At 49.2% G+C, this 846,631-nt stretch overlaps 6 protein-coding genes, 2 long non-coding RNA genes and 1 other non-coding gene across 28 annotated transcripts; 5 read left to right on the top strand and 4 right to left on the bottom strand.

Annotated features, from left to right (window-relative positions):
- Positions 1 to 22,038: 22,038 nt before the first annotated feature.
- LOC140687233 (uncharacterized) lies at positions 22,039 to 28,471 on the bottom strand. 2 transcript variants are annotated; one of them, XR_012061406.1, is made up of 3 exons: positions 28,434 to 28,471; positions 25,966 to 26,047; positions 22,039 to 22,126 (listed from the first exon to the last, which is right to left on the bottom strand). It is a non-coding gene; the product is annotated as an uncharacterized lncRNA (long non-coding RNA). The 2 variants fall into 2 exon arrangements; XR_012061407.1 differs by having other exon boundaries at positions 22,042 to 22,194.
- Positions 28,472 to 32,215: 3,744 nt separating this feature from the next.
- RIN2 (Ras and Rab interactor 2) lies at positions 32,216 to 231,244 on the top strand. Of its 13 annotated transcripts, none has more exons than XM_072943698.1 (16): positions 32,216 to 32,351; positions 70,365 to 70,489; positions 127,841 to 127,979; positions 128,639 to 128,747; positions 129,750 to 129,817; positions 132,226 to 132,317; positions 168,687 to 168,787; positions 191,441 to 191,633; positions 194,768 to 194,879; positions 197,699 to 197,771; positions 202,554 to 202,645; positions 205,922 to 207,079; positions 221,574 to 221,879; positions 223,902 to 224,033; positions 228,186 to 228,349; positions 229,323 to 231,244. In XM_072943698.1, the coding sequence occupies exons 3-16, from the start codon at positions 127,955 to 127,957 to the stop codon at positions 229,644 to 229,646; spliced, it is 2,949 nt and encodes a 982-aa protein (XP_072799799.1). In that variant the 5' UTR covers positions 32,216 to 32,351; positions 70,365 to 70,489; positions 127,841 to 127,954; the 3' UTR covers positions 229,647 to 231,244. The 13 variants fall into 13 exon arrangements, with proteins under 13 accessions (XP_072799799.1, XP_072799802.1, XP_072799798.1 ...); XM_072943697.1 differs by lacking the exon at positions 32,216 to 32,351 and adding an exon at positions 32,576 to 32,706; XM_072943701.1 differs by lacking the exons at positions 32,216 to 32,351; positions 70,365 to 70,489 and adding an exon at positions 32,521 to 32,706 and having other exon boundaries at positions 128,554 to 128,747.
- On the top strand, positions 101,057 to 101,768 carry LOC140687232 (uncharacterized). The gene is made up of 2 exons (XR_012061405.1): positions 101,057 to 101,144; positions 101,512 to 101,768. It is a non-coding gene; the product is annotated as an uncharacterized lncRNA (long non-coding RNA).
- Positions 231,245 to 242,127: 10,883 nt separating the features above from the next.
- Positions 242,128 to 253,949, top strand: NAA20 (N-alpha-acetyltransferase 20, NatB catalytic subunit). Its single transcript, XM_031674434.2, has 6 exons — positions 242,128 to 242,263; positions 246,171 to 246,195; positions 248,599 to 248,689; positions 249,276 to 249,411; positions 252,919 to 253,064; positions 253,427 to 253,949. Exons 1-6 carry the CDS (start codon positions 242,211 to 242,213, stop codon positions 253,510 to 253,512), a joined length of 537 nt encoding a protein of 178 aa, XP_031530294.1. The 5' UTR covers positions 242,128 to 242,210; the 3' UTR covers positions 253,513 to 253,949.
- A 3,716-nt stretch (positions 253,950 to 257,665) lies between these two features.
- On the bottom strand, positions 257,666 to 272,788 carry CRNKL1 (crooked neck pre-mRNA splicing factor 1). Its single transcript, XM_072943718.1, has 14 exons — positions 272,617 to 272,788; positions 270,893 to 271,045; positions 269,994 to 270,085; positions 269,051 to 269,209; positions 268,243 to 268,409; positions 266,225 to 266,403; positions 264,980 to 265,150; positions 263,389 to 263,580; positions 262,631 to 262,690; positions 261,974 to 262,054; positions 260,975 to 261,214; positions 259,501 to 259,602; positions 258,808 to 259,056; positions 257,666 to 258,033 (listed from the first exon to the last, which is right to left on the bottom strand). Exons 1-14 carry the CDS (start codon positions 272,665 to 272,667, stop codon positions 257,848 to 257,850), a joined length of 2,082 nt encoding a protein of 693 aa, XP_072799819.1. The 5' UTR covers positions 272,668 to 272,788; the 3' UTR covers positions 257,666 to 257,847.
- On the top strand, positions 272,685 to 530,351 carry CFAP61 (cilia and flagella associated protein 61). 7 transcript variants are annotated; one of them, XM_072943711.1, is made up of 27 exons: positions 272,685 to 272,902; positions 276,162 to 276,312; positions 288,901 to 289,051; positions 292,319 to 292,395; positions 293,209 to 293,276; positions 293,621 to 293,747; positions 302,510 to 302,642; positions 315,740 to 315,899; positions 342,819 to 342,910; positions 348,743 to 348,817; positions 352,726 to 352,904; positions 354,513 to 354,552; positions 357,135 to 357,274; positions 379,257 to 379,383; positions 382,116 to 382,193; positions 385,608 to 385,814; positions 388,799 to 388,933; positions 416,443 to 416,570; positions 431,328 to 431,426; positions 436,131 to 436,299; positions 446,083 to 446,257; positions 455,336 to 455,628; positions 462,872 to 463,199; positions 464,247 to 464,338; positions 471,384 to 471,589; positions 517,806 to 517,896; positions 529,867 to 530,351. In XM_072943711.1, exons 2-27 carry the CDS (start codon positions 276,170 to 276,172, stop codon positions 530,065 to 530,067), a joined length of 3,714 nt encoding a protein of 1,237 aa, XP_072799812.1. In that variant the 5' UTR covers positions 272,685 to 272,902; positions 276,162 to 276,169; the 3' UTR covers positions 530,068 to 530,351. The 7 variants fall into 7 exon arrangements, with proteins under 7 accessions (XP_072799812.1, XP_072799814.1, XP_072799813.1 ...); XM_072943713.1 differs by lacking the exon at positions 388,799 to 388,933; XM_072943712.1 differs by lacking the exon at positions 431,328 to 431,426.
- Positions 530,352 to 537,549: 7,198 nt separating this feature from the next.
- INSM1 (INSM transcriptional repressor 1) lies at positions 537,550 to 539,816 on the top strand. The gene has a single exon (XM_072943548.1). The coding sequence runs from the start codon at positions 537,710 to 537,712 to the stop codon at positions 539,264 to 539,266; it is 1,557 nt and encodes a 518-aa protein (XP_072799649.1). The 5' UTR covers positions 537,550 to 537,709; the 3' UTR covers positions 539,267 to 539,816.
- An 18,636-nt stretch (positions 539,817 to 558,452) lies between these two features.
- Positions 558,453 to 825,141, bottom strand: RALGAPA2 (Ral GTPase activating protein catalytic subunit alpha 2). The gene is made up of 40 exons (XM_072943695.1): positions 824,811 to 825,141; positions 796,786 to 796,896; positions 793,844 to 793,896; positions 772,344 to 772,401; positions 764,614 to 764,657; positions 762,302 to 762,479; positions 761,405 to 761,520; positions 757,707 to 757,845; positions 755,720 to 755,919; positions 748,668 to 748,898; positions 744,020 to 744,187; positions 742,547 to 742,684; positions 739,671 to 739,819; positions 736,037 to 736,148; positions 730,143 to 730,380; positions 726,992 to 727,156; positions 717,030 to 717,224; positions 715,582 to 715,679; positions 710,478 to 710,568; positions 708,962 to 709,138; positions 699,493 to 699,686; positions 698,563 to 698,661; positions 698,175 to 698,330; positions 675,747 to 675,875; positions 670,749 to 670,877; positions 669,845 to 669,903; positions 667,055 to 667,163; positions 663,639 to 663,749; positions 662,309 to 662,377; positions 661,859 to 661,993; positions 658,939 to 659,122; positions 654,164 to 654,935; positions 653,306 to 653,377; positions 648,305 to 648,428; positions 646,797 to 646,952; positions 640,431 to 640,589; positions 629,193 to 629,320; positions 579,186 to 579,307; positions 564,383 to 564,422; positions 558,453 to 561,640 (listed from the first exon to the last, which is right to left on the bottom strand). Exons 1-39 carry the CDS (start codon positions 824,914 to 824,916, stop codon positions 564,418 to 564,420), a joined length of 5,679 nt encoding a protein of 1,892 aa, XP_072799796.1. The 5' UTR covers positions 824,917 to 825,141; the 3' UTR covers positions 558,453 to 561,640; positions 564,383 to 564,417.
- LOC116278905 (U6 spliceosomal RNA) lies at positions 711,038 to 711,144 on the bottom strand. The gene has a single exon (XR_004188252.1). It is a non-coding gene; the product is annotated as a U6 spliceosomal RNA (small nuclear RNA).
- Positions 825,142 to 846,631: the final 21,490 nt, after the last annotated feature.

Raw genomic sequence — 846,631 nt, 5'->3', positions numbered from 1 at the left:
GGCATTTCATTGCTGACAGTGACGTCCGCCAAGGCTCAAGTCACCCTCTTGTCTGATTCACTAGTTGTCAATTGTAAACATTAAGACTTCCCCGTAGCCAATTCCTTAAGAAACAGAGAAACACATAGTCATAGTAAGCCATGTTGTTGCCCTGCATGACTCAAGAAAGTAGACTGAGATTAGTAAACAAGCCAAGTTTCCCCCTGAAACGCAAGATACTTGATTTCTAGAAATCAAAAGAAAAATAGCTACTAATTCACAGCATTAACTTGTATTTAATTATTTGGCAGGGGGTGGAGGGTGTAATTGAGTGTATTTATTTAATGGAGGTACTGGGGATTGAACCCAGGACCTCATACATGCTAGGCATGCACTCTACCCCTGAGCTATGCCCTCCCCCTTATTTATTAAAAAAACAAAAAACAAAAAACTCTTCCCAGGTGGTGGGAAACTACTAGCTTAGCTTCGTTTTGAGTATTTACATCTCAAAATGTTTTAGGACTATATTTGTGTGTTTTATAAATACACTCTGACCATGGACAGAGTATTATCATTATGCTGCTTGGCGCTTACAAAGCATGAGATGCTTTTACATGAAATATTCTGTCATACTAGTCTTGATTAGTTTTTAGTCTTAGTCCTAAGCAAAGACATTTGATCCAAAGCCTGATTTTTTTTAAAACACATTTGCTGCGCAAGCTTTAGAAATGGTGGCTCCATGCTGTATTTCTCAGAGAAAAGTCTGGGTAGAGGTAAGTGTCCATGTTTCATGCATGATTGCCAACCTAGGACCTGGGGAGGCTTCCGTTCTGAAATGAGCCTTGGGCCTCTTTCTGCTCAGATCTCTGCCTTGCAGGGTGTGCCTTGAGCTGGGGAGTGAGGATGCGGTCCCGACGGAGCGGCCCAGCGGCGCGGAACGGCGGGGGTTGCTGTTTCCACTGCTTCCGCTGTGCTGGGGTTTATTTGGAAGAGGTTGGGATGGGTTTGAGGGAAGAACTTCTTTTCCACTGTCCCAAACCTGACGTATCGCCACAGAAGGCCTCTTAGTAATTTTCTGAGATGTGCTGGTTTCGGTCAACTCCCAAACTGACCTCATGCAAAAGAGGACGTGGCCCTGGACAGGGGAAGACACACCCCAAAACTTGCATTTCCTCCTGAACTCTAGCCTGGCCGACCCCACAGGGGCGTACTGCCAGAACACCCTCCTCCTGGAAGGTGTGTTCCCAATGTGGCCTGGGCCTGCTGAGGGTCACTGTCCCCACACACACCTTTCAGGTGGCTTCTGAAACAGTGAGAAGTCATGAGAGGGTAAGTTTCCGGATGGCTTTGCCCCTTCCCAAAGCAAAGTGCTGGCCCTCCCTTTCTAGGGAGAGTGCACTTTTACAGGTACACGGTTTGTACTTACCTCCACAAAGACCTGGAAGGCTGCTTATTATGTTTTCCAAAATTATTGCTTCCGACACTCGTGGCTTAGTCCTAGATTCACATGCTGGGGGTGATAATACTGTAAAGTCCAGGCAGTTTCTAATTATGGTAGAACAGGGCTGACATTCAACCTGCAATAAACAGCATCAAATGTAGCCTCAGAGCTTGACCTGATTGTCCATGAAAATATTCAGACTGTTAGGAAAAAGAAAAGTGGGAAATTAGTGGTGGTCATGTTGCTTTTTCCAAGATTTATTTTCACTTTTTCGTACTAGGATGGTTATCCCGTTCATGGATAATTATCCCATTATTCTGACCCAATTTGACCAACTATTTTGAAGTGGATGGGACATTTCCATGTTGGATTTTGGATCGTCTCATCCTGATTAACGAGTCTCATTTACTTTAATATTGTCTGCAATGGCTGCTCAACACACACACACCATCTATCTGATACCAAAACTCTGTATAAAAACAATCCAAAGGACCTTTGGAAATTCTCCAGCTGCCCAGCTGGCTATTACACTACAAGTGCAGGAATGGGGTGGATTCAGCCAACTTTTCTCTGATAAATGAAAAGTCACGTGTCCATTGCATCATCATCCAGAGATGTGGGGCCCTGCAGACTTGCTGGAAAAGCAAGAATTGAGGCCGTGGACAAGCAGAGATTAGCAGTGTGCACGAGGTAAATCATGCCCTGCCTTGGACCTGATTTCACATTGAACTTTGCGGTTAGTTTCAAAACATAGGGCAGAGTAATAAAACTCCACCAAAAGTCCTTCAGACGCCTTACTGTTGCACTCAAGACATTTATTTCCTTAATAAAATATACCCAGGAGTCCTGTTAATTTTTTACTGAACCTCAGTTTAGCAAACAGTCTTGCCAAGTTGTAGAGATTTTAAATATACTGAATAATCAGCGTTAACACTCATTTTGTTTTTGGTCTTTGTTTTTGCAACAGGTGGGAGGAGGGGGAAGATTTAAGATGACAGTTTCAGCACATATGCCATTTTAAAAGATTTAGTTCTAAACTTAGGAGAAAGTAGCGGTGCATATGGGGGAAATTTTCTACACATGTTCTCCTGTTTGCACATTACAACCACCTAGAGCTAACTTTCTCAACATGCTATTTTGATACAAGCCCATCCAGCGAAGATAGCATGACTCAGAACAGCCCCCTACCAGAGTTCGCCATTAGGGCCCAAGTGCTTCAGACAGTCACACGTGCTTGCATCAGGGTCGTGTGTAAGAAACAGTAGCAGAACACCTCCGGCTGGAGATCCTGCCTGGGGCTCAGATTCCTGCATCCACAGCTGCCCCAGGTATGCTTCCTCCTGGAAATGATCACGACTCCCACGTGGGAGACAGGCACGCGCATGCGCATGGCGACTCCCACGTGGGAGACAGGCGCGCTCATGCGTATGGTCAGACCTGAACTCGGATTTGGGCGCTTATCCACCAGAACCTGAGGGGTCACACTGTGCTCCAGAATGACTTGGTAAAAACTATATTTTTTTATATCTGCTAGAAGCATTGCTCAGCGTCAGGAAGTGGGTAGAGACTGGTACGCATAACGGGGATGGGGAGGGCCGGGAGGGAAGGCAGAGTCGTCCTTTCCAGAAGGAAGGTGGTCCCCCGGGAGGCAAGGAGGGGCTCTGCATCTCCCCTCAAAACCGTCCCTGCTCTGCGATGCCCCAGTGGCTCTCTGCCTGGGGCAGCGTCACCGTCGGAGTAACGTGCGCCCGCGGCAGCGTTGCCAGTGTGAGCCCCACATGTGTCACGTTACATTGGACGCCACGTACTTCCTCCGATTTCCAGGACCCCTCGGTCGTGGGGCCGGCTCGTCTCACTTCCAGGCAGAGTTTAATCTGACGCCTGAATGTTAACTAAGGACGCTTCTTAGGAGGGAAAACACGAAGTTTGAAGATATAAAAGAGACCCGTGCCGGGAAATCCACCCATCTTTTATAAATGAGGCAAATCATTTCACTGGAGGCGTTTGTTCTTAATGTGCCTTGATGAACAGGGGAACAGGGTTGTTTGTATTACTCTCAAAGGCAATCTAATACAATTCCAGATTTTCAGCTCCATTTTGGTATTTGTTTCAGGAAAGAATGGCGGCCCTGTGGTATTTTAACCTGGGTTGACTGTCGGCACAGAAAATTTCAGTTTATACGTATGGACTTGAGGACATGTCATCCTTTCAGGGTGAGCGGTGAGATTTCCCTGCACGCCGTCAGGGAAGTCCACGTCGCGCATCACTGCTTCTTCTGAGAGTTACTGGCTGTGACTCGGCGGCCTGGAAGCAGTGCGGGCCTGTCTCAGATGCTGCCAGGTCCCTGCCCTCTTCATGTGGTTGATGGTTCTGATTGTTCCCACGTGGCCCTTCATCACATGTCACAGACAGCCTGGCCTGGAGGTGGCCAGAGGTGGCTTCCTCAAGGGTTCTCATTACCGACCGAGCAAGGATGCTGACACACACTGAGTCGCCAGACTGGGAAGGCCAGGCTAATGGCATACCCACGTTCTGTGATACATGGAATAAAAACAGGGAGCATTTCTAACCCAACTCTCAAGCTCTAAATAATGACATGATAGCCATAATAACATCCTTCTTCTTGTGAAAGCCATCATTCAGAGGAGCCAGCAGACTGTGGACGAAGGCAGAAGTCCCGGCCTGTCCTCTGACGTGGGCATCTGAATTTCTCCCAGATGAGTGCATAGGATTACGTGACCACTGAGGTCCCTGCCAGCTCAGACATTCTACCAGTGTAGATGGGAGAACAGAAAAGATAATTTCCCCCTAGAAATTAACACATATATTAAGTAAAGACAGTGAAACTGGTATAAGTTTTGATATACAAGAGTTCACAAGTTATTCTGTGTGTTTCAGCTCACCTGTCACTGGAATTCCATCTTTTTTACTGTTGGTATTTTTTTAATATGTATAATTTTGGATATTGTCTATTAAAAAGAAACCTCTTTAGCAAAGGTTCATCCCTCATCATTCCCAGCAAGAATTTTGGGGGGTGATAGAGACTAAAAATATAATCATTTAATTCTTTATAAAATTTTAAGGGCATAATTAGGTTTACTTAGTTATTTATTTTTAGAGGAGGTACTGGGGATTGAACCCAGGACCTTGTGTGTGCTAAGCATGGGCTCAACCACTTAAGCTATACCCTCCCTGCTCGATACATTCATTTTAAAGGAAATGTGGGGTGTTCGCTTTTTAGCTGGCAATGGCTGTGCACACGTTGTCCTTTCTAACCATCACGTGCAGTACGAGTTGTGGGGTGCCTCTTCCGGAGGTGAGGCGGTCCACAGATGCAGGGACCGCTGGGCTGAAGGAATCCATTACAGGCAAGATATGATGGATGGCTCTGAGCAGGTGACATGCATTAGAACTTTCCAGTAGAGCTGGTGTGATGTACCTAGCACCGGGGGAGGGGAGGGCTGATGGCCTGGAGAGGAGGCCAAGAATCTTGAGTGAACACCACCAGCATCTTAACAAACAGCAAAGGTGGAGAACCCGCCCTGTCGTCGACTTCCTTGTGCTTGTAGGTCAGTCTGGGGAAAGAGTGTTTCAGGTAGCTGCAGGACGTGGAACTGAGAAGCGTGCCAGCATCGTTGGCTATAGGTTGCTCGTTGTCTTAGACGCTCTGTATGTCATGGGGCCATCGGAACGTCAGGTTATGTTTTCCTTTGCTCACACTGGAAATTGATTAATTGAAGTAGCCCAGTGATAAAATTGGGTACCATCACAAGGCAAAATACTGGATGTTGTTAGAATCTATTGAGTTGGAGGGCTTGAGATTGGGGAGTGGATGCCTTGAGGGGAAAGGACGGTGCTTTGCTCAACTCTTACTAAATCTGGGGCATTTTCCCCCAAAGGAGAAGTCAGAGGCATGCATGGTAAAAAAGCTGCTTAATATAGTAGAAAATACCATGTCAGCAGCTTCCTAAGGAGATCTCAGTGAATTTTTTGGGCACAGACCGTAAGGCATGTTTGTGGGAGATTTGCAGTTTGGAAGACCTGTCCCAGCATATTCTGCTGAAGTCAGGGTGGGGGTCACACAGACCAGGGGTCCTTTGACATGTCTGGGGCCTTCATTTTGGATTGAGAAGTCTGGATTGCACAGGTGCAATACCGGGCCCCGGCGTATTTTCAGCCTGATGAAAGGTCATCTCTGTGGCAGCAGATGCCCAGCTGCCCACGGAGAGGGCATACGTGGTTCCTGACAGAATAGAAAAGGAGCCGTTTCAAAGATGTATTGGGGTGTGGGGACGTGTGTCCTGGCTCAGATCCCCACAGTGACATTGTCACCTGGACAGTTTCGTGATTGCAGCACTAAAGCCGTTCAGACCAAAGGCCTCGCTCTCTGTTGTGATTAGTGCCGCTGCTATGCTCATTGCCCCTTTTCCTGAGTGTGGTGATGTGAACACAAGGCAGAAACCAGGACACTTTGCTTTCAAGTCCTTATAAAACTTATTTTCTTAATTAAAGTATCTAGCATTGAGAATCTGAAGTCTCATGAGCAAATCATGAGCAATCGTAATGCGTTTCTGACACCCAAGTAGACATGGACTGGACGTGCAAGTACACACCAGAGACACAAACCCGTAAAGGTGGAATTGCTCAACTCTGACTGTTGTCATGGGCCTGCCTGGCCCGGGCAGGGTCTGCTTCCCAGTGAGAGGGGCGCTAACGGGGCACCAGATTCGCTGAGAGGAGCTTCAGAGGGACGCTGCTGAGTGTGGGAAATGTGTTAACATAAAAACGTTTCGCCTTCCCTGGTATACTTCCGTAAACGAGGCAGATTTCAGTTGGGGGACCCTTGAAGCAAAGAAGAGTCAAAAGGATACTCTTTTACCCTCAGTGGCTGCAAAACATCTCTTCGTGCATGAGGATGTCATGGTGCAGCCGACTCGGTTTCTTAGTCCCTGTTAGAATTTTAAATAATAGTTTTTAAAGCTATAATATTGTTTCTCAGAGACTTCGCCTGAAAATGGAGGCACTGAGAAAGCTGTGAGTGGACAGAACCAAGCTGTCTTCTGAGCTGTCCAGGGACCCAGTCCCATCCCCACCCCGGAGAGTCATGTATTTTTTTTTGTTGAAGCATAGTCAGTTTACAATGTTGTGTCAATTTCTGGTGTACAGCACAATGCTTCATTCATATAGGAACATAAATATATTCATTTACATACTCTTTTTCACCGTAAAGTTACTATAGGATATTGAATGTAGTTCCCTGTGCTATACAGTATAAACTTGTTGTCTATCTATTTTATATGTATTAGCTAGTATCTGCAAATCTTGAACTCCCAATTTATCCCTTCTTACCCCCTTCCCCTGCTGTTAACCGTAAGTTTTTTTCCATGTCTGTGAGTCTGTTTCTATTTTGTAAATAAGTTCGTTTGTCCTTTTTTTTTTTTTTTTAAGATTCCACATGTAAGTGATATCATATGGTCTTTTTCTTTTTCTTTCTGGCTTACTTCACTCAGAATCACATTCTCCAGGTCCATCCATGTTGCTGCAAATGGCATTATTTTTATTCTGTTTTATGGCTGAGTAGTATTCCATTGTATAAATAAATCACAACTTCTTTATCCATTCATCTGTTGATGGACATTTAGGTTGTTTCCATGTCTTGGCTATTGTAAATAGTGCTTCTATGAACACTGGGGTGCAGGCGTCTTTAAATTAAGGTTCCCTCTGGATATATGCCCAAGAGTGGGATTGCTGGATCGTATGGTAGGTCTATTTTTAGTTTCTGAGGAACCTCCCTACTGTTTTCCGTACTGGAGAGTCATGTGTTCTGAGAAGCCCAGAAGACACTTCCCAGCCCTCCTCCTTGTGTGTCAGCGCAGGTCATGGTACTGAGTTCAGCCCAAGGCGGTGGTAACTTGGTCCCACTGAGATCACCTGGGTGGAGGAGCGATCCCCTCCCCTCACCCCTGCCATAAGTCTGAGTTGGATGATCTGGTTACCTGTTTCAGGCTGCCCATCTGTTTCTATGTGTCTCTGGCTCAGGACCACAACCCATGGACATATGAGGCCATTTGGGATATTTCATTGTGCAGATCCGAAAAGGAGTGCCCATACGTCTTTGCTCCTCAGTGTCTAGCAGACTGCCTAGACACGAGAGGTCTTTGGAATTCCCAGAGAATGGCACTGTCAGCTGGAAGTTTCGGTGCTGATGGAAACGTCCTACATCTGTGCTGCCCAGTATGGTAGCCGTGAGGCACGTGGGGCTGATGAACACAGGAAAAGTGGCTCGTACAGCTAGGAATAAAAAAAATGCAATATTGTTTAACTAATTAAAATTTACAGTAAAAGAGTCACAGTGTGATTAGTGGCTGCAGCACTGGGCAGTGCAGAGGGAGACTATTAAGGGACCGACCCAGCCGACAAAGACCGTAATGTTTCTTCCACAGGGCGGAGATGGCCCTTCTGCCCGTCCTAGGTCTTGAGGCCGGCCTGAGACAGCAGGTGTGCCTGGGAGCAGCCGTGCTCACTCTGTGCTCCCAGGACCGGCAGCGGCATCACCTGAGGGCTCTTAGAATCTCAGACCCTGCCCAGACCCCCCGAGTCGTTACCTGCTTCCTAGCGAGGTCCCCAGGTGATTTGTACCTGCCTCCGCGTTTGAGGAGCCCTGTGAGTAAATGCTGCTGCAGTCTCCAGGGAACACGTGACCAGCTGCACACGTCCTCTCTTCTAGGAGGTCACTCTGAACTTGAGGCTGACATCAGTGTGTTGCAGGCAGTACCGAACAGGGACAGGCGCAGATTATGGGGAGCAGCACCCTTAAAACTGAGGAAGGATTGGTGAATTTGGAAGCCAGGAGGGTCCTCTCTTAGTTCCAATAAGCCCTCATTTTGATTTGGTAAAGGAGCAACTGGAGAGAACCCAACTGAAGGGCCAAGACCTATCGCAGGGTGAATCTCAGCTGACCTTCAAGGTCACCCCACACTTCAGATGTGGACTCAGACCTGCTGCCAGGTATGTTGCTAACATTGGAAATTCCTGCGCTGTACTGATAAACTCAACAGGCCTGTCTCCTCTCTATAATGAATCCAGGACCGATTCTCTACTTGTCCTTCCAAAGCCCCACAAGATTTGGCTTTACTTGCAAGATCAGGGAAATTTCCTTTGAGGCTATGAAAAAAAAGGACCTCAACCAAGAAAGTCATTGCATTTAGCAAAAGGGGTCAGAAAATAGAACAAGAAAGGGAGAAGTTTGTGTAACAGCAATTTTTTTGATAAAAAGTGTGGGGACAAGTCCCACCAGAAGGACATTTTGTCTGTAAGTTTTGAAATGATAATTGGGACCCAGCTGGATGGCGGTGAGGTTTGAAGCCAGAAGCAGACACAGCCAGGAAGCGGGGTGCAGATGACTCAGCCGGCAGAGCATGGGAGGCTGGAGCCATCCCGTCACCCAGGGGAGGCCCTCAGTCATCTGCTGCGTTGGTGGTGTCCTGTATGCATCTTGGTGCTGTCATCATGGTGTGAGTGAGAATGAAAACACGTCCTCAGGCAGCTCATGTAAGTAATTTAATCTCAGCTCTCTGCATGCCGAATTCTGAATATTTAGCCCAGATGGCCCCTGAATGTTCCTTTCCTAAGCACCTCCTGTCCCCCAACCCCCTTCCCCAGTTAGCACCCCCCAATCCAAATATAAAATGAACAACTGGGAAGTGGTTTTAAATGCTTCTTTCCCAGCTGTCTGGGCCATTCTGGGTCCTATCCCCAGAAAGCAGATTCAGTGATCTGACCTTAATATTCATCTCATCTCCTCCCCTGATACAAAAGCTATTGTTTAAAGCAATCATAGAATTTCATTTGCAAAAAAAAAAGCGCAAGATGAAAACAAATGAGGTCTTTAATTCTGGCATTGTGTGTGGTTCTCCCCACAAGTAAGAGCAAAGCAGTGAGGGATTTGGTCAGTGGCCTCCTCTGGGACCGACAAGGGCCTGGCCCCGGAAAGCACGGCACTGGAGTTTGACAAACGACTGCTGCCAAAAGGAGGCTACAGAAAAAGTCCAAGAGCGTGCTGAAGCACGTATTCAAAAAGTGTTTCAAGATGATTGGATAAAGAAGCTGTATATATAATGGAATAGTACTCAGCAATAAAAAAGAGTAATGCCATTTGCAGCAACATGGATGGACCTGGAGATCATCACTCTAAGTGAAGTAAGCCAGAAAGAGAAAGAAAAATACCATGTGATATCACTTATATGTGGAATCTAAAAAACAAATGAACTTATTTACAAAACAGAAACAGACTCACAGGGTATATAAAACTACTATATAAAAAATAGATAAAGTTCCTACTATATAGCACAAGGAACTATATTCAATATCTCGTAGTAACCTATAATGAAAAAGAATGTGAAAAGGAATATATGTATGTGTATGTATGACTGAAACATTTTTCTGTACAGTAGAAATTGACACACCATTATAAGCTGACTAAACGTCAATTTAAAAAGAATGCAAAAAATGTTTTTCAAGATGATTCATTCAAAAATAAAATAAGGTAAGAAGTATAGGTTTAAGATTTATTAAGTCATTAATGCAGGAACCAGTGAGATGGTAAAGCTGGTGTGAAGAGCATTTTGAGGATCTCGGGATTTGTAAGTATACGCAAGGACTGTGAAAAAGAAAAGTGATGGATTTGAGACTGGTTAACAAGCTTCAGGGCAACCAAACCATAACATCTGGTGATCCTTTTACCCTTTGGAAACTAGAAACTATTTCCCTCTCTCAGACTAGACCCACAAGTTAACATTCTGGGCTCTTTTTTTTAACATTTTTTTATTGAGTTATAGTCATTTTGTAATGTTGTGTCAAATTCCAGTGTAGAGCACAATTTTTCAGTTATACATGAACATACATATATTCATTGTCATGGCTTTTTTTGCTGTGAGCTACCACAAGATCTTGTATGTATTTCCCTGTGTTATACAGTATAATCTTGTTTATCTATTCTGCATATGCCTGCCAGTATCTACAAATTTTGAACTCCCAGTCTACCCCTTCCCACACCCTCCCTTTTAGCAACCAGAAGTTTGTATTCTATGTCTATGAGTCTGTTTCTGTTTTTTATTTATGTTCTTTTTTTTTTTTACATTCCACATATGAGTGATCTCATATGGTATTTTTCTTTCTCTTTCTGGCTTACCTCACTTAGAATGACATTCTGGGCTCTTAATCAATAATAGTTGAGTCAAACAGAGGTGCGTCCCCCCTGGATCACTCGATAATCCTTGAGTGGACTTGGTAATCAATGTTGCAGTATGATACTGAGGGACAAGCTCACCTTAACCCTAACCCTCTCTTGGCCTTATTTCCAAGTTGTGGATAATTATGTGAAACTCCTACTGGCTTTGTTACTGAGTCTAAGCTCATACTGCTTGCTGCATGACATGCCGGTATATCAAGGGGTGAGTTGTTGGGGCAAGGAATAATGGCTGTATTCAGAAAGCCAGCAGACCGAGAAGATGGTGGACTAGTGTCTCAAAGAACCATCTTACTGGAATTAGAGTTCAGGCTTCTTTTATACTAAAAGTAGGGAGCGGGTATGGCTGCTTGTTGCAAACTTCTTCACGTCAGAATCCTTTGTTCTTGCAGCTGTCCAGGTGGGTCTGGTCACAGTGTTCCTGTAAGCCTCCAACCAGACAAACGTTATTCTCTGTTCTGCAACTTTGTATCTATATGTGAATGGGAAAATGTTATATCTTTAAAGTTCAGAGCCTCCAGAATGGGCTATGTTGTGTGTTTCGGACTACAGATAACATTCTTCTACAAAAGGTGCAGAGCCGGCGTGACTCAGCACAGGCAACAGAGCACAAAGGTTAGAGCTAAAGGAACAGATCCAATATGGAGTCAGGTTTGTTGTTCTCTGTTACAGTTTCATTGAAATCATTTGTTTTAAACACTTGTTCACAAGTGCTTCAGCTAAACAGGCCCCAAATTCCCCCAGTTTCCTGGAATTTTCATTAAACACATTGTCTTTCTCCTTCCTGAAATACTTTCTTTGAAAGTTCCCCCCAAATATGGTATAAGATCTTAAGTTGAAGTTTCTTACTGCAGGTAGCTAGATTCCTTTCCACGGCAAACGTGCCTCTTCCCCTGCTCTACGGTGCCCACATTTCATTGCAAGACACAAGAAAGCAGAGCAGGAAACGCTGAGCTGAGCATGTTCTGTGGACAGGCCAGAATGAAGCAGGGGTGTTTTGCTGGGTTGAATTAAAATTTCTGTTTCATTTTTCAGTTAAATTAAATGATCTGTGATACTTCTCACTCTACGTGTAATACATGCATGAAATAGTGTAAAATTTAAATGCTTATGTGATACAGTGTTCATTTGTATTTTGGGGGAGACTCTACAATTTGAAAAGGAAATAAATTAAAGAATTATGAAAAGAATTCATTCTCAAATATTATTCTTCCCTTAGTGGAATTTTCACCTTAAAATAAGATGAAGCAAGAGACAGACTTTGGTTATCTTTTTAAAAGAGATACACTGATTTTTTTTCCCAGAATTAATAAGTGAATTTATGGTTTGTATATTATGTTTTATTGAGGTATAGTTGATGTACAACATTATATAAGCTTACAGGTGTACTACTTAGTGATTCACAGTTTTTAAAGGTTATACTCCATGTATAGTTACTATAAAATATTGGCCATATTCCTTCTGTTACAATATGTCCTTGTAGCTTATCTATTTTATACATGGTAGTTTGCACCTTTTACTCCCCTACCCCTGTCTTGCCCCACACCTCCCCACACTGGTAAACACAAGTTATACCTGGGAGTCTGTTTCTTTTTTGTTATAGCCACTAGATTTTTTTAATTTTTAGATTCCACACATAAGTGATATCACACAGTATTTGTCTTTCTCTGTGACTTCTTTCACTTTGTGTAATACCCTCCAGTTCCATCCATGCCGTTGCAAATGGCAAATTTTCATTCTTTTTTATGGCTGAGTAGTATTCCACTGTGTGTGTGTGTGTGTGTGTGTGTGTGTGTGTGTGTGTGTGTGTATCACATCTTCTATATCCACTCACCTGTTGATAAACACTTAAGTTGCTCCATACCTTGGCTATTGTAAATAATGCTGCTATGAACATTGGGGTGCGTGTAGCTTTTTGAATTAGTGTTTTTGTTTTTTTCAGATATATATCCAGGGGCATCCTTGTCTTGTTCCTAATCTTAGAGGAAATGCTTTCAGCTTTTCACCGTTGAGCATGATGTTAGCTGTGGGTTTGTCATCTATGGTCTTTATTATGCTGAGGTATGTTCCCTCTTGCCCACTTTCTGGAGAGTTTTTTCATAAATGAATGAGTTCTCAATTTTGTCAAAAGCTTTTCCTGTATCTGTTGAGATGATCGTATGCTTTTCTTCAGTTAGTTACTGTGGTGTCTCACACTGATTGATTTGCACATACTGAAAACCCCTTGCGCCCCTGGGGTAAATCCCACTTGGTCGTGCTGCGCGGCGCTTTTACTGCACCTGTTGAATTCGGCTTGCTAATACATCGTTGAGGATTTTTGCATCCATGTTCATGAGCGATATTGGCCTGTAATTGTCTTTAGTGGTGACTAGCATCTTTGCTTTTGGTATCGGGGTGGTGCTGGCCTCACAGAATGAGTTTGGAACCATTCCTTCCTCTGCCGCGCATTGCTTTTCTTCACACTTGGAGGAACACAGTTTCTCTATATTTGCTTTGCCGTTCATTGTCGAGGACTTCTTGTGTTCATCACTCCCTCTGTATTTGCACGCATTAATTAGGAGTTTAACAGAGGTGAGAGTATGTATTTTTTCCACTTTTCAGTATTCTAAGTATTTATAAACCAGTCTTTCTGTGTTGGAAAAAGTTGGGGCTATTGCTAAAGCTAGGGAACTTTCACAACACTAATGTTCAAAAAATAACAAGATTCGTCACATTTTACTACTTTAAATATCTTTTAACTTTACTTTGATAATTGTTATGTTTTGAATGATACCTCCCACCCACGAAAACCAAAATATATTCAAGTCCTAGCTCCTGAAATCTGTAACTGTGACCCTACTTGGAAATAGCCTTTGCAGATACCGTCAAGTAAAGATGAGATCACACTGGAGTTGGGTGAGCCCTAATCCGGTGACTGGTGTCCTTATCAGAAGAGGGAGATTTGGACACAGACACACAAAAAGATGCCACGTGACCACAGAGGTGGAGGTTGGGGTCATTCTGCCAGAAGCCAAGGAACGCCAAGGATTGCCAGCAACCACCAAGAGACTAAGGAGAGGCAGGGGACGGATTCTCCCCTGGGCCCCCAAGAAGGAACCAGCCCTGACTGATTTTGGACTTCTGGCCTCCAGAACTGTGAGAGAATCTATACCTGCTGTTTTAAGCCACCACATTAGTGGTGATTTGTTAGCAGCTCCTGGAAGCCAGTCCTGTGCTGAGTCAGACAGCTGTGCGACACAGGGCCGAGTTCGTCCACACTCCATGTCTGATTGGACCTTACCTGTGATTTACAAGGAAGAGTTGTAACTACTGGTGAATGTGGGAAAATTGCACAACACTGTTCAACCCCTCAGTGTCCCTTTCCAGGTGGGGCCAGTTCTTGCAAACAGGACCAGCAGGCCTCTCCAAGTTTGCCGCCTTTGAAACACTGTTTCTGTGGGGGATTCGTTGCAGGGAGCACCTGGAGATGCCAGGGCCACAGGCCCCTGAGCAGCACCGACAGACACACAGCGCCCTGCAAGCCCCCAAGATCGGACCAGGTCCTGCTGCAAACCTGTGGAGCTGGGGGTTGGCCATGGGTCTGTGGGCTGAGACTTAGGCTGGAGGCACGGGGGGCCCAGTCTCATGGGGATGGGGTGTATGAGTCGGACCGAGACTTCCGAAACTCCTGCTCCCATCCTGCGGGTCGGCTGAGGGCCCAGAGGGCAGGCGGAAAGGTGGGGGAGGGCTCCCCTCTGAAACACCAGCTCCGACAGGGACAAGGGACAAGCCAGGAGCCTTCGAAAGAAGTGGAGGCTGGGGCTGGAGCCAGGGTGGGACAATAGCAGATCTCCTTGAGATGTGTGGGAGGGGCACAGTCCCCGCCTCTGGGCATCCCGAAGGCCAGCGGGGACACAGAGCGTGCGGGTGTGGAGTGTGCACCCAGTGTCCGCCCATGGGGACTTCTAGCTTCAGGGCAACATCGTCCTCAGCAGTCGCTTGCAGCACGAGCCATGTTTTTGGAAACCAGCAAAAGAAGAAGCCACAGGACTGATTCCCCAGAACACAAGCAAGCCACACCCACCTTCCCAGGAGACAGTGGAGGAAGGGACGCATGAGACCTCCGTCGCCCGCAGCACTGCCCCCGCCCACAGCCTTGCAGGTGTGTCCTGGGAGGCGCCCCGCCTGGGGTTAGCATCCCAGCTGCACTCTGGGGTCTGCTGGGATGCCCTCTTTTTCCCTGCTTCCCTTCCCTGGCCCAGGCAGGTCCCTGCTGCTACCTGGGGAGGGATGGTAATTCCATGGAAACCGTCTTAGTGTTACGGAAATGACAGGCCAGCCAAGAAACAAGCACCACTCGGAGGGTTGGAGTACTCAGATGTATTACGCCGGCGGGCTCAGAGGGGCTTCTGCTCCGAAGCTCTGAGCACCTCCAAGACGTGCACATGAGGTTTTATAGGGTTAATTACAAGTATGGGGCTATTAGCCAATAAGGTTCAAACAACAAAAAGCAAGGAATCAGTACACTGGAGCTTATCAATTTGGAACAGATCACGTTACTGACACTTGTTGAGCTTGGATTTACGAGTTAGCTTGTTAGCCCAGTAAACTGACACTAAACTTTAGATTTACAAGTTAGCCCGGCAGAACTTATATCAGTAAACCGACACTTATCACACTTAGATTTGTGACTGAGCTCGTTAGCCCAATAGACTGACACTAAACTTCAGATTTATGAGTTAGCCCAGCAGAACTCAGATCAGTAATCCGACACTTGTTGCACTTAGATTTGTGACTTAGCTTGTTAGCCCAGCTGGGCTTTTCCTTCACATTAGGTCCATGTGCCTCCATCCTTCAGAGATAATTCTTCTGACCCCACATCGCGTGAAGTGACGGAGGCCTCCGGCATCTTCCTGCTCTGCTGGGAGGAGCTGCAGGGTTCCTCCTCCTCCCAGATCTTCATCCTGCAGCGCAGGGAGCCTTCATTCCTCCCGATTGTAGCCCAGAATCGCCCGGGAACGGGGTGTCGGCACCTTTCCTTCAGGCAGTTTAAATGGACACAGCGCCTGGTCAAAACCATTGTAGGCTGATTTTTCATTCTTTCACACTCAGACAAATAACATCACCTGCAAGTTCAGGATGCATCTTGTGCCGGCGGCCAGGTGCACTGGACCGTAAGAATTGTGAGACTGGTCCACCGACCAGCATCAGGTGTATTTCGTGAGCACTGGGCACGCAGAGTTCATGTAATAATAAGTTGCCCTTACTATTTCTACCCTTTACTTGATGCTCTGACTACACATGGGCCTTAAGAAAATAGCCCAGAAGACACTGGAGTATTTCCAGTCAGTCCCCTTCACTAGAAAAGCCATGTCGTGGCTCCGGAGCTGTGCACACAGTCACCTGGCGTTACCTCGTGGGGCACCAGTGAGCACTGTGAAGCCACAGCGTCTCCGAGGTGTAAGTCAGGGCTCTCCAAGTCCTTCTGTCTTTGGGGCCCCTTTCCTTTAATGTCCAAATGGCAGACTGTCACATGCTCTTACCTCCCTCCCCTCCCCAAGTCCCCTTAAGATGAAAACAAAGGAATACGATAGGGGTTAAATCCACACTAACAATGAGAACAACAGGGAATTCACCAGAAATGTGAGTCTTGATAAATGTGTTGAAGATAAAAGCAGACAAGAGGAGACTGATGGATAAAACCAAGCAACGAAGGGGAGTTCCAGTCCCAGACGCAGCCCCATGGATTTTACAACTTGGAAGACTGAGAAAACTTCCCAGAAGAAAAGGAAATCAGCTCACTTGTGAGGAGACAGAGACTCAGCCCAGCGTGGGTGAGACCTCTCTCAGACAACACCGGTGAAGCACCACGGAGAAATGCCTTCAAATTACGAGGGAACGTGTTTTGAACCTAAAAGGTCACTGTTAGTCAAAGTATCAATCAAGCACGAGGGCAAAATAAATCTGTTTTCAGACACGTGAAACCCTGCAGTCAGCCTTCTGGAGCTGTTCCTGAGATTAAATGAGGGTGAAAACAAAAGAATTGAGGTCTAGAAAAAAAGGGGGATCGACCCCAGAAGTACCCCCCACAAAAAAAAGCCAGAACGCCAACCAGCCTGGGGACTGTAGTTCCCTGCAGATCTGGAAAATCAGAGATTCAGACTGGAGCAGAAATGCAGATGTCTCTGGAAGTGTGTTTTCAAAGAGAAAGTGGATTTCCTGCAGCAGTTCGTGGAATTGAAAGGCTGGGTATTTTTGAAGATCTGATGGTAAACGTCCTCTGTTGACAACAGAAAAAAGTTAAAAATTTAAAAAAAAAAGGAGGAGGGGAGGGAGGCAGGCAGGCAGGCAGGCAAGGCAATTAGAAACCTCTGGAGGGGAGGGACCGTTTAAGAAAATAAAGATTCAGACGTGAAGTGAGCTGGGGTACAGCATGATCATGACTTTGAGGAATTGCAGCCAGGCAGAGAATTCATTTGACCCTGATGCTGGAAACATTTCCCTTTAAGTGTCACAGGAGTAGGGACGTTGGAGTCCTACTGGAGTTAAAGCCAGCTCGTTAGGAGGCAGGAGAGTGAGTGCCGGTTATCATGACGTGGACGTGGTTTACTGGTGTTCAGTCTTTAGATTCAGCCTATAAACAAAGTCTATGAACTGACATGGTAACTGAGCAGAATGCACCTGTAAAAGTAAGCCTGTATTTGATGATGATGATGGAGGAAAATTCTGTCCCAGCCCCACACCTCTGGCCTGGCATGGCCGTTCCTCTCTCTCCTTCCAGCCGAGCCGAGCTGCCCTGGAGGCTTCTCCTGCTGTGCCCCGCAGCCACCCCGGCTGCAGTGACCTCACAGCGCTGCTTCGCAAACTCAGGCCGGCTTACCAGACGGAGGAGGTGGGGAAAGTCCTCTTAATACTACTTATAAAATCAAAGCGCATGCTAAATGCGGTAGCAAAGGGTAATGTCAGTGACTGTCCTAAAGCAGGGAACCTGATCCATCCTTGAGTTAATAGTCTTGATGATTTCAACTTTCAGAACAACACACACAGTGTCCTGGCCACGCTTAGTGTGACTGACACTTAAACTGGGCACCTGCCCTTTCTTTAACAAGAGCAGAGGAAAGCGCCCCTTCCCTGTGAGCTCCTTGGATGTCGGATCCCTGATTCTCACTCTCGGCTGCCTGCTGGCATCACCGAGGGAGCTTGGGAAAATCCTGACCACACTTCTGGCCAATTACATCCGAGTCCCTGGGGCTGGGGCCCAGGCATTGGTGGTTTTTAAAGGCTCCGAGGGGGGCCTCTGAGCCTCTGCCAGATGCACATCATGCTGGCCGGCTCCTTTGCTCTGACAAGCTCCGAATAAATGGCCCCTGCTTGTTCTCGTTTGGTTGGTCATAATTCATTTCCAGGGAGCCGAGAGCCTCGGCCACGCAGCTGCAAGGAAGTGAATTCTGCCAACAACCACACCAGCTTAGAGAACCCAGATGACAGGTCAGAGGTCTCAGCGGAGGCCGCAGCCCCCGCCAACACCTGGACTGGAGCCTTGTGAGGACGGAAAACCCAGCTAAGCTGGACCCAGACTCTTGACCCACGGAAACCGTGAGACGAGGCGGGTGTGCTGTTTTAAGCCGCTGCCCGTGCAGGGATTTGATTTGCAGCAACAGAAAAGGAGTCCACAGATCTTTGAATTCACGACGAGCAGCAGAGTCTGGAGCCAAGCTTGGACCCTCCCCCAAAACACACCAGTCAGAAGGGTCAATACCCCCAGAGTATCGTGAGCTCCCAGGCCGAGAGAGCCGATGTCTGAGCAGTACCACTGCCAAAAAGCAGCAGCCAAGCTAACAGTGTCCACCACGTGAAGCAGAATTACTGGAACGGCTGCACCGAAATTTTCAAATGAGCACAAGACAAAAAATAAAAACATGAAGGTCCATAGGACACAAGAATCAGACATCACACAAAGAGAAACAAGGGGAAATGGTATGTGCAAAAGAGAATATTTTCATACAGAAAATGACAGGTGGAACAAAGACAGGATGGAGACCAAGAACCAGCGAAAAGGGAGAGAGACCCAGGACCTCTCCGGGGAGGCAGCGGGGAGACTGGAGCTGGGAGGTGGGGGAATTAAAGACGCGGAGGACGGAAGTCAACACGCAGATCCGGAACGGGGCGAGGAGAGACCTGAAGTCATGACCTTAACTTCCCTGGAATTAAAAAAGATGAAAATCTGTGGACGGGAAAGGGCACAGAGGGCGCCTGGCTGGAGATGAAGAAGGTTGTCCGCCCCCATCACAGTGGGATTTAGGCACACTCAAGACGAAGCTATTCTTGTGAAGCTTCCATGTGACCACAGCAGAACGGCTGTGACGGAGCAAGAGTGGAACTGACCGCAGGCTTCTCAGCAGCAGCGCTGGGCTCGAGGGACTGTGGAATTCGATTTTTGAGCAAATGTGACTCTGAACCTGGAACATTATAACCAGCCAAGCTGTCATTGAACCGTGAGGATGTAAAACATAAAAACATCTTCAGGTGTCTAAGGTCTTCAGAGGCGTGCTCTGCGCCCGAGGTGCAGATGTGCAGAGGACCACAGAGAGAACCTCCCCAGCAAAGGGAAGGCAGTCAGGTTGGGGCGGGGGCGGGGGCGGGGGAGCGGCAGGAGGTGGGTGAAGAGGGGCACAGGCCGGAGGGTGGGAACTCTGTGAGCTGGAGGACGGCTCCGGGTTTGCGGAGTGATGAGAAGCCTGAGGGGTGAGCAGGGGGCGGTGCGCCCCCGCGGCCCTGCTGGCTCCGGTTCATGCTCCCGCCCGCCGTGCGCAGGAACACCAGCGGCCGGCAGGGGCCGGGCAAGTCCCCCGGCAGAAGGCCGCTGGGGCTGGGAAGGGATGCTGGCTTGGCCGAGGCTGGTGGCAGTGGAGGCGGCGAGGGAGGGGTGCGGGTTACGTTCTCTGGGGAGAGCAGGCGGGTATCGCTGATGTGTCCGGAGTCGGAGCTGAAGGAAGAGGAAAAGCAACGCCTTGGGCTGGTGATGGACGGGAAGCGGGCTGATTGCGGAGGGCGTCGTTCTGAAACGTGCAGAAATACTGACTCACGATGTCGCGGGCCAGGAGCCAGCAGGGTGTTGCAGGTCAGTTATACATCGCGCAGAAATAGAGGTCACGGGGTTACCGAGGCGGCGGGTGGGGCAGGGGAGCTGGGGGCCGGCAGCCGAGGGACGGCTTCCGGTCATAAATACGCGCTAGGGTGTCACGTGCACCTCGATGCATGTAATGAACACCGCTCGGTGTCGTGTATGAAAGTCTTCAAGAGAAGATCCTAAGGGTTCTCATCACAAGGAAAATACATGTATTTTTGACCGTTTAATTTTGTATCTGTACAAGATGGTGGATGTTCACCAAACTGACTGTAATCATCATTTCATGACGTGTGTAAGTCAGATCAGTGTGTTGCACACTTTAAACTTACACACTGCTGCATGTCAATTATAGCTCGATAAAGCTGGAAGAGAAAAGGGGGAGAAAGGAAAAACAAGGAATTAAGGATAATGCAGAGATAGGGAGCTTTGGGGGAGAGTTGGGGAGCCACATCAGAGCTCTGATTTTGGGATGAAGACACGGAGCGGTGTCCTCTCCCGAGCGTGGAAGGTGTAAGAGACCCGAGTACAGAGACTTGGAGAACTTGTGAGGTCAGGCTGGGTTACCAATTTGTGGCCATTGTGTTTAAGTGATGGTGAAGGTACATGTGATGAAGTGTTTACAGCTGGAACTGATTACCCAGAGCAGGCGAAGGTGCACAGAGACCAGGGTGAGGCGGGGGGAGGACTGGTTGGGGGGGAACTCGCTGGGGGCTGGTGACCCAGGAGAAGGGGAAGATCCAGAGAGCCTGCTGCTGGCAGAGGAAATGAAACCCCAGAGGAGATGGGGTTTCATTGCGAGCGAGGGATCCATTGTGTGGAGCAAAATGAAGAGAGGGCAGCGACCACGGAACTGGCGTCATCCAGGGCAGTGGTGATTTTGACAAACCTCATTTCAGCCTAACGTCAGGGACAGATTGGAGCAGCAGCAGCACAAATGTGGGGTTGGGGAGACACGTAACTGGGACAGGAGTGGTAGGATCTAAGAGCCCTCAGTAGCCCAGAACAGAGCTCAGCAAACTTCTCTATAAAGGGCCAGACGGGAAATATTTTAGGCCTTGTGAGAAAGGTGATGTGTTAAAATGTAGGTTTTATTATTATTATTGAGGCTTGGTGGGGCCAAAAGATCAGGAGAGGACTTCCATCAAAAGACAGTTTGTCACTTGAGTTTCCAAGAGGAGGCGGACCCAGCACACCCCAGGGGCCTTGCAAGGAAGCAGCAGGGTCGGCCAGGAGGTGCAGGGATCCACAGCAAAACTCAGGCAGGCAACATCACTGCGGCTTCTGCAGGAAGGAATGGGTGAGGCAGGGTGAGCAGGCTTAGGATTGGCTAGTTTGAATCATTTCAGCAGGCTCTGGGGCAGAGTGACCAGCCCTGGTTGCCCAGCACCTGGCCTTGGGTGCCAGGTTAGGGCAGGTGCGGAGGAGCCCAGGTGAGAGAGCCTGACAGAGTCTAGGGTGTGCATTTTGATGGGTGGGTTGGCGTATGAAGGGCATGCTCAGAGGGTGGGTCGTTTGCTCTCTAGGAATTAGCTAACCCTGGGAAGGGCAGCGTCAGCAAGGCCCCAAGATGTCACAACATCAGAATAAAATGACAAGCGTAATACGCATGGTCTTTGCTGCAGCTTCTTTGCTGTTGAGGTTTTAAAGGCAGCTGCAGACAATATATAACTAAATGGGCGTGGCTACGTTCCAATAAAACTTTATTACAGAGCAGGTGGTGGGTCAGATTCAGGGCACAAGCTGTAGTTTGCTGACTCATGTCTAGTCCAAGAAATCAGAACAATTAGAACAGAAGTGATAACCAGAGATATCACTAAAGAAAACTGTTAAAAACCTGCAAAAGAAGTAATTACAGAAATCAGAATACTTCACTGTGTTGTATACTAATCAATGAGATAGTACTCATTCCAGCGCATCCTGGAAAATTGCTTAAATTTGAAAGATGAAGGAAAAGTCTAAGAGAAAAAAACAGTGCTCATGATAATGAGGAAAAACAAATCAGCTGAACCTAGACGTCTCACTAGGATTCAATGCCAGAAAGTGATGAAGTGGTGTCTTCAGAGTTTTAAGGAGAAATGAGGTTAGTTATTTGTTGCTGTGAATCAGGTCACCCTAATACTTAGTGACATGAAAACACAACGCTGACTTATTTTCTGTCATTGTGCGAGTTGGCTGGGCTCAGCTGGTGGTTCTTCTGCTCCACATGACTGATTCATCCAGGAGCTCAGGGCTGGATGGTGCAGGATGGCTTAGCTTACCCGTCTGCAGCCTCGGCTGGGTGGGTGGGGCACAGGAGCAGCTGCAGCCCTGTCTCAAACGCTCTCCTCGTGGTGTCCCATCTCTCAGGAGCCTGTTGCAAGGTTACATGGCTTTGGATCTCAGGAGGGCAGAATTGGGGCCCACCAGTCCTTTAATGTCCTAAGGGAAAGCCACACAGCATCACTCCACGTTCTAGGGCTCAGAGCATGTCAAAGGGCGAGTCTGGCTGCAAGGGGAGGGGAGATGGACCAACCTCTTGATGGAAGAGCGGTAGGCTCACAGGAGAATGACAGAAATGGCCAGGGGCCTCTGTGCAGATAATCCACCACAGAAAGCAAGAATGCCACCACATTGTGTGTAGAGAGATAAGGCTTCTCAGACAGACAGATGCTCAGCAAACTCATATCCCCCATGTCCTTGAAAAGGTTATTTCACGTCGTGCCCTAGCTGAGATATCTTTTGAGATTTATTGCTAGTAGATGAAAAGGCAAACATGAACATTCACAGTGACATGATATGAAAGGCAGTGACAGATACTGAAATGAGTTTCAACAAAGTGAAATTGAAATAATTATAAGTAGGATTGAAATCTGAAGACATATATACAATTCTCAACAGATGAGTCATGGAGAATAAAAATAATAATCCAGTAATGTAAGTTTCTGTCCTAAAGTCTAGGGTACATACATAAAGACCAGAAAGGATGGGGGGTCTGGGGGTGGAAGGTGAGCAGGGGGCTGGGAAGAATGCTAAACCCCACCGTGTACCTGGGTAGAGTCAGGGTAGGCAGTTTCCAAGTAAACCAAAGACAGCCAGGAGTCCTTACTCCCCGCCTCCCCCAGACTGCTCCGGCCTCAGTAAAGGGCACCACTGTTCACTCAGGTGCTCCCCGGAAAACCTGAGCTGCACATGGGATCCCTCCTTCCTCCTCCTCCGTGGGGCTTCTTCAGCCTGCCCTGAAGACTCTCCTGTGACTTACGGGAGATCTGGGGTACACACACGCACAGCACACGTACACACACTCACTCACACACGGTCTCTACTGCGCCATCCTAAGTGTTACAGCTCAATGGACTCAAAGGAGACGATGTTTTCAGTTCATGTCAACAAATACTATTTTAAAGTCACCTTCCAAATTTAGTAAATTTATCAATGGCCACATTCCACTTCAGTGTAATCTAAATTGCCTCCACATGTAACGCAGGAGGGACATGCAGGGCTGCTGGCCCCAGGGGTCCCTGCGTGGCGTGTGTGGAAGAGGCTGTTACCCCAGGGGTCCCACCTCTGTCCTCTTAGGGTCTCTGGCTGGACCCGAGATTTAAGCTGACATAAAGCAGGTAAACGGAAGTAAAGCACACAAATTCTGTTTTCACACGTGCCCAGGGGCCCTCGCAGGAAAATGAAGACCCCCGAAGTGGTTAAGCCTAAGTTCTTGTATACTCGGTTGAACAAAGAGTGATTGTAACTAAAATAAATGAGCAAGCAAAGGAGACAGAAGGGTTCTTTTCACAAGGTCTGCACAGATTCTTCTTGGCTTCATATGTTTATCACACATTCACTGCCCAGAACAAGGCCTGCCACTCAGTACATGATCATAACTGAATAAGCCACTCCGGTTAAAACAAGGCTTACATTTTTCACGTGACTGGAGAACATATGAAGAGAGAAGGTACAGTCAGTCTAAGCAGACAGCCTAGGACCTGGGAAGTGGCCAGGACTGAGAAAACCCCCACATCGTAAAACAAGATGGCAGGAATTGAAACAAATTCCCCAGCTGGGTCTAAAAATAAAATTCAGTTATATAAATATTGCTTCAGAAAGACTCATCTAAATGAAAAGCTGTGGGGAGGTTTAAAATAGACAAAAAATAATTAAATGAATGCAGCACAAAAATGAAAGGCTCATGATACGAAGTTCAATATACATCAGAGCAAACGCACTTAATGGGGCAAAGGAGGTTTACTGTACTCGTACCTAACCACACAGCCACACTGAAGTCACAGCACACATATTTACGTGCTGTGCGACAGCATGACGATGCCAAGCGCACGGAAGGTAGGAAATTCACAGAAAAATGTCAGAACTCCAGCTGCAACGGGAGATGTTAACACATCTGCCCTAAGTCCATTTTATTCAGGAAGGAGGATGGGGAGAAAGCTGGATGTAAATTAGGAGACTGGCAAATAGAACAGTAAAAATATTGACAGAGAATTAGAGTAAATATCAAAGGTAAGTTAACAGTTAGTTGGTGTTCAAGTTCAGTAATGAACAGTTGTGAACAACTGCTGTATGCCTAGTGTGAACTAGATTATAGAGGGTGTTTAATAAGCCTTTTCTGATAAATACGGAAAATTTTTTCAAAAAGGATCATACACCAGGTCACAAAGAAAGCCCTGATTAATCTCAGGGTGGCTGTGGGGATTGAGCTGGATAAGGGCAGCCTGTTCCCACTGCAGAGAAAGAAGTGAAGAATGGCCATAGTTGACTTCCGGTCAGGCTGGCAGAGTGGCAGGACCACGAGCTCGCCTCTCCTCGCGACTGCAGTGAATCCACAACTGACTGCTGAACAACCATCGAGAAAAGCCTGGAACCTAGCAAAAAAAGACGTTCTGCAACTGGAAACATAAAGAGGGAACTGCAGCAGGACGGTAGGAAGGACGTGCTCATGATATAATTGGGCCCCATGCCCCTCGGGTGGGCGACCCACCAGCTGAAGATTTGTTATGCGGCAGAGGCCCCCCAAAGGAGTGAGAGCTCTGAGCCCCACGTCGGGCCCCCCAGCTTGGGTCCCGGCACTGGGGAGAGAAGGGGACCCCAGGACATCCGGTTTTGAAGGCCAGGGGGGCTTGGCTCTGGGAGCCTCACGGGCCTGGGGGAAACGGAGACGCCATTCGCTTGGGAAGCGCACACGGAAACTCACGTGCACCGGGTGCAAGGGCAGAGGCAGTGACTTCACAGGAACCTGGGCCAGACCTGCCTGCTGGATTTGGAGGGTCTTCTGGGGACGTGGGGGATGGCTGCGGCTCACTCAGGGGACATAAGAGCTGGTGGCGGACATTCCGGGAATGTTCATCTACATGAGCTTTTCCGGAGGCTGGAGTCTTGATTGGATCATTAGCACCAAGACCAAGCCCCACCCAACAGCCTGTAGGGAAGCCTCAGGCCAGACGACATACAGGCTGGGAACACAGCCCCACCCATCAGCAGACCTCCTGAGCCACAAAGGCCTCTAGACACAGCCCACCCACCAGAGGTCCAGGACCGAGCTTCACCCAGCAGTGGGCAGACACTGGCTCTCCCGCCAGGAAACCTGCGTAAGCCTCTAGTCCAGCCTCATCCACCAGGGCAGATACCAGAAATAAGAAAACAACAACCCCAAAGCCTGTGGAAGGAATCCACAAACACACAGAAAGACAGACAATACGAGGTGGCAAAGGAGTATCTCCCAGGCCAAGGCACAGGATAAAATCCCAGAAGAAGAAGAAGTAAGCGAGGAGGAGATAGGTAATTTATCTGAGGAGTTTAAAGTAATGATGGCCAAGATGTTCAGAGAACTCAAGAGGAGTATAGATTCACAGAGTGAAGTTTTTAGCAAAGAGTTGGAAAATATAAAGAACACCCAAACAGAGTTGAAGAACACAATCACGGAAATGAACAACACACTAGAAGGAACCAAGAACAGACTAAATGAGGCAGAAAAACGGATCAGTGAGCTAGAAGACAGATTAGTGGAAATCACTACATCAGAATGGAAAAAAGAATGAAAAAAAATGAAGATAGTTTAAGAGAACTCTGGCGACAACATGAAGCACTCTAATATTTGCATTATGGGGGTCCCTGGAAGAGAAGAGAGAGAGAAAGGACCTGAAAATTTTTGGAGAGATGATCATTGAAAACTTCCCCAACTTGGGTGAGGAAACAGTCACTCACGTCCTGGACGCGCAGAGAGTTCCACACAGGATCAACCCAGAGAGGAGCACACCAAGGCACATGGTCATCAAATTGACAGCAACTAAGGATAAGGAGAAAATATTAAAATTAGCGAGAGAAAAGCAACAAATAACATACACAGAAACTCACATAAGGTCATCAGCTGATTTCTTAGCAGAAACTGTACAGGCCAGAAGGGAGTGCACGATATATTTAAAGTGATGCAAGGGGAAACTTACAACCAAGAATACTCTATCCAGCAAGGCTCTTGTTCAGATTTGATGGAGATATCAAAATCTTCACAGATAAACAAAAGCTAAAAGATTTCAGTACCACCAAACCAGCTTTACAACAAATGTTCAAATACCTTCTCTAGTCATCAAACCATAAGAAAAAAGAAGAAACAGGAAAAAAACCCCAAGAAACAGAGACCTACAAAATATTGCTTTGGCTGTTTGGGGTCTTATGTGTTTCCTTATAAATTTTGGAATTGTTTATTCTAGTTCTGTGAACCATGTCTCTGGTATTTTGATGGGGGTTGTGTTGGATCTGTGGGTTGCTTTGGGTAGTGTGGCCATTTTGATAGTGTTGATTCTTCCAATCCAAGAGTACAAGAAATCTTTCCATTTTTTTGTGTGTTATTTCGGTTTTCAGAGTATAGGTAACCTCCTTGGTTAGGTTTATTTCTAGGTAATTTGTTGTTTTTGATGTAATGGAAATGTCTCTGCCAGTTATAAAAGTCTGGTTTTTGAAGTGAAAAAAAAAAAAAAAAAGAATGACGGGCCACAAATGGCAAAATAGCCTTTTTTATGGTTGAGTTGTATTCCTATATATATACACACTTCATCTCCATTATCTATTCAACTATTGATGTGCACTTAGAATGCTTCCATATCTTGGCAATTATAAATAATGTTGCTGTTAATAGCAGAGTGTATGTATATTTTTGAGTTAATTCTTATTTTGTGGTTGGCTTTATTCCTTTGATAACTATGTAAATTTAAAAAGCTAAATCTCTAAACATTCTTAGAAACAATGAACAGTACATACATGTAAATTAAAAGGTATATGTGCAGTGAAAAAAAAATCTATCAAGCCATGAAAGACATAGAAGAAACGTAAAAGACATATTACTAAATGAAAGAAGCCAGTCTGAAAAGGCTACAAACTGTATGATTCCCGCCAAATGACATTCTGGAAAAGGCACAGCTACAGAAACAATGAAAAGATCCTGGTTTCCAGGTTTGGGGGGAGGGAGGGAGGAATGAATAGATGGAGAACATACAGATGAAATTATTCTGTATGATACGACAGTGGTGGCTTCATGTCATTATGCATTTATCAAAACCCACAGAATGTACAACATCAGGAGTAAATCCTAATGTAAACTGTGGGAAAAAAAATAAAAAACTAATTCCTGACTCAAACTAATGCTAAAGGGTTTGGAAGAAAAGTAGAAACCATCAGCGGAGGCACAGAAGGAAAGACCAATGAGTTCATAGAAAAGCAGAAACCAGCAACAGAAACAATTATAAAAATGGTAGAATGTATTGAACTGGAATCAAGATCATGGAAGAATTTCAAAGAGAACGAGAGACTGTGTCCAACGAAGCCAATAAAGGAAAGTGTGGATTGAGAAATCTTTTTTCCTTTGATAGAATTGTTCTAAAATGGGATTGTGAGGGAGACACAGCTCTGCACATTTACACACACACACACACACACACACACAGAGAACGTTGTATTTAAATGAGTGAATTTATGGCGTGTAAATCATAGCTCAAGAAATCTCTTTCAAAATGAAGGTGTATTTAGCACGTATCTACCCAGTAGAGCTGCTCCCAGGTATTCGCCTCACAGGGTAAATGAAAACAGATACTTAGAGAAAAGATGCATGCATATGTATACAAAAATATGCACTCATAATAACCCACATTTGAACTAGCCCAAACGTCCATAATTAAGAGAATGGATTAATATTTTGTGATATAATCTTGCAAGGTCAAATTATTCAGCCTTACAAACAGAATGAATGGCATATTCAAATAAAAACATGTAGCTCTAATGACATTACTTAGAGCAAAAGAGACAGACATCAAAGTAAACCTTGTGATTTTTTTCACTGTTATCAAGTTCAGCCACCATCAAACTGATGGATGCATGTCGTGAGAGTGTGTGTATTTCAACTGAAATGTGACAGAGGGCATATATTCTGTGTTAACGGATGTGACTCAGACATATGGTTCATACACTGACTTCTCCAGTACTGTCGAGGGCTAGGAATTTGAAAGATTTGTGAAATCATATACTTTACTGTGACACTTTTCACTATATTTTTATTGTATATGGATATAAACACAAAAAGAAAGAGGTAAGAAAAGATTGACCATTAGACAATGATGGAGAAAATGACATTTTAGTCACAACCTTCTCCTCTGACAAGCCCCCTCCTCCCCACCGACACTGACCAGATAATGACCAATCCAGGATGTCAGGTGCTGGTTGGGTTCCAGGCGGAATGTTGGGGTGTCCCCGGGGGCTTGTTGTGGCTGGCGGAGCCACGGCAACTGGGCAGAGCCCTGGGTGGGTCAGTGCCATGGAGGGGCTGCTGTCCTCTGTGGAGCTTGGCTTCGGGCTGATCCTTAGGTCGCTGAATGCGGTCCTGGTGGTGCTGCTGCCCAAAGGCCTGTGTTCCCAGCTCATGTTCCAGAGCCTCCCCTGGGAGACAGCGTTGAGTCCGCCTGTCCTCACCTTATTGCTCAGTATTTTATTTACTTTCCGACTTATTCAGTCTGTTACAAGTCAAGTTAATAGAAGACGTGAAAAGCAACTGGCAAAAACACTGGCTGCACAGATCCAAGAGAAGTGCCACCTCATCGACCAGCTTTATGTGGCTAAACAGGAGTGTGCCAGGGTGGAGACAACTCTAAAGGATGCCAGGCTAGGGAAGGAGCCAGTAAATACACCATGCCTCGCTGACACCTACAGAAAGCTGATGACGGCCAACCTGAGCTTGAGGAAGGAAATCAGTTTTCTCGTCCAAGAACTGAAGAGAGTGCGACCCCTGCAGTCTATACGAGAAGAGATGGCGGAGATGCTAAAGGTGCTCAAGTTCCTGGAGGAGGTCACGAGAATCAGCACATCACAAGGGGCTTTTACACACCAACTAGGGGACCGAGCACCGAGTCCTGATGGCCCCCCTCCCAGGAGTGGGCCCTCGTGTTAAAGCCATGCTGTGCCCTCCCCTCCACTCAGGCCTCCCAAGCGGCCGGGCTACATTCACTCAGTCAGGTCTCTGCCTGAGCTGCCCCGAGGCCAGTGGATGGAGGGCAGTCCCTCCTCTGGACCAGAGTCCCACCAGCTTTGCCAGTGAGCACAGCAGTGAGCTCCTTCGTGGTCAGCATCTCCCATCTAAATTCCCAGAACACACCACGAAGCGTGGGGCTTTTTTTATATTCAACCAATGTTTGGATTCTCTCTTATTAGTTGTGAAAGAAATGAAATTGAGACTGATCTTCTACTTAGAATCTATATTAAGCCTCATTTCTCAAGACAGTTTGGTAACTATTATATATCAGCCATGTAAGTTAAGTGTATATATAGTTATTTTGTGTACAAATATTACATTATAATTTGAAAATGTATGCAGTTTGTCAATATAAACTTTTGGGTGGCCAAAGCATTTATTTCTAGAGTTTAATTTTGAAGTCCTAAGTTTAAGTCAAAGAGCGTTTATTTTACCTGAGTATGTATATAGTTTTAAAAAAAATAGATGAACTCTTTTTAAGATGAAGTTAAACTGTACTCTTATAAGAAACTTCTATCATTTAAGTTTTATATTCTTCTATAACAATATCCACAGTAAAAAAAATTTGATAAATTAAAAAAATAGAAATAGAATGGCCATAGTTATTACTGTGATTTTTCTGCTGCTCAGAGCCTGGAGTGCAAAAGCACTCTTTGCACATCATTCTGTGTGCACAGGACCCTCACCTCTGTTTGCCCTCCTCAAGGGCAGAGAGGAACACATGGCTGAGTTGCCAGCTCTCGGCGATGCTTCCAGACCAGTGCTGCTTACTTTGCTTTGGAGGGGAAATGACTTCATTAGGAATGACACGTTCTTGGCTGACTGGCCCTCGGCTGACAGAAGCAGCACTTGTGATCTCTGCGGCTGACTGAAGTGCCCACCGCAGCCTCTGGGGCTTGGATGGGGAGGCCCAACCTGCCAAGTGTAGGTCCCTGGGAGGCTCCAAGGTTCATTACTTTAGTGTTGTTTTTTTTTTTTTCCTGGAGTTTTCTCTGACACCTGTCTCAAATTACAGATGCCCCAGCACCCTCTCTCTCTTCCCAGGTTACTTGTTTTCCACGGCATCCGTTTCATCAACCATGTCACATATTTTCCTTGTTTGGTTTATGGCTTCTCCCCCGTGAGAACCTGGCTTCCAGGAGAACACACTGCTTTGTCTGTCTGGTTCAGTGCTGTAGCCCCAAAGCCTACGACAGTGCTTGGCACGTACACAGCTGCACTCAGTAAACGGCTTTGATGAATAACCCCCAAATCCTTCTTTACAGTAGGAGGTGTCCCTAGGGGGAGGGCAGGGTAAAATGGGCCTCGAATTCTGGAATAGATTGAACCCGTGGGGCCATCAGGGGGCGGGGGTTGTGTCCATAAGATGAAGGAAGTTTTCAGGAGGGTTTGTGAAGAGAAAAGGAAAAGAGGAAAGGAGTGGAGATTGTACTCATTCAGCACGTATCTGGGGGTTTGTCTATAAAACACAATCATCTCCAGGAGGGAGAAGGGGAGAGATGGGGGCTGGCCTGCCTCTCCCTTTTGCCAAAGTATCCAACCTCAGAGGAATTCCTGACTGTTCTACCTTCAAAATAAGTAAGAATCCAACAGCTTCTCTCTGCCTCCACGGCCATGACCCCGCTCTGTGCCACCCTCATCTCCAGCCTGGATTATCTCCATTGTCTCCTTACCGGTTTCCAACTTTGCCCCTTGCAGTCGGCTCTCCTACAAAGCATCAGACCCATCTTTCAGCAATAGGGCCAGGTCCTGTCGCCCTCCACTCAGACCCTCAGACCCTCCACTCAGACCCTGTAGCCCTCCACTCAGACCCTCATCTAGAGCCTTTGTCCCTAATGCTCTCCCAGGCATGCCCTTCCTCCCCCACTCAAATCCCCCCTTCCCAACCAGGCCCACTCTGACCGCGCCCCCTGCGTGACCCCACACCCTGCACCAGACCTCAGCACTCCCCAGCTCCCTTATTCTTTTTCTTGGCTTCCCTATCCCTGCCCACTTCTAACACCCCAGATAATTAACTTACTGACGTTCCTGGTTCACCCTCCCGGCCCCTGCCCCTGAGAAAGTCGGCTCCATCAAGGCAGGAGATCTTTGTTTTGAATCTGTAACAAAGATCTTTTGATCTTTTGTTCCCCCAGCTCATCCCAAACATGAGAGCAGTGCCTGGCACAGAGCAGGTGCTCCGTGTTGATGGAACGGGCGACTTGGAACAGAAGATACTTGCAGTGGGTTCTGTTTTCTCGGAAGCTGAACTGATTATAAACGATAGATAAATCGTGGGGTTTTAGAAGGCAAGAGTCATAAGAATCAACACCAGGGAAACCCTAGTCTCTTCAGCTACTGGCCTGAAACGCACCAGGAACAAAAGTGGGCCTCTCTCCGTTTCCTTTCGCCGCTTCTGTCCCAAACAGGTGTCTCTGAGGTTCTTTCTGCGACACCAGCTGCTTGGGTAACTCTTAACACTGTCAGGGATTTCTCTCCAAAGGTGCTCTCCCCAGCGCGGAAGTGGGAAAACTCAGCAGTTCACCAAACGCCCGCCTGGCCACTGCTGGTTCCTGGCCGGGAACCAGCCCGCAGCTCCCAGCCTCCCCGCCTGCCCTCCTGTCCGACCCCGGGGGTGATAAAGGTCTCCCAGCGCGGGGCCAAACCGCACCCGCCTCCCCGAGCTCTCGCTCCCCGGGGCCGGCGGGGCTGGGCGGCCCTGCACGTTCAGAAGCCAATCCAGGAGGCCCCCTCCCCAGCGAGGGTGAGCAAAACACCCAACGGCGGGGCGGCGGGGCCTCCCAGGCTTCCCGGGACAAAGGGCGGGCCCGCGCGGGCCTCCCCGACCGCGGCTCCCAGCGGCGCGGCGGATGGCGGTGGGGGGTGTGCGCGTTTGCGCTGCTCTGTGATGAGCGGACGGAGAGGAGACTGGGCAGAACCTCCGAGAACAAAACTCCAGTCCTCCCCGGGGAGCGAGAAGAGCGGGGCGGCGGCGCCGGCGCAGGGGCGGACCGGGAGCCGGGCCAGCCAAGTTCGCTCCGGGTTAGATAAACTTTCTGGGCCAGCTTTCCTCCCGGCCGCCTGGGTCCCTGGCCCCCCGGTAAGCGCAGCGCCTGCGCCCGTCCCGGAGGAGGAGGGTGGGCGGAACCGCGGTGGGGGCGGGGGTGCCGGGCCCGGGCCGCGCAGGCGCCTTCCTCGCCCCCTCAGATCCCCCGCCCCACCCCTCCCGAGCTCCCGAGGGCGGTTGGGGGAGGGGGATGGCTAGCGTTGGAGCGGAGGGAGGGCGGGAGGCAGACACAAAGCCCTTCCCTCGCTCCCCCCACCTCCGCCCCTCCCCTCCGTCTCGTCCGCCGCCGCCTCCTGCTCCTCCCGGGCGGGGAAAGTCAGCCCCACGCTAGTCCGCGGGGCCACCGGTCGCCCCCGCCTGCGAGACCTGCGGGGAGGGCCAGCGAGAGGTAAGGGGCGGTGGCAGCGGAGACCCCACCCCCTGTGCCCGCACCTCGCGCGCAGTGGGGGGATCTCCGGGGCGCCGGCGGGGTTTCTGCGGGGTTCGAGGCGCGGGGTGCTGCTCCCTGCACTCCTCCCCCCTAGAAGAGACCTGGAGGGAGAGCGAGCGGCCTCGGGGGTCGTGGGGACGGACAGGGGAGGGGGCGCGGCGTCAGGGAGTGGGGCGCCAGGAACCGGGCAGGGTTAGGTCCTGGGGGATCCTCAGCCGACCTTGGCAGGGTTGAATGAGGAGCCGCCAAGGCTGCGGGCGCGGCGGCTCGAGGGGCGGGTGTGGAGGAGGTGGGGGACCTTGATCGAGCTCTACCTGCCGGGACGCCTACGGGGTGTCAAGTGCGCCCCGCCGAAGCGGGGGTCGCACGCCCGGGGGCGCGGCGCAGACCTGGTCCGTGCGCTCAGCCCGTGCGCGGGGCAGACGCTGCGACTGGAGATTTCCTCCCCCCGGGTAGGGGTGGGGGGTGAAGTAAGGGGGCAGTAAGCCCCTGGGGAGGATCAGTGAGTCCGGGCAGGGGGCGATTGGGCGGTCGCGGTGAGGGATGGCGGTGCGGCAGGCGGAGGAGGAGCCGGGGTTCCTGCCGGGAAGGGACAGGGCCACTTTGAGGCCCCCCCGCCCCCTTCTGGGCTCGGCCTCCACCCTTGGCCTCCGCTCCCACTGGCGCAGTGTCCACCCACCCGCGCCCCTTGACGGCCGCGGGACAGCAGGGAGTTTGCAGAATCCAGCTTTAAAGCCTGTGATGTGTTGCCAAGAAATACAGGGCAAGACCCGGCCCTGACCGGCGCCTCTTCTCTGAGCTATCAAATCCCTGGGGGGCTTTTCCTACTGTGGCAGAGGAGGCCGCGCACAAACCCGCACACTGTGGAGCTGCATTCTTGCAGGCCTGACGCTTTCAGGCGCACTGGGGTTTCTTAGGAATATGCTGTCATCAGTAAGGAAACCTCAGAGCACTCTTCCGCCCAACAGGACTTTGTAAATATTGCAGCAAAAATAAACATTTGGCGAAACTCAGTATTTAGGAGAAACAGTATTTTAACACAGTGTTTTTAAAAAATCAAATTTCATGTGAAAAATCCACGATGAACAAAATATCAGCGTTTTACATGAAGACGGGTTGTTTTGACCTCGCATCCTTGTGCAGTGGGAACAGTAGCTTCCAGTCGCCCCCAGTTTGGACCCCACCTGGGGTTTCTGAGGGTTGACAGCATCCTGTAGCAGATTACGCAGTGCCGGCCTGGTATGTAGTTGTGTTTTTTGACTGTGGAACTCTCAATAACTTTCTCAAGAAAGTTCAAATATGCGAGAATATTTTGATGAATGTACACAGAGAAGGGCATTTTCTTTTTTGGCTTCAGGTTCCAGTGTGTTTCTAGACCGGTCATGCTTTGTCCCTGCTCTGGCACCTCCACAGAGGGCATCAGGGGCCACGGATTGGGAGGGGCCTGGGGGGAGACTGGCGTCTGGGACTCTTGCAGAAGGCTGGCGCTGGACAGGAGCTTTGGGATTTGGGGACTCTGCTCTCAGCGTTTGGAGGCTGGTGACACCAGAAGACCCATTTACTGCCAGGACCTCCTTTGCCTGGAGACTTTCTCCTGCAGACAGGTTATCTAAGTAGAGAAGGAGACCTAAAATGGCCCACCGTTGACCCGTGCAGGAGCAGATGGGAGCAGCTGGACTCCCTCCAGGGCTGTTGTATGTACTTGTTTATAGATAACTTCCTGGTAACCCTCTCCCTCCTTCTCCAAATTCAAGAGCCACTGCGCACTACAAGGAGGAGTTCCTTCTCCAGAAATACCTCCCTCCAGAACCAAATCCTCTCCGTTTGCTTGGAGGAGACAGACAACTCCTCCTCTGTTCAAGAACATGCAACACTGGGAGGTCCACCTCACTGGGGCCCATTCTTCACATATGCCCAGGTACCCCACTCCCCTTGTGTATCTCAGCCTCCTGGTGATGCTTCAGGATTCCTAGTGATTTCAGCTGGGAAGGTTTCCTCGCACTCCTGCCTCCTTTCCCGGGTAAGGCACCAGCTTTCCAGGTGTGTGTATTAACTATGAGATACATGCAGTGGCCCCCACTCAGAAGCCCACTGTCTGAGAACTTCCTAGGGGTGGAAGCCAGCTCATAGCTCTCACTGCCTAACACTTAAGGAATGGGTGTTGAAAGAACAAGCAAAAGGATCCCTTTGTGAAAGCACTTTGAGGAGCTGCACTGCAGTTAAGTATGTCCTTGGCAGATAATCATATTTTTATAGTGCTTTGTAAGATGCTTTTACAGATAATATTTCAGTTGTTTCTTACAATGATACTAATAATTTCATTTGGTAGGTGAGAAGGCAGAGGCCTGGAGAGGTCAAAGCACCCGCGTTGGAACCACAGGGCTTCAGGCCCAGTCATCATTTTGCTCTATCACCGCTCACTTGCTAGAGGCGGTCGTGCTCAGAGGCACCCCTTGCAGAGTATGACCAGAGCAGAGTTTACACAGTGGTGTGCTTGGAGGCAGTTTTACTGAGAAATTACTAAAGAGTTACAGGGGTAAAATGTACTCGAGAAATGCTAATGTTAAGCAGGTTTTCCACTTCAGGACTTTTCAGTGCCTTTATTATTATTATGTGCATTGGGACTCTGTAGGACGACTCCATGATGTGGGACACTTGCCAACTTCCATTTGTTCACAGAACCAGGAAGCATCTTCTGGATCTGGTGTTCTGAGGGAAATGGGAAATGTTGCTTAGTTCACTCACAACCTGACATCTAAGCAGAGCTCAAGGGACGCTAGTGTGCAGAATACTCCAAACGTATGCCCTGGACATTTAAAAGGCACAGTAATCCTCCCTTGTAAATTTAGGGTAAATTATTGGTTTGCCAGCTTCAGTGCCTCTGAATAACATGAGTCATTTCTCCTGGTTTTGATCAGATCTGAGAAAACCCGAGTTGGGCAGACAATGCAAACATTCCCTGGAGAGTGGGGTCTCCGCGCTGTGGGAAGCAGGCAGAGCTCCCCCAGCCTCCCCGGAGCATGCCTCAGATGCGACTGTTTCTTTGGAGTGGCAACTTAAAGGGCACATCTTGGTCAATCACACCCACTGAGTGGGAAAATGCAGTTGCCTGAGTTCCTTTCTCCCTGGGAGCTGGCAGTGTGGATTCTAGAGGTAGACACTGGTGCCACCTGCCCCCCTTCCCCGCCCCGAGCGCCTAGTACCAGAAACAAACAGCTGCTGATGGCCACCCCTCATCCAGACCCCTCACTGCAGGAAAGGCAGCCCCCCACCCCATTCAGATGCACCCATTATTTGAAATCGTTTGAAGTCGTTTTGAAATGAGAACTTGCCTGCAACCTACTGTTAGGTACTTTTCACAGATCAGCACCCCTGCCTATTCAGGCTTCATTGCATTTAAGAGAGGAAGTGAGCAGCAGAAGGCAGCGATGGTATTTGAGGGACCCAGAGGAGTGGTGGACTAGGAGGAGCCTTGGGGGGGGGGTGATGCCCTGATCCGAGAGGCTGTGTGAATTGCACCTCCATCCGAACACATTTCTGCCTCCAGTGCTGAGCAGATGTGTCTCATAGATTTTTCCAAAGTGTGGAAAGTAAGTGGGCTCATTTAGAGACCCGTATTGAATAGGGTGGTATCACAGAGGTCAAGGAAAGGGGTGATTTGAGAAAAAGGGACCTATCAGGTTGGGTGGGGTGGCTGTTCACGAGTGTGTGTCCTGCATGTGCGGCCGAGGAAGAGGGTGGGGAGGAAACACCGAATTTGCTTTCCAGCCCGTTAAGTTGGAAAGCCCTAGATGTGACCTAGATAGAAGCTGTCAGTAAACAGCCGGAGTCAGGGAGTCCCTGGGGCGCTGTGGGTGCTGGACTGGGGGCACTGGAGAACTCGTCCGGGAGAGGCCGCCGGCCAAGCAGGCTGGGGTCGAAGAAGAAACTGGAAGCCTGCGTCCGGGGACAGGGACGGGGACTGTGAAGCCAGAGAGGCGACGAGGAAGAGCCAGCACTGGTGATGGGGCAGACAGTCCAGGACTGTCAACCCGTGAGGTCATGGCCAGGGTCCTTTGTGGCTGATGGGTCAGGGCCAGGCTACTCCAGCTTGTGGATTTTTTTAAAAAACATGTAACCTTATATTAGTTTCATGTGTACGACTTAGCAATTGGATGTTTCTGTATATTGTGAAGTGATCGCCATAATAAGTCTAGTTGATGTCTGTCACTACTGTTACAGAATTCTTTTTCTTGTGATGAGAACGTTTAATATCTACTCTCACTTAGCAACGTTCAAGTATGCACTGCAGGACCACTAGGTATAGTCACAGTGCCGCACATCATGTCCTGTGACTTACCTGTTTTACACCTGGAAGTTTGTACCCTTGTCCCTCCCACCTCCCTGCACCTGCAACTCGGGCAACCAGTAGTCTGTTCTCTGTGCCTGTGAGCTTGGTTTTGTGTGTGTGTGTGTGTGTGTGTGTGTGTGTGTGTTAGGATTCCACATGTAAGTGAGATCACAGGTGTTTGTTTTTCTCTCTCTGACTTATTTCACTTAGCATAATGCCCTCAAGGTCCATCTGTGTTGTTACGAATGGCAAAATTTTTATGGCTGAATAATAATGTTCGATTGGTTACATATACCACATCTTGACCCATCCCTCCATCAGTGGACACTTAGGTGGCTTCCATGTCTTGGCTTTTGTAAACAGTGCTGCTGTGAATATGGGGTGCATGTATTTTTCAAGTTAGTGTGTTCATTTTCTTCAGATAAATACCCAGAAGTGGAGTTGCTGTGTCATATGGCAGTTCTGTTTTAAATCGAGGAACCTCTGTACTGTTTTCTGTAGTAGTTGCAGCAATTTACAGCCCACCAACAGTGCATGAGGGCTCCCGTTTCTCCACATCCTCGCCAGTTTGTTCTCTTGTATTTTTGATGATGGCCATTCTGGCAGGTGTGAGGTGGTAGTTCATTGTGGTTTTGACTTGCATTTCCCCGATAATTCATAATGCTGAGCATCTTTTCATGTGCCTGTTGGCCATTTGTACATCTTCTTTGGGAAAATGTCTGTGCTGCCCATTTTAAAATGAGATTTTATTATTATTAATTTTTTTACTATTTAGTTGTATGAATTCTTTGTGTATTTTGGATATTAACCCATTACCAGACACATGGTTTGCAAACATCTCCTCCCCCTCAGCAGGTTGCCTCTTCACCCGGTTGATTTCCTTTGCTGTGCTGATTTTTAGTTTGATGTCATCCCATGTGTTTGTCTCTTGCTTTTGTGGCCCTTGCTTTTGGTGTCAGAGCCAAAAAAATCATGGCCAAGCCTGACGTCAGGGAGCCTGCCGACCTATGTGTTCTTCCAGGAGTTTTATGGTTTCAGGTCTTACGTTCAAGGCGTTAGTCCATTCTGCTGTTAGTTTCTGTGTTTGGTGTAAGAGAGTAGTCCAGTGTCACTGCTTTGCATGTGGCGTCCAGTTTTCCCAGCATTGCTTACTGAAGAGACTGTCCTTTCCCCATGTTTTTTCATTCTTGGCTCCTCTGTTGTAAATTAATTGACTGTATATGCGTGGTTTTATTTCTGAGCTCTCTATTCTGTTCCAGTGATCTAATGTGTCTGTTTTCATGGCAATTCCATCTTGATTTGATTATGATAAGCTTTGTAATGTAGTTTGAAATCAGGGAACTTGATGCCTCCAGCTTTGTTCTTCTTTCTCAAGATTTCTTTGGCTATTTGGAATCTTTTGTGGTTCCATACAAATTTTAGGAGTGTTCTATTTTTGTGAAGAATGCCACTGGAGTTTTGATAGGGATTGCATTGAATCTGTAGATGGCTTTGGGTAGCACTGGCATTTAAACAAGATTAGTTTTTCCAATCCATGCGCATAGAGCATCTTTCCATTTAATCCCTGAGAAGTGTGGCGTGTCAGCTGAGGGTGGGAACAGAACCACACCAGTTAATACCAGCAAACCGGCTCCACAGAATGATCACATATTAAGTGAATGAGTGATTCAATGACACCGTTTTTGGTGGTAGAAACTTTTTACACTTTTAAAATCTAAACAGAGCCATTTCGTAGAAGATTCTTGTAAGGTAAAGTTGAATTTTGCAGGGGCAGGATGAGCTACGTGCACTGCAACCTACATGAGATGTCTTATTCTGGTCAAGAATCTTTGGTGGCGGGGAGCCTCGTTAGTGGGTTAAATAAGCCCAGAAGTTGTAGGAAAGGTTATGAAGGTATGCTGATTGGTTTTTTTAAACCATCACTTTTTTTCCTATGCAAAAATCTTTATTTTGTCCTTTAAAAGACTCACCTGTGCATTTCAACAGCTTTACCAGCTTTTAGCAGTGATTTAAATGATATTGCTGAGTTTCATAGTGTCCCAGTGAGAAACTAATTTGCGAGCTCTGTTATCAAATGCGGCTCCATTCGCCTGCCACACAGCAAAGCCAGTCTGCTGACGCCGGGGTGTGGTGAAGGAAAGTACAGCATTTATTTGCAGGATGCCAAGCAAGGAGAATGGGCAGCTAATGCTTAGAAGACCCCAGCTCCCTGATGGCCTTCAGGCAGGGGTTCCTCAAGGCAGCAATAGGGGTGAGGGTCACAGGCTACGTCATCCCTTCATGGGCCCTCTTCGGATTGCTTGATGGTGAGGTGACAAGGTGACATTTCTGGAATCTCAATCACCAGCCTTCTGGTTCCAGCCAGTCTGAGGTCTACGTGCTTGTGGTCAGCATGTAGTTAACATCCTCCACCTGGGTGGAGGTCTTAGTTTCTGCAAAACAACTCAAAAATATGCATCAGATTGTTGTCTGTATCCCTTGATGAGGAGCTAGGAGTCCTGTGACTGGTTTTTGGCTGAACTGTCGTTTAAGCTGTTACTACTTTTCTTGCTTGACTGCTTTCCCTTTGTTTCTGCGTTTTCTCACGTCTCTGATCGCCCACCGCCTAGGTCTGCTCTTTGGAACTGGAAGGCCTGGGCGTCCAGAACTTTTTACAAACAAGAAGTGGGGGACTCTGAGGGGCTCATACCTGTGATGGTCCCTGGGGGCCCTGCTTGGTTTCGGGGGTTCTAATTACCGTGAGCTTATATTCATTTGAATTTGATCGTGACTTGTGGTCGAGTGACGGTCATCGGCGGTGTTACGTAATTCCCCCACTTGCCTGAAATTCTCAAAAGCTGAGCATTTTAAAGATCAGGCTTGGTGGAAACATTTGCATTTTAGCATTTTTAATCAGTTAAGCCTATTTTAATTGAGAAGGTGAACCTAGTAAATTAGATAAAGAACAGATATTTTAGTTTTCAAGTGTATGATTTCATGTGTTAGAAATGCAAAATACAGAAATCCAGGCATTCAGCCAGGTTAAACGTGAGCTCTAAAAAGCTTATTTTTTCCTTTACTGAAAAAATCACCACTGGTGTTATTTCCAAATAAGTATCTCCCCATTGCATTTAAGTCCCCAGAGACTAGCCAAGACCCCACACCTCTCAGCAGGGCTGAAACCAGAGGCCATGTCTGGGTAACCAGCCTTTAACACGTGGTGGCAGGAAGAGTGAGATGTCATCTCAACAGCCTGCCTCATCTCACGATCTTGACTTAACTGAGTGCTGTGCGGCCGTCACTTTTTATCACAGACGCTGTCACTTTCTGTGTCCTCATAAGCCCGTGCTTTTCCTTTGGATTTCTTTCATTGGTGTGGAGAAATCCTTTCTGCAGCCTCACACAGCTCGCCCTTTACCGCTTCTTCTAATTTTCCTACTTTCACTTTTACAGATTACTGTTAAAGTTCATTTGGAATCACTTGGCAGGTGGTTTGTGAAGTCAGAATGCAATTTAATGCTTCTTGTTCCCACTAGTTTGCCTGCAGACCCAGCATAATTTGGTGAATAAACCCACCTCTCCCAGCTCTATGAAACTTGCCGTATTTGGCTGGGCAAGTCTCATTTCACTTTTTCTTTCCCTTTTCTTTTCTTTTGCTTTCCCCCAGATTTTCTTTGCAGCGTTCACTTTAATTCTTCCAATTAATTTTATTCTAGGGGATTTGTTTGGAATTATATTAAGCCTAGCCACTGATTTGGAAAGACTTGATACATACTGATTCCAGTAGTTCAGTGGAAGCCTGAGGCTTTGCTTATGCAGACTCACATGGCACTGAAGTACCGGTCAGCGAGAGCAGCACTCAGAGAGTTGGAGAACTCACCTTTATTACACCAACAGGCCCAGAGAAGTTAACACTTCAAGCTCTGGACCCTGTCTGTAGGTTTACACAGGCGTTTTATAGGCTGCCAGTTTTACACTTTGCAGCATCATATGCAAATAAAGTACAACAGAAGTTGACCAACCAGGAACAAGCTTTGTAGAAATAGGCCAATCAGGAGTGAGCTCCATGCAAATGAAGTACTACAAGTGGGCCAATCAGAAGTTAGGGAAATGGACCAATCAGAAGTAATAATGAGAGTAATAACCAGTCAGGAGTGAAGGGAATAACCAATCAGAAGTGAGCTCAGGAAACCAATAGAATTCTAGGTGTAAGTTAGCCGCTTTAGAGGCAAAAAGTGAGATAGCACCTCTGGGCCAGGGAACCGGATGGTGCTAAGAGGAGAGCAATGGCCCTGCCTAGGGGTCTTGCTGGTATTTTTATGGGGCTTCACGCCTCACTGGGACAAGAAGGCACGAAGCTGGGCTGGCCCCGCGGAGACGGGGCTGCTTCTAGTTTCAGTGATGCTGGGGGTCCTGGCTGACTTCCAGGAGGCGGGGCAACATTCTTTTGGGATCTGATGCCCGTAGGTGTCCCTCTGAAATTCCCGGTGGTTGGAAGCGGATGCTCCCAAACCTGGCGAGGGCAGGACAGGTGGTTGGTGCTCCGCTCGGTGACACACTTGTGCCCAGTTTGGACTTGAAAGCCCTCCTTAAAGTTCTTTATTATTTTCCTGTGCGATTGTTTCCCTGGGCAGTTTAGGGTGTGAACAGAGAAGGAGTATTGGGTCTTTTCTAAGAAGGTGTCTGCCCCTCATCTCTTTATTAACAGCACGGTGAGGGGGGTTTCAGAGGCGCCCCTGGCTCTGGGCTACCCCACCTCCCTTCCACCCCCAGCCGCTTTCCCTGCGCCTGAGCAGAGGCGTGGAGGGAGGGTGGGAGTGGGGCCAGTGAGACAGGCAGGCTGATGCCGGTCTCCATTTAGGATTCCTTCCTCAACGCTTCTTATCCCCTTGGAGGGTGAGGGCTGACGGGTGACGCGCTCCTGTCCCTCCCCCGGGTGGGAGCCCTCTCCTGGCTGTGGGATGCCCCCCCGCCACTTCTCTCTGGAGTCTGGGATTCCTACCTTAACACATGCTTAACATGTACTCTGTGTTACAGACAGCTTTCCCCTGGGCACATCTCATCCACCCAGTTAGGCTGGATGTCTTTGGCTAATGTCTTTCTGTAAACGGAGTGCAGGGAGACCTCAGGGCTTCAGGTCGTACGTCTGTGATCTAAACAATACAAGTAACCTCCTATGTTGAAATATTGGCTCAGGGCCACCCCCTTCTCTTAAACCCTGTTTCCATGGGACTCTGGTACCTCCTGGAGGTGGAGTTGTATCGAAGAGCAGGGCTGTGGGAGGGCAGTGACCTCTTTCTATTTAGGGGTGCAGGGTGCACCTCGGAGGGGCCCTTCATCCTGTCCTGGGCGTCACCGAGTGTCGCGGTGGATGGGATGAGCGGTGACAGACGGGTCGGTTGGTGTGGGCTCAGGTCGAGTGGGGTTGGGTAGGAGGAGCGTCCTGTGCAAAGGAGGAGAATCAGGAGGAGAGCGGGGCGTGTGGGGGAGACACGATTCACTCTTGCTCCACTGAGAGTGCGGGGTTCCCTGCGAGGGCCTGTGAAGTGTGGAGAGAGGGAGGCTGCGGTCCAGATGCTCTGAGGGCTTCGAGCCCTGCCAGGAGGGAGGCAGGGGCTGCACCTGCAGGACCGCGGAGGCCAGTTCAGGACAGCGTCACGCCCTGAAGGACCAGGCTGCGTGGAGAGATGGGGAGGGCCTGGGAGGGATCCCATCCTCCGGGGCCGCACAGCCTGTTGGAAGGTCAGGCCCTGCCGGGAGCTGCGCCACATTTTTGATGCAAGTGGAACCTCAGCCTCCTTTGTCTGCAAAAGGAGATAAGGGGAGGACTTCGCAGGGAAGTTCTGGACACACTGTGGGCCCCACCAGAGTGGCCGGATCCCGGGCCGATGACCTTGCACAGGAGTGGTTGTACCCCTGCGTCTTGGGTTAAGCACTGCCCCAGCCACGCCCGCTGGACCTGGGTGCAGACACCACGGTCCCATCAGCCTGGAGGCCGTCCTCCGCAGGGACGCGGGCGCCCGCTGTGGGAGTGAAGGTGTGCCTGAAGGCGGTACCGGGTTCTGCCGGACTGCGGCCACGGCTGGGACGCTTGTCCTCAACCTCGCAGGAGCCGGCAGGGCAGATGCTTAGACGGGAGAGCCCTCTCCACATCCTGTGACAATGTGGGGGCCGGAGCTTCTCACGAGCCCTCTGCCATGAAGGCTGACGTGTACGGCTTCCTGTTGGTGGTCACCCCGGCCCACCAGAAGCCATCTTTGCTGCTTCTCCACCATGTCTGCTTCCCACAATTCTGCTGCAGATTTTTAGGCCATCAAGTCTTACTGGACATACTCAGTGCAATCACAGGATGCCTGTAACTATGGATGTAGTCAGCTCTTGGTTTCTACTCTTGTTGGCTCCTGGTTCCTTGAACACTGACGTGGTGTGGGACTGGGGACACTGAGAGCCGTGGGTCTAGGAAACTGGGGAACATTAAGATCAGAAGAACTCCTTAATCAAGGCAGGAAATGAGGACATAAACCCTCCCTGTCCAGCCCGGCCGTTAAATACACAGGAGCATCTGAGCGCATGCGCACCGCACCCCAACCCTTTCTGGGCCGTGGTCGTCATCATCCTTCCCCCCCGACTCGGTGGTCTGCACCAGCCCTGCCGGAGGAAGTGCAGGACCCTGGGACGTGGGAGTTGTTTCCAGCTAGCCGCCGCAGGAGGCTCCAGAGATGGATGAAATCCACTGTTACCAGGGCTGCAACTCACCGGTGAGAATTCCACACATCTACTCCTCTGAGCACCAGCAGCTGGAGTCAGAGACCCAGAAGCCAGACCAGATGGGCTAAGATGAGATCTCACACGTTAGGGTTCAGGATCTCCAGAGCTACGTCATAAGATCTAATTTTAACTATCGATGCAAGGTGGAAGTCAGTCTCTTAGTTTTTCCCTAAGGTACTTTTCATTCAGTGTAAGTATCAGGAAACATTAAAGTAATAATTGCAAGACAAAAAAAGTGACCACCTGTAAGGATAAAGGGGAAAGAATGGCACAAAAATGTAGCGTTTTAACTACTGTTTTCCCACAAGTCCACTTAACCTTCCTGGTCTTTGTTGGTGTTTTCCATCCTGAGGGATTCCGTGTACATCCCGTGAGAGCTGATACAGGGAAGCACAGAGGGGTTCTGGGAGAGCTCAGCTCTTCCAGGGGGAGAGGGAGAGCCTGGCAGAGGAGCCAAGACCTCATAGTTCCCAAGGGTTTCGATGCTGTTATAAATTAAACATCATTCTAGAAACGTGAAAATCAATAATCCTGGCAAAATAGTTGTTGAAGTTTGGCTGAACTGAAGCCACTAGACAGCTGTATGATTCAGTATTATTTAATTTAAAAACACTGCCTTTGAAGAAGCTTTATTTTTTGGTATTTGGTATCTGCCAGGAAAATTGACCAAGATATGAAACCATTTGACTGCAAGCGTGTTTACACAGCACAGGAAAACCCAACGCAGAAGCAAGGAGAAAGCCCTCTGACCGAGAAAGCCTTTCCCAGGAAATCACTGAACAGAAAAGTTTAACAGAATGAGATGCAGTTCGCCTTGCCCTCTGTCTTGAGGAGGAGATGTGGAACCTTGTTTTTCTTTAGAGTTGCTTTGTCTCATTGATCATCATGCTCTGTGGTGTGCTGCCCCGGCCACCTGGTTGCTGTCCCTCGTCCCAGTCACATCGTCATCTGCCTCCTTCCCAGCTGGGACTTCAGGGTCTGGGATTGTAGCCCTTCCTTTGCTAAACCTTCATTCTCCTGTCATCTCTCGCAGGGGCTCTCCTGACTGAACCCCAGCCAGCTGGACCACACTGCCCCTGGTCTGTGCCTGCGCCCAGCGGGTGGACAGGCTGGAAAACCACCTGCATGTTAAGTTCCGTGGCTGATCTCCACGGGTCCTGCTACATTTGTCAGCCCATCCGCTCTCCTCTTCAGATCAGCCTTTGACAGGCTTTTTTAAAACATTGCATTTATATATGTGTATATATATATAGAGAGAGAGAGAGACAGAGAGAGAGAGAGAGAAGTGAAATAAAGCTCGGGGCACTAACACTGCTCTGGTATTTCCTTCTCCCTTCTCTGATCCTGTCCTGTCTCATTTACTGAAAATGTGCTGACGGCGACCTTCTGAACTGACCTCACCACCCACTAATGGGTTTGGGAAAAAAGGAGCCCCGGGTTATTTCCCGCGGATTCCTCCCTTCTGGAGCCTCCGCTGCCCCACTGCCCTCCTCACTCCCAGTGCATGACTTTTCTTATTTTACTGAGAAACTAGAATTAGAAGAACTTGCATCGCTCTTGCCTCAAACCTACCACCAGACCTGCTGGCTGGGCTGTACCCGCTCTGGGGATGCCAAGGAAGGGACTGGTCTGCGCCCCCCTCCTACCTTCTGGCCGTCCAGGCAACCCTCGGCTGGTGGACACAGGGCTCCAGCCTCGGCCTGTGGCCTCCCACGCGTCCTCCCTGTGTGTGTGGCTTCACGTGGCCTCCCCTCTGCCATGTCTGTGCCCAGATCTCCCCGGTCAGTAAGGGCCTCGGTCTTACTGGGCTAGAGGCCTCCTAAAGACCTCTTCTTACCTTGACCAAGTCTGCACGGACCCTACTTCCGAAGAAGGGCCCACTCTGTGTGCCACTGGGGATCAGGACTCCCGCTTACTTTGGGGACTTTGGGGGCCGGGGGACATCACTCAGCCCATGGCAGGGTGTAAAGTGGAGTTAGAGACTGGCCGAGCATCCAGGCAGCGTGACCGATGCCCATGGTCGGTGGTAGAGACGCGCTCTGGGTAGTAAGTGGTCACTCTGGGGTCAGAGTGCCTGGATCACCTCTCCTGCCCTCCTGCCCTGCGTCCGTGCAGGGGGTTCTTGGTGTCTCCCGGGAGTGGGTGAAGGCCGAGGATGGGAGCTGAAGGCTGAGAGAATGGACAAACCAAGTGGGTGGACCTTGACTTGGTCTGGGCACGGACTGTACGTGAAGCCACCGTGCTGGTGTCGGTGATCTGGGGCGGCTCCGTGGGTACCAGGGTCTGGGAGAGGTCAGTCCTCAGCCAACCACAGCCCCTGCTGCTGCTGGCTTAGCGGGGCCAGCGGCCACACGACTGTACTCGAGAGACGAGTAGCAGGACTTCCGCCTTCCTACTGATGCAGCGATGCCGACCACAGTCACCGTGAAAACTAACATCACGAGAGGAGGGTGCAGCTCAGTGGCAGAGTGTGTGCTTCCCGTGCACACGTGCTGGGTTCCATCCCCAGTACCTCCGTTAAAAAGCAGGTAAACCTAACTGCATATATGTTTTGATTTTTCAAAGAAAAAGGGTAGTTGTATCCTGAAGTGGCCGTCCTCGATTTTGGTGGCCTCCATGTCATTGCTCTCCTGGGACTTGTTCAGGGCCCCACGAGGCTTCTCTGTATGAAGGTTATAATCAAAATCATGCTAGAAAGTAGAACTGAGAGTTAAAAAAAAAATAGGTGAACCTCATTACCTGCCCCCTCCAGGAAAAAAAAGAAAACCTCAAACAAAAAAAATAAGAATAATTTAAAGGGTCTAGAGTTGTGGCAAAGATCGCATATAGAAAATGTAACATCATGGAATGTGATGGTAAACATTAAATAGAAACTGCTCGACGGCGACATGTAAACACAAGCTGTTATATATGTGTAACAGCAGGAGGAGTCATGCAGCTCTGGAGGGGACTCACGGCCATGCCCTTGCTTTCCCCTGACCAGCACCGTGACCTTGGAGGTTCCTCTTGCCAGCCCTGGGCTTCTGCCCCGTGGAACCCTGCCGTCCGCACGGGCAGGGTTTAGAGGCCGTCACGGGCTCCCCTCTTTGCCACAGACAGAAGGCGGAGCTCAGGTTCCTGAACTCAGCGTGCGTGATGCTCTGAAACCGGTTCCAGCATCACTGGCCCCTTCCTGTGCCCCCAGCAGCCAAGCCCTGAAGCAGGAAAGAGCCTCAGGGCCACTCAGGGGGACGGGTGACGGCCACCACCCAGCACTGGCCGGTACCAACCCTGACCCGTGTTTCCAGAGGCAGTCAGACAGCAATGTGGACTGGGCACGTTGTATTTTTCTTGAAGCAGCGTGTGATAAAAGCAATATTTTTGCAAACAGAGAAGCAGCCAGGCCCAGAGGTGGCAGAAGATGGGGAGGAATATTTAGTCGGGAGGAGCCACGCCTCCCCCGTCTTGTGCCACCGCGGGGCTTGTGGAGGAGTTGGCAGTGCATCCCTGTCCTAGAGAAAGGGGACAGGATGGAGCCCCTGCATCCATTCAGAGCGCTTCCGGGTTCCCGCGATGCGGCAGGCACTGAACCAGCCGGGTACCCACTCCGTGCCTCGTTGAGTCTTCTTGGCCATCGTCCCGTCTAAGCCATCCTGTTGTCTTGGGAGGAAGAGGATGTAGAGTTGGCCCCATGTGCTGGTTCCACACCTGTGGGTTCAACCAACTATGGATCAAAAGTATTTTTTAAAAAATTCCAGAAATTTCCAAAAAGCAAAACTTAAATTTGCTGCCTGCTAGCAACTATTTACATAGCATTCACGTTGCGTTTACCACCATTTGCATTGTGTTAGGGATTACAGGTCACCTGGAGACGAGCTAAAGTGTACAGGAGGGTGTGTGTAGGTTCTGGGCGGACACACACTGTTCTGTAAGGGACTCGAGCATCCGTGGGTTTTGGTATCTGAGTGACTGTCATAGGATTTTATCTTTTAAAGATCACCCTAGTGTCTGTTCCGGAAAGGGTTTCGGTGGAGCAGGAGTGGCCTGGAGGAGACCAGGTGGGAGAAGTCTGTCATCCTTCAGCGAGTGGCTCTGACTCCAGGGAAGACTTGGAGGCACAATTTAGAGAAAGACTCAGCAGAGCTAGTGGTGGACTTGGTATCAGGGGTGTGACGAGGAGGCGTCCAGGGTGGCCCTGGGCTTCTTGCATGGACCATGCGGTCAGTGGACGCACTGCTGGAGGGGATGGTAAACCTGGGAGGAAGAGTCCCAGGTTGTCTGTGAAGTTTGAGGTGCCGGTGAGGCTCAGGCAGAGGCATCAAGGAGGCTGACTCAGGGTCTGGGGCTTAGAGGGGAGCTTTGGGCTGCAAATCCATGGTTAGCCTTGTTCAGTACATATAAAGCCAGGGGAGGGTAACATTGCCCGAGGAGAGGGTCTAGAGATGCTGTCCTGGGATTAACTCATGGAGCAGGGTGGTAACGAGTGCAGAATTTTGTTCCTGGATCTGGCAGCCGAATCTGGAGATGTTCGCAGCTCACGAGTTGGCCGCTGGTTCATTTCTCTCAGCTGCACGTTTTCCAGCAAACAGCCCCCTTGGGAGGTGGGACTCGGGACGTGCACGTCTGGCGCCCTCCAACACAGGGCTTCTGCGTCTGGTGGAGAAGGGCCTGGGGGCTGAAGACTCCACTTGATTTGGGCAAGAGACGGTGGCTAGAGCCCGGAGGGGTGACAGTAGTGGAGTCATCGTGAGAACAGACGGTGCTGGCGCAGCTGCGTGTCACCACTGGACTCCTCACAGCCGTGCGCTTCCTAGTAAGTGCTTACACCGGTCCCGAAGATCGGTCCTCTTGTGACACCCTTTTGCGTTGGGAAAACTGAGGCTTGGACAGTCACCTGCTCAGGGTCAAGCTAATTAGACCTGGGACAGGGTTTGGCCCCAGGTGTATCCACGGACCGAGCCAGGAGTCTGAGGACTTTGCCATCATGTGACCCACCGACGTGTAGGTGGGCGTGGGGCTCTGTGCATCCAGGAGCCCGTCCTCCCCCAGTTGTCTGAGCCCCCAGCTCAGTGCCCGGCACAGCCATAGAGAAATGCCCGGGAAATCTGGGTTTACAATTTCCCTCTGAAACAGAAATACGTATACAAATGTTTGTGATGTTTCTCTAGGCATTCACAAGCCTCAGTCCTTTCTGTGCCCTAAAATCTACCAGTAATTTCTTGGCAGTTAATTGATGAAATAGGAAAAGGGGTGAAGGAAGGAGATGGAGACTTGAAGGTGCAGGTCTTCCTGCCCCGCCTTTAACTATCTTCTCTTTCATTTGTAAGGCCGTGTTGCTGGTGGACCACCAAATTCTCCTCTTTAACTAACAGATAGAGAATTTCAACTAAAAAATTAGTTACAGTTTCTTTCCTTCTTTTTAAGTGTAAAATATAACACATTTTTATCATCTTAACCATTATTAAGGGTCAGGTTCAGTGGCATTAAGTGCATACCTGTTGTCGTGCAGCCATCACCACCGTCCATCCTCAGAGCTCTTTTCGTCTTTCCAAACTGAAGCGCCCACTCAGCACTAACGCCCCACCCCTTTCCCTGCAGCGGGTGGCAGTCACCATTCCACTTCCTGTCTCTGAATTTGACTACTCTAGGTCCCTCATATAAGTGGAGTCGTGCAGTATTTGTCTTGTTCGTTGGCTCATTTCACGCAGCAGAAACACTGTATATGTGTAAGATGAAATACTGGCTTATTGCATGTAGCTTAACATCCTCAGAGTTCAGCCATGTTACACACATGTCAGAATGTCCTTCCTTTTTAAGGCTGGATAATACTCCATTGTATGTAACACCACATTTTGTTTATCCGCTCATTTATCATTGGATACTTGGGCTGCTTCTGCCTTTTGACAGTTGTAAATAATGCTCCTGTGAACACAAGTGTTCCAATATCTCTTTGAAACCTTGTTTTCAGTCTCTAGGGGTGTGTACCTAGAAGTGGAGTTGCCGGATCATATGGTAATGCTATTTTTAATTTTGTGAGGAACCGCCGTCTCGTTTTCCACGGCAGCTGCACCATTTTGCTTTCCCACCAACAATGCACATGGGTCTCCGTTTCTCTGCGTCCTCACTAACACTTGAGACTTAGTGTTTTTTCTGGTTGCCATCCTAACGGGTGTGATAGCATCTCATTGTGGTTCTGATTTGCTTTTCTCTGATGATTAGTTACACGGAGTATCTTCTTATTTGTTGGTTGGTCTTCGTTAAAGAAACATTCACACAAGTCTTTTGCCCATTTTTTTGATCTTGTTGTTGAGCTGTAGACCTTCTCTATATATTCTGAATATTAGTGCTTTATCATGCTTTGCAGATACTTCCTCCCATTCCGTGGTTTGCCTTTTCAGTTGATTGTTGTGTCCTTTCAGGCACACGTGTTTTTAATTTTGACATAGTCCAATTTATCTATTTTTTTCTGTTGTCTGTTTTTGGTGCCATACCAAGAAATCATTGCCAGATCTAATGCCTTGAAGCCTTTCTCCTATATTTCCTTCCAAGAGTTTCATACTTTAGCTTTTCCACTTTGTTCCTTGATCTGTTTTGAGTTAATTTTTGTATATGGAGTAAGTTAAGGGACCAATGACATTCTTTTGCCTGTGGGTACCCAGTTTCCCTAGCACCATTTGTTGGAAAGACTGTCCCTTCTTCACTGAATGGTCTAGGCACCCTTATTGAAGACCATTTCACCATATATACATGGACTTATTTCTGGGCTCTATTCTATTCCATTGGTCTTTATGTCAGTACCACACTGTTTTGATTACTATAACTTTGTAGTAAGTTTTGAAATTAGGAAGTGTGAGTCTTTGTTCTTTTTTTTTTTAAACTCCCAAGATTGTTTTGGCTATTCAGGGTTTCTGGAGATTCTGTGTGAGTTTTAGGATAGATTTTTCAGTTTTTGCACACACACACACAAAAACACCATTGGTATTTTGTTAGGGATGCAGTAAATCTGTAATCACTTTGGGTAGTAGGGACATCTTAACAATAGTAAACTTTCCAATCCATAAATACTGGACGTCTTTCCATTTATTTGTGTCTTCTTTAATTTCTTTCAGCAATGTTTTGTAGTTTTCAGTGTATGTCTTTTGCTTCCTTGGTTAAGTTCATTAAGTATTCTTTTCCATATGATTTTAAATGGAATTGTTTTCTTAATTTCCTTTCTGTATTGTTCATTTTGAATGTATAGAAACACAACTAGTTTTTGTGTGTTGATTTTGTATCCTACAGCTTTGCTGAATTCTTTTATTCTAATTGTTTGCAGAATCTTTAGGATTTTGTGACATATAAGATCATACCATCTTTGAACGGAGATAGCCTTTCTTTCCAATTTGGATGTCTTTTCTTTTTCTTGCCTGATTGCGCTGGCGCGGGTGTCCAGCACTGTGTTGCATAGGAGTGGTAAAAATGGGCATCATTGTTTTGTTTCTGATCCTAAAAACCGGAGGGATTGTTTTAAAATTTTCATTTCTCCATCACTAATGGCGGGGTGTTTGGGGTTTCTCGTTTGTCTGTGGAGCCTTTAAAAAGGCTGTGTGCTCAGGGACTGAGGATGCAGGCAGAGGCTGTGGAAATCCTGGGCAGGCTGGGAAGGGAAGGGTGTGGGTGGGCCAGGGGCTGGGGCTCTGCCCGGGGAGCCACAAGGACCCGGAGAGCCAGTGTGTGGCTGAGCTGTGCCCCCAGGAGTGGGGTCACACCAGCCACTGGTGGACCGGTCTGCTGAGCTCGGTCCGTCTAAGCCCAGGAGACCCTTCCCCACCCCCACCCCGCTGGGTCCCTGCTCCTCCCTGCTCACCTGTTCTGGGGGCGACCCAGCCCTTGGAGCGCCAGCGTGGGGTAGCCCTAGGCTCACCAGGAAAAGGTGGTTTGGAACCTGAGCTCTGCTTTCTTTTTACATTTTTTCCACAACACAGAAAGTTTAAAATCCCAAATCCCGTCACCGTAAAACCACACCAGAGGGATTAAACAGGCCTTATAAGTTATTGATTAGACCACACCCCCACACACACACCCTCCCACCCCCCTGCCACATGGCCTGGAGGCTCCAGAAAAACATGTGAAACTAAACATTGCACGACCCCGGAGCCGCCTTTACTCACTGCAGAAACACTGGCCGATAAGTTTCTCTAACTTTCTATTTGTTTCCAGCTGAGAATTAACCTTTTTAATAATAAAGGGCGGGGTGTTTCCTGTTGATGTGAAATTGTTCATGGCTCTGGTGCAGTTTTCATTCCACACGAATTCAAAAATACAGTGAAAAAGCAAACAAACAAAGTGCCCAGAAGGGTGCAAAGCCTTGCTTTGTGGCCCCCTGGGCTCTTACTTTGCTTTTTTTTTTAGTCAAGTGTCACTCTTAGGAACAAAAATGTAATTGAACATCGGGAGGCTTAGGAACATCGGGAACCTCTGCCTGCAGTCAGCCCTCGCTACAGTCCGGTCTTCCGGGGCTGCGATTTTTCCTCCAAATCTAGTGAAATTTCTAGAAAGGCAAGTAATGCTACAGAAGCTGTATCTTCAATGGAAAAAAATTGCTTCTCTGTTTGGGGTTTGGCTGAATATATTTTCATGTGTTTGGGAAGGAAAAATAAAGTCTCCAGATACAGAAGAGATACTTTTAGAAATGTAAGGGGCGTTGCCCCTGGGCATTTGCAGATTTCTGAATTGTCTGTGCTTCACTGCCGGGTGTTGTAAACCAGAGGCAGTATCCATGTTCAGACAAGATGCTGAATTAAATTTGCATGAGCGTTTACACAGACAGAGGACTTTGGGTGACAGAAGGCCCTGACAGCCTGGCACCTAGCTTTGCAGAAGGGGAACTGAGTCCTAGAAAAGTTCAGTTATGCGCCCAAGTTCTTATGCCTCACACACTTCCCATCTGGGGCCATGCGGCCCATTTATTTACATATTGCTGGGTGAATAGCAATTAAGTTTGTTTTTTTTTTTTTAATTGAGGTGTAGTCAGTTGACAGTGTTGTGTCACTTTTAGTTTAGTTTGATTTTAACCTCACTGCATTAGGTGCTTTGTCCTCCCTACCTGGGGAGAAAACAGTCTCACGTGAAGGAAAGACATTCTGAGATCTGTGATATTGTAAATTGTACTCTTATGACCGAGTTATTTTTAGCCTTTTTTTCTTTTTTTTAGTTTTTGTTTGTCCCAGAGTGTTACCTGCTCTAATTTCACACTGATCATTTTCTAATTTTTTCAAATTAAGCAAGTAAAAATTTAAGTTAAAAAACCAGCAGAGAACAAAGCAGCACCGTTCTCGCTCTGTGTTCTCCCGGCGTCCCAGAGGGCGGCGCCGTACGGAGGAGGCCGCACGGAGCGGGGGCCCGGGGGGCCGGGGGCCTTCGCTGACGGCTGTCTCCGTGTGGGTTTGCCCAGGCGTGGTTATGCTTTATGAAAAAAAGTGTCGAATTAAGTTGAGTCGAGCTCTTTTGATGAGAATAAAATAAAAATTCTGTAACTAAAAGAAAAATGGTTCCCACTGTGCTGGGAGCTTTACCCACTTTATCGCATTCAGGGGCCCCACACAGCTTTTTGTTTTTAATAGTGAAAGTTTTCTTTTATTATTATTTTTTATTTAATGGAGGTGCTGGGGATTGAACCCAGGACCTCGTGCATGCTGAGCACGCGCTCTACCACGGAGCTGTACCCGCTGCTCACACACACAGTTCTGTGAACTGAGCCTCGATCCCGTTTGACAGCTGGGTAAACACGGGCTCTGAGAAGTTAAGTGAACTTGTCCCAGTCACAGAGCCCTCAGAGGGGCCAGACCCAAGGTGTGAAACCAGGAGCGGGCTTTCCGTAGTGCGTCCGACACAGGCCCGGGGCCCCAGCTGCGAGTCTTAGCTCGGGGCACATGCTGGGTCCCCGTGGGAACCAGGCGACGAGGGCTTACCTGACCACGGTGCTCGGGCCACACCGTAGCTGTGGGACATTTGAAGGAAAGGCATCTACTCAGAGAGCTGGGGAAGTTCGGGGGTTTCAGGGCCCCTGGGGTGCAGGGAAGGAAACTGAGGCCCAGAGAAGCCACGGAGCTGCCTCCTTAGTGTCTGGGATTGTGTCCCGGGTTCCCCAACATTCCCCCGACTCCAGGGACTCCCATCTCTTTTCCCTCGTGCCCAGCAGCGAGCCTGGCTCTTGAACTGGGGAGCCTGCAAAGAGGAGGACTGGAGTCGGGAACATATTCAGTTAAAAGGTACAAATATCCAAAAGAAAATTAAAAGTAACTCAAAAGAAAATAGGGCCGTGCAGCTGACCCCCGTGAGGGCGTGAATGTCTCAGAGGATCCAGCCGCAGGGGTCACCACAGGGTGGCAGAAGGGGACCAGGTGATGTTCTTTGCAATTCTGGGTCAGGCGGGGGGGGGGCATTGCGGCGAGGGTGAGGAGGGTGTCTGACTTCTGCTCAGGTCTCACTAAATCCCGCCTGTTCTGCGACCCAGCGGTGCACCTCGTGTGTCAGGGTGAGAGCAGGCATTCAAAGCCCCGGTGAAGGTCACCCTCACAACAATGACAACAGTAGCAAGAGCCAGTCCTCGTCAGGTGCCACCCTGGCCGCAGGCTCGCAGCCAAGGGCTCTCCTGTGACGTCGCTGACGCCTAGCTGCCAAGTGGGAGGAAGGTGATGGGTCAGCACAACCAGGCACTGAGGACCTGTAAGGAGACTTGCGGTTTGTCTTTTCAGAGACTCGCTGCTGAGCGCAGCCTGTCCCCCCCAGTACCCCTCAACACCGAGGGCGGGAGGGGTGGGCGGGCGGAGCGGGCAGTTCACGGGGCAGCGTCTCCGGGCCGGGCGCTGGGCTGGCCCTGCCGACAGGTGCGTCTCGTTTCACTCCCCGCCCACCAGAGCTGTTCCTGCCCCCGGTCCTTGGGTCGGTAGGACTGGACTTGAGGCGGGTGTCACTGACTCGGGATCCCAAGATGTGGCAGCCGGGATTTCAATAAGAAATGTGACCCCAAATTCCGGACCCATGTTGCCTCCCAGGATGAAAAACAGATTCGTTTTGGCCACTCTTGTCAAAGGGTAGCCAAGCTGAGAGCCTCAGATACGTCAGTGTCCCCGGATCCAAACGTTAGACACATGAGTACTTCACGTACCTGAGCACTTGAAAATTTTCTAAAACAAAACCCTTGCTGCTGAGACAGCCTGGCCAGGCCGGGCTTCTAAGAGCGCCACTGCGCTTGCTCACGGGACTCACGTTGGCACCGCTGATGTGGTTTTGACTGGTAGCAGCATATTTTGCGCTTTTAGGGAGAGAAGCCGGCCCAAGCCCAGCAAAACCAGCCCAGTTCCGGAAGTCAGAGCGTTTGCCCGAAGAAGCACTTCTGTGGTTTCTGTGATGTGGCTGAGTCATCTTCCTCCCTGGGCGAACCTCATTAATAGAAGGTAGCTCTCATTTCTGATTGTACAGGTGATACCTACGCAGACACCATTGGAACAGTTCAGAAAAATTCCAAGATGAAAATACAAACACCAAAAGCTCATCGACTGAATTTTTGGGCCGGAGTGTAATGGGATTCAGAGCATGAGTCAGTGATGGAGAAGGTATTTCTTGAGAAACTTGATCACAAAGGGAGCTGTGTAGCTTTGAGGCTGCACAGGACCGGAGTCCTGCTCTGAAGCATTATAATGAGCATTGTAATGGCATGGAGGCACTTGTGACCCGGGGCTGTTAGCGGAGACGGCTCCCCGTGGTGGTTGTGAATTTATGGGTTTTGAAGAAGCAAGGGCCTCCTTGCAAGTCCCCCCCCACCCCCCACCCCCTCCTGGAGAGATGGTGTTTCATTCCCTGCTGAGAAGTTGCGTGCCCTGCCCTCCTCTGAAGCCGGGCTGTCGTGAGTCTCAGAGCAGATGCAGTGTGGATGGGGGTCTCCCCGTGAGGCCCTGGTGAGCCAGTGCCCTGGGTGAAGTGTGCGGTGCTCCGGGACACGGCTGAGGCTGAGGCAGCGGGCTGGCCGGAGGGGCAGTGCAGGGCAGTGGACAGGAGCCACGTGCCTCCGCTGGCGGGCTGTGCATTTCCAGGCAAATGAATTACACCTCCCTGAGCCTCAGGTTCATCAGACGCGAAGTGGGAATAAAAGCGGCCCCTGCCACAGAGAGTATGAAGCAGAGTAATGTTGTGGGGGAGGGAGTGGGTAACAGCTTACTGGTAGAGCGTGTGCTTAGCATGCACGAGCTCCTGTGCTCAATCTCCAGTACCTCCATCACTCAATCGAATAAAATAGAAAAAAAATCAGAGTTAGGCAGTACTGAGGTTTGACAGGCACGTGATCCGTTCCGGTGATTTTCCTGTGCAGTGAGGGCGGTGGCTGGGGGCCCAGGTGGGGCCGGGCCCGGTGCGTTTCCCCGCAGGCGTCGGAGTAGCCGGAGGTGGAAGGAGGATCGCGGCCTGGCCCGGTGGCTGCAATTGTTCAGAGCGTCCAGCAGAGAACCCCCAGCTTCCAGGGCTTAGCACACTGAGGGTTCTGTCCGGCCAGGGCCGGTCGGATGGCTCCTCTGCAGGTGGTCCCTCAGGGACCCCGGCTTTCCTTCCTGTAGCTTGTCCCCTGTAACACCCAGTTACAAGGTCATTGCAGGAGGGGAGAGGACTCGGCTGGTTTTAAGTGCCCCGTCTGAGAGGGACATCCATCACTTCCGCCCGTACTTAGCTGGACGGGCCCCGATCACGTGGACACCCCAGGTGCAAGGACGTCCAAGAAGCAGAGGGCAGCTGCGGCATCTGCCCGGGGCTGCGTGCTGTGCGCAGTGACGTGGAGCCGCCTGCTTGTCATACTCTCAGGAGTGATAACAGAGCGAGAGAGAGCACTGACAGGGCACCGAACAGGGGACTTTCTGCAGGTGGGGCAGCGTGTGTCCTGGCTTTGGGGATCTGCTCAGAAAAGCAGCAGTGCCACCTCACCTGGAAGTCAGCCATCCCCAAACCCTCCCCTGCGCTCCACCCAGGGGCAGATGACTCCAGAGGAGGCGGTATGCTGTTTGGTTTTGGTTTTTCCCAGAAAAGGTATTTCCAGGTGCTTACCCGCGGTCAGTCCTCCTCACCTTGGCTGTGCCTGTAACGTCACTTACGGCGTGGGCGCAAAGCCCTCAGCAAACTGTGCGCTGAAGTTTGCTGGTCATCAAAGTTCCCGTGATGCTGCTCTCAGAGCATCACAGGGAGGTCACGTTTCTCCCGATCGGCTGCTTACAAAGGCAGAGCGATTTAGAACACATTTTAAATGAAGCCCTACTTTAAAACCCTGTCTAATTCTTTGAAGTTTTCATGCCTGAGTGGTTAGGCTGTCCTTACCTGGGCTCTGCATGTGACCGACCCATAGATCCCCATCAGACAAAGTAGATGTTTGCAGGAGAATTGCCATAAAACAGTCAGTCACTAGACTGGCCTGTCTCCTCACAAACCTCCTTGAGCGAAGATTCCATATGGAGCCTGCCTGTTCCTGGCCGTGTGCCCAGCCCCTCACTCAATGCCAGCCATGAAATGTGTGTTCAAAAATGTGGATTATTGGAAAATAATGAAATTTTAAAAGTAACTGTTGATGCGATTAACTGATCTCTCCAAGAATTCAACAAAGCAGTGATTCTGCCTGTAAGTGTTCATTTTTCCCTCCTGCACTCTAACTGCCTCCCTTGCTCGCAGGAGGACATAAGCTCTGTGTGGCCTCGCCTAAAACGTGACTCTGATGGGTTGTCCTTGTCTGGGTCAATAAAGGAGGCCCTCCCACGTGCACAGGCGTGTTCATCTCCAGGCCGCTCAGCGAGTATTTCGTGGGCTCCACTGCACACCAGGTGCTGGGATGGCAACCCCCCCCCCCCGTAAGGAGGTGGGTGGGGGTGGAAGGCCCGCTAGCTTTGTGGCGGAGCGAGGGGTTGGTGGGGCTGCCTTCAGCCATTTCCACCTCTCCACGGTCGACAGCATCTTCCACACGCGACCTCACCCAAGAACTCACAGCGGAGAGGATGCTGGGGGCCAGGGTTTGGTTTTCCCAAGCCCTCACCATGGCAGCGGGAGGGGCTCTGCAGAATCCGCCTCCAGCTCCTGCTACAGCTCTTCTGTCCCCATCCCAGCAGGAAGCAACAAATATTTCCGCTGCAGTAGAGCGGTGCCTGGGAGCGCCTTCGTGGTGAACAGGGTGTGCGTTAACGTGGCTTTCTCAGATTAAATTCATCCTTGTCCATCCCTTCCACAAGTACTGACAGAGAAGAGTATTTACCATGTCTACAGGCCTGGGTCATAGATGCCAGGGGTCCTCCTCACCACCGCCCCTTTAAATACTCAGCCCTGTCACACCAGTGGTCCTGGGAAGGGAGAAAACCCCCTACTGTGCCCGGCCCCCTCCCATCAGGACCTTCTCAGGAGCCTCCCTGGACCTGTGGGCGTGACATCCACGACCCCTCCCCTTCTCGCCCTGTTTGGGGCGGTCTTCCTGGCTCCGACCTGGGGGAAAGCTGTCCAGGTGGAGGCTCCAGAAGACTGGAGAGGAGGCCCCGGGGGGGCTGTCTCAGTCTGGGTTCCCCCAGGAGCAGGCATTGAGCAAAGTGTAAGTAATTCAACCAGGGACAGCGGGGGGCGGGGGTGGGGGTGACCCCAGGAAACACCAGTAGGGGAGGGGGAGGGAGGCAGCTGACCGGCCCAGGCTGAGTTATCAGTCACACCAGCCTGTGGACAAGGTCAGTGCAAACCTGACTGCATCATCCCGCCCTCAGGGGGAGAGCGAAGGGGCCTGGATTCCAGAGGTCTTGGGGTGGGCAGGGGGCTAACTCCCGGCGCTCAGTCGGGCTCTGCTCCTGGCAGGGGCCGGCTCCCACGGCCAGAGAAATCCGCCGGCGGCCGACGCAGACAGCATCTCCCGCAGGGTGCGAGCCAGCAGGGCCAGCACCTCTGCCCAACCCAGCGGATTATCTGCATTGAGGCGGAAACTTGAAAATCCCAGGGCAGCTGGGGACGCCGCTCTGGCTTTTCCCCGGGTCCTGCCCCCGGGGGTCTCACTCAGGCTGGCAGTGCAGCGGGGCCGGTTGGGCTGTGCTGGTGACGGCCGACGGTGTTGGCGACTTCTGGCTTCCGGTATGCTTGAGTCACCGGAAGGTATTTTAAACAATTGGCTGTGTGTGTGCGTGAGTGCATGTTAGTGATCACAAAGACTTCCTTGTTGAGAAAGTTATATATACTGCTGCACTTGAACTGTGGAAAGTAAATGGGTCTGGGTGAAACGGAAATGTTTAACGCAGTAAATGGCATTGTTATTTCAACACTGAGAGCTCTGAGTGGCTGCAGATTAAGGGTGGTTGCTTAGATCCAGGGATCTTTATATAACTTCTCCCAAACCACCCCAGTTAACAACTAGAGCAAAGAAAAGCATCCTTTACACCTGCCCCCACTACTCTCAGGAGACAGGAGTCTACAAACTTCAGGGCACCTGTGGGTAGTAAGGTAAACACCCAAGTCCAGCCGAGTGTCTGCAGAGCCCGCCCAGTCGGGACCACCAGGCAGAGCCAGCAGAGAAACGGTGGAGGAGAGGGCAGGAGTCCGGGGAGCCTGGGGTCACGCGGTTCCAGAGCATCAGCCCCAGAAAACCAGGTCCCGTCCTGAAGAGAAACACTGGAATGCACGGGGGTCCCGAGGCTTCGAGACAGAAGAAGGACCCTTGGAAGGGCGCTCGCCTGCTTGGAGATGATGTGGAGAAGGAACAGCGAAAGGGGTAAAATGACGGGTCCCACAGAGATGAAAGAGCCCCACAGCACCAGAAACCCCCTCCCCTCTTACGAAGGGCGCTGGACAGAAAGGAAACCGCACTTCACTAGGTCAACAGCAGAGGGCGCGTCTGGATCAAGAGACCTAGTCAGCCAGCGGGGCCCTGCCCCTTGTCTGGTCAGCTCGCTGCTGGTCCAGGAAAGAAGATCCACTATAGAAGGAGCAGAAGGCGGCCGGCAGCGTGCCTGCAGAGCTGCAATCAGAAGAAAACTGAGTCTGAGAGAACATTTCAGGGGACAAACGGACAAATGTTCCCCGCTCTCTAAACACACGCACACCCCAAACATCAGTGCAATGTCCCGAGACAAGCATTTTCTCTTCTAAGTTTTTGACTCGAGGTTGTCTTATGTATCTTGATTCAAAAATTTATAAAGTCAGAACCAAAGTGGACAAAGCCCAGGAAGATGTGCAGTGAGAGTCGGCTGAACCCAGGAGAGGAAATGGAATTCCGTTTGCAGACGCCCGTGTGGTCCAGGGGGCACTCCTTCCGGTGGACAGCAGACTGGTCAGGCACCTGGCCCCTGCGGAGCTGCCCTTCCCCACCCGCGGTCCTTAATTCCTTGCCCGTAACCGCTTCCTGCCTCTTCCAGTGGGAAGCAGTTTGTAAGGCCGAGCTTGGTGACGGTTTTGACTTTCCAAGCTCTCTGTTAAGTGAGACCCTAGGAAGTGCCCAGGTGCGCTCCCGGGCAGTTCAGGTGGTCCTCGTTAAGCAGGTGAACCTTGCCAAGGGAAGTGCCATCTCCTTTGATAACGTGGTGGAATTTCAGACATAACAGACATTTCAGAGATGTTTCCGAATTGCAGTGAACGGCCATGGTAACTTGTGCCATATTCTGTAATTCATAAAGTAACTTCCACGTGTTATATTATCTTTCAAGTTACATATGGGCCAAAAACGCACAGATTTGGTGGTTCCTTCCCCTCTTCCGTGTCACAGGCAGCTGAGAAATGCTCTGCCTTGGTTTACGTACCTGGAAAATGGGAATGTCAAGGGCTTCCTCCCAGGTGACATGTGCTGCACGCGGCTGCCTCTCGACTGGGGCGCGGATTGTGTTTTTCTAAAGATGAACACGTCCTCGCCCATCCTGCGTGGCCTCTCAGTCACCTCCCCCGTCAGGAGGTGATGGCTGATCTCGTCCCCTTGAATCCGGGTGGGTGTGAGTCTCACCGGTAACCAGGAGCATCGCCCACCTCGCCCGCTGGAACATTCTGAGGCTGCTGTGCTGTGAGGAAGCCCGAACTAGGCGTTGGAAAGAGACCGCGTGGTCTGGATCTACGTGAAGTAAGAGAAAAATGTGGGTCTCCAACTGTTCCTGCCCTGCACCCCCCACCCACTTTGTTCCAGCTCCGGGTCCTACCTGTCTGGCTGTGGTCACATTCAAGGCTCTCAGTCAGAACCACCCAGACAAGCCCTTCCTGAATTCCGGACCTTCAGAAACCACAGAGGCAGTGAAATGGTGGTGGTTTCAAGCCGCTGAGCCTTGTGGTGAGTAGTTGGGCAGCAGCAGGTGTCCAGAATGGATGGGGCGCCTGTGAGTAAAGGAGGGGCTCCTGACACCGGCTAGATGCCTACGCACGACACAAGTGCGTCCTGCCAAGGACACCCCATGGGGATGGTTCTCGTGTCCACGTGTGCAGGACTGCGTCTGAGAGCTTTATTTTAGTAGCCCCCAAACTGGAAACACCCATCACCCACGGAGTGATGACACTGACTGAGACGTTCACGTTGCACGATTCCACGCTTATGAAGTTCAGAGCCAGGCGAATCCAGCCTAGAGGATGCAAGTCAAAGCAGCGATTGTCCTTTGGGGGAGCTGAATAGGAGAAGGCACGAGAGACCCTTCAGGAACGGTGTGGAGAATCACCAGGCTCTATCCCTGAGACGTGTGCACGGTGTGTGAGCTGCACCTCGGCCAAACCTCGCCTTGTCTGAATTCTGTTACGTGGCACTCTTGATTTTCTCCCTAGTTCCCTTGTGACTTGTCTGTGGGTCGGGCTTACGTAAGATGCCACAGGTCACTTATTTTCTGTGTCTTGGACATCTTACCTGTGGCCTCACCCACCTGCTCTCTGTAGGTGACTTTTGTTCTTCTGTCCGTTCCAATCTGCCTCCTCCCGGGGGTCACAGGACTCACAGGAACATCTAACTATTGTCTCGTCCCCACGTACTGCATGTTACTGATCAGGTCTGATTCCCTTTTCGTGTGATAGAGGAAGCTTTCCTGGCTTTTTCTTTTCTCCAGCTCAAACTTTCAAGCCTCCTCCAAGCATTTTCCCCAAACCGTGGTCACGCGCTTCATTCCCATCCATGTCTGGACTGGCCCCAGTTGTGACGTGTCCCTGTCAAAGCGTGGTTCCCAGAGTTAGGCAGACGATTTCAGGGTGATCTGGCCTCTCAAGACCTCCCCTCCCTCAGTGTAGACGTGTTTTCTGGATTAAGAGTCATCCGTTTGTCCCTGCTAGTGCTTCACCTGCCCGTGGGATTTCTCAGCCTGGCTCCCCCACCCGGAAACTCAGACTCAGCTCATCCCAAAGTGCAATAATCACACGCCCACTCGCGCCGGCAGCTCGTCTGGTTCTTAAGGCCGGCGGGCAGGGTGCCTGCGCCCCACGCGGGGGCTGCCCTCCGGCCTCGTCCGTCACGAGGGCAGCCGTCACCACCCTTCCTTCTTGCTCTGTTGTGAATGTGGGTTTGGGGGAGGGGACTTTTTATCCTGATACAGAATTATGCGTTTATTCCTGTGAATTTTTCAACTAGTGTCGCACATTTCAACTTAGCCTCAGTTTATCTAAAAATAGAATAATCACCCACCTGCCGGCACCAGCTCCTTCTCCCGGCTTCCTTGTCCTCTCGGGGCCCGACTGGAGATTCCTCGTGTAGAGCAGTCGCCTTCTGTCACAGCTCTCGTGTCTGGCACCTTCTCTCCTAGTTCATGTTCAAATTCATTAGTTCAGTGCCTCATCATCTGTCCTAAGTGGTCCTTCGACTCCAACACCCCACCCCTCACGGGGAAGTCAGCGGCTCCCCGAGGTTTCTGTTGTGCAGTGGAAGCCCTCCCCTCGGTCCAGGCCCTTTCCTGGACGCCTTTCCATGCTCATCCCCAGTCCTCCCAGGGCCAGCCCGGATTCTGATGCTCTGTCTCTGCGCATCTGCTTTGGAGCAAGTGGACTCCCCTAAACCAACATGCCTTTCCTCTTGCCCCCCGAGTCGGAACTACCCCCCGAGTTCTGTGTCTTTTTCAGACGCCCACATCTAAAAACAGGACCCCGTCTGTGTCCCTGCAGTGTCCAGCTTAGTCCTCGAGCAAAATCCAGCAAGCGTTTGTGAAAATGAATAAACAAGCGAATGACTTGCCCCTCTCTTTCCCTGGGAGGGTTGGAGGGGAAATGGCTGCTGAGTTACCACGGGTGCAGGTGCATTCCTGGAACTGGTCACTGCTGAGGACGGGAGACGGTTTCCAATACAGCAAACCGAGTTGTTTGAGAAAATTATTTTAAAAAATCCTGTATAGTTCTTATTTAATCTTACGTACTTTCGCAAAAGTCGAAGACTCCAATTTAGTGAGTTGGTACAGTGATGAGGTTTAGCTTGTGGAAGGTCAGCAAAATTCTAGCCTAGTCCTTTCAAAGAAAACATAGCAGAGTAAAAGGTGATCCAGCCGGAGAGGAGGTGCGCCCTCCCCTGGGAGTCACTGCACAGAAGTCGGAAAAGCTTCATGAAGTCACTAGCTTCTGAGGGAAAAATCGAGATCACTGCTTAAGGAAAGTCAACCAGCGAGTCTAAAGTAATCTGAAATAATCTAAAATTTCTCCATTACACAGAAATCTTTGGAAAGGGACTAGAAAATATACAGCAAACTTGAACCCTTATTTTTCTAGGTGCTATAATTTCCATTACCAAAGGGTAAAGTATTCCGTAGAATGAATGTTCCTAGAACAGTTACCAGGAGGTGTCTTACTGGCAAGTGTTACTATTCTCACATGAAGTCAGCGTTTGGGAGGAATTCTCAGTCCGACCAGAGGGTCTTTATTTTGCTTTTATTGTCCCCAGTGCAGACAACAAAATAGCTAAGGGGTGAAGAGTCTTCTCAACTTACCAGAAATGTTCATGTTTTGGAAATACCCGTAATTACTGTCCAGATTCCTTCCAGATTCCTTGCCTCCCCCACCAGTTTTCTGTGGTTGGGGAGGTGCGGTCAGGATGCCGCTAGGGACACGGCCAAGGACAGGGTCAACTTGACAGTATGAGCTGAGAGAGAGGGACTTACGAGGGTCTTCGGAGGTGGCCCCACGGGGGAGGGGACATTGGATGTCCAGCCACTGTCCTTGGCTCCTTCTTTTAGGTCCCCCTGTCAGCAGAGGTCTTCCACCTCAATTTCCCCAATTCCCTTTTCAACAGCAAACATCTGGATTTGTAAAGGTGACATGAGGAGGACCCTCAAGTATATGGGAGGCTGTGTGTTAATCACAGATCGAGGTCTCAAAATGCCGTTTTCCACGAAGACATAAACAAGAGCAGAATTCACCCTGGTCTCCGGAGAGAACCGTGTGGCTCAGACAAAATCGAGGTGGTGACAACCCATGCTGTGAAAGTGTATTTTAGCTAAGAGGTATTAACTAAGTGCAGGGCAGCTTCAGAGGCGTGAGGGACATGTGGTGCGTGGGAACTAGAGCAGACATGGCGGAGGGGTGGGCAGGAGCCACCTAGGGGGTTAAAAGTGGGGACAGTGGTGATAAATCGGGGCTTTACCACTGGTATCGTGGTGCTGAGTGGGCGACTGCTCCTCATCCTGGTGTAGAATGGAAATCTAATGCCACCCGCTTCATGAGGCTGCTGGCATGGCTCACGGGAGTCACAGGCAAGGTACTGGTACCATCTCTGTGTGTCATCGGTCCCTCACACCTGCCGGCAGTTACCTGCTCTGTTGTGAGATGGATCTTAAAAGAAAAGACTGGATTGTAGCAACAAGGGTAAGGAGTTTTAGGCTGAGCATCCTGTGTGCGCGCATGTGTGCGTGTGTTCAGAATGCAGCAAGTGCACCCGCCAAGGAGGAGGGGAGATCCGGGTGCTGTTAGGGACCAGTAAGGCTTTGTGGGCTGTTCCACAGAGGAATGCTGTCCCGTAGAAATATAATGTGAGCCACACGTCATTTAAAATTTTCTAGTAGTTAACGTTAAAAAATGTTAAATCGGTGAAATTAATTTAAGTAATATATTTTATTTAATTCAGTTTATCAGACTATTTCAACATGTGATCAGTGTGAAAAATTGTAAATGAGGTAATTGGCCTGTTTTTGTGCACTGAGTCTTCAAAGCCTGGTGTGTGTTTTCCGCGCATCTCAGCTCGGGCTTGCCGCATTTCAGGGGTGGGTCGCCGCGTAGGGCTGCTGGCTGCTGTGCTGGACACCCAGCCCTCGAGGGTCTTACCTGATGACAGTAGCATTGTCTGCTTTGTAGCTCCCTCCCTCCATCCTCTCCCCTAGAGAGGCAGATGGCCGTGCCTCTCCCCAACACAATTAGTTTAAAGAAAAGAAAAGGAAAAAAGGACAGGAAAAGAAAGGGAGAAAAAGGTACTCCAGGTCACTGTCTTTCACAGCAGCTAATCCTGAGATACTCACTGAACAAAGGTCTGTGGGCAAAACACGTGGGGGCTACACACGGAACACCCTTTAGCCTTTCTAGGTCATATTCACCTAGAAGCTCAGGAAATCTTGCAACAAAGAAGCCTGTTTTACTCTGTGTAACTCTGCTTTCCCCCATTTGCTAGGATTCTGGAGCGATGTTTTCTTTTCACACTTAACTAATACTGGTAACATCCTGTTTGGCCTGCTTTTTTTTTTTTTAGGTTTCAAGCAGTATATTGTTCTTGAAAAAATTATCATCGAAGTATAGTTGATTTACAATGTTGTGTTAGTTTCAAGTGTATAGCAACGTGATTCACTTATATATATGTATTTATTTACGTACATATGTATCTTTTTCAGATTCTTTTCCATTAGAGGTTATTACAAGATAGTAAATACAGTTTCCTGTGCTGTACAGTAGGTCCTTGTTGTTTATCTGTTTTATACATAGTAGTGTGTGTCTGTTCATCCCAAACTCCTAATTTATCCCTCCCCCACCCCCTTTTCCCCCGGTAACCATACGTTTGTCTTCTATGTCTGTGAGTCTCTTTCTGTCTTGTAAATAAGTTCATTTGTGTTATTTTTTTTAAGATTCCATGTATAAGTGATACCATATGGTATTTGTCTGATTTACTTCACTTAGTATGATAATCTCCAGGTCCATCCATATTGCTGCAAAGCCATTTTTTCATTCGTTTTTATGGCTAGTATTCCGTATATGTATACACACACACCGCATCTTCTACCACAGAGCAAAAGGGAGGCCCTGCACAACATCCAGCCTGCCTTCACCTTGAGGGTTTTAGTTTAGAATCTTTACGGGTGCCATCATCCCCCACAGTGCACTGCGTCTAACAGACGCTTCATCAGCACTTGTTCAATCAATGAACAGTTGTGATCAAGACCCCCATTCATGAATTCAGCTTCCCTCCATAAATTAAACAAAAACTTAAGATAATTAACAGTTGTCAAGGTTAGAAACATACCGTATTGCCCAGAGAAGTTCCAGTTTGCTGGGAAACCAATGTAATTTTGAAATGAACGTGCACTGTCTGAGGAACACGGCCACAGCGAAAACGCGGGACCCAGCTGAGAACAGACGCCCTTCTCTGGGGAGGAGCCCCTCATGTCCCCGCGCCGCGAGACCGACACAGCGAGGTTGGGGCGCTTCCCAGGCTGTTCCCGCTGTTCACCCTGGCTCCAGGGGGAGTCTCGGAAAGTCTCTTTTTAATATACAGTCATGTTTGTCTCGCACAGGGACGCGGTCTTTACATTGCCGGCGTTACCGCTCTCTGTGTGTGAGGTTTCATACTGTACGTGACACAGGCCCCCTGTGAGCTCGGTTTAATGTCTGTTCTGTAGGTTGGTTAAGGTTCGGCTAGTTATTGTGTTTTTCAAAGTCAGAACCCCTTGGAAACTGACTAATAGAATAGCTTTCTGTTTGGTGGATTTTTTTCTCTCTGGTTCTCAAAACACTCTCTTAAACTCTTAGGGACACTACTGCATCAACGTTTGTGGAGACTGGATGCTGGCAGCAGCCTCTGATTCTCTCTGCTTTGTCCAGGTGTTAAGAAAACTGTAGCCTGGTGTTGGAAGCACGGTCGCCATTGAGGTGGTAGCGCTGGTGCAAACCCCTTTTCTGTAAGGCCAGGCAGGTTGACCAGCCCCCCAGTGTATTATTTTGTTAAACGTAAGTTGGAAATGCACGCCGGGATGCTACACCTCAGCCAGCAAGTGTGAGCGCAGGCGCCTGCGTCACGCTCCGTACTGTGCGGTGCACCGTGGTGCGCGGCAGAGGAAGAGTTAGAGCCAGCACCCCCGAGCAGCCCACGCTGAAGCAGCGTAACTAAGCTCTAAGTTTGGGGGTCCGCAGTGCAGTAACTTCAGGATGTTTCAAAGAGACAGAACGCTGCGTGATGATACAGATGTGAAATATAAACGGGTTATTGGGCGAAGCACACTACACACAGGCCTGTGTGCGCCAGAGGGGTGTCTGCGTGAGTCTGGCCTCTCCTGTTTTGTAGAGTGAAGGACCCGGGTGGAGTACAGTAAGGAGTCTCAGAATGGGCGTCTGTAGGTGTGGACTTGGTCTCGGGGTCCACGGTCCTCTTCGGGAATTTTTGAAATGTATTTGTACTTTAAGTGTAATAGTTAATAATTCACCCAACCATATTCTGAGCCACCTAAGGCGATGTTCAGGTCGCTGGGTCCTGACCCAGTGGGCTGGAGGATTGCGGTTCGTTCATGGGTGAAGTCGGTCCCGTCTAGCGTGGTTTTAAATAAAAGCAAATGGAACGGAAAAGATCAGGATGTAAAAGTTCAGTGTTGTTTATAAAATGTTTCTGTTTTTCATGCGTGTGTGGGTCTGAGTCATGATGTGAGCTGTATTTATTACTGTGGACAGAAATCCAAACAGCCTGAAAGCCATTAATCACTAGATGACTGGTTCTCAGCCTTCACTGCGCATTGGAATCACCCACTGGGTTTGAAAAATAAGGCCGCATGGGTCCCCCCCCAGAAATTCTTCTGTATTTGATTTGAGGTGCCAGCTGAGCGTGGGGCTTGCTTAAAACTCCTCGGCTGTGCCGCCAGGGGTGAGACCCCATGTGGAGCTGAGCCTTGCAGCCCAGTCTTCGCAGGTCATTTCAGTCCAGCCTCTGGGTTGTTTTTATTGAGTTTGCCTCGGGGCCAAGGCGTCCCACAGATGGAAATTGCTGGAGGGTACCAGGAGGGAGCAGAGCGGGCTGAGGACGGAAATAACGCTTTGCCCAAGTGAAGGCACGCGCAGTCTGGGGGGGCGAGCGATGGACGTTCACCGTGGGTCAGACACAGACACGTGGGGGGGACTCAGAGAGCGAAGAGACGCTGGAATCCTTTGAATCGTGTGAACAGTCCCGCCTGCTCTTTCCTCAGAGTTGGCAGGAGAGGAGACACCAGGGTCTGCGGTTTCCCCAGGGGTGTGGGGGGGGTGCCTCACTCCTGGGGGCCTCTCTCTACAGCGACTTGTCTTTAAGGGTCATTCTTGACGGATTCCCCTCCCTTCCCCTCCCCCCCTCTGTGTTCATGTCCCAAGGGATGAGTTTTAGCAAAACAGCGTCGTCCCTGCGTTAAATCTGACTTGCTACTTCTAACTGTATTGGTTTCCATTCTGTTCTTAGTTCATAATCGTGCTTGCGTTGACAGCGGCGTAAGAGCACGAGGACAAGGCGTCTAGAGCCAGGTGTCTTACTTATCCATACTTGTTTAATATTATCATGTAAACAGTATCATGGAGGAAGCACTTGAATTCTTGTCCCTTGAAAGGCCAGCCCTCCCCTGCTCACCGGCCCCCTGCGCTCTGTGACTGCGCCCTGTCCACCCGGGGCTGGTGGGCCGGTGAGTTAGCCCAAGCTCCCACCTGTCAGCAAGGGTCAGAAGACGTCGTGAAGTGGTGTAAGTGGGGCTTAAAGCTTCTTGGGACCCCTCCACGGGAGCCCTGTCCCCGGGTGAAGTGGGAGTTCAGAAGAGAAGTGGGATTTAGATTATTACCCCCCGGAAAGGTGAGGATGGCAGCGACAGTGACTCGCGTTCGTGGATGGTGGCAGGTCACATTTCTCGAGCATCTGAACCTGCAGTGGGCTGTGCTTTCCGTGATGGTTTTCCTTGACCCTGAGAGCCACCCTCTGAGGCCGGTGCTGTTACAGACACCCCACTTTACACAGAAGGGGCCCAAAGAAGCGACAGTTACGTGACTTGTCTGAGAGATTCAGCCGGGATTCAAGACCAGATACGTCGCCTCCGGGCCTAAGAGCTGAATCTCCTCAAGGACGCGGAGAGAGGCCCATCCTGAGGGCGGGGCAGGGAGGCTGTTCCAGGCCAGACAATGAAGGAAGGGGTGTGTGAGAGGTGTCTGTGGGAGCTTGCCAGGGGACGTGCTGGCCAGGGGGCCAGGGTCCAGCCTGACAGGGCAGGGAGACTATGAAATATTCATGAAAGAGCTTAAAAAAAAAGTAAGATCATCTTCCTATAATGTAGGGACTCTGAGACATCCTGAGAATGAAACGAGCAATGTGCAGGGACATACAAACATTTATTTTGGAAAGAAACGTGTGTGTGACAGAGTGAGAGAGAGAGATTGGTTGATTGCAACTGAATGTTTGCGCAGAATTGATCTGGAAAGACATCATCCCAGGTTCTGACAGCGTCCATCCTCCTCTGCTGAGGACGCCGGCTGCAGGCGTTAGTGGTGATGGGCCGAGGAACCTGGAGCTTTGCTCTGAAATTTGCATTTTCCTGTTTGTCAGCAAGGTGACTGTGTTCATGTGGTTAGGAAATTCTGCAAAGATTAGGATGTTGATACATGAAAAAAAAGAGAAAGAAATAGGGGGACTATCTGGGAATTCCATATTCAGGACGGGCCTGTTTCTGGACTGGAAGGTGGCAGGACTCTGCCCGTTGCTGGAGCTGACGTGCGTTGTGTAAGGGGTGCGGGAACAAGCTGTCGGGGGGGAGGTGCGGCTTGTGCTTAGCGCGCCCGAGGTCCTGGGTTCAGCCCCCGGTAACTCTGTTATAAATAAATAAACAAACAAACCCAATTACCCCCCAATAATAATAATTTTTAGACCTTAAAATAACTAAAATAAAGGGAAGGAGCAGATTGTCACGTAATTGGCAGGGAAGACAGCATTGCTGCTGCTGGGTCCCATCTTCCAGGGGAAACTGTCGGCAGTTTTAGGAACCTGAGCACTGGCACAGGGATGCACAGCGCCTTCCGGTAAAGCAAGTCCCCTCCTCCGCTGCCGGGCCCAGCGGTGGTGGTGAGAGATCAGACTGGGAAGGGAGGGCCCTCCGCATCCGCAGTTTCAATTTCGTGAAATTTCAGTCTGCAGGTGGTCGAGTCTGAAGATGCGAACCTGGAATACGGAGGGTGACCGCATTTATGCGCCTCATTCACCTGCGCCCTTTTAGCCAAGGGACTTGGGTGAGGCAGGTGTTGGTGTCCGGGGTCCTGGAAGCAACCCCCGGTGGATACGGAGGGTGGCTGTCCACCGGCGCTCCTCCTGGATCCAGGTTGGGCGGGGAGTGGGGGATGCCGTGTGGTTTCCATGGCGTTTTAAAATTGCTTAGGAAACCCAAGTGGCCGACTCTGTGTGTTGCAGATGGAGGAGAGGCACCCGGACTTCTGAAAGCCCGCCGGAGGAGATAACCGTGCGAGTCCTTCAGGGTGCCGGAGAGGCGGGGGCGGCCCTGAGAGGCAGACACAGAGGTGCCGGCGGCGTGCAGGGTGAGTGACAGCTGACGCCCGCGGCTGCGGCCCTGGCCCTTGCACTTCCAGGGTCCCCGGTGTGTGGGGCCACCACGCTCTCCAGCCTGGTGTGCTGCTGTGACTGTGACCTGGCCCCGACAGGGGGTTCCCGAGGATGCTTACCTGTTCCCAGGTGTCGAAGGGGTTCTGCTGTGACGCGGCAGCAGCAGGGCCGGGGCAAGGCCAGGACCGCCAGGGGCCCCCGCGCACGAACTGTAACCACTGTCCGTGATGGGACACCAGCTGCGGGCCAGGCCCGGCTTGAAGCCCTTTCGTGGATTCCTTCCTTCCGGTCTCATCTTAGCAGTGGCCCCCGGGGAGCATGGGGACCCTGCTTGACTCCTGAGAGAGGGCGGTCCCGATGGTGGGCCCCGTCCCAGCGTAAAGCCTTCTCCTCTTCCTCGCACGTTCCCCACATGCCCTCTTCCTGTCCCGCCTTTCATCTGCTTTTTCCCATAGAATCGTAGATCTCCGAGTGACAGGGAATTCACATCAGGGGGACGTCAGCATAGGTCACTCCTGTGGACCGTAGTTTCCCTAAGCGGCCACTGGTGGTATCGCTGCCCTTCCAGAACGCGCCACATCCCCTCACGCTGGGGAGTCAGCTTCCCTTCCTCTGCAGTCTGGGTGGGACCCGGGAACCACCTTCACAGAGAAGGCGGCAGAAATGATGCCGAGTGACTTCAGAGCAGAGACCAGCCACCCTGAGGTGGCCCCGGCGCACCTGCCTGTGAGACCAGCCGCCGCGCGGAGAGGCCACCCAGGCCCCTCCCCCGGCCCCCCAACGCGTGAGGGGACTTGGGTGGCCCCAGCCCCAGCCTCGGAGCTGCCCGCTCCGGTGCCAAGTGGAGGGAGGGCGAGGCGACAACAGTTCCCCCTGAGCCCATCCCCGCCGGACATTCAGGAGAAAGTGAACACTGTCACTGCGTGGCGCGCTATCATTGAACCCCCTGCAACACCGTTGAATGTGTCACTATGCTGACTTACAAGGGAGAGAAAGGAGGCTGAGTGACACGGAGTGACTTGCCCCAGGCCACACGGTGGGCTGGGTTTGAACCCAGGGCTCCCCTGGGAGACCCGCCCCTGCCTCAGGGCCCCTTCCTCCTGGGAGCGGAGTGGGGCCTGTGCCCCTCCTCACACACAGCTGTTCTCGGAGAGGGCAGACCCATTTGGGGTCGGAGGATGAGAGAATACATCTTTGGAGAACTGGCTTTAGTTGGTTTATTGTGACTGTTTGCTTAATTTGGATCCTGGTTAAGCCCTGCTGGTCCTGCCTCAAACATCTAGTCCCCCCGGAGGCTGCCTGCCTCCCCCAGGCACTGAGATCCCGTGGTGCTGCCCACGTCACACGACGTGCTTTTTCATACGTGTGAAACGATGACCCTGTTTCTGCGTCATCCGCGCTTCTCTCTCGTTTGGCTTCAGGCTCCGTGAGGCCAGGGCTTGCTCTCACCCGCAGCAGGCAGGGAATAAATGCAAGTTAAATAAATACCGGAGAGCATGAAGTGTGAATTTTCTTGAGAAGGAGGACGTTCGGATAAGGAAGCACAAAATTGCAGGTGTAAATCCTGAAGTCTTACCTCGGTGCTAAAGATTTGTCTTTCGAGGTCAGGATTTCTTCGCCACTTCCCGTGTCTTTCCCGTTAGATAGAACATCTATGGGTTTGACCTTTGTAAGTAAAGAACTTCCACAAAACGCAACAGCGAAACAGGAACAGGAGCTGGCAGGGCTCTGAGACGCTGCTTTGCCGCGGGTTGTTACTTACGTGCAAAATATTTTCAGATGCGCAGCACTGGGGAACCGACTTCGGTGTGAATGTTGAGATGGGACGTGTGACTTCTGCACTCATCTCAGTCCGCCTTTGCTTGTGGGATTGGTGGCCTTCTGTCTTCCTCCTTGAATTTAGTTACAGGCCTGTGTGTCGTGGCAGCTGCTCGAGAACCCTGAACAGCTCTTACCCCTGTGTTGTCCAGAATGTCCAACGTTGATTCTATGCTTAGCCGGTATAGGACTCCAGTCATAATGGAGGGGCAGCAGGACCAGAATAGCTGGCTTTTTTTTTTAAAAGAAGGATTAATAAACGCATACGAAATGTTGGACAAGTTTAAATCTTTAATTGTATTTTTTAGTGCCTAATCTATCAGTTAGCTTTTGCTGCCTAACAAACTGCCTCAAAACTTAGTAGCTTAAAATGATAGCCATTAATTTAGTTCACAGTTCTGCAGGTGGGCGATTTGGGCGGGGCTTAGCTGGGTTAGCTGGGCTGACCGGCATGTCTTCCATCAGCTGCCAGTTTCTGACTTACATAGTATTACATTCTCCATGTCCATCCATGTTGCTGCAAATGACAGTATTTTATTCTTTTTCATGACTGAGTAGTATTCCATTGTGTGTGTGTGTGTGTGTGTGTGTGTGTGTGTGTGTGTGTGTATTGGTATATATGCCACAATTTCTTTATCCAGTCATCTGTTGATGGGCATTTGGGTTGTTTCCATGTCTTGGCTATTGTATATAGTGTTGCTATGAACATTGGGGTGCATGTATCTTTTTCAGATTAGAATTTCCTCCCAATATATGCTCAGGAGTGAGATTGCTGGATCATAAGGTAAGTCTGTTTTTAGTTTTTTAAGGATCTCCATACTGTTTTCCGTAGTGGCTGCACCAATTTACATCCCCACCAGCAGTTTAGGAGGGCTCCCTTTTCTCCACACCCTCTCCAGCATTTATCGTTTGTGGACTTTTTAATGATGGCCGTTCTGACTGGTGTGAGTTGATCCCTCATTGAAGGTTTGATTTGCATTTCTTTGGTGATTAGCGATGTTGAGCATTTTTTCACGTGCCTGTCGGCCATCTGGATGTCGTCATTGGAGAAAATGCATGGCTTCTTGAGGCTTGGGCTTGGGAACGACAGTCCACTTCTGCCTTATTCTTGTGGCCAAAGCAAGTTACAGGCCATTCCGGACGAGACATGAGAAACAGACTCCAGCCCTGGGTGGGGGGAGCTGCCACACCAGCTTGCGAAGGGCAGGCACACAGGGAGGGGAGAAGCGTGGCCATCTCTGCAGCCCGCACACCCAGTGATGTGGAGGACATTGTAGCACTACAGAGGACATGATGGAAAGGAAACCTTGGCCTAGTTTATAACTTACGAAAAAAATGGAACTGGATTGAGAGGCCCAGATAGATGCAGAAGAGCAGAGCCCTGGGCGTCCCCCTGACTCCATTCTCCATCTGCTGAGTCTGTATGGGGGGGATGGAGGCAGGTCTGGGGGGAGATGGCAGAACACAGGCTGGACAGTTGGTAGCAAAGAGAGGTTTATTTTCCTTTGCTACAGTTTTTTCTCTCTCCGTCGGCTGGGGGTGGCGGGCGATCAGGGCACGGCAAGGAGATCAGAGGTAAAGAGTAAGTGTTGTTGGGTCCAGGTTCTCGTCCCATCGCAGAAAGAGTCCAGAGACGAGACACAGAGGTTAAGAAAGTAAGGTGGGGATTTATTAAGGGGTGGACAGCACACTCTCAAGGGGAGAGCAGGCAGGCCCAGGCGAGCGGCTGCCCCGAGTTTCTTTGGCAGTTGAGTTACACAGGGTGTGAAAATGAACGGGTAGAATATTCATTGGGGAGGGGAGGGTCTAGGGTCTTATTCCCTGATTTTCATCCCAGCTCCACCTTCCTGAAGGTGAGATTTTTGTCTTCATTTAGTCTGGATCAGAAGTGTCATGGCATCGGTGCATGATGGGTACTTATAGTCTGCAAGGCTAATTTTATTGTAATAAGGGCATAATGAGCCAAAGGTTACGTTCGGACACTGGAGAGTCCTGCCTTTTCCCACCTCTCTTTATTGGCCTCCAGGCCACTTGTCATCCCAAAAATATGTGACTGCTTATCAGCCCAGAGGTTCCTGCTTTTCTCTCTCTGCCAGGGGACCCCTGTTTACGTGATGGAGGGTTTCCTGCATTTGGCCCCATGCCCTTCCTTTCTGCCCAGTACCTGCCATTTTGCCTGCGTCTGCCTTCCTCTGCTCATATCTGGCTATCTCCCTGCTCGAACACAAGCTGCCCCTTTCCCGTCTGAGTCAGTGGAAGGAGCCCTGAATCTGATAAACCTGAAACAGCACCAGTTCTCTCTGCTTCCTGCCACTAGGCTTCAAGCACATGGGGTTTGTGTGACGGGTGGTTTGGGGGAGGTGAGGGGGCATGGGGGGGGGTCAGATGGGCTGTCTCCTGCATCCTTTTCCCATGGATTTGCAGGAAGACTTCAACTTCCGCCCCCTGCCCCCCAGTCATTGGTGCGTCTGTCACGGTGGCCCCGCGAGGGCAGGACCCTCCTCATCCTCGCTTTAGAGACGGGAAAGCCGAGTGCTGGGAGGTTCAGGAACTTGCCCTGGATCCCACAGGTGGGCAGGGGCCCAGGCGGGCTTTGAAGCCAGGCCATGTTTTGGATTCCAGGCGCGTGGCCCCTGAGCCCTGAGCCCGTGTGTCCTGTGGGTGGAGTCAGGGAAGCAGAGTTCAGTCTTTCCCCGTCCCCTGCACCGCGCGGGGGGAGGGGGGTCTGAGGTCTGAGGGGTGTGTCGGGAAGGCCAGTGCGCAGTACGAGGCAGCTACCTGTGGGGAGCCCCGCCCTCCCTGGGTCATCCAGGTGGGTAATTTCATCCCACCTGGGGATCCACCCCCTCCCCTGGCGGAGTCCTGAGCCCCCAGGTCTCAGCGCCCAGCTCCACGGCGCCCCGAGAGGTGCTCCCGTGGTCTCTGGAGCAAGTCTGGTCCTCGGGCCCCTGCCGAGTCATTTGAAATCCTCCTCCTCAGGGCAATGCCCCTGGGAGGGGCTCGCACGCCCCATGTCTGTGTCCCCCGAGTCCATGTCCGGAACTCAGCAGAGTGGATGGAGAAGGCTTGCTGAGGGAGCCCGCTCGCTCTTCAGTTAAAGGCTAGTGCTGCCACCTTCTGGCCAGCAAGTTTTGCAGTGGTTTCCTGAGGATGGGATTTATTCCTTTACTCTCCATTCTCTTTCTTTCCTCCTTTATTTCCCGTTCTTTCCCACACGCAGGCACAGCCGAGAACCCTGGGGGTCATGAGGAGAAGCCAGTCTTGCTTGAAAACAGCAGCGCTTTCGGAAGGCCTGCCACCAGCCAGGCCCTGCTCAAGGCACATTCTGTGCTCTTGCCTCACATCAGACGCAAGGGCCACAGTTTTTTTCCCCCATTTTACACATGAGACAACTGAGGCCCAGAGAGGTGCTGTCATCTGTGTGTCATGGTGTCTGGCACATTCAAGTGCTCAACGAGCATGTGCTGTCACCTGTAGAAAGAGCAGCTGTGTCTTCATTTGAGCCCACAGTGCAGGTGTTTATTCACACGGTGATGCTCGGAAGCTCAGTGAGGGCACAGGGGTGGGGCCGGGAAGGGGGAAAGGCCTTTCGGGCTGGGACCAGGAGCAAGGGACCACTGTGGGTCCCCGGGGCTGAGTCCCACAGAGGACCTGTGACAGACCGTGTGGGATGCATCCTGGAGTTGTCCCACCCAGAGTCATGGACACTGGGGTATTCCCAGAGAAATCACAAGGACTGTTGAAAGCCATTGTGAACTTCATGAGTACATCCTGTAAGCTGCCACATTTGTCCAGGGAAGGAAACGGGAGAATCTGTTGTGCAGGATTCTGCTGGCACCCTGTGCTCCCACTTCGTTCCCTGCGTCAGCTCCCGCTGGGCAGCAGACCGCCCAGCGGCCGTGGGGAAGTTAACCCTGAGCACCGATTTAGCTCATGCGGTATAGGTGGGCTGGGGCTTGGCGGGTCTGGACTGGGCTGGCCAGGCAGCTCTGCAGATCTCAGCCTGGCAGCTCCCACTGAGGGGACGAGGGTGGGGCTGATCCAGGCTGGCTTCGTCTGGGCGACTCCGCTAACGGCCTGGGTCCAGCTGGCTTGGTCTCTGGCTGGGGTCCAGGGTCAAGGCTGCTCCACCCGAGTGCATGCTGAGTCCAGGCTTGTGGGCAGTAGCAGCCCACAGGGGCCAGTGCTACGACCGTGGCAGAGGCCTGGGGTGCAGGTGGAAACCCAGAGCCTCTTGACAGACGCTCCTACATTCCTGTGTTATGACTTTATGAGTCACAGGACCACACCCAAGTCCAGGGCTGAGAGGTAAAGTCAGCCCTCCCGGGCAGGTGTTGGCTGTTGCTGACCTTGGTCAGGACCCACGAGGCCCTCTGCCCTGCTGCCCCTGCTTCTTCTGAACTGGGCAACACGATGTGAAAGGTGAAGGCCTTCGCCAGTCCCAGTGTTAGTTATAACTTTGGACGAACTCCCAAATCTTTCATGACAGTCTAAGCTGTTATTAGTGGGGGTGACATGGTTATTAAAGGCTGCACATCCTCTAGTTCCAGGAGCCTCTGTCATCTCAGACCTTCACCGGGAGTCCTGTCTCGTCTTGTGCCCTGGCCTTGCTCCTCGCGGACCCAGGAGGCAGCCAGAGGGGTCGGGCTCCCTCAGGGACCCCCTCCCACCTCCCGGGCCGCCGCCCAGAGGGTCGGACTTGGCATCAGCGCCTGCCGGTCGCTCCGGGCGTCCCAGTGAAATAAGAGCGGCCCGCGGGGCGAGTAAATCAGCTACGTCGATGTGTGTGTTTCCCTGCGTTCTAGGGGAAGGCCCTGCGTTCTGTGAAAATGTCACTTCTTCGCCGCTCACAGCGCCCTGGCTCTCTCCCCTGGCACGGACACCGTTTATCTGGAAGGAGACGCGGCGCTTTTCTGTCGGCTGGAATTAGCAGCCGTAAATTTACAGGACTTTTTCCAAGTGAGCATGGAAAAGACTTGCTGTTTTATGCGATTCGTGAGCTCTAAGTCATACAGCATATGCTCTGGGCGGCTTGACTGCTGTGTTCTGGCCCCGCAGAGAAGGTCTGCGGAAGAGGCCTAAGCCTTGAAGGATGAACACGTCTCTCCAAACCCTCGTAAGTTATTTATGCCGTGTTGGCGTGTTGGCCGAGCAAGCTGGACCTTCATCTAGTGTCTTCACGATGGAACCCCACTCGGCCCAGCAGAGCTTTCTCAAAACCCATCAGTGCAATCATGTGCCTTTTTAATGCTGTTAAAATGCCCATGGGCTTCGTGGCTTGTTTCCATCTTTGTAAATCCATGAGGATTGGGCAGAAAGTACCAGATGTGTGAGCCAATTAGTGTGTCACTTCTGGGTGGGAAGGATGGTGGGGGAGCGGAAAGATGAGATGGGGAGGGAGCAGCTGCATTAATGAGCAGATGACCACTGTGGGCAGGTCCCACTGGGGAGGTCCGGGAGATGGCGTTGACCTCACCTCAGCATTGGATCATCCAATGGGCATTTATGCATCACCCCCCATCCGTCACTGGTGAGGACCATTCCATGGGGCAACCAGCCATCACTGGTGAGGACCATTCCATGGGGCACTAGCTCTGTGGCCTTCTGGCCCGCCCATGAGTGAGCCAAGCATGCTCCGGCCGTCAGAATCTTCAGATCAGAGAGAGCCATGGGTTTTTGCAGTGGGAAACCCTTGTGTTTGGGACTGGCAGCTGCTGAGGGGACATGAGTGAGGCACCCTTAGCATCTGCTACCGGGTGTGCCAAAGAGTTTAAGGAATGGAAGGAGGGAACTGTAGCTCTTACATCTGAGCACCGCAGATGCTGAACACCCCTGAGGTCTTTGGATGGGATGGGAAAAGGGAAGTGTTCTTTTTGCATTGCTATTTAATTTATTTAATTTTGTCACAGTCATGCCATGCAACATTATCCAATCACTAGAAAAGGAAGAGGAACTACTGTAATGATGTGAAACTGTCTTCAAGTTACAGTTTTGAGTAAGAAAAAAAGCACAGTACAGAACAATCTTTAGAGTATGTTCCCATTTATGAAAAATAGCTTTGTTGGGATATAATTCACGTGTCGTAAGACTCACCTGCTTTGCGTTACAGGTGTGAGTGTCTTAGCGCGCCTTTGCAGGTTTCTAGCAGTCTCACGTGCCGCGCGGTCTTTTGCGTCGGGCTGCTTTCGCTCGGTCGTCCGTGTTTCTCGTGCGTCAGTCGTTCGTTCCCTTTCTACCGTGGAAAAGCACTTCGCTGTACGGATGTGTCACTTTTTGTTTACCCATTCTCCTGCTGATGGACATTTGGAGGGACTTTGGTTTTATTATGTGTGTCATGAGCTGCTGTGAATGTCCACACGCAAGTCCTTAGGTGGACACAGAGCTCTGTTTCTTTCGGACAGGTACTTCCGAGTGAAGCTTTTGGGCCGTATGATGAGTATTTGTTTAGTTCTTTAAGAACAGGGAGCTGATTTCTTCGTATCCTCACTGACAGTTGGTGGTGTCAGTTTTTTCATGTTCGCCGTCCCGATAGAAGCGTGGTCGCATCTTACTGAGGCTTTAGCATTTCCCCTCGATTAAGGACGCTGAGTATCTCTTCATGTGCCCGTTTGCGATTCGGTTATCTTCTTCGGCGAAGTATCTGTTCAGATCACTTCTCATCTTTGCGTTGGGTTCTTTGTCTCCTTGTTGATTCATAAAGATTCTGGACTATCGCCATGTTTTTTCTGTAAGTTCAAAATTATTTCCAAGTAAAAAATTTTAAAAAGCCTAGCCCCCGTCTCTCTCCCCTCGCCCCATCCAAATGGTACGCCTGGAATTGTTTCGTAGCATGGACATCCTCGCTGAAAGAACTGAGGGACGAGAACAGATTTTGAATCTTTTGCCAGAAAGAGTCACTACCTGATAACAACATAGTAGGTCTTTTTTAAATTGAGACATACCTCCTTGACCACTGTTTCTCTGTGAACGAGCAGTTGGCTACAGAATGTCCAGTGGAGGTCTGGGCGGGGCTGCGCAGACGCGTTCTTGCAGCGGGAGCGCAGGTGCACCTGCGTCCGCAGGGGGCTCCCTGCCACCCAGCCGCTCACGCTGACCCTGGCGGGGCAGAGTCGCCCTCCTTCATGTCCCACCAGAGCCACTGCTTCCTCCACAGCTTCCCACCTAATGAGAGTGAACCAAGTCCATGCCTGTAGCTCAGTGTCCTGAGTTCAAACAGAAATTAACGGGCTGGTTTTGCCATAGCAGATGGAATAAGTATGCTCAGGCAGAGAAGAAAGTGGATCCAACCCACTTGCCACCTCCCTGACCAGCCAGGTGGGCTCATACTTACCGACGTTCAATTTTCCAAATATTTAGTGAGCCTCCGCTGTTCCTTGTTTCATTCATCCGTTAAATCTTTATGAACTCCTAACATGCATCACACAGTGTTTGAGGCTGGTGGGGCGGGGAGTGGTTAGCAGTGAACCAGAGGGGCAAAGGGCATTCCCCCAAGAGGCTTCCATCCTTTAGGATGGAAGAAATAGATGGATGCAAGTGGGAGAAACACACACGAAGTAATTAAGAAATAAAGACATAGTACACACGTCAGGTTATAATAAGCACTACGAACTGAAATAAAAACACAGTAAGGCGGTGGACACAGGTGGGTTCATAAAAATTCTGGAAGGATGTGCTACAAACGTTAACAAGTAGATCTGTGGTTTTAAATTTTTTATTTATTTTAGTTACTTGTTTTCTAATTTTTATAACAAACTTGTATTCCTTTTTTTTGATTAAAAAGTTATTCTGAATTTTAAAACATTAGATTTGAATGTCCATATGATTAACTATCACTGGTAGTGTCATAATTTTGCAACCAAAATTATTGGAAAAAATCACTTAGAAAATAATACATAGTCTTTATTATCTGGGGTGTGGCTTCTGCACATTTTAAGAATTTTGATGTTTGGAAGTCTAAGCTAAATAAATTATAGAAAAGATGTGTTTATCAAATGCCTTTCTGATGGGCAGTTTGGAATGATGGGTGACCCCTTCAAGTGCTGGTAAAGTACAGATTTTGCTAAGTTGGTCAGAATAGAAAATGGTAGCATTAAATGCAAGATGCAGAGACCAAACCATCTGAGCCCCAAATGCTGTTTCTGACATTGTTTTGTTTTGTTTTCACTGGCAAATGGGACGGCAGATGTGTGTCTAGGAGTTCACACAACAGAACATGAAGTGGAGAGTTCAGTCATTGGATTAACTGGGTGCAAGCAAATTCTCACACTTGGAAAATTCTGGCAAAAATAAAACATTTCAAAGCCCGAGCCACCTCTTTGCCTGGGGCTCAGCTCCCTGGAACCCACACGCATGCATCACACAGGTGCTGGCGGGGGCGATCGTGTTGCCCCTCTCCCTCCCTCTGCTCCTCCCCAGGGCCTCCATGCCTCCGACTCTAGCCTTTTCACTGATTGCTGCCACTTTCCAGTAAAGGTGACACTTTGTTTCCTAATGTCGCCACTGATTATAACAACCGCTCACAACAGGGAGGTCACAGGACACTCCCACACAGCGCGCCCAGCCCAGGCCATTCTGCCCACACCGTCACGTTATCCCACTTCTTGTCCAGGCTGACTTTAAAATCCACTTGGGAATAAATCCAGTGCCATCTGAATAGCAGTTACGTTTGATGGTTTGCGAACTTGGTCATGTTTTCTTGTAACTAATTGGGGTTCAGAGTTACGCGTTTAAGCAGGACAAGGAGACTCAGAGTCCAGGTCCACATGGATTAACATTGGCTTTAAGTCTGAGCTTTGTGGCTCTGTTCATTGTTTCCAGGGATTTCCATTGTTTCAGAGTGACTGATCCCAGTAGCTCTTAGGTTTCTTTTTTGTTTGTTTTTCACTTCCTTGTTGATTGGATTCTAAGGAGCCCAACTTGCATTCCCTGGCTTGACGTCCCTAGATAACTCATTATTGAGAAATTAAATGATGATACTTGAGTGAACGCTTACAATGAGGCAAGAATTCTAGCTACAAAGATAAAGTGCACTTTAAGCAAAAGTTAGCGCTTTAAAGTTTGGTGGTATTCAACAAAGATTAACCAAGGTGTATAAAGGACTATTCGAGATTGAGTGAAAAGTAATATGTTGACTTTCTTATGACAAATACCAACTTCACTAAATAGCATTCGTTTATTTTTATGTAAATTCATTCTGCATTGTAAGAGTTCGCTTTTGCCATAAATAGTTTCATTAACTTTGTTTCTAAAATACTGTTTTTTTTTTCTTCCTTGGACTTGAAAAAGCAGAAGTTACAGTGACACCCTCGTGTGGCATCTGCTGCTGTGTTAGAGTGTGTGCCGTGTTTTCATTTTCAGTTGTTTTTTTCCCTCCCTTCGCCTTTTCCTTTAGTTAATGTGAATCACATTGTATTTTCCGCCCCTGAGCACTGATTCATTGCCATCCACTTCCTCCGGAGCTCTGCCCACCGCAGTCCTCCGGGAAGCGGGTTAGTCACAGCCGAGCCAGGCACCTCGCGTGCTGCTGTCAGCTCCGGCTCCGCGGCCGTGCCTGGAGCGGGAAGATGAAGGCTGCTGTAGTGTCGTCCTTTGGGCAGGGACTCGGCTTCCGCGTGGGGGTCTGTGTGGCTCCTCGTACTCCCTGCGTGCACCTTTACAATAGGACATGCAGGCAGACTGAAGTTGAGACGGACAGAGTCTCATCTGGCCAAGAATGTTTTCGGGCACACTTCTGCCCCCAGGAAGTGGACATCAGAGTTGCTCAGAGCCCCGGGCCGGCGGCACCTGCGTGATGTTTGTGGATGGGCAGGATCTTAATATGTTGATGCGATTCTGAAAAACTTGGAACAGCTTTCTTTATGTCCAACATGTTTTTCTTTAATCCACTTGAGTCTAATTGCAGAAAATTTCAAGTCAAAGGGTTTTCTTCATAGGCTAGACTGTGAAGGACATTGCTAAGGTCGTGCCTCAATCAGACCCAGACCTGGTTGCTGGGTTTCATCTGGCACGTGGCATCACTGATTGACAGCTTGCGGCCACCTGTCCCCAGGGTGTGGCTGCCGGCTTCCTGCCGTTTGATGTCCCCTGCCCTAAGGGTGCCACGGCTGCCATCTCCACCATCGGGAGAACGCATTAATCTTCCTGTTCAGACTGAAGCCTCTTCAGGTTTTGGAACTAAAGCAGTGGAAGAGCAGAGACACACGGTCTGCCAGTCAGACAGACTGAACATGGTGCCGGAAGGTCACATTCTGCTCTGAGCCCTGGGTGGTTTTGGGGAACTATTTTTGCCTCACGGGGTTTCTTTGGAAGTTAAGAGGTGGGAAGGCCAACGGAAATAGTGTGTCCAGGTAAGGGCTGGACGCGGCGGACCCGTGGTCGGGGCTGGGCACACGGACATTGGATGGACACACGGGAAGTGCAAGTTCTCAACGCTCTGTGGTAAAAGGACGCCAGCTCTGTCTCCCTGCAAAGATGGAGCTCTTGCCCGAGGACTCGGCTCTGGCCTGTGCTGTCCCTCGCCTGGAAGCTCTGGGGACCGCGGAGTGTGGCAGCCTTCCTGCTCGGTCAGAAGGAGCGTCGGCACGCTGCTGAGCAGAGCCTCGCTCGACCCCAGCGTGCGCGCTGCCGGCGCCAAGGTCTCGGGTGGGTCAGTTAGCCTATGGGCCTCACGTTTGTCACTGATGGAAGCGGAGTCGGGCCAGCTCTGCCTGAAGGCCCGGAGTGCTGTGCTGAAAAGGGCTCTGGTCCCCGACGGGGAAACAGCACCACAGCTGATGATCAGTGTCACAGGAGAGGCAGCGCCTGGGAGCCGCCGTTCACGTGCTGCGGGGTTGCTCACCCCCGCCCCCGCCCCGTGCTGATGGCGCCCTGAGATGTGAGCCACGGCAAGTCTGGAAGGCGCACTTGTTACTGACACCACGGGCCGCTGGCTAGCCTGAACGTTGGCCAGAAACCGATACGAGCGTAGAAATGAAGTCAGCCGCAGGGCGAGGGCAGGATCCTAAGGCTGTTCCTCCAAACTGGGTTCACACCCTCTCCAGTGGGAGCCCCAGAGCCAGGGCATTGGTCTCCCTTGGGAGCCAGTGCCCGGCCGGGAAGCTGGAACAGTCCCCGCAGTTCTGGGATTTGTGGGCCGAGGAAAATACATTACTTTCCCAAAAGGTGCCTTTGATGAGTTTAGAACTAGAAAGTGAGTGGTTAGTGGTTACTTCCCAGGGGTGACTGTTCGGGGCTAGAGGCGCTGTGTGCGCCCAGTCCCCTCCGCCAGCATCAGGCAGGCCAGGGGGCTCTGAGAAACCGCTTCCCGGAAGCCCCTTCGGCCTGGGCTACCACCCTCACCGAGTGCTCGGCTGTGGTTGTCTGGCCACTGCCGGCTGCCACAGTGAGGAGGGGGACTTTGTGTCAGTGCGACTCCAGTAATGTTTCCTCTCTGTAGCCTTTTATTTATTTCACATCGTAGTCATTTCACAGGACTTAATTTAGGGAACTAATTGGATGCAGAGTGAGCTGGTCCCAGAACGCTGCTGCAGGTGGTGCTGACCTCTGACCTGGACGAGCCCCTGACTTTGCATCTCAGATTTCAACAGCGTTATCCTTTGGCCATCCCGCCCACGCTAACGCTGTCTCCACCCCCGAGCCCCCTGCTCAAGTTCCGAGTTCATATCCGACTCTCCGGTCTCCTCCACTTCGGTGACCCACAGTCCCTTCAAATTCAGCTGATCTAAAGTCTGGCTGTGTTGTTTCTGCCACTGTATCTGCTGTACCTGGATGCTGTATTTTGATGAACTGTACCACCTTCTACCCAAGTTTCCTACAGATGAAACCTGAGTATTACCTGGGACTCCTTCCCCTCTACCCACACGTATCAGACCCTGACCCCGTAAGTAGATCTCACGTATGTGCCCCCCTTTTAAGTGCCGTCATCTCCACCCCCACCCGGTTGGCCCCGCAGCGTCCCCCTCCCACTCAGGTGTTCAGTGATGTCTCGGCCTCACCCACAGGGTCCAAATCTAAATGTGTCTGCAGGGCCTGCAGGAAGATCTGCCCTGTCCGCCCTCAGGTGCCTTTCTGCAGAATCCCTGGGCTCCAGCAGTAGTGAGCGGGGCTGGGCTTGTGGTTTTTCCAAAGCACTTGTTCACCTCTCACTTTTTTTTCCTAAGAAAGCAAAGCGAGGGTTTATTAAGCGACTGTACGCTCCCCAGGGGAGAGTGGCAGACGCAGGCGGGTGCTGCCCTGAGTCGCACTGTCACGGCTCCCTTCTGAGTGGCATTTCTCTCTGCCGGGAATCCCTTTCATTGCCTACACATCCTTCCAGCCTCAACTCCGAGGTTGCCTTCTTGGTAAAGCAGCCCTGGCCTCTCTCAGAGGAACTTTTTACACGTGGTATCTTCTGTCGTCGTGGTGCTGGTCACAAGTCTCAGCCTGAGCAGAGGTCTCGTGAGCATCTGGGTGCAGAGGGCAGCCCTTTGGTTTGTCTTCTGTATCTCACGCCGACTGCCTGGTGTCCTCTAGAGGAATGGTAGAGCGGGTTGTGGGTTGGGGTGCACCCATCCTCAGGGTGTAGGCTGGGACAAGGAGACCCAGGAAAGTGGAGTCCGGGATGAGAGCAGGCTCATTCCTCTCCCGCACGCTCCTGGGGGGTGTTTTCGGGCTCCCCAGGAGTACGGTCTCCCGAATCTTCAGGCCCGCGGAGTTTGTTCTAGCCTGTGTTTCATCCTTTAAGATGGATCCAAGTGTATTTTATTTCTCATAAGCTTAGAGGTCCGTGCAGACCAGCAGTGGCGCAGGACGTCTCGTTCCCCAGGACAAGGTGGGGGCGTAGGCACTGCCTGGATTTGACCAGTGGCAGCTCTGCTGGGATGGCAGCGCCCTGTTTTTTCCTGTTAGGCTTCCTGTGTTTACCCAGAGCTTAGAGATGAATTTCTAATAATAAATCCAAAGAATGACAAGAATTTTCAGGGGCTGGTCAGTGGAATAAACGGAAGAGCCCCTGTAAGTGTGAGGAGAGCAGGAAGGAAGGAACTTTAAAAGATTCTCACAAATCTTTTTCCAAGAAAAGATTTGAAGCTGATGTTCTGATTTTGTCTTTGAAGTGCTCTTGCTCAGGGCCTTCCCTCCCTGACCCTCTCTAAGTGCCTTTATTCTATGACATGTCTGAATCACGCTGACTTGAGAGTCCTGGGTGTGGCTCTGCGGCTGGTGCTCAGCCTCCCAGGCCCAGCCGGTGCTCACCGATTGACACTAATGAGAGAGAGAGAGAGAGAGAGAGAGAGAGCGAGAGAGAGAGAGCGAGAGAGACACGCATGGTTACAGCTCCTGAACCCTGCAACACCGTGTACATCTGTTTGGATGGGCATAATGTTTTAATTATTTATGGTCCCTACTGCTCATGCTAATACACGCATTATTGTGGTTAAATAATTTTGACATAATTTAACCTGAAAAGTGCTTTGTATGCATTTAATGTAGTATTTCTTCACAATGGACTTTGTAGAAGGAAGTGGCTGTTTGCAAAAATACTTCTTATCCCGGCCTAGGAACTTAGTCAACCACACTTCAAACTTTACAAAATGGTTCTAGTAATTACTAACAATCATTAGAATAGCTGACCCGTATTAAGGACGTACTGTACCTCAGGCATCGTGCTAAGAAGTGCTTTTCCGTAATTTCACTGAATTCCCCTTTTACAGATGAAGAAACTAAGGCCGAAGGAGACCGAGTAGCCACTCAAAGCCTCCCACTTAGTGACCCTGGGGGTGGACTCCTCCCTGTTTTAATAGTCCCAGAGCCATAGCAAGAGAGGTTGCTGACTGCTGGGGCTTCTATCTCAAATCAGAGCTGACTGACAGTGAGCATGTGACAATGTTCATGTGCTGAAATCCGGAGGCGGAGTTAAGTTCCATTTCCTCCCTTAGCAGCTGTTGGATCTTGGAGCAAAGGTGAGCGCGTGGCCCTGAGACCTGCTTTGCTCCCTTCCAGCCCGGGGGCTGCACGAGCCCGGCTCCGGGAGTCACTGTGCGAAAGCGCTTTGAGGGCTGGACCCGAGCAAGCTGCTGCTCCGGAGCCTGGCGACCCTCTCCTGCCTGGAAGAAGCCTGGGGCGGAGAAGGAAGCGTCTGAGACTTTTCCTGCCCCCACTTATCAAAGGGGTTGTATCTCCCTTGGGTCGAACGTGAAATGATTTTGGATGGACCAAAGATAAATCTTTTCTGAGGTTAGGGATTAATTTAATTTCTTTTTTTGGTGAAAGGTGCTGTTTTATTTTTACTCTCTATTAGGAATTTCTGAATGTACACAAAGTATAGAGATTGCTATAATGAACACCAGTGTCAACATCACCCAGCTTGGATATTTATTAACGCCTTGCATATTGCATTTAATCTATCTCTTTATTTGTGTTGTTTTGCTAGAATGTTCGAAAGGAAACTAGAGATATACTTTGACCCATAACTACTTCACTGTGGCTTCAGGATGTATGCCAGTAGACGAGGACTTTTGAAAAACACACACAATTACAGACCCAGCAAAATTAACTGATTAATACCATGCGATTCCCATTTCAAGGTCAATTTTCTCCAACTGTCAAAAATGTCTCTTTATACCTTGTTTAAATCAGACTCCAAACCAAGTTCGCACGTTGCATTTAACCTGATGTGTCTCTTAAGACACTTGGAATCCACAGAACCACATCCCTGCTTATGATTTATTTGTTCTTTTAACTAACCAACACTTAGGGATTTATTTTAAGATTATTTAAAATCGTGGAAGTAGCACACCAAATTGTGATATCACCATGATTATTATTTAGGATAAGTTTAGGTATATTTGGTTTCAAGTGAATGAATTTTAAAAAGTAAATAAAAAAGAGTGCAATATTCCATTGCATATGGCAAAAATTAATGCAGGCAGACGTAGATTTACGAGGTACAGAGTAACACTCCGGTGTCACCAAGGCCCTTGCCTCGCCCCAGCCCTTCCGGGGGCCTGGGGGCATTTTGCATTAGTAACTTTGTATTCTTCCCCATAAAGGTCGCTCCCAAAATAGGATGAGCCTCAGGCAGCCTGAAGCCTGCATCTTCCCTGCCTGACTTGGACTTGGTAACAATTACAGAGCCTCTTAGAACCTCAGGAAGAGAGATTCTTGCAAGTTCTGGCTGTCAGGGACACAGCAGGAGCCAAGAAGAAGAAAAATGGTCTTTAAGAGTTTTTAAAAAACGAACTCAAGACATTTGTTACAAAACCTCAAGTCCCTGGGTCCGTTTAAAGGCCGCACTCTTACACCGCCAGGGCCCCCGGGCTGGGCTGCCTGCCGGGCTCCAACGGGTCTCGGTGGGAGACCTGCTCTCGGTGACACTGGGAGGATGTACCCCCCAGGGCAGGCCACGCCATTGGCTGGCTGGTCCGGGGGTAAAAGGCAGGCCGTGTCTCCAGTGGGACAAGCGTGGTTCCATTCACACTGCAGAGCCGCCCGGGGGTCCGGCCGAGGCTGGCCAGCACTGTGAACGCAGGCGCTCTGGGCTCTGTGTCCCTCCCCGTTCTGTTTCCCTCCCTCCCTCCCTACGATGCTCCCAATGAGCCATGTGCATCTGAAGCCCCAGCTTGGGCTCTGCTTCTGGGGGTCTGATCCAGGACTAAGCCCTTCCCAGCAGCCCCCTAAATGCCTGGACAGCCTGTGCCTGACCTTCCCTGGCAATTGAGGGTGGTCCCTCCTGTTTGTAGGCATTGTTTGATGGGTCTTTCTTAGGCTCAGTCCCACAGGTTGCACCTATTTGTAAGAAGACAGCCCTCCTGCCCCGTCCTACCCACATCCCTGTCTCCTCCGAGAAAGCCTTCCCAGGCCATCAGCTGATCCTCTCGTGGCCAGGAGTCTGCTCTCACTTGGTTTCTGCCCTCACCTCAGTCCAGCGTGGCAGACTGGGCACCCCCATCGGTGCCCACCAAACCCAGCCCTACGCTGTCACTGGGAGCTGAGGACTCACAGAGCAGGACTTGCCCCGGTGCGGAAACTGTTTCCCGGGAGCCCAGCACACATCAGTGACTCAGGCAACTCCATCCTCTTGCGCTGAGACCCGTTCAATCCAGGGTCGCTTTCCCGTGTGCTCCCTGGAGGCTGCACCTCCCCCGCAGTGCCCTTTGTACCTGCTCACGGGCTTCACGTTTAATTCTACCAGATTGCATTTCATGAGCCTGCTGCCTCAGCCGGTTGAGCTGTGTCTTGTGTCCCCGCTGTGTCATCTGGCCCCATTGTCCCAAAGCATGTTGCAGACACCGCTGGAGGTGGCCCGGAAGGTTTCTAGGTGATGCTCAGATGAGCAGTTTTGATAGTTTTATTACACTGTCTATTTTAATTCTTACGAACTAAATTTCTAGTAGAAAGCTATAATTAGCACATCAGATACACAGCTTCTTTTTTCATAAATTTAAGTCTAAAATGGGTTAATTTAAAGCAAATCTGTAAATCCGTGTGGCGCACGGTGCTGGGAATGATGAAAGCAGTTTATGAATGACTGATGTTTAGGAAACACCAGGTGGAAGGTTTACCATTTCTCTCTGCTTTAAACCAGTTTTCAGCTTAACCTTAATGCAATCCTTAGTCTAGTTTAACTTTTTTTTCAGGCTTTATTTTATTAGTTTAGCTTTTTAATAAACATCCTGACCAGAATAGGCGTGGAAAGACACATGGGTCTGCTCTAACCTGATAGCAGTTGATCAGCCAGGGCTGTGTGTGTGGACGTTTAACCACTGTTTTGTCATCCTCTTCCGCACGGTTTTCCACCTTGCTCAAAAAGTGTCATGATTTGTCAGCTCCTTTTTTGAAATCCAGATCCATGGCTAACAGGTTTTTGCTAATTTCCGACCCTAACAGCCCTGCAAAGACAGAGCCCATGTGGCTGAGCTGACATAGCTTGTCTTTGGAAATCCAGGCTGAGCCCTGGGGACGAGTGCTCTTGGCCAGAGACAGACCAGTTTGCCAGTAACCCCAGCCACAGTCGCGTGCCAGCTGGCCCTGGAGCCCGCGCCTTCACAGGGAGGAGTCCACTGCCTTCTCTGGTTTTGAAACCAGGGGTCAGCTTCATCCACCAGCCTTGTCCTGGCTCCTCTTCAGTTCCCTGCGAATGCTTGGAGGGGGCCGCAGATAACCTCACGTGCGTTTCATTTTTAGTCGGAGCCTGGCCCACGAGTCTTTCCTGGTTGGGAGCTAGAGGCAGACGCCCCGACGCCCTCCCGCAGCTGCGCCGGGGCCGGCCTCCCCGCCCAGGGGCGCGCGTCGTCTTCCTGATTTGCTCGCGTCGCGAGTCCTAAACCCTCCAGTGGACAGGGTTGAGGAGGTCTGTTTTTCTTTTATTCAGTCAACTTGTCTTGTTCCAGAAACACCTTTAAAAAGCCCTTTTGTGGTTTTATCTGGCTGTATTTGCAGACACCCTTCCCTGGGTTCTAGGCGTGTAGACATTATTCACTCAGCTCTGGCTCACGATTCGGGGCTCATCTCTGCCCCGGGACCCCTTGTTCGCGTTTGTGTCCCCACTGTGAGCTCACTGCAACGGCGTCTGTGCAGACACAGGCGCTTGCTGGGGCTCGTCTGCTTCTTGGCTCATGACTTATTTGTGTCGTGGTGTCAGAACCCCATTTTCCAGAGCGTCTCGTCTGAACTGAGGAGGACGTTTTCTCAGCTCTCAGCTCAGCTCTTCCTGCAGCCTCTGCTCATGAGCTGGAGGGTCGGTGGTCTCAGCCGAACTAGATTTCTCCCTCCTGGCTGTCGTGAACCTGGGGGTGACAGGATCCCCCTCCGCCCCCGACCCAGCCCCCTGCCCATCACTTCCACTTCTCCCCTCACTTCCTCTTTGTTAATTGGAATGAAGTCAAGAATAGCGCCCCTCCCACCGCTTTCCCAACCTTGTGAGGCTGAATCTGTCAGCGATTTGGGCTAGGGGCGTGCCATCTGCAGTTTTACCACAGCGATGCTAGGAGAACGTGTGTGCACAGCTGGATCCCCACCAGCTCTGTTTTGGAAGTTTCTTCCTGATTTCTGCAGCAGGAATGATCACTCATTTCCTGCGTTTGGCAGTGGCGGTGGTGCCCTGCCACTGCTGCAGAGCTTTTCTCTTTCCATCTCCAGTATTTCCCGGCATGAAATCTGGTGTAGAGACGCATAGATGTATTTGTTCTTGACTTACGGAGACAGCTTACTCACTCTCCAGCACAAACAAACAACAGTCCGTTTCTCGTGAACAGAACACGATGGGGCGTGACTTCCCTGGTCATATTCTGATTGAGTCCCATCCCTTGTGGTCCTGCTGCCTCCTGTGAGCTTTCACTGAGTTGCATTTCCTCCATGGCCCCAGGCCCCTGTTGGCTTTTCCCTGACTCTGTTCTGGGTGGCAGTCGGACTGGCCCAACCAGCGACATTTTCTTCGGCTCCCTTTGGCAACGGCTCCCGGCCGGGGTTGGCGGATGGGAGCACCGAAGGGGATTGTGGGTGGAAATAAGAGAAGAGTTCACCAGATCTGTGCCTCCACAAAATTACAGATTACCCGGGGTCATCACTGCATCTGAGGATGGTGGGCACTTGAATGGAAATGACCCAGCATAGGATGAGAAGAAGCCTCAGGGAGACGTTTGAGAGGAGGGCACAGGCAGATAAATTTACGACACGTGCCGGGGAGCGGCAAGAGTGAAGGGGCAGCAGCGGAGACCGAAGCTGTGGGTGTGCAGTGTGGATTAATCAGGTAGGACTGTGCACCAGGAGGCATCATGGATAAAGCAGAACAAATAAATTGGGTCCCAAATAGGTTGTGGCCCATTTTCCACTGTTGCAGGTGACGGGAGATGTCAGGGTTTTTAGGTGCCTGCAGCTGCATCGCCCTGCCTGGCTTATGCAGGAAGGGACACTGAGGAAGATTTCTGAGAATCCTGGGGTGGGTCTGTCCTGAGCTCCCCAGGTGACTCCTGGAATGACACAGCAGAATCAGCCTGCCAAGGCTCAGGAAGCTGGAAAATCGAGACCCCCTCCCCAGCTGCCGCTCTGAGCCACACCTGCTCTGCACGGTCACGGGCCCCCCTCTTCACTGCGTCCCCCCCGTTCCCAGTGCGGCGGCGCAGGAGCCCTTCTGCTCGGCAGAACATAAGCCCCACGGCTGAGTCCCAGCAGCACGAGGCCAGGAAATGAGGGTTTGGCTGTTTTACGTTTTCATTCTCTGTCAGAAAGGGGGGAATTCTCCTGCAAGACGTTATCATTGTGGGCATTGTGGTCAGGGGCCTGGGGCAGACACATACGACAGGTGTCCACTTCAGGAAGGCACTTCCTTTTCTAAAGGAAGGGGTGGAGCGTGATGTCAGTCCATTCAAGCGGCTGTACCAGAATGCTGGGCCGGTGGGCAGCTTATAGACCACAGGAGTTCACCGCTCACAGTTCTGGGGCGGGAAGGGCGAGAGCAGGGGCCGGCGTGGTCGGGCGTGGGTCCTCCTGGCGGCAGGCTGCTCTTGTGTCCTCACGTGGTGGGAGGGACACGGGAGCTCTCTAAGGCCTCTTGTAGAAAGGCGCTGACCCCGTTCACGAGGGCTCGGCGCTCAGGACCTTATCCCATCCCAGCGGCCCCACCTCCTAACTCCATCACCTTGGGCGTGAGGTTTTTTGAATTTTGGGAGGGACACAGATGCTCAGATATTGGAGATGAAGTTTTCCTTTTAACATATCATTTCAGTTGGGGCCCTTTGGTTTTTCAGGTAGGGCCAATCCTGATGGTTGCGTGTAAAGGTCTGTAACTGCCGGCCTCTTTAGCCGGCCTCTTGTTTTATTTTAACGTTATCTCAGTCCCAGTTAGCAGTTCATTAACTTTTACAGCAGGTCTCAAATCGTTTTTTGCTTACATGGCACGACCCTGAAATCCCTTCCTGGGCCCTCTCCTGCGGCGTTCTTGCGCAGTGCTTCAGAGCCCTCCTGGGCTGCGTGAGGAAGGCCTGCAACGGGACAGTCAGCCTTGAACCCGGGCCCTTTGCACAGTCGCTTCCTGCCGGCTGTAACATACCAGCCGGCGTCCATTACCGCCTCCTGCAGGCTGCTCACTCCCCGGGGCGCTAAGTGTGCTTCGGCTGGAACGGCCTGCTGCTGTGGAAGGCAAACTAGGAGCCTTTTATGACTTTGTTTCAGAGATGAGGGTTAAGCCCGTCCAGTGCTGAAGATCGTGTCAGTATAATTACCCTGATATTCTGAATTCATTGTTTATTCAGCAAACATTTATTGAACATGTACTATGAACTTGTATAGACAGGAGATGCTCCAGGGAGGATAAAAAAATATAAGAACTTCATTCTGCAAGTGTTACGGTAGATAGAACACAATAATACTTCATGTCATATCACCCCGACATAGATTTTTTTAAAATGTGTTCGTTGGCTGTGCTGTGCAGAGAACGTTCCCAGCAATGTCAATATAATAGAGCCGTCGACACAAGTCACTGTGTGCCTGGCCTCGTTCCAAGGGCCTCGCCTGTTTTGATACACTTCACACTGGTGTGGCCATGAGAACTGTGCCTTGCAGGTTTCCAACTAAAGGCGACGTGATTGACCGAAGGCCCAGCCATTGTGTTCTGTAATCTGTCACCAGATTTCCCAGCCGGTGACTGACCCTTGCAGGGAGACTAAGTCATGTCCATTCCTGAGAGACGGGGACACCCGTGACAGCCATCGCTGACTCCATGCCTCCCTGAGGACTGTCCCAGCCTTCCTCAGGCTGCACAGTGTTCTAGGACGTTGCCTTCCTCCTGCACAGAGGCAAGGCCTGCCTCCCGGCCTGATGACTGTGCCCCCCCTCCCCGTCTCCCAGCACAGGCTTTCCCCTAATGCAGTCTTTGCACAGGTGGTCCTGTCTGGGTCCCTGCATCTCAGAGAACCAGGACTAACACACGTCTGTCCTACGAGCAATGCTCTTATCTTCATTTCACGAATGAGGAAGCTGGGGCACAGGGAAGCGACTTGCAAAAGGTCACACAGTGGAGCTGGAGTTCTGACTTGTGTCCCTGCGTCCCCAAGAAGAAGATGCTCTCAAGCAGGTCTCGAGTGTTAAAAGCTGGAAAGGCGCGTGGAGAGGTTGTAATGAACACTGATGGTGACAGAGCATACACGCGTGGCATGTTACCCGCCCCATCCAGTTTAATCCACACAACAGCTTTGTGGGTAGGTACTGTTACCTCCACCCACATCACACCCCTGCTAAAGGCAGAGCTGGATCCTTCCCTGTGACACTGCCTGGGGACTTAGGATTTGCTGCTGACACTGCCGCGGGGAGATCCGGTTTTAAGACCTGCTCCTTTAAGACCAAAGGCCAGGAGGGGAGCAGTGCCGAGGGACCCGCCGCTTTCCTGGCGTGGTTGTTCTGGGGCGGGTGGAGCTTGAGGAAAGATGCAGGCGTAGTGTATCAGGGTTGAGGGCCAGGCTGGGCTTTCATGGCGGTCCTGCTTAACCGGGGCGAGAACCTGGGGCCTGGGAGACATGGAGAAAGACTCGGACAGCAAAGGCAGGACCAGGGACCAGCCAGGGACCTCCTGATCATAGGTGCCCGTCATGGTTAGCCTGCATCGTACAGCGGCTGTCCTCCAGTCTGGGGCCAGCGCGCCAGCTGTGTGCTGCAGTTTCTGTGTTCTGATGTGCTGACTTCTGGGGGCTTGCTGGCCCTAGACTTAGTAACATCCTTGGATAGTAAACCAATAATCCAGTGAGAACACTGTTCAAACGCAAGCTGCCCAGTCCAGAGCCCACCTCACCGTGACCTCCTTTGTGGGCCCCTCCCACTGTGGACCACTGTCCTGCCCCGATCACCCCAGGGCCAGCTGTGAGACCACCAGGAGACAGCCCTGTGTCCCAGAGCCCACTGAAATTACTCAAACCAGCCCAGCCTCAGCCTGCTTACCCTTCCTCACCAGTATCTTACCCGTGGAAACCACAGTCAAGGCTCTGGCTACAGTTGCCCCTCTCCCCCTGCCTCCCCATGTGGTCCCTGTGGTGAGGAACTCCAGGGTTGGTCCTTACGCATCACTGCTCTGTGCTTGGGCACCATGCTGGGAGCCCTGGGTCTCCCGTCTGGCTGTCCAGGGTGACAGACAAGTCTCCTCCTCCTGAGCAGCCAGGGGGAGGCCTAGGCTCCTCGCCAAGCATGTTCAGGACAGACTGTGGGTTGAAATGTGGCCACTTCGTAGTCCTGTGATGTCATCTCATGACGCCGTCATCCTGTGCAGTCTGTCCTGAGGTCTGCTGGGCAGAGTGGGTTAAAGAATAAACTGTTTCCCACAGGAAACTGTGTGCAATGTCTTGTAATAAACTATAAAGGAAAAGAACCTGAAAAAATATATATGTATAACGGAATCACTTTGCTGTGCACCGGAAACTAACACAACGTTGTAAATCAACTCTACTTCAATGTCAAAGAAAGGAGTGAATGCATTCCCAGCAGCACGGATGGACCTGGAGGGCGCTATGCTCAGCGAAGTAAGTCAGAGAAAGACAAGTGTTGTGTGATCTCATATGTGGAATCTAAAACAAAGCAAAACCCCAGCTCACAGACAGCAAACAGGTTGGTGGTTGCCAGGGGCTGGAGGAGGGGTGTGGGGAGTGGGTGAAGGAGTCAGGAGGCAGAGGCTTCCAGTTAATGAAATAAGTCCTGGGAAGTACCGTGCAGCATGGCAGCTACAGTTAATGATACTGTATTGCACGTGTGAAAATTGCCAGGAGGATGGATCTTGAAAGTGCTCATCACAAGAAAATAGTCTGTAACTCTGTGTGGTGATGGTTGTCAAGCAGACGCACTGACCATTTTGCAGTGTGCACAAGTCCTGAATCCTTATGTTGTGCAGCTGAAACTGTTGTCCTGTATCAATTATACCTTAGTAAAAAAGGTCACAGTGAATTCAACCATAAGCACCCCCCCCAAAAAAAGTGAATTCATTTAATGCCCCCTCATGATAGCACTGAGCATAATAGATCTTCTCCCCTCCCTCCCCATTTCATCCGGGTAAATTCTCATTTCAGTTAAATAAAACTAGAGTGGCTCCCTAAGTGATTCTTTCCTCATAGCATCAGACCAAAACTAACAGGATTTATCCTCAACACTCAAATCAACAATTAAAAAATTACAGTACGAAGAGAGTTGTGTATTACCAGCTTGTTCTTCGGAAAAACTGAGCTACTTTAGTTTAATGTCATTCCTCACAGTCGTCTCCATATTTTAATTGGAATTACATTAAATCACTGTTGAAGAATACTCTTATCTGTAGTGTTTCTAGACTGCCAGCAGGGAGACCGTGGTATCTCTCTCCATTATTTAAATCTCTCTTCGTTTTTCCCATAGATGGTTCTTATGTTTATTGAATTCCACAATTCTTTCCTGTTTAATTTTTGTAGCTATTATGATGGGGGAAGACAGTGAGTTTCTGTTCTGTTACTAAGGTTAAATAATGCAATTGCTATTTCACTTATAGGTAACATCCTGTAATTTCCCTGAACCTATTTCCAAAAAGAAATTTTTTGTTGGTTTTTGTGCAACTTTAAGGTTTATACATCATATTGTTATAAAAACAATGACAATAGCAAGGTATTAGAGTCTTATAACTGTGCAAGTGATAGATGCTCCTCTTAGAGGAATTGGAGGCTGTCAGCGGCATCAGCGTGGCCATCCTGCAATTTTTATCACTTCTTACTGCATGTCGTACGCAGGTACTTCCTTTAAAGCTTTATTTGTTCCCATTTTACGAATGTGGAGACTGAGGCTCAGAGAGGTGACATAGATCTCTCACACATACACAGACACACGCACACGCACACGTATACACGTAAAATACAATCCTGGGTTTTTAACCCAGCACTGGCTGAGTTGAACACCTTTACATTTAATAGCAACAAAAAGGAAATACTTGAGAATGAATTTAACTTAATAAACATGGAGAACTGTTCAAAGAAAATTAAAATACCTCTGGGGAAAATAAAGGCTCTGAGAAGTCAACAGGATTGAGCCTTGTCTCTTTCCTAATTTTGGCAGATTTCGTAAGTGAGAAACAGCCTTTTGTTGTCAGTTTCATTTGCATTTTTATTCCTGGGAAATTTCAGCATTTCACATTAAACCACATTATCTTTTCTGTCCTTGGTTTTCTTTCTTTCTTTTTTTTTTTCCTGTTCATAACTTCTGCTAATTTCACCAGTGGGAAATTTGAGTTCTTTACTGACTTGTTTGAATTCATTATATATGCGTATTATCTTTTGTCAGATTTTTAGCAAATGTTAAACCATTCTTTTACTTTGCCTTTTAATTGTGTTTATGATATGTGTTAATGTACAGATATTTCAATTATTTTTAAATATAATTAAGTTCATCAGTCTTTTCCTTTTTGAGTCTTTTTAAAAAATTGAAGTATAGTTGATTTACAGTGTGGTGTTAGTTTTAGGTGTACAGCAAAGTGATTCAGCTATACCCATATATGTATACGTAAAACCTATAATGGAAAAGAACCTGAAAAAGAATGGATATATATGTTGTTATAAGATATTAAATTATGGATTATACATTATAGGTTATCACAAGGTAAGTTTCCATGATAGGTCATTACAAGGTACTGAATACAGTTCCCTGTGCTGTGCAGTAGGACCTGTTGTTCATCTGTTTTGTATATAGTAATGTTTATATGTTTATCCCAGATTCTTAACTAGGAGTTTGATATATATATTTTTTTGGATCGGAGTGTGTGCTGAGAATGATCTCCCCTATCTAGAGATGAGATGGGTGTTTGCCTATATTTTCATCTAGTTTTATTTAATTCTATAATATATCTGAAATGTATTTTTATTGGGGGGGTGCAAAAAAAAGCACTTTATTTAGGAGGCTAACACAATCACTTCATAAAAATCAGGTCTTTTTTTTTTTTTCTATTTTACTCAAAAAATCTTCAGAGATTTTAGCTTGAAAATAAAATCACAACTTCTCTCATTTGGGAGGCTGTTTTGTTCTTCCTTGAACATGAAGCTGCTTTTGTTAGTTACCTTCTAAGTAATTTTTAAGCAGATTCTGCATCGTCAGTCTGAGGCTGGTCTTAACACTGCACGGGGTAAGACGTGAGATGACGTGGCGTTTGCTCTGTGTCCTGAGGAACAGAGGTCTGCTCTGGAGGAAAACACTAGATGCTATGGTTGATTAACTAGGTTACTCAACCAACTTTAATAAGACTGTCACTTTCTTTTACTTTTTAAAAATTGAGATATGATTCATATACCATAAAATTCACTCTTTCAAAGCATACGATTCCGTAGTCTTCAGTATATACACAAAGTTTTGCAACCACTGCCTAATCCCAGAACACGTCCAACACCCTAAAGAGAAACCCCATAACCATTCACAGTCACTCCCCGGTCCGCCTTCCTCCCAGCCACTGGCAACCGTTAATTTCCTATCTTTCTCCATGGATTTGGCTACTCTGGACATTTTGTATAAATGGAAGCATATAATATGGGACCTTTCATGTCTGTCTTCTTTTCCTTAGCATAACATTTTCAAGGTTCATTGGTGTAGCATGTGTCAGTACTTCATTCTTTTTTGTAGCTAAGTAATATTTCAGTGCATGGATGCACCACATTATATGTATCCATCCATCAGCGGACGGACATTTCAGTTTCTTCCACTTTGGGGCTGCTATGAACAATGCTGGCATGTAGATTCACCTGTAAGGTTTTGTGTGGATATGCACGCAGGGTCTTCATTTCTCTGGGGTGTGCCGGGGTGTGGAATCGATGGATCACAGGGTAACTCTTTAACTTTTTGAGGGACTGCTGAGCTGTTTAGTAGCTGCACCAGTTTACAACCCCACCAGCAACGTGAGGGCTCCAACTCCTTCACATCCTGACCAACAACTGTTACTATCCGTCTTTTCGATGATAGCCACCCCAGTGTGTGTGACGTGATGTCTCACTGTGTACTGACTTACGTTTCCCTAATGGCTAATGACACTGGACATCTTTTCATGTGCTTATCGGCCATTCGCATGTCTTTGGAGAAATGCCTATTCAGGTCCTTTCCCCACTTTTTCATTGAGTCATTTCTCTCTTTATCGCTGTAAGAACTGTACAAGTTCTTTTTTTGTGCAAATTCTGGGTACCAGTCCCTTATTGGATATAGAATTTGTATTGTAGCTTCGTAGTAAGTTTTGAAACTAGGACATTTCGAATTCAAAGTTGAGTCTCCAACTTTGTTCTCTCCAAGATCGCGTTGGCCATTCTGCATCTGTTCCACTGTAGGATCAGCTGGTCGGTTTCTGCAAAAAGGGCTTTGAAAGGGATCATGTTGAATATGTAGATGAGTTGTGCTGGCTGTTCCATTCACATCTCTTTCTTGTCATAATGGGAAATCACAGTTGCAAATGTGGTGCCATCTAAACCAATGGCCTGGGTGAGTCCGTTGAGGATGTGTGGCACTGTTTGTGGCCCGGGGGACTGGATGACCTGGCAGGTTTCAGCACCCACCTGCCAGCGCCTGTTTCTCTAACGTGGGATGTGGCTCCGGGTGCAGGGCTGGTGCCGGGGGTGCCCCCCCACCCCATCCCCTGGCTCCCTGCAGACCTCACCCGGGCCTCCTCTGCTTCCTGTAACTCCTGCCAGTGGCCCGACAGCACACACTGCTCAGCTCGGCAGGCCTCTGCAACCATTTTTAACCTGTACCTGGGTGGGCCGACCTGCAGGGCTCTAGCAGGAAGTGTGGGGTGAAAGTTTTCTCAGTAGACGGGCCCCGACCTGTGCTGCCTCCTTGATGTGCCCCATGTTTGTCCTCACCGCCTGGTCTGCCTTGGCCTCTGGCTCGCCACCACGCGGTCTCCAGGGGAGCTGTGGGCCAGTGCCGCCCCCGTGCCTGTGAAGGAAGTGAAGCAGAGGCGGGGTGGAGGGGGTCCCTTGTGTGGCAGCAAAGACGGCTTGCTCTGTCCGCTTCCTGGAGCTCATCCGTCTCAGCCTCCCAGCCGCTCTCTGAAGTGGGACCGACTGCCTGCCCTTTACAGATGAGGAAATGGAAACTCAGGGAGGTTCCGCCACCGCCCACCCCAAGTCACAAAACCAGCTCCACGACCTAGCCAGGCCTGTCTGCTGGCCCCAGTGCATTTCCTCTGCCCACGGCCGCCCAGCGACTCAGAGTCGGCTGTGTCCTGAGGCTTGCAGGTCTCTGGTCTCCTTCCAGCCTGCCCTGGCGGCGCCAGTTCCACCCCCAGCCCCGGCTGACCTGCTGGGCTGTCTTCTCTCACCTCCGGACCCCATCCTCCTGCCCCTCCCCGCTTCCAGGGTGATGCAGTCGGCAGGTGTTCCCCTGTCCGGTCATCCTCTGGATTAACCACGTGTTATTACAGAGAGCACGTACCTTTCCTTCACTGAGGAGACGAAAACCCTAAAAGCCAGTTTGTCAGTACCAGCCAGTTCAACCTCTGATTCCATACACAGAGGGACGGAAACTCAGAGAGAACCTGCCTGGCCCAGGGTCACACCAGTGGAACGGGCCAAGTCCAGCCGCCCTGCCTTGGAGGAGGGTGCCTGCTGTCGCACTTGCTGGGGCGGGAGCTCGGGGTGTGTTGTCTGCCTGCTCCTCACGAGGCGCCTGAGTTCCCCTTAGCGACATGGAGCAGGCATTGTCTAGGGAGATGCAAACTGAAATGAAGAAACACTCCTGTTTTGTTTTGTTTTTGACACACAAACCCACGTCATCATTCTCTTTCCACAGGGAGCCCCTCCCCACAGTTTGCAGGAATGTTTCACAGTTGTTGACACGGCCCTTTCACGGCTAAGCCTCCGTGCCCCCGAGTCCACCCCACAAGCACTTCTGATAATTAAGGAGGTGTCTGCACACATCCAGCCACACCTGAACTGGTGGGGGAGCATCTCCATCCAGGATGGGATGCAGGTGACGAGGCCTCAGATCTGTGCGCGTGGCACAGGGTCCTGTCCTGGGGCGCCGTGTGGTGTCTGGACTCGAGCGAGCAAGCTGATGCCTTTTCTTTCTAGGAACTCACAGGGGAAAAGCCTAAAAATCTGGTGAAGGTGCTTTGTTGGCAGCGGAGTCAGATGCTGGCACGTTCCCATCACCTCCCGGCCATGTGGGACTCTTGCCCGACGGTCTTCTTTCTTCTCTGGCTCCTCTCGTTCCCTAGAGGATGCCTGTTCTCTCGTGCACGGGGTCCTATGGCTGCATTCTACTTCTCATACTTTCCAGGCAAGGACTTTTTCTAAAAGGACTTTATTATGATTTTTTTTTTGGCATCACTGCCTTGAACATGAGTTGTCTCTTGTTCCTTCGGTTCCACCGTCGGGAGGTGCATCTGTAAGCTGACCTGGAGCTGGGAGTGACGGGCGCAGCCCCCCGGGGCGTGCCGACTTACGGACCAAGAAGGCTGCTGCTGAAATGACCATTTGACCCCTAAAGGCAGAGCCTCCTCTTTCTCTGCTGTAAGTGTTCATATCTGTTTTGGAAGATGATCCAGGTGTCTTCGTGGTAAAGGGGCTTATCGTGTGATGAAGGTGATCTTTTCAAAGATCAAAACCTTTGAGAGCCTCCCAAATCGAAAGTCAGGGGGAGGCTGTGGCCCCCACCTGGAGAGCAGGGACCAGCGACAGAGCGCACGGCTCTTGGCTGGTTCCAGGGAGGGCCCCCCCATCCCTCCTCTGGGCGGGGTCCTGTCAGGGACGGGTGTCAGTTCTGCACAAAGGTCCCTGTGATGTCAGGGCTTCATGGTGGAAAGGGGACCTGGGGAGAAGCCAGATTGGGAGAGGACCATGCCATGCGTTTGAGAAAGCTCTCTGGAGGGAGGTGGGGCTTGAGAAAGCTCTTGGCTGGGTGAGGGTGAGAAAGCAGAAAGGACTGGGGGAGGGTGGTCCCGGGCTAGGGAGGCACGTGACAGGGGTTATGGGAACTTGGCGTGAGGCTGCCCGGCTGCCCTGGGCTATCTTAATGATAGGTCCAGAAACTCTGCCGCCTGGAAAAGGAGTAAGGGTGTCACTCAGCCAGTCGTGTTCAGACCCACCAGGGCTGCCTCTGGAGAGCGGGGGGTGTCCCAGCGGAGGACCTCACACTCACCCCCATCAGCCAGGCAGCTCTGCCCCTTTCTGCTGAATTTCCACCTAGGATCTCACTTGTTGGAATCTGCCACTCCCATCTCTCTGCCCCTTAAATTCAGGGACCTGAGGCTGCGCCTTTGTAGATTAAACAGGTGGTCCGAGGCAGCCCCACTTGTACCTGACCTGGTCATCTTAATGGCACCACCCACCACCAGCATCTTCAGACATAACACAGCAAGCAACACTGAAGAATAGAGTCACGTCCTCTGAGTCTCTTGAGAAGAACAAATCTTGTTAGAAGTCGAAAGTTATTCGGACAAAGTAACTTTCCATCCTCAGAGTGTTTTCAAATAAAAGATGCTGACTTTATAAAGAAGACATTTGATAGTTCTATAAACCACGCAGTGCCATGGCTCATAAGCTATAACTTAATACCACATGACTTAGGTAAATGAACACGATTCAGGGTACAAGTAGCTTCAATGGGGATGTCAGAAGGATAAACTCTGTTTCCTGATTGTCAATCATATTTAAATCCTCATGTATGTCAAACTCCAAACCCGTAAGAATTTAAGAGAGAATAACTCTAGAAATGATGTCGGGGGAGTATTTTTCCAGTTTGGCTGGTGAGATTGGAAAGAGTTTGTAATTGCGACCATGTGCTCTTGGGAGCTGCGTGTTAACACTGCCTCATCTCAGACAAAGGATGAAAAAAAAAAGCACTTGCCTCTGAATCTGGGACCAACTGTTCTACCAAAACATAAGCTGAAGGATCCAAGCCCCTAAAGATTTAGCTGAAGCCACTAGAATATAAACCTGATAAATAACAGATTTACTTTGGCTAAAAATTTCCCCATTGCTAATAGTATGTAACTCTTACTTTCAACATTAATCTATCACATTTCCAAAAAGTTACCTTGGTGTCTCAGAGTTATGGCTCCTGCAGAGGAACAAATGAAAAAACCAGGTAGTCCCATGAACAGGTGCAGGGCTGGTGTGTGGTGGCTTGGAATGACGGGCAGTCAGGGCACACCCTCCTCCTGGGGGCGGGGGACGGGGGCACCTGCTGTTCCTCCGGCCGCCTGTGGGCAGCTGACCTGTGTCCAGAGCCCTTCTAACTTTTCAAAAGGTGCCAGAAATTCATTGGTATGTGTTATGTCTTCATTTTTAAATATTGGCAACTATAATTTTTCTTTTGTTGGTTAGTTTCTGTAACATTATTAGGCAGACGAAAATTAAATTAGTGTTTTGCCCTGCAGTCCATGTTCTTCTCTTGCTAAATAGAATGATCGCATGGCTGCGTTGCCAAAGCTCCTCCGAAGGGATGTTCCCTGATTCCCCTTTTTTTCCTGTCCTCCTTCTGAGGCGTTTCGCACTTGCTTGTTTCAGCTTATTTCCCCCTGACAACATCTCGAGGGTTCTGACGCCCCCACCAGAGCCATCTGCCCTTTCTCGTAAAGCCGGGAGGGCGGGCAGCTCCTCCACGTCTTGTGTTCTAGGGATGTGTTACAGCTAAGTGTTGAAGGGTTTCTGAAGGCGATCCTTCAGCGCACATGCTGAAGAGTCAGGGAAGCTGATGCAGAATTGCGCACGCGGCTGCAGGGGAGGAACCAGGCTGGCGGTGGGATCAGCGAGGGTGGGAGGTGCTGGGGTTCCAGGTGCGTGCTGTCCAGCGCCGTTGGCCCTGGCCACGGGACTGAGGAGCGCTTGGTGTGTGGCTGGAGTGAGTTGAGATGGGCTGTAAGTGTAAAATACACAGGCTTTGGAAACTGTGGAAAAGTGGGAAAATGCCTCATGTTTTATATTGATTCCATGCTGAAGTGATATTTTAGATGCGTTACGTAAATAGAGATAAATTTTACCTATTTATTTTTCCTTTTTTCCTTTTTTTATTTATTAAAGTATAGTTGATTTACAATATTTTGTTAGTTTCAGGTGTATAGCAGCATGATTTAGTTATATATATATTTTCAGATTCTTTTCATTATAGATTATGACAAAATATTAAATATAGTTCCCTGTGCTACACAGTAAATCCCTGTTGTTTATCTGTTTTAGGTATAATAGTATGATCTGTTAATTCAGTACTCCTAACTTATCCCTCCCCCTTTCCCCTTTGGTAACCATAAGTTTGTTATCTGTCTGTGTGTCTGTTTCTATTTGGTAAATAAGATCATTTGTATTATTTTTTTAGAGTCCACATATAAGTAATATATAATATTTGCCTTTCTCTGTCTGATTTACTTCACTTAGTATGATAATCTCTAGGTCCATCCATGTTGCTGCAAATGGCAATATTTCATTTTTCCCCTCTTTTTTATCTTTTTTATGGCTGAGTAGTATTCCATATGTATACATACACACACGCGCACACACACACACACACACATATATACATACACCACATTTTCTTTATCCAGTAATCTGTTGATGGACATTCAGGTATCTTCCATGTCTTGGCTACTGTAAATAGTGCTGCTGTGAACACTGGGGTGCAGGTTTCTTTTCAAAGTAGAGTTTTCGTCTTTTCCAGATACATACCCAGGAGTGGGATTGCTGGATCATGTGGTAACTCTATTTTTAATTTTTTAAGGAACCTCCATACTGTCCTCCATAGTGGCTGCCCCAAACTACATTCCCACCAATAGTGCAGGAGGGCTCCCTTTTCTCCACACCCTCTCCAGCATTTATCATTTATAGCCTTTTTGATGATGGCCATTCTGACCGATGTGAGGTGTTATCTCATTGTAGTTTTGATCTACATTTCTCTGATAATAAGCGACACTGAGCATTTTTTCATGTGCTTGTTGGCCATCTGTATGTCTTTTTTGTAGAAAGGTCTATTTAGGTCTTCTATTTCTCCTTTTTAACCTGGGTACTAGAAATGTTTAAATTACATCTGTGACTCATTATATTCTACTGGACAGTACTACCCTAGAACACAGGTCTGCAAACTTTTTCCTGTAAAGGTCCAGATAGTCAATGTTTCCAGTTTCTCAGGCCATAAGGTGTTTGCTGGCAACCACTCACTCTGCCTTTCTAGTACAAAACCAGCCACAGACGAGATGGAAATGAATGAGTGTGGCTGTGTTCCAATAAAACTTTATTTACAAAAACAGGAGGCAATTGGGGGTGGACTTTCCGAGTCCTGCTTGATGAGAAGATAAAAGATAAAAGAAGGAGGGAGTGAGGGTGTCTCTGAGGGGCTGGCAGCATTCTGTTTCTTGATCTGGATGCTGGTTAACTGGGTGTGCTTTTTGAGAATTCATCAAGCTCTTTATATATAATTGGCATATTTTTGTACACGTACATTACACATCAATCAAAGAGCTTACCCAAAGAGGCAGGGAAGTGTGTCTGCTCTTGACAGTCAGTGACAACCCTCTTCCCACTTTGAGTGTTAAAAACAAGACAATAGGCCCAAAATGGAATCTCTTGTGCTAAGCCCCATGTCACCAAGTTAGTTACAGGTTCAGCCCTCCCAGAAATGGAACCTTCAACCAGTCAGTCAGGAATCCCATGATCAGCACAGTGAGGTCCTGCCTGGTAGACCCCTGTCATCCCCTAAAGGGAAGTGACCTTGCGGTCACCAACCTGCTTTTTTTTGCCTGATACAATGTTCCGGCTCCTGCCGCCTCTGCCTAAGAAAGTCTCTCACTTTGTACAACTCCTTGGGACTCCCTTCTACCTGCTGGATTGGGCGCTGCCCAATTCAGATTGATGGTTCCTCAGAGAAACTCATAAGATTTTTGATATGCCTCATCTGGTCTTTTCACAAGAGTGACGCCACTTTTTCAGCTCTCCACCAGTGGTCAGTGGTTTGAGTCATCCCAAACAATTTGACTTTTCCCCGGAGTATCTGTAACCCTGTCTTACAGTCCATTCTTTCTGTACAGCGGTCACTACCTTTGGGAGTCTTGTGCAGCGAGAAAAGCCACGCTCCTGGCCATTTGGGGGAGATTGAAGGGGACAGAATCCACTATATATTAAAACCTTAAGCTGTATCAAAGCTCCATGGTTTTGCCAATTAAAAAAAAAGATTCTGGTTCCTTATGAGCTCATCCTGTCTGCAGAATGAATAAACAGTTTTGGTATTCTGTCATTTAAATATAGACAGCACAGTATGAATTTTCCTTCTGGAGCTCGATGCTGACCAAGCCTCAGGGCACTTGATTGTGTCTGTCTGCCCGCCCACATCTCAGGACAGAGCCCGGAAAACGGGCCGAGGTCTGGGCTCTGGAGCGCAGTCCATGGCCCTCCCGGGACCGAGGGAGCATCTTTCTACCCCAGCTCTTTGCCCCTGCTCAGCATGGAAGTTGCAGAGAGAAGGCTTCCAGAAGTGGAAACATTTTTAAATAAGTCCTTTAACTCTTCGCCTGTGGCTCCAGCTGCGTTGACACAAAGCCACGTTTGAGGCATGATGTCTCGGAGGCCTGGCACCTCGGAGTGTTTTCTCCTGGGACCCATAATGGTTGCTTTTAAGGGTTCAGTTCTATCAGTGTGGTGCCTGGACCGGACTTTCAGCTGACCTCCAAAAGGAAATCGTTTTAAAAAGGAAGGATTTTAGGTCTGCCAAGAATCAGATAATGGCCCAGCGCAGAGAAAGCAGGGGTTGTGTGGTTTTTATATTAAAATACAAGTCTCTTAATGCCTCAAAACAGCAGCCTCCAGAAAATGTGAAATTTAATCGAGGAGGCTAGAAAAAGCAGTTTTTTCAAAGGTCGAAATTCTCCCTCTTTGTTCCTTGTGGCTCATCGGAGAGGAACAAGTCCCTTTTCCCTGAATCTCCTCCTGCCTCTATTTTGGGTTTTATACAAGTGACTCTTCTCATTCAAGTAACTTTCTTCTTTTTTTATACATGTGTTTTTATTGAAGCATAGCCAGCCTGCAATGCTGTGTCCATTTCTGGTGCACAGCACAGTGCTTCAGCCACATAGGAGCACACATGTATTCGTTTTCGTATTCTTTTTAACTACAAGACACTGACTGTAGTTCCCCGTGTGACACGGCATGAACTTGTTTTAAAGTAACGTTCACAGTTGTCTGAGAGCGGCCACGCTGTGCCTGGGACCTGCCGGGGGAGCCTTCGGGCTGGCCCTGTGGAGACGTGCCTGAGGACAAGGGCCTTTGATGTTTGCTTAATCGGACATCACTGATTACTTTCCCGATAAACTAACATTAAGAGGACCCCGCCCCCATTTCTTTTCTTGAGCAGGTCTTGTGGTGTCTCACCCCGCCTTCCACCCCAACTTTTGCCCAAAACAGACTCCATTCGAGGCAGGCCCCTAGGACGAGGGGCTGTCCGCTGTCCCAGCACAGTGGGTCTGGTGCAGGGCAGACTCGTTTCTCCTAAGAGTGACCACGTGTAAGGAGAGAGGCTGTGAGCAGTGTGGACGCTGGCTGGGTTCCAGGCCGGGGACTGGCACACTGGTAAAGCAGTTGACGCGTCACGTGACCTGCGGTTGTCATAGGCCATTTGGCCACCGCGGGCATCTTCTCTGCTGTTTGTAGCTGCCGCAGTAACAGCACAGGCTCCTGAGAGGCTGGGGACCCCGAGTTCAGGGAAGATGCCACCTGTGTTGTATTGCCCACTGCTTCTCTCGGAGTTTTTCCCCCGCTGTAAGACCAGGTTCTAAGGGAGTACGTGTTGGGGTCAGAAATGGCCCTAGTGACCCTGTCCTCTGACACTGATCTCCAGGCCTGCTGAGAACCAGGACAGTGAGGCAAGGGGGCAGAGAGGAAGCCTTGAGGCAGATGAAGTGAGGGTGAGGGAGAGGGCCAGGTGCTATGGAGGTGACACTGGGCCGGGAGGATCCAGTCCAAGGGAGAGGAGGAGCTGCTCCTGCAGGGTCAGGAGCCCCCGACACAGGTGAAGCTTAGAGCCAGGGATTGTTGAAGGGGATCGGGAAAAGTTTCCAGCCCCAGGGAGGCCTCCCCAGGTTCCAGAGATCCAGGGGAACAGAGAGCCCTGGGCTCCCAAGAGCTCCAGGTGGGGTGACCACCTGGGAGGGTGTATCAGTCAGCGGCTGTCTCAGCGTGCTGCTTAACAAGGCACCCCCAAGCTCAGAGGCGTACAGCCACGAGTGCTTCCTTCTCGCTCTCCCATCTGCAGGTGGGCAGGAGTTCAGCGGATGGGGCCTGGGTCCCACCGGACGTGGCTCCCAGCTGGGCTGGTTCAGGTGCTCAGGTGCCTCTCAGCCTCCAGGGTTCTCTGGGATGTGCCCCTCTCGTGGCCGCTCCAGAGGCACCGGAACACAGCCCCACTGCATAAGCACTGTGAAGGCCAGTGCTCGCATCACTGATTCTGTTCCCCGAAGCAGGTCCCCCAGCCAAGCCCGACGTCAAGAGGGCGGGGGATATACTCTGCCTCTGCTGAGGGGCACTGCAGGGTCACGTGGCAGGGGGCGTGTGGATGGAGAGAGGCGGCAAGGCTTGGGTTGCAGCCCCCAGTTGATTTCTGCCAGCGTCTCCAGGGACGATCGCTGCGCAGGTGGACTCCCACTCACCGACCTCCCCCAGCTGTCACGCCCGCCAGGGTGCCGACTGACGGGTTTGCAACGAGAGCCCTTACTCGGTGGACTAGGTCATTCTTACCATCCGTCGGTGTGTTCTTTTCTCGTAGGAAAGCCGCTTAGAGCACCAGATCGTAACTCAAGTGTTGCTTCTGAGCAAGGAGCCAGAGCAAGGGGCGTGGCTGGATGATTTAAATGGCTTGAACTTTCTAGGTCTGGTCACTGGGGGCCCCCACCTCCTCTACGGGAAAATGCCCACCGGGGGGCACCGGGCAGGCCGCCCCCGTTAGGTGGGGCAGTATCCGCTTACTCCTTGTGCTACACTCTCCTAAACTCTTGTCGAATCTCTCTTCATCTCCGTTCTTTCCTTAGGTACAACTTGACTATTGCTTTAGAGGTAAAAATGAGATTATTCTTCTCTGATGACAGGTAATCATCATATGCAGAACGAAGGCATTTGCAAGAGTCCCCAGCCCCTCAGTTACTGACCACGACCTGGGGCGAGGTGCTCGGTAGACTCACCCGTGTCTCTGAAGTCCGCAGGCATCAGAGTGGACGGCGTCTCATGGTCCCTGCTGGCCGCGCGGCCGCATGGTGGCCGTCCTGGCCTGTGTGTGTACAAGCTTGCTTCTTATTCTTGGGACATTCATGGCCTTAACATGTCGGTCAGCCAAGCACGTCAGGACCGTTTGAGGAAGGAGGAGGAATCGAGGTTGTCATCTGAAACCTTCCCTTGACCCCTTCTGTGAGATCAGACTCCTTCATGAAGTCCGACTCTTAGCTGTTCACAGCCCCTGATCTGTTGCTTAGAAACATTAAAAAGTCACTGAAGTTCATGTTTTGGGGGCATCAGGCTAATGTCTCCTGTCATCATTTTTCTTCTAAGTGCTCAAAAGTCACCATCTTAATATTTCTTCTTGACCATATTCAGGAAATAAAATCTCCCCTTGAAATAACATTTACCCAGCCCTAATCCGCTACCTCCTCCCCTATTCTCCATAAGTTTTCCTAAAAAAGGTCAGTGTCAATGATTCCATGACCTCATCTGTTTTCCTACTGTCCGGGGTAAACGTTTGGGTCTGCTTTTCATAATGAGACCCTGGCAGGGCCGGGGTGGGAAGTGCCCAGGCCCCGGGGACCAGAGCCAAGTCGGGGTTGGCGGGAGGCACACAGGACGTGCTGAGGGAAGGCGGGGCCGCAGCCGGCCCTGGAGGGCGGGCGCCCGGGTTCCAGAGCGGAGCTGGGTCGGGGGGAGGCCGCTGAGCTGAGGGCCCGGGGCGCGGGCGGTGGACTCTGGAGGTGGCGGGCGCTGTGAGGCTGTCCCGGGAAGAGAAGGGAAGCCGCCTCCGCGCCAGGTGTTGGGGGCTGGAGCCAAGGAGGAAGTTTGAGACGGAGGATGAAACGGGCCCCTCGGTGACGTGAGGGGATGAAGGTGATTGTGGGAAACTCTCACAAGGCAGGAAGGGTCGGCTGGACGGGCCGCCCAGTGGTGTTCGCTGCTGTGCTCCATCCCAAGATTGGCCAGAAGGTCAAGTAGGGTAGTGAGTGAGAAATGCCAACGTGCCCCCTCCACCCACCCCACCCCCCGTTTCTGTGACTCTCCCCTCCCAGTGCTGCTCCCAACAGAGCACGCTCAGGCTTGTCTTCCTCGCCCGCTTTGCAGCACCGGCTCCACTGAACAATGTCTTGTGCCTTGGTCCCTCTATTCTGCGACAACAGCCGCCGTGTCGGACTAGCCTGCCAGGGCTGCCGTGGAGAGACTAGGAGGTTTAAACAGCGTGAGTGAATTTTCTCGCAGTTCTGGAGGCTCGAAGTCCGAGATAAAGGTGCTGGCGGATTGGATGCTCCCGAGGCCTCTCTCCTTGTTTGCAGAGCTGCCCTCTGGCTGCCGCTGCCCGTGCTCTTGCCTCTGTGTGTCCACATCCCCATGTCCCTCCCTGTGTACCCTAATCTCCTCTCACAAGGACACCGGTCATGCTGCCTTGAGACCCACCCGAGCAGCCTCGTTTTGGCTCAGTTACCCCTTTAAAGCTCCCATTTCCAGACACAGTCACACTGTGAGGTACGGGGGGGGGGAGCGTGCAAAATTCAGCCTGTAACACATGGTCTTGCTGCCGACACCCTCACTTCTGTCTCCAGCACGGATCGCCCAGCAAGGGCCAGGTGAGTTGATGTCTGGCCTCCTGAGCTTTCCACGTGGATGTCCCCAGATTCAGCTCGTTGTCTTCTCCCTAAAGCCTTCCCTTCCTCAACAGTCTGGAGGTTTACATAAGATGATCACTGCCTCGTGTGAGTCTTCTCCATTTGTCGAATCAGTTCAAATAGGAAAATCCGGAAGAGCGGGGCGTACGTGCCAGGAGGGGCAGAATAACTACGAAGCGGTGCTGAGCACATGGCCTCTGAGCCATCCGTTGTCTCTACCACTGTCTCCCCGCCAACACTGAGAACGTGATTTCACGTCTTCACCCCCCATCTCTGTGTCTGTGAGCTTCGCCTTGGTTAGGATGCCAGGCTCTCGGGGATGCTGTGAGAAATCCGTGAGACCTTGTATGTGGTCCAGCCTTGTTCTCATTTCACTTCCTGCCAGTCTGACTTCTGGCCCCAAGTCCTACATCTCTCTGCCAGAAAGGTACTGGGAATAATGCCCCACGGGAGCAGCCCGCAGCCAACACTGATGGGAGTTGGTGTAGCAATACCCCGGCGCCCTCACCCTTCCAGATGGGGTCCCTCTGAGGCCTGTGTCCGACACTGGTTGCCAGTTTCCTTGTGGGACTAAACTCCAGTCACCCACAGGAGTAACTGGCTTGAAAACCCTCCTCCCCTTCTCTGACTCGTTCCCCGTTCACCTGCCAGCATTTCCCGGAACTCTCTTCCCTAGAAATTACTTGCCCAGGAACCCTTGCCTTGGAATTTGCTTCTGGGGGAACCCAAACTATGACATGTGCTGTGATCTGAATGTTTGTGTCCCCTCCCCCAAATCGTGTGAAACCCTGGTGCCCAGGGTGATGGTACTAGGAGGGAGGGCCTGTGGGAGATGCTTCATCCCTCACTAGTGGGATTCCTGCCCTTACAGAAGAGTCCCTTAGTCCTCCACCCATGTGAGGCTGCCACACGGAGTCTGCAGCCAGAAAGGGGGCCTCACCCAACCACGCTGGTGCCCTGACCTCAGGCCTCCCGCCTCCAGAACTGTGAGCAGTGCGTCTCGGTGGGTTGTCATATCCGTAACATTTTGTTAGAGCAGCTCCAAGGGACTAAGACACAATGTGTAAAAGCTGGCTCAGTGCCGAGCATCCAGCCAGCGCTCACAACTGTGGTTGTTTCTGCCATCGTCAAGTTGGGATTTGCTTCAGTGACAAGCGGAGAGGCCTGTAGGCGAGGGCAGAGTCTCTGCGACCCGGTTCTCACCTCCACGCCGGAGTGAGAAGCCTGGTGTGGGCGTCACAAGGCCGTGAGGGCCCGGCTAATAATGGTCAGTTTATAACAAGCATTCTCAGCGGGGACTGTGTTGGCCCCAAGAAGCCAAAAATTGTTTGGGGGTTAAAAAAAAATCCTACCGTTTTTGTGTATAAATCACAGAGACCCATGTGACACATGAACAAATATACAATAAATCTATGGTATTAAAATTTAACCAGGGGGTCAATTAGAAAACATTGTCTAATGGGGAAGGTACAGCTCAGTGGTAGCACGTGCTTATCACGCACGAGGTCCTGGGTTCAACCCCCAGTACCTCCACTGAAAAATAAAAACAAAACAACAACATTGTCTAGAAGCCTCCTGGAAGCGGACAGTAACAGTAACAAAACCCTGCTGGCTTCTCACAGGCAGGAGAAGTTACTGCTGACTCTCGCCTGACTTTGGAGCATCCTGGTGGTGCTGTTTAGTTTGCAGGGTTCATGTCCTCTTCTCTGCAGTGGGGAGTTAACAGCTGAACTTTCATGAAGTTGTTTGGTCAAGTGTACCCGGCAAGGCACCAGGCTTTTTGGCAAAACATCCACCTGTTTGTGGTTAAGATTTTCCTGGTTCTCATTACAACCAGACTCGGTTAACATTTTGAGAACCACAAGGCTTGGCTCTGATGGCCAAGGCGACCAGTTCATCCAGCACGGTGTCCTTTGACTCCTTCCTGACTCACTTCTCCAAAGCGTCTCCTCCTGGCTGACAGCACTGAATCTGACAGGCAGGGGAAAAAAAGGACCAAATTCTTTAGTTTCAGCCCGTATTTCTTTTGTCAAGGTATGATCGTTAAAAGAGTTGTTTTTTTTTAAACACAGCTCTCCTGCAGACGTCTAAGTACGTGAGCTGAAGATTCATTTCGCCCTTAGGAAAGCATCAGTGGGCCGGCCAGGCTGGTTCACAGCGGGACGTGGGACGCTGGTGTGTGTATAGCCCGTCTCCGGCCAGGCTGCTAAACCCTGCTCGTAGCTTAGACGCCTGGCTGGTTCCTGACCGTCCTGCAGGGCAGTCAAACCATGGTCTTTGGAGTTGTCCTCTCCCGGGCAGTGCAACTTGTAAATTGTATTTGGATGATTGTATCTGGATATTTTGGACAGTTTTCCTTAAATAGTCACCTGGATTCGCCTGAACATCTTCTATACCAGTCGGTCTGGGCTGTGCTGTCTCTCTGTTTGTTTTGGGGGGGGAATACTTAGGTTTGTTCATTTTTATTTATTTTTTTTAATGGAGGTCCTGGGGATGGAACCCAGGTCCACGTGCGTGCTGAGCACATGCTCCACCACTGAGCTACACCCTCCCCTCTTGGGCTGTGCAGTCTTCACAAGCGTTCGTTCTTCATTGTCCCTTTTGAGAGTCTGAAAAGCTATCTGGAAAACCTTTACCTTGTCTCTTGGCTTGCTGTAAATGTGTACAACAGCCCGGTGTGCAGTGTTCGCCTGTTCCGTGGTGTAGCTACTCCGGTGCATCTCAGTCTATAATGTGATGCCATTGAAGGCAGGGTTGGGAAGGCGTTTTCACAGCCCCGACTGTGTGCAGCATCTTCCGGCTCCGGCACATCCTTGGGTGTGTTGCGTGACACATGCTGTGTGGATTATTGTCATGCTGCTCAGGTCACTTCCCAAGGGTGTGGAATCGTGGTCACTAGGTAACTATCTCTGAAGAGCCAAAGATTAGCTCATCCGGTGGTTCTACAATTATCATCCCTGTTCCTGGAGGGCCCCTCAGGGCTTACACAAACTTGATTCAAATTTCTTTTAAAAAGTTATATATTTAAGAAATGCAGTGAAAATAGACACGTACACACAGATGCAGCAAACATATAAAGGAGTTCAGGGCACTGATCAACACCAGGTCTAGAATTCTTGTAACTTCTGGAAGGGAGGAGAAGATCCTCTGGGAAGGAATTCACAGGGGCGGGGAGGTGTGTGGTACCATCTTAAATAACTTTTCTGCATGTCTTAAATATTACACAGTACCTAATAAAACACACACCTGTGAATGCATTTTATATCAAATTTCAAACCTTTAAAAACCACTAACCTGTTAACTTGTGCTGCCGGACTAACTTATTTTGTACAAGTGATGGAATAAAGCTACCCCCTACCGTCTCTGTTTAATTAAAAGTTTCCCAGTGTTGCGGTGAGCTGTTCAAAAACATGAAACTGTCCCTAAGAATCTTGTTTAGTTTTATTTTATATAATGAGGCAGTGGAATGCACTTTCAAATTTTAAAATGATTTCAGACTTAATACATGTTGTGGGTATAGAGAGAATCCTAGTATGCCGTTTACTTACCCAGAGGAGTAAATTTTTTCATATATTCTCACACATATTTTAATCATTCTCTGATGCACACGCACGCGCACGCACACCTTTTTCTAAATTATTTGAGAGTAAACTGCACGCGTCACGTCTCTGTACTACTTAGAATTTCAGTGTTTACTTCTTGAGAACAGGGACTTCCTTAGTCACAAGGCAGTTGTCAAATTCAGGAAACGCGATGTGAGTGCAATGCTTTAACCTACCGTCCACATGCCCAGTCTCACCAGTTATCCCGCTAATGCCACGTGGAGTGATTTTATTGTTTATTCTGTGGATTCAGATCCAGTCTTGGGTCGTGCGTTGCCTCGAGTTGTCACTTCTCTTTAGATCTGTCCTTTCTCCCTGGATCTGAGGTGGACCTGTAGTCTTTCTTTGTCTTTGAAGCCCTTGACCTTGCCGAAGCGTTCAGGCCGGCTGTTTCTGTACAGTGACTCTCAGTTTGCATGTCTGATATCCTCACAGGCGGGTTTGGGTCCCGTGCTGTTGGCCGCAGGTGGGGCGCCGCGTCCTCCTCGGTGCCTGGTCTCGGGAGGCGCGGGTGGCGGGGCTCTCTGCCGACCATCTGCGGTGATGTCCTCCCCTTTCTCTGCGGTGGGAGGTTTCTGAGAGCCATGCCTTAACTCCAAGGACGGATGACTCAGCAGGGCTCGTTCAGACCTTCAGGATGATGGCTCCACTGTTGCTCTGAAAGCGGCACCTTGCTGGGTGAGCCAGCCTGCTCTGCAAGCCGTGAGGACTCCTGTGGCCCGGGAAGGGGCCTCTGCTCGGTGTTAGGGGCTGCAGAAGCCATCAGTGGTGACGTGTCTGGCGTGGGGCACCCTGGTGGTGAAGCTCTGACCCCAGCTGGGCCTCCGGGACAATGGCTGAGTGTAGCTGTCCCCCCCGCCCCCGCCCACGTTTGGTGATGGGATGTTGGAGATTTGTGGCTTCTCTGAGGTTTCCCCACTTTCCCGTCTGAAACGGAGACAGTCTTTCTTCTGGGCCGGGGGGCAGGCGCGCGTTGCCTGCCCCCGGCCAGGACAGCGGCCTCTGAGAGAAAAACAGGAAGTTAGAACATATGCATTTTGTACGTATTGGCTGAATGATGAGTTTCTCAGTGGTTCCATGTGGCTTGAATAACAAGGTAGTTTTCCTTCCCAGAGTAAAATATGCAAGCTAATTAAGATGTATCTTGTTGAATCACATTTGATTTTAGTGAATTATTTGGGTCCAGCACTGCTTTAAGTACTTTCACAGATTGGCTGATGAAATTCTTTCCACAAATGTTTCCTGGACGGGGAGCGCGTGGTGTCGGCAGGACAGATGTTACGCCCTGGGCCACGTCTCAGGGATGTGATGGGCGCTTTCTAAACCTTAGCCAGTGTTTCCAAGTGGGGAAGAGGGCATTTTAAACAAGAGAGACTTGCAGAGGAGGGTGGGCTTGTGGGAGTGGCCGGAAAAGGGAACGAAGGTTTGAGTCAAACTGGACAAGACTTGTGGCACCTGCTGCTTCCAAGGGTTTGGACTTTGTGTCCCACGTATCAGGGGCGTCCTGACTGGATTTTGTTTTAGAGCAGAGTTTCTCAAACTTGAGGGAAGAGTTGGCAGGGAGAGAAGGCCCTCACTTGTTCCGAGGGAGCTGAGTTGCCCCCAGACCACAGGTGTGGGTGCGACGCCCGGGGCAGCCGCAGCCACTCACCTGCCGGCCACTCTGAGGACGGGCGGACACTGACCCCAGGAGGGCGGAAGCAGGAGACAGAAGAGAGCCGGGGAAGCAGGGCCTCGCTGAAATCACAGAGCCCCTGACTCAGCCCCCAGGAACCCCTAATCGCTTTCACTGTTTAGTGATGTTTAAGGTTTGATTTCAGAATAAGTTCAGACTTCCAGAAATTGGCAAGAATAGTTCAGATAACCTCCCCGCTCCCCCGTTCACCATTCCTGCAGATTCACGGGTTTGTGCCGTTTCGTCCCATTTGCTGCATCATCTCTGACTTTGTGGAGAGCAGAGAGCAGACATCTCTACCTCAGCACCTCTGACTGCTGAGCGCCGTGCTTAGGACAGGGGCGCTCTCCTGCACCCCACGGCCCTCTCATCCACCCCACGGCCCTCTCATCCACGTCTGGGCCCCAGTCACTGATACGGTGTCTAGTCTGAACCACAGATAACAACCTTCATCAGTTTCCCCAGTAACATGCTCTGTAGCATGATTCTGTCTCTGGTCCAGGATCATCTGTATTTGGAGGGAGGGGTTCTTTAATCCTTTTAATCCGGGATGGCTCCCCAGCCTTTCCTTATCTCCCATGACTTTGGTATTTTTGCAGAACCCAGGCCAGTTCTTTTCTCGAATGTCCCTTGAGTGGAGCGTCTGTGTTTCCTCAGGGCTAGTTTCAGGCCCCCGCCTCCTGTTGGAATAGCCCTGCCTGATGTCGTGTTCGTCTCGGGGCCTCACGTCTGGAGGAACACAGCCTCCGTGTGCCCTCCTGGGGATGTCCATCTCGCCCACCTGGTCACGGTGTTGTCTGGTTTCTCCACTGTTCGGTTCCTCTCATTCCTCTTGCAATTAATGCGCTGTCTGTGAGGAGACATGACTGTGGATTCTTAAGCCGACTTGAATTGGGTTTTCTGTTCCCCACAACATAAAAGCTCCTCACTGATTCAAGGGCCTGTTTGTATTGTGGGATTAATTGCTCATTACGGTGCGGAAACAAGCAAGGGATTATGATGAGAAGAATAGGAGAAGTTTCTTAAAAGCTCTAATTGTGGTCAGATGGGAGCAGAGCTGGACCGGAGTGCGTGGGTGTCCTGAGAGCACTAATCATTCGGTTAGACGCTTCTTAATCTTTGAATTTCTTTTGCTGTGGCCGTCAGAGGCCTCAGCACAGTCAAGCAACTTGTAGCTCAGCTTAAACTGAATATTATTTACCAACATAATTAACTATAATGTGTTACTGAGTCAGCAGTCCCAGGACAGAGAACTATTACACATACATATACGTGCACACACGTGGCAGGAACACAGCTGCTTAATTAAACCCTCCGGCCTCCCACTAAATCTCATGCTTCATAAGCCACTGTTGCCTGCCAACCCCCCAAACAAGGCAAAGCGTGTAACTATGCAAGATTCAACTAACACATCTAACAAACATTGCTCTTACTTCTCCAACCCAAAGCTAGTGTAGCTGCAGTTTCCTAATAATACCAATTACTTTGATGGATAAGTTTTATATAGAAAGACATTCCCCTAGGTCTGCCATTGGCCTCGAACAAAATTTAAAAAAATACATTTTAATAATCTCCAAAACAAATAAATATTTCAATACTAATTTTAACACAACCCAAACTGCTACACCAAATGCCAGTATGTCGCTTAAATTCATAAAGGATTCTCTGTTAATAAAAATGACATCCTCGAGTCAAAATAGATTTACCATCAGTTGCACTGAATAACATTTTAACTTCTGTGCAAATAACTTTCAATTTTTTGCCAACTTGCAACAGTTTGCAAAATAAGTCTTTTGTTTCCATTTTTACCTGGAAAATGTTAGTTATACTCACAAAGAATAGTGGTTATTTACAGGGACATAGAAATTTTATGCAAAATATGCTTATATATTTTTTCCAGATTTTTATATTGGCAAAAACGTTTCCATTAATTGTGAATTCAGTACCACTGAGCAGGATTCCTAAGAGAAGCAGTGAACCAGACCCTGAGACAAGGATTCGTCTGAAAGACATTAACTGGGAGGTGATCTCCGGGGATATCAGCAGCGAAGCGGGGACGGGAGACAAGGAAGGGGAAGCAGCCGTGAAGTGTGTGGTTGTGTGTGCACGTGCTTGTGACTGGCTTGGTTTGGGTGCCCCTGGAGCAGACCCTAAGGTAAAGATTCAAGTGCAAATAGTTTGGAGGAGGTTTTTCTAAGGACTAAACTTTACTGCTTGAAGGACATCCTAGATGCATTACTGGTGGGCGAAACAGAAGCTTCCATTCACGCCACCTTAGCGAGAACCAAGAACTCAGAAAGCTAGAGCAGTTGCCTCTTTGGATACCAAAAAACAACATATTAAAGTCCATCACAGAGAACAAATAAGGAAGCACTCAGCAGAGCAAAAACAAGCGGGGGGTACTCAGACACAGAAAACAGACTTAGGTTACCAGGGCAGAAAGGGGTGGGAGGGATAAACTGGGAGTTTGGGATTTGCAGATACAAACTGCCATATATAAAATAGATAAACAACAGGGTCCTACTGGACAGCACGGGGAACTGTATTCAATATCTTGTAACGAACTATAATGGAAAAGAATATGAAAAGGAATATACATACGTGTGTGTAACCGAATCACTGTGCTGTGCACCAGAAATTAACACCACATTGTAAGTCGACCATACTTCAGTTAAAAACGAAACAGCAGGCTAATTGCCCTAACAAGGGAGCAGGGATCCTGGAGCTCACAAGCCCAGGGAAGAGTCAGAAAGAATTGCAGACATGGGTTTGGGTTGATTCGTACTGTGACTAGGAGGGAAAATGGAGGTTCAGGTCTCCCGCGGCTGCAGGTGGGTCTCACAACAGAGAGAGCCTTTGGTTACTTGGCACGTGGAGGCCAGGGAAGAAGACGGTGAGGCCGAGGCGGAGATCCTGACCCGGGGTGCCGTCTCTGCCGGAGCCCGGAGCCTGTCCTCTGGCGGGAGGGCTGAGTGAGGAGGGAAAGGCGCCCAGGCACGGGGTGTCATCAAGCCAGCCCCACCGCGGCGGTGACTGGAGCCTGAGCTCACGGGGACCCGGGAGACAGCGCAGAACAGCACCTGGGAGCCGCCCCACCTGGATGGCGAGGGAGCCGGGCAGGCGAGGAGCCGCCCTGTTGCGCCTGGCGCATGCGCCTTCAGAATCTCACCTGCCCGCGGCTCCGGCTCAGCCTTCTTGCAACTCGCTGGTCCACGTACGTGGTGTGGCTGCGTTATCGAACTCGGGTTTGGCTGCTCGCTGCTCAAAAGCCAATAATTCAAGAGACAAGTGTCAGAAGGAGGGAAATGTTCTTGAATCAGAAAAGCTGGCAGTCTGGGGATATGGCAGTCTTCTATCCAGAGACCATCTCCAGAGATTCTGCTCAGCCATGACCGTGGCGGGGCGAGGGGCAGAATCTGAGTGAGTCGTCAGAGCAGGGCGCTGGGTCTGCATCCTTCTCTCCACTGGGTGCAGAATGGCTGACTCTCTCCAGATGATCTCTTGCCTCCTGTGATCTGCCTGCAGGATTGCTAAGGGGGCTCTTGGGGGTAGAGAGTTAATCATTCTTTAACTGCTTAATTCTTCATTCTTCCTTTTAATCTAGGAAAAGAATGAGCAGGTTAGACGAGGCGGGGGTGCACTGAGGAGCATAAATCAGGAGCTAGTTTCAGTTGCTCAGCGATCTCATTCCTGTGATCAGGTTCTTTTGAGGTTCGAGGGGGACAGAAATGGGCCAGCAGGAAAGGGCGAAAGGGCTGCTTTCAGCCGGGAGTGACCCTGGGCAATGTCAGGTGTGAAAGCACGGCACAAGAACCGGGCTGGGCTGGGGGTGGTCAGGAACGTTCTCCGTCTCTGCTCTTGTGGGGGCGCCATTCTGGAGGGGGCTGGGCCCGGCTGCACACACACCACTGCTGAGGTCGGGAGACGGGGTTGGAAACGGATCAGAAAGGGGCCTGGGTACCCAGCGAGGGAGTATGGACATTAGACTCTTTAAAAACGGTTGTGCACAGTGCAAGGCAGCAGCTAGCAGCGGAGCGCTGGAAAGGTCTGCCCCTTGGGGGCGGCCTGCGGGTGGAGGGGAGCAGACACAGGCCGAACGGACCACAGACGATAGGGAGCTGCTGAAACCATTAAGGGCGCCGTGGTCCAAGGCCTGAGTGGATGGGGAGGAAGGTGAGAGACGTTTGGACGGGAGACTCTCCGCACCGGGAGTGGCTGATGTGCAGAGTGAAGTGAGGGAGGAGCAGGGGCCCCTCCCTCCACGGATTCAAGCCTGGGGTTGTCGTTAACGGGGGGAGCCGGGACTTCAGAGGAACGGAATGTTAAGTGGAAAGGCAGCGTCCCAGCCTGCTTCAGGGACAGAAAGCAAAACGGAGGGCTTCTTGGCCTACTTTTTGGAGACAGACATTTCTCTAGTTCAGAAAAGGAGGTGAGAAAAGGAGAAGAGGACTCTACGAAGCCTTAGTTTGGTTTTGTGTTTGTTTTTGGTTTTGTTTTGTTTTTTCCTGAATTGGAAGCAGACAAAACAAATAGCCGCGATCCAGAAGTGACGCACGAGCCGCCAGCTGAGCGACCTGGCTTCTGCCTGCTGTCTCCATCCACCTCCGTGAAATAATAAAGGACAGAAAATAATCAGAAATGGGGAGCCGGAAGCCACCATGCCCGGAGAACAGGGTCCGCCGAGAGGCTTCGGGCCGTGGGGGAGCCTCGTGTTCGTAGGCGGAGGGGCCGAGTGCTGCCCGGTGTCCTAGCAGGCGGGCGCAGCGGGGTTCACGGGTGCAAGCGCTCTGTGATGAGACGTGCCACGCGCCAGCCCGGTCATCGCCCCCTGCGGTGGGGCCGTAGCTCTGTTGTGCCTGGGCCCCCACCCCCATTTGGGTTGGGCCAGAGGGGACTGTGGGAGGGATGGTTTAGCCCAGCACTGAAGCAGGTGTGAACTCAACTCCCTTTCCTGGCTTTCACGAAAACCCTTTCCACCTTCTGGAGAGAAGCAAGGGGGCCAGGTCTTCAGGAAGAGGAGAGCTTTAAGCTCTAATCTGCCCCTTTGCTGGGGACCCGCTACGGCGCCCAGAGACGGGGAGGCCTTGTTTTCCCGAGACGAGCAGCTCTGAGCGGAGGCTCAGGCCTGCCACCCGGGTTCCCACTCTGTGTGGTAACATGAGGTCAATAGAAGCTGATTGTAGGGGGTCAGAAACCCCCCCAGCCCCAGGCCAGTGCACGCGGGGGGCCTTGATCCTAGACACAGGGCTGGGTGTGTTGTGACCTCCGAGGTGAGGATGCTGGGAGGGGAAAGGCAGCTGGTTTAGGATTAAGACGGGGTTGGAGAGGAGTCCGAGCTGGTGGACCCACAGTGAAGGAGCTGTCCTGTTGGCCAAAGGAGGTGGAGACGGGGCACAGAGGCCCGGATGCTTCTAAGGAGGGAGTGTGACCTCTGGGACTGGAATTAAAAGCTAGAGAGAGATTAGGGTGCCTTAGGGCTGTTGAATCCAAGCCTGTCTGTTTTCTCCAAGGGCCACAAGGCTGTAACCAGGACTGAACCTTTACTTCTGCAAACCAGGATGGGGTCGGGGTGCGAGAAGGCCAGGAGCAGTAGTGAAACCTGTGTCCATTCTTTCAGGGGCTGTTGGATGACCCAGCCTTCTCCCCAGGAGTGCCCTAAGAGCAGGCGGGAGGGCCCTCTGCTCTGTGTGTTTAGCCCCCTCCAGCCTCATCCCCCGTCATGGCAGGAGAAGTCCAAGGGGTCCAAGGATGTGCCAGCCAGAGCCGACATCCTCCTCCGCCTCTCGCTGCAGACACACAGCTCTCAGATCCCCTGCCCTCATGCCCCACGCCCGCTTGCGCTGCCCGGCCGGGCTCTTCCCCAAGCCCCGAGGGCTGGCTCTGCTTCTGGAGATGTAGTTAATACAGCCCCCCCGCCTCCACTGTAGACTGGAGGGCTTGGCAGGGAATGTGAGGTGCTTAGACAGGAAGGCTGGGGTGTCCACAGAGCTGTCGAGGGAAGAGAAGGGTGACCGCCGTGGGGTAGGTGCGGCATGGCCCCACGTCCCTGCATCCAGCACACGTCACTGAAGAGTCTGGAAATTCTGAACTGAAGCGGGCTTTCCAGGTCCTTATCGAGGTCTGTCTGTCATGGCAGAGAGTAGAACTCGTGTCAAATAACACCTTGTAGTCCTGATGGTTCACTTAACAAAGTTCAGGCATAAAGTGTATGAACCCCGACGTGTCCTCTGGCCCCAGGCCTTGGATGTGGTGCCCACCCAGCATCCCCCTGGGAGGCGTGAGAGCCCAGGCAGGGCCCGTGGCACGCTGTCTCCACGGTCCACTTGGACTGGCCACCGCGGGTCTGTCCCCTGTGTCCTTGGCTCCTTTTTCCAGAAGTCTGACCCCAAGGCTTTCATTATGACCCAGAGCAGTCTCCTTCTGACGTGAGTTTGTCGTCACCCCCGAATCCTCCCGATGGAGCCCGGGGAGCCTGGTGCCTCCCCTCCCTCCACCTCGCCTGCCCCGTCGGCCTCCCGGCCCTGAGAGCGGGTCAGACGCCGCCCTAGAGGACAGGAGGGGGAGGGCCCCGGGGAGGAAGGCCCTGTGCTCCACCGAGAGCCTGCAGAGCCTGGCAGTTTGTAGTTGTAGCCTGTACGAAACTGAGTGATGTGAAACTGGGTTTGTGCAACGCCCGCTCGAATGTGCTTGTCTCTCCCAGCAGAAGATACGAACGCCCTTGCCCAGCCGAGCGAGACCGTTCAACCCGCCCGGAGTTCAGAGGCTCGGTTTCAGACAAAAACCACCTTCTCGGTGAAGGCAGCAGGCATCACTGAGATCTCTGCTGAGCTGGGTGGGCTTCCACGACTCTTTTGTAGACAGAGAAAATAAAAAATTGTTTTGGAGAGCCACTGTGTATTCCGTACGCATCCCCCTTGATCACACGGACGCTGGCTGTGGGCGGTGCTAATACTGGCGGTGCGCACTCACTCTGTGTAGAAGGTGTTTAGTTACTTCGGTGTTGGACGGCGGGCTGTCACTGAGTGCCCCACATGGAGTCTGCAGGCTTAGAAGGAGGGCCAGCTGCTCTCCAACCCACTTTCTAAGAGCAAGAACGGGGACTTTGAGGCTCTGATCCCCGTCACCCGTGATGCAAGTACACGTGTGAACACACGGAGAAGCCCCCCTTCCCGGCCTGCTCTATTTCGTTGGGAGTTTGGCGTCTGTTCTGCGGATTTCTTTTGTCTTGTGGTTTCCAGCGAAGATGTGCTGGCTTGGACACACACCAGGAGACCTTCCGAGAATTCTGACTTGTGCAGAAACGAAAGAGCTGGGAAACATGACTGGTTGAGGACGTGGTGAGATGAGTGGGTCGTTAGGTTCTAGAGAGAAGAGAAGACTCCTGATCCCAGACTCTGCAGGAAAAACCCAGCCACAGGCAGAACATGTGGACTCCGCAAACCAACGTCCCCGTGTCTCAAGGGGGTGGGGGGCCTTTCCATTGTGCCGTGTGGGTCGACAGGGTGGATTGCGTGTTGCTGGCACTTGAGGTTACCTGGGCATTCCTGATGCCGTGGTTCTTCCTCATGCTTTTGATGCAGCCATTCCCTGAAAACCCCTCCTTTCAGCCTCGATGACGTCTCTGTAAAATCTCACGCACTTACTTTTCCAGTGAGCATTTATTGAGCACATCCGTGCCAGGCACTGTGTAAGGTCCTGGAGAGGCTAGTCTGAGTAAGGCACATGGACCCCAGTGTCCGGTTGGCTAGAGGAAGCTCTTTTCTTGTTCTCGTCATCCTCTAAAGACGTGGAACCTTCTGGACTGAGCATCTGGCTTCCTTCAGGTCTCCTGATGGCACCGTTTAACTTGGTCAAGAGGACAGCTGGAAAGGGTTCACGTCTTACTCGGGGCAGATGATGTGGTTTCACGGATGAAGCACTGGCTTCAGTCTGCAGATCCGGCTTCCTCCCTTTGCTGTCTGGTGTCGCTGCAGTGTACGCAGGATCCGATCTGAGCGGCCTCGGCACAGACCTGTGGTTTAGAGCCGCGGCGGTGGGTGCGGCAGGGGCTGGAGTCCCTTCTCCCCGCTCACCGGAGCTGACTGTTACATTCTCGTGAATTCTGTAAGCCCATCGATGTCACTTCAGTGGGTTGACATTGGCCACAATGGGAGTATTCATCCGACAAAGTAGGTGAATGCTAAAACGTGGGGCTTTTATTCCCCAGAAAGCCAGCGGTTAAGCATTTTCCAGCACGGCACTGATTAACGGGGGGGCGAAGTATTCTAAAGGTGAAGCGGGAAGAGGGAAAGGCAGCAGCGCACGCAGGATCAAAATGAGGGAGAAAGAAGCAAATCAGCGCATGAGGTTCCGGGCAGTGTGTGCCCTGGATTATTACATAGGGATGGTGGCCCTCTTCTTCCCTCCAGAGAGGTGGCTGTCATGACATTGTAACCTAGGATGATTTTATTTTATTTCACTTTATCTTATTTTATTTTGGTAAGAACACTATCTTAAAGAGAACATTTTTCTGTGGCCCTTTAGACTTGGTGTGTGTCCTTTACACTTTCATCAACTAATGACCAACCAAAACATATTACGAGGATGAAGGGTATTGGGTTCAGAATTGTATCAGCCCGTTGCTGGCATATCCCTAGAGCATTCCCAGAGGCCCTTTTCTCACTGATGTTCTAAGAAATACAGAATAATCCAGTGTTACCGTCAATTCATAATGAAATAGGTAAAGCTGCACTGAACACAATTTGTGATCCATCCAAGCCGATCCCAACCTGATGAATTACATTTGTTTGTAGTTTTTGAAAGTGAAAAATACTTGATCTGATAGGAAACAAATTTAGGGTTACCAGTGGAGGGGGAAGGGGGAAGGGAGGGATAAATTGGGAGTTTGGGATTTGCAGACACAAACTCCTATGATAGATAAACAACAGGGTCCTACCCTACAGCGCAGGGGACTATAGTCACTATCTTGTACTAATGTATGATGGAAAAGAATCTGGAAAAGAATTTACATATATGTTTGACTGAATCACTCTGCTGTACACCAGAAACTGACACAACATTGTAAATCAACTATACTGCAGTTTTTAAAAAGGAAGGGGGAAGGAAAATTCTTGGTCTGAGAGATACTTCATGCTGGTAGAAGAAAACCTGACAACAGCCTAAACTGCACAGTCATATTTGTTATTGGTTAACATTTTACAGAAGCATCAAGTAATCTTGCAAAATATATATTCAGAATTTAACCCAGGAAAATTGGAACTTCATAGAGATAATGAAAACCACCACAGCTGCCTTGCAGGCCGGCGCTCGACCAGAAGGCAGAAGCCTGTTCGATCGATCATGTCTCTGATATAAAGTTTACAAGGAATAGAATTTATCCCTAAAACCTACTTTCCATAAATTTAAAATTAAATGGGTATCCATATGGAAAAATAAAGACTCTAAAATCCCTACCTCAAAATTAATTTGAGATGGATCGTAGATCTGTACATTAAAGCTAAAACTATAAAACTTTTGGCATAAAACATAGAATATTCAAAAGCTTTACATTCTTATATTAGAAAAGAAGAAAAGTACAAAATTAAAATAAGACAGAAGAAGGTTTTAAACTGTTATCTATACTGTAGAAGGAACTGACCAAGGAATTAAGATGGCTTAATGGAGTTGGCTCCAGAGAATATTTTCTCCGTGAAAATGACCAATATTGGTATGATTCCAAGTGAAATATTTGTGTTTATTAAGCACTGAGTTAAAACTTCCTTGAGGACATAAAGGCCACATTAAAATAACAGGACACACAAGTCAGAAAGGCCATCATTAAAAAGTCCACAAATGACAAATGCTGGACAGGGTGTGGAGAAAATGCTGGAGATTGTGTCCTACACTGCTGGTGGGAATGTAGTGAGTGCAGCCACTATGGAAAACAGTTTGGAAATTCCTTTAAAAAGCTAAAAATAGACTTACCATATGTTCCAGCAATCCCACTCCTGGGCATGTATCTGGAGGGAACTCTAATTTGAAAAGACACCTGCACCCCAGCATTCACAGCAGCACTATTTACAACAGCCAAGACACGGAAGCAAAAACCTAAATGTCCATTGACAGATGACTGGATTAAAGGAGTTGTGGTATACATATATACAATGGAATACTACTCGGCCATAAAAAAGAATAATGAATAATGCCATTTGCAGCAATGTGGATGGATCCAGCGACTGTCATTCTAAGTGAAGTTAAGCCACAAAGGTAAAGAAAAATACCATGTATTATCACTTATATGTGGAATCTAAAAAACAGACACAAGTGAACTTATTTACAAAACAGATACAGACTCACAGACATAGAGAACAAACTTATGGTTGCCAGGGGGAAAAGGGAATGGGAAGGGATAAATTGGGAGTTTGAGATTTGCAGATACACATTAGTACGTATAAAACAGATGAACAACAAGGTCCTTCTGTACAGCACAAGGAACTGTATTCAATACCTTGTAGTGACCTATAATGAAAAAAATATGAAAAAGAGTGTATGTATGTATATGTATGACCAAAACGTGCTGTGCACCAGAAACTGATACAATATTGTAAACTGACTATACTTCAATTAATTAATTAATTAATTAATTAATTAATTAAAAAAGAGGGTAAAAACATCTTTACAACAGTCCAAAACTCTGATCAGAAAATTCCATTTCATTCAAGTCAGAAACTTAAATTTAAAACAAAAAAAGAGAGGTAAACACATGCAGCTGAGCCCCACCCCGCACCCCTGGGTGGTGTTGGAAGGGGTGGAAACGTGCCTTGGTCTTGCCCACCTCACCCTCAGCTGAAGCATCTTCCCTTGGGTGGTCCAGAGGCCTCCCTCTCTTGGTTCATCTAGGAAATGCCCCGCACAGGTGGCATCTGCAGGTTCTGTTCTGGCTCGATGGGGCTTTTTCTTTATCAGCGTGTGCTCTACTTTATGCCAAGATCTTTGAACATTTGCTAAGCTGATCATGAATAGCTGATATTCCACCTGTTTCGGAGAACTCATGCTCATCTTTCTGAAGCCGTTCTGGTCCAGGCATATTTGATGGAAAGGAACATAAATCTGCCCAAACTAGTCAAGAAAAGGGGACACTTACTGTCAGGACACAAGACGCTCTGAATCGTGGCGCTGCCAGGCCTGGTGGGACGTTACAGCCATCACCCCGAGGCCAAGACTCAGACTCTCAGTGGCGCGTGGGCGTTCTCCCCTCCTCCGCACCTGTGAGCCGGGGCTCCCATAGCCGCTCACTCAGGGTATCTGCTCCTCAAAAACTAAGCTGGCTTAGGGCTCACAACCCAGCTCTTATGCATAAGCACCTGCCCTGCGCCTCTCAACCAAGAATTTTGAGCAGAAGATTCTGCTTCGTCTGAGAACAGCCGGTGAATTACTAGCTTGGGCCAGTTATGACACCGCGGCTTCGTGCCATCAGTTGAGAGGGCGGGGCACCTGGGTGAGGAGAGCAGATCCGGGGGCGCTGGAGAACGGAAGCGCTTACATCCCAGCTGAGGGGAGCGGGAGAGCAGCCCGCAGCGCCCCTGCTGGAACGGCCGCTCCCGCTCACCGCGACGCTAGCCGTCCGCGTTTTACGCAGAACGCCCGGCTGTGTTGAGTTGCCGGGGGTAGCACGCCCATCCCGTGCCCCGTGGGTGCTGGCGTTCCCCTGCATGCGGCCTGGCTCCACCCGCCAGCTTGGCCGGAGGGCTCTCTTTGGCCCCAGAGCCCATTCTCCCTTCGCCAGGGGTGCGCCGGAGGTGCTGGTGGACCACGGCCGCCTGGGGGCGGCTCTCAACCATTCCCTGGGGGGAGCTGGACAAGGACCCCAGCTCCCTGGTCCCTCGGTTGGGACGGTCTGAGGAGTGGTCTACACTGGCTGTCAGGGTTCCCTTCCCAGTCGCCGACACTGGCTGCTTGCTTGGTGATGCACTTCGTACTGGCTGTCCTTCCTCCCAGTGTAACATCCCGTGTCCCCAGCCAGGGTGTCCCGACGGCACGTCTCACAGACTGCCTGGACACGAATTCTGGACTTGGGGTCTCTGGACACAGTGTGTTCAAGTGTTTAGAACGTGTATTCCTTAATCTGTGTATCTGTGGTGTAGTCTGTATCTGCGAGCTGCCAGACTAAACCCCCAGGTAAAGCCAGCCGCGTCCGCAGAGGCCTTCAGTGACGGCCAGGGAGCCCTGGAGGGGAGCTGTGCACCCCAGGGCTCACAGGCTGACAGGTACCCCTGCCATGGTGTCCCGTCCCTGGTGTCTTTAGGGTTAAGGGTTGATATCCCTTATGGGACTTCTCCATTGTACGTGTGAAGTCACCGCATCTGTCTGCTTGGTGTGACTACTTACCACGTGAGATTTCTCAGATGAGGAGGTTGAAATACACATATTTTTAAGGTGTCGAAAGAGAATGACGGGGGTCGCCCCCCTCCCTTCTCAGCCCTGTTGCAGGCAGGCAGAGTGCACCAGCCCCGAGGCCTGAGTCATGCCCAGGAGAAGCTGTCACCCAGAGGGACCTGGAGAAGCAGCAGGCTGATTCTTGGTGGCCCGAGGGATGGAACGAGGGCGTCGGGTCGGAGGTGAGAGGGGTGGTCTCCCGCCCGAGGGCAGGAGGAATTTCTTACAGCAGAGCTGCCTGCCTGTGTCCGGGGCACATTCGTTGCCCCAGGGAGGCATCCACACCTCGGCTGTGGTGGGCATCGGCAGACCTTCTGGATGGTGGCTGCGGCCAGAGCTTCTGTAAGACGTCCGTTTTCCAAGGACGAAAGGGATGGACGTCCCCTGGAAATTAGCCCCAGTTACAGGCCACTCCTGTACTGTTTCACCCCTGAGCACCATGCTTAAGAAAAAGAAGAAAAATTTTTTGATTATCCGTGGTTATTGTGCACATTTAAAAGCACGGTTACTGAGGAAGGGGGCTGGGACTTCAGTTCTTTGCTTCGGATTTTTTTCCTTCCCACAAACTAGTTTCTCTTTTCCATGAAGAGTTTTCACGATCTTAAAACTGGTAGAAGTTTGGCTAATGACAGAGAGAAAATCAGTGCTGATCAGTGATACCAGAGGCTCAAAGAAAAATAATTTTAAATTCATGTAATTTGAATTGTCAAGCCAGAGCCTGGAATAGAGTTTTTTGGTCCAACTTGTAAAATCCAGGGTAATACAAAGATAATTATGGAAGTATTCAGAGACCTTCCCTGGATCCAGACGCAGGACCGCCCCACTGGCTTTTACCTCTTAGTAAAGACGAGAGCATTCAAAGGAGAGGACCTGCCGTCGCCGGAGCCACTCAAGGAAGGAGCTGGGAGAAAAGGTGACAGGACTGGCCTCGACCTGACAGGTCCCCAGGGGTGAGTCATTTTCTCCTACTTCAGCCAGTTTGGCTGTAAACGAGTCATAATAATGAGATGTTGTTTACTGAGAACTGACGTCCACTTTGTCTCGCTTCACACAACTGCTGGAAAGGAGGGGGAGGGAGGGAGCGATCAGAAAGCTTCCGTGGCCGAGCCAGCAGCGGGGGTGAGAGGCCTCGGCGCAGATGAGCCAGGTCTCTTTCCAATCAGTCGCGGGATTGTTGGGATCAGGTAGCATCCAGGGATGTCGGTGTGAGCGGCACTGCTGCTGCTTCGTGAGTTTGCGCTGGTGACCTGGGGCGAATGAAACAGGAAGGGAATAGGCTGATTAAATCAACCAAGGTGGAGGGGTTGGGAGGGTCCATCTCCAATGTGTTCTGTCTTGCTTGATACGGCCTGGAGCCGGACAGAGCCGACGCTGGAATTTTGCCAGTGACTTAACTCGGCTCCGTGAGTCAGTGAACTGGAAATCGGACACGGGGTGGCCCAGCCCCCGTCGGCCAGCCTGCAGCCCAGGTCCAGGTGGAGGCGCCCCTGCGCCCAGCCGCAGCGGCTCCGGTGGAGTGGGCTGGGAAGCCGGCCTGGAGTGGTCTTGCTCAGAGGCAGTCCACAACAGCCTGGAGCCAGGCAGACGGCGGAGTGAGTCCTTGCTGCTGAAATTCCAGGACAGACTTCACCTCCGCTGTTGCTCTGGGGGCCACGTGGAAGCCACCGAGAGGCTCCCCCCAAGTGGCAGAGCCTGGTGTTGTGGGAGAGGGAGGGACAGACACTTCCTGCCTTTGTCCTTTATTTAGCTGGCCTGCAGCGACCAGCTTCGTTTACATTCCCCCAGTGGTGTTATTGAAAAGGCTTGGCAGCTCCAAAGTGTTTGCAGTGTCCTTTAGTCCCATTAGGGCTCCCGCTTCCCTTTTTTTTTTTTTTGCTAGCTTTCAGCTAGCATCTGGAAGGAGCCACCCGGCGCACTGGGCTCCTTTTTCAAGAATCCGCTCTCCCGTTCAGGGAAACCAGGAAAGGAGCAAGCGTCCACCGTCCAGGTCAGGAGGAATTGTACATCCTCTCCAACTACGGTACCTTTTCTCTTTCTTTGTCCAGCCTGTTACTGGGGTGGTTTTAGGACCGAACTGCTAGTGTGACCCCTCAGGGGGAGGGGTGGGAACCACACATGGAAAGAAAGTCTGCTTTTAAACTGTATTAAATTTCTGTCTGTGTTAAGGTGTTAGAGGCTATGGTCTGGGAAGGAAACTCTTGCTACAGCAGGAAAGACCTTAAAGCCAGACTTCTCTGGGGCCCTTCAGAACTTTATTTGAAAAAATTGGAGTGATGTGGGATGTGCTGTCCGCTTGGGTTTCGTCCTGTGGGAGGACCTGCCAGGGCACTTGGCAGCCTGTCCTCGTCACCTGCCCTCATCTCCACCCCGAAGCAGCCTTTCCAAGAAGTCGGGGTGCCACCTGCATCTTCTTGAAGAAGCAGGATGGCTCTGCCGGCCCCACTCGGCATCCAAACCCGGTGCTCCCTGGGGGACCACTGAGGCGGGGGAGCAGCTCTTCAGGCAGCCAGTTAAACCAGTAAACTCCTGGAGTCCAAACTGCTGCGTTGAGATAGGCAAAACTCACTGCCTGTCTGGCCCATCAGAAAGGGTTTGTGTACGGAAAACTGAGCAGAACAAAGAGACTTGGGTCTGGAATGAGGAATGACGCCTTGGCTCTGGCCGAGCTGCTCCTGAACTGCTGTGCGATGTCAGGTTCCTTGACGAGAAAGCTTCTGGAAGAAAAGAATTAACAGGCGTTACGTTTGGTTTCGAGGCGTGTACATTTTTTATGTGTGTGTTTCTGGGTGGAAACAGTCAATCATTTGCTCTCCAAGGTTACAGCGTGGTTCTTGTTCTGCTCTTTGTTCGGAAGGCAGCGCTGTGTTTTCCTCCTGGAGTCGCTCCAATACCCGGACTTTGCTAGTAAGTGATGGACTTCAAAGGGCTTGGAGCGGGGGCTCCTCCGTTCAGTGGCTGAGCCCGAGAACAGGAACCTCAGAGTCAGCAAGGGTCGCCTTGGAGAGCTCACCGTCTCCCCAGGCTTTTGGAACATTGACCTTCATCCCAGCGGGATGGCGGGTGGAAAGAATCACGGGGAAGACACCTGTGAACCTTTAAAGTGACCGGGCCATGGAGAAGTGACTAAAATGGGTGACGGCTCCGGAAGGAGGGGTGGCTGTGGCTGCATTCTTGTTTTCCTCGATGGAATTCCGCGGGCCCTCGCAGCCCACTGTGACTGTGAAAGGAGAGACGGATCGGGGCTGAAACGAGCCTCACCCCAGAGATCGCTGGTTACTGACGCCTGCAGTTCTCTGCAAAGTAATGATGCTTTTCCGCTTGTTGAAATGCCCCTCTGGTGCTGCTGGCTCTCTGTCCCCCGGCTAATAATGAAACAGCCTCAGCAAACTGGCAGCAGCTACTGTGACTTCGGTGGCTTCCCGCCCCATCCCTGCAGCTGAACCCCTTTTAATGTCCCCAGATGTGTTTTCCTTTCATGTTTCCTTGTTTGTCCTTGCACTGTGCTGGTCAGGATTGGACCAGCTACATCGCGCATGCTGTGTGGCCAGGAGGGCAGTTTTATAATTACTCTTGGTCCTGGAGGACGGTTCCGGGTCGCTCCCCGACGCATCCTCCAGGCACGCTGGGCAGGGCGAGGCCAGCTGCCTGGGTGTGCGTGTGTTTTTCTCAGAAGAGGACATTGAAGGTGTTGTAGCCAAGAGGGACGATTATTGGGTTTGAGACTCGAGTGAGGGAAATTCCAGGCCCAAATAGCCATGGTTATGATTCAGAATCCTATCAGGCCCTTAAATTCCCCTCCACGTTCCAAAGTCCACCCCCCTCCATGGGCCATCGTGGAGCTGTTTACACACTGTTTCTTACACAAACTGATCTCTGTAAACAGGAACACAGGGTTTCATTCCAGGCTTTGATTTCTAAAGAGAAAACAGGGATTGATTGCCAGCGCCCTTGTGTTGACCTTGCCTGGGGGGAGAGGGCTGGCATGGCTAATAATGACCTCATCCCATTCTTGCAGGATTTCCTGGGACCTGCAGGGCCTCATTCTTCCGCCACCCCTCTGTAATCAGCCACATTAAGTCCATGAGCTTTGGAGCAGATTACAGTGACATCTAAAGTTGTCCCTTTGGGACTTGAGCGTGAGGTCAAGCAAACACACAAAGCAATCGCTCTGCTTTCTGCAGGCCCGGAGACCTGCGTCAGCTGGAAAAGCGGGTGGTAGGGCCGTGAGGTGGGGCACAGTCTAGGAACCGTGCCGCCCGAGACAGGAAATGGGCCTGAAAGGAGATGGAAGGCTTGGGTGGGAAATACAGTGGCATTCAGTGGTTGATGGAAAAAGATCTTGGCAGGACTGTTGTTGTGAGTGTTCTGTGGCTTAGAAAGGAATTTCCTACAGGCTGGACTAACCATTTAAAATGTCTCTACCTTCAGGAGTCCCAGGCGTGCTGTGGAGCCCTGCTGGGGAGATGTCGGCTTGGACCATGGGCGCCCGCAGTCTGGACAAGCGAGGAAGTTTCTTTAAGGTAAAAGGAAGCCTCGGTTGGGGTGGCTCACGGGCAGCTTGCCCCCTGTGCCCAGCTGCCCCGAGAGCTGTGGATGCTGCGGACAGCGGCAGGGAGAAGCCTGGCCGGGAGACTTGCCCGAGCCCAGCTGTGCGCTGCTCTCGGGTTTCCCAGTAGGTGGGGGCTTCTGTGAGTCAGTGCTTCACAGCCCAGGACCCGGGCACCTGGAGATGCCACCCTCTGTGAGACGATCGCAGCCACCTCTCTTTGTCAGCTGCTCAGCAGGTCCTTTTTCAGCCGGTGGTTTTTGACGGGAGTGGACTTGGCATTGGGGTGAATCTGTGTAGGTGCCTGTGCTTCACACTTGGCTTGAGTGTGTGAGTCACTTAAGGGCTCATTGAAAAAAAGAGAGACCTGCACATTATTCCTGGGCCTCGCCCTAGACGGACTGGGTGTTTTTGCCTGTGTGTTTTATCAAACTCCTCCCACGATCAGGCTGCAGAGAACTGAGGAGCTTGGTGAAAACTGTGCTGCGTGTCTGTGCGCGGGCTGATGTCCGCGGGGCGCCTGGCGCGCGTGACGAGCTTCTCAGCGGGTGTTTTCCGTCCCCCGCGTGTGTATGTGGTTGAAATCCAGACTGGGCGAGCATGTCTGCTGTGCACTTGGGAATTAGTCTTCTTCTTAGGGCCTTTGCTTTGTGTCCTCTCACTCACCCTCAAAATAATGCAGACTCGTTGTTGAACATTTGGAAACTACCGAGTCACATAGAAGAGGAGAGACATGGAGGTAAAGTGTGCATTTGCACCTGTCGCCGGCAGGTGTTCGAACTCCAGGTCATTTCCTCAAAGGAGCGATGAAATCGGGGCCTCTGAACCTTATCGCTGAGGGAAACTGACGGTGTTTACTAACTGCCCCGCCTTGCTGGGCGGCAAGTACACACGAACTCACATTTACGTGCTTCCTGTTTCCAGGAGCCCAAACCTGACTTACTGTGTCAGTTCCGGGCTCCACAGATTCCATGGGAAGAGCTGGTTGGTAAAGCAAAGCCAAGTTCATGCTGGCAACTGCGGTCAAGGACGACATTGCCAGCACGCGGGCCTGTTGTGTCTGCGCAGGAGGAGGCCAGGAGGCATATTTGTAGGGTCTAGAGGTCCAGACCCAAATCCTTTAAGCTGCATTTTTCCAGACAGAGAATTACCTGGGTTTCAGCTGAGTTTGTGACATAATATAGTTGAGGACTGGTGGGTACAGCAAGCTAAGGGTCTGTAAGGGGTCTTGGCGAGTGAACCATTCTTAAGCTGTGTTCCCAGGTGAGAAGACTGTTTGCCAGGATCGACTGCTTTGTAGGAATTTCCTGCCGTGAACAGCGAAGTTATTTGTTGGTTTACAATCACTTCCTGGAAGAAATCGTTACGTTGTGTTGACACAGATGGTCTCGATTCCCAGTCCTAATAGTTAAGCTTTGTGAATGTATTTGTCTCTGTAACCCGCTGACTCGACTCCAATCAAAGCTGTGTAACGTCCGCCACCAGAGGCACAGGAGGCCCCCCTGCGCCCCCCCAAGCATCCTGTCTCCCAGGCACTAACCCGCCAGGCTCCTGACTCATCTCTGGTTCCTGGAGCCTGTCTTATGCTGAGATGCTCATTTCATCCTGGTCAAAGGGATGAACCCAAACCCCCCCCTTAACCCAAGGCACTGCCTGCATCAGCCTGAATATTGGCTAGTCCATAATTACCACCTTATGCTCAGGAAGTGCAGAGGGGCTAAGCTCACAGAGTAGTTAGATTTTAAAGTTCAAGCAAAAGGGGAAAATGGGGTAGAGTCGGAATGGCCTTGGAGATAATGCTCTTATGATGATGATGATTGTGATACAGGATTAGTGGTATCACTAGCAATAATAATAACTTTTATGGCAAAGGAGTTTTTAAAATTGAAGTAGAGTTGGCTTACAGTGTTGTGTCAGTTTCTGGTGCACAGCATAGTGATTCAGTTATACATGTATATATATGTTCCTTTTCGTATTCTTTTTCATTATAGGCCATTATAAGGCATTGAATATAGTTCCCTGTGCTGTACAGTAAGTCCTTGTTGTTTATCTGCTTTATATACAGTAGTGTGTATCTGCAAATTCAAAACTCCCAGTTTATCTATCCCCATCCCCTTCCCCCCCCCCACCCCTGGTAACTGTAAGTTTGTTCTCTGTAGGTCTGTGAGTCTGTATCTGTTTTGTAAATAAATTCATTTGCATCCTTTTCTTTAGGTTCCACATATGAGCAATTTTATATTGTATTTTTCTTTCTCTTTCTGGCTTACTTCACTTAGTATGACGATCTGTAGGTCCATCCATGTTGCTGCAGATGGCATTATTTCATTCTTTTTTATGACTGAGTAGTATTCCGTTGTATAAATATATCACAACTTTTTTATTCAGTTATGTGTTGATGGACATTTAGGTTGCTTCCATGTCTAGACTATTGTAAATGGTGTTGCTACAAACACTGGGGTGCATGTGTCTTTTTGAATTAGAGTTCCCTCTGGATATATGCCCAGGAGTGGGATTGCTGGATCATAGGGTAAGTTTATCTTTATTTTTTTGAGGAATCTCCATACTGTTTTCCATAAAGGCTGCACTCAACTACATTGCCAACAGTGTAGGAGGGTTCCCTTTTCTCCACACTCTTCCCAGCATTTGTCATTTGTGGACTTTTGATTGATGGCCATTCTGACTGCTGTGAGGTGATACCTCCTAGTTTTGATTTGCATTTCCCTGATAATTAATGATATTGAGCATTTTTCATGTGCCTATTGGCCATCTTATGCCTTCGTTGGAGAAATGCTTGTTTAGGTCTTCTGCCCATTTTGGGATTGGGTTGTTTGTTTTTTTGTTATTGAGTTGTATGAGCTGTTTGTATATTCTGGAAATTAAGCCCTTGGCAGCCTCATCGTTTGCAAATATTTTCTGCCATTCCGTAGGTTGTCTTTTTGTTTTGCTCCTGGTTTCCTTTGTTGTGCAAAAGTTTGTAAGTTTAGTTAGGTCCCATTTATTTATTTTTGCTTTTATTTCTATTGCCTGGGTAGGCTGCACTGGGAGAGCATTGCAGAGATGTATGTTAGAGAACGTTATGCCTACTTTTCTTCTAGGAGGTTTATAGTGTCTTTTCTTATGTTTAAGCACAACGACTATTCCTGTTATTATCAGTTATTCTGTACCCTCTAGGTACCAAGAGTAGGGTTTTTCTCATATTCCAGATACCATTTTATTTAATCCTTTTGATACATTTATGAAAGGGATGTTTATTATTATTCCCATTTTATAGATGATGAAACCAACACAGAGAGGTCATTTCTCGCTCAAGATTGCACAGCTGCTAATGAGCAAATCTAAGGTTTCATTCTGACTCCCAATCATGTATCCACAACTGCTATGATCTAGTTTCCTAGGAAACACAACACGCTCTTTCCTCGTTCACTGGGAAATGATCAGAGAAATGGATAATTTCCTACCCATTTCTAGAAAGGGCACTGGGGGGCCTGCCTAGCGTGCTCCCCACTGGGCGGCACCGAGGCCACAGTCCGTCCTGTGCCTGCCACAGGTCACCTCCCAGCACGTAGATTTTGTTTATGTGAAGGAGCTGATTCCTCAAGGGTGTCCCTGTGCCTGTGAAATTCCAATAAAGAGTATCTTCTCTGTAGGAAAAACAAATTACCTCTGAGAAGTTTTGAGGCAGGGGCCGTGCTGGACCCAGGACAACCTACTGCTAAGTCCAGTGTGGCCAGTTTTTCCTGCCATCTTGGGAAAAATCGTTGTGTATTTTTTTTTCTGTTTTTTTTCAGTTGAGTAACAGGCAGTTAGATCACTTGTATTTCTGGGCCATGTCCTAGGAAAGAACCAGTCGAACAGAAGGTGAGAGGCTGCTTGAACCCACTGAGGGCAGGTCTGCTTCCTCCCTCTCGAGTCAAATGCCCTCGAGGAAAATGTGTGCGAAGTGGCCGGTTTGTCACTTGACGGTGCTGGGTTTGGGGGGAGGGGGCTGTCTGTTTGCTTGTTTGCAGAGCTTAGATTGTTCTGTTTACCTAAGTTAGATGCTCCAGGTCCACGATGTGGTTGCTCTGCTTCTTCCTCTCCTCTTCGATGTAGACGTTGCTGTTCCTCACTATGAAGATTTCATAATTGGTTATTATGGAATAATAGTATTAGTTACTGTAATATCAAGTAAATAATATTATTCCTTGTTATGAATTATTCTATAATTTGGGTGTGCAGTTATCTGCAAGGATGAAGTCCAGTGCCATTTGGATGTTTAATACCGACTTTTTGGAAGTTTGTTATAAAAATGCCAGGGTAGAGCTCGGTTGCTGAGCTGGTTGTCGCTCAGCACAGCCTGGGACCTGCTGGCTCTACCTTCACTTTATTTTCATTCACATCAGCTGAGCACCTGGGACCAGCCAGGCTCTGTACTAGGTGCCAGGGAGGGACAAACTGGAAGCCATCCCAGGTTTCGCAGGGCTTTCCGTCTGGTACCAAAGGAGGGTATTAATCACATATAATATTAGACACATAATAATAAATCATAAGAGAAAACAGGGCTTCATGTGAGAAGCCAAAGGACTCTGAGGACATGTAACCTAAGGGGGGCCCGGAGCAGTCTCTCCCGAGGAAGTGGCCTCGGCTGGATGGCTGGGCTTCGTCTGGGGACTCGGAGGGACCGCCCTGTGCTCCCACAGGGCTGCCCTCCACCCACACCGGCGATGCCCTATGTCCTGCTGGAACCCCTTCGTGAAGCGTGGGAGCTCGTGGTTACGGTCCTGGCTCCCGGCTGAATTCCGCATGCTCGTGATCCCTCTCGGTCATTAGGGCTCATGTGATTTTGTGTAAAGCCTAGATAATTGGAAAGCGATCACCAGACCTCATTTCAGCATTGTCTTCCCCCATCCAGTGTGTGTTTTCAAACCAGAGCTGCCAACCACTGGAAGCGAGCCTTGATCTGTGGCTTCCGTCTTTCCTGGCTTGTGGACATGACTCAGACCAGTTGTAGAACGCGAGGGTCCTGGATAACGCGGAAGGCCTGAGCATTCCGGGTGCCCGAGGAGGCCCTGTGGTTACTGTGCCTGTGGGATCCTGGAAGCCTGGCCACAGAAATCCTGTGTGGGACAAACATGGTCCACCGCCCTTCCCAGCGTCGTCGCTAATGGTCCTCCGCCACCTGTGAGACTCGGCGTCTTCCTCCCCGCAGGGTCTCTGTGAAAGCACATGGGGGCAGCGGGTGATGCCCTGGACATGGCGGCAGGGTCACCTACAGCTGGCAGACGTCAGGGGCGTGTCGTGTGAAGGAGACTGTAAGAAGCACATCCTCTAGGCTGGAGGAGGTCCAGGTGGTCCAGGCCGTCATCATTGATCCCTCCTTTTCCTGGATTCCACGGTTTCCCAAGCCACCCCATCCCCCTCCCCATCCGGGTGCCCAGTGCTGGCACATCCCCCTCAGGTCTTCAAAGTCCACCCCCTCCTTCCTGTTCCCACACCCACCTCCCTACTTAGGGTCTCTTTCTTTCATTTGAGGGCCCGACAGATGGTGATGCTCATAACCTGTCTGCAGCACCTCTGATCCTGGTTGGTGGGTTGGTTGGTTCCTCCCAAACCACCCCACCCGTCCGCATGGCCTACTTACAGACCCTCGGCTCCATGTTGCTCCTGGGAGCAGGTCTGCAGCTCTTCACCTGGACGTGAGAGGACTTTCAGGCTGTGCTTCCACGTTCAACTCTTCTTCCTGGTCCTGCCCCCGTGCCCTCCTGGATCAGCTCCTGTGACCCAAACCTGCTGATGCCCCCACCCCAGTTGCTGCCCTCCTCCCCTCCCCGCACCTTCCCCACCAGGCTCCCGGGTGCCCTTCCAGGCTGGCTAGACCCCCTCTGGGCATTGACGGTGGCGCTCACTTGGGCTGAGCTGGGGTCTGCCTGGTGGGAAGAGTGTTACGTTGGCCCCAAGGTAGTGCCAAGAAGTCAGCCTCCATCACAGCGCAGTCTCTGCCAGAGGCTTTTGTTCTGTCTTTTGTGGCCACGTCCCGGACCCTGAGGGGGAATCCTCTCGTAGTAGAGGATGACGCCAAAAGAGGACCAGTGTGACCACCCCTACCCCAGCAACCCCAGGCCAGCCTGCCCTCACTGCCTTGTATTCTGTTCATCAGAAGCCAGGCAAGCTGTGCAGCCCTCTCTGAAGGGATGTCATTCGAGGGTGTGAATGCTGGGATGCAGGGCCCCGGAGGACCACAACATAGAGAAACAGTCTGTTCACAAGTATTGTGAGGCTGAAAGAAAGTGCACCAGAGGGCTGGCTCTGGCCTGAGGGCCGTCAGTGGGAGCTCCTGAGTAGCTGGCGGGGGGATGAGCTCAGCGTGTGGAAAGCTCAGCCTCCCAACCTGCTGGCCCCCGGGAGGCTCCACGGTGTGCGTGGGAGGCAGGTGCCCGCTTCTCTTTCTCTTGGGGACCTCGTGTTCAGCAGCGATGGAGCCTGAGTTCCAGCCGAGCCCTGGTGGCCTGAGGGAAATCGGGGAAACGGGCGGCAAGTTTCTCCAAGGCTTAAGACGGTGCCACGGGTCAGCCCGAGGTCTCCAGAGGACACGGGGACCTTAAGGTGTAGAGATGCCTTCTTCCCTTTTCAGGAATAGCTTCTTACTGTTAGCAGATGAGATGCCGGGAGCCCGCTGTCCCAGAGAAAAAGGTGTCAAGGGAGGAACTAGTGTGGGACAGAGTCTTTTTTCTCCTTTGTCTTACCTTCTAAAAAGGAGAATGGCCTGTGCAAAAATCTCTCTCCCACTTTCCTGTAATTCTTTTGCATTAGCAATAGAATGTCAAACGATATCATCAGTCATTCACAACTTAGTATAAACTAGGGCTTTCTGAACTCCTAGCTGAGATCAGCCTTGAGAAGAAGTTTGAGTTCATGTATGTGGAGGAAAGGTTGGAAAAAGGTAAACTGGGGTCTCTGAGGGAAAGACAGGACTCAGGGGCCCACTGTGGGTGGATCCAGTGGCATGGGCACCAGTCAGCCATGGTGGGAGGGTGTCAGGCAGTAGTAGGTGAAGATACAGATAAACACATCTTCTAGACGGTTTCCAGCACCATTGCCCGGAACCTGGGGGCTGTGTTGGTCCACTTGGGCCCTTTATTAGAACACATCTTCCTTCACCACTAAAAGAAAACTTTCTCTGCTCACAACACTTTTGACACCAAATGTGCAAACTTTTTCCACACCAACCACTTCTCCAGTTCTCTGTGAATGCCAGTGGGGTGTCCTACAATTTGATTCAATTCTGACTATACGTAGTCAACACAGACCCCCCCATCCTCTAAGTTAAGGGGTCAGTCCCACAAGACTGCCCCCCACTTCAGTCTGCAAGGAGTGGGTTTCCAGGTCACCCACACTTATGTTCAGCCTGTCCTCAGGTTCTGTACAGGCAGATCTCAGAGATACTATGGGTTCAGTTCCAGATCACTGCAATAAAGCAAATATTGCAGTAAAGCAAGTGACACCAGTTTTTGGTTTTTCAGTGCATGGAAGTTATATTTACTCTATTCTGTAGTCTGTTAAGTGTGCGATAGCATTATGACTGACAAAAATGCACACATCTTAATTTCAAAATGCTTTATTGCTGGAATACCACTCAGCCATAAGAAAGAATGAAATAATGCCATTTGCAGGAACATGGATGGACTTAGAGATGATCCTATTAAGTGAAGTAAGTCAGGCAGAGAAAGACAAATGTCATATGAAATCATTATATGCAGAATCTGAAATGATACAAGTGAACTTACTTACTTAATAGCAACAGGCTCATAGACATAGAAAGCAACATAGTTATCAAAAGGGATAGGGGATGGGGGAGGGATAAATCAGGAGTTTGGGATTAGCAGGTACCAACTGCTGTATATAAAATAGGTAAACAACAAGGCCCTACTGGAGAGCACAGGAACTCTTTTCAGTGCCCTGTAATAAACCAAAATGGAAAAGAATATATAAATGTATAACTGAATCACTTTGTTGTACTCCAGAAACTAACACAATACTGTAAATCAATTCTACTTCAATTAAAACAAAAAAAAAACCTTATTGCTACGTTTTGCAAACCATTGTCTGAGCCTTCAGGGAGTCATCATTTTGCCATCGTAACATCAAAGATCACTGGGCATAGATTACTGTAACCAATATAGTAAGAATAAAACGTTTGAAATAAATATCGCAAGAAATACCAAAATGTGACAGAGACACGAAGTGAGCAAGTACTGTTGGAAAAATGGCACCGATGGATTTGCTGGATGCAGGGTTGCCACAAACTTCCAATTTGTTAAAAAAAAAAAAAAGCTGTATGGGCAAAGCGCAATAAAAGCGCAACAAAACAAGGTCTGCCTATAATTTGCTACAAGTCATAGAACTCAGGGAAACACTTTATTTACTGTTGCCAGTGTGTTATGTTAATGAGGACTTTATAAAGGATACAGATGAACAGCCAGACGAAGAAGTGCATCTGGTAAGATCTGTAAGGGTCTCGAGCAGAGGAGCGTCTGTCCCTGTGGAGTTCGGTGTGTCACCCTCTCAACTTTACCAACCGTAAGCTCTCCAACCCCACCATTTGGGGTCTTCATGGAGACCATCACGTTGGCGTGATTGATCGTTGGCCACGGGGGCCTGGCTCAGCACCAGCCCCCCTCCCTTCCCAGTGGTGGGTCTGACCTCGGGGCTGGTTCCCCAGGTGGCCAGCCCCCATCCTGAAGCCTTCCCGGGGGCTTCCAGGCAGCAGTCATCACTGACTTAAACTCAGGCACGACTGAAGGGGATCTGCCATGAGTGACAAGATGCTTTCAGCATGGCTACCACTCAGGATTGTCCAAGAGTCTTCAGAGCCGGGGCAAAGACCGATTATGTATTTCTCACGATGCCCCAGGCTCAGGCAGGACAGGGGTGGTGGAGTAAGACAGACCCGGCTCTTCCCAGTTCTATTACCTACTTCCTGCGTGACTTTGAGCGACTTATCTCAACTCTCTGGGCCTGTTTCCTCATCTGGAAATTGAGAATAAATGCACCTCCCTCCCTCCTAAGGCTCCTGTTGCACGAACTCAACAAGGCACCCCTAGGAAGCTCTCAGTGCTTGGTACGTAATCGTGGTTCAGAGGTCGAGGGGCCCCTGAGCGCCGGGCTCTGCACCTGGCCGGGCTGCGTCCCGCTGTGAACTGGCACTGGTGCATTTGGGGTGTGGGTTACTCTGCAGGGAGCAGACTCCCCTTGAGCCAGGTGAAGTGCAGCCGGCCGGGGGAAGGTGTTGCCCTCCATGTCCATTTGCTCGGCTGTTAAGTAAGGGGCTCCCACAGGGAGGATTTCCTTCCCTGAATTCATGGGTAAGAATCCTGCGTGTTCTTGTTAAATTCCCAGGCCCGTCCCACACCCACTGAATCAGAACCTCCGAGGGAGGGAACAGAAGCCTTTGGCGTTAACCAGGACCCGGGTGGTTTCTGTCGTAGGAGAGGCGGGACAGCACCGATTAACCAGGCGGCCCGTCAAGGTGAGATACTTGAGTCTGTCTCTGCATTTGCCTGCAGTTAGGAGGTAACTGACACATGACACGTGGTCCCCGGACAGGCAGCACTGGCGTCACCCGGCGTCTGTTAACAAGGCGGCCTCCACCAGTGGTTCCAGCGGCCGCTTCACCTGGGAACTTCTTAGAAATACAGATTCTTGGATTCCACCCCAGACCTAGAGAATCAGATGCTGGTGGTGGGGCCTGCAGTCTGTGTTTTAACAGGCCTGCTGGGGGAGTCAGGTTTGGGAAACGCTGCTCTGTGCTGTGGACCTGAGTGAATGAACAGGACGATGCAGAATGCCCAGAAGTGCCTGCCTTCTGGACCTGGCTTCCGTCCCCGTCTGGAAAATGCCGTGACATCACCTTCCCAGCGGGGTTGTGAGCTCAGCACTTGGATGACCTCACTCCCTGTCTCTCTCTCTGGAAGCCTCAGTGTTACTGCCACCATCTGATAAGGTGTTCTGTTTTTTCCTGTTTTCCCGCTACACGCCCACGTTTTATTTGCTCTCTCAAAGGCGGCTGCGCAGAGACGCGGGGGCGGGCCTCAGAGGCAGGACGACCCACCTGCCCGGAACCCTGTAATGGGCAGAAAACCGCCCGCCTGCCGCCGACACCTGCCCGCAGGTGCGCGGGCAGCCTCTGAGCCAAGACGCAGGGGTGCGGGCTCCTCCCCTCTCCAGGGAAGCCCTGGGGGAAGTGACCTCTCAAACTCTATGTTGGTCTGCACTGCTGTTTGCCAAAGCAGCAGAAGAACAAATGGAGCAACGCATCTTTGCTGAATGCCTGGCGTTTTGGCAAAACTCCCTGTCTTGGTGCCACGCCATGTGTGCCGCCCAGCCTTCCTCCTGTTCAACTCCTTTTCAAAATTTATGTTTAATTTCACAAACACTCTTCCAGGCCTTGTTCCGAGCACTTTAAACCCATGGATTTATTTAATCCCCCCACTGCCATGAGGCCCACTGTGCATGACAGGCGAGGAAGCTGACACCTGGAGGTGGTGAAACTTGCCCAGAGTCACACCATGTGTCAGTTCTGTGGTCACAGTACTTCAGCTTGGAAGGAATTTCATAGAGATAGGACCTGAGACCCTTGAGGTCTTAAAATAAGTTTGGTTTTTTGAAACTGAATTATAGTGATTTACAAGGGTGTGTTAGTTTCAGGCATGCAGCATAGTGATTCAGTGATACATATGTATATTCTTTTTCATATTATTTTTCATTATAGGTTATTACAAGATAGTGAACATAGTTCTCTGTGCTCTACAGTAGGACCTTGTTGTTTATCTATTCTGTACATAGTAGTTAGTATCTGCTAATTCCAAACTCCTAATTTATCCGTCCCCTCTCTTTCGCCCTGGTAACCGTAAGTTTGTTTTCTATGTCTGTGAGTCTCTTTATGGTTTATAAATAAGTTCATTTGCGTCATGTTTTTAGATTCCACGTAGAAGTGATGTCATGTGGTGTTTGTCTTTCTCTGGCTGACTTATGCTCATCTCCAGGTCCATCCATGTTGCTGCGAATGGCACTATTTCCTTCTTTTTGTGCCTGAGTAGTATTCCACTGTATATAGATATACCACGACTTCTTTATCCAGTCATCTGTCGATGGGCACTTAGGTTGCTTCCTTGTCTTAGTTATTGTAAATAGTGCTGCTGTGAGCATTGGGGTGCAGGGGTCTTTGAATTAGAGTTTCCCCTGGACATACACCCAGGAGTGGGGTTGCTGGACCACAGGGTAACTCTACTTTTAGCTCTTTAAGGAATCGACGGTGGCCGCACCAAACTGCACCCCCACCGGCAGTGCAGGAGGGCTCCCTTTGCTCCACGCCCTCTCCAGCGTCTGTCATTTGTGGGCTTTTTGGTGACGGTCATCCTGGCCGTGGGAGGTGACGGCTCACTGCAGGTTTGACTTGCGTCTCTCTGGCTTAAAGTGCCGGTGCTGTGCCTCGGCCAGCTCTGAGGTGTGGCCCCTCCTCCCACCTCCTCCTGCCGTGGGCTCTGCGTTGGGTGCTGGTTAACTGAGATGTGAGCCTGACTCCACTTTCCCCGCTCCTCGCCCACAGCCTGTCCTCACTGGCCACCCACCGCTGTCCCTTTTCCCAGGGCCATCTTTCAGAGTTTCCTGCCTCAGAAAGTAGGGGTTGTTCTTCTCCAAGACCCCAAGAGCACAACCCCCGTCAGAGTCAGGTTCTACTAGCTTGCTGCAGCCACGGAGAACACCCTAGAAGAGCCGCGGGGCGGGGGCCCTCTGTAGGAGGGAGTTGAGAGGGGCCTAGTACAGGATTTGGGCTAATTCTAAGGAAGGAAGGGTTGCAGATTTGGCAAATGGAAATACAGGACACCCAGCTGAATGTGAATTTCAGATATAGCATAAGTACATCCCATGTGATGTTTGGGACATACTTATACTAAAAAGTTATTCATTGTTTGCCTAAAAGTCAGATGTAACTGGGCTTCCTGTCTTTTATCTGGCAGCCCTGAAGGAGGATTTGAGTGTCATCTGGAAGCAAGGGCAGTTCAGTGACTGGGCGCTTAGTAACTTTTACCCGGCGGGCCAAAGGAATAAAGGGTACTGAGGCATCAGTGGTCCAGATGCAGCCGACACTGTGTGTCAGAAGAGGGGGCCATTCAGTCATTTCTCTGGTTTGACGGTCTGTCTTCTGTCTCGTTTCCGACGCGGCCCCCGCTGCCTTGTTGAATTGGTGCGTTGACCTTCTGTGTGTGATCTTTACGTTCAGGCAGGAGCTTGGCCGTTCTCAGTCAACTTACCGATTCGGGGCTTGTTTCAGAGTCTCCTGAGATGCTGATGGCTGAAGATGCGGGTCCTCAGGGGTCTGGTCCAGGGCAGCCAGTCCAGGCCAGGCCGTGGGCTCTCTGGAAGTGCTTTGGACTGTTACAACTTGAGTCTGGGTGCAGCTGGCTGGCTTCCTATCACTCACAGCCAGGCAGCTTCCACAGCAAAGAATTATCTGGCCCCGAATTTCATTGTGTTGATGTTGAAAAAGTCCTGGCCTGCAACATCAATTGGGAAATAAGCCGTTGCTGAGGCCTCTCTGTCTCTGGGGCTTTCCAGAAGTAAAGAAAATGAAAGCAAGAAAAGTGTGTGCACAATTGGCCCCCACTGTCCTGCATTTGTACTGCCTGAGACTCGGTACTGACCTGGCCATCAGTAGTAGGTGTTTGATAAATATGCTGAATGAATGAAAAAGTGTGTGACTCATGTATTGGTGTTTACAAATACATTGTTCATTTCTTCAGCCTGTGTGTGTTCAGCACCTGCGGTGGCAGGGGCTTTCCTGGGCACTGTGATGCGGCGATGGAGGACGCAGGTAACAATTAGAGAAACCTGAGCCTGAAGGATGGATGGGCGGGAGGAGCCGGGCTGCCCGCGGGGCTGAGTGCGGAGGGCGTCTCGAGGAGCTGACCTTTAAGCTGAACTCGGCAGCAGAGGAAGAGGGGAGGGAAGAGCGTTTCCAGACGAGAGAGGCACGCGCACAAGCTGGGAGTGGGGTCTGAGGCTCTGAACGCAGAGCAGGGTGTGGGTGGGGGGGAGAGGGGCTGGCATGAGAGAGGGCGGGAGGGAAGCAGGGGCCAGTCGCACTGGGATTCATTCTGAGCGCAGTGAAGCCATGAGAGGTTTGAAGAAGGATGTGACATGCTCCAACACGTGTGTAGCCCCGGGAAGGCTTGGCATCGGCTCCTGGTCTCTCATCCATCAACCGAGGAGACCAAAGTGCGTTCAGATCTTCCCTGGTACCTGCCCGTACCCCGAAGGACACACAGCGGGCCCCCAACCTAGCACAGCCCTGCCAGCTTGCTCACCCACCTGCACCGTGTCCATGTGTCCCCAGGCCACTCTCTCAAAACTCCTCCCCAGTCTCCCCGTCATCTCCGATTTGCTCTCCCTCGCCCTCCACCTCCTCATCTTTCAGGCACAGTCATCTCGGTCCATCTGGAGTTGTGGGCTTCTTGTTTTCCTTCTCGGCACCTTCTCAGAACCGGCCCTGCAGACATGGTGCTGGAGCCGGCTGCCCACCTGGAAGGCAAGGTGGGGAGGAAGGGCGGGAAGTCTGGGTGATGATTTGTGGTTCAGGCCCACCCCAGGGTTTTTGAAGTAACTTCTCTACCTGAAATAGGCGGAGTGGGCTAGAGGGAGCCGTCGAGGGAACGGGACAGTCCCTTGGGACAGAGTCAGCAAACGGCCATGCTCAGGCCAGACGCTGCCAGTAGCCGTCTTTGTGGTGGGGACACAGCCACACCTGATCACGGCGGTGTTGTCCACGGCAGTGGGGCCACACTGTCCAGCAGGCCACACAGCCTGATACACCTGCCCCCATGGAAAGAGTTTGCTGACTGACCCCTGACGCGGGGGATAAGTGCATTTTGCTGCTGAACTCTCAAAGGCAGTCTTGAGTGTGGGCAGTTGCATCTCCAGTTTACAACAGAGCACCTGCCAGGGCCACCAGGGGCATGGGCTCTGAGGCCCTGGCCCATTCTCTTTCCCAAGCCACAGCCCCTGCCTCTGTGGGTCATCAGAAGTAGTCAGAGTCACTACCCCAGAGTGCTCAGCCTCAGATGCTGAGGGCCAGGTGCATACTGTAAGCCAGCAGAGCCCAGCCAGGTGGAAGTAGATAGACGACAGCTGACCCTTGGCCTCAGTATTGGAGCACGCTAGAGAGTGGCGGGGACTGTGGCAACTGGAGAGCAGATATCCCATCTAAAGAGGGTGACATGGGAGGTGTCGGTGGTGGAGCACATGCTTGGCATGCACAAGGTCCTGCGTTCAATCCCCAGTACCTCCATTAAAAAAAATTAAAGAGAGTGATATCACCATGGCCCAGGGTTTTTCAATTTCAAGAAGCTAGAAACCTAGATTGGTATGTAAACCTCCTGATTATGTTTGCACAAACTATCATTATGTTTAAATGCTGGAACCATTTTAGTTATAAAGGACAGGACACGCCCATGTGGGCAAGTCGGACAAAACATAGCTGAGTGTGTCCAGAGGCCTCCAGGGACCTCTGATGTGTGACATCCACCTGGATCATTTGGAGTGACTATCAAAGCCTTTCGTGGGGAGGGTGGGTCCTCAAGGCAGCTGGGAGTTGCCCTGGGTTCTCACCAGGGAAGCCCCTGTACCAGCCTTGAGCCCTGGCTTCTGGGCAAGCCTTCAGCAGGACACTGAGAGCAATTACACACTCCATTTATCTGCAGAGGGAAGGATGCACCCTGGAGCCAAAGAGGAAACCGAGAAGCAGGAAGGCTGAGCTTGAGGTTGGGGTGGGCGGAGTGGGGACAATGTTCCGGGCAAGCCCCAGAGTCTGAGATGAAGCTGGGAGAGTCATCCCAGGGACAGCCAACGGGGATTGGCAGCCTCCTCAGACATGATACAGCCTAACGTTACTTTCAGTGCATCAGAGACGTGCGCGCTCCTGGGGAAATACTGATGGGAAGGTCATGGCTTTGGAGTCTGAGGACCTTGGCTGCCAAGCCCTGTTGCTCCATTACCAGCCATATGATGTAGGACACACTCTCTGAGCCTCAGTTTCCTCATCTGTGAAATGGGATCACGAAACGCCCTGGACTTGTCACTCCAGGATGACATGAGGGTTAAATGACAGGCTCGGTGGTGCCCGTTGCAGAGCAGGCCCCTGGTTAAACGCAGCCGCCCTTGGCCGAAGCTGGCTGGCGAGGTGTATTTCTTTACCTTCCCTGTGACATGTGACATGGACGCCCGGAGACCCAGTGGGGACAGCTTCCGTTGTCCTCTGCCCCTCACATCCCTTGCACTGTGGCGGCGAGGCCAGATGAGACTCCTCCAAGGAGCATCACGTTATGCTCTGTACGCAGGAACTATGGAAAGATTTTGGACATGCGGGGAGGGGGCGTGACCCTGCGCAACTAGAACAATGGTGTGGAACCAGCCGCTCACTGCAGGCTGCCCGTGAACGAGGGCTGAGAGTAATTCCAGCCCAGAGACACCATCACGTATATCTAAGGGTCCAAGGTCGGAAGTTCTGGGGTTTTCAGAGTCGAGCCAGAGAGGCAGAAAGCACCCCCAGGCCGAAGGTAGCACTCCACCTTTCTTTCCATTCAGAGAAACCTGTGGTCGTTGGATGAACGTCTCCCGTTTGGCGGAGCTGGATATTGGGCTCGAGCGGTGGGAAAACCCGCCCACAGGGGACGCTACACCTGCTGGCAAGTCTTTGCTAGTAATCCACTACAGGACGTAAACCAAACACCGGTCACCACAGCGGCCCCTTGTATACTTTCCCCATGACCACCACCCCCCCCCCCGGCTCCTTCACCCCTGCCCCGCCCCCAGGACCACATTAAATGCCTTTAGAGTTTCCCAAAGCCAGAAAAATTCTGACCCACCACCAGCATTATACGTCGTTAAAAGTAATATTTTATTTTTTCCACATGACACAAAAGTTAACTATGTGATGAAATTAAAATTGTTCCTTTCTGGAAACTTTTGAGGGCCAAGTGCTGGGTGAGTCCAGCCAAGGTGAGCATTTTGGGCCCCAGCAGCCCCACCCACCGCTGGCCTGGGTTGATTTTGGTTGGGGCTTTTATGACCACGAATTTGCCCGGCACCTTCCTTGCTGGTTCCCACTCATCCCCCACCACGGCCTCATCACCCCTTTTACAGATGAGGAGGTTGAGGCTCCAGGAAGTTAGAGTCATCCTCCCCCAGGCCCCCCAGGTGGCAGGAGCCGAAACTGGGCAGTCAGCCAGGACAGCGGTTCCACGGCGCATCGGGACACCCAGTGGATCTGCCGGGGGCCGCTGGGCAGGAGGCCGTGGCCGGGGTCCCCGGGAGCCCCGCAGCCTGGGCAGGAAGAGGTGCGGCCGCCCTGCTCCCTCTGGCTCGAGTTCCAAGCGCACTTGGACGCAGATTTTGCGGACGAGGAACAGAGCCGACCAGACTTCCCAAAGGAGAGGCTTCCCACCAAGAAGACTGTGCAAAAAAGCGAGCTTTGGAGACGAGCTGGGAGAAATTAGAGAAGCGAGTCCCGCAGCCTGGTTTTCTCTCTAAAGTGTGTTGTTTTAACTTTTTACCCCCCTAAGGGGGTGGGGAGGGTGTTTTTATTGATATCATTTCAAATTGACAGAAGAGCTGTGCGCAGAGCACACAGGTTTCCTTGGATCATGTCAGGTTCCTAGAACAAATTCCTAGAGACATACAACATATGTACATATACGATATAATTTCACACATATGTACTGTATAATTTCAAGTTTTCCTAAAAGTTGCAAGAATAGTTCAAGGGACTCCTACATACTCACAAAAGTCACCCGGCTGTAGGCAAGTTTCTCACATGAACCAGAAGGCTCAGACCCCAGGCCGGGCAGGAGCTCGGGCGCTGCTTGCAGACATGGAAGCACAGCGTGTGGGGCTGGGCGGGCTCTCCAGCTCCGGCCCCGAGCTCCAGCCCCCGGGTCGATGACCCCGCAGGATCTCAGCCCAGCCCCTGCTTCCGGGCGGCCTGTCCAGTGTTGGAAGATTCCCGGCACCCTGTGCTGGGAGGGTCACTCCTAACCATCCTGGTGTGTGGACGTCAGACTGTGGTCCCTCCTGAGTGAGTGTTGGATGTCGTCAGGAAACAGAAGACGCCGAGACGTGGGCCTGCACGGCCGAGGGACTGCATTTTATCCCGGCATCTATGCCACCTGCGCGTGCCAGCGGGCTGGCCCTGGGTCCAGGTTTCTAGAGCCATTGAAAATGCTGTCAAGAGGTCACTCCTGTTCACGTTTTGGACCCTCTAGGGCTTTAACTTCTTAGAGGAGCCCAGTGTTCAGAATGTGGAGCTGAGCTGTTGTAACTTATTTCCTGCAAAAAGGGTCTCTGTAGCATAGATCTGCAAAAAAAATCCCAAAGTGACACAAAAAACTCTGATACCCTATTTTCTGACTTTTATGGATTCTGGTTTTTAATTGTGGTAAAACTATGCAAAACTTACCATTTGACCACTTTAAAGTGGGCATTTCTGTTGCATTAAGTGTCTTCCCTTTGTTGTGCAGCCATCACGTCCATCACCTTCAGACCCTTTTCATCTTCCCAAACTGAACCTCCGACCCCTACGAAATCCTAACCTCCCCTGCCTCCCCGGCCCCCAGCGAGCACCGCGCTGCTCTCTGTCTGTGAGCTTGACTGTTCTAGGAACCCCGCACGGGTGGGATCATGTGGTATCCGTCCTTTTGGGACTGGCTTGTTTCACTCAGCGTAAGGTTGAAGTTCATCCGCCATGGGGCGTGTGCCAGCATTTCCTTCCTTTTTCAGGCAGAGTGGTATTCCATCGTGTATCTGAGCTGCATTTTGTTTACCCACTCATCCATCGATGAGCGTTTGGGTTCCTTCCCCCTTTGGCTACTGTGAGTAATGCTGCTGTGGGCATGGGTTGGATTCTGTTGAGTTGGTTGGTTGGTTGGTTGGTTTTCAATGGAGGTGCTGGGGGTAGAACCCACAACCTTGTGCATGCGGAGCATATGCTCTGCCACCGAGCTACACCCTCCCCTGGTTGCATTCGGTTTGTAAAGAGCACGTTCTCCGTTCTCTTGCCCTGAATGAGAACGTAAAACGTCTCTTACTAGGCGCACGTCCCCCACAAGGTGCATGGGCGCGTGTGCTGTGGGGAGTGTGTGCTGGGGCTGAAGTCAAGCCTGAATCTTTTGCAAAATGCTGCTCTTGGTGTCTGCGGCTGGGGAGGGGGGGCGGGGGAGTGCAGTCCTCTCTACTTGACCCAGATGTCTGGTGACTTAGAGCAAGCAAATTCAAGTTGTCAGAGTTGTGACGGTCTGTGGCTGCCCACCCGACACGGATTTCTTGTTGCTTTCCTCTGTCTTATCTTCCAGTCACACTGCAAGCCTTTTGAGGGACAAGGACAGTGTCTAATACCTCATTTGGTGTCCATTTAGCCCCGTGCCCTAAAGGTGGCCGGTCTCCCATAAATGTGAGTTGACAGTGGCCCACATCCCCAATGTTTTTTGAGCATTCTCAATTAATTTATTACCGGTGTGACAGTGGTGAGTTAAGCATTTTTTTATTCATTGGGAAAAAAAAAACTACAAATTACAAAATTTTTATAATAAACCTAAATAAAGTAAGCAAACACTCATAAAAGTATGAGGGCTACAGAATACAAATAAAGCTCTTTCTGTAGCTCACATTGAACTTAATCTCTGTTCCACAATTATTTTGCTGAGTAATTAAAATGACCACAAATATGGGCAAAGGATTAAACTCAGGTTTATCTCTAATCTGCTTGGTCTGTATCCACTGCTAAGTCTTGGTGGATGTGTAAAAGAAGAAAGGATTCAGAAGCAGCCTCTCAGGAAGTAGGGACGTATGTACGCCTTTACCAGGGCTTCCAGATTAAACTCTTGAGAGTGAATGGTTATCATGACTCTGAGGTGCAGTCTGCAGGGGTAGAATACTTGAATCTACTTTCTAAGGCATCTAATCAACTGTCTTTAGGGCAAAGATAATAGAAGTATTTTCCCGTCATGCTTCATTACAATGCATGGCCACACTTTGTTATTTTTTTATATTGAAGTGCCGTCAGTTACAATGTGTCAAACTCTGCTGTGCAGCACAGTGTCCCAGTCATGCATATACATACATATATTCATTTTCATATTTTTTTCATTAAAGGTTATTACAAGATATTGAACATAGTTCCCTGTGCTGTACAGCAGAAACTTTTTAAAATCTATTTTTACATATGGTGGCCAACATTTGTAAATCTCAAACTCCCAAATTTATCTCTTCCCACCCCCTCTCCCCAGCATGACCACACTTTTAAAAGACGTTTAAGGTCCCCTGCTTCATCACATCCCAGATTTGCTCTCTGCCTGCACTGTGCGCTGACATCCTTGGTGTCTGAATGCGTACTTTCCCACCATCCGAAGGGCTTCTCAGTGGCTGTTCCCTTGTTTGCAGCTGGGCGGCTGAATTAAGTTAGTGAAATGAAGTCCTAAAACAATTGCAAGAGTTGATGAACCGATTACATATGTTCAGCAGCCAGATGGGCAAGATGCTGGAGGGACTGACATGCAGAAGAACTGGTCGTGTCCTCGGGGCTCTCAGGTCCCTAGCATCTTGCTCCACAGGTCGGCCGAGGAGTTTCTTAAAACACAGAGTCTCAGGCCCTACCCCAGCCCTGGGAATCAGGGCCGTGCTTGACAGGGTCCCCAGCCGGTGTGTGCACATCCCAGCTTGGGAAACCTCAGTCCAGCGGATATTGTGTTAGTCTCATTCCTAATAATGAAGAGGGCTGTAAACCTCTTTTTGAGACTCGTCCTGTTTGTGTAGAGGACAGACAAGGCCAAGCCAGCACTGCAATGCTGGCCCCAGTCTGGTCCCCTAACCCAAGCAGAGTGGCAAGAGTAGTCCCAGGCCCCTGTCCGTCCAGTCCCCTGGAAACACCAGGGGGCGGCCGAGGCACTTGGCTGTCTCAGGTGGAGGAGATAGTCTGAGAGGCCTTGCTCTGAATCTGTAGCACAAAGGAAAACCCTGGCCGGGTTCCCCAGGAGCAGATTCAGGGGCAGGATGTGAAGGCCAGCTGTCTGTTTGGGAGGTGATCCTGGGAAGCTCAGGCAGGGGAGTGGGGAGGGGACACAGAGAGGGAGGACGGCCACCTGGGCTGGGTCCGCTGGGGGCCTCAGGGAGGCCGTGTGTTGAGTGTCGGGGTCAGCCCTCCAAGGTGGGGGGAGCTGGGGTATTTATACACCCAGTCCCCTCCAGCTGCCACCCACAGAGCATCTGCAGCCTCGGGCAGAAGCTCCCAGGTGCTCAGAGTAGAACTCCATCTGAGCCTATGGAGCAGTGACCCTGGGAGCTCGGGTGGGGCACTACCTGTACCTGCTCCGTGGATCCCACCTGGAGTTCTGAGCTGAGGCTGCCCTGGCAGACACATCTCCAGTCCCCGAGGAGGAACAAACCCTTTGCGCTTCAGGAAGTTTCAGAGCCTCGCTGATTCATCCCCTGCCAGTTACTAATCATCTTCACAAGACTGAAAATGACCAAACTTTACATGTTCTTCAAATCCAAATTCCCTTTTCATAATCCCTCTGCCTCTTCCTTCCCTAAATTAAATATATGTGCTCAGAGGGCATTACCATAGTCAATTTACAGAAAAAGGATTGTTAATGATCTTTTTCACAATTTGCATCTTCATGTTGCAAGTTGTAGACTCATGGCTCCCCTCCAGCTGCCCTCCCTGTGAATCCTTACTCCATTCAGTTCTGGGTGGTTTTTTTTTTTTAATTAAAATTGAAATTACAGATACAGCAATTACTATTCCAAGGGGCCATGTCAGCATCGCCTAAAGTCAGCATTTCCTTAAGAGTTTCTGCAGAACGCTGCTCCCCAGAGAGCCGAGAGCATCCTCAACAGAGTCTGAAGGTTAGAGGGCTGGGGCATCCCGCGCAGTCTGCTCTCTTCCTGGGGACCCACACTCACACCAGCGTCCTAGAAGGCCCTGGAGGGCCCACGTGACCTTGCTTAATCAAAGGTTTACCCCAGTGTCATTGGCTGTCTCCAGTGTGACTGGAGCGGAAACCCTTTTTTGGAAATCACGCCTGGTCACATCTCACACTGCTGGTGTTGGGGTGCAAACCACTTGAGGTAATGCTGCTTTTAACACACACCCCAGCTCTGTCGTGCATTTGAAATTAGTAAGCACGGAGGTGGGCTGAGTAGAGGCATTGGGAGCAGGAGAATTGCAGCTTGGCGTTTGCACTGTCTTTTGTAACCAGAGAAAAAAAGAGAGAGAAAGAGAGCTTGTGTGTAACTGATGTTCTGGAATGAGGGAGGACGTGGATTCCGCACTGAAGTAGAGCCCTGGCGTGCAACTGAATAGGTTTTTCAAAAAAAAGGTGGGCTGGGACATTGCAAATCAACTACACTTTAATGAAAAATAAAATAGGGAAAAAAGAAAGACGGGCTGCAGAGGCGAGGCACAGCTCGGAGCGTCAGCCTGGAGGGAGCAGAATTAAGTGGCTCAGGCCACGGTCATGGGCAGAGCGTCCCACTCCCTCAGTTTTATCAAGGCCTGCCCCGACCAAGTGGTGCGTTGTCGGCCCTTCCATCTGGCAGCTTCCGTAAGCACCGGCCAGCAGGCGGAGTGTTCCACTGCCAGGCCAGGAGCTCTGGTGAGGACCTGCCTAACTGTTAGGCTGTTGACTCCGGGCTCTATGAATTTCACTCATTGACCTATTCTTTTAGTTCTATTTTTCCCAAAGAAAAAAGCTATTTTTAAAAAAAGGCTATTGCAAAAAAAAATTTTTTTAATGTAAAGAAGAAAGAGAATATCACCTATATTGTACCATCTTCAGTTGTCCTGCCTGGAAAGGAGCCTCAGGAGTATCTTGATGCTGCCGAACCCAGAATTGTCCTTTCTCTGTCTATAATTCTGTTACGTTGCTTAAACCCATAGATAAATATATCACGGAAGGGGGCTCAGAGAATACATATGACTTTTTTCCCCACTTAAGAATAGATCTCTGTATCGATATATTGATATTTTCTACATATCAATAAATATATAACCGAATCACCATGTTATTGGCTGTATAGTATTCCAGTATCCTGCTGTACTACACTTCTAACGTGCCCGCTGTTATTAGACATCTAGTCCATTTTCTTTTGTTCATTATTGTAAATGATGCTCCCAAGAACCTCCTTTTGCATCTATCTGATTATTTCTCTGGGTCATTTACAAGAATTAGAAGTGCTGGATTCAGTGGTTTGCATACTGAAGTGGCTGATGTATACTTTCAAATTGACTTCCAGAAAGGGTGAGTCAATATTTTCTCTCTGGGGCTTGTAGGAAGCCCAGTGCAGGCAGCTGCTCAGTAGGAAGCTGGAGGTGGTAAAAGGGAAGTGGGTTTGATGAACATGTTCATGCCACCGCATTCCAAAAAGGCAAAGAGGGACAGCTGGCTGTCACCAAAAGGGTGAAACAGAAGCTAGGGTCAGAAATCCATTGATGTATTTAATGCGTGAGGAACCTGAAGTCCAGAGAGGTTATGTAGCACCCCCACGCACTCACCCACCCACCCACGTACACACACAAGGACAAGGACCCACGGTGGTCAAGTCTTAGAACGGATAGCCCTAAACTTCAAGAAGGGACAAGCATAATTCTCATACAAATACACAGGGAGTGTGCCTCAAAGATGGACTTGAGTCATTAAGGAGAAAGTCAACAGGATATCAAAGGCCATCACTGATGGCAGAGACTGGTAAATAGTGGGCAAAAGGATTCTGTCTTGAACCAGTTAATACCCACTGTCAGCCAGCTTTGTGTATCTCGCTTTGCAAGGCTAGAAGTAGACTGGATATTGCTTATAGTCAACACATTTGTTGAACTTCTAACACTGCAGTTTTATGTAACACAAAACCTAACACACAAAACTGGCCAAAAATGTACAGGCCAAAAAACCAAAACCTTTGGGGTCATCCTTTCTACCAAACAGAAGTCATTCACAACTCCTCAATCTGCCGTAAGTCCTGCATCTGACTTTGCAGAGTCTGAGCTGGGAGCTGACTTTACCGAGCCTGAGCTCATCGAAAGAACAGAGTCAAACAGAGTGACATTGCAGGCGACCCTTAGGCAGGCTTGTAAGATGGTGCCCAACTATAACTTTGAAGGGAACCTCTTTTGCTTCAAGTTTTGCCTAGTTTTCTTAACCGTAGGAACAACTTTTGTGGCTGAACCAGTGAGCGAGTGGGCCAGGCTGATCTCAGTGGGATTCGTCTGAAGGCTCGAAAGCCCAAAGCTCAAAACTGAAACCGCACTGGGTTTTAGTTTTCGTTTCCCTTGAGAACGGGCTCCTGGCTTCGTGTGTCCCAGGGACCTGGGCTGAGGAATCTTGCCAGGCTTGCAGCTGCCATCATTGGCACAGCTTCTCCCAGGAGCCTGTCACCCCTGGAGGGGGCGCCAGGTGGGGCCCAGGAGGCTGGAAGGCCAGCTGGTCATCTCGCAGCCCTCGTGCTGTACGTTCCAGGATGCTAGTCCCCACGCAACATGTTTGTTACCAACACAAAATAAGCCACTGACAGTCAACCAGCACGACCTCAGGCCTCTTTAACTTGAGATCCTTGAAGACACAGACAGTGCATTTCAATTCTAAGATATACTGATTTTCCAAATTTACCATCTCCGAAATTACTTGTATCCTACAGTCAGTGGTGTGTTATAATTGGCAGTTCTTTTTTCTTGATGGGATTTAAAATAAGAGTGTGTCTTAATAACTGATACTGTCTGAAGTTTGCTGGCGCACATTGTGATGTTTTCTTCCCTGTAGTTGACTTTGAGTCTGATGCTTAATAAGTAATCTACGTGCATTTCTTTTTTCCTTATTTTCCTCCAGTTTTATTGAGTGATAGTTGACATCCAGCACTGTATGAGTTTAAGGTGTACAGGATAATTATTTGACCTGCAAACATCATGAAGCGATGACCACAGTATGTTTGGTGAACATCCATCTCATATAGATACAAAACAAAGAAAAAGAAAAAAGATTTTCTTTCCTTGTGATGAGAACCCTTAGGGTTGAGACAGCTTTCACACGTAACGTGAGCAGCGTTCACTATATTAGTCATGCTGTGCATGCCATCCCCGGTCCTTGCTTATCTTACGACCAGAAGTTTGTGCCTTTTGACCGCCTTCCTCCAGCTCTCCCTGCTGCCACCCCACCCCCTGCAGCTGATCACCACGAACCTGCTTTCTTTTCCTGTGAGTGCTGTTTTGGAAGTGTAGCTGATCTGCAACACTGTTAGTTTCTGGTGCACAACATAGTGATTCCATATTTCTGTTTGTTACAAAATGATCAGCACTGTAAATATCTCATAAAAATCTTTTCTTTTTAAACGCAAAGTCAAAAAAAAAAGCAAAAATGCAAAGTCAAACTTCAGACATGAACGCTGAAGCCAGGGCTGTAGAAAACATCGGTGCCAACTCTGAGAGAGAGCTTTGTTCTTCACGATGCTCCCACTGGTTAGCTTGTGACTTAGCCTTAGAACTCAAAGCCGTGAGCAGTAGTGTGGTGCTGTCTGTGACTTCGGGGGTCCTTGCAGAATCTAACACAATACGGGCCTCAGGCAACCGACGGGGTAAGCCCGGACCTCAGCAGAGTGACAGTTTCACCATTTACCGCTTTGGCTGCTTCCACATTTTATATATTGAACTACAGACACTGTATGTATCTTAAAAAAAAATCTTCCCCAAGGGTACTCTAACTTTAAAGTTATATCAGTGTTTGCTGTGGAGGATCACTTCAAATAGAGAAAACTAGCCAGCAGCTGGGCCGGGTGTCCCGGAGTTGTCTGAGTCCTTGGCGTCTGTGTCAGCAGGGCGCCCGCCCTCCGCAGCCTGCCCGGGTGTGGTGTGGAACGTCTGGCAGGACAGAGCCAGCCTGGGTCTCGCTTGCGGCTGGGTAGGAGCAGTTTACAGTTCAGTCACAGGAGGTGCTGTGTTTTAAAGCCAGCGGCTTCTGCTCAGCGAGACCTCAAGCACGGGTCAGGAGAGAACCCAGCATCTTGCAAGAACATCCAAGCTGGTGGGGTTTTTGGTGGCAAATAATTGAAAACTCTGGCGTGGTACCTTTTTAGTGGCCACCACAAGGTCCCCCACTTCCCCGTGGTGTCCAGCTGAGGATCTAATGGCCTGGCTGGAGCCCTGCCCTCTCCCTGCCCTGATTTACCCCTGCCCATCCACCCCGCTCACCCCTCCACCTCGCCCTAGAAGGAAATGAACAGAGAAGTTACCAAGAGGTGGGCAAAGAGGGGCGGGCACTCATTCCTTCAGCAGCTCGTGTGCCCAGGACTGTCCTGAGCTCAGGGGTCACCACAGTGACCGGAAGGCCACCATTCCTGCTCAGCGGAATTTACATTCAGGTGGGGGCCATTTGGGAGTGCCTCCGGCTCCAGGAGGGTCCCAGAGGCGGGGCCACCAACCTCAAGTGGTGAAGTGGGGGTGCCAAGTGGGAAAGTTGGGGGCATCCTCGGTCAGTGTCTCTGGAAACGGGCACACAGCTAAAGATACTCATGAAAGTGGCTTACCAGGAAGCGCTCCCAAGAGAAGCCCCTAGGGGAGCAGGGCAGAGGCAAGGGACCGGGTTCAAGGCAAGTCCCCTCTTGGCTCTGTCTTCAAGGACCAGAGGTGAGGGGGCTGCAGTGTTTACACGCCAGCACCTGTCAGTCAGTGGTCGGGAGCTGACTCTGAGGGTCTGTTGGTTCTCTGTGCACCAGACCGCAGGTTCCAGCTTCCGACAAGGGACTTGGGTCTGGCTGTGTAGGGCCAGTTCCCTTTCCCTGCAGGCGCTGGGGAAGCACCTATATCTCTGGTGGAAGCACTGGTCCCAGGGGAGGGACCCCTGCAGCCTGATGTGTGCAGGGCTCTCAGATGTGAGGAAGGTCCAAGAAGCTAAAAGCTACAGAAGTCTGGTCCCTCAGCGAGGTCCCGCAGTGGGTACCAACGCCCATAAGGGGCGCTAAGGACTGACTTTTCTGGGGCTTCCCAAATTTCAAATATTTCTATCCATTTTAAGTACGTTCAGACTTGTCAGGCCCCTAACAAGCCCTGTGGAATTAAAATGCCCATGGGGACGTAGCATGTGGGGGGGTCCCTCCTGGGTATCGCACAAGAACCCCCAGCACTGTGGCATCTCACTGGCTCTCCGTTTGGAATGAAAAATCCTGCTGCCTTCATCCCACTCCACACTTGTAGCAGACCTCTCACTTTTCCGTCGCGCGTGGCCCTCTCCCCACCAGCGGGTACGAAAGCCCGCAGCACCTCCGTGGGCGCTGAAACCGCCCTGGGAAGCCGGCCTCAGGGTGTCCTCAGTTCGCGGACAAGGAAATCGAAGGAGTCAGGGCATTTCCTCAGAGGCGCGCTGCCTGAATCAGCAGAGCCAAAGGAACTCCAAGCTGGGTATTTAGCCGAGATTCTGCTTTTAAATACTAAGTTATTCACTTGTGTTTGTTTCTTCTAAGTATTGCTTTTACTCCTTGGAGCTGAAAACCGAGAGTTACTCACGTCCAAACATCCGCTTACCTCGGGATGGTGTCGGGCGGGCTCTTGTTAGCTTTTTCTCTGCAGAAGCGTGTTGGAGCTGTGCTGTGTTGTTTTTTTAACTCCAGAGTAGAAAGTGGAATAAAAAGATAGTGGGTGTTGCTTTTTGGTAAATAGGAAGGTTCTAATGGTGGTTATGGGGACGTTTGGGGTCAGGGGGCCAAAATGGACTGTGGCATCTCATTGGCTCTCCGTTTGGAATGAAAAACTCCAGGGCGGAGTTCACGGCTGCTAGGCTGCCCTCCCCACCCCGCCGTGGGCACAAGGGAAAAGGCAGCCTTCCAGACACACTCCTTGGCCTGCAGAAGGCACCTTGGGGCACGTGGAGCCCCGGGTCGCAGGGCGGGAACTAGCCGGGGCCCTGTCATAGCCATTTCCTCACCTCCTCGTCCCGACTTCACATCATGCTCAAAATTAAGTCCACATGGATGAAAGGCCTGCAGATCTACAGACCCACCCCATGCAAAGAAGCAGAACTGTACGGGTCACCACGTACATCACAAGCAGAGGAACCTTTATTACCCGGAGATATGGAATGTCTTTCTAGACAAGCCTTAATCAGCAAGGACCATCATGAACTTCTGCCTTTATCAGCATTAAGAGTTTCAGAAATTTAAAAGACAGAAAAGGAGGATGAGAGAAAACCTTTTAAACATTTGAGACAATGGATTCATAGCCGCAACTTAAACAACTTAAGAAAAATCAAGAAACCCCCAAATGGGGCAGCGGAGACATTGAACAAGCAATCCCTCAGAAGAAGAAGCACAAACAACAAAAATAGGTTGGGGGGAGCAAAACTCGCCACCCCAAGACACCTCTTTGGCATGCAGATTATTTGGAGCTGAAAACAATCACCCAGAAGGCTCAGGAAGGACCTCTGACCTTCCCCCGAAACTGCGTGGGGAAGTAGGAAGGGGGCGCCGCCTCAGAGCGCTGCGGGGTGAGCCGGTGGCGGTGGACGGGAAGTCTGTTAAAATCCCTCTCTGGGTCCCATTGTCTCCGCAGGGCCCAGCAAACACTTGTTTCCCTAGCATTTGCTTTTCCGTCTTCCGAGAATCGCCTTCCTCCCCTTTGAAGCCCGGGACCACTGTCCCCAGCATCCTGTTTTGTCTTTATCTGAAAGTGGTGTTTGAGGTGAGGGTTTTGGCATGTTATCCACTTCTCCTGGGTCTCCCATGGGTGCGTGCTACTAAACTTTTGTTTGATTTTCTCCTGGTCCTCTGTCTCCTGTCAGTTTAATTCTTAGACCAGCCGGAAGAACCTAGAAGGGTGGAGGAAAATTTCTCCCTTCCCGACAGATATAATCTGGGCGAAGCACATTAAGAAAACAAAAAGGCGCTTGTGCTTTTGGTCAGATTAACCAAAGCTTCAAAGTTTGATACCAGCAGACACTGGGAGGGGGGTGTTTTCAAAGGAGGCGGAGGCAGCGGGGCTGACATGGCCGCCGAGAGCGAAGCGGCACCGCCTCCTGACCTCTGACATGCGCGGAACCCGGCGTCTCCTCTGAGGTTCCACGCAGGACACACGGCTGCTCATCACAGCGACGCCTGTGTCTGTTACCTGTGGTTTATCCAGGTAGTGGAAACACATTCCCACTTAAAACGAACCGAGGCTTCACGTATCAGCTTGAATAAATCCTGCAACATCTCCTAGGCTGTATGAACGAAAAACACTGCAAACCATATCAGTAAACGATGCTGAAGCCATCAAGCCATCAGCGGCTGCCGCCACCCTGCAGCCCAGCCTCTGCAGCCACTCACGGTGGTGCCCTCTGAGGGACTCAGAATATACCAGCCCTAGACAGCTAGGTGCTTGGCAAACGCAGGAGTTCAGTGAGCCCAAACGTTCGCTTCCTCCCATACATAGAAAAGCGCTCAATTCTTGAACTTGAGTTGCCTGGTCTTCTTTAGATGGCAGGTAATCTTGTATTGTTCCAACTACCTGGTCTTTGTTGTAAAGCTCCTGTATGTCCTAGCTCCTCCCCTGCCCTCAGAGCCATCTGAGAGGCTGTCATCCCGGCTCGAGCCCTCCCGCCGAATAAAACAGCTCTCAGCTTTGAGGCTGCGCGTTATTTCAGTGGGCAGCTGGCATGAGTATAAGCAAGCCGCAGGACAGCGTATCGGTATGAGTCCACTGGGCGGGAAAGGCACACCGTGGTCACGTTCAAGAATGATACACACAATACAGTTTTGTGTTTTGTTAGCAGGCAAAATTCTGGGGTGGCGTGAATGCTGTGGGGTCAGTCTGAGTATTTTGTTTTCTGATTTTACCATTATTACATGGTATTTGTAATACATGGTTTTTAATTTGGGAAAAACGATGCATGCAAAACTGGTAATAGTGGTTACCTCTAAGCAGGTGGGATTATGGCTGGTGGTCAAGGGAGTTTTAAACTACGATAATCGATGTTTGTTTGGTTTGGTTTTTTGGGGGGGCGGGGGGGAGTGACTAGGTTTGTTTATTTATTTATTTTTAGAGGAGGTGCCGGGGATTGAACCCGGGTCCTCAGGCACGCTAAGTGCACTCTGCACTGCTGGAGCTACTTCCTCCCCCCGATGACTGATGTTCTTCAGTGGGAATGTATTCATGTACTACGTTTGTAATTATAATTAAATTTCAAAAATATAAATGCAGACACCCTCGGGAGACATAACACACACAGTCCGAAAACAAAGAAGGCGGCAGGGTTGGGAGATGTTCCAGCATCATTCCCCCGCTCTCCTCTGCAGGCGAAGGGAAGAAGCCTGCGTTACTTTTTGCCTCCATGGTGATGCGTCCTGGGGGCAAAGATCCTTTGAAAGCTTGTACGAAGCCGTAATTTCCCAAACCGCTGTAGGAATGCCCTAACACCAGGTCTGCCCGCCAGACCAGGAGGCTTCTCCTGCTCAGCAGAAGCAGGCAGGAAAGACTGATCTGGGTCAGTGGTTTTTCCTGACCTGGAGGTAGATCTAATCCCACAGAGCCGATGAGATTGTAAAGGCCCGTCAGGTGCCAAGGCCAGGGTGATGCACTTGGGCAGCAGAAATTCCACAGCGAGAGCCCTTGACTTTCCCCACACCCTGGGTCTCAGGTCTTCCTTCATCTGTCAGTAGCACATCCTTTTCAGAGCCGCTGATAACATTCCTGAGTCCGACCTGGAATGTGAAGGGCGCTGTATCAGAACTTGCTCCATAAACACTTTCTCTGTTTATTTTTACTTGACCTTCAAGGGGAGGTTTCTCCTTTTATCTAACCCTAAAGGAAAGAAAACAGGATTTGGAGTCCCTTCCCTGTGGCCTCCCTCCAGCCTGCCCAGCTCGCTGCACGGCAGACAACAGCTTCTCTCCCCTCGGGGAAAGTGGGCCCTCGGAGGGCAGATCTGGAGATGAGCGGCCTCTGGGCAGGCCGGTGGGAGGAGGTGGAGTCCAAGGACTCTGCCTTCTGAAGACCCGGTCTGCGCCGGAGACGACAGGGACTCTCTGCAGGCGGAGAGGCCTGCGAGTCCGTCTGAAATGTCTTTCCGCTTCATCAGCTCTCTGCTTCACAGCAGATCAGCATTAATATAAAGAGAGAATTGAACGAGGAGGAGAATTCGGGAGCATTTAGGTGCGCACTGCAAAGTGTTTTAGTCCCCTCGCCCTGTTTAGTCATCCAGCCCCTCCCCCGGCATCAGCCAAGGGTGAGTAGGCCCAGGCGAGTTCGGGACTCCGCTGACAGGGGGCCGAGACGGGGTCTGAAGGCGGCTCTTTCTGAGCCCGTGCTGGCCGGCTCACCACCACTCTGTGCTGCCAGACCACCGGGTAACTGAGGCAGGCTGGCCGCCTCCCAGGGGTACCAGCCTGCTGCTTGAACGGTGGCCCCGAAAGTGTGGTTCCCGCTGATGGGAGGTTACCCAGGATGCTTTCAGAAAGCTGCAAACCGGTGTGGCCCCCGAGCCAGCCTGGAGCCTGACAGGTCCAGCCTTGCCTGGGCTGAGCCCTGGGTGTGACATCAAATGGTGGGAAACAACCTGGGACTTCCCGAATCTTCCCCTGCCCTTGGGCTGGCTGCCAGCTAGCGCGAGCATCACTGGCACTTCCTGCGCTTGGTTTTGGAGCCCTAGGGCACTGGGTTTCTGAGTAGAAAGAGGCAGAGACCCAAAGACCCAGCCCCTGGCCGGCCTCTCCCCTGTGTGCTGGTCACCAGGGCGCCCCCTCCCCGGCCCTGTCCCCCTGTAGCAGCTGCACAAGTGCCCATCCTGCCAGCAGCCCTCTCTCCCTGCTTCAGAAGGTTGCACACCACCCTGACAAACACAGCCGTGTCCTGGCTTTATCAGGGCCCTGACCTTGTCACTGCTTGTGGAGTTTCTTGGAGAGGACACGGAAGCTGTGTTTGGGGTATCAGAATTCCTGTCTCACCAGCTCAGGGCCCTGGGCCCTGGTGCCCCATCTCATGCACCGACTCACCGAATAACAGCCGCTCGGCTCTGTGCCACCTCCCAGGTGTTCGCGCCGGTCCCTGTCCCGGGCAGCCAGGCGGGGCTGTGAGAAGCCGGGCTGGCCCACCAGCTTGGCAGCTGCGTAGGCAGCCCCTTCCCCTGTAGGAATTCTGGACGGGGAGCCGGCTGTGCTGGGGTCTCAGGCTGTGTAAGTGGATTTGGAGAACCTTCGGTTAAGCCGCATGAACTTTGATGAAGCCTTACATTGAGATCACCGTTGGCTTTAACGTGGGAAAACGTTGAAACTTAGGGTAAAACTGGTCCCTGTTGGTGGGTGGTAAGTTCTCTCTGTTGACCCTCAAAGAATGAAATCTGGAAGAGAGGAGAGTGTAAGGGATGAGGTCAAACGGCTCCAGGAATTAACACCAAACACACCTGGGTCTGGGGACCCTGGGGGAGCGGCTCAAATCCTGTCTGTGAGGCCTGGGCTGACCTCAGGGAGGAGCAGATAACTGGCTGTTGGGGGAGCCTGTGGGGCAGGTAAACAGATCATTCAGAGCCCAGCCCGGCCTGGCTCTGGAACGCTACCCCTGGGCCACTTGTCAGATGGAGGTGTCAGGGCAGAAAGGGGGGGAGGGGGCTGAAGACCCCCCATGCGGCGGGAAGAGTCTCATTGCCATCAGCCAGGTGCAGCCTCTGTCCCCGTCCTCCTGCAGGTCTGGGGGTCTCTGTGCCTCCCTTCTGCTCTGCAGGTAAGTGGTGATCCCCTCAATCTGAGTGAGAACCGTAGTGTGGAGCGTGCGTTTCGGGACGAAGCAGTTGGGCTGGAGGGGGCCAGCTGCTGCCTCTAGGGAAAGGCACTGGGGATTTCTGCATTCAGGTCGCCTGGAGGCTGTGAAGGTGACGGAGGGTGGGGAGGACGCAGGGGCGGGGGCGGGACTCTTCTCCTGGGTTTGCCTGAGGCAGCTGCCCCTCCCTCCGGCAGGCCTCTCTGCTCCCCTGTGGGCTGTGTGTGGCTTTCCTGCCTGGGACCAGCCACCGCCCAGAGTGGGAGGGGGCCTCTGCCCAGACTCCCAGACTCCTCCGCTCACCCCACGCCCTCCTCCCATTTTCATGCACATCTACCTTTTTTCTTATTTCCCGATAATTTTGATTATGAAGTCTCTTAAACATACGGAAAATCACACATAATATGAACACAGGCATCACCAGCCCCGTCAGACCTTCTCGCCTTGCCGCTTCACTTTGAGAAATGAGATGTCGCGGGGGGTGAGCTCCTCCACCTGTGAGCACCTCTGTCCACTGAAAACGCACAGCCTGGAAGCTGAGACTTGGGTTTTATCTGGGGGACTTTCTGAGGACTTGAGCCCGGGAGGTGGTCCCTCAGATCTCTCAGGGACGCCCTGGAGCGGTCAGGGAGGAGCCAGTATATGTGGGAGTTTTTGCAGCAAAGACCAGGTAGTTGGAACATCAGGAGATGACCGTTAATTAAAGAGAGCCAGACATCTCAAGGAATTTAGCGCTTTTCCATGTCTGGGAAGGTGCAAAGGTGAACTCATTCCTTTGATGTGCACCTAGCTCTCGAGGGCCAGTGTCCTGTTCTTCCCCACCGCTGAGGGGACAGCAGAGCCGGGGCTGCCTGCTTGTCTCCATCCTGAGTTCCCTCCGCTCACTGTCGGGGGTGGCAACAGTGGCTGATGACTTGCTGGCCGCAGCATTCTTTGTTTACTGATGTGGCCAGCGATATTTCCCACTCACAGCGCCATCCATTTCTCTTCTCTTGTAGAAGATTAGGGTTAAAACCCTGTACTGCATTTTGGAGTAGTCTTTATGTGTATGTCTACAACCATGAAATAGGACAATTTTGCATGGTTTTAAACTTTACATACTGAATGTAACCCTTTTCAACTTTTTTTTTTGCTTTTCGGAAAACTTATTTGCATTTTTTAAACTTTTTTTTATTGAGTTATAGTCATTTTACAATGTGGTGTCAAATTCCAGCGTAGAGCACAATTTTTCAGTTACATATGAACATACATACATTCATTGTCACATTCTCTTTCACTGTGAGCCACCACAAGATCCTGTATATATTTCCGTGCTGCACAGTACAATCTTGTTTATCTATTCTACATTTTGAAATCCCAGTCCCTTCCCACCCACTGTCCCCCTGGCAACCGCAAGTTTGTATTCTGTGTCTATGAGTCTGTTTCTGTTCTGTATTTGTTTGTTTGTTTGTTTATTTAGATTCTGTATATGAGCGATCTCATATGGTATTTTTCTTTCTCTTTCTGGCTTACTTCACTTAGAACGACATTCTCCAGGAGCATCCATGTTGCTGCAAATGGTGTTATGTTGTCGGTTTTTATGGCTGAGTAGTATTCCATTGTAGTTTGCATTTTTATGTCCCTGTAGTATGTGTGGATGCATATCTCTCTGCTTCATTCATTTTTAGCTGCTCGGTAGTATTCTGTACGTCCATTTATCCATTCTCCCACTGATGGCTTTTTAGGTGCTTATAATTTGGTTTCTTTGTTTTTTATTTTTGGGTTTTTTTGTTTTTGTTTTATCATTTTGTTTTCTTACAAATGGTGGTGCAGCAAATATTCTTGTAAAGGTCTCTGACTCCACGTGTGAGATTCCCTCGTGTGTGCATGTGTAGGAGGTCTGTGTCTCTTCAGCTCTGCGAAACACTGCAAATTGCCCTCCAGAGCAGCTCCGTGGACACTTCTCCAGCAGCGTGTGAAGGCTCCTGTTTTTCCATATCCTCGAATATTTGGCATCGTCAGACTTAAATTTTTGCCCTTGGAAGGTGTATAAAAGGAGATCTCCTGACCACTTTCTCTCCGAAGGCCCCAGGGCTTTTAGAAACTCCACCTACAGCCTGTACCCCAGTCACACATGAAGGGGATGGACTTGGCCGGCCTCCCTTCTGACCTCGGTCTTGGGAGGGCACAGAGCTATTTGGGGGGCCTCTTTTCTGCACACCCCCCCCTTAGGTAATCTCTCCTTGTCACAAGACTTTGAACTACTAACACCTATGCCAGTAACTTCAATTTGCTCTACCCTTGATTTCCAAAGCTGCTTAACAAATTTAACTGGTGGCCAGTGAGCGGCTCAGTTAAAATTTCACCCGCCCAACGTCAGTCCTTCTCCATGTTGTCCCAGCTCAGTCAAGGGTGTTGCTGGCCATTAGGTTCTTATCTCATTGAAGAAAGAATTCAGAGATGAGACGTGGAGGTTAAGAAGGTAAAGTGGGGATTCAATAAGGGACAGACAGTGCGCTCTCAAGGGGGGCAGGCTCAGGCGAGCATCTGCGCTGTTTCCTTGGCGAGTTGGTTACGCAGGGCGTACAGTTGAGTGGGCAGAATATTCACTGGGGAGGGAGGAGCTTGGGGGCCTAGCCCCTGATTCCCATCCCGAGGGGAGGAGGGATTTTTGTCCTCATTTATTCTGGGTTGGAAGTGTCTTGGCATCGGTGCATGATGGGTACTTCTAATCTGCAAGGCTAATTTTATTGTAATGAAGGCATAATGAGCAAAAGGCTACATTCAGACACTGGAGATTCCTGCCTTTTCTTAACTTTCTTTGTCGACCTCCAAGACACTTGTCAACCGAAACTGTGATTTCTTATCAGTCCGGAGGTTCCTGCTTTTCTGCCTGCCCGAGGATCCCCATTGTTCACAAGATGTGTGGTTTCCTGCCATCTGGCCTGTGCCCCCCTTTCTCTGCTCAGGTCTAGTCTCTACCAGCTCTAACAAGGGCACTGCCATCTCTCTAATCACTCAAGGCAAAAACTTAGGAGTCGCCCTTGATTCTTGTCTTCCCTCTACCCCACATTCAATGCATTTATCCGTGTCTATCAATTTCTGTGTCAAATTGTTCCTGGGTTTCCTCCTTCTTTCTAATTCCACTGCTGCCACCTTGATCCAAGCCACCATCACCTCCTACCTGAACCATTGCAGTTGCCCCCTAACTAGTCTTGCTGCCCCTCCTTACAAAGCACCTCTAGCCAGCAGCCAAGAGGATCTCTTTAGGACATCTGTCTTGACCATCCCACCATAGCTAGGGTGGCCCCTTAGCTGCTCCCTACGGCATCACCCTATTCTCTTTTCTTTCTAGAACTTCTTGATCCTCTGTGCTGTGGTCTGTTGCACCAGCATATCACCTCCATGAGAATCGTCAGCTTTATTCTACATTTGTAATGCCTGGCGTGCAGCGGATGGCCGTGAAGTTCAGAATGAATGAATGACTAGGTGGAGGGGTCCACACTGGGAACAGCTTAGAGGCTCAGATGAAGTTTCTCCCAGAGTCTGGGTGGGATAAAAGCTGCCTGAGGCAAGAAGACACCTGTCTTTAGCGAGAACAGTGATTGTCCAGCATTTTATTCCCAGGACCTCTTCACACAGAAATTACGGAGGACTCACCCAAGAGCCTGTGTTCACGTGGATTCCATCTGCGGGTATCTGCTGTACTAGAAAGTAAATGAAGGAGAATCTTAAAATATTTAAGACAATAATCGGATTACACATTGATATAAATAACATTTATATGAAAAATAACTACATTTAAAAAAATTAATGAGCGGTGACACCTTGAGAACAGCTGTTCCACACTCACGATGCCTGATTGGCACCACTAAAAATTCTGTTGAGTGGGTGACTAGAGAGCTCAAGAACTCAGACCAAACTGGAGAGTCAGATGGAGCCTCTTACAGGCGTGTGAATGGGGAGTGCCAGGCCACACAAGCCTTCTCTGAGAAGAGGACGCATTTCCCCACTAACTCCCTCTGTGGCTACCCTGCCCACCCACTCACCCCCTCCCAGCCCCATGCAGCCCTCTCTCTTTCCCCTGTCTTCTCATTAAAAAAAAGAAAAAAAGCAAAGAATAAGATGAGAAATAAATTTAAGGTCATGGAAAAATGCTTTGCAAACTGCATGTATCTTTGAAATACGCTGATTTCTGTAGGCAGAATAAGGATGGCGCACGCTTTCATCCGGGGTGTCCCTTCTGAGTCGTCACTTTGACAAGATGAGTGTTGAGGTCTGGTTTTGCTGGATTTGTTTATTCTACTTTGCGTTCATGTTAAGAAACCAAACTGAGTGTCATGCTCTTTTCCTTCGGGCGATACCGAAACCTAAATTCTTCCTCTTTCTAAGAAGCTGCTCCCTTCCTCTCTCTCTTTTTTTCCCCTCTGGGTAAAGGAAGTGCAGAGCCAGGATTTAAAAAAAAAAAAAAAAGGTGGTCATCTCTGTGCTCCTATTAAAGTGGCCAAAACTCCCCAGCCTCTGGTCACGCCCCCTTCCACTTTCTGACGTCACACTATTTTTGTCTCTGAACAGCTCATTGACACGATTGCCTCGGAGATCGGAGAACTGAAACAGGAGATGGTGCAGACAGATGTCAGCCTGGAGAATGGCCTGGGACCCAGCGAAACCCACAGGTGACAGGCGCTCCGGCATCGGGCGCGCGGCGGGGGCGACGTGAACCCTGTTAGCGACGAGGACCGCAGGTTGGGGAGCTGGGGGCGTGGTGGCCGCCCAGAAGCAGCTCCCTGGAGGAGGTGGGAGTGGCCTAGGAACCAGTTGTCTGCTGGTTCTCCTTGATCCCTCAGAAGGCACTTGAACTTTGCGCCCTCTCAATTCCTCCTGGCACCAGAACCCGGAAACCTAAAGTTCTGTCTGCCACATCCTCCTGCTCATGGTGATGGAAACAGTAACGCAGTGAGATTCTCCGTGTGCAAAACAGAATTCAGTGTAGCCTGTGTCAGTCTCCAGAAGGTGTAAAGGGAGCGCTTAAGAGGATGGACTCATTTTGCATTCTCAGGTCAGAAAAAAACCCCAGCAGACACGAGGGCTCTGAGCCGGCAATGTGAGCCGGCGTCTTGGAGACGGGATGTGCTTACAAACGATTAAGAGAGGGGAGGCGGCATCCGTAGGGTCAGACCTGTCACGTGCACCTGCTGCGCCTGGTCTATGTAGGCGGTAAGGGACTGGCTTTTTCTGGAGCGTGGGGGTGCAGAGGCCAGGACGGGGGGCAGCCTGGAGGAGACTGCCAAAACTGCTTCCAGCTCTTGGAGGCTCTGGTTCATTGCTGGCAAGGACAGCAGAGCAGAAGCGCTACCCAGGGGCATGGGCACTCAGTGCCTCGGAGGCCAGAGTCATGACGAGCTTCCCCCTTTTCTCGGGAAATGGGGTTAGGGTTGCCTGCTGCAGCGCGAGGCTGAGATTGACGGAGTGGGTTTTGCTTGCAAGTCACGGGGCGGGCAGGAGGAGTCCTGCAGAGGCAGGTGCTTCTGGGTGTCTGGGCAAGTTTCAAACCAGCCTGACTTGTTCCCTGCCCTGGACTGAGGGGAGAGCCGGCAGCCCCAGGGAGGGACCCTGCGGCCGGAAGATGGTGCTCCCGTGCCCTGCGTTGGGGAGGAACCGTATTCCCCCTTAGCCGTGGAAGTTCTCCGTGCCTTCTGTTTTCTTTTCTTCTCTGCACAATGACGGGGGCAGACCAGATGGGCCGCCGCTCCGGGCATTCTCTGATTCTCCTTGACTTCAGTGTGAATGGCTTTGATATTTCTTCCCCCATAAACGAGCCCAGTGCATGTTGGTTTCTGATTAGAGATTTTCGGCCCCATATTCGAAGTAGCTCCAAATGTGCTGTAACTTTACCCAGGGGGTTCACCTCACCCTTAACATCTCTCTGAAGCTTTTCAAATTTAAGAATGACTGCAAGCATTCCAAGATAACTTTTTTTTCAAATTGATGTCCCTTATTCTTGAATGTTGTGTTGGTTGGCACTGAATTCATGAATTTCACAAGGCGTTTTACTTGTTTGTTTTTTTAATGGGGAAGAGAGAAGGCAAGATTATCTTTATTGGCTGTATGTTCACCACATGCGGCCACTGTGCTAAGTGCAGTACAGCTGCCAACTCGCCGAAGCCCCGGCGTGACCCTCGTCCTGCTGACGTGGGACCCGAGTGACTCGGGGAAGGGCCGGCTGAGGACCCTGTGGCTTGTGTGCTCGGGTCGCTCGTTGATTTTTCAGGAGCATGGAGCAGTGCCTGTGTTTTCAGTCCTCCGCTGGGCCCAGCGGAGAGGTCAGGATGGCCAGATAATGGAGAGGCAGGGTGAGGGGGACGTTAAGTTGTTTCCAGAGTGAAGGCAGCGCAGAGCAGAGCTGTGGTTCCCGGGGCGGCAGGTCAGCCTGGCCCAGAGCAGCCCGAAGGGCAGGCGAGAGGAAGAGCAGGCATGGGCGCAGCAGAGAGGCAGCAGGCGCCCCCCTCCCCGCACTCACCCCCGCCTGGTGGCCACACAGACGTGTCAAAGTTGCCTTCCTTTGTGGCATCACCCTCGGCGAGTGTGGGCTGTGAGCTGACCTCACCTGCCCCAGCCGCAGCCACCAGGAAGCGCCTGGGGTCTGCAGTTTGTTGAATGCAACGAGGCTGAGTGCCAAGCTGGCACGCTCGGCTAGGATGCAATCCTGCGGTGGCTTTCAGTTGCCCCTTTGGGGCTAGTAATGAGGTGAGGTTGAGCTCTTCAGCCTCTTCTTGTGTCACGGACCCCTTCTTAGGCTAATATTTTCAAGGCAGAAAATAAATTATGTAGGGTGACAGGGAAAATAATTACATCAAGATAACAGTGACCAGGGTGTTTTAACGTGTGATTTCATAGCATACGGACTTCTTTTCTGACACATTAAAAAGCAAGGTCAGGCTGTGGGTCTAGGCACGTCCGTCACCTGGAAGCAGAGATGAGCAAACAAGACTTCTGCACCAACAGTGAAAGTATGTGGGGCTGCTGGTGGAGGGGTCTCCGAGACCGAGAACTCCTGAGACTTGTTGCCTGCGTTGAAAACGGGAGGAAGTTAATTTCAAAACCAGGTTAATGAAAGTTAAAAAGATGTCCCTTTTTGCCATCCAGTGGTCCACTCCCACCTCCTGTCCCTTCCAGGGACACTTGTGACCTTCAGGGACATGGTGTCTCTTGTTTGCTTTCACCTCACCTGCTGCTGCCCCTAGTGTCCCGGCGGGTTCCTGCTCATCTCCCTGACCTCCTAGCCCGGAGTACCCAGAGCACTCCGCACTCTCCCCTCTTCTCTCGCAAGTAAGTGCCTCAGTGTCCACATCCATAAAATGGGGCTAGCAGCGGAGCTGTACCTCTGAGTTGTCAGGACGGTTGGGTCAGTAGCTGTGAGTGACTTGGTGCAGGCTTGCACGGGGTAGGCACGAGGTACCGTTCACGGAGAGATCTCTGGAGTAATTTTGGGTGTGAGCCCATCCAGGCTGGTGGCTTTGATACCATCTGTGTGCCGGTGATTCCCAACTTGCATCCACCCCGAGGCTGGTCCTCTCCTGGAATCCAGATGTTTGCATCCAGCTGCCCGCTCAGCCTGACCTTTGGTATCTCAGCCTTACAGAGACCCAGGCTGAGCTCTTGGCTCCCCTTCACAACGCTGCCCCTTCCCTGGTCTTCCCCGTCCAGGTGCCTCGTGTCAGCCCTGATCCCTCTTCTCTCATCACCGCCTTCCCCTCCATCTCCAAATCCAGGCAGCTCAGCCTTCGCGATGGATCGGGATCAGACCCCTCCTCACCAGCCCTGCAGGGGACCCCTGCCTGGTGCCCCGATCTCACCCCCACCGGCCACCTTCTCCGGGCTGTTATCTAAGCAGCATAGAGGGTGGTGTGACTTTAGTTCATCTGAATCCAAGTCAGGTCACTCCTGTTCACAGCCCATCCGTGGTTTTCCATTGAAAACCAAAGTCCTCACCATGGCCTTCAGCTCTACAGGATGTGACTCCATGCGCCACCCCACCCCCCACCCCCCCGCTTCTGACGGCATCTCCCCTCCACCTCTCTGCCCCAGCCCCCCGGCTCCTTGCCAAACAGGCTCCTACCTCCTGAACTGTGTACGTCCAGTTCCCTCTGCCTGGAATGTCCTTCCTCTGGGGAGCTCCAGACCCTCCTGTCTTCTGTCACCTTAGCTGCTTTATTGTCATTTGTAGAACTTGTGCATCTCCGACGGGGAGTCCCTTGCTTCGTTACGCATCTCCTCCTCCCAGCACTGCGGAGAAGCAGGAGGAGGGCAGGGGTCTGGCCCGTGCGCAGGGCTGTCTCGCCAGTGCCTGCAGTAGTGTCTGGCATGTAGCGGACACTCGGGAAATGTCTGCTGAATGGACGGATGAAAGAAGCCAGCCCCTTGGAGATTCTGAAAGTACCCAGGCCTCAGAAGCCTCTTGCAGAAACAAGATGTCACCAATGTAAAGCAATTAGGGGACCCCAGCCCGTGTGTAAAAAAATAGAAAGTTGAAAATGTGTGATAGGCGTTAAGCTCCCTCCCTAGCAAAGCAGAGGGACCAGGGCCCCTTCCTCTGTCCCCGCCTTGGAGCCCATCAGTTCTGGGTCTCGGGCTCTTGTAAACGTTTGCCCCACGTCCTCTGCTAGTGCTTCACCAAAGAAGCTGGGGAGTCAGGGGAAAGATGTCGGGTTTCTTGTGGCTGCTCTCTCCAGATGTGGCCGCTTCCTGTCTCGCCCCAGCTCTCCCCGCCGAGGACTGGAGCACAGAAAATCAGGGGCCCTGCTCTCCCCCCCACCCCCGGCGGTGTCACAGTCCATTTCCTGCTAGGGGAGGTGTCCCTGAGCAGGCACACCACCACCGGCGCTCCACTCTCTTCACCCCCTGGACCCCTCAGCACCTCTAGGCTGAGGCATGTCTCTAAAGGTTCCTTCGTCCTCCGGTAGAGCCGTGGGGTCAGTCAGAACTTGGTGAAATGAGGCTCGGGCTGGGTGGCAGTTGCCGGGACCCTGGCTGGGCCGGGTCGCCCAAGGCCGCTGCCGCGCCCTCCACTCTTTCCCTCCTTAGCCTCCTCCTCTCCTGCCGAGGCCTCTCTGGGACCCCGCAGCCCACGGGGACGGCCGGGGGTGTCCGGGGTCCTGAAACCCCGCCCCCACTCCACAGGTTCAGACACACAGAATTCAGACATCCCTTAGCCAGCCCTGCCCAGTGCCACAGGGTGGCTGCCAGTCCCCACGCTTGGCCTCTTCTGGAAGTTTCCCCAGGGATGCTGCAGGCTTCCCCCAGCTACGCCACAGCACTGGGGTCAAAACCACAGGCAGCTCCGCTGCCCCGCCCCGGGACAGCCCTCCACCTCTTCACTTGGCTGGCGGCTGGAGCACAGGGTCGAAGGAGGAGCGCGGTGGCGCACAGTCCGGGGAGGAGTCGCACGGCCGGGGTCACGTTCAGCCGTCCAGCGGGATTCTGAATAAAACCCCTTCGCACTTTGTGCTGCATTTCAGGGGGAAAAAAAAACCAGCGCGGTGAAGCATGACGGAAAAAAAGCACACACATGGGTTTGCAGTTAGATGAACTGTCGCGAAGTAAGCACACCCACGGCAGCACCAGGCCGAGACTCGGCGCGTCTCGCGCCGCCGGGGGTGCCCACTCTCCTGACCTCTGTGGCCATAGGGTAGTTCCTCCTGTCTGTGGACTTCCTCTGACGGGAATCAGGCAGCATGCACTCCCTCTTGTGACTGCAGCACACACTCGGGTGTCCCTTCGACTGTCGAGGGGCGTTTGAGCTGTTCCCAGTTTGGGGCTATTCTGAACAATGGTGCTGTGAACATTCCTGTGCATGTCGTCCAGGGAGCACGTGGTGACATGCTTCAGTTAGGAATGTGGAGCGAATTGTTGGGTTGGAGCGTGGTGATATAGTCAACGTTAGTAAATGGTGCCCGCAAGTTTTCCAAAGCTGTTCTATCAACCCGCATTCCCACCAACGGTGTGTGAGAGTTCTGAACGCTCTGTCCTCAGCTGCACTTGCTACTGGCTATTCTTGCAATGTAGCCATTTGGATGGATGTGTGGGTGTAGAGCTTCTGGATCCCTGGCGGATGAAGGCAGGTGAGATTACCTGGATATCGCAGCTTATCTCAGGGCTGTGGGAGTCGGGAATCGGGGACTCTCCACTTTTAACAGAGCGTTGTTTTACAATTTCCACATGTTTGGGTTCAAGGCTGAAGTTCTGGGGCATCCTGAGCTGACAGCCAACTCATTTGTTGGTATTTATTAAAACTGTAAAATTAAGGAAAGGACTATTGGGAGGAAGGGAGGGGATGAAAGAGTTAATAACCCAGAAATAACGAGAAAAATGTAAATACCTGTGTACCTTTTATTATGTCTGTTTCTGCTTATGCATCTTAGATCTTAAACTTGCAGCAGAAAAAAAAACTGCCAAGGAAATTCTCTCCATTTCTTAGATTCTTTTCCTTTGCTGCGCTCAGTACTTCCGTGCAGAAACGCTCAGCATCTCCCGCGCTGATCTGGCCAAGGCCGCCCGCTGCATCATGGCTGAGAAATACATGCGGCCCGGTCTTCCACAGCTCCTCCGGGGGTTTAAAGTCTGCTTCTTAACTCAGAGCACATCTGCCCCCAGTGTACCTTCCCTTGTTTAATGGATCGTCCACGTCAGTGACTTCAGACTCAGAATTTAATGTCACTTCATATCGTTCCTTTCCATCTTTTCCTCTTGAGATGTGAAAAGTGACCATCCTTCCTTGACTTGGACCCACTTATGCTGTCCTGGGGATTCTGGAGAGTGTGCTCCCGAGGCCGCTTGGAAGCAAGTTCAAGTCGTCAGATGCAGAAGCCGCTTTGCCTTTGGCCTTCCTGCATAGCTTCCCTGTTGTGTGCAGCGTTAGCCAGTGGAACAAGTATTTCCCTCTTTTGCTGCTGTCTGGAAACCGGCCTGCGCCTCAGGCCTGCGGCTCAGGGCCAGGCGCCCACCCCGAGGCCCCCAGCACCCGAGAGCAGGCCAGCCCCAGGACCAGGTGCTCCTGTCAGAGAGGCTGGGCTGCCTCCTTCCCTGGGAGCTCCAGTCTGCGCGGCAGAAAAGCTCGCCACCGTCACTCACCCCAGGGTGTTAGGTGTGTCCTGCAGTATCTTAGGCCCCATCTAGAAAATGTTTGGTGTTATCAAAGTTTATGGCTTCTTCGGACACATTATGTATTTCTAAGAATTGTAAAGGCACATTTCCACTAATTCTAATCTGTGGGGCTTGTTTTTTCATGGTCTTTCTCAGAGAACACCTGATGGCAACCAGGAGGGCGGAGCTCTTTGGCTTGGGTTGAGATGGGTGTTCTCAGACAGCTGAAAATCCATTCATCTGAAACCCCCGAGGGACACCCGAGACACAGCTGCTCCCTCCTTCCGTGGGAGCAGGTGGGTGGGGTGCTGGGGGGAGGCACAGCTTTGTTCATAATTAGCGGTGATATTTTTGCAATAAGATATTTTCCTCCCGTGCCCACTGGAACCTTCTGCTAGGATGGGCTTGGTCCGTTTCCCCCCAGTCCCTTACGGCGTTTCCCTGACCTCAGGCCACTCTGCTTGTTTCGAATACGGTGCCGGGGAATTCTGTGAGAGCCGACCGACTCTCGGTAGCAACAATTAAGTGCCGCTTACAGAAATTGTTGGGTGGGCGCTGTGTGCTGAAATACCTGGACAGGGGCGCCTCCGGGGCGACACAGCCTGAGGGGAGAAAGAATCGTAAACAGGTGCCACACAGCGGAACGAGGACAGAATCAAGGGCTGTGCCAGGTGTCCTGGGGACCTCAGGGAGGAAGCAAGTGGTTCCAGGGAGAGATGAGATGCAACCTTAACGAGCTAAGCCAGTGAACTACTGTCTCCAGACCGGAAGCGCCCCAAGCAGCTGCCGTGCCTGCCTTGGCTGCTGATGTGTTACTCTGGGGGACATTTATTTTAAAAAAAAATGTAAGATTTCTTTTTTGATGACCGAAGTAGAACATCTGCATTGTGGGACAAGCACAATGCAAAAAACAAAAAGAAGCATTCGAGTGCCCCCCCTACCCAGGGAAAGAGCCGCTTCTGACTGCCCGTGGCTCTTTTATGTCTCCGTCTTGTGTGCGTCCTGCCCGCTTTCTGGGCTGCTGGGCAGTGAGCCATTCATGATTTTCACTGACTTACGAAGAGTGTTCTTTTTTCATTTTTTAAAAAAACTGAAGTATAGTTGCTTTACTATGTTTCAGGTGCACTGCAAAGTGATTCAGTTATACATGCATATATAAAACTATTCCTTTCAGATTCTTTTCCACTATAGATTATTACAAGATGCTGACTATAAATCCCTGTGCTGTGCAGTGGGACCGTGTTGTTTATCTGTTTTTTTTTATATAGTAGTTTGTATCTGCTAATTTCAAACTCCTAATTTATCCCTCCCCTCACTTTCTCCTTAGGTAACCATAAGTTTGTTTTCTATGTTTATGAGACTGTCTGTGTTTTGTAAATAAGTTCATTTCTGTCTTTTTTTTTTTGAGACTCCATATATAAGTGATATCGTATATTTGTCTTTCTGTCTCACTTCACTTAGTATGATAATTTCTAGGTCCATCCATGTTGTTGCCAATGGCGTTATTTTATTCCTTTTTATGGCTGAGTAGTAGTCATTGTGTGTGTGTGTGTGTGTGTGTGTGTGTGTGTGTGTGTGTGTAGCATGACTTCTCTATCCATTCACCTGTCGATGGGCATTTGGGTTGCTTCCATGTCTTGGCTATTGTAAATAGTGCTGCTGTGAACATTGGGGTGCGTTTATCTTTCTGAATTAGAGTTTTCTCCAGATATACGCCCAGGAGTGGGGTTGCTGGATCATAGGGTAACTCAACTTTCAGTTTTTTAAGGAACCTCCGTACTGTCCTCCATAGTGGCTGCACCAATTTACATTCCCACCAACAGTGCAGGAGGGCTCCCTTTTCTCCACACCCTCTCCAGCATTTATTATTTGTAGACTTTTTAATGATGGCCACTCTGACCGGTGTGAGGTGATAGCTCATAGTGGTTTTGATTTGCATTTCTCTAATGATTAGTGACGTTGAGCATCTTTTCATGTGCCTGTTGGCCAGCCACTTCTGTGTCTTCTTTGGAGAGACGTCTGTTTAGAGCTTCTGCCACAAGGGCGTTTGTGGGCATCCTGGAGATGCACAGCATGTCCTAGAAGTTGATTCCATCTTTGCTGGGGACTGGCTCCACCGTCCGCAGCGCGCTTGGGCTGTCAGTTGTGACGGCGGCATCCTCTGGCTCTCGCTCTGTCTCATCCCTTACGGACCTGGGCTCGCTGCTGGGTTGGTAGCTGATCTGCCACAACACACCTGCTTGACGAGGATGCAGCTGTGGTGCAGTCCAGCTCCGAGACAACAGTGGTGACCAAAAGCCCCGAGAGGCCGCCTCTCTGGGCAGCCCCCCCCGCCCCCCGCACTTGCCGCTGCCCGGGCCCCGAGGTCAGCGGGTGAGGCCCAGCCCGCCCGGCTCCTTCTGTTTTCGGCTCCAAGGGTGCCCAGGACAACAGGTTCTTTGTTCCTTTCTGAGTTTTACAGGAACGAGTGGCGGCCCCGGCCAGCACTGGCTCCGTATCTGCCCTTTTCATCTCGCTGGAGAGTCAACAGCAGGAAGTTTAGAAGCAAAGAAAAAAAAGGGGGTCACCAGGTCCTCCCCTCGTGAAAGCAGCGATGCCCCCCCGAAGGGGAGGCGCCCCCGTCTCCGTGCCGTTCTCTCCAGCTCGTCCTCCGTAGACAGGGTTCACAAAAATCCTCCTGTGACTCGCTTTTAGGACCCTCTGGGGGAGGTCGAGGCCTCCTCGTTCGGAAAGCAGCAGCCCTTAGGCATGCGGGAGTAAAGCCACGACCCAGATCACCTTGTCTTCGTCCTCTCAGAGTTTAAGGGGACCAACAGGCCTTGAGGAATTGAAATAACAGCTTGCATGGTGCAGGGAACCTGCACGAGGCAGAGCGGGGTCCCGCTCCAACACTGTCTAGTGTTTGGACCTCAGAGAAGGAGATCTGCTAGATGGCCTCCAGTTTCCCTTGCAGCGCAGGGAGCATGCAATGGTCCCCGCAGGAATATCCCATCATCCCCCAGGCCTCTGCCCATCACTTTCCCCATCTCAGGTCAGAGCTTCCTCTGCTCACCTGGAGGTTCTTTTGGTATAAATCAAAAAGGGTGCCATGTGTCACCAGGATGAATCAGGGCCTCCCTTCTGCTCCCTTCTGTCTGTTTAGATCTTCTGTCACAAGGACGTTTGTGGTCATCCTGGAAATGCACAGCATGTCCTAGGAATTGATTCCGCCTTTGCTGGGGGACTGGCTCCACTGTCCGCAGTGCGCTTGGGCTCTCGGTTTTAATGGTGGCATCCTCTGGGGTTCGCTCTGTCTCATCCCTTACAGACCTGGTGCGCTGCTGGGTTGGTGGCTGAAATACTATGGGGCAGGGGTTTTATTCAGCTTCATAAATTCTTTTTTTTTTATTTAAAGTTTAGTCAGTTTACAGGGTTGTGTTAGTTTCCAGTGTATGGCGTAGGGATTCAGTTATACATATATGTAATCCTTTTCCCATTTTTTTGTATGATGGGTTATATGATATTGAATATACTTCCCTGTGCTATACAGTAGGACCTTGTTGTTTATCTATTTTTTTAATTTTAATTTTAATTTTATTTTTACAGAGGTGTAGTTGATTTACAATGCTAGTTTCAGGTGTACAGCAAAGCGATTCAATTACATATATACATACATATATATGCATGTATTTTCAGATTCTTTTCCATTATAGCTTATTGCAAGCTATTGAATATGGTTCCCTGTGTTATACAGTAGGTTCTTGTTGCTTGTCTATTTTATATATAGTAGAGTGTATCTGTTAATCCCAAACTCCTAATTTATCCTTCCCCACTGTCTTTCCCTCCTAGTAACCATAAGTTTGCTTTCTATGTCTGTGAGTCTGTTTCTGTTTTGCAAATAAGTTCATTTGTATCATTTTCTTAGATTCTGCCTATAAGTGATATCATATGATATTTGTCTTTCTCTGGCTGACTTACTTCACCTAGTGTGACAATCTCTAGGCCCATCCATGTTGCTGCAAAAGGCATTATTTTATTCTTTTTATGGCTGAGTAATAGTCCATTTTGTATATATACCTCAACTTCTTTATCCAGTTGTCTGTCGATGGACATTTAGGTTGCTTCCACGTCTTGCCTATTGTAAATATCAGCTTCACAAATTCTAAAGAAGTGTTTTCATGACTGAAAGTGTTAGGAAACCACTGGACATCAACTACTAGGTATTTCTGAAGTTAAAGGTTTTCTGGGAATGTTTCGTTTGCTCGTGTATGTGTATGTGTGTGTGTTTAGCAAAGTTTGAAATTGATCCTTTTGACAGAAACTTTTGTTAGGCGGGTCTCTGTGGCATAAGCGGTTGCCTCCTCTGTCTCTAAGAGGCCTTTCTACTAATGTTCTTTCAGAACCTGTTGATCCCTCGACTTATCTTCCACCAAGCCTGGCATCTTGGCCGCTGCATGGAGTTTGGGGTGTGTGTTTGATTTCCTTTTGATACACAGGCGAGGATCTACTCCCCCAAGAGCAAGGCCAGGGTGGACACAGGGCTCTGACTTGTGTCTGGCCCTTAATTCTGAAGACCACCCTGCACTGGCCTCTTGTAGCAGGAGGCTGAGCCCTCGGGCGGTGCCATGTCCCGGCTGCATCCTTCTTGCCTTTGCAGCTGTCGAAGCACCACCACCTGAGGCTGGGTTGCAGCGGAAGATTCTGCAGAATCAGGAAGGGAGGCCCCTAGAGGCAGGATGAGCCTGGAAATTTTGACACAGAAACATCAAGAGAGGTAGCTTTGCATCCTTACTTTTTTCCAGCTGAAGGTTGAGGATGGCCAGCCTCGGAGTCCAGGCTGGGACTTGAGCCTGACGACAGATGCAGAACTCCCCGGCTCTGGGCACCTGCAGGAGCTATCCTCAAGGAGGTTCCTATTAAAAGCTCACTGGGGGAAGGTACAGCTCAGTGGTAGAGCACGTGCTTAGCACACAGGAGATCCTGGGTTCCATCCCCTGTACCTCTGTTTAAACAAACAAATAAATAAATAAATAAAAAACAAACCCCCCCCCAAGCAAACAAAAAACAAAATGGAAAAATTATTTTAAAATTAAAAAAAATAATAAAACTGACCAAACAAGCTCCAGAATTTTGTTTACTGAATAGTCTTTGAATCGTCTAGAATGAAAAGACATTGCCTTGTTTCTTTTCTGAATTTCTAAACATTAGCATAAGAGACATTCTGGAAACTGCTGAACAGAATCTGCCTGTAATTCTCCAGATGTTCCGGGACCTTATACGCAGTTCTTTTCAGGTTTTGTTTTTTCTAGTAACAGATTCCTTTTCTCAACAAGAGTCTGTCTTTGGAGATGGGGAGTGAGGCTGGGAGACGTGTTAGTCGTGGCCCAGGCCTCACAATGTGAAGAGTCAGATGAGGCTTTGAGCCGACTCTGCCTGCAAATGCTCTTCCCCCCAAAACACTGAAGGGCCTGAGGCTCAGAGGAGACTAGGATCGGGGTTCATGTGCTTTACAAAAAATAGCGTCTTGATAGTGATGCATTCACAGGTGTGGGAAGTGGGTGGGTTTGATTCCAGGTACATGAGAATCTGTTCGTAGCTGAACGGTAAATCCCCAGGTGCACTTTGGGTTTTTACAGACCTGCCTTAAGCAAAGGCAACTTTTTTGCTGAGAAACTTCCCCGCTCCCTCCTCCTGGGCTCAGCCGGCTGGTGCCTGTCCAGCTGCTCTGGGTGGATCCTGTCTCACTCCTGGTGCTGAAGTAAGGCATTCTGTATCTGGGGACCTTGCGTGGGGAGCTTAGCATCGCTGTCCTCTGTCTGGTGAGCACAGAATAGAATTACAGTCCCAGGCTGAACCTCAGCAGAGACGTTTACACCCAAAGCCTACCGCTTGCCGCTCGAGGGGAGGCTGGAGAGGATGTCCTTGAAGGAAGTTCATGAGCAGTGAGGACAGAGCTGCGAGAAGTCTGGGTTTGTTGTCCTGGAAGGATCTGGGCTGCTTCCTTTTCTCACCCAAGGCCCTGAGACGGCCAGAGGCCGGGGACTCTCGCTGACTGTGGTAGGGGAGGGACATGTTTCCCTTCTACCCTCCTAACTTCTTCAGCTAGTAATTGAGTTGACATAAGACAGATTAACAGGAGAAAAACAATTCTGTATGCACGGGGGCCTCAAAGGCATGAAACCCAAACACAGGCAGGCAGTCGGAGCTCCTAGGCCACCTGGAGCAGAGACTAGGGGAGCCCGGGGCTTCAGAGGGAAGGGAGCAGCTCACAGGAGGGGAGAAGAGGAGGTGTTGGGTGCAGAGGCGTCTTTCTCACGTAAAATCACCTTTGCTCTTGGCTCTCTTCCTGGACCTGGCCTTGTCGACTGAAATAAACGCGCAGCCTAAAAGTTGAGAGCTACATTTTATCTGGTGGGAGGACTCGAGCCGGGATGACAGCCCCTCAGATGGCTCTGAGGGGCTGCTCCGAAGAGGCAGGGGAGGAGCTAGGATATGTAACAAAGACCAGGTAGTCGGAACATTAAAAGATTACTTGTTAACTAAAGAAAACCAGGCATCTCGAGTTAAAGAACGTAGCGCTTTTCTATGTATGGGAGGAAGCGAACATTTGGGCCCATTGAACTCATGCGTTTGACAAGCACCTGGCTGTCTAGGGCCAGTGTCCTGTCCTGTCTTATTCTGAGTCCCCTCAGAGGGCACCACTGTGGGTGGCTGCAGAGGCCGGTTGCGGGCTGGTCTTCTCTGTGGGGTGGCGACAGCCGCTGATGGATTGATGGCTTGATGGCTTCAGCATTGTTTACTGATGCGGTTTGCAGTATTTTTCGTTTGCAGCCTCCATCTAAGTCCTTTCAGGCAGTTAAGGGGAATTGATAGCTCCTGTCCGTGAGTCTTTTGGGCCACATCTTCACCTTGAAACAGCCCACGTGCCAACGTGGCATACATACTTTGGGGTGGGGAATCCGCATTCTGTGTTCACCACTCATTTCCTGGTAAACAGAGAGACAAGAACCCTTTGCCTCCTGAGGCTGGAACTGAGCTGCTGGCCAAGGACAGGCCTGAATCAGAGGGCTGCATGTGGACCCAGGAAGAAGCGATGGAGAGACCCAGGGCCCCAGGCCTCTCGCTGCCTGCTGGGCTTCCTCGCTCCCCTCGGCAGATCACCCCCGACCCGGCCCTGGGGTGCCCGGAGCACACGTTGTACCCACGCCTGCCCAGGGCCCAGCTGGGTTATGGCTGGGGGTGAAGTCAAGCTAATAAGAGACGAGTGTACCGCAGCCTAAGATGGGGTGAGTGCCCCAGCGGCACGGAGACGGGGGTGAAGGCATTCGGTGCAGCTGCAGGAGACCGGTGGGGGCAGGGTGGGAGCTTGGTTTTGGCAAGTGGGTTGGAGCCGGTTACGGACACTCAAGAACAGCGTGAACGTGGGCACGGAGGGCGCTGAGCGACGGCACGTGGGGGCCTTTCTCAGGATAAGCTTCCCCCACCCCGACTCTCAGAGAAGGGTTTAGGACGATGAATCCGGGAAAAATGTCCTGTTCTTACCCGAATTGTCTTAGCCACAATTTTTCACTTATTCATGTACCGCTTTTACTATTCATTTACCTAATATTTTCCTTTAAACTGACTCACGTGATACATGTGTTTTAAAATAAATTTAATAAGCCAGTCATGAAAAGATGAGTGCTGCGTGTTTCTGCAGGAAAGGAAAGGCTTTCAAAGGTAGCAAGGAAATGGAGAAAAGGAAATTTTTAGGACTCGTCTTGGCAAGGTCGCCCTCCTAAGGGGGCGGAAGGGGCTGACCAGGCTGAATACCTCACTAGTGCCCAGGAAATTCAGGTTGCTCACATTCCTTCGGAAGGTTGAAACTGCACTTAATTAGGTTAGGTGTGCTAAGTTTTGGTGGGCTCAGCACAAGTGACTCCACTTCGGGGCTGCCCCCTGCCTTTTTTTTCCAGTAGTGATGGTTTTATAACAATATGAATGTATTTAACGCTACTTAAAAGTGGTTAGGATTGTAAGTTTTATGTTTTGCAAATCTTGCCACCGTAAGAAATGGGGAGGAAAGTAAATTTAACCTCCACCATAGTTGGGAATGGCACTAAATACTATAAACATGTAAGTGTTTTTTTTAGCGTGTAAGTATTAAATTAAGTACTGGACATTAAAATAAAAACCATGCCTCCATGTACCACCTTAGAATATCCAGCACTCTTTGGGAATGGTTGTCAACTTTTAATAAACCATTGACAGGTTATAAAATATCAGGATTAATCTATTCTCTCCCGCCAGATAGGGGATCCTTTTGAGTTCTTCACTTTGTAGCAGGAATGCAGCTCTTTATGGTAAGGGGACAGGCAGTGAGATGAATCTTAAGCCATAATTAAGCCCTAGGCAAAAGCAGGTTGGAGCCAGGGGCTCTGCTTTTGTTATTTTGTTTGTTTGTTTTTATTTTGTTTTATTGACGAGGTTGGCATCTTATTGATAGTAATTAGCCCCATCAATTTCTCTTGATTCATTCTCTGGCTGTTTATTAGGTCTTTACAGTGTAAACAAGGAAACACTATTAGTTTTCTTAAAGGTCTGGAAGGCCCACTGGTGACTTTCAGGGAACCAGCCCTCAGGCTGCGGGAAGAGCTCTGAGCCTTCCCTGAGGGCTGAGTTATCCAGGAGCACTTTGCTGGGAGTCCAGGTGGGAGATAAGACCAAGGTGGAGCCTGTCTCTCGCCTCTTCAGTTTCCAAATCCGGGGCAGCCCCCTGGGTTACCCAGCCCACGTCCAACACCAGGACAGGCCTGGGAGGAGCCGTCGCCGCAGGCACCGTGCGCATGCCGAGACCCGTTCCCCAGGTGGACGCGTGCCACCCGTGGGGAGAGTAACAGTGTGGCCTTTGGCCTTGGAGCTGGTCCCCTTCAACTTCATTTCTGCTGTTCGAGCAGCTGAACTCGGATTTTTGTAAATAGAAGGTCATTGACTACGTTTACTCCACCGGGTGTTTTTGCCACACAACATCGCATCAGAGTTTACGTATGTTGTGCGCTGCTTTGTTCACTAGCTGTTACTTGTTTGAAAAACAAGACTGAACTGTAGAGTAAGTCTACGCCCCGATTGTCGTTTGGGAGGGAGCCTGGCAGAGGGAGCGGTGGGTCGATGGACCGGGAAGGGCGAGGGAGCCTTTCTGAAAACACTTCCGTCTGGACCTCGACCTTAGAAGCTGCCTTGATAGATTGTGCTGCCCTCTGGGGTCCTGGAGGGACGAGAAAGCATCCTTTGGACACTCTGCTGCCAGGTAGTGGTTTCCCTGAGATGACTGATTCTGCGACGTTTCGTAGGACGAGCCCCGTGTCCTCCGTGAGAACGCGCCAGCTGCCCTCACTCATTCTTGCACCTGCCTAGACTACCAACGCCTGGTCCCAGGAGCAAGGGGACCACAGCCAAGTGGAAGGGCCACTCTCTCCCGACACTGCGGAGCCTTCATGGGTGTGACCAGATGCTGGTGAGCCCTGGCCCCCAGAGTGGGTGGGGTATCCCCCCACCTGCTGCAGAGCCCGGAGGCCCGGGCCAGCTGGGAGTGGGGCAGGTGAAGTCCGAGTTTTCCAGTGTCTGTTCTCTGCCCCTGGAGGCACCTGATGCTTGCGGGGCGTTCTCTGCTGTGCCCAGAATTTCCGCCTGTGCGTGTGGGTCCTCACTGAGTCCGTAACTGAGCCCCAGATCCCCGTGAAAGCAGACCTAGGCACTTGGAAATAGTAACAGTTGAATAAATGAGTTCTAGGCCCATAAAAACCCAGTGATGAGTAAAACATTTAAACATGTAAAAAAGAGTGCTGTACACCAGAAACTGACACACTGTTGTAAACTGACTGTGCGTCAGTAAAAATCAGACTCAGTGAACATTTTAAAAAATACATAAAAATAATCAAAAATAAATTTTTAAAAGGATTTAAAAAAAAAAGGAAGAAGAAAAAAAAACGGTGAGATGGCAGATATTTTCACATCCTGTATTCCCCAGCCTATTATTTTGAGAAATTTCAAACATTACAGAAAAGTTGCACAAAAAAAATACCATTCATCCAAATTCACCAACTGTTGAAAATTTCCTTATCTCTGTTCCCCGCCCCCTTTGGGGGGGGTGAGGGGCTGACCATTTGATACTTAATTTCCAACATTTTCACACGTTGCCCTGTGTTTTTCAGTGCGCATCTCGTAAGAACAATCGCATTTTCCTGCAGAACCATGATAATATCATCACAGTCAGGGGATTAGACACCAGTGCAGTTTATCTAATGCACACCTTGTTCAGATATTACCAGTGGTTCTTTGCAGCTGCTTTGTATTCTGATGCCGCATGTGACCAGTTCCACGTCCTCCGTATACCTGTCACGTCCGTTAGTCTCCTTCTGTCTGTAATAACCCACGGTCTCTTTCCATCTTGTACGACACTGACCTTTTTGAAGCATTCAGGCCAGTGGTTCTGCAGCAGTCCCTGAAGTCGGATTTGTCTTTTTCCTCCCGTGTGGACTCAGGTTAAACACACGTGGGGGCAGGAAGACTAGGTGACGTGATTGACTTTCTCAGAGCATCACATCAGAGGCGCCATGTCAGGGGATCTCATTTTTGGAGATGGTGACCCGATCGCTTGGTGAAGGTGACGTCTGCCAGGTTCCTCCTCCCTCTCCGCTTCCTGATGAGGAATCTGCGGGGTGATATTTTCAGATTGCGAACGTTGTTTCCCAGCAGTCTTTTCGCCTGCTGGTGTCAGCATCCATCCATGAGCCTCGCTCGCATCAGCTCTTCATGACGGTGGAGGTGTGGTTTCCCACTTTCAGGTTAGAAGGACGAAGCTCAGAAAGCGAGCTGGCCAGGCCTCCGGTGCCAGCCCTCCCAGCGGGACCGCGCGATCGGAGTCCCCGGCGTGTCGTCTCAGGGCTTTGTCTGTCGTGAGCCGCTCCTCCTCTGCCCTCCCTCATGGCTGCGTGCTGACGTCTGTCTTACAGATGATGTGTGTGTTCGTTTCGTCAGCTTCTTTCTTGGGTTGAATTCCCCTGAGACAGGGATTCTTTTTTTTTTTTTTTTTAATCAGAGTGTAGTTGATTTACGGTGTTAGTTTCATCATTCATTATACATATACATACTTTTTCTTTTCAGATTCTTTTCCATTGTATCTTATTACAGGAAATTGAATCTAGTTTCCTGTGCTGTATGGAGGGACCTTGTTGTTTATCTATATATATTATATGTTTTATATATAATAATGTGTACCTGTTAATCCCAAACTCTGAATTTATCCCTCCCCTGCCCTTTCCTCTTTGGTAACCATAGTTTGTTTTCTGTGTTTGTGAGTCTATTTTTGGTTTGTAAATAAAATTTGTATCATTTTCTGAGGTTCCATGTAGAAGTGACATCATGTGGTATTTGAGACAGGGGTTCTTGATTGGGGGTTTAATTGAGAGAGGGCCAGAAGCAGCCCGCGAAGGAGTGAGGGGTATAGGATGGGAAGGGGAGGAAGCCAGGCAAAGACGTGGGGTCAGCTGAGTGTCACCTCCGCCCGACCCCGCAGGGAGCTGTGAAGTGTGACTGGCATCCCGCAGTTGTCCCACCGCCAGGCAAGAAGGCCTCTCCTACGGCCAGTGTGTGCATGTCTTCAGCGGCGCATCTGCCCCCAGAGGAGGGCACCACTTCCCGGTTGTCCAGAGAAGGGGGCAGCTGTGAGCTTCTGGCAGCAACCCGGGTAGCAGGGGCAGGGGTGCCTGCTTGGGAAAGGGGACCTCGCAGGCAGGACACCACCAGCATCGCTGTGGTTTTAGTACCTCCCTCATTGGTTCTTTCCTGAGGCTTGTCCCCAGTAACAGCCAATTTGTCCTGTAATAACATGCTGTAAACCTCAGGTGCCTGGCTGCTTGAAGGCGTGGGCTTAGTCATTTGCAAAGACAAAGTTGAATCTATGGTTACTTCATCATGAGGCCCCATGAATCTTATTCATCGCCTTTCTGTCCGGGTCCTGGCTCTTCAAGGTGAGGTCAGTTGTCGGAACAATCGCTTTTTAGCTTCTTCTTTTTTTTTTTTTTTTTTTTGGCAAGGGGGAGGCAATTAGGTTTATTTCTTCCTTTATTTTATTTTATGGAGGTACTGGGGATTGAACCCAGACTATACTATACACTGCCCCCCTCCTTTTTAGCTTCTTAACAATTGAGGCATCACAGGACGAGCCCTTCTGCAGAAGGAAGAAGTGTCGCCTATGTACTGTGAGCACAGAGTGTCAGGACTGCTGTGTTGGAGGTGGCAGAATTTGGTCTTGGTAAAATATCGCCAATCTGAGATGGCGGGGCTGAAATGTGTCTTTATTTGGGTCCCCAGAGCTCATTCGATGGCGTGTTCCTTGTCCTCCTTCCCTCCCCCAAATACCCCACTTAAGTGGGTCTGAGTTCAGGTGCACATCTGGCTCTTACCTCTGAGACACGTGCTCCCCAAGTTTGCAGAGCTCATTAGAAATGCAGAGTCCTACATCTCGCTAAAGAAGACATCCAGACGGCCAACAGGCACATGTAAAATGGCTCAGTATCGCTAATTATCAGAGAAACGCAAATCAAAACTACAATGAGCTTTCACCTCACACCAGTCAGAACAGCCATCATTCAAAAGTCCACAAATAATAAATGCTGGAGAGGCTGTGGAGAAAGGGGAGCCCTCCCCCACTGTTGGTGGAAGTGAAAATTGGTGCAGCCACTATGGAGGACAGTATGTAGGTTCCTTAAAAACTGAAAGGAGAGTTACCCTATGGTCCAGCAATCCCACTCCTGGGTGTATATCTGGAGAGAACTCTAATTCAAAAAGACATGTGCACCCCAGTGTTCACAGCAGCACTATTTACAATAGCCAAGACATGGAAGGAACCTAAATGTCCATGGACAGATGACGGGATAAAGAATTGGTGTATACACAATGGAATATTATTCAGCCATTAAAAAGAGTGAAATAATGCCTTTTGCAGCAACATGGATGGGCTTAGAGATTATTAAGTGAAGTAAGTCAGACAGAAAAAGATAAATATCACATGATATCAATTATATGTGGAATCTTAAAAAAGATACAAACTTCATTGACAAACCAGTATAGACTCCTGGACACAGAAAACTGGTTGCCAAAGGGAAAGGGGGAGGGATAAATTAGAGGTTTGGGATTAACAGATACACACTACTATGTACAAAATTGATAAACAACTAGGACCTGCTGTACAGCACAGGGAAGTAGATTCAATTTCTTGTAATAAGCTATAGTGGAAAAGAATCTGAAAAATAAATAAATGTATGCACACATATATAACTGAATTGGTTTGTTGTACACCTGAAAGTAACACTGTAAATCAATTACACCTCAATTAAAATCTTTTTAAAAAAAGAAATGCAGGGTCCTAGGCCCACCCCAGACCTACAGAGTAAGAATGTTTGGGGCTGAAACCTGGAACTGCGGCTTCACTGACCCCAGAAGATGCCTCACACAAGCTCATGTGCTGATTCAGAGCGATGGTTGTAAACTTCGCTGCCCACTGGAGTCGCCCTGGAAACTCTAAAACATTCTGATTTCCGCATTCTACCCCAGAGTGTCTTATTTATTTAATCTGGGGTGCAGTCTAGCCATGCAAAAAATTCTAAGCTTCCCCCAGGCGATTTTCACGGGCAGCCAGGGTTGAGAGGCACTGCTCTAAACTTGCCCGGTTTACCTTATGGGAAAGGAATTTTAACACCGGCTTCGTTTTGAAGAGTTTGTTCTTAGAGCTGCAGAGATTCACTTCAGCACCCCTGGAGGCCCTGGAATGGCGTTACAGAATGAGGAGCTGCCCTTTCTTGGCTCAGATTGTCCCATCTGGAAACTTGTAGCAGAGGTCATGAAGAACACTCACGTCTTTGAGAGCAGACAATGTACGTTTGGGATGGGAGCAGCAGATTCTTTAGATCCGTAGAAAGCCGGGAGGGCGTGGGGAGACGGCAGGAAGGGGTCTCCGGCCGGCCGCGTGCTATTGTCGCGGGTGTCACTGCTGAGTCTGCACCCCACAAGGTGCCGTCTTCGATGGGCTTCCTCTTAGCATGGAGTGGTCCACGTGGGGCGGCACACCTCCCTTCCCCTCTGCCTTACGTTCCAGTCCATCCGTTGTCTCCCTCCATGTTGAAGGCTTCATCCAGGCCACCCGCTTGGGTCTCTTTGGGTTTAGATGCTGGAAGATGGTGGGAACCCCAGCCTGAACTCGACCCTTTGGATGTGAATGGTCAGGCCTGCTGGTCCCACTGGCTGTTCCAGGACCATGTTGATGGCCAGCCCACTGAGAGCCAGGGACAGTGGGAGCTCGGAGCGTGGCTGAGGGAAGGACGCCCCAGAGCTTAAGCACCCTTGGCTGGGGGTAACACCGTCTTTCGACAAAGGCATGTCCTTGGGCAGATTATTCAAGCAGCCTGAGCTCCCCGGTGCCTTTTTTTTTTTTTTTTTAAAAACTGGGATCCTGGCAACCCCCCCCCCAAAGGCCAGAGTGAGGGAAAGATGAGAGAATATTCATTCACAAAAGTCTGGCCAACGGCAGATGCCACATAGATACAAGCCGTCCTGCGTTCATGCTCTGACCTGTTGCCTGCAAAGCTGGATGAACACCAGACCTCTTGAATTTCCAGCTCTGCCATTTCGTGACTGTTTGTCTGGACAGCTCAGTAGCTTCTTGGGCCTCAGTTTCCTCGTTCATAAAATGGGGATTAAATACTTAAAGACAAGGTTATTGTTGGGCACCAAAGGAGATGACAGAAGTCTTGAGATTTCATTCACGTGTTCTACAGTTCAGTGGTTTTCAGGATTTCACAAAGCTGTACCGCCGTCAGCTCACCGCGTTCCAGAACATTTTTGTTACCTTGAAGAAAACTCCACACCCTCAGCATTCGCTGCGTATCTCACCCCCTCCCAGTCCCAGCCCCAGGCAACCTGATCTTCCCCGCTCTGTGTTTCTGTCTAACCTGGATGTTTCATGTACGTGGAATCATACAGCATCGTGTCCGGCTGCTCTCACTTCGCGTGAGGTCTTCAGGGCTCACCTGTTTCGAAGCACGGGGCAGTGCCTCATTCATCACAAGAACGAGTGACTATTATGGCTGAATACAATTCCGTTGTGCGGATAGACCACATTTTATTTATCCGTTCGTTGTTGGCGATCTGGGCTGCTTCACTTTACAGCAATTATGAATAATGTTACTATGATTTTATGAACAGTGCACCGCCATTCAGCTGTGGGGTTTATTATTAAATATTAGTGATGAAAATGAAAGTGGTGAGATGTGTGGAAAGAAATGAAATCCAGTTCATTTGGGGACAAGTTTGTGTGCCTAAGTGTGAGTGTGAATGCTTGTCTTTTGATTTTTTGTTTGTTTCTGCAAAAATGAGAATATTTATTTTCTCCAGGCAATAGAAATAACATTTTTCTCTCTTTGGTAAGAGTTAAGTACTGTTGCATTCCATTTTTTAAAATAATAAAGTCCTAAAAATATATATTAAATTATGTACAGTGTATCACACTTCATTTCATATTTTTTTCATTCAAAATTGTTTAATTACAAGGCTGGATAATCGAAAAACAAGCTTCAGAACTAGGAAGTAATATACTGGTTAACCAGTGATGACGCTAGGGCAGTGAAATGATTAAACAGAAGTGGCTTGAATCATACGGATGCATTAATCTGGATTTGATGTTGGTCCAGAAATCTATTTACAAAATTAAAAACTATCGTCCATCTTGATATTTGTTTTCTTCCCACGTCCATAAAATGAATCTTATGTTTTAAAATACATGACATTTCTATTTATTCTCAAAGTCGAGCTCACCGAGTTCATGTTCCTGAGCTTCGGGACCTCGTGGTTACTGTGTAGAATTGAGCATTTACGCCTCAGAGTAAGGAATGTTAGATGGCAGGTGAGAGACTACACAGCACGGAGGGTGTTTAAAACCTTCTGACAGCTCGGGCAGAAGTGGAAGGTTGGCTGCGTCGATGGTGGCTGAGCCCTGCGGGGTAACGTGGTGCCTGCCCTCAGGAAGCTTTCCGTCGGGCAGGGAGGACGGAGAAGGTGGTGGTGACAGGATGGGGCCTGTGCTGGGACGGGCCCGGCCTGTGAGACTGCGGGATGCTGTCCTCGTTCGGGAGGTTGTGCGGCATCCGGCTGACCCTGCGCATCCTTTCTCCTAGCATGGTAAGACACCAGGACAGTGGCCGCTCCGAGGAGAAGGATGTGAAGCCCTGTCCCCGCGACTCCGGCTACGACAGCCTCTCCAACAGGCTCAGCGTCCTGGACCGGCTCCTGCACACCCACCCCATCTGGCTGCAGCTGAGTCTCAGCGAGGAGGAGGCCGCGCAAGTCCTACGGCCGCAGCCTCCGGGGGTAAGACGCAGAAGGCGAGAACAGCTCGAGGCGGGCAGGGCCGCCGCTTCCTTAAAGAGAAAGACTTGGCGTTCCAGAAAGTTCTTCCCGGCCTGTAGGAAGCCTGGTTCCTGGTGTGTATTGGGTACAATGTAGGGAAGTTCTGGAAACCATGGAGACGGGTCCCAGAAACAGAGTCCTCTGTGACTTGTCTTTCTGCCTTCATCAGTGGCAGCTGCGGGATGACAGGGCATCTGGGTGACCAGGCAGGTCTGCTGGCCAGAGGCCTTGGGCCTGACTTCTTGAGATCCGACGCTGGGGATGAGCCTGGCTGTAGGGTCTGCGTTGCCCCCAGCCGTCTTCCTTTCACGGTGAGCCTGGGAACCCTGCCAGCGCCCAGCCGTCCACCTGGGGACCCAGTCCATAGTGTTGTCTCTTCTGGCTGCCGTGTGACCCCCCGTCCTTGGGTTTTCTCAGTGGCTTTCCACACAGATCACAGTCCATTCTGGTCTCTTCAACTCCTGCCCTCCCCCAGACCAGTCTCATCTCAATGAAGCCCACTCCATGATGCAATCGAAGTGTCTCAAAAATGTCATTCAGAGATTGGCAGGTATATCCTGTGCAATCCAGTGTGGTAGCCCCTTGCCTTCTGTGGCTATGTAAATTACATTCATAAAGTAAAACAATAAAAAATTTGGCTCCTCAGTTGCACCAGCCACATTTCGAGCGCTCACTAGCCACGGGGTGCTAGTGGCTACCATACTGGGTGGTGCAGGATACGGAGCATTTCCACCACATAAAGTTCTACTGGACAGTGCTTGTTTGTAATGTCTACTCCTAAAAAAGGGACGGATACAACAAATCACAGATAAAACAAGACTTGAAACAACCCATGAGGATGGAAACTAAGAAACAGGTGGAGAGGTGAGGAGAAAACTCCTTCAGTCACAACTGGGCACAAAGTAACCTTTGAGTTTCCCACCACCCAGAGCTTGCCGGGGATCACTTTTTGACTTCTGAGTGAGTCTTTGTTTCTCACCTGACAGAAACAGACAGGACTGAGACCTCTGTCGGAACACGCTCAGGGAGACAGGCACAGTGTTTGATCATCTTTGAGGAGAGATCCTTGGCCTGCACGCCAGGTTGTTGCCTCTGGTTTTGGTCTGTATGATCAGGACCCCCTTTTGGGAGGCCCCACCTTTTCCAGGGTGAGCTGTCTGCTCCTGTATTTCTGCAGAAAAGTCTGAGGGGAGGTTGCCGCGTTGCTAGGCAACACCCCCTCCCCATCCCCCTCTGCCCCTGGAGTCGGGCACGTCCATTCCCGCCAAGAGCTGATGGGGAGCAAGTCAGGCAGGAGGTTCTCCACCTGCCTGATCCCTGGGCAGGACCGGCCTGACGAGCTGGGACAGGCTGAGGGTGGGGTGAGGGCAGGAGAGGCCCCGGTTCATCAGGAGAAGCCGGGACGCTGAGGAGGAGGCAGGGCAGCTGTGTGAAGGAGAGAGACTTGAAAGACCAGCCCTGGTGGCCTTGGTCCTTGGGGAGCCACCAACCCTGATTAATCCACAGCCCAAGACAGGGGTCAGCAAACTGTGTCTGTAAAGAGTCAGAGTGTCAGTTTTTTTGGCTTTGGGGCCCAGACCGTCTCTGTCATAACCACTCAACTCTGCTGTCGCAGGGCAGACGCAGCCAGGGACAACGTGTAAACGAGGAAGCAAAGCTGGGTGTCAGTGGAGCTTTGTTCGCGAAAGCAGACAGCAGGGTGGGTTTGGTCTGTAGGCCCTGCTCCGCGACTGCTGAGCTAAGGCTCCGACATTCAGGAGGGGAGGTCCTGAGGCTGGACTCTCCCTGGACTGAGACCCCCCAGGACTCAAGGAGATCCTGCTTGCATAAGGGGGCCATACTTCTTTCCACCAACTGACAGCTGCCTCCCAGCAGTGCCCTGGGGCTTTTACTCATCAGGACAGCATTGAGGAGACACCTGCTTCAGCCTTAGGGTGACCCAGAGCCACTGAGCTGGCAAATTCTATGGTTTCCTCCCCATGGATGCTGGGGGTGAAAAGAGAGCTTCCTGTCTCCCTACTGGACACCCAGTTTCTGTTACCCCTGGTCCCCAGGAAAGTATCTTAGGAGCTATTGACTGGACATACAGAAAGAAGTGAAGATGAGGTGCGAAAAAAACTAAAAGGCTATAGAAAAGTAGAAGAGTGGAGACAGGTGTCCAAATGCAGAGGGAAGAGAAGTAGTTAGAGAAAAGGGACAGGATGGGATCCTTAGGGAAGGATCATGTACCACGAAAGGGACCCAGGACACAGCCAGGCTGCCACACCGCGAATGAACTCCAGGTAGTTCCATTCAATTTGTAGTCTAGGCAGATGTCACCCCCTGGAGTTGTGCAGTGTACAACCTGCACAGCAGTATGCAGCATGCTCACCTCTGCAGTGTCAGAGGCTAAGCTGGTCTCCTGAGATCAGCACCAGGAGTTGAGCTGCTTTAAACCTGCTTTTAAAGACATTATTTTGAACTAGAGGGAGTTGTCAGAAAGTGAGGCGAGTCAGGAGTGGTGGACCACCAGCCTCACTGTTGGCTGTGGTGAGCCCCAGAGCACAGCTCCCCACCACCCAGGTGAAGCTGCCACTTTCCAGCTCCGGTGGACTCTGCCATGCCTGGTCTTGCCTTATCATCTCGTTTTCTAGAAGCAGCTAGACCTTCAGATTTTAATGTATAACACAAAAGAACTGCTTTTTCACTGTTAGTAACAAATTCAGATGTCTGTCTTAAATACACTGTGAGCCAAATTAGCTAATACACTTCCAATTCACCGCCGATGGCTTAACCATGGTCCCTGGGTCTAGAATTCAGCTTCATCCACCAGGATGCCCATCAGACCCAGGCTAGCAAATACATGACATGAGCTGTAGAACCACCACCGAACTGCACATGCTCCTGCGGACTGAGGCGCTCCGTAGCGTTGTGGGAAGGTTCTGTCAAAAGGGCAGGTAGGGCTCTGCTGAGGTCGGTTATCAAAGAGACCATGGCCTGCTTGCCCATCGCCCGTCTCCATGCCCCTCATGGGCGCTGGGTGTGCAGGAAGTCAGATGCCCAGATCCCAGCCTTCTAGATCATTCCTCAGCTGGAATTTCGTTTTCTTCCACTAGATCTTCCTGGTTCGTAAATCCACGAAAATGCAGAAGAAAGTCCTCTCCCTTCGCCTGCCCTGTGAATTTGGAGCCCCGCTCAAGGAGTTCACCATAAGGGAAAGCACATACAGTAAGTGGTCATTAGGGGGTCAGATTCTGGCAACATGAAGGCCTTGGGGCTTCGAGCAAGTGGAAGGGGACCCGAGAGCCTATACTTTGAGGTGGACAGACATGGGTCTGAGTCCCAGCGGTGTTACTTGTTCACTGGACGACTGGGCAGGTAACCTACCCTAGGAGCCTCGGTTTTCTGATCTGTATGATGGGATGATAGTGACCTCAGAGAGCTGTTAACAGTTCAGTTAAACAACCGTGTGCACAGTTTGCAGTCTACTGCCTGGCACATGGCAGGGGCCTAAAAGAGGCTGGCTTCCTTGCCCCCTTCTCAGTTAGGCAGGGCATGGTCCCCAGGTTTGCTGGTGGCTCAGCTGCAGGGTAGACTACACAACTGAGCCTTTTGATGGGACCTCCCTCTAAAGCCGACATGTCCCCTCTAGGCCGTCCCTGTTCAGTGTCCTGCGAAAGGCAGCCAATCATAGGCAGAAGCTAGCCCATTGGAAAAACTGACTGGCTGAAGTTTGGGAGGGGAAGCTAGTGCTCAGGAGTGCTGGTTTTCTTTCTGCTGATCCATGGTCACTGGAAATGTGAAGTCTTCAGAGGCCAAGTTTTAAATGAAAAAGGGAACACACAGTCCTGATGTACTGCCAGCCTCCCGGCAACGATCAGAAGATGGATTTAGACTCCCAAGGGGAAGGTTTCATTGAAGCCACAGGCTAGCATGCTGAGGTGTGAAGGCGAGTTTGGATGCTGGTCGATTGTCTCCGTAGGACGGTGGACCCCAGATTCTCACTTGCTTCTTGGCTTCATCCTGAGCAGACTTGAGTCCTTGCCACTGAGGGAGCTGAAGGCACTGAGGTCAATCTCAGCGCAGGTATGGGCTTCTGCTCAGCCCAGAGTCTGTGGTCATGCCGAGCCAAGTGGCCCCTAACGGGGCCTGGAGGAGACATTCTGGCCGCTGTGACTAGCCTCAGGTCAGCTGCAGACCCAGGTCTCCTGATGTTTTTCCTCCAGGCTTCTCACAGGGTCACTGGCATCCGGGAAAAACTCCCTCAGGCAAAGACGTCTGCGCAGCCAGAGAGCCTGCTAATGGCTCGCCAGTTTGTTTACATTAGGAGGGAATCAGAAGGCAGATTTCAAACCCACCCTCTTTAAGACAGTGAATTAAATATTAAGTGGGAAAAGGCGATTCTGAGTTGGCCTTGGAAGTGTGCTAGCCAAGAAGTGTGATGTATCGAAGTGGTTTTTAAATCTTGTCTAACATCCGAAGTCAACTCAGCCTGGAAGCCCCTCCCCTCCCCTCCCGTAATAAGTACAGCTACTGTGTGTGCTTCACGTTTTCTCGGTGTTCACCTGAGGTCTCTCCTGGCTGAACATTTTTCCTCCCTATTTTGTCGAGACCTCTAATCACGTCCCAGGTCCTCTCCAGGTGACTTAAATTGGCTGAAAGAGCTCGTGTGAGCAAAGCATGAAGCTGGCTGTAACTAGCTACCTCAGGCCTCATGATGATCCCCTGCTGGCCAGGGTCTGCCTCCCCTGTGAATTGAAGTGGACTGAGACGAGGAAAACCTGGCTTTAAAAAAAATGGATATTTCATCATAACATCTGGACGATGTGTTTCATAATAAAAGCCACCTCCTATTTGTATAGACTGCTTTCACATAAGTTACTCCATCAAAAAAAAAAAATTTCAGTTCCCACTACTGCCGTTCTGGGAGACAAGGGAAGTACAGTTATTGTCCATTTTACGGATGAGAAAATCGAGGCTCAGAGAAGTTAACCTACCCCTACCTTTAACTCACTAAATTGTGGTGCGCATGACTATGTGTTTCTGCCTGTCGGTCATGTGTGTCATGTGTGTCCGGGGGTGCTCCAAAAATAGTAAGCAAAATAATACAACATGAGTGAAATAACTGAGGCTGCAGAAAGGAGAGAAAGTCATCTGATTGAGGGGACAAGGCAGTCTTCACACAGCTGGGGCTGCTTGGAATGGCTTTGGAAGAACAACCGCACGGATGGCATTTCAGCCAAGAAGGCGTGAGGAGTGGGTGACAAATACGTGGAGACTTGAAGTCGAGCCACTCACTGCTCCACCGTCTGGAAGATGCACCAACGGCACGCCTTCCTGCCGGAACATCTTTTCTTTGTTGGAAGGTTGCACACTTGGCGGGGAGGGGGGTCTAAGTAAGTGAAATGAATTTTTTTTTCACTTTTTTTTAACGGAGGAACTGGGTGTTGAGTCCAGGACCTCGTGCATGCTAAGTACTGAGCTGTTCTGGCAAACTAGCTCTACCACTGAGCTATTCCCCACCCTCACACGAAAATTCATGTAAATTCAATTTACATCTTTCAGACTGAGTTTAACCCAAAGCTGTCTTATGGGAACCTTGTGTTATCCTCTCAGCTTTGCGTTCCTTCTGCCTCTTGTCTTTACTGGAGGTGGCCTGCTTGGGCAGAGAGAACTGTGCCCCAGGAGGGTCGAGGGCCGCCGGGGACTCGGTGTCCCCCAAGCCCTGCCATGTGCTGATGGTCTCTCACTCCAGCCAGTCTGGCCCCTTCGCCCTGCCCATCTTTGCATCTTGAACTTTAAAAAGAGACCGTTGTGCAATGTGCGTCTGTGCTGGTCTATTTACCAAGCCCTGGTGCATGTGCTCCGATGAGTCAGGGACCCTTCGCCGGCCTGTCTTTGGCCAGCGTGCATCCTCTGCACAGCTGGTCCTGATCAGCTGCGGGCGCGGGTTGGAGGGCGCCGAGACAGCCCTGCAGCAGGCAGCGTCGCACGGTCTTTCCTTGCTCAGGGACACTCAGCTGGTTTCCGGCATCTCTCTTTTCCAGCCTTTTCCCTGGAAGGCTCGGGAATCAGTTTTGCAGATTTATTCCGGCTCATTGCTTTCTACTGCATCAGCAGGTAAGGCCGCTTCATCTCGTGACTGTAAGCACCCGTCTGGTGTGTGTGATATGAGGGGCCCTGAGTTTTCTTGATCTGAGCCAGGCAGAGGGCACCGGGAGGCTGGCCGCCTGTGGGATGTCCCTGGAAGGCTGTCCCTGGAAGGATTGGCCCCTGAAGTGAAAGGGTCACCAGGTCCCCTGCGCCAGGGTTAAGATCAAAATACCCACTCCCCGCCCCTCCAGATGTAAATCACACACACACGCGTACACGCAGAAAGGGGCCGACCATGCAGACCTGTAACGTTTAAAGGTCCCTGATCGTGTTTCTAAAAACTCCCCAGTGGGTGCAGTTCATTCTAGACAAGAGGGTTCCTTGAGCCAGCCCAGAAATCTCGCATCAGACTCCCTGAGGCCCGCGGGGTGCCCCCGTCCTTTCTGTAACTAAAGCACTGTTTCCGTCTATGGGAAATAAAGCCCCCAGCCCTCGAGTTAACTAGTGTCGGGAAGGTTAGCAAGTGAGGGCGGCTTTCTTCTTTCTTTCTTTCTTTCTTTTCTTGTTCACCATGACAGTTTTTGAAATCAGGGATTCTTTCCATGAATGAGGATTGAAACTCACGTCTGCAGAGTCCGACACGGCCTGTTCTTGGGTAGCCGGGCTCGGTGGGCCCCCTTTGCCTTTTGGCGTCGGTTGCAGCCGACAGAGCAGAGATGGGCGTGTGCTGCTCGGGCTGTTTGCAGAGACCCCTCTCACCCCCATGGCATGCTCAGGCTGAGGAGCTTATTTGGGATCAGTGTGTTTCCTTTTAATTTAAGGGTTGGGTTCTTTCTCAGACTGAGTTGGGTGTTGGTTGCACCCTTGAGGGAGGGGGTGCTGAGCTGTTCACTCCTGGAGGTTACCAGGCTAGGCCAGCTGAAGCCACACGGTCAGTGGCCTGAGCGGGGGAGGCACTTCAGAGGGGGCACCCCCCAGGAAGAAAGGGGCTGCACCTCAAATGGACCAGGAGACACACGTGGCTGCCAGGGTGTGGGTGGAAGCCTGTGTGAGGAAATCTGTCCAAAGAGGGGAGGCCAGTGCAGAAGTCCCCGGCCATCCCCAGGGATGGACACCTGGTCTGGCGTGAGCGACTTTCAACACTAGCATGCCAACTGAAGGTGAGTTGGCCAAGGTTCACACTTCACAGTTTGCTTCTCGGTGGGTGTGCCGTGGTGAAAGCTCGTCACACCCGTAGAGTAGGATTTGACAGCAGCGCATGAAGGGCACCATCTCCATTTCTCCCCGCCGTCCGTGGTGACCATAACCTGGGAGACGGCTGCCCAGGGCTGCCTGATGACAGGGGAAGCCTGGGTAACTGACAGAGCATGAAGCAGGTGCTTACAGGAGCATCTCAATGCTTTTCCTTTTTTTTTTCCCCAGCTGCAAAAGTTCTTGATGTTTTTGTTTCCCCTTTCACATAGTGTTCCTCATTTATCTGACCAGTCACTGATTTGACCTAGTCTCACCAATGTATGTTTGAAATGTTCTAGTTGGTCACTTATCTGTGAAGATACTCAAGCAGCAGAAGGGATCAGCTTGCAGCCCTGGCGCTCACACGGTGGGTGTGTGCGCACTGGCTCCAGACTAGAGAATTCGTGGGTTCATTAAGCATATGATCTGCCACGTTGAAAGTGTGACTGAGAAGGGAGACGCAGACCTCGGCCCCCGGGGCCCGGCGGGCGTCTGCGGGCCCGGCGCGGGCAGCGTCCCGCCGCGCGCTGCCTGGAACCCACCTGGAACGCGGGTTCGAATTCAGGAGGTCCAGCCAGGCAGCACCTGAGACTGCATTTTCAACAGGCTCCCAGGTGGTGAGGCGGAACCTGCTGGTTCTAAAACCACCCTTGGAACAGAAAAGGGCGAGATTACTAATTACAATTACTAATTATTAAGTATAATTATAAATTCACGGGCTTCCTGTGTCTGTGCACCGCACATACATTATTTCTGATCTTCACAGCAGCCCTGAAGTGAGGATCGGGAAGACACTGTGGTTTGGAGAGACAGAGATTTGCCAAAGTCATTCAACTAATAAACACCAGACACTGGATTTGAACCCAGGCCTGCTTTGAAGTCCAAGCCCATTTTATCCCCTATATCCAGCACAGCTCTGCAGACCATGGGGTCCCACACACCTGGGTCCCCGTCCCCACTTCATCTTGTACTAGCTGTGAGTGGGTGCAGGGACCTCCCCACCTCTGTCCTCCTCTACTCTTCATCTGTGAAATGGGGACATCGAAGCCTCCTCGTAGGGGCACGTGCCGCCCCTGGGAGGTAAAGCGCAGTGCAACAGTAGAGGCTTAATGATAAGCCTCTGGAAATATGACAGAGAGAGCGGAGTTAAAAAAATAAATCCAGATTACGCACGTACTGCAGCTCTTGAGTGAAAGGTTTATACCAAAGATGGCTTTCTTTTGTCTGTTATGCAAGTCTGAGAGTTGAAGCCCCTTTGCTTAACAGGGTGTAGGTGAGAGGAGGTGCCTCCTTTTGTGTGTGTGTGTGTGGGGAGGCACCACGCTGAACCATGGAGAGGACTCACGCGCAACCTCTAATTTTCAAGTAGATCAAAGGCTAAAACCACCCATTAGTGAATGACAGGTGTGGCTGCCTGTTGCCTGTATCATTAAGAAAAACCAGAACCGATCATGTGATGTTGGGGCTCCAGGTCCTGCACTGGGCAGGGTAAGACCTTCAGGCCAACCGAGGTTGGTTTTGTTATATGTGGCTTTTCCCCAAAATTATCTAAAGTAAGGAGGTTTTAATTAAGTTGGTACAGCCAGAGACACATATGTTTGCGTGATGCTTTGGCGTTACCGAATTCTGGTTCCCATTCGTCTTCCTTTAGGATGGTAATGTGGGTCATTGCCTCTCCCGGGTCAGGCAGCCGTCCCCCGAGGCCCCGCCTGCTTCTTCCGGGACAGATGCCAGTGGACAGGTAGAAGGGGGCACTCACCGCGAGTGCCACCCCAGGAAAGAGGAGTCTCCCGCTGCCAACCCCAAGCGTCTGTGTGAGCCCTCGTGACCCTGTTCCCCTTTACTTGTGTTTTGCTCTTTTCATCAACCGGGCTAATTTGTTTTTCATTGTCAACAGCTTCAAGGCTTCCAAAATTCTCCAGTCATCCAGATTTAATCTGACTCAGCTCTAGAATGTTGCCTAATCTTCCTGTAAACAACTGCTTGTTTGATGTAGTTATTTTCTTCAATGGAAATGTTCAGGGCATCTTGTGTCGACAAAACACAGGCAGGAGCTCCAAGCTTTGTCCCTCACTTATCTCTACCCCAGCCAAGGAGGGGCTTCCTTGCTGTTCTTCATACACGCCAGAACCTCTCCCGCCCCAGGGCCTTTGCACCTGCCACTCCCTTTCCCTGACTCTCTGGCTGCCTTTAGATCTTCAGCCAAATGCTACCTGCTCATGGGGCCTTCCCTGGCCAGCTCTCACTCTTGAACCCTCTTCATTTGTCCCCTTTTGCTCTTTACTTTTACCCAAAGCACACATCCCTTGTCATCTGTTCTGTGAATCGCGCACTTGTTCGTTGTCTGCTGGCATCTTACTGGAATGAAGCCCCATGCAGGTGGGGACTTCTGTCTGTTTTGTTCCCAGTATCTGGAATAGCGTCTGGCTCATCGTAGGTGACCATAGACATTTGTCAAATGAATGAATGAATTCTTTCTTGTTAAGACCCATGCCACCACTGAAAAAATAAGTCTTTTTCTGATAAGTCACCGTGGTCACTGAATGTTCATTCATTCATTTATTTGAAACACACTCTCCCTGTCTGTATCAGGCAAGGCCCTGGGCTGAGCCCCGGGCGGAATTCTCCAGTGCAGAGAGCATGATCTTAACCCTCCTGTGTGAAGGCGAGCAAAGGTTAAGCCTGCCTTTGCCCTTTTGGAGGAAGCGGGAGGTCATGGTCCATACGTCTGCGGGCGGTGATGCTGCGCCCTGGCCACGGCAGGACCCTGGGGCCAGCCCCGCTCCTTGCTCTTGGGCCAGCTGGTCTGCGATGCCACAGTGGGTGTGTTTCCCGTTCTACACATGGCGCCCTGCTGCTCAGGGGCAGGGCTGTCGCATGAAGTCCCTTAGATCTGCCTGCCTTCTCGCAGCGCGGTCCAGGGGCAGGGGCAGGGGCAGGGGCAGCAGCATCACCTGGGGGCTTGGCAAGAACGCCCACTCTCCAGCCTCCCCCAGGCCTCCCGAGTCGGGGTGCGGTACAGCAAGGCCTCCGGGAGTCCTGTGCACATCACAGTTAGAGAAGCGCTGCCTTAAACTCAGGGGGATGTCTTGTCTCCGGCACACACAGGACAGGACACGGGCCCGAGCCGGCAGACGGCTCACTGAGGACCTGCCGTGTGTGAGGCAGTGGCCTAGGAAATCTTGGGTGAGGATTACACATCCCTGCCTGGGGAGTCGGGGCCCAGTATTGAGAGCATCAAGCACGTGAGTCCCTGATGTTTTAGACGTATGCTGGGCCCACCAGCGTAGTCAGCAACTCCAATATTAACTCTAGGTTCGGTTTAGCTGCCTGGAAGGCGATTTGGTCCTCGCTGCAGATACTGAAGCCACGGCGGCTGTCCCTCAGCCTGTCCCACGTGGCCAATGCAGGCAGGAGTGGTGACCCACAGTCCTATCACCAGTAGTGACAAGTTCCAGTTAGTTATGATGTGGTGTCTGCATGGGAGATTTTAAATAGTTGTAGCCAAAACACCTCTAGGATGGAAATGAAAACAAGCTGTGTAATTTACGTGTGTTCTCTTTTTTGAAAAATCAGGGACGTTCTCCCGTTCACGTTGAAGTTGCCTTACGCCATCGCAACAGCCAAGACGGAGGCCCAGCTCGAAGAGTTAGCCCAGCTGGGACTAAGTAAGTGGTGCCCCTGCCCTGGCTCTCTTGAAATGAAAGCGTGGAGCGGAGCCGGTGTCAGGCTGGTGGGCGATACAGTGTGACGTCCAAAAGTCATCCTTGGCGGGGAAGGTACAGCTCAGTGGTACAGAGCGTGTGCTCAGCACGACAAGGTCCTGGGTTCAGTCCCCAGTATCTCCATTAAAATAAGTGAGTGCGTAAATAAATAAATAAATAAATAAATCTAATTACTTCCCTCCACCCCACCCCCACAAATAATCCTCCTCTCCTTGGCAAAACTCCATGAGGTCCCTGACTCACACCTGCTGAGTCTTTTTCTGAGTCAGACGTTGAACCAGCAGCCAGAGGCAGGTGCTGAGTTTACCTGAGGAGCCCCTGAACTGCCCCCAGCATCTCCCGTTGGTGAGTTTGAGCTCCCCAAACGCCCAGGTCCTAATAGAAGGTGAACTTCTGCCATGGGTGGGGCCTTCCTGTGGCATCTTGCAGGGGGAGCGCAGTGCCTGATGCGGGGGAAGCAGCTTGGCGCCTCACGTGCACGGGTTTTATTTTAGACGAAGGCAGGGCATTGGCGGCACGTCTGTGCTTTGAGGAATTTGTCAGCAGGCGTCCAGAGTAACATCTGTCTGACTTCCCCTTGTGTTCAGTTCCGGCCCTGGTGTGCTGGGCCGGGGGTTCTGAGTGTCCTCGCAGCGGCCAGCCAGGCCCTCGCCACCCCTCCCTCCACCGCCCCCAAACACAGCACCCTGTGCCAGCCAGGCAGTGGGGGGCAGGGGCTCAGGATGTGCGATTCCCCCCGGTTTCACTTCCTGGTCCTGTTGCCTGGGAAACCTGTGGGTTTGACTTTCGTAGAAACGTTTTCCTCCTCCATGGGAAGGGGGGATTCTCTGAAGATTTCAGGGCTTCAGTCTTCAGACAGACCAGCTGCCAGAGCAAGTATGTGGGTGGAAGTCTAGGATTCTGAAGGGCAGGCACCAGGATTCCGAGGACCCAAGAAGCTGTGCCACTTGCCGCAGCAAATAAAAAATACATGTGTTCTCCTCTGGCAAGTTTTCCTCTCAGTCTGAAGAACTTGTTTTGTAGAGGGTGCCCTCGCCCAGGGAGCGTGAGGTTCACAGGGAAGCCGGGAGGGACACTGACAGTCCCCGTGAGACTTGGATTGCCTCAGAGGAACTGCCACGTGGGCCCGAGGCCCGTCGGCTGGGCAGCTGGGCCCAACGGCTGGGAACCAGAATCCTGGTAAAAATACCAGGGCGGCCTAAATGTCCCTGCTGAGAGGTCTCGCAGCCTCTGCGCGGGCTTCACCCACCTGGGAGAGAGTCTGGGATGTTTGCTGAGTTTGAAGTAACAGGGTCGGCCAGCGCGTCGGCCTCTTGACGTGCAGCTGGGCTCCGTGTCCTGCAGTGACGCCCGCCCCCACGACTCCCGGTTCGGTGGCCGGCCTGCTAGGCGTGCTTGGTGCCGGGGCTCGTGGACGGAAGCGTCCAGGGTAGCACTTGTGTCCTGCAAAGATGACGGTGAGGAAGAGCTTGCTCTGGTGGCCGCTCACCGGAAGCAAATAAAAAGTCCCATGGTGGGGGAGGTGTAGCTTAGCGATAGAGCGTGTGCTCAGCATGCACGAGGTCCTGGGGATTGAACTTTAAAATAAGTAAATAAAATACATACATACATACCTAATTAACACCACCCACAAAAGAAGTGGCACAGCAGTGGCAGTGGGAGTCCCCGGAGGACCCAAGTGCGGTGAGCGCGGCTCCGCACCGGCCAGCAGAAGTGCATCTAAGGCCAGCCAGTGGGTACTTCTCAGTTTTCTAGTACCCACCTTTAAGAAAATTAAAGGTGAAATTCATTTTTATAATTTATTTAATGTAATATCTGAAATGTTATTTCAGTATACAGTCAGTATTTTTCGAAGTATGAATAGAACAGTTCACCTTTTTTTTCATAGTGTTTGAAATCCAGCACATATTTTGTCCTTACAGCATGTCTCAATTAAGGCCCTAAATTTTCCGCAGAAATACACGGATCTGTATTTAATGATTCATTAAATTTACAATCGAAAAAGTAGATACACAGACCCAAGCTCCCGACCTCCTTAGATGCGCTTCCCCATAACCGACCCGGGCGCCAGGTTTTAAATTTAAGCCGATTCACATTAAGAAAAATTGAAAATCGAGTTCGTGTGTTGCCCGACTGGGCTTCAGGTGACTGTTGCTCCAGGGCTGGGCAGCACAGAGCTGGGGGCTGGGGGAGGAAGGAGCTGGGAGAGGAGCTGGGAGGGGCGTGGGGAGGAAGGACGAGAAGATGCAGGCAGCAGCAGACAGGCGGGGCTGAGCTCCCAGCCCCAGCCTCTCCCAGGCCTCGGACCTGCCGTTCTGGGCCCCTGGGAAGGAAACCCAGTTTAAGCAAACACAGCAAGACAGAGCTTTAGTGTGAGACTGACCTATTCCAAGTGGAAATTACAACCCTGCATTTAGCATCACCCCGGCCTCCCTCGACTGCATGGAAACCAGACCCCTCCGTCAAAGCGGGCAGGGCAGTGTGGCAGCGGCAGCCTGCGCACCGCTCCAGAGAGCGCCGCGCGTGAGCAGCCAAGGCCGGGGTGGGGGCTTTGGAAGAATGGGCAGCAAACCACCAAGATAGACCGTCGGACTCGCACTTAACATGTGCCCAAGCGGCTCTCCTGTTTTTGCTGATGGGACCCATGAGTGTATTTTTCCTCCTTTGGGGGTTTTAATGCTGAATGTGTAAAACCAGGCAGATTGTGTAACATCCCCCAGGCCCAGCTGCTGGTCCTGCCCGTTAAAGGGGAACTGCCCGGCCCTCTGCAGAGGGCATCCCGGGAGAGGCGGACCGCAGAGGACGCTGCTGCTTTGCGGGCAGACTCCGTCTTTGTGGAGCAAGTGGGGAGCCCCGTGGCCTTTTCCGAGTTTGCACTGTAACCAATCCAGTTCCTTTTTCCTCACCTGGGGAATGGCCAGGCCCGCTCTGTGCAGTGGCTGAGCCATCTCCAGGGCTTTGAAGGCAAAAAGCCTCCGGAGCCTTCCTGCCAACCCGCAGCTGGGCCTGGCCTCATTGCTCCCCTTTCCAGTAAAGAAGGAATGCAGTTAAAGCAAAAAAAAAAAAAAAAAAGAAAGAAAGAAAGAAAGAAAAACACAACACTCAAGTGTAGCACCTCCCCCTCCAGGGCCGCAGATTGCCAGGCAAGTGTGCTTGTTGGTAAGGAACGGCCAAGTGCACTGTATTTACATTCTTGTGTTCACTGATAATGACTTTCAGATTTTTGGAGCTCTCCAGCTGACAACAACCCCCCAAACCCTCCACCTCCCCATAGGCCTCTCTGCTCAGACGGTGCCGCTCCAGCCTCCCGCCAGCTCTGCCTTATAAATGGAGTGCATTCTATAAAAACGAGGACGCCTTCGGAGCTGGAGTGCAGCCAGACCAACGGAGCCCTGTGCTTCATTAATCCTCTCTTCTTGAAAGTGCACAGTCAGGACCTCAGCGGAGGCCCGCGGCGGCCCTGCACCCGGACTCCCAGCGCGAATGGCACCGAGAGGCCCCGGTCCCCCCCACCCAGGCCCCCGCCGCCCACTATTAATAGTCTGCACGCCAGCCCTCAGCTGTCCAGGACCGCGGCCCCGGCGAGCATGCCGGAAACGGCCACCCATCACCAACATGGGAACGTAGCTCTCCTTGGAGCGAAACCAACCCCCGTGCCTCCACCCCGGCTGAAGAAGCAGGCTTCTTTTCTCGAGGCAGAGGGCAGCGCCAAGACCTTGACCGGCAGCCGGCCTCGCCCGGAGCCCGCGGCCGGCCCCGCGGGCAGCGCAGGTGGAGCCTGGACAGCAGGGGAGGAGGAGGAGGAGGCGGCCCCAGGGGATTGCACAAGGGCCCAGCCCGCCGCCGCTTCGGCATCCTCGTCCCGGTCCCCGTGGTGCGGCGGCGGCGGCAGACAGAGGCTGAGTGACATGAGCCTCTCCACTTCCTCCTCCGACTCGCTGGACCTGGACCGCAGCATGCCCCTGTTTGGCTACGAGGCAGACACCAACAGCAGCCTGGAGGACTACGAGGGGGAGAGCGACCAGGAGACCATGGCCCCCCCCATCAAGTCCAAGAAGAAGAGGAACAGCTCCTTCGTGCTGCCCAGGCTCGTCAAGTCCCAGCTCCGCAAGATGAGCGGGGTGTTCAGCTCCTTCCTGACGCCGGAGAAGCGCATGGTGCGGAGGATCGCCGAGCTGGCTCGGGACAAGCGCACCTACTTCGGCTGCCTGGTGCAGGACTACGTGAGCTTCCTGCAGGAGAACAAGGAGTGCCACGTGTCCAGCACCGACCTGCTGCAGACCATCCGGCAGTTCATGACCCAGGTGAAGAACTACCTGTCCCAGAGCTCAGAGCTGGACCCCCCCATCGAGTCACTGATCCCCGAAGACCAAATAGGTGAGTGCCCACCTGCCTCTTTTTTTTTTTTTTTTTTTTTACTATAAAATATACTGTGGCCTGGCAGGACAGTGCATCCCGCATTAGTTATCTTGGGGGCAGTTTTCTCCCGAGTTCAAACCAGCAGCCCGCACCACCCCCTGGACTGGTTCGAGCCAAAACACAGCTTCTTAAAGTAGACTTCACGTTGTGCCTGACTTGGCTGCTGCAGACCAGGCTTGGGTATGTTTGGGGGAGCGACTGGTGGGGACGGCAGGATGGTTCCGTTCAGGGATGGAGTGTGCCTTCTGAGGGCCCGGTTCGTGCTGTGTGTGTGACATGACTGTTGAGTGTCTTGCTCAGGTGCGTCTCCGTAGGCTGTGTGTGCACAGAAAGGTGTTCTGCTATCTTCTGAGAAGCCGTAGTTTGCTCTGCTGTGGTGGGGAGTAGCTTTTTTATGTTCAGAAGAGTGCAGAGCTCACGGTGTGCAGCTGCCCGAGTTTCCATAGCGAACACGCCTGTGTGGCAAGCACCCGCTCAGCAGAACGTGACCAGCATCTGGAAGCACCCCACCCCGGGACCCCTGCCCTGTCCTCCTCCTCCCCAAAGGGTAACCACCCTGTTGGCGTCCAATCATAGAATTCCGTAAGAAGCACTCTTCTGGAGTAAGCACAAAAAAAAAAAAAAAAAAAAATCCAGGGGAGAGGTTTGCTCTGTGTACCTTTAAAATGAGTAACATGTTTGGAGGTCACATGAAAGGTGTTTGCTCTGAAGTCAAGGGGAAATAATTCCTCTGTAACCTCATTGGAGGACTGAATTGCTGGTAGTTACTTTGGCCAAGGGAAAATTGAATTTGGCAAGCTGTCTTTTTTTCCAGGGCGAGAGTGTTCAGGGTTTTTTTTTTTTTTTTAAGAAGGTTGACTCTGAAGGGCTCGTTTCAGAGCCCTCCTCCACTGGGTAGCAGCAGCCAAACCAGCTACCAAACAGTCACCCCGGCGGTTTCATAAAGCAAACCCCACGGTTCTTCCTTCCGACTGGGTCTGTTTGTCGAAAGTAGTAAACAGTGTGTGGTCAGAGTGCTGTCTCTCTGTCTCTCTGTCTCTGTCTCTGTCTCTCTCCTTTAAGTGAGCTTCGCAGTTCTTTGATTTTCTCACAAAGGAATCAAAGCCTTGTTTGTTTCCCTGTGGCTTGTCCCTGGGCCCACGGGGCGTGGTTACAGCAGGGAGGCTGATGACGGGTCAGCTGGAAGAAATGTGCCCCGTGAGGTGCCTCAGAGACGGAAAAGCCTTCGGGAAGACAGAGTAGCCACACAGGCCACCTGTGTCCCTGTCCCCCAGAGCCTGCCTCTTGGGGAGACCCGCTCAGACCCCAAACCTACAGGAGCAGCTTCCTCTGGGAGCGCCCGGGGGCGAGCCAGGCGGGCGCTGATGTCAGCCCTGCGCTATGTGGCTTCAGCGCCAACCAGCCCACGGAGATGGGGCTCCTCCCCGGGGAAGGAGCCTTCCCTGCCTTCCCCGCTGGTGCTGGGAGCGCCAGCCCGAGTGCTGGCCCAGGAAGCTCCTGCCAGCTTCTTTGCGGGTGCACTTCAGACAGGGTGCTTGCTTTGGGAGCACAAGGTCACATTTTCTCCCAAAACAAATTTGAGGTTGGCAGGCAGTCTGTGCCACAGACACTTTGCTGTTCCAGGAGGAATTTTAAATTTTAAATTTCAATTTAAAATCTAAGATCATATGAGGAGGGAAACTGACATCTGGGGAGCCCCTGGTTTGAGCCAGGCAGCCAGTCCAAGCACCTGCAGTGGGTCCCGGCCTCGGCCCTGTGAAGCAGGCGTCCGTGTGCAGCCAGGCAGGGCTCTGGCAGGTGCAGCCATGTGTCCCAGGGCCACACCAGCCAGGAACTAGCCCTGCAGCATTTGAACTCCCTTCTTTTCTTTTTTTAAAGTAAGTTTAATTAAGATCTTTTTTGTTGTTGCTGTTGGTTTTGATGGAGGTGCTGGGGATTGAACCCAGGACCTCGAGCATGCTAAGCATGTGCCCTACCGCTGAGCTACACCCTCCCCCCCGAACTTCCTTCTGTCTGATTCAAAGCCTATGTCTTTAGAACCTTACCCTCCGCCCCCAGCTGCCACCCGTGTTCACATTTTCTCGGCAGAAATTAAGGAGGATTGAAAAAAATGCTTAATTATGTTGTACACCTAAAATGAATACAGTGATATTTGTCCATTATATCTCAATGAAAAATTAAATTTTTTACTAGAAAAATTAAGGGGAATTGGAAGAGTAGGCTGGCCCTTTGTGGAGGCGACTCAGATGGACGCTGCCTGTGGAGGTGTGGGTGTGGCCAGCCTGAGCATTGCCACACTTTTTTTATTGGTTTGTTTTGGTTTTTTTAAGCTTTTGCATTCGAGCAGACACTTCATCATGTGTTTTGTTTCCCCAATGAAACCATTAGTCAGTTTTGAAAGTGCGGTGGATGCGCTGGGCTTTTGAAATTAAGGGGGTGGGGCAGAGCAGAGGGTGCCCTGAGACACTCTGAACACGCCCAGCTGGAGGGAAAGATGCGGCCCTAATTATTAGAAAGCAGTGCCTGTGCGTGAGCAAGTTTAGAGTCGGACGCTGGGAAGAAAATAGGGTTAGTCTAATTGTCTGCTTTACATCTTCCTGAAAGAAGGGCTCTCAAGTTTACTAAGGATTGTTAATACAGTGACACCTTCAAGCCTCATAACCAACGCAAGTCTGGTCCATTTGTGTAGATTTTATTCATGTTTTGCAGATTCAGGAATGGAGGCCAAGATGGGTGAAGTGACTTGCAGGGGGTCACTTTGCTGCTGGTAAGGAGGGAGCTTCAACCCACGTCTTGAGCCTAATCTTGAGATGACTCTCCAGGTCATCTGTTCATCCCCACCAATCTCACTTCCTGGGAGGGTGTGATTCACTTTGAACGTCACCCCGAGAATTCCAAGCCTCAAATTTCTTGTGAACAGGTGTCTACTGATGCTTGGAAAGCTCTTCAGGAATGCCAGCTGGGGTTCTCTGCTTCAAAAACATCTTGTCCTGTCCGCCTTTCCCACAGCTTCAAACAGGGGAGCGCTGCACTGGGAGGTGGGAATTCAGATTTAGAGCCTAGACTTACAGAATTCCATCCTGAATCAAGGAAGTTTGAAGGAGGTAGTTTGCTGGTTTAACCCACGTAGAATTAGAGCCATCATTCGTATGTGAAAAATGACCCCGTGAACGCCTGTGCGTATGCGTTTGGTGTATGGATACAGTGCTAACCTGTCGTCTTCAGAGAAGGGTTCTTCCGCTGCATAGAGAAAAGCCAATGTTGTCCCACCCACTGCCATGTTGTCCAAATGCTCCTGCCACGGCCCCGGAGGTCAGCACTTTCCAGGTGAGAATACAGTGATGAACGGTCCATCTCAAGAATGAAGAACTGCCAGTCTACATGGTTGTGCCCAATTGTGGAGAATCAGAGTTCTGTTTAGACTGCTCTTTAAAGTACTTCCACACACAGCCCTGCCTTTCGGGGGTTCAGGTATAAATGCCAGTGGGTTGACATCAGCTTCGCTCTCCTGGTTGGAGGATGAGACCAGATGAGTTCCCCCAGGAGCCAGCCCTCTCTGGGTTCTGGGGCCGCGTAAGTGTTTCCCTGGTGAGATGCTCTCCACCCCCCACCCTCAAAAGTGGTACATGAAGGGACAAATGGCGGCTTTAACAAGGTGTGTACAGCGTTTGGCAGCCGACTTAAAAGCCTGGGATCGGTGACTTCATCGACAGAGTGAGGTATACTCACCACCGGTGTGTCCCGCCCTCCAAGGTGCAGACAAGTGCAGCACGTGTCCTGACACGTGTCCCACATTGGTGGGTTCTCACATCACCGCACTCTTGCTTTAGTCCCTTTCAGCCGGTGGGAGAAATTCATCCAGACTTTCTGGTAGTGAAGTCTATACTTCGCAGAACTGATCGCATTCTTGTGGTTAGTATTTTTTATTTTATTCAAGCAAATTTTTATTCGAAAAACTTCTGATTTGATGTTAATCTTGGGAAAAGCCCTCTGTTTTCAAGTCTTTTTTCAAGAAAAGCAAAATCTTTCCAACTCCAAACTTGTTAGTAATCCCACATGTTCTATTTCATCCAAACTGCCCACCAAAGACTATCAACAAAGATACAAAGAAGCCAGCCGTCCGTATTCCTGAAAGTCAGTGAAAAACAAGACAATACTGTTTTGCTTTCCTTAATTGCCATCAAAATGTGTCTTTCCTCTGAAGAGTATTTTAATTGTTTGAAGAAAAAGTATCCTCAAACTCAATTCCTACATATTTCAAAGAGGATGTCAGTGTACATGTATGGGAGTTTTATTTTTTTTAATAGAGAAATGATACTGAAATGTGGTTAGACACCAGAGAGCGTAGTGTGAATAAGAAAGGGGGTTTGAGGTCATTCCGTAGGCATTAAAAGAGTCACAACTACTTTGCTTTTTTTAATGAGCATTCAAGTCTGACTCAAGCTTCAAGATCTAGTGTGACTTGCTTTTACTTTTTAATTCATAGTTTCGTTTAAACCCTTCAGTTATTATATTACCTGCTTTTCTTTCCTTCCTCCCTTCTTTCTTTCTCTCTCTTCCTTCCTTCCTTCCTTCGTTCTTTCTTTCTTTCCTTCTTTCTTTCTTTCTTTCTTTCTTTCTTTCTTTCTTTCTTTCTTTCTTTCTTCCTTCCTTCCTTCCTTCCTTCTTTTCTTTCTTTCTTCCTTCCTTCCTTCCTTCCTTTTCTTTCTTTCTTTCTTTCTTTCTCTTTCTCTCTCTCTCTCCTTTCTTTCTTTCTCTCTCTCTTTCTTTCTTTCTTTCTCTTCTTTCTTTCCTTCCTTCTTTCTTTCTTTTCTTTCTTTCCTTCCTTCCTTCCTTCCTTCCTTCCTTCCTTCCTTCCTTCCTTCCTTTCTTCCTTTCTTTCTTCTTCTTTTTTTTTTTTTATAAAGAGTTCTGAAAGTTGTAGCCGGAAAGGCATATTGGTGCGGAGTTGAGACTAAAACCTTGACTCTGCCTTCTGATTGACTGGAAGGAGTGAACCTCCTTGAATGTTAACAGGGGTGGGGGGAGGAGAAAGATCGACCTCTTACAGCGTATATATTGTTTTTGAAAATTAGTTTAAATAGAAGCCTACAGCAAGAAGCCCTTCTTTCCCCAGGGGGCATCATTTGTGGTATAATTTTTACTTAAGGGCGCCATCATTGGGTTCATTATGTTACGTCAATCAAAAGAAGGGTCACAGCGCTGGAGTTAAGAATCTCCGGCCAGGCGTCCCGACTCCCTGATGCCCGGAGCCAGGGAGCCGTAGGCTCCGGAATTCACAGGGTGGGTGGGCGTGAATGCGGACGCACGAGGAGGCGCACGAAGACACCTGCGCTAGGGTGTTTTCTGACTGTGTTCCTAGAATCTTCCAACTTGAGAGAGATAAGCACCTCCTGGACAGGAAACGAGAGGAAGCCACGTGGCCACTGAGAGCGTGACCCGAGGCGCACCTGAAGGGCCACACTGACTGGAAGCGTGGGAATCGGATTCTGAAGAGATTTACATCACTCTACTCTCGACAAGAGGACGGCTCTGATTGGCTGTTTGGCGAGGCCATCATCCCCAAGGGCGGTTCTGATTGGCTGTCTTGGCGAGGCCGGCACCAGGTAGAGGAGCCCTCGTCCCAGCCACACGCACAGCCTTGCCGCACTGGCCTGGTCTCCCAACAGGGACCACGTCCTGCAGGCACAGCCCTGCTCCCGCGCAGACACAGCATCCACCTGGGAGGTTCTCACTTATCGTCCAGGCTCAGGGGCTTCTTTCAGAAGCCAGAAGTCACCGCCCACCTCCTCTGGCAAGTCAGAGTACGTATTAAATGCGTCCTGTTTTCAGTCGAGACGCCTGACAGCCCCTGCAGTGGTTCCGGGAACACTGATGCATAAATCCCCTAATGCCTGGGGAGGCCCTGTTTAGTATCCTCGCTTTTACAGATGTGGAAACAAAGCCGAGCAAGGGCAGGCCAGGATGCAAGGAAGACTCAAGCCAGCTCGTGTGGTGGCTTTTCCTGCGCCCCCCGTGGCGGCCACCCCTGCACGTAGTGAAGTTCACCCCACGCCAGAGAGCCCTGCCGTCCACGTGACTCAGTGACGGTGTTGCCCTGGATCTCCAGCCCAAGGCTGAGCTTGCCAGGTTTCTGCCCTATACTCTGTTCTTCGGAAGCAAGCCACTACATGCCAGTCACACTCCAGGGATGAGGGTAGAATTAAGCACCACCTCCCAGAGGCCAGGAGATCTACATAAATTATGTAGAATTTTTCTGTGAGGAAGATTGGTCTCTTTCCACTGCCTTCAGTTTTACCAGCCGTTTACCAGAAGGCACTGAAGTAAGTCTGCCGCGTTTCAAACATAAGGTGTCCTATGAATGTAGTGTATGCTTTTCCGTGAAATGCCCTTCCTTGAAGCCCTCCAAACTGAACAGAAATAGAAGTGAGTAATCACCACCCCAGTGCCTGTTATTTTTATTTTGGTGTCGCCTCTGCTGGGCTGGTGGGCTCTTCCTTCCAGTGCTAAGGCATCATTTATTATTTACTATTGAAGGGCCGAAGCCTGCACTGCTGGCAGTGCTTAAGCAAACCCAGGTCACAGGACATCCCTGCAGGGGCCTCTGCCAGCTGCCCCACATCCGGGCGATGCGCTTGTCACTAGACTCACACTTTCTGTATTTTGCACGGGTAAGGAGGAGAAACATGATACTCATGTAACCACACAAAGGAAGGATTTTCAGTTCAATTCGGAAGTTGCTTCTGGAGCACATGCTACGTATGGGCCTCAGGCTCAGGGCTGCAGACAGCTCAGGTGACTCCCCCCAAGTCTGGTGTGCAGACGGCTTCTCGAGGAGAGCAGTCAGGTTTGCTCTGTGCGCGGCAGATGCAGCAAAGAACCCCGAGGATGCAGGGATGGGGAAGCCAGCCGTGCGGGGAGACAGGCAGACAAGGTTTCCCTGGGAATCCCCGTCGGGAAAGGCGAGCAGCCCACCAGACACAGGGAGCAGCGTGTGGAAAGGCACAGAGGCACAGATGATTGCTTCCTGCTGGCTTCAGCGAAAGCATAGGCTGCTTGTTTATAGGGATGTGGCGGGAAGAAGGGATGTAGGGCAGGGCAGGGCCGGGGCACATCCGGTGCCGTCTGAGTCTTCAAGGTGGTGGAGGGCACTTTAGAAAGATCACCCCAGGCAGGGTAAGAGTCAGACTTTTGAACAAGCTCTCTAGCTCAGGTAGCAAGCCATCAAATCAGATGCTGGCCAACACCGCCTGTGATCTGCATGGTGAGCCAGGGTACCAGGAGCCTGGAGTGGGCGGACATGGAGCAAGGACAGCAGTGTGTCCCGGGCCTCCCCAGTCAGTGGACCAAAAACCGCTGGCAGTGAACCGAATCCACCTACACGCTTGCTCATCTGAAATGGGGCTGGGGGCTCTCTGTTCCTGTCGTTCTTAAAGACATACAGCTGCCCTAGATGCTCAGCTTATCTGTGGTTTTGAGCTGTGTGGCGGGGACAGAATGAGGTTGTGACAAAACACTGGGAGTTTCAGGGCAGGAAAACCCCAAGGTTCAGATCTTCTTTGTACCTATGGATGGGAGGGGCTGAGGAAGAGTAAGAAGACAGGCGGGAGAAAGATGTACAGGAATCCTTTGGTATTTGCCAGGGGAGGGGGGCTCCAGGACCCTTCACGGATACTGGAGTCCATGGATGCTCAAGTCCCTTGTATAAAGTGATGCAGTGTTTGCATATCACCTACTCACACCCTCCCCTTCACTTTCGATCATCTCTAGATCACTTATAGTGCCCAGTGCACTGTAAATGCTGTGTAAATAGGCTGTGGGCAGCAAATTCAAGTTTTGACTTTTGAAATTCCCTGGAATTATTATTTCCAGAATATTTTCAATCCATGATTGGTTGAATCCCCTGATGTGGAAACCTGCAGATACAGACTGTACAGAAAGCCAGGCGGCTTTTCTTTTCTTTCTTTTTTTAAAATTGAAGTAGAGTTGATTTACAATGTTGTGTTAGTTTCTGGTGTACAGCAGAATGATTCAGTTATACACATATACATATGTGTATATCTTCAATTTAGGTTATTGCAGGCTATTGAATATAGTTCCCTGTGCTGTACAGTAGGACCTTGTTGTTTATCTGTTTTATATATGGTAGTGTATATCTGCTAATCCCAAACTCCTAATTTATCCCTCCTCCCACTTCCCTTGTGGTAACCATAAGTTTCTTTTCTATGTCTGTGAGTCTATTTATGTTTTGTAAGTAAATTCATTTATGTCATTTTTTTAGATTCCTCCTATAACTGATATCATGAGACATTTTGTCTTTCTCTGTCTGACTTACTTCGCTTAGCGTGATGGTCTCCAGGTCCATCTATGTTGCTGCAAATGGCATTCTTTCTTTCTTTTTTTATGACTGAGTAGTATTCTGTTGTATAAATATACTACATCTCCTTTATCCAGTCATCTGTCCATGTCTTGGCTCTTGTAAATAGTGCTGCTATGAACAATGAGGCGCATGTATCCTTTTGAATTGGAGTTTTCTCCAGATGTATGCCCCGGCCCGGCATTGGTGGTATAGTGGTTAGCATAGCTGCCTTCCAGATGTATGCCCAGAAGTGGGATTGCTGGGTAGGGTAACTCTGTTTTCAATCAGGTGGCTTTTCAATTAATCAAACCAAGTAAACCACAGGTAGCACAGGAGAAAAACATAACAGGCCCGAATCAGTAATCCTGGAGCCTTTTTCAAAGGCACACACTCCCCATTCAACAGGAGCAGAGGGGACTCGTCAGTGGTCTTTGCCGGCTCGCTGGGTGGCAGGTGCACATGGGGTGCTCATGGTGTAGATCTCAGCCAGTCCTCCCAGCAGCTCCATCAGGAAGCTGTGAACGGCCCCACTTCACAGATGAGAAGGCAGAGGCTCATCTTCTCTCACGGCCGCAAGGTAGAAAACCACTCATCTGGACTTCACATCTGCCCAAGGGCCACGGGGACCCTGCGTGGTCTGTCTGCTCTATGAGTAGTTTGCACAGAGGAATGGAGAGGAGTGGCTGGGTACTCCTGGGGCCGCCCGGGGTCACACCTCAACTCTGCTGAGAAGGGCGGATACACTTCCTGCTGAGAGGCAGAAGCCAGTGGTGGTTCAGGGTCAGGGCTCAGACTGGACTGAAGTCCCAGCCCGGCTGCCACTCAGCTGTGTGTGCTTGGTCACAGGCCTCAACCCCTCCGTGCCTCAGTTTCTTCATCTGTAGCAGGGTTACCCAACACTGCCATGCACACCCCACGGACACTCCCTTCCCGCTGGATTTCCACCAGAACCCTGGTCCGGGGTGATGGAAAGGCTGGGGAGGGAATGCCCAGCCCACCGGCGGGAAGCTGCCCTCAGGCAGAGACCTCCCCGGGCGGACTGGGACAGCTCCGAGGCTGCCCTGCGCTGTGTCTCTTCCCGGTGGTGACTGCTTGACAGCACGCACGCCCTGGGCTGCCTGCCCCTGTCCGCGGCCTGTGCTCCCAGACGCCCCTCCCCAGGGAGCTGCTCAGGCCCTTGTCCCTGGGGGCTTTTGGGAGACCCCGAAGACAAACAGGGCTCATGTGCTCGTGTCAGCTGAAGGCTGGTTCAAATACGCATTAAGCGCGTACACATGCTTGAAAAGCACTGCCGCCCGGTCAGCATCAGTCCGGATCCATCAGCCAGTTACGCGGCCAAAGGAAGTCAGGTGAGCACATAAAGAAAGAGCCAGCTCGTTCTGCCCTTCCTGTTCGGAGCGAGGCCTGCTGTGCCGTCTCCTGGCTTCACGACCAGGTTCTCCACTGTCCTGGGAAGGTCACTGGACCTCTGAGCCTCGTGTGGATCTGCAGAACGAGGTGGGACTCGCCCCTCCGTCACAGGGCGAGGCGAGGGCACCCGCCCGGCCCCGCACGACAGGGACTGCGCTAGCAGACGGCCCTCCGCGTGAGCGATTGTAAGCGTTTCCGTTTCACAGTGGGAGTTCCCCACCAAGAAGGCCCCCCTCTTGCCATCAGACATGAGCTTCTATTTCTCCTACTTTGCTTTTTCGAAAAAATAATCAGGATACTAGAACTTGACTAAACCAAGAGGTCAGAGGACCTAACCTCCCCTTGGATCTTTGTTGAGTAACTTTAGGTCGCAACCTGTGCATTTTGAGCATGTTGTTTAGATTCACTGTTAGAATCTTTGGAGAACACTGAGAGCCTTTTTGTTTTAACCATCAGTCGGGTTCAGGCTGTTCCTTCCGTCCTGCCCACTGTGGGCCATGACTGGATGGCATTTCAGAAGTTCAGGCAATGACGGTGAGAAAGGGGTGGTGACGGCCAGAGTCACTTAGAAAGAGGGAACTGGGCTGGCTGCCCAGCCTCCTGGTCACCCCTTCCCGAGACCCGCGCCTTCTCCGAACTTCACCTCCGCCTCTGGGCTCTCGCTTCCCCTTTGGTGGCAGTGGGTGAGCAGAAAGTGTCCTGACCTGGCTGATGAGTGGTCTGTCCTGTGATGGTTCCCTGTCTCCTGTCTGACTTTCTCTGGCATCTGTGCTGCTGATGAGGTGAAGTAACGGACGGCAGGCTTCACAGCACTAGAGCCCAGTGACTGGAACTCGGCTTATAAATCTGTCTCAGGTCACACTGAGGCAGGAGCCCCAGGCCACTCCACGCCCTGGACTTTGGGACCAGTGGAGAAGATGTCTGTAAATTTTTTCAGAAACTTTATTTCCGTTTATTTACTCAGTTAGTAGTCGGTGTCTAACACTCAGAATTCTGTACCTCAGACAGTTCTCCAGGATTTTCTTATTTCTCTGTTTGTAGATGGACACAGTCGCCACAACCAGAGTTCTTGGGTGTGAATCCCCGCCCCCCCGTTTTGCCATCCGCGTGGCATCAATCTCTCTGGGGTTCAGTTTCCTCATCTATAAAATGAAGAGATAATAGTCCTCCCTCCATGGGTTTGTTGGAGGATGTCCTCACATCTTGAGTGCAGAACAGCATCATTCTTGGATTCTTGGATTTTAAAGCAACCGGAGGTGGGGGAGGGTGTGGCTCAGTGGGAGAGCGACTGCTTAGCATGACGAGATCCTGGGTTCAATCCCCAGTACCGCCATTGAAATAAATAAGTAAACCTAATCACGTCCTCCCCACCCCCCAAAATTTTTTTAAATGAATAAAGCAATCAGAGATGATGGAAAATAGCAGATAGTAGTCGTTTACAAGCAATATGATAGGTCTGCTCTTTCCTTTTATTCTGAGCTAGCCCACAAGCTGAAAGATTTTTCTGTTCCTTTTGTTCCATAAAATCGTTTTTCCCTCTTGCTTCGGGGGCAGGACCTGGTTTTCCTATTGGAGAGAACCAGTCGGGGACTTCTTTTTTCCTAGTCATTATGTTTATTAAGGATTTGCAAGGGTGGGGAGGAGTGGTTAGGAGTTAAGTTCTGAAAAAGAATGCAAAGAGACCAGTCTTTCTTATTTCTAAATTATGGCCTTTAAAAAATGTACTGAAACAATTTTTTTTTCCTTTGGGGTTTTAAGGGAGTGAGCACACGGCAGTGGGTCCTGGGTTTCAGCTCTCCTAGCAGACTTCCACAGTCCCACCGGTTTCTGAGGGTGGAGTGTACAGTGCAAAGGCCAGAATCCCTTCCCTGGGGACGAGGGTGAGTTGCACAAGGGACCCTCAGCCTGCTGGTGACCATCTTTCTGCTGCTGCCCCCCAGGCACAGCACAGAATCTTTCAGAGTGATTTGTGTGACTGCTCTGGCCCAGAGGTGATCAGTCTGGCTCTGAAGTTAAAAGTCGCCCTTGGGGTTCAAGGTGGAAATCCCAGGCTGGTCTCCAGCAGGTGTTTTCCGTGGGTTGATTTATCCCGCGGTTATTGAGGGTGAACTTACATCCATAAAGTGTGCAGGTCTCAAGTGCTCACTCAGCACGACGATTTTCACACATGTCACCACCACCCAGATCCAGACACAGAACGTCTCCCCCTCCCACAGCCCCGCTTACTCCCAGTCCTGGCTTCTGTCGTCGCAGGCTGGTTCTTCCCACTCTTGAACTTGGCAAAGATGACGCTCATCCGTGTCCGGCTTCTTTGTCCTCTGAGACTCAGCCAGCCGTGTCTGGAGCTGCAGCGTGCTCTTCCAGGGAATGACTCTCCCATTGTCTGAACTCAATTTCCTGGATTCCACTGTGCGGATGTGTCCTGGCGCCCATGCCATTGGGAGGGGCCTTTGCGTTGTCTGCAGTTTGGGGCTATTATGAATAATGCTGCCACCAGCATTCACATGCGTTCCTGATGCACAACGGACGTGATGTTCGTCCCCCCTTGTTGGCCTCCTTTTAAACAGAGTGGTGATTACCAGGAATGCAGCTTCAGAATCTTTGTGTGGAGGGACCGGTCAATGTTTATGAACTTGAGCTCTAGAACGAAGAGACCATTTACTTTGAAAAGCAGTAGTGGGGAGGGTATAGCTCAGTGGTAGAGCATGTGCTTAGCATGCACAAGGTCCTGGGTTCAATCCCCAGAACCTCCATTAGTAAATAAATAAATAAATAAGCCTAATTACCTACCCCCAAAAAAACTATTAAAAAAAGATAAAGACAAAAAAGAATGAAAAGCAGCTTGGTTGGTTGTGCATCTTCAAGCAAACCATTACTATCTCCAAGCCTCAGTTTCCTCATCTGTAAAAAGGGCCTAATAGTAGTACTGTGCAAAAATAATAGAGTTGTTGTTAAGAATTAGATGAGATAATGAGCTAAAGCCCAGCCTGGCTGAGCACTGCGTGTTAATTGCTGTTACCGACTTTTCATCAGAATGACCATTTGGGGTGAAGTCAGAGACGCTCTAAGACTTTATATAAGTTTGTTAACACGACAGAACCAATGCAGACCAACTAATTTGTTTTAATCCCAGATGTGAACTGAAAATGTTCTGTTTTTTATCTTACTTAATAACCTCTTTTGCTTCAACTTTGAATGTCTGGAGTGATATAAACCCTGTATTTAAACAAAGAGATCTCCTGATGGGAGATGTGGAAGTGGAGGAACAAAGGAAACCTTGAGCCAGGAAAGTTGGCTGTCATGGGATCAGCACCAGCTCGCGGCATCAGTTTGAACTTTGGGTTGTGGGACAATTTTTTTGGTGTCTGTGTGCCTGGCTTAGATTTATCCTTGTCCCTGACCTTCTAATAATTGGGGATGATTTGGAGTCAATGTGATCTGATGCTGTGTCAGGAATTCCACAGGCCAGAGGGGGAGCTTGACCGTTCCCACGGATCTGTGGGCTTCCGACATGAAAGGACGTCAAATGTCAGATACTCCGTGTGGCTGTTACCCGGCTCACTTTGACGAGCGTGTGAAACATTTGAGACGGAAAAACTAATGTTGAGGAAGCTGAGAGCTTATCTTTGTGCAAACCATCTCCAGCCCAGACCTCCTCCAGGTTCACGGTCCCAGTCGCTGTGCTGTCAGCCGTGTGAGCTACTCCCTGGGCAAAACCGTGCAGAGGAAGAGGGGACAGGAAGGCCTCCCGCACCTGGGGGCGCCTCCTCGCTCTGAGCAGAGACACGCTTCAGGACTTCTTCAATGTTTGTTTTGAAATCATTTCAGATGTAGACAAAAGTTGCAAAAAACGGTATGAAGAAACCATGTCTGCCCTTTACCCAGAGTCCCCAGTGTTAGCGCTTTGCCCAGCTTGCTTCGCCCCTTGTCTTTCTCTGTTTACACGCACACAGGAACATGCACGAACGCGCGAGTGCATACACACGCACACACACCTTTTTTTCTGGGCTACTTGCAGGCACTGTGTCCCTTTATCCCTAAATACTCAGTGTGAACTTCCTGAAAACAGGGCCATTGTGTTACAGAATTGCAATAAAATTAACACTGCTTCAGTGCGAACAGGATTACCTAACCTGCGGGCTTTATTCAAATCTCATCTAATATCCCACTCATGTCCTTTTTGGCAAATGAAATAAAGACTTATATTTGGTCCAGAATCCAATCCAAGATAGCATGTATGTTTAGTTGTCCCCCCGCCCCAGGAAATGTTTTAAGGGACCTGGATCCCTTGCTGTTAAAAAACCCTGCCTTTAACCTAGTTGCTTATCTGTCAGGTGAATCCTCAGTGGAAGGGCGAGGTCAAAAGAACGTCTTCGAGAATATTCAGCTGTGTTTACGGGTGTGGGGGTGTAGAAGTTGTTAAAAAAAATATGTTCCATTGTACTGATTGTGTGCAAGGGAGACTGGAACACTTCATTAGGGAATAGTCACTCTTCCTGGCTTTACAGAAAAAAAAAATGTTGGTGTGTGAGTTGGTGCTAAATTCGGTGGGTTGAGTGCGAAGTTGGGACATGTCTGCCCTCTAACCAGCGGGCGGGGTTGGAGGTGTCCTTTCCGAGAAAGCAGACCTTGCATTTCTCCTTTCTGCGGACCATGGTCACATAGCTGCGCTTCCTTTGGCAGATGTGGTGTTGGAGAAAGCCATGCACAAGTGCATCTTGAAGCCTCTGAAGGGCCACGTCGAGGCCATGCTGAAGGACTTCCACGTGGCTGACGGCTCATGGAAACAGCTCAAGGAGAACCTGCAGCTGGTGCGGCAGAGGAACCCCCAGGAGCTGGGCGTCTTCGCCCCCACCCCTGACTTGGTGGATGTGGAGAAAATCAAAGTCAAGTTCATGACCATGCAGAAGATGTATTCGCCAGAAAAGAAAGTCATGCTGCTGCTGCGGGTCTGCAAGCTCATCTACACCGTCATGGAGAACAACTCAGGTGAGGCGGGTCGGGCTTCCTGGCTCCCAGATGCTCACTTTCTGCCTCTACTCCTCTCCACCCGGGGGCTCACGAAAACACTGTGTACTCCGGCCTCTGGCAAATTAGTCAGCATGCAACAGAGTAATTGCACGAAGAAACTCAGCGCAGGAGGGCAACAGCAATGTTGTACGATGCCAATTTTAAGAAGATTTAGTCCCAGGGAGTAGGTACAGATTCAGTCTCTGGAGTCTGAGTTCCAGGCCAAGCTCTGTGCACGGGTTAGTTAAGTGTGGGACTTGGCCCCCTTCATCAACCTCCCCAGCTGCCGTTTCTGCACCTCTGGTGGGTATGACCCTGTCCTTCTTCAGTGCATGTGCATGAACATTAGTGCTTACTCTTGTCATTGGCCCATGAGGGTTTGTGTCAGTGATTTGTAGCATTTGTCAGAAACTTGGAGCGCTCGGCTATGACGTGGCTTCGTTGCAGCCATGTCATTGGCTGTGGCTTCTTGGCTACAAGCTGAAGCAATGTGATGGGAGTTCACGTACATTTCAGAGCAGGGAGTCAGCTCTTGGGTTTCCCCTGTGCTGCTTCTTGCAGAGGCAGGGGTTCCCATGATTCATGGGTAATGATCAGCCTTGCGATGTGCCGGGGCTCTGGTGAGCCTTTTTAATTCCGTACATGATTCCAACTTTTCCTCTGAAATTGCTTGATGGAGAAGCAACAGAGGGAAAACACAGGCTCTGTTAACCACTGCTGAAGTAGGTAGTCATGTGTGGGCACTTTGCAGATCATGGAACAGAGACATTAAGATGTGAGCTCTGAGTGGAGGTGGAGCTCAGGGGCAGAGCACGTGCTTAGCATGCAGGAAGTCCCAGGTTCAATCCTCAGTACCTCCATTTAAAAATAATAATAATAAATTGAGTTACCTCCCCTCCAGAAAAAGATTAAAAGAAATTAAAAACGAGAGAAAGACCTGAGCTCTTGGTCTGCTCATAATAGCAGATGAACATTGCCTCTGAGATGTGACACCTACTTCACATACAAGAGGTGCATTTTCTGTGGTTCACAAAGTCATTTGTGAAGTCTCCAAATTACGTCTGTACGGGACTGTGTCCTTCGGAAGCGCACTTTCTCAGCCTCAGCACTGGCGACATTAAAACCGGAGGATTCTTTGCGGTGGGGCTGTCCTGCCTCCCGTAGGAAGTTTATGGGCATCTGGATGCCGCGAGCACGCCCACCCTTCAGCCATGACAATGAAAAGTGTCTGCAGACAGTGCCAGACTCCCCGGGGGGCAAAGTCACCCCGAGCTGAGAATCTCTGTTACAATAGCAGCAAGGACCAGACATTTTTTGCCATATGTTCATTATATGCATCTATTCAACGCATGCTGAATTAACACATTTAAGTAAATTAAATGTGCGCTCACCTTGAAGACAGAGAAGGAACAGGTTATTCCTTGATTGAGTTTGGTCCTGTCATTGTTTATAATTAATTTTTAAATCTTGTTTTTTATTATTTCTTTGAGGGGGGAGGTGATTAGGGCTTGTTTGTGTGTTTTAGTGGACGTGCTGGGGATTGAACCCAGGACCCCATGCGTGCTAAGCACACGCTCTACCACTGAGCTATGGCCTCCCCGATCTGTTTATAATTAATTTGCACAGCAAGCAGGACACAAAGGATCAACACAATAAGTAGACACTTTGCAAGTGTTTTATCACATCACTTGCTGAAAAGTTAAACTATTTAAAAGTACTCTTGTTCTATTGCACAAGTTGGTGCAATTCGCAAAAATGGGGAGAAAAATCTTCCCTGTGTTCATTGACTCAGGCATTCGTTCTGAAATTTTGAGTTAGGGTTGGTCCCTGCCAGGAGCAGTGTGGAGGGGCGTGGGACACAGGGAATTCCAGAAACACCCACCTCTGTTTATAAATAGCACATTTCCCCAGCATGACTCCTCGCTGTCTAATAAAAGCAGCAAGGAGGATATGAAAGAAAGATGGGTAGAAATCATCCCGTCTCCCCCTTCCCGCCCCCAGGGAGGATGTACGGAGCTGACGACTTTCTGCCGGTCCTGACCTACGTCATAGCTCAGTGCGACATGCTGGAGCTGGACGCCGAGGTCGAGTACATGATGGAGCTCCTGGACCCATCGCTGCTCCACGGGGAAGGTAACCGGCTCTCGGAGAAGCGGGAGGAGCTGGGTGCTTTCTGTCAGTTTCTTTTACATTTTCTTTTTTCTTTTTTAATTGAGGTGAAGTTTATATAACATAAACTTAACCATTTTAAAGTGAACAATTCAATAGCATTTAGTCCACTCACAGTTTCGAGCTACCTTCCGCCTCTGTTTAGTACCAAAACATTTTCATCCCCCCAAAGTAAAACCCCATGCCATTCAGCATCATGTGGGTGCTTTATTTTTTAACTGAACTATACTCGATTTATCTGGTGTACAGCACAGTGATTCAGTTACACACACATATATATTCCTTTTCATATTCTGTTTCATTATAGGTTACTACAAGATGTTGACTGTAGTTCCCTGAGCTGTACAGTGGGACCATGTTGTTTATCTGTTTTATGCACAGTAGTGTGTATCTGCTAATCCCCAGCTCCTAGTTTATTTCCTCCCCCTCTTGACATCTTAAGGGTTAATGGCCTTTTAATTTTATCCATTTATAAGAAGGTGCTGGCTTTCTTCTGATTACAAAAGCAAACCATATTCATTGTAGAAAATTTCGGGAAGTCAGAAAAACACACAAAAAATGTAACCCTGCCGTCATTATACTCTGCTGAGATTGGTTAATTGCAGTACAAAAACTACCATTCCACAGAATAAACTAAATGCCATTTTTAAAAAGAAATGCCTTCTTTGATTCCAAGAGGAAGCCGTAAACTCTCATTGGAGAGTATTTCCACTGCCAGAAGAATGGTGAAGGCCTGTCTTTTGTTTTCATCTTTATTTTTGACATTCGGTTTTCGAGATGAAAACAGCATTGATTTTCTTTTCTGTTTAAAAGGTATATCTGCCCGTCGTTCAAGTAACCCTGCCGTGGAGCAAGATCCGGGCAGGGTGCTTTCAGCTGATTGTTGGTCGGGTTTCCTTCCTGTGTCTGCCTGACCCCGACATGTCTTCACAGAGAATCCCCTCCTTACGCACCGGTTAGGAATTTTATCTCAGGAATCGCTGGGGTGTTTGTCACTGTGGTGCGCAGGCTTGAAGAGCAGAAATAACTGGGCTCTTGTGCGAGCTTGTCTCCTTCAAGGCGAAGAGATTGGAGCCATTGCCGCGTGCATCCTGACTGCCCCTGTCTGTGTGTCCCTGTCGGAGCCCAGATAGACCCCGAGTGGTGAATTGTTGCATAATTTATTTTTCTCCAGTGAGTTTTAGTCTGGGCTTGAGTAAAAAGGTCCACGGCAATGGGGTCCCCCCAGGGAATGCATCATCCTGGGATTTTCCCTGGAGGAAACTTCAATGCACTGTCACCCCTGGAGCGTGTCCCTTAGTTCCCTAGGTCCTCAGGGCTTGGCTCTCTTCCAGAGGATCGGTCCTCCCGGGCCCCGAGGTCTCCATTCCGCCCTGTAGGGAGGACACTGACTCGGAATCCTTGATGACTATCTTTCCATTCTGTGATTGAGCCTCTCCATCCTTTTACCTCTCTCCCGCCCCCACCCCTTTAATCTCCCTTCATTAATATTCACAACACTGGGGCCAGACCTTCTGGGCCCCTAGACCCTGCCTGGAAACCTCCCCCAGGTCCCCACCCCTGCCCTGGGACTTCAGGGGGCAGGGCAGGGAAGCACGGGGCTTTGTCCAGGAACCAAGAGGAGCGCACGTTCAACTCCGTGCTGCGGTCTTCCTTTCTCCCACTGCATTATTATTACCATTTTTTATGCATCTGAGGTTTTTTTGAGTTGCAATCATGTTTAATTCTAGTCAGAAGTAGGTTGACCTCTTGGGGCTTTGGGGAAAGTGCATGCCAGTTTCACTCAGAAAATTACTGCTCTGTTGCTGACAGCGTGTACTTGGGACAGACATATGCTTACATCATGTGGCCTGAGGATCGAGACGGCCACTTCCTGCCACCTCTTCCAGCCACCTCTTCCAGCGTTTCCCCAGAGTCCAGCACTGCCCTGGGCGTGATGGTGACAGATGGGCAGGTGGCTGTTGTCACGTCTGGGAATCAGAGAGAAAGCAAGGACCCGGGGGAGGGTAGAGCTCAGTGGTAGAGCCCACGCTTAGCGAGCACAAGGTCCTGGGTTCATCTCTGCTCCGCCGCCCTCCCAGCCTTGCAGCCTGCCTGCTGCCCAAAGCGCTCTTTGGTTTGCGGGACCGCAGCCCACGTCTGTTTTCTGCTGTTTAAGTGGGTAGTTTCATTTACGGAAAAGGCGTCATAGAAAACCTTTTACGTGCACAGCCCTTATGGCAGGGTTGTAGTTTTGCTGAAATTTAAACCTTCCCCTAATTACATCCACGTGTTTCAAAGTGTGGACAGTTTTGTGCTTCCAGCATTTTGAGTTTCCCCTTAGTGGCCTGAACTGTGAGCCATGGAGTCTAAAATTTGACGTCCAAAGGAAACAGCTGCCTCCCAGACTCGGCCGTCACTTTACCTCCAAATCCCCTCTCCAGTACTGACACCTCCACAAGCCTCTCTTGAATACTGAAGTCCACATCAAGTCCTCCTGAAATCCTCTGTGTAGCATTTAAATTCCATACCGCTGAGTTTTCACATTTAATCATCTGATTTGCTCATGAGGCAAATATTTAGTACAAAATCAGCTACTCAGAACTCTGTACTACATACAGTGGGGGCTGCCTTGGGAACTTACACCCAGGTGGTGGAGCCGGTAAACTGTTCAAATGACTCTTAACAAAAAGCCCAGGGGGTGGATATAGCTCAGTGTTGGAGTGCACGCTTAGCATGCATGAGATCCTGGGTTCAACCCCCAGTACCTCCATCAAAAAAAAAAGCCTGACATGTGATGTGTTCATGGAAAGTGCACCGCTCAGTAAAAACTAGCCCCCAGATTTCCACCAGGGACCTGGAAACCACAAAAGCATGTTTCTTTCTCGTGCGTCCAGTGCGATTCTCGGGGCAGGGGTGGAGGGCATTCGGGTTGTGGACAACTAGATGGTGGACAACTTCCCACCTTGAACGTTGTCACTTGTTGACCAGAGAGAGCTCTCTGGGGTCTTGCTTTGGCAGCTAAATTCTTTGGCCGTGAAAGTGATACTTGCACACAAAACTCATTAAACCACAATTAGCTTCTGGTCCCTGCATGAATAAACCACCAATGTTTGTTTGCTTTAATACATTTATAAACTTCGGTAGAGCAAAGACTCAGATTCTGCTTCTTTCAAACCCACCCCCTGCTCTGTGCCTGGCTTCAGCTCACAGTAGAAATCCAGGAGGTATTTGGACAAAGAATGTCTCAGTTGACAACATGCTTTTGCCCAATTAGGGAATTTTTAATAAACATTTGGGGCGCCCCCTAGTGGTTCTCCAGTGTGGAGTTTACAAGTTCCACCTAAAAACGTGTACTTTTTATAGTTTAGGACTAAACTGTGAACACGTTTATATGCCTGGTCAGAGTGTTGTAAGTCTTGTAAACACTCCTCCAAACATAAGAAATCATTCCTAAATGCACTGTCAAAGGCTCACCACTTGCTTTTCCCTGTAAATTATTTTTTCCTAAGTGTCGTGTTAGTCCCCAGCCAAGGAAGGGGAGGGAGGAAATCAGGAGGGGGAAGTGATTTTGGAGACCCGCCAGTATTGTGAGCGCTTGCAGATTGTGTCCGTCTTTCAAAGTATATGGTTGACTTAAAATTGAGAAAATATTAGTCCCTAAAAGAAAAGCCTCAAAGCAAGTATTGCCGGGAGGCATGTGGACTCCTGTTCCTCAAAGAAAGGGTTCTGGCCTTGGAGCAATGGACCCCGCAGTCCTCCGCCACCTCCTCACCTCCGTCCGCCCCCAACACCCTGACCTTTTCTGGCAAAACATTTTCACAGTTGCACTTAAATAGTAGAGATGCTGTGTGCCTCGCCCACTGGAATGGAAGTTCCGTCAGTGAGAACAGGTGTGCCCAGCCCGGCCCCCAGGGCCCCCAGCGGTGGCGCAGGCCGGGGGCAGCCGTTCCTGGGGACGGATGCAGGAGTGGACGAATGGGGGGTGTGCCTCGGACACGCGCTTCTGTGGTCCCTCCAGGAGACGCGTGGGGAGAGACGGAGAAAAAGCAAGGCCTGGCTCCAACTCTGCTGTCCCCTAACTGTTGTCTCCAGAGGGTGAACCCCCAGCAAACTCACCCTCTGTGCCCTTTCCAGGAGGCTATTACTTGACGAGCACCTACGGGGCACTTTCTCTGATAAAGAATTTCCAAGAAGAACAAGCGGCAAGGCTGCTCAGCTCAGAGGCCAGGGACACCCTGAGGCAGTGGCACAAGCGGAGGACCACCAACCGGACCATCCCCTCGGTGGACGACTTTCAGGTATGTGGCCGGCGGTGGCCATGGGGCCCCGCGCTGCGCCCTTGCCCTCAGGAAGCAGAGCAGGCTCCCGGCGCCACGGGCCCCCTTGGTCGGATCATCCGGTGGAAAAGGGATGTTTTAAACCACCCTCTGATCTTGTGCTTTCACTTCTCTGTTTTCCTTAAATTAAAAAAAAAAAAACTGTGGATTTGGCCCAGGTTTTGCTGGGTTTCTCCCAGAACGTTCAGCGTGGATGCTGAGCAGACAGGAAGCCAACAGGAAGGATGCTCCGGGCACAGGGGCAGGTGGGGGACCGGCCGGGTGGAAACAGGCTCTCTGCACTCAGTCGGCGCATCTCCCCACGTCTTTCTGCGGAGTCCACATTCTCCTCCTGCCGACTTTCCCACGCTGCACTGGGAGCCACTGGGGACCTCGTGTTGGGTTGAACTGCGTGAAACTGGCTTTTCAGGAGGGGAGGGAAGGCCCACTGTCCGCGGTGTCTTGTGGTCCAGCCTAACGCGAGGGCCCTTTGGCATCATACAAAGCAGTCCGCCACGAATGCAGCGTGTGCTCCTGCGTCTACATATTTTAAATCTCCCTCCTGACCACTGGCTCAGGGTCTTCTGCTGTTCGCTTTCTTTCTCAAGCTGTGAATAAAGCCAGTGTCAGATCTCGTTCCCACCCTTAACCAGGGATTTCTCAGCCGGGCGCTACAAGGGACTGAAAGATCAGAACAGGGCTGAGCAGACTCCCTGCCTCTTGCATTGAATTAAAATACAGCAACCCAGTGCATACAGCTGTGCTCCCCACCGTCCAAATTCAGATCAGCCTCTTTCCCTGTGCTCAGAGTCCTGGTGTCCTGACACTGGAGGTCCCTGCGAGCCGGAGCCCGGGGCGGCTCCCCCGCTCGACCTTTCCTGGCATCTCATGTGCTCACCTGTGCCACCGTGTTTCCTCCTCTGACCTGTCCCTGCATCTCTCTTTCCACCTGCAGAACTACCTCCGGGTTGCATTCCAGGAGGTCAACAGTGGCTGCACAGGAAAGACCCTGCTGGTGAGGCCTTATGTCACCACTGAGGACGTGTGTCAGCTCTGTGCCGAGAAGTTCAAGGTGGGGGACCCCGAGGCATACAGCCTCTTCCTCTTCGTGGACGAAACATGGCAGCAGCTGGCAGAGGACACGTACCCTCAGAAAATCAAGGCTGAGCTGCACAGCCGACCACAGCCCCACGTCTTCCACTTTGTCTACAAGCGCGTCAGGAGAGACCCCTACGGCGTCATCTTCCGGAATGGGGAGGAAGAGCTCACCGCCTCCTAGGAGACACGCGGGATTTCCCAGCGGTGCATCCGAAAGGGGGTTGGGAACCTGGCCTTCTGACTGCCCCATGCTTGGGAAAGCCACCTCCTTGGGGAGCCCTCGGTTCAGTGACTAAGCCATTCACAGGCCGATTCGGCCAAGGGCACCTTTTGTCAGTCCCCCAAGCAGGGTAGTTGAGGTTCCTGAAACAGTAGGATCCGTCCTTCAGAGATGGAGAATTGCATTTGGCAGTTCAGGTGTCCCGAGATCACTGGCTGCCGACCCCAGCCGGGTTCCAGGTCGGCTCACGTGTGTGTGTGCGCGCACGGAATGGACACGTCCAGGGCAGGCGCTCCTCTGAGGGCAGCAGCAGGAGTTTGGGAGACCGTCCGACGCCGCACATCAGGGACTTCTCAGTTCTGTGGACACCTCTGTTCTTTCCTTTTTCCTTTTTTTTCTTTCTTTCTTTTTTTTTTTTTTACAAAGAGCCTTTGTGTTTTTATATATTTCATAGAAATTTTTATAGCAGTTGCAGGTAAACTGTCAGGGTTGGTTTTTAAAATATTTTTGTAACTTTAAGATATTCTATAATTATGCATGTGATTTTAACATTTAATATGCAAAAAAAAAGGAATCTCTTGCTGGATTTGAGAGTATTGTGTCTTTAAAGTCTCTCTCCTGTAACTGGATGTTGCAGTCACTTTGTGGGGAGAGATGGCTGGGTTTCTTAAAGCGCTGTATGGCTGACACTGGCCACCGAATGCCTTTGGAAATCTGACGTTCTGTTGTTACCTTGTTCACGCTTCATGGTGTTGCCCTGTTTTGTCTTTTAACCAAGTGGTGCTGAGGATCAGGAGAGAAATGAATGTAGAGAGAGGTCGAGAGGGAAATACAGACTAACAACGAACTAAGGCGTGGAGCCTGCTGGTCCAGGCTCCTGCAGGGAAGCGGGGCGAGGAGTAGAAGGAGCCACCTACGCTGAAGACACTGTAAAGACGCAGTGAGACCTGCAGAGTCTGTCCCGTGTTACTTGCTTCTGTAAGCAATTTTGAAAACCTCACGAGGGGAAAAAACATATAAGAGCAACACTTTTTTTATTACCCTTTTCCACATAAATCAAAACTACCAGCATCCAGTATGAGAGAGAAGATAAACGAACCGGTCCACCGGAGCCTCCTGCAGGGAGAAAAAAAAAAAAACTAACAGCATCAAATAATTTTGGGCAGAAACCAAGTCTTGTGTAATGTGACTTTCACTGAGTTAAAGAAACACCATTTGGAAAGGAGTTTGCAGATGCACCAAAAGGCACATTTATGTTGTAAGAACGTGCAGTGAAGTTAAATCTCTGTTTGGGGGCACACAAAGGATGAGAGCCTTGTACCAATGTAATGGGTGGAAGTCACACAGACACGTTCCTGTGCTGTGGAAGGATGCCCAGGCGTCTCATGCGGTTGGCTTTGTACCCTTGTACTTTTTAAAGCTTTTGCTGTACACCTGGAACCCTCAGCACGTACCGTGCTGTTCTTCCTTTTGTAAATGATTTTTTAAATGGAATTTTGCACATAATACAGTGTAATACCGTACGATAATCATGTGTGAAAATAATTCTTGAAACCTTCTTACGTTGTCTTTTTCTTTTGAGAAGCAGGATGTAATTACGCTCCGCAGAACATTACGTAAACCCAAGAGCCAGGCCAGGGTTTGTGGTTAGGGGGTCCAAAGACAGAAGACAGAAAAGTTTATGTTTTTCAGCTAGCCCCCGTTCGGGCAAGAGGCCAGAATCAAAGAGCAGGAGGGAAAGATCGCATTCTGCCCTGAAAGGATTTCCAGTGTTGTCTAGGACGGCCCTTGTCTTGGCTGGACCTAGAGAAAATCACAATTAATCAGAAGGGCCCTGCAGACAGCCCCGCCCTGGTCTTATGTAACCTCTGAAGTGCCCCGGCTGAGAGCTCAGGGCTGTTTCAAAATCAAAACGGCGGAGGCTGCCTTCTTTCTGGTGCTCAGAGCCTTGGGCGGCAGATCGCAGCTGCTTGGTGGGCCCCTGTCGACTGAACGAACTTTCTAATCCATCAGTGGGGTGGATGCTTAGTGATCGGAACTATAGCCGGCTGGACTGCCTGCTTTTTAATATGTACAATGAGTTCAAAGTGACAATTCAGTCCCTGTAGTTATCCGCCCACTTTCCAAGTTAAGGTCATCACCCTGTCCTGTCCTTAGAAGTCAGTACACTGCTGATTCCCAGCAGGGCACAGCATCTGACAGGGGGCAGCCTGGGTCACCTTCAGGGGAATCAGAACAGGACAAGGTAGTGTGAGCAGAAGGGGACATCACAAGACGGGCCCTGGTTTTGTCCTGGGGCGACGTTTCCAGGCTGGAGTTTCAGCACAGCATGTGCCTTCACTTTTTCCCCCACGCAGACATTTCTCACTTCTCAAATTGCCAGGAAACAGATTTTGGTGCAGTTTGGGAGGAGAATAAAAATACACATGCCGGGTGGAGAGAGCGGAAAATGTATTTCCAAATCTAAAAATATGTTGCGAAAGTTGAATGCCGGCCAGAGGAAAGGAGTTTTTTTTTTTTTTTTTAACGTTATAGACACTGCCAAACAGCCTCCTTGGGGACACAGAACAGAAATAGAAACTGTTCGAGGAGTTCAGTGTCACGTGGAAGTTACGACGTTAGATCTGTAAGAAAACACTCGAGGCGGGAAAGCCGAGCGTGGACGCCTTCGCTCACAAGCGCGGCTCCACATCTGCTGGCAGCTCTCAGCTCCGCCTCCAGGAGGCCGGAGCTGGGGGAGGGCCCTGATCATCAGCAGCCCTGCCTGCTGCCTCCCTGGGAGCCGGAGCCGAACGGTGAGGTCCTTGAGGCACAGGTGGTGTAGTTGCCTGCAGTGTCTGATGCTAAAATCCTAAAAATCATCATCTTTCAGGCCATATGCAGGATGGTGAACTTGAGACCAAACGTGTTGTGGGTCATCTAGTTACCCCCGATCAAGCTGGAAATAGGGGGAAATTCATGCGACACTCCGGAGTCGTAAGCAGGCGCGAAGGAAAACGGAAGCCATGGAAGGAGGAAGATGTTTGGCGGAGTAAGTTCTTATTTGAAACAGATGATCCCCTTCCACATCGGAGGGTGAGCGACAGTTGGCAGAAGCTTTTCCCACAGGAACAGTGACTGTCAGGAGTGTATGCGTGGGAAGTTAAAAAAAGTTATTCCAAGGAGTCTGGGCCAATTGGTTTAATAAGGTGGTAATCAGGGTCTGTCCTCAGACCCCCGCCCAACAGGACCATCTCCGGGGGCAGCTTGGATCAAAGCGAGGCAGTGGGGTGTCTTGTCTCCAGGCTTAGAAACTAACATTCCAGCGTGGAATTTGCCTGAATTCTGAAATTCTGTCCACCAGAGACAGAACTTAGAATTTCATCCTGTGAATGAATCTGAGTATTTCCTCCGAGCAAACGCAGGTGCACTGTCGCAGCCCTGGGAAGGGGGCTCAGGGCCCTGGAGAGGGAAGAGGCAATACTGGACTCAGCTCGGGGCTGTGGTTTTCTCCGGGTCTGCAGCTCCCAGCCCCCGCAGCCCTGGAGGAGGAGGCCCTGCCTTGGCGCCCTGGGGAAACATCACCTCGCACAACTGAAGGTATTTTCCCCTCATTTAGCTCCAGTCCTCCCTTCCTCCCACCCCACCCCCCACCGCCCTCGAATCTGGATGGCGACTGTTAGGTTTTAATGAGCTGAGCTCGGCTGGCTACAAGTCTTCTGGCCAAAAGGCGGGCTCTGACTGGCCGCCGCCTCCAACTGGAGACACCCGAGCCAGAACCAGGCCCCGTGCCCGACACTGCCCGCCCACCTTGTCTGTCCCCCCCGCCCTGTCCTCTGTCCCCAGGCCTGGGTGTTCCTGGTCCGATTCGGGTCATGTTCTCAGCTGTGTTCGTGCCCAGAATCCGCACTTGGGGCCTCGGCTGCCACTTGTACTAAAACTTCCAAGATGCTGCTGTGAAATCGGGGCTGAGAAATACCAGGAGAGATCGAGACGCAGGTCTGCAGACAGAAACACACCTGGGAGAGGTAAGACCTTGAGTACAGCCACTAACACCTAATTCAATAGAGGTTCCTTATCTTACTTGACTGATTTCAATGAAAGACACAGAAAATGTACTTGTAGCCTAGTGCTATTCCACGGACATAGGAAGCAAGCCACATAGATCATTTTAAATTTTCTAGTAGCCACATTAAAAAAAAAGGAAAAAGAAATGGGTGAAACCAAATGAGTGCTATATTATAATATTACTAATTACTAGTTATTTTATTTTAGTAATTGATTAGTAATATAATCATGGGGTAACCCCTGATACCCCAAATATAATGTCAACATTTAATCAATCTAAAATTATTAGCTGTATTTTACATTGTTTTGTTTTTTTACATTGTCTTCGAAATCATGTGTGTGCTGTGCCTTTGAGCACACCGCGTTTCCTACCGATACATAATCACACGCAGGACAGACATGCATCACCCATGAACTGAAAGAATGAAAAAACTGCAAAGAACAGTAAACTGCCAAAGGCTTTACCCAGTCAAAAGTAAATCCATGCGTCCTAGCTAGGACTTTGGAAAGCTCCTGCTTTTTACAAGCACATGGAAACGAGTGGGAAGCCCCATGAAAGGACCGGCAGGACCCCCAGGCAGGGGCACTGCTTTCTCCCAGGTGCCATCCGGTTCCCTGGCCTGGCGGCGTTATCTTGCTTATTCTGCTTGTGTAAAAGGGCTTGCTTCTAGGAGAACGGAACTTACCCCTAAGATTCTATTGGTTCCCAGAGCTCACTCCTGATAGGTCCATTTGTAACACCTTATTTGCATATGACACGAACCTAGCTCACTCCTGATTGGTCCATTTCTTACACCCACTCTGTATATGATGTTGCAAAATCTTGACTAGTAGCCTATGAAAGTCTGTGTAAACCTATAGACAGGGTCCAGAGCTTAGAAGTGTTAACACCTCTGGGCCCGCCAGCATAGTAAACCTGAGTTCTCCAGCCCTCCGAGTGTCGGTTGGTCTCTTGCCAGGATCCAGGTTGCTGTAGTTCTTTGCTGTAACAGAAATACAATACTCGGCAAATTGCACAAGCTCATTTGCTCAAAAAGCAAAATGATTTTGCTGCTGAAAATGCCATCCATGGACCAAGCATCACATCTCCTGGAAACTGGTCAGTCTGAGGCCCTTCCCAGACCTACTGACTCAGAACCTGCATTTAACAAGATCCCCAGGTGATCCACGTGCAAGTTACAGTTTGAGAAGTATTAGTTCCAGGCGTATTTGGGTCAAGGGCATTTGTGCAGCCGTTACAATTAAAGGTAGGCGTGCTGCTATTACAATTCTGGAAGAAAGGAGAAGAAAACAGCTTGTGATGCTTGGGGGAGGGGCGGGAGGCACAACCTCACTTAAAACCGCCTGCGTTATCACAAAAGGCTGAAAATGCAGATGTCAGGAAATGCGTGTTTACTTCAGGGTTTTTACATTACATTCTTGCTTTTATAGGGAAAGGAGACCTGAAAGGGTTGGGGTAAGACTCTGAAAATAGAGGTGGAGTTGAAGACAAAGTGAATGATTTTGCTGTCTTCTTTTACCTCCGATTCTGTGAGGGAAAACAGAAGCTGAGTCAGAAGGTCTTTTTCTGTCTGGGCCAGCTGTCTCACGTGTGCACGTATGTGAGTGCAGGGACGTCACCGTGTAGTCTGGGTGATTACTTAGTCACACTCCCTGCACGTGATGTAGGAAGTTTATGGGCTTTTTTATTTTTCTCCCTTGGACGGACAGCCAAGTTTCTCTTAAAAGCATTCCATTCCCTGAGAATCTATTACTTGTAGGACCATTTTGCTATTCAATTTTGAAAAACATGAAAGATAAATTTAATTAAAATGTATATGGTAGCCCTATTTTGCAGCCAACAGGCACATGAAAAGATGCTCAACATCGCTAATTATTAGAGAAATGCAAATCAGTACCACAAGGAGCCATCACCTCACACCAGTCAGAACGGCCATCGTCAAAAAGTCTACAGATAATAAACACTGGAGAGGGTGTGGAGAAAAAGGCACCCTCCTGCACTGCTGGTGGGAATGCAGTTTGGTGCAGCCACTACGGAGGACAGTAGAGGCTCTTTAAAAAACTGAAAATTGAGTTACCCTATGATCTAGCAATCCCACTCCTGAGCATATACCTGGAGAAAACTCTAATTCAAGAAGTTACATGCACCCCAATGTTCATAGCAGCACTATTTACAACAGCCAAAACATGGAGGCAACCTAAATGTCCATCAGCAGATGAGTGGATAAAGAAGTTGTGTGTATATTATATGTATATGTATTCCAATATATGTGTTCCATTGTGTACGATGGAATACTACTCAGCCATAGAAAAGAATAAAATAGTGCCACTTGCGGCAACATGAATGGACCTAGAGATGATCATACTGAGTGAAGTAAGTCAGACAGAGAAAGGCAAATATCATATGATATCACTTACATGTGGAATCTAAAAAATGACACAAATGAACTTATTTACTAAACAGAAACAGACTCACAGACAGAAAATAAACTTACAGTTACCAGAGGGGGAAGGGGCAGAGAGGGAGAAATTGGAGTTTGGGGTTAGAAGATACTAACTACTATATATAAAATAGATAAACAAGGTCCTACAGTAGAGCACAGGGAACTGTATTCAATAGCTTGTGATGGACTATAATGGGAAAAAAATGTATTTGGTGACCAAGGAGGGAACGTTTAAAATGTCTTTGGGAAAGCGAGTGGCACAGGGAAGGGCGGGGACCCTGCAGAGCCCTTCCATTCCTCCAGGCAGTGATTCCAGAAAGTCCTGAGGCCGCCTGTGCCTTTCTCTGTGACCTTGGTTCATGCATCTGATCTGGCCTTTTTTTTTGCTGGGGTGGGGATTTGTTTTTACAAAATAAGCACAACACATAGTTTACAAAGTCAAGTATCTGAAGCAGCGATTCCTGTCCCCTCCCCCAGCCCCATTTCTGAAGCCTCCTCCCCTAAACAACTTCTCCAGCTCTGCCTTCCATGATTTATCTCCGTATTTCTAAAAGCACTCTTATACTGATGTTTATTGATTTCTTTTCCAATATTAGGCATTATTACTGAGTCCATATTATGGAAGGTGAGGATTTAAACTCCATATACTGTATTCTCTCCTCACCACATACCCATTCACATGCAATTTTTCTTCTCCAGTCTCCCCTGATAATTATATAACACTTTAGATAAATTCATGTTTTTTGTAATTATGACTGTGTAAATATTGTTCAGAGTTAAACTACAATGCAACTGTATTTCCTTTTTGTACAACTTTTTGTTTTTCTTGGAGTTAATAATTGCTTCCTTTTTTCTGGTTTGTTTGCTTTTAATGGACCTATGACTAATTCATCCTCAACCTCTATTCTGCAGCTGAGGAAGTCCTTTCAATATGACCTCATAATTCAGAATAATCTATCATTTCCTTTTTTTCTTTTTTCCCCCATTGAGCTGTCCTTCCCATTGGTGGCCAGGACTGCTACACAGCTGTCATCCTGGGAGTTCTCGCTACCATCCCCCAGAGCCAAATGTCCTGTATCCTATTTCCTGGATTCTTTTTGGAGAGAGGCAGACTTGAGGTTTGTTCCCCCATCTCCTTCCTTGTCTACCTCACAAATAAACCTCCTCTCTGCTGCAAACCTCGGCATCTCAGCGTTTGTCCTGCTTCACGTCAGGCAAGCAAACCTGGAGCAGGAACAAACCTACTAGATTGAGCTCCTATTTTTTTTTCAAGCTTTAATTCCTATTTCCTATCTCTTTGTCTTTTCCTTATACTTTCTGGGGCATTGGCTCAATTATTGAATTTTTTTATTTATAATAACGCATTTGCAATTTCCAAAAATTCTTTATTTCTGAATGTGATGTTTGTAATATTTAGTTCTTTTTTTCCAATTTCTTATCTCTCTGTGGATATTAGTTCTAGCATTATCTTTTAAAAAATTTTTAAAAAAATTCTCTGTTCATCCCAGTTCTCTTTTCCTGTTTGTTTTATTCTGACCTTTGGGTTAGAGGCTCTAATCAAATGTTCTGTGGCTTTTAACTAGTCATAATTAAGTGTAAAGCACCACAAAGCTTGTTGGAAGCTGCATGTATTGGGCAGTTTGTAAACTGGTGGTCCTCCCTTTAGGGTGTCCATGTGGCAACATGGTCATTTTATTGAAGGGCCGGGAAAATCTGTGAATATCTGTTGGCTTTTTCTCTTGGGACAGGAGGCTGCCCCATGAAAAGTTCTCCAATATCCTGCAGGTTTCAGGGTGGGCTTCAATCTAGCTGCCAGCATTCTGGGAACTGCGGAGGGCAGGGGTCTGGGGGGGGTCTGTCTTTCTGTATGCCTGCTCTTATGTGACCCCAGTTTCCACACAGTGTCTCACCCTCACCCTTTGCTGCCTGAAGTCAGGGACACAGCTTACCATGCCTCTCCGGGGAGTAAGGCTGGCCTGCTCTCCCTGCGGCCGGGCCTGGCTTGTCTGAACCCTGAGCCTCACCGGATTCTGCACCAGAATCTCTCACCTTCCCTTGGCTTTCCGTCCTAGAGTTGCTAACCTCTCGGCCTGCTGCTGCCTGCTCAGGGAGCTTACTGCATCCATGACTTGCTGTCAGGTCTCATTGGCTGTTGTCTCCTCCTCCATGCTCTTCGTTCTTATGGATTTACCCCTTAAAACCTTTTCAAAAAATTTTTTTCTTTAATTCTCATTTTAGTGAGGTGGTGGTGGGGAGCTTGTGTGTGCAGCCCAGCCCGCTGTGTTTAACTGAAAACTGTAGCCAGCTTTTAACACGAATGGTGAGAAGCTAGTTAACAAAACGAAAAATAACTGATTACATTGATGGCTGGAGTCATCTCTCCAGCCCAGTTCTTCTATAAAAACGTCAACTTTTTATCTGAATGCAAGTACCCATGCAAGCTGTTTCACTGACAGGCACGTTCCCAAGGTGTTATCAGAACATATGTTCACTGTGCACGTTTGTCTTTTCCACGTGATCTGAAGGAAAAAGAGCAACAACGGATGGAAAGGCCAGCTGTCTGCGCGCTGGGATGTGGAATTGTGCCATGAGAGCGTGGGTCCGTACTGTTTACAGAAGAGCACATGGTGTTTTGTCTCAATGAGCAGGAAAATGTTTTGTGATAAAATGTGGTAAAAAGCTTGTAGGTTTTTTTCCCTGCTAAGCAGTAAACGGAAGTACACAATGTAAAATGATAAATGAAAAGCTCTATGAGTCATCTTTAGCGTGGGGAAAATGTGCAGCCAGGACAGTTAAAACGGTAAAAATAAGATTGAATGTGCTGAGACAGAAATCAATACAGCGCATCCTAGGACCCCGAGTAACCGTGGGGCCCTGAGGGGTTTAATGCAGTTTGTGCTTTTTAAATAAAGTTATTGAGGTGGTGGGTTCAATGATGTAAACTATGGTGTTCTATTTTTTTTTCAGGCTTATTGAGGTATAAGTTACATACAGTAAAATTCACTCTTTTCCGTGTACATTCTATGAATTTTGACAGATCATTCAGTAATGGGGCCACGATCACAATCAGTCGTGTAAAACTCTTAGCTCCCTTCTGCTCCCTGACCCCCGTGCCTGGCAACCCCTGATCTGTTTTCTGTTCCTGTAATTCTTCCCTTTCCAGAATGTCATGTAAATGGAATCACACAGCATACAGAATTTTGACTCTGGCTGAAATATTTGTGTACAGGTTTTTGTGTGAACGTAAGTTTTAATTTCTCCAGGATAAATGCCCAGGCGTGCAGCTGCTGGGTTCAGTGGTAGTTGCCTGTTTAGTTTTTAAAGAAACCACCAAACTGTTCTCCAGAGAGGCTGTACCATCGTATAGTCCCCCTGGCTGCCTGGGAGTGATTCAGCCGTGATGTTCTGTTTCTGTAAATTTCAGTGTTAAAGTGCTGAAATTGTCAGAGACTCACTGAGTTTAAAAGGTAGGTGCTGTTAAGGATGTTCTGTTTCTGGAAATGTTATGACTAGTCTCACTCCAATACAAAAACTAAGGCATCCGCAAAAGAGAAAACGAAAGGCATGCTGGCCTTACTCTTTTCCCCCAGAAACTTTACAAACAGCGGAAAACAATGGAATAATGATGTTTATGCAGTTGGGGGAGGGGTGGGGAGGGGAGAGAACACGGGATCCACGAATATTGGGCCAATATTCTAATCAGGCATCTCACAGACTAAGGAGCTCTGGGAACAAGGCACCAGCCCCCCGGGGCCCCTGGAAAACAAAGCAAAACAAAAATAAAACACTTTATAATGAAATCCAGCCAACCCGTAAATGAATCAAAATGAAGACTGGAATGAGACAATTGTAATCAAAAAATGGCAGTGAGCGTTACATCCACTCAATTACAGACATAAATCACAACTGCACAGTCGTAAAACAGGTGGATAGGTTAAGTTCTGAAAAGTAACAGTAATACAAGCAACAATCAAAAGCCAAGGACAGGGGAGACCAAGGAACGTCGTTAATTACAAAAATGCAAATGCCCTATGTGGAAATTTGTAATAAAAAATGATCTCACGACTTTTATTAAGATGTTGAAGACATGCCTGCTATATATGACGTAATATAATATGTACCTTAAGCTTTAAAGGAACCCTTTGGGTACCCACATTTCTTTGGTGCTCAGTAATCTATTCAGTTTTACTTCAGTTCATTTGGAAATGACCAAAAAAAAAAGAAAGAAAAGATGACTGGGTGTCCTGCCAGGAACATACCCTTCCAGGTTAACTCTGTAAGCTGCCAAAAATAGCTAGTAATAAAAATGATTCTTGCTCATGGAAATACAAATGCATCACGCGTGTCCAGGAGACGCAACAGATTACTGCTCTGTGAATACTGACCAGCTGTACATCTGCCTGTAAATGCATTCCTGACTGCCTTGTGCAGTGTAAGTTCTTTCGGCTGGCTGTAATGTCCTACTGGTGTTTTCGTAATTAATGAGTTAAAACCCTTGTCATATGTTCATTTCGTATTGTGTGAGAATCACAATTTTACCTTTTCTAAAAATCACCTTTTAGCATTCATTTAATGAGGTACATTAGGTTTTGCTGATAGGAAGTTGCCCCTGAAATCTCTCCTGTGTAAACACCTGGTAGGCAGGTGAGCTCATGAGGTCACAGTCTGCCCTCCTGGAGTGTTTGCAGAAACTGTGGACCTGAGTTTGTACCCTGGGGACTGTCACATGTGTTTACCTTCACATGCCTGTGCTGCTGGGGTTTTGGAAAGGATGCCTGGAGCTGAGCGTGGACCTTGAGGTCCTTCTTGGGGGCTACCTCCTCCCTCAGTGGTCCCCTGTCTCTCCTCCTACTGTGCCTGGGTCACAAGTCCGGGCAGGGGCTGCTGAGATTCCTGTCCAGGAACTGAGTCTAGGAAAACTAGGGCCCCGGGCAGTTAGAGATATGAGGGTCCTGGAATTTAGACGTCTTGAGGAGTTAGGTGGGTTGGCCTGGCCTCTGGAACCTGTTCCCCAGGACAGACTAATTGCTCAGAGGCTGAGGGCAGAGAACCTCCCAGAGCTGCAGGACATGCACATTTCTTAGCCTCTGGAACTGCACTGTCCAGTGTAGGGGCAGCCACTGCCCACGGGGCTGCCGACTACCAGACATGCGGCCAGTGCAACTGAAGAGTGGATTTTTTTTTAACTTATTTTTAAATTGAAGTACAGTCAGTTTACAATGTTGTGTGAATTTCTGGTCTATGAAGAACGGATTTTTAAACTTTATTTAACTAACTTAAATTTACATTTGAAAACTGATATTCCTTTTGGTTATTTGAAAACATAGCAGGGTTGGAACTGTTTGGGTATGCAAATACACTTTCTTACCGTACATTTAATAAAATCTGAATACAGAAGAAGAATTTCCGATGACAATTTAGGGTTGAAATATGCTGCGAATATAGAATACACACTAGATTTCAAAGACTTAGTCCAAATTAAAAAAAGGAAAACATTTCATTAATAATTTTTTCTATTGATTACATGTGAAATGACATTTTTGAAATAATATATGTATATAATTGCAGTTAATTTCACCTTTCTTTTTATGTTTTTAAACGGGATGCTGGAAAATCTGGGCTCACACGCACGGCTGGCATCACTCGGATGGGCCACTCTGGACCACGAATTCTCCCTCTCCTCTCCACTTCCTTCCTCACCTGCCCGGGGCACCAGGTGGTCCTGAATCCTGCTTTCCTGCTTTGGTTTTCTAACCCTGGCAGTTTCTTGCCTCCTTCCTGGGGGTCACACTGCCTCCTTTCCGGAGTCTCCCGCGAGGGGTTTTGAGGTTTGGAGAGGCAAAACCCCGACACTTTACAGGAGCTCCCGACTCTGGCCGCCAGAGGGAGCTGCGTCGCTGACGCCGTTGCCGAGCAACTCGTGGCCCGGAAGCAGTTCCCCGCTCCGCCCCGCCCCGCGGCAGCTGTGTACGCGGTGATTTCCGGCGGGGCGGGCGCGCAGTCGCGGCGAACCGGCTTCGGCGGCGGCGGAGCGATGACCACGCTCCGGGCTTTCACGTGCGACGACCTGTTCCGCTTCAACAACATGTGAGTGAGGCGCGCCCGAGCCGGCGCTCGTGGCCGCGCCCCCTGACCCGGGCCCCGCCGCCGCCCGCGCGTCCCCGGGGCCGCGGAGGGGAGGCCGGGCCGGGCAGACGTGCGGGCGCCCCGCCGACCTTGGTCGGGCGCGTAGACGTCACCCCGCAGGCCTGCGCGCGGGCCGGTGCGGGCGCCACTCGGGGGAAGCGGGGCCGGTGCGGGAGACTCTCAGGGGAAGCGGGGCCGGTGCGGGAGACCCTGGGGGCTGTCTGGGGCGAAGGCGGGGCGCGGGCAGCCGGGCGCACCTGGCGGCGAAGACCCCGTGTACCTGCGCGGAGCAGCGCTGGGACCGCGCCTTCCCCAGGCTCGGCTGGTTTTGTGCGTGCCTTTACAGTTTTTGCGCGCCTCTCCGGGAGGAGTCAGGGCAGGGGGCACCAGCTGGGGGAGGCCCCCTGCGTGCGCTTTCTTTCGGTCGAGTTAAGTTAGGGTCTGTGATTTGCAGGTATCTTTCTCTCTCCTCTCTCTCAACGTTTTATTGTGAAATTTTCTTAACACTTAAAAGGTTGGCGGAATTGACCGTGAACACCTGTAGACCCATCAGCTGCACTCTATCGTTAACACTTCGCTGCATTGGCTCCTTACGTTTATGATCATCCATCCATCCATCCATCTATCCATCCATCTTTCCATCAAACCCAAATCCACTGTAAAGATCCCCGGGGTAGTTATGTGAAAACTAGGGACCGAGTAGTTCAGATTCAGTTGTCAGGAGGATGGACAGAACTTGAGAGGTGGCTAGAAACAAAGAGGGGCTGAGCCTTGAAGGGTGGATAGTGTTGATAATGAGGAAGCAGGTGCGGAGGTGAGTGAGCCGGCAGTGGGGCCGACGCCTGGCGGAGAAGTGTGACTGTAGAGCCGGTTTCTGTAGCGAAAGGTCAGAGACCCAGGTGAGACTGGGCTTCTGCTGCATTGTTGGGGGTTTAGCCTTGAACCTTGGGAAGGACTTTCCCTGGGGGCTCTCCCAGTCGGAGCTGTGCAACTAAGACGACCTTGTGGAGGGCTGGCTGCGCCTGGCCCCACCCGTTTAATCCTCAGCTCTCTAAAGCAGGCCCTCCTCTCGCCAGCATTTCCCCTGTAAACGAGGGCCCAGGGTGCTGCCCCAGGCGGTAGAGCTCCGCGAGGGAGGGGGTGAAGCTGGAGTCGAATTTAAGGAGATTGGCTCCTGGGTGGTGGTTCTCAGAGCGGTCGCTGACCTCCAGGGAACATTGGGGAAATGCCCTGAGCCCCGAGCTCTCCACCGCATAGCTGTGTGGAGCCAGGCGGCTGGGGGCGGCGGACCAGCCAGGTGAGCCCTTGAGGAGGTCTTAGCAGCCGCCCAGCGGTGCCGGCCTGACAAAGGCTCGGGTTTGGGAAGCGCAGGCCTGGGAGGGGACAGTGTGCCTTGAGGTTTCAGGAACAGAGGAGGCAAAAGCCTCCTGGAGAATCATTTTTAACTGAAGACCAAAGAAGGGCCAACACTTACATGAAAGCAGACAGAGTAGAAGAGGAATGAGCACTTACTTACGACAGAGCAGTTGATGTCAGAATCCTGGGGCTTGCTCAGGCCACTTCAGAATGCGCCAGAGGGGGCCCCTCTTCCTCCTCCTCCTCCTCCTCCTCTGTCTCTCCCTCTGATTGGGGCGCTTCCCTCAGGAGCTCCGAGAGTCTGATGAGGGTGTTGCAGTGGTAACTGAAGGAAGCAGTGGGTGTACAAACACTGCAGTTCATTTAACACATTTAATTCTTGGAAAAATATTTCATGCCTACTGTGCACCAGTGCTGAAGACACAGCAGTGAACAGAGCAGGAAAAAAACCTGACCTTTATGAAATTGACATTTTAGAGGGGAAAGCAGGTGGGAAAATACAACATGTAGAACTTGGCGTTCAGTGCAAAGACAGATTGAGAGCAGGAGAGGGGAATGGGCCGTGAGCGGGGACGGGGCTTTGGGTGAGGTGTTCAGGGAAAGGGCCACTGCAGAAAGGCCGGGGGCGGGGCTGAGCACGTGGCTGCTGGGGCAGGGAACTTCCGGCAGAGGGAAGAGTGCCCACATTCTGCTTCAGACGGGGGTTGGGGGGGAGGCCGGTGTGAGTGCGACGTTGGAGTCAAAGGGCTAGACGTTGGAGAGACCATTGGAGGACTCAGGCCCCTGCCAAGTGCGCTGAGACCCCCAGGCGGAGGAGCCCGTGGGCATCCCCGCACAGGACTCTCAAATTTAGGTCTGGGCTAAGGATAGGAATTTAGGTGTCAGCACTGCTTAGATGGTGTTCAAACCAGGAGGCTGAGTGACAGCAGTGGTGGATTGAGTGGGACAGAAAAAAGGCTCCAGGATGGCGCTCCAGGGCACCAGGTGTTCGGGGAAGGAGCCACCATGGCCCAGTGACGAGGGACGAAAACCTGATGGTTGACCTCGGGCTGAGTGAGGACAGCATCTCAGGAGGACAGAGCCGTGAGCTGTTAAGAGCTGCTGGTGGCTGTGTGTGCAGCACACCTGTACGCTCTTTCAGGGCGGCCAGGTCCCGGGTCCCGAGAAGCGGTGGGATCTGCTCACCAGCACTCCCGGCCTGGGTGCCGAGCAGGCGGGGGTGTGGGGTGGACCTTGGTAAAGCTTTCTTCTTACTGTTGCGTTATCTTTGTGAACCGGGAAGCAGCTGAGATGGAAGGGGTGGAGAGTTGAGGTGGGGTGAGAGGGTGTCAGGGAGTGGTTCTCCGGGTATGGGCTGGGGCGCCTCAGGGTTAGTTTGGGGATTCTGCAGGGTCGGGGCTGTTTTCATGATGATACTAAGTGGGGTTTGGTTTTGTTTTGTTTTTGCCTATTTCATTCTCACGAGTACACAGTGGCATTTTCCACACGTACAGTCTTGCAACAGCAAGCATAACACACAGAAATGAGAGCCCAGCTGTTTTCTGTTAAATAGCCAGACATAGAGGCCTGTAAAATTGTTAAAACAGGGCCATTCTTGTCACTGTTCTTTCATGTTTTTGAAAATAAAAACTTTGGAAAAAAAGTTAGTTATTAATATGTAACTTATTTATTATTTTAAAGGAGCATTGAAAAAGTTTAAATGTCAATAGATAAAACCCATGTTAAACAGAAGTTCTTTGGGGTCCTCGATAATCTTTGAGTGTAAAGGGGTTCTGAAATCACAAGGTTTGAAGACTGCTGGGCCTTGTTAAGGATCCCTAGGAATCTTCTGACTGGATGCGCAAGAGGAGGAGTCAGAGTCAGAGTGGCCACTTGAGGACAGGAGGGCCGGGGCCGCGCTCTGCCGTGGCAGTGGACAACGGGCTTTCAGATGCACTGCCTTAGGAGTGTGTGCTCGGTCGTGTGTGCTGGCGAGGCGGCGCCAGGGCCAGGTCGCGTCCCCTCCTCCCAGGACAGGATGGATGTGTGCCAACGGGCAGTGGGGCTGGGCGGCAGGAGTGTGGAAGGGGAGTGGGAGGAACAGCCCGCGTGGTGAGAGCGCCCGCGAATAGCAGGGACGCGGGAGCGGGGCTTGGCGGGGGGGGGGGGGGCAGCCTGTCAGGTGCTCCCAGACTCCTTCCACCCCAGACTGAGTCACGTGCCTGGCTGACCCCCTTTCACTAACAGTTTATTGCCATTTAGAAAATGGTTTTGGTGATGATGTATGGACAGTAAAGTAACTTGTAAAGCAGCAGCAGCTAAGTGAAAATGTACAGATTTCTTTATTGTGGCGGCAGTGACAGCTCATTACGGCCATTAGGTAGGTAGGTTAAACCGTCGTAGCTCTCAAGGTGGTTTTAAAGTTGTGGCTGTAGCATGTTCCTCCTGTGGACATTAATGCTCGTTTAGTTGGCTTATTTAAACTGGTTTTGTGAACTGTGCTAACTATTGACACTTCTCTTGTTTCTTTTAGTAACTTGGATCCACTTACAGAAACTGTATCCTTTTTAAAGAACGTTACAAGAGGGCTTAGTTAGAGTAAGGAAAATAGAGAAACAACAAGGAAACACAGATTTGAGTACTGAAAAACTTTAAAACTTAGAGGTCAGGAAACATCATAAGCAACAAGGAAAGCAACTGAAAAAAAAATCCTTGGAACAAGCATTGTCCTAAATCTGCCTGTCAAGCTGCTACTATAATGACCTCAGAAATCGAGACCAGCACAGTCTGCTGCCCACGCTGCCCTCAGCGGCGAGCACAGCCGTGAACAGCAGGAAGCAGTGACTCCAGAAAATGGGCGATTTCTGTCTAATGTGCACGAAGTCAGGGGATGACAGGCGGCCCGCGGTGGTTCTGTGAAGTCACTGGACCCACTGCCCGTCCCCGGGTGGCCCTGCCTCCTGTGCATCGCAGTCGTGTCCTGGCAGGAGAACCAACAGATGGGGTGGGGGGAGTGTCCTCCCCAGACCCACAGGCACCTTTGGGAAGCAGGACGCAGCCTCTGCTCCGCTCGACCAGCACCTGCCTCGCGCCACACTTACCTGTCTGAAACATCCTGGGAGTGAGCCAGCTTTAAATTGGGCGTGTTGCTGAAATGCAAAAAGGATTTGGGGTAACAGTTAGTATTTATCATGCTCCCCAATAGAAAAATGGGCAAAGCTTTGTGAAATTAGGGTTCTCTGACCCTAACAGACAACCCCCACATTATCAGTGGCTTAAAACACAAAGTTGGATTTCTGGGTTGTACTCCACGCCCACTGCAGGGTAGGAGGGTGCTATTAATTGGTAATTTAACAAAGAGGGCATGTGGAAGGCTAATGAGCACGTTAGGAGTTCAGTCTCACCAATCAAAAGACACATGCATATTAAGGCCAAAATGAGGTGCCATATTGTGTATGTCAGATTATCAAGGACTTTAAATAGTGATGAAACTCAGTCCTCCCACACACCGCGAGAGACAGAGTCAGCTGCTTGTCTTTCTGGATAAACGTTGGTAATGTAATACCTGTGATGCGTTTTCCTGGAAGCTGAAGATAGTAACATGGAGGCCAGTGTGTCAGGGCTGGCGCACCGAGGCACAGAGCCGGACCTGGCCCACCGCCTGCTGTTGTGAGTGAGGCTTCACTGGCCCCAGCCCCGGTGGACAGCTCACACGCCGTCTGTGGCCTGTCCTGGGGCTCTCGTGGTTGAGGGGTCGCAGCGGGGACCACGTGGCCCACGCTGCCTTGAATGTTCACAGTCTGGGTGGTAATAGGAAGTGTTACTGTTCGCCCCGTCAGTGGAGAGCTAGACAGCAGTAAAAACTGACAGTGGGGCTGTGTATCCGAAACAAAGCTAGGTGGAGAAAGCAAAAAAAATTTTCTCCTGAATTTTCATTTGTATTTTAAAAATGATGACCTATTAAAGATGTCTCCCTGTTTTTGAAAAAGTGAAAGGATTTCGAAGAATTCTGAATGACAAGGGAAGGTATCAGGATGCAGAGCGGCTTACAGGATGTGCTTCCAGTTACACTTAAAGTTTTCAGCAAAAGCCCCGTCACCCAGCTGAGGCCGTTTCCGAGTCAGCGGCAGGGCTCCGTGGTCTGTGTGGCGCCGGGGGCCCCCGGTAGCGGTGGCTGCGGTGCGCGTCGGTGTCTGGACGGCGGTGGATGGCAGGACCACTTGCTGGCCGGCCATGTTCAGCGTTCTGTTTGAAGAGACAGAAGGCTGTCCTTCAGAAGAGAGTTTGAACAATTTACTACTGAACAGATTTTCCAGGAACTTTAAAAAAAAAAAAGCTATGGATGCTGGTGTCCCTTGCAGAGCTGCAGCAGTGAGCGCACAGCACGGAGAGGCGCGGGAGCGGGCGGGCCGGCGAGGGCGCTGGGCCAAGGAATTGAGGAATGAGCAGGTTCCTTGGGCGCTCTCTCCAGGTCGGGGTTTTTTGGGGGGCATTACTAGAAATGGAGAATTTGAATCAGTGGAGGGGAAAAACTGGGCTTAAGTTGCCTTTGGAAGTACTTATGTTTAAGGTTATTTCATGGTCCTACAGCTGAAGCTAGTGTAGGAGCTGCTCATTACTTTCCCAGAGCAGGGACGGGAGAATAGACGCGCTCAGCATCTGCCGTGCCGAGCACCAGGGACGCAGTGAGCGTGACACTCACGTTGTCAGGGGGACAGACGGTGAACAGGAGCATCAGGTGGTGACAAGCGCCATGCAGAGACCCGGGCCAGCGCGCTCAGCGGGGAGACCGGCCAGAGCGTGGGTCCTGGCTCTCTGCTGTCTCCTGAACACTTGTGTAGGCACGCAGTTACGTAAGTCACAGCTTGGGCTGGGATCAGGGAGACAGTACGCTTTTTAAAGGAAACCTCCTTCAGCACACTGGACTGTCCGTCACTTCCCTGCTCCTTAACGAGCCCCAGTACGGGATCCCCTTCTACCTGCAGTACCTCGCCCACTGGCCGGAGTATTTCATCGTGGCAGAGGCGCCCGGCGGGGAGCTGATGGGTTACAGTGAGTATCCCACCGCCGGTGCACTGGGGGAGGCAGGTCAGATGAAAGGAGAGGTTTTAACTGATTATTTGAGATCAGCTGCAGAGTTGGAATTATAATCATGATATAATCATGATCATTTTATCCCCTTTTCAGCCATTTGACAACTCGCTGATGCCCTGATGTTTTAGGCGCTGTGCTAGGCCCAGGGCGTATGGCAGTGACTGGGCAGTCTTGGATCTTTTGTTCTGTATTTACATTAAATTTCTACATGATTTGGTACATAACGCAGAGATTGTACCATCCGCATTGAATTAGTAGCCTTGCTAACAAAAATTTGAGCATACATACTCTGGTTCTGTGTTCAAAATTAGTTGTGTTTTTAGTATCATTCCTTTAAAACCGTTTTAAAATTCTGATTCTACAATTAGATTTAACATTATATTTACAAGTGAAATTCAAATAAAAGCACTCATAACCATCAGCTAGATGACTTTATTACGTAGAAATCAGAACCGTCATTACTTTCTTGTAAATGAGAATGTGCCCACAGTACTTGTCTGTGTGTCCCTCCCGTGTTGCGTGACTGGTGGTCTCCCGTTGGCAGTCATGGGGAAAGCGGAAGGCTCCGTGGCGCGGGAGGAGTGGCACGGCCACGTCACCGCTCTGTCTGTTGCCCCCGAGTTCCGACGCCTCGGTCTGGCTGCGAAGCTTATGGAGCTGTTAGAGGAGATTTCAGAGAGGTAAGAGCCGGCTTTTCAAATCATAATTTATGAGCTCTAACCATTTCATTTTTCTATTGGTGAACATTTATAAGGTTTTTTTCCTTCAGGCTGAGTATCTATCATGCTTTCCAGTTTTATAGGAATTTCATTTTCAGCTTCTAATGATCCTTACAACAGTTCTGTCACACTGGGTGATATTATTGTCCTTTGAGGAAAATTAAGGCAAAGTGAGTGACGTGTCTTGGGCTCATGAGCTGAGTAATTAGTGGACTCAAAATCTAGCCCTCGGAGGTTTGTCCCTGTGGCACATGGTCCTGTGTTCTCTGTGATGCTGTCCTGGCGTCTCTGGTTTCTCACAGTGCCCTAGGCTGAAAGAGAAGTTTAGTCTTAAGCAGCTGGATCCTAACGGCTTACTAAGTATTTATGGCCTGGCAGGCTGAGATGTCCGAGTAGTTAAATTCATGGAACCAAAGAGTGGAGTGGTGGCCAGGAGGGGAAGTTACTAGTCAGTGGGCATGAGCTCCCGGTTAACAAGGGAGATAAGCTCTAGAGCCAGATGCACATCAGACCTACATAGTCAGCACTAATGTACATTTAAAGTTTATTAAAAGAGCGTAGATCTCATAGTAAATGCTCTTGGGACAGTAAGATTGAAAAATGATAAAAACGCATTTTGTTTACAGGAAATATGTGTAAAGGTTAAAGATACACAAATGTTTAAAATTACTATGCAAGTTCTAACTAAAGGAGCGTGTATTTAAATTAACAAGTCATATTATAGCAGTAATTACCAGAATGAAAAAGGGTCACTGCATGTTAATAAAAGATTTAATCCATCAGGAAAATAATAAAAAGTTTTAGGTACCCAGTGACATAAGATAAAAATGCAACAAATGACAAAACTACAAGAAATCAGTCACCTTAAGGGCAGACGTGAACGTGCTTCTTTCTGATTGTTAGAACAATCAGGGACCGATCAAGGGTACAGAACAGGGGTCAGCAAGCTCGCTTACTGGGCCACGTAGTAAATACGAGGCTTCACAGGCCAGCTAAGGTCCCTGCTGTGTTATGTTTATATGTATATATTTTTTATTATAAACAACCCTTCAAAATTGTAAAAAAAACATTCTCAGCTTGACAGCAGTACAAAAATAGGCTACAGGTGACCCTTGCCTTAACTAATTTCAGTCAGTACTCAGAAGTCCACAAGGAAAGCTATGGCTTCTCTGGCAAATTTTACCAACTATTAATGACTATAAATTCACTTTTACACAAACAAAATGAGGGAACAGTCCTCAACTTTTTATTTTTTTTAAGGCTACAAAACTTCACAAGAAATACAAGGAAGGAAAATTTGAGGAAAATCTCATGAGAAATAGATTAAATAACAGATTAAAAGAAAACGTTTGCTATCTCAGTAAATGTAGAAAAAGCTTTGATAAAATCCATTGCTCATTCTTGAATTCTCGATTAAAAACTAGGGAAACAGAAAGGAAACAGAAGGGGATAACTGCCTTAACGTGAAAAAAGAATACTCATTAGAGATCTGTGTAAGTGTCAGTGGCGATGCAATGAATGCTCCCCTCTGAGACCCGGGCAGGACAGGCCTTCCTACGGTCAGCCTCCCCTCAGTGCTTTACTGGAAATCCTCGCCCACACAGGAAAGTGAGAAAAAAGACCCAGGGATCGAGAAGAAACCAAACTTACTTTGGATAGATTGATCGTACAAATAGGAAGCCTACAAGAATCTACAAATAACTGTTTAGAATTAACAGAAGTTAAGCAGAGCCGTTGGGTACTATACAAACAGAGACATCTGGAAAAGGATGCTGTCTGCCCTGGCAGCCTGCAGTACGCCCTCAGGGAACGTCTGACAGAAGCTGTGCACGGCCTGCCGGAGGCGTAACAGCTCTGGGTACTAAGTAGAGAAGCCACCTCGGCAGCACACTGGTCGTTAACCCCGAGTCGGTGTGACTGCAGTCCAAGTCTCAAGTCTTTTCCTGAAACTTCCAGGGGAATGGAAGGAAGGAGCCAAAAAGGGACAACACATTTTGAACACAACAAAACCAGCGGATCTGACACCGCCCCCCCCCCCCCCCCCCCGGTATCAAAGTGTACCGAGCAGACGCTGGGGTGGCTGTGCAGAGCAGGGGACAGGGCTGCAGAGCAGGGACACGGATGCGGCCACACCTCGGAGGAGGGGCCTGGGATCAGTGGTGAAGGGTGCGCGTTCCAGTGAAGGTGGTGGCAACACTGCACATCCACAGGGAAAATTCTTCCCACACCAGTACCTTCCCACACACACACCTCCAGGTCTGTTAACAGCTAGATGCGAAAAGCAAAGCTAAAAAGCCCTCTGAAGCGCCTTCAGAGGAGACTGTCTCCATGACCTCAGGGTAGAACAGAACTTCTCAGGCCGTAATAAGTGCTGACTGTACAAGCTCAGGGCAGTGCAGGGACCGTTCATCAAAAGATGCAGACGACAAGCCACAGACTGGACACAGCGCCGTGCCGTGCGTCACATGACAGTGAGCACGCAGAACGCTCGAGCGCTTCGGGTGGGGGGGTGCAGCAAGGGCCACACAGAATGAGAAATCGAAATGGCCGACAAGGAGATTCAGCCTGGTTAGCCATCGGGCGCGCCAGCCCAGGTACCCTGAGATGCCGTGGTATTGTAAGGTTTTCAAACATAAAATTCAGCTGCGCCCAGCCTCCTGCCGTGGGAAGGGGTCTTACCCTTCTGTGGGGGTGTCAGGTGGCACACACAGGTGGGAGACAGGCGTTACCCGATCAAGCTGAAGATGTCCCTGTGAGCCAGTGGTGACACTCCTGCTGTAGACCTTAGGCACTGTACTGTGAGACACAATAAAATATTCGTAGCAGCGCAGCTGGTTTATCAGTAGGCCCACGGACGGCCCCTCCGTGCACACGGTGGACCATGAGCCAGGACGTGGACCACGCAGCTCCGGCTGCCCGGGGCAGGTCACTGGAGAGGAGTCTGCTGTGGTTTACAGGGTGCTCCCACAGAGGACCCAACAGGACAGGTGGGCGACCTACAGCAAAAAGCCAGGTGCTGACGATCATACAAGTTAGGACGCGGGGACCTCGGGGTCAGGGGGGCTGGCACTGACCAGGGGGACCTAAGGGCTTCAGGGTTGTGACCAGTGTCCTGGAGCTACATGGCCACACCGGTGCTTTCTTCAGAATCTTTAAATTGTGCATTTGAGTGGAACTATGTATGTCTAATTGGTAATCACTATGATACCAAATACACTAATTTTTTAAACCCAGTTTGCAGAATTGTGGTTTAAATAAAATGCTTTAATGTTTATCTTTTAAGTAAGCCCGTAGGTTTTGAGATGTTAACATGCAGAGTCATCTTCGTGTGCTGCAAAGTGGACACTGCGACGTCATCAGACGCAGGGTCCTGTTCGGCCCCCGACGAACAGTCAAAGCAGGTATTGTTTTAAAAGAAGTGTTTCCTAGGAGTCATCCCGTTCCTTTGTTTTCCCTTTGTAATTACAGGAAGGGCGGGTTTTTTGTCGATCTCTTTGTGAGAGTGTCTAACCAGGTCGCGGTCAGCATGTACAAGCAGCTGGGCTACAGCGTGTACAGGACGGTCATCGAGTACTACTCGGCCAGCAACGGGGAGCCCGACGAGGACGCCTACGGTGAGCCGGCCTCCGGGCGGCGCCCGCTCGCTCTAGCGCTCCGGGAGGGGCCGTGTTAGTGGGACTCAGTACCTGAGTCCCCCCCAGCCTGCCTTTACCAGCCCACCCTGACTAGCTAGCAGGTGGTCACCTGCCGCCAGCTGTCTTGCTCTGCTGCGGGCATCTGTTAGCTGCCTCCCAGCGGGGCGTGGTTGGTCTGACTCGTGACTGGGAGTCCAGTCCAGACAGGAATACATCTGTCAGCGTCTGGTGGCAGCCGGGGTCAGGGACAAACCTCTTACGGGAACTTCACTGTATACATTAAATCTGATATAAAATACCCTGCTGTCGGGGTACTTACACCAGACTTTGTGTCCTGACAGACATGAGGAAGGCACTTTCCAGGGACACCGAGAAGAAGTCCATCATACCGCTGCCTCACCCGGTGAGGCCGGAAGACATCGAATAGCCACGGGCAGTGGTTCCCAGGCCGAGGCGCTCCCGGTAGTTTATGGACAATAGGGTTTTCATTAGTTGACCGTGGAGCGCTATTAGGAGAAAAGGGAATCGTTCGGATCGTAAAGACTTCAAGAAAGTACAGGCTGTAAGCGTATTTTAAATCTCATTTCCAATTAGCAATATCATGCCTTCTAAAGCTGTTCATTGTAACAAAAGTCAACCAAAAAGGCAGCTTGGTCAGAAGGAACGTTCCACTGCCACAGTCCCTACAAGCAGATTCATGGTATGCCGGGGGAAAGCCTGCTCCATCCTCCTAAATTCTGTGCCTGAGAACCACTGCTGCATTGATTTTTTTTATTTTGTATTGAACTGTTCATTGAAGCTTTAAAAGCATATATGAAATGTCTAAACCCAAGATGTATAATAAAATGCACTGTTGACTCTGAATGTTTTGTGAAAGTGTGCTGGTCATTTATAAAACTAATCAAGATCGAGGAAGGTCATCATTTAGGATCTGTTGTTTCTCCTGGAGTTTAGTTTATATACGAAGCGTTCTCAGGGTGCGTCCCTGAACGGCCCCTGCCCAGCACACCCAAGCGTCCTCCTCACTGCACAGGGCGTTCTTCCCGCACGCTTGCTTCCACACCGCCCGTCTCAGATCCTTGTCTCATCTCTCTGCTTAAATCCTGCCTTTCAAAACATAGGAAGATGCTAAGGTTTATTTAAAGGGGAAAAGAATCCCAAATTCCTAAAGAAAGGCCACGTCACCAGAGCGCAGGCTCACACGGTTTCCACGTACTTTTCATTACCTGTAGTCTAGTCTGAAAATACCCCACGAGGAAAAGCAGCAGCTAAAGAAACCCGCAGAAATGGTGACTAAAAACCACCTCCTTTTGAAAGGACTTTGGTGGAGTGGCGGGTGAGAGAAAAGCGAGCTCTTTAACTTTCCCTTCCACGCGTTTTCACACCGGCACGCCGCGTGCCTGAGTGGGGCTGGGGTTCACACTGAGACCCTGACTGCTGGTCCTCTGCTCACACGTACATGCCGCGTCAACAGTGGGGTTGTGACCAGTCACTTACAGTAGCATTCTGGCCTGTTTTCACGTGCCCCTGCGCACTTAGCCAGCTCGCATCTCGGTGTTCCTCCTCACCGGCTGGACAGACCTCGGTCCTTGAAGGTCAGAGCCTGTGACCCCAGGAGCCGACGCCGGCCCGCGGCTGAAGCAGCGAGGCCGAAAGTAGGTTTGCTTTTACCTGCTGGTCCTCGTCCCTTCTGCCCGCCAACACTTGTACGTTCAAGATACAATTCAGTACCACGCTGACTAGTTTTTATTCCCCACAGTGAATACATTTGAAAATCTACTAACAAATTTGCAAATAAAAAATTTCCTAATTCTCCTTACAGGTGAAAGAACATGATACAGTTCTAGTCAAATAGCTTGGTCAGTGAACAAAACAAAAAACAGGCTTGAGAAATACAGGCCAGATTAAAGGAGACAATCTCTCAGACCAGTTAATTAAGGCCAACGTTTTCTGCTTGAACATACAAGTAACATCATCAACCAGCAAATACATCACCCCGCGCGCCGCTGCTTTACTTCGTCACTTAGCACGCTCTGTACCAGGGCTCAGTTTAAGGCATCAGGTTTTACGGGCAGGCGGTCTCTGGCGCAGCACTTGGCAATGGTTACCAGTATTCTGGGTGGAAGTGGTTCCCTGTCCACTGAGTTTGGGAAGTTCGGCCAGCACTGCTCCTGGGGATTCAGTGTCTGGGAGCCTGTCACAGGCTCTGAGAGGCCTAACTATAGAGAGGTCTGTCAACAAGGCCCACCCTTCACCCAGGGTTTCCCAAGCTCACTGGGGCATGGGACCCGAATCGCAGCTCTTGTATTACTGTTCTTTAAACAAGCCACTACAGAGCTGAGCCAGTCTGGGAAACTGATTACAGTATAACTGAAGTTCAACAAAAAGGTTCTTGTTAAAAAGAACTTGTTGAGAAATACAGTCACTGTAACTTTCCAACTAGTGTCTTCAAAAGCACTTAGTATAAATGGCCATTAAGAGGGCACAGATATTTACCATATTACTCAAGGCAGTCTACAGATTCAACGTGGTCCCTATCAAATTACCCAGGACATTTTTCATAGAACTAGAACAAACAATCCTAAAATTTATATGGAATCAAAAAAGACCCAGAATTGCCAAAGCAATATTGAAAAAAACAAAGCAGGAGGAATAACCCTTCCAGACTTCAGATAGTACTACAGAGCTCCAGTCATCAAAACAGCATGGTATTGGCACAAAAACAGACATGGGTCAATGGAACAGAATAGAACCCAGAAATAAACCCACAGACCTATGGCCAATTAATCAACAAAGGAGGCCTGAACATACAATGGAGAAAAGACAGTCTCTTCAGTGAGTGGTGCTGGGAAAACTGGACAGCTGCATATAAACCAATGAAGTGAGAACACTCCCTCACTCCATACACAAAAGTAAACTCAAAATGGCTTAAAGACAAAAATAAGACATGATAAACCTCCTAGAAGAAAACAGGCAAAACATTCTGACACATCTCAGCAGTGTTCTCCTAGGGCGGTCTACCAAAGCAATAAAAATAGTAGCAAAACTAAACAAATGGGACCTGATCAAACATATAAGCAAAGGAAACCATAAGCAAAGCAAAATGACAATCTACGGAATGGGAGAAAATATTTCTGTGACAGACAAAGGCTTAATTTCCAGGATATATAAGCAGCTCATACAACTTAGTAACAAAAAACCACCAACCAATCCCAAAATGGGCAGAAGACCTAAACAAGCAATTCTCCAATGAAGACATAGATGGCCAACAGGCACATGAAAAAATGCTCAACATTGCTAATTACCAAAGAAATGCAAATCAAAACTACAATGAGGTGTCAACTCACACCAGTCAGAATGGCCGTCATTAAAAAATCACAAACGACAAATGCTGCAGAGGGTGTGGAGAAAAGGGAGCCCTCCTGCACTGCTGGGGGAACGTAGTTTGGTGCAGCCACTGTCAAAAACAGTATGGAGAGTCCTCAAAAAACTAAAAACAGACCTACCAGATGACCCAGCAACCCCACTCCTGGGCGTATATCCAGCAGAAACTCTAATTTAAAAAGATACATGCACCCCAGTGTGAGCAGAGGACCAAGACATGGAAGCAGCCTAAGTGTCCACGGACAGATGACTGGATAAAGCAGTTGTGGTACATATCTACATGCAATGGAATACTACTCAGCCATAAATAATAATGCATACTGCAGCAACATGGATGGACCTAGAGAGCGTTAGACATTCTAAGTGAAGTAAGCCAGAAAAAGAAAGAAAAATACCATATGGTATCACTTGTATGCGGAATCTAGAAAAAAGAGAAAGACACTATGAACTCATCTACGAAACAGACAGACTCAGACATAGTAAGCAATCTTACGGTTATCAGGTAAAGCGGGTGGGAAGGGATAAATTTGGGAGTCTGAGATTTGGCAAATGTTAACTACTATATATAAAAATAGATTTTAAAAAAGTTTGTTCTGTACAGCACCGGGAACTATGTTTAGTATCTTGTAATAACCTTCAATGAAAAAGAATATGAAAACAAATATATGTATGTACATGCATGACTGGGACAGTGTGCTGTAACCAGAAATTGACACACTATGACTGTACTTCAATTACAGAAAAAAAACCCTGAAAGTAATATAGATAGAGTCCATGAGGAATGAACGTCTATTTAAAAAAGTGGCTGGGAATGAACACTTTACTGGGCACTTACTCTGTCCCAGGTATATTCTTTTCTACTATAATCTTCAAAATGCTGTCATTTTATGAGAAGAAACTAAAAATAGAGGTTCGTATCACTAGGTGGCAGAGCTGGGAATGGCACACACGCATGTCAGCGTGACTCTTAAGATGTGAGTAAGTTACAGGTTTCAGATGAATGCAGAAAAATATGAAGAAGACAAGTACGAGAAAACTTTACCTTAGAAGTTACTGTGGAATGTAACTTAAAAACCTCTAGAAAAGGACTTTTTGAAGCCTGTGGTTCCATCTAAAATAGATGCTAAGCATTACCTTAATCAGATTTCCTTATGCACAATGGGGACACAAAACAGTTAGACTCAGATAAAGAAATCTAGCAGTTAAAAAAATTCCTTTACTTGCAAACCCCACCCCTAACTAACCCCAGAGCATTTTAAAAATAATTCAAAAAATAGTTGTCAGAGATTATCAATTCATTATCAGTGAAATATCCAAAAACTTAACACGAATCACAAGAGTTCCAAAATGTAAATTTATAAAAATAATAAAAAGTCTGTCAACAGGGACCAGAAGGCCCGGGTTCACTGTCTGCAGGGTCCTTGTCCGGGTCCTGCTCCCCAGCCTCCTTCTCCTGCTGCTGTTTCTTCCAGAGCTTGGCCATGGCCAGGAGCCGGAGGTTGGGCTGGTTGGCAGCATCCTCCGGAAAGATGTAATCATAGTATTCTTCCCAGCCTGCGTCAGACTAGAGAAGCAAGACAGTTAAAAGATGAGCTACCATGTGGCTGAAATGCATTTGACTAGAGTTTTCACTGGGAAACCCAGGGTTCAAATTCAACTTCTCTTCATTTTGCAAAGTAACATCAAAGTCTACGACAGAAAGAACGAGGGCTGGGCCCGGAAGATCGGGAGTCAGTAACTGCTGTCAAATGGTGCTTCTGAGAGCTAAAAACCCAGTGGAAAAAATTCTAAAAATTCAAGCACAGTTCTCCATGGTCAACCAAGGAGGCAGTGGGCGTCTTCAACCCCATCTTGCAGTCTTCCATGTCAGATTTTAAATTTCTCAAGATTTACTGAATCTTTACCCAGTGGTGAAGGCCGTACACCTGAGGTTAGTCTGGCTCCCCGCCCTCACATCCCACCTCCAACAGGGCGCTGAGCTTGCTTCCCAAAGATCGCTCTGGTGCCGGCTCCCACCACCACTTGCTTTGTTTCCAACAGCCTCCCGACAGATGGTCCTCCAACCAAGCCCCTCAAATCGCCTGCAGGAGACGCCTTGCACTGCCTGCAAAGCCTTCTCTGGATTGGCTCCGACCTAATGGCTGAGTTTTCAGTTCCCTCCACCCTAACTTCCTGCTTGATGCTCCAGAAACACCAGACTTCAGAGTTCCAGCAGAAGCCTTTGCCAACCTCCCCCTTCCTCGCCCCCTGGGGGGAGCACACACCCAGCTGTGTCTCCCCCCGACCCCCCGGGGCCTCAGACTGCACGTGGGGACCAGCTCCGGGGGCTCGTCCTTACCCCGTCATCAGCCTGCACCTTTCTTCTCTTCTTGACTTTCTCTGGCATGAGCTTGTCGACTCTCTCCTTATCTGACACTGTTCCAAATTCATCTTCAAAGCTTCGCCAAGATTCCAGCAGCATAAGTCTCTCTTCCTTTTCCTCACAGTTTCGCATGGTTTTGTTCGCCTCTTCGTAGATTTGTCTGCATTTAGCCACGCTTCCTTCTTTCCCTGAAGACAACTCAAACTGTGCAAAACTGATCCATACCTTTAAAAAAAAAAGTACAGAACCAAATTAACCATGTCACCCAGAAAACGATATGATAATAAAGCTAACTTCCTGTTAATGACACCTGGACACGCTAACGTGTTCATCACTAGTATACCAGACAACATAACACACCGACTACATGCTGCAGCTGAAGCAGCCTGCTGCTTTCTATAGCCAATAAACTGGCTGATGTAGTTTTCAAATCCTGAAAGTTTAACTTTTTATTCAACTCTGTAATACCAAAGTTATTCACATGCAGTGTATTGACCAGGTATAAGCTTAACATTCCAAAGTCCTCTGAGGCTCACAAGCTCTCTGTAAAAGGAAGGAAGCCATTGAAAATAAATATATGTTACAAAAATTTTTTAAATACAGAAATATACTAGTTCTTCAGGACCGCTGACACGAGGGAAATCAGCCCCCCCGCGAAGCAGAGGGTACCTTGACGTGCTGCGTGCGCTGAAGCAGTCGTCGATAAAGATTCCGGGTTCTCTCAGTTTCTTCCTGCTCGATTTCAAAATCAATGTATGATTTCCAAAGCACCTAAGAAAGAAAACGTCCCATGTCGGCCTCGACATTTAAGAAGCAACGTGACCCTCTCCAAAACACAGCCTAATAGCACTCCAACTAGGACATCAGGAACCCAGAACTTTCACGAGTTAAGTAAAGAACAGACAGTGTGTGGATACAGCAAATGACACCGCTGTTTACAAGCTGGACAAAACTGGCCAGGATTCTAGATTATGAGAAAAAAGACCTTGGATTAATTTTTGGATTCTCTTTTGGAGTTTCTCAAATGTTGGGCTATCAAGAAGAGCAGAGAAACCTACCAGATCTCCCGGGCACTGTCATGACCCTGCACATACAATGAACTTGTGGGGAGGAAACAGCCCTACATCAGCCAGCACGCACTAGACACACCAGCTTTACCTCCACTGTGACTTCCGTGATGTGTCTGAGCTCAGCTCAACTAGCAGCCACTGAACAGCTGCCCACTTGCTCAGTACAGCCTGTCAGGGCACAGGGACGAGTAAGCCGTGGCCTGAATGTCAGGGAGCTGCAGTCTGGGGGGGCCTGCAGTCTGGGGGGACCTGCAGTCTGGAGGGACCTGTAGCCTGGGGGGAGCTGCAGCCTGGGAGGGGAGCTGCAGCATAGGGGAGGAGCTGCAGCCGGGGGACGGGAGCTGCAGTTGCAGGGTGGGGGCTGCAGTCTGGGAGGAGCCACAGTCTGTGGGAGCTGCAGTCTGGGATGGGAAGCTGCAGCCTAGGGGGGAACTGCAGCCTAGGCGGAGAGCTGCAGTCTGGGGGGGGGGAGAGCTGCAGTCTAGGGGGGGAGCTGCAGTCTGGGGAGCAGCTGAGGCCAGCTGGTGGGGCCGGTGACACGTAAAGCCCTGGCCCACCGCAGTCAGTGGGCCTGGTGAACCATCCGGTGCAGGGGCGCGTTAGTGCAAGACCAACAAAACGGCTGAGTGAGCTCACTGGTTCCTGAGGGATTCAAATCGGTCCTAGCTGCCGTCTGGCGCCACCTTGTGGCTTAAGCTTGGCCCCTGCAGGGATGATCTGCGGCCCTGGGGCCACCCAGGACTCCCCACAGTGACAGCAGCACCTCCAGGAACACCCCGGTTCAGTTAGGGCCTAACCCAGGCAGAGCCGCGCCCGGAGAACCCGGGGACGCGCAGACTCCTCCTGGGTCTCGCCTGCTCTCCAGGCGGCCTCGGCTGGGCTGCCCCGGCCCGCACCCTCAGCCTTCTGTGTGAGAAAGGGAGGAGCCCGCCACCCACCCGTAACACCCACGTCATCCTGGCCTCACAGTGCGGCTCTGCTGTGCTCTGGGACCCGACTGAGGGCTGCTTCCCCCACCTCCTGTCTTAGATGGTCACGTGCGGCTAGAAGCCACTTGAGCTCGAGAGCCCCACCTCTGGCATGTCCAGGCGCGGCTGACTGATGGCTAACTCGTAGATCGCCCGTGCTCTCTCGATGTCGCCAAGGATTGTCTCTAATTCTGCAAATTTAATCCAAGAGGTACAATTTTCAGGTCCAAACTCCAGGAACTTCTCATAAAGCTTCCGGCATCTGTCAAACTCTCGAAGCTGTAGCTCCAGTTCAATGTAGCCTTTAAACAGCTTGTTCTTCGGACACTTGCCTATGGAAGTTCCCTGGAAAAGAGGACCAACCGCTGTGATGCCTGCGTGGGTCTGACCTGCGCACAGACACCGCCCGCCTGCCCTAGAAGCAGCTCTCCGCGAGCAGGAGCCTCGGAGCATCACCACGGCGAGCCCCCTACCCGTGTGGCATCGGACTGCTCATGCCTGCTCCTGACAGAGCCCGAAGGAAACCTTCCAATTCACTCGGGGGTCAAGAGGCTCTGTGCCCACGGGTGCCTGTTCAGAAAAGACAGTGTTGCAGAACTGTCTGGAAAGCTAGTTTGAATTTCACTTAGTTTCCCAAGATCTCATAGGGAACGTGGATGAGGGATGGACAACACCTCCCACAACTGAAGGCTCATCAAGGAACGAACCCTGCCTCACAGCCCACGGCCTGGTGCGTTATCGGAAGGATAACTGCTTCTGCGCCTACCAGGAAGTTGTAGAGCACGTGTTAAGAGGGAGGTGCATTCAGTGCACCCGAAGTCCTGTAGAGGATCAGACTACCGCAGATCTGATCTGAGCTCTAGCCTAAGATCCCATCTCTGCAGCCAGAGGAGGACCTGGCAGCTGGAAGGTTCCGGTGCTGACAAAGGACCATCTCAGCATCACTCCTCAGTCTTTCTTCAAAGGCCACGTGTTTTCTGACGCGTCTCAGGTGACAAGGGCACAGTATTTCTGTTGCCTTCTTAGTACTAACTTGTAAGCACTAAGGTTTCAACTTCCTTCTCAAAGAACTCTACAGTGCAGCTTGATCCTTTCTTTACTTACCAAAGCTCTCCTGGCAAATGGTAAATTTTTCTGTCTTATTTCAAACTGTGCATATAGTAACCACATTTTGGCAAATGTGAACTAGAAAATAGAAGCACAAAAATTCAATTAAGTTAAATTTAAATTAACAAAGGCCACAAATTTCCCTGAAACTTCAAAGCTAAGACAGATGTATTTTCTTGCTTATAAGCTAAGATGACAATATTTGACAGAAATATGAACAGTAATCACAGAATATCCCCCTCTATCCTAGAAGGTAACTCGATCAATACCTGTTTCTTGTGCTGGGAAATCTGGCAGAGATCGTCAGCCATTTCTAGAACACACGTGTGTTCCCCACGTCTGCACATGTGCACTGGGGCGCCACCAGACACCTGCGGGCTGTTCCTGTGCCCCATCCTTCTGCTCAGTCTACCCCAGTGACCACCCTCCTCTGAAATTCTACATGATCATCTGTGTGGGTCATCTGTCACTTAACACAGGCGGTCCCCTCAACTGGATGGTAAGCTGTTTTCAGAGGCGAACAGCGTATCTTGCTTATGTTTTTCGTGGAGGCGAGCACAGGGAAGTCGTCAATACTGTTTCACTGAACCTGGTCACAAGCAACAGACACAGGATTTCGATGCATCTGGAACAGAACGCTTGGACCAAACGTACCTTTTTATGAGGAATTAGTTCCAAAGAGGCTTGGTAAACCTGTCTTGTCCTCTCGGGATCCTGCATCAGGGTAAGAAAATTTCACAAAACATTCAGGTCTGTTACTAATGCTGATTTTACCATTAGTAAAAATGCTGATTTTACCATTAGTAAAAACGTGTAACCCCAACACTGAGTATGTTTCCTTCAGTTTTTATTTTCAAACCCTGATTCTATTTATGATCAAAAGTGAACTACCTTTGGCCATCAAACTGTGATCAAAGACTCACCAACAATATAGGCGTCAAGATACCGAGAGTTTCTCTGTGGAAAGGCCTTTGCCTGAGAGCAGAAACAAAGACGTTCCACAGTCTCATGTACGAGCCAAAGGTTATCTTTTATTAACTTACACACATCCAGTTCCTGACAATTCCACTTGATCCTTACCAAATGCAAGGATGTGCAATCCAGCTAAGATCCCTATTTCTGAGAAAACCCAGGAAACTATAGATAATTAAACTAAGGGCTGGTTCACTGTTCCCCTGCAAGTTCCAAGTAATAATCTGGTTGTGCCTCCAGGCTTAAAAGTCTCCACCAAAACTAAGAGCAGCCGAGCGGCGCCCACCACAGGCGTACAGAGGCAGGGACACTCAGAGGGAACGTGCAGCTACGGGGCCGCGCGGGGGGGGGGGGGGGGGGGGGGTGCTGTCAGTCTGCAGGGGAAGCCCCGCCCTAGGACGGGGCGGGCGGGGGGGGGGGGGAGCGCGGGCCCCGCCCACCTTGGCCTCCAGCTCCTCGTACAGCGCGTAGTTGACCCACAGGTAGATGTAGCGCCGCCAGTGCCTCTTCTCGGGCACGGGCGGCACGTGTGCGACGGCGCGCTCGTACACCTCCCGCACCGCCTCCGCCTCCGCGTCGCTCTCCACCAGGCGCAGGTAGTCGAACCACGCGTCGTAGTTGTGCGGGTTGGCCTAGGGAGACAGGTCCAAGGGGTGGAAGCCGGCCGAGGGCTGCGCCGGCGGGGCCCGGGGAGCCGGAGCCGGCACCAGACCGACCTTCTGTATTTCAGCTGCTTTTTTCTAGATTTCGTGTGCTGTTTCGTTTAAAAAAATGCCATTCTTGAGATGTTATAAATAGAAATGGACAAGGAATATGGAACAGATGTCCCTCAGCGAAGCGCCTTTCACCTACACCAGCCTACTTCTCTGGACTATGCTAATTTTTAATTTTTGTAAAAGGTATAAATGGAAAAATGACTTAGAGGCAAATATCTCAAAATCGGTTAATAACTGTTTTTTTTCCCCTAAACGAAGGAGCACCTGGTCATCAGCGAAGACCACTGTTCTGGGCAGCGCCCTGCGACGCCTCCCCTACAGAGGGGAAGGGGCCGGCCCCCGCCTTCCCGCCCCCCCGCAGCCACCGCACTGGGCCAATTAAGGAGCCCTGCTCGAGGGTCTGCCTCATCTGAGCGGGTGACCAGAAGTGAAGCACATTTAGAGCTGGTCCGTGAAGTGGTGTCCATGGGTGGGACAGTCACTCTTGGCCGGACTGAAATGGGACTGTCCCACCTCCTGCTTCAGGACCCTCTGCAACTGCCTTGATTCCTGCCTGTCGTCCAAGCCCGGTCCTCCAGCCTCCTGGTGACTCTGTAAACTTCCCAGTATCTATGGCTATAAAAACAGACTTCTGTTTCTGTAAGGGTATTTGTTTACATATGTGAGTACGTACATAGCATTATATCTAGATTTAAAATTACAATGGAATTATACCAAGCGCACAGTCGCAAAACCAACCTCTTCAATAGTGACACATCTTGAACGTACCCCCACTGACCTCATTTAACACCAGACTTGGTCCTTTGGAGATTTCTGAATTAACTGGACCAAGCAGAAGTATTTTTAAATACACAGCAGAAGAGTAAAGAAAAACATTACTACCTTTGAACTCCAATCAAAACAGTACCTTACAGACAGAGAAGAGAATGGAACCGTAACTACAATGTGTCTTTTGTTCAAGCAGTTAAGCTAAAGGGTAATGAACAAAAATGGGGTTTTTGGATCAATCTCTGACTCTTCCACCTTCTTTCAAAAAAAATGAGCTCAAATGGATTCCAGGTTTCTTTTGCTCAATTTCTACAGGACACAACCAGCAACCCATAAAATGACTTCCAGCATGTGAGGGGCAAACTCCTGTGCGGCCTGCCTGCCTTTTCTACCAGCCCTGCTCATTCCCACCGGCCTGCAGTTGCCACCTGTTTACTGCAGACACGGGATGGAGGGAGTGATCACTGGGAGCCCCGACTCGCGGCACCGCAGCCAGCGCAGGCAGGCAGGTTCGCTCACTGCAGCGTGGCGCGGACCCTGCACTCACCTTCACTTCTTCCTCATACTGGAATCTCCGTTTGCTCACAATGATGTCTTCGATGCCCCGCCTGTCACCAAACTTCTTCTCAAAGATGGTGTAGTTTTTAAAGAGCTCTTGGGCCTCCTGCTTTGAAATCCTGTCCAGGGCGTACTTGTAGATCACTCGCACCCTCTCAAACTGAAAGCAGACGGGACGATGAGCTTCCAGGACACAGAATTGTCATTCAAGTCATAGCGTGGGAAGTAATCACGACATCAGATGTTACTTCTAAGTCGGAATGTGAGGCCTCAAAACACGACTTTTCTTCTCCCTTCTGCTGAGCCGCTCAGGCAGGAGGGGCTGCCGCACTCCCCGAGCCTCGCGTGGAGCAGCCTTCCCCGCCCAGCCCACAGACGCCATCCACGCATGCACACCTCAGACGCCCCAGCTTGGTGAACCACCCCTGCCACGGGGCACTGGCTCAACCCGAGTCCTCCCAGAGCCCTCAGTCCCACACTCGTTGCCCCCACAGCCCGGCCACCTCTACCTTCAGCACAGCCCTGCGCCTGCCCCTCCCTGGGCCCCAGCCGCTCCATCTCCACTTCTCCCAGAACCGGTCCAAGTGTCCCACTTCCGCTCCAGCCCCCTCCCCCTAGGACAACCTCCATCCATCAGCCAGAGGCCCTCCTTACAGCAGGACTGTGTCCCAGCTGCTCCTGCTTAATTAAAACCCTCAGTACCTCCACGGGCCTCAGGGCAGAATCGGGGCTCCCTACTGCGACCCGTGCCAGGCCCTGCACTCAGACCTCAGCTGACCCCTCCCGATCCTGTGTTATTTGAGCTACTTTGCAGGGTCACTTTCTGTATACGCTACCGGAGAAGAGAACTGACTGACTTGTGAAGAAATTCTCTCTGCACTGCGGCCTCTGGGCTTCTGGTCTCCCAGGTTCACTAGCCGTGAAGCCCTTTGATCAGGACCCCACACGACTCACACAGCTTGTAGATAACATTCTCATTCTCAGCTGAAAGACTTATTTTTCAAGCAAAGCACGACGAAGTCATGACACTTACGATACTGTCTCTAATCACTCGCTCCCCACCTGCAGCTGAGCCACAAGGTATGCTGTCTTCCCTGAGAAACCAGGGTCTTGTATCCTGAAACATTTCTCCAAGGGTAAGTGAGCAAGAACATGGGAATGAACACAATGTGCACAAGCAGCACCTCCTCTAAGCTGTTCTGCAACGTAACCGAGTCCTTTCACGTCTGCTTACTTCTTTCTGATTTTCCTCAAATTTGGCAAAGGCGACGTACAGGTGCTCGTCCATGTGCTCGTCCCCGAAGAACTCCACGGCCCTCTCGTACACCTTCCGCGCGTGGGCGAAGTAGCCGTGCTTCTCCTCAAAGCGGGCGTACTTGGTCCAGTTCTTCACGTCGGGGTGCACGAGAACAAGTGGGGAGGGGGTTAAAGAAACACCGGGCAGGATGACGTGGCTTCAAAACAAAAACAAACCCAAAGCCAAAGCCCCAACGACACACAGCATGGCTAGCGGGTGGTAAGACACATCGAGGCGGAGACCACCCGACCTGGGGCCACCGAGGTCTGGCCTCCTCCAGGGCTCGCTCAGTGGTCCACGCAGGGGTTTGCAGCCGTGAAAAAGCTGAGCCTTGTTACTAGCCATGTGATGTGGACAAGTCATTTCTCTTCTCTTAGCCTCAGTTTTATCATCTAGAAATAGAGAAAAATAATACCAACCAACCCCATCCGATGATCGCCAGCATCAAATGAGAAAAATGTGTGTGAAACTCTTGGCCATTTCTAGCCAAAAGGACGTGCTCAATGTAGGGCACCTATTACAGCGTTCGCTCAAGAACATTAAAATTTCAAGTAATGACTAAGAAAAACACACGTCACAAAAGGAGAACTGCTAACCAGAACCAAGAGAGAAAGCTGTGACTCACCACGTCACTTAACAGGATGTGTCTACTCTGAATCTCCCTGCTTTGAGGAAGTCACTGATTCCCAAGTAGCAGCACAGCCAGCAGGGCTGAGGGCTCGAACCCCGCCTCCATCATCCCCCGCCCTGAGACCCCATCCGCTGCGTCGGCGGCGCCCTCTGTAGAACACAGCGGTCCCTGCATCGCAGGGCTGTCGTGGGAATGAAATGACAGTACCCGCGCGGTGCTCAGAATGGAGCCTGGCACACAGTGAGCACTGTAAATGCTTTTGTCAAACTAGTAACATCAAAATGAGCAGTCTTGACCAAGACCTTAAACCTGCAGAGGGAAGGGGAGCCTTGCGTCCCGCAGCGGTCGTGTTCTGTGAAGTCACGCCGCCACCGCCAGCGGAGAGCACCGAACCACCGCCGCAGGGAGGCGGGGCTCACACGTGCACGTCGCGCGTGGGCTGTGGTCCTCAATCCTAAAGACAGCTAATGCTGGTAGCTTCTACTTCATTTTATAAAAGAGAAAACAAGCTTCAGAAGTCTTCAGTGACTTGCCCGGGGCCACCCACTACGCAGCCCCCACCAACTGGCCCCAGAGCCCACGCGTCCTGCTCTGCGCTGCACCACCCCTCCCGTCCCCCGCCCAGGTAACCTCTGCCTGAGAGCAGACAAGACAGCAGGTGGTCGTTTTGTTTGTTCTCAACTGGGACCATGTGCCTCGGCTGATTCAAGTTTTCTGTCACTCTGAGCTTGTGTGCCAACAACTGCCAATGGGACGCCAGTACTGATTTTGGGATTACAAATAAGTTTTAGCAGGTAGAAGTCACAGATTATAAAGTCAACTACTTCCACTGCTGCGAGCGCTGTCCCGTGTCATCATCCCCTCCTCACAGCCAGCCCGCAGTGGGGGTTTTCACTCCGTCCTTAAAGACGAGGACATCAGGGCACAGGCAGTCACTCCCGACGCGCTGAGGTCCCAGGCAGTCATCAGCAAACTTCTGGACAGACTCCGGTAAGAGTGCTAATAACATACGTCCCAGAAAAAAGCAGGCCTGGCTGCAGTGGCCAGGGCCCCAGCAGGTCATCTTCCTCAAGGAACCACAGTGTTAACGCCAAAATACAAACAAACCCAGTCTCCCTGGAAGAGACCCAACTGCCCAGCCCACAGATTTACCCCGCCCAACCTGAGTCCTAGAACACACGCACGCAGGTCAGGAAGCAGGTGAAATGCACCCCTGACTTCTAGGCCAACATCAAGGACCAGGCGTCGCAGCCAGGACCACCCCTCCTCCGAGAACAGCACCCAGGACCCTACGGGCGCCACACAGCCCTCGTCCAAAGGATATATCGCTCGTAGATGGCACGGGCGCGGTCCACCTCCTTGTACCGCAGCTCGAAGTTGATGTAGGAGTGCCAGGCCTGCTCCTCCGGCTGCCACTCCATCCAGCGCTCGAACACCTGCCGGGCGCCGGCAACGTTCCCCAGCATCTCCTCCATGTACGTGTACTTGTACCTTCAACAAACCACCCGCAACGCCCTCCCTGTCAAGATGACCTCAGGAAGAGACGGCCTTTGGCAGCTTCTAGCTCTGAACTTGTTAACCGTGAAGTAGGTTTAGGGCTGTATCTCCTCTGAAGGTTAAGTCAACACGCTTTCTTTTTAAAATACAAATTCGAAAAAGATGAATCATTGGAAAATAGGGTACTTTTTTCTCAAAAACTACTTAGTTCAACAAGAAGTTTCTCATGCATAAAAGTTGCAACCAAAATTTTAGGGTTTTTTTTAAATTTTAGTTTTTTAAATTTTTATTTATGTATTTAATTTTGGGGAAGGGAGGTAATTAGGTTATTTATTTACTCATCTTTAATGGAGGTGCTGGGGATTGAACCCAGGACCTTGTGCATGTTAGGCACACACTCTGCCACTGAGCTGTACCCTCCCCCATTAATTTTAGTTTTGATGACACAGCTATTACACATTGTGATTATGGCTTAACAGACTAAAAGACATTAAAAAGTACTGATAGTATGTTTAAAGACAAACTTGGATATAAGGTTAAAAATATACGATTACAACTATGTACATAAAATAAATACACAAAAGCACAGAACTTCATAGTCCTCAAAAGGCCATTTCGTTAGGTCAGAAACTTACCAGAACTGGTTGACCCGAGGCAGAGTCGTGATGGCCCGGTCCCAGATATTTCGGGCGTGGTTCACCTGGCGATTCTTCATTTCCATTTCTGCATATTTCAGCCAGAGTGTGATATTCCGATAGTCCACATCCAAAGCACGTTCGTAGATGGATCGAGCCCTTGAGATGCAAGATTTGGAGGGTGTTAAAAGCAGTACGTGCATGCAACACACGTGGCCAATTGTGTGAAACCGTCTGCGGAGCTCTGCTACTGTCAGCGTTGCCTGTGAGCCGGTTCTGAGTGTGGGGAGGGGAAAAGATGCCACGTTCTCAGGAATCTTACAAAGACTTAGGGAAGGACTGACATGCACGTCATTGCAATGCGGTGTGACCAACGTTACAGGCAAGACCTACATCAAGTAGAGGGGAAGAAATAAAAATGTCTGGTGGCAAAGACTAAGCAGTAGGTGAGAACTTGAGGAAAGTTCCAGAGGCCAAGGTGCGTGGGGAGGGTGCTCGCGCCAGGGAGAGAACAGCCAAGGGCCAGGGGAGGACACAGGCTGTGTTCAGGGAGGCACAGCGAGGGCCAGGTGCACTGGGAGGACGCAGGGAGGCTGGACAACAGGAAGGGTCAGGTCGTGGTTTTCATCTTGTTGGCCACTGGGTCTCAGTGGATCAATTTTTATTAAAAAAAAAAAATCCCAATATAGAGAAAGCAGATGAACCTGCACCTCTGGCTGTGGAGTGGGTGCGGGTGGGGAAGCCCAGCCGCAGGGCCTCCAGCCCACCCCCTACCCAGGACAGTCCTCCCACAGTGGTCCCTGAGGTCCCCGAAGGAGCCTTGGGGTTCCACGGAACAAACTGAGAATTGTCACCCGAGGCTCTTACTCGAGCCTTTTCCATGTTTCTGTATCTGGTGACTTACGAATCTCCACACACACCATCCCATGCTGGTTAATCTTACCTCTGAATCTCCTTTAGACTCTCCTCCCATTGTGCGTATTTTATCCAGTTACTAATCACAGTCCTGTTTTTCCTTATGTTATCTTCAAAAGTCTGGCAAAAGACAGAGAGTCAAATTAAAAGGAAAATGACTAAAAATGGCATCAGCTTTTGTCTGTTAATCCTTGTACTAAGAAGGTTATTCATTTTGTTCTTATTTAAAAGAAATCACATCCTGGAATCCTTGAGAAAGAAGAACCCCACTGAAGAAGGTTACAGTCACAAGTGTTTAAAAGTCTTATACGCAAACAAAGAGAAAAACTTTAGGTAGAAAGAACGATTAGCAGAATTGTTGATATTTTCTTATTGTCCATAACAAGTGATATTTTAATAGACTCTACACTTGTTCCTAAGGAGACAACATTTTTGACTACTTAGGTCCTCTCAGTAATGTCTCAGAAAGCCATACAGAACTCACTGAGAGGTTTAAAACAACCCCCACCCCAGGGCGAGGCGGCGGTCAGGTCAGAACCCCAGGTCCTCTTAGGGCTCCTCTGCAGGTTCCACTACTTCACACAGAAGGCGCTACACACGGGGGCACCCAGCGCGACCTCGCCGTGCCCACCCTCCTCCAGCCGTCAGCTGTTCGGCCTGTTAAACTTCCGCCCATCTTTAATTCCACACTGAAAATCTGTCTCTGGTGGATTTAATCTCTTTATACTTTAAGACAGACAACTCATGGCAGGTTTTATAAAGTTCAGCAAAATGCAATCATCTGGTAACCAGAAGCTACATTACTCACGTGGCTAGAACCACTAACCTTTTATCTTACCATCTCTCTAACCAGTGACGACCTTTTCCATCTCTGACCTATGAACTCCCCACCATGTCAACAGACTGATGGATCCTGCAGTGACTGACCTTCCTCTTCCTGAGTTTGTAATCATTTAATTCTTCTTCATCAGTGATCTTCTGTTGAGGGGGAGGTGGAAGGAGCTCAAGCTCCCTTTCCTTAGCTTCTCTCAGAAGCTGCTCCGCAGTTATCTGCACCTCAGCGGGGGCTTTGTTTTTCACCTTTTAAGACAGAAGACAGTCCTATTTTTAGTAGATGCTCTTCACACAAGGTTTAAGAAACAAATGACATTTTTTTTAGGATGTGAACTTTACAAACATTATAACAAGATGTGCTCTTTGCATGACAAGGTCCCTTTTCTCTATCAAACTAAATATATTTAAAAAATTTTTGTTTTCTATCTTTGTATTTATTACAAAGCCATAGGTAGAAGTCTCAAGAGAAAAGGTAGCCAAAACAGCAAGTTTTCCCTTTTAGAATTGTATAATGATAAACTTTGAGGCTGCCTAAGGAAAATTCTCACCAGAGGTTCTGTTTTGTCAGGATGTGGGGCCATATCTGATCTAGCATTTCAACCTCTATTTACAGAATCCTTCAAATTATGCCCCAGGTAGATAACTGCACTCGATTTTTCATGGCATTTCAAGTCAAGGACATATTCAGTAAGTTCCCATCATTAAGACTGTAAGCTTCTTAAGGTCTTAGAGCTGTGCTGTCCAACACAGTAACCATGAACCACATGTGATGAGTCCAAACTGGGATCAGCTGTGTATGTAAAACACACACTGGATTTTGAAGGCTTAGTGGGAAAAAAAGAAAAAACTACCTAATCAGAATATTAACATTGATTACATGTTGCAACGCCAGTATCTTGAATATACTAGGTTAAATAAAATAAATAATTGAAATTAACATCACCTGTTTTGACTTTTTACTGTAGCTTTGAGAGAACTTAAAGTCACATGTGGCTCACGTTATATTTCTACTGAACCCGTGGAGCCCAATAAAAGTTTATGGAATTGAATTATAAGAAATATTATTTATTGCCCTGTGTGGAATGATGACGGTAATAATGGTGATAGCTCATGTCTAACGAGTATTAAGTGCCAGGCACTGAGCTATGTGCTTTAAATGCACTATCGCCGGGAGTCATCTAAATGGTAAGTAAAGGACAGGCTCGAGAGAGCCTTCTGGGCTGCAGAAACGGACCCGAGGGAGAGTAAAGGCTTAGCATAGAGCCTGTCATATATCAAGCACTCGGCAAGTACTAGCCACCGATGGAAAAACCAGATCCTATCAGACTTCTGGTTTAATCAACTTAAACGATGCCAGCACACAGCTCTTGTCATCTACTCTCGCTCCTTCCACTCTCAACTGGGCTAACTCCTATTAGCCTTCAAGGGTCAGCTTAACTATCACTTCTCAGCAAAGTGAATCCGGAGACTCCTCGCTCAAGCCCAGTATCCCATGGCATATTCCACTTGGCCTCACTGGCACTTGGCAAGGCTGCAATTTTACACTTCCTAGTGTCTGATTTGAGAGCTCCCCAGCGCCTAGCGCGCCGCCTAGCTCAGCTGAGCTGCGTGGAATGACCCGATTCCTGCCGCCGCATAAACACCTGCCCAGACCGCGGACGCGGGGTGCGCGTCCCACCCGCTGACCCTCCCCCTCGCGGCCCCGCACGGGGCGGGCAGGCTTCCGGGACCACACGCCCTCCCGCCCCGCGCAACACGGAGGCCGGGCCACCCTCTCTCCCAGGCCTCCTCCCACAAGGCCCCTCGCCGCCGCCTACCTTGGCCACCTTGGGGATCCTCTGCTTCCCTGCTGCGGTGGAGGCCGCCATGGCTGTAACAGCAGCCCTCGGGCGAGCCCTGGACTCCGGAAATTGACCCTGAGGGCTCGCCCGCTCAGCAAAGCTATCCAACAACAAGAGGGACTCCGAGACCGGAAGCGGAATTGGCCTCTGTGACCTTTGACCTCCTGCGCCGTGACGAGAGCAACGTCGTTTCTGTGGTAACCGGGCTGCGCGTCCTCTTCGGAGCAGGAGTTGGAGCATCGCGTCTGGAGTTGCAGGGGAGGTGAGTTGTACCGGTTGTCGCGCAAGGAGGCGGGTCGGGTCCGAGGCGGGTCGGGTCCAGGACGTCAGGGGCTCCTGCCCAGGTAGTCTCCAGGAGGGGGATGACCGTGTGGGGACAAGTGGATCTGTGGAGCCGTGGCACTGGCAAGGGGATCGGAACCGAGCTCCGGTCCGGATGCCCGAGGGCGGGGAAGAGAGGCAGGCCAGAAAACTACCACTCCCGGCATGCCAAGGGGCGAGCCGTTGTGGTCCTAGGCGGCCCGGCGCCGCGGTGCATTCTAGGACTTATAGTCTCCGAAGGCCACGCACCCTTGGTTCCTGGACCGTTGTGACCAAATAGCACTAAGGCTAGTAATTAAAAATAACAGAAGGTATTTTAAAGCCAAGAAGTAGAAAAAAGTGAAAATAGATCATCAGAGTACTAGCAAATAAGTCAGCCTTGTCAGATAAACAGATTTTTAAACTTTCTGAGACTATGTCTTTGTTTCGTAAATTCTCTTAGCCCCAACGCCCTTATCTATAGGACGAAAATAACATCTCACCAGGATTAAAGAGAAAATCCATGTAAAGTGCTCAGTAAATGTTAGCTGGTATAATTCTTGACCTGCCTTCAAAACCAAAAATTAATTATGTGCATGCAAATGGTAAAAAGAATTTTTTTAAAAAAAATGACTATATTTTTTTAGATCTTTGGATTTTTTTCACTGAAAAAATTGAATGAAAGATACATAAAATTCCCATTTCTCCTGTCCTCCAGCCCCAGGTGCCCCACTATCAATATCCACCACCAGAGTAGTACATTTGTTATAGTCGATGACCCAGCATTGACATCACACATCATCCTCACCCAATGTTCATAGTTTACATAAGGGTTCACTCTTTGGTGAGGATGATGTGTGATATATAACTCCCCGAAGTGTGCAGATCATTTCTGATTTACAGATGAGGAAACAGGCACAGCGAGCTTAAGTAACTTGCTCATACAATTAATAGGCGATAGAAGCTGGGTCCCAGCCCAGGTACTCTGATCCTACAGCCTGTGCTCTTGACCGCAGCCCCATGTAGGGCACCTTCAGATGGTCAGGCTTTCCAAGTAGTCGGTCTCCAAAGAGAGAGTATGTGAGAGACTTTGCTGTGGCAGGGGTGGAGGCCAACCTCACCTAGGGAAAAGTTTAATTATGTCTGCAGAGTGTGAAAAATATTTTGAGCCAATATATTAAATCTTGGAGATGTTATGTATGGTGTTTGTCATTTGTTTGTTTTGTTTTTTGGAGGGAGGCAATTAGGTTCATTTATTTATTTTTAATGGAGGTACTGGGGATTGAACCCAGGACCTTGTGTGTGCTAAGCACACACTCTATCACTGAGTTATACCTTCCCCCAGAGATGTTATATAAATACTAAGGCTTTCTTCCTTTGCAAAACATGAAGATCTGCCGTTCTGAGCCCACATTTTCCCAAGGCAGCCCCTGGCTGGAACTGAGGGTATGTGAGTCCCCCTGTTCATCTCCATCACCCTGACAGCAAGGCTGTGAGACAGGGGCCTGTAGCCCCATGAGATGGAGAGACAGTCCACACCACCCTATTCTGTCAGAGGAGAAGAAGTCAGACTTGCTTGTTAACTGTCTGGGCTACAGAAACATCTGGGCTGCCCGCTGTTGGCTTTCCCATCGGAGATGAATAAACTGGCATGGGAGACTTTCCTCTCAATTTCTGTGAGCTTGGACAAGGCAGGGCCACCCCAAGGGCTGGGTTTGCTTGGAGAGCACTGACAAACCTCCTTTTGTAAGCCTGTGAGGTAGAGGGTGGTGTGAATTCATCAAGTAGAAGGTGCTGGGTGAGGGTTCAGCACCTGTCCCCTTCCCTGGCACCCCTGCATCACCCTGCTCCTTGCACACATACCCACTGAGGACTGCGGTTAATCTGAACACTCTCAGACTGTGAGGGTAGGGGACCCTTACTCCCAGAGGCACCCTCAGGCCACATACACAGGGGTTGGGGGTGCAGAAGGAGATGCCCAAGTGGACACATGTGACCTGAGACAAGTCACTTCACCTCACAGGCCTCAGCTCCCTCATCTGACAAAGAAGGAGCTTGGCCCCAGGCTGTGTCAGGCCCTGTGATGCTCAAACTCTGGCACTTTGGCCAAGTAAAGAGTGCGCAAGAGTAGAGCTCAACCGCAAGAGCCCCAGAAAGCCCAGGGGCACAGCACTATGCTTCCAAAGGAGCCCTGCACACTGGAGAGCTCCACGTATCTGTGGTGCAAGACTGGCAAAGGTCATCCGTGCAGGGGAAGTGAGAGTGGCCGCCTTTGGGGGGACAAACCGACTGGGGGCTAAGAGGCCACCTTCCGGGGCGCTGGGGCACTCCCCCCGCTGTGCCCAGAGCCCGGACAGTGGCAAGTCAGCTGCCATGTCTTCATGCTTACTGGCCACTACATAAGAAGACGGTTTTTCTTCAGAAGCAAGAGGAGAGGAAAAAGGAGTGGAGGGAGGGAGTCGGGGAGGGAGGAAAGGACAGAGAGAGGAGGAGCAGGCACATGCACACTGAACACTGAGACGTCGAGGGAGATGGAAATCGCTGTGTGGCCTCCTGTCCATCAGCAGCCCCAGGGCGTCTTTCTGGAAGGTTAGACTCCACCTTTGCTGTCCTTAGAGATTCCTATGAGACTGGCCGTGGGAAAGGCAGGGTCACACAAAGAGAGCAGGTGCTTCATTCTGGAGCTTCTCAGAGACTTTTCGCGGGCCCAGTGGCCGCTCAGGAAGGCCCTTGCAAGCAGCGTTTCTGCCACTGGTTTGACCACAGGACTCTTTTTGGCTCAAACTCTCTCTCAGGCCTGCTGCCCCTCAGGGCTCCACTCTGGGGGGCTCTGGAACCTTGGGGGCCTGACCACGTGCCGTGGTGGTTGGTTAAACATGAGGACCCTGAACCAACACATAATCCCTCTCAAGGTTTTTCAATCCTATTGTTAGAATATTTTCAAGCTGCTTTCTGGGAAACAAAGAATTCAGTTGCAGACATCCCTAGACAGGCGAGTTCTCAGAAACATCGTTCTCCTGGAGGGAAACGTGTCAGCTGGCTTTCGGGGACAGTCGTCCCAGCCTGTCCCCAGGAGAAGATGTGTCCCACCAGCCCCTGAATGCCACGTTCACTCTGACCGCATGGAAACTGGGGGAATGTTCCGTCCTACAAGTACTGTGACCAGACTGGCTTGTCATCTCTGGCTAACGGTGGGCTGTTTTTCTCTCTTTTGGGGACAGGATAAAAAATGTCGATACTCACTTCTCCAAGAGGAAAGGCGGAAGTGGTTCACTGCCGAAGAACACAGTCACACGATATTTACTGTATCAAAAACCTCATTAGAAAATTTACCCAGAAGCTGTTTGGGAATCTCAACGTCATCCATCTTCTGTAAGTACGGAGCACAGTACGCTCAAGACTGTTTGTCGGTTTTATCGCACAACCGAGAGGGCCTCCACTCCTTTGTCCTCAGGGGGCTTGTGGCGGGGAAGTCGGTAGCAAAACATCTGCCCTCCTGAGAACAACCATGTGTAATTCCTGAAACAACATGTAAACTGAAAAGATTTCTCATGGGTTTTGGATTCAGGCAAACTTGGGTTCTGATCTCAACTGCCCACCCACTAATCCAGTCACCTGGGGCAAGTTAATAATATTAGCTACAGTTTTGAGAATTTATTTTCTTTCAGGCTCTGTGCTTTGCCAGCATGGACATATTTGACTCTGCAGTAGTCACTGTCATGTCCATTTTACAGATGAGAAAGTGGAGGCCCGCCCAAGGTCCAGCAGCTGGGAGCTCACAAAGCCTGGGTGTGCTCTTAACCACTTCTGCTGAAATATTCTTCTCAACTTCAAAGTATGCATAGGGTTTTTTTTCTTAAAAGATCTTTTCTTCTCCCTGTCTTTTGTTTTTTTTTTTTTTTTTGGACACCACAGTATAAATATGCTATTATCTGTTCCTCATTATTTTTACTGAATATGATAAGAGATAGCTCAGTATTTTGGATTTCATAGAGCTTCATGTTAAATACAATGGAAATGTTTAAACAAAGGCCAGCCTAAGACATTAAAATGAACAGTTTCTGATCCCCATGCTGATGAACATCATGTAACTTGGCACGATTTTGTTGGCGAGCCAGAGGGCAATATATAAAAAATGCTCTAAAAATATATATACCGATGAAATGATTTCATTTTTTGGCATTATTGGGGATTAAACATCTTAATGATGTCATCCGGATGGAAACACATTGATACACACACACACACAGAGACACACAAAGACACAAAAGGACTATGCAGAAAACATCAAAATGAAATCAAACTTCAGGACAATAGCAGGAACCCATGCAGCTTTCTCCTTGAAGATTTTTGCTTCATTTTAGAAATCTCACACTTCTCTTTTGACTGGTTTGCAAACAACAGAAGATAAATATTCTCTCCACTTAAGGAGGGAAGTTGTAAATTTCTTCATATAAAGCTGTGTTGTACTTTGTAAGGATAAAAGAGACATAACCCCCCTGCATTAAAGTGGACAGTAAGGAAACTAGCCTGTTTCAACCTCAGTGTGGAAGGAAGGGGGATAAAGTCCCCCCAAGAATTCATATGAACATGTTGATTTGAGTCTGTGTTAATTTCCTGTGTAGCTTCCCGAAGCTTCAGAACTTCCCAAATAATGAATGCATTTTCAGACAACCAAAACTAAGTTAGTTTCCCATAGACTGAATAAAGTAAAGAAACTGGAGAGTTTGATTAAAAATGGTTGCAGGTCAGTATTGTGTCCAGGAGACCGGCTGAAATAAGTACAAATCACGTCTGAAGGACAAGAGCTTCAGCTCAGACTTCAAATACTACTCCCAGATAAAGCTCCAAGGAACAGGAATTCACAATTTCACAGTGAAAACCCGCAAATGTACAAAGAAACATGCACCATTAGGGAGAACCAGCAACAAGAAATGTACAGCAGAATCAGAATCACAAAAACTTCAAACATAAGTCAAAGAATGTAAAATAACTATGTTTACTATGTCTAAAGTAAAAAGATATATTTTAAAAGACCATAAAAATGAATAATGAGACTTGGGAAAAACAGTCTAAAAGACCATCTAGAAGAAACACAGTCAAAATTAAAAGCTCGGTGGATGAATTAAACATCAAAATAGATACATTTGAAGATAGAAGTAGTGAACTGGAGGATCAATACTAATAAATTACCTAGAATTCAGCACAAAGAAACAGTGACAAAAAAATAAGGATGGAATATTTAACAACTAGGTCTAAACAGACCTCTAAAAGGAGATAACAGGAAGTGGAAGTCAGTATTTGAAGAGATAATGGCTGAGACCTTTCCAGAATTGTTGAAAAGCACTAGTTCTTACAGAAAGCCCAATAAATCCCAAAGAGGATAAATCACAGAAAATTCCACAACTAACCACATGAGAACGAAACAGGAAAACACCAAAGCTAAAGAGGATGTCTGAAAAACAGCCATAGAGAAGAGACAACTGACCTGCAATTGCACAACTAGAGGTTAGACTAATGATGACTTTTCAGTAGCAACAGTGGTGCCCGGAAGACAGTGGAATGTCTTCAGTACTGGGGAGAAAATAACATTAAACTAGAATCATATACCCTGTGAAATGATTTTCCAATATCTAGGGGAAAGTGGATGTATTTTTAGACAAACAAAAACTGGCTTACCAGTTAGTTTACCAGTGAACTCTGAATTAAGGAAATTCCTCAGAATGCCCAGTAGGCAGAAGGATGACTCTCAGCTGGAAAAAAACAAGATAAAAGAAGGAACGTCAATAAAAATATGTGCAAATATGTGGGTAAATCTCAGAGAAGATCTAACTTGTACAAAACAGTAACATTGACTAATCTAACATAGATATTAAATATAAACAGTAAGTTATAAGACATAAATAATAAGTTACATAAAATACAGAACAAAAATAGCAGGTAAATTGGGAGTCATGTGATTAGAATGAAAGTAGTCTTAAGGTATTGCTCGAGAGGAATTGCCAGCATTCAAAAGTGACCCCCCCATGAGCCACACCTCCTGCATTAAGTCCCTCTGTAGTCCCTTCTTGCACTGAATCAGGCCTTGTGTCACCAATGAAAACAGCGAAAGTGATGCTCTGTGACTTCAAGTCTAGATCATGAGTCTGCAGCTTCCACTGGGCTCTTGGAGTGCTCCCTCTTGGAACCCAGATGCCATGTTGTTAAACACTCAGGTCACGTGGCCACATGCAGGTGCGTCATCTGACAGCTTGGCCCGAGCTCCCAGCCAACAACCAGCATCAACTGTGCAGTGTGAGTGGAGCCATTCTAGGCATCACATGTTCAGATGACTCAGGCACAAGCACCATCTGACTGCCATTACCTGAGAGACCCCAACCAAAAAACTGCTCAGTCACACCCAGTCAACCCACAAGGCCTTGGGAGATAAGAATAAGTTGTTGCTTTAAGCCACTGAGCTTTGGGGTGGTTTGTCACACATCAGAGATAACTGGAGCAGAGGGTAAAGACCTTGTTAGAAATACATGTTAACGTGGCGAAGACGTTAGGGATAACGATAGGGGTAGAGATTGTAAGTTCTGGTCTATGGAGGGGGAAATGGAACAGGAAATTTTAAACAAACCTGAACCCAAAAGAAGGCAAGAGAGGAGGAAGAAAGAAGAAACAGAACACATAGAGCATATTAAATTCATGTAATAGGAAGATAGAAAATTCAGCTATGTCAGTAATCAAAATAAATGTAGCTGAGTAAAATTTTTCAGTTAAAAGATAAAAATGGACAGATAGGCTGAAAACACAGCAAAACAAAAAGCAGTCATATTTTACATATGAGACACACCTAACATATAAAGTCATGGAGGGATTTAAAGTATTGGTGAAAAAAGATGCCAGCCAAAATTTCATCCCCCTCTTCCCCCGCAAAAAAAGAAAAAAAAAAGGCCAGTGTTGCTATATAAATAGCAGGCAGAATACACTTAAGGGCACAAAGCATCACTGCAGGTAACGAGGGACATAACATGATGATAGAAGTTTCAGCGCTTGAGGGAGGCACGACAGCTTTAAACCTGTGTGCTCCTAATGACACGGTCGGAAAATATATAAAGCAAAAGCCAGTAGAACCAAAAGATGAAACAGACATGCCCACCCTCATAATGGGAGATCTTAACATACGTCTCTTAATACACGGAAGATCCAGCAAACTGGAAGTCAGTTGCAATGGAAGAGGTTTCAACAAGAGCCCAGCCAAAGGCCTTGACTTGTGGGACATACATAGAACAGTGTACCCAACACTGAGAGCGTATGTGAGCTCGTCAAGTAGACATGGGAACAAGGCTAAAGACTGACTTCCTCTTAGACCTCCACAGTGGCTGGCATCACACGTAATGCATTCTCCGACAACAGTGCGATGAACTTAGAAATCAATACAAAAAGATAACTAAGAAATACCCATATATTTGAAACTGTAAATGCAAAAATGAATAATCATGAGTCAAAAAAGAACAATTGGAATACATGAGTTGAATGAAAATAAAAATCTATTTCTATATTAGATATATATTTACACGCACACAACTACACAGGCACAGTACACATGAAATCAGGTTAGCTTTGTGTGCTGCGGCCGAAGCAGGTGTGGGTGTTTATGACATTGGAGGCTCCCACGCCTCCGCCTCCGTATTCTCTGTGCCTCTTTGTCCCCCCATCCCCCTGTAGACCCTTCCTCTTACATCGGCCTGGGCCTGTGAATTACCCAAGAGAATGTGCTGGAAGTGTGCCGTGCCCGGGCCCAAGCCTAGGGCAAGCCGTGTGAGGTGTCCTGGGCACTCACCACCAGGTGCTGACCCGGCACCAGCCCGAGGCAGTGCTGCCTCCAGTCCTGAACTCTGGGCGCCTCTCCTGCCTGGGCTGAATCCCAGCTCTGCCCGGCAGCATTTGATTTTGCGCTCCGGGGAGCCTCAGGTCACCACGTGGAAAAGCCGAGTGGAGAGGCCAGATCACAAGGGAGAACTGAGGACCCCAGCCCCTGGCAAGAAATGAGGCCCCAGGCCATCTGAGCCACCTCCACTGAGGCACGAGGTGTGTGAGTGAAGAAATCTTCGTGGAGGTTCCAGCCCAGCAGGTAGTCCCGCTGAACTCGGGCCGAATTCCCAGCCCATTTAACCCTGAGTAAGTGAAACAGCAGGGCCCCACTAGGGCAGAGTCATCTGGATGCAGAAAGACCCAGAGCAGCAGGTCTCGGAGGAAACGGGGAACCTTGAATTCTCACTGCAGAAGAGAAGAAGGGCCCACCACAGGGTTCTGAGCTTGCTGCCAGGTTGGGCAAAGAACTGCAGAATCGACGCAGGGAAGACAGAGTGAAGGAAAGGACGGCTGAGAGCAAGTGTCCGTGAGACAGAAGGGAAGCGTCCTGGGAGCATCGGCAGAGCCTGCAGTCGCTTCTTTAACAAGGTGCAACTTCTCAGAAAAGCCCTGATGAGATTCATCAAGAAGAAAAGAAAGACGGTCACATTTTTGAAAAATGTAGTGTGAAGAGGACATAAGTGACATGTGGCAGCTTGAGCAGGTAGTAAAGATGTTGCAAGTCCACAGCCCCCGGACCGAGGCTCTCAGCAGTGTTTCCGATTGCAGGATGTTAGAAATCCATTCTGTGCATTTACTCTGCCAGCAAGGGCTGGAGCGGCTCCCCAGCTCACACACACTAATGTCTGCGTGCCAGACGCGTGGAGATGTTCTCTAACCGGGGTGAAGACCATAGAGTAACCTCATGCCACTCCTTGTCTGATTTGGCTGCTGCCAGCTTATCTGCATAAGATAACGTTCTGGTCTGCAGGGCTTTTTGGACTTGAAAGGATGGGGGACCTATATTAAAAAACTTCATGCCAAAAATTCTGAAAATGTGGGTGAAAGAATACATTTCTAGAAAAATGTATTTTCCTAAAGTCAATTTTAAAAGTGATAGAAACCCATTAAAAAATTGAATTGGTAATTTTAAGTCCTCGCACCAGTGAAATAGCAGATACAACAGCCTTTACAAGCTAACTGTACGACGTGTTCAAGGGTTAGGTACATCTCCACCGAATGAAACTTCCTGGGAGCAGAGAGACAGAGAACACTCTTTAATTCACGTTATGAGGCCAGCGTCAGGTTAATACCAAAACCAGAGGGAGGCAATACAGGAGAGGGAGGTGAACTGTTAATCTCACACAGAATGAGAGATGGAAGTTACATCCAATCTTGTTCACGATTGTAAACGCAAAAATTCTAAACAAAACATTAGGAAGTGAACCTAACAATGCATTAACCAATCAGAACATTGATTACTTCACCACATGCACAGACTGAAGGAGAACAAGTATATAATCATCGCAATAAATACAAACATCTGATAAATTCAACATTTCTTCTTACATAACTCTCAGTAAAATAAGAATATAGGGCAACTACCATAACCTGCTTGCTAGAAGTGTCTGTAAAAACCCTGAATACACACAGTACATAATGACAAGATAAAATATTAAAAGAACCCCTCTTGCTTTAAGGAGCAGGATGACGAGGCCTGCTGTCAGGACTTCTGTTCAGCATTGAATTGGAGAGCCTCGCTGTTGCAGTAAGAGAGAAAAATAAATCTTAGAGAAGTGTTAGGATCTGAAAGGAAGAAAGAAAACATTATTTGCAGATGACACATTCTGTATATAGGAAATCAGAAGGAATGTGCAAACAAATCATTAGAATTTGTGCAAACATTTTAAATTGCTGGCTGCTAAGTCATTAACCAAAGACTAACTGCATCTTTATATACTAGCAATGAACGATTAGAAAACATTTTAAAAGAAGATATGATTTATACATTTTTTGAAAGAAGATACGATTTCCACGCATGCCAAAGAGTATAAAATACCTAACGGTAAGACTGACGAAAGTAGCGCCAAGCCTTTTATGGGTTATGTTATCAAATTTTATTGAAAGGCATTAGAGAAGACCTGAAGAAAGGAAGAGGTGTACAGTATTCGTGGATCCAAAGATTCAGTATCATAAAGAAGTGAATTCTTCACCTAATCAAAGTCCAGTAACAAGATTATTTAAGTTGGTAATATGGGTGTAAATTTATATGGCAGAGCAAAGGGCCAGAGCAATCTGAAAGACGGTGGGAAGACTTGCCCACCTAAAGGCTCGTAATTAGGACAGTGCTGTCGTGACCAAAGCCAAAGACTTGGGCCACAGAAGAGATCCCAGAAACAGAGCCACACACCTATGAGAACTTGATGATGACAGTGACAGAGACAGCATGATGTCGAAGCCAGTGGGGAAAGGGTGTACCACACGATATTGGTGCCGGGACAATGTGTCATCCACACGGAAAGGAGAATATATGTAAACAGCAGCCTCATGCCACACCAAAAACCGCCAGACAATTCTGGGTGAACTGACGACTCATATGTGAAAAACATCGAACATCCTGTATTCCCAGCTCATTCATCCAGCTTCCTGGCGGAAGTCACCCCTTGGAAACCTAGTAGGTAGTTCCGACCTAGCGTTGTCTTCACCTGCCTGCAAACGACTCTGCCCACACTTTCCCCATCTCAGTAACGACAGCCACTCCAGCCTTCCACTTGCTCACACCGAACACCCTGGCGTCATCCTCTCTGTCTTTCTCTCACGTCCCACACCAGCAACGGCCGTCAACTCCACCTTCACACACTCGGGACCTGGCCTCTCCTCCCACCTCACTCCTACCCGCCCCGCTCCCCCCGGTCTGGGGCACCAGCATCCTGGCTTGAGCATTACCACGGCGCCCTCAGTGGTCCCCCCTGCCTCCACCTTGAGGTCACCCTCGCCCCTCCTCCCTTCTGCTGCACCAAACTGTTCTCAACGTAGCAGCCAGAGTGACATTACTGACACTGGTAGGGTTGTGTCATGCTTCTGCTCAAAGCCCTGAGCTGGTCTGCCACTCCCTGCCCCAAGCTGTGCGGAGACCACACTTGTCCCCTCAGACCTCATCTCCCTTGAACCACACTGACTCCCTTTACTTTTCCTGCTGCGCCCCAGGCACGTTCGTGCCCCACCCTCTGGTTACTTTCTCTCCGTCCAAGCTCAAATGCACGCTGCCTCCTCCTGGAGGCACCCCTGCACACGAAGTACATCCTCTCCCCCTTGTTTTTCTCTATCGCACTTACCACCCCCTGACATTCATGCATTTTACTTTTTCTGGAAAACTCACAAGAGTAGGGGTTTTGCCTGTTCCCTGCTATACCTCCAGAGCCTGGGAACAAGGCTTAGCACTTGGTAGATGTTCAATAAATGTTTGTTGCATGAATGAATGAATGCAGTACTAGCCGTGTGACTGTGCAACCGGGCAGACCCTTTCCGCATAGCCTCTGCCTTAGCTCCTCTCTGAAGTGCTCAGTTAGCAGCGTCTGATGCATATCCTGACCAGATGCTAAACCCGCCAGGGAATGGAATTAGCTGCTTGATGATCATGAGCGCCGGACCCAGACCTTCTGGCGCCTGAGGACTGAGCACCGTCGGCCAATCAGAGGACTGTGCACAGCTGATCACCTGCCCTGCGAGCCCCCTCCCTCACCAGGCCTTTAAAAAGGCTTCGCCGAAACCCTTCGGGGAGTTTGGGATTTTCCTGGGTGTAAGCCACCCCGTCCTCCTCGCGCGGCCCTGCGGTAGACTTTTCTCCGCTCCACACTCCGACGTCCGGTTTGCTTGGCCTCCCTCTGCCTCGGGCACGTGGACTTGCCGTGAGGAACAACTGTGCGTGAGTCACTCAATCCCCTAAACCTTAGCTTCGTCCTCTGTGGAACGGACACTTGTGCCTAGTTTGCAGGGTGAGTGGCGCAGTGAAAACAAGTGTTGGGTGCAGTGCAGTGGGACCGGCTCCAGCAGGGGCTGCGGGAGCCTCCCCGGCCCGCAGAGCAGGAGGAGGCACTGCCCCGGCGCGCGGTCCCGGGAAACGCTGCCGACGGCGGCGGGAGGGGAGGCTGGCGGCGCTGAGCTGGGGGCCAGGAGCCCGGGGGCCTCTCACCGCCTGCCGCGCGGAGCCCTTTGAATCTCCCCGGCGTGAGTACGCTTCCCTGCGGAAACACAGGCGACGCCCGGCGCGGGAGCCACCGCGCGGCTCCGACTGCGGCTCCGGGGCTGACGCCGCAGGTCCGGGGCCCCGGGCGCGCACGTGACCGCGCGGTCGCGCCGCCCGGGGCGCGTCCTCTGAGCCGCTGCGCAGAAGGCGGAATGCGGGTGAAGGCGCGGGTTGCAGCTGGGGCCTGTCTGCAGACCTACAGATTTTGTTCAGGAACTTCCACACATCTGCTTCCACAAATCCTGTCCACGGGCAGTGCTCGTTACCCGAACGTTCTCGTCCGCGCGTTGTTTCCAAAGGCGAGCTCCCCGCCCTGCTGGGTCCGGGAGCCCGCGTGGCGAAGGCCCTTCCGTAGCTCCTGGATTGGCGGTCATGAGGAGCACAGCTTCCACGGTGAGGCAGGGGAGAAGTGAGAGGCTTTTTTGAATGTTAAAATGGGATCCTCATAACTGAAAACGTGGAGACCTGTGCTAGAAGCCAGTGTGTTTTCAGAAGGAAAAGTAAATTTACATTTTGGTTGGTGTCCTGGGGCTCCCAAAACAGCCACTCTGCTCCCCGGCCGGGGTGGCCGCCACCTTCACACTGGTAACTCCATCCCTGCGGCTCGGAGGCCCTTCCTCCTGGCGCTTCAAAAACCGGCATTTTCTTTTCTAGTTTATTCATTTTCACTTTACTGGCTGCTGGCTCTGTCACAGATACAGGAATGAGTTAAGACTGGTCTCACCTAAAAACCCTGCTCGGTTTTCTGGGGAGGGGGGAGTGGCAGCCACGACGGCTGCAGTTCAGGGTGTGGGGACAGAAGGGGACTCTCAGCCCGGCTTCACTGACACTGCTCAACCAGCAGAAACTGGGGACACGGACTCACCGAGGTTTCCATCAAGTACAGTTAAGTAAAACGAGTTTTGACTGAACTTGGAAAATTCCTTAAACCAACTGAGTAAATGAAATATTGCTCTAATGAAAAGAACTCTGATTTCAATTGTTTATAGTAATTTTGAGCTTTAATATATTTTGTATGAAATACATACATGTGTGTGTATTTTTTAAGACAACGGCTCCTTGGTTTGGATTTGGCTTATTGCAAATAATTCTAAACCAGCTTTAAAGAAACAGACCTTGTCCACTACCTTTGTGCCCTCCCTGGCCCTCTTCTGCTCCCACGATGATTTATCTGTCCTGTAGAGGACCTAATGGCTAAGAGGAAGTAAGAAGTGGAAATTATATATTCAGAAGGATGTGCTGCAAAAGTTACATTTTGCAGTCAGCTCTTTGGAAATTGCGATGCATTTTCCCATTGAAACAGAGTTATTCGTGGCTGTCTTCCCAGGCCCACCCACAAAAGCCTATTTAATCTGTAACGTCTGTGTGGTACAGTGCTGCGCTAATTGCAGTACCGAACACAGCCCCCACCCTAGGTTCTCGTGGGCAAATGCATTTCAAGTTCAAATTGGGATTCCAGGAACACATCTCCTGGGCTTCCCTGAGGGGATGGCGGCAGCCCGGTCCCAGCTTTGCCCACCTCCTCCTCCACTGCCGTCAATGACGTGAGCGGGCTCCCTTGCCCTGGGCCTTTTTTCATCTGAATTAGAGTCAGAACTCTCAGCGTGAATCTTAGGTCGTGGCTCCGGGAACCCGGAGCAGAGGAGCCCAGGGAACCAGGAGCTGGGGGAGGAGGGGGGCCCTCCTGGAGTGGAACGAGGGGAAGGGTCCTCAGTGAGTCAGATGGGAGAAGCTGGGGGCTACTTCCTCCCACTGAGGAGCACCCCATATGGATTCGGTGTTCTCGGTACCTGAGGGCAGGCAGGTGCTGTGCTTGCCCGGGGCCCCTGGGCCGGGTGCACCCCTGGTGGAATCCCCCGGGGCTGAGGGGTGTGGCTTCCTATGAGAGGGGATGGTGGCTGGTGGCTGTCAGCACTGAGATTGACATCCCAAGCACAGTGTTTCCCAGACGTACCCTCTGGTGGTACCCGAGGTGATTTGACTTGACACGTGCAGAGCAATTTTTACTTTAAATGTTGTATCTTCATTTTTATAGTTACCTTCTATGTATAGAAATGCATACTGGTTTTCCACTTATGATAGTGATGTAATTTTTTTTTATTGAAATGGACTTATTTAAGCCAAAAGTGAACTGGTTTACGAAAATAAGCACAAGAAATGCACGTGTCTGAGAGTCCGCCCTCTGCTGCACGGCTCTAGGATAATGTTCTGCCAACAAGTGGAGAAAAGCAGGCTACAAACAGTATGGGTTGTGGGATTCCATTTTTATAGATGCACAAAGTGCACAGCAATGTATAACTACACTCAAGAAAGAAAGGTAAGTCTAGTGAGATGGCCGCCAAAATACGGACAGTGGTCAGTTATTAATAGGAGGTGGTATCAAGGGTGATTTTTTCCAAATTAGTTTTCTCTCCCTGCTTGTGTTTCCTACTTCCGACTGCACTGATGCCGCATCAGTCTCCAGCAGAAACCTCGCTGGGAAGCGCACATGACTTTCTCTCTAGCTTCCCCCGGTCTCTCCTCTGTGGTCGTATGCTGTCTTCTCTCCTGGTCTCCTTAACAGGAATATGGGTAACTTCTGCCTTCTTTGCTTTTTGAAGGAACATTTAAATCTCTCTTTCTCTAACTTAAAACACCAGTAGATTCCATTCAGCTGAGAAAATGAAAACTGCATTTCAAGTTACATACAAGTGGTTGTCCACGTAGTAAACGGCGTGCTGTCTCTAAGTCACCACTCCTGCTGCCATGACAGGCCACGTCACGGGGCAGCCCTTGGGAGGGACCTTGAGGACGCCCCTGTGGCGCAGCCAGCAGAGTAAGAGTAGGAGGACCTCATCTTTATCAACTCACCCAGTCGCCTCCACTTTACAAGACCCTCAGGGTCCCCATCGCTGCAGCTGGATTCGGTGGTACTGCAGGTGCTCGGATTCCAGTAGATCCATTAGCCCAGGGACTTGGGCTCAGGATTTGGACAAAGTGGTTTAAAATACTGACCAAGGTGGGCCAAATTCTCAGCTCTCTCTCACACACATGCACTTCTTGTATTTAATTATTTTCTTTAAAATAATTCACTTTTGGCTTAAATAAGTATTTCAATAAAAAATTACATCACTATCATAAATGGAAAACTGGTATCCCCTCCTGTAAATGGAAGGTAACTATAAAAATGAAGATATAACATTCAAAACAAAAATTGCTCTGCATGTTTCGAGTCCGATCACCTCGGGTACCAACAGAGGGTACCTTTCAGAAACCCTGTGCTTCGGATGTCAGTCTCAGTGCCAACAGCCAGCAACAGCCACTGTCCTGTCTCACAGGAAGTCACACCCCTCAGCCCCGGGGGACTCCACCAGGGGTGCACCCGGCCCAAGCCCCCCCACCCTCACCCCAAGCACTGCTGCTGTGGGAAGGTGACCAACCCATCCCAGTTTACTGATGGCTTTTCTGGTTTTAGCACCAACAGTCCGATGTCCTGGGCACCTTCTCAGTCCCAGACAAACGGGGACAGTTGGCCAGCCTAACTGCATGTTCAGGCCCACACAGCGGAACTGGCAACGTGGAGAGGAGGGAAAAACCTGCAGTCAGACGACTTGCCCAGTCCGCCTCCAAGGGAAGGGTATTGGACGCTTCATATCATAAACGTAACACCCTTCTAGTGAAATGTCATTTTTGGTGGAAGTGCCGTTGATTGCACTAGATGTCCTGAAAGATGCGCTCCCAGGGCTGCTGCCAAATCGCTCCCCCCTTTCCCAACGGTTATCATACCTTTCGCCGTGGTTGCCAAGTTCCAGTGGCCAAAGGTGGGAGACAACGACACCCTCTTCACCTCCCTTTTGGTATCGTCTTCATGTGTGCAATTCACATTGTTTCCACAGGGAAAAGGCAAACCTTGCCATTACCCTCCACAATGACCAGGAGGAGATCATGGCCCAGGCCACCTTTCTGGACTATCCCAACTGGAATATCGCCCGGCAGCATGACTGGGTGTCCGTGTTCCGGGAGCTGGACAGTGAAATCCCGTGCACAGTAAGTAACCACGCACCTTCCTCCTTAGAACAGCCTGGATTTTGCAGGGAAAAATGTTTGCATATATATCTTTCTAGTTTGTAGACTGAGCAGTTCAAAACTCAGAACAGAATGTATAAGACATGATGGACAGAAATGGAATTAGCTGGTGGGGAGGGAAGGGGGATCTGAGAGCAGGAGGCCTCGGAGGAGGACCATGAGGGAGCAAGGAATTAGTGGGAGGGTCAGGACGTGGCTTCCCAGGTCTCCAAAGCCTTTGGCCTGCTGGGAGGGCCCTTGCCATTTACACATTTGCCCCCGTAAAAGGCAACAGAGCCTCAGATCCAAGTCATGCTCTGTAATTTTCAAAGTGCCCTCGTGGACTCTGGCTCATCTGATGTCTTCTAGCAGTGGACACGTTACAGACAACCTGTCGATGAACCAGCGGTTCCCAGGGACTTGGGCTTTGGTAGCTGGTGCCTGTCAGAGCCAGGCCAGCGTCTGGCTCCAGCTGCTGCAGAGAGACAGAGGCTGCCCCTGTCAGCGGAGCTCCGGAGCGTGTCCTCCCCGCAGCCGGGGGAACGCAGGTGGCGGGAATGAGCGCGTTCGCGCATGCGCGCAAACAGGCCCCGCCCCGCGCTGCCCACATCTGTTCAGGGAGATGCTGCCTCCCCCTCGTCCCCTGGGCTCTGCGCTCCCTGTTACCACTGTCAGGAAAATTATCTCCAACGTGGAAATGCACCAAAAAGAGCCTTTCAGGCAGTGCTTGTACCTTTGAGCGATTTTCCGTTGACTGGGCTGTTTTCCAATTCCGTAGGAACACTGATTAGATTGTCGATTTTTGTCTGTTTGAGATGTAAATGGCTTCTGTCTGGTGGAGGAGATAACCTCAAAGGCTACAGTTTCTGGCCCAGGGGGACAGGACCTCTTTTGTATCTAACCCCACAATCTTCTAATGTTCCCTCGTCAAACTGCCTGAAGCCCGCCTCTCGAGGGCAGGGAATCGCTGTTTTTTGTTTTTTTTGTTTTTTTTTTTTTTTTAATCATCTCGCTAGTTGCCTCCCAAATTGATGGGTTGAATCAATCTCTGATACGTGCATATGGTATTTGCATTATGGGTCATGATTTTACCTTTTTGAAAATTATAAATTAACACCGTTCTTCATAAACTGTTCTCTTAAGAGTGCTTCTTTAAAACTACTTCCTAGAGCAGTACAGAGGTAGACTGTCTGGTAAGGTGGCCACCAGCCATACGTAGCTCTTGAGCGCTTGAAATGTGGCTCGTTTGACTGAGCTGAGCTGTTAGGATAACGTATACACGGACATCAAATACTTAGTAGGAAAAAAAACGTACCAAATGCAATTCGTGTGCCGGACACACATTGAGGCCAAACAAACTGGACTGTCGGAGTTTGGAGCAGAGAAAAGTTTACTGCAGGGTCGAGCAAGGAGGGCAGGTGGCTTGTGCGCCCAAACCCCAAACCCTGCCCCTTCCCAGTGGTTTCAATAAAGCATTTTTAAAGGCCAAGTGAGGGAGGGGTGGCCCTGGGTAGTGATCAGCTGTGCACAGTTCTCTGATTGGCTGATGTAGGGGTAACAGGGCAGTCAACACTATCAACCCCTAGGCACCAGAAGGTCTGGGGGGGCCACTGCTCATGATCATTAAGTAGTTAATTTCCATTTGGTGGTGGTTTTAGCCTCTGAAAAACTCAGGGCGTATACGTGAGATGCTATTACCTGGGTAGTTCAGAGAGGAGCTGCAGCAGGGGACACGTCTGTCCCAGGAAGACCCCCATAGGGTCCTGCTCGGTTCCAAAAAGAGTGTAAAATGCCTCATTGACAAGTTTTATGTTGACTGCTTCTTAAAGGCTAATAAGTTGAATATGTTAGGTTAAGTAAAATGTAGTAAAATTAATTTCACCAGTTTATCCTTGCTCCTTTCTTTATATGTCTACTAGAAAGTTTAAAATCACATATATGCTGAGCATTTGTGACTTGAATTATTTCCTATTAGACAGCATTGGTGTAGAGCCTTAAGGCTTAAGATATTACCTACTCCAGGGGCATCTGCCACTGAAGTGATGAGTTTTATCATAAAGCCAAGGAATAACTAGTGAACTATAATATGTTTGATGGAAGAGAGAATTGAGGAGCTAAATCAGCCCAGTAGCAAGCCATGTGCTCCTAAGGCTTGTCCTGTTTAGAATGTAAAGCCGGTGCTGTGGGATTAGGGGAGTCAGTCCGTGGGAAGCGCCCACATTGCTGCCACCTGCGCTGTCGCTGTTGTTTTCTGGACTTTGGGGTTCGTGTTATTTGCCTTGGGGTAGTTTTCAGGCTGCTGAACCAAACTCATGATTCTTCTCTCACCATTTTATGCCTGGTAAACACTCCTTGTGAGCGTTCCCAAGGCACGTGCCACCCCGCCGGAGGGAAGACCAAGGCACACGGTGTGCAAGGTGTCACCTAAGGCCATGTATAAAACTGCTGAGAAAACGAGACACAGACAGCACGCCTGTTGTCCGGGTCAGGTGCAGGCGCTGCCCTCAGCACTCAGCCACTTCACGTTTGCAGGAGCTCCAGCGTTTGAGGATTTGCCCCTAAACACGAGGGTCTGAGCTGAACAGACCAATGTGTGGATGTCTGGAGCAGTTCTCATTACTGACCACTTAAGAAGTCTTCAGAAGTTTAGGGGCAGAGCTCTTTAAAAACTCAGAAGATTTAACCTGAAAGTCATGTTAGACTTACACTCCTGTGAGTTCTCCGCTCCCAGGTTTTCTGGATCCGGAAAGTGGTATCTGATTCTGATTCGGATTGTTGAACAAAACAAGCCACTGGATTCCTAACATGGTGCCTACCTTCCATCCTCCAGATTCATGAGAGTCTTTCCCTCGTGTTCCTTGAATAGAGCAGCAGCTGCTGACTCAAGAGGCTCGGGGGAAGGGTGATTGTCTGTCACTTGGCAGAGACACCCTGCGGACAAGGCCACTGAGTTAATAATCGATTTCATTCCCTCGCTCGCGCAACCCCGCCTGTGGCCGGTAGTGAGGGCAGCGGGGAGGGCTGGATGCGCTGAAGTCGTTAAGATTCCTGTTTGCTTGAAAAATCCTGGGCTGGGAAGACAGAGAGCGGCTTGAACCCTGCCTGGGCATCTCCTCACTTCAGATGTAAAATATCGTCCCCAGGAACCAGGCAGCTCGGTGCTGTGGCTGCCCCTCCACTCTCCTCCCACCCCTGCTCTGCTCCGACAGCCCGAATGCTGACTCAGTCGCATCCTCTTTTCTTCCACAGCCTCTGAACACGCTGTTCATGCACCTCTTTGTGGCCGTGGATGAGTATTCTGTCGGCTGCTGCAAAGAGATTATTCGGTGAGTGGCTGCAGCCTTGCAGACGGTGACACCTGGAGGGGGGTGAGCTGGCAGTCCCCCATAGACAAAAATGTGTGGATGTCTTTATCCCTGTGGAGGGTTAAAAAATATTTTTAAAGGACGTGAAATTCTTTGAGGTGTTCAATCTGCTTGTCACTTGCGGCTCTATTAAAGCATTTACTTTGAATAGCGTGTATTTCTGAAAGGAAGCCATCCTTCCTTTGAATGGACGCACCTTCCACACATGCCTCCAACTGCTATCGTTGGAGGAAAACAGGTCATTTTAAAGGAATGGATTTGGGGGAGTTAGGGAAAGATAAAGGGTTTAGGTGTTTCTAAAAATCATTTTCCCCAATCTTATCCTTAAAAATGTTTACTGGCGTGACAGACTGCAGGGGCCCCCTGAGTAACAGGGGATGTGGAAACGTGACCCCTGGGGCCCCCGTGGGTGGACTGCGCAGACACTTGGGAATAGTGGTGGCCTCAGCTTTCAGGTCGCTTTGTAATGTCACACCAGCCCATCCGGATGCCAGGTCAGAGGTTAATATCAGCTGAAATCTGGTGTGCCACGTGGCCTTGGCGTCCTCGAGTCTCACCAGCTCCGTGGAGCGGATAGAAAAGGGGCCGTTTGGGAGCCGAAGAAAAGCAGAGGAGAAAAAGGAACCATGAGGAAGATGTTGCTGCCTCTGCAGGCAGGGAGCCGGGGAGCCCACTGGATGCACCAGCGCCTCCCTCCCACAGCGAAGGCGCCCGTCGCAGGTGCCTGCTGACGGGGCGGCTGTGTACTGACCCCGTTCCTCTCTCTCTCTCCAGGACCGTGTTTAGGGAAGTGCCAGAGCTCCACTTCATCTTTCTCATTGTGCCGTCCTACATGAGCCTCGGTAAGGCCCGCTCCACCACCCCCCAGCCCCGGCCGCTATATGGGAAATTCATGCTTAAAGTGGGGCTTCTGGGGGGAGGGTAGAGCTCAGTGGTAGAGGGCATGCTAAGCATGCATGAGGTCCTGGGTTCAATCCCCAGCACCTCCATTAAAAAAAAGAAAATCTCCCTCAAATGGGGCTTCTGGGAATGGGACGTGAGCATGGTCTCCAGGTTCCAAATGGATGATATGCCATTTGATGATAAGAATTACAGCACACTTCCGAGTGGAAAGCGCGTTGGCTCTGAGGTCCTCAAGTCACTCCTCGGTAAAGCGAGGCCACGTTCCTTCTTGTCTGTGATTTAGGCTCGACGCTCATAACTGTGTTTGAGCAAGTGGGGAACGCGCCGAGCCTGCTGTGTGACGAGGACTTCACGGTGCACGTGTGTCACAGGCACAGCCACCGCCCTCAGCTGCACATTCGCGAAGCCAGGTAAGGCTGGGGCCCTGCCCCTGTTACCTGGGCGTCGCCGCCGACGCTCGCCCTACAGACGGCTTGTAAGTTGCCAGCTCACGCTGAAAGCGATTATGGCTCAGGTAGGTGGTTTCACAGCCCCCACTGCCCCCGGCATTGCTTCGTTTGGAGTTGTTTCCAGTTCCCCTTGAGGACATCGCCTTCAGGGCTGGCTGATGAGACTGGCTTGGTGCTGTGTGGTCCGCGGGCTGCGGGCTTCTACCTGAAGGTCTCTGAAATCACGCACCGCAGTCACTTTCAAATGAAACAAACGTAACAACAAATCTGCCTATTTAGTTTCCACAGTAAAGCCCACCTACTTTCTGGCTTTCGGTAAATGAGTCTGTTGACTCCAAAGAGGAGTTTTCCAAGCTGAAGCTCTTACCATCAAAAGTCCACGTACATGCCTTGAAGTTCAGCGATCTTAGGGCGATGGCTGTGGCAGGCCCTGTTTTCCAGCAAAGGCCAGCTTCCGTCCTGCATGCTCTCCTGTGGTGTGGAGGGGTGGGATCTGTGTCCTCCTCCATGGATCTGGACGGATTGTGACTGCTTCAGCCCACGTGGCACAGTGGAAGGATGCTCTGTGACGTGGGAGGCTAGGAGGCTTCTGCCTGGTTCTCCTGGGATGCTCACCATGGAAGAAATGAGGGGGAGAAGGCTGACTGCCCGGAGACCACTGTGCTGGAGATCTGGCCGTGTGGACATGCAGCCAGGACGAGCCGCCCCCAACCCTATATCTGCAACCCAGCTGACGTCTGACCGCAGCTGCCCAAGAGGACCCGAGCCGTGTCCGGCCGCATCCTCCCGGATCTCTGATGCACAAAATTCTGAGCAAACTAGAATGGCTGCTCTGAAATAAGCGTGCGTATGAGAGCGTCTCAGAAGGGCAGTTACTTGACTTTGTCAGTGGAGACTAAGTTGTATCTTTGGGGTTAACCGTTGCCATATTTGATGAGTGCTGGGGTTTTTTTTAGAAAGGACTGAATCTAAATTTTTAAAAAGTGAGAGCCTAATGTTTACCAGGCGTCATTGTTAGGAGTCTGCAATGATGACGTCAGGTCAGTCTGGATCCTGCTCCTGGTCCCACTGCTCACCGGAGGGGTCAGCTCAGAGCAGGACCAGGCCTCTGCGGCCTTCGTGTCCCCTCTATCAGCGGTGTAAGCGTGCTGTCTGCTGCGTGGGACTGGTGTCCTGATTGGATGAGCTGACGGGAACCAAGCACTTGGCATGTCTCAGGTCACGTGTCGGTGACCAAGGAAATTAAATGCTATTCTTAATATTAGAGTTGAGCGGGGGAAAGAGACCACCTAGAGTAGACTGTATGCTGTGTAGCTTGGAGAGGGAAGGACAGAGAGGGATGAAGACAGGGTCATACACCCCCCCCACACAAATCTAAATGCCCATCAGCAAGTCCACGTGGACAGACCGCGGTGCGTCCGCACAATGGACACCACTCAGCAGTGAAACGGAATGAACTCCGTGTCCAGACTCAGACAGTTTATGCCGAACGGAAGAAGACGGACACAGGAAGAGAGAGCAGGTGCTGCTGCCTTGACTTTGACGTTGTGCAGAACAGCCAGGGCTAACCTGCAGCGGGAGAGGGCAGGGCGGGGGCTGTGTCTGGTGGAGGGGAGCAGTGGTCGTGGGAGGGGCCCTGGGGAGTCCGGGAGTGACAGTGCTCTGTTTGTTGACTTGGGTGTATGCAGTTGTCAAAACTCACCCAACTGCACTCTTAAATTCCATGCATTTTACACTGCTATCATACCTCAGTGAAAAAAAATTTTAAAAGAGGCTTCACAGAGAAGGTAGCCTTTGAACCTGGTCAGGAAGGATGAGTCAGAGCTTAGCCCGAGAGACAGAACAGATGAAGGCATGGAGGCGGGAAAGCACCTGGAATGTCTGTCACCAGGCAGATGGGCAGGCGTGAGGAAGAGCCGACCCCAGAGAGCAGACGCAGAACTGTTTCAACTTGAAACCAGCAGGGAGCCCTGAAGAGGACAGACATGGTCTGGGGTGCATGTTAACAAATTACCGATTTTCATGTGATCGGTGGCCTGGAGGGGAGGAGCACAGAGCAGTCGGCGGAGAACGATGCCGGCTGAGATCCTGACAGTGACAAGGAGATCCAGGTTGGGGACTGGATCAGGGCAGGTGCAGAGATGCAAAGAAAAGTTTGAGAGGGAAAGTTCAGTTTGGTTGCCAGTTGGATGGAGATGTTGAAGGACGAGAATGAGTTCGTAATGACGCAGGGTTTTCAAGTTCGGGGGATGATGGATTCATTGACTGAAAGCAGAAACAATAGTGTTAGATGGGCAGGAGAGAGTTTGGAAGTACAAGTCCTCATGAGTGAGGAGATCGTGAGAATAAAGGAGACGATCTTGCTGAGGAGGAGATTTTAAAGGGATAAAGCAGAAGATGAGCACAGAGTTTGGAAAGATGAAAATGAGCCGTTAGTGATAATAAACTTGGAAGGGAGGGAGAGAAGTGTTGCAGAAGCCAAGGACTCAAAGTGGCAAACGATTGTGGGAAAATCGAGTAATATGAATGCAAAAAAAGGCAGCCTTGGATTTGGAAACTTAAAAAGACACAGATGAGATGAATAAAATAGATGAACTATTTGCCAAGCTGACCAAGAGAAAAAAAGAGAGAAGACGTATTTCCAAATCAGGACTGAAAGGGGTGGTATCACTGCAGACACAGCAGTCCCCACCGTCCAAGTTTCACATCTTGCCCACACTTTAAGAAAACACAGAGCTTCCAGGCTGGTGAGCGCGCGGAGGTCTGGGGAGAGCGGTGGGCCTGAGAGGACCCGGGACCTCTGAGCACTTGCCCACGCCTTGCCCTGTGCCTCAGTCCCATCTGACTGCTCCTGAGCTGCATCTTTCTGTAGTAAACTGGTGATCTAGTGAGTAAAAAAAGAAAAGACTTGGAAATGTGCCTCCCTTCTCTGTAACCGTTCACTCCCCCTCCCCCTCCCCCAGAGACCTGTCTACTCGACATGCACACATTTAATCATCCATCTGGATAATCTCTGAACTGGAAATGGGGTCGGTTGAGGCTGGAGGCTGGGGGAGACCTTTCTTCACCCGATTTTCTTTAATGGCTATAGAATTATTCAAGTCTTTATTATTTTTAATGTGAGTTTTGGTAATTTGTGTTTTTCAAGGAGTTGGCCCGTTCTGTCTAAACTGTTGCATGTACGGAGTTGGAGTCGTCCCTCATCCTTTGAGGGAGCGGCAGGGTTTTCTGTAGGATCCACAGTGATTTTCCTGAGGAACTTTAAATGAGTCAGCTATTTATTTCCCTTTAAAAAAAGTAAGTGGCGTCCTTGCACGTTTCCTCACTGATGCCCCACGTGACATTTTGGGATGGAGGTCACCAGAGAAAAGGCATAGAATGTGCCAGCCCAGCGCTGGCTCCTAGAAGTGCGTAGTAGCTGGCGGTTATGCGCTGGTCTCCCCCGTTCCCTCCTTCCATCCTCCCTTCCTTCCTTCCCCTTGCTTCCCTTGTGCCTTGAAAACTTCAGTGTTATGAACTCATCCTGGCCTGAACTAAACCTCACGATTCCTTTCCCCGAGGTCTTGCTACTCAGCCTCTGAGGGTCCTGATTGTCCAGGAAATCTGCAAGAAGCAAATCCCGAGAGGAATACAGTCCTTCCAGGTGGCAAAGAGATGACAGCGGGCACTTTGCGATGAGGAAGGGCTGTTTATGGAATGACAGTTTTCTGTATAGCAGTGAAATACAGAGGGAGTGATGACATTATGAGAATTGATGCTTTTGCTTGCAGAAGGGGAAGGGTGACACATTTAAAAAATTAAAAAATTAAAAGAATTTTTTTAGGGGGGGAGGGTATAGCTCAAGTGACAGAGCACGTGCTTAGCACGCACGAGGTCCTGGGTTCAAGCCCCACTACATCTTCAATAAATAAACAAGCAAACCTAATTACCTCCCCCAGGAGAAAAACAAACAAGAATTTTTTTGGGGGGATAATTAAGGTTATTAATTAATTGATTAATTAAACAGGGACACTGGGGTGGTCTTTCTGAGGGGGGCACCTGCCTTTTTCAAGTCCTTGGGGGCTGGGAGAGGACTCACCAAGGAAAGGACGTGTGCTACCAGTCAGTGCTGTGAAGTAATTTCAGATTTCCTTAATAGAAGACCACTGTTTTGCTAATAACAAAAATTAACTAAATTAGGTCAACATTACTGCTATTTAAAACAGATGAAAAAATTTAGGACTTTGAAACATAAGATTGGAGGTTTTGATTTTTATTTATTTTTTAAATTTTGATTTAATTTAATGTATTGTGGTAAGAACATTTAATGAGAGATCTACTCTGAAGTGTGCCGTACACTACTGTTGACTGCAGGTACAGTGTGACACAGCAGATCTCTTTGGTGGTTTTTAAATGCTAACGTCTCACCCTTTAAAGCAGTTATTTTTATTAAGCGTGTGATAGTCTCATGTTTTCTAGGAATCCACTTAAGTTTGACTTCTGAACCATATTATATAAATGAACCTTCTGATGCTTAAATTGTAAATATCCTAAAGCGTTCAAAAAGAAGTTGGAGAGCACCTAGGAATTTCGCTGTGGTCTTCTTGAGTCGTGACAGGTGCCCCAGCAAACAGAACATGGTTCACGGTCCAGCTGGAGCGAGCGTGTGCCGACGTGCACTTTTGGGTCAGATCCCGGTGGTGTAAATGGCAGGGGCCGCTCATTGGCCTTGCATGTGCTTTGAGGTCATTTAGAGTTGCCATCCTCTATAACGTGTAAGTGACGTTTTCCAATGAATAGAAGCTAAACGGGTTCCAAAACCTATTAAAATAATTTTTACTTAAAAAAGTTGTAGTCCACTTAGAGTTTCAGGTGTACGGCACAGTTGAGGTGTCACCTCACACAGGTCAGAATGGCCATCATCAAAAAGTCTACACATCATAAATGCTGGAGAGGGTGTGGAGACAGGGGGCCCTCCGCTGCTGGCGGGGGTGCACATTGCTGCAGCCACTATGGAGGACAGTGCGGAGGTTCCTTGAAAACCTGAAAACAGAGTCACCACATGATCCAGCAATCCCGCTCCTGGACATTTTAAAGTTGTGAATGGAATATATGATTTAGAAATGATGAATTTGATTTTCTTAAAGACCACAAGAGGTCACAAGAGATCTTAGGAAGAAAGAAAAGTGCTTTGTTTTACACATTTGAATAAAAAGAAAAATCTAGTCGGGCGCTCCCTGTAGGTTCTCCAACTCCAAGTGAAACTAAACGAGGTAAAGATTGGTTTAAGCAAAATATTCTGCTTTCTTCAGCACTACTGCTAAATTAGATTCTCTGAATTTTTTCTTTATTCATTGATTTCTTAAAGCATATGCACGCATATACACACTCACTGAGGCTTGAAGAAATATGATATTTATGGTGTTTAAAGTGACATCAGAATCACTTTCCAACGGTAGATTTTTAAGTCTAGCTAATGAAATGCAAATTCTGTCTGTCTGTGGACCAGACCATCAGTCTGGCCGAGCCAGCATTCCGAGCACACCAGTGGGCTGCGGCCGTGGCTTACGGCCCTGAGCATGAACTTTCCATCTGTGCCATCGCGGTAATTTTTCTGCCGCCACCTCCTGCAGCCGGGGGAGCCGCTTGTAGGGTCCCCTCTAGGATGTGCTGCTGCAGAGGGTGGTGAGGATGCGGGGTGTCCACCTGCCCCCAAGAGATGGTGCCTGCCGGCTGGGCAAGTGCGTGGGGCCGGCATCTCCTCGCTCCTTGAAGGCCTCACTGCTGATGCGGTGGAGGTGCTGTGTGAGTTTGTCCTTCCATCCCCCAACCTCCTAGGAAGCCAGCGGCAGCCACCGGGTCGCTGGCATCCTTCGCCTCACCTTCTCCTGGGTTTAGAGGACGCCCAGGCACCAGGAGGGGTGGCCTGAGAGGCTACTGCTTTTCTTCAGCTTTGGATTCCATCTTGCTTTTAGCTGGCACATTTTTCTGCGTCTGATGGACGTTCAGGGGCCCGAGGGACCAGATAGCTCCTATGGGATAGACCTTTCTTTTCCTCCAAACAAGTTAACATCAAGTATTCTGTAACCAATCACGTCACATGCACGTGGTCGCCCCCCAGGCCACGAGCTGGATGGCAGCTGTAAAGGAGGGTCGCTCTTCACTTGGAGGGTGCTGTCGCCCCGTTGTACTTTGTGTCAACCACCCTAACCTTCCGGAGTCCTCACGCCCCAGACTCAGGGGGTCCCAGAGGTGCCACCCCCGAGGCACGTGGCTCTGCTGTGCCCAGCGGACCCACAGGAAGTCGTGGCTCTCCCCGATCCGAGTGGCCGGCGGTGCTCACACTAAAACGTTCTACTGGATGCGTGTAGCCGGGGTGTCTTGTTTGCATGGGGCTGGACTTTGTCACGTGCCGTCTGAGACCGTAAGGCGGGTGCCACACTTGGTCATTAGCACCGGGGCTGATGCGAGATCGTCGATTGTTGATGACCCCGAGGGGTGCGTTTAGCAGCACAAGCTCCTCTTTGTCTGTCTCGGGGGAGGAAGGGACCCTTCAGGACCCCACGGTGTGGATGTGGGAAGAGTTAGTGCTGAGGTGCGATGCTGCGTCATTCTGTTCACGGGCTGCCGAGGGCTCCTAGTGGGGCCGAGGGCGCGGGTCTCTGAGCCTTTGTGCCTGATTTTTGTCCCATGAAGTGGTATTTTTGTGTCTGTCATACAGAGACAAGCCCAGGGCGCACAGCTGACTTGGGGATTCTCTACATGACAACTGTTTTGATCCACTTTAAATGATTAGGAAATTGAATTATTTCCACATTATTTAAAATAATTCTCTCTAATAAGTACTGACGTGGACTTTTCCTTTTGGCAAGGTATTTGAAAATGGACTTGTTGGCTGTGTTCTCCTAGAATGTTTTTCTTTTCTTTTCTTTTTTTTAAATCTGTTTAATCAGAGACGCTTTACAGAGAATGGCCACCCCTATTAGCAGCACCCCTTTGCGGGTGGTTTCGTGGGGAGATGCGTGGCTCCCAGAGCACAGTGGGGCGTTCTCAGCCCCTCCAGCCACGGTGCCGGCTCTCAGTGGAGCCGGTGGGCCGGGGCTTCCGGGGCATGTATCCAGAAATAACTCTTAATTTGAAAAGATACATACGCCCCAGTGTTCATAGCAGCACTATTTACAATAGTCAAGATATGGAAGCAACCTAAACGTCCATTGGCAAATGAATAGATAGAGAAGATGTGTTATTTACACACACACACACACACACACACACACACACACACACACACACACACACAATGGACTACTACTCAGCCATTAAAAAGAATGAAATAATGCCATTTGCGGCAACATGGATGGACCTGGAAATTATCATAGTACATGAAGTGAGTCAGACAAAGAAAGACAAACATAATTTGGTATCACTTGTATGTGGAATCTAAAAAGTGATACAAATGAACTTAATTACAAAACAGAAATAGACTCAGAGACATAGAAAACAAACTATGGTTATCACAGGGGAAGGGGGATGAGGGATAAATTAGGAGTTTGGGATTAACAGACACATGCTACTATATATAAAATAGCTAAACAACAATGTCCTACTGTACAGCACAGGGAACTAGATTCAGTATCTGGTAATAACCTATAATGGAAAAGAATATGAAAAGGAATATATATATATATATATATATATGTAATTAAATCACTATGCTGTACACCAGAAACTAACACAACATTGTAAATCAACTCTACTTCAATTTAAAGACAAAGATAAAATAGAATGATAACAAGGACATAGTAATGGAATAAAGGGGTGGGAGATAAAGGTTAGTAGTGAAATCAGTCACACTACCAAAAAATGTTACAAATATGGACTGTTTTAACAAGAAAAGTACCAGAAAAAAAGTGTAAGAACATCCTAGACAGGTAGAATAGAATACTCGATTTCATCAAGAACGTACCAAAGTAAAACGATTATAAATCAATAAAAAATGTTAAAAAGAAAAAAGGACGTACCAAAAAGAAGAAGGGAGTGTTAACTATGGCAGCAGCATGGAGACCACTGGCCGGAATCCCCACTCATGGTGGTCATGGAGGTCACCGTAAACCTGGGAAGGAGGTTTGAGGAGATGTGCCCAGGATGGTGAGCAGAGCTCTGTCACCTTCAAACCAGCATCTCCCCCTCCCCTGGACGTCTAGAGATGGCTCAGGAATAAAGGGTAGCACAGGCCCATGTTGGCAAAATACGTAAGCAAAGTTAAATATTCTGTATGGTAGTAATTCTCAGAATCTTGTCACCTAACTGTTTTTAGACAGTGGATTTCTTCCAAGGGCAGGAGCAATGTCATAGAAGTGGTTTCCTTGGAACGCACGTGGGAGATGCTGTGGACACCTCCCTGCCCTTTGGCTCATGGTTCTGCCCTGCATCCCACACCCAGATGTGCGTGTCGCCTCTGCCTGGAACGTCCTCCCTCCGGTCCCGACGTAGCTTCCTCCTCGCCTCTGTCCATTCCCTCCCTGACTGCTTGGCCCAGTCACCCTCCATCCCAAAGCACTTACTGCTATTCTAAATGTTTGAGGTGGCTTCTTTGTTACATTTTTGGTGTCTGTTCCCCTATGTAGAATGTAAGTTCATTTCCTGTTCCTGGCATTTAGAACAGAGTCCCGTACAGGGTGGGCACACCACCGAAGGAGCAAATGAAGGAACCAGCTGTGAATTTAAGCCTTTCCGTTACACAGGGTGGAAGACCACGACGACCTCATGCCAATATTTCTGCGCCACGACACGGTCCTGAGGGAGACCTACGGCGAATACTTCCTGGGTGAGCTCATAGAGGCCGGAGACGAAGAGAACCACGCGGTCGTGTGCGAGGTGTGTGCAAGCCCCCGAGGGTGTGGGGAGTGAGCAGCGTCGCCTCCCCTGCCGTGCCCTCCTGCGCGGTGTGCCATCCCCCGCCTCCCAGTGTCCCTGCTTTAGGGTTGGGGAGGCCCTTCCCGATGCCAGTCTTAACAGGCTCGAGCTTGCGCTGGACGCGGCTGACTCCGAGTTCTTGGAAAGCAGCAGGCACCTGACCGTCCAGGCTCCGTACCTCTTAGAGCACGTGCTGGTTTTTGCAGCAGTGATTAGAGCGAGCTTGATCAGTGACAGTGGGCTAGGGGTGGGATGGATTTAACCGATGACCACCCTCAGTTTCAGGAGGTGAATTATGTCTCAGAAAAACTCCTGGCGCCAGGATGCACTCGGGCGAAATCATCCTGCTGGGGTGGGAGACATCAGTGTTTTTCAAGAGCTCCCCATGTGATTCCAGCGCGCCGTCCAGGTGCTGAAACGCTTATCTACGTGATGGGGAACATCCCTGGTGCAGAACAGGGCGAATTTAGATATTTACGGTCAGTACTTTCTTCAGCTGAGAACTGGCCCTAAAAACTGGATCTGGATGTCCTTTCCCATGATAGGTATTTCTTCTACACTGAAAGTTTTTATTCTTATTTTTTTCGTATTTAGGTCTTGGCATCGTCTTTTAAGGGCTTGCTTTCATGTATTGCCATTTGACTTCTAGCTCCAGACTAGTGATAGAAAGAAGGGTGAGGGGTATTTGGGCTCAGCAGCGCCATTTTGAAAAACTGTGTCTTTACACGATGAGACAAAAACTGCTGATAATTAAAACGATTCTTACAGACCCCAATGAGGATTTTAATTTTTAAATTATTTTTTTATTTATTTATTTTTGAATGTAAGTGTAGTCAGTTTACAACGTTGTATTAATTTCTGGTTGTACAGCATAGTGATTCAGATATATCTATATCTATATCTATATATTCGTTTTCATATTGTTTTTCATTATAGGCCATTACAAGATACTGAATATAGTTCCCTGTGCTGTACAGTAGGACCTTGTTGTTTATCTATTTTACACATAGTAGTTAGTATCTGCAAATCCCAAACTCCCAATTTATCCCTACATCCCGTTTCCCCCTGGTAACCACAAGTTTGTTTTCTGTCTGTGTGTCTGTTTCTGTTTTGTAAATAAGATCATTTGTCTCATTATTTTAGGTTCCACATATAAATGATATCATGTGGCATTTTTCTTTCTTATTCTGGCTTACTTCACTTAGTATGAATCTCCAGGTCCATCCATGTTGCTGCAAATGGCATTATTTTATTCTTTTTATGGCTGAGTATATTCCATTGCATAAATATACCACGTCTTTTTTATTCAGTTATCTGTCGGTGGATGTTTAGGTTGCTAGGACTTTTAATGATCAAACTATACTCATCTAGTTAGTCAGGTCTTTGTTTTTCTTGAGAAGGACTTTTTAAAAATTTTCCAGCCTTATCGAGATATGATTGACATATAATATTGTGTAAGTTTTAGGTGGTACACTTACATATTGCAAAATGGTTACCACCACAGCTTTAACTAACACCTCCATCATGTCACATAATTATCAGGTTTTTTGTGTGCATAGTGAAAACAGTTGAAATCTACCATCTTAGCAACTTTCAGGTATATAATTATTAGCTATAATCACTGTATTATTGTCTATAATCGCCCTGCTGTACATTAGAGCCCCAGAACTTACTCATCTTAGAACTGGAACTTTGCATCCTTTGACCAGCATCTCCCCCTAACCCTTTGTAACCACCATTCAACTCTGTTTCTATGAGTTCAGCTTTTTTAGATTCCACATGTAAGCAGCACCATATAGTGTTTGTTTTTCTCTGACTTCTTTCACTTAATTTAATGTCCTCAAGGTCCATCCATATTGTCACACATGGCAGGATTTCCTTCTTTCTCATGGCTAAATAATCTCCATTACACATATGTGCATATATATGCATATACATATATACATACATACGTACACACTGCGTCTTCTTTAGCCACTCATCTGTTGATGGCCACTTCGGTTGTTTCCATATCTTGCCTACTGTGTGTAATACTGCAGTAAACATGGGAGTCCAGATGGTTTTTCAATATCCTGTTTTCATTTCCTTTGGCTTTATACCCAGGAGTGGAATTGCTGAATCATATGGTATTTCTATTTTCAATTTTTTGAGGAACCTCCATGCTGTTTTCCATAGTGGCTGTGCCAATTTTACATTTCCACCAATAGTGCACAGGGGTTCCCTTTTCTTCACATCCTTGCCAACACTTGTTATCTCTTGTCTTTTGATGATTGCATGCTGACAGGTATGAGGTGATAGTTCATTGTGATTTTGATCTGCATTTCCCTGATGATTAGTGATATTGAGCATATTTTCATGTACCTGTTGGCCATTTGAATGTCTTCTTGGAAAAATGTCTGTTCAGAGCTTCTGCCCACTTTTAAATTGTATTTTTTTGTGTTTTTTTGCTATTGAGTTGTATGGGTTGTTTGTTTATTTTGGATATTAACCCCTTATCAGATGTATGATTTGCAAATGTTTTCTCCCGTTCTGTAGGCTGCCTTTTCATTTTGTTGTGTCTGTTGCTGTGCAAGAAGCTTTTCAGTTTGCTGTAGTCCCACTTACTACTTTTTGCTTTTGTTGGTTGTGCTTTTGGTGTCATATGAAAACCTTGTTGCCGAGACAAATGTCAAGGAGTTTCCCTTATGTTTTCTTCTAGGAGTTTTATAGTTTCAGGTCTTATGTTTAATTCTTTCATCCAGTTCAAGTTCATTTTGTTGGTGGTGTAAGATAGAGGTCCAGTTTCATCCTTCTGCATGTGGTTATCCAGCTTTATCAACAGCATTTATTGAAGAGGTGTTCTTTCGCCCATTGAGTCTTCTTGGCTCCTTTGTCAAGTTCCAGTCAACTGTAAATGTGGGGGTTTGCTTCTGGGCTTTCTATTCTGTTCCTTTGGTCTGTGTGTCTATTACGCCACTGCTATGCTGTTTTATTGCCATAGTTTCAAAATATAGCTTGAAATCAGGAAATGTGATGCCTCTGGCTTTGTTCTTCCTTGGTTTTGCTTTGGCTATTTGGGATCTTTTGTGGTTCCATACAAATTTTATGATTTTTTTTCTATTTCTATGAAAAATGCCTTTGGAATTTTGATAGGGAGTCACTGAATCTATAGATGACTTTGGGTAGTGTGAGCATTTTGACAATATTAACTTTTCTGATCCATGAACATGGGATATCTCGTGATTTCTGTTTTCTTCATTTTCTTTCATCAAAGTCTTGTACTTTTCAGTATACAGATCTTTCACCTCCCTAGCTAAATTTATTCCTAGATACTTTATTGTTTTTGATGCTATTGTGAATGAGATTGTTTTCTTTATTTCTTTTTCAGTTATTTTATTTCTAGTGCTTAGAAATACGAGTAATTCCTGTATGTTGATTTTGTGTCCTCCAGCTTTACTGAATGTACTGATCAGTTTTATGAGTGGAGTCTTTGGGATTTTCCATGTGTAAGATCACATCATCTACAGAGACAGTTTTGCCTGTTCTTTTCTGATTTGGATGCAGTTTATTTCCTTTCCTTGCCTGATAGCTTTCACTAGGACTTCCTGCTGAAGGAAGTGGTTGAAGAGGAATGGTGAGAGTGAGCACCCTTGCCTAGTTCCTGACCTCAGAGGAAAAGCTTTCAGCCTTGCATCGCGGAGAATGCTGTTAGTTGTGGGCTTGTTGCTGCTGGCCTTTATCATGTTGAAGTGTGTTTCTTCTATACCCAATTTGTTGAGCATTTTTATCATGAAAGGATGTTGTATTTTGTGAAATGCTTCTTTCTACATTTATTGAGATGATCGTATTATTTTTACCTTTCATTCTATTAATGTAGTTATCATATTTATTGGTTTGCATATATTGAACCTCCACGTCCCAGGGGTAAGTACTGCTTGATCATGGTGTATGATCCTTTTGATGTTGAAATCAGTTTGCTTGTATTTTGTTGAGAATTTTTGTATCTATATTTATCAGGGATATTTGTCTGCAGTTTTCTTTTCTTGTAGTGTCCTTATTTGGCTTTGATATTAGGGTAATGCTGGCCTTACAAAATGAGTTTGGGAGTGTTCTATCCTCCTCAATTTTTTGGAGGAGTTTGCGAAGAATTACCATTAATTTTTCTTTAAATGTTTGATAGAATTCACCAGTGAAACTGTGTGATCCTAGGCTTTTCTGTTGGGAGGTTTTTGATTACTGATTCAGTCTCTTTGCTTGTTATGGTCTGTTGATATTTCCTATTTCTTCATGATTCAATCTAGATAGATTGTGTTTCTAGCAATTTATTTCTTCTAGGTTATCCGGTTTGTTGTATATAATTACTCATAGTAGTTTCTTATGATCCTTCGTATCTGTAGCATCAGTTGTAATGTCTACTCTTTCATTTCCGATTTTATTTGCGTCTTCTCTTCTCCTTCTTAGCCTAGCTAAAGAGCTGTCAATTTTGTTTATATTTTTAAAAAACATTTCTTGGTATTGCTGATCTTTTTGATTATTTTTGGTTTCTAATTTATTTCTGCTTCGATCTTTGTTATTTTCTTCCTTCTCCTAACTTTGGGCTTAATTTGTTCTTCTTTTTCTAGTTCTTTGAGGTGCAAAGTTAGGTTGTTTGCTTGAGATCTTTCTTTTTCCTTAATGTAGGCATTTACCACTATAAATTTACCTTTTAGAATTGCTTTTGCAGCATCTCATAAATTTTGGCTTATTTTGTTTCTATTTTTGTTTGTTTCAAGATATATTTTGACTTCTTCTTTGATCTCTTGGGAGGAATGTATTTTATTTTTTAATTAATTAATTAATTAATTAATTAATTATTTTATTTTTCAAAACCAGAACATTTATTGTGTAACTATTTGTTGAAATCTTTAAGATGATCTGGATGCCGCAACAGCTGCCCTCTTGTGTTTAGGTGCCTCATCCGACTGGTCCCAGTGATATTTCATCTTTCATCTTTAGCACCAGGAGTGTATTTTAAAATGTCCATGTATTTGTGATTTTTTCAGCTTTCCTCCTGTTACTGGTTTTTAGTTTAATACCATTGTAGTTGGGAAAGATATTTCATATGATTCAAATCTTAAATTTGCTAAGACTTGGGTGATCTGTCATACGATATAGCCTGGAAAATGTTCCATGTGCTCTTGAGAAGAACGTGTATTCTGCTGCTGTTGGATGGCATATGCTGTATATGTTAGGTTGATTTTGTCGAAAGAATGATTCAAGTCCAGTGTTTCCTGGTTGATTTTCTCTCTGGATGATCTATGCATTGTTGAAAGTGCGGTATTGAAGTCCCCTGCTCTTATCGTATCGTTGTCTGTTTTTCCCTTCGTATTTGTTAGCATTTGCTTAATATATTTAGGTGCTCCAATGTTGAGTGCATATATATTTATGACTGTTATAGCTTTTTGATGGATTAGCCACTTCATCACTGTGTAGTAGCCTTCTTTGTCTTTGTTACTGTTTTTGGCTTAAAGTCTCTTTTGTCTGATGTAAGCACAGCTCACGCTGCTCTCTTTTGGTTTTCATCTGCCATGGAATGTTTTTCTTCACCTCTTCACCTGGAACCTACATGTGTCCTTAAAGCTGCAGGGAGTCTCTTGTAGGCAGCACATTGTTCGGTCTTGTTTTTTAAAATCCATCTAGCCACTAGATGTCTTTTGACTGGGGAGTACAATCCATTTACATTTAATTATTGATAGGTAAAGACTTGCTCATGCATCTTCTTGTCCCCTGGCTGTTTTGTAGTCCTCTTGTTCCTTTCTTCCTGTCGTGCTGCCTTCCTTTATGAGTCAGTGATTTTCTGTAGAGGGACACTTTGATTCCCTCTTCATTATCTTCTGTGAATCTACTGTAGATTTTTGCTGTGAGGCTTGCATACAGCTTACATAAAATGTCTTATAGATATAGCTATCTGTTATGTCCCAAAGACTTAATTTCAATCACACACAAAAATTTTACCCTTTGAACTACCGCCTTGTTGTGTTTCTCGTGTCATAATTTACCTCTTTTTATGTTACACTATAACTATTAAAATAATGAAAATTCTTGTCCTTTAGTCTTTACACTAGTGTTAAGTGGTTAATGCCGCACCACATGGAAGTTTTACATCTATCAAATTCATCAAATTCTACATCTGAAATATGTGTAGTTTGCTTTACAGAAATTATACCACATACAGTTGTTTAAAAACAACAGTTTTAGAGTATTCTGAATTTGGCTATATACTTATTTTTGTGACTGTGTCTATATTTTCACATTACTTATTAGCATCCTTTCATTTCAGCTTGGAGAACTTCCAGCGTTTCTTGTAAGGCGGGTCTCGTGGTGATGAATTTCCTCAGTTTTGTTTGTCAGAAAGTCTATCTTTTTCCTTCATTTCTGAATGACAGCTTTCCTGAATAAAGTATTGTTGGCAGTTTTTTCTTTTAGCACTTTGAATATGGCATTCCACTCACTCCTAGCCTATAAAGTTTCTGCTGAGAAATCTGCTGACAGTCTTATGATGGTTCCCTTGTAAATTATGCATTTTATTTTCTCCTGCTTTTAAGATCCTCCCCTTGACTTTGATTTTTGACTGTTTTATTATACTATGTCTTAGAGGGGATCTCTTTAAGGTGATTTTGTCTGATGACCTGTGAGCTTCATGAACTTCAATATCTATATCCCTCCCAGATTTGGGATGTTCTTGGCCATTATTTATTTAAGTAAGCTCTCTGCCCCTTTCTCCCTCTCTTCTCATTTTGGAACTCCAGTGATTTGCACATTGGTCCTTTTGATGGTGTCCAATAGATACATAGGCTTTCTTCAATGTTTTTCATTGTGTTTGCTTTGTTCTCCTCTGACTCGGTACTTTCAAAGTCCCTGTCTTCAGTCTCACTGATTCTTTCTTCTGATTGATCAAGTCTGCCGTTGATGCTCTATTGCATTTTTCAGGCCATTCATTGATTCTTCAGCTCCAGAATTTCTGTTTGGTTCTTTTGGTGGTTTCTATCTCTTTGTTAGCCTTCTCATTCTGTTTGTGTGCTGTCTTCCTGATTTTGTTGAACTGTCTTTCTGTGTTTTCCTGTAGCTCACTGAGTCTCCTGAAAACAGCTATTTTGAATTCGGTACCTGGTAAATTGGAGACTTAACAATGATCCCTGTCTTTAGGTTCAGTTGTCAGTGGTGTCATATTTCCTTGATTTTTTCATGTTCCTTGAGTTTTGCACTGCTGTCCTCACATTTGAATAGCAGTCACCTCCTCCAGTATTTGGAGAGCAAATACCTTCTCTTAGCCCTGCTAGAGATTCTCAGGCTTCCTCAGACCTTCTGTGGGTACCCCTGCTCCACTCTTCTTGCTCCATCTTGTGACAGAATTCTTAAGCTTGTATGTCTTCTTTGAATCCTGCAAAGCACCAGTCGAGTGCTTTTGTCTTCCCAAAGGTGGCGCTACAGCTCAAGTTTCTGGTCTCCCCCCGGCCCACAGATTCAGCCAACTTTCTCCATATGCTCATTAGCCATCTGGCAAAGTCTGCTCGCGCCACCACTGGGAGTGTACGCAGGGAGGCACCACAAAGTGGGCTGGCGTGTGGGTGGGGCGCATGGAGCGCTGGGGGTGCTCATGGGCCTGTTGGCGGGACCCCTGGGTAGACCATTCCCAGCAGCAAGTGAATGTGCTTCTTGAGAGAATGCACGCTGTGCACTTAGGGTCTGCGTCCTGTTCACGGCTTCTGAAGGTCCTGCCTGCTGTCATCCCAGACTCTTCCACCCCCAGTGGGAGCTCCCATTTCCATACTCTGGATTGGGCAGAAGGGAAGTGAGCCTCTCTGGCAGCATCCTGCGTAACTAGGGGAGCCCGGTGCTCACCCACACATGCTCCCTTACTCCATGGGATAAATTACTGGCAGGAAAGATCTTTCTTGGCCCTAAGCTGTGTTGCCTCGGAGGTTGGGTGTTCTGGGTAAAGGCAGACTGTTCATCTTATCCACTCCAGGGCATCCAAACTAGTATTTTTTTTGCTCCAGTGGAGCTGAAGCTTTTCCTCTGGAAACCTGAACTTCATCAAAGGCTCGCCCATCTGTGAGTGATTGTCTAAGTCAGTGTTCTCCAAGGGCTCCTGGACTGAGGCCGAGAGGGGCTGGAGCCAGTCCATGGGCCTCTGCAGGGTCCACAGCTGGGACTGAGATCTGTCTGCCTATTTCCCAGTGCACAGCCCCCTTGGTGTGCAGTGCTGGATCCCACGGCTCCCTCAAAGGCACTTTTGTTCATGGACGAATGCCGAATATTTGCTGTTGAGCAGGAGACAAAAACAAGGGATATCTTATACCACTGCGATGCTGATGTCACGCTGGAGAAGGCTTTTCATTCTTTGGTTTCAAGTCTGAGCCCAAATCACTTGATTTAGGGCCTAAGAAGGGCAGCTGCAGTGACCTCCTCCCTCATGTTCTTTCCCCCTCTTGTTATGCGTTGCAAACTTTCAGTGCGTGTACATGTCAGAGGAACGCTGCCGGCTGACAGTTTCAATCTCAATCCCACAAGGATCCTTCAGTGTCTCTAAAGGTGTGGACGGAGTCCAGCCTGATCTTTGGGAGGCTGTGCTGCCCCAGACATCAGAAGCTTCGTGCTCTGTGGAGATGTGACCATGGGCCTCAGTCTTGAACCGGAAGGCCAGGAGCAGGACCTGTCAACGGGGAGCAAGCCCTTCCAGGATCTGGGAGTGACTCTCCAGTCTGCACCAGGCTGTGTCTGGCGTCTGAAGCCATTCTGGGTTCGAGATCAGTGCTGTCAGTACCTTCCACCCACCTCCCTGGACCCTTCTCCCAACCACCTGGAGCTCCTGAGGCTGGCCCTGCCTCACTGGAGCTGGAGCTGTCAGTCTGGCTCGCAGAAGCTCATTGTTAAATCTTCAGGAACTTTGCAAACTGGTTGTTAAATGCAGCCACTGTTAAAAATTAAAATAAACAAACCAACAGTGGAATAAATTACTCAAAAAACAAAACTAATAGATACTCAAACTCATTACTTTTAATTACTTTACTATGATTTGTCCTCTTGGGGTCATTTATGTCTGCGGTCTCTGTACAGAGGAAATACTGTAATGATGGCTACTGCACCTCTCTGCTCAGGGACGTCACAGCGAGAGCTCCCAGTGGGCCACAGCAGGAGTATAGGCACCACAGAAACTGGCAAATGTCACAATCAGGCTTCTCGCCCTCAGGGTCTATTAGGTGTTAGCCGGCACACCACACTTCTAGGTCCAGGGATATCGAGGGACAGTACACTAAGCCTGGCCCTTCCCAAACCTGGCCGTGGCAGTCCCAGGCCACGCGTGTGGCTGGCCTGACAGCCGTGCCCATGCCGTGGGGGAAACCCTTGACTAAAGGTTTTTAACTGCGAGCACTTTCTCTGGCTTGATCATTCCTCCGGGGAAGGTCTGAGCCATCACTGTGCTGCAGGTTGCTTTCCATAGCTTCATCCTTGTCATGTGGTGTTTGCTGCAAACTGAGATTTCAGGGCAGGGCCGTTGGAGGCCGAGGGCGGGTCCTAGAGCCAGACGGGCAGAGCGTCTGCCCTGGCATCACCCGCGGTGCGGGCAGCAGCCGTCCAAGTGGGCGGCGCTGACCCGTGGGTGGGCAGAGCCTGCCAGCACAGCCGTGCCCTCGGCAGCAGGCAGAAGGGGTCAGAGCTGGCAGGGGCCACAGCAAGGGCACCTCACCGTGGAGTGTTGTCACCCAGAAGGGGTGGCGACCGTAGGGCTTTTTAGATGGAAGCATGAATGGTACCATGCTCACGGCCTGTAAATGGACCTGCTGGTGAAGATGAGGCCACGGCACGTGTGGTTTTCTAGCGATCTGAGCCTGATCCACCATTGTTGCAGTCCTCCCAGGAAAAACCTGAACAGCAACACACTCCTGGCTTTGCTCTCAGTGTAGGAGAATTAAAGACCCCTTTGTGGTGGAAAGTGCAGGGTGCCTGGCAGATGGACAGCAGCCAGCAATCGATGCCTTTTCACTGTACAGGTTAAAAAAAAAAAGCCCATCAAGTCAATTTATTTTTCCAAAAAACACACACGCACAAGGAAGCATTGGAATACTCCCACAAATTCATACTGAAGAACAGTGTTTCTCATACCAGAATAGTGACTTCACAGAAGCCCGAAGGGGAAAGCAGACACCTCCACCGTGCGTCCCTGCCCCGATGAGTCCATAATTCTGAACTTTTGTGAGTCGTCACAGCCCGGGGTGAGTGATGAGGACATAACAGGTTGCAGAATTGGAGAACGTTAAATCTTTATTCCTAATGGCAAAACATGTTTCTCTCATTTTCATCAGAATGTGTGATCCCTGCCATTTGAAATCAGCCTCCAAACACAATGAGCCATAATAGCTCGTTACTAACAGTGGTCTTATAAATAATACATTCTTATCACGCACACGCGCTCGCCGGGACGCCAGCGGAAGGTGTTTCAGGCCATCGACGTCGCGCTGCGCCAGCGTGGCTGTAGTCAGGAGGACATCTCCATGTGAACCAAGACGCGTGCCAATTTCTCCTGCCGAGAGGGGGGCTGGCCGCCTCTCGCCGCACACATGGTAGATGGATTGGCTAATCAGCGTCTGCTGAGTCTTGGGCCTAAAATTACAGAGAAGCCAGACTAACTGCGGTTCCACAGCCTTTGTTCACGAGTGCAAACAAGACAAACAATCCCTTGTTATTTGGGGAAGAAATTAAAATGTTTGTTTTGGACTTTTGTTAAAGTGTCGGTGGCTCTATAAAACAGCTGCGTAAATCCAGCCTCTCACGGCTAGTATTTTGGGGGTTCTGTAAAGAGAAGAACACATGTGGAAAAATTAATCTTGAAAAATTCCTTTTGCGTCCCAGTTTGGGAGTAAAATACAGGGCATCTTACATTGACTTTCCAAGCACATGTTTGAGAAGAAATGGTTTTCAATCAGAAGATACATTTGGGAACAAATAGTTTAATACATCATTTTTTCCCCTGTGTTGTTTAAAAGAGTGAGCATTTTTGTAGCTTCTTTCTCTAAGAGGTTACAGTGTGAACCGTTTTTTTCTGACTGGGCGTTTATGGAATGATGCTGCATTCTTAGACACAGAGAATGCTGATGACTCTCGAGTTCTCTTCTGCTTCCTGGATGGAACTGTCTCGAGAAATAAAGCCTGAACACCGGAAGGACTGGAACCAGTGATGCTGGTCTCTTGTAAGAGCTGTGAAAGTCGAGTCAGTCACCAGAATTTGCTTAAAACCCACATAAGAATCAAAGGGATTATTTATGTGAGAGTTATTTTTCTCCCCCCCAGTTTTATTGATATAACTGACATACCACATGGTATAAGTTCAAGGTGTACAACGCAGTATTTTGATCTATGTACACATCACAAAATAGTTACCATCCATGAGTTACCTTAAGAACTGTGCATCCTCTCATGCCTCTTTTAAGGTTTTAAGTGTTTTCCTTGCAGAGAAGAATGAAATACAGAATTACTGATGGGACATAACAAAGAATTTCAATCACAGTCATCTCTCAATGTGGTATTAAAATTTGATAGAATTAAAATTTGTTGTTAATTTATAATATTTCAGTCTCAGATCAGCTTGTTACTGAAAGTTCAGCTCTTTCCTCTCCTCACACTTGTGACACCAGATGTGTTGCGTTTTTCTCACACAGACAACTCTCTAGACACCAGCTGGTGTCCTGCAGTTTAATTCACTTCTGACACCGCCCAGACTTAGTGCAGACCGCACAGTTTAAGGGCTCAGGCCCACAAGACTGCCCCCTTTTTAGATGCCAGTCACAAGCCCCAGGTTGTCACCTGTATGTTTAACTGACTGGCCGTAAATCAGGGGCTCCCATGACTCCCTCCTCGGGTTTGACAATTTGCTGGAAGGGCCAGCAGAACTCAGGGAAACACTTATTATCATCAGTTCAGTTCGTTGTAAAGGATGCAATTAAGGAACAGCCAAACGGAAGAGATGCGTGAGGCAAGGCAGGGAGGAGGGGTGTGGGGCTCCCATGCCCTCCTGGACACGCCAGTGCCCAGCACCTCTGTGTTCAGCAGCCTGGAAACTCCTGGTCCCCATTGTGTAGGGGGTTTTATGGTGTTTCCATTAGTGATTGATGAAATCACTGGCCATTGGTGATTGAACTCAACTCCAGCCCGTCTCCCCTTCCTGGAGGTTGGGGGGCAGGGCTGAAAGTTCCAACCCTCTGATCGCGTGGTAACCCACTGCCGTTCTCCCACAGTCACCTCATCAGCCTCACCTCAGGCATGGTTGGAAGGGGCTTATTATGAAAAAGAAAAGATGCTCCTCCCAGGAAAGTTTAAGTGTTTTAGGAGCTCTGTGCCAAGAGTGTGGGATGGAGACCAAATTTTTTAAAATTACATCACCTCTCATACTCATCTTCCCACTTACATATTCCTCATCGAAGACCTAAAATCATGAGGCCATTGCGAGAGGCTCAGAATCAGGCAGGATGCGGCAGGTGATGTGGTTATAGCTCAGACCCACCTGGGGAACCAGCGAGATGAGCTTACCTCACTTGAACTTTCCCACTAAACCCCCGTCCTCACATCCCCTCCATCCAGTCAAGTGAGTGAGTTCCAGAAAATTGAAGAGTTCCCGCCTGATGAGGGGCGAATGACCATGAACTTCTCTGTGACTCGGGGGCCAATCAGACGGACCCTGAAGCAGTGGCGAGCCTTGCTGAGAACTGCGCGGTGGAGGGGAGGAGCTGGGCGGGAGGGCTGGGCTTGCCCGAGGGAAATGGCAAGGGCAGGGGCAGGCAGGGGCGCTGTCTGCGCGGAGCTCTGACTCGTTTTCCCTCAAGAGCCTCCTGCCAGCGTCCCGGGGTTACAGACCCCCCGGGCCTGTCCGCAGTGGCCGGTCACCGCCTGGCTGCGCACTGGGCTGGGCGCCGGGGCTGCCCGCCCGCCAGGCCCGTCAGGGCGCCTGCCGGGGCGCCGGGGGCCCGGGGCGGGGCTCGTGCGGGCCTCACGCTGGGAATCCGCCGGAGGGCTGACAGTGACCGGCGCGCCGGGTGTTGCAGGTGGAAGGCGCGGCTGTCGGCTTCATGAGCGTGTGCTCCAGGGTGAACATGCAGCTCCTGCACGAGTGCTTCGACCTGGGGCCCTTCCACGGACTCTGCACTCCTCATCCCGACGACGTCCTGCGACCGCCGCCGAAGCCCGGCCTCCGGGGGAGCCCAGGTACGCGGCCCTCGCAGGCGCGCCCGGCCGTGCCCTGGGGCGCGGTCCCAGCGCTGCCCGCAGCCCCCTGGCAGGAGTGGGTCCCGCGGCCGGGCGCGCCCTCGTGCACATGCGCGCAGCACAGACACCGCGGCCCTGCCGCTTAGGGTTCCTGAATTCGGGGCGACGGCCCTCCGCGTGTGCGCTGGTGGAGGAGGGCCGAGGGCGGTGAGATAGCGGACGGCCTCCAGGGTTTTACCCGCACGCGCGCGCACAGCACGAAGCCCGAATACAGGCGAGTTCTTCAAGTCAAGACCTCGAGAAATTCTACGTGCCGTTAAGTTTTTATTTCTTATATTGAGGTATGGTTGATTCACAGTGCTGTTAGTTTCAGGTGCTCCGCAAAAGGCTTCAGTTATACGTTTGTCTATATCCTTTTCCACATAAGCCTTTATGTTTTAATCCCAGCAGTTAGCACTTCCGTTTACGTCTTCAACGAATTGTTATGTGGTACGGGTCTACTGCAAGTTGTCATTTTTAAAAATTGAAGTGTACTTAATTTACAATATTGGTTAGTTTCCGGTAGACAGCAGATTGATTCAGTTATACACATATATCTGTTCTTTTTCAGATTCTTTTCCATTAAAAGTTATTCCAGGATACTGAGTACAGTTCCCCATGCTGTACAGCAGGTCCGTGTTGTTTATTCTATATACGGCGTGTGTGTCTGTTCCTCCCAATCAGTACAAAAGGGAACCACTGCTGCCTTTCCCCTTTGGTAACCGTTAAGTTTGTTTTCTTTGTCTGTGAGTCTGTTTCTATCTTTTTAAAAATTTTTTTGAGGGGGGATAATTAAATTTACTTATTTATTTTTTTTTAGCGGAGGTGCTGGGGACTGAACCTAGGACCTCGTGCGTGCTAAGCACGTGCTCTGCCACTGAGCTGTACCCTCCCCACAACAGGTTGTCTTTTTTCTTTTAAATCACAAAGCAAGTCTGTTTATCAAGTTGTCATTTTTGACTTGCTTAACTTATTTCTAGCCACATGCAATAGTAAAACAGATTTTTAAAAACTGTCTGTATTAGAATTTCCACCACGTGACATCAGGTAATCTCGAACTTTGGCATTTTAATTTAACGAGATCTCACTGCACCCATGGGTATGTTTGAGGTTAAGGATTTCAGTTCTGAAATCAGGCAGATGCAGGCAGGGTGTGTTAATTCACTTCTCTAAACCTGGGTTTTTTTTGTTTGTAAAACAGGAATATTTTACAGGGGCGTGTGGGGCCTCACCGAGGTTGCCCGCGTTCAGGGCGTCACCCAGGGCCCCGGGGAGCTCTGTGCTCAGTCAGTGTAGAGCATCATCGTGGGCAGTCGTTGTCCTCACTCTGTGTTCGGCCTTTCACCTGAGTCTTCCCAGGCTAAAATCAGGGCATCCTGAATTGCTCTGCCTTCCTGGGTCTGAAAGATTATACCAAGACCTTTCAAAACCAGGAAGAGGAGCATGCTGGGCGTGGCAGGGGTTGATTCGGTGGATCCTGTCTGCTGGGCGGGAAAGCAAGTGCGTGAATCTGCAGTGCTCACCTGATGTTCACACTCCTTACGAAGAACCCGCAGAGCCCAGGTGGAGAGGCTGATGGTAACACTTTCCCCGGAAGAAAGGTCGGAGGTCACTGCTGTCTCACGGTGAAGTCTGGCTTGCCCGCGTTCTCAGCAAAGGGGCTAGGAGTGTTCTGAAGGAACTTGCCAGCGTGAGGCAATTCTGAAAAATAAGTTATCGTTGTCACTTTTAAATGCATAAATTCTTCCTGAAGACAGCGTTAAATAGGTTTTTTGGCTCTGTTTTCTCATGTATAAAATGGAGCTAAAAATCGTCTCTAACCCATATCTTGTAATAATCTGTAATGGAAAAGAATCTGAATAAGAATATATACGTGTGTGTGTGTGTGTGTGTGTGTGTGTGTGTGTGTGTATGAAACTGAATCGCTTTGCTGTACATCTGAAACACTGTAAATCAACTGTTCTTCAATTAAAAAAAAATAGTATCCAACCCAAAGAGTTGTTGGGAAGATGAAATGTTAGAAACTACATGATATACTTAGCTCTCTGCCAAGCACAGAGTAAGTTCAAAAACAATGTAAGTTGTCCCCCTACCCCCATGACTGCTGTAATTAAAAATTAGTTAAAGGGGTGAGGGTGTAGCTCAGTGGTAGAGCACGTGCTTAGCATGCCTGTTGTCCTGGATTCAATCCCCAGCACCTCTGTTAAAAAATAGATATAAATAAATAAACCTAATTACTGCCCCCAATTTTATTTTAATTAAAAAAATTTAAAAAGAGAAATGCAAATAAAACTTAAAAAAATTAGTTGAAAAGATATTGTCCTTTCTAGTGTGTTTCTGAATGGCTTTGAAGCTACACAGAATGACTGGGAAATTTCTACCTTAGAAACTTTATGGACAGAAACAAAATTCAAAATTGAAGCAGAACCCTGGACTTAAAAACAGACATAATCTAGTATATTGTTCCCAGAGATACAGAAGCTGAGAGAAGCCTTACTTCTCGCTACTGCCTCTAATATTTTTCCTTAAAATTAGTTGATCTGGGACAGGATGGTGAGTCAAAAACATAGGAAAACTTCTCTTGTTATTTTGTGTGCCTTGTTTATTTTTGAAAATCCAGCTTTATGTTCACTGATAAAAGGGTGATTATGACATTGTTACCAGGGAGCACCGTTGTAGACTTCCAGATGACTCGGGCGTGGATCCCCGAATCAGCAGCAGCTCCTTGTGTCTAAGGAAAGGGTCATCACACATCTTGCTGCCGTCTTCCCATCAACCGCAACAGAGAATGAGGCTCCAGGGGAAATCTGAAATGTGCTATGATCCACGTTCATTTTCTTCCTGATGAAAGTCTCAAGTTAAAGTGAATATAATTTCCCTAAAAAAGGAGCTAAAATTCTTGTCTCGGTGGGCGCACATCATTGTGCTTCACACCTTGGATTTTGCTCAGTGCTTTTTATTTTTCAAAGGATTTTCGTATGTATTACCTCGTTTTGTCCTTATAACTTGATGTCAGAGGCAGGTGACACCTGCCCAAGCCCACAGAAGGTCTCACAATCACAGCTCCTTGGGGGCTGCCCCAGACCCCCACCTGGCTGTCTGCTTCCCAGGTGACTTTTGGTCTTGGGTGGCTGTGATTGAAAACTCCAGTGGCGGGTCTACTACACAAATCTGCTGTCAGCTTTTTCACTTCAATGAGGTATTTCGTGAGTTACCACTCTAAGGAGTTCTCAGTGACCTGTGTGTATGCGAGCCTTGGACCGCTTCCATCTTCTGGAATCTTCACCTCTGTGTCTGTGAGGTTGGCCAGGCCAGTCTGCCCAGTGCTGGAGGCAGGCCGGGAGTGCCAGGAAATTGACACCCCAGGAGCAGCCTCTGACCCCCTGTTTCTTGTCCCTGCCTCATACTGCTACTTTCTCAGTCAGCTCCCAAATAAACCGTTGTGCTCAAATCCTTGATTCAGGGTCTGCTTCGGAGGGAACCCACATCAGGACACTACTGATCTAGTCTTTCCCCAGCAGCTGTGAACATGTTTACTTACACACAACTGACAGGGGTCAGGGTATAACTACCCCGGCTCCCTCACCCCTCGGGTAGGATGGCTCTGAGACGTGAGCTTCGTACCGCTGCTCAGAGTTCCTCCAGGAGGAAGTGCTCCAGCTGGCAATCTGTGTGATGGCACAGGTTTTATTAGCGGCTTTCCCTTCCCATTCTGTCTTCATCATCACCCTACTGGTGCTTCCTGGAATCACCTCCCAAATAAGCTACTTGTTCTCTAATCTTTGACTCAGGTCTGGTCTTTTCCCACTAGCTGTGAAACTTGCGTTTTCATAGTAGCCTCAGCCCTTCCAAGCAGAGTAACAACGTCGCAGCTCAACCCTCCTGAGCTCGTGCGTGGTCCTCCTTCCTTGGCTGCTACACGCGCTGTGATCAGCCTGCTGTCTCATCGTTTCAGTGTGTCGGAAGTTTCCATCGGACCTAAGAAGTCTGACCATGCACCTTCACTTTGCATTCTACTGGAACAATCTGCACATGATCCCTTTTTTAGCCACCAATTCTGCATGCATGAGTTATTACACACACTTGTAAATTTTGGTTTTTATCTACTACACCTGAGGACTAAACTGGGACCAATGGGAAAAAAGTCTAAGGATGCAGGTTTTGTCCCAGTATTACAGGGAAAATCATGTAAACGTTTATTTTTTTAATTAAGTAGAATACCTAGTTTAGAAGTAGCAAGTTCCCCAAATACTGGAAGAATTCAAAGTCACAGATGCTCAGAAAAGAGCTTTCTGCTTGTGTGGGAGATTGTCCTAGATGAGATGTAAGACCCTTCAAGTGCCAAGAGTCTCTGAAAGCTTAGTGAACACACATCAGGATGTTCCGTGTGCTGGCAGTTTATGAATATTTTTCCTTCAGTGACAAAATAATATTTTTTTCCCCTGTTGGCTCCACCACTGGCCCTGCCCAGCACTTTCAAATCAAGCTGTGTTTTTTGTTCACGGCAACATCACAATGAAGACTTTGGAATCAGAACTGAGCTGGCCACTTTCTTGATGATGCATAAGGCGAAATCGGGCATGGCCTGCATTTGCCCAGCTGTACTGGCATCGACATGTTTATTAGTTAAAATTTAAAAAGATAAAAACAAAATTTTTGTTTGTCATGTAGGCCAATGGGACCTGCGGAGCAGGAAAGAGCCCTGTGGGTGACACTCGTTATGCACGTGGGCCCCACCACGCAGAGGCTCTGGAATGAGATGTGCCCCTGGCAGAGAGAAATGCAATGTCATGGAACAGAATTGGGGACTTCCAAAGGAATAGCCAATACAGACACCTAAAACCAACCCACCCAGGAAAAGTGCTGCTTACTGTACATTTAAAAGGCCTTTCAAAACAAAATTTTTGTAACATCTCCATATAAGACATAGCAATGTTGCCTTTTAAATTAAAAAAAAAATCACTCTGGTTGTCAGGAAATATTTCTTTATGTCGTATATAAATTTCTTTTATTAAACTTACATTTGCTTCTTACCTCAGATTATCTGCTCTGCAAGGGGAGGAAACATCTGGAACTAAGATTGTTGCCGGAGAATTGGTTCTTGTCTCGCATAGGAAAGAATTCAAGAGCGAGGCACAGTAAAGTGACAGCAAGTTTATTTAGAGACATACACACTCCATACGCAGAGTGTGGGCCATCCCAGGAGGCAAGAGAGGCGGCCCCAGGGTACGGGGTTGCTAGTTTTTGTGGGCTGGGTAATTTCATATGCCAGTAAGCGGGAGAATTAATCCAGGTGTTTTGGGGAAGGGGCAGGGATTTCCGGGAATTGGACCCCGTCTACTTTTTGGCCTTTTATGTCGGCCTGGGAACTGTCATGGGCCCTGAGGCGTGTCATTTAACATGCTAATATATTACAATGAGCTTATAATGAAGCTCCAGGTCCACCGGAAGCCAGATCTGCTGCCATCTTGGGCCTTGTTGGCTCTAACCAGTTAAACTGTCCTCAGTTGCTGCGTCATTCTTTTAGTGGTTGTGCCTTGTCCCCTTCTCTCCTGTCTTAATAAGTCACAGCTAAGAAACAGTGGCTAAATCAAGTCTTACTTATCAAGTGGTGTATCGAACAGTCCAGGCCTCTTTGCCTCTTTTCCTACGGCTCTGTTTTATACGCCTGGGTTGTTTTCTGTTTTACTTCATTCTTTTAACATGGGTTCCAAATACGAATGAAATTCTCATCCACAGAGCATAGCAGTATTTCTGCCAGAATATTTGCATTATGTGTCTCAGACCATGTTGTTAGCGCCTGGTATGCTCTGTAGTCGTTGAACTAGTGACCCACTAGGACTCTGAGTTTGTTTGCATGATCAGTGCGGAGTTCCACACACTGAGGGGCTTAAACAGCAGAAATTCATTTTCTCACAGTCCTAGAGATGAGAAGTCCGAGAACAGGGTATGGGCGAGGCTGGTTTCTTCTGAGGCCGATCTCCTTGGCTTGTAGATGGCTGTCTCTCCCCTGTGTCTTCATGTGGTTCCCGTGTGTGTCCCAGTCTCCTCTTCCTACAAGGACACCAGTCCTATTGGCTTAGGGGCCCATCCATCTGACCTCATTTCACTCTGTCTAAGGGCCCTTTCTCCAAAGATAGTCACATTCTGTGCTGTTAGGGGTTAGGACTTGAACATGAATTTTGTCAGGGGACAGTTCAGCCTGTAACACCTGGGATCCTGTGTCAGCCGTCCCCTGGTGCCCTGTGGCCAAGGCTGTAAGACTGGCAATAATGCGGATCGTGGCAGCAAAGTCCCCACTACTTACTGCTCATACAAAGCCTCACGTGCTGACTCATATTTGTCACAATTTGAATTTCATCTTTTTTTTTAAACCATCAAATGTCTTTTTAGTATAGGAAGTCAACAAAATTGCGTTCTTCTAAAACTTTAGTCACTCTTACCAACTTTGTTTTTCTAGAATTAACTGTGTGGGTTCTAAAGCTTTGTAAAACATGTTGACAAAACAAATATATAATACCAGACCTTTCCCAGGCTGACACGATTCTCTCCAAGGTTGACAGTGTCAACAAAAAATTCATCAGTCCATCTAAGAAAGAAATGGAAAACTTTATTCCAGTCAAATTAAGGATTACCACCCAGGAACACCCTCTCAGAAAGCTTTGAGAAATGTTTCACCCCTTAGAGGTCAAAGCACAGTTACGTAGGTTTTTGAGACAGAAGACCATACGTTAAATGACGTAGATAGTTTGTGCAATCCAGATCTGTGAGTGTTCCCCAAAAACTGGGTTTGCCTCTTGGTGAATGTCAACAGCCAATCAACACAACCAAGCTGAAGCACTGGAGAAGGAAGGCTTTAGTATTTCTTGCAGCAAGTGAGGAGAACACCAAGCTCTTTCCCAGAGCAGTGTCTCTGACAGCAGCACTGGGGAAGTTTTAAGCTAAAGGTACATGCATATTCATGAAGGTATATGCATATTCATGGAGGTACATGCATATTCTTGAGCTGAGGAGAATTCAGCATAGAATTGGGGTCAAGGTGCACAGAGTCCAAGCCTTAGTTGATTGAAGTCAGGAGGGTCACTGTCATCATTCCTCCTGCACCTGGGCGGCGGCCTTGGCCCCTGCAGAACTCAAAGACTATATCAGATTATGCGCAGCCCTTGAGGAGGAACTCGGACTCTGGTTTATGCTGAACTATTGTTTCCTGACTGTTTTTCCTTTGTTCCTGCCTTCTCTACTTCCCTTAGGGTCATTGATTACTAAGACCTGTTCAAGGGCAAAGCACTGTGGCCAAGCTTAGGTTACAAAATGGCTTAGAACAAAAATGGCTTCTCTCATGTCAAGAAAGCTGTTTCTGGTTCTCTCTCCCCAGGGAACTCCCTAACCTATGTGCTTACGTAAGTACGAAGTGGTGGGTCATGTGACCCCTTACAAGCTCGAGAAGGAATGTTATCTTTTAAGGAGGGTCCTGGTGCTGGGAGAATGTTCTTTATGGTTGAGCAGATGTTTCTGCCAGTGGGGGTGGGGGGAGGCTAGTCAATGCATCATGCAGAGAGGAGGCCAAAGGGCAGAGAAGAATCTTTATGTTTAAGTTTTCCCTGATTTGCCTTAGAACACAGTTTTTACTTCATCACCAGTGTACACTTGCGCGGGTCCTCAGGGCGGAGCCCCTGGGATCCAGGCTTGAGACCCGGTCTTGCTGAAGGGGTCATTGCCCTGAAGTGACCTTGGTGAGCCTTTTGATTATTTAATACAACCTGTTGCTGCTTTTCCATCTTCATTCGAATACTGGTTTCTAAGCCCTTTTGAATGCCTTTAAAAACAAGCAGCAACAAACGATGGCACCCCTCCTGAGGATCCGTTATCTTGCAGCGAGCAGGATGGCTGGTGACCACCTTCGTCCCCTCCCGTCGGGGCTGGGAGCGACTCGGCTGCGCTCCCTCCCGGAGAAAGAGTCCTTTCTCAACGGCAGAAGTACAAATGCATTTTTGCATAGGGCCGTGGGGTCTCTGGAAGAAAAGTGGCTTGATTTATCTTCGTTATGATCATTACGCACCGGGGTTATTTTCTCAGTAGGCGATGTCTCTTTGCCCCTATTTATGGAGCAGTGGAGAAGGCATTTAATGAATTTCAAGAGTGTATTTGACTGTAAAACACATCTCTCTTTAGTGCATTCACATGTAAATAGCCCTTTTATTTGTTCTCTCTGGTGACCTTTCTTCTTTTGGGGGGTAGAGCACAGTTTGTTGTTGTTTTCCATTCCCAAATGGGAGGCTGAATGATAATCGCGAAAGATTATGCAAAAAAATCCATGTTTAAAATAACGTTGATACGGCACTTGTGTTGCGGGATAATTATAGTAATTTGGCCATTACACTATATGGAGTCGGGAGTTAGTTGCTAGAAAACACGGTGATGGGGTGATTCAGAGGGTTTTCATCCCAACAGGCTGTTTGATCCTGCTGACTTTCCTCTTGAAAATCAATTGCTGGCGGTGAACACTCTGAATTCCCGCTTGATTAAATTGGCCGTCGGCGGGCTGTACCCATTGCGCTGGGGTCACTGTGAGTCCCGTGTCTGTTCACACAGGGTTTTTGACAACTCTTAACATATCACGGAGCCAGTGAAGCAACTAAGGAAGCAATTGCTAAAAATCCGCCTTTGCACGTGGCAGCTAACAAAGGAGAATGTATTAATTCTAAGCCCAGCATGAAGCCAGGTGTTTCACTGGGGGGGGGGGTCGCAAGCCTTTTCTCCGCTGCGTATTGCTCTGGCTCTGGGGGGTTTTCAGACTCCCAGGAATGCTTAGGCTCAGTCACAGAAGGCCTGGGACAGTCACCTTGGGAGCTCCGACTTCAGGATTACCTTTGACGGTGTCCCATTTCCCCTCAAGGTTATTAATATATTCAGGTTTTCTATTTCTTTTGAATAAACTTTAGGAAATTAGATTTTTTCTAGAAAAGCATCATTTAGTATATGAAGCTCAAAAAATGGTTAGTACACAGTTGTGGATCTATGTATTTATATCTCCAGTATGTATATATGTGTCCATATACATACAGACACGTATACATACATACCTACGTGTGTGCATACTGTTAAAACGGATTAAAGAAGACAGTTTACGTGATACGAACAAACGTTATTTAACACTTCATGAAGTGGACAGTCTCTTTTCAGAGAACTGCAGAATGGGCCAGAAGTCTGGAAGCTTTATAGGATGAGTAATAAAGAACAAGGAAGAGAAAAACAGTGTCTGATTGGCTGGGGCCACATAGTTGGGGTGAGAAGGCCCAGAGTTGCTTTGGCATCTGGGGATTGGCCGACTAGGTATATTGCATTTTTGTTCAAGTGTAGCATTTACAGGGACATGCATGAAAGTTACGTAAGGCTGGTTTTGTTGACATGGCCCCCCCTACCCCTGACCTGCCACCCCAGGCAGGAGTGACTCCATCTTGGGCCTAGAAAGTTATTTCAACCACATATATATGTTTTGTATCCAACTCCATGTGGAAAAAGACTTCTTGTCTTTTTTATTGAGTGCTGATTTCAATCTACATGAAAGGTTTTAGAGATAAGAGAAAAGTAAATCACAAAATTAACTATACAAAAAATAGTATTCATCATAATGTTATTGAACGCAAGTTTGTGTGCCCCACACACCATGAGGCCAAATAAACCAAAATGTTGGAGTTTGGAGCAGAGAAAGGTATATTACAGGGCCAAGCAAGGAGGACTGGTAGCTCACGCTCAAAAATCCCAAATTCCTTGATGCTTTTCAGGGAGACGTTTTTATAGGCAAACTTTGGAGTGAGGGCTGCAGGGTGTGTGACTTTCTTCTGATGGGTTGGTGGTGAGGTCACAGGGCGGTGCCCCAGGACGCTTGTGCTCAGCCTGAAGTTACCATCCTCACCTGGGCGGGGCCTTAGTTCCTGCAGAGGAACTCGAAGATGTTGCTGTGTATTTCCCTTGAGGAGGAGCCAGGGTCCTGCTTTAATCACTACACGTGCTTTCTTGATTATTCCTCCTTTGTTCTGCATTCCCTTACTTCCCTGATTTTTATGGGCTGGGTAATTTCAAATGCTAACAAGTGGGAGGATTGTTCCAACTATTTTGGGAAGGGGCGGGGATTTCCCAGAGTAGGGCCACTGCCCACGGTTTGACCTTTTATGGTCAGCCTTGGAACTGTCATGGCACCCGTGGGTGTGTCATTTGTCATCCATATTTATATTTAGCATATATATAGCTAATATATTACAATGAGCGTGTAATGAAGCTCAAGGTCTACTAGAAGTCAGGTCTTCTGCCATCTTGGACTTAGTTGGTTCTAACCAGTTAACCTATCCTCAACTGCTGTGTCGTTCTTTTAATGGTGTGTCCTCCCCCTTCCCTCCTGTCTCAAAGTGAGGACTCTAGCCCGGGAGACAGCATCTCAGAGAGCTGAGGAACTGCTCTGAAGAGGCAGGGGGAAAACGCAGTGTTACGTACGACTTTTTAGTGAGGAGGGGAGTACATGCAGTCAGCGCACGTTTTGGCAGGGGCTTGCTGCCAGTCACCAGGAGCAGATGTCACCGTTAGTGATTTCAGTGCTTTTCTAGGTATGAGGAGATGCAAGAATTTGGGCTCATAAAATCTTCTCCTGAAAATGTCTGTCTGAAGGCCAGTTTTCCCAGAGCACAGAGCACCCTATTTCTGATCTCCACCCTGAATACCTTTCAGGGAGTACTGAAGGTCAGTGGCTGCAGGGGCTCATGATTTAATCTAAGCAGAGGTAGATGGCTAGAGCCAGTTTTTAGTTGCAATACTAAAAATGAACAAACAAAAAATCCAAATAAATAAATCCCCCCCCCCCAAATCTCCCTCAAGCTATGGCTAATCTTGAGAGTGTTCACTGGTCAGCTATGCAGCAGGCTTTAAAAAGTTTACAGATGGTGAAGGGAAGCGGGTGCAAGATAATCTTATGTCCAAAAAATAAACACAATGTGAACTGAAGTCTGAGTAAAATTGCCTGAGCAAATGCCACCGTGAGCCCAGTCACAGAAGTGACTCTGACACAGTATTGTATCTCCTTTCTCTGTTTTTGAAAACGTGAAGACCATCTTCACTTTACAGAAAGGTTACAGGCACTTTGTCCCTTCCTGAACCATTTGTGAATAAGGTGCTGACAAGATGCCAGATCACCTGTGAAAACTTCCATGTGTGTTTCCCCAGAGGGACGCTCTCCTTTACAACCTCAAACATTCCTCAGTATCAAGCAATTAGCTTGAAAATGTTCCTGCCATCCAATCTGCAGTCCCAGACCCATTCAGGTTTCTCCATTTGTCCCAATAATGTCCGTCGTAGCAAAAGTGTCCAGTCCAGAGTGACAAAGTGCATTCAGTGGCCATATTATCTTTCCTTTTGGACCAGTTTCTCAGTCTTCCCTCAACTCCGATGACCCGAACACTTCTGAAGACGACAGGCTGCTGGTCTGTAGAGTGTGCTTGTGTGTGCTAGATGTCTTCTCATGACGACTTTCACGGTAGGCACATCTGGCAGGACCGTCCGGGAGGGGCAGGGTTCTGCTGTTGCACGTCTTCAGTCTGTCCCACTGCTGATCATGTGTGTCACTCGGATCCCTTGACAAAAGTGACTCTTGTAGGTGCAAAGTGAAAATGATCTGAGCTTACTCCGGCCTGTGCAGAGATCTGTGTAAAAACTCCTTTATTACTCACCTCTCTCGGCTCCACCTTGACTCTCACTTGGAATCAGCTACTTCAGGTGGGTGATCCTATTCAAAGCCCCCCCGGGAGATTCAGCCTGGCTCCCCAGCTTCCCGCACAGGTACTTGCTGCTGCTGCTGCTGCCTCCGTGGTTTAGTGATGCTCTTGGTTTCTCAGTGAGTCAGCTGAGCCTGATCCAGCTGCAGCCTCTGGTTTTCGCTACACAGTTCATTTCAAGGAAGTGGTTCCAGAGTCTCTTTGCGACCAAAACTAACTTCAGCTCTACTGCAGCCTCTAAGTAGGAGGCCTGCAAACTGCAAGGATCCAGCTTCCAAGGGCCCAGAGTGGGGCTCTGCCCACAACTTCTGCTCTCGTATCTCTGGTTACATCTTTCTTCTCCCTAAACTTGTCTTTACCTTTTACCCTCTTTAAAAACAATTAGATTCTTTTGTTTGGCCCTTTTAAACAGCTAGCTCTTAGACTTGTCAAGTCTGTGGGTTTCTTTCTTTCTGAACTTATTGATATCTGCTTTCATTCCTGTGATCTCCATTCCCTTAATTTTTTTTTTTGGCTTGGCTTTGTTTTTCCTCTTCTAGTTGCTTGATTAATTTATTTTCTTTTTTTTCTTGTTTGATGTAAAAGCATTTGTTGGGAAGAAAAACTTTTCCTCTACCAACTCTGGTCCTAGTGGTCAGGGACTTGCAGAGTAACTGACAAGAGACAGATTAGCAGGAGCAAAGTTAATTACACAGGCAGGCGCGCCCTGTAGTGGGAGCAACCCACTGACAGTCGGGAGTAAAGGCGTATATACCAACGTGACCAAGGAGGAGTCTTGTTAGGGCTTCAATGAAAAATATGGATTTTTTTTAATGCTGATGGGATTGTGCCATGAAACCATTGAACTTGCCTTGGGTAAATTCATCCTGGAAATGTGTACTATATGGTTGAGGTCATTAACGGTGACCATATCCACTTTCCCAGAGTTAAAAGGAGCTCTGGTGACCAGGTGCCCAATGTGGCCAAATCTGTTTTCTCTCACCTTCACCACCGTCTCAGCAACCCACTGGCACTGCACAAGAAAATGCAGCTGTCTGTCAACTGGGGAGGAACAGAAAGCCTGCTTTGCTGGAATTTTATGAGGAAGCTTAAATTGGACTCTTAAAAGCTTCTCAAGGCTAGAACGCCAAGCCAAGAACTCACCACCAGATTTCACTTGAAGTACCTACAGATTTGGGTGAATTTCTCTCTTCTCAAGATCCCTCCGATATCCTCCTTTACTCACTTGTAATGTGGGGAGACCTGTAAGCCAGGCATCAGATACCCAGGAGAGGTTTGTAAGCATTAGCTCCATAAAATCAGCCCATTTCCTTAAACCTGTCTTGTCATATGAGATTCTATGCACATCATTCTCAAATATGACATTTTAATCAAAGCCTTGGTCATATAACCAATGTTTCCAGTTATGTCCTGTTACACGGTGAACAGATTCTTATCAAACCTATGAAAACAATTATATAAATGTCATGAAAATGAGAATACTCAGTGAGAGTTTCAGAATTCTGGAGGCATCAGGCAGGGAGAAAAATATAAATATTTTATTTCTGTTTACAAAAGTATAATTTACTAAGTTGTCATTAGTTTAAAATAGCTTAAGAGAAAAAAAGAAAGCGGTTCCTTAAATCCAGGAGCAAAATTTTAAACAAAAGACGTAATTATCCTTCATCAGTTCATTTAGTACCATGTAATTCATTCTTGTTCTGCTCGGTTTTGAGTCTAGTTTCATGGACCCATCGGCTCCGTGAGAGTTTGTGAATCCTTACTTAGTGCAGCGATAAGATCACAGGGTCGTTTAAACAGCGCCGCCAGTGCCGGCACTCCAGAATGCCTGGCATGGTCCCTTCTCCACAGGTCTCTGAGACAGTTTGTTTTGTAAAAAAGAATGAAATAATGCCACTTGCAGCAACATGGATGGACCTAGAGATGATCATACTAAGTGAAGTCAGACAGAGAAAGACAAATATTATATATCACTTATATGTGGAATCTAAAAAAAGATACAAATTTTATTTACAAACCAGAAATAGACGGACATAGAAAACAAACTACAGTTACCAAAGGGGAAAGGGAGGGGGAGGGATAAATTAGGAGTTTGGGATTTGCAGACACACACTACTGTATATGAATAGGTAAACGACAAGGGCGTACTGTGTAGCACAGGGAACTATATTAAATTCCTTGTAGTAAGTTATAACGGAAAAGAATCTGATAATATAAATATATATGTTAAAAAAAGAATAGATTAATAATCCAAGAAAACCTTGTTGTTTTAACAGAGGGAAGGCCAAACCCTAGCTTTACATTCAAACATTGTTACTGAAGCTCACTTAAAAAAGAAAGCGTATAAATAAACCCATCCAATCTCAGCCAGCTTTGACCAGCCACTCAATGTGAAATTTCTTTCCGTAAACCTTCTACACCTTTCCGTATCATTCAGATTTTATCTGCTCCTTCCCTTTCTCATTCTGGAACAGCCAGTCGATCTCTTTCTTTTCCACCTTAACAGGAACACATCCTGCACTCTCCGCCTGTCATTCATACAAAGTCATTTCCCTTCTAGTGATTTCATTTATATATGTTGATTATAATCTTTATCAATTATGACCTTCATTTTACAGAGAAACTGAGGAAGTGGGCAATTGTGGATTGTCTGTCATATACCACCATTTTCTAGCAGACCAGCAAATTTTACGAATTTCATAATTTTTAGAGATATATGCTTGTTTACAGCAGAATTTTTTGATGTGGCAAATCCAAATATCTTCACTGACAGATCCAAAAACTTTAGTCTCTCTGTAAAAATAAGAAGTCAAAAGTATAGAAACTTAAACTTCATAATGAATGTTTTAATATTTTATCTTCTTTAGAAATGATTTAGATGTTTGCTGAATATTTATTACTTAGCATAACTTGGGCATAGACAGTCTTGGTACAGGGTACTAAAGAATGGCTCCTTTGCTCAGCTTCGCCACCTCATACTGGTTTGCCTTTCATGTTTAGATCTACCATCCACATGGAGTTGATTTTCACGTGTGCTGTGTTAGAGGAATCATTCCATTAAAAAAATAAACGGACATCCAATTGCCCATGCACCATGCATTGGAAAGGTCATCCTTTCCCCCACTGTAGGCCACCTTTGCATAAATCAATTGTCCATACTGTATTTGTGGGTTGATTTGGGGGTTTTTCATTCTATTTGTCATTTTCATCCTGCCTTAATCACCATAGCTTTATGTTAAATCTTGATATCTCCTAGAGCAAGTCTCTCTACCTTATTCTTAAAAATGGGCTTTTTAATTCTTAGTTATCTGATTTCCCAAATAAACTTGGAGAGTTAACTCAAAATAATAATAACTTTCGAGATCTTGAGTGAAATTGCTTTGAATCTATACGTCATTTTGGAGGGAACTGACGTCTTTACGATACATTAAGACTTTTAATCTATGAATGTGGTATATTCCTCAATTTATTTATGTCATTTTAAATTTCGTTTCACAATGTTCTATAGTTTTTGCATAGAGGCTTTTCACATCTGTTGTTAGATTTGCTCCTAGGTATTTGATATTTTCACACTTTTGGACATTATATATTTTAACAAATCTTTGTTTTCAAATTGTTGCTGTTACGCGGAAATGCAGTTGGTGTTTGGATAATGACTGTATAGCCAACAATCTTGCTACACTGATTTATTAATTCTATGAATTCATTTGTAGATTCTTCTGAATTTTCTTTGCTTAATATAAGTTTTTATTTTTTACTTTCAAAGTCTTATTCTTTTATTTCTTTTCTATGCACCGGCCAATACCTCAAGTAGAAGCAGTGTTAGCAGGCATCCTTGTGTTTTTTTCTCAATATTAAATGGAAAGCTCTCAATATATCACCATTACAGATGGCTTTGTGAATCCTCATTAGCAGAATAAGGAAGTTTCTGTATTTCCAGCTTGCCAAGAGATTTATCAGAAATAGTTGTGCTTTTGTAAAATTGAATTTTATGAAATGCTTTTTTCCTGTACTTACTGAGATGATTGTATTCTTCTCCATTATTCTGTTAATGGGGTGAATTATATTGATTGATTTTTGTATGTTAAGTATTTTGTTAATAATAGAGATGTATTATTCTTTTTATGCAATCCTGGATTTTTTTTTTCCCGCTAGCGTTTTGTTGAGGATCTTTGCAGCTATGTTCATGAGTGAGACTGGACTTTAATTTTCACTTCTGGAAATGTCCTTGCCAAGCTCTGGAAATGAGGTTTTGCAGCCTCATAAAAAAATCTGAGGAGTATTCTGTCTTCTATTTTTGGAAGCTTATGCAAGGTTAGAAATAATTATTCTTGAAGTATTTTGTAGAATTTGCCAGTGAAGCCATCTGAACCCAGTGCACTTTGAGGGGGAAATTTTTAATTGCAGTTTCAGTTTTTGAATTGTTATGTAACTGTTTTCCTTTGACCTGTTTGGTAGTTTGTACATTTCCTTTACATTTAAAATGTATCAGGATAAAGCTGACGCCGTGTTTCCTTTGCTTTGACTGTACCGGGAGCATCCACACGCTGCGCGGTGACGGCGCTGTCTCGCGGTTCCTGACGCCGCCGACTGTTCGGGTTCTCTTGCTCAGTGTTGCCAGAGGGACACCAGTTTCATTAGCCTTCCCAGAGGACCGACTTTCGGTTGCGTGATCCTCCCTATTTTATGTTTACTACCTATTTTATTTCTACTCTTTTCTTTATTATTTCCTCCTTTTCATTTTTGGGCTTAATTTGATGTTTGTTTTCCTATATCTTTAAGTGGATTTTTAAACCCATTGATTTTCAGTTTTTCTTCTTTGCTAATATGAGTGTTTAAATCATAAGTAATCCTCTATGCTTGGATTTAGCTGCAACTTGCAAAGTTTGTTTTGAAATGTTTTCATTGTCAATATTTTTGAAATTTCATTTTACTTATTACCCTTTGACCCATAAGTTATTTAAAAGGATATTTATTTCCAAACATATAGGAATAACCTAGTTATATATTTTTTAATTTTATTATTTTTTATTTATAAATATTATTTTACTTATTTTGGGAATCATAATCTATGTACTAAATATAGACGTTTACACAGTAAACAGGCTTTCCTCCCACCCAGTTCTCTTCCCAGAGGTACGCATTAATTGTCAGTTTCTTGTCTGTCACTCCAGAGTGATCTACCCATAGGCAAGCACTCATGTCTGTATGTTCTTTTTAGAAACACAGATAATAGTATTTTATACACACCATTCTGCATCTTGCTCTTTTCCACTTAACGTGTATCTTTGCAGTCTTTTCAGGTCAGAACATGTAAAGCTGCCTCAGTCTTTGTTTTATTTTGCTTCTAAAATGAGGAGAGGAATGGTTTTCTAAACAACATTTCCACCTCTGTTGTCAGTGACTCCCTTTCCATCATTAAAAACAAAAGCGAAAATGGACCCCCTGCAGCCAGCGTGCACATGCGAGGAAGCAGACCTTCTCTTCCTGGAGCTTCTCCTCAGTCCTTTCGAGGCCATTTCATGGGACTTGAAGGGGGCGACGCTGCTGGCTTCACACGGGTCCAAGAGGTTGCAGCTGTCGTCCCACACGACCAGCTCCGACCCCAGCTCTCTTCCTGTTGTGGTTCCGTCTCTATGTTTCCAGGTGAAGCAGATCTTTCTTGCCAGGCTCGTCTCTTTTCTTGATGGCTGTTCAGCAGTCGGTTGTGGTTTTGTTGTGGTTGCAAGGAGAGGTGAGTTCGTGGTCTTACTACTCTGCCATCTAGACCGGAAATCTAAAATTTTATTTTATTATGGTAAGAACACTTAACGTGAGAATTGCTTTCCTAAATTTTTTTTTAATTGAAGTATTGTCAGTTTACAATACTGTGTCAATATCTGGTGTACAGCATCATGTTTCAGTCATACACATACACACATATATTCCTTTTCATATTCTTTTTCATTATAGGCTGCGCTTTCTTAAATCTTTCAGTGTTCACTGGAGTTTGTTAACTACTGGAAGAGCGCTGTACAGCAGATCTCTGGGACTTATTCCTCTTGTGTTACTGAAACTTTTGATGCCTTATAAAGGTTTATACCTTTTGAGTAGGATGTCCCCATTCTCTCTATGTAACCCTGGGCAACTACCATTTTACTCTCTGCTTCTGTGAGTTTGAATAGTTTAGATACAACATATAAGTGAAATCATGTATTATTTGTCCTTCTGTGAATGGTTTATTTCCCTTGGCATGATATGTTCAAGGTTTATGCTTATTGTCACATATTGCTGGACTTCCTTCTTTTTAAGGTTGAGTAATATTCCATTGTTTGCATATTCCACATTTGCTCTCTCCATTTGGGTGTTTGAGGTATCTTTTTATCGGTAGGTTTTAGCTTAATTGCACTGAAGCTGGAGCTCCTACCCTGAGTGATTTTAATCCTTTAAATGTTGTTGAATATGTGGTCAATTTTGGTAAATATTCCTTGAGTCCATGAAAAGAGCTTATATCCAGTAGTTGTTAGGTACAGTGTTCTAGGTGAATCAGTCACATTAGATAATATTGTCAGAATCTTATTGACCTCATCAATCGATCAATTTATGAGAGGTGTGTTAAAATCTCCTGCTTTAAAAAAAAAATCTGCTTTGACTGTGGCTGTCCCAATTTCTTCTCATAGGTTTTCATTTTTTCATTGTGTATTTTCAGTCTGTGTTTTCAGGTGCGTAAGTTTTGTCATTATGTCTTCCTTGAACTTAAAAAAAATCAGTTATGAAGTGTCCTTCTCTATCTCTAGTGACCTTTTCCTGCCTGAAAGTTTACCTTTCCTGATTTTAATGTGTCCACATCTGCTTTCTTTGGTTCATATTTACACACACATCGTTTTCCGCCCTTTTACCTTTATCCTTCCTACTTCCTTACGTGTTAGATGTGTCTCTTGTAAACAGCGAAGAGTTTGGCTGTTGCCTTTATCTACTGTGACAACTGTTGTCTTTTAATTACAGTATTTAGTTCATTTACATTTAATGTTCTCGTGGGTTTATATCTACCATCTAACTGTACAGATGTCCCCTACATTTCTATGTTTTATTCTTGGTATTTTTCATTTGTATCTTTTTCTTTCTTGATCCCACCAGTGTCTTGATCCCACAATTTCATTAGTGTTTTTTCAGAGAACCAGCTTCAGGATTTGGTTGATTCTGTTACATTTTGTGACTGCATCGAAAATCCGTTGCCTCTATAATGCTGCTAACAAACACCTGCCAAACCGCAGTGGCATCCCGCAGTGAGCACGTTCTGCTGCTGCAGCTGATCAGCTCGGCAGCTCTGCTGGTCTTGGCCGGTCTTCTCCCGTGTCTTCGGGTTGGCTGCCTGTTGGCGGATCGGGGCTAGCCTTGGCTCTGCTGCATGTGCCTCTCATCCTGCAGCAGGCTAGACGGACATGTCCTCAAGGGGATGGCAACCGTGCAAGAGACCCAGTGGAAATACACAAGGCCCCTTGCGGTCTAGGCCTCGGACTAACATACGTCACTCAACACATGCCACGTAACACGAAGCAGGTCCCAGGCTGAGCCTAGGAGCAGAGTGAGGGGACCCTACATGGAAAAGGGCCTAAAAGGGGAGAAGGTGAAAAATCAGCATTATGATTACAACTCATGTTCACAAAACAGAATAAAGCTGGTGGTTTTGCCATGGCCTTTTTTCTCTCATCCTAAGGAGACACAAACTCCAGGTTAACCTGCTGGAAGCTGAAACCTCTAGTCTCATCTCAAGACAGTGGCCTGAAGATCACCAGTGCTTTGAGCTCAGGTTCAACATACTGCATGCTTTGGGGTCGACACTGCAGTTCGGCTGGGAGGAGTTTCCTTGAAAACTATGAAGACGCTCTCTGTCTTCCTTTCATGCGCGGCCTGCCGAGTGTTTTCCTGTGTATCTGTGTGGACTTTGTTATCAGCCCCTTGCTGTTCAGTTAGCCAATGCTGAGCCCACACAGTGGCCGTCAGGACCCTGCTCTAGTATGTGACAAGCCTTGAATGGTCCAATGGCAGGATAAACATGCAGGACAAATGAAGTTACAATCAGAAAATTGTTTTGAAGGATAGAAAATTGTGGTGGGACCACAGCAGAGTTACACACAAGTCATCTTGGGAGCATCCATACAGGCTTCATAGCTTTTGGGTTAAAACTTTAAAAACAAATTGGAGCTTTCTAGGTGAATGAGCAGAAAGATTTTCCTGGCAGTGGGAAGGAAACATGCTTGTGCACAGTCGGGAGGCGTTAGAGCTCGGGCTTGCTGGGGAGAGCACAGGTCAGTGATGCTGGGGCAGGAAGTGAGGGTGTGGCAGGAGACTCGAAGGGGGACGGGAGGTGGAGGAGCGGCGACGAGGGCTTGGTGCCTCTCAGGAGAGCGCAGGGCCTGCTTAACGACAGCCTGTCTGCTGGGGAATTGCTGGGACTCTTTAGCTAGACAGGGTACATGGTCAACCTCCAGTTCCTGGGAAGGCTTTCCAAGAGCCACTGGCGTGCGCAGGGAAGAGACGAGGAGGAGCTGAACTAGAATGGTGTTTATGGATGAACCTGGGGGAGTCTGGAGAATTAATGGAACTTGATGTTTTACTGCGTATGGGGAAGGAGGGTTGTGGGCAAGGGAAGCATCAAGGGTGGCTTCAGGAACTGGGTTGCTGATGGACCTGTTTTGTGAGATGGGACTAGTAAGAGCGAGTGACTTGTTTGATGGGGGTGTTGGGATTTTTGATTGGGACAAGCTGAGTATGAGCTTCTTAGGAAGCACTCGGGTGGATACACAGCACTCGGCCAGCAGCAGGTGCCTACGGAGGTTAGGCCGAAACAGGGCCTCCCCAAAGGTCTCCCCATCCTAATCCCCGGGATGTGTACGTGTTACCTTAGATCTGGAAAAAGTGTGGTTCAGGATCTTGAGATTATCCTGGTTTATCTCAGGGTCCCTAAATGCCATTTCAAGTGTCCTGATGAGGGAGGCAGAGGGAGGTGACCCAAACAGAAGAGGGGGAGGCCGTGTGAGCACAGAGGCAGAGATCAGAGTGACGGAGCCACGGGGCGGGAAGTGCCAGCACCACCGTAAACTGCAAGAGATGGCGGTGGACCCTCCCCGAGAGCCTCCAGAGGGGCCGGGGCCCTGCCCGCCCCTTGATTGACTTCTGCCCAGAGATACTGATTTTGGACTGCTGGCTCCCAGGACTCGGGGAGAATACATTTCTGTTGTTTTAAGCCACCCAGTGAGCGGTCATTTGTTATAGCCGCCCTGGGAAACTAACACAGTTATGAAGAAGACCAAAGGGCCGGAGGAAAACCAAGGAAGGAAACGTGTCAAGAAGTCAGGACGTCAAACAGATAAACAGCAAGGTCCTGTACAGGACGGGGAACTGTATTCAGTATCTTGTAATAGCCTACAATGAAAAAGAAGATGAAAAGGAATATATATATGTATTTATATATGTATAACTGAATCTCTGTGCTGTACACTAGAAACTAACACAACATTGTAAACTGACTGTACTTCAGTTACAAAAAAAAAAAAGAAGTAAGGACGTCTTCATCCTCAGCAGAACTCCTTGAGAGAGCTGTGCATCCGCTCACTGTCCGTTCTCTCACTGTCTGGAGGCTACGTCTCACCCTTCAGATCGCAGCTTAAACGTCCAGAAGGACCTCTCGGACCCTCAGCCTGGAGCAGCTCCGTGGCCTTACGTTCCTCACGCCATCTCTCATAGCTCAGCGTTTCCTTGTTCGCTTGCTGACTTGCCTCCGCAGTGCAAGGCAGGCTGGTCCGTTGCCGAGTCCCCTGCGTCTAGCGTGTTAGTGTCTAACAGATGGTAGGTGTACGATATGAATTCTTACATGAACAAATGAATGCATAAGTGAACACTCAGTGTGCTTTGTTCATTCCTCTGCTTTAGCACCTTTCACACTGCAAGATACTTGGGGTGTGAGTGTGTGCACGCATGTGTGTGTGTGTGTGTGCGTGCACACACCTGCACACCCTGATCACTGTGAGCCTCTGAGAGTAAGGACTTCATCTGATTTGTTACTTACGTTTGGGTACCTCACAGAGCACCTGCCACGCCTTGTTCTCCACTGAACTTCAACTGAATGAATGATTTAACTTGAACCCCTAATCTTTCCTCTTCTTAAATCTGAGTGACTTCAACTCATTTGTCAGTCTTTCTTTTCTGAAATCATCCATGATGTTAAAAGGCTAAACAAAAATGACCATTTTGTACTATTCTGAAGATGGAAATTTCCTTTTTTATTAGACCTTTTTTGGAATCTTAATTGAATTAATAATACATGAAATTAGGGGGAGCGTGTAGCTCAGTGGTAGAGCGCGTGTGTAGCACGCCCGAGGTCTAGGGTTCAGTCCCCTGTACTGCCGTTAAAAATAGATAAGGAAATAAACCTAGTAACCCCCCCACAAAAAAATAATTTTTTTAAAGAAAAAAAAACAGTCAGAAAAAAATAATACACGAACCTAAAAATTAGGATAATGCAGCTGAAGTTGCCTTCGCTTTGATCAGTGTCCAAGCCTGCGTCTCCCTCTCACCCCCAGAAGTCTTTGTTGGTCTGTCCCCCTCCAGACTTCGTCTCATGCTTTTATATGAAGTCCACGTATTCATAGGAAAAACACTAGCATTTTGTGGCAGTGTTTTTACGTAAATGGTGTGTTTTGGGTATGTGGTGTTCTGAAATTTGCCTCTGCTCTCAGCTCTTTGAGATCTAATAATGTTGTCCAGGGCATTCCTATCTTCTGGGTTGGATTCCACTGCATAGAATGTGTCTCGTTCATCCCCAGATGGACATTTAAGTTGTTTCTACTAGTTTTTTTTTATTACAGAGGGGGCTGCAGTAGCATCCTTGCACACGTCTCCCCGGGCCCCTTGCAACGCTTTCCACAGGCTCTATTCTCAGAATTGTTCTTGCTGGGTTTGGAACTACGTTGCCACCAAACATGGCCACACTAGTGGCCTTCCTCCAGAGACTTTCCTTCTTCTCCAGTACCTAATGTTGTCAGCATTTTCAACTTTTGCTAGTATGATAGGTGTGAAGGCGATAGCATTGTTTTAATTTCATTTCTCTGACTATTACTGAACACTTTTTGTGGTTTTTATTGGTCACTGACATTTCCTGTCCATTCATTTCCTTTGCCTGTTGGGTTTTTTCTCTTTCCCTAGAATTCAATTGTTGGTCTACTGTATGTGTTGGAAATATTTTCTCCACTTATTTAAAAAAAATTTTAAGGTGGGGAGGGTATAGCTCAGTGGTAGAGCGCATGCCCAGCAGGCATGAGGTCCTGGGTTCAATCCCCAGCACCTCCATCAAAATTAATAAATTAAAAAAATTTTTAAGGTACTTTTGACAGAGAACTTTTTACATGTTTTTACTGAAGTATAGTTTATTTACAATGTTGAATTAGTTTCAGGTGTACAGCAAAATGATTCAGCTATACATACATACACACATATATTCTTTTTCAAATTTTTTCCATTATAGGTTATTACAGGATATTGAATATAGCTCCCTGTGCTCCACAATAGGACCTTGTTGTTTATCTATTTTATATACAGTAGTGTGTATCTGCAAATCCTAAACTCCTAATTTATTCCTCCTTCCCCCTTTCCCCTTTGGTAACCATAGTTTTGTTTTCTATGTTTCTATGAGTCTATTTCTGTTTTGTAGATAAGTTCATTTGTATCATTTTTTTCAATTCCACAGGTAAGTGATATAATATTTGTCTTTTTATGTGACAATTTTAAATTTTGATGTGGTCAAGTATGTCAGTGTTTTTCTTTTCTGACTTCTATCTACATTTAAAAATTTTTTAATTTATTTATTTTTGGGGTAATTAGGTTTGTTTATTTATTTTAATGGAGGTACCGGGGACTGAACCCAGGACCTTGTGCATGCTAAGCACACGCTCTACCACTGAGTGATACCCGCCCCACATTTTTAAGGAAGGATTTCTCCACCTCCAAGATAACGGAGATATTCTCCTATTCTAGTCATTTAAAAGTATTTAAAAAAAACTTTGGGCTATTACTCTATCTGCAGGTGATTGTTGTGTATTGTGTGAAATAAGGGCCCAGATTAAATTTTTCCCATGTGGTTAATATTATTTATTGTATAGTTTATTCTTCCTCCACCAATGCTACCCTTAACATATGTGAACATTTCATAATTATTTTCTTTTTTCTGCATTTCATTCTGTTCTGTTCCAACTCCCAATAACCTGCTGTTGTAATAACTATTTCCATTATAACCTATAATGGAGAATATGAAAAAGAATATATAGATGGATAACTGAATCACCTTGCTGTGCACCTGAGACTAACAAAACATTGTGAATCAACTTTGCTTCAAGTAAAAAATTTAAAGTTTTGTCTATCAAAAGTACCCTAAAAAGGGTTTTTTTTTAAATAAGTAGATACATGAAGAAAATATTTGCAACATATATGGTAGACCAACAATTGAGCTCTAGGGAAAGGGAAAAACCCAACAGGTAAAGGAGATGCATTAACATGTCTTAATATTCATTAGAAAATTTCACCTACTCTTTGTTCTTATTTCTTGAAATTTTGTTGACTAGCTGTTCTTCCATATTTACTCTTTTAGAATCTCTTTATTTCATTTCACAAAAAAATCTTGTTAGGGTTTTTGATCCATGTTTTAAAAAAATGTTAAAACCCACTAGACTGGGCACTGTTTTGTGTTCTTAAAGCCTCCACGATGTATTCTTCAGCTTTCCCTGTCTGTTATTCGTATTAAAGGCAGGGCAGACCAGGTCTTGTGGGACCTCAGGTCTATACAATTTGAGAGCGCTCTTTAAGAAAAGGAATGCAAAATTAGGACGGCGACAGTGGGGGCTGTGCCTGGGGAGGGGCCCGGACCTCCAGCCTGACTGGCTTCTCGGTGAGCCCGCCGCGGAGTGGCAGTCTCACTCCGAGAAAAGGCCCTAACAGACGGTACCCTCCCTCCCAGTAGAATAAACCCCTCGTTCGTGGCTTCCAGGCTGCTTAGGTGGTATCGGCAATGAAACAATTAAATTGGCAGCCTGGGTTGTGTGTCTGGTTGTGTGTTACGTGATACCGCTGCCTCGACTTCTCCCTGGGATGGCATCTCACACGTGAGGATCTCCGGGCACATTAAGAACATTAACTAATTAAACCTCACAAAACCCCGGAGACACGGGGAGGGGAGGCGCCGCATCACCTCGCCCAGTTCTGAAATGCAGCCGCCTCTGGGGATGAGCGTGGCAGCTGCTTCATAACAACGGCAGCACCCCGAGACACGGCAGCCCGACAGCTAATCGTCCTGGTCGGCAATTGTCTTGTGAACGTTAGCCTGTCAGACAGCGAGCCTCCAGGATTAATTGTTCGCTGCAAATTTGATCCAGCCTCTGAAATTTCTGGCTGCTTAGTAATTTCGTCCTAATTACAGAATAAATGTATGCACAGGGGAGGCCCAGATTTCTTTTAAACTGGGCTGTATTTTGAGTAGTTCTTCAAATTTAAAACTTAAGGAAAGACTTTTTTAAAATAAAGTGCAACTTAAGAATAGAGAATTACTGGTAGAAGTTTTTGTTTAATTCACAAACTTGGCTGCGGAGCAAAACGAGTCAGTGACGGTGGAAGTCAGAGCAGCAGCTACTGCAGGAGGCGCGCTGGCCGGGGGCGGGTGAGGGCGGCTCCCGGGCGCTGGACGGGCTGTGCTGCCTGTGGAGGTGCCGGTTCCGTGGGAGCGGGGACGGGCCGAGTCGTGCGCCTCACCGTCCACCGCGTCGCTCAGTCACAAGCTGAACCTCAAAAGCGCTCCGCTCTCGCCGTCACAGGGACGCTAGAAACAGGGTACGGATGATCTGGAAAGTCTTCGCGGGGAACAGGCCGCTTTCAGAACAGGTTTCATGCTCCCCGAAGCATCTTGGTCCAGAGGAGGCATTCTGAGCCCTTCCTCCTCTCAAGACATCTGCTGCCCCCCTCCTCCCCCAAGAGCTGCTTGCTGCGCAGGGATGCGATTCTCTCGCGGTCCCTGCAACATTACCTGCCTCCTTGTCTCTGCCTTTACACCTCCCTGAGCATCAGAGTGTTCTCTTAGAATTTCATTCTACTTTCTTCACCTGCATCTTTGCCAGAAGCAGGCCTAGGGCCTGAGTAACCGGGGATTTGGGTGGAGAGGTACCTGCAGGGGCCCTGCCCTGGCTGCTGCCGGAAGGGCAAACGCAGCGGGAGAGGAGGTGTCCGCCGCCCCTGGCCCCATGGCTTCCGCTGCGATGCTTCGAAATGAGAAGACGGGGCAGCAGGCCCCGCTGGGAGCGCAGGCTCTGGGTGCCTCCTGCGTCTACGAGGCGCTGCGCGTCCTAGGGCTGCTCCGAGCAGAGGTCAGGGCCTCGGGGTGGGGGTGGAGGGCTGGCGGGGGAGGGGCGGGGGCGGGAGAGACGGGGGAGGGGGGAAAAGACAGACCCGGAGAGAGAGCAGAAGGAGGCAGAAGGGAAGGGAGTGGGGGAAGAGCTTTTGAGACAAAATGGGAACAATTTTCCTACTCTAATATTCGGCGAAGGGTCGATACATGAACGCTACCCTAATTACCGACTTTCCAGAACATACAAAAGCAGCAATGCCTCCCTCCAGTTCTGCTTAGAAAGTAGAAGAAAGTCGCGGCCGCAGAGGCACGGTTCCAATATCTCGAGCTGGGAAGCAGCCCCGGAGCTGTCCCCGCGTTCCGCCCGCGCTGGCGCGCTGGCTGTCTTGTCACATTCCCACCTAAAGTCACATCGGCCCCCGCCGTCCGGGAGGCTCGTGGGCGGCGGTCCGTAAGCTTCCGAGGCGCTCCTGTGAAAGGTCACGTAGCTCAGGACCTGGCGGGCCAGGGCCTCCCGGGTGCCAGCGGTTTGTCTGCTTGGCTCCCGCGGGGCCAGGTATCACTTTATCCCCGTGGTGCGGATGAGGCCAGGGAGAGGTGGAAAGTGGGGCGGGCCGCGGAGACCCCGTTCTGCCCACTCCCGGCGCTGCCCCCAGCAGGGTGACTCTTCCGACGCTGCGGTGTGGTCACCACGCCGTCCCTGTAGGTGCGAATCATCTCTCTTCTGTCCTCACACCCCTCTTTCTCTCCAAGGTGCTGAGCTCGGGAGGAGCAGCCAGGACACCCAGAGAACAGAGGAGGAGCCACAGGAAGCTGTCTCCCCGGAGGCCAGGGAGCGTGTGCAGGTATCGGACGTCATCCGCCCAGCCTGGAGCTGGCGGGCGTGGGGATGCCCGTGCGTGCCGTCAGGGTCAGGGTCAGGGTCAGGGTCAGGGTCAGCGGTGTTCCTGGTGCCAGGGTCACGACCCACAGGGGAAAGTCCTCACTGGCACTAAGATCTGGGGGACAGCGGCCTGGAGGCTGTGTGTCTGTGACGCATCAGAAACTCAGCATCTTCAAGAACACAGGTGGCGATGGAATTCCCTCTCTCCACCTTCCTCCCCACCCACCGCCTGGTTTCAGGGGCTGAGGTGGATAAAGCAGCTCTGTTAAAGCCAGTTAGAAAAGCCGCCTTGTACACAGACTCAAATGAGGCCGTGTATTCCTTCCTGGCCAACGGCCCTGCAGGCCACAGAAGCACCTGCCATTGTCCCCCGGGGAGCTGCTGGCCCTGCTGTCCCGGCCTGGCCTCAGCAGGACCCCCACCCGCACCCTCCCACCCTGTGCCCTGACCTAAAGGTGGGCAAGCCCACATGGCAGGAGGCCACAGTCAGCCACAACACAGAGGACATAGGATGTTGGGGATGGGCCCGGGGAGCCAGCCGTGGTTCCATCTCTGCCGACCTCTGACCGCTGGTGGGTCACAGAAGTAGAAATGCCCATATTTACTGGGCTCGGGGTCCTCACCTGCTCCTGTGGGACTTCAGGGCATGTCCCCTGTGTCCTCCAGAACAAGACCTCACCGGGGGTGGGTGGGAGAAGGAACGGGCTTATCTCTAGGCTGCTGTTGGCAGGCTGGTCCTGCACAAGCACCATGTGTGGCCAGAATCCCAGCCCCTGTTTCGCTGCACAGGCCCTTCCACTTCTGGTCCTCCTGACTCTTCCATGCACCGGGCCCTGGAACCCATCCCTGAGCCCAGGATCGAGGGCTGGTGCAGAGCCATCGCTTCCTGGACTCCAGCCCCCAGTCTTGGGCACCACAATGTTCCCCCTGCCCTTCAGCTCAACAAAGATCTTGGGAAGAAGAAGAGGAGGGAAGACCTTGGTCACAAGACCAAGACACAGCCTTCGCCTGCAGGAGGGAAGAGGAAGGCCTCCTAACTCAGGGGTGAAAACGGGAGTGGAGAACATCCCAGAGGAGGGGACTGAGGGACACCGGCACCTTTTCAAGACAGTTGTAAGGCAGGAACTAGGCTGACGAGGTGGAGCTGAGGAAGGGAATTCATAAAAAGAGCTTCATGCTAGGGGTTCCTGCCTCTGGCAAAGATGGGGTGATAGAGCCTGGATGGACTGAAAAATGCCAAAAAAAGGTCGAAAAATGAAATAATAGTTTTTAAGACACTGCTCATCAGTTGACAAAGGAGAGCGATGTCCAGGAGATGGGAGAGGAGCCAGGGGGGCTTTCGAGTCATCATGACCTCCTGCCTGAGTGAGTTCCCACCACAGCACAGGGCAGGGGAACTGTGGGAGCCCAGGGGTACGTCCAGGGGGCTAAAGCCACCAAGATTTGCAGGACAGAGTCCCAGGGAGGAGAGAGCTGCACAGAGAGGTGCTGGACACCAGCAGAGGGTCACTCCTGAGTATTTGGCTGAGTGCTGAGCAGCACATGCACGTGGGGAGGCTCCTGCGGGTCGGGCTGAGGGAAGACCCTCCCAGAAGGATTAGCGTCAGCAGCGCCCAGTGCTCACACGAGGCTGGGAAGACTGCCCACCCCGCCAGTCAGCCCGGGGAACCGGAGACTCCCCGACGTTGGGGGAACACACAGGAGGGTCCTGGAGTAACCAGCTCTAGAGAGGGCACTGCCCCAGGCCTGCCCAGCGCCTCTTTAGAGCAAGAACCAGAAAAACCAGACAGCTTCCAAGGAGCTTGAGTCCCAGAACAAAGTTCAAGCGTATTTGTCGAGTACCGAGTTATCCAGTGCCCGGGTAGTTTCAATCACAATGTTTGGAATCCAATAAAAAATTACCAGGCACTCAAAAAACTGGGAATACATGATGTAAGAGGTGGCCATAACTCAGTAGTTGAAACTGACCCAAACCTGACGAGGATGTGAGAATTAGTGGACAGAACATCCAGACAGTTACCATAACTAAGTAAGTTCCAAAGGCGGAGGTGAGGCCCAGGAGATAGAGGTGCGCACCCCCTTTTGCTGTGCTTGACTTTGTTAGACTTCACGGAGAGTGCATTTCCTACAGATTAAAGGCTTGTGGCAACCCCGCTTTGTCAGATGATGGCTAGCTTTTTTTTTTTAAGCAAGAAGGATTTTTAAATTAAGGTATGTACATTTTTAAAGACATAATGCTATTGCACACGTCATAGACTGTAGTATAGTGTAAACATAACTTCTATATGTACTGAGAAAACAAAAATTCACGTGCCTCGCTGTATTGTGACGCCTGCTTTATTTGCGGTGGTCAGGAACTGACCCCACAGTATCTCCGAGGTATGTCTGTAAAAACACCCCAAATAAAGCTTCTAGAGATAAAAACTACATGAGATGAACAATACACTGGAAGGGTGAACCACGGATTAGACATAGCAGAAAAAGAGATTAGTGAAATAGAAGTGAGAATTAAAACAACAACAGGGTATCAGTGAACTGTGGGATGACTTAAGTACTAATGTGTGTGCAACTGGAGCCTATAATGAAGAGGAGAAAGAGGCTGAAACAGAAAACATATTTGAAGAAATAATGACTTAAAAATTCCAAATGTTACGAAAGCAAACACACAGACACAAGTTCAACCAGAAACAAGCCCAGGGAACAGGAGGAGACCCACACCGAAGCCCATCGTAATCAGACCACGGAAAACCAGTGATGGAAAGAAAATCTTAAAAGCAGCCAGAGGGAGGGAAAAAGACAAGCTGGGAACGGAGGAAGGACTGAGGGTACGGGTGGTAGCAGATTTCTTGTTGGAAACAGTGCAAACAAGAGGACGCTGGAGTCACATCTTCAAAAACCTGGAAGAAAATAAACTACCATCCTGGAATTTTACATCCACTGAATATGTTTCAAACATAAAGGTGAAAGGAGGACCTTGCCTGCACGCGGGGGTGGGAGAGTTCCTTACTAGCAGGCCTGTCGACAAGGAACGGGGAAGGCAGTCCTTTGTAGAAGGAATACGATGCCACATGGAAATCTGGATCCACGCAGAGGGCTGGAGGGCACTGGAAATGGTAGCTGAAGGGGTAGATGTGTAAGATTTTCTCCTTATTATTTATATCTCTTGAAAGATAATTGACTGCCTAAGTACAGTGAAAGCATCAGACATGAATAGCATGCAGACCGAGCGGGGGAAACGCACGTGCACTGTGTTAGGGTCCTTACGCCGCACCTGGAGTGTTACTGCATCCCCTGAAGATAGACTTAAAGATGACACTACATGAACTAAAAAGATACTGCAGTTACAAATCACATTCACAGAGTTACGTATCTAATAAACCTGCAAAGAGATAAAGTAGGAACGTAAAAATACACAATTAATCCAAAAGAAGGCAAGAAGAGAGGAAAAGGGGACTAAAGAACAGCCAGGACACACAGCCAACAGTAAGATGAGAGATTTAAACCTGTAACCACGTCAATAATTATATTCAATGTAAAATGATCTAAATATCCCAATTAAAGAACGTACAAAGCAGATGCAGAGTGGATTACAAAGCAGGACTCAGTGACATGTGGGTCACAGAAAGGCTCTCTGGGTATAAAGATACAATAGGTTCAAATGAAAAGGATGCAGACAGATGCACCATGTTAACACTGATCAAACGAAAGCGGGAGCAGCTTTATTCATTTCCAACAAAGTGGATTTCAGAACGGGGCGTAGAACCCGGGGTAACAGGGGTCAGGGGTTTAGGATTATGTCCTAAATATTTAGGCCCCTAATAGTAGAACTTCAAAACACATGAAGCAAAAATTGATAGAACGGCAAAGACGATACACAAGTCAGCAACCGTATTTGGAGATTTCAACACCCCTCCCTTCATCACTGATAGAACAAGGAGACAGAAAATCGGTAAGAATACAGGAGACTGTAAGAACACTGTTGACTAATTTGACCTGATTGGCACTTAATAGAACACTCTGCCCAACAACAGCGGAATACACCTCCTTCCCACACGCACACGGAATATTTGCCAAGGGAGCTCATGTTCCAAGCTGAAAAGTAAGTCTCAATAAATTTAAAAGGATTCAGTTCATCAAAAGGACATTCTTTCCCGACAAAAGGCATTAGAGGGAAACAAAACTACAAATCAGTAGCTCTCATGAACATTGATGGAAAAATTCTAATAAAATTTTTAGTAAATTGAATCAGTATATAAAAAGGACAATACATCATGACCAAGTAGGATTTATTCTGGAAATGCAAGGTTGGTTTAACATAAGAAAATCAATCAATGTAATTCACCATTTAGAATGTTAGTTCTAAAAAAGAATACCTATATATTTATCTCATAAATGCAGGAAAGGCATTTGAAAATTTATAATCATTCCTTGTAAAAACTCCAGAAAGTTAGGAATAGAGAAGTTCTTCAGTTTGATAGAGGTTATTTTTTAAAAAACCTGTAGCTAACATAATCCTGAATGGTAAAAGACTGAAGAAGGCTTTTCCACCGAGATCAGAAACAAGACAAGTGAATGTCTGTTCTCACCATTTCCATTCAAGATTACTCTGGAGGTTCAAGCCAGTGAAAAAAGACAAGAAAAGGAGTAAGAGACATCCAGACTGGAAAGGAAGAATTAAAGCTGTGTTTTATTCACAGGTAACATAACTATGGAATCTGTGGAACAGCTGTTAGAACTAATAAGTAATTTAGTAAATTGCCAAATATATACAAAATTAATATGCAGAGCTCACTTTTATCTCTATATAATAGCAATGAACAATCAGAAATGGAAATAAATACCATTTACAAAAGTACAAATACACAAAATGTTTACATCTGACAAAAGATATTCAAGACCTCTATACCGAAAACTACGAAACATTTCTGAGAGAGATGAAATAAGACCTAAATGAATGGAGAATTTCCCCTGCACATAGTTTCTGGGGCTCCAGATTGTCAAGATGCCAATTGGTCAATGAAATCCCAGTCAAAATTTCAGGAGGAATTTTTATAGAAATTGAAAAATTGATTTCAAAATGCATATGGAAATGGAGAGGACCCAGCACAGCCGAGACAGCTTTGGAAAAAGAGCAAGACTGTAGGACTCATGCTACTGACTTCAAGTTTATTATAAGGTTCTTGTAGCTGAGACAGCGTGGTGGTGGTGTCAAGGCCAGCAAACAGATGAAAGGCACCGAGGGTCCAGGAACAGACTCAGCACGTAATCTCCGGTGACAAAGAGCAGACCTCCGGCTGCCTGTCGTTGGCAGAGTGGCACCAGGTGGCGGGAGGGCGGGCACAGAGGAGCACAGGAGCTTTGGGGAGTGAAGTGTATGTGCATCATTTTTTGTGGTGATGTTTTTATGGGTACGTACATAAGCCAAAACTTTTCAAAGGGTGAACAGTAAACTTTAAACATATGCAGTTTACTGTGTCAATTACTCTTCAATAAAGCAGTTAAAAAAAAGTGCAGCTTTCAAATTACACAGAAGAGTGAGGACAGTGGAGGGACAGCTAACATCAGCAGAGAGCCAGGAGGTGCTAAGCCTGTCTCTCTCCACCTGTCCTTATTTTATCCCCAGGACAACCTGGGGTGCTGATCTCAGTCCCTTGGTTCAGATGGGGATGCAGAGGCTCTGTCATTCTTCCAGGCCGCAGAGCAGCGGGGCCAGGACCTGAAAGCCAGCGCTCTCAGAGCGCAGGCTCAGCCCCCGCGGGGGTTGACTCTCACGTCTTGCCTTTGTCATCTGCAGGGAAGAATCACTAAAGACGCTGCAGTGGAGGAGGCTTCATCACCGGTCCCGAGTGGAAACACTGGCGAAGTGGAGGTGGGGCTTGTGAGGGCTGTCTGGAGGTGGGGGGGGGGCAACGGCGGCCCCCACAAAGCTCACTCCTCCCCACCTGAGTCCTTGCGCCCTTGGCTCGCCAGGCCTCCCCGCCTCTCTCTCCCAGGGGAAGCCGTCTCCCCCCTCAGGGCCTCCTCCGCTAAGCCCCCTCGGAGAACCTTCGCTGCACTGTGGCCAGCCCTTAGCCTGCGTCCCGTGCACGGCGCACTCCTAGAAGAGGCACTTTCTACATGAGTTACTTGCCCACAATGTCAGTACATAGGGGTTTTCCCTTCTTCTCATCAGCTGGGGAGGAAACGTTCTGGCTGGCGAACATTTCTTCAGCTGTACGTAGCGAGCATTCGTGGACACACCTGTCTGCCTTATGTGTCATTCAGACGCATCTCCGGTCCCAGGCACCGCTCCCCCCTGTCGCAGACATAGACCAGGGCTGGTAGCCTTTGCCCCGGTTGCCATCCCTGGGGCCCTTCCTCATCCCTGCCCACACCTTCCTGCGTGGCCCTTTGTCAAACCTGCTCTGTCCACGTCGGTGGGAGCGTGCCTTCTGTTCCTGCCAGAAGCCTGAGGGCTCAGGTGGAGAAGGGCGGGGCTCTGTGGGCCCTGCTGAAAGTGTTGAGCGTCTGCTAGGAAGCAGAGGAGGGCTCGGGAGGTTTTAAGCGGGAGGTTGGCACGACCAGACGTCCTCGTCTCCGGTGATGAGCACATTTCTGAGCCTGCTGGCGTCCCCGAGCACCTCCAGTTGTCTGTGTGTCAGCTTGGGAAATCTAGAGAACCCTTGGCGGCGGAGTAGGGCGCAGGCGGTTGTCAGCCCCATGGCCCTGGGACCGATTCGCTGAGCGCTAACCCCAGATGTTAGGTTCTGAGAGAGGGCCAGTCTACACGGAACACAGCTGGGGATTAAAAATCTCACTTCATGCTGGTTGAGGCTGATCTGGAGGCAAAGCTCGGCCCTGTCACACAGACCGATGTCCTCTCCCTGCCCTGAGTTAAACGGGCACCACGTCGGGAGGAGAGGAGAGCACCTGCGACCCGGAGCAGGACGTGCTTCTGGGAAGAGCGTGCGCCAGGCGGGCACAGGGTCCGCTTTCTGAGCCTCACTCTAGCACGTGCTGCGGGTCCCCCACCGCCTCCCCCCGACTGCTCACCCCTCCGCACCCCAAGGACGAGGGCTTCAGTGCCTGGTCTTCCCCCGGGGCTGCGCCCAGGGCAGGTCGCCGTCCACAGGGCGGTCAGGGACTCAGCCCCCAGCTCCTCCACCTCTCGGGCGGGACAGCTCCCCGCGCGCTCCCCGCACCTCCCCGCCGTCTAGGGGGGACTGACGAGGAGCCCGCTTGTTCAACCCGCCACGTTGGTGACCTTCCCTTCCTCACCTCAGTTTCCGCATGCCTCTCGCAGAGTTTCCTGGCATCACTCCCCACACAGACTTAGCTCTGAGTTTGCTTCTGGGGAAACCACATCAGGCGCCCACCCCTCGTGTCCTGGGGAGGTGAGGGGGGCGCGCAGCAGAGGGGAGCAGCCTCTCCCCAGGATTTCTCAGAAGGAAATACTGCAGGGACCCAGACGAGGCTGTGGAGCGGGGACGGGTGGTCCACCCTAGGTTAGATGTGCTGGAATCCCAGAGGGAACCCGGGTCAGCCTCTCACGTTTACCTCCTCTCCCTCCTGGGGGAAGAAAATCCCACTGAAATCACGACAGTAAGGGAATAAGAAAGACGCAAATCCACAAGACAGCAAGGCTGGGAGAGGCAATGCTGGAAGATGAGCACCGTAACAGTGTTTAGAATGAAGGAGCTCGATGGCGGCATTTGCTCTGGCTTAGCACCGCTGGGAGAGGGGGAGGCAGGGTGTGGTTATGAGGGAGCGGCTTCTCCGGGGACCTCGGGCTCCTGCGGAAGGCGGGGAAGGACTGGGCTGAGCCCAGGTCTGTGTGTGACAGTCTGCCGACCGTGTCGGGGACACGAGATTCCCTGTGGGGGCACTTAGCTTGTCCGCTCCTCCCCAAATGAAACGACCAGATGATGGTTCTCTAGAGGGATGGACCAGAACCAGCTCCTCATCCGGGTCCAGCCTGCAAGGCACGAGGCTGCCTGACGGGGAAAGACAAAGAAGTCGACTTCTCCTTTTCAGAGGGAGGGCCCCTGCACTCTCCGCCGGCTGTGTTCTCCTGGCAGAAGCCAGGCCTCTGGGCTTGTTTTTAATCACTGCTGTAACAAATTGCTACAATTTAATGGCTTAAAGCAACATAAATGTATTATCCTGCAGTTCTGCAGGTCAGAAGCCCCAAACAGGTCTTACTGTGCCAAGATCCAGGTGCAGAGAGGGTCCTATTCCTTCTGGAGCCTCTGGGGGAGAGTCCAGTTCTTGCCTTTGCCAGCTCCAGAAGACACCTGCTCTCCTCGGCATGTGGCCCCTTCCTCCATCTCCAGAGCTGGTAGCATCTTCCAGTCTCTCTGACTCAGACCCTCCTCCCTCCCTCTTGTAAGGACACTTCTGGTTTCATCCCCCCCATCCTCAGATCATCTGAGATAATGTCCCTGCCTCAATAGCCTTCCTTAATGACGTCTGCAAAATCCCCTTTGTCCTATAAAGTGCATCCCCAGGTCCTGGGGCCTAGGCCATGTGTGTTTTGGGGGCCATTGGTCAGTGCCTGATCAGGTGCCCCATCTCAGCAGTAGCTGTTGAGTTTTGCCGCCCACTAGGCAGTGCTGATTTTAGGAAGCTTGAAATATGCTCCATAGATAACAAGGCGGGAACCATGAACGGAGGAGACAAGGAGAAGACCTGGAGCTTGAGAAACGAGGGCAGGTGCTGCCCCAGGCAGGAAGCGCCGGGCTGGGTCAGAGGAGGGGAGAGGGGACTTGGGGTCAGATGGAGCCTGCTTGTTTGGCAAAGGATGTGGACAAACTCTTGGCAGCTCCGATAACGCACAGGGAAAAAAATCAGGGAAGCAAGCGTGCCAGAACCGAGTCCACAAACGAGAACGTGGTCGTAGCTCACTCCCCTACGGTGACACCTGTATTTGTAATAACATAAATAGTTACTGATTTGGACCTGAATTGCGCTGTAATTACAGGGACGGCCGGGGGACAGGATACTGGGCAGGGGCGTGGAAGAGCGTCCCATCTGCCCACCACGCTGGTGTCCAGGAGGGGGTTTCAAAACTGAGGAATTAAGACATCGCAGCATAAGAACAGATTCAGACACACAGAGGTAGACGCCTACAGAAATGGAGAAGTTGGAAGAGCTGGCCAGTGGGGGACGAGGGGCCCCTAGTTTTCTTTGTACGTCTGTAGAGCTTATATTGTAATTTTGACTGTCTGCACGCATTACTTCGATTTCAGAGAACTTGGAGAGGGACCTCGGAGTGAGTCATTCCCTCTCGCTGAGCTGTATTCTCACCTCCTTAGATGGTCCTAAATGGGACTGGAAGGACTCAGCTCTGACTTTGTGCGTGACTATGGGCAGGGGGGCCTCCCCGGGGCTCCGCCTCACCAGCAAACCGCCTGAACAGTCCCCAGATCCAAAGATGCTTGTAGCACAACGTCACAAGGAAACCCCTTTTGGGGACGGAGATATTTCGCTTATGGAATTAATAAGTGTGTGATAGTACCAGGCTCGAACCCCCACCCAGTGATGCAGTTAAAATACCGGTCCCGTATCAAAGGCCAACTGAAACCATTTATTTTCTGACCTTTGTGTGAGAACTTGTTTCAGTCCTTACAAACGCTGATTATCTCATTAAGAACGTGCCCTTGGGACCGCGCCGGGCTCAGTTCGGCGTTTCAGGTGAGGTGGTGCCACCTGTCCCGGGAAGTGCAACGTGGAGACACAGCAGCCGCTGGCCCGTAAGCTGCGGAAAGTGAACAGGTTCCCGCTCTCTCCTTGCTCTAGGACACAGGAAAGCTCAGCCAGGAGCACAGCGCAGATGACGTGGGTTACTCGGTCAGCACCGCGAGCTCAGCATCCGTGTCTCTGCCCGAGGAGACCGGCTCCTTCCGCCCCACCTACAGGGGAGCCTCGGCCGCCTTCCGTATCCAGCTCTTCTGTGTCGACGAGAAGTACGAGGCGAGGCGAGTACCGGCCCCGGCGTGCCTGCCACGTGAGACCGCCTGTGGCGTGACTCTCGCAGAGCTGGTGGTCCCAAGCCTGCCCCCCTCCCATATCTGGGGAGTTTTTTTTAAACCACAGATTCCTGGACCCCATTCCCAGGGATTGCAGTCCACGAAGTCTGGGTCAGGCCCACAGGACCGGGCTGTCCGGGTCCAGAAGGCCATCCCCTGTTCGCCCTGTTCTCCCGAGCTTGCCTTTGGAGGGGACTTTGGGCTTAGGGTGCTGCTTGTCTGGAGTCTTTTAGTTGCAAGTAGTAGAAACTCCAGCTGAATCTGGCTTTGGAAAAGTGGAACAATTGTCTCAAGTAACAAAGGGAACTCCAGCGGTAGGGCTGGTGTTCGTTGTGGCGTGGGTCAGGATTTGGAGAACCCCATCGCGGACCAGGTGTCTCTCTCTTAGCCTCCGGTTACCCTCCTAGTTACCCTCCTAGTTACCCTCCTAGTTCCTTCTGCCGGCCCGCCCTCAGAGGGGTGTCTCTGCCCGGGGCCAAGAGAGCGGACAGTGGGCTCGGGCCCTGCACCTGATCTGGACAGGAGGGCGTCTGACTTGGGCCCAGCTGTCCAGCCAAAGCCTTCTTGGGACAAGATGGGCTGTGTGCTCACCCCTGAGCTGGTGGCTGGGCCGGGCCAGGCCACCATGAAGGCTTAGTCCCCTGTCTCCTGCTCCCCACAGAATCGGGGCTGGCATCCCCCCCGGAGGTCATCTGAGAGGGGGTGAACACCCCATGTTCAGCGCTCACTGCCCCCTGTCGTCTGGGCTTGGACCCCTGCCCTCGAAGCGTGGAGTCCACAGCCCCTTTGGGATGCCCCCTTACCCTGCCATCCTGTCCACAGAACAGTGGTGACCAGGAAAGGAGCGGCCCGTTTTGATAGACCAGAAGCTTCTGGAGTGTCTGTTAGATGCCCCAGAGCACTGCTGGACGCTCCCGTTTTAGCGGAGAAATCACATCCCCTGGCTCCTCGCCTGCCTTGGAACCACGCTTCACCTGCATTTCCTCCCTCTTGAGTTTCCAGTTTCTTCAGAATTGAAATTCAACGGAAAGGTTGAGAAGGGAAATCTTTTTATTCTAACGACACTGTAGATACCTAAAAAGCCCGTGAACCCTTCCTTCCAGACTCGTTGCGTATGTTTATTTTCCCGAGCTTTCTTACTTTCAAACAAAAATTCAACGACCCATTCTGGTTCATCTGTGGATATGCATCTGCAGCTGCTCAAAAGTCCTTTGCAGATAAAAGAGGAAAAGCCCAGAGCGGCTTATGATGTGCCCGTATTTCTCCCCAGTTCTTCCGGAAAGGAAAGGAAGGATCACGTCCACTGAATGACTCTCCTGCTTTTCGGAGGTGTAGGGATTATTAATTGCTTTAATAGTACCTTCGGTTTTAGAAAAAATACTTTATTGCTGACACGTGAAGCCAGTGCCTTCTGCGACCGGCTCACGTTCAGCTGGACGCAGACTGGCGGCGGCCGGCTGATCCCCGCCCTGGCGGGAGAGCCGCCGGCCCGTTACACGTGCTCTGGGGCTGCCTCTGCTCGCAGGACAGTGACCGTTCTTATTGTCTTGTTTACAGGTCCCTGGACTTCATGAATTTTGTTTTCGGTCTTTTTCCTGTAAGTACACGCTGACTTTTGAGTGATATAATTGGTTTTATAAGCTAGAAAAGTCATAGGAAAGTAAAAGGCCATATTCACCGTCCAAACATTTCGTATGCTGTGAATGTTGAGGTTTGAACCGCATCTCTGTTCTGAAAAAAAGGCTGAATGACATGTCATGAACTCTTAGATGTGGAAGATACTGTCACTTTTCATAGCTTTTCCGTCGTGCTGTTTTAATAGCTTTCTTTCAGCGCGTAGCTTCCTTCAGAGGTTACTTTACCAGTGTTGTCTTGGAATCAAAGCATTAACAGAAAGCTGGGGGCAGGGGTCGGGAGCTGCCCTCAGCTGGATCCGGCCGCGGTGGCGCTTTCTAGCTGGCGCCGGCTCACAGAATTTGGACGTCACCAGACTGCCTTTCTGAGGCAGGAAGGTGGGAACTTGTGGCTGGTCTCCCTGCTGGCCCTGCTGGGCGCCGGGTCTGAGAGGATGCATGGGGTGGGGGGCTCCACCCACCACCCAAGGGGCGGTGAACGGCCCCAGGCACGCGTCCAAGTGCAAACAGGACTGTCCGTCTCACGGAGTCCCGGCCTCCTCCTCATTTGTTTCATGGTTGTCAAAGGATAGAGATTCCGGCCAACCTCTCATCACTTTATTGCAGAGAAGAAAGTAGGGGAGCAAGCCAGTTGAGAACAGAATGGATTTTTCTCATGACTCCCTCTGTGGCCAGCCTATCAGTGAGGTCAGGCCAACACTGCGCTTCTTGGCTAATTGCAGGCAAAATACCTATTTCTTTTTCCTTGATGCTCTTTCAACTGAGGCAAAAACCAAGTATGGTTTAACTGTGTTGCCTGAAAGCTGTGTGAGCCTAGCTCACATTTCCTCATTTTGTTAAGACAGTGAAGCCTTGCAATAATGTTTTCCGTTGTTATTTTTTTTAATTAATTGTAAGGCATCTCGAAGCTTGTAAAGCTCTGTAGGTGACCTGAGGGGGGATTTGCAAAGCCGGCTTCCCTCAGAGAGGCCCGCATATAAATTCACCAAGTTTAATTCATTCCTACTTTAAAGTCCCCATAAAAGCAGCTTTTCAAACTTGTAAAACCAGTGCTGGCTTTAAGAGGGTAAGAGACATGTTTCCTTTTTAGTTCTCTGTTGTTTCAGGATACAGGGAGACAGGAACCAAATGCTTCATTACTTCAACCTTAATCCTTCCTGTCCGAGTCGAAGCAACTCATTACAGACTCCTCCTCCCGCAGGAAGCTCCCTGGGACTTGGCACCCTGTCCTTTTATTTTCAGCTTGAGTATTTCAGCAACTTGACTCGAAGTCTCCTCAGAAGGAGCTGTGTTATTTTGCTAGAAAGAAGGAAGATGAGGTCAAACAATGCTTTACTCCCTTGGGTCGCGCACGTGTCCCCAGGGTTTTGGATGAGCACGGGCAATGCCTTCACAGGGTTCAGGGGGAGGTGAGATCCCACAGGGACAAATTAGCTCTGGGAAGAGCAGGCTGCCCCTGCAGGCACCTGGCAGGGGGGCAGGGGGGACGTGCGGAGCATAGCACTGTCCCATAGACAACAAATTCCAGGTGTTCCAGCAGCTACGATTAAAAAAAAAAGTAAAAAGACACAGGTGAAGTCAGTTTTAGTAATATATTTTATTTACTGCAATAGGTCCAAAAGGTTTAATCATTTCAGCATGCAATCAACGTGAAACATTATTGAGATATTTTACTTCCCTTCTCTGAGTTTTTAAAATCCAGTGTGCATTTTACACTTCCGGAACATCTCAGGACAAGAACTACAGGTCAGGAATTCTTAATCTGCGTTTAGACTTTGTAAAATTTGCCACTGAATGAGCAGATTCATAGACCCAAGTTGTTCCAAACACACAGAAACCTTTTCCAGTCACTGCACTGAGTGTTTATTTTTAAATTTACAAAGTTAAAATGAAGTGAAATAAAGAATTTGGTTCCCCAGTCGCACTAGCCATGCTGCAGGTGCTCGGTGGCCAGACGTGACTCCTGGCCACCCCATCGGGCAGTGCAGACTTAGGGGGTCAGGACACGCATGTCCTCCTGAGTCTGCTAACCAAACCCACCGCCCAGGTTAGACAGGCTCTTAGATCTCTTCACCCACGTGGTCGTGAAAAAACACGCAGACGCCCTTCCATGGGCAAGCGCAGGGTTTCAGAGCGGAAAAGGCCTGGAGCACTGCCCTCTCATCCCGCTGAGGAGGGGGCCACGGCTGGGGCAGCATCGCTCAGCGAACCCAAGGCCTTGCACGCTGTGCTGCTGCTCTCCTGGACACGGGTGGGTTTACAAGCAAACGTTTTAAAGTCTGCTTAGGTTAAAAATCTGCTTCCACCGAAGAGCTGTGCCAGAGGGGCCAGCTGTTGACAGGTGTCATCGGTCCAGGTTTCAGTCAGACATGCAGGTATTGTCCCCACACTCCTGCTGTCCCCCTGAATTTTACAATTACTTTCCAAGTTACAGGAATCTGTCGCTTGAATACCCTCTCCTTTACGCAGTTTATGCCTGTTTTCTTCTGTGTTTGGAGCAGGAGTTTGTTTAGTGATGGATGGTTTCTGGCCTCCCATCACGCAGGACAAGAACTTCTGTGTCATCTCCCTGCCGCACCTCACCCCCGAGTTTGTCCTCATCCAGAACTTCGTGAAGGCGGTCCCCTTCAGCACCTGCACCCTGGAGCAGGACCTCTACATCTTCCACCGGGCCGGATTGCTCAAGTAAGTGGGCACACGTTTGCCCAAACAGTCCATGAAGTTAAAAAAAGGGAATGCAACAGGAGCTCCCGACCATCTCAATTTAATGATTTATTTTAAAAAACTGTCTTGGGGCGGAGGGCTTGATCAGCTGATTAGGACCAGTACATTTAGGGGAAGAGTCATGGTGACAGGTTACTTGTCCAGTCAGATAACAAAGCAAAATCTGACTCCACGGTAAGCAGAGCAGTGCCTGTTGCTGTGTTTCCATGGGTGGACCAGGTAACGCGGGAACGAGGCTCACCGCAGACCCCAGCAGAGTCAGGACTGAGTGTGTGTGTGTGCGTGTGTGGGTGCGCACGCACAGGTACGGACGGACAGACGTCGGTGACGACATTCGTGGGCAGAGGCAGGACTGTTCTGTAAGTGGTGGGACAAAGTGAAGACAGAAATGTTCTTCATATCCTTCAGTAAAATAGACTCCCGGGTGACGAGGGAGTTAGAAGTGAATATTGAAAATGTTAAAAATTAGACACTGTATCTGCAGTGATAGGTTCCGTGCCAGGTTCTGAGAACACAACAGTAAACAACACACAGACGTGTCCCCGGCCTTTCAAAGCTCATAAACACTCAGAAATGGAAGCCTGCAGCAGTGATGGGGGTTCCAGCAAGGGGCACGTGGTGCTGTGGGTGGGCTTCACCGGAAGATTCAGCCCAGTCAGAGGGAGCTTTCCTGAGGAAGATGTTGGGTTTCAGAAAAGAAGTGTGAGTGAAGATCTATCTTTACTATGTCTCAGGATGGGGAAAGCCTTTTTAGAACATGGAATTAAAAAGTTAAGATTTTTTAAAACTTTATGAGCCATTCCTCAGAACCATTCTAATTTAATTCAAATGCAATTGACTAACGGAAGGATATTTTTAAACAAATAAAGCAGACAGAAGTTTAGTATATTTAATATATAAAGAGCTTTAATAAATCAACAAGACTGTTTGATATCAAATAGAAAAATTAGCCCTTCAAAATGGCCAGACTGTTTGCCGGAAGAATAAACACATACACACAAAATCAAAGGATATTAACACCAAACAAAAAACAAACAAGCAAAAAAACCCAATGGATAGTAAAAAAATCTTCAAAGTTATCACTCATTAGGGAAAAGAAACCAAAGCAAGAATATGATACCATTTTTGGTCAATTGGCAAGAATTAGAACACGGAAATACCCAATTCTAATGAGAAAAATGTAGCTCTTGTCAGAATGTGACATAAAATCCCAAAGGGCAGTTTGCCCAGAATGCTAAACTAGTTTATATCCTTTAACTCTTTAATTCCACTCCTGGCCACTTGCTGCAGAGATGCAAACAAAAATTTACGTACGAGGATTAAGGAACACTGGAAATACTCTGAACGTCCAGTAGTAAGAGAGTATTTAAATACTTTGTGGTACCTGTATGAAGGAATCTGTGTTTACAATTCATTTAAAGAATCTTTTTTTGTTCTATATATATTTTTTAATTGAAGTATCATTAGTTTACATTTAAAGAACATCTAATGATTGGAAAATGCTCAGAATGTAATGTTAGGGTCAAAAATCTATCCGTCTATAAAACAGCATTTAAATATGACCAGAATTTCTAAAGGAGGAAAAAGACGTGGATAAAATAAACTAAAAGGAGCCATGCAGATAGTGGATGCTGTGATGTCCAGGCCCCTCATCCAGGACTGAAGAATGCATTTCCCAACTGCGGGTTGTGCGGAGCCCACAGCTCAAAGCTGGGTCCCCCCAAGACCCTGCCCTTGACTGAAGGTAGGGGCTTTCCCCGAGGGCCGCCCTCCCAGGGCAGCCTGCATCCGGTGACCAGTTGGTGTGGGGGAGGGGAGGGGTAACAGCACACAGGGCCAGCATCTCTGCTTCCGAGGGGCACCCCTGAAGGGTCTTCCCAGGGCAGGACCCCCGAAGTGTCCGCTGGGCATTTGTTGTGACCCCCTTGCTTGCAGCCCTCCTGCCCCCTCTGCCCTGTCCTGCTCTGCCGCTCCGCACAGGTGTGTGACACCAGAGGTGGCCCATGGCTGCCACAGGGTGGTAGGGTGAGCTTCCTGGGTGATTTTTAATTTCCTTCCTCACGTCGCCTAAATCTTGGAATCTTCCTACACCAGCCTTGAATATGGCAAGCGGTCGAAACCCATCCAATTGGCTCAAGTCACTGGGTTTATTACTACTCAGCAAAGGGAGGACTCCGAGGGCAATGCTGGTCTCACACGGGCTCACTAGCCCGGTGGGACCTGTCTCTGCCAGCTGACCCCTTCTCAGACACAGCGGTTGCAGGATGGGCGAGGTGGCGCCAGATCCTTTGTCACTTATGTCCAACAGGAAAAGAGTGGTGGGTGGGCTTCTTTTCAGAAGCCCCAGCACAAGTCTCATTGCATCTCGTTGGCTCAGATGGGTCCCGTGCGTCCCTCAAACCTGGCACTGGCCCAGAGGCTCCTGACTGGCATCACTCAGGTCTGGCCCCAAAGCACAGGGGCTGGGTCGGGGAGGGGTGCCCCGCCAGACACACGTCTGGGGACATTGCTGGAGAGAGAAGCGGGAGGCTGAGCTGCTTCCCACAGCGCTGTCTCAGGACAGGACCCCCTCGATCAACAGAAAGCGCACAGTGTGTGGGAGTAATGTCAGTGCCTTCTATTTCCTATGATTTCACTTTTCCAAGCTGTTTGATACATCTCGTCTTATTCTTACAAAACACGACAGAGCTCACTGCACTGCACTTCAGACGGGTGCACTTCAGCGTGTGCAGACGAGGCCTCAGCACAGGGGCAGCAAAGCTCACGACGAGGGGTGAGCGGAGGGGTTTCAGGAAGCTCGCTGCGTAACTGACAGGCCAGCCTCTCAAGTGGACTCTGAGGGGCGTTCTGAATGATCACTTTGTAGTTGGGGGACGCTTAAATGAATCTTGGCATATTCGTTCAGCACATTATTACACAGATTTCAGAAAAATCAAAGCAGATCTGCGTGGCCTGTGCGGAATGGCGTCTAGCTTGGTGAGAAGCGCAAGGGGTCAGACAGTGACAGTAACGACACCTCCCGTTTAGGGGAGGTTTCTAGTGTTCCGAGCACTTTCTTAATCACTTTTTAAAACTCATTTTTAAAATTTTTTATGTGAAGTATAGTTGATGCACAGTGCTGTGTTAGTTTCTGGCGTGCGGCACAGTGACCAGTTAGACACGTCGTATGTATGTTCTTTTTCATTAGAGGTTATCACAAGTTATTGCATCTAGTTCCCTGTGCTGCATAGTAGGACCTTGCTGTTTGTTTGTTCTGTGCACTGTAGTTTGCATCTGCTAATCCCAAACTCCCAACTTAGCCCTCCCCGCCTTTCCCCTTTGGTGACCATAAGTTTGTTTTCTGTATCTGTGAGTCTTGATCACTTTCCTTGTGTCGTTACGCACAGTGACTTTATTAGCTAGGTACCATGGTGGTTATCCCCATTTTACAGGTAAGGAAACTGAGACTCAGAGAGGTTAAGTAACTAGTCCAAAGTGCACACAGCAGGAAGTAGCAGAGCTGGAACTGGAACTAAGGCAGCCAGTGTCCAGAGCCAACTCCTAACCGCCTCACACGTTGCTCACTAGTCATATCTCTACTGTGTTTTCAGCATAAAGCTTTGTAACGCAGAGACCCTGGGACACAGAGGTCCGAGCCAGGTGGAACTTCTGCCTCTGCCACAAGGGGGTCCAGAGAGGCGCAGAAGGTCTAAGGAGAGTCACAGCTTCCCCCTCGAAGTTGTTCAGGGACCCAGGCTCCTTCCCTCATTGCTCCCCCATCGCATAGAGCAAGGGTCTCACCTGTCGTCTGCATGGAGAGTCGGGGGGGTCTGTGAATCTGGCTGGGAAGAAACACTACACCTTATGTTGCTAACCTCTGATAGAAATTCAGTGTGTCCGTCCTCCGTGAACGGAGGCAGTGGCCTCAGAAGTGCCGGCAGAGCCGTGGCGGCGGCCAGGGGCAATCCGGGTCTTTTCATGTCATGTGACGGTTGTTGCAAGTGTCCCGAGATACAGATGCTCGTCCAACTTTGAAATGTCCGTAAATTTATTCTCAACCAGGACTTTTTACCTGCTGGCGTCAATAAGGAGGCACAGATGTTACCAAAACACACATTTTAAAAATGTTTCAGTAGCTATATTTCAACATAATTTGTTGTCTTTTATTTAACACATCAAAAAGCGTTAGTCTGAGGAGGGGACCCCAGCATCAGAGGGGCCCAGGGCGCAGAGAGGATTAGCCCGCCGTCCATGTGGCCTCCTTTCCTCCTTGTGCTGTGAGCGGGCTCAGAGCACCAGCGCCGAGTTTCAGCCCACGGGGGAGGATGCAGAGAAATGGAGGGGATGACTCCCCCCTTGCGGAAGCCATGTCATTCCCGTCCATCGTCTGGGCTCAGGGAGTCGGTTGCATGGCCCTGCCTCGCTGCAGGGGAGGCTGGGGGACAAGCCCCTGGAAGGCCAGGTGTGCGCCCAGCAAAAGCTCAGTTGATTCAGTCATTGAGATGACACGGGGAAAGGGAAACTGTGGGACCGTAACATCCCGTGTTTGTCTTGCACATGTGTAGATGCTGTAGAAGGGCACACACAACGTTACCAACCTCACGTGCCTTTGGGGAGCAGGGCCGGGAGGCTGCGGTGTAGGTGGAGACTTACTTTTTATTTTATGTCTGTTGGTTCTGTTTGATTTTTTTTCATGAATAAAATTTATTTTTTAGAGCAGTTTTAGATGCACAGCAAAATTGAGCAGAAAGTGAAGAGGGTTTTGGCACCCCCCTTCCCCCGCCCCCCGCACCCGAGCTGCACGGCTGTTCCCTTCGACGGACCCGCAGTGACTCAACGTGGCCCGCCGTTTCCGCGCTCACGTTAGAGTTCCTTCTCCTCCTGTGCGTTCTGCGGGTTTGGACAAATGTGTACGGTGTGTCCAGCGTGACAGAGTCACACAGAGCAGTTTCTCAGAATCCTCTGCGCGCCACGCTCAAACCTCTCTCCTTCCCCACAAGCTCTGGCAGCCGACCGCTGCTTTTTGTTGTTTTGCTTTTTTTGGTGGGTGGAGGTAATTAGGTTCATCCATTCATTTATTCATTTTGACGGCAGCACTGGGGATTGAACCCAGGGCTTCGCGCTGCTGAGCACCTGCTCTGCCACCCTCCCCCTTGACCACTGACCTTTTTCCTGTCTACGTAGTTTTGCCTTTTCTCGAATGTCTTACAGCTGAAACCATACAGTACGTGGCCTTTGCAGGTTGGCTTCTTTCACTGAGGAAGAAGCATTTTAAAGTTCCTCCGCGTCTTCTCATGACTTGACAGCTTGTTTCTTTTTAGCACAGAATAATACTCCACTGTCTGGTTGTACCAGGGTTTATTTATCCGTTCTGCTACTGAAGGACAGCTTGGTGGCCCCCAGGTTTTGGCAATTATGAGTAAGTCTGCTGTCAACATCTGTGTGCAGGTTTCTACATGGACGTTAAGTTTTCAACCCATTTGGTTGTGCACCAAGGATAGCAGTTTTAATATTTAGTTCTGTAAGGGAGAGCCAAACTCTCTTCCAGAGCCCTGTACCATTTTGCAGCTCCACCAGTGATGACTGAGAATCTCCCTTTTCTTCGCATCCTCCCGGGCACTTATCAGTGTATCGAGTTTTCACCATCCTGATGGGCGCGGAGGGGCACCGCGTTTGAAACTGCAGTTCCGTGATGACATATGGCTTGGAACGTGTTTTCATCTGCTCTTTGCCATCTGTGTATCGACTTTGGTGAGGTGTCTGTTCAGATCTTCCGCCCCTTTGTAATAGTAGGTTGTTCATTTCTGTTTGATTTTTTTTTAAAAAGAAAATCCTGGGCATGCGTTACTTCCATAATAGAAGGTGTGGTTAATTTTGTATCACTGAGATTTTACATTTTTATTGTGACTCAAGCAGAGTCTTTACTAAATCTTCTTTGCGCTCGCTGCTTTCTTCAGTAGTGTGTATCGATGGCATTTCCTTATGACTCGGGTCCTCCTTCTGAGCAGAGGGCCGGGGATGGGGAGTGGGCCACGGGTCTGGCTGTGGAGGGGCCTCGTTCTCAGCGGCTTAATTACCTACATCACAGTCATACCCTTTCCTGCACACTCTCTCTTTTTTACTATGAACATGTGTGGCTTTTATTAAAAATTAAATTTAATTTTTAAAAACGATGAGACTTTCAACACTTGCCTGGCAGTTAGCCCCAGTGGCAGCAGGGCCCTAGTTTTTCATCTGGAACCACCTGCAGCATCAGTTTCCTTTTTTCTTTCTTTTTTTAAAAATCACGTACGTATAAAGTCGGAGCAGATCACGTACACCTGGGTTCTTTTCTGAAAAACCGAAGATCCACAAGCTGAAGTAGCTTCCCTGCCTTTGGAAAACCACGATCTTTGTCCCTGTTCCCATCTGAGCCCTTGTCAGGAACCGTCCTTTGTTCCTCTGAGTTTTGTCACCAACCCAGCCACCAATGGCCACCCGGTTGCCGGCACATCCAGTCCCGTAGCTCCTCTGCACTGTCACTCTTGTTCCCGCCCCGTGTCCCCTCGGAATCTGTGCCTGGTCGTGAGGGAAGACGGCCCTCAAAACCCACGTCTGGGATGTCTCTCTTGTGCACGTGGCCGTGGGCTGCTGTTTTCCAGAGAAAGCTTAGATCTCTAATTCCTTAAATTCTTTTTTTTTTCTGTTTTGCAAGTTTATTGGATCATCTTGCCACAGAATCATTCCAGCAGCGTGAGATGTCTCTCCTTTATATGGGAACGTTGATAGCAAGTGAATTCTGATAAACACACCATGCAATTTCAAGATTCTAGAATCACAGCCCAGGAGTCCGGAGCAGGCCCCTCTGCATGCATGCTCTGGCGTCTCTTGAGACCACGTCGATGTCTCGCCTTTCCCTTACGCTCCGTTCGAAACTCAGAGAGCTTTTAAAATGCTGGGAGTGGTAGTTTTGCCTGGAGGACTGTGTGGCCGAGAAGGGACCGCGGTCTCCAGACCCGCCGTCTTCCCTCTGCTCCTTTAGAGCCTCGGCCCCGGGGCCCCTGCAGGCAGGGGGAGAGGGTCGGGGCCCGCTGACCTGGAGACGTTCCTACAAAACCGTAGGGGAAGGATGAACCCACACCCTTCCTTCCCAGAGGTTTTTGTATTTTTTTTTTAAGTGATTTGTGTCAAGTGATGGCTTTGGAGGGAGTTCCTGTCTCACAAAATGAAGCTCAGAAATGTGAGTCTGGAGCCACCTTGGAGACCAGCCATCCCCTGGGGTGGCACCGGTTTTGCCCGGGGTGGGCGGTGCTGCCTTCCCGGGGCTTCCACGTCTGCCCACGTCTCCCCACCGTGTTCTCGGAAAGGCCCCAGATGTTGTCATTATCAGTCCCCTACACGGACAGCCGGGGGCACCCGAGGTCCTTTGCGGTGAGGCTCTGGGACTCACTCTCCCGTCTTGTGGGGCCCACACTCGGCCTTTAGTCGGGAAGGCCTTGCAAGGGTTCGGCCCTGATGTCGGGGAAGACCATCGGGGGGCTGGTAGCCCCACAAGGCCATCACGGACCTGGCATTGGTCCCCTGCCCCAGGGGACCCGTCCTCGTCCTTACTCAGTTCTGTATTTCCTTTTTCTTTTCTTTCTTTTTTTTTTTTTAGTTTTTTTGTTTTTAGTTTAAGTGTAGTCAGTTACAACGCTGTGTCAGTTTCTGGTGTGCAGCACACGCTTCAGCCATGCGCATACATACACATATCCACTTCATATTCTTTGTGCATTGCAGGCTATTGCAGGGTGTTGAATACAGCTCCCTGGGCTGCACAGTAGGACCTGGTTGTCTATCTGTGTTACATATGGTAGTGTGTCTACAAATCCCATTTTACACCCCCTGCCCCCCTAGAGCTCTGTATTCCGCAGCTGGCCGGCTCCACTCCCAGTGCCGTCCGTCGGTCAGTGTGGCCGAAATGCAGGTAAGAGCCCCGCCACCGCCTTCTGAGTCTGTCTGTCTGGGAGTCTGGGTTGTCCCCACTTGACTGAAAGCTTGAGAAGCCTTGAAGGTGCTTCTGCTTTTATGAGTAAATCACTGGGTAGAAAAGAGCTGCAATTTTCTCTCTGCTCCAGATACAGATTTTCTGTAACCACGTAAGCCATGGCGACTTTAAGCCCTTTGTTATCTGGTAATTTTGGGGGTTCTGTTGAGGTATTAAGCCCCTCTGTGCTGCATAAATAGACCCCTGGGCTGGGTTTTATAAGAATATTTGAGCAAGGACAGTCATATGGATTTGTAGCTACTTATTCCAAGTAACGCTTTAATTTCTCTTATCTCTAATTCTTTTTTTCAATCAAGTGTAGCTGACTTACGCCATCATGTTAGTCTCAGGTGTACAACATAGCGATTCGCTATTTTTATAGATTATACTCCAGATAAAGTTAGAAAGTACTGACTTCCCTGTGCCGGGCGCTACATCAAGTCCTTCTCTTGTCATAAACACCCTGCTCACACCCTGTGTTCTGCCAAAACCATCTTTTTAAATCTCGGAACTTGGGTGATCAGTGGGAAGCGCTTCAGCTGGAAGAGCAGGAAGCCCAGCTCAAAGTGGCTTCAGCCGCAGGGCGTGTGTCTGTTGGCTCACACGGCTGGGAGGGCTGGAGGCGGGCAGCGCTTTGGGGTCCGAGTCTTTGGGGTCCTAGTCTCTTTCCTTGTCTGCCCTGCTTCCCCCACGTGAGCGCCAGCCTGGGGTCAGCGTCCCTCATGGGGGCGCAGCGGGTGCTGCGGGCTGGTGACACCTGTGACCCCTGGGACGGGGTGGTGGCTAGAGGTGGCTCCCTCCCCCACAGGCCCCCCGCCCGCTTCCCTCCGTCACCTGACGCGTGGTATTGACCGTGTAGTCTGTGCCGGCCCCCGGGCCAGCAGAAGTGACCCGGACAGACCCAACGCCTCGCCCTGGTGGGGCCTGCATTCCAGGCAGAGGAGAAGGACGTAAGGAGAGGGAAGAGAGCGTCTCTCGTGTGTAAGTGACGAGGCCCCCGCGGGTGAGCGATGCTGGAGGTGGGCGTGGAGTGGGGTGCCACGGGGGCACAGCCAGGCACGGCCCCCTGCCCCTCCTTTTCATGCCGTGACTCTTAAATACCTTGTGTTCTTCCATTTTCTGCATCACTTGTCCTGACTTTTGGGATGGATTGTTCTTGCTCTTAAGTTTGGTCACTTTAAATTTCATGACCTCATGTCCTGCTCCCCCGCCCAGGCTCGTGCCTCTCCCCTTGGGAAATCACATTTGTGTCTGTCACCTGCCTTCCGGCTGCACGGGTGAGCCCGGGGACAGATCATTCATGCGCTTGTCAGCGATGTCCACCTCTTCTGTCACCAGCTCCAGGCGAGGCGCCCTCGCTTTTCACTAATGGCTGCTGGGCCTGGAGAGGAGGGCACATCCTGGTGTTGACGTTAGCTTGCATTCTGAACGTGTACAAACGAAAGGCTGGTTAGCACTATTTCACCCGGGGAGCGCTGGGACGCTGCCGCGGGTCACACGAGGCTGGAACGTGGTGCAGGGCGTCCCCTTCCTCTTCCATCCCCGTCTTTACCATCCCCGACTTTTCCTTTCTCTTGTTCATTCATGCGTGGAGGCACGTTTGGATGAACTGGCCTCTCCTCCCATCTTCCCGCCCCTCCGAACTACGTTTTCTGAAATTTGCCATTTTTCACTTGGGGGAGGGGGACTATGTTTCAAACTTACTCATCCAACTAATGTTTATTGTGCTAGAAACTATTTTCTGTGAATAAATGTTGACCGCTAAGTACCACCGCTTGTCACCTTTGCTCGGTAAATAAAAATGCCCGTAGGCAGTTGGCTTGTAAACGGTCGCTCCCCGCAGTGTTTTCACTTTATGTGCTTTTCTGTGGGCGACTCGCTCCTGCTTGGCTGTCGTCTTTCTCTAGCACGTCGGCGTTGTACCTGTTCCAGGCCTGCGTCCTCGTCACCGAGGGTGTCTTAGGGATGTCAGTCTTTCTGATGCTTTTAATCAGCTTCCCTGAATAGAAGGAAATAGAAATCTTATTTTGTGCTTACTGTTTTGTTTTGCTTTTTGGTTGAAACTGAAATACCAGTGAGTGTCGAATTGTTTTATTCTATTTCATTTTAATTAAGGATCACACATGTTGAAATAAAACACTCAGCCTCCTTACAACTTTGCTTTGAGGGCACTTTGTTTTCCAGGGAGCTTTCTGTGCAGGCAGCCGTATCCACACCGGGCACGTGCCTCAGAGCCCCAGTGAAGAGGTCACCTGTGGAGTAAACCTACATTCTGCTTTTCGAGCTGAGCAAAAACAATAGCAAAGTCGCTCTTGAAGGCAAACATGAGGCAGCAGAGAGCAGCCGCTTCCAATAGAACTGGAGGGCAACGCAGAGCGCGTGTGACGTGTTCTCACAGCCGCGGGATGTAAACCTCAGAAAGAAGTGGCTGAAACTAATTGTAATGATCATGTTAGCCCCTTGTGGCCAAAATTGTCTCGACCTATAATCAGTGTAAAAAGGATCAATGAGATGGTTTACACTCAGTCCGGTAGCCGGCCTGCAGGACGCAGGGGGCATCTGCACGCACAGCGCGTCTCAGTGCTGACATGCTGCGGCGCCGGTGCTGCGCAGCCCCGCGTGGCTCCGGCTCCGTGCTGGACAGCGGGGCTCTGGGACAAGGCGCAGACACATTGCTGCTGCCCGTTCCTCCTCCTGCGAGTCCGGGAGCATATGAAAACTGTGCCGCGCTCTTCTTTGGCGAATGTAAGTGGCAGAGACAAGAGCCTCACGATGTAACACAGAGTACTTGTGTCCCCTAATCGCCTGTAGATTTTCAAGGGCAAACTAGTGAAATAACATTTGTGTTTTTGTGATACTTGGCAATAAAATGGCCCCACATCCCACTGGACATTTACTGAGCGCTCCTGCGAGCGAGGAAAAGCCCGGGCCTGTCAGAGTGGACGACGACGTGGCCTGAGCCTCCAGGCCGGCCAGGGAGAGGACGCCTGCGTCTCGGAGGGCAAAGGCTAGCCCCGAGAGACACGCGGGGAAGGCTAGGTGCTCACAGCCTCCCGGCTCCCGCAGCACTTTTAGCAACTCACTGGCATCCTCGGTCACGCACAGAAGCATCGGGGAGCCTCTGGCCATCCCCCGCAAGCCGCGTCATCCACTCATCCTGCAGACGCCGACTGAGCGCGTACTGCGTGCCAGGCGTTGTTCTGGCCACGGGGAGGCAGCAGTGAGCAAACAGACCCAAATTCTTACCCTCGTGATGCTTTACTTTAGTGACGGGGGGCAGACGACGACAAAATAAATAGGTGGTAGGAAGTCCTATGGAGAAAAACGGAACACGGATGGAGATGGGGGAGTCAGGTTTCCGAACTTTAAATAGGGGTGGGAGTCAGGTTCGGGGGCCTCGCTGCGAGGGTGCAGTTTGAGCAGACACTTGAGGTGAACCGACAAGGTTGTGCATTTGCGGTGAGGAAGGCGGAAGGCGTCTGGAAGGTCTGAGGAGCAGCAGGGGGCCTGTGCGCGGAGCAGGGGAAGCGAAGTCCGCCGTCTGGGCATGAGTCAGGGGCCAGATCCCAGAGAGACAGCAGGCCGGGGCGCCCAGCCGTCCCAGGACTCCGGCTTTCCCGACGGGAATCTTCGCCCGGGTCCTCAGCCACCGTCCGCCGGTAGAGTTCAGGAGAACACCGCGTCTTTATTTTCTTTACGTCCTAACTACGATGTGGCATTTCCTTCCGTTGTAAAGGTAGGCAGCAAACCACAACAGGATCAGCCGTGCCTGTAACTGTCCCTTAGGTGGAAACAGCGGGTGTTTTCCGACCCTTCCGTGTCGTGGGATTTGCAGATCTCTGCAGATACTGCTCACGACCCATGTGTATCTCTACAGCAAAATTATGGAAATTGTTAGATCACTGCTGAATCGCGTTACTCAGTGAGGTTCATGTACTGTAATCCTACGCATTTAATTTCATGCATTTAAAAACATCATTCTGAGAGGGGTCCTTGGCATAAAAAAGGTGAAAACGCCTGCCTGCCCTAGGATTTGAGTGGAAGTGTCTCATGATCTGACTTGGGGTCGTTTTGGAAGCGCTGTTCTTCCTGCTGTGTGCGCAGGATGGATTGTTGGGGCGGAGGTGGAGGCGAGAAGCCCCACCACGATGCTGCGGCGACAGCCCAGGCAAGAGATGCTGGTGGCAGGGCCAGCGTCCGAGGTGGTGCATTTTGAGGGGACTGGCGTGCGGCTGGGAAGGGAAGGGGCAGGGAAGAGAGTCAAGACAAAGGCAAGGGTTTGGGCCTGAGCCCCTGGGAGGAGGGCACGGCCGCTGACTCGGGCAGCTGGTGGGGGGCTTCGGGACCATGCGATCGGGAGGTCTGGTGGATGGGCAGGTTTTTTCATTTGGGAGAAGCAAGACCCTTTAGATCACGTTTATGCAGACCTTCAACAGTGCTTTAAATCTTTTTGCTTGATACCAGTTTCTGAGCCAAGTGTATCAAACTCCAGCAAATGATGGTGAAATTTGTCATGTTCTAGCTCTAGTTCTGCCAATTTTTCAATTTTTTTAAAAAATTGAAGTATACTCAATTTACTGTCAGTTTTTAAACTTAATATGAGACTATATTGTTAGATCCCTGCATATTTGATGTTGCTGTATCTTCCCGGTGAACTTCTGCTTTTGTAATTAAATGAAGACCTTTTTTCCTCCCAACGCTTTTTACCTTCAGGTCTAACTTACCTCATAGTTATTTGCGGCACCAGCTTATTATTATTATTTTTTGGCTATTCATCACCATCCCCCCCTTTCCATCCTTTCAGCTTTCTTTGGTATTAGTATATACATGTATATTTTGTAGCAGTTTTATTAAGATATAAGTCACACCATGCAATTCACCCAAAGTGTGCAGTGCAGTGGTTTCAGTGCATTCACAGTTGTGTGCAGTCATCACTTCTATCTGGTTCCCCAGCATTTCCATGACCCCAAAGGGTGCCCTGTGCCTGTGAAGCAGTGACTCCTGTTCCCTCCCGCTCTGGCCCCCGGCAGCAGCTCCTCCGCTGTCTGTCCCTACGCACTCGCCTGTTCTGGACGTTCCTTAGAAATGGATTCAGTCTGTGGCTCCCAGGCGTGTGCCTTCTTTCACTTCTCAAGGTTCATCCACATTGCAGCCTGTCAGCACTTCCTCCCCTTTTGTGCTGAATGACATTCCAGTGCAGAGACAGGCCACGTTCCATGCATCCATTCAGAAGTTGATGAACATTTGGGCTCTTTCTGCCTTTGGGGCGATTATGAGTAGTGTGCTGTGAACATTCACGAACAGATTTCATGTGAACACACGCTCTTAATTCCCTCGGGGATCTCTCTAGGACTTTTGTGGTCTTGTTTTTTTACATTTGTATCTTTCATTCATCTGAACTCGATTTTGGCATAAGGTGGCTATGTCGGCACCAAGTTCTTATCTCTCGCTTAAAACTTGCTCATAATATTTCCATGATTAAGGTGATAGTAATTGATAACCTTTGTATCAGGTAATTCTAGACATAGATTCTTCTTTGCAAATATGCCACTTGGGCCATAGAATGGAAGCAGGAATTAAAACTTAGGCATGGGAGAGGCCAAGGTGGCGGAGTAGAAGGACGCTTGTAGCTCATCCTCTCCCACAGATACACCAAAACTCACATCTACGGACCCACTCAGCCAACCAGAGCACCTGCCGAACTCCGACAGAATGTTGCCCTCTTTGAAAGACAGAGATGCCAAAAACTGGTAGAAGAAAAGGAAAAAAGAAAGAAGGAAAAGCAAAACAGTGTGGGACAGGTCCCGTGGGGAGGGAGCGGCAAAGGAGAACTGGCACTCATTCACTGGGTCTCCCCCCTCCAATGGAGAGACCAGCGGGATGGAGGGGGAGTCTCCGAGGCTCAGATCTGCCCCGAGCACCCCTTGACTGACAGAACAAAGTTAGACGGGCACAGAGGGTCCCCATGACACCCAGCCCGAGATGCGAGCTGGCAGCCGGGGGCTGGGCCAGACCGCCCAAGCCAGGCGGAGGACTTGGGTGGCTGCACTGAGGTGGCCCCAGGGGACTGCAGGGGGCTGTGCGCCATGGCTGGGAGGGGACACAGAGCAGAACAACCTGGGTCCCCCATAAATTACAGGGGAAAAAAAAAGCAAAACAACACGGCTGGTGTGCCCTGGGGGAAGGGGCGCCGTAACCTTTGTCTCCTCAGACCCGCGGCGCCATTACTGGCACTTCTCATGAGAAGAGAGGCGGGGTGCAGCCACAGCCGCCATCTCCTGTGCACAGAGCCCGGGTCGGGGCGGGGCCGGACCTGAGTCCACATCTGGGGTAAAGCAACCTCCTAAGCAGGACTGAGACTTGTTTACAGCTGGAGGCAGATAGGATCTTTCTGCCCTGGCACCTCAGAGAACTCGTGCTGCCAAGCAAACAAGGAGCTGGGTTTTGGCATGGAGCAGGGGTGGAGTGGTTCCGTGATCTTCCCCGAGCCTGCCTATGGAGCACCAACCTGAGGTGGAGCAGGCAGCTGTACAGAGCAGCAGAGAGACCAGTGCCAAGAGAGGGTAGGCAGCCACCCGCCTTCCTGGTAGGAGCACAGCACCTGAACGCAGTGCAGTGAGGCGGCGAGATCCACCCACCTACCTTGCCCGAGCGCAGCATCTGACTGTGGCATCAGGAGGGGTAGTGACCTGCCCGCCCACCATGAAGGAGATCTGCACCTGACCCAGTGCTAGGAGAGGGCGCGATCTGCTTCCGGACAGGCACTGGGAGCAGCACTGATGAGGGTGCCAATGGAAGGCCTCTGGAAACAGCAAGCTGAGTCTGCAAAACAGGGCAAAGACAGAAAGACCTCTCGATAAAATCATTAGGAGTACGCAGTCTCCATGAGAACACATTCTTTTTTTTTTTAATCATTTTTATATATGTTCTATTTTCTATTACCTTTTTAATTTTTACTTTTTAAACAATTGTATATGTCTACAGTTTTAATCCCTTTAAAATTTTTTCTTTTAGAATATTTTTATTATTATTATTTTTAAAACCCACCTCATTTCATTTTTAATTCTCTTGGTTTTGATCTCCTGTTATTGATTATACACAGGTTTCAAATACTGTTTTCTGATTTTTTCCCTTTTTAAAAATGTTTTTAAAAGAGGTCTCATCTGAATTGCTATTCTGCTTCAACTTGCTCTTCTATTATTGATTCTACACTGTTAAAACTTTTTTCCCTCCATTCTTTAAAAATTCTCTTTTTTTAAAGTTTTATTCCTGCATAGGCTTTAGATAGACAAATAAATAAACTCCTTAAGGACCACAATAGATAACTGAAATTCCATAAACCACAGTGCCAGAGAGGTATGAGCAGTATGAAGAAGCAAAGGAACCACTCCCGATTAAAAGAGCAAGAGAAATCCTCTGAAAGAACAATCAGTGAAATAGACATTGATGGCCTACTAGATCAAGATTTCAAAAAAGGAGTGATTGAAGTACTGACGGAAGTAAAAAAGAGAGTGTTTAGAGATATAAAATATGTCAAAAATGAAATTGAAGCTATAAAGAAGAGCCAAGTAGAATTGATAAACTCATTTGCTGAGATGAGAGCTGACCTAAAGGCTGTGCAAAGCAGGCTAGATAATGCAGAGGAACGAATAAGTGACCTAGAAGACAGAACAACAGGAAGCACCCAGTCAGAACAGATGAGAGAAAAACAAATAAAAAACAATGAAAACAATATAAGGGACCTGTGGGATAATATAAAGCATGCCAATCTATGAATAATAGGGGTTCCAGAAGGGGAACAAAGAACAAAGGGGATTGAAAAGATATTTGAAGAAATCATGACTGAAAACTTCCCAAACCTAAAGAAGGAATCAGATATCCAAGTACAGGAGGCTCAGAGGGTCCCAAACAGGAAGAGCCCAAACAGACCCACACCAAGACATATCATAATCAAGATGGCCAGAGTCAAGGATAAAGAAATGACCCTAAAGGCAGCAAGAGGAAAACAAAGAATGAGTTACAAGGGAACCCCCATAAGGCTTCTCAGCTGATTTCTCTACACAAACGCTATAGGCCAGAAGGGAGTGGCAAGATATATTCAAAGTCCTGAATGAAAAAAAGATGCAGCCTAGGATACTCTACCCAGCAAGGCTTTCCTTCAGAATAGAAGGAAAGATAAAGAACTTCACAGACAAGCAAAAACTAAAAGAGTTTAGCGACACTAAACCCATGCTAAAAGAAATATTGACAGGTCTATTCTAAATAGAAAAGAAGCAGGATGCTACAAAAATGAGAAACTCATGACTAGAAAGGTGATAACTGCCATGAATTACAAACAGAATAAACACAAAATTGTAAAAGGAGACATCTAAATCATTAAGAGTGGGAGAGGGGAGCAAGGAAATATACAGTTTTTTCTTTAAAAAATTTTTTTTGTTCTCCATGGGGTAGGTTTGAGATTATATTACTATCTGTTTAATACAAACAGTTATAGTAATGGGTTAAGAGGCTTACAAAAAAGGGTAACCACAAGCCAAAAACTTACAAGTGAATCACAAAAACTAAATAAAATCCAAGATAATACAAAGGAAAATTACCAAACCACAAAAGGAAGAAGAAAGGAACAAAGGAAATACCAAATCAACTGCAAAAATAAGTTCAAAATGGCAATAAACACACATCTATCATTAATTACTGTAAAAGTTAATGGACTAAATGCTCCAAAGACATAGACTGGCAGACTGGATAATAAAGCAAGAACCTTCAATATGCTGCATACAGGAGACCCACTTTAGGGAGAAGGACACATATAGGTTGAGAGTGAAAGGATGGAAAAGTATATTCCATGCAAATGGAAAAGCAAAAAAAGCAAGTGTCACAGTACTGATTTCAGACAAAATAGACTTTAAAACAAAGGCCATAAAAAAAGATACAGAAGGACATTTTATAATGATTAAAGGAGTAATACAAGATGAGGATATTACACTTGTTAATATATATGCACCCAATATAGGAGCACCTAAGTACATAAAACAATTACTAACAGAGATAAAGGGAGAAATTGATTGGAATACAATCATTGTTGGAGATTTTAACACCACATTAACATCAATAGACAGATCTTCCAGACAGAAAATAAATAAGGCAACAGAGAAATTAAATGGTACAATAGAAAAATTAGACTTGGTGGATATTTTCAGAGCACTACCCCCCCCCCAATAGGATATACATTCTTTTCAGGGGCACATGGAACATTTTCTAGGATTGATCATGTACTTGGGCACAAAAGAATCCTCAACAATTTTAAGAAGATAGAAATTATCTCAAGCATCTTTACTGACCACAATGTCATGAAACTAGAAATCAACAACAGAGAAACAAAGGAGGAAGTAAAGGAAAGCATGGAGATTAAACAATATGTTATTAAAAAAAATGGGTCAATGATGAAATCAAAGTTGAAATTAAAAAATACCTTGAGACAAATGAAAACACAACCACACAAAATTTATGGGACACAACAAAGGCAGTGCTAAGAGGGAAGTTTATAGCGAAACAGGCCTTCCTCAAAAAAGAAGAACAATCTCAACTAAACAATCTAACCCACCAGCTAAAAGAATTAGAAAAAGAAGAGCAAAAAACCCCAAAAGGCAACAGAAGGAAGGAAATAATAAAGATCAGGGAGGAAATAAATAAAATAGAGATTAAAAAAAAAAGGAAAAAATCTGGTTTTTTGAAAAAGTAAATCCACAAACCTCTGGCCAAACTCACAAAGAAGAAAAAAGAGAGAGCACAAATAAGCAAAATAAGAAAGGAAAATGGAAAAATTACAACAAATAACATAGAAATAGAGACTATCATATGAGAATATTATAAAACTATATGGAACCAAAATGGATAACCTAGAGGAGGTGGACAAATTTCTGGAAACATACAGTCCACCAAGACAATCAAGAAGAAACTGAGCACTTGAACAAACCGATCACTAGAAATGAAATTGAATTAGCAATAAAAAACCTCGCTACAAATAAAAGTCCAGGAGTGGATGGCTTCACCGGGGAATTCTACCAAACATACAAAGAAGAACTCATACCAGTCCTTCTCAAACTCTTCCAGAAGAATGAATAGGAGGGAATACTCCCAAACTCATTCTATGAAGCCACCATCACCCTGATACCAAAACCAGGCAAAGATACCACCAAAAAACAGAATTACAGACCAATATCACTGATGAACATAGATGCAAAAATCCTCACCAAAATATTAGCAAATAGAATCCAACAGCACATAAAAAAGACTATACATCATGACCAAGTGAGGTTCATCCCAGGGACACAAGGGTGGTTCAACATACGCAAATCAATCAGTGTAATGCACCACATCAACAAGAGAAAGGACAAAAACCACATGATCATCTCAATGGATGCAGAAAAAGCATTTGATAAAATTCAACACTCATTTAGGATAAAAACTCTCACCAAAGTGGGTATAGAGGGAACATATCTCAACATAATAAAAGCTATATATGACAAACCTACAGCCAGCATAGTACTCAACAGTGGAAAACTCAAAAGCTTCCCACTAAAGTCTGGGACAAGACAAGGCTGCCCACTATCACCACTCCTATTCAACATAGTCTTGGAAGTCTTAGCCACAGCAATCAGGCAGGAAAGAGAAATAAAGGGGATCCAAATTGGAAAGGAAGAGGTAAAATTGTCACTGTATGTAGATGACATGATACTATATATATAAAACCCTAAAAGGTCCACATGAAAACTACTAGCACTAATTGAAGAATTCAGCAAGGTTGCAGGTCACAAGATTAACGTTCAAAAATCAGTTGCATTTCTTAACACTAATGAATCAACGGGAAAAGAAAGTAAGGAAACAATCCCCTTTAAAATAGCACCCAAAGTTATAAAATACCTAGGAATGAATCTAACCAAGGAGGTGAAAGATTTATACATGGAGAACTACAAAACATTGATTAAGGAAATTAAAGAAGACTTTAAAAAAATGGAAAGATATCCCATGCTCCTGGATTGGAAGAATCAATATTGTTAAACTGGTCACACTGCCCAAGGCAATCTACAGATGTAATGCAATCCCTATCAAATTACCCAGGACATATTTCACAGAACTAGAACAAATCATAATAAAATTTATATGGAACCACAAAAGACCTAGAACTGCCAAAGAATTACTGAAGATAAAGAAAGAGGCTGGAGGAATAACTCTCCTAGACTTCAGACAATACTACAGAGCTACAGTCATCAAGACAGCATGGTATTGGTACAAAAACAGACATATGGACCAATGGAACAAAATAGAGAGCCCAGAAATGAACCTACAAACTTTTGGTCAACTCATCTTTGACAAAGGAGGCAAGAATATACAATGGAATAAAGACAGTCTCTTCAGCAAATGGTGTTGGGAAAACTGGATGGCAGCATGTAAATCAATGAAGCTAGAACTCTCACTTATACCATACACAAAAATAAACTCAAAATGTATCAAAGACTTAAACATAAGACAACATACAATAAACCTCCTAGAAGAAAATAAAGGCAAAACATTATCTGACATACATCTCAAAAATGTTTTCCTAGGGCAGTCTACCCAAGCAATAGAAATAAAAGCAAGAATAAACAAATGGAACCTAATTAAACTTACAAGCTTCTGCATAGCAAAGGAAACCATAATTAAAACAAAACGACAACCTACGGAATGGGAGAAAATTTTTGCAAAAGATGAAATGGACAAAGGCTTGATATCCAGAATATATAAGCAGCTCATACGACTTAATAAGAAAAAAACAAACAACCCAATCCAAAAATGGGCAAAAGACCTAAACAAGCAATTCTCCAAGGAAGAAATACAAATGATCAATAGGCCCATGAAAAAATGCTCAATATCACTAATTATCAGAGAAATGCAAATCAAAACTACAATGAGGTATCACCTCACACCAGTCAGAATGGCCATCATTCAAAAGTCCACAAATGACAAATGCTGGAGAGGCTGTGGAGAAAAGGGAACCCTCCTTCACTGCTGGTGGGAAAGCAGTTGGGTGCAGCCACTGTGGAAAACAGTATGGAGATTCCTCAAAAGACTAGGAATAGACTTACCATATGACCCAGGAATCCCGCTCCTGGGCATATATCGAGAAGGAACCCTACTTCAGGATGACACCTGCACCCCAATGTTCATAGCAGCACTAGTTACAATAGCCAAGACATGGAAACAGCCTAAATGTCCATCAACAGGTGACTGGATAAAGAAGAGGTGGTATATTTATACAATGGAATACTACTCAGCCATAAAAACCGACAACATAATGCCATTTGCAGCAGCATGGATGTTCCTGGAGAATGTCATTCTGAGTGAAGTAAGCCAGAAAGAGAAAGAGAAATACTGTATGAGATCGCTCATATGTGGAATCTAAAAAAAAAAACAAAACACAAATACAAAACAGAAACAGACTCATAGACATAGAATACAAACTTGTAGTTGCAGAGGTGGGGGGTGGGAAGGGACAGACTGGGATTTCAAAATGTAGACTAGATAAACAGGATTATACTGTATAGCACAGGGAAATATATACAGGATCTTATGGTAGCTCACAGCGAAAAAAAGTGACTATATATATGTTCATGTATAACTGAGAAATTGTGCTCGACACTGGAATCTGACACAAAATTGTAAAATGACTATAACTCAGTGAAAAAATGAAAAAAAAACTTAGGTATGGATATTCACTACAATTGAAGGCAAAGTAGGTTAGAGCATTTCACTTTACTAATAGCAGGCAGAGCGACACCGTCCTAGTTAGTAATAGCACCCTAATGGCTAGAGAGCAGTCGTTATATGAATGCTGCATAGCACGCAGGGCCCATTACAAAGTGCAGATGTGGAACTCCAGCCGTGATGGAGAAGTCGTCTCCCCTTCACTCCAACCCATGGCAGACAGGCACCAGCACATACTGAACACCTGGGTGCCGGGTGGGCAAGAGCTCCACGCTGAGCTGCCAGCCGAACACACTGTGGCTCTGCCTGCCCCAGGTGCGGAGGGCCACCACCTCGCTCTGATTAGAGACTGACCTCCCCTTGGAGGACCAGGGCTCCAGTGTCCAGGACCCCAGTGTGGGTAGAGCATGGTGGCTGAGCGTGGGCCTCCCCACACTGATCCACCCCAGTTGTCACCCCTGGCAGCAGCCACGGGGAGATGGGGAGGTGCCGGGATGGGGAACAGATCTGGGAAGACCCGTCATGAGGTGATGGTGGGAGGCGGGTACCACGTGTGAGCCGAGGCTCCAAGCCTCGGACACGCTTTGTTGTCCTACTCGACTTCCTGCAAGAACACGAAATCAAAGATAATATTATCAAGAATTTTAAGACTCATGAAGCCAGCCTGGCCTCAGTGTAATTTATTAATTTCTTAACATACTTAAAAATTTGGGGAAGAATTTAGCTTTTTGTACAAAGTAAATATGACATAAAGCACGGTGCCATTTTAAATTAAATGAATTTTAAAAGTTTATTTATTTATTTATTTAGGTTGGGGAGGTAGTCCGGTTTATTTACTTATTTTTAGAGGCGGTACTGGGGATGGAACCCAGGGCCTTGTGTGTGCTAAGCTTGTGCTCCACCGCTTGAGCTCTACCCTCCCCCCAAACTAAATGAATTTGAAGTGTCACTTCATGTTGTCTGGTTAATGGTAGCATCAGTGACTATTCTTTTTACCTTATTCTTTGTCCTCTTTTAAACATGTGTTTTCCAGATTTTCTAGAATGAAGAGTTACTGTTGTAATTAATCAAACCCCAGTGTTATATAAAATATCTTATTGGATATTATTTTATGTAAGTGTGATGTGTTACAGTTCTGTCTGCATTCTGGGCAGCGGGAGAGCACATATTTAAGTACTTTAATCTGAAAAAGAACACGTGTCTCTCATTATCCAGGTCCATCACTATAAGATTAGCCACTGTCTCGGATACTCCCGGGGTTGAAAAGCTTGTCAGCACCCTCATGCTGAACAAAAGCATATTGGAGGATTTGAAGCAATACAACGAGGCTCGCAGGGACCCTGTAAGTACCTTCTGTGACCAGACCAGCTCCTTTTCCTTTTGCTGTGGGACCAGTATGACCACGTAGGTTCAACCCCAAAGTTTCCTCGGACCCAGTGGGAGAATTGCAGGGTGGGGAGCAGCAGAGGTGATGGAAGCAAGAAGAAAAGAACAAGGAAAGTGAGGTTTAAGGACGTAGGGCTGTGCTGCTCACACAGGGGCTGGTCACATACCCCAGGTCCTCACCATGGGGATGGAAAATTTGGACTTGATCCAGGCAAGTGTCACAAAATAAGGTAGATCCCAGTGGTTGGAACAGGCAAATCTGAGCTTGAGCCAAGTTAGTGAATCTGTGGGTGCCTGTGCCCAGACCACCCCAGCAGAACCCCACTTCAGCCCCTCTGGGTGGTGAGTCGGCCGACGTGCTTTTGTTGAGCTCAGTCAAGGACTGCATTGTCTGGGGAAGATCCCGCATGACAAATGCTGGGTTCTCTCTGGTGCAGTGACTATGCTGGGCTTCCCCCATAGCAGAGGGCAAGCTAGTTGTGGTCCTTACATCATCACCGCCTTCTTGAGGACCATGCCAGTGGACGTCCCCAGCCATGGAACAATGCATGTAGTTATGGACATAGTTGCTTTTTGATACATTTTGTTTAAAATGTTTCTAATTGAAGTGTAACCAATAGAAAGTTCGATGGATTTCACAATTCGCATACACCATGTAACGAGCGCCTGTTTTGAGAAACGACTAACCCCAGCCACCTTCCCCTCCAGGTAGTCAGTTCCACCTTGACCTCTAAGGTCATAGATGCCTGTTTTTGAGCCTCATTTCTGACACCAGGCTGCTTCTGCTCAGCAGTGCTTGTGAGATTCGTCCATGTTGTGGCGTAAAGTACTTCGTTACATGAAAGCACCGCAACTTATTTCTTCCAATGCTGAGGTCGTTTGGGGGAGTTCCCAGCTACGGGCTCTTTTGAATAAACCTTTTAGTTAATTTGTAACTCAAATTAGAGGGAGACACCGAACACCTAAACGTGGTAAAATGTTTAATGTTTATAAAGGTGTTGGATTACAGTAGAACTTCCCTCCAGCACGTGTTTTTGTTCGTTTGTTCATTTGTTTGCTTGGGTTTCTCTTAGTCTCTTTGTTTCTTCATTTTTTTGTTCCTTCCCTCTTGACTTGCCGACACAGTATGATGCAGGGGCCCTGGTTCTCCAAGTGTGGTCTGAGGAAGCCTAGGGAGTCTCCGAGACATATTCAGGGGTCTGTGAGATCAAAATGATCCTCATGATAGAAGTCGGAAATTATTTTCCCTTCCTGCTGAATTGATATTCCCACGGATGGTGGGAAAGTCATGGTGGACAAAGCCCCAGGGGCCCTGGAGGGGATCGAGGCAGTGGCACCGCGGAGTTGTTTGAATTGCACGCTGAACCAGCAGGCTTGTCACAGAATAGCGTTTTTACTTGAAAGAACAGCTGGCAGACAAAATACGGTTATTCCATCTTTAGGAGTTGGCAGACATTTTCTTTAAAATGAAGGAGGTGAGGGTGTCTCTCTAAGAAACCACCTGACAGCATTGGTCCCCTATGATAAAATCTAAACGTGCAAGAATAAAAGTAGAATTTTGGAAGGCCAGTACCTGCCACTGTCAGCTTGTCAGCTTCCCAATACTTAAACGAATTTTTCTGATGAGACTAATGGTGATATTACCTGATGTGATGTTTTGATATTTCGTGATGAAATAGACCAACATTCGGAAAACCTGCATAAGCTCAGTGAACCTGTATTTCCCAGATAAACAGTGCATGACGTTACACGACCATGCCTAGGTAAAAGCTTCCAAGTGCACAAGACACCAGTGAATTTTATGTTTTTATTTTTTATTTTTATTAAGAAATCAATGCATTTTGATATGGTAATATGTACAAAGTTCACCAACATGGTTCCAGATTCCATGCTGAAACTAATCTGTGAAACACTGCCACTTGTTGAGATCCAGTGTTGCATCAAAGCAGAACGTCCGAAATTATCTGAAAAGATTGTTTAAACACTTCTCCCTTTTCCAACTACATATCTTTGTGAAGACAGATTTTTTTTGCATATATTTCAACCAAAACAACATATTACAGCAGACTGAACACAGAAGCAGGTATGAGAATCCACTCTGTCTTCCATTAAGCCAGACATTAAAGAGATTTTCAGAAATATAAAGCAATGCTAAAAAAACCCTGACTTTTCTTTCTAAATATTTTTGTCAAATTAAAAATTTTGTTTTAATTGATAGTCAAAAATTAAGAAAATAATTAAAAAATTTCTCAGTTGCAATTCCTAATACGGAAAATAATGATGGACGTTACACACAGGACAAAGCTCTTTGCAGTCCCCGGGGCGCAGGGGTCCTGAAGTCACAGCATGTGGTGCTGAAGCAGACAGATTCCCAGGCAGAGGGCTGTGGTTTGAATCAACAGATCCATCCCTTACTGGCTGGGGATCCTGGCAGGTGAGCCTGCCAAGCCTCATTTTCTGGTAAATGAAGTAGAGAGAGTGACAATACTTATCTCACAGGGTAGCAGTGAGGGTCAGATGAGTGCAGGGAGGGTGTTCAGCCTGTGACCTGGCCCAAAGGTAAGTGGCGATGGATGTTGGCTTTCCCGTTGTCCTTAAGTGATCCTGGCGGACACCCTTTACTGACGCTTCCAGAAGCAGCAACAGCGATAGTTTTAAGGGCTTTGCGATCTCCGCTTCTCTTCTCAGGACGGGACGCCCCTGCAGGTGTTTGTGGCCGAAGTTGCAGAGCAAGTGGCGGGCGTCGCGGTGATCAGAGATGAGATGGTAACTTCTTTTCTTGAGTGTGCCTTTCAGCATCGTGAGTTACCACACGATGCCTCTTTTGAGGTTTTGTTTTTACTTATTTAATATGAACGTCTCCCTTTTCTGAAGGATACAGGTCTGTTTGCCTCCCGCTTGGCAGCCTGTCAAGTGTAGGGATTTTTTTTTTCAGTTCAAAATGTTTAAAATACTACAAAGAGTACATGAAAACATTCACATTCTAAAAATTCAAATAACCTTCCACCACCGGAAAAGTCCCACCTCTCTCCCCAAAGAATTACTCCTACTGATAGTTAGGTATTTATTCCTTCCAATATTCCTCCTTGCACTTAATTACATGCATCGTCTATGTGTGCATGTGCGTGCATGTGTGTGTTCCCAAGAGGACATCCAATTTTAGTTTTTCCCAGTGCACAGCCAATTATTCCAAAGTATTTACCGCTGAGTCATCCCTTCTTTCCCTGCTGATTTAAAATGCTGCCTTTACATGATGAAGCTTCCTTGTGTCCGTGTCTGTTTTCCCACGATTCTGCTCCGTGGACTTGCTTGTTGATACCTATGACGTCATCATGTGCTGTGACGTCTGGTAAGGGAGCCTTCTTTTACTTGTGTTGTTTTTCCCCTGAATTTTTTTGGTTTCACTTGGGCATTTTCTTTTCCAGATAAACCTTGTCATACTTACTACAAACTTCGAGCCTGCGTAGATTTGGTAGCACAGTTCAGGCAGAACTGAAGATTATAATATTGAAACTTCCCTTCTAGGAACGTGGCTTGTGGAAGATATCCTTTATCAGGTTAAGGAGGTTCTCTCCCATTTCTGGTTTACCAAAAGGCTTTATTATGAGTGAGTGTTGAATTTTAGTAAATGTGCTTCAGGCTTATGAGATGTTCACATGGCTTTATTTCTTTAATGTAGTCAAACTAGCCTCGCTCTTCGATTGATTTCTCTTTTGACTCAATGTATCTAAGGAATTCTTAGAGGGCAGAGGTGGGTGGGGCCTCTGGGTCCACACACATATAAGATTTCATTTGTCCTCACTCCTGGATACTCATTCAGCTGTGACTGGAACTCCTCAGCAAATCATTTGTCATCAGAATGTTGATGTTTTTATCTCATTGCCTCCTAGTATCCAATGTCACAGATGAATGTAAGTAAATGTATGTTTGTTTGGTTCCTCTCTTGATTATTAATTTTTTTCTTTTTATTTCCAAAATTCTTATGAAGGACCTTATGCCTCTGCTGAGCTTGAGAACATCTTTCTTCCGTGATTTCATTTTCTCTGTTCTCTTCTTAAGTGCCTTTCAGATGGAACTGATCCTTCACTGTCTCTTATCTTTCATCTCCTACTTTTTAATCTCTTGTCCTGCTTACTCTTCATTCCAGCAGATTTCCTTGACTTTGCCCTCCAGATCCCTAGTGCAGCGTTCGGCCACATCCGCTCTGTGACCCAGGCCTCCCGTTGGAATTTTGATGTCAGGGTCCGTGTATTTAATTCCAGGTCCCCTCCTTGCTTTCTTATTGTTCCTTTCGTGTAGCAGCTTGCTCCTTATGTTTCATGCAGGATCCTTTTTGGTATCTCTGAGGACACTGAGTAGAGGTTTTAAAAAATTCTCCTCTGTTTGCTGGATGACCTCTGCTTCCTCTGGAGTAAGTCGTATGTCTCTCTATTCTGGCCTTTTGCATTTGCCAGTTTTCCTCAAAAGCCTGTCAGTGTCAAGAATGAGGGACTAAGTTATTGGCGTGGCTGGCTGGCTGGCTGGGGCCTTGACGTGTGTGGGTCTGCCCCTCCCCTCTGTCTGATGGGGAGGGAGCGTCCGTTTCTGGCTTCTGCTCATGGTGCTTGGATGGAGGACTGGCCAGCAGTGGGCAGGGACCTGGAGTGGCCCAAGGTAGGGAGGTTTAACCTAGTGGCAGAAGACGTTGATGTTCCCTTCACAGGGTAAAGTCGTCTTACCCTTTTGTCCCCATATCTCCCCCACAGTATTTTTAAAATAACTTTTCTTGTTATTTTCAGGGGCACGGGACTGGGGGAAGGTTGAGGCACATGGCCTGTCACTCTTTTTGTCCAGTGGCCTTTGTGGCTGGATCTTTGCTTTTGTCTTTCAGTGATTTCTCAGCCCTATACTTACTGCTAGTTCTGTGTTATAATGGGGGTGCCGCCTTGGTAGGTACAGAAAACTCTTGGGGTTTAGAGGCAGTACAGGGCCAGCGCAGGTGGAGGGTCAGACGGTGCCAGAATTGCCCTGAGTCACGGCTGTCAGCGTGGTTACCCTGAGCCCCTGTCCCCTGGGCTTTGTGGCAGAAGCTGGAAAGACTAGGGGCCTTGAACAACCCGTTTTTCCCGCCCTTTCTAGCGCCAGTCTTGTCAGTCACCGCGTAAATCAAATTCCTTGCATCCTCAAGTCCTCTTCTTGAAGGTGTGCACTGAGGACACTTTTACTGTGGAAAGCCAGGGGAAACACGAGCAGGTGCTCTCCAACCTGCGTGTGGTTTGATCTTCCCTGCGTGATCAGGTGTGCTTACTGCCTCCGTCATGGGAGAGAGTCGCACTCCCTCTGGATCAGTCCCCGCGCCATCACAGCATGCACGGCCAGTAGGCGGGCAGGGTGGGCTGGAGCAGCGCACGGTGCAGTGACGGAGCCCTGCTTCCCTCCCCCGGGCTGGGCGACGAGAGATGCTGATCAGAATCAGCCCGCAGAAGCGGGGGCGGCGGACCTGATCTTTCCTTTCACAAGTCTGCTCACGGGTCCTTTAAACGACCTCCCCCCATGTGAAATTGTAATACGTCATTATTTTCTTGTTAGGGACTTCGTATTGAAGTTGTATATCTAAATTCATCTCTGTCAAACGCTCTAGAATAAAATTATTCATAACTTTAAAAAAATGAAATACCTCGGAGGCATAAAAATGCTTAAAGGATGCTTATGGGCGCAGGTTTATTGTAGGCCTGCCAGCCGCACGTGCCACGGTGTGTGCCTGTGGAACTGCACGTTTCCACGTTGGACCGAGAACAGAGGGCAGGAATGAGCCCAGAGACGGGGCGGGGGGGCGGCTGTCTGCCCGGTGCCGGCCGGCTGGCGCCCCCTCCCGGCCCGCGGCGGTGAGGCCCGCGGTCCGGCCACCGGCCCCGCGCGGGCGGAGACTCGGCCCTCGGGGTTTGCGGCGCAGCTGTGAGCAGCCCGGGCCGAAGCGCCGAGCCGCCTCCCAGAAGCAGAGCCACCCAGACGAGCGGCCTTCGAGAAACACAGTCTTTCTAACTCACAAAACATTCACAATGAAGACGAGGTAGGAAATAACAGGAGGGAAAAACGCGTTTCTTACTGTGGTGTCTACAGCGATTTTGCAAGGCTGTTTCTCAGAAAATGCACGCCAGGTGTTTGCAACGTTCTTAGATGCCCTTCTCGCCTCCTGTGCAGGACATCGAGTACATACGATCCCATTACAACATTGAAGATTTCATCTACTTCAGCCACCACCAGCGCGAGGAGCACGGGCGCCTGTACCACTTTGCCCTGAACCCCGTCTTTCGGCACTACACCAAGTTTTTTCTGAAGGAGATCCTCCGCTTAGGGTACAAGTCCTGCCTCTACTACGCTGTGTACCCGCAGGCCAAGGAAGGCAAGGTAGGAGGCTGTCCCGAGTCACTCTTCCGGCCGATGCGCGTCCACGGTGTCGTTTGTGGTGTTTGTCGTTTTGTTCCTTCCTCCCTGCACGGAGTGTGATGATAACACGGCTTTGAATTTCACACGGCGTGTTGAGTTTGGCCCTCCATCCTGCCGTGACGATCCAGAAAGCTTTGAATTTCTGAAACGATCACAACCAATATAATTAGTAGAGCAATCTGTTGGCTTTTCCACATCAACGAAACAGAGACTGAAAGCTGTGTAAAAACGCTCTAAGGGACCTGGAAATCAGATTATTTCTTACCTGCGTTAGTGAATGCCAAAATGTCCTACCATGTCCTGCAGGCAAGGAACATCCTAGAAGTGAACGCATAGAATAAATCAGTTCAGTCCTGAGGACTGGGGTGCCACCACGGTGGTCCAAACAAGCACATAACACCCCAGAAAAGTGACGGATAAAAAGTAGGGGATGCGTGGTGCCGATGTAACCTTTATGTGGTAGACACGGCTGTACCTGCGCAGTGCTTGTTACACTGACTGAGAGCAGTGCTTTGGGACAGACACGTGTGCCGTGTACACGTCCTGCTCACGCACACGCACAGGCTCTTACTTCCGTCTTGCTTTCCTTTCTCCTGCTTTAGTCTTCTTCATTGCACTTTTCACTAGCTAAAATGGTATCTTTTGCCATGAAGCTAGAGGTCCTCTTCAGAGCTGTATCCCCAATGCCCGAAGCATCACACTCGCATGCACACACATGCACGCACATGCACACACACTCACATGCAGGGCTCTGCTGGCTCCACAGGCAGGGGCCTCTTTGGGCTGGATCCTCAAGGTGTCCTGTCCTGCAAGTTGGTCCTGCCATCACTGACAGTCTTGGTGCTCAGCTTGACGTGGACCTGCAGGTTGATAAGACTGAACTTCTAGACCAGGTAGAGGTTGTTCCATAAGCTCCTTTTCGTGACTGAAACGACTCTCAGCCTCTGCCTACAGTCTGAGATTGTCACGTTTCTTAGTTAACACTGAGAGCCAAGTGGACTTTTGCAATGATTCTAATCATGAAACTTAAAAACAATCTAAGGAATATTAGTGCATACACATAACAGCAATTTTACCAATATATCTTTTTTAAAAAACTATTTTATTTATTTTTTTGTTTGGGGGGAAGTAATTAGCTTTATTTTCACTTTTTTATTTTAATGGAGGGACTGGGGATTGAACCCAGGACCTGGTGCATGCTAAGCACGCACTTTACCACTGAGCTATACCCTCCCCTCTAACAAGGTATCTTATTTAACAAATACCTTTTGGAGAAGAACAGAAGGAATGGAGAAGAAAGGAGAAAAAAAAAAAACACGGAAAAGATTAGTGGTGAATGTAGACTCTGCTCTAGTGATTTTTTTTTCCTATCAAAATGCAGCCCAGCAGCCATGTGAATGCCTGAGATTTGAACTTAATGAGGCGGGAAGGTCACAGTTTTGCCTGGAAATCCTGGTCCTGCAGGATTTCTTTTACCTTCGCATTTGGCCAAGTGCCAACCTGGTGACCTTCAGGATGTGATATTAAATTCTCAGCTTTTATTCACCATGTAGCCTGCATGTGCCCAGCTGGTAGAAAACCCTTTGGCATCCATCACGAGATGTAGCACCTTGAACTGAACATTCATATATTTAACTCCATGGTATAGGATTGGGACCATGTTACACACGATCATATATGTAACATAGAAACACATTCGAAACAGAGTTCCTCTCCTTCTGCACTTGGAGTTGATTTACACACTGTACTTTGAAACAAGTACAAGCAGCAAACCAAATAATGTAGATAAGAATCTCCAGATTCTCCTATCAATCCCTAGCTGACTGTTGTAGAAGTAAGCTTTTGGCTGACATCACGAAGATGGTTTTCTTAACACCCTTCTGCCAGAATAGGCACTGAGACATCTTCCAGGCTTAAAAACAGAGCTTTGGCTACAGATGCCTGAGTTCTGTTTTTCAGTGTGTAGGACCAGGCAGTGAAATTCAATGGTGAAGGATTTTAGAAATCCTTTCTAGAAGCTCTCAGAAAGCCCATTTTTAGGACAGCGAGTGAGTCATCTGTAACCCATCTTATTTATTCAACTACATCTGTAGCTCTGTTTTGCTGTTGTTGCTTTCCAGCTTAACTTCAGTGATTGTGACGTTAAAAATTTGGGGTTTGACCGTTTAACTCTTGAGGTTTAAATGGTTGAAATACCCTGAACTGGTTTGGCCAAACCCCTAAGATTCCATAAATGTGAAAGAAACAAAGATCACCATGTTCAGTTTTCTCTGCCAAGTTTAAAATTTGGGTAAAATTCATATTTAAAGCATTCCCCTGAAGTATGATTTATTGTAGCCCATTTCAGCGAGCACAAATCTGGCTCATAATTTAGTATTAACATAAATCAGAATAATCTGATCCACCATCCTCCCCTCCCCCCGCCCTGCGGTTTCATCCTTTAGTTTTAAAACGTGTATTTCAGCACAAAGATCCAGCTGAAGCCGCTGTGACTTTCACAGACGGGAAGATTTTCACATCCGCGCTGCTCTGTTGCCCCTCTGATGACATTTTTATCAGAGCAGCTTGTGCCAAACACGCAAAGGTTACCAGGACGCAGATAACACAGCTTAATGGGGTCAAATCAAGCTGATTCATGATCACTGTGGAGAAGAATATTCTCCTGGGGGAAATACTCGTGCTGAAAAATCCCATAAACCAAACCACTTGTTTATCTGTCATTCCCGCAGAGATAGTAATGCAATTACTCTCGTAATTATCTTCATTAGTGTCAGGCATTATCTACGATTCATTCCTCTGCGCGGAGCGTGTGTTTGTTGATTTGCCGGTCCCCCCACCTCTCGGGGCTGGCCGGGCGCGCAGTCCTGTGTTTGCAGAGCCGCGCTCGGCATCTGTGCGCGCGGCGCCCGCAGCCTCCGCCCTGAACCCGAGCTCGCCTCTCGCAGGTCCAGCGCTCCGGCGCGCGCTCGCTGACGTCCGCCCTGCATTACTTGGTTCCCGTGCGGCCGCGACGACAGATTGTCTACCCTCTGGAAAAGCTTGGCACCAACGCTCCATCAAAGGAGGTCTCCGAGGACGCGGTGGGTAGCCGGTGGCAGCAGGCGGGGCGGCGCGGAGCCGGCGCGGGCGGGCGTGGCAGATGGGGCGGCGCTGCCCGCGCGACGGGCGGCTGCTCCTGCATCCCCCGCGCCTGCCTTGGGGGCGCCCCCGCCCCGGGCTCCCCGCGGCCCCTTCCCTCCGGCGGCGGCTCCTTCCCCGCGCGCGCCCGGAGCAGGAGCCGAGGGGTCCCTGGCGACACTCCCCGCGGGGACGCCTCCGTGTGGAGCCCACCTCCCGGCACCGTTCTGGTGTTTACCCCTTTGTCAAAAGCAGATTCCACCGCCACACCCCTTTCCCTCGTGCCTCGCTTTCGGGTTTGACACAACACAGCTGGCTGCCCTGAGGACCTGCGGGTCTGAGTCCTGGGCGCCGTCCGTTAACTGCTCCGCGGGGAGCGTATCCGCCGCCCTGGGCGCAGGTGGCCTGAAAATGCACGGCCCGGGGCACTCGGTTCCAGAGCAGGAGGGACGGAAACCCACCGTAGATTCCGCTTCAAATGGAGGTGGATGTGCCGTGGGCACACGCAGCCGTGCTCAGCGGCGTCCCTGGAAACGCGACTGTCGGGTGGACTCACACGGAGGCGTGTGCAGTTTGTGTAACCGCCACTTACCAAGGGAGGAAAAACATCCCTCCGTGGGCTGACGTTTATCCTTGGTGAAGGGGAGGAGAGGAAGGCGGAAAGTCGAGGAGCCGCTGAGCAGCGCTGGGTGCGGGGCTCTGAGATCAACAACCCACCGCAGCCCCGGGGTGGGGCGCGCAGGACGTGGTCGTCCCGCTGCCCGCTCCCCTCCCGCCTCACGTCCTGGGGGGCGGCGTTCCCACCGAGACCCACGCGCTGCTCGCTGTGACCAGGCTGCTCTAAGTCCTACATCTTAGATGTAGGACTTGGATATATTTTCCAGATATCTTTATATCTGGAAAATCAAAAATACATTTATTTTTATTTTCTGATAAATGCTAAATTTGTATGTGAGTAGAGACCAAAACCAAACAATTCTGCTTCCCTCTCCAGCTCTTAATGATGGAAAATGGGAAACGGAGGATAGTAGAGAGTCCTGCGAAGCCAGGCTTCTCCTTCTGTCTGTGCTGAGGGACCTTTCTTCTGCTTTTTTTAAACGTACAATCCCTCGTAGCCTGATAGTTCTGTGAAACGTGGATTCCTAAAAAAGGAGCTTTAAAGGCAAAGGCAGAATTCAAGTCTGGTGTTTCATCATTAGGTTTAACAGACACAGCATCACTCTGTCCAGTTGCTCAAAAGCATCTGAACGCAGAGGGGGCGCATCTCAGCCCAGAGACTCCCCGGGACTCGGCACTCGAGAGTCAACAGTGTGCAACTCTTGGCCGGTTTTGGATCTTCTATGCCCCCACCCACTTCCCCTTCCTGCCTTGTCATTTTGAAGTAATGCCCAGATGCGTGTCACTCCATCCGGGACCACAGGCGTGTCCTTGGTAGCGGGCCCCCAGCATCACAGCTCACGCTCTGTCCGGTCTAGAGGTGAAAAGGCGGTCCATCTGGAGGACCGTGGGGCAGGCCCCCGGGGGGTCTGCTGGTGTGTGGAGATCCTGGGGGTGGACTCTTTTGGGGTGAGAGCCACAAGAGTGGGTAGGGGTCGGGGAGCGTGGCTTCATTTGTGTCAGTCCCCGAAACACAGCTTAGGGGCGTCGTGCTGATCCCAGGGAAGGGGCTGTGGGTACAAAGCAGGGGTCGCGGCTTCTGCGTGAGCGATGCTGCCCTCTTGCAGCCACTGATGAGTTGTCTTCAGGGAGGAGAGACCATCCGCTGGGTCAGGAGAAGCCCTTACACGCCCGGGGCAGCCCATGGCTTGAGAGCCTCCTGCTGGTCCTCGGGGGCATGTGTGGCGTGGCTGGAGGGATGGGGAGCAGGACAGGGCTGCCCAGTGGGGATCAGGAGCAGCCTTCCTGAACTTCAGGAACCTCCCACCACCACCCAGAGAAAACATGTTGCATTGACAACGATCTGATCATTACTTCCCAGGTTGTTCTGAGTTGAAATCATTGCTAACATTTAAAACCCTTTTCCCCGTGGTCACCTCTGTGTGCTGTGTGCCCACAGCCCCAGTGTATTTCAAGACATAGAGGAGCGTGCTTTTTAAATCCGGGCTCCAGGAAGACATCCCCCTGGCAGCGGGCGGGGCTGGCGCTGGGGCCGCGGCTGTGGCCGTGCTGCTTGCCGCGCTGGCGAAGCCGGGCTCTGCGGGAAGCTTCACTGCTGCGTGTCGTGCTCATTCATGAGAAGGTTTTAGTCAAGGTTCCGATTTAGTGAACAAGACCTAGTGAGAATGTTAGAAATCCTAAAAGTTTGTCCAAAGGATTGTCAAGAGCATAATCCACATGGGATGAGCCTAGACGTTCAAAAGTTAAAACGCTACATTGTACTATTTTAAATTAAAAAAATTGATTGACGTGTAGTTGATTTGCAAAGTTAGTTTCAGGAGTACAGCACAGTGATTCAGTTATACATACACATGCATATATATATTTTTTCTTTTTGGATTCTTTTCCATTACATGTTATTATAAGAAACTGAATGCAGTTCCCTGTGCTACACAGTAGGTCCTTGTTGTTTATCTATTTTGTGTACAGTAGTGTGTGTCTGTTAGCCCCCAGCCCCTGATGTATTCCAATCTGCCCTTTCCCCTTTGGTAACCATGGTTTATTATTATTTTAAATTTTAGAAAACATTTTAGGTGGATTTAATGTTTTAGGCTGATTATCTGGGACAAGGTGAGCCAAATAGGACATTTTTAGGAGGAATTTATGGAGGGTCCTAAACGCGTTGATTTTGAGCAGAGCAGACAGCAGCACGGCCTTTGGGCTGGGTGAGGCTGAGCGGTTGCCTTACGAAAGGAGTTCCTTTTTTCCCTGTAAGTTTATACTCGCCAGGACCTGGAGCTCATACAGGACCCTCGGCTCCCTCACACGTCTGCGCATTTCTCTTCCTGGGCGCTGGCCTTTCATACGTCTCATCCCATTTAAACCATCTCTGACTGACCGTCCGTTCCATTGCTTTCGCCTAAGAAGCCAGTCCTCCAGGGAACAGAGCACTCCAGGCGTGAGTAATGGGGTAGAACGCGTTTCATCTCGGTGGGCTGCCAATTTGAATCTGGCACAAGCCAGCAGTGATTGAAATTCATCACCGCATGGCCGGGACATATGCCCCCTCCCACCCCAAGGCCCGGGAGCTGCTGCCGGGCTGGCAGGCTGGGGGTCCCTGCCACAAAACCTTCCCGATCGTGCCTATGGATTGACAGCCCACTCCATACCGGGCCCCAGGAAAGGACCCGGAAAACGTGCGAATGATTTTCATCACACGTTGCAGAGGCGGGCCTGCAGGTTCCTCACAGCTCACGGGCAACCAGGAGCGATTCGCGGGTGGGGGAAGGCTTCCTCCTGACCAGGACCCACGTGCAGTGGACCTGGAAGGCTCGTCGCTTAGCTCAGTGTGCTGTCTTGGGCTGCACATTTGCGCTCTGAGCGGTATTCTGGTGGGAATTTTTTGTGACGTGAATCAGCGTGGCCCACTTGCATGAGAAACTGTTGTCAGGGAAATACACAGACTTTGGCTGAGTGACCTGAGTGGCCGTGTTGATGAAAGTCAGTGGAGTGGGTTGACCTGCACTTACTTTGGGGGGGTTCTGTGTGCCAGCTGGCACGCTTTTCTTCCTGCCTCCCCCACAAGGATTCAGAGATGGCTGTGACAGGGTCCCCACGCTCGGGGACCTTACGGCCCAGCGTCAGTATTGATGTGGGACCGTTCGGGGCTGGTTAAACCAGGGGTACGAGGGGGCTGCACCAGCCCCCGGGAGCCAGAGACAGACTCGGGAGGAAGCTCACACTCAGGGTAGACCTGTTCCCTTGGGAAGGGCTGTGTCTGGTCCAAGACACTGTTTCCTTTCCGAGCCCAGGATTTTAAATGGCTCTTCCTCGTGTTATTAAACACCCGGGAACCTGCTCGCGTCAGTGTGGACCCGTGCGCGCCACCATCCTCTCGAGTGGCTGGAGTTCCCTATCTTGGTCTGTAGTAGTGTGGAATTCCAGTGTGAACTCAGCTCTCCTTTTTTTTTTTTTCAAAAAATTTTTGGGCCGCATCAATCCATCGCCTCCCAGATGACAGCATCATCCCAGCGCTCGCACAGTCAGAGTGATCAGCACCCGCTGGTATTTTTCGTAGTTGTTTATTAGTGACGGTCTGTTTCAATCTCGACGAATGAATTGTCTGAAGCCTCCGTTTTCCCTTTGTCCTTCTACAAAAGAAAAATGACGGTTTGTTTAACCCCCCCTTCTTGGAGCTAAGTGCTGGCCCGCTTTTTCCTGGTATGTGATCTCCCTGGAAGATGTCACTCGCCGGCTTTCAGTTACCCTTTGAATTGCCCCTTTCATCTGGTCTTCTCCAGCCCGGCTATAATTACCATCTGATGGACTGTTACTGGATACTGTTTCACTTGTACATCTGCTGCCCTAGGAAATTGCATTATTCTCCCAGCACCTGCTAGGTTTCCCCCAGCTTAATTGTTTCCCAACCCCTTCCTTAAACTTGGAAACTTTCACTGCCTGTGGTTAGACTGCCCGTGGTTGTGCTTGTGTGTGTGTGTGTGTGTGTGTGTGTGTGTGTCTAAATTAGCCCTTTACTATCTCCTTGGTAGAACTTTCTAAGAATGTAAACCCGTATTTTTCAGCATCGTGTATGCATCATTAATGTGACGATAGTGGTATTTTCTTGAAATGAAATTAACCCACTTTAAATCACCGCCACGGGTCCAGTGTGCTTTTTCAAGCCACTTCCTAGCCGCTTCCTATATAGTCACACTGCCCGTGGGAAATGCATTTCCTCCTGTTTATGGTGAACCCCTTTCTCTGACATTCTTAGAATCATTTACATAAATTTCTTCATGAGTTCTTTTATTTTTTCAAACAAATCCTGCAAGTTCTATGGGCATTTCTTTCCCATTCTCCGAACACTGTCTAGTTTAGTATTACACGCACTGCACACGTATGAATCAGAATGACTTATGAAGTGGTGGTTTACCCTCCCTCTTAGAAAGGTCGCGGAGGAATACACGACTCCTGTGTCACCGTTACTGACACATGCCTGGCTCTTGCTAAAGGCGTCCCATGATGTGTCCCGCTGAACCCTCACATCAGCGCTTGCGGGCGGTTATGGCTCCTGTCGCCCTCAGTGTCCACAGAAAGCAGGCCTGCAGGAGGGAGAGTGAGCGACTCGTCCAAAGGCTAATTCATTGACCGCCAGTTGGACGCCTAGACTCATACCATCATTCCTGCTTTCTTATCTAAAAAGTTGAAATACCGATGTCATGGCTTGTTGGAGGAAACCCAGAACACAGAGATGGCGGCCTGGCAGAGACAGACCTTTTGGAATCTCCCAGATTTGGGGCACCAGCCTCGTAATCAAAAGGTGACCCCCAGATAACTGGCCTTCCCCAGAGCAGTTTGGGTTTTCCTGTTGGCCGAGTCACCCACGCTCTGGTGTGATGCTGTGCCAGCCGGACCCGGACTGGGCTGACTGGAAAGGAGCAGACGTGTGGGACTGGGTTGGAGCCCAGGGGTGGCTTTTGCGCAGCCGCTGAGCCAGGCCGTCCGCACTGCCCTGTCTGCCGCGTCAGCCTGTTGTTGCTATAAACCTTTCGAAATTGCACTGGCAGCCGCTGGGGAAGGTGGAGAGAAAGAACCCTCCCCTGCGGAGCGCACATCCCGCATTCAGTTCTGTGCTGTGTGTGGCGCTGTTACGAAGTGCTCACGTAAACGCCCAGGATGAGAAATGGGGGTCAGTTTGGGAGCTGAGGGACGGACAGAGTGTGTGCTGGCGGTGTGATGGGCAAGCCTGGACACTTCAGAAATTGGGCTGCTCTGGAGTGGCCAGATGAGGTCTTTAGGGTGTGATAAGAAACGGTGAAAAGTAAAGTGACTTCTTAACATCTCAGTATTGTCAAAAGTCAGTCAACCCTACATCTCATCATCATTTTCTAAGATAGATGTTGTGGGTTAGTCAGTCTCTCTCTCCCCACCCCCTCCTCCTCTTCCATCTTCCTCCATCCTCTCCCCCCTCCCCCTCCCTCCTCCTCAGTCTTCCTCCATCCTCTCCGTCCCTCCGCTCCTCTCTCTTTAACAGCTTTATTGAGATATAAATCAGATACCATACAATTCACCCATTTAAATTGAACAGTTTATTGGTTTTCAGCATAGTCACAGAGTTGGGCAGTCATCACCGTCTCATTTTAGAACCTTCTTGTCACCCCACAAAGAAGCCCATTAGCCATCCCCCCTGGAGTCCCACCCCCAGCCCTAGGCAGCTGCTGATTTGCTTTCTGTTTCCATGAATTCGTCTGTTCTGGACGTTTTGTGTATGAGTGGAATTATACAGTGTGTGGTATTTTGTGATTGTCTTTTTTCACTTAGTGTATTTTCAAGGTTCATCCATTCTGTAGTACGTATCAGTGTTTGATTCCTTTTTACTGCTAAATAATATTCAGTTGTGTGGACACATCACATTTTATTTATCCGCTCATCACTTGGTGGGCATGTGAGTTCTCGCCCTGTTTGGCTACAGTGAATGATGTTGCTGTGGACCTTGGGCACAGGTTTTTATGTGGATGTATGTTTCAGTTCCTCTTGGGTGCTACACCCAGGAGGAGAATTGCTCTGTCACATGGTGACTCTACATTTAACGTTTTGAGGAACTTCCCAGTTACCTTCCCAGGTGGCAGCACCGTTTTGTTCTCTCTCATTCTGAGATCGGGCCCAGCGTTCCTGCTATTAAGTGGTGAAGGGCTGGTCAACACGAGGCCATGGATGGACTGTGAACCTCACTGTTCTTCAGTTTTAGGAGTGAAGCTTTGAGAGAGGACCACACAGGTTTGGCAGTTCACCACCCATCACAACTTCAGTCCTTTTGAAAGCAGAGATTTTTCTAGAATAAAATCTCTCCTGCCCTTATCTTCCCTGCTTCACCCTCTCTCGTCCACCTGCCTCCCAGGGGCCGCTCCGACGTTTTGGAGAGCTCCGACGGCACAGCGAATGTGTGTCCAGATCCCAGGAATGATGGGGAGCACTTCCTGGTTTTAACCCCAGCGTGGCCTTTGTTTCAGTCCACCTTTAGTAATGTGACTGCTTTTCAGACAGCTCCCAACAGAAAAGAAAATTCTGAGGCTTTCCTGGAGGCTGGTGAGGTTCTTGCCACAACCCAGTAGGAGGGAAAAAATGCACTCGGTTCCCTGCAGAGCCAGGGTAATGAGTGCGCCGAGGTCCAGAAGTGCCTCGGGGTGGGAGGCACCAGCTGCCGGCTGCAGAGCTCTGGACGCCAAGCAAGGCTCCTGGGTGGACCTGAGCTCCAGGCAGGAACTGGCCTTCGCAGCTAAGTGGCTTCCTCAGAATCCGCCTTCCAGGGGGACGGCACGGCCGCCAACAGGAAGCATTGCTTTGTGTATTTTGAAGTAGCTGGGGACGTAAAATGACAAAGGGGACAATTGGAGCTGCAGATGCCGACTAGGGAAGTTGCATCTTTCCTCTTTGATTAAAATAATGTACGTTGTTACAAAAGCCATGCACATTCACGGTAGAAATTTTAGGAAAAAACAGTAGAAAGAAAAAATGGATGAAATCTGCACTCCTCTCTCTGTAGATCACCTTTGTGAATATTTTGGTGTTTTTACTTCTAGGTTATTTTCCATGAAAAAAAAACATGCAAGTAAATACGGGGTCACGAGCACGCAGTGTTTTGACACATGCACCCCCTCCCATGCTGTGAACACCTTTGCAAGTCACCAGGGATTCCAGAGCAACGTTCGGGGGCTTGCCTCTTCCTCTGACCGGCCATCCCTCCCTCTGCACCGTGTGACGGGCCTCCTGGGGTATCTTGCCTTGGTCTCACAGAAGTTTGGGTGCCGTTTGCTCCATCTTGCGTCGGAGGCGACTGAGGTTAGGAGAGGTTTGGTTATGCAGCTGGACGTGAAGCCAGCGCGACGTGTGGGGATGAGCACTAGGTACCGGCCGCCTGCTTTTTTTTAGAAATTGAAGTAGAGTCAGTTGCAGCGTGTCAATGTCTGGTGTACAGCGTCCTGTCCTGGTCATGCACATACAGACATACATTCGTTTTCTTATTTTTTATCAAAGGTTATTACAAGATGCTGAATATAGTTCCCTTGCTATACAGAAGAAATCTGTTTTTTTTAATCTTTTTTTATATATAATGGTTATCATTTGCAAGTCTCAAACTCCCAAATTTGTCCCTTCCCGTCTCCTTTGCCCTCATAACCTACCGTAAGATTATTTACTGTGTCTGTGACTCTGTTTGTTTTGTAGATCAGTTCGTTAGTGTCCTCTTCTGTTTCTTTTTTTTTTAGATCCCGCATATGAGTGATATCATGTGGTATTTTTCTTTCTCTTTCTGGCCCACTTCACTCAGAATGACGATCTCCAGGTCCGCTTCTGTCTCCCGGCCCCCTGTATACGTTCACCGCGGCCGGGCTTCCCCTGCACCCAGATAGAAAGTGGGCAAGTCCTGTGATTTTCCTGGCCAGTATTAGGCTTTCACAGTTGTGTGGGCCACTCCAAATCACAAAACGTAGTTCCATAAAATGTCCGGTTTCATTCCATGGATCAAATCAAGACTCAATTTTCGTCCAAAGATGAGAGGCCACCCGCGCCCCCGACTGACGCCCGTGGCCGGGGAAGGGGGCGGGGCCTCCTCGCTCTAACTCACCAGGCCCCCACCTGCTGAGCATTTATTTAGCTTATAGTTTAGGTCTATTTATTTTTTAAAGCTTGTTCATTTCTTAATTATATTTTGGCTCTATTTCTGGTCCTTCTGGAATTGGGGCCAGAGCAGGGAGGGAGAGTCGGGGAGCAGGCAGGTCTGCACTGGACCCAGCACAGTGTCGGGGGGTGACTCCTGCTCTGTGGCCCTGCGCCCCCCTCACTGTGGCTGGGGCGCCTTCGGAGATTCTTGTCACCCGGCCCACCGCCTGCGCTTCCATGCTGTGGGCAGGCACCCTCCAGCTGGGCGGCCTGAGTCTTTCTCGCCCCTTGAGGCGGCCCTGCAGGAAGAACCTCTGGTAAAAGCTGAGGTCGTCTGTCGGGCAGACTTGGCCCCTTCCCCTCGGGGACCTGGCAGCGGGCCGGCCCATGGAGTCTCAGCATCCTTGGGTGGGAAACGCACACTGCTGCGCCGAGTCCGCTGACGATGGGAGCTCCCTGCAGGATCCCGGGGGCTCCCAGACACCTTTCTTGTGACTTGAAGTGGAAGACGAGCCCCCCCTCCTTCCTCCTAGGGGTGGAGTGGCTTGGGGCCCAGAGTGTCCCAATAGTTCTCATTGAGGAAGTTTCCAGAAAAATCCCTTATGCCCATTCTTCCAACCCTTTCATAGCTTCACAGTCAATCAGGGGTTTAAAAGCCACTCAGCCCGTGCTTGCCCACCTGCTTTGCCATTTTCACCGGAGGAGCTCCTTTGCAATGTAGCATCCGCATCTTCCTGCCTCATGGTCCTGTGTGACATCAGCCTCCCCGAGGCCATGCAGCTGCCCGGCTGAGGCTCTGGGACTGCAGCCCAAGGACGCCAGATCCCAAGACCCACCACTGTTACTTGTAGCCAATTTCCTTTCAGTGAATTCCTAGAAACAGTTCTGCTAGGTTGAAGGTAAAGCTCCTGTCTCTAATCGAAAAGCACAATGTTTTAGAATTTGAAAATGAAAGCTGTGGCTCCCGACTTGAAGAAGGTGGCTTCCCCTCGCAGGGTGTTTGCTTTCACTCAGCAAACCGTCGTCAGCCCGAGGAACTTGCTTTTATCGTGAGATGTAGATTTTTAAGACAGGTAATCAGGCGTGCAAATGGCCAGTGGTCTTCCATTTCCCTGTGTTCCTCCAGCTCGACAGAACCTCTGCTCGGAGCCTCCACTCCTGCTGATGGGAGCAGAAGTCATCTCTGTCAAGCCTGGGTCAACTTGGCCAGTCAGTGTTTAAACGGAGCCCATTCTGGAATTTCCCTCTTATTTTGGGGGGCGGTTCTCAAAGCTCTCAGGTGTCACAGCATCGCGGACGGCAGTTGTCTGGCGCACGGGTCGTGCCTGTCCTCCCAGGCACCCCCTGGGTATCAGGCCTTCAGCTTGTCTTCAGCCATCCCTCCCTTTGGTACCCAGGTTCCCACCCAGCCCTCACTGCTCACAGCAGAGCATTCCAGCCTCTTCACAGCCTGGATATCTCTTTGGGCCTCCCCTGTCTCTCTGGCCCTTCCTCCCTCTGCACCCTTCTGGGCTTTGGGGAGCTTCCGACCTGCCTCATCCTCTTTCCTGCCCTGGCCCCACCCTCAGCCGGCGCCACTCTTCCCAGGACAGGTGGCCGGGCGTCCCCGTGCTCTACAGAGCTGCTGCGGGGTCCTGTTCTCCCTTCCACTTCACGGCCTTACCCGGGGGAAGGAGGGCCCTGTCCTGCATTTCTCTCTCTCTCTCTCTCCCCCTCCGACTTTCCTCTGCCTCCAGTCTTGCGACCACAGACTCTGCCATCACCATGTGTTCTTCTGACATCTGTTGTTGGAAGCACCAACTCTGGCTTTTGGGCTCAAATTCAGGCTCCTGTGAGACTCAGAAGCCTCTCAGCCTGCTGTCTGCCTTGAAACGAAAAGGCATGTCTGTCCAACGCCTGGTGTCGCCTGGCTGCTGCCGGAAGGGTCAGGAGGGGCCGTGGGTCAACAGGGACTTGGCAGGAATGAGCTGCATCTGTTAATATTAACAAGACCCGCCTATAGCGATAACAGTAACATGCGCGCAGAGCGCAGATCGAGAAGCCCCTCGTGGGCTGGCCCGCTCCCTCCGGCCCCTGGAGGAATTATAAAAACACAGCTCCGTTCGTTACGAAGTGACTTTATGTCAACAGATGCCCGCGTTATAAAGTATCCTAAGTCTAACTATTAGGTCTTTTGTGAAAGCTTCTAGATGTTGTATCTTGTTAGTAAATTCTAGTTGAAAATGGTAAGATACGATTTCTCGGCGGATGTGAAAGACTAGGAAAAAATCCCCAACAGACCAAGAACCTTGAGAGGTTTTATTCAAACTGAGCTCAGATGGATTAAAAGCCTTGCACATTTTAGGAATTTTCATAAAGCTGCCTGGGTTTATCACCATTTACACGCTCACCAAATCTGAAGGGGAAACGGCATTTGTGTTCATCAGCGGCAAAGGATTACCTGAGCCCTAGAAGCTGAAGTTCGGGGTGTCTGGAGGCGTGGCCTTCCTGGCCGCCTGGCCCAGGGAGCTGGTGTGCCCCCCGCTCCCCCCCTCGGGGTGTACCCCCCACCTCCATCACACAAGCAGCCTGAAGCCCTCGGGCCTCACTCCTCAGGCTGCTGCTGTTCTCTGGGGCTGAACCCCTTTCAGGAAGAATAAAAACCTTTACCCTGTCCGTTGCGTCAAGACCGTTAAGCTGAGTCAAGATTACTGACGTCAGATCTCCATAGTAACTAACCTAATAAGCAAGAAGAAAACAAAAAGGATGCCTTAAACACAGGGGAGAAAACAGACCAAGTGAGGTATGGAAGGAGCATGGGAGCGATAGAGGGTTCTTGCGGCTGCTTGTGTGAGATGTCAAAGCGGACTCAGCCGCCCCGGGGCCGGGTCCCGCCAGCCCGGCGCGGGCCGTGTGATGGCCGCTTGATGACCACCAACTACCGGCCACCCCATTGCTCCTGCCTTCGGTGCTTCAGTCACGTCCCAGGTTTTGTTTGTTTTCTGTGTGTGTTTTCAGATGTAACTCAGTGCATTGAAATGATCCCCGTGGTGGTTGTTACAATCCGAGTTTTCATGGCAGTTTATGTATTTACCCCAGAGGAGCCGAGCTTCCGGGAAGCGGTCTCGGGCAGCTCGTTCTGGTGCCCACAGTGAAGCTCTGCTGGTCGAAAGCTCCCCCCCAGTTTCACCACCAGGCCTCAGGCCTTGGTGTGGTGCCTCCTTGACGCCGGAAGTGACTGTCAGTTTTTAAAAGTGGCCGGGTATTAGAATTTACCACAAATTACACTTTGTGAGCAGGTCGAGGAGATGGCCTGAGCGCGCATCCCCTGGAATGACGGACAGCTGACAACTGCATCCATTTGCTGCCGATGGCCTTCCTCCACACACCCCGGGTCTTGGGTCATTCTGTGCTGGTAGGACTGAGGTTAGAGACAGACACATAGACAGTCAGACACACACCCGGGTGATCTGATTCACCCCGAAGGCAAGAGCACATCCCAGAGGCTGACAGAGTTTGGACGGGGGTGCTTCAACCTGCCCTGCCCTGGCTCTGTGTCCCTCTGCCACCTCAGGGGGAGGTGCCGTCTGTCCCCCACCCCACCCCCCACTGTGCGCAGCCCCCTGAGAGCTGCTTGCCCTGGAGGATGCTGCCCAGGAGCCCTTGGCTCCACTCAGGGCAGCCACGCCGAGACCCGTGTTCCCTTGAGTCCCAAGAGAGACGGGACACTAGGGGCCTGGCTTCTCTTTCCCAGCTGGCCTGGCTCGGGGGACCCGCCCCGACAGGAGAGCAGATGGAGGATGCAGCCCAGCAGGCCCAGATTCCAAGAGCACCTCCAGGCCCTGAGTGACCAAATGCGTCTGTGTGTGTGTGTGTGTGTGTGTGTGTGTGATTTCACTATGCGCTCACTTCAGCTACATAGAAGTAAGCATGCATAAGACACAAACAGGAAGGAAATATACATAAACAAAGACGATTGTGTCTAGTACTGGTGTTAGAGGGAATTAAAACATTTCTTCTGAATATTGACTTTGTAGAATAGAACATAAAGCAGTCTGTAAGTGAACGAGACTATCCAATTAGTTTCATTATATTTCTTTTCAAAATAAAATATGCCAAAAGTCAGAACGACCGAGTGAAGTCAGGAAAAGTATGAATAGCTACCATTTGTTCCGTGTTAGACGTGAAAGATGCTGTTCTATGTTCTTTATATGAATTAGTTCATTTAATCCCCACAACCACTGGTGGTCTCGAAATTCATCCTGTTGATAAACCACATCATTAGGTTTCAAACTCAAGTCTTCTCAAAAGCTGCTTATGAACCCACGAGCCTCTCTCTCTTCTTCTCTCTTTCTCTCCCTCCCTCTGACACACACGTGCACACACAGAACAACACACACCATCCGAAAATGGTCCTAGAGAAGTGCTCGATTTCCAAGCATGTTTCCCCGTCGTCAACCCCGAGACCACAGCGGGTTGCGACAGCCTGGTCCTGGAGTTCTGTTCCTCACCTGCCTCCCCTACCCAGGGTCTCCCCAAGAGCCAGGCAGGCCCCTGCCCCGCCACGTCACGTGTCCAGGTGTTCCGTTCTTTGTCCCCAGCTCTGACGCACACCGTGGTTTGGGCTTGTCTTTCCCAGGGTCACGCCAGCCCCTGCGTGCCCAGGATCCTCTGCCCCAGCTCCTGCCTGGACCACGGGCCTGGGTCTGCTCCACGTGGCTGTTGGGAAGCTTGGAGGTGGAGAATTAATGTACGTCATTTGTTCCATCGAGACTCGCTGTGTGCTGGCCACGTGGTGGGCCCATCCTTGGCACTGGGGCCGCAGCAGTAAGAAAGCGGACAAACCCCTGCTGCCTGGTGCCTGTGAGCCAGTGGGAGGCAGACAGTGGAGAGACGGACAAGGACGCTCTGTGCCAGGCGGGGCAAGAAGGAAGCCCGGGCGGGGATGGAGGGTGTGGCGCAGGGGCAGGAAAGAGCTCCCGGGAGGGTCACTGAAGCCTGATCTGATGGGGCAGGGAGGCACTGTGAGGGCCGGGAGGAAGGAGCTGGTTTCACTTCTGTCACCCCCCCAGCAATGCAACGTGTCCCTGCGCGGGAGCCCGCCCTCCGTGGGCACAGCCCCAAGGACCCGGCACTGTTGCTCTGTCTCTTACGTCACGGCTGTTTTAAAAGAAGTTCATGCAAGAAGCCCATCAGGTGCAAAGCGACCTCCACCCCGTGTGTTTTCCACAGTTTGCTCAAAGCAGAATTAATGCCACGTGGGACTGTAATTCTCCTTAAAACCATGATTTCTATGTTTTAAGAGGCAGGGGAAACCCGGGGACTAAGATGAGAGTTTAGAATTTCATGTATCCAAATGTCTGGAAAAGGTCAGACGTTTTACCTGATGGCAGTGGGCCGCCCACAGATTCCTGGGAGGGCGCTGTAAGAAAAAAAATGGCAAAGTAACTGCTGTTTTGAAGGCTCTACTTAACAGATGTGTAGAGTATAGAAATCTATGTATTATTAAATAATTCTTTGTAATCTGCTCAAGAATAAGCAATTTGTCAGCCTGTTTACGTCCTCCCCATCTGGGGACGCTCTGCCACCCATCTGTCTCATGTAATTATGTAATTATCAATACAAGGAGAGAATAGGTGATACAATTAACAAGAAAAACCGGCCCTGGCCGAAGAGCAGAAATGACATGCATCTGTTGAATTGCTTTTTGTTTCTCTTTCTTCATTGTTAACTGTTCTTTTTTTTTCTCCCTCATTTCCCAGTTGCACTCAGACTGTCAGCTTGTATCTCACCCTCAGGAGAGCTGCTTCTGCCTTGCCGCACATGCTGTCTCTGCCCCTCCGTCTGTCTGTCTCTGTGTCTCTGTGTCTCTTGCTCACGCACAGGCGCACACACACACGCACGCACACACGTGTGGAGGCGGATCGGTTCATCCGGGCGCCGGCGCCACTTTGGAAGAAAAGGGCAGGGCTTTCTTGATGTTGTGTGTCCCTCCTCTGCTCCGCCCGGGAGCGCTGACAGCCACTTCCAGCATGGGCACCACCGCAGCTGGAGCCCTGGGAAGGGCTGAAATTACTCAGGACCGATGGAAGGGCAGGGCGTGCGTGCTGAGCCTTCTCAGGATAGTAGGCAGAGGAACTGCTTGAGTCCAACCCCCCGCCTCGTGCTTTTGTTTGAAGGTCAAGTCTCAAGCAATACCTGTCACGTCGTAACAGGACCACAGTCCCAGTGGACGGGGTTCACGTCCACATGGCCCAGCAGAGCGGTGGCTGGGGTCACTCCCTCGTGCAGTAGGGACCCGTGGGCGTGCGGATGGGCGCCTCCGTGGGCACTTAGGACGGCAGTGGGCGGTGGTGGCCACCCACCCCCTGTCTGCCCTGGCCGGGCTCTGAAGTTCTCTAAAGGATGGATGGTCCTCCTTGACAAGCAGGGAAGCCGCCCTCACAGTGTCATCTTGACAAAACCTGGGATTCCAACCCTCAGGTGCACAGTGGGGCAGCCCCTGGAGTGGTCGGGGTGCCGGTCAGCACTGGGGAGGAAGGGGGAAATGCCGGCTCGCCTTTCCACTGACGCAGCGATGGCAGCGGGGCTCGCGCGCGGGCCTCCGGACTGTCCTGCAGACCGTCCCCTTCCAGAGAGCCCTCCCTGGCCTCCTGTCCAGGGGGTGTGCCTGGAGGGGCGGGGGAGTCGCGGGTCTCTAGTTCCATCATTTCTCGAGGTCTGCCTAAAACTATTTTTTTTGAAACACAGTGCTGCACACTAAGCACCGAGCTTCCTCTGTCTCCTCTCGCTGGGTGACCTCTTACGTGTTGAGGTGGTGCTGCTCTGAGAATGCCTCCCGGTCGTAGTCTCCCACGGTGGAGCCTGAGTCGGACTTGGTCTGCTGGTCCCCCTCCTCGGGGACGCGTGGGGAAGGGCCCTGGCTCCACGTCTTCCCTGTTCCGTGGCCAGAAGAAGGCAAATCAGTCCCCGCCTAGTTCCCACCTAGGTTTCTCTTTGTTCCTTCGAATCAAACAGTATTGTTTGATGAATCCTGGGTAAAGCCGACAGCCATCCCCCGCTCTGTCTGTGTTTTGAATTGTTGTTTCCACGGATTTTTTTAAAAAGCCGTGGATCCCCATAGCACAAGCAGAAAGGAGAAAATGGCTGGGCGCCCTGTGGGGAGAGCATTTTAAAGGACTAAGTAAAGGGGACAAATGTGGCTGGGTCCCTCGAGGGATTTGGTCGGTTTTGACTTTATACTTACTCGTTTCCTTAATTCAAAGTTAAAATGATTTAATTGCAGCCATAACTGACTAATCCATTAAGGGTTTTAAAGGGAAGACTGGCCCCCTGGAAGCTTTCTTTTGTCATTTCTGGTTTTGAAAAGCTTTTAACAATGCTTCTTTTCATGAAACATTTCAGTTTATATTTTTGAGTATTTTTTTTAGACCAAAGAGCCTAGACTGGTAGTTTCTCAAGAGAAAATTATTATGAAAGAGCTATTTGCATGCACGTATCATATTCAACTAAAAAATAAGAATGATAAAATCCTTGTATTCTTTCCTGAACCATATTAAAAGTCATTAAAGCTTAGACTAAACGGTTTTCATTTAAGCCTCAAAAGTGGCATTAATTTTTCAAGTGGTAACTGTTGCTTAAGATGCTATTGTCCCTGCGTGATAAATGTTTAATGATTTGGTAGAACATGCATGGCTTAAAATCCATTATTTATTGCACCTTCTCTTGCCTGGCAAAGGTGATGATTTTATAGCCCCAGCAGTCATGCAAACACATTTATACAAACCGACGGCGGATAATAAATTTCCTTACTGTAAATGTCAGTGGGTTTCATGTGTTGCTGCCATTACATCTTGTTTGGAAGCCGAACGCCACACAGTTATGGGAGCCGCCAGATGGTGTCATTAACACGAGCGCTGGGGCTGTTTGCCGCTGACGCGCATGTGAGAAATGAAAAGTTCTGGGCTGTCTTTGCACTGGAGCGTGAAGCCAGCCGTGCCCAGGTGTGAGGACCGCGCAGCACGCGCGCCTCTTCCCTCGTGTTCCACCAAGGGAGATTTTAGTTGTTGCTGTGTTGTTGTTTTCCATATATAGTTTGTGTTTGAATATACAGCAGAGCGAGCCAAGGGGGACACTCTCCCAAGGACTGCTGCTTGGCCCTGTATGTGGAGTCTCAGACACCCTGCAAGTGACACCTGCCGTCCCAGGGGTGGCTCCCACAGGAGTTCCAGCCAGCCCCCCTCTTAGGCCCTCCAGGCATGGCCTGGCCTTTTTGCTGATTAGCTGCCGCAGGATTGCCGTTGCCATGCGTGTGCACGCGTGTGCCTGGTGACTTCAGATGCCGTAGACACTCACTGTCTTACTGTGAGGGAGACGCTTCCGTGGAGAGCGTGGGATTAGTGTTGCCCCGCAGTGCTGCCCCAATCGTCAGAAACTGATTCAGAGAATGAGGAGAAGGAAAGGCGTGGGCAGTTCCCGCGCCAGTTTCTTCTGTGCAGTTAGCTCCCCTTTTCCCCAAGAATCAGCAGTGGAGCCAAGACGTTTGCTTTCCCTGATCTGATGCGAGGCATCTGAGTGGCTGGCATCGGCCTCCATGCGTTCCTAAAACCTGTCCCCACCTGTGCTGGGCACTGACCGTGCCCACTCGCACTTGCCTTCCTGTAAAGGTTTCTGCTTCACTCTCTTTTCATTTCAGTTTTCAGAGACGCTGAGTCTGTTTATTCCTCCCTGCCAGTCCTTCCCTCCAACCAAGAGACCTGCCCATGGATTCTGACCAGGTTCCTTGGAACTTTGTTTTGAGCCTTAGAATTCACGCTTCGTCGGAATTTTCAGAAAGGCTCAGCCTTTCAAAACAGTCATTGTGTTGCTCTCACAAAAGCCGAGCGAACCTTCCGGTGTGCAGAAATTTAAAGTCACGTGAAAGAGAATCCAGAGATGAAAGAGGAATGCAGGATTGCTTCAGACCAGCTCCGAGACATAATTGGATGTCGGGGGAAATAATGAGCCCGATGGAAAGACTGAGGCATGCGTGCTGGAAGGCACACCTTAGAAACGAGAGCGCAGTCGTGCGCTCCAGCTGGCTTGCAGGACATGCAAGTGTGCGTGGAAAAGGGTCCAAGAGTGAACATAAAGAAATGCTGGGGAGACAGCCAGCTTGAAAAGTGGGCTCCGTGGAGCAGCACTCACTCGGACAGGAGATCTCAGGAAAGTGAGCTCCTCCTGCCCCGGCAGAGGAACCGAGACCTAAACCAGCCGAACAAACAGCCATGGACCCGACCCAAGCACGCAGACCGTCCCCAGCAGAACAGAAAGCTCCCATCTCACTCCGCACCCAGAGGCACCAGAGGTTTTCCTCCCTCCCCACCTGTCCCCTCCATGTCTGCTTCCCTGGGCCCGGGCGGGACCAGTCTGCCTCTGAGGACATCATCTGAAAATGCATGTGTGGAGACTAATCTGTCCTTCCGTGGGACGTGTCCCCCTTCCAGACGTGCACACCGGCTTTCCCCTCCCATCTGGAGAGTTGTTCTTGCCCTTGTCCACCGGGGAACATCTTATATTTATTCTAAATCCCACTCCGCTGCCACTCCCTCCATGAAGACCTCCCTGACTTCCCGCCGTCATGAGTCCAGTGAGTGCTTGTTCTTTTAATCCGCTCGATCCCAGGTTGGTTTGTTACACGGTCACAGCTCCCTGACACACTGCCTTTATCACACACACTGCCTTTTATTTGTTTACATGTTTGTCTGCTGACCGAAGGAGAATTCCTTAGACAGGAGCCATGCCTGATTCTTACCTCAGCCCCAAGGCTGCTGCTAGGTGCGTGGCAGGTGCTCAGTATGAATTTGCTGAATTGAAATTTTTGAATTAAGCTCTACGTCAAAGTAGATGGGAGAATTTCAGGCACCAGGATTCTGAATAAATTATCCCAGTGCCCTCAGAATCACTCCATGTATTCAGCTGCCTTCTCCACCAGCAAGTCAGACCGGCCTTGTTGCTAGAATATTGATTTCATACAAACATTGTTTTCCCTGGTATTGCTTCTCACACTGGGGAAATGACTCTTTGCTACAGAAACTCCTTGTTGTATATTTGTAAGTTGCTTCTATGGGAATGAAGGCAGATTCCAGTCTGTTGCTGGGATATTAAATGTGAAATATTTTAAAGCCTGTGACTGATTATCAGCTGTTCTCACACCCCTGGTAAGCCACGGGAACCACCCTTTACGAAATGGGATGGAAAGAGAAGGATGGATAACCCGAAGTCCTCTCTCTTTAATCCAGTAATGTCCAGACAGATGACACCTCACACATTCCCCATAAACATTTTTTTAGGAAGTGAACACAACCAACAGCACAACTTTTTCACTTAGCAGAAGTCTCAGGAGAATAAACTTACCTCCGATCGTTTCCTATATTTCTCTGATTCATTACCTGTCATTAAGGCATCCAAATTCCGTACTATAAACACACACAAGTGCATGTTGTGTTTAATATGTGGAGGCCCATTTTCACCCTCAGACACCTCGAGGAAGACGCCGTCATTTCGGACAGGCATTGTTTCGCAGGAAGAATGCCATCCATCGCCTTGGAATTGGAGTGTTTGCGAAACCTCTGAGGCCGCGCCTTTCTTTCATTCCATTCCAGGTGGCTCTTTCATGGGCGTGTGGGAGCTGAGAATGGCTGGGCAGCTGGATGTTAAGTCAATGAATTCTTTCAGGAGACACAGATATCATATAGTAGCAACCCGTGCTTTCAGAGCAACGCAGGGCAGATCACTGGTACTGAGAACCATCTCCCTGCGCGGATCTGCTTCCTGCCTGCCTTTCCCCATCTGCTCGCCCCAGACTGTGTGGCTGACACTGTCCCGAAAATGATGCGTGGACCCTAACGGACAGGATCCGCTGGGCATGACGTGGGGGCCCAGAGGATGTTTCTAAACACGTGGCATCACTCCCTCCAGGTGGGGAGGGAGGGCGTGGAGCCAGTTCTGGGTATCCTGGCGCGCGTGCTGGCTGGCTCCACGCTGTGGATCTGTGGGACTCCGTGTCTGAAAAGCCAACGGTGCATCTCCCTCACCAACGTTCACGTATCGCATCAAAGCCATCACGTTCCCGATGATCACCTGAGCTACTTGTTCCTGCTGTTATTTAATTAAAAACCAGTGAACTTAATCACCTTTATCAAATCTAAGATGTCATTATTATAAGACTGTACCTTTCTGTACCACTAAGAAAAAAACATGGCCAATTAAACTGTGACACAATGTCTTCATGAGAGCCCTGAACGGAATAGGAATCAATCATGGAAGTCTTACTGCTTTGAAATGTCTCTCGTCTACTCAGACAGGAGAGCCAGTCTACGTCCCCAGCAGCTGCATTGCTTGCCGTGTGATGGGAAAAAAATTTTGCATGTGTCTCAGAACCAGAATGTGACACAGCTTCATCTGCTTGTAGGTACCTGTCATCCTTGATTTGTTCCTGTAAGGCACTTGATTGTTGCATTGCAAGAAAATATGGAATTACAGCCATTCCTCCAATGACTAATATTTGCTTCGCTAATGTCAAATTTGCACCCTGCCGCTCGGTTTCCGGGCCTCTTTGGGAACACAATAAGTGTTCATTTCGATGCCAAATCATGCTGTAATCATTTTGAAGGCGTTGTCAGCAGCAGTTAAACTCAACGCATGTTGTCACATAATGCACATTGACTTTCCGGAAATGATGACAGTACACAGCCATAACCAAGCCACCCGTGCCCAGAAAGGACAACTGTGTCACTGCTGACACCTGACTGATCCCAGCGGCTGAGATGGCATCATGCATGAGGCTGATTTCAGGGATGCTGATGCAGGAAAAAAATGCATCCTAGAACTGAATGTCGCGGGATGGCAATAACTTGAGCTTTTTAAAACCTTTGCAGAATAATGACAATTGCCAGGTGGGGATTATGGGTGTAGGAGGGATGGGGGAAATGGAGTTTATAAGAAAAATGCAAGTTAAATGAATTTCCTCATTGAATTATAAAGGCTTAAGGAATGACAGCAAAGACCAAGCATTGCCTCCAATATCCATTTCTTCCTTTAGCCTTAGTAATGGGATCTCAATTTTATTCAAGGCAGCAATGCACCAACTAAGAGAATATGCTTCTCAGCCTACCTTGCATCTGACTTGACCGTATGACCCAGCTTTGGCCACTGAGATGGTGATAGAAGTAGTTGGAGGGCCATTTTGAGAAGGCAGCTTGAAGGGAGCGGCTCACTGGAAAGAAGGCCCTTTTTTTCTTTCCTCCCTTCTACTTCCTGCTGCCTGGAGTGAGGACATGATGGCTGGATTCCCAGCAGCCATCCTGGGCCATCCATCCTTGAGGATGCAAGCCTTGCACTAGGATGGGGAGCTAGGCAGGTAGAAGTCTGGGTCTTTGATAAGTTTGTGGCTCTGTCTCCACAGCCCTGGGCCGTGCGTTTCCAGATTTCTTTTGCAGAAGAGAGAAATGATCTTCTGTCCTGTTAAAGCCACTGTTTCCCATTTAAGCTGCGTTTTCTGTTGTACTCAACCCTACCTGAAACAGGAATCTTCTTTTTTCAGCTGAGATTCAAGCTCCCACTGGTTGCCCGGAATCACGTGAAGAATGAAAAGGAATTAAAGGCATCATAGTTCTTTAAAGAATCCTTCATGGGTAGTGTTGCTAATAATTTTGCAGAGGCCAAATTCATGCCTCATTCTCTTCCCAGACCTTTCCTGAGTGCCCGGAGTGTGCCTGGGGCAGCGGCAGGAGTGCCGCGGTGAGCCCAGCCCAGCCTCGGCCCCACGTTGCACCGTTTTCAGTGTGCCCGTCCCCATGACAGGAGAGACAGCCTGAAAGGGTCCTGGAGTCATCGTCACTCTTAGCAGGAGACAGAGACAGAACAGTGTGCATTTTCCCCAAGGGCTGGAGCTGCAGAAACCGTTAGTAACGAGCTCCCCTTTCCCTGACAAAGAGAAAGTTAAGAAAATCCTTCATAAAACGAGGCTTAAAACCGCGGCACTGTCTTGACAGCCCCGGCTCTGCTGGGACAGAGGTGACGGACTTCCTATCATGCTTTTGAGTCCTTTTAATGATTTTCGCAGAAAGGCTTTTCAGAGTTGCATGTTGGATCTGCGGAAGAGCTTTGCGACTTACCGGTCCTTGTTCACGCGTCCATATCTCCCTACTCTTTACTTATGTGGTAAATATTGCGGTACTTTGCCCCAAAGAGGTCAACTTATGAACTTTGACCTCTGAAACTGACACTGATATTTATAGCGCTGTCAACTGGTCATTATTTACTTTGGTCAAATTGGGGAACGGGGCTTCTGAAAAAGAAGAGAGAGAATGGAAAATCATAGGGAGAAAAAAATTGCATTTATAAAGCAAAAATAGGCTTATTAAGAATTTCAGAAATCCTTCTCCTAATGGCGCTGACTCTCTCCAGCTTCCATTTCCTTGCAGGGACAGAGCTCCCTTTGAAGTCGTTGGCAGCTTTCTGTAAGGAAAACCATATCCACGCGGGTGTGGGGCTGAAAACGGAGTGCCTTGTTTTGCCCTTTTAAAATGTGTTTTTCGAAGATTTGCCTTTCATATTGCAGATGGGTGAGAGGATGTGCAATTTTACCGCGTGTAACATCTTCGCCTGCAAAGCTCCAAGTATTGGTGGGCGTTTTTTAATGAATAGTTCCCATGTTTGCCTGCTGAGGAAGGCAGAGGTTTGTGTAATTTACTTCCATTTTACACCCGAGGAAACTGATAGTTAAGGAAAAGAGGCTCAGAATTTCAACCAGTAGCAGAATTAAGGAAACAAGCCCAAACCTTGCCACTAGGCTACTGATGCCCGGTCCAGTGACCCTGGAGGCTGAACGTGACCCCCAGACGAAATGGTATTGTTAGACAAAGTTCACCACACATGTTACGTCCCATTTCAGTGTGAATTGGGTTTACTGTGTGGGATCATTTGTATCTATGTGGACTGCTTTCTAGTTCAATGGACTGTTTATAATTTTAGAAACTTCTGATTTGAGATCTGTTGTTGAAATTGAGTTTCATAATGCTTTTGTTGTCATTCCAACTCATTTAAAAGAAACTGAGGGGGAGGGGGAGGTAAATTAGGCTTATTTATTTATTTTGGCAGAGGTACTGGAGACTGAACCCAGGGCCTCGTGCAGACTAAGCACACGCTTGACCACTGAGCTGCACCCTCCCTCCTCATTCTAATTCATTCTAAGTGTACAACAGACACCAGACCAGAAGGGGAAACACAGAACTCAGGTCTGTGTATATCAGATAAAATATATTTTGACCGATCGTTTGTACACACGGGACAGTTAACAAGCATGCAGAAAACTCAGAACTCTGTGTTATAAGGTCTGTTGATAAATGTATGTGAATCACGGCATAAACTCACGTGAGGATGCACGCAGTATCATTTTTACTAAAAAGATCAAACCTAATCCGAAGTAGATCTAATTATGTCTAAATCATTTGTTTGGTCATTTAAGCAACTGGAAAAGAACCAAGAGAAATAATTTGAATCAGTAGAAATTATGTCAACGCCCTTATAGAAGGGCTCACGGAAGGCAAAGTCAGCATGTCGCATGTCTGTTTTCTCACCATTTATCGAACGTCCAGCAATGTTACGGAAGGACTTGTGCAGAAAAAAACCAAAAATAAACTAGAACAAAAGTGCCTCAGAAAATAAAGATGTAGCCCCTGATCTCAGAAAGCAAACTGTCTAGGTGGAGGGCGATGGACAGACCTGATGAATGAAGGGAACAGACCTCCGGGGCGGCTCACGCACTCACGTGTACATGGTGTTCTGTTCCAGAAGCTCGTAGGAAACTGCAAATAAATAGGTCAAAACTTAAACATGTGCTCATTTCTATTCCTTATTTTCTCATCTCAACAGCCCCCTACCAGACTTCTATCATCATTTCCCTCCAGGTCCTGCATGCTCCCCCTTCCCCCACACCCCCCCCCCCAGCCCCAGAATTTCCCAGCGAGGAGTCCTGTGTTGTCTTTCTTTCCTCTCCTGTCTAAGGGATGGGACTTAAAGCTTGCGTTTCAAACTCACTGTGAGAGCCATAATCCATCTTAAGGAACATTTCTTTTAGCCCTAAAAGGTCAGCTTGTGCGTGATGCATGGTTTATTCCTTCTCGCTGGGGTACCTGTTGTTCTCTATATTTTAAAATCATCCTTTTGTCTAAAAAGGCTAACTTCATGTCATTAGGAAAATAGAATCATAAATGTCCCAAAAGGCCACGGAGGTAAGAATCTGCTTTCTCACCCATAGTATCGCTGGCACGGTATCTAGTTAAATAGCTTATAGAGACGCCTCTGATTTTTGGTAATTTACCATCACAAGGGATATTTAATTTCTGTCTATAAAATATGAGTCAATAGATATGGCTTTTATTTTTACTCTACTATTAAGGAAATAAAAAACAAAACCAAAAATCTAAAACAGGGCCTCCAGTGCCCGGGACATTTTTGGTAGGTGATCAGACCGAGTAGAGGGAAAGCTGGCTTGGCTTGGAGGGTCTTCCGTGTCTGTTTTTCTTGGCTGTGAAAACGCGTAGTTTGAAGGAACATGAAAGTGGACACATTCTGCTCTCCTCCCACGATGCCTCGCGCCTCCGGCTTCCGGGCAAAACAAGCCCTTTGTGAAGCAGCAGAAGCAGTTTTCATTCGTAGTTATCACTGAAAGAGATTTCCAGGCTGGAAAGAATTTTTTTTCACGGTATTTAAAAACCATCTATCCTAACAAAAGAAAGAAATAATGCAGCTTTTTCAGGTCACTTTTTCACACCTGACGATGAATCTGTTTTTAATTACAGCCTGGGCACAAAATTGGGTTCCTCGAGAATCACTGTGACGTCTGATCACCCTCCCGAGACGCCCACCTTCGTTGGTGCTGATGCTAACTCTTGACACCCGAGGCCACTTTGTGTATTCAGCGGTTAGGAAGGTGATTTCTGAGGCCTGGCAGCTGTCGGTGTTGAAGCTATTGTGCGGAAAACAAAGGCCATTCTGTTCTGTTCCCCAGGCCTTTGTGTCGTTGATTCAGGAGCCGTTTTCGTAAATGGGGTTTAATTCTTTACCAGGGAATTTCATTACTGCCCGTGTTTCGATGTTAGCATATGCTTCAGGACAGCAGAGGCGAATGTCTGAGCACACCGCCTATGGCAGGAATCTTGGGTTCTGACCTCTGTGAGGATGCTTGCATCTTACGTCTGTTCATTAGACCTGCGATTGGATGCCATCATCCCGCCACCTCAGCTTCCTGTCCTCTGAACTCTGCACCACCGGACCCAGTCTGCTGCCGCCACCCTTGCCTTGGGAATTAACCAGAACACAGTACACAGTGGCACCCACGTGTACCAGTATTGACTATTTCCTCGCAGAATTTCTCATTGACCTGTCCCGGGAAATTCTCACGGGACAGATCAGAGTCATATTTATTTGAAGAAGAGATATTCACTCTTTCACCTAAACTAGATACATTCATTATTGTCATTTAGAAAGTGATCAGTTTAGGAAGGTTTTAGTTGCATGGAAAAGAAGCAAACCAGCCTAAACAATTGAGGGAACACAGTGGGCTGCATCTTTCTCCCCAGCTGTGCCTCCCCCACCCCCCAGGGCTGTGCCCTTGCTGTGTGCCTCTGAGGGTCCTCCCACTACAGGTGAGACTGCCTCCCCACCTCGGGGGTGTTGGGCTCAGCCATGTGACTTGCTTTGGCCAGGCTCAAGAAGTATTGCTTACTCTCACTTACCCTTGTTACACTGTTAAATTTGCCTTGAGAAGGACAGCCCCAGCTCTCTCTCATCAAAAGAGATAAAAGAGATGTGAGGCCAGTCTGGAATCTGCAGGCTAGAGCCAAACCCAGATGAATCCAGCCGACATCAGCCTTCTTCCAGCTGACCCAGTGTTACATGAGTGAGAATAGATGGCAGTTTTTTCAAACCAATGCATTCGGGTTGGTTTGTTACACAGCACTGTTTTGGCAACAGCTGACTGATATTTATTGCTCATGTAGCTGAAGAGTCCCAGGTAGCATGGGCTTCAGGTCGGGTTTGAAAAGAATTCCCGTTCTGTTGCATTGTGATTCACTTGGGGCTTCACTGCAGGATGGTTTCCCTCTTGGTGGCATGATGACTGTACCATTTCAGGCTTCATATCTATACCTCATACCATCTGGAAAGCAAGAGGCTTTTCTTCTTAAACCATCACACAGAAGCCTGGGGCTTCACTCTGATTAGGCCAGCATATGTCACATGTCTATTATGGGCCAACGAGGGTAGGATTATGCGACTTGGTTTATGTCAATCAGAGTCCCCTCTGAAAGATGCAAGAGGGTTCTGTATTGTCCAGAATCCACCATGTGCCTCGTTAGAAGTGGGAGTGGGGGTGAAGCAGATGCCGAGAGGCACCAGCAATGCAAATTATGGAGACAGTCTAAAACCTCCAAACTTTGTTTTGAATTTCTATTAATACATTATAATCAAGACGCTTTTCTAGCTCCATGTTACTGGGCTAGCTAGAGCTAGAGAGCGGGCATTTATCCTCTAGATTACACAGGTTGACCTGGTAAATGGCAAAGCACGTGGCCACAGCCATGCTGCCATAGGCACTGGCGGGTAGCTGGTAGCTTAGTTTTCTATAGGACTTTGCCATCAGCCTGCTCCAACTCCTAATATCTCAGGAGTTTAAGAAAATTAAAAATAAGTTTGATCTACTAGAATTTGAAGATCTCTGGCCTAGAGAATGAGTTAATGCTAATGGAATGAGAATTTAACCCAATGGGGTGCATTGGATGTCGCTCCACTGACTTCTGGGTTCCATTGCTTCTGATGAGAAGTCAGCTGTCAACCCTGTTATTGTCCAGGTATCACAGTAAACATCACATAAAAATGTGTTGAATTTATGAATTAAAAAAGAGAACCAAGGTCTTCTAACACAATCTAACATTCTTTCAAGAGCACCCCAACTACCTCTTTGTAAAACCTTCCTTTGTACCATTCATGCTCCCACTGAAGCCTCTGCAGGAAAGTGAACCAAACGAATCAATTCAGGTAATTTTTTCAAACCTGGACAATAAAATGATCTCCAGTTACTTTCTGTGCTTCTAAGAGTCCTCCGTGACCCTCAGTTATTCGAAAGACTGAACAGCCCTTATTGTTCAATATGTTTTTGTCATTCAACATGTTTGTCATTTTACAAATATTTCTCCACACCTCCTGTGCACAAGGCGCTGTGCTGAGTAGTGTGAGAAACGCAGAATTGGAGGTGAGTTAATACCTGGCGTCAGGCACCCAGCTCCTGAAATCTGATTGTTCAGGGTTTCAGGGAGACCTTGGACAGAAGGGAAGATGGGGCCTATGATAAAACTACAGATTCTCAGGGAGCAGCTTGTCTGTCTTCTTGTGTCGTTACCTTATCATCTGTAGTCATAGGGGGCCTCAGCTCTATATGCACCATCTGTCAGCAAGAAGACAAAAATGATCTAAATCAAGAATTTGATGTGAGCCAGCCTCGGTAGTATGTGTATTTCCATATTCTTACCTGAGTTTTTTAAAACTGCCTTCCCGTAAATTTCCTCAGGGCTGCACACGGGCACCCTTCACTTTGATTTGCTGGTAATGTCCTGGCTACATAATCACCATTTTGGGAGTGCAGACTCAACTACGTTTTCCTCAAGTCCCTTTTTCTCTTTGTATTTTTTTTTTCCAGGTGAGTTACGCCTTGAACCATACAAACAGAAAACTAACGTTGGAACCAAAAATAACTATCAACGCCAAGATTGTCGTGGTCGGTGCGTCCAGCGTTGGAATTTCCTTCCTAGACACACTGGTGTTCTGGTGAGTTGTTTTACTTTATTTATTCGCTTGTCTTTAAAGGGTTCTTTCTCTTCCTACACCTGAGAGGGTCCCTTGAAAGGACAGACCCGAGTTGTTTTGCTATCGCACATACCTTGCCTATGTGGATAAATGAACCAGTGGAACATTCTAGATCGGGGTTGGCCAACTATGGCCCCCAGGCCAAATCTGGCTTTCCACTTGCTTTAGTAAATCAAGCTTTATTGGCACACAGCCGTGCTCCTTTATTATGTGTTGTCTCTGTCCCCTTGATACAGAGGTGGACTTGAGCAGCTGGGGCAGAGACCGTGTGGCCTGCAGGCACTCTGACCCTTTCAGAAGAAGTTTTCCAGCCCCTGCTCTATACCTGTACTCCCCGTATTGAGCTGGATTGTGAGCATGGCTGAGAGCATTTGTCAAAGACATAGATTCCCAGGCCGCACAGACGTACAGAATCAGAGACTCCCAGGCAAGGTCCTGGGATCCGGAGGATTTGGGAGCCGGGTCTGACTTCACGCGTCCCGAGTAGGCTTTCAGAAACAGCAGGTGGGACAGGACCTTTCTTTCAACCCCTGCATTTCGGGTGCCAGGGACCAGAGTAAGCCCCCAGGAAGCAGGTCTGTGCATCCCATTGATGTGCTTTCTGTTACCCTCAAAGCACTGCACAGTCTCCTTGAAGAGCCCATTTTCCTGACAGGTGCTTCCTGAGGACGGTCAGCTTCCCCAGGCAGCTCCCCTAGGGCTCCGCGAACTCCAGCCCCTCTTTCCCGGGAGGGGCCCTGGGGCGCTGTCCAAGAGCTTGGGCTCGCCACCTGGCAGCGCCACCACCAACTCAGAACCCTCAGTGTGCGCCTAGCTTCTCTCAGACCCAGTTTCCTCATTCATTTTTTTTCCATTTTTGGGGGGGGGATATAATTAGGTTTATTTATTTATGATTATTATTTAAATGGAGGTGCTGGGGATTGAACCCAGGACCTTGTGCATGCTAAGCATGTGCCCCACCAGTGAGCTATACCCGAGCCCCCCATTTCCTAATTCATTGTTTAAAAAGTGTCATAGATGTTTTTTAAATTTTATTTTTATTTATTTTTTCATTGAGATATAAATTGATTTACAATGTTATACATGTTTCAGGTGTACAACATAGTAATTCACAATTTTTAAAGGTTATAGTCCATTATGGTTATTTTAAAATATTGGCTGCATTTCCCGTGCCATAGAATATATATATCTTTGTACCTTATTTATTTTTTTAAATTTTTTTTATTGTAGTTGATTTACAAAGTTAGTTTCAGATGTACAGCAAAGCAATTCAGTTATCCATAGACATACATATACACACACATATTTTCATATTCTTATAAGTTATTACAAGAAATTGAATATAGATCCCTGTGCTATATTGTAGGTTCTTGTTGTTTATCTGTTTTGTATATAGTATTGCATATCTGTTAATCCCAAACTCCTTATTTATTCCTCCTCACCCTTTCTCCATTGGTTATCATAGTTTGTTTTCTATGTCTGTCAATTTCTGATTTGTAAATAAAATTTGTATCATTTTTTAGATTCCACATATAAGTGATATGTATTTGTCTTTCTCTGTCTGACTTACTTCACTTAATATGATAATCTCTAAGTCCATCCATGTTGCTGCAAATGGCATTATTTTATTCTTTTTATGGCTGAGTAGTATTCCATTGTATAAAGATACCACAACTTCTTTATCCAGTCATCTGTCAGTGGACATTTAGGTTGTTTCCATGTCTTGGCTGCTGTAAACAGGGCTGCTGTGAACACTGGGGTGCAGGTGTCTTTTCAAATTATAGTTTTCTCCAGATACAAGCCCAGGATTGTATGGTAACTGGACTTTTAGTTTTTTAAGAAACCTTCTTACTGCCCTCCATGGCGGCTGCACCAAATTACATCCCCACCAACAGTATAGGAAGGTCCCTTTTTCTGCATACCCTCTCCAGCATTTATTATTTGTATAAAAGTTCTTTTCATAGGTGTTTTAAAAGACGCTGGCTTTGGGGAACCACAGACTCCTAAATTAGGAGAATGCAGTTTTCTCTGGATCTTTTTGCTCAGGATCACATGAGAAACTTTAGCTACCGTTCAAAACTGTAGCTACTAACAGGTGAGTGGAAGATGGGGAAAAACATCCCCACGTGACTCCTCCAGAAGGCGTCGAAGTGTGAGGGGTCAGGCAAGGCAAGGGCTTGTCCCTGGGGGATATGGAGATGCGCTAACTCCAGGTGGTCATTTTGCTTGTTTGACGTCACATTTAACCAGATGAAGATTTTTTCACTTTCCAACCAATTTGTTCAACTCTCCTCAGTTAACCAGAAATAAGTCCCATGTCATCATTGAAATCAGCACTGAGTTCACATGCTTTAAATTTTGCGATCAGTCTTCAGCAGTCTTTCATTGCAAGAAAGGAGTAATGTGAAGCAGCCAGGAACATCTATTTTTCTGCGCAGGCTGCGCTGTAGTCGGAGGACGTCCTTCGTCCTGACGGGTCTCTTCACCTGCGACTCTGAACGGCGCGCTGTGTGCAGCTGTTTCTGAGCGATGAACGATCTGGCTGGAGCTGTGAAATCACAGCAGTCAAGGAGTTATCATAAACAGGTCTTACGTCTTAATTTAGCTACTTACCTAGTCATTATGTCTTATTTGAAACGATTCCATTAAGATATACACATATAATTTTCTTTTTTGTGGAATCAACTTAGATTTAATAAAAGCAAGTATAAATTTTGATATAAGTACTTGGTTGATTAAATTTCTCAATCAGACAGACCTTTTTAAAGCATTTTAAAGTACCCATAATTCTCTATCATTGTCACACAGATTACATACACTAAAAATAGACTGCTGTCAGTTTACAGATCTCTAATCCTTAAGAGAGGAAATCGTTTTCTCATTATTTTCTCTCATTATTTCAAATTAGCAATCTCCATGGTAACCCGCTGCATATTTTACTTTACCAGTTTTGCTGCCGTTTGAGCTAGATTTTATAAATGATTTGAGCTCGAATGAAATTGAAGAAATGCAGTTTTCACCAAACACGGGCCCCCAGTGAGGATCAAATCCACATTTTGGAGGCAAGATTTAGGGAAATCGCCCTCCTTGTGCGCCTGCACGGCATTAGTAAGCTCAGCTGGGGCACCCTAGCTCCTGGAAAATTCATCTGAGGCCCAGGACAGCAACCCCTTTTACCAGCATATCTGGTAATCGTGTCATCCAGTGATAAATCAGACGCAAGTCTTTATTCTTACGTTATTACATGCCAAAAAAATTGCAGAGCACCTTAGGTCTCCTCTTCAAAGGCACCAAAACAGTCCATGCATAAGCCCTTTCCCCTTGTCACACTCTCCCTGCCCCAGGAGCCAAGGTGCCCCTGGGGGCGTTGACGTGATTTGCCCAGAGTAGGCGCCACGTGCGGAGGGACTGTTGACGGGATGTTTTGGGGTTTTTTAGTGCAACCTGCTGTCTGGTCCTCAGCCGCTCCCTGGCCACAGCTGCCTCTGTGGGGACACACCTTCTTGTCTGGTCATCGGGGCTGTGGGTCACCCAGCGTCTTCTCGTCCCTACGAGAGCAAGGCTTCCTGGGCCCTCCAGTGCCTGGCAACATGGTGACAGGCGTATTCTAGGGACACACACCAGCCACCCTTGTGGTTCTCCCTGTCCTCCTGGCCCTGGTGAGTCCTCCAGGACTGGGCTGAGGGGCCCTTGGACTTTCTGCAGGCCCTCCCGAGGCCCCTGGCAAGCTGACACAGGAGGGCAAGGGTGCCGGGGACGCAGGGGTGGATGCAGGGCGGAGGTGAGGCTCAGCTGGTTTGTCCCCACACCCAGGTCTTGAGCGTTTGTCTTCTGAGGGTGCTGTGCCCAAGCCACTCCTCAGGGAGTGGAGGAGGGAGCGGGTCCAGGCCCCTGCCCTGTGGGCACACCCGCCCTGGCCTTCTTTCCTCATCACCTGCCTTGCGGGGGTGCGCACCCCCACGGTGGGGAGCAGAAGCTGGGCAGGGGAAGGACAGTGGCACAAGAACCAGGGTGGGGGAGCTCCCTTGGGGTAGGGGGCGTGGAGGAGGCAACCCCCACTCTTGCTATGGAATAGAGGGCAGTGAATGGCAGGGAAAAGGCAACACTTAAGACGCTTTGCTGTGAATTGTCTGTGTTTCTCATCATGCCCAAGGCATCAGGTGGCAGATCTGAACTATTTAAAAATTGCGGTTCTCACGATTGATAGGTTGGTTGTTGGGCTGCCTGGCTCTCTGGGACAGAAAGGTGTTGACTTGGACAGTGGTGGTTCATGTACATATTCTTTTTGGTATTTCTATTAATAAGACTTCTTTAAAACCCCAAACACTGGTTTTTGGCGGAAAGATCTTGGCCCCCTCTGCTGTGGTCCCCCCACCCCCCCGCTGAGGTGCCCTCCCAGTAGGAGCCCCACCAACCATACCACACGTCTAAAGGAGACCTGGATTGACAGCCAGGAGGGGAACCTGTCTCATCCGTCAAGTAAGTGCCGTTTCCTGCAGGAGAGCTTTGCAGTGAAGCTGGAAAGCTCTTTCCAGAAAGCAAGGGGCCTCCTTCCACGTAGCTCAGCGGGTCATGTTTGTACCAGTTGCTCTGCACACCCACCGTAGCCCTGCTGAGCTCCCCAAATGGAATGCTTGGACTATGTCAGGCTTTCTATAAAGAAATACGGAAATGCTACACCAAGAAAGGGCCAGGAACTGGATCTATGAACCTGTCTTGGGTTTTCTGTCCTCTTTACTCAAAAGTTGGGTCCGGACTCCAGCAGGACCAGAGTCGCCTGGAAGCTTGTTAGAAATGCAGGATGTCAGGCCCCGCCCCAGTCAGCGTCCTAAATAGACACTGTAGACACTGTATTTTTATTTATTTTATTTTGTTTATTTTAAATAGAATGGCTTCTTTCCTGTCTCTTGGGCATCAGCTCATGGAGCTGAAGCTGCTACCGTTTTATTCTGTTTCGAATGGTGTGTCTCTACACTTCCGTGTGTTGCGTCATCACTCCGAATTATGGAGCAGCTCCTTTTAATCCATCACTTTAAAATCTTTCCTAATTCGATTCCGATGTAAAGAATCTCTTGAAGAGCCTGTAAGCGCGTCCCGGGATGGACGACAGTGTCCGCGCGCAGCCCCGGGCGGTGTCCCCACGGCCCCGGTTACGAGGCGACGATGCGCTTCGTGCGCGGAGAGCGCGGCGGGCGGTGCCGGCCTCCCCCGGCCTCCGCTTCCACCGCGGGAAGTTTTCTCAAGACAGCCACCAGGTCGCGGATCCCTCAACCGGTGGGCGTGTTGAGGAGCGAGCAGGGCACGTCTGTGTGCGAGGCTGCAGCTGCGGCCGGACGACCGTGACTCGTGCCACCGGCCGCGCAGGACCACGGCCCCCGGCGCAGCTGCCAGGCCTGGCGGCGGCAGCCGGGCGCTGGCGGCTTAATTAGGCTTTTTATCTTTACGCTGGTCCGAAGACATCTGAAGCCTTCAGTGTGGCCTGTCACTAATTAGGTGACTAATTAAATAGTCCTCGCTTCCTTGCTGATCTCAGAGCTAACCCCCCACGAGCAGGTTGGTGGCTGTCACTGCTGCGCACTGTCGGGCTCTGCCCATGGACTGATGGGCGTGCGCTCTCGCCCGCTGCCCGTTTGGTACCAGGGAGAGGCAGGGTGGCGACCAGGCGCATGGCACGTGCCTCCGGAGCCGGCGGAGAGTCACGGGGGGGGGGGGGTGGTCACATCGCACCATACTGTCACGTTGGCATCACCATGGGGCCTGTCGGGGCTGATGCAGGGGCCCCTCTGATGGCCTGGGGGGCCAGGGGAGTGGGGACAGTTTTGTGTCAGGCTCAGTGCCCCAGCCTCCCCAGGCAGAAGGACCTGAAATTCTGCCTCCAAAAAATACTGCCCGAAACTCTGCCTGATGTTGCTGATCATTGTCCGGTTTCCTAATCTGATTCCAATATTTAAATGTACAGGCAGACTTTCTTTTATTGCATTTTGCGGATAATGCCTTTAAAAAATTTTTTTTTTTTTTACAAACTGAAGGTTGTGATCACCCTTTGCTGTCAGATGATGGTTAGCATTTTTTAGGAAAAAAGGTATTTTTTAGTCAATGCGTGTACGTTGTTCGTTTAAACATAACGCTATTGCGCACTGAATAGACTACAGTGTAGCTTAAACATAACTTTTGTATGCCCCGGGAAACCCAAAAAACTCCCGTGACTCACTTCATCGCAATATGTGCTTTATTGTGCATCTGGGACCGAACCTGCAGCGTCTCCCGGTGTGCCCGTGACTAACGTGAAGTGAAAGTATCTTCATTCGCGGACGTGATTCACGCCTGCTCACTCCCGATGACTTTTCTCATCTCCAGGGACTCACTTTGCAGACTCCCAGAACAAAAGAAAAGCAGGCCTCTGTGAGCAGGGTCAGACCTTTTTTTGGAATCAGCTTATTGTCACTTTTTATGGGCTCGCTGTGAGTCTCTGGGGTGAAGGATCTTAAATAGGTCATGCGCTCTTCTCGATGGCACAGAACAGGCTAGGGCCTTTGCATCGAGACCCCGGGAGCCGTCCTCTCTAGGGAGAGTAGCACTTGGGGCCACCGTGTGAGACCGAGACTGGGCAAGGCCGTCTCCTGAGCCGAGATTTCACCTCTAACTGTAGTTCTCCGAAGACTCCTTTCAAACAGAGCTGACGAGAGTCCTCCCCACACTCCCAGCTGAGTCAGCTTCCCAGACATCAGGGTTAATGTTAATTTACTCTTCCTATAAGCAACCGATTGTGACCATTCCAGAGTCTACTATTCTGTACATCAGGGGGAGGGGGAGGGTGGGGAGGGGGGTATTATAAAAAGACGGCTTCCTGGGTCCCTGTTACAACTCAGTCGAGCTGGGCTGGGCCCTAGGAAGGTATGTTTTTAGCAGACTCTCCAGGTAATTCTGACCTGCAGCTGGGTTTCGTAGCCACTTATGTAGACATTTCCGCAAACCCGCAATCTTACCTGTAAGGAAACCTATTTCCTCCTGTGACTGCTCGTTGTAACTGAACCCTTTTTATGGGCTGGTTTTTCCCAGCCATATTTTCTAATTCTCAACAAATCATGTAACTTCTGAGACACATCATTACTTCAGGGCTTGCCAGGCGTAATTATTACCGTATCATTAAACATCGCATAGCTGAAATCATCACTCCAAGTTGAGAGCACTTACATGCTGAATTGGACGTAGCAGAAGGCTTCCTGCTTAAACTGTTCACCAGTAAGAATGAGGCCCAAGAAGATGTGTCTGCCAAGCCTGAGGAGACCTGCCCTCGTGGTGTTAGCAAAGCCTTCGTAACCACCAGCATTTGCTCAAAACGGAAAACCCTCCCTCAGCTCCCCCGCCCCGACTGGAAGCGGTCTTACTTGCTTCTGAATTCCCACGACGCTTTGTTTTCCCAGCCCTGTGGAATAATGGATTTCGTCTTGTACTTTGCCATCTCCTGTGTGCGAAGGCTGTCTGACTCATCCTTTATAGCCGCTGTCTTGTATATGCTCCAGGGACAAGTGTGAAATATTTTTGCTTCAAATGTAGCGAGATGAAAACATCATACATCTTTTCCCATAAGTCTTAAAGTAAAACTCAGTTTCATTTTAGCCTTTTTTGCCAGAACTCCCAAGTTTTCTTCTTATTTGTTCAATAGACATTTCAAACATGACACTCATTTTCTCTTTTTCAGTAAGGACTTATGTTTCACTTTGATTCAGAGATACATACACTTTTCATCGGAAATCCTGAATCCCCAGATCTTCCCCCCAACCCCTTACCCTGGCTACCAGCCCCTGCCCCAGTTATGCCCAGTTGTGCCTTATTGTTGGGTCCAGTGCTGACTCGAGATTCTTGCCCGGGGACACAAGCCTGGACTCGGGCAGGCTTAAGAGACTTGCTCCTCGGCCCGTTTCCCCGGGCTCCGTCCCGGTTCCTACTGGGGTTCCAGCAGGGAAGCCACTCAAGGTGGCGCCCGCCCCAGGAACACTCCACCCCTTCTAGAAGTGCTCGGAATCCTTGACCCCACGCCTCTGTCCCTCTGGTCTCCTGGAGGTGCCCTTACCTACAGCGTCGTGGCCATGAACGCAGCTGCTGTGTTATTTTTACTAACACAACAAAAACGAAGTAAGTAGCCAGCTATGTCCAGAAATCTCTTTTGTGATCTAAGCAGGCAAACTAGTGCTGAAGACAGTTAAACACTTTTCAAGTAAAAACTACATTCTCTTCATTGGTTCTATGCTTGTCATAAACATTTCATTGTGGTTTGCTTTGCCCTGTATTTTCCCTCTAATGTTGGAAATTCACACAGCTCCTGACTTTTATTTTGTGTATTTTTTGTTATTCTGAGTGTTTTTATGTGCTTTCTGAACTCATCACCTCTGTGGAGATAAAAATCACTCCCACGAGAAGCAGAGTCCATCTGCCATAACTCCTGACTTTTCAATCCTATCATTTTATCATTAATTTTGTGAAATTGTGTGGTATCACTGAACCAAGTTAAATCTGAGTTATTCTTTGACTAGTAAAATACGCAGTTAGGTAGAGTGTCTTTCTTGAGCTGAGATTTACTGTCACTTGGCAAGTATTTTTGTCATTTTTTTTTTGAAGAATTCAGAAAGCAGAGATTTTAGTAAATTAAACTGTAACCTTTAGATTGATGTGGGGTAATTATTTTCCCTCTGCATTATCTGTGTGTTCAAATAAAAGCGTTAATGAGAACAGTCAGTAAACCCCGTGCTTTGGTTGTCCTCGCTATGCCCCTCCCCCACAAAGCAAATCAGCAAAAACGTAAAAATGAAACACAATAAGCATTCACCTCGCCGCCTGGCAGGCTTCTAACGCCCAGAAGGGTAAGCGACGTGGAAAGTTTTTGTGTTTCTTTTATCATGTTCACCATAAATTGGCCACGTGCCCCTCTCCGCTTGGAGGGTGAGCATGTTTAGACCTAATTTGGTAGCTGTCCTCCCGAAGCCGGGAGTGAAATGCAATACCTCTTACTCATTTCCCTGGACACTCTAATCCCGCCCTGCTTTACAAGTATCTTTGAGCTGTTCCTTCCTTTGTATCCACAGCAACGAGAAATCCCCACTGGAATTATCTGCTGTGAAAATGCAGGTGTGCTTGTTTAATGTTTCATTGGCCTGAGCACTTCACTCCAGCTTTTGTGTGTGTTCCACGACACGGTGACCTCTGATTTCGGAGCAGAGGGCTCACAGGATGTCAGATTCTGCTTGTTTACCCGAAGCCGCCGGCGTCAGATCTGAGACCACGCTTTCACTGAGATGCCGCTGTCCTGCGCCTCGTCTGTCCCGGGTCCAGACCCGAGATTCACCCCGTGACCTGGTCTTCCAGGTGCAGGAACTTCTCTGAGTATTCAGCGGTAGTCACGATAAAAGTCCTCAGTGTTTCATCTCCATGTTTCATCCTCAGAAGAGCTGAAATGCATTTGTACGTTATAAATGCTGTGATTTTTGGACCGATACTCTTAGATTGTTATAAATGTAAGAAATGAAATGTTTGGGTGCTTCTAAGTCAGATTTCAGAGATAACTATCACAGCAAAGATGGGGCTGGAGGAAGGAATGGAGGTGCTGATGGTCACTTCGCGTAAAGCCGTGGAAGCGGCTGGGAGCCTTTGGAACAGCAGGAGGGTGGGTGTCACAGAGGAGCCTGGGGAGGCGAGGTTACGCCCCCGCCGCCAGGGCCTGATAGGCCACGCTCGTGAATTTGGACTTCATGTTTTGGTTGCAAAAATAGTTAACGTTCATTGGAAGTGTTCCACGCAGCAGGCCGTATCTTAAGCATCTCACAGGTACTGTTTCACTTAATCCTCACGGCGCCCCTGCGAGGCCCCGGGCTCTGTGGCTCCCACTTCTCAGGCTGTGGAGCCGAGCCTCAGAGGGGTTAAACAGCCCGCCCGAGGTCAGGGAGCTCGAGGGGGCCGCAGCCTGGAGGCCGGCCGGGCGGCGCGCCCCCGAGCCCCCGGCCTGAGCTGCTCTGCCCTGCTTCCGCCGAGGTGGGCGGCAAACTCGGGGCCTTCACGTCCTCTCGCTAACTGATTCACTCGTGCTGCCGCCCGTGTGCAGTGCTGTGCCGGCTTCAGGCGTACAGCACAGTCAGCCAGTCCCGCACGGACCTTTATGTCTTCCTTCTCGCGTTCTCATGGGGCCTTGAAAACCAGGAACGACTGAGTTGGATTTAATTTAAAGAGTTTTCCAGTAGCCTGTGTGAGAGCTGGGCCGCAAAGGGAGACTCCTTCCCGGGGGCTGGCCCTGCGGCCGTTCTCTCTGGACGGGAAGGTTCGCTAAGGCCGCGCGTCCCAGGAACAGTCGGGCATTCAGAAACCGCTGAGGTAAAAGCGCCTGGACCAGGCGGCCAGTTGTGGGAAGGGAGCAGGTGGGTAAAGGTCTGCTGAGGTTGGCTCCCCAATTTTTTTTTAATTAAAAAAATTTTTAGTTGAAATATAGTCAGTTTACAATGTTGTGTCAACTTCTGGTGTACAGCACATGCTTCAGTCATACATGAACACACATCTATTCTTTTTCATACTCTTTTTCATTATAGGTTACTACGAGAACCTGAATATGGTTCCCTGTATGTAGGACCTTGTTGTTTATTTTATATATAGTAGTGTGTACCTGCAAATCCCAAACTCCCAATTTATCCCTTCCCACCACCTTTCCCCCTTGGACCCACCATAAGATTGTTTTCTATGTCTTTGAGTCTGTCTCTGTTTTATAAATATGTTCATTTGTGTCAATTTTTTTTTAGATTTCACATATAAGTGATATGATATTTGTCTTTCTCTGACTTACTTCACTTAGAATGGTATCTCCAGGTCCATCCATGTTGCTGCATATGGCATTATTTTATTCTTTTTTATGGCTGAATAGTATTCCGTTATATAAATATACCACATCTTCTTTATATAGTCATCCGTCAATGGACATTTAGGTTGCTTCCATGTCTTGGCTGTTGTAAATAGTGCTGCTGTGAACACTGGGGTGCAGGTGTCTTTTCCAGTTAGCGTTCCCTCCAGATAGATGCTCAGGACTGGGATTGGTGAATTGTATGGTAACTCTATTCTTAGTTTTTATTTTCCTTGAAATTCAAACATTTTTATATTATTTAAATTACAATTTGGGACTTGTCAAAGTTACGTTTCATAAATCTTTAAGGAACAAAGCTTTTTTTTTAAATTGGAGTACAGTCAGTTACAATGTGTCAACTTATTTTTAGTTTTTTAAGGAACCTCCGTGCTGTCCTCCCCAGTGGCTGCAGCACTGCATCCCCACCAGCAGTGCGGGAGGGCTCTCTTTGCTCTGCAGCCTCTCCAGCATTTATCGTTTGTGGACTTTTGAGTGATGGCCATTCTGACTGGTGTGAGGTGACACCTCATTGTAGTTTTGATGTGCATTTCACTGATGATTAGCGATATGGTAAATTCTTAACTTGAGAGGTGGTCGGTTGCCTGTGCCTTTGGTGGAGAGAAAGGAGGAGGGGGTGGGGCTGTCAGGGCCTTTGTTTGGACACGTGCTGACGTGGGGTGCCCGTGGAGCGGCCGTATTGGGACTGACGTGCATTCAGTTTCTCAGAGAGCTGCAGTGTAAGGGTAGAGATGAAGTCATGGGGTTGACAGCAGCCCCAGGGGAAGCGTGGAGAAGGGTAGATGGGCTGAGGAGGTGAAGCCGCTGAAGAAAGCAGCTAGAAAGGAGAACCTGGAGACAGTGCTGTCCCTGGCAGCTTGTGCTCTGGCAGGAGCACCTGGCGGGGCCTCCCCAGGGCCCCGCTCGCACCCTTTCCTCCGCCCCTTGCTGCTCAGGGTTCCCGTCAGCAGTGGCGCCTCACCCAGCATTGCTGGTCCCTGGATGACTCCTGAACCCTGCACACACCAATGCTTTGTTCTGTCTGACCCTGAGGAGTCAGCCATCTCCTTCCTGCCTGGACCCTGGTTGATACAAGGGTCCTCCCTCATCCCTGCCCACCTTCCCTTTATGAGTCAATGAATAGAGACTTTTAGTTGCCTCCCAGTATTTATTCTGTACTTTGTCCTTGATTTTTAAAAAACCCTGGGCAGTGTGGTTCCTGGAAAAACTACTGTTTTTCTTCGAAAAACCACATTTTCTAGCCTCCCTTGCGGCCACATTTGGCCGTGTCACTAAGTTCTGCCTGCCAACAGAAATATCACGCGAGACTTTCAGGAAAGCTCCTTAATGGGTAGCCCTTCCTAGCCCATTCCTCCTCCCTTCTGCCTGTAATGTGGATGTAGGATGTGATGGCTGGAGCTCCAGGAGCCACCTTGGACCTGAGGTGACCTTGAGAACAGAAGGCACACACTGAGAAGTAGAGATGCAGGGTCGTGGCCCTGCAGACACCCTGGCTCCACCTTATCAGCACTAGACTGGTTACTTCCAGGTTTCCTAAGTACAGCTGAAGAGAAGCTTACTGGCATAGGGATAGGGAGAGACAGGAGGGGAAGTTGAGGAGACAGGGTTCATGGGAGACCCTTCTCTTCTGAATCAGGGGGAAATGGAAGACACCCTTGTAGATGCGTCCAGGGGAGGCAAGAAGGGAAATGGAGGTGGGGGGGTCTTCTTGCCAGGGGGCTGGTTTCTGTTTTCCTTATGACATGGGAGAATGAGGAAGGGTGAGGTAGGGACCTTGAAACATCCACAGTGAAGGATGCAAAAAGGATTTGGCCAAAAAGAAGAAGGGTGAAAAACTGGTTCCTCTGTAGATAAAAATTCGGAAAAGGCCCCTCCCCCGATCTTTCGGCGAAATCTCTAATTGCGCAACAGCGTACTTCAGGGTAAGACAGTGTGGTAATTCGGCAATTTACAAGTCATTTGACAAGTGACCCACGTTGTTAGATTACATTATCAGAGACAAAGAGATGGCTTTTGCAGTAGAAGATAGAGCTGGGTAACTCCCAAGCCTTCTGTTCACACAGAGATGTACAAGGGCCGGCAGATAGCTGCGCTGTTAGTACGACACAAACCACATTCTGGTCACACGGTCTCCAAAGCCAAAATGCATGTGAACACGTGTTATTGTTTCTGTTTTCCGTTAAGCAGCAATACATCGAAGGCCTGTCGCTGGGTTTGATTGTGACCTTTATGTTACTTGAACATACTCAAAATTTCTGTTCTGATTAGAAGGTAAGATGTGCTTGGTATTCTTTGCATCAAATAAGAATATTCATTAGTAAATGACACACATCCTCAGGGACTTTACAGCAAAACCTTGCATAATATTTAGCTATTTTTAAATGTCAGGTGCAGTTGAGTTTATTACAGCGCCGACGGCACCGTCACCAAAAGTCTCCTGCTTTTAGTGGCTCGTACTTAACAGATTGTCCGTAAACTGATAGCACTTCCACGTTTGGAAAATTTCCAGTCCCCTCCTGGGAGAGGAGGGCAGGTGTTTCGCTCTAACTTGGAGAAGGTTTCTTTTTTGGTATTTGGTTGCTTTAAGGGGACATGTGAACTAAGAAGAGATTTTTAGGGAAAGAAAAAGCGTTCTCATCATCCTGAAGGCTGGAAGATGCGCTCAGCCCTGAAATGCGGCCGGCTCCAGCTGGAGGGCAGATCTGCCGCAGGAGTGTTTTAAGCACTGAAGGGAAACGCGGAGGGAGGGGGTTTCCAGGAGCCTGTACATATGCTGGGCGAGCTGCTTACCGCCTGTCACCGCGGGGCTGGTTCCAGGGCAGCCTGGGTGAGCGGGGAGGGCTCTCCTGCGGTCAGGGAAGAGGGCTTTCCTTTCTGGCCCTGCTGCTCCTGAGCTTCATGACCGCAAACGGACTGCCTACCGTTTCCAACCTTGATTTTCTTCTGTATGAAGTACGGGTAACATGAACCTGCCTCCCGCCTCCGGCAGAAATCAAGGGAGGTCAGTCTCCGTGGTGATGCTCATGGGCACGCCTCGGGCCACGAAAAACCTGATGAAGAGACAAGGCAGCTTTGCTCTTAAAAGGAATCCTCTAGAATTCTCTCCCTGTGATGCTGCGGTGTCCTGATTTGGGCGGCTACGTAGATCTATAAGTAATGCAGCTGATGTTGACCCATGAGAATTAGATGATCTTTGGATCCCTGTCAACAATTCGGGATCTACAGGGCCGTGGGGGCCGGGGTCAGATGAGACACGCTGGCCAGACGGCCCGGGTTCACACCCTGCCTCCAGACTTCCCAGCTGTACCATCTTGGGCAAACCACTCTGCCTCCGCTCCACATAATAAAACGGGATAGCAACACTGCTGACCTCACCGCACCGCTGCAAGGGTGGAGTGAGGGCCAGCAGAGCCCCTGGCCGCAGGCACTCAGCAAGCTTTCACCGTGGCGGCTCGGATTCCAAGCAACTCCTCAGAGCTAGTCAGAAGCTCAGACTTTGCATTGGCTATACTAAATTTACCAGCCTCCTTCCAATTTGAGGTTTTATTTTGTTTTACTCTGAGAAGCAAATTTGAAAAAATGAAACAGCGTCTGCCTTTACAGAGTCGCAGCTTCTGGAAGTTTCCGCCACCTGCCGCCCAGGGCCACCTTCCTTCCTTCATTCACACGGTCGGTTCTCTTTGAAGCTTTGTGCGGGAGGAGCTACTCTGTGCAAAGGAGCAGTGCACAACTGGACGGCACGTGCAGTAAGGGAGAACTGAATTTGAATAAACTTCCCCGGAATCGTACCTCACCTTCCTTTCTTCTTTTTTCCTCCTTAGCTCTCACCTGAAGTTTAGCAACCTCACCCTGATTTCAACGCACGGACTCCCAGGGAAAAAACTTCTGGGCAGCGAGCAACGAAAGTTTCTAGCAAGCGAGTATGAACTCCATTTGCGTTTTTCACGCTGAAGCTGCGTATCCTGGTCGGTGCACCGTCAAGTCTAGGCTGGTGGGGGGTGCTTTTCTCCTGGGTTCAGGCCTTCCTTAGGGGACACTGGCAGGGCTGGGAGGTCGCCTGCCCTGTTCCAAACACCGGGGACGGCTCTGCTGACCTAGACGCTGCTCCCCAACGCCGCCCCCTGCATTCGGGTTCTGAGTGACAGTCCAGCGCAGGGGAGCCTGGGGACTATTTGCATCAGACCAGGCGCCCCCAGCCCTTCCTAATCTGGGGCTGATCAGGTCGAGGCCTTCTGAGCTGGTCCTTCGTGGCCCCCATCCCAGAGTCGCTCTTTGACAGCGTCCTTCCTAAAAGATGGCATTTCATTATCACACAGCTTCCACGTTCACTTTAATTTCCTGGAGCAAAGCGCGGGCACAGGAGTGGTCAGGCTCCCTGCCTCTAGAAACAATGTCCCAATTTTCCCGGCAGGGAGGGAGGAAATTGTTCTCTCTCGGGGACTTTTCGTTTTAGATGCGTGACGAAGGGTCCTCCTTACGCTGTGAAGAGGCTTACTTTGCCCTCAAACAGCGAGAAAATCTGCAGCTTCCTTGCCAGAAGCACTGGGCTCATTTCGACCTAATACTTTTATCAGCCTATAAACTTTGGTGGATTTTGGAGGACATGGTCGGGTGCAGTGAAAAAGGCATGGCTTTTGAGCCAGGTCAGTGTGGATTCAGATCCCCCCGCCCCGCCCACGAGGGGGAGTCCAGCTCTCTGAACTGTGGGCTTTTTTGACTGTTAGACCATATGATAAGCCAAACTTTGCTGGATTTTTTGATTAAAATTAGTCTAACGCCAGCTTCTGGCCAAGAGTAGAGAATCAACATGGGTCTCCCCCTGCCCTCATTTCCCTCTTTCCAAGTTACCAACTCCCTGGAAACGCTGGTGTTAATCCCACACGTCTCAGGAGGAAGTGAATTCAGCCGGCTTGGCAGGTTTCCTTCAGTCCCAGGTCAGGTGTGTAGTGGTGAGGACGGCTAGTGTGTGGCCTTGTGCTGGTGTGATTGTACGCAGGGTCCGCGTGTGGCTGGGTGGACTGTAACCTGGTGTCCCTGCCTCTGTCCTTGCCTCTCCACCATCTCAGCCCGGTTGCAGAGCAAGGCTGCAAAGATGAGAATCAGATCATGTCACTTCCTGAGCAGCCTAGAACCACACTGTCCAACGTGGTGGCAGTGAGCCGCACGTGGCTGCTTTGATTTAAATTAATTGAAGTTACAGGAGATCAAAACTCGGCTCCTCGATTACATTAGCCATAATTCAAGTGCTCAGATAGCCACACGAGGCTGGTAGCTGCCACGTCAGACAGCACTGCTGCCGAACAAGTCTGTCATCACAGGAAGTTCCAGATGCCCCAGCCCCAGCCTGGCCTTGTTGGGCTGGCCTCTCCGAGCTCCTCTTTCACTGTTTTGGCCTTTGTTCCCCCGACAGTGGCCGTACCAGCCTCCCCGGTGTTAACGCAGCAGCCACGTCCCCACCGTGGGGTCTTTGCTTCTCTCTCTCTTTGCTGAAATGTCACCTTTTCCGTGTGACCTACTCAGACCACCTGATCATTTGCAACCAACTCTCCGGCACACTCCGGTCCTCCTCCCCTGCTGCTGAAATCCTTCTGAGTAGTCACATAATCTGCCTTTGAAGCTGTTGACGTGGAGTCCTTCTGCCGTAGGCAGACCCCACGCGGGCAGGCGCTTTCTGCCTTTTGCGCACTGATGAGCCCCGGCATCTAGGACAGTGCTTGGCACTTAGCAGGTGCCCAGGAAACAACGTCAAATAGATGGCAGTTCCCTCCGGAAGACCTGCAGGAGTCCCCTCCATCAGGTGACAGACGGGGCCAACATGGCCAGATGCCTCTGGATGGGTGCCTGTGTGTTTTAACTCTTAGAAGCCTCCCAGCGAGCCAGAAACCGGATGCTGCCTTTCAGGTGGCCCTCCCACCCCAATACAGGAAATGTTGTCTGGTCATGGAGTTTAAAATTTACAAGTGCATTGACATCCGTAAATTTAGCAGTCCTCGTGCTGAATACAAATTTGGAACTTTTCCATAACCAACGTTTTGATATATTATTGTGGTTACTAGTTTTTGAATAGCCGTTTTTTGCCTCCTCCCCCCGCCCCCCGTCCAGCCGCTGGTGGAGGTGCTAATGATGTGCCCGGGCTGCCGCAGGAAGGAGGCGGTGGGAGGGAGGAGGAACATCAAGCGGGGCGTCCACTAACTGGACACTCAGCCCGAACACCCGAGAGTTAACCACGGCGCTCCGTCTTCTCAGAGTGGTGTCACGGTGCAGCCTTGGTGAGAACCGGGAGGTTTTTTCTGGTTCTTTCTGGTTCTGACGCCCCGACGTGCAGCCCTCAGCGCGCTCACCATCGCTCCCCTGGCGTTTGCTCCTAATTGTGCACCTGGAACTTTGGGCTAAATCTTCCAACCACCGGGTTTGGGGTCCCTGCAACTCTGAGCAAGCAGCTCCCTCTTCACAAATACCCTCTTCCAGGAATTTCCCCATCCCTTCTTCTTCTGCCTCCTTATTGCCTGTCTGCAGAACGTCCTATGAAGACAAGCTTTCACATGACTTTTGAGTTAGGATCAAGTGCACTTGAGAAAAGTGAAGTTTCATGGACCTCCCGTCTTTGGTTCCTTCTCTCCCTTCCAGAGAGCCCTACTGGAGACGTTTCTCTTGTCACCAAGCCTTGAGAGGGTCCCTGCCGCGTTAGAATCTTAACACTCATTAACTCTGCTTAGGAATTAATTTAGGAGAAATAGCACTTACAGTCTCCAATGTCTAGTTTCACCTACCTGATCGGTAAATTCAAAAAGGTCCAAATGGATTCTAATATCTAAAACAGATAGGAATCACCGACACAGTGACACTGGAAGCTGGGAAATGTCCCCAGTGTGGTAACAAGCTGGAAAAGCAAGCCTCCCCCATTTTCCGATGCTTCTTAAGGGCCCTAAAATCCCAGTGACCCCAGGTGCCAGCTCCTACTGGACAGAGCTGCAGGTTTTGCCCTGGGGTACGCACTGCTGTCCTGCTGCTGTTAAAATTGACCCTGTCCTAGCTCTCCCCAGTTTCCCCTGAGAACTTTGATCTTTTGAGCAAATCCTCATATGACTAGTCCCGTGCATTAACTGTATTTAATTCTCCCCCGTCGCGGCCGGCCGGCAGTACCGTCCCCACCGCGGAGGGCCCATGGCGCAAGTTAGAACAGCCTTCAGTGGGTCTCTCGCGAACGTACGAAATCGATGAAGTCCCTTTTTCCCTCTAAGGCCGCCCAAATGGCTCTTTAAAAAGAGGATTTCATCTCACTGTCTGTTATTTTCCTGTGACGGGGCAGCCCCCGATTTTCTTTCCTTATTAAAAGGAAATTTTCTGGGTTTTCAGCGCCTTTGCGTGGAGAGACACAAAGCCCGGCCTCCGTCCGCTTCCGCTGGCGCTGTGACGGGGTCTAATGTGTGTGCATTATCGGGCTTCTTTCTCTGTGGTGAGAGTAGACTCGTGCATGGATCAAAAAGAAAAAACGCTCTCATCACCGCTTCAGAATCCTGTTTGCCTCCAAGGAGAGTAAACAGGATTATGTGTCATCAGTGTTACTTGGACTACAACCCACCACATACGCGTCCCACCTGACAAAACAGCATCGCAGTCTGTGTCCGGCCCGCGTGGTGCTCAAGGCGTGTCTGGAGGGGTAGTTGTCCCACGTTGAGAGGTGAGGAGACCATGGCATTGAAAAGGCACTGATGCTGAGTCCCTGGGGTCCGGTCTCCATGGCAACAGAGCAGGGACACAGACCGTGCATGGCCCGGGGACGCCCCTATGAAAACAGATACTCTTGGTCTCCAGAACAGGATCAGTAAAAAGCCAGGTATGTGAGGTCAGACCTTCCAGAAAATTCAGGAAACAACCCTCAAGAAACTCTAAATAAACCCAAAGCCACGGGAAACCCACTTTCCTCCTGATGCAACATTGTGTTCAGATTCAGCTAGAGCCCAGAGGAGGAAGCCCGTCCACCCCGACCTGCTGCTTGTGAAGTGGTTCCCCAAAAATCACCTTCGCCCTGAGGAGCGAATCCCAGAAGTCTCCAGTGACTGGCCTTGACGCCAGCGTAATTCCTTAATTGACATTTTCTCCAAATAAAATGTGTCTTCTTGTTTGGGCGCAGGTCCATACACTCATTCTAAGAATGAGTCATTTATTGAAAAGCGTTAGCAAATAGGCAGAGTTCTCAGTGTTCTCTGGACCTTGACCCCTGCCTTCGGGGCTCCTCAGATGTCGCTTTCTCCTTCCTCATTCGCTTTGAGTCAATATCACAATATGACAGTTGTCCATGTGACAGTTTAACAGCTGAAGTAGATTTACACCCACCATGAAGTGGAAACATGAGTGTCCACGAATGATCACTCACACACACCCTCCCTGTTGTGGACCAGCCTGCCCCAGGCAGAACAACTTAGCATTAATGGGAAGGTGTCAATCTGTGACTAAGTGTCTTGGAACGAAAAGGCTCCCAGCCAGCCTAGGTGCGGGTAGATGCCCAGCAAGAGCACAGACTCGGCCCGCTAGGGGACTGGAACCAGCTCGCCAGATGTCCGATTAATGCGCACTGTCAGCTGCTCAAATGTCACTGATGGAGCCCCCGCCTGTCTCTGCAGCCACTGCTTTAATGACCGAGATCACGCGGTGCTGTCGCTGTGCTCCTGGGTCAGCGTGGTGGTCGGCAGGATGACCGCCATAGACCGGGCAGCCAAGCGCGTCATGGTGTCCGGAGAGGAAGTCGTTCTCTACGACCACCTCGTCCTCTGCACCGGGCTGCAGTACCAGGTGAGCCTCGGGGACAGCGGGCCCTCGTCGGGGGGAAAGGGCGGGCACGGCCAGGCGCGCACCCGTGACCAGAACGGCGTCCAACCCCACCTCCACACCCCCGGAAACCCCCTCCAAGAAAAACATCCTGCTTGAGGAGAAGAATCGCAGCGAGTGGAGAGAAATGTCACTCTTTAAGCCGTTGGCCAGCAGTCTAGCGCCTACTGCTCACAGAGCGGAATCCAGACACAGCCCGGCAGCATCTGTGGGAAATTAGTTTCTGCCTCGAAAGGCTAGCATTTGGCGGCGGTGATGGGCTCCCGCGGAAGTATTTCAAACATGCGCACCTTCTGTCAGCCCTTACTTTATTTTGTCTCTCGGTTGCAAAGCTGGGAAACGTGGCTGGTTGGTTTCCAGGGGCCGGGCTTTCCGTCCTGATTAAATCCTCAGACCGCGCTGGAAGGACGCGGTGCCACCGCCCGGCGGAGGCGCGTTTCCGTGTGGCCGCCTCGCGCCCAGCAGCCCCTCTCGCGAAGTGCCGCCGACGCAGGCGTCTCTGTGCCGGGGGGGGGGGGGGGGTCAGACCGTGGGGTCTTTTCACTGCGTTTTCTCCCGGGAACCGCCGAGGCTCCGTGGTGGCTTTGCGAGGAGTAACCCGCTCGCCCACCCCACCCCCAGGCACTGCCGTGTCCTGTCCGGTTCTGTCCCGCGGTGGTGGCCGGTTCTGGGGGCCGTGCTGCCGGCTTCCTTCCCGGGACGAGCCGGGAGGGGGCAGCGATGGGGGCAGAGCCCCGCCGCTCTGCGCGTCACTGACGCAGCGCGCGCTCTGGGCCCGCGCTGCCCGCTGAAAGCACCGGGGGCGCTTTTGAAATATACCCGGGCCCGGGTCCCGCCCCCAGAGGCTCCGTCTTAATTATTCCAGGGCAGGTGGGGCCCGGTCATCAGCATTCCCCCCCCAGCTCCCAGATAATGCTAAGCTAAGGCGGAGAACCACTGACTCGGACTTTTGCGACCTAGAGTCTCGCCTGAACCTTAAGTACGCTCCCGTGCCCTGTGCCCGGCAGATTGTGACGCAGATTGTCATCAGGGATAGGGTGGGGGGCGTGGCAGGGGCGCCCCCGTTCGAACGAATTTCCAGGTGAACGGACCACGGGCGAATCTAGCTGGGATCAGCCCCTGAGCGGTATCTCCTCTTTGCTCTTTCCTTCCTAATCCAATTCCAAAGTGTGGGAAAGGCCTTTTTTTTTTTTTTAATTTTTGGATAAAGGATAAAAATAAACTGGCAGGCGATTTCACTTGGACACTTAAGAATTCCTGTTTCTAACACATTAACCAGCGGAAAACACCAAGCACCCCTTCGGCTTGTCCCCTCACCTGCCCCTCCGAGCTCCAGCTGCTGCCTGTGACCGTGGACGTTGGAAAGTGTGAGTGGACATCACGCCAGCTGTGCAGAGACCCGGGCGTCTGCCCATGTGAGCCCAGCTGCCCCTGCGGCTTTAGTCTGCGGCACATTAAGCTCTTGCCCTTTTCACAGTGGGAAACACGGAGTGAAGAAGTGATAAAGGGAGTTCCAATTTAATTTTTCCAGAAGGACATAAAAATTAACGGTACATAGACTGATATGAAAAAGGCAGCTGAATTCACTGAGAGCTTCCAGCTCTTATTTCTTGCCCTGCTTCCTACTACTCCACTCTCACATTTTTGTCCAATTTTGGGGGGGGGGGACAAAAAACAAAACAAAACAAAAAGCTAACAAACTAAAATGATGCAAATAAGCCAGAAGACTACCTGTTACACAATATAATCACACGCCTTAGGCTGTGATCTGGCGGTAAATGGCATGCATCATTATTAGATATCATGCAATATTTTTGATGTCCAAATACATATCATTTTTTTTAAAATCAGAAAATCCCTGCACATGGTACAACCTCCAGTCCTGCTGCAGGAGCACATGTGAGGAGGGCTGGTCTCCACTCCCAAGCCCTCTCTTAAGGGTCAACCATTTTGAGGCATTTCTATTGTTAGTTCTTCACTGATTACTCTCCCCCACCTCCCCAAACTCCAAATAATGTGTTTATAGAAGCTTCCCCCTTGATCTGTCAACTTCTGACATTACCTATGACCTTTTCGTTTTAGAAGATGAAGACCTATCTGGGTCATGTCCATGCCCTCTAACTCCCTTCCCCCGCCTGCCTATAGATTTGGTTATTTTTTGACTAGCGATGAAGAGCTTATGCCTGGGGTTCCCAAGCCCCATCCGTGGCTTATGGAGCATCATGCAGAGATGGGGAGATGCCCGCCCCACACCTGGGCTTGGGTCGTCCCCAAAGAAGAAGAGTAGAAGTGTGTCAGCTCGAAGTCAAATGAGTCTGGCATTGGTATGAGAAAACTGGCTGGGACTCTCAAAGGGTGACACTCCCCGGGGGCCAGCAGACGACGCAAGAACATGCAGCCAGGGGAGGGAGGAGCAGGATGCTAGTTACCGTCAGCTTGATGTGGGGCAGCCACGAGAAGTGGTCTCCGAGCAGGTGAATGATGTCCTAGGCGGGGAATGTAAGAGCGCGGCATCCAGGACAGCACAGCCCCAGGCGGGGGCCTGCCACAGAGGGTGGGGAAGAGAGCGAGCCCGCCAAGGGGCCGCCCCGTCGTCCTTCAGCAGCACTTAGCAAGAAGAGGCTGTCGGTGTCGAGGACGATTAAAGGGGACAAGGAACAGCAGGAAGTCAAAGAATGGTGGCCACTTTAAAACAAGACTGCAAGTTCCATGAGGCTCCTGCCACCAGAGTTGATGTCCCCTCCCCTTGAATCTGGGCAGGCTTGTGACCCCCTGACCGGTGGAATATGAAGGAAGTGACATGGCTGTGCAGCTTCTCTTTGTTTGTGGGAAGAATGGCCCCTGGAACCTGGAGCTGCCACACAGGAAGCCCTGACAGCCACCACGCTGGAGATGCCATATGTGGGTTCTCCAGCTGACGGTTCCAGCCAAGCCCAGCCTCCCAGCCTTCCCTGCCAAGGCTCCAGACACCTGAGTGAAGCCATTGTGGACCCTCCAGACCAGACCAGACCATCCACCCACTAAATGTCACAAGTGACCTTTACCCATAACACGTGGAATAAAAGGATCGTCTAGCCAAACCCCTCGCAAACTTGTGACCCTCAAAATCATGAAAGTGATGAAATGGTGGTGGTTTAAACCACTAAGTTTTGGTGTGAGTTCGTTGCACAGCAAGAGACAACTGGAACAAAAAGATAACACAGAATAAGAAAAAGGGAACACTATCTAGAAAAATCAGAGAAAGAAAGTACTTCTGAAAATATTCCAGAATGCAGGATCCTCCCTTTGTCTCCACAGCAAACTGTACCAACCTCAGTACAGCCTCCGACTTGGGAGCTGAAGGTGTTCGAAGAGCAGAGATGAGCTGAGGAGGCCACAGGGCAAGAGGAAAAGGGAGATGAGGGTGTGAAAAAGGATTGATATTAAGTCCCCATCAAGAGACAGAACGGTGTCTGTACGAGTTGGTGGTGTTGGCTGAAGACAAAGCACAAAGTTTCCCTGGAGGGCAGGGGCCAAAGGGCAAAGGGACACATTTGGTGAGAGAGGCAGGGAGATACAATAGAGGTGAAGGGGACAGGTAGACACTGGTTTTGCCAAAGAGGCCCAAACAAACAGAACAGAGGTGATAAAGATATGCTAGAAGAAAACTTCCCTTACCTGAGCACGTGGTCTACATTCTGGGCAAAATCAAAGGGGAAATTTCTCAGCAAGTCACATTCTGACGAAATTATCTATAAGAATGATAGGGGGAAAAATCAGCAAACTTCAAGAGGAAAATAGCAGATTACCAACAGAAGAACAGAAATAAAGCAAGGGTCAAAAAATGACCTCTCCAGCATTAAATGGCTTAAGAAAATGAAACTGGCCACACAGAATTTTGAAGAAAATGGGTGATTCAATAAGGACATGCCCACCGAGTTCTCTCCTGTTGGCGGATGGCAGGAAGCTGTTCTTTGTGAGCAAAGCCTGAGAAAAAGGGTCTTCCGTGTTCTTTAATTCCCGCTCCGGATAAAGGAGACAGAAAAGAAAAATTCACAATGGTATAAAAGGACATGTGGCAAGCACCACCACCAATTTAAAAGGTAATCTAAATCATTTTAATTAATCTGAGAATAAATGCAAGATAGGAACTAATGAATCTTAATCTAAAGTAATCAAACAAAACCAAATTGTTGAAAATAGAAAGAGAGGTAGTTGGGGAGGCATGTGAAGTGTCTTAAACGAGGAAACCCAAGGCAGTGTATCAGTCTTGATGCTTATATTTAGAGGGAGTATGGCTAAAGCATGCTTTTGAGCAGCATAAATAAACTCGCCATCCAAAAACCGAAGATGAAATGGAAGGAAACATCTTTAATGTAATCAAAGGGAAGGAAAGAAAATAAACAGCTGCAGTGCTTAAGTGTGAAAGTATCATGGCATAAACCAACAGTCATAGCAGCGAGAGTCGTGGTTTTAAACCACCCTGTCAAAAGACCAAAGGTCTCTCCTTACACGGACTTCAGAATGCAAGAGGAATGCAGTGTTCATTCATAGCAACACCATTTACAGTAGCCAAGACATGGAAGCAACCTAAATGTCCACTGACAGATGACTGGATAAAGAAGATATGGTACATACATACAATGGAATACTACTCAGCCATTAAAAGAATGAAATAATGCCATTTGCAGCAACATGGATGGGCCTGGAGATTGTCATACTAAGTGAAGTAAGTCAGAAAGAGAAGGAAAAATACCATATGATCACTTATATGCAGAATCTAAAAAAATTAGACAAATAAACTTATTTACAAAACAGAAACAGACTCACAGATGTAGAAAACAAACTTGTGGTTACCAGGGGTTTAAGGGGGTGGGAAGGGATAAATTGGGAGTTCAGGGTTTGCAGATACTAAGTACTGTGTATAAAATAGATAAACAACAAAGTCCTACTGTATAGCATGGGGAACTATATTCAACACCTTGTAATAAGCTATAATGGAAAAGAATATGAAAAGGAGTATGTATGTGTATGTTTAAATGAATCACTGTGTTGTAACACCAGAAATTGACACAACATTGTAAACTGAGTATATTTCAATTTTTAAAAAAAATTTTTTAAAAAGTTTGAAAACACTAAAAAAAAAAAAAGAAAAAGAAAATACAACCACAGTATCTCTAACAACAACAAAATAAAAGTAAAAGAGGTGTACAAAAACAAGCACGCCCAAGCCGAAGAGTGAAGAGATAGTTACACGTACGCCAGCAGAAGGCGCCAAGCGCGTCAAGCAGCTGGTAGGAGCGGCAGCAACACTCACATCCAGTGAAGCAGAACGTCCGAGGGGGATAAGAGCACAGGTACCGACAGAGGGTGAAATCGTGATGATGGCGCGGAGGTCGCGGGCCTATTCTGTGCTGAACGTGGCTGTGCCAGGGGCTGTGTCCCAGAGCAACAGTCCACCTGGAGTGTGGTGTGCGTTTCTGGGCATCGCACGTAAGAATGAGCAGAAACCCCTCCAGGGACTCAAGGTCACCCCAGATGTTTAGCCGGGGGGCAAAGGCTCCGGGTGGCCGTCCTCAAATATGTGAAGGGTTTTCGTGTAGAAATGAATGGACTTGGGCAGCGGGGCCTGGGATGCAGATATACTACAGACACCAGAAATGATGGGACCACAGCACTCACTCATCCTGAGAAACAACTTCCTGAGGGTCAGGGCCTCCCCTAGGAGGGAAGGTCAGGGCCCCGGGGACAGTGAGCAGGTGGTGCTGTGGTGCCAAGGAGGGGCAGAAGCATCTGACCCCGATCGAGTGCTAGCCTCGTGCCACGTGTGTGTTCACTGACGTCACCCTTGCAGTGACACCCTGAGCTCCGTGCCACTTCCATCCCCATTCCACAGAGGAGGGAACCGAGGTGCACTAAGGCTGAGGTACCTTGTCCATATCTGACATGTGGTTTCCATCCTCAGCATCTTGTGGTAGCTGCTGTGGCTCCAGCCATTTCATTTGCAAGAAGCAAGAAGGAAGAACAACTAGAATATAATGAATTTTCACATCCTCCACTTCCACCAGCTCCCCACTGCCCAAGGACTCTCTTGACCATCTCTTAGGTCGTGAGTTGGGAAATGTTCCAAGCGGGCATATGTCCCAGGAGTCTGTTGCTAAGAAAGAAAAGGAGACAGAATGTGCCACCAGCAGCCCCTGCTGTCATGTTAACTTGCCCAGGAAAACGGAGCAGCCAAGGGGCTCCCCAAAGCAGTGCTGGCACTGCTAAGGCAGTCCTGAATCATCTGATGGAATGGTTGAAAAGCCATCCGCTTCTCTCCAGTCCCAAATCGGTGCCAGGTTGGTTGGTAGCAGAGGACTCTCTAGTTTGAACAGCCAGCGCTGATGGCGCTTCTCCGTTAAAGCCATGTCCTCCTGTTAAACTTCATACCCTTCCTTTCGTTGATGACATAATATTTTTCCCCCATAGATCCTTTTTTTATTGAGTTCTGCTAAACTCTTTGTGGACAAATTAATTGGCTGTGGGATTTAAAATCCTAGCTCCAATTTTGCCTATTTTGTGAAAATGACATTATGTGAATATGAAAACTATATTAGCCCATTAATTTTCCTTTATTTTCTCTAATTCTTTATAGTTTAGAAATGTACAAAACCAACCCCACACACTGAAGATCACAGGAGAATTAGATGGGTTATGAGAATGCAGTGTCAGGACTGTAGAAAGCTCATTTTTGTTTCTGACCTAATTCCGTTTCCTTATTTTCCTTCTCTTTCTTATTTCTTTTTAATTGACGTACAGTCAGTTATAATGTGTCAGTTTCTGGCATCCAGCATCATGTCCCAGCCATGCATATACACACATATATTCGTTTTCATATTCTTTTTCATTAAAGGTTATAACAAGGTATTGAATATAGTTCCCTGTGTTGTACAGAAGAAATTTGTTTTTCATCTACTTTTATATATAGTGGTTAACATTTGCAAATCTCGAACTCCCAAATTTATCCCTTCCCAGCCCCTTTCCCCCAGTAACCATAAGATTGCTTACTGTCTACAGCTCTGTCTCTGTTTTGTAGATGAGTTCATTAGTGTCCTCTTTTTTCTTTTTTCTTTTTTTTTTTAGATTCCATATATAAGCGATACCATATGGTATTTTTCTTTCTCTTTCTGGCTTACTTCACTTAGAATGACGATCTCCAGGTCCATCCATGTTGCTGCAAATGGCATTATGTTGTCGGTTTTTATGGCTGAGTAGTATTCCATTGTATAAATATACCACATCTTTATCCAGTCATCTATTGATGGACAATCTTCCTTGTTTTTTAATCTAAACACTCACTGTTTGGCATGATAATTCATTGAAAGTTTTATAAATTGAAAGCTCTCTATTAGTTCTTCAGTCTTGCCTTTTTCTGCAAGGACTTTTCCTGATTTGTTAAAGCATGATTTACTATACTGGCATAATATTACCTCAATTTTATTTTATTTTATACTATAACACTTACTGTAGTTCTGGTCAAGTTTCAAATCTCCAAAGCTTGGTAGTCAATATTGTGCACTTTAAAACATTCATCAAAATCCTCAGTGGACTGCTTTATGGTAACTAGTGGATAATAATTCCAAAATTTTAGTGTGATGTTGCTAAACAAATTATAGTGCTAATGAGAGGTTTTTTAACCTCCACAGTTTTAGTTGTAGTAAATGATCACTACTTTTGGGTTGTCCTTTAGTATAAAAATTATATTTAAATTATTTAGGGGGGAGGTAATTAGGTTTATTTATTTTAATGGAGGTCCTAGGGACTGAACCCAGAACCTCATGCATGCTAAGCATGCAGTCTACCACTGACTGAGCTACACCCTCCCCCTGCAGCTTCTTTATAGAGAAGGGACGTCCATCTTTTAAAAATCGATTCTGCATTTTGGTTCTAGTCCCATCTGAAACTGAATTCAATACAGCACAGCCATGTACCGAGACTTTACCATCTCTATTGAGAAAGGATGTAACCAAGTTTTCCAGACATCACCTGGGGTTCAGTGAAGCCGCACGTGTTCCTGCCCGGGCAGCACTCACGCCTCCCCAGTGCAAGAAAGCATTGCCTGCGCGGGTCAGGAGAGGAGGACCTGCCCCTGCACCCGTGTCAGCTCCTGCTGCACCACAGGTGCAGAGCGAGTCCTGCCCCGGGCCCCATCCTCACACCACGAGCACGCAGGACATCTGGCGCCGGTCTTCCAGCAGAGACCCAGTTGCCTGCAAGTCTTGCTCTGGGTTCCAGCCTCATTATCTCCCCAAATCTCCACCTGGCCACCGCGTGCAAACCGGAGGGGCGGCGTGGGGGCCACTGGGCAAACTCACGCCGCTGTGCCATTTGACTTGGCTTCCACGGTGGCATCTGCTTGTTTGGTTTTAATTTGAACCAAATAATTAAAAAATCAGGAGCCCCCGTAGAAAAAGTCCAAGCAGCTGGCATTTCTCGAGAAATCAGATCGAGCCCCGCCCGAACCCACGCTCCACCCTGGCGACAACTGGATGGAGTGGAGTCACGGCGGAGCGCTCTGGCCAGGCCGGCCCTCCCGGTAGCCGCGGTCTCCCTGGCAACCAGGACAGGCGTCGGCCTCATCCTTCATCGTGCTTGCACGGCCGCCTCCCTAGCGGAGGACGGTTTCTGCCTGCGCTCCCGTCTGCGTCAAAAGTGTGGGAGCAGTGGAAGGGCTCTGTGTTGAGAGAAAGAACGTTCTTTGACAAAGGGGAGAATAATGCTGGAATTTTCACGAGTAAATAGTAGCCCACTTTCTTTTCTTCCTGAGCCCTGTATACACTTGAATTTCACCCCCTGGTGTAATTGCTTCTGTACACATGGTTTTTACCCAAACTGGCCACATCCAATCCAGTTCCACGTGCTCTTCCATGATCTCACCACTCCTGCACGACAGGTGGATTCTGGGTTCCATCTCCTTGACTCCAGGCAGGCCTCTAGGGTGACCTCCGTGAATAGAATATGGCAGGAGAGGCTCTGCTGGGCTTCCAAGGCTAAGTTAGAGAAGAATGTGGCGCTCTCTGGACTTCTGCCCCCTCTAAGGACGCATGCCTGGGAGCCCAGCCACTGTGTTGTGAGGAAGCTCAAGTCCCATGGGGAGGCCACATGTGGTATTCTGGCCAGCGACATCCGCTAGACCTATAGTGATGGCTTCACATTTAAAAAAGATACCCAGCATGTTTTCTTGGGGAAGGAAAAAGGATTGAGAGTTTATCTCCAGGAGATTCCAGCCCCCAGCCATCAAGTCACCCCCAGCCTTCAAGTCTTCCCAACTGAGGCCTCCCACATCGTGAAACAGAGACAAACTTGCCCCACCTTGCCCTGTCTGAATTGCTGACCTATGGAATCTCTGAGCCTGTTTGTTTTGTTTTGTTTTTTAAATTGAAGTACAGTCAGTCACAATGTGTCGATTTCTGGCGTGCAGCACACTGTCCCCAGTCCTGCATGTACAGACATTGAGCCTGTTGAACGGTGGTTTGCACCACTGAGCTTTGGAATCATTTGTTACGCAGCATTAGATGACCAGGGCCAATGCCTTCTGAGAATTGACTCCGAGTGGTCATTCCACCCATTTGGTTTTTTTCAGTGAAGACCTGATTATATCTGGAGACAGGAAAAAGCACACCAGTACTGGGGCATTGCTATGTTTATTTTTATCACTTGATTTATTGCTGTGTAAGTGCTTACCTGTTACCTCTGAAATAAGTGTTGCTCTGTAACACACCTCAGGTCCCATGCCCTACAGGGGCTGATATCAGCCAACACCCAACGAACAGAGAGGTTCTGGACAGCAGTAGGCGGAGGTACACCGGTCCAGTTCCCCGCAATCATTTCACCCTCAACGACGAAGAAGATTGCTTAAGGGCCCTGACTTGGATAAGGAACAACTCCATCACCACAGAAGGTAAGGATGCTGGTAACTGTGCATCTTTTCAGAACCGTGTTTTATTCTTATAATGAGTCTCATTCTTTGTCTAGTTCCAGTATATAATTAGTGCCTAATTAATTCTAACCAAATCATTCATCTGTCATGCTTTGTTTTCCAGATTAATTTACAACTTGTTGTCATTTTTGGATACCCAGCATGTTTGCTGGGGGAAAGAAAAAAGCTTGAGATAGTTTAATTATCTATAATTATTTTATTACACAAAATGAATATCTGAAGAGCAAAGCATGGCTAAAATCATTAACTAATTAAAGAATAATTTAATAAGCAAACATGTTTAGCAATTATATGGAAAATATGCCTCCTTTTGTGGAGCTTTTGAAAAGACCTAGGAAGAAAAAGAAAGGTCTGAGTCGGAAGGGCTCTTTTCTTTCAGCATCCATTGTTCCCCTCGCTGTGCCAGCTCAGTCCTTCCCACAAACGCACGTATCCGGGTTCCATGCCGCTCTCTGAATCCAAGTGAGAGAGTGAAACATTTGAGCAAGTAAGTGCCTCTGCCACTCAAAAGTGCTTTCTCCAGCATCTTCCTCTCTATTGCTGGGATTAGCGGAAATTATTTGACCAGTAAAATAACCAGAACAGGGCCTGGCTGCCTGTTTGTGTTCACTGAAACTTGGGAGTTGAGTTTTTGAGATGAGACTCACTGCAGCCCCTTTCTTTTATCGAAAGTGCAGACAGGATCAGCAACTTGGTTGGGTTATGTGACCCCCTGTTCTGGGCTGGGCTTCTGACCCAGACCTTCAGTTCAGTCCAGGATCACTAAGTGTCTGGAGTGTGGGGACCGATATATAAAATTAATGTATCACTTTATTTAATGTGTTTATTTAAATATAATTTAATTACATTACTTACTATAATTAATCTATTAAAATTAAATACATTCCTTCTGATTTTTTTGGTGGATGATTTAGGCATGAGTTAACTTTTTGTCAAGTTCCTACATTTGCTTCATTAAAAATCAAAACTACTTATCAAAGGACATTCAATACATTGCTGAATTCAATTTGTTAATACTTGTAGGCAGTTTGCATCTAAATTCACAAGTGAGATTGGCCTGTTTTCTCTTTTATGCTTGACTTGTCAAGGTTTTGCAATCAAGGGAGTGCTAGCCTCACAAAGGGTTTTGGGGAAGCTTTCCATATTTTTCTGGGGTCAGAAATACTTTGTGTAACCTAGAAGTTGGACAGAAATCACCCATAAAACCAGCTGGGCCTGGAACTTTTGGGCAGATGTTGGATGTGTAGATACATGTCAGAAATGCAGATTGAAAACTTGCCAAAGAATTTTAATATTTGCATTATAACTTGGTATTATTTTCAGTTTTGCATCTGTGTGTGTTTAAACCTGTTTCAACATTTTAGTCATTCTTTAACCACTGCCCTATGACCTAAGTACATTTAGGGAATTCTCTGATCTGGGGCTCAGCAGACTTTTTCCATAAAGGGCCAGATAGACTTGGCAGGCCACGTGGTCTCTGTCCTGACTACCCAGCTCTGCTGTTCTAGCAAGAAGGTAGCCCCAGACAGAATGTCAATGAACAGAAATGGCTGTGTTCCAATAAAACTTTATTTATAAAAATAGGGGATGAGTCCCTGTCTGCAGAACTCTGCTTTTATCCATACAATTAGTGACCAATCATTACCATTTCATCAAGTCCAGACTTCAAAATGTAACTTAAACTCGCTGAAAGCACAAACGCCAATGAACAGTTCAATACAACGTAGACATCGTGTCCTAAGACTGTGTCCAGTCCTGTTACAATGCAGTGTTTTAATCGGAATGTTGGCTGTTTTGAATGTTAGGATTAAGGACCATTTTGACCAAGAAAAGGGCCTTTGAAAGTGGCAATGCAAGTTCTTAAGGTTGAATGTTCATGGCAGAGAATTTAGAAATCCCAAAGCAAGAGGCTCTTGGTTTTCGGATGGGGAAGAGCGTTAGTGTTATTTGTTGCTTTGACTGGTCGTCAAAGCTAGTGGTGGTCTGGTGTCCACTTAAAGGGAAACGCTTTTGCAAGAGTTAAGAATGTCTTGCATTAGCCATTGCACAAAACCCCTGCGTGCCTGCCTTTGTGCACTGAACAGCCAGGGGAAGAAGTCTGTAGAAATTAGTTTCTTGTCTTAAATGTAGGCTGTTTTCACTGGGTCCAATGCTTAATGACACCTCAGGGCACCTCCCAGGTAGGTGGTCTAAACACACAGGTGCTGGAGGCATCTGAGAAAGTGACTCAGCCAAGTTAATTCCACTCAGGGTAGTGGCCCTTTTCAATGACTTGTCATGTAAGGAAAACTGGGAAGAAAAACGTTAACGTCCTGCCTTGTGGAAGCTCTTTTCCTGTGTAGCTTTTTCATCATTAGAGTCATGTTCAGACTCGAATTTAATTAGTCCCAGTCCAGATATTTCCCTCTCGTGGGTTGCTGTGAGGATTAAATAAGGTTTTACACATCCAGTTCAGGACAGACAGCATCTCATACGCGTAGGCTGTGGTTGTACTCATGGTTGCTTCTGCTGCCACATGTGTTGTTGCTGTGCACGGGAGGTTCGCCAGACTGTTGGCCTCAGCCCCTGCCATCCTGGGGATGGTGCACGGGGATCTGTGCACACCAGGCACCAGTCCGGTTGCAGAGAGGCACTGTGGCCTGAGCAGGAGCCTTGGAGGCTGCAGAGTTTGGAGAAGGCTTCCCCAAGAAGGGAGGGTTTGCGTTCAGCCTTTAAGAGGAGGTTGAGGGAGTTTGATTTGTATCCAAAGACAATGACCTGTCACCTTGGGCCAGGCAGACTCTGAAGGGCAGTAGTGGGAGAGGCGGTGGAGGACCTCAGACCAGGTTCAGCGCGTGACCTTTTAGAGGATGGGGAGCAGGGGGCGAGGCTTGCATTAGACAGCCCTGGATGAAGGTAGACCTCCTCACCTGTGGCACCCATGGCGGTAGAGAGAAAGGCATTGGTAAGGGCGGATTAGGGAGACGGCAGTGGCCAGTGGAGGCGGGGCAGCCGCGTACGCAGTGCAGCGCTGGGAGGAGCCACCTTTGATCCATTCGGTGGTCCTGCCGGCGCAGCTGTCTAGCTGACATCCGGGTCCCTTATGGGCTGATGGTGTCTGAAGCTGGAAACCAGAAGTAGGCACTTGATGAAAACGAGGAGCAGGGCTCTGTCCTCACATCCATCATCACCGCTCCGCCTGTCAGCCCTCCTTCCTAATTACTCCAGAAGGAAGGCGGGCATTTCTCTTGACAGTCAGCTTTTGCTCCCTCAGGGCTAATGTTCCTTTTTCTCGATAGTTCAGGGTGGGGTTAGCGGGAGGGAGCTGAGGGCAGAGCCCTTCTCCCAGAGTCTGAGAAAAAAATCCCCAGTGTCTCACTGGCTGTGACTGGGTGGAATGTCCATTCCCGTCCATCTGGTGGGAATCACACCCCAAACCCTGGGAAGCTCCAAGCCTAACTTTGAAGCACAGGGACTTGAGAGGAGGGGCTTGTTTGCTGAGGACAGTGGAGGGATTGTTCTAGAAGGACAGACAGATGCTGGTTAGCAGAAACCATGGGCGGTCACTAGGAGGCGGTTGGCTGTCCTCTGAATTTCTGCCCCTGGAGAACGCGCAGGGACCTGCGGGGAGAGTGCCACCACTCCCCGCCACGGTCTCTATTCTGTCGTGCCTTCCTCTGCTCCCAAAGGGGAGACAGTTCTTCTGTGATGGAATTCATCCAGTCTGAAGGAAATTGTTTCAGGGGCTCTGGAGTTGGAGGGGTTTGTAGATGTAAATTGTCCTAAACTATGAGGACCACTCCAGTACCCTGGAGCCCAGCTGACGTCACTGGCTTCCAACTGCAAGCAAAACCTGGAGGGTTGAGATGGGACTTCACATAGACCCCTACTAACATCATGACGGTTTTCGGCATTAACTGAAACTGATTGAAATGCATCTGCTAGTACCTCCGTACCTGCCATGAAAATGAAAAGTAGGGTGAAAGTAAAAAACACTGCCTTAATGGCCCCAAATGGAGCAATCATTTTCATCTTTAGCTAAATACAGTTTACTGCCTTGTTAAAATATGTTTGTAAGAAAAGTATAACATGAAAATTCTGGTGCGTGAGTCACTGAACAAAGTCTTTGTCCTGCTATATCTAATACATTCTCCCTTTTTATTTGGTAGAGCAAAATGGACAGGTCAGGTTTGGGTCATAGAAATCTTATGCTCTGACTTATAAAAAAATAAAAAGAGTATTTGCTGGTCTATTCTTGGACATAATATGTTTTTAAGTGAGTGATTATTTCACTATTTATTACTATTCTGTGATATCTATTTAAAATCCTTTCATTATGTGGTTATTTGCTAAAGTTAATTATCCAGATAAAATGCCAATTAGAGGGTTTTTTTTTTAAGGGAACATGTTCATTCATCTGCAAATATAGTGTAGTGGTGTGCACACTGGTTCTGAGATCAGAGTGGGCAGGTCTGATTCTGCTGAACCATCCTCTGCTGTGTGACCTGAAGCTCATTACATAACCTCTCTGTCCTCAATTTGAGCATAATGAAACTTGTCTCATATTCCTGTTCTGATCATACATAATCACTGTTTCTTTTGAAGTGGAAAAGGAAATATAATTCTTCACTAAAGTACAATGGAATATGTAAATATACATACTTAGAAATAATTTAAAATACATAAATTACAAAATGTAGTATATAATTCTTGTTTTCTCTGTTCTTAAAAATATAGTGACAATGAAGAAAAACTCTTATTAATATCTGTGTACATAAATCCTAAGTTTATTTCTTATCCTCTTGAGATGTGATTTCCTGCCCAGAATAGCAGACCAGGAAACCCTTCTCGTCTCGTCTTTTCAGTTGATGCTTTTCTTCCTGGAGAACCCTTCATCTCTACCTCTCGTGTGCTTGCCTCCTTTTGGCGGTCCCGCAGTCCGAGTCGCTGGTGTGAATGGTGTAATCACCCGCACCTTCAGCGAGCAGGTGGCAGAGAGCAAAAGCACCACCGTCACCTTTATGCCGATGTTCCAGCGGCAGGTCTCAGTGCTTTTGCAGCCTGAGGTGGAGACTTGCCAGCTCGAGAGGTGGTGCTATGAATCATCCGGTCCCCTCTTCCTCCCCAGCTGGGCTGTCGCCACGAAGCCCCTCTTCCCTCTTGGAGGCGCCCTTGCACACCTCGCCTCCAAGGTTGCTGCAGGTTCACGTGAGAGAATGCCTGGGTGCTCTTCCTGCCAACTTCAATTCCGGGAGCTTTCACACGGTCCTCTTTTTAACCTGCCCTCCTTGCACTCTGCTTCCCGATTCAGATCTGCAGTCTCAGTAATGCATAATTTATTCCCTAGGAGGAGCAACAAAGATTGGCTTCCCATGCAAACTGCCATGGTTAGATTCCATTATCCCTTTTGTGAAAATGCACCCAGACTGTTCTCATCATCAGTTCTCATTTGCCATTTCAAAGTAGGGCAGCCCACGCTTTCCCCTGTCACCACTCAGATCAAGTGCAGAAACTCATTTCTTTCTTTCTGTTTTTTAGCGGAGGTACTGAGGGTTGAACCAAGGACCTCGTGCATGCTGAGCACGCCCTCTACCACTGAGCTAGTTCCCTTCCCACCCTCTCCCCCCCAAAACTGGTTGTTTCTTATTCATTAAATAAACTGAGCTGCAGAGAAGACAGTGACCAGATCTTTGAACAGAAAACCAACATCCAGGGAAAAGCTTCAGCTTTTCCACCCTATTTCCTCCATCTATTCATGGAAGCTTCCAAAGAGTGCAGACGACACCTCAGGAAGATGAAGGACGCCCCTGCAGTGTGTCACCTCCTTCTGAATATTTGCAAAGACTCCGAGAGGTACAAAGCACCTAAGTGGTGGAAATGCATCGACTAATTAATCTTTAATGAACTGACATTGTCTGACCTCTTAAAACCTGCTGTGGGTGAACAGATGCCATGGGTCCCACAGACCCTGGGGCCGCCCTCACCCCCGCCCCACCCCCACCCCGACAGCCGTTAGGACGCTCTGCGCCGGGCGGACCCCAGCCACCAGTCTGGTCCACCTGGGCTGGGACACACTGTCAGGCCCAGCGCCGCCTGTACCGAGCCCTTTGCCCGGTTGCTGTTCACGGCCCACTTCACCCACCCCCGCCCTCACCCCGCAACCACTGTCTTTCACCTACTTTTTTTTTTTCATTAACACTGATGGACCCAGAGATGATCATACGAAGTAAAGTAAGTCAGACAGAGGAAGACAAATACGCTTTGCTATCATGTGTGGGTGGAACCTAAAAAAAAGTAAATGAGACAAATGAACTTATTCACCTGTTTTTTTCCCCCCACGTGTCCAAGATTTATTTGGGTTACTTATGAAAATGCATGTGCCTGGACCATGCCCCTGATGATTCTGATTCATCTTTATTCACCTACTTTTAAACTCTTTCTTCTCGCTCTGAGCCAGCGATTGAAGGAGATCCGTCTCTCTGAGGCCCTGTCAGTTCTCTCTCTGCCCTCCCTTTCTTTCTCTATTTCCTTTCCTTTCCCTCTTCCTCCTTGATTCAGCCCCAGATCCAGCCAACTGTCACAATGTGATGGCCCCACACAGAGTGGAAACGTTTGAGAGAAAAGGGATCGCACTGGCAAAGAGTAACAGGCTGACTCTGTTGCATCAGGCTTGTGTAGGGATGTGTTTTGACCTGTGATGTGTTGTTATTTATGTAGTAAAAAAGCTATCCCAAAATTCTTCTGTGTTTTGTGGGTAACGAGAGAATGTAAGTAAATAATCATCTAAAACATGTTTAGGGGGAAAAGTTTCATGACATCACATAGGCATTTATTTGCTATGTGCCCAGGATCACTGTAACTTTGGACTTTTGTTCAGCAAATATCCATACCCCTCCCCTCCACTGTGGGCAGTGTGCTCACCCTGCCTGGGTGTGGGCGTGGCTGCGGGACTTGCTTTGGTTAATGGTTAGTGGATTTGGTTAGTGGATGTCATGTCTTCAAGGAGAGGCTTGAAGGCTGCCTGAGCAGTGGCATCCTCCTGCTCCTGCATGGCCCCCTGGATAGAATATGCCTCAGGTATCAGTTGGTCCACAGAGGATTCGAGACATATGGTGCAGGCCTGACCCTAACCACAGCTTGGACCAGATCAGCAAGTATCAGCCCACCCACAGATGTGTGAGCCCACGTGCACAGGCGTATGCTGTCTGGCATTGTTTTGGGGTATTTTGTTATGCAGCATTATCGTGACAACAGCTGACAGTTACACATTTGGGAGGTGGGAGTTGTTTCCAATTAAACTTAAAGACAGACAAAACTATTTAGAAGTTAGCATACCTGTAAGTAAACGTCTAATTTAGATATCAGAGGTTTTATGAAATATGTTACCTTTTGAATTGAACGCATCCTCCTCCCTAGCTGCCTGCAGTCTGTGGCTCTCCAAACCGCAGTGGCACCACAGTGCCTGGGCTTCCATGAGCCCACAGTGGAAGTGCCCATCTCACAGGGCAGTTGTGAAACACTCACATGAAGGGGACTGGAAGAATATTAAACTCCGAGTTGCATGGGGCCTCAGTGCTTAGATTTGTGTCACTGGAAATGAATACTGTTTTTGCGTGCATATTTTAAAGAGGCAGAAGAACTCACACCTTGGACAGTTTTAGGTTCACGTGTTGACGCTCGTGGAGGCTGGCTCTTTGCTGCATCAGCCAGCCGAGAGTCACACTTCACAGCAGGTGGGAGCTTCAATAATTTAAGCAAAATGTTGGCTCTTTCAGCCAAAGGAGAACGCAGCTCACTCACCAAGGGATGCTGACGGCAGCATCTGAACAGAGCGGCACCCCTGTCACAAAACTGGGGCATCCTAGCCAAGGCAGGAAGGAGGGGCCTGGCATCCCAGGTCTGAGCCCCAGGAAGTATGGGAGCACTTCCTGGATGCTCTCGCCCTCAGGGAAGCAACCTGAAAGCTATTCTGGTTCCTTTTCTTCTAAGCAAATAAGATGAGCCATTATACTTCCTTTCAGTTTTGGATAGAAAGAAATTTTTGCATAATTTATTCCACCCAGTTGAATAAATACAGTTGCCGTTTATTTTGTCTTGCAAAATTCATTTTCATACCGTTTCATAAAAGGAGAAAAGAGAGAGATTCACAAATCCATCATTTTGCGGTAAAATTGTTACGGCTTGCCTGAAACGTGAGTCTACACGTTTCTTTTCTAGTGAAAAGGTAATAATGCCAATTCAATGTCAAAAATATCATATGGCACATCTCCCTCATTTTAATAGGATCAGTGGTTTTTAAGCTTATATAATTTGTACAAGAGCGCATCTCACTTCTTCTGTAGTATTTCTAAGAGATATAAATAAATGGCATAGAGTGTTACCATCAAAATGCTCTTACACAGAGGAAATCTTTCAAGATTATTTTGTGATTTTTTTATTTTTACTTACCAAAAGGACACCCTGCAGTCTCCTTTGTTAGGTGTTGACAATTTATATCCCAAAAATCAGAATTTGAATCTTTATAAAATTGTCTGTTACAAGCAGAATGTACAAGTCTTTAGTTCTCAAAAAAAGGGCAAACTTCCCTTGAAGTCGACAGGACTTAACAATTACGTATTAAAATATCTGTACCATCACCTACAGGAATAATTTTTTTCTTACTGCCGTCCTTTTCATCCCTTAGAAAGAACTCGTATTTATTGCAAACTTTTGCAATTACTTTTTCCTTAATGAGTATAGCAAACAGGGAACAAAAACAAGATAAAGGGTTTTTATTCTAGACAGTTTCATTTAGCATAATTTCAACTTTCAAATTACAGGAACATAAATGAATGGCCTACTTCTGTGTTAAAAGTACTTGACTACTTTGTGGGATGTTTTGTGCCAATTCTTTAGGAAATCATCTTGGTCGCCGTTGCTAGGAAACACCGCTGGCTTCCCGCAGCTGAAAAAAAATGAGAGGGTTACAGGGAGCAATTCAGCATTATGAGCCTTTGACTAATAAGGTTGTTGGGTTTTTTTTTTTAACTACGTATCTTAGCATGTCACCCCCCGTTCTAGGGCATGTCATTGTCTACGGGAACACAATTGACACGTACACGACGGTGGAGGTGCTCCTGAGCGTCGGCGTGCGGGGCTCCCACATCCACCTGGTGCAGCACCCACCCACCTCCACCATCACCTGCATCAACAACTACTCAGTGGAAAGCGCGGTGGAGGACGCGCTCAGGGCAGCGGGGGTGACTGTGTACCGGGACGCGCTCCTGGCTCAGTGGAACGACGGCCAGGACCCTGACCCCATCCGCAGCGCCAGCTTCACCACGCCCACCAAGCCCTTCACGCTCCCCTGCTCAGTAAGTGGGTCCCCCCAAACCTCACTCACCACCTGCGAGAGCCGCCACCTTCCTGGGACGTGGGATCTGGAAGGCGGTGGGCGGTGCATTTATAGTTACAGGGTTTGTTTTTTCATTTGAGAAAAGGTAGATTTATTGAGAGAGATACATAGTCCATAGGCAGAGAGCAGGCTGTTGCCGAAGGCAAGAGAAAGGCCACAGAGGTGTGCGGGGGGTGCTTAGTTTAAAGTAAAAGCAGGTCCACACTCCATAGACCAAGTGCAGGTCATCTCAGAAGGGAGGGCGGCCGCGAGGTGCGGGGGCTGTTGGTTTTTATGGGCTCGGTAACAAGCGGGAGGGCTAGTCCAGCTACTTTGGGGGAGGGGCTGGGATTCCCAGGAGCTGGGCTGTCACCTGCTTGCTGACCTCTTATGGTCAGCCTCAGGACTGTCGTGGCGCCCGTGGGAGCGCCACTCACCATGCTAATGTATTACAGTCAGCATGTAATGAAGCTCAGGGTCCACTGGAAGTCAAACCTCCCGCCATCTTGGGCCTCAAGGCCTCCGGGGAGTTGAATCTCCGCTTTCCTGCTGTTAACTGCTGTGCCCTTCCTTCAATAGCGGTGCCCTGCCCGCTTCCTTCCTGTCTCATATCTTCCTGCAGAACAGCTTTCTGAGACCTGCTCAGACTGTCCCAAGGCTTCTCTGCCCTTTCCATCATAAAACCCAAGTGCCTTGGCTTGGCATTCAAGGCCCCACCCCATGCTCTCTGCTCTCAACTTCAATTTCCAGGCTTAGCACTTGCCACTTCCCACCTGGACTGAGACCCTCTTGAAGACAGGTCGCATCTGGTTCGCCTCTGGGTGTAGTTACAGGGTTTGCTCCCTAAATGTTCAGATTTTCTATTGCTAAATAATGAGCCACCCAAACTTAGTGGCACGGAAAGACAACCATCATTCGTTAGTACCTCTCGTGGTCCTGGGGTTTGACCGGGCCCAGTGGGCAGCTCCCCCCGGAGGTCTCTCATGTGGTTGGCGTCACACGGGGGGCGGGACCGGAAGCATCGAGAAGGCGTGCTCACCTGCTCGTCCGGCCGTTGACGCTAGGGGAACTTCAGCTGAGATTTTGCCCAGAACACTTATAAATGATCTCTTTATGGGACCGAGCTGCCTTTCAGCATAGTTGGTTCCAAGAGCAAGTGGAAGAGAGAGACCCAGAGACACACAGAGAGACGGAGGGACACGCCGTAGCTCCTTCCACGACCTAGCCTTCGGAGTCAAGCAGATCACATCTACCACCCCTGTGACTTAGCGGCAGGTCACTAAGGCTCAAAGGGAGGGGACCCCGCTCTTCATGGAGGGGCTGCCAGGATTTGAGGGCGCCAGCACTGGCTCAGAGCTTCCTTGTCCCAGGCCCCTTGCTGCGTGCTCGCAGGGCGTTCTGTCCCTCCTCACAACAGCTCTGTAAAGGGAAGCGTCCCCACTGTACAGATGAGAACACCGCGTCCCCCCGCCAGCAGTGTACTGAGCTCCCCACCCAGGCCAGCAAGACCGCAGAGTCTGCGCTCTCCACCTCCTAAGCTTCTGGAAACAGCAGTGGTGGGTCTTTCCCTGTGGGGTAGAGACTTGGAAGATACGCATAGAGAGAGCGCTGTGCGCTGGGGCGTGTGACAGCTCAGCTCGCACCCAGAATACACAGCGGCGCCCCTTCAGATTAGCAGAGGCCCGGGGCGGGGGAGGGGCCAGTCCCCGCGATGGGGAAGCCGGAGGCCCCTCCCGGGAGGGGGCGGAGGTCAGTGCGAGCACTGGAGTGGGGGGCGGGGCGGGCGTGGGCGGAGGGGCTGGAGAAGCCAGCAGAATCCGGCGGCGGGGGGAGGATGGGGGGGTCCTCTGAACCCTCACCTGGGAGTAGGGGCCGGTCAGCCTGCGTCGGGGCTTCTCGCCCACATGCCCCTCGGGGTGGGTGACGGTGACCCTCATCCCCTCGAGTCTAGGCAGGACCTCATCCTGCCCCGATCACCCATGGATGATGGCTTTACGCCCTGCCCTTCAGTGTGCCCACTTCACCCTCCGTTCCACAAATATTTATCCAACGCCTGCTACGTCTCAGGCCCTGTCCTAAGTGGGAGGGAGATGGCAGTGAAATCAAAATCTTTTCACCAAAATTTCCCCCCAAAATGATCCTGGGATATGTGTGCCAGGTTTATCCCGGGGAACCTCTGGAGGCGAGCACGCGCCCTGTTTAGGAAGCAGAGGTGTAAGAACCCCCTCCCTCCATTTCCCATTGAATACAGGTTCTCCAGCCGCCCCCGCTGGCCTGCAGCTTAGTGCTCAGGTCAGACCTGGAGTCACGGCAAGGACACCTTGCAGACAGATACCCTCATGTGCTTTGATCCAACACACTTTCCTGCCCGAATGTCCCCCGGAAGCCTTGAGTCAGACCCCGGCCTGTCTGCTGCCAGGTCCCACCTCTTGCTTCCCGCTCAGCTCTGCCCCACGGGAGCGGCCCCTGCAGATGACACTTCCGGCCCCATTGCTCTCTGACACGTTAACTATGCTCCGCCGACAGTAGGTGCCGGTAGGAGGTTGGAAATTGCAGGAAGAGAGATGTCAGGGTGTTTATCCCCCCGACCGTTGGCTCTGGGCAGTGCCTCTGTCAGGGCACCGGGAGACCTTTGACGGGGTGAACATATTCATTATCTTGACTGTGGTCTTGGTGTTGCGGCTTGAATCCGTGCCGGCAGAGACGTGGTCCTGATCACCAGCGCCTGTGAATGTAACGCCGTTTGGAAGCAGGGTCTCTGCAGTTGTGATCGGGTCAAGAGAAGGTCATCCTGGAGGGGGTGGACCCTAAGTCTAAGGACTGGCGCCCTTACACAGAGAGAAGGATTTAATGGCCCAGAGGAGGCCCGAGAGGGAGGAGGCCACCTGCTGACGGAGGCAGAGCTGGGGCGACGCGCTGCAGGGGCCGCTGGCAGCCGCCACGAGCTAAGACGACGCATAGGACGGTCTGAAGTTCTCTGTCTAGCTAGACAGTTGTCAATTTCATTGATTTTTTTTTCCCCAAAGATCCAGCTTTTGAATTTGCTAATTCTCTCTGTTGTCTGTCGGTTTCCTCTCTCATTGACTTCTGCTCTTAACAATCATTTCCTTCTTTCTGTTCGTCTTGGATTTGCTTCGCCTTTCTTTTTCTAGTTCCTTAAGGCAGAACCTTAGGTCATTATTTATACAAGCATTGAAAGCTCTGCGGTTTCTTCTGTTTGGCTGCATCCCGTGTGTTTAACATGTTAAATTTTCATTATCATTTGGTTCAAAATGTTTTCCAGTCTCCCTTGTGATTTCTTCTTTGACCCTTAGATTATCCGGAAACATGTTGTCCTCAGATATCATGTTTTTATTGATTTCTGATTTAATGCCATTGTGATCAGAGACATATGCTTTGTGATTTCAATCTTTGAAGATTTACTGAGACTTGTGTTATGTCCAGGCCAATGGATTATCACTGTGAACATGGAAGGAACGCGGAGTTTGCGGCTCCCGGGTGTAGTGTTCTGTGTTACCTGTTAGCTCGCTGGGGCTGATGGTTATGTCTGAATCGTCCATGTCTTCACCGACACTGTTTTGTCTAATTCTATCCATCACCAAGAGAGGGATATTAAAATCTCTTTCTATTATTGTGGAATTTTCTATTTCTCCCTGTAATTTTTTAAATTTTTGCTCCTTTTTGAGACTCTGTGTTAAGAATGTGAACCATTTATAACCGTTATCTCTGCCTCCTGCACAGTGCTAATAATGATTATGAAATATCCTTCTTTATCTCTGGTAACATTCCTTTATATTAAGGTCCACTTTATCTCATATCCTTCTTAGGTTTGCTGTTTGCATGGTATATTTTTTCCTGTCCACTTACTTTCTACTTATCTGTGTCATTATATCTAAAATGTGTCTCTTATAGATATTGTAAAGTAGCTTGTGTTAGTATTTTTATTGCTGCAAATACTAGACTTCGCAGCCTGACAGCACATGTCCGTTAGCTCATGGTTCTGTGCGTCAGAAGTCCTGGTGTGGCTGGCTTCTCTGCTCAGGGACTCTCGAGGCTAAAATCAAAGTGTCAGCCAGCGCTCTATCCAGAGCTTGGAGCTGCGGTAGAACTTAGTTCCTTGCAGCTGAGGACTGAGGTCCCTGTTTCCCTGCTGGCTCAGACAGAGTCCACTCTCAGTTTCTGGAGGCCACCCACATCCCTTTCCACATGGCCTCTTCCATCTGCAAGCCAGTGACGGAGAATCTCGTGGCAAATCCCCCTCACCCTTCCAATCTCCTTCAGGAAAAGCCTGGTCTCTTTTTCAGGTCTCATCTGACAGATCCACAGGGCATATCTGAAAGCCAGCTGTGCCTTAGGGCATTGCCCAGTCTACCCATCTCATCACGTTCACACTCAAGTTCATGCTGACATTCAAAGGGAGGGGTGAGAGTCTTGGGGACCAACCTAGAAACCTATTTACACATCTTTTTTATCCTTTCTGACCATCTCTGCATTCTACTTATTTTATTAAAAATTTTTAAAATTTATTTATCTTTTGTTGGGGGGAGGTAATTAGGTTTATTTATTTATTTATTCCTTAATGGAGGTGCTGGGGATGGAACTCAGGAACTAGTGCATGCTAGGCATGCACTCTACCACTGAGCCACACCCTCCCCATATCTCTGCATTTTAATTGATGTATTTAGACCATTAGTATTTAATGTAATTATTCATGTGGTTAGATTTAGGCCTACCATCTTATTTGTTTACTGTCTCCACTGTTTTTTCTTATTCTATTCCCCTTTACCTACTTTTTAAAAAATTAAGAGTATTTTCAGTATTCAATTTCAACTAGCTTTTTAACTATATCTTATTTTATGTTTTAGTGGTTGCTCTATGGATATAATATACATCAGTAGTCTTTCGTATTCTCATTGGAGTTAATATTGTACCATTTCACCTAAAATATAAAAACCATATACTTATACCAGCCCCTTCTCCCTAGAAATCCCTTTCTCTTACAGTTGCCATGTATATTATTTCCACACACATTGAAAAACCAACAAAACAGTATTATAATTTTTGTTTTAAACAATCATGTATATTTTAAAGAACTTAAGAAGAAAAATAGACTTTTGTATTTCCCCAGATATTTTCCAGTTTTATTGCTCTGTCTTCATTTCTGAAGATACAAGTTTCCCTTCCATGTAACTTCCCTTCACCCTGAACAACTTCCTGAATCACCTACAGCAAGTCTGATTCTGTAGTCTTCTTCCATCTGCAAACATCTTCATTTTGCCTCCATTCTTAAAGAATATTTCCACTGGATATAGCGTCATGGCCTGCCAGTTGGCTTTTTTTTTTGTTTCCTTTCAGCACTTTGAAGATGTTTTTCCATCATCTTCTGACATCCATGAGTTTTGATTTTAAAAATCTGTGGTCACTCAAACCGCTGTTCCCCTGTGTGTAAAGTGGCATCTCCTCCTGGGTGCTTATACATCTTCTCTTTACCTTTGGTTTTCAGCAGTTTGATGCTGGGAGTTCTGTGTTTATTATGTCTCAAAGTATGCTTTCTTTGAGTTTATCTTGTTTGAGGTTCACTGAGCTTCTTGAATCTATATATTATGACTTTTACTAAACTACCAAGTTCTTGGTCATTATTTCTTGTCTCATTCTTCCCTCCTCTCCTTCTGGGACTCTAGTTATGAATCCATTAGTGATTTTACTGTTGTCCCATGGGGCGTTAAGGCTCTGATCATTTGTTTCAAGAGACAAACTGGGTAGGTAGAAGAACTTTGTGGGAAATCTATTTTTGTATAGGTGGGAAAGGAGTGGAGGAGAGGGAAAAAGAGGAGTAGAGAGACAGGAAGATTCAGAGTTAGGGTCTCAGAGAAATACATCTTCCTGTGGTTATAAAATGGAAAGAGTTTTAAGGAGATTCTAAAGAAGGAAGCTGCCTGGATGGGAGTAACTGGGACAGGATCAGACGTCTGAGTGAAAGGTGACAGGGAACAGGCGAGGGCCCTGCTGGCTCCCTGAGGGAGGGAGGAGGCCCTCCCAGGATGGCTGGTCTTAGCCCAGCGCTGTCCAGTGGCACTTTCCATGATGGCAGAAATGGTCCACATCCAATATGGCGGCTGCCACCACCACCTGTCGCTTCTGAGCATTTAAAATAGGCCACCACATCTGAGGGCCTGGGTTTTTAATTTTAATTTTAATTGTTAGATTTAAATGTACCTCGTCACCTGCGCCAGTGGCTATGGCAGGATCGTCCACAATTCATGCACAACCCCTGGGTGTGGAGAACGGGTGTGGAAGGGGTACCTCTGGCCCAGGGTGGCTGATTTCTGTACACAGTGGGACAAGTGAGGCAGGTAGAGCCGGCGTGGAGGGAAGGAGGGAGTACAGTTTCCACCAGCATGAGAAGGACTCATGTCAAAGGTTGGTTTTTAGCATGCTTTTAATTAGGTGGCAGACCACATTGAGGTAGAGATAAAAATGATTAACGCTATCTCAGTGATTTCAACGACAACTGAAGACTTAAAAGCAGGTCACTTGGACTGCTTCAGTGACTTTCAGCATCAGTATGGAAGGTAGTGTACAGGTGAGCACGGGAAAGTGTTACAATCTGGGCGGAGGAAGGAGGCGGCGTGCAGAGTGGGCCCTTCTGTAGCCCGGGGCCCGGCACACGGCAGGGACCCGGCACAAGGCAGGGACCCCATAAATATTCGTCAAACACCCATCCGCCCTCCCAGGGCAGGAATCTAGAAGGCAGGAGCCAGACCTGGTTGGTCCCGAGGCTGGTGGGGCTCTCGTCCTCTTGGGGCATCCTGTGGGGACAGGCTTTCTGGGTTTAAAGGGCCGGGACTGGTGCCATCTGAAGACTCAAGACTGGATGAGGTGACCCCAAGGAGGAGCCTAGAGAGACCCAAGTGTCAGACACTGGAGAGGAGAGTGGGAGGAGGCTGGGAAGGCGGGGAAAGCGGTGTCTCTGTGAACAGGGGAAATGTGCTCTCGTGGGGGCGTGCCATCATCTGGCATCCTCGCCACTGGTGATAAACAGTGACGTGCCTCAAGTGATCTTAATGTGTTCTTCATCCCGAAGGCACACACCGTTATGACATACTTTTAGCAGATTTGGGGGGTTTTGTGTGCCCCAAATAATAAGACAGAGACTACTGACACTCTTGGGAAGGCACACTGAAGAGTGACAACCAGAAACGATGTGACTGTTCACTCTGTAGGTGTTCTTCAGCTTCTGTGAGAAGAACGTGGATTACGAGACATTTAAAGCGTTCAACGACGCCTGCCTCGTCTATGACGGCCGACTTGTGATTGACGCCAGCTTCCACACCAACGACATAGCCATCAGGGCTGCCGGCCCCCTCACCAAATTCTCCAATAGATACTACTCCAACGAGTGGGCTCACAGCAGCTTCAATTCCAAAGAGATTGGCTTCCAGCTGGCCGCAGCCATGCTCAGTCTCTTTGACCCGACCCTCGAGCCTGTGACCGAGCCGCCGGCTGACCTTGACCGACTCATCCCCATGTACAAGGGAGCCAAGGTCAAAGGTGCGTAATGGTCCACCTGCACATCCATCTGGTGAAGCCACTGGTTGGATCTGGATCCACCAGCCACCATGTTTCTCGTAGGCATGGTGAGGAGGCCCCCCTGTCAGTGGGTTTGCACAGAGACAGAAGAGGGGTCCCTCTTCTTACTGTGGTCCTTTGCACTTTGAGCATTTATGACGGACCATATATGAGATCATCGTGTTAACTCAGGATTGCTGTGTGTCTGGGAGGCGTGAGTTACCTTTGAAAATAGTGTCTTTGAACGTTGTGGACCTTCTGCCAGAAAGACGCACATATCTACAAAATTGTGTGTTGACTTCCAGAAGGTTGACAGACCAACCGCCAAAGCCATCTGTGGACCCCCTAGGGACCCTGGTTCAGGAAACACAGCATCAGGCTAAGGGGACAGACGCCCTGCAGTTTCAGGCCTCGTGGTAGTCTCCCAGCTCAGTGGCCTCCGGGGCGTCCTGCTCTGCCTCTCACGCTGGGCGAGACCTTGGGCAAGGTGGTGGCTATGGGGAGGAAGACAGGGATGGGTGTCTGAGGCTGATTGGAGCGAGGCCAGGCCTGTCCTTCTGGGGCGAGCTGGAGATGTTAAGAATTTCAAAATAATAGTTTTCTAAAGCATTGAACGAGAACTTTGTTGATTTCCCGATTTTCCTGATTTACCTTGTTAGTATTTTGGTCACATGTGGAGGCGGGTGGAGCACAGCAGAGCCACTGCAACTCTGCAGGCCACAGACTGGCTCCGGCAGGCGGAGGTCGGAGGGCTTGGAGTTACGGGCAACCAGGACACACAGGATCAGCGGGCTCGTCTTCCCGGCGCACTGCTGGCCGTGTCATGGGGTGTAATGGCACATTCACATTGTTTTATTAGACAAAATCAGTCCCAGAGAGTCCCTTGCTCGTGGCAGTTCTTCAGTGGGAAGGAGTGGGTGGTGTACCCGTGGTAGGCGTCTCTGATGGTCCTGGGGCAGAAATGTCAGCGCCTTTGCCCGTTTGCTGCCCGGCTGAGTTAAAATGTGACAACCTCGCCGTTTCCACTAGGAGGCGTTCTTCCCGGGTCTTACCACTACCTGCACATCGCCAAGCCTGCCATCCCAACGCCCTTGGAGGTGCAAATGGCGCAGTCCGATTTTGTGAGTATGGTTCCTGAATTTCATTTTACTTCCAAGTATAACACTTTGTTGGCGAGGGGGTGAAGTTCTTTTTCAATTCAGAGCTGTTAGTGTAATGTATGGGTTCACGTATCAGAAAGCCACACAGTACCCAGCCCCCCAAACGGCCCCCGATGAGTTCTGCCCCTTGGATTCATGTCCTTCTGTGGTCCCCTCCCATGCTGACTAGGACTGACCTGGGACTGCCAACAGGATATTGTGGAAATGACACAAGGCTAGGTCATGAGAAACATTATAGCTTCCAATCCCTTGTCATGAGGTCACCAGGCAGCCTTTGGAGAGGTCCACGTAGTGAGGAACGGAAGATTCCTGCACCAGCCATTTGCAGTTTGCCAGGCAGGCGAGGGAGTCCCCTTGTAAGTACATCCTCCAGCCCCAGGCAGGCTTTTCAGGTGATGCAGCCCCAGCTGACATCTTGACTCCAAATTTACATGAGATCGTAAGCCAGAATCCCCCAGCTAAGCCATTCCCAACTTCTGACTCCCAAACTGAGGCGATGAAAGTTTTTTGTCATTTTAAGCCACTGAGTGTTTTTTAAATGGAATTTTATTTTTAGAGCAGTCTCAGGTTCACAGCCAAACTGAGAGGAAGGTACGGAGATTCCCATACACCCCCTGCCCCCACTCATGCACAGCTCCCCCGTAACCAGCAGCCCCCCCAGATGGCACATCTCGTTTCACTTAATACACCTGCACTGACGCATCATTATCGCCCAAAGTCCACAGTCCACATGAGGGTCACTCTTGGTGTTGGACATTCTGTGGGTTTGGACAAATGTGTAATGACATGTGTCCACCATGACAGCACCACACAGAGCAGTTTCGCTGCCCTAACATGCCCTGTGCGCCACCTGGTCATCCTTTCCTCCCTCCCCCACAGCGCCTGGCAGCCGCCGACCTTTTCACTGTCCCCATGGTTTTGCTTTTCCAGAATGTCGTGTTGTTGGAATCTGTGTAGTGGCCTTCTCAGATCGGCTTCTTCCACTTCATAATTTGCATTTAAGTTCCTTCCATGTCTTTTCGTGGCTTAATAGCCCATTTCTTTTTAGCACTGTATAATATCCCACTGCCTGGATGGACCACAGTTTATTTATCCATTTCTCCTACTGAAGGGCATTAAGCTGTTAAGTTTTGAGGTAACCTGAGATGCGGCAACAGATGACACTGATAACCGCCTCCGTGGCAACAGCAAGTGAATTTCTCCGGGTCTGGGATGTCTGTCCCGACCCCCCTGTCCCCCTGCCCTCCCTGCGCTACCCGGGAAGGGCCATGGAGGTAAAGCAGAAGCTGTGTGTGCTTGGGGGCTGGGGGGATGTCCCCTGGGTTCAGGGTGATTGGAAAGTTCACGGCGTGGTTCGTCAGCTGGCCAGCTCCTCAGCGAGGCTGTCTGACTGAGGGACCAGACTGGTGTTTGCTGTCAGCTGGGGGTTTCCCTTCTGGTCTGTCGTGTTCACTTTCTTGTCAGTAGGGCAGACGCTGGAAGGCACCTCTTCCCTTGCCATTTTCTTACCCTGAGTATTTTAGAGGGTTAACAGTTTAACTTAAAATAAGCACAGTCCCCAGATTCCTTTGAGAGCGAGGTCTGCCATGTGGCAGTTAGTAGAAGCTGTTGGAACACTCCTTAAGGGGGAGGAGCAGACTTGAAATGCCCCAGGCTCTTGGGCCCCTCACCCTCTCCTTCTGGAAGTCAGAGTGCCAGCTTTCCCTTTGACTTCTCCTGGGCTTTGGACAGTTGGCAACCTCTCTGCATTCCTGGCATCATCAGAGGTCGCCTGCAAAGTAGCACTGCCTTCAAGGAAGAAACTAGTGACCCGTCAGTGGCGGCTGCTGTTAACGACGGCTCCAGACGAATAAGGAAACCTGGTTCTGCCAAGGGAAGGACGGATGCTGTGTGTTTGAAACTTACTTCCCTTGGGCCTTACGCGGACTCTTAGGTGTGCCTACACGCGTGGTCCGACGCACAGTGTTCTTACAGCTAAAGAAAGGACAGCCGTGAATGGTGCTGCAGTTTCTACTGCTGTGTAACAAAACTCAGCGACCGTCTGACTCTGCTCGTGGGTTCTGTGGGTTAGGAGTTTGGACGAGACACCGTGGGAATGGCTTGTTTCTGCTGCACAGCGTCTGGAGGTCGGCCGGGAAGGCTCGAGACTGGGGATGACCTGCTGGTCGGCTCGTCACCCGCCTGGGCTGGGAGGACTCAGCTCAGGGAGTGATGACCAGGGCGTCATGCCGGGGCTTCCTGCCGGCATGGCGGCCTCAGAGCGCTGAGACTCATCACGCGCCAGCTCAAGACTCCGCGCGCCAGCGCCCCACTAGCGGGCTGGAAGCCCCCTGCCTCTGATGACCCAGCCTTGCAGGTCACAGAGCGTCACTTCCCGCACACCCTCTGTCGGGGCCCACCAAGCCCGCCCAGACTCAGAGGCGAGGACGCAGACCCCTGCCAGCGGGACGACGTCCAGGGGCCGTGTGATGGGGGTCTTGCGCCCGTCTTCGGAAAGCACAGTCTGCCACCCGTGCGGGGGCATTGGATCAACAGCATGGAGCCCCGAGGACGTGTTCAGAGGCTGAACGCTTGGCTCACTGCACATGAATGCCCGGAACCCAACAGGTTCAAGAGCTAGGCAGTGTTGGATTTGCTTTTAGACGGAGCCGGGCTCTTCGAGGACAACGTGTGATTTCCGACAGGCAGTGCTATTTACCTAAGAACCTCTGGTTCTCTGTCCGAATAAAGTCAGAGGAAGAGCCGAAGGGGTTTTCAGATAATGAGAGTTTAATAAGAGTGCAACTTAAATAGCTTCCTTGGCTGGGCTGTGACAGCGTTTGCGCGGGAGCCCTGGCGGCAATTAACCAGTTTGCCAGGCGGGCCTCCTTTTTAATTAGGACGGAAGCTCCAAACAGATTTCTTCCCATTTTATTCACCAAGAAAAAAATATCTGCAGGATGGTTCCATGGCAGTCTTCGGGGTTGGAGTTAATTTGATTAAGTAAAATTGTTGCCAAAATGGTCGGGCGGTCGCCTGAATACCGTCAGCTAGCCGAGGATGGAGCCCACGGGGCAGCGTTTCGCTAGAGAAAGCGAACTCCATTCCGGCAACAGAGGTACTTAGCACAGGTGCGTCTCATCAGACTCCGTAGCCCTCGCTCACTGGGATTTTTTAAAACAATTTTGGGTGGGGGGGAATAATTAGGCTTCTCTGCTTATTTTTAGAGGAGGCACTGGGGATTGAACCCAGGGCCTCATGCAGGCTAAGCGCGCACTCTGCCGCTTGAGCCACACCGTCCCCACCTCGCTGGGATATTTAAGGGAGAAGATGCTTTGGTAATTCGTGAGGTAACCCGACAAAAGGAGGAGCGGGGACCCCTGCATAATAAACTAACCCACAGATTCCAGTCCACATGCTTTGTTGGCTTATGCTCCATGGAATAAAGAAATTTGTCACAACAAACTCTGCCTTGGATACCATTAAATTTAAAATTGTGTGTCCTCATGGGAGCTGGGAACCTGGTTTCCTGCACACGGAGCCTGGCTACTCCTGGAGCTTCCATTTGGCATGAGTTCTGGAACCATGTTCCAATCTTTGTCAAAATCATAAAGGAACTGAAAAGGATAATTATATTCAGGAAATAAGGAAGGAGAAAAAAAACCACACACACCAGAACCAGTCACTCCGTCAGAATTTTAAAGTCAAGACCCAAATTTCCTAACAGTTTACTCGCATGCTTGAAATGAAGGAGGAATCTGGGCACATCCACAGAACGGGGACGCGTGTGAACCATCATCGTCCCCCGAGCCCCTCACCCGGGGAGGCAGGGCTGGAAGCCGCCCTGGGTCCTTGTGCAGTGGAGCGACTTTCTGTGAGGGTAAGTGGAAAGAGTCCTGGACTTCACTGAATCTTCCCCATCTGCCGGCGACGGTGACCAGGGATGACCCAAGAAACTTAGATAAGCCTGCCCGGCCCCGAGGGGTAACTTGGCTCTGAGAAACCCACCTAGAGGCAACTGGTCCTTCATGTCAGGGCAAAATTTCACAAAGCCACGTTCCCAGGATGGCCCCCTGGTTATGCTCACGTGGAGCCAGTTCCCGCTAATGTTGTCACAGCCATCCGCAGACTCCGGGGAGCTGTCGTCCCACAGTGTGGCTGCTCTCTGTGCCCTTCAGGTGCTAAAACAGGGGCAGGCAGCCCGAAGACTGAAACTCAATCTTTAAAAGCAGGAACATCTCCACCCCACCCCCCCCCCGAAATAAACAGATCATCAGAAATGAGGCCGGCGACGCAGCCCCCGCAGAACAGGCCAGCCTTGGAGGGTAAGTGGGCTGAGGCTGTCAGCCAGCAGGCTGCAGGCCCCTCGGAGACTCGCCTAGACACCAGCCACGGTGTCCCAGGGCCCTTGTGTTGAGGGGCTCAGCATCCTCCAAACCAGCCCTGAAAACAAGTGTCTGTGAGCAGAGGGCTGGATGGTCACGGAAACTCTTGGCAGAGTCAACAGTGTTGTCGGCCACGTGGGTCCATCTCGGGAGGTGCCCCTTTGATGCCTGAGTCTCCTTCCTTAGTCACTCAGCATAAAGAAATTTCAAAGAGGAGGAGGGGGCCAAGACCTTGTGGGACCTGCTCTCCACTGAGCCCTGGGGGCACCAGGCCCTAAAGCCAGGCCAGAGCCGTGGCCAGTGCCGCCTCTCCCGAGCCCCCCACTGCCCTTCCAGTGAGGCCCCCTCCCCAGACACTCAACTCCTCCGTCAGGGCGCCCCTCACCACGACGGGGTCGGGGGCTCAGCCTAGGGCCGCTGGGGCCAAACGCAGACCGTGGACGCACCGTCACTCTCCCAGCTCTGTGTGTCTTTAATTCAGAAACGGCACTTGCTGTGAGGAGCCACAAGCAAAGGTGCCCCTGGGGACCGTTCTGGGATGTCACGTGCCCCGCCCTGGGGAGGAATGTTCATTGCTCAGTCCAGGAAGCCAAGACATGAGGAGACACATCAGAATGGACGAGAGAATTACCTGTACCAAGAGCAGAGGGAGAGGGGATGGTCTGGGGGGCGAGGAGACGGGGTCTGTGGCCAGAGGCACGTGCTTCTCCACACAAGCCCCACCCTCCACACTAGACGCCCCCCTTTCCTTCCACCCTCCCTCTCTCCCTCCCTCCTTCCTTCCTCTTTGTTTCATTTCTCTATTTGCTCGTCAGAAGTCTGGTTCCTTGCCACAGCATAGCCACTGCATTTAAAAATAACTTTTTAAAATCATCTTAGAAGTGATAGTCATTTTTTTAAAAAAAGAAATTACAGAGAGTCAGATGAACAGAAAGAGAAACAATAAAAATGACCCAGTCTCCCAACCCCAGAAAATGACCATTAACATTTTGTTAAAATGCTGATAGAGAAGCACGTAAACGATACCACGTAGTTTTATAAAGACAGAGTGACAACTGTGCAAATGATAAACCATCGTACACCTGGGTCTGTACTCTGTGGTGTCAGATGCGCTGTGAGCATGTTTCCCTGTTGTGAGAGACAGTTTATCAGTCATCTCTGTTGGGTTCACTGCATCCCACTGGGTGGAGGTACCACTGTTTTTTTTTAAGTGGCAGTTTTTATTTATTTATTTATTTTGAGGAGGGGTAATTAGGCTTGTTTATGTATTTTTTTTTTGATGGTGGTACTGGGGGTCAAACCTAGGACCTCATGCATGCTAAGCATGTGCCCTTCCACTGAGCTACACCCTCCCCCCGTGTACCACTGTTTTGTTAGGTAACAGCTTACCACGTGCTTTTCTTAAACACTTCGCTGAGAAGGTAGGTTTCCTCTCTGGACCCACCCATCTCTATGATGATGGACCTGGTGCACCTCCCCCGAGGCGCCATCCCCCACCCCTTCCTAAGCCATGCTTGTCCTGTCCCCCCATCTCGGGCACATCCTTGGGGCTGTCCCAGGACTCCCCTGACATCTACCTGCACATGCCACCTTGTGCCTTTGCTGTCGGCCGATTCCTCCTCGAGGCTTTGCCACGTGACACCCAAACACCCACCAGGTGCTTCAGTTTACTCAAAGCTCCGGTTAAGCCGTGTGTCCTTGTTGAGACAAAGTCCCCAGGGAATGTCCAGGGCTGAGTAAATGTTGGGGATCAGTGCAGTCCAACTTGCCCGGGATTTCTAAATGCCACGTTCAAGTTCAGAGCGAAAGCTTAAATCTGCCTGCACTCAGGGGAGATGCTCTGAGCGCTGCGGGCACTGAGTTGAGAGTCAGGTCCAGCCGCCACCAGCCAAACCCACATTTGTCCCCAGAGGTTCTGTTTGCTCCTGGAGCCGGTGGGAAGCGTGTCTCCGCTCGGTCGGTCGCCCGCCATGGGGCTGAAATGGGAAAAGCGGTGGTAACGGGGAAGGCAGCGTACTTCCTTGTTGCCTGGGTCCACGTGACGGGTTAGCCAGCTCCCAGGAGACATAAAACCATGAATCTGCACCTTGAACCATCTACAAACTAATGAGTAACGCACAGAACCCGTGTGTACGCCTGTAAACCCGCGCCTTCCTCCCCGGAACAGAGAAACCGCCTCCAACCCAGCTGTCAGGGACTCAGCTTTCACTTGTTTCCTTTGCTTAAGTAACATTTTAAAAACTGGAATTCTTTTTGATCACCTTTACTAGGAGGTTTTTCTCAAAATGGTGCTGTGAAAAAAATTAGGGAAGTTACCAGCCTCAGGTCGCCTCGCCGCGTACTTGCTGCGTGAGGTGCTGGAGAAGGGGAATCGGTCGCAACCTAGCAACTGATTCAGAAACGTGGAGCGAGGCGACCACGGCGTAAACTATCCCCAGGAACATTTAGTCTCTAAGTCCGAACACATGGCTTCTGACACGCACTTGTCTTCAGCTGAGTTTAGTCAGTATCTATTGCTGTGGTCTGTGACAGGCGCTAAGACCTACGCTGTCGGTTACATTTGAAAAATAAATTGCTATGATGAAGTTCCCAACGTCCAGCAGTGCTTCTAACGCTCTTCTTCTGATCCACTCCCCCGCCAGGGTGTAGAAATAGTAACAGGCAACGCGAAAGGTGGGAATTACTTCCGGATCCACATCAACAGGTATAAGATGGTGGAGACCATCACGTGCCTCTCGAAAGTGCCCTTCCCTGCCGCCAACTACATCCGCCTGTTTGGCCAGCACGAGCAAGCCCTCAACAACCTGTGCGCTCGGTACGAGGAAGGGCTGGTCCCCGACCTCTACAGGTAAGCAGACGCCGCGCGATAGAGGGGAGAGGCAGGCACGGAGGATGCTCGTGAGTGAGGGTGTGCGGGCGGCGCACCAGATCCCGGGGAGAAGCCAGGGTGCCAGAGATTTTGTTCTAAGGAGCGAAGGCTGTGAGACCACCGGCCCCGGCCCCGGCCCCGGGGCGTCCTCACCCGGCCCCACAAGCAGCTGGTCCTGGTGGGAATTCCGCACCCACGGACTGGCTGGCTGTGACCGCAGCCTCCTTCCTCGCGCTTCCCTCCGCTCAAGCAGAGGGGGCAACCGTTCGCCTAAAAAAAAAAAAGATTGTGAAGGGAATTCTGCTTCAGCAGTTTGATCAGACTGGGTGATCTAGGTCCCGGCTTTTTCCAGTTTGAAGACGCTCTTTCTTCCCGTACCTCTAGGAAGCCTAGAACTTGAGAGTAGAAAGCCACTTCTGATACCGTCTGCTGCTTAGAAAGGCTACGAGAATTTCCCTTTGTCCACAAGACAAGATGGTGGCAGCCAGGAAGCAGACGTAGGTGTAGGTGTCTTAGAATTCCAGGGTCTTCGGTCCACATGGGGGAGGCTGCCGGGGTCAGAAGCAATCTCTCTTCCCTCTTAAAAATGGTTTTAAATTGTAGAATACATCATATAAACAGAAAAGCACATGAAGCATGTGTGTGCCCTGTGAAGGATAAAGGCACTGGAAACTGGTGTGCCTGACACCTGCCGTAAGGAGGAACTCCTTACATAGAGCCCACCCCCTCCTTGGAGGAAACCACTGTCCTGCAGTTTGGGTTAATCGTTCCCTTTCTTCCCCGCAAAGCAGAGATGAGCAAACTTTGTGTGTAAAGGGCCAGGTGGTGACCATTTCCAGCTCGGTGGGCTGCAGGTTGTCGGTCGCAAGCCCTCAGCTCTGCCGCTGGGCTGTGAAAGACACGATACGTAACCGACGGGCAGCCGTGGCCGCGTCCCAGGAACTCTGTGCTGAGGCGGGCAGCGGCCGAGCCTGGTTTTAAAGATGCGCCACGTACACATGGCTTCCCAAGTGATACCGTCACTCGTTTTGCCTACTTCCGGGCCGATTCTGCGGCAGCTGGAGGAAGTCGGCATTCCGTTCGGGGCTCTGTCTGTGAGCCTGTCGACCGCGGCGTGTGCGGCTGGAGTCCATGTGTTTTCCATGCCGTGTGATGCTCCTGCATGTACGTGATGTCGCAGTTCATCGTCCATTTCCCCGTTGACTGATGTTAAGTTGTTCCGGCCATGACAAGCAGCGTCATGGGCATTGTGGGCACAGCTCACGTGCGGGGATCCCTCTCGGGTGTACCAGGCGATGCCGAAGTGTTTCCCGAGGCCGTGGCGCCTGTGACAGCCGCTGCAGCCGTCCGTGAGGGTCCTCCGCGGCCCGCCGGCCCTCAGCGCTGCTGGGCTTTCGCAGCTGGCCGTGCTGGTGGTTGGGAAGGTGCCCGCCCCTGGCTGTGAGTGTCCCTCCCCTGATGTCTGACGCAGCTCGGTGCCTTCTTACTTGTTCGTGGGCCGTTCGTGGTGGGTCCGGGGGAAATGCCTGCCTGTGACGTCTGTCCGTTCGGGGAGGGGTTGTGTCCTCTCCTCGGCTCACAGGGACTGTGTGTGCTCCGGGCACACGCTCGGCCGGCGGCACGTCCCTCAGAGGTCCCCTCCTCTTTGGGGGCTTACCTTTCCACTTTCCCTACAGCGTAAACTAACAGCTGTCCTTAATCTTAATGTGATCTTCTTCTCCTGGGTGTCGTGGGCATCGCTGACCCTTCACTCTTCCAGTAGCAAACTTGTGAAGCTCTGTGGGCAGCCCCACTGGATTTCACGGAAATGCACCAACCCTTCTGTCAGTTAGGTGACAATGCGGGCTTAGGGGTGTCAGTCCTCCTCGAAGGTGAAAATCTGAGTGTAACTTACAGCCTGCCTTCTGTGACCAGGGTTCTGCCTCCTCATATTCAGCCGAGGGGTGGTCGCGTGGATCTGCACGGCTATAGGATTCACTATCAAAAAACATTTCCGTGGAAGTGGACGCAGGGCGTTCAGACTGGTATTGTTCAGGGGTCAGCTGTGTAGGTCGTGATTTATGTTAGTAGAAGTTTATAACTTTCTCCATCGATGGCTTGCACAATTTTTGTTTGATACGATCCAAAGTGCTTTATATTTTTATTGCTGCTGTTCAGGATCATTTTCTCATTGGTTGCTGCTGTAGAGTGTATAGAAATGTACTAGCTTTTTGTACGGTTTTGTGTTCTGCACATTGCCACACTCCCTCGTTTATTCAAAGAATGCAGATCCTTTCAGATTTTCCACACAAAATATTGTATCATCTGCATATAATGACAGTTTTGTTTGTTTCTTTTCAATCTTTGTAACATCTTTCTTTTTCTTGTCTTACTGCGCTGGACAAGATTTGTGGTGAAACGTAGGCTAGAAGTAGTGAGGAATGGCACCGCAACCTCATTCCTAGTTTTGAAGGGAATGCGTTCAATGTTATGCGTGTGACATTTGCTGTATGTATTTTTGTAGACATCCTTTATCAGGGTAAGAAAATTTCTTTTGATTTCTGGCTTGCTAAGCATTTATAATCATGTGTGGATTTCTTTTTTCCCAAAAAAAGTACTTCTAAAATCTTTTCTGTATGGGGATATCTTTAATATCTTCCTATATGTTCCCATCGTAAACTATATTTTGATAAAGTATCAAATTCCTTAATCGTAGGCTTTCTCTCCTCTAATCTGTGTAGACTTGACTCCAATATTTATTCAAGTTAAAGAAAAATGAAAGTATTTAGAACATGAATTCATTTGTTCCTCAGCTTGGGGATAGGGTTTTATTGTTGCTCTTAATCTTAACCCAAAATATTTGAGTTGGGGAGGAATCAGTTGTTAGTTAAAGAAACATTTTAGGGGAGCTCTATCTTAGCAGTCTTCTCTGAAAAGAAAATGTCTTCACATCTGACTGAATTCCAAAGCCATCAGCATTTTGTTTCTCCCTGAGAAGAGGTTGAAACAGACGGACTTTGTGAGCTTGAGACCACCGGTCGGGGCACAGCTGTTAATGGATGATAGTAATAATTTCACAAGTGAGTTTGACTTGCTGGGAGTGAATACTGGGGATGGCAAAATGGGACAACACTGGCTATTAGGACGCGCCAGGTGACGTCAGTAAGGAAGGGGCAGGGGACGGTGGCGGATCATGGAAGGGCCCGCTGATCGTGTTCTAGTTAGGTCTCAGGGCTCCGCCGTGCCACGCCAGTCCCTCCTGGGCGTGCATTAGTGTGGATGTGCAGCTGCGGCCACGTTCTTTGCAAGCACCACAAAGTACCGCCAGCCCCCAGCGCTGACCCTTGGCCCAGCCCTGCGTGCCATCTGTCAGACCGGCCGGCAGGGCTCTTTCCAACAGGCAGGGCAAATGGTCTAGCTGACTTTGGCCGAGACCTGATTCCCGATTGTTTCCCTGACCTGGGCAGCACTGGTGACATCTCTTGTTCAAACCTGGGCACGTTTCCATCCTTTGCATCTGGGGACCCCTTCCTGCAGGCTGACTGTTAACCAGCTGCTCTGCCTCCTGCAAGACAGACTCGACCTCAAGGTCAAGTTCCTCTGCGGGTTCAACGAAACTCTCTGGATCCTTTCCATCCACCTCCCTAGATCTGTTCTCACCGCATCGAGGAGGCGCTGGTGATACCAGTGGGAACAGTGGCAGCCAAGGCAGGTGCTGTAGCGGCCAAGGACTCACTGGGGGTGGCACTGGCTGCCTGCGGACGGGCTCGCTTGGAGCCATTTGGGGACACATGGTGGTGGCTGAGCCATCAGCCACCGTGATGCCCAGGCCAACAACAGCTGTCACAGGACAGCAGTGCTGCCGAGGGTCTGGATCACAGGCTGGCTGGGTCCTACCTCTGCTTTATCCTCTGCTTTATCCTTTGTCTTTACCTTGGCACGCGGCATGCGCTGCGGGCGATGACGAGGGCAGATTCACCACTGGTGGCACTGTGTGTGTGCCTGTGAGTGTGTGTGCCTCTGCGTGTGAGTGTACCTGTCAATGTGTGTGAAGGAGAGAGAGAAAGAAATTGATGAGTTAACTGGTTTATCACTTTGGAAATGGACAGAGTCCATTTCATGGTTTGTTCCTTTCTGAACCCACCAGCATTTAAAGCCACAGCACAAATGTGTTGTTGGCAAATGGACTTCTCACCAGTCCTCCCCTCGGAGTGTCCCCGCACCCCTACACGCACCTGTCAGAGACCACGCATCCCTGCCCACCTTCCCAGCACCTGCTGGCGCTGCTTCTCCCTCAGACACGGGCGGAGTGCAGGGAAGCCGGAACACGGGAACTGTGGATGGAGAGGAGGGGGAGGCCAAGGCGGGTTCCAGCAAAGTCCCCGTCTCCTGGCCTTAACATCCCTGCCTTCTTAACTCCACGTCACCCTCATTTACCTCACTTAGCGGTGGCCCTGCAAAGAAAAGCTCTTGCCCACTGAATCCTTCCCGCCTCAGCCTTAATTAACAGGCTGTAGCTTCCTTTATCGTCATGGTGTGAATAGGTCTTGCCCTAGCGTCTTTGTGTGAGCCCATCAGATACTCATAAACCTTGATTAAATCACCTCTTTTCACATCTTAACAAGCTCCGCTCTCAAAGGCTGCCCTCGCCTGGCCCTCCCCCACTGCACACACTGCCCTCCCCCCGCCACGCCCCGGGCGCGGCAGCGGCCCCTTCCCTGTGGGTAAGTGCCCCTACACACGGTGTCCTGAATGGGGTTGGAGCAGGCCCTTCAGAAGCTCAGGGCTCAGGAGGTACCCCCCCCGGGACGGCCGCGGCGCGGAGGAGGGCAGTGTGAGCCTCCCGCGCTGCCTCCCGGTTCGCTTTCCAGACTCACCTGGAATCGCTTAATCAGGACGTCAGTGGTTCTCTGCTCCTCTGTCGTCGGTGACCTTGTGCCGTGTGCAGTAGACAATCACACACTAAATTCGAGGCGTCCGTTTTTCCAGATTCAGTCAGGATTTTCCCGAGCTATGACTGCCCACTCCAACTTGTCTGCTTCTCTGGGTGCACGTCTAAGATTTGCTGGTAACAGTTCCTCCAAGATGCAGCCTTCCCTGGCGGCCGCTTGTCACGTCACCGACCTGCCTTTCTGCAGCTGCTTTAGTGTTCCCGCCGGTCTGTTTCACCTCAGATGTCTCCAGTTCCATTTGATATCCTTGGAAAGACTCCCTTTTCCGAATGATTGGCTAAATCCAAATCCGTCCTCTTCATTTTGCTTCCCAGTCATTCAGCTCTGTTTCTCCGCCCGCAGGCATGTTCACACGCTGTCCCGGGCTCCTCCCTGGTCACGCCCTGGCCTCCTTGCAAACAGGCATCTTCTGGCCCTGTGGTGCTTCAAACACGTCATGTGGCCCGTGAGGCTGACCATCCCTTGTTACTGAGACGGTCAACCTCAGATCCCAAAGTACAGACCAACACGGGGCCAAATTCCATTTAACACAACACGTATCCACTTTTATTTGTAAAGATGCTCTGATGAAAAGACTAGAGTGTTTTTTTCCCCCTAGAATGTGTCACCTCCCTCCTTCCCACAGTGGCATTTGTGTGGAATTAACCTTTACTGGGATGAAGGGTGAGATTGTTGTGAGGCGTCCCCAAGTCATAACCAGCACGTGTCCCTTCAGATATTTGGGCTAAAGGTGATAATGCGAAGGCAAAACAAACGCAGGTGCTCACTGAGTCAGGGCTGGATGTTAAAGAGGGGGCCTGGGGCTCTGCTTCAAGTGGCGTGCTTCCCTGTCTCGTCTCTTGTCCAGTGTGGTCCAACACTGGCCCCATTCACCGTGGAAACATAGTTTGATGCACCATCTTAGCATCTGTCAGAAAGGCCTGGGTTGAGATTTTTTTTAAAAATTTTTTTATTGATTTATAATCATTGTGCAATGTTGTGTCAAATTCCAGTGTACAGCACAATTTTTCAGTTATACATGAACATACATATATTCATTGTCACATTTTTTTCTCTATGAGCTACCATAAGATCTTGTATATATTTCCCTGTGCTATACAGTATAATCTTGTTTATCTATTCTACAATTTTGAAATCCCAGTCTATCTCTTCCCACCTTCTGCCCCCTTGGCAACCACAAGTTTATATTTTGTGTCTGTGAGTCTATTTCTGTTTTGTATTTATGCTTTTTTTTTTTTTAGATTCCACATATGAGTGATCTCATATGGTATTTTTCTTTCTCTTTCTGACTTACTTCACTTAAAAATGATGATCTCCAGGTCCATCCATGTTGCTGCAAATGGCGTTATGTTGTCGGTTTTTGTGGCTGAATAGTATTCCATTGTATAAATGTACCACTTCTTCTTTATCCAGTCATCTGTTGATGGACATTTAGGCTGTTTCCATGTCTTGGCTATTGTAACTAGTGCTGCTATGAACATTGGGGTGCAGGTGTCATCCTGAAGTAGGGTTCCTTCTGGATATAAGCCCAGGAGTGGGGTTCCTGGGTCATACGGTAAGTCTATTCCTAGTCCTTTGAGGAATCTCCATACTGTTTTCCACAGTGGCTGCACCCAACTGCATTCCCACCAGCAGTGAAGAAAGGTTCCCTTTTCTCCACAGCCTCTCCAGCATTTGTCATTTGTGGATTTTTGAATGATGGCCATTCTGCCTGGTGTGAGGTGATACCTCATTGTAGTTTTGATTTGCATTTCTCTGATAATTAGTGATATTGAGCATTTTTTCATGTGCCTATTGATCATTTGTATGTCCTCCTTGGAGAATTGCTTGTTTAGGTCTTCTGCCCATTTTTGGATGGGGTTGTTTATTTTTTTCTTATTGAGTCATATGAGCTGCTTATATATTCTGGAGATCAAGCCTTTGTCAGTTTCACTTGCAAAAATTTTCTCCCATTCCGTAGGTTGTCTTTTTGTTTTACTTATGGTTTCCTTTGCTGTGCAGAAACTTGTAAGTTTCATTAGGTCCCATTTGTTTATTCTTGCTTTTATTTCTTCTAGGAGAACATTTTTGAGATGTATGTCAAATAACGTTTTGCCTATATTTTCCTCTAGGAGGTTTATTGTATCTTGTCTTATGTTTAAGTCTTTGATCCATTTTGAGTTGATTTTTGTTTATGGTGTAAGGGAGTGTTCTAGCTTTATTGTTTTACATGCTGCTGTCCAACACCATTTGCTGAAGAGACTGTCTTTATTCCATTGTATATTCTTGCTTCCTTTGTCAAAGATTAGTTGACCAAAAGTTTGTGGGTTCTGAGTTGAGATTTTTTTATGGTTTTGAGGTGTCAGAACGATACATGGTCTTTTATTTTTTTAACTGAAGTGCAGTCAGTTACAATGTGTCAGTTTCTGGTGTACAGCACAGTGTCCCAGTCATGCATATACATACGTGTATTCATTTTCATATTCTTCTTCATTAAAGGTTATTACAAGATATTGAATATAGTTCCCTATGCTAGACAGAAGAAACTTGTTTTTTTTAATCTATTTTATATATAGCAGCTAACATTTGCAAATCTCAAACTCTCAAATTTACCCCTTTCCCCTGATAACCATAAGGTTGTCTATGAATCTGTTTCTCTTTTGTAGATAAGTTCGTTAGCGGCCTTTTTAAAAATTTTTTTTTTTTTTTAGATTCCACATATGAGCGATCTCATATGGTATTTTTCTTTCTCCTTCTGGCTTACTTCACTTCGAATGACAATCTCCAGGTACATCCATGTTGCTGCAAATGGTATTATTTGATTCTTTTTTATGGCTGAGTAATATTCCATCATATACATATACCACAACTTCTTTATCCGGTCATCTGTCGATGGACATTTGGGTTGTTGCCATGTCTTGACTACTGTGTATAGTGCTGCTCTGAATGCTGGGGTGCATGAGGAAAGTGCGCATTCTTATTCCCAGTGCCTCAACCTCATTTGTGTTAGTGAGGACACTGCCCACAAGTGAGTGAGAGAAGCGAGTACCCCGTCTCACAGCCAGGACTCTTTTTTATGTTAATAAGGATGTAAAGGCTGAGCAAGCAAATTCAGTGCCCTTTAACATCAGCCCAGAGTGAAAGGTGAGGGACAGGAACTCAGGCTCACACTGGCTCCCACATCAGCTGGCCCAGAAGGGAGGACGTCCATCACTGCAGAAGCTCTCCCAGAGGGTGCAGCTGCGGGCCAGTCATATCCCCAGAGTTTGCAGTGAGTGGTGTTGGGCACAGCATCTCTGGGCAGTCCTTTCCTGAGATGCTGACCACAGTCCCGTTTGGTTCTGAGTCTCTGGTGTTCAGATGGGGTCGCTCAAGGATGGCTCAGTGGAGGCCCAGTAGGTAGAAGGAGGATGTGCTTTCTGGTTCTACCTGCTTCTGTGAGGCCAGCGGGAAAGAGGATTCTCCCAGATCGCATGCCCAGGCTGGACAGAGGGGAAAGAGGACAGCGTGGGGGAAGGGGCGGAGCCCGCAAGCTCTCTGGGCCCTTGGTCACTCTACAGGCGAGGCAGTGAGCACCACGTACGTCCTTCCTGCCCATTTGTGCGTGTGTACCGCTCAGCTGGCCAAACCCCGGCCAGCCCGCCACCTCCGCACCACCACTGGCTGTCTCGGTGACGAACATTCTCCCCCCGTTCAGGTCTCTGGTCTTGACCTGCAGCTCAGCAGAACTGTCTGGTAGATATAGAATGACTTCTGACCCTCTGAGCATCTGTGTAATATCACAGCTCTTTTCAAACTTTTGCTGCAGGAGTTAAAGTCCTTCATAGATTTTCTTCCTCCTTCTCACCTGGTGGCATGTGAGTTGAAGGTATTATTTATGAGTCTAAATTAATAGCTGACGAGGCAGTGGTGATCTGCAAGGCCACTGAACCGCTTTAATATAAAGACCTCTTTACTGAGCACCGAGAAGCCACTGAGCTATTCCATCGTTGTTGGAACTGGCAACATAAATCCATTTCAGAACTCCCGTTTTCAGCCTACTGAACCATGAGAAGAAACTGGCCTGCCTGCCTGCATTTTTTGTGGCCAAATAACGATCACAAAAAGATGCTCTGAAGCCACCTGGGCAGCGTGGTGTTACCACTCAAGCAGCGCTCAGTCCTCTCCTCCCAGGCCTGGGTCTCTGTGTGTGTCTTTTTTCCTTTCTTTTTTTATTGAAGTATAGTCGGTTAGCAGTGTGACCATTTCTGGTGAACAGCACACTAGTTCAGCCGTATGTAGACATACATATGCTTGTTTTCATATTCTTTTTCATTATAGGTTACTATAAGATACTGAATACACTTCCCTGTGCTCTACAGAAGAAATTTGTTTTTTATCTGTTTTATGTATAAAGTCTCCAACTCCTGATTTCTCCCTTCCCACCCCCTTTCCCTGGTAAGCATAAGATTGTTTACTATGTCTGCAAGTCTGTTTCTGTTTTGTAGATGAGTTCATTAGTGTCTTCTTTTTTCTTCTTTTTCTTTATTCTTTTTTTAGATTCCACATATGAGTGATACAGTATTTGTCTTTTTCTGTCTGACTTACTTCACTTAGTATGATCATCTCTAGGTCCATCCATGTTGCTGCAGATGGCATCATTTCATTCTTTTTTATGGCTGAGTAATATTCTATTTTATATATATATATATATATATATATATATATATATATACACACACACCACACCTTCTTTATCCAGTCATCTGTCGATGGACATTTAGGTTGTTTCTGTGTCGTGGCTACTGTCAGTAGTGCAGCTGTGGATGTTGGGGTGCATGTATCTTTTTGAATTAAAGTGCCCTCCTGATATATGCCCAGGAGTGGGATCGCTGAATCATTAGCTAAGTCTATTTTTAGGTTTTTGAGGAACTCCATACTGTTTCCCACAGTGGCTGCACCATGTGTTTCTTTTTGAGGATGATTTTGTACATGTTTGTTTACTCTTCAGTATTTTCCATTACAAAAGCAATGCATGTTTATTGTAGAAAATTTAGAAAAAAGACTTTAAAAGCTAAGCAGAACACAGAATCCATACCTAATCCCAGAACGCAGTTCAGACGCCTGAGCTAGCCAAGATGAGAGCCGGAGGGCCACTGCCATTGGCTCCTAGAAGCAAGGCCTGGAACAGGCTTGCGGACAGAACGCCTCCCCTCTCTTGGAAGCAGGGCTCAGGAGGACCTTACCTCTAGTCCAGCACACTCCCCTCAGAGCGGAGGACACCGCAGCGGCAGGGCTGCCACGGCTCACGGCCAAGATCGTGGCGTCAGAAACATGGGAACCAGAGTCCCCTGCCTCTCGGCCCAGCCCCCTTCACTCAAGACCGCCGGAGCCCGACGTGCGTTGTGCGGCGCCTGCTTGGACCGTGAGAGTGATTTTGCTTCGCTGTCAGAGTGCCTCAGGGGACCCCGGGATGACTCACGTGTGGAGGAAGAAAACATTGGCACGTCTCTTTGCATTTCTGTTTTTTAAAAACAGACAGGGATCAAGCTCTGCTGGTATCTGAAGCACAGATGCCGCCCGTCTTGGGCCAGAGGAAAGGCAGCCGCCGCCGCGTAGGGGCTCGGCCTTGTTAGCGAGCTTCGGGGCGCGCTGAAGCTCTTGCGTGTCTCCTTCTGTGATTTAGAGGTGCCCTCTGGCTTAACCACACTCACCCCACAGAGGGGGCAAGGTCAGGTAAAGGACCCCTGCAGAGAAAGCACAGGTTGAAAATCCCGGGAAAGCCCCGAGGGAGCCAGGACAGGGCGGAGCCGCCGGCCGCCGAGCCCTCGGGCCGGCTCTTCGCCGCTCACGTTGTGAGCGCGATTAAGCCGTCAGTCGGGGTTCAGTTGCAGACGACAGACTCTTCAGCTAATTCGAACAGAAAGGAACGTACTGCCAGTTATAGGCGGTTTATAAAGTTCGTTGAATGGGTTGGAAGGGCAGGCGTTAAACTGGTTTTCAGGAAAAATTCGGAAAGCATCTCTGCAGACCTGGCTGACCCCTGCCACAGGGAGGAATCTGTGGAGTCGGGGAACTGCCGGCTCCACAGCCACCCCTGCGGTGCCACCGTCCACACCAGCAGCATGGGCACCCCAGGCCCTGCCCGCTGTTGCCCGTGGCTTCGGCTCCAGCCAGCACCTAACCCTTCCTGGACCAGAGCTGCCGGCAGAAGCAAGGAAGACAGTGGAAGCAAGACCCCCACTCAGGGCCCGACGCCCACCGCCCAAGTCCTGGAGTGTTTCTCTGTGGAGGACGCTTGTTCCCATGGAGAGCCCACACTTCCACCGTCTGGGAAAGGCAGCCTTTCACTTCCTGCCCGTGGGTCTTTGGGTCAGCCATGCTGCAAGGGATCTGGAATGCAGCTGGCTGAACTAGCCTGCAGTATCTCCCATAACTAATCAAATCTGAGCAGAAGCCAGCCCCACAAAATGCAAGACTTTCAAGACTACCACTGGAAATTTGGATTTACACTTATTATCAATAAGGATGAGCTTTTCCCTAATGATTGACAGGTTGACAAACCCATATCCAGCATCCTCGGCGCAGGTGTTGCATTAAAAAAATAGTTATTTGGGGAGCAGATTTACCCTCTCACCTGAAACAACTAAAAATCTTCACAAAATGTAAAACAAATTTTTAAAAAAAGATACTGGACAGAAGGCAATGAAGGGCAGTGATCTCTGAGAGTCTGGAAAGAAGTAAGGTGAACCCTGCCATTGACCCAGCTTGCTGCCTTGAGAGAATTTCCAGGCGCTGACAAAGGGACTGGAACCCAGCAGACTCCCTGAGTGGAGGACTAGAGCAGCTGGGGTCCTCTTCAGGGTCCGGGGGAGGAGAGAGCTGCCCAGAGAGGGGAGCTTGGGCGTCTGCAGCAGGTCCCCGTCAGGAACTCAGTCAAGTACTGATCAGCGCACACAGGTGAGGAGCCCGCCCTGGGATGGGTGAGAGCCACTCAAAGGGTTAGAGGTTGCGGCTCCCGGTGCTCACCCGGGGCTGGGAGCCACCCTGGAGAACCTCAAGATTCACGGGGCAGTGGGTGGAGTATACACTACGGTCTCCCCTCAGTAGTGAGAAGAACTAGCAGGCATCCAAAGAAGCAGGAAAATGCAGCCCATGACGGGGAGAAGAGTCAGGCAACTGAAACCCACCCGGAACTGACAGAGCTGTGGGGGTCAGCAGGCAAGCACACTGAAACGGCTGTTAGAGCTGCATCCCACATGGTCCAACGGTGAAGTGGGCCCGTGGTAGGTGCATGGAAGACCCTAATAAAACTTCTAGAGATGAGAACTACAATGTCTGAGAGGGAGAAGTACACCAGGTGGGATTAATGGAAGATCAGACCTTGCTGAAGAAGAGATGAGTGAATTTGAAGACACACCAGTTGAAACCACCCAAAATGAAACACAAAAAGAAGAAAAAATAATTGAAAACAATGAGCAGAGCCTCAGTGAGCTATGGGACAGCTTCAAAGAGCCTAAAGAAATAACGACCATTTTTTCCCAGATTTGATATAAGCCATAAACCCACAAATCCAGGAAGCTCCATGAGTGTCAAGCATGAAAAACGTGAAGAGGAAAACACTATGGAGGCTTCTCAAGGAACTAAAATTAGAACGACCACATGACCCAGCAGTTCCACTCACGGGTATTTGTTCAAGAGAAAAAAAATTCAAAAAGATGCACGCACCCCGATGTTCACAGCAGCCAAGACAGGGAAGCAATGTGAGTGTTCATCAACAGGTAATGGATAGAGGAGATGTGATGTGTAGATATAGTCAATGCAATACTCCTCAGCCATAAAAAAAGAATGAAACTTTGCCATTTGCAACAGTGTGGATGGACATGGACCGTAGTATGCTAAGTGAGATGAGCCAGACAGAGAAAGACAAGTACTGTATGATGTCACTTATGTGTGGAATCTAAAAAATAACAGCAAGCTAGTGAATATCACAAAAAAGGAACAGACTCAGATACAGAGAACAAACCAGTGGTTACCAGTGGAGAGAGGGGAGGGAGGAGTGGCAATAATAGGGGTAGGGAGTAAGAGGTACAGACTATTAGGTATAAAATAAGCTACAAGGATGTGCTGTACAACACGGGGAATGCAGCCAATATTTTATAATAACTATAAATGGATTGTAACTGCTAAAAATTGTGCATCACTGTTGTACACCTGTAACTTGTATGCTATTGTACCGCTATTCTTCAATTTTAAAAAATGACACCAAGGCATATAATCACACTGCTCAAAACCAGTGATAAAGAGAAAATCTAAAAAGGAAGAGGAGAAAACAGTTGTTTCAGAGGCATAAAGATAAGAATGATGACAGATTCGTCATCAGAAACAGTGCAGGTGAGAAGTCAGTGGAACAACGTCTTTAAAATGCTGACATTTTTTTCAAATTTGAGAACATGGTTATTACATATCATATAACATCTCCAGCCTAATATTTGGCATAACAGCCCCCCTCATGTTACACAGATCACCCTCCATACCCCCAGCATCATCTCTGAGCCAATCTCTACCCCATTACCCTGCTGAACTCCTCCCAGCAGGTAACCCCACCATGGGCCCAGTGCTGTGGGCTGGTGGTGTCCCCCCAGAATTCACATGATGAGTCCCTAAAGTGACTGTATCTGGAGATGGAGCTTTAAGGAAGTAATTGAGGTAAAATGAGGTCACAGGGGAGGGGTCCTAATCTTGTAGGACCACGGCCTTATAAGAGGACGAGAGAGAGAGAGAGAGAGAGAGATCTGTCTCTCTCCTCCATCTAAGGACAGTCTGCAAGCCAGGAAGAGTCCTTGCCAGGGAGCTGCCATGCTGGCGCCCGACCTTGGACTTGCAGCCTCCAAACTGTGAGAAATAAGTGTCTGTTGTCTGAGCCCCCACCGTCCATGGTATTTAGTTATGACAGCCTAAGAGCTTTACATCCCAAGTCCGGCTCTGCGTCCTCTCCCCACAGGGCCAGGAGGGGGCGCGTTCTGCTGCTTCCAGTAGCTGTGCACCTCCTGGGCACCTCCGCTCAGCCTCCGTAGGGATGAGCTCCATGCCCACTCGTCCTGGGTTGGACCCTGTCTTCTGCCATCACACCAGCCCCGAGTTCCTCACTGGGACTTCAGGGAGTCTCCCGGTTCCCACGCGGTGGTGGTAACGCAGGAGAAGGAGCATGCACGTATCAGAAAACACGCGCGGGGGTCCTTCAGACCTCACCTACCAGTGCGCTCGTAGGCCCCTCCATTCCTCAAAGCTTCGTTTCCCTTACCTGCAAAAGGGGGCTTATCACAGCTTCAGGGGATGCCGTGAGGACTGGCCGTGAGGACTGAACGCGATGACGTACGGGACATGCTTGACTCAGAGCCCATCCCACAGACGCTCCCTTTGCTGCCCTTGTGCTCCTGGCAGGGCTAGAATCTGCAGCTCGGGGTCGCCCTGCGCACCCCCGGACCCGGCACCCACCCGGGATAACCTGCAGAGTGACAGATGGCATCGTCCCAAGTTCCTTCTCTCCAAAGGCTCTTCTTGTCACCCACCCAGCAAACCCTGAGCCGTGTTTTGTAAGTTCTTCCTCCCTCCATCTGGTCATCTGGGGAGAAGCAAGCACAAAATGCCACCAGCGATGCTCCCGTGGCCGCTAATGGAAGCCGCCGTTTGCATCCACAGTCCTGTCTTGGCCCCAGCGGCTCCGACAGCTGCCGGTGCAGCATCTGCCAGGCCAGGGTACGTGCCGAAGGCTCCGAGGGCAGAATAGAGCCCAGCGTAGTCACGCTGGGATCCCGGAGGCTCGCAGCATTAATAATCTGAGTTCAATCATTAGGAGCAAATCCAAGTGAAACAGGAAAACGTACACCAGGCTGGAGGCCGCGCGGCTACCGGGAGGCGGCCTCTGCTCTTAGCAGGCCTGATGACCCGCTCCCGGCTGCCAGCAGCCCCAGCTGACGAGCGGCGCCTGCGAGCTGTGGGCCTTCTGCACGTGATCATTGGACAAAAAGAGAACCGGTCAGGATGCTAACATGGACGCACTCACCCAGGACCTGCCGGGCTCGTCCAGCCCCCAGATTGAGTCCTCCCCGGGGCACCCGAAGGGGGTCCGTTCGGTCGGTTAGTGCCCTCTGGACAGACCTCCAAGTGGATCTTTCCGGAGGCAGCGCTAAGGCTGCTGGGGTCCTGGCAGGGCCTTAACATATGAACTAATGTACCGCACCCTGGTTTCTCCAGCCCCATCCTGGGACAGAGCGCTGGCCTAGGCCGTTATCTCCCTGGGTCAGCCCGCAGCTCACCAAGTAGGAAGATATCTGAGACAGAGAAGAATTTTTTTTTACTGTTTTTTTAAAATTTTTGTAACATTTTTTATTGATTCATAATCATTTTACAGTGTTGTGTCAAATTCCAGTGTTCAGCACAATTTTTCAGTCATTCATGGACATATACACACTCATTGTCACATTTTTTCTCTGTGATTTATCATAACGTTTTGTGTTTATTTCCCTGTGCTATACAGTATAATGTTGTTTATCTATTCTACAATTTTGAAATCCCAGTCTATCCCTCCCCACCCTCCACCCCCCGGCAACCACAAGTCTGTATTCTCTGTCTATGAGTCTGTTTCTGTCCTGTATTTACGCTTTGTTTTTGTTTGTTTGTTTGTTTTTTAGAGTCCACATATGAGTGATCTCATATGGGAGAAGCATTTTTAATTTCAAGATTTTCTTTAAAAAAATCATTCATTTCAAGTTGTTATTGAATAAAAGATTAAAAATTACTTTTTGCTGATATTCTTCCTGGTCATAGCCGTTTGTGGGGAACCTCTGTCTGCACATGACGGAAGCCCAGCTCAGACCGAGGCCCCAGAAGACACTGCAAGGACTTGTGATCCAGAAGGAGTGAGATGCGTTCCCGCTCCCGCCCTCCCCCTCCTGCAACAGCCGGGCAGCTCCCCTCCCCTCTCAACTCCCCGCAGGGCTGGAGGTTCGCTCTCTGGAAACAAGAGCCGGGGAGTCTCCAGACATCAGACGCCGAGAGGAAGAGAATGAGGTGTGGAGCTGAAGAGAGAAGGGGCCAGGTGGGGGTCCCGGCACTGACCGGCAGGGCAGCAGCAGGAGTGGAGGCGTCGGGAGGTGGAGTCAAGGAAACTTCATGAGAAGAAGAACAAGGCCTTTTATCCAGATGTTAGGAATTTCAGAGAGAACCAAAGAAAAAAAGAACCAGAACTGAAAGGTACCAATCTCCAGACTGAAAAGTACACAGTGAGTGACCGACAGCCCAAGGCCCCGGGATGAAATGCCAGGCGCCAGGGGTACGGAGGTGCTCCCCACAGTGTCTGGTGAGTGAAGCACGTCACCTAGACGAGAACTGGGGTCAGCACGGCACCCGCTGCGTCAGCAGGAGCCTCAGGACCGGCAGGCCGTGGGCAGCGTCCCCAGCCTGGGTTCCACGGCCATCCGTCAAGGAGGCACCAGGACAGGGGACAGCCCCTGCCCGTACGTGAGGGAGGAATGGCGCGGTTAGAATATCCCGTTCTGCAAGCCCTCCCGAATTAAAGGACACAGAACATGGCTGCTGACACGGAAAAGGACACAGCCAGACACTCTGCTTCTTGGTGGGAAAACACACGACCTTGAGGGGACAAAATTGAACCAGAATCTGCCCAGAACCTTAGTTTACAGGAAGTAGAGGCAACAGAGGCGTATGTTTGCTGAAGCTACAGAGCTTCAGGCCACAAAATCTGGAGTGCGGGAACCTACGGGACAAACGGTCTGACTCCTTCCACAAATAAATTGTAAAAAAAAATGAAAGAGAAATGGGTTGAGAGCTTGGGGGTTAAAAAAGATTTAAAAAAAATGTCAACTGACTTGGATCCTGATTCAGATAACGCTGTAGAAAAATCACACCACTTACGACATCAGAAATTTGAACACTATTAACTAAACACTATTAAGGAATTAGTAATTTTTAACTGTGAAGATGGTATTCCAGTTATATGTATATTTTTAAAAGCAATATCTTTTAGGGAAACATATTGAAATACCTGGGGTATTCCTCAAAATAGCTCATGAAGGCAAAGAGTCACTGCGGCCAGAAACGACACAAGATTGGCCAACTGCTGGAACTGGGTGTCCTAATTTAAACATATTTTAAAGGTCTACATAGTAAAGAGCTATTTTTAAAAGGTTATACTGCATTTATAGTTATTATAAAATACTGGCCTCATTCCCTGTGTCACACAATAGACCCTGGTAGCTTATTTTGGCCCTAATAGCTTGTACCTCTAGGACCTCACCGCTTCCCTCACCCTGCTGTGACCACTCATTTGTTCTCTGTATAAGAGTTATTTTAAAGAGCAACCAAAGTTGAAAACTAAGAGGCTGGAACACTGGAGAACAGTGCGGGGAAGCCCCGGGGGCCCGGGGACACGGGCCGGGCCAGACGGGCGCACAGACTGCAGTAAGAAGGAGGGGTCTAGGGCGAAAAATTGCAATTATTTTGATTATCTGGTATGTTTATGTGGAAAATAATATTGAAGGGGACTTGACAGACCTGCTGGAGCATTTTGAAAAAGACTTGTGCTAGATACATTGAAAACTATGGGGGGAAATAAAGCCAGCACAGCTGTTATTTCTAAGGAAAGCAAAAAGTTAACACAGGAAAGAAATGTGGTTAACATATGCAGTGTTCAAATAATGTAATCACTGACACTAACTGAGCCAAAAATTGCCATATAAACTGTTCGGAAAGTTTGGGATAGGGAGAAGTCGGGGTTTGTGTTTGAAACGATCAATCACTCCTACGTACACACTACTGCATATGAAAGAGAGAAACAGGGACCTACTGTAGAGCCCAGGGAACTGTATTCAACACCTTGCAATGACCTCTAATGGGAAAGTGCACCGGAAACTAGCACATTGTGAATCGACTCTACTTCAGTAAAAAATAAAGATAAAAATAAAAAAGATAAATCCTCATTGACCATAACAAGGAGTCAATGGGTCTACTGGAAATTAATACACGAGAATTTACATCATGTATGTAAGCAATCACATTTATATCAGTAATGACTTGAAAAGCCAGCTGGTGGTCTCTGAGTTACCGAGGGCTCCTTGGCTACAAGCAGCAGAAACCAACCAAAGCTAGGTTTTTGCTAAAAGGGAGAATTTTTAAGGATTCACGGTTGTGTCTCGTAGGAGCAGAGGACAGTGGGCTGGCTGGGCGGCGGGAAGGGACTGCAGTCAGCAAGGACCAGGCAGGTGGGAGCCGAGCAGGGGCGGCTGCGTTCTCTCTGCCGCTCTGCTTTCTCGGGCGTGCCCCACGGCCCCCACGTTTCCATGTCACGGCCCCCCCAACCCACGGAGATTAACCAGATGCATCTCAGTCTCAGCTCCAGATGTCCTGGCGGGTCACTGGCGTGTCAGTGTGGCAGTTTCAAACCACGTCTGCAAATATTTGGCGCTCTCCCCAGAGAGAGACGGGGTCTCTCCCCTTCCCTTGAATCTGGCCAAGCCTGTGGTGGCTTTGCCCGGTGGAGTGTGGTTGAAGCGAGGCTATGTGACTTCTGAGGCTGGGTTAAGAAGGCCACGTACTTCCAGCTTGTCTGCTGGAACACTCGCTCCTAGAGTTCTGACCTGTCAGGTAGGAAATCCAGCCGTCTGGAGGCTGCGATGCTGTGAGGAAGCCCCCGCTGTGCACAAAGACCAAGTAGACGCTCCAGCAAAAGTTCCAGCCGAGCCAAGCTTTCAGGCCATTCCAGTGTGGGCGCCGGCTGTGTGGGGAAGCAGACTGCGGGTGACTCCAGCAGAGAGGCCAGCAGAGTGGCTCCGAGGCATTTTTCTAACCATCCGAAGCCCCTGCAGTCATGGGCAGAGCCTGGCCACCGTGAGTGTGATAAAATGGTTCTTGCCCTCTGTCCCTCAGTTTGGGGGTGGTTGTCACGTGTCAGTACGTCTCTGAGATGCTTGGTTCAGATGCTGTCTTGGCTTCATGGAGTCATGAAGTCACAGCATGACTGCTAGGGACCCCCATCCCCCAGGGATGCAGGGAGCAGAGCAGCCCACAAACTCTGGCCTGACAAACAGCCCTCAAGGCGCCCACTCCCTTGCCTGTCCCGAGCTCCCAGAGGCCTGCCGCCACCTCAGCAGAGGGAGAGCACATGGGTTGAGAGGTCTCTGCCCACTTCTCAGTCCTTGCTTTCCCACCAGTGGGACCATCAAAAGGAGGGACGAGTGAAGAGATGGCTGTGGCGCGGTAAACGGTATCATTCATTCCCTCCCCTCAAGCCCCGCGGTGGTCCTCCAGTAGAGACAGTTGCCAAGAAGTGGGAAATGTCCTCAGAGCTCTGGCATCTCCCCTCTGTGGCCTCTCCAGGATGGAGGGAATCGTTAGAGGGCCCTCATGTTGCCTAGCAACCGGCGGATGCTGTTTGCTATCATGTCATTAATATGATACCAAAGTGTTTCATAGAAGACATTCATCTTGCACTAATGAAAATCAGATTTGCTAATATGACACTAAATCTGTTCTTCCTTGTGACTTTCTATACTTAAGTAGCTTATTTATTGAATTAGTTGACGAGTGGTTTTAAGCTTGAGACTGTTAAAGTTTCATAATAATGACTTTGTTTTCAATAATAATCAGATGTGATGACGCAGCCGTAACCCTGTGATCACCATCCCGGGCGAAGCCCCTCCCTGAGGTCCAGCCCCGATGCCAGTTAACTCTCTGCCACCCAACTTCTTCCTGTTGAAACCTCAGCCAGGAGAGGATTCAGGCCTGAGCTGGCATACTCTCCAGCTCACCCACATCTTTCTTCGGAGCTCAGAGACAGAGAACTGAAGACATACCTGTAGCCTAGAGAAGGCTCTGGTGGATAAATGGGTCTCGTATCATGTGAGCAGGAAAAGAGCTACCAGAAGTCATTCAGCCACACTCTTCTCCCCAAAAAAAGGACAACAGAAGACCCTAAACAGAGGATAACACAGACGGTCCCCTACTTTCAGACACAATTTATTCTTGAAAACAGGTACAGAGTTCAAATGTGCAAAAGCACAGACTAGTGTCTAAAAAAGGAGCTCCCTTCCCAGAGAGTTAGAAGGCGATTGCTCAGGTTGTTCTTTTGTATCTTTAGCACATGGAGGTCTGAATTCAGCCCCCAGAAAGGGGTTTGGGGGTCTGTGGCTTGGACGCCCACAAGTGTCACGACCGTCAAGGACACACAGAGCTGCCGCCCGCAAGTCTGCAAAGGCGCCCAGAAAGAAAACTCGAAAATCTAAACTTCAGAGCTCTGTTTTTAGAGGTGGTATTTTTTCTTTGCAAACCTTTTTCTTTCCTATTTACAAATGTAATGTAGTGCAGGAACTGCAGGTGAAGAACAGAGAAGTGCAGAAACAGCTGTCCGTCCACAAGCAGTCACCCAGCGTCAGCCGTTGTACATCTGTGGGTGTGTGTCCTTCCAGTGTGGCCTTCCTTTCCTCTGAATGTGTAAATATTTATATATATTCCACAATATTTTAAATGCTGATCTATTTTTTTATTTTAGTGTTTTAAATGCTGAGCATTTTTCCATTTCTTGGGCTATATCATTTTAATAGCATGACTCTTTAATGACTGAGGAGGGCTCCACCACACCAACGTGCCTTCCTTAGTTCATCAGGTGGCTTCTGGCTTTCTGTTTTGATAATTAGCCCTGCGATAAAACCCTCAAGGATCCGTCTTTTGGGCACATCTGTGATTATTTCCATCACCATTTTTAAGGGTCATTAATTTGTATTTGTTCAGCGTATACTTACTGAACCACAGTGTGCTAGGTTCTTGGGACACAGCCACCAACAAGAAAGGCAGGGTTCCGTCCTTCATAGAGCTTAAAATTAAGTAGCAGAGGTAGAACATTTTCAATGGTGTTTAAAAAAAAGCCCACCATCATCCAAACGAGGGTCTCTCCTTCCTCTCAGTTCCGCCCCCTCCCCGGCACGGACCACAACCTAGAGGCTTGAACGTATGTTTCTCAAATATAACATACATGCTTTTCTTCATTTGCCTTTCTTCACTCAGTAGCACATACTGAAGGTCTTTCCGTGTGAGTGCAAGTAGGTCTCATTCTTTTTCCCACCGAAGGAGTAAATCCCAGTTTTCTTATTTTCCTGTTAACGAACATTTAGGTTCTAGCCAATGTTTTTCTGTTTTTGTAAGTAATGGTCCCATCTTCCCGTGCGTCGTGGGACTTCTCGATCAGCAGGTATGCACATTTGCATTTGGATCAAGGCCTTAGCTTACACTACCCTCAGAAAGGGTTACCCCAGTGTATGCTCCCCCAGCAGCTATGAGAGGGTGTGTTTCTCCCCATTCTCATCAGCCCTGATACGTTCCACGTTTTAATGTTTGTCCATCTGCAGGAGGAAGAAAGAGTAAAAGGACTCACTCATACTTTAAACTTGCATGTCCTCAAGCGTCAAGTTCCTTGTTTCTGACCTTTGCCCATTTCCCTGTTGATTTTTCTCTTTGATTTATGAGTGTTCATGATAAAATAGGACTGGTAATTCTTATTACATTCATGGCAGATATTTTCTAGAATATCATTTTTCTTTTTAGTTAATAGACTTGTTTTTCTAGAGCAGGTCTGAGTTTACAGAGAAATGATTGGCAAGGACAGCGTTTCCGCACACCCTCCCCTCCACACACAGGATTCTCTGTTACTCATGTCGTGAGTTAGTGTGGGATATTTGTTACAACTGACGAGCCAATGTTGATACTTCATTATTAACCAAAGTCCATACTTTACATTACATTCATCCTTTGTGTCGTGCATTCTGTGGGTCTTGAACAACATGTAACAGGGTGTCCATCATTATTGCATCACTGCACTAAAAATCTCCTGTGCTCCACCTCTTCATCGCTCTCCTCCCCAGCCCCCTGCAAAAAACCTTCCTGGCAACCACGGATCTTTTGCTGCCTCCATAGCTGTGCCTTTTCCAGACGTCATAAACTTGGACTCAGTGTGCAGCCCTTTTGGATTGGCTTCTTTCACTTAGCAACATGCTTGTAAGTTTCCTCCAGGCCACTTCATCGCTTGGTAACTCGATCCTTTTTATTGATGAGTAATGCCCCGCCGTCAGGATGGACCACAGGTGGTTTACCCACTCACCTGCTGAAGGACACCTTGGTTGCCTCCAGGTTTTGGCAATTAAGGGTAAGGCTGCTATCAACATTTATGCGCAGGTTTTTAACTCACCGGGGTATAAACCAAGGGGCACAATTTTGGATCATATGGTAGGAATGTGTTTAGTTTTGTAAGAAACCGCCAGACTGTCTTCCAAGGTGGCTGTGCCATTTTGCACTCCGGCTGGCAGTGAACGAGAGCTCCTGTTGCTCCTCGTCCTCGCCAGCATTTGGCGTCGATGTTTGGGGTTTTCACTATTCTGATAGGTATGGAGCGGCGTCCCGTTGTTTTCATCTGCATTTCCCTTCATGATGTGGAACAGCTTTTTACATGCTTATTTGCTAACTGTACGTCTTCTTTGATGAGGTGTCTTTCAGACCCTTTGTTCATTTTCAGTTAGGTGGCTTGGTTTTCTTCGTTGCTGAGTTTTAAGAGTTCTGGATATTTGGGGTATCAGTCCTCTAAAAGATACGTGTTTTGCAAAAATTTCCTCCCAGTCTGTGACAAGCCTTTTCGTTCTCTTATATCATTTGTTTCTGATGTTTTTATATACATGTAAAATTTTTATATAATGAAATCTTCTTTTAAAGCGTCTGAGTTTTGTCTCCCACGTAGGAAAATCTCCTCCAGCTGAAAGTCATACAGCATTTTATTTTCTTATTTCACTTTTATAGTGTTTCTTAAAACTTTGCCATCTTCTTTTTCGCCGTCTTTAATTCCTCTGGAACTTTCTTCATGCTTGTGTGTAGTTTAGAGCAGGACTCTCATCTTTTTCTAAGTGCAGAAACACTTTTCCCAATAACTTTTACTAGGTAGTCCATGGCTTTGTTTTGTTTTTCCTGTTGAAATGCCACCGTTATATGCTGAGCTAAATTCGTTAATACAGATGAGTCCATTTCTGGACTTGTTACCCTGCTATCTGGCCCTTTTTTTTTTCTGTTTCTGGACTCTTCCGTGCTGGACTCTCCCATCCATCACTGTGGCGTTACCGTTTGTTTGATATCTTTGATGTACAATTTTCTCAGCTGTTCTTGTACTTTTCTCTTCCAAATGAACTGCCATGTCTAATTTCATTTAAAAAAAATCATTTTGGGTTCTAACTGAGTTTGAATTGAATTTTTAGGTTAGTTTGGAGCATATTTGTAAAATTGAGGATCACCGTTCAAATCTTCTGCTGTCTTCAGTTAGGTTGCTTTCTTGTGAGGGAAACACATTTACGTTCAGGTTTGTCTTGATACTGTTTATAGTTTTCTTGCTATTGTAAGTGGGATCTTTTCCTTCCATTACATTTTCTAATAAAAAAAAAATACTGGTAGGTAGGGAAAGCACTGGCTTCTGTACGTTGCTCTTGTCCCGACTTCCTTTTGTTTAATGTATTTTAGTAGGCGATCTTCATGATTATCAGCTGCAAACAGTGACAGCTTTTCCCTTCCTTTCCAGTTGCTACACCTCCTGTTTCTTCTTCTTTTCTTTTTTTTTTTTTCTTGCTTCGTTGACTGTCCTAGAATCCCTGGCATAACATGAAGCGGCAGTGGAGAAAGTTACCACACTGCCTTGCCTTGTCTTTCATGAAAAAGAGACGATGAATGAGTGACTTTTTCAAAGGAAACTGAATCAAGGGTTTTGAAGGCTAGTCCAATATTTCATAAATTGGGGTCAAATCATATTGATGTACCTTCTCCATATGAGGCTTATTCCCTCAGGGAAATTGAACTGAAATGTCCCAAACAAATACAGACATGCCCCTCCTTACATGGCGACGTGTCTCCAGACGGTTTGTGTGAGTTCTTGTCTTGCTTTCAGTAGACTCTTGGTGCCTCAGGCTACGTGTTTTTATCTTTGGACGGCCACTATCTTAAACTCTGAGTAAGAAAAGCACGTTTAGTTTATGTTACAACCAGATAAGTGACCAAGACCTTCCCCAGAGAGGAAGGGGGTTACCTATCCCAGCTGAGGAAGGTAAGTTAGTGGAAGAAGAGAAATGACCAAATATATTGAATGGAAATGGAATCACTAAATTTCATCCCCCAAATGGAAGGCAGGCGGTGCGGGAGTATTTGAATCCCCTGAAGACGCCTCTTCTGCAGGATCTCCTGTCTTTCTCCCTGATGGCTCAGATCTCTGTGCTGGGCAGCCACGTGGGGGGAGGTGATCAGGACTCTTCCTCCCTGGGGGAGAGCTTACAGTCTTGGGCGGTCCTCCCTCCCTGCTCCCAGGCACTGCCCATCTCTCCAGAGTCTGTGCTGAAGCCACGCCCCCGGTCCAGCTGATACAAGCAGGCCAGGCTGGTTTCACTGTTTATTCACTTTCACTTTGAAAGTGAGTCAGCCTGTGTTGGAACCTGGACTTTAAAGAGTCCCTCGATATCTTAAATTAACTTACTGGGTTAAACCTGCTAAACGATCAAATCCCATTTGTCTATGTTGATAGAATCCATGTAAGAAAACAGTATTCCAGATTGACCGGGTGCCTGAAACAGCCTGTCATAGCCACCCTGATGATGGGGGTCATGGGACGAGGCAAAGTGACCGTGACCGTGGGCCCCCCAGCTGGCTGTGTTCTGCCCGGGGACACACACCACTGGGTTTTCCTGGTTGCTAAGCACCTCAGAACAAAGTATCTTCTCCTGTGGATCCCAGCGCCTGGCATGGAGCTTGGTACATAGGGGTGGACGCCGGATAGAACGTGTGACTGTCTGTCTGTCTGTCTCTGAAGGAGAAAACGACACTCATGTCCACTGCAGCTCCTCCCAGTTAAGATTCTGACGGTCTCTTAATCACCAAATCCAGCGTAGTTTTTGGTCTATGCCTTTTATTCATTCATTCATTCCATAAACATTTATTAAGCACTTGCTGTGTATTGTGTTCTGCAGACACAGTTGCGAATAAGACTGAAAAAAGCCAGCCCTTCTGGGTTTTATATTCAAGAGGAGGAAGGCAGGCCACAAACAAGCCAATAAATACGGAAATAAGACTATTTCAGTTGGTGAGAAGGGCTGTGAAACAAATTCAATACGGAAACGTGACCAGGCAGCCCTGGTGGGCAGGAATTGAGGGGGTGGGGCAGACACTGAGCTGGTCCTGGACACAGAGACACAGCCAGGCCTGCGAGATCTCAGGGGTGAGGGGTCCAGCCAGAGGGAACACTGTGGGCAGAGACCCTCAGATGGGAGAAGTCTTGATTCATCTAGGGAACAAAAACTGGAGCGGAGTGAACGAAGGTCGGGGGCTACGCCCTGTAGACGTCTGCAGGCAGAGGTGTGGGTGGCGATGCTGGTGTCCACAAAGGAGGCGCGGTGACTGGCAAATTCGTGCATTGAACTTGGCCTCTGTGGCCGCGGAAGTTGGATGGGGGGCTGTTAGGAAGCTCCTGCCTTTCTCCCAGATGAGAGATGGTGGGTTAGACTAGAAGGCTACGGGGTGAGGTGATCAGATTTGAGGTGTGTTTTAGCGGCAGAGTGTGCAAATCTTGCTCTAAGCTTGAGCGAAGTATCCAAGTGCTCACGTGACTCTTAAGCTTCCCCAGACAGAACTCATGACCGTCCACCACTGTAGTGGGCGCTGCTGGCGTCCACCCCTCCTCCCCCTTAGTGGTCCAGTGCCCCCATTCCTCTGCTATGTGAATGTTGACCTGTAACTCACAGCTGCCCCCTGGAGGTAACGAGGGGGGAGCCACCTGGCCCGGGAGCTCAGACTGCCTGGTCCCAAGGAGCCCACGGCCGGTGATGGGCACAGACTCAGAGCCCTGTGTCCAGGTCCAGCCAGCCCTGTGATGCAGTCCATGCTCCAGAGCCCCCACCCCTGGGCCCAGGCTGAGGCCAGATGCCAGTTCAGAGCTGTTCTTGCTCTCCTGGAGAGAAGGGCCAAGAGCACCCCAACGTTGTGGTGTCCAGCAGACGATGTGGCCCGAAAAGGAGACACAGTGTGGGGTTTCCCAGAATCTGAGAGAAGGACGTGTTTCCAGGGTGAAGCAGTGGCCAGCGGTGTCGGACTCCACGGAGGGGCTGTGTGGAGGACCAAGAGTGGTGGCTGGATTTGGCTTTTGATGAGAGCTGCTTCAGAGGAGGTGGAAATAGCTCGAGAGAGAGCTTATGACCCGAGGAACTGAAGATGCTGCAAAGAGTCAAAGTTTGAGAAGTTCCTTGTGAGGCGGGAGGCAGGGCAGGGGGACACTCTGCAGGCGGGAAGCGGAGTCAGCAGTGGGCTTGGGAAGGAGGAGAGGAGCTCAGTCTTTTCCATCGGCAAATAAAAGACACAGGAGAGAGAGAACAGTGGCAGAGCCGGGACCCCTTCCTATCGGAACAGCCGCAGGAGCAGGGTCACGGGAGAAAACAAGGTCTGGGGGCGAGAAAGAAGACCAGGCCCGTGTTTCCTCAGTACAGCATGAGGCCAGGTCATCCGCTGAGAGCAGAGAAAAGCAGAAAGGGCTGTGGGATGTTTGCGGGGAGAGAAAAAGTCATCTCATAGAGCAGCAAAGCGGATCCACTGGGGCGATGTCTGGCGTGCACGTTAGGGGGCGTGACTGTGAGGGCAGGCGGGGTGGGGGGGTGGGGGGTTCTCCATCTATACCTGCTTCTCGAGTGCAGGAGAGAAGCAGGTGGATGGCTGGGCTGAGTGGAGGGGAAGCGGGGGAAGGAGAAATCCTGGAGCTTTATCTCCGAGGAGCAGCTGAGGGTGTAGGCCACTGTCTGCGCCTTTTCCATCTCAGCCTCCTGGGTCCATTCCGAGAAAGTGCAAAATGGCCCCAGGAGCCAGCCTCCGGCAGCGAGGCCATGATAAACGGGGCTCACAGAATACGGCGGTGATCGCCGCCTCGTCTGTCCCCCGCGCGCCTGGCCCCCTCCTACAGCAAGGGCATGGGCTAACTGCGCTCTCCCGCCTGGGCCCCCGGCCTGCACCTGGCGGGGATCAGCTGTTCGCTCCTGGATCTCATCCTGCCCCCCGCCCCGGGCACCTGTGATGTTGCTCTGCCCCAGGTCCTCCCTCCGTGCCCCCATCCCACCAGCCCCCGTGACGCACTGGTGTTTCCCTGGCTTTCTCCTAAATCCCCTCCGCATCTCTTTCTGCCCACTGTCCCCTCCAGGCCCTCATCAGCTCAATCTGGGCTGCCGTCCGGCTGGATGTTAACGGCTTAGCTTTCTACAGGCGCTTCAACTTCCACCTCACGTTAGAAACGGACTACGGATTTGTCACTGCTCCCTGCCCCCCTCCCCCCGTCCACCTCCCCATCCTGGATTCTGCTCCCCTCAGTCTCAGAAGCCAGGACCCGGGAGATGTGCAGCCCCCCTCCCAGGCTCCGGCCTCCAGCCGCCCTCAGAGGATGCTGCCCTGCACCTCCCACCCCCTCAGTCCCTCTCTCCACTTTGCAGCTGCGTTTGGCGGTCCCTTCACCGCTGGCCTCGTCCCAGTCCAGTTAGCTGTTTGGAAACATAAACATGACGATCGCCTCACTCCTTAGTTTACAACCTTCCGTGGCCGCGTGTCACTGAAGGTATAAAAGTCCACACCTTGCAGACAAACACTGGCCCCCGGCCCCCCGCCGCGCCTGCCGGAGGCTGGCACAGTTCCCGAGGCCCCATGCCTCCGCCTGCCCCCGGGCCGTCTCCTCCCGGCCTGTCCCCTGCGGACACCGACGTCTGCCCTGGGCCGGGGTCATCTCCTCCCTGCGGGCCCTCGACGGGGCTCATCCTTGCTGTGACGGCACCTGTCGCCCGCACGGGACTGACTTTTACTTGTCCCCGTCGCTCCCTGTCAGGCAGCCCTGGGGCTAGGGCTCTGGAGGCTGGCTTCTTTGTCTTTGCGTTTGGAGTATTTTTCATGGTAGGCGGTCAGCCAGTGCTTGTTTTTCTATCTTTTTATCTAAACCAGTGCTGTCCAGGGGAAGCAGAGTGTGAGACTCAAGACGCCACTTTAACTTTGTGAGTAGTCACTTTATTAAAAGCATAGAAAGAAAAAGGTGAAATTAATTTTAACTATATTTTCACTGAGCTCAGTCTATCCAAGCTATTGTCTTTTCGACATTTAATCAATGGCACAAATATTAATGAGATAGTTTACGTTCTTTCTTTTTTTGTAGTAAATCTTCAAAATCTAGTATGTGCCGCACATCTCAGCGCAGATGAGCCACGTTCACGGGCCTGGCGGCCACGTGTGGCTGGCAGTTCGCAGCCGTTGGGCGGGACATCTTGGGTCCTGGCAGGTGCTGTTCTGGGACTGTTTTCTCACCTAGAAAACAAGAAGTTCTCCAAGAACTGTCATCTAATAATCCTTCTCAGTTCTAAAAAAAAAAAAGAAAAATATTCTGATATTTCATGATGAATCAAAGAGAATGTCCTCTCTCTCTGAGAGAAGAGTGTCCTTCCACTGGTGACCAGAGAGACTGGCCGCCGCTCTGACTCCCCTGCCTCTGTGCTCTCCGGGCTCACCCTGTGTCTAAAGCCCCCAGACGTGTGGTCCAGCCACCAAAACCCCGTGGGCTCAGGTTGGGAAACTTCACTCCACAACCTTTTTTTTTTACACTAAGAGTAACATGATAAAAAGATTAAACAATTAGTGGTTCCTTTTAACTTTTTATTTCAAAATAACTTCAGACTTCCAAACAGATTGCACAATTAGAGCAGAGAACAGCTCCGTGCCCCTCGGGCTCCCCGCGCCGGCGTTTCACCGCGCTCGCTGCGTGTCTCTCTCTCTCTCTGTTCACATGCGCGTGCACACGCGCACGCACACGCACACACACACTCTCTTCATGGATGGGAAGACGTCCCTTTTCTCCTGATGTCTGAATGTGAACCACAGGCATGATGCCCTCTTAACACACCTGTAAGCAGGTCCTGAGAATAATGACGTTCTTGCACAACTGTCCAAATTTAAAAACGACATTAATGCAGCACAGCACAGCTCTGAAACTTCAGTCATGCAAGTTCTTCTGATTTTCCCACTGGCATCCTTCTTCTGGTCCCAGGTCCACCCCAGATCCCACCCTCCAACTGGCTGTCGTGTCTCCATCGCCGCCTCCCACCTGGGACGGCTCCGCAGCCCTCCTGTGTGAGCCTCCCCGTGTGAGGTGCACAGGCCAGGTATCTTATGCAACGTCTACTCATCCGGGTTTTTGCGGTGCTTCCTCGTCACGGGCTGTGCCTTCTCGGCAGGAGCCGCAGGGACGATGCTGCATCCTCTCCGCGCATCGTGTCAGGAGCCACGTGGCGCAGATCTGTCCTTTCGCTGGTGTTGTTAGCCGCCATCATTTGCAAAGTGGGGGAGGCAGGGAAATGTGCTATTTCTACCTTCATAATCAGTAGGTGATACTTTCAGACTGTAAATATCCTATTTTTCATCATCCTTTTTTCCCCACTCATCTTCGCATTCATAAACAGTTCTTGCCTGAAACACCCGTTCCTGTGTTGTTTGCCAAAGGGCGATTTTCTTGTTCCATCATTCACTCCACGTCCGTCACTTAGGTTCTGACTGCAGGGAGGAGTCGTCCAGCCTCCAGTCGCTCATTTATTCACCGGTTCATCAGCACGGACTGATGGATTCTCATGTGTGTGGACGTCTCCATCACCCTCACTATTGTTTTGAGAGGGGGAAATAAGAATTAGGAATATATTAGTTGCATTTTACTACCTGAGTTTTGGAAACTACAAACCTTAAAGCATAAAAATGACAAAGAAAGTGAAGGGACCATTTATAGTTGGTCATCATCTCTGTATAAGCTTCAGTAAAAAAAAAAAAGAAGAAAAAATCATATTAATGAGAAAAAATTTGTTATGAAATAGAATCCTTTGAAACATATATTACTTACTTATTGTCAGCATCTATCAAACAGGCAGTGTGCATATTTTGTACCAGTGAATGACATTTCAACTAAGGACCCCTTTACCAGTGAGAGAGCATTTAATTCAGCGAGGCGACTCGCGAGGCAGCAGAGCACCTTGCTTCGTGTGGTTTGCTCGTTCCTGTGGCCTCGGTGTCACAAAAGGTAATCCCACCTGCTTCCTTTGTTCCTCCGACCTCGGATTTGCAGGGCTTTATGCGTGCATATGTACACTTTTTTTTTTTCTTTTCCTGCAGCAAATAGGTAGGAAGTGGCCGCGGCGGTGAGCGTGGCGGAGCGGCCTAATGCTGGCCTGTGCTCTCCGCAGCCTAATTAAAGGAAAATAGTCGTGCTTTCTATGAAGAGAGATGCAGAACGAGACGAGAGGGACACGGGAAGGGGAGCAGAAGCCCTAAGAGCTTTCTTTCTCTGCAGAATTAAGCGCTAACCTGGCCTCATGCTCTCAGTCCCGAATTTATATGACAAGTCAGTGGCAATAGCTGGACGGCTTCCAGGGCACTAGATTTCTCGTACAAGTTCATTTAATGCAGCCCCTAATAAATGCAGCCCAGCATCGTGTGACGCAGATGGACTAAAGAGCAGCCGCGTGGAGCTCATCCTGGTCCCCGGCTCTCACCCCGGGCCCGGCGGGCGGCGAGGGCGGCCAGAGGTCTCGGCAAGCGAAGTCACGACTTAGATGGAAACGTAAAGTTCAACTTAAAATAGAAACAAGGTTCTCAGCTATCTAAAAGACAGGCTGAAAAAACAGTAATAATAAAAAATAAAATAAAATAAAAGTCAGGCTGCTTCGTTATAGGTTGTGACACCAGAAACAAACATGTTGTAAATCAACTTCAATTTAAAAAAAAAAAAGATTCAGTTTCTACAAGAAGACTGCTTTGCTTTGGCAAGTCAGTCAGATAAAACGCCAGGTAGGAAGAAAATCCCGCCCAGGTTGGTGTCGGGGGGGTCCCCCGCCCCACCAGTTTCCTCTCTGTGTGTCTGTGAACACACCCTCCCCTGGGCAGGGTTAGCCACGTGGACCGAACTGGCTCACTCTCCAAACAAGCGGAAAGAAGGCGCTCCGCTGGACGCTTCTGATTTAACTGCCAGCAGCTCAGGCCAGATAAGCCATCGGGACCGCGGCTTACTTGCCCCCGCACAGCTGTCGAGTGCGTGGCGGAGCCTCACGGAGGCGTGCCGTGAAGCCCGTCCTCCCTCCTGGCCGCCAGCCCTGCCTGCAGACACCCTGGCACGCAGCAGACGCGGTCCCCGAGGAGAACGACGTTCGGAGTTCTGCCCAAGAAAGACTTCTTTCGATTAAATGGCAAACAAAAAGTGTTTATTTTAATAATGTATTTTGTCTCTAACTCACACCAGAAAGGATCTGAGACAGCTTTACACAAACACAGACAGCAGGACAATTGAGAACAGCGACAGTAATAATAAGAAAAACGCAAAACACACGCCCCCCCACCCCCCAGGCCAGGCCGGCAGCCAGACCTCTTTCCTACCGTGTCTCCGCGGATTCTGATAGTAACTCTTGGAGGTAAGGGCCGTCATTAGCCCCATTTTCCAGCTACGAAGACTGAGGCTGGGAGGTTAAAGCAACCTAGCTCAAATTACATACGCTAACAAGAGGCACAGCCGGAAGTAAAAGAAAAGGCCCTCAGGACACGGGAAGCCACGGGCAGGCCAGCAACGCCAGGCCAGCAACGCCAGGCCGAGCCCAGGTGGAGAGACGGCGCCCCCCACAGCGCGGCTCTCTCTGCAGTGAGCGCGCACACTTGACTTTGGGTTCCCTGGAGGTCAGGGCAAGGAGGGAAACGTTTATCGTGGCTGGACTTGCAACGTGCCTTAAAGAAACGTCATCCATCTTCCAAGATGAAGGGCAGTTTCTCCTGGGCTACGTGTCGGGGATTCAGAAAAACCGATGGTCGGCAGACAGATCTTTCCGATAGTCGTGCAGAAATGGTATTTCTGAAAACCAGGACTTGGGGGGAGCGGGGCTGGCAGCGCTGCATCCTCAGCACAGTCTGGGCACCGTCGCTGACTCAGGACACGCGTGCTCTGGGAATCGGCCTTCTTACAGACCCCAGGGGCCCGGGAGAACTTTGTGCTCGAGAGGTAGCAGGGCCTCTTGGCACCTCAGCTGGGGGCCGGCAGGGGCCGACGGGGGCCTGCCTCCCCAGGCCATTCTGGGTGGGTCCACTCAGGGGAAAACAAGTCACCCCAGCTCCCAGTGCCTCCCAGACGGCAGCCTTCATACTCCGAGCCGTTCAAGACCGTCTCCCGGCGCCTCTGCAGCCAGGCACTCCGGCTGTCGGCGGCATGACTGCTGGGTCCCGGGCACCGCAGGTCGTTGGCCAGACGCCGCCCGCAGAGCCCCTGCTGCCCGGCAGGGAGAGGGAGCTCGATGACGAGCCTTCCAGAGGAGGGCTGACTTCCACCAGAGGTCAGGGTTTTGCCCGTAGTGCCAGGGCATGGAGGAGGCGTCTTCCCTTAGAGCAGTGAATATCCCTCACCTGGTGAGGCCAGGTCTAGACTGTGAGTACAACAAAGCCGTGGCCGAACTGCATTCGGAGAAGACCTGGTCTTCTGTTATCCAGACCTTTAGCAGGTGACAGTTACAACTGATTGTCAAATAACTAGTTGGTTTTGCTTTCAGAACCATTCATCTTAGCGTTCTAGATCTGCCTTGAAGCAATGAATTGACGCGATAGAGTCTAGCAAACTCACGTTGGGCAGGAAATGGTCACATTCGAACTTCCATTTCAGTCTTCAGGGTCTTCTGTCACAGGCTGCGTCTGCTCGTGTAATACGTCGTCTCCCTAAGTGAACCCCACTCCCCCAGAAACGTGTGATTTAATTTCCCAGCAAACCTCGGGCTAACTGGAAGTGCTTATTTGTTCCTGTTCTTGTTTTAGAAAACTATTGAAATGCATGAATCCACTTTCTTTTATGGGCCGAATATAATGGCCAGAATGCAAACCTGCAGTGTGAGCACAAGTTGTCCCCTCCTCTTCTCTGCATGTAAGCCAGCTCAGGCCAGGTGGGGATGTGGGGGACATCGGGGCTCCCCCACAGGCCTGGAAGTGGCTGTCACGTATGGAAAAGATCTTGTGTGTGTGTCGGGGGAGGTTTCCAGAATGTTTAATTTGGGGACAGGTTTGAATCTGGTGACAGATATGTTCTCGTTCTGGGATCTCCAACTAGCCACACTCTCCCGATTTTCATAAACTTTAAGAAAAGGTTTTTTTAAGTAGATGCTGTGGAGTCTACTGGGTATCATAGCAGACAACACCGGTTCACTCTTTCCTCTTCAGAATCCCGATTTATAGAATGTTACATTGTACCTAAAATAATGCCAGTGACTCCCAGAGTGCCCTGCAGCCAAGAAAGCCATGTGACCAACCTTTGGCCAGTAAGATATAACTCGAAACGCTGGGTGCAACTTGTAGGAATTGTCCCTAAAATAAAGGAGAAGGGCCATCATTATCCCCTTTTCCATCCAAGAACATGTCTCTGATGACTGGAGCTCAGCAGCCGTTTTGCTCCATGAGGCCAAGGGCCCCATGGTTAGTGCTGTGATCTGTTGTCTATGGAGCCCCCATGCCCATCCTGGACACCCTACCTAGACTTTGTCTGAGAAAAGTACACCTGTGCCTTTCTTTCAAACACCTTTATTATGGTGTGATTCCTATACAATAAAGTACACATATTTCAGGTGTACAATTTGATGAATTTTGATAGATGTATATACCTATAAAGCTACCACCACAATCAAGACAGCTAACATTTCCATCACTCCCCAAGAGGTGCAATTTTCAAATGCCCAATTTGTCCCTTCTCACCCCCTTTCCCCTATGGTAACCAAAAGTTTGTTCTCTGTGTCTGTGAGTCTGTTTCTGTTTTGTAGATAAGTTCATTTGTGTCCTTTTTTTTAAATTCCACATATAAGTGATATAATATGGCATTTTTCTTTCTCTTTCTGGCTAATTTCACTTAGAATGATGATCTCCAGGTCCATCCATGTAGCTGCAAATGGCATTATTTTATTCTCTTTAAGGCTGAATAGTATTCCATTGTGTGTGTGTGTGTGTGTGTGTGTGTGTGTGTGTGTGTGTGTTCTTTATTCAGTCATCTATCAATGGACATTTGGGTTGTTTCCATGTCTTGGCTGTAAATAGTGCTGCTGTGAACATTGGGGTGCATATGTCTTTTTGAATTATATTTTTCTCTTGATATATACCCAGGAATGGGATTGCTGGATCATATGGCAAGTCTATTTTTAGTTTTTTTAAGGAACCTCCATACTGTCCTCCACAGTGGCTGCACCAATTTACATTCCCACCAGCAGTGGAGGAGGGTTCCTGTTTCTCCACACCCTCTCCAGCATTTATCATTTGTGGACTTTTTAAAGATGGCCATTCTGACTGATGTGAGGTGATGCCTCATTGTAGTTTTGATTTGCATTTCTCTAATAATTAGCAATGTTGAGCATCTTTTCATGTGCCTGTTGGCCATCTGTATGTCCTCTTTGGAGAGATGTCTATTTAGGTCTTCTGACAATTTTTTGATTGGGTTGCTTGGTTTTTTGAAATTAAGGTGTATGAACTGTTTGTATACTTTGGAAATTAGTCCCTTGTCGGTTGCATCATTTGCAAATACTTTCCCCCATTCTGTAGGTTGTCTTTTCATTTGGTGGATGGTGTCCTTAGCTGTGCAAAAGCTTTTAAGTTTAATTAGATCCCATTTGTTTATTTTTGCTTTAATTTCCATTACTCCAGGAGCTGGTTCAAAAAATATATTGCTGTGATTTATGTCTAAGAGAGTTCTGCCTATGTTTTCCTTTATGAGTTTTATAGTATCTGGTCTTACCTTTAGGTCTTTAACCCATTTTGAGTTAATTTTTGTATGTGGTGTTAGAGAATGTTCTCATTTCAGTCTTTTACATGTAGCTGTCCAATTTCCCAGCACCACGTGTTGAAGAGACTGTCTTTTCTCCACTATATATTCTTGCCTCCTTTGTCATAGATTAATTGACCATAAGTGCGTAGGCTTATTTCTGGACTTTCTGTCTTGTTCTGTTGTTCTATGTGTGTGTTTTTGTGCTAGTACCGCACTGTTTTGATTACCGTAGCTTTGTACTGCAGTCTGAAGTCAGGGAGCATGATTCCCCCAGCTCCGTTCTCCTTTTTCAAGACTGTTTTGGCTATTTGAGGTCTTTTGTGTTTCCATACGAATTTTAACAACCTTTGTTCCAGCTCTGTGAAAAATGTCATTGGTAATTTGATAGGAATTGCACTGAACCTGTGTATTGCCTTGGGCAGTATGGCCATTTTAACAATATTGATTCTTCCAATCCAAGAATGTGGTATATCTTTCCATTTGTTTGTGTCGTCTTCAGTTTTTCTCATCAGTGTCTTACAGTTTTTGGAGTGCAGGTCTTTTTCCTCCTTACATAGGTTTATTCCTAGGTATTTTATTAACTTTTTAGTGTGATGATAAATGGGATTGTTTCCTTAATTTCTTTTTCTGCTATTTCATTGTTAGTGTATAGAAATGCAACTGATTTCTGTATATTAATTTTGAATCCTGCAACGTTACCAAATTCATTGATGAGCTCTAGTAGTTCTTTAGGGTTCTCTGGTAGCTTCTTTAGGGTTTTCTATGTATAGTGTCATGTCCTCCATGAACAGTGACAGTTTTACTTCTTTTCTGACTTGGATTCCTTTTATTTCTTTTTATTCTCTGATTGCCATGGCTAGGACTTCCAAAACTATGCTGAATAAAAGTGCCGAGAATGAACATCCTTGTCTTGTGCCTGATCTTAGAGGAGACGATTTCAGCTTTTCACTGTGAAGTAGGATGCCGGCTGTGGCTTTGTCACCTATGGCCTTTATTATGTTGACATCTGTTTCCTCTGTGCCCACTTTCTGGAGAGTTTTTATCCTAAATGGATGTTGAATTTTATTGAAAGCTTTTTCTGCATCTATTGAGATGATCATATGGTTTTTATTCTTTAATTTGTCACTGTGGTGTATCACATTGATTTGCGGAGATTGAAAAATCCTTACACCCCTGGGATAAATCCCACTTGGTCATGGTGTATGATCCTTTTACTGCATCGTTAAGGTCATTTGCCAGTATTTTGTCGAGGATTTTTGCATCTATATTCATAAGTGATATTGGCCTGTAATTTTCTTTTTTTGGTGATATCTTTGATTCTGGTATCAAGGTGATGATGGCCTCATAGACGGAGTTTGGAAGTGTTCCTTCCTCTGCAGGCTTTTGGACCAGTTTCAGAAGGACAGGCATGAACTCTTCTGTGAATGGTTGGTAGGATTCGCCTGTGAAGCCATCTCATCCTGGACTTTTGTTTGCTGGGAGTATTTTAATTACTGATTCAGTTTCAGTGCCTGTAATTGGTCTGTTCATGTTTTCTTCCTGGGTGCATATATATTCCTTCCTGGTTCAGCTGTGGCAAACTGTCCCTTTCTAGGACATTGTCTGCTTCTTCTAGGTCGTCCTTCTTGCTAGCGTACACTTGCTCAGAGTGGCCCCTTATGAGCCCTGGTATTTCTGTGGCGTCAGCTGTGACGTCTCCTTTTCATTTCTGATTTTATTAATTGGGGCCCTCTCCCCTTTTTCTGGATGAGTCTGACTAAAGGTTGACCAGTTTTGTGTATCTTTTCAAAGAACCAGCTTTTCGTTTCATTTTTCTTTTCTTCTGGTTTTGTGGTCTCTGTTTCATTTGTCTCTGCTCTGCTCTTTGTGATTTTCTCCTACTAGCTTTGGGCTTGGTTCCTTCCTCTTTCTCCGGCGGCTGTAGGTGTCCGCTTGGCTTGTTCATTTGCTGCTTCCCTTGTTTCCTGACGTGGGCTTGTGTCGCTACCATAAGCTTCCCTCTGAGAACTGCTGTTGCTGCGCCCCGGAGGTTTTGGATCATCCTGTTTTCATTTGTCTCAAAGCATCTTTAGATTTTCTCTTTGATTTCTCAGTGACCCATTGGTGGTTTAGTAGCACATTGTTTAGCCTCCACGTGTTTGCAGTTTCTGTGGTTTTTTCCTTGTAGTCTAACCTTGTAGTGCTGTGGCCCAAAAAGATGCTTGGTATAATTTCAGTTTCTTAAATTTACTGAGGCTTGCCTTGTGAGCCAACATGTGGTTGATTCTGGAGAATGTTCCATGGGCACCTGAGAAGAATGTGTATTCTGTCATTTTTGGATGGAATGCTCTATAGAGACCAGTTAAGTCCATCTGGTCCAATGTGTCGTTTAGGGCCTGTATTTCCCTATTGATTCTGTCTGGGTGATCTGTCCATTGATGTATGTGGGGTGTTACGGTCCCCCACTGTTACTGTGTTATTGTTCATTTCTCCTTTTATGTCTGTTAACAGTCGCCTTATATACTGAGGTGCCCCTGTGTTTACAATTGTTGTATCCTCTTCTTGGATTGATCCCTTGAGCATTATGCAGTGTCCTTCTTCGTCCCTTGTAACAGCCTTTACTTTAGAACCTCTTTTGTCTGATGCAAGCCTTGCTGCTCCAGCTTTCTTTTGGGTTGCTTGCATGGAATATCGTTTTCCATCCCCTCCCTTTCAGCCTGCGTGTGTCTCTAGCTGAAGTGGGTCTCTTGCAGACAGCGTGCGTGTGGGTCTTGTTTTTGTGTCCATTCAGCTGGTCCGTGTCTTTTGGTTGGAGCTTTTAATCCGTCTACATTTAAGGTAATTATTGATACATACGTTCTTGTTGCCGTTTTGTTAATTGTTTGGAGCTTGTTTTTAGGTCTTTTCCCCCCTTTCTTCTTTTTGTTCTCTTTTCTTATGGTCTGATGACTGTACAGCTACATTGGTTTGTGATTGCCATGAGGTTTTGGTGTAGAAGTCTATATAGATACATGATTGTTTTAAGTTGCTAACCTCTATTTTTTTTCTTTTTTTTAACATTTTTTATTGAGTTACAGTCATTTTACAATGTTGTGTCAAATTCCATTGTAGAGCACAATTTTTTAGTTATACATGAACATACATATATTCATTTTTTTTTCGCTGTGAGCTGCCACAAGACCTTGTATATATTTCCCTGTGCTACACAGTATAATCCTGTTTATCTATTCTGCATATGCCTGTCAGTATCTACAAATTCTGAACTCCCAGTCTGTCCCTAATTTCAAATGCATTTTAGATACCCTGCATTTGTACCCTCCTCCCCTCATGGTTACATTTCTTGTTTCTAGTTGTGGCCTTTTCTTTTTTTTTACCTAAAGATGTTCCTTTAACACTTGTTGTAAAGCTGGTTTGGTGGTGCTGAATTCTTTTAGCTTTTGTTTATCTGTGAAGCTTTTGATTTCTCCTTCAAATCTGAACAAGAGCCTTGCTGGATAGAGTATTCTTGGTTGTAAGTTTTTCCCTTTCATCACTTTAAATATATTGCGCCACTCCCTTCTGGCCTGGAGAGTTTCTGCAGAGAAATCAGCTGATAACCTTATGGGAGTTCCTTTGTATGTTATTTGTTGCTTTTCCCTTGCTGATTTTAATATTTTCTCCTTATCCTTAATTTTTGTCAATTTGATGACCATGTGCCTCCGTGTGTTCCTCTTAGGTTAATCCTGTGTGGAACTCTCTGCACTTCCTGGACCTGGGTGACTGTTTCCTTCCCCAGGTTAGGGAACTTTTTGGCTATTATCTCTTCAAATATTTTCTCAGATCCTTTCTGTCTCCCCTCCCTCTGGGACCCCTATAATGCGAATATTAGAGTGCTTCATGTTGTCCCAGGGTTCTCTTAAACTACCCTCATTTCTGTTCATTCTTTTTTCGTTCTGCAGTAGTGATTTCCACTCATCAGTCTTCTGGCTCATTGAGCCATGCTTCTGCCTCATTTAGTCTACTTTTGGTTCCTTCTGATGCATTGTTCATTTCAGTGATTTTTTTCTTCAACTCTTTTTGGGTGTGCTTTACATTTTCTAACTCTTTATTAAAAATTTCACTCTGTGCATCTATACTCCTCCTGAGGTCTCTGAACATCTTTGCCATCATTATTTTAAACTCTTTCTCAGATAAATTACCTGTCTCCTCATCACTTGTTTCTTCTTCTGGGATTTTTATCTTGTGCCTTGGCCTAGGAGATATTCCTTTGCTGCCTCATATTGTCTGTCTTTATATTTTTAGGTAGGTTAGTTATGTTTCTTGACCTTGGAGAGGTGGCCCTCTGTGGGAGACGTCCTGTGCGTTCCAGCAGTACATTCCTCTCTTGTCACCCAAGGGCCAGGGTCCAGCATGTCCCAGTGTAGAGTCTGGTCTGTGTTTGTGGATTCCTCCTATAGGCTTTGGGGTTGTTTTCTTATTTCTGGTATCAGTCCCCTGGTAGATGAGGCTGGACTAGAGGCTTATGCAGGTTTCCTGGAAGAAGCAGTTGGTGTCTGCCCTCTGCTGGGTGGAGCTTGGTCCTGGGCCTCTGGTGGGCAGGGCTGTGTCTAGAGGTGGTTGAGGGCTTGGGAAGTCTGCTGATGGGTGGGCGGAGTTCCTACCCAGTATGGCCTGAGGCGTCCCTACAGGCTGTTGGGTGTGGCTGGGTCTTGGTACCAGTGACCCAAGAAAGATGCCAGCCTCCAGGAAAGCTCATGTAGATGAACACTCCTGGAATGTCCACCACCAGCTTTTATGTCCCCTGAGTGAGCCACAACTGCCCTCTACCTCCCCAGGAGACCTTCCAAAACCAGCAGGCAAGTCTGGCCTAGGTTCCTATAAAGTCACTGCCATTGCCCTTGGACCCAGCATGCACAAAATTCTGTGTGCACTTCCCAAGAGAGTGAAATCTCTGTTTCCCCCAGTCCCATGGGGGTGCCTGGAGCCAAGCCCCCCTGGCCTCCAAAAGCAGATGTCCTGGGGTCTCCTCCTCCTCCCAATGCCAGAACCCCGGGCTGGGGAGCCTGGCGTGGGGCTCAGAGCTCTCACTCCTGTGGGACGGCCTCTGTGACTTAATTATTCTTCAGCTTGTGGGTCGTCCACCCGGGGGGTTTGGGGCCCGATTATATTGCAAGCACACCCCTCCTACCGTGCTGCTGTGGTTCCCTCTTTATGTTTCCAGTTGAGGAAGGTCTTTTTTGCTAGGTTCCAGTCTTTTTGTTTCGATAGTGGTTTAGTAGTCAGTTGTGGTTTCATTATAGTCACGGGGAGAGGTGAGCTCGTGGTCCTCCTACTCCGCCATGACCGCAGCTTCACCACAGTCCCCTCGCTGCACCGTGAAGCACCTGGCACACAACGGCCGCGATGGATTAACAGCAAAGAACGGCCTCCAAGGTCTTCCCCTCCTGGCCACTCTGCAGCCACTGAAGTCAGCTGTCAGCTCTGGCAGACGCCAGGGACAGAGAGGAGTGCTAAGAAAGGTCCTAATGGAGCACAAATGAGAAGGAATGAGTATTGCTGAGAACAGAGAGCCAGGGGCAAGTGGGTATCGGTTTGGAAAGGCCTCACTGGACCTGTTAGGGAGGATGGACAGATGGACAGACGGATGAAAGGAGGAAGGAAGATGGGGCATAGCATGTGATCTTGGCACATATACCGGCATGGAGAAGGGGACGTGGGACAGGTGGCTTCAGAGGATGTGCTTGCACACCCGCCTCTTACCCACCCTTTCAGTCAGGCCCCCACAAGGGTCCCCCTGCCCGGCATCACTTGAGCCAACAGAACGAGATGGCTTTGGGTTCAGAAGCCGAGGAAAGCGTTCTTCTTTGATCAAAGTATGAGAGGTACGAGCTTGAGGTCTCAAGCACAGGCTCTCTGGGGCAGGCGGGGACAGGACGGGGCTGTTCGAGGGATGTCACCAGCCGGGAGGGGTAGCACAACTGTGCAGCCCAGGCTTCAGCTCCCGGGCAGCGGGCCCCTCTGCTCATGGCCCGCCAACGTGGGCTGCAGGCACAGGGGTTCTGTGCTGGGGACTCAGATCCGATGTGTTAGGTGCACATGGGCCCCTCTAGGCAAGTGAAGCGAGGCTTAGAACAGAAGAAGAGCGGGACCTCATGCCCAGGACTCCATCCTGTTTCTCCCGGGGGCCCCATGGGGCTGTGCCGGTGACAGTTCCACATCACACACTCCCCTTCACCAGGCCTGGGGGGCACAGGCACGTGGCCCCGCAGGTGAGCGATGCTGGCCGGGCTGGTGGGTGACCACGAGGAGCCGCGGGGGTGTCCGTTGAGCTGGTTGTTGCCACGTAACAAGGACCCAGCTGAACCTGATCTTTTAGAGGAAGGCCGAAAATCCAATTTCCAAATGCTATTCAGGCCAAGGCAGAGACGTCTAGAGGTCGTCCCTGGCTCCCGGGGTGTCCATTTGCAACCTTGATTGCGGACCTTGATGTCTGTCCCTCCTCTTCTTCTGGGGGTGATGCCTGCAGGAGGGGCATGCTCCCCGCCCCCAGCCACGCTGCGGCCCCCAGGCCGAGGCTCCCACTGAGTATGACCTCCCGGCACTGCCGGAGGAGAGTGGCTGTCCTCCCCGCGGCCCAGGATGCTGTCAGTGCACAGAAGGACATGTACCATGTACATCATGCTCTCGGGAAGGTTGGCGGACCCCTCAGCTGCACTCCCCCCCCCAGGAGAAAAGGCTACTCTTAGGTGGCTTTCCAGCTCGAAAATCCCTGTGCAGGTGCGAGTGGCAGCTGGGGACCCTCTTCACAGGTCCAAAAGCAAAACCTGACTGTGACCACACTAAGATAAAATGAGGACTCTTTTCACTTAAAAAGTAAATTAACAAAGAGAAAGGGGTGTGCTCCCCCCGCCCACGCCTGCCCTTTCCTGTCCACCGTGCAGTTCGGCATTTCCAGTGAGGCCTCGGGCTTCCGCGCCAGTTCCCTGTCTGCTGCTGCCGGGCCCTGAGAGCAGGACGTGAAGGAACAGCACCTTTATCCACCTGCCTTTCCCCTTAGACACGTCCTCTTTCTCCCGAGGCCGGCGGGTGTCCGGTCCAGTTGTTTTTCTCGGCATCCTTCGTGGCCCGTGGCGAAGCTGGTGCTCAGGTCCCCGCCCAGTTTATGTGATTTTGTGGATAAAACAGGCGGGGTGACCAGATAAGGGTGTGCTCTGGAGAAGCCTGATCAATTCCTTAGTGATTGGACCATATCGACCAGAAATGGTTAATTCAGTTCCACGAGTCGATATTTCCCAGGGCTTCTCAGAAAACTGTATCATTCGCAAAAGTGATAGAGAATTTAAGTCTCCCCCAGATAAACCAGGCCCGCCCCGGCCCAACGGACAGAGACAGTCCCGTCTTCTGTTTGGGCCCCGGAGAATTTGTGTGTGCAGCTGTGTAGGAAGGAGTTTCGTGATGCACCCACCCAAATCTACACGGCCACTTGGAAACCCCATTGTCACCGTGGTGTACCTGACCGTCTTTCTTGAAGGTTCCGTGGAGACCCACTATGCAGGCGACCCTGTGGTTACTGTCAGTCTTCCCTTTTTGAATGTAAATTGGGAAAGAAGTAAATATCTTCTATTTTTTAAATCCACAATATTCATGGAAATATTAATTTCCCTAAAGCTTATCACTAAGGCCAGTTACCCATAGCCCTTGGGGCCGTTAGTGCAGACCTGCCTCCAACCCCAACCTTGGCAAGGATCCTAGGTCCCCCTCTTCTTCCTACAAAGAAGGAAAGAAACTAGAACACAGCAGTCATTCAGTTTTGGGGAAAAAACTAGACCTAAAACTTTTTATAAAGTCAAACTTTTAACATCCTTGTATCAAAAGATGATCTTTGTTTGATGAAATAGTATCATCAGTTGCAAAATGAGTTTGGTTAAATTCAAAGCTTTTCCAGTTTTAAGAATGAAGCCTGGGGAGAGCCATAGCTCAGTGGTAGAGTGTGTGCTCAGCACGTGCAAGGTCCTGGGTTCAATCCCCAGCACCTCCATTAAAAAAAAAGAACGAAGGCTGCCATGTTTCTAGGATGGTCCGTGCCAGTCCCCACGCCCTCCCACCCTCGCTAAACGGGGTCGCTGCAGCTGGCGCAGAAGCTCTCCACAGAGCTGGGAGAAGCAGCCCCTTCGCCCCCCAGCAGGTGTCCTCACCTGCTCCTCCAGTCCCCCAAGGACCAGCCTATGCTGATGCTGCGGAGACCCAGAGCCCGGAGTGCGTCACAGCTCAGGACGCGCCCTGCGAGGTCAGAAGCGCCCCACGCCGCGAAGCAGGTGGAAGCACCCAGGTCAGGAGCTCCCGGGACTCGAGCTTGGATGGATGGCACCGGGGCAGGTGCAGACGTGGGACGGGGTCCTCTGCGCTGCCCATCAGGCAGGAAGGCCAGGGTGGAAGATGCTTGGAGGTGAGTGTCTTAGACCCTCCACAGGGAGGAGGCGGAGAGGGAGCAGCAGGTGGTCTGGGCACAGCTCTGGAGCTAGGAGAAGCCGGAGCTTAGGCAGGCATCCCAAGGGGGTACCCTGACTCTGCCACCTCCGGTCTGCTCCCCCTCCCAGAGCTCCTGCCCCCAACCCCAGCGGAGGAGGACGCCTGGAAGCCCCTCAGCTCACAGCCTTTTGGAGAGACGACTGTGGCTCTGCAGAATAGCAGTTCCCGTGTGGCTGCGCTGGCGTGTGCACAGAAGGCTCTGCCGGGTGGCAGTCCCACGAAGGTGAAGACCGATGTGCAGAAGCTCCTGTCCCAACGGGAAGGAGCCCGCATACTCCTCAGTGACGCTCCGGCGCCCCGGCTGGGCGCTAGCGTTTCACCACCCCTTTGGAAGTGGCTTCTAAGGCCACCACTGATGCTGAAAAACCGAGAAGCAGCCTTCAGGAGTCAGCTCTTTGGTCCCAAGGGCACAGCTGCCACAGACGAGTCCTGGGTCACTGGCCAAGGACAGCTCACTGCAGAGACAGTCACCTTCTGGACAAGAATCCCCAAAATGCTTGGCCACAGGAGACCAGTGCGGGGCTGAAATGAATGACATTTCAGGGCTCCTGAGTCACTGGTCTGCAAGCCGCTCAACGTGCCATGCAGTCGTCTAATTTCCAGGCACCGTCGCTGCTGGACGCCATGTGGCCGCGAGTTCCAAAGCCAGCAGAGGGACCGTGCAGAAACGTCCTGCTTCCTCGTGGACACCCTCAGGTCCCGTGCAGCCTGGGCGGGCCGCAGTCACTCTCAGAGAAGCAGGGTTCCCCCAGAACTCCCTCTTGGAAGCTCACGACGCAGAGTCACCGGCAGCAAGGCAGAGGCCAGGCCGTGAAGGCGCTGGGCGGGGAGACACGTGAGCAGCACGTGGGCAGAAGGCACGGGCCGTGCTGGTGCCAGGAAAGCAGCGAGACAGAGGCCAAGCCGCCCGGAAGGCTGCGGCTACACGTGGACCCCGAAACCTGAGAGGGTGGGGACTCCCGAGCCTGCGTGGAAATGGGGACGGGGAGGCGGTGCCTCAGCCACAGAGGGAAGACGGTGACAAACTTAAAACGGCCCGTGGGTGTCCAACTTAGGTGTTAAGGAAGTTTCAAGTTTCTCAAGCCCACAGCTCCCCGCGGCTTTCCCGGAGGCTGTGTGGACCTCGAAGGCAGGGCCTGTCCCGGCAAAGCTGAACGTGAGTGCCTGGGCTTAGCATCCCTGATGCTTCGGTCCAGGACCTGCCGTCCGAGGAGATGCGCCAAGGCATCGGCCTGCAGGCTTTACTCAGTCATTGCCCCGGGGGTGAGCCCTCTCCGGCGTCTCCCATCCTCACCTGAGGTGCATTTCCTCCTAAGCGGTTCCTGCGAACACCCTGCGCTGTTCCCTGTTCACCACCTGGATGTAAGCACCACGCGGCAGGGTCCCCGGTGTTTCCCCAGTCCCCAGGGAGGTGCTGGCACACGATGAGGATGGGGTGACTGTTAGTGGCAGAAACAGCTGGATGAATATGTGACCTGAACAGCAAAATGGGTAGTTAAGCGTGCAATCAGGTCGCATTCTGGTCAAGTGAACAGGTGCTCGGTACTAAGTGTGCGGCTGACGGTGCAGCTGCCAGGCACTGCCCGCCCTTGTCTTGTTTTGTTGAAGTAGAGCTTACAGTGTTGCATTAGTCTCAGGTGTGCAGCAAAGTGACACAGTCACAATACATTCTTTTTCATATTCTTTCCTTTATAGGTTATTACAGGATATTGAGTATCGCTCCCTGTGCTCTACAGTAGGACCTTGCTGTTTATCTGCGTTCTATCGAGTAGTCTGTGTCTGCCAATCCTAGACTCCTACTTTATCTCTGCCCCCTGCCCCTTTGGTAACCGTATGTTTGTTTTCTGTCTGTGAATCTGTTTCTGGTTTGTGAATAAGTTCATTTGTGTCACTCTTTCAGACTCCACATCAAAGGGGTACATGGTGTTTGTCTTCGTCTGTCTGACTTCACTGAGGTTGGGGATCGCAGGTCCACCTGTCGCCCTGACCTGCGAGTGCCTCGGTGTCCCTGGGACACTTTACCTCTCCACCTCCCCAGGGAGGAACTTAAGTCTCAGAGAACAGAAGGTGCTCATCTGCACGTGGGCAGCGGTGTGTCTTTCCCCGCGCATCCACGACACCCACGACACCCACTAACAGTCACAGGAGTGACAAATGCACCTCCAGGGGAGTGTGGAGCCCACATGGTCTCACCCTGAAGAAGGGAAGGTTCCCGTCTGAGACTCTCAGCATTTAAAAAAGTAGGAGTTAAAATACTGGTCAGTGTTCTTGGTTCTTCCGAGAATGCATCAAATATTCAGCAGTCGCCTGTAACCAGAGGTGGCCATACTGTCCTCCTTGTAAGACAGCATTGATCCAAACAGTTTTCAGGGAAAAGTTAGCCAGTAGGGCCACCAAAAGAGCCACTTTCCTGAGAGAGATTCAATTAAGCGTCCGTGCAGTTGCACGAGGAGCAGGCTGCGACACTGAGGTGGCCTGTTTTCTGGTCATGATGGATCCAGAAACCTTAATGAGGAACAACATTTGTGTTACTGTCTACCCAAATTTAATTTGTTTATGCAGCGGTTCAGTTAATCCTGCAATCTGGTTTTCGCAGACGAGGGCAGATAATGGAGACACCGTTCTTTACAAGTCTTCAGGCTTTTAAATTCTGATAAAATCAGGATTCTTCACTGGGCCTTGCCTCAGCTCTGAATTAAACCACTTTAAATGTAATTATGGAAACTGGCCTGACATCAGGGACATCCATTTGCAAAATTGATTGGCCAGGCGGTTCCACGAGGCATCTTATGAGCAAACGATGGCAAAGGGGCCAGAACTGTCATTTATAAAGGCAAAAAAGCAGGTAAATACTTTATTAGTGGTAATGAGAAGGCTTCCAGGGAACTGAACCTTGTTCTTTCCTCACCAGCTACTTCACGGAGCCGTGGTGCATGGCCCTCTTTCACGATCGTTTTATTGATCTCAGGAAGGAGTTGCGCCAAATCTTATCCTCCAAGGAGGTAAGAGTGATTAACGGATGTGCGGCTCAGGCCTCGCAAATCGCCAGCAGTTAGAGCCGTTGTCATTTAGACTCTTCCCTACTTTCCCACTTTATGGTTTTACTTTGAAAACCAACTGTGTGCTTCATACAAACGCACTACAGCGTAGGTGCACGTAGACAGTGATGTTTCAAGGCAAGTGGACTGTTTCATCTCCGAGGGGGGCACGATTCTTTTCCCCTTTCCCCAGCGACAGCACTGTGAGCGGCAGCGAGCCCGCTGGCCGAGGCCAGGCTGTGGATCGCGTCCCCGTGCCCTCGGGAACCAAGGCTGCGCGCCTGCCGCTCCCGTCCTGTCCCTGTTTGCCAGCCACTCACTAAACGTGTGCGCGTGTTGTTATAAAGACGTCAGAGGTCGTCAACAGATGTCCGAACACACTCCTTTCATAACCGAAACTTCTTAGAGTGAAACACAACTAGCCAGGAACTAGGCCGCGTACCCCGCAGGCTCCGCGCTCAGCAAGAGGCTGGACTGCGGTGTCGATCGTAAGGTGATTGTGAAACTTACCTTTTTCAGCACGAGAGTCCTTGCTCCCCGAGCTGTGCAGAAAGGTCACACCCGGGCTCAGAAAGTGGTCAAGCATCCACTCCTGACTCTTCCTCAGCTCACTCAGGCCAGGGCTCAGCTTCCACCTTGCCGACTGTCCCTGTGTCGCCTCCGCCTGGAGACCTGCCACCTCCTCTCAGGTCCCCGTGGTGTGGGCTGCCCCGCGGGATGCAGGGACGTCCCTCTCGCCCTGGTCGCCACACGCCCCACCTCACTGCATCCCAGCAGGGACCCTCCGAGGGGCAGCGGCACTGCTGTCCTCACCTCCACTAAACCAGTGACGAAGCAAAAGCTGAGAGACTCTAAGGGCCGCCAGCCGGCACACGTCTCAAGCATGTCTCACTGCAAAGCCGGGGTCCTCGGTACTGAGCCGAGCTCGTGGCCCAGCGCCCTCTCCCCATTGCCCCGCCCCCGGTCAGTTTTGTCCCTGGGGTCCACACTGGGAAATTTAAATAGTTTTCCTAATTTGAAGTAGATTCAGACTGCGGAAAAAACAGGTTTCAAGTTTAAACCAAACTCAGTTCTCTTTGGTGCCCTCAAAGATGGAAGGGAGGCAGAGGGGCCAGCGGCAGAATGCACAGGGCAGCCGGGGCTCGAGGCACTCAGAGTGGAGGTGACAGTGGTAATGAGGTAGAGACAGAGACCCAGGATGCTGCAGGTCACACCGGCCCCTGCAGCGCCTCCGGGGGTGGCGGGGAGGAAGCTGGTCCACGTTAGACCAGGCCCCGATCTGGAAGCCTGGTGCTGACTGAACTTCATTCAATGCTGCAGACCCTCCCATCCCCCCTTAAATGTGATCTGCAGCTCACTGCTGCCCCACAGGAAAGATTCGTCATTTTCTAGTTATCCCATCAAAACTCTGCCCAAATCCTTCTAAACCCTGGATCTGAGTTCCGCTGTTAACCTTCTGCACAGGGCCAAGGGGTTTTAGGCATAAAGCTTAAAAGGGAAGCTTTCCCTTCATGTTTCCAAGTACATCATCAAGTGCAATGACGGCCTCTCACGGCACTCACTGAGCCTCCCTCCACCTTTTACACACACACAGACATTTGCCGGGGGTCAGTCTGCTGGGCATAGACTCAGCCTGGACAGCAGGCCCTGGCGGCAGACCAGAAGTGACCTTTGCAGAGGACAGACTAAGGGCTCCCCGACCGTCCTTGATTTCCAGAAAGGGAAACCTCTGGAAGAAAAGCCTTCACTCGGGGACTGTCCTGACGTCTGTCAAGGGAGAGGCCACAGGATGGGCTGGGGACGGCAGGGGCGTCTGCCTGTAGCTCAGATCCCCGCGGAGCAGGGACTAGCTGCTCCCACCTCAGAGAGCTGTGGGAGGAGGAGAGGAGGGCCTGGTGTGAGCACATGGCACAGAAGAATGGCTCCAAGCATGTGCCGGCCACCACAAGTAAGAGGGATGGTGACAGCTACGGTGGAGACAGACCAACAGTGGAAGCAGCAGTCATATAAGTAGATTTGCAGGAATTTCACTTAAGAGCCTGGTAATAGGAAAATAAACCAGGGGGAGGGTGCCAAGATGCTGGAGTGAAGGAATTCACAGCTCGCCCCCTCTCACAAATACACCAAGAATTACATCTACAGACACACTGAATCACACAGAATCCCTACGAAACTTTAAGAGACTGTCTCTCACTTCAAAATACAGGAGTCCTCACAAAAAAAAAAATGGCTAAGGTGGGGACAAGGGCAGCGTCAACAGAGAGTACTTTGTAAGCCCACATAACAAGTGACAAACACCAGCACAGAGGGCACTCCCCGGTGGACATCTCCTGCAGAGGTACACTCAGCGACTCTTCTTTCCAGCTTCAGCTTCACCTGTACACACTGGGGCTTGGAAGCCTCTATTCCAGCAACAGTGGAGCAGACCCGCTCCTGTCAAGGCTGTGACAACCACAGAACAAACAAGGAGAACCACTCAACAACAGCAATCCGGGCAGGCTCTGATCACCACAGCACCAACCACACCCCCAGTCAAAGGGACAGCAGCCAACACACATGGAAAGAAGACGTCGCAACCATCCACAGTGAGAGCAGACCTCGTGAGAAAGCTATCAGATGTACATAGTCTACACTGCACGCTCCCACTTTAAATTATAACAACAACAAAAAAACCCCCAGCCCTTTAAGACCACAGTGGATGACTGATACTCCTGAATCCACAGAGCCAGAGAAACGTAAGTAAAATGAAGAAGCAGAGGAACCACTCCCAATTAAAAGAGCAAGAGAAGTTCCCTGAAAGAACGATCAATAAAATAGACATTGGCAGTCTACTAGATCATAACTTCAAAAGGGGGTGATAAAAGCACTGATGGAAATGAGAGAGACTATGAATAGAGATGCAGAATACTGTAAAAAGGAAATAGAAATTATAAAGAGGAGCCAATTAAAAACAGAAAACTCAATGGCTGAGATAAGAGCCAACCTAAAGGCAGTCAAAAGCAGACTACACAATGCAGAGGAACGAGTCAGTGACTTAGAAGACGGGGTAACAGAAGTCACCCAATCAGAAGAGCAGACAGAAAAGCAAATAAAAACCAATGGTAACAATCTAAGGGACCTATGGGATAACATAAAACGTGCCAATCTGTGCATAATATGGGTCCCAGGAGGAGAAGACAGAGAAAAGGGGTCAGAAAAGGTATTTGAAGAAATCATGACTGAAACCTTTCCAAACCTAAAGAAGGAATCAGATATCCAAGTACAGGAAGCACAGAGGGTCTCCAACAAGAAGAACCCAGACAGACCTATACCAAGACATATTATAATTAAGATGCCAAAGTTAAAGAAATGATTCTAAAGGCAGCAAGAGAAAAAGGGTGAGTTATAAGGGAGCCCCCATGAGGCTTTCAGCTGATTTCTTTACACAGACACTGCTGGTCAGAAGGGAGGGGCAAGATATACTCAAAGTCCTGATTGAAAAAAATCTGCAACCTAGGATACTTTATCTGGCAAGACTGTCCTTTAGAATAGAAGGAGAGAGAATTTCACAGACAAGGAAAAACTAAAAGAATTCAGCAATACTAACCCTACTCTAAAAGAAATGTTGAAAGGTCTACTCTAAATAGAAAAGAAGTAGGAAGCTATAGAAATGAGAAAATCATAACTGGAAATGCAATAACTACAATGAGTTGCAAGAGAATAAACATGAAGATGTATAAGAGGACATCAAAATCATCAAAGGTGGGAGAGGGGAGCAAGAAAATATAGATTTATTTTCTCTCTTCTTTTTTTTTCTTTCTTTTTAGTATGTATTTGAGCCTACAAGACTATCAGTTTAAAGCAAACAGATGCATTAATGGGTTAATATACTTGAAAAACAGGGTAACCACAAGTCAAAAGCATACACTGCAGTCACACAACCCAAAAAGAAACCAAGCTAATACAAAAAAATGTATCAAACCACAAAAAAAGGGGAAAGAAAGGAACAGAGAAGAAATACCAAATCAACTGGAAAACAAAAGTTTGAAATGGCCATAAGCACACATCTATCAATAATTACTGCAAATGTCAATGGACTAAATGCTCCAGTCAAAACACACAGAGTGGCAGATGGGATAATAAAATAAAAGCCTACAATGTGCTGCCTACCAGAGACCCACTTTAGAGTGAAGGACACATAGATTGAAAGTGAGAGGGTGGAAAAAGATGTTCCATGCAAATGGAAATGGCAAGAAAGCAGGAGTAGCAATACTCATATCAGACAGAATAGACTTTAGAATATAGACCATAAAGAAAGATACTATATAATGATTAAAGGAGCAATACAAGATGAGGATATTGCACTTGTTAACATATATGCACCCAATATAGGAGCACCTAAATATATAAAATACTAACAGACATAAAGGGAGAAACTGATGGGAATACAATGGTAGTAGGAGACTTTAACACCCCACTAATATCACTGGACAGGTCTTCCAGACACGAAATCAATAAGGCAGCAGAGATACTAAATGACAATAGAACCGTTGGCCTTGGTTGATACTTTTAGGACACTACATCCCCAAAATACAGAATGTACATTCTTACCAAGTGTGCATGGAAAATTCTCTAGGGAAGATCACAAGCCTGGGCACAAAAGAAGCCTCAACAAATTTAAGAGGATAGAAATTAAACAACACGCTACTAAAAAACCAATGGGTCGATGATGAAATCAAAGAGGAAATTAAAAAATACTTTGAGACAAACATCAATGAAAACACAACCACACAAAATCTAGGGATGCAGCAAAAGCAGTCGTAAGAGGGAACTTCACAGTGATTCCCCAAAAAACAAGAACAGTCTCAAATAAACAACCTAACCTGCCACCTGAAAGAATTAGAAAAAGAACAAACAAAACCTAAAGTCAGCAGAAGGAAGGAAATAATAAAGATCAGGGAGGAAATAAATAAAATAGAGATTAAAAAACAATAGAAAAAATCAATCAAACAGGAGCTGCTTTTTTGAAAGAGTAAACAAAATTGACAAACCTCTGGCCGGGCTCACCAGGAAGAAAAGAGAGAGAACACAAATAAACACAACAAGAAAGGAAAATGGAGAGATTACAACCAACACCACAGAAACACAAAAAGTCATAAGAGAATATGCTGAAAAACGGTATGGCAGCAAACTGGACAACCCAGAAGAAGTGAACACATTTCTAGAAACATACAGTCCACCAAGACTGAATCAAGAAGAAATAGATCATTTGAACAGACCAGTCACTACAAGTGAAATAGAATCAGCAATAAAAAAATCTCCCTGCAAACAAAAGTCCAGGACCAGATGGCTTCACTGGGGAATTCTACCAAACAAAGAACTCATATTGATCTTTCTCACACTCTTCCAAAGGATTAAAGAGGAGGGAATGCTCCCAGACTCATTCTATGAAGCCACCATCACCCTGATACCAAAGCCAGACAAAGACACTACCAAAAAAGAAATCTATAGGCTAATGCTGGTAATGAACACAGATGCAAAAATCCTCAACAAAATATTAGCAAACAGAACCCAACAGCACATAAAAAAGACCATACACCATGATCAAGCTGGATTCATCGCAGGGACACAAGGGTGGCTCAACATACGGAAATCAACCAATATGATACACCACATCCAAAGGGAAAGGACAAAAACCACATGATCATCTCAATAGATGCAGGAAAACCATTTGATAAAATTCAACACCCATTTATGATAAAAACTCTTACCAAAGTGACTATAGAGGGAACATGTCTCAACATAATAAAAGCTATTTATGACAAACCTACAGCCAGCATAATACTCAATGGTGAAAAGTTTAAAGCCCTCCCGCTGAAATCCAGAACAAGACAAGGATGCCCGCCCTCACTACTTCTATTTAATCTATCATTGGAAGTCCTAGCCACAGCAGTCAGACAAGTAAAAAAATAAAAAGGATCCAAATTGGAAGAGAAAAGGTAAAATTGTCACTATATGTGGATGTCCTGATACCATATATAGAAAACCCTAAAGGCTCCACACAAAAACTACTAGAGCTGATAAAAGAATTTGGCAAGGTAGCAGGTCACAAGATTAACATACAGAAATCAGTTGTATTTCTTTACACTAACAATGAAATATCAGAAAAGGATAGTAAAGAAACAATCCCTTTTGAAATTGCATCCCCCAAAATAAAATACTTAGGAATAAATCTGACCCAGAAGGTGAAAGACTTACATGTGGAGAACTACAAAACACTGATTAAGGAAATTAGAGATGACTTAAAGAAATGGAAAGATATCCCATATTCTTGGATTGGAGGAATTGATACTGTTAAAATGGCCAAACTAACCGAAGCAATCTACAGATCTAATGCTATCCCTATCAAATTACCCAGGACATTTTTCACACTAGAACAAGACACTCTGTTTTCCATCGATGGAAAACAGTATGGAGATTCCTCAAAAGGCTAAAAATAGACTCACTGTATGATCCAGCAATCCCACTCCTGGGCATACATATCCAGAGGGAACCTTAATTCAAAAAGATACATGCACCCCGATGTTCATAGCAACATGGTTTACAATGGACAAGACATGGAAACAGTGTAAATGTCCAACAACAGATGACTGGATAAAGAAGTTGTGGTAAATTTATACAATGGAATACTACTCAGCCATAAAAAAGAATAAAATAATGCCATTTGCAGCAACATGGATGGACCTGGAGGTTGTCATTCTAAGTGAAGTAAGCTAGAAAAAGAAAGAAAAATACTGTATGATATCACTCATATATGGAATCTTAAAAAAAAAAGACAAATGAACTTATTTACAAAGCAGAAACAGACTCACAGACATAGAAAATAGACTTATGGTTACCAGGGGAGGAAGGGATAAATTGGGAGTTTGAGATTTGCAGATACTAACTACTGTATATAAAATAGATAAACAACAAGTTTATACTATATAGCACAGAGAACTATATTCAATATCTTGTAGTGACATATAATGAAAAAGAATATGAAAACAAATATATGTATGTGTATGTATGACTGAACTATTATGCTGTACACCAGAAACTGATACAACATTGTAAACTGACTATACTGCAATTTTAAAGAAAGAAAGAAAAGAAAGCAGATTGCCTTCACTCAAAAATTACAATTCCTTTTCTCAAATACTGAGATGATGTAACCCACTGAATTTCACTTTCTACCTTACCTTCAGGGAAGTACAGAAGTTCAGTCCTATTAACTATGACGTCCCCAAGCTGTTTATCCATTTTCCTCTCCTTCCACATGTGGAGAAAGAAATAAAAAACTATTACCTATGACTCAGTGTAAGTCATATATAGATTATAAACCTGCATAGTGTTTATTTTTTTAAAAAATCATTTTAAGACATCTCAATTCCTTTTGTGTAAGTGAAAATGGGAACAGATTATAAACCCACTGGCACTGCATTTAGCTGTGGCTGAAGCCAAGGTGAAATTCTGTATCGTCAGAATCATCCTTCAAAGTCCTTTAAGAAAGATATGACAATTATAAACATGTATGAACAACAACAGAACCCTACAGTGTATGAAGGAAATACTGATGGAATTGGGGAAAAATAGTTTAAAGATGATAGTTGGAGACTTTGAAATACCACTTTCAGTCATGGATAGGACCACCAGGTAGACGATTAATAAGGAGACAGAGGACTTGAACAGCCGGGTACACCAGCCAGACCTCGCTGTGCACAGAGCACTCGGCTCCCCCGCAGCAGGATGTACGTTCTTCTCTGGGGCACATGGGACGTCCTCCAGGACAGGCTGTGACATAAGTGTCAGTAAGTTTTAAAAGATCTAAATCATGCAAAGTATATTCCCCAACCTCAGTGAAATGAGCCTGGTAATCAACTAGAAGTGGAATAACAGGTTTTTAAGCAACTTCTTGCTTTCAAATGGAGTATTAGAAATGCTTAGAGACAAATGAAAATGAAAACACAACAGACCAAAATTTATGTGATGCACAGTGAAAACAGTTTTCAGAAGGAAATCTATAGCTGTAAATGATTCCATTGAAAAAAAAAGGTGGTGGGGGGGGGCAGACTTCAAATCAATAACCTAATCTTACCCCTTACGGAGCTAGAGAATGAAAACCAGACTAAACCCAATGCGAGCACAAGGAAGGAAATCATCATTCGACTGGAGATAAATGAAACAGAGACTAGAAGAAGGACAGAGAAAATTGGCAAAACAAAGCGTTGGTTCTTTAAAAAGGTCAAAATTAATAAACCTTTAGCTAGACTGACCAAGAAAAAAGAACTCAAATTCCTGATGAAATGGAAGTGGGGACATTTCTTGCAGAAATAATGGTTTAAAAGAATGCTATGAACAGTGTATGCCAACCAAATAGAGAACCTAGATGAAACAGACGAATTCCTAGAAACACACAAACTACAAAAGCTGACTCAAGAAGAAACAGAAAATCTCAGCAGACCTATCGTTCGTAAAGGTACCGAGTCAGGGATCCAAACCCTCCTGACAGAGAATCCCCAGACCGGGCGGCCTCCCTGATGAATTCCACCGAGCACTTAAAGAAGAATTAACACCAGTCCTTCTCAAACTTCTCCAATAAAATAGAAGAGCAAGGGAAACGCCCGAGCCCCCTCTGTGAGGCCAGCACGGCCCTGATACCAAATCCAGACCAAGACATCGAAAGAAAACTACAGAACGACGTCCCTATGAATTTCGATGCAGAAATCTTCAACAGAACACAGCAGACTAAATCCAGCAGCATATTTAGGAGATTGTGTACCATATCCCATGAACATAAGAGTGGGTCAGCATAATGAAAATTAATCAGTGTAATGCACAGCATTCCTAAAATGAAAGGGGGGAAATGCTATACTCTCAATTGATGCAGAAAAGGCATCTGACTAAATCAAACATGGTCTCGTGGTAAAAACATTAAAAAGCCCAGAAATAGAAGGAAACTGGCCCAACCTGATTGAGAGCGTCTATGAATGGCCCACGGCTAACAGCACGCTCAGCGGTGAGAGACTGAAGTTCTTCCTCCGAAACCCGGAACGAGGCAAGGATGCCCGCTCTCACAACTTCCATTCAGCACTGTACTGGGAGCTCTAGCCACAGCAGTTAGGCAGGAAAAGGAAATAAAAGGCATCCACGTTTGAAAGGAAAACTGTCTCTTTTCTCAAATGACATAATCTTATTTAATAAAATCCTAGAGAATCACAAAATAGTATTAGAGATAGTAGATAGAGTCAGCAGTTACAGGGCTGTACACCAACACACAACAGTCAGTCGTCGACATTACAATCAATGATCCAAAATGACATTAAGAAAACAATTCCATTTGCAATGGCATCAAAAAGAATAAAACAACCAGGCATGTATTTAAGGAGGAGGTACAAGATCTGTACACTGAGAAGCAGGAAACATTTCTGAAAGAAGCTCAAGATGACCTTAATAATGAAAAGACATCTGTGTTCATGGACTAGAAGACTTAATATTCCTAAGACAGCAACCCTATGCAAAGCACGCTATAGATTCAGGGCAATCCTATAAAAATCCCCATGGTATTTTTTTTTTTTTAGAAATGGAAACACCAATCCTGAAGCTCATATGGAAATGCAAGAGATTTCAAATAGCTAAAACAATTTTGGGAATAAAAAAAGTTGAAGGACACGCACTTTGCAATTTCAAAACTTAATACAAATCAGTAAGCAGGACAGTATGGCAGCGAATTAAGGACAGACACAGAGATCCATGGAACAAAATCAAGAGTCCAAAGTAACCCCATCTACACGAAGAGATGTTAACATCATTAATCATTAAGGAAATACGAAGCTGAACAGCAGTGAGATACCACTTCACACCCACTAGGATGGTTACCGTAAAGGAAAAAAAAACAGGAAATAATGAGCGTTGGCAAGGATGTGGGAAAACTGGAACTCTCGCACATTGCTGGTGGGAATGTAAAATCATCACGCAGTTGCTGTGGGGAAACGGTTTGATGGTTCCTAAAAGCTTACAGACAGAATTACCATATGACCGAGCCACTGCTGTCCTAGGTGTACAGCCCAAAGACCTGAAAATCAGTGTCCAGATGAGTACTTGCCTATGACTGTTCATTGCAGCACCATTCAGAATTACAAGACGGAAGAAAGAACCCCAATGTCTGTCAGCGGACCACAGGGTAACTAGATGTGGTCTCTCCATACAAAGGAAACTTCATGTGCCATAAAAGCAGTGTAGTACTGATACATTCTAGAAAGGGGACGAATCTCAGAACATTACGGTAAATGAAAGAAGCCAGACACAAAAGGTCACGTATGAGGCCTCAGGAGGTGAGCTGTTCACAGGTGAGCCGGCCCGGAGGGGCGGTGGTCACACCGTGAGCAGCCACCCCAGGAGAGGCAGATGCACAAGAATCCTTCTCTAATCTAGAGCAGTATTTGTCTTGCATAAATTTAAAAGTTCCATTTTGTGACTTTACACCATTTACCCCAATGTTAGAATAGCATCACACAAGATGAGCCCAAAATCCTCAATAATTTTTGTAAATTCGTTGTTTATGTTTGATACAATTTTTCTGAAAGATTAAGGGAGAAAGAACCAACCTCATATATACCGCATATATGCTCAGGGACTCAAATGTTTCAGCACCTCTAATATTTAGTTCTGGGTACCACTTGCCTTCTTCTCTCTCACTGTCTGTGCTGAGTGCATGAAGTCCTGGACCCGCACTGACTGTTCTTCCGAGCAATGTGTGTGTAACCTCCCACACCTGGTTGTGTCTTGCTTAAATAACCAAGTGATAATTATCTTACGTCTCTGTATAGTGTGAATATATTTTTCCATCTGTAAGTTCGTACTGTTAATAAATTAAGAATCCAGTAGAATTCTGCAAATTATCCACTTTTTTCTGTTAAAAATAAAAAGAATTATTGGAAGTTCAAATGAATATACCATCAAAGTCCATGTTCCCTTAGGGTAATTTTCAATGATCGTGGTGTTCAGGAGGCACACAAACCTCGGTGAAGTGCTCTTTCTAACAACCCTCCCACAGACGGGCGGGCAGCTGATGTAGCAGATACTGCAACATGTCAGCCCAGGAGGCAGGTGGTGTGTGTGCAGCTGCAAACTGCCCCATTCTGTCACCTGGCCTCTAGGTTTGAATATTTTTATATTAAAATGTTGGGGAAATATTATAAATATGTACAGCATATGATTCTCAACTTCAAATAACTTTATTCTCTCTTAGCCTCATCTTTCAAGATATCAGTGACATTTCACTTTACTAAGAATTCATTCTAGGGTTTTAAAAATCCTATTTCTTGGGGACTGTAACCAGATATAGTAAACCATCTAGGAGTTTTCATGCAAAAAATGTTGAATCGCTTCCTTTCTTATTTTTAAGATAAGCATGCTCTACAGGTAATTTTTATCTGAAAATTAAGACCTTAAAATCACTCTCCTTGCTGAACCTTAAAGACATTATGCTAAGTGAAGTAAGCCAATCACAAAAAGACAAATAGTGTTTAATTCCATTTATGTGAGGTGCCTAAAATAGTCAAATTCATAGACACAGAGAGTGGAAGGGTGGTTGCCAGGGGCTGGGAGGAGCGGGTGGGGAGTCAGTGGTTAAAATAGATAAACAGATGCAATTTGGGGGAGGGATGACCATCCTGGAAGTGGATGGTGGTGACGGCTGCACAACAACATGAGTGTCCTTAACGCTTCTGAATTGTGCACTTAAAAATGGTTGAAGTGGTAAATTTTACATCATGTGTGTCTTACCATAGTAAAAAAAAAAATTAACCAATAAAAAAAAAAGATCAACGTCAGGGAGTTTTAGTGAACCTGCCCTCTTACTGTGGCATTAAGTCCAAGTCATTTCGGTCTCTGGACCCTCACTGTCTTTTCCAGGGGGAAAGCCTTCCTTCCATAGAAGAGTTAGCCCGGCAGATGGAAGATGAGGAGATTAACCTGCCCGAGAAGCCCAGGACGTACCTCAAACGAGTTTTCCGGGAGAGCATCTACAAGCCGCTGGTGGAGCGGAGCATCCTTGACTACCTGCGCTATAATCACTACCACCTGCCCATGTACGCGTGGCCAGGCATCATTTAGCTGCGGCCGCCGTCTCCGCGTGATCGTTTCCGCACGTGTCGCCCGGGGGAGCGCTGTGTGGGAACAGGAAACCTCTGAAGCCCGGCTGCACCATCGGACACCGGCTTGGTTTGGTCCTTTCTCCTCCGCGCCCACCTCTGCCTGTAGTTTTCTATCTTCCCAGTAGGTGGCGCACGGCAGCGCCTCTCGATCCTGGGGCAGGGAGCCGCTCCACCAACGCCAGGCGTGCTCCCGGGCACAGACACGCATGTTAGCAATAAAGTGGGATCGTACCGTTGTCTTTACCTTGGGCGTGATTCTGCTTGGTTTCCTGAAAAGTCCTGTGAGTCCCTTACACGTCTACCCCATCATACTCGGAGGGCGATTAAAAAAAAAAAAGAAAGAAAGAAAACGGTGTGTCCAGGATGGAAAATAGTGAAAACAGATGATGGTAAATGAACTCTGTAATTCAACATCAGAAGCACTGATGGCTTAGGAAAGTTTACAGGAACTTTTGAAATGAGGAGGCTGCTACCACAGCCCCTGGATTTCTACTTCCTGTTTCCGATCACGGGCATAAAAGCGCCGAAAATCTGGCAGAGCAAGACAGGGCCACACACGGGTTTTAGATAAGAAAACCTTAGTGGGAAATTAACCAAGGTCGTTTCCTTGGACCCTTGGTGCTGTTGCTTTGCATGGGGGCTCTCTGGTACGTGTCACCTGTGATGTGAGTCAGAAGCCTCTTTCTTAAAAATAAAGCAAATTAGGTGCCTACTAGAAAACCGTATGGATTCAGGGTCAACACACAAGACTATTTTCGTTTATTTGGACCTCTTTTAGCAGATAGTGTGATACAGTTTGTCTGAGTTTTTGAGCAGCAGGGCTTCAGACTGGCTTTTGTGGACATAATTCCAGTTTTTGTTCTTTTTTTGTATTTATGTTAACATTTAGCAAAAGTTGGCACAATTCCAGTGACTACACAGCTATTTGGGGGAAGGGTCATAGCTGGCAGGGCAATTCTACACCCGTTAACAAACTGCTGCTTCTCAATGACAAAGTCATTCTGGAGCATCGGACTCCGATTTTCCCAAGGCAGGCAAGGAACAAACTCCACTCATTCCTTCACACGTATGTTTTACAGAAACGCACGGGTCATTTCGAGGGTAGGCCCAGCTCTGACCATATGGTACAGATTGTGTAACACGAGTGGGGAACAGTCACTGCTGGTCCCTCTTCAACCTGCAAACCCAGCACACTTGGAACCATATTTCAGGGCCTGCGAATGAGTCAAGAAACTCTCCTTCCCTAACCGCCCCCCACCGCCACTCCCAGCCCCAGAGGCCCTGGGTCAGATTCATCGGCAAATAGAGTGAGTTTCTGTGACAGGCCCTGGGACCTTGAATGGAGATGAACAGAACAACCAGTTAGAGGATCAACAGTAGTAATTTCTTTGACCAAGTACTACCATTACAAAGCTTCTGGTCACAAAAAAAAAAGTGACCCCAAATGACACTGCCAACCTTAACATCAAATCATGCATCATTTATAGTAAGTTTTCCTTTGCTGCTTTTTAAAAGTCGTCTGTAAGTATCCTGGTAGATTTGAAAATGTCTAGAATACGATCTACTCTAGAATTGGATGAAGTAACTAATCATCGTCCCACTTTCTGAGTGTGAGTAATTTCCTGAAGCTAGACGGAAATTTCAGCATACACGTGCAGATTTGAGCATTTTATCACCAAGGAACAACTTTTCTAAGAATAAGAGACAACCCAACAGTGGTTGATCTTGAAAATGTCTGTTTCGAGGGCTGCAGGAGAATACAGGCATTTACTCCTCCGGGATCATAAACCCTGGCAAAAGAAAGCGCTTCCGAGAGGCCAACACGTGGCCCTCCCTCCGCCGCCCCGGCAGAGCTTCTGTACAGCCCCTCTACGCTGCGCCTGTGCCGGTCAGCCCCGGAGGCGGGAGCTCTTGGAAGTCTGTAGTTTTGCACAAAGACTGCTGACAGAAAAACACCAAAGGTCAATTCCCCACGTGCTATTCCCGCACAGGAGACGCAGCACCCATGCGCGTAGAGGCCCTAATGCTCTCCTGACACGTGTGGGTTTGTACTAGAATGTGGCCCCCTCCTTTCCAAAAAAACAGCTCCTTAGATCACACCCAAATGTCCCAGGAAGGCAAACGAAAAACAGAAGGGGAGGTGGGAGAGGAAAAGGAACAGTGCATGGAGGATAAAATACGGAGCCCCCCAATCAATACTGACCCTCAGAAGAGGGTGTGTGCGTGTGTGCGCGTGTGCACGCGCCCGCGCGAGAGCCAGGGAGAGCGCAGGGGTGCACCCGGCTCCGGGTGCGCCGTGGACCTGGGAGAGGGGCTCGAAAGTCGCCTTGTGTGAGGAGCTGTTGATTGTTTTCTGGTTGAGAGAAGAGGTGATGATAAGGCTGGGATAAAGTGCGCGCCGGGCCGGGCTGAGCGGCGCGGCAGCTGTATGCTAATACCCACAGAAACCAGCCTCCGCGTCCCCCATTAAAGCAGGCGGCCAGGAGGCCACACATCACTGAACAAATAGGCTCTCTCTAGACAAATAAAATAACACACGTTGGCCTGCGGGGAGCGAGCAGAGCCAGAGGGGGAGAGGAGAGGGAGGAGAGGGAGGAGAGGGAGGAGTGGGAGAGAGGGGAGGGGAGGGGGGAACCCTGAAGGAGAGGGGATGGAGGGGGAGAGAGGAGGGGACTCGGAGACAGGAAAAAGAAGGAGAGGGGGCAGTCTGAGGGGGAGAGGGTCAGGGGGTGGGCGAGACTGTGAGGAAGAGAGACAGGGGAGCAAAAGATGGGAAGAGAAGACGGGCAAGGGGGAGGGGGCACCGGTGGGCAGAGACGGGGAGAGGGAGAAAGAAAAGGGGGGGCAGAGAAGGAGGTGGGGGGAGAGTCAGAGGGATGCGTGGGAGAAAGGAGAAGGTGGGGGTGGGAGTAAAAGAGGGCAGGAGGGGGAACACCGACACCCAAACTCAAGAGTGGCCACAGGACCGGGGGAGGGGGGTAGAGGGGAAAAGGGAGGACAGAGGCCCAGGCGGACGGACACGCGCCCCTCTGGCCCCAGGCGCCTGGCTACCCCGCCGTCTGCCCTGCAGCGGGCGAGGACAGGGGACGGTCGGGGTAGCCGTGGCCTTTCTGGTCAGTTTCACTGGAGCTTCATTGCGGCCTTTCCTGAGCCGGGGGCGCGCAAGGACCCGGGCCGCCCCCTCCCAGGTGGAAACCTCCCCCTGTGCGCCCCACGTTTCCTGCCACCCCGGTCTGCTCGGTGCCATCCCAGCTCTTCGCAGCATCATTCCCTGCTTATGATTTTCCAACATTTTCTGGCTTCGCTTCGCCCTCTCGGCCCACGCCACCCTTCCGGTCGCTCGGCCCCGGGACCGTCTAACCCGCTTCCCCATGCCGGGCCCAGACAGTCCAACCGGAGGCGAAAACAAACAGCCCTGAGGGCACTTCAAGGAGCATGCGGCGGCCCGACGGCACACTCGGGAGGATGAAAGGGGCGGCCGGCCACCCCGTGGGCCCCGGCGAATAATGGGCGCGCAGCAGATTGCCGGGGGCACTTGAAACTCGAGGGGAGGGAACTGCTCGAGCGCGGTCCCTCCCCGCGCCCGGCGGCCAGCGCAGCCTCGCGGATTCGCCCTCGTCCCTCTCTTTCATGCTCTGTCCTTTTGTGCGGAATTATTTAAACGGGAGATCCGTGGCAGCTTTATGCTAATGCGCTGAACAAAGGCGACGGCCCGTGGGCGGGGGCCCGGAAGGTGCCCGGAGGCCGGAGCGGGCCAGGCGGGGCGGCGGCGGGCTGCGCGTGTCTCTCGCGTGCCCCGGGGCCCGATACCACCACCCCTCATTCCTGCAAACACAAAGCCTCTCCGGCTCGGGCCGGCGCGCGCGGCGCACGGGGGTGCGGCCCCTCCGGGACCTGGCGGCCGGCTCTGCGGCGGTGACGCGCAGTTCAGGCCGGGCGGTGGCTCGAGGGCCCGGAAGGCCGCTGCGAATCCGGGAGAGGGGTCCGCGGCCGACTGGGGACGCCGTGAGGGCGCTGGCAACGCCCCCTCGCGCCTCCCGCGTCTCCAAAGGCGCCGCGCGCCGCGGGGTGAGATTTCGGACCATCCTGTCCTCGCCTCTCAGGAGCTTAGGGGCTGCCTGGATCCGGCGACGTCCCACAGGGCAATTCCTTGGCCGTTATTCCCTGCCTTAGCGCTTATTTCCATGCTTCGTGCTTTCTAGCAACTCCCTGGCGCTAAAATCCTGCGTCCGGGGTCACAGTAAACCCCCACGCGTTCCCCGACAGCAGCCTAGAGCTACAGGACTGGAGAGCTTAGAGCGCCCGCGGCTCCGGCTCCGGAGGCAGAACCCACTGCGGAGACTTCGAGGACCTGAGGCAAAAAGGCCGCCGCATTTTGCCAGAGCGCTGGCCCGAACCCCACAGGAAGGGGAGGAGTCGCCTGGGGCCTGGGAAGGACACTTCAGGGGTCCTGTCTGGGCTCCCTCTTCTCGCCTACTCCCCTGAAGCTCCCCTGGAGGAGGCAAATTAGCGCTCAGCGATTCCCCAGCCCAACGCCACGCACCCCTACCCGGAATCGCAGTGCGCAAAGGCCGGCCGCAGCGGCGCAAAGTGGTGGCGCTTTGCTCTCTAAGAGGAAGGCTAATTTCTCGACTCAGTGTCCGCATGCCCGCGGGCGCGCAGATTCTGAGAAATAAACTCACGCAAAAGACGGCGGAAACCCACGACCAGGAGCAAGAGTGCACGGTCCTTGGCGGCTGCTGGTGTGTGCGGGAGCGCCGGCCGCCTCATTCTTCCCCAGCCCTAGGTTATGAAATTAGTTTCTAATTCTTGGACATTTCAAGTGTTCATTTGTTTTGACCGTACCTGTCTGAAAGCAAACTTCATTTTCGCTGGCAAGACTAGAAACCACAAATAAAGAAAAGGAAACGGATCCATTGAATCTCAGTATTTCAATAGTGTTCAATAGATTCTCCTGGCTTAATTCAGAGTCCTGTTTGAATTAGCTGCATTCAGGCAGGGGTTTTGTTTTGTTTTTTTGCACCCCCACCTCCCCACCCACCCCCACCCCCGCCCTCTTTACAATTATGGGTGGTGTTACTTTTAAAGGATTCACAAGGTGACTAACTCTCCCTGTTATCTGTTGAATGAAAGGGCTGTTACACATGCAAGACCAAATACCCTGCAGTCAGTTGGGGATGGCAGGCCGAGCCCCCCCCCCCATTATTCCACAATCCAGATGGGATTCGTGATTAGAAAATAAAATTGGCCAAAGCTGTCCCGGAATCCCTTTTCCCATTTCTAATTTCATCAGCAATATCAAGCAGCGCTCAAAAGAGCAAGGAAGTAACACCAGTTACTTTTCGACTGAAAGATAAATACCAATTTTAGATAAACTCATTTTAAGGTTTCTAACTTTTTTCAGGACTTGCATTTATTGTAGTTAGCATTTTTAAAACGAGGGTGAGCGCTTCCAAAATATACTCCATTATATGTATTCTTCTTTTTCAGTCTGAGGTTTTTGGGTTTTTTTAAGTCACAAACATAAAATCACCAAATATCTTTCCCCTTGATTAACTAACTTGATTAACTCTAACCACTGTCCTCAGCACAACTTATTATTCATGTGTACTCTATAAAAAAAAACTCATTTTCACGCCAGGGTATTTTCAGAGGGAAAATCCAAAACAATTAAATACCTTCAGTGGAATTAAACATAAGCAAAACTCAGCAAAATCTATCTGGGTGCACAGAGCTTCGCAGAGAAAATGTCTGTTTCCTTCTTTTTCAGTAAAGTGACGTTTTCCTCACAACACATTTATGCGGCTTTGCTGTTTGTTCCCCAGTCATGGCCCAGGGCCACTACGCACGCACTCTTGGGGTTCTGGCCTCGGCCCCGCAAGGTTCTGCCTTTTGTGTTTCCTTGGGGCTGGGCTGGGAAGAGACTGGAGGCAAAGGGCCCAGTCTGGGTCCAAACGGGGCGGCGAGGCGGGTTGGATTTTCACTGTTGTCTTTTCCTGGTGGCACGGGGGGAGGCGGCTTGTCCTCTCCCAGGCCGCAGCCTGCCTCGGAGGACAGATTGCCCCCCTCCCCCCGGCCGGCAGCACGCGCCTCTTTTGAGTCCAGATTGGCCGCAACCGGCGCTCAATAGCGGGAGGTTAATTTCCTTCACAAAGGTGAAGGGGGCACGGCTCCGGGGGGCCCCGCGCCCAGACAGGCGGCCCCTTTATTCCGCAGCGCCTTGATTGGAGCCCTTGATTTAGCATCTGATGTCAACCGGGGAACAAAATGCCCGCTCCGAATGAAAATGCATGAGGCCGCGCAAGGAGAGCGGAAACCAACTTCACTGGGGCGCACGCGGCTTACGGCGCTTTTCGGGCTTTGGCCAACTCCACCCAAATCAAACCAGCCCTGGGCGACGCGGAGGCTCCCAGCGGCCTGGACTCGGCCCCCCACCCCCGCAACGATGCCAATCTCGGAGCCTCCGGGAACTTAAAAAAAAAAAGTTTAGAAATTCAAGGGTTTTTGTTTTTGCTTTTTTTAAACGCAGCCCAGCCTGCCCATACCCCCATCCAGCGCCGCGTCTGCTGGCAATTGAAGAAGTGCGGTGCCAACTGTTTCACAAACTCGAAAGAAACCTCCCCGAGGCCCGAGGGCCAGCAGGGACCGCGGACACGAACATCGCCCTCGGCTGCAACCAGAAGGCCAGATCCTCTACCCAAACTTGGAACTCCAGAGCCCCATTTTCGCTTAGATCCTGGGTCCCGCGGTCCACCAGTCCGAGGCCCGGGTGGGGCTCTGGGCGGCCCCGGCTTTGTAGCTATTTTCGATTCTTATTTCCCAAGCGCCAGGAGGAGTTCCTGCGCCTCCCCCAACCCCTCTCCCGCCCCGGCAGCCGCGCTCAGATCTCCCCCGCGCCTGCTGCTGCCCACCGCCGCCCCTACCCAATCAGCGCGCACAACTTCCCCCTCCGCTCCGGCTCGCGGATTGAACCCTCCTGACATATTTGGGGCCATTCTTCTCCTTTGTTGCTATTTTGCTCGCGACCCGCGGGTAATCCCCGCGCGGGAGGGGGGCGAGCATTGTCGTGCTGATGGACGGGCCCATTTGGCGGCTCCGCGCCCCCCGGAGGAGAGACACAAAGCCCAGGCACGTGCGCCTCCCCATAGAGGAGCACCAGACCGTGAAGGGAGGCGGGGCCGGGCGTGTGCCTGGGCCGGGCGGGGCGGCGGCGCCGGGCGGGGCGGCGGCGGGGCGCGCGCGGGGGCCCCCGCGCCCTCAGGTACATCTGCCGCACCTACCGAGCGACCCCTGAGTCCCGGCCCCCTTTTGGCCGCCGCGTCGCCCTCCCACCCGCCCAGGCGGAGGAGCTGTGGGCGCGCTGATTGGCTCCGGGGGAAGCGGGAGGCGAGAACAATGGCCCCCTCCCCCAGTTAAAAGGGAGCGGCGCCCGAGCCCGGGGACAGGGACGCGCGTACAGGGCGCAGAGCGGGCTGAGCCGCCGCCGGCGCCACGCGAGTCCCGCCGTCGCGCCCGGGCCATGGGCCGGGGGCACTGAGGGCCGCCGGGGCCGAGCGCGGAGGTGGGACCGAGCCAGCGCCGCGCCTTCGCGCCGCGCCAACATGCCCCGCGGCTTCCTGGTGAAGCGCAGCAAGAAGTCCACGCCCGTGTCCTACCGGGTCCGCGGCGGCGAGGACGGCGACCGCGCACTGCTGCTCTCGCCGAGCTGCGGGGGCGCCCGCGCCTCGCCCCCGGCGCCGAGTCCCGGGCCAGGCCCGCTGCCGCCGCCGCTGCCGCCCGCCGAGCGCGCACATGCGGCGCTCGCCGCCGCGCTCGCCTGCGCGCCGGGCCCGCCGCCGCCCCCGCCGGGGCCGCGGGCCGCGCACTTCGGCAACCCCGAGGCCGCGCACCCCGCGCCGCTCTACAGCCCCACGCGGCCGGTGAGCCGCGAGCACGAGAAGCACAAGTACTTCGAGCGCAGCTTCAACCTCGGCTCGCCTGTCTCGGCCGAGTCCTTCCCCACGCCCGCCGCGCTGCTCGTGGGCGGCGGCGGCGGCGGCGGGGCGAACGGCGCGGGCGGCGGCGGCGGCACCTGCGGCGGCGACCCGCTGCTCTTCGCGCCCGCGGAGCTCAAGATGGGCACAGCGTTCTCGGCCGGCACCGAGGCGTCCCGCGGCCCCGGGCCCGGCCCCCCGCTGCCCCCGGCCGCCTCCCTGCGGCCCCCGGGCAAGCGGCCCGCGCCCCCTGCCGCCGCCGCCGCCGCCGCCGAGCCGCCCGCCAAGGTAGCCAAGGCCCCGGGCGCCAAGAAGCCCAAAGCCATCCGCAAGCTGCACTTCGAGGACGAGGTGACCACGTCGCCCGTGCTGGGGCTCAAGATCAAGGAGGGTCCGGTGGAGGCCCCGCGGGGCCGCGCGGGGGGCACGGCGCGGCCGCTGGGCGAGTTCATCTGCCAGCTCTGCAAGGAGGAGTACGCCGACCCTTTCGCCCTGGCGCAGCACAAGTGCTCGCGCATCGTGCGCGTGGAGTACCGCTGCCCGGAGTGCGCCAAGGTCTTCAGCTGCCCGGCCAACCTGGCCTCGCACCGCCGCTGGCACAAACCGCGGCCTGCACCCGCCGCCGCCCGCGCGTCGGAGCCCGAAACCGCCGCCAGGGCTGAGGCGCGGGAGGCGACGGGCGGCGGCGGCAGCGACCGCGACACGCCGAGCCCAGGCGGCGTGTCCGAGTCGGGCTCCGAGGACGGGCTCTGCGAGTGCCACCACTGCGCCAAGAAGTTCCGCCGCCAGGCCTATCTGCGCAAGCACCTGCTGGCGCACCACCAGGCGCTGCAGGCCAAGGGCGCGCCGCCGGCGCCCCCCGCAGAGGACCTACTGGCCTTGTACCCCGGGCCCGACGAGAAGGCGCCTCAGGAGGCAGCCGGCGACAGCGAGGCGGCCGGCGTGCTGGGCCTGAGTGCGTCCGCCGAGTGCCACCTGTGCCCGGTGTGCGGGGAGACGTTCCCCAGCAAGGGCGCCCAGGAGCGCCACCTGCGTCTGCTGCACGCCGCCCAGGTGTTCCCCTGCAAGTACTGCCCGGCCACCTTCTACAGCTCTCCTGGCCTCACGCGGCACATCAATAAATGCCACCCATCCGAGAACAGACAAGTGATTCTCCTGCAGGTGCCCGTGCGTCCTGCCTGCTAGAGCGCGCCCTCCGCCTCGGCCCCCCGAACTGTGCCTTCGCCTGGAGACCCACGAAGAGAGCGCGCCCTGACCCCGCTTCCGCGCCAGGGCGCCCACCCCTGGTGAAAGTGTCGTCTCAGCTTCTCTCGGTGTGGCGTGACGGTAACCCCGATCCTCCCTCTCGTTGTGACTCCTTTTGGACCCCCCATCCCTTTGCGTTGTGTCCCCTTCCCCCCTCCCTCCATGGCGCAACAGGAGCCAATCTCGTTCTGTACAGGGGAGAAAAGCTGTGCGCGTCTGTCTCGCGGGTGGAAGCCGCCCCTTGGAGGGGATATGTTTCTCTTGCTAGTATTCGCTGTGTTCATGGTCTAGAAATGCGGTTTGCTCTCGCCTACCAATCTCTGCTCTCTGTGTACGTAGCGTACGGGTTGTTTTGGGTGAATCTTGAGGAATAAATGCCTTTATACTTCACAGGCTGTAAATTGAACTTCCCACACGATTAGCTTTATTATGGCTTGTGAACTGCTGGAGTCTGGCTTTACCTTTTTGTATGTGAACAAATCAAATTGCTTAAAAAAAGAGTTTTCTTTAGTTTAGCCGCAAATGCCTTGAACTGTGTCCGTTTGGGATTGTCCTGGGGGGAGGGAAGGGGCTTTTCAGAAGATGCTGTAGAAACTGCCTCAATGTTCCACGTAAGACTTTGGGTTTGATCATCTTTGTTGAGGTAGGAATATATGAGTTCCCTCCAAATGTATATGTTGATTTATGAGTAATTGTTATTTATTCTTTATTTATTTATATTAATTATGAAGATTATGATATTATTTGATTACAGTTTTTTGGTGCGCTTTGCCCTCCCCCCAACACTCTTGCCATTTCACTGTGCATTTTAGAAGAGAGCCTTTTTCTAAAGGGATCTGCTAAAAGTTTTAACTTTTATACCTATCTGAGCGAATTACAGACAACCTACCATTTTATTCTGCTCGGAGGGCCCCTGGGGCCCTCACGTAACTGACAGCTCTTACTTTTAAATGCAATCTCTTTTCTACATACATTATTTTCTTAATTGTTAGCTATTTATAGAAAGCTTCAATAGAACTGTTTCAACTGTATAACTATTTACTATTCAAATAAAGTATTTTCAAAGTCAAAGTAAGGTGGACTTATTTCTGCATCACGTGGTTCCAACGAGGATTTGAAATAGGGCTTCCAATGATTTCTTAAATGTGTCCGTATTGTTTACTAAGAAGAACACCGCTTTCCCTGGGACCGAGGCTTTGTAGGGCTGAGCCTGGTCTGCGGGTTCTGCCCTTTGGCGGTTCAAGGGTACAACTCAAAATGGCTAACCAGAGCTGAAGTCTCCTTAGGGGCCCTTAGGAGTGTGCTGGAAGGTGCAGGTGAGAAGGAAGACTGTGCGAATCTTTTTCAGGGAAATCTAGATAAATGTCCACAAGACCCTACCCTTTAAACCCAGGGGCTGTAGGAACAGCACTGTAACTTAGCAGATCTTTTTCCTCTCCTGACGGTCTGGGGCTCAGTGTAACAGTCATTCTTCAGATAAAGTGGGTAATTTTTGATCCTTAAGTATCAACTCAAAGGAAGTAGAAATGATTTTTATGGTCAGATTTCCAAAGTCAAGGAATCAGACCCATTCCCATTTGGATGCAACAGAAGTGGAGCAACTGGGTTTGGGATGAGGGCTCGGAAATAATTTTCCAGTCAGGTAAGCAGTCCATTTGGGGGGAACCTGGAACACCATCTGTTTGGGTATTAAATTTAATAACGGTAATTACAGTGTTTCCCGTTACGTGTCACAAAGCTCTTTGAAGAACAGTTCTGACACTCACCAGCTAATATTTTGAGTTGTTTTTCTGTGTCTTTGAAACACTCGATTACCCAGCTGTGCCAAACATCACCGTCGTGCCTGCCCTGCCCTTCGTGGTGTGTTTCTGCCGCTCTTCTCCCGGGGCTCAGGAAATCTAAGGTTTGCCCAGCCGAGAGCATTTAGAAGTCTGCATGGGGGGGGGGGGGCTGCCTTTCCGAGGGCGCAGCTGGCGTGACCATGGGCAGAGCACTAGGTGAGAAACATGGAAGGAAAATGTGACGCAAGACTGAGCCTGGAGTTCTGTGTGGGAGAGGGTTTAGTAAAAGGCTCAGCCGCCAGGCACAGGGAACATTCCTCCCTTTGTGAGGCTCTTGAAACACAGCAACAATGAAGGGGCGGCTGGTCCAGGTGAGCCTCCAGGACAAACTGCAGCCCTTTTATCGGTGATGACTGACTTCTGCCAGTTTGGAAAGTAACACGGGGAGACGGGAGCTCAGCGCAGCCCGACGTAAAAGCGCAGGGACAAAGGTGTGTTCAGAACATTCTGGAAACTTTGAATGGCACAACGAAAAGCTCAAATTTGTGGGCTGAGGATTGCTCCCTCTGAGCAACAATTAGTTTTTTTTTTTAATGCTTTCTCTGAAGTACGCCGCCCAATAAAAGGTCCCTCTTCCCGAGGGTCAGTGTGTGTTCTCTGCCAAAAAAAGTTTCCTTGAAAACCTGCTGGTGGGCCTGCAGGGCCGGCATCCTGGCGTCTGCGTTTGGCTCACTTTTTCTTGTCCGTCGTCCCTCGTGAGTGTCAGTAAGACTTCGTTGTTCGCTCCTTGTCCCCCGTGGAAATTTACTTCCATTGATCAAACAGAGCTTTTCTAAAATAGAACCCCAAATTTCATGAAATGGGGCAGTTAAGGAGCGTGCTGAAGCTGACTGAACAGTGCAGAAGGGACAGCAAAACGTCCCAGCTGATTTCAGGGTGACATGGTGTGAGTTAGCAGGCTGTTCACCAGGGAGGAAATGACATTCTCTCTCTCTTTTTAATCCCTCCTTGGATAAGTTTGTAAGGGCCCCTAATACAGAACACCCAGTGGGAATGCACCCACCTTCTTTACAGGTGTGCGAAGGATGCTGAGGACGTCCTGTGTGAACGAGGCTGCTCCAAACTTGGACCCCCACCGGCAGATGCCGGCCACGCAGGACAGTTCGGCCTGGGCGAGGAGGGTGGGAGCCTGTGCTGGGGCACGTGTCCTTTCCGTGTGGCACCGTCACTATCAGCTGGTCCGAGGCTCTTCTCCGGCTTGGCTCCGGGAGCCTGGGTCACATGGAGGAGGCAGCCCCTCCGGGGTAACCTGTGAGCAAGGTCAGAGGCACCCCCACCAGCTGTCCGCAGTGACCCCGGCCTGGCGCAGAGCAGAGCAAAGCCAGGGGCTGCCTGGGCCCTGGCCTCACTATGTCGGGGTGCCCTGCAGAGACCTGGGGGCACCAGGCTAGGCGGGGCAACACCAGTCTCCAGGTGCCCGTTGCCCCATGTGTCTGTGCCCAGAGGCTGCCGATGAGGGTGCCCAGCCCTCAGGTGCCACCACCACATCCAGGGCAGCTGCCTCCTCCCACCAGCCACCCCTCCACCCCCTTGGACTTAATTCCACAGACATCCCAGAAGCAGGAGAATCTTTTAACGTGCCTGCAGCTGTAGATAACACCATAGGAATTCTTCACCACCAGATGTCTCGCAGAAGAGAAATTTCTAGAAGCAGCTTGGGCAAACCCCTGGGCTTCCTCTAGGCCTGTCTCCTCATCTCTGAACCAGAGAATGGGCTTCTGTGACGCACAGTGAGACTTTGGGCGAGGATTCCCTAGACTGAGACAGAAGGCAGCGGGGACCCCAGAGGGAGTGGGGGTTGCATAGGCGGGAGGAGCCCCATGCTGCAGGAGGAGCCCCACACTGCGGGAGGAGCTCTGCACTGTTCAGGCTCAGCTGTAAACCCGCTGGCCTGTGGCAGGCAGGCTTTGAGCAAAACTTGTGATCGTCTTGCAGAAGGGACGTCTTGGTCTCGCGGAGACATTTTGGGGCAAATAGACCCTAGTGTGTGGGATAAGTTATAGTCATACAGACGCATGGTGTGCGCATCGCCCAAGTAGCCTGTTACGGGACCAGGTTAAGTTACCGTCCTTTGCTGGTGAGGCTAGAGAGCCTTGCTGTTTGGTAGTTCAAAGTCCACATTGTGGCATTTGGAGAAGCTCGAGGAGGAAACTGAGTTGTAGAGAGGAACCCACAAGGTGGCAAAGTGCACGCACGTGAGAGAATCAACTGAACAGCAACGTGCAAGGATACTGACTCCATCTGATGGCCAAGGTGGCACCCAGGCATGGCGTGCAGTACGGCGCGGTCTGAGGACACTTAGCATTCTACTCCTGAGTTATGCAAACATCTGATTAATGGTTTGGCACTATAACCTTAAAGTAACAGCTGAGAGTCCCGCTGGGCTGAGAGAGAGGGCCACCAAATGCAATCTTCTTGATACTGAAGAAGCTGTGTTTCTCTATCGCCAACCTGCAGCATTAAATGCCGTACTTGCAGGGAAGGGCTGGCACGCTCGTTACCCCTGGGTGGCACCTGGCGGCCGGCTCTAACCGGCACGTGGGCATCGCAGAGGGAAGTTCACCCTCTGAAGGGCTGCTTCTGGTCCTGGCTCTTCCTCCTGTCCCCCGGCACCTCTGGCAGCCAAGGCTCCCAAGTGAGGCCAGGTACGTTGAGTCCACAGGAGGAAGGGGCCAGAGAAGGAGGCACCCACTTGCCTGATGATTTCGATGAAGAGGGAAGCCCCTTTGCACCAGAACTAGGGAGCTCCTGCCTCCTTCTGAGGTTGCTGAGGAAACAAATAACTTCCATCCTGTCCGTCAGCATCCTCTCGTCTTGTGCAAGCAACCAGCTATAGGTTTTGGTGTCATCAAGATGATTTCCCGGTCTAGAGGATTTTCTGAAGACAAATGTGGCCTGTTCCTTTGGACAGTTCTTAGGAGGAACTTTGGGGAAAATTACCACGAGCCAGTCTGGGTCTCAGAAGGGACAGAGCCCGATGGGAGGGGTCACCAGCAAGGAGCCTGTGACAGACCTTCCTGGTGATTTCTTAGCGTGGGGTGGGGGAAACACCTTGGCTTCCAAGTTTACCACTTCCAGCAAGTTTCTGGTCACCGTGAAGGCCTGATAGGCTTCTTAGAATCATCGAACATATCTGAGCGTGTGGTTTGACGGCAGTCACCACATTTCACTCACCCAAATACACACCCTTTCATCTGTTAAGCCCCAACTGTCATCATTTGTCTACTGCATACTTTTATCGTGGGCTTCTTCTGTTGCATCTGGAAAGTGGAATGTTCAGGGCGTGCATGCGTCCTCTGGCAGAATATATGGTGAGCAGGTGGGTTGCGGGGTCAGTGTGTTCATATTTATCTCATTTGAAGCTTTCTAGACTGTGTGGTCTTCCTGGTGGCCTTTCCACACGAAGGTTATTCATCGGTATTTCTTCTTCAGCTCATTGCAAACTCTGGGCAAATCGGTCTTAGGACATTCTCCGTCCAGAAGTGAAACCTGCGGAGCGCTCGCTGCCAGCCAGCACATCCGAGGGCAGGATTACTGACAGCCAGTGTTCCTCGCATGTCATACTCACACTGCGTGGTGCCACCACCGTCTATAAGAAGCTCGTCCACAGAGTTTGGATTCGTGGTTCGCCAGTCCTGCCTTCCCTTTGCCAGAACCCCACTGTTCACTGTTCCTTCCACCTGGTTTGCACAGCGGGCAGAGCGTTTGTTCCACCAGTGGAAACTTCACCCTGAATCCCTTCCTCGCCTCCTCCACTCGGCAGAGAAGCCCTTTTACTTGAAGGCAGCATCTGCTCTGTCTCTTGTTCAGGATCAGGGCCCTGATGCAATGTCCCTTCTCAAATGCCACAGCCCTGGTCACACCTGATGGTGAGAGGAGGGACAGAGTGAGCCAAGAGGCTGTCATCTGTCGGATCTGATAGGAAGCAGAGGAGGGGTTCAAGCACAGGAGGCTTCAGAGGAGGTGGGGGGGTGGAAATCAGGCTAGAATTCCCTCCAGGCACAAAGAACAGAAAAGTGTGGGGAACCCGGGCTGAAACACACATGTACAATGTTGCCCTTTAAAAGCTCGTAACACCAACTGACGGCCATTCTTTTCTACTGTGATCTCTCCTGCTGTATTACGTAAAGCGAGCCTGTACCATTCCGGAATGCGGCTACACAGAGGTCGTTAATAGGGGACAGCCAGAAACCGGTAGGAATTATGTATGTGAAAAGGATCTCACTGAGGACCGTCAGGGATGAAATGAGATGCGCCGACCCGCAGTCTCCAGGTGGCCAGACCCGGCCAGAAGCACGCTGCAGCTCATCAGGCACTTTACAGCGCAGAGGAGGCCAGCCTTCCTTCGCCCGTCTCCTGGACAGGAGACCTTTCTTGCTTCTGTGAACACTACTGCCATCCTTGGTATCTTCATGAAGGTTTTCACATGAATGTCTTGACAAATCAGCAAACCAATGATAATTTTGAATCATTTTCGGGAGACATTTACACAATTAAGGTTTCAGATTCGTATCAAAAAACTTTTTGCTCCATTAACCACAGAGAAAATCATGAACTTTCCCCTTCGTATCTTCAAAATTCGGTAACTAATGTTAAAGAGAACTTAAAAAAAATTAACTGCATATTATACTCCCCTGACTTCTTTGTTGCAGCAAATGTGATTTTCTCTTCTAAGCTAAACCACAGGTTGGCAAATGAATGCCCATAATCTAGCCTTGAGCCGGATTCTGTAAATAAAGTTTTATTGGGTCACAGCCACGCCCACTCACTCACCTACTGTCTTTAGCTGCTTTCATCCCTAAGTGGCAGAGTTTACTCACCGAGGTAGAGACTATTTGGCCCACAAAACCTAAAATCATTATTATTCGGCCCTTTGTAGAAAACGTTTACCAACCCCCGGGGCTGGACACTAAAATTGTGTGGTTTTACAGATGGTGCAGATCTATAGAGATGTTTTCTAGATCGCCCACATTCCTGCCCTTGAGGACTTGGGAACTTGGTCCCTGTGAACACTGCTTTCCGCAGTGGTGTGTTGAGTGCCACCAGCCCCACGACTCAGCACACATAGTCATGAAGATGATGAGATGGAGTCCTGCTATTGTCACCAGTGTCACAGTCTCAGGCACCACTTTAAAAGCCCCCATCATTTAAAGGAGAATGTTCCATAAGTAGGGAGCTGCCTCCAAATGGTTTTACAGATACTGTTCATGTCTGTCATGTCCGTTACAGCTGCTCTCAGGCAATACGTCCAGCTCCTAACCCACTAAGACATTTGCAGGGATTTCAGTGGAAGAAGCCGCTTGTCTCCTGGTTTAAATGTTGTTTCTTGCCTGCAACAATGGCTGCATTTACCACGTGAAGTAGCGAGCTTTCAGCCGAGTTGTAAGAGACTGCCATTCTCATAGGTAAAATAAAGTTTAGTATCAACAAGTTTGTAAGGTTCAACCCAACATTTCAAGGACTTTTGGTAACTATCAGCTTAACAATTAATTAAAGATGGAAGATAACTTTAATTCAGCATTGATCAGTTTTAAAATTATTTAGGATTAACAGACACCTACTACAATGTATAAAATAGGTAAATAACAAGGATCTATTGTATAGCAGAGGGAACTATATTAAACTTCTTGCTATAAGCTATAATGGACAAGAATCTGAAAATATATGTATATATATGTATGTATGTGGATAACTGAATCACTTTGCTGTTCACCTGAAACTAACATTGTAAATCAACTACACTTTAATAAAAAAATAAAATTAAAAAATTAAGTTATATAATTCAAAAGCCACAAGCAAGGGGGTGCCAAGATGGCGGAGCAGAAGGATGGCTAGCCCACCCCTCCCTCGAACACACCAAAAGACACATCTACAGACCCGCCCACTTGCCCAGAGCTCCTGCTAAATTTTGGCAGAACATTTCTTACTTCAAGAGACAGGAAGATTCCTCACAACTTCTGGTAGGAGAGGGAGAGAAAGAAGAAGGGAAGGGAAGTCCGCGTGGGACCCATCCCGTGGGGAGCGAGCAGCAGTGGAGGAAAAGTGCTCTTATGCCGGGGTGCGCCTTCTCCAGTGGGGAGGTCAGCAGGGACCGGGGGAGCCTCCAAGGCTCGGATCTGTGCACAGCAGCCACTTGGCAGACGGAACTGAGAGAAACCAGCACACAGGCCCCCGCAGTCCCAGCCCCAGATGTGAGCTGGTGGGAGTGGGCCAGGGCTGGCTGCTGGAGCCTGGGGAGGGAGTCGGGGCCAACTGCACAGAGGCAGCCTCAGGGGACTGGAGTGTGCTGTGGGCTGTGGCCTGCCACATGCTGCAGATCAGAAACATTTCTGGAAGCCTCCATCCAACAAAAGGGAGCAGATTCAGCCCCTGTCAGGGCTGTGACAGCCGCAGGACAGAAAGGAGGCCCTGCTCAACATCCAGGGCAGGCTCTGATCACCACAACACTGGCCACACCCCCAATCAATGGGGTAACAGCCAACACACATGGAGGAAAGAGGTGGCAACCATCCATACTAACAGCAACATTATTGGATGCACAAGGTCAACACAGGGAGCTCCCACTTTAAATTAAAAAAAAAAAACAGCCCTTCAAGGCCACAATAGGTGACTGATACTCCCAAATCCAAAGAGCCAGAGAGAGATAAGTGAAATGAAGAAGCAGAGGAGCCACTCCCAATTAAAAGAGCAAGAGAAGTCCCCTGGAAGGACGATCAATGAAAAAGACCTCAAAATTCCACTAGATCATGACTTCAAAATGGGGTGATAAAAGCACTGAGGGAAATGAGACTATGAATAAAAGTGCAGAATACTATTGAAAGGAAATAGAAACCATAAACAGGCGCCAATTAAAAACAGAAAACTCAATGGTTGAGAAAAGAGCTGAGCTAAGGCCGTCAAAAGCAGAGTCCATAATGCAGAGGAACGAATAAGTGACTTAGAAGACAGGATAAAGGAAGTCACTGAATTGGAATAACAGACAGAAAAGCAAGAGAAAACCAGTGAAAGCAATATAAGGGACCTATGGGTAATACAAAGCGTGCCAAACCAGGCAGAAGGAGGAGAGAGAGAAAAGGGGGATGGAAAGGGATTTGAAGAAACCATGACTGAAACCTTCCCAAACCTAAAGAAGGAATCAGACAGCCAAGTACAGGAAGCCCAGAGGGTCCCCAACAAGAAGAACCCAGACAGGCCACACCAAGACACGTAATCAAGATGGCCAAGGCTAAAGATACAGAAATGATCCTAAAGGCAGCAAGAGAAAAACAGAGTGAGTTACAAGGGAGCCCCCATAAGGCTTTCGGCTGATTTCTCAGCGCAAACAATAAAGGGCAGAAGGGAGGGGCAAGATATATTCAAAGTCCTGAATAAGAAAAAGCTGCAACCTAGGATACTCTGTGCAGCAAGACTATCCTTTAGAACAGAAGGAGAGGGGAAGAACTTCACAGACAAGGAAAAACCAAAAGAATTCAGCGATACTAAACCCATGCTGAAAGAAACACGGAAAGGTCCACTGCAAGTAGGAAGAAGCAGAAAGCTATAGAAAAGAGGAAACCGCAACTGGAAACGTGGTCACTTCAGTGAGCAGCAAGAGGATAAACATGCAGGTGTAAAAGAGGACGTTGAGTCCAAATCGTCAAAGGTGGGAGAGGGGAGCAAGGAAACACGTATGTTGTTCTTTTGTTGTTGTCGTTGTTCTTTTTAACATGTGCTTGAGCCCTCACGATGACCAGTTTAAAGCAAACAGGTACAGTAATGGGTTAATATACTTGAACGACACGGTAAGCACAAATCAGAACATACAAAAGAGTCGCAAAAACAGAAAAGAGACCAAGCTAATACAGAAGAAAATTATCAAACCACAAAAAGAAAAAGAGGAAATACCAAATCAACTGGAAAACTAAGTTCAAAATGACAATAAACACACATCTATCAACAATTACTATACATGTCAATGGACGAAATGCCCCAATCAAAACACACAGAGTAGCAGACTGGATAATAGAACAAGAGCCTACAATATGCTGCTTACAAGAGACCCACTTTTAGGTGAAGGACACACATAGATTGAAAGTGAGAGGATGAAGCAAAAATAAACAAATGGGACCTAATTAAACTTACAAGCTTTTGCACAGCAAAGAAAACCATAAGAAAAACAAAACAGCAACCTACGGAATGGGAGAAAATATTTGCAAAAGATGAGACTGACAATGGCTTGATCTCCAGAATATATAAACAGCTCATATGACTTAATAACAAAAACAAGAAAAAAACAACAACCCAATCCAAAAAGGGGCAGGAGACCTGAACAAGCAATTCTCCAAGGAAAATACACTAATGGCCAACAGGCACCAGAAAAAATGCTCAATATCACTAATTATCAGGGAAATGCACAACAAAACTACAATGAGGTATCACTTCACTCCAGTTAGAATGGCCATCATTCAAAAGTCTACAAATAATAAATGCAGGAGAGGGTGTGGAGAAAAGGGAACCCTCCTACACTGCTGTTGGAAATGCAGTTTGGTGCAGCCACTGTGGAAAACAGTATGGAGATTTCTCAAAAGACTGAAAAATGAGTTACCATATGACCTAGCAATCCCACTTCTGGGCATGTATCCAGAAGGAACCCTACTTCAAAAAGACACCTGCATCCCAATGTTCATGGCAGCAGTATTTACAATAGCCAAGACATGGAAACAGCCTAAATGTCCATCGACTGGATAAAGAAGTTGTGGTATATATATACAATGGAATACTACTCTGCCATAAAAAAGAATAAAATAATGCCACTTGCAGCAACATGCCTGGACCTGGAGATCATCATTTTAAGTGAGGTAAGCCAGAAAGAGAAAGAAAAATACCATATGATATCACTCATATGTGGAATCCAAAAAAAGAGAAAAGAAGACACTAATGAACTCATCTACAAAACAGAAACAGACTTGCAGATACAGTAAACAATCTTATGGTAACCGGGGGAAAGGGTGTCAGAAGGGATCAATTTGGGAGTTCGAGATTTGCAAGTATTAACTACTATACATGAAAACAGATAAAAAAAACAAATTTCTTCTGTACAGCACAGAGAGCTATATTCAATATATTTTAATGCCCTTTAATGGAAAAGTACATGAAAATGAATATATGTCTGTGCATGCATGACTGGGACATGGTGCTGTACACCAGACATTGACGCCTCCTGACTATATGTCAAGGGAAAAAAAAAGCCGCAAGCACCTTCGTGATGACGGCGGACCTCTCCGAACTGTGCAGACATCAACCATATGCATTTGGGGCATGCAGATCAGTGCTAAACAGGGAGAAGCCGCAGTCGGCCTCTTCCTGCCCTTTCCTAGGGTAGGTTTCTGAGCCCATCTTGCAAGTGCCTCAGTTACGGCAACGACAGTGGAGAATGTGTTGTATTTCCCAGTATGTATTTTTCAGAGTCTCATTTCTCAACGAGTGGACCGTGGCCTGCAGCAGCCGCATCACCCGGGAGCTGGTCAGAAATGCAGACTCGCTGGCCCTGCCGGATCAGAATCTACGTTTTCACAAGCTCCCCAGGGGATCTGTGTGCCTGCTGGGGTTTAAGGTGCTCTGGTGGAGAGTTCAGGTCCTAATTACACAGAGAATGTTGCCACGGGTGGCTGCCAACAGTCAGCGTGTCCCGGGAGGAGCTGATGGCATGAAGTCTGAACCAGAGGCCGCTAACTCCAACTAATGGTGAACTTGTGACAACAGCACGAGCTAAAATTCATTGAGCTCCGATTACTGACTTGGTCTAAGGCTTCGACACGAGTTACCCACTGATTCCCCAGAATCACTCTGTGAGGCTGTACTGATACCCCCACGTCACAGACGGGGGAAGGGAGGCCCTAAGAAGTGACACGGCCAGTCAGTGGGGACGTTTAGTTGAGAGCAAGAGATGAACCCCCGGGAAGGGGGGCAGATGTGCCCGTGGGGGAGAATTCAAACGCAGGGTGAAACGCCAAGAGTTCTGACTCCGCCTCCCTGTCAAGGGGCCCTGACAGCTTGAGGACATACACGGCTAGAAGCCCAATCATGGAAACAACTGATTTGTGTTTTGGCCAATTGACTCCAAAATAAAAAGCCTGAAAATTGCATGCAGGTGAGAGAGAGGGGAGCTCGTGTGTCATCATTTCAAGGCATCTCCTGTCTCATGCGTTGGAGAAACGTCTTATTTCTACACTGCCCGCCCTGCAAACTCGAATCATCGATACCCCCGAGGAACAGGCTAATTCAGCGCGCGCGCGCGGCTGCGACAAGGCCCTCGCACGGTGTGAGCGCAGTGCCGGCCTCGTAGATGCAGGGCCATTTTTGCTTTGCTTCAGCATCGCCGAGAGCTGGCGTGCCCGAGCCGTCTTCCGTCGGCCCTCTGCCTCCACGCGGGTTCTAAAAGCACTTGGTTGTGGAAACCACTTACTATTCTACACCTGCAGGCAAGTTAACAGGCCATCCCAGAACCATGGCAACCGGCCAGAGCGCGAGAAGGAAAAATCCCTGAGCACCGGCCGGGAGGTGTCCCTGCTCAGCCGCCGCCAAGGGCGACACCCAGCCTGGGGGAAGTGGGGCCCGTCACACAACCTGAATCTGAGACTCACCGTCAAGTCACTTTGAAGAAAACGTTTCAATAAGAAATGTAATTCTGTACCTCCCGGAGACTGCCAGCGCCGGGGCTTCCGCGTGCTGGGCTCTGGTCGCGCTGGCAGGCCCTGCCCTCCAGCCCCCTCTCCGAGCTGGCCGAGGTGAAGGACAGCGCCGGGATGCGAGCTGCAGTTGGACTTGCCTGGCAGGGTGATGTGGGTGTTGTTCCTGGCTCTTTTAGCCCCAGGGTCCGAGGGAGCACAGTCTGCGAGGGAGCCCAGAGCCTCTAATAAATTATTTATTTCCCTCAACTGGCCAGCGTGGGGCCGGCCATCTGCAGCCAAGCACCGCCCATGCGCTGTGAGACTGAGTTATTTGGGTCAAGGGCTGGTGAGAACTCCCTCATCGTGGCTATTCTGAGTTCTCTGAAGTCCGTCAGCTGATGTCCACCAGCTCCATCCACCAATGTGCGACAACACCCACTGTAAATTTTACATAATGTTAATGGCCCTGGCGCAGGTTTTTAAGACATTCTGCAAACTCTGACAACCTTCCACTGGGAGGTGGCGTGCGTGTCCCTCCCTTGAAAGTGAGCGGACTGCTTCCTCGAGTAAAACGCAGCGAGAGTGACGCTGCATGACTTCTGAGACCAGGCGGGGAAAGGCCCGGCCGCTCCTCCTTGGTCCCTCTTGGGGCTCAGACTCCGCGCCGTGGGGAAGCCCAGGCTGCCCACATGGGCCACACGTAGGTGCAGGGCTGACAGCCCAAGATGAGATTCCAGCCAACGGCCAGGATCGACCCCAGACACACAGGAAGGAGGTGAAACCCTGAGACGACTCTGGCCCCCCCACTGTCTCAGAGCCCCCCCCCACTGTCTTGGGGCACCTGCATAGGAGAGCACGGGGGTCGGGGAGAGCCAAGTGGGCCTCGTCATCCCAGAAACATGAGACTAATGAAGTGACTGTTGTTTAAAGTCGCTGTGTTTTGGGGTGGTTTGTTAGGTGCAGCAGGTCCCTGGAAGACACCGTTTTCAGAGCGCTGTCTGGTTTCCGGAGTGCTTGAATGTGAATTTCTCTCTGTGGTCTTCCCATTAACGCTGTGTGGAAAAACTCAAGTTCACTAATCTGGGTATGAGAACAACGCCTGCGAATGGTGAGGGCAGGGCTCGCCGTCCGAGACTCAGAGGTCAGAACCCAGGCCCCTGGCTCCAGGCACAGCACTTCTTCCTCCAGGTGAGGTGGTCCAGGCCCTCGGAATGGGTTTCTCGTCATCTCACGCATCACACAACTGAAAGCACCATCAGAACGTGCTGCCGTTCGCAAGTGCCTTCTGGACACGAGGCCACGCGCCACATCCCAGTTAGCACAACTGCGGACAGAGGTTCTGGGGCGGGTCCCTCGTGAAGTTGCCATTGGATGTCGGCTGGGGCTGTGGGCCAGTGAGGGCTGGACGGACTGGGGGATCCACTCCCAGAAGGGCCCCGCCCATGTGGTCGGGCTGCCCCGCCCTCTTGGGGTCCTCACCTCACCTCGCCGTTCTCCGGAGCAAGCCATCCAGGAGGCCACGGTGGGAGGAGCAGTACTGCTACGACTCATGTTGGAAGACACGCACCATCGCTGTGCCATGCCTTCTTTGTCCCACTGGTCCTCTGTGACTCAGTGAGGGAAAGGCCCCATCAGGGTGTGAACACCGGGGTGGCGATCCCTGGGGCCAACCGGGAGGCCAGCATTCCCGTCCACACGACAGCCCTAATCCACAGGCGAGCAGAGAGGGGTCAGGGAGAACGCGACTTGGGGCTGGAGGCCAGGTGGGGAGGGTGCGGCTGGAATCGGAAGCAGGGCTGTCTGACCCCCGGGCCATGGTCCTCTCCGTCTACAATCCAAGGTGAACTCAGGTGTGTTCTGATGCGTATATACATTACTATTTTCAGAAAATTTCTTCCAAATCAGGAAATTCCTTGGCATGCAGTTACGGTAAGGGACATGGGCCATGGGGTGGGCCAGCTGACTGGAGGCCTGACTTTCCTCGTCTATAACTGCCTCATTTCATTGCGGCTGGAATTCTGCCTTGTACCTGGGTGCCCCCCTTGACAACAGTGTTTCCTTTTCTTAAGCTGATGGGTAACTTACTTAGTTTCCTCCTGCAAACACAGGAACACATGAATTTTGGCTTCCCTCTTTTTATAGACCCTGAAAACTGATGTTACAGAATTCTAAAACGACCAAATAGTCTATTAGGGCTAAAACTGCATCTTCTTTCCTTTATTTTTTCATACTTTACATTTTTTACTTGAAAAAGTAGCAAACACTAAGAGCTAACTATGAAAAAGCGTGTTTTGCTACAAACTTAGTTACATAAATGCTCATAAAAATTGAGAAGGAAAACATGAAGATCATTACAGATCAGCAGGGGAGATGAACACCCAGTTCACAAGTACCCACCTAGAGCTGGTAACGAAACATGAGGAAAATACTTGGCTCCCCTAAAAATCAACACAAAGCTAAACATAAAAGAATTTTAAAAAATTCACAAAGAAATCACGCCTACTTTCTGCCGCGGTGATTTCGCGTTTGGGAATTTATCTTGCAGAAGTAAAGGCAGCTGTGTGTCAGCTAGACGGTGAGACGGTACCGATCACAGGTGCCCTTGTTTTAAGAAACACTGGAAACCACCCACATGTCCACAGACGTTTAAGAAAGTTACATCTACATAAAGAATAATACGCAATGATTAAAAAGGACAAGTCAAGGGAGGGATGCCCAAGGCATCTCGTGAGGTTTACAGAGGAAGTTACAGAGTGATGTGTGTTATCTGCTGCTGCTTCTGTTAAAAAGGAAAGGCTGTATCTTTGTGTGAGTTTGCATTAATCTGCAGAAAATCTGCCAGTGACCAGGGGCTGGAAGCGGGGCAGGTCAGTCATTTGAGAAGGGGAAAAACACACAGAGCACAAAGTGGGAAGTACAAATCACTACATGGGCTACTTCATTAAAAATCTCAGTAGTGATCAGTAAATCAATCTTATTGATTAAGAAAAGCTCGTTTTGCATTTTCTTCCTGGCACCTGCCCTCTCCTCCAGCTCCAGGTCTTCACTCTTCCTGGTGCCCAAGATGAAGATGCCAAGACCTCCCTGAAGGAAGCGACCAAAGTAGCTGCTTCCCGTGGGCCTGCAATCGCCCACCAGCGAGGAAGATGAAGTGGTCTTGTTTAAAGGGCAGAGGGGGTGATGCTGTTAACGCGCAGCCCTGGCTGCTTCCAGGTGCCCGAGAGAGGACGCTGCGGCGCGGCGCCCGCTCGGGGGAGGGCGGGAGGGCGGTCTGCTGGGCGGCCCCCTGCCTGCGCTTAGCCCAGCGGCCATTTCTGGGGGAATATTGATCCAAGTACTCACCTCTGCCGGCCCAGCCGCAGAACGCAGTCCCTGAGTATTCACAGAAAAAAAAGCTTTTCTTTGCCAGGCTATTTTCTGAAGTCAGAAAGGTCCTTTCAGGAGCTGTAATAGCAGGCCTCTTGCCACTTCACGCCCACAGTGAGACCACTTCCACTTTTCAGCCCCTCCCTCCCCCGACCCTGCTGTCAAGGTGGAAGCCGGCAGGTGTGACCTCTTTATGTAAAAGGTTCTCTGTAAACTCAACCAGCGTCCTGCTGGAGGGGGAGGTGGGACGTACGAGTGGAAGGCTGAAAATTACACCTGGGCACATGGGGACAGCATTCTTGTTCCAGAGGATTTATTCATTTATCCTTTATTTCCTAAAATAATGTTTTAAATAGAATTTTGATCACATACACAATGTCATCTGGTATTTGAAATGGGAATATTTTGGTTTCAATGTCCGAAAAAGGAATCCAGTCAGTGTTTTCCACATCTGACATGGTAAAGGAGGATGCTGACTTCCTAATTTCTCCCTTGTAAGAGGCAGAATCTTCCAGACAAGTATCTCTTCACATGAAAACTGGTTGTAAACGCTCACCCCTTCATCTCTTCCAGTTTAACTCAGGATAGTGGAGACTTAGGGATTAAAAGTATTCTTAATTTAAAATGTTAACAACAAAAAGGAAGCCAGCTCCAATTCCAGAAAATTCTTTTATAATTCTCCAAAAGATTATCATTTCAGAGTTCCTGCTCCTTTCGTGGCTGCTGTTAGATTGTTCTGGTGTGCACGTCTGAGAACATTTGATTTGGGGCAGAGACTAGTATTTAAAATGGGAGAGGGGAGGGTGTAGCTCAAGTGGTAAAGCACATGCCTAGCATGCATGATGTTCTGGGTTCAATCCCCAGCACCTCCTCTAAAAATAAATAAATAAATAAATAAATAAACCTAAGTACCCCCCAACTAAAAAAAAAAAAAAATGATGGGAAAATAAAAGATTAAAAAACAGGTTACCTAAAATGGGAGGAAGGAGAATCGCTCAGTGCTAGAGTACATGCTTAGTGTGCGCGAGGTCCTGCCTGGGTTCAATACCCAGCACCTCCGTTAAAAAATAAAATAAATAAAAATAAAATGAAATAAAATAAAACAGCCCAACTTCCGGGGTCATCAGCTGGTCCTGCTGTGTCACCTGGGGCAGAAGGTGCGGCGAGGCTGCGCAGGCCACACGCAGAGGGCGTCTGCTGAGGGTTTGGGGACCAGGGCTCTTCCTACTGTACTCGAGGGCTGTCCTTTAAGGCCACTTCTTTTGCTTCAACTCCCGAACATAAAACTTTTTGTGGGAGAAACGAACAGAGACTTTTGGCCAAACTGTCCCAAGTGCTAAATGGTCCTGGAGACACGTGTGCAGGGGGCAGGAGGTCCTTCAGAGGCAGCAGGCCACCGAGCGTCACGCCATAAGCACGGGGAGCCCACATCTGCCCCTGGTTCTTGGCCATCAAGTCTATCGCTCAGACCTGAGGACAGGAGCAATGTGTCTTTCTGGAGAGGAATTACCCAGTGGTTCCCCGAGGCCCAGAGACGGGCAAAGCCAGTACCCTGTTCTCTGCCCGGAGGGAGAGTCTCAGGGTAAGCGAATGCCCTGCTCCGAGCTGGGCCTGGTCCGAGTGAGCGGAGGGTCAGGGCGGCTGCAGACTCAGCGTCAGGGAAACCTGCATGGCGGCTGAAGGGAACGCGGCGGCTACATTTCCCACAGCCTGTGCACCGGTTCAGAACAGGGGCTGCCGCTCAGCGGGAGGGCTGCCGCCGGGAAATGGGGCCCGGGCCACCCAGCCCCTGCCCGAGTCCGCCTCCCCGGGGAGACTCAGCTCCAGCGTCTGCAGGAGGCGCTGGGGCCGCAGCGGCGGTGCTTCCGGCGAACCAGATGCGCCGACGAAGTCCGCTGGGCTCCATTTCCACGGCCTTCGCTTATTGATTTGAAAAATGAAATGCAATTAAGACCATTTCTATTTATAGGAAGAAGAGTGAATGATAATTGTTCCCCTTGACATAAACTGTTTAATAAATCAACGTGGCTTCACTTTCGTTCACACACACACCGAGCACCGTATCACTAGCTCACGTGTGTATGAAAGTGAAAACTACCTGAGTCGCACCCCTCAGAGACGCTCTCCGCTGCAGCAGGTGCGAAAACCGCCGGCCCTTCCCTGCAATGCTTGGAGAATTACACCAGGACCAGGCTGCACCCGAAGGCTAGTTTTTCTTTAAAGTCTAGCGTCTAGCGAAAGCCAAGAACGGCCGAGAAGAGCATTATTTGTATGAGGGGTCCTTTTGGAACCACTGGAAGTTGGAGTCTTTTCAGAATTCTGCTGAAGATCTGCAAATATGGTCTGAGATGTGGTGAGTATTTTTTGAAGATGACCAGGATCACTTACAGGAACCACAGTGACCCACTGCTTCCGGGCCGCGGAGCTCAGAAACCGCACCGAGCTACATTCGACGAGGATCCGCGGACCGAAAGCACAGCGGACCTCCGAGCTCCTGCTCCTGCAAAAGCTGAAAAAGGCACCTGGGTCCCTGGTGAGGTCACCAAAACGTCTCCGAAGTACATGTGCTCAACAAGTATTTGCTAACTGGACAAATGGATGCTTTTTGACAAAGCCTGATTGTCTAACGTCCTGGAAGCTCCCTGCTGCCCAGAGCAGGGGAGCAGCCGGATGCTGGCAGGGCCCACCCGGCGGAGGGGTCTGAATGTGAGAGCTGGGGTCCTGAGGTGGGGCCGCAGCCCGGCTTCAGCCGCACCGCGGGGGCGTTATTTCGTTATTACCTCTTGTCTGTTGCTCATTCATGAGACAAACCCTCGAGGCTGGCCTCTCACTACCAGGGTCAGGGACTCCGGGGCTCTGGAAGGGCTCTGGAAGGGCGCTGGCACAGGGGGCTGCCCTGGAGGAGCGGGGCCACAGCCGGGCTCATCCTGGGCCTTGGACACCAAGCGCAGGGATACAGGCCCGGCTACCTGACCCCGGCGAGGGGATGGACTGTGATGCACGTGGTCAGAGACGCAGGGGCTCGAGTCCTCCCGTGAGTGGTTCCCAGTGTCCGTCTTATGACCCGAGAGGTCACTTTTACAAAAACGTACCTGTCATCTTCCCTGTGTCTGTACTGGCCACCGTTTTGGATACATCTTTAGGCTTTGGTTAAAAGCAAATGCTTTTGAACATCTTCGTCTGATAAAGATGTAAACCACCTTTTGTTAGATGCCAGGATAAACTTCCTACAAACTATCATGAGAACAAAACAAACACGTGGCACAGAAGTGCTGTTTCTACTTTATTAAGTCGTCACAGTAAATCAGACAGGAAGAGGTTAAACTGGAGAGTCTGAGCGGTCGCCAGGGAGCCCGGGCCCCGCCCCCCGCGGTGCGGCCCCGCCCACACGTGCCTGCAAAGTGGGTGATAGGCCCGTCTAAGCCCAGATGTGGAGCATTAGGAAAATTAAATAACGAGAGAAGCAAAATAAAAATCAAACGACGCACTATAACTTAATTTACCGTATTTCTCAATTTTTTCCCCTTATGTGCATGTACTAAATAGTGCAGACCTGAAGACAGAGGAAAGCATCCGTTTCACGTGTGGGCCATACTGAGCGCGACGAGAACGTGGCTGTTTCCTGCTGCGTTTTCCCTGCAGATGCGAACAGACCCCCTTCAGTAGCTACAAAAGGTAACACAGCCACGCGTGAGACATCGCAGTGCGCGTGGAAGAATCCCTCAGACCTCCAGACACAGATAGGACAGGACAGGAAGCGCGGGGTTCACGCCCGAGGACTGTCAGGAAGACGCGACCCGCCGTGTCTGCACACCCGCACCGTCTCCTCGGTGAGGCGGAGGCGGATCCATCAGCCCCTCCTTCCCTCTGGCTCTCTGCAAGCGCGGCCTTAACCACTGCGCTAGTCACTCCCCCAAGCTGAGATCCTCACGCCTGAGTAAGGTTTCACTATTTAAAATGCCATCATTTTGTGGAATTACTATATATTTTTTTAAGTATGAAAACCTACTCAGTGGGACTACTGAACACCAGCTTTGCTTTAGGTGGAGATCAGCAAAGAGAGGAGAGGGACTGGGCTGGCCCTGCCTGGAGGCTGGCGAGTCTTATCCATTTTGGGCCAATTAGGGCCATTTTTCTTTACAGACGGCTGACCTACTAATGTGACGAGTCAGCACTGTGACTCAGGTGGGTCCCCCCCGGATGAGTGATCCTCGGCTTTTGCAATTTTGCTGAAAGGCATTTATTACAGAAGCACAATATTTGCTTTTCTGAGAAAAGAACAAACTTGATCATTTCAATTTTCCACCCCAAATAACAAAAATGATTCAAGTCCACGTGATTGCAAGCAAACCTGGTTGTCAGACTCCCTGTTCCCCAGTTCCAAATCTCTAAGCCAAAGCTGTTACTGAGAGTAGCCGTGAACCTGCTGGCTGTCACCTGGGGTCACGAGGTTGTCAAAATCCTCAGGGATTCTAGGAAGATCTACTTACCTGCTACCCACAACTGACTTTCCCACGACAGGTCGGGGAGATTGGTTCCTAGAGAGAAAACGGAACCACGGAGCAAAGTCCAGGGGAGTTTAATAGGCCTTCCTAGTCCTGACACTGACCAAATTCAGGAATTCTGCAATGGGGGATCTTCTAGAGCCTGAAGGTGAAACATTCCCCCAGAAGCTGTAACTTCCGAGCCCAGGTGGGACTCCGGAGCCCAGGAACGAGGGCTGCTCTCCTGCCGGAATCAGGGCTGGGAGCTCTGTAAACAGCAGACGGCACAGCAGTGTCGAGTCTGAGCCACGTGGGCCAAGCGGTGCGGCCAGAAAGCCCACGTCGCTGCACCCTGGGGGGGGGTGCGGAGGAAAACAGGAATCGGGACATTTGCTGGCAACAGAAAACGCTGCCACTTCCGGTCACCTTCATGGTACCACTGAGCCCCCAGCGACGCTGGCCTGGGAAACGTCTCTGGTTCTCTCTGGTGCAGACAGCGCTCCAGCTGCCCCGGTCTGGGGGCCTCGAGCCCCACCCGCAGGCCCCTGGAAAGCAGAGAAACCAGCTCTCTCCAGAACGCAGGGTCCCCTCCTTCTCACAGGAATGGCCTTGTCAACCCTGTCTCGCTGCCCCCAGAGCAAGGCTGGCTCCTGGTCGGCCTGTTTCTCCTGCAAAGGTCAGGTCCCAGCCAAACCAACTGGGTAGCTGACAGTCAGTGAAGGTGGCCACTGTGCTGGGGCTCGGGGCTCGGAGGAACCCCCAGGCAGGTGGCCACGGCAGGCCGGGGTACACGCGGGTGGGGGCAAGAGCTGGGAGGCAGAGGGCAGGGGAGGGCGGGGAAGCCCCCGCATGGAGACCCTCTGGGCCCTTAGCTGGCGGCTCCTGCACTCTGAGCCCAAGGCTGTCACCCTGGAGACGGCCCGATGGCCTAGGTGACCAGCAGAGGCCTGCACCCAACACTCGCTGACCCCACCAAGGGCGCCGGGCAAGCGCACGTGGGGGGTGGGGCTTTTCACTTTTCAGCTTTTCTTTTTTAAAAACGGGCACACCCGGGCTTCCTTGGAGCTGAATGGGTAAAAAGCAGGGCTCAGCCCCCTTTCTGGGGATCTGTCACCCGACACTCCGGGAGCCGGGACCTGGGTGTGAGGCCCTCAGGGCAGCCGGCATGGCCGCCAGCGTGGGCCAGGCCTCTGGAGGCGGATGCACATTCCAGGGGCCTGTCTCAGGCCAGCGCCCAGGCCACACGGACGCCTGGACGGCTTCCTGACCCGCGGGGGGTTCTGCAGGCAGGACCCTCCGTTTCTGGTCACCTGCGTGCTCTCTGCTGGGCGCCTCACCGTCACCCCGGCACAGCCAGGGCCAGGAAGCCTCTCCGGAGGTAGCGGGCGGCGGGAACCAGGTGGAAGGAAACACAGCAGGGGAGGTAAAACTTCTCCTGGGCTCCGGACCCGAGGGAAAGCCAATTTCCACGATGATGAAATTTTTGAGTAAAGCAGGAATCCTCACAGAAGCACCAGCAACACCAAGGCAGGGAAAACCTCTCTGCAGCAACGTCAGGAGCTTTGCGGGCCCCTGGGCGAAGCAGGGAGGGCTTACAGACGAGAGGAGCCGGCCGGGGTGTGGAGCCGGCTGCCCCCCACCCTCCCCCAGAGCCCGGAACCTTCTGTCTCCTCGGCGGGCAGCCCCCCCACCCCCGGCGCCACATGACAGTGCACTCATCTCTGGTTGGGGGGGAGCCCTTTCTTTTCTTCTTCCAAAGCCCGAGGCACATGAGACGCCACTGCCAGCTGGAAAGTCCGATCTGCAGCACTTCGGTGGGGCTCCTCTCACTTCAGAAGCCCGGGAACAGGAAGCCACGCTGAGGGCGCCCACAGAGCCGCAGCATCCCCAGAATCTGGGTTAGGGGGTTCGGGTGGGGAAGGGGGCATCTCCTCTTCTGCTCCTCCCCCGGAGGCTCATCTCGGTGGCCAGGTCCTGGAAGGAAGCAGAGGGAGGCTCGTGGGCGCAGGCTGGAGGCAGGGTGTGGGTCTCAAGACACGGCCTGGGAAGTGGACTGGACCCCGCCCTGCGCCCAGCACTGGGACGAATGCTGGACGAATCCACACACCGAGGTCCTCCCCGCTCCCGGCCTTTGCTCTGGGCTTGCCCGCGGTGTGAAAGGAGCTGTGGACCTTTTGCAAATTAACTGGGCCTCACGGTCCAGTCTGCAAACAAAGACGGAAGAGAAAAGGCCCTGATGACAGTGCGGGCAGTGCGGGCATGGAGCATCTCTGCCCAGAGCCAGTGGAGAAGCAGGAGGACCTGAAGGGTGGGACCCGTTGGTGTTCTTACATAGGCTGACATACTGGGGCTTTGCACCACGAGTACAAACTCTACTCCCCCAGGAGCCGGAGATGGGAGGTCAGGACTGATGGACTGCTGCTGAGCTCCGGAGGGAAAGGAATGAAGCTGGAGTCTGCGTGCCCTGCCCCCCCAGGGCTGCCTGCGTGTCCCCCCCGCAGGGCTGCTCAGTGCTCAGAGGGACCCGGGCGCCGGCTGCTGCAACACTCGGCCGCTGTTGCTGACACGGGTCCCTGGGGCCGGGCTTCAAGGGAGGCCCGTTTCATCACCCTTCCCCTCGTAACCTATCTTTAAACCCTGCTGGGTGACACCCCACGCTTCCTCAAAAGCAGACTTTCTAACCTCCTCTGGCTTGCTTCACTTCCAGAGCTTTGGCTTTTGACATTTTTATGACTACTGGCCTTTGAAATTAATTTACCTAAGTTATCTTTCGCACAGACAGCATCTTCTTTCATTTTCTGCCCTCACCTCACTGTTTCCAGGGAGAGCCTCTGAGGTCAGTACCTGTGAACACGCTTGGACTGGAGGAGACGCCCTCCCCAGTGCTGCTATGAAACTGAGATCCCCCAGCCCAGGCTTCGCTGTCTCCTCCCTTCAGGTCCCAGGAAGGTTGGGCAGAGAGAGGAGTTCTGGGCCCTCTCCTGCTGCTTTCGTCCTTGAAACCGGGCTGCTTTTAACAAACGCAGCACAGCCGTGCTGTCACCCGAAGCGGGGACGGCACTGGTGACGGGCATCGTCCCAGCCCCTTGCAGCCGGAGGTGGGCATCAGCGTGGGGTCCCAAGGCGCAGGGGCGGCGAGCGAACAACCCTGATTCAATCCCAGGTAAAACTCCATTTTGAAATACGGCCCCTTCAAGCTACGAGACCTCAACGTTGCTAACTAGGACCCACGCCACCCACTTTGTAAGCGGAGCCATTGGGAGACGGAAACAAAACAAACAAGTAAATGAGAGAGAAAGTGGTTTTCAAAGATCTGATATTAAGTGAGAGTAATTCTGGGTCAGAAGGGAAACACTGAGCCCCCCACCCCTACCAAGGAGGCCAGAGGGCGCCCCTCGAGGTCCTGCACGGCAGCGTGGGGGGCAGGGGGCGCTGCCACCCTGGACGAGCCCTGAAGCTATGCAGCCACGGGAGGGCAGTGCCCCCCGGGAAGGTCCCGCGTTCCTCGGGTCCCCGCCTTTCTGCTGGCACCTCCCGGCTGGCAGTGGCTCCTGCCAGGCCGGCCGCACCCATGACTGACGGGGAAGCAGCAGCCGCGGACCGAGCATGCTGGGCCGCCTCTAACAGGGGTGACTGCACTCCTGCACCCCCTCGGCCTGTCCCTCCTGTGGGGAGCCGGGTCTGTCCAAAGGACACCGAAGCCCCACTTTGCTGCTTTTGTGGCAAGAGCTGGGGGACGCAGGTTGGGGGGATCTCCCAGCAAACACAGGCTTCTGCATGAATCCCTGCTGCTGGTGGGGTTAAGAAAGAGCAGCCGGGTGGGAGGGTCAGCTCCCTAACTGGCCCTAAGCCAGTGGCCCCTCCCGGGCGAGGAGGGTAAACCAAGGATCTAGACCTAACCTCCGGCGTCCGCGTTCACTCAGCAGCAGTGTCTGCACCACCGCCCCCCTGGGGTGACGGGGCTGAAAATGACAGCCCCTCCCTGACCTTCCGCACCATCGTCACCCGGTCCCCTTTCCACCGGTGGACCCACGAGCCAGTATAGCCGGCCACCCCACTGGGTTTTCTGCTGGCACTGCCGGGAGGTGGCCGCTGCCATCGGTGCACACGGGAAGGGCCCGGACCCCGGTCGGGGCAGAATGGGGAGGCCCACGGAGGCCACACCTGCCACGGCCGGCCTGCCCTCTGGGCCCTACCCTGCAGCCATGCGGGGTCCTCCGCCCTCTGTGCTCCCCCAGCTTTTGTCTGCTCTCCCACTCCCAGCTGCTCCATTCAGCACACTCAGGACAGCCTGCCCCCCATCCCAGGCCTCGGGGGCCCCGCGAAGGCCAGCGGTCAAAGGCCAGCCCGCACGTGCCGCGTCTTATCGGCCCATCTCAAGACCCCGCTCCTCCTGGCTGGGCAACAAAAAAGGGGGAGGCCCCGGTCCCCGGGCTCCCCGAGGCCCTGCACACAAAAGGGCGGCGACAAAGACATTTTCTGGGATGGCAGGTGTTGGTGTCTGATTCCGCCCAGAGTACAGGGGCAGGAGTGAGGCGAGGCCGGGTCTCCCGGGCGGGTGGGCAGCACAGACACGTGGGCAGAGCCCCTCAGTGGTGGTGGTGGGGTGGCAGGAACCGGTGGGGGCATCTCAGTGCCATGTCAGCCACGGAGGAAGGGAGGAGGGTCCCTGAGGAGCAGGGCGGTTGAGCAAATCTGCTGAAGTGTCAGTCTTACCTTGTTCAAATCCTGCGGGGAGACCCTTCGGTTCTTTAATCTGCAGGAAAGAACATAAAATCAAATGAGTACAAGCCCGCACCTCCCAACTCACGAACACGGTGCTCATCACATGCTCCCCCCTGGGCTGCCTGAGCGTCCCTGCAGCCTCGGAGAGCATCACGCCCTGGAAATTCACCTAAATTTCGACTTGGAAGGACAGAGTGGAGCTGCCGCCACACGCCTCAGTGTGACATGAAGGTGACACTGGCTCTCCTAGGATGCGGGACAGATGCTGTTGGGAGCCCCAGTGACCAGGCGGCACTGACCACTGTATCCTCCCCCCACTTCCCGGCCAGCATTTCCTAAATATTTGGCCTAAAACACAGTCAAAGATGAGAGTTGGAAGTCAATGGATGACCTGAAAAAATAAAGTATCCAAGTTTACGTGGCTCTCAGCTTCATTTATGGGCTTTGGAGTGGCACACAGCGTGCTGATTCGGTACAGGTGTCACCTGTGGTGTGACGGTCCTCAGGGAGGAAGCACACGGCGTGCTGGGCAGAGGTGGCTGCAGAGGGAACCCTGCAGTGGCGAAACTGGACTGTAAGCTCACCTCACTCACAGAGCAGTGAGTGCCTGGCAGTCCCACCAAGCCTGGGAGAGGCTCTGAGCTCGTCTGTGCTCTGTGAGCGTCTTTCTTGATCACCCCATGCCTCCCACGGCTGCCCCAGTTCCCATGTGAGTTTCCTTAGCAAACGCAGCCTCTCTCCGCATCAGGGGACAGCCCCTCACCCCAACCCCCACAATGCTCCGAATTCACTGTCACCAGACCACCACCACATCCAGACAAAGGACCCTTGTCGGTGACATGGCCTGCTGTCTGCACGGCCACAGTTGTAAACCCGGATCGTCTGCTGACCTCGCCTGCCAAGGCTGGCACAGTGACCAGGGCCAGCTTCGAAGATGGATGCTGCTGGAGGAGGCACCTCTGACACATCCTAGGTGGGGCTCTCCGAAAGGAATGTGGACTTCTCTGCTTTTCCAACCTGTCGATGAAAATTCACTCCTCCCAACCCTCCAGAATTGTCTGGGGTTGGGAATTTCAGGACAAGTAACTGATGGAAACGATCCAGTGGCATCCTCTGCCTTCCCTGACTTCCAGCCACCACTGGCTGCTCCCTCTTTACACAGCGCTCGGTTTCTGGGGGCACAGACGTTCTCGGGCAGTGTGGTTCCTGGTGCTTGACCAGAAAAGTTCCTGTGGAACCTCTAGACAATGTGACTATCCAGATGCCCCGTCTTCCCCCAGCGCCCTGTGTGCTCACAGAAGACGGCAGTCGAAGAACATCTCTGCGGGGGTCTTCCCAGAGTGGAGGGGCTTCCTGGGGCCCTGGGCTGCTGACCTTCTCCAGTGCAAGCAAGCGGTCTCCCCACGCAGGGGCTCCTTGGCCTCCCTCCCCTGCAGTCCTCAGCCCTGGCTATGCTGGGCGTCCAGGCACCCGATTGGTGGAACCCAGAAAGCAGATGGCGCGGCTGACAATGGAGGGCTTGTTTGTAATTGCTGATGAGGACCGCTCGCTCCTCTCCCGGCGTGTCCCCAGATGCAGCCCGGTGTGGCGTGCTGGACCAGACAGAATGTCTCAGAGACTGCCAATCCACGGGTGAGTTAAGGAGATGCAAAGACAGAGACAGTTGGGGGCTGCTGTAATTATTCCACGGGGCTCAAATGTCACTTGCCCTGACACACAGACAGTGCCACCAAAGGGCGGGGCCCCGTGCTTGGAACAGAAGAGCAGGCTGTCAGCTTCCTGACACGTCCCTGGGGTTCGGCGTGAGGAATCCGCTAACCTGGGCAGTGCTGGGAGGCACCGGAAGAGACCGCTGTGCCTAGAGGTGCGTGATGCTGGGGGGCCGGGGGTGGAGGCACAAAGCATAATGACTCCATCCTTCCATCGGCTGGGCACCCTGGTACATGCCAGGGACTGTTCTAGGCTCTGGCCACAGCAGCAAAGTAGCTAAACCCCCGAGTTGGTGGGAGGCGGAGTCGGCAGAGGGGCTCCGGCATGCTGTTGGGGGCGAAAGTATCTTACCTTTTATATGGATAAAACCCAGATGTCTGCAGGGTAAATAAACAGGTAAATGGTATTTCTGTGGTGTTCTGGGCGAGGGGACAAGTTAGGAAATAAAAATGTCTTAGGAAAAACATTTTCAAACTACAAAACGACGTCTTAGGAGCCCCCGCGGTGGGGCAATAGTGAAAAAAGGAGGAGAAACACCGACTGCTGGGTTTCTGTGTGTCTTACATTCAAGGCCTTTCTCACACGTTCGTGGTGCTGGAAGGCGGAAGTCGGCCCTGCTCACGTCTGAGGCTGACCCGCCTGGGAGACCCTTCGGGAGGAGCTCTGACACCAGCGGGCCAGCCGCGGCCACTCGGGGGCCCAGACGCAGAGCGGGAGCCCGGAGGGGCCGGGGCGCTCTTGAAGACGCCCTGCTTCCTGGGCCCGCGCGACTCCTCCGACACCTGGATGCCAACGAGGACCTGGAGAAACACCGCAAGCAGCCGTGTGGCTGGAGGTCCGCGGTGCTCTGCACAGCTCTGCCGAGCGGAGGCTTGGCAAGCACAGGTGGGCCCTTCTGGGGCCCGTTTCCCCTGCCTGTTCTCACCGGGAGGGCGAAAGAGCCAGGATCTGCCCCGCGTCTCATCTCCGGGGCAAGGCTGCCCTGGGACCACGCTGCGCAGGGTCAGACCGGAGAAGTGGCAGCTCTCCCCGGGTCCTTGTTACTGAGCAGTCAGCGTGGGAAACGATTAACTGGTCCAAGACAATCAGGGAGGGGAATGGCTCTGAGAGCTGGCCTGGGCGAGGAGGGAACCTGGACGGGGGCTCAGCGTCCTCCCAGCAGGGGGGCAGACAGCGCGGGGACGGAGAGCTGCTGGCCCACTTAGGTCCTTGGAAGGGCTCTGAGGGCAGGAACAGGTGCAGCCACGGGCGGGGCGGGCCCCACACTCGCTCGCCGCTGGCACCCAAGACCCGTGGGACTCAGCCAGCCTCATCACCATCTCCAGATGGCCCAGGACGCCTTCCAGTGTTTCCAGCCCAGCAGTGCTGGCTGTGGCCTGGCCCCGGCCCTGGCTCTGGGCTCTGCGTCCTCCTTTTGGTCGCTGGTCTTGCCCGTTGACTTTGATTCTGAAGCAGAAAGCTGGGACAGCTGGGCCGAAAGACCAGCAGAAAGAGCACGTGGGCTGCACCTGCGTGGGCTGCGGCCAGTGGGCGGGACGTTCACAAAAGCGCTGGTCTGGCATTTCTCTAGTCCCCTTCCACGACTACAATGTCCTCTTACCGATCTATGATTGAGTTTGACTAAATGCTAAATCGAAGATTAATATCAGGTCAGCCCCTCATGGAGAAAGATGTCTCCAGGCCCTTCTGCCATCTCCCAGAATGTGACCACCGAGATGGCTGCCACAGCCCGCCACGGCGAGGCTGTCCATCGAACCAGATTGAATTCACGTCTCAAAATGGAACAACAGTACAGACATGTTTACAGCGGCGATGTTCGTAACAGGTAAAACACAGAAACAGCTCAAATGTCCATCAAACGATGACTGGAACCCAAACATCACCTACGCTTACGACGGGGTATTATCTGGCGGTGAAAGTTAGTAAAGGGCTGATACAGGCGACGGTGTGGACGGCCTTTGGGAACCTGCGGAGTGACAGCAGCCAGTGGGGACCATGTGCCAGACACCCCGTTTAAACAAGACGCCCGGGACCCGCAGATCCCAGGGACCGGAAGCAGACTGGTGGCCGCTGGGGCGCAGGTCGGGACGGATGCGGCTTGGCCACTAGTGGGCTTCGCTTTTGTTTTGTTTTTCAGGAGGGACGAAAATGTTCCATGTTAGATTGTGGTGCTGGTTGCACAACCTCGTGAACATACCAAAAACACTGAATTGTGTTCTTTAAACGGATGAATCGTATGGTCTACGAGTTACATTTCAATAATGTTTTTAAAAACGGCAAAAAAGAATAGAAGGTGGTCTGGGCAGCCTTACTGCCGCCACCTTTCCAAGAGTGACACGACAGAGGTGGCTCCAAGTTCGAGGGGAAATAAATCCGTCTGCAGGCCCCGGGGAGGCGAGGTTTCGCACGCGCCCAGCACCTCGGCTCCCGGCCACGGCACCCACTTCTCACCACCCTCAGGCCAAGGAGACGGTGCTGCCCCTCGGGTGACACACCGGTCTCCCTTCAAGGTTGTCTCTCAGTTTTATTCCGACTTCCGTTTATCTGCTTTCTAATAGCTCAGGCGCGGCCGCGGGTGGTGAGCGGGGCTCCACTGGGATTCTGTGTGCCCCTCAGGACTGGGTTTTAAGTTCCCCGATAACTGACGGCTCCAGGAGATGCCGCAGTCATGTCTGTGGTGACCGTGGGGACACTGAGCTCCGGTGCTGGTCTGAGGCTCTGAGGAAGCAGTAAGGACGCAACGGGCTGGCTGGGTCTCGCTGATAAAAGCTGTTTTGTGGTCTCTGGACGTGATGGAAGCCCCTCGAGCCCACGGCTCAGACGTTCCCCCCCAGGGGCACCATCCGCGTCCTGCAGTAGGAAGTACTTTGGTAGCTTTCACTTAGGCTTCTCAGTGACCTGTGCCAAAGCGGGGATGCGTCTGTGGCACACACTTCACAGGCCATCAATCCCATAAAATATCCTTTAAAATCCTTTAAGACAGTCCTTTCTGCCTTGGGGAGGGACACTTTGCCTTTGCCACAAAAGCAGGGCTCCCTGGCCCCGCACCCTGTCATTTGCTTCATCCAGTGTGTTCCCCACAGCAGGGTCCTTTCAGGGTGGGGGGCAACGAGCCTTGTTTGGAGAAACTGGACTTGATCTGACGGTGGACAAAACCAACATTTCTCAGTTTCAAAACTACTGAAGGGCTCAGTGTTGCTCTGCGAGGGCAGAGGCTGCCGCGCACACAGCACACGGCAGACCTCCACGTGGTGTGAGGAGCTGTACCTATTCCCTGTTGTTCTAAAGGCTGAGTCCGACAGCACGGTGTGCTGGGGACGCCCGCCTCCAGGCCCAGCTCTTCTGGTAACTGGGAGCCATTTTCAGTCTCTTCAAAGTTGTGCCACATACGAGAGAGAGGTGTCCACCAGATGCTTCATGCTGGCTCAGGGGTTCATGATCACCCAATGCTGGTGTGAGTCTGGGGGCTCTCAGGTGGGTGGGATACATGCCTGCAGGTCAGAATTCCACCTGCTCCCTCTTCTCCCCCTGCCAGGCAGACTGACCCCTCGAGGAGGGTGTCTCTGTGTCACCTGTGTAGCCTGAGTAGGGCTTAGTTCCATGGTTCTGAGTGCCTCTCCAGGGGCCCCATCACCACATCTCCTTCCCCAGTCAGACGCACATCACTGCCTGCTGCGAGCCGGGTGTCGGGCGAACATGGTGGGTGAGATGTCACTGAGCTTGCCCCCTCCCCCGAGGAACAGCCTCCTCGCAGAAGCCAGTGCCATCTCTCCAGACAAGAACTGTATCGGGTCACCCCCTGAGTAACACCCTCGGGGAGCTGCCCGTGGACCCCTCCTCAGCACCTTCCCCCCCTTCCCACGAATAACCACCACTCGCTGCTCCCTGAGTGCGCCAGCAAAGCTCCTGCCTCAGGGCCTTTGTTCCTGCTGTGCCCTCTGCCCAGAACAAATGCTCCCCACCCCCTCCAGATTCCCAGTGGCTCGCTCCTCCTTCAGTTTCCTCAGGGGCTACCTTCTCAGGGAGGCCAGTCCTACCCCCGTACTGGTCTCAGCAGCGCTCCTCAATGTCCCAAGTCTCTCTGGCATGAATGTGTGCAGGCCCCGACGCTCGGGGTGGGGGGTCAGTGTGATGGTCTGAGGGAGCTGCAGCTTCCATCCAGCTTGGCTGCACCCAAGGTGCGCGAGTCCCTGGACCAAGCTGGACCGGAGATTTCGTATCTAAATACGGCTCCCAGCAAGTCAGCAGCCTTGGGTAACGGGATAAAGAGCAGAACCAGAGCCAGTGGCCTGAGACGTCTCCTTGCTGGCGGCCGCCTTTCCTCAGCGGTGATCCCTTTCCTCTGAGGCTCTCACTCTCTATGTTCCCGGGTCACCCAGGTCAGGGGCGCCTAGCCACATAGCCGCACGCCCGATGTCACAGGGGGCTCGGATGACACCCAGAGCCAGGCTGCTTCTCGAGCTGCTGCTCCTGCCTGAGGGACGCAGCCAGGGAGCAGGGTTCCCCTACCTACCAGGCAGGCTCGGGGATGCTCCGGCCGCGGGGTCTGCCCAAGCATTCTCCAGCAGCAACGCCCGGCCCCCTGTGCTTCCTGGTTTTGCCTGAGATGCGGGCTGCGGGGCGCAGCCTTGCCAGCGAGTCCTGGACGACCACAGCGGCTTCCCTCAGCCCCAGAGATCTCCCGGATCAGCTGAGCCTGCTCAGAAGAGATGCTGGGTGGCAGCTGAGCGTGCCGGGAGGCAGGGCCACCGGTGCGGGCGCAGGTGGGTGGAGCGTGTCCTCTGTGCACCTGGGATGCACGCTCTTCAGGTGGTCTAAAGATGCTGCTGATTCCTTCTCAACGCCCTGCAGTGGTGCTGCGAGGCTTCCTACGTGCTGGGAAATGAGCTCTGTCCACGTCAGTGCTGTACGCTTTACGTAATCTTTTAAATTTTTTTTATGAAGTTGACTGGCATGTTTCCCGTTTTTAAGGGATTTCTTTTCAGCCTTTTGAGGGACTTCAGAGGCTAAAGGCAAAGGAGGAACTGGCTTTTCTCTTTACCATGCCATTTAGAGGTTCATTTCCTGATTATCACCACGTATCCTTCTGGAAAGGGAGAGTATAAAATATTCTTTCTCTTTCCTGTCTGCAGACTTAACTGCTGCTAAGAGAGTTCCAGTTGGCCTTTGCTCTGGTTGTTGCTAAGCAGAAATTCAAGCGAAATCATCAAGACTTCCAGGAACCCACCCTGATGGCTGAGGGAATCCATTCCACCTGCTGGAACCAGGACATGGGGGTCCAGCCACGCCTCACAAGGAGCATAAACCTGGGGTGTCAGAACCCTCGGACTCTCCTGAAGCACATTCTCAAGGTCATTTCAAATTAGCTTTTGGAATCATTTCCAAAAACCATCTTGTGAGAAAAATTGCTGGTACCTGCCGGCCATCTCCTGGCAACAGCTGGAGTGTCCCTGGGGCCGTAATTAACAGCGAGGCAGGAAGAAGATGCCACTCACGCTAAAACCCTGCAAGACTAAGACACCAGGGCCAACCAAACGCAGCTTTCACAGAAAACACAGCAGCTTCGAGTTCTCCCGAGGAACAAATTAAATGTCATGTCGATTCTTTGGAACGAACGGTCTCGGGTCCCGCCTTTTCCCGGGAACCTGGGAGCGGCCTCCGCTCCTGCCCCGGGCGGAGGGTCCCCACGCTGGCTCTGAAGGAGTGGTTTCTTCCTCTCTGCATCTTCTCCTCCCTGTCCATGGGCCTGCCAGCTCTCAGCCAGACTGACCAGCAGGATGCTCAGAGGAACATCCAACACGTCAGAAGTCTTCATTCCTTCCAGGCTCACGAGGTAGACGGCACAGCCCGGCTCAGGAAAATCTCGACCCAATGGACCCAAACCCTGGCTGACTGTCTTTTCCCCTGATGCACCTTTTTGACATGCAGTTGTGGTGCGGCACTAACTTACCTGGGCTTAGTAACAAGCCCCTCGTGGTGATTCATGAGTATCTGCTTTTCCCTAAAAAGACGCCAGGCTCCAGAAGTGGGGGGAGGATGGAGCGCAGGTCTCCAGAGCCGCCCGTTTCCCCCTCAACGCCAGCCCGGTCCCACCCACGGGGGGCGCAGGCAGTCCAGACGGGGCGGCATCCGACAGGTGCACTGTCGTTTTCTATCTGATCAAGTGGGACACACGTTTGTCCCATCTCTTCCCTGACCCCGGGGAAAGCACCAGAGCTCTGGAGGAAAACGTGAGGCCAGGTGTGGCGCCCAACTGCGCAATCGAGAGTTTTCTTTAAAGCCCTCGATACCGCTTATGAAAGCGTCCCAATCAAGTTTGTTATGCAAACTGTCACCTGCTCTGTGGACGGACCAGGCTCGGAGCCGGGGAGGGAGGGGAGATAAGACCCGGGTGTTGTTCTGCCTCCCGCGTCAGGCTGGACACACATCTGCGGGCTGAGGACACACCCGTATCCCCGAGAGCAGCAGCCTGGCTCTGGCTGGCCCGCATTCCTGTTGTCCTCCTGGCGCAGATGTTTTAAGAAATTGATGCCTCATTCTCTAAAGAAATGATGGCCCATCAGAGAGAGAAGGATTGCGCACACATAGACAGAGCCTTCCACATGCTGAGAAGAATCAAGATGTAAGTGATGACAAGTCAGAGGCACCGAGACCAGGACGAAGCAGAGGCGCCTTCATGCAGGACACTGGTTCTCAGCCCTGCTTAGTTCTGAACAGGGAGTCCCCACGCCCAGGCCACACCCAGACCAAAACGTCTGCACCTCTGGTGGAAGGATGCAGCATAGGGCTGGACCGGCTTCGTGGGTGACCCGGTGCACAGGCGAGCCAGAACCACTGGGTTTGGGCAATAGGATTACGGGTTAAAAAAACCAGCACCTCCAGCCACTGTGGTCCTGTATGCACCCCCCACCCCCGAGACAGGCTGATGCAGGCAGAGCCGGGCTCCAGGAAGACAGCAGGAGTCGGGAGGCGCAGGGTCCGCATGGAGCAGGAGGGTGGCTGCGTGCACTGGACAGTGAGGAAAGCCCGACAGACAGGGTGGCGAGGTGACAGCCCAGGAGACACCTGCTGGGCCCCCTTCTCAGACACACAGTAACTTGCTGAGTCCTTACGGGGCCTCTAGGGGCCACTTGGAGGCACCACTCTCACGACTCACTTTCCAGAATCGGACGCCGGGCTGCAGAGTGACCACAGGCTGGACCCAGGCGACAAGAGAGCCCTGCTCTCTGAGACAACAGGCCCTCCCTGCAGCTGGGGAGGCCGGCTCCGGGGGGAGGGTTTGGCCAGCGTTGAACTCGGGAGCCCAGAAGGACGGTGGGGCTGGGGAGGCCGTGGAGAGGAGGAGCGGGAGGCGGAGGCCCGCCTGGAGGGCAGTGTGCAAACCCCGGGAACCCGGCTGGTGACAGCCTGGGCAGCGGATGTGAGCGCAGGACTCCGGCGGATCCTGCTGGTGCTCCCGGATGCCCCAGGACATCAGAAGCTTCTCGAGGCCTCAGGACGGCCGCTGGGGCCCCGCAGCCCACCCGCCTGCCCCGTGGGAGCGCCCCACGTGTGTCTGTGGACTCAGCGAAGTCAATGCGTGTTCTGGGCTTCCGGTCCCCTACCTGTTGGGGGTGGCTGGCTGGAAGGACTTTGCAGCTACAACTACGAGGTGACCCACAGACTGTCACCGTCACATATGCCTGCTGGCCAGTGGACACACACGGCCACCCTGACAGGAATGACAGGAACCCATGACGTCACACAGCAGGTTCTGGTGACCTAAGTGCCTGTGGGTTCCGGTCACGCGGTATCTTTCCAAAGTGCACTCTTACCTCATGAAGACTTTCTGAAGAACCATGACGAGGACACAAGAGCTTCCCCGAGCGCGCTCTGTTTGAGGACTTCCTGGGACACTGTTTGCTCCTCTCCTCCCAGGGGCTGCATGGCTTGTCTGGACGGAAACACTCCCTCCTAACTGGCCGGTGAGGAGCTCTGGTACCCAAGGTCTGGTGACAGCGTGCCCAGGGAAGGGTGCCCACGTGAGTCGTGGGGGACATCGCTAACACGCGCACTGACTCCACTGTGAGGGGCAGAAGCGGGTAGGGGGGCGAGGCTGTCGGCCCTGAGTCATCCCGCACGGCTGGTCCTCAGCTCATCGGAATGATGGGAGGGGCGAGACATGGTGTCCCCTGAAGTCCCTTCCAGCACCACGTTCCACAGTGCCCTTTGCTGATTTCAGCAACTTTATGAGGAAGGTGAATACAGAGGATGTGCTACTGATCAAACTTTATTCGGACCATTTTAACTGGGAAGGAGGGGCGGAAAGGAGAGGGGCAGATACAGAATGAATCTGTAAGGGGCCCACCCTCAGCGAACGGGGAAAACCTTTCCTCTTCTGCAGGTTACAGTTAGATCCACCTTGCGCTGTTTCTGGGGGTTGACCTGATGGCTAACTGCCCAGCAAATGGTCTCAGGGTCACTGCACGGTGACTAGCCTGAGGCACCCTGGCAAAGGTGCCCCGAGAACGGGTCAGGGGGCCTGGCCAGTGAGAGCTGGGTGAGCTCGCCCCTCCAGGTGAAGGCTGCTGGGTCCTAAAAGCACCCGGTGTAACATCCACACACCGGGTTCACTCTGGGACCAACGTGCAGCACACCTGCCGTCCCATGAGGGGACTTCATTGGCCACCAGCATGACCCAGTGACACTGGGCAGAGTCTTCTGATAGCTTCCGTGAACTTAACGATTTTCTTGTAGGAAAAAACTACAGGTCTTCTATGAGGCAGGTGAGCACCATCAACCCTTGGAAGCAGACCCCGTGCCACTCTGATCACGCAGACGGGGGAGCGGACCCCGGGCCACCCTGCGCGTGTGGATGGGGGACGGCAGTTCTGTGCAGGCGGCAGGGGCTGCAGCACCCTGAGACCGACCCAGACTAATCCGGTTTAAGCTCCGAATATGACCTACATTAAAAGTGGCAGAATCTGCTGGAGCCTGGTGGGGAAGTTCCTCCCACTGGCTCTCAGTCCCTGAGCCTTCACCATCTCCTCGATCATGAGGGAGGCAGTGCTCCTGACCGCATCTCGGAGAAACCAAATGTGTTTGTGAGGGGCTAACAGATAAACAAAGATCTGTGCTCCCTCTGCTGGCTCCTGACAGCAACGTGAACGCAGAATAGGGCCGTACACAGCGTTGGCATCTTCAGCAAACGCAGTCAGTCCGTGTTTCCGGAGAAGAACCTCTCGTTTAGGTGTTCTTTGAGGAAAAGCCGTCTTTGTCAACTTCTGAGCAAGGAACTTGAAAATTCTTAACAGCAGGTATCACAGCGCAGATGCCGGCAGTCCTCCTCCACCGAACTGCGAGCTGTGACTGCAACAGCGGCTTGGGGTTCATTTACCGACAGACACAGTGGATTCCTCTGAGACTTTAAGGTCCAGACATAATCTTTAAAGCTGTTCTGGGGGAAAAAAACCAAACTGAAGTCCAAGCTGAAGTTTCTTTTTTTTTCTCCTTTTGTTTTATAAGAGCACCTTCCAAAAAGTAAAGATTTATACTATTTATATCCTTTCCGATAATGTCAAACATTAGACTTGATTTTCCAAGTCATTAGCATGCAGAAGACTGACCTCATGGTGAGCAGATGCACTTGGCTGTGAGCTGCACTGATTACATCAGTCCCAGCCGCTCCGCTTAACCCTTTAGAGGCCTCTCCGCCGGGCCCGGCCCTGGAAACACGCTTGAAAACAGACGTAGTAAGTAGTCCCCCACCCCAGGATGTGTTAAGTGCATCTATAAATACATGCATAAAACACATGTACACACACACATACGTGTGTGTGTGTTAACTGCAGCCATTGTTTTAAACACTGGCCACCTTTTAGAAACTGCTGGTCAGTAAGGAAGGAATCAAAGCAGCCCAGAGCTCAGAGCTGGGTAGGAAAGCAGCTCGAATGCCTTTTATGCCCTGGGCATTATCAATACGAGTGACAGGTCGGGTGGGGTGGCGTCAACATAACATTTTTTCTGATTGGGAAAGTAGCTTTTTAAACCTCTTTGTTAAAAGCTGAGCACCCACCTATTGGCCTAATAACAAAAGACGCTACATCCTCATCCGTGGTCGACAGTGCGACGTGGGGAGGGGCACACTGCCTTGCCCAGGTGCCCCTCCGTGGGCTGCCGCTGGCAGGCAGCAGTGCGGGGGCGGGGAGCCCGCATTTCCCACGTGCGTCTTCGGGCACAAGCACCCCCACGTAGCACAGCTCTTCCCTACACCTAGGACTTAAAGGCTGACATTAGAGGCCTTCCCTCCAGAAATGGGGCTGCCTGCTGCAAAAAACAGTATGGTTCGAATACAGTGTTCAGGTCCCTCTCCCTGTGCTTGGCGGCGAAGCCCTGTTCCGAGGACACAAAGGAGCCCCTAATTCCTCCGACTGTGCACATGCATGTGAGCGGGGGCTGAGGCCCTGCTCTGACGACATCGCGGCCTGGACGGTCTGATTGGGTCCCAAGTGCACTGTGGGAGCTTAAGCCGCTCAGGGTCAATTTTTCCAGCTGGCTTGTTGCTTGGAAGAGCAGACTTCACCTCCGTTTCTTAGTTTAAGCTGGCTGGCTCATCTGGGTTTGACTCTACTCGTCCCAGCAAAATAAAAAGACAAGGTGAATAAATCAGTGAAAACCGCTTTCATCTGTAAAAGTAGAAACAGACAGGCACAGGGATTCCTCAAAAGCAAAACTGGCTGTGAGCCGGAAGAGGACGTGGTTCTGAAAGTGTGCTTGTGCACGGGACAGAGGTCCCCCCCAACCAAGTTCCAGTTCAAAGCAAGTTCATTTTGGGCTCCTTCCTGATGGCTGTCGTGGGCAGAGACGCAGCGTGTGGGAAGAGAACGTTGTGCCCAGACTCAGAGTCACATCCATGGGCCGGTGTGAGACGCGTAGAAAACGTTACCACCCCACACCGAACACCCTACGCCCTGTACGTCGTGAAGCGTGACCCTGATGCCAATCATCTGAAAAGAGGAAGGACAGCGTGTGTCTCGATCCCACCTCTGGTCTCATGTGCCTTTTGTACAGGCACCAACACCCACTCTTAACGAGCCGTCAGGACCTTTATCCAGTCAGTGACTTCGGCAGATGCAACATTCTTACAGAAGCCTGTCTCCAAACAGCAGGTCTTTAAAAAAACCCAAATCACTCCTAGAGGCTCACTCACGCACGGACTCATTTGAATCGGTTTAAATAATTATGAACTTTTGGGAAAGATCAAGTTAGCTTACGTAGAGGCTAAAATATACAAGGAAAAGAAAGTTCATCAATATTTGTTTCAGTAACACCTTAATCATGTAAAGCACAGGGAAATACGTTCAATATCTTATAATAACCCATAATGAGAAAGGATGTATGTGTATGACTGGATCACTGTGCTGTACCCCAGAAACTAACACAACATTGTAAATCAGCTCTACTTCAATAAAAAAAATCGTAATCAAGAGCCCTAAAAACAGAACAGCTGAGTTAAGGAATGGAAGTATCTCATTACTTAATTTCTTCTAATTTTAAAAAAACAAAAGCTTTCTCAAGAGTTTAAAAAAAAAAACAACAAACAACCCTGCACTGAAAAACTTGGTCCCCATCCCTCGTGAAGATGCAAAAATGCTGAATGAGAACTTTTTGTTTTTTCAAGACGAGCTTTGATCCTTCGTGCTCCTTCGCCTAAACATCAGAAGTGGTTTTAAACCTGCAGCCAGACTGGGAATGAAATCTTCATTTCTCTTGAAACTGACTTTTTCTTGGTCTTAGGTAGGATGTCGGCAGAGTGTGTAAGAGAATTCGACTCACAGCTGTCCTGCTTTTTTAATGTGAGAAACGTTAATCACAGCTTCGTGTGGGCTTTTCTCATGGTGCTTATTTAGTACCGCAGCTCAGCAGAGACGGACAGAGGCCGGCGTGGCTCCGGCCGCCCCGCCGGGCCGGCGTGATTATGTAAATCGCGGGGCCCCGCACCTCCGCCAGCCCGCTTATCTCCCCGGCCTTCTGCCTGCTGCTCCCGGCCCCCGCGCCAGCGCCGGCCGCTCCCTCTTATCAGCCGCAGAGCGCGGGGAGGCCAGGACTGCAGCCAGCGATGTTCAACAATGATGCATGGCTGGTTTTATTTGTAGGTGATTTATTTCACTGAATTTAATTTTTTTTCACTTTGTGTGTAAGATATTTGTTAACAAGTCAGAACGGGAGGAGCCAGGCAGCAGTGGGAGAGCAGTGACACGGGGTGGAAATCTGTCAGGCCCTCTAAGAGCTGCGCTGGCCGGGCGGGAGGAGGCGGCCCTCGTTCAAGGTCTCAGCCTGCGTTGACTGAACACCCCATTCCCTTCTGGAAAGGCAACTGACTCGAAACTACACACAGAAATGTATGAGTAATTCTACTCCGTGTGTGTTGTGGGGGGCCCTCAGTGATCATTTCATTGGTTTAGGTGCCAGCACACATTTTTTTCCCCTAAATGGGAAATATAAAAAGAGTAAAACCTAAACACAAAAATTTTGGAATTCCGGCTGGTCTGGTGAGTGAGAGTGCTTCTGATCGTTTCTAGCAGGTTCCCCACCAGCTGCTGCTCTCAGCGGCCTGTCCACGTGACAGGGGTGCTCGCCGCCCGTGTGATGACGGACCAAGGGCCGTCCCCCATCTCCCCATGTCAGCCCCTCACCCGGGGTCTCCACAGCGTAACCCCGCTCAGCACTGGTAGCAACGGCTCCGACTGTGAGGAACTCTTTTAGATGAGTGAACGCTGATTCGGGCCCCGCTTTTCAACAGCATATTCCCAGCTCAGCAAGAAACCCCACTCCCGAGCGGGCCGGAGCACATCACTGAGAGAAAGTTCATTAACCCCACTAGACGCAGAGGTTAACAGGAGAGTGGAAGAACAGAACCGGGGGAACAGCTCGGATACAAAGCAAATTAAAATGGATGTCACCGCTCCTTTTGACATTCATCAGCTGATGCAGAGGGAGACCGCGCTTCTTACATCTGCGAGCGTTTATCTGTGCAAAACAGGTGTACGTCGGCGGCGCGGGTGCACTTCGGGGCCGGGGGAGGGAGGACGGTGCAAACACTCACCGGTTCCACCGAGGGAGTAGCCGGGGGACGGGGAGAAGACCTGGGCTGTGAAGTCCTCGAACGTCATGACTTCCCGGTGGTTCTGAATTACCGCTTCGAGGTACCGAGCTCTCTCCTCATAGCTGCAGGAGTGGGTTAAGGAGCCAAGCACATGGGCAGCAGGACACACATAACAGTGACAGAGTTCACCTTGTGTTCCATACACTGGGCACCTTTTGCACTCATGTGGGGAAGAACGTACCTGGCCAGTTTGTAAACACCCTGTCAGAGAATTAACATTAGTCATAATTTGTGGCCACATCCCTGTTTTGAGGTCTCAGCGTCTGTTAGACTTTGTGCCCAAACAGGGATCGCTAAAGAATGTGTAAGCCAACAGTTACAGAACCGCATCCAAGGAGCGTAAGGTTGATTGGGACAAACAAACACACACACACAGAGGCGTGACCGGGGCCCCACCCCTTTCCACCCACAGCCGTGGGTAGGGCTGCTTGTCCCTTCTTTGTTCCGTGAATGAAGCGCTCTTCTCAGCCTGCTGACAACGCGAATCGCTACTTCAGGCAAAAACTGGTGATACACGCTTAAAACAGAAGACGGTGCCCGCCACTGGGTGGAGGGAAGGCCAGGACGGCATGCTCCCAGGTGGGCACACCAGAGCCTCAAGCCGAGAGGCCATGAGCATCTGAGAATAAGAACTAGTAAGTGGGAAGAAGCTAGCAGGGAGCACACAGCAAAAAAAAAAAAAAGAAAGACTATTGCCTTTTAATTAAAACTGCAGTCTGGAACACACGCATTCAAATGTGTAATCAAAAACCAGCCACCAATAAGACTTACGAGCGTAACCCGCTGGAGCCACTTCCCAGCTGCCCTCATAGGACCCCTGCGCATGGCAGCCTTTCACGGGCAGAAAGCAAACCTTCCCCCTTCGTGTGCGGCTTCTGTCTCCTCGGAGGGTGAACCACGCCGTCCCACGGCAGGACAGCGTCAGGACGGCCCACAGAGGACCCAGCACCGCACGCCCGGCTCCGCGCACTAACGCTCGGGAAGTCGGCGTCCTCACTCCCCCGTCCTCGTGATCGATGCAAGTTAACACACGTGTTTTAGTCGTTTTGCAAAATCGTGCTAATTCTCCGGGAGCACAGGCAGTGCGGGTCACCACCCCGTTCATTGCTCGCCGCTCCGGAGAGGCGAAAGTAATTTCAGCATTTCTCACTGTATTTTAAAACTAACTTTTCAAAATGGCCTCTTTCAAAACATAAGTTGGTGAAAATTATGTCAATTGGCGGTCAGTAGGCACGTGTTTTATGTTGTTGTTTATTCTTGGGGGGGAGGTAATTAGGTTACTTACTTATGTATTTATATCAACGGAGGTCCTGGGGATTGAACAACCCAGGACCTCATGCATGCTAAGCACACACTCTACCACTGACCTGCACCCATTCCTGGTGAGTGTTTTAAAAGAGGAAAATATTTTTCTATCTTCCTCTGTCAAAGTACACACATGAATTTCTCAGGATAGGTTCTTTCTCCCCTTCCTTCAATTACATTCAGAGAAAGGCTTCCAGCCTGTGGGATCAGAGGCACCAAGGGCTGTGCTGAGCAACACGGTAGCCAGGAGCCATCGGAAATTACATTTCAATCTAAATTGACTGAAGAAGTCGAAATTCAGTTGCTCGGCCCCCCAAGCGCGGGTACAGAACACGCCTGTCACCGTGGGAAGCTCTCCCGGGCGGTGCTATTCCAGAGTTTCTTTTCAACCTGGCTCTATGCCACTTTCAAACAGGAAAATGAGTTTGAAGACTTGAAAGTGGCCCCCAGTGAAGGATGATCCTTTGTATGGACGGTCACAGCAGCCGGAGGCCTGGGCCGCGGGGGCCTGCTCTGCGGGCGCAAGTCCCCGGGACTCGCTCCTATGGACCGGCTGCCAAACGTCGCCGCTCGGGCCTGGGTCTGGAGGGACCCACTGATGCCATTCACATCTCATTACGAACACGCTCATTCTGCACAGCACTTGGCTGTCGCTGTGCGCGGCCCTCTGAGCACGGCCCCTGCGAGCCGCTGGGCCGCGAACAGCAGGACGCCGGGCCTGAGCGGCCGGCTGGCGGACAGGCGCTCTGACACCGAGCTGGCACGTGCGGGCCCAGCAGGGGCCGAGCCAGGCGTGACAAATTACTCAAAGAGCCGAGCTAAACTCATGGCCGAGGACCACCTGAGCCTTGGGCCGCTGTCAGCGCTCGCATCCAGGCCCCCTTTCAGTGCTGGCGGCCAGGTCGGCACAGGGCGGCCTCTGCAGCCCCATCCTGCTGGGCCCCAAAGGCCCTGCTGTGCCTGGACACCCGCACACAGCGCTGAGGATGACGCTGATGAAATGGATGTGCGGGTGTGCTCTGCTAAACAGGACGCAGCCGAGGCCACACATCTGGAGGAGCAGCCGTGGTGCTGACCGAGCTCACCGTCAGCCATGAAGGGGTGCCCTGTGCACCCCCATCCACAGGATCCCAGGGCAGCCCGCCATCCTCGTCCTGAGTGGCACTTTCCCATTGTCCACAAGCTTGTCCTTGTCAATGATGAGAGGCCTGGGCTCCTAAGAGCAAGTCCAGCACTAGACTCACAGCGGGGGATAATCCAGGTCTGAGATTCTCGGATTCAATAAATATTAATGGCCGGACTCCTCAGTGGAGGCCCTGCGGAGACAGACGGGCACGAAAGGAGCTTCCAAAGCTGGGTCTGAGAGGAGGAAGTGTTGTGGAAGGGTCCCCAACGGCACCCGGAGCACACACTCCCACCAGGCTGGCGACACTGTTCCCGAGCTGAACAGCGCTGAGCTGGGAGCCGTCACTTAGACAAACATCCATTAGGGACTGGAGATCATTTAATGCATTTTCACTCGTGGCCCAAGCCAGGGGGCGTAAACACCATGACAAAGAGAAAACAAACACCACCCAGCTCTGGCACCGTTCAGAAACAGCCAAGAAGCCCACGCGTGCTAAAATCTTTTTTTTTTTTTGGTAGCTTTAAAAAATGTAGCTCTGGGATCTTAACTGAGTTTGTCGGTAGAGCTATTAGCCAGGGCGACTAGGATCGGTGTCTTCTGATCTTTTCTTACCTGACACCCTTATGGCTGCCGTGCTGGCTGCTTTCTATTAAGAAAGGCATTTATAATTTAGACATCAAATGCTTTGCAAGGTTCTTCTCCTCGTGCCTAAGACTTGTTAAGATGTGAACTGGATGCCGAAGCAACACCAGGAGTGGATAATCGGGGACCTGTGACCGAAAGCAGGTCCCAGGACTGATGACAGAGGCATCTGGACACAAAGTCAACACCTGTTTCAAGACCAGTCGTTGCCCTTCTGTTCTCAGAAAAGTCCACTAACAAACGTGAGACTTAAATTCTGTCCTGAATTACTAGCTCACTAAATACCACGCACAGTAAAGCACTTTTTAAAGAGGGAGTTTCCCCGATTACTCAACTCAGAGAACATTCAAATCACTAACTAGAAGCGCATCTTGGTTTCTGGATATTTCTGAGTTTTCAAGTGATCTCCTCTGCCTACATTTTCATGTAAGAATTTTTATCACTTACCAATATTCCTCGACTTGAATAAAGAGGCCGTACGTCTTAGCTGTTTACATTTTTATCAGAAACCACCAAGACAGCTTTCTGAAACTCTCTAGGGAGGCTCTGCTGGAGGCCCGACCCGGAGAATCGGACCCAGCCCCCAACAACTTTATTCTGATGATTATCATTATCTTTTAAATTATTATTTGTTTTAATTTTCAGCAACGGCAGCCGCCGCAGGGCAGTCTGAAAGGGGCTTGCTCTTTGCAGGCAGACAGGCCTGCACTTGAATTCCAGCCCCTACCCCGCCCCGCCCCGCCCAGCCCCACCGCCTTCTGTGTGCGGTGCGGATGCTGACATCTGCTCTCGGAGCTGCGGGGAGGCTGGATGGAATCACGTAAAGAAGCACCGACCCAGGTTCCAGCACGCAGGAGAAGCACGAAACGTGGACTGCCTGCACCTCCCACCCCTCAAGGTGGGCTTATGGTTTTGTCTTCCAGAAAGAATGTGGTGGATAAACCAGGGGAACCCCTGGTCAGGCTTTTGGTGGGCTTTACATTAGACCCTCAGGAACTGGGGCAAGTCCCATGGTCTCCGTGTTGCTGATCAGGAAATGGAAGCTCAAAGAATTCAAGTGATTTTCTGGAGTCACAGTTACTCAGGGGTGCAACTGGGACTAGAACCCCCATCTTCTCACCTTTACTGCTTTCAACTAATATCTTCAATTCTAAAACACATGGGGTTAAGCTCCAGATCTTTTTCAAGGATGGGAGTTAAACTCCAAATGAGAGTAAATCAACTGACTTAAATATGCATGGGTATATAAATCAACCTATAACCGAAACTTGAGTGTACAGGTTTAAGCTGCATTGATACCCACAGACCACGCTGCCTTTATAAATTCATAAAATAACAGTCATGGCATTCTTTTTACTTATTCAGGCTCTTTCTTGGAACAACTCCTATTTTGAAATAACTCCACTTATTTTTTTAAGTCATGGAAAAAAGAGAACTGTTTAAAAGATGCTCTATTACAGACTGAACTTTTATCAACCCTTGAAGCCCTTCTTGCCTGGACCATCTCCATATTCCTCAGAGTAGACACCATACTCAACTCACACCAACAAAATGGCCTTGGAGGAGGTGGCCTCCTGATGCCTACCAATAAATGCAACCACCCAGTGGAATACTATACAGCACTGAAAAACACAGGTTTGTGTATTAGATGAATGAAACTCAAAACATGTTCAATGAAAAAAAGCAAGTGACTGAAGGGCAAAGTGAAACTGCTGAGGGACACACGTGCAGTGAGGCTGTCACCAGGGTGATCTGGGTGGGGCAGGAGGTGGCACACGGTAGGGTCTCAAATACACTAGTTGGTACCCACAGCAGGGTAAATGTCATATGTTTTCTTGTAGGTGTGAAATATTTCATAGTGAAAAAGCGCCCCTGGAGAGAACAAAGTATGGACTAATCCGATGATCTTGTCTCACCCACTGGGAGGGCAGGGCGAGTTTCCCTGTGCCGAAGGGGGACGTACAAGGTGAAAGGTTGGCTGTTAAGGGTAACGATGCTGGAACAGTCCATTTGATTCAGACATAGGAAAACCCAGAAATAGGCCAAGGAAAACCCAGAAATAGGCCAAAACATTAGGGCTCAAATTTTTCAGAACGTCGTGGAGAATCTGACAGATGGGATTTAAAGAGCTCAAACAGCAACACCGTCCCCGGGACTGCGGGAACCGCCCCAGAAGGAGCACATCTTTCTACAGAGACCCGCTGCTAGAAACGCTGGGCACCAGGAATGACAAAACGGGCTGAGCTGGAGAACGCTCAGTGTCCTCCACAGACCTGCCTGGACATGACCTCACTCTCCTCAGGAAACGTGATCTTGCGTGGCTCGGCCATTTTCAGAAAGCAAGTCCCCCTCTGCTCAAGAGCCACGTCCGGCGCACGCGGGCCTGGGGACAGCGAGCCGCCCTCGCCCAGCCTGTGTCCCCGGAGTAAGGACAACTGTGCTCACGCCGGCGCCAGGCAGCTCACAGGGACAAGAAGGGAGGCTCTGTGCAGAGGTGCAGGGAAGAGGCTAACCAATGGGGCTCTGAGGGGGTAGGAGCATTTCCTGCCCAGAGAAGCCTGAGCTGGAAGGAGGAGGAGGAGGAGACTGGAGCCCCAGGGACAGCAGGAGGGGCAGGGGCGCAGGGCTGTCTGGAGCTGGGTCACCGGAGGCCTGGATAGTTTGAGGTAAGGGCGAAACACGCTTCTAGATCGCCCTGAGAAGGTCTGCCAGCGCTCAGGGGAGTCCAGGGCGCCCCCGGGTGTGAAGAGTCCAGGCTGCCCTATGTCTCTGTATTCAGTCAACGAGCTTGGACAAACGTCTTAATATTTTATACTTCTGCTTTGCCAGTTTCAGAAGTGAATGGCACGTATATTTTGGGCAAGTGGAAAAGGTGGGAAGTTCCTTGCAGTTGTGACATGACCGGAAATTCCGTGAATGGTCTAGACAGAGAACGGGCTGGCCGGTCCCCCCACTTGGAGGGAAGAGGAGATGGAGTAGAGGTGGGGGCGGGGGGCAGAAGAGATGGAGAAAAGAAGGCGGACACTCCTCACGCAGGGACAGGTCCTGGGCTCGCAGAAGCCTGGTGACAAGGAGGCCACTTAGGACAGCGGTGGATGGAGGAACGCTACGTCCACAGACAAAGGTTAATCCTCGTAAGAAGCCGAGTCAACGGTGGCCGACCCGAGCTCTGAGAAGGACTGGCTAAGACCGCTCCCTAAAGCCAGGGAACGAGTGTGCTGATTCTTCTGTTGGTCCTGCTACCAGGAACTTCTGAAGCAGAGGATGCAGAGGATGACGACAGTGCATTTTCACGTCTTGGGTGGTGTTTCGAACATTGATCAAAGGATAAGGCTTTACAATGTTTCCTGGTCTGAGATACGACACCAAAAGCACAGGCCACCAAAGTGAAAAAATAGGAAAACTAGGCTTCATCAAAGTAAAAAGCTTTTGTGCTTCAAAGGGCTCTGCCAAGAAAGTGAACACACAGCCCACAGCGTGAGGGACAGCATCTGCACGCTGCTCCTCTGGTAAGGGTCGCACATTCAGAGAACACGACGACGCTTGTAACTCAGTAACCAAAAGACGACACAAGCAAAGTATGGGTGACGAGCCGACAGACGTTTCTCCAAAGAAGAGAGACACACGGCCGACAGGCACACGGACGGACGCTCAGCCTCTCGAGCCACCAGGGCAGTGGACGCCAAGCCACAGAGGGAGGCCCCTCACACCTGCCAGGACGGTCACGATCAAGAAGACGAGGGTGACCAGCAGCAGGCGGTGGCGGGGCACAGGGAGACCGGTGAGAACCTGAAATGGTGCGGCCGCAGTAGCAAACTGTTGGGCAGCTTCCCCAAACGCCAGACACACGAGCCAGCAAATCTACTCCTGCGTATAAGCAAGAGAACCGAAAACACACGTTCACACTGAAACGTCCACACGAACGTTCACAGCAGCATCTTTCACAAATGGCCCCGAAGTGGAAACAGCCTGTGTCCAGAAACCGATGGCTGGATAAACAAAGTGTGCTTTATCCAAACGACAGAAAATTGTTCATATGTTCACAAAAAAAACAAATAAAGTACATGCTACAAGGTGGGTGAATCTTGAGAACTACGCTACGTGGAAGAAGCCACACACTGTGGGAACCCATTTATAAAAAGTCCAGAATAAGAAAATACACAGACACAGGAAATCAGTGACTGCCAGGGACCGGGGGGAGGGGCTGAGGAGCGACTACCAACGGGTGTGGGATCTCTTGGGGGAGAATGTTCTGGAACTGGGCAGCGGTAATGGCAGCACAATCTGGCGACTACACTGAAAACCACTGCATTATACGGTATGTGAATTATCCCTCAGTGGAAACTGTCCCCCTGCGAAGGCCTGTGAGTACGTGGTGCACGCTGTGTATCGTGGGGGCGGCCTCCTAACAAAACGGTCCTCCCTGACCACACTCCAGGCCAAACGGAAAGGTGGCCTGGCAGAGCGCGGAGCCCCGGAACACGTGTTCACGGAAGAGCCTGGAATCACGTGTTCATAGAAGGTCCCTGGATCACGTGTTCTTGGGAGATCCCTGGAGAGGAGCAGTCCGTGTGCCAGGGGTCCTTCTAGCGCAGGAGGGGCCAGGATCTAAAAGGGATACTGTTGTCCCTCACAGGATCCACAACCTACCTGGAAAGACAGACACAAAGTCACCACCTGGTGGGGGGAGGCACCTACACAAGTCAGAGGGACCCAGAGGGCACAGCGGTTCCCTGCAGGTCAGGCCGTGAGGTGCTGGTCACGCGGGGGTGGAGGGAGCACCGTGGTGGCCGGCACCCGGGAACCTCTGGAGGTGCTGAAACAGAAACCAGCAAGGTCAAGTCTGCCTTTGAGGGATGATGGGGGGGGCGGACATGTGTGGAAGGATGTAGAAGGGAGAGAGGCTAGAGGAAGGAGAACTAGTCAGAGAGAGGACACGGGCCTCGAGAGAGCAGTGCTGGAGGGAAGAGATGCTCACTCTTGCTGACAGAGGAGCGGGTGGGAGGAGACGCCGAGACTCCACTCCAGGAAGGATCCTGGCCCAGGTGGCAGGTGGGCAGGTGCAGAGGACCAGGAAGGCAAGGCCGGGGCCCAGCAGGCGTCAGGGGAGCAAAGCCGGGCATGAGAGGTCTGGGCTGGAGACGACGTCGCTGAGTCACCGGCTTGGAGCCGATCCCGGAGGAGCCGGGGAGGATGCACGCTGGGAACCCCCTCCTTCCAGAAGCCAGAGAGCAGGGGAGGGCTGCAGGGGCAGGAGAGAGCAGGTCACAGAGCCCTGGGGGAGTGGTGATTCTGCTGGGAGGAGCCCCTGCTCAGGGCTCAGGGCTGCCTCCTTCACCTCCTCCCTGGTGCCTGCCACCCACGGGAGGAGTACTCCATAGGTGGGTGGGGCTGGCATTTCATAATCCCTAACAAATGGACGAAATTCCATGATAATCAAGGTGGGAACACATGCCAGTTTCAGCCAAAAGCCATACATCATTTTTACCAAGATTTTGTTTGTCTTTCAAATATAATGCAAATTTAAATTCTAGGATGGTTTAAGACCCCAAATAAATGAATCATTCAAAGTAAATGTCACAGCCTGGAAACGGATAAAGAGGATGACTTCACTGAACAATGTAACCAAAGAGAGTGGATGCTTGGGGAAAGGAAATGACACACGTGAGATATTAGATTAGGTTTCAGCCCCTAATGGTACACTCCTGGAGAGGAAGCAGGGCACCACTGAGAAGAAAGGAGAAAAGACCCATTTAACCAAGTTTAAGAATAATTCTGAGGAAATGATCAGAGTAAATGGGAACAGGGAAAAAATGGATTTTCTTCAGGCAATTAAATTACAGACTTTTGCCCAAGGACGCTGTCGCAGGCGCAGGGCACAGAGGGTCTTGCCTTAGAGCCCAAGACGCTCCAAGGGTGCAAAAGGTCCCGATCTATGGTTTTATTAGAAATGCTGAAATTCGCTCTGCGCGGGGGATCAATGTGTGAAGGAGCGCGCCCTTAATCACAGCGTGTTCCATCTCCATCCTCCCAGCCGCCCCAACTTACCTTCCATACATCACCAGGTGAGAGAGGGGCCCCGACACCGTCACACCAAGCCCCCATCAGCAGAAGCCTAAGTGACAAGAAAATCAGGCGTTCGGCCTTGTTCGCATTCAGAGGACCCGCTGTCCAACGAGCGGGCAGAGTCCACCAGCTGCCTTGCTGATGAAAAGGACCCAAGAAGCGGCGGACCGACACGGACCGTGCAAGCTGGCCAGGTTGATGCCAACAACCTGGTTTCTGGGAGGAAGGGGGTCAGGGTCACCCGAACTGTTTCTCTTCCACAGATTTTCGTTTAGCCCACAGATACGTTAGGAGCTAAAAAACGTACTCTGAAAAAAAAATGTCCTGACAGCTTCAGTTATAGGAGCGACGGTAGCTGACAATTTGTTGGCCTTTAACATCCACGAAGTTAACGGTTAAACAGAAAACGGTTAGAAATGAGGAACTGTCTCTAAATGGCTTGACTTCTCTTTGTGGCAAGGTGTGAAAAGACAGACAATGAAATAGCAGTACTCATGGATTTTACACCCTAACTTAACATCTAACTCACCCCTGACTGTAAGAGGCAAGATGCTACTCACAGACAACATAGTTTGGACGGGACCAGCCAGTACTCAGCCCTCAGCCACTCTCACTCTGGAGAGAAAGCCAACGCATGCGACCTGTGGGCTGGGTTACATCTAGGTTGATTCTAAAGACAAAACAGATCCAGGATGACAGTTGACGGACCAGAGAACGAGACTGGCAGGAGCAAAAAGACCCTTCTCTGGCAGGTGCTCTGGTCATAATTTTCTTGAAATGTTCCCAGCTGTTGCCGGTCACCAGCCCACACTGGGCCCAGGTGAGGTCAGACTGGGCTCCGGCAGCATTAACTTCCACAGCCTGACGTGTGTGCACCGGGCTCTGTACAGATCCTCTAGAGTTCTCATTTCCAAAAACAATGTTAGGGAAATACTCCTTTCAATGACATTTTAAAAGCTTGAGCTGTGTTTACAAACAATAAAGAAGAGTATATCTGAAAACAGAAAGTAGTTATTTCTGTATTTCTACAATGATAGTTCGGTGGCATCTGAATTTTCCAGGAAGATCTCATCTTAGCATCAGGTTACCAGAGGACAAGGAGACAACGCCAAGAAAAGTTAGGGGTTTACCGAATGCGGCAAGCGGTTCCTGTGGAAGGGGCCACGCGGCCCCTGCGGCCATCCAGACCCTGTTCTGGTGGGAAAAACGGCATCACTCACAGCACACCTGAGGGAGGGCTGCTGCCGCGGGCCCGCGCCTGAAACGCAACACTGCCGATGGTCGGTCAGAGCAAAGATGCCGCCACGGCTAGAGGAGCCGAACTGGAAATTTGGGGGAATTCTAATAAAACAAAGCTCCGTGATCGGAGGGAGCAAAACTAGGTCTGCCACTCCGTGTTAGAGCCACTGATCTCGGGCGACTACAGCCTGTACGCCTGGCAAAAGCCGAGATGCGGGGATTGTACCAATGCTAATTTCCCGCTTTGTTTTAGTTATTAAGACGCTGTCACTGGAAGCCATTGGCTGGAGAGGAGATGGGACCCTCTGCACTTCTTTTTGAACTGACTGTGAATCTATAATTATCTCACAATAAAACAGTAGCAATAATAAAAGAGGGTACGGTGCCAACGGCTCATGCAGCCCCCTTGAGTGGACACGGGGCCCTGGGGTGAGGCGGGGCAGAAGAGCTGCTCCGTCTGTGGGCACAGCCAGGCCTGTCAACAGACACGGCCCCCTCGCAGACCACGACGGCCAGAGAAGCCCGGAGAACGCCAGCCTCACTCGTGCTGTGGCCGGGAAAGGGCTTTTGAGCGGCTGGGGGGCAGAAAGCACCTCGTTTACTTTTTCACGTCTGTCTCAGCACTTGGCTCAGTGTTAGGCAAAAGCAAAGCGATGATCAGGCAGCACGCAAAAGCCCCTCACGCAGCGCGGTGGGAGAGTTTTCTGCTTTGCTTTCAAGGTTGGCCGCAGAATGCCCGGGGCTGCTGGAGCGACTCTGATTCGGAGACTCACTGTGGGGTCCCGCCACCCCTGCTCATCTTAGTTCTGGGGTCTGCCGAGACGAACGTGTAGCCACACATTTCTATTGAAGACAACGTGTCTTGAGGAAGGTCCGGCTGCCTGAGCGGCCGAGGGGCTGTCTTCGCAGTGCCTTCCAACAGAAGGAGGAGAGAAACGGCGTGTCCCCGCCAGGCCCGGGGAAGGCGCTGGGCCGGGGACCCCGCCAGGTGGGGACGGGAACGCCCTCCGAGGACGCGGCGTGTTCTCGGGACAAGGGGCAACCCTCGGGGTCAGAGGCCTTTTCGCGAGCGCCCCCGGAGGGGAAAGCCCCCGCTGACAGCCCGGCGGGAGAGGTGCGCGTTGGCGGCACAGAATCCAGAGGGCCGCCTGCGTGTGAGCCCGCCCGAGGCTAGGCTCTGTTTAGGCGGTGAGACCGACTAAGACGATCGGCGTTTCGCAGGGTCGGGGCCTCTCAGAGGCTGGACCCACCTCACGTGTGCTTCCAAGCCCGCGCGCGGTCTGCACTGCTTCTGTCTTTTTATGGAGGAGCAGACAGGAGAGCGGGCGGCAAGGTGTTTGGTTCCAGGCCCAAGATGTCACCCTGAGGCCCGGGACCCGCACCCCAGCAGCCTGGCTCAGGGCCCAGCTCCCAGCCACCGCCCAGCCTCCGACCTCGGGCTCCCCGGTGCAGAGAGAGGACCGGCAGCCGCTCCAACAGAAGGCCCAGTGCCCCCGCTCGCAGGCGTTTTCACGGAAACCTCGGGGACAACACACTCAACTCCTGCACTGCATTTCAGCAGGTCCCTCTGGGTGTCTAGAAGTCTCCCACTTTTACGGGTAACGTAGGAGGAAGTCAAGAAGCGAGGCTGTCCCGGGAGGAGCAAAGATCAGAGCTAGAAAGCTCTCGCCGTAGCACACTCTCTGAGAAGAAACTGTCCAGGGGAGAGACGATGGCTCTCACAGCCGACCTCCTGCGCTCGCACGGGCTGGGGCTGCTCTCCCGGGTACTTGGAATGAAAACCGCCTGCTTCTGCACTTTGCTCGCAAAATTCCCTGTCAGAGATCCCGTTCATTCTGACGAAAATACATTTGCCACACACACAGACATGGCCCCAGAATGCCGTTAGAACAGAACTCCCAGCTCGCGCAATTCCCTGGGACTTCCCGCGGTTGAGCCTCATGGAGTCACTCGATACCATCTTGGTGACTTAAAATATAACTGCAGCATTACTTAAAAGTATAATCACATCGTTCTCTTGCAAATTAAGACACTTACTCTCGGAAAAATTGCGAAATTGCATTAGGTGTGTCTGTTCTTGATGGATCAAAAGCAACTCCTTTAAGTCAGCAGTTTTACATGAATGGCATGAGACGTGGCCCAGATGAGGAAAATGTCCTTTGAAGCCAGTCTGCACTTTATTTAAAGAGAGGTGGAGCTGTTCCTCACAATTCAAACGTGAAGTAGAATTGTATTGCGCAGGTCCCCAGACCAGGAGGCCAATATGATCCTGGTGAGGTAGCTCATCCACAGCAGAGAGCCCAGGTTAGTCTGCCCTCAGGTCCTTATTTCTTCCAGTTGCAGTGCCTGCCACCCACCCATCCATCCATCCACCCATCCACACATCCATCCATCCATCCATCCATCCATCCATCCACCTACCCATCCAAACCATCCATCCTTCTGACCATCCATCTATCCATCCACACATCCATCCATCCATCCATCCATCTGCTATTTACCGAGTGCCTCCTATGTATCTGTTATTCTTCCTTCAGATGTAAGAAAAGTGTTTCCTTGCTCCTCAACTCTCTTCTAAGTCTTGGCTTCCAACAATACTCAAGCACCATACTGAGTGCCCCAGTGTTCCGGGAGGGTGGAGTCTAAAACACACTGTGCTGAAATTACACCATAGCCCGCCTGAGTTCTGCTGGGATGACAGCTCTCTGCGAATAAAAGACGCAACTGTTATGTAATAAGTAAGAGCAATCCCCCAGCGCTGGTATCATGCTCTGCCCTTTTCTAGCCATGAACCCGCTGGATCCCCCTGGAAGCCTCTGTCCACAGAAGACGAGGCAGAGATAGAGCAGAAATGATTCTTCTGAGACCATCCAGCTAGTAGTGAGCATGGCTGGAACTCCAGCCCGGGCCAGCGTGCTCCCAGCGCTGGCCTCTGCTCCCCTCTTAACGCGGTCTTGGTTGAGTATGAATATTACTGAAGAGCTTGCGATGTTTGTGCTGAGGTGATTCACGGCCACTGCTGTTTGGTGCGGCCAGGAAGGTGAGAGGAGACAAATTAAGTCTTTCTCTCTCCCTCCAGAACCAAATAATCTGGCAATTTTCATAGCTAACCTGGCATAAGTGGTGACTTCCCAGCTGAATGTGTAACTGACTTAAGAAGCAGAATGTAGAGTAATAAACTATATTAATTCAATCTCTTCATTTATGTGCCAGAGGTTGGGAAATTTAAATGAGCTCATTTAAGCAAAACTGATTTTATGGCGCTTATTTCAGGTCCCATTTTGAAGACAATCAGTGCAGAATTCTAAGGTTTTATTAACTATTTCTAATGGACAGTTTCCAGGACAGAATGGCTGAGCACTGTCAGGTCGGGATGACGGGTTCAGGACATGCTTCAACACTGGACCCGGCAGAGCTGGCCCCTGGGAGACGTACTTGGTTTTGGCTTCTACACTGAAACACTGAGCGGCAGTGAGGATGGACTATTATTCGTCAACTGCTATCTTCCAAGGATGATGGAGCTTCTTGGCAAATCCTTATTTCTAACTATGTGCCACGTGGTGCCATTCAGAAACACTGAAGGGGGTAAAATCACCTGTGCAATGGCTCTGAGCAAGAGACAGACTCACAACAGGCCAGCGTCCCCACGCCGCAGAGGACCGCAGGGTCCAGGGACGCCGGCGTGGATGCAGCTGGGCCGAGCTGACCTGTAACTAGCCACAAACCGTATTCAGATCACTGGAATTGTATCTCTTTTGCAAAAAGCACTTAGAGAGGGAAATTCTAAGGGCCGGGAGAAAGTGGACTTGCTGCCCGAGGGCTGGGACGCAGGTCAGAACTGAGTAGGGGAGCCAGTTTCGGCCCCGTGACCGTCTGACTGCTCTAGAAGGAAACACCTGGCCTGTTTTCTACAGAGACGGGCCCTGAACCTGTTCACAAGTGACCGCCAGGGCTCGCCTTTGGTGACAGAAATTACTGCTTGATGTCATGGCCCAGAGGATCATGTGGGGGAAAGGTCAGAACCGCTCCCATGCCCCCTGACCTCTGTGACCCTAATAATCTTATTAAAGGCGAGCAGTGTCACCAACAAGCTTTACTTCTGAGCTTCTCCGAGGACAAGCTAAAAGCGCCACCCCCCCCCCCCCCCGACCTGGACCCATGAAGCACTCAGTGACGCCACCTACTTCCCTGGACGAGGGAGAATTAAAAACAAAGGCCACAGCGTCTCCTCTGACGGCAGTGCTGTGAAGCTGGTGACTTCAGGGAGACCAGCTGACTAGCTCGGTGCTGGGAAGACAGACCCTGCCACGTTGTGGGTGCGTGGCGGCTGAGGCATTGGCTCACTTGGAGTGATTTATCTTGAAAAATTCTGATCTCTCTCCAAACTGCTTTGTCTCTGGGTTTTGTTGTTTTGTTCTGTTTTTTTTTAAAACCAGCTGGCCTCCTTTCCGCCATGGAGAACCGTGATCACTGTTAGATGCATGAATTCCTAAACCGCCGACCTCAGGGATGCCCATGTGGAAGGGCTCTCTCTGCTAGCCTCTGTCCGGGCAGACCCTTGGCTCTGGCCTTTGGGAGGGAGGCCCACACCTGGCTGGCCGCTGGGCCCCAGCCTCTCCTGGGTGAGTCCCACCCGCGCTATGAAGCCTGCGTTTTAAGAAAGATCTTTCAGATTTAGTGACAATGCATTCAGCCAGCTCCACTCCACGCCACAAACACAAACATTTCTATCCATCCATCCACCCACCCAACCACAAGCCCAGATTATTCCCAATAATTATTGGAAACACCTATGGAAGATACTGCGATCCTCACTGTTGAGATGAAGAAACTGAGTTCTCTAAGTTAACTGTTGATGAACATTGGTAATTTCATGGTTCAACGTAGTAATCTGGCCAGAACCAGAGAGGGGGCACTGCATTCCGCCCACAGAGCATCTGAACGAGATGGAGGAAACTGGGAGAGGGACCTCAGCCCGCCCGGGTGGGGCGCTGGGGGAGGCGGGGCCGGGCGTGGGAGACCACGTCCGGAAGCTGCTCATCCGTGAAAATCAGGGATAGGCTCTTTGATGTGAGTAATAAACACAAATTCAGTTTAGAAACAGCACACTTCTGAAAAACTGCACCGCCAACAGTTTGACTCATGTCACAAGATGGAAATATTTCTCTGATGAACTCTAAACATTCACACACACGTACACTCAGCTCATTTAAAGCAAGCTCTTCATGATTAATCTCATAATTAACGTGTTCTCCCTTAAGTCTGAGGTCGTGTATCGTGCACCCAAGGGACTACAGCGACAAGGTCGCCTGGTAGGGTACCTGGTCAGGATGTGTTCTTGAGAAGGCAGACAGTGTCCGCACAGCACGAGGGCTGGACCCTCTGCGTCAAAGCATCACCCAGAAGAGCTCAAACAGTTTGGAAAAGCAGTCTGCGGTGACGCAACTCTGAAACGTCTCAAAACAGAATGGAGATCAATGAAGAAACACAACATTCCACAACCTGTATCTGATATCGTGTAGAGAAGTACACTTAATAGAAATGTAGTAAAGGTTTACGGCTTCTGTACCATAAAAAAAGCCCTCAGTTTTCATCACAGTGTCTCGGACACAGCCTGCAGCTGTGGACACGTGCACGCGGGGTGGAGGGGAGAAGACGGGGTGGAGCAGAGATGCACGGGGACGGGGGGGTGCCCGTGACTGGGTGTCTGAGAAAGACCCTGGAGAACCGAGCTTCAGGCCTTTCGCAGGTCAGGCAGCGAGGAAGGAGGTGTATGAAATGAAATTTGCACAATGAAAGCAAAAAGCAAAGCAAATGTCAATAGTACAGTTAGCCTCCCCAGACAGGTCACAGCCCCGCACCGCGGCCTCGGGCGCGGGGCCCGAGGAGCACCAGTGGCTCCCGTCAGCGACGCTCTGGGGAAGCCGCTGCGTTGAGATGGACGGTCAGCAACGGGGCCCGGGTGCTGAAAGCAGCAAGTTCACAGCCAGGGCAGACGGGAGAGGGCAGGAGCCTCTCAGACCCAAGTGGAGATGCTGCCAGCCCGCCGTGGGTCCCGTCGGGCTCTTTCAGCTCCACCCAGAGACCGCCGCCGGCAAGTCACAGGCACCCCACACCGAGCAGAGACGTTTTAGGCTCAAAGCTCTGAAGAGGAGACAAGGCAGGGAAGGCCACCCCCCTTCCGATGGGGTGACGGGCCACTCTTTTTAAAGCGCTGTGCCGTTGTCTTTGGTCTCTCTGAGGTAGTCCTGCATTTGCATTCCTTCTAGAGACGGGCACTCCCAGTGAACTTAGGAACAATGACACGAGTTACTCTCACACGTGCTACCCCCAGCCCTGAAATCCCACAGGAGTCCCAGAGCGGTGGCTCCTTCGCAGGATCCGTTCTTCGCCTACAGGCTCAGAATGCGCCCCAGCCCCTGAGGCTCACCTGATCCCTGGGGGCAGTGGAAGGCGGTGGCCTCCAGCACACAGTGCTTTCAGAACCCTTCAGACAGACCCCACAAGGGGACCCCAGAGCTACCGAGACCCCAGATGCCTTCCTGTCCCACGCACTCAATTCAGGCCTTGACAAACAGGATTCAGACAAGTTTTCTGAAAAGAGCTCAGTGTATTTGTAAATACCATCCCTCCTAAGCCAAGTGAAGTTAAGAAGATGGATCTCTCCTTGCTCGAAGCCGCTACTCACCTACACCCTCCTCTAGTGCAGTTCCCACCAGGAAGGAAGGGTAAGCCGCCGGCGGACGGCGAAGGGGCCCGTCAGTGCTGCAGCAATAAAGGAGTAACCAGGCCCGGCGTCCCCGCCAGGCAGCCGGGGCCAGGCCCGTCCGGGGCCCAGAGGCACAGAAGCAGCAGCAGGGTCGCGGAGGGCAGGCAGGAGACGAGGGCTGGCTCTCAGAGGTTGCCAAGGGCTGACGCTGCTGACTGCTGCCATGAAACTGGAGGCGGGAAAGTCATCTGAAGAGAAGGAAAATGGCCCTGGCAGGACCACCGAGCCTGCGAGAGGAGACGTGCTGGACTCAGGGATGCGGGAGGCCGGGAGCAGAGGCACCATCCTGATGGCCGGCCTCACCTCCATCCTGCCTCCAGCCCGCGGCCTCCGAGCCCGCGCAACAGCCAGGGCCGGGCAGCGCCCCGCGCCCGCTGGACTCTCGGCTTGGGGACGACTGGTAGGAGGCTGGGAGGCCCCATGCTGCATGCGGGGCCTCGGCAAGGTCCTGCCCTCCTGGAGACCATGGCATCCTCCGTAAAATGGGCCTGTCACAGAGCCCACCCATTAAAACACATGAGATAAATGAGACGTATAGTGAAACGTTAGCTAAACAACCGCTGTTCTCGAACAACTAAACTCATATGTGTTTCCTCTGCCTTTGCAGGGCACTTAACGTAGTGGGGCTGGAAAAACACATCCTTTGGGAACCAAAGGCATGATATGGGGCCCTTTTCTGCCGGAAAAGCCCCAAGGTGTGGGGAGGAGGTGGGGGTTACTTTCTGGAGCCAGCGTCTGCAACAGCCCCTCTGCCCTGAAAACCCTGCCTCTTGGATTTAGCGCTCCTTTTCAGTGATTCGGGGTCCGAGGCCAGGACGCGGGACCCGGCCTGGTTGCAGCCCCCTCCCAACTTACACTAAGAGGATCGCCTGCCACTGGATTGAGAAAACTGGAAACATTTTTCTCATTTCTGTTTTCTAACCATGGAACTGACCTGAGGCGGGGGTGGGGGATTAACCGACAGAAAGGCTGCAGGCCACAGTGAGAGCCCCCCTGAATCAACAGTCGGATGCACAGCTTCAGAGCAATACAACACAGGTAATTGAATTTCATGAAAGGAGCTTTCCAGAGCTGGTTGTTTTTCCCTCCCAGCCTATTGAAACGTACACACCACGAGGACAAAGTACAAGGTACCGTTCGGAGGTAATTTCACTTCCGCACATATTTAATGTGCTTCTGGGGAAGAAACATTTCATGGTTCCTCTGCTCAGCAAACGAAATAAATCAACGTGTTAAGAGAGAGTGATTTTTTTTCCTTGCTGTTTGAGGGGAGGGCCCTTTACTTTCCTATTAACGTGAACTTAATGAACCGTTTCACATTCAAACCCCCTTAGAAAGGCCGTGATGCCTATTTCTTAATTAAATTTTTTTAAGTCAGATAATGCTAACATTCTTTTATCCCTCCACACGGGGAGCCGGGCTTCCAGGAAATTACCGAGAACAAACAGTAACAGAGTGAGGACTTCCAGTGCGTTACACATAGCTGTTTGTGGGGCCTTATACAGGAAGACAGAGAGAGAAAAATGGCCTGGCCCAGCGTTTTACTACGTGTAATCAGAGAACCCGGCATTTGGGGTTGCCATGGAATTCAGGCCTAAACAAAGTTGATCCTTTGGGGACAACTTCGTGTGACGCGTGATGCTTCTAAACAGCCAGCCAGCATCATCAAGCCAACACGCCTCAAAGCAAGGCAGCGGCCGCTCCCCCCCCTCCAGAATGGCTTCTACACCTTCCTGCTGAGACTTCACAGCCCGAGCTGAAAGGCTGAGGCCCCGTGTGATGCAGGAGCAGGTACTTGAGGCTCGCTGCTGCCTCATCCTTGCCCGTCTGATGTTTTTCCGTCCTAATTGCAGCGACAGCAACGGAGCTTTGTCCGCGTTACCTGCTCTGAATAGAGGCCCTCTCGGGCCCCTTGTCACCGCGTCGGGAAGAAAGCGGGCCCTCGGGTTGGCAGCAGACTTGGACTCTCGCCCCCGGCCATGCTGTGCGATCACGCTGTTTATTCCGCTGTAACAATCAGACAGCGCGGGCAGAGCACCTGGTCCTCCCGGCCGGGCCTTCCTTGGCAGCTGACGGGCAACCTCGCTGCCAGGTGGTCGTGCTTCAATGACATTAGCTAGCCATTCTAGGGTTAACGAGGACCCACTTTCTTCAGAACGCCCCGGGAAAATCAGTTATTCATAGAGGACAGTATGCCTTTTGTCAATCACTGAACAATGTTGCTGAAAAAACCCATTAAATTAAATTCTCTTTATTGGACTGAATAATGCAATAGCGATAGCCCCAGCGAGAAGTTTGCACGTTTATTTACCAAATTTCTGAATAATTTATACATGGATCCTGGCTCTTGCCCATTGAGTGGCCAAATGCTTCTTCGGAGCAGAACAGTGTATCTCGGCCTTCATTTTAATGTGGGTTAATGCTCACTCGCAAAAAAAAAAAAAAGCAGAATTTAATTGAGTGGCTGGAAAATGAAGTCTCATTTTAACTGAGAATTCACATTCCAATTTTCTCTTGCAGGAGGACATTCGAATATATTGGCACGAATTTACATCAGATGCTTTTTCTTTGCCTTTCTCTCTGGATCTTTCACATGATCGCCGTTTTCCTGAAGGAAAGTGGAAGAGCAGGGAACAGCAGGAGGAAGAGTGAAAGGGTGAGAGGCTCTGAGCTGGAGAAGCGCTCAGGTGGCAGGTGCTCCTGGGGCGGGGAGTGTGGGTGGCATCTGACGGTGGCCTGGACATCCCCTCCCACCCCGAGACCTGCTCCCGGGGCCTCGGCGGCAGACAGGAGCCCCCTTCCCCCCTCTTCCTTCGCTTCCCTCCCCCAGGGGCTGAGGTGGGTCCCTGGAGGAGGCCTCCTGCCCCTCCCGTACGTGCTTCAGTGTCTGCCCTGCAGTTAGACGCCCAGGCGGCCTCAGACCTGGGGCTGCACGGACTGAACGTGCAGAGAAGGCTGAAATGGAAGAAAGTCTGGGGCGCACAGGGAGACCAAGCAGTCACTTAGAGAGCGCTGTCCTGGGGCCTGGCCTTAGCTGTTGGGGAGGTCATTTTAAAACAGGATTTTTTTTTTAATTCGGAGGTAGCATTAACAAAAACATCAGCCAAATGTACATACTTGTTATCAAAAAGGACAAAAGCCAAGCAAAGAAAACATTTCTATTCGATTTCACTTTCATTTAAAACAATGCTGCCTTTCTTTCAGAGATAAAGAAGAGTGTCTGAACAAACTGAGGAAGAGAGGTGTCAATTTTAGTTGATACGCAAATTCCAAGTCCTGGATGAGAATATTTTTAGTGCTGAGAGATCATGCAGTTGGGAAGCTGAGGGTGTTGGCAAGCTCAGGGGCTAAGGATGTGAACTCCTCCTGGCACACGGCTGGCCCAGAGCTCGGCCGAGAACCCAGCCTCCATCAGCGCTGAGCCTCCTCTCCTGTAGAACAGATAACCCCACTGCGGAGTGACAACTGAGACGACCGAACGCATCCCACACGTCTCAAGGGCTCGCTGAGTGGGACTGGCCAGAGGATGCTCTGTGAGAACTCCTCAACTGGGGGCCTCTCTGCTCCCCGGGTCCTGACGGACTCCGGCTGGGGGCAGGTGCTCCGCCCTCCAGTCCCGTCCTGTAACCACCTCCCCGGCTTCCTCTGCAGCAAAACCTCAAAAGCAAAAGCAGCCTGAAACCCAGATCCAGAATAGAGCCAGCGCCAAAGAGAAACTTTCTTGTTTGTCGGCTGATGAAACTTCAAGGGCGTGGACCAGAACTGGGCATTTGGAAAATGTTTTAGTTTTGTCTCCTGATCATTTCTGATGAGCTCTCTGGCTTTGCCTTGGCATTCATCTTCCTGAGGCGGCCCGCAGCCCAGTCACCGCGGATGGCTCTCGTGACACTAGCCCTGGATTCTAAGACCACCTGGAACGAGGCTCCCACTCAAAGGCATGAGGATGCGCTGGGGCCGGGCGGACGCTCTTCTGAGGCTGGAAAACAATGGCTGACACTTCCGTGGGGACAGGCAGACGGCACATCAAAGGCGGCCCTTTGATAAGAGAAAAATCGTGTGATGCCCACTTCAGTCGTGCTGAAAATCTATGCACAAACTGAACCCAATTTCATTTTTCACATAAATGCTGAGGCTTGATACAAGGACGTCTTTTGCTTTACAGGTAAAAGACAAGGAGACAGAGATGTGCTGGTGCAGCCTTCGCACTCTTTCAGGCAATTTCAATGGCCGCGATACTTAACCACGGAGACGAGGGCAGGGACGCGACAATAGCTGCATTTAAAGCCTTCTGACTAAAACCAGTCATTGTCACAGATTAAAGAAAGGCATTAATACCCACATTTTCTTGAAAGCTGCGCCGCGTTTATACTTTAACCCTTTGATCAATTAACAAAGGTCTGGAAAGGTAAGATGGTGCCCTTGCAAGGGCTCCACAATGACGGTGGCATGGGGATGCGACTGAAGGGGGTCGGATTCGGCTCCTGGATGTGGAAGGATGTGGAATAAGCATCTCTCTGGGCAGGGATGGGGGGACATTCTCCACGAGCAGATGCCCTGGAATGGAGGGAGTCCAGGCAGTGACTCGTCTGCCGCTGTGTTATTTTGGGCAGACTATGAAACGGTGTCTCCAGATGCCTCCTGCCCTCCGCCGTCCTCTCCTTGCATCTCTGGGTCCCTCTAGAGTCTTGGGGGTTCCACGACAGGTGCCCTGCTTGTGGAGCTGCTGCTGTTCGCCCTTCGTGGTTTCTGGCCAACTTCCCAGCATCTGCACCTCCCTCCTGCTGGCCAGGGTGCCAGCCTGTCTAACCACGTGACAGTCCTGTGCAGTGGAGTCCCGGCTCCCGGCCCAGCACCACTGCTCACCCAGCTGTGCGCCCGCGAGGAAGGCAAGCACCTTGGTCTCCTCAACGTTGTCCTATAGGAGGCACTGGGGACCACGCCCAGCACACACTAAGCCCCAAGCCCCAGAGGGAGGTCCACTTCTGTCTGCCACTCCCGATTCCTGACCTCCTCTCCCTGGAGCAGCACAAGCCCCTCTTCCCGTTCCCCGGGGCATCCGTGACTCCCTGAGAAGGGCCCGCCCAACGCCTGGCAGTGCATCAGGATCACCTGGTGATTACTCAGCGGGGAGAACTCCCCACCCCAAGCCGAGGCGACCAGGATCCATGGGGTGGGCCCTGAGCACCAGTGAACGCTGCAGTTCCCCAGGTGATCCTAGGGGGAAACCACGGCTAAAGGCAACGCACACAAGCAGTGCCCCTGCAGCAGCGGCTGCAGAAAAGGAGGGCACGACCTCCCAGGGCCGGAAGCTGGGCCTGAGAGCCCCGCAAGCAGGATGTCTTATCTCAAAAATAAGGCACATTCATGGCTTGTGTTTACTTTAATAAAAAAGGTTGTGAATGATTAACCACCGAGCATGGCTGACGACCTGCAAAGACAGGTCTGCTTCTCGGGGGACCTGCCTGTACCTGGCTCACCTCCCGGTTCCCAGTCTGAGAAGCTCTAACGTCGTGTCGGGGTATCCCAGGAGCGCCCAAGTCTTGAAAGGAGATTCACAAAGACAGGGAAGCCTGCTGCACCCGCAGGGCTGGAGTCAGGAAGGTGGGAGGGCAGACGGCAGGACAAGTATATTGGTCTGAGGTTGGCTCTGGGTACAAGGGCCACTGAGTGATGTTCCCTGTGCAGCTGGAACTGGAAGCTCAGGAGAGCCTTTAACCCCTTCCCGGCTTTGGCTCCATTCATGACTTGGAGAAGCCAACATCTGGAAAGGACTGCTCCTACAAAATCCTCTTTTAAAAATGAACCAAAAGCAGAAAAGACCAATCACCTCCTCTCTGACCACCCCAAACAAGGCTATCTTCCCCCGCGGCCAGTTGGCAGGAACAAGAAAGAGCAGGTCTCAAAAGTGCCCCCCCGCCCCCACCCTGCACTGAACACTGCGTTACCTTGAGCTGTCGGATGGGCCTTAAGACTCACATGTCAGTGCAATCCAAATTACAAATACATTTTTATCGGTTTGTCCAATGCATTTGCCACTCTGACAACCAGCCTGTAGAGAGGTACACTCTTAAGAGGAACTGACAAAATCCAGCAACTGCTCTGAAAGACGCACTAAGAAGATCTGAATTTGTAAGCATTTCCTGAAAAGCTGAAATCACAATAGAGCCAAAGCCAATGTAGTCCCAAGCACTGAACAATGCCCGCCTGTTTTCGGGAAAAAAAAAAAAAAGAATGACTGAATTTACAAATGTCGTCTCTTCTCAGCGCCAAGAACATTTCCCTGATGTAGGAGCCCCTCGCCCCCTCGAACCCGAGCTCTGGGCAGCAGCGTTTGATATCCCTACCGAACCACCTGCTCTTCTTAGAGATCAAAGCTGGGCCCTCAGGTTGCTGGGTGGGTGTGCATGCGTCTACCTAGCAGGCATGTACAGGTAAAGACTCGAAGTTACAAAACAAAAATTGGAGATTTGTTTCCCTCAATTTTTCCATGTTGAGAGTTTCACGTGAAAACTATTCAGAGAAACAAGACACAGTTCTAAACTAACTGTAAATTAAAGACACGCGGTGGCAAGTTATACACCCTTGTGTGGAAAGGATCGCCTCTTCTTACAGTGAAAGATGCATCAAGCCATGTTTTGAAATTAATGAGAAGGAGAGGAGGAGGGGGGAGGAGCTGGAGGAGGAGGGAGGGGAAGGAGGAGAGAGAGAAGAGAAGAGGATGGGGGAGGAGGAGGAGCAGGAACAATCACACCCCATGACATCACAGGACACTGGTGGAAACCAACTGAACTCATACAGCAAGGAGGTGAGATTGCGCTGGCCAGCACCCCCGCCCCCTGCCCGGTGACACAGGACACGGCTGACTCCAGCCGCCTCAGGAACAGCACAGAGGCCAAACATTCCATGATGCCCAATGGTTTTACATAAATGACGATGTGACTTAATGCACTGGGCTAGGTCCCGCAATTTCAAAATATCTGGGCCACAATGGGGTGGGAACACTGGGTAACCTCCCCAGAGTGACAAATCACCCATCTGCTCAGGCTGTCTGTGCCCAAATGCACCTTCTAGGGCCGGATCCGGATCTGAAGCTCTCTGGCTGCAGCGGTTCCACTGGGCTTTGGTTTGATGGCTCATTTGTCTGGATGCAAAACCCACTTACACTGGTCTCCTGGCTGATGGGCAGGGATGCTATTTTAATTATTTTGCTTGTAGATTTTTAACATGTTTAATAAAAATTGCACGTAAGGCAGAGATATGTTTTTTCTATTTAGAACTTTCACTGCAATGATATACAGGTGATCTGAGTCCCCATTTGGTGGGTCGGTAAGGGAAGGAGGGCCATGCACTGCCCGGCACCAGCAGGTGTTAGCTGCGGGGGCCTGAGCCAGTCTGGAGAGCTGGCGAACCTGGCAGGCCACTTGAGAGTGTCCCAGGTAAGACGTATTTCATTTGTCAACTGATTTGTAAAGACCTTGTTACACAACAGGGTTGGAGACACTGCCTACAACAACAATAATAAAATAGCATTCATTGGGCACAGTGCCCAGAGAAACCAGCCACACAAGTATGAGGTCAGAGGGAAAGGATGGTCCCAGAGAGAGAGAGATCAAAATGGCTCAAGACACAGTGACCTCAACAACCAGGGTTCCCGGAAGGAGCAGCCTTGCAGACACCCTCTGGGTTCCGGCAGGCGTCCTGCCAGGGGGTCGAATCCTCCCCACGGGCCCCCATGCACACAGACTGCTCTGCACAGTTAACTGAGGTGATGCTCACATGTAACACACATTTTTGGAATCCAAACAACTAGGCTGAACTATATGAAAATGCCTTTTTTACTAGGTCAAAAGTAGTTAAATGTTAGCCACTTGATGGATTTCAACCCAACTTGATGGATTTCAACCCAATTTCAAACAAGGTGTTGAGCTCATCTTGCAGCCTGGCTCTGGCTTTTCACCTCCATGAAGCTATTTTTCTGAGCATCTTTGGAGGGGATGAGGTGGGGCAGTTCTGGATCAGGCCATGCTGCAGGGGCCTCAGGATCCCCGCCCGCATCAAGGATGTCTCCGTGGAGAGTCTTACCATTTTCCCAGAAGAAAGGGATCATTTCTATTCTATCACCTTTAATAAAATCTGTGCTACCGAGTTTCTCAGGCAACGTCATGAAACAGATACTGGAAAACAGTGATGGCGTTTCTGGCCTTCAAGCATTTCCTCTTACTTTAATCTCAGGAGGGAACATCTCAAAATCACAAGTATCTTTTCATCACATTGAAAGGAAATACAGCTTTTTTATATGGGTCTCTACTCTCCCCTAAGAGAAGAGAAAGACATTATAAAAATTCATTAATAACTTACTCAAAAAGAGCTATCTGACTTCGGGTTTATGAATACATAATGAAAGAAAAAGTAAATGTGCTTTCAAGTCATGACTTAACAGAAGTTGGGTGAGTCCACAGCCAACACAGAGCACGGCCGGCTTTCTAGAACCTCAACCCAGAGACCTTGGAATGCGGGTCCCATTCAGCAACCTGAGAAGATGGGGAGCTTTTCACATGCAGAGAGCACACGAGGAAGTTCATTAACTAAACAGCGCGGGTGGAGCAGATGGATGCTACCTGTGCTCCAACGACGCTAAGTTGGGACAGAGGTTTGTAGTCCTTAATGAGGCTCCATAAAATGAATGATTACATAGTGATCACAAGGAAACAAGCCTGCAGAAGGGCTGGGTATCAGGGCAACAAGTCCTGCAACATGGTAACAAGACCAGCATGTGAGAGAAAGTATCCAACACACAAAACCTCCCAGGTCACTCCAGCCCAGCCCAGCCGCAGGGCTGAGGCAGGCGGTCCAGTCTATGAAGGGTTAAGCTTGAAATGACAGTTAGTGGGGCAATAATACAAAAATGCCTGGCCGTGGAAATGAACGGAACAGAAACCTTTATGTCACATATTAAGCGCATTATTGAGAATGAGACACTCAAGTTTCCCTTTATCTGTACAGAAAGAGATGCAAAATGCCAGGGGCCTGGGCTTTTCAAACTGAAAGGGTTAGCAAAAGCGGCTATCCAGAAAGTGTGGGCATCAAGATTACTTTTTAATGATACCTTTCTCCATATCACTAATTAACTCTACTTTTTCAGTGATGTCAAACTCTTAACTTTTTTTTTCCTCCTTTTTGGGTCCTAATTAACCTTTGCTGCACATAGCCTTGTGTATCCACTCAAAAGGTATTTTTTGGATGTGTGGGTAGAGTAGAAATTATTTTCAGGGTAAAAAATTGCTATATATATGTTATTGTCCAGAACATAAAACTCAGAAAATAAGAATATATTTCTTCAGAATGATCTATTATGTTTTCCAATTTAGACAGAATATAATCTCATGAACAGAAATGGAAAACTTTGGAACAAGACTATTCAGAGGACACAGGGCAACTACGCACTGCAGAGCAGCTGCAGGGGTCACAGTCGTTAACGGGGACCCCGCTTCTGTCTCCGTGGCCCCCACTGGGATGCTCCACATCGCGATGCCGGGTCCTTACTTCCCCGGCTTCGATTTTTCTTTTTTCTCAGTACACATGACCTTTACTGCAAGTTCAAATCTATTTTTGAAAGAGGCAGAATATAAACGGGTTCAACATATACAAATGAACGTCTCTCTCACATCCATCTTCTCATACAGATACAATAAAAGGAAAAAATAAGAAGAGAAAAAAGGGAAAAAACTCTCCTTGTGATGAGAACTCTTAGGAGTTACTCTTTTAACGACTTTCCTTTCCCGTGCGGCTGTGCTAACTGCAGTCACCGTGTTGTACATTACATCCCTGGTACTTATCTATCCTGTAACTGACCAGCTTCCTCCAATTCCCACCCCTCCCCGTCACAAGTCTGATCTCTTTTTGTATGACCTGTGTTTTTAGACTCCACATGTGCAATCACACAGGATCACAGTATTTGTCTGCCTTACTTCACTCAGCCTGATGCCTTCAAAGTCCATCCATGTTGTCACAAAGGGTAGGACTAACCCGTGTTTTAATGGCTGAGTAACATTCCGTTGTATATATACACACCATAACTTGTGCATCTTCGATGGCCACTTAGGTTGTTTCCATCTCTGGGCTACTGTAAATAATGTTGCTATGAACACAGGGGTGCATGTATCTTTTTGAGTTAGTGTTTCTATTTCCTTTGGATGTATTCCCAAAAGTGGAATTGCTGTATGATACTGCAGTTCTATTTTCAACATTTTGAGGATCAAAGCTACATAATTTTGATGGCCTCCTGTTCTTAGGTCAAAAACGTGGACTGCTGAGAGAGCAGAGGGGCCTCAGAGCCAGGCTGGTCTGGGCTCCCATCCTGGCCCTCTCTGGGCTATGGGGCCTTGGCCAAGACTCCTGCTTCCTCCAGATTCACTGTCTCCATCTGTGCGGCTGGATGAACACAGACCGATTCTGCAGGGGTGTCGCTAAGAGTGGGAACAGTGGACCAATTGTCTATGTCTCCCGTGTGCCTTTGACTGGCTGTGCCCCTGCACGCTGCCCACCACTGTCCCAGACTCCCTTCTGGTCCCTCCAGGGACAACAGAACAGTTTATTGGTCACATGCAGACATGAACTGCTGACGAAGAGTAGTGTCCCCACTTCTCTCCGTATGTAATTATTTGTATATTCCACTGCATTTCACCCACATTTAATAACAGTGGAAACAGGAGAAACCCCAACATTCCAGCACTACTCACAGTAGACAGAGCCCTGAAACCCCAAGCAGTGGGAGCGAAACTGGAAATTCTTTCCTGGGTAAACTCAAGAAAGATATTTTTAAAACTTCAGTACCTTTTCGGTTTTAATTTAACTGTCACGGTGGATTTTAGGCGTCTAATGAATCTGCAGGCTCACAGAACGCACACCAGCTCGTTCCCAATGGCAGGAACACTGGAAACAAGCTGGAACAGCAGCACGTCAGACACCAGGACCGAGAGCACGCGCTGCGGAAGCCGAGCAACTGTGTGTCACTTTCTGAAAAATCAGAACGCCTTTTATAAGACGTCAGATGCACATTTGAATTCGTGTCTGTAGAAGAGAAAGCAAAAACTTTGACTTTGAAAATGTAACCAAAAGGAAATATCTAAGGAGCACAGGAGCCTCCAATCCCGTCCCCCAAGGAGGTCACAAAAAGGAACCTATTAAAAAAAAAAACAAACCCTGCATCATCCTCCCAGGGCGAAGCTGCTTAAAAATTCACGTATCCGCCAAACTCGATCGCGAAGGCTCTCACGTGCCAGGCTGACTACGCACGCTCAGTGATTCGGCCTGTAATTAGAAACTGCCCAATCATTTATGTTGGCAATTCTTGACTCTGAACTATTAAATGATATGTTCAATAAAGGATGATTTATAAAAGAATCATCATTTTGATCATTAATTCAAAAGGAGTCCTGATCGTATAAGGGCAAATAATATAAAGTCTCAGATTAAATTAAATCTATAAGCACCAAGGATCCTAAATAATTTAGTGGAAAATTTTAAAGAAGATTCCCATGTATTTATTATATAGTTTGGAAAAAAAAGTTCGTTCCAATGCAAATGTATAATCCAAATCTGTTTGGGTGGAATTTGACTGTTTGAACGAGCAGCGCACTGGGTGTACTGGGAGACACCGCAATATATCCCACGGAAGGGTCAACACCCCGGGCACCTGGAGACATTCTCATGTGAAATGCTCTGTAACCGAACCAACACGGCAGCAGCAGTAGCTTCTAGGGAAATTTTAAAAGAGAAAGTTAATTTACAAACGGTTTCTAGTGTCCTACAAAGGCAGTGCTTTCCAATTGGTTTTCTAATAAACAGATGAAACAACAAAAAATCAATCTGCCAAACTGTTAGACTCCTCCATTGTGGGAAAGGAACAAAGTTGAAACTTAAAAATTCCCTTTCTCTGGAGGAAAAAAAAAAAAAGTCCAGAAATTAAAAAGCAATCTCAACCCAGAGCAAAGCAAGACACTCGTATGTTTTCAGTATGACTAACACATTTTATATAGCCTCCCAGAGGCCACCTTTCCAGAGCCTCGCAACTGAAAGACTTTTCAGCCGCAGGGGTTAAAAGTGTGGGTGTGGAAGTCAGCTTTTGTCTGAAAAATTAGCAATGCTATGAGTCACCGTGCAGGAGCGGCAGAAGAGTTTTGCATCTTGCCCGGACCCAGACACCATATGCCATGCAAAGGCCTATTACTTTATTCGGTGCCACCGCTGACAGGCGGCCACGTGGGTATCCCCAGTGGAAGGGCTGTCTCCTCCCAGCGGCGAGGACAGGAACCCAGCGAGCTGAACACATCCGACATTGTGCAGAGCAGCGGGAACAGCTGGTGAGCTTGAGCGGCAACGGCCAAGCCGAGCGCGGATGCTAATGAGCCCGGCGACAATGCAGGCCTCCAGGCAGGCGACGGCCGTGGCCCGAGTCCCCACAACAGCCTCCGGAGCAGATCTGCCCTTTCATGCCTTTAGTCTCATTAAAACAGGGTCCTAGTATTTGTGGTTTATCAAAATCGGTTATAAGTCACATCTTAGAAACCCACCCAGCAGACCTGACACGCTGGAAAAGCTGCAGGGACAGGGACGCATGACGCCATGGGCATCGGCAGGTGCCCCAAGCGGGCAGGCGGGGCCGCTGCCGGGTTGGTCCCGGGCTCATCACAGACAACTGTGTGGCCTTGGCCACATTATTTAATCTCTCCGGGCCTCGGGGCCTTGCCTACGTTCTCAAACACAATCAAATGTATAACAGATTTTATTATACAAGACTCTGCACTACGTCTGTGTAATACAGTAAAATAGGGTACTAACTGTGGGTTTGAGCCCCCAGTGGCATCTGGGGTCCCCAGACCACTAAGTTCTTTGAAGGTTCCAGGTTCATGGAGCGTTCTGCTCTGCCGAAGGCCTTTACTTCCGCTGACCGCTCCTTCCTTTGACCAGATCCCGTGACTGCGAGTCACCGGCCAAATGCCAGGTGAGAGGCCCCTCCCCGGAACGCCCTCCTCGGGGCTCTTCCATCCTAGCCATCAGGAAGCCCTGCAGACACCTCTCTTCCTTACTGTTTTCCATCCCATCCCAGAGCCCCGTGAGGACGGATACCCTGCCTTCCCCTGGCGGCGCCCCAGCAGCAGTGCGGCTCCCTGCACACGGGAAGTGGCCGGCGGGCACCTTGCAGGATGAGGAAACTGATGCAAACAACTGCTTTTGGACCCGTCACTGTCAGGGCTGGTGTCCGGGAGTGCAAATGGGATGAACAGAATCTGCTGAGCACTTTTTCTGCAAGATTTTTTTTTAAAGCTCTTCAGTGAAAGACACTTTATTGAAAGATCACCTCCAACAGCAAATGCGCTTTCCATCTCTCTTCTAGGGTTGAGGGTGTGTAAATGCAATGAGAGCTGCCTGGCACCTGAGAGGAAACCTTGTCTCCTCCGAGTCTTCCCACAAGCTCAGCGTAGCTCAGGGGGGTCTCCAAAGGGCACGCCTGTACTTTCTGAGAAATAGGAAGCAGGCGGTTGCCTGTGGCGTGCGGATCAGTGAGAAGACTGGTTGCAGAGTTTAAGAGGCTACAAAGATTGAGTGAAGGTGAGGTACCAGGGGAGCTAAACGTGAATTTAAGGAAGTACAGTGATAAACATCCTAAGGAACTTCATGTAAAATATGGGTGGGATTCACTGTTGGATTCGAGCCTGTTTTAACTGGAAAAACTGCCAGTAGACCCAGCGGCAGCCACTCCTCGAAGGCTGGACCCTGGCTCAAATTTGTTATCTCTGTTTATCTGCTGTCTTTACCTCCAGCCCTTAATTTCTGTAGCATCCAGAATTCCACAGACAGCACCAGGATAACTAGATACTATATTTACTCAAGAGCTGGTGCCCAGGCGGGGGCTCCTGGGGAACTGGTGGAAGAGCCAGGCCTTCACCCCAGGTCTCCCTCCTGGTCCCAGGCGTTCAAAGATGGGAGTGACATACAACATTCATCAGCCCCTAATGATCTCTCGTGGGAAAGCAGTTGCTGGAGTAAGAATGTTCTTTAGTCACTTGGATTTCACAGGTTAAAAAAAAACAAAAAAACAACTTTAATGTTTAAAAAAAGCCCAAAATAGAAATAATTACAGTACAAGGCTCAAGACTGGACAGCCCTGCCCAAGATGCAGCTCTGATCTGGAGATGCAGCGACAGTTTGGGTAGGGAGGGAAACAGTGCCTGAAATTCATACACACACAGGCCCCTGGCAGCCCTCGCCCCGGGATGTTTCAGGGGCACGGAGCTCGGTGGGAGGGACGTGAGGAGCACACATCACACGTGGAATGTGGCCCAGGAAGGCTGCTGTGATCTGAGCCACAAGCTGCAGCCTCCAGGGTCCCAGGACTGTCACCTGAGCCCCCTCCTCGCATGACGTGCTGCAGGCTGCCTCTGATTAGAGCTATCGACTGCTCCCCGCAGGAGGGTCTCGCTGTGGGAAAGGAAGGCGGGCACAGCAGACAGCACCAGCATCGATCGGTTCCGGCGGGGGGCTGAGCTTCCAGATGAGGGTCAGCGCTCCTTCACACCACCTGGAGGAGTCCCTGTGCCGTGTGCAGCAGGGCACCGGGAGGTGGGGCAGCAGGCCAAACGCCAGAGCCTGGGGGCTGCCTTCTCTCCTCTCGCCATCACCCGACCTCTCAGAGAAGCCGAGGACGCCGAGTGAGATCTCAGGCGGCAGAAACCCAGGCTGAGTATTTGTGCTTTCCTTCAAGGCAGACGGACCACTGCCTAATGACTGAGAGGCTCGCAAAGCCAGGACATCAGCTCTTACCAGACGACACAAAACCCCTTCCCCACTCAAAGTCAACCCCTCCCTCCGCTTAAAGCTGAATATTTAAAAACTGGCCCACATTGAAAAACATTCTCCTTAAGGGCATCTCAGTGATACAAATGGCTTTCAAAAGATTTTTGTGGAGACAAACTTCCACAGGCACAGACACACAAACTCAACTAAAAAAGCTGAGTAAAAGTATGAGGTCCTTCATGATCCGTGATGCTCGAAGGCAACATAAAATTAAAGGATTAATGAGGGCAGGCTAAAATGAAGATAAGGAACCCCCCCAAATTAAGCTAAGAACAAAATGCACCCTTTAAATGTGTGTTTCTGTGGACGTGAGAGCAGAGTGAACTCGGTTTTATTGCTTTTATATTAAATTCTTTGGATTAGAAGTCATTTAAAATCAGTTATCTCTTTTTGGCCTCCATTATAAGTCATTTCCTCCTCGTGCACAGAAAGACATCTTGGGTAATTACATAAATGGTACTAGAGTCCACTCTCCCCTAATTAGAAATTCCTTAAAGTGCCTGCATTTTGGATGTTAATTGAACTGACACCCTCTGAGTTCTTGTATGTTGGATACTGGGGCAAGAAAGGGAGGAAGACGTGCTCTTTGCCTTCAAGGAGCTCCCTGTCCAGGGTCAGGGTGAGGGCATCAGGGTGCTGGGCACTGTGCTGTCTGTGGAAGGCAGGCAGGGGTGCCCACCAGCCACCCCACTCCCTGCACGGCAGGCTGCTGCTGCCCTCAACAGGCTGATCCTCCTCCCGCGATCTGGGCTGGCCTAGGGACCTGCCTTGTCCAACAGCTCTGGGACTTCCAAGGCTGGACTGGAGAAAGCCTCGGGCCTTCCACCTGGGTCTCTCAGAGCCCCGAGCAGCCCTGTGTGAAGTCTGGCGGCTGTGAGAATACCTGAGCTAGCCTAGTGGGGAGGCTGCCAAAGAGTGAGGGATGTTGGGCTGCCATGCAGCTGCTCCAGCTGCTCCAGCCCAGATGCAGACACGTGAACCGTTCAGCTGAGCCTGGTCAACCCAGAGGACTGTGTGCGAGGTCCCCCTCCAACATAAGCCCTTCCAACATGCACCCCAGTGTTCACAGCAGCACTATTTACAGTAGCCAAGACATGGAAGCAACCTAAATGTCCATCGACAGATGACTGGATGAAGAAGATGTGGTACACACATACACACACACACACGAATATTACTCAGCCATGACAAAGAGAGAAATAATGCCATCTGCAGCAACATGGATGGACCTGGAAATGATCATTCTAAGTGAAGTAAGTCAGACAGAGAGTATGTGGAATCTAAAAAATATATATAAATTCTACTTACAAACCAAAAACAGACTCATGGACATAGAAAACAAACTATGGTTACCAGAGGGGGAAGAGTGGGGAGGGATAAATTAGGCATTGGGGATAAACTGATACACACTACTATATATAAATAGATAAATAACAAGGTTCTACTATATAGCACAGGGAATAACTTTCAATTTTTTGTAATAAAATATAATGGAAAAGAATCTGAAAAGAAAAAATATATATGTATGTATATGTACAACTGAATCACTTTGCTGTACACCTGAAACTAACATTTTAAATTAAAAAAATTTAAAAAAGAGCTAAAACTGAAAAAAACCAAAAAACCAAAAACCAAAAACCAAAAAAAGACAAACCTCTGCAGAGGCTGACTTTCCCCGGCAGGTCTCCGCTGCCAGGTATGAGAGGACAAGACTAGGAATCATATTAAAATCCTAAAATTCTATTAAAATGAAAATGTTTTTTATCTAAAATTAGGAAGGAAGTTAAGCTCCACTGAGATTCACCCCATGGCCTGAGCCTGGCTCCCTGCACGCCCGTCTCTGCAGGTGCCCCAGTCGGGACCAGTCCAGGCTGCGTGAGCCGTCACCACACGGTGAGGGGCCGGGGTTCACAAGACCCTCCACGCCAAGGTTCTGAATTCTGTTCTCACAGACGTGAGCCTCCCTCCCACAGACTGTCCGGAGGCAGGTCACGACGTGCAAACCTTTCGTCCACACGTCAGTTGGACCTTTATCTCACGGGAAGGTTCTTACAAAGTGCTTGAACATAAAGATGAATTACTCATCTTCCCTTTTTATAGAAAAACAAATGTTCTAAACTTGGTGACGTTTTGTGATGACAAGGGGCTGACTTCATTCATTCATTCAGCGAGGATTTACTGAACAAATGTTTACTCTGTGGCAGGTGCGGAGACTACAGCCGGGGCGGGTACCCACCCGGGAAACACCGGCCGGCCTCCGACAGGCGCCCCGTGGTCTGTGACGTGAAAGGTCAGCTCTCCCCCTTGGAGGCCGAGGGCACTGAGCATCCAGCCTCCCCGGACTCTGGGCTTGCCTCTGAGTGAGGTGGAGACCCCCGAGGAGTGTGACCAGGGCAGCCACGTGGTCTGCCTCCCATTTCAGCAGGCTGGCGTCGGCTGGGGGCAGACGGGGGGACCGTCGGGAGGCCACGGTCAGCTGCACAGCCTTAGCTGTTCTCTTAGGGAAAATGCCCTATTATTTCTTCCTAGTAAAGGTGACACTTTGACCTTGAGGGAAAGAGTAACTGCTCTTGAAAGAAACATGCCCTGGAAAGAAAATGTGGGAATCCAAGAAATGTGGGCAAGTGCTGGCCTCAGCACGGGAATTTTCCAGAAAGCTCTCAGGTCTGTACCACCAAGAAACTCCTAAACAGAACTTCGTAAGCAATTTGTAACCTCCCAAGGGAAGACTTTACTACATTCTCAGTCTGTTAAAAAATACAACAACGCCACAACTGGTAAGACATCAGGGAAGACAGGAACTTCCCCCCAGACATCTGTCAGGGCCGGCACAGAACTGGTGTCTGAGAATCAAAAGTGAGCACGAGGCCCGGCTCCCGGCGCGGACGGCGGCCTCCCGCCCCGCGGGCCTGCGTTTCGGGGCGAGGCTTGGCTGTCAGCCTGAAACTGAGTATCACAGTAAGCCGGGTTCAGAGGGCGCCTTAAATCGCTGAGTCACAGAGCCCTTAAACCAAGGTTACGAAAATAACGAAGCACACTTCATCCCACTGTCCTCATTAAAATGCTGTCAGTATCTGAAGCTAAAGCAGAACAACCTCACTCTGTTCAACATAAAACCCTTCCATGATCACTTATTTCACCTTCATCACATCCTTTCAGACTCATCACTGAGCTCACGAGATGACGCCATGGCACACTCAGAGCCCAGGGCCTGCATGTACTTTGAGAGACACCTGGAGACACACAGACACATGTGAACAACCTGAAGGTGCAACTAGAAGTAACCTTCTCCCTCAGAGCGCCCACGACCTTCTGATTCTCTCCTGAATCCTGTGTTTCAGGGACTCAACAAACGCCCCCCGGGCCCCGAACTTCCAGCGCCCGTACTGGCTGGAAGCTGGGGCAAGACCATTCATGCCTGCATCCCACAGTCTAGGCTCGGCCGCAAGGATGAGGGCTGGAGGAGGAACCAGGTCACAGGGCGTGTGCGGGGCAGTCCGGGACCTGACCTGCTCTCCGGGCGAGGGCACGTGGTCATGGAGAGGGTGCGGGGTGCGGGGCCCCCTGCGCTCCACCTGCACCCACCAGCTTGTTCCTGTGTCATTCCCATGACCCCACTGCTTCTCAGGGACAGCACCTGGCTGCCAGGCTTCTCCTGGGCTCTAGGTGTTGGGCACAGAGCAGTGAGCAAAACAAAGTCCTTCCCCCATGCAGCGTTCATGCCAGTGGGAGAAGGAGACAGTCTGTAACAAACGACGCGCCGTGAGGAGAGCAGGGGCGAGGCCCGGAGGGCTTGCTCCTTTAGATCGCTTTCTCATAGAGGCTTCTGAGCAGAGACCGAAGGGAAGGGAAGCGGGAACCTGACGCTGACACTGGGGCGGGGTCAGTGGGGGGGTGATTCTCAGCAGAGCATGTGGGTCCTGAGTCTGGAACCTGCTGGCAGGGCCTTATGAGGACTCTGGATTCCCTACGGGTGAGGATGAGAAGCAACGGGAGGGCTCTGAGCTGCAATGTGCTCTGGTTTCTGTTTTAGAAGGTAACTCTGGCTGCTGGAGGGTTTTGCAGGGAGACAGGGAGGAGGCTGCTGCGCTGGCCCAGGGAGAGGTGAGGGACAAGGACGCCCAGCCCGGGCCGGGGGCGGGGGAGGTGCAAAGCGGCTGGATTCGGGTTATGTTCCGAGCAATAACCCACATTACACACACTTCATCCCACAGATCCTGACAATAACCGGGGTGGGGGGGTTATTATCCTCATTTTACAGATAAGGAACCTGACAGAGATGCAGATACTTGTTAAAAGCTAAAGAACTTCCAACTGAAACTGTGACACCAGCCATCACACATCACCCGCATCAAAAAGGGGACACTGGACCACTGACCCCGCGCTTGCAGGAAACCCGCTGCTGAGGAGGGAAGGAAACGTCACCGGAAGCACAGACTCGACCGCGCGGGCCCACCGCGCCGCCCGGCGGTACCGCCCAACGTGGAATCCAGAGAAAGACTTTACGCTGCATTCGCGTGTCCTCTTACAAACCCGAAGTCTGCTGTCCCACTGAGCTATCACTGGGGAGCCCTGCTTAAACAACGCGTCCACGTGACAAACCCGCCCGGGAACCGGCGGCGCCCACAGCCACTGAAGCAGCAGATCTGCCGCCGTATTGACTGCGGCCTAACGGGTGAGAACTGGGGCAAATGAATCCAGGAAAAGGAGTGATGAAAGGGCGCGCGCGTTTACTCAGAGGAAGCCAGTAAATTAAAAGCAGAGCACATCGCATTCTGATCTCACAGGCGCTAAAACCAACACTCGGAGGAGCCTGAAATTCTACAGAAAGTAGGGCAGTTTCTGTGCAGTGTTTATGCACAAAATATAGGCTTCTGTTGGACAAAATTACAACACACAAATACAGAAATAATCCGCTTTCTTCACTCTGATCATTTAAATACTGTTTTCTGATGTAGACTTCTGAGGTGCACATAGGTGGTTATATGCAGAGAATGAGAGAGGCATAAATTCTATTTTCCCAAATTTATGAGTAGATAGAATTTCCAAGACATTCTAAAGAGGCTCTCCTTTTTTTAAAGGAGTCTAAAATCCTCTGAAAATATTCCTTAAATTTAAAACTAATTTCCATGTCTTCCTCGCATTCATTTTAAAATCGGTTTCTTGGAAGTATAAATTCAGTTTCACTAAGTTCAGTTCATTTCATTTAAAATACGTGATGGAAACTACACACGCATCCTCGTTGTCTCCTCCCAGCCCAGCTGAACTCTCATCAGCAGAACACAGCGTGTCGACAGCCTTCCTCGTCTGGGAGAAAGTCCTGTTCTCGGACGCTGAAGGCAGAACGCGCTGGTGAGTGGCAGCGGCCCTCCCCGGCAAGCCTGCGCCTTCTTTGAATTCCACTGAGGATGGCAGTTTGGATGGAGACCCCAAAATCTATTCTGTCCATCTGTTTTATTATTCTTAGAACAACTGTCAAAAGTTGCCCAGGGATCAAGTTGCAAACATACTAATTTGCCTTTGAAAAGTAGGCCCTGGGGGAGTTCTGGAACTCTGCTTATAAATTCAGAATCCCATCAGCCAGCGAGCCTGCCTGCCCTTTGTGGAGGTATGAGACTTCGCACTCCCAGGCACACATCTGCTTCCACGCCAGGATGCGCTGATAGACTTACAGCCCACTTCATAGGCAAATGAAGGGAGAACCAGAGGGACTTGGCATCTCGAGGGCTGGCTTGTTCCATGGCGAGGAGACTCTGCTTCTGAGGAAGCAGCCCCTCTATTGATCACTGATGGATTAAGGATGAAAGCTTTGCAATGGAGAGTTTAAACGAGCAGACGAGGCAGAGGGACACATGTACTGTCTCCTTTTACATCCTAAGGCCAAATTAGGAAGATCGCAGACTGAAATGAAGCATTGGAAGAAATAAGCTGAAGTCAGGGAAATATCACAAACCACTAAATACTGCAGTTTCCCTGTGATTCTGATGAAAGTGACAGGAAGGTCGTTTGGACGTAGGTGACACCAGCGTGGACATTCGTGACACCGATGTCCAAGGGTGTGTCTGATTAAAACAGTGTGGCCTTTTGGAAACTTGCCACTCTGGTGGGAACTAAGGCAGCTGAGTCCTTCTCAAGTTAAAGGCACGTGCAAAATACAACATCAGGTCCACCGTGTCTCCATAGTGGTCCCCATCCGGACGCCTGGTCGCAGTCGGGGTAGGGGATGGTGCGGGCACCAGCACTGACTCTCACAGCTTCCGTCCTTCCCCTACCCCGGCCTCAGTGGTCTCCGTCAAGTCTCAGGGAGTAAAGCTAAATGCTTTCAAAGCACAGGACCCCAGAAACACATCTGAAGCACAACATTCAAAGTCCCCATTTCAGAGTTTGGTAAAATTGAACAGGGTGAACCAGAGAGGACATCCTTTCAAGGCGGACCTGGTGGCACCTGGGGTGTTCTCACCCACAGATCACCAAAGAAGTATTCTGCTTTGATGGAAAATTTACTAGAGTGTGTTGCAAATTACTCCAGCGCTGAAATCTGCTGGGAGCTCGCTGCAGACGCTAAGGCAGACGGGCACAGAAGGAATCACCATTTGGACTTGCCGGCTTTGTCCTTCTTTGGCGCTGCACAATCTCTTATTATAATAAGGCATGTATTATCCTTTTTGGAGATTTGAATAACAGAAAGTCTCACTTTCAAATATATCGCTTATAATCCCAGAGTCTACTAAATGTTCTGGGACACTGTTTATGGCATTAGGTTCCTTTTAAAATGGGGCTGATAATTAGTAAACTGAAATTTGATTAATGTTGGATGAAGAAGTTCTGATGTCTCCTTGCAATGTGTTATTTCAGTCTGTGGGCACTGGAAAGAGCTTGTCCTCAGGAAACACATTCCTTCCCCTTTTCAGGATGGGAGGATGAATTTAAAATCCTGATATTTTTCAAAACAGGATTCAGTTTGTAATCAACAGTTCGTAATGTAGGATTCAGTTTTTTTTTCTCTCACTCTTTTTTGTTTGTTTTCTCACTTTGAAGCTGGAGCCAATGAATTAACTATTTGAGAGAGAACAAAACAGACGAGAAATAAAAGTCTTCCTCCAAAACCGCCCAGGGTGGGCCCCCCTAGTCCTGGGGAGGGACTTGGCACGTCAGATGGTCAGGTGGACTCAGCCCTCACCAACATCAAGCACAGAATTCTGAGACTACCACGGCTTCTCTGAAACATACAAATATCAAAGCCTGTGAAAATGACCTCCAGGCAATATTTGCAGGAAAAATTTTAAAGTAGTATCACCCTGTCCTCTTCATAGTTAAGGGTTAGGGATAACTCTTGTAGTTTTGCTAGGATTATGAAAAAGTTTGTGATGGCCAGAATTTTTTCCAAGCTCCGTGGCCAAAAGGTTCCACATTTCCTCTTCGCCTGAGTTTTAAAATTCACACTCTAGTTTGCCTGCTGCTGCGGCGTATGTAAGATCCAGGAGCAACGGCTCCCTCGGAGGCAGTGTGAGTCCCAGAGTCGCCGTCTGACCACTAGAGAAATCTTGTCCTTTACGGAATGACCCTCTCTCTTTGAACATGCAGACATTAATAAATGTTAAATGCCCAGAAATCCTAGCGGCCCTATGAGACAGGTGAGCAGGGTCAGCAGATACCCTCCCGCCTGCTTTTCTAGCATCTTGCCAAGTGCAAAATTTATTTGGGAACAACAGCGGAATTTGTGTCATCATGACCAAATGATTACAGTGCAAGCCGAGATTCTCCTGGGGCCCAGCAGGCTTCTGGTCCCTATGGAAACGCAGCCTCAGACACTGTCCTCCACTCGGCTGGAGGGCGGCGCCCGAGGCTTTTGTGCCGCTGAGGTTTCTTCCACAGCCTTCCAGCACCAGACCCCGCGCTTCCTCCCAACTCCCTTCTAATTGAGATGCAAATTAATCTCTCTGGCTGATTACACTCCCCTTAAAGCTACTGACAAACGCAGCTGTAACCAGAGTTCGTGGACTTCCCAACAAGTGACTTCAGCTGTCAGCGTTCGCCTGCGACACTGGCCGGTGGCGCGGGGCGGGGGCTGCGAGGGCCTCCCGGGTCTCCTGGCGGGCTATGTCTGCTGTGAAGTTCACACACAGTTGCCAGTCACGAAGACAACCGGACGACCCACCCGTAGGGTTTAGAAACAGACTCCAGGCCAGGGTTAAATATTTAGGGTCTCCAGATGCACCCCCTCAACCGTGCTGGGCGCCAGCCCCCTCCCACAGGCCCTGGGACACCCCACCTTTGCTTCCTGTCTGCGGTTTTCTGACTTGACAATGAATCCATCTCTCTGACTGACCACATGCATGGCTCTAAGCATGTGGGATTACCAAATAGCCTTCGCTTCTCATCGCTCTCAGTAAAATTCTATTAATTTAAAATCAAATACAAAGTCGCATTCTGATTGCCGGGATTTCCACATAAACGTCCTCCAGTAACTTTTGGGGTGGTGAGGAAGGCGTTATTATTTAGAACGCAGTAGAAAAGTAATTTGCACAAAACACCCTGTCGTTCAATATAAAGACACACAAAATCCAATTTTTCAGTAAAATGCGAACTTTTTCCTCTTGAATACAACTATCTATGTGTTTTTGAAACGTAAAACTGGTTCAAGAACTGATTACTGAGCACGCGCTACGTGCCCGGTGCTGTCCCGAGGGCTGGGGATTGGCTGTAAGATAAACACTCGAAAATGGGGGGAAAGGACTTAAAATGTACCTATCTGTACATACACAGATACAGGTTCTGTTTGCAGAGTTCTATTTCTAATTTTGAAAAAATGCAATTTTATAAAATATGAGTTGCTTTTGTTGTTTGTCTTCCAAAATGCTTTTTTTTAAAAGCAAACTAATCTCCACCCTCACCCCCACCCCCGGCCCCATTTCTCCCTTCTCTCTCTCTCTCGCACACACACACACACACACACACTCACAACGTACCAGGAGGCAGATGTGGGAGGAACCCCAAGAGGATGGGCAGCTTCCAGTACAACTAGGGGATGGGAGAGGGTGGGGAGGAGGGGCTGGCAAGGAGCCTGGAGGGCGAGGTGGCCGGGGCAGGCGGCCAGCCCTTGGGGGCGGGCATCAGAGGGGCTGGGAGGGGGAATCCACGGGGGCTGCCGTAGCCCGAGGCCCCGCAGGGGTAAGCAGCACCCCCTGGGACGGAAGGGATGAGATGGGGTGGCCCAGCCACGGACCCGAGTGGGAAGAGAGGGAGCTGGGGCTGGCGTCCGCCTGGTTTCTGCGCGGACTGTCAGGTTTATGACAGCCTTTCCTGAAGGGATGGGTGTTTGCCTAAGCCACCCAACAGCAAAAGCAGCAAGACGGCTTTCTTCTCCGCGCCCCCCACCCCCCGGAGGGCTTCCCTGCACCACCGTGCGCCTCTTCTGGGCCTCCATCCCGGGCACGGGGTGGAGGGCAGCGCCCGCCCCAGGGAGCCCACCTTTCTCGCGGGGGCCTTCGGCAAGTCCCGGGGAGCAGGGAGCAGTCTCCAGCCTCTGTCTGAGCACCTGTGACGGTGAAAGTACGTCCAAGGCCCAACCCCACAGTGGGTGGTTCCACGCTTTAGAGCAGAGGTTCGAACTCTGACGTCCACGGGGCCCAGGCTGGCAGGGCGATGAAGATAACTGCTGTGACACTTACTGGGCCCTCTCCCAGGACCAGGCACTGTCCACCTGCGGGGCCCACCGACCCCCTTGCTCCCTCAGAGGGAGACCAGGCGGGCTGCGGTGAACAGGGGGCAGTACCCAGCCAGTCAGGAGACGGACCGCTGCCAACAGCAAAGGAGGCCCTGGGAATCAGAGGCTCTGCTTCTTCCAGAGAAGTCAGAAATCTAGATTTTCTAAAATGCAAAAATCTCTCAACTTTTCAACATGCCTGACAAACTCAATTTTGACGAGTAATGCTGGAGGCCCCTGCGGCTCCAACAAAGCCCACCCGGGGGCTGAATTTGGCCTGCAGGCAGCTGGCCTGTGGGCCCTGGTTTTTGCATGTTTGCTTTGACATTGAGCTAAAACCCGCTTCCCAACTGTCTCTGTTCATGGTCCCCAGTGCTGCAGCCTGGTCTCCTCTTAAACCCCCAGGATCCTGAGACAACGCCTCCCTGGGTTTAACGGCTCCCCAAGATGTCAGGCACCATGGTCCCAGTTCCCCTGGACTTGCTCTGGTCCTGGAGTGGCACCCCACGTCTACCATGAGGCCTGAGGCCAGGCCTTTGTTCCTCGTGCCGCGGCCTTAGAGCACACCTGTGGGGTCAGCCGCTGGGCCACCCTCGTCCCTCATCTCAGATCTGCGCTCAACCACGACCCTCGGATGGACGTGTGTGACAGCGACCGCCAGCTGCCGCGCAGCACCACCCTCAGCCTGCATGGACACTGATTAACTGAACCCGAGGGCGGGTTGGTTTAGACTTGGAAGTCCGGCTGCTGAGATAACCCTCGTGTCTGATTTTGCCCTGGGTCAAGTTAGGTAGCCCTCTCAGCTTTCTTACAAATGGTATTTTGGTAAACAGGTGTTCTGGACCTTTGTGAAAGTCGCTGATGAGGAAGTCACTGGAGGGAGGAGGGCCTGACGGGACAGCACCAGCCCAGGGGGATGGGCGTGTCCAGGAATGACGGCGCACGGAGGCCACCCAGCTCCCATGGGCTCGCACTTCCCTCTCACACCTGCTAGGCGGTTATGATCCTGTCTGGTGTTTCACCAAAATTAAGATTTATGTTCATAAGCTTTCTCTAATCTCTGAAAACAGTAATCGTACCACAGTGTGTTTGGGATATTTTATTCTGCGTGAATTCAGTGTTTTCTGAAAGCTCACAAGCTGTTTAATATTTATCAAGTCTTAAAAATTTTACAAGGATTCCAAAATTCATCCTTTATCCCTATTTGAAAATGAGGAAAATAGTTCCCTGTGTTCAGTTCCGGGTGTGTCCTTTATTTTGCATGACTTTTGAAAAATCAGTTCTCGTAACGTGCTCTACAACCAGACAAATGTGGCCTTGGAGGCTGGACGTTACTTGCAGGGGCCAATTCTTTTTGGTTTGTTTGTTTTGTCTTGTTGTGTTCTCAGGGTCTTGAGGGTTTTTTTTAAATCAATATGTGGTCAATAACATCTAATAAAATTCTAGAGCCACTTCAAGGAAAATCTCAAAAGAAACAGGAAAACATGAACATGGCTTAAATATGCTAAAACTATTAACCAAAACAACAACAAAACAAACAAACAAGAGCAGCAGCATTTATAAAGCACAATGCTAAAGCCGTTTCCCCTGAAATCAGAAACAAGACCACGACATCAACTTACACTATTTTTGTTCAAAATTGGCTGAATTGTGTTCCCTCAGAATTCACGCTAAAGCCTTCACCTCCCACGTGACTGCACTGGAGGTGTGGCCTCTGTGTTCGTCTGCTTCAGTGCTCTGGGTTTTAATTCAGAGACTAAAACACTTTCCTGCCTCCTTCCAGATGGAGAAGCTGGAGGACCCGTGGGATCCTGCGTAATGGTGGGGACCCTCCATCAGCACCGTGGAGAGCGCCCGCCTCGAGGACCCTGGCCGCTCAGCAGCCCCCACGCTGAGCCATGGCCCTGGCTGCTCTTCCCTGCCTCCCCTTCTCCGTTCTCAGAGAAGTAGTTCTAATTCTCTAGCAAAACAGATCTCATTTCTTATTCCCGTTCACGGCCTCGAGCCACCCAGGGGAACACTCCATTTCCCCTCTGAAGTCTACATTTCGGAATGTGCTTCCAAAGTGTTTGGGTGCAGGTCCACCGGCTGCGCTTCTGCCCCGTCTTGCACCAACTCCAGCACAAGACCACTTCTCTCCGCCACATGCAGAGCCGGTCTCTCACGTTGCTGACGAACGAACACGAGACAGCAGCTCCCCTCATCTCCTTCCTCTGTCTTCTGAGAGCGTGTTTGCAAGCCAAGCACTTATCGAACGCTTGCTGCCCTTGGTGGAACGTACCTGCACAACACGGAGCAGCCCACGCCCGAGGACAGCTCGTCTGCCCTCGGGCCGCTGAGAAACCAGAGCCCGGCGGGGGTGTGACTCGCGGCTGGGATGCTGCCCTTTGATCCCACCCAGGAGACTCCCTGTCCGTGCTGTGCTGCTGTTATCGGGTACGTTTGTGCCTCTCTCCTGCAGTAACTCAGCTCTAGGTCCTGCGGTACCCAGCTCCCCAGGTGGGGACGGAGACGGCGAACCCAGACACGGTGAGCCCCTCGGGGAGATGCGTCTTGCTGACCACCCTGCCCGGTGACACTTCACGTCCCCACTCCTTGACTTCTGTGACGCGATCCTCTCCTTTTCCTCCACGATCTCTCAGGCTTGCTCTTCAAATGCGACGCTTTGGGGGTCTGGCCTTGACCGTCTTCCCTTCACCCTCCACGCCCAGCAAATCTAGTAGGTCCCACACTGAGTCAGCCTACCTGTCTGACACAGGAGCGCCCTCCTTCACCCAATGATGCCTCACACCAGGCCCTCGCTTCCTCTCCGAACCCTCTCCACTGCCCCTTTCACGCCGATACAGCTGGTTCTGCACAACGAAACGCACCACATGGTGCCGTCTGACTCCTTTTCCTACACTTCTCTTAAATATATGGAGACACACGGAGGAAATTAAAGGTCTTCCCAGGAAAAAAAACCGAAGATCCCATGGGAGAGGAAAGAAACAGGATTGTTACAACTTTAGGAGGAGGGACCATTTTGAAAGTGTATGAACTGAGAACACAGCTTAGCAGCGATGTGAAGACGTCTGAGTCCAGGAGAGACGCTCTGGAGCCACCGAGCACATCTGCTAAGTGAAAATGAAACTACATCCACTTCGGGGAGGATGGCGGGCAGCGCGGCGCCTTCATGGGCAGCGCAGGCCTCCCCATCACACGCTGAGACTCCAGGGAGGAGGGGTGGGGAATGCCGCGGGGGCCAGCGTGCTATGGAGGTGGGCGCCAGGTTTAAAGAGCCACCACCTGTGCAATTCAGAGGCCGCCTCCTGACGGGCACCGCATGCTGTGAATCCACCTCCTCCTGAATCGAGCTGTCAGGGCAGGAGCGCGGAAGCCCGGCCTGACGGCTCTGGACACTTCTCTCAGCTGACCGCGGTCTCACGCAGAAGCTCTGGTCAGCTCGGGAACTGCAAAGATAACATGTGGCAGGCTTCCCACTTACAGCCTCGAGGCACGGGAATGGACCCTCGACTGCCCACAAGGGACAGGAGAAGCAGATGGCAGGTGAGGTGGCCCTCAGTGCTCAGGAGGGCAGAGGCGAAGGGGGCGAAGGCCCCACTTTACTGACTGGACTTAGCCCAGGGAGGACGTCACCAGGAGGCACGGGGGGGCTAGGCCGATGTGTCACCGAGGGGCTTTCCAAACACACCCCTGCTCCGGTTACATTTTTTCTGATCAGGTTAGGCAGTGGTATTTCTCAGGCCTCCGTGAGCCTTCAGCACACAGTTCTAACTGATCATTTAGCCAAGGGCACCCCAAACAAGCAGTTCATCTGATACTGATTCTAAGCTGGGTTTACTGCTCAAAAAGACCCCCCAAAGGCGAATTCATTCCAACAACGCTCCCTGTCCTCAGCTTAATAACAAAGTGTTGTATTTTCTTGAACATTACTCAAAATTGATACGGAACTGCCCCCATTTCCACTTTCAGTTAAATATTCTATAAAACTGAATCCCAGCTGACAGTATCTTCAGGCCACTGAGTATCAGACATTAGCTGGCGTGGGGACAGGAGACAAAAATCACTACTGCACACTGATCCCACGGGCTCTTTTCTTTGTCATCAGGTCCAGTGTCTGGTTATCTAGGGCCAGTACCAAAAAGGGAAGGCTCCCTCTCTAAGGGGTTTACAGAAGGTCTGAACTGAACAACCTGTTCTTTGTTCATAAAATAGTCACTCTAATACCCAGAGAGTGAGGGACACTGGATGAGGTGAACAGTTTGCTAATGTTCTGTTAACTGTAATACAAAATTAGGGACAAAATGGAGGCACCGACTGCCCGTGTCAAGACGGCCTGTGTTGACAGACAACTTTCCCTCTCGGTCCACACCCACTGCTGCGCCAAGCATCTCAAGGAAACAGGTAATAGGACTTCTCGGATTCCGATCTTTCAAACGAACTGACTCCTAGGGCCCTGCAGGCAAGCCGCTTCATTCTTGTTGGGTCTTGGTTTGTAAGCCAGTAAGTTTTGCAGAAGGATTTCCTGTTAGGCTTCAGGAAGGGAATCAAATAGAATGAACCCCCAGGAACAGAGTCCCCCAGCTCATTGGGGTGGGAGGGGTTTGCAAGGGGCTCCAGGCCATGACCTGAGAGCTCAAGGGCCTTGTGCTTGCAAAGGTGCTCTGCTGCTGCCGTCCTGAAGTTCTTGGTGATTTTGTCCTTGACCTTGCGTTTTGTGCTTCAAGTTTGCTAGGACCAAGGGGCATGCACATGGGAGGCCAGGGCAACTCCGAGGGCGCACAGGGCGTGCGGGACCCCCACGGCGAGTGGGCGGGGAGCTGGCTGCCCAATCTGAACCAGAACGTGCTGTGAACGCACAGAGAAGGCGCTGGTGTCCTAAGACACGTGAGCAACCCAAGAGCCCTACATATCCTCAGCTGGGTCACTTCCCTGCACTAGCCAACAATGTCCTCTAAAAAGGATGACACAGAAGGAAAGAGAGAAACAGGAAGACCCCCAGCTCCTTTTCTGGTCGTCCTCCTGACTCGTCTGCGCACTGAGGGTAGTGTTGGTGCAGTGCGCTCGTAAGAGGGGAAGAAAAATAGGCAGGTTAGCAGTCTTTCCGCTGTTTCAGTGAGAACAAAATACATCTACGTGCAAGCTGTGAAATGTGAACTGTGTAATTTTGGTGATTCCATTCATGAGTTAAATGCTTTTATATTTTCACATAAAACTGGCATTGCACAATATAAAAATGATCAATTAATGCTAATCATTTAAACTTTTAACATTTCTTTACTTAAAATGACATTACATAGCAAATAAAAACCACCATGGCAAGTCAGAAAGACTGCAGGAGGATGGAAAAAGCATACTTTAGCATCTTTAAAGGCACTTTTCCTGCTTTTTGAATGGGGGGCCCCACATTTTCATTCTGCACGGGGACCCACAGGTTACACGGCCAGCCCTGGTTTCGGGGTGTCCAAGGTCTAACTGATCTCAGTGCTTACAGGGACTCACGGGGCTAAGGGTGGAGGAACCTACATTCCTCTGCGCCTGTTGCCCTGGCGTCAGGCAGCCTCGATGCTGTACCAGAATTAGAATGTTCGGGGGGGGGGGGCCATGAGGTGAGAGAGTTAGGGCTCGCTTGGCTTCCTCTGGTCCAGCTCAGAAGACCATCTGGGCTGAAAGCTCACTCCTGTATCTGTCACCAACACCCTGACGGACGTGGCCATGCATACAGTTCTCAGGAACCTACGTTTACCACTGAGATCACTCTGAGTCCCTCTATTTGCTCTGGTGCCCTCTGCCTGGAAAGGGCCCCTGCTCCCTGGGGACAGTGCCTGGCCCGTCCCTCCAACCTCAGCCCCCTCTCGAGCTGTCCTGGGGAGCTGCCATGGTCTGTCTTCTCCTCACCTGCCTGCTTCCCACGTTCCCCAAGCCCCCGGTGCTGGGCTCGGCGGACCCTGCGTCCGCACTGACTGTTTGGTAAATGAATAATGTGAGGAGATACCCGCGATTGGGCTGTGTTGGGTTATGCAGCGTTGTTCAAAATTCAAACTGAAAACTTATCTCAGTGAAGTAGCGAATTCCAGACATTAGCTGCAACACAAACTAGTTTAGACTTTGGCCAAAGCGTTTTAACAAAATGCTAAAGGAGAAACTAATTATTAACAGTCTAGGCAGATATCTATAAATATTTAAAGTATTTAAAAGTTAGCAATTAGGAACAAAAATAAAAACACCCCCACCTCCCTTTTCTCTTATTTTTTTCCATTTTCCCTGACTTTTTTTCTTATTATACCTTTCAGTTCTGGTCTGAATATTAACCCTTTTGCAGGCAGAAATTAAAGAACAGAGCAGTTAAGTGACTGTAACGCTTTCCCCATTGATTACATCCCTATAAAAACTACAAATAGTATTTTTTCTTGTTTGAAATAATTAACTTGAATAGCACCAGTTAAATCTTCTCAAGGTATAAGACAAAAGAAAGTGTTTAACATTTTATAATGATCAAAATAGTAAGATTTGTTACTTTCTCTTTCTCAGTTTCTGCACTGTTCTCCTCCAAGAAGTCGACCTGGCTATCCAATGTGAACACAGCATTTACTAACTCACTTTGGCATCAGGAGCCCTAAGCTGGCATCCGCCTTAGTCCAGTGTGCCTGCTTGAAAGGTTTAAAGTGATGCTGAATCCTGTCCTTTAAACTTTCACAAATACTGTTTCCCCCTAAACCTGATTATTCTGACGCCACATGAATTCTGATTTGAGAAGCAGTGTTCAACAACACGACAAAGCGTGGTTTCGTAATGAGGAGCCCCGTGAGTGGAGACAGTGACGTGACAAAAATCACAATGGTTGTATATAAAGCAGAATTTTCTTGTTTGCAAGTGGTTTTGCCTTGCCTTGGTCCAACGTGCTTGACGGATGCGCCCAGGCTCCTCCTAGTTGACACGCACGCTGACAAGCTGATGGCTAGAAAGCTCTTTCTCATTTCTGCCCAGAGCCTTTCTAACAGCACGTGAAATAAAAACTCCATGCTGAAGGCTGAACCGACACCAGCCGTAAGATTAAGTCTAAACTGCTGTGGCGATCACTGCAAAGGATGCCATCTCCCAAACACGGAAGCTGGAGGGGGCAGGCTGGAAGAAGGATGCTGCCCAGGCCCCCAGGGAGGGACCAGATGGGACCTAATAGCTCTTTTCTACTACTAATTTCTATGATAATTCCAAGTTGCCACATGGCATATGTATTTTTTTTTTCAAGTCGAAAGACAGAATATCAGTCAATGAAGTGGCCAGGATTTTAATGAAAGGTATTTTTCATGAACTGTATCTATTCCCACATGATACTTCTCACTCACCCCCGCTCCCACCCGCCAGCAACACATCACTCACGGCGAGGCTGGGACAAGCACAGAGAGGGAGGTCAGAGGCAATGGGCTTACAGTCATCATCAATGCTAATTAGAAACACAGAGCTTCTGAGTTTTACTAGGAGGTCAGATGCCTTTCGCAGCAATTTTATGAAGTCACCTTAATTCCTTTTCCTCATAGTCAGAGGTCATGCCTGAATTTAAAGATCACAGCCTGCCAACTAATGTTTGAGAGAAAAATAAATCACAGAAGGGAAACTTACTGTTTTTAGGGAGAAAATCAGGAATCAGAGAAGGAGACACTAATTATTTGGGAAAACAACGACAGAATTTCTAGCCATTCTCACTGGTGAGCGGGTTCAAATTCAACTTTGTTGAGGACGCCTTCCCCCGTCCCCCCGACCAGATGCAACGTCTGCCTCCTCGGGCCTCCCAGGACACTGCCTGTGCTTCTCTGGGGCACCTGTCCCGGTCTGATTTATCAGTGTCCTTTCACTGGAGGCGGGGTTCTGGTAGGCACTCTCAGTGACCCCATTACATTTGCTCAGCCTCCCACCTTATCCATACAACAGACGGCAACAGACAGGGATGGAGGAGGGGGAGCGACACCCGAGGAAGTGTGACCCTCACGGCTTCTCAGCACAAACCTGTGTGACTTAATTATGAAAATAAACACTTCCTAAGTTTGACACCACACGATACGATTAACATAAACTAAGAAGTGGTCTGAAAATCACACTATTTTTTTTTTCAATGCAGACTGGAAAATAATTCTTCCTTCCCTCTTCAACCCAGTTGTTACGGCTCACCTCTCTGGAGGAAGTGCCAGGGATCCAGGTTCCAGGACGGCTGACACATCACACACTTACGTCAAAGGATACAAGCTCTGGTACAGGGGGATGAGGCACTTCACGGCCCTGCTGGCGTTGATGCACGTGGCACAGATAAGGCTTGGCAGTAGCTTCCCGCTCACGATGGCACCATCAAACAGGGGCCCAAAAAACGGAACCTGTTGATTCAAAACAAAACAACCAACTTAATTTTCAGAAACTAGGAAAAGTCAAACCAAGGGCAGACAGGAGGACAGCTGCTTGATGTCTCTGATCTGTCACGACCCTGCAGGCTGCCACCCACAGATGGATGCCGGACGTAACAGGACACAGGTCGAGGGCTTTCAGATCCAGCAAAACAGGATTTTGCTCCACAAAGTTCCTCTGCTGTGAATCCTCTGCCAAACTTCTTCTTTTTTTAAATGAGGATGCCTATTACGTATGTATGTATGTATGTATGTGCTTATTTATTTATTTAAATTGAAGCACAGTCAGTTACAACGTGTCAATTTCTGGTGTACAGCATAATGCCCCAGTCATGCATATATATACATATATTCGTTTTCATACTCTTTGTCATTAAAGGTTATTATAAAATACTGAATATAGTTCCCTGTGCTATACAGAAGAAATTTGTTTTTTAATCTATTTTTATATATAGTAGTTAATATTTGCAAGTCTTGAATTCCCAAATTCGAGGATATACTGCATCACCAGATACAATATACCCTCCAAATCAATTATATTTTTGAATGTTAGCAACCAAGAATTGGAAAATGATGTCTAAAAATACTATTTCATAATAGCATCAAAACCATCAAATACCTAAAAATAAATCTGACAAAAGAAATGTAAGACATCTATACTTGACATTACCAAACATCACTGAGAAACGTTTAAGACAACCCAAATAAATGGAAAGATGTACTATGTTCATGGATTGGAAGTTTCCATATTGTTAAAATGGCAGTTCTTCTGAAATTGAATTATAGATTCAGTACAAACCAAATAACAGTTTTAATGAGCTGCTTTTATAGATTTCGACATGCTGATTCTAAACTTACATGGAAACGAAAAATAACATAAATTGGCCAAGACAATATGAACAATACATATTACCTGGTTTCAAGGAACACTATAAAACTATAATAATTAACATAATATAATACTGCAACCAGGATAGACAAATATATCAGTAGAACAGAATACACAGCCCAAGAATAGAGCCACACATCAACGTAACTGATTTACAGTAAAGGCAGCACATCAGTTGTTTGGGGAAAGGAAAGTCTGACACTGAAACAACTGGAGAGTCACAATGAAAAGTGAGCTTTGGTCTCTACCTCATACCACACACAGAACTGAGATGGCTTATAGATCAAAATATTAAAGCTAAAACCACAAAGCTTCTAGAAGGAAACATACAAAAAAAAAATTACAACCTTGGGTGAGGCAAGGAATTTTTAGGGTACAAAGGGCACCAATCATAAAAAGAAAACAAAAATTGGACAATAAAATTTTTCAAAATTCTGCTTCTCATTGAAGTTAAAAAGGCAAGTCACATATGATCCACCAAACTGGACTGTTCCTAAATGTCCATCAATAGGAGAATGAATCACAATTTGCAGCACATTCATCCAATAGAATATCCCACAGGAATGAAATGAGCAAATCACAGCTACATGTAATACCATGGGGATGACTCCAATATAATGCTGAGTGAAAGAAAGAGACAGGAAAAGTCCAAACTATATAATTGCATTAATAGAAAACTCAAAAGCAGGCAGAACTAATCCATGACGACAGAAGTCAGACTAGTGACCATTTTTTCGAGGGATTAGTGACTGGGCAGAGGCATAAGGGGGATTTCTGGGAGCTGCTAATATCCTATGTTTAGATCCGGGTGATATTAAATTGTCTGCTTTGAAAACATTCATCAAGCTGTACATTTACAATTTGTGCCTTTTTCTTTATTAATGTTATGTTTCAAAGAAAAACATTTTAAAAAAAAATTAGCAAGAATATAGAAGATTTGAACACCACAGCTGACAAACTCACCCTAATGGATACACACACAATACAGCTGCAGAAGGCATTCTTTTCAAGCATGCACAGAATTTTTTTTTTAATTGACCGTATTCCAGGCCAAGGATATAGCCTGTGGGGCCCAATTCCAGCTTGGCGCCTTTTCTGTATGGCCTGCAAACTAGGAACAATTTTTAAATTTTCAAAAAGTGTTGAGAAAAAAAAATTCTGTGACATGATAATTTTATGAAACTCAAGATCAGTCCAGAAATAAAATTTTACTGGAATACAGCCACACTCCTTCTGGATCGCCCGTACCTGCTCTCACACAGCAACGACAGAGCTGAGCAGCTGTGACAGACACCACGTGGGCCACGAAGCCCAAAATGTTTACAACCTGATCCTTCAAAGGAAAAGTTTGCTGAGCCCTGTTCTAGGCCACAGAGCAGGTCTGCAAAAATTTCAAGGGGTTGAAATCATACAATCCATATTCTGTCCCCAAAGAGCTATTACGTTAAAATCGAAAACAAAAGGGTAACTGACACAAATCTCTACATTTAGAAATTTTAGAACACTTCTAAATTGCTCAGGGGTCAACAACCACCAAGAAACTCTCAGGGGTCAATAAAAGCATTGAAGTAGAAATTTTAAAAGGCATCCATCTCAAGTAGTATTGAAAAGCCAAAAGAATAAAATAAACTCACAGAAAGTGAAGAGAAGGGGAAGAACAACAAAGACAAAAGCAGGCACAAGTGAGATGGAACGAGCACACAGGGAGAGGACAACCGACATCAAAAGCCAGTTCTTTGACAAAAGTCTAACACAATTAACTGACAGATCTTTGGCAAGATGAGCAAAGAGCAGAAGAAGGTACAAATAAACAATATTAAGAACAAAAGCGGGGCACAGCTGCAGGTGCTCAGGACATGCACACAGCCTCACGCGCGTCTGCTTGGGAACTTACATGAAACTGCTGGATTCCCAGGAACTGCCCCTTCCTCCTGCTGACCCACGTGTAATTTTTTTCTTCTTTCCTACTATGCTGGTCTCTGATTTTAGTTTTTAGTACTTAACGGAGCGGCACCCGTCCCAGAAGAAGGCACTATGACTCCCCTCGGTTAGAACTGGGAACGGCCACTGGTTAAAGGCTCCGGAATCACTGGGCACCAAGGCAGAGAAGCAGCTGCAGGGCGGCCCAGGTAGGCGGCCCTGCTGTGCGGTGGCAGAAGGGGCAGGGGTGCTGCTGGGTGCCCCCCACCCCCGCTCCCACGCTCCAGGCAGATTCATGGAAGACGACATCAAGTATTCGGCCTAGTCACAACCTCAGCTCATCACTCGGCCCCTGTTGGCCCTGGATATTCACAACTAACTCAAGCTCTGAGTGACTCAGAACGTCCCTCCCCAAGCACGATGACCACACCCCAGAGCTGAACAGGATTCTCCGAAGCTGGTGACAAACTAGATTTCCTTACCAGCTACAAGTTGAGGGATGCATGTGGAGTCCCCACCATGTGCTCCGTGACTAAAGGAAGTGCAGCTGGGAGAGGAGACACAAACCTAGAGAGCACAGCCCTGAAGATTTTCTCCTCAGGCCTGGGCCCGGCAAGGCACTGCCATACCCAGGTCCTCCTGGCCGGCTGCCGGGAGGGCAGAGAGCCTGCATCTGCAGAGACGTTCAGGTTGCACCATCGCTCGGCACAAGGATGCATCTGGTTGTTGGAGCAACAGGGGAGAATTCTTGGGACGCAGAAGGTGAATTGTGGGAATTAATTAATCTTTCAAGGACTCAGTGCAGACATCCTGACCTCCCAAAGCAGGATAATGAACAACCGAGCTCTGTTCTGGTTCCTCATGGATAACCTGCAGCTTCCGGAACTGGGACACCACCATGAGACCCGGCCACACTGAAAGCTATGAATGCAGTGTATGAGGGCGGTCAGTCACACATCCCCTGTTTAAAAACTGAGGGCACCTGGTCATCACAAAGATGTGGCCATGATTTTCGTGTCCAGCTTTTTGGCACTGCCTGTATCGTGTGACAGGTGGGGGACTTAACCAAAGGCCTAGGATTCCAGTATCTGCTGGACTCCACACGTACGCCCATAAAGTGTACACAGGATGCGTGCACAGAACCACAAAATATAAACAGCCCTTTGTTTACGAGCCTCTGCACACAGTTATGAAAACTAACACCTTTCTACGCTTAAAGAGACTGAGACTACAAAGATTCAAAGTGTGGACTTGGCTTGGCTGCCCGGAAACCAGGTCTCCTTGGATAAATTACTGTACTTGCTCCAAGAGCGGACGCTGAGCCCAGGAGCAGTGCAGTCGGCCCTACTGTCCTCACAGAGCGGCTGAAATTCAAACGCTGTAGTAATCCCTACAGTGTGTTACAAACAGCACTGCCCGAACGAGGGGCCAAGTAACAAAATCGTATGATTTGAGATAAGGGTGAAAAGTTTAAGAGAAATATAAGGTATGTTCTGAGAAAGAACGTCTATTTCTCTATATTTCAATCTCTGCGTTGTATAAATACATCTCTATCAGAAGATAATTTTTGGAAAAAATGGATAATCAGAGGACTATCAAATTTTGCCTGAAAACTCCCCTTCCCTGAATTAGCTTCCTTTCTAGCCATACTATCAGTAACTTTTTATTATTGTTTTTGTCCTTGTTTTTCTAAGAACACCCACTGCTATCTCAAAGTCTCTAATTCAGCCGTTCCTTACTTATTTGTCGGCTGTCTGGCTCACTAAGGCTTAGACTCCAGGAGCACGCGGCCCCCAGGCCCGACCCAGCGCTGGCACGAGGCGGCTCCAGCAGGTGTGCTAGATCCACGCGGCCCGCAGGACGGAGTGAAGGCCTCCAGCTCCTGGGGCTCCGACCGCTGGGTGGTCACCAAGTCTGTGGCCCCTCCCCACGTTCCTGGAGCAAGCTCTGTCCCGACCGTCTGCCTGCTGCTTCACGGATGTGCCCAGGAGGGAAGAGTGAGAGGGTGGCAGGGCTGGTCCTGGGGTCCGGAGCAGGCTTCTGCTGCCTGAGCTCTTCTTCTGCTTGGTGGGTTTGAGAACCGGGCTCCGCAGTTAAAACAGAGATGTAAGAGCTGCAAAGACTGGCTAAAGCGGTTCTGAGACCGGTGCCTCCGGCGCAGATGAGGCAGTCAGCCCTGAGGAAACTCAGATGGGACCTGAGAAGAATGGGGCTGTGAGTCCTACTGGTGCTGACAAATAGGAGTTCTTCCCTTTAGGGCCGGGGAGGGGGGCATCTTAACTCCACAGGGGGAAGCAGGAGCTGCTCACAGTCTAACATCATTAAAACCAGGCAACACTGACAACAAGCAAACAAGGAAATAAGAAAGAACAGCCCCTTCCTCCTACCTCTAGCAAGGTCACACTTCAGAAAGTTTATTTAAAATACATTCCTTAGAAAAGTAAGTGCACCTCCTGCCATGACTTACACTGAAAGCAGCCGGGAACCAGGGAGATGCGGAGACGAAGCCGGCGAAGCAACAAGACCCAACGAATGAACCCCGAGCACAGCACAGAAAGTGCGCCTCTAGTGCTGGGGGCGATGGGCGGTGGGCCTGGGGTCCCGCTCTCAGGGGAGTTCTCTGTGCACCTGACGCCCCATCCTGTTCCGCCCAGCTTTGGCCAAGGGTGGGCGGCACCGCGTGCAGGAGCTTGGGGAGGCGCGGGGCAGCACGCCCAGGGGTCAGAGAGGGGCCTCTGTGGGCCCAGAGGCCTTTCCTGCTGAGGTCACTGCGGGCGGAGGATGGGGACTGTGCCACTTTCTGACAGCAAGTGGGCTCTCCTGTCGGTCACTCTGGCTGGCTCTGGCCAAAAGAGGAGAACAGCTCGCAGGCAGGAAGATATAAAAATCAAAGACCGACTCAAAAGGGGAAACCAGCAGCAACTTTTGAGAAAAACCAATTGAGAAGGAATTCTTAACAGCCAACTTGTTGTGAAAGATAAAACAAGAACCAGGAGTTAATGACAGGCTGGAGAGCTTTTCCGTCTGTACTGAGCCTTATCTTGCAAATAAATGTTCTTTATTCTTTGGTAACTGCTTGTGGGTGACTCAGATAGTCTTTCAAAACTGGACAAAAGGAATAATATAGATCTCTTGTATCCAGGGAATTCTTCTAATTAGGAGTGGCAATGAATTAGGGAAGAAATTGGATTTGATACAACATCTGCAAATGACAGCTGCCTTTTCACAAAGTTCTCAATGTCATTCCTTTACTAAAAAAAGCCCCGTAACAGTAATAATAAATCATTAAAACAGGACATATCACAGTAATCCACTTAATAACATACTTCAGTGAATTCTGGTTATTCAATATTTTCAACTATCTTTGCAAAACAAATGACTCTTTACATGCTCAAAACCGAACAACTTACTTTCCCTGAGAATTCTCCAAAGCATTTTAAAGTGTGTCACTTAGTCTCAAAGAAGTTATTTGGCTGGGGTTGAGATAAATAGCTAAGAAAATTGCACATGTGAAATAAAAGGACATTTCCAGAACTGTGGTGCAGGCAAACACACTCCCTTTACAATAAAGCCACACTAGTAAAAGGTTTCCTTCCAAACACAGGTGCGACACTGGCTCCTCTCGACCTCACACATGCACAGGCGCCTGTGGCTGGTGGGGCATCAGCCTTAACCAGCACTTGGACCACTTGCTTCAGGGGAAGGTCCTTGGCTAGCCGTCACCCCGAAGAGGGACACACACACACACGCACACACACCAGCTGCTGGGCCTGCAAGGGGGCCAGGAACTCCCTCAACAGCAGCCTCAGGGCAACGTAGGGAAAGGACGGACATCCAGCAACAGGAGGACCCAGTAAGGGCCCATCCTCTTAAAGCGGCACTTAGACTCCCTGAACGGGCGTAGTGAGACTGTGGTCCCCAGTCTGCACATTCCAGGTCCACGTCTGGACCTGAAGTTAAAGTCCAAAGAAATTGAGAGACTTGCCCAGAACAGCCCCTCCCCCAGCTGTGACAGCACAGGGACTTAAGGGGCCCTGATGTCTACCAGACCGAGGAGGGAGAGCTGGGAGGACAGGAAAAAGCTGTCCATTTACAAAACTGACACTCTGGCTGGGGCGCCAAAGGGGACCCTTCCCCAAAGCCTCCTCTGGCCTGAACCACTGCTGGTCAACACTGCTTCGGCACGTCCACCCTCTGGTCAGAGAGTCACTGGCCAGTCACTACCATGCCTAGAGATAAATATGACAAAAACGCTAACACCGACCTTCACGAAATTTGTAAAAGCAAATAAATACTGTTTTCAGTTACGGGAAAAAGGAAAGCCACACGGGGACCTCCTGCAACTCAGAAGCTTTAGGACTCACTTTTCTTTAGGACAAACGGCACATCTGAAAAAACCCTTCAGGTCACCTGTGTTCTGCTCTGTGGGTAAGTCTTCCCCGACGGCCAGCTTAGCGACATGCGTAGGAAAAACCCGAACACTGACAAGAGAGCATTTCTTTTCTGGGACCCAAGACCGTCGTCGATGTTTGGGGAGATGGAATTACCTTGAAAGCAATTTAACAATGAAAGTGTGTTGCTAAAGACACTGGTTTTATTTATTTACTTACTTACTTTATTTATTTATTTATTTACTTACTTTATTTTTCAAAAAGTGCAAAAGAAAGCCCCAGAAGGAGCGGGCCCTCCCAGGCGCGAGGGTTTTACGTGTTTGCGGGGACACACTCTCACCCCCTCCGTGTACCACCTCGCACAGGCCGTGTTATTAAAAGGAGGCGGATTCTGCCAGGCACATAATTTGTATATTCAAGGGAGATGTACGGGTGAAAAAGCGAAATATGTTAAATTTCAAAGGACTCAGAAGCAGAGCTGCCTGTGAGCTTGCGTTACAAATAGCCCCACATTGTCACCACGCCACTAATGAGGCCGAGGGGATAAAAGGACAAGTTGAATATGCATGACTGTATCCAGCGAGCGGGACTTCTGTGCACTGATGAGGTTTTTTTCCCCTCCTAAAAAAGGAGTAGAATTATTCTTAGAGAAGCATGGCTCCCCAGAGGCCAGGAAAGTGCACCCGGAGCGCAGCGCCGCGCCACGTCCGGGTGACGTGAATACCCAGGTGCTGGAAGAAGGCCTCTGACACTACCTGTCGTCCTTGAAACTTGTGCACATCCTGTCCCCCCGAAAGGAATACTCCTCAACTTCGAGCAGCGGTGTCATGACAACTTCTAAACCAAAAAAAACGATTTTGGTTGAGATCCCTAGAAGCAGGCAAGGTCAAATAAACCTTCTGAGGACAAAGCCTTCACTCCCATGGTAAGGAGCGCTAGTTAAAAGACTGGGGAATGGGTAAATTATTGCACCAAATGGCTGAGAATTAATCTCTGCTGACTGGCTGTAATCTAACGAGGCGTCTGTGTCCCCGGGAGCCCGCGGCGTGTCCCTGGCGGTATGTGCAGTGTGTCGAGTCTGCGTGACACCCTTTGTCCTCGCTCCCAGGCGGCCTTTCCCCTCATTGTCCATAATATCCTCATGCATCTGGGACGCGTGGAATGCATTCATACTAACAGACTTACCATTGTTTTCGCTCAGAAGCTTTGTTGAGCAAAGACTGCATCATGGTTACTGATAATTATATTGCTTAATTAATCAAGACAAAAAAAATTTGCAAATCATTGCCTGGTTGCCAAGCAAGGAGATAAAAAATGACAACAATACAAGCTGAAGCAATATCACAAAAGTAACAGCTATCTGATCAGAAATTCTTATATAATGAAGCTATTAATGCTAAATCGGTTAATGTTAACATTGCTCCAGGTGTCTCTACTTAGAGGCAAACAAAAAGGCTAACATTATGGATATAAAAGGCCAAATGTTGCCATGGATTCTGTAACCTGATAGAGAGGACAGCCTTTTCATTTGATTAGGGAATGCAATTTAAATACCAGGGACCGAAGCCAAACAAACAGACTTTCCCTCCACAGGCCTCTTGCATTCACCCTGGGGTCAGTGGTTGGGGAACGAAAGGTCAGCCGCACTTGCCCTGGAAATGTCTGGATTAATTTTATTACGTTGTAATGGTTTGTACTTTAAATGTGGGGATGACACTAAATTTCCAGTTGGCCGTCATTTCCTCTTCCCTTTGGCTTTTTGAATTGAAATATTAAGAAAGCGATTTGCTCAGTTCATCTCGTCAGAATTTATGGCCAAATTTATAAAACTTACATTTTTTTAAGGAGTTTTAAAAGGCATGTTAATACTTATTTTCATGCATAAGTAGAATACTTTTTTAAAAATCACTCTGATGCTAGAAAATGACGTTCTTAATCTCCTATAAAAATAAAGGTGACTTTTTAGGACATTACATGACATTTTAGAGGGCCATGTTGAAATGAACTAATAAAGCCAGTTAATCCATGCTAAATATTAAAGAAATACACTTTCCAGCTTTGAAAGCTATGGGATACTAAATTCATTGGTTATCTAATATTAAAGTTTTCAATCTAATTCTTGTTAAAGTACTATTCTTCATGGACACACACAAACATTATCAGCACTAAAAGCCATCTGCTTATACGAAAGTGAAAACTTTGCAGATGCAGAGACTTGAATTAAAGATAACACAAAGATTTGACACGAAGAACTTCTGGCATCTTTGCTCCCTGAATAGAAAAGAGTTTCCTAATGGCAGTTGTCTCACCAGCCAGACTGGGGCTTTCCTGAATTCAGGAGTTGACCCACACTGTCATTATTTATTCCATTTTCATGGTAGTAACTATAACAAAAAACAACAGCAATGATGATGATGATGATGATGATGATGATGATGATGATGACGACGATGATAAAAACCCCTTCAACAGCTTTGACTCTGGGCCAGGCACTGTTTGAAACAACTTTCCATTTCTTAGCTCATTTAATCCTCACAACTTTGACACTTTAGATTGGGTTATAAACCCCAGGAAATCGTTACCTATTATTTTAAAGACTAAAAATAGAGAGTATTTGGGGGGAAGGTGTAGCTCAAGTGGTAGAGTGCATGGTCAGTATGCACGAGGTCCTGGGTTCAATCCCCAGTGCCTCCTCCAAATAAAAGTAAATAAATAAACCTAATTACCTGCCCCTCATAAAAAAAAAAAGAAAAAATAGAGTATTTAGAAGGGTAACTTTTAGCTCCTTCAGGAGGACAATTTGGAATGAAAATGAAGGTGGTATTTAATATCAAGCTGAAACACGGTCATTTTCTCGAGGAGCAGGGACTTAATACACCAAATGTTTAATTAAAACATTACACAGAAAGAAAGTCCTGCATTAATAGTTCCAAAACAAAAACAGGCTGCTGTATAAAGCACGGCTAAACTACCCTAAAGGCACAAGGCTGGAAACGGAAGCCAACCGGGCACCCGGCACATGGCCCCGGGTCCTCCCAGCCGTCCCCTCGAGCAGTACCAGCCGACGTGGCTGGGCTGGCCACGACAAGGTGCTCCCGTCGCTAAAACCCTCGCACGGGCTGTGCCGCGGAGGCCTGGCCTCTTCACAGACTTGCCCACGGCCCCTCCGGACCGACCCCCGCCAGCAGCAGAGGCCCGGCGCACGGCACCTGCCTGCACCTCAAGGCTGGGGCCCAGCCCCACAGCAGCCCCAGTGGCACCTGGCTGTGGTAACGGGCTCCTCCAACAGCTACTACTATTGATCAATAGGCCCCGAACTTTAAATTACAGTTGGGGGTTTGGGATTTGCAGATGCTCACTACTGTATAAGGAACAGATAAACGACAAGGTCCTACTGTACAGCACAGGGAACTAGATTCAGTTCCTTGTAAGAGCATATAATGACAAAGAATATGAACTGGAGTACGTGCATGTATGTGTATGTGTATATGTACATACGTATATATATATATAACTGAATCACTATGCTGTACACCAGATACTAACACATTACAAATCGACTAAACTTCAATTAAAAAAATAAACAAAACAAAAATAAAAACTTTTTAAAAATTACCATTTTTAATTACAAAATTTAAAAAATTAAAACCCTTTTCTAAAATCATAAACGTCTATCATTTTCAGAGTCCCAGAAATAAAAGATAGAATTCTGTGCCCATGATGATTCTTTGAAAATCCCAATTCCTATTTAACTCCTGCACAGCGCGTGTGACTCAGATACAGGACGAGGGCCCCCCCAAACGTGTTCACGCCACTGGTTTCAGCTGCGGTGGATCACGACAAGCGCCGGCCGAGCCAGAGGGCGACAGCGCTGAGGACGTACCTCGGGCTTCTTGGTGATGGCGATGAAGAACATGCGGTTCTTCATCGGGTAGATGATGATGGAGACGTCCCCGAAGGCGGTCGGGATGATGCCCCTGCGGTAGTCCCGGGAGTGCTCAGACCACACGATGTGGACCTCGTCGTTCCCCAAGTGCCGGAGCTGCAACGGCAAATCGGCTCTTTGTTAATCAGAGAGAGGACAGCGGTCATGGGGGGCCGTGGCTCGCAAACTGAACTATTATATTCAGAGGCAAAAATAATTCACCACCAAGAAAGGCTGCAACACTGATGCCTGTGAAAGAGGAGGATGTGGAAAACACGGCACCCCTTCCGTGGGACCCGCGGGTGTCCAGAGGCGCACGTCAGCATCGCAGGTACCCCGCAGCCGGAGGGGGTCGGGGCCTGCTCCGGGGTGTTTTTAACATTTAATTCACTTCTGCAGCCCAGCCTCGTGCTTTATACTGCTGAGCACGTCTCTAACAATTAACGGTATGCGTCTTTTATTCCATATTAAGTAGAGCATCATAAGACTCTTAATTCAATGGTTATTAAGAAAGAAGATGAGAATAGAATAGAAGCCGCTATAACGCAGCTGTTACCAAATGTATAAAAACCAAACTTACGACCACCTTTAAGAAAAAGCATGCATAAAATTACTTTTGTCTACTGACAGAAATTACTTTAGGAAACTAACAGTGAGCACTTGCTCTGAGCATCAAGAGAGCCTCATTACATAGAAAGTACGTTCACACACATGTCGTTTACTCTCCCCACTGACTCTGTGAGACGGCCATGGTATCCTTAGGTCACTCATTGTGGGGGGGGGGTGCTCTGGAAGGCAAGGCGCCCCCAGCCCCAGTACAGCGGCAGCGTGAGGCCAGGCAGCTCGGCTGGGTTTGCAGTCCTGGCCACCCCCACTGCCCACGGCCACCTGCTGCTCTCAGAGTGACTGTCCCGTCCCAGCTCAACCCCTTCAGCCCGCCTGTGTGAGGCTTTAGACACAAAAAGGCCATACCGTCCAAGACCAATCAGAGACTCCTGGCCTCTCTAAGGAGGGCTTCGCATGCCTCCCAGGAAGGGACCCCAAGGGCGCTCTTCAGGGCCAAGCCTGGTCTGATGCAAGGACATCCCTGACTTGACCCCTGCACAGCTGTGATGACTGTGCATCCGGGGCTAGAGAAAGTGCGTGGGGGGCCATCTGAGCAGGCCGGAGACTGTGACCAATGCAAACTAGGCTATAAAGGTTAAAATGCTGAAGTCTCTGAACCACAGAGGCTACTGAGGGTGTGAGCCTTGGGTCCTGTGACTCACGGCAGGAAGGGTCACTATCGACACTGTGAAAAAGTGTCTTAACTTCCGAGCTCACTTAACAGATGAGCCCTAAGACAGACCAAATTCAGACGCACTTTACAATAGCCAAGGCATAGAAACAGCCTAAATGTCCATCAACAGATGACTGGATAAAGAAGCTGTGGTATATTTATACAATGGTATATTATTCAGCCATAAAAACTGACAATATAATGCCATTTGCAGCAACATGGATGTCTCTGGAGAATGTCATTCTAAGTGAAGTAAGTCAGAAAGAGAAAGAAAAATACCATATGAGATCGCTCATATGTGGAATTTAAAAAAAAAAAAGAACACAAATACAAAACAGAAACAGACTCATAGACATACTTGTGGTTGTCAAGGGGGTAGGGGATGGGAAGGGACAGACTGGGATTTCAAAACTTGTAGATACTGACAGACATACGCAGAATAGATAAACAAGATTATACTGTATAGCACAGAGAAATATATACAAGATCTTGTGGTAGCTCACAGCAAAAAAAATGTGACAATGAATATATGTAGGTTCATGTATAACTGCAAAATTGTGCTCTACACTGGAATCTGACACAACATTGTAAAATGACTATGACTCAATAAAAAAATGTTAAAAAATCAGATGCACTTTAAGAAAAGCCATGTTGTTCCAGTTTTGTCTTAAGATATAAAAAAGGCTGTTCTGAAATACTGTGTATTTAAAACACGTTACTATAAATATACAGACTTTCTGACCACAAAGGGGACGCCTGAGGTGACCCCACAGGCCTCCTTTCCATTTACAAGGTCACAAGGGAAGCGGGTTTGCTGCAGGGCTTGCTTGCTCTTCGCTCTCACTCTCCTGGGGACGACCGTACAAGTTGAGATCTGCACCCGCATCTCTGCATCGGCAGTGAAGGGAGGCCACATTCAGGTGGCCCCGATGGGAGGGCGCCCGATTCAGCCGCGTGGGAACGTGGGCTGCGGGAGAGACACCCCTGCGGGCGCTGAGCACAAGTCAGGATGATGCAGCCAAACTCAGCCGCGTCTAGGACTTTCTAAATGTCAGATCGCCCAGCACGCGGTTTTCCCCTTCTCCTCCCCTCCCACATGTAGACTGACCTGTGGCCGAATGGTTAGACACATCGTTCTAAAAAAGCACTGGGCGCTCAGAGCAGCACTAAGCAGCCCTCTTTCATTTCTGTTTTTCTTTCCTTTCTCCTTTTCAGTGAAGCAAGCCCGGACCTCACGGCACCCCTGAAACCCAGTCCTCTGGGAGTAAAATTGTGGCAGCAGCCCACCAACGGCACGTTCACGGCGTGTTTTCGACGGAAGCAGGAATACTTTCAAATGGAAACTTCGGGAGGAATTTAGAGCTGCGGGAGGTAATGGTGAGAGCTGGGGCCTCCGGAACTCACACCCCACCCCCGGTCCCACAGAGACAGCCAACCTCCTGGGTCGTTTTGCGCCCCTCGATGCAACACTGGCACAACTTCTGTACAGACACAACACACCCGGGGAACAGCCTTCCAATGCGGTGTTCCTCCAGCTGCCAGCACCGAGGACTTGTGACAGCTCCTCTCCATCCAGACAGGTAAGCGGCAAGGCGTTAGCTCTGAGGTGATACAGTGATCCTTGAAAGTCTGCAGTGACTCTTCCTTTCCTAAATTATGTTACTCAATGACAACCCCGGGAAGCCTCTCCTAACTCTGCAGCTGTGTTCTCAGGACCACGGCAGGGGAGGACGGCATCCCACTAACAGACCGCCTCCCAGGCGGCGGCTCTGTAAGTAGCAGCAACACAATGTTCAGTGTCACGTGCTTCAGACCTCGGGACGCGCCACACTTTAATTAGCCAACTCACAGAACTAAGAGCTAAGGCCACAGGACCAACTGGTTGATAAATCCGGAGCATGGAGCAAAGAGCAAGAACACACCCACTCCTGCCCACGACCAGGACACAAGAAGGTTAAAACAAATAAAATCAACCTGGTCATGTTGTCGGCCATGGCAGAACAGAAGGGGATAGTGGGGAAGCAGCAAAGGGGATTTCGTTACAGAGAATTTTGATTCCAGGCCCTCAGATTAGAAATGCGTGCGCACGAGTCAGGGAGGAGTCTCGTCCTGGAAAGGGGCCGCCCCTCAAGCCAGCCACTGCTTCTGTGGCCCTAGAGGCTCAGCACAAATGCTCGGTGCTGAAGCCTTAAGAAATCAACCCAGGTCCTCCCGCTTCTCGTCCTGGCGCGTCCTGAGTCCCTCTGCCGGCCCACTCTGCCCGCTGCTGCCAGGCGGCGCGCGCTGGTGACACTGGTCACGGTCCACACCTAATGGGCTGACCTCCTTTCCAGACTAATTGCATTACATCGCCAGCTGGCTCCAGAAGGAGTCGTCTGTTTGATTGAAGAAGTCCTGCTCCTCAGTGGGCCCTGCTGCTACTTTTACTAAGTAACAGTCAGGCCTGACATCCCCATTGTTCAGCTGACAGTGTGCCCATCCTAAAATCTAAGTTTTATTTGTAAATTAACCAGGAAACTTCCTGCCAGAGCAGCGCTGCCTGGAGACTGATAATGTGGGCCTTTCATCCTTCCCACTCGTCCTGTATGGCTGCCAATTTGTTTTTTATGCGGCTGGCCAGCCTGAGGCTATAAAAGCCTTGTAAGACATCAGTGCAATTATAGTCCTGGAGTCAAATGAATTGGACAAATCCAATAGCACAGCCCTGTCCCCACTCTGCAAACCCCTACAGCAGTTAGATTAGCTGTGAAAAATCTAATCTAGCCAGAGCTAACACATTTCTGCAGTGAAGGAGCAAGAGTTCAGTGTGGGGTTGCACCCGGGTTGCGGGGCTGAAAAAGCGTCCCCAGGACAGCGGCAGAGGAGAGCATGAATCACCGCAGAACCCTGCAGCTCGTTTTTAAGCTGTTAGGGACAATTTAGTTAGAACAAGACAAGGAACTGTGGGCCCCTGCTCCCGTGACTGATTTTCAGTCTCGCTGTGAGACACTGACAGAGAGAGTTTGTCACTAATGATGCTAAATCTTGGAGCTGCAAAAGGTATCAGCTGAATTTTGATTGTTCCAGTAGGGAACCTTTCAACCAGGCCAGGTCTTGGAACAGTATTTATAACATGGTGTTTTTATCAAGAAAACCCTAGGTCTTTTCTCAAAAAAAAAAAAAAAAGCACCATCCTACTTAGTAAATATTAAAAAAAAATTAAAATAGAAGCCCATCTTGTAACAAAATAGTTTGCATGGATAAGAAAATCACAGAGCAAGCTGACACATTTGCAGAGTAGCACCGATTTATAGGGTCCGGCAAATAAAAAGGAGCCTCGCCTGGGGTCTCAATAATCTGAGACAGAATCGCTGTGGGCAGGTCCCCGTCGCTGAGAACACCGCCGCCACCAAAACCCGAGATGTGGCCGCAGCTCCTCTAGGAGCCAGCACATGGCCGGGGTGGACAGTCAGCCGCGCTCCGCGTGCCCTGAGACACCTGGTCACGGTGAGGGGGGTCTGGGCTGTGCTGGGACCTGAGTGCCGAGGTCCATGGGCACCGCTGCCCGCCACGTACATGGTTCCGATGTCTGCAGCCGCGGTGAAGAGAAAGCAGGGCCACGGAGGAGAGAGATGAGGCAGGCAAAGCGAGGCCCGCCTGCCAGCATCTGTTGGTGCCTGGTGGGCCGGGAGAGGAGATGCAGCCAGACTTGCAGGGGGCGGCGAAGGCGGATGGTGGGAGATCTTCTCTGGCTCTGCGTTAAGCAGTTTTACTCCACGGCCCGTGGGCCATGTGTTTGATCTCATTTGACAGGTGGGAAAGCGGAAGCACCTGGATACACCTGTGAACCCTGCCCACCACCACCACACCGGACCCCCGCCCGCCAGCCTCAGTCGGCATCAGTGGCCTGATGCCCCCACCAGGCGCTACCCTCAGCTGCCTGCATCCGTGGAGGAGGAGAAGTGGGGTGAGGCCGGGGTGCCGGGCTCTGCCCTACTGGCAGGCTAGTCACCAATGTTCTCATCCGGCAATGTGGACATGGGTCAGGTTTCTAGACCTCCTTCCCAGACCACATCCTTCTCCTGGGGGGTGCCCCTCACTCTACCAGGTCACCTCAGGTGGACATCCTGCAGGTGGAACAGCACAGGGGACCCTGTAGAGCTCCCTCAGAGGCGGGGTTTCCTTTGAGCTCTAGAGAAAACTGCCCTCCAGACCACAGGGATGGAGAACACAGTGGGTGCCCGAGGGGGCCTGCCGGGCAGCAGTGCACCTGGACACTGGACAATCGTCTCCCCAGCTGCCCCCTGGCTGCCCTGGGAGGTGCCCAGCGTCTGGACGGCTCAGGACCTCAGCCAAGCCGAGAGGCCAACAGCATTAACTTCCTCGTGAAAGAGCGTCTGAAATTAACAATGTTTAAAATCCCTCCTTTGCCTAAATCTTTTTTTTTTTAATTAACTTTGGAAAGTGGACCTTAGGCTGGAGACAGGTGGGGAGACTACTGTGGTTTTTTTTTTCTTTTTTGGCAAGTTTCTTCTGTGTAGCACAGGGAACTGTATTCAATACCTTGTAATAACCTTTAATGACTTTCAAAGAAAAATAACCTTTAATGAAAAAGAATAAGAAAAGGAATGCATGTGTGTATATGCATGACCGGGACACTGTGCTGTACACGAGAAACTGACACAATATTGTAAACTGACTGCACTTTTCCTAAATCTTGATCTCAGGATTTAAGGCTTAAACGACTGGGGGGAGGGTATAGCACAGCAGTGAGGCGCATGCTTAACGCGCAGGAGGTCCCGGGTTCAATTCCCAGTATCTCCATTAAAAAAATTTTTTTTAAAAAAGACTCAAATGATCGATGGCTTGTCACATATTTCTTTACCCAGTTTGTGCAACACTGGACACTGCAGATCAACTACAGCTGCAGCTTAAGGAGAGCAACCCCAAGTCTGTGTCCGGAGGAAAGCGGTCTCCGCACGGGTCGCACCACGGCTTTCAATCTGTCCTAAGGGAGCCTCCCCTCCAACCTGGGCAGCAAGAAGGGTCCCCAGGGAGGCCCTTACCTTTTTGGTGAGCGAGTCATCCGAGTCGGAGGGCATCCGAGTGGAAACGTGGAAGATCACCTCCACGGTCGAGGTAGCGTAGTAGGGGGCCGTCTGGCCGGTGCTGCCGTTGCGCTGCAGGCCGCCCATGAAGCCGCAGTGGGTGGACAGGTCCACCTGACGGGACACAGCAGGGGGAGGGCGGTCAGGCTCGAGCTCGTCTCACTCACCATAAGGAAGGTACGCTTTTTTTTTTAAGAATCTAAGTATTTTAATTTTCATAGCTTTATGATTACAAACAGATGTAATACAAAATTAGATGAAATTAAAATATGAAAGAAACATTAACAACGAAAGGGCCAAAATCCTACCAATTTAAGAAAACTGCTATCAAAAGTTTGGTACAAATTTCTCCAACTTTACCCCCTCCTCTGTGTGTGTGTGTGTGTGTGTGTGTGTGTGCGCGCACATGCGCACACACAGAACTTCCCTACTGATGGATGTGTGGGGTTTTCTGCTTTCTCAAACAGTGCTCGTGTGGTCAAACCATATGGTACCACCATTAAAGAAAAATAAATAAATAAAAACCTAATTCCCCCTCATTTTAAACAATTTTAAAAATTAAAAAAATTTTAAAATATGTTAGTTGAATAAGCAGTATATTCTATGACAAATAAGTCATCCTATTAGTAAGAAGAACAGTTTATTAAAAGTGCAATAACTTTTAGACTAAAGCTACTTGCATTTTAGAGAGTACATGGTCTTGACCTTGCTGGCCCCGCACCCTGTTCCCATCCCCACAGCAGTCTGTTTGCTCACACTCAGCCCTCAGAGAGAAGTCTCACTTAGGTGCCCAGAGAGTCTCCCCAGCACAGACAACCAAGAAACCAAAACAACAGGAATGAGAAGAACAAGACTGCAGATGTGCTGATTTCCATTTTAGCTACTCCGAATTCTTATAGATTCCAGGAATATGTTTTGGAGACAAATATGTGTGTGTGTGTATGTATAAATGTATACATGTCTTTCTGCCAGAGTATCATTCAATAAAGGAAAAATAAAATTTTAACATATCAGCCATCCTGGGATCTAGGGACACAGGTTGATAGCCAAACCAGCATGGCTACTATTGAGTCAACTTTGGGCCTCATCTAACTTCCTTTTTTCACCCGTTAAGTCATCGGTTTCTTAGCCAGTCTCCATACTGTGACCAAAGCCATTTCTTCCTTGCCCATATCTGTCTTCCCTCAGTACAGACTGTCTATGGCTGGTGAGTCGACCTATTTGGTTCGGATAAAAAGCAAATGAAACAATATAAAGAGGAAAGCTAAGGAGAAACAAAAGTTTAGGTATAAAGTACGACAATAACTAATCGAAGATGTCAAATTCAGCCTATTCTTCAACTCCAGAACTCTACCCACACCACACTGGAACGTGAAAACACGTGAAAACGTGTGCCATCAACACCTGGTTCACACCCATCCTTAAACGGCGCTGTCAACAGACTCCTCCAGAATGCAACCGATTACCTCCCATCCAAGGCCGGCAACGAAGTCTTCATAAGCTTGGCTTCCTCTTTCATTGGAGAGGATGGAACACTTGTCCTCCTGACCTTCAGCGATGTAGAACACTGCGATTTTGTGCGTTTCACGGCTGTAAAGGTTTGAATGTAGAGGAGTCAGAATCCTTACGTGGAAAATCGTTTCACTGCTGCCATCCCCACTCCTGCCACTCAGCTCACATTTACTGAGACCTCACGAGGGGCCAGTCATCGCCCCACGAAGGTTCAATGTGATCTCATTTATCTCCACCAGCACCCTAAGGAGACAAGCCTTATTGTCACCTCCCTTGTGGAGAGAGCTGAAAGGAGGCACAGAAAGTCGCACAGAAAGTCACACAGAAAATCACACAGAAAGCACACGCAGCGAGCAGGGGACAGGGCCGGAGGCCGGGCAGCCTGGTTCCTGAGACCACTCGCTGACAGATGAGACACTTAACAGCATGTTAGAGCACACGGTTTGACAAATTCTCTCCATTTTTGGTTAAAAAAAAAATCTTTGAAAGCATTTCAGATAGATCTCAGTTGTGAACAATCTAGGTGGCCACACCCATTTCCCTTCCCACACTGAGATAAGGGAACTGTGAAATAGGCCTGGGTCAGACGAGACACCACGGACGCGACCTCCTCGAGGCAGAACACACCCGGGTCCTTCCTCTGTGAGGGGCTGCACCCGCCCCGTGCTCGGGCTGGTCTCGGCGGGCCTGATGGGGTGCACAGCTATCCGGGGAGACGTCTTGGGCCATATAAATGGCTCGTCCACTTCCTCCAGGATGGGTTTGGGGCACTTTGCTGTTAAATCAAGTAAACATGCCATGCACGTGCCTCCTAACCTGCTGGACATCCAGCATAGACAGTCCTTGGCACACAGAAGTGGCCCAGTTAAATCTCTGTTGAACTGACCATAGATACAATGACACGTTTGATTATATCAATAACTCATTCTATAAATTATACTCTGAATTGCCAAAGCCGCTGGACCCATACCCAGTGATCTGTTAAGTTCTGGATTGTCATTCCCAGAGCACTTCCACTCTTCTCCTTGTTTCTACAGAACATTCTGAAACATCTCATAGGAAAACTAATGAGCACTTAAATAATCTGAATGTTTCTACCGTCTAATTGTTCAATATCTCAACATGTATAATCTGATGAGACATCTAGATTGGTGAAATCGGGGTTCCATATTTTAACATATTCTCCAATATTTCCTCCTGCAGGAATATTATTTTTCTACTTAATTAGCAGAATGAATTGAAGCTCAACTAAAAAGTCATAAAAATAAATCAAGGAGGAAAGTGTGCTCCTTCTAGTCCTTTCCGTGTTCGTGTCTCTCTGGAGTCTACACGTAGTGACCATACTTGGAAGGAAAATTAGAAAACACAGAAGAATAAAAAAACCCCACTAGTAGGGGTGTATGTATCTTTTTGAATTAATTCTTACTTTGCGGTTGGCTTTATTCCTTTGATAACTATGTAAGTTTAAAAAGCTAAAGCTCTAAACGTTCTTAGAAACAATAAACAGTACCTACATGTAGATTTAAGAAATAAGTGCAGCATATTGTGTATATGTATTTACATGCAATACATTGTATCTGTGCAGCCAAATTGTAACTTCTGCCTAAAAAAACTGAAAAAAAAAACCCCACTAGTGTTCTTTGCTTCTATGTTGAAATCATAACCCTCACCTCAGTGCAGGATGCATTTGTGCATATAAAATGAGAAACTACTCTCATGTTTTGCAACTGATTCATTCACTCAAAATATTTATGAACGCTTTTAAAATTTATTGTGTAAAATATACCTAACATAAAAGTCACCATTCAGGCCATTTGGGAGCGTGAATGCTTTTATACCTCGTGCTTGTGTAACAAGGTTATGAATGGCTGTGTAACATCCCATGACATTACTGTACTGGATCCAAGTCCTTGTCACCGGACACTTAGGTTGCTTCCATTGTAAAGACCTTATCACATTATCTTTGATGAGTCCTTAAAATAAATTCATACGACACACTGTAACTGACTATACTTCAATAAAAAAAAGATTTACATAAAAATCAGATTCACAGAAATGGGACCGAGGTCGCTGCCCACTTTTAAGGCTCCCGGTGCGCACTGCCCTGCCGGCAGCGGAGACGGCGGGCGAGCGGGTGTCCAGCAGGCCCTCCTGGGGCGCCCGTCTCGGTGGGACGGCTGCGGGGGGTTCTGGGTGCTGCTCTGGCAGAGACCCTGCGCCCTCACACCGTCAGAGGTCTTGTCCTCCCGTAGCCAGGGCACCGCTTCCTGCCTCGGACTGGCCCTCAAAGAGCGATAATGACCTGAGGGCTCGGATGGTAAGAGAGGTCACGATCTGTCAACTAAGAGACTGTCTCTTTCAACATGTGGGGAAAAAAATACAGTTACTCAATTTCTTTCTGCAGCTCTGTCTATATATTTAAAAGTCCTTAGTTCATTTTTCTCTGCTGTATGCACTTTACACACGTAAGACCATCTCAGGTTTATCTGAAATGTTCTTAATTTATTCTCCTTGGAAGTCCATGCTGTTTACGGCTGTAGCTGCTTCCAGGTCCTTGAGTCCTCATTAAGCCAACATGGGAGCAGAGAGCCCTCGGCCCCAGTGACTGCCTGACTGATGGAGGTGTGAGGAAAGGTGACCTTTTGCTGTAAACTCTCATCAAATTTCACAGCCTCCGAAATGCTAGCACCACAGAGAGCCTGGGAGGACGCAGATGCTGAGTCTGGCCTTACGAGAGCCAGGCTTCTGAAATGATAATTAGCAGCGTTAACAACACTTCATACCCAGGGCCTGCAGGACCAGAGCCTGAAGAAGCAGGCAGCTGAGGACCACAGGGACAGAAAATCAGCAACTTCCTCCGCTCCCTAAGAATGCGTCTTTCCTTCTCGTTAGGAACAGGCCAGAACAGCTCGGTATCCTGGTGCTATTGCATTAAAAAGCCAAAGAGAGAGCCACGGTTTTAACTGTCACTCTGCCGTGTGGTGGCGAGAGGCACTGACGCTGAGAAGGGGCACCCTCTTTAACTCGGCACAGCATTCACACGTCTTTGCTGACTTCCCGGTATAAGAAGCATAGCTGCCAGACAGTCTCTGCTTTTCCTAAGGACGCGGCAAGCTGCAGCTCTGCCTTGGCAGCAGGCAGAGACGCTGATGTCAGAAATAAATGGACACATCCTGAAAGGCAGCGGAAGGACACGGTGTGGTCTCACCTGCTACCTGATCAGCACACAGACAGCCTGTATTTCTCACAGCTAAAGAGTCCCTTGCCTTTTTTTTCCCCCAAAGGAACCCTGAAAACACTCTGTACTGGAGAACAAGTGGACACCTTTGTCAGGAAGACGCGCAGCTCGGGAGTTGGGGTTTTAAGCAAACGTCAATCCAGGGGCGGGAGACGTGCCCATCAGGTCTCCCTCCCAGGGAGCTGATTCAACTGCGCCTCATGCAACTGAAGCGCACTCACACTCAACCAACGGCCAGAAGCACGCGACACCCGTGCGCCAGCGTGACACAAGGACGCGTGGCATCATTCAGCATGTGCCTGGAAAGCGAGTCGGGACCCAAGGGACTGCCTGCTCCCTACCAGGGGCCAGAGGGAGAGCGAGGTGACTTTCGAGCCCTTCAGAAAAAGCCCTCACAGCACCTCCCCAGAGAATCTGCTCTCTTCCTCCAGAGAAGATGCAGCGACAAGACCGGCAGCAGCGTGGGGAGGGGCCATGGGAGGGGGCGCCTGCAGGTTCTTCCTTGAGGTGCGCGGAGAGGGCTCCGAGAGGGGTGGAAAGAAATGGGCTTTTTAAAAACTAAAGATCAAGGTGACACAGGAAAATGTGGGTGCGAGAGGTAAGTTCCAGGGACGCGCCCCATCCAGCGAGGGTCCTGGGCTTCACGCAGGACAGAACTCAGTAGAGAGAAGGGAGATTTGTTCAGAGAGACGCGCACTCCACACCGAGCATGGGCCGTCCCCGAAGGCCAGAGAGATGGACAGAGAGACAGTGACCACGAGGGGCGGGGCCTCAGTTCTCAGGGGCTGGGGAACGTCACACGCTAACAAGTGCGAGGCTTATTCCAACTACTCTGGGGACGGGGCGGGGTTCCAGGAACTGGGCCACCACCCACTTTTGACCTGTCATGGCCAGCCTCGGAACCGTCACAGTGTTAATATATCAGGGAGCATACAGAGTAGCTCAAGGTCAACTGGAGGTCAAATCTCCCACCACTTCAGGCCTCACAGTCCACTGCGAGCTGACTCCCGCCATCCTGGTGCTAACTGCCGTGCCATTCTTTCAATGGCTGTGCCTTGCCCCCTCCCCTCCTGTCTCAAAGGGAGCAGGCCGTTCAAGACTTCCGAGTACCTGCGACGTACCAAGGACTATAGCTGCATCGGACGGAGATGCTTTTGGAAGCACGCATCTCCCCAGATCAAACGCTGGTCATCAGATTACACTGAGGACGGATTCTGAGATGGTCCGGAAAAGGGGCAGACCTGAGAACTGACCAGCTTTGGAGAATGAGGTTTGGGGCTGAGGAGCAGCTCATGACAGCACCCGGGTCTTAACCTCGCCAACCCTGCAGAGCCAAGACCGCGGGATGCTGGCCAGCAGGCCCATGGCGCAGGTTAGGAAGTCGGGGTCAATGGCTTCAAACTACCGGTCTGTGCGCACAGGCAGGCCGTCTGACCTGGGCAAACCCCTGACCCTCAGTGGAGCGAGAGGTGGCCGCAGAAGTGAAGTTAAGAACCAGAATCCCCTGGCTTCCATGTGCCTCAGTCAAAGGCAGAGATTAGTGGGGGCGATGACCTCATGTAAGTTTATTCCTCAGGGCGAAAACACCAACGGCGCGGTCTGTGCCTGAGCGCCGGCTCCCGGACCTGTGTGGGGGGTGTGCTCGGCACCCGTGTCTGGGGGCCCCGCACACGCGCACACAGACAAGGACAGGGTGGTTGGGCATACTTCCACGTACCACTGTCGGGAGTCCAGATTTTTCAGCTCTCTCAGTAATTTTGAATTTTTCTTCAACAGATGGAAATTCTTCCTGTATAGAAAGAGAGGTGGAAGAAAAGTCGTGTCGTCACAGATCGGCTTTGCCCTTTCCAATCGACTAACAAACCTACCTGTTCATCCGTCCCTCCATCCACCCCTCCATAACACCTCATTCATAAAAGAGTTGTGACCCAAGCCTCCAGAATGAATTTCGTTCTTAAGGTAGTCAAAGACATCACAGTTCCACTGCGCCCCTCTGGTCCAGGGACTCTGGGTGGCCCTGGCCCGCGGCTGTGTGACCTGTGTGCCTGTCTGCACCGGTTTTCACTGCTGGCTCTGCTGTGAGACCCTTTTCCCCACCTCCGTAGCTCAGATCCGCCCCTTCCACAGGGTCCTCCCCATCGCCCCGCACTTCCCAATGGGCTGAACCCTCAAGTCACAGCATCTTTCATCAGAGGTGTACAGAGCCTGCTGCCCCCACCAGCGCTAAGGACAGACGGTGGCTTATTCCATCTTTGTCGTCCATCTGCATTTTTCCCAAAGGCAGAAGGAACAATGGACACACAGCCATAATTAAAACACACACATACACACACACACAAAGTAAATGTTTGATACCCTTAAAAGTACACAGCAGATGCCTGGAATTCAATCTGTGCATCAGTACAGCACAGTTGGCCAAATTTCTAGCTTTAATTTAGCATAAAATAAGCTCTCAGCGCTGAAGCAGAGAAAAATCTCCACTTCTGCTCTCTGCTTCCCAGACCCCAAACTGATGTAAAGAACAAGCCCACAAAAATTGCGATGAAATAACCGAAGGTCTAGAGGCGGCCATTACCTTCTGTCCCAAGAATTCATTCCCAAGTCGTCAAGCAACAGCCTGCAGAAGTAGAAGGCCCCCCGGGGCCCCACGGCGGGCGGCTGCTCCTGGCTGGGGACTCTCATGGCGGAGCTGGAGTTGCATCTCCGGACGTACTCGTCCTCCTGGGCGTTCTGGCGCAAGATGGCCTCGATGATTTCCTTCTCTTGGTCACGGCTCATCCCACACGGGGGTGGGGAAGGCTCGTTGAGATTTAGCTGTGACGGTAAAAGGCATTCAGGGCTCGTGTGACCAATGTTTTCCAGCAGCTGGTCGAGGACATCCTCTCCCTCCTCTGCCTGAGAAAGCTCCTTCTGAGGTCCGGAGGCTGGATGAGGCCAGCCAGAGATCGGGAGAGAGGGGCTTCTGCCCTCGCGTGCAGAGCAGCCTTGCAGAGGGCCGTAGAGCAGCTTCCCATCCCAAGAGTACTTCCCTGAGACGTCCCTCACGATGACCCGCACGTCGGAGAGGGCGCCCGCTGGCGAGCCGCCCGCAGGACCGTCCGCGGGCGTCTGCAGGCAGGAGATGAGGGTGCTGTCGTTGAACACGAACAGCTGCAGGCCGGGGCTCCTGAACACGTCGGGGGAGAGCTCGGCCGCGCCGGCGTGCGCGTTGTCGTGGTTCTCGCTGACCAGGCTGTGCAGCACGGCCGGGCCCCCGCGGAGCGGGAAGTGGCCCAGGTGGTTGACCAGGTGCGCCATCACCATGCGGGCCGTCAGCGGGATCAGCTCCAGACTCCTCCTCTTCCTCTCTGCCGGCGGAGGGAGCATGCAGAGACAGGGGGAGGGGAGGTTACAAGCGAGCAGCACCAGCTCTCAGCCTGCCCTGGGGGTTCGAGGATTTCAGTCTGGGGGCTCTTTTTGCCTCTTTTTTCTTTTTCTTTTGTTTTTGACATGAATTCTACTGGAATGTAAAAGTGCAATTTAAATAGACTGCTGAAAGAACCCACTTACATGAAAACTTCATTCTGACAGGGACACTGAAAAATGTGTAGCTATAGCAATAAACCAGAGAAAGATCCTGGTCCTCAAGGAGCCAATGGCTCGAGGATCTCCGGGGGGAGGATGTGCAGCTCGAGGGGACGGCAGAGCTGGGGTGGGGGGTGTGGGACCAGGCCAGGGAGGTGGCCTCACTTCCCTCCGTGCAGAAAGGGAGACACTGATATAACGGAATGAATCAAGCCATTGACTACTTAAAAATACTTGAAGCTTTTTCAGGAACTTCCATACTGTTCTCCATAAACTGGCTGCACAACTTACATTCCCAGCAGCAGTGCAGGAGGGCTCCCTTCTCCACAGCCTCTCCAGCAATTATTTGTGGACTTTTTGATGATGACCATTCTGACTGGTGTGAGGTGATACCTCATTGTAGTTTTATTTGCATTTCTCTAATAACTAGTGATATTGAATATCTTTTCATGTGCCTGTTGGCCACCTGAATGTCTTTGGAGAAATGTCTATTTAGATCTTCTGCCCATTTTTTGATTGGGTTGCTGTTTTTTTACATATATACAAAGATTCCTTAAAAAACAAAAAATAAAGTTACCATATGATCCAGCAATCCCACTCCTGGGCATATATCCAGAGAAAACTCTAATTTGAAAAGATACATACACCTCAATGTTCATAGCAGCACTGCTTACAATAGCCCAGACATGGACGCAACCTAAGTGCTCATCAACAGATGACTGGATAAAGAAAATGTGGTATATACATACAATGGAATATCAGCCATGAAAAGTAAGAAAATAATGCCATCTGCAGCAACATAGATGGACCTGGAGATGATCATACGAAGTGAAGTCAGTCAAAGACAAATACATATTGCTTATATGTGGAATCGAAAAAAATGAACAGTGCAAATGAACTTATTTACAAAACAGAAACAGACTCACAGACATGGAAAGCAAATGTATGGTTTCCAAAGCAGAAAGGGTGAAGGAGGGATAAATTAGGAGTTTGGGATTAACAGATATAAAATAGATAACCAACAAGGGCCTGCTGTGGAGCACAGGGAACTATATTCAATGTCTCGTAATAACCTATAATGGAAAAGAATCTGATAAAGAACAGATTTATATATATATATATAAAACCGAATCACTTTGCTCTACTGAAACTAACACTACATTGTAAAGCAACTATACTTCAATTAAGAAATGGTAAAAATTAAAAAAATAAAAAATTAGTATCTGAAGCCACTTGCCTTAGGATCATTGTGACTATGCCTTGCTGTTGGGGCATTTTAATATTTAACAGAACCTGGTCTATTAATAATTCATGGAATGCCTTAGAAGGCTTTAACTAAATTTGTAGTTGGTTAAATGCCCATGAGCAACTAATTTACAAAATTTTTCAGACTTCAAATGTATAGAGAGACTGACAAAAGCATGTAAAAGTGGGCCGTGTGAAACATTTGGGGTATAAGGAAGAAAGACTAACTCCACAAGAATGGACTGAAATGACTACTTAAGCTTGAGAGCAGTTAAGAGAAATTTTAATCTACCAAATTCTCAAAAGAATCGTGCGTCACACTAAGAACAAGTGATAATGGAAAGTTCTAATAAAAAGAAAACACCAGACAGTTAAATAAACCAACATTTATCATTTGGGCTTAAAGGGTTAGGAGATACTTGGTTTCTAAGTTCACAAGAGAATTTAAAATCTCTTTTGCCACAGAATTTCACAGTCATTTTTATACCACAGAACTGTGCTGGGACAAGTCTGCATGAAGCCCCGAGGTTCTCTGGAGAGTGAATATTCAAGTCAGAGACTGTTGTATATTGAAAGAAAGTGGCACAAAAATTTAGATGTGCTAATTTTAGGTTTGTCCTTTTTCATTAACCTATTCGTCTTCTGCCATTTTTAAGTGACGGGTCATGGTAAGGGGCGAACCTGTTTCCGGGACAGCCCCGTGGGTTGCCTTTAGGGGAAGTAAGTTAATTTTCTTATGACATGGACAACAAGGTAGGAGACAACAGAGAAACAGATCCAGGGTCATTTTATTATTTAAAAAAATGTTTTGAATTTACAACTAGGGGGGAAAAAATCAAGAAAAGACTGCAGTTTGAGAGAACAGCAGAACACCAGCAGAGGACAAGCAGGTGATTCAGAGACTGGAGGGCACGCAGCAGGAGTGTGGACTGTGCCCCGTCGCCCCGCCAGCCACACGGCCCCAGTCAGGAGGGTCTGCTCTCCTGCAAAACCTCCATGTGAAGAAGGCAGCGTTTCAGGAACCTGGTCATTAAGTCTTAGACTGAAAGTCCACCTCCATCACTGCCGACCTGGGCACCCTTGGGAAAATCCCTCCCGTTTGCTAAAACTATGACGGGCTGCTCCGGAGCCCCGCTCCCATCTGGCCCCCACTCCCGGCCCATCCCCCTCGGCCTGAACTCCACTCCGACTCTGCAGTCCTGAGAGCACAGCCTGGACCCCGGACCCTCACTGGCGAGTGCCTGCCGAGTCCTTCCTCCCTCTGCCCAAGGCCCCACCCGGGATCTGTCTCGGCACTCCCAGGTCACCTGTTCACACTGTCTGGCGACAGACCAAGCACTCTGTCCAAAGTACTCGGTCAGACCCACCACCAAACACTTCTTTGGAAAATAAAACCACTCCTGTTCTGGTTTCACCCTCCATGAGCTTCTGGAAGCACCTGTCTCTGCCGGCCTTCCTCGGCCGCCTGTCTGCCTTCTTCCCTCGACCTCCTAGAAACGACACCTCTCGGTTCTCCGTCCGTTTTCCAGATTTTGCTTTCCTGGTGATGTCCCCTCATTCCCTTTCCTTTAAGGAATTCCTTAAGTTCTATTCTATCCCCAAGGTTCCATTCTTAGGCCTAGGTTTTAGCCTGCTAAGTCCATAAAATTTTCACGGATGATTTGACACTCCATACCCACTTTTTTTTTAACTTTCAATTTTTGAGACACTTGAAAATGCACCTGTACTTGTAAGAAATAATACAGAGTGATCCGGAATATCCTTCACGCAAGCGGTAACATCTTGGATGGTGACAGTACAGTATCACAATCATCACTGAGACAACGCATCAGGATTCAGAGTTCACTAGTCTTACATACACTCATTTGTGTGTGTGTGTGTGTGTGTGTGTGTGTGATTCTACGCAGCTTTATCACACGTAAAGAAGACACACCCGCATCTTGACTCATCTTCCAAGGCCTAGGGAGGGGCTCTTGTCATCCAGGGAGAAGGGTGGTGGAGGGGGACACGCGCAGCCTCCCAAGTCCTGACAACACCCACACACTCTCCGGCGGGCCCTCTGCTCTGAGATCAAGTCTCACGCTGTGGCTCGCAAACTCCCCTCTTTCTTCGTGAAGCCCTCCTAATCTGGAACACTCTACCAGTGCCTTGCAAAGTCTGCCCATCCTTCCAGGTCTGGCTTAAGTCCTCCGTGGAAGCCCCCAAGGTGCTCCAGGGCCACATGTGAGTCCCTCTGCCTTAATCCTGTCTCTCCCATGAGATGAAAGCTCCTTGGGGACAGAAAATGAACTGGTTTTGTGGGTTCTCTGGGTCTGAGACATGCAGGTCTTCAATAATACAAAATTTAACCAGGATGGGACAAGAAGGGGGAGGAGAACAAAAAAGGACAAGAAACAAAGAAGGAAGAATTTGCTATCACAGAAACCTCTAGAAACCCGGATTTCAGCACTAGATTTTTAAAAAATAACACAGCAAGTGTGAACACAAGGCTGCCACCTTCCCTTTCTTGCTCATGGTAATGAATATTCTGGAGACTCTTACCCTCTTCAACAGTAAGCAGGTTGCCCAGCTCTGCTGATGAAGGATACTGAACCGGCTCAGAATTCTTCACGTTGGCCAGGGGCAGGAAGGGGTCGTAGTCCGTGGATGACAGGTCAGCCAGCGTCAGGGTTTTGTGGCTCTGTTGGGTGTATGTGCTCGAGCCACAAACGCAGCAGTGCAAAACCTGCCAAAAACAGAAGGGAAGGTGCGTTGCGGGTGCCGCCAACCTCCTGTCTCCTGACGATCTGTCCAACCACAATGGCACTTAGGTAGGCCTCCGGCCTGGTAATTCCTGAAAACATGGAATCCTTCCCCTCTAGAACGCCTTCCTGCTATTAGCAAGTGTATCTTGCTCCTTTCACGTCAATGTCAGTAAGTAAAAGGAAAGGAAACGTCAACAAGAGCTTATTTCCCTATTCTGTGCAGTCAGTCCTGCTCTGGTCCACAGAGGCAGCACGAGGGCAGGGAGCCCAACCAGGAGATGCGGACCAGCCGGGGGATGAGGACCAGCCAGGGGATGAGGACCAGCCAGAGGAATGAGGACCCAGCCGGGGAATGAGGACCAGCCAGGCGAATGAGGACCCGGCCCGGGGATGAGGACCAGCCAGGGGAATGAGGACCCAGCCGGGGGATGAGGACCAGCCAGGGGAATGAGGACCCAGCCGGGGGATGAGAACCGGCCGGGGGATGAGCTGCAGATAACCCACCACCCAGGCTGGAAGGCAGAGAGGGAGCAATTAGCAGAGACCCTTAGCCTAGCTGATAAATGTTAATGAATCTGAATTTGTGTAACTCACAACCCCATGACTTGGAAGAGCTAATACAATTTTTAAAAGTATAATTAATGCAATAAATTTAATACAAATTAGTTTCCTGAAAGCTCACTGCTTGTTAACCAATTACCGTTGACTGAAGGCCTGTAAGCCAGGCACACAAACCATCTTGAGTATGCCAAAGCGTATAAATGAGCTAATAACTGTACTAAAGTTTACTTTTTTAAATCGTAAATTCAAGATCATTAATTCAAAAACCTGATTTTTATGAAGACGAGGATAGCACTTTAGAAACTAAGGAAAGATCACTTTTGGGGACCTGCTCTGATCTGCCCCAGGCAGGACGCCGTGGGGTCAGGCTGGGCGTCTCCCGAGTTAGTTCCCTCTACCTGTGTGGCCTCGTGGGGACTGGAGGAGGATGGAGGCACATGTGGCCTTTGGACACGGCTGAAAAGTACTGCAGTCAGCAGGGGACAGTCACCTGGACACCTCTTCCCAAGAAAAAAGCTGTCTAGGAAACTTAGGGTAGCTTTCTTATTAATATAAAATTTGTTTTCCAGTCTTCAAGAGAATTAATTTCTTTAGTTAAATGCCATAAATATAAGAAATACAAATTCAAACCACAATGCAATACCACTGAATTCCTGCCAGAGGCGAACAGTCAGCAAGAATGTGGAGCGGCCGCAGTTCGCAGACACCGCTGGTGACAGTGGACATCTGCACGCCACTCTGGAAGAGCACCAGGCGCCCGCTACTGCAGCAGAACACGCGGATTCCAGAACTCCACTCCCAGGTGCACGCCCGGCAGAAACGCATACACGTGTGAACCAAAGGACTGTGACTCCCAGGGGACGGTATGAGTCCACACGGTAGCCACAGCCCTGACAGCGGTCACTGGGGTGCGTGCGGAGCAGACACAGTGGGGCTCCTGGGGTCTGGGGATGCTCTGTTTCTAGACCGGGACCTGGTTTGGTGGGTGTGCTCATGTTGTGAAAACCCACCAAGCTCTCACTTATGACTGACGGGTGCACTTTCCTGGGTGCAGATTAAACTTCAACAAAAAAAGGTTTCCTTTAAAAATACAATAAAGAATTATTCAATAAATTTATGTATCATGTTAACTATAAAGTACTTGTTATATTGGTAAAGCAATTTTAACAGAAATGTTTTAAGAAAAGAGAGGCTAGAAAAGAGAAGAATTTAAATGACTGTGGCTACTTCAGCTGGTCAAGCCATCTAGGCTTCTAACACACCAGGATGACAGAAGAATGGCTCATCTGAACACAGCTACTACAATATTTGACAACTGAAGAAACCATTTAACAATACGTAATACTTTTTGGTAGAATTTCAACCATGACTAAGTGAGTTTGTTTTTTTTTTTTTAATTCACTTTAAAGTGAGGCAACAAAGTGATCAACTAATGACTTGGAAATCTTTTTAAAAAACTATTGTTAAAGGTTTCTTACTACAAAAATAAGCAACAGGATTGTCCCTACTTAACAGTAATTATTCAAACAACACACAGATAATAGACAGGCAGACAGACAGGTAGATAGACAGATGGACAGACAGACAAAGGCTTTCACAGGACGGGCTGTGAGGCCTGTAAGGAAGGCTGGTATAAAGGGTCCAGAGCAAGCGCCACAGCCGGTCAGCAGGCGGCGGTGAAATTCGAGTGTTTTAAGTGCTGTGAGATCGATGAGGCTGATTGCTTTGATGTGATATACTGTCTTTCCTTAATTTATACCCTAAGATTTTTTAAAACAGATTAGGGGGACCATTGTACGTTTTCTTCCTTTGATTTTGTCAAATGAAGGCTATGGCTATTCCTACGATATAAACGGTTCCTTTCAAAATAAAGCAGGTACCGACCAGGCTCCACGCACAAGGGGCCCTGAGCGCAGTGCAGCCGGGTCCAGACGGCAGAGGAACGCGAGCCTCGCGCGCCGGGGAGGTGCGGCCACTCTATGACCACAGCTGCTCCGTTTTCACTCCAGAAGTCATTCCTTTCCTTTAAAATGTTTGCCCCCCAAAATCCTTGCCGAAAAGGCAAAGATAAGTAAATAAATGCAGAAAACACGGTCCGATGATTGTGGGATGTGTAGGTGCGCAGTCGGCGCCCCCGGGGCACAGGGGAGACTCACCCTGTAGACGTAGTCCAGCAGGGGGGCTCGGGGCGAGGGCTGCTCCAGGGCCGCCGTGCACACCGGGTGGAGGAGGGCGCTCAGGGGCAAGGCCATGCACCAGTCCAGGAGGCAGAGCAGCAGGGACACGATGAGCTGGAGAGGAGGCAGACCCTGCGCCTTACTCTGCAGCCTCTGCAACCCCCCACGTGTTCCCTACCAAGGACCACAGCACTGCCCCACGTGCCAGCAACGCCCAGGACATACGTGTGCGGAAGGACTGAGCTTGAATTATCTAGGATAAATTGTTTACCATTTATTCTTATTTACAATGAGCAAGGGCTTCACAGGGAGGCCGTGAGGCCCAACACAGAGGGCACGACAAAGGCCGCCCCTCTGTGGGGTATGGTCTACCGCTGTGTCTCGTATTTCCCCCAACTCCAGGGGAACCTCAGCTCGTGGGCTGCTTACCTTCTTATCGGCTTCCACTGAGGAGTGCTCTGCACTGGGCAACAGAAAAGCAATTGTGGCCACAAGGATCTGTGCCAAAGACAAATACCCAGTCAAACAGACCGTAGTGAGGATTTTGGGAGCCATGTATGCAATCGGAGTCCCGGGATGGCCCTGCCACTGAGCCCAGCCTGGTGCCAACTCCTAGAGGAAGCTGACAAAAAGCCAAGAGTCATTTTAGAGGTGTGTGTGCTCCTGAAAACCAGCAGAAGGCAATGGGGCCAGGCTGGTGGCAAAATCAGGGGCATCAGAGAAAGGAGTATGTCTCTCTGGACTCACACAATTTCCATCATCGGTCTCCAGGCTTTTCACAATGAAAGCAAAAAACACTTCCAAAAATAATTAAGAAAATGCTCCCGTTTGATAATTTTCTTGTAAATTACTCTGGGTCCCTGTCCGCCTATGGTCCCGGGGGAACAGCACCCTCTTCATTCCTACAGGTGTTTCCATGTAGGTGATAAATTATACAGCTGCCCTAAAAACCCGACTTGACTTTCTGCAGCATCTTATACTCCTATTGTCCGAAGCTCTACCTCAGTCTAGGTCCCTCAAGGTCGAAAATCACTTGTGATTTCTGACGGCTCTCCGAGAGAACAAAGTGACCTCACCGGTGAAATTTATCTAGGGCCGAGAGAAAAATCAATATCACATCTTCTCTCTCCCTGAGATACCACGTCTGGATGTGTACACAGCAGGGCGTGTTTAAAGAAGCGCAGCTACAGAAGCCGGCGGGGATGCGTGCGCCTCACCACTAGGGTCCTGCTTCTGCACCAGCCGGCGCCCCCCGACAGCCCTGACCTCGGGGGCACGCTCGCTGAGAAGACCCTTCCCGTTCCCTCTCTTCCACCAACTACCCCACAGAGGGGTGCGAGTCGCAATTTCGTTACAGCTGGGTAATCACGCTGCGGCAGAGCAGGGCCCTGTTTTACACAGCAGCCCCTCCCCGCCCCCCGCACACAGGGCATCGCAACCAGCTGCCTGCTCCTCGTTGGCACCATCCAAATTACTCGGGATGAATGAGGCCCAGTCTACAAAAGGCCTCTTTGTTGCGGTCGTGTCTGCCTTTCCAACCCCGCCACTGTAAGACTGCCCTGGAACACTGGTGGCTTCTTACGCAGGGCCTGGAATCACAGCTGAGAAGAACCAGGGCAATTTAATCTTAAAATGGGTGACTCGCGTGGCAATTTAACAGTCGGCCCTCTAACAATTGTTTGAGTATCCATAGTTAATTAAGTATCAAATATAATCAGAGGAAACGCTTGTGTTCTAGCATTACAGGAGGAAGACTTACTTCTGCAATTTTCCGAGGCAGAGAGGTTTCAAAGACCTGAAGCTTTTCCCAGTAGGAAACCAGCAGCTGAAGGACGTCACAGGCTACCTGGGCCACGATTTTGTTAGGAAACTGTGAAAACAGACAAACAAAAAACCACACATCCCCAAGCTAAACAACCTCACTTAGCACGGACGCTATTCCCAAAGAAGAACAAAGTAGTTCTTTCCCTCCAGCACTGTTTAGGGATGCATATCCTGGTTCTGCATTAAATGTAAGAAAAGTGCATCCTGTTCCCAGACGGTCTGTGCATGATCCCCGTTCTGCAACTGCCTCTGTCTGGACTGGACTGGACTGTGTTAATGTCCATAACGTTCTACAGAAACATGTCACCATCGTGCAGTCACCTGGAAAGTAAAGCCACAACTTCAAGTACCTTATTCAGATCACATAAATGACAGTTCTGGCAACGGGGGGAAAATAAAACATAGTACATTGTTGAGCATCTCCTGGGTGCCAGACCTTTTCCAAGAACTGACTCATTTTCGCATTGATAATTCTGCACTGACAGCTCTGAAGGTACACATTCCCTTCATTTTACACGTAAAGAAATGAGAATGGACCCAAAGACTTTCTATACTATGACATTAAACTTAACATACAACTGTAACATTCTAAGAAATGCTAGAAACGTGGCACTATGGGAACAGAATTCAAAGTTACGTAGATTCAATAACTGAGTATGTTTTCTGGGTCTGGCGTGAGTCCAGGGTCCTCTTCCATTTCTTGTGAGACAGCATGTCAAGGGGACGGTCCCTGGAAGGACTGCTGGCTGGGGATGTGTGAAAGGGATGACGATATCCTGACCATGGTGGGCCTCTGCCCATTCCTCAAACACTCTGCCTTATTCCTGCCTCAGGGCCTTTGCACCTGCTCCTTGCTCCACCTGGGACACTCACTCCCCAGGTCTGTATTTGGTTGGTGCTGCCACATCTTTCAGATCATGGCACCAGATGTCCTCTCCCCCGTGAGGCCACCATGCCTGTCCAAAGGTGTGGGGCCCACCCCCTGCAGCCCTTCGGTTTCATCCCACTGCCCTGTGGAGTTTCTGTATTGCACTGAGGGCTATCAGAGCTGAATGTCCCTGCTTGTCTGCTTGTTCTTTTGTGTTTGTTTCCCCACATCTTGTTCACCATCATATTCCTAGTGCCTGGCCCACCCCTGAGGGGGTCTGAGGGGAAGATGGAACACGAAGGGAGAGGAGGAATGGGAGTGGGCACTGGGTGTGTTTCTGCTGCATCTCAGCAGTCAAGTCATGGGGCTGAAACAAGGCTGGCATGGCTCTTCCTGCTGAGCTGGAGACAGACAAGGTGACCGTGGTGACATGAAGGGAGTGGCAGACAAGAAAGACAAGAGGGCTGTGGACAGAGAAGGATGAGGCTGGAGAGTTGGGGACAGACAGCAGAGAGATGGCCCCGCAGAGCAGGGAGGGTGGGCTGAGCCTAGGGGAATGCAGGGGCGGACAGCACCCTTCCAGGCAGCGGGCCGGGCACAGGCACAGAGGCAGGCAAGGTCGCTGTGTGTTACTGACACATGGAGCATTTCGGGGCACGTGGGGAGGAAATCACCCACTCACTGGCTCACCTAGCGCAGGTTCACGGAGTCCCCACCACATGCCAGCACTGGACTGAAAGCACAGGGGACAAGGCGTACGGGGCGAGGCAGTCCCTGCTCTGAAGGAGCTGACAGCTCAGGGCAGTAGGCAGGTCCACGCTGAATGCACTGGTCCGTGAGGCATGGGGTTAGGCCTATCTGTGGATGGACCCCTCTGGCAGCCACATGGACCAGAACTGAGGGTCCAGACTAGGGGCCGGCTGTGTAAGGATGGCCCTGGGGCAGCAGGTGGGAATGAGGAAGGCTGTTCAGGACTCTGAGGCCAGGACGGGCGGTGGGGAAAGGAGGGGAGACGGTCATGATGGCCCCTCAGATGGGCTGGGAGAAGGAGCGGCTGGTGGGCTGAGGGCCGGGGCTCAGGTCAGGCCCCTCTCAGTCGGGGTGCCTGGGAGGCAGGGTCAGGAAGCCTCCAGAGCCTGAGCTGACATTTCCACCCCAGTGCTGTCAGCCCACGTCCTGGGCAGAAGGCCGGAGTCTAAGTATGGCTCCAGCCGAGAACAAAGCACCCCCTCCCCACCACCCACATGCTGTCCCACCAGAAACAAAATCTCCGGTGGCTGGGCAGTACCTGTTCCCTCACTCCTGCGGCCACAGGCTGGTTTTTATCCACAGCCCCGGGGAGCATCTCCCTAGACTGCTGCCCGCGCCCTTCCCACACTGAGGGCACAGTCACGGCCAGGTCAGCCTTGCCAAGTGCTCCTGGAGGCGCGGCCACAGCAGAGCAGTGCCCAGAGCGGGGCGGGGCCCACAAGGCAGGGAGCCCCACCCCTGGGCCTCCAGCTCCTGCCGCCCCAAGGCCGGCCTGGGCCTCCCGCTCCTCTCCCTGCGCTCTCTTACGCTTAACGGGAGACCGATGTGACTGATCCCGGTCCCCTGACTTCTCAGCAGCTCAGGCTGTGGCAGGTTCCTGGGCCTTCCGCTTAGTCGCCCTCTCTGTTATTTCTAGAACGGGCAGAGCGGAGGCGTCTACGGGGGGAGGAATTCGACGGGACGGTCCAGGCCCGGTGCTGGGACCCCCAACAGAGCAGGGGCTCAAAGCATGGCAGGTACATTCTGTTCTGGGTTTTTTTTTTGCATAATTACAGAAAAATTAAAGCAGTTTTTGAAAATTTATAGGAATACTAAGACAGATCTGGCCCAGCGGGAGGCGAGTGCCCAGCAGGTGGCAGCTCTTCTTACCGACAAAGCGAAGGGGGAAGGACCCCCTCCAAGTGCCCGGGGCCCAGCGGACATGCGCTGGGGCGGCCACCCAGGAGCTATCCCGTCTCTCTCAGTCCTGCTGAACAGGCAAGGGCATGACATCCCACCTCCTGGTCACTCCGGCCAGCAGCGGACAGGCGTCCTGCTGACCACAGGAGCTGCCAGCCACCAGAGGAACCCCACTTGGCCCCTGGGCTTGGTCCACGGAGCTCAGGCTGTGGGCGGCCAGGCTGCAGCTGCCAGTGGGGAAGCAGCCATTGGAGGCCCCTCCCGGGACCCTCACAGGACGGTCAAGGTGGCTCTCAGAAAACAATTCTTGTTTGTTTAAAAAAGAAAGTCCTATTTATTTATTTTGATAGAGGTACCGGGGATAGAACCAGGACCTCATGCATGCTAAGCACACGCCGTACCAGTGAGCTATACCCTCCTGCCCAGAAAAATAATTTTGACTCGAAATCTCTCTGTAACGTAAGGGAAAACAGAGATCAGGCTAATTTGAACTAAAACGGTTGGACAGCTGGGATGCAGCTTAGCATCCAACGTGCAGGGTGAACTGGCAGTACCTTCAAAGTGACACCAATGACGTTGACAGCCTCCTTCAGCTGAGGGTGGCCTGTGCGCTCCGCGAGCTCCTCACATATCCAGACCCCCAGGGAGCAGATGGCGATGCATCTTTCGAAAAAGAAGAAAATCTCTCAGGAAATGTAATGCATTTTCTTAGTATTGTCAAATGACAAAATATTTCACATCTTGTTTACAAAGTCGCAAAAATTACAGATATGTTAACAAAATGTCTTCTTGAGAAAAAGATAAGGTACCCTCAACAGACCAGTTTTCAGGACAAATAGAAATATTGGTAGTGGTTAGTAATTAAATATTTAATGAAATAGATGGTATGTATTGTCATAGCACACATACCACTTATTTTTGCTGAAATTAATTTTTTTTCATTGTATTGCTTCAAGGTAATTTTGAGGGAGAATCAGAAATACGAATCTTGGAAAATTGTTAGGAATTGAATTTGTAACTGGTCTCTTTATACAATAAAACACACAATGCCTATCACAAACAGTAGACACATCCTATATTTTAGAGTAAAGAATATCTGAGTAATAACTTTTAAAATAAGTTTTAGTCTTATTTATTTTAAGCAACGTGTTGAGACAAAATATTCTTTGTAAGTTGCACAGCCCTTTAAAAATTACCTTTCTCAATTACAGATCAATTTTAAATGTTAATTCTCTTTGGAACTGACGTATTCCACTACCTTCTGCAATGATCAAAAAGTCATATTCTTCTGAATTTTTTCTGAATGCCCATATATAAAATTAAAATGCTTGCTCCCCAACCTGCTCACTTGCAGAACAAAAAGGGTCTTCAAACCACTACTTGGAACGAGATGTTCGCTGTAACGCGTATACACTGTTCTTCGGAGTAAGAGGTCACATCGCGTGCCCATCAAACCCGACATACTGCATGGCTCTCCACACCCACCGTCCCTTTGTGGCCAATATAATTCAGCAATTAAAATCAATCTTTCTTGAGGTTCTAGAACCACCACATTTCACTGGCTTCTCACCTCTTTAAATCAGAATGGACTGCGTGCTTCAGAACAAGTTAATTAAAAACCCTTGGCGACCACGACACCTTCTACCAAAATGCACCCGGTAAAGGGGTGTGACTCCGCCCCAAGAGGCGCCGGGCACCTGCTGTTTCTCCAGCACCAGGGTCACGCAGGAGGAGCCCCACGCGACTCCAACCCTCGGCCTTCCCAGCTCCAGGCAGCTGTCTGCATCTCTCTCTTCTCTGGCCTAACTTCCGCTCTCGCTCTCAGTCTAGAAACCGCACTTTGCATCTTAGTTTGCGGTCATCCCCATGTACCCTGTGTTCTTTCAAAAAGCCTCTTTACTTTCCCCCAGCTTAACGCAGACTCTGGTTGTTCAACCCACTAAAATCTATATAACTTGGAATTATGCCCAGAATCCTATCTTTACGATTTTAAGAGTCGCTCTTCCTTTGTGTGCGCGCGTGTGTGTACATATGAGTGTGTGTTCTCGTATTTTTTTACAATCCATTAACCTATTTGTTAAGTGTAATTTGTCAGGAGCAAAGATCTCTCATTTCTAGGAACACCTGCATTTCTCTGTCACTGTTAGCCTTGCACCATGGAGAGCACTGCGACCCGTAAAATGGTTTTATAACCTAACCTGCTCTCACCTGCCTTGAGTCTTAAGCCACACTCGTGTACAACAGCTCTTCCCTGCAATTTTCTCTCTTTGAAATTCGTCATGTAACATTTCCATTTAGCGTCGTCCTATTCTGACACGTGCAGTCACCCCTCACGGCTAGGAGCTCCTGTCAGTCAGGGCTCTCTGTACCCCAAGGATGTCCTTTGTGATTGTGACTGAGTTTTATCTAACAAGACTCTTTTTCAACCCAATGGCAATTAACACTGTTTGCTACTATGCTATCTCATAGCACTCCAATTTATGAAACAAAAACTTACTATTTTGTCTTAACTTTAAAAAACTGTCATTCACAATCATAACTACACTTCGCTATATTCTCTCTCCGCTCTCCCCCATTTATTTGAAGCCGTGACCGTATTTCAGTCTGCTTGCTTATCTGCCTTCATACGACTTAGTTTCACTGCCTAACTCCTCTTACACAGCTAAGACAGACGGACCACAGCATACACACTTCTATTCCACTTCAACGCCACAAAATTTGGTTTTCTACTCTAAAGCAAAAGGGGAGGAAAGGGTACTGCCAAGACTCACTGAAAATTTTAATATAGTGAGTGTGGGTAAAGGAGGAATCAAAGATTTTCCCCAAGTTTCTGGACTGAAAATCTGGGAAGGCCCTGAGACGAAGTCAGGACAGTTAGGCTCCAGGGGCAGGTGCGGACTCACGGCTTCAGCTGCGCTTGTGTTAAGTCTGGGTGTGCTGATGCTGGCAGACGCAGCCAGAATGTTTGCAGACACTGTTGAACGTCTCCTGAGGTACAAGACAATCCCAGTGGAGGACGGCTAACTCACGTATCCACTATTTCTGCAAGTTTTGGTTTATCCTCCCTGATTAAAAATACCAGGGAATAAGTGTATGTATTTATAACCTTGCTTTTTCTTACCCAAAAGGGAGCACACCATAGAGAGTCTTCTGCACCTTCGTCCCTTCACTTAACAATGGCACCTTTGAAAAAGTTAAGCAAAGCATTTTCCCGACATAGCCCTTACTGGACTTTCCAGTGTGCGTAAGAGTAATGTGGCGGAATAAATGGTTTTAACATTCACTGATTACATATAAATGTGTATCTTAAAATTCTAAGCGTTTACCTGGCGTTCAGCACTTACCTGGCACATTCATTTGGCTCCTCTGTGGCATTCTTCAGTAGGATACTTATGAGGTAATGCTAGAAACACAAGACGAAGCGAAATAAAAGCTCTGCTCAGTAGTTGACTCCCCACATGTTCTGTCCATGTTCCAGGCAGTCAGGGTCTCCTGAAGCACTGGGGTGAGTGCTCTGGAGAGGCCCCCCCACCCCAGGGAGAATGTGGAGAAGGACGCGGGGCGCCGGGGGGGCGGCAGGATGGTCTCCATTGGGGCTTCTCTGGGCAGTGACGCCAGGTGTACAATGAACGCTGGCGAAGCGACGAGACTCCCCGACAGGAAAGCCTCGGTTTTCCTTGCCTTTAATTGGATGACACCTTGTGCACTGAATTCCATGTTGCAATTGAGTGCTGTAGCTAGATTAACTGACTCTGGGATTTGAAAAGCATTTTCATTGGCCCCAAAGTCAGTTGAGGAGAGAATGTTTACTTTCATTCTCCAAGGACTAATTTGGAATTTCAAAATCTTAGCAATATTTAATCAGGCCAATGATGGGGCGGAATACTGAGTTTATTTCAAGCACTTCCTATAAACTCATTTGATGCACTAATGCAGCATAATTAAACTGATAAAAATCATTACAAAGAATGGTTCATTACATGCTTATGATTCGTAGGCATCAGAAGCAGATCTCATTAAAAAACACCTGCGGAACCGAAGCATCAGTTACAAGTGCGACATGCTCTCAGTGCAGCTCATTCAGTCCCTCTTCACAGCCTCCTAAAGAAGCAACTACTGACACATTTAAACGCGCAGCACAACTTTCAGGGACAACAGCACAGTGCGTAGGAGTGGAAGAGAGAACCACAGGCTGGAACTGGAAGGCGCTAAACCTGAGATTCAGATTCGGTCAAACGCAGTCCGTACCTTGACATCTTCTGTCCCAGGGACGAGGTCAGTCACCTCCGGTACTGACTGCAGCAGAGGGATCTCCCGGTAGGTATTTGGAAAGCAGACCAGAGACCCGAGAATGGTGAGAGCTTCTGGACGAGGTGCCTGCACGCAAAACAGGGAGTGAAACACACGTTTTCCTTTTTGTTAGGGACGTCTGACAAGCGACAACATGTTTTACGTTTGTATGATTGTGAGAGGGAACCTTTATCATTATTTTATCCTAGATAATAAATATCAAACTATGCCTGGTTACTTCCCCCCAGGTGAATGCTTAAGCGAGAGAGGACGACCCAAATGCAGAAGCAAACTTCCAGGGAAGGGAAAGTATCCCTCCCCTTGGCTGGAAACAAGCAGGGTGAGGACTGCGCCGCGGACTCGCTCAGCGTCAGGAACGCAAGTCCGGCTCAGTCCTGACTGCTTCACCTTTCTCTGTTCTTTTATCTTATTGTTCTTGACAAAGGAGGGCAAACTGGTAAATGGTATCAAGTAAATATTTTCCCGTAAAGACAGTTCATGAAAATTCCCCAGGGAAAGGGGCTCTAGCTTTCGAGAGGGGGAAGAGAAAAGACACTAGCTACCGAATCTCCTGCTTCCACAGGAGCTACTCGGCCAACACCCAGGTCTGACCTCCGGTGAGACCCAGAAGCCCCCATTTGTCCGTTACTGGGATTCGGTGCCCGCTCAGGGAGGCACTTTAATTTAGTAGCTCTCAATTCAGCCGACTTACTAGAAGCTGTGACTGGCCAAGACAGGGGGAGGAATCAGAATGACAAAGCTATCATCCGACACCCACCCGCCTGTCCATCCACCCCTCTGTCTACTTATTATCCTCTAGTAATGATGAAAACTATGGCAGCTGAGTCCTCACCCTGCTCTGGGCACGGTTCTGAGAGCTGTACCAGCACCTCCTCAGACAATGCCCTCCACAGCCCAACGAAGTGGACAGACACTATGACCATTTCCATTTCACAGGTGAGAAAACTGAGGCTCAGACAGGAAGCAGCCTTTCGAGTGATGGACCCTGATTGGAACCGAGGCCTCTGACTTCATGGTCCACAGCAAGCCTGGACTGTCACGCACGCAGGTGTGACACGGGCGTTCCCCTCTCTCAGGGAGATGGGGGCAAGTGCGCGGGGTCGGGCTGGGGAGGCACATGACAGCGACATGAAAGTCAATGATGCACGTGCTGTAAGAGCCCCACCCGGGGACGTCACGGGAGTCCAGGACATTCGTTCTTTCTGCGCTTGGTTCTCATCAGCACACAGGCGAGTAGGAGACAGTATAGAACACAGACAGAGAGTCCAGGAAACAAGTTGAGACGATGCTATGCTCTGCTCAGCGTGGTGAGGAAGCACTGAAACCCTGCCGCCAAGGCCACTGGTGGAGTGGGACTCAGCCAGGCAGGTGAAGAGGGAGGGCTGGGCTGAGGAGGCAGGCGGGGGTGGAAAAGACACAGGTGGCCTAGACACCACAAACTGTCACCGGCCCCGTGCCCAGAGCCCAGAGCACGCAAGTGTGCGGGCTGGGCCTGGGGCTCTGACGCAAGCATGGGCGACAGTGACGGCGGCTCTGTGCAAGCATCGGCATCGGGGTGAGGTCACCTTTTGTTCACTGTCTTATTTCATTTTTTAGATACAAAAACTTGAAACAACTACAGCAAGACATCAAGATTTGCCAAAGCAGGTCAGAGAGCACACAGTTTCTCGTCACGTGAGCTCCACAATGCAAAAGCCACCGGTGGCCTCCAGACCTGGTTGCAGCCGACCCTGGCAGTGGCTCGGATGCGGCTGACAGTGTCCTGGTGCCTGGGAGCACCGCCGTCACGCGGCTTCTTGGATACCTTTCCAGGTTCCTGAGGAGGCCCAACATCGCCAGGCTGGAACCTCTCACTTCCTCGGGACCTAAACTCCAGGATGCTCAGCCCACTCCTCTTCTCCAACTATGCTCACTCCTCAGGGACGCCTGGACCCGCGGACTGAAACGCCTTCTGCGAATGCCGACTCCCCAGCGCATCGCTCTAGCCCAGGCTTCCTTCCCGAGGACCCGATCTGTGGCTCCGTCTCCACCGGGGGTCCAGAGGGCCTCTCGCTCTGACAAGCGCCATCTCAGCAGAGGCCTGCAATCCCGTGTGTTGCTAACCTGCCTCCATCACTCTGCCCTCCCATCCACTGCCTTTACCTCTCTCCACACTCAGGTTAAGAAAATCTCTGAACAGAAAAGTAGAGAGAATCTTATATCCATACACCCAACACTTAGACTCCAGACCTTACGACTCGTCTCGTTTATCTCCTTTCCAGTTTTTCATTTCAGTATTTAAAATTCATTTAAGTTTCCACTTTCAGTTTTAGAGCAAATTCAAGACACAGTGTCTCCCACCCGGTGCCCTCTGGCACCCCTGCGTCCCTGCTTTGGGTTTTCCCTCCTCATCCATCGCTCCCTGACGTGCTGTGTATTCGCTGGATGTTTGCGTCCCCCACGAAGGCAGGAGCTAGGCAGCCCTCATCACGTCTCTCCCCCCAAGCATGCCCAGTGAAACCACCTGGACACAAAGGGGTGGCTGCGGTCCTGTCGCCGGTGGAAGCCAGCCACGCACAGGCTCTGTGTCAGCTTCACCTCCTCCGTGAAGACGCTTCTCAGGGACGTCTCCCTCTCGTCATGCAGAACTAACGAGTCCCACACTGGTGCCCCCACCCCGGGTTCTGGGGGTGATCCTACTGGGGCAGCCGGAGACTCATGTGCAAATATTAACACTTGGTTTGCCCGTCTGATTCCTGGAGGGTCGAAACCCTGTCACACTCACGCAGGCAGGCCCTGACACGTAGCAGGACCACAGTCCGTGTTTCTCCAACAGACTTGTTTGTCGGCCTTCGCTCACAGCTGCCCTCTACCGACTAGGTCGTCTGGGTCTGAGCTTCACCGAAGCCGCCTGCTTCCTGAGCAGCCTTAACTGTGGCGTCCTGTGTGAGCCTGGCTCACACCGTGGGCCTCCAGGCTGAGCGCTGGACTCTGCAACCACTGGGCACAAAGCACCGGCTCTCACATACGTAAAACAAAGAGCTGCTCCACGGCTTCATGCAAAGGATGGAACAAACCTGATCATGTTTTGGCCTCGGCACTGAGCCCACAGTCAGCCCCAATTTACGCCCAGAAGAATGAGGCCTGTGTGCGGAAGTGTGTCGCCCAGGACAGGTGGCTGGTACTGGTGCTGCGGGCATGGACCCCAGGCCAGACTGGACGGAGCTCCAGCATCAAGAATCGGAAGGGAATTCCAGGCAGCACCCGCCTCATGTGCACACCACAGTGCCCCTGCTGTACGCCGGGGACCTCTGGGTTGGTTCTGGTCTGGGGCTCTTACGAACAGTGCCCGCGAGCACAGACCCCACCGCCTCCGGGTGCCGTGAGCCCGTGTTTGCCCTCCCTCGACCGCAGCTGCAGGTGCGCAGCGGGGGCACCCCAAGCTCGCAGTCAACTTGCGTGAACCGGCAATTCTGATAGGGCGGGTGTGCCCCGTCGCAACGCCTCTCTCCAGCTCCTTTATAACTTTAAGCCTCCACTTTAAACTAAGAGAGTAATTCAAGGTAATTCCAACCATCACTGTTTCTTTATGTAGCTCTTACATTCATGTTCTCATATACTTTTCTCTCTCTTTAAAAAATGTTTTCAAAGGCTACTTTAACAGCTCATCTCGCCCGAAGGTAAACTGTTCACAGAGGATGTCCGCCACACGTGGTACCACCGCTAACCAGAGCGCCGTTCTTACAGGAAACTCTCAGAGCAAGCAAAGGCCGTGCCAGTAAAGTATGATTTCCCTTCCTACATCCTGTATGTTTTTTCAATGCTGATTTGAATGGTTAAAAATAAATTTGAAAGTTCTTTGAGAATGATTACCCTAAAGCCTTTCTGAGAAATAAGCACAGAAAGTTGTCACAGTCTTCACCAAAAAACAGCCAAACAAACGCAGTATTTCCCGTCTTGCTTTTCTTCCGCCCGTTCTGCCCTTTGGCTCCGGTCTCTTTTCCCTGCTCCTTTGCTTTCTAATTTATCCTTCTAAGAAAAAGCTAGCACATGAAAACACCAGCATGAAACACCAGCCGCACAAAGTATAGGAAAACAACTTACATTTACAGCCCAGGGCTGGAGCCTGAATGTGCCCTGCCCAGAGGAAATGCGTAGAATGAAAAAATAACAATGCGTCAAACCAAGTTTAGGTAGCTGGACCCTCACTGATTTCAGTGCAAGTCCCCGGCAGGCAGTAAAGCTAGTTTTATATCCATTCTGAGAGGGAAGAAATGATCTGAACAGGTTAACAGCTGTACAGACGTGATGGCCCTTTAATAAACGTGTGAGAGTGTTCTCTCAAAAGGCATGAATACACTGTCCTCATAATGGAGGTAAACGTGGAGATTACAAATTAATTCCTTTCGTAGCCCTTAATGCTCATTTAGTCCACTTGATTCTAATTTTTAAGCACAAGAACTCTGCCAGAATTTTACGGCATGTTGATAAGAAAATTACATTAACTTTGTGGTTACAATTTCAGTGTTCTAACATTTTAAGAAAGTATTTCCTATTAGGCTTATAATAGCTAAGACTTAGTTAATTAAATGAAACATTATTGATAACGCACACCTAAAATTCTCTCTTTACTGCAGACATCTATGTCCACGCCACCATTTACTGAAAGATGCTAATAAGAGTCTGAGGCGGGTCCCGCCTCTGACTGTGTAAATGTGCTGAAATACGAGAGAGGACACGATTCTCACACTCTGGCCTCTTGATGAAACGCCTTTCCAATACCCGGGTGTCATCCTATCCTACAATTTCACACATCAGCTGCCAGGGCGTCTCCCCGAGAGCCCGGTTTCACGTTGCACTAATGAGTGAACACCTGTTAGGAGTGGAGAAATCTGAACCTTGTTAGCGACTCTGACGCCTCCTGGGGGCCGGGCTGCCGAGCGCCGTCTCACTCACCGCCAGCGTGTCTGCACTGAGGACCCTGGCTGCGGCTGCGATGAAGTCCCCCAGCAGCATGGAGAAGCCGGGCAGACCCAGGGAGAAAAAGCGAGGTGGGCAGTGCCTTATGATGGTGTTTAAGACATCCTGGAGGGGGAGATAAGAGAACACAACCGTCACTGGTGAGAACAGAATCCCAAAGCCATCAGTTTGTCTGTACATACGACTACTGTACGATCATCTCAGAGAACAGAGACTGCGGAAATTCTTCAGTGAAAAGGGTACCGGGAGGTGGCTCAGCCCCAGGGCTGCTGTGCTCAATTTACCGGTGGGAGGAGGGGGACACTAAACTGGAGGATGACTCGTCCAAAATCTAAATCGTGGCACTGGGCCTAGACACCGCTTCCGTCTTCCAAGGCGAGCTCCGTGGACAAGCTCCAGGAGTGTTGACGTAGACACAGAAGTAGAACCTGCAAACGTCGATCACTTGCAATATTCTTCAGTTCTCCAAAGTTACAGCACACTGTTACATTAAAACCCTTAAAGCAGGCGAAGAGATGGACACATTCACACTTGCAGAGACTCCACACGCTAAGCAGTTGGCGTGAGGGAGCGCTGTAGCGCTGTGACGGGTCACACGCTAGGGCTGGGTGGTCGGCGGGGCTCCTGGGAGAAGCGGACGGCGAGATACACGTGCCCGGCTCACGGACCACCTGCTGCTCAGGGTGCAGCGTGTAGACCATCCTCAGCACGGAGGCCTGGTGCCCCTGGGTCTGGGGTGGCCTCTCATTGGTGGGTGGCCAGCTGGCCCCACCCACCAGCTCTGTTCTGAGGCTGTCACCCCATTCTAGCCTCCACTCGTGCCACAGTCAGGCCACATCTCTGAAGCCATCTGTGCGAGTGTTTGTGTGCAAAGGGGATTAGTCAGAAAGCCACAAACTGCTTTCATGAAGTTCTAGGTCAAGCACAGTAACCAAACGTAGCGCGTCACTACAGCTATGTGACCTGAAATCGTACACCCACAGTTAGTCACAAAATCTGAGTACAGTAAAATACTAAAAAAAAAAAACAAAAAAACAAAAAAATCTTTTTTCCCCTCAAATTTCAGTGTGGCTATTTGAAAAATCCTTTAAAATAATCCTGATTTGATTAAATTAGAGCAAAGGAGTAGCAACGTGCTAAATTCTACCCTGTTCGTCCTTTATAATAAAAACAACTTCATTTAGCAACTTGTCATCTTAAAAGAGGATTTTTATGTGTTCACAAAACATTTTTTCTAAGACGTATGTTTTCCTAACATAGTGGGCTCATTTAGTTTCTACAAATCATACTGTTTATGTCTTTAAAATGACTGCCTAGCACTTCCTCTATTAAAGCTCATGTACAATAAATAGTTCAGCAAGTACTAATACAAGGTTTTAGCATTTCAGCAGACTTTTTCTTATACCAAAAACAAACAGAGAGATAAACAGAGAAACAGATAAAAGGGAGGAAGGAAGGAGGAAAGGAAAGAAACATCCGAGCACCCTGCTGCCGGGTTAATGTTTAAACCTGCTGCAATCACGTCCTTTGCTGCACGTTAGCGTCCACAGCGGCCAAGGCAAACATTCTGGGGGCTGAGCAGATGGACGCGGCAGTTTAGAGAGTGTGTGGTCAACTCACGCTCCAAGAGCGGAACAAAAGCTCCACCTTTCTCGTAACGAAGCCTCTGATTAATGCCCTGGGCTCCTCACCACACACCTGTAATTACTCACAGAGGTGCGCTCTGCGCAGGGCCCTGTCGCTGAGGATCAGGCACCGAGCCCTCGGGCAGCAGATGGGAGCGGGCTTCTGTTGACATCTGCTGCCTTGAAAGGGTTCGTGCAAGCCTGGCTCGCAAGGTAGCAGAGCGCCGCGCGTTTGAAGACCAACACTGCAAACAAGCACGATGTTAACTTTGTTTCGTTCGTGTTAATTCCATCTGTCGAGATGAGGAACCGAGCCTGGAACCCTGCAGGTTTTTCAAATCTTTGGCACATACTTAAAAAATCACCTCTTTTCACCACTGGAATTTAGGGCTTTAATTTTTAAAAAGAAGGTAGTTTGCTGGGATAAGTTTATGGGAATCAGGAACTAAGCCCTTTCAACGAGCTGCAGCCAGAATCTGTAAATGAAATCCCTTCTGCTTCACAAGAGTCACATGTGTCAAGGCAATGAGCTGTACGTGGGGCATTCAAAACAATTACTAAGTTGCCACTGATGCTGAAGAGAGCAGAAATGCGTGCTGCGGGGATCAAGTCACCCGGCCCCCCACCCCTGGACCTCGGCCAGTCTCTTCAACGGAACCTGCTTCTGCGGGCAAGAAGATTGGAAAGAGAGGGCAAAATAACAGATGGCCAGCCTGGCCTGCCCGCCACCCACGTAAGACGGCCCCCGGGAGAAGCGGGCCCGCCGCTGCCGCCAGTTAAAGGAGCGCTGGCCAGGGTGAGCGCGGGGGTTAAGGAGGGAACAAACACACGGCCGGTCGGCCAAGTTAGGGCCATATGCTTGCCTGCGCTGCTTATCCACACACAAGCGGAACAGCCCGAAGACGGCATCTTTGTGACAGCAGTCTGAAATAAGGAATAACTGCGGTCCTCGGGAGACAGTCACTGCATCTTGCCCACCGAGCGGGGTCCCCACAGTGCTGCGCTGACCTCTAGAGGGCCCTGCCTTCGCCTTCCTGCCGCACACGGGCATCGCAGTGACAGCTGGCGTCCTTGGGAAAATGAAAATCTTGAGACGGAACTTCCTCGACCATCTCCAGGGCGCTTCCCAAACAGCAATTATTCATGTGTGACCCTCATGCTTTTTGTCATATTCGAGTCCAAAGTGAACATTAGTTGTCTGTTTTTCAAAGTAACTCACTTCAAAAAACATGTAAATAAGATTATTCTGGAAAACTCGTATCCTGTGTCATAAATAGAATATACCGCTGAAGTCAGTACCACCACGGTAAGCCAAGGCCACTGAGTTTGTGCTAAGCACCGCAGTCTGACGGGGCGCTCCTTGTCAAAAGGAGGTCAGAGAAGCACTGTGCCCGCTGCAGCCAGCCTGCCCGGGGCCACCGTCCCCGGGGAGCGAGTCCCTGCCACTCAGGCTCCCCGCTCTGTGCCCGCAGTGGGGATGCCCCGTCCTCAGGTCAGACTCTGACACGGTGCAAAGAGCTGCAGCGCTGGGACACAGGCCAGGGGTCAAGGCCTCGTGATGCGACTGCGGGCAGACTGCGTCCTGCTCGGGTTTCACGTTTTCTCCCACGAAACAGGCTGACGCCCCTACAGACTTCGTCTAACGGGAGAGGGGACACGTGCCTTTGCAAACTGAAAAGGCTCGCACACAAGCCAGCAGGGTGACAAGAAGAAACACCATTTTAAAAAAGAGAAAGCTGATCAAGAATTTTCACCTTCCAGAATCTAATTCACAGAATTCACTGAACGATGCTCTGCTGATACTCAGAAAGAAATTTTGAAAACATTTCAAAGGTGGCCCCGAAGCCTCTTACGTGACATTTTCCCAGAAATTAAAAAACTAAAAATTAATGCTCTCAAATAACATCCTTACTTAAGAGTCACAGCAGCTGGCTGTGGGGTATACAATTTATAAAGCGAGTAACGAAATAAAGGCAGGAAGACTCCGTTTCTAGATTCCCCAGAGTCCATTCTTCTACGCTGTTCTAAAATTTACCCCGATTAAGTGCGTCTGGTAGCAAAAACTAGTTTCTTTTCTATATTCTAAAGAGACTGAAAAACAGTCAGCAAAACAATTAGCTCACTGACAAGCAGGCTCTAGCACAGGAACGAGGTGTGTCCTCGAGGACTGACCAGCATGACGCTCCTGCACGTGCTTCTGTTCAAAGGAAATAAAACCCAATCTGCAAAACGCTGCAGGATGATGAACAGACCACCAGGCTGGCACTTTCCTCCCATTTTGGGTTAAAAGTCCACACGGATGCTGCACACTGAGCGTGAAAACGAGATGGTCAGATGATAACTGTGGATTTGCAGCTTATCAAAAGATTCTGGTTTATGAGAAAGTAACTGGTGAGAACATCTGTCTCCCATCACGGCTCTTGCAAAAAATCAGGCAATCCAAATAGAGGCGTGCTGCCGCCTCGCCCCCAGAGCACAGTTCTATAAATGCGAACTGCACTCGGCCTGGTAAACGAATCGCTTTAATTGAATGCTATGTACACAGTAACTGGAAAAACCGTAAGTGATAAGAAAAACATATGGTGGTGGCGACAGAAATCGGTTTATTCATTTTGCATAGTGTTGTTCCTTTAGTTCTCTTATAATTGACCTTCAGACGACAAATGTGTAAAATAATTCTGTTTATTATGGCTCCAAACCTTCCAACAATTACACAAAATGAAAATTTAAAAGGAAGGATTCGTTCTGGAAGCATTTCCATTGTTGACATAATTGCACAGCGATAATTTAGTGCCCGTGTTGTTATGGAAAATATAAAAAAGGGCCATTACAGGCCATTTCCATTCAAAATATTGCACAGTGGTGTCAAAAATGGGGGAAAATGTTCACTTTAAAGCAGTTTAAAATGGATTAACCCTGTAAACAGAAACATTTCAGCGCAGTGTTCTGTGAAATGCAAATGTTCACGAAGCAGCCGTCCCTCAAGCGGACTAGAAACGTCGCGTCTGCACTTTCACACCAAGCACGTATATATGATTCACTTAATGCTTGCGCAGGGCCCAGCAGATGATGGCTGTAACACAATAGCCGGCCATCTGCCTCCCTGCCTCCTGCGCGGACGCGCCTGCTTCCCGGGAGCAGACAGAGCCCAGAGTCACCCAGACCGTCCAGGAGGCCACACAGGGTCGTTCAGAAATGAACCTGCGTACCTGAAGTCACTGAGCGCCTCCTTTAATGTTTTACTTTAAGGAAACCAAGAGGCTAGATGGTGAATGGTTGCATTGCTGTTTTTCAGAGAAGGTACCTGTCCTTTACCCAGGAAACTCTGTGGGAAGGTCTTTTGTTGAGTGAGGCGGGGAGTGTTCCGGGCTGGTTGTCCCATCCATCGGGTTAACAGAAAGACCCTCCTTCAACCTAAGTGGACCAATTACCAAAAGATGTGAATGTGGAGGGATCCTTGTAATTCTACCCCTGGATATAATTTTTTTTTAGCAATTAAAAAGGCAGGCCCAATCTGGCAGTACTTCAGGACAAATTTCTACATCTCGATCATTGCCTTATTGGCAAAGCTCAGAAATGCTGAGCGACAAAGAAGTCCTGGCGACCAAAAGGACAGATCTGAAGGGCACCCCAGGTGCCAGGGCCTGGTCCTCTGCCTTCTGCCCCCTCAGCACTGACACAAAGACCTCCTCGACACACCACCTGCCTCTTCACTGTGCACTGCTTCCCGCAGGGGTTTCTCTTGCTAAAAATAAAGCCTTTCTGATGATGGCCTTTAAGAAAAGCACCACAGATCACATCACGAGCACTGCGCTTCCAGAAAAGTCAGTGGAAGTCCAAACACGGCAGGACAAAGCTACAATTACTTTCAAGATCTGGGCCAAGGAGTACGTGGTACGTGCTAGAATTATCTGCTCCAGCGGCAGAGTATGGTGTGATCTGCTTGGAAAGAAGGCAGAGATTTTTATAAGTGCTGGACACATGTGACTTCCCTGGGTGTAACTATGTTACCAAGGCCAGGAGAAATAGGGCAGGAGTAATTGGGTTCTGCAGCCAGAGAAACAAAATCGCTTCTTGCTTCTGACCACGAAAAATGCTGCGGAGAAGACACTGAGTTTCCTCGACAGCAGCGGGCAGAGGAAAAAAGGAATGACAGACAGAACTTCCGATGGTCGGAAGAGCTGCTCTAACCATTTGCGTGGGATCCGAACAGGCGGGCAGACGGCAGAGAAAAGTCCCCGCCACCCTGAAGCCCTGACGGGGAGCCTCGGATGTTTGCATGACAGCTTCACAATTAATCCCAAACTCGGCTCCCTTGCACTGACCAAGAATGCCTGCCTGCTTCAGGGAAAGGGGCAGACTGGCTGGTTAACTGATTTTAAGAAATTCGCTGCATGAATTTTATCTGACACTGGAGTTGAGATGTCACCAGGTTGTCTTAACTGCTTCTTTTTCTTTTTGCTATTTGCAAAAGCTTTAGATGTAATTTACGTGTGACAACACTTGCACTTTACAGTGGTTTTTAGTATATGCATAGACTTGTGCACCGTCACGACCATCTAATTTGAGAGCCGTCCCCCAGTGAAACCCTCTTCCCATTATCGGTCTGTCTCCAGCCCCCTTCCACCAGGCAACTGCCGTCTCCCTGCTGTCTCTGTGGAATACACCTACGTGGGATATTTAAGATATGGAGTCATATGATACGTGGTGCTTTTTTATCTGGCCTCTTTCACTGGGCACGATTTTAAAGCTCATCCACATGGCAGCTGTAGCAACGCTTCAGTCCTTTTAATGACCAAATAATTTTCCACTGTATGGACAGATCCCATTTTTTTCACCCTTCCATCATTTGATGGACATTTGGGCTGTTTCCACCTTTCGGTGACTGTGAATAATGCTACTATGAAAATCTGTGTACAAGCTTCCTCTGAACACCTGTTTTTAATTTGGGGGGATACGTACCCAGGAGTGGAATTGCTAGCTCATACGTAGTTCTACGTTTAACTTTGGAGGACCTGCCAAACTGCTTCCCATCGCAGTTTCACCATTTAATTCTTACCACTAAGGTGTGAGGGGCCCAGTTTCTCCACTTCCTCATCGACATCTGCTACTTTCCATGCTCTGTTTTTGAAAAGGATTCCAGCCATCCTGGTGAGTGTGAGGTGCTTACCTCACTGTGGCATTCCCGTTAGTAACCACTAATGTTGAAAATGTGTTCATGTGCTTATTTGGCAATTATTTTATTTTCTTTGGAGAAGTGTTTAAGTCCTTTACCCATTTTTAAATTGGGCTGTCTTTTGTTGTTGAGTAGTAAGACTTCTTTTTATGCATTCTTATCAGATACATGATTTGCAAATAATTTCTACCATTTTGTGGGCTGTCTTTTCACTTGCTTGATAGTATCCTTTGATGCCAAAAAATTTTAATTTTAATGAAGTATAATTTATCCATCTTTTTTATTTTGTTACTTGTTCTTCTGGTGTCATGTCTTAGAATCCAATGCTAAGTCCCAGGCCACACAAATTCCTCCTATCTTTTTTTTCTAAAAGTTTTACACTTTCAGCTCTTACACTTAGGTCTTTGATCCATTTGAGTTAATGTTTGTGGTGTGAGGTAGGGGTGCGACCTCACTCTTTTGCATGTGGAAATCCGGTTGTCCCAGCACTACTTGTTCAAGGGCCTGTTCCTTCCCCTCTGAACTGTCGTGGCACCCTTGTTGAAAATCAGATGACCACAGACATACAGGTTTATCTCTCAGTTCTAGTCCCTCGATCTATGTCTGACCTTTTACCAGTACCACACTGTTCTGACTACTGCAGCTTTGCAGGAGGTTTTGAAATAGGGGAGTGAGTCCTCTAACTCTGTTCCTCTTTTTCACGATTGTTTTGGCTATTCAAGGTCTCTTGCAATTGCATGTGAATTTTAAGATAAGCTTTTCCATTTCTGCAAAAAAGGCCACTGGAATTTTAATAGGAATTGCGTTGAATCTGGAGATCAATTTAGGGAGTACTGTCATCTTAACAGCATTAAATATTCCAACCCAGAAATACAGGATAACTTCCCATGTGTCGTCTTTAATTTCTTACAGAAATGTTTTGTAGTTTTCAGTGTATACTTCTCTTGCTTCGTTGGTTATATTTATTCCTAAATATTTTGTTCATCTTGATGCTACTGTAAGTGGAAGTATTTTCCTAATTTCACTTTCGAATCGTCTGTTGTGGTGTACAGAAATACAGTTGACTTCTGTATATAGATCTTATATTCTGCAACCTTATTGAATTCACTTACTCGTTCCAATAGGGTTTTTTTTTTTTGGTGTGTGGATTCCTTAGGGTTTTCTATATACAAGATCATTTTATCTGTGAGTATAAATAGCTTTCCTTTTCTTTCCTTCTACGTCACTCTTTTACCTAATTGTCTCAGCTCGAGTCTCCAGCACGCTACTCAGTAGAAGCAGTGAGAACAGACATCCCCACATTTGTTCCTGATCTTAGGGAGAACACGGAACTTTAAAATGGAAAAGCCTGCTGTTTCTTGGCAGAAAGCAAGCCAGGACCTGTGATGGGGCATCCAAACCCAGAGTGACCTTTTCTCAAAATGTTCTTGGAGATCAGTGAATCAGTGTGAGGATGCTCAGGGCCCTGGGAGATTGGGGGCTGAGAAGGGCCTTAGCCTCCGTCCCACGAATGGGTCCTTCCTTCAGCCTCAAGTTGTCAGCAACGCGAGCAACCTACAAAGCCCCCTTTACTCTGACAAGCACAACTCCCTGCTTGCAGCTCCTGGATCGCAAGGGGCTGTTTCACACGTGTTCCTGTAACGGGCCCTTCACAGCTCACTGGGGGACCGACAGGGAGGTGGCAAACCTGTCAGGAAATTCTGGCACATTTATGATCCCACAAGACGCGGGTAGCTGCTGGAGGGTCACAGAGAGAAGTCCTACCAGCTGCATCCATTCTGCCCTGAGGACGCCTGGGCCTGCCTATGTAATGACTGCGTCGTGACCCTGATACGCCGCAGACCCACACCATTACAGTTGGCACAACAGGCCGGCTTAATGAGGCTGAGGCAGGCGCTCCGGAGCAGTGATTAACCGCTCGTGATGAGACTTGAGCAAATGAGGGCTTTGCGGAAAAACTGCCGGGAAGGGATGGGTGGGAGCATGAGGCTGCATCAGACCCACATGCACAGAAAGTGCTCGCAGATGCCTGGCCGCGGGTGTCGCCCTCTGAAATAGGACTGCACTTGACGGCCAAGGCCGCCGGCCACGGCTGCGGGGCGAGTCAGCGCATCCCGGGAATTTACGAGGGGCCGGGGCGGGGGGTGGGTGAGGGGGGTAGAGGATACTAAAATCTGCTCATTCTGAGGCACCCAGCTGCTGTTTCAGAAGAGGCCAACCTGAGCCCAGTCTCTCCTCTCTCCTTGCCCCGTCCTCTGCAGCTCTTACGGCATTCTGGGGCGGAAGGCGAAGCAAGGCGTCCCGGTCATCAGCGCTGACAGGATGGCTAGACGTGCACTTGCACAACCAGGCAAGCGCCTAAAGAATCACTAAGGTGGGGTCAGTGAAACACGGGCACGTGTAAGCTGCGTAGGTGCCAAAGGCCGGCAGCCACGCTGCTCCCAGCTGGGCTCTTCCTCCCGTCTCAGGAATGCATCGGCCACAAATATATTCTCCTTAGGATGTTAAAAAGAAATTCCTGGATGAAAGCACAGGCTTGACACACGCAGGCTGCCTAAGGCTGCGCTGGGGGGTGCAGCGAAGGTGAGATCAACTGACACCGCCACGCAGGACCGTCAGCTCACCCACTCGACCTCACTTGAGGTCAGTCAAGGCCAGAAAGTGGCCAAGGTTTGGACACAAACCTGAGCGTGTTCCTCTTCTTTATAAAAAGAGAAAACGTGAACTCGGGGTCAGAGAAGCAGCACTGGACACGCGCTGCGTGCAGCACAGTGCCGTTCTGACGTCACTCAGCTCTCGAGCACAAGTTTTCCTTTCGCCTCATTCATTTTGCCTGATAATCATTAGAAACTGCAAATATACTTTTCAAAGCTCCCCTTCCTAGTGAAGTCAATAAATGACTGCTGTGGCTAATCAATGTGCTTCCAAAAATGCAGACACAGCCTGCCTCGCACGAGGGACCCGGGGATGCTGCCTTCAAAGTAAGAAGGTGCTTCCACCAAAGACTCTCCTTAGGAGGCTGCTAGAAACAAACTGAAGCGCACGTGTGTGCCCGCATGCGCGCGCGTGTGTGTGTGTGTACACAGGCACCAGTGCGGGGTGGGGGCTGTTGGAAATATTCAATGGGAAGACACCAAGAAATTCCCCAGGACTGCAACAAGAAATCCAGATTCCTGTTTTCCCCTCAAAATGAGCACTAGAAAACCCACACCAGCTGGGGCTTCAGCTCCACTTACGAGACCCGGGCTGTCAGAGCCTGGCGTCTGGTGCCTTTAACCCCACCTCCTTCTCACTGGCTGGAATCGGGACGCCGGGTTCTCAGGCCCGCTTGGTGGTGCCGGGTTTTCTGCTGGCTGCTTCCCAGTCTGCGACCAGGAACAGCTTAAAGAGGGAAAACGACTTCTGTGGGAGCGTCCCCGTCTTCTGGCGTCTGTGCTTCAGAAAACAAATCAACTCTGGGGTATGATTACTATTCATTCTGTTCATTCTAGGATAACACAAAACGCATGTTTTCTAGCTTCCTTAAGAGTAAAATTATTCCACCTGCACATAGGAGCGAAGTTGAAGCTTTCAACATTTTTGTGTTCTCTAAAAAACCAAAAAAGAAAAAGAAAAAGGCAACCTGGTGGTCCTTCGAGTCCAGGAGGCTACAGTGCATCCTGCCCACAAGGGATGGAGGATGAGGAGAGGTCCAAGCTGGCATCAGTTTTAGTTTCTGTTCTGGCCACAGAATCACACCTACTGCTGCTACTTTTTTCGTAATTTAATTTGTGTTTGGACAAAGAGCTCCCAAGAATAACTGAAATTTGAGAGAAAAATCCCAAAGGAAGCCAGCTCTGTCCGCTTGATTCTGAAGACGCCTCAGGCCAGAACTACTAACGAAGCAGCAGTGCTGGCCACGTTGAGACGCCGCTGGCCGCCCGGCCCACAGTGAAGACCCCGCCCCACGGGGGGAAGGAGTCAGACCCCCCAGAATGACTGATGCAGTCGACACACAGCTCATCACTTCAAATTCGAGTAATATCTGATTAACAGCTTGGTTTTTAATTTACACATGATGAGATTCATTTGGGAGGCTTAAAACATACTTTCTTTTTTCCCTTAAACAAAGTTGCTTCCAGGCAGATACTGGAGGGAAGGAGGAAGTAGGAAGAGGAAGGATCTGGAGATAAGACTCTTAAGGGACACCACTGACTACCCTCTGACCTTGGGCAGGTACTTTACTCTTGAGCAAGCACTTGTGCAAGGAGAATGGAAATGCAGCCCGCCCCATGGGGTCCGGACACGGGGCAAAGGACCCCGCCCCACGGGGCTCTGACACGGGGCAAAGGAGACTGACAGGGAAGTATTTTGTAAATTTTAAAGCTTCATGTATCATTGTTACTATTAAATTACAACAGCATTTCAAATCATAATCTTATTAAAATATTAATTTTGAAGGATCAATTGAAAATTGAGACTTCAAATCAACTTGATCTAAAATCTATTCATTAAAAAAGAGTCTGACATAGAAAACAAACTTATAGTTACCAAAGGGGAAAGGAGGTAGAATAAATTAGGAGTTTGGGATTAGCACACACACACTATTACATACAAAACAGATAAGCAACAAGGACCTACTGTACAGCACAGGGAACTATATTCAATACCTTGTAATAGCCTATAATGAAAAAGAATATGAAAAGGAATATACATGCATGTATAACTGAATCACTGTGCTGTGCACCAGAAACTAACTCAACATTGTTAATCGACTATACTTCAATTCTGAAAGTCTGAAACGAAAAACAAGTCATTCTGGTAATTCCATATAAAAATACCTAACAGTTTCTGAAGGCACCACGTCAGCCGCTGTGAGGGGAGGGAACAGATGCCCCGACTCCCAGCCATGACCTCTTAGGGGCAGGGGACGCTCTGCACAGTTGAGAGTGAGGCCAGGCCAAGAGTATGGGGACCCTGGAGGGGGAGGCAGCCAGCGCTCCAGGGGGACCCAGGGAGGGGAAGCCGATGGGTGACACAAAGGCACAGGGTGGTCCTGACAAAAGCGTCACACGCACGTGTTCAAAGCAAGACTCAAGCAAAAAAAAAAAAAAAAAAAAAAAAAGGTGGGTATTTTACTTCAATGTCTTATTACCAGAAGGGTCTCTTTTGCCAACGTTTCTCCAGCCCACAAATACCTACCGAGGAGTATTTTTCCACGGAAGAACAAGAGAAACCTGTGGTTTATTATTCCGCTAGAAAACCATGTTCTCTCTAAGATGTGCGCCAGTAAACAACATTAATTGCCGAATAACCTGCAGGCACCACACCACGACCTACTGTCGTGTGCTAAAGAGAAGCCAGCAGAAGAAAAGAGATTATTCCCCACAGGAGCACACTTCCTCCCAGAAACACAACCTGCAATTTAAAGTGCTGTCTTAACGCGCTTTCCCTGTACCCAAAACCTAACCTTTATGGGCCGTGAATCACAGTCATGATTTAAAATCTCATACATTCAAAAATCGCTCCTTTCCAAGTGGGGGTCAAAGCACCTCCCTCCCCAAGTCACAAGCAGCGTTCGGGGTGTCAGAAGCTGTCTCTGTCTCTCGTTTCTTCTCTGCCTAAAGAAAAACGTGAATTTTCTTAAAATCTTCATCAAGTTCTAAATGGGAAAAGATGATCTTGCAGGTCAACAAGCAAAATTCCAACAGGGGAACCCTCTGCCATCACGGTACTGGGGCCACTGAAGGCCGAGCTGTGCTCACCTCTCTAAGGCCACGCAGGGAGCCGTCAGGTCCCCACATCACAGGACGAGAACCTCAAGCCAGAAAAGCCCATGAGGTCACGCACTCAAGGAAGCAGTGACTTAGCCAGGCCAGGGCTCAAACCTGACAGAGGGTGTCCCACGGGGCGGCCAGGCCAGGTGGCCTTGGACAGACACTACAGAGCACGAGAGCCTTGCAAACCCCAAATCAGTCACCTGCCCTGTTTGGCCTGGACGCTGGGTTCGAAAGTTCTGTGGGGAGTGCTGCTGAGCACCGCCTGCCCACCCCACAGGTGGGACGGCCTGATCTCTCCCCAAGACGTGGCTCCAGACACTGGAAGAAGGCAGTGACCTTAGCCCATGGGCCATCCCTTCTCCACGCAGGCCGTGCTCTGGTCACCCTCCTCCCGGCCAGCTCCTCAGGCCCCACAGCCCTGCCCCTCCATCCACGCACTGGGACTGGGCTCTAGACATAACACACCTCAGCTGTTTCTCGTGTCATCTCTGAATGAATCAGCTCACTCCATGTTTTACTTCTGATGTTGATTTTTTAAAAACAAATTCAGAATTTTACAAGTTGAACCATGTGAAATTACACCCCCTCTTTCTTTTGAGAAACAGCCCAATTGTGGCGATTTCCATATAGGTCAACATGAAACATTCGCCTCTCCTGCTAAATTTGTCTAGGCATCCGTGTCCCTGGTTACACGGAGGGAGCTGGCTTTCAGGTGGCCGCCCGGCACGCGGTCAGTTAGGTGTCAGTGCCTGGCTCTCCCCCTGCTCCGCGGTCACCTGTCCAGCTCCTCTGCCAGGACAGCGGTTCCCAAGCTCAGCGCTGCTACCGCTGCAGGTCGTAAGGTCTCGGCTGTGGTCCTGGCACTGCAGGGCGTGCGACACCCCTGACCTCCACCCGCTGGGTGCCAGTGCTCCCCCCTCCCCACTGTGACAACCAAATGTCTCCAGACCCCGCCTGATGTCCCTGGAGCACCCCCCCACCCCACCCCCGCATCTCAGGAATCACTGAGCTCCAGCAGACATGGGCGAGCTCACCCCTGAGGAAGATTAATGCCTGATCTGCAACTGACGAGGCCAAAAGCTCATCCGGGAGGTCCAGCTCAGCCACCATGGTCACCCGTTTCCCCCTCAAATGCATGTGGTTTTAAGGAGCTCTTCTCTTATTCCTTCAGCTTCCCACCAATCAGCCCAGTGACAGAGGGCCTGCTCTGTCTGGGAGAAGACCAGTGCCCTCCAGGGAGCCTCCTAAGGAAGATTCTGGTGGCTTGAGCTACGGGAGTCCACAGGAGAGTCCCCTTCCAGAGAGAGGCCTCGAGGCAGAAGAACATCTCTACTGAAAAATGCAGGTCGGCTTACACACCACATGGTACCCGCCGACTAGGGACAGAACCTTTCACTTGTCCACACGCACTGAGCTGCTATCATGCTGCATTTTTATTTCAGGAATTTCACGTGGTGGGCGCTCATGAGACACTGACGGCTGAACATAATTCGTATCGCTGATAGCATTTACTTGAAAGTCTTGACATCTTTAACTCCAAAAAGGGAAATCTCACAAAACTCTAGTTTCAGCCTCCCAGGCGGGCTCTCTGCTCTCTGGACCACCCCCGCCCCCTGCTATCACCTTACCCTTTCAAAGCCGAGGCACAAGCCCGCTGCACATGTGATCCCCGCATAGCCGAACCGCAGCCCTCTGCTCCCTCCGCAAAGTCCCACTTTCCTCATCTAGGTGGCAGTGGGCTCGGTCTGCAGCTTCGTGAAAATGATGATCGGTTTTACAGTTGGAAAGAAAGGGAAACGCCCTGCTGTCTGTAACTCTGGTGCAGGCATCCACCTGAAGTCTCTACGGCCACTGAGAGCCGAGCAAAGTTGTGAGCAGAATTGTGATAAAATTTCCCCCCATACAACGTGCCTAGTCAACGGCTTGTACATTCCTGTGCAGTGTGAGAAACCCGGGACGTGACCTGACGCACTTGGTGACACGTGCCACATCGCATCATCCGACTGCGGGACAAGCACATGACAGGAATTCGTATCAACTCAATGATCGACATCAGGGGAGGACTGACATATTCCACCTGTCTTTGCAGACAGAACCTCAGTAAAGCCCGAGAGCTTTGTTTATTGCTGCAGTTAACCCTCATGCCAATGACATACCATTTACTTTGACTACAATAAACTCAAACTCACAATCCTTGTGAAATTTGTTGCTGGTGTGCAAGGCTTGTTCTCTTCATACATTCTTGGGTTCAGTTTGCTCATATTTTGTTGAGAAATTTTGAGTCTAAATTTAAGAGAGATACTTTCCTTATGTAGTCTTTATTTGCATTATTACCTTTTTCTGGCTTTGGCATCAGGATGATACTGGATTCCTAAAGTAAGTTGGGAAGTGCTCCTACCTCATTTGTTTTCTGAAAGAGACCAGGCAAACTTAATGTTATTTCTTTTTAAAGTGCTTATTAGAATTCTCTAGTGAAATTGTCTAGATCTGGAGATTTATTCTCCAATAGCTTTTAAATTATGAATTAATTTTTTAATTACTTTTTTTTATGTCTGAGTTAGAACGGGCAGTGTGCAAACTACAGCTTTACCTACAGGTACTAAACTAGGACTTCTAAGAATCGCAGAAATAGGGGATATTATGACATTTAACAAAGTTAAGCAATCAGACACCAACACCTTTCTCAGTATAATCTAAACACAGGGTTTTTTAATTTTGTTTTTTCCTAGGGTGCAGTAGATCATAACAATAAAGTGGGAGGAATCACTCCACCTGATTAAGGTTTACCGTGTAGACAGAGTCATAGGACAGTGCAGTATTGGTAGAGGGGCACAATGATCAGAATAGAGAACCCAGAAAAAGAGGCACACAAGTGCGCTCAATTCCCCTCCTGGGCCTGCTGTCACCACTGTCTCCTGATTACAGCCCACCCCGCATAACCACCGTGGCTTAAGCCTCTTGAAACGCTTTTCTGGCCACGTTGAGTTCTGTGCTCAAAGCCTCCAACAGCGCCCCGAGACCTGTGGGGTGGGCACGGCCCGGCATCCAGGCTCTCCACAGCACCGCCGACCAGTGTCCACACGTTATTTCCACGCAGGAAATCAATCGGTCTGGTCACCGTTCCCTGAACGTGGCCTGAGAAGGTCTGTATCTCTGACCTTTGCCCTGTGGAATCCTCTCCTGCTTCCCGTCCTCCCGTCTAAGTCCTACCCACCCTCCAAAGCCCCACCGAAACCCCATCAGCCCGCGGACCGCTTTCAAACCAGCTGAGCCAGAAGCATAGTCAGCACCGTTCCACGTGTGCCTCGCGTGGCCCTGTCCCAGCTGAAGGACTCAACGGGTGCTTCCTATCCACGTGTGTCACACGCGGGGCATGCGTTCAGAGCCTGGCGAGGTCTTTACTGAGATGTGGGAAAATCATCACCCTGAAAAGAGTACTGGACCCCTGCCTCTATTTAGGAAAGGACACCGTGACACGCGTGATAAAACGCCTGGAAGTAGATCGGAGGGCCCAGTCGTGCTCCAGACGGTGGGCCTAGAGGCCCTCCAGCCCAGCTCGCTCACTGGACCATCCGGGGTCAGGCAGGTCCCCGTGGCCAGTGGGTGATGTGGCTGAATCGCGCTCCCAGCGTGAGACCTGTTGTCCACTAAAGTCCGGTGCTGAATACATGGTGACGCTGTCATGTACCCCGAAGTCTTGGAATATGCATTTCCCCATCCTGAAAAACCTTAGGAAGAAGGCCCAGGATTAATCTTACTTTTACTCACTGTACAACTCTACAGTCTTTTAAATGAAGCCTGTAAGTTAGCCTTCTCAAGTTCCTCTGATACACGTCAAGGTGATTATTTAATCCTGTGAACATCAGTTAGGCCTTTAAATTTATAAACATGCACTTTATCCTACTAGCCGTGAATTAGAAGCCCACGAGTCCAAACCTTGCTGTAGAGAATAAATCCTTTGGAGAGATGTTAAAATTATTTCCTTAGACCGGAGATAAACAAGGTCTTTAATTTGCCACCTTAATTCTTTACTTACTCTGAAAGCTCATTTAGGTCTAGCCTTGAATCTTTTAGTAAATTTATGTATATCTAACATACTCGGTTTAGTTAGGTCTAAATTTTCAGCAAAGAACAATTCTTTGTCTGGGAAAAGATGATGCAATGATTACATATCACTGCATGATACAGGCTGTCTGGGGCTATTAAAAGAGTCGGGTATGGCCAGTTCACGAGCATCGCCCTGCACCTTGCCTTCGTGGCTCCCGGCTGTGCCTCATGCTCCCTGAGGGGCCCCATGGGATCCTTTCACAAACGACTGTTATTATTATGCTCTTCCATCATATCCTCCTGGGAGGGGCTGTAACATCCGTTAAGAAAGTTATGACTATTCTGACTTTTAGGATCGAATATGACTCTATATATGATGTTTAAAATTATGTTTCCTTTAAAATTGGTGGGGGAAAAGGTTCAATAAAAGACCAAGTTAAATGAAAGGAAGATGTTCCTGAAATAAGTTGAATACTTTTGGCCGCAAAACAGGCAGCTAAAATTAAAGAGGAAAAGAAAAGATGCTGCAAGCGCCTTCAGCGACTGAGATGTCAGTGTTGTCCTGCAACACCAGCGCCTCGCACGGCCCGGACTCTCACCCGCAGACAACAGGCTCCGCTCTGCTGAGACGCAGAGGAGAGGGTCTCTGTAGGGCACCGGACAGCTTGCAGGATTTCTGGGGGACCACGCGGGACCCTGCACAGCCAGGAACCCAGTGCAGCACCAGGCGGTCCTGCGAGCCTCGTCCCAGCAATGCAGCTGCCTGAGCAGCTCCAGGACGCCCACCCTCCAGAGCCACGCGGGCCTCTGCGGGCCGGAACCCCCGGGGGGCTCAGCTGCGAGGCCCCACACAGAAGGCACGCGGCCGGGGCGAGGAGCGGGTGGAAAGGGAGCCACAGCCAGGGACATGCAAGGAACGACCCTGAGTCCCACAAGGCCAAGTGAGCACGCCCTGCCCTGTCTGACCCCCAGCACGGGGGGTGGTCATTCCTCCACCTGTTCTGAAATTCCACAAGGCCTAGTACATCGTCTAGTCAAATTATCATGTTCAAAAGTAAGAAAACAGAAGGGGAGGGTACAGCTCAGTGGTAGAGTGCATGCTTAGCACGCACAAGGTCCTGGGTTCAATTCCCAGTATCTGTTATAAAAAAACAAAAAACCTAATTACCTCCCTACCTCAAATAAAAAATAAAGTTAAAAAATGGGCTTGAAAAGTAAGAAAACAGATGTGGAAGGAAACAAAATCAAACTTCTAAGACATCAGGAGAGCGAGTGAGGCTCAGTGTGATCAAGGGACTGACCTCTCCTCGCTCCCCTCAGCATCACGGAGGTGCCGCGTCCAGGCCTCCAGGTGGAGGATGCTGCGTGTCCTGCCTCCTCTAAGTCCCCAGCGCCCTCGGAGGCAGACGCTGCCATCACCTGCCTTTAGCAGATAAGGGAGCCCTAGGCACACGACCGGAGGTGCAGCCAAGACTGGAGCTCACCCAGGCCGACCTGAAGCCCGGCCCCCTCACGGTGACACCACGTCACAACCTCACCCCGTCAGGGTGCAGGTGGGCAGCTGGGTGGCTGCCGCAGGCAGGACCCACGTCTCTCTCCACCCGAGCAAGGCCTCGTGCTTTTGGTGTGTCACAACTACGACAACCCAACTTCAGGGAGGGAAACGCCAGAGACCCGCGCCTCCCAGTACGTCTACATGCAAATTTGCAACAGTAACTCTGCATTCATGTCAGCTTTGCATTCAAAAGAGAACTGAACTTTGATGTGTTTAACAGACAAATTGCATTAAGACATTAAATCTGTAAGTCATTGTTAAAAAATAGTTTACTTATTTTAAGCAAAGGAAACTCTCCAGTCTTTGATATACGTACTTAGAAATATTTGTAAAATAAAATTCCTTTCCTTAACTGTCCTTTTCCATTTCACACATATTGATCTTTCCATATGTTTTAAATAACGATGAAAATAATAGGAACTGTTTTTAATAAAACCAAATCATAGCTCCTTTCATGTCCAAATATTTTGGGGGGAAGACGGAGGTGAAAAAGCTGCCTAAGCTTTAGACAAACCGAGTGGCAGTGGGAACAGCTTTAGAAAGAGATGCTGACGGCGCGGAGGAACTGGGCAGGCGCCGGGGAGGGTCCGCAGGCTGGGGTGGGGGCGCCCGGCACGGGGTGTGAGGTGGGCAGGACCAAGGCCAGAGCCCGCATGAGGCCGGACAGAAGACAGGAGCACGACAGGCCTGTGTGTCTGCCCGACGCGCCAGGCGTGAGCGGAGGGGAAAGCGCACCCTGCGGAGTGAGCCGGCCCGCCGGGGACCTCCGACGGCCTCTGTCACGTACGGCGCTGCGCAAAAGTCCTCAGTAGCTTTTGAGCCTTAGCTGTTGACACAATGGGCCGCGGTATTTCTCTACGTGAACTGCAGAGGATCAACAGGACATCTGGGAGTCCCCAGCAGAGTCTGGCACTGGGGTGCTGGGGGCATGAAGACCCTCCACCACTCCCGCCACCCCCCAGACACAAAGCAGCCCGGAGGAGGGAGGCCAGCAGGGAGGCCCCTTCACAGGCAGGCTGGGGAGTCCCCCAAGTCACCCCGAATTTTATTCATAATCTGTAGTTATTTTCAAGGTTTTTGTGACCCTAATTATTTTCTAAATCAGTCACAGAATCAATTTGTTAAAAATTCATAGTCAAGGAAAAATGAAGCTATTTCAAATCATTTTCTCAGTCATTCTAATAAACCATAACCCCTACTGTACACGTACGCGGGACACGTGCAGTTGATAAGGGCGCTAATTTAGCTGTTAAATTGTTGTCAGAGTAACTAAAACTGGTCCAAACAGCTGGTTTGGAATGTGCTACGTTTTGAATGCTGGCTGTTGGGTGCACGTTATTAATTACAACTTTTTAAAATACAGAAATGACTGCGTTTGTTTCAATAGTTTGCTATTAGATTAGATGAAACTGATTTTATATGATTGTACTGTAATCTGTGACACACCCGTTTTACAGGTATTTTTTAAGTACTACAAGCACCCTTAATGTTTGGAAAAAAGTTTTTACCATCTTCGATCTTATTTCAGATTGAACACTTGATAAGTCACCACTGACATGATTTTGCGGCTCTCAGATTGAGGAAACCATCTGAAAGACGGCCAGGCCACACCTCCGTGCTCGCAGGCCGGGCCTCCCAGTGGCGCCAAGGCTTAGCGGCGGTGCGTCCCGCAGACAAGAGTGCCACCCAGAGGCCAAAGGAGGAAATTCAACTCGGGTTGCATTTAAGACAAAACTAACAAATGTTAAAAAATTTAAAACGATGTACTATCACTTATCTTATTAAAAAATAAGGAAAAACTTGTTATAAGTTATATATATTTTTTCTCTCTGCAGGAACAAAGCCTTCTAGTGCCAGGCCACATAGAAGTGAGGCTCTGAGAAACCTCACGAAGCGGAAACAGCCCCCGGAGGGCCCTAGTCACCGGCGCAGTCTGTCAATTACAAAACTGAATTTAACTGTTGTCTCTACAGCAAATGCTTCCTTTTCTCTTCATAATTAATATAGCATGTGTTTCCAGAAGTACATGTAAGTTTGGGAGCAACCAGCATGACCTACTTAGACATGTGGACCGAAAGTTACCCTAAACACCCAAGACACTTCTTACTTAAATGAGAAAACTTTCTTTCATTAGAAAGTCTTCTGCGTAATTTTCTTCTGGCAGAAGAATAAAGTTGACTTAGAGTAATTCTGTCTGGCCGACAGTCAGGGTTTCTATAACATATACCATTAATTGTTAAGGCTGAAGCAAACTAGTCAATGCTATTAAACGCATTAAAAAATTCAAGCTTCTAACGGCCTCAACAATAGGCTGATTATAAAACAGAGATTTACGATATCCCAGTGTTGCCTCAGAAGTCTGGATGTTGGGATTACCGCTAGCAATGGGCCACCATTTAAGAGTTACGTATTTTGCAGCAAACCACAAAAGATCAAACTTACCCAGAAACATGGTATATATTAAGATGTGAAAATTATCTTAAGTATAAAAGTTGAAAACTCCTGTTTCTACACTGTAGAATCCAGTTTTTGGAATAATGCTTTCGGTTCTCAAATGTTATAATGTACGTATTTCACCTCATTCTATTGTTTCGTTGTCACCCCGACACACTTTAAAATAGGATGCTAAACTCACACCCACTGATGTGACTTCCCAGAAAACGCAACCTAGCAATACCAAGTGTTTACAGCTGACTTCAAAGTCCAAGTTTGTTTGCCTCACGAGGGGGTTCTACAGCGCATTATCGCGTCCAACTAGATGTTTTTGCCACAGATCTTAGCAAAATGCTGCTTTCAAGTACAGCAGTGGCAGCCCGCCCTTCCTCCTCTGGTCCCATCACTGAGGGTCTCATGACCGTCTCTGCTGCCTCCCTTCCCTATTTTTACCCCTTGGTCTTCCACATGCCCCAAGCTGCATCATGCTGGAAAAGATGCTTCCACCAGCAACGAAGGCTGCAAAATATCTGAGCAAGGAGTACAGACAGGTCTCCTGGTATCTCTATATTTCCGCATTTATTTAGGAAAAAAATGAGCCAGCGTTCTGCTGAAACTGGAGCAAATATAACAGAGATATCTCAGCAGGACAGTATGGCTGTTACTTTGGAGAAAAGGCTCCATGATTAAAGCTCAAGGTGTTTATCAGGGAACATTTTACAAGAGTTTTAAATGGGGCCCAAGGTGAGGCTGGCAAATTAGGAGGATGTCCTCTGACATGTGTCAGAAAGTCTGGGTGTCTGCATCACACACCCAAACAATAAGACACAGACAGAAAGGACGGCTGCCTGGTAGTTTGTGAACGATTTCAGTTCACTGGTAAGCTATCTACAATTTAACGAGTAAATTCTAAGAGACTCTGCAAATCTCTCGTTGGCCAAGACTTAGACATAAAATTAAATGCCTTAAAAATCTCTGGAAACTTTCCTATTTCTTCTTCCCATCTCCAATGCTACCATCTTAGTTCTCACCATTCAAAAACATCTTTATTTGTTTAATCACGTCCTAATTAATCTCTGTCCAGGCTCAACTTCCTACTGTACCCTACCGCCATCCCATTTCTAAGTCCCTCCTCCAGATTAATCTCGGTGGCTTCACAAACCAATCACATCACTTGCCTCCTTGATATTCAGGCGGGAGGTCAAGAGTCAGCGGTCCTGCACCCCCCCCCGCCCCCCCCCCCCGCTAGCAGGGGGCCTCCAGGAACAGCCAGGGCTGCAGGCTGCTTGTCAGAGGCTCCCTCGGGCCTTCTGTTTCAACTTCACCACCACTCGCGCTCCTCTGAGAGAACTTACGGCCTCGTCAAGAGATGTCAGGACCCCTCGTTTATGGCTGAGGTCATTCACAAAAACCTCCTAACTCCTAAAACAATAGTTTTCAAACATTTTTAAATGACCCAAATCATTGTCTTCCAATAATATCTAATGTCAAACCGCAACAAAAAGCGGTTGAGATAAATCATTTTGAGGTTGACATCAGGCAGGGGTGAGAAGTGGGCCGACCGCAGGGTAAAATTCAGATCTGGCTGGTGAAGCGCAGAGTCAGCACTTCAGCAGCGAGACCCGCAGGGATGGGAGACGTCTGCCTGACGTGTCCGAAAGCCCACTGCTGCTGCGGTGTGTGGAGCGGCTGAAACTACTGGGGATTTCAACATTTCGGAGGCGCCTTGACAAACCCCAACAATTAAACCTGCAGAGTGACGTGCACTTTCCAAATAATAGTCTGCCCTGAGGAGGGCGTCAGGGCTACCTGGTCGTCGCTGGTTAAGCCCAGGTGCATGGCGAGGTAGCAGTGCACCAGGAAGTCCGAGCTGGGCAGCACGTCCTGGCGTCTGGTCATCATGGCACAGATGAGCTTGTAGGCTTGGAGTTTGCCTTCCTTATACTCCTTTGGCAAAGTCGTCGCCTGCCAAGGAGACGTGGAGAGATTTAATCAACTCCAGAGGCAGATGCGTTTCATCCTTTCATCTACTTCTCAGTTCTGCATAAAGTTGTTTATGGAGGTGGGGGAGGCGCTGGCTTGAGTAAGACCCAGCCTGTCTTCAAAACATGCAGTCGAGGGCAATTACATTTTTTAAAACTCAATTTCAGAGAGGAAGAGGAAATCACAACAAAGGAACAAACACATATTCACTTGCCTTAAACAGCCATGACGCAAACATTCTGAGCGGAGGGGTCAGGGTGGGAGGACACGGAGAAGACTGGTTATCCAGGCTCACTGCTAGATTGTCCCGTATCTAGTGCGTGACAAGGAGAATTTTAGGGAGGGCAACACAGTCCACCCCAGTCATGTTTCAGTATAGTGCTCCACGGTCAAATAGCTGCTTCCAATTAAATTTCTGCAAGTTGAGTGAGAAGCTACAATAGTTAGACGAGTTTTTCTTCTATCATGAGCTCCATTGTCTTTTTGAATTGTGTGGGGTTTTAGATTTAATATAGAACAAGGGTATTGCTTCTCCTTGGATCTTGATGCCTGGAGAGGTCGACCTGAACTCCAAATGATAAGGAATGGTTTCACAAGTTTTACTGTATAAACACGGATCATGTTTCCGCAAAAAAAAAAAAAAGGTAGAAAAGGTAGTAACCTGGGGGAAATGCATGTTACAAACAAAAGCAAAAAGCAGAATGAAAACTGTATGTACTCTAAGATTCTACGTCTGTAAAAATGTGTTTATCCACAGAAATAAGAATAGATATTAACATCGGTTTACTCTGTGGACGGTGAGGTTTACTTTCTAAGCATTTTTCTACATTTTTCAAATTTTGTACAATAAAGCCAGTGTGGCTTTTATAAAGCCAGTAACTAAAACTACTGTATAATATCCCATTCTTAACCATCCTATAGCACAGTCTACTTATGCATGAAATGAAATAACTCTTAGGCATTTATAAAATGACCAAACTGCAAGTATTATCATTTGTTCTCTGGTAAGCAAACGTACGTTGTCTAAACAAGCACATTTTTTTGTTCCAGAGTATGTTGAGAAGTTACGTGCAGTACGGCTTTTACAGTAAGCAATAGATCGATTTTCGCACGTTAGAATAAGAAGGAACACAGCAGGGCGTACCTTGGCTAGTTTGTACCAGAGCTCACAGAGGTAGCCAAAAACCCTGGCGTGGATCTGGGGTGACTGGATATTATTCACGTCCCCGAGGATTCCCAGGACCCTCCGCCACAACACGGCGGCGGAGTCTGGGTGCCAGCCGGCGAGGGTCCCCCCGGCGACGATGCTGCAGTCGTCGGCAAGGCACTCGCTGCTATCTGCGGAGAAAAACGCGTGTCAGCCCCGTGGACACAGCTTTGATTTCATCATCACAACGTTTTTTCCTTTCATGCAAGCTACCTCCGCTTGAAAACATGTGTACTCAGAGCGAAATAATGAAGACCAGGTGTGAAACGGCCGACAACTGGGCAGGACAGGGGAGTGGACGGGGAAAGGTCCAAGGGGGCCGACTGCTCCATAGAAGGGCAGCACCCAGAGATGACAGGGCTGTTCCTGGAGACCCTGCGACGGGCTTCATAAGCAGCGGAGGGGGAGGAGGACCTGAGTAGGATGGGTGGGGAATGTGGCCATGAAAAAAGGCAAGTTTGGTTTATTGACTGCTTTGCTTCAAGCCTGACCATATACCAGTTAAATGGTATGTTTTAGAAGCCCTGCCTGTCTGCCCAACAGCATTACTCTAAATAAACTTTATTCTTCTCTCTTCATCTTTTGGGGTGAAGTTCTAACAACTTCCTAAACAGACTTACCAATAGCCTTCTGTTTCCAGCCCCGCCATTACCTCCCACTCCTGAAGGACCTCGTAGGGGCATCTTCAGGTCATTTCAGGGAACCCGCAATAACCGTCCTCAGGCTGCGTCCTGGCTTCCCCCACTACTGACACAGGGTCCAGGGCTCCGTCACTGTGTCACCCGTTTGCTACTTGGAAAATGTGCTGCTTTCCTCCTGCCATCGACGCCCTGGGGTATCTACGTCTAACTTCACACACATCCTTACTGTGACCTGGGTGGGGTTGAGGGCACAAGCGGGGCTCTCTGTGTCTGTCCATTCTGCTATCTTTGACTGGAGATGCATTAGTAAGGCATTTTAAATGCCTCTGTCATTCATTTCTTGAGCTTACTTCATGTTCTTAGTTGATCATATTTTTGTTTACTTTTAATACATTTATTTTCTGTTCAACAATTTTTTCTGGAATCACTTTTTTAAAAATATACTTCATTTTTTTAAGAACAGTTTTCGACTTATAAAAATTGCAAAGATAGTACAGAGTGCCCATGTAACCCACAGCCGGTTTCCCCGTTACTAACATCTTAGCAATGTGGTGCTCGTTGTCACGAACGAACCAACACTGAAACGTTATTATAAAGCCCCTACGTCACTGAGAGCACTTTGGTTTTCAAACTAGAGTCTTTGTTCTGTTCCAAGACACTACCCAGATCACATGTATCTGTCATGTTTCCTTAGCCTCTTCTGGGCTGTTACAGTTTCTCAGACTTTCCTTGTTTTCGATGAGCTTGACGGTTCTGAGGGGCACCGATCAGATACTCTGCACAATGTTGTTCAGCCGGGATTTGTCATGACAGATCACTCAGTCACTTAGTTACTCTTTTGCTTTCACATTTGCATTTCTAGAGAGAAACTGTCTTACCCGATGTATGATCTTTCCCCAATATTCTTGGATTTCGTTCGCTGATGCTTTATTTAGGATTTTTGCTTACATGCTTTTAAGTGAGATAAACTCTAATTTTCCTTTTTTAATACTTTGTCTGGTTTTATCACTGAGGTATCACAAGGTAAACAGTAGATGTTAGGGAGCTTCCTTTCTTTCCTGTGTCTACAACAGGTTGAAAGAGAGAGTTTCTCTTTTATTTGAAGCTTCAGTAAAACTGGGAATTGTCCTTTATTTTTATGTCTATTCGAATTAACCTACTGTATTAACTTTAAATTGTACACTGCTTCTGTAGCTCTGTTCCCTTTTCCACCTCCAGTATGTTTTCTGGGGTCAATCTTGCCTAACTGTCTATTTTCTGAATGTCTCTGCAGAGTGGTCTTTGTTTTCCCTACTGCTCCCTAGTATTTGTGTGTGTGCTTAGCCTTATTGGGGCTTTTTTTTAATCAACTTCTATGTATTATTGTCATTCTTTTCCCAATTTTTTGAATAAGAAACATAGATCAATGTTCTTTGCTTCTAATGTACACCTAAGGCCATATATTTTCCTCTATGTAAGTTTTCAGCTACATTTCTCTGTAGTCCAGTTAGAAATATTTTCCAGTTCAAAATTTGATTTTTTTTGGACCTAATTTATCTGAAATGCAGTTTTCAGTTTCTTAATGTATTTTTCTTCTCTTTTTCTTTTTGTCCTTCTTAGTTTATTTCATCACATTTACAGAATATAATACAGTTTCAAATCATGGACATTTGTTGAGGCTTGCTTAATGATCTAATTGGTCAATTTCTGTAAATGTTCCATGTGCTTTAAAAAATCACAGGTATTTTTAAACTAACTTCAAAATTTTTTATATCCAAAGCTCTCCATTCAATCAAGGTTAACCGTATTGTGTAAGTCTTCTCTATTCCAATATTTTTTCTGCTTAACTCATCAGTTAATGAGAGCTGATATTAAAATTTCCTACTATGATCATGGTTTTATCAGTAGTTCCTTCAATTCTGTCGAATTTTACTCCATACAGCTGGAGGCTCTGAACTTCATGTAAGTTTGGAGTTACTGCTGTCACTAATAGATGATTTCTGCCTTAAAGTTTACGTGGCTGACCACACGGAGCTGCACCGGTGGCCCGCCTTCCTTCCCTTCTATCAACACTTATGTCTTCCCCTGTGTATTCAGGTGACCTCTTGTAAACGTCACACGGCTGCACTTTATTGCTTCAGCCTAACCCAGGGGTTTCTGACGCTAACTGCGAGTTCAGGCCGTTTTATCTTTGCTGCAGCTGCTGAGTTACAACCTACTTTAGGGTTTGGGTTTAACCCACCTTGGCTTTGCTTCTCTTTTGAGTCTCTGCTCGGGGTGTAAAGAGTTGTGTCCCACCCCCCACCAATCCCCCTCACCTACCCCACCCCGGTTATTGACACAATCGTTCCCAAAGTTGTCCTCCTCACCCCCTACAAATGAAGGAGGACTCATGTGCAGGCAATTGCCACCACCGGGAGCATCACGCTGGGGGCTGACGCTGTGGGGTTTTTAAGGCCTAATCACAGAAACGGAGGCACCATCCATGGATGGGAGGAACCCACGTCAAGGAATGACCAGAGCCAGCGAGGGGCAGGAGTGAGTGTGGCAGGAGACAGGGCAGATCCAGGGACGGCTCCGCGTGCCTGCAGCTCGCGCCCGTGAAGGCCGCGAGTGGCTTACTGTAGTAGTTACGGAAAGATCCCAAGACACGGAAACCAAGGATTTAATGAGGATGGCGCACGGGGTCAGGCCTTCCCAAACCCAGGAGCACTGTTCCCTCTCAGAGCAAGACACGTCTGTACTCCCCACATGGGTGTCACGGAACCCGCTGGGCAGACGCAGGCGTGCCAGGCCGAGCTCCCGCGCTGGCGCGTGCAGGGCCCACAAAAGCCTGGGGCCCCGCCTGTTGGGCTCACTGCCTTTGACAAAACCCCACAGAGAGGCTCGTCCTCCTGACGTTCAGTCTGCAAAGGGGGCACGGTACCCAGCCTGCCAGTCTGGGAGGGTGTGCTGAAGCCCCCGTGAGCCCTACAAACCAACTCGGCCTGCAAGGGAGCAAGCAGCATCAAGCAGCATCGATCCTTCCCCTGAAGAGCGCCACGAGGCCGCTAAGTCCCCTGGGCGGTGACAAAGAGAAAAGTAAGGGGGTTAGATGACTTACGGCTTTGTTTCACCCCAACCGTCACCCCTGACACGCAGCCACCTGAGACGGAGACGAGCCCGCAGAGTTCTGGCCACGCTGGGACTTCCCTTGAGTGACAGCTCTGAGCGACCTGGGCCAGGCGCCCTGCTACCTGCCTCCCTGCCACCTGCCACCCAACGCAGTGTCCGCCATGGAAGGAGCCCTCATAACAGATCTGCTTCGGCGCCACTCTGCTCTCAGAGAAACGTCCACCTCAGTGGTACAATCTACGCAACATCCTCCATCATGTCAGCAAAACACAGGGAGTCCTTTAAAAGTATCTGGAATGATTACATGCCCAATATTATTATGAAAAAAATATTTTAATAACTCGAAATGTTTTTGCCCAAAATGATTCCACCAGTGACAGAAGCCACAGAACAGATGCTGACATTTCACATGTGGACGGTCCCTCAGCGGAGCAGCACTTAATTAAAAATCGGGATTTGAGAGATTGCAGGAAATCCCACGTTTGCCTTAAAAATACCAAAGACTTAGTTTCTCCTCTGTCTTATGAGCAAGCCGGTATGCTAGCCTAGTATCTTCTTGGGTCATTATTGTTACAGAGACATTAAAAAAATAATTAAGGTGGGTAACCTTGCCAACAAATAAAACTATATCACCTTCCTCCAAACACATACAGGACTTCCACAGAGCAACATAAAGTTCTGAACTTTGCAAATCTGCAAAGGCTTTTAGCCGTGAAGTAAGTCTTGGTAACTAGGACAACAGGCACCAGTGACCACACGGCGACTTCATGTGGCAACAGTGTTATGCAGCTTGGAAAGCGCTGAGGAAACACAGCCAGGGCCTTGGAAATGATTTTCCCTTTAACTTGAAAACTAAACCAAAGGCACCAACCCAAAGGCTCAATGGAAACACAATGATTGATTCTGGGACCAGAAAAATCAAGCCTAGACTTTGCTGATCCAAAGAGGAGACCGGCGAGGTGGCGTGCCGGTGCCCATGGTGGCCCACTCTCCTCTCCGGCCTCGTCTGCCTGCCGGGGACACACAGCACCCATTTTAAAGATTTCAAACGTGAGCAACACATGATCCCTATCATCATCACTTCTCTTGATAACATTTTCTATCTTCAAAGCAGATCAAAGTCTGGTGAAAACGCCAAAAACGTATGCGATGGCAGAGAACGCAAACAATTCCTGCAAAAACAGTTTTGGTGGCAGGTAATGGTGAAAATTAAAAGGAGAAGCCGTAATCAAAAGCAGAAGTGGTAAAAGGTTTCCGTGATGACACTTAGAGGCAGGTCTGTGATAAACATACTAAATAAAAGAGATTTTGAAACTGAATCTTATTTTTAAAGGTTAAAATGTAATTGCTGTTTTTAGCTAAATCGAACAACAGCCTGCAGCTTAAAGCTTCTTCAGTCATTGGTTCAAGTACGTACTGACCATTCCTCTCCTGCCGGGCACCGTTCCAGCAGCCAGGAGCAGCTGTGGAGACAACCAGCCACAGTCCCCCTCCCGGAGCTTATCCTGCAGCAGAGCCACCCAATGAGCCTCTCCCGACAAAGGTAAAATGTTGGAAACCACTTCTTACGGAACCTTTTCTTAAAACGTACCACCAATCTGATGGCGGCCTGGGAAGGCAGGAGCGCCAGGGCTGGCGCTCACCCTCCAGGTTCCGCTGACCTGGGACGCTTAAAGTTTCTTCCATGATGAAAGTCAAGTTCTAATTGTGCTGAAGTTAAATTAGTGATTGACATTTCTCTTATAGTTAGAATTTTTTTTCATCTAACAAAACCTTCCCAAAGAAAATGAAAAAGAATCCATGTATATATATGTATGACTGGGACATTACACTGCACCAGAAATGGACACATTGTAACTGACTACACTTCAATTGAAAAAAAGAAAAAAAGAAAAGAAAACCTTTCTTACCCTAAGGTCTTAGACATATTTTTAGAAGATATTTTCTTCCAAAAGGTTTTGGAATTTCCCTTTTGCATTTACGTATTTCCTGCACTTGGCAGTGGGCAAGGTATGGGGTAGGGATTCTATTTCATTTTCTTCCCTGTGGAAGAAACACTTGCCCCGCAGGCATTTGTGGGGCAACACATTCCTCCCTGGTCAGACCGGGAGGGCCACCTCTCACGCATCACAGTTCCATGTCTGTGTGGATTCAGTGTATATTTTATACTCCAGTCCCTTCATCTATCTCTGTGATTAAAGCTCCCTTTAAATAAATCTCTTAGCACTTATCACATCATTTGTTCTCATCAGAATAAATGCCTTACTTTCGGTCCTCTTGGTCAGCCCTTAAGTCAGCTGTAGCCATGTCTTACTCATCTGTTCATTTCTTACAGCATCAAAAGCAGCATTTCTAGATTATAAGCTGAATCTGCTGAATAGAAGATGAGTTCAGCAGCAATAATGATTCTTAGCTACAGAGTCATAAATATTCCCCCCTGAAAATCACAAGCTCAGCAGAATAAAACTCATGCGCGAGTTAACCAGATCTTCTTATTTTTGGTATTCTTGCTGCTCTGGCACTGGGGCTGCCCTGACAGGAAAGGACTGCCTATCCCAGGGTTAGCTCACTCCTAGAGATGGTGAACAGCTCACCAGGGAGCATGTCTTTCACACGCAGACTCAACAGTCCAAAATTCAGGCCTCCCAACCACCGCCTCTACATGGCTCTTACCATCAAACAGATACCCCCTTGCCCTGATCACTGCGGGCCAGCGACCAGGCGACCAGGGCCAGTGTCTGTGCTCCAGGGTCTGCTGCAGTCATCCAAACCAGCCAGTCCTGAGCCTGCCTGGCCTGCCCTGCCTCCCCTTTCCCACAGAAATGATGACAAAGGCTAACGCCCATGTTTCCCCGTCTCTTCCTGCCTCCCCAGGTGCCCGAGTGGCATGCCCTGCCCCATCTCATGCACAGGGACCTGTGCATGTGAACTCCTTCCTTCAAGACAATCATGTCCATGTCCTGCCATACAAACGCCAGATGTCTTCTGAAACAACACACAATAAATCTAGCTGGTATTTTCAGAAAACATGAAATGACTTAAATAAGAAAGCAAATAAAGAACAGAACTGTTAGCTTGCCAATGATAAAGGAATCTAAGATCTTAGAAGCAGTTTATTATTCTAAGCATTTGATAATTGGTAGGGTTTTCGATGAGAAACAGAGATACAGGCAAATTGCTGGGTCACTCTGTTTGCATGTCCTAGAGATTAGGCTAACGTGAGTTTTAGTTTGTCCATTTATGAAGAAACTGTTCTCCTAAGGACAGAAAGTTAAATTCAGAACTGTGTTAATCCTTAAACCTTATCATGTTACAGTTTGTCCTTTTCACAGATGACAAGATGAACTATTGAACTGAGTGTACTGATTCTCTATGTTAGGATTTCAAAGAAGAACTAAGTGTTTGGAGGAGTTAATCACAACCCAAAGTGCATCATGTAAAATTACCCGACACAAGTTTATTAAATGGAGCTGTCCCACGCAACTCTGAGGCGGATCAGAACTAATCTCTCCAGAGGACAGACAAAAGAGGTAATCACCCAGTTTTCTTTCTTTTCAATAAAAGTAATTAAAACTAGTTCTTGTTGAAGTAAATTCAACTTACGGAAAATTCAGTATCGCCTCCGATAGTACCATGATAATTTCCCTTGGATAATCTATGTTGGACCCAAAGAGGCCATTTATTCCATAAATGTATTAATGATTCTCAAATAGTTGAAAGGGGTTTGCAGCTGTAATTTTAACAGCAGCGCAGAAAAAAGGAGCAGATGTAGCTCTGCATTTGGAGCCAAAACACTTTGGAAGCCAGTTCCCGCTCTGGTCCTTACTCTCCAGGGAGGCAACGTGGTTTCTCTGGGTCTCAGCTTCTCCGTCTATAAAACAGAGTTTTAAGACCTGAACTGCTTACCATAGGAATCAAAGAGAGTGCCTCCAAGTTCTTTGTAAACTGCAGAATTCCTTATAAATTCATAGTAGTATTATTCAAAATCATTATACATATCTACATGTCACTATATAGATAAAGAATTTTAAATAATCTCTAAAAGAACCAAGAATTTGAGAAGCACAAATTCCTACCTACTAATCTGTAAAACTAAGCTCATGATTTTGCCAATCATTCTCTCGCTGACTTTACGAGGCTTCTACCATCGGCAGGTGTGAACACTTAGACCAGAAATGTCCACTGTTGCTTAGGGACGACACCACAGCATTATAAAGCAATGCATTACTCATTTACAGCTAACTGGTTTGTTTCCCTTTGTTTCTCTAGTCTTAATTAAAATGTACGTTAAACACACATGAAGATCATACTTCTCAGTCTTACTTATCTCACAGATGAAAGATGTTATCCAACACAATTTTTATACGCAAATTTTAACGTTACTCCATCAGAAGTTCCCAAAAACATCAGGGAGTGGTTAAATTTTACACCGTAATTAATGAAAACCAGTTTGCTTGGTTAAAAAAAGTATATTCAAGTTAGAATTTTAGTTTTTATTTCTAATTTTAAAATGCTTTTCAGCATTCTAACACCGCTTTTACTCAACACATGCTTTGTAGTTTGTCTGAATTGTTCTCGTAAAAGATGTCTGTGGACCCAGGAATACGGTGGACCAGGAAGGACGTGGGGTCAGGGTCTCCCACACTGAGCTTCCCTGTCACACAGGTGAGAGGACCGAGCCTTCAGAGGTTCACTTTCCCAGGGTCACATGATGTGTGTGTGTGCACATGTGTGCGGGCGTGTAAGTGGGCGTGTGAGCAGTTAAAACTGCAGAGCGCTCCCCTATCCCCTGTTCTGTGTACTTGACTGGGATGTCCACTCACTGATTCCTCCAACAACCCTATAGTAAGGACCGCTACTATCCCCGTTCCACAAAAAGGAAACTGAAGGACAGCGATTAACTTGCTCCAGGCCACCCAGCAACTCCTCGGCAGAGCCTGGATGCCCATCGGCAAGTTCGGCTCTGTAATCTATTCGTGAATTTTAGAAATACACTATGCAAGGGGGGGAAGTTACAAAAAATATAGAACATGACAACATTTTTAAAAAGCTTAAAACAAAAATTAAATGATATATTGTTTGAGGAGACAGATATGTATGGTAAAACCATAAAGAAGGGAATGATTATCAAAAACAAAACACTGGGGGCAGGGTCACAGGATGACAGAAGGGCCTCTTGGGAACCTTGTGGGTTTGGAAGCTGTTCTCTGTCGCTGGGCTGCAGGCTCACCACGGCTCATTTTACGACCATGGCCCATAACTCACAGATGTATCACAACTTACCCTGCATGCATCAAATATTTTATAGTAAAATTAAAGAAAACAGTAATCAATAAGCTACTTAAATTCTTTAACTTATCCTGGATTTACAACACGTGTAAGTTGGATAAATTATGCTTTTCCAGAGTAAAGCAAATTGGGTCGTGGCTAAACGAGTCACTTCCTCCTGCATTGGACAGTGGTTGCTGGCGTGGCGGCCTCCTTGCTCTTCAGCCGCTGTCTCAGCCCCCTCTGCACACAGGGGTCTGAGAACTCACAGCTGGTTACGGACGGGGGTTGGGGCGGGCGCCCCCGGCATCGCTGTGCTAAAGACCCCTGGAGTCCCTGCACCTAGGAGACTGTGGGACCTCCCGACTGTTAACACTGGTGCCTCTTCTCGAAGACACAGTTACCTGTCAAGTTGGAAGCATCAGTGGGACTAAGCTGTAGCCAATGGCGGGCGTCGGAGTCAGTCGCAGCATCCGTGGGAGAGCTCAGTTCGGGGTCCTCCTCACAGGTCAGCCACGGGCTCAGGGCCAGCTCTGCCTCTGTGCTGTAGCTCAGGGCTGTGTCACTGCTGACACTGTCACCTGGCAGAAGGGGAGAAGCAGTCTGAGAGGACAGACAACGGGAAATCGGAGAATCCACCAGCCAGCACACAAGCAGCCAGACAGCAGACCCAGCCACAATCATTCAGGGGACCAGGGCTCCGAAGCTGCCCGCTGGGGCTCTTGGTAAACGGAACCAAGGTGCCGAGCGCCGGGAGCCAGCCGTCATCACAAGCACCGCACACATCACTCCCGGGGCACTCTCTTCACGGGGTCTGCGGCCGGTGGTCCGTGTGCGCAAAAGATCGCACTAAGTCCTTTAGTTTTCTACGGTGATTTATTCAACTACAAACAGAGATGGTGGGGAGGAAGAGGGTAGGAATTGATTCTGCCACAAATGCAGGCTTAATCTGCCAGCCTAAGAGCCCAGGGATGCTGTACTGCGAGCCGAGGTGTGGACCTGCACCCAGCGGGGTATGAGGTGTCCCACGCATGAGTTTCTCCAACAGAAACTTTCCCCTTGAAACATGGGAGTTCTAACTTGTCATGATACAGCGATGCTTTCAAAGGCTATGCAACCTGATAGGGTATTTAGTTGGCCACAAAGCAGACCCAAGACTCCAAGGAGGGGTCTGCTCCTCCAAGTCTCCCGCAGGCTTCATAGGGACATTAGGTGTCTGCCCTTTCCTCTCGGGCTGCGCTCTGAATCTGCTGCTGACCGACCCCCAGCCCTGCTGCTTCTAATCTGCTGTCCTCTCTTCACCTGTGGAGAACTGAGAGTCGTCCCCGCCGCATCTGTTAGGTCCCTAACTTCAGCCGCCCCAGGACTCTAGCAGGAGGGGCCTGAGAGCCTTGCCCTGCCCTCCACCGAGACCCACCCTGGGTCTGCGGGCCCTGCGCCCCGGGCTGCCGTGAGAAGGAGGGGCCTGGCAGCGGGCCTCAGGAAAGCAGAGTATCAGGGCTGCATTTCACAGCGGATGGCGGTAGGTCTCGGCATCCCAGCCAAATATTACTTTTTAAATATTTATACCACTGACTTCAAGGTACTTCCGAAGCTTTGACTCTACCCTGCGGAAACTCTGCGGGGAAGATCATTTTTCCTCCCAGGTCTGTCTGTTGCCCAGCCATCAGCCTTGGCCGTGCTTCTCACCTGGAGAACGGCCCCGGGGTGGGGAGACAGGCCTCGAAGGCGCAGGTACCTGACCAGGACTGTTCTATTGTATGTGTGGACTAACCCCCCATCGACCTGGGGATCCCAACAATAAAAACGTCCCATTTCACAGCCACGTCTCTTCAGATCATTTAAGTCAGAAAGTCACAAGGAAACAAAACACGTCAGTGTTGAAGTCGGAGGAACACGACCACGTGGCCTGGCACTTACTCTTCTGTCTTTCCCTGCATTTCCCTTGCGTCTGCTGTAAGTCATCTTTTAAGTCCAATTCAGCCGGGCTGCTGCTTCTTCGGACTAAGATCTTCAGACAGAAAGAAAGAATGACATTTGTTACAGGAAAGTTTTCATTTTTATAGGACTGTGAAGTTTCTAGCCCACATTTCTAAAGAAAAAGAAACAATAATAACAGCAACAAAAAACTGAATGCCATTTCCCCTTGAAGGATATGTGTCCACAAATCACTGTAATTTAATTATAAATTACTCAAGATCTGAAATTTAAGGCTACTACTTTGTCAGCTGACATCCATTTAACTGGTCTACTGAGAAGAGATGCCAAGTTATCTGGAAATAACTTTTTTAATTGAGGTCGATTAACAATGTTGTGTTAGCTCTGGTGCAGCATAGTGATTCGGTTATACATATACATATGTATTTCTTTTCATAGTCTTTTTAATTATAGGCTATTGCAAGGTACTGAGTATAGTTCCCTGTGCTTTCAGTAGGTCCATCTTTTTTACATACAGAGTTGTATCTACAAACCCCAAACTAAAAAGCACGTAACGCGGCACGAGTTTGCATGCCATCCTTGCGCAGGGGCCATGCTAAGTTTCTCTGTATCATTCCAATCTGAGAATATGTGCTGCCGGAGCGAGCGCTGGGATGAAATTGTTCTCAAGCCCTATTTGTGCGTCTGCTCGAGCACACACGGACGACGCGCACGGCCCCCCAGGAGCCCTGAGCGCCCCGCGGACGGTGCGTGTGCTGCAGGGAAGGCGCCAGCCCCGCCCGGACGTCTGAAGGGCACCCGTGCCTTCCTTGTGACAGGGCAATGGGCTTTCCTGAGCACCACTCAGCACTGGCCCTTGTGTTAAACACAGACGACTAAAACGCTGGCAGGCAATCTGCAGCCTCTGAAATTTATGCAACTTGCTCGGAGAGACACAAAATGCACACCAATCACACAAAACGATGACAGCGTACATTGACAGAACAGGCAAGTCAACTCTGTGTAAAGGTGTGCGGAATAAAGCGTTACCTTCACTGGCGGACAGTGACAGGAGGGCTGCTCAAGGAGCCGACAGACAGGAGGTGGCACAGAGAAGGCAGGAGGGGTCGGGGCAGGAAGCACTGAGCGGTGATCTGCAAGTTCTACGTGCAGGAAAAGAAGCTGATTATAGCAGGCCACGCGGGGCGGCGGGCGCAGACGGGAAACAACGAGAAAACGAGGCAGACCACCTTCCCCAAGAGGTAGCTCCTGGCGCGCCGTCAGCCTCAGGCTTGGGGACTGCACCCCTATTCTGACAAAATGAGCAACTGTATGTTCCAGTCTACAGCTTACTGTGACTCAAAACACAACTGGAAAGATGTCTAGTAGCGATCTGTGGGACAGAGTGAAGAAGAAAGCTGCTGTGGACACTGTAATGGGAATTCAGGAATGAGCAGGTAAGGCTTCGATGGTAGAAAAGGAGAAGAAATGATAAATAAGAAAATGCTGCAGGATGACAGACAAGAGATGACGAGAGCTTCACAAGAGCTGGACATGGAAGAAAACTAAGTCACAAAAGGACATGAATCTAGGGGTCCGTGAGAATGATGGTGACAAAGGAAGGACGGACGGAAGGAAGGACAGATGGATGGACAATGGACAGAGGAACTTGGGAAAGTTTCCAATATTTTAATTTTCATCTTTGGGATGAACAGCTAAAGAGAATGTACTATGAGTGTACACCAAAAACCCACGACTGGTGAGACAGAAAATAAAGCCAGAAATGAAAATATATACTCAAGGTCCTACAGTGCAGTGTACAAAAAACATGGGGTTCAATGAGCCAACTAACGGAATGAATATTAAACAAGCAAACACATGAAGGGGGTGGCTAAGATGTATAATTAAAAGAATGATTATTAAGCTAAAACACAGAGGTAGGTCATGAATAAAATACTTAGAAGGTTAATAGCATATGAAAAAATTTTACTCAGCCTTGAAAAAGGATACGTATCTCATGTGATAATGGGAAAATTTCCCAGGATATTTCCTTAATTTAAAAGGAGAATGCAGGCTCTTCTGACTTTCTGAGAGACGAACTATCCTCCAACTATAGAACTAGATCCTACATAAAAATTTGGGGCTCACTGGAAGCAAAATAAACCTCCAAGTGATCCACACTCTCTCCCACCCCCAGAAATGAACAGAAACCAGGACAGTGAAATGGGCTACCTTAGGGGTAAATCTAGTGTCACCACTGCCAGTGGCAAAAGGACCAAGACTTCAGGATTCCAGTAGAACTGCCTGTGCCTGGTTCCTGGGAAAAACTGATGCAAATGTTGTCCTTTATCACTTCAGACATCCAGGTTTTCTGTAGATTAAGATTTGCCAGCTAAGAACTCACAACTGAAGATCACCAAACACCAAAGAAAATAATAAATCACCATGAGTGATTCAGACTCTCAGAAAAAACATGTATCAGATTCAGACTCCCTTCCCAGCACCCCCCCAAGGATTTCAGACAATCAGATAAAGAATTTAGAATTCCAATCTGTGACTATTTCAAAGGAATAAAAGACGAGAATCACAAAAACGAGCAAGCAACAGGAGATTTGCTAGCGATTACAAGAGATACTTGAAAACAATGAACCTGAACTTTCAGAAGCAAAATGTATAATTGTTGAACCAAAGAACTCAATGGGAGTATGAAACAGCAGACAGTTTATGCGAAAAGAGAGAATTACTGACCTGAGTGAAAGATCTGATGAGTTATCCAGAATGCACTCACACAGCCAAGGAGAATAGAAACTATGAAAGGGGGCTTAAGAGAACGGAAGACAGAATGAGAAAGTCTGAATATATTTCTACCCAGAATTCCAGAAGGAAAAAGCAGAGAGAACAGAAAAAGGTAATATTTGAAGAAATGATTACCAAGAATTTTCCAGAAACAATGGAAGAACAAGTATTCACAGATGCATGGCCCACAACACATACAACAAAGGACAGATGTGCAGACCCAAAGAAAATGCACCTACGTGCACCGCAAAGGAACTGCAGGGCAGGGACAAAGAACAGCTAACGCACAGGGCACACAGAAGACTTCCCCACAGAAACAGTGAAAGACAAAGACAGTAGACAAACAGCTTCCACAGAAGGGGGTGAAAGGGGGAGGCAGGGGGGGATTACAGTAATTAGCTGTAGGACGGTCCAGAGAGACAAGAGTAGCCAAAGACTCAAGAGGCACCAAAATAAAGCCTCCCACATCTGGGAAACAGTGTATGTGAGAGAAACGTAGCAACTCAGATCAACAAAGGAAGCATGAACTCAATGTAGGGGGCCCAGGACAGGTGGCTATCCATGTGGATCCCTATCTCACTCCATAAACATCAACTCGAGGTGGATGAGAGACTGAAATGGATAAAGCAAAACTGAAACACTTACAATTACAAGGTAATATTTTTATCCCTGTGAAGTTGGTATTTTAAAACTTTCTTAAAATATAACCTAAAAATTATAATCAAGAATATCAAAATCAAGAATTTCTGTTCCTGATAAGACAACAGGGAGAGAGTGAAAATATAAGCCACACACTGTTAGGAGATATTGGCCAGAAACATAACCAAAATAGGATCAGTATTCAGACCATATAAAGAATCAGTTCAAATAAAAGAGAAAATGACAAAGAAACCAATTGGGAAGTGGAAAGACATCAGGAGGTATTCCACAGATGAGACACATAAGATCTCGATCAACACATGGAAAGATTTTGAACCTTATCTGTAAATTGAGGAATGCAAAATAAAATGAGATCCCATTTTCACCCACTTGACTCAGAAGATTTTAAATCTGACAACAGCAAGTGTTGACAAGAAAGTGGATGAGTGAGAACTCTTTACACATTGTTAGAGGAACATAAGGGGTCCAACCACTTTGGAAAAGACACATTCTCTCGTAAAGAACATCAGTTCTACTCCTGGCTAGGACCACAGAGAACCCCTTAAACGTGTAGATCTTGAAACACACACAAGAATGTACACAGCTTCATTTTTCATTAGAAAAAAAAAGCAAATGCAAAACAGTCTTAACTTTCCATCAATCAGAGAACAGAAAAATAAACTGTGGTATATTCACAGTGGAATATCATACAGCAGAGAAAACAACAGAGGGCCATGTAACAAGTGAACAAAGCAATAGTATCACTTTTACAAAGTTTAAAGATAATGAAAACTAAAGGGTGCAGTGTTTGGAGATACGTACATACGGAGAAAACCACAGAGCAAAGTGAGGACATGATACACACAAAGCCAACAGAAAGCTGCTCTCCGGGGGACAAGGACAGGGCTCACAGGCCACCGCAGCCATGCTGCAAATATTCTGGGTCCTAAGCTGGTGGTGAGTCTGTGGGTGTGTATCTGACTGTTGAAACACACACAAATAACATACATCTATATACAGCATGTAAAAGTAGGCTGGTACACGCTCTTAAAAAATATACAGAGGACACTGAACACTGGTTATCTTCCAGGCAGGGAAGGGACAGACTTTCTTGGTTTATTTTGTGCCTTTCTGTGATGTCTGAGTCTTCTATTCATACATCCTAAATTTTTAAGAAGTGAATAAATAGGAAATATCTGCATAAGTGAGTTAGGGCTACTTTTTAATTTTCTTCTTTATACTTCATATTTGTGTTTAAAAAAGAATAAATGCTATTTTACATAAAAAAAAACCCCTAGCTGATGTTTGCAAAAACTCACTTATCTAGGAACTCCTGTCAGGCGGAGGCTCCCACTTAAAGTGACTTCAGGAACAGGGGTCCGACGCACGTTTGAGAGGCAGGGATGCCTCCTTAAAAGTACAGAGTGCACGTACAGACCAGGGGGGCAATTCTGTTTTCATGCTCACTTTCTTCTATTTTTGTAACATGACTAATTTTACACAGAAAGCAACCAAGACTTTAAAAGATCTCAAGGTCATTTGGCCCTAAAACACATCTAAGTGGAAAAAATTTTTAAGACGAAGTATCACTGCTACTAATAAATGCACGTACTGTGCCAACAGTTTATGTTTATTTTTAATGACAAACGAATACAGTTTGGAAACAGCTTACTGTCATGCCCTCATGCTCTTTCTTCACGTGTCCTTTGTTCTCCTGAACAGGCTTGGGCTCTGAAGAACTCCCCGTCTGTGCATTTTCCACCTTTGGCCCTAGAGATCAGCGGGGGACATCGACAGCAGGGACATTTCAGATGATAAAACTGGAAAAGAACTTTATACTGAGGTAATTACTATACTTCGATATCCTAAGACATGGAAACCGGCACGCTGGCAGCCGGGGGTCAAGTCTGCCCTGCAGACCTGGTGTCTGGGCACAGAGAGCTTTCACTGCCACGTGTTCACGTGGGGGAGGGCGACAAGGCCTGTCCCGGGGGCCCTAGGGGAGGGTCTCAGACAAGAGCTGCCCGAATCAGCCAGGAAAGCTGGCGGGAAAAGGGAGCAGTGGGGAGGCTCAGCGCCACTGGAGAACAGACAGGTGGCACAACCAGTGTCAGGTACAGAAGAGGGAACATCACCAGGAAGCCTGCAAACGCTCACTGAAAAGATCATATCCTCTGAGTAGTCTGGGGCCAAAAAACTGGGGGGGAAAAACGCATGAATTGAATGAATTCCTAGGAAAAACACAACTTTTTCAAATTAAACAGGAAAAGGAAAGTATGGATAATCTTACAATGATTAAAAGTTTTGAACACTACTTTAAAATCTTCTTACAAGAAAACACCAGGCAGCTGATGGATTCTATCAAAAATTTAAGGGGAAAAATCATAATGATCTTACACAAAAGCTTTTGGAGAATAGAAAATCCTTCACATAACACATTTTAAAATTATTTTTCTTGTATTTTCTTATTTCAAGAGTATTTCTAAGACAGGAGACTTCCCTACTCTTCTGGTGAGGCTAACGTGACCCTGACATTAAGAACGTGGTTGATTTCTTACCTCACGAAACTACACCTAATTAAGTTTGTTCACTGACACCAAACACAATGTAAACCTGTGCTTTCGTTTTAAAATACATTATTCACTGTTCACACATCTAACCATCTGCCTCTCTGCCTCCCACGCCTGTTGCTGCTGAAAGTTGTTGGAGAACTGTGTAGATGAACACGATTACAAGTTGTTATTGTCAACCTCAGCAGAGCCTACACGCTGCTAATAAACTCTGTCACAAGTCTGCTCAGCCTCTGCTCTCAGTGTTGACTTTCACTCAGGCCTCACCCCTCATGCCCTGCTGCTGCCCTCCCTCACCCGTGGTGAACATTCTCTGTCTCCCACCTACTCCAGCCACTCTGGACTTCTTTCTTTTTTCGAGTCCTCACACACGCCACGCTTGAAAAAAGTGCACACACTCTCTCTCTCTCTCTCACACACACACACACATATAATTTAGATAAATAGATTAAAGTAAGTAGTAAAATATTTCATTGCCAGAAATCACATCCTTGCAATCAACTTATGAAGCAAATTCCCTTGAAATAGAGAGTTAGGACAGCAGCACGACCTGCAGCTTCATCGCGGCCAGAGCCCGCGGTCCCGTGAGTACCGGAAGCGCTGGTACCCGGAGGCGCGCAGGGGCACAGCGGCCCCGTGACGTCAGGCGTGCTGCTGCTCCGGACCACGTGCTGGGGCTCGGCTGCCGCCAGGCGCCCGGGCTCGGCTGCAGGTGCGTTTTCTGACTGTGCGCTGTCTTCGACCTCTGTGGGCGTTAACACAAAACACGCAGGGAGGTTATTTCAAAACTCCTAAAAATAATTGCACTGCTGAAGACAACTGATCCTGAAAATGTCGTTTTAGACACTTTTTTTCCCCACAAAAAGTGTGCAGTTAGATTACCTGCATTTACATAAGGTTCTCTGCACTTGCTAAGAATACATGTTCCTTTTCAGTCCTACAAAGTATTTTATTTCAACCAAAGTGAAGGGGAAAAAACAGAGAAAGGAGAATGGCTGAGAACTACTGTAGAATTACTTGGAGTCTCAGGGACAGGCCTGCCGAGGAGAGAGGGATGCTGGAGACGCAGGGAGCAGGTGATTTCCACGTGTGAGAGCGTAACTTCTCTCTCTCTCTCTCTCTCACACACACACACACGCCCTAAAGACAAAAGGAAACAGGATAAACAACAAGGCCCTACAGCAGAGCACAGGGAACTACAGTCAGTGACTACGATGGAAAAGAACACGCAAAAGAGGATGCTTATACACCTGTGTGTGACTGAATCACGCTGCCGTACACCTGCAACTAACAGGACACTGAATCAACTCCACTGCAACTAAAAATAAAAGAAGGGACTTTCAACTCTACTACTCCTTTTAACAGAGAAATGTACAGCCGTCCAAAATAAAATACAATAATTATTTAATGGCTTATATCACCAAATGCAAGGTTGAATCAATCACTAAAGTACGAAAATGATCCACTAGCGGTTTTAGAGAATCAATAAATGCACGGCACCAAGTAGGAAGCCACCGGGAGTCCTGATCACCGGATGAGCTCAGCCAGAATCACCACAAGCCAGACTCCGCTAGACAACCAAGCCCCTCTGCGCTCGTTTCTAAACTCCATGGTTCACTTTAATCCTGGAATTACCGCAAAGAGTCACCCCACTTCCTCTCTCTGGAACCGCAGGTTCGGGAGTACAGCATCCCTGGCAATGTGATCGTTGTCATCGGCCCCTAACCTCACCCCTCGTCGACCCTCTGCGTGGCCCCGGACAATGACCTGACGGCACCCTTCCTCTTGCTGAGGCCCAGCTCCCCATCGCTGTCTAGTCAGCTCGCGCCCGCACGGTGAGCACAGAGATCCCCTGGATCTCCCCAGCGGCCTTGACCCCACAAGGGGCTCTGGGTCACTTCAGCCTTGAGCAGCCCCAGCCCACGGGGCACCTGCTGCCTTCCCCCGTCACTCAGTCCTCCAGGCCAACCTCCCTCTGCTGTTGCCTGGGCCCCTCCGACGGGACTCGCCCTGGGGTCCTGCATGTGGCCCCTGGCTGCCTCCCTTTGCAGACCCCACACTCCCTCCTGCAGGCATGAACTCCACCTCCATGTGGCTGTCATAGCCTCTTTCCCCCAGTTTTGATTAGCTCAAGTTTCAGTCCTTCTAAGAAGGGACTGATCACCATTCTGCCCATGTTATCTACCTGGAAGGGTCACCCTCTTCCTCACCCGAAATGAGACTCGCTGCCGACGGGCCGCCTCTGCACACCCCTGTGACCCGTCCGCCCGGACCACGACGCTCTCCATGGGCCAATTCCAACTGTGACACGGGATTTCACCGCAGGGCTGCGGCTTGCTATGCACTCGCCACATGAGAATTCCCTGTTAAAGGAGCCTGCCCCTAGTCACCAGGCTTCAAAACCATGCGACGTGTGCGATCCCTCACTTCAGTCCTAAGCACTGGGCCGTGGTCTAAATTCACTCTGACAGGAGGCTGGGCGGAGGGCGCAGCAGAGGAAGGCCGGCGGCAGAGCACACAGACCCGCAAAGCCTTGTCCTCCCTGGATCGGCCCCGTCCCTCCTCTCCCCTGGAGAGCCAAGGGCTGCCCCTGCCCAGGGAGAAACCCGGGACACCCGCACACCTGGCGGCCCCCCACAGCGCGCAGACCAGGCCCCCCAGCTCGACCCCCAGGCTCCTCAGTGCCAGGCAGCAGAAGCCTGACGACTCGTGGCCAGCCCTCCCTGCTGTCCTCTTCCATTTTTCCTTCCAATCACGCAAGACACGGGAACCTTCTGGGAAGAGTTGTCTCGAATGAGCCTACACATAAATCCAATGTCAGCAGAGGGAGCCCGAGAGCTTCCCCCGTCTCTAAATAATCACTGGCAAGGGCCGGTCTTTATGGACAGGGGGACAGTGGCTTTTCTGCATTTGACCGCGGTGCCAGGGAGTGGTAGGTTGGTGTCGGGGCTCTGAGCGGAAACAAACAGGGGCTGGGCCAACACTGGCTGCATCTTTTCCAAGATAAAGAACATCGCCATCTGCTGGGATGCGATTCGGACGCAGCACCCTGGCTTCCAAACGCGAGTGTCCCCACTGGTCCTCGACATGACAGACGGACCAAGAGCCTGCCACACCAGCTGGTCTGCCTTCCCCACAGGCTGGCCTGATGTGGCTTTAAGGCTGTTTCTGTAAAAGTGCTGGGAGGGACTTCTCGGATGGAGGAAGTCCAAGTCTGAGAAAGCACGGGAAGTGGGGGCAGTGGAGGGCGAGGGGAGGGGAGACCCTGGGGTCAGCGTGCAGTCAGGCTGCCTGCTGCTGGCGCCCTGAGCCACTCCTGCACTCGGCTGTGCAGAGAATGAGAAACAGGATGCAGATTCTCCTTATCCCACAGTTCAATAAACCCAATTTCCTGACTTGTAAGTGGACACTTTTTTGGCCTTTTCTCACACTTTGTGCCAAGTGCATACTCAGTATGTGTTCTTTATAAATGACCAAATGAATGCCAAAAACATTTTCTGGATATCCTGTTCCTCTTCCTTTTTTAAACGGTTCTTGAGCTCCCTCTGCTGGCTTTGTATTCACACTAAGGCGGCTCCTCTCTACAGCCAGCAGCTGCAGGAACTGCTGTCTGATAACAAATGAGAATCGCTGAACACCGATATGCAAATATCAAGGTAGAGGATTATCTGATATTCAAAACAGAAAAAGGGCAGCCCAAGTCATATAAAATAATTGCATTATAAATTCTGGGAGGTCTACGGCATTTTAAATATCACACAATTTGAGTCACTTCGAAGAGCTAAATCCTCTCTCAGATTAACCAAACCCATCTCGCTCCCTCGAGCAGAGCTAGCCCAGTAACCCACACCGCAAAGCGCCAACTTTCCAGCTGCTTGACAGCGTAAGTTACACAGTATCACTACTAACTCATTGCTTTCTAAAGCTCCATTCAGAGCGCCAGAAAAAGGATCAAATAAGGATTAATTTCATTTTCCCCCACTGAGAGGAGAACCTGCATGATTAAGTTAAGTGTGTAAACTCTTCGGAAGCTTCTATTTATTCCAGACGGCTGACTACTTTTCAAAGAAATTTCACTCACTCTTAAATCTAAGGCTTCCTTAACCCATCTTATTTAAATCCAGTGAGGCCCATTCTCCAATTACCCAAATTCTGGGTTCCATTTACTCCTCATACAAGGTTGCATAAGCAAAATTAATAGTGTTGTTTCCTAACTTCTAAAGCACTGTGCACAGTACCAACGTGACCTTCTGAAAGCACAAGAGATGTGGACCAACTCATCATCTTGACGTTTCCCACAAGGTCTGAAGGTGAGTCAGCCCAGACCCTGACTACAGCACGTCCCATCAACCGGGTACCACCTGGAAGCCACAGACCAGATGCAGAAGCAGCTCCATGGGGTTTTCAGTTAGGACCCCTTAAGCCTCTTCTGGAATGACGGAAGGTCGCAGATCCTCTAATTACTACTGTTACACTATTCCTGACAGAAAAATAAAATCTACCCTCTGTGTGGCCGCTAAGTGTTACTGACTGATAAACGTCCCAACATAAAAACAGTCAAAAGTTGCAAAACAGCTAGAAAAGAATTGTTTCCACAAAGGAGAAAAGAGGAAACACAGAGACCACCAGTTCCACCTGCCTTGTGCTTATTATGTCGTTACTCATGTTAACGGCAGACAGGTGGCTGTGACTCCCCCAAGTTCTGCTGCCACCAAATACAGAGTCCCAAAGGGCTCAGCATAACATACGAGTGGATGAAGGTAAGTAACTATCGTTTACACTGCTGAAGCCACCTTGGTGGGTGGAATCATCGTATAGATAAGCAACAAAGCCAAGGAACATTAACTCAGATGAAAACAAAATTAGCAATCATTTTTACAGTAAAGAACCTTGGCCAGAAAGTCAACAGTCAAAGTGTCTGTGTTATGTACAGGTGGCTGTGTACCTAAGTACGTCAGTATTCAGCAACAGGTTAGCAAGATACGCCAGCACACCAGGGTTTACACTGCAGCGCAGGGTTTAGTCATCGCCAGTGTGCCGACGGGGGGAGAACCCAAGACTGCAGGCGGACAGGCGTCCTTCTGGCCCAGGTCCTGGCTAGGCCTGCCACACCAGACCATGGCGCCACTTGAATGGTAAAGAAGAAATGCCGCCAGACCAAGGAGGAGCTCGATGGAATGGAGACCAGCAGGCTGTCCGCAGAGTCACTGCAGCGCTAAGGGCCCTCACCCTGTGCCGCAAAGCCAGGGACAAGCACAGCAGAGGCAAGGACGTGCGGGCCAAGCACAGCCGCCTCGTTCCTCGCGGTCAGTCTCTCACCTCAGCAGTGCTGAGGTTCCAGATCAGAGGCTCCCCGAGCCCGGGGCTGCCCGGGACGCGCCAGGGTGTTCGCAGCACCCGTCCGCTGGATGCCGGGGGTGCCACCCCAGCACCGACAACCACAAATGTCCCCAGATGTTGCCAAGTGTTCCCTGGGGGGCGAATCGCCCCCACCCGACAAGCACTGCTCTAACTCATTCAGCTTCTGCTGGAACTATGTGCGTAGATACGAGACTCACGAGTCTGAGTAAACTGAAACACAACACTGAGAAAACGTTTCCAGGGGGCGGGCAGAGCCCAGGGGTGGGGCACGTGCTCAGTGTGCACGAGGTTCCGGCTTCGACCCTCAGTACCTCCACAGGGAAAATGAAGAAAGAAAAGTGAAGAAAAAAGTTTCCAAAGTGATATCACTAACAAAAAGAGATTAATGGTGAGAACACATTCTAGACAAACTAGCAAAAAGCTTAAATAGTGTAGGAAAAAACGTGCTGTGAGAAAAGTCCCCGACGAGTGTATATCAGCCAAACAGAAAGAAAACTATTGTGAATACTTCACCAGCCATCTCTAGGCGGGAGGATCTTCCTGAAAACCAAAGTAGCAAGCAGTTAACGCTCATCAGTAATTTAACTGACTGGTGACCATCACCCTGTGTGCTGTTCTTAGCATTTTTCACCTTCATTATTTGCTAGAGAAGAGCTTTCTAAGAAGCACAGACCTTAGTCTTCCCTCGTCGTCTGTAAGTGACTCACTAAAATGTTTCGCACACTCATCGGGGGAACTCAACTAATTTTGCTTTGCTAAACCACGCACAACATGACATGGTTTCGTGCTACTCGAAGCCACAGTGAAGCTATCTCCGATATTAAATGAACACTGATCTGTAATGCCATCTTTCTGAAAATAAAGAGAACATGAACATGTTTTCCTCTTTAGTAAGGAGATTCAGCTCATCTTAGGATCATTGCAAGATAAGTCGACACCGACCTGATTATTCACCGTGGAGCAAGTGAACCCCTCTGATGAGGCGTCCACGCCCAAAATTACTTTGGTGCTAGAACCTCTTAATCAACCAGAAAGCACGCGGTTTGTAAACAACACGTGGCTAAACTCAGTGTTAATTGGCTGAAGCCCAGGAATAACATTTCTTCACTTTGCAAATGAGCACTTCTTATCAATGCTTTTTTGTTTAACTCAAATCTCAATAATCAGTAAGAATCTGCATAAACTGCTCATTCCTTTATACATGGACACGATTTATTGGCTCCAGGAAAGTCCAGCTTGCATAATTTTTCCAGTTCACTCATCCCAGGGGAGGCACAGCCAACACCCTGACACTGGCGCGCTCAGAACTTCTGTAGGATTTTCTGGATTCCCTTCCCCTCCATGCAAGGGCTCTGCATAGAAGGCACGCTAGACAGGCAGCACCGTTCTCCCCTCAAGAACTACGGACACACTGTCCTCTGTCCTCAGCTGCGAACGCAGGGACCAGCAGTGTTACAGAAATTTTTCTTGACCATCTAATTGCTGCTAAGCGTCTAATTACATCAAAACAACGGACACCCATGGAAACCAAACGCCAAGTGCGACGCCAGGCACACATGCCATGCGGGGGTGGGGGTGTGAACAGAGGAAGCAGGGCCCAGGGCGGCGGGAGGAGAAGCCGGGGACGGGGCACACGAGGCGGCGTGACAGTACCTGGCAGCCCGTGAGAGCAAGAGGAGTGAGAGGGCCCGGGGAAGAGCGTGCAGGCGCCGGGCAGGAGGAGCGGGGCGCTCCGCGCGGCGGGCAGGGCCTCAGAGAGGAGGGCGCGGCTGCAGGCGGGTGGGCTGCGCTCAGCTTCCAGGAGAGACAAAGTCACAGTCACGTCACGAGGCCGCCAGGACCCTCCCTGTCTTTCTCACGACCGTTATTTCTCTGGGCTCTCTAGTAGGCAAAGGAGGTTGTTTTAAACTTCAGCAGGAGTCAGTACAAAGCGCAATATTTAATCGCGGTCTCTAAACACAGCCGCCTTCAGCGGCCGACGGCAGGGCCAGCGGCCGCCCACGGCCGGTCCCACTCACCAAGGCTCTGGGTGTCGAGCCTCTCCTTTCCTCTGGGTGGCAGATCCGCATGTGGGTTGCCTGTTGACTTGGGCAGACTTTATAATCATCAGCTTTCTCTTCCTAAAGGGCCCAAACCAAAAGACCACGGTGGGACAGGGAAAACCTAGCCTGTGGCTGAGACTGACTCATAAATAATGAGTCATTCAAAGCTGGCCCACCAAGAGACGACTGTGTTCAATAGCAAATCATTTCGTAAATGATTTGTACTAACGGCTCAAGAGCACCTAGAAGTCAAGGTGAACAGCAAAGGATTTGATACTGAGAAAGAAAGGTTAAAATCTCCATTAAACCCGTCCTTCTAAATCTCATCTCGTGCTTACTAAATACACAATTTCTCCGTGCAAACCTCATCGTGTTCTTAAGCTTTCTATATATACTGCTTCTCAAAGCCATCTGGGGAAGTGGGTGAACACACCAAGCAAGAGGGTACACCCTGTACACAATCCACCATCAAGAAAGTCAGTTTCTTCCTTAAAATGAAAAGACGGGGGTTTACCTGCTGTGTTATTTTTATGTGATTTTATTTAACATGGATGAAATAGAACTACAAATGTGGTGACACATTAGCAAAAAGTGGAACAAACGTCTGACTTTCCTATCTTTTCCCCCACCCTCTGACCATCAGAATTCCCAGTTCTGAAGGACTATGTCAACGCGAACACAGCATCGTTCACAAATGTGCAAGGTGGTGTTCAGGTGAAAACAACGTCCATGGAAACATCACATGGACTGACTTCAAATTTCCTAAAGGACGTTTATCTCTTGACATCAGGGACGCTTCATTCGTGTGTTGCTTTAAAAAGTTTTCCTCTAATAAATCGGATAATTGTGCGCTTTTCCAAGATTGATCACTGGGTATTTTAGAAATGATACAATATAGAACAATATTTTGGAATAATACTCTTGTGGAAACTAACTGACTTGCCTTCATCATTCATTTTAGACATCTGAAGTTTTCAGCATCATTCACACTCGGGAATGAAGTTTTACTTTATTAACTTTAAGACTCTCCTTGCCAGTCCTTCTAAGTTGCAAATGAGTGCATTCTCTGTTCAATTAATTTTCACAATTGCTTATTTTATATTTTCCTCTCACCACCATCACTGACATTTTCTCAGCCTAAGTGTAGTCTGTGTGGCAAATTATAATAGAATAATCTTAAATCACTCCCTTACTGGGATTAGAAAAAAAGTCACTTTCAAATGAGTCTTCCATAATAAACATCTTCATGCTAACAGCACAAAAACTAATGTCATAAGCCGCTGCTCTCTCATTAAAAAGTGGCCTCTGCACAACCAAAATCTACCATGAAAATATTCTGGGCCTTCTTAAAAGACTAAATAAAAATATGTAAAAACCATACGCCCAAGTAAAATCTCTAATATGTAGTTTATATAGATTCCTATTCTAAAACAGCATGGCATGATAAAATCTTCAAAAAACATAGTTTTCCCAGGTCACAAAAAAGTCCTAATATTTTATAATTTTTAGAAATATAAAATAAAATAGGAAATATGTATTTGTGTATCCATCCATCCACTCGTATGTGTAAAATGTGTGAAGATAACAGATCTGGCCAACTGAGTGGCTCTTCACCTTCATTATCTTCTAGAGGTTCTGGTTCCAAGTGTGTTAGATTTAATTAATCCTACAAAGGCCAGGTTTATGGTTTTGAAGTGACACACTCTACAAATACCTTTACATGATTTTGTAAAAGCTCTTATTTTTGCGCAGCTTTCCAGGCACCTCAGAACACCAACGAACAGAATCCCATTGGCAAAAACACACACAGGGCTTTCTAAAACACATCAGCACCGCTACCATACTGTTGGTCTAAAACACATGCTGAGAAACTAAGATGCAATCTCTTCTCAGGCTGTGTTTTGGCCAAGTTAGCGGCACATGGAACATGCAATACACAATCATTTGCTGCTCATTAAATGTGAGAAGAAAGTTTTACAAAGTGCTTTGAATGAACACTTTAATCATCACTGTCATCCCAGGGTTGCCAGGGGCAGCAGGGAGTCCGGGCAGCCCAGGCACGAAGCTCCCTTTGTCACAAACTCCTGTTTCGATCCCTTTCTTTTAAGGACCCAGTGATGGAAGAAAGGAGCTTCCAGGAGTTGGGATGAGAAAGGAAACCGGTGAATGAGCCACCCCAAAGGCTGCCTGTTACCAGGACCTGGGTCTCTGCTCGAGGTGGGGAGGATGAAGGAGGCAGGAAGACAGGAGATGAATGTAAATAAGGTGATAATTACCAACAAATGTTACCGTACAAACAATGAGGCCGCTGGGGTTAAGGTGTAACACAGCTTCATAAAACTCCAACAGGACTCTAAGCCAGCTGCAGGAAGCCTGTACTACGCACTGGAAACTATGCTGAGTGTAAATGAATCTTTGACTGATGGCCAGAGGACACTGCCTTTCTGCAGTCTACGTGCTGAGTATCAGTGACAGCTGCATGGCGTCGCTGATGTGAGAAACCACAGGGAGCAGAGAGAAACCTGTTCTAAACTGAAGTCACTGGGAGGGGAAGGGGCTTTACTTGCTCTTATTAAATACTGTGTACAAGCTTACTTGTTAAAGATTTCTCTTTCTGAGAGCAAAGAGTAGTAAAGAGGCTGTCAGGTCAGCGTCTACAGGCATGGAAGGCTGTTTTCCTAAGAAGCGAAAGCACGTGAGCGTCTCCCTCCAGCTCTGGAAACAGTCGTTCTACACCTTTTCTTTGCTGGAATAAGCTTCCACACTCACTTAGGATCAACACTGTCCAACAACAACAATAATGAAACTGGCTAAGTGATTCCTAAGGCTCTGCTCTCCTCAAGGCTCAACCGGAACGTCTCCTTTCTCTCTTTTGCACAAATATCTGACCCATATTAACATCTCAAGCCCTCTTTTGCGATGAATGATTTAGAAAGAAGTATCAAAAACTGTGATCTGGAAAGTCATCAGACAGAAAGCTAGAAGGATACAGATACGTCTCATGCAGTAAAAGGCCTCGTCGTTGAGTTCTGGGTGGAATTTTAATACTTGTGAAACATTTCACTCCTGCAGACCCGCGCCTTGGAGAAACAGGGAAATGCAAGTTTACCGGCTGCTTTCTGGCGAACGAGGCTTCTGGCCTTCTCGACTCCCGGCGCCCCAGACGTGGTGGCACTCCTGAACCGCATGGGCTCCGTCACATCGGGGTGACTCCGCCAGCTCAGAGAAAAGGACCTCCCCACCGTGGTTCCTTTCTGAGGATCAAGAACACAGCCTACGAGACAAGAAAAAGAATCCCACAGCTGAATTCACTATGACTCGTCTCACAGCCTCGGGCGCTCAGCACACTCTACACACAGTATCCTGCACAACCAGCGGATTCCCTCACTGAAGATTAGGTACCACGTCCCTAGACTGCAAGTCAGGAAGTTCTCCACGTGTCAGTGATCTGAAAATCCCTGTTGCCAGAGGATTTGCCAAGCATCTTCTGTGGTCTCTTGAAAATCATCGTATCTTCAACAGTACTAATTCCAGTGTACAAAAAAGTTAATAAATCTTTCTCAGTATAAGAACAATGTCAAATCCAGTTACACCACTGCTCCCAGGACACTCCAGAAACTGCTTTTATAAGCCAGAAAATTAGAGATCCCGGTTTTAGAACAGTACTCCATCCTGCGGACACCAACCTCTCCACAAACCCCCAAGAGAGATGTCTGCCTCTAAGTGCTGATTGCAGTCAAATGGGCAAGGCTGCTGAGCCTCTACAAACAGCCCCAGTCCTGTTTCAGTGACGCTCCGAGCAGTAACTGCTCAGCTCTGTGGTTCACGCTCCCTCCTCTCCTCTCATGCTGCTCTGCTCAGATACTCCAAGTGAGCGGCCAAGGACCACAAGACGCACAGGGGAAACGAGACACTTCGAGGTCTCGCGCGGGTCTGCTGGGGCTGGGGCTGGGGGCTGCCCGCCCCCCGGCCCGTTTTCACACCCAGCTTCTTCTGAGAGTGCACTTTGTTACCTCAAGTCCGGCGCTTGTACAGAAAGTATTTCTACAGTGAATATTCAACACCATTTTTAGAATAAAATAAGATAATACATAAATCAGAAACATTTGCCATAGCCGTTCATTACAAAATGTGTTCTGTATCATTCTGAAAACAGCATTCCGGAAGCTGTCTACCGTCCTGAGACGAGCCTGTCTCTCCCTGGAGCCTGTGTCCGCACACTGGGAGGGAGGAGAAAGTTTCGGAGCCTGAAGGGGAGGGCAGGTTATAGGAACTTCAGGAAGTAGGAAATGTGCTGAATTTGCAAAGGCCCTTACTTCCTGTCCCGGCCACTCCCCTCCATCCTGAAAGGCACCCTGGTTGGGCAGACTCCCCTAGGCTCCTGACTGGAAGCATCTGGATCCCCCCGGACTCCAGGTTGACACAGGGGCCCTCAGAGCTGCTGCACAGGACATGACAGAGGCCCGGGCTCTAGGCTCCCTGACCCGACCCCAACCCCAAATCTCCAGTCTAACTGATTTTTTTCAGGAAGGCTCTATACAGCTCCACCTCGGAAGAAAGAAAGCTCTTCTACTAAAGTGTGTGACAATGTCACTGCATCAGACAGTCTAAATCTAAACTGGGATTAAACAAGTCCACGAATGCCATGCCCTTCAACTACTTCGTTTCGGTTTCTCCCTAACCTGCTTTTACTCACAGACGGCAGTGCAGGTAATCTAAGGATCAGCCACATCAACCGCGCGTCCCTGTGGTTAGTTAACCTCCGTAGCTGGTTCCATCTCCCCGTACCCACAAGGACTCTGAGCCTCAGCACACCACTTACTTTGGTAGCAAAACTGGGCAAGCAGGGACTTGAAATGCACTTGAAAATCTGGGCTTGCCCTCTTGCTGCTCCTAGGACCCTAAGCCATTAGGTGGGCAGCCCGAGCCAGCCCGCCTGGTGATGAAAGATGTACAGCCCCGCCCCCCACCGCCGCGGCTGACAGCTAGCCGACCCCTGCAAGGAGGCCACCTGGCTGAGCGCGTCACAGCTGACTGCAAACACAGCTGTGAATTCAGCAGCAGAAGGGCCCGAGGGAGCCCGACTCCAACTGCTAAATAAATGGTGCTATTTTATGCCACTGTATTTTGGGGTGATCTGCCACACAGCAAAAGCTAACTGATGCAATCTGCACCGAGACTGTGGTCGAGGCTCTAGCCTACCACAGCAGGTAATGCACCCTCTGTGAGTCTCTGGAGAAAAAATTCCTCTCGGGTCCCAGGACCAGGAAAAGCTAAGCATGTGGATTGTTTGTACCTTGTGTGCTCTGAGTGTCTGATGTAGCCCTGTGGGGACCAGTGTCAGATCCGCAGTTGCCCCTTCCCGCCTCCCAGCAGGCACGGAGGCCCCAGTGTGCATTCTGGCACTTGGACCTTGCCTGTAGCTCCACCCCTTTTCATTTTGCCCCCATGTCCTTAGGTATTTTATCTGTTATACTATGTTTTTTCTAGAAACAGCCTCAAAATCTTTACATAAGTCGGAGTTCGGTGACTTAATCCCAGGACTGTGTCACAGTCTTAAAGACAGTAGTGAAGACACGCTGCCAAGCTGTCACCACCCCCCCAGCAGAAACCAGTACCGATGTTTTCCACCCAATCTGACTTTAGGTCTGAAAACAGTTTTCACCTAGAAACACAACAAAGCCAGAGTGACCCCCACTCGAGGCACTGAGGCACTCCACCTGCCCCAGAAAGGCAGCAGAGTACACTTCTTTTTCTCTTTTCTTTTTTAAAATTGAAGTATAGTTGATTTGCAACGTTGTGTCAGTTTTTACAAAACAGAGACAGGCTCAGAGTGCATCTCAGTGGTGCAGTGTCTTGAGTTGGACTTGCCTGGCTTTGCTTTCTGGCTTTACCACTTTTTAGCTGTGTGACCCTGAAGGAGCCGATCGCTGTGGGCCCCGTCCTTGAGTCTGTGACGTGGAGGCAGCGGTATCTACTTCCCAGGCTGCCAGGATGGTGGCGAGGGAGAGTCCGTGCACGGCCCCAGCCATCACTACTACTGTTACCAGTCCCCCCACACACACAGCCTCCCCATACACTCAGCGCCTCGGAAGGCGGCTGAGCGCTATGAGACACAATCTAATGCCACCATGAAAAGACACTGTCCCGACGCTGCTTCAGTTGATGATGAGATTTCCTGCGTCAGGTGCCTGGGTGTTTCACACAGTCCCCCCGCCCCAGCCTCAGACACCTGGGGCCGCCTGTACGAGCGGAAATACCTTTGCCTCGCTGCTTCTTTTCCTTTTGTTCACTTAATTTGTCCAGAGGCAGGTTTGTCATCTCGACGCCGTAGACGGTTCTGGCGAGCACCACCGTCAGGGAGTCCATGATGTTGGCCCACTCGCTGATGAGCTCGTCCCACTCGGTGAGGGAGGACAGCACCCCGAGGAAGTCGTCCCAGAGCTCTCGGGACACGTACACGCAGAGGCTTGCCCGGATCCAGGCCACGATGAGTGTCTGAAACAGTCAACCAACCAGAGAATTCCATCGTCTTCATGTGGAAGAGGTATGGTTTTCACAAAAGGTGTAAAGTTACTCTCAATAAAATGACGGCTAGAGTAAAAAGCGCTTGTGGATATTGTTTTTCTTTTAATTTCTCAAAATTCATTTGATCAGCTGCCATCGGGTTTTGAGCCCGTGCGAAATCAGTTACCATCAGGACAAAGACCCTGATTCACAATGATGCTCACATCTGTGGCTGGTCCCGGCCGGAACCGGGGAGAAGACTCCTCCGTCTCCTGAGACACCCCTTTCCCTCACTCTCCGCGGCAGCCCCTGCAAACCTCCTCTTCTACAGGAAGACCACCAACCCCGCCAATTCCGGCCTGACTTTGAGCAGGTGAACTCACTGTGGGCTTCAGAGAGAAGAGAACCCGTTACACAAGAGCGCCTCCCTCCTGTGCCTGCAGATGTGTGCGGACAGGGCCCCCTCCACACTCGGGCCTCCTCCTCGGTCCCTGGGTTTCTATTAACCCCACCTGTCCTGGACCTCTGACCCTCCTCCTGCCCCAGCTCCTACCCATCAGCATTTCACTGTGTTCCAATTCCTCCTTCTCTTAAAAAAAAACACACAAATGCTCCCTTGAACCCCAGTGCTCCCCTCTGGCGAGAGCCCTTTCTTTCCCTTTCGAAGCCAACTTTCTTGAAAGAACATTCCACACTCACCCCATCCGCACCTCCTCTGCCACCCCACCTTCTGTCTGGGTTTTGGTTTCCGTCTCATGGCTCCAGTTACCATCCGTCTACTGTTTACTTTTCAACCGCCGTGTCCAGCCCAGACCTCTCTGACGGTTTCCTGGCCTTTCTAGCTGCTTACTGGGCAGCTCACGTGCACGATCTGCACGCAGCTGTGACGAAGCAAAGCCGTAAAAAGAACTCAGATTCTTCTGCTGAGATCCCACCAGTTCCTGGATCTGGTCTCTCCTGCTAGCAGCCTCTGCATACACTGTCCTCCCTCCCTTTCCGCATGTTTCCTCTACAACTTCCACCCACCCTTCAGGTCACAGCTCGGACATCACTTCCTCCTCGGTGTCCCCGACTGCCACCCATCCCTGCCTGCAGCAAGCAGCCTTCAGTCCCCACCATTCCCCGCATCGCTGCCCCCGGAGCTCCTCTCAAGTCGATTCTCTCCTCCCCGGTCTCATGGTCCACAGCACTGCAACCGGCCGTGGGCAACCCTATGAGACATCACGCACACGTCCTGGATACTGCCTCACCCTGAAGCTGCCTGGCTCCTTTCCCCTGCCAGCATGTTCCACACCCTCTAAAGTTCAAGTCAAGCTCCACCCCTCCCCCGGAGGAAGTGCGGGTCCAGCTCAGGTGAGCCCCAGCTGCTCCCCTAGTCTCAGCAGAGGGGATCTTTACACCCAAAGTCAGTGCAACGTCCCTGATCTGTGATCAGAACTATATGCACCGGTCAGGGTACCAGCCTGCAGGTATCCCTGCCTCACCCACACGCAGACAGGCCGTCGGGACTGGTACTGCGCGTGGGAGAGCAGGGACTCGCTTTCCGGGGGGACAGGAAGGATTAGAGTTACTTATTGTTAACAGAGGCGCTGGGGACGGAACCCAGGACCTCGTGCGTGCTAGGCATGTGCTCTGCCGCTGAGCTGTAACCTCCCCACAAGTTCGCTCTTTAATGAAACGAGATTAGCTCATTCAGGGTGGTATGGCAGTAGACTGCTTTTTAATTAAGAGAGAAATTTTTCTAACACAGACCTGGGAAAACTTTGAGAAAAAGAAAGCAATTTGTAACTAGGTAGGCCTGCTCTGACCTCCTGAAAAATCATATTTAAAGTCATCTTCGGCAATGTTCCTCTTCTCTGTTTCAATTCATGTTAACTACACTTTTTAAATGGATAAAAATGTTAATGCTGAGCTAAAATAATTGAGTATATTGAAAACAAGGTTCTAAAGACTCATTTAAAATCTTGACTCTAAGACGAAGAAAGTTTTTAAAAATTAAGGACAATGCAAAAGGAAAAATTAAAATAACTATCACTTACGGTTTTTAATACTTCATTACACGTTTGTGTTATGACTAAATGCTGGCTTCTATTTATTCACTGTTACACTCCTGTTTTCAAAATGAGCTTGAGGCCATTACCATAAAGTGCACGCACACAGTGAAATTAATAAACAGGAAAGCAAAAATACAACCGTACAGAGTAGGGGGAGAAGGCAAAGCCTGGCAAAGTCACCGGGACTCGGCTCACGGTGCTCAGGGCACTGGCCTCGGGTTTAAAAGCAGGTGGGGGGGGTGCGCCTCGCCCTAACCCGGGTGGCCTGCACTGGCTTCATATGGTCATTAGACGAGGACAGAACCATGACTCCCCGCAGCTCATACAACTGTCCTCAGCCAAGCCCCGCACACGCACATGACCAGGCGCCGCACGGCATCCGCAACCACAGCCCGGACGGTCGGCGGGGAGGGCACCTTCAGACGCGAAGGCGGGGCACCCCTCCATCCGCTTCCCTTTTCTGAGAGGAAGAGGGAGGGAGAGGGTCTCAGACTCGGTTCTGTCACTAAGCTGGTCTGTGCCCTGGACGATTTACGTGGCTTTTCTGGAGTCCCATTTCTCGCTGAAGGTAAGAAACTGGATAAAGGCGTCCCCGAGGTTCCTTCGAGACTGAATTTCAGGCTTTAGCAAATGCCTCTTGGCTCCCAGGTGTAGAAGACACCTTCACTAGTCAATCACTCCTCTTCTCAAAAGGTCCCCCACCAACCACGCTGTGTGTTTCTGCGTCCACGTCCCGAGGGGACCACACAGCTCTGAGGTTCTGGCTCACACTACACACAGCAGGACTGTGGTCCAGGCTTCCTCACGTGCTTCAGAGCGGCAAGCAGGAGGCCACACTGAGCCCTGACACCAGCGCACAAGGCATCACCATGGCAATCACCGTCACTCGTTAAGTGTTTAAAACGAGGCAAAACTCGACTATCTAGCCCTGGGAACTGTCTTCAATACCTTGCGACAGCCTACCATGAGAAGGAATATGAAAAGGAATGTACATATGTAAAACTGAATCACTGTGCTGCACACGAGAAACCAACACAACACTGCAAACTGACTGCACTTCAATTAAAAAAATCTCTTTAAACCTCAACTGTCATTGGAAGAAAATTTGCCAACTCAAGTGACGACAGAGAAAAAGCAAAGGGAAAAGTAGCAAAAGATAAAAGGATAACAGCGCCTTAAAATTCCTTGTCCCCTTTCACAGCCCCTTATTCAAAATTTTGAAACCCGAGTATCTGGCAACTGTAGACGGTCTACATGACCACGCGAGCGATTTCGATTGTAGGACGGGACTGAGACGAGGCCACCGGACCAGCTGGAAGATCTGCCCGACCTGCCACGTTGTCCTCCTCCAAGGACATCACAGAAGAACCTGGGAGGTCCGCAGACGATCATAAATCCCAGGTGCCTCCGCTCTGATTCTTACGACAACCCTGCAAGGCAGGAAGAGGCCCTTTCCTGACTGGGGCAGGTTAGGGAAGGGACCCAGAGAGATGCAGTGATTTGCTCGAGGCCACACAGCCAGGAAGTGTCAGAGACGGGGTCAGAACCCTGCATCTGTCTCACTCCAAAACACACACCTTCTCTCTGCTATTTTATGGTTCGTTCTTAATATAAGCACCCCTTTCGATCCACTGAACCGCTGCCAAAATACTAACAACAGTGACATCAAATTCACTAATAATAATGGACTCAAAACTAATCAAGTAAGAACTGACAAGATTTTTCCATTAAGGAAAGGGATTCCCCCCCAAAACCCAAAATCAAACAAACAAAAAACACAACTCCATAGGAGATTCTTGCTTCATTTAGTGACAAGTTCTCGCTCTAATTCTAAGACACACGACAGACGAAGGACCAGACAACTGTGAGGAGTGAGGCCCGGGCACCCCACCGGCCTAAGCCTGGTTCTGGTCCACATCACTCGGCAGCCTGGCTCCATCACGACCATGAGATGCTCTGGGAGGCAGAGACGGGGAGCGGAGGGTCTGTGTGTCCAGGTGAACGAAGGCAGGTGGGCAGTGCCAGCCCACAGGGGACAGCTCTGCAAAGCTGGACACACCCAAGGGCGTGGTGACCTCTCCCCGGATCCAGCGAAGGCCGTGCAGTGAAAGCTGTGCACTGTGAGCGTGTGCCAATTACTTCCGTGGCCTGTCACGCATTTTCCGTGAAGTCAAGACTGTTCAGTCATATTCAATTATTTAAAATTAACGAGAACAGTTGGGTTCTCCTGTGTTACAATGGGAATCTTTAGCTTTATTTAAAGAACTAAGTTATCTTTCTGTCATGTTCCCCTACAGATCCTGCCTGTTCTCTGGGTATGCTCTTACCACATGACCTCCAAAGGCACCTTCCAGTCCCTGCGGAGGGACGTCAGCCTCCCACCGCGCTGTCACGTCCAGCTCATGACCCACGCGGCTTTCCCCAGAGGATCCCTCAGAGTCAGCTCGTCCATTGGACCAAGGCCCCTATTTGTAAGCACGCCTCATTTTCCCAGCATCTTTCACACGATCCTCCTCCAGAAGTGCTTCATAAACACCGCGCCTCCCACCAACACCAGTGCGTCCCAGGGCGGCGCTGCGCAGGCTGCCGCCCGCAGGGCCCTTTCCACTTCTTCCCAGAAAGTCAGTCCATCACCGCCTTCTCCCCTCTCCGCTCAGGATGACATCGGAGCACTCGTGCTGGGCCCCTCTCACCGTATGGTATGTGAGAGGCACAGCCATCTCCTGGGCCCTTGGCCTCCTCACCGGGCCAGGACTGCACCTCCAAGCTCTCTCTCCCCCAGACTGTCCTGCTCCCCTCCCTGGACCATCCCCCTGGTTGTCGAGCAGCAAATGTTAATTCCACCTCCCTTAAACCCGGCCCTCCCTTCCTCCCTCCCACATCAATACCTCCGCCAAGCCTGGACCACAGCTGGGACCTCCACCCACGCCAGGTGGGCCTCGCTCCCCTAGAACGTTCTCAGACACTGACATCTCATGCAAGCAACGCTCACCTGGCCGTCTCCCCTTACTCAGCGCTCCCCACTCCCCAAGTGTGCAGGACACAGGGGCCTGTTCTCCCTCCTGGCCCCAGGCCTCCCCTCCTCAGCATCTCTGCTGGCTCAGCTCCTCCATCCATCATGCAGACGCCCCTCCTCTCCTACCGCACTCTCTCCCTGGGGGCCCATTGAGTCCTGTGGCTTTAAACACGACCACCCAGCACCCCAGGGGCCACAGGTTTTTATTTCAGGAAGGAGCCTCACCTACCCTCCTCCCACTCCCATGCTTCTGTCCGCCTCCACCTCCTCCTCCTCGGATTCACCTGGCCCTGCACCAAGGCCATCAGCAACTGCCGTCTTCCTAATTTCCAACAACCTTCAGCAAATCAAAAGAGGAAGCAGACGGCTGAAAGGTGGGGGCCTAAAGAAGCCCAGTGAGAACTGTGAGCAGATTGCAACCTTCATGACGAAGCTCAGAAGGAAGTTTTTGAATTAAACTTCTAGACATTTAAAGTTAGTCCATTGTATTCTAGAAATTCTCAATGAATAAAACCAATTTGCCGTAAAAATCCAATTCATTTCTTGCATTTGCAGTGTTTTAATAAAAAACACTTACCCTGAACAGTAACCCTGCCAAGCTCTGGGCAAACAAGTCCTTTATTTGCTTATCCTTCGGCTTCTGCATGACAGCTTCTGTTATCCTGAGGAGTATTTGCAACATCTGTTCCCTGGGCCCCAAAAGAAAAGCTCATATGATTAATCACATCTCCAAAGCACTTGAAATCATAGGCACAAGAAATTCTTTGAAGAACTCTGCAAAATTGATAATCACGTGTTACTCGAAAGTATCTTAATGCCAGTTACAAAATGAATACCATATTTATTCAAATAAGCTCCCTTCTGCTGCCACAGTTCTGAAAATACGCCTCCTTGGTCCACATTGACAGACAGCATAAAGCAGGCCTTACCCCAGCCTGGCGTCCTCCCCGCGGAGACAGGGAGGCGAGGCTGCTCTCCCCTCTGCGGCGCTCGGGGAGGAGCTGTGCCTCTTTGAACTCATGCAGGCCACTTCAATTTCAGGTCCATCACTTAACCTGAGAGGGCCCCCTCTGTCTGTGTGACAGCAAAGAGCCCGAGACTTCTGGTCCCCCCTCCCCGGGGGTCTGTGGTCAGCAGCATCGGGTGGCTGGGCTCCACAGCAGTCCCCTGGAACGAGGGCTGGGACAGGTCACCACTGGGTGCGCCAGGCACGGAGCTCTGTGCCTGGAAAGTTCTGGATCCATGCACACACAGGGTGCACCCAAGAACCGTGGCCATGATGTCTGTCATAGCGCTCCTCCAAGGGGGAAGGAGGGTTACGCCAAAGGTCCCTGACGAGGAAAAAACACCAGAGAGACGAAATCACTCTATGACAACGACGGCGATTCTCCGGCACGGCCAGAGGGCACCTTCCTTTCTTGCAGTCCAGTCTTCAGATTTGGCCCCAGACGCCGTGGAAACAAGTTCCCCTTTGCACCAGGGAGCCCATGCGTTCTCTGAGGGAGACTGCCTGGTCCTTCCTTTCGAGATCTTGTTCACGAACCCTCTGCTCATCCTTGTAACTTCCTCCTTGGCCTTGCTCTTCAGTGATAAAATCAAGAACTGGACAGAGTGACCTGGCCCAGGTCGGACTGTCAGATATGCAAGTAAGTCACAGCTCCTTTACTCTTTTCTCCTACTTCTGCACCCGGAACAGTACTTTCTCTCCACGTGAGGCTGAACCTCAAACCTCTCACGGCACAATGACCTCTAGGACCTCCTGCCCCACTTGGAGCTCACCCCGCTGGCCTCTGCCCGGGGTCTCTGCGGGTGCACGTCCACACTGCCACCCGCTCTGCCAGTGGGCCTGCCCGATGCCGCCTGCAGAGTCTGCAGGCTCCGGGGAAGAGCTGTGGGGTCAGGGCTCTGGGCACACGTGTGATGTGGAGGAGGATGAGGGGAGAAACGGGGCAGAGCTGGGGACAGCCTGCTGTCCCCCACATCTGGGGTCCCCGGGGCCCTGTCCCGGGGTGGGGAGGGCAGCAGCCAGCATCACCCCTGTCTGCACATGTCACATGATGTGTAAGACAAGGAAACACTGTCCCTTCCACACCCATCCTGCAGACATGAGAACAAGAAACGTAATTTTCAAATAAAACCTCCATCATAGGACTGCCATCGAGCCGTGCACACCTGATGGAGGCAGACTGACGCAGACTGAGCGCAGATTTAATTTCTGAGCCTGTGACAGCTGAGTAACCATGACATCCCCATGCAGTCTCCTGAAGGAGAAAAGGGCGAAAAACTATTTCCAGTCTGGAAAACTCCTTGCCTCACAGTTTGACCTCAGCTTGTTCCTTTGCACTTCATGAAGCACTGACTCCTGGCCACTCCTCTAGGAGGGGACAGTGCAGCCAGCTCCCAGGGGCCCAGGACGTCAGCGAGGCTGGCAGGGTGGGGCGAGGGCCTCTCCTCTGGCCTCTCTGTCCTTCACTTTGCCCCCATCTCCTCGCACGCCTCACTCACCTAGAGGTGCTTCTGTGCTCGCTGTGTCTCTCGGGGCTTCGAGGACGAGAACCTTGTCTGGCTCAGCCTGTGTCCTCACGTGGAAGCTGGCTAGTCATTTACTGGATGGAGGGAGGGATGGTGTTCAGGGGCTGTCTGGTACCTCAATACCTAAGAAAATCTGTTCGGGAATTATCACATCCCCGTCTACACTCTACTGACTATTTTTTTCTTTTTGGTGAGTATTTTCATCTATTTCTATAATTTGATTTTTCTGTATTTTTAGTTGGAAATCTCTGAATTATTAAAGAACGGAGAAGAATTAATTTTATTTTCTAGAATTTTCACCCCAAAAAAAGGTGATCCAGAAATATCAAAATATTACTGATTGACTGGTATGCAGAATTCAGAGAGTTTTCAAAGGAAAAAGACCATCAAAAGCACAGGATACAACAGGTAGGAGGAGCTGAGGTCTCAGGTGAGGGCACCGGCCTTTCCCATCACTTCCACGTTAGGGACACGGCATTGCACTCACTTGTTCATCGCTGTTAACGCTCTCACTACTGCTCTTGGCACATGGTGCTAGGTGGAAAATCTGGGAAAGGTGACACTGGAATGCACATCTTAGAAGGGTCATTTTGATACTTGTGGTTTCTGTATTTGTGAACTTCCTGCCTGCCGGCTTCCTCCAGTCCACCCTTCCCTCAGCTGAGAAAGGAGAGCTGGACGTGATGGACTGGAGGTCCTGCCAGCTCAGTTCTACCTCATCTGCAGTTAAAGTTCCACCGACTGCAGACAGACTCTTCCCACAGCACCCTGGGTGCAAATGAAGCACCCAGAGCACAGGCTCAGTCATGGGGACCCCGCGCATTTCTGGGGAAGGTCCCGCCTGCACGAGTCTGCAGTGAGCCAAGACCGGAGATCACCACGGAGGATGCTGACCGCAGTCAGGTTGGCAGTGAGGGCGCAGCCCGGGCGAGAGGACATGCGAGGGACTGACTGGAGAAGCTCTTGGAAGGCAGAAGCCAGAGGCTGCCTTCCCCGCATGGAAGGAAGGGGAGCAGGTAGGAGGGGCTCCAGGCTCTGTTCCAAGCGGAGAATCCCTGAAAACACCTCGGGGGCTGGAGGGACCTGAGGACACTCAGTGCGGAAAGTCCCGTGCCGCGCTTGCTTCTGGGGTGTTATAAACACAAAAACTCCACACAAAGACGAGCAGCGGAAGGGAAAGCGGCTCACAGACGTGTGTCAGACCTGCATGCCGCCACCGTGGTTCTGACTGCACTCTGACAGTTTAACGCGTAAAATACTGGCTTTTCCAAACGAATTTAAAACTTAAAATTCAGAGCAGCACAGTCAGTTACAAGTGTTCTGGACCAATTAGCCAGCCCTCCTGGGCTCACGAAAAATGATACTACAAAACACCAGTTACTGCTTTTCCACAGAACTGTTTGATGACGGTTTAAAATGGAAAAAATCTACTTAAGTAAAATGACTACTTACTCTTAATTGGAGAACGGTTTTAAAAACTCATAATGAAAATAAATGAACTATCAAAGTGCTGGATACTTACCCTCGTAATTCCCAGGAAATGTTACAAAAGACTGATCATCATCTTACTGTTAACTTTGTAAAGCTATTTAATAAGTGGAGGCTTTAACCTTTTAACTGTTATGTTCAAAAACAAAAACATCTGTTTCACAACATTAATTAATTCAAAATAGACTCACCACGTCTTTTTATTCATTGTAAGTTCCATTATCATGCGCCTAAAAATATTCAAAACAGCCTTACAGGCATCAACTTGCTCTTTCAAGAGCACGGGAACTTCAACACATGGTTCCAGCAAAAAGACGTTTGCAGCGTTTGTCAAAAAGACCTGAAAATCAACAAATTTTACATTAGAACGTCTGAAACAGACAGATAAACCGCAACAAATTCTGCTTAAAGAGAATGACTTCAATTTCACACGACAACAGATTACCTTTGAGTTATTTCCATACGGCAAGTGGTACCAACACATACTCAGACTTTTTCTAGTTCAACCCTTAGAATCTCTTAAATACTGACGCCTGGAAGACCTTTTCTAGAAAAAACATAGCTCTTACAAATAAATACTGCAGCTTTGGAAATTCATGAATCACAAAGGCTTCTGAAGACTTCTTCTTGACATCCCCTCAAAAATGTTTCTAAAAAGGTAAGAGAGGATCGCTGTCTGTGGGTGGGGAGGAGCTACGGTCAGACAGCGGCCGGAAGGAACCAACAGATTCTCCCCTTGTGTCCAGCTTTGCTGCCTGGAGGCGGCCAGCACCACCCAAGGGGCAGCGGTGAGCCAGGGAGCAGGCGAAGGCACGTGGCCCACACTGTACGTCTTCCAAGAGCGTGTGTTTCCAATGTGAGAAATGCGTTATGCAGCAGAATACAAACCTAAGGGAGTTCTTGGGATTAAACCTGAGATTTCAAAAAATTTAGATAGCCAACTGCTCTCCGCTCTGCCTCAGATCTTTAGGAGACAAGTTCCCTGTCCTCTCTCCACCTTCAGCGGTATTTCAGGAGAAAACCGTGAGACGCGGGGTCCAGGCCGTCCTGCGGGAAGTCACTGCTTGGGCACCACTGCGCCGTAACACCGCGCTATCATTTTCGCAGGTGACACTCTGACCCTCGCTTGAGGGAATCCTGGTTTGTCAATGGTAACGAGGATGTATCTTCTCCATCCTCCAGAGCTACAGTCCCTCTTAGCTCTCCCTCCTGCTCAGCAGGACAAACACTCAGGATCTGGGAACAGACAGAGCTTCTCTGGCTGACAGGTGCATGAAATCCCCTAATGCAACGTCTCCAAACAGAGGCACAAACTGACCAAAGGAATTGAAAGGAACATACTCAGAAGTCAAGTGGGAGAACTACAATGTTGACGGCCTCGTAGGTTATTTTATGTAAGATTAAAAAGGTATTATGTCCCAGCCTCCTAGGAAGAATCACAGAACAAGCACTGTAATAGTTGACGGCAGCAGTTGTGAGGAATTTGCTAGCCTTCAAGTAAGAAAAAAAGAAAAGAACGTTCTGACTCTCGAACTACAGCAGTTTTAGGGACAGTTTCCTAAGCAGTACGCCATCGACGAGACTGCAGCACAGATCCTTTGACTTCAACGCGCTTGGCTTCTTGCTTGGATTTTAAACCTCTGCACACTCCCAAGTAAAAGTGCGGAGTCTTCAGATGTGCTACTTCTTTCATTTTACTTTTAAGAAAAACATCCAAATGCCGGCTCCATGGTCTTTATTACCGTGTTAGTATTGGTTACAGTAAAAACAAACCAACGAAATTAATACGTCCAAACTGTGCTTGTCAAAAGCAACTGCAGAACAGCACTGTCTCATCGAACCCCCACCGGGCCGCCTTTTCCCAATTAACCAAGTAAAGGACCAAGGAACTAGACACGCGGGAACAAAAACAGCTGTTTAAATCCGTGCTCGACACTCTTCACAACGGTAGAGCCATAATCAGGCAGAAAAAAATTTTCTTGGCTCATCCAAGTGGATGTAACTTCTCCTTTCCAAGAAAACAAGCAACTCATCTGGACCAGGGAAGTAACAGGCGCCTGCAACCCCCACGGACTGCAGGGGGAGAGGGGACGGCTCATCACGGCACGCGGCCAGGATCTGGGAGCAAGAGGGCAGGGCAGGGACCGCTCTGGGACAGCCCAGGTGACACTTAGCTTTGCCAGTTCTCTGAAGCTAATCAGGTAAAACCATCCTGATTTTTCTAAAGCTAATTTCAAATTATTTCCTGTTTCTCAAAGAAAACTGAGAAAATTCATTTGTTACAGTATATGAAACTGGCAATTAACTTGAAAACAGAAAGGATCCCGCGATAAGGAAACCTCTCAAGAGACAGACGACAGGAACGCGGCATCACTGAACACTGGGTAACGAGCACGCCCACGAGTCCCAGGACCCCTCGCCTGGCCTGGGTGTGGGAGGCTGCACTGGCACAGCTCAACCGGGATACGGGATGGAGGGTGGGGGCCGGGGAGCAGGGGACAGAGAAGTTTTCACTTACACTTCTCACAGCCGTCAAGCTGGAGGGACCCAAGAGGGACCCATCCGCATCTCTGAGACAAAATCTCCCAGCTGGGGGAGATCGAGTGATAACCAAAGTTGCTCCCTCCAACATTCCCAAAAGCTATCAGTTCTAATTCAGATACTCATTCAGATAAACTTATAAAAATCACTGCATTGATCGTCACTCGTCATAAACACAGGCGATTGTTAAGAGGAATATTACATAGGAGATTATGTAACCACCAAGCTTGTCTTGCAAATTAGAATCCAGGCAACTCCCTACCCATGTGGGTTCAGAAGACACTTTGAAGGTTTAAATCTCAGTCATTTCATATTCACGCTTTAACAACCCCTCTCGAAAAGCTGCAACCGGTTCACATGTCTCCTTTGATTAGAAAAAAACCTCCACACACTGAGGGCGGGCAACCAGGAAGAAGACTCAGGACGAGAGCTGCCGGAGAGCGTCACATGCTTCAGTGCCGTCCCCCCGGTGAGCAGCGCTCGGACTGACTGCGTGTGCGGGCCTGGCGGCGCGGCCCCCGCGTACCTGCAGCGCGGCCTGGGCCCCCGCCTTCACGCTCCTGTTCTCCTCCTCTGTCACGCAGCCTCTGCTCACCGCGCTGGTGAACGAGTAGGAGCGACCCCAGCTGGAAGACCGCTTGTGACCGGAACTTTCCGACGAGGCCTTTGGGAAACAACAGTCAGTCAGCAGAGCGGGAAGGAGGCGTCGCACGTTTAACTCCTTCCGCTCATCAGAATGCGTGCAAACACAGGTTCTAGGAGCAAGTCTCGTTTCCGTTTTGTTCACCATTCTCCCTCCATCACCTAAAACAGCTCTTAGCGCTTAGCACGTGCTGAAGAAATAAATAGGTGATGTCTGTCCAATGACTGAATGAGAGTGACTGTTTATTTTGACCTCGTGATTAGTTATTAAAATGATTTCACCAACATTGAAGAATTACAGCATTAACATAGATGCTTCCGAGTGATACACTTTTGGTTATGAGTATTTTTTAATGTTTGTTGTTAATTGCTATGACGAACACCCACTTGTAGAAATAGTTCTCAGCCTAGATTTCCAAAGAGCTTGCCAGAAATATAAATATGACCTAAGTTTCTTTTGTGTGTCAAGAAGACGACCCTCGGGACACTAATGAACTCATCTACAAAACAGAAACAGACTTGCAGACATAGTAATAATCTTATGGTTACCGGGGAAAGGGGGTGGGAAGGGACAAATTTGGGAGTCTGAGATTTGCAAAGGTTAACCACTAGATAAAAAACAAATTTCTTCTGTACAGCACAGGGAACTATATTTAATATCTTGTAGTAACCTATAATGAAAAAAAATATAAAAACAATTTATATATATGTATGACTGAAACATGACGCTATACACCAGAAACTAACATATTATAACTGACCGTACTTCAATTGGAAAAAAAAAAAAAGCAAAGGACCACCTGTCATTCTAGATTCATCCAACCTGCAGCTTCATCTAACGTGGAACGAAAGGTACATCCTGGCAGCACCCCTCTCCAAGGACAGCGCCCAGCCCTGCAGCCCGGCTCACAGCAGGGATAATAAACACTCGGTTAGGCCTTTCAAGTGTGCAACATTTGGAACTGACCGCTGTTCAGGAAAAGTCTGCCAAAACACTCTAAGTTTACTGTATCAAGTACTGCTTACTGAAACACAGCACTGATAAGGCCGTGACATTTTTAGTCTCCTGCGGAGACATGAAGCATGCTGGCTTACTAAAAGGTTCTCAGGCAATGGGGAATAAAGAAGCCGCCACGCACGTGTGGCCGCCAGAGGGTAGGAGGTGCCCGAGGACCTTGAACGGGGCCCGGAAGCAGCCTCCCCAAGGCAGGCGCTCATGCAACTCAGCAACCCAGGAGCATCACACATGACAACAAAGAGAGGGTCTGCCCACGCCCTGACTGTGACCCTCGACCGAGCAGGTGTGCTTCGCTAAAACACAGATGCTCCCAACTCAACAGCAGGTGATGAAACATACCTCCGTGGTATCCGTCTCTGAAAATCCCAACTTCTCAGCATCTTCTTGGGCAGCTTCCTTTACGTCCGGTTCCTCCATGAACACGGGTTTGTCTTGGAGGATCCACTTTCTGTACACTTGAACCACTTTTCTGGTGATGGCTATGTCACAGGAAGGCAGCAGAAATGCCTAAAATGATAAGAGGAACTACTTCCAGCTCCCTTCAACGCAAGCTCAGGTCACCACGGCCAGACAGACACTGCCAATGGCCGGCACCAATTTCAGACTTCCCAGTGAAACATGCAGCTTGTGAACATACTCTCCAGGGCCACGAGATTTGTGTGTGTGTGCACCAAACTTAACTGAGGACAAAAAGACATCCGTGTAATTGGGCCAGAAAACAAAATGCAATTTAAAAAGACTTCCACATTCTGAATATTTTTGCCACAAAATAACCAAAGTGCATACCTACACAGCCATATTAATTGGTATATGAACAATAATAATTGTACAACCAAGAACTTTCCTCAAAGCATCAGAAATAGATGATGTGGTAACCAACATAACAGCACTGCTGGTTAAAACGTCTCTTCCCAGGTTCACATTCAGGGACGTGGTGCTGGTACCCTGAACTGGACGTCGTGGGAGCAGTCCCACCACAGAAGCTGGCAAATGTCACCAGAAAGGGCTTTTCTTTTCCTTTTCGTCTTTTTAGCCTTTCTTTCCCTTTTTCTTTCTTCTCTTCTTCCTCTCCCCCTTCCTTTCTTGAGACTCAGTTGTAGCATTGTACAAATTTATGTGAACTTTTTAACATCCAAGAAATCCCCTGACACATCTGCACATAAGAATATTGATTTATTATGATCAGATTCCAAATGTAGACAACCGTGTAACAAAACTCAGTACCAGTATTTGCTCCATATGTTTGAGGCGAAATTCCTAGTTGAATTACAGGTTCAGATTTCACTACAGACTTAGAATTACATGTTCCTTTGAATTGAATCTTTCACCATTAAGAATTTTCTCTAGTAATGTCTCTCTCTCTCTCTCTTTTTTTTTTTTTGTTCAAAGTTACTCCTGCCTGTTTTGAATACAGCTCTCTAGTTTTCTTTTGGTTAGTGTTTGCATGGTACATCTTTTTCTATTTTTTTGCTTTCAACTTCCCCATATTCATATGTTTGGGATGTCCCCTTACACATAATATACAGCCTTTTTAAGAGTTTATAAGTTTAAAATTCAAGCTTATAATTTCTGTCTTTTGATTGGAGCATTACTGCATTTACGTTTAAAGTAACGACCGCTGTAACTGTGTTAAAGACGCCTGTCTCATTCTCCACTTTCAGGCTGGTGACATTAGGCAGCCTCTTCTCCTCTAGATTAGTATTTTCACACTCTTTTGTAACATTTTAAGGGTTAACAATATTCATCCCTCACTTTAAATCTAGTATCAACTTCAACTTTTACTCTCTCAGTATGCATTTTCATCCTTCTCAGTTTATAGCAAACACTGATAGACTTTGGGGAGAAATATAGACAAAGCCCCAGTCATAGCAGGACACGTTCAGTAACTGAGAGAAATTTATAATAAAAACAGAGGAAAAAAGAGGACACTAAATGAACTCATTTACAAAACAGAAACAGACTCACAGACACAGTACACAATCTTTTGTTTACAGGGGAAAAGGGATGGGGAGGGATAAATTTTGCAGTTTGAGATTTGCAAATATTAGCCACTATACATTAAAATAGATTTAAAAAATTTCTTCTGTACAGCCAGGGAACTATATTCAGCATCTTTTAATAACCTTTCATGAAAAAGAATATGAAAATGAATATATGTATGTATATGCATGACTGGGACATTGTGCTGTAACCAGAAATTGACACATTGTAACTGGCTATACTTCAATGCTGAACACATGCATCAGATGTGCTAGCTGACCTCCCCACCTCAGCCTCTCACGCCCTTCACCTCTGTCTCTCAGAGCTGCATTCAGGCTAATTTCTTCTGACCTGTCATCCAATGTATTCTCTTTTCAGCTGTATTTAATCTGCTATTAAACTTACCCACTGAGGATTTCCTTTAGTATTTCAATTATTACATTTTTTCATCTCTAGAAGTTCTATTTTCTTTCTATTCAAATCTGCTTAGTCATCTGCTATAGCTTCTTATTTCCTGCAAACGTTTTCAAGTGTGTCTTTTTTGTGGGTGGGGAGTGTAATTTATTTTATTTATTTATTTTTAGAGTGGGTACTAGGGATTGAACCCAAGATCTCATGAATGCTAAGCACAAGCTCTACCACTTTAGCTATACCCTCCCCCCTCAAGCTTGTCTTTTATTTCTTTAAACTGTCAAACATATTCATTCTAAAGTCTCAATTGTATAACTGAAGTCCTCGTGAGGCTTCCCTGTAACTTCTGATTGTCTGTCTAGACAAATTCGGATTTATCAATTCCTAAGTGGAAGAAAGAGTAACCTGGAATTATTATACCCAGCTAAACTACTGACCATGTGCAAAGGCAAATGGAAAAACTTTCCTATCACAAAAGGATTCAGAGAATAAAGTTTCCAAGACATCTTCTTGAAAACACCACTCAGTGATAAAATAAGACCAAACAGGAAGTCAACCAAAGCAAGTATTTCAGGGCTGTGGACACTGGGAGGGATGAACCTGTCTAAATGCAGAACCAAGACTAAATATCTCTGCGCATTAGGATTCCAAACCGACTGAAAATGAGGGTAAATTTATAATTTAAATTTAAATTTATAACGATGAAATCAGCAGACAGGGAGAAGAGGCTGAAAAAAATACAAGGCTGCTTATTTCTTCACATATCATCACAAGAAATCAAATGCTATCTAAAATTACAACATGCAGCTAAAAAGTGATTCCAACACCTTAACATTATTATAATCTTTTTACCATGGCCAAATCTTTTAGCAATTAATATCTCTTGTGGTAAAGGAATATTTACTGGAACTTCAACAATTCCTTCAGTTTTGCTTTCTTTTCTTCGGTTAAATTCAGGTAAAAATAAAATTCAGAACTGTTCAGTAACTACATTAAAGATTGATTAATAATTAAAAATTCCATTGTCATAAAGCTGTTCTGTGGTCCCCCTCCCCACCCCTGCCGCTTCCACACACCTGTTGTGGCCCCCACCTTAACTCCATCAGCCTCTGTCTGGTCCCACCTGTCTCTGTCCATGGCTACCTGCCTGCCTCTCCATCCCCCCACCTGCCAAGTTCCCATCTCTGTCTGCCTGTCTTTCTGTGCCCACCCAGCTGTCCAGCTACACCTGTCCACATATGTCCACCTCTGCTGGCTGGCCTGCTCCTGCCTGTCTGTTCTTCTACGCCTGCCTGCCAGTTTGTTGATATCTCTTAGCTCATTTGTAAGTCCTTCCTCCTATCTGTCCACCAGGCTGCTTCCTGTCTGTTCACATCCTGTCTTACGTGCATCCTCTCAGCTGGTTTCTCATGCTCTCAGGCCGGCAGTCATATATACACTTAGAGAAACACCTAGAATGATGCTCTTCTAACATTTATAGCTGTTACTTACATGGCATGGTATTGTTTTGGGTGAACTGGTTCTTGCTTCTCCTCTATAATTACATATATATAGAGAGAGAGAGAGAGACTGCTTTATCTAATGAACATTCATCTCTTTTTTCAAGATAGAAATAAAGTTGTTCTTGCCGGGAGGGTATAGCTCAAGTGGTACAGTGCGTGCTTAGCACGCACAAGGTCCTGGGTTCAGCCCCCAGTACCTCCTCCAAAAACAAACAAACAAACCTAATTACCTCCCTCTCCAAATAATTAAGCATGTAAGTAAGTAAGTAAATAAATAAATAAAACGATTGCTTAAAAAAATTGTTCTTTAAAACAGAACCAACCAAAAAACAAAACAATCTAATTTAAAGCAATACTTCCTTTCAGATCACAACCTAAGTAAGTCATTTTCCAGAAGGATATATGCATTTGTATACATAGCAGACATAAAAAAAAATCGTTAAGTTTCACAAAGAAATATTGATTCTTACAACACGTACTGCACTGTTAAATTTTTTGGTCTACTCTATTTTACTTTATTTCACTAATTTTAAAAAATGCTGGTTTTGACCAACTAAGTTTATTTCATGACCAACAAATTGGTCACGTGAGGCAGTCTGTAAAACACCAGCTAGGAGACGGGTTTCTGGGGGACGGAGCCAGTGACCAGCACCGCCCTGCGGAAGCTCTCCTCCACCGCGCATCCCGGGCTGGCGGGAGCAGCACCGAGGCTGCCCGGAATCTCACCAAACCTCACCCCCATCCCAGTTACTGTCTGCATCCACTGCCTTCAGCGCGCTGGCCTAGCCCGCCCGGGGCGACCGCTGCGTCAGACCCCCCGCGAGCCGCCCGGCCCCAGCCGCCTCACCTGCGCTTGTTCCCACGGCTCCCGAGGGGACCCCGACCGGCCTCGTGCACTGCGCTCTGCTGCGCGCACGCACATCTGAACTCTGCGCTGAGAATGTGCATGATGATTAAAAGTGGGATTAGAGGGGTCACTACTGAGTCCTGAGTTAGGCCAGCTTGTCCACTGTATCTCTTGCAGTATTCCGAGCGAAAGGAGAGGAACAAAACCCTCTCGGATTTCGCGGTCACACGCGCGCGCATGCGCTCACCTGGCGAAACACCTCATTCACGAAGTTGACGTAGCCGCGCGTGGACAGGAGGATGCGCTGCACCATCTCGTACACCGGCCGGTGCTCCTCGTCGACGCTGCAGAGGCTGCCGCTGCTGCGCCTGCGGTCGGACAGGGTGCTGCTGTTGGAAGGGCCTCTGTCCTGCTCGGCCGCCCCGCCGCCGTCCAGCTCCGGTGTCCTCTCCTGCGCCCCAGCTCCACCCCCGACGGTCTGGAAGAAAGTCACCGCCACCTCTGAGTGATCCTCTCCGACACCCCAGGCCACCTGGCCAAGCTGGAGACCCGCCTCACGTGAAAGGGCTCCGTCCACCATCCATGTGACAACTGAAAACCGCTCCAAGCACAGGGGCTCGGGGCCGGACTGACTGATTCTCTGATTCACCAACTAACCTCTTCCCAACTCTTGTTATCCCAGCGGAAAAACTGCCACACCATTGCAGGGACAGAGGCTGTGAAATTTATCCAAACCTAAACAGTTTGGTTGATAGCTGTAGAATCACAGAATAAATTACTGTGCAAATAAACCTATCTCATCATTCCCTTTGGGCTCCGCCCTTCAGTCCTTCCTCTGTGGTCACAGAGATCTGAAAATTCTCTGTGGACTTTTTGCAGCTGCGGTGTTGGAAGCATCATCTGATTCATACAAGTAAGTGACACTTTGATTGGAGGAGTGTCGATACCTTTAAAGAATATTTTTCTGAGGAAAAAAAAACCTTGATCTGAATTTCAAATTCAGAATCTCAGATTGAACTTTAAAATATTTACAAAACTTTTATTTAGAGATTTCAGGAGGACAATGAAATAATCCGTGTAATGACTCACAAGGTTTAAACTGATTTTTGCTCATTCCCCCTAGAACTAAAGATTTCCTCCAAATATAAGAGACGTATAATTTCGCTTCATCCTTGTAAATTACTTTTTAGTGTCAAAAATATACAGCCCAAATACTGCTAAAATTCTACCCACTGGGAATATTTTTTACAAGAAGTGACAAGATATGAGTAGCACAAAATAATAATTTGAGTAACTACCAAGGACAGCTTGAAAGCAAAGCAGATATCCAAGTAATAATTTCTAGAGAAAATTAATAGAAAATTACAGTTAGAGTAATTTTCTCTTCATGCCTGGCAGTGAGGCCTGAGTGGCGTATCAAGGCACTGTCACCCTGTGCAATGAGTTTCCCTCAGGAAATTATTTCATCTTTTTGATGGATCAAATATCCTCCATAGAAAAACAAAGTTTACTCCTTTTTAACTGATACATACATATTTTTAACCTGTAAAGCAGGGAGGCGAGATTTAGTCTAACATCCTTGATGGCTCGGTAACCTGTGACTTTTTGATCAGTAACTCTCATTTTCCCCACAGGCCAAAAAAAAAGGACATACGAACTTAGGTGGCAGATTAAACATGGCCACAGCTTCTTTGGCCCTCCTTCCGTGAGGTCTGGGTGAGGTCTGGATCCCCTCCCTCTGCCCCCGTGGCCGACGGGACTGTGTTAACCAGGAGAAAGGAGGGGTGGAAGGCGCCTGTGCCAGTTTGAGGTGCAGGCCCAGGAGGCTGACCGCTGCCACTTTGCATCTCTGGGGACATTTGTGCCTGGAGCCCTGAACAGCCAGGGAAGACGTCCAACGGCCTTGCTGGAGGGACTACGTGGAAAGGGAGGTCCGGCTGGGCCCAGCCGAGTACCAGGCACGTGAATGAAGTCATCCTGGACCCTCCAGGTCAACCAGCCACCAGCGGAAGACCACCACCCCTTGACCTCAGTGAATGGAGCATAAGAACTATACAACCAAATCTCACCCAAATTCCTGACCCAAAAAGTGAAACACATAATAAGATTAAAGGGTTGTTGTTTTAAGCCACTATGCTCTGAGGTCATTAGAAAGTAACTAAGATAACACAGCGGTTAGATTACTAAAATAACGTATATGAAGAATTATGTTTAACGGCACAAAGTTATTTCTAAAAATGAGCTGTTATCCAAATAGAACATAATGACAACACAGATGAATTTCCCACCATGCCATTAACTGAAAACTGTTTCTCCTGATAAAAGGGCGCTTTGCTTAGCCTCCTCCAGTCCACATCAGCAAAAGGCTGCTTTCCAAAACATTTGTGTGTTTTAACAGACATTTATAATTATAGTAAATGATGAGAGTGAAAACAAACTAGTAATTCAAGTCTACTCATTTCTTGCCTCTTTTATAAAGATCAACAGTCAGAGCATGAATACACGTTAACTACAGAGAGAGAGGCCCCCTTCCACCCGCCACAGTCAAGCTGGAATTCTCAATTATTACTTAGTATGAGTTGATTTTGAGGGGAAAAGGCAAAGGTGATTTTCCCTTTTTGGCATCTGACGGACGTTTAGTCAGTGAAACAGACATACCTGCTTGAACCAGGCGGGCGCAGCCAGGGCTCAGGAAATACACAGCGTAGGCTGTCACTTAGCCCTTCCGCTGGCAACCCCGGTTTCCTCTCAGTCCGCGGCTCACACTGAGACCTGTGCACACGCAAGGTCAGGCCGGATGAGAACATCCAGCAAGCACGCGTGAAACAAGAGAATGTAGCTGTCACTCTGCTGGTGGTGCCCAGCATCACTCAATTCTCCTTTGCAGTTTGCCTACGTGGTTGGGGACAGCCTAGAGCTCAAGGAGCACGCAGAGCCCTGGGGCGGCAGGCAGCAGACAGGTGGTGTGTCACACGCAAACCCCCACAGGGGTGCCACTTTGCATGAGTCGTTTTCTTGTAACTGTTCAGCAACTTCAGGAAACCCACAGCTTGTTAATCATTATTGACGTATCTGGTTCAGAATTAAAAGTGGTACTTGAACAATGTAACTAAAGAGTTATCATATCAATAAGTGTGATTAACTGTTCTTGGTATCTCAAACCACTTTTCATTCTCTCATGGACTTCTTTGGGTGATAACGTTTAATTGACGTGCATACAAAACCAATAATAAAACAAAAAGTTGCTGCTGAGATTTTAACACCACCACTCTGCTTTCTCCCGTGCATGCTAAAGTACTTCTACCTCAGACAAAAATGAATTACCAAGAAGTAAATAATAGCTCACTGAGGACATTTTCAGCTGAAATGATGCATCGAGAACCTTCAGATCTGAAAGGGGAATTTGCCATCAGTGTCGCCAACATGGTACAGGACGCACAGGCAACAGTATTTTCACCCTCCCGTGAGTGATGCCACGCAGAGGAACATCTGTCAAACCAGATTCTCCGAGGGGCTGGTGAGCTCAGTCTGGAAGATGCATTAATTCCTTTCTTTCCTGGTGAAAAATACTGTCAAATGGATTCGTTCTAGATCAAAAGGAAGTAAGTTCACTTTGGAAAAAGACATACAAAAAAAATCTCATAGATAACCTGAACACAGTAACAGTGGCAAAAGTATGAACTCTGCTTGGAAGTAGCATTTAAAATACTGCTTGAAAGGGCCTTTATAAGGGCACTACATTCTTTGCAGAGAGATTCTGCATCACCTGACGCCGACAGTGTTCACTCGACACCGGTAAAATTACATTAAATTTCAAATTCCAAACAAAAACTTTCAGGAGAAAAATATAATTGTATGTGCCTTTATTCCTGCAACTCTATTTCCAAAATTTAGTATTCAGTTGTTTGAGCTGCTTTTTCTCACGTACAGTGTGAGGTGTGGAACACGGCAGACACGTGTGAGAGGAGGTGGAAAACAGCTGTGAGGCAGAGAAGGGGACTCAGGGGATGACTGGCCGGCTGAATGCCGACCACCACCCTGCAAGGTGTCCAGGCCCTCATCCTCGGAACCTTTGAATATGCTGCCTTACGTGGCAAAAGGGACTTCACAGGTAAGACTGAGGATGTGGAGGGGGAATGTCCTGGAGTGCCCGAGTGATCCCATGGTCATCACAAGGGCCCATGAGGAGGCAGGAGGATCAGACACCGAGAAGGCGACGTGAAGATGGAGGCGGAGGGAGAAAAGGGGATGTGCTGAGGGGCCCAGAGCCAGGCACACAGGCGGCCTCTGGAAGCCGGACGAGGTGATGACGCAGACCCTCCTCCAGAGCCTCCGGAAGGAGCACTAACCTGCCAACACCTTGATGTTAGCCCACTGAGGCTGAGTTTGGAGTTCTGAGTCCCAGACCCTTAGGATAATAAATCTGCGAAGTTAGCCACTGCAGCTACAGGAAACTAACGTGACCACCTGCTGTGAGGAGTGCGACCGGTCTGCAGGGGCTGCTGCAGTGGCCTGGACTGCCGTCCGCCCCAGCTCCGCTCCCCGCACGGAACCCGTGCTGCGCCTCCTTGCGGGCACACACCTGGCCGGCAGCACGCCGACCCCAGTGGAGGGGCGTCTGTTTCATGGAACCAGCCTCGGCCCTCCTGGCTGTTCACACACCCAGATCTGAGCCACTCCGTGCCTAGGCATGGTTCCAGGAGTGGGTGGGTAACCTATATTGTTCCACTCAGACAAAGGGGACGGGCTTTATATTTCTGGACTGTCTCTGAATTTGAACGGGGAAAGTGGCGTCCAGCCGCGGGCATCATGGCAACCAGCAGGGAAGCAGAAGATGAAGGGGCCCCGCGAGAAAAGGGCAGAGGAGGGGAGAGGGGCCCGGGCGGGGAGCCACGCCCTCAGCTCCCATGAGATGAAAATACGTCTTTTATGTTAAGACAGTTTGAGTTCTGGGTTGTTTTTTTTCTGCCTGTTTGGATGATAAAATCCTCCCAGCTGGTTCAAGTGGTCAGACCCTTCCGACACCGGAAGAGCGAGCTAACGAAGGGAGAGGGCTCACGAGGGCGAAGAGCCAGGAAAACATGAGCACCTTGCCGCAGTGCTCAGTTTGCTGTTCCTGCTACTTCTAGTCATCAAACGTATTTTTCAAGAATCAGCGACTTATTTTCAATAAATGCAGGTGATGGTTTTCTGAAATTTTGAAATGAGGCAGGAAAAAGTTACATCTTTTCTATGAAGGCATTTGGAACTGCCTGTGTGCACAGCCACATAAAGATGCAACAATAAATTTATCAGAGTGACTGGGTTTCTAATACATGATTTCCTGCTAATGTTTGTCTGCCTGAGGATTTTTTGTTTTTGTCTACCTGATGGGTGAATAAAGATCTCTCATCATGGCTCAGAACTAACTGTGTTTCCCTGAGTGCTGGTGAATTCAGAGTCAGTTTTATTTCCTCTTCCGTGAACTGCCTTTCACCTCTTTGTCCATTTTCCAATTAGGCTGTCTTCTTATTGACTTGTAGATGCTCTTTATACAGCAGAGATACGAACTCCCCCAACAGCCATGATGTTACAGATGCTTCTCACAGTCTATTGCTTGGGCCTGGCTTTATGTTATCTTTTGACATATAAATCTTTTTCTATTTTTAAAAATAAAGTCGAACCTCCTTTCTTCTGTGGTTTGTGGGCCTTATCCCTACAAAGGCGACCTACTACTTCCCACATTTACACATTCCCCCAGACTTTCCCCAAGTTCTCGAGTACTTGGTTTTTATATTTAGACCTTAAATCAACTTAGGCCCTAAATCAATGTGACGTGTGCTTTGTACGTGATATGAAGTGAGGTTCTGAGAAAGAGACAGACGGACAGACGAGTTCTAGCTTCCAGGCTTGCAGATTAGATTAGATATTCAGTGCTAATATCTGTCTCATTCCTTCGGAATAACTGTGGTTTCTGTTTGGAAGTCTCTATCATTTTTTTCTTCATCCCTGAAAGTCAAATGTCTGTTAAGGTCGGCGTCTGTTTCACGAATTCTTCCTGGGACTCGAGGGCCTTTCCGGTCTAAGGCATGACTCTTCCCAGCTCAGGTACACTTTCCTTACTCTCAGCTCAGTCATTACCTCTCACCTTTCCCTCCTTCTGCCCTCACAGTATCTGCAAGGTGGGTCTGCACCTGTCCCCAGCTCTTACTACTCATTTCTGACTTCCAGCTCTGATTTTTTTTTAACCAGCGTTGTGCGGTATTGCTTCAGAAGACCAATTTTGTTCTCAGCAGTGACTATTACCATTTCGGGTTTACCCAATTAAAATTTTAAATTCAGAAATTTAAGTTTTTTCTTAAAAAAAAAAACCTTTTTTGCAGAGAGTCTTCTGTTATCCTCCTGGCATCCTGCCTCTCTCAGTTGTCTTTGGAAACAAGCTCCTCCCGGCCTTCGGTCAGTGCTGGCCAGTGGGGCCCGGGCTCTGGGCCTGCTCAGTGCTCCTGCATCGGGGTACTCAGCCCCCAGGCGAGCACACCGTGAGCTCGGGCAGAGGTCACACTTCTGGCACCTCCAGCGCACTGGCCAACCTGCACTAAATGGACTACACTTTCTGGCTCTGTTCTTGGGGCCAATTAAGAAGCAAATGAAACCGTGACTCCTCCATGAAGTGGCCGCTCTGCCTGCCACGAGTGATCCTGCTCTCCTCACACAAAGGCAAGAAGCTACGCAGCCCGCTGGGAGACCGCATGTGTGTGTGACCAAGGCCGCCAAGCGCGAGTGGCCCTGTGGCTCCATGTGAGAAGAGGTCCTCACCCAAGGCCTCGGGGAGAGGCGGCCTCCTCTTCCAGGGGCCCGTTGACAGCTCAACAATCACCCGAAATCCTGAGCGGCCGGCCCTCCCTGCCCCTGAGATCCCAGGGACACCTGGTGGTCTCACAGGTTCCCTCCAGGGACCACCTCACAATTCCTGAGGCCCTTCCTGGGGCAAGAGGCCCTGGGTCTTCTGCTCAGAGGTCACTGGGACTTGAGGGAAGGAGGGAAGATGAGAGGGAGCCAGGAGGGCGCTTGGCAGCATCTTCCAGAACGCCTCCTTCGCCACCAAGATTGCCTGGACGATGCCCACGGAGCACAACGAGTGCTCGTGACGCACGCGCGGCTCCCTCTGAGGCCCAGCATGGTAGGTGGGTGAGCTAATAAACTCGAGGCCCCGTAGCCAACAACCTGCGAGAGCCAGTGACCCTGACGGTCAGCTACCTTGGCACCTGTCCGCGTCTGTCACGACACCAGTGTGAAAAGAGAAAGCGATGGGTGCCTTACCTGGATGATTTTAGGCAGGACATCGGCTCCATTTTTAGTGTTTTGTGTGCCCGTTAGATACTTTTTTTCCAGAAAGAAAGTTACAATCCACTTAATAAAAACAACTCGAGCTGCCATGTAAGGGACGTTCGTGCTGTAAATGTTTTCATTGTCTCGAGTTGTCGTGACGTACACCGGCTTCGGCCTGGAGTGGGGGATGTCTGCGGGAAAACAAGACCGCCCGATTCGGTCAGTGAATCTCAGCGTTATGTCAGCCCCACAAACGCTTCCGTTTCTAATTAGATGGACACCTGTTTGGTGGTTTAAATAACAGCTGAGATTAAAGAACCAGAAATAATTAAAACAGCACCTCTGGTAGACCTGTTTCCGATTCCGCCCTGCAACCTGACCAACACAGAGTGGTGGCTGCTGTCGTTTACACACAACTACAGCGCACGGCTGTGGAGAAACAAAGGTAGTAACTCTTTTTGACACATTTGAGAAATTATATGAGATTATAACAGTGAAAACTTTTTCGCATAAGTTATAACTAATTTAATCTTACGACTGGAACAAATGTAAAAGCATATACAGACTTCTAAAAATCATAGTAGGTATTTTAACATCCAACATCATGGTAATTAAATCCAATGATCTTTAGTTTTATAAACTTTTCCCTTTAAATGAACCCAAAGAAACAGAAATTGGGGGGAGGGTATAGCTCAGTGGTAGAGCATATGCTTAACATGCACAAGGTCCCGGGTTCAATCCCCAGTACTGCCATTAAAGAAAGAAAGAAAGAAAGGGAATTAGTATAGTCTACTTTATGTCTAAAAGAATTCATAAAGTCATGTTTCATCTTCAAGATATCAGATACCACCATTTTTAAAGAAATAAAAATAAGTCTTTTTCTCATTCTTTAAATCCCACAGTCAATACGAGGATTACGTGGTATGGAATCTGAGATGCTACTTGCTGTGAGCTCGACTCTCACCAATCTTTATACACCTGAAGGCACCTGCATGAGGCAGAAAAGTTCTCAGCAAAACACTCTCATTCCATGGATATTCACAACACATCATATTTTCTACAATGCATATATGGACTACTGAGAAGATCAGAAACAATTTTTGAAAAAAATGCCCAAATAAATATAGCTAACAGAATACATATTCCAGCACCGTGAATGATCAGGACGTCAAGAACTTTCTAAATGAGCCAAGCTGCAGCTGCCCTCCCCTTTCCCGAGGGTGCGGACACACGGAAGCACCCACAGTCACCTGACTCCGCTGTCCACGTTCCCCGGGTGGAGCAGCGTCTGCTGTGACCTTTCCCCCGCCAGAACTGCTCTTGATTATTCATCTGAACAAATTTCACCCTTTTTAAAATAACAGAGAGAGGAAGACTGGCTGCCCCCATCTCCACCGGAGATGTTTCTGTCCTGTGAGTCCCCACTCCTTACAGAAGGAAAACTCTAGAAGCTCAGTGAGAAATCCCCTTGCGTCTCCTATCCCTTGGGGCTTCCTGCCCCGAGATTCCCCAATCACCCGAATGTCTGTCCCTCTGCCGGCAGCTGGCAGCACTATCTGCTGAATGAAAGATCCAATATTTTTAAAAAAGCAGACTGTGCAGCCATGCGGCTGGGGCTGGCCGACCTCACCACTGAGCAAGGTCTGGGGTCACCACACCCCCCTCCCTCTAAGAGGATACTGTAAGGAATTCTGGCTTGTTTTTACATTAAAAAATTCACTAAGTGTAATCACACCGAAAGTATCATGATACATACCAAATTATTTCTGAGTGCAGGAGCCACAGGTTCCCTGCTGCTGCTGTGAACTGCAGTAGATCTTAGTCTGAACAAACAGCTAAAGTCATTTACTGAGAAACTTTAAACCTCTTACAATAAAGTTACCACTAAATATGAGAAACAAGCATTATTTTGCTTAAAAATAATCGAAGGTCACTTGGCGGGGGCGGGACGGCCTCCCGGGGACCGGTCAGCACTCACCGAGCACAGGCTTGTAGACGTTCGTCAGCCTCGTAAACGACGGAAACAAATGGGGAAGATAATACTTTCGAAACAACGTGAAGAGAAATTTAAACCCAGTTTCCTGATTCTCCTTGTTCCTCCACTCCAGGCTGGCGGCCTGCGGACGACACGGGGAAAGGGCACACGTCCGTTCACACTGCAGACTGACAGCCACTCAACCGAAGCGCTGCTGCGCCATGGAAGTCCCCACCCCGAACAACAGCCCGGTAAATCACGCGGACGATCTTGTAATATTTTAAATTCAGAAGATGATAAGAATGAGTATTTCAGTACAAACAGTAACTACATTTAAAACAGCATTTTTACTGCACCTGCAAGGGAAAAAAGTCACGCAATGATATCACATCCTTTCGAACTTGCTCTGCTACGTACCACGCCCATGTTTATATCTACACATCCTTGGTAATCACTTCATGTTCTTTGTGCCTTTATAATGTTTAGTGAGATGTAATTAGGCGCTTCTTTTTGTAACTCAAAAGAGGCCATTTATAATAAACAGGAATTAAAGACAGCATCTCTTGCAAGGATTTCATCCCATGTTACCTACATGCAAAATCATTACCAAAATGCAAAGCTGCAGAATCTTGGGAAGGGCATAAAAAGCAGCCCACAGGCCACAGTAAAGCAGGCCAGCCAGCCCCGCTGCATAGTAAGTTTAAAGCATCCATTGTCTCTAGACACTATTTTCCCCTCAAATCGCCAGCACCATGTTCGCACAGGATGAGCTCCAGAGCAGGGAGCGGCCCATACAAGCCTGGAGGGCAGCCTGGTAGCAGAAGCGCTGTCCCTCCCCGACAGAGGGACACACGAGCCCCTGGGGAAGGCCTGTCGCACCAGGTGGACCGCACAGAGCTCTAAAGCAGAGCTTCCCAACTGCCTTCAGGACTCAGCCTACCCGGAACAGGGTAGTATCTGTGTGGCACGTGAGGTGGGGGGTGAGGGGCTTCGGCCAACGCGGGGGCGGGGGCTCAGCGGCTGCCGTCTGTCAGATGTGCCCCGGCTGAGCCACGGGGGACACTCTGCTCTGAGGCCTCGCCCCAGCAGATGGAGGGAGTGGGTACACAGGCACACACAGCTCCGCACACAGTCTGGCGGCTTCACCTCCACCCTCTGTCAATGGCATCCCCCCTCTAGCGGGGTCCTGGGGTCACGTGACATCCGAGGTCACACAGCTCACCAGTGACATGTCTACGGTGGAAACCCCAGTCCCCCGACACACCCAAGGTCTAGGCGCCCTGCTGATTTCCCAGGGCGCAGGGGATGCCCGACCACTTCTGAGCAGACGGGGCTGAGATATACACAGGAAGGGCCGGCGCAGCTAGCACAGGGAGCTCACGGGAGACAATGGGGACCTAGGGCGGGCTCTCAGGATTTGAGGGCCCATGCTTCGGATGCTAAAGGATTCGGGAACAGGACAGTGCACAGGACCACCCCCAGGACGAGGTGGGCAGAGAGGGCAGCCAAGGACTGACCTCTAAGGTTGGCAGAGAGAAGCGCAGAATCCTCCAGAAAACTGGAAAGGAGTAAAGAAAGGGGGAGAGAAGCTGGGGGAGGCACCCCAGCAGGAGAGGCTCTGATGAAGGAGGGATCCCTGCCACATCGCCTGAAGGATCAAGGACGGCAGACACCAGAGGGTCCTGCTCTGGACCTGACTCCAGATCCCTCGGCGTCCTAGGCCCCCGACCCAGCAGTGACAGGGCAAAGGCAGGTGACAGTCACATCCAAGGCACGTCAGGCGGGGAAGTGGACTTGGCGGAGATTGTTACGTCCACGGCCCGGGCTGCGCAGGGGAGGGCGCGGCCTGAACGACGCCGGAGGAGCTCGGGGACGAGCGGAGTGTTCACTGGGAGTAAAGGATCAGTAGCTTTTCTCTGAACCATATCAATGTTCAGAAACAGAGACCAAGAGACATAAATCCCCTACTGAAACCGTAAGCTAACAATTTCAGTTCTCTTTTCAGCGGGTAAATATAAGAGAAAGAAGCAGGTGACGTAAAGGAGCCCCAGGCTGAAGGCAGGAGGAGGTAATCCCATGGGCTTCCTTCCTCTCCCCCGACTCTGCGGATTCCGGACCATCCCTCTGCCTCTGGGCCGGCTGCTCCCCCACCCCGGTCTCACCAGCAGAGAGAACCAGGCAGTGGGGCAGCAAACAGCCCAAAGCAGGTAAACGCTCTGAGATAACAGAAAAGATCCGTACTGGTCTCTGCCCCTGGTTCCTGGCACAGAGCTCCTAAAACTCTTGTAAATTTTTTTTAATGTTATTTTTTATTGAAGTGTAGTTGATTTACAACGTTAGTTTCAGGTGTACAGCAAAGCGATTCAGTTATACATATACACACATATATGTATTTTTCAGATTCCTTTCCATTATAGCTTATTACAAGAAACTGAAATTTAAAAAAAAAAACTGAACATAGCTCCCTGTGCTCTACAGTAGGTCCCTGTTGTTTACCTATTTTATACATAGTAGTACATATCTGTTAATCCCAAACTCCTAATTTATCCCTCCCCTACCCCTTTCCTGGAAACCTCTGGAGACCAGTTTGTTTTCTATGTCCGAGCATCCACTTCTGCAGACCCTTGCAGGTTCTACGTGATAAGAGCACCAGGCTCCCTGAAGGGTGCCCGGATGGGGACCGGTCACCAGAAGGACAGAGCCAGAATGGAAATCTGGAATCTGCAGCTTCTGCCCGCCCCACCCCAAGGCACCAGAGCAGGGGAGGGGCAGGAAGCGGGGTTAACTTCTGATCCTGCCCCCGCAAGGACGTGCCCTAAAAATCCCAACAGCCTGGGTCTCAGGGAGCTTCCAGGCTGAACACAGCCCCAGACCAGGAGGGTGACGCACCCGGGCCACAGGGACGGGAGACCCTGCGCTCAGGCCCTCCTGGGCCTCGCCTCATGTGTCTCCATCAGCTATTCGCCCTGTCCTTTATCACACCCTTTACAAACAGGGCCTCCCTGAGCTCTGTGAGCCACTCTAGGAAACTAACTGAACCCAACGAGGGAACAGGGACCCTCTGATTTGTAGCCACGTTGGACAGAAGTTGTGGGGAACCTGGGGACATAATCCCCGCGACTGGCCTCTGAATGGGGTGGGAGCAGCCAGACAGGACCGGGTCTTGTCCCGTGACAACTGAGGCTCCTCCAGGAAGGATGCGTCAGAACTGAGTTACACTGCAAGACACTCAGCTGGGGCCACGGGGAATTACTGGCGGGAGAGAATTCCCACACACTTGGTGAGCAGACGCGTTTTAAGGGCGGTGTTCTGTGTGAATAATATGAAATAAGGGACAGTAAAGGAGACAGACAGATGGAGACCTGGATAGTTTACACACACACACACACACACACACACACACTATGACACACATATAGTAACTCACACACACACACAGACACAGATACAGTATCACACACACAGAGTCTCACACACACACACATAGTAACTCACACACACACACACACACACACACAGTACGTACGCCTGGTCTTTGCTAAGTGACCTGGCACATATTCTCTGCTTAGTGAAATATCACATCAAATTATCTCAAAGAAAAAGTAGAAACATAAAAGATGGATGAACAGGAAGAAAAAGGCAACGTGTTTTCTCTCCTGTTGAGAACACGGCCACTGAATCATCTCTGATTTTGCTCATACCTGGATAACCATATATTTCAACAGTATTTGAAGAAAAAAGCATGTTTGGTCCTCAGCAACCTTTTCCCCTGATACGGCTGGCAGGAGTGGAGTGATTTCTTCTGGATATATCTTTGCTGCAGAGTGAGAAATAATGAAAGCTCTTTCAGCAAAGTTGAATTTTAAACAGGGCTTTAAAAAATGGCCTCTATCAAAATACATGTATCCACGCCCTGCTCACCCTGCAGGCCGAGCCGGTGCCCACGGAGGGCGCGGCCGGGACACGTGGGACGGGTCCCCATGAAGCACCTGCTCACTGGACCACCCTTCTCCCTTCCACCCTCCGCTCTGGCCCGCCCAAGATCAAACAGCTGACATTGGGCAACAAGGTGAGCTGCAGTAATGAACCAATGGCCCTAACAGGCAAGTTCCTTGAAAACTCACAGGGCACAGATGACTGCCATTAATAGTCCCATGAGGCCACTGCTGTCCTCCCACAGAGGCCGCATGAAAACACACAGCTGGCCAAAGAGCACTGGGTGAGAGCTGAGCGTCCACGGAGAAACCCGCAGCGTCGAGGACAAGCAGCGCTCGGGGTGCAGACCTCGTCTCATTAACAGCAACAGGAACGCCCCAGATGGACCCTGGGTCTCTGCTCTTGCCAACGCTCATCCCCTCCCTGCCGCCCTGTCCCCACCCCTCTCTAAACCTCTCCTGGCACGTGTCACACAGAACAGACCCTAATCCTGGCAATTCTAACATGTGCAGGGATCCCCTGTGAGCGCCAACAGGGGTAGGCCCTCTTCAGGGCCCACTGATGAAGTCACGGTTTCTGTTCAGGACAAGGACAGACCAGGGGATCCCTCCACGTAGCTTCAAGGGGACTCTGCACCTGGAGGGTCGGCAGGCGTCACTCACCGTCAGCTGCACTGGGGCTGGGGTTGATCAGGGTCTCCAGTGTACACGGCCCCCAGGACGACACTACGGCTGGGAACCCCGGCACCAGGCAGGCAAAAATCAGCACCTGCTCCTCCGCACAGTTCGTCTGAAGTGCTTGGAGCCACAGAAGAAACAGCCGGATCCCTTCACATCTTATCTACAACAAAATGAAAGGCCACGAAATGAGACATGCGCACGTCTTTGTGGAAGTGCGGCGCGACGTGGCACTGGTTCTGAGGGGAGAAGTGCAGTTAGAGGCGTTACTCAAGTCCTGCACCAAGTTCCTCCCTTAGTGACCAGGAAGCAAGGAGCCGTGCGCCGTGGAGGGAGGACCGCGTGACTTCACTGTAAACTCGGGGCGACGGCAGAGTTCACCACAAAGCACCAGAGTGGGATTCAGTGAGTCTGAACTGGCCGGCTCACAGTAAGTGCTGTGAGAATATCTCCCGTGAGCTGTATTTCACCCCTTCGGGTGATGGCCCATAGCATCAACCCTCGATTACCCTTGAAAACAACGCAAAGATCATCTTCCCCGAAATCTACACTGCGCTTTGGAAAGGCTTTTTGTCGTCTCATGACATTGTGCATATATATATGACGGTCCTGAAAATCAGAACACCTGGCGCTGAACAGGACCCTGAAGACCTGGCTCCGTGGGACAGGGCAGCCCGGCTTCCCTGCCAGTCCCTACGGCCCTCTCCCGCGCCTGTGCCCGGCTCCCAGTCGTCAGCATCCCGGAAAGAAAACCCCAATGTGGGCAGAAGTGCCCTTTTCCTCCTCGGCACTTACTTTCAATGTCATCCCATCCCTGGAATTTCTAAACAGAGGTACCTCCGTTTTTACATTCCTAAACGGCTAAAAAGAAAAGGTCAATAAAAGAAGTCCAATAAGCCAAAGAGATGAGAGGAATGTCAGCTGAAGGGCGTCCTGAGCTCCGGATGCCGGCGGACCGAGGGGCCGCCTGATCTCCGATTTGTCCAGAGCCCGGGCCCAAGCCAAATCCGAGGCTCTGCAGGAAAGGTAAGAGGAGGAGAGACTGGGAGGGAGGGAGAAAAAGCCTGGTTGACTTCTCACTGAAGTCAAACCCACCGAGACAGACACCCATGTCATGACAGTGCTGCCCCGCCACCCGTGGACCCGCGGTGCCCTCCCAGACATGCCCGTGGGCCCGGCACTGCCCCGGGTGCCTGCTGCACTTGTCCTCCTGTCCCCAGTAGGTGAGGTGGGTGGTGACATTGCTGAGGACGCAATGATATTCAGCGCCAGACACAAAAAGGCAGAGCTCCATGAATGTCTAACCAAATTAGAGTAAATTTAACAAGACAGAAGTTTTCACAACATTCTACCACAAGTCTCCAATTTTTTGTTAACTGCATTTAAGATAATTAAATACAATAAAGCCAATAATAAATGGAAGCTAACAACCTGATAAGTTTTAGCTAGAAGACCATTCATTGAACAGGAGGGACACAATACAGAAAAACTATCATGAAGCCAGGGACAGCTCACCTCGTTTTTTTCAACAGCTAAGAGATAGTGAACCTATCAAGGTGAGTGGCTAGGATTGTTTAAACTCGTCTAAAACCAAAAATGGATTAGCTTATTGAAAGCACACACACCAGTCAAATAGCTACAAGTGAATTATCTCCCACAATACATACGTCCCAGGCTGGCTTCTCTTGTCACTTACATTTTAGGGCTATTGTATCTTAGAGCCCAGTGGTCTCTTGCCATTATAAAAGACACATTAAAATAAGCTAATTTCAACCTAAATTACAAGATCTGCTGCAAATAAATCTTTAAGAGTAAGGCTCTGCTGCTCTCCCCGGCCCCAACCCAATCAAAGCTCAAAAATAGCAAAAATAATTCAGAAACAACTATAATCTTAACACCAAGATCACTGGGATGAACAGAATCAGGCACATTAACTCTGAAGCTTAGGAAGAAACTGGTTCAACCCCTTCTCTTTTCTCACGATAAAACTGGGGCAGTTAGCAGCTTGGCCGTGGTTCCCTGGCCGCACCCCGCAGAATCAAAATGAGAACTCAGACTCCAAACTCCAAATCCCAAGCCACTTTCTCCTAATAATACTTCAGGTGTCTACCACAATAAATCATGACTGAAGAACAAAAACTCTAACAATACTTCGCATATAATTTCTCAACTAAAAATAAAAACTAATTAAATGGCTTCTAAAGATTTTTTTTCAAAATGGTCTAATTTTGTCACTTTATGGCATAAATAAGTTTAAGAGTAATGAAAAATGCCACACTTTCATCTAAAATAAATACCTTAATAGAATTTCCAGTGTGTAGAAGCTTCTTTAAAGTTGAGCCTGAAAGTTTAAAATAATGAATTAGAAATGGAGCATATGAATGCATATTTAAGATCTACTTTTTAAATACTGGTTTTAGGAAGAAAAACTTATTTATGACAAAAGATATCATTTTTCAAAAATAAAAAGAAGAAGGCTGACCTTCAGAAGCAAAGCAATGTCACAGGAGAGATGTTTTTAAAAAAACTATTTTAAGGATGAACCTCTTCAAAATTCTTTTAAAAGAGTCAAAATGACTGACATTTAAGGTAACCCAAATGCCCTCGGTGGGATACGTGCAAATGTCTCTGTCAGCGTAAAATGAGTAATTTTTTAAAATCTCTAAAGGAAAAAATAGTATAAAATTACTGCTCACAAACACTTTTATAGGAACATTTTACAAGTATTCAGGACAGCATGTTTCTCTCCCTGCGAGGACAACCACATTTATGGGTTCGGTCCATCAATAAATCACCCAGCGGAGGACTCTGGTCACTGCCAAGGAGGGGAAGCAAGATGTACACGGAGCTACATGGCCAGCTGCAGCCGTGGTGCTCAGCCGCTGTGATGAGAAGGCCTCTCTCACGAAGACACAAACATGTTACCCGTTACTCTGCAGGTGTGTTCACACCTTTGCACGGGCATGGCGTGGCAACCACACTGAAACACCATGTGCAGCATCTAAATGAGATCTTTTTGATGGGTACATGTATATTTTTTATTGATGTATAGTCAGTTCACAATGTTGTGTCAGTTTCTGGTGTACAGTAACATGTTACAGTCACCTGTGAACATACATATATTGTTTTCATAGTCTGTTTCATTATAAGTTACGACAAGATGTTGAATATAGTTCCCTGTGCTCTACAATATAAACTTGCTGTTTATCTATTTTACATACAGTAGTTAGTATCTGCAAATCTATCAATTTATCTATCAATTTATCCCTCTACCCCCTTTCCTCCCTGGTAACCACAAGTTTGTTTTCTATGTCTGTGAGTCTGTTTCTGTTTTGTAAATAAGTTAATTTGCCTCATGTTTTTAGATTCCACATGAGTGATACCATGTGGTATTTTTCTTTCTCTGCTGACTTACTTCACTTACTATGATAATCTCGAAGTCCATCCATGTTGCTCAAATGGCATTATTTTATTTTTTCATGGCTGAATAGTATTCCATTGCATATCTAAATGAGATCTTAACCTCAAAAAGGAAGTAACCTTTCAAAATAAAAATATATTGGAATATATATATTTTAGAAATATATATTTTAATATATATTGAAATATATATTAAATGAGAGAAACTTTTTTCCCAATTTTTAGGGGAGAAAAGTATTTAGATTTCCTGATGAAAAGTTCTGTGCAATATTTTAGAGTTGGATATCAAGTCACATGTACTCCATCAAAGTACTTCAAAGAGATGCACCAGGAACTGGGGCAGGTCCACGAGGACAGGCACACATGTGTCAGTGAAACGTAGGCACTTCAGGAATGCATTCGCTGGAATGAGACCGCCAGCTGAGGGACCTTTTACAACGGCAGTGCTGTCTATGACACCTCTCCCTGACCCAGGGGAAACTCACCACTGTCACGACTGGGTTACGGCACTCAATGACTAACGGCCTGTGATTAACTAAGGACGTTAAAGTGCCGTCCTCTCTCCACTTTTGCCGTCACCATGTCCAGCGATTTTTGGTCTAGAGTCAGCATGGACTAACTAGCCTGGGCTCTCTCACAGCTAAGGTTCAAGTGCCCGGGTCACAGCAGTCATGGGACTACTTAGCTCACACTTTCCTCCACCGAGGGCCTTGTCCCTTGCCTCTGCGTCCATCTGTTCTTGGACAAAGTCCATTCTGCCCCAGTGCAATGTTTGCTCCCTTATGTCTAGGAGGGCGTCATGATACAGGGCAGGGCCAACAGACGCCTCACCTCCCAGAGACTCGGGATAAAGTCTACACAGACAGCACTCCTCCCAGGCATCGGCCAAATCCATCACCCTGCAATGCAGTCTCGGAAATGCCTTCTCCTGCTCATTGTGCGTGACCGTCAGAGATGCTCAGGCCTTCCCCTGCTTGAAATAGGCCCAGCATTTTCATTTTTAACTTGTAGCCTACCCACAGTTGCCTTTATCCACTCTTCCCTACACAGGGACATGAGCAGAAGATCAGAGGACACGGTAGCTACCAGGAGGGACCAGGCAGCAAAGTCAAGGGAGAGAGGTTTCTGCACAGCAGGTGGTGGATGAGGTCCGGAATTGGCCTTGAAGGAGAAAAAGACCATGATCTCACCTCCATCCTGAAGGAGACAGAGGAGAATCAGTGAAAACCCAGGTTTCAGTAGCCAAGGAGGTAAAAGCCAGAGGCTGAGGTTGTAGGGCTGTTGCCTAACCCAAGAAGAGGGCTCCGTGAGGGCAGAGCACAAAGTGGGAAGGAGGGGAAGAAAGAGCAGGGATGGTGGGGGCGCTGGGGAGAGGACCCGGAAGGTGGCAAGGGCATGGGGGTAGGATCTATGAGGTGGTGAGGGCATTGGAGGAGGACCCAGGAGGTGGTGGGGCACCAGAGAGAGGACCTGGGAGGCGGTGAGGGCATTGGAGGAGGACCCAGGAGGTGGTGAGGGTGCAGGGGAGAGGACCCAGGAGGTGGCGAGGGCATCGCAGGGAGGACCCGGGAGGTGGTGAGGGCGCAGGGGAGAGGACCTGGGAGGTGGCGAGGGCATCGGAGGGAGGACCTGGGAGGTGGCAAGGGCATCAGAGAGAGAACCTGGGAGGTGGCGAGGGTACTGGGGGTAGGAACTGGGAGGTGGCGAGGGCACAGGGGAGAGGACCTGGGAGGTGGTGAGGGCATCTGAGGGAGGATTCAGGAGGTGGCGAGGGTGCAGGGGAGAGGACCCAGCAGATGGCAAGGGCATCAGAGGGAGGACCTGGGAGGTGGCGAGGGCATCGGAGGGAGGACCTGGGAGGTGGCAAGGGCATCAGAGAGAGAACCTGGGAGGTGGCGAGGGCATCGGAGGGAGGACCTGGGAGGTGGCAAGGGCATCAGAGAGAGAACCTGGGAGGTGGCGAGGGTACTGGGGGGAGGAACTGGGAGGTGGCGAGGGCACAGGGGAGAGGACCTGGGAGGTGGTGAGGGCATCTGAGGGAGGATTCAGGAGGTGGCGAGGGTGCAGGGGAGAGGACCCAGCAGATGGCAAGGGCATCAGAGGGAGGACCTGGGAGGTGGCGAGGGTGCAGGGGAGAGGACTCAGGAAGTGGCGAGGGTGCAGGGGAGTGGACCCAGGAGGTGGTGAGGGCATCGGAGGGAGGACCCAGGAGGTAGCGAGGGCGCAGGGGAGAGGACCCAGGAGGTGGTAGGGTACCGGGGGAAGGAACTGGGAGGTGGTGAGGGTACCGGGGAGAGGACCTGGGAGATAGGGCATCACAGAGGAAACCTTCTTAAAGTGGACCCATGTATAATTAAATCCTGTACTGATGACTCATGGGCATATTAAGAGGTGCTACCACCTGCCCTTGCACCAAATATCCCCGGTTTGCCGATGTGCCACTCTTTGTCATCTTCTCACTTCCTGTCAGTTCTCGGTACTGCTCACAGATAAGGCTTCAAGCAGCCACGTTTATCCACCATGATTTACTGGCCTAAAAGTGACTTCAGGAAAAATTTAAAAAACAATTTTTCCATTTGTAATAAGGAATGGAAATTTGCAAACAGTTGAGAAGCAGGTCAACACACACATCACAGAGTTCGCAAGTGCTGGGTCAGCCACTTCCCGAATCTCCTTACCCTCCAAACATCCTTAAAGCAGTATCTCGAGATGCTTGGAATAATGATCCAGTGCTCACTTCACATTGCAAAACTCAGAGTTCAAATATGTTTCCTCCTTCGATGATGCACAGCAAGGACCCAGCCTGAAAAACCTTACAGACTATTTTTTCCCTCTAAAAACAGTCTTAAGAGAAATAGAATGTCTCTCTCTAAACAGACAAAACCAGGTGACAGGATAAGAAACAGACTTCAAACGCTGCGGCAGTTAATACTTCGAATTATTTCCTTCCTTCTCAGGGTAAAATGTGCCTAACGGGTGGGTCTGAGGGCTTCTAAGACTCAGAATACAGGAGTGGCTCTTACTTCAGATTCCTCTGCTCAGTAATAAGCATTTGCACTGTGGGACAGGAAGTAGCCTGCATCAGTGGTGTGAAAACCAAACTTGAAGGTGCTAACCTAGTATTTCAGGGTTCCTTGGCCCCAGCCAGCCCCAATTAGCACTGAATTAAGAAGTCTACCCAGCAGCATTCTCCCTGTTAGGTGAGGACTGCTAGACATCCAGGGTGCAGATAGCCAGGAGTAAGGAAGCTGAGGTGCCCAGACTTCCCAGTGCTGTGAAAAGCCTCCTGCCCTCGCCTCGGAGACTTTGCGGAAGTCAAGATGCCAGTGCTAAGGAGATACCGAAGGCACGTTCCTTCCCTTCGAAACCTGGTGTTTCCCCATGGTTTCTTCCTTTCTATAACTAACTTGGTCAAGACCTTGAGTGACAGAGAGTAACAGTTTTAACAGATGCAAACAAACTGGAAAGAATGCAAGAGGTACAGTGGGGGATGTTAAAAAAAAAAAGTGTAGAATTACAAGTCCACAATCCCCTACTGCAAACTCAAAATCCAAAAACCTATGAATACGGAACCTCTTCTGTGCAATTCTTTAGCGGACAGGACCTGACCTGAGCTGAACTCCTGTGGTGGCAACACCGGACTAACTGACTAAGGCCTTTGTGGGCCAAGTTCTCCCACTGAGGACGCCTGCTTACATCTTAGGCTACGGAAAGGACAACACTCCAGGTTCCAGGTACTGCCCAGACCCCTGGAGGGTTACGTACAGACGTTAATGCTGTGTTCATGTTCGTTATACACCAATGCGCCTCACTACCACTCTAAAATCTGAAAAGCTCTGATTCCAATGCGCATCTAGCCTGAAGATCACGATAAAAGAGACGTGGACCTGTCTAAACACCACTTTCTACCCACTTTGATAAATCGTGCAAAACTCTATCTGAAAAGATCCTGTGTGATTCAGGCATGAAGTACACAAGAGTCAATAATAAGGATGATTTTGTATGTAAAGGCTCCTACGTGAGTGTCCTGACACAGGACTCATCCTGACCGAGTTACAGAGCTGACTTCGTCTACACAGCAGAGCAACAGAAAACCAACACCCACCCTCTCTGTGGCTCAGAAGACCCAGTGCTCCGCAGCCCTGAGCTCAAAGTCACCGTTCTCAGAAAGTTACTCTTAAACTGGGTGCAAAAGCTACTTGTACCAGCAATTTTATCCCACCCCCGAGGACCTGGACAGAGTTTAGGTAATACTATGCACTACCCACTAGATCTGTGAAGTTCCCACAACACAAAATGGCAAATTAATTTCCACACGTAGCTCTAATAAGTTTATTCACACTGAGCGGGGCCTACGAGTCTTCAGACTTTTTGAAGTACCATCTGAAGAAACTGAGGATGGCTTTCCTCCAGACAACATAAATAAAAGGGAGGGATTCTAACTGACACAGACAAACACCGCGTGCAGTCACTCTGCATTGTCCTGCATTGCTGCTACACCAGGGAACATCGCAAACTCCCAGGATGTTCCTCAGAATCATACCTAACGTCTGATTTTTTTTATTTTCAATTTAAATACAGAGGGTCAAAGCATCAGTTAAGCAGAAATGCTGTCAACAACTCTAACATTCTAAGAAAAACTTCTTTTGTGTGTTTGAAGGACTCAAAGACCAAGACATCCTAAAATAACGATTTATCCATTCAGTTCAACAGATTTATTAAGTATATATACTTTACTTTCTTTACATTTTGACATTTGTAACATATAATTCCATTTATATGAGGGCCAGAGTTTTCACAGAAATCATCCTAAATTAAGTTCAGGATCTGGAATTTTGGTATATCCACTGATGGTGCCATGTTCTCTCAGTTTCCATGCCTTTTACATATTGATTAATCTCCTACCTAGAAAGCCCTCTCCACACTCACATTTGAAGGCTCAGATTGGAATCACCTTTCAAAGCCTTCCTCAATTTCTCTGAGTAAAATTATTCAACTTTTCTCCTTTGCTACTTTGTATGCCTTTTATAGCAACAATCACACTGTAATTATTTTTTCTCATCTAATCCCCATTAGGCAATCAACTTACATAATACAGCATGGTGAGATACTCTGCTTTTGTCCCTGAACTTTGTACATGAATGTCTCTCCCTCAATAAACATTTGAACGAATGAATGATCAAATAGAGAAGCTTCTGTAATAAGGTCATGCTCTCCTCAAATATGATCATCCGGTAAGGTAGAAAAATTAGAAGAAATGTCAGTCTTCTAAGGCAGAAGGACTAAACCAAGCCTTTTAACAAGAAGGCAGAATTCACAATCAATACCACAAATTACGCCAGCTGTACTGTGAATACAGGATGGAGATGAAACGCTGTTGGATGTCAAGAACTGGACAGAAGGGCAGTGATGGGAACTTGCTCTATTGCAAGTTTCCTCTCGCTGCTACATCCTAAAACATTCAAGCAAAATAATTCCGAGTCAATGACAAAGGCCTGAAGAGTAAGATATTCTTATAAGGGAAAGCGTAAAACTATTTAAGAAAAATACTCCAGATCAATGTTTCTCAAACTTTATGTGCACAGGCATCCTCTGGGACTCTCTCTCTTTTTTTAACCCTTTTTTTTGGGGGGGGGTGAGGATGATTAGGTTTATTCATTTATTTATTTTTATTTAAAAAATTTTTATTGAAGTGCAGTTGATTTACACTGTCAGTTTCATGGGTACAGCAAAGCAATTCAGTTATACATACACATACATATATTTTCTTTCTTTTCAGATTCTTTTCCATTATATGTTATTATAAGAAATTAAAGATTGTCCCCTGTGCTATATAGTAGATCCTTGTTGTCTATCTATTTCATGTATAGTAATGTGTGTCTGTTAACCGCCAACCCCTGTGTATCCCTCTTTGCCCTTCCCCTCTGGTAACTATAGTTTGTTTTCTATGTCTGTGAGTCTGTTTTTGGTTTGTGGATAGATGTGTATCATTTTTTTAGATTCCACATATATATGATATCACATGACATTTGTATTTTGCTGCCTGACTTACTTCACTTAATGTGATCATCTCTAGGTCCATCCATGTTGCTGTATGTGGCATTATTTCATTCTTTTTTATGGCTGAGTAATAGTCCATTGTTTCTATGTACCACAAGAATAAATATATTCATTTATTTTATTTATTTATTTTATTTTAATTTTTAATGGAGGCACTAGGGATGAACCCAGAACCTCATGCATGCCAAGAACCCAGGACCTCTTGCATGCCAAGCACGCACTCTACCACTGAGCTACACCCTCCCCTCTCTGGGACTCTATTAGAAAAGTAGACTGCAGCTTGGTAGGTCTGGCTGGGACCAAGATTCTGCATTTCTAACAAGCTTGCAGGCAAGGCTCCAGGTCTATGAACCAATTTTTGAGCAAGACACAGATAATGTACTTTCCTCCAAAGTCCAAGCTGGACTTGTCTCAGTTTTTAATCAGCATATCCTTGTTAATATTCCTTGCTGTAACCGATCTTGATGGTGTTGATTATATTAAACATTACTGCAAATACAATGGGAAGAAATCTATATTACTTAAAAATTTTTGTAATTGTTCTTACCTATACTCTGGTAATGCCATCGAAAGAAAATTCGTTCAGGTAGAAACTGCAGTATTTTCTACAAAACAAACGAAAATTAATAAGATATAAAGAGAAAATAAACAACAAATGACATTACACACTTTCATGATAGCCCACAGTACATGCTATATTACTCTATGCAGAAAAGAAAAAAAAACCTGTTTGTAATAACATAAATATTGCCCTTTATCCTGGACCCCTAGGGGACAGTCTCTTTGACTTGCCCCAAGCAAGCTTCCTTTCCTGAATGTTTTAAAGAGATTACTGTTCCAACTTTAATTCTCCCTAAAAGGAAGCAAAAAAGAAAAGGAAAAAAAGAACTAGTGATCATTGTATCTCACACCCACTGCTTAAATATCACAAGAAGAGTTTCTCTAGGTTTCTCCTTTTTTACCCTCCACTTTCCACTTATGTCAACATCACTGGACAGAAACAGAACCAGGAAGAAAGATGGACAACAAAGAGGATGAGAGCTTATGCAGTGGAATAAGGAAATGAGACTGGTAGCAAGAATTACTTGAAATTAATAGCTAAAAATAAGTTTCAGGATTGTAGTTATGAACCCTTCCCCACTCCCACAAGGTAGATACAATAAAGAACAAATTTCCGATATACAAGAGTATTTGGCTCATGAAAGCAACTTTTCCCCCAAAGACCCAAAGCAATAAGAATGACCTTTTTTTCACTCCAGAGCAAGTGTTGGCAAGTCACTCTTGGGCTGTAAGATCCTTGTATTTTTTCTGCAACCACCTTTTTTAAAAATGTAGAATATCCAAGATACATTTCTTGGTATTGATAGTGTGTTATTGTTTTACTGTGAAAAATCTTCATTCTAGGTTTCTCTAGCCTCCTATTCTAACATTCTGAAAGATTAAGGTAAGGAACTTATATTCAGATCTCCTGAGTAAGCATCTCTCCAGGTAGCTATGGAAACACTGCCCCCACCGCTCGGGCCAGCTCGGGGTTCGGTTTGGTCTTAACTTTCTAACGGGCTCCGCACCATACGTGTGCATGTCTTTCACTTGTTCCCGCTTGACAGGAAAGGAGCGTCTAGGAACCTGTACTGGAAGAGCCACAACAGGTAGACCTGGTTGAACACGGTGGCTGCAAAGGCAGGACGTCACCTCCGCACATGAGTCCCTCTGAGCGCTCTATCTGCAGGAGCCTGGCTCTGCACCACTGTCCACTTCTCCATCACCTCTCCCAGCGTCTGCACGGTCCTCATCCCTGGCTAAGTAGAAGCCCCGCAGACACCAGAACACTCCGAAGTACCCCCAGTGCCTGGAGCATGCCTGGAACGCGTAGATGCTCAATTAATACTCAGTGAAAGAACCTGGACTGCTTCCTCCCTGTGGAACTGTGACTTTCACAGGTAATCCTGATCTCTGCTATGGTCCTATGTTCACACTGACATAACATATACCTTGTCCTTCCTTAAACGTCACCGAATTACCAACGACATTTACATTAAAATACATTAAAACATGTGGGCATTTTTAAACCCTGAACCCAGTGAAGTAAAACTCAAACAAACAAAAAAATGCTGTATAATTTGAAAGAACTAATTTTTCAAAATCTGATAAACATAAAATACAAATGTATTTAGTTATATACTTTTTTGCAAGCCATTCACACTACACGTCTACAAAGAGGAAAACCTAAACCAACCACCCCAGATTGTCTCTAATTACACAGATTAAAGGCAGTACATAGTTGATCACATACTGAAAACCACTGAAGTAAATTCTCTCCAACATATTTCCATTTTCGACTTCTCCGAGAACATGTGGGCTTGCTGTCTTTTAAGCCCGTAATTCTAAAAGGTATCTTAAATCTTGTTTTACTATGTGATAATACTGACATGTACTCAAACATCCCTACACACACACACAGGCCAAATCCCGTTTAGTGAAAAATACCTACACACTAGGTACGAAGGTTGGCATCTGAAATGCAGAAATTAAACAACTACGAATGAAATAGTTCGTCTTTACTTCCAAGGGTTGCATGATTCATGGGGAAGAGAGACAGCAAGGAAAGTATCATTCAGGGAAAAAAAGAAGCCTGGCCACAGTCTGTAGGATGCGCTACGCAGGTGACGGGGAAAGTGCCTCACTTCAGCAGGGACTTCGTGAACTGCTTCCTGGAAAAGAGGACACTTGCACTGAGACTTACAAAACTAACTAGTTAGCCGAGAGGAGACCTGGAACAGAGGAGGAGCATGTGTGAAGGCTAAGAGGCAGACTTGGTGACTTAAAGGAACAGCAACAGGCGGTCAGCTCAGCGGGCAGGTGGTGAGCAGGTAGGAGACGCGCCCGGAGAGGCAGCGAGGGCGGGCTGATGTTCTCACCGGAGCAGGATATGGCTGGAGGTAAACTTAAGACAGCTGAGAAGATAGGCGAGGTGTCTCGAAGAAGAGGCGATGGTAGTATTTCCGACAAGGAATGAAGTGGCCTAGACCAAGGTGAGCAGGACAAAGAGGAGAAGCTATAGCAGGGACATCCGGGAGATAAAGCTGTCATGATGGACACAAGTTGGGTACACAGGGGTCTCAAGAATGATACCCCCGGCCCCACTAAAAAGGGCTTCGTAGGTGGCAAGAATTTTATCCAAGATGTTGAATCCAGAAGGAATCCTAGAATTCAAGCATGTTGTTTGGTTCTGGAAATCCTGGAATTTGAGGTGTCAGAGGACTACCTTAGCGGAGATGCTCTTCTGGGCAACCGGGCATATGGGTCTAGAGGGCAGGGGCAGTGTCTGGGTGGTAACAGAGCACAGGCAGCAGCCAAAGGCGTGTCTACGAGATCCTGGGTGAGAGAGCTGAAGATGAAGTGAGATGAAACCCCTGTGCCGCCACCGGTGCGCTGAGGTCCTGCTCAGAAGGCAAGGATGGGGAAGGGGGCAGAAACCAGAAGCAAGTGTGCACAAGTCAAAGGGGAGCCTCCAGATGCACCAGGTGTCTATATGTTTGTTTGATTTAAAGATGAGAAATACTCATGGCCAACTGATATGCACAACCAGTTAGAAAAAAGCTGCTGGGAGACGTGGGGAAGTTGACGCCAATAACAAAGCAACTTCAGTATTAAATCAAGTGGGCCCCATGGTGCCTCCTGCTGGAGAACCCACAGCCTGTCAGCCAAACACCAAATGCCAGATGGGGTGGGTCCGCCCGAGTGTAAACTGCACAAAGGCAAGGGCTCTCCGGGGGGTGAGGGGGGATCAAAATAGGTCTTCCCCATACAAATGATCAATAGGCACATGAAAAAATGCTCAGTATCACTAATTATCAGAGAAATGCAAATCAAAACTACAACGAGGTATCACCTCACACCAGGCAGAATGGCCATCATTCAAAAGTCCACAAATGACAGATGCTGGAGAGGCTGTGGAGAAAAGGGAACCCTCCTACACTGCTGGTGGGAATGCAGTTTGGTGCAGCCACTGTGGAAAACAGTATGGAGAGTCCTCAAAAGACTAGGAATAGACTTACCATATGACCCAGGAATCCCGCTCCTGGGCTTATACCCAGAAGGAGCCCTACTTTAGGATGACACCTGCACCCCAATGTTCATAGCAGCACTTTTTACAGTAGCCAAGACATGGAAATAGCCTAAATGTCCATCAACAGATGACTGGATAAAGAAGATGTGGTATATTTATACAATGGAATACTACTCAGCCATAAAACAGACAACATAACGCCATTTGCAGGAACATGGATGCTCCTGGAGAATGTCGTTCTAAGTGAAGTAAGCCAGAAAGAGAAAGAAAAATACCGTATGAGCTCGCTCATATGTGGAATCTAAAAAAACAAAGCATAAATACAAAACAGAAACAGAATCACAGACATAGAATATAAACTTGTGGTTGCCAAGGGGGCGGGGGATGGGAAGAGAAAGACTGGGATTTCAAAATTGTAGAATAGGTAAACAAGGTTACACTGTATAGCACAGGGAAATATACACAAAATTATGATAAATCACAGAGAAAAAAATGTGACAATGAGTGTGTATATGTCCATGAATGACTGAAAAATTGTGCTGAACACTGGAATTTGAACAACATTGTAAAATGATTATAAATCAATAAAAAATGTTAAAAAAAAAAGTCTTCCCTTTGCAACATACGCCAACACGAACTGGAGGTGGACAACACACAGGAGGGTCTAAATGTGAAAACTAGATTGTGTTTTGTCAAGTTCCATTACGTTAAAAGGAAATCAGAAGAAGTGGAAAACAGAAGTCAGCTCTCCACAGCATATGGTGACAGGAACCAGTGCAAGCACTGTCCCACCAGCAGGTCAACCGGAAGAGCCCGGCGAGGTGCAGAAGGCGCAAGCGGCAGTGGGAACCAGAGCGCCACCCAGAGGCTGCAGGAAAATGTCACAGGCAAGGAGGCTGGTCCAAGGGGACCAGAGCCTGGAGCTGAGGATGTGGACGAGGGTCTCAGCAGTCAGGTCGCTGCCAAACCAAACGAGCAACTCTGAGCCCTGAAAAAGCACAGCTGGGATGGGTGGGAGTCTCCAGACTCAAGAGAGAAAGCTTCTGCTCAGGCCTAAGTTTTATGATTCTTTTTCTGTCCCAATCAAAATTTATTTATTCATTTATTTATTTTTAAACAAACGGTCCTTTAAATTCTATAGGACTTTCCGATTTTCAGAAGTTTCGCGCACTTGATTTCACATGACCCCATAATAACCCTTCCCCCGACTCCCTCTCCCCACTGGTAACAACGAGTTTGCTCCCTATAGCTGCGAGGCTGCTTCTTCTTTTGTTTTGTTTTGTTTTTTCCGCCAGTTTGTCGTATTTCTATCCCACATACGAGCGACACCACGCAGGGTCTGTCTTTCTCTGACTCATTTCACTCAGCGCAGTGCCCTCCAGGTCAGCCATGCTGCAGTAAATGTGTGTATTCACATCACATCTCCTTTATCCACTCATCTGTTGATGGATGCTGGTTGCTTCTGTGTCTTGGCTGTTGTAAATAGTGCTGTTAAGCTTTGTGATTCTTTAACTCACACTTTCTCTTTCCTGAAATATTCACTACGGAGACTAGCTCAGCACGTTTGATAATGACTGATAATCGTTGCAGGCTGGGTTCTCTGGGAAACAGGCTCTGCGTGCAGTTGGGAGGGCCAACGGTTTACTGGGGAGCAGCGTCTGTAAAAGAGAAACAAGGCGGCAGGGTCTGTCGGGGAGCCCCAGACCACCGCACAGAGCTGGCAAGCCGTGCAGGAGCTCCAGAGCACAGACGGCCCATCAGGGGGGCCCCGCGAGCCTGAGACGGCCAGGCCCTGTGCCACCGCCTTGCTCAGTCACTGGCTGGGGACGTGCTGGGAGGGGCATGACCGGGGCTGGGAAGCTGAAGATGGCCTTGACAGCTGGGGGCTGCCCGCTGAGCCCACTCCCTGCAGCTGGGCCTGAGGGGGTGAGGGCAGGACTTCTCTGGCAGCCACAGTCATCTTCACGTTATTAATGAGAACACTGTCATCAGATCAAGACGCGGAAGTGCTGCCGCGGGGACACGGTCTCTGCTGCTTTGTTCTCATCAGCTGGCGGCAGCCCCGCAGAGATGGAAGCCGGGCGCCACGGGGTCCTCGGCACCTTTTCCGCCTCCTTCCGTCCGGGCCACTCTCCCCGGGATCGGCACAGCAGGGACTCCGAGTCCTCTCCTCTCATGCTTCCACCTCCAGGGGGACCTGGTGTTCCACCTACATCCTGGGATCATCTTCTGATCTCACCTGCCACTTAATCTAAAAATTCCGTACAGCAGGCTCTGAGAAAGTTACAGCTTCAGGACAGATCTTACCTTGGACGGGACGCATCCAAGGAAGAAAATGGCACCAAACCACGCTTTTCAACTTTCCGAAACACAGACGGGTGTTCTTGACTTAGGATTCTATGCTTGGTGTATAACATGGAGAAATGGCTTTTTACTATAAAGAGAGGCAAAGGATACAGCAAGAATGTGGTGCATCCGGATGCTTGGATGCCGTCTATCGGCCACAAGAAGTCTCCAACTTGTGCTAGATCAGGCTACCATCATCGCCACTTCTGGATGAAGGTTTTCAGATTTACAAAATAGATGGACTTTAAAGACACTCAAAAATAAACTCGCTGTGGCTGGGACAGAAGATACCAGGTCTGATATTTAAGCCACTAAGAATATTCCCAAACGGACATAATCTGCATGACAACTCAAAGCTGAAACATCACCCACACAGATGCTGTCTGTGCTCAGATACGGCAAGAACCACTTCCTATGCACTGGTCTCTGAGGGTCAATGAAAACAAAGCTGCACACAAACATCTGTGTGTGAACGCTAAGCCCGACCCCCAGGAAGCCCCATATGCAGCCTGCCACCGCGGAGGCAGACACAGCACGGCACCCCAGTGCAGGTGTGTCTAAGCCCCGCTCCTGCGAACGCCGCATCAGCTGTTGACATCTTGTTTGTAGTTTCGCTGGAGAGCAAAATGTAAAAAAATTCAGGAGAGCCACACAGTGTGGATAAATATCACTCTTCTGAGAAACACAGGGCCGGTGTTAATACTCCACGCTCAGCTGCGCCTAACCGGTAATCCGGCAGAGCACACTCGAAATCGAAATGAGGTGTTACTGCTGATCAGCGCATCACGGGGGCTGTCAGCCTTCTAACTCATTATCCACAGTTCCTTTCTCTTCAGAACTGATGGCATGACCAGGAATAATGTGAAACGAAGGCTGGAGTTTATACAAGATGCAACATTGCACTTTCAAACTGCTGATCTTCCTTTGATTTGGGTGGGAAACATTATTTTGGTCAAATTATTATTACCAGATGATGGCAACAGATCCCAGTTGATTCACATGTGATTTCAAGTCCACGGAGAGTGGAGGAGGAAGAAAACATTCCATGCTAACTGAGGCAAGGTAATGTACTCAAACGGTGACCAGCTACACCTGTCATCCTCGAGTAGAGGACGTGGGGCCACTCTCCGGGGGGCAACCAGCCTCCTGACACGAGGGTGCGAGGCAGAGAAAACGCTGGCCAGGGAGAAGGCAGGAAGTGCAGTCTGGAAGAACAGAGGTCTCAGGTACTCAGCCTTCTGAGTAACAAATGTTCAGAAAACGTATGGTGAGAACAGGGCAGGTGGGCTTAAAGGAGACATTCTGTGAATGCCTGGACCCCTGTGAGCAGGAGCCCGGCGGCCTGGACACTCCGGGACAGGCCTCTGGAGAGGGCAACGAGCTCCCCGCCGGCCTGGGCCCGGCCACTCCTCTCTTACTAAGAATGACTCCGCTATCTAACGTGGACAAAACATTTTCATTGAATTTTGAGTGTCAACATTTATTTGGGACTTGACAACTGAAGAAAAATAGAGCTAAAATAAGGAACTACCTAATCTTAAAAATAAGATGACTACATTTTTGCTGAAAAAAGTAACGCCTTTCTTACACCACGTACACTCCCAGTACAGGACAGCACCTCTCAAGTCACTGGCCACGCGGCTGCTGAGCAGGGGAAGCACTGAGTGGGGAAGGCCTTCCTCATGCTCTTCAGCCCCGAAGACCAAACTCAGACGTCGCCTCTTGAGAAGGACCCACTTCAACCACACCTCTCACCGCATCCCTGGGCAGCACGCGGCTCAGCTAGGCAGGCACCAGGCCCACTCCACCAGGAGATGCTGGACTTGAGAGAAGGGACCCTCTGTTAGCCACCTTGCGTCCCCGGCACTCCCAGCAGTGGCGGGCACACAGTGCTTCTTAATAAGCACTGATACAATTTCTTACAATTTCTTAATTTGACTTCTAATTTCTTAATGAGCACTGCATGCACAAATGAATGAACGAAAAGTGAAAAAAAGGAAGACAGGGAATTCTGATTTGAGTGCTTGTGCACAGACAGACACAAGGAAATGCCCACGGTTAGGGAAGGACCACTCACACTCCGGCATCACAGACCCTGGTGAGCAGGCACCCGAGAAGGAAAACCAAGAACAGAGCTGCGCTTCCAGACGTCACAGCAAAGCTTAATGCTGGGCTAGGTCATCACTCAAAGGGCGGTACTTCCCTTGGTTAATGAAAAAAAGAAAAAATATTTCAAAAGACTTAAAATACAAGGCAAAGCCATATAAAGGAAACATGAGATGTAAGGAAAAAAAGAGAGGGGGCGATCTAATTCCCCCTCCCGTATTTTAGAAATGGGCCAATATAAAAATGTTGGAAAACCTCATTAAGCCATGAAAACCCAGAAAGGGCAAAGGATCCCACCTACAAGCAAAACCGAGGCTCCCCTGCTCAAAGCACAGACCGGGGGCGTGAGGTGTGAGAGCAGAGCACACTGAGAACGCGCGGCAAAGGAGACCGTCCTGAAGAGGAATGGATTCCTCCTCCTGAAACACACTTGCTGCAAGAATAGGGTCCTTTCTTAGAAATTCTGATTCACGTTCTTTTAAGAGGACACAGAATCTTCTTTTCTAAGACCGAGGTAAATAAAAGCAGCAGTGTGAAATCAGAGAGCATCGCAGGGAGATGAGAACACAGAAGGCAAGGGTCTCGGGGGTCTAGACGGTGGCCGCACAGCCTCCTGCCGTCCCTGTGCCAGGACACGTGCGTCACAAGGCCTCCCCAGGACCGGATAAGCCGAACGGAGACAAACACCCAGACACTGCACGTTCAAAGCTGTCAGTTCAGCATATAACTAAAAACTCTACACAAATCTGAAAAGAACAAATGGATTATCTGCAAAGGAACAAAAATCAGGTGGCCTCAGTCTTGCTGTCTGCGACACCAAGCTCCAGCAGTGTGGCCAACGGCTCCTGGCAGGCCACGCCGAGAACACGGGGCCCACGTCACAGATGGAGCAGAGCCCCCGAAGCAGACCAGGTGCCCACTGCTGACTCCAGCATGTGATCAAGATAACTCAACTACAGCTAACAAAATTCAGCATTTTGTGGAAAAATGACTATGATGCAAAAAGTATAGAGCCAGCTATATGTGTTTGAAGGCTAAGAAAAGATATTCTTAAGCTGGAAACATGTCAGCCACATACCTCACTACCTCGGCATGCTAAATGGTTCATATTCCAGCAAATACAGAGATTAATCAAAATAATTTCCAAACAAGGGTGCAGGTGCACAAGCACTGTGAACACTGAGACATATTTATACCACTGAAATTAATACGGTTATAAAAATTAAACCCGCAAAACCACTAACATCAGAAAATAAATTCTAAAAAATATTATAATAAAATAATCTGGATATAAAATGGTTAAAACAAATAAAAAGTGAGAAGTACAACTGACACATGGGACTGAAGTAAAAGCACCAGCAGGGGGTGTGGGTGGAGCTCAGAGGCTGAGCGTGTGCTTAGCAAGCCCAAGGTCCTGGGTTCAGTCCCCAGCACCTCCGCTAAACAAATAAGCAAACAGATAAATAAACCTAATTACCCCCCTAAGAAAAAACTACACACACACAAAAAGTAAAAGCACCACCAAATACTGCTTATTCTTGATATGGATAATAAAAAGGAAAAAGGTTCAAGTAGCAGTTTGTTAATTTAAAGACAATTACTGGAATGACAGAAAGTAAAAAGTATGTCTTCCAAATCACAAGGCATCAAGCGGACGTCAAGAATCTCTCGCCCCACAAATAAAAGTAGAAAACGAACTTTAATGTTAATTATCACACATACAAAAATAATAAATATAAGTAAGTTAAATTTCTCTATCAAAGACCAGGTCAATTAGAACCGGCTTTCAAACACAGAAAATTAACAATAAAGTACAGGAAATGACGTATCCGGTGCACGTGGGTACAAGCACACAGAAAAGTAGCATCAATATTAAGTGAAAAGGTTTTCAGGGGGACAAAAGGAATCATTCCAAATAAGCGAAAAAAGTAACTCACAATTGGCTATGACACTAGCAGAACTTTATGAAACTAGTAACACAGCAGGGAAGTACAGCAAATACAGAAACTGAGAGGGAAATACAGTTATAGTGGGAGACGTTAATGCGCTCAGACAGACAGCACAGCAACAGACTACCACACAGCAGATCTGAACAGATAAGACTGATGTAATAGACACAAAGAGAGGCAGAGAGAGAAAACGTCACAGACTCTGACATTCACAAAACATTATGTAAAGTTATTTTTCTAAGATATGTGAATAAAACCCTCAAAGGTGCAGATGCACAGGTCACAGACACACTCACTGCACTGGGGGCCCAGCCCGCCACTGAGAGTCTGAGCTGAAAATTTTCAACTACTTGGGGGATTTTAAAACACTCTTGTGAGCAACACTCAAGCTTACAAAAAACTCAAACAACTACAATTATACAATGAGAATTATTATTGTATATTCTATTATTATATAAAAGCTATTGTATAAAATATTCTACAAAAATTAACAATGAGAATGCTGTATAACTGAAATTGGTCAAAACTGAAACAGGAAGAAAATCTGTCCATTTTAATTTTCTATAGTAAAAGACACAAAAAAGCAAAACTGAGTTTTAAAGTCAAAAAGCTTTTTAAATGAAAAGACAACCTACAGAATGGGAGAAAATATTTGCAAATGATGTGACTGACAAGGGACTAATTTCCAAAATATACAAACAGATCATATGCCTTAATATCAAAGAAACAAGCAACCCAATCCAAAAATGGGCAGAAGACCTAAACAAGCAGTTCTTCAATGAAGATACATAAATGGCCAATAGGCATATGGAAAAAAATGCTCAGCATTGCTAATTGTTAGAGAAATGCAGATCAAAACTACCATGAGGTATCACCTCACACCAGCCAGAACGGCCATCATTGAAAAGTCTACATATGATAGATGCTGGAGAGGGTGTGGAGAACAGGGAACCCTCCTACATTGTTGGTGGGAGTGTTGACTGGTGCAGGCACTGTGGAGGACAGTATGGAGGTTCCTTAAAAAACTATAGACTTACCATATGTCCAGCAATCCCACTCCTGGGCATATATCCAGAGAAAAATAAAATTCAAAAAGACACATGCACCCCAGTGTTCACAGCAGCACTATTTACAATAGCCAAGACATGGAAACAACCCAAATGTCCATCAACAGATAACTGGATAAATTAGTTACAGTGTATATATACAATGGAATACTACTCAGCCATAAAAAAGAATAAAATAATGCCATCTGTAGCAACATGGATGGATTTGAAGATTGTCGTTGTAAGTGAAGTGGGCCAGAAAGAGAAAGAAAAATACCATATGACATCATTTATATGAGGAATCTAAAACATAATAACAATAATAAGGACACAAATGAACTACTTATTGTTTATAACATAGATGATTGATTTCTTGAACATGTGTGAGCACATGCGACTGTCCTTTATGACTGGATTACCGCCTTCTGTTGATTCTTATTTTGCAGTTGGCTTTATTCCTTGGATAACTATGTAAGTTTAAAAAACCAAAGATCTAATCTGTTCTTAGAAACAATAATTAGTACCTATATGTAAATTTAAAAATGTGCAGTATACTGTATATATGTATTTACACTGCAATATAATGTGTTTGTGCAGGCAAACTGCAATAATCCTACCTAATAAAACTGAAAAAGGAGAAAAAAAGGAAAGGATGTCAACATAATAAAGATCATACATACAAAAAAAAAGCTTTTTAAAAGGTGATTTTAAGGGCAAAATCAATCAAAGATACAAGCAAAGCATTTTTTGTAATCATTAGATCATCTATAAGTATTGCAAATCACTAAGCTATAGGCTGGGATTTGACGGTGGTTGCACACGTAATTAAAACAAATATCCTCTGACTCTTTAATAAATACTCTTATTAAGTGTCCCTTTTGTCCAGGTACCATGCAAGGGATCAGACAGAGACAGAGGATAGTGTCCCTGCTCTGAAAGCTACAGCCCTGAGAAGGAAATGCCAGGACATCGGGGATGTCAGTCTGGGGACCTGACAGGAGACAGGGATGTGCAGGGAGGCAGAGGCCAGACCAGGAAGGGCCCTGAACACCTTGCTGGGGAGTTGCACCTCTGACCAAAGGCCCTGGGAACCATTGTTACAGCACACCGAGGACATTCTGGTGAGTGAGGGAGACAGACCAAGGGCTAGTGAGCGGGAGCGCGGCAGGGGGTAGGCTGCGCCGGGACAAAGGCCGAGACAGCAGCGGGCGACGCGCAGAGCCGGAGCGGAGAGAAAGGCGGTCCGCGCGCTCCAGGCAGGGCCCAGGCGGGGAAGCGCGCTCCGCTCGGAGCACGGCCGCCGGACGGACGAAAAGAAGTTATTTTCTGACTTTCAGATCACGCAAAGGTCTGCCCTCCTTTAAAGAAAAGCAAATTTCATTAGACTCTTGACCTGCAGTGAGAAGACACGCAGCAGCCTCCACAGACGCGCAGCTCGGCAGCACACAAGCCCGCCCGTCGCCGCGGTGCCGCGCTGACTCGCGGCCCGGCCGGGGCACACGGGCAGGGGCCCCTCCCGCCGCAGCCGCAGCCGGCGCGGCCTCTCCAACCCGAGCTTCTGCTTTCTGGCTAAAGCTTTTCTTTCACGTCTCGTCAACTTCGATACCAACACAATCAGCTGTCTGTCTTTTCTGGGCCACTGTTCACAAAACAGAAAAAAACACTTCACTTTCAGAGTTTTCAGGTAGCGGAAAGTTGAGAAATAAGCCCCCAGTGAGACACCACCATGGGGGTCCCACCACCCCAGGGGCTCCCCGCGCCCGCTTCTGCACACTCAGAAAGTGCCCCCGACCTGCAGGTTTGCTCAGAGGCCTGAGGTCCCCGCCCAGCGTCACAAGCACGTCAAAAGCTAGGGGTCACTGTCCCAGCCACACGCCACGGCCAAGCAAAACGAGCCACAGAAAATGGACAACACAGCAAGAATCTGGACAGCCGTCCCCCAAACTGATGGAGAAAAGGCCAGCTCATCCAAACCGTCCGCACGCTAATTCTCAGCAATCTGAAAGGAGAGAAAACGCTCCTTGCGTATCTCCTGCTGCTCTAACAACGCACACGACGTGCTTAAGCTTTACTGTGAGGTTTCCATGCGTGTAGCCCTAACGCCATCCGTCTCTGCCGTCCGCCCTGGGAGGGCTCCTGGCAGGTCTGCTGCGGTAGAACTTCAGGGGACCCACCCTGAAGGTGTCACCTACCCGCGGACTGAGTGGCGGGCGCACAGCGCGAGAGTGGCCGGCAGGCCCAGAGGCTCAGGGCACCTGGGCTGCGACAGACAATCCCAGGCATGTAATTCCACACTTCCCAAACATCTTGTCTCCAGTTTCCCTTCCTCCGAGGCAGCTGAGTAACTCAGTATATCCTGTTGGGTCGATCCCAAGTTTCTCACCTGTAAGTCGCAAGGCCTGAGGAAAACTCGAGTATTAAATTTCAAAGTTAAAAGGTCCACTGAACATGGCTCCTTTCAGCTCAAACGCTGTATCTAATAATTCAAATTATTAACACGCTGAAATAGGAGTATCAAATTGTAACCGTGAGCAACGCATTTGAAGAATCTCTGTAAAGGACTGGACATTTACATCTTGCAGTTTGCAGGGGTCGCAAACATTTCATGATCAGAGGCCGACACCAGAATGACCCTGTGCTCCGGGAACGGAGGACCTGGCCTGTGTTTTACTGTCACCTCTCGTCCCACACAGGGCACGGCGCTCAGGAGACGACACCTAAGACCAGGGAGAAAGGGCAGGGCCGGCCACCAGCCTCCGCTGCGACCCTGGCCCGTGAAGTCCTGGGGGTGTCAGGGCGCAGGTCACACGGTGCCACATCCCAAAAGCCACCAGCTGGAGTTGCTCCCAACCAAGGGCCTGACATTGATAAAAAAGAAAGCCTGACAATGCCGTGAAGACGGCCAGGACAATGAGAGGCCCCTGTTACCACCTTAAATGCTGTACGTAACACACTAAAGCATACAAGGTCCCACCGCACAGCCCAGGGAACTCCACTCAATACCCTGTCGTGCCCTATAATGGAAAAGAACATAAAAACGAATATATGTGTATGCATGTACATGTATGACTGACACATGACGCTGTGCACCAGAAATTCACACATTGTAATTAACTATACTGCAACAAAAATTTTTTAAAATATAGAAAAAAAAAACCCCAGTGTCATAAAGGTGACCCCACATTCTGGTTGTGATGCCCAGGGGCTCTGGTTCTGTCTGCCAACCAGAACTCAGGGCAGCTCTGGGGACAGGGAAGTGTCTCTGTGGCCCTCGGTTCTCCAGGAACTCTGAACTGACACTGACTTCTTTTCAGTTGCAATCAGTCATTTAGAATTACGGCAGTGCCCCAGGAGCTGCATTCAAAGCTGGAATCATTCTTTCAAAAGGAAAAACAAAATCCACTGAAGCAGCCAAATATTTGAAGTCATCAAGAAGAACTTCAATTCCAAGGATTTAGGAAGAATCTGTTTTCCGTGTTCACTTTATTTGCTCCTGTCCCTCCTCCACTCAGTAACAGTAAAGCAGTCCTTACAGTAAAAGGATGTAAAAAGTGGGAAGAGTGTGAGAGGTCTGTGGAAGCCCTGCACCTCGGCGTGGGGACGAGGGGCAGCCGGGAGCGTTCTCACACTGGACAGTCTGGAATAAGTAATGACAAAGGAAGCTGAGGAAGGTGGGGCTGTGGGGACTGGTTAACTGTAAAAGCACCACTCGGCCGTCTGGCTCTGTTACTTGCTCATAAGAAAAGGCGTGCGCCGCAGCCTGACGAAAGAAAGGGGGCTGTGACCTAGTCCCGCCGGACACCTGTCCCGAATGCACTGGCTCGTCCATGATTCAGGCCAGGTGTTTCCACTGCCTCTCTGAAGGAGCTTCTGATTTGTTTTCGTCTTCAAAGAGTTATGAAAGAGCTACACTTCCACCAAAAGAAGAAGGTGGGGGAGAGGGGACGAACACTGCAGCATCGTTTATTGTGTGTAGTTCTCTTACATCCGTAATTCTGGTTTCTCTCCAGGCAATTCTTCTTCGTTAGGAAACCTGGAGTAGAACACCTGGGGCTACTAAGTGTGAGAAGATATAAATAAGTGTGCGTGTGTGGTCTATAAAATCAACACTTCAGTGAGTGGCAGCACATACAAAGCAGTCGTGCAAAGTGACAGCCGGCCCATCCCCTCTGCTTTTTCTGCACAACCCCGGGCGGCACCCATCCGGTGGAGGTACAACCCCTGGAGAGCCCTCTCACCCGCTCTGAGGAAGAGAACTGGGGGCTAAGCCCCGACGTGTGAGATCACTCGGAACACGGAGGCACAAGAGACCTTGCGCTAAAGGAAGACGGCTCCCACCGCAGCCCTGGACTTCCGGCCGGTCAGCTGCGACTCCCAGACGTGACGACGCCCAGACATCAGGCGCCCGGCAGGACTGCGCACCGCGAGTCCCCCTCCAATCCAGCATCACCTCCACACGCCAGGGGCTTGGGGGCGCAAGACGTGAGGCAGGAGGCCTGACACAAACTTCCATCAAACTGTCATCTGATAGTAAAGGAAAAACAAAACCTAGTGCCCCCAGGATTACCCCTTCCTCTGTCAGCCACTGAAGACGCCCCTGGTCACCTGCACTCCCTGGACAGGTCACCCACTGCACTTTGGGACTTCTGTCCAGGTGGCTTCAGTCAGAACCTCCCCATCAACGGAGGGTGAGGACAACCCTCGTGCACCGCCCAGGGTGGCCCCGAGAGTGCTTCTTCACCTTGGGTGGCTGGCGGAGGGAGGGGGGAGGCGGGGCGGGGAGATGAAGTAGTAAGTAATTTGACTGGCCCTTACTTATAGTATCATTTTCCCCTTAAAATAAGCAGGAAAAGAGGAGAATGAAATTGGGTGTGGCTTTTCAATTCCATGTTTGCAGAAGGCCACCCTGGAGCCCTGCTTCCCCAGCCCGTGGAGGCAAATTTGTGTTCCCCTCGGCCAAAGGCCCACTGGAGACAGTGCCTGCAGATCCCCAGAAAGCCGTTTCAGCAAAACCCTAAACCTTAAGTACAGTCCCCTCCCCACAAGGACACAGATGTGCACTAGGGTGGGGACGTCACCAAGCGTCTGACCAACGGGAAACAAGTCTCTGAGATGAGGTCACAAGGCCCTGTTGGAAGGCCCCACTGCTTCTCTGTCTAATTGATCACACCCATGTCGACTTAATTTTCAAATTTAAATCAAATAAAACTACTTAACGTTAAAATTCATGCTGCTCGGTCAGGCTAGCCACACTTCAAGCGCTAAATAGCCCATGTAGCCAGGGATTACACAACTAGCCAGCACAGAATATGCCCACCATCACAGAAAGGTCCACCGACCAGAGCCGCTCTGGAGAAGAAGGCACCTGAGAGGTCAGATCCTCAGGGGCTAATCAGAGTCAAGCGGATTTAGTGTTAAAACTAAGCAAAAGCATAAAACTGCATGTCATGCTGAAAAAGACTCCTCTACCAACTTCTATTTTAAAGATGTCCTATTTGGGGACGTTGGTCAAAGCTACACTCACAGGATCACAGGCTGGTAGAGCTGGCCAACAAGAGACCCCAGAACTTAGCTGGTCCCGCCCCTCACTGTACGGACATGGGAGCCAAGGTAAAGGTTACAGACCTGAGTCAGGGCCGCCAGCCCGCCAGTGGCAAAGCCTGATCTGAGAGGTAGTAGACGTACATAATGGGGTATTTACTCAGCCATAAGAAAGAACGAAACAATGCCATTTGCCCCAACATGGATGGACTAGAGATTATCATACTAAGTGAAGTAAGTCAGCGGAGAAAGACATATCATATGGTAGCTTTTATACATGAAATCTAAAAAAGGATACAAATCTTATTTACAAACCAGAAATAGACTCACAGACACAAAAAACAAACTGTCAGAGGGGAAGAGTGGGGAGGGATGAATTAGGAGTTTGGGATTAACAGATACACATCACTATGCATAAAACAGATAAACAAGGCCCTACTGTACAGCACGGGGAACTAGACTCAATTTCTTGTAATAAACTATAAGGGAAAATAACCTGAAAAACCTGAAAATGTATGTATGTGTATATATATGCACATGTCTGTGAAGATGGAGAACTGAGTCGCTCTGCTGCACACCTGACACTAACCACATCTCAACCTGAAAAAATTAAACATGAACAAACCAAGCCCGCTCTGCTGCTGCCTTTCCCTACCTCCTCAACCCAGAGTTTCAGGTGAGAGAAGAAAACATCTTAATACACAAACACCACATAACCCCATGGGACATGAGGTGAGCATTTAAGAGGCTCCGATCAGACAATAAACACTAACGAGCGAGGTCACCGCAGGGCACACGGAGGACCACAAGCGTGGCTGCTGGCCCCGCACGCCACGTCTCATTGGGCAGCTGAGACCTGGCCACCTTCAAGGAGAACGAAGAATGCCCAGCTGCAGCCAGACGGTAGCCCACGGGAGCGCGTCCTTAGTCACAGGAGAGGTCTCAGCGGGCCTGAACGGAGCCTGAGCAAACGGGCCGGAGGAGGAGGAGGGCAAAGGGCAGTCCCTGAGGGGCCAAGTGCGTAAACAGAGACGCGGGAGGGAAAAGGCAGAAGGCCAAGTCTGCGTGTGACACAGCGTGCGACAGGGCACTTCCGCGGGCGACGGCGACAGCCCAGTGGGAGAGAGCTGCACAGGGAGCCCCGGGGACGCGGAGGGTGAGACCAGCCCCGGCCACACTCTACAGGCGACACAGAACCCAGTCAGCCTCCGGGAAGGGAAACAACAGGGTTGACTTAATCTGGTGGGGTGATCTGGATAAACGGACAAATAAGGGACCTGGAAGTCAAATGTCCCATGTGTGTGTGATTCCCATCTCTGTGATGTCTGAAAACCAGACGAGTAAGTAGCACTCTGAGGCCAGGATGCGTGTAAGTGCTGGCGTTAAACCTCCTCGGCTAATGCAGGCCGGCGCTGGGGCGCGGCGGGGAGGGAAACGCCTTGCTATCAAACTCGATTCAAACTACCCCATTTCTCTGCTCAAGACAGGGGAGGAGACGCATGACATGGCAGGTGGCGTGAAACAGCACCTCTCTAACAACTGTATTTTCTAATTCTCCGTCCTCTTGATGCTCTGACGTCTAGGGCCTTGCAGCAGCCCCAGGAGGGACGCCTTCCCAGGGTTAGAATAGAAGCTGCCAGCACGCCTTTGACGTGCAAACCAGCCAGCCCCAAATCCATGCCCCAACCCCCTCTTTAGTGGGCTCTCGCACCCTGGGATGCTATGCGCTGCCCAAATCACCTGGGGCTCAGGCTCAGGGCCACCAGGGACCACACCCACAGCCCAGATCCCCAGAAACTTAAACTGGCCAATCCAAGCCCGCTTAGTCTGCTAACTGCCTTGCCCGCTGGTCTCCTTCCGCAGAAACCACCCTCACTTCCTCCCCAACCTTTTCTTTTCGCCCTGGAGCTTCTCCTTACAGGACCTGCCACACCTGCCGCTCCCAAGGGTCTGTGAGGACAGCAGCACCTCCTTCCTTCCTGCCCACCGTTCTCCTGTCTGCGAGTCTCCCCACACCTGATAAAACAAGTCCCTGGACCAGTAACACCTCTCACCTGCTGAATCCAGAAGGTTCTCAAAGTCCAGTGAATTATTTGACCTTGAAAGCCATGCACCAGCTGCCTGACATTTCTACCCCAACCTCCTTTTCCCCGATGGAGGCAGCCACTTCAAGGCCACCACCAAAGGGTCACTTGTGAAAAGGGCTACTCAGAATTTTCTGACTCAGAAAGTCGCTCCTGGAGCTCTGGCACATCTGTTCCTAAGGTGGACTCTGCAGTTGTAAAGCGCGCTCTGTGAGGATGCCTGGACTTAGCCACCCGCCCCCTCCGGCGCCTGGAGCAGTAAGTGCCCAACAGCCGTGTCCAACGACCGAGCGGCCATCCAGGAACAGGTGTGTACTGGTACAGACAGCCCAGGGCTCCGGCCCGAACATCCGGACTCCTAAGTGCAGGGCGGCACAGTGCTGAAGTAAGGAATGGGTTCCAGAGTGAGACCAGAGGTTCAGTCTCTGTCTGCCGCTTGTCAGATATGCAGCCTTGGCCAAGTCACCCAACACGACAAAGCCCCACGTCTTCCATCGATAAAACTGGGAAGACAGAATCTGCTTCGAAAGGAAAGGGTTAAACAGGATGGCCCAAGTAAAACACATTCTCATCAAGACGGCGATGTAAATTCATTTCATGGGGTCCCGCACTGTCATCCTCACACTCCCATTTGAAAGACATAGCAGTGTAGACAAAACATGTTTTTAGAAGAGGGCAGGGTATAGCTCAAGCGGTAGAGCGCGTGCTTAGCATGCAGGAGGTTCCGGGTTCAATTCCCAGTACCTCCTCTAAAAATAAACGAATAAACCTCATTACCTACCCCCTCAAAAAAAGTAAGATTTAGAAGAAGAGTAAAATTAAGGAGTCACAGCCTCAGTTTAAAAACGTGACAAACATCTCCATGAACCGGCAACAAGAGAAACTCCAGGTGGCACACAGACTGGGAGACACAGGCAACGGAGCCTGGAGGCCAGGCTCTGAGGGGTCCAAGTGATCCCTCTGGACACGGAGGCACACGAGAAGGTGTGCCCGCCGACGCGGACCGAGCTGGGAGCCTTCACGTGCTCTCTCGGAGCAGTGATGTCTGCAGCAGCTCGCTGCACGGGAAACACTGCTGTTGCCTATTTCAAAGGTCCCCTTCCGGGGAGCCCTGACTCCCACGGGCGGCGGCAGCTCTGCTAACGCTCTTCTTTCCTGCCTTCTAACTCCCTTACCTCTGCTTTCTTCCAGCCCTTCTCTTTTTTATAGACAATCTTTACACAGTGTCCCTTCAGTGATTTGATGTGCCTTAATAATTCCACTGCTTCCAAAGGGAGCCTTTCCCACACCTCGGTAAGTATTCGCCTTCACATCCTCGTAAGCCGTCTCTTCATGTGGCGCTGACTTGTGGAAAGTAGCCGTGAAGGCACTTAGTTCTCAGAGCAGGACCACACAAATGACAACCTGCCTTCTGGAGCTAGACACAGAGTGAGAGCAGAAACGGAAACAGAAGCAGTTCGAGTTCATCACTCATTCATGTTCACTCTGCAGATGAAAGCTTTACGGAGCTCTGACTAATAGATACTCGTCCTCTCATAAAGGCAGCTCATCCCTGGCAGGTGGTACTGCAGCAGGAGCCACGCCCTCTCTAACCCAGACGTCCTGGACGCGAGGAGAAGGCCCTGAGCCCGCCGTGTGGGACACTCAGGACCACGGGCTGTCCTGCTGCAGGACAACTAGACCTGCCGGAGATCAGTGATCACAGAAAGAAAGGGAAGGCCAAGTGTGGGGAGGAGCTGCCTTCGAGGAGAAGGGATGGCGGTGGGGGGCACCTGCAGCTTCTGGTTCTTAAACTGGGGGGGCGGGGGCAAGGGTGCCAAGTGTGAGCTTTATCCTCTTGCTTCAGAACTTGTACATGTGCTGTGGATCCTTTAGTAAATGCATCAAGTGTTCAGCAGACACCTGTGCAAGTGACGGACTTCATGAAAGCTCATGTCACAGACGACTCCTCTGCACAGGTTTCAGTCACAAGAGGGCGGCCACAGGAGACACAGTGACCAGAACAAAACACGGGGTGAATCAGTGTCTGTTACTCTGGGGAAGGAGGACGGCCCTCAGGACAGAGAGGGGACCACAGGCCTGAGCGCCAGCCGTCAGCTGGGTCCTGGGCCAGCAGTGTCCACGTCTGTTTTATTCCACAAACCCAGGAGTCCACAGAGAGCCTCCTTTGCAGCCCAGCCTCCCGCTCCAGCCAGCTCTGCAGCAAATGCTCGCTGGATCTTTCCTCTACGGCCATAAGGCTGATCTCACACCAAGCTAAGCACACGTCTCTCCAACCGTGAGTCATTTCTAGATAAGCAACAGCGAGCTTCCAGACCCTGTAATTTGGCTCTAGCATTGTCCTCCAGGTGGCAATAATCGGGCCGCTTGTCTAATACCTTTGGCCAAGAAAGACTTCACTTTAATAGATCAAAAGCCACAACCCCTGTTCTACCTTTGGAGAGAATATGTGATCAACCCGTGGACACAGGGACACATACAAAGACTGCAATCTCGTTAGTAGCCAGAAAAACATACGTTAGAAACAGTGAGGTTTTTACATGTCAGTTTGCATACATTAAAAGGAAACTCATCTCCAGGGCTGGTTAGGGAAATTTACATAAGATTAACGTACGTTTACATACACATCTATGTGACCTTTTTGAAGAACAATTTGGCAATATCAGTGCTTAAAATGTGCACACATCCCCACCTAATAATGTCCCATCTAGGCACCCATACAGGAAAAATTCTCCCACAAGGGGAAAAAAAAACCACAAGAACATTCTTCGCAGCACTATCTGTAAAAGAGGAAAAAAGGATACACACATCCATCATTTTTACTTGTCTTAAAGTAAAACTGAAGATCTAATATATGAATTTTTTGACAAGAATCTTCAAAGATAAATGTATTAGTAGACACTTACTTCAAAAAGAAAGAGGATGGAGTCCAGCTCCTCCCTTTGTGACTTATTATTCCCTGGAATATATTAAAAAAAAATTAGTTACCATGACAACATGCAAATTTTAGGATATTAAAAATTATGTTAAAAGGTGTCATGAAACATTAAAGCCTCAACATACATTTATTTAGTCAAAACTCCCGGGAGGGAGTGTGGAGCCCGGAGGAGAAGTGCAGGTGAGTGACCCACACCCCGCAGCCGCCCCCTCCGCCAGGTGGTTAAACGCAGCGGCCCTGCCCCCGCACCGCCCTCCCAGGCTTTCTCAGTTTCAATCAACCCATGGTAGGTAATTTTATTTATTTCTCAGTTAGTCACTTAGGAGCTCAAATTGTGATAGGACACACCGCTAAAACAGAGTGCCAGCTCTGTGACACTGAGAGGCTGTGCAAAGTCCCTCATCTCCAGGCAAACGGCCCCCTGACAGTGATGACAGTCAACACGCCGATGCCTCCTGCAGCAGCTCCCTGGGCGCCGCACACTACGTGCTCGCACACATCATCTGACTCAGGGTTGGCGAACTTCTATTAACATTTCAGGCTTCGCGGCCTGTCCTGCCACCACTCAATTCTGCCATTATATCGCAAAGGCAGCCACAGAGCACACGTAACTAAGTGGGTGTGGCTGCAGCCAAGTCACCTTTATTTATAAAAGCAGGCAGGGAGCTGGAAGTTGCTGACCCCAGGTCTAACAGAATCCCCACGGCCCTGTGAAGCAGGTGTCACTCATTCACTGAGCAGATCCCAAAGACGGTCACTCTGTCAGGGGTTATTCCAGGACCTGAAGATGCCCGAGCCCAGGTCCTGCCCTGAGGAAGCCTGCGTCCTGCAGGAGGAAGCACTCAAGGAAGAAGGGAGAGAAGCAAGAGGCAGGTGGGGAAGGCCGGAAAGGGTGGCGTGTGGCTCTGATCGGGAAGTCAGAGGGCATCTTGCCGAGGAGGGGGCATCTGAGCAAGGATCTTAAGGAGGTAAGGAAGCAAGCTCGAGGAAATGGGGGTGTGGAAATGCGGGGGAAATGGGATCCAGGCAGAGGGGCTGAGTAGGTCTGGATGGACAGAAGACAGTGAGGAGGCCCTGGTGTCTGGAGCGCAGGGGAGGTCAGAGAGCGGGCGGGGTCAGACGGGGCAGGCAGGTGGGATGTGAGGCCACTGCAGCGACCTCAGGAACGGGAAGGCGCTGGAGGGTTTGGAGATCTGGGCCTCACGACCCGGGTGCTCACACTTGAAGTATCCCTCCATCTGCTCTTAAGGGATTTGGGTGGGGTGGGGGTCGGGCGGGGAGGGTGCAGCGTGGAAGGGGAGATGGCATCTGAGGTGGAAGCGATGTCCAGGTGAGGCCCATGAGCGCCTCAGCATTCCTGGCACCGGCCGCAAGCAGAGGCCGATGATTCTGGGTGGATTCTGAAGGTAGACCTGGGTTTTGGCCGGAACTGCTGGAAGGCCGGACTGACTGTGGAGGACTGCATTTGCTCAGGAAGCGCCTTCCTTCGTTCTCTGGTTGTGGTACACTTTGAACACTCTTTTCAGCGACAACATCCTAGACGGCCCGCTGTTCCTCAACTGCCCGCATCACCACGCACTGCTGACCTTTCACTCCCCAACTTCCGCTCTTACCTGGGCTTCTGGACAAAACAGTTTTCTGGCAGCATTCCCAGCTACTCCTTTATCTTCCTCTTTGCCCCATAAAGGAAGGAATTACCCCAAATCTCCAACCGTCACTCTCTGACTCCATGCCTACTTTCTCCCTTGGCAATGGCATCACAGCCCCTCTCTTCTCCCAAGCCCCAGTCCCTCCATTTTCCTGCCCACCCGCACCTGGCTGTCCCCGGGCCCTCAGGCCCACAATGCCCAAAGCCACACTCATGCTCCGCTCCCCGCCACCTGGCTCCCCTCAGGGCTCCGGCTGCGGCAGCGGCAGCTTCGGAACCAGACTCAACATCTTGAAAGCATCTCTGACGGCTCCCTCTCATAGCCCTTTCCCACGTCCAAGCCCACCCATTGGGATGCAACACTCTTTGCCATTAACTGTCCCCTCCCTGGATCAGATGTCACCAGACCGCACCTGGATGACAACATTAGCCTCCTCATTGGTCTTCCTGCCTCTGGTTCACTCACCGCCTGATAAGACACTGTAGCAAACATTTTCGGGAGCTCTAACCACCTAAAGAACAAAGTCCAAATGCTGTAGCCTGGAATATAAGGCTCCTTGTAGGTCTAGTGTAATCTGATTTCCTGCCATACTTTGTCCTGGAATCCCTGACAGAAGGAAACTGAGTCAGAGACAGGTGGAGTCACTTGTCCAAGGAGAAATAGCTGGAAGGCAGGGCTGGGGTCCAAACCCAGCTGGCTCCCCAGGCTACGCCATCCTGCCACCTAAACACAGAGCAGAACGTGCAGTGTGTATTTATTGGCTTGGTTTTCAAAGAACATTTTATACACGTATGTAGGGGCACAACCACCAACACATATAAACACAATATATTAATAACAGGCAGGAAACCTGATAGCGGTGGCCTGTGCAGAGCAGGCTGGGGTGTCCGGGCAAAGAGACGTGTCAGTCTGCATTCCAGACTCTCGGGTGGAATCTGAATTTTTTTAAACCGTGTGCATATGTTACTTTTCTTTCTTTCTGAGTAAATGATGTCTCTGGAACTCACGCTTCTGTGGGTTTCCTCTCCTCCCGTTTTCCCCTTAGCTGTGTGTTGTTTGATTAACGCCTGTTCAACAGAGAGCTCACGGGAAGGACGCCAACCCCGGGGGGCGCGCAGCTTTGCTAAGTGTCTGGCAGGAAAGGAAGCTTAAAAGCATGTCGCTCGTGGCTTGTGGCACATACAACCTCTGAAAACCTCCTGAAAGTTTAAAAAAAAAAAAACTGGTATACCCAAAAAAATTGTGTTGTAGAAATTCTTACCTTTTAATTTCAAACTATTTTCCAGTGTTATAAAATTTTCATAGAAGATGAAATAGATCTGAGAATAGTTGGTCTCAAAAAACTGCTTGAGATCACTTGCCTCCACGTTGTCTGAAAAGAAAAAGTTCCCATTGGTGACAATAACCTCACACGATCTACAGACTTCGCAGACTTTTCAGAAATGAACACGTGTCAAAACAAGCCGTACCCCCTTATAAGAGCAGGAAAACAAAGCAAAGAGGATCCCCATCTACTCCTTCTCCACCGAAGGAGAGCTCCGAAGTGGCCTGGGCACCCCTCCCCAGCCCGGACCTCAGGGTCAGAGCCGGGGGGTGGGGGGCGGGGGGGGGCACAGCACTTACAGACCAGCTAGAGGACCAGGGGTCCCAGGAGGGGCGAGATGACTTCCTGGGAGGGACAGGGAAGCAGAAGTTCTTGGAAGAGGGGACTTCCGACCTGGACCAGAAAGAGGGATAGGCCTGCACATCTGGGAGACAACTCCGCCAGTGGAGTCCTACGTGGCCGACTGCTGCCCCCCCCACTGATGTGAAACAGCCCGAGAGAAGAACAGGTGCTCCCCAGTTGCCCACACACTTCCACCTGGGCCACTGGCCGCTGCCTTCCCTCCAGCTTCCCCGGGACCCGTCCCACTGCAGCTCAGACACGGTGGGACCCGCCAAGTGCTCCCAGAGTCGTCCTGAGCTGGGTTCCTCCCTGCTGGGCCAGTTTTGCTCAGCCAGGACTGCGGGGAGACAGGCGGGCTGCAGGGAACTTGTCCCACGAACAGCTCCCGCCGGGATGATCAACAACCCAGTCCTGGTCCCTCGCACCTCTAGCCGGAGTGGTCGCCCGCTGTCAGCACACCTTCGTGCATCTCCCTCTGCGAACAAGGGTGCGGTGCCTTCACAGCCGCATCCCAACCAAGGCGTCAGCTCTTTGGAAGAATACACTTTAGGAAACTCTAGAAAAATAACCTCAGGAAAACTAAAAACAGCTTCCTTAAAATTCTATGAGATTACTCAAGGAAAAAAAAATAATGTGTTGCTATTCAATCTATAACAGAGTCGTATCCAATTTGGGGTCCTGATACTGTGAATGTACATGAACACACCCACTGCTGTGTTTAAATTCTATAAAGTTAACACTAACGCTGGTGAAATGAGAGAGCTGTTTTCCTCTGATAACAACACAGCGCCTTTCATGCAAAAAACTGTGCCCTGGTTCTTTGAAATAACGCACACAAGGTGTAACCGAGGTCACATGCACCGCCAATTTCACATTCTATTTCTTGCCCCAAAATAACACTGAGCACAGAGCAATGGAAGTTCCTAATAACTAACAAATCTCCCTGCGTGCAAGCAAGTAACCATGAAACCAGTATCATCAACCCCCATGAACATTACCATTACACGGAATCCCTGAGTGCCTCCACCAGCTCCAAGAAAGAGTTTTGTTCATTTTCACTCCAATACCTCCTGCCGGCCCTTCCACCACCCCGTTCCCTCTGAAGTACGCTTCCCCAGACGGCTCTGCTCCGGGGGCGGCTGAAACCCCCTCGGTCCACCCCAGACCAGGTCAGTGCCCCTGCTATGTCCCCACTGCCCTCTTTGTCCCTGTCACAGAAGGTGTCACGTTGGCCTCAATTCCTGGTGGAACTCCTGACGTAATTCTGATGGAGAGATCTGTCTTCTCTGCTGGAGATACTCCCTGCCCTCAAAGAGCCCCCAGTCTGTCTGCTGCGTGGAACACAGCATTTAGTTCAATATTTTCTTTCTCTTTCTTTTTTAAAAAACTAGTTTTCATAACATTTATTAACGATGTAATATTTGCTTAAATATCCTGCTGTTCGATACTAAAGCTGGCTTTGGGTCTGAGATTTTTTTTAATCTACATATCGTAAATAACGTATTGATGATATTCACCTTGAATATATATTTTTCCACATTTTGGACGTTTAAAAGCATGTATTTCTAGAGGCAGAACCACTGGGTGAAGTGATATTGATGTTTTCAGCATTTAGTACATACCGCTAATTAGCTCAAAATTTCCTTGAACAAACTAAATAAAAGAAACAGCCTTACACACCATCATAGGATAGGGACGCGACTGCAAACCGTCAGATCCCATGATGACAGGACAGTGGCCCAACCCTCCCCCAGGTCCTTGGAGTTATGGAGACAGAGATTTCCTGTCTCTGCTGAGGACTCCCGGCTTCTCTGTGCCCAAGCTCCCCCACCCTCGAGCTGGGCTCTCACAGCCCGCTGCCTGCATGTCTCCACGGGAGAGTCTGAAAGGCTTCTCAAATTAAATGCCTCCAAGAGAAGCACTGTTCTCCCCTCAAATTCTGTTCCACCCACAGACGCCACCACCCACCCAGCTGCTCAGGAAACCTAGTCACCATCCTGGGTCCTTCTGGCTCCTTCGCAGCCCATCTCTGGGATGTCAGCTCCTCTCCCCACGTGCTCCAGGCCTGGGCCGCACTCACTGGCCGCAGCCCCGCCAGGCACACGTCCCACCCATCCTCGCCCGGCTACAGCGTGCCTGAGCTCCATGCTTCCCTGACCCTCCTGTCCCTTCTCCACACTGCAGTCACCAGGGAGATCAAATCCTGTGACTCAAACCAGACCCTTCTTTGACTCAAAACCGCCCAACGGCCTCCAGTAGCGCTTAAAATAAAACCCAGCTCTTCAGCCGGCCTGCAGGGCCCTGCACGCTTCCCTCCGCTGGAGGCCAGCTCCCTCGCACGCCGCTCTCCCCCACGCTGCACTCTGCAGCTTCTTTCCATGCCCAGACTTCCCACACGTCTTCCCCACGCCCAGGTCTCCATCCAGCTCCTTCCTTCTCATCCTTCAGACCCAGGGCCACACACGACCTCCTCAGGGAAGTCTCAGCGTGTCTTGGTGTCACTGCATGTTTCCTCACGGGGTCTGTGGGGGGGACAGCCGGCGGCTCACCAGTGGCCAGGGCTCAACACGGGCCACAGCAAGCAGGCGATTTCCCTGGGCTGGAGGATGTGGGTGCCCAGATGCAGCAAGACAGCTCAGAAAGGTTGCGGGATCAACAAGTCCGTCCTCCCCGGCGCCTCAGAGACACTCAAGGATCAGCAGCCTGAGGAAAGAGGGCCCTTGTGGGGGCAGAGGGGCCTCACAGAGAGAGAAATGCCCCCGCCAAGCCGGAAGTCCAGGGAGCGGCCACCTTCCCCGCCAGCTATCTTCCCTGTGGGTGGGGGGTGCAGCTAAAAGTTCCCCCTAACAAGACACGCAGACGCCCTCAAGGGAGCCCAATGCACAGTAACACGGAGAGCATCGCCCTCGGTCTGCTTCCCGTGAGGACCCCTCACTGGTCTGGGAGTCCTGCTCGCGCGACTCCTCCCACAGCTTGAAGGTCAGGTGAGGCCACCTGCTTCCCGCGTCGACTCCTCCACTGATGGGCGCCCCATGAGCCCGGGAGCCACGCGGGCGGGAGTCTTCCCTGCTCGGTCCCCGCTGTGCTCCCAGCCCAGCAACAGAGCCCAGAACCCAGAAGGTTCTCAACACATTTGTTAAATGAATAAATGAAAAATAGGTATCAAGTATGTCATATCTCTAATTCAGACTCTAGAATGATTCCTTGTCCTGTCTTATTTTTGAAAAGCAAGACTCATCTGATGAATATTTGCAAAGCACAGATCTTGGAGAAGGCAGCCAGTTAGCGCCCCGCAGACGGGGACACAGGAAGGTACCACAGGTCTGCCTTCTGACAAGGTGAACTTCAAGAAGCATGGAGCTGGAGTAGGAATACCTCTCAGAAAGAGAGAAAAGCCCGTGATCACAAACCTCCTTTAGAAAGACGTTCTTCACCTGTTCATTCAAACATGACTGAGCTCCTCTCCATGCAAACAAGCCCTGCACCGAATGCTGGGAAACAGAGAATACGGTGCAGGGCCCTCAAGGACCCAGCTACACACTCAAGTGTCGGGAGAGGCACCGTGGCTGGAGCTCGGCAGGACGTCAAAGCAGGGAGTGGACGGGGCCACTTGGGGAGGGTGGGAATATTCATAACATGATCCATCTATGCTTTAAAAGATACTTTCGTGAATGTATTTTGTCTGACCCTCCCCACAGCCCTGTGAGGGAGATGGATGGGGCAGGTTTCAAGACAAAGTAAACCTCGGGTTCGGGATCACAGGTGACGTGCCCGAGGTAGCACAGCCAGTCAGGGACGTGGGCAGAACTCCTGGCTGGGGTCTTCCAGCACAAACCTGAGCTTCCTGAGCAAGGCCTCAGAGATAGGTGGGAACGAATCAGAGCCAGGAACCAGGCTGGGGATACACACCTTGTGGGTGTGCAGGAGAGCCGGGTGGAGCCAGGCAGGAGGGTGAGCAGACAGGGAAGAAACAAAAGGGAAGTCAGCAGCAGTGAGGATGCCCGTTTTCCTGGGAAAACGCTTGCCGTTACGTCCCACGGCCTTGTGGAGCCAGCAGGCAAGAAGAAAAGACCCGAAACACGGAGCTCAGGGCATACGCTGCCTTCGAGGTGGTGACCTGCAGTGTGCACAGGCCTTCGCACGCTGCCCTGCTATCATCACAAAACTCGGGGATGTGCTCGCAAACTCACCACAAGCAGCAACAAGCAGGTAGCTTTACAAAGCTGAGGTGCCTCTAGAACTTTGAAGAAATCCCCTTTGATGTCTCATTCTTTTACCACCAACCAACAGCCAGGAAACTGTTTCTATTCTTCTCCCTACTAGAGCTTGAAAATACTCCTCTACACTCCACACTGGAAGCTACCCTCTCCTGGCCCTTTGTCCAGCTAAACCCCCTGTTGACAATTACTCCTCCCCATCTGGTGTGGGAGGCACTAGCTAAGCTAGGGGGAAAAACCTTTGGAGCAGACTGTCTGGGTTCAAGTCCAGAAGCTACAGCACCTGGACAAGACTTTGAAACACTCTGCATCTGAGAAATGGGGCAAACACAGTTCCTGTGCCAACAAAAAGAACGTTTGCAAAGTGCTTCTAAGAGGGCAGTCAGCATTACATGAAGGTTCGTGTTCTGCAATCACCCAGCTCCTGGCAAAGGCCCCTCTCTAGGTGGGAAAAGCAACCCGCCTGCCTGTGAAGCCGTAACTCTCAGTGACTCATGAAACGCACCCACTGACGGAGACCGCGCAGGGAGGGCCAGCACTCAACCCCAGCACCGCAGGAGGCGCCCAAAGCCAGAGGACTGTCCCTCCACTTCCCTCCACGTAGAATCCTTTTCAATGACAATTCGACTCCTTTTTAGTTGGGAGCATCATAAGACAGCCTCACAAAAACCCACTTCAGCAGCCCCTGAAAGCACCAAAGCAAGAGTAAACATCCTTCTCGGGCTCGGGGCCCCAGTGGCCACCGTCAAGGGGAAGAGGGGCTCGGTTCAGCTGCCCCCTGGAGGGAGTGACCCCAGTCCTCCTGCCCCTCCCTGCCCCAGAGCTGCCCCCAGCCCTGCCTGCACATCTGCGTGTTGGTGAAGACAGTGTCGTTTGCTGTTTTACTCAAATTCCCTACATGACGGCACTGAAAGCACGGTGCTCAAGATCACAAGCTGGAAAAGGGGAGGTGAAGCTGACAACGTCCTAGAACATAATCTAGAAGCAGGGAGAACAGGGAAGATAAAGCAGTCAGGCGCCACACAGACAGCACTGACAAGGGTGCAGGGCAGCGGTCACATGCGGACGCAGCTACTTAAAGCCTCATACGATGCTGGTGATTTCGCCTTCTCACGGCTGCCTGGGTCCCTGCCCTCTGTCCGCTTGTGTTACGTAGTTAGTAAAAATGCCACAAACCATCCCTGCCCTCCAACCACACCTTCAGAAAACGCCCACCCAGGCTGATGCGGGGCCCATCTCCCGACTTGCTGTGGACGGCCAGGCATTAGAAACACGGCCCAGCAGCAGCTGGAGAGCCTTTGGTCCAGAGGAAGCGGGGAAACTCAGGGAGCAGAGCTGGACCCAAAGCCGGGGCCACCTGCAACCTGGGCAGAATCACGCCAGCCAGTGCGGACAGATGCGGGAATAAAGCAGGTGCTTGCTGCATCTGTTCTGGGGATGGCCTGGTTTGGGATGGGCTGTCATGCAACACTGTCGTGGAAATGCTGGTGGGGAAGAAAAACAAAACTCATCGCCAGCAAGTTTCACCGGCCATGACCAGTTACGAAGGCACCCAGAGCAGGCTTCTCTCGACTTCGCCTGAACTCTACGAGGACCCGGAGCCTGGCACCAGCAGGGGCCTCGTGGACCCATCGACCTTCTCGGAGAGTCCAAACGAATTTGGGTGAGTCTCTCCCAGTTCTCAGATCTCCCGTTACTGGTAGATGATCATGAGTTTTATTTGGCAGTGTATACAGACACCCAGCTCCACAGTTGGTTACTGGGGACTGACTGCCCCCTCAACTGGGAGATAGTTAGGGGGATCCGGGTGGAAAACACTGGATTTGCTCAGTAGAGGAAAATGAGCAGTCTGAGCTGAGAGGTTAGGGGGTGGCTGACCCGACGTCTTTAACAAAAACCAGGGACGTCAGAAAACCAACCTCCAGCTAACACTCCGGCCAGACACGTGTGCACGTGGAGCTCATACGCACAAGTACCTCCTGGAAATGAAAGGAAATCTCACCCTGAAAATGAGGGGGCTCTTTCACTGTGCACACGGTTAAGTTAGAAAAGCTGGCTTGGTAAACACATCTTTTCAGAATTCTGACCTTACAAACAAAAGCCCTCTTGGGGGAACTTCCTTTTCTCTTCCTGTGCCTTTGATCTTTGGGCGTTTTATCTGTATGTGTGTGTTTAAAAAACAAACCAACAAATAAACTTGGTCTCTGCCACCCAAAAGGTGCAAGTACGGTGTACACTTGGTGGCCAAGCAAACAGACTGGGCAGTCTTTTGTCTGATTGCACCCACTCTCAGGCTTCTTGCCGTCTTAACCTTCGCTGCACCAGCCTTTACTTTGGGGAATAAACTTCCTGCATCTCACTTACGTGGCATCCTCCCCACTCTCTTGTGGGGAAGCCTCTTGCATCTTATTGGTTTGAATCACTATTAATCTATATCTCATAATGGCCAGATGATGGATCTTTTAAATTGGAGAAAGTTCTAAATTGGTAAAAACTTTTAGAGTTCTCACTATAAACAGCTGTTTTATTGGCACCCACAAAAAAATCTAATTAAGAGGTAGGGGGAAAATATATCTTTATCTCTAATGGTTAACTTAAGAGCTCCCTTAGTTTAACAGAGACAGGAGAAATCAGCTGGGGAGCCTTGTGGTCTCTTCCCTGCAACAGGTGTTACAGGCGCTAACAAAACCATTATAATAATTAATGCTAATTACGTCGATTAGCTGAAAAAAAATGTAGAGACTACAGACTTTTTCCCAACAAGGTAGAAATTTTAAAGGGATTTATCCCAAATGGATAAAGAAATCTTTAGACGATTATTTTAAATGGGATACATAAAACAGACATTTATGGGATTAGATACAAAGTTTTGATACTACACTCCCTAAGGATAAATGTGCCAAAGGGACCCCCTACTGGGAAGCCCAAACAAGTCCATTCTATTTACCCGAGTTTAAGATACGTATATTTAAAGGGCTAGAAAAAAAACCACACTGAGATCTTGAGACAGGAGGGAAGGGGGCAGGGCACCGCCATTCAAGGAATGACAGCAATTAACACCAAAATGGCGAAAAATTCAAGTCCCAGTTGGCCTTGAGGATTGAGGAGGTGGGAGATTTGACTTCTAGTAGAACTTGAGCTTTATTATCTGATCACTGTAACATATTAGCATGATAAATTACATGCCCACAAGTGCCATGACAGTCCCCAGGAACCCATAGGTGGGCAGTGGCACAGTTCCCGGGAATCCCAGTCCCTTCCCCAGGGCAGTTAGAATAGTCCTCCCGCTTGTAGGCGGGGAGCTACCGGGCCCATAAAAATGCAACACCATGCCTCGTGGCCGCCCTGTCTGCTCCCTCCTCTGGAGATGGGCCCACACTCTGTCTCTGGAGTGTGCACCTACTTTTACTCTAACCTGAGCACCCAACCCCGCACCTCATGGCCTTTCTCTCGCCTCCTGAATCGGCCTACACTCTATGCAGTATGTATCTCTCTAAATAAATCTACCTTTACTCAATTGTGAGTCGCTCTTGAATTCTTTTCCTGCATGAAGCCAAGGACCCACACCTGGCAGGGCCCGTCCCAGGGGCTCAGCAGAGACCTGGGACATGGCCCTCCTCTCACCCCACATCCATTTTCCCTGCATCAGTCTGACCAACAATTACTTGGGGCAACAGCTGGACCAATTAATCAAGTTTAAAGACTGACAAGGGCCTGAGTCAACCCCTCCCTGGGGATCACAGAACCTTTTATATAAAATTAGGTAAAATGGACAGGGGATAAAAAGAAAAGCTTCTAGGAGCCCTCCTGTAAGATCAGAACTTGCTGATTGAGTCCTAATGAAACCTAAAGGTACAAAAGTTGGCAGAATTGAGATACAAGTTTATAAAAGTTGGTATATTTAAATGGGCTTTATGTAAGATGGTTTCATCTCTTTTGCTTAATTATATCATGGTATAAACATGTCTCACTGGGGAATGCTTCACCTGCTTGGTATTATAAGATGGGGCACATTAATCTGCCCCTCAGGAAATATTAACATACTTCAGAAAACCAGTAGGGCCACTGAGCCATACAACATAAAGCACAACTGGGAACCAATATTCAGGGCCTAATAAAAAAAATAACAGACTCACCGCTGGCCTAACCTGTGCATTCAGAAAGAGGGCCTTTACTGAATGCCTTGTACAAGCCTTTAGAGACGTGATAAAGTTCTAGAACACAGAATTCTTTCTTTAAAAAATTCTCACTGATCCAGAAAACCAAAAACAAAAGAAAAACGAGTTGGACACATCAATCTTTTAATACCCTTTGGGTGACAGACCAGTTCTGTGGGGAATTAAAAGCAACTGCCTCTGTCTTACGAATCTGTACGAACCAGAAATGCAGGCACAGCAAAAAGTGACCTGAGCCCGAGCCTAATCAGCCCAGTCAGGTGGACCCTGAAGCCATGGGGAAAAATGGGGGGGGGGTATTTAAAAACTCATCTCAACTGTTATTTATAAACTAGCCAGTTTATGCTGTAATCCCTAACTCGTAGCTGAGGGCGAAGCACAGCTGTGAGGTCTCCAGGTTAGTCTGTTTTGTCCAGTCTTGCCTGTGCACACATTACACACGGGAGGTGTCTCTACCTCTAGGAAATATGATCAAAATTAAATTCATAAAACAGCTCTATTTAACTGACTTAAAAGTAAGTGCTTAAAATTAGTACTTCTAAATATGAAAAAAAAAAAAAACCCACAAAAAAACGGCCAAAATGACTTTCAGGTTCATGTGAACTGGCAAATATTCAATATTAAGTTGATATCTGGAATTAAGGTTAAAGTTTGTTGATCTAATCAATACAGATGTCTTTAGAGTAATCAACCTTAAAGATAATATTTTTATTGTTTCCAGGTTTAATAGAAGTCAGACGAGGTCTTATTATATCTGTTGCAAATTTGTCAGTAAGAAAAGTAACTTGGTGTGATAAAATTCTTACAAATACATTAAATGCAAATGAGATAAGAGCTCTTGGGTGAACTCTTAAGAAATAATTATGTTTTAAGAATGCCTACTTGATGGGGTTCATCCCAGGGACACAAGGGTGGTTCAACATACACAAATTGATCGATGTAATACATCACATCAACAAGAGAAAGGACAAAAACCACATGATCATCTCAATAGATGCAGAAAAAGCATCTGATAAAATTCAACACCCATTTATGATAAAAACTCTCACCAAAGTGGGTATAGAGGGGACATATCTCAACATCATAAAAGCTACATATGACAAACCTACAGCCAGCATAGCACTCAATGGTGAAAAACTCAAAAGCTTCCCACTAAAGTCTGGGACAAGACAAGGCTGCCCACTATCACCACTCCTATTCAACACAGACTTGGGAGTCCTAGCCACAGCAATCAGGCAAGAAGAGAAATAAAAGGGATCCAAATTGGAAAGGAAGAGGTAAAAGTGTCACTGTATGCAGATGACATGATACTATATATAGAAAACCCTAAAAGGTCCACACAAAAACTACTAGAGCTGGTTGAAGAATTCTGCAAGGTAGCAGGTTACAAGGTTAATGTTCAAAAATCAGTTGCATTTCTTTACACTAATGATGAATCAACAGAAAAAGAAAGTAAAGAAACAATCCCCTTTAAAATAGGACCCGATGTCATAAAATACCTAGGAATAAATCTAACCAAGGAGATGAAAGAATTATACACAGAAAACTATAAACCATTGATGAAGGAAATTAAAGAAGACTTTAAAAAATGGAAAGATATCCCATGCTCCTGGATTGGAAGAATCAATATCGTTAAAATGGTCACACTGCCCAAGGCAATCTATAGATATAATGCAATCCCTATCGAATTACCCAGGACATATTTCACAGAACTAGAACAAATCATAATAAAATTTATATGGAAACATCAAAGACCTAGAATTGCCAAAGCATTACTGAAGAAAAAGAAAAAGGCTGGAGGAATAACTCTCCCAGACTTCAGACAATACTACAGAGCTACAGTGATCAAGACAGCATGGTATTGGTACAAAAGCAGACATATGGACCAATGGAACAGAATAGAGAGCCCAGAAATGAACCCACAAACTTTTGGTCAACTAATCTTTTACAAAGGAGGCAAGAATATACAATGGAATAAAGACAGGCTATTCAGCACATGGTGTTGGGAAAACTCGACAGCAGCATGTAAAGCAATGAAGCTGGAACACACTCTTACACCATACACAAAAATAAGCTCAAAATGGATCAAAGACTTAAACATAAGACAAGATACAATAAACCTCCTAGAGGAAAATATAGGCAAAACATTATCTGACATATATCTCAAAAATGTTCTCCTAGGGCAGTCTACCCAAGCAATAGAAATAAAAGCAAGAAAAAAAATGGGACCTAATTAAACTTACAAGCTTCTGCACAGCAAAGGAAACCATAAGTAAAACAAAACAACAACCTAAAGAATGGGAGAAAATTTTTACAAATGAAACCGACAAAGACTTATCTCCAGAATATATAAGCAGCTCATACAACTTAATAAGAAAAAGAAAAAACCCAATCCAAAAATGGGCAAAAGACCTAAACAAGCAATTCTCCAAGGAAGAAATACAAATGATCGATGGGCACATGAAAAAATGCTCAATATCACTAATTATCAGAGAAATGCAAATCAAAACTACAATGAAGTATCACCTCACACCAGGCAGAATGGCCATCATTCAGAGGTCCACAAATGACAAATGCTGGAGAGGCTGTGGAGAAAAGGGAACCCTCCTACACTGCTGGTGGGGATGTAGTTTGGTGCAGCCACTGTGGAAAACAGTATGGAGATTCCTCAAAGGACTAGGAATAGACCTACCGTATGACCCAGGAGTCCTGCTCCTGGGCATATATCCAGAAGGAACCTACTTCAAAAAGACAGCTGCACCCCAATGTTCATAGCAGCACTATTTACAGTAGCCAAGACATGAAAACAGCCTAAATGTCCATCAACAGCTGACTGGATAAAGAAGAGGTGGTATATTTATACAATGGAATACTATTCACCCATAAAAAAACAATATAACGCCATTTGCAGCAACATGGATGTTCCTGGAGAATGTCATTCTAAGTGAAGTAAGCTAGAAAGAGAAAGAAAAATACCATATGAGGTCGCTCATATGTGGAATCTAAAAAAAAAAAAAAAAAAGAAAGAAAGAAAGAAAGAAAGAAAAAAAGAACATAAATACAAAACAGAAACAGACTCAGACACAGAATATAAACTTGTGGTCGCCAAGGGTGGGAAGGGACAGACTGGGAGTTCAAAATTTGTAGATACTGACAGGCATATGCAGAATAGATAAACAAGGTTATATTGTATAGCACGGGGAAATATATACAAGATCTTGTGGTAGCTCACAGAGAAAAAAATGTGACAATGAATATATATATGTTCATGTATAACTGAAAAATTGTGCTCTACATTGGAATTTGACACAATATTGTAAAATGACTATAACTCAATAAAAAAGTTTTAATAAAATAAAATTCATATCCAGTTTAAAAAAAAGAATGCCTACTTGAACAGATCTGATCTCTCTAGATATTTGGTAACTTAAAATTCTAGAGTTGTGCTGGATCAGGTTACACGATGGAAGGTTACTGAGCAGCTAGGTCATTCTCAGAGAACTAAGATGCTGGAAACATTGATCGCTGAACACTGGTTTCCCCTCACAGAGAAACGAGAGGCATCTATGACTATTACTAAAAATATGTGGTGCCACACTGAGATATTTCCGATAAGAAAGCACATGTTTTTTAAAAATTATTATTGGTATTTACGTTTGCCAATTTACAGAATGCTAATGTAGAAGACAGTTCATAATTGCCTATTTATTTCTTAGCAAAATTAAGGTTTTAAGAGTTTTGAGAGTTCTAATTTAAATATGTAATTAAAGCTACTAGAAATAATAAAGGAAACATTTCAGTATACAGTAGGTAAATAGGGTGTAAAAGAAGGTATAAACAATGGAATTGCATTTTCTTACCTAGAGTTGATTGTTTCCAGATGGAAGAATTAAGGGACAAAATTAAACTTACATGGACACAGAAAGTGATGGAAGGTTTGTGGAACAAGGAACCATGAAAAAAGAGTTCTGTACATGGTCAGGTTTGGCTAAGCTTAGATATAATTTAATTAAGTAAATGGATTTTGTCGTTACAAGTAAGCTGGTACGAGACTGGAGTCTGATTTTCTCTCTGTTAAGAGAACCAAGTTTTCTTGGGGTGCTAACAGATTGTGTGAGCTCCTGTGCCTTTACACGATTTGTATCTGTTTTTTGAAATCTTTGTCACTTTAGTTGAGTGAATAAGTATTGTTTCACAGTGACCTCATGTGTTTTAAAAATCTTCTTGATATTTTTAAAACTTCCCAAATATCCAACTTTAGAGTTCTTTTAATCTCCAGCTGACTCTGGGATGCTTGCTTCAAAGGAACCCTGAGGCACCTTAGAGTGGAATATTAAACCAGTTAGGCTTATCTGATGTGTTCAATTACTTTAGAAACACTGTCAAGTTACTGGAGATGAAACTTAGGTTACATTGTATGGATAAATGCCATTAATATAGATATTCCATAATTTATATGGAATTCCAAAAAAAAATCTGATATATCCTGGTATAATGTTATCAGTCATAATCCTAGTTATTATCTTAACATGTTATATGTCACAGAAATATCCCACTTTCTTGTCAATTGCATTATAATCAGATCTTTAACCAGGCCATTTTAAGTCTTGTCATTTATAGACAGTCATTGCTTTACTCTGATGCTTTTATAAAATGAAGATCTTCAAGAAAATTCATAAAAGGGACTTTCTGACAAATAAAAGCTTCTGATAACTTATAAATCATACCACTGAACTGAATAAAAATTACAAAACTCCAATGGAAAACCTGATGACTTCCTCCAGCTCAAAAGGAATTCATTACATGGGACCGAATGAATTGATAAGTATGATTAATAACTTTACGACTCTGGGGGAAACAGACTGGCTTTCAGTCTTCGTTTTTCAGAAAAACCCTTCCTCTTATGCTATGACCTGCAACAAGTTGATAAAGAATACCTTTGTAAACAAAGATGAAACATTTATCTTTTTCCCTCTATCTGATCCTTCCAGAATTTGGCTTCTCCAGCTGGCTTCCCTGTGGACTTGATGGTTTATTGCAACCAGATTGCTACTGTTTATACTAATCATTGTTCTAATTTGTCTTTTTTTCCCAAATTGTCTATGCTTTGTGTCTCTCTCTGCTGCACTATGACTTTATCAGCGTCACTAGCTGCATTACTTGTAACCTGTCTGTTTTACAAGACTGTTGTCTCCTACATCACCCAGTGTGGAACCAGGCCTCCAACAGAACTGACGACGGCTAAACGCCTTGGGGGCGCAGAGCCACTCACAACGCTACACAGAGTGACTGTAACGGTGTGATTCTAGGGACGGGAAGAAGCAACGGGGGAAATCTTTCCCAGATCCTAATAGATTAGTGAGCCAAGTGATCCCACAGAAGTTTAGATCATCTACAGAGTCTGATCCGAAAAGCAGCACTTGGAGCGGCCTGTCAACAGAACCTTCTTCGCCTGATCTAGGAATGGGACAAAAACTGGTCATGAGATGTCTGCCAAAACATTGGTGGAATTTAGGACCAAGGGGGAGCACTGTGAATGAAAACATTGCCAGCCATCTCAGTAAACAAAGGATGCTGCAGCCATCAAGCTGCCACCACCGCCCCAACGGTGAGCCCTGAGGGAACCAGGATGGGGACAAACAGGATGCGTGGGCCAAGCCCTCAGCAACCCTACAACGGTGCCCCCCGAGGGGACTCAGGATGGGAGAGAACAGGATATTGACCCTAGACAGCTGAGGTGCACATCAAAGGAATGATTTCAGTGAGCCCAGCCTCGTACACCTTCCTGTACATGGAAAAGCGCTAAATACTTAACTTGAGATGTCTGGTTTTCTTTAATTAACAGTAATCTTTTGATGTTCCGACTATTTGGTCTTTGCTGTAAAAACTCCTGTGTATCCTGGCTGCTCCTCTGCCTCTTCGGAGATGTCCCTCAGAGCGATCTGAGAGGCTGCCTCCCAGCCTTGAAGTCCTCAGGAGTCCACCAAATAAAACATAATTCTCAATTTTCAGGCTGCGCATTTTCTTCAATCAACATCTTAAAGGGACACAAAGAAGAAGTACTTCTTTTTTCTGCCTCAGGACGTCGCTCTGTCCAGGTGCAATGCCTGCAGTGCATTTTGCCACTCGGGGGACAAACCTGCACACAGGAGACATGAGGAGTGCAAAGCAGTGGGGAGGAGGAGCGAGTGTGGACCCTCCAGTCACTGAGCTGCTGCACCTGCTGGCTCCCGGGCTTTGCACAGGAGAAAAAATTCTTTACCATTTATGTTTGTTTATATTTCAGCTTTGTGTTACCTGTAACCAAAAACATCCCTGTAGATACTGAAGTGAAATCTGACAGAATAACTGACAGGTTGTAAAAGTTACATTCACCCCACTTCATTTCTAAAGATGCGTGAGTTTCATTTCTTTACACCTGTGGTAAACTAGGTGCAGAAAGTAAAATTCTTAGACGTCAGAAAGATGTTAACACTTTGCTGTCTGGGACTGATGGTCCATCTGTAAAAGTGACTCTGATAAAGATATATTCCACATGCCTAGAGCTAAAGCTTTAAAAAGTGAGCTGCTTTTATTTTAAACATTGTTGATACACATCTCTCAAATGCAGGATTCTAAAACTTTGTTGTTAATAGATATCAAATGCCAATACAATAAAACAAAATACATACCCAACAAAATATAATGTTCAAATCAAGTGTGTTTCATACACATTTATTTATTACTTTTATTGAAGTACAGATGATGTAAATATTATATGTTACGGGTGTACAATATAGTGATTCACAATTTTTAAAGGTTATATTCCACTTATATTTATTATAAAATCCTGGCTATATTCCATGTTGTACAATATATCCTTGTAGCTTAATTTATACATAATAGACTGTACATTTTAACATACCTAATTCTTTTGTAGAAATCCAGTTTCATCAGAATTTTTAAGGCAATGCACAGCTGCTGCCACTTCTCTCGCTCTGAACTGGGGCTGGCCTCTGTTATAGTCAAGCCCACTCACTAGGGAAAGAGCAGGAGGTGGAAATAAAACGGGCAAAGTAAGAGCCCAGCGGCAGCTCCCCTCCACTTCTAGCAGCTGGGAAGCAGAGATCTGGGGGGCAGACAAATCCACCTTGCGTCAAGTAATTATTATCAGCCACCATCATAACGGCTTACGAAAGAGCTTTGTACGCATTACCTCAAACCTCCAACAGCCCGAGGAAGCGGCCACTGTGACACCGCGAGGGGAGGATCAGAGAGGTTAGGTCCCTGCCAGAACTCAAACCCGGGCTCCCACGCTGCCTCCCTAATTAAGTCTAGTATCAGGGGAAGGGGATGGAGGAGGCCCAGAGAGGCATGCCTGGAAATACGATTTTTCTAAGAACACAAGGGAGCTGCTGGGAGCGCCCCTGGCCTGGTCCCCCCTCGTTGCAGCAGCGAGTGGTGAAGAGGAGGCAGCCTGGGACCCCCGTGGCCAGCGGGCCATGGGAGCGAGGGCGCTGGGCCACAAGACGGGCCCACACGGCAGCCCGAGCTTGCGCCAGCGCGGAGACGGGCCTGCCATGTCCCCCCAGAGTCTAGCAAGCGGCAAAGCGCAGGCACGCTGGAAAGGGCCCCGACGCTGACTGAAGTGGAGATCAGCCAGTGGCTGAAAAGCAGCGAGCACAGGAAGCTGCTGATGGGTCAGCGCGATGTCGATATGTCCCCATGAGCCACTGCGGCGTTTCTGGCTCAACCAGGACCCAGTCTGAGCTTCTGACTGTGTTTCTTAATGGAAAGGCCTGAGGGAGTCTTGATCCTTGGCTCAGTGTTCACTGAAAAGACTCGGGGTTTATGACCCAACGCTGCTACTGAGTGTGCGCTGAAGGGGGTTCTGTTCCACCGGTTGGTGACCAGCCCATGTTTAAGCAGAATTTAACATGTGTTGAGGCCACCAGGTCTTGGAAATGAATTGTGACGTGACTGGAAATGGCATCACCTTCTTGCACTGTGAGGTGTCACAGCTTTGCGCATTCCTATTCAGCGCAAGCTAGACACCGGGACAGAGGCAATTCCTTCCTGCCCAGTTGTGTCCTTTTTCTGCCCTTTTCAGTAAATGACACCTACAGACATAGCTTTCCCTAAAGACAGCAAAAGTCCTCTGTACCCAGATCACTACAAGGCATGATGTACAATGTACGTGTTATTACAGAAGAGGTTTAATTGCAGTGCTGGGCAAAGGAAACTTAGATTGTTTTCTGTTTTTAGGGCATTTTAGTCTTGGTAAAGATACTATTTTGTGTATTGTTTGGGTCTTGAATATTCCTCAAGGTTGAAAAGTAAGACAAGTTTAGAGGAAATTACGGCCAGTGTCACATCTGTTGAATTGTTCTTTTCTTTTAATGGTAAATAGCCAGGCTTTGGGGGAAAAAAAAACTTTCCAAAACACTCTGGGAGCTTTTTTTGCGCAAATAAATAATAGTTTTGTAGTTTTTTCTGGCTATAAAATTTTACATACTCATTATAAACATTTGAATAATATGAATAAGCAAAAAGTGATTTCAGTATGAAAACACTGATTCGGACTGTGCAGCCCCGACGGCCGCCATTTAAGCGTCGGTGACCGTGCTCTCTGGACCTGCTGTGGCTCGTGTGTGATCTGTGTCTTCGGCATAAACACACTTTTACATGAACAGTCATTTAACACGACACTCTTATTTTTGACCCAACACGCCCTGGACACTTTTCACATCGGTGAGTGAAGACACTTAACACGATACTTAGGTGGCCCTGCCGTGCTCCGCCAGTCTCATGCTACAAAGTACCCAGCCCCGCGCTTCAGGCTGGCAGCTTCAGGCCTCCCCATGCCATTGGCAGCCCCCGGCCTGGGGAGAAGGGTGGCTGCCCAACAACCAGAAGGGCCTTTGGTTTCTTGGGTCAGGGATGCGGCAGGCCTGACAGTGTTTGCGGCTGCTGACAGGGTGAGGAGAGTGATGACTTTCTGGAGGTAAAGAGAGGGGAGGCCATCTCAGGCTTCGCTGAGTTAATTTCACAGAAAGGCCACCCTTTTACCCTGTCTTGGAGGAAGGTCATTCCACTTGCAAGCTGGCTCTGGCGGCATAAATAAGCCAACTCTGGGTCCCCTTTTGCGCTTCTTCTACCGGCTCTCTCTTGCGTACTTTAAAAAATGTTATTTCCAGGTGTGCGTCCCTGCACCTCCTCCACCACTATCAGACTGTTACTATCAGACTCCAGCGTGTGGAGAGCGGACACAGGCGTCACCCTCAGGAGGACAGCAGCAGCAGCGGGGACCTGGCTAATGCAGTCGGTAAACACGTTTTCATCTGTTAGTCTGCATATCAGCTTATTAGTGAAGAGTGACATTTAAACGCTGGGCCTTGTCATTTCTTCACATCACATGACTTATGCACACATGTATCTGAACATGTATTATAATTTTTCCTGTTAACATGTAGGAACTCTTTATATACTGGGGATATAACTATTTCTTCTAAGTTTCAGATATTTCTCCAGTTCATTATTCACTGTCACTTCAATTAAAGGTGACATGTTTGTGTGTGTATATGTATATTTACTTATTTATTTTAGGAGCAGGAAAAAAGGAATGGAACTACTCTCTCAAAAAGAAGTCTCTGCAACATCACACTCACACTCACACACACACACACGGGAGACCAGGTGATCCTTTACCTCCACTCTGGGAGCTCAGCATGCGCTCCACTACACCAAGCCTATCCGGTCCAGACACGCCCTCATCTGATCAGACAACCATCCATGAGCAAAGAGGTGTACACTGTTTGTACCGGAAATGTAACAAGACAGAAATGAAACATGCTGGCCACTTTAAGAAGCTGTAAAGCAGCAACAATGCCATCAGCCGCCCTCTCTTCCACGCAGCCCTGAAAACACTACCAAAGGCTTCGCTGGGAGAACTCCCACCACTAGTTACAACAGGCCCTTTCTGAGGGATGGAAACTCAGTTTGGGTTTTTGAAAATTTACAATAATGTCTCTCTGATTCTGTTCCCATGAAAAGGTCTCTGGGGGACGTGCCTAAGCCCCCCTCAAGCCTGTCCTTACCAACTGCCCCCCGGCCCTGCCGCCCCTCACCGACTCCCCCAGGCAGGGTTTCCCCAACCCCCCCTCCAGCTGGCCCACAGAGGCAGTCCTTTCTTACAGCTCATCCCTCAGGATTCAGGGTGGGTCTGGTCACGAGTGCAAGCACACAGGGAGAACGGGAGAGGGCTCTCTCAGGAGACCTTGATTCATGAGCTTGAATCCCTGCTTTAATGATGGAAACTTCCAGCTGGTGAAAACAATCTTTGGGGCAGGGAAGCTTTCAGATATTTTTCACAACATCCACACAGGTGGCTGCTGTCTCCCACAGACTCAGATCCATCTATGTGGAAATCACGCTTTTGGTTTTTCAGAATGCAAGCCCAGATAAGCCCAGCGCTGCGTGTAATGCCTGGCACGTGGCTGGTGGTGGATAAAAAATAACTGTTAAATGAATAAGGGGCCTCTGGAGCCGGCTGCCTGGGTTCACGCCCTAACTCTATCACTTACGAGCCGTGCAACCTCGGGAAATGTGTTCACCTTCTCTGGGTCTCAACTGTAAAATGGGGACGGTGATACTTCCTACCCCACTGGGGAGAGGAGGAAACTGGTCAACACATGCAGAGTATGTCCAGCAGGGCCTGGCACAGGGAAAGCGCTGATTAAACGCTGCGTCTTATTATTACAAATATGGAAGCCTCTCACCAAGAGAAATCCAGACGTACAAAAAGCTATTCATGTTCTCGACGCCATTTGGCGTCAACGCCATTTAGCAGACATTTAGTTAAGACATTATTGAGCACAGACATTGCTTAGCATCGACGCCACTTAGCGGGAGACACCAGGCAGCACACACGTGAGTGAAACACGAAGCCAAGGGGCTGCCAACGCCACGCGAAAGGCACAAAACACCACGGGGATCCTGAGGAAAGACCCTTCCGAGAAAGGGACAAGGACAGTTGCTGGGGAAGAATTTTACGTGGCAGGACGGCCGACACCTCCAGGGAAAAGGGATGGCGTGTTAGTTTGGGTTCTCTGAGAAGCAGACACCAAGAGAAGATGGAAGTGCAGGAGGTTTCCCGAGGGAACTGCCTGTGAAGGAGACGGGGACAGCCCTGAGAAGGGGGAGGCCCCCACGGCGAGGCCTGGCCCCTGCACAGAGGGGCCAGCGCTGTTCTGAGAGGCTGTGGGTCAGGCCAATGGGGAGCCCTCCGGCCAGAGTCACCCTCTGAAGGCAGCGGGGCCTGGAAGGAACAGGCCACTTGCTCAGTAACGGGCTGGGAGGAGCCCAAGAGAAGCTGGGCTTGGGCTGTGCAGCGCTGGTGACCGGGGCAGCAGGGGGCCGGGGCTCAGCCGTGCTCCCGGCAGCAGAGCTGAGGGGCACAGAGGCTCCCACAGCGACACCAGCAAGGTCACGAGTACCTTGTGTGTCCTGGAACGCACAGTGGAGGTCACTAAATAAGTGCCATCACGGCAAATTAAGCACAAGACAGCATCAACGGGCCCCTTATCCTTTCCAAAAGGGATTTTTTCAAACTCAGCCACAACTACGAAAGTGAAGTCAAAGTACATATTCACTGTTAAAGATTACAACTACTTTTAAAACAGTGTTCAGTATCTTTCAGATGTGGTTTCAGTTTCTAAACCAATGTAAAAGACATAAAGTGGTTAAGAAACATCTCTTTTCCTAAAAATCAAAATTAAAACCCTGAAATGAGGATTCAGAACTAGCTCGGGAACAAAGCTCTATGGAGAGTCTAGAAGGTAAATCCCTTATCAACTGGTTGCTTAAGGCAGCAATCTGATCAAATGAGAACAGGAGAAACCATTCTGCAAAGGTATCAAGTGCCCCCTGAGTATGAAATGCCAGTACAGCCAAGTTGCCTCTCATGTGAGGCTGAGTCACATTAGGGGGAAAAATGGAGAAAATCAAAATTAACTTTAAACACTAGAGCCACACCCGGCAGGGAAGACGTTCCACGGTGATAGGCACGAAGGGAAGAAGGCCACTGAGGACACAGCAACTTCCCCGGTCCCACCTCATGCCAGTCGGGGCACATGGCCAGAGTGGGTCAGCACCGCACCACTTAAACGGTCCCCTTCTATTACATACATTTATATATACACGCGTGCACACCGCACTTACTTACAAGTGCACCTTTCTCCCTTCCGGCCAAGCGTTCAGCTCACAGGTTAAATCGCATTTACGAGATCACCCCCACAAACACACACAGTTACAGGGCTTCCTTTGTTTTAAGAGGAGACCCGGCACAGGAGAGGGAGCAGCACTTGCTCGGTTCCTATTACCACACCCGCGAGAAGAGCAGTCGGCAGCGGGCCTTCCCTCGCACCATCACAGAAAACACAGGGACCATCACAGAAAACACAGGGGCCATAGCAGGCGAGCTCCCTTCACAACCTGCCAGCCTGCGCCCCGTTCCTGCTTCCTCTGAGGGGCCTTAGAGGGAGCGGTGCCCCCTCGCCAAGCCTGATCTCCTGCTGCACACACACCCCACGGATCCCACTGCAGACCACAACTTTCACCATTTTATCCCCTCTCTGTTTCCTTAATTTTGCTCTTTTGTTATTTCCTTCTTCTAAATGTAAATAAACTCAAATTCCCTCAGGTCTTAACAAATATAAAAATCATACCTGCACACACACACACACAGACCCCTCCATCCTTTACCTGGACTCTCCCTTTGCCTCCCTGCCACATTCACCTGTACTCTTTCCGCTGCAAGGCCTAGACATACTACTCAAGCTGGCTAGAGCGAAAACAGGAGGTTACAGGGGTGGGGATGGGCCAGACAGGGCTGAACCCCTCGGCTCACACAGGGCCCGCCGGCCCTCCTCACGCTCCATCTCTCTGCTCCGGCATCCTCTCGGTCTGTCATCCAAGAAGATGGGTGCTCTCCCTCTCCAGGCATCCACGCTTCAAATCTCAGGGAGACTGGGACTCCTGGACCCTTGGCCAAGGGCAGACATTGGATTTGACCCCTCCTCTGCTTAAAGCTCTTCCCTGGATTCCCCACACCACAGGATAAAGGACACTGTACACTTAACCGCACAATGGCCACACCACTACCTGTGCACAAACTCTTTTCTCTGCGGTCCCCTCACCCCCACCCACTCACCCAGGAAACTACCGTGTTCATTATCCCAAGCCCACCCCAGCCTCGGCCCCTGCAGAAAGCACTGCGGCCTCTCCCAGAGGCCTTTCTGCTGAGCCTTCTACCCCTGTGGCCACCTGAACAGTTCCATCCCACTCCACCGAGGCCCTGACACCCTCGTGGTCAATGCAGCTGTTCACCCGTCTGTCTCTGAAGACACGGCCCTACCAAACAGACACACACACACAGGCTCAAAAGAAAATATACGTGAAACTGAATTTTTTAAAAATCAAAAAACAACACAGTTGTTCACTATATTTATATATTAATTATTCTTAATTTTACAGTAGAGTAACATATCCCTTTGAAAAATAATTTTAAAATTTAAACTGAAACAAACTGCTATTTTGAAAGTCAACTTTATAAACAAACAATTCCCTACAGTTTTATCTATGGTAGTTAGTTTGGAGACCAAAGATCAGTACTCTAAACAGCCAGTATGTCCACCTGCAGATAAAGCACTTACAAACAAAATAAAAATACAAACTACAAAAGTTTGTATCAAAACATTCTGGACCTACCAATTATCTCTCTTCTCAGAATAAAAGGTCAAGGGCAATCTCCTTCACGTATCTTAAACAAAACATCTGAGCTCAATCAGACTTTGACCCGAGGTTTGGCTTTCTCACACCCCTGAGGGGCAGGGGCGGTGTATTTGTGTGACATACATGTGTCCCAAGTTCATTCTGCATTCCTGAGGTTACAGATACAAAATGTTAATAACTGATGAAAAATTAGGAAAGGGAGCATTATGGCAAAATCACTTTGCTTCAAACAAGGTCAACTGACAGAGCCCTCCTAGGACTGCCTGAAGGGCCTGGAGCTGTTCGTCCCAGCTCTGCTCCAGCTGTGCAATGTCCACGTGGCACTAAGGCCCGTGCAAATACTTCACCACCCGCGAGGCCTGACAAGGGCATGGAGAGGCCAGTGAACACAAAAATGCAGAAGGAGTCTTGTATCTTCTGTCATGTTCAAATCAAATGCAGCCTCAGTTTCCCTAGAATATGGTAAAACAGGTTGGGAAGAGAGCAGCAAAACTGCAAGCAACACTTTGGGGAGACGTGGGCTTCTGTTTATAAGCTAATGTTCATTCTGGCAGGTAAATACATTTTCTGGTGCGTAAGTAAGCTTTTGAGTCAGACAACTAGCAAGAGCACAGCGTGGGCTTTATAACCCTGCGACTCCCCGCTCTGCCACTTCCGGGCTGGGGGCTGGAGGACATGGGGTCCACCTCCACGAGCCTGTTTCCTCATCTCTAGATTGGGGGCAGGAACACTGCCTTCATCCTGGGTTGTGGGGTGATTCAGTGAGATCACGATGACAATAAATAACCACACCACAGCTTTCTAACCTCTCATTAAGTGCCAGACTCCACGTCCAACAACCTCCCGGACATGGCACTTGGACCTCGCCTTTTTCTCAAACTCAACACATATCACAGGAAACTCATCTCCCTCTGTCGTTAGATGGGTCTCCTCCCAGCAATTCTGGCTCTATCCATGACACTCTGTTCCCCCAAACACCTAAAACCAATTCTCAAATCATAACGACGTGTTGATCGCTGGCCAGACTGCAGTGGAAACGGGAGTCTCAATCGTGGCTGCCAGCGGGGCCGGTGGGAGCAACGCTCAGGAAGGTGCTGAGTCCAGGCACAGACATGCTCGGCCCCAGCAATTTGACTTCAACGGAGTCTCTTCTAAGGAAATAATGCAAAATACAGAAAAAGCTGCCTCCCAACATGCTGAGAGCAGTATTACTCACACTGGAGAAAGAAAGAAAAAGAAAAAAGGAAAGAGGGAAAAGAGAGAGAGAGGAAGAAAGGAAGGGAATGATTTAATACCCAAGAAACGGTAAGCTACATAACGGTGCAGTCTCCACAAATCTCTGTAGTCAATTTAAAAAAAAAATAAAGGAACAAAACATGGAGATATACTAATAGCAAGTTTAAAAGGCAACATTTAAAATTGTAAGTGGACTTGTCTCTACCTAAAACAACAGATGCACAACAGGAAACATATCAGAATGTTCGATTTCACTCCACCAGCATTTAGAGCATTTGTGAGAGATAATTCTCTTTTGTCTGACTCCAAATATTCGGTTGGAAACCTGGTGTCACTTGATTTGACTGGGCTGTGGCTCTGGATCCCAAATGTCTTATCCTTCAGATTCATCACTCCTGGCCTGGCTTCCACAAAGCTCACTCTCATTCCTCCACCTGGAGAATCACTAGTTCCTTAGTGACCGTCTGTCCACCCATCCACATCCTTCTTCCCAGCCCTGGTCCTTGGTCGGCCCCATCACTGCCAGTCTTCTCAGGGTCTTCCTGCCTTCAGGGCCACCCATCCCGTCAGCCCCAATCCGTTTTTCCTGACCCTGCTGGCAGAGGCAGTTCTCAAATCTTATCATCTGACCTGCTAAGAATTCTCCAAGTGGGCCCTCTCACCTGCAGGATAAGATCTGAGCTTCTAACTCCGGCAAACAAGGCCCTTTCCGATCCGGCCCCAACCTGCCCCCGCTTCTACCGGTCAGGCCACTAGTCCTCACCTCCCCCATGACCCCAAGTCCAGCTCACTGTCCTGACCTCACCCCCGGCCTACACACTACTCTGGTCACTAATCCGGGGCCAGGGTTCCAGCACCCCGCCGTCAGTGCCCAACGCTACCCTCTCCTCATCACCCTCTCCCTGGGCACCAGGAAGAGGCTGGCTGATTCCTCACCCAGCACATCACTGCCCTGTGTTTCCACCACCAGCTCTTCCATCCCCCTCAACTTCCCCACTGCCTGGCCCGGCTCTGCCCAGTGTGCAGCCACAAGCCTCACGCAGCTCCGGAGTGCCTGCAGTGCTGCAGGCCTGGGCTGATGTGCTGCCAGTGGACACCCTATCCTGGTTTCAGGGACTTGGTACGGAAAAAACAATGTACAAACTTAACATTTTACTTTGCCTGCCTGTTGATACCATACACATTAGATGTGTGAGTTTAAAGAAAATATATTATCAAGGTTAATTTCACCTATCTCTTTACTTTTTAAAATGTGACTACAAGAGATTTCACATTACTCGTGGGACTCACATTTATTTCTCCAGGGCAGAGTCAAGCTAAGCATTCTTCAGGGCCCAGCATCAGTAGAACCTCCTTCAAGATGCCCCGATCTGTGTGCCGGTCCTAATGATCCTTTTGCCCCTTGAAATCCTATAATGGAGTCTACCATATAAGCCACTATCTAATTACGTAACACACCAACGTTTAATCTCTCCTTCTTGCCAATATGAATGCCATTTCTATACCCTATTTGGGGACTCACAGTAGGCACTCAATTTTTAATTAGACACAGAGTCTTTGCTGTGGCAAGATATCAACACACAGTATGTCTGTTACTTTAGTTTGGTTTAGTTTAGCTATTTACTTTCCCCATGATGATTTCAACAGTGTAAAGAGAACGGGAAGTCAGGCGACCTAACGGCTCTTTGTTCTTCCTCTAATTTACACATACAGCGTTGACGACACAGCTTGCCCCCCCACCCCATAAGCCCTGCCTTGTGCCTCAGTCTCCCACCCTGTAAAATAAAGTTAATATGAGGCCAGTCGACAAGACAGAGCCAGGTCAAAGCAGCTGAGCAAGTTCTGCCTGGAGTCATTTCCATGATACTAAGAACTACTCCACTCTCCACAGCTGACTGTGTGTCTCTCAGCCAGCTGTCTTAAATACAGACCAATTTTTATGAAGTGGGAACAAACCCATCACAATTATTAAAATAAGCAAGGACAAGGGCCTACCTATCAAAATGCTTGTCCCGTCCTGTTAATGACAGGAGACAAGTCCTGGGAGAGGAGACTGGCCAGTGCCTGCTCCACGCTGAAGCAGTTTATACATCACACTCACAATCACCTTTACGAGGCAGACGTCACCATACGCATTTACAGAGTAAAGGATCTGAGGTTCAAAGACAGGAGGAGTAACCAGCCTACAGTCATGCAGCTGCAGGCTACAAATCCAGGTCAGTGGTATCAACTTTGTATTTAAAAAATAACATTGTTATCACCACTCGAAAATATGTGAAAAGCCAAAGTATTATCTAAATGCACAAATTACAACAACAATGTCTATTCATTTCCTTCACATAGTTTCTTGATCTTGGCTAAATCCTACCTTTTGGATCAAAAGGCCTTTTTTTCTAAGTAGACTTTTCCTTAAAGGAGCAAATAAAGAGGGAATGCCATGTGGGGGGACTAGTACTTTCGGGGACTACTTTTCTTTAAAGACTTTAAACCAAGGCTGTAGGCGAACGTTTACAGTAAACATTATGAACTAGAACTCCTGGGCACATTTACAAAAACCTAGTCCCTACAGATAAAGATTACAGTAATAAACACAATAAATCAGGCCGTCTCACAAGCAAACGCATCAACAGGAAACAACATACGTCAGAAAATATCAAAGAACCTCTCTGTGCTGTAAAACTCAGGTCACATGGCTCAATGAAATGACAAAAGAAAGTTCCTCAAAACAAGACACACACCTTAAAGGGAAACCACAAAGCCTTGAAAACAGGTACCTTCTCAGAATGGTAACAGGGTACTACCGCGCATCTCTAAGAAACCAAGCTGATCTGGGTTTCATTGATTCTGCCTTTACAAAATGTAGTCCGCTTAATCCTGCAGACAGAACAAAAAGTTAAGTTCTCTGCCAGAGAAGAAGTCCCACAGTATCAAATGCTTTAAAACACTGCTCAGCTCTCCTTTATCAGAAACGTGCCTGCAGTAGGTGTTATCAGTCCTCAGTCAGCACTGAGGACTCGGCACAATGCGAGCTGTGTGCCCCTGGGATTTCAGCACAGGAAGCAGGAAGTTCAGTTTACCAGGAACTCCGCACTTCACCTTCACTAAATCTTGAAAACGAATCCTTTTAACAGTACTTAATTTACATTTCTTTCCAAACCGAACAAGACAGTGGAATCTCAAGGAATCCAAGACTGTGAAGTGCACTTGGCAAAACTAAGTGTGTGTATTTTCCCCTTTGAGGTGCTGTGTGGAGTATGAACAGAACTCATGTACAACTGTTAATCTCATGAACAAGACCTTTATTTAAAATTCTCACGTACAAAATGAATTTTTATACCATATTTCCTCAAGGGGCAGACACATTAAGACGAGGTGCCTTCAATCGGGTGATTTTTGCTCATTTTAAGAATGAAAAAGGCATCTAGAAGAAACAGAAGGTACCCTTTTCTCAATCCCCTAAGACACAAAGACAAATCTGTCTACAGACAGCAAAGGCGTTTGCATCCTAAAAGACAGTTAAGACTAAGGAGGTAAGAACAGAAAACAAAACACAGCACAGCAAACCTGCTACAGATGACAGGCAGCAGGTGACAGGAAGCCCTGTGGACACTTCACACCCACGGGGTGAGCTCCACCACAGGTCAAGTGCAGGCCCCCTGGGCTCTGCAGAACCCCCACCCCGCGGTGTCACAAAAACGGAAGAAGGCACACAACCATCGCTGTCATCCTGGCAGTAAAGGAGAAGCAGCCTCCTTGAACCGGCGAAAGCCACCCCCTCCCCATCCAAGCCGACACGAGGGGCCCCTTCGCACCAAGGACACAAAGAAGCTGAGGCAGTGGGATGACGGATGACAGATGCATCAAATGTATCCCGGGGCCACCTGCAGTCTCCATCTGGGGACTCGGACTCAAAGGTAAAGACAGAATTAACGGGGTGGCGGGGTGTTGGGGGATGGCAGCTCAGGTGAGTCTGCGCTGGGACCACTTGGGGTCTCAGTCTGCTTAGGGTCTGGACGCAAACACCAGAACTGGGAGGGGAGATGACACCCAGCGTGCGCGCGCGAGCACCACCCGGGTCCGGCCCACCCGGCGGGAACCCGGGGTCCGTCCGCACGCCAGGGCGGCAGGACAAGCCCGGGGTCGCGGCGCCGAGGCCGCGGGAGAGGGAGAGACGCCCCGGCCCGGCCCGCAGGTGCCCACCCCGCGCCGCCGCGCGCCTCACCCAGCAGCGCCCGCAGGTGCTTCAGGCGGGTCAGCACGTCCTTCTTGGGGTCCAGCACCTTCTGGGTGGACTTCTTCACATCCCCGTGGCTCCTCCGGGAGAACATCCCGCCGGGCAGCCGGGCCCCGCCGGCGGGGCAGGAGGCGCCTGCGCGCGCGAGTCAGCGCACACGGTCGGGCCGGCGCGTGTCGCGCGGGCCGCTCGCCGCCCCCCGGCCGGCCGCCGCCGTCTCCTCAGCCAAGGCTCCAGGGACGAGGGCGGGCCGGCGCGACGGGGGGCGGTGCAGGAAGGCGGTGTCGACGCGGAACCCGCCGCCCCGCCTCGCGGGGGCGCGCCCGGGGCGCCGAGCCAGCGCCGCGAATCACAAAGACGCGCACCCCACGCACACGCTCCACTACAAGTCCCGGGGTGCACCGCGACGTGCCCTCCAATCAGGCTGGCGAGCCTGCGCGCGCGCGGAGTCAGTGGGCCGGCCCCGAGCACGTCCCCACCCCCAACTCCGCCGTGCGCCGCGAGTGCTTCTGGGGAATGTAGTTCTCCCGGAGGCGAGGCGCTGCGACCTCACTGCCAGGGTCTCCGGCGGAAGGGCAGCGTCCGCCAGCCCCCAGCCCAGAAGGCCCGGGCGTCCGTACCTTCACTCTGGTCTGTGAGCCCACCCTCTAGTGCCAGGGGAACCACCGAAACAGCTCTGTAAGACAAGCCTGTAGGCTTTTAAGATGTAACGCATTTTAAGATTTGATTGTAGATTCCCCCAGGTGGGAGCCAGTGGAAAGCCCCTCGGCCGTACTCAAATCGGAGCTCCGATCTCACACCGAAACGAAGGGCTGTGGCGGCGGGGCAGGGCATGCCTAGGCTCCGGGTGAGCAGGCCGGCCGATCCCCGCTTTCCTGGACCCCGTCCCCACTTGGGGTGTGAGGGCCGCCCTTGGAGGCTCCTCCAGGTCTTGCGACTTACTCTGCAGAAAGCGCACGTTCGTCCTCTGGGTTGTGCAAGGCCACCTAGCAAGACAGCAGCAGAACCAGAAACAGAACCTGAAGGACCTGACTCTCAGGCCGGCATGCTTTTTAGGGCTAGGCGCCTGTAACCTGGGGCAAGACTTTGAGACGGAAGATGGTCTGGAGATATCTTACAAGAGATCTGTAAGGTTATTTACTGGCATCTGGATCCTTTGATGGTCCAAATTTTCACAACATTTTAGCAAGCACTTAAGCTTGCTGTTTAAAATCATGTGGTTTACATCAGATTGGGACAAACAACTGTCTTCTCAGGCAGCTGAACCGTAACTTGGGGGAAGAGCCAGAGATTAACCCAGCCTTGTATCCTCATCACTGAGCACAGTTTGGCCTCAAAGCATTCAATACATTTCGTTAAATAAAAGGGGATAAGAAGCTAAAATATCCTTACATACGTAATCTGGGCGTGCAAAAAAAAAAAATCTAGTTGTTAGAGCCTCTCTCTGTTTTTCAAGTTGTCAAATAGCATTGATAGAATTGGGATATATTCATACAAAGGAATATTACTCAGCAATAAAAAGGAGTGGGCTGCCAATAAACCCAATGATGTGGATGAATCTCAGACCCAGAGAGGGAAACCCCACACTCAGGACCTGCTATCACTCTTTGTTACAGAAATTTAGCCTGTTTCTGGCTACAGATAGTAAGTCACAGTATTCACTGCATCATTCCTTTAGAAGAAGATATCTTTCATTACACTGACTGAAAAAATACAATGTGCTTGTCTTGGGGAATTCAATTTTTCTATCACAAAGCAACCTGTCATCACAGTTAAATATTAGTTGAGCACCTACTGTATGCAAGGCATAAGTCTAAACCTTGGGGATAAAAAGCTGTATAAGATATAGCCTCTTGGCCTCCAAAGCTTCCAATTTAATTGAGAGGCAGAGCAACTCAATAAATGAAGAGATAAACAACAGTGTTCAGTGAACACATGACACTTGTTAAAACTTGCTAGTACCAGAAACAGACATCCATGCCTACAGATTCATCTCATCCGTCATATCCAGCCTTTGCTTTCTGATGAAAGTATAGAACTTCAGGTCTTCTCTAAAAAAGCAAGAAACATAAGTTATTATTTTGATGCTCTTTCACCCACCCATATACTCCAAGTGAAGTAAAAATAAATAAAAATGGTTCTTATTTTCTGTTGCACTGTAAAATTATTCCTGCCAGACTGTGAACTCCTGGAGGACATCACCTGTTTTGCAATTAATTCTCTATCCCTGGAAGTTCAGAGTGCCAAGGAAATCCGGAGTTTAAATCGAGAGTTGAAAACTTACAATGCAAATTTAAACTACCCTGAGATGCCATTTGGGTTGGCAAACAAAAAACAAAAAAAAAGCAAGTGTTGACTGAACACACTCTGGCAAAGCTATAGAAAAATATAGCTGGTAGGAATGTGAAATAGTACAACTCCTATGGGGGGAACTTGGCAAAATTATGTGTTATTTGCCCAGAAATCCTACTTCTAAGTATCTACTGTGAGGATGCACCTCCACGAATATAAAATCACATGTGGAGATTTATTCCTTCCAGCATTATTTGTAACAGCCAGCGCAGTAGGCTGAACAGCTATATCCATGTCCTAAGCCCTGGAACCTGTGATGGTGACATCTTCTGGGAAAAAGATCTTTGCACGTGTCATCAAGGTAAAATCATCTTGGGTTATCTGGGTTGGCCGTAAATCTAATGTCTTTATAAGAGACACAAGAGGACAGGGCACACAAACAGACAAAAGCCAGGCGAAAACAGAGGCAGACACTGGAGTCACGCAGTCACCAGAAGCCTGAAGAAGCAAGGATTCTCCCCAGGGTCTTCCAGTGGGAGCCTGACCCTGAGCTTGATTTCAGACTTCTGGACTCCAGAACTGTAAGAAAAATAAATTTCTGTTGCTTTAAGCCACCTCGTTGGTGGTAATTTGTTACAGGGGCCCCAGAAAATGAATTCAGCCAGACACTGGGGAGAGCCCAGTGTGACTGTATAGTGGGATCTGACTGGATATGGTGCATACACATCTAAAAGTGGCCGACTGAATCGAGTCCATCTGCATAACGCGCTGCTACACAGGACTAGGCAACCTTAAGAAACCATGAGAAGTCCTACATTCTCACTTTACTTAGTCTCTCAGATAGATTGGTAATGATAAAAGCAATGGACAGAACATAAAATACATATTTATTTGCTTGTTTTTTCAAACAGAAACTTGGAAGGATACATTTAAAAATAACATTAATACATACCTAAGTGGGATGGAGGACAGGATGGAACAGAAAAGAGATGTCAAAAGTTCCTCTTCGAGTATATCTTTCTATAGACCCAAGCTATATGTATATATAGTTTTGACTTTTGAGCCCTTTAAAAGTTTTACATATTCAAAAATTAAAAGGAAAAACTTGATAATTGAGAATAAACAAATACACAGAATAAACAAATGATCCCAACCATGTATCTAGTTGGTAACGTAACTGTATATAGAAGGTCATTATTGCAAATGACTGTTTAAAGACAATATTCTGATTGTATCTCCATAGATGTATATCTTCTAAGGGCAAAAAGATCTGCAAAAAAATATTAATTGCTATTAGGACTAAGATTTTCAGTGTAAGAGAAAGGATACACACAAATATCAAAATCAAAGAAATTAAGGGAAAACTTGGTAAAATTAAATTTTACCTGGAAATATCGATTTGAACTCATGGTTTAAAAATACACGCATGGGTCCAGGCTCATTCTTTTCCACACAGGTATGCAGTGGTCCCTGGGATATTTATTAAAAGATCTTCCTGTCCACACTGGATTAGCTTAGTACCTTACCCACACGTATGTGTCTGTCTGCGTCTGGACTCCCTGTCCTGCTCCATTGATCTGCTTGTTTAACCTTAAACCACTGCCTCTCTGTCTTGACCACTAAAGCTTTATCTTAAGTCTTGATTTCAGGTAGTTTATATTCTCATTGCTCAAGATTCTTTTGCCTATTTAGGTATCTTCTGGTTCCATAAAAACTTTAGAATCAGCTTATCTATTTATTATTTTTTTAATCTGTTGTGTTTCCTAGTTCTTCTAATCTCTGAAAGGGCTCAGAAGCAATGGCAGGCAGCGCAGTGAGCATACTCAGCACCCAGATCTTGGTTTCTAACTATCATTCCCCACCCAGAGTAATCAGGGTTCTCTGGAGAAACGGCTGATTCCATGCCTGAAGCAGGAAAATATAGAGTGAATATAAGTTTGTGCTCAAAGACCAATGGAAAGTCCCAATAACATAGGAGGCAGCTAGAAGGGGCTTCTTATGGCCAAATGTCAGGTAATTTGATCATTAAAAGGAATAATGACTGTTATTGGTTATAACACTTTGAATAAATAAAAATTCAGGAAACCATGATATTCAAAAAGTTTTTTTTAATGTAATATGTGAGTGTTTCAAGTAGAAAACGTTCCTTGCACGTTTGATGATTTCTGGCAGACTTAAAAAATTGGGAACTTCAGGTAGCTAAGACTCTAGCTCAGTACCAAATGGGGAACCTGATGTGAACTGGTTTCAGGATCCTGAGCAGGGAGGATGCGGGACTCCAGGGGTCTCTAATTCCTCCCTTTGCCACTTACTGGAAAAGCATCCTGTTTGCCTACTGACACCAAGTTGGATTTGGTCATTCTGGAAGACAGTGACCAAGTGGTCACGACGAAGTTCGCAAAATGAGATGAGACACCAAGAAGGCTCAGAACACGTAGACACACTCATCAGGTCCTGATGTCACCTGCAGAAGAATTTTCTTTCTTTCTTTTCTTTTGGAGGAGGGGGAAGGTGTATACCATTTACGTAAATTCCAACCAACAGACATTTATGGAACAACTGCTCTAGCTGACTAGCTAAACTGTGGTGACCATAGTTTGGCACTTTCCCATTCTTTTCCATTGTACCCAAAACTGGTCTTTCCAGGACCAATGTGAAACCTGCCACTCCTGTCACCACTGATGTGAAACGTTTATTGGGCAATTTTCATCATCGCCAGGCTGTGCCCAGCACGGAGCCAGGGTCAGCATTCAATCAAGACGAGCTGAGTGAATGAACTCATTCCTTCATTATTAGCCCCGCCACCGTAATTTGGGGTTGTTGTTCAGGGTGACGCTTTTGATTTAATTACAGAGTGTGCAACCATATTTTAAAACTCAACCCCTCTTTTCTCAAAAATCTTTCTACATGATGCCTCAGGATCCCCCATCTTCTTTTTTTCTTGAACTATAATTGACACTCTGGTGTACAACATAGTGATGCGATGCTTTTACGCATTATGAAGTGATCACCACAGTAAGGCTAGTTACCATACAGTTATTACTGTATTAGTGGCTATATTCTCTGGGATGCATATTAATCTCATCCTCTTAAACAGATTATTCATTGTTTATGAAACCATAGTTTAGCTCCCCCCCCGACCCTGACTCCCTCCATCTTCTCCTAAAAGGGCGTTGCTACCAGCAACAAACGAGAAATGCCCCTAGGCTTTCCCTGCCTAACTTTGACCACATTTTGCCCCACAACTCAGCCATTGCCTCCAGACACGATTCGTTTTCCTTTTTAACTTCCATAGCTGGAATCATTCCAGACACTTAGACCTGCCAGCTCTGTGGTTTCCAGATACCCTACATGTTAATGTATTTTATTTCCAAATTTGTCATTCATCAGAATTTTTCATTTTGGAAGGATTTTTTTTTCCACTTTGACTAAAATATCTTGTGCCTGCACGTTAATCCTGATTGTCATGAATATTATGTTAATTTTGATATCTGGAAAAATTCAACTTTGAGCCACAGATATCCCTGTCTGGTAGGTTCATTGCGCCTGCCCTCGGGCGTAAGACGCTCTAGTCTGTCAGGCACCCCATGGGTGTCCACGTGGATGTTACTGCCACCAAGGGCAACCCCAGGCTGCCTGTTTTGATTGCTCATGGGACTCTTTGCATTCTTATTTTCTGTTAGGGAAAAAAAGCTACAAACTAACACATTCAAGTGTTTTCCCTGTATCAGCTTTCACCCTGAGATGCCCCCGAGAACCTACGCCTACCGAAAACTCCCAAGAAAGAAGGGATGACGACCCTTTATAAGAAGGAAATGCAAAACCCAACGCTCAAGAAACAGGAAACCCAATTCATTGTTTCCCAGATGATGTGTTACTGTCCCCTGAAAAGATGTATTATTTTCTCCTCCTAAAGAATTCTCCTATTAGTTCCTTTTCTAATAGGAAACTGTTAGTTTCTTTTCTTTCCAAATATCTGTCAGGCAAGGAGATTTAATACTGAACTTTAAACTTGACTATAAATCACTTTATATGAGAATTTCAATTCAGAAAAGACTCAAAAACTTTTGGAAACTGTACCACCCATTTTGACATGTCTGATGGGTGCCTGATAGCAAAGTAATGCCCGAAGGGAAAGAAACCTAACCGTTCCTCTAAATTTATTCAAGCAGATGTGTTCAGAGCTGTGCCTTCCAACCACGACGTCGTCTGCTTTGGATATATTTTCATTTCTTTTATCATCAAAACAGTAATAACATTTCAGTATTAAATCGTGGATATACATCAACATTAGAGAAAAATAAGCACATGAGGAGGTACCGTGAGAACATCTATAAGTAAAAAAAAAAAAACCTTTGAATGATAATGTGAAAAAATCAAGAATCATGGAAACCATCTAAATAGTAAATACGATTTGAATAAAAGATGATGCACAAAGGCTACCGAGACAAAGTTACAGAAGGTCAGAAGCCAGCAAAGGTGTGTTCATGGCCTCACACCTGCCCCCAGTGTACAAAGGGCTGCCACTGGGCTTCATGTTAGACCAGGCATATCTCTTAATTTACAACTGGGTGTTAGAGTTTCTAAAAATGAATGCAGATTTTGGAATGTCAACAAAAACTATTTATTCAAAACGGAGAAATTCACCATACTGTTTGCTTTCCTTGCAAATTCCTGTAATTTTCTAGAAAATAAAAAGAACCTCAAAATAATTATTGGGAGAACATAATCATTCTTGGGAAACACAACGTAAGAATACAAATTCTTTTCCTAATCTACATATGAACATAAGTCTTCAATTTAACTATTTTTACCTGGTCTTGCAGACAGGATTCTTAGTTGCAAACAACAAAAATTGACTGGCTATTTAAGCAAAAGACAATTCTTTCGAAGAATATTGGCTGTCAAAATCAATGGGGGGTTGGAAAACCAGGCTTAGGAAATAACTAGAGAATTAGATCCTGATGCAGCACGGGGGCCTGCAAGGGTCCTAGAGCAGAGCATGCGAGGCGGGGGGGGGGGGGGGGGCAGCACGCTGTGGTTTCCATGACAATGAGGGCCCTCCCTCACCCCTTCGGTTCTCAGGCTCAAAGTCTCCAGAACATCCGATTGTGTAAGCGTTGGTCAGAGGCCCCTTTGTGTGGCCACCCCTGAGGCTCCTCTGGGTCAGGAAATCTGAAGCAGCAGAGCTGTTTGCGACTAGGGGGTGGGCACTACCCCCTACCCAGAAGATGCGGGAGAGGACCTGTCTCCCCGAGAAGCAACGGAGTGCTTTGCTGGAGGAAGAGATGCTGGGTGCTGAGTAGCTAAAGCAACCTCAGCAGCGATAAATCAGCGCGCCTTCTGCAGAGCAGCAGAGAGGTCGGGTCATCAGTACCCACGACGCTGTCCACGTGAATGAGCGCGTGCCCGGGGCATGGCAGTGGCCACTTACAGGGCTGACCTAGAATTAAGATCTTGTACTTCACTAAGATGGTCGGAAAACATAGTTGACCGCTGTTGATACATCTTTATGGAAGAATTGCATTTGATCGTTTCTCCCCCCAAAATTTTAACTAGGAAACACCTCAGGTCACTTACACATAGGACGTGTGTGAATTACGCAATTACTAAAATCCTCTTCAGGGAACAACTGAAAAGCATTGAATCATTTTGTTGCTTTTGTTTAACCAAAACTGAAGAATTCAAATGCCTCAGAGAACATGACTGGGGACTTCTCCTGATGTTTTCAAAACACCTGGCTTCAGGAGTTTCACAGTGACAGCAGCCTTCTTCATATGCCGATGTTTACCTTCTCTGGTCTGAGTGGAAGTACCCGCCATGTGCCACACTGGTATTTATCAAGTCTCGTTGGCCTTCTTGGTAATCTTTCCAATTCAGTCAGGTGACTTAACACAGTCTCTCCCTGTGCTGGTTTCATGCCCAGTGATGCAGTTATAAAGATGATGAGGGCCCAGCCTCAACCCCCAGACAAGTCACAGGCTAACAGAGGAGACAGACGCCTAACTAGATCACAGTCATTCGTGCCTGTGACACATGCAAGGCACTGTGGGAGACAGCAGAAAGGACTGGGCAGAGGCAACAAGGGGAGGGCTCAGAGAAGGCTTCCTGGAGGAGGTGACACTTGAACTTGGAAAGGAACTGAACATGCCCCAGGCCAGGCTAGGAAGTAAGATGCAAGGGGCTGTGTGATATCACCAGAAGCAGTTTGGTTCTGTGTGGTCGTTACCCAGATCGGTGCTGTGGTGGTGCTCAGCATACTACAGGGGTTGCAGACGTGTGTGTGAGTGTTCTTGTAGCCCGTGAAAACAGCAGGGCCAAATGAGAGTGAAGGGTGGCGATGCCAAAATGAGACAGAACAAGTGAGCTTCTTCCAAATCTGTGGCAGGCAGGAGGGGATGACAGAAAAGGCAAGTGTTCTGAGTCCCCGTCCTTCCCCCTCGCTAGCTATGTAATCTTAAGTGGGTGACTTAATTTTCCTCATCTAGAAAATAGAGACAAATCTGCATTGGGCTCTTGATTCTAAGGAGTAAATGAACATAAAAAGAATTGGGCACAAGGCCTGGTACCCAAACGTTCAGTATATATCATTTTGTTTCTCTCTTCTCTCCCACTCCCAGAAGATACAGACAAGGAGACTCCTGCTTGCTAAGATCGCCCATTTGTGTGCACGTTTCATTTCTGAATATGTTGAAGAGGAGGGGTTTACGCAGCTGCAGTTTTCTGTGGTTTTCCGTAGTTTACACTGGACGCCATTGAAGCGATGTCCCAGAAGCTTTTACACCCCACTTTTATTGTGTGCACTCCTTAGTAAGGGGGGGCGTTTTCACTGATGCCCCCGTCGCACCAGGAGAAATATCTGCATCTTTTTGGACCTTAAGTGATGCTGGAAATTTCTAATCCAAAGGCTCCTGGACCTAAATGTGTAACTCAGCAGTTTGTCCCCGGGTATATTTTACTTCCTCTGGTGACCATAAGACCAACCCTGTGACAATTTATGGATCTTTGCCAAGTTAAAGTAGTAATTCACATTCTTGTAAATCAGATTAATAATTTAAGCTATCCTAATCATAAAAGCAACAAAGTAACACCTCTAAAGACTAAAACGTGTGCCTTTAACCTCTCCAAAAGATACCAAATGGCATTTTTCTCCATCACTTAAATGTTCATTTTTAAAATCGAAGTAATAGACTTCTTTCCTTGAGCCTCTTCATAATCCTAGCCTTTTCTCATTCATTCATTCATTCATATTCGCTCATGTGTTCAGCAAACGTTTACTGAGTTTCTTTCTGCCAGGCACTTGTTCTAGTCACTGAATAAACTGAGACAAAACAGACAGAGTTGTTGTTCCTAAGGAGCCCATTACACAAAGGAAATGTGAAGTGGTTTTTATTGCCAACTTCCAGAGAATATTGAGAAAAGTCCCTCATTTTCATTGCAAACCTTTGTGTAATTCTGTCTCACTCCACATATGATGAAAGATTGTGACTTTCTGCCCGAAGGCCCTTCCTCACTGTGGGAGCCCACGTGGTCCGTGCATGGGGCCAGGTGAACGCACCACAGAGTTGGTGGTCTCGGAAGCAGCCCTCTACAGTGACAGACAGGGAGCTGATGGATAAAGATCCCAGCTCCCTCACCTTGTGAGTGGAATAACTCAGGAATGTTGTGGTCACCTGCCTGATAATGGACCCCATCAGGGCCACCCTCCCTACCCCGTCCCATGCCCTCACTCCCACCACAGTGTCTCCTGGGATCCCCTCCCACATCCACTACTTGCTCTCAGATCTGTTTCAACCCAAGAGAGCACTGAGTCTCACAAGAGAACACAGTCAAAATAATAAACTGAAAGTGTTCACAGACCAATACCTGGAATCCACAGTCTTTCTTTGCCAGCGCTGAATTCAGCTAAGTAGGAACCAATACTGTAAGTTAAATGAAAATGAATTAAGTTGATGAAATTCAAACAAGACAAATCTCAGGGCTTCTAGCTGGATGACAGATAGACAGATAGACGACAGATAGATGGCGAAGGCTGGCTCCAGCCATCTACACGACCAATCAGTCTAGACCTAGCCTGGGGTAGAGTCAGGCAAACTGCCCACTTGGGGATGGAGGCTCCAGCCTTTACCACCTAACCCTGAGGAACTCCATGAAACCTGATTGATAGAAAAACAACATCACCTCTGGCTCCTCCTGCAACTTGCTCTGCTTACTCAGTGCTATGCTTCTTAGATTTGTTTTCAGTGTTGTGATATGTACTCTTATTTTAATCGCCTCCTAGTAGTCCGAGGGCACGAACGCCGCACAGCGCGCTGGTCCGTTCTCCTGCAGGTGGGTGTTCAGACTGCTCTAACGTGTCGTGACTGCAGCCCGTGCCGTGGCGACGGTCCCGCCTGTGCCCAGCCCCAGTGCATGTGTGTGTGTGTGTGTGTGTGTGTACGAGTGTGTGTGCATGCAGGGCTGCTCGGCTAGGTCCGCGGGAAGCGGGCTTGCTGGGTGGAAGACCCCAGACCCACAGCAGTGGTCCCCTGCGGCGGTGGGCGCGGTGAGAGGGGGTCCTTGAGAGGCATGTGCGTGCTCAGTGGTGCCGGGCTCATCACTCCTGTGCTTCTTGATGCGTCTGAAATACACTGCTCATAATTTTAAAATACACGAATCTACTCCGGTTTTGAATTGACCAGAGACCGCTCTTCCCTGGCTTTCCTTTGTTGCCTCTACTTGTTAAACTTCCTCCCAAGCACACGAATTACTGGAATTACTGATGTCCCCAGGAAGCACGTACTAAAGAAATGGACCGTCAGTTCTGTGCTAAACAATCAGTAGGGGGAAAAAAAGGAATTATTTCATCGGTGACTAACAGAAAGTTTTTCTCTGACTTAAAGTTTTTCCTTCTTCCCCTAACTTAAAAAAAAAATCTATTTGTAGAATATTGACTTAGGTAAACAGCCCTCACCTCTTGGGGAATTCCAGGATCTGCTTTCCCCGTCAGCGCGGAGAGCCAGCAGCTCTGGGAGAAGAGCCATGTAGGTCATTTCAGGCTTTCATCCTTTGTTAATTCAAGTCAATAAAAAGAGTCGGCCAGGAAGGTGACTCAGGGTTTGGCTTGCTCTGGCGTCCTTGATTAAGATAATAGCAGGTTGATTTGGCTTATTTCGTTCCTTTTCACCACCGTATTCTTGCCAGAAATGAGATAAAATGGCCATCAGTTCCTTTCCCACCTCCCATCCATTGATTTTGGTCAAAAATTTTTTTTTCACCAGATTGATGTGATTGCACACGAGACGTCTGAATTAGGTAGCCCAGGTTTTCTCTCACTTCCTCACCAAAAATTCCATCCATGGCGTTATCGTTCAAAAATAGAAAGTGAGCATGAAGACCACGGGAGTTTCCATCAGGAGGAACCGGGGCTGTGACTCAGCTGTTTGCTGGCGCTGAGCACCTCATCAGGGCGCAGCCACTCAGACGCTGCGTGGAGGGGACACCATGGGTAAGGCAACTTTCCTCTTTCTGAGTGTTCCCTTTAGTTTAGAGACCTCAGCATCTTTTAAAATATTAATGAGACCTCAAGGCACTTCTAGGCTAGCAGCTGTCAGGGCATCAACAGTTTACCTCAACTAGTCAATAGAAATAGTACTTTGAAAACACTCATGGCGAAAATTCATAGAGCATCTGATCTGCATGAGGCACTGTGACTGGTTTTTTACTGCACTATTTTCAACTATCTCGTTTAATCCACACAATGTCTTTGTGAGGTAGAGATGACTATTATCCCCTTTGTACAGGTGCAGGGCCTGAGGTACAGAGAGGCTCAGTAACCCACCTAAAGTTGCACAGCTAGTAATGCTGGAGCCAGGCTTGGAACCCAGGCCGCCTGCTCTTCCCCTTGTGCTCTTGGTTCCTTTCCCACGCCGAGGCTCAGTGGAGCTGGATAACTTGCAAATGGTCACACAGCTGTCAAAGGATGGAGCCAAGGTTTTAATCCAGGTCATCATCTTGTGAAGCCTGAGATATTAGTTATAACCTTTCTGCAAAAAAAAAAAAAAAAAGGAGATCAAGGTCCTTCTTTGGTTTATTGTCAATTTATACAAGAATCTCATTTCTCCCAATTACCAAGCCACCTCTGAAACACTAGCCAACAGTTTCAAATGATAATGGATGCTGTGTATATGAAGGCCACGCCCCTGGAAGCAGACATAGGGACCAAAAACAGGCAGAAGATCTAAACAGACATTTCTCCAAAGAAGACATACAGATGGCCAATGGGCACATGAGAAGATGCTCAATATTGCTAACTATCAGAGAAATGCAAATCAAAATTGCAGTGATGTATCACTTCACACAGATCAGAATGGCCATCATCAAAAAGTCCATAAATAGTAAATGCTGGAGAGGGTGTGGAGAAAAGGGAACACTCCTGCACTGTTGGTGGGAATGTAAATTGGTTCAGCCACTATGGAGAACAGTCTGGAGATTTCTTTAAAAACTGAAAATAGGGTTACCATATGATCCGGCTATCCCATTCCTGAGCACATATCTGGAAAAGATGTAAAGTATAATTTGAAAAGACACATGCACCCCAGTGTTCACAGCAGCACTATTTGCAATAGCCAAGACACGGACGCAACCTAAATGTCCCTTGACAGATGACTAGATAAAGATTTGGTGTGTAAAGATACATACACACACACACACACACACACACACACACACACATATACATACACATAGTGGAGTATTACTCAGCCATAAAAAGAATTTGTAGCAACATAGATGAACCTAGAGATGGTCATACTAAGTGAAGTAGGTCAGACAAAGATAAACATCATATGATATCACTTATATGTGGAATCTAAAAACAACCGATACAAATGAATTTATTTACGAAACAGAAATAGACGCAGGCATAGAAAGCAAACTTACGGTTACCCATGGGGCAGGGAGGGTAAATTAGGAGTTTGGGATTAGCAGATACAAACCACTGTATATTAAATAGATAAACAACAAGGTCCTACTGTGTAGCACAAGGAACTATATTCAAGATCATGTAATAAGCCATAATGGAAAAGAATCTGAAAAAGAATATAATTACATGTATAAAACTGAGTCACTTTGCTGTACACTGGAGACCATCACAACATTGTAAAACAACTGTACTTTGATTAAAAAAAATTTTTTTAAAAGGAGGAGAAAGAAATTTGTTATTTCACACAACCAAGAAGTCAAATGTGGAGTTGGCCTCGGGGTTCAAGGTTCACGCTGACTGGCCCCCCCCAACTCTGCTCCACCCACCCTCTCCTCCAGGACCCTTGCAGCCTCCGCCCCCCACTTCCCACAGGATGAGGCTCAGTCAGGAGCTCCCACGAAAGCCCTGTGCTGACCCTCACCGGGCAGCACCCCTGTCACTGCAGCTGGGGGACGGAGGAACACCAAACCACCTGTGAAAGGATGAGGGATGAGAGCTCCCCAAAGAAACTGGGGGCTGTCAGGTGACGTACGATGAACAACCGTGGAGGGGAGTCGGATACCCACAGAGGCCACTGCAGGTCAGAACCACAAGACGGAGGGGAGTCCAGCCCCGCAGGAACCACCTCGATGCCACCCCGCGCTCAGCGCTGCACCACAGAGATAAATGCACCAATATCAGCTGACGACCTCCGGTGATGGGCTGGAGACCTGTTGGTGCGAGGAATGTTTTCTACTTTATTCTCTTGCTGAAATGTGAGAAACCTGCCAGAGACGCGTAGCAAACATGAGATCGCTGTGCCTGATGCTTCCCCTGTTACACAAAGATGTCCTCACCCCATTCCGGGAAGGGCAGCACCTGTGTCCGACAGCTGCCTGGTGACCAGGGGCTCCCTCCGGCCCCCAGCCTCCCAGCAGCCCTAGAACTGAGCATGCCCTACGGAAAGGAGGCTGCAGAAGCGACATTTGGTGGCCTGCCGAGAGTTTTCACACACTCAGAGAATCCCCCGGCCAAAGCCTTGGGTCCTCTCTGCTCACCCAAGAGGCAGACAAGCCCTTCCACAGCCCCGTGGGATTTTTTAAAGAAACATTTAAGCCTTCTGAAACACTTTTTGCTCATTCATTTTCCAACATCTTATTTTTAAATTTTTAAACTTTTAAATTAAAGTCCTGAGTGAAATGACTTGATTTTAGACCTTGGGGGAAAAATTGCCAATAACCTGTTTCAGTTTTTGATTTGTGAAACCAAAGGTTTTGAAGATTGATTCACGGAAAGAGAAGGGTGACAAGAGACAGACAGAGGCGAAGACAGAGAATGCAGACAGAGGATGGCATTGGGAGGCAGTTGAGTGACCAGACCTGGAGTGTAACGCGGGCTTCTTGGCTCAATCACTTAATGGTTGTAGGATTAAAATTTGAGGCAAATTCCCTTTCTGAGCCCAAGTTTCCTCAAAAGTAACACGGGGACAGCGACCATGAAGGGTGGCTCCAGGCACCGGGGTGGGGGACGCCTTCAGTGGCCTGGGCTGCAGCGGGGCTCAAGGCATAATCCCTCCTGTGGGTGGAGGTCTTGCCGTTGCTATGGTTCCCCCCCCCCGCCCCCCTGCCGCCGTGTTAGCTGCAGACCGGCCTCTGGTCCTCCCATTCTGAGTTTATCCTCCCGAAAATTCACTCTTCTGCCAGTAAAGGAAATGGCCTGGAGCCCTCTTCTCAGACATTGTCGGGACAGAGGAACCAGTGCTCACTGCGTGTTTACTCAAGCGAGGGGGTTCAAACCGCCTGCTCTAGTGGTCGCTGGGAAGGGCTGCAGCTCTGTGGGCTGGGCGTCTGTGAGGCTGCCGGCCGGGAATGAATAATCAAAGTCCTGCCAACACAGAGTGCCCTGGGCCCTCCTCCAAGCAGCCTCCCATTTTCTCTATCACGCTTGTCCCCTCTGACCCCCTCAAATGGCCACATCTGTGCTGTGCTTTCGCCAGGAGCTCGAGTTTTAAGGCCTCCACGCTGCCCTTTCCCAAGCGGGCAGGTTCTCAGCAGCAGCTCCCCCGAGGCCCCCCCCCCCCCCCCCCCTCCGCCGCAGACCTGGCCGAGAGGGGCTGGAGCGGGTCCCAGGTGCTGAGGGAGGCCAGCTCCTGTCCTAGCAGACTGCAGAAAGAGCCACTCCAGCCGGCATACAAAGCAGAGGGCCAGCAAGTGCCCTTTTGCATACTGACACCCTCCTGGCAGGAGAGCCCACGGAAAACTCGGCCTGATTGCATAACGTCCTGCTCCCGGAGGGCCAGGACTCCTGGGTGGAGGGCTGCTTCAAAGCAAGCAAAAAGCACCCTGAAAGTGTGCTGGGACTGGAGAGAGACCAGTGCAAACCCGAGTGTGTTCAGAAGAGGCTGTGAAGTGTCACCCATCTCTGCCCATCAGTGGTGGCATAAGACATTTGTTCGAGACGCTGGGATTGTAAGGGAATTGGCCCCAGCGTGGACACCCACGGCTCACCCCACTGGCGCTCCAGTGGGATCGCACCCTTTAACGCGCAGCAGAGCTTGGGGTGCGGAGAAGAGGGAGCCCCTCCTAGGGTCCGACCTTATCCTGAGCCCCCACCTGGGAGCCAGGGAAGACCGCTAACTCCTAATTCTGCCAGCTTGACTGTTTCACTGTTGTGTGAAGAGAAGCTGTCTTTCCTGTTTCTGTCTCTTTGGCTTCTGTCCCAGAATCTTTTGCAAAATGGCTTTTTGGACGTTTAGGAGGACAATATAGGGTCCTTGGGGATGAGGTCCTCTCATGCCTCCTGGGGCCATGGCCCTTGGTACCCCTGGTTCTTGAACCCCCACTGGCCTTTGGGCGGCAGTCTGTGGCTGGGGCTCTCGGGGTCCTTGTCCTTACAGATTTGTCTTATGTTTTTGATGACTTCTCTCTGTTCTTCACCCTCTTTTACCTTCACTCCCTAAACAGAAGGCAGGTATTGCTCAAGGTCCAGCCTGAGCTTTTCACTCTCTTCCTGCAGAGTGAATTCACCCACATCCAAAGTGAGTGGGGAAAAGTACTCAAGCCCCTTCCAACACTGAACCATAGACGCCCCGACACCCCCGCTGGGGTACACAGCGGGTGTCAGCCATCGTCCTCTGGCTGGTCAGCATTGCTTTCGCTCTCCCTGACGCAGACCCTCAAACCAGGCTGCATCCCACGGATTCCTCAGCACCCACCTGGCTTCTGCGGAGATGTTACCTCCCCGACTGAGCCGGCCCCCAGGGAGTGAGCTCCAAGCCCTCAGGTCAGCCCAGGAGGGGCCTGGGAAAACCGCATCTCAGGGCCACTACCCGCAGTGACTCAGCTGAGACCCGGACACAAGCATGTGATGCAAATCGTTCCTTTGGGAGGTGCTGCCAGGAAGCACTGGTGGGGAGTGAGAAAGTAAACAGGGAAAGGGGAGCCATGAAGGCTCGCATTAGCAAGCTAACTGCCGCTGGGCAACGGGCTTTATCCCCGCTCCCCCCTCCCGCCCCCCAGACGGGGGAGCTGAAGCAGCGCGCGGGAGGGCGGCAGAGGGAGCGGATCGGTGCGGAGGGCGCTGGGAGAACGTCCCTGCTCTTAGACGGTGTACACGGGCGTCTTCAGGAGTCAGCGCTGTGATGCGTTCCTTCAGGAGATCCAAGGGAGAGAGAGAGAATATACTGGAAAGGAAGGAAGTGTCTGCTGATTGAAAGCCTGAAGTTGACGGAGGTCCTTTAGGTGCAGGCTGCTAACTGAGAGAACGGGACTAAGAACAACAGGTACCTAAATCCCACCAGGCAGGGAGAGAGCCGAGCCCCGGGGGGCAGCGCCTACGCTCCAAGTCAGAAGGAGCCGGAGCGGAGGCTCCGCCCAGACGTCCCGGGATGCAGCTCCCTGTGAGGCGGGAAGGGAGCAGGAGGGTGGCCACGCCCCAGGGCTCAGGTCCAGGGTTATCAGAGGGTGTTTGGTTGGACGTTGTGAGGCCTTCAGCCTGTTCCTCCACCTGTGACTTACGGCTGGGATCCATGGCTTCAAATTCATTTGCGGCTGAGTGATATGAGTCCTACCTGGGAGATCCCTTGGTACTGTAACCATATTCCTCTAACCTATGGAGCAGAACAGTTTCTGCTGGATGATGGAGGTCAGGTGTGCAATAAGGGAGCCCAGTGGAGAGCTCGGGAGAATAAAAACAAGAGCTGGAATCTCAGGGCTCCCTGTACCACTCTTGACCACCACCTTCCTGCTCTGCCATTTCACCCTTGACTCGTGATGGTGAGGAGTAAACCCAGGGAGGTCCAGGACTGTAGGTGGGCACCACATCTGCACCAGTACAGAAGGGACTCACCCTGTAATGTGGCCTCCCCTAACTTCTCACCCCACCTCTTGGCCTTTCTGGATGTTCCCCCCAGAGTACCAAGTGCTACCTGACACTCACTCTGTGTCATCTTCCCGCCTGACCCAACCTTCCTTCCCCATGCCCCTCTTTGTGACAACAGCTCCAAAATGTTCAAAATCCAGACAAGTTGCTTTCCCTCTATCCTCTCTCCTCCCCTTCTTCACTGAAACTTCCATGAAAGACCATCTCTTCTGCCTTTGACACCTCCTGAGTCACCCCTTCAGCACCCACCCGCCTGGACGAGGAAGCCATTCCTGTCTAAGTGCTCTTTCCTTCACTCTGGTCTCTCCCTGTCTGCTGCTGTCTGCCCACTGATGTCAACCATTTCAACCCTCCTGCCCCCCAGCAGCCTCCCATTATCCATCTCATTAGTCCATGTCTTGGATCTTTAATTTCTCATATCTGAGAAGTCACTGCCCCATACACTTCCCCCTTCAAATTGACTCATAGCCATCTTTTTTCCATCATTTCCATCGCAGTCCCCTTAATCCTAGCCCTCATTCTCCAGGAACCCAGCAACCCCTGGCCTCCATTTCAGTCCCTCTGCTCTCCCCTACGTTCCTCCACGGCACTAATCTTGCTTCAGCATCACTTCACCAGGCCACACCTCTGCTCCAGAACGCACAGTGGCTTACCACTTCTTACCACATCAGATCTAAACTTCTTTGTCTGTCTGTCATCATCTGACCCTACTCCCTCATTTTCCCACCCCATCCCCACCTTTCTCCTGTTCCAAGCCAAGCCTCCTCCACCCTCTCTGTTCTGTAAACTTCCTATGCTTGGTCCTAAGGCACAGTTTTGCTGAGACTTTTCCTCTTCTGTTCAATCAAAACCTATTTGACTTGTTAAGGTCTCTGGGAACTTTCATGGCCATTTATCCACTCTAGTCCCATGTTCTATTGATGTTAGATCCAGCGTGTTGGGGGCAGCAGATGAGATTCTACAGGGGTAAGTTGGGACCAAGAGTCCAGGAAACCCCACAGAGGCAGCTGGGCATCAGGGCCCTAAATACAGCCTGTGAGGGAACCTGTCACACCAAGGATAGTTCTGTGGGGCTGGGTGCAGGAGCTAGTGCCAAGCCTGGGCAGCGAGTCTGTGACAGAAGACTCCAGTCCCCAGAAAGACGCAGGCGTCTGAGTTTGAAATGCATTCAGAAGCCATAGTTTCAGTTCACCTAGGAAGGACAGGTGGGAAGAAGAGGAAATCAGGAGGCTGGGGGCATAAGGGTAGCAGGGATGGTTCTGGAAGGCACAACGCAAAGCTCTTGGCTCCTCCATGTGCATCTTGTGCATTGGCTTGAGCTCTGTGGTACAGTCTCTAACAAAATTCTTTCCCTGGCCTTTTGCACCTGTCACTCTGCCATTGACAAGTGGCATTTATTTCTCCTCTCCTTACATCTGGGCTGACTTCGTGACTGCTTCGGTCAAAGGACTGTAATGGCAGGTGATGTTCTGGGACTTCTGTCCTGAACCTGAAAAAGCTTCGCAACTTCTGCTTCCTTCATGGAACACGGTCGCCATGCTGTGAGAAGCCCAAGCCACATGGAGGAGAGCCAGGATACTTAAGGCACCGGCCCAGCTTAGCCCCCAGTAACAGCCAGCATCAACCACCAGCCATGTGAGTTCTCCACTGTGGATATCCAGTTCAGAACAGCCCCCACATCATCAACCAGGATCCCAGCCAATATCACATGGAGGAGAAGAACCACCCAGCTGAGCCCCAGCAAACCCGCAGAATTGGAAAGATGATGTGATAGTTGTTTCTAAGGTACTAAGTCTGGGAGTGCTTTTCCTGCCATATGTAAGCAAAACAGACTCAATAAATTTCTCAGCTTCTCTAATGAGTACTTTCCTTAGCCAACATGCAGGACTCCTAATACACTGAGACTCCAGAAGGCAAGGTGCCTGGAACACCCTCGTGGGGCACCAGTTCCTCAGTGACTGGGTTCATGTTGATAATTCTCTATTCTTTGCAATGTAGCCCAGATCATCTCATCTATTTGTTGGTTACGTTCCACTTAGTGTTTTATTTTAAATTATGTGTAATATTTCTATAACTGTTTTTATTGACAAATCTCATGTACTCCAAAAACAAGCCCATATTTGTATCTTTTTTCCCTCCCCCGTTGCTCATTGCAAAGTACACATGCAACATATACCGCTGAATTGAAAGTTCATTTCCAAAGACTCCTTCATGCAGATAGGATTGTCTTTCAAGTCTAGCTCAAGGGACCAAGGGGCAATATTTACCTTAATTCAGTCTTACGTGTAATAGGTTAATCATCGAATGTTTCCTTAAAAGATAAAACACAAAACTGCAAATACGTACAAAAATAATAAAAATTTGTCAAGACAAAAGGAAACAGGAGTGAAAGTGGATAACAGCCAGTGACCTGTGTGTCAGAGCTTGGTTCAGAGAGGAATCAGAGACATGCTGTAATGCCAGCGTGCTTATTAATAAAAGCTTCAGGCACTGAATGTATTTTTCAGTGCTGTGGTTATATCTTTTGCTCACATGCCTCATGGTGGGGTTCGAGTTTGAAATGAGGCTGTGCACAACACAAATGAGGCCATCAGGTTTCCATGGGTCTGTCTGAGGCCATCGACATCCCCTGGAGCACAGCCTTTCCCGGAATCAAAATATGAATTAGAGGGTTATCATACTGTCAATATGGGAGTGTTAGGATTTTTGACGGGGCAGGATAAGGACTGAGACAGAAGGAGCAATAGTCAACTTAATCTAAATACTCAGCAGCTGCTTAAGAGATAGGGGATAATCCGGTTCTGCTGCAGTAAAAACCAGCATACCTTTGAGCTTATGAATTACAAGTAGGGATGGCTGAACCTGCTTGGTCGAATACCTGCCAAATCTTTAAGCCCAAACCTAATGCTTTGCTGGGGACCTTCTCTCCTCCCCTTGAGGATTAAGGTATTGCTTCTGAAGGCCCCAGAGTGTTCGAAAATCAAAGCTAATAGCTATCTCAGCATTTAAGGGGACCTTGGATTAAAGACAAATGGGGATTTAGGCAACATTAAGGGAACCTCAGACAGATCCTTGTGCAGCCTGGAAAAAGTGACTGGAGTATACAGAGGCCCACGCCTGGGGTTCTGTAGCCAGAGAATTCCACTGATGGAACGAGCGTCCCAGGCAGCGTAAGACAGGGTAGCAGCAGCTCGTGCAGGTCATGTGCATGCTGCGGGTCAACAAGAAGCTTCTGGAAACCAGCACTGCCTTCCTGGGCGAGCAGGGTGGCCGGCGCTCTGCTCAGCCTGCTTCCACATTTGTAAGCACAGAAAATGATGATAGTTGTCTGTCTGCTTACCTCACAGGGTGCTATAAAGCTCGCTTGAGATGATGTATGAAAAAACGTGCTGGAAACAAGGTCTGAAACATTGTAAAAATGTGAGTTTCAGGTATGATATCGACATAGAGAGGCATTAACAAAAAGGGACATGTGGAACCACCTTGCAAATCAAATGAATAAATGAACGTGTGATTGACATCACGGTGAGGGGGTAGTAATTGAGTCGTGGAAATTTGCACATGATTTTAAAGGAAACTGGATTGGTAAACTTTATCTTCTGGACAGTTGGAAAAGCTTTTTTGGAGAATTGGAATTTGGGGGCTGAAAAGGAAGGGAGGAAGGGCAGATGAATGGGTGAAAGGGAGGGAGGGAGGGCAGATCCAATCAGCTAGAGTGAGGAGACATTTCAAGCACTGTGTACCAAGGTCAGGACAAGAGGGTGGGGAGAAGCAAAGGACAGGCTGGGGAGGATCAAAGGACAGGCTGGGGAGGAGCAGCAGCAAGAGGCTCCAGCTGGGAGCATACAGATGCCTTCATCCTTTATCTCACTCAAGCTTCAGGAACCGCCCTACGAAGGAGGCGGTACCATCCCCACCTTATGGGGAACAAAACTGAGGCTCAGGGAGCCTTATCTGCTCGAGGCTGCTCACTGGTAGATAGAAAGCAGATAAAAACTCAGGTCTTTCTGAAGCCAGAACTTATGTTCTTTTTCTTGCGCCTTGGATAATGGGAGGTCCCAAAAGTCCCAGTGGGGGTGGGGTTAGGGGTCAGGCTGTGGGGTGAAGTGGGAAAAATATGGTCCAAGCAATGGGTAGAAAAAATTCTTCCTACCCTACGATCTTATTTTTCTTTTGAGTGACCTAATTTTCTTCA

This window comes from Vicugna pacos, chromosome 19 (genome assembly GCF_048564905.1).
Source record: "Vicugna pacos chromosome 19, VicPac4, whole genome shotgun sequence".
Taxonomy (NCBI): Eukaryota; Metazoa; Chordata; class Mammalia; order Artiodactyla; family Camelidae; genus Vicugna; species Vicugna pacos.
This window is presented reverse-complemented; position numbering and strand designations above follow the sequence as displayed.

Excerpts from the sequence above, each read along its gene's own strand:
- RIN2 (XM_072943696.1), top strand. The coding sequence starts at position 128,800 with ATGAGATGTTGTTTACTGAGAACTGACGTCCACTTTGTCTCGCTTCAC. Across the intron at positions 129,818-132,225 it reads GTACATCCTCTCCAACTACG|GAGTCCCAGGCGTGCTGTGG; the intron begins GTACCTTTTCTC and ends CTCTACCTTCAG. Across the intron at positions 194,880-197,698 it reads CATAAGGGAAAGCACATACA|CCTTTTCCCTGGAAGGCTCG; the intron begins GTAAGTGGTCAT and ends TCTCTTTTCCAG.
- NAA20 (XM_031674434.2), top strand. The coding sequence starts at position 242,211 with ATGACCACGCTCCGGGCTTTCACGTGCGACGACCTGTTCCGCTTCAAC. Across the intron at positions 248,690-249,275 it reads CGGGGAGCTGATGGGTTACA|TCATGGGGAAAGCGGAAGGC; the intron begins GTGAGTATCCCA and ends TCCCGTTGGCAG. Across the intron at positions 249,412-252,918 it reads TTAGAGGAGATTTCAGAGAG|GAAGGGCGGGTTTTTTGTCG; the intron begins GTAAGAGCCGGC and ends TTGTAATTACAG.
- CRNKL1 (XM_072943718.1), bottom strand. The coding sequence starts at position 272,667 with ATGGCGGCCTCCACCGCAGCAGGGAAGCAGAGGATCCCCAAGGTGGCC. Across the intron at positions 268,410-269,050 it reads CCTCGGGTCAACCAGTTCTG|GTACAAGTACACGTACATGG; the intron begins GTAAGTTTCTGA and ends GGTTTGTTGAAG. Across the intron at positions 266,404-268,242 it reads CCGTGCCATCTACGAGCGAT|TTGTTCTCGTGCACCCCGAC; the intron begins ATATCCTTTGGA and ends CCCCCTCCCCAC.
- CFAP61 (XM_072943711.1), top strand. The coding sequence starts at position 276,170 with ATGTCGATACTCACTTCTCCAAGAGGAAAGGCGGAAGTGGTTCACTGC. Across the intron at positions 352,905-354,512 it reads GACGAGAAGTACGAGGCGAG|GTCCCTGGACTTCATGAATT; the intron begins GCGAGTACCGGC and ends TCTTGTTTACAG. Across the intron at positions 416,571-431,327 it reads CTAGACACACTGGTGTTCTG|CTCTCACCTGAAGTTTAGCA; the intron begins GTGAGTTGTTTT and ends TTTCCTCCTTAG.
- INSM1 (XM_072943548.1), top strand. The coding sequence starts at position 537,710 with ATGCCCCGCGGCTTCCTGGTGAAGCGCAGCAAGAAGTCCACGCCCGTG.
- RALGAPA2 (XM_072943695.1), bottom strand. The coding sequence starts at position 824,916 with ATGTTCTCCCGGAGGAGCCACGGGGATGTGAAGAAGTCCACCCAGAAG. Across the intron at positions 730,381-736,036 it reads TGGCAGGGTTACTGTTCAGG|ACACTCATCGTGGCCTGGAT; the intron begins GTAAGTGTTTTT and ends TGACTGTTTCAG. Across the intron at positions 715,680-717,029 it reads TGGCCGCGATGAAGCTGCAG|GGCCAAAGGTGGAAAATGCA; the intron begins GTCGTGCTGCTG and ends GCTGATCTCTAG.